This window comes from Struthio camelus, chromosome 2 (genome assembly GCF_040807025.1).
Source record: "Struthio camelus isolate bStrCam1 chromosome 2, bStrCam1.hap1, whole genome shotgun sequence".
Taxonomy (NCBI): domain Eukaryota; kingdom Metazoa; phylum Chordata; class Aves; order Struthioniformes; family Struthionidae; genus Struthio; species Struthio camelus.
In genome coordinates, this window is record NC_090943.1 from 34485464 (window position 1) to 35638896 (window position 1153433).

The 1153433-nt window shown below is 38.1% G+C and overlaps 6 protein-coding genes and 3 long non-coding RNA genes across 29 annotated transcripts; 2 read left to right on the plus strand and 7 right to left on the minus strand.

Moving 5' to 3' along the window:
• Window positions 1–133998: 133998 nt before the first annotated feature.
• On the minus strand, window positions 133999–213775 carry SNX13 (sorting nexin 13). The gene is given in 28 exon segments (XM_068935044.1): window positions 133999–137582; window positions 138118–138230; window positions 139444–139512; window positions 141262–141407; window positions 143957–144028; window positions 145171–145332; window positions 146682–146792; window positions 147954–148061; window positions 150923–151095; window positions 153742–153811; window positions 158394–158431; window positions 161163–161295; window positions 163201–163305; window positions 164882–165075; window positions 166081–166180; window positions 167342–167430; window positions 167994–168132; window positions 172470–172553; window positions 172961–173049; window positions 173702–173803; window positions 173954–174075; window positions 176524–176645; window positions 177073–177162; window positions 182256–182358; window positions 187584–187696; window positions 213510–213531; window positions 213533–213723; window positions 213725–213775. Coding segments are annotated over 28 exon segments (3159 nt in total). The 3' UTR covers window positions 133999–137334.
• LOC138066313 (uncharacterized) lies at window positions 213091–250483 on the plus strand. Its single transcript, XR_011139636.1, has 4 exons — window positions 213091–213174; window positions 214670–214763; window positions 216715–216985; window positions 248138–250483. It is a non-coding gene; the product is annotated as an uncharacterized lncRNA (long non-coding RNA).
• A 165-nt stretch (window positions 250484–250648) lies between these two features.
• LOC104147882 (uncharacterized) lies at window positions 250649–270855 on the minus strand. Its single transcript, XR_011139635.1, has 4 exons — window positions 270675–270855; window positions 270078–270246; window positions 255046–255151; window positions 250649–252012 (listed from the first exon to the last, which is right to left on the minus strand). It is a non-coding gene; the product is annotated as an uncharacterized lncRNA (long non-coding RNA).
• A 221-nt stretch (window positions 270856–271076) lies between these two features.
• On the plus strand, window positions 271077–779819 carry HDAC9 (histone deacetylase 9). 16 transcript variants are annotated; one of them, XM_068935037.1, is made up of 28 exons: window positions 271091–271323; window positions 276067–276140; window positions 315354–315469; window positions 489534–489596; window positions 541598–541839; window positions 542805–542952; window positions 545358–545484; window positions 547410–547531; window positions 563464–563595; window positions 566455–566570; window positions 572283–572405; window positions 574697–574907; window positions 575336–575553; window positions 582944–583213; window positions 624393–624570; window positions 630833–630966; window positions 638890–639010; window positions 644636–644685; window positions 659653–659760; window positions 672887–672942; window positions 673185–673272; window positions 677702–677821; window positions 678155–678252; window positions 714055–714173; window positions 746650–746783; window positions 758429–758513; window positions 763680–763833; window positions 773394–779819. In XM_068935037.1, the coding sequence occupies exons 3-28, from the start codon at window positions 315448–315450 to the stop codon at window positions 773431–773433; spliced, it is 3279 nt and encodes a 1092-aa protein (XP_068791138.1). In that variant the 5' UTR covers window positions 271091–271323; window positions 276067–276140; window positions 315354–315447; the 3' UTR covers window positions 773434–779819. The 16 variants fall into 16 exon arrangements, 15 of the variants coding, with proteins under 15 accessions (XP_068791137.1, XP_068791139.1, XP_068791143.1 ...); XM_068935036.1 differs by lacking the exon at window positions 276067–276140 and having other exon boundaries at window positions 271077–271323; XM_068935038.1 differs by lacking the exon at window positions 276067–276140 and having other exon boundaries at window positions 271077–271323; window positions 545358–545478.
• On the minus strand, window positions 653609–668947 carry LOC138066314 (uncharacterized). The gene is made up of 3 exons (XR_011139637.1): window positions 668869–668947; window positions 667615–667667; window positions 653609–654104 (listed from the first exon to the last, which is right to left on the minus strand). It is a non-coding gene; the product is annotated as an uncharacterized lncRNA (long non-coding RNA).
• A 37680-nt stretch (window positions 779820–817499) lies between the features above and the next one.
• Window positions 817500–819761, minus strand: TWIST1 (twist family bHLH transcription factor 1). 2 transcript variants are annotated; one of them, XM_068935046.1, is made up of 2 exons: window positions 818896–819761; window positions 817500–818198 (listed from the first exon to the last, which is right to left on the minus strand). In XM_068935046.1, the coding sequence occupies exon 1, from the start codon at window positions 819507–819509 to the stop codon at window positions 818940–818942; it is 570 nt and encodes a 189-aa protein (XP_068791147.1). In that variant the 5' UTR covers window positions 819510–819761; the 3' UTR covers window positions 817500–818198; window positions 818896–818939. The 2 variants fall into 2 exon arrangements, with proteins under 2 accessions (XP_068791147.1, XP_068791148.1); XM_068935047.1 differs by having other exon boundaries at window positions 817789–818232; window positions 818896–819619.
• A 15938-nt stretch (window positions 819762–835699) lies between these two features.
• On the minus strand, window positions 835700–837336 carry FERD3L (Fer3 like bHLH transcription factor). Its single transcript, XM_009680839.2, has one exon. It carries the CDS (start codon window positions 836917–836919, stop codon window positions 836347–836349), a length of 573 nt encoding a protein of 190 aa, XP_009679134.1. The 5' UTR covers window positions 836920–837336; the 3' UTR covers window positions 835700–836346.
• A 190213-nt stretch (window positions 837337–1027549) lies between these two features.
• Window positions 1027550–1031245, minus strand: POLR1F (RNA polymerase I subunit F). The gene is made up of 4 exons (XM_068935048.1): window positions 1030806–1031245; window positions 1030510–1030651; window positions 1029335–1029543; window positions 1027550–1028010 (listed from the first exon to the last, which is right to left on the minus strand). The coding sequence occupies exons 1-4, from the start codon at window positions 1031021–1031023 to the stop codon at window positions 1027623–1027625; spliced, it is 957 nt and encodes a 318-aa protein (XP_068791149.1). The 5' UTR covers window positions 1031024–1031245; the 3' UTR covers window positions 1027550–1027622.
• Window positions 1031246–1051886: 20641 nt separating this feature from the next.
• On the minus strand, window positions 1051887–1070538 carry TMEM196 (transmembrane protein 196). Of its 5 annotated transcripts, none has more exons than XM_009680787.2 (5): window positions 1070191–1070538; window positions 1059274–1059330; window positions 1057155–1057409; window positions 1055205–1055278; window positions 1051887–1052746 (listed from the first exon to the last, which is right to left on the minus strand). In XM_009680787.2, exons 1-5 carry the CDS (start codon window positions 1070347–1070349, stop codon window positions 1052740–1052742), a joined length of 552 nt encoding a protein of 183 aa, XP_009679082.1. In that variant the 5' UTR covers window positions 1070350–1070538; the 3' UTR covers window positions 1051887–1052739. The 5 variants fall into 5 exon arrangements, with proteins under 5 accessions (XP_009679082.1, XP_009679081.1, XP_009679084.1 ...); XM_009680786.2 differs by having other exon boundaries at window positions 1070185–1070538; XM_009680789.2 differs by having other exon boundaries at window positions 1070203–1070537.
• Window positions 1070539–1153433: the final 82895 nt, after the last annotated feature.

The following is a 1153433-nucleotide window of genomic DNA, read 5'->3' on the forward strand; positions in this document are numbered from 1 at the left end:
GAGGACCGCCTAGAGACCCAGCTTATATTCCGTGCCAGTTGTTTCCGTGCCTAAATTCATGAAATGCATCCAGCACCCGCTCTCTAAGTCACTTGGAAAATTCTTCCCCATGCCTAACAGCATTAAAATTATTGTCACTGTTCATGTCACTATTTCAGTATCTTCAGAAATTTTGGAAAAAAATAATACCTTCACATCTTCTCCAGATACATGGAGTTTGCGATCCTTTATACTTGTCATTGCTAAATCAAAACTACTGATAAAATTAATTCTTTGTTTAATCAAGAAAAGAGAAAGTTAATAGGACTTGTATCTGTTATTCTAGTGCTATACATTGTCCCATTATATGTAGGTGTCTGGGAATCTTGTATGTAAGGAGAGCTGCATAGATGATATAAGTGAAATTAAAACCTAATACTAAATTTAACCATTAGTAGTGAGAGCATCACATCCACTGCTTTTTCTGCGGCTCAAATGAGTGCACCCACTGCCATGGAAAATGAATCTGAGCTTTGTACTTCAGTACGAGAAAGGTAAGTTAATAAAAATTTCTCTGGCCTTTCAGATGCTTTTCTTCTCTCATTCTAGTTCTGTGATAATGGTCCAAATTTTTTTTGAAGGATGCCTTCATAGACATTTTACGTGACATCAGCTTTTCCTGTGACCAAATCAAAAAACAACTGTAAGAAGTATACATGGAAACAATAAAGACCTACTGTTTTTTATGGAAGAATAATGCCATCCAAATAAAATCCACCATCTATGGAAACTTTCATTAAGAACATAACTCTGAAAGACTCTGTAACAGCAATACAACAGAAAGAACTCTTGCTTTCTAATGTAAGTAGGAGTCCTGTAATGTCAAGGTTATCACGGAGAAAAGAGCTATTCAAAAACACATTGGAGAGAAGCCTGAATGTACAGATAATGAAAAACAGATGTTATCTTAGGGATGATGCTGAGCTTAAGGGTTTTTTTTTGCAATGAAGACTCAATAATAGGTGTTTTATGCATCCTATGCCATTGCAAAGATATATATATATATATATATATATATATATATATATATATATATATATATATACACACTATTTTCAGTAATAAAACTTGTACTTTACACTAAACAGTGAACTTCCTGAGCAAGAACAAGCTCTGCTTTACCTGGCAACAATGTGATAAACTCTTGCCCCCCTTCTTCAACAGCATCAAAAATTTGTTTTTTCCCTCTCTTTTTCCCTCACCTGAACATTTTTCAGCTCCCTGCACCCAATCCTCCCCTGGTTTCAGAACATGTTAGCAGGACTAAGGAGTCAGGGCAGCAGGTCTGTGCACGTTAATGAGGGAAGAAAGAAGGTTTCAGGGCACTCAGTCAGCTGAGCATCAGCTGGAGTGGAGCTTGTACGACACCACTGCCCGGGTAATCCTAAGGGGAGAAACTAAGGGGAGAAACCTTAGAGGAGAAACTGAGTGAAAATGAAGAAATTCAATCCTGGCTCCAAGAGGTGACAAACATGTGTGGAAAAGGGCCCTAGCTAGAAGATCTGAAAAGTAATTTCATGATAGTGTGACTTCTCTGTCCATTGTGGTTAAACTAGTCTTTTGTATCTTCCACACAGGGAAAACTAAGTTCAGTTTATCAGAATTATCTCAGTGTTTGTACAAAACTATGATTCCTGAAAGAGAGGCCAGCAGAAAGCTTTGAATTGTCTACAAAGAATAAAATGCACTTTGAGAAATGTTATTAAGGTAATGACGTAATATTAATTCAGTAAAAGGGCAACAGTATAAATAATAAAGTTCTATCATGGTTAAGGACTTGCCTACGAAGCAAGAAGAAAGGGTCAGTTTTCAACATGGGAAGTAACTATTAATATCTATTTTTTAATAATATGAAAAAAAAATCAATAAAGTTTAAAAAATTAGATGTCCCAGTGTAATTTAGAGCAGAATGAAACGTACTCCTGGAACTGTCAAGCTGACGATCCAGACTAGTTTGTATTCCTTTTGGATGACCAATTTGTTTATTCGTCTGATGTTTTCAATTATATTATTGAAGCAAAAGTTTTCATTTTAGTTGCATTGAGTCCACAGTGCTTAAGTGGAGAATTAGTTTGGGACTTGTAAACTATTATCTTTGGTGCTTTTCAGTGCCCAGACCTGTTAAGAACACAGCTGCCAAATATCATCTTCTGATCTTTTGTGATACTGATGGGAAACCCTGTGAAAGAGTCTTTAAAACATTTAGCAGGGTTTTAGATAACTAAGTTACAGAGCATGGCTATCATGTAAGCACTCACTGCTTACACGATAAGTACACTGAGTTTGATAGGTAATACCTTGTACCTACTGTAATTGCTTGGTCTTGCAGATTACAGAGTAGTCCATAAAGAATTCTATAGTCATTCTGCATTAACAGAAAACAGGAGAGGTTGCAATGTGTACATTCCTTCTCTGATAACACAGGCATAACAAAAAAATTAAGTAGGTGTGCCATGGGCCTGTTTTTTTCCCACAATACAGGCTGGTTGTTTCAAAGCAAAGACATAAGGCATACTGGTGCAGCCCTGGAGTAATACAGCAAGTTTGAACAGGTACAGATAATAGCAGAACATACTTACTGCATTTCAGGTGCACTGGCTGAAAGCTTATTGTTGACAATACCCAGTCCTTTTCAGGACCATTACATAATAGGATTGAAATCTATTTTGGCTTGAACACAGTGTTTTGATTTTAATAGATTTGCTTTTTATCTTTTTTTTTGACATATGTTCTTTTATCAGTTCATTTGTTTAAAATGTGAATGGTACTTTATCAAGCAGTAATCTTCTTTGCATAAATAATTCCTCTTTTTCTGGTTATATAAGCAAAATTCTTAAATTTTCTTATGGAGGAAAAATGACTCATTTGAGAAGAATGACTCATTCTTACTGTTATTCAACGGTGATGCGCACTTGTCAACTTTAAAAGTTCTAAACTGCATTCCAAGAAAGACTTAGTGTGAATATCCTATCATTGATTCCTAATTTATTAATTAGGAAATATTAATCTAATGTATCTCTTGACAATACCCTTCCTACGATATATTTGCACATCCTAAAACAAATATAGAACAGGAAGTAAAACAAAAAAGGCTGTGCAATATAATGGCACCTGAAATTCAATAAGCAGCTCAGTTCTGAAAAATGTTTCCATTAATTGCATACTTACAATTTACTCTATCCCAAAACGTGTATATTTTGAAGAATGACTAACAATTGTATGCGAAGCTAGAAACTTCTTCACTCACATTAATAGTATACACCCAAAGCAGAAGAGTTAGGGACACTTGTGGTGGCTGCGCTTTGTACCATGCTGCAAACATTGTGCAGGGTACCTCTGGTAGCTCGTCTTGCGTGTGGTTGCAATAAAGGATACAAGGCACGCTGCCATCCCTGATGGGTTAGTGAAGTATTTTGAGAATGGCTTAGCTGCACTGGTTCAACAACCATACTGCTGGCTTTCTACTGATCGGTGGTAAGCAGACTCACCAGTGCAAGACACACTCCTGTGGCTCTTTTCAAATAAGGGGAATGGGCGATAGCATGAGGAGCAGGGATGTAATGCCCTTAGAGAGTTTGCCAGGGATGGCTGAAGCTTCTCACTGGTAAAAGTAGGATGCACACGTGTCATTAAAAAAAGCCAGAAGAAGAAAGCTGTCACCACAGATGAAATAAAAAAACATCTAGTCCTTACATTCAAGTCCTCCCTTCATCTGATTCAGAGTAAGGCTTTGAAATAAAGGTGCTTTCCTCCCAAGAGAGCTCCCTTACACTTAGACTATAGAGTAAGCTGAGCAAGGTCTTATTCAGTCTGTTTGTTGAAGCTTATCCACTTTACACACATTAGTAGCTGTATGAACAGGGACTAGAATCTAAATATAGTCATTTTCACAGTCTGTTCAAGCTCAATGAATATTTAAGTATTTTTTACACAGTGGGATAAGAGAGACTAAGGGAATGTCAGCATTGAACATCCTCTAGCCTTACAGCAGTTAGAGTAGCTGCATTTAAATCCCATATACAAATCAGGCAGAGGAAACATCTGAATGTGAATTTCCCCGTCCTGCCTAAGCACTCTCAATATCGACTCCTGACAATGCTGAGAGGACAGAGGAACATCTGGGTTTTCTCTCAGTCAGCATCAGAGATGTCCAGAAGGGAACCAAGACGGGGGAAATACTAACATATTTCTGAAACATGCTGGAGCTTAGTCATGAGGTACAAATGTACATGGAAATCCATGAAATTTGGCTGCTTTGTGTCAGCTACAGCCTATGTCTGAAAGCTCCCCTTCTGGGCTCCCCTTGTTTGTGTGACAAACTGGTCATGTTTTCCCCTTTGCTTGTAAACTGGCTGCTTAGAGTTGTGTCAGGAGGGATTGCCTAGAGAACAAACCTAACTGCCTGAAGAGAACAATAACTGGGTGCTAAACAGACAAAAAGGGACTTGCTTACAAACCCTGCTAAAACCCTTCAAAATAAGCATGCAAATAATTACCTTAGTTCTTTGCAAGGGGGACACTGAGCCACTGAGATATGGGTTGACATGTAAATTAGTAAGAGTCATGAAGAAGGTAGATAAGAGTTACATGGCTCAATTTTAAGAAATAAGGTACCATCAAATAAAGTTAGCAGGTGGCAGGTTCGAACAATCAAAAGGATATGGATCTGTACCTATGTAGTAAAATTGTGGATTTCTCCATCACAGGGAGTTTCTATGGGCTTAAAGACACCATGATACATTAAGCCATCACTTCTGACTCAGAAAGTCTTTGAGCTTCAAACTATTAGAAAATGTGAGAAATTTCTGAAGAGATATTTCGGGTATTTCTGGATGTTTGCACTATTGTTAGTCTCTTCTTGAGGCAAGAGGCTTCTCTCCTTCTATCAGCTTTCAGAGACTAGCTAAAAGACTAGACAGATATTTGGTAAGAGCTGATGTAGCTATTCTCAACTTAAAAGTAGGAACGGTTGTCTTCCACTGATATGATTCTACAAACAAGCCAGGATATCATCTTGCAATCACTTATCTACAATTGCAGATGAAAATCAACAGTCAACGTTCTGTTCAATAACTTAAAGATTTAAGCATGGCTCCAGTTGATTATAATAGACTATGTTCATGTGACAGAGAGACTCTGGAAATGTTAAAATGTGTTTTATCACTTTCATATTACCATCATGGAAGATAAGTAAAGGAGAATCAGAGACTTCTTTAAGCTGATATAGGAAGTCAGGACTAGTAACAGAACAAAGATCTCTTGAGTTATAGTCACTTGGTTTAGCCAGAAACCCACACTGAAACAGAAATCCATTTAACCTCTGGCAAGAAGTCTTGTGGTTTTCGAAGAAGAGAAAACTTCTCAGCAGGTTTTTGAAAAGTTGCATCTTCTCATTTGAATTTTGTGGCTGCCATATGTTAAAATTATACACACACAGCCTGTCTTGAAAAAACTATTAGAAGCCACATAATTCAGAAGTTAGGAAATAGTAGATTTAAGAGCTGTCTTTATGACCATAAACCAGCTGTTCAGTGCACATGCACTATAGGTAGGATCCCAGATCATCCTTGCCTTGTCCAGTACTCAGCAAAATGAGACTTCCGTAATAAGCAGATAATTAAGAATTCGTTTTCTCTGTGTGTTCAGTGTGTAGTCCCAGGCCTTATCTACTGCAGACAGTTTAAACCTTAGGCAAGACAGAATTAACCATTTTTCCTTGATTTGTCCTATGATGTTCAGGAGTGTGGTGCCTGTGTAGTGCAGTGCCTGCACGTTTTTCTGTAGTTCAGTGGGAGCTGGGAGCATGCAGTAGGCCCTGGCATAATGCCTTCAATCTCAACCTGGACGCTCTTATGGCAGGATCCTGGAGGACCTAGACTTCTTCAACAGAGCTGGTTCATCACCATCCTGTACACTTAACAAGTCATCAGGTCTTGGGAACACTTAAATTACTTAATTTAATCCCTATTGTCATACATGGACAAGAGGAGTGAGACTGGTGGTTAAGATTACACTACTGAGTGCTTCAGTTGGCAACCTTAACTTCATAACAGTGTCTGGTGTAATTTTCTATACTGCTTGTTTTTCAGGACATAGCTTGGGGAAGTAGTTGGTCCATGATGGTGCCTTCTCTTGACTATTTCAGGATCTGTTTGGAGTAAAAGCCTAGGTCCCTTGAAGGGACTGGTCTCCACTTCTTCACATGAACATGAATGTTTTCACACCTGGCTCTTCTGCTGCACTGCCAGCAGTGGTGGGGATAGACAGTCTGTACATGATCCTTCCATAGCTGCCGCTGAGAGTGCCTTCGCTCAGCTTCAGCAAAGAAATGTTGCATCATCATACAAAATATTCATCAAGCAGCAGTTTAAGATCCTAGCACAGATGAATTTTCCTGTCTTTTCATGCTGCTTCAGATCAGCCACACCTATTCCAGCTATCTGATTCTTGTGAAATATTTTTCATGATGCTTAAGCACATGATAAAAGTAAACTCCATGGTTTCTTTTGTTTCTGCTAAATCTTTTCATGTTTGCCCAAAGTACCAGATACATCCTATAAATTTTTCTCAGTACTTTTCTTGACAAATGATGAGTGGACTTCAAAAGGCAAAGAGATTTAGCATCTTTAAGCATCCATCCAAAGAAGAGATGCTCTGAAGAGCCACAGTTTGCTTTTCAAAAGTCTTTCTGGAGGCATTTCAGTTTATAGACCTCAAAAAAGAGTAGCAAAACTCTATAGTGCGCCTCATTAAAAAAAAAAAAACAGAAACCAATTTTTTCTTCTTTAGTGTTCTTTCAAAAAGGCATGAAAAATATTTTTTTTGCTTTGCAATCTGGTTGTTTCATCAGGGTAGCTGAGCCTAGGACACAGCTAGAGATCTCTTCTCTCTCTGTGATTTTTGATACCTCTTCTATTCCTTACTATAATACAAGGGCAAATTAAAGACAAGAGAACTGCCCATATTGCTTTGCAGTTTACCTTAGCCTGTGAAGTCACAGACTGGTTTAAAGAAGAGATGACAGTGTGGCTGAACCAGGGACTGTTTTTTGAAGTATTTCTGGCTGTTTTCTGGCAAGAAGTCAGGAACCACAGAGTCAGGTAGGAGTTAGTAGAATGTCGTTGGAGGCTTTTGACATTCTGTTCTTTAAGTCAAATATTTTGCCTACTGGCCTCCATTTTCCAGTGGAAAATCTTGTGCCAGTGATTCAGAGAACAGAGAATAAGTGGAGGGACAGATTAAAAGAAATATCATGTGAACTGTTTGTTTTCTACCTGGATTTTCTTCTACCATTGTGTCCCTAGACTGTGCCAGCTGCATATACTGCTTGAAAGAATATTAATGCTCTTGTAATAGAAATAATGATGTCAGACTCACATGGGAGAAGGTGTCCAGAGGCAGAGGCAGTCCTTTGCTTTTATGTGAAAGAAAAATCAGGTACAGAGGGTATTCTCTGCTCCCTGACCCAGATCTCAGCTTTGCACTGGTGGATTTGTTGGCGTACCTTTTGGTTTCCATTCATTGTTAATTCCCTCTTCTCTGTCCCACAACATGTTTACTTGCAAATGTATAGGGAACACAAAATTGAGCTACAGTCTGGGACTGAAGCAATTGAGTGTCTTATAACAATTTGGGGAAGCTGGAACTGGTCTAGAATTTTCCCTATAGCAATTCAAATTATTTTGCATAGTTATTTGAGTGACCTTTTTGTGGCAACACTGATGTTGCTATGGCAAAGTTTATATTAATATTAAAAGGTGCTGTCAGACCGCATGCCTCCATTGAGACATACAAACACTTGAAGGTGGGAAATCTGCCAAAATATTCTACCCAGTCAGAAAAAGGAATGTATGGTTAATCATTGTTTTGCTCAGGAGGAAGCCATGAGAGATACATTTGTGTCTTATGTTTACACCACTCTTCAAGCATTAAAACAGGGCAAGAGCCAAAATTGCACAAAGCTATTTACAAACTTCAGAAAAACATTTGAAAATATAAATGCTTTGACAGGAGTTTTTAATAATTGCACGTATCTAGGTTTACTCTCAAAAGAGGAAACGAGGCAAAGTTCAGAAAGATACATGTTCAACTTCATTTATACCAAGAAACCTCTTTGACTTCGCTAGGCCTACTTTTAAGCAGGGACAGAATTTGGAAACGTGTCAAAAGCCTGTAAAAGCAGAAAACAAACAGAAAATATTTCCTTTGCTCTTTCATTTTATAATTATTCCAGCACGTTCATTGCAATGTTTGAGGAAAAAAATACTGTTTTCTTATCTTCCTGTGATCCTATATTTAGGAAAAAATATTTTCAGTATGAATGCTGTTTAATCTCAGTGCTTTCTATACCCTACATACCTTAGGTTTACATGAACAGCAGCTGGTATATGTGGTTGATCTATGGATACATTTTATATAAGTTCCATAAGTAAAAAAAAAAAAAAAGGTTAAACAAATACCAGATTCAGTTAATTGTTTTTGAGAGCCACAAAACCTGATTTTGAGTTTGCCTGCAGGCATAACTCTGGGTATTGCCCAGACCAGTGATGTGATGGATGGAAAACACTTCTGTATTTACAGTGGCACCGTGCCCAGTTTTTATACTGTCTGCTTCCTCCTCTTCACAGCCCACGAGTTCTTCAGTTATTTTTCAAAATTACAGTCTTCAAATGATACCAGAATGCCATACATGTCTCCAGCATGCCATCTCATTTTATGGGAAATGTCAGTCTCTAGATAATGAGCCCCAATAAGCTCTAATTACAAGAAAGCCTCATTATATCCCTAATAACAGAATGGTCAATTGTAAATCTGTAGATGAGGTCATTATTTTTGATGTAACTCTTCTGTTAAAGACCAAAACTTCAGAGCTAAGAAAGCAGTGACTTCTTACAAACCGATAATTCTCATTCACTTTATAAGTAGCTTAGCAGAGCTCACATGAAGATATGAATCATTCTATTTATCTTCTTTCATCAATTTATTTTATAATGTTCCAGAGTAAATTCTTTTTAACAGTGATTTACAGTGTAGTAAACTTGCCAGTATGCATTCATGCTACTATTGTTGCAAAATGAAGATCTTTTCTCCATAATGTTTTTTGAGGAAGTGCATCTTTGGACTGTGAAGAGCTATTTCAGTCCTATTAGCAATAAAGTTCAGAATTCCTTTGGCTAATTCAATGAACAATTCAGCAATTTTATGAACTAGTAACTGCTGCAGACATACTTTTGGGTGGTGAAAGAGAATGAACCTATTTTTTAATGTAGGTAAAAAGGAGTTCACCCACTTTTCACACCTACTGAACAGTGAGGCTTACTTACTTTTATACTATTGGGTGAGAATGGATTTCCTTAAAAATTCACATGCACTTAAAACATATATCATCTAGAGCACACTGAGGATTTAAATTCTTTTTAAATGCACAGACCAGATGCAGCGGAGTCAGTGACTAGTGTGATTCAGCTGTGGTTTGAGGAAAATCAAATAGGTCTGTGATAATACTGCTGACTTCATGCTTATCCCATCCTTGAGATATCAAATATAAAGGCTAACTGACATCATATGCTACATTGTTTTTTGTTATGCCTCAGCAGGAATTGGAGAGAAATCATGAAAAAAAGAGATTTTAAACTCTGTAGAAGACACAATACCAATAAAAGAGAATGGAGGATGCAGTCTACTGAAACTTTTGTGCCTTCAGTATGCATGTCTGTGTTCATGTCTGCATAGAATATAATCCTTGCTGTAACATCATTAATATCAGAGTTTACACCACTTTTACAAAATTTGCTGATGAACAGTAACCTTCAGCTACTTGCAGTTTGTCGTGGAATAAATGCCCTTTCGAATCCTACAATGAGATTCAGTGTCAGACAATTGCTCCTAGCATAGGGCCGTGAGGCAGGGAGGATCCTTCATCAGGATTTTTCATTAATGGTTAGTAACAATATTATACAATGAAATTTCATTTAAATAACTTTTTATTGTAGGAACCTCTATTATATCTAACCGGATTTTACTGTGCATTTCTACTGCTGCAATGTTGGAGGAAGTAAATTTTCAGATTATTTGCTTTCAATAAGAACAACAATAAAAGTAATATGCAGCAACTCTTTAAACTTTCACTTAAAAACTATTTTTAAATTGTATGCAAAACATCTGTTACAAATATACAAATATGTGGGACTGCCTTCCAGATGTGAAATAATGTTTATCAAAGGATGGAACTCAAAGCAGTTATCGCTGAAGTAGGTCAAGAGGGAGATCTCTGAACTGCATAGACCTACCAGCTTTCCACAATAGGCAAGAGTTTACGAAACAGACGTGTAATCATGGTCAATATAACTTTATTTGCCTGACGAATAGGGTACTTAACAGTACACATCACTAATTCAGACAAGCTGGAGATTCGGTGGAGTACACGGTAAATAACAAGTAGCCTTATCCATACAATTCACATTGCCAGTACATTTAACTTGAAGAGCATCTGTCATGTTAACATAAAGATTAATTGTACTGCTTAGGCACAGCTCCATCCTGAGCCACACCTTCCCTGAAGGAGTTCGGTGAGAAGGAAATACCTCCCAGGACTCCTGAGCTTGCAGCATGAATTCGGCACAGGCACCATCTCTGTGGGCTAGTTCCTTTTCAGCAGGCCCATCAACACCTTATGATAGCAGAAACCTGTAGACCTCAGGACTGAATGCAATTCCTACTTTATAGTCATGCTAAGTAAAGTCACAGTTTCTACAAGGGCTTTATTTTAAGATTAGGGCTTCCAGCCAGACCAGCCATTTCTTTGTACTGCTCATGTATCCTCTCCATGGCCCTTTTTTTCTGATGATTCACTGAAGCATCTGTTTCTTCTGTGTTTCTTTTACAGATTTTTCAAGACACCCATTAAATGCAGTTTTCACATACTGTGTGTGTCATTTATTTTACTGCCATTATTACAGTTTATTTCTCCCCATAAACGGATGTCAAAATTTTAAAAGGGCCACAGCATCAGAGGCATTTTAACATTCTGAGATCATCCTAATTCAATCTTTTACTGATCAGAAGATAGTTCAGACCAGATTTGTCAGCTCACCCACTAAGGCTCACAAACCTTTCACAATGTTGGTGTTCCCCTAAAACATGCGAAATTGTAAATGTTATATGGTATTAATGTAACTTTTTCTATCTTGAAATCAAATGTAAAAATAAAATGAAAATACCAGTGATAATGAAGTGAGAGCTCCCTTACTAAAGCCTGTGTGGGACCAAGAAAAGAAAACTTTTGAGTGTTTAGCAGTACAGTGCATTAATGAATGACGGTAGAGCATCGCATTCCAATCAAAACCGCTTTGATCTTTGCTTGCAAGCAGAGATATTCTGTGTCCAGCTACATAATGATGAGGTTGTATTAGAATTCCTATAGTGCCTCTCCAGAACCTCTCAGTCTGAATTATAAGCATCTAAATGAAACCATCAGTTTTCTGGAATTTCTCACCATTTGACAGCGTCAAATCATTTCAATATTTAAGTGCTTCTTCTTTTCAATAAGATGTAATGCGTTACCATGCAAAACCTAACTGATATCAACCAAATAGACATGAAAAAATACCTAGACACTGTCCATCTGCTAGACTGTTAGATAACTGTGCATTTTTCCAGTTTGGAGTTTCAAACTTTACTGTTTCCACCTTTGTTTTCACCTGGGTCTTGATATCATGGCTCCATATTTTTCTATATTCAGCCCACTTCTAAAGCAACATGATGTGTTTAGTCCATGGCACTTCTACAGATCCACTCCATGGTTTGGCAGAGTAGGATCATAAGGTATCGTTGGTAAATGTAAGCAGGGAGCAGAGCTGGTTTTAATGTCTGAACAAATCTACTTTGGCAAAATGCCACAAAAAAGGGACGGAAACAAGCTCCTGACCTCCAGGCAATCGCTGGCAGCTCTTTGGGGAGATTGGCTGATCATGATGCTGAATAAGTCACTGCTATAAATGCGTAATTTTCTATGAAAAAATGCCTATTCAGTTTATTAAATTGTTTTACATATAACATAATTCTGTGTCCAATTCTAAGTAGAATTATCAAAAAAAAAGTTTTGATAATATAAAGCAGATGTCATCTATATGCCAATACTTACCATGCAGTGATCCTGGAATCTGAATACAAGAAACGTGGGATGTTACTTCAGATGAAAATATATGCTACTTTTCAAAACACAACTATTAACCTTTTAAAGAGGACCGCTAAACTGTGAAAACACAGTCTTGAAAAACAAAATCTGTACACCTTTGTATATATATAATTAGGTAAGCCAAATTTTTAATTTACCTAAGTAGAAAGAAAAACAGTTCCCCCAAATGCCGCCCCCCCCCAAGTTCAAATGAGTCATATGATTTCTAGTAACATCCTGGTTTTATTCAGTGTTCCATCTGTGTTGACTAAGGCACCAAGAGGTCAAGTGACTCCAAGGGTGGCTTTCCCATAAAGGCAGAGCCAGCAGCTGTCTAATGGAGAAAAACATAAAAGCAGAATAATATTGCTTGACACAGGACCATTTAAATAACTGCAGGCTGGGAGGAGATGACATTTTCCAGTTTCTCCAGAGCAGCTAAATCTTTAGAGAAGTCATTAGTGAAATGGCTACAAGCACCAGGCTTCTCATCAGAAGTAGAACTAGAATATTCTGCTTTTTCTAGAACTGATCTCTAATCTCTAGGCAATGTAATTATATTCATAAACATTTACCTGGTATGCACCTATTCTCCTGATGCCAATAGGAACACTGAAATCAGCTTAAAGGGAAGAAGACAGGGTCATCTCTCTTCATAAAATGTTAAAATCACACATAAGATGCAAAAAAAAAACCTAAGATTTTTTTCTTTAGGTTTATTTTCTCTTCAGTTCATAAGAGCAGTGCTAGATATAAGAAAGTCAGTATTTGCCAGCACTTACTGCATATCAGAGGCTGAGGTAAACAGTAATCCTCTCAGCCTGAATAGAGGCATAATCTCCATGTGGCTGCTAACATAGGGAAGGTGTGGTGTTAGGTCTATGTCTAACTCCTGGTTCTAGGGTGAGGGTTCTTTGCAAGCACAAAGATGAATACTTGCAGCATGGGGTAAATCCTCCCCACTTCACCCAGACAGTGTTCTACCACCTTCTTTGACGGCATGTTGGTGAAATAATGTACAATATGAACACATAGCTTTTATCAACACAAATGGGCTAGTCAGAGCATGAGTGAGTGCTAGGAGCAACACTTTCACCTAGATGTCATTTGACGTGGATATTCTTTTTTGTCATTTCCAAACATTTCATCGCTTTTCAGTAACTAATATTGCAACATGCAGAGGAGTGGGACGCATGGGGTCTTTCCATCTCCGTGGCCTGTGGGCAGGCATGCTCTATGGGCCACGGGATATCTCAGTGCCATCTCCACGCCTTCAGCATGCTGTGGGTCCATTTTGGGAACATGCACACCACTTTCCTGAGCATGGGAACCAGGCCATAGGGAGGGATGTCTTACCCTGTTGTGCAGCCAAGAAACTCAGCAGATCCTGAGCTCGCACATACTCTTGGTTGACCAAGTACAAAGATAGCTCAAGTAACCCATGTAATAAACCTGGCTTTTTCAGCCCAAAAGGTGTTTGGTGCAATCCTGAATTATATACACAATGAGCAAAGTAGGAGGAAATCAGCTGTTGATATCTGTTGCAAAATGGACTGGAAATGTATTCTGAGCTGTCCTGTTCCTCCTATTGCAGATGGGATGCCTATCAAAGCTTTGGGCACCACCTCTGAGTTCAGCAAAGCTTCTTCTGTCCCCTGGCTGAACCAGCTGCCCTTCTGTCAACTGTGCAAGAACGAAACTTCACACACAATTTCACCTTCAATAGACTTCTGCAGGGATTATTTTCTTTTTTTTTGGCGTTCAATGCACTCGATGCCTAGGCCTCTGTCCAGCAACAATATCTTCAGCCTCAGAATTAGGCAAGCAAGAATTCAGATTCCAGTATAAAAAATTTCCCCTTGTAAAACAGAGATAATGATGGCAATTTATTCAATGGCAATAATACTTAGAAAATTTCCATTAATTGGGGGAATTACAGACAATATTCATAGGCCCCAATCCAAGAATAATACTTTTGAGCCAGACAGTTTCACTTTAAAGGGCCAGGAAGGAAAAACGTATTAGGTAGGACAAAGTGGATCTTTTAAGCAGCACATGAGAAAGGAAGCTAACTATGAGACATTCCCTGAAAACTCTCAACACTTGTTTGCTGGGTGCTCTATTCTGATCCCATTTATTAAGACAAAGAACAACTTTCCAACAAAACAAATTAATGCAGCTGACTTGTCCACTGGAAATGTGCCTTTATACAGCTTTGTAGGACCAAAGGAACTTTTGGTCAATGGACTCCTTTACCAACACGGAGTGAGTAAAGATACGGAAGAGGAAGAGTGAAACCACCTTAGGAAGCCTATGTAGTTACAGAGGGACGAATCCAAAAAGAAAAGGACTTAAGGGCTTAAAGGAGACATGGATAGACTTTCAGGACCTATACTCAAGATAGTGAAGAGACTAGAGACTTCCTGATAAATTTTCATCTAAATCTATAAGTCTTTTTCACTTTAATTTTAAAGTTCTCCAGACACTTATAGTCCATTTGCTTCCCCTATTCTGAACCTTGCCCTATTCTGAACAGTTATTTGCCTAATTTCTCCCAAGATTATTTATATCTAGAGATTTCTCCATATAAGTCGCCAGAGAAGAATAGTTTGGCAGATCTGCTTCTCTGGCAGGATGAGACTCTTCACTAAAAATAGTGGTGATGGTGCCTACTACTGGTTTAGAATATCTCTCTAAGAAGTGGGAAGAAAAGTTAAACTTTTTCCTGAAATTGAGGAATGGCTAATCTGTACCTTCCATCTCTTACTAGTTGCTCAGCAGCTTCAGAATTTTTCAGATGAGTACATTAAGGTAAAGTGAAACCAAAATTAGCTTACACTCATGCGAGAAAGAGAAGCAGCATTTCAGTGCATAAATGGATCAAATATTTCAGTGCAGGGCAGTAGGCTGAAATGCTCAGTTTTCAGCCAAGGGTTTAGAGTATTCAGTTCAAAGAGTCCCATTCCTGAGACACAATCCTGGAAAGAAAGACTGTTCATGCACATTGGACCTGTCACCTGATAAAATGTATTATGTACATTCTATATATAAATATATAAACTGTACACACACACACACACACACACACACACACACAAGCTAATATAAGAGATCAGAAGGGAAGACATTCAACACTTTAATGCTCTTGTCCTTCTCTCTCCATAACATTGAAATCCTTTCTTGACATTATCAAAACTTAAAACAAGAGGTTTGGAAAATGAGCTCACTCAGAATATCCCATAATCTTGCTGTAAGGTTGTTCTCCTGATACATGGGTTTGAACACTTTCCCCAGGCAGATCCGATTTACTTCAGATCTTAGTTCCTGGTTGGAAGCTTTAGCTACTAGGCCCTTTATTTACAAGACAGGTGTCAAAGGTACCTGTTCAACCTCTCAAAGAAACATCATTCATTTCTTGGCAGTACAGGCTGTTCATAACTGCTTTTAGAAGAAGACCCCAGAGCATAGATGAAAAAAGCACCTGCGCTTGAGCAGAAGGTAGGCTTTCAGATACGTCCTTGGTTTCGCTGTTTCTTCTTGGGGAGCTTTACATGGCTCTAGAGTTTGTGACCTTTCCGAAGCAAGTGCTTCCAGGTGACAAGACCAATGGACAGAGAAGTCTTCCACCAGCTGAGGGCAGGATGAGAAAAAGCCAGCAAGTATTTGCTCCTGTCTGCCATGCTGGTTATTCCTGCATTTGTGAAAGAGGCAGAAGGTCTCACCTGCTGAATCACAAGTGGGCAGGAATTGGCCATTTCAGCCCCTGTTCAGACACAGGGACATTTAAAAGTGAACTGTTGCCTGCAGACTGAGAAAAGGGCTGTTCCTGAGGGAGGAGCAAGCACAGGGCCCTGGGATGGATACTAAGAGGATGTTGGACTGAACTACCCCCTTTCCAGGGCACCTCACAGCACAGCCTACCTGCTCTGCTGGCTATTTCGGATGTAGTTTGGAGGTTCCTTCCTAGTTCCAAAACCAGAGAGTTTTAAGTTCTTAGGGGCAGATCTGCTAAAAATTACTCTGCAGTGCCACACTTTCTTGGTGTCTGCCTCCTTTATTAGATCAACATTGAATCTTTAACACAAATATCTAAGGAATAGTTGTCAATGACTTTTATTGCGTCTTGCCTTCTGCCGTTTCCCTTAACCTTTCTAAAAGAGTTTTCTTACTCTGCCTACTAATTAAGAGTTCTGCTTAAAATAGATCACCAGCATGAATCAGACAGATGTTTACAGCATGGGGTATCCTGAAGAACTGTGTGAAAGCTGTGATTTTCATTACATTCTTCATATTTCAACCATTTTATATTTGTTAAATTAAAACAATATCTGTTAAGCAATATTGGAATGTTTAAACTAGCATATAAAGTAGTCTACATTAGATGTTGGAGATAGATACTCAGAATGTTTACAGACACATATTGTCATAGCACATGTATACAAACAAAGACATTTTAGGCACTCACAATTCCCCCCAGATTACCTTCTTTTATTGTTTATATCTGTCACTGAACACTGCAAAGGAAATTTCACCTCAGTTTACAGTAAGGTGTGTATGAGGTCTACTACCAGGTTTGGTGGAAATAGATGCAGTTTGGGAGCTGAGGTGAGATTATCTATTCAAACTTTGCTGGAAGATCTTTTTCTGCTTTTATTCTCCTTTCTTATTTTTTGAACTAAAACTATTGATTAAGACACATTCAGTTAGCAGAATAACATGGTTCCACTATTATTCTTCCTTATCCTGAACATATCTGTTTCTCAGAAGGGTTGAAAAGAAAAGTTCTTTAATTTTTAGTGATTCAGGAAATAGCTTTCTTCAAAGTACTGATAAGCTCAAACGGATGTGGTGGCAACAGCTGTTGTTGTTGAAAGACATTCAGTGTGGCCAGTCATCAGGAAAAGGGTTAAATGACATTCAAAAGCAAAGCTTTGCTGGTTTCTGGTCTGGTTAAGTCACAGTACGTGTCTACATTTAAGAGCACCAGGAGACAACAAGGTCAGAATATCAGCTGGTGTCTGCACTTCACCTTCCATATGATGCAAATACAACCAAGAAAACAATTTAGAGCATACTCCATACAAAGAGCCAGAAGTGACATAGGGTTCCAATTACAGTAAAACAAACCATATGTCCAATTAAATATATATGTTTTCCATTGATCTCCACGTTAATTGCTGAAAACAGACACACATGTTTCATCTAACCAGCAATTAGCTATGGGTAGCTATAATCTGCAGTTCTCCCCCCATACATCTTTTTCTCACCTGCTGTTCATCTTACACCCATGTGGAAATCCTTTTTTTTTTCCAAGTTATACATTTCTTTTAACTTGGAATATGCTTGAGTTCTCATGCTTGTTCATATGTCACATATAATTAGCTATCCCTGAAGGGAAAGAATAGGCAAGCATTTTAAAAAGTAGTGATATGACATTTCTCCTGTTTTGGGGGAGACATGATAAGGATTTCCTGAGGGTGGTGCTAAGCACTTTATGAAAATCATCCTTGCAAAATCTACCAAATTAAAAATCTATACAAATGCTGTAGATGTTTGAACGGAATTCATTTTCTTGGCTTTTTCATCATGAGGAGATTTCCATGCAATTATTTCCCTAAAACTGTACAGTAGAGGTGATAAAAGTTTTCAACACATTTACAGTTTTAGTGAAACATACATAAAATAACTATCTCAGTAAACTGCATTGTTTTTCTTTTTAAGCAAGAATACAAATACAGTAACAATTGTTTCCATTACACTAATCTAAGAAAAATTCTATCTCGTTGGTAGACACAAAATCCGTGAAAAAGATTTTGCATGTAGAAATAAATTTCTGGACTAAGAATATGAGCTATAGCTTTTTGTAAAGTAGAAAAAATGAACTTTGAAATCATGCTGTCCAACTGAATTCTTAAATGTATCCAGTTTTGCAAACAGAATTTTAGCAATGATGTAAATTAAATTCTGAATAGTGTATTATTTTTAGTTGCAGATCTCCAGCTTAAAGCAAAGACAACTTGATAGAGTTTTTTTTCCTTTAAACATAACTGTATGTTTATATGTGTGGTATATTGGGGGAGTTTTCAATAATTGCTTTTTATTAGCTTGGTAGGCATTATGCTGTTGAACAATTTCATTCACTGAAAATATTTGGAAAAAGTATACAGTATGAATACTGTTAAGTTCATACAGTTAAAAAATTGTCCATTAAATTTTCAGTGAGCACTTTTTATAAGAAAAAATACTGCCTAAAATCATCCTCCCAGTAAATGATTTAGTGGACCATGAAATACGTGTGTAAAGTCTTAGCAAAGTATTTTTCCGAAGGGATTGCTTTCTATTGCTTCTACACTAGGTGTACTTACTTGTGAAAGTGTATTTTCATCATCTGCATTTTCTAATTTTTGGCATGCAGCTTAGGTGCAACTTAGGAGGAGCTTAACTTTTCCTTATAATCAAGAGAGAAAGGTAGATGCTTTCAGGGGTGGGCAAAGGAAAAGGGGGAGGAAGAAAAGTCGTACTTAAGTGGTACCTAAGTTAGATCTATGAAATAGATTAAATAGTGCCAATGTTCCACATGGGTTTATATTCCCTGTGGTTACAAATATTCCCAAATGTACAGCTTAATTTAGTTGAAATAAAAATTGAAAGATAATTAAAGTTTATTGTAAGAATAATGTGATTAACAAAAAGTAATTATTTAAAGCCGTGGAATCTATATTTAACTTGCTCATTTTCTGAGAAGGCTTCATTTGATAAGTGGCGTACACAACCAGAAATTTGATCAGCTATGTGTTTTCCTTGCGTGTCTTTCGAAGTCCATAGGTTGGTTTATCCACTATAGACAAAGATTATCCACATCTTAATCCGCATCTTAAGACTGCATTTGAATGCAGTCTTTCATTCAACTCAGACGACTTTTCAGTTTCTCTGCTTTGCTTTGGCCTGCTTTTGGGGAATTAACATTTTCATAAAACCTCTGTCAGTATTACTGAAGGGAACAATAGCCACGAACAGATTCTCTCTTCTACCTCACATGGCCATTCCCCACTCATTATAAGGATTGCACAAACACTCATGGGACAGACTTTTGAAGAAGTAACCAGCTATACCAACCTCCTCAGCAGGATAAGTAGCACACACATTTTGTTAGGTTTATTCATACAGGTAAGAACTTTGTAACATGAGGGAGGATGGCAAAACTGGGTCCTAACTAGTCACTATTCGAGCAAGCTGGATTCTCCAGCTAAACCTTTACTATTACCCTTTTAATGGTAGTAGGCTCTTTTATTTGACAATGTATATTCATTTCAACAGCAGATTCTTTTATTACAGTACTGAGAGATGGATTTTGGACAAATACTGTCACATTTTACACTTCAGGGAAAGGTCTTGAGCCAAATACTGCACTCACTCCACTGATCACAATTCATGTTTCTCTGAAAAAAGTGTTTCTTGCATCACATTATGTATGTTTTTAGGTGATATTTTTAAGAAGCATTTTCACCCTCTTCTGCCTGAACTTTCAGAGTGGAATTTCCAAAATGAAAATAGTTTGGACCACTTTGTTAACTTACTCTGGTGAAGACTTCCTCTTCTAAAACAATTAACTCCCCTTTGTTCTGTTTACATTCATGGGTCATATTGAGTAATGCCATCTGCTGACAGAAATACAGACCAGTGAGTCATACAATACAAAAGATAGAACAGAAGATAAGAACATTTATACTAAAGATAGACTAAAGGCCAAAGATCCTGCCTCTGTCAAAGGTCTGAAGCTGATGTTTAAGAAAAGAATGCAAGAAAACTAAAAGAATATATGTTTCACATATCTACAACAATGTATTTTAGTCACTTAATGTACCAGGGACCACATCCAGACCACTGTACCTAATAGTCCTGGATGGGTTTTTTTTTCATAATTCTTCTGTTAGATAAAGTATTTTGATTTAGATAAATATAGCAACAATTTGTGGTTGGGTAGCCAGTGCATCTTGTGTTAGTGAGTTCTACACTCTAATTATATGCATGTGAAAAAAATTGCCTTTGGTTGTTTTTACCCCCGCTATCTTTTCATTGGATACCCCTCAACATATTATAGAAACAATTAATTATTTCCTGCTCATTCATTCATAATTTTCCAGAACATATATATGACTTTTTAAAGTCTAGAAATTATATCCATATTTAGGCAAATCTTTCAGGTCCTTCTTTAGAAAAATAACCGTTAAGGCTATGAATTCAATAATGATCAAACACTGCCCTTTTGCCTTAAGCTAAATGAAAATTCTACGTGTTTCACTGCTTACGGGCAAGCAGTCCAAAATGAGGAAATATTGCAATCTAAAATGAGAAGAGTAAGAAAAAAAGCAAATTCAGTGAAACTAAAAAGACTTTTTTCAAGTCTTTATGAAAATTCATTGCTACCTATGAAAAGTCTTTTCAGCAGTGGTTGCCTTATCTCTAACTAGATGCGCAGTCTTGCGTAAATAAAACAGCAGAATTTTGATTAGTAATTTCTGACCTTAAAATAAAGGTTGGATTTTATTGATTTTTCTGCTTGTACTGTATTTACAGTAGGGATGAGTAATTAATGAATTTCCAGTTCCAGAGAGAGATTATCGCTACTTAAACTGATTAGGACAGCAGTATTTTATGGCTTCCCAGCAATTAATCTTTATAGCTAAACGGACGTAGGGGTATCTTTTTCACTCTATTGTTTCTAGTTTGAACAGGAATAGCGGTTGACTGTTACTGATATCAACAAAACATTGGTACGCTTATATCAGAAAATTAATATATAGGATTTCATAGAAAATTTGTATCACATTATTAATAGGAAATATATAAATGTAATTGCAAGTTACATTTGGATGACTTTGTTCTGTCAGGTACTGTATAGATACGATTTTATGCACGTTGTTAGGTAGTATGATGACTTATTGCCATGACATATTAATTTAGCTAGTGAAAAAGTATTTAGCTGGGCTTTAATACACAGTCTACTCATTGCTGAGAAAAATTTCATAACTATTGGTAGCAGTAAGTCCAGAATAGGATTTACAAGAAAAAGAATGTTTTTAGATCCAAAATTAAGAGGAAGAATGAAAATGGGAGAGACATTGAAATAACACCACATTTAATTTGAGCAATTGTGATTTGCTGCAATGCTATCTTATATAGAGATCAAATCTGCGTTATACATTGTTTGTAGGAATTGTGCTATATTGGATAACATCTCTGCATTTAGGAAAGAAATGAAACAGAAAACTTCAAAAGGCCCTGCCCTTGGAAAATCGACTCACACTGACCTAATTACTTCATTAAGCTTGGATTGAATAGTTGATCCTAAAGTAGACAAAGCTGGAAGCAGGAAAACAGAAAATTCTCCCTCTGTCTCTCTCTCTCCCTCTGGGAAGAAATGTCATTAGGAGGATGCTTCAGATGGTAAAAGCAATTTTATTGTGTGCCTCTGTCCAGGAAATTTGGGTAGGTAACAAATATATTTAGCTGTGCAATAACAGGGCAGCAATATTTCATGACAAGAGAAATAGCCATAATCATAAATTTGAGAAAGATGGCTGCAAATAGGAAGAAGGTTTTGTGTTTGTTTTTTGGCTTTTTTCCTCACATATGAAGAAAAGCACAGAGAAAAAGAGAGAGCTGAAGCATGAGAGAAAAAAGAGAGAGAAGTTGGGAGGGAGTGGTTACGCTGTCCAAAAATGTGAAGCAGAAGGGAGGGAAAGAGGGAACCAGGAGCATTCTAGAAAGAGCAAAAGTTTGAATTCCATTATAAATGAAAGATGAAGCCAGTGAACAGTTCCGGGGAGAAAACATATATTTTCCTCCTCTAGGCAGAAAAGTGTAAGAGCAAATCAAGGGAAGAACATGATGATTTCTGTTGTCACTAAATATAGTGCAAGGTAGTCCTGAGTAAAGACAAATTCTTTCTGTGATCACTCAGGTCTCCTGTGAGTGAACTGAAATCACTCATCAGTTTTGGGATTATCTGGTCAGGATAGCATAGGCTCTCAGCTTTCCCTGAATATGTCTGGAACATACCTGGAAGGGGAAGAATCTCCTTCAGAAAGGTTTCCAAACCTTTTTTAAAGATTACCAGGGCTGTACCAAAAGCTAAAGTCTGCCAGGGAAATAGCTGTTCACCTTTTTCAGCTATTATCAGCCATATTGGAGACTCACATACTGTAAAATATGTTTTTCACAAATGTGTGTAACTAATTTAACTCTTAACCTTTTCTTTGAATTAAATCAACAGACTGAGATGATTAAGTTCTTTTCAAGAAGCACTTTTCTGAATTCTGTCATATAGGTTATACAACAAGCAAAGGTTATAACACTGCAGTCTTAATCACCCTAACACCACAGCAATCTGATAGTCTTTCACCTACATGTCTACATCTGCTCTCTTACCTACAGTGTTGAAGTGGGAGTTGACATTCGGCTAGCTGTCTGTCAGGATTCCCGAGCACTGCTGGTCAAAACTTGGAATTTTTACCTTGTGGAAAACTCTGATATTTCAAAAAATTTTTTTCAAAAATAGAAACTTCATGAGAAATGTTAAAAAGCAGTCTTAAGAAGGTTGTTTCAGAATACGGAAATTATATTCAGAATCTCCAGTCTTCATCTCATCTTTTTGCTTCTGTACTGAGAGAAATGTTTTAACTTCTCATCATACCATCCTATATATCTTGCAATCACTGCTTGCCACTCCTAATATTGAGAAGCTAAAAGATGGCACAATATAATAGCTGAAATAAATAGCCTGTTCGATCTTTAAAGCCAGTAAAGACAGCTGCTATTTAGTGCTGATTGAAACATCTTGTCTCCTTTTATAGGTCAAAGTGTATACAGTGACACTGACCTAGTGTGGCATTTGGATATTCTAAATACATATTGTTCAGATGATCTTTATGAATATTGGATTTAAATTCCACTGGGAAGTAAATCACTTGCGCTGAGTGTTATTGTTTTCTGAATAACACTAATATTCCTCCAAGAGGCACAGTTGAGACCTTGTGTTCTGAGCAGTGTGCAAGAATTTAAGAGAAGTATGCAAGATTTTCAAGCAAATGCTTCCTAACAACACCTGAATGGACATCTTACAGTTAGTTGAAGAGCCCAGTGGAATAATAGCTTGCAGAAAGCTCTCAAATGTGGAAAAAAAGATAATAAAATTAAAAGAGGCAGGATCAGTGGCTGAGTTTTCATGTAGAGGCTGTGCAGCCCTATTCATCAGGCTAGGCTATAGCTGCCTTGATCTGGATTCCCCTCACAAGGGTGGAACTTTTGCATGATCCAGGAATAATAATTAAAGGTCTACAGGGGGAGAATAAGCACAGTTTTGATCCCAATTAAAATTAACACTTTGGACACTGGCTGTATTTAGAAAAGTCCATGAAATCAAAAGCTGAAGAAATATCAGAATGCCTTCAAACCACTGCTGTACCTTTCTGCTATATGTAGCATACATCACAATAACACAAATATCTCCACGTTAAATAGAATAAAATCATATTGCTTACTTCTCGACACAAGTAAAGAGGAATGATAATGCGTTTCAGTTTTTTTATGCTGGAGCTGGCTTAGGGGTCTGCATAAGAACCAGTTATTAGACTCTAGCCTGGCTGTGTATAGTATTATTGCAAAGGCCTGATGGCTGACGTCTGAAAACTCTCCAAAAGAACATGAGTAAACAAGCATATTAATTGTATAATTGTATGTTCAAGGTCCAGATGCTGGATTGTTAACTATTAATGCCTGATTTGGCTTGTATATTTAATTGTATGTTGGATTTTTCATTCACTGTACTCTGCTATCCATTTGGACTTAAGACACAAACAAAATTGTAATAGTTATTTTAGCGTAATAAACGGAGACAATGAATAACAAACACACTGAAGTGCCCTGCTTCCCCACTGTTTTCTAAGAACAGAAGTCTTCTGAGAATAGGATATTTTTCTTTAATTTTCTAATCAACCACATTTGTGGTTAGCTGAACTGTTTCCATTTGCTAGTACTTATTTTTATCATCCTTGCTCCCCCATAATGACTTTTTTCCAGATTTTGTGGTGAGAGAGAGAGTTAGCGAATTAGTTGAAGGAGAGAGATGGAGAGACAGAAGGGCAAACAGACAGTATCATATTGCAGAAATCCTGACTCTCTGATGTTGCAGCTTTAGTTCGAAGCTGACCCAATATTTTGAAAACGCAGCTACAATTTTGTTTAGTGTATGAGGTGACTATATTAGGGAATTTATCCTAATTGAGAAATAAAAAGTTTCCACTGTGAGAAGCATCAGTGTTTTACTGAAGTATTGCACACTGTATCCAATGCCAATTAGTAAGACGAAGGCAGAGTCATTGACTCAAGCTTTTTCATTTCAAAGGTCAAAGCACCACACTGAAAAATGTTTAAAAAATATGCCTTGTAAGATTTAGCCACAATAAGGACATTTAATTGCATTACTTCTGTACAAAAGGACATTAGCCAGGGCATTCTCTAATACTGTGTGTAGACACAGACATTTGCAAGTTCTTCATAACATTTCAACTCTTGTAGAAGGAAATAAGTTTAGTGTGATTCTTGTATAATTATTTTGGAACTGCAGGTAGCAAATGTTATAAATAAGTAGTTGTGAAAATTTGGTTGGATGCAGGCTGCAATGGAGTCACTTGGACTGAAAGTTTCTTTTCATACACTTCCTGTGAAACTTCATGTTCACTTTATCTGCAGAGATATTTTATGGGATGAGAAGCTGTCACGATTATGTGCTCACTGAAGCTCTCACATCAGAGATATGCAATGGTCACTAGGAATACTTCTGTGGGTTTGGGAAACATCCAGTGTGGACTGATAGGTGATTTATAAAGAGAAAATAGGGATCCGTTTGCTGAGTCAAACGCTTGCTAATAATAGTTCTGCCTGCTCTAGTGGCTTGTTGGTTGCTTTGCGCATATTGCTGGTTAGGCTTGGGTTACATATAAACACAAATGTCATGACCCATGTGTGTTAAAAAACCCAGAAGACACTATCCTTGGAAATGTAGCTTTAAGTTCTATTTTCATAAGTACAGAGAAGCAAAAATAGAATCATTGCAGATAAACGTGTGGAGCCACGAAATCCTCGCTGAGGATGACGGGGCCCAGGGTGTAGCAGCAGCCAAAATCTGCCTCACCACCTCTCTGCACTTTGGAGGGTTAGTTACTACCATGGCCTGAAATCTTGTGGCTACCTGGGCGTTCCTGTACAGATTTTTTTCTAAGGAGGGGCCCGACTGTAGCCTGTTTACACATGATCTGGTTACACTATCAGCTCTCAGGAGAAAGATGATATATATGTGCTCCAAAAAAACAGAGGAGAGACAAGCAGAATGGTAAGAGGCTAGGAGGACAAAAGTAATAATGAAGTGAACAGAGTTAGTCCTCAAAGATATTCAGATATAACTGATAAAATTCTATTAATATATAATCTCATGCAGTAAGAAACATAGTACTGACTCTAGTTTAATAGCACAACACTGCCACATTACAAGAAAATATGGGGAACTAGAATCAGATCTAAAGAAAATTAAATACAGCTCTTATGTTTGAGGAATATTGATCCAAGGCAGATGTTGACAGGGCATAGGATTGAGGTACCTGAGAGGCAAGTGTCGAACAGGAGACATGTTCAGCTGATTACTGTTACTGCATCTACAGAAACACTAATGTTTTCCATCTAGTTACTACTTTGCAAAGACAATTGCATAGAGTTTATTAAATAGTCTTCCAAGTCAACTCCAATTTACCAGTGTAAATGCATTCATTTGCATTCTACTAGCTTTCATACAGTTCGAAGCAAAACTTTGTGATCAAGGAAGAAGCAGCAATTCTCAGAGAGTGTTAGAACTTCTGTCACCTGAAATGAGCAGTAATATTTACTTTTGTTTTTTTATTTTTCTGGTGGTGGGTAGGGGAGAAAGCTATAACCTTGAAAGTGAGGAAGATACCATTCTGTACCATCTTGCTTTCATTGCAACCATAATATTGTCAAAAGAGATGTCTCTTATAGTCTCACTTGAGAGGATGTAACACTGACATTTCATGCATACCAAAGACTCATTTATCAGATAAGTTGGCTCTGCAACAGATCTTCAGTGTAATCCTGTGTACATCATCCCATTGGATTTCTTTCCTCTCTTATATTTTCTTTGTTTGGTCTATTTAGATAGAAGATACTGATACAGGAAATGTTTCTTACACTTATAAATAATCTTTGCGCTCCCTAAATAATCATGATGTCCTGATTGTAACTGGAGCTCCAGGACCGCTGCCAACCATTAGACAAGTCTCTGCACAAAGCACAACTTGCTTTAACTGATAAAAAGAACAACTGGAGGGAAAAAACAAAACACAACAAAAAAGAAATACATAATTTGATTTTAATATGTTTAACTTTTAATGTTACATATTTGGAGAAATATATTACATGCAGTCTATACGTCAAAGTTATTTTTCTGCCATTTTGTAAAGACAGGATAAAGAGGCTGGCATGTTTTTCAAGTGTGATTTTCTCTTTATAGATCTCAACCTTGTAATTTCCAGCAAATGCTGAGGTACCATGTAGTTTTGAGTACAACTCCTCCACATTTGATGGAAAAATTAGGAAATATTATCCTAGATGTTAAGATCCCAAAAAATCATTTGGATGATCTCAGCTCCCTGATAATACAGATCCTCAAACTGTACCCAGTAATTGCTCCCAACAGTGTACTGATGTGTCTATATTGTTTGTATGAAACTGTATCCAGCAATGCATTAAGTAAGTATATTGTTAGAAGCATATCACATCTTTTAAAAGACATGAACTTTCATTTTAAAGACTGAAAAGTGTGGAGTGTTCATCCTTTTCCAGGATAAATTAATCCTGAAGTATAACAATGGTCATGGGGAAAGGGAAAGGCATTGTTTTTAATTTGGATTTGTCTAGTTTGTGCAGATTTGTCTAGTGTATGTTTCCAATCCTAGTTTAAGGTAGAACAACTTTTCCAAAATAAGCTGTTGAATAGTATCTAGGTTCTGAATCAATTCTATCAATAAAAAGCTACTATTTAGTCTCAATTATAGGTAAGGAGATGGTTCCATCTCCTGTGTTAGGTCTGGCAGCCTAATGTACAATTTTTAATTAAGTCCTAGCACTTATTAAATATCAGATCCGTACTTGCTTATATGTGAACAGCTTCAGCAAAATTCAGATTTCTGTGCTGAAAAAGTACTCTGTTAGCAAAGTAAACTGAAAGTCACTCTTTCCATAAAGGTTATGAATTTATGGCTTTTCTACATCAGTTCAAGTAAATATCAGATCTTGTAAGGGACCTATTGACTATGCTTACATTACGAAGTAGTGCAGATCATTAGGAGTGGATCTGTAGAGTAAAACCTCAGCTGGTGGTGCTAAGGACCTGATGTCCACGCTGTATTTCTGGGCTTTTAACTTTAGTCCATCTCTAGCCTGGTTCAGTGGATTGAATGCCCAATGGCTGTTGCAGCACACTAGGTAAACCCCTGGAGCAATTTGTTTACTTTCATCCAAAAGGAATGCAGTCCCAGAAACCCTGAAAACGCTGCTTACCAAAGTACAATAAGAGGAGACAGCCAGGAGACTCACTTCAATACCCCTAATCTGAATAAAAATTATTATGTAGACACCCTCATTGTTTTCCCATTGTATTTCAGGTTCTGCAAAAAAAAAAAAAAAGCTTAGTTTCTGAAAAAAAGTGCTGGTAAGATGAGAGCTGTGACAGTTGCAGTAAATCAGCTGTCCGTGCCCAAGAATCAAAATAACCTTTTCTAGTACTGGAGAAGGCAGTCTGTGCTCTGTGCTGCTTACTTTTCAGCTTTGAAGAAGAAATAAACAAAACATTAAGCCAGACTACAAGCTTCCCCAAAAGGTCATACCTGCCTGTAACATATCTCAGAGGGGCAAATTTCTCAGTAGACCATGAACACTCCTATGCTGTAAACACCAAGGTCACTCCAGATGTTAAAACCAAAAATTGTTGGGGATTTTGTAGAATTACAGACTCCAACAGTAAAACACATTTTATGCATGGCAGGTTAACAACATTGTGTGATAGTAAGCCCTGGCAACGCTTTGCTAATTGTGCTCTCTGTGACTGTTCCTAAAATTCCAAAGATTTAAACTAAGTCCTCTCCATCCTGGCTCTCTGGCTAGTTACGTAGGCTGCTTAAGACTAGCCATATCATCTCTACCTGTGCATCTTTTATGTTAAGCAGCCTCTGGCAGAGCCATTCCTTTCACGGAATACCTCGGGAAAAATGCAGAAAAGATAGATGATTTGGTTTTCAAGGCCTTAGACAGGAGTAAGGAAATCTGGATTCATCTTCTTGCTCTGTCACAGGTTTCTCGTGCATACTTGACCCAGACTCTTAAAGGAGATTTCAGCTTTCTTCTGTCCTCACTCTAGGGCTTTCCTCTCTTTTTGAAGAAAAATTTGTCAGAGCTCAGACTCTACGTAGGTCATCAATTGCTAGCAGAAATAAGAAAGAATAATAACCATTGTGCAAGAAGCAATGTTAAAGATTATTTAGTATCACGCTTCTCCAGGAGTTCATTTTATCTAACCCAGCTTGGCTTGAGGATGCTGTTCTACTGTTGGCAATGCTGCTTTTCAGAGGAAATTTTAAGCTGACATTTTAATAACTTTTGATTTTATGAATTTCATGCAGTTTTCACAAGACAAGAGATGCCATTATTAAAGTCAGTGGTTCATTTAGCTTGTTTACAGCTGTAATGTTGCACCTACTGGCAGAGAAGTTGTCAGAAGATAATCACGGCTCCTTGTAAGCTCTGAGGAAGTTATCTTCACCAGAGCCAAAATGGTAACAGGGAGGGAGACTAGAAGAGGTATACTGAGCTAGTCAGAAATTTAGTTACGTTCAGAATATGAAATATGAAAGGAAAGGGCCAGCTCACGGCCCATATCAACTGTCAAGGCTCCGTTATGTGGATGGTCTGTTTCTAAGCTAGGGGTGATAGTTTCATCTGGAAAGCTAAGAAGTTATTTTATGCAAAGCCTGTATACTAGTTTGGCTCAGGAAACTACAATTTCATCTATTTGTCCATCCATAATTCCTATAATAATAATTGAATGTGATTTACTTTCTTCAATTGTTCTGGGTTGCACAAAGACTTCTAGGCAACTGCGCCTGCAGTTTGCTAGGCACATGGTGAAGGATGCTATGCAAAAAGATTATTACAAAGCTAGCGCAGTAGCCCTTCCAGCCAGAGTGGCTAACAAAAAGTTGTTTTTGCTGGGATATTTCAATTAGGAGAGAAAACGGTGCTAGAGTCGGGTGTCTTTGAAGCAGCTGTAGTTATAATGGAAACAATGCTACTATTAAGTCCATTCCTAAATTCCTAGCAGTGGAAGGCACACATTAGCAGAAATGTCCACCTCTAATGTGGTTGGAGCAGCAGAAAAATACCATGCCTCCTACCAAGTTCTGAGGCTGACGGATACGGCAAAAATGAACAAAATCCTTTCTTGGACATAAGAAGAAACAAACACTTTCTTAGCCCTCAGCCAACACCTCCACCCCAAAGCCCACTGTCTCCAGACAACATAAGCTTTTGCAAACTTTTCTGAAGCTCCCTTCTTTCTCTGCTTTCCTGTTCTCCAACTGAGAAGCTTCTTTTCTGCATGTACACTTGAGTAAAACAATATTGTGCAATATCTTTTCACAAGATCATCTGAATTGGAATTATATTTGGATTTTTATTAGTGGAAGCGTAATTTTAGTTCTCTCTTTCAGCTACATAAAAAGTAGGCCTTATTCACTAGTCCTGATGAAATATAAAATGAAGCATACATCTTAAACCATCTATTCCAATAAAGAGAAATAATGAATTATCAATGATAAAAACTTAACTGTTGATATATTTACAGTGTTTTCTGTAAGATTTTCATGTTATCTAATTCACTTCCTAGCCAAATCACTTTTTGAGAGCATTCCAAGTTCCATGGTAGCTTTTCTTTTAATCGAGTAAGGGCCATCGTAAGTGTAGTTCCAAGGAGAAACTACTGTTTCTGTCAAAAGTGCTGGCTGGAATGGATTCTGTCCCTATTATTCAAAGATGAATATTATTCTGTCATAGTTTCTCTCTTCAGCGTAAAATCCTGCAGCAACACTTCCAATTTTCAATGGAGAACAGGAAAGATAAAAAAAATCACCTAAAAGCCCTGAGTTATGAACTTCTAAAATTTTGGATTTCTTTCTCTGGACATTCTCCAGAAGGAAAATATAACTGATATCTTTAGCAAATACCCAAATGTAAGTACTGGAATACTTTTTATATCTCATAGATCTGTTTGCAATAAGCTAGATGGATACAAGGAATACAATGCTTAAGTAGGAAGTTAAAACTCTATAGTTACAGCTATTTTCCACTATTCAAGCAGAAGCTCACAATTCCACAACCCATACCACCTCACAACTCTAAAGAAACTGTGAAATATCTTTTTGATCTATGTTTAAATTTAACTGATGTAGGAATTCTGCAGATTTCAGTTATTAGTGTCCATGCCATTTCCACAGCCTTTTGATATCTAAACAGGCGAATATCAGCCAATATTTGCATATGGCTACAGTTTGGCACCCACTTTCTCAATAAATACCTAAGCACATTGACAGCAGTTCCAGTAGAACTCCATAAACTACCATTGCATACGGGGCCCTCCTACTTTAACATAGACCTTCCTTAGCGTTGCCCATCTTGCACCAATAGCTTTATTTGTACCTGTAAGCTTTATGCAGTATTTTTCCTTTGTTTGCATAAGGTCTTGTATCTTGAAACATCCAGAAGTTTTAGAGCCATCCTATAATGAGTTTCCTTTTTCAGCATATCAGGTACAATAAACTGATAGTTTTCTTGTTTGCTACTTTTCCCTCATCTCTTACAATCTTACTTAAATTTCTGTTTGTCCAAGAAGCCCTGAGATTCTGACAGGATACTGAATTCAATAGCAGCTGTCTTAGCCAATGGATTTTCCATTCTCACATTGTTTGACTAAATATACCACTTTCTTAAGGTTCAATTCTTCTAAGTTATGTAGAAATAATCAATTTCACAATCTAAGTGCTCTAGCTCAGTTACAGTGTGCCTAGGTGTAACTCTAATTGCTGATATGAGCGATCTGGCCTTACGTTATGAGCAGTGATAGGTTTCAGTCAAATACAACCATCCTACATCTTCACAATACTTATACCTAACACTGGACTTATCACTCTGTGAACACTACACAAAACATATCAGGTATATCTAGGAGTGGCCCTGGATCAGACTGAATTTTGAAGGACATCTAAAGAAAACAGCTGCAAAAGCAAGGACATCTGTGAAGTAGATTAGCTGGCTTAGCATGGGGTGCCTAAACACAAACCTTTCTAACATCCGTACTAGCCATCTGTTACTCAGCCATTCTAGCCTGCTACTGATTGTCGCACGCAAAGCTGGATGATAGCCAGCTATATTTAATCATGTGCATTATATCATAAATCTTGCAATCCAGTCTTTTCCCATCTCTGCTACTGCTTTATAGCATAGCACCACTGCATGTGTGGCGTGAGCACATAACAGTCAGCTTTCCATAAAAAGTCCCCGACTACCATTTTATATGGAGCCATCCAACTCGTCTAGACTGCCTCAGGACATATCTCTGGAATTTCACTGTTAACAGGAATGGTCTTCATTAGTGGTAACTAGCTTGTAAGTTTGTTCAGTAGCAAATATAAACCTTCTGATTTTAACCTGCCACATATGTACCCTGACAAATAAGTCATACCAAGGTTGCTTTAGAGCCTAAACTCGTATGTGATCCCCTCTCCAGACTGATGACAATGACTACAACAAATGAACATTCTGACTTGAAAAGAATACATTACCTAATAAGAGAAGACATAGGTTGCTTGAAATTGCCCCAAACAAGCTTAGACATTTCACAGAGAATATTAAACTGCATTTGTAGGGTTGTGGCAACTAATTTCTATTTTCTCTCTCATAGATTGCTTCTGACTCACTGATATAGGAGTCCAGCTTCTGAAAAAAACTCTGAAAATTTTTGCAAGCTGTGTGACCAGTGCTGCACTGCAAAGTTACACCAGTGTCATGTGCAGTAGCACAGGCTAGTGACAGGGAAGTGTTAAAGCAGAGAAACTTGTTTATAGCAATATAAAGAAAAGCTGCGTTGTAGTTAAGTGTAACTTTTAAGCCATTAGTTAGCCTGTTTACCATGTACTAAGCACAATCTTTACATGTGGCACCTCTAATGCTTTTAGCTGGCAGGGACTTCAAAAGTAAATTTTGCAATAGATTTACGTGTACATGTATACACGAATTATTATATTCATGCATACATGAATTATATAATTCAGTAGGAATTTAAGAGAACAGTATCACAGTATCACACAAAGCAATAACACTACAGGTTATTCATTAACAAGACAGTATATTTAGTTGTTCTATGTGGGAAAGCAGAAAAAATGCCATTAGCTTCTAAAGGGTCTTCTGTCTCCTCTTTTGCGCTCAGGCTAGATTGCCATGCACCTATCTACGTAACTTCAGAGAGAGCCAAGGGACTGCCCTTGGAGGGCTGCCATGCAGGTGCAATATGCTTCTGTCCCTGTGGGTTGTGGGGTCAGACCTGGTGTGAGCATGCGTATCATCTGCACTTAGCGGAAGAGAGAAATAAGATCCAAGAATATTTTACTATGAGTAATAAAGTTGTCATGAAGGTGGGTCCCTGAATCTCCAAGACAAAAGCCACCCCTGATCCTTATAATGAGAAAGATTGGAGACCTCACTTCATTTTATAGTCAGGTTAAGTCTGTAATCAAATTAATGTGCAATATCATATAAGTCTCCTCCAGTACTGAGATTTATAAAAAGTGTCTCAGTACTGTCATCTGTTATGAAACTGTTAAATCTTCTGGAAAATGGTCTGGGAAGCAGATGGAGAGATGCATCAGAAGGATAGACGGCTCAGAAGATTGTAAAGATGGCAGAAGATTACAAAAGATCTGACCTACTGATCACATTGCAAGCTGCATGACAGCATCCTGGGACGTTGCCTCCCTTATTGCCTGTGAATAACTCAATACGGTACATTCCCTCCTTTCACACTCATTCTCTCCCTTTACACCCATTCCTTTGCCTTCCACGACCCAGAGACCCCAGGGATCCTGAACAGAGATGAGAGCTGGTCTGCTCCAGCACTTTGCTCGGGAGGGAAAGGAAAATCACCTATCGGTGGAGGGAATGGGGTGTTAAGTCAGTTTTGTGGTGTCCCCATTGCTGCTGCAGTGCGGTGTGTGCAGAGAGCCCCTTCACTGCTCTGAACCAAGGGCAGCAGAGGCACTGCATGGTAATGTGGCTCCAAACAGTGCTGCTCTGAAATGCCAGGGTGAAATGGAGGGGAACACTGATGCTGTGGTAGTGCCAGCGCTCTAAACTTTTGCCTTTTCATTACTCCCGTCCCTGCTACACCATCAAACCTGATTAAATCCTGTTCCTTATTCTAACCCCATTTAGCTCCTTTTCCTTTCACTATGGACATAAGAACAAGCTACATGCTTATGTATCCTATTGCAAAGGACTGCAACACCAGCAGAGCAATATAAGACCGACTACAGTCCACTCAAGTGCCACTGTTCTCAGAAGCAGAAAAAGACCTCTGATAGACAACACCAAGCTCCTCTTTAAGAAGTGCCTCTATAAGCCCTCCCTAAAGACTTGGAGATGCCAATAGATGATTAATTAGATCTTTGACAGACACTGAAAGCACTTTTACTGCATGTGAAGATTAAATAGATGTTCTTTGTCGAGTTTTGTTCTATTTAAGTGAATTGGATGAAAGGCAGGAAGTTTATCTAGCATTATATTTTCATAGAGCACATTAGAGAAGGGTTAGTCCTAAATTTCCACTTAAAAAATCTCTTGGAATGCATAGCAAATTTCCTGCAGACATGATTCTTAGGCTTTTATGTAGTGTTGCAATAAATCTTTCAAAAATATGTCAAATAACTTTCAAGTTTGGGATTTTTTTCTCCCTTTTCATGTTTAGGTTCTTTTCTTGCATACAGGAATTGAAATAGAGTCGCAATGAGGAACATACTGTGGTTCCACTCAATTTTCACTTATTATAACTTTTTAATACAATTTTTCTGAAGAATATTACACACCATAAAATACAGACAATGTAGACAACCTTTGTAACAGCACTTTGTAGTACTGAATTTGTCAGAAATGGTAGGAGAGATTATGTATTAGAAAGCTGTGTAAGACCTTTGGTGTGATCCTAGACATCTGTAGTTTGCCCTAGAAAACCACAGTGTATGGTTCCCTACAACAGGGAAATCTCATGAGCCATCTACCCAATTTCACTTCACTATCATGGGGTTCGCTTAACAGGATTGCTGCAAACCATTATGACCACTTTAATTAGGGCTCAGAAAGCATAAAAAAACGGATAATCTAGCAATTTAATGCCAGTATTGGCTGTGCAAGCAGTAAGAAATATCCTACTGAGTCAGAGCAACAATCCAAACACCCCAGAGTCCCCTCTCAAGAGTAGCAACCTGCATGGCTATATAGGGGGAATAAGGGAGTGCAGATACTTTCTGTGGTCTACCATTTTCACATCCCCCACATCCCAACTGTTGCGTTGGTATACATGCCCGCCTATTCACTACTGGTATCCACTTCCCTTTACTAGTTGCCTACACCAGCTTGTCCTTGTACTGTCAAATTTGGTGAAAAACTTTCATATTCTGTTTCTCCACTCTCTGTATGATTGCGCAAACTTTGATCATAACCTTCCTCAGCCTTCAGCTCTCCAGACTGGAAACTCAGCTGCCTTAGTCCTTCCTCAAAAGGCAGCTGCTCTACCCCTTGACCATCTTAGTTCTCTGTACCTTTGACCTGGTCCTGAAGATCAGAGCTACACACAGTAACGAAGACATGAGTGTACAAGATTTTGAAAAATAGCAGAATTACTCCTCCTGTCTTCACCTCAATACTCAGCAAGACCTTGCAGGCTTTTCTGAATGTCATTGTAAATCGAGCAGAGATTTCTGCGATCTTTCAATGATGACTCCAAAACCTCTTTCCTCTGTTTTAACTTCCAGTTCCAAATTCAGCATTATGTATCTATCCATAGGCTCTTTACCTTGCATTTATCTACATCTACCCTCTGTTTAGCTGCTCATTAAGATTTTTAAGGACCTTCTGGAATTCATCACCATCGGTATGGCATTTGACTACACAAAAGAGCTTCGTATTTTCTACAGACTCAGATTTCAGTGTTCACTTTTCCTTCAGGTTATTGACGATGCTGAATAAAACTGGTCCCAGCAGTAATCCTAAGTAGGCACCACTAACAATGCTTCTGAAAATTGATCACTAAGATCCCCTTTGCTTTCTATCTCTAAGCCTTTTTCAGTCCAAGAAAGAACCTGTCTGCAACTTTCCACCCCTCTTTTGCTTTTATATGAAGAACTTTTCTCATGCACAGGGAAACTTTGCAAGCAGGATATACACAGTGTGAAAGTGCATGCCAATTATTTATTGGTTAATACATATAGTAAATAAATACTATTAAGTTAAGCATAATATTCTCACCATCAATGGGACACCCAGTGAGCTTCTGCTGACCCAGAAGTAATCAGTCACATTTCCACTGTTCCTTGGAATGGGCTGATCCTGGATCTTGCTGATCTTACCATCTCACAAATCTGGGTTTTGTTTCTTTTGTTTTTTCTCTTCTTTAATTGTTTTATACCTTTTCATGTCACAGAATCACAGAATCACAGAACGGTTGAGGTTGGAAGGGACCTCTGGAGATCATCTAGTCCAACCCCCCTGCTCAAGCAGGGTCCTCTAGAGCATATTTCCCAGGATTGTGTCCAGATGGCTTTTGAATATCTCTAGGGAAGCAGATTCCACAGCCTCTCTGGGCAACCTGTTCCAGCGCTCCGACACCCTCACAGGAAAGAAGTTTTTCTTCAGATTCAGTCGGAACTTCCTGTGTTTCAGTTTCTGCCCGTTGCCTTTCATCCTGTCACTGGGCACCACGGAGAAGAGTCTGGCCCCATCCTCTTGACACCCTCCCTTCAGATACTTGTGCACATTGATGAGATTCCTCCTCAGTCTTTTATTCTGCAGGGTGAACAGGCCCAGCTCTCGCAGTCTTTCTTCAGAGGAGAGATGCTCCAGTCCCCTCAGCATCTTTGTAGCCCTCTGCTGGACTGTCTCCAGTAGTGCCATGCCTCTCTTGTACTGGGGAGCCCAGAACTGGACACAGTACTCCAGGCGAGGCCTCACCAGGGCTGAGGAGAGGGGCAGGATCACCTCCCTCGACCTTACTGGCTGTTTAATTATCATAAGATTGCCAAAGTCTGTAAACAAGTCTGGGAATAGAAGTAGAGATCTGAAAGTATGAAGAAAAATTATACAATAACAAGTTTCTACTTTCCAATCAAGGACATTACAGTAATTAATATCAGAGCCATTGAAAAATAAAGACACTACAGACCCACACAATGATAACAACCACCATCTGATCAGAATCCTTTAAAGACCAATATTTAGTCTTGGCACATGAGTTTGGGTAACCATTCAGTTTCATGGTATTTTCCAGATACAAATGGACTAGCTAAAGTATTTTTATGAGCATTACATCTTCAGATTCAATACTATTTCAATAGTCTTTCCCACTGCTGTCATTCTATTTAATTATATGAGAAATATGAAAAGTAAAAAATGAATGCACTTATAGGGTCATCATTTGATAGTGGTATGAGGCTAAACTTAAGACAAAAATTACATAGCCATATGGAATCAAAGTATTTATTATTCAGTATAATCACAGAACATCCCCAAAGGGCTTTATTTTGTATTGCCATACCTGGTATCTTTGAAATGCTAGTTGAATAACTCTTCTACTTCTAATGAACTGTTACTGTGTTTTACTAGTAAGATACATAGCCACTTTCTGCTCTTATTTTCATACGACAGTCTCATTTACTATGACAGCTATCATCAACAAAAGAAAAAAGAAAAACATGGTCTTCAGCCTGCAGAAAGCAATAGAGATTTACTGAAAATAACTTTGCTTAGACGAAAATAAAACTAACCCGATATGCATACAAGATCAACAGTTATTTTTGTAACTCCTTTTGATATTTCAAAATTTAACGTTATTGTTAAAATAATGCCTTTGGGTATTTCCTTCCATTTAATGCTAACAAAATCAGACACACCTGGAGGCTCCTTATGAGGACACACTTTTCTAGATGATGACCTGTGAACTCAGAAATAAATATGTTGCCATTAGATATTTCACCATGACATCTACATAAACTCAATTTAAGGGAAGCATATGTTGCAAGAAATATACTACCACTCTAAGTAGTTTCCCTCCCTGCCTCCCTTCTTCCTCCTCTCTCTCTTCTACTGGATCTCTGTTTAAAGTATGGATGTGATTCCACATGATTTACAAACACTATAATAACAACAAGTGAAAAGTGTGCCACAATTAAAAAGAAATCAAACTTGTCTGAAAATAAAACCCAATTCAAATCCTGAGTGCTTCAGTGGAAAAGATAAGGAGACTGTCACAGGAAAAAGATAAGTATTAAGAAATGGATATCTTTGCAAATGAAGAAAACAGGAAAGCCTGTAAAATGTGGCAGATCACATGTAAACAGGCAATTAGGAGAGCAAAAAAAGATTTTGAAGAGCAGTGGGACTATCTGATGACACAAGTGTAAAATAAAGTACTCAAGGATGATAAGGCTATAACAGAGAAGCTCAGTGAATTTTTGAATCAAAGCTAATGACTGCACATGTTGGGGAGAGCACTACATTCTTATATATCTTTGTAGCAGATAGGTCAGAAGAACTAGATCAATCTGAAGAACACGTACTGGAATTATTAGATGAAATAGACATTTCAGTTATCAATAGACCACCAGGACTAGATAAAACTTATCTGAGAATACTGAAGGAAAACCTGAAGATTCCTGATATTCAAAAGCCATCTGGACACAAGCCTAGGAAATATGCTCTAGAGGACCCTGCTTGAGCAGGTGGGTTGGACTAGATGATCTTCAGAGGTCCCTTCCAACCTCACCCATTCTGTGATTCTGTTATGTTTTTTTTAGCACTTGATTTATCATTTGTTTTTTTCAAATATTAATTAATTAAAATATTATTAATAAATCATTAATAAATAATTAAAACCTCACCTCATATGTACAAGGGACATTTCTCTGACCTACTTAAATTACATAGCAAACACAAGATATCAATACACACGCTTCAAACTCCTGACGGAGTTTTCATCTTGGCAGAAAGGGAGAAGCATATTTAAGCAAGTGAGCCTTGGGGCTTAGTACCCACTAGGAAAAGGCTTAAACCCTACAACATAAAGAATGACAGAAAACCCGGCCAGAATTACAGTTTGTTTCCTTCATGCTATGTTTCAGGACATATTGTTTCTTTAAAATTTATCTGAGGGAAGTTCAAAATCAGAGACTTTGATTTTAAAAGGCCTTAAACAGATGGGGAACCTTTCAGCAGCTGATGGGGATCTGTTGCTATAAAGCTAGATTTTAAGTCTAAGAATGGGCACTGTGTATGATTAAGGCTGTGAGGGTTCACTCCAGATACGGGCGCATTACTTTGTAAGTAAAACTGACTCAACTTGCTTCAAACGAAAAGGTTACAAGTAGCAGTTTTTCCTGAGCTCTTAAGGTTATAGAAGCATTTTTAAGAGTAGGGGAAGAGAGCAACCGGTTCCTACACTGTAGTAGGGAAGCTTATATTAACCTAGGTTAATGAAGGACGGAATGCAAGCCCTACAAGACTAACTCCAGTATTTCCATAAAGCACATATAGTCCTGGGCAATAAAATAGAGATACAGTAAAATCAAATAGTGTAACCTTAGCAAAATCAATGGATAAGTGCTAACTTACATGAGTAGAGACTGTGTAGGTGATTTTTTTCTTCCTGTTGGTTCCTTTTTAGACAAAGCACAAACATGCCTGTCATCTGGTGCTTTACTGGCAAAGCGTACTCCAGCTGCACTTGACTCCTGAGGAAAGTTTGGGAATCTCTTATTTACTATTCTAGTTCTCAACGTGGCCTAACTCATTGTTGCTCAAGTAAGCAAAGTCCTTCCTCACCTCAGCAGTCCCCAGGTACTAAAAAAGGGGCTGAGAGACACAAGCAGCTGTTTAAATCAGTCAGGAAAGAGCAATTCCACCCAGATACTATCTGGTTGAAGTGTACAACCCTGGACAGCGTCTACCCCTACCCACCTCCAGAATTACCCCAGGCCCTTCCTAAGCCTAAGTTTAATGCCTCAGTTTTTGTAATCTTTGCCAGAACTCTCTTACACTGTTCTGCCTTTTGCCTGGGATACTCCCAAACTGGGCTGTCATTCTTGCATACCAGCTATTGTTGTACGGCCCTATGAAATGTTTTGTGAGCTCTGCTTTCTCTCTATGTCCCAACTGAATTCCAGAGATGAGGTAGCTACCAAAAATCAAATGTGGTCCTTATGGGGCCACACGTGACTGCTATAATATTTACTACGGTAAGCTTATGCCTAAAATGATAGTTAATTCAACCTCACCATAGAGATGTATGATGCACAGATGGGACCTACCAGTGCTGAACAAAAATATTACCATTCAGTATCATGTCCCTTGCTGATATTCTGATAACATAGTCCATCTATAAAAGACATGGCAGACTTGAAACCCATTTATCTTGTCACACTTCTAAAAATCAGTACCTTGGGATATGGGAAATTGAAATATCTTCCTTTTAGTAAAAATAAGGGGCATAATACTTTTAAAAGTGAGCCAAGAACTTTACCCTACATTGGTGACCTTTAGAGACAAAACTAATAAATAGTTCTGAAAGAGCAGCACTAAGATAACCTCAGTGATCCTTTCTTTTAAATGTCACTTGATGAGAAAAAAATCACAATTCATTTCCAAGCTTCATATAATAAAGGTATGGTTGTAAAAGCATATTCAAGTTCATATTTGGCTAAATAAATATAAAAATGTATTGTAACTATCATTAAACCCATATTTGATTCCAGAAACCCTCAATAGTCTCTAACTTCGAGGCAATCCTTTCTGTATAGACTCACCTTGAAGTAAACGCTATCTTGAATTTCTCAGAGGGCTTCATTTCTTTCTTGAATAAAGATGCTCAATAGATACTCAGACTACCTGTTCTTCTTAGAAACAGGTTTTAGAGCTGAAATTAGAGTTGTAAAATTTATTCATTAACAGCTTAAATATTAAACTTGATCTCGAGGGTGAGTCAGAAAAACATTTGGACTCTTATGATATGCTGACTGCTTTACTAATGACAATCAATTGATTTCTCATATACATAATAGGCATCAAGTCAGCAAACCTTGTGTTCCTAAATCCTCCAGAAACAGACCTCGACTTACATTGATCTGTTTTCCCATTTAGCACCTTCTCTACACAAATGCATTTCAGCCAGTGAACTATCAAAAAGCTCTTTGATATCCATTATTTGCAGGTTAGATATGTGGTTACTGCCACAGTTAATGCTTCTGCATTTCAGTTTAGATCAGGAGTGCACTTTTGAAATGGCCCTCCCAGTTTTTTCATTTTTTATGCTTTGGTTCATGGCACAAATTGGCCTCAGAATACGTGAACTGGACTTCTTATTGATGATGTTAAGATAGAAGATGATTTTTAGGAGGTCATCCAGTGCACTCTACTTGCTAATGGACATTCATTGCCTGGGTCCAGACTAGAGCGAGTCTGAGGGAAAACTCCCGAAACACATGCGATGTGAACACCAAATCCTCAATTTCAGTTTTCTTGATCTTTCAGTCTACCCTTACTGCACTGCGCTAGCTGCTAATCAGCTGAATCAGGAGGTGTGAATTGAGCTTTTAGGATTATTGAGTGCAAATTGAGCATTTAGGCTCTCATGAGATTGCAAACAGCTTCACAGATTCTGGGCTTGATCTCATTTCTATTTATATGTAGAATTATTCTATTGCAGAACTCAGAAAATAAGATATTGGTTATTTTGGAGTGAGTCAAAGAACTTCATTTATATTACAAAAGGTCAGCTCATTCCTCTATTTCCATAAGCTCAACTAGTAAAAGGAAAAATTATATTTTTGAAGGATATCAAAACATTCACTTACTTCTGTAAGAGTGAGCCTGGAGGACCTTGAGAGAAAAATAGGATTGGACAGGACTGAACCTTAAGAGGTCCTTTATTTTATTTCCATCCCTAGGTTAGAATTGATTCTACCAGTACTACTTCTGATGGAAAATGCATTTTTCAGAATGGTCAGAAAAAACATTGCATGCATGAAGCCGTATGTATAGTGATAGATGCATGAAATATTACCATGCCATTTGATTTAGGATAAAACTTAACTCATCACTGTTTTCGGAGCGCATTGCACTGCATTTCACCCTTTTCTGAGGTGAAATAAAACGGCTGTATGCCAACCAAAAGAAATCTCACTCTACAGATTGAGGGCAAAGTATTCCCATGAAACTGAATGCAGAAAAGCTGAAGACAGCAGAACATTCTCTCAGGACACAAGCAAAACATCCAGCAGTTTTCAAAGAAACAAATTCCATGGAGTAAGTAATGGATAAAATTCAATCAAGGTATAAATAAAAGCAATAAAAATACAATAGGTAAATGCTTGTGATTAAGAAGTAACCTTGGAGACAGGGACATATGATACCTGAGGGCTTGATAATCCTGATCTACTGCCAGAGTAGATACTTTACAAGCAAATAACTCCACTTGCTAGGATACAGGGAAGAAAAACACCCTGTGTCTGCAGTACTGGCAGGATGTTAACGACAGGACCTGCTCAGAGAAAGGCACAGAGGAGAGACAGGCTGGATCTAGCCCAAGAACTAAACAGACTGGCACATTTTAATTCCCTGGTCTGGATACCCTGCAGATTTCCTAGGAAGTATAGAGCTGTATTATATTCAGCATATTTTGGTATCTGCTGCTTCCCTGGGGTTCTCCAGGTCAGACTTAAAAGCCATCATAGGGAAAAGCCAGATAGCAGCCGGAAACAGAGGGGTCAAATACTTGGAGGGACCATTTCCACCAATGGAATAGTTGGGAAGGAAAACAGAGCTGCCCTTCCACCCATCTGAGGCTCTAGGCTGGTGGAATTGAGGCTGCAAACCTCTTAACCCTGCAGCTGTAACCACTACAGAAATGTCTGAGACGTTGGTGAGAGGTAGGAGATATCTGTTGTTTGGCATTGATATCAGCAAGATCCCTACTTTAGCTAGAATGAAATCCCGTATGATTGGGAAAAATTGTTGGCTTGGATAACTTTTGTTTTAAGGGAATAAGTAGCCCCTAGAGTAAAAGATATGATAAGATACTACATTTGGATCTCCAATTGCAGACAGCTGTTAAATAAGTCACAAGTGAAATGACTTTGGCACTGTTAATTCTTGAAAACAGATACATGCTGAACATTCAACATGCCTGACTTCAGCACCTAATTTTTCACTCCATCTCTGTTTTCTGGGAGTTCTTAAACAGAGCAACTTAAATTTTAAATTTATAGTCTGCTGCCAAGAATTGATTGAAAAAACATGGTTTAGAAATGACACTGTAGGTATATTTTTAACAGTAGAACTTAACTTTAAAGGAGAATAACTGTTTTACCATGGAGAACATTTTAATACAACTCCTTTGAATAGTTCTAAAAACTGAAGTCTTTGTATTCTACAAAAAATATTTTTCTGCAGAATTACTTATTTTCTCCCTTCTTAGATATATTTTGGTGCATTTCTGAGCAGCAAAATTTACGATTTTTGAGCTATAGCATGAGATAAACCATAGCTGCTCAGTAAAAAAAATCTATTTTCATGTGTGTAGCTATATATGTATTTGTTTCTTTGACTTATACATCTTGAAATTCTAGTAGAAGGAGGGCTGGGAGCTCCCTCTCACCATTGCCCAATGAGCACTTCCTCAGATTTTCATCTTCCTTTCCCAGCTCTTCTCTTTTGTCTAACTGATGGCTATCTGTGAGGTAGATCAGCTCCTTTCCTTTTGCAGCCCAAGCAGAACTTGACCAAATCCTTCCAGTGTGCTTCTGCCTTGGGAGATCTCTGTTCTGCTCATTCTTCTATCCCAGATGGCCACTGGACAAACTACTTGATCCCAGCATGCAAAATGAAGACAGCGAATATTTCTGCATGCCCAGTGGACATATTACAGGCGTTCAGAGGCAGATGCCTTCCTCGATCCTTCCTGAACTCAGTTTAGATTGCTGATCACAGTGCAGTATCCCCGGTTAGCAGATAATCTGCACTGGAGAAGCCATGATTTAGTAAGCCAATGTCTTTGGAAGGCCAAAATATATTCCAAACCATAAAAGAAGTATATTTCACTTTTGCACCAGAAGTATTCTTCACAACAGTGGCACAAATGCAACCATTGAACCGGTGAAGTGTTTTCCCTGTGGAAGAGGCTTTCAGGACCAGCACTTCTGCAAGTGGCAACACTTCGGACAGTTGCTTTTGAAAAAAGGCACATGTGGCCAGATGTCCTTTCCAAGTGAAACCCACTGAAGAAAAGGAAGCCATACCTATTTGAGCTGTGCCCACTTGACTCCTTGTCCATTTATCCCTTTCCCTTATCAAACCTGTTTTGGCTTTCAGAAGATTTGACCTTTCAGAATTATACACCATGCCCTTGTGTAACAGTTCTTATATCAATGTGCTTAACATCTGTTCCCCGTTTTCAAATGCAGACATGTGTTACTGTTTATCCACTATGTGTCACCAGTTTACTACAACAAATTCAGTCAAGTGGAAATCAGGTCAAGGTGAAATTTATTTCAGGCACTTTTGTTCCACTTCATTTTACAGTTTGCCACATGCTAATCATATGAATTCTGAACGAGGATCAAAAAAATAAATAAAATTATACTCTGGCTTCTGACTGACGTTTTCAATGGATTGTTTCATTTACCTTTTGGAAAACTTCATACTGTACTTGGCTTTACTGAAAAACGTAGCTGCTGGAAATTTTTAACAGATTGTTGGACAATATGGAGGGCAAAACTGAACCCTTAATGCACAGCCGAAAAAGGAAGAGTATTCTTAGTTGTTTAAGTTACACCATGAGGACAGAAGTTACATACTTCCCCTCCTTTCCCCATGTGTACAGAATGCAAGGGAAATAATGCAACATCCTGTAAAAAAAAGTCCACACCCACTGGGTAAAAACTTGCCCCTACCCTACAGATAACAGAAGTTTTCCTTTGACTCAGTGTAAACAAGCCAGCATTTTGCCCGTATGTTTTTGAACAATAAAAATTTATTGTTATTATTAATTATAATTGTGATCAACAGGGTGTGAAGATGGGTTTGGAAGTAATGTGCCTTCAGAAGACATGAAACAGAGGACACTTCTTGTCCCAGGCCTCTGTGCCTGCTGCAGGTGGGAGGAGATAATGTGGGTGTATTCAGCCCTTTCGCCCTCAGAGAATACCCCAGAACATTTACTTGGACTGTGCAAACCGGCCTTAGCTGTGGAAGTTTCATGAACTGTTTTCCCCAGAAAAAGCAATTTTGCAGACCCTGAAGTACATACCAGAGCTATTACTGTAATACTTGTGCAAAGAATCCCTTCCTCCTTATATAAACATAAAATACATGTTTCTGTAGACCCCTGAGAAAGTTTAAACCCACATAAGCATTAAGATGTTGAAATTTTAGTCAGTGAACACTCTTTTTCCTAAAAACATGAAGTTCTTTCACATGGTAATACTTCTCAGTCTTAGACATTTTGCTGCAGTCTATTTTCATAAAGAAAAGAAAAGCCACTCACTATATGTTTTATTTGCCCCAAAATAGGGGTATTTTTGTTCATTTTATTCAAATTTCAGATATGTTTCATGGCATTTTAATAACAGTTCTGTTCTAGTCTGCAGTTCAAAGAGTTTTAACAGAAAACAATAAAAGGCATCAACCTCAGTAATAGCAAATGGAGTCCAGAGCCACTGAGATAGCTGCGCTTTCCTCTCTCATCACCTCCTTCCCTTCTCCACAAACAAATTGTTCTGCAGTAAGATCGAGCAAGGATTAGTTTCTCGGGGTAACTGTGTTGGCACTGGTTAACTCAGTGTGAAAACAGACCATAGCTATAGAGTGCATTGATAAACTTACTGGGACCAAATGAAAAGTAGCTGGAATAGGCACTACAAATATTTATCCATATTATTTAAAGACTCACATTTTTGCTATTTTGCACATGCACAAATACTGAATATTTTCACATTGCTGCAATGCACTGCTTATAGATATGTGACTCATGAGATGACATTTATGGATCAAATGTTGCCATTTTTGACAAACTAATGCAATGTATGTATAATCAAAAATTAAAACAGGTTGAGGTTATTTTAACTCTGACCGAATATTTATATTTCAAAAAATTTTTCAAAAAGTATCAGCTGGCATGGAACTCCATTGTGTTAAGTAATATAAAAAAATATATAAAGGAAATGTTGGCCCTGGCCCTTAAGAACAAGTGATCTATCTGTAACAGATTTTCCATACAATATATCCTTTGGCCCGCTAGTGGGAACGGGGGGAGTAGGCTATGTACAGTTTTCATGACACTTCCATTGCAAATAATAAATATAAATCTTGAAATCAACAGCTGGTCCTCCAGGACTCCCTGGATAGTCACTGGTAACAAGGTCTCCTACAAAATGACGCAGCCTGAGACCTTTCACGTCTGCTCTGTTTCGTTTTCTAAGGGAGACCATCCAGGGCAGGTGCACACCTGCCTTCTCTGTGGTCACGGTTTACTGTTATGTACCCTCCAAATGAAAATTTGATGCTGCTAGAGCCAAGGGAGTTTTGCTATTCATTTCAAGGAGAATGAGATTTCTTTCCAAGCTTTTTCCACTCCAGCCTTTGTTCACACATTCCAGCCTCTGCGCTGGTCTTTAGGGAAAAGCTGCCTGTCACAATACTATTTTTAGTATCTGCAAGGTGAGAATTTAAATATTTCCTTTCCTCAGGTCTGATACAACTTTTATTAGGTGAGTTTTCCCTTAGCTAGAGAGAACTGGATAGGAGTTTTATATATGTTAAATATATTTTTAGATATTTCATTGTGAGGTAAGTTAAATAATATCTGAGGAAGAGTTCTCCTTTTATAATTGGGAATTAACCAAATGTGAGGAAGAGTTCCTATGGAACTATGACATTCTTGTGGAATTCAGGGAGTTTTTAAATCAGAACATGGAAATGGCTCCAAGCCCAACACCAGCCCAGGGAGTACTAAGCAACCATGATAACTGAAATTGCTTTCCTCTCTTTTTCCCTACACAGCATATTGCAATTTCGATATTTAGGACACATCTCTATGTTAAATTGTTGGGTTGGGATCCTAGCCCTCCTAGAGGCTCCAGTACTATAGTGAAGAAACATAGAACAGATCCAAAATTAAAGCACAGCAAAACATGTATTTCTGCCATTTCCTTATCTAAGCTGGATTCCTAGACTGCCTCCATATGTGGAATAAAGCTGTAAAATGAAAGCGTGCTTTAGACAACTGACCTTTGTAACCTGGCATCAGTCGCACAAAAAAAAACACAGCACAAAAGCTGCCTTTTCTTTCCTGTGCCCTCCTCTGCATGACAGGAATCAGCATCCCTTTACCCTGAGAGCTACCACTGTAACCTCAGCCCTGCATCGACTTCGAAGAAATCCCACAATTTATCACCTGTCAGTTATCTGACAGAAGATACAGTTGCAGCAGAGCCTTCATTTGTAATAAGTAAGCCTTATATTTGTGGTATTACAAAAAACATTCGACTTCCTTATTAAATCTATAGTAAGTAGTAAATATGTTCATAATGAATAGGTGTTAAAAATAACAGAAAATATAAAAAGCCATCTTAAAATTAGATGTATTTGCAGAAAATTTCATCAGCTCTCCTTTTCTGCTTGATTTTTGCAAAAAGGCTAAGTTGCAACTTGGTAAAGACTCTTTTGGCTCAGCTCTGGAATTTGGAAATATTATTCCCTTTATATGTCAAAAAATTTCAATAACTTTACAGTACAAGGTTGATAATAAAACTATTTGAAATATTTAAAAGCCCCAAAAGACTGTGTGTATAAAATTGCATGGTATCTTATGCAACAAGACTCATTGGGTGGGGCTTATACAAAACCGTCTGCTTTACCAAACCTTTTATTATTTTAAAGAATAGAAAGCTTAATATTATCTGTCCCTCAGAAATATTTCAAAAATGCCCATGTAACATCTATAGTAATGTAGCTAAATACTAATAAATCTCAAGAAACAAATGGCCATAAATGACCACTGAAATGACATAACTTAAGCATTATCATGAAATAGAATGACCTTATACAAACGACATCATTTATAAATTGGCTTAGAATAGTTCAGTTGCTTTCAGAAAGAGTTTCACCATTTATAATTTCACTGTATACACTCCTTAATAGTGTAGACAGAAATAGACGGGAATAAAATAACTGCTGTTTACCAGAGAAATAAATCTTGTCTGTAGAACAAATTCAGTGTGAATATAAATTTAACCTATTGCTTGCCACTAGAAAGAGATATTAGTCATAATAGATTGGTTTAAGAAAGCACAACCAAATTTGCAAGGACTTTGTAAGATATATTTGCATTGGTCTTTGGTCACTTCACATTTAATGTGTTTCAATATCACCAATGTCTATCAACTACAGTTCTTCCACCTTCATTGACAGATTTCTTCTCCTATGGCTGGATATTCCATCATGTCAATCCTTCTCCCATTTTTTTCAAATTGTCTTTGCAATCTAAAGAGCCCACTTCCGTTTTACACCCTACAAGTTGCAAACCGTTAAAATTTGACCCTAAAATCCAGCTAGAGCTCACCTACCGAGACTTCTCTCATAAGCAGATTTACTGAATCAGATCTCGGCACCAGGCCTGAAAAAATAACCCATTAAAAACTGATGAGTTCCTTTCCATGCGTTTCAGTGACGTTTGGCTAAGGTGGTTTGGGTTAAGCAGGGCTAGAACGCGGACTTGAACTTCCCGTCCCAGCTCAGACTCCCAGTTTGGCTCTGGGCAAGCCACTTACAGCACAGTGCACAGCAGGTTTAAACAAGCTAGTTTTGAAGCACATAATGTGTCGGCAGGACACAGTACAACACTCAGCAGAGATGTTGTCTCCCGTCCTGGAAGCAACACAGCCATACTGGTGTGCAGTACTGGAGCTGGTCCCACTTCTAGTTTTAGAGCTATTCTATTTCCAACTGTCTGTGTGTCTGAATAGTACACGATAGGCTCATACACAGGTGTCTCGATTTCCTCTTCTGCACTTAAAAGCAGTAGTGCCCAACTGTAACTGCATAAAAGCACGTTAGGACTGATGAACTCGTGTACTATGGTAGTGGAAGCCCAAAGGATAGCTGAGGTAACATGTACAGAGATACGCTATTATTTTTATAAATAATGAGCTTAGAGCGTTAAATAAAACTCAGTGCGGAAAAAGAAAAAAAGAGTTTAAATACAGTTGATTTGAGTAGTGGCTCAGAACTTTTGATATCCTTACCAGAACATTGTTTTACATTTCTCAGAACAAGTTCGTCCTATAAGAAAGGGAGAGAGAGAGAGACGAGGAGACTTCCAAAAGGGCATCCTGATCAGTGCCAGAAACAATAAAAAAATTAAGAAGTTAGCATTATATTCAAAGCAGAAAGATACTAAAGCAATGAAAATTATTGAGATGATATGCTTTAAAGCAACCTGCTTATAACAAAGCTTGAATTACTGGATTACTTCAAGTATTTAGTAAGTTGTAGTACTGCCGAAGCTCAGACTAACCTATAGCTATTTTCCCTGTCAAAAAGTATTCAGCTGTGCAATGTCAAGCCACCAGAACTGTTCTTTATTGCATCCATACGAGGAAACATAATCACAGTCCATTTTTGTAGAGTAACAGTTTTCTTTTTGTTAGCATGCTATGAGTGTATTGAGAGATCAAAAAAACTGTTATTTAAAACAAAATGTTAGAATGGTTCAAATTAAAAATAAATAATCTTTATTTGTTTAACTGGGAAGATGTTGAACAATTTAGCTGTGTGATCTTATATACACAGAGTAATTACATAGAGAGAATGAACCTATAAAATATAAGTATTTTTGTCAAGTATATTTCAAATACATCCATTAATAAAAATCTTCCAGTTTTCAGGACATTCCAGAGCCACTCAAACATTATGATGAATTGGTAAAAGAGTAATATCATTGGCAAGCTGTTTTGCTTAAAATGTACAAAGAAGCATTTGCTTATATGGTAGTGTCAAATAGTGGAAAGAAATATATCACCTGATTTTTGGAATGCTTGAGAAACATATGTGTAAGCAGAACATAGAGCATTAAGTTCTCCACTTTGATATTATACCTGGGTTTTAGTCTTCTATGCACTAACTTATTAATATGCCTTTGAAAGTGTCTCTAGCCTGGTGTACCTGACAGTTCAGTTCAAAATGAACTTACTTATTATGTTAACACAACCAGTAAAATTAGGAAAACTCTGCAATTTAGGATTTTTCCTGAGTGAACTAGGTTGAAGGTAGACTGAAACCATCTGAATATATGATCCATTTTTTAATAAGCTGTTGGAAATGAACAGTCCTTTTCCCTGCGACTTTGGTGTGAAATTTCTCTGCTCACGTGAGAACATTACCAGAAAGTGATAATAATCTATATTTTCTTTGAGACAGTGGAAAGCATTAGCTTACACTTTTACATCCATAATTCCACACTGAAGGAACTGTCTGCTGAATCTTGCAAAAATATCTTCAGTTCTGATCCTGACCACTTTTTTTTTGTTCTCATTCATATAATTGATTCATGGGCAAATGTGTGCAGAATCTTTGCAGTTTCATTCCGATATTATGGTGGAGAATTCTAGTCCTTTAACTGCAGAATAAAGATTAAGGGACATCCACACTGTTTATGTTTATTCAAGTGTAAGATAATTTCTAAGAAAACCATGCCTGCACAGATATCCAGGCAAAGTATAGTGTATAACTATTATACACTTTTATGCTTTAATTTCAGCCATATCTTAGCCTATCTGTCCTTATATATGTCCTTATATCTTAGCCTATCTGTCCTTTCTACAGAAACTCCACACACTGTGGATTATATTTAGTCAACCGTAATGAGCACTTCCCTTGTCCACAATGTGATGTGCAATAAAAGTTCATGGAAAGCTAAAGCTGTAGAGAAAAAAGGAACAGAAAAGCCTTTAGAGACTGCAGGCAGAGGAGTGAAAGAACTGCAGAAATAAGGAAAACTATGAAGAGGTAATTGCTACCAAAAGGTAAAAAGAATAGTGACTAGTAAGTGCACTGCCACATGGAAACCATAGGAAGAAGGCATCAAGAAAAAGTTAACAGAAGCATTTACAAGAAACGTATGGCTTGTAGGGAAGGCAACACGCAGAAGGAATGCAAAAACTGGTGAAGAAGCTGTAACAGCTGATAACATAGAAGGAGACAGAAACTACTGAAATAAAAGATGGTACAATTGAAATTTCTTGGGGTAGACATGCAGCAGAAGACCCATCAATTTTAGGCTAAAAATCCAACAAACCTTTTACTACATTTATATGTGATGAAGTTCTCAAATAGAATTATGTAGGTATTCATTATTCAGTAGCTATTCATTAGGTTCTGCCACACTGGTGACAAAACAGATACTCCACTAATATCTGCATTTGCTATCAATGCACTTCTGCACAGATGCTAGCTAGGTATTCCCTGCTTGGTTCTCAATAATTGCATTTTAGAAGTCTACTTTAACTGAATTCAGTGGAAAAACTCATACCTATTTTAATGTTTTTTTTCAATTAGGATATGAAAAATTTCTCTCTCCAGCCCATCTTCTGGAATACCTTTATTTTTAAAATAAGTTTCTGGAAGACGATTTTAAATGCGTGGGCAGCTTATTGGCTTTTTTATCTTGCTAAGTTATTACCACAAAATTAGCGATAGCAGAGCCATCTACTGCATGTTCAGTATGCGGTATTATTCTGCTGAGCCCTAAGGGAATATCATCCAACAAGGAAGGAAAAATATTCCTCTTTTCTTTTTCCACAGAGTTCTTTTCATTTCCTTCTGCCTCTCACTGGAAGACATCAGACCTTCCCAAGCGAGGCCAGCCTCAAAGTCTGAAAGCTAAATGCCCTAGAACAGAGAGACATGCTATACTTCTTTTTTATATCTATTAAATATCTACTGCATATAAAAGCTATATACAACTATGAAGCAGAAACGTTTGCTAATCATTCCACCTAATACCAGCCAGAAGCTATGCTATAGGTTCATATTTATTCTATTATATGTGTAGACATGTGCAAATGAACATTAATTCAGGTAGACAGAAAACAAAGGCAACCAGCAGGTCAAAAGTGCAGTAGACTTGTCATACCTGTCTATATAGCTTGTCCTCAGCACAGAAGACAGTGCATTGTGCAGCCCTTGCAAGAAATGGTAGGAAACAGTCAGCCCTGGAACGTGATTATAAAATAGCCATTCTAATCCTATAACTGAACATGAAAGTGTTTGAAAATAGAAGTTTAAAATAGGACTTCTCTTTTCACTCCCTGAGGTTTTAACACTCTAGACTGCTATGCAATCTTACTTTTGCTTCTATATCTGCATAAAAAGAAAAGTCACATTAGCAGCATAGGATGCCTTGAATAGTTCAGTAAGTGAAATCATCACTAGTTATTTTTTTATGTGCTGTTATTATCAGAAATCAGACATTAAAACCCACAAGCTAAACAAAGGCAATGCAGGTACACAAATGCAAGCACTCCACAAGAGCCACTATTTAATAGATGGTGCTCTAGAACCACAACTCCTCTAGTATTGGCTTCACATAAAATAATTCTTGGGAAGCTTCTATCTTCAAAGCTTGCTATGGAAAATGGGATTTATCCCATCTAACTTTCACTATTTAAAACTGTAATATTTCTATGAGCATTGGCCAAGAAGCAGCCAATATCCTGTGGGTCTGGAATATGACACTATGAACAGCTGTAGTTTAGCTTTATATATATTGCTTTACTCTCTCAGGACTTCCAAGAAAAGAGGCTCAGGGAACCTATCTGCCACCCTGAGCACACAATGTTGTCACAGATAGCATAAGACATGTAGCTGAGGACTTGGTCAGTCCAAACTAGGACTAGAACTAGGCTTGGGAGCAGTTTAGGCTACGGAACAGGTGAACGTGTTCGATTTTTCCTTGTGCACCTGAACCCATACCTGAGTGCACATTTGCACTCAAATAATTTGGATGCAAAGAGAGTGTGGGTTCAGGTCTGCTCTCAAAAGTATGGATGACAGTACCCCTTCTCCACAGCACTTTCATTTGAAATTGAGGGAATAAAGGATACCAAAATCACTGGTTGCCTCTTAAATTGAGCCTCTCAGTTGTTCGTTTTAACCTCTCTCCAGATTTTTTGCTCTCTCAGGAAAGTACTAGCAAACTCAGTGAAGTCAGTTAATCTGCAGTATGCACCAGGACTTCTTGTATGTGCAAGAAAGAGGCCTGGCAGCCTGATCCTTCTCCCAGCCCTTCTCAGAAAGGTTAATGTAAAAGGCTGGTTTGGCTTTTTCCCTCAGAACAATGAAAATATGCCAAGGCGGATCCTGTAAGAGATTGATATACTTTTTTTTTTTCTTTGTGTTCCTAGCACTGACAAAAATATCCTCTGGCTCAAACAAGGCCGTCTGGTTTCTAGTGTTTCATAAGCGAACTTGCTCGTTTGTTTCCCACAGAAGAAACTATCACCATGAGTGAAAAGGTTCAGATCTTGCCTCTATATAGCTGCAAGGAAGAGTCAAATCAACTAGAAACAGTATGACAGATATAATCATCTTTCCTATGGTTGTGTTTTTTTAAACTGATAAGAGCAAAAGTTATATAGCAAAAGGCTAAAGGTATTTCCTCTCCTAACAGGACAAGATATATTTCTATTCTAGAAGTCTTTGACCTTCCTTAAAATAAATATGACTTCTGCTAATGATCAGAAGTTTTGCACAATAGCTTCAAGTTCATCAATTTCTCAAGCTCTGGTTTTCTTGGAAGAAGGTAGTTACACTATAGAGGGATAGATTAGAGACATTTTTGATAAGCCGAGGCAGCTGAATATAGTTACGTTACCACAAGCCAGGATTTTCCATTCATAGCCAAAGCTATGAACAATTTACCCAACACACAGATATTTCTTCAGATTATTGTTTGTTAGCTGACTAAGTAGATTTGTCTGTATGTGGGTTAAAGTATTTTCAAAATAATGTATTACAAAATTCATCCTGAGAGTTATTTGGGATCTCTTCTTTCTTGGCTTGTTCTACTAAAGTGACTTCAGCAAAGAAGGATCATACATTTGAAAAATCCAGAACTGTGTGTATCATGTACAAAGAAAGGTAACGAGTCTGTCGCAGACTTGAGGGAGCTTAAGCTGAGAGACAGCAATGACTCCTACAACAGGCCCAGGAAATTTTCAGTGCACCATACAAAATTAATGAATTGCCACTAACATTCACCGAAGTTTCAGTCTTTGTGGTGTTTCCAGTCAGTAGCCAATTAGTTGTAAATTGCAGTTATAAAATAGCAGCAAAATCCAACCAAATCCAATATATAAATTGCTGGTATTTGTGAAAATATTTCTGAATTAGCTAGGATTTCTTGAACTGATGACCGATCAACAAACATTCTATTTTTAGGGAAATACAATTACAGAGACTTTTGGCAATGAATCTTAATTTTAAAATTACTATCAAATGGAAGGTCAAAAGAGATGAAGAATGCAGCCAAAAAAAAATGCTAATATTCATTTTGTTTAAAAGAGCTATGCTAAATCATGCCCTGTGGGCCATTAAGCCAGTCTGTAGGTCTCTCTGTAATGGACGGTTAGTTAGCCCACCAATAAGGACAAAATATGCTGCGTAGGGCTGGGGAGTTAAGAGGGTAAGCAATCCGCAAGCAACTGTTCCATGCAGCTCACTACAAAGAGTGAGCATGTTGGCAGAGTGACAAAATTAAATTTACAATTTGACTGTTCCTGAAACATTACACAGAAAGCATCCAAGCCAGGTGCATTTTATGCAGTCTCTAAATTACAACATAATCAAATCCATCAGAACGTTCTCCAACACTAGTTTCTCTCTCACTACTATGGATTGCTGTGTGAACCATTTTACAAAGACAATAGCATATAAAATAATCCATGTTATATACACATATAGACATCTAGAGATATAGATATACATTCCAGAAATATATTGCACTCAAGTCTCTGAAAAAGTTCAGTCATTCCAATGCCATAAATATCTGGATGTTTTTCTCTTCTACCCTGTTCTAATAATAGCTGCCTTTTACTTACTTACAAACTGAATACGATCATTCCTAGTCAGACAAAGCTGTAATCTCTCTCTGCCAAATCAGCTATCCAAGAGATGCATCTCTTCTAGGAAAGAGAAGGAAGATGAGGACTTTTATAGAAGATGCCACAGGGGAGCCAAGGGAAGCTGCTATTTTGAACATCTAATGCCTTAAAAAGATGGGTAAGTTACAGGAATTACCCCAGTGAACAGAGCTACATTTACAGGCCTTTGCTGTACCATGGCTGTTATTGTGTGTGGGGACAGGTCTGTTGCTGGAAATGCCGCTGAATCTGGCTGTTCACCCATCCCACCACTGGCTGCCAACTTGCCTGGCTCTGCTTGCTTATTGCCAGCCTCCAGCTGGAACAGCGCCTCCTTAGCTTACAAGTTAGCTAACATACTAGTGTTTATAAAATTCAGCATAAGCTCTAAAGAGATTGCTCTTATCCAATCTTATTTGAACTAAATCCAAGGAAGGCTAAGGTAGAAGGAAAAAGGTCTGTCCTGCCAGTCCTACTATCACACAACCATAGCCTGATGTTGTTTCCTGCATCTTCATCGCTTGCAGAGAGCAAAGGATGTGAAATTCTCGAATGATGGCTGCCATCTCTTCAAACACCTTTCTGGCTAATCTTCCAGCTCCAAGGCGATAGTCAACAGATCAGCAGAAGTTTGGGTTTCCAGCTCTCAAAGGCCCCAGAAATCGTCTTCTCAACGCACATTCATTATGTTTTTTTGCATTACTGAGCTTTGGACAGATCTCCATGAAATTCTGCTTTCCTATCCCGAAAATTTTCTTTCTACAACCTGCACCAGCCTTTTCTTGGAGATCTACATACCATATTGAGAGGAAGCCAGAACTTACACATATTCAGCAGGGGACTGCCTTGTAGTGCTTTGTGCAGTTGCATCTTCTGTATACGTTTTACAGAGTGATACAATGCTCTTAGTTCCCGTGTTCCAATGCACCTTAAAAATTATGTCTTACTGATATTCTTTTGGTGAACATATATCATGTTATCCTGGAAATGATGTGTAGTTTACCTGGGACTTTATGCAGGGAAGTGGCTGATGTTCAGATGAGAAGGGTAAGCCATAGGCAAGCCATCCCGAAAAAAGCCCACAGTGTAATAGAGTGGATATCCTACAGTTTGCCAGGAGAGCGAGCAGAGTCTGGAGCAATGCCTGACATGTTCACAGAGCAGTTCTGTCTCGATCGAATTCATACTACCAAGTAATCCAGAAAATTAAGGGTTAACTTTATTGACCATGGAAACAAAGTCTGATAGAAACCAAAACAACTGCTAGACCCCATGTTTATAAGATGAAAACAAAGTTTGACATACACCTCTTTGCTTGAAACTTGACACAAGGTGTTTCTTCCGGATAGGAGGGCTCAGGTTTTTCTGAATTATGTTAATGGTATTCCTCCACAAAGATTCTTATGTGAAGAAAGCAATAAAAGCCAAAGTTAAATAGCCCTTAGTGAGCTGTTGGAGGCCTTTGCCTAAGGAGTGCACAGTTGGAAGCACAAGAGAGAGAGCACAAAGTCTGTACATCGTGGGGTGGGGAGGGGGGGAAGGGATTTGGCTCAACTGCTCTAAGTCAGTCTAACTCTGACCTTATAGAAGGATTTCAGTTTACACCAGCTGAGGACACAGCTCAAATATCAAGAAGCAAAAAGGTGGGAAAGGAAATGCCATCTTCAAAAATTAAGATAAGAATTCAGGAAATTTTACTCCTACAACTAATGCTTACACCCACATTTAGCCTCTTGGACTTTGATGGGATTGCTCACTAATCTTTAAATGAGCAGATCGGGACTAGTACGTTTGACATTAATAATATCCATGATATTTGCTTGAGTCAGTCTGCAGAGCTGTACAGTTAAATTTGCCCAAAGCTAAATAAATGCACGAACTCAGAAAAAGGTCTGTTCTCTGGCTAATATAAATAAGAGAGGTAAAACCACAGATCACATGTGAGGACAGAAGTGTAAGGAAACAATTAAAGATTTAAGAAACACTTAAGTATGCAAAACAGTAAGTCTTCCAGGGACAACTCAAGGAAGCAAGGACTATTTTCAAAATAAATGCTAACTCCTTGGCCTGAAGCATGGAAAAACATTAAAGAAAGAGACAGTCATTGGATAACCACAAATTTTCAGGATTAGTGGATTTTTCTGTCAGATAAGTCATTGAAATTAATTATTAGTCACAATGAGGATGTAATGTTTAAACAGCAATGCCTTAGGATTTTACTTTTTCAGCCTTTGATTAGCAGTGCATTTGTGCATATTTTCCTTAAGATAAACAGCTTAAGGAACGGCCTTAGTTTTTAACAGTTTATCTGGACTGTGGCTGGCAATGAATTTGCATGAGCCACAAAATCTGAATTTGAAATGGCATTGGGAAAAATTCCATTTTTTCCTCTCATAAACCTAGGACTTCATTATGTTCCCAGTCACACCAAGAAATACTGCAGGTTACTCTAAAAAGTTCAAACCATGTATGGGTGTGGAAGCACCACAAGGAAAAAACAAAGGAGAAATGTTATATGAATGACACTTGCTTATGGCACTTAGGAAATCAGGTCTTCAAGATCCTTTCACAAACCTACGTGCAGCTTCTCGGGATACCACATCAAAGGATGGAGTACAGTGAGTATGTCTCAATTACAGGGCTGGGGCAAGATGAGGAGGCTCATACAGGCACAAAAGGGGCATAACCTAAATCAACAGGTAGTTGCAACCTAAAGGGAACCAAGTAGATGTTAAAGAGGGCCCAACAACCGGCACCCCTTATCCCATGTCACCACAGGGAATCCCAAACAGACCACCTGGATACAGCCATCTTGGGGCCTGCGTGCTGAACAGACTGGATACATACATCTTGGTAGTGCAAGCATGTAGGAATTGGAGGTATAAGTATGAATGGTGGGGCCACATAGTAGTTTCACACCTGCTTCCAAAATTCAAAGCACTCTCTGTAGCAGAACTCCATGGGAAGCACTGAAAGTTCACACATACTTTGTTTCTGGTAATAAAGTTTCCCAGACACTTGTGTATTATTTCTGGGCCTGTCCAGGTCTGTGTGACAGCAGGTTTGATCCTGGAGATGCATTCAGAATAGACAGTTCTGGGTCAGGGCAGCTTTAGCAAGTCCTCTCACCGCATGGCAGGATACTGTGCATGCATAGTAGGTCTGAACCCTTTCATGAAGTGCTAGATATGTGAATTAAAGCCTGATTTACTCTACAGTCATGCAGTATACCTGGTATTTCTCCACAGATCTACAATACTCATGCAGAGCATCCAGTATATTTCTGACATATAAGACTTATCACTATACTTCTAGTAGAAACCTATACTAAGTACACCTCAAAACAAGTTACCATTGTCGGTGGTTCTGAAGTCCTGAGCTCCCCGATATTCAGACACACAAATAGCATGCATCTAAAGCTGGATTTGATAATAACAGTCTTTTATCCAATAATCAAAGGCCTTGATCACTCACCCACATCACTGCTCTCGTGGCTGTGCCAGAGGGGCATACCTTCCGAGCAAACACTGTAGCATCCTGAATAGAAGTCATCCTTATGCGAGGTTTTCTCTCTGTTTTCTCAAAGTTGTGTCATCTTGTAGAAGTATCTAAATGATTTTTGATAGAGAGAATGAAACCGATGTTTCCAATTCTTCTGAGTTTTGTCACATAGAGCATCATTCTAGCAGTCACTTTTTTGAGAGAACAAATATTTAATTAAATTGAAACAGCCTCAATGAGAAAGAGACATAACCCTTTCAATCTTTCTCCGTTTCATCCTCTGCAGTTATATCCATTGATGTAATTATTATCAAGTTTACTGCAGTTGCATGGAAGATGGCATGGACTCAAGATCCACAGAGTAGTAGGAATAACTGACTCAGGGTATCTAACATTGGCACCAGTGCCCAAATTATTGAATTATTGGATAAAATAAGGGCAGCATAGTACTACTGCATAGGAAATAGGTAAATACGAAAGGATATCTGATTATAATCCCCAGACAAAGAGAGTCATTTTTCTCACCCTAGAGTCCTACAGTTAGGCATCTATCTTTCACGGGAGTCTCCTCCTAACATAGTCAATTTTCGCCTTTGAGTTTCCTCTGGTTTCACTACTTCAGGTAACAAAACTAGCCCAGTTAATGCTTTTTCAGGTAGACTTCTTCCCTATAAACTGCAAATTAAATTCATTATTCTTCGAATAAGTTCCTGAAAGCAGAAGTTTGGTTCCTTCACTAACAATGTTGCATTGTCTGGCTGAAAAATGGCATATGGCTTCTACATCAGAAGAAGTCAGATTCAACCAGCAAAAGCAACAGTCCATCCTAAAATAAGATCACCTTAAAGACTGGTAAGCTGAAAAGTTCTGCTTATTCAGAAATCAACCTTAAAGATATATAGAACTGTAGATATTTATAGAATTGCATATACCAATTTTTAAGTTAAAGAAGATCATACTGATTATCAAGTCTGACCTCCTGCAGATCACTGGAGAATAATAGTTTGGTTTTTTTTTTCTTTAACAAAGGCACACTTTGAGCAAGCTAGAGCAAATTTAGTTTTTCACTTCACACAGTGATATTAACCTTCAAGAATAAAGCTAAGAAGAATCACTGTTTGCATAATAACATCTTGCAGTTCACAGAAGACTGGAATGATGGCTCTTATGTAAGCTTTTAACATTTTTTCTTACTAAAATGAGTTTAGCTTTCTCATGACTCTCTGCTGGTGGTCTGGTTATGTGACCACAAACTCATTTTATTCTCTTACCTCATTGCTGTGAGTGCCAAATGAAGCTTGTCTGTAGGTCTTCTGGAATGCATATTGCATTTACTGCTGGACTGCATAACTTTTAAGTAATTAAATGTATCTCAGAAAGCTCAGTAAATGTGCCTTTGCAACCAAGGGGAAAGTGAATGTATGGCTCGCAGCAAAAAATTGTAATGGCACACAGCAGCCAAAGGAAAATTGTATGTATGTAGCAGGAATGGGGGACAGGGAGTGGGGTGAGTGTTAGGTTTGGTCAGAGTAACAGAAGATCAGCTAGGAAAGGGCATGATCTCTGAAGGGATGGAGTTGGCTAAAGAGGATGAAGAAGAGACCAAGTTCATCTTGCTGTGAATAATGTGTTAGCAGGAGATCAGAAAGACCCAGAATACCTGACTAGATCATCTGAACAGGTCTGCTAAAGATGCAGTTTTCAAAACAGGAGAAAAAGCGGAAAAGCCAGAGGTTTATAAAAGGATCAAGGAAAAGCTGAAGTCTAAAAAATGATTAGTTGTGAAAGAAAGGAATGAGTTTGCTCCAGCTTACTGTATAAATCACTCCCAAATGCAATATAATTTATAGAATTGCATATATCAATGCAACAGAGGGCAGTTGTCTTCCTCTTTTTGTTTCTACTTTTTCCACCCTCTTTCTTTCAAAGCTAGAAACACATAAAAAGGTATATAGTATTATTATAGTAGTAATGCTTATTAAGAAAATAATGTGCATTGTTGAATAAACATTTGAGCATAAAATTAAAAACATGCTTTCAGTAAAAAATTCAGAAAATGATTTTGACAGAGAAGCAACATTAAATGTTCTGTTTTCTTTCACAGGTATGTTCCTGCCCTCTTTTTCTTTCTTTTTTTTAAGTGAGCTAGAAAGACTCAAAGGAGCAAATATAAAATATAAAGCAGTTTCATGAAGAAGAAAAACATTACATTTCTATGACTTCATGGGTAGCTGTAGAGAAAATTATTGAATTCATTGGAGGATCAGATATTGTAAAAAGTTCTTTTAGGAGCTCATCAGCAAGAAACTTTGCAATTTTGAGGGTAAGATTCTGGTAAGTTTATCTGTGACGTCCAAATCCAAGATCTATTCTTCAAGATTCTCTTTGCAGCTGAAAAACAATGCACCGTCACCAGTACCAGAAGTTTTGGCAGCCAGGCTGTGCAATGTCAAACAGCTAAGTAACTCCATCACCTTTTTATTTTTTGGTGACTTCTATTCAACACCTTCCATTCATTACTTTAAGTGATTTTGGAGTTCTCCTCTAAAGTAGAAGAGTCTGTCATAGACAAATAACAGTTCAACTCAGAAGTCTGGGTCATGGCAATAAAGTAAAAAATATCAGACAAGAATTACATTTAAATCACTCTGTTTTAGACTGGAATTATTATAGGACTTAGCAGAAAGTTCATACCTATTTGACATCAGGATTAAAAATAACTACAAAATGTGATACTGAGAAGGAATCACAGGAAAGTATCTGCTGTTTGAAAAGGTAGTTTTTATTTTTTAAAATGTCACCACACATTTAGAACTCTAAAACTGTCAAGGAGAAGTTTTTCACAAAGAATAAGCAAATGAATTCTCAGGTTTGAGCATCTCTGCTATTCTTACACTTTCTCAGGCACCACTTCTCCCAGTAGGCTGTCAACATAACGTTTTTTGACATATATTTCAGCACTTCCAGTCCCAGGATCTTTTTGCCTTACAAAGTTTGATATAAGTGCTCTTGTTTTACTGTATGGGAAACTGAAACATGAAGATTTAATTAATTGTGTTTACAGAAAGATTCAATGACAAAAATAGAGGAAAAATACCCATCTTTAGTTTCTTACTCCTTTGGTATGCAAAGATTAATTCTATCAGTATTTCTATGTGCAAAACATAGGTACTTTTAGGGTTCTGTGCAAAACACAGCATGAAAGTTTGTGATTGTTTATGGGCCTGATCCCCTCGAGTGCTCTTGACTGTTGCTAGTAGCCGGACTTCTGGGTTTTCAAACTCTCCTGAAAAAAGACTTTTATGCCTCGAATACTGGAAGCATGATCCTGCAAAGCAAAACCTTATCTCAGTTCTCTGTGTCCCACTTTCCTTCATTGGTTTGTATTGTCACTGCTCAAGAAATGGCTCTTGTTTCTGTACTTAAAATCATTAAACTTAGCTGTGATTTCATAGAGTGTCTTGACTCTGTGCTCACACTCCAGACTCTGCTACCCCACGAACATATTAAACCCAAACAAAAACACAAATTTGAAACACTTTAACTGCTAAACAAAACAATTTGCAGAGGAATTTTTGAAGATGTTCACAGTCTTTGCAATTCAGGAAGAATGGACCGCCCATCAGTTCCTCTCAAGTCTGTATGTCTCACTGGCTTAAACACATGTTGGCCAGCTGGCTGTCCCTGACAGCAGTAGTTAGTTTTGCATCCACTTTCTATAATATTGGGTTAGATAATTATCTGAGGGACATTTTGGCATCTGCAAATAAACATCACATTCAGGGAGCCCGTGTGTATACAGTCTTAGTCATGTATACAAGAACAGGATGCTTCTGAAGAAAAGGCTAAATTTAGGTTGAATCTTTTCATTCAGCCAAAATGTATGTTCATATAAAACTTCATTCTTTTTGTTTCCAATCATTTTTAAATCTGTCCTTATAACTTATGAAATCCTTTTGCTTACTGATTTTCTCCTGCTTAATGATTTTCTCAGTAACAATTTTTCATCCAGAACTAAGGAGAGGGTAAGTGGTAAATAGATATTTACTCAAATGAAATTTTTTATTGGCAAAGATGTGTCTTCTGTTAAGTAATTGCATCTTTTCTATTGAATACTAGGGTTCTTGGTGTCCTTTGAACTAATTCTTTACTAATAACTTTGGAGACAAACGCTTGCTCTCTAAGCAGGTCTTTCTAATGTCAGACTATAAAAATTAAGAATTAAGTCATGAAATGTACTAGGCCCCCAGCAGATATGCATAAGTAAAAAAGCACAAAAAGTTGCCTTCTTTGAAGTGAGCTTGTGTTTTTCATTTCACTGCTGCACTGAAAAATTTTATTCACTCCGAAAGAACATTCCAGTTGCTGTAGCACTTTAATTGAAACATATTAGAGAATATAAACAGAAATAAGAACAGGTTTTGTGAGAAGAATCAGATGTCGGAGAGAAAGGCAGAAGACGGAAATAGGTAAGTAGAAAGAAACTACATTATTTACTGACAGAATGCTCTTTGGAATCTAACTATGCTGTTGGAAACACTTATATTGCAAAGGCATTGATTGTAAAACTGTGTGCAAGCTAAGTATATGATGCACCATTAACAATTTTAAAGTCTCAGCCCTCTGTTATAGAATGCAGCCCCACAAAAGGAAGTTGTGCTTTTCTAGATACCGTTAATGAATTCAGACATATACGTGTCCTGAAAAACAAAGGGAGACAAAGAGCTACATAATATGTGGTGTGGAAAACATGAGCCATGAAGCCGTAATGGGGGAAGAGTTACGTATAACCACCGTGATTAGGCTGTACTAAAGCTACTGTACGATCTTCCCCTCTTCACCTACGTGGCGGACCAAACGTGTTCTAGTTCCCAGCACTAAATCCTTTCTTTTAGGTATCTGCACAGGCACACAAAGCAGAATATAACATTGGAATGAGCTGAATCCACAAACAGAAGCCACCAGTGTTATTCCAGGAGAAGGTCTTTTTCAACCTGTTGGAGATACTGCTGGAAATTTTAACTTCTTTTTACATGGATGAATTTTCATATGAAACAGTTCTTTTGGCTGCAGAATCAGATACAATACGTGGTATGGTGAGATGCAACACCTTCTGCTTTCACTAGCTAATACAGCTATAATACAATAAGTGAAGGTCTATCTAAGTTGCATTAATTACCGAAAAGGAAATGAATCGTGAACCTGTGTTTGCTATTTCAATCTTTAAGGTAGAGGTCAGTGCAGACAGCGCTTTTTGATCCAAAATTATCATTACAAAAATGTAAAACCGCTATGTATTTCTCATTACAAATAAGCTAAGTACTACAAATCTGCTCTTCAAGAATGTATCTCAGAGCAAGATTCTATCTCGTCTGACTCCAAGAAAAGAAACCATGGCAGAAATTATTCCTCCACTACTGCATGGATTCTTTCAAAGAGAATTTGTTCCAGATATATATAATAAGATCTGTCAGCAGCTGATATGGCATTTCATTTCAGAACATTCAAGCCATTTGTATATTAATGCCCAGGCAGCAGCCTGCAATTTCATTAAGCAAAAACAATTTACCTTTGCTGCCACTAGTAGCTGAGAATAATTCTAAAGAAAGCAAATGGATGAGCTGTCCTTTTATAAATGAATTTGTGCGGTAAAGAGAGTAAAATCGAGCTGACAGATGACATGAGAAATTCATTGATTCTTTTTAGCTAGGGGAAAACCTCTCTTACCCTGCATGTTCTTAGTTAAAAAATTCTGAATGTTGAAAATAATGACAGTGCAACTTTGTCAAAAGGATTCCTTGGAATAAAACTTTGCGGGTTTGGCAACCGGGGTGAATAGGCAGGGTGGTGTCTACATTGGCTTACAAGGTGTAGACATATATGCATTGCACTGTGCCCAAGAGTGGAGGGGAGGGAAGCAGAGCACCCCTGCGGGCTCCTTGGAGGAGCACTAAGAGCATGCTCACTCCCTGTAGCTTGAGTCAGAGAGTGCAACAGCACTTGCTTTATGGCTCTCCAGTGTGGCCAAAGCTTGTTCAAATCTCTGAGATCTCAAGGCACAGGCCTTTGTCATCAAAGGAGGGGAACCAAGACTGCCCTGGCTTTGCAGCATGATGGGCCAGAAAAGAACTTTCTTTTCTTGCACAGAAAGTCTAGAAATAATCTTCTTTCTTCCAGATTTTGTTCCTTTGCTCATCCTAATCAGCTACCTTACTGGACATCAGCAGTTACGTTCTCAGAGAGGTCAAACATTAATTTCATCTTATGCAAGGAACCATGCACTTACCCCATACGCCCTCAAGAGTGTAGGTAATGTTTGATTAAAAACAATTCAATTTATTAAACGTAAGATGTAAAAATGTGAAGAAAAAAGATCTGAATACAGTTCTTTTACTGCTAGAATCACTTAATGATATTATTACATATAATACAATTTCACAAAGTTCTTCTTATGGTGTGGGGCATGAGTGCAGTCCTTGAAGAAATGCTGCACTGTTTGCCAGACTGTTAGGAAAGCCATTGTAAGCAGGGGAGTTTGCTTTCCGCTTTCATGTCTGCAATGGGAAACTAACTCTTAAGGCAGAAAGGCTCCCTGTCAGCCAGGGGCTGGAATGTGGAATGACATTCCTGAGAAAAAAGGATTCCCTCTGCCTGGTTTCACCACCTCTAAGTACTAGCCTGTGCATGCATAAAATAACTCAGGCTGAAATACTCGTACCCTGCATCAATGATTTCTCTTGCAGTGGGAGAATTGACGTTCTAGGCCCTTTATGATCTGATGCTACTCAGAAAAGAAGATACAGTATAAAGTTTAATTGCTAGTAAAGCCTATAGTAAATATTTGCAGTGTTCTTTAATTCCTTTCCCACAGTTTTGTACAGCCTGTAGCAACCTCAGTTTCAAACTGAGATGCACGAGCACTGTTGCTGGGATAGGTTAAATGCTATGTGTACCAAACAGGGTCACCAAGGTGAAGATCCCTGCTTTAGAGAGAGATGGCAAATCTTGCGGATTAGTCCTGTTACCTGAATCACAAGGTGCTTTCTTAGTGACTTCTAAGGAAGTAGAATCCAGCTGTTGTGGCTTGATGCTGTATCATCCTGAAACTTAGTAACACTTTAATCCTCACCATTTTGTAGAGATGCTCCAGACTTTGATGAAATTACTTAGCACATCTTAGAGTCAAACACAGCCATGTTTTTTGGCAGCTACACTGAGTAGCAACATGTTCGTCTGGAACAGATGGCCTTGGATGATGCATATTTAGCCATGTTTATTTCCCTAAAAACAAGAGATTTCAAGTGGCTCTGAACTGGTAAATGTTCTTGTTTCCTCTGCTTTATTATGATGGACCAGGAGATGTCCATGCTCTTTACTATCTTCTGATGTTTATGGTAACACCTGGAAGCCCCAGAGATGACACAGGAGACTCGTTCTAGTATGAGCTGTAAATATAGATACTGAAAAGGGAATTACATAACAGGACGCCTGCAATCCTAGAGGCTCAGTCTAAAAATGTCTGTATGTGCCTTGCCGTGCTGAACTTAATGGAACTGTTTACCTAAGCAGTGTTACTGATATACGTGTGCATTACTCAGCCTTTTGATAGATATGTAGGTGGAAGAAAAATGTGGTGAGTAAATAAGCCAAAAAGACTTAACAGTCAAAGACTATAGGCCAGCCCATCCTCGAGGCCCTCCTTCTGTTTGAAAAATTATCTTCTTTTATTACAGTGGAGCACAGGGAGCTGTGTTTGAACAGGCATGGCTGCCAAGGGTGGAGGGGGAATGACTGCTACCTGGTAGGGCAGAACAATGAATCCTTCAGTTGTGCCAGTCATCAGGGATGAAACAATAAGAGGGAAAGAGAAAAGGCAGCATGAAGACTTTGTATGCTATGTGTTTGGGACACATGCATCACTATTACTTTGCATCCCTCAAGGCTACATACCAGTTACAAAGTCATCTTTATGGCCTAAAATTGCTTTTAGGCTAGCATTTCACCAAATGCACTACATTTAATCAATTCATCAGTAAATATTAACTTCTTAATGCATTTTTACTTGACTTCCAAATACAGTGAACCTTCATGAAAATGATCACAGAAGTTTTAAATCATATTTGCACAGAAGCAATCCAGAAAAAGCTTACTTCACTCACCAAATATGCCTAACAAAAAAAAAAGTTGTGTAAGATGTTACATGATTATGAAACAGTCCAGTTAAGTAGCCTTAATTTTCCTATAAGCAAAGAAGCACAATTTAAAGAGGCTCCTGTGTTGATCTGCTCGCACTATACAGAAGCTGGAGATTCCTGTGGTGCCATGTGCTAAGGGGATTCTCATGTGGTGCTTGTTTACATGGACAGAAGGCAGAAAATGAAGCTTCAGTGCTCTATTAAATGTTTTCAGGATACTGCAAGTCTCTTTCCTCTCCATTCTTCTCTTTCCCTTGTCCACACAGAGGCCAGGAGGAAAACAGGGATGGAGAAGGAGAAGGGACTCTAGCACTGTGGCAGTAGTCCCAAAACTAGGTCCCCAAACAATGGGAAAAACTCTCGCCTGGCTATGGTTAGTTGGGCAGGAAGGGCATTATGCGGGAAAGAAGCTTATTTGCTTGCAAAAAGAAAGTTAATAAACCCAAAGATCCATTCTGCTACAGACACAGAGACTGTGTCCTTCCTAGACCCGATTTACCCAGATGCTTACCCATACCCATATACACTCCTCTCTGTCCGGAAATAGTACTAAAAGAAGGATGAAGAAAAGGCAACACAAGAAATCCCAGTTCAACAAAGCAGCAAGTGTTTAATTCTCATGGTTAAGCCTTCTAAGTAAAATAGATGAGATGAACAGAGAAGGCGTAACCAAAGGATTTTAGTGAAGACTGTTGAGTTTAAATCAACAAAAAATAGTCTTTGGTACAAAGATAAGCAGCAGATAGTGATCCCATTTTTAAGATGTGAGAAATGAAAAATACTGTAGGTAATCTTTCCTTTTGCCTTGTGGCAACTCAACAGGGAGCCCAGTGCATTGCTTTCCCACACTAGCGAGCAGTCTCTCACACGTTTGTTGCACTGGAAGGTCACCAAGCACTGCCGGAGAGGGAGTGAGCTGTGCTGAGATGTGGCAAGCTTTCAATGATGGACATTTTCCATACAGGCCCATCAGCGAATATAGAGAGCTTAGGTTATTACATTCTCATTTTGACAGAATACATAACACCATTCTTGTTTTAACTGATATGTTGCATGTACCCACGCACTTGGATGGTCTCCTGAGCTGTTAATTTGAATAAAAATGGAAAGTTCATCAATGGTCCAAAAATGCTTTTTGTGGGCCGTCGTTGTTTATGTTGGGCTGTTCACCCCAGGGGTTATTTTGGAATGTGCTTGCATTGGGGGTATGAGGTTTTTTAGAAGAAAAATCCTAGTTTATATTTATGTTCAAAATATTCTTTTTTAGAAGAAAGGGCAGAACCATTTGTTTTGTATATTTATCCAAGATGCACTTTATTGTTACATTTTCTGTTCTTCATCCTGTTCTTTATCCTGCTGTGCTATATCTTTTTGTCTTCAGTCTAAAACATATGGTGTGGGCCACTAAGGGATTTTGTTTGTCCTCCCTTCCACATCCCACCCCTCTGCAAAAAAAAATTGAAGTTGCACTATCTTGAGTAAAGGCCTTTTCCTATTCCCAGAGAAATGACAAAACAATATGATATAGTCCCAGCTACTCACAGAGTTGTGTTGGATGAGAAGACTTTGGAAAACAGTGAAAGCAAGAATCAAAATAGCTTTTTTAGAAAAAATAAAATATTTTAAATACAGTGAAAATGTTTATAACATTTGAATTTTTGATGCCATTTACCCTTCTGGAATATACATTCCACTTTATCACCAGGAAGAGACTTATTTAACCCAAGGACTGGAGTGGTAAATACACACTTCTTAGTAAGTAGTAAGGGAATCAGTGGGCAGTGGTTTGATACAGATTTGTGGTTCTATTTAGCAACAATCGACAAAGGACAACATCTTGGCCCCTGTATGGCTTCTAATTCCTGTCAAATAATGTTGTATGTGAATAACCTTCATTTGCCAGTGGATACAGGCATTAAGCCTAATTTTTATGAATTAATACATCTGTCTACTAAAAGTAGAGACAGGAATATGGATTTTCAGCAATCAAAACAGTGCTTGAATGTTGTTACCTGAAAAAAAAAAAGAAAGTGGACGTAATGCTGCAGTACCCATAGCTTGCGATATTATATTGCAAATAGCCTAAAGCATCATTGTTAAATAATTACAGAAAACTTAGGAACAAATAAATCTCTACTTCAAACTACGTGTTCCAAATCTATATTTAAGAGATTAAAACTTAGAATATGTAAGGGTTAAACCTGTTATGCTACAGCTCCTCTCAGCATTTCTGGTGATGCAAAGGAATGAAATCCCAGCTGAATAGGAGGGAGCTCAACATCTCTGTGTTGTCCACCTCACAGCCTCAGTACAAGAGCCATGCAGTGACTGTGATTACAGCACATACATATATGTAGTATGAGGGTTATTTCTCTGCTTCACTGTCTTTTGGAGAAGCGTTACAGCTAAGCACAAATTAATAAAGCCCTGAGTAAGGAGACTGAAAATTAGACTACAATCATTTTTCTTTCCACTTTTTCCTCCATTTGTAGACTGAGCGTAGCTTGGTCAGGACAGAAGGTTGGGGGTCAGTATATGCTTTAATTTTGACACAAAACAACATGGCCCATTTAAACTTAGGGGAAAGACATGGCATTCAGATGGATTTTTAGCACAGACCACAGAGAGGCTATTCTGTACTTTAAATTAACAAGGACATGCATTCCAAATTGTACTCGAAACAGGATCTGGCTTTGGTGGGGAAAAGAGGTTTGCAGCTCCCACAACAAGAACTTATGAAACATTTTAATAAACAATAACGCTTTGTCTGAAGAGAGACTCTTAACAGGCAGTATGCAGAACTCAGATATATGCACAATACATTCATACTGAACTGCCATTGTATTCTGAGAAACCATGGCAGACTAGTGGATGAAATCCTTATTTGCACAGTTGCACAGTTATAGAAGTGGCCTTTCCCATAGTACTTTTGGATAGCGGTTAACTCCATGCCAGTCATGTTTTCTCCTGTCTTCTGTATTGATACGGCCATTTTTCACCCTTTAAGTAACAAAGGATCTTGTGTGAGAAAATGTTTTTTCCTTATACCTTGAAAAGAAAGGATCTCTAACTCAGAAAGATTTTGTTGTAATGAACTGCTCTTGATAGTGTATTTCAAGGAATACTATCAACATTTTATGAACTATAATTTTTAATTGCACTGATTAAGCAAAAAAACTTATACTTAGGAAAGCATTTACAGTATAAAGACTGTGAAATTAGTTTCTGACTCTTTTAATACAAGAGGCAGACAATTTAGACAATCATAAATTAGCCTTCCCAGACCCCCGACCTCTGCACCATGCTAGGCTTTGAACGCACAAATCTCTGACAACAGAGGAGATGCATCAGATTCAAAAAGGTCGCAAAGCAGAATCACAGCTCTGGGTACAAAACTGTGGTCATTTGCTCAATGGTTCAAATACCAGTACATACTATGTCAGAGCATCCTACCCTGTATCTCAGTATTCTCCTAGAAAAGAAAGAAGCAAAGAATTTGTGCTTTATATGCTTACATGGAAACCGAACCATGTGGAGACTCCCTTGGAGTTTGATTCCAAAGTTCATGACTCACTAATGGTGGCATTTTCATTTTGTTTTCCAAACTATCTCATTGTTTACTTCCCTGAAGTCACAGGCAAAATTTCCATTGACTTCAGAGGAAGTCGGATGGCGCCAGTGAGGTTCTTATAGTTTAAGATAGCTAGCCGAATTTGTCACTGGCTTAAGGAATTTGGTTGAGAAGTCCTTTTTTATGTGGCTTAATTATTGTGGTAATAAATATAGCCACTTGTATGCACCAAGATATTTTAGCTTCTTTTCATACTGTAATTGTAAGTATTATCTTACATCACTAATTAAGTTCAAATGCTCTCTTCTTAACCCTATCATTCGTAAACTGAAAAAACTTCCCGGAATAAACCCTGAGAAAAAAGTCCACTGTGAAGACCAATCTTAAGAGAGTATGATCTACTTCTAACTTCTGACTTTCAGATACTGCCTCAGGGACTTCATTTGGGTGGTCAAATAATTCTGCCTGATGAGTAATAAACAAATAATTATACACTCAATTCTGTTTTATTCCTGCTGAGTGGTATTTCCTTATGCAAGTAGTTCCACTTCAGTATTTAGGCATGCAGTTAATCCTAGCTATTTATATGGCTAGCTACCACTCCCTGAAAGCATGGATACAATATCAGACCATGTGCAAAAAAGTAGAAAATAGTCAGATAAAATGTGAAAAATCCTATGCTGAAAAAATGAAATTGTTAATCACACTATATTCCGGGCTCAGACACCAAAATAATTGCCATTTTTAATTAAAAATCAAGCTTCTTACCATAGCAGTTAATACAGGGTTTGTTTTTTTTTTTAATTTGAGGGGCAGCTTTTTTATCAGAAAGGAAATAAAAGTCATAAACCTATTTTTTGAACAATAGCAATTTTTTAAGAGTTGAGTAATATTACCGCCTGGATCTTTCACACAGTCATGTATTAACATTGGCTAGGGATTTGTCTGGTGTTAGAAATAATTCAAGGAATGTTAAATGTTGTTTAATAACATCTCTGGGTAGTAGATATTAACCAGCTCTAAATTAGTCTCCTTCTGACAAAAATCATTCTCAAAAACTGTTCACACACTTCTGCTACCTCTTTCAACAATAGGAGCAGTAGGATATTTAGAACTTTGGGGTGCAGTGGTGTTGCAGGAACTGTTATATGCATCTTAAAGTCCTGACAGTCTTCACAACTCTAAGGAAGGAAGGTTTTTTTTTTTTTAAAGTTACTGTACCTTCTGGGCGCCTACTCCAAAATACTTCAGCTAAAAAAAATCTAGGAAAAAATCTTTATTAGTGGTTTAATTAAAAACAAAAACAGACTTTGACAGCTAATCTACAAAACATCTCAACATCACCGACTACGTTGTTCCTTTTTTGGAGCAAAATGTATGCCATACTTTGCAGAGCAAAATTCAGGATGTGGAATGTAATTGATTTACTATGTAGAATGCATACTGTGGTGAGGGCTTTTTAGAAAATATCACTGCAGCTCATATTCAATAAAAAAATGAACAGTTCAGTCTAGGATATTTATCTTCTAGTCTTTAGGGCTCAGATTTTGACCTCTTTATTCAAGCTAATTCATCGGAATTAGCTATGAGGCAAGATGCAAGTTAGCATCAAGGTAGGCTGGAGCAGGCAACAAAAAAAGGCCTCCGGGCCAAAAATACCACAGAAAAAACACTGTATCTTCCCTTGTAGCCCCAGTGGATTATAACACTTGGTAATGCAGCAGGTAGAAAACTTGATCAGCCTCACTTTACATAAATGTTTAAGCATCATATAACAAGTGGCATTTGAAGACTGTTTCCCTACACATCCCCATTTCATAGCATATATGGGCAAACACTGATATACAGCACAGTCTCCCAGTGTTCTACTGCAAATTTCTTTTTACTGGGAACACTTCTCATTTTCACTTAAGATTTCAGTTCAGCCAAACCAATGAGACTCTGCTAAGAGAGAAAACCAGCCCATTTGGGGTGGTGAAGACATAGGCTAACCTTACTGACAATTCTGGCAAATTAGAGAACAGCATGTTAACCTTTGTGTTCATAATCAGTCTAAGGAATTTCACTTCAGGCAATCACCTATCCTGTTGAATCTCAGACACTACAGTCTCCTCTGGCTACTCACAAACCCTTTACAAAATGAATTTGGAAAAGCTCACACAGCTTTGGCTCTTCATTGTGAGCTTTACTGCTACCATCCTGTCTTAGTTTCTTTAATCAATCGATCCTCTTCCTCTGAAAATCTGATATTTGATCTTGAAGAATCTCTTATCTGTTTCAAAGAACACTTTGAGCCATAGTGGACGTGCTAATTAACAGACTGTATCCAGAATAAATCTCAGGACAGTCAAAAAGTATGATTTAAAAGCAAAATATGACTCTATAAAGGAAGTGTATTTTATTGTGTCTTAAGATAACCTTCCATTACAGTAGAAAGTTACCTTACATTACTGCTCCTTTATGTTTCAGGGCAGCAGAAATTTTGAATAACGTACTCTTCATACTATTTATACTGTTAATAATTCATAATTATAATAATATGAAAATTAGAAATTAAGATTAGAAATAACAATTTTATGTAACACAAGATGAGGATATTTCTCATTCTCAGGAATTATATACATTTAACGAATATTGCAGTAACTGGTATCTCTGCTTTAGCTCTAGAGATGTCAAAGCTCGGTAGTAACCCACAGAAAATATGCATCAAACATAAATGAGATCAAGATTCTGTTTAATACTGCGATAGCAAAGGAAGAAAAAGTAAACCAATGATTCTCAACTGCTTGTAGGCTGGGACTTTCTTTCTATAAGATTTTCCAGATGAACATCTTTTTCTTCCTATTTATTGTCTATATGTAATGAGAAAGATGAAAGCAACGTCTGACACAGGTTAGATAGATTATATTCCTTGATTTGAGAATCTGCTCAGTAGCTCCTGTCCTGAAGCTTTGGTAACTCAGCTGATTTTGTGGAAGACCTACTGAATATGACTTTTTGAGTTCCCAACATTTTAAAAGATTAAAGCATAGACTGTTACTCTACGTGTTTTTTTGTTTGGTTTGGTTGGCTGGTTTTTTGCTCCCAGGTACTACCTGGGGTCAGATGTGGGGGGAATTTTTACTTCTCCAGTGGTCAATTTTCTTGCAGAATTCACTAGGAACATCAGAAGTTCAGAATCTCTAAAAAGAAAGCACTCTTATTTATTTAAGCTGTTGCAACTTTGAATTTTGCTGTCAATTCAAATAAGTGTAATAAATTATACATTTTGAGGTTGGCCCAAGGGAGCCTTTAAAGTCTATTTTGCCTATGGATTTCTCAGATGCAGTTTATTTTCCTGTAAACTAGCCTATGAATAGAACAGGAATGAGGAGTGTTTGACAAGAAACAGAAAAATGTAATGTAAAACAAAATTTTCACATTCTCCCTCACCTCCACAAGGATTTCTTCTTTCTTTTTTTTCCCTCCACCCCAGAAAGCAGCATTCTGGAGCCAGCACCCACAGCCCTTTATAAGCCTGTGTGTATGGGTAGCTGTTGCTTCATTTAGGACAGAGAACAGAAAGACTTCTTTTTTTCCAGACATAGTCATAAATCTCAGTGGAAGGCATCACTTCCAGCTCACTGTGCCACAAGGCTGACTTTTGCATTTCCCTAGTTTCTTTGAAGTCGTCTGAGCAGATGAGAGAAGTGATCTGGGACATAGATGTGCCCTGTGATGAAACCCATTTTTTTTAGAGTTCTGAACGCATCCTTGCAGAGCCTGTGAACCAGGCACACCACTCCTCTGTTTGTGTTAGACAGTGATCTTTCTTTTAAAGATACCACTAATCTTGAATGAACTATTCTGAACCCCATTTTGCCCCTTAAAGAAAGAAGTGCAAGGCATGAAATTATTTGGGTTTTGATGTCCACACTTACATGACGCTGTTGTCAGCAGCAGTGGGAATAAGGCATATATGACTATACTCTTACATGAAAGAAAGGTAACTTAACGGAACAAAACAAATGACTCTAGGAGAAATGCACAGAATGTGAATAAACAGGGGAGAAAGGCTGTAAAAAGTCACCCAAAAAGCCAAATGCTCTCTCCTAATGTTCTTCTTTAGCAAGCCATATGAGGAAAAGATACAATACATTACTAAGGACAACACTGCTATCTACTCTGTTCTGGAAAGTGAACAATTTTAAAAGATCCATTTAATTGCTAACACAGTTTTCTAACACAAGACATTTTCCTAACACAGACATGCCCAGAAAGCAAGATGAAGGAAACACTTGTTCAACTAGTCAAATTATCTGTATGCTTTATGAGGAAGAAAGGTCTGCTTTCTTTCATTTACATACATAACCCTCATGATCTGGTGCCTAAAATTCTGTCAAAATTATCAATATATTATATAAAAATGTTTCAAAGCAGGCGATGCTTTATCTAAAAATAAAAATGAATGTTCTTTCATTTCCATGAGAAACAAAAACATGATTGAAGATATTAAAATGAAAAATGGAATATCATTTGGGGAAGCTGGTTCAATTAGAAAGACATCAAAGAACCCATTATTGCATCTCAAGCTAAGTCAGCATGCTGTCACTCTAACAGACTGGTTTTAATTTGTTCAAACCACTCTGTTAGGATAATTTATATGCCAACATTTCTGGCAAACACATTTAGGAGAGTTAATTATCTTTACTGAAAGGCACAACAGGTTTCCATTGACTGAACTGAGGTGCAGGTGTATGTTCAATAACATGGAATGAGGTACTTAAATTGGGTATTCTAATTAGCAGGTCTAAAGCAGAATCTACTGCTTTCAGTTTAGAAAAGGTCTGCTATCTTTCTTTTTTTTTGAATTTGCATATTGTGTTAACTGTTTAGTTCTGGAGGAAATCTGGGACATGAGAAAGGCTCTAACGGTTCTGGAGGAAATCTGGGACATGAGAAAGGCTCTAATCACTGCATTTCCTACTCAGCTGGCAGCAGAAATACAGAGAACTTTCTGAGACTTATGACTTCCCAGCTCAGTTTGATTACAGTAATTCAGATCCACATGTGGATATTTGGCCTTCAGCCTTCTCTTTCTGTGCCTTGGACTCTTGGTGATTAAAACGAAGATTATCTTATTGGCCTACTTTGATTTGTACAGGCAAACTGTTACATTAGGACAAATTATTACTTTTAGAGGCACAGGTGTTTGTCTCCTATAGCGAAAGGTGGTACTCTTGGGCCCAAGCGATCCTTAGAGCTGAGTGCTGATTTGCCCTTTCAAAGCTGATAATTTTAAGTCTCATTACTGAGCACAAAGAAGAATCTCTGGTGGGGAGGTTTTGTAAGTGGCATTTACAGACATGCTCCTTGCCAGCCAAGATCACTGATATCTCAAAAAAAAAAAAAAAACAGCTTGGAAAACATACGGGATGACTGCCAAGCAATTCTGGGTTAAAATCATCTTTTACTTGTCTTCCAGCAGCCTTGAAAGCCAAAGCATCATTTTTTCAATTAACGCGCTTGAGGCAGACAAATCCCTCATACAGAGGACAGCTTTGCACCGCTGTGCCAAGTTTGGAGGAGAGGGCATGAACTAAGAGCCATAGTGCCACCACAGAAACAAATACTCCACTGCAGTTTGCTAGCCCCTTCAGACATACCAAAGCAACCCTTTAGAAGAAGTTTGTTTTTTTTTTTTTTACTTAACATAGATCATTTCAGAAATTCAGTTTTCTGAGTGGCCCCACGCACTGTTGTTCTTGTGCAACGGGGATGAGGTTTCCCAACAGCTTAAACCAATCTAAGCTAGCTTTGCCATGGTCCTCCCTTCCTTTTTCTTGCACTCTCCACCCCTCTTATCCTGGCATTGATGATTTCCAGTAACTCAGGCTGGTTCAAAGGACTTGACAGAAGCCTCTTAGTTTTTTTTCTGTAGGGTTTCCTAAACTCTGTCTCCCTCTTAGTGCCAGAGCCAGTACAAGAGAGGCAGTGCAGGAGCTAGAGCAAAGTATTAAATTGAGACCGTGGCTGTGCTGACATAGATTGGCTTAATTTGCCACAAAACTGCAACCTGATGGTACGGCAAACATTAGCGTGGGGGATACAAGCTGCCAGGGAAGAAGAGGGGATTGGAAACTTCTGAAGCCAGCTTTTCTAGCATTGCCAACATCTTGCGTATTTTCAGCCACAGGGCTAAGATTGGCATAGGTGGAGCCTATAGCTACTCACAGTATGTTCTGTCATACTCCCTCTGCTACACGTCCCCATGCTGCTTATTCCAGCAGAGAACGGAGAGGTAGAAAGCAGACAACTGACAAATTGGCTACAGTTCGGACACTGTCCTTTGAAAGAAATCTCTATGGGCCACTTGCAGACAGTTTTTAGATTCTTTCTGTCTTTTAAGTAATATACAATTAAAGACATTGTCTATTTTATCACTTCATTGATTGATTCATTGTTTATCTTTCTACTCTTCTATTCATGGTATCTGCAGTGTATTAACAAGCATTAACTCCTAGCCACACTAGTTGGATTTTTTTCTTTGGGTCATTTTACTCTAGGGATCTTTTAATGCATTTTGCAGGAACTGCAGAACATTTAGGACCTGCATTCATTTAGCAAAGGATAATGTCATGTCTAGTCAGTGGAGAAGAACTGCTGATTCCTCTGCAGTCACAGCACTGTTAGTACTGATTCACACTGAGCTTTTAAACTCTCTTTTAAACACTACAATTAAAAACTATGATTACCCCATTCTCTGAATTTGTGCCTTTAGGGTATAGTTATTTCAAAAATATTTCGGGGTTGGAAGGGATTCTCAGAACACTTCTAGACAACTCATTAGGGACGAAATCAACAGTATCATGGAGAAATTCAATTATGTACCATATAAATTATTCTAAAAACCTAGAAAAGAAAAAAAAAACAGAAAGATGACACCTATATGTTTCTTATTTCATTAATCCTCCTCTTTTACAAAATTCCATTGGAGCTGCCAAAAAGTTTATGAAGGTACAACACTTTTCTTTCCATTCTTTTGGCCCACTTCAGAAGACAGCAACCTGTGGGAAGTGTTATGCATGCTTACTCTGAAGAATGTCTGAAATACCACTGTATGCTTCAGCTGTTCAAATGAGAAGGAAGAATGATTTAACTGCTGACCATGACCAAATGCGGATGACAACAGTTAATGTGGGATTCCCGTCTCAGTAGAAATTTACTTCAGCATCTGCAACATTCAACAATAGAAGGAAATAGTGGAAACCAATAGCAGGATTTCCTATGACAATTCACTTTTATTCTTTCTTCCCTTAAATTCCTTTATTCTTGCCTAGTAAAAATTGTGTACAGCAGTGGCAGCTGGAGGGGATGCAACTTCAGGCCTCCAAACACTTCAATCCATCAGCAAAGAGGCGTGGCAGCTGGTCATTCTGCTGTCGTGGAGGAAGGAACTCATAGCCTTTGCTCTCCGAGTCACGAGAAGCTGACCAAGGAGGGAAACATCCATGCTCAGATTGTGGATTCAGTGGGGTCAAGCTCTGGAGGAAAGTTGTGGGTAGAAGATACCGTCATGCAAAGCTACTCGGAGACACCAGTTTCCAGCAAACACTGGTGTATATTGATTTTTACAGTACGAACCAGAGATACTGTCTATATTTGTGTTAGGGTGTAATGAGTAACAATAGGAGCGGGTCTTTACAGAAAAAAGTTGTTCTTGAGAACCCAGCTTTTCCACTTTCATCATTACAGGGGGCTTTACTGTGGAGTAGGTCTAGTCTGGCCCAGTGGGTCAAAGTGGTGTGAGCACATTAGGAGCCTTCCTAGATCTCATCTTCTGTTTCGAAAGTTCTCCAGTTTGGTTCACATTGCAAAGTGGTCTCGGAGTGAGCAAGCTGCAAAAAGTGGGGATAATAGCCTAATTTCAAAAGTGAACTTCTTACTTAAACTAAAATAATAATGTTGCTTCCCCCATAGCAGCTGTTTTCCCTCTGCTTCACTAGTGAATGATCAGTGAAATCAACATCCTGAAAAAAAAACAGAAAGGAGCCGCACTCACCTTGGAAAGGACCTACCAGTTATGCTCCTTAGAAGGATAGATCCTGTCATCTCCCCTGGGGTGACATCTGCAGAGTGCTCTCTGATCAGGACTTATTAGCATCACAGCAAAACTACTGCTGAGAATACCCAAGCAAGCACTGTACCACATAAGCTCTCTCCTAGAAGCAAAAACATTTGTGTAAGAGGATACACAGTTTAACCGTGTAATACATCTCCAATGAAATGTTCACCCATCCACCAGCTTTATAAGCTACTTAAAGTGTCTTAAGAACAACAGCTAAAAAAAAATTCCTCCAAACAAGAATATCATGTTCAGAGCTGGTGAAAACTAATATTTGTTTTCTGTCCCACTTATCATTCAGAACTTCTTGTAGTGTATCATAGTAGTGCAAGCACAACCACCAGCCCTTGCTTACACAGGACAACTGAAGGCAACTGAAAGAGAAGTTGGTTGGCTGCCTGGCTTCCACTGAGTTAGCAACAGGCTCCAAAGAAAACACTTGCAGGAGTTCGGAAAGACAGCAAGACTGCTGTGAAGTAAAAGAGCATGTGCAATAGTATCTTCTACCCACTGTCAAACAGTAATAAAGCCAAACCATTGGAAACTCTGATCATTCTTCTTTGGAAGAATATAGGAGTAGTGATGCTTTTTTGATGAAACATAAAAAGGCAACTTCACAAAAATAATACTATGCCACATCCTATTGACACATAATACCAGGAGAAGAAAGAGAGGTTGACTTTACTAGGTTTGACTGTATGCGGTATAGAGTATAGTTACACTCTGCTATGAAAACAATGTTAGTGTTTTGGATTGTATATACATAGGCAAAGGAAATCTAGAATTACGGCTAAAAACTCCAGCCTCAATACATATAATGATGTTCAAAGACTTCTAAAATATGTGAGACTGCATATACATATATACATGTTGGCCTAGTTAAATATAAAAAAATCGGTCCAAATCTACATTTCCTGATTTTGCAAGCTCCTAAAGATTTTTTTTTCCTTTTTTCAGTGTAAAAACCTATTGATTTTACTGGAGCTGAGATTTCCCTGCGGTCCATTAGCAGAATGGGGACTGATACCAAGCCTTTCTGACAGTATTTTCTTTCTAAGTTGCTGTGGCAAGATGCTTGATACTTGACTCTGCTGCTAGTGTCGAATACGAATTTCAGCTAGCATGAGTTTCAATATAATAAAAAATTCTAATTTTAAAATAAATTATTTTAAATCTGATTATTATTATTACTTTAATAAAAACATATTTTGCAATGTTCGTCAAACTGCATCCTAGTTCCCTGATTGTACAAAGCTGAATGATACTCATGAGATCCTTGAATGACCATTCTCATTCATCTTAAAAAAGAAATCTTTCTCTGTGATGATACGGCTCTTGATATTGAGCATTTCTGTAACTGATGACTTCAGAAAATTTCCAAAGTAGGAATAAAACCTTACAATTCTATATCTACCTCTTTATGCCTTATAAACTTCAGTCTTTCTATCAAAACATGGTGCACTTGGGTTGGAGGAAAAAAAGCAGGGAAAATTAGCACTCTGGGAGTGAAGTATGTGTATGAACATAAGCACATACTTCATTGTTAAGTCATCCTCTGCATTCTAAATTTGATTAATGAAAGCTGTTTTCTTCCATAAATGATCAAAGCCTCCATTAAAACTAAATGGCTTATGTAAAATTAGATGAAATGGCAATCCAAAGCCTCAAAGAAAACCTCCAGAAGTGGGCACACACACACAAACACCCACACACCAGCACTTTTCAAAATGCTTCTAGCTGACTGATCTCAAGAGCAGATCTGTGGATATATCAAGCCTGATAGGATTGTACTGAAATTGGACAATGCATAAAAGGGCTTAAAATGAGCGAATGGGTACATGTGGCCCATGATACTTAAATCAGAGCAAATTAAGACTAATATTGGATTCATTTTTTTGACAAGTTGAAAAAGTTGTATCAAAGAATGCTACTTCTGGGAAATCCAAAGCTTTTGCAAATTTGTGTTTAACGTGGCAAATCATTTCAGACAGGAAAACATTTTTGGCATTTTGCTCAGAAAGCATTTTCAATTCGAAACTAACTTTTTTTAACATGACAAGTGTTAAATAAAGCAAGAGGAAACCTAAACATTATGGATCATTCCTTTTATTATTCTTTTTGTAAATGGGAAAATCTTCTTTCAAGTTTTCTGTTCCATTTCACCGGTAAAAAATAATAGCCAACAGATAATTTAATACAGTGCCCAAGTCAGTTCAACTTGAACCAGACTGGAAGGAAGTAATAATGCACTCTCTTCCACAGGTTAGAGCTAATTTTACTTAATCTCTTAAATCAATTAATATACTTAGATTATTCCATTTCACAGATCAGAAGTGGCCTCCAGGAAATTTGATAAATTCCTTAAAGATTCCTTGCATTTAAACAAAGGAAATTACAAGGAACTTTACAGAAAATTCACTCTCATTATCTCTGATTAAAGACAGCTGGCATGATTCCCATTTGCACTGAGCACATTTTTTCATTGCTTGGAGAGCACAAAGTAGTAAAATAGGGCCTGTTTCTATTTATCTTTGCTTTAATTTTCTATCACACTGCTAGGAAGGTGCAAAGGGGTCTTAGTAGAAGCTGTGAATCAAAAACTAAATTCTATTGCCATTTACATTTACAGTAGTCTTTCAATAATATGATAAAGAATATGTTAAAATATAGCTCAGCACACTGCACTAGAGGCACCAAACTCTACAGGCCTACAGTGTCCACTCTGACAAATTGCATAATATGCTTTGCATCCAGCCAGAACAGATCTCTTCTTGAATATAAAACGGCAAGTCATTTTCTATGCAACAGCAGTGGACACCTCTGCTGAGATCTGATGCTAGTTATAAGGACAGGTTTTGTGGGGCGCCTGTCTCTGCAACTACTTTCCTGCTGCAGTCTCGGCATATTTCCTCCATGATGACAACTTTCAGAACTTGTCAGCCTAAGCATGGTTTGAATTGGTAACAGAAAAATGAAACATTCTCTAAGCAATTTTTTTTTTCCCAGAGAGATTTTTTATGCCTTATAAGGCTACTAGTATTCCTAAATTCTATCTTTTTCCTCTTTAACTTAAAATATTCCGGGAAGATATAGTTCACATATGCTGACAGATTGCTTACAGGAGACGCACTGTGAGAGCCTGGCCTTCTTGAAAAAAAAAAAAAAGCTTTCATTGACTCGAAATGTGTATGCCCAGCCTGTCAGGGAAACATACAACACTCCTGATTGCTGAGGAATAGTTAACATACAAGATTGATGCTACATGTACACATACACACCCACTTTGCTTTGTTCGCTTGTGAAATTTGCAGCATCACTGTGAATATTTACCAACATGACTAGATAACCAAGGCTGCATAATGACTAGAGATCTGATTCAGTGTCCTCTAAAGACAACATAAATCCTTCCATTAGCTTTGAAGGATTAATTCATGATTTCTTCCGACTTTTGTAAAGTACTTGGAACTCTATCTTCATGCTTAGTTTTCCCAGTAAGACAGGCTTCTTAAGGGTTAAATAGCCCCATGAATTGCAGCATGAACTGAGCTGTTACATTTCAAAGCTGGAGAAATAGAAGTTCCTGTTAAAATTTCATTTTCTTAGTAATCTATCTAGATTAGATACTAGATAGCTATCTACATGAGAGTGAGAGGGATTTGATTGGGAGAACAGGAAGCACCAAGTTTAAAGGTTGAGGAAATTTAACCTCAATAACAATGTCAGAGTCCTAGAAGAGTTGGCTGTTGGATTGATGGCATTATTGTTGACCAAGTATCTGTTTAGAAAAGATATTTGGGCACATGAAAAGCACTCAGAAATCCTGTCTTTAAATCACCTTAGATTTGGTCATAGTCTGCTATCCAGGAACACTATGCTATAAAGTATCCATCAAGTAGATATGTCAGTTCCATTACATGTTTAAAAATATTAAGGCAATTAATAGAATTGATTACTGACAGGAAAGCTGAAGAATGAAGATGGCTTCAAGATCCTAGATGTCTTTTATCAGATAAAATACCTATCAAACATTATCACCGCACAAACATGTCAATGTGAAAAAGTATGGGCCATTCAAAAGTCATAAGGGTGAGTTATGCCTTGCCAACTCTTATAGGGAGAGAAAGGATATTGCTAAGCCATTGCCTTTAAGAAGTTCTCAGACCATTCATGCATTCTGTAAAGAGCTAGGTCATTGTGTTGGAGCTGCAGTGCATTTCCTTCCCAAACCTGAGGCAGGAAACGGAAGCACAAGGAAACAAAAGAAGAAAGAGACGTTTAGAGACAGTTCCATTATAACTGCATGTGACAGTGCAAAATATTTCCCTTCTCTTCCTCCATAAAAACGTCTAAATCAAGCTAAGCTACGAAGCTAGCCAAGAAGTGGTCATCACACCTGCTTGGGGTTGCTCTTTTTTACTCCAAGTTCCTACTTTTTACATATGATTGGTATTACCTTCATTCTTACTCTTCCCTCCCATGCCCAACAAAAAGTCTGAAATGCATCACTAGCCAGACTGGAAAAAGATAAAGTTTGGTAAGTTACAAGAAAAGCTTCTTGATTCATTCTCACTGATTTTAAAGGAGATTCAATGGGTTTATTGTTTAAAAATATGATTTACAAAAATCGATTTTTTTCCCCTTCTTTTCCCTTAGCAAAACATTTGCACTCATGTTTTCCTGGAAAGACATCCACCCTAGCCCAGTAAGTGAATCAAGACTAATAAGTCACTGTCATTGCTAAGCTAAAGGCACTAAAAGAATGCTTGCACTCCAAGCCTCCATTGACTTTGGTAGCCCTTGTACTGGGACCTCGAGGGGAAACACAATAATAGACTAAACAGGTTTTCCAGTAATCACATTTATTCATTCTTCCTAGTGCAATAAGACACACCAAAACTCACCCATTATTAGCAAATAACCATTTTACATTTCCAAATATATTTTGCCAAATTAAGCTTGTATACAAACAGCTTGAAGATACGGTTTAATAGCTCCCCTCAGGATTAATCATCTAAACACAAATCTAATTCACCTTTCCATTGAAATGGTTAAATGATGAAATTCAAAAAGGACCTTTGCATAACAAAAGCAAGAGTAATACCTTTGGGCTAGTGCACACGGTGAAGGAAATTAAAAGAGGCTGCAAAGCAAAAGAAGAACTAGTGCTGGCTCTTACTGAAGTCAATGGTGAAATTCCTTTAAACTGCAGTAAGACAAGACCAAGCCCCAGCAGCCCGGATTCACTACAAAGCCAAGTCAGGGGAGAGGGGTTCAAAACGTAAGCAATAACAATCAGGAACACTAAAACAACTACTAATACTACACAGTTAAAAATCACACCTATTAATATTTAAAATATTTTGCCAAAAGCACATTTTAATTTGTTTTTAGGATTGTTATGCATATTATTAACGCTGAGTAAGGATCTATTTTCTTAGTCTATTTGTTTCTTTATTCACAGTGTTACATGTGTACAGCATAAGTGCATTCATATTTGTATATATCTGTACCATGTGTGTCTGCAGAGAGGGAAGGACCATAGTTACATAGGCAGGAAACAGAAAATGTTCCGTTTTCCAAGCTTATCCTTGCCTCCAAATCATTACAATGCCAGATTTTATCAGGAACACTTCTTCAAAAAAATTAAAGAGTATTTCAGTTCCAGATGGAGTCTACAGTGATGTTACAAAGATAATATATGGAACAGAAAGTGGAAACAGATGTGTCATTTTTGCAGAGATGGATTACATTAGAGCAAAACTCTCCAAATGTTATTTGAGTTGTGACATCTGCAGCAATATTTTCAGACCTAGTAGATCTCTTCCCCTCCCCCTGTGGATGTCCTGGTTCTCTTTTCCATCTTTATAGATCCATAGATTGTCAGAGACCATCTAGTCCGACCCTCTCCCAAATTGCAGGACTTCCCAGAACTAATTCCCAAAACAGGCTTGTCTTGAGTTGCAGCAATAGGTAACCCATGACTGTGCTGCCTATCTGTACTAATGAATTCTTGGTTGCTAGCCTGAAGAGCCATCTATTCTAAAACTTCTTTTCCCAACATGTATATTTATAGGCTGCAATCAAGTTACTCCTTATTCATCTCTGTGATAAGTTAAATAGCTCCTGGAGGGTTTCTGTATAAACTGCATTTTTCTATTCCTTTCATCATTCCTATGGCTCTGAACAGCAGCAACAGACATGCTAGAGGGATGAGAAGAGCTGCAGCCCTCCTGTTCATGCCACACACTCTGTCCTTCACCTGGGGATCCTCCATTTCTTCCACCCTCTCCAGCACAACAACCTCAGACCTTAACTCCTCATGCTCCCGCAGCCCGACGTGTCCACAGAGAGCAGCAACCTTCTGAGCTCACTCACAGGATCACCACTCATTTTTCAGTCATTAGCTCTTCTGTTGCATTGCTGTCACCTTTTATTCCTAGATGCATGACTTTCCATCTAGCCACAGGAAGATAAATTGCTCTCTCTGTCTCTTTGTATCAGTACCCTGAGCCTTTCTTTTTAAGTGATTTCCCTCATTCTCAGTCTATGTATCCTCTGAAAAGCTTGTCAGGAATTATTTTCATATTCTCTTTTGTAAGAGGGATGAAAATATCATCAATGTAAAGGCCAAGAACTACCACTGCTGCTTTGGAAACCTGTCCTCTTAATGACAGCTCCTCAATATACTTACACCTTTAGACCTCCTTGTGAGGTATTAATCTGCGCCATATTACTGTTTATCCCTTTCAATACTTGATCAGAATGCCAAATGTCAAAACACTTCAGTGTTATTGCCTTTGATAGAACTTAATATCTTATATTTTTTAAAGAAGAAATCAAAAGCTACTTCCTGAAAACCTGTGCTGATTGACATTAACAGTAGGACCCTCCCTTAACTTTTTATTTAGAAGGTGTTTAGAATCCTTCCACTGTTCCATCAGCTGTTTGTGTCACTCTTCTAAAATATTGGTACAAGATTAATTTTTCCCAGATGTAGCTGAGAACAAATATTTAGATGGAGGTTTACCAAGACAGCTGATTTTAAAACACGTAGTTTGAATAGCCAGTTTGCAATGTTCTCCTTAAATACTGAATAGCTGTTGTGATCATATCTCTTAATTGTTTCTCTAGATAAAGGAGAAAAGTATTTAGAGAACAATTCTGCCCCCTTTTTTAACTTAACAGGCAATTCTACCACTTTCGTGTAGCAATGGACCGAAATAATTGTTAGATTTATTTTTAGTATAAAAATAGCATGTGTCTCTTATAGTCTTGAAGTTGTCTAGATTGCTCTCTTTGTCGAAATTTTTTCCTTACAACTGTTGAATAATTTCTATCTTCTGACTTGTACTACTGCCAAATTTTCTTTTCTTCCATTTTTATATAAATTTGCATTTTGCCTGGTTTGTTTTTGTGTTTCATATCTGTTTCCACTTTCCCTTTGAGTCAGGGTTTTTGCTTTGTTTTGTTTTGTTTGGGTGGGTTTTTTTAAAAAACTAATATGGCCTTGTTTCTCAATTGTGGCTTTTGGGGCATCTGGTAAAATATTCCTAAGCAGCTCCCAATTATCATCCACATTTTTCTGTTTAAATGCTCTCTCCCAAATGATTTAGCTCTTAATTTTTTTCAGCTTTATGAAATTGCTCTTTCAAAGCACTGAGGGCACAGAGGAGTGTTAATATATCTTTTTATATTTTTTGTTAGTTTGAGTGCTATTTTGTTTTAATATACTACATATAATGTACTGCTGAACATGTACAGCTAAGCTAGTTTTAATAATAAGCTTAAATTTCCCTTTTATGTGTTAAGATAAAGCCTTAGAGGGCTTAACATTCTGGACACAACACTTTTAGAATTGAGAAATAGGGGGGAAAAGCCTACCACTTGTGAATGTTGAAAATAAACAGGCATTTAAAAGTCCAGTCATCGTGTTCTCTCCTGTGACTTGGTGCTGCGCTGTTCTCACTACATGAGCAAGAGGAATAAGATGTGATTTGTAATTTGTCACCAGATAAATGGGTGAATCTTCTTCCTACAACACCGTTCAGATCTTTCCAAGACTTTCTTAGCACTTCTTTTCAGATTTCCACCTTTCTTCTGAAGTGTTCCTCACGTATCTTGAGTTTTGCTTTATGCTCGGTAAAGAGGCAGATAGATTTTTAAATGGGACAACCAATCTCTTTAGGGAACTGGAGGGAAAGGGGGTTTAGAGAGCACTAATGCATCAGTTTGTATATTCAAAAGCATGCAAATACAATAAAAAGTTTGACTTTAAAATGCGCCAAGGGTTGGACCAAGTCTGATTACCAGGTCAGTAGTCAGGCTATGTTATCAAGACATATTGACTATTGGCTGACACTTCAGTTTGTTTGAAAGAATTGCAACTGGAAATCAAATTGATATAGAAAGCAACTAATTCCAATCTTTTAAACAAATTCAGTGGTAACATGGGAAGAAGTAAGAAACACAGACAAAGAAAAATATCCTTTTTTTCTGCTCTTGGCTAAGTTAAATACATTTAAAATGGATATTCATTGCTGACCCTCTGGAACAGGCATAGAAATTTCTCCTGAGTGCTACATAATTCAATTATGAGCTTTGTTTAATGATTCAGAGTACACTTTAGATCATTTTTCCAGTGAGCTCCTTAACTAAATAATCGCTATTCTCTTCTTAACAGGATTAAAAGATATGTAGTAATTCACATGAATTACAAGAGAATTAGTTGAAGTAATCACTTGAAGAGATCCAGTGTGGAATAGGTGGAAATAATTTGGATGCCAAGATTAATTTCCTTATTATTGTAAGGAAGCTGGTGCTTCTGAAATTAATGACACTGAACTGAAAGTCTGTCAAGATTATCCTGCCAAATTGTTCTAATAAATTAGTTTGAAGGGGTGAGGGATGGTTGCCTGTGGGAGATGTGCCAAAACAAGTAACTTCCAGCTTTAGGGAAGCATCAAAAAAGTTTCCAGACAACACTTAAGTATATAGTTTAGATTCCCTTTTTGACATAATCAGTTAGATCTCTTGATACTAAACTGTTCATGACTAGACGATAATAATGGTCATTAGGAGACCTGGGCAGCTGGAGATAGGGATGGGGATGGGGATAGGAACAGAGACAGGAACAAGGGTGTGAGGTAGGACATTATTATACACACACTGACACATTAAAGCTTTTGCTTAGCGTTCCTAGTCAAAGATTATCCCAAGAGAAAGTAGGCTTATCCAGTAAGTTACTTGTATATTGTCTCAGGAAAAAGGGAAAAACGTGTAAAAAAAAAAAAATTAGTCATCATTTTGCTTAGCGTTGCAAGAACTGAATGATTTAAATAGCTAAGCAGAAATGCAGTTAGAAAATTGTGGGGGGGTTTTCCCATATGATGACCAATTTAAAGGAAACAAATCAGTTCAGAGAGGCTAGAAATAAAAATATTCTTGCTGAAATAAAAAAGAACAGTTTTAAAAAGACGATTTCACAGATCGAAGGAAAAGTTTAATTTAAAGAGAGCAGTTCCTCCCAAGCATTTGTGGTAAAAGCCTAAGAAACGAAGACTAGGTTTAAGGAGAATGATACACCTTTTCCCCTAATAGTTCAGCAAGTAAAGTATTCCTCCATCTACAAGGGGCTTCGTTTCCATTTATTCAGGACATTTAAATCTGCATTACAGAGTTCCTCAATGAATGTCTGAACAACCAAGCTGTAGGCTGGTTTTGGAGACGGTAACCTCACTCTCAATGTTTTTGCTCCATTTGATATAAAATCTCGAGCGTATTATTGGAAACAATCACAGATTGCAAATCTAGTTTGCCATTCTAGTTTGCCATTTCCCAGATGATGGACAGAAATTATTATACTGGAAAGCCACGTTTTCTGAGGTTCAATAAATATGTAGATAACTGGCACAAAGCATAGGATCATCTCTAGGACAGCATAAGAGCGACCTGTATCAGAAGACATTAGAGAAGATCACTAGAGCACTCTTCTGAATGCAGATTATCTATTTTTACATATAAAAAGCTGTTAAAATGCTTTCCTGTTGAAACATGCTTAGGAGCTAAATCTCCCACTTTCTGAACAGCTCCTCTGACTTCTAGCTGTTGCTATTCAAATGGCTGCTCAGCCCACACACACACTAGTAGGTTAAGATGAATCCTATGCCATTACTACGTATTAGGAAGACTAGAAATTAAATACCTAGAAACTAAATTTTCAAAGAGCTAAGGCAAGGGGAAGTCTTACTTGTTGGCCCCAATCATCATTAAGTGGAAGATGCTGACAGGAGCTCAGCCAAATCAGAAGAGCTTATGGTGCACATCCAGTCATAACTGCACATAAAGGAGAATGCCTTTTTGCCAGTAATCACTGTGAGCTGACATACCAGTGATGCCCCAGTGGGTTGGATCAGATTTCTGGCTCTCCATCCTCTATATATTTACTCAAGTTGCTATTTAACTACCATTTCAAATCTTGTCCATCATGCATTTTTCTCAAACTTAGCTGTTACTTTACCTAAGCTATTTAACAGTTTTTCACACACAAATGTGTTTAGAAAGACTCAGCAAAACCATTCAATATACTACCAGGCTTCTAGTGAATTTCCACACGTATCTTCTGCCAGCTCCCCACTGGAGTGCCACCTTTACTGAGTATCTCCATGACTGAAGCCAAGGACAGTGGTTAATGGTCCTCTCTTCTTGCAATGCCTATGTTATACCATCTCAAGAGTTGTACTTCACATTGCCCATCTACATTTTTATGGGTGTCACTGTTAGCAAGTTAGTCCATAGCTGCGTGTTGACTATTTTCCTTTCTCGACAAGAGCATGCTAGACGGTGGTACAAGGAATCTCAGTTTTTCAGGAAGGAAGAGTAAAAGTGTACTCTTAAGTATATTCTATAGTCACCTCCTCAGTAATATGGCAGCAGTATAAAACAGGATAGGAGAAAAGGGTGGGAAAAGGAATGGAATGAAGACCTCTTGTGGTGCAGAGATACGCAGAGAGCAAAAGAGACAAATATCGATATATAGACATATACAAGAAATTATAAAATGGAAACTAGTAAGAAGAGAAACATGAACCACACTGAAACAAAAGAAGGATTTGAAGAAACGATAGTAGATAAGAAAAAAAGAACAAAGAAAAGTAAGAGAGAAACTGTTTACTCAATCACATTTTAAATAGACAGACTGAAATGAAAAGGTAAAAAGCCCCTATTCAATTAAAAAGCTCTATTTAGAAAATGCTTCTCTTGGGAAAAAAATTGCAAACGTCAGCAATGACATCAGCAAACTGTTTTTATTTCCCTTAAAACCTATGTCTTTTTTATTGTTTTTTAATAATTTTTTTTTAAAATAGAAATCTAAAACAATTTAAAAAATATTTTTTAAAATTGCCAAAAGATATTAAGAATAAGGAGATAAAATTTCTCATGCAGAAAAAAATCTTAGCTCCAGTTAAGTCAATGGCAACACCGGTTTTGACTATAAGGGTGCAAGAATTTCATGCATACTTTTACGAAAGAAACAAGCAGACATTTCTAACCTGATCAAGCCACTAAAAAATGAAAAGTTATATCAAAAGGGAAAAAATAATACCACAGATTGAGAAAGTTTAATTAGGAGATCCTGGTGGATTGTTTCAGTTTTCCTCCTATTCAAAACTGGATCTGGTGCAAATCTGAAGCTGACATATATTCAGTAACAATGATTAAGAGAAAATAGAGAGCTAATGTCTTTCTCTTTTCATTCTCATTTATGCATTATTAAATGAGTCAGCTGGCTCTCAAAGAAATAAGGCAGTGAGAAAGAAGAAGCAGCAGCTCATACGAATGACAGCAATTTTCTAAAATAAAGAGGAAAATACATTTTATTTACAAAAACTCAGCTGCTTCAAAGTGGCACAATATATCTGCAAGAAAGAACAGCTATGGTGAATAAATTTAGGAGACTGAAGCTTTCTAACTAAAAAAGCATCCCCTCTAAATAAATAGAACAGACATATGTGAGATCTCTTTCCTGTGCTGGTAACGGGCACAGACAGCAAGGCACTGTGTCCGAGCTGCCCCTCTCCTCATGCCAGTAGAAGCAGTGATGCCCCTCATGAAGACGGGATCTCCCTGGATGCACGTAGTGTCCAGTTACCAGATAGGAAGAGACAGTGTCAGTGAGTTTTCAAATAATCATAGGAATGCTGAGGAAAGGCTGGCGGGGGCGTGGGGGGGGGGGGGGAGTCGGGGGGAGAGGAAAAGGAAACGGGCATGAAGACTGAAGGTGACACTGTGAATTCCTTCAGTCAAGGGCAAAACTTCCACTGACTTCAGCAGGGCCAGGAGCTCCCCTCTGATGCATAAATGCTAGGGAATGGGCTACGTTCACAGCAAGCTGACTGCAGGACCCTGCCAACCGAGTTCTGCTGTTCACAACAAAAACTGCTCTCATCAGGTGTTTTCATTACTGAGAGGTAACATTTACCCCCCGTTTCTTTTATTTAAAAACAGTTTCTCTAGGAACTTTTCTTTAAAAATCGTTTCCACATCAGGAGGGATTCTATCTGAGAAATCACTCCTCCTGATAAACCTTTTGTGCTGATTTATAAGCACATCTTCTCACTGCCTACTAATGGCAAGGTAAGTAAAGCTTCAAGTGACCATGAGAAAGAAGTTTCTGGTATTATGGGACGATTGCTATGGCAGCATGTTAACCTGTGACAGGAATTACTTCTCCTTAAGCTGAAAGATTCAAAATAAATTTCGGAGCACAACAGAGGTATCTCAGTTCCTGTATGTCAAGGGACATACTGTGGAAAACCTCCTTACACACCCACAGGCTGATAGGGGTGAGAGTCTTCCTGTAGTGTTCTAACACAATTGAATAGCACGTTTATAGCCAGCCTTTTTCAGAATACTCATATTAATCATCGTACTTTACCTACTAATAAGAGTAACCTTACTACAGAAAGAAGAGTGTCAGATGGCAGTTCAGAATACCAACAATCCAGAAAAGAATGGATGAAAAGCTTATACCAGTTTCCAAAAGCTAAAACTGCCCCGGTTTGTTCCCTCCCTGCTCTTTTTCCTCTGCTGAAAAGTGACAGTGATTGATGTCTTCTCCCACCCAAAGTATGCTGCGGTTATTGCTCCTTATGGTTAGAATTAAGCTAACAGCCCAGCTTAAACACTCACCCATTTAGATGAAGTATTTATTAGCCATGAATCCCTCTGTTCTTACACCACCTCAAAGTTCTTGTGTACGTCACTGAGAAAAACAAAGGGAAGGACTCTGGCGTTCAGTTGGAGAACTCCAGTACCAAACCCTCTAATAAGGCAAACAGGCATGGAATGACTCCTAAGGCCCAGATGTTTAAACCATACAAAGCTACAACAGAAAATAAAGAGCAGCTGAATTACAAAGGAGGGAAGGATATAATGTTTGTCTATGGGCAAACTACTGTAAACTTTGAAATCTGTATTATGGAATCCATTATAAAACCCATAACTTTGATTTAAAATTAATAGTCATAACGTTCTTACTTCTCCGTTATTTATGGTGTAATGAGAAGGTACGATACTAGAATTGCACAAAGTAAATGGATGGATTTCATTATTACTGTCCTGATGAAGAATAAAATCGAAGGAAAAAAGGAAATAACTATTTTTATTTGGTGCCTATTTCTTTTTCATAGAGGGCTTTGCACAGCATAAACCTGGGAAGGTTAAAAGATGGGGAAAAACTTTTCCTTTCCACAGCATAGCAGAGTTTTTTTTTTTTATGATATTTGAAGGGCGGAAATGACCTACTTCCAGTTGCTTCTATATTAAGAATCTGGCTACATATTCAAGACTTGCCTGAAGAATCAAAGCAATGTACAAATTCAAATCAGGATTGATTTGTCAACACATTGGTTAAGTAGAGAATTTGTTGCTATGAACGTGTCGTAAAAACGAGTACTTGAAACTCTGCCCTGCTAGGGTCCTTCAGGGACATACCCTCAGACGCTTGTCTTGTCTCACTCCCTGCTCCCTCCTGCTGTCCTTTCATCTCTCCGTTCTGTTGATTGTCCTCGGGGAAGGAAAAAACAGGAGGATAATGGCTTCGTGCCCCTCTCTCAGGTATCACTCCAAAGGGCCACAAGCTGAATCTGCGCAAAGTGAAACCACGACCGCAGTGGGCACTGCCCATTCAGCTGGACCCCACTTGGTCATCAACCCACCCTTGCCCACAACTTGCTCTTGGCAGGGTGGTTTCCCACAAGACAGTGACCAGAGCAGAGAGCCTGTCTTGTCCATATGAATTCAAATTTCAGATACCAAGAGACAGGATAGCACCACATATGGAGCTGCACCCACCCCATGCAGAGTGTAGGTGTGAAAGGAATGGCCCCATATTTGTATGTGATTATTTCTCAGAATTGAAATACTGGTAGAAAATAGGCCCTCCCAAGCTGTTAACTGTCTTGTTGTAATTAAGTACAGCGTATGTTCTATAGCTAAATATACAGTACCTAGAAGCGGGTTCTGCCTGAGAACTCTGTCCCCTTAGTTTACAACTCAAATGGCCATTCCCCTCTACTAGTTTTTGGGCTGCCTCTTTCCTGCATTTTAAATAACTTTTTTCTCATGCCACAGTTGACTTCCCCAAGCTTGCTAATGCTTTTCCACTTCCAGCCGGTATTCACCACCACCAAAGGTGAGTGAAGAAGATAGGGCACAGCCTTCCTGGTGAGAGCTCAGCACACCCTGGGTCAAAGGTGCTAAAGCACTTTTGGATTCCCTGGAAAGTGCTCTTTTGTTTTATCCTAGGCCATACTTATATTTTTCAATGCCAGATCATACCTGCAGCTTGCTAGTCTCCTGCCATAATTTTAGCTTTCTCCTCTTCACTCGTTGCATATCAATGCACATCTGACTTATTGTTTCCATGTGCGAGGCTTTGTATTTCATTTTGATAAGTTTTTATCCCACTTCTACAGCGGGAGCCCTCAACCTCACCCACCTTTGCAGTACAGCATTCCAGCCCTTGGCCATATTAGCAACATCTTCCAAATCTGCGTCACGCATTAATTTTGTAATAACCTCCTAAATGTTGTGCTGAGACCTGCAGCCCAACGGAATTTTAAGTCTGCAAACAAATCCAGTCTCACTCATCAAATATTTTTGTTTGTAGACTTTCATTATGAAGTTGTATCCATGTTTCACTGGTGTGCACATGTGCTTCTCAGATGTGTGCCTATGTACACACAGAGAATATTATCGTTAAAAGATTAGACTTTAAAACTGCTCAGTCATTTTAGTGATTTCACACTCTCAGCTATTAAACTAATGGGCTGAGAAACTGGATTTTCTTTTGAGAAGAAATGTTCCCAGACAGATTGTAAATTCAAATTATGGAGAAACTTTGATGCTCCCATTTAGTATTCCTCCTCTAATGTTTTAAACTGTTGATGTTGATTTATTAGGAGTTAAATAATCATTGCAAGAAAAGAGCCATGAAGCCTTTTCACTCATTTATTTTTAAATCTGCAGGCTTTTTGATCTTCGCTGCCTTACAGTGACACCTTCTGGAAAAAGCTAGCAAAAGAGAAAAGTTGCTCAGCAGAGTAACTAAGTGTATGGGGGGTGGGGGGTATGAAACAACATAGATCAGTTTTGGAGCTTTCATTCCTGGCAGACTTCTGACATTAAAATACTTGGGCAGAGTACTGGTATAACCATCATACAGATTGAACTATGTTTAAGAAAATGAATCAACTCTCAAATAACTAGCTTGGCCATATTCATTTTCTTCAGCTGTGAGCACCCAGCTGGGCACTGCTGTGGCCCAAGGTAACTAAGGGGCAGAGGTCAGAGAAGATCTCCCTGCAGGTGACCCTTCAGGAGCTCAGAGGCCCCGGCTGACCTCAGGGCACCCTCAGTTACACTGCTGGGGCACGACTGGTGCCAGAGAGCAGCACAGGAGGAGGCCCAGCAGCAGCAGCCCAGGCCTGCAGCTGACCGGAGAGGAGCACGAAGCTCCCCATGGGCACCCTCCGAGCTCGGAAAACCCTAACACTGGAAATTGTGCTTGTGTCAGGCCTCCAAGGACCCAGGGGCATGTCCTGGATGCAGAAACTGCCTCCTTGAACCTCAGCTGAGAAGGTGGGTGGCGAAGGCTAGAGACAAGTGATTCAAGCTGTTTCCCTCATGGATGACTGTGTCAGAAGCCTCGAGCTAGCAGATGGTGGAGCACGGCCCAGAAAGTCCTACGCAAACAGCTGTGGGTGACAGGGCTGAGGGACCTTGTGAGGGACCTTGCTGCAAGAGGTCCAGAGGAAGGCTTCCCTTCCCTAGGGGAGACCCCATGGGGGCTGAGACCCCTCTGGGTGTGCATGGGAGTGTGGGTGCAGGTGTGCTGGGGCAGCGGGAAGAGGAGGATGAGCGGGCTGACGGCATGTGGGGATCTTCCAGCAGGACCTTCTGGCTAACCCAGAGGGCACGACACCCTATGGGGGGCTGGAGGAGGAGGGCAGCGAGGGCCTTGCTGAGTGAGGTGGATGGAGGGGATGTGTGGGGGTTCTAGGCGTGGCTGAAGCCCAGCCCCCTATTGTTGCATGGGGCTGTGCACACAAAGGAGGCAGCCAGGCACTCCTGTCACTGGTGGTGGCCGGGCAGGAGCTCTGTCCTTTGGGTGAATGTCCTGGGAGCAGCAAGAGCCTGTGAGCTGGACAGTGTAAGAGCTACTTCCTTCCTTCTGCCCCACGCGGACAAAGAGGGCTGCAGGGAGCCGGACTTGAGGCTGCCAAGGCTTCACAGCTTCTCAGGAACCTGGATGGCCAGAGGGACCTTGGGGGAGACAAGGAGCCAGGATCCTCACTGGTCTGCTTTGACATCCAGGAATGGAGTCCAAGTGGAGGCTCTTCTCTGGGTTTTATGACCTTTTCAGGGAGCTCCCTCTTCCCTCAGGCCAGTCCTTGTGCTTCAGGGCATTCAAAGTATTCCCTGCCTAAAAGGAGAAGAAGAAAGTCTCCTGGCAGAGGGCCCCTACTTGGGTGACGCAGGCCCCTACTTGGGTCCCTACTTGCTGCCCTTTCTCCTGCCAAGAAGTAACCTCCACCTGAGAGGGGAGGGGATGTCACGGAGCGTCCTGTGCGAGCAAAGAGGGTGGGAAGTGTTTTCTGCCCATGTGAGGGGCTGGGGGTTAGGGAAGCGTGTAGGAGACTTGATGTGATCCTCTTCTTGTGTTGCTTTTGAGAGAATAGGAGAGGTAGAAAGACAGGGGCAGAGTGAAAGCCCCCCCGCCCCCCCCCCCCCAAGTATAAAGCACAATTAGCTCATTCTCCGTCTCTCCATAGCAGAGAAATGTCCTGGGGAAAGGGTTTGGGGTGGCCCTTGCCCGGTTTCTGCTTCTTCCCTGAACTGGAAAGGAAGAACAGGAAACTTTTGGGTGCCTGTGCCAAAGCTCCAGCACTGTATGTGTGTTTATTAGGTATTGTCAAACTCCAAGTGGAAAAGCCTCCCCCCTTCCCTCTCTGCTACCATTTGTCAGTACATGCTGATAAATCTTGCCATGCTTCCTCCCAACAACATCCCCAGTTGAGCAAATGGGCCTAAAATGTGTGTCCCACAAGCTAGGTGTGGGAAAGCCTGGAGGCTTGGATCAATGGGCCCTTCAGAGCAGCCCTCAGGTGGGCATGTTCACCTGGAGCAGGAGCGCCAAAGGGAGAAGCTGTTCCTGATGAGGAGGGTTGGGGAACAGTGTTGTTGGGGCCTAGCAAAATCCAAAGTGTGCTGGTCTCAAAGAGTGGGTGATGCTAGTCATGGGAGGGTGGGTGGCCATCCTGGTCGAGGTTTGCCCTTTGCCTTCCCAGTGAAGATGTGCCTAGGTGGAATCAGTGGCTTGCAAAAAGCGCCTGGTGCCATGCCTGACTGAAAGCAGACCAATGTTCAGCCTGCTGAGGAGGGGATGGTTGTTTCCCTAGGGTCATTGGTGGGGTCTCAGCATGTTTTGGAGGTACTGGGAGCTCAGCGACTACTTCCAGAGCCGCCCAAGGGTGAAGCGGTTTGGGTGAGGGAGGGAGGTGAATGAAGCTTGTGAGCTGGCACCGACCATCTCTTTCTTGCTCTCCCCTGTTGCTGGGCATGTAGATAGCGGAAATCCAAGGGTGGGAGTCTGAAGGAAGAATCCTTTGGAGCACTTGCCTCTGGAGCCTGGTTGCATCCCTGGTGGGCAGGTGAGAGCTTTGCTGGGGCTGCAGCATGTTGGGCTGCTGCCAAGTGCTGGGTGGGGCAAACCCTGGGTGAAGCTATCAGAAGTCAGCGCTGTACCTGTCCTCCCTGGAAACACTGAGAGCAAGAGAAGTTGTCCTAAATCTTCTTGCTTTCTTCATACCTCCTGCCTTCTCCTTTTCTCTCCCTTGTGCTCCTCCCTCTTCCTCTGCCTCCTTCCTCCCATGCCTCTGGCAGCACAGCACTGTCCCTCCACCAGGTAAGCCCTAGGATAGGCAGCAGGCAAGTACTGGGAGATAGTCCCCTGTGTCTTCTGGCTCCTATTACCTCAGCGTTGGGGGCAGTCTTCCGATGGGCATCCCGCTGTGTGCCCCAGGCCTGTATCCCACCCTCAGTCCCATTTCACAGCACCCAGAGCACAGGACTAGAATCTTTGTGGAAGTGTGCTGGTTACTAGGGGAGTTGTCCCTCCCCACACAGCAACAGCACCAGCAAAGACAGCAACATGCTAGGAGACCTTCTGCCACTGTGAATAAGACCTGCCACTGTTTTCACAGCCTGTGTAGATTGTCCTCGATCTGCAGCCCCTGCGGGCAGTGGAGCAGAGAAGGACTCTGAGAGAGCAGCTCTTCCATCCAGCAGGTAGCTCCTGGGGAGCAGGGGTGGGCGCAAGAGTCATCCGAGCATCTCTTGGCAGCTCCATGGCTAGGTGCCTAGCTGGCTCTGCAGGAGCCTGGCTAGGGGTGGGAAGACAGAGAGGGAGGGCTCTTTAGGAGCTGTGGCTCCTCCCTCTGGCATGTGAGGCTCTGTGTCTGTGTGCATGTGTGTGTCTGTAGAGCAGGTCATGGTCTCTGGGCATGCCTGGAAAGTGCAGGGACTGGCTTTTAGGGAAAGGCAGAGCCTGAGCCCAGACTCACAACTGCTTCCCTCACTTGCAGGATGGAGAAGATGAGGTGGAGGATGAGGATGAGGAAGAGGTCAGCAAAGGTGTCCCCATGGCCAAGGGTGGATGGTGTACAGCCTGCTGCTGGTGAAGGCCAGTGTCATGAGAGAAGACCAGAGAGAGCAGCTCCTGGGGACAGGGAGTCCTCATCCAAGCCCTTAAGGCAATGGCCCTGGAGGCAGCTGAGGAAGCAGCACATTACCGAGACTCAGAGCTGGTGGCAAGCAATCTGGGGCTGCTTTCCCTGTGGACAGAGGTGCCAGGAGGCCGGCAGCACCCTGACCCTACCAGTGTCACCTCCCCTGGCAAGATGGCCAAGGGCTGCCTCCACCTCAGAGCAGGAGGTGGTGCATCCCCCCTTGGGGTTGGGCAGCACCTCCACCCTGCAGTCTGCTGCCTCATTAGGAGAGGAGAGCAGCTGCCTGGCCTGTGAGGAAGCACGGTTCGTGCTGGTGACCCCTTCCTTTTACACAGCCACAGAAACATGCTCCCTGTGCAGTTTAACCAGTTGGGAGAACGAGGGCTGTGCTGGGGACTGCATCTGCCTCTCCTGCGAGGATGCAGAGGAGCAGGGTGAAAGCAGTGCCTCCAGCTGTGTCTTGGAGGTGGAAAGTGTGAGCAGCTCTGGGTCCTGTGGCGACGCGAAAGACCCTATCATGACCCATGCTTCCAGCTCAAGCCCAGATGTGGGCAAGGAGAGAAGCTCACACCTCTATGGGGATGGAGAAGACCAGGACAAGAGCCGCACTGCCAGCCCCATTGAAGACATTGAAAGTGAGTGAAGATCCCTGGGAGGATGCAGACGAAGAGGATCATGACCCACACCTCCAGCTCTGCCAGAGGTATTGATGGCGACTGAAGATTCCTGCTCAGTGAGGAAACAAACTGCGAGATGTTCATCTATGACTCCAGCTCTGCCTTTGGCATGGCCAGTGAGAAAAGGTCCCTGGGCAGCTGGGCACAGCGAGAGCAGCATCAGGGACTGCAGCTACATCTCACCTGTGACAGGCAGATGTTGCAGTGAGTTATACTAGAGCAGTCAAGGCCACCCTTGGCTACAGCAACCACAAGATGGTGGAGTTCAGCATTGTGCAAGGAGGGAGCAAGGCAAAAAGCAGAATCACAGCTCTGGCCTTGAGGAAAGCACACTTCAGCCTCTTAAGGGCTGCTTGGAAGAATCCCATGGGATACCCTACCCTAGAGGCAAGAGAGGTCCAAGAGAGCTGGCTGATGGTCAGGGATCACCTCCTCCAATCTCAAGAGGGGTCCAGGTCCACAAGCAGAAAATCAAGCAAGGAGGCCTGCATGGATGAGCAAGGAGCTCCTGCCTCAACTCTCACAGAAAAAGGACGGGTACAAGAGGTAGCAGCAGGGCCAGGTGACCCAGGAGGAATATAGACACTCTCTGAGCATGCAGGGAGGGAGTCAGGAGAACTAAAGCCACCTAGAGTTGGCAAGGGACATGAAGGGCAACAAAAAAGGCTGCTAAAAGAATATTTGCAGCAAAAGAAAGACTAGGAAAATGAGGGGCCCGCTACTGTATTGAATTCCTACTTTGCCTCAGTTTCAACTGGTAAGACTGGCCCTCAGGAATCCAACCAGAGGTGAAGTCTGTAACAATGAAGACTTACCCTTAGTGGAGGAGAATTGGGTTAAGGAACATTTCAACAAGCTGGACAGACACAAGTCCGTGGGCCCTGATGGGATGCACCTACAAGTGCTGCAGGACCTGGACAATGTCATTGCAAAGCCACTCTCGATTATCTTTGAAAAGTCATGGCAATCGGGAGAGGGTCCTGAGGACTGGAAGAGAGCAAATGTCACCCCTGTCATCTTGAAGAAAGGCAAGAAGGAGGATGCAGGGAATTATGGGCTGGTCAGCCTCACCTCTGTCCTTAGGAAGGTGGTGCAGGAGCAACTGCAGGAGCAACTGCAGACTATTTCCAGACACATGATAGACCAGAAGGTCATTGGCACTAGTCAGCATGAGTTTATGAAAGGGAAGTCATGTTTAACCAACCTGATAGGTAATCTTTCCCCTCTACTCAGCACTGGTGAGGCCCCACCTGGAGTGCTGTGTCCAGTGCTGGGCTTCCCAGTGCAAGAGAGACATGGATTAACTGGAGTGAGTCCAGTGAAGGGCCACATAGATGATTAAGGGTTTGAAGCCTGTGTCATGTGGAGATACTGAAAGAGCTGAGACTATTCAGCCTGGAGAAGAAAATGCCTAGGGGAGATCTTATCAGTGTGTTTAAATACCTGATGGGAGGGTGTCAGGAAGCCGCGCTCCGCTCAGTGGTGCCCAGGGACTGGACAAGAGACACAGCACAAGAAAATACGTCTTTCCTGTGAGGAAAGCAGGTTGACCAGAGAGGTGGTGACATCCCCATCCTTGGAGATATCTAAAACCTGACTGGGCATAGTCCTGGGCAACCTACTCTAGTTGACGCTGCTTGAACAGGGGAGGTTGAACCAAAAGGTTTTCAGAGCTCCGTTTCAACCTCAACGATTCTATGAGATGTGGAGGGCAGGATTAACAGAGTTCAGTTTGGGAAATGAAAGGAAAAGGGAAGAAGAGAAGGACTCTTTCTGGACATGGATGGGGGAGTCAGTTCCATTGTTAGTCTCCTTTGTAAGGGAATAGCAGAAGATGTGAAAGTATATTTTCCATTTCTAGACAGTAGTTCAGCTGCAAACAATCCACTATCATGGCACAGCTCCCAGGATCTTTTGTGGCTCCCTCAGTGTTTAACTCGGAAGGAAGCTACACCAACATCATTGGTAGTTTCTTAGGACACTCACAATACACTGTTGCAAGAGTGACTCTGTTTTGTCTTAGCTGCCTTACAAACAAGGAGGGCTTTGAGACTGCTGTTTAAGAAAATCAAAAGTTATACAAGTAAGGCCGGGATCTTAGGGTGCTGATGTTTGGTTTGTTAGCAGCTCTGCTCTAAAGAACAGTTTTTACAGCAATTAGATGGAATGAAGACAATTTATTATAAAAATCTTATATCTTACTGAAAGCAGAGTCCGAGGCATTCATAAAAAGTACAGTCTGATGATTTTCGAAATTTTTGGTTATGGACGTCACAAATAGGAATTCCAAAATGTCTTAACAAATTTCAAAATGTCTTAACGTTCCTACTAATGTCACTGATGACCTCAGTGCTGTGAGTCTATGTGCATCTGTATAACAATGGTAGTTGTAATTTTCCAGCTTATTAGTTAGTATACGTAAGCATAAAATCAGCACAGCCATGCTGATTTAAACCAGATGAGGATCTGACCTTTAGTTTGGACACAGAATCATGTGAGAGAGGAAATTGTATTATATGGGACCGAGTCATTACAATTATCGAAACAAAACATTAGTCAGGTGAGCTCAGCTGTATTTCGAGGGGACTGAATCATATGACTAAACCCACCAAGCTAGCTGGCACTAACTCAGCTAAAAGCACAACACACTGAATGCTGTTACAGCCAAGCCCTCACCCCTGAGAGATGAGGGACCCTGGCAGATCGTGGTAAATCCTGACTTGCTCTATCACTTGTAGGATCAGATAGGCTGTGCCCAGACGTATCTGCCATGGAGATGTCCCAGATTTCTGATCTACAAAGCAGTTGAGAATGCTCAAGTGGCCCATCTGGTCTTACCCAAAATGGAACGGGCACCTGGCCAAAGCATGCACTCGGTCTCCCAAAAACTGCAAAGCTTCCCCATTCTACCAGCAATAGAGTTCTTCAGTCTTCAAGAGTCTGCTAAATTCATAGCAGAACTTTTCTTTCCAATGCTGTTTTTGCAGATTAGGCTAATTGTTCATGTATATCCAGAGGTTTCCACTATCCTCTGTGTTTTGGTAGCTTCCAGCTGTGATTTCATCAGAAACAGGCTCTAGTCCCTAGAATAGTCTTAATTTACATCACAGAAAAGAATCCAGGAGACTTTGATACTTATACATACTTTCAAGAAGACAAGAGGGGAAAAAACTGTGAAACCATTAAAAAAAAAAAGCTAACATGATCAGGGCTGAAGGACAACTAGCTCATTAGCTCCCTTTTTCAGTAGACAGAGGAACAGAGCCACGATGATGGCTGGCCAAGTGAATATTCCTTGATTCACCGTAAACAATATCCTGAGGCTGTGGTCCCACTCATTTTGAGGCAGATTTCAGATTCTCCTCTCTGTATTGGGAAGGACTGAACCAATATTTATTGCAATAATGACAACAGGGAAGCAGCTGTTACCTATATCCTTCTAGTTTTGCCAGCTGCAGGCATGATCAGCTTCTCCTTTCCCCACTCAAAAAAGAACCATAGATTTGGTCTAAAAATCATGAAATTTCCAGAACGATAAATACAGAGCTGGGTTTTTTGCTTGTTTTTCATTTGACTTTTGGTTTCAAATCCTTAGAGTTCATTTCATGACCCAGAAGGCAAAAAAACAGATATTCTAGAACCTGAAATAAAGCAAATAGTAGGCAACTTTGATTTTATTTCTATCGAAATTTAATCTGATTTTAATGCACTTGTGTCTGTGTCATTATTCCTAAGGCTGTGCCAGTTTGTACCAGTTCACTATGAAGGAAGTCACAGGTTGGTTATAAAGTGTACTATGAAGATTATAAAATGGAAAGAGAGATAATATATATTCACAGGAACAAAAAGGGAAAGAGGGAAAAGTGACAGGAATGAGCCAAGAGTAGGGAGAAGGGACTAGCAAAGATATAAATGACGGGGGCTCAGAGTTGCGATGCAAGCAGATGGCTATTAGATTTGTCAAAATAAGCTCAGACCATTTTTTGAAGACTTGCTACAGATGTCCTCACACACACTCTAGAAACAACACAGTAGTAGAAGAGTTAGGAAAACTGGAAGAGGAAAAGGCTTTTGTAAAAAAGCCTAAGATAGTAACTATGAGGTTTTCTTTTTTCCTTTAGATCTACTGAAATTTAAGCGAAAATTATTCAATATACAATGCATACATGCAGTTTTTGCTGATAACAAGATATTTATTTCAGCTTAGACCTAATTCACTGGTTTTGAAACCATGAAATTAAAGAGAAAAAGAGAGAGAGGAAGACACACAACGAGAGAGCGAGAGAGAGAGAGGGAGAATATTTTTGAAAGGGCACAGTGTTATAGGATATTGCTTAGAAAGGGACAGGGAGCCTTATGTACCATATATATTATTACTGCAAACTGCCTCTTGTAAAAAAATTTAAATACAAGTTTCCTTTCAATTCAAGGGGCAATCTTTAAAAAGATAAATAAAATTTAATATTTAAAATATTAATTTGCTATAACAATAACAGAAGTCAGTTTCTGTTTGCCAGTTGGTGTTTTGCTTTTACTATAAAGGTTGAAATGGAAACTGTGGCCTTGATGAAAACTATAAAATTCCAGTAAATGGGATTAGTCATCCTTTTGTGCGCCCCAACTCTGCATATCAAATATCAAGCAGTGACACCCTCAGCTACCAAGTGGAAGTAAACATACTTCAAAAAGGAATAAAAGGCCACAGAGAGGCTGAGTAACATTTGACATTTTCATGCCCGGAATTTCTGTAAATGTCCCTCTCCCAGAGGAGAAATATCTTCCAAAATATTTAGTTCATTGTGGTATTTCTCTTTGATAGAGTACTGTGAAATCCAAAAGGGGGAAACACTTAATGAAAACATCTTATTGTTTAACTCTTTGCACCTGGGACAGTTTAAGGCTTTGCAAATCAAGAGTAGTATAGCAGATGGCACAGGGCAAAGTATTTCAATCTAACAGATCTTTGATGGTTGTGGAGAATTTCACTACATGCTCTTTCCCTGTGCAATAATGTCTCGAGGCTTTTAATTTCATCCTCAAGAGACAAATTCCATCAAACAAGAATCTATTGATCATACAAATATTGTATGCATAATTCCTCTGGCTTTGATGGAAGATGAGTTGCATCAGCCTTTAGAAATGATTAATATTTCGTTGCTAAAGCTAGAAGCCCCAGTGGAAACCCTAAGCATTCACCTCCTACACATCTTGGCCAGGCAATATAATGAGCCAAATACTGAAACATTCTGAAGTTTGTGCAACCCCAGGCAACACAACAGGATTGAAAAAGCTGCTGCATATACAGGTTTCTGAATTAGTTGCCTGTTGCTATTCAGCAAAGTGTGCAATGTTCATAAGACTTCACCACATTGGATGGATCTTAAACAGATGCCCAATTACAAAAGATGCTGCCAAGCATGTTGTATGAAAGGCTTTTACTATTCTAATCCATGGTCAAATTACAAAGCAACAAAATTACATTAAAAAATATAACTTCAAATTTCACAGCTTGGCTAAAAAACAAGTCACCTCTAGCAAGCCCAAATCTTAATGTGAGTGCTTAGTGCTTTTGTTATTCTAACTTCATGCCATGCGTGGATCAGAAAAAAAAAAAATCCCTATATAATACCTCACTATCCTCAGTTAAATCCTCACAAAGAATACTGATAACTTCATAGTGCTGAAAACACCCTGAAAGTGATTTGTCTCCATTTTGCAAGAAGGAATTTGGTGCTCCACAGCAATCCCACTCTTCAGCTTGATGAACAGGAATTTGCTTCCTGAAACTCCAGCAATGTTGGTAAAACAGCCCAGAAGAAAAAGCTCCATCCTGCTGGATACTCGAGGCCAATTTCTAAGTGGACATCTGAGGTTCAGAGAGCCGTACCTCTTCTTCTGGGACGTCAGGATATGGCCCGAAAGGAACACTGAGACCTCCCGGTCTTTGCACCCTAACTACCTGGCCCACGGGAGGAGTGGATCGATAAGGAACAGACTGAAGCCCTCATAAAACATACCTGCTCAGCTTCTCCTGGCACACAGAACCAGGGCAGGACACCTGCACCTCAACATACTTTGCTTTAAATACTGGTACCAGAAAGGAGATCCTGAGGAAGTAGCTGTATTAGTCTAGCAGCAGAGCATTAACACCGACTGATCAGTGAACATCCACTGACACTTCCAAATATACCTTTTTTTAAATAGCCGTGGTAAAGGCGCATTGCCTAGCTGAACCTTGCCGACCTTCCTTGCAGCCAGATTGTGGGATCCCACCAGGAATTTCACACTGCAGCCTTTGAATGGCCAGTGCAGACAGCACAAATCCAGTAGGACTTATGGCAGTCCATTAACACCTTTTAGAAATCAATGTGATCACATACTAACCTTCTAAAACTAAATCCCTTGTAATTTATTTCTATCCCAGAAAATTAGGCTGTGACGAGCCAGAAGGCATGGAAAACAAACCTACCTGAAAAAGAATTTATTTGTAAATTGTTAAGAAATGATTAGGATTAAAATTTCCACTTTAATTGCTACTGTATGGAGGCAACAGTCCTGTTCACTGTCTTGAGATCTCTCTTTTGAGTCTATTTTCTTGGATTTAAAACAGACAAATAGGACTCCTGTAGACCTGAATCCTGCATAACTGACTTTTACCGTGGACAGATGTGTTTATTATATCTACCACCACAACCCTTCAGTAACACAGAATAATAGAAAGAGGTTACCTTTTCTTATTAATTATGTCAATCCCAGCAGCATGAGCAGGCTTTGCCACACACTAGGCTCCACTATGCTAGATAGAAAGAAAAAGTAAGATGCCCTCTGCCTTTCAGAGCTTACAGGCTGCAAGCACACAGACAAGAAAAGCTATGGCAGAGTGTTTTTTGAGGTAAATAAAATCCTGCAGTTAGGTATTTGATACCAGTGCAACTGCCCCATTTGTTGGTCGTTGGAACTAAGGGTTTGAAGCCAATCCACCAACCGGGCTGAAAACAGTAAGAAAATAACTGAAGAGAGATAGTGTGTCGCTGACCATTCTCCTTGAGTGCAAACCATCTCCTCTCCTTTCAGAAACTCATACTCTTTATCGCTAATATAGCCAATACTTACATCACACTCCTAATAGGAAGGATTAAATTTTACCTTGCCTTTTGACATACGACATACCACACAACCAGACAATTTTTTGCAGGTTGCAAACAAGCATTTTGTACACTTCAGGCTGAAACCTGCAGTATTGCACTCTTTGGTTTTTACAAGTTTATGTATGTCATGCATTCCACAGCAGCTCTCTCCAAAGGAGCAATAGGCTGAACAAAGAAAAACAAAGCACCCTTCACTGCATTCATTCATAGACAACTGTCAGACAACTGCCTGTGGGTGAGAGGAGGACTGGCTCAGGTTGGCCAAAATAGTTTATACAAAAATAGGGAAATGCTGTGTTCTCCAAGCCACCAGCAGTTACTGTGGGGAGGACGGACGGAGCACACACGTGCTGCACAAAGCTCAGCACACCCGAGCGGGGCAGCACACAGAGCTGGCAGCGATGCCAGGATAAATTCCCATATGGTCTCAGACTTCTTTTGAAATACAACTAGCTGCCAACTGTTCAACAGCTGCAGAGAAGAGGAGGAGGAAAAGGGAAACTTTACCATCTAACAGTGTATTTCTCTGGTATAAATAATTTCAGGAAAAAATGCAGGAAGGAAGATAATACATTAAACATCTATTGCCCCTCCCCCACACACACATGCACACTATTTTAAAAGGAAATAAAAGAACTGCAGGAAATGACGTGGTCATTTACAAACACAAGGTTTCTGTACCAACCGAAAGACTAGAAATAACAGCACAGTATGGATTGCGCTGTTTGCTAGATGGGGCAAGGAGTGGAGTTTAACTGTTCTAAAAACACCCAAAAGAGACTCTTGAAAGTCTACAAAATGCACAAAACCCGGAAACTCTGGTATTTAAAGAAAGTAAAAGACATATGAGCAGATGACTCAGGTATCCTGATCCTCAGGACATGATTACCAAACTGTACACAGGAGCCATCGTACACTCCTCTATGTCCACAGCATCCGCTGATGAGAGGATGCATCATCCATTAAACTAAATGAAATCGCGTACAGGAGATGTGACTTATGGGGAGGAACTTCCAGTAAAGCTGCGCTGGCATGAGGAGCACAGACCGCGTAGTCTGACATTGATGAGACCCACCACAGGATAAAAATTCTTATCAGAGTTTCGTTTTCCCCCAGACTGCCTGCTGAAGGAGGCCAGCAGATATGTCACTGAGAAGTAACCTTCAGCGGCATCTTGCTGCTTTTCTAAATATATTGCTATAGGGCATTTAAACTCATATTCTGATGATTTCCTCATTAGAATAGCATTGTTTTCAGATTAAGTTACTACTCAGCATGTGCATTATGTCCCTAGTCTGGCCCTTAGTAGGAACATATTGATAAACACTCCACCAGATGGAATGCATTAGACATTAAATATAAAAGTTGTTTTTGTTTTTAGAAGTCTACGTAACTTCACACACACACACAAAATCCCACAGACTATATATTAATCATGTTTACTGATCTCTGGAGAGTATTAGCACACTTTGAAGTCAGCCTACTGTGCCAAACCTCCGTCAGCTGAAGGCATAAATTTTCTTCTTTGCTCCTTGTGTAACTTTTTCTTTTTTTTTTTTTTTCCAAAATGGAGCAAGGTTAGAATGGAAATATATGGGCTTTTATATTAGCCTATAAGAGTTTATTAAGACATGTGAATGGGTGATTTCACTTTGAAGGTATGTGCTCTGGTATCCAAGCCATCTTTTCCACCCAGTAAACTCTTCAAACTTGCATCTTTTTTGAATCATTCTGCAACACAATAAGAACTTTTCAAAAGTACAACTCCACCCATTAGCACATCATTAGGTAGCCAAGCTTCAAACATAAGGTGGTAGATTACCTTTACAAATCAGCAATCATAAATAACCTGAGATAAAGTTTCCCCTGTGTTGTGAGGCATACTAATATCACATCACCTTTAAGTCAGTAGGTATTTTGCATCAGAATACAAAAATAATAAGTTCCAGTTGAAAATAACAGCTCCTGGAACATCATTAAAAGATGCGTTGATAAAACTGAGCACAATGAGTCACGTAGTGTTTCCTTCCTCAAGATACAATGGCATCTAGCAGTGGAAAAGAATTAACTCTCAGCCGTTAGCTGGTGTAGGTATGCACAGATACAGCATCAGCCACCAGCTAGCAGCCCACGCTCCTGACATCTCTCTGCAGATCCTGGTAGGGTGAGAATAACTCTCGAGGGACTCACAAAAAGAGTTATTGAGGATTATTATGGATGCTGTGCATGAAAGCACTTACAGGAGGTCAAAGCATAAGCACAGATTGGTAAGAGCAGCTCAGAAAAGTCAGTCTAAACCATGTGTGCTTCCAGCATTATAACACTGTTTTCAACAAAGCAAACAAGTAAACGCACTACTACAAAAGCATAAACCTGTTCATTCACTCAGAAAAGAATCACAGACTGTGTATAAACAAGAAAGGCACAAGGAAATCTCAACTGCAACTAGGATACAAGTCAAAGTTAAGAAAACAAGGTGATTCTTCCTTGCAATCCCATCAGCATAAGTGTTTATTTCTGGCTATACCTACTCAATATCTATGCCCTTCTACGCTGCATTTGAAAATTTAACTTTCTAGTTTTAACCCTTTGAACTGTGCTGAAGTAAGTGGCCTGAAGTAGCCTGAAAGAGATGATGTGCATACCTGACCCTCAGTAAATTTTTCAGAGCCAGGAATGACCACAGTCACTAGCTGCCGTCTGACTTCAGTTGTTTAAGATTAAGGGAAATATCTCAACCGGAAAGGACAAGATGTAATAGCCTTGAAAAGCTTATCTTTTTCCTCTGCCTTCCAAAAAGATAGCCTGATCATGGCTGATCAAACAGATATTGACAGAGGGCATAGAAAGTAAAATTGCCAAAGCTGCCAATGGCACCAAAAATAGCAAAATTGTCAGAAAATACTAGAGCATTTTAAACCCATTGACAATTTTACTTTCATTTAATTTTGCTTTTCTTTCCCCCTCAAAATGAAGTGCTTTTTTGCAGCGCCAGTGTTAAATTTTCAGAGCCAGTATTAAAAGCTAGCCTGAGAGAAGGCCCAGTGAATGAACCTGCTCCTTCAATAAGGACCTAGAGCCACCCCTGGCAGGGGTGAAGCATCATGATGGGGTTCATACTTGCTGAACAAGGTCTTCTTTACAGCGCCATGGTGGCAAACAGCTCCAACGTAGCCTTGCAGAAGTGCTGGAAAAGTGGAAATGTCTAACAGACAAGGCTGGGAGCACAGCAGGGGTGTTTTGGGACACGGCTGTGACACAAAAGTTTGCCTTCTCAGCACCAGAAAACTACCATCGACTCAGCAGCACTCAGAAAGGCTTTGGTTTGACTCACCACCCATAAATATCTTTTATCTGATTATGCCGCCAAACAAACACATGAGGAACCAGGAGCACTCAGACCCCATGCAGATGAGCGACAGTCACCGATGGCCTTTCCGCTCGTCTGAATTGAGCAATCCCATGCTGAGGCCTGTGCTGGCTCCCGAAAAAAACAGGTTTGAAAGGGGTCTCTCCTTGTCTTCTCTGAGCTAGCACATTTGATGCTGTGCCTGTAAAGAGTGCACACTAAAATCAAACCCCAACGGATCCTCACATTTTTTACTTTGCTTTTCTGGCAGATTTCTATGAACAAGTCCTAAGACTTCGATAAAATGTTGTTAAAATAGGAAATGAAAAGCCCACATTCTTTTAAACACCCTGAATAAGCCTTAACTCCTTGTAGCCCAATGTCTTCCCATTTCACTCTAAATACACTGACACTCATCAAAAGGGAAAACGCCAGAAGCACACTCATAAAATAAATTAGTAGGGCATGCTAGTCAATGCTACACGATCATCTCATGAAAGATCCTACTTTCAAAACAAATGCACCATATTCACAAGGGAGTATTAGTAAAGTAACAACAAGGAAACTGAACTATAATTTCCAGCTTTTGGGATTTATATCTGAAATTTAACCTGCTAGGAGTATGACTGAGTGCATTAAACAGAACAGCCTCTTGAAAAAAATACCCACAGCACATTTATTGTTGCACCGACACAAGATCTCTCTCCCTGTTCTTAACATGCCCAGAGTACGCATGCTCTCTCACCCTCTACGCAGTAAGAGTAAAGATAGAACATCAGAAACCCTTTTGAAGGCTTTAGAATTTGTTCCTACTTTGAAATGGTTAGTTACCAGGGCTACGATACATTTTGGAGGCAGTTTTCAGACGAAGCTGAAATGACCATCTCTCCTGGGCTGGGAAAGGATGTTACTTAAAGGCTTCCATTAGTCATCAAAGCTTTTTTCTCGAAATTGTGCAATTTTTTGACCTCAGAGGTCAGTAATATACTGTGCATCTGTTGTTAGTTGGTTTTCCTGAGGATTCACATCTAAATGCTCAGGCTGATGTTTCCCTGATTGCATTTCCTTTTTAGAACAATTTGCCATGGCCTCATTCAAGAAGGGGCTCACCCAAACCGTAAGTGCTTTTTGAAGCACTCAGGACAGAGTCTGCTCCATTATTTCTGGCTGAGAAGGACCTGCCAAGCAGAGCAATCACAGATCTTCAAATCCCAATAAAACTAACCAAAAGGCTCCATTCAGAGTGGGAGAGAGGGACAACAATGACAATATACGGCTAAATCAGAGCTGTTCCGCAGCAGGGTCTCGTCAGCATGTGCTGGGCCACAAGGGAGCCTTTATTTGCACTCGACTACAAGCAAGTTGCTTTTAGGGGATGAACAAGGATGTACAAAGGGGAATGACAGAGAATTGCTACCAAAATCAACAAACACTGCAAGAAAGAGATTAAAAAAAAAAAACCCACTTTCTAAATCATTCAGCAAACAGGTAACACTACGATAAAACTACATTTTCTTGTTCGAATATCTCCTCGCTGAAGACAAACACATCAGAGCAGGAAGCAAGCAGTGTGACACATCAAGGTTACTGATGGCAAGCTCTTGTTTTCAGTAACTTTTTTGATCTCAGCTGTGTGTTTCAGATGGTAAAAAAAAAAAAAGACAGACAGAAGACTGCTGCCAAATACAGAGAAGTAATTTTGTTTTTCTTCCATTCTCTTCCACATTATTTGAGTCATTCCTGTTTAGTATATTTTAAAGTAAGCGTCCTTCAAAAAGCTATTTTCTCTCACCCAAGTTATGCTGTACAGGGAAGTCAAAGGACTGAGTATCTCATGTGTACCTTCTGCCCATGAGTAACACCTAATGCTCTGCACTACCTACAGCGCCCATTTCTATTTGTATAAATGTTATACTATTGGACTATGATGGAGAAACTCACTTTCCGTTTAACCTGCCTGGCTGAGCATGTCATTGTTAGTGAAGATTGTACCTGAAATCACCTAGAATATCATCACGCTAAAAACAATCCTCCTAGGAAAAAAAAAAAGCAATACCCTAGATTGCCACGGAGATGACAGATTGAACATACAAATTAATATTTCTAATCAAAATCTCAGATTGTAAAGTTGCTATTTATTAACAAAAACAAACAAAAATATACATCTGTTCTTGATTTTCTGTTGCTAGATCCCTAACTTCTGCCAGGGAAAATGGCATTCAAGAGCAGCATTAAATGCACATGCTATACCTGTGTGCAGGCTAGAGCAGAAAACAGCTTTATACAGATATAGCACATGAATTTTTCAAAGAGCTCCTAAAAAATAATTTCCACTACCTTTGTCAGAAATTACACATCTCAGAAAAGTCAGTCATCAAATATATATCATCTTGCAGCAATACTCTTCCAAATAGTCAAACCTTTTCACAGTAACATAAATGCAGTCTATTATTAATACTTAAAGCATCAAAAATATTTCAGGTTTCATCTTCAAGAAAATTATATCTGTTTCTAAAAACAACTCTTTTACACTTTACTTTATGATGTAGTTGTGGAAATTGTGAGGAATTGCTGTCAGTTCATTACGTGTAGGGTTATATAAATTTGGTAATTCCTCAGTGTTCACTAGGTGGCACCATTAGTCCATAGTTCATATACTAATGAATTTAAAGTGCCACCATCAACATTTACTCCTTTAGGAGCTGTACATCTCTGTCTGTAAAGCAACGTTACGCACCTAAGCCTTCTTTAAGAGCTCTTCTGTTTTGTAATTTGACATGTTTTGTCTTCTTCAGTAGAAGAGCAATTTTTCAAACAGATTCTATAAAATAAAACCATGAAATTCAGGATTTGCCTTGAATTCTATAAGGACCAGAATGCGTGCTGTAATCACATACAGCCAAAGATCTAGCATATCAGACACTGAGGGAGAAACAACCAGGGTGCTTCTGAAGCTTGGCTTTAAGCTTTCATTCTTTACACAAGCTTCCTATGAAAAAAGTACTGAAGAAGAAAAAAACAATCTGAGTCAACACAGAATTTTATCTGCTTCTAAATGTTCCGTTATAGAGGCTGGGCTATAATAATGATAAATGACAGTTATTTTGTGTCTAGCCATTTGGTTACTACTAAAATTTAAAGTAATAGGGCATGTAATAGAGCTTTGCTGATCTTCCTTGAGAAAAAAAATGTGAAAATCAAGGGAACTGAAATTTAGAGGCTGCCTTTTATCAAATTGAAGAGCTACTTATGAAGGCCTGCAGCACACAGTGCTTTCCACAGAGGACAATAAATTAACATCTAGGGCAGATTTGATAGCCAAAGAATTTCTCGTTAAAGTGCGTGCCAACAGTGAACACGCATTAAGAAGTTCTGAAACCTGGCTGTGACCTCGAACGGTGGTTTGGTCAGTAAGTCAACACTGATTTGCAAGGCTGATTTGAAAGGGAAAGGAGGAAAGACATTGTTAATTTTGCTTTGATGGCAAAGAAAAGCAGCAGCTCATTTTTGCACCTTGATGTACGGCTATGCTGTTTCTTCAGCACACTTGGAGGATTGTTTTTGCTGGAACGGCCAGCAGCCTTTCCATGGGCAGCGTGCAGGGCAGACATAGGTGGGAGCAGGCACGCACCACTCCCGGCCATTTCACAGACCGGGTCATATACAGCTACAGGAGCCCAGCTGTCCCCAGCACCAATCCACAGCAAAGGGCAGAATGGAAAAGCTAAAATAAAAAAACAGCCATGGCGCTGCTCAGTTTAAGTGAAGCCTCACTGGTTACCTGTGAAAGGCCAGTGCCGGCTCCCAGGGAGAGTCTTTTCCGAGAGCTGCTGGCTCTTGAGCATCCATCTACAAGGACTGTCAGATCGACATCCACGGAGCTGGCAGAAGAAACGGGACCTGGGTATAGGGACATGGTGTTCTGATGCCAAAAGACTTACCACGGCCCTCTATACATGAAGGACAGTTTTTGAAAAATGGTCCGTGGTCTCGCCACGCAATTGAACCAATATGAGAAGCTACTTTATGTAAGACCAGGTGAGGAAAAGCCGGACAGCCAAGGTAGCTCTGACAAGTGTAGCATCTTGACAGGAGATGCACACGCACTTGCAAGTGCTTATGATCGCCACATTTCATGTCTACTTGGTGCGTCACAGAAAAAGAAAGGCCTGTTCATACGTGGGTCCAAATCTTCCCAGAGGACAAACTTCAGCTGCGCTCAGAGAGTAAATCACAGACCAGGTTTCCAAATGACCAAGAAGCTGTTAGGATTATATTTTCAAAGGCACTCATCAGGCTGATTACTGAATGCTTGTGAAAACCTGAATCTCAGGTGATGAAATAGGAGTTGGGAAAAATCTGACTCTAAGAACGTGTCAGAAGCTTAAATATCAGAGATGAAAATCCCGTGGTAAATCATCCCTTCCTTCTTCAACATACTCCCAGTGTTTTCATAGGAAGTCTTTTTTTTTTTTTAAACAAAAATTAATATTCACAGGAATGGGGGCTTTTAAGTAATTCCTGAAGGCCTTTAAAAGTATTTATTTGAATGTTTTTCTTTTAGTTCGTCGCTTGCTCACATACTAGGAGTTTAGAGAAAGACACAGAACCCCACTGTGCTCAGAACCAGCTCTTTGAATAGTCCCTTTGCAGCTGTAACTCAGCGGGAACGCTAAGCTACTCGGATGTGTTAATTAGTTGGCAGCTCTCCTCAAACTTTCGGCAGTAATGCTTAGTGCTATCGGTCCGTCTCCAGCCGTATACTTTCATTTTGTTGTTTCACCAAGCAAATCCTGTAAAAAGGAGAACAAGAACTAAGTTTAATAGGAGCTAATGCATTACTTTACAAGCTCTTCATGGTTGGAAAGCTTAAAAAATCTTCCTTTTAGTGATGTAATTGAGACAGCTGCAAAACGCTAGTAGTGACCTCGGCTAAATGAGTCAGTCAGTTCAGTCCAGCTCCCAGTAGATAAATAACAGTAGATGTATCTACCCTTCAGCTATTTGACCCAGCTTTGGGAAGGAAACAGTGTATTTGCGCCTTGTCCTGCTGTGGCGGTGTACAACCAGCTGTACCAAAGTGAGCAAGCATTGAGGTTACCTCTGTGGTCAGAGCGACTGGATGTCACTGTCAAAGAAACACCGGAGAGCATTCATAGCCTCTGATATGGGGCTTGATTCATTAAACAAGGAATTTGGGCAACTTTTCATTCTGTTTCTTGCTATGTCAGTGGCTCATTACACACCCTCAGCCAAATGCACAATCAATCACCTGAAACTGTAAGATGGGGACATTTTTCTTATACTTTCGAACTTGTGTTTTTATTCTAATAAAAGTGGTATCTGCAGTGAACCATTAGCTCAACAGCTTCAAACCCTAGTCTTTTTCAAAGTAGGACTTTGGAAATCCTTCAGTGAATACATTCACTGAATTAGTTTAAACACATTTTAGATCATCAGGCTTGGTTTCCTTGACACCAATAGCACTTATGAGACAGCACATTAGCCAGCACCTTTCACATGGTATGTAGCTTATAGAAAGTTATTTTCATTTTCCAAAGCAAGTTAGGCAAAAACGGAGTCATTTGTGAGCATGGGAAGGGTCATATTTCCAGAAGCTTGGCAGTTTTCTTTTGCTTTGTTTCATCAATAAGCAGCAAGTAATTAGCACTCACGGTATTATTTCTACTTCTGTTTTCTGGACTCGGTTAACCAAGTACATGCTGAAAGGGTTTTTAATGAGTAGCTTTTCTTCTGCAGTTTTTTCATATTGCAGAGTAATATCATAAGCAGCTTTCAGTGGATTGCACATCATAGGTACCAGTTCAGTTTAGTCCTATCATTCCTTCAGTGCTGTGATGGACAGCCATGTAGCTGTGTATTGATACAGAAGAAATGCAGGAGGTTAAAAATAAAATGCAGCACAGTAACATAGTCATAGTCATAGTTCCTGCAAATTGAGTTTACATACTTTCATTTGGATGATACAGTGTTTAGCTGTTTCTCATATGCATTGGATAAGTGCATTTATTTTTAGTTCGTATGTATGGCTCTACCACTTCCATACGGTCTACCCTCTCTTCAGTGACAGCTGAGAAAAGTCAGTGAAGCAGCTTCAGTCTTCATGAGTGACCTGTTCATTATGGTGCTATAACAAAAGGGGTGTTTTGGGTGGCATCACCACCACAGAAAACACTGGTTATGAGCTGACAGTACGTGCGTCCCTTCAGGACCACTGGTCAGGAAGATTAATTTATGTTTTTATCCAAACAGTGCAAAGGGTCCAGTCTGTTTGCTTATCTCTATTATTGTTACTGTCCCTGCAGAGAGATCAACTACAGATAGCACCAGGGGCAAGAGACAGCACAGACGTTACGTGGTAAAAAGAGAAGAGCTGGTTTTGGGGAGCGTGCACGTGGCTTTTCATTGCTCAGGTATGAAATGGCTATGAAGTCCCTAGGATCCTGGCAAGCTACCTACAGGGATGTGGGCAGGCTGAGGAGGAAGAGGCCAGGGGAGGCTTTAAGTCTCCGCACTGCCAGCCCCGACCCCCGAATCCCCTTCTGCACGGCTGCTATCACTTGCAGTGCTGCCCCTGCAGCGGGGTGCAGTGCTGCGGGCGCTGCCGCCCGGCCCCCAGCAAGCAGGGAAGAGACCACCACCACCGTCCACGCACACGCAGAGGCGCCACGGCAGGGCTCACCAGCCGCAGGGAGCCCAGCCAGGCAGCTTTGAAAAAAACTCCCTCAAAAATTATTAGGGCTAGAATTTATTTTCCGAGCTGTAAGGTCTGTCACCTCACTTTCTTTAGCCCAGCTTATGCCAGCTGTTACACGCCTGCCTCTAAAAAGAAATATCTGTAGGAGGAAAGAAACTAGCATAGCTTGCTACGCTGGAAAAATACCAACCTAGCTGCTGCTCACGGAAGTGCTTCAGTGCTGATACTGCAGTTTCTGCTCTTTAAGGAAGTCATCGGAAGTTCTCTTTGACTTAGAGCTGAAGAGGTTTCCAGGATTGCCTGTGGTTCTGCCTACAGCTACCCCTTCCCCGTTGCGATAGCAGGACAACGCCTAGGATCTTTGCTAATTCATTTTCAGGCACATTAAGGCATTAAAAAAAAAAAAATCCTTTAGCTTAAATTTTACTATTAACAACCAGCGTTGCTGACCATTGGCTTTTCTGAGAGCTAGTTTAAGGAAATCAGGTATAAAACATTTGTTTTCTTATACCCAAAGGAATATTCAAGGCACTACAATTTTTCATTTTTTTAAGAAGCCAAAGGCAGCTCTAACTGCCTACAATTTTCACACCTATAATTACTCAGTATCTTAGTTCTTTAACTGTTTCAGCCCTCAGTATAGTAGGGTGTTCAAGGGGGGTGGAGAGGTGGCTAAGCGTGATGACCATCCTTGCTGTGATTACACCAGGTTCCCCACGCCGTGGGGAGATCCTGTCTCCATGGGATATCAGGGACTTGGCACTATGAAGGAACTCAGTCTTTGACCAGGCATGTGGATAACTAGTACAGAGCTGGAAAGAGAGACATTAATACTTGTTGAGGCCTTGGACTTGTCCAAAGAGAAAAAAAAGAAGAAAGAAAAAAAGAAAGAAAGAAATCCAAACTGCAATACATGCTTTCACCTCAGCTGCCTTTCCAAGGCTTTCCCAGAAGGTGGCAATCTTGTTATATATTTGTGCTATTTCCACCAAGACTCTGGTAGCAGAAGCCTTTCCATAGAATAAATAAAGAAGAAAAAAAACTTGATTTTAAACTGACAGTCACTGGCTTAAAATGGGCATAAAATCAAAAGGAAAAAAACTCATCTCGGTAGACAAAGCCTGACTATTTTGACGGAAAACAATACCATTTAAAAATTATTCTTGATAGGTACTCTTATTTTGTAACTGCCCTTTTATCTATAATTTTCAGCACCGACTCTTTTTAGAGATAGGTTATTTTAAATGGAAATATATGTGATGGAAATCTTTTATTTCTCTGTTAAAGGTGTGATTTGCCTTCCCCACAAAACTAATACAAAGGAGCTTAGTATGGAAATGACCCCATAAACTTTGCTTCTTGGAAGAACCTGGAATGATACAAAAGTACTAGATTTCTGAATACACACAAAAATGTTTGAATAGGCATTTGGAAAGATAACATATCACAAAGCAGCTTAGCCCTGATTTGCAGAAAAACTTAGATATATTTCCCATGAACAACGGAGAAGTAGTTACTTCTTATTTAGGGCCTCCTCCCATTAGCGATGCCTTACTCTAAAGAAAACCCTTGGAGAAGTAAATGAGATATTCACCATAGCAAAGTCCATGATCCCTACTGAACTAAAGGTAGCACTGGGATTGCTGTAGCACCTTTAATCCTTAACAGTTTGGTACTTTGCGCTCTGGAGATGTACTCCAGACCAAGGCCCTTTTGAAAAAGAGCTCCCTTTTTCAAGTTGTAACTACAGCTGTGAGATCAGTCTCTGCAAAGGTCTAATCAGGTAGTAATAAAGCATGTAAGATTTTAAAGATTTGAAAACATTTAATGAAGAGTTAAATGAAGAGTTCATCCACAGATAGCATCAAAAGCTAAGTTTTCTCATGAATGCTCAGTAATATATCCATTGTTGGGATTTGCCATTGCTGTACCTTAAACACGTGTCACATCAGACTTGATGGTTTTATTTTTGTACTTCCGCACCTACAAGGCTGAGAGCTGAAATGGGCTGTTTTCTGTGAGACTCAACCATGCCTTCCAGCAGAAACTTTTTCTTTATAATGTAAATTATTTCAAAGCCTCCCCCCAATGAACGTTTTAAGCCGTCATATTTTAAAGGAAATAAGAGCATACAAAAGTAAAGTAAGAACATTTCTGGTTCTGTGGGGCATCATCCATTTAAGCCATGCTATAACTGTTGAATTGCAAAAAATTCTCATGCCCTAGCTCACAAAATACTAAATTAATTGTTGACAGGCCAAGGACATGTTTATACTAGCGTCCTCAAGGGTATCAATCTCTCCATTCTCTGTAAGTGGCTGTTGTTCTGGGCATCAGTACAACACAGTAACTATAAAGGATGGAATGTAAGAATAAGGCTTTTAAATTATACATTCCAAAACACAATATGCAGTATATTGCACACAGACATTTGCAGTTAGTTAATGAAGTGAGAGTGAAGGCCCCAGGACTAAAGGGTGTGGAAACTTTCAGTCTCCTGTAGACATGCAATAGCAGCAACCACCCAACTCAATGTAAGGCCGAAATAAATCACTAAGATAAGAGAAGGTTTCTTCAGGAAACTGAAAAACACTGTAATGGAACATCTGGACAGAAAAAGAGATTCAGTTGAATGTGTATTTTGGATGCTACGTAGGAAAAATATTTGCAAGAGACTGTCTTGTCTTGAAGCATTGAACAAGGAGACCCAAGACATTTCCTGAGGATTAATAACTACCTAGGAGAGTTAATGACCCAGAGAAAAGCTGAGGGTCATTAAAGACAGTCAGTCATCGGCCCATCAGGAAATGCCCTTTGCTGAAATTTGTTATGAATGCTGCTAGAACTCCTCCCTCTTTCTAAATGCAGACACACACACACACACACACACACGCGGAACCTACTTTCTGCATATCCGGTAGCTCTTCAGCCTTTCAGCCATTCCTCTGCAAGGAAACATTTAGGGGCATCATCATCATCATGCTAGCTTACCAGAAAAGCAGATAAAAATTCTTCCCTTGAATTTAGATTACATCACATAGAATATTTTTTTCTTTTTTAAACTAACATGGTACTCAATGACCTTTCAAGTGGAGAGTGTCACTAATAAGTGCAACATATTAGCATATGGCAGAAGCTGTGACTCTCTGAGCTATTGAAAAGGCACCCCATCACGGACAGCAGGGAAGGCACAGAGAAATAATTCTCTCAGTTTTGTATCTGTCCCCTAAAGCAAGCATAATGTGACTCAGATTATAGAGGGTTTTAAAGCCGATCACAAACCCATTTCTAAGAAGCCCGAAGAACAGTTTCTCTCCTTTGCTGGGCTGCCCGGGGCCCTCCGGCTGCCGGGACGCGCTGCAGTGCTGTGCTATGCTGCGCTGCCCTGGAGCCCGCACAGGGGTCAAGAGGATGCCCTGAGCCCCTTACGGGTCCAGCCCCAATTTAATCATTACAAAAAGCAGCTAGAAGGAATAGTACAGGCGTGATCTAAAATATATGGCAACAGTGTGCATTTTTGTACTTTCTTCTCGGTTCTCTTAGCTCTGGCACGCAGAGCTCGGCTCAAGGTAAGATGTTGTTACATGCCTGAATTCCAAATGTGAAAGAGAGTGAATTCACTAAGTTAAGCAGACACACAAATCTTTGCAATGTCAACTATTTAATCTGTAAAATGAAGTGTGTATGATTATTAAAGCATTTTACTAACACATGGTTTGGAAACACACAGTATCTTTTTGTATGTTTCAAACTTGAAAAGTAGTAAAATTATTAAATCATGTTTCAGTGGCTTTAGATTAGGCAAAGTTGTGCCTGGAAAGCCTCAGATATCTTTTCAGTAAATGCTAAATATGCATTAATTTAAATATTTATTTATTTATTTAAGAATTTCTTTAAAAGGTTTTTTTACATAAAATAGAAACTTACTAAGGAGTTATTAATAGCACTTTTATCTGAGCAAAAAGAGAATGTGTTTCTGTCTAAAGACACCCAAATATTATTAATTACTTGAACTCTCTGGTTTTGCAATGAACCATTGAAAGAAATTTGCTTATCTGAACATTTCATTTTTCCACAAGTGTGACAGTAATATGTTACAGGTACAAGACAGGCAACAACTACAATTACGTAATTCCTACTTTGTTATGCTCGTATAATACTGTTGCAGGAATGAGCAGTTAAAAGTAAGGTCATAATTACCCTTTCAGGAAAGCATGCATGTGTGTTAAGGTAGTCAGGCACAAAAACTTGAGATGGCAAAGTTGCTTTTAACAAATGGAAGACTTGGTAGTGAAGCATGTCTCATCTAACTTGTTTAATCTTGCCTTAAGCATAAACAGTGATCAATTTGAAAAAGAAATGGTAAAAGATAGTTAGCATTTCAGCCCTCTACTGCTAGATTATGGCCATGCAAGATACATTTAACAGTGCAAGTGAGAGAGAGAAAACTTCCTGCATAGGTAAAAGGATCACATCTGCACTAGACCTTTCCTCAGCCTCCAGCTGCACCAAAAGTTGAATCAAGGGTTGGATAATCATGCTAAAAGATGGTGGGAGGAAAATAACGAGCATGGGGAGAAAGGTAGGTGCAGGAACTCATGAAAAATAAGAATCCAATTACCCGTGAAAGCAATAAATGAATAGGTAAAAATAGCCATAGTCTAGCCTTAAGGCCACTGAAGCCTAAAAATGCAGTTTTACAAAACCTGAACAGTAAAAGAGCACCTTTACTTGCTTTCCCAGGGCATGTTTAACAAAGACAACTTGAAAAAAATGGCAGTTATTAGCCACCAAAAGACCTGAAATGTGAATTTTAAGTCTCAGGCATGCAGAAAGATCCAAGTGGACATAGGCAGAGTTGAGGCACTCAGACAGCATGGGCCCAACATGACTGGGGGCTCTCTATAATAATATCAGAGAGCAGGGGCAAGAACTATCAGGGACATCAGTTGCTGCCCAGGTCATCTCTTTCTTGTTCACTGGTAGCCACTAACATAATTTTACTACACCGAAAAGGTTCATTGCATTTTGCTCCCTACTGCAGTGGAGGGCAGTGGAGCTGCCAGTGAGTAATTGAAGAATCACAGAGCAAGTTCCACTTTTTGAAGCTTTTTGCCTCAGACTCCACGCAGATTGAAGCCTTGGTTACATTTGAGTTAAGTCCCCCAACCCTTCTCCACAAACACACACAAAATATAAAAGATATATGTGTACGTGTGTATATGTGTATATATATATGTGTGTGTATGTGTGTGTGTACGTGAGTGGTGTATATTCAAATGTATGAAAATTAGATGCTTTCTTAAAAACAAAAACATGCACATGGTTGCAGGAGCTGGAACTGCAGGCCATGGCTTAGGGCACCTGTAACATAACCAGGCTTTCAATGAGCTGAAGAGCGTAAATGTCACCATGGGGCAATCATCTCCTGCAAGAGCTTATTTGAAAACACGTGTAACACTTGTAGCAGCATGATGCAAATGCCAAGTAACTACCCCTATTGTTACAGGGGAGATGTATCTTTTACTTTTCACCCCCTCAAAATTAAGTCTTTTCCAAAATGGCTTTGGAGCGTTGTTTTTTTGTTTGTTTGTTAAGTTGTTCATTTCAGATAGAAAAGCTCATTCAGACATGCACTATCTACATAGTAGGGACAGTCTGTAACAGAGACTAGTTCTGTCAAAAATCTCTCATTACTCCCCAGTACTTTCACTTATGAATTTTCAAGATGTGCTGGCAGTGAAACAGTCAGGATAGCAGCTTCCCTTTTATCACAGGAAGGAGGAGAAAAATTGGTTTTAGTGGTCCTAATTTTGAGCCAACATCCTTAATCTTTGGGTTTTTTTATTGCTGAATTTCTTTGCACTTAGAAGAATAAGAGTTCCTCAGGAGACAGAATGATCTTCAGAAATTAAATCCCATCTTGCTATCACCAGTGCCAATCAGGCCAACGTATTTCCCCAGTGATTACTTCCCTTCCAACCTTCACTTTTATTTTCTCTGTCTCAGTGTGACAATCCTGGAGAGCAACTTCCTTCATAATGGCAGAGAAATTTGGCAGCCCTCATAGATTAACCTCCACATACTAGAGTTTTACAAGAAATTTTTGTCATCAGCAGTATACAAATGAAGTATGATAACTGTTTGCCAGATTAGCTCTATTCCTTTCTGAAGAGTTAAGGTTTAATATAAGGGTTGAAACAAACATGGAAAAATGAAGGGAGGGAGAGTTTGCCAGCAGTTCAGTAACTTGCTCCAATATTTTATTCAAACCTTTCACTTTCTGAGTTTAGCTGAAAATATGTCAAGACAGGACGCTATTATCAGGAGATGCCTAACTCAGAGTAGTGGCAATCAGCACAAAACCCAAGCAAATACAGGCAAACAAACAAGAAAGGAGGGGATAGGAAAAAGAGTATGTGAAGAGTCAAAAGCTTCCAATTTCACTGGTATGATATTGTCACATATCAGGAACCCTAAGTAAGGTGAACATCAGCAATACAACCCTTTTTCGTTTGGCAGATGGATCTCATGGATCGCACTTCAGAGATTAGGGAAAAACTGCCATGAGTGTGCTTATGTCTCTTAATTCTGCTGAAGTGCCCCTCAGCTGCAGCAGATGTAGACAGACTCCACTTGGGCGCCCATGTCTTTACTCTAGACTTGCTTGAAGAAACATCTCTTGTATATAGAGAAATACATTTAAGAGCATTATAAAGCAGTACAACTGGGATATTCTTTTCTTGAAAAAAGTATACAATTAACTGATTTCTTTTTAATAGAACATTTTAAAAAGTGGCAAGTCAGACTTTTCAGACTTTGTTGTGGGATCTCTCTGCAGTTTAACTGTTTTCGTTATAATTAACACTTCTATAGGCTCTGGGAGACAGAAGGAATCAGACACTCTGAAAATAGCAAAGGGTTAAAAGCAGGGAAGTGATAACGGTCAAAGTTAAAAATACTGTCTTTGTGACAGCACTCTGAAGAGATAAGATTGTACTTGTCAAGGCCACAGAAAGAGTGCTACAATAATCTAGATGATAACAGCCTTGACATGAGTTAACTTTCAAGCTTCAAGCATCAACTGACTCTGGCAAGAGCGACTTTTCTAAAAATTCCTCTTTTGTCAGCATGTACAGGCTAAGACTAACTTAAAAAAAAATCAAAACCTGAAGACTAAAAGGTTTATTCCTCTCAGATATCACCCTTTCATCCATGGAATACCTGCAGAATGAGAGTAACATTTGAATATATGTCTGCTTTCTCACCCACCAGGACCGTTTACAGATACATGGCAGCATGAAATTGAAAAAGAAAAGCAGGAAGGACGGACTGGCTGAAGCTAAATATGACCTTTAGACATTCCTAATACAAATAGGACAATTTTATTTGCACAAAGAAATGAGTTATAATTTTCTTAGAGCTTCCTTGCACCGTTCATGTGACCTGGCAGAAGGGACAGCTCAGCTGCAACTCCCATGCAGGTGTTCCTCCTTCCACCTATGAGACCCTGTGTCTGGTGCCTGCTCTGCGGACACCATCTGCAACCAGGGAGTGGATTGACGTGAATTGCTTCTAAATTAAATGTTTCTCAATGCTTTCCCATAAAATCACACAAAAACCTTCATATATCTCCTCAGTGTAGTAGTAACGACCAGTTTTTGGAAATATGTTTTATATCTAACTTAATTCAAAGATAACTGCTAAAGGAAAAGGAGCAATGTCATTTAACAAAGAGAATATACTGCTGTACGAGGCTTCCCCCAGAGTAAAAGTGCAAAACTTAATAGTAGTAATAGCCTTGAAATAATGATAGCAAACTAGTAATAATGATGATGAGCTTTGCAAGACTTGGGAAGACTTTGCAAACTTAGGATCCTGAATAGGTTTCAGTGGTAGTCAGAGACAATAATTTAGATTAACTTCTGAAGAACAAATTAACAGCCTATTTAATAATATGCACCACTACATTGAAGCTTTATAATCTTTATAAATTCACAGAGCTGACAGAAGACAGGAAATACTAGCAGACAACAAGGCTGGGCAGTTTTCTTCTTTCTTGACCTGAAATGCTTGGATCCTCTACAACGGGAAGCTCTGGAGATAACACTTGCTTCTGCATCTTGCAGATTCATGATCTTTCTATCTCTTTGTCTAGTAATTTTGCCAGACAGCCGCACGTCTTATTTTGGAAGATAGCTGTGATAGAGAGGAAGGATTAAGCTATCATAGCCTGAGGTCCAAGAAATTAAATTTGCTGCTTCTTTGAATGTCACTTTGGGACTGCCTTAAACTTTTCTGGGCCACGGGGGTGGAATGCTGGATTTCTCCACACTTGCTCCTTTCTATATGTGCCTGCACATGGGAAGCAAAGGAAAATGCAACCCTTACACGTGGTACTTTTTAACAGTACAACTGCTAGGCAGCCTACCCTTCTGCAAATACCATTAGGAACTCTCCTGTTTAAAAAACAAACTTAAATCAACATTAGCATTGCAATTATTGCAAAGCTGTTGAATGGGCCATTTTGTAACCAAAAGTCCCCTTTAATCCCAAAACAACATAGTTAGGATGGGAAAGACTTCGTAAAGGTATTTGAAATATGCACACTCCATTTCAGGTCCAGAGAATCAAGTTACCAGCTTGTAAGTGAGATAAGGCAGCGAGAGAGCTGAGATCCTGCGTGTCCATGGGACTGGGGTAATTTGCTCAGCTCGGTCCCTGGGCCAAGCTAAGCCCCTGATAACACCAGCTGGAATGTGTGCGCTATAGTCCTGGACAGCTGGGAGGAGAAACAGCTAGTCACAAATTAAATTAAGAGGTGTAATACGCTGTGAGAAGAAAAACAAATTGAGACTGTGAAAACAGGTGCCAACTGACATATACTCAATACTCAGTCACACTTTCCTTTCTCTATATGTGATTAACAGCTAAGCTGAATTAGGATAGATTTCATGCTTCTGTGACCTTCCCGAACCCCCATACAGAAAAAGGAAAAACACCTGTAGCTAGAAGTTTTTTTCCAAGAGGGTAAAAGTGCCCAACTACTGTGGAGCTGGGTTGGCAAGACGGACACACGAAAAAAAATCGTCAACTGACTTTCCTTGAGGAGACATTACTAAGTCTTCACATAACGTAAAAAGGATAAACAACATGTATCCAAAAAAAAATCAACAAAACGACAGGTTGGTAAATATTTAGAAATACAGTTAATGGTCTAAATATGGTGGGGTATAAAGCCTTAGCACAGACCTCAGGAACCTTTCTCTGAAGTGGCCTCTCTGACTTCCCTGAACTTTCTGTTAAATCCAACTCCTTTATCCTTTCAGAAAATAAGAATTTCTTTCTTTGCACAAGAATGGTTTCAGCACAGCACAGATATAACCCATCTACGTATAAACCAGCTAGCTGATGTACCAGCACAAAGAAGGAGCAGCACAGTAAAGAAGTCAGATGAGTTAAGTTACCCTACCTAAAAGCAGCATAATTTAACTTAGGCATTTGCATGACTGCAGCTGGACCAATTTTTACTTTATTTTTTGACTAGTCCAGGTGATACGCAACACTTAACACAATATTTTAAAGGAGCACCAGAATGGAATCCTGATGGATTTAGTTATCTGTTGCACTCAAGCCTGTCTTAGTAGTTGCCTTTTGGAGAATAAACTGAAACCCGTGGGCCCAATCCTACAGTTCTTGGGAACCACTGAAGTGAAGCGAAATAGGCCTGGTCATTCCCCACAGAGCCACATGTTGTTTCCGTGCCTCCGCAAAAGCAGAGCTGTGATTTGATATCAGCTTCGTTTGGGGCCCCACGAAAGAGAGGATTTAGGCGAGAGGAAGCAGGAGATTACTACCACCCCGATACACTCTACCTAAGCATCATTCCTCCATTGGCATAAGATAGCTATAGCTGGTCCACAACATGACATGACACAAAACTGCTCTCCCATTGCTTGGGAAGCCTCTCCAAGAGAGCTGTGGGAGCAGCTGCACCAAAGTCCTCCTCAGAGCACTGACACTCCTGCTAATTACCGAAAAGTGATGCCTGCAGACATACGGGCATTTGTACAGCCAGCCTGCTCTTGGCAGGATCACAGGTCACAGGAAATTTGTCAGGTCTTTACTACTCAATGCAGATTTCACACTGCTGGGACTTGCTTAGTGCTTCTCTCCAAGTGGGGAAACATATTTTTAACTTAGACCATTATGCACATTTTCAGCAAATCAACCTGTGAACAAACTGATCTGAGCTCTTGCTCTGATTCAGATGCCAAGGAGGTCCCTGGCAAAAACAAAAACAAACAAAAAAACCCCCCCACTTCTGGGAGGATGACATGATTTAGAAGTTATGCCAAGTCTGCCTGCTAAAGCCTGGACAACCTCCATATGTATTCCCAACCCCAGTAACTTCACAAGAGATCATGTTTTGAAACAAAAGCATCTACAGGTCTGTTAGGTAGGGTCTGTGGCCATAGAGTACCTTTCAAAGCAGGCATTGCCCTCTTTCCCCAAAATACGAGAATTTCAGAGCAAATTATTGTGATGTTGCTTGCCAGCTGCAGTTCAAGGATGCACCATCCTGCCCACCTTCGACTTGTGGAGCATATTCAATTCCATCCCGTGGGGCTCAGTAACACACTCACTCCTGCCCCCAAAATGTGAACCAAGTCCAAACACCCTACAATGTACAGATCACAAAAGTCTCAGGGAAAAACACTTAAGCTACATCTTTCATTTGATTTTAAAGACTTTGAATTTTATGCGATGTCATGAAGTCTAGCGACTTCTGTAAACACAGAAGCATTTTATTAACCAGGCTGCTGTTGCCTGCCTTCACAGATCTCAGTTTTGAACACCCTCCGCAGCTGAACAGATGATGGCAAGCATGTACCATAAGACCACTTGATGAAAACTTTAGGGGCCTTAGAAATAGTTCACATTCTCTGGCCTTCAGTTTCATGATCATTATCATAATAAAATTTTTTTTGCTTATTCCTTGCACACCTGCTATGTGTCAGCTTTTCTTTATTACAACTATGTTATCTCATGCACTGCTCATACTGACAGAGACAATCACCTTTTTCCAACTAAACAAATCTTAGGCATTATTGGTCCATCATACACAGAAAAAAAACAAAAGAGAAAACTCATAGAACATAAAATAAAATGCTTTGTGAAGAAAGCAGAATATGGTCATGGAACACAGTTCAGGATTAGACTAAATGAAAACAAGACTTCTGGAACTTGCTGTCATGAAGTTTTGGATCAAAATTTGTAAGCATTTCTTAAATATTTGTTTCACCTCATGTGATCAACTGTTCTTGTGAAATGCCAAGCAACAAATCAAGCCACTTGACAAGCTCCTTGAATTGACAAGCTCCACAACCCATAGCCTAAACACTTTTTAGGGAGTGAGGGGAAGGGAGGAAGGAAGGGGTGTAGAGCCAAGAACTCTTCTGCCTGACGTCTTTTTTTAACCTCTGCAATTCAGAGGGGGCCTCATTAGGAGTTTCAGCTCCTGTATCCCACTTCTTCCAAACTACTCTGACTTCATTGCCCATCTACAACTACCTTATTGCACGTGTCATTCAACCCCTAGACTTGGAGTATGCAAACTCCTAAATAAATTTGCTTTCAGAAGTATAATGCTCTGCTCATCCTTATAACAAACACACCTGAGAAATAAACAATGGTTAAATATTGACTATATTTAACTGAAATAAAGAGAATTTCAAATAATATTTTATCTAGTTTCAATGTAGTTGGAACTGTTTAAAGATTTTTTATAAGCTTACTTTAACAAAAAAAACCAGTATCTGTTCAATGTTCCAAGACCGACTACTGAACAGCTACCACAGCAAAACGTACTAAGCACAAACGAGACGAGAAATGTCTGCTTTGCTTCATGCATAATTAAAAACGATTTTTTTTTTTTAAACATGACATGTTCCACTAAGCAAACATTGAAAAAATCAGGTAATGATTCCTGTGTTTCACAACAGGTCTTCTGACCCAAAAGATGCAGCAGGCTACTACTATTAGCAATAGAATTTATCTGACATGTGGAACTGTTAACAATAAAGAGAAGCTTCTTTTAAATTAAATTACTTCAAGCCTGTAAGAGGCTGACCCAGAAATAAAACTCCTAGATGTAATCAATGCATTTCTTAATTAACATATGAAGGCACCGTTAGCACGCAGAGGGTAAAAGCATGCATGGCCAAACCAGCTTTGAAGACAGTAAAATTAGGGTTTCTTTGCACAGCATTTTGTCATCAACTTCAGTCAGCCAAGATTTCATTCTGTGTCCTTACCTGCATTTATAATGAAAATATATTCTTTGCTTTTAACATTTCAGGTTCCTTACTCTCTTTCTGACAAGACATTTTTCATGCTCTGAACATCTGTAATTCCACAAAACAGAATTTATTGCCCACATCATCTCTACAGCGCAACCCCTCTGCTTTATACCCAGTTCAATGCTCTTTAAGAAAAGCACGAATCCGTGGCACCATTCACCATAAGGTATTTCTGTTGTCCGTACTTCAAGAGTAAGTTCATGGAAAACTTTCCAAGTATCTGGAAACTCTCAAAGTCACTGAAAAAGACATACGAGTGTGTTTCTAGACTTTTTTTTTTTTTTTTTTATCACGTCTGATATGAGTAGTTGTTTTTCACAGCATTTTCTGATGCACAGATTTCTTAACAATTTAATTGTACATGTGTGCAAGATACAGCTGTCTCTCTCCCTGCTCTAAAGACTCCAAGAATGAACAAGTAAAATCTGTTAGAATCTGCTGTTGCATATTTTGCTTTCATTATTTTTAAAACAAGAGAGCAAACCACTATGAATTTTCAAGCTATCCAGCTATGAAGATGTTTAGCATTAATTTAAGAGTAGTAGTAACTAGGACAGATTCTGAACATTGACGGCTTGCAGATCCCAATAAAAGAATTGCTGAAAGTTGTTTTTACAGTAAGCAACATAGCAATTTTAGATTTTGATGGTAAAAATCAGTGGAAGGGTAAAAAATTCTCCCCCTCTCCTGGTGTAAGCTGCAAGCAGAGAAACATGTTCTATGACAAAGGCACTCTGCAAGGATCTAATGTTACCAAAGGCAAGATGTGGATATGTTTGTATTTCAAGGAGTTCCTTGGAAAAAGTAACACAGAATTTACTGACTGAAAGGGGGGAGGAAGACAAAAATTACTCAGAGAAAAATATAGGTAGGTATGGCAATTGCTAGTGGTGGCACTTCATTGTTATCTTTTGATGAAAGGATAGTCATTTACTAGCTGAGCTGACTAGCCAACAGAGATATAACTGATTTTTTGATGTGGTCAACAAAAGCAGTTTTAAAGGCATTGCCTGTGTGGCATGCAAATATGCACGTGACATATTTGGAAGGTATGTCTCTCTCAGCCTGTGATACTACCTACATGGTTCATGGGATAGGAAATGGAAGTTTTTTTGTGGAATAGTATTTTTCTGATGCAAACTGTTTAATGTGGAAGGTTTAAGCGTCAGAAATGCATACAGAGTACTAGACAAGAACAAGAACGTTAGACCCAAAACCAAACCAAAAAAAAAAAAAATCAAACCCCAAAACATAACCAAAGAACCAAAAGAACCAAAGAACTGCCATTCACAAACTTAAAAGTTTAGTTATCTAGTCTAATTTAAGTGATGTGAAAGCTTAAAGCGTTTTTTTTCTTGTTTAAGCTTCCCAAATTATTCAGAGGTTGAGATTTCTTGACCCATCCCAAATTGTTTTTTTCTGCACAGTTTATTCTCTTCTCTAAGAGAACGGAAGCACTGAGAATATTGTTACTAGATATTAAAAAGTTTTATTGTGTTTGATGAAGTTGCTTAATGAACCCATTATGAGAACACATACCTTCCATTCCAGTAAACTTTCACTTGACTAATAGCATAAAAATCAATGATCAGTATGATAGTTTTCAGTTAAAATAATTTAAAAAATTAAAAGGTAGCTCCTTATGGATTCTTATAAATTCTAGTCCAAAATATTAAAATAAAGGAGTTCTGATGACTGTAAAAGTGGATTTTATTCTATGCATTGAGGAAAATCAAGTTAGAGACTTACAGATAGCTGGAGATATGTCATTTTTGACATATCTTGACATTTTGAAGACTGTCATTTTACTTCGAAATGAATTAGCAAGCCAGTTTTGTTAACCATGGATTTAGGATCCTGCATCTAAGCGTTGTTCTTTAAACACCTGGCCCAGATCTCATCAGTACTAGAATCGTCTAATATCATCGTAAGCAGCTGCTTATTTACAAAGCCAATGGGAACAAACGTGTTTTGGGGGTAACTTTCCTTTATAATGTTGGGAGCATTGTCAGATGGATTTCTTTTCATCTGATGTAATAGTATTTATATATCTGCTAACAACAACACCGTAGGAGATAACCTTGGTTTAGAGCTCTATTCCCTTGATCTAATCAAATCATGACTCTTTATACCACCTGCAGCGGAGAATGTTCTTATTGTTCAGCTTTTCTCTTTGTATAAAAGATACTAGCAAAACGGACAGAATGTCTGGGCAGAGTATGGTCTAGTTGGATGAGAGCCGCATGCTCACTGATACTGCTTCATCTTTTGTTACGCAAGTTTGGAAGAGTTGCTCCTGTTCTTTTTTTGTCCCCTCAAACAGGGCACTCTGCAGCAAGGCATATCCTAGATCTAGATTAGAAGCTGAAACTAATAATGTTGATAGGACGTAGCCAATGGAATTCAGTCATACTTCTATGTCATTTTCTTTTCTCTTCAGAAACATTCTACTGAATTAGAAATGTTTCCTCAATAACATATTCTCAAGCAATGGCAGAAATGACACTGCTCTTTTATTAAGCCAAATGAACACGTATGCAATACAGCTGACTCCTACAATGTCATTTTTGTTGAGAACTGTCCAAGATCAATCCACTAAAATTTTTTAAGCTAGAACAGGTGAGAAATAAAGCAAAAAAAAATTGTCTAACTGTAGTAAAAAGCTACAGTTTACAGATTCTACTTGTACTACAGCAATTTCCAGTATTATACAGTAGCCTCAATTCAACATGCTAAGTACTTTATAGAGAAGTTGACATACTCCATCTTGATTACAAGAAAAACAATTATAAGATAAACTGTTGAAAACAGTTTTATGTAAATGAGTGCTACAAATTATAATGAATTAGATTTTAAAGACCACGTATTCTTCCCAGTTGCACGTCTAATGAGCTAGTAAATTATGCATTATTTCAACCAGTGCTCAACCAACACTGGCAGCAATAGCACAGAAAAAAAGAAAAAAGGCCGTTCTCACGCAAGTTTAGAGATTCAAATTCTTGACAGTGGCATCTCTTTATATGCCCCTTCAATTGCGTTGTTGGTCGTGAGTTGGATAGAAACACAAAAGATTTTCTCTCTCCTATCCTAAACAATTAGAAAAACTTTGACGCACGCTTTCCTGTCCGGTACACACCTGCATCCTAGCCCATACAAACTAGCTTTAATCTGTTACAATAACCTGTTCTGATTACTGTGCAATGGATTCATCTAGTGTTTGCATCATAGTACAGCCTTTGCCACAATAAAAATCTTGCCATATGAAAATGCCATATTACCAAAAATTTAACTTAAAAAAAAAATCAAATCATTGCCCAAGTCATTCTAATTATTTATTCTTATGTTAATTAACTACTGGGTAAATTGGAAATAATAAAATTTAATACTCTATATAGCACCATCCCTGCATTTTAGACCTTACCTCAGTACAGTTGCCCCAAAGAGTCCATCTAAATGAACAGCCATCTGCTAGCATTGCTACACCTCCTATAGCTCAAGGAAACACACCCTCTAGAGACTATACTCTTGGTAGTATCAGTAGTGTTGCCAGAAAAGACTAAGTAGTATTCTATAGCAAGCAAAGCAGTCAACATGTGGAAGTATTTCTAACTGCTCAGGTACTTCAAAAGTTCTTTTACTAGGAAGAGCCCATATCTTGGTTCTAAAGAACCAGTGTTGAGAAAGCATTTTCCACACAGTCAGTAAATCCCACACTTTTGCAGGCTGCATTTATCTCAGTAGCAGAATTGTTAGAATATATAACGTTTAAAAGATATTTAATACAACTGTAAACTGGAAGCCTCGACATAAGTAAAGTATCTCTAGGTTCGTATTTACATATGCAATATATAGGAGAACTTGGGCCTCTTTCCTTTATCTGGTAATGTGAAAAGTCAGAAAAATTGATGAATTCCAAAGTGAATGGCATTTTAGTTTCACTTTGCCGACATGATTACCCAAGAGAGAGGGCAACTGCTACTCTTTTCTCTCCAAAATAGCTCTTATCTTTTTACATTAGGTATAAGCAGGCCTAGGTTACTTTGTCTGTAAAATAATTTTAGGGATTATTGGGAAGCTAATGATTTAAATCAGCATAGATAACATAAAATTGAGCAGGTAAAATGTGAAACAAATTTTAAAATAGACTATAAAGCAATGTTTCATATGAAGTTCTTGAAACTAAAAAGGAACATGTTTCTTTCATAAATTCTAACTTCACCTTGAGCTGAAAAATAAGAAACCTCTACCTTGCCAGTTTGCAATGAGTTCTGCAAAAAGGTGTCTAAGAAGTTTTATACCTATCCCAGTACTAAATGTCTACTTTAACGTGGAAAAAAAAACAGTAAAATTTTCTTTCAATTTGACTATTTGATAAATGAAATAACTAGAGCACTTGTACAAACATCTTTCACATGTTCCTAATGAACAAGTGAGAGTGTTAAGAACACTCATAATTTTATTAAAATCCTAGAATTTTAAGTAAGATATATTAATAATTGAGAATTCCATAAGCATCTTTTGATTTAATTTAGAATGTTTCTTAGATTGCCTGTTGAGAAAATTCAGAAAGTGATCCAAACACAAAGAAACAGGTTCTTAGTAGTTATTTAAATCTAAAACTGCTACGTTAAGAACAAGTCAATTTTGCTGAAAGATAAATTCTTTCCCCGCAGTCGCTCCTGATTGTCAATAACTTAATTATAATCTAGGTCTGTACTTACACCTAAGCTCAAAATTAGCTTATTTTCTATTCCAATTCAAAAACGTCAAGTAAGAATTTCAGTTAGCCCTTTCTGAACTAGGCATCCAATAAACTGGCTCATGCAGAGTATTTCAACCTCAGCATGCCACAATAATTTAAAGAGACACTGCATGGGAAACAGATATTTGAGATACTGCAATACAAAAGTATTCAAATATGTTGCTGGGGGGGGGATGGAAACTGCAGTGGCACAGATGTTTCAAGAAGTGTTTCATGAAAATAAAGCTTAATTAGCTTTGAAATATTTAGCAAAAATTGACTCATTGTTTTCATTACATAATTTCCTTTCCTTCCAGAGCCAAAACATGAAGATTGTAGTTGAGTTATATGTCAACGTAGAAGCATTTTGATTGCTTAACATGAAAAAAACTTTAGCAACCCTCACCCTTTTACTAGACATCAAAAACAATATAAACCAGACAATGTGATACACTGAACAGTTAAATCAACCACAGGTATTTATTATTCTCATTCAGCAAATGCAGATATTGTTAACAATTTCTAGACAAATTTATCATGGAATAAATTTCTTGCCATGAAATTATCCCAGGATGAGCCTAACAGCCCCAACAAATAAAAATCTGCCATAAGCTAATAAAATCCTTGAGATTTATCAATATCCTGTGGCAAAAGCAAAAAACAGTGAAGACAGTAAACATTTTACCCTAGAATAAAAGAACTAATACCTCTGCAGCTCAGGACATTTTTTTGATGAATGTGAAACAGCTGGAATAAATGTAACAAGGGTAACAATTGTGCTCCCATGGTAGCCCCAGCTGCTGGGGGGGGGGGGGGTGCAAATCCAGGGGAGAGACATAAAGAGTAAAAATAAATAAATATATAAAAGCAACACAAAACACACACCAACAAAACTCACACACCATACAGGTCCACAGCTGCACATAGCCTTTTAAAATATAAAAAGCTATGCAACACTGATGGTAAACTTTCTGTCAAAGGAAAATTTTTGTACCCTCCACCCTCAGATCTGCTCTACTTCCCCAATACTATTGTTGAAATTGTAACAAAAAATTACTAGTAACTAATGCTTAGTAATCAGTTTATATGACTAAGCACTAATTAACATTATACAAATAGCCAGTTTTCTCAATTTGTGGAGAATGGAAAAACTCATGCAAAGCCAAATGTCTCAGTCAAAACTAAACATTCTAAGTCCAAGTCTGAAGTTTTCTATTTCTTATAGTAACACTGAAGGCAAAAAAATAAAATAGTTGTTTCAAATAACATTTTATTTCTCCACCTGTCAAAGTAGAACACTCTGGCTTCAGAAGAAAAGGTGATGTTCAGTTGTTAAAATCAAAACTAGTCTATAAAGTGTTTAAAACAAAGGAATGATTTTTTTTTTTGATGACACTTAATAGTAATAATTATCTGTACTGATTTTTTCAGGCCTAAGGAACATTCACCCGCTGGTGAGAGTTACTTTAAAAGAACAAACAACAGTTAGAGGCTCATAAATATTCCTGTTAATACTTTATTAGTGTAATTTTTTTAAGCTTTCTATTGGACAGAACATAAATGCAAACTCCAAATAAAAATTCAGAGTTTCTGCCATTCAGTAGAAGTGACCATGGCAGTCTGTTTCACGTTGGTTCTTTGTTAAAGAAAGGAGATGGAGAGGGAAGAGAGAGGAAAAGCATCAATAGAACAATTAGGCACACAGCTGACACTTACTGTACAATGATATGCACAAGTAACTTATAACAGCTATATTCATGAGATGTGCTCTGTAGATTTTTTTCCTTGTAATATGAGCTATGCTCAGATGAGCAAAGACCATTCAGAACAAGGGAATTAACAAGGAGTAACAAACAAGACTTTTAAAACAAGTCCTTAAATAAACTAATGCAACAACAGAATGCAAAATTGTTCAGCTGAGAAGACATTTTTAACCTAGACCTCAAAACATTAAAAATTCATTTATTTTACAGTTACTCAAATACACATGCATTAAATGAAAATATTGCACAAAATTAAAATTTAGATTGTTGAATTTATATATTTTTATTTTGGTACACATTCTGGTAGCACTTAAAATTTACTGTTTAGTTCTAGCAGACACCAGCAGCACAAGCTTGAGGATGAACCAAATGAAATATTCAATTGCTTATTTCCTCTTAAAAATAATTAAGGCTAAAACAAGTGCATTTGTTGACAACGGCGCAATTTTCAGTGGCCAGTCACAGCACTCAAAGGCCAGAAGATACACCCAGACAGTTTAAGTGCTGTACATTAACATTCAGTTTTAGAGACTTTATAGGAAGATGGATAGGAACATGGACTGCATGGGTTGACAGGGCGGATATTTTAAACGGGCAACAGGCAAGCCATTTAAATAAAGATACACACAAACTCTTTTTAACAAAAAAGTATTCATTTCTGATGATTCTTGCCAACAGGCACCAATGATTTAGGAAGCCACATTCTGTAATTAAATACAGAACTTCAATACATATATACACATACACACATGTATATACGTGTGTGTATAGGTATACATATGCAATAAATTCATTAATTACTTTAATAAACATGGTGAATTATGTTCAGTTCACATTCCTAGAGATATTATTTTATTTTTGTACAGATTTGTACCAGATAATTAAAAAAAATACCAAATTTGCACATGACCACTATTTCCTTGAAATTTATCATGGTACCTATAGATAGACAAGAGGTTCCACAGACCTGGCAAAATAATAGTTTAACTTTCTATTTTCATACTGTGTAGTAAATTCAGTGATTTAAAAGACATAAATAAGATTTGGTAGGATCAATGATATATTCACTATATCACCAAGGAGAGCTGCTGAATGATCTTTTATCAGTCAGATGTCAAGAATGCTACAGCACCCCTGACATTAGAGGAAGATACAGGCAAGTAAACAACCGGAACTGGCTATGTTGATTACTTTACACAGGAACTCAAGAAATGTGCTAATTTCAACAGCACTTAATCACCACACTTCTACAGAACCTGCAGAGAGGAAGGGGGAAAAGTCTCTTGCACATTTTCCAACTTGTCTTTCTGGAAATCATAAAAGGCAGGGATTTAATTTACAGTCTTTAGTTCTGTGATAAAGAAAAAACAAGTGCACTTGAGCCCATGCATACTGTATGAGAATGTTAACAATACAATATGATCACCATTAAGTAGTAGGATAAGAGGCTACATTGCATGAATAGAGTCCATGAGAAAAAATGATCTATACATAGGATTCACTCAAGTTAACCAGGTCCCATTTTGAGGGCCTTCTGTCTTCTCCTCTTAGAACGCTTGCGTGAAATAAAAGGCCTATGTTTCTCCCTCACATAGAAGGACCATTTGTTCCCACTTAGACAAAAATTACTATAAGGATTCTTGATCAATAGTTATATCCTACATAATGTTTAGCATTCAGAGAGGAAAAAAAAAAAAAAGGACTCTATAGGATTACTTTCTATTGTCCCAGAGAGTAGTCCTCATAAACTACAGGGGACTATGAAAAAGAAAATACAAACTGAGATATACTGTGGCCAAACAGAATTATTCAGTTGGACATCATTATTCTTAACTGGACATAAATTACCTGATGAAACTAAACAGAGAGATGTGGGGCCCTGATGTCAAAATTTTATTAAAATTTTACACTATGCAAAAAATAAAAAAGATTATTTAAAAAAATATTGTAGTTTTATCTCCTTTTTATTTTCATATATACACTGAGATGCGTTCAGGAATTTCCAAATGTTTGCATATGACTTTAATGAAATCTTGTATCTGTGAGGAACCAACTAATTCCAACATTTTTCCATACGAGGCTTGGACAATGAAAGGTAAGGAATCTTTAAATTAAGCAGGACAGTCTTCTACACCCAAACGATTTTCAGATTTTACTGGGGAGTTGTTGTTTGGACTGTTTCTTAGTGCAATTTCCTCATCCTCTAACAGGACGTCTATTCTCTTTGAAACAGGTCCCCCCTTCCTTCTACAACGATCAAATTGACACATGTTCAAATATATCAACTGAACATGACTATGATGCCCCTTCTCTGCTGAAGTTACATGCAAAATGTATGTCAGGTGCTATAAGAGCAGAATATGGCCCTTAGAGCTACAGAACAATCAAAATAAAGGTTTTATTTTTACTGCATCTCTGCCTTTCATTACTAAAACCCCCAAAAGATCTAATGTTATTTATTTTTCAAAATACAAAGGGTGAAGTTAATGTGATATAAAAGCCACATTATCTCAACCTTTCTTTAATAAATGTACTTTTGTGATAAGGGTATCCTATAACTCCCCTCCCCCCGAACCTGCTGTTCCAGAGATTGCTTTTCCTGTTAGCTCAGCCTTTACAGGAATGTTAAATAAGACCTACAGAACCTCAACAGTCGTAATGTAGAACAATCCCACCTGATTCTCACACATTGCACTATCTCCCAGTGCCAAAACATCCTTTTCCTCCATTAGATCACTGTAGTTGTGCTTTACTCAGCCTGGCACTTTTCACTGCTGGCAAAATATCGACTCAGGAGCAGAAGGAACCACCATCCTTACACAATGGACCAGTATTCTTCTCAATGTTGCATGAAGATGCACCAAATCATTTAATACACACAAACCCTTGTGGTAGTGGTTGAATTACAGGTGAAGATGAGAAGATCCACAGGTCTTACAGATGCATTAATAATCTAATATGTGACACTAAGAGACTGGTGCAGAAATAACAGCATGTGAGTTTGAAGCCCCAGAGCATCTGCCCAAGTAATTAGTCCTGGACAAACATACACCAGCTTAATAGGTTTGGAGTGTCACCTTTTCTGTAAGGAAGGCGCTTGAGTAGAATGTAGTCTCTGCTTATACCTCTGCATCTGCTTTGACCGTGAATGCAGTTTGTTGAAGAGCTCGTGAAACTTGTTTTGTGGAAATAAGGTTTCTAGGAATCTCTCCAGAAACACATAAACCATTCTCTTATTCAGTTGACTGTGCTGGAACATTTCAAAGACCCGAAGAATGCCTTTTCGTGTTGTCTCAGCGCCTATGATGTGCTTCAGTTCATCTACAAAAATGATAATTACACAGAAGTTACATTTAAACTTCTACCTCTGGGTTAACAATATCAACTTAAACTGAATGCTATATCTTTCAAGTAATTTACCCAGAATTTTTTCTTTTTAATTATGTAGCTTTGAATTCGAAGTTACGCTGCCTCTGTTGTACATACTGCTATTAAAGTAGAAGTCCTCTTACAGCAGGAAGAATTTCTGAAAGTTACTTCACTTTTGTGCTACATATGTGAAATTTTACAGTGATGTCACCCTGCACTAGAATGCATTTCACATGCATTTCATACAGAAAATGTAAATCCTCGAGTGTAACTAAATACAGAGATGGTTCTAAGAAGATTACAGTTGCAATATCAAACTATACATGAAAGTCTTCAGGGCTTTACTATTTAAAAACCTTTTTATTTAAATGCAGTTCATAAGTCAACACTTCCTCTCAGTATTTCAACATTCAACAAGAATACTGATGTTAAATCCAGCAACAATGTATGGTAAGGATTGGTTGGCTTCAATTGCAAACTCACTCACCTGGCATTACCTCCAGTAACTTAGTTTTCCCTGCCACTCTTGTTCGCATTCTAATAGCTTTGTCTCTCCGTGGAACAGTCTCTGCTAAAATGCCATTGGGCCAAAAAGCATCTCTGTAATAAAAGCAAATCTGTCAAAATACATTAAAATTTTATCAAGAATTCTTGAAGTGCTCCTTTTAACCCCTCAAACCCACTTCATAGAATAATACTAGAAAGTAACTTGCACACAACCTAACACAAATTTCAAACATTAGAGCAGGAAAAAGAAAGTGAAAAGAAAATCATAAGCAAGAAGTAAAATACACTCAGTCTATTAGTGGTTACTGAATGCTACTTTTTCCTTGCATTTTAGTACAAGAATCATGAAAGAAAATTAAGGAAGTTTTACGCACCAACCTGCTTCCAAAAACATCCAAACATGGCATATTTGTTACACAAAATATGCATAATTTTTTTTTTTTTTTTAACCAAACAGTCTCTATTGCCACCAAGGGACTGTAGGCTTAGGTGTATTAATTGCTTTGTCAGGCCTCTGATGAAAGTTATATTATCTGTAAAAAAAATCTAAAGCTGAATGAAATAGTTTCAGTGTAGTGTACACCCATGCAAAATATATACCTTGGTTTGAAAAGCTATTTCGCTTTAGTGAGTGACGTTCTTTTTCTGAGTAAGACACACACATTTTTGTTCACAGTTTTATTAAAGAATGATCAAATGTCCAGTGAGGTATGACCCGTTGGCTGCTAGGTTATCCTACTTCATACCTTACATCCCAACCCCTTAAAATAAACAAACAAACAAGCGTTCTTGCTCAACAAATACCGTAGAAGGCATTAAGACTTTTAGGAAAGGGAACGATGTAACCAGCAGATTCCTCTAGCCAGTTTTTGCCACTTTCAAACTCAGAGTTCAGTTCAGTTGTTATATTTGCCCATGCAGGCAATACGCATTAACTTAGAGCTAGGTTTTAGAGTAATAATGGTTGCTTGCCTTCTAGCACAAGAAATACACATGGCTTCCTGTAAACAAGCCACTTCATCCGCTAATATGGTGAAACTCAGAAGTAGAAGAGTACAGTAATACGTCAGGACTGGCTAAAAAACAACAACAACAACAACAACAAACCTTTCAGGAAGACAGGAACACCCCAAATTCTTATTTTTCTTCACTTAAAAAAACACTTAAAAGACACTTAAAAAACATGGTCTACTCCTCAGTGGAATGCTATTAAGTAAAAATGATTTCTTCATGTAACAAGGAAGGATACACAGATATTAGACATCAACTGACAAGTACATCGTATTTAACATCAGAAAAGACATACCTGAAGCGTTTCACTGCATCTGCTACTTGTTCAGGAGATGTCATCCAGTCAACATGATCAACTATTTTTCTAAAAATCAAAGCAGCAGGTCAGTGGTGTCTCTCATTTTATTGTTTAAAAAAGAACAAATAAGCATAGCATTTTACAGCGTATTCCATGGCAAACAAATTAACATTTCAGCTTTTCTCCAACTCCATAAGTAGGTTCTATAAAACTGCACACTGGAAAGGCAAACACTGCTAAGATTGAGTCTCTCTTCTTTGAAAACTACTGAGGCTAAGTCTTTTTATATTTGAGCAAATAAGAATACTAAGCATGCTGGAAAACAAGAGTTACATCTCACATCAGCATTGTACGTTTGTTTTGCTTGTAGAGCTCTCCTCCACACATTCAAAGGGCAAAAGTTTTGCTTCTGTACTGGGTAGCACAGAACTTAATTAAAAAGTTGAATTATTGTACTTACATAGGTAATTACTTCATAATCTTAAAAACAGATATGGACTGACCATAAACCTCGATCTCCATTCATCAAATACACATGGCTCAATATCCAAAACCAATACGTTTATGGAAACAAAACAATTATCTGCAAATCACCATAATCCCTGGACCATTTTCCTAAACACTATTTGAATCTCGTTTTCTAAGAAATAGAAGAAGATAATTTTGCTGCAGAATGACATTAAACCTTAAGGATCTGCTAGAACAAGGTATGACTGCTACAGCAACTGAACGAGAGGAACCTGGGAACAGCAGAAATAGTACCCAATCTAGAAGCAAAAAAGTCCTGCACTCAAGTCGCTGCAATAAGAAAGCAGGGCAGGTACACGTATTCAGCCAGTAATGTTACGGCCTGAACACAGCAAAAAGTGTTCAGAAAGTCATTCAATAGGGTGGCAGGTTTTGGAAGCACAGTTCTCCAGATAACTGCTTGGAACCTGTCATCTGGCCTCTAGGAAGGTTTGTATCTGAAACAGAGCCAGTGCTGCTGTTATTACATGGCTGCATCACAACTGGTACCACAAGAACTGCCTATATCTGAAACAGTGACGATGAAAACATCGCAAATATGCTGGTGAAGGGGAAAAGTTAATGCTACAATGAGGAACTCCTCGAAGGAAGTGTTAAGAAGCTATTGTTCACCTCACAGCAAGTAACAGCTTTTGATTCACTGCACTAAACCAAAGTGACAATCTAGTGTCACTCCTGTTTCTAGAACGTTTTTTGTTCTTTATTGACATTTCAGAAACAAATGATTAGAAGAGAAAACCGGGAGAGAATGAATTTCTACGCTGGGGACAAGAAAGGTAGAAAAGTTACTTATCTAATTTGCATTGCATATGGGTGAGAAAGGATACAGGTGAATTTATGGAGATATATAATAACAAAGGGCAGAATGAGCATCGTAACAGTGCTTTCCCTTTCCCCTTCCACTTTTAGCACCACATAGATGGAACCAGACATAGCGAAGGAAGCAATAAACAGTATTAACAGCAAAAAGTATTATGTAAAATACAGGCTAAAAAGGACAGACAGCATCGTTATTAAGTTGTTTTCGCAGAAAAGTGAACTGCTATAAATACATTAAAGGTCTTGTGGGAGTTCTCTAGCATACAAGTACTAAAGGAATTTGTGTTTCACCAATGTTTTGTGGTTACGCCTGTTTTCCACCACATTTATATTTGGATTATTGATCCTCTGTAAAGGGAGAAGCATACAGACCTACAACAGCATAATTTAATAATACCAAAAAGTATTTCTAGATACTGTCTACATGGCCTCACTCACACAATAATTCTACGTAGAGAAAAACAGTACCTATTAATTGTGTCACCATACGTTGCCCTAATAAGTTGCTGAAGCAGATTTTTTATATTTCTTCTTAACCACTGATTTCTTTCCTTTAAATCGAAGACTTCATCCATAAGGAGCAGCATTACTCTCAGTGGAATATTGTCATCCACCTGATCAAGTGAACAAAAACACAAGCAATACATTTTTATTTCAGTTAGGGAAAGCTATGCTTCTAGTAGCTACTTTGCAGTTCGAATGCTTCAGTATAAGCAGAACAGTGACAGAAACATTTTGCTCTAGGTGTTTACTATAGTATGAAATCTTCCATAAATCTTCTATAATATGACTAATAGCAGATAAACTAGGCTTAAATCCACTGAACTTTAAAATGAGACTTAAAGAGAAATGGTTACTTCACCAAAGCTGAGCAAAGTTCTTCCTAAAGAGTCCAACCTCCTCCTTAGGCTGCAGTGCTCCCGAGAGCATAACATGAAAACTCTTCAGGCACCTTTTCTTTAGTACCTTTTCTTACGGGAAGCAATGCTGCCAAATTCAGCAGTGGGATATCACTTTTTAGGTAGTTCTATGAACCACTTTTTATTTAGAAATAATTTAAAGTTGTGGTTTTGTGACTGTAGATTAAGAAAAGTATCATCATTTTATTACTTAAAAAAAGAAGTTACATAGATTATTGGTTTAAAAACAAACAACTTTAACAGAAATCCTAAAACATGTAACGATGTGAAATAATTTTTTTAAAGATGGATAGTGTACGCTTGCAGGAACTGTCAACATTCATGTTATTTTTAAAATATTAAAATGTGAAGGAGAGTTTACCCAATGTTGTAGTCTGACAGCAGATTTTCATGTTTGACATTACTGATTTTTCTTCTTATAGACACAACAGTAGCTTCTTATTGAACTTATGGCACGCACATGATTATATGCAAAAATACAAACTTACACATTGTCAGACTATTGGGGTTGTGGGAAACAGTATTTATTTAGAGAAGTATTGCACAGGAGACCATAGCTTATTTATCTAAAATACAACATAGGAATTCTATATTTTTGGATTATTTAAATCTTATATGCACTATTAAAAATTTAGGGAATACCAACCATAAACTTATTAAATCCTCAGCAAAATTCATTAAGACTGAATACACTTTCTCTCTGTTTCTGGATTGCAATTTTTACATTCTAAGCATAGGATTCAGTGTTTTTTTTTTTTATATTTTAAATCTGATGTGGCTGTATCTGGGAGAATAGTTTCAGCAGCTAACATAACATTGCTTATTTTACTCATGTTGGCACTATATTGATAATGTCACCATAGAAAAAAACCCAAGAACTCACAGCTGCATAACTTTTTTTTGGGTAGAGTGCATGAGTACATCTATCTTCAGAGTGAGTTTATAGGGTCAGAACTGTCATTTCAAATGCATATACAAATTATGTTCTTGGTACAACTGGAACACCGACAGTGGATTCATAATTCTGTTGGAGATGTAATAAGGCCATACATACATCACGTACGTAGTATTGCTTCCCCAAGATTAAGAAACAAGAAATGTAAAATTCTGTTCAACAAGCTGATTTGGTGACTCTAAGTTGTGAACAACATACCTTAAAATAGCAGTTCACAGTTGAAAGGTTTCAAAATATTATTTTCAAGTGTTTCTGAGAGACAGATTTCAATATTACTTAGAAGCTAACAAGCTGCAATCAAGAATTCTGGCTTCTATTCATTTTACAAAAGATCAATGAAATATTTATGGAAACGCTGCTCATGTATTTAATCTATATTATTTTGTTTTGCCTGTGAAAAACAAGAAGCCTCAGGAGTTTGAAGACAGACATTTTTAATAAACAACTTAAAAACACATAGTCTGATATATGGAAAAACAATGGTAAAAGAAAACCGGTAGAACTCACGTCCTACGTTATTCAAGCAAAAAGACATTTACCAAGCCGTCACAGCAGTTATGCACAGGAAGACAAACTGGAATGCTTTGATGTGACCAAAAAAAAAAAAAATGAAATGTGAGGTGCAGAACAGGTGCAGATTTATGACCATAGCAAACTGCATAAAATCACTGGTAATCTTACGGCCTTTCTGTTCTAGTTAAAGCTTTTTTTTCAATTTTGTTCACATATATAATCAATGTTTCAGTCAAACCAATAGCAAAATACCATAGCTTATGAGAACATCCAGAGCTTAAACCTCATTTTCAGGTTTCGATTATTACTCATTTATGTATTTTAGGCATCCACATAATGAAGGTTTATTACTTAGAAACATATTTCAAAGTTTTTTCTGTAAAAACACATCAAACTACTTCTGACCCATTACATAAATGTTTCCTAAAAAGTTACCTCAAAACCAAGATTTCATAAAGTGCTGCTGACATTCTGGCCCCACAGTATCTTTGAACAGACATCAGTTGGAAGAAGGAGAGAAAGAAAAGTCCTACAGAAGCAGCAGTACATACACTGTAAGTTACTGCAGTACTGTGCAAACCATTTCAGCACTGAAACAGATGCTAAGTTTCAGATGGAACTATGTTAATTTCCTAAAAAAAATTAAACACTGTTTGTAAGTGCCTAGTGTAGCATCAGAAAAAAAAAAACCAAACAAGTAGCTTAACACAGAATAAGCAATTCATTAATTTGATTTTAGAGGAGTCATCTTCGACAGGACAAGAGTCAGACTCACATTGTCATCAATTGGTGCTGCAACCCGGCAATGTTCAGGATCTGAATAGGTTTTCTGGATCAGAGGAGGCACCTATAATGAAAAAGGTAGTGCTTATAAGAGGGAAAAAATACTATAGAATGTCAATAAATCAGATCAATTTTCATAACCAACTTCGTTATGAAAATCAAAACCAAACATTTAGTCAAATGTCAGTCACGTGGCACAGGAGATATAGATATACATAGTACTCATTTAATCTTCCAACAAATCAAGCCTGTACATATTCTCAAATTTACTCTGTTAAAACCATCCACATGTATATTTAGTCCAAAAACACCCCCAAAAATAAACAAACAAAAAAAATCAAAAACTGTATCAAACTGGAAGAAAAATTAACAGTTTTATCCTGTGTTTTCTGAAGTGACCAGTACTTCAATTAAAAAATACCTATAAAGTCATATGGGACTGATATTTCTTCTTGAACTTAACTGCTGCCTGGTCACGGACTTGTCAGCGAGTACAACAGCAGATACATTGTTAGTCACCCAACAGTGCAGCTAGTACCAATGAGTAAGTCCAGACCCAGTAATTGTCTCTGAAATAACTATGTTTTCCAAAAAAAGCCCCCGATTCATTCTTCCCCTTCATGGTTTAAGGGTTAACTCATCTCTGTTACTGGAGATAACTGTTTTGCTAATAAGAAATGCAGCAGTTCCTGACCAGAAGAGCTTCTGCCCATAGCTACATAAAGAAAGAAGAGGGCAAGGGAAAGGCAGGTAAGATGGATGTGTTAGGAAGACTACTTTCACAGAACTTCTAGGTAGCATACCTTGCTATCACTCTTCATTTTTTTAAGGTATTATATTTTAAAAATGTATCAGATGAGAAAAAGATAACAGCAGTAGACGGCAGGATAGGCAGGAAAAAAAATTGAGTTAAAAAGAGAATGCAGCGTGGAATAAGCAGAGAAGAGGTTATCTCCTAATTCTGAGTTTCAAGATTCATGTTCTATTTTTTAACGTGTTACTTAATAGCAAACAGAACTCCACATTCGTAGTACAACGACTGCTGAACTTTATTACAAAGGTGTAGGTATAAAACAGATTGCTTTGTTATCTAGTGACTAGCACTATAGTATAGTCTTGATTCTTCACTATAGTATACAATAAGTTTAAATGAGGTGATAGCTAGCCTCCTAGTAATTCACTAGTACGTAGTGAATATTTTCTTACCTTGAAAAATGATTGCTTTATGTCTTGTCCCAATCTTTCTGACATTTTACCCATGTTGTCTGACATTTTAGTCATTCCCTCTGCCAGGCTGTCAGGGAGAGACTTGACTGCATTTGATACATTTCTCATAGAATTACGCAGTGGGTTTACAAATGTGTCCATCTGAAGGGGAAGATGTTTAACCAGAATTGCATAACCTATGAGGACACTAGTACATGAATACACTATGAGAAGTATCACACTATTCTAGTGGACAATAATACAAAGAACAACTCTTAATTGCTTAAGTTCACTACAGAATGCAGAGAAAAGTTTCAGCTTCACTTTCACTTATATATCTCTTTTCTTAAAGCCCTACTGTAACTACTGATATCTTTCAACAGATCTTTTTTCCTGATTCATTTCCATTTTCAGTCCCTCAGCTTTTAATAGCTTGAATTCTTTTTCCTTTTCTTATCCATTTAGTGAACTTTCTCCTCTCCAGGCCTACTTCTTCCAGATGTGTTTCATTTCTTGCTTTCAACTCATTTCCTTTGAAATGTGCCTCTTTCGCATAACATCAGAGTACTACGACTCACTGTCATGGCAAACACCAGACACAAAACAAACAAAAAAAAGTAGTTCCGTGAAGAGTGCTACAATTTTTCTTTCAGTATATATTTTAAATTCAGTCCAGATGCACATATTCTAATTTAATGCTGTTACAAAGATAAGACTGTGAAGAACCCAATAAAGTTGGAAAGCAAATCTTATTCAGTCATTACGTAAACTTTAATAAATCTAAAATTAGAGCTTTTTACTCTATTTCAGTGTTAAAAGTTTAAGGAATGTAGCTAGAACAATTTGAAGCAACTATATAGTTGCAGATGCTTACTATATAAAAATCACTAGAGGTTAGGAATAACTCTAAGAGTCTATAAGAATTTGCAAAGCAGCTGCTCACATGTACTGGTCAGCTGAAGAAAGAATTACTTGCTTTAAGAAAGATCTGCTGCCTAACAAAAAGGATGCACAGCTCAGATCTCTGTATTTGACCAATGGCTCTGAACGTTTACATGGCTAAATAACAGCAGCTTTGGAAGGGAAATGCATTTCATCTGCTGGGCTGAAGAGCAGAGAGCGTGGTAACAGCAGCAAATATAGAGTAAAGAATTGAAAAAGAAATTAGAAGGAATGAGACTACAAAAAATACCACAAATGTCTTTGACAGAAAGCAACTTGCAATGTATATGCTTTTTAAAAAGGCTTAGTGCATTATACAGTGTCCAATTATAAAGTTTTATTTCTTTGTCACACAAATAAATGTACCTGCTCTAAAAATGTTACATTTTTGGTTCTATTTGTTCTCATTTCCTGAGACATGTTGTCACTCCCTCACACAATATTAAAGCAACTCACTTGCAAGCTGTTTTGTAAAGTTTAATATCGCTTTATAACCACTATGCTTAATGCAATCATCACACTAATAAATTCTCCACTCAGGTTTCATAGATGATGAATAACATTCTTACCTTCCGTGCAAAATCTCCCTTCCCTTTGCTGTAGGCTTTATTTTCCAGGAAGTCATATACATAATGGGCTAAAGCTGGAGAAGCTTTCATCATTTCAGGATTTAACAAAAGCTGAGTAAAAGAAGTTTTAAGTCACTTTTTAATAAATAACGAAGGCCATGTCATTCACTTTATCAGAAGTTTATCACTCACAATCAAAATTCAGATATGCATAGAAAGACACTACATCTTGTAATGCATTTTCTCATTCATTCCCTAAATTTTATTAAAACTTTACACTATTCCAAGGGTGGAAACAACTTGCTGCTTCATCATCACCCGTAATTTTAACGAATATGCTAAGTATAGCCTCGGACAGAAAAACACCAATCTTTACGACCACTCAAACCTCTCCAAAAACTCACCAGCACAAAACAGCAACAACTAAAATACATACATGAATTTATTAAAAACCAGCACTTATCTTACACAGGAAAAATATTAATATGCTCTAAAAAGAGCAGTTAGCTATCACAATAGTTTATTCAGTTTCATTATTTCTGAATGAAATTATTAAGATAGAATCTGTAATGTCTGTTTACATGTCCATCGAGTCAGATAGTGCACTTCAGTGCTAAACGACTGGGAAACTACTACAAAATGAAACATCTGAATTTATTAGGGTTGGGGAGATAGAGGTTCAATATGAAGAGAGAAGTTGTGCAGTTGTTGCACATAACCCAGCCTGGATGCCGTGTCAGTTGTTACATTACTGCACAAGAGTAGGTAAACACAGACATGAGTAATAGAAGTTGTCAGCAGCCTTCACGCACTCAAAAGCCAACACAGCTGGAACCTCACCAACTCAGAGGAGCCAAGACAGAAAGGGTTGAAAAGAAACCAGAACAAGCCAGAAGAGGTAAACTTACTAGCTAATATCACGTTTAAACCTCCTCCGCTATGCTATGTAGGATACACTTCCTCTTAATCTATTTGGATGAATTACTTCTATTAGTAAGTTTTCTGAATCCCTGGATATCTCAAAATTGAGCATCTGCATCTTCCTGTCATAGATCAGGGAGAGTTCCTGAAGTTATTTCACTTCTAGTTACTGTCACTACTCAAATTAATTTTGGCATTTAGTTTCAGCCGGCACACCTAAGACGGCCGTTTTGGAATAAAAGAAGAACAGCTAGGCAGTTTAATACCTCAGAAAAAAAACTTCAATTGAAAATACAACTTAAAAAAGAAAAGAAAAGAAAAGAAAAACCATCTTGAAACATAAAAGCTTACCTGCAAATATGCATTTAAGTCTTTTTTCCTTTTTTCCAAGAACTCTCTGTCCATATTGTTAAATGTCTTTTTGCCAGGAAGTTTCAGTATATTTGCAAGATTTTCAAACTGCGGGGTGAGAAAAAAAAACACAACAACTTTTCCTTTTTTTTTGTTCTATATTTAAAATATTTTTATACCACCACGTAAGCTCAGAAATGGGAGAAACCATTACAGTCATCTAATCTCCTCTGCCACATAACACCTGACATATAATTTCTGTATTAGTTCCATAACTCATATTCCCTGGAGAAGTCCCAATTAAAGGCAAGCAGTCAAGAACAAATGCCACAATAACTTGTCAGAAGACTGTCAAGGGCAAAATTTAATTTCAGAACATATATGCGATATTAGGTTCCAGTGATTACAGAACACTATTTTGAAATAGACATTTACTTTCAGGCTAGTGCTGCACAAATTGTTTATATGTCATCACATCTATTCAAAAAGATTTTGGTTCAAAGTTTATCACTGATATTTAGGCAGAAGTTAGTAGGGATATGACTATATATCAAGAGAATTTGCAAGTCTTTCTATAGCATCTTCCCTCTCCTCTCCTGATCAAATCTACTGATTACGGAGCTGCTCAAGAGCTAAGTTGTTCTTGGAGCAGATGGAGTGGATTTATTCACAGGGTGTAACACTATGCTTGATATGCCATCACCTGCGCCTTTGCTTCAGGTAACAACAATGACTGGCGTTGGTTGAAGTGTCTTCTACCATTCCATAGTTCCACCCACCGAAAGGGTGTTCCAGTGAAGCAGAGGAGAAAGAAGAGGCCCCAACACTTTGAAGAAGAACATAACATCTTTGCTACAACCCACAGCAATAAATGTGGCAAGAATAAAACTTGAAGAATCAGGATTATATTCAAGTACAGAATCCAGACTTCCCCTACATAATAACTAAGATTCTTTAGGGGGTAAAGAAAAAATAGCTGCAGTATCTGGGCTTAAAGAACCAACTTGGGAAAAGGTGATATGCTCTTCTCTCTAAAGAAGACTACAAAATCACATTTAAATTGCTTTAAATGAGCGGTTGACTCCATTTTAGTCCCTGCAGAGCGTCATTTTATGACGACATCATTAAAATTTGTAAGATCATATAGTTTGCACACAGTTTATGGCCTGCAGGAGGAGGCAAAGAGTAACTTTCCAACTTTACCAATCCCATTCTATTGGATGTGTGTCACGCAGGGAGAAAAAGCAACCGAAGAGAGAATCTAGGTTTCGTTAGAATATCTGTACCTAAATGGAAGCAATCTATGCAAAGAACAGCCTCTGTTTTAAATACAGATATCAGTTTCTAATGATAGTTTTTAAATTACTAACTAACAAAATTGATGTGAACCTATACAGTACTTTAAAGAAAAAAAGCCCTTACAAATAATATGCACAGGTAGCTTCAATTCTGTTTTGGATCAAGTACTAATTTTCCTGGAAAAACATGAACAATAATCTCTGCCCTTCCTATTAATTTTGAGTAACAGATTCTAACCTTTATCCTTAAGAAGTCAATTTATAAAAACAACTTGAATATACATTCGAAAAGAAGAGGGGTATTCAGTGTTCCAGTGACGTTCCTGTACCTGGAAACTCAGTAGAAACGTCAATTTTATTGTCAAATCAAAGCAAAATTGTTGGGGTTTCTGAGATACTACAAAGAACTAAAATAATTTCTTTACTTTTTGCTATCTTAATGTTCCAGAATTATGTTTTTTTCCCCAGTAAATTCAATCCAAGGAAACTGGATTTAGCAACAAGAAAATTCTGAGCTTTATCATCTGGAAAAGTGCTGCTGCTGTCCTTTTTTTCCTCCAGTCAGGTAGTGGTAGGTCAGTTTTAAATGACTACCCATATTAGCACATTAACTCATTATAACATCAAGGAACCCACACCTGTTTCAATAGTTCAAGGATTCTTTGGATTAATTAAAAAAAAAAAAATCCATTTTCAAGACAAGTCCAAAAAGGTGATATTTCAAATTTATTGACAGCACTGTAAGTTAATCAGAATTTTAAAGAAAAGATAGATTTTGTTAAAACAAATATTCAATGATTTATTTTTAATAATGCTATTTCCATTTTTGCTATTGTTTTGACTTCACAGTGCTAACCTACCTGCTCAGAAGTTGTTCTCTAAGCCTCCCTACTAACAACAGAGTAAAGGGCTATAATCCCACACTTCTTACCAGTTAAAAGGTTTATGCAGTCAGTCTAAACGCTGCAAAGATTTGGTTTAAAAGCATCTTACTCTATTCTTTTAAAATCAATGCATTACTGACACTTATTCATGTCAGCAGGTTCTACTTTGTACCAGCTGGTGAATTACAAGTCTCTCTATTTCTTCTTCTTTCATTTTATGGGGGTTAAGAGTCTGAGAACACAAGCAGAGCAATAAAAGACAGATTGTCTAGCAGTACACAGAACTGCTAACAGCTGTCCCTTCTAAGACTCCACCGATCCTTAACGTTTCACTTAAAACCTAAATGCCTATTTCCCAAGCTCAGTTTTTATTTCCTAATCTCTGTGACAAATACCACAAATGAACTATGCCACTGTTCCAGATCAACACTCCTTCCACCTGAACCTTTTTAAGTAAAGTTAAGCAAAGGGAAAACAAACAAACAAATAAATCCCTCTCAAGTTCCACTTACTTTTATTAAAGCAATGATACAAGCATCAGTTACTAAATTGCACACAGGGGCACCTGTAAACTGCTCAGTACAAATAACATGTTATCACACAGTGGTACACATAGCGGATATTGTTATCCATAATAGTGGAACAAATCTAATTTAATGTAAAATAATGTATTACTATAACTCTACATCTCAGTTCACTTTGAGAAAGTCAGTTCTCGTGCCATACCATCACACAGAAAAAAATACCTTTCCAAGAAACCCTAAAAGGTTTCTGCGCGATGAACTACCTGTTCAGTGATCCTCATGTGAAAGTCATGGAAGTCACTGTAGCGCCGGTATGTCTTCCATGTCTCTTCACTGTTTGGATTTCGCCGATGGACCGTGATAGCATACAGTGCATATGTCTTGCCATGGTCATTACATACTCCTGCCACAGCATATGGGTCATAGTCAGCATAGACTAGTAGTTTAAAAACAAAAATAAAAAGAGAACAAACAGAAGAAAGGAAGACGAAAGGACACAAACGTGAAGTGAAGAAATGTCTGAAGTGACAGACTCGAGACAAAAATGGACATGTAAGCAGAAGAGTAAAGCCATCCCTTTATCCAAAGCCCTTTATAAGTGGTACTCTCCAGAAACTTACTATGGGAATTTAAGTTTAATCTATAGTGATTAAGCAGCCTAAAAGTTTGACAAGTTTCACTGACATGCTAACCATGGACAAAGAATAGAAAACACTGCAGCTTCTAAGAACAATGAATAGTTTCTATTAAAAATAATTTTAGACTAATGAACTCAAGATATGGGTGAAAAACAGTTTTAAAATCAGACAAAACTCTAGTCAGCAAAATACCTTCTACTTGTGCTATAAAAAATCTACCAAAGTAAACTTCAAAGGCAAAAGATAGCACTGACAAGTAGAATGTTGCAAGCATTCAATTTTCTTATTAACATCAGCAGTTTGTTATCAACAATAACATACACATAAGCCAGCCACTGTTTCTGTAAGTCAACAGAAACTATATATACATACACACACACATATATAGATACATATGCATGCACACACACATTTTATAGAGAAGTCAATTGCAGATTAAAAAAAAAAAAAGATAGCCATCTTGAACAGAAACAAAGACCTTTGTTCTCCATCGCACATTTTAATTTTCTCTTGCACTTTCCTCCCAACCCCAGTGCAGAATTTATTTTTCAAAAATTTCCATTTAGTCTACAGAATAGCCTAGAAACAACTGTGTATACAGTTTAAATTGTGTGTACACATTTAAATTGGCAACAGCGTGTATCTTTAAGTATGGAACCAATACCAAGTAATACAGTATTTCAATAGCAAGATAAAAATCCTTCTTCATTACAGTCTGCGAATTTCTCAATGCACCGGTGCTCTATAACATGTACTTTTCTTAATAAATCATCAGCTCTAACCTCTGTTGTGCTTCCAATCTTGACTTCTCTGAAGTAGAGGGGGGAATGAGGCATAAGCAGCCAGTAAGCACCTTTAGGAGAAGGACAACTGCTGACAATGTAAGAATTACTCACTAGCCACGTGCACATTAGTAAAGGTGTAATCACCACCCTTTCTTTTGGCATCTACCCTCTAGATAAAGAGTAATGAATGCTGAACCCCAAGAGAAAAGAGCAGGCAGTCAGGATACTGCCAAAAGACCGCCCAGAGAATTGAATGTGGAAGCCCTGGCAGCCACAGGCGCTTCTGAGCAAACCTCATCCTCTAACCTCACGCTGACCACTCTGCCGTGCTGCCACTGAACCACAACTCGGAGATGCTGTTGAACTGCACCTTTAGGAGCACCACAGGACTGGCAGAGAAAAAAAAGCAGCCGCCCCCTAACAGGCTGCTTAGGTAACAGCCTCCTAACCAGCACTTCTTTTGCTAAGCAAAGCAAGGTGAATCCTCAAAAATCATGGAGAAGGTCTGGTATACCCAGACCTGTATTATACCCTGCCTGTACTAAACAGGTAGAAGAAAGGATCCTGCACACAGATGCAAGACTGTCCACAGCATCCACAAGGCAGGGACTTTTATTTCTCATTCAAGCATCAGGTGAAGAAGGAGATATCCAGTTTAATCTTATCTTTCAGTTTAAGCCTTTAAGCATCCCTTCATTCAGCTGCAGTGTTACGGATAGACAGAATCAAGCTGACAGCTATCCGCGAGTGCTGCCATCAAGATAATACATGAAACATTATCTGCGTGGTTTTAAATTTACCCTTTTTTACCTTACCTTAGAAAGACCAAAACAATACAACTCCTAAGTTTAATTCAGAGAATAAGTATCTTTATCATTTTAAATAAAAAGCAAAATTTTGAATCCTAATTTTTAAAAGAATTTTTCACTTCTTTGAATAGCAAATTCAGACAGAAGAGGGCTGAGAGCTGATTACGAAGGTACTATTGGATTGTAGCATGCTTGCAGACTAGGTTAAAATAGCAGAGTTAAACTGAAGTGTCAAGTAGTTGAATTCTAGCTCATAACACAACTCTGCTATATGAATGTGTAATTTCAAAAAAGTCTATTGCATAAACTCTACAAAATGTGTGTCCAAAAGACTCACTCACAATTTAGTTACCCCAGTGGAATCCTGCCTAACTAGGCCATTTACAAATGATATCTGATAAACTTATTATGTACTCTCATGCACATAAAATTTTAACTTATTACTAGTAAAAATTTTTCAAAAAACATCCAAAAATGCCCCCACTGTGAAGATTGAAGTAACTACCTCAAATGAAGCTAAGTCAATGAGGAAGCACAAGAAGATAAGGGAAGATTTTATAGTAAGAGAAGTAAACACCCAAGAATTACAATTGGAGAAATAATTACAAGTAACATATGCAACAAAAATTAAATTACATTGAAGTACAGAAATACAGTCTACGACTGAAATAGCAATTCTGTAAGGATTTTCATTACAATAACTTAATGGAAAATATGAATTCAAATGTTATATGAGGTTTAAAAAAAAAGGGAAATAATTAGGGTTTGAAGAGCCTATAATAATAATAATAATAAAAAAAAAGGAGCTGAAAAGAGAAAAGAAGCAAGCGACTGTCATAGAGTCACTTACCAGTATCTGAGATGTATGCATGGATTTGAACTGTCTCATCAGAAGGGACATTTGAGAGGTCATCTAAGGACTGCAGGGTTGGGGAGAAAGGGGACAAGTAAGGAACAGGCAAGAGAGAATATGATCATAGACACAAGCAAGAGAGGCTTTTCCTTTAATCTATTTCATTTTCAAACTCTCAGTTCACAATACTAATAGAATACCTTAATGCACTGTAACAATTAAAATAAGTATTCTTATTATCTCACTATTAAAACCTTATTACACAAATGGTAGGGCACCTATTCTTCCCATGGTGTCCTCACAGTTTTGTGTTGAGTGATGTATTTTGTCACCGTCAATTATAATCACAGAAGTATAACTATATCGAGTCTTTTACTGAGTATCAAATAAATAAACAACATAGCTATGAAGATATAGAGGTTTTACAATATTTAGATCTTTTGATTATATTGTTTTACTACTGCATTTTCTTTTAAGGGACTTAAAACATTAAACAAGTTATAGTGCAGTAAAAATTGAGTAACTTCTCTGCTGTGTGTAAAAAAACACATGCTTCCTTCAGAAATGTTTTCCCTTGTAACAAATAAAAAGCTACATTTTCAGCTAGGCTAATGTCCTGTCTCCCTATTTAGTAATTATCCAGGATCAGCTTAACGGGTTTCTCTCCATCTAAAGAATCTTTCCTACTATTTAAAATCACTACATCTGACTACTGATATTTAGCATAATCTTGCTGCGCAAAATTGTTGGGCGAGCAGCCTGGATACACAAGTGCATTTGCCAAAAATAGAGGCTAGGCCTATGGACACATATGGACCTAATATTAAATTACTGGGTTTAAAAGGGTCAAAGATGGAACCTACTTAAAACAACTAGGGACTTCGGATCTTGACTCCTTTGGGGATCTTACCCAGAAATTCTCAAAGACATGCATTCAGAACGAATGTGTAACTACCCACATATCTTTCACAGTAGTTTGATATCACAGCTTAACCAAGTCACTGTAACACTGAGGTGCCACCAGAAGTTATGTGGAGTGCAACCGGTTGGGCAGCAGTGTCATACCTACGTCAAACTAAGTTCTCAACAGGCACCAGTAAAGTTTCCCTACACCTCTTAAAATAATCCAGTCTTATGTGGTCTTAATATGCTAGACTTGAAAATACAAATTTAAGGACCTTGCTTCTTGTCCCTTTCCCATCTGAATTTTTTTCCATCTTCACCATAGCCCAACTTAGGGCTTCACTATAAAAGGAATAATTTCCTCTTTAAAGGAAACGGTTCTTCTCTGCCTCAACCACCAGCTTTTCAGTTAACCTCTAACCTAAGCTTAATTTCTATCACGGAATGCATGGGTAAGAACATTTCTGCTATAAAATCTAAACCTTGAAGAAATGGCATAGTTAAAAAGTTCTGAACACGCTAATTATGCTTTGATGTGTACTGACGCAAGCAGTCTCCTTTGTATCTTATGATTAAGCTTGTAGACTTAATCAGAAGATATGACGGAGACTGCTTACCTCAGCACATACAAAAGTCCCAGAGAGAAAAAAAGGTAGAAGAAAGAAGCCTGTTTGAGAAATCTATTTAGCTACTGGATATTATGATGCTAGAAGTTTACAGAGGTTCAGTGGAAGAACAGATGAGTTCATGAAGAAATATTTTAAGGGCAGACATTATCTTTACCTCAAGAAGTCCTAGATCTGTAAGTTACTGGAGGCTGGAGAGTATTCTGGGGAAGTATCACTAAGTGAACCACTCTGATAATCTTCATGAGACATTTGCTTTTGGCTGTTGGTTACAGGGCTAGACTGTTTCTCTATCTAGTCCATTATGCAAGTCTCCCTTGGACAGCAATAACCCTGTATGATGTGCCGTATGCTGCAATATTCCTGTTAAGGAGCAATATAACATCTGAGATTGCTGCCATTCATCAGTGTGCAGTAGCTTGGGTAAAGCCCTGATATCCTTTAAGAGAGTGCTAGGATTTGATTAGCAGTAAGGCGTATTATTATAGAAGATAAGTAACAATTGACTGCTCTAACCCTTTTGCTTGCTATGACTTTATACTATTGCTGAACTTTTTAAAAGAGGTCATCGTTTATGGCTGTCTGCTGCCCTTTACTGATTGGCACACTGACAGTTCAGTTTCTCCTGAAATGCAAATGGAGGAGGGATCAAGCTAGCATACATTAACGACCTTTAGAAGCTGAACCCAGCCATTTCTCCCGCTTTCAAGATCTGGGATATGGAATACCTGCACAACTACCTCTATGTGCTCAATGCAAAAGCCACATATGAAGCTCATCTTACGGATCCATTTAGATGTAACCTGCAAGAGTTTATTCCACAACGGTTTTATACCCCAGAAAAGGTGCCATACTGGTTTAATATAGCACATTTATGTATCAAATCAAAGGCAGAAATTAAGAAATTGCTTTCGTAAAATAAATTTTCAAAAACAGTTTTGAGCCTCTCCTCCAATCAATCTTAAAATAAGGGTATAGACTGCAGGAGATACATTGTATAAGGGAAACTTCAGCCAACGCTCAACAACTGTGGCAAGGCACTATAGGGCAACAATTAATAGAAGAAATTAAATAGTGGAGACTTGAACAGCTAATAAAACAGACAATTTATTTTTAAAATGTCCTGATATCACCAACATGAGGTATATTCCCTGAATAAAGGCTAATTAAAATGCAAAAGCATCACACCACAACTCCATCTTATTTAATGCATTGTCATTAGTTAAAAGTACAGAAATTTGCTGACCTCTGAAGTAACCTTTTCCATGGTTTATTTTGCTTTATATAACTGACTGACACAAGGGAGCTATACTATTAGCACAGACATTTACTCTTGACATGGAGCTCAGCCAGGAAAAGCTAATTTGCCAATATTCAGACACCTGTAAAAGCACTGAAAACCCTGAACAGCACAGAACAATACAGACTACAGAAAGCAAAAGTTCTTCTGCATAAACAGACATTTATTATACATTTCTGCTAAAATGTCCTCCACTCTCTACAAAAATAATACATGCAGTATTCTATAAATATACTTTTCAGAATAAAAATAAGACTTTGAAGTGTCCTGTGCAAATACCTGTCAGTATTGCAACAGTGTTTCATAAACACTTTAAGACTTTCTAACTTAGTTTGGAAGGGTCGCATTAAATTAGTAGTAGATAAAAACTAACCAAATTACCTACAGCAAAGACAAATCCCTACCCATAAAATACTTTGATATGTCAGAATTTTTTAAAGAAATATTTGAAATATCTTTTTTAAAACCGTAGTCAATTTTAAAAAGCTCTTTTGTGAAATGTTATTATTGTTATATATAAACTTATTTAAAAAATTAGCTAAAGTAAGCTTTTCTGCATCTAAAAGGATTTTATGTAAGTTGCATCGGTTAAACATTTATTTACATCCTTTCCTTCATATTGCAAAATGTAAACAACAGGAAAACAATATAGTACACAATAGGAAACAATACAGTACAACAGCCGAGCCCTCAAAAAAAACAAAAACACACCCACAAAACCCTACAAGAGCATGCTTACATTTATGTTAAATGCATTCCTTTATGGAATGAATTGTATTTGTTTGCCCGCAGAGCAAGGCAATCTAACTAATGCACTGGAGCTCCTAAGGAGCTGCAGAATCCTCCTAGAATGACCTGGAATTGTTTTTTGAAGCACGTAAGTCAGAAACTGCCCACCAATCTCATACCTTTCTAAAGGCACAAGACCTATGACAATTCTCTCTGAGGTAAAATTGAACCTTGCCTGTCTCGTGGCTCCGTTTCATGCAGTTTTAAGAAACATGCGGGAGGAAGGGGAGGAAACAGATCTAATACGTGTCCAGTTTTTCCTCTTTAAATGACTATGATTTGATTTTCGGTTTAAAACACTCTAAACCTAACAAAAATCTATGAGGGAAAAAACATTTGAAAGAAGACAAGTGAAAAGTATACAACTACTTTCACACTTTTGAAACCAGGCAGTATGTGTATAGGCATGTTATCACGTTTTTAGATTCATGTAAGTAATAAAGAAAGGGGCCTGACAAACTTAAATAGTCAAGAACTGCTTAAAAAATTTATACCACAACGTGAATTTGAAAGTGATACGGTTATAAATGAAAACGCATATTCTGAATACACAAAATCCAGACTTTTTCCATGTTTCCTAACCAAGTCCTATGTGTAAAAACTACAAAAATGTAGTTAAATTGTTCATTTTAGAGTTTATTTGAACTTAATTATTTGAGATTTCAAAGGATTTTTTTCACCTATTACCACCTAACCCCTAATTCATGCCTATTTTAAAAAAAGAACATTTGATAGGAAAGTGCTGTTTGCATAAATCAATTCATTGTAGCTGAATGCATAGTTTCTCACAGGAAAAGAATGCAAATATTTCATGAAATACATGGAGAGGTGGAAAAGGGACAGGTTTATCTTATAACTTAATTGATATCTGAGGTTTGTTGCAGTTTGATTTAACAGCAAGGTAGCTTTTATCTGAAATTAAACTGTAATGCAGTAAACCCCTTAACACATACACAATTCAAACTACTTTACAACACTTTCTCTACTATCGGGAAAAAAAAAAAAAACCCTGCCAACAACAAAGCTCTTACCAGATTTATGCTGCCAGTAGGAGATCCATTAAAGGATTCTGGGAGCAGTGAAGAAGGAGGAAAAGGAAAAATGAGTTAGATTTTCTCTGAAGTTAGGCCATACACAAGGAAAAAAAAACTGCAAAGACAAAACATTATGGAAAAATCAGACAACTGTGGCATTGAACAAGTGTCGTGTGCAACGTCCAAGCACTTCAACCTTCCAATAAAAACAAATGAAAATGTGTGTAAGCACATGTAGCTTAGAAATAAATACTCCAGAGAGCATTTAGTTTTATTTTAAGCTCATATTATCACATTAAATTGCTTTGTTAAGAGTCATCTTAACAGTTAAAAGACTTCAATTAGATCTGTACTTCAGTTATAGAGAAGAATGATTTTAGACTTGCTGACTTCTTGGGACTAACTACAGGGGAAAAAAAAAACGTTTGGAATGATCTCATGTTTACTCGCTTTGCTAGAAAACAGAAATTTAAAAAGTTGTCTTCAGCCTGAATATTACAATGTTCTTCTATTAAACTAATTTTGAAAATGAAAGCTATTACTGTAATTTTATTCAACAGAACTGTAGCTAGCCCTTCCACCCAAACCCATTTGTAAGAATAAAAGCTCAGACTTGAGAGTGCAGGAACAGACAGGGACAAAAGGACAGGTTACTATAATTACCTGAACTCCCACATGAGGTATACAACAGCATCACACAAGTAATAATTTAATTTAACACAAGAATACTAAAAAATTTGTTTAAAAAGAACGCCGTGTGTGTCCTTAGCCACTACGCACACAACGGCAGCATGCATCACACTACTTCAGAAGGCATAACGGCTTTTAAGAAAATCTGATAGACTGAGGACACCTGTCCAGGTCCCTGGAAGGATCTGGTTTCTTCCACATACTAGAATCAAAACATCTCAAAAACAGCATGGCAGTATAATTTAAACAAGATAAAACCAAACAACAAACAAACAAAAACCCACAAGGAAGACGATACACACACAGTGTACAGTAAATTCCTGTACAACCCCTCAAAAAACAAAACCAAAAAAAACTCTCCTCTTCCCCCTCCTCAGTAACATATACGTAGAAAGGAAGAGCCCCACTAACATTCACCAACTGTAATGAAGCTACTATTTCTGTTACTTCCACCACACTAAGACAAAAAACAGCTACAAATAGTAGCTTGAGTTGTACATTCTGCACTTAAGCTTGCCAGCAGCAAACCAAAAGCTGGTAAACACCCAACACCAGCAGTACATTCTGAAATAGCATCAGGCATCCCCTGCATTCTTTTTTAGTCCCTTCCACGTTAAAGTTTGCTTAAATCTCAAAGACTTCAGAATCTTTTGATATTCCGTCTCTAGAAAAAACATGAACTGAATGCTCATGCTCTCTGACTGACAGATAAGGGACAGACCGACTTTTATTCCTATTCGCTCTAACAGTACGTTACCTACCTAAATAGAATAAAATGCTTTTAGTGGCATCCAATATTTGTTAATGATTTTGTTAGATTTACACACTCAGGGATGTTAAATGGGAAATGACCTGACCTGTATCTGACCCAGGTAAAATCATGAAAATTTTTGCAGAACTCCCTTTGATTTCTTTAAAAGAATTTAGAAGACTGAAAATTGTTCAGTGAACAAATTAAAACTTATGGAGCACAACTAGCACATGAAAACATTATATTCACAAAAGCTGGTCAATAAGAGGCTAAAACCACTAAACAAAAAAGAACAAGATGCAATAGTTAGGTAGAAGGATTTAAGAATATGAGAATGAACATGCAGATGGAAAAAGTGCTATTGAACACTGTATATACTAATTTAGGTTTTGCAGAGCCATCGGAGATCGCTCCATCAATAGGACCATTTCATAAGTAAAAGAATATGGTGGAGTGAATAAATTAATATTAAAAAGAAATACAAGTGAGAAGATCAAAGCTGTCTTTACAATTCTAATTCTTATGATTTTTCAGACAAAGTATACCACTAGAGGGTAGTAAAGTATGCATTCCTCCTTCCATTTTCAGTTATTTCTCTTTTCAGAAATAGCCTTCAGTTTATTCAAAACTGTACCTTAAGGGCTTTAAAAAAAAAGATGTAATTCTGTGCGGAAAGGGAGCTATGTTAAAATTACTCTCTAGGCACTATGCTATTGGGAAGCACACAAAGGAAGGTAAACTATTAAAAAAAAAAAAAACCCTATTTCAAGGAATGCAATGGGAAACATGGGAAAAAAATGTACAAAAATGAACATTTCAGAAGTCAAGGCCCCCTAGATCTACACAGGACCGAGAAACAACATATTGAAGTTGTAATCTCAATTCATAACTGAAAATGAGTTCCCAGGTTTTCAGTTTTCCAAAGAGCTTTAAAAATCAAATACCCTACATACTTTTAGATGACTATTTTTAGATGCTGAATAGTTATGTATTAAAACAACCCAGTAAGTTGAAGCAACTCAATATTTTGAAAGAAATGCAAGTGACCAAATCACATACTTATTTTAGCCACACACGTGTGACTGAGACTTAACAACAAAAAAAAAAATTACATGAAGATGATAAACTTATTAGGGAAAAAGGCATCTGATTTTCAAAACAATTTATTAAAAAGTAGAAATAGGATACACTAATATTAAAAATCAGAGATACTACAGGAACTTCATCTGATTTCTCAGAAAGGATATGTACAATTTCCTCATTTTTATATTAAAGCAGAAAAAAGAATGGTGTAAAAAAAAACCCCTTACAGATAAGTAGCTCACCTCCTTCACCGTCATCTGATCCTCTGAAGCTAGGATCCTTCAGCATATCCAGCTCAGCTAACATACGCACATACAATACATTCTGTTTGAATGAAGGGTAGAATCTTTCATCTCGCAGCATCAAGTCATACACCTTATTGAAATAAAAAATACTAACCTTAAGAATATCCAGTAACTTTTTAATCAATCATACTAGTTTTCATAAATTTTACTTGATCGACATATATCAGGGCGTTCTATTCCTTGTGTATGGGTTTTCCTTAAATCCTACTCTGACTGCGTAAAATTTCAATGCAGGCTTAACCTTAACACAATCAGTTCCCATTACATTTCCATTAAAAGTATAACAGAATCTCAGAAAACATCATTCTTACCAGAGGGAGTATGTATGGATAGCAAGGCAAGTAGCATGTTAAGTGTAAATGTTTCCTTCCTCTCCTCTTATCCCAACTGCACTATAACTATATTTAGCCATTACCATTTCACAAAGCTTATTCCTCAGAGTCCTTCTTTGCTGATAAACTATAAATGTAGATTAAGACACTTCGGGAGGGAGGTGAGAAGAAGGAAAAGAAGGAAGGGAAGACATCACACACTACACCACATTTCTGAAAATTTCCAGTTCAGCCATTACAGTTAAATCCTACATCACAAAGATTTAGCCACACCACCAAGGTGTCTACGTAGCAGGAAAGCAGTGAGCCCACTGTATAGGCTATACTACTATCTTCTTTTTTTCCATATCATCACGTCCAATCACGCAACTACTTACTTAACTAGTTACACAAACCAGGTTTATCACAAAGGCAACTGGCAATTTAAGTACGTAGGGATTTTAAAAGGGAGAATATACACTGTGTGAGATTTTTAAACCCTTAGAAAATTGCCTTAAGAAAACAGATCTTCACCAATTGATTCCTATCAAGTACTGTTAAAAAGATACACACACACACACAAGAAAATATACATATATATTTATACGTAGTGGAAACTAATCCATATACATTTTGGATATTCAGGCTAACTTATTTTAATGGTGAGAATTGTTAATGGAACACTGAACAAGGAAATATAACAAGTGCTATCATCTGATAAGAATGGAAAAAACCTTCATGCAGGTCTGAGGAAGCCAATTTCTATTAAAACACATGAGAATTTTATGCTCTCTTCAGTATAATGAAATCACATACAAGGCCCTTGTAACCTGCTTTATGAAATGTAAATTTTACAAGGTGTTTTCATTAGGCCTAAACACATCTCTCAAGTACAGACTGATTTTAAGTTTTACAGCTTGTATCACTAACTTTTAAAGTATATGAGAACATTAAGTTAGATACCTGATTTTTTTTAAAAATCTCTCTTAGATTGCATATGTAATTTGCTAATGGAATATTAATCATTCTCTCATTCCTATTTAAAAATACTTATATCAGAGTGACAAAAATCTATGTACACAAGTACTAAAATTACAGTTCTGTCTCTGGTACGTGCTGCTTCTGAGAGCCACACTGTGTAGGCCTGCAGAAATACATTGAAATAGAACAGTCAAAAATCTGAGTTTTGCTAAGTTTCTTTGAAGAGAAAGAGACAACGCTTTGTATTTTTCATATGAGTTTAGTATTTTTGTGGCTATTTTAACTCCTTGGTAGAGATACCATATTGAATTTAAAAACATGCTTACGCCTAGCTTTCAAAAAGAGAGCTCAAAACAGACTAATATTATACCACTCAGCTGTTACTCTACATAAACGTGTTTTCTTAGGTTGGTGCATAAAAAAACAGTAATCCCACAATTTTAGTTCTGCTTCATGACTAATTTCATATTGGACACCTTCTGCTTCCACCCGTGGTTTTTAAAATCATGGGCTACCTGGCTAAGCAAAAGTTAGCAATTTAAAATATGATTTTTATAAAATAGAAAAATGGTAAAATAAGTTTGAGATTTCAGACATGTGAATTCCCTCCTCCTTTGCAACGGCTACAGTGAAGTTTAACAGCCTTAACAATTCCTCAGAAATACAGGATGAATAGAGTATACCTTTCTCTGAATGTCATCAAAGATTTCAGGTGTTGGATCCTCATGGTTCAGTGTTTCTGCCAGTTTTGCTACTAAGTTGTCATCAATATTAACTCTTGGAGATGCCTGCCATAGAGATCTAAATCAACTTTTGCAGCGTAAGAACAAAAAAGCTTCTATTTTCACAAATAAAATCCAACAAATAATTCCACAATTCTGCAAGCAAACTCAGTTTCTTCTTGATAGGTATTTCTAGCCTCAGAACTGTCTAGAATACACAAAGAAGCCAGAAAGAACTGCAGTGAGATGCAAAGGGTATGTGTTCAAATTCAGAAATTCTGGGATTAAATACTAAGAACCACCTTTAAAACATTATGCTCACTAGAGTGAGCATCCAAGCTAGATTTACTCAGGCTTGAAAACAAGTTATTTATTTATTCACAAGTAGTAATATCTAAACTCAGAAATGAAGAAGCCAATTAGAAAGTAAATGGATGAAGTCCCAAAGTGTCTGAGGAAAGACTAAACAACTGTCAATTCTGTCAAGTTCTGCAGAGATTACCAGGAACTGTAATCACAACAGTTTTTCACACAGACCCTACTACAGCTACCACAAGCGACAGCATACTAACCAGCTGTCAGATTCCCAGTCATCCCTTGGTATGGCAAATCTCAAACTACTACCTGTTAGACATTCTTTTAGGCAGGCCCGAGTTCACATCCCTTCTCAATATTCTGTACTAGACACAGGAGCCAGCACTGAACCAGATCCAATGAAGCCCACTCGAGCTATTAAGCACAGCTGAGAGGCTGAGTTTATCAGCTTTGCAATAACTCTGGGATTAGGTGCTTTCCGACTTTGAACTGGCTAGGGTCCAGTCAGCTGAAAATCCAGCAGAAAATCCAGCAGAGCAAGCTTCAGACAGTATAAAGATCAAGTCAACATACTATTGAGGTGAAAAACCAAAAGTGGAGGAAATAATGCAGAAAAGGAAACATTACAACAGACTTAAGGGGTAATTTGTTGAACAAAGCTTTTGTGCAAGCGGAGAGGTGGTTTCTATGCATACACAGATTCAGAATAATGATGCTTTGTTAATACAAGTTGAGAAGTGTTTTCTTCCACTTAAACGTAAACTGTTATTACAAGACTACTGGAAATATTCAAGTTTAGCTTGTCAAAGGACACCTAACAGGGTTATACTTAAGCAATTTATATAGACAGTTGTAGATGCACAGGAAGTTATTTCATTTGAAAATTCAACTTTAAACCAGTTTTACACAAACACTGGGTTGCATTTTGTAGCAAACTTTTCCTCTTAAACAGACAGAGGAGGGAAGGGCGAAAGGAAGGGAAGGGGGGAAGGAGAACACAGAGGGAAGTAATTGCTTATTTTGTCTCCATGGGTTTTTTTCAGTTTTTCTTCTATAAATAGAAAATCAATTTTTGAAGATTGCATCCAATGCATTTGATAGGACAGTTACTGCCAACACAAGTCTTTTAAAAAGAAACAACGGAAAGAAATCATTTTCTCGCTGCTTGATGTAAGGAGACAGGAGACACGCAGGTAATAGCTTAAATGACAATTCATAAACAACCTGGGCTACATCAAATCCATTTCATATTAATGTAGCCATAACTAACAGATAACTATTCATAGAAAGAGTACGTTTAAACAACTCAGAAATAAGTTATTCCTACCTTCTCTGATAGATATTGCTCATAAACTCCAACTGCAGCTGCTCTTAATAGACCTTTGGTTTGATTAGTCTGATGCTTTCCATCTTTTTGCCGGCTTTGCAATACCTCCAGCTGCTGCTGTGCTGTAACCCTGTATCCTTCCACTGTCATCCAGAAAAACAGATGTGCTTGGCCACCAGTTTGCTGCATGTAATCTACAAAAAATAAAAAACATCCACCTCACAAATATAATTGCTAGTGCACATCTTAGAGTAAGAATTCTCTGAGATGGCAACTAAATACGGAACTCCAGGATCTGACCACATATTGAACATTAAGTACGGCATTGACTAGAACAGTTGTCAGCTAGGCTCAGAAAAATCAAGGACTATATACATAATTTGTTGATAACCAGTAAACAACATTTGGAGTACAGTCTAGAACTAGGCAGTTAATCTTAATGATTCAGTCAAAACCGAATAATAATCATTATTGTGTGGATACAGGCTTGTGCAGCACGATATGAGTTGAGAGGAAGTTCAGCTGGAATTCTAACAAGTCACATGCATCTACTGTATTAGAAAGGCTATAAGCAGCAACAAAGCTGTTCAATATTCTCGGTAATGATCATCAACAGCACAATTTACTTACAGAAAAGAACAAAGCATTAGGAAATATTAAATTACCTGACCTATAATCCATCTATCAATCTGCTGATAATATGATAAACCTAAAATGGTACATAAGATTATTGCTGTATTTTAGGTTCTCAACTAAGGAATCTTTGGTAGCCTTGCAATCTTCAAAACTTAAATCTAACATCTACAGTCTTAGCTTGTACCAGGCTAGCAAAAGTCAGATCAAACAACAATGGTAATTAAGTTTCAGAGTCGTTCCAGTTATGAAATTCTAAGTAATTCTTGAAATGATTCTGTTCTAAATGCAACAAACTTGTTAACTGACAGGCCAAGAAACCCTGCAAGATTAGTTTTACAGAGGAATGAATACTGAAGCAAACTTGCTACAACCTTTCAGAAGTATATGATCTTCTGAACAGCTCAGTGGGCTCATGCAAAAAAGTATTGGTTCCGCCTGGCAAGGAGCTTATATATATTTAGCTCTCGACAGATACTTATATTTAGCAATTTGAAGTATACAGTCCTGTGGGTTATCTTATGCTTTATGAAAACAAACAACAAATTAGGTAAAGTAACACGTACCCATAAAAAATTGTAGTGCAACATTGTCTACCAGAATATGGTCCAGAGGGACTGTGCAAAGTTTTCCAAAGTTTGCTGCCAGTTTCACAGTATCTATTTCCTGTAAAATAGTGTGTTCATAGGGTATTTTAAGTTAGCTTTTAAAAATTTTGCTTACCGCAAGGCAGTCATGAGAAAAAAAATTCACATTATTGATAAGAAAAGCAGCTTAACTACTTTCACAATCACAAATAAGTGAAAACCAAGACTGTAAAGTTATCTTCTCATAACTACATCTTCAGTATGGATTACCTCTGCTATCTGGAAAGCTGACTTTTAACACTGCCTTTCTTGCAGTTATATACATGTCAAATTAAACACAAATCTCTCACCAACCGTGAGAGAAGCACGAAAATGCATTAATGAGACGAACTAATTTCAGAATTTGATGGGGTTCAGGTCACCACAACTTAAATTCAGCTCTCTCCAACTTTGTTCTATTAATATGATGTTTCTTGGTATTAGAGTAATGCTGAAGGATCCAGTCACACAACGCTTTAAATACTTTAACAGCCAATATGCACAAGATTATATTATCTCACAGTCACATCCAGGTCAAATTAAGAGAGTCAAGAAACTAAGTAAAGTCAAAAATACTGAATTTTTATGTTTCTCTCTGCCTCCTCCCCAAATAAAACTAATCACAAAAACAAATCACACACACAAGGTTCTTAAATCTAACATCCAATCTGCCTTAGGCTTTTTGTGAAGTAGAGGCAAACGCATTCGACAAAATGCAACACACAGAGATTGCAAGGCAGCGCAAAATACTGTGAATAACCAGTAAGTGGTACCTTTATCAACAAGAAAAAGAGAACTCTGCCAAAAAGTAAACTTGAGGTACGAAAGGTACACACAGTAGTGGCAAAGAAAGAACTGAATCCAGGTGTAAAACACAAAGATACTTCATTCATCAGCTACAGAACATCTCAGTTCAACTCTTATTTTGAAACAGTAAAAACCATTTAAAATGTATTGACATATCTGAATTCCTAAAGCTAGAAATCAAAAGATAAAAATCTCTAGACATATGAACCTTTAGAATATTTTTCCCATAGTAAAACTACAAATACAGAAGAGTAACTTCAATGATATAGCGTACCCAGATAACCTGCATACTTCAAGTCGTGCATTTCAATGCAATAGTTAAAAAGCTAGACTGAGCTACTAAGTCGCTCACAATTTCACTCTTTGACAACCAGAATCATTCTAAAATACTTACTTTTCCTGACTGCAACCTCTGTATTCTTGAATCACATACTTTAACAACATATAACAAACTGTTTATTTGATTTTTTATAGTGTTGATATCTGAAAACAAAAACAAGAGGATTAAAAAGAGATAGGGTAGCAAATAAACTTTGTCCTGCAATACTCTAAGAATGTCAAATGAAAAGTGTAACAGAATGAATAAAATGTGTCAACTTTGAAGTGAAGTTTTTAAGTCTACATACTGTACTGATGAAGTGAACATGAAGAAATATTTTTCTTTCTCGCCTTTTGAATTCAGTCTGTTAACTGACCAGCCCTTAACACAAAGTACTGAAATTCAGAATCATCAGTCAGGCAACTTTCCATTTAGTGGAAGTATAAATTTATCTAGCCAATTAGTCTGTACAAGAAAAATGACAGGTACTAGGGAAGTGCTACACAAAAAAAATAGAGACAGTAAACAAAAAAACCACACACACCACACCTGCCTTTTAAGTACATAAGAAGATCCAAATTTGAACTCTGCATATATAATTTAATTAATAAAATATTTCATACTGTCCTGTATCAAAGAGTTTTTATTTTCTGAGTTGCTGGAACGTTCTTCAGAGATGACGCTGCTAAACCCATTCTATTTTTTTGTAAAATGATGCAGTACTAACCGTCTCCTGCTGTATCTAGAGATCGAAGATATTGCAGTTCTTCGCTTGCTTTATCTTTCACTGCTTCCAACTCACCTATATTGTCACTTAGTTTAATAATATTCATAAAGGCCTCATAGTTACAGTTGGAATCACGAATCTGAAACATACAGACAATTTACTGTGTGAATAATGCAAAACACAGAAAAGCACATAATACTATTTTTCATGAAATGACAGAGCATTGCAAAGTGGCACTTTGAAAATATAGTTCAAAATTTAGCTTTGATATTCACCTTAACATGAAGGATTTGTGCAAGGGTTTAACCTTCCAAATTTTCATTTTTTTAAAATACATCTAAACAAATTAACTTTCCAAGATTTCCCATTCAAAAGAATTAGAGATCGGACCGTGACATCGCTACAGTATTTATCTTGCATGCAAATCCAGATTAAGAGCAGATATTAGTTTTCACTTCAGACATAAAGATTAATAATAATAATGATATATTATAAAAGTTGCTATGGTCCTCATCAATCTTTATAAAAAAACTGTAATGTTCAGCATATTTTACTAGTATGTATATTTATATGAAAATCTCAAGTAAAACTAAAGGCAGTATTTTATTAGATCAGTTGATATAGGAGGAAGAAAACAAATTTTCATGCTGAAATTCAACGTCAAAATTCATTGAAAACATTTACAGAGCAAATGAATTGCCTCAAGAAAGTCGTATTTTGCCTCAAGAAGTCTGTAAAAGAAATCCTGATGCTCCTAAACCTTTCTTTTGCGGCTACTTGTATATTACAAAACTAGATAAACTTTAAAAAAGTGCAAAATTTACAGAAGTCCTAAAGACAAATGAAACAGGACATCTGCCAGCCATACGTATTTGCACCCTCCAGTTCTAAGGGTCAGTGGACTCATACCCTCCCTCAAAGCAGTCCTGGCTGCCAAAATCAAACAGGCTCTTCCCAAGTTACAGTCACCACTCCCACACGATTCTTTCCTGCACTATATATTGGGATCTCAAACCTCAAGTACTTGTTCCCCTGTTCTTCCATGACCATGACCAGTTTTAGGAGATGATTATCTAGATGATAATCTGGAAAAATTGGGTGATTATCCAGAGACCTAACTGCTCTTTCTCAATTCAAAGAATAAAGCTCTTTCAATATCATTATAAATTAATTTTAGTTGGAAGTGAACTCTGGAGGACATTTACTCCAACTTTCTGCTCAAAACAGTGTTAAATTAAAGTCTTCCCGTTAAATAGTGTAGAAACTTGAATCTTGGTAGTCTGGCTAACTTTTTCCAATGTAGAAATAGTAAAGATCAAAAAAAAAATCTCACCTAGAAACTAGACATCGTTATTCTGAAAAATTAAGACTCGTAAGAACTGCTTTCTCTACGAACAAAAGCGCTTAGTTTCTGAACAGCTAGAACTATCAGTCCCACCCGTAAAGCTAACTAATACGTCCCACAATAAAATGTGATTTTCAGTTGCTTGGGATTGAAATTTTACACACTGTGCATTTACCTCAAGTTCTCTTCTTTGTTTTTTAGTTTATGACACTTCAGCCAATACTATTCAGCTATTCCCTATGAAACAAAACTATGGAAAAAGAGCCTGAATTTTCTTTAAACTAAATACTAACAGCCTTTTCTTGCATTATTTTGTCTCAAAGACTTATTCTTGATAAATTCTCACAAATAAGTGGTATTTTTCCTTCCTTATGTACATGAATCTGGACAATGTTTGCATAGTAAATGCTTGCTAAAGCTTGTTCTTGATGTATGCTCTGCACTGAACCTACTTTAGGTCAAAACACCTATAACAGGCTGTGTGAAGTCTCGGAAAACGTACAGAGGAAGGGAAATCTCATCAGAGATCTTCGTCTTCTTGCCGTGCCCATGTAACATAAAGGAAGAAGGCATCCAGCTCAGACAGTCAGGGAAACATGACAGACAAAAATATTGAAACTGGGAGGAGCAAAATGAAGCCTGAAAACTGAAGTCAATCACCCTCTGGGAAGATCTGGGCAAGGCAACAGGAGCCACAGAAAGTGGAGTGGCTGTACAAAAATATTACAAGTTCTTGCAAAGGAGGCTAGGGAAGGCTTGTACAAAGCCCACAAGCACTTAGATGGATGATAAGCATTTAAATAGAAGTATGGAAAGTGATTTGAAATGAAAACTTTAGTGAAGAATGAAATAAAAGTAGGAAAACAAAAGAAAGAAAAAAGAAAACAACAACAAAATTGGGTAAGATAAGGATAAGTTGGAAAGAACTGGGCAAAAGGATCAAGCTTTGCAGAAGAAATGGATCGAGAAAGAGGAAGCATGCACATAGCCAAAACCAATTTTACACTATCGTTGTTTTCAACAAATACTACTACAAAGCTACCTGAAACGCATGTCATCCTCCTTTATGTAGGTCTGTCCAAAACCCATCAAGCTCCTACTGCTACTATCCACCTTCTAGTCAAGTAGGTAAAAACCAGTAAGACCCCTGAAAAGGTTTCAGCTTTGCTAAGGTTCCCTTGCAAGCCTGTGTTCCTTATGTAATGGATTTTTAAGATATAGAATTACTGAAAGAACTAAAACATTCTACAATGTAATCATAACCTAATTAGAAAATTTAGTATCACCTCTGAAACCCTAACTCAGATGCCCTTGTACACACCCTTAAACTATTTCAAGATATGCTATTTTTCCCCAGGATTGTTGTCCCAGCACTGTCACAGAACAAATCTGCTGTAGGGACTCAAAGGGATTTCTGTTAGCGAAAGAGAACATCTTTAAAAGATTGCCTTGCTATTGAGATTGCCGGAAACTGTGTTGTGAATGCAATACGGGGATCACGGGAAGGTTGGCAGCTTTACAGCACGTGTACACAGCTCCAGAGTGGTGAGTCCTGATGCTGCCTTTACCATCCAAAGCAAAACTCACTGCACCCGCATCTTTCATAAATGCTCACTTGCATATGCAAAAACAACACTTGGCCTGTACTGCAGAAGTGCAAAGGTATGAGTTGCAAGCTGAACAGAGAATAGTGCATACTTTTGACCAAGTTTAATGGAAAACCTTCACAGAAATCCATTTAAGAAGTAACAGTAGGAGCTTTAAAAATGTAAAAACGTCTCTCTCTCTCTGTGAAATTCTCAAGTTTTGATGAACTCCTAATTTTATATTTGAGTTTTACGTTTTACTGCAAGGGAATTAATATCAACTACAGCAGGCCTGGAAACATTGAATTAAACTTCCCATTTTCAGGAACTATAGTTTCTGGTTTGAACCTGATTTTACGTCAAAAGGTCCTGTAAGAAACAGAATTTATTTCAGTTTGCTCCACTTCTGACCTTAATTTCTGCAACAATCTTAATTTCACAAGACTTGTATTAAATTTTTGAAAGCATTTATTCTCTCTTATCTCTCTCCCAGCACATTCACCTCCTCATCTCAGGAAGGAATTAAGAAAATTAATATTCAGGAAATCACCATCACAACAAAAAGCTTTATGAAAACTTCAGAATTCTATCTTTGGATGCATCTGGGGGCAGTGCTCAGTAAATACAGAATGAGGCCAAGCTACAAATAAAGAAGATGCGTAGGAGGAAAAGGTAAACAAAAACTCATATGGCTGGGTCCATATGAGTGAGCACTAGTCATTTTTCATTTTAAAGCTAGGTTCCTGTAGAAAAGCAGTGTGCAAACATTTATGTAAAACAGTAGAGGCACAATGCAAACATAAGCATGTATTTTATTTCGTACTTAAGAATTTTTGACTCTGAAATCCCAAAGGGTTTTCAGCATAGTTCTTGAATGTATAATGTTAAGAGAGTGAAATACATGAGGAAAAGTAGAAATAACTTGAATTAGGCTGCTTTTTTTCCTCTCCCTATGACCTAGATGTGATAATAAACTATAATAATAAGTTTTAATTTTCGCTGCAAATCAGACAATAACATAAATTAAAATGTAAATGTTCTATTTATGTTAATTTTACTATATATTATGACTTTAAAGCAGATTTTTTTCCAACTGTATTAGAGAAATATTGAAGTAAAGATTTTGTTTCTTCCCGTTCAATTAAGTTATGAAGAGTTACTACATATATTCCTAAAAAAACAAGATTCCTTCACAGAAGCAGAAAGTCTTATCTGCTATTTTGGAGGCTTTTTAAGCTTTAAAGTACATGGGGGTGAGGGAAGAAGAGCCAAGAAAAACTTCAAGGTTATCACCATACATCTTGAAGAGCTACAGTAGAAGTCAGAGGACTCAACTTTACACTTTCAGTCATTTATTTGCCAAAGCACCACAATACACAGTACAGGTAATACAGATAATATTAAAAAAATTATGAACAGCAGCCATAAGTTTACTATTTCATCAATATTACATTGGTAACATTTCTACTATACATCTACCTGCCATGATTACAGGGAACACAAGTAAAATGAATTCTGGAAATACCAAAACTCTGTAAGTCTTACCATCCATATGACATACTGATTAATATAATCAGGATCACTGAGCTGGTTTATTAATGGAAGAAGAATTCCTCGGGAGAGGATTTCCTGAAAAATAAAATATAGTAGAACTATCATGTCTTTATATATTTATTCACAAAGCTAACAGAACTACAACAATTCAAAAAAATAAAATCACGACACAGAGGCTGAAAAAAATTCTAAATATCTGTAATTACAGATATCATTCAATGGTCACTAACATATTCTCTTCCACTTAACATTAAAAGATGTTAATATCTCAGAAGAAACAAAAGCCACTGAATCATCCTATGCTAACATTGCTAGCACCAGAATAAACTTCAGAGACATCTTACACAAATATTTCTGCACTAACAAATATTTTTCAAGATTACACTGCATTAAAAATAATCTAATATTAAATTAGACCAATTTACGTGAGCATCTCAGATCTAAAAATTTTTTATAGCATGACTTTCAGAGTCTGTATTTACCCTGACAAAGTATCGCATGATCTTGTTCTGGAAGTCTCCAGGAGGTAGCAATATATACAATAAAACCTCACACAGATCCCTTAGGAATCCTAGGGAGGGAGAAAAACAAACAAAAAGCCCCTCAGCACAATTTTATATTACATTATTTCACACCTTACCTGATAACGTAAAATCAACAGATAAATCTCTAAAACGAAATTCAAATAAACAGGAGTATGTATCATATTTCAAGCCTCACAGCTACCCCGTTCACCTTAATATAAGCAGCACTGATATAAAACCCAAATACAAACCAAAGAGGTTGAATTCCAAGAACCAAATACCAACTTATTTTCCTTATTTAACATATACAGTTCTTCTTCTCCTTCAAGTTTTTGCCCTACAAAATAAACCGATTCACTTAATGAAAACTGCTTAATGAAGACTACGGAGTAGTGATAAAGATGACAGATTCACAACAAAAAAAAAAAAAAAAAGAAAGAAAGAATCCACATCCTCCACCAATATGTAGAAGACATATTTCTACCTTAAAATTCTTCTAATGAAAAGAGGAATAGCTACATATGTGTACACCTCGTTATAATATTAATGTGCATAAAGAGGAAATATGTGTATATTATAGATAATCATGCTTTTAAAGTCACCTGCTAAGATTTGAGTACATTCCATTTTAAGACAATTGTTACTATTTTTACTCAGTCTACTATACTAAAATAACCTGAGAAGATAAGATTGAGACACCTTCTTCATCTTTGGGAGAAGTACAGACAAGGTCACGACAGACTTCTTTTTCCATTTCAACTTCAACCTCAAAGAATGTATCTACAAGTTCCTCAGCTTGGTCTATATAAAAGAAAATAAAAACAAAATCCTGTAAGGATCAGAAACTTGGGAGTAAATTTGAATTATAAAATAAAGCTAACTATTTTTCATATAGGTAAGACATCTGCCTACTCAGAGTCAAAGTAAGAAGTTCTAAAGTCATTACATTACCTTTCATCTTATCACCTTTCTCCACTATTCTTTGTTGAGCTTTTCTGAAAACTCGAAGATGAGTGCCAAAGTCATCAACAAGTCGTGTAGTGAAATAAGGCTGCCAGTCTGTTTCCTTTGACCTAGGAGAAAAAGGTGTCCATGAAAATAAATTCTTTTATCCTTAATGCAAAGGACTATTACAAATTTTACTTCTCCTTCCTCCCTACCAAGAACCACAGCAATAGTAAACATGGAGAGATAAAGCAAACAGCCTCTTAATTGCCTACTTACTGAAAATAAAAAAAAACCACTGTAAAATAGCAGTCATATCTATACACTAATATTTATGCTTGAATTACTTTAAAGTCAACGTTAATACTTGGAACAGTGTACTGACTCATGATATTGCCAAATATTTGTGAAAAAATCTGAAATACACTGTCCATAAGCATCTACAACCTAAAACTAAATGACTCTCCAGGTCTTTTCCAGCCATAGCATCTATCATTTGCAGAGGTACATAAAATCATTTTCTTCTAATTTTGCAGTATATACAAGGAAACACACATTTTACTTGAAATTACAAGCAACCTGATATTACAAATAATTGATTCCATGGCTTACGTGAAAGCTAGTTAGTATGAATGTCTAAATTGACAACGCGCATAGAGAAGCATCAGAAAATAGTTGCTGTTGCATAAAAATCATTTCATCAGTGGTCTGAGAAAGATGCAGAGATATTCCTGGGATGTCCACATCTTACCAGTCAAAACAAAAGGTGCTTTTCCCTTAGAGTGTTAGTAAGCTAGGTGTTAAGGATGGCTTTTACTCTGTGCTAAGTATTCCATTATCTGAATCATTTCAGTTCTTACTCTCTCTCAGATACCTGCTTTGTTACACCAGGATCCTTCTACAGCAACTTCTTTTTTTGTGATTAGTGTAACTGATTTCTGCCTCATTCTGTCTCACCTGCTCTTTCCTCCCTCAAAAAGAAAGGATAAGGAACTCTGGAAAAGGGGGAAGCCTAATGCAAATCTACTTGTGGTAAGCAAAAATCAAGTTGCCTTGGAGAGCAGTTAAACAAAACCATCAATAATTAAGATCCGCCATCCACACAGCCAATACATCATGTGTGAACACTAGGTGGCAGGCTTACATAACTCCTGCAAATAAGTAACTCGGGTCGGGGGGGGGAAAAAATAACTCTGCCCTATTCATTGTCTCCCGAAAGCTGCAGGATAAATGAGATTAGAGATTATGGAACTGATTGGAGAATGCTACCGCTATATCAAACTGTAGGCATTATAAACTGGATCAACTGCTTTCAAGAATCACAACCAACTGCAGTAGCCTTGTGAGACTGATCTGATTTCTAGAGGCAGAAAGTACGCAAGAGTGGTTGGTGGTTATTATTGCAGAGCTATAATACTGTAGGGAAAAAAAAGTATATAACAAAGTTGGCTATAACTTGATCTGCTTTGACACAAAAACAACACTTTATGCTGCCTGTCCAATTCAGTAATTTCACAGCACAGACAGAAACGCTGGAGTTGAGCAGCCAGGTCCCTTTCACGCAAGCACAGGATTGTTTTCTGTAATACACTGTCATGCATTTCGTTTAGCCTAGTTTTCAGTATTTCCAACACTCTGTTTCCTAGGATTTCCATTATTTCACAGACAATAGGATTTTAATACCATTGATTTTTCCTAGCGTTAAACCTAGCTGTCCATCTTCGACCCTTCCTGCTGGAAAGGCACACGGGCATGTATTTTCAGGTTAACAGTGGGAAGGGACAACACCTCAAAAACTGCTCAACAGTGTACTACACTGAAGTGACTCACAGCCTCTTCTGAAGACAGAAGAGATCAGTCACCACAGTAAGATGAATACTTGAAATCTTTACTTAACAAATAAGCATTGGGATATAATGACACGGGGCTGACAAATCAGCCACTGTAAAGAAGATACAGAACTTGCTAGACATGGTCCCTGTCTTCCTGCTACTTGATTAACCACCAAAAGAAAGATACAGACAAACAAACTATATGCTTGTCCTGAATCAAATAACCCTATAAATAAATAAATAAATATGATGTACTCTTTCCTTCCCAAGACTGCTATCATCACTGAAAATATTGCAGTGCTATTGCATACAGAAGAGGAAGACCACTTTTAAAAGTTATCTGAACTGATACACATTTAACTGAGGCTTTCAGACTGACGACCTTTGGACTAGCACTGCTGTTTATATGAAAGAGAACTGAATAAAAAAAGGTGACGATCCATGCAATTCAACGCTTAAATTCCAGGAAAATTGCTATTAAGTGAATTTGGACGTTACAAAATTTTGGAAGGACCACTCTGAAAAGACCATGACTAACAACATCATCTCCTTTTATTCCTTATGGGATCAGCAAAAAAATACAGTGCTCTTAGACTATTTATCTTCAAATTTTATATGATCTTTCTGTAAGATACAGTGAACTATGTCAATAGATAATTTTAAATCATTTCTCTGTTACAGTACAATCCAGTTACTTCTCCACTTGCTTAACCAGTGTATTGAAGCAAATACAAATAATCTTACCTGGCAGAAAACTGAACAAGTGCATATTGAAGAGCCTTCCTGATTTCCAGAAGAAAGGATTCATCATCACTTAATGTATAATACCAATACTGGACATAATCTCTCAGGGAAAATTGGATCACCTGAAAATTGAAAAGGGGGGGGAGGGGGAAGATCAACCAATGCATAAAATACTACTTGACAAAATATAAAAGAGCTTTTCTGCCTCAAAATGCAATAGCAGTCTTGCTAAAACGTTCATGTAGTAAATGATACTCTCCTACCCAGCATGAAATAGGAAACGAGACTCTGCAACTCACATACTGAAAACTCTTTTACATATTGGTCTACACGTATTCACCACTGCTCTGCTTTGACACTAACGCACAGAAAACGGACTAAAATTTTCTCGAATATCCTGGTCAATCCTTCAACTTTCTTCACTTCTCACTCTCAACTGTGAGACTATTTCCCAACCTCTAGCTGGCTCAAAATTACTTAGATAATACATGCTATCACCCAATACCTGCAAAAATAAAAATAAATTAAACGGTCCTTGTTAAAACTTACCTGTTGCAAAGGTTCATCAATTATATTTGCACCTGTCAGTCTTCTGTCAATCTTAATAGGTCTGGCTTCACGTTTCATTTCTTCTATGCACTTGAAAGAGATTAGAAAATTTAACTTTGCATGTTTGTGGTACTTGTATATTTCCAGTAAGAAGTTTATACTGCAACATTTTGCTTACGATTTTATTTTATACTGTATATCAGATGCAATATCCATATCGCTCAGTATATAGTTAATAAAGATGAGGAACTAACCTGGAAAACTACTTCTTCCTTGCTGTAAAGAAGGAGGTTTACTAAAATACCAGATCAAAAGACAATAAAACAAAATAGCAGCAAAATGGCACTGGAGGTAAGAGCAGCACAGGATAGTTTGCAAGTTACAATTCCATACTTAATTATGAACTCCCTGTGCTGCCTCTGGCAGGTAATTTTTCATTTTTATCTCAGTTTCTTTATCCATCTCAGGCTATTATATATCACAGTAGAGAAATTACTCTTTGCCACCATCACTGCTTGACAGACAAGTGCTTAAAAAGTACTGGTGGGGAGGGGGCATAAATGAAGTTTATTGCCTAGAAAGACCTGCAACTCAAAGCAGTTAAGTCCAGGAATGACTTCACTAAAGCAAGCCTTTGGTAAGTGACATACTGAAAAGAAACATACTTTATCAGTGCTACTCTGAGCGGACTAAACCGGTTCCTTCTTGCAAACTTAAAAGGAATCTGCAATAAACCCCTTTATCTTTTGAGAAATGAAAGCCCAGTAACCTACACTGTTGTTCAAAGAATTTCAAAGTGTGTTATTCTTTGAAATAGACAGAAAAATTGTAACTATACTGGAAACAAGCAGACCTGCCTGAAACCATAAGGGAAAAATTATAAACTGAATATCAAGTGTTTTGATTCTACTGTTCTAAGTTTTTACCAGCATCTCTCATTTAAATCACTTAACAGTACACCTCAAAACAGGAGTCAAATACTGAAAGACAGAAAACATTTCTCCTTCCACCTAACCAATTCTGTATCACAACACAGGGAGTATTTTCATTGTAGTGTAAAATTACGTATATTTTTAACTTTCAAGACATGGGAATTGTTGAAAGTTAACTTTCTTAGTATGAAAGTTGATCGATACTCCAACAATACTCCAATTATACAGTAATAAATTTGCAAATTTTTTGCCTTGACAGTATCAAATATACCAAGACAATACAGAACGGAATGATCACATGTTTACATTAAACACAGCACAGTTAACCCCTCCCAAGAAAATTGTCAAAAAACTCACCAACCCACTCCTTATGTCTGAAGGCTGCATGCATAAAGCTATATTTGGAAAATGTACTGGGCGGGGGAGGACACAGGGAATTTTTCTAAACTTTGCTGGTAAAAATCTGAATATTCATAAGTTTTTAGGATTCAGGATAGAGTGGACCTCAAGAGGTCATCTTATCCAATCTCCTGCTCAAAGCAGAGCTACCTGTGAGGTCAGACCACACGTGAGAGGTTTATGCATGCGCAGTATAATTTCATTTCATCATTTCTAAAACTTAGAGTAAGTGCTCTTAATTCAACGGAGCTATAACAACTGACAATTCCTTCACTGTAGCTCTCATTTTGCAAGCATTATCAGTTTTAAGTCCACAATTCCACATATAATTTTAGAAGATGGACTTAAAGGAAGCACCTAACTTACACGAAAAAACGGTCCTGTTTAACTGACACTTTATACACAATATTAGTCTGATAAACGCTCCACCAGTGTTAAATCATTAGTCAGGAAAAATGAACACTTTTTTTTTGTTATTGTTAAGTTTGATTCCTACTTACTTCCTTTTAAGCTAGTAGGAATCACTGATTTGAAGAACATGGGGCATATGTGCTCCATTAGGACAAAGCACTGAATACAAGCAAGCCCAGGCTCCATAAGCAAGTACACTTAGTCACAGAAAAGACTTCCGTTTTGATTTGCTGCACAAATAGTTATTCTGAAGTCCTTTGTCAAAACTATTCTAGACAGCTGGCAAACGTGAAGAATGCTTCATTTGGAGTGTGCCACAATTTCCTAAATCATATACTTGCAGGCATAGGCCAGAGAAACTTTCATGACTGGACAGGACATAGAAGATTTTCAAGTCTGCATCCAATCTGTACCATAGCATATGACTCACTGACTCAAAAAGCGGATTCAGAGATTAATAGTCAGGGATCAAACATGCAACTAGGACTTGGAACATTGATCGTTCAAATTTGACAAGGATACAAGAAAGTGCCCCAACTTATCTTACACCGTTTTGTCAATAACGCACCCAGCCTACAGGAACAGAAAAATCTCCTTGCCTTTTGGATGAGACGTATGAGATGACAATTAGGATAACAGCTAGACATTCCACAGTTCTCTTAGATGGCATCTACCATTTTTGTTGCAAATGGCATTTCAATTAACTCTTTGAGAAGGCTCTACCTTTATTCAACATTAATTTAATACAGACCTGCAGGTGATACGTAGCTTACAGAAGCAGTGCGTTACAACATTTAGTATATTTCTGACATGAAAGTTATGGAAAATAGAGACTTTCAAAGGCAAGTCTAATCCTAAGTTTTAAACCTGCCTGCATGCAGGCAAATAAAAAAAAACAGCAGAAAAGTAATTAATCATCCATGAGACTTACATAATCAGATCTCCTTAACGTGAAGGTTTTATCATATATATTCGCTACTATGTATAACAAGCAGCAACTGGACAAATGTATCTGCCTCAAATCTTATATTTTAATTTAAGGTCAGGTGCATTCTTCACATTATTTTCAGCTACATTTTTGGTGCTCTGAGTTATAATCGATTTCTTTAAAATCAAGCATTTGAACATTTAACTTAACCTTAAATATAAACAAACAAAAAAAGACTGTCTTTGAGGAAAAGAGAGCCTCTTATAAAGAATCCACACCATTACATTCTTTTCTGACGCTGTATTTTGAGGAGTAATCTAATGCTGAAGCAAAATGAGTTTGGATTTGGTTCACGGAAGAATCATACCTTACACACTAGCCACTAGAGAGAATGTTCATTGTTCAAGACCACTTAGGGCCGCAACAGTTTTAAAAATGAAAACAATTTCAAGTTAAAACATTACTTCCCAATAAAGACAAATCAGCAGAAATTTAATATCGAAACGGTGAACAGGAACGCCAAGGAAACGCTATACCATTTGGCTTAGCTTAGGGCTCATCTCTTCTATCGCTGTTACTGAAAAGCTCAACTAAACTAGCTAATGCTATTTTAGCGGAGCGGTAAGAAATACAAAATACTACTAGAGAAGACAAAGATTTTAGTTAGAGAAGAACTTCAAACAGCATTTACTAAAAGCTGAAAACAAATACCTTCGTACAACAAAACTTCAGTCCACAGACTAGTCAGGGTAGGTCAGATGAGAAAAATGGCATGTGTGTTAATAATCCACACTCAAATCAGAAGTACAAAGATTGTGAGGATTATGGATAGAAAGACATTTTACCCTATTATAAAGGGACTAGAGCATGCATAAATATGGAGCTTAAAGAAGAAACATAATGTAAAAAAGGTTTTTTAGAGGTGTAGAATAACTTTAAAAGACAGAAAAATTTCTTATAACTCTGCTCTCAGAAAACACGAGAGGCATCAACACTTCGCAATCTACATAACAGAAGGACTGAGGGCTATACGGCAACTTATTCTTTTTAAACTTACACGTCTTTTTCGCTTGTTTGTTTTTCTGATAGTAAGTAAGATCTCCCTAAGAGTGAACTTCATAGGCTTTTGATATGTTAACATTTCTTAAACAGGAAGGAAAGCATATTTCAGGCAATGTGAAAGCAAACGTTAACTATTTGGGGAATCAAGGATTTTAGGCCCCTAAAATGAAAATAGGCCCCCTTTACTGGAAAGAATTATTTATTTGCTGACTTGTCCTTTTGCAGTAGTAGCTACAAAGATTTAAACTTTGTATTTTTCATTTGGACCAGCAAAGACACTCTAAGGTTTAGAATATATTTAAGGCCCAGATTCATCTCCACAGATATAAAGAAGGCTTATATGAAAAGGTAACTTACCAACTGAGCTATGAATCAGTCACAACAAATACTTGTGACTAGAAAAATATACTGCTGAATCCCAAATAAATCTTCCTTCAATGCGCTACTGATAAGAGAGTTGAAACCCCCCTTTCACAGATAACATGCAGTGTGGAGAGCCATGAGATACTTTTGTGACTCCACTGAATACCTGACAGTTAAGGAGGAGAAGGATGTTTCAGTCAACACAGTTTGAGATTAAGTATCATGACAAAACTGGCAATCTTTGGGTGAAACTATTTTTTCTATTCCAAATAGCTCAAACTGATTAGGTCAAGATATATCTAAATTTTTGAACTGCTGAGATGTACAGGGTTCATTAACCAGGAACTCCTAGTAATTCTACCTCTTGGATAGTAAGACTTTATTCTGTGTCAGAGAGATGCAGATTTATCCAGTTAGGAAGCCTGAATTTAGATCCATCAACCAGAATGAATTGTCTCTTAACAATCAAGAAAAAAAAAAAGACAGAATAGAAAAGGGCACCCCGTTGTTCCTCTTCATTTATGTACACCCTTCTGTCATTTCTGCTTGGTCTTAAAGACAGTCAAAGAGAAAGACTTCTACTTCCCTGAAAAGCTCTAAATCTAGGCTTTAGCAACTTTCTTATCATAAAGAATCAAAGCTGGAGAGAATACAGACCCAATGATGTAAGAATTCTAAATAGTGATAATAATCTTGTGAGAACAAGCAAGAAGTAGCTGCCCGCCAAGTAAAACAAAAATAATGCTAAAACAAATAGTCTAGCAAGAAAGCTTAGTAATTTCCTAACAGATATTAACCAGGTATATCTTATTCATTTCTCACAGTACAGCCAGAAATAATAGTGGAAACAAACTTTCTAAAAAGGCTTAAAAAGCTTGTATTTCAAAAAGGAAAAACCTTGCATTCCACTTTCACACATAGTTTTGCAGCTGAGAAAGAAACCTGAGTCAAAACACAAAAGTTGGATCATTTATCTTAGGAAAGTGGTACATTCCAAACTCTTACATAGAAAAGGATTATTAAGGTTATTCTAAGCTTCAAACTTATAAAATTTGATGTAGAAGTTAAGATCAGTAAACTTTTGTTACCTTAGGGATCCCAACAGACATACAAGGAAGAAACGAATGTTCACACTGCTCAAGGTATTTTTCTGAGTTGTTTTTTCCAAATAAAAGAGTAACAACAAAACCCCTAAAAAGGAAAAAGAAAGATTAGCTAAAACAACCAAATCTTTTTTTCTTCCTCTAGAAAATACTTCACACTAAGTTATAAACTGACAATATAGAATGATTCTCACTGCTGATTCTCCAAGAAAGGTGATCTTTCACAGGGTAGCATGCTGCTCAAAAATCACTGACACAACATCAAGTATGAAGTTTCTCAGTCTTATATTAGGATCAGCAACAAATCCTATCCTGACAGAACATCAAGTATGAAGTTTCTCAGTCTTATATTAGGATCAGCAACAAATCCTATCAGACGGAAGATTTACACAGCACAATCTATACTAGAGAGCCTGCTGCATGTTAAGAACTTGAGCTGGGTGCCATCTATCTTTATAAATATTAGTGCAATGAAAAAGTAGTAAATATGTAAGTTAGCCTGGTTGCATTTTTACAAAGATTCGTTTACTTCAGCACTATGAAGAACTAAACTCTTTACAGATGTATTCAGGCCATGACATTGTGGCATAAGACACAGAAGCACAGATAGGAAGCAAATGACATAGTAACACTACTGATTGCATATGCTCAAATGAGAAGTAAAGGTTTTTGACACGGAATTTACAATAATGAGCTGCAAAAGAGAAGGAGGGGCGAGGAGAAGAATTCCTGTCAGGCTGCCTAAGAAAAAGTCTAGAGGACAGCTGAAGTCAAGTACTAGGTTTATTAATTTGGTATATAAGTTTAACTTCATGCTAAACCTTCATTCAACCTAAAAGCTGTGCAGTCTTCTTTTTTTCCCCAGTTACAGTGTAATCAAGGTAGGTAGTCTTTAAAAGTTAAGCATGAAAAACAATGACAAGATTAAGTTAACTGCTCTTCAGACTAGCCTTGGGAAGGCTGAATATGCATAGCTTTTTAAAGACAAATTTCAAAGTATGCAATTGAAAATGACCAACATTAGTGACCACAGGAACTCACAAAGGTGTTCCAGGCTAGAAATGTGCTGAAATGATGTATTTTTTTAAAATATAGAGTACTCCCTGATACATGACATCCTTATTTATACAATTAGAACAGAAATCCTACCAAGGTACCTATATTCACCAGAAATGAGCCATTTGAAGATTTTAATTCCTGAATTAGGAACCATTCTTGTTAGTGCTCCAGAGGCTCAATAACTCAAACGCAGGGAGATGACCATTTATATATAACCACTCCATGACAAAAAAGTTAGACAAAATAATTAGGAGTAACTTCAAATGGAGAAGGAAGAAAATTTCTCTTGATGCATAGATTGCCCCAGAGCTTACAGCACCATCTTTACCTGCCAAATAAGCATACTTTGTACAAATGACTGAAGGAGAACTAAGGAAGGGGGAGGGAGGAAAAAAAAAAAAAAAGCTTTAATTACTCATCTATTCGAACTGCTTCCAGATAGCTTAAAATCCTAACACCAATGGTGCTATTAGTATCAAAACTCAGTTTGAGGGCAAACATTTGCTTAGCTTATTTCTCAACATCAGCTTCACTATGCTAAAAATTAATCATATTTTAAAAAGAAAATCATTTAAAAGAGCTTTTTTTTTTTTAAATACTCTACCACATAGAAACCTCAGTCTGCTTTTTTTAAGAACCAGTTTATCGAAAATGTAATTTTTGCAGAAAAATAGTTTTAATTTCAAACGTACATTAGCAACTTCTAGAAAGCAGTTGTGCCTAGTCTTTTTTATTTAAAGGATAGAAGCGTTGCAAGTAACTAGCTATAGATTATACAGCTGCTTTCTCTTAAATATTATAAGATGATGCATTTGAAGTTAGTAACTCATTCAAAAATATAACTTCCTATAAAGATAGTTCAAATATATGCTCCTCTTCTCAGATGCCTGTAAGAATTTTGGTTTTTAACTAGAAATGCTAGGAGCTTCTGCCTCTATATCTGAAATCAATACATTTTATTCTCTGACTTAAAGTCTTGGATGCATTAGAAAAGTATACATAGCCAAACCATTCAGTACAACTGTTAAGCGCTTGCACTGGAAATTCCTCACTAGCTAATTCATCAAGAACTAGAGGTTATTCAGCCCAGTAAGAGACAAATCATTGTAGACTTTTTCCAAGTGAACAAAATAGAAAAGTCTAGAGATTGTAGGTTATTAAAATTTAGTTTGTAAATTTGTTCCAAAGCTTATTGGAAGACCAGCTTTTCAGAGACAGATTAACAACAGATTAATCAAAAGATTTATCATTTCCCCCTCAAATCTGAAAAGTAACAGCTTCAGCTGAATTCTTTCGGAAGTCACACAGCAGCTTCAGAACCATTCCCGATTCGGTTAGCAATTAGACTCAGCAGTGCAGGCAGCCAGTCACATATATTTTTGGATGTGAATCAATATTCTTAATTATGATTTTTCAGGACAAGAACAAATTCCCTGAAGTCACAAAGTGACTGGTCATGCAAAAAATTTCAATTCTGCCAAATTAAGAAGCCTAAGACTGTTGGCAGAGGCACAGATCACTTTATTTTTTTTTCTTCCTTCAGTGCCCTTGGGATTCAAAGGGGGAAAAAGAGAAAGAGCAAGGAAAGAAACACACATGGTACAAAGAACAGGAGATGGTAAAAGGCAGGCCCAGCACTCTGGTTAATGGGTTTGCACCAATACTTGAAGTAGACACAGAAAGTACTTCATGAAGATTCAAATATTGCAACAGTCTTGGCTACATAGGTTGCATAAGCAATATTAGTCTTTTGCCTCCTGCTTCTGGTAGAAAAAGCTAAATTCCCTAAAGTGACAACTTACCAGATCCCGAACTGAAGAGAGATATACTATAAAACAAAAAAAGCTAAGATCTTTGTAAATTAGTCTTGAGAAGGGGGGGGGGGGGGGCGCGGGGGAAGAGGGTTGATTTAAAACTTTATATACACAAATAGTTTCAATATCCTTCCATGTATACAAATAACAGCAGTACAGTTACAGTAAGTCATCTATGTAAAAGGAAACACACATGAGTACAGCAAAAAGAAATAATTAGCACACAACAAAAGTGGCAGTAGAAACAGGTTATGGTGATACAGCTATGGCATCACTACTGTTTTCATTCACAACTTACTAGCATATATTTTAAATACTTAGGTCAATAGTAAGGGTGCAACCAACTGTAATTCCACATTTGCTCCTGTCTGAACTGTAAAACAGGACAGAAGAGGGACTCCCAGCTAGTGGAAGTCAAGAATCATTGATACAGGCTACCATTTTTAAGTAAGTGTAAAAAATTAGAAAACTGCTTGCTAAATTGGTAAGAACTCAAAATACCTATATAAAATTATAGCTTAAAAATCCATGTCCAAATCCTTGCTCAGGATAAGGGTAAGTGAGGTATTAAGGAAGCTACCATAAACATGAAGTGAAGTGAATTTTTGTTTTCCTAATTTATATAAATGGTGTTGTGAATATATAATTTCTAATCACAGGTGAAGAAGTTACTTTAAAACATTAATATTTGTTTGTCTTGGTAAGAGGAATAGGACTATGTATTTTGCGTAACTTGGTGGAAATTAATTCAAAAAGAATTAAGGAGACAAGAATAATTTTGACATAAACCTATTTGACCTAGTTAGTACTCATGGCTCTGCATAGTGAATATTAAACCTTGAAGTACATGTCACACTTCTCAGAAGATTAACAACATAAAAAAGGGCCAGATCACAGCCTTAGCCAAAAATATTTGTACATCAAACTTAAAAAAAAAGTATTCTACTGCAAGGGCTAAGATTTAATATCTGCCTACATAAGTAAATACATACTAGGCAGATGGATAGAAGTTCTGCTTTAATAGATATACTACCACAAGACGAATTTAGCCTTGAGAAGATCAGTGCACATTGACTACATACAAAAATGAGCCAAAGCAGCAAATGAAACATAGCAAAGAGATATCAGAGCTGGCTTGAGAATGAGCAAGCTGAGGCACCAGGTGAAACAGGCTCACAGTGACAAACTGTAGTTGATTTTAGACATACCCTATGAGAGACTCCTTTGTCTGTTAGCTTTGACAAGCCAAGCAATTGAGATTGAGCATGAAGGAAGGTTAAACATCTAATTATTTATTAAATCTCACATTATTTTTCATACTGCAAATACTGAAGATGTAGTAATACAAAATAGAAAATGGAAGAACTTCTGCCTCAATTCAACAAGACCAAAGTATTTACTTAAAAATTAGTTTTACTCTAACCAAATCCTCATTCTAGTAAACTGACTATTGTGAATTATCAGAAACAGAATTCACAAATTTAATACCCCTAAAATCTGAGCACAGAGCCTCTACATCTACCTACTAAATTCTATTACACACTTAAATATGACATACACCTGTACATTCTGTACTATATCCAATAAGAAGGATAGGATGGTTTTTCAAAGAGAAAAATAAAAACTTTAAACGTAGCCCAAATGTCCACTTAGAAGTCAGACAGGTTTTTGGACAGCCAAGAAACATTACTGCGCTGCAGATATTAGAAGTATGCGTGAGAGGAAACAGCAATATCCCACTGACACGTTTAGACTAACATTAAAAATAAAGTTACACAAGTTATAAGGCAGGCATTATAATACACAGTGTAATAACTGTGCTAAAGACAATTAAAAAAAAAATCACCTGCTTGCTCCCTTCCTGTCTATAGATAAAATAGCTTAAAGTATGAAATGTCTATAGTTGTTGAACTGATTTATCTGCTCAAAATGTAGACCTATATAGACTTATCATTTCCATACACCTAAAAAAAAAAAAAAACACCCATTGTTTTTTCCTCATGAATGAAATGACATCTAAATGTGTATCTTATGTAGGAAAACAAGATTGTGATAAGGAAAAGGACATAATAATTAATAAACAGCTGGGAAAAGAACTGACACAGTAACAGAAAGTAAAAAACAACTGAAGATAACATTGTTATGTGAATATTTCTCTTCTGATCAACACATTACAAATAGCTTCTAATATTTTTTCTAAATCAGAAATGTTTTTTGTTGGCAAAGGTAGTATAAGTAGCACTATTCACCAGAAAATTTATTTTGGTTAAATTTTAGATGTCAAGAAAAAAATTGGATCATAAAGCAGGAGATTCTCAAATATGAAAATATTTGTTACATGGAAGTCACTGAAGATTTTCAGAGTAATTTTTTTGCTAATATGCACATTATGGTTTTACTTTCATAGGAAATTATACAAAACACTAAGTAGTATACTTACCCACCCACAAAGCAGAGGATATAAAATGCAAAGTAAAATATAGCGAAGGGTCCGAAAGTTATTAGAAAGAGTACAACACCAAGACTTCCCCATCCCCATATGGAAAGACTGGTCTGAAAACAAAAAGACATAGAAAAATAATTAATATGATTTTTGTACAATTTAAAATTCTCCAGAGTGGAATTCATAGTTTCCTAAAATCTTGATAGATTTTAAACAGATACGAAACAGAAGTTTTGCTTGATTAAATAAGATTTTTATTAAAAACTGTATTTCTATTAACTAATATGTGGATTACTAGTCCAGTGTAACCAACATTTCAGTATTTTTCTTTCAACTTTTAAGTTACCCATCTCTCACTTCAGATGCAACTATTAGCCTTTAAAATCTCATTCCCTTCTCTTCTCTGTTCTCATTTTTGCACTTCTGTTTCTTGAGATCCCTTTGTTTCTGTGAACTTCTCCACTATTTCCAGGAAAAATGCAGACTTTGAAGTAGAACAGAAAGAGATGAACACAATCATTTTACACAACGAACTGTGTAATAGTCCACAGCCAAGCAATAGCGTTTCTTTATCAGATCAAAGGAATTTCAAGACGAAAAACTGCCCCGGCTCCAGTCAAGTCATGCATTGGTCAACAGGTATGCCAAATATTTGATACAAGCTTACCTTTATTGTTTTCTTAAAATAAAAGAAAGAAGCTTAAGAAATTGCTTAACAAAATTAACAAATTTTACTGCAAAAATCAAGAGTGTTCAAACAATTCTTTAGGATATTTAAATATAATTCCCATTAAAAAACCCTAAATTTACTATCAAAAGAGAACCTGGAAAAACGTTTTTTTCAAGGTAGGCATTATGTTTGTAGGAAACAGATTTTGCTAGTTTGCTCAGCAGGCAGGACTGACATTTAGGTGGCGGGGGGGGGGAAGACCATTTGAAAAAGCACTTTGTGCAGCTGGCGTCAACTTTTAGAGCATCTTATGGATGTCCGTTTGTTTTTTAAGACTGAAAATAAGACTGAAATATTTTAATTCAGTAACTTCCACACACTTACCAAATACTTCTAAAGCCTACAGCTGTAATTTTCATCTCCGCTTCAAGTCACAACGTGATAAATATATACTAAATTGGTTCTCCTTAAGCCTAAGTCTTTCATTCAACTTCAGATTTACTTATAATCATAAATGATACAAGTATGCTATTCCATTATTCTTTTGCACAAGCAGAGCTTTAAAGTTTGTGATTAGTTTATACATATGCTTATGCATATGTTCATGGCAGACATTTCATTCCCACAACAAACAAAATATCTTATGCTTACTGTCATGGGAATTTGTTTGTACACGGTTACAATCAACTTTGTCATGTTTATCAGCAAATGCCCGGTACAAACATTCATCTGACTTCAACTGCATTCACAGCAATAAACAACTTTCAGCGACACTTCCAGAATTTCCTTTATATGTTAATATCCATATCCTTTTCCATCCTTCAGTGATTTCCACTACAAAAAGAGTAGTTTGAATTGTACAATAAAACAGGGAAAGGAGTCCATTTTTACTGGTATAGGAGAACAGAACAAATATTAAAGGCTATTAAAAAATGTGTTTTCGATCACAAATAATATAATGTCATTATTTACTTTTCACGTCTAAGGAGTAAATTAATTCTAGGCTGAGGCCTTACATAATTCAGTAGACAAATCTTCACTGCTGTAGCAGATTCATCAAAAGTATGAAAAAAGAAATGGGATCCAGATTATTGTGCTGATACAGGTTACAGTGCAAACAATATACACATTCAGGGTAATCTAAAAAGCAAGGCCGTGGAGGCTGGACTGAAACAAGCTACAGTAGTTCTGGACTTTCACAATGTTGCAATGCAGTCAACACGGATTATATAAATTTAGTTCAATCTAGTCTATAGTACAATACGGAAAACATGTTTCAGTCAAGTCCTAAAAGTGAGAAAATGATGATGACAAGTATTTATAGGCCACCAAAACTGTTCCAGCTCTAATGTTCTCAACTCTTCTTGTTTACTGTATAGTTTACACCTTTCCTACCAGTGATCAAATGAAACCCTAATGGAAATTCAGACAACCGCTATGTCAACAAGTAACACTAAGGAAGTATTTAAATATATTTGTCTTGCAGTTGAACATTTAAAAGACAAGCAGAGATTGTCGTATTTGCAGGGAGCCCCTTTTTAGCTTTTAAAATGGGGGAAGGTAGAAGCTTGCCTACAACTCTTGTTTCTTTGACGGGTTTATTTAGATTTCATGTTTCCACTTGGGGCATAGCATTCAGAAAATAAACTTCCTGACACAAAAGTTTTAAGAACCCTTACGGCCAATGAAAAGTAATGTAACATAAGGCTCCTCCATAAAGGAGCCTCAGTTCTTTTCTGAAAGCAAGTCATGAGGCTGCCCAAAACCAAAACCATAGCTCTAAGGAAAGCTGTTCCATGGATGTAAATAGTAATCACTGTAATAAAATAGGAAGAATTAAATTATTCCAAGTTTAAGGTACATTGAGATGGAATTCTATTTTCTTCCTGATTAGTTTCTTTCCTAATTTGTTTAGTCCTCCCTGTAGTTAGGAAGCTGAATCTCTCAACAAAAAGGCAGCTCCTAAATAAAATATTCCCCTATTCTACCCAACAAAATGTTCTCTCAAGCAAGGTATTAATTCTGTTCTGTCATCTTGAGTCACACACTGAAGAGAAAGAAGCACCTCCTTCCTTACAGTGTAAAGCCTTTAAGATTATGTGGATTAGAAACTTGTGAAAAAGCTTATGTTCTGCAGAAAATCTGTCAGACGCACTGTAAACAGAAGAAAAAAAATCTACTTCTAAAAAGCACCATGGCACATGCATAGCAAAATTTAGGTCCAGCTTGCTTTGAGGAATTAAAACTTGGACTGCATTCAAACTATCTGAAAACTAACATAATCTGAAGTGCCCTCTATCATTTAGTAGTCAATCTATTTCAGACTCTCCTCTACTACACCACCAGGAAAGTATACAGTGGCGATACATAAACAGTTCAGATGTTTCTTTAAAAGCAACTGCTATGTTTCTTTTCATCTTATCCCATTACAAATAAAATAATTAAAAATATGCTGTCACTAGAAAGCAGACATCTTTCAGGTCATGCTTGCCAGCATAATATAACTAGAGTAGCACAAAAAAAAAAAATCCCAATACGCACAACCCACACTTGTAACGCTGAAGAACTGTGCTATGATAAATAAAAATTCTTGGCCATAGTGAGTATATGATTTTGTTGACTCATAATAGTAAGTAAATGCAGATAAATTGTATTTTGGGGGAAGAGGAGGGTAACTGATGAGACATTAATCTTAAAAAAAAAAAAAAAAAAAAGCAAATACAACAATAAAAATGACAGGAACTTCTTTTAGAAGTTTACATTACAACACAAACAAAATTCCTCTCGTTTACGACCCCAGAAATACACTCGCTTACTTCTGCAGAGTACTACAAGCAACAGGGAAGACGCACACACAGATTACATTTAATTATTACTTTTTTTTAATCAAAAGATCGTTATTTCAAAATATCAGAATGCTCAATGGTATTATACAAAAAGTTTAAGTTCTAAATGTGGGATAAACGTTCTACATGACTTAACAGAACTTCATTAAACTAGAGAGCAGGATTCATATTCAGAGTTGGATGAATGTAGAATTATCAAAGAAAATTCTAACTCTAACAGATAAAACAGTGACCTTTTGTCCTATGCTCTATTTTTGCAGTTGAGTGTATGGCTACAGAGACTGAAATCTCGTTTGGTATTTTAATAGGATTTCTTAAAACTTGCACAACTTGGTACAGTTGGATCTAGTCATCAGAATGGTCCCATTTCAGCTGACCGTAAATAAAATTTCCCTTCGCACTTTTTGAAAGGACTCCAGGAATATGACCCCTCAGACAAAACTGTGAAGACATTCTTTAAATTCCCTAAAACACTCCAACATTAAAATCAGCTATGAAAAGCAAGGAACATCCAAACATTACACTAATGTAAGTACCCTAACTAGTTTTGTAGCACTTTCTACTAAGTTTGTACTAACCAAATGCATACTACAAAACTGGTCAGGGTATTTAAATTCAAAATCCTCTACTTAAAATCAACCAAATGTTGCAGGCAAAGTTTTTTTTAAACTTTTTTTTTGTTGTTGTTGAAGACAGTTGTAACAGCTTTACAGAAATTCCATCTAGACTTACTGAAGTTAACTTTAAGATGAATGGTTGTCATTCCTGACAGAAAGAACAAGCCAGGTTTCTGAAGAGATGGTATATGCTGGCTTTGAAGTAGCAGATATCCAGACCCTTTAAAAGAAGCTGGTATGCCTTATGCTGGAACGGCAAACTTCGTAATTGAACTGTTGCAGTACCAGCTACTGACTTTCCAGACAGCTACCCACCAGTACTCTGAGAGATACTCTAAGTACTCTAAGGCTTAAGGCCTTAACCCTTTAACATGCATGTGTATGTATATATTACGTGTATATAAACATGCTCATACAGCGAAAGTATCTTTATTCCAGATCAATAGTGGTTCCCTCTCATCAGTTCTAGCCAAATTTGCACCAGTACACATGCCACAGGTCACCAGCACCACTTCTGATCTGTCACGTCCAAAGTCTTATGAAGAAACTGCGGCAGTGTACTGGTAGACACACAAAAGGCTAACGTAGCCTCCTATTTCCACTTAACAGTCTTCCTCCCATGCTGTGGGCTTGCTTTAACAAAATAAATGTTAACTGCAGTGAAGGGCTGGCTGCAAATCCATACAGCGCACTGAACAGTCTTGTCAGCTAGAAGAGGCACACAAGCTCGAGAAATCTTACAAATGACTAAACAATATCACCTCTCAGTAACATCTACTAATCTTTTTTTTTTTTTTTTTAATATTTTTCCTCAACTAGACTTTGTCCAATCTTCCCTCGAAAGTTTCTTCCACGGTAAGCAGCCAATGACTAAGAGTAGTACGTAAAGAAGTTGCTTTATTATATACATCAGCTTTCCCTTTCACTTCGCTTCTGCTTTCTGATCAGTGCAGGATTTTGATAGCCCCTAGCGCACAGAGTTACCGCTAATAGCGCTGAGCTCACGCTTACCACGTGACTTACCACGGCCACTCAGGCCATAACATTCACAGCCTATAAACTATGTTAAGGCCAGACAGACAGTCTTAAATCAACAGTCTAAACGAAGAAAAGCCCCACTGCAATTTAGTATGCACACAGGTTTCCATATTATGGTTTACTAGTTATGAGTTAGCTAGACCATTTTACAGGCAAATCAATGGGAGCCTGAAAAGGATTCAACGTACCAACAATCACAACCATAACAATGAGTTACCTCAGTGACAAATGTACCTATGTCTTACTATACTTTGCAGCCGTTTCAATAGGTTTCTTGTTTACTTTATCCAGCCCACAAGCTTTCAGAGCTTTGCTTCTGTTTCAGCCCTAAGCAAAACCCTCATCCTTGATACAGCTTTCACCAAAAATATTCTTTGAGGTACGTATACACTTGCTCTATCTGGATTTGAACTGCTGCTGTCAATTTTGGTTTGCAACTGCAACTGATAGAAACATAAACGTTTCTAGTTTAGAGTAAAATACTGCTACGTCAGATAACCAGCTTCCAGGTACTTCTTTTCTTCTCTTCCCCTCTGCCACTAAGCAGCAGACACTATCTCTCCTTCTTGTGAGACCCCAGATACTACTTCACTCCCACTCCAACCCAACCAGTTCCCAGCACTTGGCTCTCCTCACATTTACGCACGTGCACGCACACACACACAGGTTTCGTGTTTGGTGACAGGGTCCTTATGGCGGGGTGGGAGGAGGCAAAACATTACGACAAAGGCTGGACTCTGGAGTCATCTACTTGTCACTCTTAAAACTTCAGCAGAATTCACCTTAAATCTTATGGCTGGAGTATCTAAAATGCCTGTACCACTTCTGCTGAGTCATTTGTGATCGTTTCCAAATTAAGTGGTTGGGACAGAATAACCTGCTCATTGAAATTGGGTCATTTAAAAACAAGACATGTTTCTTTACCCACAATTCTTTCACTGCATACATCCAATTACGGCTGTCCACTAATATTTAAACAGCATTAGCTGACATTTCCCTAACTAGACATTGATAAGCAAACTAATCATCTGGGTAGTTTCAACATTTTTTCTAAATATCATGTTTTGCCAAACATACTAAATGCTACCTGTGGGCTCACATTAAAAAAAAAAAAAAAAGTTGTCAAGGATTGCGTATACAGCAGATGTCAAGTTTAATTTTCTGTTAATTCCGCACATCTGCCTTTTAATGTGACTTCCAATTTTGAGTGTAAATGGAATTTGTTCACTTATATACCTTTCTGTAATTAAGGTGAGTGTCATTTTTGTCAAGTGATTAGGAACATTATTTTAGGATTCAAATTACTGTCTTCACTAGCGTGACAAGTGGAATTGGAAAGCTGTATTAACTGGAGTAACAATTTCATCTATAGTGAAATTGTTATGCTACACCGGTAGGAGAAATATTTAACGAGTGTGAAATAAACTATTAACATCTTTGTTCCTACATTCTAACTATATGCCAAAGTTATAGCAATCAAGTGAAAGCCATGTCAAGCGGAGTTTCGGAAACAGTTTTGCATATCCTAACTTCCTAACTTCACTAACAGCCTATTCTTTTAACCTTTTCCTGCTTCTCCTTCCACCTTTTCCCCCTCCTTCACCTCAGAAGATGACGCAAAATAAAATCCTAAGATCCATTCCTATTTAGGGCTATGTAAAAATAATTGTAGTGAGTCTATAAAATGACAATTTACTGCAGTAAAGAGTCTTTCACAAGAAAACTCCTCAAAATGTTTTTTAATAAAAGAAGAAATTTTATATAATTTATTTTACTTTTATTGCTCGAAGTTTAGGTATTTTTTTCCAAAGTAAGCCTAAAATACTGAAGGATATAAATATAAGCTAATCATCTTCTAAATAAAAAATATTAAGCAATTATTTTGGATGTCAAGTTTTAAGAAGTCAAGCCACCTAACAATCTCTTCTGAATAACTGCAGTACTCTTGTTGATCCCGCCTGGTTACACAGGCTGAAAACTGCTTAATAAGAATCCATCTGTTCTCTCTCTACCTCATCTCACCCTTCTTTGGTCAACAAATGCTTTTTATGTCCAATGGTTTAACAGACTAACAATTGGATTAATCCAACAGCAATAACGTCTAACTGTGTTTAGCTTAGATTCTGTTGCTGCTCAAGATAGAAAAGCTTTCAGGATCATTTCACCCTACCTTCCCTCACACTTGCATAAGCTGATCTGACAAAGCTGGCATGGACAGGTAGTAATTCTTGATTTATACCCTAAAACCACAATTACTGTACTGCTTCTACCGTTCATTAAGCTCATTTTTAAAAGTGAGAGCCTTTAAGTGAAAATATATTTTAACACATTCCTGAAGTACATCCATACTGTACTTTTAGTTTAATGCTAACTAAAAAGTTTGGAAGCTGCTTTGTACACCTTACGTCAACTTCAATTTTCATCCAAATAGAGGTCAACAAAATCTATTACTGAAATAGAAATTGACTGCTTGCTAGATTCAAATTATTATGGTAAAAATGACAAAAGTACAGTCTGTGTTTTGATATAATTGATTTGTGCAATAAAGTTGACAAAGGAAAAGAACAGTCTTCTGACTAACACTAGTAATTTACACTACAAGAAATGGTAAATATTTTCCATGTCAAACTTTGCTTGTAAGCACAAAAAACAGAGTATGAGCTCCGCCTGAGAGTAGAGAGTCCAGCTTTTTTTCCTTTCTCACATGTGCTCTGCCAGCATTACTGACGACATGAAATTTTGATGCTTTTTTTAATCTGTTATTAAATTGAATAGCCCTTTATTTTTTTCAACAATTACTTTCAGCATAAACAACATTTTTTATTTCGCATCAGAACCAACAGAAAGGAAACTTCATTTCATGTAATTTATTTTGAAAGTGGAATAAGTATCTGACTGGGGGGAAAAAAAAAAAAAAAAAGATAATCTCCACAGACACACACACACTTTCTGATCATATGCTTGCATCAAAACCCTAGTTCTGAATCATATCCTAATTTAAAAGGCATGGGGTTTTGGTCAAGTTCAGAAGAAGCAATTGAGCATCTTGGAAACAGGAACGGAAACAGGACGTACAATCAGTTTCAGTTACTTTTCTAAATCTAATAATAAGTGACACACTTCAAGTCATTTTTAACTTCATTTAAACAAGTAATCCTTCAACATCATAACAATCCACATCAACAAACTTAGAAGCAAGTCAAAAGAACAGAACACAGACAAGAAGAACCAAAACATTTCAGATCACCTTAGCTTTCTTCTACTTCTTTTTGTGAGAAAATAAAATAATCCTTCTAACTCAAGCTTGAATTCAAGCCAGTGAAATAAGCTTATACTATACTAGAACTGTCCCGTATTCAGCCTCTGGATAAACAGATTACATCTATTTCAGGTTTTGCTAGTGCTTTTACTCTGGGCAGTGGGAAGCCCTAAGAGTCTTTACTAACTAAAAAGCCTATTTTCTTAAATAGTTAAAAATAATGACGTGACACGTTCTTTCGTCAAGAAACTATGCTACTGCATATTTTGTTCCTGATTTATGGTTAATTAGCATTTAGACTTTTTACTTGCTTGCCTAACTTTCCAGGAAAGGAGCAAAGAGTTACTTCAAAGTTCATTTTGGCAATGTTTTCTTTCTTTCAGTCCTAAAGAAATCTGATCCTACTAAACAAATCCAAACATGCATCAATTCTGTTTCCGGTACAATTTGCACCTCTTCTCAAGACTTCTCTCAACAGCAATACATTAAACCTCTTTCCGTAAGATCAGCTCTAGTAGACTGCCTCTTTACATCCTATCTACTTGAAAACTTGCAGGTAGAGCTTACGGCTACCACAGAAAGTCACATGGGATGTGTTTAAAAAGTTTTCTTCATAATTTAACAGCTATGCTTTTTGAGGATAAAATTTCATTAGTTTTGAGCTCATGGTACACATTAAAAATAACTTCAAAAACATAACCAGTCTGCCAAGCAATAAGCAGCTGCTGAACTCAAATCTCCACTAAACTGCCCAGTTTATTCCGTTATCCATATCAGTTTATACCTCCTAATAAAAAAATACATAAAAATATATAAATGGCACAGCATATGGCCAATTGCTGAAAGACAGCCAATTATTGTCCAAAAATTTAAGAGGGAGGAGCATGTGGAGAAAGATGAATTATAAGAGTCCAGATGAACAACTACTTTTCTTAAAAAGCAGCCATTATTTCTTCTGCAGAGATACCACACAATTTCTCAATAATTGCTATATGAAAATAAACAAGTAAATACACTTTTTTTAAATGAGAAAAGCTTCCAATAAAGCATTTGTTGCCCTTTCTCTGCTTCTTTATTAAAATATACCTATCTGAATACGTTAATGTTGTAGATGGCCATAACGTGGCTACTTTGACATAACCTCAGCACCACTCCTGAAAGGTGAAGAGCTGAGGAAAAGGAAAGAGCATATGTTCCCTGACTCTCTGCCTCCAGTTTTTCCAGAACTAGATACGTGGCGACAGGATGAATGTCATCACAGAACTGATCCAGCTGAAAATAATTTTCTGAATTTTTTTTTTTTTTTAATTTTAGTGCCAGATGAATTTGGACCTGCCAGTTCTGTAATCCAGTTCATAGTAAGATTGCATGAATGCTACTGCTAGCATTAGAGAACAGATGGGAATGAGCTGGTAGGGTGGAAACCAGCGTATTAGTGTAAGGGATGATGATATACACTACAGAGGGAGAAATCAAATTCGGTTTACTTATCATCCTCGGTACAACACAGTGATTCACTTGTTTCTTCCAAGACATACTCTACCTTTACATATTCTGAAATGATTTGGCAGATGATAATTTCTCAGTTTCTTTAATAGCGTGGCCATATTACCTACCTATTAACTTACATTAGTAAGGTGGCAGTGTTAAATTCCAAAGGAAGAAAATCTTATTCTATATGATGGATAGGATATGTAGTAACCACCATCAAGACACCTTTCTAAGACATAGAAGTACACAGAACAGATGCATTTAAAACCCATCAGAATTACAAGATGGGACGTGTACATACTAAACTATTAAGAACTGCAAAAAAATCTTCTATATCTTATAGCTGCAAATTTTGTTTTGATTGTCAAGCAAGTGTGAAAGCCGATAGCTCCAATGATTTGAATGATCCAATGATGACACCAAACACCAATTTAGTATAGTTTAGAAAAAAATCAAACACTGATCTCAAGTCTGCAGTGTCTCCTCCAATACAAAGGTTATTCTATTGGAGACTGATGATCTGTTTCCTTATAGAAAAGGAATTAACCTCTGTTTTGGGGTCTCACACAATCTAATCCACAGTCACAGCTGGTGAAGTGGCATGGGAAGAACAGGGTTTCACACGATCTTAAAAAATAAAATTAGCTTAAAAAAAAAAAAAGTTACACACAACTGAGATATACAGCATTTACTTAGGAAATCTCAAAAAGCTTTAAATAACAGCCCAAAGAGAAAGTGAATTGGGTTTGCTTAGGATTTTTTTTTTTTTTTTAAAGTTACTGTCAAGGACATTAAAGCAGAAAATAGGCTCCATTCCATAAAACTATGAAGATTTTGAAACTGCATACTTTAACAGTTTTTCTTTGCTTTTTACTGAATAACATAAGACGACAGTGTTGTAGAAAAAAAAGTCACATGTGAAATATTGCAGGCGCAACACCTTCAAATTTGATACTGAAAAAGTACAAAAGTATGCATTTCTACTATCTGCTTACGTGCTTAGAAGTATCGACAAAAAAAATAGATATTCTCAATCAAGCTCCTTATACAAGAAGTTTCTTCTAAACAGAACGCTGATAAATCACACATTTTCATGACTTATTTGCAGGAAGCAAAATTTCTTGCGATTTAAAATTGTATTCACACACACACACACACACACAGTTACTCCAGTACTTTACGTTTACTGCTGAAAAATGCAACCATAACTACTGAATAATCTATTAGTACCCTGACTTCTGTAGACTATAAAATTAGCCACATGAAAATTTTGTTCATTTCATTAACCAGTTGGTTATTATTTTAAATTCATTATTTGCTCCCTGCAGCAAAACTTTCAGAGTCCTCTAAAACACAATATTCATTTTCATAACTAACTTAAAGGTGAAACCTCCTTGGATGTAGTGTTCATATGGCAGTACTTACTGCGCTTTTTTGTTTATTTGTTTTTAAGAAGTACATAATCTAAAAAGACTTCCAAACAAGCAACTCTCCTTATCCAGAGGAGAAAGTTCTTTTAGAATATTAAGTTAACAGGATAGCTTTAGGGCATTTTATCTGATTCTAGGCTAAATATAAAGAGATACTCCAATTGCCTTATTAGGTCAGGTTATAAATGTAAAGGAATACAAGTGAAAGAAGATAATTCACATTATCTATCATAATTGGTAGAAGGATGTCTCCAGAAATAGACACACTCAATGAGAAGGAAAATTAATTTCCACACTGTCCCTGGTGGTCAAGGCTGTTATCTCTAACTACAGTCATTTGTGTCACACCTCTTCATGGGATTATTTTGGTAAGTGAAATCATGTGGTTAAATGACATGCCCCACCTCATCTACCTCCCTCCTAGTAATAATAATTAAAAAAAAAAATCCTTTTTTTCCCCCTCATTAATATGAAGGAGAAAACCTATAAACATTAGTGCTGAGAAAAGAAAATCACTTTGAGTCTCTTTGCTGATCTATTGTAACGCCATATCGCACATTGACTATGGGTAGTACTGCAATCCATATTAACGAATGGAGTCAGGAAAGCTGAAGGTCAGCTGGAGTTGAAGGGCAACAGAAAATATTTCTCGAAGTACATTAGCAGCATAAGGGCATCTTCAAGGGCAAGAAGGTAGGGAAGGCTAATCGGCCTTTGGTTCAGTCCCCAGGAAGGTTATGGAGCAAATCTTAGAAGCCATTTCTCAAAACATGAAAGAAAAGACCGTGATTGGGAGCAACCATTGTGGATTTACCAAAGGCAAATCATGCCTGACCAACCCGATCGCTTTCTGTGATGAAGTGAATCCTGCTGAGGACAAGGGGAGGGCTCTGGAATATTGTACACCTTGCGTTTATTAAGGCCTTTGACACAGTATACCAGAGTCTCCTTACCACATAATTCATCAGATGGCGGCTGGATAAGTGTACGGATAAGGTTGGTGTAAAACTGACTGGACTGCTGGACTCGGAGAGATGGGGTGTGTGGTGCAAAGTTCAGCCGGCAGCCAGTAACTAGTGGCGACCATCACTTATCAATACAGCGACCAACATTGTTTAAGGTCTTCATTAACAACCTGAATGATGGGACAGAGCACATTCCCAGCAAGTCTGCATACAACATCAAACTGGAGGAAGTGTTCAATATGCTGGAGGGCAGGGCTGCTGTTCAGAGGGACCTGGACAGTTTGGAGCAATGGTCTGACAGGACCCTTCATGAAGTTCCACATAAACAAACACAGTCTTACATCTGAGGTGGAATAATCCCATGCAACAATACAGGCTGGGGCCAACTGTCGGGGAAGCCACTCAACAGAAGAATCCAGGGGTCCCAGTTGAACGTAAGTCAGCGGGGTGCTCTTGCAGCAAAGAGCAGCAGCAGCATCCTGGACTGTATCAACAAGAGCGTAGCCAGCAGGTCCAGGGGAGTGATTCTTCCCCTCTGTTTGGACTTGGAGACTACATCTGGAGTACTGTGTCCGTTTTTAGACTCCCTGATACAAGACAGACATGGACATGCAGTGGGTCTAGCGGAGGGCCACCAAGTTGCCCAGGGGACTACAGCACATGTCCTGTGAGAAGAGGCTGTAAGGAAAAAATTTTTTTTTACTGAAGCGTGATCAAATTCTGGAATGGATGTCAAGCAGGTTGTGCAATCTCCATCTTTGGAGATGTTCAAAACTCAATTAGATAACTCCTTGAACAACCTAAGCTAATTAGACCTGTTTTGTGCAAGGTGTTAGACTAGATGACCTCCAAAGGCCCCTTCCAACCTATATTATTCTACGACCTTATGATTCTATGACATAGTTTCACTAGACAATAAACCTATTTTCAAAGTTCATCCTACTAGTTTCAGGATGTCTAGCTCACTTAACTAGTAAGTACTCCCCCCCCCCCCCCCAAAAAAAAAAAAAAAAAGAAGCTAGAACAAGTATTATCTCATCCCAAAACTGTCACAAAAATTCAATGTTTTGGACAATTTAACAGAAATGAGAGAATATAATCAATCCTAACTGGATCAAACTGCATATTATCAGTCCTCTAATACAAATACATTTGGAAACCTATGTGCGGTATCCAATCCTATCACAAACGATTTTGTGCCAGAACCAAATACATCCAGGCCTTGAAGCCATGTACTGGCTATATCCTCCTCAAAGGGAATATTAGATTTAAAAAGTTAATTGGTGCTCCCAACTATGCCTGACACCCATTTTTGTGACTGGGAAGTAATAAACTTTAAAAAAAAAAAAAAAAAAAAATCAAACAAACACACCATCCACCCTTCACTCCCAATGAAAACACTGTTCACCTCCATCTTTAGAAATAAACAAGCAAGAACAGTAGGCATCTAACACCAACATAATAATAGGCCTCTATAGCCTACATATGAATTTGAAGAACTAGCTATCAATATCATATTCCTTAATTGATATTTCTAGGTTTGGGGATTTTTTTTATTAAAATAAATAAGTAAATAATTAGTGCCAATAGCATGAATCTAGTTTCAGTTTGGATTTCTGCTTGCAATGATTTCCCCTTCACAACATCTAACTTCTGTTCTCAAAAAACTTACTGAAAAATCCTCAGTATTTTTTCCCCCCTTTTTTGAAGCATGCAGCGCTTTTTAACTAGTATGATAACCAAACTACAAAACGAAATGGATGCAAGAGAGGCATCCCAAAGAAGATCAGAGTATGTACCATCAAGAAGTCAAGTTTCCAGTAGCAAGATAATAGATCACAAGTTGCAAGTACAGTGCATTTTTAAGAAGAAATTTAAATCCACACATAAAATACAAGAACCTTCTTCTCAAGACTGTGATGTTATTCCATTATTTCCTTCTTAAGTTCAAATTTACTATAGTTTTTAAAATGCTGGCTTTTTCAGGTTAGAAAAACCAGCAACCTTGGTTCAACCACTACTTCACTACAAATTCCCAGTAGCCCCCGAGATTACATCTGAACTCTAACAAGGCCAAACTTCCTACGAAGCAGGCTTACTGGATGAAGACAACTTAAAATAACTGTGAAAACAGATGTTGTAACAGAGTAACAAAAGCCTTTACAGAGTTAGAGTACATCAGAACTTCCAGTTCCTTACAACTGTTTTTCTGGACAGAATATCATCCAGCTGCATAAAATGAAGTAAGAGAAAAAGAATAGGTCGGTGTCTCCAAATTATTCAGTAACACACAATATTGGAAGACTGCAAATTTTACAACCAGCTATTGATGCCTAATTCTTGGTAGACCGGAGTGTCCACCATAAAAGAACCACTTTGAGAGTATGGCAAAGATGTAAAATTTCTCCCACTTTGTGCTTGCAGATGAAAGGCAGAAAATGCTTTTTCCTACAGACTTGTCACTTACACTAAGGCAAATACCCTTCCTTTCCTCGCAGGGGCTAAGGAACAGAGCTCAATATCTCAGTACAGTAGCCAAGGAAGCAGCTACAGCTCACAAACTGCCCTGAAGTCTCATCTGTCGTGTGCCATTTCCAAGGATGCTCCTATCAGTTAATGAAAATAAATACACATAACCAACATATAGGAACTCATTGGCATGTCAGGTCACACAGGAACCTTTTTTTTTTTTTTTTAAATCCATTCTCCCCATCAGAAGACATATGAGACTGATACATATCATATAATCATATAATACACACATCTTCTCAAGCGATAACAATTTCATTTGCTAATTGTCAGTAGGTGTGAATATGTTCTTACTTGATACAGACATTGTAATTTAAGGCAAACAGAATAAGCTGACCTACTCACACAATGGTTCCTTGCAGACACTCTACAGTGTTTGTAAGTGCCTATACCCATACTCTTCGAGTTTCTTCACTATGCAGGTGATATGCCAACCCTAATCATCCACCACTATTCCCCCCTCAATCCTTCAGATATGAGATTGTTCACCGTGTTAAGAAATTTTACTAAGCTTGCTACCATTTAATATTTTCTAGAACACCTTCTACCATACTAAAATATACTATTTTGTATTTTAATACTTTCCTGTCTTTGCTTTAAGAATTTATTTGCTTTGGAAGTATTTTATGGCGATTAAAACAGAGTCAGGAACATTTTAGAATGTATTTTTAAAGTAGTTTTATTTTCTGTCACGATGAAAATTCTGAGGAAAGTTCTCCCAACATCCATGTACACTTTCTGTCATCAATTCTGACTATGTACAGGAATTTTATGTCACAAAATTCCTGAGACAGTCCTTGTCTCTTCACAAAGCTTATACCAAAAAACGGCTCCAAGAGCATCTGGTCAGCTTCATCTCGGTTATGCCTACATTAACAAGAAGTGTGGCACAACAGAAACAGATCAGTGGCCAAATCAGGGGATGCCAAGGCTCCACACATCTCCATTACAAGCAGCATGGGGGACTTACTACATAACAGATTTGGTCTGGTCTCCTGGGATAGACAGGTCTGTTTCCCCATGTGGTTTGAAATTACCTGAAATAAACTTATACTACCAGCCTCTCCTTCCACGGCTGCAAGTCCCTCTACAACGGGCTATCCTCTTCTGCTTTACAAACGTGATCGTAGTATATAAGCACACACAGCAATACACACATGTAAGACCTCATATACAGAAACTTTCTTCCCTGCTTGAGTCATTTCCACATGATGCACAACTGCCTGCTGCCTGGGGGTGAATGGCTACAGCAGTCCTTCCTTGGAAGGCATCCTGAATCTGCTTTCCAGACCTCCTTTTCCCTGACATAAGACAAGTGGCAACAGATATAAAATTTGCAGATGTAGACAGGCATCACAGAAGCTGGCTTCTGTGCGCTTACAACACGATTTTGCAAGGATTGCGTAAAGTCTGACGACCACATCCCTCTCTTCAGACAAGTGGCCATCACTTTGTGGAGTCCTGAAAATCCAGTAACCAATCAGGCTTGGAATGGGAAAAGTAGTGGCTGAGCTCATGCTCCAAGTCCTCTTCCTTTTGGATAGTGTGTAGGGACACTGACAAAGTCATCCAGGTCTCTGATTTCTATAGCCTTCCCAGCAACTGACAGAATCAACATTCCCACCAGGTGCCCATCCCACTGGGGAACAACTATAGCTACATAAATCACAAGGGCCACCACACAACGGTTACACAGACCTAAGGGACTACAATATTTTACGTGTCAGCAGGACCCATCAAAAACGCTCATGACATGTCTTCTACTCCTCTGCCCTCACACTCAAAGTGAAAGCTGGCAGCTTCTTTCTGAGCAGGACCACTAGGGGCATAGGGGTGTGCATATGCACCCTGGAAGACGATGCATTCCTTATTCCTGCGGGTCCTGAGCCTCTGTCCAAGCCAAAGAGTCCATACCTAGTTTATCATGACCTTACTAAATGTAGAATGGAGGTCAAACTTGCATTTGGCTATTTCACAGCAAGGTAGCAAGCCCCACATACAGACTTGTATACACAGTCCTTAATAGCTTAATCAAGAGTGCCTGCTCTGCAAGAGCAGAGATTCTCTCTCCAAACGGGCTGGAATAGCAATGACCAGTTTCTTTGGTAGCTCTAGGTATAGACTTTGATGCCCTCTGTAAGCAGGGCATCAAACTCTGAAGTTCCTAGCATGGCCTGTACATGTAGGATATTATTTATTCCTTTATTAATAAGGATCACAAACATGTCAGATATCTGGGAAGGGTAAAGGAGAAAAAAGTGATTAAGTGTTATAGGAATATTAATAAAATATTCCCAGGCTTTCTGCCTCATGTGTTTAATATCCCCTTTCCCAATCCCTCCTTTAATTCTTAAGGCTTGTCGGCTTCATCCACTCACTTCTAAGCGACATTTGATTTGCCAGCCATTTTGAGAAAGGATAGTTAATCTGTCTGTCTGTCTGTCTCTCTCTCTCTCTCTCTCTCTCGGTCCTCCGCACACTTTTGATTTTTCCTGAGTACTGTCATTGGCAAAATCGTTTCATTTGTTGCCTCCACAACCCTTAAGAAACTTCACAGGCCTTGACTCAAGTGATTTGCTACATAACACTGCTGAGAGGGGCTGCACTGTGTCGTTCAGAAGGAAACGTACGTGTAAGTAGGGAGAAGCCTCCTATAGTCTCTTCCAAGCCTCTGTCTTCCATCTAGCCCCTACACAAGTCAAGAGGCTGTTAGTCCTGTTGAATATCTTGAACGAACCTTTTGGCCTCAGTAGTCTTTCTCTCCTCTACTGAGCACAATTTTGGTTTGGAGGTACTGTAGCAACCAGTTCCTAGATGACCCCATGGGGTATATACCACCTCCTGGCCACTGCAATCCTGGGAGTGCATGTGGAAGACGAAAGCCAGCTGCTACTGATCCTTCTTCACCAGAAGCCACGGAGAAAAAGAAAGCAAGAGTGATCAACTGCAAATAAAATTTACACAGAAAGATAGTTCTATAAACTCAGTGGAATGTTTCCTTCTCAAACAAGCATTTCCAGGGCATGGAATCTTTCCAATTGATTTTGACGCAGTTGGGAAAAAAAAAGTCACTAATATTTCAAGACTATAGGCAACACTATTTAAGTCATTTGAGTATCCAGCTCTCGGACAGAAAAAGTTCCAGAAGATATCTAAAAACCTTAATCCCTGTCACCTGTTCAAAAACATCAAAACCAAAAAAACCCTTACCAAAGTGAGGGTAAGGGAGGCACTTTTTCTGGAGGCACAGACACATTCTGAAGTCTCAGAAGGAAAGAGGAAGTTCTCTATTTTCAAAAGGACAGGAATTATTTTGGGTATTGATTCACTTCAGATGTAATTAGCAGTAAATGCAAGAAAGCACTGTGCACTTCCCTCACACTCGATCATATTGCCACTAGTTTCATAACTTTTCCTGGTTCCTACCCTCAGCCCCCTCCAGAAGGAGGCTGGTTCACCAAGCTGAAACAATTCCTCATCTGGTTGCTACTTAGTTGCTAGACCTGAAACAAGAAGAGGAAAGAAACTCATGTCTGGTGGGACTCCTTTAGCAGCAGCCCAAATCAGACTCAAGTTAGGTTTGACGTGAAATGGCAGTATTAGCGTCTTTCTATTGCTCTACACACGCAGGATATCTAGGATGGTTTACTCAGTTACATCAGTAGGAAAACAAAGATAGCTATATAGAGAAGAAAAATAAAGAGGAAGGAAACATGTGAGAAAGGCAAGCGATAAACAAAGAGCACACAGACAGCAAGGTGGAAGCATCCATAAACTAACTTGTGTATGCTATTCCACGCAGCAGCAATAGCGCAGTTACTTTGTTTTATCCCTGTAAAAAGCATGTCACTAGTACTAAAAGCCTCAAAATGCATGTACCCATACAGTGAAGGTTAATTATGTTTAACACAACTACAGCAGAGTCATCAATAATCTTCTTCTTCATAAAGAATCTTGACTATGAAAGGGAAGACTAGGACTAGTGTGAAAACTTTAATTAAAGCCTTACTTTCCTAACTGGCTAAGACTGTAAAGAAATATGTACTTTTTTTTTTTTTAAATCAAAACACTGAAAATTATATTCACATAAAACAATTTGTTTTTTCACCGGTATGAATTTTAAGACTATACAGAAGCTGGAAGAACCATAATAAATAAGTAATTCCCATTTGGTTGTTTTACAGGTACCATCAGATTAAATCTGCAATTCTTGAGATGTTAAAACACAGGATTTAAGACTTTCATAATACAAAATTTTACTCTACATAAGTTAATGAAATTTAAATTGCTAGCACTGTGAGCAAAAGTACTCATTAGGAGTGCATAAAATACTATAAAGATTGCATTTTTTTCAAATCATCCTAAAAGTAGTTAACTACCTCAATCACATATGCATTCCAATATTAAAAATTAAATTTATCAGTCTGATGAATATTCCAAAATATGCTGGAAAAAGTGCTCAGCATAGCATTTTAGAAATAACAGCACATCAAAGGATAGGTGTCTCGATTTCAAGCACAAATAGTTCCCTCGGTGAATAAGGAACATAGCAGTATTACTTTCAAAGCAATACACAAATCATTACACATGCTTCAGAAAAGTAAGATGATACATTATAAAATATTACAGAATTTAGGAATGCTATGAAAATAAACAGAAACATTTAAGTTATATGAAGGAAACGGAATAAAAAGATTTAAGTGAATAGGTTTCAGGCCTCACATAGAAGAAAGGATCCAAGACTGATCGACATCTCTCCTCAATCTGCAGCAGCACTTCTTAGAATAGCAACATGGTATGACGAAACCTTGCTCACTGCCCCTATTTCAACCAGTTCCAAGATCATTTTTATGATCAGCAAAACTTCACAGCTATTGCCCATTCTAAAATAAGAAAGCCTGAATACGTATTTTCTAAAGAATATACACCACTAGATTTTTAACTCATCCATATAGTCTATACTGCCAAATTCTCAATATAGGATTGCAGTGAGCATTTTACAAGTTCTTTGCCTTTGCTTTCAGTACTGATGAAGAGCTATGAGAGAAATTTCCCAGTGTCTGAGGCACTGTTTCATAATTAGTTGGTCAGCTATAACAAGATTTTGACGATCCACAACTAGAGCATTTTCTGTTTGGTCCTTGTCTGACAGCATCTACAGGAAGCGTGGAAATGCAGAGTATCCTACAGGATATGTAGCAATTCAAACTTCCTGCTCAAGTTCATTCCCTTATATCACAAGATAGCCTAACTTACACTGCCTTATAAGGCATCAGCAGAAATAGGGAGTAGAGTTATTCCTTAAAACTGCAAAAATACACTGAACAATAGAAATACACAATCTTAAAATAGAGATATCTGTGAAAGAATAGCATTATGACACAATCAGATTTGAATAAAATAGAACTCAGATGATCCTGTTCCCTCAATCCCATGTTTCTGGGAGGAAGACTGGCAGAGAAACAGACAGGAAAGAAAGAAAGAAAGAAAAAAAAAAGCCATTATAACAAAAGCATAGCTGCAGATAAGCAACTCATACCCTTCCAAATACACCATCCCCTGAATTCATGAACATTCTTGGACAGAAAATCTGCATACTTCCCCCACTCTGAATCAAAACTCTAAATAAGTATGCAAGTGAAATGGAATACTGCATTAAGCAGTTTAGACACCAACATCAAAGATAACATGTATCTAGGAACTTTTAATTAGGTTACATTATCTCTCACTTCAACAAACTTAGCAACACTTCCACCCGTGAAATAAAAGCAGCTCTTGACATTAAATATTTCTGAATATCAAAAATTCCTCTAACCAAACCAAAGCATAGTATTTACATCATTCATACAGGTCTTCTGATGCTGGAAGGGACTTCTGTAGAGAGTGAGCAAGAAGAGATGATTTATCTCCTTTTCCTGTTGGCAACTGGTAGACCGGCTCACTGGTGAGGTTCAAACAGGCCTTATCAAATCTTGTGCTGGTGTGTGAGGAAACAAATGCAAAGCAGCAGGACTCCAGAAGTTTAAGAGCCACTGGTGAAATAGCTTCAAAATAAAATACTACTGAACTAACCACTATGGTCAAATCCTGCATTCTCCTGTGGGAAAATTCCTGCTTTTTCAGAGAGTTTCACTTGAATAAAACTAGCTGAAATTTTGTAGGACTTTTAAATGTTTGCAAAATTCCAAAGGTCTCAATACAAGAATAATGTTTGCTCTGCTCACAGTCTTTTAATTGCAACATTGAGATCACACTCCCTTCAGTATAGAAAACATGGAGCCAAGTAACACTGTCAGTTCTTCAGAAATCTAGCTAGAACCTGAGAAATTTACAGCTAATTCTTCTGCAGAATGAGAATACAGTGTTTGACAGATTTCTGAACTGTAACTGGATAAAACCGACATATTTTCAAAATAAATTACAGACATAAAAGGAGTCCCCTAGCTGAACATACCTACCGTCTACAGTACCTCATATTTAAGAAAAGTCCAAGTATACTTATAATCACAGTTATGCCATCATCATTTTAAGCTATAATGCTGTAGAAATTAGATAAGCAAGGTTAGTGTTCTAAAAAAATTCAAGCCGCCTACATCACGAAACAATGCTTCATTTCTTCACTTTAGAAACCAGAGATTTACGGAAAAAAGTCAAAAAAAACAACCCAGAGAACAAGAAGTGTAAGGGATCATGATGACAGGTTTTATTGCTTGAAGTTTCTCTTTCAGCTGACAGACAGTGTCAATTATAATTGATTTTTCTATTAATCCATAATTAGTACATGCGGCCAAGCTATAATGAAAGGTGCTAATAGCACTTCAAAACATTAATTCTTTAAGCGTTGCCAATAACTTACAGACAACACCAATAATTTCTTGTTTCTAATAATAGAAGCTCTCCTAATGTTAGATCACAAGAAAAGATGCCTTGTCATCTTGGTAAGGGTGGGGAGAGAGGGACAAACATATTTAAACAAGAGATAATTCCTTAAGAGTGCTAGCAGACATAGGAAATCAACATTCAAACTCCTTCAGCTACCTAATCAGACGAGCTATTACTTTTTTTTTTTACTATTTTTTTTTCAATTAAGACTCTTCATACATTTCCCTCTCTGTACTGTTTTGAAAATTTACACAGACTGATGCTTTATAATTGTTGCAGACCTCTGCATACAGCCTAGGTTTAGGCCCACAGTTAGCCTACAGTTTAGGCCCAATTATATACTGTACGAATAGTCCTGATGATTCGGATACTATCTTTTACTATAGTTAATAAAATATTTAAAAGTACAGCATTGTGTGTTCCTAGTATTTTTGTTAGTTATCTTCTTAATTTTACCATTCCTTAACTATTTTTAACTGACACACTACAGAGTAAAGAATCATATAGCTCTGTCATAGCAACGATTAGGGACCCCAAGCAGACCAACAGCCAGTATGGTAGACTTGTCTTAGAGAATATACTAAAAGGGAAAGAGTGGATTTTACCTCCCAAGGGCTTATAGCTGAACCTCTACCTAGATCTAGGCTAGCAAAACACTAGCTTCAAGGCAAAGCTCCAGCATCAAAGTTTCACAAAAAGACAGAAAACTACCCTGTTTCTGCAGCCTGGCTAACTGTCTACACACTTGAATTTGTCTCTACCAGCAAATTATAGTTCAGTCATGTGAAACATCAGAGTGATCTTTTGTAACTGTTTATCAAGGAACAGAAAAATTAACAGTGCTATAGCATAGAGAACAGTTAGCTTTGTCCTGAACCTTTCGGAGTCAAACTAACATATATGTTGCAATGTGCTCCTGTTTCAGTAAGGCAAATTCATTTTTATTCTACAGCAAGTTGAAAAGAGCTGCTGTATAAACCTTTACTCTCAATATCAGGCTGATTAACCAATCTAGCTATCAAAGTTTAATAATAATAATAAAAGAAACTGCTAAACATCTTACATCAAATATCTTACATAAATAAAAAGTAGTTTATGTCACTGAAAGGAAATATTACCTGTAGCTAGTGAATTATCTTGGCTGGATGCAATAACAAGAAATTTCAACATGTCAGAGCTCCTTTTTCTACATCTCATTTCCAGTTGTAGACAAAAGGTTTGTCCTACTTTGTCAAGTTTCAGAAAGCTTCTCAGTGGATAGTCCATAACTATCGACTGCAACAAAGTATTCTCTTCCTAAGCAGAGGATGGATGAAGTTGTCAGAAAATTTAGCTACTGATAAACTCTGAAGGAAGTCATCACTAAGCATGCATCTCAAACCAGTTTAATGCACAATCAGGCCAAAGAAACAAATTTACAAATAAGCTAAGTCCCATTTAAATCCTATTTAATATTTGCTCCCATCAGAATATAAGACGCGATTCATCAACACAAACCACAGTTATAAAAGACCAGCTGCCTAGCTATGGTCACAGCAGTAGAGTTGCTACTGCATGAGAATCTAGACTGGTAAAGACTGTTATCTGAAAACACGAGAAACAACTGCAACCTGTGTCCATCATGGCTTGAGCAGAGGAGGAAGTCAACCAACCGTAAGTGCTCAAACAGTAAGCTGCACAGAAACAGGCCACATCGGGTCTCAAAAAGCAAGGGAGGTACCATACAAGACACAGGGGAACAAGAGCAGAGATGCAGGAAGGTCAGTGCAACAGCCTAGGGAGCAGCACTCTGAAGGGATACAAACAGAATGCACTCAACAAGACTGCAAGAAGAAAGTTTCAGCCGCCAAGAAAAAAAGATGGAAAATTCAAGAAGAGTCTTTGCCAAGTAGGTAGATAAGAAAAAGCAGTATCTGCTTGGCATCCACCAATGTGATTTCCTATGTAACTAAAACAAGACCACCTGCAGTAACATCCTAATAAAAAACACATCTAGTATATTTTTGGGGAGGCGGGGGGGGGGGGGGGAAGAGGGTAATCTTTCCCCAAAATTACTGATCACAAGGTCCTAATTCTACAACTGCATCCATACAAAACTGAATCTGCTAGGGCCGGTGTATATGGATACAGTCAAAAAATGTAGGCAATTGACTTTGAGAAACCGTTAAGTTACATTTTACCTGCATAACAACAACAGATTTAGGAGCAGATTCTGCCATTTGTAGAAACAGATTCTGCCTTTTCTTCATACTTAACAATGTGGACTTACCATTTTTCTTAAATATGTTTGATTTTTGAAACTAAGAATTTCAGTAGGTTTTTTTTCTAGATTTCTAGTGACTCTTTAAGGGAAAAATGTCATTGTCATTCTACACAGCAGCAAACTACCTAAGTCCAAGAATATCCAGTAAATTGTTTTTGATCTCATTTCACTATATGTCTTTAAATAAAATAGTTACTTTACTCACTGATGTTTCCCCCTAAAGAGCTGTTTGGCAATTGTTTAAAGAACTTCAGCAACCTTTCAGGCAAGCAAGCTAGCAAAAAAGCCTGCAACTTTGCTTGCCGCACCCCCCTTCAAATTTAAGAAATTATCTGCTCAGCGGAAAGCAAGCCTGGAATACTTCAGCCTGAAATACCTCGTGTACAAATGTTTTTATATATAGGAACGAGACGTAAAGAACATCAGAGTCTAGTCCTCCAGGTATTAAGGTTGTGTAATCATGACTAGTAATCACGTGCATAAGCTCTTTTGATGAGCCTTGAGGTTTTACCTCAAGAAGTCCACAGAGCAAGTTTCCTCCACCTTGCAATACCACTGCTATTAGATCAAAATTGTCAATGGAGCCTTCCTGGAATAGGCACGCGCAGTCATCCTCGAAGAGGACAGTTAAGGATGAGGCACTGACCCAGAATGTTCTAGGCCATCCTAAAATAAATTACTACAACCAGTGCCTATGCATCGCAACACTTACCAATACTATTTAATGCTGATCCTGAACACCCACCAAATGCTCCACACACAAAAATACAACATACATTTTTATAGGTTTAACTCACTTGGCAAGTTTTACCCTCCCAGGGGAGCAGGAGGGCCCATCACACTAGAGAATTATTGCCCAAAAACTCTAAAATGATGCAAATTAAAAGCTTCAGTATGCTTTTTAAAATTATCATTCAAGGAAGCCATGCTAATTTTTCAGGTGTCAGAAAACAAGTCTTCATTCTGTAAGACGTGCAAGATTTAAGGTAACTTAAATTTTGGACAAATCATCGTTCTCCGCAGGGTAAGATGACAAATTATAAAACACTATAAAACAGGCGATACAGATACTTCTCTGATACGATGACTGTCTGTAAGACAGACACCTTGTTGACGGATTAAAAAACAGAAAGCCAATCCGTTTTCATTGAGATCACTAAGTAGAGGGGAAGTCTCATTCCCAGAAGCTGACACACAGTGCTGCGTTCCCACTTTGCGAGCACAACCTTTGGTACAGTAGCCATTACTGCTCCGCACAGGAGCCTCCAACACCCCTCCAGTATACCTCATACCTTGACGCCTACCCAGTCACTTCTGGACAGAAACGGACTACGAGGGAGAAGTGAACTGAGGCGAATCACTCATATCGATTACCTACGGCCACTAATTTCAGTAACAGCAGAGCTAAGGGGTCGGGTTAAGCCCCTGAGGAAGCAAGCAGGCACAAAGCCTGTACGAGGCTACGGCCCAGGGCGAAGCGCCCCCAGCCCGCCCCGGGGGCGGAGGTGAAGCCGGATCCCGCCCTGGGGGAGCCGGGAAGGGGCAGGCGGGGGGAGCCTCCCGGCCAGGCCTAGGGGCGAGCCAGGCCGCCTGACCAGGTATTTTCTCCCGCAACTCCGCCCGCGCCGGCGGGGCGGCACCGCGGCTCCTGGGCGGGCAGGCGGCAGCGGCCGCCGCTCCCCCTCCTCAGGGAGGGAGGAACGAGCCGCAGGGGCCCGCTGCCGCCCTGCGCGCTGGACAGTGCCTCCCGCCTTCCGCCCGCGGCGCGGGCAGCTGCCTGCCACCTAGCCAGGTCGGGCGGAGAAGGAGCGCCGAGGCCCTGGCCGAGGACAGAGCCCGCTCCCGCCCGGGCCTCCGCGCACGGCTCCCGCTGTGCCCGGGCGGAGGGGCCGCTCCCTCCCGCAGCCCCCGCCGGCCTCGGCGGGGCTCTTACCTCTGCTAACATTATTACCCCGCTGCGGAGTCTCCGCGGCTCTAGCCCCGCAGCATGGCGAAGCCTCGCGGCCGCGCGGAAAGCTCCCCCCCCAGGCTGCGGGGAGGCGAGGCGAGCGCCGCCAGCTCTCTGCCGCCGCCCTCAGCGGCCGCCCGCGGCCCCCAGCCCCGCAGCCGCCCTCGCAGCTCGGTCCGGAGAGGCCGCCATCTTGGGAAAGCTACGTGCAGCGCCGCCGCCGCCGCTCTCCTGCCGGCGCGCCCGCCCATTGGGGCTGCGGGCCGCGGGGCCGCCCCTGCCGGGGCCGGCCGGCCGCGCTCCCTCCCTTCCCCTCCCGCCTCGTCCCCTCCCCGCCCCGGCCGCGGGCAGCCGAGCTGGCCGCGGGGCTCTGTACCTGGGCCGCGGCGGCCATGGCCCGCGCCGGCGGCCCCGCTGTGGTGGCCGGGGAGGCGCCCCGAGCCGCGGGCCCGCCAGGCGGAGGCCGGGGCCGCCCGTCGTCGGGAACCCCTGACGGGCCGCAGGGGGCTTTGCGGGTCGCTGCCTCTCCTCGGCCGCCCTCCCGGCTGAAACGGGAGCTGTTCCTGAGCTAAACCGCCCTAAAATACTCCCCAGCCCGAAGGGAGAAGTTGAGGAGAGCAGAACTCGTAACGCTCTTTTAAAAACCAGTCGGCTGCTTTTTTTTAACCCTGCCTCTGGTGAGGCTTTGTGTTTTTCCTGTCCCTACCCAGCTGCGTTTTGTCTCTGAGCGCTTTGGTGCAGTTTTAGGGACCCCAGCTGAAATATTTTCTTAAACGTTTCTTGATCAAGCAGCATGTCGTACACACCAGTAATGGATGCAGGACTCATGTCTTTTGATGCTGTAGATAAGGAGAGATATATACAGTTGTTTTAATATTACCTGTACTATTTTTAAGTAGCAGCCTAAACTGCGGAACTGAACACATCTTTTCAGCATCTGAGCCTGGTATAGGTACAACCCAGCAAGTCACTGCTCCTGAGAGAGCATATTCGAACCGCTCAATATTTGAATAAATGGGACATTCTCTGTGTTAAATTTGTTGCTTTTTCTTTAAATACTATTCTGTTTCTCTTACCAGGCTTCAAAGTTATTAAGTTAACCTTGTTAGGAAAATGGAACCAAGATGGTATTTTGTGCATTGCAGGTAAAAGAGATTGCACACACAAGGAGAATGACCGGTAGTGACGATGTCAGAAGAATAACACTGCTGCTATAATGTGGAAAAAAAAAATCTTCAGGTTAGGATTTCTTTCCCCCTCCCCAAGTAAAAGCATAGCCCTACTTTGTCAATTGTAGAGGTGCAAAGATAGAGGGTACTCTGACGGCTGACGGGTTTTGTAGAAGTTCTATAATTTTCCCAGAGAATGTAAAATAGCAGTCCAAGTTTACCCACTACTTGGTTTTATTCATGAGTGTTACTGAGTTTCATTTTTACTCATACAAGTGATTTTTCCCCTGTGAAGACCCAGCTGGTAGTCATGTGAATCTCACTTTCAAAAAAAGCAGACCCTCAGAATTCGTAATGGTTTATTTTACCTTTTTAAAAATAATATTGAATTTTTTAAAGTATCTTATGAAGTGTGCTCTTCTAAGTCCGTATTTTTGAATGCTTGGTGATATTCTTTTCTCCAAGTGGATCCCTCACAGAAAATGCAAATATCACAGCACGCAACTCTGCTTTCAGCAGTATGCTTAACCATAACAGAACCATGCAGTGGTCTTGGGTATGGTATTTCACCATTTTGGTAAATTAAAAATTGTTCATAAACGTTGAGCAATGGGAATTATGAAAAATCAATTCTATTGCGTTGCTTTGGTCCCCTGACATTTATACAGATATAAAAGTAAAACATATGCTATAGATGCTTGTTTGGAAGACACTCATATAACCGCTGTAGTTCTCTGTTCATGCCTCTCATCACGCTTTAGTGCACTCAGCCAAATAATGCGCACTTCTCAGGTCTGTGGCAGAGGAAACCCTGAAGAGAGCCATAATAGAGCAGAGTGCTTAGTAAATCATTAGTTGTGTAACTATGTAAAAGTGGAGTGTGAGCACATCAACACATACTTAGCTACTTAGCTTACATTCCTACTTAGGGTAGGAATAGAATCAAAATACTTAAACACCCACAGTTTGCCACATCACTTAGTCATAAATGCGTTCTCCGGGTGAGGCACAATATCATCCACTGATAAGACAAATTACTGAGCTTATAAAATGTAAGCAATAAACAGGATGTGAAAGTCTCATGATTTTCATGAATATATAAAAATGATAGTGACATTGTGTTTTCCTGTAATTGAACCAACATGATGTTCTAGTAAAAGGTAGTGTCTGTTACTATTGCATTCCTTTACCTTGTGTGCTTGAATACATCAAATAAGGTTTTCAAAATATAAGTAAGGACATAATCTCCTTTGAAAACTTATTACAAATCTATCCCTATATCCTAAGAGTAGTAGATGCAAAAAGAAGAGTTCTTATGCAAAACTCATCCAGAAGTTACCGGTATTTGTGTTTCTAAAGGTTACAGGCTAAGAGTGAATAATAGGAATGATACCATAGGATGTAGTTTATTAATCTCTCAAATTCTAATGTAACTATTTCAAACAATCAGGGGAGGCTAAGAAAATTCTTATTTCGCAAAGGTCTTTTTTACTGCCTTCTGAATGGAGTTTTAAGAGACTCAGTTTACAAAACATATCCATCTCGGCATTACCATGATGTTAAGTTCTGATGTAACTTACCATTCACAAGTCCTCTCAGCTCCTCCAAAACATTTCCTTTCCTCAGAGAGGCAGCAACACTTTTGACCCTTCGGCACCAGTTTGGAGCCTAGGTCATGTCCCATCCCTCCCCTTCACTTCTCTCTCTCTCTCTCTCACTTGCACAAAATAAACAGATTTCCGGAGCACAGTTTTACATGCCCAGCTATTTTTTTCCTGACATCAAGATGAAATAGCAACTAATACTTTGTACTTGAAATTGAATTTGCTCCCACTTCTGCTTAGGATTTGGCAGACATAACAACATACTTAGTCAGGGAAGCACCTTCCATTCTTACATTCCTGGCATAAACCCACAAAGGTTGGTACTCAAAACTGTTCCCTATTTTTACACCTGTTAGCATAGCCTTAATACTGATGCAAAATAGTTTTCCACGTTACAATACATTATTCTAATTCTAGGTTACCAGCTCCGCCTCAGAAGGGAAAGGTAGCGTAACTGCATCAGCAGGAAGGAGGCAGAGAGGAAGCACAGAGTCACACCACGGTAGTCTCAAGGCAGAACAGAGGCACCGCCACGGAGAGCAGGTAATGGGAAGCAGCAGCTTGGAAAGAGAGTGATATCTGGGACTTGTTAAAGAGTAGGCTGCTGGGAGTAGCACGAAGGAGGAAGGAAAAAGAAAGCTGTCCGTCACTGAGGGATTACATAGTTGCATTGTATCTTCCAATTCTTGTAATAAACTGAATAAGTACATGTGCAAAATTCTTTTTTCTGGGGGGGCAGAATTACTAAATATGAGCAGGCCTGGAAATGAGGCTTCAGCAGTGACTAAAAGGATTGTCAATGATATTTGGAAGGCTAGAAGCACTTGAACACTTGTTTTCCTGAGACTATCTTCGAGTGACAATAATGCTATTAGAGTTGATGAGTCATTCACAAGAGTCATACTCTTTACATTTTAACCGTGTATATTCTTTATACTATAGGTTGGTACCAGCATTGCCATTGAGCTACCCTGGTTACCAGAAACAATGTAGCCATGCTAGTACTGTGCTCATCCAGGCAGAACAGCACACTCATTATTTTTCCCCTCGCTTAAACACAGGCGTAAGCATTCTGCGGAGAGTTGTTTTTAGGGCAAGTATATGTATGTCTAATCAAACACAAATGTTGCAGAAGGTTCTTGTTCCCAGTCCTTTCTTAAAATTTTCAGAGAATTTTTTTTTCCCGCAGACCTATTTGAGTGCTTAATTCAATTAAAAGCCTAGGAAGAGGCAGAGACAGTAATGCCGTAAGGCTCAGGACTGCAAATAACTTCATATTTACAAGACAACTCCTGCCTGTTGCCAGACTATTTAGTGTTCTGTACAACTGATCACAGTTTTCACTGTGTCTGTTTTGTCTGTAAGCAAAAAAAAAAATTGTCTGATGGTCTAAATCTACATTTTGAAATCCCACTGCTGAGGCTGGAGAGGGAGCTGCAGGAGTATCTACTGAAATTATGGGTAAATGCAGCATTAACATCTGAAATAGAGATACGCATCCCAAGCGGACAGAGCAGGAGGAGATAGGAATAGCACCTACAGGCTCTCTATCTAAAACAAAGTTTATAAAGATTTGTGTAAAGTGAGACACACTGAGTGCACTAAGTTGAACGGCAGGCTCAGAGACAAAAATATAAATGTGAGGGGGTGGAAGTAACAGACACAGAAGAAGGGGCACAGGCAAGATTTAGCAATAAAAGAGCAACCGTGCTGACTTGCAAATGAAACAGAAAAGAACACAAATTATTTTCCAGTACTGAAAGGAGTGCAGTCCCAAAACCTAAATAATTGTTGACTCACCAGCTTATGAAAAATTAAATCAGTGACTGAATTGCCAGTAAAATACCCTTTAATACAGCAGTAGCCTCCATTTGGAGGGCAAAAGGATATGTGCTTTTAGCTTCTACTAGAAGACAAGCACAGACTAAGGAAAGGGGAAATAACAGCCAGGACTGGGGGAGGGACAGAGTGAACGAACAACAGACCAATTTTACTTTACTAAGCAGTTTCATTAGAATGGTTACGAGACTGTTTCTCACATCATCAGCAAGCCTGCAATTTTTAATCTTTCTTTAAAGTCATCTTTTCCAGAAATGTTTCTGTGCACCATAAATTAGCTTAGATTGCCCATAACTAACTGACATAAACCAAAGTTTGACGTCTATTTTCTTGTTGTTGTTTAGATTGTTTATGACTTAGCCTGGCATTGTGGCATTGTGGTTGGAGTTTGTTTACCTTTTTTGGTTTGGGTTTTTCTGAGGGATGGGGAATTTGAAGAATGTGTAGTCATTAAAAGTTTCAAGTGTTCTGTGTCATTATTTAAAAGAAATTCTTTTTTTTTTGGTTGAATTCTGTTGCTTTCAAGTAAAACTGAGTGACCTCAAAACACTGCCAAGCAATGTGATTGAAAGGAGAACTCAGCGTCTTTTGTGTGTGAAATCTGAATATTCTTTTATTCCAGAACGTTACCTATTCTAAGGTATGAGCTTGGTGTGAGCTGCCAGTTGTTTTTCTTCTGATCAGGATCAAAATCTACAACTTCCAATTAAAGATCTCATTCACTTTTTTGATTTCTCAAAACTTACCGAGATGCAGTGCAGACAGAGAATGGAAGGGTGAAGGTGAAAGGGCCAATCTAGACGAACGTTGGGCATTACATAACTAAGTACTGAAGAAGCATCAGGTGTAATTCCTCCTTCATCCTTTACAATAAGGATGCAGTATCTTCAATAAGCTGGTCATGTTCTCAGAATTGTTTGCTGAAGGCTGAAATTCCTTTCAAAGCCTTCACCAGTCTGTATTTCTTAACTATAGTGAACTTTCTGCTATTCAAGCAGTTGTCACCAACTAGGACAGATATGGATTAAGTGGCTAAGGCAAACAAGTGGTCTAAGTCATCAGAATAAAGATAAACTATTCTTCTCAATACGAAGGAAACAGTCACAAAAATATACTGATATTTCTTTCAGAAGTCTATAACGGCATGACTAGAGACATCTCAGAAATGTGACATAGATGTTAGTCTTCTTAGCTTCTGGCCATTAATTTTCTGTGAAAATAATGCACACAGACAGAAGGCTTCCTATGCTTTTTGCACACTGCTGCCACAGATAGCAAGATAGAAAACAAAACTCTTTAGAAAAATCACATCTTGAAATTCATTTGAAAGCAGCCCGTGCAATTCTTCATCTGAATCATATACTAGTTTGAAAATAAAATTGTTAAAGTGAATGTTCACTATACAATTGGTACATGACCACATTCCCTCCTTTCCAGTGAGTTGGAGGTCATGAGAATATATCTCTGTATTTTGAAGATATTTCTGTTCTTCTTCAAAGTATTGTTAATACCCATGATTGACCTGATTACAGCAACTCCTTGTTGCGAAGGGTTTAAATGTCTCCTCTCTGAGTTTGAACTCCTGAATGTGTCTGGCAGGTAGACTATTTTAGGTGAAGGGCCCCCAAATCTGAAAGGTACCTTCTTTTGGTATCTTCTGGAGCATACGTATGGCCGTTTTTAGAACAAACTACAAACAGGATTTGTGTAAGTGAAGGGTTTTTTTTTTTTTTCAGTGTTGGAGACACAGTGGACTCAGTTTGCTTTTGTGGTAACAATAATTTATTTGTATCACTATATCATGCTTATCTTTCCAACTGTTTAATTTTATGCCATAGTCAGATGAAGTTTGGGCCTGAATTTTCAGGTTACATACTACCTTTATTGCTAATAGGAGAAGAAATATTTGTGATCAGTTTAGGAATTTTCTAAACACAGATCAGAGGAAGAAAGGATATGGCAGCCACAAAGAAGAACTCTCTAACACGATATTCTAAAGGTTAAGATTCCCCACTCATTTTCTAAGAGGGGATGAAAGACTGAATCAGTAAAAAAAATCTGGATTAAAACAAGAGGCAATCTAGCAGTCACTAAAGAACAATAGAAAGAAACAGTAAAACAAGTTAGTAAGGCGTATGAATACCTGAAACAGACTGCTGTATAGCTTTCAAAAAGGAAAAGAAACCCTATATTTTAGAGAAAGAGAACGAGGAATAGTGGGATGTTTGCCAGAGGCAGCCCAATTACTTATAGTTATAATCAGAACAAAACTGCACAGTGATACTGAACTTTGCAATTGATTCAAGATCAAAATAATGATATCCAAGACCAATAGGGTATGAGAACACAAAATTGGTTATATCTAAACATTTTGGTGGAAAATGCTCACATGTTAAGATTGACAGCTAGTGAAAAAGCCCAAGTAGGAAGCAAAACTGTTCACTGTGTATTAAAAAAGTTAGCTCAGTTTACCATATTTATGTCCTGCAAAATTGGGATTAGCAGTGTCCTCTTTAAAAAAAAAAAAAACAGATGAAGATATTATCTTGCGAAGTCTGAGAAATCTGACTGACTCCACCGCAGCTAACACATGATGCGAGAAGTTCTTTAATTAGAAAATGTATTTAAAAACCAAAGGCTGAGTAGAGGATAAATACCCTTCTAGTTTAATGCATTAGCTTGGGGAGTGTGAGGGAGATTAGAAGTGATTCTACAACTTTTTTTTTTCTCTATAAGTAATGTTTTCCACAGAGTCCTACATGCCTAATCCGTAATCAACGATTTTTCTGAGACAGTTAATCTGCTTATGCATGGTGGGGGATGGGGGGGAAGAAGGAGAAGAAGAATGGAATAGCTAAGGATGAAATAAGTATTCTGACTACAGTATCAGTAACCTCAGGTGTTCACAGCCATTAGCCAAGCTAAGAATCATGAGAATGAAAATAAAAGTTGTTTACATTTTCCCTGTTTCCTGAACGTTTAAGAAGCAGTCAAGTTATATCTTCAGGCTTTGGTTTGCAAACATGAAGTATACCAACCCTTTTAAAAGATTATTTCTACTTGCATTTAATGACATGGCTCTGGCAGCTTTAAGAAAGAAGATAAATATTGTAAGTTATGATTAATTTCTAAGACTTGGCAAAAACTGTGAGGATACTGGATGGCTTACTACTTTTCTTCCATTGTGCGTCACTGCTGTTTGCTGATTTTCTCCAGGTAAAGGAGTTTATTAGTATTGTATATGCTCTCAAAGCTGAAGTTCTCACTGCTCAGATCCCTTCAGGTCACTATGCAGTTTGGTTTCTTTCTCTTATGAGTTTGTTTTCCTTCCCACTTGTAGCAGGTTTTTCATAACAAAGACAGATGTAAAATAGTACTGCAAAAAGCAGAGATTTAATTTAATCATCAAAAGGAGCCTCAGGAAATCCTAACTCCTGAAATGAATTGCTGCTTGCAATATATTAGGAAGAGGACAATGCAGAAGAGTACAACAGTCATTACTTATTTGAAAGATAACCTTTTTTTGGGTTTTGTTAAAATTAGACCCAGCCTGCTCTCTCCTATGTACTTACTACGACACAAGTCAAGTTGCTGGTTCCCTGAAGGAGGGTGGAAAACTCATTGTACATCAGCTCCAAATTGTTTCTCATGTATTAAAAGACTGCTAGGCCCCTCCTTCCACCAGAAAAACCAGTTCCCAGGGCACTCCTACTAATCCTCATAGTTACACACATAGTCAGAGAGGCCATATAGAGTCTTTCAATGATTACATTTTATATACAAAATGAGTCCTTGACTAAAGATTTGATACCTTTTACTATCTCTGTGGTTCACTTGGTTAATCTTACAAGATTCTGTTTTTTTCCTCAAGATTTTCATGAGATGTTTCTTTTTGTTTATCATTACTTTTTGGAAAAAAAAAAAGTCTTCTTGATTTTAACACTCCCTCTAGAAGTTAGACCTTCTGTAAGACCACTGCAAGCCACTTCGGGTGAAAAAGCATTATACTATTAACTTCAAATCTTATTCAGCTGTTTCCAATACTCCTCTTTTTCTTAACATACAAGAGCCTTTCCCCTGGCAACCTGAGCCAGCTGAACTGGGTGGGTTCAGCCAGTCAGGTGTGAAGTGCAGCCCAACTTCCCTGGGTGGGTTCTCCCTTCACTTTACAGTGAGGCTATAGGACTGATTGCCGCTTGTCCCTTCTCATAATTTACATCCAGCTCCCAGAGAGACAGACAGGTTTTCCTGCAGTTTATTGTGAAAGGATCAGAACAACTTATTCCATGGCTGCTGACATACACCTTGGGCTTCAGCAATACACTTAAGGTCATGAAGGATCAGTAGGGGCATCATCTTAGATAGGCTTCTGCAGAATGTCTACACACCTGAGTATTAATCGTCCAGGTTAACCTTACAGCAAAGGCATATCCTAAAGTAGGACTGTGAAATTCTCCATATTAATGTCCCATAATGTCCTGATAATTTCCATTCTCTCTGGAAATAGATACTTTTAAAATGCCAACTTGAAAAAGGATTTGTAACCCTACAATGCATATTTCCTCTTTCCCTTCCTCCTTGATGTCAGTTGTTTTAAAGTGTAACACTTTTCCTGCAAGCTAAGCATGCAGTGCTTCAGGCTTATTTATGCCTCATATTGCAAGCAGTACACATGCCACAGTCAAATTATATCCTCAGGTTAAGCCTAAAATATTATGGCATAGATGTTATTTGCAAGCACTGAGTATAAACATCACTTGACCCAGAACAACTACAGAGTCAAAGCTGAGATTCCAAAGTTACAGACTAAGCTAAATTCTCTTAAACAGCTACACACAGGAGTCTGCAGTGCAGGTTTGAGTGGAACTTCAGATCTGCTTAGTCATCACCCTGATAAGAGATTTTGGATTTTTACAGATAGATTAACAGCCTTCTGTAATACAGTTCTTGCTAGGGTCCCACAACAATCACAGTTTCACTTTTGAAAGATGAAATAACTGCCAGAAAAAAACTGCTTTTCTCCAAAATCACCAGTGCTTTGGAGGTGAAGAAGCACAAACAAACAAACAAACAAACAAACCTGTGTTCTCTCCTACTCTGATACAGGACTGCTGACTTTAATGCTATTATTTTAAAATTTTTACTAGTCTAGCCAATTAAAACCCTTCCAGTTAAGAACAATATCAGTTCCTTAAATTTTTCCTCCATGCATGATGTAATTAAGAACTTGAGAACTTATTTGATTATTATCTTGAAGTATCTCCAGAATTAAAACCCAAACAGCAGCTAGTTGTCTAGTTTGAAGTCCAAAGCGTCTGAGGATAGTGACAGAGTATGGCTAGAACAAAGAGTTTCCAGTTACAAAACATAAACCAACTGTACTAGATCTTTTTTTGCATTTTTCTGGAGCAGTCCGATAAACACACACATTTAGGAAAAAAACGCTGGTGGAAAGAAATAAGAACAAGTTAGAATAATATATTTTTAGCACAGTTTTAAGATTTTTTTTTTATCAAAGTCCATCCACATCCATCTGTGAAAAATAAATATCTGTCCCACAAAGTCTCCTGGTATTCACCTGCATCCAACCTTACGCTCTCTGCTCACCCAGCACCTTTTTTATTGTCCCTCACCCCACGATATATGGACTTAATACCTCTTTAGTTCTATTCCTCCTTTTTCATCCTGTGCTTTTCCTGCACGCTTTCCTCCTCCTTTCTGCTCCTAGCTCCCCACTATGGCAACATCTGCTTATCCTTTACAGAAATATCTCTCTTTCTAATGGCTGAGCATGAACACAGGCTGTCATCCCCACATTGTGCTCCTGGGCAGAGTGCCCTTGGGAGCGAGCATGCTGCCTCCTCCACCTTGTGGTTCCCTCTCCAGCCAGAGAGCAGCTTCTACAGGAGGAAAGGTGCTCTGGGACAAGGCTGGTGCTAGCTACTTCAAGCACTTTTGGATCTGATGCATCTCTCATTCTTGCCAACTGAGAAAGGAAATGTCATCTCTGTATTTATAACCCCTCTAGCTATTTGATAAATAGGAAATAGCTATAAGTAGACATATCAAATCTCTCTCTTATACCACATAATTATAGCAGGTCCTGTGGTTTTCTTGTTTTACCTAAAGCCTCCATCCATGGAGTCATGTGTCTAAGCCATGTGACTGTAAAAGATTCTGCTTTAGGCAAGCAAGTTTTCTTCCTTCCTCTTGGCACAGAATTGCTTACAAATGTGAACCCCACAGCCTTAGAAAACCAGAGAAGGCCAGAAGATGCATTTTTGGTTTGCGATACAGATACTCCTTGATTCAAAACCTCCATCTTTGCTATTCCTAAGGCTTTGGGCCTTCAAAAACTTTTCTGTCTGCTAACTTAGCTACTGGAATTACTTTTACAATCTCTCTGCTTACAGAACTAAGGCAAACGTAAGTGTAAGTGTCTGTAGGATCGTGACCAAAATACACTTAAACATTTTCTGATACCTGCCCATTACTTGGGATTGCATAGTTGTATCCCAAACACTGCTCCACAAGCAGATTAATATTTTAAACAAGTTATCAATATTCTTCTCAAAAAATCTACAGATTTCTAGAACTTGGAAGACCTTTTTATCGCTTTAGCACTCCATGTCCAAAACAAACTATAAAGAGATAGGGCTCTGTCCCCCAAGGGAGGAATCCCATAGCATGTAGGTGTTTGTAGTAGAGAGCCTGATTCTTCACTGTCCTTCCATCTTTAAGTAAAGGTTGGAATAGAAAGTAGTGAACTGCTCTTATCTAACTTGTTCTCATCCCCTAACTCCACAAAAAATGAATAAAGCATAGAGAAAATGTATTTTAGTGGTTTAATTTTTTAGCTTTCTATTAAGAGATATTTTTTATTTGGAAAAATTAAGAGAATCTGCACTGATTCATTTCTGAGGTAATAAAGAAAAATACCTTTCTTTTCATACCTTAGGTAAGTGTTGTGAGTAGAGCTGCATTTATTCATAGGAATGTACATAGATAGTTACGCAGAAGTTGTCATAGCTTTGTAAATTCTTTCTTTAGTCTTTATGCTACATACAGAAGTCCAACTGTGGAATAAATTGAATGAATCTGGGATGAATTGGATTGCTGCACTGGAGCTATAAAGGAAAAATTACGTCTCTTTTCACAGAATTTTTTTTCTTTGTACTTAACATTCTGATCATGTATGTAAAGTACACAGGTGCTGATTAAAAGATTGCAAAAGGGATGCCGGGAAAAAATTCTTTTCAAACGTACAGAATGAAATAGTTTGAGTGGCACTTTGTGATTTGTTTTCCAATTAGAAATGACATTTAATTTTAAGAGTTGAGCTTTTTTTAAGATATCATTTTGCTGGTTCAGGTGCATATGCCTACTACGATGATTACTGACTTGAATTTTCAGGATTTGGGGCATAAAATAGGCTACGTGCTTCCTTATATCCTTTTTCAGTAGCCTCAGTTTTAATGTGGAAGACTGTATTTACTGTTATGAGTGACATAAAACCAAAATTATTTATGGTTCCGGTTTTTCTGTGTTTCTGGATTATTGAGGAAGCTGTAGGTTTTAGCTCCTCACTGACTTCCACAAATATTTGGAGTAGGCCTTTCCCTTAAAGAATAAAAAAGGGAAAAGACACATAGAATCCCATGGGATCGGGTCCTAGAAGGAAGAAGGGTCCAAGAGAGCTGATTCATATTCAAGGATCACTTCCTCCAGGCTCAAGAACGGTGCATCCCAATGAGCAGGAAGTCAAGCAAAGCGAGCAGGAGACCTGCATGGATGAACAAGGAACTCCTGGCAAAACTCAAACATAAATAGGAAATGTACAGGAGGTGGAAGCAGGCACAGGCCCCTTACGAGGAATATAGGAACCTTGTCAGAGTATGCAGGGATGCAACGAGGAAGGCCAAGGCCTATTTGGAATTAAATCTGGCAAGGGATGTCAAGGACAACAAGAAGGGCTTCTTCAAATACGTCATTAACAAAAGGAAGACTAAGGAAAATGTGGGCCCAATACTGAATGGGGCAGGGGCCCTGGTGACAGAAGACACAGAAAAGGGAGAGATACTACGTACCTTCTTTACTTCAGTCTTTACAGCTAAGGCCAGCCCTTGGGAATCCCAGATCCTGCAGACCAGGAAGAAAGTCTTGAGAAAGGAAGACTTTCCCTAGGTGGAGAAGGATTGGGTTAGAGATCATTTAGGCAAACCTGACACCTACAAGTCCATAGGCTCTGATGAGATGCACCCACGAGTGCTAAGGGAGCTGGCAGATGTCACTGCTAGGCCACTCAATCACCTTTGAAAGGTCATGGCAATCCTGAGAGGTGCCTGGAGACTGGAAGAAAACAAACGTCACCCCAGTCTTCAAAAAGGGCAAGAAGGAGGAGCCAGGAAACTACAGGCCTGTCAGCCTCACCTCCAGCCCTGGAAAGGTGATGGAACAGCTTCTCCTGGAGGTCCTCACTAAGCATCTGGAGGACAAAAAGGTGATCAGGAGTAGTCAGCATGGATTCACCAAAGGGAAATCATGCTTGAGCAATCTGATAGCCTTCTCTGATGGAACGACTGGCTGGGTAGATGAGGGCAGAGCAGTGGATGTTGTCTGCCTGGACTTCAGCAAGGCTTTTGACACTGTCTCCCATCACATCCTCCTAGGTAAACTCAGGAAGTGTGGGCTAGATGAGTGGACAGTGAGGTGGCTTGAGAACTGGTTGGAGGGCCGAGCTCAGAGGGTTGTGGTCAGTGATGCAGAGTCTAGTTGGAGGCCTGTAGCTAGTGGTGTCCCCCGGGGTCAGTCCTGGGTCCAGTCTTGTTCAGCGTATTCATCAATGACCTGGAGGAAGGGACAGAGTGCACCCTCAGCAAGTTTGCTGATGATCCTAAACTAGGGGGAGTGGCTGACACACCAGAAGGCTGTGCTGCCATTCCGAGGGACCTGGACAGGCTGGAGAGCTGGGCGGAGAGGAACCTCATGAAGTTCCACAAAGGCAAGTGCAAGGTCCTGCACCTAGGCAGGAATAATCCCATGCAGCAGGACAAGCTAGGAGCTGACCTGCTGGAAAGCATCTCTGCCGAGAAGGACCTGGGAGTGCTGGTGGACGACAAGCTAAGCATGAGGCAGCAGTGTGCCCTTGTGGCCAAGAAGGCCAATGGTATGCTGGGGTGCATTAGGCAGAGTGTTGCCAGCAGGTGGAGGGAGGTGATCCTCCCCCTCTACTTGTCCCTGGTGAGGCCCCACCTGGAGTACTGTGTCCGGTTCCGGGCTCCCCAGTACAAGAGAGACATGGCACTCCTTGAGTGAGTCCAGCGGAGGGCTACTAAGTTGATGAAAGGACTGGAGCATCCCTCCTCTGAAGAAAGGCTGAGAGAGCTGGGCCTGTTTAGCTTGGAGAAAAGGCTGAGGGGGGATCTGATCAATGTGTATAAGTATCTGAAGGGAGGGTGTCAAGAGAATGGGACCAGTCTCTTCTCCTTGGTGCCCAGCAACAGGACGAGAGGCAATGGGCCCAAACTGAAACACAGGAAGTTCTGTCTGACCATGAGGAAAATCTTCTTTCCTGTGAGGGTGACGGAGCGCTGGAACCAGAGAGGTTGTGGAGTGCCCTTCCCTGGAGATATTCAAAAGCCATCTGGACAAAAACATGTGCAACATGCTCTAGGCGACCCTGCCTGAGCAGAGGGAGTCGGACTCGATGATCTGCAGAAGTCCCTTCCAACCTCAAGCATTCTATAATTCTGTGATTCTAGTCATATAGATCATAATTTATCTTAAGATTGGTTTTGAGAGGGATAGGCATCAGCCCTGATTTGATAGTTTTCCCATTAAAATCCAGTGGTCATGCTAATGAAATGTACTTTCTTCAGAATAGTTATTTATAAATTGTTTACTTAGAAATGACAACTGTTATGAGGAAAATATACTTTTTTACCCTAATAAATACTGAGTGCTTCATAGAAATAAATAAAACTACATCTCTGCTGCTAAAATATTGCAAAAAAGAGGCTTGCAGCCATGGCCACATGCTCACATTAATCTTGCACAAATTCATTGCCACCAGTGTCTTCCCAGCTGCTCCCTCCCACTGTCTTTTTTGTGCTGCTATGAGCACTGAGGCTTTTAAGAGGGAGTAGTCTGGCGAGTCCTGCAGTATAGGACACCCTTTTGGCTGCAGCATGGATTTAACCACTTTAAACTGAATATATAATCATGAGCTGATTCTGCAAAACCATAAGTTCAAGTTTTGCATCTTAAAAGACTGCACATTTTAATCATGTTATATGATACTAAATACAAAACCTATGGAAAATAAATCTATTGCCGTTTAAATGTGATATAGCTGATAGTAGTACTGAAGGAATACTCTGATGAGGGAATTAATATGTTGTATGTGTTACATATTTTTTATAGTAATGTTAAAAATAGGTGTGCTGCAAAGTGGAAAGGGGGAGGACAGAGAACCAGATTATTTCCTGTTTCTTTTTCAGAAAATTATTTACCTTGAAATGCATGCATGTTTCTAAGAAATGCTCTATACAAGCTTCCTTTATTAAATCAAAACAGAAATAATTCTGTGAGATATTCTGTCTTTTAGGGCTGGGGCTTTGATCTTTGACATGCTAAATCATATTAGTGTTTATTACAGACCACCATGCTGTTACTTAGCAAATAAGGAATCTTTTAGTATGCTAGGACTTGTACATAGTTGAAGAATCTTGCTAAGACTATAAAAGTAGTTTTTTTCATATATAAGCTTAATGCTAATTCAACTTTTTCATAAGCTACAGGGAAGTTTTCCAAAGCAACTAAATAGTGTCAGCTGTTCTTTAGGTAGCTGCTGTTGTGTAACATGCAGATTACTCATGTAGGGTATGTCTTAAATTGGGTTTTTAAACTGATTTTTATATGATAAGAAAGCTCTGTGTGTGTGTGTGCACATATGCATGTTTATCTCTTTGTCTCTTTTCCACTAATACCTTTGAGCCATTTGGCTAATTCCAACCAAATTAATTTAGGAGCAGAGTTCTAAAAATAAATATGTTCCTATAAGGTTATGAAAATGGCCAAGTAAAAGAAGAAAATCTTATCAATGTCCTGATTAAAGGAAAAGTTGTAGTGTAAGTTCATACATTATTAGAAGCTAGAGAATCCACCTTGAGTGGATTCTGGGTCTTTATAAATAACCCAGTTATGGAAAAGAGGCCCTTCCTTGGCCCAGGCTGACACTGGATGGTGCATGTTATCATGTTATAATACATTCAGCTTTCATAGCTGCCTGGTCTTATGTCTTCTTTACCAAGCTTGGAAGTGTTTTCAAGTCCTCCATTTAGACGCAGCCTTTGGTATTATAAACCCAAGTCCCTAGAATGGCTGGCTTCCTGAAACTACCTGTTTAAGGGTTGTAAAGGACACCTGGTGCCTGAATGTAACCTATGTACCTGTTTGCCTTGGGCAGATGGGCAGGGTTAAGCAGGCAGAGCCTGCTACAGGGACACGCATCCAGCCCCACTGCCCTGAGTTCCTCTCTCCAGGATCCCTGCATGGTCTGGGGAAATACGGCTCTACGATCAGAGGTCTGATTGTCTTGAATGTCTAAAGATAGATTTGCAAAAGCTGCGCGTTTTCATCTGTGAAGTCATAGGCCAATCTACACAGACTAAGAAAGACCTAGTACTGCCAGCCACCTTCAAAGGTCTCTAGAGTTCAGGGTGGCATAGTTTAAAGGAATTGGAAGCACATGAAACTTTGCAGGATGTGCCTCACTTGATATTTTACAACTATTTCTTTCTGTTCGTCTAGTACTTCCAGGCAAAATAATATATGGCACTATAAAAGTTTATCCTCTCTCATGATTCTCAAGTCTCAGGCCATCAGGTGCTTTTCTTAAAGCTCTTAAATGTATTTACGCTTACGTGACGATCTTGATTTTCCATAAAAGAACCTTGAAAATATGATCAAATTAAAGGAGATTTAAAAAATTACTTATGAAAATAATTCTAGGTCATTTGCAAACTAGACTCATGGTTTTGGCTTGTGATTTTGAATGCCTGGAGCTCACAAGGTATTGCTGTTGCATATCAATAGTATATCTTAACTGGACAAAGAAGTCAAAAGGGAAAATGTGGAACACCCACAGTAACTACTACAGTTGCATGCTACTTTTGATTTTTTTTGTGTTTGCTGTAGCCTGTGAAAGGCTCTCCTTTTGGCATAGTATTTAACTGTACTGTACAGTAGTGTTGTAAGTTGTAATTTGGTCTTTTCTTGTTATTACTTAAGCACGCACATTCAGAATGTTAGATGAAAAGCAAAAATTTTCTTCTCTATTAAACTGTGCTTGGTAGAGAAATTGGGAAGAGATTGGAGAGGTTTATTGTTGCTCTTTTTTTAATTGATAGGCATTTGATTTGGCAACAGATTTTCCAGGTTCTAAGGGTTACCTCCTTTAAATTAATTATGGAGGTTACTTTGGGAAATATCATCATACCTGTAGGAAAACGTGGCTTTAAAGGCAAACAGCAGTCAAAAATAAGCTGATTATGTCCCTTTTTCTGTACCTATGATGGTGAACATATTTGAGAGTTTAAAAGTTTTTCTGGAGTGATAGGATTTGGTATGTTAGCGTTCATAAAATATTTTGCTATAGAAACTCATATGAAAAACCATTGATGATCAGAGTCTAATTCAAAACAGTAAGGATCATTAAATTCATTCCCTAGTGCAATCATAAAATCATATTTATAGTCAAGTTGTTTTGTAACTAAATATAAACCTACTTAAATCCAAAGGCTGAAAAGCACGATGGAGTAAAGTTATCTTGTTAAAGATATAGCATCTTGCTATTTCAGTTAAGATATGTGATTTCAAAATGAAACAGTTGGGTCTCCTGTAAGGCCTTTCCGCAAAACCTAGAGCCACAAAGTTTAACATTCTTGATGTTAAGCTAAAACTAATTCTGTTCAAACCCTAGTTATGAATGATAAGAAACAAAATAAGCTGCCTCAAAAGCAGTGGAAAATATAAAGTCTGGTCTCCTGGATTTATGTCCTTGTCCTGCATATACTTTCACAATAATCTCATGTCCCCTAAGGTCCCTTCAGCACACCCACTGCAGAACTCTTGTCTTCTCCAAGACCTTAGCTGACCTCCTCCCTGACAATATCTCCAATGTCCTCTAGCTTGTGTAAATGCTACCTAGCACCTAGCAAAACTTAAATCTACCTTATTTGACCTGCTAGCAAGGCAGACCAGCGTTCATGTATTGTACAAGACAAAGTACGTGCTGTGACTAGCTCAGGGTTGCACGCATGCTGGCTAGCTGGCCAGTACATGTAAATTGGCCAAGTGGCTTCTGTTAAATAGAACAGAAAATGTCTGCATTCTTCACAGCTTTCTTTCCAGGATCATTAATAGCATCTGTCTTATCTCCTCGGGTGTCATTTTTCACTAAACCTGAGGGAGTTTACCACATTTCAACCTCAATGCTGTGGCAATTGACATTGGATTCCAAAGTTACCAGAAAGGGAACTTGCAGAAGCGGAACCATTTCATAACGCTCGTTTTCTGAGGAGAGCACACAAAAAAAGAGCCAAATTGAAGTTAAAATGATAAAGTTACCTTTTCACTCTATTTTTTTAATATCTTTAATATAGAAAACATGAACAATTGCTATATACAAGCAATTCTGAGCATCTTCTTTTTGAGTCCCATGTATTTCAGCATAACACATTGGCTCCTAAAGTGATATTGGGTTAATTACAGGATTCTAATTAGTGCAAAAGTAGAAGACCAACAAATATTCAAGAAGAATATGCGTCTGAATCACTGTTTCTAATGTGAAATCGGATCATATTTCCTAGATATGTATCCAGGGATGACCTTTTAACGTACAGTTCCAAGCATATAATACATAGGCTTGCCGTTTCCACAGCATTTTTGCAGTCCCTCGATTTTGAGTACTGGGTGTCAGTGACGTGCATTTCAGTTGTGAAGCACTCCCTACATTGTGTCTGTCAATCCAATTATAATTATGTTTATTCATGAAAATCTGTGGTAGTTGCTGCTGCTCACCCAAGCTTCTAACATTAGTGCAGAAATATCTTAAGATTCTTTATTTTGCCAACTTTAAAACAATCTGTCTGAATTTCTTTTATTAATCACATTATCTTCTTTCTCTTTCCCGTACAAGCCCCAGGAGACCTAATTTAGAGCATTATATCTTCCACAATGATGGCTCTACCTTTATGCTTAGCATAAGAATTGACTAAAAATTAAAAATAAAAACCTCTTCAATCACATGAGGAAGGAAATAATAGGTGTATAAATGCATGAAATTATTTAAAAGTCACAAAGTATACCTAATAGATTTACTATCTGTCAAACAGATAGCAATGCCAAAATAACACAATTATAAAATTTCTGGCAAAATGTTTTCAAAAATTACTATCTTTTATTTGTTGTTAGAACTGCTTGTGTCTCGAAGACTAAAAATTGCATTCTCCGCTACAATGCAGACAATAACAAGCAGAAAATAAATGAGCATTTTTTCCACAGTCTTTGTTCCAGTTGGCGTTGCTAACGTCTACAAACATATAGCTATGTCCAATTATCTTCTTACAATACTATCAGAAGTTCTCTTTCTGAGAAGATGTCAGGGGCAGGCTAGTTCTTTAATTACATCAGTTGTGATTTTCAAGACAATATTTCCAAGGTAAGCTTTTTCAGCAAGGTATCTTCAATTCTATGACCAAAGCAATTCTCCTCATGCATGAGGAGAGATGGTTTATGTCTGGCTGAGGGCCTTATGTGCACTAATAGCCTATGATTGCCTGACTGGCCTCACCTGGGACCACCAACCACACACCTGCTGCCCACTGGCCCAGGAGTTCCATTTAAGCTCTGGCTTGGGTCACTGTTTCCTTCCTGAGCTATGGTGTAGGTGTGCTTAGTTTTGGTCCTGTTTGCTACTGGGTTATTTGTTTTGGGATAGTGTTGTGTTTTTGTTTTGACTTGTTTAGATTTCCTGGGTTGACCTTGGACCTGACTTGTTACTTTGCCTCATGATCCCTAGATGGTCAACAGGAACTGTTGGTGTTGTTACTCCTGCTTTGCTCGCCCAGCTCAGGTGCTATGGGGCTGCCCTGGTTGGTGAGGGCCCTGCCCTGCTTGTGCTGTGCTTCCCTTGTGAAGCAGCCCTGTTCTTTCTGCTCCTTGATGGCTTATGACTCAGTCTACTGAATGCCGTAACTTCCTGTTTTGAAATTTCTTTTGTTTCTTAGAGTACAAAGTCCATCTATAAACTGAGCAGAGGGTAAATTTCAGTCTTAGATTTCATCATGCCAACAGGAAAAATAGGAAGAGGGAGACATTCTTGTTCCCTGATCATCTAACTTTGGAAGAGTATTAGAAGATCTCTGTTGTATCTCTCAGCAGCTTCTCAGATAATAAACCCTGGTGAACTTGGCCAATCACTTCTCTCTTCTGGTTTAGTAACAATGGTCATCTGTTTACTTAAGTATCAGCTTAAGTTAATATGTTGAGTGTTGCTCTTTAGAGCTTGTTACCCTATATTAGACAAACTAGAAAATGTATTGAATCAAAGGGATTGCATAATACCTCCACTATTTCTATCTGCCAGAAACCATAAATGTCTGGGTCAGCCTGCTGAGTTTCCTTAACTGTATAATACTATGGAAAAACTTGGAGTAACATTGCCTCTTTAATCTTATTTGAAATTTAATTCCTTTGCCATTGACGATAATGAATGCAAAGTTATGCCAAAACCCACAGGTCTCTGTGCCTGCCTCCAGCCTATTTCTGCCAAAACTGCCTACTTGGCATCTCAGAACAGAGATAATAAATTTCCTGTCTAGAAGCATGATAATTTCTTTCATGCTCTAAATTTCTACAGTAGCCTGGAAAGCAAGGAATGAAAAAGCAGTATGAGTGAAAAATACATGAACATGCCTAGCTAGGAGAGGCAAAAGTATTGGATATTTCCTTATATTTTACCAGGTCTTGGGTAATTTTAAATTCAATTGACAGATGATGTTGGTTTCATATTGGGATTATGAATTGTAATATTGATCTGTTTGTTGTGTGGGGTTCTGCAAGAAGTATTGGGAAGCAGAGTATGATATTCTGTTTTAAAATGTGCCAAAACATAAGATTAATATTCCATTTCAATAAAATAAGTCAAGTCATGGAACCTAATTATCCATTTTGAAAATAGATGCCTCTGCCTACTGCAGAAGCACCTGGCAGGTGCCAAATATATTTTGGGTTAGGGAAACTAAATCCTGTCACAGAAGGATAATTTCATTATGAAACTTAATAAAACAAATCTTAGAAGAACTATAGAAGGAATGCTTTCATGTGGAGTGGTTTAAAAACTGCAGCTGCATGTTACTGCCCCCAAGAAGTATAATATAAGGAGTGCTTACATATTCTTTCTCCACTGACTAGCTTAGCTCCAGATCATAATGTTTTGGTTTTGTTTGTTTTGTGGAAGTTCTGAGCCTATGAAATGACAGAATAAGAGCAGGGAAATCTGATTGTTGATCTAATTTTACTAATGCTAAGCAGTCTTTTCAAAAGCAAATTTCTCATTCTGTCAGACAAAACAGTAAACCAGTCTCTGTTAGCACCATCTAGTGACTTTCAGTAATGCTACACTGCTGTCAGTATCCAAGCACTGCTCTGGGATTCTAGAGCAGACCTGCTTGTGAAACACGATAGAAGTCCCGTCTGGATCCAGCCTGTCTTGTCTTGGTTTTGCCTTTATTGTGGAAGATTTGAGTCTTCAGAACTTTCAATTCTAATTTCCCACATTCTGTGCCAGCTCAGACACTTTATCTAGATTATTTATTAATCTTAATTACTTTTTATCAGAAGATAGGATTTTTACCAAATGCTTACATAAAAATGCCAATTATTAACTGATAACACTGTTGATTGATGCTTAGAGAAACAGAATTTGGCCTAACTTGTGACCTTAGATATAAGAGCTTAAGCAAGGTCTTAATCCAAACTAATTCTGCATCTCATTTGGATGCAGTAAAAGTATTAGGATTTCTAAAGAAGAATTCTAAGGAATGTTTGGTACAGTGGATACTGTGTTTTTCTTCATTGTAAACTTACTTTAGCTATTAGTTTATTCAGTAACAACAGAAATAAGAACAGGCAATTGACAATTGCTTTTAGTTAAGCCCTGCAGTTAGACTTTTGAATTGTAGTATAGAGGATCTCTGCAGCCAGAGACATAGTCAGAGTGTCCAAGGGCCTCTATTCTGTTTGTAGCAAATCTTTAACAATACTTTGTGCGTTCCTGATAGCCAAAAAAAGCTCATATACAGCAAAGCATGGGTCTTGTATTTGGCAGGTAGAGACGTGCATATACGTAAGTTGAGTTTAGGAGAATTTGGAATTTTTGTCCAGTGGTACATGCCTATTTCACCATTTGTTATATGTTCTGAGATAGGACAAAGGTTCAAAATTCCATACTGAGGGAGGTAATAGGATGTATTTCTTCACATCAGGCCTTGGTCATTACAGTTTATTTCTATATATATCCTATTTCATATCTCACAAGTGTTCAGGCTGCTTATTGAACAAAGGCCGTCTGGGTTACTAATGGAATTAGAACCCGAGCTCTGCCTACTTCTAAGATATGGATGATCAAATGGAAAACTAGATTTTGAAGGTATTCAGGTGTCTAGAGAAAGATGCATGCTTCTCAATACTTCCACAGCTGTCTATCATTAAACTGAAGTACAGTAGTGCATAAGTACTTGAAACCTAACTGTAAATACCTTAGATGGAAGCAGTTCTTCACTTGAGAACTCTGTAATGACCAGTAACTACGGAAGAATCATATGTTTATGGATAGTCCAGGTGTTCACTCTCTTTGCCCTAAGCATCTGAAGCCCTGTAGACTTTGAGTACTGTGATGAATGTCACTTTTGTAACTGAGGTATCTAGTAGCTTGAACCTCATTATTAGAAGCTGATTGATCTTTCCACATATAACTTATGTATTCATAATTTTTAGAAAATACATAACACATAACACATCTCTTTCCAATAATACTAAATGATGCTAAGTCTATGAATAACCCAGGTCAACTTAAAAGAAAAAACAGTATCCTTTAATTACCAACAAGAAACATTCCTTATAATACCTCCTCCTATGTAATAAATAAATAAAAATTAAAAAAAAGCTAATGACAAGCAATGAAACCAAACAAGCATTTCTAAATATGTGGAAAAGATTGACTGTCAGCATGTGTCCAAAACATTTTTTTGAAGTCATCAGTTCTACAGAATTAAGAGGACCGGAAGAAAGGAAATTGCTGTGCAGGAGGGAGGCAGGAAATAAAAGCTTAAAAAGAGAAGAGTTGTAAAAGGTAAGGAAGCCAATATTTGTTACTATATAATTTAAACACAATAATTATTTGATATAAACTAAACTGCACAGTTTCCCAGTACTGTGAGAACTCAATACCTCAACTGCAAAAATAGAGGCAACTTTCTGAACATCTGATGGTTTGTAATGCGTTTTGTGCAAGGGTTTTTTCTTTTTTTTTCACTGCTTTAATATTAATGACATCACAAGTCTTCAAAAAATCATGATTACTGTGATACAGCAACAGTATGTCTTCTGCAAGTGCTTCTAAAGTGCTAGTAACAGACTGAATGCTGTACAACAGCTTTCTACTGGGAAGAAACATGGTTATAACATGTCAGGTACTGTCTGAACAGAACTTACTGATGGATTTGAGATTACTGTAAACTATCACAGAGGAGAGACAGCTTGCTTCCAGCATACAGTTACTGAAGATGCACAAAAGAAGCTATGTTACAGTAGTTGGATAGCAGTAGCTAGGTCTATTTACACTTTCAGATGTTAGGGAAATGTAATTTCTAGTTAGGATGATAGGTGTTGGGGAGAAGGGGTACAGAGAGTCAAACAGAGTTTAGCGCTATTCAGATAAAGCTAGAAGAAAAAGGGAATAATGATGTTCTTGAGAAATGGACTATATTATCCTGTCTGTATGTCCAACACCTTGTGGCAGTTTGGGTTGAGGCTGCTAGTGCTTCTGCAATATGAACATGAAAGCTGCTAAATGCATATCTAATTGTTATTTTTTTTATTTTTATAGTCAGTGTTCTGTAGCAGTACATTAAACTGACAGAGCTTTATATGAGGAAAAGGTAATTGTTTTTACTGACATGCATGTTTCTTGTATTTCAGTTTTGATGGTGGACTACAAGGCCAAATTCCAAAGGCAGAAAGCTTGGTTATAAAATTAATTTCAGAGAGATCACTTCCAAAAGAATTTAAGTATTCTCACTGAAACTAAGAAAACCTTGGATAGTTCTGTTCGAGTGATAAACTCGAGTGGTATGGTAAACTTGCCCGCTGGCAAATTTATGCAGGCACACTTAGTCAAACTTTATTTTTGACACACAAAGACAACCACTGACAAGGTCCAAAAAAGTCCAACCTCATTAGGAGAAAATGACAATCATACTGGACCCGCTCTATCTGTTGTTTATGATAATAGCCTTATCAATGGAATTGATAGGCAAAGCAGACTTTGAGTAATTCGGCCTTTTCCAAGTCCTTGATCACCAGACTTCCTGTGCCATGCAGCAGTTGGCCCACCTTTTCATTAGTCTTTCTTTTATAGCTGATATACCTGTAGAAGCCTTTCTGGTTGCCCTTCATGTCCCACATTCAACTCCAGGTGGGCTTTGGCTTTCCTAACCCTATCCTTGCATGCTCAGACAGTATCTCTGTATTTCTCCAGGTTCACCCACCCCTACTTCCACTTCTTATATGCTTCCTTTTTATGTTTGAGTTTTGTCAGGAGTTCTTTGGTCATCCATGCAGACCTCTTGCTGCTTTTGCTTGACTTCCTGGACCTGAAGAAGGACTGTTCCTCAGCTTGGAGGAGGTAATGCTTGAAAATCCGTCAGCTCTTCTAGATCCCTCTTCTCTCCAGGATCATCTCCCATGGGATTCTTATAAGCAGATCCTGGAGCAGGCTAAAATCTCCTAAAGTCCAGGGCTGTGATCCTATTTGTCTTGTTCTCTCCTTGCAGAATTCTGAACTCCACCATTTCATGGTCACTGCAGTCAAGGCTGCCTCCAGCCTTCACCAGTTTGTCCTTGTTTGTGAGTATCAGGTCCAGCAGAGTGCTTGCCTTTGTCAGCTCCTTGATTGCCTATGTCAGAAAGTTATCATCAGTGCACTCCAGAAACCTCCTGGATTGCTTGTGTGCTGCTATGTTGTCTCTCCGGCAGACATCAGAGTAGTTCAAATCTCCCATGAGGACCAGGGCTTGTGAATGTGAGGCTTCTTCCAGTTGTCTAAAGAACAGACATCTACTTCTTGATCAGTGGTCTGTAGCAGACACCCACAACAATGTCACCCATGTTGGTCTGTCTGCTCATCCTGACCCATAAGCTCTCAGCTGGCTCATCACCTGTCCCAGGGCTGAGCTCCATGCATTCCTATTGCTCTCCCACATAAAGGGCAACTCCTCCTCCTCCTCCTCACCATTCCAGCCTGCCCTTCTTCAAGAATGTCTGTGATCCTGGTGAGACTGCAGCCATGCAGCTGCAGATGTCTGATTCTTCCTATCTTTTCCCCATGCTGCATGCATTAGTGATCCGGCACTTCAGAGACATGCTCAGTTGTGCTATTTCCCAGAAAAGGCATGTGAGCTTCTTCCAGCAGGCTGTTCCCTTGCTACTTCCTTGTTTGTGTGCATGCACTTGGGATGGGCCCCCTTCTGCCGTGTTTTGTCCACATCTCCCTGCACTCTTTCCTTGCCAACAGAGTCCACCGCTTCCTTACTTGACTGTGGATCATCATCTCCCTCCCCCATCATTCATAGTTTAAAGTTCTTCTCACCAGGCTGGGCAGCCAGCTGGCAAAGATGCTTTTGCCCCATTTGATCAGGTGGATCCAGTCTCTTTTTAGCAGTGCTCGATCCTCAAAGAGGGTCTCATGCTCATAAAAGCTGAATCCCTGTGTCAATGCCTGCTGCACAAGTTGTTGACTCCTACATGACTAATTGCGCTTCCAATATGCAGGCCAAGAATAGGGACATACCTACCTCTATATGCCAAGAATGATTTCTCAAAAAAGATTTCTAGGATGTCAATACAATCTTTGTCTTTTCATTCCTGGATTACAGGTTTGCTGCCAAGAGCACTTCAGAGTCTGTGAGCTGAATCTTACCTTTTAGTGCAAAGTTTCGAGATTTTTTTTTCCCGATTGGAGTGAATTCTTTATAGATAACAATTTTAATTGGATGTTTATTCATTTGGAAAAGTATTGTGCACACTACATTTTTCAAACTGCAGATACTTTTTGATAATCTACAACTGAGTATTTTCTTAATTGGATTTCACTTTAATTGGTCATTTGAATGGTCACAATCTCTTATTTGAAAAGAAGGCAAGGACTGAGATACCATAACAAGTACACAAATTTTTATGTTGAAGGCAGAAGTAATGTTTTCTAGTTTGTTATGGATTTGTCTAATGCCTTCCTCTTTCTCCACTATTGCTCCACTGCAATAGACCCAATTCTTTCTTGTGTTCCTTTGAACCTTACCCTCCACACAGCAAATCAGGCAAGAGCTAATTTGTGACTTTTCTAACGAGCAGTTATGCATAAGCTGATCAGCTGGTTGCAAAACAAAACGTAAAATGGCTTAATTCTGTTGGCCTGTCCTTTTTAGGTGGCTATTAATTTAGGTTTTCCTCCTCTACTCAACCACACATTTCTGCAGAACTTGTAGGAATTAAACTGTTGTCTTTACAATTTGGTTTGTAGGGGCAAATTGGGTCCAAAAGATAGTGAGGAAAGGCTTCCAGACCTGTAGACATGTAGACAGCATGACTGGGTAAACCTCATTTCATTAGAAAACTAATCTACAAAGAGTTTGTAACAAACCTGTGCTATGTGGAAGGAGAGACAGGTTACTGTCGAAGTTAGTGCTCTGGGAAGGCCTCAAAGCAGTGAGTTCCATTTCTCTCTCTATCATAATTTGTTGTGTATATCTCTAAGATATTTGTTGTTGTATATCTAATAGGAAGATAATAATTTGTTTATATAAAATCTTTGTAAAAGTGCTGTATGAGGTCAAGGGATTACCGAAAGCCATCAGTGTTTGGAGAAGCTAGTTTATTCATAGCTGTTAGGGCTCAGCTTTTGGACAATGACCACTTGCAAGACTAACTGCTGTGCTTAGCTGCCACAACTGCTCTGATGTAGAGATTACTTTTCTGTAGGACGGCACAAGATTAAGCCAGCATTTTCAAAAGTTAGTTGACCTGTTTAAGATAATTAATAATATTTTAGTTTAAAAACATATATGAAAATAATGTTCAGAATTCTTACAGCAAGTGTAGATAATATGAACCAACTGATAAAATTGTGGAGATTTGCTCATATATATGCGTATGCAGTCCCAATGGACTGAAAGTGACAGTGTTAAGAAATAAAAAATGGCACTTTGTTTTCAATAGCACTAGGTCCGTCTATTGATCAGCGTTTATCTTTAGAACATTCCTGTCAAATAGGGTGAGAATAACATGTGCTAATAATGATCTCCAGTTCTGGAGTGATTTTGAAATAGATTAATGTCTGTTAAGAAATTATGCACATAGTCAGATTCAATTTGAAATCCCTGACAAATCTCTGCTCACTTTGCTAGTGTTCAAAGACTGTGCTGACTTAATCTTGAATATTGCAATGCTAGAGTTGTCTATCTTGAATGTGCACGTAACACAGTATTAACATCAAGGCTTTAACTCTAGGTGGCAGTTTATTCCATCATTTTTTTTTAAATGTAGGCTTCAGCAGCAGCATCTTGATTAGCATTACATTATAAATGCTGAAAAAGAAAGTAAATCAAGCTGTGATAACAGCTATCTTGATTTTTATATATTCTTTCCTAGAGTCAGGTCATTGGAGTAAATGGGTTTTAGAGGGGATGACTCAAAGAGATTTTGCTTTCCTGAAGGTTGCTCTTTTCTATAAATCTGCGATGGCTGAGAAAGGCCCAATTCTGACTTCTCAAACCCCCTCTGCCAATTCTCCTTTCACCAAATTTGGAGTCAAACTAGTTAGTAGCTACTGAATAACCTGTCTCTAGTATTTTCGCTATTGCTACGTCAAGTGCTCGATGTTGCTTGATGCTCCTGAGCATCTTGCACCTATTTTTGAAGCCCTTTGCTGGAATATTTACTGTTGCAATGCAGGAGTTTCTTAATACTTTTTACAGTCTCTTTGTACCAACACTGTGGGTTCACAGCAAACTATTCTGGCTATCTGCGCTTGCTGAGGTCTATAGAACTGCTGCTTTTTTAAGGATAAGATATCCCCATGTTCTTCAGAAAGAAATGTAAGACTCAGTACAGAGGAATTATAAACCAGATTAATTTAAGGGTGAATGAAGAATCACTAGGTGATGGTGTAGTGTTACTGCATTGGTCTCAGATTGAGTTAAGGCAGTGTGGTTCTGTCAGATCAGATCACTGAGATTCCCAAGTTTGATGCCCAAATTATATAAGAAATGGACACGCTATTGGAGCTGCTAGGAGTGGTCCAATATGTAAGCACTTTGATGAGAAGGTATTAGCAAATTCCTCTGTCACTAGAATTGCAAAAGATAATGGGCTATCAGCTCCATTTTGGCTCTTTCAATTTTACTCTTTCAATTTTGCACTGTGCATTGCAAAATTTGGTTCATTCTCACAAAGGTTTGTCACCAATGAGATTTCATAGATGGGCCTGATGAGATAAAAACTGATGGATGTAGAAAGGACTTTTTTCCTGTAGAGAAGAAAATCATAGGACTATAGAATAATTCAGGCTGGAAGTGACTCCAGGAGGGCTCTAGTCCAACCTCCTGCTCAAAGCAGGGTCAGCTAAGATGCCAGACCAGGTTGCTCAAGGCTGTACCAAAGATTAATTTTGCAGATTGATGTTGAATTATGCATGCAAAGAAAGATAAGGAAGAGGAATACACATCCTCCATATTAACAGGAAATCATTTCTGAGACTGAAAGTATACCTCACAACTGAGAGAGTCAATGGATAGCATTATGAATATTAGGACCTATAAGGAATTCTTTCCCTCTTCATAAAAGACTTTCCCTTTCCTCCTACATACATTTGAATTGTATGAAGAATTTCAGTAACAGTCTCAAATAATGTACTATAATGCTTCAAGTGCACACATTTGAAATGCAGCATTGATCAAGATTGACTGTGATTTTTCAGTTGGAAAATCTAAAACTTAAAGCCAAATGAGCTAGAAATATTGCTATAAAATTTTCTTCGTAAAATTATCTACATTGTGAAACATCAATAGAAGGCATAAGGAAAGGCAGCCACGTACATATGAAAAGCATAGCCTGTTATAAGGAAAATACCAGCAGTTATTGCTGATGGACCAAATGCTGGTCTATCTAAGCTAGATATTAAATACATGAACCAAAATAAAATTTAAGCTAAGAGACTGCTCTGTCAGAGACAGTATGTTTTGTAACACACAGAAAAGATCATATTAGATGATATAATGCTCCCTTCTGGACAGAAAAAAAAAAAATCAGTGAATGCTTTAGATTTTGTTTACTCACTGTGGGAAGGAAGTGAATACACAGTACGATGTATTTTCAAGCACTGAGCATATAGTAGCTGGAGAAGGTATAGATCAGCTTGGTCAGTTCTTTTTTGTGAGTGAAGCTATAGATGATTAAGTACTACTTTCACAGAAATTTCTGTATAAATAATCAAAATCTTGTTATGGTATGGTTCACTGAAGGGAATAATCTAAATAGATGAAACCTGAGAAAAATAAGGAGTCCATAGTATGGAGCTCACAAAGAAGAGTGAACAGGAAGGCAAGAGAGACGATTAAAAAGTACTCAAAATTGGGTTGGTAAGTGTGAATTGGTATACTTTAAAAGTAAAGGACAGAGAAGAAATTAAAAAAATTGAGAAGGAAATTGTGTGTAAACTTTTTTATTTTGCTTTTAAATGCTTCAGCGGTGAACAACCCCATCCTGCTGTAATTGATGCCAATGAGAAAACATTGAGTGACTTCAGGCCAGATCAGGCTCACTAACTCTAGCACCTGTATGTGAGTTAGGAACAGATGTGTGCATGCTCTGTCTAATCCATATGCAGGGTGTACCATATGCTAGCTGTTTGGTTGGTTTAGAGTTGATTGGGAAAAGTCCCCAGCTCAGACTTAAATGTTATTTTTTTGCTTACTGTTCTCAGTGTGCAGCGTTCTCCACCTGCCTGTGTACTTGTACTGTTGATGCTGAAGTAAGGATTTCAGCTGATACTTCCTGTGATCCTAGATGATGGTGTGGATAATTTTGGACACTGGATTACTGGCATTTAACTTTTGGTTATGTCCGAATACTCTCAGCCTGTTATACTGCAGATAAGGTAGAGCTCTTTTCAGTAACTAACCACTATTTTGCTGACAGGCTGGTTAATAAATGCTTATTTTTTCTCTGACAGTATCTAATAATGAAAAGTATTTGCAGAAAGTGGGAAAGCAATACCAACACGCAAACATAAGTCTGGCTTACCATCAAGATATACATGATAGTCACAAAGTTTGAAAGGTTTGTTGTATTCTGTTTATAGAGCTAAGCATTTAAATTGACTTAATGCACTGCTACAAAAATTTTGGGAGACCTTTGCCTCATTACACTTTAAACAACTTAAGTACTCCTTGTGGGACAGTAATTCAGACCTAATGTATTTTGAATGGTGTTAAGTATTGTTCAGATTTTAATTTTGAAAGCGGCTAGACATTTGGGAGTACAGCAGAGAGTTTAAGGAACTATGTCCCCTGTCCCCATTGCAGCTGCACCTAATCCTGCTACATAATATGATTTTTGCTGATCAGACTTTCCACAGACACAATGGCTGATATTTAACTTGAATAGTCTTATGAAGATAATTTAAGTTTTGGAGAAGTCATATCTGTAGTTTCAAAATGCAGTGTTGTGATTTTATTCATACATATCTAACCCAAAATCCTTGTCCAACTGAAATTAGTGTGACGAATCTGAGGAATATAATAGATTGCTAGAAGGACCAAGAGAATACAAGAACTAGTCTGAGCTATTTGCAGATCTATTTTTCATTTTACAAGATGGGAACTCACTGTGGAAGACCATTAAAATCCTCACATCTTACGCACATAATTTAAACGCTGTAAATAAAGTAAGGAAATTCTCTGTTAAATACATTTGTATAGTAGTACATGTTTTCATTTTAAGTATTAATTCTATTTGAAAAAGGTATATGAGACTGTATATACTCTAGATGGACTAGAGAGATGGGGCACCAAGCTATCACTTTAGGTACCCATAATCTAATCTTGGGAGTGCCTTAATTTCCAGTGTTTCTGTAACTCTTGGTTAGATGTATGCAGTCACTGAAGTCCAAACAGTGGGGGCGTGATGCCTAAATTCTGATGAATCTGTAGAACATGCTGTATTCTCCCAAACACGTGGCCTGAGAAATCCAGTTCAGATGTTTACAGATACTCCCATTTGTTATCATATTTCTCTGAAGGTTCCCACCCCCCAGCAGAGCCAGTAGACTGGAATATGCCTGGCCACACTTGCTTAAACTGCTGACCGTGATAGTTTCAGCTAAGTTGATGGGCTTGTACAGAAGCTGCTGAGACCCAGAGTTGCACTCTGACAGTGCCACTGTGGGAGTAGAGTAGCAGGACACAAGGGTTATAAGAGACACCTGAGGAAGCAGCGATGTCTCAGTGTTCACAAGCATTTGCTAATCAAAAAGGTGTCACTGTTTATATTATAAATAATAAGGAAATATTACTTTTATATATAAAACACATATTAGTTCTTAAGAAAGCAAGTAAAGGTACTTTGCTTCAAACAAGACAATTAAGGAAAAAGACATCCAAGAAGAAATTATTCTTCCATCAGCTCTGACTGAAACAAACTCTGCTTTCCTATCTTTTTTCTCACTTACTAAGACAATATAAGTTAAGACAGGATATGCAATCTATTTTTAATCATTAATTCATTGTGTGAGATGATCATTAATTACCTCTTTTTCTTTTCAAAATCCCCATTCTTTTTCATTACAACTAACCAGAGTATTTGGCGTTGAAGACTGAGTTTGATCATGGGAAGCCTGCTCTTGTTCTTAGTGAACACTGAGAGCTACAAACATTCGATACTGGTGTCATTATATAACAGGAGAAATTTCAAGGTTTGCAAGTTTGGTTCTAATGCTTTTTAAAACTTTCTATATGGTACTGAGCTCTTCTGCAGTTTGGTGACTACTCCTTTTCTGTTCTTGTACGTTTTTTTAGTGAAAGTATCAAAAGCCTAAACTTCAGGCTCAAAAGTACCTCATAACCAGTTTCTCCCATCTCTTTTCCTGACTCAGGAATTCACTGTAAATCCCTTACATGAATGTTCTTTTCCATGGATGTATACATTTTTACCTCATTTCTTCCACAAAAAGACATGTGCAGAACAAAACTACAGGCCACTTTAGGCTGTTGAGTGCAAACTCAAGGTGATTCTTTTTCAAATTTGGCAGGTGTGTCTGCACTGGAATGTCCAGGAAACTTCATCCTCAGAGCAGAAAGCACGAATTTAAAGTGAATCAGCATGCGCTGGATTTCTCTCCTATGAGAGAATTTAAGAGGCCCAGAGCTGTTCCAGTTTAATGCACTCTCATTGTAAAGCACTTAGAGGTGATAACTGCTCTATGTATTAATATTAATTGAAATTGTTTTTTGTTTTATCACTACTATGACTCCTCAGAATGATCTCAAACTCGACTGGTTCAGCTGCTGAACTTGCAGTTTTTTCATTACTGCCTCAAGAACAGAGCGATTTTTTTTTTAATAGAGGTTTACTAGAAAAGGCACAGATCTCCATGGAAAAGCTAATTTTTAAAAGTAACTACCAAGTGAATTATAATAGTCTTCTAAGTTTTTAATCTATCTTGCTTTTTTCCCCACTTTTCATCTCTTATTAATATGTGATCTCTCTGACTTAACCCTACTATATGAGCACACATTGGGAATTTGTCATAGTCTGAAACAGTCAAAAACAAACTCATAAAAAAGACTGTCGCGCTTCCCCCCATATTTAACATATTTGCTACAACTACCACTGTACCTTTCCCCATGTTGCAGAATGCATCCAGACGTACTCAAATAGATTTCCAGATGTCAGCATAAAAAACCTTATTCTTTGAGTAGATTCGTTTTCCATGGCTCTGAACGAAATTAAAAAAAAAAAAAAAAAGCCTGTATTCTAAAGGAACTACTCAAGTTTATAGCCTAAGACAGCTTTCTCCTTTCGTATTTAAACTTCAGTGTAGAAACACTACACTATGAAACAGTTATCTTCTGTCCAGATCACTACTCTTAGCATTAGGCTATCCGTTGCAGGTAATCCTTTGCTCACTGTTACAAAAATAAGGAACTTGAATAGACCTAATCTGCCCATTAGATGAAAACATTCTATATCAAAATAGAACCTATTGTAGTTTTGTGGGTTCATTCCCCAGGCTTTTGGCTACTGTTTCTAACATTAATACAAGTACTGAATGCCTGTCATACAAGATTGTATTTTCCTTTACAAGCCTCAGCTCTCATTGGGTTCAGGACTATTTTAAAGGTGTGAAAGTTTCTGATACATAACAATTAAAAATACTTTTGAAAAATAATTTTATTCAGTAATATTCTGTAATAAACATGAAATCATGACTTATTCAAAAAATGTGAGAGAGAGGCATCAGCTGTTTTTATCAACGTGGACTTGGGCATTTCCAAACTCATGTTACAAACACAGAAGAGAAAGGGAAGGAAACGCCTCCCTGAGAGAGCAAGAGTTATCAGGGAAACACAGACTTTAAGCAATGAAGAATTTTAACTAACATGTAGTTATTCTTATCCTTACACAACAGCAAAAATAGACTTCCAAAAGAGAAAAATATGGGTTATATCCAGAATGTGTGTGTATATATATTTTAGCAATCTACAATGTGCCATAAGTCCCAAGAGACTGATGCACAGGTGAAGGCAAAAAGTGACTTAATTAGTCAAAGTAAAAATCTAAAGTAATGATTACATACTCAGGCCTTTCTGAAAATTTCAGCTTCAAATTAACGTCTCAAACATTTAAGAGGAAGTTGTTTTGCTGAAACAGAGCAAATATTATAATAGTGCACCTGGTAGATTCATAAAGAGGAATAGATATGGCCTTGGATAGTAATTTAATCAACCTACCTGAGCAGAACAGGAATATTATGCTTCTTGCCATCTGTACTTCTATTAATTTATTCCAAGATCATGTTTGGCTTTTTCATAACAGGATGAAATTGCTAACTCATGCTCTGCTTCTAATCCCTTATCTCTCTTAGCTCTTCTTTTACAGTACCTTTACCTAAACATCTTTTTTCTTGCACTCTTCTGCCTAAGCATAGTAAATTCATCTTATTTTCAGATTAGTTTGTTAATTTGTCAAGCTCATTCTTGGTTCTCATCTTGTCTTCCAGTGAACTTATGGTTCCTTTCAGGTCTATGTTTTCCCCAGATATAATAATTATCCAGGTTGGGGAAAACATTGAACAGAACATGAGACGGGGCATCCTTACCTTTGTTGTGCGCTTCCATTTTGTGGTTTCCAGTGAACCACAAACATGCTTTTAGGTATGTTACCCAACCAGTTTGCACCAGCCTTCAGCAGTTTCATCTGGACCCTGTTTTCCTAATTTCCTTATGAGGTCATGTTAGTGTGATTACCTTATTACACCAAGACTTAGGAAACCAGATGCTTTTCCCATAACAACAATGGCTGTTGTAAAGGAAATCAGATTGGTTTGACACAATTTGTTTGTAAAAATGTCGCTTGTCTGCTAATCTTTTTATTTTTCCTACAGGTCTGGATCTTACAAAATGCTTCTTTGATCTTTTATCATAATTATACTGAAGACTGAAGTTAAATTAACTGCTTTATAGTTTATCAGCTCTTCTTTTTGTTACTTTTTAAACATAGGCATCACATATACCTTTTTTCCAGTCTGCTAGTATGTATTCTATCTTTCACGGATTTCTAAATACAGTTATTAAGAGTTTTATAGTTCTGTTGATTAGGTCTTCATGTATTTGATGATGATGATGTTCATCAGATCAAGCTAATCTAAAAAATGTAAAATTACTTAAGTGGTCTCTTAACTGTTGTTTCCATATTCTAAAGCAGAAAAGTTACTCCTCTGTTATTGCTATTAATTTTCTAGGCATTTACTATCAATTGGTCTTTTTCGTAAAGACATCTAATTAAAAGACTGAAAGCATGTTGACTTCTAAATGCCGTCTCTAGATAGCTTTCTGTCTTTGTTGAGTAGCAGATAATATTTTCCTTGGTTGTCATATTGTTATTAGTTGTAAAATTATTTCTTGTTACCTTTGGTGTCTTTTTTTGCATCTAATTTTGTGTCCCTGATTTTCTCTCTGCATATTTGTGCTATTTTATTCTTTTAATTACAAATTAACCTAGTTTCCATTTTTTCCCTTTCTTTCATCATATGTTCCCTTCTAATTTTCAAGTTTATTGTGGAATTCATAATTTAAACTAGTTTGTCTCTTCTACATTACTGTGTTTTCTCTGCTTTGGGATAATATGTGTGTGCTTATATTTCTATTTAATATCATTTATCTGAGAAAACACTAGTTGTCATTAAGTTCTTTCTTCTTAGACTGATCTTAGATTTATTTTTTTCTTTAGATTGATTTTTTTTTTCTTAGATTTCCTTAGATCACTATGATTTTACCTACCAAAACTCTGGATCTACTGAAGGGTCCCCTTTTTTCTTTTGTGGTTTTCCATCCTTCCTTTCCAAAGACTGTGATTTCTATAATTGCAGACTATTTTCACTCAATTTGACAAGGAGAGAAACCTTAATATTCTTAATTAGTTACTCTTTAATGCTCTTAATTAAATTTAGAGGTCTCCCTTTTAGCTGTCTTCTCCACTTTCTCTGTGCGTGTCTGTGTGTGTGTGTATTTGTATGTGTATATATATATGTGTAAACATATAAATAAAAGTAGACACGCATTCCCATAACTTACTGGGAAATCTGTATTTTTTGTATTCTTTTGCCAGTGTCATGTATAAATATGATTTTACCCTAAAATAACTTCTAAAATGCGTAATTCTTCCACTTGAAATATAAATAACGTGTATATATATAATATAGCTTGTATCACAGCTATAGTTATGTTTCTGTAAAGCTATACAACTTGCATGTTAGGTTTCTTCATGGTAAATGTTATTATAGTACAAAAATAGGCTTGCAAACTTTTTTGTCTAGTGATTTCGGTTTGCTTCACTCCAGCATGCAATTCCTCTTACTCCTGGGCAAAAGACTTGCAATAGTATTTTTTAAAAGATAGTAGTGGTGTACTTGTTTGGAAAAAGCATCTTTCATCCAGCTCATTTCACTTCTTATTTAAGAAACCTTAGCCACAAGAACTGAAATGCTAGCTTATTTCTCACTATGTCACTTACTCATATGTGTGAAATAGAATCTTTGTACAGATCTAATAGCTTGTGGAAAATTAGCATTGAATTACCGGGCAGTGTTACTGAATTAGTGTAGTGTTCATCTCAGAACATGTCTTACTTTAGGTAGACTTGCATATCCTCAGCTATTTTGTTCATGGAGCTGAACATATCCCGAACAAGCCTTATGAGAAAACAACAATGAATAGCTTCATTTAGGCAAATGGTTAATTTTATCTTTGTTTTGCCAAGTCACAATTCATTGTCCTTCTTGATGGTGCAAAACTAATGGGCTCTTATCACGATTACATTACCTCCGAAAGCAGATAAAATTAATGCAAAGTAAAGATCACCATGATCAGAGACTGTCTGATTAAAAGGCAAATAGACTTGCATGAAGTTGATGCAGATACCCACAACAAACTCTCTCTGAATTATAAATCAAGAAGTTCTCCATGTTATCTTCTACTGCTCTAGTTCATTATTTTGTATCCTTTGTTTTAACCTTGGGTCACCTCTACTACATCTGCTCTGCAGTGATTAATATTATTTATTAAAAGAAACTATGGAAGAGCAGTGGTGTATTGCCTGACTAGTCTATCAGGTTACATATTCACTGCTTTAAAAAATAATGTTTCTGTTCATATAAATAAATCAAAGCTTGTTAAGCTCTGTGCTGCATGTGAAGCACTATCGTATTTGACTGTGACCCTTGCAAGAGGGTCCTTCATCTTCCAGAAATTATACTTTTAACGGCAAAATTTCCATCCTTTAATTTTCTTCCATTTAATCTCTTTATAATTTGCCACATCTGTAGGAAGCTCCTGTTTGAGACTGGCAATTACATTATTTCCTTCCTCAGAGAGGTCACAGTTGAACAAATTTACATACCAAATTCCTTCTAAGAAATGTCAAATAACTTTGGCAAAAGAAAATCATTATTGAGTCTGAATGGATTAAGGAGTATAGGGAATTTACTACTAAGGGGTCAGGATTGACATTTAACTATTTAGTTTAGAAATGAGTATGGCAGTGACTTTATTTAATCCCAGTCTTCAAAAGAGAGTACACAGAAACACAGAAATTTCAAACCAAAGAAAACCTGTTATATTTAGTCAAAAGTTGTGGTTAACGGTTTTATCTGAAGCAAACAAAATTCTGGACAAGAAAGAAGATTTATGTTTGCATAGGATTTACTTTTGAAGAGTCAGGAGTTATTCTGTTCAAGATATTTGATTTTAGGGAATATGGTTCTTAACTACACTGATTAGTTCATGGTCCCTTACAGCCAAAAAAGTCTAAGAGTTACTAAAATCCCCAAAGAGGTAAGAAGAGTTCAGAAATCGTGGTCCACAAGTTCTGGACAGACACGCTACAATTCTCTAAGCCACCAGATCTAATGGGGCCTGCTTTGAGCAGGAATTGGACTAGATCACATCCAATGTCCCATGCAACCTAAATTATTTTGTGATTCAGTCATCACGACTTATCCGATATGAGGTAAATATATAATGAAAGACCTTCTTCTTGTCTTTTGGATTTTATAGGTTCTAAATAGGACATCAGAAATATCAAATTTCATGATGAAGGGACACAAAGCTGTCCAAGGTCAGCAGCCAAACAGTGGCAGACATGGGCAAGAACATAGGTTTCTTGACCCTCAGTCCATCATCGTATGTTATAGAAATGTTGATAGCTTTTTTCAAAACTGAGCTTTTTTTTTTTATTTGGCATAAGGCATTACAAGACAGACAACAGTGCAGATCTGTGCAATTGTTATACAGGCATCATCACTCCTCAGTGCAATATTAGCACATCCTTTTGATAAGACCATTTGTTTTTTCCTCATTAAAAAAAATATATATGAGAAAAATTAGCTGTGTCCTTAGCAAGGATTTGGATCAGATCACCTCTTTAGGCTTCTCCCTACTTAAATTGCACTATACTTCTCTTATTTGCTTATCTTAATCCATGTTTTCACCTGAAAATAGCGTGATATTACTAACCAAAATTTGAAGAATAACCTGCAAGTGCTATGTGGACGACTTGTTCATTAACTGTCTAGTCTTATCACATTCATTTATCTGACTTATTTAATTCTATATACATTATCATATACATAAGGCATGTGAAATGATCCTTTGAGAGCACTCTTCAAGTAGAGTTCTATATCTAGTTCTGGGTGTTACTCTTCAAAAAGTGAGGACAAACAGAATCTACAGGAGAGCAAGTGGAGTTGCAGAAAATGTAACCCTACAATAAAAAAAAAGAAAAAATAATTAGATTGATAGGCTACGCAAGGCTGGGGAAACATGATAAAAGCGTCCAAATATGTAGAAGACTATTGCAAAGAGGAAAGAAATGAATTGGTGACTGGATAAGAAGTTTGGGCCTTAAACTATAGCAGAGGGAGCTCATATGAATGTGAATATACCTGAAGAACAGGGGAAAGAGGAGCTTGTCTTCAGAATTATGCTTATACAAAGCCATTCTCTATTTCTGATGACCTTCATCACAGAGGATCCAAACAAGACATGTTTGTTCTCCAACACAGCAAATACACTGGTGATGACAGGCTTAATTAGATTTATCTATAATTAATATTTTCTGTTATATTTAATATGTGGATAATTAAATAACTCAAAGAGTATTTTAAGAGTACGTATTAAGGCATTTGATTTGAGAGTCTGAGTTGATCCAATAGGAGCCTCCATTCTGTATTTGAATATATGGAATGGTAAAGAGAAAGACAGAATCTAGATGATGACGCTGTTAATCGAGGAAGGCAATGAAATATGCATATCCAGACTTCCAAATGAATATGCAATAAGGATTATCGGTGACATATATAGAACTATACACAGATGAAAAATACAAATAGAGAGTAGTATTTACTCTTAAGTTTAAGGCTAGCTATGATTTATGTTTATTTTACATACAATTTTTCATTTCAAGTCCTTCAAAGTACAACCTGGGTCTCTCAGTTTCTTAAAAATCGATACATAGTTATTTACATTGTCTTAGCATCGGCCTGTCTGTTGTTATAAAACATGGTGGGTGGGCGGTGTTGAAGCCAGTAAACTAAAGCATGTTCTATCTCTACTAAGACAGAAAGTTAGCATATAAATGGGGTGCAGCCAATCTGGAGGAAGTAAGCTGTAGAGGTGATGCTCCATGAGCTGAAGGTGTGCCCAGCGTTCACTGACAGTCCCTAGAAGCTCACTGCGAAGGCTGTGTTATCAGGCAGTGGCTCTGAGTTACAGTTATTTCTGCTAGGCATAGGTAAGTGCCCCTCTTGTAGACTATGATAAGTCACCTCAGAAAGTCTAGACCTTTCTGCAAGGCATCAGAGGAAAGTTTAATTTAGACAAGTCCATTCTAGTGGTAAGTATTACTCAGTACTAGAGCAGATGTTATGGGAGATTGTGTGATCTTTGGAGGTTTCTGAGAGCAAGAGCAAAGGAAAACCTCTCTCAACAGCTGATCCTGAAATAAGAGCACGGGCTAGATAACATCCTGAGGTTTATAAAGCCCTATTTTTCTGTGGTCCCTATGTTTTACTTTCTAAAATCAGGAACCCATAGCATTTTAAAGAAAAGAAATTGTATTACACTTAATATTGTTGACTTGTGGTGTCAAAATATTCACTTCCAGTTTATCAGATTTCACATAGAAACCTAAAAGTGTGATAAATACAAACTGTATTCTTGTATCTGTACTCTTGAAACTGGTTTTAAATGAAATACACTTTCACCTTACACAGACCAGCTGCAAATTAGAATTAAAAACAAATCTGTTGCCAGTATTTTTGTATAGTCACCTTTTTATAGTCACAAAATACCAGCTCCACGGTATTTAAGAACAAGAAGCAACTGCAGCTGCATTCCCTGCAGTGAAATGGCTAAACAGAAGGTGACCCTTTTTTCAAATAGCAACTAAGTCATCCTGTAATGAAAGAATGAAGGTGGAGTAAACATTTGAGAAACACAGACATTTCAGATAAACTTCTTCCTAGTTTAAATATAATTTTTTATTTGTCAATCCATTACTGGCCCATTCTAGCTTATATATATGTCTTCAGATCTAAAAATCTTATTGATGTCCTTCTTATGTATTTCCCAGTTCTTTTGCTTTTCTGCAGCACTTTTGTGAGGATTAGAGAACAGTCTTTTTCTCTTCCTTCTCATCACAATCAGCTTTATATCTTGCACAGGGAAGCTTCCTCGCAGTTTTGCTGAGGCCTCTGACAGGCAACAAAACAGACTTTCCCGTAGACTTCCTAAGAGATAGCTAATGTCAAGCCCTCTGTGCTGCTCTGGTGGCCATTAGCCTGCTGGCACCATTTCACTTAAAGTTAGCATCTTCGTATCATAGCAACGTAAGAGAATGCTAATCACGTAGAATGCAGTGGTGTTTTGTTACAAAAAACAATTGGAGAATTCCAGAATTGACTCTTACATGTACCAATTCACAAAGCAGCTTTCCCAGATGCGATACATAAATAACTATTTTAGCATTAAGTCAGTTTCTAGATGAGCAAAACAACCTCTTTCTGCCTTAAAATGATCTAAACTCTATCACCCGCTCCTCAGTCATGCAAGGAGAAACAAGTTCCACAATGTTATTGTGAGGAGGGCAGGTCAGCTGGTTATTTTTAGCTCAAGCTGGCACATTTAGCAAACTCCCACAAGAGGAAACATTCTTTACCTGCAGCTGATTAGCATTCAGAGCTGCACAACTCCATCCATTTAAGCGTCAAAACAGTTATTTTAGTCTGATTCTTACAACTAAATGCTTGCTGTTCAGTATTAGGAAAAAGGTGCACTCAGAAGAAATGGCATAATATGTTCCTGATCCAAAAAGCTAATGCAAATAATGATTACGAAAGGCTCTTATATTGCAGTAACAAGCATATAAACATTAGCATTGGAACACAGTTATCTTCGATCATTGCTAAGGCGAGAGCCATTAAAACTCCCATAGAGTACGGAATGGAATTTTCAAAGTATTTTGTAAGGTTTCTTTTAAATTTTTCATATATATTTAAAATTTTAATGGACGCTCTCAAGTTCAAAGCCCTTTATTTAGCTGTAGTTAAGATACTATGTTAGTGTAGGCAGGTTTTCTTTTAACTATGTTCCTTGACCAGGCTGCATAGGTTCACACATCAGAGACATTCTCTTTCTCCCTGTTCAGTTAGCCAGACACACAAACCCCAGGGAGAATGCCGAACTAGCATCTGGAAAGGCTGGAAGTATGATATACAGTTTAGTATTGATTGCATACCTTAACAGAGTGATGTGGGGGAGTGCTCTCAGAAAGAACCTCACAAAAATTCCTTCTGCTTGCTGTCATCTCCTGGATTTATTCCCGTTCCAGGATGTGATCCTATCTGAATAAGTTGATATACAAAGCAATGGTAAAAATCAAGAGAGAGAGCAAAGCAAACAATGATTTGTTTGATACCTATACTACACACTTCGTACAGTTGATTAGAAAGGTAAACTTAAGTCATATTTTTAAAATTGTTCATTATTTACCAGTAAAGAACACAACTATCCTTTCCTTCACTTGAAAAGAAATAAAATTTATTTAGAATTTGTAAAATATATCTTTTAATTTCCTTTATCAATCCTCTTTATAGATACTTGTTCGCAATACTTATGACCATAAAATCTGAATTTTTGGATCCTTACTAACATCAAAAGGGTTCTGTCGCTTGCTTTGCAGTTGCTATACGGGCTAAGGATTGCATTCATCAGAGACTCCTTGCATCTTCTCTTGAGGTCCCAGTGTTTCCCATTCCTGTCCATTTAAAGATTTCCTGAAATCTCCTGCCTTCTATGTGTCCACCCCCTGTCAAGAGCCCACTTTTGTGCTTTTTTCCTAGAATTCCAGTTCAGCATCCCATTTTTTTCCCTGCTGAAGTTTCTGTATGTCTTCTAGGTTCTTCTTTCTTCTCCTCACTCCTACAAAAAGGTCTTCCATTCCCTCCTCTTGTGCTAGTGTTTATCTTTTCCAGCTTCCCTCTACCGTACTTTGTTTTAGGTCATTCAAGATGCTAATGTTTAAAAACTGCGTAGTGACTATTAACAGAGAGACAGTGAAACTCTTGTTACTCTGGAAGGTGTTAACAGCTGGAAATAACTGAGGCGTTCATCTATCTTCAATTACAAAAATAATTGAAGCTGCTGGGTATCAGCTTTTGCCTACATTTCTAACATGTTGTCCTCCAGTTTCCACTGAACCCAGTGGAAACTGGGTTCTATTTAAGCCTAGAACTCAAAGGTTCTATGCATACTCAAAGGTTCTGCATTACGAACAGCAGAGAAATATTGTCAGCTAGGGGACCTGCTTTGCTAGGCAAGCAGCATCACTGAAACACTGGGATGCTGGAATGATCTTAACAAGTGTATGCTACATAATCTGAGACAGGTGCAAAAAGACTCATCCTTAATAATAATAATTAATGTTCTAATTAATAAAGAATAGAGTCTGATTTATGTGCAGAAATTAACTTCAAAGAAATCTAAATGGAGTAGTAACAACAACTTCTTATTTCCAGATAACTAATTCAGGTCTGTGATCCATACTTATATTTCCTTGCTTCCTGAAATAAGCTTTCCATTGTTTAAGGGTACTCCAATGAAATATCTCATTATTAATATATAAAAACTGATGGATATATGAATGGATTCTATTACTTTAAGTATATTCTTTAATAAGGGAGTATTCTTGAGGTCTTACTGAAAGCCATGAAACATTCATGGATGTTGAGCTGCCTCTTTAGTTAAATGTTACAAAAATGTTTTTGATTAATAGTAATTATTAGTGAGAACCTTTTTCTTTCTGTTTTTAAACTGGCTATTTGATAGCTGTCAGATTATTATTTATGACTTACTGTTTGAACTGAAACTGAGCACTGGAATGCCTGCACAGTCTGGTCATCCTTGCTAACGTCAAAGTTTGTAGTGTGGAGTAACTGTTGACACACATTATGTACAATTGTATGCATGAGAAGGAATCAATAATGACTATGGTTTGAGTGTCAGAGAGTCTTAATTGGCAGCTAAATGAAGAATACGATGTATAGTAATTATGTAAATACGACATGCATGTGTGTGAACATTATGCAAACTAGTGCTTTCCCTTGTACAGCGAGTCTTGTTCTTTTGGTTTCCCAGTCCATTTCACAGTCAGCCCTCGGTCAGGAGGAAAACTTTAGTACATTTACTGACCCCTCTCAACCAACAGAGGAAGAGCTTGCCATGTACTTCCTTAAAAGTCCCAAAGTAGCACAGTACAAACACTCCATGTGGTATACATTTCTTAGGAATAGTGCACTTGGCAAGGGCAGACCAGGCTGGCAAGATAAATCTAGGAACCGGGGACATGTGCATGTAATCCTGCTCCTGTGTCACTACTGCATCAATCACTGTCCAATCACATACAAAAAAGTACCAATTCTAGTACCATTACTTTCAAAAGCACAGCTTATTGTTCACTTTTTTTGAACATTCCTGTGAATAAAACTTGATTGCTGGATTTTTTTTCGGGAAATAAACACAGAAGAACCGTGAACACTGCCAGAGTGAATTAAAACAACACTTCTGGGGAGTGTTTGCTGTAGTACTGGTGACTTTTACTGCTCACTACTTCAAGAAAGCAATTAAGACATAAACTCTCAGGCCCAGTAAGAGTTTGCCTAGTTCTGAACCATCAGGGAAGTTAATCCGTTATGCATTAGTTGTAGTCCCACCTATATAGACTATTAATGCCCAAGAGACAGATCACATTTCCTCCATTAAAAACATTCTTTCTGCTCTTACACCGACAATTCCAAATCCTCATCCTGCAGCAATGTCTATGGTTGCATTAGAATGACTATACGCAGTGGAGTAAAGCTACATAATATTTATTTAGTGTAATAAAATGGCAAATATTGGAACACTCTTTCCTCTTTTTCACCTTGGTTCCTGTTGTGAAACTCAGCAGAGTGCCCATCAAAATTAGCTCTTTAGGTGAGAAGACATCCAGAAATTTTCAATATTATCAGTATCTTTGTAGATAGATACCTATGTACCTTTGTAGATACCCATGACATTTTTGTTAAAGTGCTATTGATTTCTTCAAACTAACTGTTCTCTTAATCTGAAAAGTTCCAGCTTCTGTAACTGGAAAAATACTGCAAAGGAAAAAAAGTCCTTAAGTCTGACTTGTAGCCCCTAATAATAAGAAAAAAAAAACTGTCATCTCATTCAGAAGGAAGAAAAAATGCTATTTTTTTTAAGTGAAATAAATGCTTTCCCTAAACATGATCGCAGTTGACAAAATGCTGGATGTTTAGGTGGCAATTATAGCTCTTTCAGAGACTGTCAAATCTTGTCACAACACATGTTACAAATGAGGACAGATTTAGACATCCTTTATGACAGTTATGTGTAGGATGTGGATGGTTGGCAGTTAAATTTCAAATGCAGGGAAATTTTCCTTCCAATAGATCTTTGCTTGTTTATTAAGAAGGAGTTACCGTGCACTGAATCTTGTATCTACCATGTGCAGCTTTTTTTCCTTGCAGTTTTTGACATTTCACTTTAACTTTCTTTGTGACAGCCATCTGAGCATTGTTTTAGGTAAAAAGTAACCTACAGTGCTCTGGAGATGTATGAAATTTTCAAAGCTCTCAGTGTTTTCATACTGAGATTATAGTTGGAAATGTGTCATATTATATATGGATGGATAGATAGCAAGAAAGCAAATAGCACAGACTGCAACAATGACGGCTGAAGGCAGAAGCTTCACGATGCACACAGAAACTGGGATAATACACTAGCCCACATTCATCATGTAAGACTCACGAATTGTGAAGAAGTATTAATAAAAAATAAAAATAACGTGCACTACAAAGCATAATTCACATGCTGATGAACTACATGGGTGTCATTAAACTTGACATGGATTTTAAACCGTTTCTGATGATAAGAGGTCCAATGGTATGAGGAGAAGAAAGAGAGGAGGAATGATATTGCTGTGGAAAGGAGTCCTGGCAGGGTCAGCTAAAACCTTTATGCAAGCTCCTGGGCAGAGCATGCTGGAATAGCCTAAATGTCACATTTTATGAGTACAGCATCAGCCTTTTTGACTGCACCAGGCTCACCCTACTAATCAGCACAGAAAGAGTGATGAGCTTTGCAGTCACTTTCGGTGAAGCTCAGTAAAGAGGAGGGAGATGCTCTAGGCAGCATCTCCCTGTTAGGTGATATACAACATTCATTACACTATATGCAGCTAGTGAGGACAGGGAAACTATAGCTCCTTTAGCCCCCACACCAAATTCTAATAGTCCCTTCAAGCACCTGGAAGCATCTTCTCCTGAAAGCAACTGGTAAGAGAAAAAATCTATTTACCCATTTATTAATCATTTCACACTCAAATAGGGCAGGTTATAGACTAGCTCTTATGAATGGTGGTATATAAAAACCCAATGAGATAAGTAAGTGCAATTCTACCATTTCAAAGAGATAGTTAAGAAAAGATGTCATGTGTGATATCAGGACCCTGTGACTCTTCTATTTAGCTATAGTAGCAGCTTAACATAACATAGTTATTCACGTGCTTACTGTTAAGCAGATACTTGAGTAGTCTACTGGATTGGGACCAAAGTGCTTATTGCGTTGGAGGACTGAACCCATAAACTGGAACATTGTGGGCAGCTATACTTTTTGCAGAGCTGAAGTTTTTGTACTTTCTATTTTCATAAGAGTGACAGTGTTATGCAACTAGCAGATAGACGAACTTGTGTGCATTCCTAAAGATCATAAAATATTCAGAAATATTTGTGAAATTCTATCTTGAGCAATACAGCTTAAGCCCTTGAATTCTGAATGGGTAGCTCTGCTGTTTTGGGCTGGTTACAGACCATTCACTTAGCCCTAACGACATGCATCCAAATAAATGCTTGCTATTTCGCAAATGTGAAAATAAATGTACTGTTTCTACACTCTAAGACATCAGCATTTATTGCCTCATTTGGGAAAACAATAGACTTAGTTGTTTCATTTATACTCTACTCAAATACTGTTTTGAGACAGGGACCAGCATCCTGCCTGCCTCTTGGAGCTCTCCACAAACAGGGTTTTATGTTCCCAGGCCCCCTCCCTTCCATTCACTTATATGAAAGAAAATTGAAGGGTAAAAGATCACAGGATGTCTCAGGTACACATAATTAATTTATTTACCCACCACCTAGTAAAATGTAACACATCTACAATCTTTTCGTTTGATTTGTTCAGTTACTAACTGACCTGAGTTCTTATGTCTTCTTGACTTTAGAGGTTGATTTACTGTGCGTGAATAAATTCTGTCTGACAGTCTCTTTCTTTCTCAATCATTTAATCAATTCTGTTGGTAATAAAATATTACAAAATGTTTGCCTGTTTTTCTTGGACTACTTCAAACTTGGAGGAAATGCCATGTTTGCACACATGCATTCAGAATACAAAAAATATTAGTTACTTCAAAAGATAGTCTTGAAGTTATGGGTTTGTTATGGGCGAACACCAGCTAATTTTAGAGCTTTATCCAATAATTGTCATTGTGATGGAGCCTCTAAGAAAAAAAGAAGTACCAACACTTTCAGACCTTTTTAGTACCAGGAAAATAATCTTGAGGATTATGTTTGTTGGAGGTTTTGTCACACTTGTGTTCCTATTTGTATTCATGTACTTCTCATTTTAGGAAAATATCCCCTTTAAAGACAAAATAAGCAATATGTTCATGGATAATATTTATAGGGATTTTGTGACAGAACTTGATTTTAAAAACTGAGAAAAAATAAAATGCAATGGCAAAACATCCATCTTTAGGTGGAAGCACTTCAAGGGTTCGTTCAATAAGTCATCGTCCTTCAGGGTAAACAGATTTTATTAATGCACAGGGACATAGGTATTTCTAAACTCTACCCATTCAAAATCCTGACCTCCAAATTCTTATATTAAAAAGATGTACATGTCACAGATAATGGCACTTCCAAAGATGCTGAGGAGGGGAAAGGCCGTAATTCCATTCAGGCACTATTTCTGCTCTTAGTGTCAAGTTGTTGACAAAGGCCACCTGGATCAAAAAGTTCTTCAATGAGGAGGAGAAATTTAACCCCTCCAGTTCCTTGACGTCAGTGCTAAAGTACGTGACTTCCAGGTATCTGGAAGTCCTTTCATTTCTGGAAGTTGCCATTCATTAGGTAATCTGGAAAATGAAGAATCCTTAGCATGACTCCTGGACTCACATCTGTTCTCTGGCAAGCTATACGATAATTGTACTGTGGAACCAGAGTAAAAACGGTCTGATTTAAAGTTGTTGTATTTCATTGAAATCAGAAGGAAAACTTATGTTCACGACGGTGGAATGTTTCACATTTATTTGAAAAAGTAATTGTAGATTTGGATGCTTAATTCTGTGTACCTGTATTTGAAAGGCTTTGGTATAAACCACAAGGTCTAGCACTGCATACTGAAGAAACCACTGTGTAACTTCTCGCCCTCCAGCTGCCCACAGCTTGAATTTGGAGGTTACTTTGTATTTCAGCCTTTCAGGGTGTCAGTAAAGACCACCTGCAATTGCTGATAAATATAACCTGCTTCTGCATCATCAGCCTCAGCACTGGCCCAAAAATCCAGAGGATGATTGTTAAGATATTCATGCCCAGTTTGAAATCAAATGCTAAAGAGCTGCTTGTTAATTCTCCTCAGGCACTGAGTGAAAGTATAACAACTATTCATTTTTTGAGCAATGTATTGGGACAGGTTGACAACTTAAACATACCATGATGATAGGTGATCTCATTATGTGGGTAAAGAGCAATAGCAAAAACACTGGTCAATATATTCGGGAAGTTTGGTATTAAAAAGAACAGCAGGAATAAGCCAAATTCTTTGGATCTTATGGCTGTCAAAGACACAGTGATTATTCTTTTGTTCAGTCATTGTCTGAAGAGTTACAAGCAGACCTGACATGTTCTGGACAGTCTTTTACAAAGACTATTATTGATCACTTTCTCATTAATAATCAGAGATGGCCACTGGTCATAATGTGAAAAAGCACTGAGATGCTAAACTTGAGACCAATCCTCAGCTTCTGCTGACAGAATTACTTTTCTGCTTTTGGATTCCCAGTGCATGCAGCAAAATAATCCCCATACAAACAGTTTTATTGCAACTGGGGTTCAGAATGTTTTCTAAAGGAAATGGCCATTCTATAGACTGATAAACTATTAGAATTTCCCAATTCATCATCCAATAAGGAGCAATGTTTCCTCATTCAGTTTCATCGGTGCCGACAACATCTAGCTTTGTAGTAGAGACTCAGCCTTCCAAACATCAGGCACAGGTAGGAGCAAAGATGCTTAAGAAGCTGAAAGAAGAGCATGAGAAATTTTTTTAGGCGACAGTATTGAAAAAATCTTCTATTTCCACATTGCCAATGTTCAGTCATCATTGACTACTACAGCATTCCACAAGAACACCACCTTTCAAGCCAACTGGCCTTGAATATATTCTTCACAGATCCTTTTATTATGCCTAGGTCTGTCTGTACTCTAGAATTTGAATGCTCTCCTATTATAAGAATACAAAAATAAAACAATAATACAACAAATCTGCAGATAGCTTTGTTAGGCTTTAGAAATAAGCCAACAAGTGACTTGCTAGAGAATGGACAACAGTTCTTCCTCATACTACATTTAAGGGACTTCACATATCTCGACTTATTTGGGAAGGTGTGGAGGGGACTACCGGAGGACTGGAATGATTATATTTTGTTTTGTATAGTAAAAAATAATCATGATAAGTTTAAGCTGTCAACCTGTCCCAATAGACTGCTCAAAAAAAGAAGGGTTGCTATACTTTCACCTAGTTCCTGAAGAAAATTAAATTGCTTTGTATAATAATCACAGATATATTTAGCTATAGTTTTGACAATTTATGTAACATATAGGATGAACACTCACATAGACAACTGTATATATTGTTTTTTAAAAAATAACACTATATAGAAACTTTCCCCTCAATAAATCCTCGTTTAATGTAAAACTTTACAGACCACTTAAGTTGCATGGCAGTATTCCTTATCAAAAAAATACCTAATATTTGTTTCATTTGAACAGAGTAACAGATAAATGTGCATATAAAATATGAGTTTTGTAACAAATTATGCTACTGGTATTTTTTTAGTCTTATTTCTAAAAAGACCTGAATATTCTCTAGTAGCTATACTGTTGCAGAAAACAATTAGGATGGAGATCATAGTTCCTTTGCCTTACATACAAAAGGCAAAAATATAGAAAGAGCAGGCTTTCTCTATTATTCTTCTACTTCTGTACTGATATAAGATAAAATCTTTCATTTCACACACACACACGCACACACACACTCAGCTCTCAGCTGTAACATGGAATATATCTGTGTGTATGCTTAAATGTTATGAATACATTTATATATACTTATGTATGTTATAAGATTTTATGCTGTATTGTACCATTTATAAACATTCCTTTTAATAATGGTTAGCACAAAGAAAGATAAAACTAAACCTCCAAAACCCTGAATATTTTACTCCCACAGAATAGGTGGTATTCAGTGAGCAAGTACATTTTTCTCTTCAGGGTACAATACATTGTGTGACATTTTTTAGAAACTGGGCACTCATGCAGTACAGTGCGTATGTGTGACCTCTATACAATTATTCAGTTATGTGCAAAAGAAATGGTAGGCTGATAAAAGTTAAACGTGGGCTTCTTGTCAGCAACATTTCCTAAATTTCTTTAGCTGAGAGACAATCGTTGTGGTAAACAACCAAAATAAAAGTATGAAACACAGCAGAGGACACAAAACATTAGACTGGAGTATTAGAAATAGGCTAAGTACTATTTTTTTTTTTTATGTAGGATACCTCTTGTCAATTTCCATTTCTGACTTTCCATACAAACCATATTGGCCTCTCTCAGATTCGTTGTTAGACCATCAATTTTTAAAAATCAAATCCATTAGTATTGTCAGCGTCCACTACATACTGTAGTTTTGCAATTGCAAAACACTGCATGTATCTGTTTCATACTCTTGAACACACCACATCTCCTCGATGGCATATCCACTTGTAATTGGATATTAACTTTAGGAATCCAGAATTTATGTCAGAGTAGACAGATGTCTCCTTGATGGTCTATATGTGAGAAGCCTTTTCTGTCAACTTGATTGATAAAAATCACCTGCAAGACTTCATGTAATAAAAAGAAACCTGGTAAAGAATGAGTAAAAGACAGCAGACACCTTGGCTGGGATCCATCTCACCTAATTTAGGCACCTATATTTGAAAGAGAACTGCTGTGTTGAGGTATTTTCTCTGTATTGCCTGAAAAGGGGAGCCTAACTTAGAAAAACAAGTTTTACTTCCTGTATGAAAGCTGGATGCTGCTGTTTGTAGGATGTGCCTGCTGGAGGACACTGATACAGTGCAACAGAGATGGAAATGTTTTTTGACATTCATTAGAGAAGGGAAGGCTTGATGCTGCAGGCACTGATGTTCTGTGACTCCCCTTGGTTTTGACAAGAATGGATGGTGCTTTATATGTCTTGTGATCAGCAGTTTAGCCTGTTGCTTTCCCCATGTGTGCTAAGTGCCTACCGTGAGGTGCTGAGCAACCTCAAATCTCATTACAGTCATTGGATAGAGTCCTTAGCTATCTCATGAGATGAAGTTGCACTATTTATACTCTGAGAACATATGCATACTGTACTATTAGTGCTAATATTTTTGTCAGAACACTTTTTTAAAGTAAAAAGTGAGAACATTTGTGGGCAGTAATCACAAAACAGGGTTGACAGCTCCTTCCTTCTCTTACTCAGTCACAAATGTTTTTCCTTTCAACAGATTAGGAAATGTAAATGGAACTGGTCATTTTCAGAAACTAGCGTTATTTGGTTGATAATATATGAATACTAAAAGGGAGCTGACAAGGTTACGGACAAGTAGAAACTGATCATATCAAGGTGTCTGCAGTGCTGGCAGAAATCAAAAGAGGTGCTACGCGGCCTGACAGCAGCACCTGTGAGAGAAGCATAGGCTGCCTTTGCCAAGGTTCATGAGCACTAAGGGGGACTAAGCCCCTCTCTGTCTTCACCACCTGCCTAGGAGTTATATCTCAATTTTTATTTCATTAATAGCCTTCAAAAGTCATGAAAGTCAATAATAAGAAATGCATATTTTACTGTTAATAACAAATATAATTACAAAACTGTCCCATATCTCTGTAATTATCTATGAGGAGCTGTTTAACAACCGACAGTGCTGCCATGTCAACGGAATCCATGTTTAAGTCATCAAAAGCAACAGCAAACATCTACAGCACATGGTCATGCACCCCAGTGGGAAAAGCCAAGACCAAGTAAGTCAATGATAACCCTTCCCAAGGCTAAGAACTGGGCAGGAAAAGCTCTCTTTCCATGAGCACTGTAGTTCATATTGCCCTCTTTCTAAACAAACTATGGGATCTCAGGAAGGAAAGCTAGCCGGGACTAACATCTCAGAACAACAGGTAAAAAGTCACAGCAAGGAATAATAACGCCACTAAATCACTCCCCCCCGCCCCACCAACACTGTTGGTTGTACTCGGTCATCAGTGAATCATCCTTCATGCCCAAGCTGCCTGCACAAAGCTTGTTGACAGAGGATCCTAGCAGCAACCTCTTCCTGTTCCCCATCACAACTCTGTCATCACTATAGAGCGTGGGATAATAAAAGATGAATGATAGGCAGAAAGCTGAAAAAAATCCTATCTGATGAATCAGTTATAGCAAGAAAGATCTGGGTAATTTCAGGCCCACCCTTTCATTCAGAATCAGCTATTATCTGCTAAGGCAGTTAATTGTAATAAGCGTATGACAAAAACGGATGCGATTGTCCACCCAAATAAGCATCAGCTAGTCAGATTTAATGTCAGATTGCTCCCTAGAGAGTTCCTCTTCTCAACTTAGATTTATTTTGTTTGCAAATGAGTAGTTCAATTAGGAACTGAAGAAATTTGCTTATAAAATTCCTTATCTTCTAACACTGAGTCTGAAGGAACAAATAAGACATACCAAGTGCAAAGAGAGGATATTTTATTTTATTTTATTACTAAACACTTTTACAAAGACTGATGAATACTGGAATTTTGTAAGCTAGATATATTTATGATCTGTGGGCAGTTCTTGATATAGTTATGATCTATCTTTGTTTGGATAAAATCCATTTTCTATTCAGGGTAAGTGAAGGAGTACTTAAATGCCTGCTAGCTTAGTAAGAGCTGAAAGAATAGAAACTACCTTCCAAATTATGGATCAGCATAACAAGGCTGAAATAGGTATTCAGTCCTGTAATCTGAGATTTTTATTATGAAGTGTGAATGCAAATGCACTCCTTTGGTGGAACTATATGTGGTATGGCAGGAGTAAACAAGGACATCAGGAAATTAAGGCGAAAGCAAGAAAACACTGGGATTATGTAAACAGGGCACAGAGTGACAGAACTTGCTGCTAGAGCTGAACCAGACTAGAGGTGAAGACAATAGCTGGGTCCCACAGTCAGGATAACCTCAGGAAAGAGACCTAGGTCAGAAAAGGCAGAGTCATAAATCAGAACAGAGTTAGGAAACCTGAGGTGTCACTTGCACCAGTATAACGGGACATGCCAACGTCTTCAACACAAAGCGTAGATAAATGGGGCACCTCAGTAGCAGAAAAGAGGGAAAAAAAGGATATGGACAAAAAGCAAGCAGGAATGCAACACAGACAAGGTGGTTAGGATCAGGACGGAACAGGATTCAGCATCAAGACTGAAGGGCAGTATTGGAAAGCAAGGAAAGGGATCAGCTTTCGTTAAGCTAAAGCTATCAGGGAATCTTTGCATGGACATCTGCTTCATTATGAGCTTTTAACTTGGATCCTCTTTTTTACGGGAATGATCGCCTGTTCTGCATGGCTCAGCTAAGCTGCTACTTATTACAGCACAGCATTGGGGGGCACTTAAAAACCTTTGCTTAGTAATGAGTGAAAGAACCACTTTAGGGGCACAGCGCTGCTGCATAAAGGTTGTATAAAGGCTTGGAGTTCTCAGAAAGCAATCTGTGTCCTATCACTCATTTCACTACCTTACTATGCTCAAGGAAATAAGATTTCTGTACATTCTCTGTATACAGGACTGGATCCAAACCATTTGACTCTTACGCTACTGAAAAACAACCCACAAATTTCCAAATACTGGCTAACCACTGGCACTAAATAAAGGGGATAATATGTTCAATTTTAAGCACCTGAATAGTCCTATCAAATGTAGGCATGTGTATATATTCCTGAAAGCACAGAGACTCGGAGAGCTAATCACATATTAAATATCTCCACTGTGCAGGAAATATATTTATACATACTTAAATGCCTTGTGAAAAATCATTCTTTTAACGTTAGTAAAAAAAATTCCTATTATCTTTCAAATGTTGGCATCTATATTGATTTATTTAGATTGCCTACTTCTGTAGCAGTTACGTGGTTATTTACAGGCTGTGTAAAACTATCTGATCTGCTAAACTACTGCTCTTTTTTTCAAGAAAAAAGCAAACACTTTCTATAAACAAAACCAACAAGTATACTCAATCTGAAACACATAATATTTTAATCTTTATGAGCCGTCAAACAAGATACTTCCTAAAAGCAAGCACTCATCTGAAAGACCTTTTAACTAATCCTCAGTCAGACTAACAAACAGTACAACTAAGTTAGAACCTCCTCAGAATTCCAATGTTTTTCTTAGAGAAGAAAAGCAAATCTTAAAATTTTAGAGAAGGAATTAATGTGAACTTCCTCAGTAAAATACAAGTAATTATAAGAGCAGATATTCTTGCAAGCATTAGTATATGTATAAAACATATTTAGAGAATTTCACAACACTGGTCAGAAGAGGACACGCTTTCAGGTACTCGATGCATGGATATTCTTTATAAAATTCCAGGTACCAGGTGACTTTTTTAGAAAGTTCATTCCTTTAAAAAAATCTGACCTGAAGCATCTGAAGGATCTAGCCCTATGAGGTGACAGATGACAAGCATTTAGTATTGATTTTCATAGAGAAGTACAACACACCTTGTATTTATCAAGACTTTGAAGATAAAAAGCAGAACCATGAGTTCCATTCAAAACTGGACAGGAACTTAAAGAATGAACAACAGTGAAGTTTGGGGTGCTTATTCATCTTACTCAGAAAGTCGGTGGTTGCCTCCTTGAACTTCAAGGTGAATTTAAGAATCATCTTTGTAAAGTACATCTTGTCAGACTGCTCTGGATGTGACTAGAAGTATAGCTGTGTTGCAAGATTTCATCAGACAAGAATAATTGAAGCCTCTTGACTGTCAGAGATAATGAAAAGGATTTGCAGTCTGACAGTCCAGGAACAGAAATACATCAAAAAGGACTAATTGTTTCAGCAAAGAGCTGGCATATAACATCAACTAATGGGGCAGACTTAGCTTTTGTTCATTCCTCAATGTTTTTCACTGACAAGCGTTATTTTCATCTTATTCAGATCCACGTTAATAAGCATTTGCACACGGAAAGTACAGTTTTGTCTTGTTAAATTTTAAGGATCTTTTCTGTTCATTTCAATGGAAAAAGAACTTCTTGTGAAACTATGAACTAGACTGGAAAGCAGAATAGCCGAGTATCATCTTAATTTTAACAGTAACAGTAAAGAACATCCTTTCCTTTCGCTATTATAGTGAGGGATTTGTCCTGGACCCAGGTTGGAGTGCAGGCAGAGCCTGTAAATTCTTCAGCACGGCATTGCTTTAGTCAGCTCTCTCTGTTTCAAGCATGACTTCCTGAGCTTTTACAACTCTGTGCCTTTTTGATATCTAAACTAGCTTTCAGTAAAGGTATGGGACCTCAGAGAGAGTGAGCTATTTTTCCACAGTATACATGCTAATAAAATATGTGTTAATGTGACAAAGAGTTTACTGAATGCAACAAAGTTTTGTATGGATTAGTTTTTTCACTGTTTCCAGTATTTTCAGTGCTTCTATTTGACTGATAGAAAGAAGGAAAAATAAGTTTTTTTCTCCTCCTTCTTCCTTCAGTTTTTTCTTGTGACGAAACAGTCGGAAGAACATAAAATTGAATGTAAGATGAAATATGAAGTTTTTTATTAGAGACTTTTCTTACTGTCCCTGATAAATGCATTCTTGTAAGCGAGGAGCTAGGGGGAAGACAGGCTTTTCTGTTGCAGCATGGTTTCCAAAACCTTTCACGGCCCTCCCATCAACAACCTTACTCATCTTCCATGTCATAAATATACATGTTTTTTCCATTTGAAAAACCAATTATTGTAAACTACAGTATACATGAGGGGTATCAAAGCCTTAATGGTCAGCAGACACGATTTCACAATATGGCAGAGATAAAGCCACGAGGATGATGCAAGTCTCTTTTTAGAGATGAAATTGTTTTAAGAAATTCAACACCTCATCTCTGGCTTTATAAATTAAACTTATAAATTATGATGCAGGCTTGGCACATTTTCTTCTTACTCCCATGTCTTTCAGCAAATGTTTATAATATGTCAAAAAGACAGTGTTAAAATAGGGAACGCTACATTTGAAAGAACAGCTACATTCACTCCAGCAAAATACATCAGTCAAGTCTATAATTCATTTTTGGCTAGTAGCACTAGCACTAGGTAGTGCAGTAATGTATATTAATGGAATAGCAATACTAGAACTAGCAAAAGCTAGATAAAGGCCGCCTGGATATTACCGTGCAACACTTGCCTATATTAGCGAGGAGTGGAAATGAGTAGAGCAAGCACAGTAGTAACCAAAACTTGAAGGTGTCTCAGAGACATTTTCCTGTCATTTTCCACCTGTGTAAGTTCAGGAGTACCTAAAGAAGCACTAGAATAGTGACTACTTTTTTTCACACCACTGTAATGCTGATACTTCGTTTGAGCAGACAAAGGACAACAATACTAATGAGGTAAAAGTATAGCGCAAGTTGAAGAGTATTTATTTGTCAGAGAAGCAGCGCTATGTGATTTGACTAGCCAATCTAGACTTAGATCTGTCACATCACGGTACTCCATGACTTAATACACCATTAAAACTCATTCCTAAACTAAAAAACAAAACAAAACAAAACAAAGAGATTCCTCTCCAAGCTGAAATACATACAGAAGCAGTTTTATTTCTAACTTTTGAGAAATGACATTTATTTTGAGGGACACACACACACACAGAAATTGCTTACCACATCTGAGTTTTCTTCTGTTGCATCCCTCGAGCAGCCAACGACATTCAGGCCCCAAATTCTCAATCTCTTTCTCTACCCACCAGCTTCACCTTTGAGCGTTATCTAGTTCTTCACCCATCTTGGAAACAACAATTTTAAGCACGTGTTTCGGGAGAAAAGCTAGTATCTGAAAACAGTACAGTGGAAAGAGCAAGTACAATCAGATTTAAAAAAAGAAACACCAAGAGCGACAGAAGGATTAGCCAGGGGAGAGCAGCACACAAACAGTGCTACAGAAACGCAAAAGAGTTGCAGGATACGAGGGCCTCAGGGGAACAAACGGCCTGCCGTGGGGGGGCTCCTCACCCGTGGGCACACATACTTTCCCGCTGCGGTGGAAGCCACGGGCGAGGCCACGGCAGGGCCCTGTCCCCCCCGCCACCTCTTGCCACCCTTCAGAGGGAGGGCGGCACGGCCTTGCCTAGCACACCGCTCCCTTCCTCACGGGGCAGCCGACCCCACCGGGCACGTTTTCTCCCCTCGAGCTTTATTCGAGACGTTACGAAGGGCAAGGGCAGCACGAGGTAACTGAGTGACTTCTCCAGGACCCGTTACCAGCCAGTCATGTCCACGGAGGGAAACGGAGCCCGGGCCAAAGCCGGCGCGGCCAGGACGGCCGTGCGGGCCCTGCCCTTCCGGCCGCGCAGGACAAGGCTCCCGCGTGGGCAGGCGGCGGCGGCGCCCCAGCTGCGTCCGGCCGCGCCGCCTCCCGCGCAGCCCTGCCGCCCTCGCCGCTGCCCCCACCCCTGCCGGCACGGCACGGCACGGCACGGCACGGCACGGCGCGCTCGCCCCCCCAGCGGCAGCGGCGGGGAGCGCGGCGTAGCCCGGCGGCCTCTCCGCCTCCCGCTGCCGAGCGGCTATTTTTAGTCAATCCTCCTCGTGTCGCCACGGGCTGTGCTGGCAGCGCCCAGCCCCTCGCCAGCTGCCGCCGCCCCGGCGGGCCCCGCCCGCCCCGCCACACGCGGCGCCCGCTCCAGCCGCACGCAGCGCCCGCTGCCCCTCTGCCGCCGGGGCCGCGGCCCCCCAGCCCCGCCGCGGCGGCAGCAGCAGCAGCGACCGCGGCAACTTTTCCTTCCTTCCTCCCTTCCCTTCCCTTCCCTTTCCCTCCCCGTCTCCTCCCACTCCCCTGGAAGATGGCAGTTGGAGGAAGGACTGGAAGTTACAGCCCGCGAGCGAAGAGATAAGGAAGCGGCGCGGGAAGGTGAGTGGCAGCGGGCGGGCCCCTCAGGATCCTCGCCGTCCGGGCGGCTCTGCCCGGCGGCTCCGGCCGTTAACGGGCGCGGGGGCCGCCGCTCCCCTGCCCGCCCCACCCCGCCCCGCCGGCCCCGGCCGCGGTTTCCCTTCCCTTCCCGCTCTCAGGCTAGGTGGGTGTTTCAGGACCTTTCAGCAGGTTTTCGGAACTTCGGTTAGGTCAGCATCTTGAGGCGTTGATGTGGCTCGCGATTTCTAAGGTGGTGGTGATGGTCGGTGTGAGGCTGCTATTGCCTGGCAAGTTTTGCTTGGGAGCGCAGACGAAAAAGGAGTTTTTTTTTTTTTTGTGCATCTCCTCTGCGTGTGTGCTGCCCAGCCCTTGAAAGGGGGGAGGGGGGGTGTTGTCTCTGTGACCACCCTCCTCTTGTCGGGCTGCCGCTGTGCTGAGCGGTGCCACGGCCAGCTGCCGCGTTAATAAAGCGTCCGCCAAAGTTGGAGAGCTGGCAGAAATCCGCTTCGAGACCCTGACGAGGTGAAGAGGGGAGCGCAAGCCCCCCTCGGGGTGCCCGGGGGCTCCGGGAGCCCGGGAGGGTGTCGCCGCCGGAGCTGCGCGGTGGCACCGGCACCGGACAGGTGGGCGAGCGGCGGCTGCCCCGCTCGCCCTCGCGGGGACGTGGCCAGCCTCTGGCTTGAGGTGGGCTGTCTTGGCCCCGCAGGGCGCGTCTTTAAGTAACAGAGCGAGGGTACGTGTAGAAACCGTTTGGGCAGTGCAGCGATGGGAAGGCGGGCGTGAATATCTCGTATCTGAGGTGCATGCCCTTACTTTTAAGCAAAGGTGTTTTCAAGGGCTGAGTGATGTCCGCGTTCCGGTAAAGGAACTTACGGCTTAGCAACTCTTGGCATAGCATGGCTAGTTTTTGGTAATGGTAGAATTGCTTTGACTCACCTAAAATGTCTGAATTTTAATCTAAAATGGAATATAATAGGAATCATTTGTCATTTGTGCTTATTGTTGCTGGAGAAAAAAACAGGTATTACTTGTAATGCATAAAATGTGTATTCATCTTTAAAAAAATTTACATTCAGCCCACTGCAGCTTGAATTTTTAAGTGCTCTGAAGAGGTCCAAAAACATTGTGAAAGTACAAGAGAATTAAATAGGAAAGGAGTATTTAGAACAAGCCTAAAATTAAGAGAGAAGTAATGAAGCATACTGTGAAGACCTTTTGACATATGAAAATACATGAATGTTCTTTTCTAATGCATGAGTTATTAAGAATCTCCGTCATAAACAGCACAGAATAAGAACAGGCATAAAATCAAGGAATTTTTAACATATTGGTCTGTCAATATCGTCAGCTTGAGTTCCATGACATTTTGTTTTCTGTGACAGAAAAATAGTTTTGTGATAATTACTCACTATTTAATGTGCAAGCTTACAAAGGCTGGTAGGCTTTACTGAAAACTCTGTGAACAAAAAGGGAGGGTATTTCACATTATGTTTTTTCACATGCCTCCTCTCTCTCTTTCTCTCTCTCTTCCCTGCTGCACCCTAGCAGCCTTCCTTGATCTGTTGGAGATGTTTAAAGCTTTATCTTTTTTCTGTGTTTTGCGTCTAATTATTGTGTTAAGTCCAGTACATTCCTGTATTAACGGCTCCATCCTGCATTTATTTTTTACTCAGATCACCTATTTTCTTCAGAGAGAAATGCTGGGTGTTCTCTGTCATAATACTGAAGCATTCTTGGAAGCCAATTCCATCCCTTCACATACTTAAGTGGCATCATTATATGCATAACATACAGATGGGTCTCAGCTATTCCTTCCCACAACCAATGAGGCAAATAATGCACAGTTCTGACATTTCTTTTTGAATATATTGACAGAGATCTGATCAAAAACATTGGGAAAAACATGTCATGGCCCTGGAGAAAAGCTGCAGTCGTATTGGCCTATCACTGGTGCCAGCTCCTTCATATAAATATTGAAGTATCTCTGTTTTGTAAGAAAATGCCATTGTCAGTTCAGAATTCCAAAACGAGAAAAATACTCTTATATTTCTTGGTGACCAAGTTCATTCAAATGCTGCAATATGTTAGCTTAACCCTATGCAAAACGCTGTTCTCATTTCAGATTCCGTTTTATTTGGGATCAAAGTCTATGAGAACGTAAAATATACACAAACATTTTCAACCTAACATTAAAATACCCCTTTCGAAAACAGTAGCGTTTGGCTTCCCGTAAACCTATAGTTTATGTAGTCCATAGCGAGCATTCCACAACCAGTCGAGCACAGTAATTTGTAAGTTGTTCTGTATCTTCTGTTTGCCACGATCTTCCTGTCTTGAGAACGGTTTAAAAACAAAAGTGAAATAGTGTCTTGACTACTGAAAGTCCCAATACATGCTTAATTTGGTGCAGTTATTTTTTGAGGAGCTTTTCCTGGAAAAAAGATAATGTTGTGATTGAATGATATGTATTTTTCTAATTTCTTAATAGAAGATAACATTACAAAGAGGTTCAGTTATAAAAATTATGTACTTTCTAGAAAGCAATTAAAGCAGGAAATCATTTTCAGTTGTTCAGCTCGCTATCCTAGATAGTCCCGTAGAAGTTCCTGTTTAGATGTAATTTACGTACTGAAAATATTGATCAAATTCAAGTTTAAGTCATGAAAATATTAAGAATCCTAGTCTGAATTATCGTGAATATTAACAGTAACTAAATATAGTTGGAATACTTAGTATTTTAGTATTCTACTAAGTATTAGGAGAATAAATTTAGTTTTGAAAATAATCAAATCCTGTTGTATTTGAGCTATTATGACCAATGTAAAATGACAGAAAGGTGGAAGGTAGCGTAGTGATCTCCAAAACGGCAAATGAAGTTAACCAGGTATTGACTAGGCATCCTGTAACATCACCATCTTATACTTATCAGTATTCAAACTAGTTAATTTACAGTGACCTTGAGTGTGCGTATACAAACTGCAATACAAAGTACTTCTGGTTTACAGTGTAAACATATCTGATCATGTAGCTTAAGAGTTTTTTCCTCTCAGGAGTGAGGATTTTCTTTTCCTCTCACAAAAGAGGTCTGAGCCAGACTTGCAGATGTACTGTGTCTTCAAAGCATTTTGTCATAATCAATAAAACCATGAACTTACGTTCCAAGGTATTTTGGGGAATTTTTAGGTGATTTATGAAAACATCTGCCTGTATATATACTGGTCATGTGAAATTAACTTTCACTGGAAATTGAAGTTAAAAGAATCAGTATTTAACAGCATTTTCCAATCTCTTTAAGTCTGTTTATAGAAGAAAATGTTCTTTCTATTGCTGCATTTAGGTAGGAATGTACATAATATGTTTCATAGCTCAAAAAAAGAGAGAAGGTAACTCACTGCTAAAGACAATCTTAGCTATTCCATAATAAAACATTTTTGTCACAGTTCAACATTTCAGTAATGATTTCTGGAAAAGTAAGCATTTTTTTAGAGAAAGTTGTGTTGCTGAATCACTTAAGGTTAGGTTGTTTACTGAAATTGAAATGCGAGTAAGGTATTTTTAGAGCTACCATATATCACTTCATGAAATAGCTTTTCGTTTGTTCCTTTAGGCCTTGAGCTTTTAGATTAGAATAATCGTAAACAACCAAAGAATTTATCTCTTATTTGATGTGACTTACTTTCAATGAATGCATTATATGGTGAACTTCAGCACATAGAAGATAAGATTGTTCTAGTGCTATAAATGTTGTTATAATACAGTCTTAATATTATGAAATAATTTGGTAGTTAAGGTAGTCATTGAAAGTTATTCCATGTCTTCATACTCAGACAACTTAAAAGTTGCAACTAGACAGCACTTAACTAGTATACAAAAATAATATTTTAACAGTTCAAAGCCCTCAAAATCCTTCCAACTGCAAGTGTGATATAACTTTTCCATAACGTATCTAAACTTTTCCATGCTTCTCCATTTTGCGCTATACATAGTTTTATAACTTTTTTGCCAAAGAATGCAAAAAATGAAAATGCAAAAATCAATGCTTAAAGTTCACATTGGCTGAAAAGCTAGTAAGAAAAAGTAATAGAAGAAAAAGTAATCAGGGGCTAGAAAGCATAAAGCTAACACTTTGGGATAAGAAAGTCCCTAACCTGCAAATACTCTGGAGACTTCACAGTATTCCAAGGAGGTGCCGTGACATTGTTGCACTGCTCTTCTGCGCTTCCTTACTCCTCTGCTGTTGTCTACTTGGGACAAGATACTGGACTAAATTGATCTTTGGCCTGGTTTGGTTTGACTGCTCATAGATTCTTACATAGTCGAGATTGGCAAGAAGGAATTTCACAATTCTGAGATTCCTTTAACAGATGAGGAAAAGTGGAAACTTCTGTTATACAGCCTTCGAGATGAGACGTTTACTTGCCTTTAGCATTTTTGATGTATTATGTACTATGTGAGCTAGGCAGATAGTAGGAAGAAAATATTCATTCATTTTTTCCATTAGTTTATTAGAAAATTGAAAACTTTGCTTTTAAAGCTATTGCACAAATGTAAACCATTTTTATTTGGGGAAATGAAACAGGTTTCAGCAGAGGTAGCTCAGAAGTGCCTGTAAGAAGATGACTACTTAAAGTACTTATTTTATTTGTCCCGAGTTCTTCAGTTTTGGATTAAGAGATGCTGTTTTCTGTATCACTTTGTTCGTTTCTGCTCTGAAACTTTGTCTTAGTTCATTTCTCCTTTTAGGTCTACCACATCACTGTGAAGTCGTCTTCATATAGTCTTCTCAATAGCTCAGAAGAGACCATCGGTACGATCAGGTAGGGTTCACAGACGCTGGAATCCTTCTCTGTTTGTTAGCTGCTGAGACTAGTTGAAGATTTCAGCCCGTCTAGTAAGGCTTTTCTCTAGAAATTTCACTGTTATGCCAGAAGTAGCTGCCTTGCTACCATGAGCTCTCCACCTTGCAAACAATATTCACAGAACCTTTGTAACAGTATCGATGTGCAGTGATCATCTGCTTCAGGTGCTTCAACCTGTGCAGTGCTAAGGGTCTTCATTTCTTTGACTCTGTCTTTAACTTACAGCTTAGCTCTGTAACCTTCCTCCAGAGCTGCTGTGGCAATATTTTTCCTTTTTTCTACCTGAGCTGTTGTTCTTGTACTGTTATTCTCATAGCCTTACACTTGCAATCCCTGATATTGTTACGTCAGATTTTCCATGGGAAGCGATTGCCACTGGTGTGAGAGTCACCCTTTTTTCACAAAAAAGGGAAACCTTGTACCTTGTTTTGTAACTCCTAGTTTACATTAGGAGAACATAATTAAAAAAAAAAAGTAATTAAAAAAGTATCTGATAAATAATTAAAAAAGTATCTGATAAGTATTACTGAGTAAGATGTATATTCAAGGCTTAACAGCCAGTCAGCCAGCTTGCAACACCTGCCCCTGGTCAAAGAGTACTCCAATCAGTGCTAATAGTGTCATCAGTGGAAACAAGCAAAAGGGGATCTGAAAGGATTGTGATGAATTCTAGTTGTTGTGGGAGAAGTACTATAAGGGATCACTTGATGCACTGGAGAGGACACCTCGAAGAGGATGCTTGTTGGGGAGATTGTCAGTTCTCTTCCTGGGTAGCCAGTAGGGGCAGTTTTGCCATTTCCTTTTCCCCCTTTCTCTTTTCCTCTTTTCTCCTTTTCACTCTTTTCCTTTCCCTTTTCTATCTTTCTCTCTGAATTCAAACCATGTTACTTAGGGATTTGTCCGGTTGGGTGTTGAAACCCACCAAGGAAAGAGGTTCCACAACTTTTCTGGACAATCTGATCCAATGCTTAATTATCGTCACAGCAATTTTTTTTTCTTTTATGTCTAATCAGAACCTCCTAGTTTTAATTTATAACCATTCTTTCTTGTTTTTTTGCCATGCATTGTTGAGAAGAGCCTGGCTCCATCTTCCTGGTAACCTTCCTGTAGGCACTGGCAAGCTGCTGTTAGGTACCATCAAAGCTGTCTCTTGTCCAGGCTGCGCAAGCCCAATTCCCTCAGCCTATCCTCTTAGCCCAAGCGTTCCAGTTCCCAACCAGCTCGGTGGCTTCTGCTGGACTTGCTCAAATCAAGTTATCTTTTTTTATATTGGGAACCCCAACACTGGATGCAGTATTCTAGATGAAGTCTAGTGAGCGCTGGGTAAAGAGGAGTCATAAAACTTCATATTGGTAAATGTACAGAATATTAAATAGCACAAGATTCTGAAAATGCATGAATAAGATATTCAGCAGAACTGTAATGTCTTGAGACTACAAAATTAATAAAAGCTATTATGTGCATTGAAGAATTTGCAGCTTCGGTACTAGAAACAGTTTATTCAATAGTTCTGGTCAAAAAAGTTCTTGAATGTTGCTATTTTGGAAGATGGAAGTAATGTGACACTGGAATTTTATTTTCATACTCCTTGTATATAGTGAAGTATCTCCTTCATAAAAGGATGCGAAGAAAACGATACAACACAGAACTTCTATATGTCTAGGGCTTTAATTATAAAAAACCTTAATTATTAATGTTTTTGACAGTTACCATTAAGTCTCTAGCTATTGAACTGAAACCCTGCTTTCACAAGAGGTGGGTGAACTGCAGGCATGAATGCAAGATTTCAAAGGAAAAAGACAAAAGTGCTGTATTCCGAATGGAAAGTAAGCAGAATGCGCGTAGTAACTGGTGTGTAAGATATGTAAATTATTGGCATTTTACTTGATAGATATATATATATACACATAGACATTGAGTTGTTCATGTGTGTGTGTATATGTGTATTATATACCTTTTCAGGAAAATCTGTCTTGGGTAATCATTGCTATCTTGGTTCCTATTTAAAAGATTTAAGTGGCAAATGTATCTATTGTATGCTGGCAGCATACTCCTCTAACTTGAAGTTACTAAAAATTTCTTTTATGTTTACCCTTTTGGTAGACAATATAACCCACATTGATTAATAAGCCATGGATATAAATGGGTATGCTATGTTTTCTGAAAAAATTGAAGATCCATTGAAGCATGAGTGTGTTGAAGCAAAATATTCTATAGTTAAAACTGCCTGTTTGTTCTGAGGTTTCTATTTTTTACATATATTATTGCTACAAATATAAGTGAAGAGATTGTTAGGAAAGCTGCTAAAATCGGGAACAGAATATGAAATGCATATATACCAGGAACTGCAAGAAAATGTTTCCTTACTTTCCAGTATTCTGACACGTAGAATTTATGTTGTTGGTCTCTTAAAGAGTAGGACCTCATCTGAGAATACTGTATTGAATCATGTTCAGCAGAAATGTGTAGAATGGATGGGAAAGAATTTCTCAGTTTGCAAAGTACATCTAGTATAATCCTCCCGAGTCCCCCTAAAATGTTTTAACACAGAACATACAATCTGAGAGCTTTCATTTTGTCACTGCAGACTCTAAACAGCAAAATCATGAGCGTTAAATAATTCAGCAGCCTATTTTAGGTATTTAAATAGTTCCTTACTCATTACTACTGTATCTGAATATCTCAAAATCCTTCATCTTTACCAGACCTTTGCAAGGAATGGTAGTCCTATTTTATAAAGGGTCTTCTAATGTGGGTGAAGTCTGCTCTACATCATTCACACCAGGGTCCTGGCTGGAGGTTGCTATAGACTTCCTTTTTCCTGTTTATGCACCCAGTTTTCCTTCCCATAAAATCAGAGTAAGCAGGGAGCAAAGAGGAGCTGGAGTTCAGTCTTACCTACTGCAACAGAGTGAGGACATGGCCAAGGTGCAGTTCTGAACCTCAGGGCCACAAAGCTGACTTTCAATTTATATTTCTTTTTATGTGCCTTGACCAAAATCATGCAGGAGGCCTGAAGTGGAGCAGAAAATTGAATTTGTACTAATTGACTTACTGCCTTAACCATTGGATTGCCTGGTTTGACAGGCCAAAGTATGAAACAAAGAACAGAAATAAATGGAGTAATGTTGTTAATGTAATCATTAACAGAGGCAGCATTTGCATTCATACGTTTCTTGTGGTCGGTTACAGTAAATGAGTAAGGAATTTTGGGAGGTTTTGCAAGGCTAACTGTATGTGCAGAATTAGAGCAGATGAGATGTACTGTTTACAAGGGTAGGTGAAACATAATGGAAGGAATGATTCAAACAACTCATACGCATTGTTGGTTTCCAAACTAACTGTCCATGAAAAAGCTAAGGGTTAATTAACTTATAATCCATTTTCAAATGTGCTTGATGGTTAAACATGTAGAATACTAGCCAAAGCTGAGATGCAGGATTTGGATAGAACGTAGGGAGTATTAGGTGCCACAGTTGCAATTAATAGTGTACAGTTTGTTCAGTGCAATGTCTCTTAAAAAAGATGTGTCATACTAGAAAAGGATTTAGAGATCAGTTAGGAAAATGCTTAGAAGAAAGCAGAGATTGGACCTTTCAGTTTACAGACCAGACGAGGTAGTAACTGATGGAAGGGTATTTGTAGGAGACATGAAGTAAAAATGAACAAGCCTACAAAAAACAGTTTTTACACAACATATCTGTGGTGCTGATTTCTACTAGATACTGTTGAAGCTAAGATAGAGGCAAATTTAAAAATGCATGGGAAATTTGCATGGCTAAAGAAGCGAAGCTGCTCTTGAAGTATGACTCTGTTTCTGATTATGTAATGATGAGATGAAAGGTATTATGGCCATTGATGACAAGGGGAGCTTTCCTGTGCCATTAATGGCAGATATATCAAGACTGAAAGATAATTTCTAGATGAAATGATTTGGGAACCACTTCATTTTGTTACCAACCTGTAACTGAATAAGATGCTAATACTATAATAAGAATAAATCATAAATAACTGTGCATGTCCTATAAAAAACCCACAGCTATTGACAATGAAACAAAAACTTGTCGTCTTTACAGCCTGCAAATATCCTGCTATTGATCTAAATGCAAAGCAGTCATCTTTTTTTCACTAGGCGTTTTCTGTGTAAATCAATATGGGATATGGCCTATAATTTCTGACGAAAAGCCTTACAAAGTTAGTAGCGCATAGGCGTAGAACACTGGAAACTCAGTGAGAAATTAAACTTCATTTGTTTTGATGAAAAACTGAAACTTTGCCCTTAAAGTTTCTAATTAAAATTTTTTGCTTTTGAAAATGATTGCCAAAGTGCCTGTTAGGATGATTTTAGAAAAATAAATAACCTTTATGTTGTCCCTGCTAAGAATAGATATTTTTATGATTAAATTTTAAGAAATATTTCCCTGGGCATATAGTTACAGTATATTATTGAATTCAAATTAGTTTTCAAATGTCCTCACCTGTGCCTCTCTTCTACTTATAGCAAAGAGTAAGGATGAAGCTCTTTAGTTCCTCAGTTGAATTTGTCTTTGATAGCGTTGTCCTCAGTTGCAAGCAAAACACTGGTTTTCTGTGATTCAAAATCCATTCAGTTATTTTCGATCAGTTTGCTGGATCTGAATCCTTTTCAGGCAGAGCGCACCCAGATTTAGATTACTGTGTCACCTTGACTATAGAAGAAATTTCTGTGAACTCTGGAGAGCGTGTTGCCTAGTGCTTAAGTCTTTCTAGCTGCTTTGAGGGATGATTTTTTTGGCTCCTGTGCTTCACCTTCTGGTAGATTCTGCAGAGTCATACACTGTCCTCAGTTCACATGTACCCATTCATGGACATCAGAGATTTTTGTAAGTGTTTGAGTTCTTGAAGATAGCTCGCTATCAACTAACTGTACTTCTAGCACAGGAGCCACATCAAAACTGCATGGAAGAAGCTGGTATACTTGAGTTCTTGGAGATACTGTCTGTGAAATATGAACATTTTTAATATTCTGACTGAAGTGCTGCAGTTAGCCTAAGTTTAGGCTAGCCTAATTTTGAGATATTACTTTTTTTTCATCTGCAGTAGCACCTAGAGACAGTCTTGTATATACTAAGACTAGTACTGTCAAAGAGTGAATTAGGGTCCACTTAGATAAGGTGCAACAGGACAATATGTGGTGGATGAAAAGGACAGAAGAAATATGAATGTAACAATATCAAGTTCTGTTATGAATTCTGGCTGTCTGCACAGCCTGAAGATTTCCAGTGTCCTAAATATTTGAAATCAGCTATTCCTAGTGGAAATACAGGAAGACCTTTACTGGTGATCTGTGGCATCTTCCCATCTTGATTGTGTATATCTTCCCGTCGTGAATGAGTGAGATTTCAGGAAGGGTATGAAAGAAAAGAGGGTAGAAACTCAAATGCCTAAATTGGAGAGAGGGCGGTGTAGAAGAAGAAATGGAGAGGATAATGGGAGTAATCTGATATATAGACTCAATGTAATATTTAGCTAAAATATGACTAAGTTTTAGCTTCTGCGCTTTAGATGGCATGCATCAATTTCAAAATTGATATTTTCAGGTAAATAATTTCCTAATTCCATTATCACTTTAAACTTGCATGAGTCAGCACCGCTACTGAAGCGGTTACATCCACCTTATGGCTTCCAACCACTTGTTGCCACTATATTCTTGTTCACTTCCTTTGTGCCAACATAAACATTATTGCTACAGGGTGGCAAGAGCAGGAGACTGTTAAAATTTGAAGTTAAAACTCATATAGGAAAAAGAAAATGTTAGTTTTTGACCTGGATCTCTTTTCGCACCCAGCTCAATATGTGACTCTAAGTATATCTACCAGTCCAGAAGAATGAGGTGGCCCAGATATGGGAGTAAGTGGTAAAGGGTAGAAGCACTTTGTTCAGTGCAGTGCTGATTTATACTGGCTTAATGTGACCGAGAAACAAAGACCTGAGAAACGGGATTTTTCCCTCCAATTTTTAAACAAACCAAAATAACAAGCCACAAAATTAGGTAATCTCTTCAGTTACTGATGATAAATCAGAGTAAATAGTTTGGAAAGGAATCCAAAGCAAGATGCAGCCAAAGAAAGAGATTATAAGTGATATATATAGGTTTAATTTACTGATGCCACCTATAGTAGTGGCTTAGCAATCCATTCCTCCTGCATGTTTGCGTTCCTTGCTTAGGGTAGGTGATTTGTACATAACACAGAGCATTTTTGAATATAACTTAATAAAGAAAAGCTGAGTAAAACCTTTTCTGAGATGTTAGTTCTCCTATTTTAGACATATTAGTCTCTTAAAAGGAGCTGTGAATGAAGTAGACACCAAAGGGAATATTCACTGCTTTCAATAAATTCAGGTTTCTTACACAGAATCACTCAGAAGAGTAAAAAGGATGTATATTTAGTGTATGCCATCACATACATCTTGTCTCCCACTCCCTCTGACTATACTCTTTTTCTTCCTCCAAAAGAAAAATTAGAGTCCTGATATGAAAGTGATATTTCATATTGTTGTCTTTTAGTTGTAGGAAACAAAGGAATTCAAACCTTTTCTTTGACTGGAAAATAAAGTTGTTTTTTTTTTTTTTTTGCCAAGAATATTTCATCAGAAGCTGTTGATAAAGATAGAAGAATAAGAAGTGTGTAACCCTATTTTTTTACTGCATTTTAGTGATATTCACCAGGCTGGAGCAATTCCAGCCTATTACTGTGATGAGACTTCTACCACTCGTTCTTTTTCCATATGCTAATACATGCCATTGATAGTGATTCAGGTTACTAAATAAGTGCAGATTACAAAAGAAGGTTATAAGATTGGATATTTTCTAAAGGACTTGGTATGGTGGACAATGATATGAGCAGTGTTAGGACTTTGATTGCAAGGGGCAAAGATTTTACTTACGAGGAGATTTTTGCCGTTGACTGTAGTAAGGTCAGGATGTCACCTTTGCACAAGAAATTTTCACCTTTCTGTGGGCCATGGAGGGCTTGTGAAAGGCCTGCTTCCAGGGTCAGATTTACTTGAGACTTACATTGTGGAAGGCTGTAGTATAGTCATCTCTTTCCCAGTCAGAAGCAGAAATGGCAGGGCCTATGAAGGTTGGGATTGCAGCTAGCAGCAAAGAGACTCTGCACTGATTTATGCTTTAGGGCAGCCCAAAGAAGCTGCCGTGCTTTAGATAGACCACTAAAGTAGTTAAGGAAGTACTAAAATGTATCAAAAATAATCTTTGATTCTTGGCATCTCTTGTCAATCACCTTTAAGTATTTTTAAAGGATTTTTACAGGGACTACAGGTACTTTTTTCTGTGTCAAAATATCTGCATGCTTCTATCCCCTCCATCACTGCTTTCCTTTATTAATGGCTAAATACAAGTTTGCAATGTCATCTTGAATATGTAAAACAGAGTATGCTGGTAAATACAGGAGATTTCTTTGGGTATCCAGAGAATGAAATCCTTTCTTTCCAGGCCCCAAAGCAACAACAGATCTGCTTCCACAATTTCATTGCAGTAGCAGAGTACAGTTTTTACGCACAGTGTATACATTGCATGGGAGGAATGTGGAAGTACTGATTAACTTTGTAGTGACAAAGTAAGTATCATTTCTCACTCTGCTTCCTATTTACTTACTCTCAGAACAGTCCTCTCTGTCATTTCTCCTCACTCCTTTTTGTGGGATATTTATATTACTGTCCTTGCAAGAAGATACTGAGCTTGCAGAGAGGACATGAAACACAACTGAGACTCTTTTTCTTTTTCAAGTAATGTTTGGACCATAACTTAGGTTTTATGCATAGAAATAGCAGAAAGATTAAAATACATTTTTGTAGAAATAGTTCAGAAGAAATATGATCAATTCATTATCACACTAAGAAAAAATGTATTCTTTGCAGTATTTTCAATGTAAATACTTCAGGACAGAGAATGAAAAGGCGTATTCTTCATATTTTAAGATCACAGAAATATAATCAAAACAGAAGAAAACTATATTACACAAAAAACCCTTCAGAGTAAATTCTCCTTGTTTACTCTGATGGAGAGTAATTTTATTACATGAAATTGGTTAGTTATGTGATACTTAGGCTAAACTATTTCACTTAAAGCATCATATGATCTCATCTATTTCAAATCCTTATTGTAGTGGTACGTATACTGTAATTTCATATTATTCTCCTTTGTGAAAGAGAATACCATATAGTTACCCAACTCCTTGCTCTAGATATACTGAAGAAGATAAAGAAAGGGCTTATGTAATTTACAGTAAATAGTTATATTTTAAAGTCAATGGCAGGTATGTATACAGTTCCCCAAGGCCAGAATTGATCTCTGATCTATTTACCTTGTTTTGTTCATATTTGTTTCTTTAAAGTTGTGCATAGCAACACGATGTGGATTAAGTACTATAGACAAACACAAATCAAAGCACATTGCCCTTTCATCCTTGAAACAGTTACTGCATTTCAGTGCAATAAGCCATGAGATTTTTCACATGCAAGCAAGTATTCTCATGTCTATAGATTTTTTTTTCCCCCCCCCCCACTAATATTCCTGCTTCAGTTACACAAAAGTAATAATTAACTACACTGCTATTTATGGAGTTGATATTACTGACACACATCAAGGTAAATAGAATCTGACTTGTAGCGGGTTGAAAATACGTTAGCTAGAGATTCAGTCTAACTAAATTGAATTAAATCTAATTACACTTTCACGTCCAAATGCCCAGAATTTTAGTAGTAGTTTGGCTCTCATACTTTGGGGGATTTAAAAAGTCTGAAGCATAATGTAAATTCTGTGGAATTTTTTCTATGAAAATTTCAATTTCTGGAAAAACTAAGCCCTGTTTAAAGCAAAATTAACTGTTTGGTCTGGAAGATTTCATCAGAAACTACTAGTAAAGACATAGGATGAGTGTGAGTAATTGGTGTGCAACTCTCGGTTTTCACCTATTTTATTTTATTATATAATACAGAAGTATAGAGTATTTTGTTATGAAAATCATAAAGTTTCAGAGGTGAAATATAACTGTTACATCTGACTTCTTCAAGTTTACCCTGATAGAATAGAATAGTGTTGGCTATGGCATCACTAATTATAATACTACATGTAAGTTTTGTGTAGAAGATAGCTTAGCAAATAATTTACTCAGAATCAAGTCTTTTTTGGGATTTGGATAGTTCTAGCCATTTTCAAGTTGGTATGTTGTTTAGAATCAAAGTATAATGTTGTGCATGAGGCCAGTAAGCATTAATGTCACATACCAAAGGGTGCTTGAAGCCATTTGTGTTTCATTCTACATCTATATTTAAAAAATATATTTGTTTCACACTAAGAATAGTGCTGCCAAAAGAAATACAAGGAAATTTAAGAGAAGAAAAAATAAAATTTATATCTGGACTAGATTAGGAATTTCTTGGGAATAGTAACTGCAAGTTTACTCAGTGCCATGGTTCCCATTTCCAAATAATAATAAACTGGAATGCTGTAATTTCCCTTCATGTTAATTGATTTTCTTTTGCAATACACCAGAAAATTGATAGAAGCTTTTCCTCTTTTATTGCAATTCTGTAGTAAAAGGATAAACATAACTGTCACTCTAGGAATTGTGTTTGAAAATGAAAACAGCAAAATATTAATTAAAAATGATTAAAATAGAAGTTGAATGTTTCCAGGAAGAAAATAGAGGCTTTGAACTTGGATATACAGGCTTATGCAGGTGGCTGGACAGTCTAGCTCATATTGATTGGACTACAAAATACTTGGAGCCAACCAACACTGCTGCCAAAGAAGTATCACCTGGGAGCAAGAGGAAGTGAGTATGTAATCAAAGTAGTCTTTGATTTGCAAAAATAAGCACTTTGATAAGCAAAAAAGTCTGTCCTGCCTCTAAACTCACTCTAGAAGCTACAAGAGGTCGCTGTGGAACTGTTGTCCACTGCATGTTTTCTTGCTTCTATTCCAGAGAATGTCTTTTTTTTTTTTTCTCTCTCTCACTTGGTCAAGAGTCATGTCAAAAGTCATACCAACACCTTATTTATTTCATAAGGAAAAAAACCCAACCCTTTCACATAGCTGTAAGACATATAATAGGTCAGATAAGTATTGAAAGAGTTAATGAATAGGGTCTCAAAGAAATAAAAGGTATTTTTGTTATTGATACAAATACTGTACTCACATCCTGCTGGGAATATATAACGTGTACAAAGCTGAGCACCTTATGCCTCAGTAGGTAATAGCATCAAATAATAGCAAAGCCTGATTGTTTCTGGATTTTCTGAAGTCCCAATCTGTTTTATTGCTGACTTCCTGATCAGAAAGGATCATTTTTACTTCTTTCACATCCTGATGGAAATAAACTAGATTAAAAAAAAAAAACAAAAGTTTTTTTTGAAGTTGTGAGTACTGCACTGAGACTTGCACCTTTTTTAGAATTGTCATTCTTCTGTTTTATTCTATTTTACAAAAGGGTCTTGGAGGAACATATTTTTGCTGCCTCTGAAAATTCTATCAAACAGTTGGTGTGTTCAGTGTGAACAAAAAGGGGTAGGCTATATCTTGAAACTGCTGAAAATGTAGATTCAGCTTTCAGTCCTATAGAAAGCCCAAACCTCCTCCTGTTTGCCATTGCCATTCCTGGTCTGTCTTCAGAGAAAACAGGACCATCCAGAACCAACATTGTCAATTTCATTGCTGAGTTTAGGCTTTTGCAGGAATGACTCAGAAGGGCTTTTCTTCATACACGATAAGAAGTAAGGAGAAGAGGGGATGTAGAGGGAATAGTCAGCTCCTGCAGTCCTCAAAAAAGAAAAGATAGGCTACTTTCACTTCTTCCCGTGTTATGAACATAGCCCAAAAGAAAGGGTCTAGCACCCAGTAGTATTACAAGGCATCTGTGTCAGCAATATCCTGCACATAGGCTTTATGTATTGCCACTTTCAAGTCCTCTGTAGCCCTAAGCTAGTTAAGGCAGTGGTGAGAGGAAGAACGTTATCCAGGGGAAAGGGCTAGTCAGCATATTGGCCTAATTGCCATGTACTTATGGGTAATCACAACAGTGTTATGTATACACAGTAAAGGGGCATGCACTGAGCCAATATCAACACATTCTGTGGTAGCATGAAACCTTAAATCTGACAATGAGGTCTCTTTTGTAAGGACTTTTTCTTTCTCTGTGTTTTCCCCTACACCATTTTCCCAGTATTCGCTGCAGCCTGAGTCCCAGTCTGTTTCGCATATCTAAACAGATAGCTCTGTCAGCCACAGGCAATGAGTATGAACAAGTCCTATCCTAGTTTTTTCACTCTTCCTGATTAGAACAATGCAGAATTTTGCTGTACAGGCATCTTAGTGGCTCAGAATCAATTCCTGTGGGTCTTCAAGAGGGACAACTCTTCCTGGGAGAAGAACGAAAAAGAAACTTTCATCCTTTCCTGAGACAAGTTTTGACATGGTCAGCATCCAAATCACAGACACCCTCTGGATAATTGGTCTATACTTCTAAGCCACTAGACGTGCAAGCAGCCATCGTCCAGCTCCGCCTGCAGCTTCTGATACTTCTTGTCCTGGTGTCATGGAACTCCAGCTACAGAACAAGAGAATAGCTGCATGTAGCCAATCTCTGAGGGCAGGCAGGAGGCGACAACTAAAGCAACGCAGGCCTGACATTCTGAAAACAGTGAAGTTCAAGTTCCATCATTATTTAGTGTATGAGCGATTAGTAGCTCACAGCACACAATTCTGGACAAGCTCAGTACAGAAGTTGGAGATAATAGAGAGGCATGAGCACATCTTCAGCATTTGATGCTCCTAGCCTGGTCAGAGGCATCAGTGGCATATGTTTAAACAGCACGAGTATGTGCTCCTGGAATGGACAGTCAGTAGTCTTGGGCTGATCCTGCCTGCTTTATACATTCAAAACCAGCTTACAGTTAGAATTTGCTCACCAGGTTCCTAGTTGTTTCCTAGGTGCACAACTTCCCATATAATTCTGTTCCTCTGCCTGCTCATGGCGAAGAGAGCAGGTCTAAACAACATCTGACCGCCAAGCATAGTCACAAGGTGGGATGCCTGTTTAAAATAAGGAGGAGTGAACAGGCTTCTGGAGTCAGTCATTGGGGATCTTCATAGTTTTGCAGACTGTGAAATACATCCTGGAGAGGAGACCCAGAGGTGTGAGAGGGTGGCATGGGAGGAAGAGCTAGTCTGAAGCAACTTGGTAATGCTGCATCTTTGTTGTGGGTATTTCTAGACTGAATTGATAAGTGATATCAACTTATCAAGTGGATCAAGACACTCCTGATTTAATTCTCCGTCCTTCAGACTGGAGCAGGCATATGAAACTAGCAGTGGTGTGCTCTCTCTGTCTATGGCAAAGGTGGTTCATTTGATGATAAGTGCCAGTCACATCCAGGAGAGAGTAGGCATAGCTATGGTAGGAGTATGACAGCTGTGTTTGTAGTTTGTACTGAAATCAAGCCTGGAGTTCCTACTGCATAAAAGTTTTCCTGTATTGCGTTAAGTAGTTTGGTATCTAATGGGCAGCAAGCAGACAGTTCTAGTAGAGATCACAAGTGCTGGGAAAGCTGGGGTTTCTAGAACTCTACTCACAGCTCAGGGTGCTACTTCAGTGCCAGGGTTCATTGCTGGCTTTGTATAGTTAAATAACAGGTCCTTGTTGCCATCTCATTCTGCAATTGTTGGATGGTTGTAAATAGCACTCGTATCTTCTCCTGTCTGATACAGATGGCAAGATAGGTATGAATTCCCCTGGCATCCCTGGGGATTGGGAGTTGAATAGGTGATATACCCTGTTACATCTGGCTTTCTCTTCTGCCTAATCAGATCAACTTACAGTGTACCTAGCCTTGACTTTTGCCTCTCTGAGGGGATTTCATGTAGGAACAGGTGTTGGGCTGATGAAGAGGGAGGGTTTTGACTTCTTGGGGTGTCAGTTTCCGTGTCTTAGCTACGCGGGCAGGTTGTCCAGCTAGTGTCTAAAAGAGCAGGTGTCCTTTAGGTAGAACCCATATATTATTCATTCTTGAACTTCCTTCCTGTCCGACTGACAGCTGAATTAGTAGCTATAGACACAAACTTACTGTAGTTCTGTCTCAGTACCTTAGTGGAACTCAGTGAGATCCGGGAAACCTGTATGAGGCATCTGAGGATTTAGAATTTGTTTCTAGGATATACCTCTGGTGTGCATCTGGGAGAAGACCCTGAGGCAGGAGAGGTCATCTGAAGATTATTCTGGCGCTCCACTAAATATGCCCCTGAGATAGACTACCAGGGCTAGTGGCATCCTCTGAATGTTTAAGCAGAATTTCATAGAATGGGCAGATGTGATGTGAAACCCAGGACAGTGGTGACAGTCTCTGGATGTTAAAGTGAAATATCTTGAAGTTTTTGAAACGAGAGCTCAGAATATTCCCTTCTCCTGGAGTACCTGACTTTATTCATGGTCCTGGGGTATGACCTAATGCTACCATGAAATTTTACTGGTAACACATTTATACACCTCCACCCACATGTAGCCTTCCAAAGGTAGCCTTATATGGCCTTCAGCTGTCCTTATCACCATATTTATTATCCCTAGCTCTAGATCCCTGAGTTGTGCCAAGGGATTTCCTTTAGAAATGAAATAGCTGTATCACTACTTTTCACATACAGGCTGTAGTAGAGATTTGCTAAAGAGAAGGTGGGATTTGATAGGTTGGCAATGTGACAGCAAATTATGCGTTTCTTAAATGCTTTTTCTGGAAAGTTGTCTATTGAATAATGGCAATATATTCCTTCCTGAAATGAACATTTTGGGAGCCACCTGAACATACAGTATTCAGAAAGTACTACAGAGCTATCTCATATCCGTCAAGACATTATTTAAATCTTGTTGATAGCACTGTTGATTCTCTGCTGTTGATCTAAGGAGAAGTACAGTGCTGTCACTTGAAGAGGATGCTTCTTTTCTCTGTTTAGAGTGATCATAACAATTCATCCTTCCTCCTGTGGCATTTATGGATCCTTCTGTCAGATCTCACTTAGATTAAACACACCGTCAACTGCAGATGTGAAGACAGATAGACATGATAATGTGGAAAAGCACCTCAGTTCAATTTTTAAAACTGGCATATACACGTGAGAGCCCACAGTTATTTGGGCTCAAGTCAGGCTTAGGCTTCTAAATCACTTAAGACACTTTAAAAATGTAACTCATGGTTCGTATTACCTCTTCTCACACTTTCAAAAAGGAAAACCACCTACAGTTGCTATGAAACTAAGCAAACAACCAAATGAAAAAGTGAGTGGTTCTTTCCCTCTTTCTCCCAAGTGAGCTTTTAATTTTCTGGCATAAATTTTCTTTCAAAAATACAATTTTGTCTTTCAAATTTGTCTTTCAAACAACCAATTTTAGAAATTATTCTGTTTCTCCCAGCTGTTTTCTCCTTCCCTCTGTATAGCTTTTTGTATGGATTGTGAAAGCACTCATTCATCTGCTGGAGGGACAACACAGCAGGGCACAAACAAGCCAAGAGGTTCCTGGAAATTATTGATGACAACTTCCTCATACAGATGATAAAGGAGCCAACGAGGAGAGGTGCTCTGCTGGACCTTGTACTTACCAACAAAGAAGGGTTGGTTTGGGATATGAAGGCTGGGGGCAGCCTTGGCTGTAGTGACCATGAGATGGGGGAGTTCAGGATCCTGAGAAGAGGGAGCAGGGCAAAAAGCAGGATCACAACCCAGGACTTCAGGAGAGCAGACTTTGGCCTCTTCAGGGACGTGCCTGGAAGAATACCATGGGAGATGATTTTAAAAGGAAGAGGGGTCCAAGAAAGCTGGTTGTTATTCAAGGATTGCCTCCTCCAAGCTCAAGAAGGCTCTGTCCCAATAAGCAAGAATGCAAGCAAAGTGGACAGGAGATCTGCAGGAAGAACAAGGAGCTCCTGGCAAAACTCAAACAGAATAAGGAAGTGTACAGAAGGTGGAAGCAGGGACAGGTAACCTAGAAGGAATATAGGGATGTTGTCCAAGTATGCAGGGATAGGGCTAGGAAGGCCATGGCCCATCTGAAGTTTAATCTGGCAAGGGATGTCAAGGACAATAAAAAGGGCTTCTATAAATACATCAGTAACAAAAGGAAGACCAGGAAAAATGTGGGCCCATTGCTGGTTGGGGCAGGGGCCTTGGTGACAAAGGACTCAGAAAAGGCAGAGACACTGAATGCCTTGTCTGCCTCAGTCTTTACTGGTAAGACCAGCCCTCAGGAATCCTAGCCCTGGAGACCAGGGAGAAAGTATAGAGAAAGGAAGACACTCTCTTAGTGGAGGAGAATCAGGTTAGGGATCACTTAAGCAAACTGGACAGACGCAAATCCATGGGCTGTGCTGGGATCCACAAGAGCTCGCTAATATCATTGCCAGGCCTCAATCATCTTTGAAAGGTCATGGTGATCATGAGAGATGCCTGAGGACTGGAAGAAAGCAAATGTCACTCCAGTCTTCTTTTTCAAGATTGCCCTTTTTTGGGCAAGAAGGAGAACTCAAGGAACTACAGGCCAGTCAGCCTCACCTTGATCCCTGGAAAGGTGATGGAACAGTTAATCCTGGATCTGAATGACAGAGCTCAGAGGGTTGTAATCAGTGGCACAAAGTCTTTGGAGGTCAGTAACTAGTGATGTACCCCAGGGGTCAATACTGGGTCTAGTATTGTTTAACTTACTCATCAGTGACCTGGAGGAAGGGACAGAGTGCCCCCTCAGCAAGTTTGCTGAGGATACAAAACTAGGAGGAGTGGCTGACACACCAGAAGGCTGTGCTGCCATTCCGAGGGACCTGGACAGGCTGGAGAGGTGGGCGGAGAGGAACCTCATGAAGTTCCACAAAGGCAAGTGCAGGGTCCTGCACTTGGGGAGGAAGAACCCCGTGCAGCAGGACAAGCTAGGAGCTGACCTGCTGGAAAGCATCTCTGCCGAGAAGGACCTGGGAGTGCTGGTGGACGACAAGCTAAGCATGAGGCAGCAGTGTGCCCTTGTGGCCAAGAAGGCCAATGGTACGCTGGGGTGCATTAGGCAGAGTGTTGCCAGCAGGTGGAGGGAGGTGATCCTCCCCCTCTACTTGTCCCTGGTGAGGCCCCACCTGGAGTACTGTGTCCGGTTCCGGGCTCCCCAGTACAAGAGAGACATGGCACTCCTTGAGTGAGTCCAGCGGAGGGCTACAAAGATGCTGAGGGGACTGGAGCATCCCTTCTCTGAAGAAAGGCTGAGAGAGCTGGGCCTGTTTAGCCTGGAGAAGAAAAGGCTGAGGTTGGAATCTCATCAATGTGCACAAGTATCTGAAGGGAGGGTGTCAAGAGGATGGGGCCAGACTCTTCTCCTTGGTGCCCAGCAACAGGACGAGAGGCAATGGGCCCAAACTGAACCACAGGAAGTTCTGTCTGACCATGAGGAAAAACTTCTTTCCTGTGAGGGTGTCGGAGCGCTGGAACAGGTTGCCCAGAGAGGTTGTGGAGTCTTCTTCCCTGGAGATATTCAAAAGCCATCTGGACAAAAACATGTGCAACATGCTCTAGGTGACCCTGCCTGAGCAGAGGGAGTCGGACTCGATGATCTGTAGCAGTCCCTTCCAACCTAAAATATTCTGTGAATCTGTGATTCCTCTGGTCTCTTCCTTGGAGTAGTTTACAGAGTGTTTTGTCTCTGTATCATAGTCATGCCTTCTGAGTACCTTGTTACACTGAATGAGATTACTTTTTCTATGTATGTAGCTTAAATTCTCAAAGAGAATTGACTCTTATTTCCAAGTGCTTTTATGAGCTATGAAGATCTTTTGTCTTAGAATGCTCAAACACGGTATTTGTTGTAGAAATATTTAAATAACTGGAATTTGGAATATTTCACCATTTTAATTTGTTTTATTTCACAGAACTTGAAACTGAATTTCTGTCTTTCCAAAATATATGTCATATTCTTTAAAAATTAAATTAATTTAATGAAAAATGAAGGGCTCATTAGTAAAATACTTTTGGTATTGAAAACAGTGTTTAGCAAACCTGCTTTTACTAGATAATTTTTTTAAGCTGTTATTTATTTAAAGCACATGGCATGACAATTTTGTGAAAACAATACAATGCATTACTACAATACATATATACGGTATTATTGTATACAATATATTTGTACATCCATAGAGTATTATTTACTTTTTAAGACAGATTGCTCTAATTTATTTTCTTTTTTTTACTTCAGTTTATAGACATTTTCTCTGATAGTGTCAAGAAATCTTGCTTGGGATGGTGTGGCATATAACGTATCATCCAAAACTTGTAGCACTCGTGTATTATTAAACAATTCCAAAAATATAACTTGTTCATATGCTGATATAGTATATCCCTGATGGTGAGAACTTGTTTAGCTGCATTTTTCTATAACTTGATGTTTTGTCTGTACAATTTATTTTTCATTTATTTGCACATTTATTGTAAATGCTAACTAATGTATAGGAAAGGTGTCACACACCTACCACCAGCAAATGGGAGTATAAAATACACTGAACAGTTTAGTCAGTAACCAAATTTCTTAAGTCTTGGAAGCAATATTGAAATATATAAATCCATACAGGGAGTTTATATTATCAGAAGTGCGTGTGTCTGTTATACCTGTTTTTATACTTTGAAGTTTGTGCCTTTCAAATTCCAATTGTATAATCTAGACCTTGGTCCTGCAAAACATTATACACCCAAGCAGTCCAACTGAAACCAAGGACTGATACTTTTCATGGTATCCAGGACAGAGGCTAGCCTTCAGTGTCCTATAAAGGTAGTATTATATCTGCCTAAATTTAAAGATGCCTGCCAGTAGACATCTTCCACTCAGCTTGATTCTGGTACTATTCTTTGAACACTTACCAGTGACTTTTTTTTTTTAATATAGGGAAGTTAAATATACATGTATACATTTCTTCTAAAAATCTCAATAGAGGGCTAGCCGTTTCTGTTAGGGGTGGCAAAGATCGTGCATCTTGAGAATTTTTAATCTGTGTTTTCAATCCAGAAAGACCTTTTGAAGAAATCAGTGATGACGCGTTGCCTGGATAGCAAAGCTCTTGGATGTATTTTTTGAGTTTCAGTTTTCTTTTATGCCTTTCCTGTGAGCTTCAGTGGTGAATATGACTCATAAAAGACTAAGGAACTCTGTGGCATACTTTTGTCTCAGCAGCAGTGAAAGTGTTGTAGCCATAAAAAACACAGATGAGGGAAGACAGATCATAGAATTTTGTGACATCAGTGAGCAGTTTGGGAAAAAAAGGTCTTTTTAAAATTGGAATATTTGGATCAATGGCTGGGGAGCATATCTAAACAGGACCATCTTTGTTATATTATTCACAACTAATAATAAGTTGTAGACTGGTATCTGTAAAGAAACTATAGGAATATACAGATTCATTCCTATTAACATCAGTGGGGTTGACATAGGTAACCAAGAGAAGTGTTAGCTTGATCCAGTCTGATTTGAGAAAGTCGGTCAGGTTAAACTTGCTCCTGGCTGAGCAACTAGGAGATTCAGTCATCGTGAGTTGTATCATTTGGCAAGGAGAATATGCTGGTAAAGAAAGGAATGTTAGAAAGCTGGTGAAGCTTAATCTGAGGAAGGAAAGTACCTGAATATTAATTGAAGTTAATTGATAGATGGGGCTAACAGTAAAGTTGTGCAAACAGAGGTGTACAGTGTTAAGGTAGTTGCTGAGGCTTTCTCTGAGGGTCAGAGAAAATGGTAAAGATACGTGGAAATCTGTAAAGTTAGAAGGAAGGCTGATGCACAAAATTGATGGGAATATTGGGCACCTGTGGAGTAAGGCCTGATGAGTGGATTGGCATGTTAAGGTGATAAGAAGAAGCATCTGGATAGTAGGAAGATGACTTGCATAGGAGGGCTGAGTTGACTGTAGTCAGCTTGGGGACTTTTTTGTGAAGATGACTCTAAACGGAGGGTGAAAATTTAAGTAGGGAGAGGTAGATTGAACTGGTAACATCTCTGAGTACAAGAGTTCTCTGTAAAGCTCCAAGTTATCCCAGAGTAACTCTCCTGCTAAGCACCTGTACTAAAAGGTGACACTTTAACCAGGTTCTTCCAGCATGTCACAGCTTTCTTTCCCCACAACATCTATCAGAACATTCCCCCAAAACAATGAAGTAAAATATTTAATTGTTGTAAGGGGAATATTCTGATGGAAGAATCTGGTTCTTCAAGCGTGCGTTATTAGCCAAATTGTGCTATTTTGTAACGTTCAGTTTACAAACTCTGTTTTTAAGCTCCCAGCAAGATGTAATTGCATATAAGCATGGTATTTTTTTGAAGAGTAAATCAATTTCTTTTTTTGTGTTCCTAACCGGTGCATTTCAGATATTAAATTTGCTCTTCCATTTATTATGTAACACAGGTATGTCAGCAATTATATTTTTATTCCTTCTTAGAGGCGCATAGGGGCAAAACAGAGGTCAAATTTTGCATTATAGGTGAATACAAGCCTGGCTTTTTTCTTTTACACGATAACTCTGCACTTTTGAGTCTGATTCTGTGAAGAGTTAGATATGTGCCTAACTTCATGTTCATAATTAGTTTCACTGATTATTATTTGGATGACTTGGAACAAAAGTTTGCCCTTGTTAGATCAGGGCTTTAAATCTTATAAAGAATATGCATTGTGAATATATTCTCACTTGCATAAGTGCAGCTAATGAGCCCCTAGAGGCAGATGAAGATGACAGAATTGTGAATAGAATAATCTATAATGAGCACATTGACCCTTTCCAAAAAGTAGTCATTTGAATTAATACTAGGCTAACTCCTTTGAAGAGCTGAAGCAATGCAATGGGCATCGTGTATAGTATAGAAGATGTGAAATATACAGGAAAAATGGAACATAAAAATATATAGCTTGAGTTTAACTTCCTATGCTGCAAATGACTGATACTTGTAAGGATAATGTAATTAACCAGTAAGGTATAAAGATTGGATTTAGTGCGTCTGAACAGGAGAACAGCAGAGTTCATCATATATTTTGAGCAGCTGCCCTGTTTATGCTTTTGATATAGTGTTATTCTTACTGTCTACTGTTCTACTGTAATCAAAGCATTCTGTATAACAGATCCAGTGTCCAGTAGAATGATGTGGCAATGCAAGGCAGAGTGAGTTTGATTGCTGGAAGAAGTGATATTGGAAAAAGACTTTGGAGCAGTTGATTGTGGTCACTGAGTTAGCAGCTCTGTCTGTATAGTCTACTATGCTCTTAGAGCGAGAAGTCAGAGTCTGACTCTGACTCTGACTTCTGGAGTGTCTGTTGTGGCCGCTGAAAGGAGCTGAGACATCTCAATAAGCTGATTGTCATATTTGTGCAGATACTCTTGAATATTCCTCCTAATGGTATATTGCAGTTTTCAAATATGTGATTATATTGAAGAACCATCTCCATGGTTCAGGTTCAGTAATTCCTGAAAGGCAATCTTGTCAACTTGTTAATTTTGAGCTAGTTTTTTACAAAGAAATTTTTGATTTTTGTGTCAGAGATGGAAAATACAGTATGAATGTAGGCAAGCCATGAGAAAGACTCTTATCCTTCAGTGCTGTTTTCCGATAAAATTACTTTAACTCAATTAAAAGATACATTTTAGCTTTGCTATAAAGGGCCAGAAGTGAATTCTTGAGGGAAAGATACTAATAAAAGAATAAGCAAACTCTTTATAAACACATGGGATAAAAATACTGTAAATACAAAGTAATAAAAATTTCAGTGTTTAGTGAAGTCATCTCAGCCCTGTTTCTCTTGTATAATGTTCGGCATCATGAAGTCAGTAACGGGCAAGATACTGAGAACTGAGTCAACAAGAAGTTTCAACCAGCTTCTTGCTATCTGTGAGTCTTTACTAAACTAGAGTGAAACAGTCTTTCAGGCAATGGAAAGCAATGTTCAATAGTTATGTCTGCTCTCATGAACAAGGAGTCTTTGTCATGAGAACTTCCAGTCCTGCCTTAAAGCTTCTGACTTGTCCGTGTTTGTAAAATCCTTTCAGTAGTATTTTCCAAAGCACTCTGGTTTTGGTGTTAACTTTCATCACCAGCTCCAAGGGAATGAAACTGGTGGCAGCAGGAGCAGAATCAGATTAATGCAGTTGGGGTCAGTAGTTCATAAATAGTCTTAAGGAGTAGATTAGGGCTAATAATGAGTTAGCTAAATAGAAATCAGGATCTTCTAAGTGACTTTTTAGAACTGGAGGTTGGAAGAGTGTTGTGATTGCATCAGATTATCATGCAAATGACAACAGAATAAGTAGGAGATATGGGATAAATGAAGAGGATTGAGGATCAAATAGCCATAGCCACTAGGATTTTACTGTGTTTGAAAGCTGTAGGAAAAGAGTTAGTTAGCAGAATTTGGCCGCATTTAGGGAGTTTTCATTGTGTCTTAGTCTCAAAACAGCTTTTAAGTAGGAAACTGAAAATGGCATTAGAAATATTTTTGATTTAAAAACAAATGGACTGCTACTGAATGCCTGAAAATGATATGATGACAACATATACATGTCTTACCGAAGACTGAAATACAGTATCCTCTGTAGCCTTCACGCTTTTTTTTTTAAGGAAAAACACACAGATACAGACACACATGCAAAACCCCCTATATATAGTTTTTTGTTTATTTTCCTTGAAAACCTGAGTTCCTTTTCAGTGCCCCAAAATAAATAGATATTGACTTGCTGTGATGATAGGCCTAAGAAATTTAGTGTTTCAGATAATTGACCGAACCACAAGACACTTCCCAAACTATTGTTGAGAGTAAAATTTAGCTCAATTCAACGTATGGTAAACCGTTTTCAGTGGTAAAAATGTCTGAACAAGGGAGAATTTTATTAATGTAGATGTTATTTGTAAGGTATTGCATATATATATGAGGGGATGGAGGAAGGGAGCTGGCTACAGCAGAAGTGGGGGAATAGGGTGATACAGTGTCCACATTAACCTAGAAAGCAAAAATCTAAATATGTTTGTTAATTTGGACAGAATCCTCTAAGAGTTCTGTGCAAACCAGAAGGAGAATAAATTTTCTCTCTGGCAGCTCTCGACATATTTTTCCACATGGAAGGTAAATATCTAGTAGACAAATGCGCTGAAGGATTTTTTTCACTGTGTGTACTTTTCTTGCATTCTCCTGCTTCTGAACTTAACTGTAAAGATATGCTTCTTTCATGAGACCAAAATCTAGGTGGAAGAGAGGTGATCAGTCAGTCTTCATCAGGTTATGGGCTGTGAACCAAAATGTTCATGTGCCTAATAAGCACAAGATCTAGGCAGTAGTAGCTCTGCAAGTGGTTTGCAGACAGGAGACAATGCTGGTTCCATTGGGTCCCACCCACCACTTTGCTGTAGGATGGGGCTGGTTTGGAGAAGGCGTGGAGCTAGATTGCAAGCTATGCGTTTGCTGTCAGCAAACTGCTGTTCTGCTTTCTCCCATAGCTGGAAGATTCTGGTTACTTGTGATCTGCCAGGACAAAGACTTCTAAAAAGATATTGGAAGAATTGCCTTTCCTTTGTCTCCTCCTTCCCCCCTATATTTTTGCACTGGGAAATCAAGAGCTTGAATAGTCTCATTGAAATCTTGGCTTGATATGAATAAGGTATACTGTAAATTAATTCACCCTTAATTCTCTTTTCTCTTAAATGTTACTGTACTAATTTTGCTCTTGTGTAATCAGTACTAGAGACTGCAGATCAGTGCTGGCATTGGGTGTGGACTGGATTTTCAACTGGGGAACACCACCCCCTGCAATACAGTCTTTGGAACTGTATATTCTTGGTGTGCAAGTCAAGCCCTTAACATTTTTTTTTATTTTCACCGGTTTTGCTGAATGGACCTAAAAGTACACACAGATGCAGCAAACGCTCATTGAGCAGTACTGAACTAAGATTGCTATCATCATTCCACCTGCTTTTGAACAGATGCTAAAAGTAGTCTTTTGTCCTGGTGAGAAGAAGACAATTGATAAAAGCCTATCACTTTTGTTTCTGAACTTCTTAATTCTTTTGTTATATCAAGTGTATCATGAAAAAACATTTTGTTAAGTTCTCAGTATCTGTTAATTTTCCTAGCTCACTTAATCATTAGACTAAAAGGGAACAAACAAAGCAAAAGAGAACTTTTTCTGAGTGCTAGCACGTAGACTTTTTTGTTCATGTGTGAAGATCTTTACCTTTGTCAAGGTAAGGGGACAAAAGCACATCCCTTTGTCTCATTCGGAAAGGGATAATCCTTCTGCATAATGTTCTATGGATAAAGAAACTTTGAGATAGGCAGTAGACACTGTTTTTTTCTTTATTGTCCAAAACTTGCATCATATCAGGAAACATTGATGTGTTACAAAACTGAAGAAGTAGGTTAACTACCTTGTAACTAGTATGCTGTTTGTTCTGTTTATAGCAAATAGTAGTTTATCATTGCAAGGACTCTCCTGCTTACTTTGTCTACCCACAAAGTTAATTACTATCATTATACCCTTTTCTTAAAGCGGTACCACCGCTCTGTGCTGTCCAGTAAGGACTAGTCATGCTGTGTGTAGTCGTATCATACAAGTCCTTATATTAGAATGTTATTTCAAGTTATCTTTATACTGAGGCTTTACATAAAGATACTCGGCTTGTTTTCTGTCCACAGCTGCCTACCTGCTTTCTACTGACAGAAGTGCTTGTACAGCTTTGTAATGATCTGGATCAGGGGTCAGATCCAGGTGAAAACTAATTAGGCAAAAATAAAATTCCATAATGCAATTTACCATAGAGATGTATGAATGTTTTCACTGGCCAGGGGAGGAAAAGTAGAAATGAGTTACTGGGTCAAAAGTACCCATTTAAAACAGTTGGGAAGTTACAGACAAGGTCAGTTTCTTAATATTGTGTATAAGGACTGGAAAAGAGAAGGCTACTAGGTAACAGCAAGCTGTGAAGTGTGGGAACAGACTGCAGTGGGACCCTGTGCATGGAAATCTCAGTTGCTGCATCAAGGCTCTCCCTGAAATATGAGTGCAGGGAAGCACTGAGCACAATGTTTAGTCTTCATTACATGAAACAGGAGTTAAGGAGTATTTTCAGCACCTTCACTAATGTCTCTTCTTATTTGAATAAAAAATAATTATGATTTAAACTTTTCAATTTACTAGCAAACAGGCAATATTAGGCCTGAGATATGACTACCTCACTTCATTGCTGTGAAGGGATTTCATCATATGAACTAGATTTGAGCAATCCAGCAGAGATATTGGAAGTAACATGCATGTTTTGTTTTCTAATAGGCAAGTTAAGTTTGCTCAGATATTGTGAGTGGATGGCTGACAGTGGTGCCATGACCATGCGTAAACCATAGGCAAGTGATAGGATGAGAACAAAAAGTAATTCTCTGTTAGGTGAATTCTCTGATAAGAGAACGAGTACCTCTTAGTTGTATGGGCACCTAGTAATTAGGACTTTAAAAAAAGAAATGGTTTCAGATAAAGTTTAATCTGGATCTATAAAAGTTTAGATGTACAATGCCAATACAATTTTTCAGATTCAGTTATTTGCTTGATTTCACTGTGCAGCCTCTGTTTTCCCAAATCTTCTTTCTTTGACTGCTTCCTACCCTGTTTTATGAATTCAGTTTCTTAAGATGTAGTGGGGCACTCTACAGCACGCTGTCAACTAGAATTTACGTGGCTCTCAGCTTAATTTTCCCAGTATTTTTGAAGGATAGAAGCTCCCAATTTATTTTGCTTATTAGGGGAAGAGTGTTTGAAATGGATACCGTGAATCTCCTTAATTCTACACTACTGGAACATTCCTCTTAATTTCAGCAAGATGAGGTTTTTATAGTTGCATTAATATATATTTGTTACTTCCACTTTCCCTGAAAATGCTTTTCTCTAGCTGAAAGTGAGATGTGTGCTATCTTGCTCTATTTAAACATAAAAAAGGTACATAAAACTCTGGGTTCTTTGATTTGCATACTGCATGGGTTGCCTTGCACGTCCTTTCTTTATCTTATTTTTCCCCCCAGCTGATGCTACCATACTTCCATTTGTTTGTGAATGAAAATTCTGCATTTTTGAGCACCATTATAACTTTTACTTACTGCTTCTTTCCCTCTTCTCCTTGGTTCAAAAATTTTGTGTTAGGTGTTAGTTGTTTTTGTTGTTATTGGCTCTTTTCTTTTTTTGTTTTGTTTTGTTTTTGGAAATTATTTGTTCCAGTTGTTCACATGTCCCAAGGTCAGGAGGGATTTTATTACTGTGCTACTAAAGTTAAAAAACCCACTATTTTAATATATGTTGAACAAATCTGGGTATTCTGGAAGATATTGAAATATGATATTTATTTGCTTTTTCAGTCTGTGATATGGAATGCATAATATCCTTGAACATAATGATAAAGCTTCTGTTGAATTTTCTTTCTAGTCAAATGTGCAGTACAGTAGGTGTTATAACAAAACAAAAGGAGTTACGCCTGTGCCTCCGCGGGAGCTCTGCAGCGGTATGAGCTGTCAGAGGTGTAGACAGGTTGCTGGGACTCTGCCAGCAAAACAACCTAAAATCTGTTCCTGTTTGTGCATCTGGATTTACTTTCTACAAGAATTTGGCGGTAAATCCAAATGCAACACTATAATTTTAATTATTTTCCCTTATGCTTCCTGGCTGTGTGAAAAAAAATCTGGGAAGGCTTTCATTAACTTCTCCTTTTCTATAGAAATACAGTTACCAAAGTGACTTATGGTTGAATGACAGGTGATTTTAAGTGATAGAACGAAATTACATATGGATGCAAAGGAACCATAGTTAAAAAAAAAAAAAGTATAAATTGTGTTTCTGTCAATTTCAAAGCTCTGTGTTTTCTAAAACCAGATTGCTAAGTTCTGAATTTAATATCCTGTAAACACTGAAGTACCCTTCTAGTGTACTTAAACCCTGTTTCTGTGGTTACATTAAGAATAAGCTGAAATTAAAATATAAAAAATCTGCATTAGAAACTAGAGTTTGCAACTCCAGTTTTGGGTGTTTTCTCTTATATTAGTGGATCATCCATCTTGCTGAATATTATAATATAAAAAGTTTTCTTTGGAGAAAAGCGTGGTGGAAACCATGTTCTGTTTCCATGTCCAGCATTTATTGTGCTCCTCCCCATCTCTGTGCTTTTGCTCATCTGTCTGTGCCCTTCTGTTTGAGTCCCAAAGGCTTAAGAAATGTCCTATTTTGTTTGAGATTATTTTTGCTTACAATAGTTTGACAGCTGACAATTTGATTTTAAAATAGCTCCTGTAACCTTAAAAAACTTTCTAAATAATCATGATGTATTTTCCTTTTCAGTTTTAAATTTTATTGACCTCTTAAAGTTATGCAGCAGGAATTAATATCAGAATATTATCTAATATTTATGATAAAATCTTCATGTGATTATAATTGGTTGAAGCACAGATAAGGTACCACATAATCTGACCGTTTTTAGGGATGATGAATACTCTTTTTTAATGTTTAAAGAAAAAGTCAGCCCCTTCCTTTGGCTACTTTTCTACCTCTTTTAGGGGGAACAGTGAGTGGAATACAATCTTATTGAAGCATAAAATGAATTCTGTGATTCCATTTGGCTGGCTGACATCTGCCTACCTGTTCGTTCCTCCAGGATAAAAATAAACCCTCTTTCACATTTGAGAATTCGAAACGCATATCCTTAACAAAAAATTGCCTCTTTAAAGGGCCAGTAATAACTAAATTTAATATTTCTGTTCACAGATGTGGTATGTCCCATCCATGTTCAGATTATTGATTGTGAAAGAATAGCAAGAAACATTTTTTCCACAGTTTCACTCATAATCACAGAATCACAGAATGGCTGAGGTTGGAAGGGACCTCTGGAGATCGTCTAGTCCAACCCCCCTGCTCAAGAAGGGTCATCTAGAAGACATTGCAGAAGATCGTGTCCAGGCAGGTTTTGAATATCTCTGGAGAAGACAGTCACCAAGTGACTCAGTTTCCTTTCTTATTAAGAAGTCGATTATTTTTGGTGGTATCTGTGCAAGTAGAGGCAGAAGTATGGGTACATAATCTGTTTTCTTAACTGAGGAGATCTACCTCCAGCTTGTCACTAGATACAACTTTTAAAGCAGCTTTGTTGGCCTTTTTCTTGGAACATATCTGAGTTGGTATAAATATCTGAGATTTGCAAGTATTGAGTTTGTGCTTAACTTGATCCAGGTATTTTGTACAAATATGTATATACGTACAGTATCTCATGGGGAAAATTAGCCAGCTGATTTTGCGTGTCTTGGGTGGAGTTTTTCTCCAGCAAAGCTCAGGCAGTTAGAGTGAACAGGTTTGTGTAAAGGTCAGAACTTGCGGCTCTCTGTTAGCTGAGCTTGCAATCTTTATGAAAGAGTGAAATCAAGCTTTGTGATTTCTTTCTTTTCTTTTTTTTTTCTTTTTTTGGACAAGGTGTACTTTCCATGGGCCTTATTAATGTTGTATTAGCTTTTCCTATTATTTTGGCCCAGTGCTGTTGTTAAATGACGACGTGTTCTTGCAGCAGGGCACAGAAATTTCTGCTAAATTCTGCTTTGAGTTGAATTCATCAACCAGATGCATCAATGAATCTTGTGTATTGTGGCTAGCAAGCTGCTGTATGAAGAATTTGTTATAATACCAACTTCTAAATTATCAAACGTATTGTATTTTTCCAGTGACATTGGTGAAATCATGAAAAACTAGTTCTGCATGAAAATATTTTTTTCAGACTTCTACCTGAGATACCGTTTAGCTACCTGATGCAGAAAGACTATGTTTTCTTGGCTTATATTCCATTGCTGAAAACGTGAGTGTCAATCAGACTTTTCTGTTTCACTCAGTTTTCCTGCTGAAGCATACTCTTAACAAACCTTGATTTTACTTGTAAACTTGTCTTATAGGAGGTTATGTGCTACTGTAAAGAAATCCACCATTAAAGGACATTCAGTGTAGATGTGCTTCAATGCACCAGCTTTAATGAAAGGTTTATTTTGTAATACTAGCTCAACAAAATGTTTATTACTCTTCAAAGAATGCAAAGAGCTGCTTATATAATTAAAGACACTGTGGTAATAGCTCTCTGGACACTGAGAAGCCAAAACTGAAACCTAATGTATATAGAAGCTTGTGTGAAATCTTTCCAAGCTTACATACATTCAATAAGAGCAAAAAGAGCAAATAGAATGATTTTTATAATGGATTTATATCTTAAAATTCACCTGATGTATTTTCTAGCCAACCATATTTTTTGCTGAGGAAAATTTGTTTGAAACTTATTTTCAATGAACTGAAAAATACCTGGCTGTTAATTAAGAAACAAAACCCAAAGGACTCCTGGTGGTACAAATGACAAAGTCTTTCTTGATGCCAGGCGGATAAACCCAGTTTTTCAACACAGATTTAAATGGAAAATTTTGACTCAGTCACTTTGAACACGTGACATACTAACATTGGACAACATCTAATGTAATGAATTACGTTTATGACAAAATTCCACATACAGGTTCATTCTACTTTCTACTAAACTTGCTAAGAATCTGTATGTAACTATAGCCCTACTGCTTGGATTCCCTCAGTAGTCTGACTTCATCATTTTATAAAAAAACCTTTTCTTAAAATAAGTGTGTTGTTTGCCAGAGAACATTGTGCTTTGTGCCTCTAAGTCCTGTGGCCCCCCTGTGCCTGGTTTGCTGATCAAGGTTACAAATTCTTTGCAGCAGAAACTGTTAGGTGCTATATGGCCTTGATCTCACCTGGGGCCTGTGGGTGCTAAGTCATGAAGGCAGCTGACCACTTTCTGAAGATGATTACCACAAATCTTCGCCTTCATTTTACCAATTTTAAATGCTTCCTTGCTCTGTAATCTTGGGACTCTCAATCTATAAAGAAGTCATCATGAGTCTGTATTTTGCGTGCCTTACTCTTATGTTAGATTTATTTTCTGGAAAGTTTTCTGCCTGGTGGAATTCAGACTTGCCAGCTACTTAAAGAACCAAATATGACTGTGGATTTGAGGTTCTCTGGATTTCATTTGTTTCAAATACTCGTTTCTCAGCTTGAAGTGTTACATGGCTGTAAAATTCAGAAACCCTTCACATTTTCACTCTGAAGTAATATCTTGTATCGTAAGTGTCCTAGACTTCCTCAAGCTCAGAAATATCTGAAGTATAGAAGAGGACAGAAGTTTAAATCTAAACAAAGTTGCACTTGTACAGCATTTTGAATATGCCAATGTCACTGAAGGCTGTATCCAAAACTGAACGCTGGGTCTTTAGGGGGAAAGCAGAACAGCTGAGATTTCAGAAGCTCATGTTTGAGACCTGCGTTCCACCGTCCACAGGAATGTACCAATTCAAGACCATTGAAACATAATGTAAGAGCTGTCTTTCATTTCATCACAGGTCAGAAGGCTTTGTATCACTTTTAGAGGTGTATTGTAAGAGCGGAGTACTGAATATCTTACTAAAAGTTTTGTTTCCTGGATGGGACATCTGAATTATAATTTAATGGATGTAGCAACAGTGGTTTTAGCCTAACTATGAACAGCTTTGTGGACTATGTAGAAGGGGTGGGAAGAAGTAGAATATCATTCTTGATTTACCTTGAGGTTTTTCTGGGTTCATCCAAACCAAATGTCAAAGCACAACTTCCAGAGACACATTGAGCTCTAAAAGCATGGACTGTTTGCAAATCGGATCTTACTGAATTTGATTGTCTGTGCTGATATCTACACTAACGCATAACCAGCATGAATGATTTTAACCTACAATTTAACTCTATTCTTATTGAAGACAACGGTGAAATTTCTGCAGAGTTCGAAACGAGTTGTCAAGCAAACACTAAGTATTTTAAATGCCTTATGAGATGAACAAAAAGTATACATTGTTCAAATCTTAAAAAGGAACAGAAAGGGAAGGGTAGTCTATCAGAAAAGAATAAAAACTGAGCCTAAAGCAAGGTACTCCATCCCAGGTTTACACATGAGGATGATGAGTTAATAAAGCGTCACATAAGCTAGTAATGTGATGATCCCAGCTGTTTATTTTTATCTTTTTGATCAAATGTAAGTTTTTAATTATTGTATGTTGAGGAAATAGGTAAATTATTTCTTCCAATGAGGGAGAGAAAATCCTTTTGTCTTAAAAACAGAAAAAACTTCAGACTATTGTGGTATCTCTAAGTGAAATGAATCCAAACAATTGTTGCTGTTTCCAGATCAAAAGTTTTTATAACATTTGGGAATATTTATACATTCAGCTTTTTTCTTTTTTTCACTTAACTAGCATGTATCCTCATGCTTCCTTTGAGATCTGGGGAACTGAGAGCGAGACTGACTTGTTCAGAGGTCAATTCAGAACGCAGATCAGGTGTCTGAGATGCCCTTGAGAGGCCCTCTCTTCTTTATAGGAAGAGAGCTATCTAGATTAGCTCAAACAGATTATTCACAGGGATGTGAATAATTCCTGCTATTTCATGAGATATGTTCTATTGTTCTAAATAAACATGATGTTAAGTCCAAAATTGCAATTCTGTAAGAAGCTTTGATATCCTGATGTGCTTAAATTATAAAGTACCCTTGCTATGAAAAATTAATGTGCTGCCCAACGCAGTAAAACGCAGCTTAAAACATAATAAACAAGTGGTTATGCTGCCCCTTGCTTGAAAAGATAGACAAAAAAAGGACTAGGGGAAAAAATATTTTTGCCTGAAGTTCTTTATCCATTGCTGTATGTTAGTTACAACATTGCACAGCAAGGTTCGATAGCACCTGAAGCATGTTTCAGTTTAAGAAGGAGGGGAGTAGGTAAATGAACTGTAATTTCCTGCTAATGAAAAGACAAGTATAAACAAAAGCTGAATCGTTGTGGACTGTATATTACAGGCTCAGATGATCAGGCCATTTCTTAAGGGCTGCATTTACTTTTCTATTTCTTGTTCCTTAGAAAAATTGTTTCGAGTGCCAGTGCTCTAAATTACATTGATTTGCTTGAACCTACGGCAAAAATTTTATTTTCCAACATGAAAAGTAAAACTTGCATTCCACACACACCCCTTTTTTCTTGTGTAAGACAGTTTATTAAGAACATGAGTGTGTTGAAGTGGTTTTAGTTTATTCTGTGTGTATGCATGCTTAGAATAAACAGGCCATGATCTTCTTTCCTTCTTTCCTACCTTCTTGTATACTACTGTAACCAGTTGTTCATCGTTATCATGGTTTACATGTAATCTCTTGTGTTGTTAGAGAAATGGATATTCTTGGACACACAGCAGGCTGAGATATGTGGGAGTCTGTTCTTTTGGTTTCAGTGGAGTTGTTTCCTTTCATCCAACTTGTAATTTTTTTTTTTTTTAGTTGTGGATAGCTTGTTACTGATGATAGTTGATATTAACAATAAATTACTGATTTGTGAAGTCTTGCCTCCCTCAAATACCCCTTGACTAGCACAGGTCAGGTAGGTGGTGCAGAGCTCACACTGCTTAAGTAAGTCTCTGTACACCTGCTGTGGGTTTAAATCTGCCCTTGCTCTCCACAGAAATCTGCTTAAAACTTTTCAAAGACAAATTTAAGAATGTTTTTAGTTTGATACAAAGCATCTCTAAATTAGATGCTTGAATTCTATCAGAGGCTTTTTCCCAGGAGCCCATAAGTAGTTTTGGAAGTCCTGTAAGGAAGAGGAGAGGCACAATAGAAGAAGTTTAGAACTCTAGCGTAAGTTTCTCCATGTTCTTGTGCGTGCGGAGGGGGTCATACTCACTTGGAAACAATCTAAAAGGGCTGTTTCACATGAATCCTGGAGCTCCTCACTGAATTACTGAGGCTGGAAGGCACTCTGGAGATTGTCTAGTCCGACCGCCTTTCTCAAAGCAGTGTTAGCTAGAGCATGTTGGTCAGGACGGTGTCAGTTGCATTTTGAATATCTCCAAGAATGGAAACTCCACAATGTCCGTGGGCAACTTGTTTCAGTGTTCGACCACCCTCATAGGAAAAAAGTTTTTACTTCTGTTTAAATGGAACTTCCTATATACTGAATATCTTCATGTCTCTGATGATATTTTGTCCCTTGCTGGCCCCATCTCTTCTGACTGGAAGTAATATCTCTCCTTACCGGATACTCTCAGGGCATAGGAAAGCATTAACATTCAGTGTTTCCATCCTTCTTTTCACTAGGAAGAATCCATGAGAAGTGTGCTATGTCTCCCTGACTCCTACAGAGTCCCTTTGCAGGGCTCTTGGAAAGCTGAATAGGATAACCTTTCAGTTCCTTCATGGAAGTACCCACGTATGTCGATCTTGGTGATAGCCTGGGCTGCAGTTACGTTTTATAATGCTGATAAGAGGCACAAGGAATAGAAGTCAGACCTGTGCTTCAGTGAGCAATTTTCTGGTCAGTTTTCCTCCGGTGAAAGTCATGTTCATTTTGTTTCCATCATGTTATTAAGCAATGCGGATTAAAACCTGGCATAATTAATAATAATAAAAATTGGAAATATGGACAAAAAGAGGCCAGCCTGCCTTATATTCTTTACTTCTGCTACGAAACCATCATGCAGACCAGTCCCCTTTCCTGGGGAGGTCCTTGATGTTGCCTCGTGGTACTTGGTGCAGGATGAATCTTGTAGCTCACTTTTAATGTGTGAGGGCAGTTTGATGTGTGCTCCCCAGCCAGGGGGTTAGTGTGGATGAGGGAGGCAGAACAGCTTAAGCTGCTACTGTTGCAACAGAAGCATTTGCACAGCTGCGTAGTGACCAGATCAAAGTCTTGATGAGGCTGAAAATAACCTTGGTAGAACAAAATTGCTGTTTTCAGCTTGCTCATATTTTCAATTGGCTCCACTATGAAACCAAGCAGAAGCTTGTGCCCATATGCTGTAACTGGCATAGCAGAAGCCCAAACAGCGTCTTAGCAGCATAGTATCTAATCCTGATGCTTTGAGGGCTAAGACTCATTTTTGAAAGCATCATGCTCATCACGGTGCTGTTTGGATGTTTTTATTTGGTTCAGCTCTGTATAGCAAATGGTGAACGTAAAAGAGATTGACCATAAGGATATATGTCTCTCTTACTTGCTTAAAAGAGCTTCAGAAAGGAAAGTTTGCCTTACTAGAGAGAAGTCTGAGCCTTCCCACTTCCAACTGCATGAGCAGTTTGCTCACTACATCTGTGAGGTAAAAACTGCTAAGTATTGCATATAGGCATTTGGAAAAAATATAATGATAAAACTCTTCAAAACAACGAATGTGAATTTCTTGACTTTTAATTTCTAAATCCAGGAAACGTAGCCCAATTTAGATGGGTAGGAGGAGGGACTGGTGGCTTTGCAGTCATGCAGGTAATACTGTATTGAGACACAGCACCATCCAGCCTGTATGCTCTTAGTGGGAAATGAAGGGACTATATTGACCTAATCTCCTTTTTGCACAATACTCTGCATCTCCTGCTACTTTTATGTTCATAATTGTTTTACTCAGGCTTCCTTACAGACTCTGTAAGACATACTTTTCTGTTAGGCACTGCATGTCAAAAATGACTTCGGGGAAGTAAAGCAATATCACTGTTCAGAACTCACTGCAAGAGTAGTTTTTTTAATAGCAGACCTACAAAGATATGTAGTGCAAAACTTCTATTGACTTTGAAAGGAGTTAAGTAGAAATCCAGTTAAGAATCAGATACCTGAATGCCTTATTGTAAAAATACTTAATACTGGACTGAGCACTGGACAATGAAGGCTTTGCTGCTCTGTAGAAATCTCAAAATCCAACTGAAAGCAGTGAGAAACCTAAACGTATTTTGGACTGGAGTTTCTATTTGATAATTCTGCTAGTAAGTCTGCGCTTTACTTGCCTATAAAGGTCGCTGCCTAATAGCACTGCACTGCATAGCATTATGCTTAGTCTATCTTATTCTTACGTTATATTTGTAAACCAAATATAATAGAAATACAATAAAAGCATACAGTTTGCTATTTAATGAAGTATATCATTCCATATTTTATATACAGAATCTTTGCATAATGATTTTTTGAAAACCTTTACAAATAGAGATATTTTAGAGTTGGGTAAAAAGTCCTCCTATAAGAGAGAAATCTGGAAGATACCTCCAGGACACAGTTTTGAAAACTCTATGTCTATGAATTCATTTCACAAGTGCACATAAAAAATTCATCTCGGGGAAGTGGGAAATGGAAGCAGAAGTATCTATTTCGTCTGAATTCTGTTAATTTGTATTCAGTGTATCCTGTTTCAGAAACCCAATTCCCGAAGGAATTTTGCAGTATAGGCACAAGACAGAAAAAAAGGTAGTCAGTGAATATAGTATTGGGAAAACAGAGAAAGAATATGATGGTTTAAAGGAACGACATTAACTTGAAGTTCTTATTTCTGTTTGAAAATGTTATACCTATTTATAGTCATAAGAAACATAAGCTTTATGGTGGCCACTGGGCGTGAAGAACTAAATTCCAATTCATACTGTTTCTCTTGCAGTTTCAAAACTGTATCAGTCCTTGGAGCACATGAACTACTGAGTTCTAAATTCCAGTTCATACGGTTTCTGTTGCAGTTTCAAAGCTGAATCAGTCCTTGGAGCACATGAACTACTGAATTTTCTTTGAAGATAAAGGAGAGAGAATCATTGTTTCTGGGTGAGCAAATGCATAGTGTCACTGCCAGTGATGGATCTGAAGACAGAAGTTAGTTTGCCAGATGTTGTGCTATATCTTAATATGCCAAGTTCATAAGTTGGGTAACAAATAGGGGGAAACTGTTATCCTTTGTCCACAGTTAAAGTATGTTGCCTTACAGAGTGCAGATACCTTCATCTGCTCATGATTTGACTGATCAGGAGCTGTATGCTGTTTTTGTGGGCAGAAGTCGAGTACAAATGCATCTCCCAAGGACTGTAGTACCTCACATAAAATTTTGATCTACCGTGGCCAGCCTTCTGCTTTTTTCCTTTGGTTCAGGGTTAACATTAAAATGTATGTGCCACTGCCGTTTATACTGTCTGATTCATAATATGACATTCCTTTAGTAAAAGGAAAGAAATGAAGCATGCCGTCTTTTCATTGGATTTGTATTTGAATGAGAGTATCTGCATTGTGGATGTAACTCTGTATATGATGAGGTGGAATTTTTCGTGATTCTGAAAGTGAGCTTTGACAATATGAGCTTTGTACCGTATTTGTAAGGAGTTGTTAAAACTGAACCTGCACAACAACATTCTATTTAATGAAAGCTTTACATTTACAAGAAATATACGGAAATAGAGTATCAGGCAGGATGCCAACTGTCACTTCATAAAATATAAGACTACCAGTGCAGTTGAATCTACAAAATTCCTGAACAGAAATCTTTTTATGGGGATCCCAGCAGAATGCTTTATTATACAGGAGCTATTCTCAGTAGATTTGACCTCAATGAACATTCAGTACTATCTGTGGTGATCTTAGAAGTCATGTTTTTTTTTTCCCCTTTCACATCATAGAATCAAAATAGTTGGGGTTGGATGGCACCTCTGGAGATTGTCAAGTACAACTCCCCTGCTTGAGGCAGGGTCAGCTACAGCAAGTTGCTCAGGACTGATTTTGAATATCTCCAAAGATGGAGATTCCACAACCTCTCTGAGCAACTTGTTCCAGTGTTTGATTGCCCTCATGCTGAAAGGGTGTGGGTGTGGATTTTTTCTTTTTTTTTTTTTTTTCCCCTTGTATAAATGGAATTTCTCTATTTCAGTGTGTGCGTATTGCCTCTTGTCCTTTCACTGGACGCTGCTCAGAAGAGCGTGGCTCCATCTTCTGTATACTCTCCCATCAAGTATTTATACACATTGATAAGATCCTCTGAGCCTTCTTTTCTTGAGGTCAAACAATTGCAGCGCTCTCAGCTTCTTCTTGTATGACATATGCCCCAGACCCTTGATCATCTTTGTGTCCCTTGACTGGACCTGCCCCAGTATCTCCATGTTTCTTTTGTACTGGGGGCCCGAGAACTAGACACAGCACTCCAGATGTGGCCTCACCAGTGCTGAGTAGAGGGGAAGGATTGCCTCCCTCGACCAACTGGCGATGTTCTGCCTTAAGTAGCCCAGGAGGCTGTTGGCCACCTTTGCAAGGGCACACTGCTGGCTCACATTCAACTCGTTGTCCATGGGGACCCCCAGACAGTCAGTCCTCAGCATGTACTGGTGCAGGGGGTTATTCCTCCCCAAGTTGCAGGACTGCGAATTTCCTTTTATTGAAATTCATGAGACTCCTGTTGGCCCATTTCTCCAGTCTGTTGAGGTTCCTGTGAATGGCACCACAACCATCTGGTGTATCAACAACTGCAGACTTGCTGCGGGTGCACTCTGTCTCAGGTCATTAAGGAAAACGTTAGACAGTTTTCACCCCTGTATTTACCCCAGGGTATTCCACTAATGACTAGCCTCCAGTTGGACTTTGTGCTGCTGATCTCAACCCTTTAAGCCTGGCAGTTCGGCCAGTTTTCCGTCCACCTATCTAGTCTGTTTATCAGTTTGTCAATGAGGAAGTTATGGGAGGAAGTGCTGGAAGCCTTACTAGAAGCAGGATAAACAGCATCTGCTCCTCTCCCCTCATCCACGAAGTCAGTCGTCCCATCGTAGAGCGCTATTAGGTTGTTTAAGCATGACTTCCTTTTCATAAGTCCATGCTGACTGCTCTCAATCATGCTTTTATCCTTCACGTATTTGGAAGTGATTTCCAGAATCAGTTGCTCCATCACCTTCTCAGGGACTGAGGTGAGTCTGACTGGCATATAGTTCCCCAAATCTTCCTTCTAGTTCCTCAGATCTTTCTTCTTCTCTTTCTTGAAGATAGGAGTGATGCTTGCGTTCTTCCGATCTGCAGCAACCTCCCCTGGTCTCCATGAGCTTTCAAAGGTTATCAAGAGTCACCTTGTAATGACATTGCTGAGTTCCTTCAGCACTTGTGGGTACGTCCCATCAGGTCCAATGGATTTGTATATGTCCAATCTGTTTAAGTGTTTGCTAACTTGAACTTCCTCTACCAAGAGTAAGTCTTCCTTGCTTTGGAAGAGAGAGCATTAAAGAGCTATGAAGAAGCTTCTTTCTAAAGATTGTCAGCAAAACTGGTATCCATAACCCAGTAGTTTAGGATAGGTAGGGCTGTTGTATTGATGGGGTGCGAAATGTCAATATTTGCACTAACAGGTGTGTGCCAAAAATATTTACTGATCTCTCTAGTTCTCAACAGAAAAATCAGCATTAATGGTTTAACAATCCCAAATTACATGCAAGTATTTTTATTGGGGAGAAAGCAGAGATTTGTTTACATGCAGTGAAAGCTACTCCCTAGCCATTTGATCCTGCAGTCTCAATTGACTGCATGTTCTCTAGTTATACTAGCTCAAAATACCTACTAAGGTGGGTGGGTCTACATGAAGTGAAGTTACTTAAAATAATACTACATATGGTGATCATAAAAGTGTTTTTATTAGCATACAGTCAAATCATAACACCAAGACCTTTCTATTCTGTTTAATTCTAAATTGCTACTGAAAATTAATTCTAGTAAAGGCCATAGTTAAGCATCAGTATCCATCACTTTCTCTTCCCATTCTATGAGATACCACGTAGTCACAGCTCTGAGGTCAGGTATTGAATGAATGGAAGTTGGATTCACTGGAAAATACTCTTCATTGTCAGTGCAGCTGCTAGCATAATAATGAGCTTTATGAAATTATATAATGATGTTAACTCTACTAGCCCGAATTGTTCATTTCTTGTATTTATATTAATATTTCTTGGAGCTGTGTGAGGAAGTAACTCACATGTCTCAGTTAAGGTAAAGATGTGCACAAAGAGAGGTTTTGGATTAGACTAACTAATTGAGTGTTTTCAGTTTAATAGTATTCCATTTTAAAATTGATGAAACTTGATTCATGAACTAAGCAAGGAAAAATAAGTAGGATTTGCACAAAGTTAACGTGAATCTTGGTTTTTACAGATGCTACCTGCTGGAATATTGGATGTATCCAAAGATCAGGCCTGTCCGAGCAAGCTACTTTAATCACATACAAGCAGAAGATACTTATTAAATAAGTGATTTCCCTTTCTCAAATGATAATGATGCAAAACTTAAATGATTATACTTAGTTAAAATATAGTTTGCTATCTGAAATTTGGCTGAACTCAACTTGAAAACAAATGTGCAGTTGGTAGTTTAAAAAAATTTATGACAAAAGCTGCTAAAATTTTCAATGCTAAAAATATCTTTGACTACTTAGATGCTTCAGGAGCGGTGGCTGAATAGGATAGTCACAGTTTAAAAGTATTGTAATGCACTACAACTTTCTCTTCTCTCCCATTATGCTGTTTATATCATGTTTGAATGGAAATATGTTTTAGTCTCCTGAAATTGTCTTTTCTCTGCAACTTCAGGCTTTCAGCCGGTGTAAATATTAGAGAAACACTGCCTCTTTTGCTTCTGCATTGAACTAAGTATGCCAGAGGACTCTGAAAAGTTCAGCCAAATTGCAGAAATTTCCTTACCCTACTCTCAAGCAGCCCACACTATTATCACCTTTCTTGGTGGTGTCAGAGATGTAGTGGGAGAGCTAGTAGTGGGAGATCCGTTCAGCTATGCTAATTATTTCAAGAAGTTGTATTATAAGCAAAGTAAACATTAGAGATGAAGAAACGACTTTTTCCAGAAAGGTTTTTGAATGCAGATCCCTGCGCATTCACATTTCAAATTCTGTAGTTCATGTAACTCTCTGATCTTCATACAAAAAGAAGTGACCAGTCCGTCCTTTAGTTTCTAAGATTGTTTTGTGACTACAGGTGTGCAATGCAAGTTTGTGTCTGAATCTGGACTGCCCTGAAGTTTGACGTTTTTAAGCTGTAGTCTTGTTTTTGGTGATCATCAGCTCTAGATTTTTAGAGAGAAAATTTACATGAAAAAAGGAACCTTTATTCTGAGAAAAGTTTCAAATGTTTTTTTCCTTTTTAGTGTGATTCTTGTATTTATCATCATTAACAAAACAGTATATTGTTAATATATACCTCTAAGGTGGTTTTTGTTTTTCATTCTATTCAGATTCACCCCACTTCAGGCAGAACCTCAACACCTGAACAACTTCTGCCAAGATTTGGCTTTGCACTGTCAACAACCTATCATTCTATCAACAGCGATGAGCTCCACAACACAGCCAGGTCAGTTTGTTTGTTTGTTTGTTTGTTTTTTACCTCACTCCTGCAGAACACTGTTCTGTATTACAATGTGCAGAAGCTGATGATGGAATGGATTTGGCAAATGACCCTTATGCCAGTTGCACCTAATAGGATTTGACTGTCTTATAAAACAAAATAAAGGCTATTCATGAAAAAAGGCTGTTGTTTGGGCACCTTATCTCACTTGAATTATAAATTCAAGTACAGTCTGCTGTACAGTGCGAGTCTGCTATGCTTTTTAATGTTTGCACAGACTTTATTAAAAAACAGAGTAATTCTGATTAGACATGAATAGGCATCTTAAAACATATTTTAATTCTTAATATTTTTATCTAATCATTAAATTATTACCTTCTTTTCCATATCTGCATTGTTCAAAGTGTGAGTGCAGATGGCATCCCATTGTTTTTCTTTTTGCTCTGAAGTCATATTTGCCCATATTGGCCATTCTCTGCTGAGCTTCCAGCTTTGTTGATGCTTAATTAACAATGGTCTGTGTACCTGCTTTATCCGATGCCTGCCGAATGAGCTACTGCTGGCTCACCTGACAGAGGGTGAACTATTAGTAGCTGTAGCCAATGTTCAAACTTCTAAAGAAAAAGAATGCTACATATGGAACACGCCTTGACTTCACTCCTTTTGAGGAGTGAGAGTCCCCAATTCAAATCTGTGCAATGTCCCATATGGTTCTCACTTCATTCACCCACACTTCAAGTGTCTATTTCTGGTACTGTTGGTAGAATAACGCTGTACAGGTGGCTTATTTTCTGACTGCTTTGGCTTTGTGCAAACAGCTAGTATAACAGAATCAGGGAAAACACTGTAATAATGAGTAAGTGGTATGTTTTTGCTAGATTCCCCATCGCATAGAAATGTAATTCAGTTAAGACTTTTGGAGAATTGTTGACTATGGGAATAATTGCTCTTATGTTAATGGAGTAAAGCATACCTAGGTTTCACACTAGGCTTCCTTTCCTCCCCCACCCACCATGCATTTTGGTGCATGCAGTGAATTGTCAATACAAAATTATGGTGGGACATTCAGTAGAAAAGTATGCCTGTGTGTATCGTAGTGGTGGCTAATATGAAATAAACTTGTACTTCCGTAAATGTACAGTTCAGATCTCGAGATACTCCAGTTAATTTGGTGTCCTTCTAACATTTCTGATCTTGCAGTAGATGTAGTCTGGTGAAACTCATAATCAAAAATGAAATTGGCTCTCACAGAAAAAAATTTCCAATATATTCTCATTGCTATCAGAAAACAGATTGCAAATATGCATTTGTATCTGCTGTCTTTTCAAATGCAATAAGGAGAAACATTCAGCATAGTCAGAGAGACCTGAATCTATTAAGGTATTTAGACTACCATCGTTTTCAGTAGGAATTCGATACTTAAATACCTGTAAATCTAGTCCTTAAGATCCATTCTTACTAGACTTTCAGTATCCTCAGTTATCTAAGCATCCCTAATTGACTCCTATCAAGAATTTTGAGAATGCTTCAGTGTGCACTGTAGCGAGTCTTCCTTAATTGTTTTAATTAGTTCAGTGTGAAAACAGATGAAGTGTTTTTGACATACAAGTGGATCTGTAGAAAATGAAACTACTATTTAGCTGAAGTAAAACAACACTGATCTCACAATAAGCACTGTAGGATAGTCAAAAGGCTTTCCCAAAACTTTATAACTTCACAGATTTCTTAGTAAGCCTACCAGTTATGTTCCATTGTTCATATTTATAGCATTCCACTGGAAAGTAGAAATAGATAAATAATTTGGGATAGTTACAAAACTAGTGATCATGATGGTAATTAGAATTTTTTCTATTTTATCTCTCCAGCTGATGAGAAGCGATGAATTAGGAAATAGCTGAAACACTTAACAGTCGTGTGAGGAAAATAGTAGGTTGTCTATTTTGAATTAAAAATTACTGCATAGTTAGCTCTTTCAAGAACTTCATTTAAAAAAAGTTGTCGATAAGCTTAAACAGTATGTAGTTGGAAGGAATTTGCATTGCTTTTAATTGGAGTGAATTTTCATTGCTTTTAATTTTTAGTATAAATGGAGACTTCAGTATCTCTTAGGTTTCTTCACAGACCTGTATTGTATTAATCCATTCCCACTTTCATTCTTCTAACTTGTTTTTCTGTCCTTTTCCAAGAGATATTAGCTGTATAGCAACTATCTTTTATACTTTTCTTTTTTTTTATACATATTTAAAATATAGGATGACGTATACACTTTTGTATATGCTAGTCTGTGCACCTACTCCCTCATTCAGAAAGGAAGCAGGCTGGCTCACTGTCTGCCCCGTGTAACATTTTACTATTGTCTTGGCATATAAGCAGTGCAGCAAGTTGCATGGAGCCACAATTTTATTTAAGGTACTTAGCACCTTATTATTCCATTGGAGAAGTTTTAGCACCTTTTGGAAGTTATATTAGAGGTTGACGATCAGAAGGGTGAATGAAATCTCAGTTCTATTAAAGTGAATAAGATTGACTTCAGAGTATCTGTACCTGGTAGTAACTTGTATATACAAAAAATATTTAAGGAAAATTAAAGGTTGAAAAGTCAAATACTTGGACTTAGGAAATGCCAGAATTAAGTTTGCCTGGGAAATCTTAAGTTACTTTTGTAATGTGTATGCAATATAATACAATCTAAATCGCATACTGAGATGTTACTTCTTTCTAAGGGGCTTGTAATTCGTTCCATGCACAGAATACTTGGTGGTCACTTAATGAGAATCTACTTAATATTTTACTGTTCAGTGTGTTGTCCCCTCTCTTATGTGCTACCACTGTTCAGAACAGACTTAGAGGTCAGAAGTCCTAATCTGGCACACAGACAGTGCTTACACACGCTAATGAATTACCCTTCGTACACTGCAGTGAGATGTTGATGTACTGCTATTCTAATTTACAGTGGGGAGACAAGCTAAGGAGTCATGAGAATTAAAATTGGATGCCCAATTTGAGACTAGTGACTTTGCATTATAGAAGATAAGAATTGCCATAGTGGGTCATGCTTGAGGTCTGCCTAGCCATCTAGCATGAAAATTCATGATTTTGTAGCTTCTTGTAGCCTCTTATTAGTCAAAGTGCAGATCTATTCCTTTAGCAGCTGCATTTCTCAGGCCTGAGATGCTCTTGCTGGCCACTTAAAAAGTGAAGAACAACATGTCATTAGAGTTTGCCTGTGAAAAGTCTGAACTGCTTCACCAAATGTCTCAAAATAGCTCTGTGGCCCATGCAGAGTATTTAAGGGCAACATCAGTCACCGGGTCCTCATTTTTCTTTCACTCAGTCCCTCCCTTTTACATGATGCGTGTTTCGGAAAGATGCTTACCTCTTCCAAGTTCATCAGCACAGGAGACAAGTGTTACCCCCTACTGTCTCATTTTAGACACTTCACTCTGACTCCTAGTATCTATAGGCAGAGAAATACAGGCACTTCTGCAAGCTGATGTGCTTCTCTCTCTCCAATCATTAATTATAGTGTGTTTCTAAAATGAGTGTGAGTCTGCTAACTGTTTAAAATGAGGCAAGATTTACGTTGACTTCAGTCTCACATCCTGCTTCAAATGAATGCTGTGAGCTAAAAGACAATGAGATTCTCCTTTGGCATCTCTTCTGTCCCCAGTCTAGGGGCTGAGACATGTTTTCCATAGTGTTTTGGCACCTTTTTGAAGTAACTCAAACTGTTGCTTCCTATGCAGTTGCTGTAATAGGCTGAGTGCCTATTACACTCAGGCTGAATGCCTCCCATTTCTGTGAGCAGTTAATACTTCATTATTAGATTTTAGAAGATAAAATTTCTGAATCTGCTAATTTGATCCACATTAGCTGAGTTCTCACTTCGTAATCCTTTTCGAAGGTGCATGTTTCTTCCCTGTTTGGCCAATATTTCTCTGTCATCTTGCAGCTTTTGTGTTTCTTTTTCTGGATGTTTTTTATGCAGGGTGAACCTTAGGAGATGAATAGATAAAAAGGTAGTTGCATCTAACCTCTAACTTGGGGTTAGAAATACTGATACTAAGATATATTTATTTCACTTCTAGGACACTGCAATAGTGGATGAAGTATCCTTAGCATCCAAATAGAAAAATCAGTTGGATGGGTACTGATATGAGCACCTTAATCCAATGGTGGTGAGCCTTTAGAAGGCAGTCTTTTAATTTATGGCTCATAGTTCAAATAGCAAAAGCCTCCTGGAGATGTGTTGCATAGTGTTAGAGTTGGACGTTTGTGTTCTTCACTCTCTCCTCCTGAAAATCTTGTGCTTCTTCAGGATCTAGGTTGCTACATTCACTTATAGCCAGTAGTTAAGGTGGTTTAAAATAATTTCTACATAGGAAACTGTAAACACTACCATTTAATTGTGAGAGTATTCCTTTTATTTCCTGTTGTGTGTGCTGGGATGCCACCTCATTTGAATAACAGTTTGTGTGCCTTATACATAAGACCAGTGAAAATTTCCATAATATATTGTGAACTTCAATATTTTAGGTCAGGGCTGTAGGCCACAGTAGAGAGGTAATTCTACTTTTTTTTTTTTTATTTTACAATTTGTCTTTAACTAACCCATGTATAAATAGTTGGTGCGTGTACATTCATACACGCTATTTACATGGAAGAGAGATAAACTCTTAAAGCAGCACTACATTGTAAGTAAATTTTACAGGCCAGCCCACTTTGTGGATGGCTTATGTCATTAACAAAAGTCTAAAATGTTGTAGGAAGTTTCAAATATTGTGTGCAATGCTAAATTTCTTTATATTTTTACAATGCAATGTGTAAGTGCTCAAGGCATGACTATTACTAGAAGCTCTGTACAGTGGTGCTGTAGGTGGAAGATATGCTTATTTTTTTAGAACACCTTTTCCTTTATACTGGCCTTAAATTATCCAACAAGACCGCTGAAAGACCAGATGTGGAACAAGCAAGAATTATGCCTGCTTTATTCAAATGTTATCTGAGGAACCTCTTTCGATAGGGTTTTCTCGCAGAAGTATTTCCTTACATTGTATGATGCAATGAACAGGCCTCCTGTGTAGCAACATCTACTTGCGACAACAGTGTAACTTATTAATTTGATCTCAAGTCTTTGAACCTTAAGGGACCAGGCTCTGGCTATCCGTAGAGTTGTAAAGTAAATGCTGAGTCCCAGCAGGGGAAGGTGCTGATGTTTGGTTGTTTGTTTTGCTTGTTATAAATTGTAAGTTCATTAAGGAAATGTTTACATCCTGTTGCTGTTGCATGTGCATGGATTTCAACAAATTTGTGAACATAAAAGCATTAGGCAAAAGAAGAAAATATAATATGCTCTTAACGGGGATAGTTAACCTGTTGTTTTGAGAAAGGCTTTTCTTATTTGTTCTCTAATACTGAATAAATAAAACTCTACTGATATCCACAGATATATTTGGAGTTAGTTGTTTTTTTGATTGTATAATGCTTTGAAATAGATCTTCCATTAACGTGGTTGCAGGGTTGTTTCTATTGTGTGAGCCACCAGTTTAGTTCCTAAGTATTCTATCCCTTGCTCAGGCTGTTATTTTTCTGGACAGGAGGTCATTTTGTTTACAGCATGTGTTGACTTAATATAGTATTTCTTACCCAATTTTTTTGTCAAAGAAAAAGAGTGCCTATGTAGAAGGATGGGCAGTAAGTATTTCTGTAAAAATAAGGATCAGAGAGGACAGGAAGACCCTAGATTTTCATCCTTTCCCTCTGAGAAGGGGAATCAGACCACAGAGATCTTTTTTCACTTCCACTTTCCCCCCTCCTGCCAACTAGTTCTTTCAGATTAGGTATTTTGTGCTTCATTTTTCATCTTGAAATTAAAACCTGTAACATTGGAATAGTTAAATGATACAAAAAATATTGATTGTATTAGAAAACTTTGAAATTTTTCATGGAAAGCACTTGGGGTAGAATCATTTCTGTTAGGGAGGAAGGGCAAGTAATACTAATAGATGTTAAAAAAAAGGCAAATACGTGGAACTCTGAACTGTCCAGCAGCTTTCTAGCTACTACAAGCTTTTACTAAATGACAATGTCTGGTATCACAGTCCCCCAGTGTTAAACCACATAGCCAGTTTACCAGGAAATTCCCAAAAGAGTTTCTTTCTCTTGCTGTTGCAAATAAGAGAAATGATGCTGTAGAGGGCTGATCACTGATAAGGATGAGAGACCTTTTCAACATCCCTGGGATCGTGATATATTTGCAGAAACGTATCAACATATGCCTGCTGCTAAATAGAACATGTTCAAAATGTGTAAAGTTTACATATTTGCACCTTGTTGAAATCAGCTTTTTAATGTCTGTCATTACTGCGTTAAAATCCCAGTCTATGTTATTGATGTTTATTCTACTATTTTTGAAATAGTACTTTAAAAATTGCAACAATAAAAAAAGAAACAGCCTATTTAGTTTTTATTCTCCAAAGAAAAATAGAAAAATGATGGTTATATTTTTAAATATTTAGACCATTAGAACTGTTAGTAGCTGAAATCAATTTTAGTTTATTGTGGCTCAGTAATGGTTGTTAACATAGACTTTCCCAGTTACTTGATATCTGTGTGAGAGAAACTCTCAGTATATTTACAAAGAAATAATCAAAACTCAGCCCACTCTGAGAATGAAGATAGGCAGATCCTCCAGAAGAAGTTACACTAGCTATAGTTTTACAATCATTACCAATTTAAGGTGTTTTTCTAAGAGGAAATTTAAAGAGGCTTTGAGATGAACAGTTGCTTTCATGACTGAGTCCTATAATTCCCTGTCTGGACTTTAATGCAGTTTGGTTTTGGTACATTTTTGGGGAGGGAAGGAAAAAAATGTTTCATGTGTTTTGACAAGGGTTTTTCAATGCCTTTTCTTGATGTAGAAATCTTAGACTTAGAAGCCCTTTGCTGGACTTCTTTGAATTTCCTCTTCTATTGTTTGAAATCCCTGTTCACACTTCTTTCTTGTTCTTCAGTACCAGTGCTTATTTTTCAAGCCTTTGGTACCTCATAAGAGCTGCTTGTTGCTGTAGTCAATGAAAAAGTGATTTTTCTTTTCTTAGTGAAGTGTATGGGAACAGAGAGGAGCCCTGTGCTGAATTCTGCCAGTTCCTACTTTTACATCACTTCTGTCATCTCAGTTCTGAGTTTCTTTAACAGGCATTTGTTTGTTCCTCTTGAGGAATAGCTTGCTCTACCTCTCTGCAAAGCTGACTCCCCATTTTTTTGTTCTACTTTGCTGTACTTTTTCGTGAATCTCTTTCCTCCTATTCCCAAATACTAAATATAGAAAATGCTCCAAATTTGTGTTTCCTCAACTGGCTTAGCATAAAAATGCAGAGAAAGGTTATTTTACAGTTCAGCAACCATCTGTGAACTAGCAGTAAATGCTATGAACATCTGTTGATGAAGAGTATTTTGATGAATGATCTGTATATGGTTATGTTTTAAATATAGTTTGTCAGTCATTTTGTAAAAAGATTTAGTAGAACTTTTAGTCCGGGGGAAGTAGTAGATAAAAGTCCAGAAGACTAAAATCTCATCTTTGTACTGAAATAGGTATGACTATTTCAGTAGATATTTAAGTTCCATCGAAACTGATGAAACTGAGTACCTGAATGCTTTCCTGGGCTCTGACTGCAGATAGAAAAAGTCAAATGCATCTATTTCTTAAGATGACTTTTCCTTTTGGTTGGGATAAAAATGATCTATTTAAATAAATGCTGAATTAAATTAATTTATTAATTAAATTCACTCAGTCAAACTGCACCCACTTACTGAGCACAGTGAAGTTGCAGTGATTTACACCAGATTTGAATCTGGCCAGCTAACTTTCAGGATTAATAGATAAGAATTGCATTATGTCACAGTACATGTGTGACAGACTACTGCAGCTCTGTAATATCTAGAAAATAAAAAATAATAATCTGTGAACTCTGGCTTATTGAAAGACATAAAAGAAGGATTCTCACCTCATTCCCACTCCATGCTTTTTTTACCTTTCAATGTAAAGCACAACTTAGATTTACAGCTTAGATGCTTTGACCTTTCAAATCTCCTTACAGAGATCCAAAAAAGCTTCAGTATGATATAAAACCTGAATTATCACTTTATGAAGTCTAAAAGAAGTTACTGTTTATAGACTTTTGTTCTCTCTGTCTATATTTTGCTCATAATGGTTTAAGCCTCAAGTCTTTGCCCATATGCTTCCAGGTAAAATCCCAATAGTACACAAACTTGAATGCAGAATTTGGATCCAGAATGTGTTCTACCACTGGGAATTGAATGTATAAACAACTAAATAATTAATAAAATGCTCTATGTACGTTAGACAAGAAGGCGTCTTCTTGTTCACTTGCTAGTTGCTACAGTTCATAAATACATTGACCTACTTCATTTGGTTTTCTCTTAGAAGGAATTTACACTATTTACCATTAAAAATGATAATATGATATTAACATATGATAAAGCATAAAACTCTCACAGTCCTGCTCTTGTGCATTTGCAGTTCTCCGTGTTCATAGATGTCTACCACTTCATGTGCTAATTCTTCAACTTTTAAGTAAAAGAATAGCAACAATGTAATAAATCATTTAGACTGCATTGTGGGATTAGTTAATGCTTTGTGCACATTCAGGTTAACTAAGAAGACGACTAAGACTTGAGAGTGCTTTTTGATAAAACTGTTTGACTGTGGCACTTTAAAATGATATGTGTGTACAAATTTTAATGCGTGCGTACATGACAAAATCCTATCTCTTCAAACATACTACGTTTGGAAATTACTCTTTCCTTTTGGAAATTGCTCTTTCCTTTTCACAAACCATTTGTTGATATTGGCCAGAAAACGTGTTATCTGGAACTTTGTCTTTCAGAAAAACAGTTTAGTTGGTCTGTGTAGCCAAAGCACAGGTCTTGCTTTTTGAAATCTCTTTGCTTTGATTTTAACAGTTAAATAATCTCTCTATGAATAAACTTGAAAGGTTTTTACTTCAGTCTGATTTATGAAGCTCATTCTAATGTCATGTAAAGATTCTTCAGAATGGCTTTTTTAATTAGAGATGAAGGTGATCAGAACTAATCAGCATGGATTCACCAAAGGGAAATCATGCTTGAGCAATCTGATAGCCTTCTCTGATGGAACGACTGGCTGGGTAGATGAGGGCAGAGCAGTGGATGTTGTCTGCCTGGACTTCAGCAAGGCTTTTGACACTGTCTCCCATCACATCCTCCTAGGTAAACTCAGGAAGTGTGAGTTAGAAGAGTGGACGGTGAGGTGGCTTGAGAACTGGCTGGAGGGCCGAGTTCAGAGGGTTGTGGTCAGTGGCACAAAGTCAAGTTGGAGGCCTGTAGCCAGCGGTGTCCCCCAGGGGTCAGTCCTGGGTCCAGGCTTGTTCAGCATATTCATCAGTGACCTGGAGGAAGGGACAGAGTGCACCCTCAGCAAGTTTGCTGAGGATACAAAACTAGGAGGAGTGGCTGACACACCAGAAGGCTGTGCTGCCATTCCGAGGGACCTGGACAGGCTGGAGAGGTGGGCGGAGAGGAACCTCATGAAGTTCCACAAAGGCAAGTGCAGGGTCCTGCACTTGGGGAGGAAGAACCCCGTGCAGCAGGACAAGCTAGGAGCTGACCTGCTGGAAAGCATCTCTGCAGAGAAGGACCTGGGAGTGCTGGTGGACGACAAGCTAAGCATGAGGCAGCAGTGTGCCCTTGTGGCCAAGAAGGCCAATGGTACGCTGGGGTGCATTAGGCAGAGTGTTGCCAGCAGGTGGAGGGAGGTGATCCTCCCCCTCTACTTGTCCCTGGTGAGGCCCCACCTGGAGTACTGTGTCCGGTTCCGGGCTCCCCAGTACAAGAGAGACATGGCACTCCTTGAGTGAGTCCAGCGGAGGGCTACAAAGATGCTGAGGGGACTGGAGCATCCCTCCTCTGAAGAAAGGCTGAGAGAGCTGGGCCTGTTTAGCCTGGAGAAGAAAAGGCTGAGGTTGGAATCTCATCAGTGTGCACAAGTATCTGAAGGGAGGGTGTCAAGAGGATGGGGCCAGACTCTTCTCCTTGGTGCCCAGCAACAGGACGAGAGGCAATGGGCCCAAACTGAACCACAGGAAGTTCTGTCTGACCATGAGGAAAAACTTCTTTCCTGTGAGGGTGTCGGAGCGCTGGAACAGGTTGCCCAGAGAGGTTGTGGAGTGTCCTTCCCTGGAGATATTCAAAACCCGTCTGGACGCGATCCTGGGAAATGTGCTCTAGAGGTCCCTGCTTGAGCAGGGGGGTTGGACTAGATGATCTCCAGAGGTCCCTTCCAACCTCAGCCATTCTGTGAATCTGTCATTCTGTGAGGTGCAAACTTTTTCTTACTTAAAGTATGTACCTTATTCGCAATGTTCACTTAGACACTTAATACACTAAAAATAGCAATCAAATTTATTGCCATTTGACAAGATGCAATATTTCACTGTCCTTTCAGAGTTTAAGAATCATTACTCTGATGAGTTCATAAAACCAGTATGATGTAGTTGTGCTTTCACTAGAGTATACTGAACAAACTCAGCTAAATTTAATTTAAGTCATGGTGGCAATATAAATTGAATTCATTAACCAGCCAATCAGTCATGTCTAACATCTTCACAATCACTTATTTAAATGGCCATTGTCTCCCAAGCTAGTATGCTTCAGTGTATTTTGAAAAAATGGAGTTTACTCTCAGAACAAAACTCCCCTAAACAGCTCTCTTGCTATGAGCAGTCTGGGCTCTTGATGCACAAGTTATCTGTTAACTGTGCCTTCTGTCCTAATTCTTGCTGCATGCCAGTGGCTGTATCTTCAGTGGATGTAAACTGGGTCTGTACTGATATATGCTAGGTAGGGATCTGGTTCTGTAGGGATGTGGGACAAACTGTGCAACTTGAGTGTGCTTGAGTGAAAGAATCAGGCTAAAGGAATATCACTGCAATGAAAGATACCATCTATATCTTTTCAGTAGAATTGGCCTTGTGATGGTGTTAAAAGTGCAAAAAGGTGTTAAACTGTGCAAGAGGCAATACATGTTTCTCTATTAAATATAGGATTAAATAGGATTATGTTTTTGTATCTCAGCAACAAGAAAATAGATTGTAACTTCACCAATATTCATGTAATATACCAACCATCACCTGTTAATGCTAAACATATAGAAATAGATAACTCTTATGCAAGGCTATTACAGTATTTGGCTAAGCAGATTTTTAAATATTCTAAAATATATTTCAGAACACTATAAAATGAAGCTAATACTACATAAATGCTTTAAATGGGTGAATATGCTCTCATATTTTAAATGATCTTAAGGAAAGGAGAACCAGAATAATGCATGCTATAGAGAATGAAGATACAGTATTATGACTTATGTCAGTCAACATGGTTCGAAGAAAAACAAGTTTTCAAACAAATGGTTAATGTTTTTGATGATAGAAAGCTGCTTTGATAAAGATAATTGTTGAGGAATGTAATTAGCCTTCTGTGGTTCATGACAATCTTTAAAAATAACACTATCCAAAATCATTATAGTATTAAATGAAATAAAAGCTGGATAACAGATCTCAAAAGTTGTACAAGGGGAGAATTGCTATACCCTAAAGGTTTTCCTAGTAGATTTCTGCAGGAACTTATGCTTAAGTTATTATTCAGTATTTTTATCAGTTATCTAGAAAAAATATTAATTCTGGTAGAGCTAACCTCCATTATACTGGAATGCGTTTGGATATACAGTTGTATAATCCCACTTGGTAAAGTAGAATCTTTTGAAAGAAATGCATTTTAACCAAATAAAAGAAACAAAGACTGTAACACTTAAGAAGAGGAAAATTGAAGAAATATTGAGTGGAAGAGACCTTTAGAGGTAGGACTATCACCAACACTAGATCAGGTTAATCATGGCTTTGCTTAAGTGAATTTTGAAAATCTTGAGGGCTGGGGATTGGACACCTTCTCTGGGCATCCTCTTCCAGTGCTGTGCTGCCCTCCTGGTAAAAAGCCTGTGCCTCCAAGTTAGCATTTATGGCCATTAAATCTTTTACTATCATGTAGCAGTACTGAGAAAAGTTTGGCTCATGGTCTTTATAACTCCTGTCCAAGTAGTTGAGGGTGCTCTTAGACCTCCCCCTTTGTCTTTTTTTCACTGGACTCATCAAGCTCTGCTTCCTCAGCTTCTCGTAAGTCACGTGCTCGAGGTCCCTGACCATCTTGTTAGCCCTCCACTATTTATTTTTCGGTGTCTGCCTGTACACTGGGATGCTTTATTATGACTTCTGTCATGATATACAACCTGTGTCACAGAAAGTGAAGCTAGTTCACTGTGGTAGCCAAAAAAACACATGGGCTTCAGTATGACGTTGGAGCTGGGTGATGAGGATGAGCAGTGCTTTTGCTTTGGTGGCTGAATGAAGTGTTTGGTTGGGGGCAGAGAAAAGAGAAGCTGTATGTTAATCTGAAATGAATATGTTGTAATGTCCTTTTCAACACAAAGAAGAGACATAGGGTCAAGTGAAACTTTCCCTTTAGCCTTAATTTAGACTAACTGAGCAAAATAGTTGTGAGAATACTGGTTCTAATTTTGATAGCTACACTTCAAAAAGTGCTTTGAAAAGGAGTTTACAGAAATAATACGGGGTCTGTAAAATATACCTTACTGAAAGAAGAAACAGTCTGTTTTCTTTTTCTGAAGAGAAAGTTAAGAGACATTTGTGATTTTTGGTATATGAATGTCTACATAAAAAAGATTTCTGGTACGTAAGACACTTGTTTAATCTAACAGAAGAAGGTGTAATGAGATGTAGTGGACGGAAGATGAAGCTAGACAAATTCAAGTTAGAATTAAGGCTTCATTTTTCAATGGTATTGGTAATTAACTATTGAAAGACTTTAGATAGTAATAGGGGGTCTTAATTCTTCACATGGCTTGTCTTTATAATCTATAAATCCTGCTAGGCCTCTAGAAGTTGCTTTGATTATGAATAAATATGCGGCAAAATATTCATGTATTTTTACTGAATGGGAGGGCTGCCATGTCTCTAAGTAAATTTGGGAAGCCATTGTTTCTCAGTCTCCCAGAAAAAATATTTAACAGTGTCTGCTCTGCTTCTTCACTACCTGCAGTTCAAAATTGTACTGTGGTAACAGGAAACTTGCAGAGAGCATCAGGAGCATATTCGTCTGCTTTAGAAGAAGTTGGCTTCACTTGATGCAACCTCTTTTTTCTAAACTGTAAAGCTTTCCCTAGATAGATGAATTTGATTTTTTTGTTTCTGTCTTTGTTAGATCCCCCCTTGAGTCAGGATCTGAAACAATTCAGCATAACAAAATGACCTGCCACATCTTTCAGTTTCAGCAGGTTTCATATATTAGGCTGAAATCCAGTTCTGCATAGCCCAAGGCATTGATTTTTCAGGCACTACCATTTCTGAACTTCCTACCTATTCATCAGGACTGCAGTATATAAAGAATATTCTTCAGACTGTCTCAGGTATGAGAAGTCCTAATACATCTTTGTTTGGGACCTATCCTATCTCACAAATTCTTGGAGGGGAAACCAGTGAGGGCCAAGGCTGGGGGCCAAGCAGATCCATTACTGGAACCTGCTGGTCTTCAGCCACTAGAGAGAGTAGCACTGAGACACATGCAGGAAGCTTGGAAGATACCCTTAGAGCTGTAGCACTATTCAACACTTTCTCTTGTGATACAGTATTGGACCCAGTCTCCTCTCATTTGAAAGGCTTAAGCTGAAGTCAACCAGTGAGCATTTTCCAGTAAAGCCTGGATAAAACTATTGCATGACTACTTGGGAAGATGAGGTTTGTTCCTCAAGGCTTTGCAGAAACTTTAGAGTTCATTGGAGGACTAATCGCAAAATATAAAGCAATAGGCTGATAGAGGCTCTGCTGTAAGATTACAATGATATTGCACCTACAAGTGGAGGGGAGAAGTTGTCATAGCTGTGGGAAGGTGTGGGAAGAAATACAAATGGGATGCTCTAATGCTGTGGCCGGTCTTTTTTGTTTTGTTTGGGATTTTTTTGTTTTTATTTTTTAGCTGGGAATGATGATGTTTTTAACTAGCTCTGAGATGTACCAGGTACCACGTTTTTTTTTCACAAGTTTTTTTTGGCTTTCTTTCTTTCTGAATTGAGAAATGTTCCATCTGATTCTCTGTAATGTTATTTTTCCTATATATGTGTATGCCACAGTCATAGGCATTGATATCTGTTGTGTTAGCATAAGTGTTTTTTTGCTTCTGTTAAAACAATCATAGTGTTTAATAGTAAAGTGAATAAGATGGACTGTACCCTTGGCACCTCTAGTAAAATAGAAATTCCTTAGTTTTTCTTTAAAAATGTCTTGAGGGAAAAAAATGAAAACTTTTTTTTTTCCTTTAAAGCTTTTGCTGACTTTCAGCTTGTACTGTTTTCATCTATCTTTGTGTGGTTTTGCAGCTCCCTTTTGTACAAAGGTCCAGAAGAAATATCTGGAATCCATGGATTTTGTGCTACTTTTCTGAGTTAATTACTTTGTTTTGTGTCTTTCGGTTGTTGTGACTCAGTACAGGTATGAGTTTACTGTGAAGCTAAGGGGTTTTTAGGTGTCTGAATGCTGACCGCCATGGGATGTTCTCCAGTCTCCCTTTGGACAGCTGTACCTAGTCACATTTTGGTAAGTGCGATGTCTTAGTTAGTTTTGGCATGCCTGATAGTCTAGTTCTGCCTTATACAAACATTGTTTGCTTCAATGAACAGTCCTGCATGCTGGGTTTTTGGGTGTTGGAGTGTTGTGTTCTGTTCTAAGACCTAATGAAAGAACCTGTACATTAAAGTTTGGTCTCTTCAGGTGCATTATTGCAGTATTCCATTTGACCGATCAGTTGCTTTCCTAATTTCTCTCTCAGTCAATCTGCACATCTGGATGGGGGATTGCTTTTTCAGTATCCAGATAAACAAGAGGAAACCCCTGTCATTGTAAGCAGTGTTCTTTTTACGTGAGGAGAACATGAGCAGTGTGGAAGATGCTCATGGTCTCCTGAATAGTTACAGAGTTATTTTATTCCTGGGTGGTTTTACTCTGATCAGATAGCCAATTCATTTCAATCACTTACTGGATAATTCAGTGATGAGATTCACTGTTGTGTGTCTGTCTTAGCGTGGGGAGGGAGGGGAAGAAGACAGGACACTGCCACCTCTAGTGTAGGAGAGAGGCCTGCTGACAGGACGCTTTGAGCAGAGGAACCTAAGCATCTAAAAGCCATGAAGATGAGGCTGCAGTTTGAGAAGTGACTTATTTCAGTGGCAATGCCCAAATAAGCGGCTCTTATGACTGCCTGTCAGTTGTTCCCACTCTTCTCATTGATTCCTCAGTCGTGACAGGTGTATTCCTATGTGTGGCCAGATTTGGCAGCTGATCCAGGCTCAACTGTTCCCGAGAAATAAACGAATGACTTTTAGCCTGAATTGGTTCCTCAGTGCAGTTTACTGCACGGCCACACAAACAATGGTATTGGCAAGTTGCGAAAGAATACAGAAGAGAAAAGAGTGTTTAACTCAGGTACGACATTAGGGAAAAAAAGTGTATGAGTGATCTTTGAGAAGAAACGTGATCAGTCTCCAGAACAGTAAGATTACGTAGGCCCCTGTAACCTGGAGAGAAATGCTAAGAACATAGCACATCTCCGCTTCTACTGCTTATTTCTGACTTCCAAATGTTAAGACTTCCCAGTTCTGTCCAGGTAGAATTTGGAGGCTCAGTGGACATTTTCATTCTTCAGCTCTTTTTATAGCTAAAATAAATGACCAGCAAGTTCACTACATCTGTCATACAGAGTACCACTTTTAAAGTGGTATTTCAGTATCTGTCCATCAGGCTTCTTCCATATTCGTTAATACTTATGCAACACAAAGCCATCAAAGTGAAACATGCTTTCTTGAAAGATGATGCAATTAATATTTTCACGTGTGAATTTATAATATCTGTATATTTTGTAATGATATAATGATCATTCATTAGAGTAGATACATAAATGTTGACTATGTTGAATACTCCCAAAAAGGTATTTGCCAACTTTTAATTTTTTTTCCACCCACACACCACCTTCTGATTTTGTCTCTAGCAGCCCAGATGTGTTTCTGCAGAGTAAGTGTTTCTACAGTGATAATTATAACACTTACAACAGGTAATTTGCAGATTAGGTAACTCACAAAAAGCAGGACTATTTTGTAGCACCTTAATTTTGAAAGTGGTGACAATTCCAAAACTTCATTACAAAGCCTGAAATGTTAGAGTGTATGGAATGTCTTGATCTAAAAATTGAATTAATTACTACTTTGTAGCATTTAGCAAATGAAGATCAAGAGGGACCTCAAGATAAGATTTTAGTTTTGGGGGCCAGCCCTTACTTAAGGCAATATTCTGTGCTGTACATCCTGTGGGATGAATCCAAGTCCTGCAAACCAATGGAACGTGTGGTTCGAACCTGCTTCAGGACATCATTTGAAAACATTTGATCATCCTTGAAGAGATTAGACAAACACCTGTCTTAAAAAGTAACAGTGAAATTGATTCCACAATCCACCTTTGTAACCAGTTTCTATGTGTGATTATGCTTAGAAATGTAAGATTCCTGTTTTTCTATTTATATTTCTATTACTTACATGTGTAACATTACTTTTTAGAAAAGCAAGATTTGTAGCCTCTGAGGATTTTGTTTAAAGTTTAACTTGGTCTGAAATAGACCTGTACGAAGGATCTCATTGGAGACTGTTGCTCACACTTGGCAGAGAGAGAGAGGATTTTGAAAGTCCTATAATCCCTAGATTATGCATATTATAGATAAGATCAAGTTTTAACAGTTTGACAGAAATGTTCTAGCTTGAACAGCTGTCAGAGGTCTGGGGATAATGCCTAGTTTTGGTGAAGACTGTGGTCCTTGGAGCTATGTTGTATGGCCTTGGTGTTGTCTGCCCTGCAGTCTGTTCCAGAGTTAGGGCTCCTACAGGTATTAGCTCCCAGCTGGGAATTGTGGCAGAAAGGAAGGCAACCCAAGGGATGTCACGACGTGGCGTGTTTTGAGTTTGAAGCTTTGGGCTTCACACACTGGCAGTTTCTGCCAAAACAAAGTATCAAGCCATTTTAGTTAGAAATATTTCTGAATTCCTATCTTAAATGCCTCTTTTTACAAATTTAAATTAATTACTGCCTGTTTGATCTGTAGACATGGTAACTAGTGATCACTACCATCTTTCCCTCCCACCCCTGACCTTGTTCAATATTTTTTTACTAGGATGATGTTTGTGTTTCTTTTCAGTCTTCTCTTTACTAGATTGTACAAAGAAATGGGTATCTTTAACTTCTTCTCATAAATCATGCTTTAAAAATTTATACTGTATTCAGTTTTCTCCTTTAGACTCTTAGTTTGCCACCTAAAGTCATATATTATTTCCTAGGTGATGGTACTGAATAGAGCGAGGTGTCTAGTGTCTCCTGAACTTCTCCAGCACAGTCTTATCCGAGTTGCCAAAACACTCTTCATGATATTTTGGAAAGAGAGTTGTCTGGCTCTGAACAGCTTACCACTGCTGATTTCTTGAATTTTTACTGCAGAATGAGATGAGGATTATTGTTACGCACCTTTTATTCATTGTTTTATTTTTCTGCTTTTTGTTTATTGTTTTTTGTTTTGCTTTCTCCCCCCAAATGTATTACTTTACATTTGCCTTTGCATCTTTTCATCTTATTTATTTCAGGATTTTTCTCCAGTTTGTTAAGATCAGTTAGAATTCTAATCCTCTTTTTTTAAAGTGCTTGCAACTCCCTCAGCTTGCTTTTATCTGCAAATTTTTTATGTTCTTTTGTTCAGTCATTCAGTTTTTCTTTAAGCCACACAAGCATTGTTTGTAACTGGTTCATTTGAGACAAATTTATCCTTCCAAAAGTTATGATGCCATAAGGTTGACTCATGAAACTTTATCTAAAGGACTGTTTATTCTAAGGAATTTAATTTCTTGATAGTATCACTCCAAATCTGTGCTTTGTCTGATCTTGGTACTTGAGTTGTTATTATTCAGAAAGTGTATGTAGAAGGTAAAAATTGAAGGGGAAAATTCTGTTTTACAGTAACGCCCAGAGGTAAAACTGTGCAAGTGATTATTATGTATTAATAGCTCACTGCTTAATAATCCTCGATTTGCAGCTATCATGCAGATATACTCTCAATTATCTGGACTGTGTGGATTAACCAGGTCCTACTGTGCTGAACACTTGACTGCCGGACATTGCCATGGAATAAGTAATCACAAGTGCTCACGCTTGGCTTCTCTCTACCTACTGCTGTTTAATGCTGTTTCTGTTCTGCACAGAAATATGTTCACACATTTTTTTCAAAGTTGAAAGCGCTTATCATCCATTTATAGATGTTTTGTATTATCTGTATTCTTGGATTTTCCTACACTGTGTAACGGAGAGTGATCTTGTGTAACCGGAAGATTTATAAAGGATGGTTGATCTGGAGAGTGGTAGAGAAAAAGGTGTTTTCAGTAAATATGGAGACCTGTTACTTACTGTGTATGCTCTGTGTTCTGTGAATCACATCACTTGCTAATCATAGAGGGGAAAAAAGCTAAACATTTCAGGAAGCAGTCAGCTCTAACTCTGCAACAGCATTAGCAATCCTTTGTCTTGTTAGAACATGCAGCTCATGTGTTCACTTGATTTAACCAGATCCCCTTGTGAGGAATAGAGGAAGTTCAGTCTGAATTATGACAGCAGTACGGTACTTCCAGAGAAGCTATTTAGTGGGAAGAAGCATAGCAGAACCCCTGCTATAAAAAAAGGGAGGGGGGAGGGGTAGCTAGACAGTTAATCTGTATTTTGAGACGGTACTGTAGGCTTGGAGTGACACACTGACCCAACCGAAGTCCATAGCAGAGCTCCTATTGATTGCAGCAGTGAAAAGATTTCATTTTACGCTGCAGTAAAGGCCACTGCACAATATGCACACTTTTAAGTTGCATAAAGAGAAAAAACATCAAATACTTTTGACAGTTTCTGTTAAAAGTGCTTGTAGTTGTTCCTCTAGCCTTGGAGTACACCTGCAGTGAGGTCAAGTGAATACTGCTCACTTAAATATCCCCAGCTTAGCTTTCAGTGGTTGTGGAGGATACAGACAGCACTATTAAATTACTCAAAAGCTGCTTTAGATCCTGAATCAATCTCCTTTTTTCTGCCTCAAAATAGTTCAGCAGTTGCCCTGGACAAGCTTTTGTGGATGTACTCTCAAGTAAGTGAAAGCTGAGACAGGAAAATCCTGAAATAGCCACTGAGTGCTTTAGCTCTTCTGTTCAACTGTGTCACAAAGAGTAGAAGCAGAGAGAGGAACTCCAAACTCTTGGTACAAACATAGCGCTCCCATATGAAATACTGTATCACCTTTCCCCTTTCTTATTTCTGTAACTTAATCAATGTTTTACCTTTTCAAACTGGTATATTAGAATATGCTTTTCACAGGTGTCCTTGGATGCGCTTGAGAGAGTCTTTCTGCCCTCCCTCCCCAAATTTGCAAGAAATGCTCCGGTGAGCACTCCTTAATCCATTTTAATCCAAGGGAGCTGAGATGGATGACTTAAATAATGTTTTGTTTTCGGTGAAGTAGATACGAGTAGTTTTTTATAACCCAAACCTGCCTGTAGATCTGTGGAGGTGCCTTTCTGTTGTAGGGAGCCACTGAAAAATAACTGCAAGTGGCTGTCTTTGGGGTGCAGCTCTGTTGATACATGGGAGTTCACTGGTATAGTTTTTCCAGTAATAGTAAGAAACTCCCAAACATTCAACTAAATAATGAACTAAAATAATTACTCTACTACAGAATTTGCATGTAGAGCAGGGTTAGGAAGAAAGACATTGACACAATGACTTTAAAGAACAAAGCAGTATAGAGAAAAGTAAATGGTACGGAGGAGAGATCCTGAAAGACAATAAGAAATAGGAAGGGGGAAAAAAAAGATAAATACTGGACTTGGCAAAAGGAATAAGTAGCAAGGACATAAGATATGTGTGGAGAGAAGACTTATGAAGAAACTTAGGAATACATGAGAACAAGTGCATCTAAATTGTGGGCACAGAGAAGAATTTTTTTAAAACAGCTTCTTAGGGAAATAGCTCCACTTTCTTTTGACATTGCTTCTCATTATCATGACAGGGCTTGGGCCAGATTCTGTGGTGCTCTGCATGCTTTCACTGTTGAAATGGAGACCCATTTACAAGACGGCTAAGACTTTACAGCTAGTCAACACTTTATGGTGCTGATAACATTCTCATTGAAGGGATTCTAAGGTAGTTAGCTACAGTTAGTTTTGAAGTGCATTATACTGCTGGGGTAATTCAGTAAATATATCCTGGGAGAGCAAATTTTTTTTAATTACTTGTTAAAGGGATACCTGGATTATTGCTGTTACGTTGTGTATTTTCTTGCATCTGGGAAGTGTTTTGGAAGCAGTAAAAACCTTGTGCTTTCTGACTTAATAGTGTTTTCCAGATAACTTTATCCAAAACCTAACTCTGGGAGCATGCCCTCTCTAAAACCACTAGCAGTTCCCTTTGCCAACCTATGCTGGCTGATGCAGTTACCCACTTTTCTGTGGAAGAGTTAGGGATCAGTGGTGTAAGAGTACTATCACTCTTCCATGTACTCTGTACATGTGCTATGCACAAGTCTATACAAAAGAATAGATTGCAAGTTATGCAAAATAGAATCAGTATTGTAAAATTGCATTGTGTATTAGCTTTAGTGTTAGCCATGTTTAATGTAGTTACTGGTATTTTTTTGTTTTTCCAGATGTCTGTTCTTGTAGTTTGGGTCTGTACCATGGAATGAAAAAACAGAGAAGTAAAAAAGAATGTCCTAGTTTGAATTTTTTTCTGGTATGTGGATTTAATGTTCTTGTGAAAGAGAGGGTTTGATGGTACAAGAAGGAGCTGGCATTTTACAATCAAAAACCATATGTAAACCATGCATATATATAAATTTCTGCAAATAAGTTTGCCAGCGCTTCCCGAACTTACAACATCCTCTATTCTTACAGTTCCAGGGGTTTAAGAGAACCTGTCAAGTCATTCTGAACTACATATCGTTTTTCTGCTTAGTATTAACGTTCTTAGGTGGCAGAGATAGTATTTATGCTACCTAATATATGTGGCTGCATAACATACAAGGTTAAATTGTCTGGGCAATCTGTAGATTCTATATGAAAAAAGAGACTTTTTGAGGAAGGATAGGACAAGACATATGAACTCCCCTGCGAGGGCACCCAAACCACTTTCATTACTGAAGTAAATCAGTTTGTTGTCTAGCAACTTGTCCTCCTCCCTGGCGTTCAGGTTCTCCACAGAGGCTTTCTGTAGTTCTGTAAAAAGCCAGGAAGTGGACAAGTCCTTTTTAATTAATATATATGATGTTGTATTCAACCATCCATCTATGTTATGCAGTGACTGTGCCACAAAAATTGCACAAAGCTTTTCTTAACTGTAGGCGGTTGTTCATTTATTAATGTAAACACCATGTGCCTTGGATGTGTGAGCCCTAAAAATAAACTTGCAGAGATAAAAATAGATCTCTGAGTACTGAGATGCAGCTTAATCAGAACCAGCTGCAAGCTGTCTAGAAAATGTAAGTTATATGAGCCAGATGGCTTTTGCCCTTTTTGCTTTAGACAGCATGTAATTTGGGTAACTGCAGCTACAGTAATGTATTTTCTCAGTCAAACTGTTTGATAAACATATTTGTTTAGAACAGACACTTCCAATTAGAGAACTAGTAAAATGTTAATTTATTTTAATATTTCTCCACATGGTTAAGCCAAAGGAAGGTTGCATAATGCTAAATTCAAAGGCATGCACAATAACTGCTCACAGCTGTATTTGAGAGGAACTAAATTATGACCGGGCATTTTTGTACAGCAGTGCTTTTACTCTGGGAACATTCCCACTGGAATCAATGAAAGCATGTTTTAAATGAAATCAGTGGCACAATGATTTTTCTGGAGGAAGTTTGTAGGAGTTAAGACCTATACAAAATTTGAGAAGCGTGTCATAAAGATACCTAGCAAGTGTACACCAAAATAAAAGTTCATATTATTTCAGGCAGGGTTCATTGCAGCATTTTTGCTTAGCTGATGGTATTGAAATCAAAACCTCTCCAAGGCTTGACAGTTTCCACAAGTCGCTGGCCTGTTCTTGGGGACCTGCCTTCAGACGGTATTTAGGAGTTGAAGTTACTAGTCCAGGATGTGAGAAACAAGTCTACTCAAGTCTGCTTTATTTGATCTGGAGCAATCCAGGATGGGGAATTTTGCTCTGAATGAAAGACTTTAATGTGACTTGTTCAAGCCTAGAGTGTCATCCTAACTCCCTATTTACAAGGTGTACTAATCTGCTGCTGGGGAAACCTAAGGCGAGATGAACACAGCCTCTAGGCAGCTCGAGCATTGTGCTTATAAATCACTGTTCAACGTGGTACTCACCTAACTAGTCTCTCTGTGATGATTATGTCAAACACTGGGGGAAGGAAGTGGAATGTATTTCAAGAAGTGACCTCTTTTAGGACTAACAAAAGCTGAGCTGTACAAAACTGAAGAGCAGTGATCAGATTTGTAAGCGGTGATTTTGGATGACCACATTTATACACAAGATTCAGAAATGGGTCTTGAATTAAGCAAAAGTCTTTGAAAACAAGCACTGATTAAGGTGCTTACTTCACAGGCAGCTGATACAAATTACATACAGCTGGCATAAGCAGTCTTATTTAATAATTAGATGTCTCCATATTCTTCTCTCATTAGTTTCTTACACTTTTTACAACTGGATTTAGTTAAGATCTTGATTTCTTGATGTTATACTTTTTTTTTGCCTTGGCACTATTTGCTTTAATTAAATGAATAATTATATTTTCTGAATGAAATACCTTTCCCTGCATAAAATTTTCTTTATGTTCAGCAAGAACTTTTCCTGCTTCATCCAGTCGCCCCCCCCCCAGTCCTCAACTTCAACGTCTACCACACAAATTGTCATCATCTTATAAACTGAAGCCTCCTGTGGGAAATCATGCAGAAATTCCAGCTTATCTCTAAAGGTAGCATCAGGCTCAGAACTGAACTAGCTAAGTGATGGTTGGGTATGATTTGTTTCATTTTGATTTTAAAGGCTTATACCTAAATGTATCTACAATGCAAAGCTCTCTCAGTTTAGTATTGTGGCGTTCTCTCTTTGACATTTAATTCTTTTGCACCTGCCATGCCCATGAGTCATGAGGTATTTGAACTGCAGGAAGTAGATTAATCAGTCTTTTTGTGGCCTGTAATTTTTTTATACTAATTGATGACAAGCAGAATTTTAGGTTACGAGCTTTTTGGAAGCATTTCAGTATGAAAACAACTTTCAAAAGTGCTTTGAAAATGTATTAATTTACTTTTTTTTTTAAGTTGCACTTATTTGGTCTGTTCTGATCATTGGCTGAAACAACTAGTGATTTAAGAACTTGCAAATCTCTCTTTGCCTGAACATGATTGCAAGTTCAATTTACAAGTGGATCTTAAAATAGTAACACTTGTAGTCAGATTCTGAGATGTTTTAGGTGGAAATCAAATTATGTGAATTTATTATTTTTTGACAGGAGAAGTGATAAAGCTGTGCAGATGAATTTGTAAGTAGCTGTATACATGACATGCAGTCTTAAACTGATGAGTGTCTGGATTTAGATCATCCCAGCTGTAGGAAAAGCTCTCTGATGATTTGATTGCTCCAGGCTTTTTTACTTAAATATTTTGTCAGTGACCTAAAAATGGTTCCCAGTGTATTTACTACAGGATAATTATGGCCCACTCCTAAACAGGAGGGCAGGGGAGGAAGGGGAAATGAGATCCCTTGAGCTCTTAGGTTGGGATATCAGCATTTCCTTTATTAAGAATCTGGTAGAGGAGAGAAATAATGGATTGCATATCTACTCTTTATCTCTCTTTTCCATTCATCTGATGAGAAGATTAAGATCAGACCAAAATCTGACTTTACCTTGATCGTGCTGTTCAGCAGATCTGCATGGGTACAAAAGAGGTATGCTGCACCAGTAAAGAGATTTGCAGAAAATCATTTGTGCGGTAGGAGCTGGTTAATTTTAAAGGAAGGAAGAGTAAGAAGGGAAGATTGTGACCTGATTTAGAGCAATTTGAACTTTAACCTTTTAAAATTCAAGTAAATTTCTTCTTGAATGCCACATGAAATATCTAAATATTTTACTTAAAAGATCTTACAACAAAGAATGTAGTCATTCCAATGTTTTTCACATACATTTTCTCTGAAACAACTTAATTGCGTTAAAGTTCAAAAATAATTTTAGGTCAAACTGATTTTTAGTTGCTTGAAATATCTTTAGCTTTTGTTTAAATTCAGGTCTAAAATTGATCATGTTAAGATGTAAACTGAGGTGATTTCAGCAGAGGGCTGTGAAAGTTGCTATCTCTAATCAGTCTTCAGCTGCATGCTAGTTTCTCTTTGCTAGAGATCTCTGAGTGTAAGAGTACATAGACTGCTGTGTCTGAATGCACCTGGTAATCCATTACAGCAATCAGATTATATCGATAGTTTAAATATGAGGCCTTTGTTAAGTACATTTTGACTGAAGTGGCTTTGGAAACACTTACAGGAGCAGCTCAACAGGTAGGCCTTCAGGGGAGGAAATTTTTGGAAGGCAATGCTGAGGAGCAACTGAGGACAGGCTAACAGAAGGAAGCGTTGCCCTAGCTTGATGGCTTTGCCCGACTTTTTGCAACGTGTGCATGTGTACCATAAGATTTTTCGTGCAGACTATTCAATTAACTGAATTAAATGAACTCACTACCAAGTTTGAGAGATTATGGGTTTGCTTACTGAGAAGTACTCAGTATTTTCCAACTATTTACATATCCATTCAGCATTCCTCCTTGTTTCAGTGTAGCACAGCCTCACCTTTCTTAGTGTTTAAATGGCTGTTTTTCAGGCATGGCTTCAGCAGAGAAAAGGAAGCTGAAGCTGAGAGAGCTGGGCCTCAGTCATGCAGGTGGGCAGGTCCATAGGCCTCCATATTTGTATCAGAATTGTGTTCATCCTTGTTTCTTTCTTGTTGTGCGAGGCCTGGGAATATAGGCAACATGGTCTTGGCATTTCCTGCAGACAGGGAATAATAATAAAGAAGAGTGTTTTACTACCTGCTTGAGTTTGTAAATGGAAATATATTACCCATATTTCTTTGTTATGTTTGAGATAATAGTTTATGCCATTATATAGATAAGAAAAGAAGGTTAAACACTGAGAGTAGCAAAATGACTACAGATTTCATGCTGTGCACTACCTCTTTTTAAGGATAAAAATCTATATACTTTTTTGAAAATGGTGAATTTATTTTCTATATAAAAATATGCAGATATGCTGAAGTGCCTGGATATTTTGACTGTTTCTAGGCTTAGCTGGAAATCTCCCTCTGTGAATACTTTAGTATTAGACTAAAAATACAGCTTTTTCTCCATTTACAATAGCACCAGAAAAGAGAAATTATGCTTTATTGCAAAAATAATCCCAACTTCTAATAATTTAAATGCAAATAAACCTTTTTAAAACAAAATTAAATCAAAAAAAGGTAAATTGTGAAGGCTAATGCTTTTTATAAGGGGGCCTTACATACATTTCAATGTATGTTCTTAAAACCATCCAGGTTTTTCTACGTGATACAATTTCCGAGACCTTTGGGCTTGCTTTTATATATGGACACTCAAGAAAATGAATCTGCATTAACTAGAATTATGAATTGATTATGATAGTTAAATTGCATTAAATCCGTATTCAGCATGCATTCAGAATTACAGTGGCCTTAATTTAACTTATCTTGGTTTATTTTGGAAGTGAATCAAGCTGCATGGAATTAACTTAATCCTGACTGAGTGTCCTTGCTCGAGTTTAACTGGTTTAACTACTCTTTTTTTTAAAAAAGTAAATCTAAATTTAAGAGTAAATCTAAATTGTTTTCATTGTTGTTATTCCTCAGAATTTTTTCTTGATTTAATAAAAAATTTCTAAAAATACTATTGTGCATGTTTTCTGTTTTAAAATCACTGTGCTACAGTAAGCATAATCATTAACTGATCCAAATTTGACTCTTACTCACATCTTCAGAAATCCACAGTAACATCACACTGAAACCAATAGAATTTCTCAAAGCCTGACATAATTTGACTGCAAAATTATCCCAAGCCATTGATTATTTGTAATTTATAATCTGCATAAAGTATAGAGCAGTCTATGAGCACAGTTAAGAGCTGCTGCACCCTTCTGTGTTTTGGCAAGCAGAAATAGAGCCATGGCTGCACTTCCCTCGTTTGACGGCCTGCTTGGCTGAGGCAGTACTCCAAAACAAGCCTTATTCACTGTCCTAATGGGCATGGCACAGCACAGAGTTTCTGGACTTGCCTGAGGTGCTGTGTCGGTGGGACTATGAGAGATATGGCTACTTCTTTTCCATTTCATTTGAATTTGTGCTTTTATTATTTGTGCCTGATGTGCTTTTATTGAAAATGATTTCTGCATTTTCCAGGTCCTTTCAAGTGACATGCATTTCCTTTGGAAATTTATCTTTGTGAGGTAGGCTGGGACCATGATGTTTGTGAAACAGTGTTAGATCCTCTTCCCCCCCCTCCACCCCGTAGTTGAACACAGAGCAGTTTCATAACCTTTCTCTAAGTGAAATGCACAATACGAAATTTGCTGAAAGACCTTGTATACCTCTCTCCTCTTGAATGTCATCTACAGTTCCCAGTGACTTGGGTTGTCTGAGCCATGTGTGCCTTGATAGGCATGGACATCACAGGTGCTTCACGTAAATGTGCCTTGTGGGAGGAGATGGGGTAGAAGAGATTCCTGAAGTCTTTCCATGTTGAAAGTTGTCCTCTCTGTTAAATCACTTCTTTTTTTTTTTTTTTAATAGATTCGTGAAATACATTGGGCTTTTTTTTGTGTGTGTATGTTTTAAAGGTAACACTTTTGCTGAACAGTTTCTAAAATGGAGAGCATTTCAGAGGCCCAGTTTAGAGCATGGTTATATAAATAGGTGAACTGGCACAACTGAGGGAGTGGGAGTGTCTAATGGTGGCTGAGGAAGCCACAGGTTGCTGGGAATGGTGGGGAGAAGTGTTTCTCTTAAGTCAGGTCTACCATTGGTGGAATAGTAAGTTGGAACTGCAGCTTAAGCTTTTTCCTGCAAATTTACCCAGGTGCCGCTGACAGTATTTACATTCCTTCTGTACAGACCTGCTTTCTTTCATCATATTTGGATCAGTTTAAGGTACAAGCAGATGAATGTTGTGATACAATTTTAACATTTCTTAGGTTCTTTTCATAATGAACTGCCATATTAGGCCTTTCAAAAGAGTATTGTCATGTCACACCCAATCATACTGCTTCTCAGAATAAACGACTCTTAAATTAAAGTCATTTTGGCTTTAGAAGAAGGTAAAAGTGGGATTTGGCATTCTCTCTGGCCTACTTTTCTGATTTTAAAGTAGGTCAGTATTTGTAAGGGAGAGGATCCATTATTATCTGATGATGGCTAGTGACCAGAAGCCAGATGGTGTTGAAATGAGCTGATCTAAGCCTAGTTCTTAGTAAGGAGTTGAGATTTTTATATTATTTGGTAATATGTCTAGACAAGGGTTCCCTCCTGGACAGTATACCTTTTAAAGTGTATTGTTATCTGGTTGCTTTTTTCTAGCTTTCTTCACAAACTTTAAAGTGATGCTGTCATGTTGTACTGTGCTCTATAAAAATTTAAGCCTGTCCCTTTTTATATTTGAAAAGATGTTGATCTTATGGCAGAGTCTGAAGGATTTCCATATCATTTGCAATATTAATCTGCCACACTGAATTACAATTATCAAAAAAGAAGAAAAAAATTTGAGGCTCAATAAATGAAACAATTTTAATAATAATTAGGGTGAACATGTAGCCATTAATTAATATCCAAAGTAATCAATATTAGAGTCAATTTTTTAATGTGAGACTACTTCAAATATATAAATTATTTAAGTAATATAAAATGATTTCCTCCATACGTTTTAATGTTGTTAAATATTTTAAATAACAAAATACCGAAAGAAATAAGTGTACATTATTTTTTTGTTACCTCTATATATCTAGGGATTACGATGATGAGAGAAATGGAAGAGGAAAGGGTCATCTCTTTCCTGGTCTTTTCCTTATATATGCTAAATATTTAAATTTTCAGTTGTTTTATTTTGATGAATATCTAAGTAATTTCATTACCTGTGACAGTTTACATGAACAAATTCACTGTGTATGTATTCTGCATTAGTTTTAGTGCTATGCACTTATAGTAAGTGCATGCTCTTCCACCCTTCTATGCATATATAAGGGTTAAAATGTTTGAGTAGGTAAGTATTTGTTCCTCCCAAGTAAAAGTAAAGTACTTGATATATCCTATAGACCTGTTTCCCCTATTTACATATAAAAGTTTTAGGCGATGGTAGGAAGGTGGAAAAGGAGGGAGCGAGAGATAAGATGGTTGTCTTATTGACTGATTGCCTTCTCAGTCTCAAGTAACAATAAGATGTACTAGCTTCTGTCATCTTTCTTACAGTAAAAATATCTTTTTTTTTTTTTTTTAACTAACTACCTTACATTTTTGCATACTGAGCTTTTGGATGAAAGAATAGTATTATTTTGCAGGATTTTCTGGTATTATTTTGAAAATTATTGTTGCTACTCTTTGATTTAAAGGCGATGTGACCTCTGTTAATGCTTACCTGATGAACAGCATCCTTTGAATGTCTATTTTCTAAGCTGTCAAGCTAATACTTTTTCCAGTTCTCCCCTCCCCACGTCATAATAATTATATTTAAGTCTCATGGCAATCTTCTATGCTCAGTATATGTTCAAAAGATTTATTTGCATTTCTATCCTGAATAAATTAAAATAATTCTGTTGGAAATGGCTTCATAGGACTTGAGTTTCCCTGTCTTTCAATTCCTGCTCATTTTTTTTTTTTTTTCCTAATCTACTGGAAAAGTTAACAATTTAGAGTAAAAGAAATGAAAATACTTCTTATACATTCAGAAAAACTCCTGGTTGCGTGAAGAGATAAGATTACTTATTAATTTCAAAGAATTTTCAAGTATTCCTAATAACAGCTCAAAATTCTGAATTTTGGTTCACTGTCATTTTATTTTTATTGATTTTTTTTTTTCAAAAAAATGCAAGGCTTGGACAAGCGAACAGCATTGATCAGAATTTTATAATAATAGGCTGAACATGAACATATAAAAAGTTAGTTTTCTTGTGACTGAAAAACAAAATCTAGTTTGTGATGTAAAAATACACATTCAAAATGAAGGTATTCACCCTTTATCAAGAAATGTGATATTCAAACTGCTAATATTTCTTTGCATTTCAAACTAGTATTTTTCCAGGATCTGTTAAATTGTTTGTAATTGACAAGTCCTTGGATTATTCCATTGTAAAAGCAGGGTTGTGAGGAAGGCTGCATCACTTAATAAGCAATATTAATTTCCTGAAATATTTCTTTAAAAATATATGCAAAGTAGGATCACATGTTCTGGGTTTGCAGTTATTTATAGTATAGCACACAATAATATGTGGCACAGGAATTGAACAGCACATATTTTATACAGATGATTATATAAAGATTCTCATCCACAGAATGGTTCCTTTTCACGGGAGGCTAAATGTTTAAGTAAGCTGAAGGATCCTGAAGCGTTGTTTTACAAGGACTAGGAAAGTTTTTCTAATGTGCAGGTGGTACATCAGAATTATAAATGTCCAGCAGAGCGTGACAACAACCTTACTGGGAATGGGCCATAGGAAAACAGGACGCAGTCCCAGATATTTGAGTTGAATAACGATTCAAATATTGTAGTAGACATTATCTTCTGATGATTCAAATGAGTAGAATTAACTCTTGAGGTATTTTACAGTTTAGTGTTGGCCCAACTAATGTGTTGGGTGAAACATTACATTTTTGATTGGTAGGAATGTGGATGAAGGTGGTTTAGGAAAGTGGGTGAATGTGGTGGCAGTATTGTCTATTTGGATTTTCAAGAGGTTTTCATGAAATATACCACTAAAGGCCATTACAACCATGAAATCTCAAGCTTGTAATGCTCCCGTAAAAATACGTTATGAGTAGCACCTGAAAAAGCAAGTTAAATATTTGGAATTATTAGGAAAGGAATAGAAAACAAAATTGAGGACATTATTATGCCACTGCATAAACCCAGGGTTTTCCCACACCTCGAAACAGTGTGCAGCTTTGTTCCTTTCATCTCAGAAAAGATTTAGTAGAACTTGAAATAATTTAATTAGAGCAAGAAGATGATTTGAGTTATGAAAAGGCTTCTGTATGAGGAAAGAGAAGGTTTGGAAGAAGTCTACAAAATCATGAATAGCATAGGAGATGGCTGATATAGATTAGTTGTCCTCTGTCTCTTCCAGAAGAACTAAAAGGTATCAAAGCTAGCTAGTTCAAAATGAATGCAATTGTTCTTCATAGGCAGCAGTGATGGAACGCCTTGCCAAGGACATCACCAGTGCCAAAATTTTTATCTGGGTTCAAGGATTGACTAGACAAGTACATCAGGAGACATCCATGAAAGTTACTTAATATATAGCAATCATATCTGCCTCTGAAAGTTCCTTGAGAGGAAAATATTTGGAGTCTGGAAGAGTGTTCAGGGAAGTATCATATGTGTCCTGTTCTTACTCTTCCTGAGACATCTGCATGTGACCATGATGAAGACAAGATATTGGTCTTATCTTGCCTAAAAGTCACTTGATGATGTTGCATTTTGTCTTTGTTTACTTCATAATTTTTAAATTAAGGACTTCTGCAGTTCTTTCCTGTTCAAAAACAAAAAGCCAAAAATTATAATGCAAGCCTTAGCTCATCATTACTGAATAGAGAAAAGAGACAAAATACTATCAAGTAATTGATACTACAGCCTTATTCATTTTGAATAATAAATATTTACAATAACTGAATATTAGCTCTGGCAAACTGAGGACATGGACACTTTTAGACTATGTGCAGTTTAAAATTTAGGTCCAGTATTTCTATATTTTTTTAATTAAATGCTCTAAATCTAAACCAAGCTATTTGATTCAAGCATACAGACAAAGATCAGAATTCCTTAATTATTTTTCCTATTACTTTTTCTTATATTAATTATTAATTTGCAGTTGGATCTGCTTCAGGCTACAAGATCATTTATGTGCATGTTATACGCTTTTTTTTTGCTGCTTATTGTGTTGTTGGAGTTAATTTTTTGTTGGTAAAATAGTTCTTCATTAGAATATGCCCAGCAAAAAGACACTGCAGTGTTACAGAGGAATTCCTTAAGTATGCATTCATGACTGCTATTGAAGAGAATGACTCTGCTAGCCACCAGTACTAAAGCAGCAAAAATTTCTTGTGTAGATTTGGCTTTAGTTTTCAGTTTGTGATTTTATTGAGCTTCTGTGAAGATGGAACATGCTAGTTTCCCAATATGCAATAGCAGGTACAGTTGTATAGTGGGGCAAAGAACACTCAAGTTTAACCATGTCTATGTGGCTGCGAGTGAGTCAGAGACGATGATTAAATGATAATAGCCCGGCTGTGTTCTGCTATGAAGCAATAATCTGACCTCAAACAGATAGACTCTACCTTTATCCCCTAGTTTATTTTCGTAAGAGATAGGATTTCTGATGACCTAAAACAGCATGGCAGTTGCTCTTTTTGCTTTTGGTCTGCTAGTTTTAAATAAACTGCATAATTTGCTTAACAGTAGCATGTGGAGAGCAGTAGAAGGTGGAAAAGTGAAAAACAAAAGCTCAGTCCTGTCCAGATAGCCTTGCATACCTGGTGCACAACAGAATATCAGTGAGCAGAAAGTTAACTTCCTTCTTAGAGCTTTTCTGTATCCTGCTGAGTTGTATAACGTGGAACAGTCCTTAGTAGGAATTGTTTGCCTTTCCCCCTTGCCTTGTAGCTTACAAGACAGTTAGTGGTGATAGGACATTGCTGTTAGAAATATATTTGTAAAAGAATAATTCTGTGTTTATTAACTAAATACATGACTGATACTCTAAACTTCAGCATGGTCAGATGTTTTTTTTTGGGTCTCTCTGGAACAGTTAATGGTGTATTCCCCTTCCCTGTTCTTTCAGTGCTTCCTAGCTACAGGTTGCTTCCGTCCCGACTCATTTGTGCCTTGACAGTTTTACTTAAGTTCACAAACTGTTTAGGACAGTTTTTCCCAGAGTAATGATTATATGCTCTGTATACAGAGCATGAAACTGTGGGAAGATAGATTAAAAACTCAGAAATTAAGGAGTGTTAAGACACATTTAAGAGAAAGTTCACAAAATTTCATTGGTTATATACTCATATATCCATATATTAGCTGTTCTGAAACTACCAAAAGAACTAGGGTTTTGCAGGACTGGAGCTGTGCAACCAGAAAATGAGTCAATCACAGTATGGTGAAGCAACTTCATTTTTGCCCAATTTTCAGAATTCTTGGTTCCAAAACATTTTTTGCAGTAGCTTTAAGCAATTCTTAAAAGCGATATTTCCTCTCCAAAAACTCCAAACAAAGAGAAACTCTCTGGTTAATCAAGGGCTGGTTCTTCAAAATACACTGAAGATGTATCAGGATGGAGATTTATTAGCTTCCTCAGAGAGGAGCTGTAGGGAAAGGTTAATTACCCATAGCCCAAAAATACTAAATTTTGCAAGACGTTTTAAGGCTTAGCATTATAGAATCAGGCCTCAACTTTAGAATCAATAAATTATTTGGGTCAAAATTAGTTTAAGATATAGAATATCTTTTTGGTTTAGAAATGATTTACAATATAACAAAATTGTACTTACTGTATAATAAATTCTAGGTTTTCTAGACTTTAGCAGCATTGAGTAGAACATTGATGAAAGCTATGATTGAACAAATGCAATTTTGCGTGAGCATGTGTTGCTTTATATGAGTAAGCTCTACGTAGTGGTCTAAAATAGTTTAAAAAAAAAAAAAAGACTTGGTAAGAAATGTGCATGTATTTAGAATAGAAAACAAATATACTTTATCCGCTACTACTGTGTCATGCTAAATTCCTTTACATCTCTGTACATATTTGAATCTATGATGATCATAATGGGTAAATAGATAATCTGTCAGTTTATTTTTCAAATTTCACAGGAAACAAGCTGCTACCTCCTTTTTTGAGAATATAGGCAACCTCCTCCTTTGAGAACAGAGACACTTTATTTTGATATGATGTATGTGGGACATCTATATTTTAAAAAAGTCACAAAAATGTATGCAATTTATATGACTGCAATAAATTACTCTTTGAGTTAAAACATGGCTTGTTTTTGCTGAAATCTGTCTCTCATGGTTATATTTGTGATTGGAGGGAAAGGGGGTAAAAATCCCATTGATATGCTAATGATCACAGTTAATGCAAAGAAGTCCTGGATCAGGCAGTAGTATGGCCGTTAAATTGTCATTTGCTCACTAGTTCCAATCAGATGTTATACAATCCTTGAATTTATCTAAACCTTTTGAAGTCTAAGTTGCTGTAACTGAATGTAGGATAGGTTCAGAGATGTGGAAGGATGCTCAGCAGATCTGTTAGCAGTTTTCTTAGATCTTGTAGATGTTTAGCGTTCTTTTTCGTCCACCTTTTGTGAGATGAACTTACAATTGGAACTGCTGCTATTTTCCACCTAAAAGCATTTACAATAGCAGAAAAAGTCATTAAAGTTAGTAGGAGATAGGATATGATACTGTTCCTGTTCCAAGCAGTTCTACCAGAGGAAAAATGTGCAAGAACTTGTCCTTTTTCCTCTCCTCCCAGTCCACCGGGGACAGATAACTGGTTTCTTTGCTCTCCCTCAAAGTAAGCTCAGGTTTGATGGAGGGGGTACAGGAGCATGCTTCATTAGGTACTTTTCCTCTGTTATTAAAGCTGTTATAAAGTAACGTGGAACCTAGCCAAAAGCCACGGAGTTTATCTGAAGTAACACTTGCAGCTTTGTGGAAGTATGCGGCTGAGTAATAGTATAAAAATAGCAAGTTATTTTGAGGAAGAGCATATGTTCTGTAACAATGAGAAATTGGTATACAGATAAAAGAAATTACATGTCTAAATATAAATTTCAGATGAGAAAGATCTGTGGGTTAGTACCACAAACTCTTCTACAGATGCAGTCATTAAAGGTTGTCTATTTTTTTGTTTTTTTTCTTAAACACTTATTTAAACAAGCATAATCAGTGATACATTACTGTAGTGCCTTAAAGGTGCACATTTTGTAGTCTGTAACAGTACAGATAACAAGGACTCTATATTGGACTACAAGCTGATATACAGGGTACAACACAGTGATAATTACATGCTTTTTTTCCAACAGGACAGGTATATTGCAGAACCATGCTATTTGCTTACTGTTAAAAGACACTGACAGCCAAATGCAGCTATCCTCTGTTAGAATCCAGAATGAGGAAAACACTGGAACACAGGCTCAGGTTATTTGGGAAAGCATCTAGACATATGTTCTTAAAGGTACTGGAAAACAATTTTTGGCACAATCACTTGTGAAATGTAGTACAAATTTTTCCATGTTTCAGTATATCATTGCGAAGTTAGTGTTGCTTTAAAAGAAAAAGAAAAACAAAGTTTTAAGTTGTTCTTAGGGATTAAAACCTTCCTCCAAGGAAGTCAATCAGCATGGAAGAGATTAGCTTATGATATCTTCACAATAAAGTGAACAGAGTGCATATTGCCACCAAGTTGCTCAAAATCGCTATCCTTAAACTTTTTGTTTACGGTTCTCCCTAAGCAATTACAGATTGACATACATAAAAGTGATACTGAAGAGCAGAATAAGACATGAGGAGGTTAAATTACAATTAGATTTGGAATAACTAAAAGCTAAAGCATTACCAAATGACATCCATGTAGAGCTGCTCTGTTCATCAAGTTCTGCATAGTCAGAGTAAAGCTTTTTTGAAAGCTTCGAGAGTAATTATGTAAAATTTTAAGAAAGATTTTATTTTATTTCTCAGGAGGTACGAGGTTGAAAATATTCGACCTTATGACAGTTTCTCCAGGGCAAAATCAGATTTGAGAGTGAAACTTTTTTTTCTTTTCTGAATTATTTGCCTTTCACAAATTGAAATGCTGCTTACTGTCTGTAAGAAAGATATGATCGTCCAGGATTTGCCTTTCAGAAGAGGAAGAAATGCTGGCAAAAGACAGACATATAGAATTCAGGAGAGAAAGCCAAGGGGACGTTAAGGAATTCAGCTGGCATTAGAGACATAATCTCTGTATATGCTTTTTTAAATAATTTTTTTAGCATCCTTGAGCAATCAGCCTGAACTGATTAGTGTCTGTATAAACTACTTGTGTTGCTATTGCTAGGGAGAAATAGAGAGTAAAAGGAGATTTCAAAAATGAGATAGAAAATTACAGAGAAATTAGGAGAAAAGGAGAAAAAAGATTCAAGAGGATTTCCTCCTCTTTTTCTTCAAATGTTTTCTCTGTAATGCTGAAAGTGTGAGAGGCAAGGCGAATATAGTAACTTTAGCTCTTGCATTTATGATTCTCTGAAAAAGGGAGGTCAGTTTCCTATGAGCCAGTAATTCTCTGTGTCTAGAGTAGTGCCAAAAAGAGGAGGTAAGATAGTCTTTATACTGTTAATGCTTTCATGCAGAAGTGTGTATGTAGAGTTTGGTGCTATCTTTTAATCATAAAAGGTAGAGCAAAAAAAGTTTATAGTGAATTTAAGGATCTTCTGTAGATCTGTTCCATGGGTACTTTTTGGTACAGGAACTGCAGTTCCTGCCTGGGTTACATACCCAGTTTTATTTGCTGTGAAAATGAACATGCAGATAAAATGTCTGGTACACGTCCAGATCTCACCCTAATACAGATTTCCGATGCAGCCTGGAAACTTAGAAATGGTAGGTGAATCATTCGCAACAAGGGCAGGAGAATACAAAAATATCTCTAGCCACTGCGGCCAATTGTTAAATCTTGTACAGTTATGGAATAGTCCTATTGAGTGTTTTGGCTAAAACAATTGAAGTATGCTCTTTTGACTATACTCATATTGGATTTGGAGAAAAAGTGGAGGGTACTTGTCTTGCTAAGGGGGGCAAAATGTTTTATGAGGTGTTTCCTCTGCAGAGAAATTTCTAATACTCTGTTTGTTTATTCACGTGATGTAAAAAAAGCTCCATCCAAAATACTCCTCATTCAGCACTTTGTGCATCCATGCGATATGTTAAAAGCATAATAAAGAGTAGTTGTAGAAACAGTCAAAGCAGCAGCATTTGTCCTTTCCCTCCCCCCCTCCCTCCCTCCCCACCCACTCTTGAAGTCTGTTATCCCCTGCACCATTTTTCCCTCCTGTAAATGTAAATTTTTTCAGATGTTCCAAGTCAATGTTTTTCAAAGTGATCAGGGATTTTGTTATTTTTCATTTTTTGAGTCACATTTTGAGGATCTGCTTTTAGGTTCTTTAAAACACTGGGCTGGTTTATGCATACTGGAATAACATGCATATACTGGAATATGTATGTTAAAGATTGAAACCTTAAAAGGAACTACGGGTGAATACACAAAATCACTATGAGTTTTTTGAAGAATTGCCACAAGTACTTTGTGTAACAAATGTGTAGCATCTTTTATGCCATTTTTCATATTTTCAGTATGTCTTCTAAAATTTAAAAGAAACTTAAAAGGGTCTAGGAAACCTATTTTAGTATTTTGACCTAATTTAAAATGTGTAGTCTTGAGTGAGAAATTACATCCAGATTTGACTTGTATACTACTATTTTGGCTTATTTCCATAGCTGCTCCTTCCTACAGCAAATGTGCAGAATAAGAGAGGGCAAAAGATCTCATCCTGTCTGTTCTAATCTTGTTTAAATTTTTTTCATTCTTAGCATCCTGTGACAGTCATTTTTAGCAGTTGGATCATAAAAAGCTCCTAATACTTGATTTGTCTTCTTTTGTACTGAGAATAAAGGAAGCATCTAGAATTTAGTATCAAGTACAAAGTATATGTGTGTAGAACACGGAGCTGTTAGAAGAAATATTTCAGAAGGCTGTTATATTTCATGCTGGAATACCTGTGGACAGCTGCGAAACTGATAATTTGCATTGTATAAGCATTTTGCAAATGAGGTGTCACTGCATGATAGATTGAAAACGACTATGCTTTTGTAATCAGTGGTTTGGTCTTGTGCATAAGGTGCTGATCTCTGTAATTTGACAGGTATATGTTAACCTTAATTTGCAAAAAAAAAAAAAAAAAAGATGTGTTAGTGTCTTAAAATGAATAATATATCTGACTTCAAGAGTTTTACTTGAAATAAGCAATCCTTTGCAACAGCTTGACATGTATTGCTTTAGTAATCTGTTTTTTTTAAATCAAGCTGTGGAGAATTGGCCATATCACATAATGAAAGATAATGGGATATTAGATCATAAGAAAAGGCGTTATCTAGGAAAATTAACTTGCCCTAAAAATAGGTTTGGAAGTTCCAGCATCCTCAAAGTCTTTTCACACAGTGAGAATACATGATACGAGAACAAATATCTACAAAATATGGTTTCTCTTCTGCCTGTGGAGCATAAATAACATAAGAACATAGAGAATGTGAAATAATTGTTTGTGACTATCACTCATCAAGGAGGCAGTACTGAACCTTCTTGGAGTGAATCCATCAAGAAACAGCTTGAAGGGTTCATACTAGCACTGATGCAGACGCAAGTTTCTGTTTGTTTTCAGGAGTCTGAAAGTACTCCTTTATTTTTCTAAAGTGAATTTTCTCCTTGTTTATTAAAGAGGATAGAGGGTTCTCATTTAAATCAGTGCTTATTGAAGTCTCCTTTGTAGGTGAGAGCTTCAGTTTGTATGTTAGAGACAGAGAGACCTCAAGGTAGTCCTAAAAAGTACAGCTGGGATGAATTCTGCTGCCCCTGTAATGTTAATAACTCCGAACCTTCCCTCTGGAGGACCTCTCCTAACCCCAGGAAGGGCTGGTGCAGCAGTGCTGCCTAGACCCTGGGAACGGGGGACCGGAGAAGTTCTGCTAGTCAGAGAAACTTGCAGGAACTTTGGTATTCTTATGATTGTGTTAAGTGTTTCACTGCGATTGAGCTAATAAGTCACATGGCACTAGCTGAGGGGCCATGTGCGTGTTGTGATGTGTTGGTGCTGTGAGCCTGAATTAGTTTTTCCAGTCCACTGAATGGCTCTGGAGCAGGTGTGTACAAAAGCAGTGGCAGAGCTACCTTGGAGCTCACCTACCCTGCAGGCTGTACACTTGTTTTTCCTGTCCCTAAACACTGTGGCTGTAGTTTGAGGAAAAGCTTCCAGATTTCAAAACTGACACTGCCTCCAAAGACGTCTTATTTTGCCTGTGCCTCTGTGTTGTTCCCTCCCAGCATGGTCGCAGCATGTCCATGCAGTGAAGTGGAGGTCAGAATTGATCAATGTGGAAAAATTTTTCTTCCAAACTGCAAGGTTAGTTTGAGATGGATCAGTTCCCTGATCTGATTCGCATGATCATGCAAAAGTCTGTGTTAGCAAGAGTTTATTTTGATGGCAGTGCTGGCTTAGCCAAACTTTAAAGTTTATGTATGTGAAACTGCAGTGTCGTGTAAAAGAATCTTTTCTTAGGCAGTGTCCCTTTTGCGTTTCCAGTATCTAAAGGGGCTGTAGAGTGCTTGGGTAATGTAAAATGAAGAACAGAAAAGCCATTTGTTTTGACACAGTTGTGACTGGAGAGTTTGCAAATTCTAGAGGCTAACCAAAGCTTCCTTTGCCACTGTGATAGATTTAAAAAAAAAAAAAAAATATATATATATATATATATGTATATATACAAAGCAAAACAAGTACTGTTTTCATAGTAAATTTTAAAACGTCAGGTATATTTTGTAATGCAATAGGCCAGTGGGACCCCCTTGATAATGTATTACTGTTAGCCCAGATTATCATATACTTTACATTAGCAAAATCATTTTTTAATTTATGTCTAAAGAATTAACACTACAACAAAAAAGTATTTCATGTGTGAGCTTTACAGTGCCTTTTATTAGGTGGGGGAGACGTTACCTGGTGCGATATAAATGTTTTCAGTATTTCAACAGCAAAAATGAAACTAGCTTGGAGTATTGCACCTGGAGGATCTCTTCGTGGACCTTATAGTAAAATAAGGGAATCTCTTTCTTTTAATTAGAAAACAACAAAATTAAATAGAATGGCATTTAATTGATCTGTCTGTAATTGTTTTACCATGACTTTGTCTACTAGTTAAAGGTAAGCTTTATAAAGAGATCATTTGTCCACATGAACACTTTTTTCTTTTTAAAAATCTGCTCTCCCCCCACCTCTCCTTTAGGCGAAGATACTATAAAGAAACAGCTTAGGGAAATGAAACAAGCTGTCCAAATTTGTAGAAGTTGCACTTCCTCAAGGAATTTCAGCAACATGTAACAGCTGCTCTAAATGAGGATTGGGACAGTTTAGATTTTTTTTTATTTGTTTTTATTTTAAATAGGAAGGAGAACTGTAATGATTTCTTAAGAAAACAAAAATAATTCTTGGTAACTGGTTTGATATTTACATAATTATGGGTTATACTAGAAGAAAAAATATATGTAATATATAAAACAAAAGTTTTCCTACTTTTTCATATTTTATCGTACAAGATGAAGAATCCAGCTATTTTTTCTGCTGTGATGATGTTAACGTGGTAATTGCATCTGAGCAAATAGAGTGATGTTTGCACTTGCAGAAGTGGAACGAGTAGAAGAGTAGACACCATACTTAACTATACTAAAATATGTGGGGGTGCCCTGATGTGTCAAGCATGTTAGCCATATAGCATATATATTAGCATAGATGCTGTGATTAATGAAAAAAGCTTTATGCTACCTCACTATCCCCACAGAATAACTTATATCTACTATCTATTTTTAAGTTTAACCATGCTTGATAAGCCAGTTTGCAAATGAATGCTGGGATTTCAGGAGATGTTCAGAGGATTTTGTTGTTGTTGTTTCTACTAGAGAAGAAGGTAGTAACCTCTTTATATGATGCAATCCATAGCATTATTAATTTAGCTCTGTTCTTATTACTTAAGTAACTGCTTTATCTCATGGTATGCTACTTGCAATCAGTAGAAAGGCACAAGCTGATCAAGAACAGGAGAATCGCATGCAGGGCATACTGGTAGGATCTGCAGCTTTGCTTCTCTTATAAGTTCTAAAGACCACCAATTTGAGGATCTTCAGGAAAAGTATTGAACGTGTTTCATGGTGAGGAGGTTTGAATGGCAGTTTGTTTATTTAGCAACTAAAGAGATAATCTGAGAGCTATTTTTGGGGGGCTATTCTAAGTGTAGTTTGATTCTTTTGGGATATAGTTAACATAAATGACGCACTACTCCCTTGAAATGATTTGTTTGAATGTACATATCTTGAAAATGGTACTTAAGTAGTGATGATGTTAATGTCAGTAGGCACTTCTGTGAAAGCTTAGCTGGAAGGAAAATGATATAAGAAGTACTGGACTTCGGTGATGATTCCTCAGTTTTCTCCACCTAACATCTGTTTTATTTTGACTTAAATTGAGTGGATTAATCTTTGGTTCCAAAAGATAAAAAGTATTATACTGATCAGTGAATAAGTAGAAGTATTTTATAAGGTCATCTTCTTTCCTGCATCAGTGAATGAGGCTAAATCATCTCAGTTATACTGAAATCATTAAAGGAGTACGCTCCTGCTCCAGCTGAAGGTCTTGTCCTTTGGTTAAATTGAACTGTGTTCTGAATCATACTTCAGACAACTTTCTGTGGTATACACACTTGTACTTTCTGGACCACCCACGGCTGGAAGTTCAGAGGAGAATGTAAAGTTGCCCAGAGGACTTCCTGAAGTAGGTAACTCTTGGTTTGATTGACTCTTTTCTTCATATGTAATCTATGTGGTAGCACTGCACCAGATTTAGCCAGTTGTAGAAAATGCAAGTATGGGATTCTGGTGCCTGGGCTATCACATGTAGCACTCCGTTACCTTTGCTCGTGTTGAACAGTACTTTAAACACCTTTTTGTCCAGCTGTCACCTTTCACAATGCTTTTAGCCTTTTGAGGTAAATGAAGCACTGCAGTTAGAATATTTGACTTGAAGATCTATTTAGTAAGCATTACAAACACTTGGAAAACAACAAGACAACGCATCCCAGATAGAGTTGTATTTTTCCCCTTTTATGTTGGAATAACATAAATAATGTGCCTCTGGTTTTGAAAATAGTAAGCAGAATATGATATTGCATGTAGCAAGGAATTAAAAACTGAGTGTACTTTTAAATGATGATGTGAAGATCTCCTATGCTAGGAATTACTTGAATTCAATAACTCTCTTCTTTAAAATATATAAATATATATTTGAATGAAGCAGGTTGACAACCATTCTGAAAAGTGAGGAGAAAGGGAAGCTAATTCTCTTCTTCAGTGGACATGAAAAAATGATACCTGTCTGAGCACGTAAAGGAGAAAATTGTTCACATGGATGATGATTGTTTCACAGAGAATGCATATAGCACATAAATACTGCAATACATGTTAAAAATATGAGATAATGACTTTGGCTTTGGATGAAACAGTGCAGTAATGCCTTCAGAAATGGAAAGGAGTAATTAAAAAAAACTTAAGAGAACACATTTTCTTGGCATGTGGAACTTATCTAAAAAAATCCACCACCACCCTGTTTTCCCCCCTGCCAAATTTACAAGAATGAATATAGTGGAAAACCTTCAAAGCTATCCTGGATCTAGCAGGATCAGATTTCTTTGCATTGGTGCAGTCAATACGAGGGAGGGATAAGTCATATTTAAGCCAAAGGACAGCTTTAGTGGAAGAAGAAATGGTTATAGACCAGCCATGAGTACGTATATTTAGAAATCACAGGAACATTTTTAACCATCAAGAAAATGAAATTCTCAGGCAGCCTTTTAATAGGGAGATGACAGGGGAGGTGGGGGGAAACCCTGAGGAGTTATAATCTGATGTGTTCATGAATGGAATTGCATAAAACCAGGAAATTGCCTGAAAAACAGGTAGCGCCACCTAGTCCGTGTTTTTATTTCATCTTCCCTCCTACTGAACAAAGTCCTTTCTCATAGTTGCATGAAAGCACAAGTCTTCTCCAAGTTCTGGAGGGTCTGTCCACTCCAGATCCTGTCTCCATTCCCCAGCAGGAAGGGAAATTGTTCCACAGAGGCTGTTTAGTAAGTAAATATTCAAGGAATTAATGGTACTAGTATGACGTCTTTTGCTCTTTCATGCTACAGTAAACAGGGCTTGGCAATATGCAACTGGATGCCAAGTTACTGGCAAAATGCAGCAAGAATGCTATTAAAGAGTCCTGCTGTGAACAAGAATAGCGATTCAGTCGTACTATTCTTCCATTGGGTACAGTGAAAATTATTACAAAACGTAGCTTCTTTGTTGTGTTAGATGGGCGATCCCTTACTATGGGTGGAAGAGTGACAGAAATGTGAGAGAAAGTAGAGTACAACAGTGTCTCTGCTGCATGATAGCAGGGTAATTCTTCCAAGTAAGCTAATGTACAGGCTGCTGATTTGAGTAGTGTGTATGTTGGAAGTGGGGGAAAAGGGTGCAGTTCCTTGTGGCCTTGCTGGAGTGCTGGGTTTTTTTTGTTGTTGCTTTTTTTTTATGTGTGTGTGTGTGGAAAGAGAAGCTAAAAATTGATCTAGTTTATGATTTATCTCATGTAGTCAAAAGCCCCTCAAAACCGAATTGTTTAGACACTAAATCTTTAATGTACTTTACAAATGTTAAAGGAAAACATTTAGTAAAACACAAGACCACAAATGTAAAAATAAACTTGTCCTGTTTCTGTTGCTTTACTTTAACCAGCATGTCTTTAGCTGTTTTTTTTTTTTGTGCATTAAAATAATATAAAGGGAGATGCTCCCCTCCCCCTGCTACCCAAATGGTGTTGCTGAAAGTGAGAACTCTTTCACTGGGTTTAAGAGAGGTAAATCAGAACACTGAGGTTGTGTTAATTCCTTTCATGTATGGTGATAAACTCTTTGAAATTTCTTTCGAATTACTATTTTGTTGCTGAGCTGTGACTTTCATTTTAACTTTTGCTAGAATACAGAGAACCATTATTACCTGAAAACCTAGAAGCATACAGAGCAGATACAGAAATACACCTACAAATGTGGATTTAAGAAAAATTTTAAATGCATTAATTCAAAAGCAATTGTATCATTTTTAGCTTTTTTCTGTCTTATTACCCACTGTCATTTTTACTTGTGAAAAGTGAGTATAAAATATGAATATTTCATTAGATAGCATCCCGTGTTCATGTACAGGTGTGTAACCACCTATGCAGCAGAAGCGTGGGAGAATTCCACCCAGTACTTTTCTGGCATCGTGTTCCTTTTGAGAAGCTGATAGGCCAATGTTTTGCAACCTCACAGTTAATTAGTGAAATATTCCTTAGTGATTTTCTGTCATAGTAAGCAGCAAGTGGTTGTGATTTTACAAAGAATTATGGCTCAGGGCAAGGAGAGTTGTGAGATTCAGCAGGAAATCGTGTAAAATGTTCAATGCATCATTTCCTACTGGAAGTGATCTCTGCTTTCTGAAAACTCAGGGCATTAACAGTGATACTCTCTATGGTAATAGTAGGATGCAAGTTGAGAGAGAGTTAGTTGTATTTCAAAATGCTGACTTGCATGGGTAAGGAGGAGGTTTACATAACTAAATCTGAACCTTTGGGTTTAATTTTGCATTTTGGAAGAGTGCCAGGAGCAGTTGTTGTTTTTCCCTTCCTGTGGTGTGGTACTCTGTGCTGTGTAATGGCTTCTGGCTTCTTGTACTTTCCATTAAAAATTGCTCTCTCTGTTAATCCCAAAGCCAGCTGGATCAATTCTGTTAGGTAACCTAACTAATGATATATATAGCTAATTTATTCTTCCATCCCCACCAATGCCAAATGGTTTGCATTTTATTAACCTCAGTTCAAAGCAGCAGTGGGGAAAAACTACTCTTAGGTAGAACTTTGTTTTTTCAATGTTTTTTCTCCAAGTAAGTGGAGATTTTTACTGCTTGGATATTGTATCTAGTATCTTATTATGACTATAGCTATGAGACATCTGGTTTTGAAACACTATAATAATCCTGCAAAACTTCTGTGTGTGTTTTGTGGTGGTGTTTTTTGTTTTCTTTTTTGTTTTTTTTTTTTGTTTTGGGTTTTTAAACAGATGAAAGAAGGAACTGGGATGGTAAGCTGAATTATGAGCCCGCAGTTAGGCACTGTTGTAAGAAGTGGGAGGGAATAACAGAACCAGCTAGTTGACTAACCACTTCCCTTCATTGTTGCTTTTAATTTTTTGCCTGTTACAATATTAGAACAGCCTTGCTAGCTTTCTAAACCACCATGAGCTACGTAAATGAGACCATGTACGCCCTAACTGGTGAGTTCCTTTCATTTAAGACCTAAGTTGAAAATTGATTTGGAAATGATGCTCAGTGATTAAAATTTGGCTAATAAATATTGATTTATGTTAGTTTTTCATAATTATAAGAAATATGATGCAATGTGTTGGTCATAGTAAACAAATCTAAACAGTAACATTCCTGCCTTGGCAGTCAATTTTCTTCGTGTGGTGAGGAGGGTATATGCCCTTGGTAGTTTGCAAGCTAAGTACTGAAGTAATAATAACAGTTTAAAAACAAATATGAGCCCGGAAGGCCAGAGAAGTGGTTTAAGTGACCTGTTTTGTTTTTTTTTTTTTTGAGAAAGAGTTGAGAAATAAACTTCCATATCTGTCCCAACTAGTATATCTTATTTTATGTAGTCTTTCCCATCCTGTCACTGACCTGAAGCCATCTATGTTGGCTGCCATTGCTATTTGGTGGTTGGAAAATACTTGTTTCATGGTTTCTGTTGCAGATTCTATTAGTAATAACTGTTATCATAGTTAATAATTGGAAATAATAGGCTAAAGCACAGTTGCGGATATTCCCCTTTGTTCTTTTTGCCCTGCTGCTGTTACACGTTTTTATATATATTAAAATAAACAGACAAATCTTTTCCAGTAATTTCACTACTAAGTTGTTAACCTGAAATGAAGCTGTCTTACAGTGGAGATGGGCATTCAAGGCTGAAATAAACTTTACTTTTATGATTGTTAATCATCCATAAAGTCTATATGAAGTACAAACCTGGTGCTTGGAGTCCACTACAATTGAAGGCTCTAATCCTATTTTTACTGGTCTGACTCTGAGTTAGATTCTCAGTATACAGCCAAAAGTTGTAATTGGAGTTTCAGCTGTAACAATGGTTTCTTGTCGTCTTATTTATAAAGTGTCTGTGATGTGGCTAAATATGCTCAAAACTAGGGAAAGGCACACCAACTTCAGAATCTATTTTATAGCATTATTCATTTAGTGGGATATGCTGACTTGTGTCTTCAATATATTTATTTGCTTAATAGCTTTATTTGAAATGTATTGGCAGCTTTTTTATGATGCTTTTCCTATTAAAAACAATAGTGGGTGTTTTTTTTCCTAGGGAAGGCATCATGAAAAAGCTGAGAATACATTTTAGGTTCTTCATTCAAGACATGATATCAACACCTTAGTATTATCGTAGTGTATATGCTAAGCACTCTAGTGAGAAGTTTTTTCGTATTCACATTAATACTTTCCAATTTCTACAGTGTATGTTTTCAAAGTGACTTCTATTTTCTGATTATATTGGGATATTCATTTTGAAAAGGTAAAAATATTAAACTGAATACGTTGGAAATTCCATGAGGTTAGAAAACATAATGTTTTCAAATTGCTATATTTACAATCTCTTACTGCAAAACAGTAGAAGTAATTCCATTTCAGCCTTGTACAAGAAAAAATGAAGGATCGTTTCATGAAGATTCAGTTAGGAGCAAACTTATCTTTCCCAGCTGCTACTGCCATAAGATACAGATTTACTGTAATAAAAAGGCTTTCACATAACTTATCTTTAATACTGATGGCTTAAGAGAGCATCAAGGAAAATATACTTTAGAACAAGTAAGTCCTGTAAGGGGGTGAGGGTTGGGGGGGGTCTAATAGTAGTGAACAAGTTATGGAGTAGTAATGACTGTAGAGCCTGTTTTTTGAGGCCACTCATATCCATACTCTGAGCAAAATGAATATAATTAGCAAGTAATTTGTTCTTATTGAAGTGACCAACAAATAAAAAAAAGCTTATTTTGAAGAGATGTTAACCCTTAATATTGCCTTCTACCTCTTTACACTGAAGTTAATTATCATTCTTTTAGGCAGTTATCCAGCTACATGAGGTCCTTCTGGCAGGCCTCAAAATTTCCCTTCGTTCACATTTTTAAGAAATTTCAGTAGTTCAATGTTCACTGCATTGCAGTGTTTGGAGCCAGTTCTTCAGCCGTTCTACACTGTTTTTTAACATTTTGGCAGACCTCTGAGCAAAGATATTAGTGAGGGATCTGGTCCATGCTACTTCTATTTGCAACTGAACTGCAATTATGCAAATGTGTGAGCACCGCAGCTTTCATTAAAGCAAACAAGCAAACAAAACAAAACAGCCTTATCCTTTCCCCTTAGTCCACCGACAGCCCTGAGTGACAGAGCTAAAGCAGCCTGGCTTTGTGTGTCAAGCATCTAAGTCTGTATGCTCCCGTGTGTTTTCCCGGATGCCTAATAAAAGGCAAGCCCACACTGGGAGCACTAATAAATTCTCTTTCTTCTCTCAGCTGCCATTTTTTTGGGAACCTAACACGTTTAAGACCTTTACTCTATCAGAGTTGGCAGAAATCATTCTACGAATTCAGAAGTTATTGTGATGAGAGACTAACGGATAAGTTTCATTTCCTTAGGAAACCAGGCTAAAAATAAATTTCTAGCTCTTCTGTGTGTAGAGAAAATTTTAAAAATGTTAGTACCAAAGTTCTTGAATAGCGGGAGGCAGAAAGTAGTTGTTTTGAAAATATGACTTGTTAGCCAAATAGTCTGAGGGACCTGCCTCTTAATTTTTAAGGTGTTGGGTTGTCAATTCTATTTCTTCTTCTTCTCTTTACCATTCAGATCTACTTAGTGCTGTTCCCAAGACCATTTCTTACCGGTCTTTGGAATAGCCATAGTGGCTTAAAAGCCTTAAAACTTGACAGTCTGTGTTAACAGAGCCTAATGTTAGGGACCCTGAAAGTTTCCAGTGTTTAAGACCACTGTTCCCAGTCCAACATTTCATCTCAAAGCAATGGTTATAGTATCCATTTGTTTATTATTAGTGTTAATAGTCATCACAAATATAGGCCTGCTGTTCATATAGATGTCATGTCCTTTACTGAACTTAAATTAGTGCACTTTATTTGATTTGAATATGGGAGGGGTGTGAGGTAGCGGGGGAGGATTATTCCAAGCCAAGCAACCTACTTTTTGAGCTCTCTCTCCAGTATGGGTTATTATTAGACACTGTTTTTTCCCTTTAGTTTGTATTCTTCTCTTGCAGTTGGCTGTGAGTGAAACACTGTGCAAACAGGTGTAAAATAATTCCAGGGTGACATTTTTCTGCGCTGTTTCCATATTTATTGTATGCTTCAGATTCTGGAATGTCACATGGCTATGCAGAGTTCATGTTGTGGAAAAGGTTTATGTTTCTGCAAGATGCTCCAGTTGTTGACTGTCTGCAAAACTTTGGCCAGACCTCAACATGCATGTGCATGCACACACGCATGTGAGCACACGCAGACATGCACATAGTTGAAATTTTGCCAGTTTAAAACAGAACCATTTCTGCATCTATATCATGGGCAAAAGAAATAATATTACTGAAAGGGAGATCACTTCTTAAAATCAAATTTCTTACACATAGCAAAAATCAAATTTCTTACACATAGCAAACATATAACAATCAAAATAGTCTTCAATTACTGTTTTTATATATTAAATATAATACTGTGTTTGTTATTTCTCCTCTGAGTGGGATGACACCTAGGTTATTTTAATTAGCATTTCTAAAATCTAATTGTGTATTTTTTCTGTAGGTGGCCTTTTTGAGGGAAGAATGGTGGGGATGTGTATTCTTTAATATCACTGTATCTGTGTATTTGTTTGTGAAAGCATATGGAGGAAGTTAAGATGTCTAGAATTTCATAGCCTATGGGATAAAATATATAGGAGCCCCATCTGAATGTCTTTGTGGCAATGGCACGTTCCTTTGCTTCATACATTGGTAATCTCAATCCCCATGATAAGTATTTAGAAGATCCATGCTGTGTTTATGGTCTCCTGTAGTTCTTGGGGAGAGCAAATAACATTTGGGCAATGATTAGAATTTTTATCTTTCCCATGGTGCATTCCCAACCACAGTGTTATAAAAATGTAACTTCAGTCATATCTTTAGAATAAAAGTGGGTTTTGATACTTCTCAGCACTTTTGTTTATGCAAAAGGACAATTTCAATTATGAAGCCAAATTAGTCAGTTTTAGAGAGTTTTCAGCTTGTGGGAAGTAGTAACTTTTTAAAGCTTCTCTGAACACTTCCAGTTACTTCCTCTAGAACTCAGATAGCGTCAACCCATAGCCTTGACAATATGAGTGTCAAGAGCTAATAGAGAATTTTAAATAGAATTCATTGAGAAGTATGACTGACCAAAAGCTGGTTTTGTTCATCCAATTTTCTAGCAAGTTTTGGTGGAGGCTGAAGTGAAACAGAAATAGATTTAATAGTATGCACTAATTCTGTAGAAATGGAGTTAAAATTGTCAAATAACTGTTTGAGAGTGTTTTAATGGAGACTGAAAAACATTTCTGCTGTTTGAGCTCTTTTCTAGAACGGTGCCTCTTATGACATAAATATTTGTATATCAATTTATTCTTCATCGTAATTCTTCTGTCAAATATTCTGTTTTGGGGCATGATCTTTGCCTATGAGTATTTGAAAGCAGAGGAAGCAGGAAAGGTTACAACTCAGCCAGAAAGCCTAAAAAGCACCACAGTTGCAGTTGGATTTGTTGTAGTGTTACAATGAAACAGATGCTGACAATTATTATCACTCTGACCATTCTTTAGCGCTGTTAGATATTTAAAACTGCCTTCAGCTCACTTACTGATTTGATGCTCTTAATCAAGACTGTTACTAGAGCTCTCTTAGTTCATTATTTATAATTACTTTTTGCTTCATAAATGAAAACAGTCCTGCTGCTGATTCAGTAATTTATAATCTTGGTAATTGCAGTTTTTCTTTAAATTTTTATAATGTGTTGCATCTTTTTCATATAAGGGATTGTTATTGCTGCTGTTTATTTAAGAAATTGTTGAATGACTCAGGAGGCTTGTTTCCCTTTGTTTCGCATAGGATCTATTTGCAAATTCTATGCATTATGTACAAATGAGACATAAAAATTACAAGACTTAATAACGTTGCTTTAATACACTGAATAAATTATTTGGAGGTAAATAGCACAATTTGTTGAATAACTCTGAACAGATTATTCAGCTCTTGTTTGTTATTACAATTCTACCTCCTTTCATGGCCGTTTTCCTAGGGAGAAGAGTGAAAAAAAGAAGAGTATAACTGAATTATTTTAGCCAGATGATCACATTGTTTACGAAAAATAAAATTTTGAGTTTTAAGCTATAGGGACATAAGCACATTTCAGAGATGACAGACGTTTTTTGCTCTCTCCTGCAGATTTCTGTTTGCAGATATTCTAACACGGTAGCTTTAGTCTAACATGAAGATTTCCATGAATAAACTATACCAAAATGTATAGCAAAATGAGATTAGATTAAAAAGCTTAATATTATTACTATATGACATTTACACATGCAGCCAACAGTCACATACAGCCTGTAGGTCACGTGTTTAAAGAAAATAAACAAACCAAACCTGTACTTGAACGGTAATGCTGGGCTATATGTGCAGGCAGGGTCATCTCTCTCCCTCTTGCTTCCAATACTCTTCCCGGAGATAATGTTTCTTCTGCAACATAGCATCCTAGACTCTGTTTTTGATTTTGTGTGCTTATATGAGGAACTTGGTTATCTACTGCCTTATTTGCAAGGAACTACCTTAACAGGAATGCAGGCTGTATGCAAGAAGCTATGATATTTTGTTACTTTTTCCATAAGAGCTAGTAACTTACCTTGACAAGCAGTTTTTTCATTCAAAATTTTTCTTTATTCCTTAATGAGACAATATGTGTGTGTGTGTGTATATATTGTATACAAAGGCAAACCCACGAGCAGTTAAAAATAAATTTCCTTTCATTTTTGTGAAGTACTTTCTAAAGCGGAGTATGCAGAAATTCAGCTGTTGAACAGTTGAATACAGTGCGTTATTGCAGCTGATTTCCAAGGTGATAAAGCTGCAACTTCCCCTTGGGCCAGGAAGCTAGTCTGGGTCTATTTTCAAGTTCAAAGTACATTACAGCACATTACCTACTTCTTTCCATCCCTTTTTTAATTAAAAGGAGACATTTTTCAGTTATTTTAGCTGGTTTCAGAATTCATTCAGCTGTTTCTAATCTTCATGCTCTGATCAGTTTTACTTTAGCAAAATTCATAATCCTAATTCTGGCCTGATAGCTGTAACATCGATAAGTCAGTATGTCCTTGTCAGGCAGATGCGAGTTTACTGTTTCTGTGCTTCAGACAGTTGGAAGGTCTTTCTGTCTGCTTTCTGCGGTTATGGGAAGCCATGTGGTACTATGCCTAAGCTAATAGACCTTCTTTCTTAGCAGTTAGGATTCAGTTTTGTCTTAATTGCAGTTAAACAGCTTTCAGTTAGCCCAGGACAAAGGCAAAGCTTTATTGCATATACCGTCACAAGAGGTTAATGGTATTTCCATTTAAATCTGTGGCAAGTTGTGCCTTCCTTTCCCATCAACCTACTCATATGTACTTTGACCTTGAATTTTGAAAGAAGGCATGTAGGTAGTAATGGACGATCCTCACTTAGGCTTTAAGATAATGACTAGAAAAAATATACTCTATTTAAGAGACTTCAGGTTGTTTGGAATTTGCAGTTATTTAGGACACTAAGAAACTGGTGTTTACCTGGAACCTGAAGTCAGAATTGTCTTTTCCAAAGTTTGATAGTAAAGCTATTTTTGCTTCAGTCCTGCTAGTACTTTCACTGTCTTTCCTCGTGCCCTCACCCTCATTCAAAGCCATTCAAAGATATAATGTGTCTATTGTAAATAAAAACAGGGAAATAAACAGGGAAAAACTATCTTGTCTTATTTGTTTTCTTTTTAGTGAAGAGTGTGTTCCTAGGATCTAAATCTGCCTGACCATTTGGAAGTGGGAATGACCTGATGTCAGAAAAAATTAAACATTGAACAAGTTTATCTGAAGTTAAATAACTATAAATGCAAATAAAGCAATTCATCTAATTAAAATTCAATTGGTTATTAAAAACTGAATTAAAATGACAGTGACAGAACAGCCTCAGGTGTATGACTGTGCATTTTAAAGTGCTACATTTAATGTTTATGCAGAAGGTTTTTTATATTTTAAAAAGTGATTAACACCTTGGCTGTACTGCTTTCAGGAGACTTTTTTAACACTGCATAAGATTTCAGGATTTTGTTTCAACATTTGACCTACTTAGAAATAAGTTCTGATTAGCGCCATGTAATAGACTCTCTCAGTTTTCGAACTGCCTTTGGGTAATGTATTGTAGAGAGAAGTAATCTCATCTAGTAGCGTAAATGGACCCTATCACATTTTAAGTTACAGATTTTTTTTCCTTCTGTTCCCTATGCCTAATTTAGTGCTCAAATACAGCCCTCTGTTTAACGATACCACGTTCAACTGGCATGCTTTACCAGTAGCTTAATTCTGTCTGCATACAGATTCTTTTCTTCCTTGACTGATAAAAATTATTTCTCCCTTTGAAGTCAGGTGGCTCAAAAAGAGTCTAATAAGTTGTTTGTTACAAAGTTGAGGTTTTGATTGCTACTTGTTTGTAGGGTTCTGTCAAGCGCTTCGTGGTTAGCAGGACATAAGTGACTATGGCCCCAAAAAGCAAATATAACCGATTGGTATTGGTTACATTTTCAGTTGGGAAAAATCTGTGGGCAAGCAGAAGACAAATTAGCAGTAGCCTTCCACTTGGCAGCGGTGAGGAGAAAGATACTTAGAAAAGGATGTCTTGTGTACCCCACAGTTCCCATTTCTTCATTTATCTGCCTTCACATGAAGTTGAGCATTTCTTAATGTGGTAAAGGGAGGGAGAAAATGGCACATTCATCTGGGAATTGTTGAGGGAATTCCTAATTATTTCTCATTCCAAGTAGTCAGTATCTGCTGATAGTTGTAGAAAAGACAGTGCTTCCCTGAAGACAAATTTCAGGAGCAAGAGTTGGCATTTCTTGCGTTTTTTGCCTTGAATTTAATGGCTGACAAGAGGAATAATCTAATATCTTAAAATAACCTGATCCTCCAATAAAACAAAAAGACACTTTGGCATTGATTCAGCGGGGACTTACTGACTGGCATTGGTGGGAAAGACCTATCTGTTACCATCATAATTGACTTGAGCCGGAGACTAGAATTGATAAATCCCAGTTTGGGGGTAGATCATATAAAGAGTCATAAAGATTTATGTAATACATTATTGACTTTACCTTTTGCAATTAAAAGTATTCTTAATGGCTTCTTGACTCTAGAGGCTTATGAAGCTAAACCAGTACAAACGAATGTCTTACGGTTTGATTTATTTTTTCTGAATTCAAGTTCCAGACTTGCTCATAGCAGTGTGAAGTAGTTGTAGTAAATGATGATCATATTTAATACCAAAACTAAGTTGAAGGCTTGACAAAATGGAACAAGGAAATGCTAATGAAGTAAAATACAATGCTGTCCTCATAGGACAGTAACATCACTCCATTCTTTGGTCTGTTTAGAGTAATGATTCCCAACGTTCACTGAATTTTGAGCAACAATTCTGAATGAATAAAGTATTGCAGGCAGCCACATGCTTTGTTCTCTGTGTCAAAGTGATGTGCAATCATGCCATTTCCCCAGGCCCTAGTCCTGGGTCTGTGTCTTGCTGACTGAAATCTGCTTCCTTTTAGTGTCAGCTTCAGTGAAGCTCATACAAACTTTTCCCATACATATTCTTATGTTAAAAGTATTTTTTTAGCAAGACATTAATTCTGAGTTGTAGCTGTTAAAAAGATGCACTTTTCCATTTTTTCTGTTGCATACTTTTGTTGCAGGTTTTCTGTTTTTGAATCAGAAAATTCAAAGTTGATTTATTTGTACTTTTGGTATAGCTGTATATTTGGGTATGATGGACAACTATTTTTATAGATCGTGTTTCTTACAGGATGCTTCAAGATCATCATTTTTCTATTTACTTTAAGATAGTTAAATCATAATCATACATAGATAAAATTTGTAGTTTTTTCCTCAAAGTTACTTCTTTCCCTGCAGTGAATTGAATCAGATGGAAAATGTTTGGGATGCATATTTTCAGTCCTTATGAGAGCTGTCTTAGCCATACAGGATGATTTAGAAGTCTGGAGAGAAGTTTTTTTTTTTATTATCTTTTAAATTTTGTTTATCCTCTTTCTCCCTCATTCCTCCTTATGTATTAATGTTGATAAGGAATGCAGTAATGGATTATAGTTGCTCATACATCTTAATATGACATCTGTATTTGACAAATACTTGTCTGAACTTCACTCTTTCTGCTCTGAAACCACAGTATTACAAATTCAGTCATTCATACCACAAACCTATTCCGTGCTTGATAGTGAAAAGAATGGAACATTCATTTTTAAATAGGTCCATTGTGCCTGATTTCAATTTGTGTTAGTCATTTTTACTGTATTTAAAAATACCACTTTGGCCACAACTGCTTATGTTTTCTTTCCCAATCTAATTGCCTTTACTAGTAATTGGTATTATAAATGAATGTTGTTTGTTCATAAACTTGACAAGGAGCAACAAAAATCTGTATCAGATTGGGAGAAGAAAATGAGCAGAATGTCTGAGCACTGAAAAGAAAATGATTTGCTTCATTTTGGCTATTATGAAAATATTCTGAACAATGTAACTGTGTTTCCTGGGTTTATCTGAGATGGTTAATTCAGCAAAGTAATTTGTCATTTAGTAACACTATTTAAGGGATCTGAAAGTTAAAATTGTGCATTTTCCTTAATAGTAAAAGTATGTAAATTGGCGTCCAGACCTCTAAGTACATCTGAAGTACTCGCAAATTAATTCTTGACTCTTGTAAAATCATCTGTGGAAAAAAAATGCCTAGTTGTTAGACTTTATCAGAGCAACACACACACACACACACACACACACACACACACACACACACACACACACACTCACAAATTTCATAATTATTGGCATACTATTTCAGCATTGAGTTGCAATTTGATAATGCAATTCACATAACTGAAGAAGAGCTGAGATATGCTAAGAACCTTCTCAGTGCAATTAAAACCACTTATTTTTTAATACATTAAGAGTTGTATACTACAGTATCAAGATTATGATGGAAGCAGCTAAGGGAGTTGAAATTTACATAAAGATTTTCATTACTTTATCAAGTTTGGACATTTGTGAGGTCAATAAGTGTGGTCACTCATTTTTATTTCCTATAATTTTGCACAATATATCTGTTTTTACTTTTTCTGCAGAGTTCTACATAGTAGAACATTTTCCTCAAATCTTTTGTAAACTAATTTATTACTGAGATATTTATTTGTAGGAGACCGAAATGGAGACCGAACCCTTGTGTGGAGGGCTTTTCAATAACTTGCAACTTACTAAAAGTGAAATTAACTGATTGGAAAAGTCTAAATGACCAATTGTGGCAACCTGTGTTGAAATCTGTCTCTCTATGTACTGTAAGTGCTCTATTTTAAAAATACCCATGGAATACTTACAGAATTATTCGTGACCGTATTTTGGGGGGGGAAGGGGGTGGGGGCAGGTTGACAGCATCATCAGGAGTAGAGAAAGGAAAAGATTAAACAGATGCATTCATAAAAATGAATGACAGTGTATCTTTCCTTGCAGAACTATGTACATTTTATGTGTATGTTTGTGTAATGACTGTAATGTTCCTCTAGTTATCAATATCAATTTTCTTCATTTAGTCATGTATCTATCAAGTTATAATTTCTGCCTCAACACAGATGCCAAGTAGGTGGCTATCTGTGACTTTTTTTTTTTAATAAAGGCAACAATCTGCTTATGTACCCTCATTGCAAAATAAGATTTGATATATCTGATTACAAGTGTATGCTTTGTAAGGATATGCCTGAAGTACTTTGTATACATATCTTGTAATATTCATTCTTCAGATCATCATAATAGCATAGTAATATAAATGTGTAATGGAGAGGGAAATATTACTTTAGAAGCAGGAACCCAATTCGTTCATATGTATGCAAATTTTTATCTCATTAATGCTTTGGTCTGGTTTACTGACTGCTCCTACAGTAATAATAGTATATAAACTGGCTGTAATTTGTTTGATATGTTGACGTTTCAGGTGCCTAGAAAGCAGTGATGCTGGTAAATAAACACAAACCAGAGATCATGAAGGATCTGTCACTGGTGATGGCTTTTGAAGTCATAGACTCACACAGTGAAAAGACGCAAATAAAATACTGGAGTGTCCCAAAGCAGAATATATTACATGAATGCTCACAATCGAATCTCTTGAACAGAAAGGCTAGTTGCTGGTCTGGATGGTGGGTCCTTGCAATAGCATCTTCAGCAGGATTGTGTGAGACTCCCCAAACTGCAGTTCCACTGAATTCTTATAATCCGCCATGGTCCCGCATAACCAGTTCAGCAAATGTATGATCCATTGCTCTAGATTATCTTAAACTATTTACAAACCATCTCCTAAGTATCTTAACTACAGAGAGTGTCCTACATGACCATTTCTGCATCTGTAGTAACAGTTTCTACTGACCATTTACAAGTGTCTTATCTGTGTACAATTCTGCTGCAGAAACTGTCTGAGAGTGTCTCTGGAATGACCAGAGACTTAACCCGTACTAATCAACACATCGAAGCATATGAGTTTGTCTAGACACAGCAGGAACTGCCTGGGGAACTGTTAGGACTGTCAAGAATTCCCATCTGGAGAGCTCCTGTAGCAATTAGTCAAATACTGAAGTATTTGCAGCTAGAGTCCCAAATCAGTCTTTTATCTCATCTGTGTAGATAATTACCTGGGAAGTTTCTGGACTACCTAGGGAATAAATGACTTAACTATACTGCATATGCAAACAGGCCAGCTACACCACAATTAAAACAGATACAGTCTGAGAAAGAAGAGGGGTTCAGGAAAGCTGGTTGATTTTTCAAGGATCATCTCCTCCAAGCTCAGGAACAGTCCATCTCAACGTGTAGGAAGTCAAGCAGAAGTGGAAGTAGGCCTGCATGGATAAACCAGGAGCTCCTGATAAAACTCAAACATAAAAATTAAGCATACAAGAGGTGGAAGCAGGGTTGGGTGACCCAGGAGGAGTATAGAGACACTGTCTGAGTGTGCAGGGGTGGGGTTAGGAAAGCCAAAGGCACCTGGAGTTGAATCTCGCGGGGGACATGAAGTGTAACAGGAAAGGCTTCTGCATGTATATCAGCTGCAAAAGCAAGAAAGACTATGGAAAATGTGGACTTACTGCTGAATGGCACAGGGAATGTGGTGGCAGGGGACACAGAAAAGGCCAAGGTACTGAATCCTTTCTTCATTTTTTATTGTTAAGATTTGTCCTAAGGAATGTCACTGCAAGGCTACTGTCGATTATCTCTGAAAGGTCATGGTGATGGGGAGAGGTTCCTGAGGACTGGAAGAGAGCAAATGCTACTCCTACTTTCAAGAAAGGCAGGAAGGACAATACAGAGAACTGTAGGTCTGTCAGCTTCATACTGATACCTGGGAAGGTGATGGAGCAACTAATCCTGGAAACCCTTTCCAGATGCATGAAGGATAGAGAACCTTTTTTGTGCTGTATTCTAACCTGTATTTGTGCTGGGCCTCTTTTAGAAAGTACTGGTCCCAGATTTATCTCGTGTTCCGGGATAACAGTAGGACCAGATCTGTATCTCTTCAGATATGTGGCTCTGTTTTCATAAGAGTTCACTATACAGTATTTTGAAAATCATTTAAATATCTATGTAAGCAGAATTTTTGAAAATAATAGCTGAGATAAAGACATTCTGACCTGTATGTCATTTTAGTCTCCGTGGCCTTTTTTCTTTTTTCTTTTTCTTTCTTTCTTTTTTTTTTGTTTTGAAATACATAGCTATAAGCAGCTTTTCTAAGAGCTTAAAAATCTGACCGCTCTCAGAGAAATTAAGCTTTTGGTTCAGTCAGCTATATCTCACCCTTCTCTTCATCCCTTAAATGTGACTGTCTGAAATTGATGTGTGAGAGAGAACAGGTTTAATAGAAAAACAGTATTTGTTGTAAAAATAGATTAGCTTTACTAAGTGTCTTACAAAGCTGCTATAATAGACAAGTTATAACTATAACTTGTGGTACAAAGCATGTCATTTCTGGCAGTATCTGTTAAGGTGTTATCTGGGGATAAGGCTTACCTAAAATGTAGTTTCCATAGCCTGAAGGTCAAATGCGTTTCCACAGACCTTATGGCTACGTACTACAGATTCTGTCTTTCCGCACTTTATTATTTGAAAATGATTCCACTGCTGGGCACGTACTAATTCCACTCCGAGGTTCTCAAAGTACCTATATAACATGAATTAGCTAAGCCTTCGTTTTGCTGTGTGGGTGTGGGGTTTTTTTGGTTTGTATTTTTGTTTTTTTGAGGAGTATGTGTTTTTTTTCTGGCACAGATTTTATGGAACATGTGTGGGTTCACACACTATTAGGTGTAGTTCTGGAGAAGACTCTAGTGCTTATGTTGTATCATGGAATCACAGACTAGTTGAGGTTGGAAGGGGCATCTGGAGATCATCTGGTCTACCCCCTTGCTCATCCTAAGAGTGTTTTTGATAGACAGTGCCATTCAAGAGAGAGTTTCTACTCACTAGTATTTCTTAAACCCAAACCAGGGAGTCCAACCTCTTCTGTTATCAGACATTTCTTTACCCTTCAATTGCTTTCACGGGAGCTTGCTAAAAACTCTGAGTATATAACCATAGCAGGAAAATTTGGAGAAAGTTATATATCTTGTGCTTTTAAAAAGAAGAATAAAAGATTTTATGGGAAATTCATATTGTATGAAATGTCTGGCTGCCCTCTATGTAAATATTCAATGAATGACATTTACATCTGCTATGCCCCTCTGACAGTAGGTAGAAGCTTTTGAAAAGCCCAGATTTTAAGGAATGACGGAGAATTTTTTGTCTTTTACAAAGCAAAAAGCAGTTCTTCGAGGACCTTTTCAAGCTCCAGTTTAGTCTTGAGGTGAACGAAAATGAGGTATATTAATAGAAGTGTGTTTCAGGGGGATCTGATACAGGACTTGTTTATAGCTCTAAAGCATGTGAAACAAGCTAGGGAGGTTTGGAAAGCTTAGAAGGGCTCTTGAGACTGTTTTAAACTGCATGGAATACCTTCAAAAACTGCAGTACTGTGCAGAATTGGAAAAGTGCAAATATGGCTTGAAACAGGTTTGAGCCTCCCATTTATGGAGCTGTGATTTCTTGCAATTTGTCAGAAAATGTGTATACATTTGGGGCAGGCAGGCTTTACTCAGTTTTCTAGACATCCAGCAGGTCTTATGGACACTGAAACTTATCATAAATATTGTAAGGACAAACACTAGCTATTTTAGGGCTTTTGTTTTTCCTTTTTCTGATGGGAAGTATTTCCAAGCTCCTTTCTATGCCTGTGGAGGCAGTAAAATGACTCGCTATTTGGATAAGCTATGGACTAGGCCAAGTACAATTTAGCTGAAAGACTTACAGATAAAGGCATGCTACATTAAATAGACCAGCTCATAAACTAAGTTATTGAAAGTTAACCCTGTTTCCTTCAAGTGACTGAGTCTCCTCAAATTGCTTACAAAGACAGCAGCATGTTTGAGTTTCACGTTTGTGTTTGTCTCCATTACTGTGAGATATGGAAGTTCTGCCTGCACTGAAGTCCACAAAAATGAGTTTGCATTTCTGTGATTTTTTTCGATGTAGTCACAGATGCTAAAGAGAATTAGGTATTCAAACCAGCTCTTAAATCCCAAGAAGACTGTTTCACTGTAATAGTAGTGAACAGTGGTTTCCTGTGCTAGCACTTAAGAAAAATATAGAACAGTGGGGAAATAGTATGTAGAAAAGTTTTAACCTAAAACTTCTGTGTGTGCATAGAATTTTGCCTGAGTTTCCATTCTGAGCATTGCATGGATTGCATTTCTTTCTCATTATTATGCACGTACTGTCTCCCTGACAGGTAGACCTGGATTGACAGTTCTGGCAGCTACAAGATTGCCTAGTACTTACCATTTTGAGATTCTTTTTTCAGCTGCTTATGTCTTGTCACGCTTTACCTGTGTGGGATGAAATATGCCATGCTGGGTGTTTGCTGCAGGTACTCCTAGTGCTTGCTTCAAGCCAAAATGGCTCAGCCATTGCCTACAGCAGAGCAAAGAACTACTTTTTCTGCTCATTTTGAAATATTTTGGCAAACTTATAAAAGCTCTTGACTTCTCTGCTTTCAAATCAGGCACCTTTGTTCTTTATGCTCTGTGAGGAAGATGCAGCTCCTTGCTCTGTGTTTGGCTGGTCTGGGACATGATGCAGCCTGGAAAAATTCAAGCTGCAATCATGGAAAAATCTTGCTCAGTTCTGAAGTGTGTTGACAGCAGATACTTCAGGAAACGCGTTTGTTCAGGTCTAAAAAGTCTACTGAATGTGAGAGGACATTTGCAAAGGGAAAATCTGCTTAACTTAAAGGCAGAAGAAGCAAGAGCTGCTTTGAGGGTCTGTGAGAAAAGTAAACTAGGAAAAAGCATCCACAGGAGACTGAAGCAATACCAGAGAGACGACTATGAGGCTATATTTGGGAGCGGAATTGGTAGAGGTGCTGGATGGACAAGTGGAACTGGGACAAAATGCAGAGTGGTGAAACGGGTAGGCGTGAGGGCACTTACCTGCAGAAGGCCTGACTGGGAAAAGACTGGTCTGAAACGAAAGTTGACAACTCCACTTAACATCTGTAGCATGGAGGATTCTTTCATACTGAAGAGGTGTTGAAAATGCGAAATGTGTTGCAGAATGATGTTCTGTAAGCTAAGTTTAGAACCTTAAAGAGTGGATAAGAAAGAAAATATGTAACAGCTCCTTGGTAAATGAGTAGCATCCACCTCTGATATAAGGATCCTGAGAAAAGGCAGCATATGAACACTTCAAATTTGTACCGTGATGCATATAAGCAAAGCAGACAAATTAAAATGTCTAAGACAATCCTAATCGAACATTCTGTAACTTCAGAAAGCTTATCTTTGTAGCCTTGATATTTGAGTTTTATGTTTTTAATATATGTATATCAAAAGCTTGAAAGTAGAGTCATGGAACAGCGCATTTCTGATGTTTTTGCTTTCCAGCAGCAATCCATCAGGAAAAATCTTCATGGATAAGTGTTTCTTTTCTTAAATGAGAGGTATAAATGATGAGAAGAAGTCTATCTAGTGTAATATATAGCTTCTCCAGAGCACTTGCTGTAAAAGTTTCATTATCCAACTTATGTATGGTAAACTGTAGCTTTAGGCAAAAAAAGGAAGCTCACTTTTCACTGTCTATATATTTTACTGCTTATATTAGTCTTTTGCTTAAACACTCTTATCATGAATATAGCAAAATCCTTCAAAGTGTTCTGAAAACATTTTGTCTCTTTGACAGCTTATTCACTCTAAGTAGCTGAAGGAGTTGGGCTTGATTTTAAGATAGTTTCTGCAATTAAATATTTTGACAAATTACTACCAGCTTTATTCTGTTGACAATATTTTGACAGATGGGGAAAACGTTTCAATCTCAGGAAAGTTTTTTAAGGTAATAAAAAATTGCAAAGGCTTAAAGGTAATATTAGCTTGGAAAATACCACATTCCGACTTGTGTTAATACTGGAATGAACTGGAACTAGGGCTTGATCTGCTTATTGTGCCACAGGCCTATTTTGTATACTCAGGATAGTTTAACAAGGGAAAACAAAAAAAGTGCTTTGGAAAAACTTAAATCTATGCAAAGAGTTTAAGGATTTATAAAAACCATTACTCTTGCTGTTGTTTATAATGCTTTTATTTCAAACAAAATCATCCCCCAAAATTTGAACATATCTATATTTTGACAATTAATTGCGTTCTGTCAGACACATTCTACCATAACTCTGTTGACTTCAGTTATACAGTTATCAACAGATGTATAACGATTTGGGCTAGAATTTTACTGATGAATAATCCTTTTGTTTATGCACAAGTTCATAAGCAATTAAAGTCATTATTCCTAGTGATAAAACCTAATGGTTATTTCCCTGCATATCATATCTTATTCTTATCATATCCATCCATGAAAGAAATAACTAACGAGGAGGACAAATGTTGACTAGATGATGAAATAATGTAACTAATTTTTTCTTTTTTTTTTTGAATATATCACAGAAGAAAAAGTACGATAGCTGACAGAATCAGATGATTTGAGCTCTTTTGTGAGCTCTGCCTTAAATTTCCTCTGTCTCAGGCATGATATCTTTATTCTTGTTATAGCAACTGTACACCAACATTGTAAGTGTCAATGCTTGATTTATAGTACTGTAAGTAGATTTTTTTAAGACTTAACGCCAGTGAGATTCCGTTGATTTAAGAGCGATCCGATCAGACTTTACATCTAACAGAAGGTAGAATATATATCAAAATTAAGCAATGAATAGACTGTTCATTTCTTGCAAAAGTTTCTATAATTCTACTTACAAGTGAAGTGTTATTAAAGAAAACACTAAAACGAAATGTACTTAGTGTTCAGAGAGACTGTTGGATTTATTTGCCTTTATGTTAATTGAGCTAGATAGTGAAATATTATCCCTAGAAGCCCTGTTCTCATGTACATAGTATTTATACGTCACACAGTTTTCATTTTCTTGCTAAAGACTCCTAACTGTAGTTGCATTCCTGATGTAACACGCAGATAGGTTGTTGCATAAGTACTTTTCCTTGTGAAAAATCTTCAAGTATTGCTTTACAGAAAAAACTGTTCTACTACAAAACTGTGATGTGAAGAACTGAAAGGAATGTCTTTGTAAAATACACTGGGAATTGGCATTTCAGAGTTGGGCTCCAGTTTGCTGTTCTAATAGACAACATATCACAGGTCAATGTCGTTGTGAGGACTGTAGTCAAGACTTACAGCTGCTGGATGTTTGATCAACTGCTGGCACATTCTTGACAACAGCATGCTAATCTAACTCACCACTATCTAAAACCATGCTCAATTCATACCTAAGAGTTCTTTAAAGTTTTTTTTTTTTTGCAGAATTATGATTATATCTAGGGACCTTTAAAAACACTCTTGAGGAGTTGGAGGGAGTAGCCTGCACAAGCAGCGATATTTATTCTGATTTTTCATGTTCATGAAATGATTTGTGGTGTGCCGATCAGTCATTTCACTGATGGGAAACGTATTTAACTCTTCAAAAGATACACAATTGACCTACAGAATATACCACTTTACCTACAGAAAGAATAAGATCAAATTGATCCTAACTATGCCCTATTTGTTTAATTGTGATTATACTAGGTATAAATTTATGCCGTGGACGTCAGTGTTTGCTAAAGGACAGTGCAGTAGCATTCTGCAAAGCAGTGAAGCGTTTACTATAAGAATTTTAAGTTTGTATGAATCAAATCAAACTGAATTTTAATAGAAATTTCTAGTTTTCTTTAAATTCATGCTGTGTCTTCAAAAGACTATTAATTCTGGTACTACATTTAATTTTTTGTGGTTTCTGAAACATTCTTTTTAGAAATGAATTTATATCTGAAAAAAGGAAACTGTGAATTAAAAATTGCTGCTTTTATCTTTCACAGAATTGTGTCTGTTTCCATCCTTTAGAAGGCAATTATTTATGCTTAGTGTATGTAAACCAAAACTTAGTCTCATAAAACCTTCCTGCAGCTTTTCACATCAGTGTCATACTTTGTGACACAAGCCATCTCCATGTAGAATACAGATTCTTAGTATGAATGCGTGGGAAGATAAGATGTATCATATGGTCTTCTCTGTATCTACGTGTAAAAAACCAAAAACCTGGAATGGTAAACAACAATGATAAATCTTTTGAAATTTAAATGACTTAAATGTTCATGGTATGAGTTTTTTTGGATAAATTTGGAAGTACTTTTTTATGGACAGCATTTTGATCCTAGAGTGTAGTATTTTAAAATTTTGGTGTTTCTAAAGTGTTATTAATTTGAGCGATTTATTCAAAATATGTCTCAAGTGGACTCCTGATAATGATAAAACTCAGCATCTTGTATTATAGAAGGATGTTCTTAGTCTTCTGAATTTTGAATGTAATCAGATTGAAACAACTATGCAAGTACACAATAATGATGCTTTAATTATTCAGAAGCCCACTTACCAGGTTCAAGTAGTAATAACACCTTTTTTTTTTTTTATTAGCTAATAATGGCTATCTTACAATAGTTCTGTAATTTCAAATACAGTTCTCTAAAGTGCTGCATACTTAATGTGGTTATTGCATTGAGATGTACCAAGAACCTAGCATAAAGTGTAAAGCTCTCCTAATTGAAAACAAACAAACAAATCTGCAATTTATTTTAGCAAATGTGTATTTGGCCTGCCTCTAGTGATGTGATTGGAAATCAAAATGTGTCCTTTTTCTTTCCTACGCACTATTTTAATTTGTAGTGTGTGGAATTTTAAGGCTTTTCTTTTGCTAAAAGATAATACATATCTTCTGGATGTAGAAGATTAGCTGATTTTTATTTCAGGTAGTAGCTTTCTTTATGAAACTCTTCATGTATAGAGCAAAGAAAAAAGTAGTATGTGAACTTTGTGTTTATGTACTGTCTGTCTCTAGCTTATAGATAACTCCTTAGGCTAGAACTACTTAATTTTACTGAGGTCTCCTGGATAATTTTAGACCTGGTGCCAGGCACTGCACTCTGCCTCAGCAGCTGGAAAACATGCTGTAGCATCTTAGGGAGAATGATAGGAAATACTGTATCTCCCGCAGGAAAATGAGAGCAAAACTTCCCCATGGAAGTAATACTTAACAGGGCCTGGGCAAAATTTACCTCCAATATGAATTCAAAATGTAGTTTGCTAATTGGGCTGTAGGTACTATTTTTACTTGGAGAAGAGATGTATTCTTAATGTAAATTAACTAGCTCATCATTAAACCTTGGAGAAGGTGAATCAGCAGTTTTCATGGCAATTTTAAGGCCGAGCTCGCAGAGTATCTTATCCCAGAGTATTTAGCAGAGTATCGTATCCCCAACAAAAAGATTTAAGGGGCAGTTGCCAAAGGCAAGTGGGGCAGCTCTCAGTGCAGTGGCTTAGAAGCCAAGATCTGCGAATGTGTTACAACTGCCCTTATCGGATGCGTCCAGAAAACCTGAAAACCTGACCTTAAGTTATTATAAAAGAAGCGGAAAAGATAATTGGTTCAGAGACTCCCTAAATTAACAGAGCTTCCATGTTATTTTTATTTTATTTTTATTTTTATTTTTGTCTTATACTGAAGAAATCTGTAAAATATGGCCTCTGTGATAGGTTTAGCAAAAATATGCTACTGCATTCATAAGTTTCTATTTTCTTTAGCATTGTCTGAAGCAAAGTCCTCTCTGTTTGCAGCATGTTGCTAGTGGCTATGAGTGTTGCATAGCTTTTCTCAGATGGTAGCTGTATTAAACCACATAGTGAAAGCATGGTCAAGAAGAGGCAAGAAGTCTGTATCTATTTGTGGAACTGCTGGTGTAGACAGAGAGGACTTCCTGCTTGTGAAAGGTAGATGGTATAAGACTCTGCTAAATAAATACCTCCCTTTATCAGAAGGCTGTGTTGTTGCGGAGCTATTGCTTCACAGCTTTCTTTGCAGCAAGGTGCTAAAACAAGCCTTTCAAAACGGCCAGCTCCGTCCACTTGGGAGTTGATGAAGAGAAAAATTCTCTCCTGGAGTTGTAAACAGTATTAGTATAGAAGGTAAGAAAATACTGCCTGATCTTTCTCAAAAGTAAATATTTCTTAATTTATTTTTACTTCAGAAATGCACTACTTCAGATTCTGAATCATTGGGAATTATAGTTACTAGGAGACTTTTCACTGACTCAAATGAGCCATGTCTTCAGCCTTCCACAAGACGTTTAGTCTCTGGGTTAGGAATGAAAATCAAAGTGAGCTACTATACAAGACTACTGAGACATTCAGGTTCTCATATCTCCGCTTCCTCAGATGTAAACCGACTCTAACGTTGTTGTTTACAGGGAGTTAGACCAGGGTAGTCAAATCTTTTGATGCTTTTAAGGTACTACCCAAGGATAACCTGACTGATTATTTAAAATGTTTTAGTAATATTTTATGTACAATGATGAGGAAAGGTCTCTTTGTAACATCTGGTTTGTACGCTGCATCTTCTGTCTTGAACTAAAAGATTGTTTACCCCAAATAATCATAAAATAGTCATCCACATTAAGCAGATTGCTTTTCTTTTTAAAGGATTTTTTTTGTCCTTGTTTGATCACATTCTGGTGCCTTTAGACAGAATTATTTTTTTTGTTGGACAGATGGTTGAGGCCTGTTCTACAAGTTTGAAAGAACCAGCCGAAGTTAAACTAAGTCTGCCACCAACTTAATCTGTAATATTATTCTCCAACAATTCTTCCCTGGAAGTCTTTTTTGTATCATTCTGATGAAGTCTTGGGTGAGCTTCTGAAGTAGGGTCATTCAGTTCAGTTCCAATTTAGAGGCTTGTTTTTTTTGTTTTTTTTAGCCATGCTGTGCCAAACTTTGTAATGGGCAAACTCTGGTTCCCTCTTAATAGAGTGACATTCACATAATCGTTTGGAGAGGGAAGTCAGTGTTTGTGGTACAACCTTTGTAACATAGGTCCTTTTGAAAATTTTGTCTTTACTGAATTACTGTTAGCTTTCACTAGAATGGTCATCAGCTTTTTGGACGTCAATGATCTGATAATGATAAAGATTGGTCTGTGCTTTTGCCGCATACCAGCAAAACATATTTTATGCAATATCTTAGAAATGCTGTGTTAATTCCATGGATTTACTGAAAAGAGGGTTAGCTAAATGTCAGGAAAAGAGGCATAAGAGGGAACTGACTGGGACAATACAGACCAAAAAGAAGTTTTGCAGGACTGGTTTGAAAACAGTGAGGCTTGGAGAAAGCGATCAGGTAGCACAGGACAGAGAACGCTTTTGTTTTCTCTAGACTTGATTTAAAATAGCCTCTGTCAACTCTATGTATATGAGGCTCTTGAATCTTACAGAAGAATGATGCAGCCCTCCTTCTGAGAGGAACAGGACAGGGTGGCATCGTGCCTATGTTCAAGTCTCTTTCTTTTGCGTGCAGTCTAGAATCGTGGACATTATTTTGACATTGCCAGGAAAGCAGATACGCAAGGACTCGCCTTCCGTTCTCACTATACTGCAAATCAGAATTGCTTCAGGATATATCTGATGGTAGTGCTTTCTTCCTCAGCTGGTTCTGCTACTTTGTTTTTGCTGTAGGCAGGTAGCTGCAGACATCAAGAAAAGCGTTCAGAACATGGAAAATTATCTTTGTGTTGTTTTAGTGACTGTTTCTTGAGAAATTATGCAAATAGTACGTGATCATCTTTCAGGATTTGTCTGTACTGCAGTTAGTCTGATTAAAGTTGATCTAGATATGCCTGAAGCACCTTTAAGTTAGTTGTTTTGGGTGCAGGCCACTGTGGGAGCTCCCTGTGGGGCAAGGACAGGAGGGCTGGTGGTGCAGAATGGGACTTTTTACAGGTTAGTTTTATACCCAAATTCTCCTGATCGTCATACTCCACAGCGACACAATTGTTGGGTAGTTTGAAGCAAACTCGGGCTCGTATGCGCAAATTGCGTTCATACCTTATCTGTCTTTAGAATGAACACTCTGGTAAAAACCTTCCTACTGCTAAGCTCTTAAGTATACAAACTTAAAATATTAACATCACTTACGCTTCATCTCAGTGCAGTGACACCTCAGGCTGCGTGTACCGAATCAGATTAAAGAGACAAAAAGATTTTTCATGCACAGCTGACTAGAATAGATGGCCTAACTACTTCTTATGCAATTAGCTGCCGGTAGATTTAAAAATAAACGAGAAGGCACGATCTACTATAATGTCCTGTCTTGCACAATTTCAAGAAGGAGAAAATTAGACAAGCTTTTTGGTTGTTTGGTTCTTATGTGTTCTTACTGAGCAGTGTCTTGCTCTAGTGTAGTCTTCTGACTTCAGTGCAATTACTCATGCGCGAAGATGCTGTTCGGCATGACTACGGGTGCTGGATTGTGGCCTGGGCATCCAGGATCTCCCCCGTTTGATTTGACAGTGACTGTTTTCAGTCGGCTGTTTTTCAGCTCTGAATTGTGCGATCTTGACACCCGTCTCAGATACAGAGAAAGAGAGTCTTTTAATCTAATTCTGTTCATTCAGTGCTGCTGTAAGTGGAAAAGCACTGGAATTACTGAGTACACTGGTGTGATGGGATCAGAAAGTGCTTTTCCTCTCAGAGCTTTTCAAAATTCACAAAAAAAGGATCACTTTTTACATGTTTTTTATTGCGGGAGGAGACTGGCCTGGAGCAAGCAGAGGAAGAAGAGTTTATTGTTCTAAAAAATATTGGTTTAGTGAAGAGTACTTGATTACCTTGAGACTTCTTTCCTCTTACTGAAGCTGATCTTTGCTCACTTCATAAAAAATCTGACCACTTCTGCTGAAGTAGCGAAACAGTAAATGCCCTTACTTTTGTGTTCTAAGTTGTGAATGTTGTTTTCTGTTTTCTGAAAAGAATCAGATTGAAAATGACATTTAGTTGTGAGACCACACTGAACACATATAAATAATAGTAAACGAATAAAAATTAAACTCTGAGAAAACTGATTTTCGTAAAAATACTTCTTTTGGGGCCGTTTTGTTCCCCAGTTTATTCTATTTCTGTGCTTCTATTTCGGATGCATGCATTAGGTTATCCAATAAAGTAATTTGTTTTGTATTCACTGTGTGCAGTTCCCTCCCATATGGGTCTATCAGCATACTGTTCTAGTAGACAACTTCAGAAACTTAATCTGACTTGAGTTACCTGGATCCTAGGGAATGTGCAAGCTTGTGGTGAAACAAACTCCCTCTGTCAGTGAAAGAGATTGCAGGCCAGCCACTGTACAGCAAGGAGGACCACATTACAGATGCTGGCAGAGACAGTAGTTGTTCTGCCCTGGAGTGATACTGACCTGTTTCTGAAGTACAAGCATCCTTGCTTCATGCACCTCTTAGATTTATGCAACAACTGAGTTGTTATCTGAAGCATGCTAATATGCACTAGCAGGGCCAGACAACTCTGGTACTCCTTGAGTAAGTCCTGACGGGAAATGCTCCTGTCTTGGGGTAGCTGAGGAAGACATATTTTAAGTGATGAATGAAAGTTTCTGAGAGCTAGTGTTTTAGATACGTACATTTCTATATCAGAGTAATTTAAGTTTATAAAACACCTTCTATACTTTTAAAAGTGTGAATGCAAGAAAGGGAATCTGCCTGCAAAACCAGAGTATGCATGTAAATACTTCTGCTTCCAGTGGGTATTAGCCTAATTTTTAAAGAGAAATTTAAAATTTCCAGCCAGTAATATTAACAGAGATGTGTGTGCATGTGTCTGTTTGTACACCTTCTCAGAGGCTGCAGTTTCTCTTCTAAGGTTTTGTTTGAAAACAGCATTTAACTTCTGGCTTCATGCAGAGCATTGAAAAATTGTGATGCACCTACTTGGTTTTAATTACCAGAATGATTAACTTTGATTAAACGAAGAGATGCTTTGCTGGTAGCAAGAGGATTAAAAACAACAACAACAACAAAGTATTGTAAGAGCTTGCACAGTAGTAATTCTCCATCCACTTTTCTGCCTAATTATATTTTAGTATAATTAAACAAGTAAGCTGGTTGTTAGCTGTCCTTCAGTTGCACCTAGAGGCTTCTGTCACAGCCTAGGACTCTGTTGTGCACGGTATTAGATGAACACAAAAACGAATGGTTTCTGAACGATTAGCCTCTTGAATACCTCTGGGTGTTCAAGACCTACATAGGTCTGTGAGGGATGGAATTGCCATGTTGTCAATGCTTTTATTTATTAACATTTGCTATAGTATGGTATAAGGAATCTGAAAGTGGGTATAACTGTCCTACTGCTCTTTGATACAAGTATTGGATGCATTTCTTGCTATATCTTGTTATATCAATAGTTGGTGTTTACCACTTTCCCATCCATGCTAGATGGGAAAGGGGAAACGATTAATATTTTGTATTATGTATATGTGCTTCTCATTTATGTTGCAAAAAGTAGCTGTAATGAACCAAAAATTCCCAGTATCACTCTACGCTATTTCCCATGGAGGGAGAAGACTTTATAAGATACAAAATTGAAACTGTGCTAGGAGCAGCAAAGCTCAGTAGAGCCGAAATTTTCCTTTCAATAAAGAACAAAGAAGGAATAGTCCTGTTCTGTATGGGATGCTCGCTCTGGACAACTCACAGAAGCAAACAGAAATCCCAGTGCCTTACGTTCCCATTCATTGTTATGTTCAAGCAAAAGCACAACAACAAATACAGTAGCTCTGTAATGACATGGTATTAAAGTCTTGAGGCTAACGCACTCACTTTTCCATTGCCTAGAAGATCTGGGAATAGTAACACAGATGTTCATGTACGATATACATTAGCCCATGTGAATATCCTTCAGCAAGTGAATAATTCTGTAGATAATGGATGGTATTCAAAGACAAATTTGTACTCTTTTGGTCTCCCGTTAGTGTGAAATTTGAGTCTCTAGTGATGATGATGGTGTAACAAAGATATAATAAAACAATTTACACCTTGAACTAACTTGGCAAACATCCTAACAAATACAATAAAAGTATGTTGTTTGGGATGTCAACAGTGGATACACTCTGTGATATTCAAATAACATCCATCTTCAATGTTACTCAAAACATGTTTCTTTCTAGAAGGAAGTGCCCCATAATTAAGTGTCCGACAGAAACTTATCTTGGCTGTATGGACGTTTTCACTTCTATCCTATTTATATCCAGTGCTACTTATTTAGAGGAAGAAGCGTTTCACTATTACATGAAGAAACTCCTGTATGCTGTTGCATATCGGCTTGTAGAATAATTGGAGTTTTAAAGATAAAAATATTTTGTAAATATTACCCTTCCAGCTCCCAGCCTCATATTAACTTGCTGTGTGTGTGTGTGTGTGTGTTCGCGTGTGTGTGTGTGTGTGTGTTGGAGGGAGGAGGAACTAACCGACCTTAGAATATTTAGGAATACTGACTAGTTCTGCTTACAATTTCTATGAATGTGGTGGATGTTTTACTACTGTCCTTCATGTCCCAAATATTTCCAAAAACCATTAATGGAGATGCTATTACAAAAATGTCAGCACTTATTTTTTTCCTCCTGATTCTGAAAAGAATGTTAAAATAAAAAGATGTTTCTCTGTAAGGAAACTTCGATTGTAGATATTAAAGAGACAGTATCCCAAGTAGTTTTTGTGGACACATATGTAGACCAGATACAGAAAATTTGCCTTTGTTGCTCATCATACAGGTATCTCTATGGAAATTATATTAGTTTCTGCATGTATTTGGTCTGTAGCTTCTACTATTAGAGCTATTTTTTATGTAGCACGTGGGTTTTAACAATATTCTATAAGCAAACAGCTGATGTAGCAAAAGACAGTTTGGAATATTGTCTTTGAATAAATTCCTTTAGCCACGGAGTGAGACTTCTGCCAACTTCTAATCCCAAATTCAAGACCTCTGAATCTTAGTTCTAATAGGTGCTGTGTTTTTGAACTTACTTTATTCTTTATTTCCCGATTCAACTATTATTTTAATATATGAGATAATGATTTAAAAAAGTGTATTTTCTATGTCACATCTCACTAGATACGGTTTTGTCAGCTTTTGCTGAAAATTATAAAGCGCCTTGGGACTTGTAATGTGACAGACTCCGTTTGTGTTTTACTATATTAAAGCAGTGTTTAAAAAAAGTCACATTTTTGTTCCAGGTCTAATTTGAAAGCTTTTTTAGCTGAAAGCGAACTAAAATCTTCCAGAATTTATTTACTGGATTTAAAAGTCATAATTCATAAGCACTCAGCGCTGCCTTAAGATGTGCATGTTGTAGGAAGAATGAATGTATCTCTTAATGTAATGGGTGCTATAGCAAAATGTGGTAGCCATGGTAGTCTGCATGAAATAAAAAAATATATTAGGAGTTTGGGGAGGGGGATAGGAGTTTATAGTGAGATCTGTTCACTGAATGAGTGAAATATAAGAATAGAGAAGCAATCTCAGTTTAAGAAATAAGACTAAATCACGTTGATGTGCTTTTCTTCTGTTGTTTGGTAAGGTAGGAGGCTTTCGACTGCATTATACTTTAGTTTCCTTTGGCATGTACAGAGTATTTTATCAAAGAGTACAATATCACATAAATACTGCACTGTAAGATATGATTAAGCTACTTTGAGTTTGTGTGTTCATTTCTGCATTATTTGGAAACACTTTGTCATAACGATAATCATTGACTAGCCTCAGAGCACTGAAAACCAGAGAGCTAACCTGGCATGCCTCCGTTCCAGGCAACAGCAGAATACTACATTAAGGCTGACAGCCTGCTTTAAAGAAGGCTCTACTTTAAAGTTTCTCAAAGAGTTTGTTTAGCTTTTTCTGAACACCAGGCCTTTCACTGCTGTAAATTTCAGCTGCAGGAATCATCTCCAGACTGTTACAGCTTTCGAGTACAAACCCATGCAACATTTTTGCATTATTATCCAAGTATGTTGCTTATAGGATCAAGATTCTATGAATTCACATGAAATCCAAAACAAAAAGAGTTTCTGTAATTTGATAATGTTAAGATAATTTTACCTAACTTGAGTTTTAAAATTTTTTTCCAAATGAGAGTTAAGGGCAAGGCAAACAAATGTAGATATTATTTTTTAAAAAGTTGCCTATATGTAGTTTAGGCTATGCAGCAACACTGAACCAAGATCCTGATCCGGAAAATGTGAATACTGGTGAATAAGTTTATGAACAGAGTGATCTTCAGTGACTCCCTGATGAGCTATTCCTGAGTGTTAAATGTTTGAAATATGCTCTAAAATACTGTGCATATTTTGGGACACTAAGGAAAAATGCATATTTATAAAATCCCAGCACACTTAAAATACAGAAAGAAACAATGAATGAATTCCTGATAAAAGAAAGCATTTTCAAAATTTATATTTTAAAGATATTTCTAAGAATGGAAACATCAATAGCAATCGTAAAGAATTTTATAACTTACCTGGCCATTTTAAATACCAAAAGGAGAGAAAATTAAACTATTAAAAATATTATAAAGTATTAGTAAAGCTTGAATTAAAAAGTGTGAAGACAGAGCATATAAAATTGGAGTAAGAGCGTACCAGATTGCTGTCTTCCTAATGTGGTACTGGACCAACATACCTCAGTATTAATGTAGCCTTAACATCTTAAAATGCAAGAAGCCTTAACGCTTTTTGCATTTTAGGGTTTTGTTTAATTGTAACCCTTATGAAAACACAAATGCTGGAGAGTCACAATTACTTCATTTTTGTAGTTTTCTGTGGCTGGCGATGATAATTTATGAAGCAGAATGAACACAGCTGGGTTTTGTTCAGCTACATTAAGCCTTGCTTGCTGAGAAGAGCAAAAACGTTTTACAGGAGCTGAGATGAACCAACGTGGTAGCAGGAGCAAGAGTGGCAATAGATGTGCTCAAGGTTATTTTTTGTCTGTTAATTAAAACTGCCAGGTGCATTGCCATACTGAGGAGGGTTATGTCTTGTTTGCATTTTAGTTCTTATTTTTAAATGGTTTTCCAACTGAGCAGAGTTCACTCTTGCCATGCAGTGGCATGAGCTCCCTGAAATTTATTTTAATATTCAAACCTTTTAGACTTGTATCAGTTTAGATCTATGTAAGCAGGAATGTGTTCCATACCCGCAATTTTTATATGCGAGTAGAAAAAGGCATTCGTGTGTGTGTGTGTGTGTGAAGACCTCAGTCCTCCATTTTTAAAAGACTCAAGGAAACTTCTGTTCTTGTCATTGCAATAATAGTGGCTACACAGTATATTCAGAATACTGTAAATCTGTAGTGTAGCTTAACCTGCTGTGGTGTGCATTTATATGTGAGTACCTACAAACTGGCAATTCCTTTGTGCCATGTAATGCTTGGGAATCTTCCCTTGAGTATTTATTTTTAATCTTTTAGGCTGGAGGCTTTTCCCATGTTCTATTAGCTTTCCAGCAAATATATGACTGAAATCAGTAAGAGATTTCCACTTGCTTCTTTGGCCTAAGCACTATTGCAGAAATATCAATAAGTAAACGTGTGTTTATGAATGTACACATTTATTCTGAGGATATTCTGCAGTCCTTGTGAGCTAGGAAAATTTTGCCCTAATATCAGGAGTATTATACAGTTAATTCATGAATGCTTACTTTTTTTGCATGGGTTCATTTGAGAATTTAAATAATACGTGTATGGGAAAGCGGTAGCACGAAACTTAGCCTTCGATTGTCTGGATACTTGTTGTAACGTTAGTTTAGTTAACTGAGTAGACATGTGCTTGTTTTGTGTGAAGTTACTATACAGTCTTATTCTCGTTACGCAGAGAGGTATCTCCTGAGAACCAGGGAGGTATTGTAAAACATCGTTTGCTTCACACTTTGTCTGTATCCTGCAAAGCTTTTAACTGAGATGAAGCATCAAAATTCTTTGAACAAAATAAGTTGTTGACCTCCTGTCCTCAGAGCGGAGAATCTCCAGTGAGGAGGAAATCCCACCAAGAGGTTCCCTTGCACGAAGGAAAGGAAGAATGAATTCTTCGCGAGGGAAAACTGTCAATAAAACTGAAATAGACCAAAGCATGGAAACAAACATTACAAAAATACATGTATTCAAGGAAATAGAAAAGAAGGGAGCTTCAAACATGAATAGCCAAAAAATTCATTAAGTACTGAAAGCTTTTCTTGATGTGTTGTGCTGTCAGAGTACATAAAATTACCTGCTCCTCAGAGAATCAGTTAAATTCCATTAGCTGGCCTCAATGGGGTGAGGTGACAAGTATCATTCTTTACAGCACTTCCTTGCTTACATTTGTTTAAGCTAAACTCTTATGTTAAATAACTTTCTTTGCTATGTTTTTACCTCCTTTAACATTAGGTTAAACAATATATTTAAAACAATACCTTTACAAACGTATTACAAAGGATGTGGGAACTATATTTAGAAACTTTGACAAGCGAGTTTTCCATCTCTGAACTAATAGGCTGTGTTGAGATGTCAGATTTAACTTAAGGTTGGCATCACACTAACATAGTTATTTGGAAGCTAGTTGCATCAGCACAGTAGCAGGGCAAGAAGGAGGCTTATCCATATAATGCCTTGCAGCTGTACCTGAGATTATAGTGGAAATTATAATCCTTACTATATAAGGAATAACCTTTTAATATTTTAATTATGCACTATAAATGTGCAGATTGCAATCATATCTGAATTACTTATTTATACCTTTTTTCAGCTTTCCCTTTTTTTTTTTTTTTTGCATGTGCAACAAAATTAGCAATTAAAGCACAAGTAGGATTGGACTCTGCATCTTCAAGGCTAAGGGACAAAGTATTTTATTTAGTCTTTTGAGGTGGTAATAAATGTCAGGGCCCTGAGTGTATTCTGTCCTCTTGGGTTTGGCTGTCTGGGCTGGAGGCCAGCCTTGAGAAATGTTTGTGGATTTAGAAGACTGGTAAAGACGTGGGAGGAAGGCAAGGTTGGTTGGTTGGTTCTCAAGGAGCTGTTGTGGGGATCTCCTTCATTAATGCCTGCTCCTTCCAGTGGCTGCGCTGGCCTGGGATCAACCTGAACCAGCTTCTCAGAGTGGAGAAGACTGTGTTTTGAGGTCTGATTGAGAATTAGGGAGCCCAAATCACGTACTCCAGATCAACAAACGGGTTTTGGTGTTAAAAGTGGTGGGAGTCCTGTTTATCTGGCTTCAGTTTCCCTGTGCTTCACTTTTGTATTTGAAAAAGCAGTTCTTCCTTGCCCCGGTATTGAATAAATACTTATAAAAATTGTGAGGCAGGCAGGCAATTCAGAAAGGGGTAATATAATAACAGAATAAACAGAATCTACAGGTCTTTCTTCAGTTATGGTATTGGGCAATGAAGTGCGAAAAATATTCTTGTAACACTGATCATGTTTTAGATATTAAAATCTCATTAACAGGTGTTCCGACTGCTAGCACCTCTGAAAACTAGCAGGTTTTTAGGATGGACAAAACTCCATAAAACAGCTCAATTATTTAATAAATGATGACGACATCTTCTCCTAGTATGTTCAGTCTGACACTACTCTTTCTAAACACAATATTAATTATCCATTTCAACTGATACTTCTTGAACATCCCAAACCCAAAGGCAGAATTCTACATTCAGTATCAGGCTAAAAATTAAACAAAACAAAACAACAGGTTCTTAAACTATCAGAAATGCTCTAGAAATCACCATCTTCCATTTTTATTTTGCATTCCTGTAGGTTAATATAGCCAAACTGCTTTTCCTCCTGACATTCTTTGAAATGAATTTCCTCAGAGGCATCCTTTGTGATATATGCCATATTTTAGCTCAGAGTAAATTTTTATATGCACACTAAAACTCTCAGAAGCAGACTCCATTGACACTACTTTAAGTACAGTTGCACTGGCAGTAATATATCTGCATGGGAAGAATCCACAAAACAATAAAATTATGTAAATTAGACTATAGGAAGATTATTCATGACCAAATGCCTGGATATAAGCTTCACGTCTCCTATGTGGCTCATGGATTTTGCTAAAGTATGACAAACAATCCTGGCAGAAATCACAAGAGAAATTAAGATCAAAGCCTAAACATAAACTAAAAGAAATGAAATATTTTCTGTTGATCAATTAACAATGTGCTTTGCTGCCAGCCTGCAGTCACAAACCAAACAGGAAATCAGATTAGGCTGCTTTTATAATCAAGAATAGAAATGGCACTTAGGGCTAAAAAGAGAAAACTCATTGCATTTATCTCTGTATTGTTTTTTAATTATTTTTTTCATCATTGTTATTTTTCATCATTCATATTCAGATTAGTTACCTAATTTTAGTCCAGCAACCAAGTGTGTAATAAATGCATGAATTCTATTTGGTTTAAATATCCCCATCTAATTATTCTGTGCTTTTGTTATCGATCTCAGATGTTAACTGTATAATGACAAAAAGAGCTTTTAGTAATTAAATTGTTACTAGAATTATTGCAGAGGATGTTGACACACCAAACACATTTAATTATAAATAGTCTGTAAAGGCTCTTAGTAGGAGTGGGATTAAAAATGAAGAGAGTAACAGTCTAATACTTTTATTTCCTGTCCTGTGTGCATAGTTGGTAGTATTTTATTCTTCTCTCTGGCATAGTTTGCCATTTTATATGGTATGGTACCCTTCCCTTTCTGAATTTCAACAGTTTTTCTCAGTTGCTGGAGAATAATACAGTACTGCTGAAAATCAGAGCAGAATATAAAGATGCTTTCTGGTTTGCTCCGGGAAACCAAAGATGCAATGGTGGCAAATGCAAGCAGTAAATGTCGATTGTTTTTGCAATATTGCTTTGTTCCTTCTCAGAAAACATTTCAGGTAAAGATGTGGAAAAATAATTCAGTTGAAGATGTGGAAAACAGTGCTGCTGAACTGACAGCCATGCTGTAAAGAAATAGCAGGAAGGTCAGTAAAGGCTTTTTGGATAAGATGGGTGGAGTCACACTCAGTATGAACTGTTGAGTTGATTTCCATAGCAGCAGGGAAGAATGAACAATGGACAACAAAGTATCTTCTCCTATTCATACTAATAATTTATAGTGAGTTCTGTTGTGTTTGAGTTTTTAAAGTAAGAGGCATAAGGGGAAAAAATGTTTTTGGAGTGTCTTCAGGCCAATATAATAGGATTTTTTTTGCCTCCCTTGCTAGGCTACGGGCTGGATTCTCCACCCCTCTGCCCCAAATTAAAAAAAAAAAAAAAAAAGAAAGAAAGTATGAACTATTAGTGCCCGTGGTTCCAAAAGTGCTATAAAGCCGCTTGCTTGACTGTGGCTGGTCCTTGCTCATGTAAAAGCTCTGAAGGTGCACGAGCTCGCCCAGGCTTCTGGAAACTTGAACCTGACTGCTGACGCCTGGCACCTGACTTCTCCTGGCACCCCTATCCTGCAACTGCTGCAGCCTGCCCCGCAACCAATGCCTCTTCTTTGTGTGTCTTTTGCTCCCTTTAGGCTGCACTGCTGTGCCTCCTTGCGTTTCTTGCCCCGGATCTGTTACCCCATCGTCCCTCTGATCACAGCCTTTGCATCTCCAGTCTTGCTGCTAGGTAGCCTAAGCCAATAGGCCTGGCTTAGCTGGCCTGCTGCGTGGAGTCAGCTCTGGGGTGGAGAGGTTAATGTGTAGGTTTTGTGCTATGTTTCACTAGTTGGGAACTGATGTTGTAAATCATGACATGCAGAAACTCAGCGGTGGTTTAGGGCCCAGGCAAGTAGATGTGCTGATCCGAGTGCCCTATTGAGTCAAAGCAGGGAAGGAGAGGAAAAGCCAGAATTCTGGAAGGAGTCCCCTTGGGCGGCCAGTCAGTCTTGTGTGCACGCCTGGCTCAGACTGGTGGTTTGACTTTTGGATTGGAAGGAATTTTCCTAGGAACGAATGTGGTTCCTCTTCCTTCCTGTGCAGCACAGAGCCCTGTTCATTTGGGAGGATCATCTGGCCTGTTTCATCTAACAGCTTCTCTACGAGGATGCTGGCAACACCTGTGGTTCCTCTTGTGCACCCTGTTCTCTCTTCCTGTCTTTCTAAAACACTGTTGCTTTTGAGGCTCATAGTCTGTTGCGTAGAAAATCTGTCATTTGCTTTAAATATTTTCAGGAGAGTTTTGTGGCATTTGATACGTTGAAGGACTAGTGTGGGTTTTTTTGTGCATGCATCTGGAATTAAATTTCTAAAAACTTCTAAAGCTGGTCTTTTCAATTGTGAAGAGCTGGACAAGTTGGCCCAGACAGTGTCTGTTTATCTTAGATTCCTGTTAGCTATATTTATGCTGTTTCTTGCTCTTTGCACTGATTCTGTGATTGACCCTCTTACATGCCTATTTTTTTCTGTGCCCTGTAACAGGAGCAGAGGTATTTAATGTTGTATTTTGCATTCTAGTCTTTGTTTAATACACACAAAATTTAGCTGTTATAGCATTAATCCCCGTTACTGAATTTGTCCTTGAATTTACTTGTGCTTTCTGAAATGCGTATTTAAAATAAAATCAGAGCGGTGGTGCTATGTTAAATGACCTAAATTGAAGGCTTTTTATTTTGAACATTTTGTTCAAAAAGGAATGGAGGCGCTACATTTCTCTCTCTCGCTCGTCCTTTTTTTCAATTTAGAAAATTCAGTCTGTGTTTTAGGAGTTGATTGTGGGTATGTTTGGAAATATATTATAGCGTACACTGAGTCTTTGAAATTTTCGTAAATCTTAAAACCACAACAGCTGCTGCGGTTGACCATAATGTTCACTCTGTGTTTATTAAAGCTTTTAAAGTTTTTTATTTCCTAATTACTCATCACTAATGAGGCTGCCAGATCTCGTAGAGGTCATTTCCATGCTTGTATTAGTAAATATTCAGATGGAGTTTGATCACACTCGTCAGTGCGCTTTGAAATCTAATTAGGCAATTATAGCTTAAATTCCACCACTCAAAATAAACCTAACTCCATCTTCTCTGTAATCTGTTTTCTAACAATGAAACCTACTGGATCTTGACTAATTACAGCATGCAATGCACACATTTTGTCCCTCAAGAATACAAGTCATGCTGAAGCATACAGTTCTGCTTTGAGAAATGTTATAGGCCATGCTCTGAAAAAGTCATGTGCAGCAGTAAAGTTTACTGTATATGTACAGGGTATATGCAAGACACGTATTTAGTGCAGACTTACATTGGTACTTACACATGAATTATTGTTTAGCATAAAGAGTGCACTTAGTTTTAGAAGGGACTAGCAGGTGCTAGCCTTTGGAAAATGTTCGCTTAGGAAATTAATGGTTTGAATCAAACAGTCTGTATCTTTTGGAAATGCTGAGTTAGTCACTTTTCATGTCTTGACCTATAAACACCTAGAAACTTATGCCTCTGATGATACTTCTTAGCATTTTTTAAAGGTAACAAAGGCCCTGGTGTAGACCCAGTGGCCCCAGTGTTTTGGCCAATGAAAGATCTTCTAGGGAGTATTAGTGAAAGTTACTTTTTCCTGTTCGAACTGCATGTATAACAATGCTGTGAAACCTTTGCTTACTTGTTGTACAGTCAGAGACAAGCCTCACAATGCAATGAGGCTGTAAATGCTTGCTTACATGTTTTATACACATAGAGATCTATAGATGAAAAGATATGTACTAAACACTGTGCTACAGGAGTGGCTCTGCCTGTAAGACAGTCCCCTCAGAAATGACTGCTCAGCAGCGAGGATATACTGATATGCTAACTATTTAAGCCAAACCTGGGTGCCAGCCACAGTTCCCTGTGGGAACACAAAGCTAACCATGCTTTCTCTGCTGAGAACAAATACCCTTTGGTACTTCTAACCTATTAATCAGAGTAGTCACTGAAAGGAAGTAGCTATTCAAATAGAAAATTCCTTTTACCCTCATGGATCTAACAAAAGTTCAAGGTGCACAGCAGTAGCATCAAAATGGAATTTGGAGAATAAATCGTTTGTTTTGACTCCAGACTACCGTTACATTGGCATTAAAAAAATGTATCCTCAGATTTTTTTTTCTAGGTGGCATTTTGCAAATTTTAAAGAGGAACAGTTAACACTGCCAAGTTTCAAGTGTCCTCTTTTTCATATTTCTGTTACGTGTTTATAGCAAATTGTTCTTCCCGTATTCTTTTGCTGGTAGGTGTCACTGAAAATGAGCAAAACTACCTTGGAGCCATTTTTTTCTGTGTTCTAACTGTGCTGGTCTCTGTCCTCTGGTGACATTTCTTCTTAGTGTATTTAGTTCTAGAAAAAAAAAGTATATGAAAGCGTATTTAATTCTAGAAAAAGTACGTAGAGGAGCAGATATTATCTAATTCAGTGTTTCAGCGTACCGTAAAGCTATGCCAATCTGAATGACTTTGTTATCTGAGAGAAAATAAAGTTGTGGTTTATTATATTGGTTCTTATTTTAGATGTTCTAGTTTCAGTTACATAAAAATGGCTTAATCTTTATTACTCTGTGTAAGCTCCCAAATCAGAAGAGATAACTGCTCCTTTTAGTGTGTTAGTTTTTAAGCAGAACGTCATCTTATTTCTACATTCACCTGCATCTTTTGTATACCTTTTTATTTCCCATCCTTCTCTTCTTTCTTTTTTGGTTTTCAATGGTATGTCAAGCTCTCATTGAACTTGCTGGGATATTTAAGAAGCCTGCATCTTGGTTTCTTTTCAGAGAATGTAGGTACATAAGCTATCATATCTAGTCTGAGAAATCAGCATTTTATCCCAAATCTCTAATGGTTAACTGTGAATAAAATACTGCATAATGTTGCACATACTTCTGTAGATGATTGATTGGGAAGTAATGTTTCTTCAGCCTTCAGTAAAAATCATCAAATACAGCAAGAAACCTACAAATGTTGCTTAAATTAGTACTGATATAATATTGAAAAAAAAAAAAAAGGGAGCACTCACATTATTTCCTAAGCTCACATTATTACCTAAAATTTGCAAAACTACAAAAAGAGATTTTCCTCTCCTCCTCTTCTTCATAGCAATATCCATGCAGATAGGCTAAAGTTGAGACTTAGCAAGTATAAATAATAAATCCTCCAAGTAGGATGGTTTGATGTTTTTTTTCCCGAATGTTTAAAAAAACTTTTCTGATTAGTCCTTCTTTACCGCATGTGTTTAACATGTATGTGTTATTTTGGTTATTCTAGAAGACTAAATTAAGTATTTTGGTGGTGGCAATTCTTAAGCTTCTTAAGAATGAATGAGATGATGTTTACTAACTAGGATCTCTCCTGCTTAGCTTTAAGCTCACAGTGCACTGTAATCAAAGACAGAATTTCTTTTTGATATGGTAAACTAAACAACTGTGTTATTTTCCCCCCTCCTGAGAAAATTCACAAACACTTTTCTGTTTCTAAGTAGCTTTTCATATCCTATTGAAATTTTGATTCCTTCCAAAATGACTACCATGGAGATAAGTTTCTAGCATATCCTGTCTTGCTATGTTTAAAAGGGTTCAATATATGAAAAGGAAAAGAAATGAGATAAAAGAAGTCCTTACTTTTTGTGAAGACTCTTTCAATAGCTTTAAAATCCCTTTGCAAAATAAAGTCATACTGTGGTAGTAATACAATAAGAAAATGCCTATTCTTTATAAGACTTTATGTTTCAGCATATTTATGTTTGAAAAATATTTGCTGCATTAATATGTTATTGAAAATAAAATTAATACCCCAGCTTTTCCCACATCAGCTCACTGAAACCTATTGCTGCCGCTACCAATTTATTTATGTAATTATTAAGTAGTTTCATCTTTTGGGGTTTTAGGACAGAGAGTTGCTCCCAGGCATTATGATTTCAGGTTATCACAGTTCGCTTTTCAGCTCCCACGCATCCTTCCTCTGTCCTCGCTGCTCTCCCCAGACAAATGCGTTGCGTGGAGGCTGTGTCTCGGTGCTGCCTGCAGGGAGGGCTCCGGTGGCTTGGGCCAGTGGTCGGCGCGGGGGCAGCAGCACACCACCAAAGCAATATGCACTGTCTCAGGAAGGAAAGCAAAGATATGATGACCGTAAGATATTTGATGTCTTCCCATTAATTTGGGAGAGTATTTCCTTGGGGAAGAACTTGCCAGGCCTTGCAGCTGACAGTTTATTCAGCATTTTTATTTCTATATTTAAGTTTTATCCTCTGCTCAGAGTCTTCATAGCTGAAATGAGACAGATGAGTTTCAGTCTTTTCTTTTCATCCATCTCTTATTAAGTCTTTCTTGGCAGGTATCTCTTCTTTCCAGTCACTTTGAGAGGTCTTTTCTAAGTGTGTGTCCAGCCACACCTCTGTGACCTAAAACTTGGTCTCCTCCTGACTTCTCTCTTGCTCTTCATAGCCTACTCTAAAGCCTCTCCTTCGTCTTATCTTTCTTTTTTGCTTTCCTATCCTTTGATATTTTCAAGTGTATGTACAAAATGTATGTATCGCTCAAAATTTCTCTGTATTAAACCAAATGAAGTTAAACAAAATACTGTCTTCCTCTGAAGACTTTTCCATTATCGTTTTGGTCACATGCCATCCTATTTTCCATCTTCCCTCATCAGAAGTTTGTTTAAATATACCTATGGCAAATACCACAATGATGTGGATTTTTTGTTTCCTAGTATCTCCAAAATCTGTTCTAATACCGACTCCATCCATGTCATCACTTCTCCTAAGGTAGGTCATGCAGCTTCTCTTACAGTGCCAGTACACACTGTAGGATTACCCTATCCTGATAAAGAGAGAAGTTTTCCTTAGTCCGCTTTTTTTTGGCTTTGATGCTGTCAGAACTCTCCTGGAATTCATTCTCATAGGTTTATATGCGATTTTTTTTTTCTGTATTTTTTGAACTTTATTGAATATTGACTGAACATGTTATTCCATTATTTACATTTAGTAAGCATACCTGGTTTTCCACCAAAAGGAAATGGGGTTCCAAAAAAAAATGGGAAAAGATGCCGCCACAAATCTGCGAAAATTTCATTAAGTAATATCGAACCAAAATGTGTTACTTGTGAGACTGCTCCTCAGGAAGTGAGCTGCCAATACGGAACGATCCCCTTTGCCACCCCCCGCTGCAGGGTACTGCAGTAGCTGTAGCTGTGGTCATGAGCGTACCAGTGGAGTATTTTGCAGTACTTATTTTAGAGAAAAGACACCACAGCTCCATGAAGGCTACTAGTATTATTTAGCCAGCCTAAAAAGCTGTATGACATACTTCAGAGGAACCTATCAATAAAGGGGAGGGAAAAGAGGAATGGAGGGATGCTGCTTTCAGAAACACAATTTCTGTGCTTTTGCACTGCATGTCAGGAAGGCAGCTGGTAAAACTGGTAAAACTGCAGCCACACTTACTGCTTAGGAGCCCTAGAAAATACTACGTGAGTACAAAAAGACTGAATAATTATTGCCATAGGAACCATATCTTCACTTCTGTTAATTTTAGTTGCCATACATGGTGTTGAATTAACAGTTTTCCCACAGTGAATCTCAGTAACGCCAAATGTGATACTTCAGTGTGATTGTAAGTATTGGGATCTTGGGATATGCTTTTTTTGTCTTTTTTGGTTTTGTTGATATTGGAATTGTGGTCATAAAGGCATATAGTCAAAATAAATGATTGTGCCCAAGACACAGTTTGCAGAAATGTTTCTTTCAGATATTGTTCTGTTTCTAAAATATTGTCCAGTGTAGTCACTATGTGTATGGCTGCCATCTCCTGGCTGGAACGTGATCTCACGTACAGACAGGTTGCTTTTCCCCCTTTAATGAGAGAAAGCAAGCATGTACTTTGATTTCACTCAGGCGGTAGAGACCCATGTGTTTGAAGAACTAAAGGCTGTACTGTATTTCCATACCATATGTATGTGGGCAGCTGATGATCATGGTGTAAGTACAGCCACAGATAGTTAAACTACATTGCTTTACATACAGACTGCACAATTCCGTATTTATTAAATGTCCAAATGAAAAACAAGCCAGATCCAATTTGTTTTTGTTGTAGACCTTTCTTTGAACGTTAAGTCCTGATCAAGAAAAATGCTGTCTGCACCCTTTCTGTTTTCCACAGTCCACCTTCCCATTAACAAACTTCCAATTCAATGTGCAGAGGTCATCTTTTTCAGATATATGTTTCTAGCATAAATATATATAACCTTCTGTATATTTATAACTGGTATGTAGGAGTGTTTTTTTGAACAAAATCCTGTTGAGGCAGATGTCTGGAACTTTCTTTAGTTTTATTGCAAAGACACATGGATCAAATCTAATCTAAATTTGCTTTATTCAGTTTACATTAACCAAAGATCTGGTCAGAAGTGGTTAGTTGCTAGAATCCGTAGTGGCAATCCTATGGGTGAGTCTAAACTGAAATTTTTTGTGAATAACTCCTTTCCACATTACCAGTGTGGTTCTAAAAAGTGATTAAGACATTTATTCAGAATGCTTGTACTAGGGAAGGTTTAATTATTGAACTCCAATAATGTTTGTGACAATAAAAATGTAAGAGCAAATTAAAAGTCAATTACAACAGTTTAAAATCACAGAGGAGCCTGTACATCATCACTATATGAGCTAACCATTTGTTCCTCTTTCGTACAAAATGTTGATGTTTTCTCTAATGTGTCTGCAAAATTACACTGCATTTGTTATCTTGTGCTGTCAGCTGGCCTAGTGATTGGAGGCTCCATTTGAAGCATCTTACACACAGCTGTTAGGGTAAATCTCAGCATTCAGGTAAATCCCAGCACAGGGGGCTATTGGTGTTGGTTGTACCAGGCATTCTAAGAAGTGATAGATTCCTGAAATTAAAAGCTTTAATACTGCAAAGAGATCACTATTTTGAAACAGGAAGAGGGTATGCTGGACTGTGCTTTCAAATAGGCAGTTAAAAAGTCCATCATGCCTTCTTAAAACTGCTTTCCTTAAACAACTCCTGTAGTGATTGCATGGTTTTCTCAGCTTGCTTGTTATAAGCATAATGTTTTGTTCTCATTTGGGATAATTAGTTATAAATTTATTTTGATTTTACTGATGATTACTAGAGAATTTTTCTATTACTTTTCAGCAGTGTTTTAATTCAGTAGTGCTACAAATTGAAAATGGTGCCAAAAAGGAGGGCAATAATTTTGCTGTATGCAGGGTGCCGATTTTGTCCTAGCTGTGGATGTGTGAAATATGAACACCTTGAAATAGGCAGAAAACACTGTATTTATCCAGCACGTCAGGATTTGAGCATTTTATTCTGATGAGAAGACTGTTTCCATGCTTTCCTGATAATTCTATAGACTAGAGAGTAGACAGATTTTAGGGAACACTTCTTTTCCAGTCTATGAAATTGTGGTTATGATTGCCAGATTTTTGTGAATACAGGAAGCAGTGTTGATCCTGATCTATAAATGGTATAGCAGTACAGACTATAAAATTAAGGCATGTGACAGCATTTAGTGGTGCAAACTGAGAAATGAACAAAAATGTTACCTAATGCTTTGCTCTAAGTTTGTTATGGTGAGATGACATGTCTAATATTGTAGCTGGAACCATGGAGTACCGTAAATATATTGGGAGAAGGCTGCTGCCTTCTGCCCTGCAGCTCTAAGGTTGATAAAATTCAGCCACTCTGCAGCAGTGACCCTGTGACTGAGAGATGCCAGGATATTGTTGAATGTGATAGCTCATCAACAGAGATAAAACTAGTTAAATTTTGTCGCTGTATCACATGTAGTCTAAACTGAGCCAATTCAGGGTAGATGACAGACTGCCTGAACTCTGAGCTGTTACGAGTTAGCAGGTGGGGACAGGCTCTTCATCCTGCCGCCAAAACTGCCAGGAGACAGCAAGATCCAAGCCAAGTCACTCACTATGCTTCCCAGTCTCACTCTCTAAAGACGAATGGCACACAGACTGAAGCAGTTAAGAAGAGTAATGCAAAAAAAAAAAAAAAAACCTCTTCAGAAAATAGAGCACAAGGAGCTACCTATACTAGACAGTAGTAGATGTCTTGTTAAGGCCTGTACAAAGTCTATGGGAAGCCCTTGGAAGAGGGGTATGCACTGTGCGACTGTCTGTAACCATCTGAAAAGTACCCTCTGAATTTAAATTTCATCCAATTGCAACACTGAGCTGTATGAGCTATTTTTGCCTTATGGGTCCCTCTGCTGGCCATATTGCTCGGTTGAGTATTTTCAAATGACAGTTGAGTTTGTCCCAAGAGCAGCCTTCTGTGCATTTTCATTAGTGCTACAGATGTGGTGAGAACAAACACCAACTTTCAGCTGCCTGAGCACTTCTTCAGATTCAAAGTCTTGATAGTGTTACAAAATCTTTCCTGGCTGAGGAGGAAGCAGCAGATCCGAAGTGTTCTGGATGGTTAAGGGATGGAGGTAACTAGCTGAAAGGCATTCAAACTTTATTTAAATGCTTCCATGTAGTAGGCTAAAAGGACAACACAGTTTTCTCAAAGCAGTCCAAAATAGTCTCTATCCTATTTAGAAAAAAAATTTAAATACTGCAGAATTATTGTTTATTATAGTGTAAGTTTGTTTCAAATACATGTCAGATGTATGTGTGTGAATGCACACACAATGTGGCAGTGTTTCTGTTTCTGTGGACTTTTTTTTTTTTATCTCTGTGATGGGTATCATAAATTCTGTAAAATTGAGTTTATGGAGTTTTGTTTACCATTTTTCACCATCAACCTGGATTACATTCCTCTTTTCTAGAAGTGAACAGGCAGAAAGCTATGTCCATCCAAACCACAGTCTTGGACCAAGTGAGCTCCTGTAAGCTCTTATGTCCCCAACAGTACTGAATTAAAATTAATTTGTACTTATGGGACAAGAAGTCATCTCAGACTTTCTGCTTGTCTTCTATTTAGTTTACTCGAGAATGAACTTCACCCAGCGAACTAAGTTTTAAACAAGGAACCCTTTCCAAAAATAGATTTTTATCTTTCTCATTGATTGGGGTGAGGGAATTCCATTAGATTTACGTTCAAATGCAGGACTGTGAAAAATCCAGCTTCAGATTCATCTGTAGTTCTGAATAAAGATGGAATGCTTATCAAGAAGACTAATAAATAGAGCAATTACAAAAAAAGATCTGTTATGCTGTCTGTTATCTTTCACTAATGATAATGCTTGATTGCTTTTCTTGGTAGAAGTTTTTGCTGTCTATTAAACATATACCAGGGAGCATTGCTCAAAACATACAAAATCCCAGCACAAATATGGAGAAAAGGGAATGTGCTGCACTTAGTTTTTACCAGAGTGACTCATCAGTTTTTGACTGTTCTTGTCCCCGCTAGCGTTGCCTTGGAGAACCTTTTCCATGGCTATTGCTCTTTTCATTTTCATTAGTAAAACTACCATCTAAGTGGATTCATATAAATTGCTGCAAATACATTTCAGATTCTGATTAAAACCTATGCATGCCTGAAGCCAGACTGAGATTTTGCAGGTTATCAGATACCCTTAGGCCTTTCAGGGCAGACTTGTGCGGAACCAAATTTTTGTATTAACCTTTTTTTCCTTCCCCCCCAATCTAATTTAAAGGCAATGATGTAGAGGGAGAGAAAGAAAATAAAGAAAATAAAGAAAAAAAATAAAGAAAAATAAAAAGAAAGTCTGTTACCTTACTTTGCTCAGTCAAAATCAATTTGGGTTTTAGTGAGGTAACGAAAGGTCATATTTTACATATACTGTTGATTTATCTCATAAAATAGAGAGGAAAAGATAGTCTTGTGGTTAAATCCAAAAATTACATTTACATTCCTAAGAATGCTGCAGCCCAGTATGATCTTAGACAAATCATTTGACCTCTTCATGCCTAAACTCTCTGGACTCCCTCCCAAATTTGTGTTGTACATGAATGATATATAGAACATGTAATGAAGTCAATATACGTGAAGCAGCTTATGGATCAAATCTGTGTTAAAATGGACATTTCCCTTACAGTCCCAAGGAATTTTGGAAGTTTTTTCTTGTTATACCTGAAAGTTGAGACGACAAAATCTAGTGACAACATGAAAAAAAAAAAAGACGCTACTGCACGACCTGGGACTTGGTATAGTCAGTGCTGAAAGGTGTCAAACAAAATACTGTTTAGAGACTGGTGGCAATGTAAATGACATAATCCAAAATATTTGAGGCAAATAAATATTATACTAGAAGCCTAATGATTTCCCTTTTCTAATAGTTTATATCAATTGTTTCACCACTTAAAAAGTATGAGTAGATACCAAGATCATCTTTTTCACATTGTTTTTTAATTCTTCCCTATCATTGATTTCAGAAATAATTTTAAGAAGCTTCTAGCAAAAACCATTGGAAAACAATGTTTCAGTAGCTGAAGAGTTAAAAATCTAGATGTCTTAAAAGAACTAGCTAGAGCTGTATACCATGCCACTACAGTGAATAGTTATTTGTGTGCAAATACTCAACTTTGTGTGATTTACTAAAAAGCACGAACTAACTTTTATTGTCTGGGTGCAGTAATTCCAAAGATGCTGACTTAAAGGATCTATAGTAGAATTGGAGTTCAAAGAAAACATCATTTCAGTATGATATGTCATTCTATACTCTTTTTAAATTAACTCTCTTTAATTTCTTAACAATACTCTCTGAGGAGAAAAGCTATTTCAGAAACCATTACCATTTATAAAATCTGGTAGATAGTAATAGTTCTATCTAGTTAATACTATTCCATATACTAAAAATATGATTATTATGCAAACATATCTATCCATTTGTTATTCACAAGTTTCTGATGAAGAGCAAATACCTGTTTCTTTGGTTTATTGTGCATAGACTGAGCCTGCATTTGGGATCTGAATCTGAATTTGAATGAAATGTTATGATTAAGTAAACTATAGAAATTGCAGCAGGGTTAAATTCGCATTTGGATCTGTCTTCATATTATGAAATAGAGATCAAAAGCTCATATGCTTCCTGAGTCAAAGGAATGGTTTAGACTTTTTTTTTTTTAATGTTACACCATAAATGCCTTATGAGAAGTTTCTTACAGTTCCCACTGTATAGTTCATATATATGGTTCACTATATTTTTTAAAATTTCCTTATTTCACACTTCTTAAAGTCCCTTCCACTTCTTAACGATAAAAAAACCCAAAAAACTTTAGGGGTATAGCCGCTTTGAATTTCATTTATACTTAAACAGTAGAGGGACGCCCTGCCAGCAGCGGTTAGCCGAATGTAGTCTTTTGCCATAAAGATAAACTGCACAGGTTTCCCAGCACTGAAGGTCAAAGGACACATGCACAGCTATTTATTTGCTTTTAAAACAGAAGGAATATGATTTATGCAGGATATTAGCTAATGTCATAGTGTGGAGCTTTGCAGGTGCGGCCATGGGAGCCTGACCCCCGCTAATCCTCCGAAGTGCAGTGGGCGTGCAGGCAGGAGCTTTGTTGTTGCCGGGCTGCTGCTCCACTTGCTTTGTGAAGCCCCTGAAGCAGAGCACTTTGAGTGGCTGGGCGGCGTTTCCCTGTGCAAACTTCAAAACTTGTGATTAGATTTGAATTAAGCAAATTACCCCCATTGGGGAAAACATTTGGATGGAATTAACAATATCCAGAGTTGCTTTTATTGTTATATTACAGCTGTTAGCTTGCTTGTTTTTGATGCTGGTGCTTTGTTTTGCTCAGTTTTGTTTTTTGCTTGTCCTAGAAATACTTCTAACGTCTTCCGTTTCTGCTGATGCAAAGCATGCTGAGCACCCAGCATTGAAGTGTTCAGCTCTGCAAGGGATTCATACAATGATCGAAGCTTGACCCACACACGCTCTTCGGATAAATGAGCCAGTGGTGGCATTTTGGGGTCTATACTGAGACTATAACTGTTAAAAAGCACCTAATAACACATTTCTAGAATTTCTTTAAAGGGTGCATTGTTAACCTGTCTTACCTGCATGCTATTAAAAGAAAGATATATTGCCTGTTAAAGGCAACGGAAAGAGGCCCAGATATTCTTAGGCTTTATTACTTTGTTTTGTGTATATTTAAAGACCAGAAGAGTTTTGTGTGTAGTGTGGATATCACCTGTGCCATCACAAACCACACTCCTATTGCTTGTCTTTCCCACCATTTTTTCTCATGTTACTATTTGTCTTAATTTAACGCAATGACCTTATCCCTTGTATGCTGTCAAAGTGTAAGCTCCAGTCCAGGTAACAATCTGTAGATGAAGATTCACAACTAACTTGCTCATTCCTTTGCTTGGTGTTGTTTGATGGGGTCCAAACACAGATATATGCTGCTATTGTATGTGAAAATGAAGAATAATAATGACATTTTGGATTAAAGCTATTCAGAGCAACAATAACAACAAAACGTGGATGGAAGTGATGGGACACATAACTACAGCAGACAGCATTAGTTGAAGAAAAAATAATCAGTGATGGTTCAGATCAGAGTTTGCCTGTGAGAAGATTAACTGTGAGGACAGGGGCATAATTGCTTTGAGCTGCCATATTATCTCACAAATAATTTAAAGATTATGCTGATTTAAGAACAAAAAATGCATGTGGAATTTTTACTCTCAGGGTAGGGAAAAGAAAGGTTCAAATACCTTTTCCCCATAGGAAAAAAAGTAGCTCTTCCCCAAAATTGTGAAATGTGTTAGTAGCGTGTCCCGCTAAATCAAAATCGAATAGTGTTCCTCCCTTACCAGAGAATAGGATATGAATTAAAACAGGCAGGTAGAAACCTCTAGAGGGAGCTAAAAGACTTTATTTATAGCTGCAATGAGAAATTTTTTACGTGGAGTTGAAACTATTTTCTGGAGTATATTAATCTTTTTTTTTTTCCTCTGGATGGTGTTTTTTCTATCTTGTTAGTTATTAGTTTGAGGTTTAAACATATTGCTGTCTGTACTACTCAATGTGTCTCACAACTTACATTTTGAAGTTTGTGGCTATTTGCCCTCATCTTTGAATGAGGGAAGTGTGAAGTGGAGGGGGGGAGAGGTGGAGGATGACGGAGGAGGCTGCAGCTGTGTCCTGCCACCCTGTCACCGCCCCGGCTGTTTGCGGTGCTCCGCACAGTGCTGCGGAGACCATCCCCTCCCTGCCACCAGTCACATCTGCTTCAACCTTCTGAAATGCAGCAGGAACAGTTTCCTTAACGCCTTCCCCCCCACAACCCCCCCAAGCTGAAAATGTGACAATTTCTGTATATTGGCTGTGTCGTCTAGCAAATGAGCAAAAGTCCTGGTTACCACCTTTCTTCACTTTCTGCAAGTAGAAGGAGAGGATGAGAAAGCAGTAGTCAGATGCAGCTTTTCATTTAATCCTCCTCCTCCTCTCCACCCTTCCACTTCTCTTCACAGAACTGCGATCCCTGTGACATGCCCGTGCACCCTCAGCTTCCTACAGTCCAACATTTCATCCCATAAGCAAATTTGTTGACAACTTCACTATACAGTGCATCTCCTTGAGGGAACGTCAAGCTACACAGGCAGCAAAATATCTCCCAATAATTTAGCGAATCAGCAAAATATTTTAAGAAATGCTTTATTTCTATGAACCAAATACCCTGATGGTTATTGGATTTGTCACAGCATATAGGGTTTCTCCTGTAGCCATGCTGACCTTCATACACTGTTGTGTTACAAACCAACTCTTTATGTAATCAAATCGGGAAAAGAATGCTTAATTAACAATAAATGACCCCTTAAAAAAAAAAAAAACTAATAACAAATTTTGTGCAGCATCATTAATGCATAGTTCTAAAAACTGTGGTATTAGCATTTTAGCCTACAGTTTAAAAACATAGCAGCACGTAGAACTATTTTTAATGGAAAAGCTATCAGATCGCTTTCAGCAGGACATCACATTTATGAGTCGACTTAGATCTCATAACTCCTGAGCACCACAGAAATGAGCAGGTTATGAAAGGCTTTTCTTGTGAGCAAAATAAATGTGCGACTCAGCCATAAATCATGGCATACTCTTTTTGTACCACAAAGAATTAAAGAATGCTAAGTGAATGACTTTTTCCCTCCTCCCCTGTGCTTCAGAGTCTTTTTGTAAATGCTGGATTTTGTTGTTGAATGATCCAAAAGCTACTGTCACAACCTTTTATTCCCTGGGTGCAAATTAATCCTTTGTAGTGTAATTGAAGGAAACTGATGACATTATTTGCTGTGTCTTGGGTATCGGCAGCATGCAAGCGGGGAGGGAGTGTGGACCCAGTCATCCCTCTAAACTAACTTTTGTGTGGGGAGCTCGTGTTAGCAAAGATTTAAGTAACTATTTACTTTGTGACCTCCCTTGTAGGATTTTAGTGTTCTTCTAATTATCTTGGTATGTTGTTTCTTAACGTTATACGGTGGTGCTTCTGTCTGAGATAATGTAAAATATCAATGATGTAAAAGAAAAAAGTTACCCTAGCAATTTACTTCCAGTGCTGTAAAGCAGTTAACATTTAGAAGTGAGACAGAGCAGTGCCAATTAAATTACATTGTATTTCAGTGGAATGAAACGTGAACTTTATCATGCTTTTCAATGTGAGAGCGCTATCTGGAATAATCTGTGTAACTGAAGTTCTCTCTCTCTGTCTGCATGAACTTCTTCAAATGTTTGATGCTAGCTCTGAATAAATACAGCCTTGTTTTAGTGGCTGGGTTCTGCTCTTTAGCAAACATCAACTTAGAACATTTGATGTGGATGTTAGAAGGGGAAGAGGCAGGATTTAGAGTATAGAAATATGTTAGTTTTTGCCTTCCAAGTATATAAATTATACTTTTAGCTTGAAAGAACTGTATAACTCTACTTCTTAGAAAATAGATTACCAACTTGTAAGAACCAACAAACAAGCCCTAAATCAGAACAAAATATTGTGTTTTATGAAGTATGCTCCTTTTAGCAACATTTCATAGTTTCATGTGCTAAACACCTAAATTTGGCCTTGAATTGACCTTGAAGTTTATGGGCTAAAGGTAACAACTATGCAACAGCGAAAAAATGCAGACAGGACTTTACTGCCCAGAAAGAACTGCTGTCCTGTATTTTGTTTGAAATAACACGCTTCACTGTTTATGAAACTTTACTTCATGCTCTTGGAAAGTAGGAGAAAAACAGTGACAGCAGCTAATGTGCAGAAATCTAAGAACAAAGTGGGAGGGTGGTGGTAGATGCGCTGTGTTAGGTCAGTTCTGCAGGTGAAGTTGATAGCCCTTTCTTTGTGTTGTTTCCAAATGAACCAAGTTTGCCCAGTGGATATCTCCAGCCGAAGATTTAATGCTGAAAAAGTTTGGCTGTAATATAAATTTTCCAGGAGAATTAAATGAACCTTTGTTAACTAAAACATTCATTCAGAATAAAGTGGTCTGCTCATAGACTTGATTTTTTATTAGTTTTTATTGTGTGTTACAGCATACAAGGTGCCAACAAACTTTATACCTTCCATTCACGATGAGTTCTTGATGCAGTATGTGACCGTATTGCTTTTCCTGTATATTACAGCTTTTTTGTGAAGTAAGACAGAAATTAAGGGTGAGAAATAATGCGTTTGGGCTGTGATTGAGGCAGTGATCACAGGAATCCCTTATAATTTAAACATTCTTCTATTCCACTGAATGGCGCACCAGACAAATGACAGCGCACACAAGCATACATACATAGTTTAAAAAAAAAAGGCTACATTTTTATTATTCAGACCTTTTAGTGACATGGAATCTCAAGGCAATGCAGGCAGTTCGTGACGCACAGGCAAGTCATTGCTTTTGTAAGTAAATGAAGCATGCACTGGATCCCGTTTTACTGTTTGTGTTGGCCGCTACCACCTGCTTTTTTGAGAGAGGACTGCCGAAGGTGCAGTTTCAGTTTTCTTACTGTTGTGAGTATGGACTCTAAGACCCTGGAATAAGTCAGAAAGTGACTGCATCAGGTTTGCAGTGATATTCATACCTGCCTCTCTCACGGATATGTTTAGGGAAGATATTAATATTTCTAAAGTAATTTTAAGATAAAGAGGGCTGAGGCCCTGTTCTTTCAGGCAGAAGCAAGTGCATTAGCCATCGTGCCGTACTAACTCGGTAGCTATGCCTGAGAAAACTAATGAGGTTCTAGGGAATTGCGTTAAACAGCAGGTGTTAAGTTGCTACGTCTTCTAAACAGATGTCTTAGCTGCAGAAAAACAGACCAAACACCCATACTAAGCTTTGGAAATATTTAAATCTAGATGTTACGGCATGGGTGTATCGCCCTTATATTACAGCTGCACTGTTATCATCATTAAATATTACGTGACGATAAAATGTTCTTTGAATGCTTTTTCACCACATAGAGATAATTAATATGAATTTCATATGAAAATTGGTACTAAACAGCATATTTTTCCCTGAGAATTATTCCATTATACATGCTACAAACTCTCTTCAACATAAGAGAAAGCTTTGGTGACAGTCTTTCGTAAGAGCATCAGAAAACATTTTCTTTTAGAAATTGTGCTTTAACCCTGAGGTTTCTAATGGCTGCCAGATCCTATAGGTAATAATCAAACCCTGTCACTTTCTATTTTCTTCAAAATAAGGTGTGAATGCTATTCTTCTTTTGGAAATTATAATAAAATGAGTCCTTTTGTGCAACTGTCTTTCCTGGGAACTACAGGGATTTGTTAGAATAAAATTGATCTCTTAAGAAATGCCAGTGTGGAATACGATTTATCCTTCTTGCTACCTTAAAAATTTGTTACACTGCTGTTCCAGGCTTCTTCATGGAACTTAAGGTAAATTATAACATCTCAGATATGGTTGTTTTTCACAATTTCTATAAAAAAGGCTAGTTATCTATACATAAAAGAATGTGGCAGGGGGTGAGAAGAGCATTTCCCTAAGGCTAACTGTATTTCAGTGGGCTTAGAGACCATCCCTGACCTTTGCAGCTTAAACAGAATCTTTACAGTGAAATAGGCATGCTTTAAATCAAGCCCTACGTGTGAATTATGTTGTAGTGGAGTAACTAGAAAAGCACTTTTCTCATTATGTTGTAAGCATCTAAATGCTGTGATGAATGCATGGCTTTCCTGACTTTCTGGCTGCTTTCTCTCTTGAAAGAGTCTAATAGGAGACTTTCCTCTAGGGCTTAAGAAGCTGCTCTGAGTGAATTCAATAACGAATTTTTTACTGAAAAAAACCCTATTATTTCACTTAACTTAAAGCTTCAATCTGCAGAGGTTTGTGTAGTCTAGAAGAGAACTGACGCCCCTCCTCACCCCGCCAGGAGCTTCCAGTAGCCCACCTTCCCTCATTCAGCTATGGCCCTGGTTACCTCTCAGGCTGACACTGGAACGTCTGGCTGTGAAGCTACTGAGTGTTTGAGGTTAAGTCTCTTTCTTGTTTTTCTTTTAAATGCATCCATTTAATCCCTGGACAAAGTGGAGACGCTTTTAAAGTCTCGGGTTTTGCACTGTGGCAAAAGCATCTTTTTTTTCCCCAGGAGAAGGTCTGCAAGGCCTTTTTTGTTTGGAAAGGAACTGTCTTTCAGAACGGACCCCAGAGCCCTTCTCTCAGCAGCGTCTGGTAGGGTTTAGTAAGATTCAGAAACCATTCTACCAAGCCTCAGTCTTATAACATGTAACTCATGCTCTTTCAGGCATTCTTAGAATATAATAGTACTCTACATGTGTACAGTGTTTCTTATCCCAAAATCTTTAAGTTGCTTACTGCACTGGCTCTCCAGAACACATTGCATGTTTTTAAAGTCAAGAGAATCCAACTTAGATATGGTATCAGTAAATTGTACTAATTTGTAGTGACCTTGAAAAATTACGTCCTATGATTGATTTATATACTAAATTGGCACTATCTCCAGTAAAACGCAGAGAGAGGTCAGAGATTAGAGTAATTTCATGTACACTCTTCATGTGGATACCATAAGCTTGTTTTCTGGTTCACAAGATCAGAAAATCTTTGTTGGCCCAAAGGATAATTCTGTCGATTTGCTGAACATAATGATAATGAAAGGAATTTCTGATGTTCCTAATTCAAAATATTTCCTCCTAAAGGGAGAAAAGATCATGCATGAGATAGGCAAAAGATAGCATGGCTGAGTTAGGCACAGTCTTGCAATGTATCGACTACTCCAGGGTAACTCCTAGTGGTGTATGCTTCTCCTGTGTGGGAAAAGCAAGACATTACTGGGTAAGAATGTGTGCACAGGTGAATACCATAGAGTAGCTGTTGGTTTCACATGCATGCCATGTGTTATTCACAGTAATCTTTTCATCTGTCCATACTTTTCATAGTGCACGTAATTTCATCTACTGCTAAAATGGCATATATAATGATGAATGTATTAATGAGTTTTCTTCTGTGTATATTAACTTGTTTTCCCAGCTTTGCATATGATATGGCCTTACCTTCTACTGCATATTAATATCACCATATGTGAGAAATAAAACTCAGAGAAAGGATAAATGCCTTTTCCAAGACCACACAACAAGTCAGTAGCAGTTGGAATGAAACCACAAGAATTCCTGGCTTCTTAATAGTTTTTAAGGCATTTTTGAAGATCTCATCTAGACATGTAGAGAATAGTTTCTGTAACAAAAATAAAAACCAAAACCAAAAAAAGATGTCAAAGCATGTTCCAAGCATTCTTTATACTAAGCTGTCTTCTATAATATGGTATAAACAGCTGCTTGATGGCATTGTCTACCTGCTGGCATTCTTCTGATCGATTTTTCCAGCTATTTGGTTGTACCCTGCTTCTGGTAATAAAGGAAAGCTAAGGTAAAGAGGTCATCAGTTACTACTGCAGATGATTAAACCACATGTCTTGTCTATAGTAGCAGTCTCACAATTTGGTCCTTTAGGGGAGCAATTGTGGAAGAAACAACAAAAAAAGACTATGCCATACAGTGGCATTGAGTAGGTGGTACAGATAAAACGTCCTTTTGTAAATAAATTCAGCAACTAATAGGCACTGCCTCTTGGAAACAGGACAAACATTGACATTCCCATGGGCACAATTGCTTGCTAAGACAGAAGATGACAAAAACAATTTGTTGCAATGTTTCTGTCAATCCCTGTCTCCTTGAATGAGAATAGTATATTAGTGAGGGGAAAAAAATGACTTAAATGCTCATCAGTATGTGATTTCAGAAGAATATTTATAGTGTCTTTAAAGATCAATTCTTCATTAACCTGAAACATTTGAATTCGTTTATACCAGTACAAAATGTTTTAAAAATGGATGATTTCCTTTTAAGTTCATATTCAAACGGTGTCAGTGGCAATCTAAGCAGAGTTAGTCCTATTATCACTTTATTTCCAGTAAGTTCTTTTAGGAATGTCATATTCAACGTACCCTCTAATAAAAAGCAAGTAACTGCACAGAGAACCGAATTAATGGCATCCTTTAGAGTACTTAAGTGATTTGGAAAGCAGATTGTTTATAAACTAATGGAAAGTTTAACAAGCCAACCTCTTCCTTGACTCCCTGCAGGAAAGGCCTAGGATCTGCCAGGCTGTCATTTTAGAACCTGGCACTACTGAAAGTTTAGCCAGATTCATTTAATACTACTGAATTTATGCCTTGCAGCTACTATTTTTTTTTTTTTTTGGTAACAGCAGCAAATTTAAACTGCACATTTAAATAACATTCAAGCATGAGAATCTTCCTGCTGTACCTTTTGCAAACTCTTAACTGAGATTCCTCTGAACTGGGAAAAGGAAATCACATGTTGTTTCTGGCTTAGCTGTCTGGCAGCAACGAAAAGGAGGTCAGAGGATTCAGCTTTTATAATACCATATGGATTTTGAGTAGTTCATACCTACTTTTTGTTTTTTTCGCTGAATTTTGTTTGTTAACAGGACAAAAGTGTTTACTCAAGCTGCTAAATGAAACACTGCCCCCAAGATTTTTTTTTTATCTGTATTTTACAAAGGCAATTTAATGCCCCCTTTCCCTTGCTGTGCAGAGAGAGAGGATTTTTCTTATGTGCCAGTCCTTTACCGGGAGAGGCACAGAACTTCTAGCCAGCTTTTCTTTTTTCTTGAAAGACTGATACTCTCCCTTCCCCAGTGCTCTGGTCCAAGCACGCATGCTAGCTCAGCACTGGCGGACTCTCCTTGCTGGAATGCATTCATCCCCTTACAGGAGTTGACACCGGGAGAGAAACTGGTGCTCGAGGCAAGTCCCAAGTGATCGATAGTTATTCCAGTTTGATGCGCTTTGGTTGTGAGAAAACAGTCTGATTTGCTAAGCTTTCCAGATGATCAGGCCTTAGTCTGGACTATACAGCCCTGCAGAGCAATATACACCAGGCCAAATACCTGTTTCTCAAGACCCTGATCAACCAAGTGAAATGATTTTTGCTATAAGAAAAATTTTATGGGAGTAACAGAACAGTTTGTTATGAGAGGTAATTTGGTATTGCAATGCATAAAACAAAGCTCTATCCATCTCTCTTCAGGAGGGTCTTTTGTGAGAAGTGCTGGTCTTTTATTATTTACAAATTGGAGATGCCTTGTTTTTCCCTTTTAAAACAGCAACAGCAAATACTGTGAACTTAAATGTGGGAGATAAGGAACTATGTAGTCATTGAGATGACAGGGTTTGTTTTCGTGAATCTGGGACATTCTTATTTAATTTATCCTAGAAATGAAAGGGAAATTATGGAAAAAACTTAGGAACTGCCTTAGCTAAATTTTTGGTTGCTCTAATTACTTCATCTTAGAAAATGAAAATTCAGTGTGTCATTCACTTGATACCAAAGTAAAGCTCTGAAATGCTTTTTTTGTCACTTTTGGTTCTTTTAATTGGGCTGTCAAGTCAAGAATCCTGTATGACTGGAACAAACTGTTTCTGTATGATCACATTGCAAGCTATATTTATCAGCTTCTTGGAGAGTTAGGTTTTACAGCAATCAGAAGTTTCACTGCCCAGAATCCTGACGCATGCTCGGAAGAGGTATGATAGAACAGAAGAGTTTAAATTTATGTTGTAATTTATTAAATATTGAAGCAGACCTGTGACTCTGTTTTGAATTTCGTATGAAACAATACAAATAAAAATAATCATGAGGGTAAACCTCAGAACCCAGAACTTCCCTAATCATTCAGCTAAAATAAAGCACCTTTCTGCTTGCTATTTTCTTGTGCCACCCAGAGTAGCCAACAGCCTGGTGAAGTAAGGTGCTTTCTGGGAAAGCGGGAATTATACTGTGGATCCTCTCCAACTGAGAAGAGAGCTGAACCTAGGTCTCCTGCTTTCTCTTGAACTGGGTTTTCACGTGAAAGTTGGCTGGAATCTTGAAGCAATACTCTCATTTTGCAGTGGCAGGGAGAGATAACAGCTGTACTTGAAAAAGAAAGCCACTATGATGTTGATATAAATTAGCTATGTACAAAGCATGCCTATCAAGAGGATGATTTAGATGCCATTCTGCCTAGTTTCTAGGCTAGTCGGATATCAGGCACAACCAAAGTGCTGAATAGCTTGGGTCAAAGAAGTTGTGTTTTATGTAGAGAGGGTACCTACATCATACTTGAACCAAAAGGAAAGTGCTAGGTAAATTTTGGTGCCTCTTAGGCTCGTGGGAGCTCAGGAAAACTTTCTTTGGAGTTTGGGGCTTTGGAGACTTCAGCTATCTACATCTTGCTTTAGATCTGGTCCATAATATGATTAAATAATAGATTCTCCATTGTGCAGGAGAATGACTTGTGCAAAGATGCCTTGAACTACTGTATAGTCCCTCAACTCTTAAGTAGCTGATACACCAACCTGTGAATGAGTGTCTATGATCAGTCTCTTAATGACGGAAAGTCCTTTATAATGATGTTGTGTACAGGAACTGTGACTACCAAGTTCAGAAGTTGTTCTGTGCCACTGATGTAGCTACAGGTAAGATATGGCTTTTTGAAGCAGAATTAAAAATGCATTATATATTTACTGCAACTCAGACTAATGCTAAGATTTGGGGTATTTTTGTTCCTCATTCCTTTTCTTTTTTGGGGGAGAAGAAGGGTTAGATTTCTGGAGTTTAAGTCTGTAAGAGGCCAACTGATCATCACATTTTACTGCAGGAATATGAGAGTCAATAAATGTTTCTCTAAGGCATTCTCTCCAGCATTCCTATCATTTTCAGCACATATTGTGCACGTATTAGCTTTCATTGTGAGCTAATGGTGGTTTTGCTGTAAAGAAATGATGTGACTGTGAAGCAGAAACAGAGGTAATCATTAGGTTGTGGACAGGTGTTCTGCTTCATAGGTTGATCTCTGTCAGTATATTATTCACTTTTACAGAAGGAGAAGAACAACATGGGAAACCACTGAGTAGTTTCATTTTATTCTACACGCAGCAGTCCTGCAACAGGTTATGCTCAGCAAGTCTTGAGTTAGGGTATTCTGAATTTTAGAAAAATACTCCAGTTTTTCTGATCAACCTTTATCGGATTTACTAAGGAGCGGTGGAGAGCACTTTTGTGTGCATTTGAGGAATCTTTCTTTTCCTTTATCCTGGTATTCCAAGAAAGCCAGTTTTTGCTAAACTCCTGCAGATAATTTTCCTCCTGTAATCACTCAGTAAGCCAGTGTGTGTTATGCCATTTAGAACATCATAAATCACTATTAAAAGAAGAACTTTGGCCAGGTTTTAATTCATGGCAAACCCCTACAATCAGTATTGTGATCATTAATGTTACTGGAAACATTAATTGAGAAGGTTAGCTTGACGGTAGTGGGCTTTATTGAATATGAACTGTTGCTTAATTTTTCTTTCCAGGGCAAAGAACATGAATGAAGACTTGCACTCTCAGTTTTTATATCTAGGATATACTGGATAGAGCACGTTTTTTAAAGCAAGCAGAACATTTTGTCTTGCAATCTGTCAGTAGATCAGAAGTGTGGGCCGAATGGTGATTGTGCAGTAGGAGAGTGCATTCAGTTAGAGTAACTTTGTCTTGTTTGACTTTTATTTAACCCTTCTTGGCAATATTCGTGAATGTTGTTTGGAGTGTTTTGCATAAAGATTGTATTTGGTCCACAACAGTTTGCCTAATGAACTATTTGTCCTTTAGTAAATGACACTTAAAAACCTTTAACGAGATGTCAGGTGAATTGCTCTGATTGGCATTGATGGACAGGAATATTGAAATACTGCAGAAGTGCTCCTACAGGGGTACTAATGTAAAGTTGTTTAGAGCTTCCTCTCATTTAAGCACCAAAGCTGTAATTACATAAACAGAGCCACTTCAGCTAGCCCAACGTGTCATTATGAATTTTCCAGCTAATCTCTCCATTCATCTTAATGGTCCCGAACTTGTGCTTCATGTCACTCGCTGCCTTTGTTCCACTCCTTGATCTCTTGAAACATCTGTCATGAAGAAAGTGTTTATCTTGAATTATGTGTTGAAGAAGGTTAGAGTGCACACTTCTGAAGCTTGGCATGAAACTTCCTAAACAAACCTTGCCAGTTGCTTCGTGAAAATAACCGAGGTATGGATTTCAGATTAACGTTGTGCATTAATGTTTTTGGAAACACTTTAAAATAACGGCCATATTATTAGTGAATAAAGGAATCCTGTTGAAGTGCATGTGACATCTGCATTACTATCAAATCAGCTTATCCATTGTAATTAATATTATTAGGATAAATATAAGCTTAATGCATGATGATTAACAGTTATTACAGAGGCTTTTTATTAACTGAAACATTTACTTCTATGACATTTTAACTTAATACAGAGCAAGACTTGAACGATCACTTTTCCTCTTGGATGTTTTTGCGTTGGGCTAAGGCTGGTATTGTGTTGCTGTACAAACACTTGTGGACCATACGTATGGGAGGAAGGACAGAATGCAGTATTAAGGCTCAAGGACTCTCAGGAGCTTGAGGCACAAAAAGGATTACTCTAGGAACCGCAGAAAGTCTGAGTCACAACGAGCTCAGGGCTGTGGAATGAGACAATTTCAGTTCAGCCTCTCTGCTTATCTTATTGCAATGGCTATCTCTAATTTAAGCTGTGATCTTTTCCTCATCCTTTAGTAAGAGGCGGTTTCTGTTGGATTTCTTCAAATAATATATAATACTCCAATTATATTTCTGTAGCCAGTTAGGCCCATTCTTGTGTGATGCTTGCTTTATTTTTTTCTGAATTAAATTTCTATTTTTTAACCTGTATTGACCATAGTTCTGTATCTTTTTTTAATGTATTTTGTACTCATGTACCTAGAAAATTTCTGAAGGGGAATGAATAAATAAATAAGTACATTTTTAAGGAACCGAATATGTTCAGGAAATTTTGAGGGTTCTGAAGGTTTGTTTCTCTTAAATTCAGGCATAGGAACAAATAAAAGAGAACAGGTTTATTAAGCAATCTGACTGCTTTGCTTTCTTACAAGTGAGGATGCTGCTTGTCTGCTTCAGTTAAGATCTTTGCTATTTGATTTTCAGCAATTTATGTAGGCATGCTCTAAATTTTGAGAATATGAGTAGTTCTGTATGAATCAATAGGCTTACTCGCGTGCTCAAAACTGAAAGTACGTTTATGCAGTGTTCCTGCTGACACCTCAAATGTGTTCTGTAATCCAATTAGCTACGTACGTTTACTTTCTTTTTTCCACAAAGGTCGTGTCTATTACATAGAAGTAAGTGTATGTGAGATGTAAGTGAGAACTAGGGTGCCACAAATGACATTTCAATAATCAAAGTCACTGACACGAAATTAGCTCTGAAAGGGATGTATATAGTACCACTCCCCAACTTTGAACTGTTCAAGTAAATCTCTTTTATTGATCATTAACATTCCTCAGCTGTTCCTTGAAATTCCATTTATCTGTGGGTGAGAATGTTAAGAAATATATTATTTGTGTTTAGGACCATGAAACTTGCATGTAAATTTTCAAAATCGTTAACAGATTTATTGCTTTTGCTATTGTTGCTGATTGTGGCTCAGATCCCATGGGCTACATTTTGGGATGAAATTTACTTTTTGTTAGAAAACGTATGAAAAACATTATTCTGGAGTTTATGACCCTTTATTTATGTGCTCCTCTCTTAGTATGAAAATCATGCTAAATAGTGATAAATCTTATATAAACCCAAAACCTTAGAATTAAAAAAATGAAAGGTTTTGGCAAACTTGATGCTGCAGAGTTCTTCTTCATTCTGCTTGTGTGTTGCAGCTCTTAACAGTAACATCTTTCCCTCATTTGCTGTTGCATGCCAAATTTGAGGCTCAACATAACCCTGAATTCAGTATTTGTTAGCCTAGATTTTTCCCTAGGCAATTAAATATTTAAGCTGAAATCCTGACTTTTGAAGTCCTATATTTTGAATAAGCTTTAGCATAATTAGGATTTTTTACTTCTGTCTTAGTCCATTTATTTGTGACATAATCATAGTGAATATGCTGATGACAAGTGCCAGGTCTCTGTCATGAGGAGCATGCAACGGAAATGTTAAGTCTGTGAAGCTCGTTTATAAACATAGCTCTTGTACATGAAAACAGTTCTGTTGAAATTTAAATTATTAATAAATTTACCATGGTTTATAGCAAGTCTCTGACACTAACTTTGCTGCACTCATTGACACTCTTGTATGTGGAATTCCTGTGTGTTTAGGAGTGTATTTTTGTTATATACTTCTATATTTAATATTTATAATTCGGACAATTTAGAAGTTGTCGCATTGCAGCCTAGGCTGTAATCTTGCTCATATAATGTTGTTAGGAAATTTTCTGAAATAGAAATTTTTTTCACCAGAACACAAATGTTTCTATTTATTGAATGTTTTTTCACAAGAGAGCTGATCAGGCTGTCTGAAATTAATTTTAAATGTTTATGATTTTTTAATAGAAACAAAATCACTTTTGAAAAGGATCATTACATCAATATCTGTTAGGTTACGTGATTAAGGGCTCATCACAGTGAACACAAAGACCCGGCGAGGATCAGCGGAGCAGTGATAGCCATATATGATAGTAGTAACAGTAACCTGATCAGTGAAAACGGAGCACACTGAGTCAGCTACTGCGAAGACTCTCAAAGGTCAGACCCTGTCCCTGGTGAGAAACCCCCCAAGATGTGTCAGCCAAAGGAAACTTCTCCCCAGGATGCCTTGTGAACTTAAAGTGGTTATAGAACTTTTTATGGGTTGCTGGGGACAATATTTTGGGATTATGTAAAATTTACTATGGGATATTTTAAGGAGATTATAAGAATATACAATTGTGGGATATTTAGTGAAAGGACAAAAAGCAGGGAAAGGGAGAGGGATGAAGGTGGGTCAGGGAGGAACGTGCAAGGGAAAAGGGAGGGAAAAGGTGTAAAAGGGTCCTGTTACCTGTAAACAGGTTGCTGGTCAGTATGCTTGTCTGACGGAGCGGTCTGTGCGGTCTGTGCTATGTTCTTACTATCTCCTATTTGTACCTACCCTCTGTGTGAGCGTGCGCTCTGCTGTGAGCCTGCATGTGAAGCCAGGGCCCTTCCAGCCGGGGTGGCTGGTGGTGGGAGGAGAAGTCTGAGGGGCAGTCCCCAGCACATGAAGGGCTCTGAGCTGCCAGGCCGGCAGTCGGAGAGCCAGCCCTGAGGGCAGCTACGGGGTGCTCTGGGTGTCGGAGACCACTGGCTGGTGGGACCCATTGGCACCTGTGTGTACTCCACCAGCCCTCACCAGCCGGGGAGGAGGAACAGGGTGGAGCTGTCTGTGGCTTTCATGTTTAAAGGCCAAAAAAACCTCAGAAAAATAAACACAAAAAACCAACCACCAAAACTAAAAACACTATTTTCCTTACCTGCTAGCGTCTGTATTCTTAAAAACCTACAATATCTTTCCTCTTACACTATATGGTATAGTTTTGAAGAAGACATGATCTGCTGCTGTGATGTAGTTTTATCCTATTGCTTTTAACTGTAACAGATGAAGAGTTATCCACAGACAGGCACTGAGAAAAATGTTTCATTCTTCACAGCTCTTGGAAAATATTTAACTTTTCATTCCAGGAACTCTAAGGAGATTTAAAATTCCATGGTAGCTAGAACAGAAACTCTTGAAAGCTCAAGACTTGATAACAAAGAATTGTGATGTCCAGTCATCAAGAAGCATTTGAAAAACCAGTTGTCAGCTGCCATTTAAGTGTTTAGACCAACAGAGTTGCCGTTGTTTGTAGGATTTGGGTTGTTTATGCTGTGACTGGTTCAAATTTAGTGTTTGGGAGTCAGGGATTACAAATAATACTGTATAGTTAAAGACAGTTTGTTTTCTATATGTTTAATACAGTAATTAGCACGTGACTAGTAAGAAGGACTTTGGTTATGTCCCTCAAGTTAAGCTGATTTACTATTATGAAAGCAAACACAAATTTCCTCTCTTGTAGACTCGGTGCTTGAGACTGCACACAGGATTGTGTACAGCATTCTTGAGATGCCTGAATAAGCATGTGGACTTTCTTATATAAATAAGAGTGCACATACAGTAATATATATGTATATAACAATGTTATTTTTTCTATTTCATTCTACATGGATTTTATGAAAGAAAAATACAACATAATGTGACTGTCAGGTGCAGAACTTTATTTTTCAGTTGAGGATTTTGAAAGCAATTAAAATAAAGGGGTGGCCTAATAATGATTTCCTATAGTGATTACGCTATAGGAAAAAACTGATGACAATTTCTCCCCACGATGGAGTTTGCTGAAAGACAAAGTAAATTGCATCTATCTGTGGATACGTATCTACAAATATTTATTTGATTAGGTATAATATTTTCCTAGTGTATCTAACAACTAATGAATTGATGGACATTCTCACTGTAATCAGAAATGTTTGTATGAGGTATTGCATTGAGCAACTTAAGAGCATAAGTCAAAGCATAGTGGGTTGTTATCAAGTATCTTTTGTGCCTGGAAGAGCTGAACTGAGACAGCTATCAGTGATTCGATTACGAGGAAAAAGTTGTTTCTTAACTACACCGTGAGATTTTCAAATCGTTAGCCACACATCTTCAGTCAAAAATGTTATGTGAGTTGACTGAGAAATGAAAGTTGTACTTAAGGAAAGTTTCTAGCATAAAAAAACGTTCCATGAATATGCTGTAGTATGTTGTTCTTCAGAAAAAAGAAGAAAGGTAAACATGAGATCTGTTTGGCTGTTCGTTCTCTTCTGAGATCAAAATTGAACACTATGTGTGTGCTTTTGCTGTGAGGAGATGTGCTTGTGAGGGACAGTATATGGGAATCCATAAACTGGTTCCTTTAGAATTATAATTATGTATTAGTCTAAGTTGTATAAAAATGGCATGCGTAAGAATATACGGCAGTACATGGGAATCCAGAATCTATACACAATATACATAAGAGTTGTTTTGAAGTAAGGTTTCATCTCTTTGAAATCAGGGTAGGTATGATTTTCACAAGAGGAAAAGCAACAAACAAATTGTACAGTTTTTCCTTCTGGAGAGCTATTAAAAGCTTTAAATCACTCTATTTCACAATTGAGTATTTTATATACTTTCCAAGTATTAGGGAAACCAATAAACATTTTAGAGGGCTTTAAATGGTATTACAGGTATTATTTTTTGTGCTTATATAAGGTATAAGTACCTTAGTTCAAAGGTAGGGCTTAGAGCGTGTCATAAACATAATCCTAAATGCACTAAAATAGATTTCTGAATCATAACTGTATCACACATTTTAAGCTCAACATATTGGATCTTCCCAAGGATTAGAAGAATGTATTTACATATGCGACTGGAAAGCTTGGGAATCTCACATTTTCAAATGTAAAACTCATGTTCTAGGCCTGCCACTCTTATATCATACTATTAATGTATCTCTTCTTTGAATCATGAGTTATAAGCATATTTGGATGGATAAGGGAAACAGTTGGCTGAAAGCTGAGCACAACATTTTGATTAAACATTTGAGTTTTTTTAAAAAAGGGAAGGCAGCAAATGACTATTAGAAGCTGTTCAGAATTTGAGAACGTTGAAAACTTTCAGAACTGAAAATCCGTGCACAAAGTACAGCTGAAATGCTTCCAAAATGCAAAATGTCATGTTGGTATGGAGGCAGGATGTGTGGGCACAAGATAGGTAGACGTATCTACATACTATGTAATATACACAAGCCAGCTCAGACATTTGGAGATATCTATGTGATGAATTACATAACCATGTTAAATGGGTTCATTTACTATGTATAGTGGAAAACAAATAATATATGTGTAGTTAGTATTAAAAACATTGCTGAGTAACTATAAAAATAATACAAAATATGAAAAAATACAAAAAACTGCATAAAAAGTAATTTACTCCAGAGACTTTCTGTTAATAGTTTTCACAAAACTGTCAATAAAAAGTGGGAACTAATAGCAGCCTTCCAGTATCTAAGAGGAGGTTACCAAAAAGATGAAGCCAGGCTTTTTACTGAGGTGCCCAGCAAGACAAAAAGAGTCACTGGGTCATAAACTGACAGTGAAAAGGTTCCAACTAGATATAAGAGGGAAAAAAATCTCTATGAGGATATTTAAGTACAGGAACACATTATTCAGAGAGGTTGGGGAACCTCCATGCTTGGATGCTTTAAATGCACAACTGCATAATACCCTAAAATGTGATCTGAATTCAATGTTGACCCTGCTTTTAGCATGGGGTTGAACTGGAGACGTCCCAAGGTCCCTTCCAGCCTGAGTGGTTCTGTGATTCTAGCAGTGAATCCACTGGTCAAATTCTGCTTTCAAGTATGTGCCATTGTCTACTGTAGAAATTGATGATTGCCCTTCAGGCAAAGCCACAGTGGAATTTACCTCTTATTTTACACAGCAAAATATGAAAACTTTTATATTGTAGGTTTAAATATTACACTGTAGATGAGTATAAAATTATTTTCAATGACTTTTAAGTGGAAGATGTACTCTATTAACTCGTCATCTATGTTACATTTCTATGTTATTGCAAAACAGAAATCGTACCAACTCTGAATATGAATCTCTGCATCTTATCAAAAATTTCCTGCTCTCATTGGAAAATTTCATCTTTTAATTTGTAGTGCCTTTGAATCAAAAAAACAACTTCGCTTTTTGCTTCTCTTGAACCTCCTTTGGGTTTGCTGATAGGGAGAGCTGTTAGTTGGAGTTCTGTCCATTTGGTTACTTTTTTTTTTCATTATTGTTACTCACTAGAGGACTGACTGTTTAAATGTCTGAGGGAAGAGATCAGTTTTCGTAGTTACTGTGTTTAGAAGATATTCATTTGGGTACAGAAGAGGAGAAACTAGGAAGTATGAACAGGAATCTATGAAGTTCGGCTCCACAGTGTAACAATAATCCTTTGGAAGAACTAATTTAGTAGCATACATTTATCTAGCATTGCCATGGCTTTTTAACAGCTCGAGTGCTGTGTTTATAAATGGTATGTGGCCTTGAAGTGATACTTTCATAATCCTCATTGTGCAGATCATAAAATCAGCAGGGTTCATTTGTATTTGGGATTGTGCTCTGTTCCAGCATTTGGAAAGTGTTTAATTTGGCTGTAATATCTCTCTCAGCTCCCACACTTGTTCAGGTTCTGCTTTTTCTCTTTTTCTTTTCCTGGCTGGATGGTACAACTGAAGCTATCCTTCACTTTCCATGCTGGGCTCAGAGCAGAACGGCGGAACTGTTTATTCCCTGGGGGCTGGTGTGGGAAGGAGTCAGATATATCTTTCAAAGAGAGAAGTCGGAGTAACTGATGCTTTTTGAATTCTCTAGACTGTGGTCTGTAGCTTACCAGTAGACATGTCATGTGGTTTTGTCCCCATCTGCTCGTTCCTGGCAATTTATATTAGTTTGTAGGATCTTCACAGCAGAGAAGAAACTGATGGCTTTTCTGAAGACCGGGAAACCGGGGGGGAAAGGCCAAGTATTCAGAACTCAAAATCTTGTGAAATTCCTATTGTAGTGCAGTGATTCTAGCTTCCCTTATGGTTCTGGAAGAAGCCTAAGGTGAAGAATTGAGGAGTGTTTCTCAAATGAGGGGTGTGCCTCACCAGAGGCCTGGGAAGAAATGCAAGGAGGAACTAACTGATTTTCAGGGAGGCTGTTGAGTGCAGCTTCTTCAGTCACAAGCTGCCTCTGCTGATAGTCCAAACAGTGACTGCTGTTTCAGAGGACAGAGATATGGTATTGTACTGCTAGTCCGCTTTATGGCTGGGGTTCAAACTGCAAAGTTGGACATTCAGAGTGTAGATATTTGAGTTCAGATATCTTACCTAGGTTTTAAAAAAAAAAAAAAAGATACTTAGGTTTCTTGTGAAATAACCTCTGACAGTGAAACAAACTCCTCAGGATTGCATCCCAACCCCTGTAGAGGGAGCTGTCGTAGAAGAGTTCCCTCTCTCTCCTCTCCCCACCTTGGGCTGTTGAAAAGATTTGGTCTGCGTACAGATGAGCCTTTTCTTTTCCTATTTCCTCAGTTTGAAATGTTGACTCTTTGCTTGCAGATAATCTTTTGATCCTTCTTTGTCTGGCCCACAAACTTGTAAATCATGTCATTCATGTCCTCATGGTTGCCAACTGTATTAATGTTTAAAAATAAAGCAAGCCAGTATATTTTCTTATGGCAGACATCCTGGAGCCCTCTGTTTTGGATGTTATAGGCATCATGCTACACAAGGGCCAACAGAAAATTCCTGAGCATAAAATGATGGAAACAAATTTATATGTAACATATCCAGTTAAAAAAAAAAATAAGGGTTTTGCAAATTAGAAAACATTTTGGGGCAGCAGATTTTCAAATAAATGGCCCTGATTCAACCAAAACTGCAATGACTCATAATCATATCAGTATAACATTTCTCCCTCCCACTGGGCTGTTTTGGCTTTTCCAACTGACTAATAAGAGTATCTGATAGTCTTTTTTAGTTCTGATATACTGGAAATGTACTCAAGGATTTCCAAAAACATTTTTAGTACAGACAAAGTATTATCAAGGAGCTCATGGGATTCAGGTACTATTTGCTAAACTTTTTTTTCCCCACTACTGTCTAAAAAAGCCTCAAAAAAGTATTTGAAATGAATTTGGGTAATTTAAAAGTACTTGACAGACACTCTCCTGGTAACACTCAGCTAATTTGTGATGGTTTGTTTTCCAGAGACTGTTTCTTTTCAATCTGCCATCAGAGAGATATCCAGACAAAGCATAAGCATGATCACACATTTTTCTGTGCACACCTATGTAGACACACATATTTTTATATGTGTAACTCCAGAGGGAACTGGTTGCAACCTCTGCTGTTAGGTAGTCTAACTCTTCCCGTTATGTATGGATTCCATGATTAGGCTTTGCTTTAAGACACTCTGATACTTCCCTTGCTTGCAGCACACTTCAAAACTTGCCAGTGACAAAGATTCTTATTTCTCTTTAGTGTTATTGGAACTATAAAGTATTAAAAATTGCCGCTTACTTTATGCCAGCTGTAATGCTAGGGAAAACTTTGGAAGATTGATTAAATAATAATTGCGTATGAGCATTCCAGAAGCTCAGACTACTCAAGTAATAGCAGAAAGAGCAGTAGAAAGGCAATATTGGAAAAGTCTAGGAGCTTAGAGCAGCAGAAATGCTACTGGAAAGGGAGTCAGCTGGGCAGCCCGCTTCTAACTAAACTCAGTACTTGAGCGTACTTGAGGTTCACCTCGTTGCATGGAGTATCACTTGAAACATGAGCTCTCCTGACTTCTGGGATGTGACAAGAAAGCCATAATAGGCTTCTTGCTTATCAGCCTCTCAGATTCAGCATGACGTAGCAGTGATGCATCCTCCCAACCCTGTCAAGTAACAATTTTCTGTTGCAAGCCAGTTTTCTGCTCGGCAGCGCTGCTACGACTGGGCAGTGCTGCTTGGTGCCTGCTGTGCTGCAGGGCTAAATAAAGGTTCCCCATTCCAGTGCTAATGGTATTTGACGGGGTGGGGCTAGCCGAGCTGAAAAACAGAACTTTTTTTTTCCTTTTATTTCTTTGAGCATATTCTTTCTTACACACTTTATTTTTCATTTTTTAATTACATAGTCTGTGTTGGGAACTCATGCGTGCAAACTTGGGAAATGCAAGTTTTCAGGAGCTTGTGGAAGCTTACATGTGTTTGTATAGAAGATTAGTCTATAAATGCATAAATGCACACTATGATTTGCAAAGGATTTCTGCTTCTGGTAATCTCACTTACATAAATGTCTAGAAATGGACTTAAAATTAACAAGGTAAACTTTCCAGAGTGTAAAAATGGCAAGGTGTTCCTGCGCAAGTAAATAATTACAGAGCAAACTTACTGAAATGCATTTAATTTAACCAGTGTATGGTATGTGCACAACTGAGAATTAAAGGAGAGATGAGTTGAAAGTGTGTTTTAACAAGCCACAAAGCAGAGCAAACTCATAATTATAAGATGTTTTGATGCAGAGAGCGCATAGCGGTGTGCAACTGAAAGTGAAAAGAAAAAAAAAGCCAACTAAATTTGCTACATTTTTTTTTTCCACAGTAGCTTGTGTATGGGTTTTGGACTTCATCGGCCTGGAGCAATCAGCAAGCTTTATCTCTAGGGAATTTTTTAAACAGCAGTTTTTCAACATCCTGTTTCTGAAGCAGCATCTTGCTGTCTGTGGCACTGTGATATGACGTTGTGTTAAAGAAAGAGGACTGAAAACGGAAAGTTGTAGAGGACAATATTTGGATTAAAATGGGAGTATGTCATAGTTCCACTTTTGCATCCAGGTTCTCTCTGACTGACGTTAGCTAAAAACTTGATCTGGCCCGTAGAATACATGGTTCTCTCATCATAGATACTTAATATTATTTTAGGCAAGTCACTTTGTTTCAGTTCTTTATTTATATTATAGAGCTGATATGCTACTTCTCCCCTTGTTTGACTTTCGCATCTGTTTTATCTCTGCCCAACAGAGTCCTAAGTCTGTCTTTTTTTCCCCCTTCTGTTTTAACAGTGCCTTGCTTGATGGTGTTCCCGCCTCAGGTGGGGCCTCTAACCACTGCCATAATATATCGACCTAAAAAATAAATAGTTATGTTTTAAACCCACAATCGTCTATATTTCTAGAGGATTTTACACTCTATCTATGCACCCTATAGTGAAAAAAGATCCTGTCTGCAGTATTTCAAGTGACTCATAAACATTTAACCCAAATTTATGGCAACCAAAACCCTTATGTAGTCTGAAACCTTTCTGCTGCGAGCTCATTGAATTCGGTAGTATTTCAAGGTACAATTTGCAGAAGTTTTGTTTTCTTTGAAAACAAAAGTTTTAAAATTAAATATGAAAATATAGTAATATGTTCATATATAACATTCAGTTTGTTTTCTTACTGTCCGTGCAGTTTCAGTTTTCAGTACATCAACAATTTCTATTACTGCATGTAACTACTGCATATGAATCATTGAGAGGCAAGACATTTTGATGTTTTTGACAAAATATAGAGTGGTGGAACAGTATGAGGTCTGGCATTGGAATTGCTGGCTTTGAGCATGTCAGACTAACGGACACAGGTGGGACAGGTTTGTCCTTGCTGGCCGCTGGCAGAGCTGGGTGCAGAGACTGCCTCTCTTAACCCTGACGGTATCTGCTGCCAGCATTGTAACCGCAGCCGCTGTCGCGGCCACTCACGTTCTGGAGAGTGCTGTGGGATTTCCAGCAAGCTTTGACTAGGTGGCGGCAGTCAGCAAGTTAAAATATTTAAGTTTCTAGTCCAACTTTGTGTGGACTGATCTATCAAGTAAAGAACTCTACACCTGACTAATGCTTTCCCCAAACGTAACAAACTGAACGAGCAAAATACAGGAACTAGAGCAGAGTGATTAGCCGAGCTTTGTCCCTCCACGGTGGATAAGGAAAGCGTGTCCATCCCCTACGCTGGTTGTCGTGAGGCCTGGGTGGCTTGTGCAAAGGTCTGAACCTTCTGCACGTTCTTTGCTGCTGCAGGTCCAAACCAGCAGCATTAGCAGGGCTCTGAAGGTGTCCAAGCGACTCTCTTCCCCCCACTCCCCTCAGGAGAGCCTATCACCAATGCCACTTTGACTTTCCTCTTAAGAACAATCCTAAGTGCAGTATTATATTTACTTTTTAGTTGCTGTGGTTCTTTGTACTCAAATAGTGTCTTATTTCAAGGCCTCTTTATTAAGAGAGCTGCTGAGAAAGTATAATTCCTCCCCTCTAGGATCAGAGTAGGGGGCTTATGGTGCAGTGTTTGACAAGCACAGCACCCTCTCAAACCAAAGTGTTTCCTTAAAGCATGTTCCTGATCAAGGGTGGTTTATGAAGGAGGTGAAAGATCGAGCCTACGATAGAGAGAAATTTTGTGTTTGTGTCGATATAACTATCTCAGGGTTTGCCACTGGTGTTCTTTCTTGAAAAACAGATGCATACTCTAAGCTTCCCCCAATTAAATTTCAAATTTAAAGGATGCAAATATGAGGTTAAATTTGTAAGGCAAATAACTTTCAGCAGAGACAGCCCTCCTCCTGGCTAACGAGGGCTTCCTTTTTGTTCAGCTAGTAACAATGCTGACGGGGAGCTAGCAGGGGCCAGACTATAGGGCTTGCAGAGTTATGGCATGATAGGGGGGACATTTTTAGTGAGGTAGTTCTATGCACATAGATTTCTCTTATTTAATATTAGTTACTGAATATTAATCATTTCATAGCACCCTGACCGTTGCGAGGCTCACTTTTACTAATGCAAATCAGTGCAGCCTTTTGAAACGTGTATGGTGAAAAACGGTATGATGCCATAAGCAAGGCCTTGTTTATCTTACCAGGAAATATATGAAAGAACAGCAAAAGAATGATTTTTTATTTTAATTTATGGTCTTTATGGTCTCTTTAATTAATGGTCTTTTTTCCAAGCTTAATAGCCAGTCGAATCTAACTGCCTTTTCATTTATTGTTTAACCCTAAGCAGAGAGTGATGTACAGATGCAATCGGCAGGGTAGGTGAATTCTGATTTCCATGGGTGTCAGTGAAAACTTCTACTGAATTAGCTAAAATAGCATATGGTCTACAAGTCTGTGCTTTCCTCTCGAGATAGAATAATGTAATTTCACAGGAACAATGGGGATTTCCAAGGGATGCAAGACAGCTTAGAGGACTGAAATGGTGAGGTGTTTAACGAATTTTAACATCAAATTGAAGGCGAGTAGGATGCTCAGCATGCTTTATATATGAAAATCCTTTAAACATTTTTGTCCGGGTTTTCCTTAATGGTAGCAAAAAGGTATCATGCAGCTGGAGGGTCTCTGATCTGTTAATGCCAAGATTTGTACGGCAACTAGAGAACAGTTTTAGATGCTGGACTTCTAGACTGTATTCCTGAGGCAACAAGGCTAAAATGAGGAAAGTGACGCCCTCAGCCTTTCCTTCTGATGCTTAGCAAATTTCAGCCAAATTCAGCAGGACAGAAGTCTGAAATTTATGAAAGAAGTCTGCAGTGCAGGTAGTAACTGTATGATAGATACTGAAATAGCTAGCATTTGTGAAACCAATGAGCGTGAATTTCACACTATGATTTCAATTTGTGTTTGTGTTTCAAACAGAAAAATTCATATTCTCTGAATTTTTCTAAAGTACATACGTACACTCAAACTAAAGCTGGATTTGTTATTTGGTCCAATCAGAATGGAAACCAAGCAAACCTGTATTTGTGCACAGTGTTGGGAAAATGGATATTTTAAAAGCTAAAAAAAAATTGTGAGGAGGTGTATTTATAAAGAAAGTATTTATTCAGTTGTTTTACTTTTTTGCATCTTTGATGGAAAACCATCCTGCCCTCTGTTGTCTCTAAAGTACACTCAGAAATTCATATCAGTTTAAAACCTGAATTAATCTTGAGGGCCTGTGTAAGTTCCCTCTTGCTACTTTCTGCTCATGAGAGCAGTGTGCAGATGTTCTTTCATGCTAATCGCTAAAGAGAAAAAAAAAAACTTCTTCTGACCTAGGTGTCAGTCAATTTGAAAAGCAAATTACTATTGCATGCCTAGTTTTTAACTCAGCTTTAAATACTTCAGGGGGATAAAAGAATAATCTCATTGTGAAGGAAGGTTTTGTAGCAAAAGTTTTGAAGTGTTCTTGTTTCCAAATAAGCTGAATGTCTAGAATCTGCTTTTTTATTTAAAAGCAAAGTTTTTTTTTTTTTTAATAGATATCCGTAAAATAAACAACTCTTCCAGCTTTGGTACTGATATTACTAAGCAGTATCACTCTCTCTTATAAAAATGTTTTATTGCTATCTGCTGACTTACTCCTTAAGCTGTACAGTTTTTATTATGAAAGCTTCCTGGTTCATTATTCTAGTTTTATCATGATTTCTCTAGACCAGTGCTGATAAGCTAGGCAGTATTAAAATATTTAATGTCTGATATAGAAAGCAGTGAGATTTAGTAAGATACAACCTTGTTCTTTGTTCATATACTTAAAACTGTACTACGCATGTGAATTTTTAATAGCAATGGTGAACCACAAGATAACTAGACTTATGCAAAGCAATATACAGTATGAGGAAGTGCTTATGTTTTATTTTTACTTCTTACACATGTTTCTCTAAAGCTCAAATTATCCCTTGAATAGTGGAAGACAATCTGTTAATTGAAAGCTAGGCTCCTTTTTTCTTTCTCAAGGCCTAATTTAGACTAGATTTCAAAAACTAAATAAACAACAGTCTGCCTGCCCATTAAAAAGGAGTGTGTCAGGTTTCTGTGTATTTAAGTCTTTAAATAATCCCCACTTAACCATTCACAAGGGGCCTTATAATCTTTCAGAATTTATATTGCCATCACATTTTGGCTGAGAATGGTGGGTATGTGTTTGTGTGTCTCAGGGTGGGAAAGAATTGATCATTGAAACACATCTCCAGTTAGATCATCCATGTGTGCCCTATTCCGCTCTCACTATGTATAATATGTACATATCTAAAAAAGTGTGAGATTTGTCTAGGTTGACTTTTCAGTTTAAGTGAAAGCTCAAATACCAGTATTGATAGTGGTGCAGTGGATAGTGTAAACACGATTTTTAACTGGGATAAGTTATCCCTCTGTATTTTGTCTATATCGAGAAGCTTGCTTTAATAGACGCATCTTAAACCTTGGTATATAAAAGATGTAGCCAACCTCTGTGTTACACCTTTCCAGCATTTCTTTGCTGGCTGAATTCTGTTCCACTCTCCTGCAGTCGTACTCCTGAAGCGTATGAAGACCACTCTGGGTCCAGTTGTTCCTGTGCAGTCAGTGAACGCGTGAGGTATCAGAGAATGCAGGTGGCAGGGGATGGCCAACTCACGCCCCTAGGGAAGTATCATCTCTTTCTGCTACCAGCTACTTCAGTAGCTACGAAGTTCTGGTGTCTGTGCTCACCCACCCACCCACCCACCCACTCGGGGTTTCAGAATGATGCAGATGAATGATGCAGGCCGGTGCAGGCAGCAAAGTTGGGTCCTGTCCCTGCTTCTGTCACAAAGATCCCATGAAACATTACAAAAATAATTTTGTTAGTTGTGTGTTTGTCGTTTTTTGGGTGCCCACACTGACATGCTTGTGTCATTTACAGAAGTGCTGAAGATTCACAGCTGCAGATGCAGCATCTAGTAGCTGTACTTGGAACACTGCAAGTGCTGTATAATGCTAACTACTTTTTTAAGAAAAAAGGTAATGTGGCTGTCTCAGATCAGACAAGCAAAAGGAGTGGCTCCTTTTTATTTCAGTAGTCTAGTGCTGCAGATCCTCTTTAGTAAATGAGTAATCTACTGCCTATGTTACCGGACTTTGCAAAAATAAAAATCTAGCAAGTGGCTGCAGTGTGAGTCACAAAAGAGCCTGCAAGGAAATGTATAAATACTTCTGTATGTCTGTTTTAGAATGCTGTGCAAAGAATAAGGTACGAGTAAAAACTGCATAATGAACAAAGAGGAAGGAATAAAATATGTAATAGAGCAGAGATTATTGTGAGCAAATATGTCATAAGTCCTGTAAAAAAAAAAATTGTGATAGTACAGTTAAAGGTTCAACTACAGCACCCATACACAAAGACATTAAAATGAAAGTTCCATTAACCTGGTACTCCTTGCCTTTTTAATCAGACCTTTTTAAGTTCAACTGAGTTGTTGTATGTGTGCGCTCACATACTGGAATGCAAGTATCTATGTGATTGTGCATTGAAGATATAACCACTAAATCATTAGCGTTTTATGTGACTGAAGATATAACCACTAAATCATTAGTGTTTTATGTGCTACAAGTAAAGAATTTTTACATAGATGCGGTCTCTAAAGAAATTTCCAGAATTTCTGTGTACAGTGACTCCGTAAAATTTTTGGTCTTCCAACGTCTTCTTAGTCTCTCCTAGATACCTGCCCGTGAGTCACTGCCTAAGACTGCATACTGAGCTGCATGAACCTGGAGTCTGACCCTGGACATCCATTCCTGTGTAACTTTAATTTAATGATGCAAAGTAAATCAAGGAAAATTCATTAAAATATTTTTGAAATTTTAACATCAGTGCTATGGCAATGTAAAAGGAGGGAAACTGGAGGTATAGTTTAAATATTCCTAAAGGAGTATGGAAAGAGCAATCCTTGAACGTATTAGTACCATTCTTAGGCTGCCCACACTCCTATTGTTACTAACAGGCTTTGCTTTGCCTTTGGCACAGTGGGCTGTGTTAGGCAGAGAAGTTCACTTGGGATGGTCACTAAAGAGATGATTTTTGGCTTTTGTTGCCTTAGGAGGGGGTCAGTGCTTTGCTTTAGATCCAGACTCAAATCTCTGCAGGCATGGAATTTTTTGGAATTTTTGGCACTTGTCTAATTTAAAAATAGCTAAACTGAGCCCTTTTTTTAAATGTTCGTTGAAAAAATTGCTGTTGAGTTGAGTCTTTACATACCATATTTCAGCCCCAAGCAGGTTTTTATGGCTGAGTAATAAACCCCTGGAAATGGGGTTTTATAATGGAAAATGCAGCTTAACCTTAAGTAGAACAGCACCTTACAATAACAGATATTTGGAACCTACAAAATCCCTTGCTCCCAAGAGTGATGTTATAGTGAAAAGGAGTGTAATAACAGTTTAATTTATCATAAATACATAACATATTTTATGATGATTTGATTGTGTTGAAAAATTTCACCTTATAGATTTTAATAAAGCAACCTACTGGTAAACTTATTGCAGTTGGCTTTCTCTTCCTTTGACTAGGGGTCTCAATAGAGTGAAGCATAAATGACTTAGTTTTAGAAGCTGGTTAATAAAAAATAGATTTCCTTTCCTTTTGACTTGTTTATGAAGCTGAAAAATGACTAGGCAGGTCACTGGTGTGTGGCAGAGCTAATTTCTACCGTTCTTCAGGTGGCACTGAGTAAAAGAGTATGGTAAGGCTGAAAAATCCATTTTCCTCCCTGAACATGAAATGACATGATCATGATCTAAGGTACATGTATCAAAAATGGGAAAATCCCCAGCTTCTGCAAAACAGGAGAAGATAATTGTGGACTGTGCTACTTTTGGTGCAGTTTGCTCACCAAGAGCGCTACTTACAAAGGAAAGTTTGGTCTTGCTTTATTAGTTTGCAGTGGTGTGATGAGAGCTGTGTTGCTGGTCCATACTCTGCCTAAATTAAAGTGGCATCAGGAACTTCCACAAATCAAAGCAGAATTCACAGAGACAATTTTCTTGCCCCATAATGATTCTAACATACATACTACCCTCCTGGCAAATAAGGGTATTAAATTGTTAACTTTGCTTATGTTCCCATCCTGTATCATTTGTAGATTAGAAATTCAGAAGTGGAAGTTGAATTTTTATTTTATGGGTCATTGTCATATTTCATCTAGTAAGTTGATCTTATGTAAATTATTATAATTTATAAAAAAGTAGGTGGAGTTTGTTGTAAATTATTGTTTGTGAGCCATTGGGATTATTTAGAATAATCTTGGGAAGGAGGGATAGGAAGCTTCTAAATCCAAGCAGCATGTTATGTACTGACACTGTGTACTGATGATAATAATAATAATATGATTTGTATGTAAAATTATAGTCCTCGTAGCTGAAACATAATGTTATATATTAAGCCCTTAATACTTGAAAAAAGTTATATAAAATGGCTTGAATTAAAGTTAATGAAAGTTATGAATTAAAACTTTTTTTTGAACGTGCTGAATTCTGAGCATGTTGAGAATAGAGAAGGTATGTCTTTTGAATATTGTTTGTGTAAGAAGCACAATTAAGCAATCTGTTAAGCCATGTGCTGTGCAGTAGAAATTGTCTTGATTTCAGTACAGCTTTGCCAGTTCCAATTGTTTGAGATTGTAGCTTTCAATTTTTATGTACTGTATGTACTTAAAATAGCTGAGGAGAACCAGAAACATGGTTGCTCCTTTTGGCGTTCTTTGGCGTTTGGTGATCCCCTTTTCCTGCAAAACCAGAACTCCCTTTAAGAGATCTCCTTCTTAAAATGTTATTCCTATAAAAATGTCAATACTAACTGGATTTTTTTTTTTTAAATGGGAATGTAAAAGATTGATGACTAGTAATAGAATATGTACTTGATGTTAGAATGTATATAGATCTAGAACCAGGTAAATGATAGATTTGATATTATCTGAACTTCCCATGTTGGCATTTTTGTTTCCAAATATTATTCAGTCTGCATTTGTAAATGATTTTGATCCCCTTTCCTCTATAATACTCAAATGAAAATGAGAGTAGCTAAAAGTAACGTGAAAATCAGAATGTTTCCAGTGAGAGTTTGTAGCTAGTGTCTGAAAAATTTTGGCCTGTGGGCTTTCATAGTGATTTTTTGGTTTGTTTTGATTGTTCTTTTGTTTCTTCTTCTTTTTCAATATGGTAGTCACTTCCTTTCTCCCTTGACTCCTACAAATATTTATTTTATTGTAATTCTCGCAAAAAGAGATACAAAGTATTTACTAAGAAAACTGAGTTACTAAGCAGAAGCTAGACAGTTTTATTATATGCTGGAAGACTCTTCAAATATATCATGAAGCCCACAGCTATTTCTTCAGTCAGTTCGTGACCAGGTAATGGAGCGCAAATTTGTTGCTGGGCAGTATTTTGGTGAATATTTCATTTCACAAGATGTTTAGTGGTAATGGATGGTTTGCTGCAGGAGAAAGAGCAGGCAGTCTCTTTTGAAAAAACATCTTTTTAAAAGTAGTTCACAGTAAACCTCTATACCTAAATCATAAATTGGTCTGACAAAATACAGAAGTTTTAAAAATGCAAATAATGATTTTGTAAAATTGTTGCCTAGTTCATCATTGCCTAAGGCTCATCAAATTTTAAAGTTTTTCAGTACGGAGAGCAAGGATAGAAAGAGGGGGAGAAGGGGGTAGGAAACAGGGGAAAAAAACAAGTGGAGATTCTTGTATAGTAGAATGAGTTCAAAGATAAGACTCTAAGAAAAACGGCTTACCCTTGTCCAGTCACTGGACTTTGCTGCACAAAAATTTACTCTTATTTTATCCCCAAAATGTGGGTACATTTTGATCAATAACATTGATGTAAAATAAAAAATCTTGTCTTGGAATGCAATGCACTTTTCTCTTTATAAAGTGAACTGGAGCATTAGAAAGCATCTGAACCTTCAATCAGAGTATTTCCAGGACTTCTCTAGGGCTATACATTTCGCTTCTGTAAATAGCGTGCGCTCATTTCCCAAAATATTGAAGTTTTTGACACTCTAGATTCAAATAATTATTGACCAAAGACAGTGGTCCTCCTGCCCACATTCTACCCTCCACCTTTGTTTTTTGGATAGATCAGTTCAAAACTCTATTTGGCAATGTTATGGAACTATTTTCTATATTTTGTGAAACACTCTTGGAAGCAATCAAAATATTGTACAAGGCTGGAACTTTACCTAGTTGTTAATTGGCAGGTTAAATTTTTATGGGTTTCTGGTACCCTGGTGATACATGACTATTAAAAATTGCAGGTGGTTCATAGGGAAGGGGGAGGTGAGTTCCTGTGCTAGTAATATATCATAAAACTATATATTTTGTGCGCCTGTTGTGAAAGTGGAGACTTTAATACTTTTTCACAATATAAGCTGATTAAAGAATCTTTATGGATCTCATTAACTAAAGTTTTTCTCTGTGAACATTGAAAAATGTAATGCTTATGGATAAAAACAGCAAAAATAATTAGCCTCCATGGTGCCTCCCTTGGTCTAACGAAAGCAATGTGGTATTAAATGCATCCATTGGCTCTGAGCTTAAGTTTGTCCTTTGCACAAAATGTTGTCCATGCTTTGGCCATTGCCCTCAATTCTAGCGTGATCAAACATAGGAAGTCAGAGGGTAGGATTGCTGCATGCTCCAACCTCAGCAAAGTGTTACAGTGTACTTCACTTAATTGTTGGGGTTGGAAGGCACACCTGGCAATCATCTAGTCTCACTCACCTAGTCAGGGTAGGGTCAGTTAGAGCAGTTGCTCAAGGTCACATCCAGTCGATTTTTGAGTATCTCCAGGTTGGAGACTCCACAAACTCTCTGGGCAACTTATTCCAGTGTCTGACCTCCTTCACAGTAAAAAAGTTTTTTTCCTATGTTTAAATGGAATGTCCTGTGTTTCAATTTGTGTTCACTGCCTCTTGCCCTTTCACTGGACTCCTCTGAGAAGAGTTTCACTCTGTCTTCCTTTGATAAGATCCCGCCCGAGCCACCATCTCCAGGATAACCCCTCCCAGCTCTCTCAGCCTCCCTCATATGTCAGATATTCCAAGGCCTTAATCATCTTTGTGGCCCTTTGCTAGACTCGCTCCAGTATGTCCATGTCCCTCCTTTACTGAGGAGCCCAGAACTGGACACAGCGTTCCAGATGTTTCTCAGCAGGGCTGAGTAGAAGGGAAAGATCACGTCCCTCAACCTGCTGGCAGCGCTCTGCCTAATGCAGCCCGGGAGGCTGTTGGCCTTCTTTACAGCCAGGGCTCGTGGCTGGGTCACGGTCGGCTTGTTGCGTACGAGGACCTTTTCTGCAGGTGCTGTTCTGCAGAGCTGCTTTGCAGTCAGGCGGCCCCCCAGCGTGCGCATGGGGTTATTCTTCCCCAGGTTGCAGGACTTGGCATGGCCCTTTGTGAGACGCCTGTTGGCCGATTTCTGCAGCCTATCGAGGACCCTTGTGAATGGCAGCACAGCCATCTGGTCTGTCAGCCACTCATTGTGGTTTTGTATCTGTCTCAGGATCCTCTCAGGATCCTGAGTTTTACCATATGCCATAGACACTATAACCAAGGCTGTCTTTGGCCTTCACATCCCTGACCAGCTCTTCTTTGTGTGTGAGTACCAGGTCCAGCAAAACCCCTACCCTCCTCGGCTTGTTAATCACCTGTGTCAGGAAGGTGACAACATCAACGTATTCCATAAACCTCCTGGATTGCTTTTGTCCTGCTGTGTTGCCCTTCCACAAATATGAGGGTAATTCAGATCCTCCCACAGAAGACTAGGGTCTGTAAATGTGAGGCTTCTTCCAGTTGTCTGAAGAAGGCCTCATCTACTTCTTCTTCCTGATCAGGCGATCTGTAGCAGACACCCACAACAATGTCACCCATGTTGGTCTTCCTGCTAATCCTTACCCATAAACTCTCAACTGGCTCATCACCCATCCCAAGGATGAGCTCCATGCATTTCTGCTGCTCTCCCATATAAAAAGCAGCCCCTTCTCCTTGCCGTCCTGACCGGTCCTTCCTAAAAAGCATCTATCCATCCATGACAGCACTTCAGTTGGGTGAAGTATCCTGCCACGTCTCTGTTGATCCCAATTACATCATAGCCCTCTGCAGACCTCATATGCTTCCACAGAGCCTATGCAGACCTCTAACACCTCCTCTCTTTTCCTCATGCTGCGTGCATATACGCAGTTGTACTAATTTCCCAGAAAAGAGTTCATCATGTTCCTTATTTGCGTGCATGCACTTGGAATGGAGCTCTTTCTGCATTGTTTTGCTGGCTCTTGCCCACGTCTGCCTGCACCCTTTGCTTTTCAACTTGGTCCACCGCTTCCTCACCTGATAGTGAGTCATCATCTCCCTCCCTGCTAATTTAAAGCTCGGCTCACCACGTTGGTCAGCACATACCAGATAGAGTCACTAGCAGGATTTTACTCTACCTTCTCTCCTTTCCTCTGAGCTCTTTTTCTGTAAAACCGGAATATTGGAAAGATAATTTAAAGCTCCAGGATGGAGACCTTGGCTATGTCTATACTATTTGTGGAGCATTCACAGGGAATAAAACACAGCTAGGAAATAATTTTCCATAAAAATTAAGAACCACTTTTAATTTGACTGCATTCTACTCCAGGTTAAGTCACATCACTTTAACTTGCAGTACATTACATTTAAAAAGAGAAATATATCATAAATTGAATTCAAACATGTAAACCCATATTTTGGGTGGAACAGTCCTTGGCAGGCAGCCTTTCAAGCCTGTTGATCTTACACCTTGACAAATATTAGTTAATGCAGAAGTAATTAGAATAGAACAGCAACAGAAATGTCTCTTTTTCTATGCAAACAGTATTACTCAAGATCATGCATTGTGTAGTTTGTTGACTCTCTTTTATGTTTCTCTCCAACTTCTGCACTCTCACTTTGTGCATGTTGCTGTTGTTTAATTAAGAAAGTGAACAGATCCTTGTATCTTTACATTTTAAAACAGAAATTCTTTGCGCTAAAGATGTAATTTTTTCTTGTAAACAAAGCATTTTTGTTGAAGCTGTCCAGTAAATGTATTCCTAAAAAACCATATTATGCTTTTAATGTAGATATATGGAAAAAAAAAAAAACAACAAATAAGATAAGAAAGAAGAAACAGTTGAAAGTTCCATTTCTTAAAATATTGGAGAAAATACATAAGACCAGTCCTCAGGGTTGAATGTTAAGTAACATGTTCAGCACATATTTTTAAGAAAGATTTTATTCTGTAACTAAATTTCCCATTGCTAGTGTTTAGTTAGTAGCTGTCAGTGATCCCTAAAAATTTTTAATCTGTCCAGAGAAAGTCCTCATTCAGTAGAATTACTCTGCATATATCTGTAACACTTCAGTTGGTGGTTTTAAAACACATTATGTTTTATTTGAAATGAATAGAGCCTTAACAGTTCATTCAGTGTTGCATATTATTCAGATTTTTTGTCATTTGCAGTTACCTTATGCTTTCAAAGGAAGGGCAAAAATATTGTAAAGTATTTGGAATGAGCTTACCAGACCCTCTCCCAGATAAAATTCTTTTGTTTAGTGCTGTTTAATTATAATCGTTTCTCATTTAGAGATACTTTTGTCTGTTGTGCAGTCTTTAAGTCATTTAATATGTACTTTATTAGTAATAAAATAATAATATTCAGTAAGGTATCTTGACTTTAATTAAGATAAAACAAAGCCAGCAGGCTTTAGCAGTATTTTGTCCACTCTGTTCCTTTTTATCTTGTATTTTAGCAGTTGATTTCACTCTTATATAAGGTAAATGTCCTTAAAGATATTTCTTCTTTTAGGCATCATAGATATTCGGTGAGAAATATGCTACACATTTTTTTTTTTTGACAAACTTTCTGTTATTGTTTTCTAATAAAAAAAATGAAGAAAAAGATATAGGAGGCTTGTTTGGAATGTTTTCACAAGGGCCAGAATTGTCTTTCTAATATTAGCAAAACCTCTTTAAAATAGAGGTGTGTGGTTGCTAGCAAAGGCTGAAGAGGTTTGTTGTTGATTGTTTAATGCATACTTCTGTTGAGTTAGTTCTGTTGCTGCACAGCCTCTTTGCAGAGTGCAGGATGTGTCTGCTTGTGAAGAAGGTGCAACAGAAAGCGAAATCAAGTATTGAGCTTTGAAGCTTAAAGAATCTAATCTGGTCACTGCTATGTTAAGTCCTACTAGTATAACTTTATTGCTTTCAAACCCAACGTAGGACCTCCCCATACCCTTTCTCTGACGTGTTTTGGCCCTCTTGGGGATAGGTAGCTCAGGGCTCTTTGGGTGTAGAAGGTCCTCTGGTTGCCTGAGACGACTGAAAGAAAAAAAAAAAAAAATAATAATTCTAGAGAACGATATAGATTGTTCTGTTTTGCCTCCTCATATGAGGAAGTTGTCTCCATAGTCAGAAGAGGTGCCTTTGTACATGTATATATATTCATCATGACAACCAATTTTTTTATTTGTGAGATCTGTGCATGTATTTCTTCATGTATTCTAATAATATTGATTTGAAACAACTAGGCAGGAACCTGGCATGTCTTACCTGCCTGAAGCATGGCAATTCAAGAATGAGCTAAATTATATTTGAATAGGAACTTAATAGAAACATTTAAGAGAAAATATAGGGGGTTTTTTTCTATCCTCAAATTCAGTTGCTCTGCTCAGCTACATCTTACACATGATGCAACTAAGACTATATGAATGCTGTGACTGTATTTTGCAATAATTTTTGTACAGCGTCACTTGTAGGTTACAAAGTGCACAGAGCACAGTGGGTGCACAGAGCACAGTGGTGCTAACTCCTATGCAGGCAGTAAGAGAGTGGCCTGTACAGATGGAAAAACCCAACGGCCTTTTCCTAAGCCTTCCTCAATTTCACAGTGCACCCATTTCTTTTCTGGTGTAAGTCATATTCTAGTGAATTTCACTGCAGGAGTTGATGGGCGGTCTACTGCTGCTAGAACCTGCACTGTAAAACTCAGTGGGTTAAGGGTGCTAGAATTAAGTTATCCTTAAACAAAGCCATAGAAAATCTTGTTATTAGCAGACTCCTTCTAATGATTTTGAAAGATTCAAATTTCATGTGAAAAAGAGGGTGTGTGTGTGTGTGTGTGTGTGTGTGTGTGTGTGTGTGTGTGTGTGTGTGTGTGTGTGTGTGTGTGTGTGTGTGTGTGTTGGGATTTTAGCACTGTCGGTATGCTAGAAGGAAAGATTATAGTCTTATGAGTTGGCACAAAGAGTTTAAACAAAATATATCTGCATATTATTTCTTGCTTTGTGGTCCTTATAGGACTCCACAAAAGCAAGTACAAGAAATATAATTTTAAAATAAAATGTAAATGTTTGAGATTGAAAATCAACATCTTAATACAGAATAATGTACTTGTGAACCACTATAAAATTATAAAAATCTATGGAATTATCATCTTGAAACATAAAGGATAATTACAGAGATGACCCCATAGTTGCAAGGATGACCCTCAAAGATAAAGCTGTTGCTTTATGTAAATAGATATTTCGGCATATTCTTTTTCCTTCTTCAGTAGGAAATTTTATACATTTCGTGGCACCGTAAGACAAACTACCAATATTACATGAATGGGTTTCAGAAATTTCAAAGTGTGCCACCAGCAAAGTGCTGGCTTCAGACAAAAGAAAAATAAAGTGCCTATTAAAAAACTAAAAGTGCCTATTAAAAAACTATACCTTCCTTGGCTAGACTTAATACTAGTAAAGAGAATACTATTTTTACATATATTCCATAGGGCCTCATTCCAATAAGCAGAACTCAAAGGCACTGCTTGTATGCATAAAGATGTTTATGGTTAAGAGTGTTTCCAAGAAGAACTGCAATTGTCATCTCTGTATTTGAAAGTTGCATGAGTTTAATTAAATCAATTTTAAATTGCTTTAATGAAAGCCATGTAAATGCATTTAAAGCCTGCTTAGCTTAATTAAATAATTATTGATGAAAAGTTAATTGGTACAAAATAATTATTAAATGACTATTAAGTAAATATTTTGTTAAACAATTTAAACAGTTATTAAACACATATTAAACCATTGGTGAATCATAGGAACTATTAGCATGAGTTTCACCAGATTTATTTTAAAAGGCTTTGTTTTTTCCCCTTTATAACTAAACTCTTTCCTTATAAAATCTATGGCCTAATAAAGGAAACATATATTCCATGTATGCTTTTTTAAATTAATGTAGGTTGAAACAATAAGGCATAAAATAGAAATGATAAACATTTCAGACATGGTGGTATTGAAATGGGAATTAAAGATCCAAGATCTTTGCAAATGCTATTACTTTGAGCAGTAAAATTTGTTCTGTGAATGATGAATCCCTGTGTAAAATTGGAAGAATGAATAAATTCTATTCTTGTTCTTTCAGTAATAGCTTTCAGCTTGTTGTCCTTCAGATTGCCTGCAGCAGCATCATTATAATTTTTGTAGTATGTAAAATCAGTCTTTTATTACAAGAAAGCTCTTAGGCAAGTGCAATGACATCTGCACGTTACCAGCAATGAGCACCAAGCAAATTTGAAATTAAGCAAATCTGAAATGAAAGGGAACGTCATGTCCTACCACCTACTAGTGGTCCTGGCTTGTTGCCAGAACTTGCTTTGCTATTTAAATTTTCAGCTTCAAGTTCTTAACGCTCTTGACTCCTAGTTTCCTCATGCCCATACACAAATAACTGTTGCTGATTCCCATCACAATGCTGTAATTTTAAATGGGTTGTGAACTAAATTCTTGGCTGTATCCTCAGGTTGTATTCCACCCTGTCCTCAAAGAATAATGAAATTTCTAAATGATGGGCTGCAATGCTAGAGGTCTAGAAGAAAGATAATGATGATCATCAAGGCTTTTTGTCTCTTGTGCTCTGTCTTGCAATGAGTAAGAATTTTCCCCATGTATAGAACAGGTTGTGAATCTTACTTGTACAGTTACTGATCCATCCAAGGAATATGGATGATTTTTGCTGAGACCATACTGCCCATTATTTCCTTGTCTGCTTAAGTGATGTTTTCCAATAGAAGCATTATAATAACTGAGAAAGAAAAAGGCTAGTCTTAAATTTATGCTGGGCTTTTGACAGATGAACCTGCAGACCTAGTGGGGATAGCTGCAAGTCTCCTTTCCTGCTCTTTGCCTCTTCGGATCACATTTCTTGATGCTCAAGAAGCTGAAGGCTGTGATGTATCTCCAATAACTGGAGGGTCGTGATTCTCATCTTGAGTAAAGTCTCTTTGAAATAAGCTAGATAAATAGATACTTAAGACACAGTTGACATTCAGTTGATGTTACTGAAGTAGGCTCAGTCTGAGTGATTTGAATGTGTATTCTTTCTTTTAGATATCTTTGCTTTTCCACTGTCCAGTTTTGTTTTTAACATGGTTAGGAAGCAGAATAAGCCTAACCGGTACAAACTTTATTTATTTCTTAAGTCGGAAAAGTGAATTAAGCAGAAAAAAATGAAGGTACATAGAGCATAATTTATCTTACCTCACTTTATCCATCTAAAAATTACGCATATACTCTAGGATAGTCTGTTTCCCTTACTAGTCCATTGAAATAGGTGGTCTACATCACACTCGGAGGGTGCCCATCTGTGGTGGAGGTGTACAGTCAGTACAATGTTCAGCCTGTTAGAATATAATGTTTATATTATATGTAATTCTCTGTTAATATCAGTAAAATTGTCCTATGCTTTTGTAGCACAGCAGTTGTGGTATGATTCACTTTCTTCCCCTTAATTTTCTGACAGTATGCCGTTCTTTATTAGCTGCAGAAGAGGTCCCTGTATAGGAACTCTAGGGATCAGCATTTTAATTCTGTGCAATTCTTTAGAAAACATTGGATTTAAAATGAAGAAAGTAAAGAAATTCCAAGCATTCACTGTGCCAGGGCTAGATCTTTAACAAGAGTTTTCCAGCAGGTAGAACTGTGGTCTACTGATAAAAAGATGAAAGGGTCTTTGCATCATAGTGTTTTTGTCAGGAAATACTTTGGGCAGAGGAATCCTTTGCAGGGATATGGCTGTACAGAAATGTTAATACAGTTTCATTAGTCTCTCAAGATTTTCACAATAAACTCATGTCTGGCATTCCTATTTATACCTTTAGAAAAGCAGCCTTAAAAGACTGCCTATATTTTGATACCTCTAGGCAGTTATGTATTTTACTTATATTAAATGTTAGGACAGTTTGTTGGATAAAACTATTGACATTCTGACAACCTTGAAAGGGGAGAGCTCTTATGAAATTTAATATCCTCACCCAAGAACAGGATTTCAGTAGATGGGTGGGTGTATACATTCTTTTATTTTTCTACATCAAACCCAACAGTCTTAACTGTCATTAATCATTTCAGAATCTCTGCATTACTATTTTTAGGAGCATAAAGAGTTTCAGTATTATATATAACGTGATCTGTGCTAGGAAGAGGTCAAATAAATTGTCTGCAGTGGAGATTTGCTGCTAGAAATACGTTGGTATAAAGTCCCAAGTAACTTTATAGCACAGGACTACTGGGTGGGTGTACTGTAATTTACTAAATTACAACAGACTTAGGCTGCTGGAACACTTTTATTAATACTCATATTTGTTTTTACAATCCAGTTACCTTAGAACACAGCAGTTTATTCAAAACAGGTATCTTGGATTTCATTTCTAAAAATATTTTGATATTTTTTATGAACATTTAAAAACCAAAAGCTCTATGTGCTGAAAACAAAGCATAGACATTTTATGGCTTTCTCACTTTTTGTCACATATTAAGACTGCACTTATTGTGCCAGATCACCAAACAGAAGCAGTTCTGATTAGAAGCTGGGGAGACTAAGTGCTTTTGCATCTGCAGTCTTTGCAGGACCATGCAGAAGTTGTGAGGAACTCAAGCGATGCCCCATATTTGCAGGCAGATATGTGTACTTCCCTTAACAAATGTGCATCAGCCAGAATATAGAGCTGTTACTTTTATGAATTTACTGAAGAGTACCATGTATGTGGAAAGTTACACAATACGTGTAATGTGGCTAGGACTAAATGTGTTCTAACAGCGTCTTAAGGCCAAGGTCAGGTTGGAAAAAATGTCAGTGAAGGCTTAGGTCTGAGGATAAAGGTATCTTTCTGGTACAGAGGTTTCCTTCAGAAGCCTGTTTTAACCCCAAATCTTAGAAGTATACGACATCTCCAGGTACTTTTAATGCAGTTTAATAGTCAGTAAATACAAAAACAGCTAATGAAAGTGCAAAAGATGCAGGCTAAATTTCTGGCTTGCTAGCAGATCCATTTTGGGCTTTGAATCAACCCGATTGCCCAGCTTACTGTCTCTTTTGAAATGTAATTTGTTATTCTGTTCTGATCCTGCTACATTCACTGTATTGACATAAGAGGCAGTAGTCTACCTCAGCGGAGCTGGGTTCAGACTCATGTCTATTAGAGATGAATACACTACAAGATTAAGAACAAAAATGAAAGTGTTGCTAATAATTTATGCATGTTATTAGTGTCATCCTTACTATACGGATGGTAGTTACGCAAGTGCATGCAGAAGTACATATTTGATTTTATTAAGTATATCAAAGGTGTTTTCTCCTAGACACAGTCCTTGGAGAGTGTGTATCTTTTTGCTAGTATAAGGAAAAGCAGAACAGCACTGTGAAAAGCTGGCAAATAGGCTTGCATATGGATATAGACAGAGCTTTAAAATATCTTGTGTATTGAAAGAGCGTTTTCTTGGCCAGTTTGTTTTCATAATTACTGTGTAAAATATAGCTAAAGGCAAAGTAAAATGTATTTTTAAAGGCAGCTATACACACTTGGGCTGCGATGCTGTTAGATCTCATAAATGAATTTGGACTGGGATTGTGCACCCACCCAGGTACTGACTCAGTAAGTGTTGTTCTTCTAGAAGATGCTGTTTTTCTCTTTGAGTCATCACTAAGGTAGCGTTTGATCACTACACTATGGCTGCAGTTCTTCTGGTGATACTTTCAGCTGTGTTGTAAAACAAGGTGATAAATATTTGGGACAGTTAAATGCTCTCAGGACCTGAAATACTGACATCATAAAGTCAATGGCAATAAAGTCATTAACTGTAATGGGGCCAGGGTCTGAATCATCATCCCAGGACTTTGCTCAGGAGCCATGACATTTAACCCTGCTTCCTACGGAGCTACCAAGAAGGAAAGTAGTCTGTAATTCCTTGTTATAATTGTTTGGAGTACTGTTCAAATGTGCATGGCTTGAGGAACACCCTAGGCAGGTGTTTCAAGGATTGTGTAGGAGCCTCTGTATGTTCTCATGCTTTGAGATCTTTGACTAAAATGTCTCACAAGTAGAGGAGGAAAGTTGTTCATTGCTTCCCATATTATTAGCAGCCTATTAACTGCTGTATGTGTGCATTAACATATATAAATAACATTTTAAAACAATGTGAATTTATGGGGGTATGAGGTTCCCTCCTCCCATTGGAATCTCATGTATTACTGCTTTCAAGCTCAGATATTTTCAGAAAAATAATTAAAAATACATTACCTAACTCCACAGAAATGGAAACTCACATGCTGCCAGAAGGTTTATGATACTGGGAATTATAGTTCTAAAAACAATAGCAAAAAGTCTTTCTGTTGCCTTTATTTACCACCCTTGTCTTTATTTCAAGTGTATACTTTATGAATCTACAAATTATTGCCTTTATTGAAAGGTTTGTGTGTTATTCAAGATGACTTGTAAACTTGACTCAATCTTCCCTAGCAAGGGAAACAGGAAATACCAGAGAACACTAGAGTCAGCAAACCTATAAAATTTGAGATTGCAGCCCATTATTTCTAGAGACTTATCACATAACACTTTTGGGAAGCAATGACTAATTAGTTTTTGGCTTTAACAATAACAGTTTCAGGGGATTTTTTTGTTTTGTTTTTATAGCTTTCATATTAGGTAGAGGAGGGAAAGTGACTCTGAATGATGAAATATTGGCAGCGTATACACTTGCTTCTCAGTAGGAGCTCAACTCTTTGATCCCTGGTACAATTACATTCATTGCCCAGGCTTTATTGCCGTGCCGGAGAGTTAACAAGCAGCCGCTACAGTCACGACAGCATTCTAATAGTTTTTTGTTCAATAGGTAATTGAATATTTAAATTAATGTCTGAGATTCTCTGGATTCTCGGCAATAATTAAATGCTCACAACATTTTTCTTGATTGCTTCACACCAGTAAATAGAATATTCATATGATATCTCTTACATTCAAACAATGCTTCTGAGTGCTTTACTGTAGCTAGAGCAACTTTTTTGCTAGTACTCTTTTTTTTTCCTACCTGAATATTTTGAGTGTTGTTTTCTAAATTTGTAAAAGGGCAAGGTTCAAATGGCAGAAAGCGCCATAGCTTCCCTGATGAATGTTTAAATGTGTACCCATTTTGAGTTCTTACCCTATGAATGGACTTATTATCAAGTTTGCGCTATAGAATTAAAAGCTGAAAATATGATGGAGGCATATGTTACAATTATGTTGCTCATTTTCTCTTTTGTTATCCATTGCATTTATGATCTCATTCGTTAATGATCCTTCAAGATTCTAGCTGATATTTGAGCTAATTATGCATATTATATATTATATACAGAACTTTCTGAAAGGAAGCTGGAGAAGACACTATCATCCAATGATTAGAACACAAGACTAGAAATCAGAATGACCTGGTTTCATTTGCATTTCCTCTTTACTTGCTAAGTGACCTTGAACAAGTGATTCTGACCTTCCATACTTTAAATCTTTCCCTACCCCTTCATCTGTCTTTTATTTTTAGATTCAGGATCTGACTTTTTATGTGTAAAAAGTATATTACCTAGCACAACAGAATCACATTTTAGTAATAATACAGACCGCAGCAGTCAGACTGTAGTCAATATACAGATTTTTTTAATGTAGGTACATGTTCCCAAATGCATTAAAAAGTTTCTAAGATTTTTATTTCTATTTCCAGCTCTTACTAGAATAGTGTGAAACATGGTCATGAGCCAAAATATGAGTAATTACCTATGAACCTGAAGGAATCATATCTGCCAAGATATGTGCATCTGTCATGATGTTGTCATACAGGGGAAAGTGCTACAATTTAGGCCATGAACTACAGTTTATGTCATAAGTAGAAATGCAAAACAATGCAAACAAGGATTGTAGGTTTTCATAACATCCTAAACCCCCAACCCTTTCTTGCTTGCATGTTCAGCAGGCCTCCTGAAATAACCTTCTCTGCTGAGAAGAGTCCATTTTCGAGATTAACTGTCACTTTGATAAGTGCTGCTTCTCTATATTCTCCAGATCATCACAGCACGATTATCATAGCTTTCACAAATACGTATGTATTTATATTTGTACAAAAAAATACAGTTTCTATTAAAAAGCTCTCCAAGACAAACCAAGAGTGAGTAATGTTCACTGTGTTCTGTCTGATCAATATTCAGGTGATCAGTGGACAATAACATATTCAAAGAAGGCATATTAACATCAATACTAAATTTATTCCTCCCAAATTAAAAAAAAATACATACTGGCAAGTTTCTTTGTGTATTGGTTATACAAAAATGGTTACTTGAGTATGGCAATGGAAGTACAAAGGGAAATAATCATACAAAGGAAGATGAAAAAAGGCCTCATAGACCATTTTCTGTATGTTTCCCAGTGCTGGGATGGCACCTCTAGCCATAGTATTGACCTTCATTTTAGCAGGTGAGGAGAATCACTGAGCCTTGCTAGTGGGTGTAATAGAGGTCTTCGAATGGCACAGGAAAATGTGGACTGGGGAAAGGCAGTGATTTACCAGAAGCTCAAGAAGTTGAAGAGAGGAGGTATGATACTTCTCCCCTTAGCAACAAGGGAAGGGTGGTGATAAGATGTCAGGGCACAACCTTCTGTCCTCTTCAAAGCTAGGCCAAATGATAGAATGATGTTCTTTGTGTGCCTTATGCATGACTGAGTCTTCAAGTTTCTCACATCAGCCTTAATTAAATATGCCAAAGGATGAAATACTGTGACCTATTCTGTTTGAAGCACTCATAGGTAAGTATCCAAGCTAGGTTTGAAGCAGTGGACTCTCTGTGGTGGTATGGGACCCAGCTCAGGCTAGTTAGCCAGTGGCTAATCAAACCTTTCCTGGATAGGTTTTAGAACTAATTTCTGATCAGTACCTAAATTACCTGGGGCTATATTATATAGTGGCACAAAAGAGACTACTGGGTATAGATGCCCTAAATCAGTGACCCCTAACCTCTGGTGGCCTGCAGAGCAGTAGTGTACAGGTAATGGGGTCAAGCCATCATATTTTTTTCTTCCTATTGACTTTGATTTTAAGTTCTTAACTTTCTGTGGCTACAATTAGATTCAAGCAATTTCTCAATCAAGAAGTTGTCCACACACTATGACTATGTGGGATTAGGTAGTATAAAATTCCCCTAAAGTATCATTGTGACAAGCCACATCAAAATTAATGTGTTTGGACTCATTGATCAGCATCTGCCTTATATGTATTGCATCTTTGTATTTTCTTCATTTAAAAAAAAAAATTCAGAGTGCAACTAAAGTCAGTTTTGTCTTGACTAATGAATAATATGAGCAAGGCTATCATGAATTGCAAGTGATTTTGAAATCTTTTCTGAAGAGTGATAGTCACCTGGCATTTTATAGAACATAGAATAATTTTTGGTGAAAAAACATATTCTTATTTAAGACATTGTAAAAACTGGGCACTCTGGGTGGAAAGTACTAGTCAAAACTAATAAAGCTTAATAATGCCTATTTAAAGCAACACTGAGTGAGAAAAAATTTTTAAAGCAATAATTCTTTAAAGTATTCCTCTATCTAAATGTCTTTGCATTTTTCTTATAGAATTATAGGAGCAAGAGTACAGAGTACTTAAAAGGTAAAATGTATTATTTCTTGAACTTCTTTTGTTTGCAAACGTGAAATATTCCCAGTCTTAACAGCAATCTATCTTGTAAATCAAAACTTAAGTAAGTGAATGATTTTAGTCTATGGATGTCTTCTGAAAGAAACTTCCTATTTGCTTTATAAGCTTGTTGAAATGCAATATGTTTTTAACCTGCTATAGATCTAGAGTAGTTTACTTAGGAAACTAGCAGGATTGGTTTGCAGTATTTATTTTTCTGGAAGGTGAGAGGTAAAGCTGATATGATGGAAATGACTGCTCCCTCATCCTGAAAGCTTAGACCAGTTTGAGCTAATTCACTGATGTATGTGCCTAAACATATTAATAAGGCTAAAACAGACAAGAGGCGCCTAGTGACACATGCTGGGCTGGGGATAATGGAATAGCGGAGGGGTTTACTGAGGATCTGTTCCACTGGGAACAGAGCCTTTATATCCTAATTAAAGCCCTGTAAACCTCCATTTAGTACTGGAAATCCAGTATCAGGTTTACTGAGCTGATTTTAATTAAAGCTGATGTTAGCCCCAACTTCATTTGGATTTCTGACTAAAATAATCTTTGATGAGTCGCGTGTGTCTGTGTGAATGCATGTATTCATTTATCTGTATGTCCCTAGGCATATGTATTTGTATTATATTGTATTTAAACTTTCTGTAATTAAGGATCTGTCATCCCTGTGTTTAAACTGATAATTGCCTGTCTTTGAAGGGAATACTGGCAAGTTATTTTTACTTCTGTGTTATCACCTGTCACTTTAAATCTAGGACCAGGTGAGGGCTGTATGACCCTTATACTGGGGGAGGTGGGAGGGAAGTTTGTGCTTCCCTGATCTATAAATAACCATCTTTGTGTAACCATTTCAGAACCAGATGTAATGATGTGGAAGAACAAAGCATTACTACATACAAATGGAATGTAACATCTCAACAGAGGAAATAATAGAGAATTTTATAATTTGAGTTTAGAAATATGGTATATGTATCATCATAGGTTTGAAAAAGGAGTGCAATATAAAATCTGAAAGAGGACAGCCTTCTGTTTTCTGGTCAGGTGGAAATGGATATACTTAATTAGAAAAAAATGTTATATATATCTAATTTATTTAAAAAGTGTGTGAGATACCCATGTAAAATAGTGGAATGCTAAAACCACATAGAGTTAAACAGGAATTAGATTGTCCATATACCCTTAATTTGCTTCCTTTCCTCTAATGCATAGTCTGTCACTTTCATTATCATGGTTTCTTCTTCCCCTTTTTTTTTTTTTTTTAACAGAATATGGTTTGGCTGGTAATACTTGATAGATGGTCTAGCTGTATAGATTACTTTGCAGTATATCTTATTCTTTCTTTTCTCAATAATGCTCTTTATTTACCACCTGCTCTCCAACCCTGCACTTTATACAAAATTATTTATGTCCTATAGGATTTTTCATGGTGGTTATTGACCATTTCAAGTGTTTTACAGATTCATATATTCTCATAATGTCCTTAAAGGATGAGATGATATTATTTTTATGATATAACTATAAAACTCAAAAGAAAGGGCATTCCAGTACTGAGTTACGCTAGCTAGTTATGACTGAGCTAGCTCATCTACCAGAAGTTGTGCTTCCCCAATTAGTTTGAGTGAAGCACTGTGCTGGCTGTGCTATATTAAGATAGGATATCTCTGAATGGCACAGACTTGTGCTGTTTAAACATATCCTCAGAGGCTAAAATATCTAAAATAGCAATGTAGCTAGCTATTTTAAAAATCTTGTTTCTCAAAGTACTTAGTAATATTATAGCCTTCTATATGAGATAAGATCCATTCAAATTCAGTTGCAATTATACGTCTTTCAGCCTAAAATCAAAACCCCAGGCCAGTCATTTCACATCATTCACTCAGAAAACGCAAGAGTCAGGGTAAATTTGGCCTAAATGCCATATCCAAGAAAGGACCTGGGCAGCTAAAGCTAAGTACTGCACTGGGGTAACTGTTGTGCTGCTGGAGTAGGATCCAGGGTGCACAAACTCTCTGTCGTCATGGAGAGACGTAGGAGTCCCAGAAGTGGTTCCCTAGTGATCAGGGAGCTCTGTGGAGCGCTGCTTCTGGCTAGCCAGTAGGAAATACTGAGGACAGAGGTATGCGCACAAACCTATCCCCCTGGGCAGCATTAATAGCTTGCTCAGGGATTGAAGAGCCTGCCTCCATCCACTGGGCATCCACAGCACCAAGACAGATGTTTACGCTCTTTCACAGAGCTGAGGAGAACCTTATTTTTTTCTTTTAAAGCACAGCCACTGGAAAAGAGTGGAGTCTGCCTTTTACATAATGGAATAGCGGCTTTCCTGGGGGAACGTGAGCTCCCTTCCTACAAGCAACATGGATAGTAAACAGAAACTATGACAATTAACAGCTAAAAGACAGTGCTGCTAGTTGCTCCCTCCTTGCTGTGTTAATGGTTGTGCAAACAGCTAGTTTAAACCACCTATAATTTCTGCTAAGGGAGGAGAGGGCAAGCTCCCTCTCAGTCCTGGGATGAAGAAGAGGTGCTGGTGGTACCACCACTTGGCATTACCTGGCAGCAGACTCTGCAGGAGAGCTGGGCTGATTATCACCTCTCAGCTAGAGACTACTGTGTGTTGCATTGGAATTTCATTCCATGCAGTGTCATTCCAGTGTAAAGAAAAGTGAAGGCCAATTTGGTTTTCTGTGCCCTCTAGAGAGGAAAATTCTTACAGCCTACTCCAGTCTCAGCTAAAAAGCTGCACTTAACAGCCCAGAAGTGGCTCACCAAGCCCTGGGCATATGCTTGAGCTAAACATGCAGTTTGAACATGCCTTTAGTCTTTCACACAAATGGAAAACCCAAATTCTTTTAAGGCTAAAGGATTCAAACACGTTAATTGACCTTAGTCAATCACTTAGTTGCATAGAAAAGAGAGGCACTAACAAAGTGTAACTGTTTTACAAGAAAGTCGCTTCTGTACATTTGATGGTCTGTCAGTTCCAATCCAAGTCTATTTTGAAGCTAGCCATCACTGGCCAATGCACTAAGTGATTGGCCTGTGGGCGCACAGAAACTGTATGGAAGGGCAGTTCTCAAGAAGTGTTCGAATCAACTGCAAATCAGCTATTTGATGGGGGCAAGATTGATCTTTTTCAGCAGTTTCATAGATGTTCTTAATACTGGCGAAGACTGTTGTCACTCAAGAATCTTGAGTTGTATTACAGGCTCTGTAAAGGGATGCAGTTTTGTGGCTAAATACTTTAGCCTTATCCTTCATAGCCAGACTTCTATTTCCTTCTCATCATTTATTTTAAACCTGCTACTCCCCCATCATCTTTTCCTGTCTTGTACTCTCTACATGCCCTTCTCCCAGTTAGTAAGAGCCCTCTACTGCTCTTGTTCCAGTCACAATCCTTACTCTCACATTACTCAACTTTCTTAATTCCCATAAGAGGAACCTCCCATCTCTTGGTTTGGGTTGGCATAACCCCTCTCACAGCTGGCCCATAGGCAGGTTGTAAGAGTGGGGTTTGGAAGCCATGTCATGCCGAGGAAGGCAGGAGCTGCTGCCCCGAGAAAAGGCAAGATTACAGCAATAAAACAATTAGTAGCGCTCTGCCTGTTGGAGAAACAGTCTCTAAGCTGAGTCTGAGTAATGTTGAATATGAGAAAGAAAAACACTATCTGGCCCAGTGCCGGTGCTTTAGCCTGCCTAGACCTTGCCAGGGTCTAACCACTCACCTACTTTAATTTACTCATGCTCAACACTACCAGTTGTCAGCCAGTAGCCAGTAGACATTCTCATGGTCTGCTTCACATTTCTGGCAAAAGCTTCTGCCAGTGCCAACTAGAAAGCTCAAGGAGAACCTCAGTCAGGTGTGAACTGGACTGTTCTTTTTCAGATTGTAGTAATGTTGAAAAACATATGTTGGAAAGGATCTCTGGAGGTCATCTGGTCCAATAACCTGCTCAAAACAGGTCTAATTGTACATGATCAACAAAGATTTTTGTTACCAATCCCCAGAAAAACTTTTTCTTACACCATGTGCAAATGGTGCTTTTCAGACCTGTAATTCGGCAAAAAATTTATTCCATGGGAACAGTAAAAGGTCTCTCTCTGATCAAGGAATGACTTCTCTGGCAAATGTAGATGCTTGTTTCTAAGCTTGTGCATGTCATGCTGGAAGTGTTAGTGATGAAAATTTTGCATGGGTGAAATGATTTTTCCCTTCTTCCAGATTTCTTCTCCAAAACAGCTGTGTTGGCTAAGTTGTTTTAACTACAGCTTTGCTCCACCACACCTTAAAAATTACTGGAGGCAAACATCTGGGATGAGAAAATTATTAAGTTTTTTTTATGACTATAAGGAGCCAAATACAGCATAATATAATGAAATCACTGAACCTGAACTGTAGCTTCTCCACTTGTTCTGCCCTTATTCAGAAATGTGAAAATCATGGTTTAATTAGAGATATAGTCAGTCTCTGTTAAAGTCATTGGGAGCTGAAGGAGCTGAAGCGTCTCGTTGTTATGGGATCATTTCCCAAATGTTTCAGAAAAAAAAATCTGGCACCTCGTGTCTCAAATGAGACCAACAGCAGTAGGAAGGTTCTCCTGTGTTGTCAAGGGAGTAATCGCCTCAGCTGTGGACAGAGAATTGCCTCGCCTCGTCTTTGCCTCCTCAGTACAGCTTTCCTCTGGGAGGTCTGACGTGCTGAGGTTAAGGAGGTCTAGTTGCCTTTGCAGAAGTTTTGTCCGTTTTTGCCATTTATAGCCCTGCCAATGACAATTGAGCAGTGAGTCTGGCTGGTCACCAGGACTGACACGTTGGCACGTTCAGTAAAGGAGAGAGCTTTGTTTTGATTTACAGTGAGATGCACCATGCCTGTAAAAACGATCCTGAAATTTATGGCTCAGAATGCGTTTTCACATTATGCCAAAGCATACAGACTCTTTTACAGGAGCCTGCAAGGCATGTGGGTAATATGTAACTCTCATACGCTGTCACTTTTGACACTAGTTTTAAAAACACACAGGAAAATAATGTAGCAGTCTGCACACAATTACAAAGGACGCTTCTCAGGTAACTTGATGGGCTACAGGAGAGTAGCTGGCCATGTATTATTGTGCACCATGCTGCAGTTTGGACCAATAGCTTTTACTTCAGTCTTCATTTATTTGACTGGCCTGGAAGAATGTTATTTATTCAATTTAGGATGTGGGCCTAACTGCTATATCTAAGAGCAAAGCTTGCCCACTGTGCTAGATCAATCTGATAAGGGTATAGTATTCTTCATGATTATCTGAGTATACATTTAGTTTATATTACGTAATGTTTTCCTTCTGGTAGATTTCAAGTTATAGTGCAGTATACCAGAGTGAATATTGCAGCGATCCAGCAGATGGCAGAGGAGACAGGCTTTGACTAGGGGAAGTTTTCATGTACTCAGTTAAATTAGTACCGAAAAAAAAAAAAAAGGTTTTGTTTGAGCTTCAGAAAACCTGCCAGTTTCACTTCACTCGCTTTCACTGAAGTGGAACCAGTGTGTACAGTGTACAGGGGCTCCACATGCCCTTCATGGTTGTTGGACTCCTCAGTTTGTGAAAATAAAATGTGCTTTAACAGTTTACCCCTTTGGGATCCAGTCTGAAAAGATTACAAAGGTCTTTTTCTCCTGTAAATTCCTCCAGCCACTGACTTTAAAATCAGTGCCTGAGGGGAAAGCAACCTGTGGGGATGGTCCTGTTCTCTGACTTCAAAATACATCATAAAAGAGGCATAAATATAAAGGGTTCTCATATTTGTTGGTAGGAGCCAAAAAGGCCTCTCCCTGTTCTCATTTACATCATTGTAAACCCACAATAATAAAACCAACATAGTCCCTGCACATTATCAAGAGACCCAGTTTGGATCAAGATCACCTGTGTAATCCAATTGAACACTCAGTAAAGCAGCTGTAGAAATCTCTAGATAAGTAAGAAAATGCCACATAAAATAATAAGCCATATGCGACCCTCGGTAAATCATAAAGAAGCGTGTTGAAACAGCTGTATTTTTCCTCTTTCGAAATGCTTTTGCTATATACTCTGTGCTCACCTGAATGAGAACCACAAATCTCTCAGCTGTATGAGGAACAGTCTGGGCACAGGTGCGAACATACAGGATGTGAACTGTGCTCTAAATGCACTGAAGCTTAACTTGGGGAGGGGTGAAAAAAAGCGGACTACTCCCAGGGAGGAGGAACATGGCAGCGCAAGAATTCCTTCCCTCCTGTGTTCTAGAAGGGGTATGAGCATTTTTTGGTGCGGAGGGGCTTCGAGGAGCCCTGCTAGCAGATGCTGTTGTTGGAATTTACAGTCTCAGTGCATCCCCTGATGTACACCCCTTTTTTCCTGAGCTCCCCACAAGCTAAATATAAATGATTTGAGATCCCCCATTATCCCTTTCCAAAGCACCATCTGTGGCTGCAGCAGTGTTTGACTGGTGGACTCTCCCTGCTGTGGGAAGTTTCTTTATACCTTAAATCTACAGCAAAGTTAGTATGTTTGTCCCTGAGGAATTCTGAGCTCCTTTAAGAAGAGATGCCAGAGAGCTCTACCCTTCAAATTCTGTTTAGGGACCACATACAGCCATAGTTAAAGTTCTGTTGAGGAGACTGAAATTGCACCCACTTACATCTACAGCTGTAATGAATTTCTTGAATTTATGCTGTTGCCAGGATCTCTGTGAATCAGTTGTTAACTCTAAGTGAACAAACAGGTGTCTAAGGGGTGCTACCTACATTTTTCTGGGTCAGGCTGCACAATCAAGGCAGCAGTTGCTGATGCTTACTCTACCTTGTCAGGAAAAAATTCCTGGGACTATTCATCTGAAGAGAATAGATGTGCCAATGTCAATATCAAATTGAAAATAGATACCTTGTCAACCCCAGCTTGAACTGCGGTAAACATTCAGCTGTCTTTTCTGTTTTTCTGCTATGTCTAATTTTCATTCATGTTTGAGTCAGTGCAATCAAATAATTTGACACGTGAGTACATTAAACTAAACAGGAAGTATGGATAAATAATTTCACCATTACTGCGTTTACCTACCCCTTTCACAAAGTCTCAAGATCAGCTAAAGTCTGTGAATGTTTTAAGTTCCTTGTATTTTTTTGCTTTTGTGTAACGGTATTGACTGGGACTGTAAGAAGCCTGAGTTCACTTTATAGTTACAGGTCTCTTACCTCTAAGAACATGTATTCTAAAAGCACAGTGTCAGAATCCCTCGCAGAATTCAGTCCGTATGGAATAGCAGAAGTGCCTAAATTCTACAGAAGATTTGACATGAGTTTTTCAGTTTATAGAAGAGCTTAATAATATATGAGTAATGGAATACTTAGAGTGTTGTTCAGTCTGTGTGTTAAAGAGAATTTTGTAGCTGCAGCAAAATTAATAACGCATTTATTGTAAGACAATAATCATGCCGGAGCCAACAGATAACGTACTTAAACTAAGCAGCTTTCACTAATCACGGAAGGTAAAATTAGTTATTAGTGTCAAGTCACAACTTTCTTTAAGTAGCAGTCTAAATCTAATTACCGTAAGTTGCTTTACTTTTCCACTTAATACTTTATTGTTGTCCACAAAGGTTTTGGTAAACCGGAAGCTATTTATATTTGAATCGATGTGTTATCTTTTTTGTCAGTTTCTTTATTTGTATGATTGATGTGAAGTGACAGATCATCAGATACAAAACCAAACACTGATTTTGTTACTGAAAAGTTCGTGACTCTCATTAGAGTATAATCCGGTATCTTGATTAACAATATGAAGCATTTTGAAGCTGGTCTCCAATTTGTGTAAACTGGCACGACTCCATCAGCTTCCACAGTCAGTAAAAGTCATAGCTGCATTCCCAGCAAAATAGGGTTGAGAGAAAAGGAAGGAAAACTGATTTATTTTCAGAAGTAAGTCTTATTAAAATATAAATCAGTTTAACTTTAATAATATTGTTAAATTTTTTTTAATGAAGATACCACAACATAAGAAAGCGTGTAAGCCTCTAGCATGTTCCCATGGTTTAAATAATAGTATGACAGTAGAATCTTTAGATTGGTAGAACTGAAATCAGTGGGAATAGAATTAGACCAGTGTCAAACACCTCTAAAAATTCTATTCTAAAAATAAACGTGCCGTCTTATGAGTTCATTCATGTGGTGAGGTCATACAGTTGAACTTGAACTCACCAGTAGTTCTCTTTAATAGGGAGCACATGAGGCACCATCAAAAAATGGCTTGCTGAGGCAGCTGCTGGTCTTCACCACACACCCGGCCTGCAGGATGAGCAACTCCGTATGTCCTGGAGAAGCCACCTTACCTGCAGTACATAGGCTGCAACACGGAGTTTACTAAGCAGCATGAAAGGGTTTGGGCTTGCGTTAGGGGTTGTGCTATCCCTGCCACTATCTGGCAATCTTCTACAGTGATGAAGGCAGCTTTGCTATCTTTGGTGCTGCAGTGTGTGTTGGACTCCAAGTGGAATCCCAAGACTGTAATCCCAATGAATGGAATCTAAATAGCCACGTCCGCTGCCAGGGCTATGTTGAGGATGGAAAGCAGTTCAGGGCCCTGGAGCTGTGGCGGGTCTGAAGCAATCCCTGGTGTGTAGCAGAGCCAGGGCCTTGCATAACTCTGCTCCTGACATGTTTGCATACAGTGGTGTGCCTCACGGAAGGGGTGAGTGAGGGGGAGACCAAGGGACAGGACTGCAATCCTGATGGTGTTCTGTCTTCTCCCAAGCTTAGTCTCATCTGTCTTCCTTTTTAAAAAATAACTTTGCATGGATTTATAGACCTGGCAGCAAGTTCATTATTTATCAGTAGACGTTGTAATGCTGTAGAGCAAACAAATCAAAGTAATTTTCAGTCTCTTAGCATGGCTCTGGTAAATATTTGCCACATAAAATTTCAAAAGAAATAATTAAAAAACTTAATTTTCACCCCCCAAATGGAAATGTGTGCAGAAGTTCCAAAATTATTGGTGCCAACGCTTCTATAAATGAGAGTTAGTATTGTTTGCTGCAAGAGCAGGTACCTTGCATCAGTTCAGAAAAACACCAAAGTTTTTTCCTCCTGTTTTTATGCAGTTGTGCATAACTCAGGTAAAATAACAAGTTCTGATCATTATTAATCATAACAGCATTGCCCCACAGAATCTTTATAAAAACACACTTCCACACAACTGAAGGAAAGTGATTATCCATATGAGAATTTTTGCACTGAACTGTTAAGGCTCTGTTTTTAAGTTAATAGATTCAAGTCTGTATTTAAACCTGGACCAAGCTCTGAGTGATTGCTCAGTTTTAGCTAAGGTCACTTTGGTTTAGTTCATGGCTGTATTGACTTTATCAGCAGCTATGCTAGCTGAAGGCCTTATTATCCTTGCCAGCTGTTTATTACTTTCTCACTGGTGCTGTTTCCAAAACTTTGCCAGAATAAGAGATTGCGTGACTTTTCTATTCAAGACAAAATCATCTGGAATATCCTGACAGGTCACCTAGCTCCTATTCCAGTGAAGAAGAGAGATCTAACATGTCTTCTACTAGCAGAGTTTTGCAGGCAGTGGGGTCCAGCTGCTAGATTGCAATGGGAGCACTAGTATCTTAAATCAGCAGGGCTAGATCTGGAGCAGGTGGTCTACTTGTGGCTTGGCTTTAATAGCAACTAGTTTAAACCGAGTAAAATAGGCCACTTGAAAATTTAAATAATTCTGTCTGTGCTTGGTCCACTTCTGTACATAACTCACAGAATAAACAGATTAAGTAATTATAAAAATCGCAGACTAGTAACTGGAGATCAAAGGTGTAAGTCCTGCACTGAAAGGTATTCGAGTGGTTTCCTTACTCATTTGTTGTACCACAAAAGATGGAGTATCTCTCTTTTTGAGAACAAAGGTCCATTCATGCATTGCATGTTAGAGGATTTGTCCTCAGTACGTTCTGAGTTCTCTGAAGAATTTTCTTTTTTCAGTTTTTGGAAATGATCACAGACTTGCAGCATCATTAAGGTTGAAAAGCATCTCTGGAGACTGTCCAGTCTAACCCTCCCTCTCAGAGCAGGGTTAGCTAGAGCAGGTTGCTCAGGGCTCTGTCCAGTCGGGTGTTGCATATCTCCAGAATGAAGACTCTACAGCCTCTCTGGGCAACCTATTCCAGTCTTTGACCGCTCTCATAGAACAAAAGTATTTATTTATGTTTAAACAGAATTTCCTGTATTCCAATTGGTGTTCATTGCCTCTTGTGCTTACAATGCATACCACTGAGAAAGGTTTTTCTCTGTCTTCTTTACTGCCCGTCCAAGAGTTATTTATATACACTGATAAGATCCCCCCAAGCCCTCTCTTCTCCAAGCTAACTAATCTCAGCTCTCTCAGATGACAGATGCTCCAATCCCTTAATCATCTTTGTGGCCCTTTGCTAGACTCGCTCCAGTACGTCCATGTCCCTCCTTTACTGAGGAGCCCAGAACTGGACACAGCGTTCCAGATGTTTCTCAGCAGGGCTGAGTAGAAGGGAAAGATCACGTCCCTCAACCTGCTGGCAGCGCTCTGCCTAATGCAGCCCGGGAGGCTGTTGGCCTTCTTTACAGCCAGGGCTCGTGGCTGGGTCACGGTCGGCTTGTTGCGTACGAGGACCTTTTCTGCAGGTGCTGTTCTGCAGAGCTGCTTTGCAGTCAGGCGGCCCCCAGCGTGCGCATGGGGTTATTCTTCCCCAGGTTGCAGGACTTGGCATGGCCCTTTGTGAGACGCCTGTTGGCCGATTTCTGCAGCCTATCGAGGACCCTTGTGAATGGCAGCACAGCCGTCTGGTCTGTCAGCCACTCATTGTGGTTTTGTATCCTCAGCAAATTTGGTGAGTATGCCCTCTGTCCCATTGCTCCAGTCACTCATGAAGAGGTTAAACAGCAGTGGCCCCAGGGTCAGCCTCTGGGGCACAGCACTAGTGACTGGCCACTAGTGACAACCCTCTGATCCTAGCAGTTCAGCCAGTTTGCAGTCTGCCTCACTGTCCCCTTACTTCATCCGTGCTACATTGCTGTGTAAACGAGGAAGTTATGGGAGAGAGTGCCAAAAGCCTTATTAAAGTTGAGATAAACAGCATCCGCTGCTCTCCCCTTGTCCTCCTGAGCTAGCTGGATTCAACTCTGTGTGGGCTTTGTGGCAATTGGGAAATTATTCAAAAAGGTATAGATTTAATGAGATTTCTCTTTATATTTCTGAAGATTTTTAACAGTTTTTTTATGTGATGTCTTCTTGTGATATTTCATTTCTTCAGAAACATTTCCTAAAGTCTTTACCAAAAAGAGGTTTTGAATGTTAAGCACGCTTAGATTGCTGCCTCACTGTGTGCTGTCTGCGATTATTCTTGCTCCAGTTCATTTGCCCGCACTGCAGAAGTGGGAAGAGCACTGATAATCCTCATCATGTTAATCACATTCCATTTGGTTTTCAGCCCTTTGTTTCAATGCTGCGAGTACATTTCTGTCCACTGTTGCTCTTTACTTTAACAAATGGAATATTTGCAAATACCAAAAGTACCAAAATAAAGATAGACTGGCAAAAGCCCTCAGAGCTTCAACAAGTAATTAGGAAAATAGCATTTCTACTATTATAATTATTAAATAATAATAATAGAGAAAGAATGGAATAATTAATCTGTTATTACCTATACAGGGAAGTGTTACATATGAGACTGTATGCACATACGTATACACATCAACATGCATCATCAATAAAACTTCATCTCCTTAATGATAACCATTAATAATCTCAGAGATGATTTGTGTTAAAAGATTGTTAGTTTTTTTTCCTTGGAAAAACACAGGTGCTGCATAGGAATATGTTTCGCGAGAAGCAATTTCCAGTAGCTGAGAGATGGTCTGCACTCAGCCAGTGAAACTGAGGCCAAGCTGCAGAAGAGTTTAATGTGAAAAGAAGCATCTGGGGTCTGATGTGTGAGAGAATACTGCCAATGAAGAGGTGGAAAAAGAAAGGGTCATTTGCTCAGAATAACAAACCTGGAAGAGTGATCTCAGAAGCAGTATTCTCTGAAAGCTTGAGTAAGACTTATGTCACTGGCATCACCAGCAAAGTGGGAATTACAGCTTGTGTAGTTAAGTGTTTTTGTAGGGAATGAGAGTACAGCAGAAAGATGATCTCCTTCTCAACAACACTGAATTCTCTAGAGCAGCGCTCCTCTAAAGACTAGGAGAAGCTGGAAGATGAGACTTAGAAGAGCATTCATATTTTAAATTAAATTATGTCTTCCCTCAATAAAATTTACATGCTTGTTAATCCACTACCCCTTTTACTTCTTTAATAGAAAGGCTATTCATTGAATACTAGGAAGGAAGGTAATAATGGAGAATGTTGTGATTGTGAAAGAATAGTACTGAATATAAACTGGAAGGGACACACAAATGAGAGGAGATAAACGCTGATCTGTAAATCAAGCACAAAATATTCCCTAAAATTCTGCTGAAAGTCTAAACAGCGTTGTTCAGATAGGGCTTTATCTATCAGCAAGGCAAAAAGGAATTTTGTCATTGCCTTCAACAGGAACAAGACCAGACCTTAAGTATTTCAACATTTTTTTCTAAAACTCATTCTAATTTTTCCCTTAAGGAGTTCATACAGCGTTACCATTCATTGTTTGCTTAGTGGGCACACTTTGAATACCTAGTCCTCCCCAAAAAATTAGAAGCATACTATAATATACTGTAAATATTTGTCTCAAGTTGGCTTGAGATGATTTGACGTTTTTCTTTCAATGCAGCTATCCAAGTAATATACAAAAAGTGTAGTATGTGAACTTTTGTCTGTGATATACAAAAGACTTTAATGTTCCTATGTTCCCTGTTATAACAGTTGTTGATTAAGGAACAAACATAGTGTAAATATATGCATATGTGTAGCTCAGGGGGGATGTTCATACATGCACATACATAGAGAAGATCCCTGGGTGGAGAATCCTAAGATGGGAGGATCTTTCCATTTCTTGTAGTTGGGTAGTGCTTTGTACTGGAGGGACTATGCCAACTGAATTCGTACGTAGCACCAATCTGTTCATCAGCAAATACGTTCAGATGGAGAGAAGTGTGTCACATGCTTTTTTATTTTCTTTGTGTGTTCTGTAGCTGAGCCAGCATGTATGACCTGAACTCTACTTGCAGATAGAAGGCAATTCCTTTTAATCAACTCCTAGGTAAATAAGCAGGCCAATATGGTTTTGCCTAAGCTCTATTTGAAGGGCAAAGAGACTTGTTATTTTAAAAGTATTTATTTTTGTCCAAATACTCTGCATTCTCTGAAGAGTAGAAAACAGTCTTTGTGCTATTATTCACTGTCAGACTGAAAAAAAAAACAAGTTATTTCCACTAGCTTAGCCTGTAGGTAAAAGTCAGCACTACATAGCTGGAAGTTGTGCCTGTTTTGCTGGCCCTTACTCTTCATTCCTGAAAGTACGTGTGTGAGAGTATCTTATGTTGTTCTACTCTGACTTCATAGCCCGGTTAAGAAAGTATATGAGAGACAGTGAGGCTATAATTGCCAACCCAGAATAAAAATCATGAGTCAGTCCTCAAAAATCAGTTAGCTCTGAAGCTGTTAACTAAATAATTATATATTGCTTAAATATATTTAGGAGGGCCCTATATGTTTTTTTTTTTAAGTCTGAAGATTTCTATAGCGTTTTCAAGCTTTTATTTGAACCTTGCAGGATAAAAATACTTACAGATATATAAATGACACAAGTGCTTCATTTTTCCAATATATATATATACATGCCCATATACATATATATGCGCACATGAAAAGCTAAATTCTTACTACAGTTGTAGCCATTGAATTCAGCTATTTAGAGAAAGACTGAGGTGTAATATACAAGGGATTTGTCATAAGCTTGTATGACAAGTACTGCATGGTGGGAGCCACTTGCCAATATTCTCGGGCCAATAGACAATAAATAGGTATAATTATTTTGCTTAGAGATTATTTGTGATGGGGCGTTCTATGGAAACTATCTTCATCTCCACTGTGGATTCAGTCATGCAGATAATCATAATTTCAGTGTTAAACAATGATTAAGTACAATTTGATGAACCTTCAGTCTTTGAGAAGAATTTTGTTTACTTGGAGGTTTCCTATATTTAATTGTTTGCAGGCGCATGTGAGGCATGATTCATCTTTACAAACTCACTAGTACAACTGAGCAGAATGAAAAGAAACGCTTTCTCTGTCACAGTCTGCCCTCATATCTTCTTATCTCGTCTCAGAATATTAGGAACCTTGCTGGCATTGGAAAGCAAAGTAGTGGTGAGCTTCAGAAACAGAGGAATGCAGTGTTAGGAGGTAATTCCTTACTGATATCCTGTAGAAATCCAACAAGTTCCTAAATTCATTTTAAGTGAATATGAAGTTTTTGTTTTTCTCTCGTCTTTAATGTTTTCCCTGCAATTATTTTGCAACAGGTGTGAGCATTCTTGCTACCAGGCAACCGGTTCCCTATCTAAAATACAAATACGTGATTCATTGTCTCTGTGGAGTACTAATCATAAGGCTTTAATGGCAAGACAGCTAATATAGTATTAGCTGTACAGTATAGTGTTAGCAGCTGTTAGTGTAGTATTATGGGGGCATTTTTTCTTTTAACTGGCTGGAGATGCTATTAAATGAATGAGGATAGCATATTTAGCAAAATTAAGTGTCAACCATTAGCTACTGTGCCCTAAGGCACAGCCTGTCTGACAAATGACATAGTAGACACTTGATTGAAATTACATGAGATTTATCATATTCATGAAGTTTTCAGTCTCTTGAAGATTTACAAATATATATCTTTTACATAGTCTGAACACGAAATGTCAAATATAATTGAATTTCAGATGAAATATATATTCCTTTCTTTTTTCTCAATATACCATGTATTTAAGACATCCTTTTCATTTTTATTCACGCTGTAAATATTACGTCATTTTTACTATGTTAAAACCTTACCCCAGATCCCTCATTGCTTTTAGCTGGTCCATGGATCTTTGTATAGTGCCTCTTCCCAGGAAGTTTGTACAATTTTTTTTCCCATGCTTTGCTAATTTACCCCATGCTATTTCTTGCACCAATAATACACAGATAATCTGATTTAGCAGTTCAGATGCTTTTTTTTCCAGCAACAGCAGAGTCTTCCTTGGCTGGACTGAGAGTGTTTGGGCAGTCTTTTGTTCCGTATGTGAGGCTGATACTTCCATGATATACTGTTTTTTTGCAGTGCTTAGGCATTTCAGCTGCAATGCTCATGTGCAGTAGGTTTGTTTTCTTGGCTTTACCAGATTTTACTGCATATCAACCTGTGCACCTGCGCAGTGCCCATTGCCTACCTGGAACAGGTAGGAAATATGGCAGGTGGGAGTGGAGCATTTTCAATGGAGTAATTTAGCTGTTGTTTTGATGTGCTGCCAGCAACCCATGGGATGGGTAGAGGTTGAGCACATTTGACCTATGTTGTGCCATGTCTGTGGCTTTGCTTTTAGTGGTCATTCTGAGACACTGGAACAGAAACCCCAAAGCAGAACTTGTGAGGAAAGTAAGAATTCTGTTTATTTTTGGCTAAATACAAAAACAACAAACTCCACCTCTATTTCAGCAAGTCTTTTAGCAAATATAAGGTGGTCTTGGCTGAAGGCCTTTAAATCTACGCTTTACTGATCTGAATGGCAGCCATCAGAGAGATTACTGTCTCAAACATTATACTCTCCAAAATGGTGTTAGGAAGTGTCTCACTACGATGTCACACACAGCTCCCTTATTATGCTGTTGTGATACACACCACACAGAACAAAGTAGCCTCTCTCCAGCAATAGCTGAAAACAGCTGTCTGAGGAAGATCAGAATGAATATGTATGACATTGCTCTTGAGTAATCTCACAACCTCCAACTGTGTTCAGCCCAGAGGACTTCTTGAACTAGGAGTGGTTTCTGTGAGTTTAGTAAAGCTTAATGGATTTCCTTTCTAATCTCCCCCTAACCTCATGTAAAGTTTTGGCACCCATAATATCCTTTTGCAAGGAGTTCCGTGGGTCTGCTGCCTAATTGGTGAGAAATCTCATCATTTGTTTGCCCTGAAGCTAGTTTCTATGAATTTCTTTTGATGCCATTTAGCTCTTATACTTAAAGAAATCAGAAAATTGGTCTCTGTCCACCATCTTTATGCTATTCATGATTTTGCAGACCTGTCATACCCTTCCTAGATAATTTTTTTTTAATGCAGACTGAAGACTTCTAGCCTACTTACCAGTTCCTCATCCAGAAGTCATTTTATACCTTAAATGATCCTTGCTGCCCTTCTCTGAACCTTTCCCAATTTTACCGTATCCTTTCTGAGATGAGGGGACCAGAAATGCACCAGATGTCAAGATCTGATGTCAAGATGTAAGCTGTGGTGTGGTGATGTTATCAGTTTTGTTCCTTTTCCTTTCCGAATAACATTTTTAAATATTTGATATCCTTTTTATGACTTCTACTGTGCACTGAGTAGATTTTTTTTGTGGAACTATGTACAACTCCAAGTTTTCACTCCTGAGTGCCTGGTGTTAGCTTGGAAAATGGCATTTTATGTGTGAAATTAGGTTTACTTTTCTTATGCACATCACTTTACCTTTGCATGCCTTGAACTCATTTGCCGTTTTATTACCCATTCATTCAGTATCAGAAATCTTTTTTGCTGTCCTGCACGGTTAGCTCTTGTCCTTACTATTCTGAATAGCTTACTAGCATCAGCAGACTTCACCACTTCACTGCTTACTGCTTTCACTGCTTCGGTGAGGTGTGCACTGTGGATGCAAATAATTCATTTAGCATCCCTGCAATGACCTTATCTTCTCTGGATGCTGTTTTTATATCCTGAGCATTAACTGGGCTACAGACTCTTTGTCAGAACTTTTCCTTCTCATGTGTTTGAAGATAGAATTATTAGTCATTTTGCTAGCTACTCCTTACACTCGCTCTCTTTTCTGTTCTTGTATTCAATTTGCCAGAGGTTATGATCCTTTCTATAATTTTCCTTTGAGCACAACTTCAGGTTTTTGAAGGATGCCTTCTTCTTCTCACCCCTTTCTTACTAGGTAAGTTTCATTACTACTGCGTTTTCAATATGATATTTTTCTATATCATTTCTATGCAGCCTCTGTGGATTTAGTGTTATTTACCATTCTGTTTCTGCTTCAGTTGTTCTCATCCTTCAACTTAAATATAGTGTTGAAAGTAAACAAAGAGAGAGAGAGAGAGAAAAAAAGAACTCTGCTGGGTTAGTTTTGGCAGTAATTTCACTGGATCATGGACAGTCAGGACTTGACTGCTCAGGTCAGACAGTTACTATTTGTAGCTGCATCTATATTTGTGGAGCTGTGGCATATCAGAGCCTACTTTTCTGTGTTTGCAAAAGCCACAGCTTTTTGTGTTTTAAGAGTTCATAAGAGATCCTTGCATGGTGTTCCTCAACAAGGAACTTCCTTGCAATGAAACAGTTCATATGTGTAAGTACCAGTGGGATGTTTTTATGAGAGGTAAACACTTAGATTGCTTTAGTGAAAGATGGATTTTTTGTAACAATAGTTGAAACAGTGCAATGCCAGCTCCTACCTGACACTTGCAGCCATGCTGCTTGTTATGCAAGACCGAGAAAATAAAAAATGCTTGCAAGAAAAGCTAGAAATAGAATATTGAATTTGTAGTATCCAATACTGTGGGGAAAAGTATAAAATGCAACAGATTGCAGATAGTAATTGATTTGTTTTAATTCAGTAAACAATTTACATGCTTATATATAAAGGTAAAAACAGAAAATAGCCAGGTCAAAAGACTAGACTATCTTCATTGATTCTGACAATAATTAAAAGAATGCCATAGACATTGAAATGGGTGGGTCAAATGGTGGGTAATCCCTTTGATTTTCCCAAGAGGGATTGCATCGATTGCCTAGTTTTAGGGGTCCTGCTATCTTACACATGGTTGAGGAGTACTAGAAGCCTTCTGTGAAATTGGGGAAGGTATTGCAAAAACATGGAGAAGATCTAGTTCTATAGTTTGACAGGTGCTGTCGTCCTTTGTCTCCTTTTCTCAATTTCAAGGGTCCACCTACCACCAGACACTTGCTGTCGAGGTTGGTTACTGGTGAGGAGTGACTTCTGTGGATTCACGTGCACCTACAAAGCCAAAGGTCCAGCCATATAGCCAGCCTCTAATTCAAGGGTGCAAGGTTTTTCAGCTGAGTAGATACCACTGTTTCCAGTGATATGGCCACTAGTTATACAGTTGTTCTGGCCACTTATAATTGAGCTTTGTGGACTCCCTCATTCCTTGGTAACACTGTTACCCAGACAAAGCAAACATTGGACCATGAGCGCTTAAGGGACATGACACCTTCATGTATTTTCTCCATTAAAGTAAAATTAGACAGTATTGTTATTAGGGCTAAGAAAAAATACTAAACAAAATAGCTTGCTTATAAAACACTGTCATTTCAATTACACAAACAGTATAAATACAATTAATATGAAATAGAAAAGGAAATAAAAACCTGCTAGGTCAGAAGACTAATATATACTCCTTAGGTTAATTTTAGATTGCATGAATAACTGATTATAACTGCAGTGTAAACACTGAAATCATAAGTTTAGTACTAATTTCCTGCCAAATAATAAATAACTTTTTCTAATACACTGATGTACAAGTTGATGTTTCTTTATGGCTTGGGACAATATTGCAGAAAATTATGAATTATCGTTTTTAGAAAGTAATATTTATTTGGGAAAAGACTTCCTTCACATAAAAAAGGCTCATTGTGCCTCACGTTTGTGTTATGCTTTCTTGTGGTAAGGAAGGGATTATGCCTGACATGAGCAGCAGTTTCTACCCAGATGCGTATTTTCCCCATAGAGTCTTTTGAAGGATTTTAACATTGCATAGCATGTGAAAACGAGGCTCATATATGTTTTCCAATTAGTTGTGGTAATAAGTTAGCAAGCCACTGTACCAAATTTAGTTCAATGCAATTGGCCTTTAGTGGTTTGATAAGTTTTGGAAACAGTACTAGACAATGTGCTTTTTTTTAATAAGTGGACTATTTATGTTGGCAGGTTTTTATTGAAGCAGCAATTCTGCTAACAATTACACTGTCCGTTTTTAACTCGAGGTGAGAAAGCAAAAACATTTGTATTGAGCACATGTTTAATTTCTAAGCAGTGTGGGGATTTTAATTTATAACCTTTCAAAGGAGGTAAACAAGCTTTTTTCCTCTCAGTTTAATGATTTTTCACCTTTCCTAATCCATCCATTTTTCCCTGTGAGATCAATTTTGCTCTGTTTTGGGGGCTTATCGCTTGTAGGTGACGGTTAGCAATTTCCTCAGGTTTGCACAGACACTAAGTAAAGGCTTTATCTTTCAAGTCAGACTGCAGTTGGCGGGGGGATACTTTGAAGAATTTAGATCCTCATCTTGGGAAAGCTATGATATGCGAAGCTGGCTTCTTCACAAAGTTTTCCGTATCTCACTTCTAAGTTTCCCAAGCAGCAGTATGCAGAAATGATGGTGGGAACTTCAGGACTGACCAGAAGCATAGGCAGCAGTGATGAAAGTGATGGGACCCTTTTTGTCTTACTCTGGTGCTGGCTGGAATAGAAATGGAGCAGCTGAAGCTTCTCTTCGGCAGATTCTTTTTTTGTAACAATGAACATTTTAAGCACAGATAGCTTCCCAACCAGGGCACTGGGAGCTTAATAGTTTGAATGAGAGCCCGAATCTTGCGATAGTTGGGGGCCAGGATTATTAGGGAATATGTAGAATGTTTTTTATATATACATATGCATATGTATGTGTGTGTGCGTGTGTGTGTGTATATTCATGAAATATATACTCTGATAAGTAGGTTTGTTGATTTTTCAAGGTCTCCTAGTTAATCTTTATGATCTTTATGCAGATTTTCAGGGATTTACCTCTATGCATATATATGTGTGTGTGCGTGTGTGTGTGTATATTCATGAAATATATACTCTGATAAGTAGGTTTGTTGATTTTTCAAGGTCTCCTAGTTAATCTTTATGATCTTTATGCAGATTTTCAGGGATTTACCTCTATTGAATATTGTAATGCTTCTGCATTATCCTTCTGCACTGAAGTAAATTATAGTAAAGAAAATGCTTACAGATCTTTTCACTGTACCTTATGCTGTGAGGTAAGCATATATGTTTCACACAGCTATATTTTCTATATGCTCTTTTGGACAGGACACAGGGTAGAATCCAGCTACTTGGGCCGGTGACAGAAACTCCCATTGGCTCCACCAGGAAAAACAATTCAGCCATGTATTTTAACTTATAAAGTGTGATATATATTTGTAGCTTTCACAGTCCCTCCAGGAAGTCAGACATTCTGAGCTTCAGACACCTAATATTCGGTATCTTGTCAGAAAATCAGTAATAAAGAAATCTGGAAGGTTTTGATGCAGTGTAATCTGAACAAAACAAGCTTTTAAAAAAGAGATGTTAAAGCATATACTGCACATCCTATATGGATGCCATAATTGCTCCACTGATGTGATATGTTTTCAAAACAAATTTCATGCTTCATGCCACAATAAATCTTTGCTCCTTGTTTCCCAACTTAAACAGAAAGAAATCAAATTTTATTCCAAATAGCTATAGACAAGCTAACTTGCATAAAAAAGATACTATTAATGAAATAAATTTGGAACGACATACCAATTTTCTTTAATTCATGGCATCATTATTATAAATGACTCTAATCATTTTTAATCTGGTATGTTGACCTTACTGAGTAATTTGAAAATTGGTATGTAGTTATGAGCTACGTGAAAAGTTCGCACTTGAAGTAGAAATACAATAGAAAAGAATGTGAAGCGAAATACAATAAATTGCAAAGTAGTAGGGACTAGGAAGTGTCTCGTTAGCTTTACAGCTTTGGCTTTGTTATCTTTTTATATTCTAATGTCAGGTTTTTTCCACACTTTTGTGCTCTGGTGCAATTTAGAAATAGCTTGTGATCTCATAGAACGTGTCAGGTGATATACTGAAGAAAATAGGGAGGGTCATTTAAGGCTCATCTTTAATATGCAATGTTATTATTTTTCTATGGGTCAGATGAGGCCCACAAACCTGAAGGGCCTGGTATAATCTGAAGCAGGTTCAGTCCTATCAGCCTTGCATTTAGATCTGAAATTGAACCTTAAAAACTAACGAGCATGTAAGTGTAGAAACATGCTCGTTATAAGTGCTGTACACATATAAGTGTTTTATGTGAATGGGTATCACTAGTTACTCTACTTTGCTTTTCCACAGTAGCTATTCTAAATCCACCTTTATTTCACTTTTTTTTTCATTTAACTGTTCTCTTTTGATAAACTCTTCAGCAATCAATTCTGTAAGCTGCTGAGAAGCTTTAAATCTATTTTCCTGTACCTCTGTACCTCTTGGAAGGCACTCAGCATTTCTCAAGGTTGGGCTCAGTGTTAAAATCGTCACAGCTGAGATTTGTTTCTAATTTTAGATGTGACACCATCTTTTGTGATATGATGTGACTGTGTTTGTGAGGAAGGGGTTAGGACAACAACAGTCATATATTTAGCCATGTATTCAATATAAGAGCAACAAAAAATGATGAACTCTCAAGGAGGTGAATTTTACTGGACTAGTAGGTTCTCACTCTCACATAAATAAGGAAAGTGGTCCAAATAAAGTTCTGCAACTGAAGTGTCAAGATTTGCTTAAAATAAGGACAGAGTGAAAAATTGATATAGTGTTTATCAGTATTTATCAGTATTTACCAAATATGGAAAATGAGGAGGGAGCAAAGAGACTGCTGGCTTGCTGCAAGGTTTGCTGCTGATGCTTTTCTCAACAGCTTTAGCAGTGTATTTGTAGAGTTCATAAAGGAGATGTCAGAGCTGAAGGCAATAATATGCTGTAGGTGTGACCTAACCTAGTTTGTTGCATACCTCTAACATTAGCTCACAGTGTTTATTTTAAGCTCTTCTTTTAATATAACCTAGTAATTTCTTTGCTATTTTTTGCTTAATTGGTACAAGGCACCTGTAAACACCAGGTCTGAATGTCCTGGTAGAATGATAGACCTCATAAACTTTTGTTATTGCTACTTCTAGAAAGTTTAGTTTATCATAAAAACAGTCTGAGTCACTGAGATGAGCTTTTTTAAAAATGTGCATGCTGCTGGTATATCTTCTTTTTGTTTGAGTAGCCCAGCTTTTTACTATTTGGCATAATGCTTGATGATATTTATTAATATTCAGCTAATAAAGGAGTACTGGTGCCAGTCTTGAAGAGATCCATCCAGTTCTCTGTGTGTGTTAAGTCCAAGCAAGCCTATAAGTGTCTTCAAGATAATGTGTCTTATTTTTGTGACACCATCCGTAGGCATTGTTCTAAAACTAGGGAATGAGGAAAGCCCCCAACTATGAGAACATACATTTAAAATAAAAATGCAAGGATGTGGTAGGTTCTTAATGCACTAGCAAATAAGACTCTCAAATCAGGAAGTACCTAATGAAATGAATGTGGTCTGCAAAGCTTGATGCAGGCTGAGGGGAAAGAGAGGAACCGTGAAAAGGTGGTAGCAGATTTGCAGACAGTATCCTGGTGATAGCCAAAAGATTTGCTGAATTGGCTAAACGAAGAGTGCTAAAAGAAGCCCAGTTCTTTTGCTTGTCTTGAGTGTGTTTTCAGCCAGGCATAGGAAAGCTGAAGAAATGCTGGAAAGCTGGACATCTGTATTTTTTAAAAATAGGTCTTAAACATATTCACCGAGTTTCACTGCTTTGGAAGCTCATCTTGTTTGGGGAAGTTGATCGTTGCTTTTGAGTCTTTGTATCTTGGTCAGGCGCAGGCTGATACAGAATGTGATTTTTCCCAAATTGCAGTTTTTCTTTGTTTTTCTAGTGGGCTTCCAAGTTCCATAGCAACTATCCCGCTCCTGCAACTGCCTCCCCACTCTTCCTCCATGTTTATTCAGCGTGCAACTCTCTTTATGTTGTACTATGGGAAAATAGTGTTTTCTCTCAGGGAATAAAAAGCCTACCTTTGTTTTGTGTCCGCCAAAAACAGGGCTTCATACCTCTCTGTTTTCTGTATGACAAAGGATAAAGCTGGCTCTGCAGAGATAATTATAAGTGATGAATATTAAGTGTACAGGCCTTGTAGTATGTTGGCAGTATGATTCTTTTATCAACTTTAAAATGCTGAGTCTTTATGATCATAGCAAAATGATGCTTTTTGGATGCTTTCTGTTATCTGTCCATTGGTGTTACACTAATGTAGAAAATAAAAACGTTCAAGTCAAGAGTTGCCTCTGTTATTTGAGTAGGTGGCAAAACAGGAAAGGTCTCTCCCCTTTCATTGGCGTGTAAAGGACTAGACATTTTCAGGAGGGAAGATACAAAATGTTAGCAGCAAGGAAACTTAAAACATGGCATTAAATGAATTATGAATGCTATAACCACCATTATCCTCTCCAAAAAATGGAATGATAGACATGGCAAAATTGGCTGTGATTAAAGTTTTCTTTGAATTTGGGAACTGAAAGGAAGAATTTCAGCAGAGAGAAACAATTCTGAAGCATTTCTGTAGACTGAGGAAAGATGAAAGTGTGCAAGTACAGTAAGAAAACAAGTGTTAAGAAACACATTTTGAATTGTATTTGATGAAGAATGTTCAGGCTGTGAATAAGAAGAATAAAACAATTGCAGGGTAAGATGTGTATTAAAGGATCAAAGAGTAAGAAACTAAGTTGTGAAATAAAGTGATAAATATAGACAGAAGAAGATTAAAACGGACAATTAGTGATCAGGAACTTCTGGGACGAGAGATTGTGAAGAACTCTTTATAAATATTACAGAACACAAGAGAGAGAAGAAGGGAGAGAGAGAGAGAGAACAGTAAAAGAGAGAGACATTTATTTATGCAAGAAAAGAATGGGAGACCTCATAGTGTTTGACATCAGCTGTTCTTTGAGGAGGACCCTTCATTTGCTTTTTGAGTTCAACTTGCAGAGATTATGGCAATTATAACTCTGTGAAATGAGATCTGAAATAATGGGTTTGGAATAAATAATGATTGTGGGGTATTTTCTTAGCCTGTAGCAGGTCACTGAAAGAGCTCATCCTGCAGAAGCGTGCAGGCGGTGGCTCTGTGGACTGTCTCAGAAGCTCTAGAAAAACAGGAGAGTAGCACTGAGGTGGTAGAAATAGCAATGAAAGTATAATTAGAGTGCAAAGCTGTAACTTCTACTCTTATTTGATGGGGGACGGGACAGGACACTTTATGTTCATAATCACAGCAGAGAGGCCTCTTTCAAATCACTGTTTCAGCACGTATGGAAATATCTTCTGTGTATACATAATTTCCATACCTATTCAGAAGCAGAAGAAAAGAGCAATAGTACCTGGTAATGTCAGTGCTTTTCTGAGCATATCAGTTCAATTCCTTGGCCTAAGAAGGAGAGTTTTAAGTTAGTGGTTAGAAGAAGAATAGCCAGGTATTGGAGACTTCTTCACAAGTAAGAGAATAGCATAGGAGAAAGCATTTTTTTTCTTTCTTCTTCCTGAGATTTTTAGAAGTGAGCCATGAAGTTAGTCAATATTTCAGTAATAAATGAAAGGTGGAATCAAAAGAGGAAAGGAAAGTAGTAAATGAAAGGAGGAGAGCAGGAAATACAGTCATGCATCTGCAATTACTGAAGAGTTAATAATAGCAAGAAAGGAAGGTGTTGGAAAATTGGTCATCAGTTACTAATTTTCTCTTGGAAAATGCCGTCCTGTTTGGTGGGTTTAGTGAAGTCAGAAGGAGAGTGTTACATTTATAAGCACGAGTCCCACAACTATACAAAGACTGTTTTTCAGGTCAGTTAAAAAAAAAAAAATCCTAAGGAAATTTTAGGGATCCCTATTTGGGATTGAGGTTTCCAGAATCATGGGAAGGTTTTAAAGAGGACTGGCTAGATTAATATTTAATAGAGGAGAGGCAGTTCCTCATGATCAATCATTGTTGAGATATCCTTATGCCAAAAATAATAGAAGGAAAACTAACTGGCCATGCCAGGTCCATGCTGGAGATGAAGTAAACGGAGCAGGTGTATATGACCACAGTTTCAAAGACAGAGAGAAAAAAGTCCTTCAGTTGGAATCATTAATTCTTCAACATAACGACAGATTCTAAGACAGAAGCCCATATGCTTTTAAGGGGAAAAAAAAAGAATCATTTCGAGCTGAAGTAGAAAAAAAATTACTTTAACATCAGGCATTTAATATTTGAGATTCATTGCTTGCCACAACATCTGTTGCTGAACTGAGTTGTTCCTCTGTGAGTGGAAATGTCTCTAAGCTGTAAACCTGGGAACCTGGAAAGAGAGATAACAAACCTTTTCCTTTGGCCACTACTTTGCACAAGGTACAATGTTCTACTTACAGAACTACTTCAAATTTTCTGAAGAGCAGGGTAGGTTAAGAGAACACAAGTAAAAACAAAAAGCTTTTGAAAAATGAAAGAAAACATAAGCTCTTTGTGCTTGTTTCTACCTTTTAAAAAAAGCCAGCAACTCTTGTGGTTTTGGGAAATCACATGCAATTTTATTTCAGTTATAGCTATCTAAAACAGCATAGGTTTTTAAAAGCATTGACAGTCATAGGAAACAGAGCCTTGCCAATTCCTTGTGGCAAAATGCAGTTTACCAGTTCCTAACAGATACCATGCTCTAGAAATATTTTGACAAAAACTAGTTTAGCATAAAAAAGTTACGTGTTCGCAACTTCCACAGTGGAATACTAATGTGAAATATACTGCTGCTCGTACTCCCATCTCATAGATTGAGATTTGGAAAACAGAGAACGCATGTAGTCTCTGATCACTCTGAAATCTGTGTTCAGAGGTTTCGGCTCAAGGGAACTTTTATTTTTTTTTGGCTCTTGTACTAGTTGCCTTGTATATTCAACTTGTATACATTGAATTTTTAACAATGGTTAACCATCCCCCATGTATAGGCACTTTTAAGAAATATATGATAAATACAAATGGATGTAAAAGGCATCATGTTACCACAAGAAAAAGTGGAAGTCTATGAGCAAAAAAATCAAATACACTAAAAAATCCACTAGTGGAGTGTATGTGTCTGGTGGGTATTTTCCTTGTGTATGTGAATGAAATGCAAGTTTCCTTCCTGGCACCACCAAACTAGGACTGCTGCAGGCCTCACTTTCTGCCAGTGAAGCATTACATTACTTCAGGTAAAGGGACTAATGTTACCTTGTCAAATATGGAAACGGATCATCCAGGCTAGTCAGAAATAGATTATTGGCTCTGCATGATCATGAACGGCATGAGACGTGTTCAGCCTGGTTTGTTCTATTCTATGTGGAATCATGTAATGACAATGAACTTTCAAAGAGTACAAGGATCCGAGCTGCTTTCAAATCAGACTGAATATTGTCTTACCTTGTATCCAAAATTAAAATTTGAGAACAGCTTTATTAAATGTAAAGACGGGCAATATTAGTCCACTTAAGTCTATCTCCCTGTTGAGCAGAACAGCATAGAATAAGCCTTGCTGTTTAGCCTTTTTCTCTTGTGCAGAAGGCAAAAGTAAACGTAAAGCTTAGCAAACAAAGTGGCCAAATTGTATGGATTGTTTATCAGCCTTTCCTATGACGTCAGGGCAGTCTGGAACGTCCCTTTGTCCTCTCACGGCACGAGTGGTACGCTCTGATTGCTGCCTCTGCTAGGACAGGAAAATTACAGACTGTGCGAGAGTTTTACATGTGCTCACTGAAAGACGTGGAGGAAACTGTGTGTGTTAGCTAGGCTAGGGAGTTAAGTCAAAGTCTTCAGTCAGTCTAAAATAAACTTAGTCTGAAATTTTATGAAAAGTAAAGACATAAGCAGGAGTCTTGTAGAAGTTATTTAACCCAATATTGCATTTTCTACATGACTGGAAAATGCAGCATTTGTACTACATAGAAACTAATGGAAGAGTAGTGTTCTCGTTTTCAAATGAGACCTTAATTATTTATTTAAATAATGTAATTTAAATCTGTACCATCAAAAGTACAAATTGGCAGAAATCTGTGGGAAATCCCTGTCAAATGCTTTGTTTACGGAGTTCTATGACTTTTTCTTTCCTTAGGTTTCAAAATAGGCCTACTGTTAACTTTGTGCATATGTTTAAATGATGTTGGTTAGTTTGGTTAGTCAGTTATGTTGCTACTATATATTGGCTTGGCAGTATAGATGTTCTGTGCGATAGCAGTCTCTTCAAGGTGAAAGTCCTCCTGAAACCCTGCAAGACCACTTGTGAAGAGAGTTCTGGAACAGGACAGCACTATGTGAAGGATTTTGAACTCCTGTCACTGTGGTTATGGCTTCACAAGACAAAGAAACTGATGATGACAAAATGGCCGTGCTTTCCTCCCTTGTGCTTTTGGGGCTGCCTTGGAGAACTGATCTGGCTTCCTTTAGAAGGAATGAATAAATACATGTAAAACCTTGCCATCCTGGGCAGGGACAGGAGAGGAATGGGAGTGGGTAGGGAACCCCTTCAGGTGGTGTTGCCCTGTCCCGTCAAGGCAGACATTGTTCTTCTACTATCAGCAGTGCAACAGCACTGAGACTGCAGGAGCTGTTTTGTTTTAAATTTTCTGTAAATGTGTTGGGCAGTAGTACACATATCCTAATAAGATCATTTGTGTTGCAGAAACAGCTGCCCTCTGATGCATGCCTTTCCTAGAAACAGTATTTCACAATGACACTTAAGAAGAAATGACTGAAGGAGTCAGTCATTCAGTCCTGCCCTCCACAGTTGCAGGTCACTGAGTAGAGGATATGTAGTTACTAAGGGTCTACTGACCGTTTCTGTACTTTCCTTCTCCCCTCCCTCCAAGATAGTACGCAGAAACCCCTCAAGCATCCTCTAACAAGCTTACGATCCTTGGCTCAGGAGACCAAGTACCACAAAATTGCTGAGTGCCACAAGAGGAGTGTGAGAAATGAAAGCAGTTACCAAGGTCGTTGGCTGCTGGTGTCTTCAATGCTAGATAATTTGTTTGACAAAAATCTAGATGAAAGCCACAGTACTGTAAAAGACTGACTGATGAAATATTTCTTTTGGCAACCATCCTAAGTGTATTTCTAGCCTGAAATTCTTTTCGGTAGGTAAGCCGTGGAGGTTTCCCTTCGCAAATATAGCCAGTTGCTCAGCTTCGCAACTCGTTCATTTTCTGGTGGGTCCCAGAATAGCATACAGCCGCTCTGAATTGCCAGAGGCTTTCTGCTGTGTCTGGGAGGACACAAAGTGAACAAAACTGAATGTAATGATTTAGGCCCCAAGTCAATAAAATACTTAATCATCACATGTTTTAAGCAAGAAACTTGCTTATGTACCTTTGAGCTTAATTTTTTATGTGGTTTGTCAAAGTATGTTCACTTCAGTTTTTCAACTACAGTTTGTGACAGCAATAGCTGAAAATGCCTTGTTTGTCTGTTTACATTGTTTATACACACATAAACACATACACACACACATACACACACGGCCTCTGGGAGATATACATTTCATACACCAGTACATCAGTAAATACTAATCTAAAGAGAAAAATGTGATAAGATAGCTTAAAGTAGCATTTTCTTTGAAGTTGGTGTGATAAAACCAGTTCTGCTGTGTTGCTTCAAATAAATAAATTATTCTTTAAATGTAAGATTTGTCATGTTTGTGTATAGTCTGAGAATGAAGGAAGAAATTTGTTTAGACTAGTAAGCAAATTAATATTGCAAAGCGTAAGGGTGCTGTTTTTAGAAGCATACATACTGGCAGTTAAAAGAAGAAAAAAAAGGTTGACCAAACTGAAGCCCATTTCATCACACCAGTAATTTACTTATGTGTTTCTTTTCAGCCGTATTATTATTACAGTACATCTATTTTTGGTTAAGCTGGTGTCCAATTTTGTTGCTCCCCTCTGTGAGACTACTCAAAACCAGGCTCGTAGCTTAGTTATTTTCCTTTATCTTCTGAGACATACAAAACTTCCTTACTCATAGTAAGCAAACCATTTACAAAGTATGTGTGCACTTTTTAGTTGCCTGAGCTTTCTGTCTCCATTTTTTTAATCTTGCATTCTAGCAATCTAAGGAGAGGAGTTAGTACCGTTAAGGATGCGCAAGCTAGGTGCATTTTTTTCCATGAACATCACCCATATGTGATACCTATTGCCTTGAACAGTCTAGCTTTTGTCACTGGTTACATTTAGCCAAAAATGCCACTTTCCCTGTTTATAGCAGGCTTTTGTGGACTGCTGAAAATGTACCCAGTTTTTCATCATGTAAGTAAGTGGACTAATGATAACACTGTAATTGCATTAATTTCAGACATGACATGGAAAAATATATTCTAAACTGCAGGAAACGTTCTTTGGAGTTTATTGCACTACCAACTGCATTAACTACTGGGGGAAGGGGCTGGAAATGAAGTGCAAACTGAGCAGATACAGGCCAGCTCATCTGTGACTGGTCACTTAGGTGTGAGTTGACTCCTGATAGTGTAGAACCTCTGATTTGTTAACTGAAAAGCTTTGGTTTTTATGGCATTGTCAGCTATCCTGCCAGCCTTTTCCCTTGAGTACCATCAGCAGAATATCATCAGAAAGTGCTTAGATGGCTTTCATAAAGCTGCATTATTTTTAGAACAGTCCCCAGGTCACAAGTTTGATTCTGCATTTTGACCACACAGAGGCTTAAGCCCATGTGAAATGATCTATCATCTCTGCTGTGGCAGTCGGATTCCAGCATTTGCAGGTTATTTTTTATTAGTTAATTCATTCATATTTGGACTGCCTTTTCACAGAAACTCTTTAGATTGAAATGCATACAAGAACTTTCACCTCCTAGATGCTTTCTTCTTCAAGAAATAAATAAATCTCATTAGAGTGGGATGATTAGAATGAGAGTTTCGTCTGAACATGGATTCAGCACAGGCTATTCCAAATATCATATGCTTTCAAAGCACACTATCAGTTCTTTTGTGTTGGTAGGGTTTTTTTAACAATTGCACATTTACTTTTGATGTTTGGTACAAACATGTTTGGAATAGGGATGTCTAACTTCTGCATGCTCACAGAACTTTTTTTTTTTGAGTGGTTTCAGTCTCAGATCAATTTGGCAATTTATTGTGACCAGTTCTCTTTCCATTATCCAAAAAACTGTTGAGCTGTGAGACTCCCGTTAATGAGGAACTCTGGATAACTCAGGAAATATTGCTTCAGAGACGTCCAGTACTACTAAGCTAGCCTGGGTCCAGGCTTGTCTCTTTGTCCTGGGGAGCTTGAGCCTCTTGCTGCCAGCCTGGAGCCAGGGAGGCAGAGGAGGGAAGCATGAAAGCAGGAGCTGCAGCTGCCAACATCTGCCTGCTGATGGGCACATGATGTCCACTTTCTCTCTGGTTTCTCACCTTTTCTATTGGACAGGCTTCCTAGCAAATTGTAAGTCGTATAATTTTGCTACATGAACTTGAGTAATGGATAAAATCCCTCTTTGGGCTGATTCTGGCCTTTGGAATACCAACTAGACATAGCTATTTAAAAAAATCAGAAAGGAACTCACATTTGTGCCATAATGGCATATATATTTGGTAGTACCATAGTATATTATAAGAAAAGGTATTTTCAGATATAGTGAGTAGCAGGGTTAAGATTTTCAAATGGTTTACTTAGCTTGAGGAAGAAGTTGTATTTAGTCAAAATGTATTATGAAAGCTTACTTTCAATTGTATTTGTGTTTTTCTGTTTTGCAATTTCTAAATTTGTTGTTTCAACAGGGAAAATTAAGATCATACTACTTCTCAGGAGAAATCCTCATTCCACCAGTCAGGCAAAATAATTACAGTTTACCCACTGAAGTCACACTTTCATCCTTTTAGCTTTTACCCAAATTCACTAGCACAGTAAAGGACAACTCCCAGGCCAAGGAACTGGTTGCATTTTGGTAAACTATATGCTGTGGATCTGTCTGATGTCTCTTATCAGAATTCAAGAGGAGGAAGAAAGTCAGATGAAAACTGGATCCAGGTTCATTGAAACATTTTGAAAAACAGGAGAGAACCAGAGCCAAACTTCTGCCCCCATCCAGCTAACCAGAAAGATTTCATGTGTTTTCATAACAACATTATTGACTGGTATGAGATGTGACCTTTTGATAGCACAGTAGCAGTCAATTTGTTACTGCTCCCAGAGGCATGTTTGCCCACATAACGCTGTTTCTCCTTGTGTTTGTATGCTCCCAAGTAAAGAAAGCACGGGAGAGCTCAGAGGTGAAGGAGATGTAAGCAAACAGCACAGCAGAAGAAACTGCCATGTTTCTCCCGCTGCCTGAAATATAGCCAGGAATCTCATGTTGATTGCTTGGCCCACATGTTGAAGAGTGGCCTTTTTAGTGCTTTATGTAAAACTTTTTTTTCTTGGCTAAGGTTCCAATGGTTTGTAGTTGCAATTCTCTAACTGTGTAAATTGTTTGATGGTTAACAGAAATGCATTCTGACTTGCAACAAATTCCCAGAGAAGTTGTTGCCCCAGTCTGCATAGGTAGTTGTGCAGTGTGGTTGTAGCATGAGATGCAAAAGTGCTACCTTGTTATAAGCAGGGTTGATAGAGGGTAAAATCCAAAAAGCCACCTCCTCCATCAGTGAATCCAAGTGTGGATTTAGAAGGACCCCTAGATAGAAGGACCTTAGAAGAAGGACCCTTAAGCTCTATTTGGCTTAAAAGGGCTGCTCTGAACAGCAAAGCAAAGGACACATTTTGTTTTTTCAGAAAGCCATTTTTTGCAAGATGTCTACAGTGAGTCCATTGTGGTACTTTAGCAAAAATTGTCAAGTCTCATAGGAAAATGCATGTATTTTGAATTAAAAATAATAATAAATTATTAATTATTAATTAAAATAATGCAACTCTTCTTTTCAGGAGAGTATGAAAAGTTATACTTTTTGGTTATTGGTGTTCCTATAACTTAGTAAATAATTCTTATTAATTCTTAGTACCTTGGAAGATACCCCCCATTCTCTCCAAGTCTGGCTTGTATAAGTTCTACAACAAAACCTACCTTGAGTTTGCTCTGTCGAGGTGCTGGAGCTTTCTTTGCAGAGACAGGGCCACTATTGACCTAAAACTCTTTTATAAATTGCTGCAGTGGTTATGACTTATGCTCAAAATGTGTGCCTCACTTCTAGCTTGAATTTTTCTAATTGATGGATTTTTCTTAAAGCCTTGTTTCTTTAAAATGAAGAACGTTTTACTACACTGCTGGACCACAGTGCCAAGCCACCTCCGAACCGCTTCAATAAACGACGTAGCTCAGGCCTTTTGAGTTTCCAATTTACAATGGTTTTCCAAACCTTTCTTTATAGTTGTAGCAAGTTTATCCATCCTTAGTTTTTCAGCATTCTTTTTCAAGTAAGTATACTGGAACATGTTACAGTATCCCAAGAATATTCTCCTTGGTATATGCATATCACCTCGCTACTGTTACTCAATATAACCTTGTTTATACATCCAAGGATTTTATTAGCCTTTTTGGTCACAGTGTAATCCTAGGAGCTCATATTTAGTTGGCTATCTTCTGCTGTGATCCTAAATCCTTTGCATAGCCTTTGGTTTTGGCAGTTCTTCAGACAGCAAGCGTGGCCTACATTTCTTGGCTTAAATCCAAAAAAGTACTTAAACCCGTGCATAAATTGTAAGCCAGAGATGCTATTCATCTTGATTCTCCAGCCATAGGAACCTGAGTCTGTTGTCCAGGAATTCTCAGGGTCCAGGTCTACTGATGAGGCTGCGAGACTACCAGGCATCAAGAAATCCTGTGCAAATTGCTGCATGGAGTATATCTGCTCAGTATATATGCGACAAGCTTGAAACGCGTGAAGTACACTGCATGTATTGCAAGCTGTCATAGATTATGTGCTCTCAGAGTGGTTTATGTATGTTAGTCCAGGTATATCTAGTGCAGCCAGACAGATCAAACTTGGTGCACATATGCTCAGGCTTCTGTCTAAGAGGGCTGGACAGAACTGTGGAAGACCTAGTAAATCTTCTTTTGCAGATTCTATTTGCCTGGTTAATGGTATTCAAGGGCCAAAGTGCTTTGCTGGACTGAGGCATGTGTTTGTCGATATCTGACATTGCTTTTGGCTACATGGCTTATATTGTTTGCAAGCAATTCACCTCAGTCCTGCTTCAAAAGATGTAAACTTTAGCACCAAACTAATAAATAACTGTAGAATAATTGAATCGTGAACGTATTTCCTGTCCTAAATATTATTCTTCCTTCCTTTCTTCCTTTTTCCTTCCTTTCTTCCTTTTTCCTTTCTTTTCTTTCTTTTTCCTTTCTTTTCTTTCTTTCTTTTTCTTCCTTTCTCCCTCTCTCTCTCTCTCTTTTTTTTTTTTTCCAATTATTTGAGGTTTATGATTCAGGAAAATACCCTTGCATCAGTGAAGCACTTAAGCATATGCTTAACTTCAGCCTTGTGCTTATAATTAAGCATGAGTTTTTGAGGTATTGTCCTGAATCTAGGATTTAATTTTTAGTGGACTTATTTATGTGGATGGAAAGACATATTCTAAAAGGAGAAAGAAGTGATAAGCAGCCAAGAGAGCTAGATCCAAAAAATCCTTAGCTAATTTACATGAGAAAGATAGTAAGCTCTCTGTATTGTTATATGAAGAGATAGTAGAAACCCATTCATTTATCGAGTGTAGCATTCCTCATTCTCAAAACTTGTGAAGTTTTATTCTCCCATTGTTTGTTACAAAATCCCCTAAAGCTATATATATGCCTTTCTTTGTCCCAGGAAATTCCTTTGAGGCTTGAACTGAGCTTAAGCATATTTAAAATTACAGTTTTCTTCTCCTCACTTGAAAAATGCCCATCCCATGGGTTCACAACACTGCAAAGAAAAAGCAGCATGTATTCCAGCATGGGGAACGCCAAAGACTTGCTATATAGAAAACTAATCAGAGACATTCCTGCACTTCATCTTTCCAAACAGAGCACATGGATTAAGTGATCCATTTTTAGTCTCCCAGGGGCTTGGAATAGGGATACTATCCGTTAGTTCTCAGAAGGACAAAAGCCAAACTGCCTGAACTTCTCCACTGATTTCTCTCTACCCTCAAACCATCTGCTTCTCTGGGGTTATAATAGTCTTCTGCTGTTCATTAACCCAGTTAATCCTCCAGCCTAAGCTGTGGTAATTTATGCTGGATGTTTGGGTTTCACATGGTACTAGTGATATCTAATGAGCTGTGGTTACAGAAACATCTGTTCTATTCAATGGTTATTTTTCTATTTCTATATTTCTATTTTTAATCATGGAAATTAGACGTATAAAAAATAAGTTAGGAGCTCTTTAGGTTGCAGAGATTAGAACTCAAAACTTCAGTGCTGAAAAATGCCAGATTTACTGCTACCCATGCATACTTTATATAATTCCAATTTGTTTATGCATTATTTCATATTGATATGTGTTATTATTTGGTGATTTTTCACAGAATGCTTGCCTAGTAAAAAAGGAGCTGAAGTAAGGTTGTATGGGACACCTGTAAGCCTGGGATATCCTAACTTGAGCATACGACTAGAAGCTAAATAACCTCTTTAATTTAATTTTGAATGTAATTTTTGTATGATGCAAAAATCTACAAAAATGAAGCAGTAGGGCAGAAGAATCTACCTAAGAATTAATTTACAAGTAAGAAAACTGCAAAAGTTGGAACTACAATGAAGTTTCTACTTCAGAATAATGAATGAGATACACTCAAAAACAAACAGTAATGTATTGTTTGTGCTTAACAAGGAAAGCAGAAACAGAAAAGTACTACTTAATTATAATGTTGCTAAGTTAATAATGCAGTAGAAATCTTAGCTCTTTTTAATTTTTGAGTGCTTAATTTCTTAATGTTGCATTAATGCTGTTTCCTAGTTTAATTTCCTTATATTTATTTGGTTTAGCAATTCAGAAGCAAAATGAGAGAAATATATTGTGAAATGCACTGTAATGATATCATAATGCTACTAAAACGCCTTGCATTTTCCATAAAGTTGCTGATTGCATTTAGAGTCACCTCAGCAGTGCTAAATCATTTTAACAGTTTACTCTTATCTCTAGTGTCATTAAAGTTCTCTAAGTTTAGGAAATGTTTTGGAAAAACTGGAACAAAAAACTCAAGTTCCTGTATGAAAATGGCGCCTTATAACATGCATAACTTTAAAAATAAAAAACAGATTTTCTTCAGGCATGAACCCTTTATCCTTCCGCTATGGGACTGTAAAGAAGCTATATAAAATCATGTGATCGTACAGTTACCGACTGGGCTGACTCAGCAAAGTGTTTAACTATGTATTTAAATTCCGTTGAAATCAATAGAATTTAACATGTGCCTAAATATGATGTTGAAAAGGGATGGATTTGCACAAGTGCTTTAAAGTTAAGCCTGTAGCTTTTCTGAAGTAGGCCCATTATACGTTGGAGTGAGTGGGAAGAATTCAGATTGTAAAAGCCCTACCTTTGGGGTGACTGACTTAATGAGTAAAATGTTTTAATAATAATTTTTATATATAATCTGAAATATAAAACACAATGCAGTAGTCATTATAGTCTGTGAATTAGCTAACATAGCGTATATTCTATATCTGTCATTTTAAAATATGTATGCCAAAATTAAGAATGCTTAAAGCTAAATATCTTTCTGCTCTTGAAAACAGTTTGCTTTTTTTTCAGTCACTGAGCTATCTGAAGTTAGATCTGTGAATGCTCCCTATCATAAAAAAAAAAGGCAGCTACATTTATAAGAACATACAAACGCATGTGGATGCCTAATACTGGGATCCCACACTTCAAAATTTTCTGTGTTATGGACTCTTTTTAAAACTTATTCCTGAAGTGTTTCCCTGTAATACGAGACTGATTATTTTGAGGCACTGAATCACTAAACAGGATTATATTCTGCTTGACTCAATAAGCAATGCCACTTTTTTTAAAAATGCATTTCTGTCTTCGTTAGAGAAGCTCTCTATTCTTACTGGTGGTCCCCCTTGTACTCTTGTCAAACATCTCCCCTGGTGCCATACATTTCCCACAAAAAATTGGATATATTTATTCTCAAGAGATAAAAGAGCCTTTACTTTCTCACTCCTTTCCACGTAAGCTGTTCTCCTCTTAGCATGGTTACAAACCGAAGCGCTCCGGCATCGGATCCTGGTGGTCTAAGCAGGTCTCCCAGAGGCAGTGCTGGCATCCTTGCAAATGAGATATAGAAAGTAGCCCTTTAGGGAACAAACTGCAATGGTTTGATCAACTCGATTACTGAGTAGTCTGAAGCTAAGCTAACTCTGTAGCACTATCCATGAGAATATTATGAGTATTACTTTCAATATTGATGATAACAAAAATTGTCAGCTGTAAACATTACCGTGATACGTGTGATACTAGTCCTGTGCTGTAACACCCTACATGTCGCTGTGCTGCCACTGCCTTTGGCCTTGCCCCGTCCGGAGCTGGGTTTGTACTGTCTGCAGAGCTTTAATTCTTCCACAGGCGAAGTACCTCTTTCCCCTCTACCTCTTTATAAATGGGGCAGAGGAAAGCAGAGTTACTATGTGTATGTGGTAAATTGATGAGGGTGGCGGTGGTGGGGGGGGGGGGGGGGGGAAGGCAGGGAGAGGAGGGTGTTGAGCGGTGATAGGTACTGATTGGGGGATCCTATTGGGAAAATCCTATTGTCAGCTGCTGCAGTCTCCATCTGTCCAAAGGGACAGACTGTAACTCTCAGCAAGATTAGATGATGTGGCATGTGGAGGAAGAAATGGTTTAGGAAGAAGGGAGGAGACTTGAGCCACAGACCTCTAAATGGCATAGATTATCCAGAGGTCAAAGGAATACAACAGAACTTTGGTATTGTGAATCTTCCTTGGTATCAGTTGTGAGAAATTTAAAAAAAAAAAAAAAAAAAAGAAGCCCTTCACCACAACCTAACGTGTTAGAACAACAGACAGTTCAGGTCTTGGCCAAAAGGCAAAACCGAGCTTCAGATAACTGTCTGGCATTCTTGCATCTTCAAGAATAAGAAATGCTTGCGATAGTCCAGAGATTTGCTGGGTCTTCTAGAAACCCTTGAGAAAACCTCTGCATTGGCTTTTTTATTTTAGTGAGTAATCACTTCCCTGATGTCATTGCCACTATGCTAAAGTAGGAACATGGAGGGGCACTCAGCACTTTGGAAGGTGCCTGGCCACCATGCGGTAGTCATATAGTTAGGAAACGAGAGGATTTGGTCACCTGTGCAGCAAACACTTTATAGCACAGCGGGACCAGAGAGGTATTTAAAGTATCGTTTGTAACAGTGAAATGAAACTTGCCTTATCTAGGTGTAGCTCTATTAATCAGCAAACAAAATATACAACTTCTGAAACAGCGTTATGAAAAACAAAGCTTGCTATAGCATGCCTGAAGCCTTGCCAAGACCCAGGGGAGTGTGGTGCTGTAGTCTGACATGCAGGCAAATGCTACGATTCTGAAACCACATCGCCTCGTAAAACTGAGAAAGACGCAGTGCAAATTGCTTGGTGCTTCTAAATATAAGTGTGAGCTGCTCAGCCCCCTCCAAATTTTAATAAGTCAACAGAAAAGTGCATAGTATGTAAGCATGTATCATTTGCTGTGCCACAACTGGTAAGTTACTATGAGAATTGTATTGAGCATGCCAAAAATGGAAATGCTGCTCATAAATGAAGGTATGAAACCAGCTCCCCCATTAACATGTCCCTCCACCTTCAGCTTCCCCTGGCAGCACCCCCCCACCCCCCCACCCCGGCAGTTTCAGAAATCGCCTCTTCTGGGCTGACTGCAGGTCCTGTATCGAAAAGGCAGCAGCGAGACTCTACTGCTAAAGCCAACTGCAGCGTAGCCAGAGAAACGGGCAACAAAAATAGCACACCAGGATTGCTGTGCGTGGGTGAGGCAGAAACCACATTATGAGCAAAAGCTTCCAGTATTATTTCAGAACCAATACAGAGGCCTTTGCGTTTTGCTCGCTCTTCACAAAATCCCCCGGGGGGAGGGGAGGGCTGGGGGCCAGGAGAGCCCGTCAGCAGCGAAAGGCGGTGAGGGCGGCCGGCAGGGCCTCGCTCCTCGGCGCGGATGTGGAGGTGGAGGTGGAGGTGGACGGGGGCCCTGGCCCGCTCTCCCCACGCCCGCCCGCGCAGAAGCAGGGCTGCTGGAGCGGGCAAGGGTTAACTGCGCTCGAGGGCGAGCGGTGGAGGATCGCAGTCTGAAAGACAGAGACTGGACAGCTGTGTTTGCTGTGGTATTTTTAAATGCATTAATGCAGGCTCCAATCACCCGGCCATGCTTGACCTATTTTTGGCTCAGGCCAGCCATTGTTCTATTTCTGCCGCCTCTGGGCCACAGTGGTGTTGATTCATATGCAAATGCGGTGGCAGGAGCCGCGGCCAGCTCCGCCGAGCCCGGAGCCCGGCCGGCAGCGCGGCGGGCAGAGCGGCACTTGGCCGGCCGAACCCTAAGGGGCTCTTAGTCCCTGGAAACGGTGCTGATTTAGTTTCGTTTTTTTAAGAGGCTCTATCCTCCCCCCCCTCCCCCCCCCCCCCCCCCGGGCCAAGAAAGCCTGAAGCACAAAAATATTTCTTCATTTCTTCTTCCACCTGCTGTTGGCTTCCAGAGCACAACTGTTCAAACTCAGGGGTGCAGAGCCCACTGGGTACTTCCTATTCTTTTGCAGCAGACTGGGGCTGTGTGAAGTGGATCTTGCTTTTTTTCTTTCCTAGTAGCTATTTGTACAGATGCTTAAACATTGCTAATTACTGAAGTGTTTTATCTTGCAACCCTCGCTGGAGGAGGTAGGAGGACAGAGGGTCGCGCCTGACACCCCTGTGCAAGTGCAGTGATGAATCTTTCATGTAGCTGAAGTACAGCCTGGTTGGAATATGCTGCAGACAATTTACGAGAGTGAATCGTGTTTTTCCTCAGATGGGGTTTCTGGACGGGAGCAGCTCTTGGCTCAGCAAAGAATGCACAGTATGATCAGCTCAGGTAAGAGACAGCCCAGTTCCTCAGACTTCTCTGCCTCTGTGGCGGCTTTCTCAGAAAATGCAACCTGCTACAACTGAACGGAAAAAAAAAAAAAACCAAGCCCCTCCTTTAAAGAGCTGAGTTTATTTTTGTGGGCTTTTTATAAGTTGTTGTTAAGTACCATGTCTCTACCATGTTGTTTTAGATATCAGCTGCTGCTTTTGTTTGGGGTGGGGGGGGTCTGTCTTCTTTAGTCTACTGCTTTCTAGCAAGAGCAGAAAGCTATCAGCTGAAATATAGTTTGCAATTCCTGTCTTGTTTTATTTGTTTTGTTCTCTGATTGCAAAATGGGGCTTTGGTAGAGGCTTATTCACAGAGAGAGGCTTCATCAGACCAGACCTTTTTGGTAGGCTGCACTTAGAGCCCATCACAGGCAGCTCTGTTCATATGTAATTTTGTAAACAGGATTTGGTCTTTTTTGTGAGTTTCCTTTTCTCAAGTTTACATACAAAGGGATTTTTTTTTACATTAATCCTTTCCTGTTTTCCTAATGGTGTTGCTTTAAAAAATGCTAAAGCAAGTCTGTGTCTTTAATATGCATGGTTTATTTTGTTACTTTAAAAATATTTGGGAACTTGGCAGCGGTACTCAGATGTAATGACTCACTGAAATGTAAATTGGATGTATTTTTAATGAAGGTATTTCAAAGCTGCTCTGATAAAACATTGGATGTTACTTCATGTATTTGAAGCCCTCTTATATTTTCTGCTTTCTTTGTTAGCTGGATGTGAGACCTGCACAGGATGTACTGAGGATGAATAAAGCCCTAAGAACTGTAGCCATTCAGTTAAAATGTCAATTTAGACAGACTAAAAAAGTCTAAATTTCGGATTACCTTTGCCCTTTCTCTCTTAAACTCTGGCAGCTCCAGTTCTTTTTTTATTGGGCTGAACCTCTGCCTTTTGAGGCACAACGTTAGTCGCTTTATATGTTTTTCAATCCTACGTTTCTGACTTTGTTTTTCATATAATTGGTTTAAGGAGGATATGTACCTAAAATACAGTGTGAATAGTATACTTTAGTCTTAGTCTGCTCCCTCCTTTTTTTTAAAAAAAAAAAAGTTGGCAGCGCTTCCCACTTGTTCAGCATGATTATGTTGGTGGACCACAGATCTGTTTGAGTATTCCCTCTTTTGGTACACCTGTTGAGCCCGTGGTTGGTTGTTTGGTCGGTTGGTTGTTGTTGCTTTTTTTTAAAAAAAAGGTTCTATTTCTTTTCCTGCTGTATAGAAAAACAACTTAAAGCTGTACTTATATTTATTTTTTATTGCATATAACTGTAGAGCAGAATTATGGTTTCAGATATTAAAATAGATTGTTGTGAGAGATTGTGTCAAATAGCAACACCTTTCATGCAGGTTCAAATAATGAGAATCCCTAAGGGAAGGAAGAGTTCCAACTGGTAATGTTTAAGATTGGCAGTTTTTCCCCTTCCTTAAAAAGCTGCTGGGTTGGTTTGTTTCTTTTCATTTGAGGCTTTAGGGGTTTGTTTTTATTTTGGTCCTCTCAGATGATCTACCATTTCTTTATCTTTTTAGAGTAGGTTTTGATCACCAATTACAATTCCCATCTAAAAGACAGACATCAGGTGAAAGACTTATTTACAAACGTGAACAACTAAGCTGTAGCTAAGATAATGGATAAAAGCAGAAAGTTTTCTGAAAAAGTTGCCTTATAGTTCTGCAAAATCGTCTATAATGTTGACCTGTTGTTCAAGAAGTACTGCTTTGCTTTGTTTTTCCTGAACAGGTCAGCAGGTGCCCAGTGCTTTTGTATTGGTCGGAGAGATGGCACTGACTGCTTTTCTCCCCTCCCCTATTTTTGTTAATAATCCATCAGGTTGGACTTAGCTCTACATAAGTGAAAATCTGCTTTGTTAGCTCGCTATGCTACCTTGTAACCCACTAACTAATGTTCCTTGAGTAATAGCAATTTTCTTAATTGAAACACAAGAGAAGGAGAGAATTTTCTGTAAGTTTATAGCACTGCTGTTCTTCACTGGAGACAAAGATGCCATGCAGCATTTGGTTTTTATCTGATATTACATTAGGCCCAAATACCATTATGTAGTGCAAAGTAGAATAGAGTTTTTTGTTTTTTTTTTTAAATGGAGAGTCAAGATTGTTATCCAGGTAAGAGAAGTTTAAATATATATGCTTTGTAGAATGCAAAATAGCCTTCAATGTTTCTTTTGGCCTTTGAAATATACAACTAGATTGCAAGAAGTTGACACTATACTTAATCTGCAATTTAATTCATAGCACATGAAACCACAAAGTCTGGTGCTGCTGTCAGTTACCTTCCGCTCTCTTGAGCTCAGGGTCTTGCAGGATCAGGCCTGATAATTTTGTGTGTATTGTCTCCTTCTGTGCTGCATATAGGGGAGAAAGGAATTTCCCAGGGTATGATGATGTGCTCTGGTGTTAGGAGCAGCTAAAATCAGTCATTTGAATTTTGCTAACTGCAATATCTTTACTTTAAAGTTACCTTCATTCACATACATGTAGCTTTTGCTCAGATTTTGCACCTATTTAAGAAGAGAAGAGGTCCCTGAACATTTACAGCTTGCAGCCTTGATATTTCTGAAGTCCTGAATGAGCAGAACATAAGCACTCACTTAATGGATTTTTAAGTTTGCTAGTTTCCGGATGCGATGGGCGTGTATTCTTCACCTCTAATTTTAAGTGGGCCAGAGTCAGCCCCAAAGAAGACAGATTCAGTGGCCAGTGGATGCATATTTGCAAAGCAAACGGTCTGAGGAATTTCTGACAATAGCAGGCAGAGGAAATACTCCTGTCATGTGAGGCAGTTCTTCTGGTATTCCCTCAATTACTACTTTGCCTGTCTGTCTCCATCCCTGCTTGTAAATCATACTATGAATGAGATGATCTGGATAGGTACCAATCAAAAGTCTAATTATGAATGGAGCAATCTAGATCGGCACTGACTCAAGAAGCTGTGTAATTTACAGACACCTACACCTTACTGCAGAGAGCAATCTCAGCTATCTCGAGAAGGCTGAACTAGATTTTCCCATATGGTACTATTGCTCTAAAAGGCAGCAGCAAGTACTATGCATCTTTATTTCAGAAAATGATGCTGATGCATTCTTATTTGGTATCATGCTTGTTATATTTTCAAGATTTTAAAAAGAAATCTAGCGTCTAAAGCCTCTTATTTAGAAGATGGTACTATTTAGCAGTGCTGTTGCTTTAATTTTACCCAAACACTCTCCAATTCCATATGTGTGCAATGCCATAGTGGACCATAGCTTTTGGTTGGCCCCTTATTTTACCGCAATATAAATTACAAACTGTAACCTCTGTAATAAAAGCATTTGGTCCAGCATTGTCCATGGCAAGAACATGTGTCAAAATGTAGCAAATAACTACAGGGCAGGGCTATAGTCATCAACTAGATTTCAGTTGTATGAAGAGGAGTAAATAACCTACCCAGCCGTGGAGTCTACAGATGTGTGACTTCAAGAAATAAATTCAAGATTATTAATCTCTGATGATTAAATAGACTGTGCTGTTTTTCCAAAGGGTAAGGCTGCTGTATTTGCTTCATTAGCCATATTTTGACATATTACCCTTCCATTGGCCTTCCTAAATTCCACCTAAACTTTTATTGGATAAGGCATCCTCTACTTCCAGCCCAAAGCCGTTGCGCTGAAAAATCAGAAGGTCAAGGAGATCTTGCATTTAAAGCCTTGGTTTGTCACTAATTTGACAGGTGACCTGAGCAAGTTATGTAATCCTGCTTATGTCACTTTGCTCCTCTGTAAAATAAGGAAAATAACACTGGTCAGGCTCCTGAATCTGTAGGGCAAAAGTGGTCCAAAGAGAATATAATGATTCAGAATGATTAATTTGATTAATTCAGTCTACCTACAGGCTGCAAAATACTTGCAGTTTCACAAATGTAGTAAGTGAATGTGGTTGTAGTGTTCTCTGCATTGATCAAGAAATTCAAGCTGTGTTGCTTGGGTATAAATGGCAGAAGCAGTGCTATGTGCACCATATTGTATGTGGGGCAACTAGTCCCATTAGCCATCTTCCTTCAGTAAACCCTGATCTGGCAAAATTTATCTCATATGTTGTATCCATTGTATGTCTGGATGACCATGTGTACATGTTTGTGTATGTGCATTTATGTTACCTTCAGGGCAAATTCTTGCATCCATAACTTTGATATTTATTCTCCTGTTTTTTGTTTTGTTTTGTTTTTTCTGGCCATACAAAACGTTCACCTGCTCCAATGTTCCTGTGGAGAGACTGCAGAAAGCAAAGTCATTTAAAGTTTCTGATATTCATGAAAAATTGAATTATTTGCTTATTTCAAGTAGGTAATGTACAACTTTATACAGATACAAAAAAATTACCTTTGTGTTATCTCAGGCAATAACTCTTCAGAGGGTTCACTAGTACCAGCACTGAACAGTAGCTCTCCTCTCTTTGGTGTTGAGCTACATCACTTTCTTGGAAAAAAGTTCTTTATTTCAGCCATTGTTTCAGCTGTTTGGCTTTATTATACATATTGGTTTGCACTGCACTCAAAGACATAGAGTTTCAACCAGAGTCTTTCCTCATGTAAACTGTGTACAGAATCCATTTAGCTCCTTAAGACTTGTGTTGGGTATGAGGAATAACTGTTCCTGTTGCCAGAACTTTAATCAGACTTCCATTTCTACATTAACTAACTGCACGGCCCCTTTCTTGTGCACAGTCTTTGGAGAGATAACAAAAGCTGTGAGAAAGCAGAACGTTTTACCTGGATACTCTGCAAATATTCATCTATCTTTGTGTATATATGTGTGTATGTGCCATATACATACGAATTTCAGGTTTTGATGGGTAGATAATGGGGAAGGTTTGAGCTATCGTCACATTTTAACTTTTTCCAACAGCTATTGTTTTATTTTTACACATTGGGTATGATGCAAAACATTCTGAGGAAAGTAACCGACAGATATTATTGTGAAAAACGTGAACATCTAAAATGCCCGGTTCATGGATCTCTTTAACAGGCTGACTCCTCTGGGTCAGTTATTCTTAGCCTAGTTATTTTCATCTTATGGCATTACAGGTCTAAGATTAGCCTGTTAGGCGTTATCATGCCATCTGAGTTACCTCCTAATATAACTGTACACCGGAATGATTATTTATAGACAGAGCATTCTGTCATTTTTGTGTTATTTCTGGTAGTTTAAATAAAGAGCAACATTCAAGAAAAACCACAGATTCCTTCCTGCTGCCAAAACAACATGATAACTGCGTGCTAAGGGGCAATGATATTGTTTAAAATGTGTGCTTGCTGCAGATGCAGCGTCCTCTTTATCTCCTCCACTTCTGCTAAAAAGAGGTACCTCAGGGTAACACTCACTTCTCTGGAGGAGGGAGTGGGGTGCCAAAGTGATGCCCCGCACCAGGGAAAACAGAGGATTCAGGCTGCTGAGGAGAACAAGGATATCCACGGTCTATTTTTAGGGACTGGCACTGTCAAGCTCCATGTTCAGTGTGAACATGTCACACATGCACACAGCTCCTCAACAAGGACCCTTCCAGTTTCATTACATAAATGTAGCGTCTTCTATTTAATTACGCTCCTAAATGCATTGCACAGACATTAGGGAGGGTTCAACAAACTGACACATTTTTAGCAAACCATTCGTTATGCTGCTTTACAAACATTTCTGCTTACGAGGAAAACTCGATTCCTAAAACGGAGCTGTCACTCAAAATGCAGTAAGGCATATTCTCCCCTAAGGAAGTTCACTGGCATCTTTGTGGTTGTGTAGGTATATCTCGGAGCAAGATTTTAGTGATTGTTTCATGAAGAGCAACAAAAATAGCAAAAGTAGCAGATTTTCAGCCGCAGCTGAAAATGGTGCAGCCTCTAAATGTAACTGTTGCTCAGGAAGCTGGCAATTTATGACCAGGGAAATACTGGTGGTTTATAATAATCTAATGAACCCTATCTTTTATTTTTTTCCTTCCTACACTAAAGAAATGGTTTGTTTCTACCTCTCTGCATATTCTGGATATAATCAAGGGACAGTTAATTTGTTCTACTTCAAAATGTGACTGATGTAAAAAGGCTTCCGAAGGCAGTAGGAGCCTTTATAAGGTTGAATAAATATGTGCTACTGTTAAATTCTCCCATTATATGATAAAAGGTTCCTTTATGTGAGGTTTGCAATCTAACATTACTGTAAAGGTACTTTGGCATTTATTATAATCTGAACATAGCCAACACATCTGTTCTATTTGTTTTATGTCTCCTGATTGTAAAGTCCTTCTTCCTGCTTCTGGAGTGTACAAACATGACAAGAGCTCCAAGAATTCAAGTCCTTTGTTGATGCCTATGCTTGAAATGCAGGATGGCTTATTCTAATGATAACACATTCCTTCAGGTAATGAAACTGAGTATCATCAAAAGGAGACAGGAAAAAGAACACAATGAATCCTTTTAAAATGCCAATTTTATAAATCATGTTTTTACAATCAAAGATTATTGTTCTCCCTCATGATCCATGTGGCTGAAGTATGCATACCACAGGGAGGAATAGCAGCTATTCAATTTCTGTACAGTCTGGAATGGAATGATGAGAAAGTTTATTGTTAATTTAATAATTTCCCCCAGTTGTTCTGTTCTTAATCCAAGTTTCCTTTTGTTTTTCAGTGCTCAAGGCTAGCACCTTGTTGGTGTCCAGCGGTAACAATATGAGAAGGAGTAGGGAACACAGACTGTTAGTTCCAAGTCTTATATAAAATCTCCTTTTGGTCTTTGCTACTCCCGTGTAACTGCTGTAAATATGTTGCTAGTGACCTTTTGTTTAGCTGTTCACAACACCCTTTCCTGAAGGAAAAATTAGATCTCTTTATCTACTTGTTTGATCCCTAGATCAACACCGTTATTGAAAAGCATGGTTTTTTTTACCCAGCACTGTGCTTTTTTTTTTTTTTTTCTTCCTATGGGCACAAAGGAGGTTAAACTTCTAGATTGGTCTTATTTTTGATGTTATGATATGAATCTGTTAGAAATGACCTTGAATTTTTAAAATGCATGCAGAAATGCACATATGGCATTATTACCAAGAAACCTGAAATAAAATCCCCAGACTCTGTGGGATTTTATGCTGAGATGAATAGTGACAGGATTAATACTTTGAGATACACAAAGAGGTGTAAGAAATAGTAAAAAGCAAATTGTCAGTATGAGTCTTTATCTGAGCAAATCTAGTTTTATAGCTAGATATATGTTGTTTAAGGACTAGATATAGATGTGATTTAAATGCCTCAGAATTCTGATCCTAAAAATCCTTGCTCAGCAGCTGATGAAATCTAGCGGGACCTAAATTCAGGAAAACATTTTACTTTGGAAGTCCACTAGATGCTCACCAGCCTGTTATGCATACAGTCAAAACCGCTCCAGACTCAGAAGGCAGAGCCACTCATTTCCATGCACATGTCGGAAAGTAGGCATCCTGTCTTTTGCTGTCACTGTTTTTCCTACAGGATCTATTTCAGAAACAGAACAAAATTTTGTTCTTCTATTTGCTTAAAGAATTGATAATGGAAGGAATTCCATAGGAAATAGTAAGTTTCTCCTGCATTTCTTCAAGTAGTATGAAGTGAGTTACTGACAGGATGGAAAGTGGTTTGAGGAAGGTATTAGGGAATTTTATAAATGGAGTAGTAAAAGTGCAAAGATTAGCAATACAAGAACTTCTTCTGTTAAAATGCTGCTGTGAGGGAGGCTGGAGAGAAAGCGAAAGATGCAAATGAATTATGTAGGAGGAGAAAACTAGAGGTGATTGAAGTACACATGCTAACTATCAGTGAAAGCAAATGAAAACTTTGGGTGAAAACAATTCCGAAAACAATTAACTTTAATTGAAATGAGAAACGTGTCTGTCAAAAAAGAAACAAAAAACATAATGACAAACCTGTGGAGAAATCGGAATATTTTAGGATCAGCAAAAGTTGTTAAAAACAACTTAGGGCTGCTTTATTCTTGTAAGTAGTCACACAGTAAGCTAGTATTCAGGGATTCCCCCCCTCCCCATCATTCAGACTATTTTTCTATTTTTCGTATGAGAATGAGTAATTTGTTTGGGAGAGGGAGAGGTGGGGGACACTGAATCTGTTTATGCACATGCTACAAATCGTGCTATATCTCACCGTCCCTAATCTCCCCACCCCGAGCGTAGCTCAGCATTCCTAGAGAACGTGCAGAGCAATCTCTCCAGAGCTTTTACGATACATTACCGTTGCTGTGCCACCTGCACCATCCCTAGCTTGCCTTTTCTAGTTGGCCTAATAGGCAGGTTTCTAAGCTTTGTGCTTGTTTTCTGAGCTTTGTGCTTATTTTCTGTTTTTTCCCTCTCCTGCCAAAGCTTACAGAGTGATAATGGGGCAGCTGGAAAACTTTAAAGAGAAAGAAAGGAAATTGGCAATGACAACAAGGAATAGAAAATTCCTTGCAAAGAAATAAACGAGGAATGCTAATGTAGCTAAATTAAGTAATGGTGATGCTATGGATGAATAAGGATTGTGATACTGACATAGCTATTTTGTTCAAAAAATAAATGGTTAGAAATGGGTAATTTACCTTTAAGCTAAGATCCTCAGATATTGTCACAGACCGAATAAATCTCTCTCTTTTTGCTGGTAGGCATATACCGTGTACAAAAGATGTATATGCATACACTTAGCACATACAAATCTTGCCTCCTCCTCCCTCACTGCCTGGGCACATTTTGAACTTAGCAGCCATACTAAAATTTATCAAAAGTCTGAGGAACTTGGAATCTCCATATAACTTTAGATGAGCTTGAAGGAGGGCTCCCAGGCTTTTTAAAGAATTTTGCTTGTCCTGCACACCTTGTAGCACACCGAAGACACAGCCCATAAACTTCCTACTCTATGTGCCATTTTTCATCTGCAAATATTCAAAGATCTGCAGCAGCACACGTTCGTTCCTGAAGACCTCAGAAGTCATTCTTAAGGACCTACTTTTGTTACTCCCTGTAGGAAATCCTAATACTATGGTAGTGACTAGGAGCTTCAGATGCAGGCCAAAATATGAAACAATTAGCTACCAAATAGACTTTAGTGTCATGCTATAGACTGCAGAAAGAAGAGTAAGAGACTTCAGAAATCCAATTTTTATTACTTTTCTCATTTTCCTCTTTCTCCTTTTTTTTTTTTTTTCATTCCTGCTGCATGTGAATACTGTGTATTTGAACACGTAGATGTAAGGTCTCAGTACGTAAGAGAGGGAGATCTCTAGAGACAACAGCTAGCTTTGCAGGGAAGGAGAACAAGCAGTCTTGTCCTCTCTGTATTCCTGGTCATTGATTCCTCCCCTGAACAGCTGCGTCCCTTGTACTGGCACAGGTATTCATGTTTCCACTTAGAACCAATGGGATGAACAACCGGTCCAGGTTAAAGTGTAACCCCACGCTTACTGTGCAGCTGGGGTGGGGAAGGAAGGAGTCATCAGCAGAGCCTGATGGGCCAGAGATCGGAGAAGGAAGGCAGAATAGTTTCTTTCAGCGTCAGCTGTGGCTTACACTGATTTTGAATATATGTAAAACTGCTGCCTGAGAAATCTTCAGTGTCTAGAAAATATACCCCTCACTGTTGTCAACATTTAAAGGACAGAGCCTAAAGTTTCATGCCCAACGAACACCTTGTTAAACTCCAGTTAACTACATAGCACTTTTCCATTAGGTAGAGTTTATGCTAATACTGTCCCAATGAAGCTGCCAGTAATTACCTTTTATTATCTATAGGATAAGTTTCATCCCTTAGTATGAAGGGAAAATGCCCTACAAGTATACATTGTGTAGTTTTAAGTGGACAATATAAAATGATGGCTGTTTTGCCTCAACAACCTGCAGCAAATATGATATAATGGAAGCAGCAGGCAGTGCTGTTAATGTTAATAAAGCATGAGTAAGGTATACTTCCACTTGTTCCTCCCAGTAGAAGTGACCTTGCATATACCAGAAATGAATGAAATCATCTATTTTGTTTCCCAGTCACAAAGCTTTATGAGGACCTCTGACGTTCCTCAGAGCCTTCCGTGATAAATCCTGAAAAGATTTGTTTCATCTGTAGTTTTAACCTAATCAATCTTTTTTCCATTATTCCAGACCTATCTTAAACCAGTGATTCCTGTTGCCTCAGTGCACTATCAGTCTTTAAAACTGTTTCTGATCAGTGATAGAATTCTTGTAACTTCATGCAAAACTCGAAGAACTTTTCAGAGCACAAACTCTTCTGACACACTTTATGAAGGACTTTTTGAAAGTCTGTGGAAGAGATCCTTAACTAGTAGAAAGGGTTGTAGCTGCACTGAACTTCGGACCCCCTTTTTAGTCACCATTTTGTTAACCCTTTGAAAGTATTTCTTATGCTTTCATGTCACAAAGTTTGCATGTAATTAAAATTCAAAGCTGATAACTGCAAAACTACAAAGTTTCCATCAAACTTGATTTGTTCCCTAAATGTCGATAAGATTAAAACAAGTCACATTTAAACAAAAATTGGCTCAGCTGTTGCTGTTAACAGAGGATATAGTTTCTGAAGGAACATATGGGGAAAGAATATCTCTCTCCCTTTCTGCTTTTTAAATTACATACATGACTCTTATTTGGCTAAAATAATTTTTGCTAAATCTCTTGTAAGATTAATCTGCCAGCTCAGACAATGAAAAATGTTAAATTCAAAACAACTTGTTATAAAGATATCCACAAAAATGAAAGCAACTAGAGTAGCTCATGCATTTCAACCTTGACTAGAGTGTTCACAATTATAGTGGTATAAACAGATCATATTTAAAATGAACAAAATATTTATGCTTCACATTCATTTGCAGTATTGTGTGTAGTTCTGATCCAGAGAGTTTAAAATGAAAAGAAATTATAAAGACTACAAATCTGATGATACAAATATTGCAGGATAAAACATATGAAGAGGGATTAAGGGAGCTATATTTATAGTCTATAACAGAGAGAACTCGAGGGACATGGGCACAGACTATAAATAACTTCAAGGTAACAATATAAATGAAGGAAGGGAATTATTTGTTCTCAAAAGATGGTAAAGCATGGAATAATAGCCTGAAGCAAAGAAAAGAAAAATTTAGATCTCAGAACCTTTTTCTAACGGTAAGAGCTGTTGAGAGCAGAGACAAATAACTAAGGTAGGAGAGTGAAATGTTACCTAAAGCACCAACTACAGCTTTTCAGCTACTTATTAAAATGAGTTGTAAATGGAGTCCTGAAGGAGTCTAGTTAGGTGGAGTTGTGTTATAAAATTCACAGGGCTAGAATGAGTAACACAAACATATTTTTTTCATCATCTTACCTGTTATATTTTATAATGCCTGTGTTGCATGATGTATATTGATTTACTGGTCAAATTACATATGTAGAACTTTTCTTCCAAGATTATTGTGCAGTTTTGTCCAGATTAAGGGTAAAAAATGACATTATTAGTAACTTATACTAGTCATTCAGTTAAAACCCCATTTAGTAGCGGATTTATAAAGTCATTTTATTTTAATCAAAATGGTGCAGTCACCCACTGTTACTGGTTCCAGAGACAGGGAAAAAGCCCTTCTCTATTTAGCCTCCAGTTGAGAGGGTGCCTTTTGACCACTATGACCTTAGGTTGCTGATAAGCAAAATATCTTGTGTGAATCTTACATGGTGGTGTCAGAACACTGGCTGTTTGCTGAGCACTGCTAGTTTCACTCAAGTGAAACAACTCATGTAGGTTGGCTGCGGACCTGCTTTAAAATGAACAGTTCCCTAATATGGCCACGACAGAAGGAAAAGGAGGGACGAGGGACATGAACTGCAGAACTCATGCAGGTCTGTTCTTCATTCGAGTGCTGTAACCATCCCATAGGCCTCAGCTGTAAACCTTTCAAAACAATACAGTTCTGGTTTAGGTCATGTCAGGTACATGTTCTGCTTTTGTTCTTTCTGTAGTTCAGTGTGTCGTTGGGACTTCCTAACACTGGAAATTTTGTTTTGCAATTTAAAATTTATAGAGAGGATGTTTTCACTGTAGCCCAACAAAGAGAGAGCATGTCACACCGTGCTATCAGATAAACACAGAAGGCTTGAAAAAAACAAACAGTTCGTTAAAGAAGTGGTGGAAAATATACGTGAGTGTGAATGAGCGAGGGACAGAAAGTGATTGAGTAATGGTGGAAAACTGCACGGATATGTTTGGATCTTTACAAATGCCATACCACTTATTTGATCATTCAGCCAATGTGTAACTTTTCCAGTACTCATGTGCTTTCTGTATGTCGTGAAAGCAATATGACAAAATGTTAAATAGGTAATTTTGTTATCTTTCCTTGTCTAACATATAATTCAGTAGGCAGCAATAGTTTTCTAGGTATTTAATTGAAGTTTTCGTTGTTACAAGCAATATATGCGGTAAGCATTGAGTGAATAGTGACCAAATCACGTAGAAATGTTTGGTTCGTGTTCCCTTAAGAAATAGATGAGTATTTAAAGAAGGAAAAGAACATCATTTCAATTTCCATTTTGTTCTCAGCCGTTTTACATGCTTGAGCTGTTACAGCCATCAGAACACTCAGCTGCTGTTAAAGGAGAGAGGGTCTGCTCTTGAATTAAGGGTCTCTGGGCACACTGTACCTGAGATTTCTAACCAGTAGTGCATTGGATCCACTGGGTAGTAGATCCTTGAATCTTTCAGCCGTTTGCACTGTGCTTAGTTAATATTTAGCTCTTTTCCCTGCCTTTCTTGAATACCTCTTAGCTATTAATTTTTTCATCCTTCTTGAAACTCTGTTTTAAGAAGATAGTTGATAGTATTATTTCATGTGGATAACAGAGGAAAAAATGAAAATACTGTACGGTGGAGGGCAGCAGTGGTAGGGACTTGATTTTATATTTGCCACATCTTTTTCTCACCCTTGCTTGGCTGCACTCTCAAAACTAGATTTCCTCTTGAGTCAGATGGCAACACTGGAAGAATATCTTTGCCTCACTCAGTGGCCACCCTTCAGAATAAGGTGTGCCCCACATGCCAGGCAGGTCTGCTAGCATGATGCCTTTGGGTTGAATAAGTCTAGCCCTCCTGGACTAGAAATCACTTTAAAAAGTCCTGCGCACAGCCTTGGAAATCAGCAATTACTGCTTATCATCTCTGTCTGAGGAGCAGACAGTGGCTACCTCCTGGAGTAATTTGGCTCATTGCGCTCCACTGTCTGCAAATCTCACATGTTAATGCCAGAATACTGACAATTTGCTGGGTACTGTTCATTTCACTCAGATGAAGCAAATGCACAACATGAAGTTAGAGAGAACTGTGCTGGGAAGGGTCCAGCCTTTTGAGGTTAGACCATTAGGAAATGAGAATTCTGGTTACTTTACATACAGAGTTGTGTGCTTGCAGCCTGTAGAAAATGTGGTATTTCTTAACTGCTCTTTCTTCATAGGGCTTGCCGTGATCTCTTCCTCTGTCACCTGTGCATCTCCGTCTTCCTCTAGGATGGGGAGGTTTTGTCTCACATGCCACAAAAAATTACAAGTTGTTTCTTGTGGAGATGATCCAGCAGAGCTTGCAGATGCCTACTCTTGAACTTCCCTGAATTGCATTGCTTTGCGCTGACAGAAAAGCTCAAAGGTGCTGAACATTGTAATAACTACATAGTGGTCCCCCCACACCAAAATGCACACCTTCCACACCTGAGGAAATGAGGTGAAACTGTTTATAATCTGACCTGGGATTCTTTGACCTGAAGGATGTTATATATGTGTAGGATTTGTTTATTTTAAAGGAACAAGGGCCTTAAAACAAGAAAAAAAAACACTATAATAAACCCTTGGAACATTATGGAAATCAGAAGTGACTAAGTGTAGTTGATAAAAAAAAAAAAAAAAAAGCTTTTAATTTCCTGAAAATATTAAGATGGCACTTTCACCTTTACTATGACCTTTTAGACCAAAGAATAAACATATCTACAGCCCGTCAGATTTCCAATGAGTGAAAAAGGCAGTAAGATGAAAAGTCTAGTTATTTGGCATGCATCATGGCACATTTCAATGTTTAATGTTTGTTATATTTTGAATGAGCTGTCCATAAATGTTTTCATATATTTTTCTGCCAAGAGGCATCTGTCTTATACTGTAAAAGTCCTTATCACTTTGTTTACTCATTTCACCTTCTTGACTGACAGTATCCTTGTTTCATATTGACCTTTCCCAAAGTTAAAGAAGAGTAAGTTAACTTTTTTCTTAATTGTTATTTTTATTGGCATTTTTCCGTTGTTCTTTTTTTCAGTTTATGCAAAGCTTTGGATTTAATCATAACACCTTTGGAATGCTTGGATTCTGCTTTCACATAATAAAATCTGTCCTGGGGGGGAGAGGGGGAGTGGGTGGAAGTCACTGAACAAAAAACCTGAAGACTCTAAAATAATATTTTGAAATTTGAAAAATGTGACATGTCTTGTTTGCGTTTTGCCTATATATGCAGTTCTTAACATTCACTCAAATTACTTGGATAATTTATTATCACAAAATAGGAACTATTCTTAGTTATATTGATATTAGTAACTTTCAGCTTTCTTGCAGACTCCTTTAAGACATGTTTGCTTACCTGATAAAATGTATGAAAAAAGCTCTCTGAATATTAGCTGGGTGCCAGTTCCAGTCCACTTCATTTTGTGTTGATGTGTCTCCTCAATAATGAGGAATGTTGATCACTTTCACATTGAACAAGCAGGGTATCTAGCAAAATAATCTAAATATTTATTAATATTCCAAAACTGATGATCTTAAGTTACGTCTGATGGCTGCTGGTAAAGTTCAAAATTAAATTGCCATCTTCACCTATCTTTAAAAAAAGGTACCCCGTGATTTGAAATTTCACTTTGTACTTAGGCCAAAAGCAAATATATGTGAAGGTTTGCATAGTGTTACTAACTTATAAAGGAAAAGGAAGACAAAATGAAGTATTGTTCTTTCTATAACAAGTAAGAATATCACAAGTTAATGTACTTCAATCTTTCAGAAAATATCTTTTCCTCAGCACTGAGGCCTCAGAACTGCTGTGAGGTGAGCCTCAAGCCTGTGCAAAACTACATATTTTGACACATTTCTTTCATCACGTAGGTCTATACTGTAGTTATTGTTCCTTGAGAAATAAGATAATTTTATTGGTAGTTATCTTGCCACAAGTAAGCAGGGAAGTAAGTGAAAGCCATTGTACCTGTTTTATTACTAAAGTGTGCTCATGCCATTGGTGAGAGCCCTGAGACATGCATAGCGGTCATTTTGGGGTAAGGGCCATAGTTTATTCAGCTTTTTAAGTCTGGAAATTAATTCTTGGGAAATCAAGTTGTGAATAAAATAACGTGTTATGCATATTTAGTACCATATGGACTTTTTCCTGCAAGCTGTTGACTATTCTAGTTCTGATCCAAGACGACAAGTGCAGTATGCTTAAAGCCGTACTGTTTAGACACCTAGGTGTTCTTTGTCAATCTGAAATATCATTCAGTAAGTCTATTACTGTAAAATACCTTTTGTTGACAAATTCTGAGAAAGTCACATTAGGAAAAAGTTCTTTCTATTTAAAGAGTTAAGTAAAATTGAAGGACTGGATAAATGTTTTGTAATAATTGTTTCCTCAGTAATTTTACTGTGATAAAATGATGAAGTCACTTTCCTCTGTCGTGACAGAATACCAAAAGATCTTTGACTCATCATACTTGAAAAGTTTGTGTAGTGGTAAGGATTTGAGACTTCAAGATATTAACTATTTTCAGAGTGCTTCCTATTGAGTTCAGTACAGTTCAGATCAAACATTAGTTACCTCTTTCCTTGAACAGAAACGGAAGTTCCAAGCACTGAGTTTTCCTTCCTTAAAGGAAGGATCTTTCTGGCTTGATCTCAGCCAAAACTCCTAATGGGAAAGCTTTTATATTAACATCTGATATAAATATACTGAGTTCTTTAGCAACTATTTAACAAACGATATTTGTTATAAGGTTTTCTAATATAGTTCTAAAACTTATAGCAAAGATTCTACAGGAAAGATGATAGCAAAATATTTTCTGGAAAGACTGCAAAGAAATCTCCCTGTAGGAGTAGCAGTATATGTAAAATTTGCAATATTAACACTACTCATTTATTCATAACAAATAATAAATCAGTAAGGGCTTTTTCCAGTTGCGTCACTGGCTTCGATGAATGTTCATTTCTTAAGCTGGTGGCAGCCTTCGAAAGCATTATTTTAAATTTCTTCCCTAAAATCAGAAACAAATATTTTGAGGAAATACCTCTGGTAGGAGCAGAAAGGAATTTCTGGTTTCATCTTTACAGAGGACTCAGTGAATTTATTTGAACACTGAGGAAACATTAGGACTGACAAGTTTATGAGGCCTTAAATTGGGTAGGCTGTAACTGAGATACCTGGAATTATATTATCTGAGCTTTTCAGCTGCCAAGGGAGAATCCATTTTTGGACACTAAAGTGGAAAGATTATCAAGTCACATAAGCTACATCTATTTCCCTGTATTTTTAACCATCTGTTAACAGGAAAGAATCAGTAAACCTTTTCTTTCGTCTTCAATGGCTATTTCATTATTACAGTTCAGTATACATGTGCTGTTTTTTCTTGTGAATTAAAGCCACATTTTTTGTACCAGATTAGAATAGGATAGCCATTGTAGCAGTGGTCAAAAACGTTGAGGTTTACTTGTAAACAAGATTGTCTTTATGACTTTCAGACTAGTGTGATGTGCTGCTAAATTCTATGATTTTGAAGGAAGCACCACTAAATATTTGTGAGGTTTATATTTTAGAGGACAGCAGAATGGCATCTTCATATCTTGATTGTTTTTTATTTATTATTTTTGGCCAAAACATTTCAAACATTTTTGAGAAAGGAGCTAGACAAAAATAAACTATTCTGTGCTTAAAAATTTCCAGTACTCTTATGAGAAATTCTAGTGCTTTCTATCCTTTAGATCAGGAACTTGATCCGTGCTTTGGGTCAGAAACTTGGCTGAAAGGCAACTTTTCAGTTTCTCCATGAAAATCTATTTTTGTTGGCCAAATTTAAATTGCAGATCAAGTTTTGCTATTGTGTTCCAATAAAATGTCAAGATATTCTATTCTAAATGAATGCGTTGCATTCTTGTCCATTATAGCACTCTTGTTATTCAACAAAGGGCTGCTGAAAGCAGACGTAATCCAATTATGGGTACCTGAATTGAGGTTAGGAGCCTATTCTATCCTGAACTGTCTTTCATGCTACTCTACCTCCATCACCAAGCAGGGTAGAGATTTTTATGAAAGGTTGAAAACTGGAATCATAAGGGAGAGAAGGGGAAAAAGAAAACTGACTTGTGAGGGCACCACGTGGTCAACTAAGGACACAGAGTCAGATTAAGGATTCGGACTCCTGAGGAATCAGGATGCAGAGGGAAAGGTGGGATTTCCTGAATGAGGAGATAGGAAGAGGGAGGATAGAAGCAATAAAGAACATGTGAAAAATCTGAGGAGGGGCATGGATGGAAGAAGCCAGTAGGAATAGGGACTGCATAACCACATCGCATTTTATGCCCACAGGACCTCTGCCTTATACTATTCTATCCAGGGAAGATGAAAACATTTCTTTAATTTCATTTCTATAACTCCATGTCTAGCTGCAGCCATTGTCAAGTTCACCCCATTTCTATCTATCCAGCATGTAAAATGTATTAATTTCTTCATGAGATCAGCTTGTACAACTTTCCAAAATGTGAATATATTCACATTCATTACAGATGGAATAAGGAGAAGGAATGCACTTCACTCAGTAGAGAGAAGCAGCAATACATTTATTGATTTAACAGAGTACAATCATAATTAAGACAGCAACTTAACAAGGATTGAATGGCAAGATTCACTGAGGTGATTTACTGCATGGAGAATAGGGTCAGGTGAATGTGTCAAGGAGGCCCTCCCATTGAGTCACAAGGTTCAGAAGGGACCAAACTGGATCCCCAGTCCTAGTCGGAGACTTGGTCAACAGTTTATGTCTGAAGATAAACACTCATACAGCAAGGAGACCCTACCACTGAATCACAAGGTTAAGAAAGGACCTGGGTGGATCCAATCCTAGTCCTAGACTTAGTCCGCAGTTTAGGTCTAAAGAATATACGCACAAACACCCAGAAGTGTAACATAACAAAACTTGCAAAGCAGAGGTCAGAGCCTTAGACCTAGTCTAAGGCTTACATTCCCTAAGGTTTGTGCATAAGAATTATATCTAAAGATTACAAGCACAATCAGTCAGAGAGATAGCTTAACAAAGTTACAAAGCATTAGCATGCTGTCAGCATCACTTACTGAGGAGCTGTTGCTGGTAAGGAATCTCTTGACCTCAAGGAGTAACCTTGAAAGACATCCCTGCTCAGCAGACAATCCCCAACACCATACAGAAAAACTCAACAGGCTTTGAGCCACCCCCTGTTTATGGGGGGGGGGGGGTGGAATTAGATGATTGACTCATAGTCCTATTAGCATACTAATAGTGCTCCATTAGCCTCCATTCAGGTGTGTTTGCATACTAGATGGGTTTTAGTTGCTGCATGCTCAGTTAGCCCTTGTCCGGGTGCTACTAATGAGATGATGTTTAGGCTGAGGGGGGAAGAAGAGTGCCATCTCAAGGTAATGTTTAGGCTGAGGAGGAAGAGCAGCGGGGGGGGGGGGGGGGGGAAGGTGTGCACTGTCACAACATAACATCTCCTGTGAAGCAGGGTATATTGTTGTTGCTGTGTTATGAATGGGAACTAAAGCATAGAGCATTTAAGATACCATTAATTCTGGGTGAGAATAATAAGCAGGTAAGGGCTTGAAGTTACAGTATGCTTCCTTTATTGTTTGGTGACTTAACTTTGCAGTCATAATAGCATTCTATTAACAGTCGTTTAATATTAAAAAAATGTTTAATTCAACTTTAAAAAGCCAAATAATTTTGTGAGGCAAAAGATGATTTGTCTTTATCCAGGGAGAAGGGAGCTTCACTTGAGGCAAAGATTAATTAACTAGGCCTTCTGCTCTGCTTGGTGAGAACGTTATATATGGCTCCTGAGAGTCATAAAATTTTCTTCCAACGTATCATTGATTTGTATCTTGCTAAAGCCTGTTCAGGTAAGAATTACAAGAAGTGAGTGACTGATACAAAACAAGTGCGGAGGGTAACATTTCTAAGAAATGTCATCAGTTCTTGTTGAACTATCTTTAGTGGTTCTTCTTTTTTTCCAATAATTTCTGCAACATGTGAGACATTTTTCTGGCTCACTGCTCTGATTTCAGAGAAATACTGGAAACAAATAGTTTCCCTCTTTAATAATTAGCATGTTTCACAATGTTTTAGATTAACTTTGGATAATCCTTACGAAAATGCTTATGGGTATTTCATAGTTGAATCCATAATTAGTTGCTAATAGCAATAAAAATACCTAAAAAGCATCCTTAAAGACTTTTAAGCTTGCAAAATTGGGAACTAAGGGTATGTTAGAATTAAGCCACTTGTGCAGATTGTTATAAATCATATAGATATCCTAGGAAACCCCTAGAGATTATATACAAGGAAGGAAAGCACCTGCAATGATATGCACTGTTTGGAGAACGCTTTGCACTTTGATTCTAGTGAATCTGAAGATGCTTGATGGCAAGAGGCTTATTTCAAAGCTGCTACTTCAGGATAGCAGAAAGCTTTCCTTTTCTGTGTTTTTAGGGTGACCAAAGCATCTTGTAGAAAGACTGCAAGAACCCTGGAATTGCAGAATTCCAATTTTTTTGTGGCTTCTTAAGTTAGGACAGGAAGGAAAAGCAGTAGCTCTAGTATAAGGTCTTGCCACCTGAACGCAGCCACAGTAAACAAGATAAAACTGAAGTGGGATGGATAAGGGAGGCAGGAAGGGGAAGCTGTACTCTTTTCCTGGGAGTCTGTTTGGCAAAAACTTCCGACCAGTTGTGAGGAAATGATTTACTGTCAGGCTGGCTCTAGTCAGTCACTCAGTTCTAAATGTAAACCTGTGTTCTAAACTGTGTTCTAAAGCAAATCGGGTTCATATCTCTGTGACTCAGGAAAACTGAGAAATAGGGATTCATTATAGGTATCATCAGTGCCGTACTGACAGGTGGAAGAGGTTTTTTTTGCTCTTTAATAAATTAATTGGCAGCAGTTGCATTATAAAGAGAACAAGTAGATGTTATTTGTGCGTCTTTACTCAGAGTCGCTAATTCTGGCAATTAGAGACTCTTAGGTCTTCCTCTTACACTGTGCAGTCACTTGTACAGCTTTAGTTTCCAGTGAGGGAGAGTGGAGGGAATCAGATGCTTCAGTGCTCCTCTAAAACCCGCCGAGCTGACATCTCGCTGTGCATCTCTCCGTGAGCTGTGTGGGATGAGGTTTGACTTTCTGGCAGCCAGAACGCTGGGTTTAATCTTGCATGTATAACTGTTAATGTATTGAGGGGTAAGGAAACACTGAGATACATCCTCATTTTGCTTGGCTGTTCCTTTTGAAATAGTGCTACTTTGTCTCCTTACTTTCTGTTTACCAAGCAGAATTGACCAATTTTTCATTACCTTCAGTTACCTACAGCCAGGGAAATGCCCATTTGAAGGGCTTGAGTCAGTGAAAACTCAATGAGTTGTTTGTTATTGTTTGCTGATTCTCAGATCAGGGATAGAGGACTGCATTTGCTCAGTGGTAGCTGTTTCTCCGCCTCAGTTGTGGTCACTATTCAGAGTTGCTTTACTTTCTGAATTAAAGTAAGCCATGTAGTGAAGTCACTGGATTGAATTCACTCCTCTAAATTCTGCACTTACCTAGCAAAAACATTAGCCAGATGCAGTGAAAATAAACCCTCTGATTAACCGAATACATCATTTGGTGATATGTGAAAGAACCTTGGGTCTTTCTTTGGGCTTGATCGTTCTTAAAATATTTGCGTAGTCATAAGAATTCCTGTAATAGGAATGACATAAGAACGGATATTCCAGAAAACAAAAGCCTGGAATCAATACAGTATATAAGTCTACAGTCTAACTTAAGCACACAAATAAGGAATTTTGCAGTCCATGAAGTAGGTTCCTGACCCTTATACTGGCCTTCAAAGGCTATCCCATACCCTTGCGTGGGTCTTCCTTGTTTATGGAGCATGATATGGTTTTAGAGTAAAGCTATTATTACTGATTTAGATCAGTTTTGTAAGCTGGAGTTGGGATCAGTAATGATTTGGGAAATACATTCATACCTTTCTTTATACCTGGTTTCCTTAGATCTGATATGTTTAACTCTTACAAAAGTTCCTGATTTTTTGTGTTGTTAAACACTCCAAATATGAACACCAATTTGAGTGCAGAACATAAACTACAGTCCTGATTCCTTATAATACCTATAGTTTCTGAGGTCTGCAGAGGGAGGGGAAGTAGAAGGGAAAGAAGGAAGCTCCATTTTGTTCCCCCTCCCCCCCCCTTTTCATGTTCATGTAACTCCCACTAGGGACACAATCTAGTCCTTAGTTTCTAAAACTTTATAAGTATACAACTTTGTAATGATAATAAATATCATTTATGTATTATCTATTATGTAAATGACAAACCACACTAGTAATAACAATAATGATAATAGATTTGAAGTATGATCTCTGGTCCAATGGTCACAAGCAACAGATATGAAAGCTTATTAGAAAGACAGGAAAAAAGCATATCTAGATTCTCACTGGGAAGTCTTGTTTCAGCACAATATTTTAATTCTGGAGTGGTAAGCGGTTCTTTTGTTAGTGTGAGTTACTCTTTGCGTACTTTTTAGTTCACAATGTTAGAATGAACTTGAGGGAGCAGAGTAGGAGGGCTCTGGAGAACAAAATGGGAGGAAGAATGAAAAGCAAAGGTAAGACAAAACTAGAGTTGGGAGACTGGTTTCATTAATGGAGAAAAATGAGAAAGGAGAAGTGGAAAGAAAGAGGAACGATGCAGAAAATACTCTGCTGTATATGGAGGTAACTGGTTAATGCTATGCGCAAAACTGGTTGTTTATTTATGGGGAACTCCAAGCTCTTGAAGAGGATGAGAAGTTGTTAAACAAAAGCACGAATGATATTTTACTGACTTATAAACAGCAAACTGGTAAAAAAGAGTTAATTAAGCTGTATCCTGGCAATAGAAGATCAAATGTGAGGTGACAGTATAGCTGTGAGGCTCACTTTAGGCTGTTGAAAAGTAGTGGAGTACTAACCATGTTCTATTTTTTCCACAGCCTCAAGAAAACCTCATGGCTGCAGTGTCGCTGCTAATTTACTTTTACATTTCATCACACGTTAGTTTTGCAAAGTTCATTGTATGTCTTCTAAAAGCTTTTGTTAGATATTCTTACATTTTAAAGGTGGATAGGCTTGAAGGAAGACTGTACCTTTCCTATACGATTAATGTAACTGTTTACATCATGATTAAGTGTCTTAGCAGTAAATGATCTGCCTCAGTAGAATTAATTCTGTAACTTATTAGAATTTTACTGAAACAAATGTAAGCTCCATTAGCTTCTTTAGCTGAAGAGCTAAATGGAAACACATGCCCAGAGCTTACTGTTTTGTAGTTTCAGGGCATATATTGCTGTTATATTATCTCTTCTCTTTCATTGGGGTACAGGATTGTTTTCCTTATTCATTTAAAAATGAATGAGAGAGACAGAAGGAAGTGGGCATACTGAGCCTATATTGTTTCTACAAGAGTAGCTTATAAACAGATTACCAAAACAAACATTTGTGCCACTCTTCATTCCACAAATAGAGAGCTATCTGATAGTAGCCAGCATGGTGCATCTCGTAGAGAACTCAAATTTAATACCAGTGTTAGGCTTTATGTAAGAAGATAGCCTATAAAACTGGAGCCCTGCTTTGCTGTGTCGACATGTCTGGAGCTCAGAATAAAATTGAGTTTCCTGCTTTAGCTATAGTTTGGTCTTAAAATAACCTGAAGAAATTATAGTTCTGATTACAGAAAAAGTGAAGGACTTAGAACATTCTCCTAATAAAGCCATGGGATGACACAAGGCTTAGTCATCTGCAGTCTGTCTGTAACAGACATTTCAGAGAGGGAAACAAGCCTTTGAAATTGGATAATTTGATTTGCAATCAGGCCTAATTATTTTAAGAACACAGAAAACCTTTTTTTTTTTGGCAAAAATAATTATCTGGAATCCAATTAGATGAGAACAAGCCATTTTAAAAATAATGGATACCACACAGTATCCATAGGAAAACTGATGTCTTAGGGGGAGAGAGTTACATCTGAAATGGACTTCACCTCTCTTTTTTTCTTATTGCTATTTCTGAAATAAACTATTGTGCTCTAAGGACACATCACCATTAAGGATAAATAAAATACTTGTGACTGGAAGTGCATTCAAAATCAGCCCATGACAGACAGTAATTTAAAAGTCCTAGGGAAGTCTTTCTGTCGTCTTCTGACTATTATGTAACTGTACAGTGGCAGAAAATACTTTGAGAAAGTAAATAACAGCAGAAAAGCACATGAGCATCCTCATAAACACTACAGGTTTGAGAACACCAGTAGTGGATTGAAAAAGGGTGTATAACTTAGAATTTAAACAGTATAGGATAGCTAATGTTATCCATAGCTCCTTCATGGAATTTCTTCTCATGTGCTATGATTTTTGTTAGTTTTGGTAAATTACTAGTAGTACCTAAAGGCTTTGTCTTTTAGCACACTGAGCTTATAGATGAGTCTATGTAAGATGTGGAAACTAGCCAATGAACTGGTCAGTTGGTACTGTTCTTATAGATGCTCTGTGGGAGAAAGCCAAGGCTACTTTGTGCCTACATAAGAATCAGAGCATCTAGTGCAAGCCTAAAAGTTTGTTGCCTATACAGTTTCACTGGAGGAGGGCCAAAAGCATACTATATTATTTACACAGTGAATAAGCTTTCCTTATTTGCTTCACTAAAATGGATAATTAACACTCATTTTAGGTTTTCCTGTATAAATGACACAGATGTCCAGACAACATATTTATAATTTCACCCCATCTGTGCTAACTTTTCTATAAACGGCCTTTCAATGCAGTAATCATCCTGTTTATCAACATTACCAACAGTATATGATAGTGTTGAACAACATGAAAAGATGTGACTAATATTCAACCTTCATTTAAATAAAACATAACACCCCCTGCCACCCACCCAGTGTCATGGCACAGTTGAAAATATTCAGGCATGTCTTGATTGGTTTTACTTTGGCAGGTTTCTGTGGTCTACTTCCCTCAGCCTGAGACAGTGGAGGCTGACACTATGGCATTGAAGGTCAGTAGACATTAAATGCTCTCAGCTTGTGCTGAAGGTGTTATGCAGCTACTTGTATCTGGTTATCCAGATGGAGAGAAGGACCCATAGAAATGTATCTGTGTTTCTTCTGAACTCAGAGCTTTGCATTAGAGCACCTCTCCAATATATATTGCACATTTCTGGATAGAGCAAGATAGCCCACTGCAGGTTTTTTTCCTAAGTCTTTGAACTGGGTCCCCACTTTGCACAGTGCCAACAGGAAAGGGGCATAGGGCATGAGGAGAGTGCTCTGCACTCTCTTGCAGTGTGCTACAGGTGGTTCGTTTTCCCCTCTTCTCTCAAAAGTTTCCACAGCTTGCCACTACAGAGGCCAGCTTGCATTGGAAAAGACCTCATAGTGCTTAGTGTAAATCCTTTTTGAAGCTTGTTTCAGTAAATTGGCTCAAATTCATCAACCTTGTTCAGACTTTCCCCTACAGATGTTGTATATACTGTAATCCTTAGGAAATTAATATGGGAAGTAATTAATCAACATTCAGAGAAAAATCTATTTCTAAATTAAATAACTCAGTCATTTTTAATTTGTTTCCCCCTTCCCATCAAAATACTGAAAGGCACCACTGCACTTTATGGTTTAATGACTTGGAAAAAAAAAAACCTATTTCCAGAAACATAGCCTATTAAATGATAGCAAAATAAAATCATCCAAAATCATAAAAAACAGCTATGTATTTACAGTCCCAACTTCAAAACAGCCACTATGTTTTCTTTTAAATTAGTAAAAGCTATCAAGAAAATGGGGTCAAGACTTCTAAACTCAATAGTATTTAAGAGCAAAACATTGTAACATGGTACGTTCTAAATAGGATGCATTTAAAATGGAAACACTGTTATCAAAATCCCAAGCTTCTGAATGTCCTCATACTAAAGAAGTATGGAAGTACTTGAAAGCAGTATGAAAGTACACTTTACAGGAAAAATAGTACAAAATTTGTTCAGGTAAATTCACCTTCTTATGCAGATTTTTAAGTTATTTGATCAATTATATTTTCTAGCATGTTCACTAACACTACCACTTTCCTGTTTCCCCAGGAAGAGCAAACAGGATTTGATAGTGTAGTTGAATCTGGTAAATGTAAATGTTGGCTACACATAAATGAAGAAGTAGCAAAAAAGCTGCTGACGTTCTTCCAGTTTTTGAATTAGTGTTTTGCTTGCATGTTTCCAGTGTAATCTGAGCACTCACAGAAAATCTATAGCTATACCACCTTTTAAAAGTTCCGGTGGGAACAGGTGTATAGGGAGGTAGACTCCTGGTTCTCTTATTGAGACAGCGTTTAAATTTTGGAGGTTCTCCACTAGTTAAGATTTAGTTAATTTTAGTTAGTTTAGTTTAAGATTAGTTAAGATTTGCATTTTAAAAGCATTCAGGCAAGAAGGAATTTGTGCTGGACTGAGATTCTCAAAAGCACCTAGATGCCCAGTATCCACTGAGACCTGACCCTGGGCATCTAAGGTGTGATTTAGGTGATTACTTGTCTTTAAAACCTTCCCTAAATTGTCATATATTTTCTTTGTGTTGCTGCAGTTCAATTAAAAATCTTACTTTGGAAACTTTAACTTTTCCTACTTGTTTTTGTATACTGTTAGGATACAGGTATACTGGTGTTTGTATATCAGCAAGATGTGCAGCTTCTGCCAGAAGTGAACACTAGAAATGTGGAATATTACTGGATGACTAAAACTACTTCTTCCTCGCATATCAAAAAAACCCCTTTCTATCAAAAAGTTTTGGCCCATAACGGGGTCAGAGGAATTAAAGTAGCCTTTCATCCTGTATTATAGGAACTGGCTCTGAAGTTTGAGGCTACCAGACTAGCTGGCTAAATTCAGCAGCAGGGATGCCTTCAATTAACTGTATCAGTGCTATTTGTAGTACAAAGGATATGAACGGCCTACATAGCTTAAAAGAAAGGAGGCTAACTAGAACTTAAAGAGGTACCCTGCGTATAGCACTCTCAAAGGAAAGCAATGGGATCTCTGCTAGTCCGCAGTTTAAGAACGTAACTAATGCAAAGGCTTAGATTGAATTTATACAGGTGTGCTCTCTAGTCAATAAGACATTCAGGAAGAATTTCTGTAGAAGAAGGTGCTCAGAATGTAGAGCACTCTGCTGAAATCAGTGGGAGAAGTGAGCAATGCAAATGAGTTTAAGGCAGAATTAACGATCTCATTTTAGAGGAATGCATGGTTAGCTCAGGGGATTGGTAATAATCTTGAGATCTTCATCTCTGGAGCACTAGATTGAATTTAACCTGGTTGTTGAGGCCAGTCAAAATACATTGTCTTTGTTATTGATCTCTGTGAAATGACTTTCTAGTGTCCTTGGACAAATATCCAGAACCTGCAGTTATCAAGTTTAAAAAAAAAAAAAAAATTGAAGAATGAAGGGAAGTACTGTTTGCCTTCAGTAGACTGACCCAGCTAGACCTTTTTACAGAGAGGATGGCAGAAAGCATGAGGAATATCATTATCCTTGCCTCTCTTGACTAGCCAGAGTCTTCAAGCTGTAATATGACAGTTGAGTGAGGAAACGTTAAGCTCCCAATGAAAGAAAAAGCAATGTGAATAAAAGGAGTAGCTAGTAGATTTTTGCCATCATTAGAATATGTGGAATCATAAAGAAATGTGAAACTCTCCTACATTTCCCTTTACACAGGATCTAATAACCTAAGGATGCTTAATCTCACAAGGTCAAATTCCTGAAGAATGCAATGGCTGGGATAAGCACCCATGAGAGTGAAAGGGATGGAATCATTGTCCCATCTGGATTATTTGCGCAACCTTCATTTTAGCAGTCAGTCTGCTTGTACCCTTTATGAGCGCAGTTATGTGCTTCCCATAGGCAACAGACACGAGGAGACTTAATGGAGTATTGTATTCATAAAGCGTAGACTGTCTGCACAGAGAACCAACGGAGTAACACCTTTCCCACTGTGGCTGTGAAAGATAGGACTGCATGTGACTTTCGGTGACTTTTCAAACCCACTTAAAAGCATCTCAGAGTTTGGGACTCTAGGGCACTCTCCCCATTTCGTATCTGGAGTGATCTGAGAACTAGGTTCTTGGGTTTCATGTGCACCAATACTTAGCATACAAACTGTTGAACTGTCTGGCTTTCTTGAGAACATGGCAGAAGCAACTTTTCACTGTTTAATGACGTATTCTGATGGTAGATAACAGAAATGAAAGGCAAGGACGTGGGTGTATTTTCCTCAGTTACTACACTCCAGAAGGTCCAAAGAATAAAGAGAACCCTTGGTTCAGAAAGCAGAAGAAAGCCTAACATATAGTCAAAGTGAAAAAGAGCACTATAGTGCTCAAGCTTTGAATTTCTCTCACTTTTAGAAAATCACACAGCAGAACTAGTGATTTCACAATCTGTTTAATAGTCCCAGAAAAGTTCAGGGGGTGTGGATTCTGGTCATTTTGTTTTATCTAGTGAAACGTTGAAGGTGGCACAGACTGGCAAAGTTTCCATTTCAGTCAATGAAGCTACCTTGTTTTCTGGCTGTAGCCAACTAGATAGGCATTGATGTCATTAGTTCAGACAAATGATAAATATGCAGTGAATTTTTCTGTGTATTCAGTAATTGAGTAAGGTAATGTTTCACTCCAGGGAAGAATGGCTGAAGACCAAATTAGCTTTTTTTGCCAGGAAAGGGAAAAGCATTTAGAAATTCTATTTTCAAATAGATTAATATGATTACATTTAAAATAATTTTGGTTAGGGTAAATTTTGGAATGTATTCCAATCTCAGTATCACAAAGGGAAAAATAACAGTGTGCATATGTCTCCTTGGCTGGGAATCTCCCCCAAATAAATTTTGTCCATAGTTCTGTATATGCTTACTCGTTCCAACTAAGGCAATGGTCTTCAATGGATTTTATTGGATTTAAGAGTAAAGGACTTCTCCCAAAATCCCATTTTTCACTATATCTGTTCGGCAAAAGTGCAGGACCCTCTCTCAATGGGAGAAGGAATGGAAGACGAATATTTGTTGAAAAAGCAATCTGTTCCACTGTGAACGTCTTTATTTTCCATGAAGAGCACTTATACTGCTAACTGTCTAGTTTCATCTGATATTCCAAAGATATATGGCAAGTATATTCTTACTAGAGAAATGAAAAGTGTGGAATCATATATTGCCAGTCATTTCATTCTTAGAAACAAGACTGTGTGAGAGGAGATTTCATAACTTAAAATGCCATGTATCAGTGGTTATATCTCCAGAGATCCTTTACATGTTTCTAAACGCAGCATTGCTTAAATTGTATTAGCAATAAAGTCCATCTCCTCTGTCATTTTTTTAATGTAAATGCTTGCACTTAGAAAAACAAAAGACAAAAAACTAAGGATTCATCTTTTTCAGTTGAGGATTTTTGAAGGATGTAATTGCATTCTAAATTAGTTCCAAAATAAATAATTTATTTGTGGAAAATATACAGTGAGATTTCACATGTATCAGATTATGTTTCAGTGTATCACTCAGGAATATTTCTTCCACCAACATCGAGGATTTGCCCAAAGGACTAAAATAATGTATATTTCATGAAACACTCAGGAATCGCGCAAATCAGATTTTCGTCTAGATTAATCACATATACCTCCATATACTAATTAAGAAATTTGGAAAAAAATCTAATATACTTTTGGGGCATTCTTATCCCGACCTGCTACGAAATTAATTTCCTACAGTCAAGAGATTTGACTGAATTTGATGAAGCATGAGCTTTGCATACCGTAAACTACATCCATTCCAGGATGAAATCTCTGTGACATCTGAATTATATTCTCCACTCAGTTAGGCTGAGTCTTCAAAGTTCTTGTACTCTTTTCCTTGTTTCAAAGACTCGTTCATAATAGTTCACTTCCCCCACTCAGGAATACTACAAAATAAAGATGACCATGGAGGAAAATAAATTATGATAAGCAGCCACTGGAGGCTGGTGAAATTATATTGTCAGGGGAAGAATAAACAACCTGAAAAGCTTTCCCAGGACTTTAACACTTTATGACTTTCTTTTACTTCAGGACAGTAAAAACTAAGTTCTCCTATTTTGTTTCAAAAAAAGGAAAAAAATGAGAAAAAAGATAAAGTATGTTTGGGGGGTTCTGCTTCAATATATGTAAGTGCCCCGGAAATTTTAAGATTTGTAACTGTATGAAGTATTTACTCATAGATTGCACATTATGATATAATGAGCTCACAGAGTTTTATCTCAGACGTAAATCACTTTCCTTGCTGAATTTTGAAATAATTCCTCCATTTGGCTGTTAAAGTAGAAGAAAGTTTTGCAATTTACTTAAATCAGAGCAAGAGTGGGACCTGGATAATGAAATAAATCTGAAAAATGTTTGAGATAATTACTTTAAAGTTTATCCTCTAGGCGTAAAATTCGTCCTTGTTTATGTATGTAAGTGTGAGATTTTTACATTCTCTTCAGTGTAGTCAAAATTTCCCCCTAAATTTCTAAACTCAATATTCATGGGGATGACAGGCTTCTTTGCCTGTAGTATGCAAGGCTGCTAGGGCTACTTAAATCTTATCAAACATCTCCTTTTCAGCTGAAAGTTTCCAGGCTGAGTAACTTTTTGAAGCTGGTGACTTTCGTTTGGATTTCTGAAAAATTTCAGCCATATGTAAGAAGAAATTAAAAACAGCACAAAAAGTCTAAGATCAGACCTGCTTGGCCATTGGCAGTCAGTGGGCTTTTGTAGGTAGTCTCACAGACCTTTAGCCCAATACTCTCTTGCAGCTCGGTCTCCTACAGGTGGGTTGAGCTTGCAACAAGGCATGCCCAGCATATGGGTCGCGCCTGTGACAAGACACCTTGACTACGTTGCTGCTGCTGCTCATATGCAGTACTCACGTTAAAAGTTCTGGTGATCTTTAAGAGGATGAAGTGCGCACGTACTCAGGAGCAAAAGTTTTGAAATTTGGCTTGGCAAGGTAAAGTCATATTGAAGTCATATTAGAAAAATGCATTTTATTTATTATTTTTGTAAACATCTGGCCAGTATAATATCCTTGATAAAATCACAATTTCTTTGTGATAAAAGATGTAAAATGGTGTAGATAAGTTGAAAATTTCATCTGCATTGAATGTACTTCATTTCAGAGCTCAGCACTTTTAGTTCTTGGCTGCCCTTGAATCCAGATCTAAGTATGGATAGGACATCTGTCACTCCTCTGTGAAGTTACTCTTCGTGCTTTCTTTGGGTAGGAAAGAGAAAAAAGTCTGACACTGTAAGTTGGAACAGTGAGATTATGGGAAATGTTCAGAACTCAGAATTAATTGCTGGCTGAGTACAGGGAGTATGGCTGGGAGCTGGAGAGTGGATGGGGGGCAAAGAGCCCTATGGAAAAAAGAAGCATTTATGATTCAGTATGTGATGTAGACTAACAGCCATAAAACTAACTTTCCTATTCTTGAGTGCCTGTTTAAAGGTAGTACCATTTTAAAATCTAGTTAAAATAACTCTGTTCTATTTAAATATGCATGTAAACAGTTGAATTCCATATTATGACTAACATTATCTCTTAAATTGTGTAGAACAGTTGACGTGTTTTGAAAGTGAATGTTAGGAAGACTAGCAGAGTTGAGTACTTAATAGCAATAGCCAAAAAGCCCACATGTTGCATTAAATTAAATTATTAGAGATGTCTAAGAAATCTGTAGAGGAAGAAACACATCAGTTGTGTTCTGTGTGAATGAAGAAACATGTACAGATACAGATTGTCTCTGCAACAATTTTCAACTGCCGACTGACCTCTGCTAATACTTACGGTTTCTGCACTTCACTACATAGCTTCCTGCCAAAGAACAAGGCCCTGGCATCCTGGCCAGTGACTAAAAACAGTGTGAGGAATCTACATACTCTCTTCTAAATTTGAATCTTAAGGGGACCTTTCTGCCTTTAGGTACAGGTCTTTAAGTATATACAGAGCAATCTCAGACTGGTTTCAACCATGTATTAGCAGATTTGGCTGAAAATAATTCTCTATGAGATAAGGTTTTCTGCAAAACAATAATTTGTTGATGTTCTGCATATTTTCTCTGTATTTTCTTCCGGACAAAAATAGAGAGGGGAATTAAGTTGTCTTATAATTTGAGTCCTAGTTTGAGCTTCAGCTTCTGCTCTGTAAATTGATCTACGAATGCTCCTGCTGGACATATTAAGACAGTAGCAAGTGCTGTTTGGATGGGGTATTGGCTCTTTTCTTTTTGTCTTATGGAGGACAGAAAGCAAGAACAAAAGGAATGAGGAATAAGTTAGTAGCTACAAATGGAAAGCTAACTGAAAGTTATATGACTGAGAGGATGAAGGGTTTAATATATGTCATATTTTCATTGATAAAAAATCTGTATTTAACTTTGTAATATGGTAAGATTTTACTAAAGCATTTCCAGTATGTTACGCATGAGACAGTAGTGTCATTTAAAGAAAGTGTCATCTGTCACCTGCAAGAAGTGTAGCAAGAATATGACTGCTCTCATGTTGTTTTTGGGCCATGCCCTTCTTAAGTTTTCTTTAAAGAAAACAAGTAAGACAAGAGGACAAGGACAGAAGAATGATGCATCCAAGAGATGCATCTTGGGAACAGGTAGATCATCGGGGTAGTTCTTATTTTGTACCTTTTGTGAGAGCAATTAGAATTTTCTAGTGAAAAACGGGGTGGCCAGAACTTCTCTGGTGCACATCTCATGCCAGATATATAAGAAAAAGCTGTTCAAATAAGGTTCCCAGAAACAGCCGTACTGTGCTGTTCTCCACCCATAAGCTAGTTTTATGTGGAAACATTACCCTTAGGGCGTTGCACACCTCTGATGTCCTAGCTGAGACTGTGTGTTCTCGGAATGGGATATCTGTCTCCTCTGTGTAATTTTCTGCATTCTTTAGCCCAGTACCTGCAATGATCTCATTGCAGGCACACATCACAGGACTATTCCCACAACCCACATTAAAAATGTTTCTGTTTCCTGACCTGTTACTCCCTCGAGATATAGAAGTATCTTGCAGAAGACAACAGAGCTGTATCAAAGATTCATGCTGTGCTCTGAAATGACATGAGTTCATTCAGCACTGGTGGCAGCTGATTTTTGTTGATGGAGACTTCCCACGTGTTGAACACAGACACAGTCTGTACTTGTGCCAGAAATCGTTATTTCCCACCTGTACAGTATAATCTGCTTCTAATGCCTATGACCTATTTTTAAATCTTTGTCTTTATAGCTGCTTATGAGCAATATTTATAGAAGCACAAATGAAATGGTCCCCAACAGAAGTGCAGATAACAGCATGTGGCTCTCCCCATTTTGTGGTATATTCTTAAAATAAAACGTGGTACAGCTATTTGTTGTGCATAATTATACTTACTGGAAGAGTATCATTTTATCGTTTATCCACAAAGAGCTCTTGAGCTCAGAACTGTATGTAGTTTCTACTGTCTTCTGCGTACCTGTCTGAGCAATGACATCTGCTGTGCATTTTTACTATCACAGTGGAGCTGACTGCTCTGTTATCTGTAATTTGCCTTCAAAACTGCTAACAAAAATGTGATGGGAAAATGCTGCCTACAGATCAAAGTGCTTATAAATTAAACATGCCATGCAACAGGACGTTCAGATTACAGACCATTTTTTAAACTTTAAAAGGGTTTTGTGGTGGCTATCATATTAGGTTGCACACAGACTGCACTGAAGTTAGTAAGACCCAGCTGTTTGCTAACAGCATAACAGGTAACAAACCATAGCTATTTAATCCAATGAAGGATTAATTAATATGATTGGAAAAGCAAATCGTAAGGTGGCTTTCAGATGGGAAACTGGCATTAGAGCAGACTTGAATGTAACACTGCCTTGTAGCATTTATGACTACAGAATTATGCATTATTCACAAAAAGTGCTGAGGTATCACATTGGTTGATTAAGTGACTCTAAGCAGAACTCTTTTTGGAGTGCATGGGTCAAAGGGGACAGGAGAAGGGTTATTTAGGAATTAACATAAAAGGCCCAGATTTTCTTTCAAATGCCTTCTATCTCCATAAAGACTGTAAAATTTTGCAAATATTTGTACATGTGTTTGACTGAAGGCCCACCTCTGTTTCTGCTAGAGATGAGGTTAAACACATGACTTCCCTTAGTGCCTTTTCTCCCAGTTAAGTTTTTCTCTCAGAAGAAATGATTTGGTTTATTAAGGTTTAGTATGCTTCTACTAGAATCGACAAAATAGTGTAAAATGACCACTGGATTAATAAGAGAAGTGTTGTACAGGTTAGTACTCTCATAAGCATTAAAGGCCATCTGAAGCTGCCAAAAGATGGGAGTAAAATCTGCTGGAATTTCAAGTGAAAGCAACACTTATTTACGTCCTTATTTACATCATTAGGTTAAAGAGAGACTTAAAACCCATTGTTCCTTAAAATGTGTCTATCCCATCAGAATAGCAGTACTGGAGACTGGCACATTAGTATGGGGAAGCAGCTGGCAGACTTTGGTTGTTTCCGTCTAGTTTACCCAAACTCTACGGTCTGCCTTGGCGTTGTGGTTCATCAGAGCCATCAGCCTTATGCTAGCATTTTGGGGTCCTTTTCCATTACCTTGGCATAATGAAATCCTAGTCATTTTTTTGCTCTGTCCCTTCTTCTCTAACTCACTTCTGGGAAGCGCTTCTGCTACGTGCCCCTTATGGATCACAAAGGAAGAAACAGTTTTGTTTATTCCCCTTTCTCACCAGGTGTGCTGTTGCCATAAAGCCAGGTGTAAGCCAGAAAGTATTGGCAGAATCTTAGAGCAGGAGTTACAAGAGCTTGACGACTTCTCCCCTCTCCTTACCTCCGTGTACCTGCTCCGTGCTGTGCCGACTCACCCAGCAGGGAAGGGGAGAAAAGAGGGTACAACAGGGAAATCAGGATTTCAACAGGGGAACAGAGGTTTGTCTAGCAGTCAGGTAAAGGAAGTGGCAAGTAATACCTGCACAGACCACCCTTCTGCCCCCCAGCCCCCGTACACAACCCCAGTGACAGCCAGCCTCAGTAAAGCAGTTCAACGGCCCTGTGGCTGAATGACTGAGAATTCTCACCAGATGGTTTTCCTTACTTAGACTGAAACTAGCTAAATACTCTTAGCTTCATATTGGCGGCTCTGTCTTTTACAGGCTGCAAAAACGGTCACTGAAATGGCTGGGAGCTGTCAACATCAGTTATCATGGGATATCTTCTGAGCTCAAGCAGGGCTGCTGAACTGCAACTGAGTTCTGGCTAATGTAAGAATGGTTTTATCACTGCTGTGATGGAAAGATCCCAGGCATTAGGCTACCCAGCCTAACAAAGTTTCAAAATACTGTTTGTATGGTGTTAACTGGCTTAATTGTATTAAATACGAGATTATGTTTTACTAGCTAAGTGAGGGGTGTAGGATTCTTATTTATCCCTGAAGAAATCGTTCCATGCACTCTATGTGTACAGCTCCTGTTTGTTTCACAGTATTTACACTCAGTTCCTATCGGCTCTGATAACATATATTGATTTATTAAGGCAATCTGGGCTATCACTAGGACGTATCTCATATGACGCGGTCATTATGATCTGATCTTACACCACATGTATTTAGGGTGACTTTAGAGATGAGTTGCCTTTAGCAAGTCTATCAGCTCCTTTCATGCAGCAAGAACAGGGAGAGAGAAGGTTGTGACAGCAGATTTATCATTATTTTAATCATACTTGGGAGGGCTGTTGAAAGTTGCTAGGAGAAGAGAAATGGAGCTTATGCACGGTGTGAAGCAGCTTACCTCCCTGTGGCGTCATTTTAAGCTCTTCTCAGATTGAGGCACAATGATTATACGTAGGCCATTTTTCTTTAGCTTTCCATCCCAACCTTTCACTTAGAACGTTGTATGAGAAGAAATAGCACATTCTGGTATGATCAAATCCTTCTGCGTTTTGTGGCTCTTGGCCTTACAGTGCCACAATGTTTATTTTATGTTTGTTTTATGTTTAATGTTTATTTTATACGTATGTAAAATAAAGTTCAAATATAAACTTCAGATAAAGCTCAGTATATCAGCTGCACAAATTTTGCAAGTTAAAGTTTTCAGTAAACAGAGATGTGCAAGTTGATGTTGCCTTCTCCTTCAGCTTATCCTCTGCTGCAGCCTGATTGTTTTACGATAGCACTGACGCTGATTCTTCTATAGTTTTTAACTCAATTGTGTTTTTGGGACACATTTTAATTGTAAAATAAAATAAAAATATTAGAATAGGAATATAAAAATAAGCAATTATATGTATATTTATAAAAATAAATGTAGAATTTCAAAAATTTCACTTTCAAGGACTTTTTTAAAATAATGTTGCTTTCAAGTAAATTACATGTTTTAATGGCATGCAGAGATGCAATGGAATATATATTGTGGCAAAAAAATATTTTGAGAAGAAACCTTCAGTGGATTTGTGTTTTTTTTTTTTTTTTATGGCAGTGCAAGCCAGATTCCAAAAAGCCTAATAAAACCATTAAGAACATACTGTGCTAGAAAATACAGGTATTTCAATGCATTAATCATTTTACTCAGCAGCTCCAGTAGCGTGTTGATACTTCTGTACTCAAGAGACTGTGGTTCAGTCCCTGGTGCCCAAGGTCAGGCTGAGGATTGGAACCACAGTAATTTAGCAGGAAGTTTATACTGGTTCAGACTGTGCCTGGAATATTGGCTAGCCTGCTGTGGGAAAGGAAACCACAGGCAAGGGATGAAAACAGCTCTACATGTCCATGCCAACATACACCACCAGTTCAGCAGCCACTACCAGGAAAGTTTCACAGTGGGAGGTGCCAAGAGAAGATTTCATAGTCAAAGTGGTACATGAGGTTGATGGTGAAGAGCTTATAAGGAACATAGGAAGGGGGTAAAATATACAGAATCTGTTTAAAACACAAAAGGTTCCTTTGCATTTGACTACATAATCCATTTCAATGTTTTATTCTGTTGTTCCTTTCCTCTTTCTACTGTCTGTTCTGTGGTCCTCTGTATTCTGTGAGAAGGATTGTATTTATTTGCACATTATTTGTTGCTGTAAATATTGCTGTATGAAATATGACTTAGGTTGTTTAGTTTGTGCAGAAAATATTTCATTTTTGTAATAAGGTGAGGCTAGTATCTATGCACTGAGTGGATTTCTGGGAAGTAGATTCACTGCCTTCTGCTTTCAATGTAGAAAGCACAATACATCAGCTTGAAATTACTTTAACATGGAGTCCAGCATGTTTCAGGAAGGAAGTAGGGCTTGTAATCCAATGTGACAATAATAGATGAAGGGAAGGTGTAATAATTTATCGTGAAATAGCTGCAGATCAGTTTCTTGGAAAAAGGTCAATTTTGACACTTATCTATGAATTGCTTATAGGATAATATAATTATTTCTGAGTATTCATTTCATATTAAACACCTTTTTTACTTTCTTCTCTCCGTTTCAGCAAGGTCATGGAAGGATCAATAGCTCTTGTAAGGTTAACAGCGTTGATGTCTATCTTTGAAAGTTTGTTTTTCGGGTTTTTTTTCCTCTGTGGAAACAGCACTACAAACATTAGAGAATTCAGTCTTGCTTTTTTGAAACATTTTTGTGTCTTTCTACCCTCTGTTAATATGATTCTCATCTAGAAACAGGAACTGTGAAATGTTCTGGGGAATAAATAGATCTCTTCTAAATAGCTATTGTCAAGGAAGAGCAAAGGAAATGAATTGTGCAAATTCTTAGAACTGAGTAACGTTTATTTCAGAAAAAAAGACACTTTAGACCCAAATGGCTTTTGCTTTACAAGTAACAGTAATTTTTTGTCTTTGTCATAATGATAATGGGAGAATTTGTGATGGCAATTGCAGTGGATTTCTCTAGGAGGTTATAGAAGGTAGTTTGATAGCTGTTTTAATGTATCCCCTAGCTTGATGGACAGAGTATTTGGAAAAGCCAGCAGTTTTCAGCTTGGGTGGACAGTGCATTGAAGCTCATGCCATGTGAGCCTGCCTGGCATTATCAGGATAATCTCATTGTTACGGCAGTGTTTGAACTCAGAAACACGTGGAACTTAACACAGAGAAGAGGGGAAAATGCAGCGTAAGGTTTTAGCAGAGGGGTTTGTTTAAAAGATTGGCAGTCTTGGTGGATAATTTTCCACTTAGTCTCCCTCTTTTTGATGAGGGAAAGATGATCAGCAGGTCCAGACTGGAAAGGAGGAAGACGGAAACAACTGAAGTGAGCGTTAGTTTGTATCTCTGCAACGCTCTGGAGTAGTGGAGGGCGGACTGCTGCTTCTCAGGACTGAACTCTCAAGTTGTTTTGCGTAGTTTGCACGCAGGTGCTTTCTTAGGATGTTTGGACGGTTGCAGCTTTCTTTCTGTTGCGCCTCAGGATTTTCACTCCGTTCTGAAAGTTTAGGTCCTGATTTCAGAATGACTTGCCAGATTTTGTGCATGTTTTCGGAAGATTCCGGAAGGCCGTCGTCTCAGTGTGGCCGCGAGCGCGTGGTCCTACGGAGTATCAATGGGTTGCACTGGGGATTTGCATGACAGAAAGGGCAAACGTTACCTCTTGATGATTTTAGTATTTCATTTATCGTGATATTAAACTGGGTATCTGGAGATGTGTGTCACCTTCATTGGCTGATGGTATACAGGATTCAAAAGCTGAATATCCCATTGTCAGAAGTAATTTCCAGTCAAAAATTATACTTTTCAGTAATCTTAATTTCAAGCTGATGACAGCAAAAAGGCTAGATTCCTGGTGATTTTGCTGTTAACTGTTCACGGTAATATTTTGCTACTGTCAGTGGAAAAGGTGTCAACAGTAGTAGCAGTGGGATCTTCACCTTATACCACAAGGAAATCCAGTCCATATGAATGTATTTGCACAAAATTATATCGTATACGACATGAGTCGTATATGTCAATGTTGACTAACAGAACAGCTTTGATCTTCTTGTTCCAAAGAGTACTGGAGCTACAGTTGCTCAACTTTGTGACCAGGAGTCACACAGTGTTATGGCAGTTGATTTCCGTATCTTTCCATAGGTGGCTGATACATGTAGCATGGCATTACCTGAAGTCAGCCTCCTTGTAATTAGTAGTGGGATCTCAGTAACTTCATCCCAAGCTGAAACTACTGTGCTCTTTACCAGAGTGGCCCATAAGATGAGGTGAAGTAAGCCACTAAAGCCCTGTCAAAGAAGTTGCAAATTCTGGAGATGGTTGAACTAAGAGGATAGTGGAGTGCTGTTTGGTAGAGTCCCATTTTTAAGGAAGATCATCTACTGATTTTTTATGGTCTTTGGCATGGAAGGTGAGTCATTCATTTTACATGTGTTCAGAAGGGATTTAAGGTACATCCTTGAGAAGAACTTATCCAAGTTTGTTGACCATCAGTTTCATTTTGAAATGGGATATTATTGTGCGTAAGTGAGCTCTTTCTGAACCAAGATCTAGTTTGTCACTTTGGGATTCTACGTATTAAGTAGTATTAAATATCACCTTTGCCTTGTGGTGTTTTATCAGGTACATAGCTCTGAATTGATGGGACAGGATTCACACACTTGGAATGAGGGAAATCGATGGCATCTTCATAGCTTGTATTTACAAATCTTCCTTGCTTCAGGTAGACTTTGGTAGTTCTCTAATATTTATGTTGTATCCAAATTCCATTATCCATATACTTTCTGAAGAATGCTTCTGTCCACAACAATGAGTAGTCCTGTTTGTGATAGTTCTAGGAAAAGGCATTTTATTTTGATGAGCCTGGGGAGTTCAGCCTCACACGATATATTCTTCAGTTTCAGTTCCTATAACATTGCATTAAACATGCTATACTGATATACCACCATGGTCTCAGTGTCCATTTAATCAGTTAAACTTAACATTGTCCACAGAGAGAGTGGTGGGCCAGAGTTTGGTACAGGGAAATCCAAAACTGCGTAGAAATGTCAATTCAATTATTTGCTCTCAGATATTAATGAAATGAAGAAAACTAAAAAAAAGTATATATAAAAATTAGTGTAAATAATTATCCAAAATAAATGTATGTTCCTTAGCAATGTAACTCAAAGAAGTATAACTGTCATGACATAATATAAAAAGTCACATGAAGTGAAGCTGTATTTTTCTAGACTCCTCAGCAATGATTTACATTTTATTCTTGATTATTTTAATATAGTTTCATTATAGTATTGTCAAAAAATTTAAACCTTTGAAAAGCACTTCCTGGAAACTTTTAAAATACCTTGATTAAGAGAGAAGAAAACTCAAAATTAAAAGGATCACTGGATATTTAAAATATGGGTAAGGGGTGAGTGTCTAATAAATTGTCTTGTAGAGTTTGTACACTATAATATTCCCAAAGAAAAGACTTTCTTTAAAATAGAAGTTTTAAATCTTTTAAACATCTGATTTGTCAAATGCATCAGTGCGATAAAGGAGAAAAAAACCCTTTAATTTCCAAAATTTAGGACGTGTGATTCCTTATAGAAATGAAGCAAAGCCCAAAGAACCAGATGCACATTTCTGAAAAAAAATATATGTATTGAACAAAACCTGGTGAGGGATGTTACTGCAGCAACTAAGATACTCTGTTGAAAATCTAGGGATCCAGCCTTCTGAAGTGCATTTGATGAAGTTTCAGGTTAGATTCCAGTCAATTATTAAATTAATGTGTTTATGACTTTATATGATACCAAATTGTCTTTATACTTTGCCTTAAATTCAGCATTATAGCCTTTACATGGCAAATCTTAATTTAGTTGCTCTGACATATTCTCCCAAACCTTAATGTGCAATGCGTGATGTAATAATTCCATAATTTACCGCTAATTATATCTCATCAATTAAAAAAGTTATGGTTAAAGTGCAGAAATAGAGCATTTACTTTCTTGTTGCCTTTTGTATTGCAAAACGTCTGCTTGTAAGGACATTTCCGACCAGGCTTAAAAGCCCAGTCAACAGTACTAAATATATCTCTTCCTGAAATATGCTCAGATTTTTTCATCTTAGTTCTGATGAGAGTGAACTTCTACTCTGAATGATTAATGTGTTGAGAGGGGGGTTGGGTTTTCACTATGACTAGGTTTTAGTTAAATGATTAGGCTGAGATTTTCAAACGACCGTAAGAGTTTCTTGAAGAGTAATTTTGAATGTTTGATTTTGAGCAGTCAGACTAGTATGTGTGTTCCAGGCCTGATCTGAAAATTTCTAAATTTGAGTTTAAAATTGGAGAAGAGTTCCCACTGATTTTAGTAGACGTATGATGAGGCCTTAACATGAAGTCTAACTTCTGGAAAACCTTACTTCAGAAAGAATCTCTCATTTGAGACTGAAGAAATATCTTCTGGCTTGACTGGTTTATTTCTTGTTCGATGCCCTGAGATGAAGAAAGAAACAACCAACCCACTAGTAAGAAATGGATGTACTGAAATGTGGAAAGACAAAAATGGGTAATAATTTTTGGATTTCCAGTTTTCTGGATTGCACTTGCTAGGTGCATCAGAACTGTGTAAAAATTGTTTTATGGCTGTTGTTCTTTTGACAAAACAGAGATACATTTCTTAGAAGTGTCTTATTGCATTAGTTTCTGCAATATTGCAGAATGCAAAAACATTATTTAGTATTAATTTAGAATAATAATCATGGAAAATGTCTCCAGCTATTATATCAGTACTTAGAAAGCTGCCATCATCATAAAAATTCCTATTAATTTGTTTTTCCAGTGCTTAACAATTGCAAAGATAACTTTGTTAAAGTTAGTAGAAATGTCGTTTTCTTTCCTATACTCACCATTGTAAGTTCATAATTCTTCATGCTCGTAAGGTGACTAAATTAGAAATAAATTGGAGACAGCCTACTGTATTTACAGTTTTGAACTAAGCCAGCATATGACTGGAGCAGACTTAACGGTATGGTAGTGAGTTGAAGTCAAATAAAGAAAGAATACTAACTTAGGAAAACATGGTTTTGATTATGTGAATTATTAGTTTTTGGTTCTGTACAATCTAATTAATCTGAAGTAAAAACTGGGAAAACATACTATAATGGGATTTGTTAATAAGCACTTAAAGCAAAAACTTAGGGTAATTTTCTTATATCAGTGAACAGAGTCCCTAAATTAAGCTTTATTTTCTTTATATTTGGTGTGAACATATATGTGGATATAAATGAGGGTATTTGTTGGGAATTTCTTCCCTTTTCAGTACTTTCTCCATTCAATCTAATTTTTAATTGACCTAAAAAACAAGATTGACTCCCTCTGGTGGTTGAAATAATGTCTTTACATTCCTGAGACTTTTTCAGAGATCTATTTTTTCTAGAGAGGACAAAACAATAACATTTTACAATAAGTTTAGCTTGCATAATTGTAAAAGAAGTCTAAATATCTTTTATTTCTGTCATATGGAATGCTATGTTAGTGGTAAGTTGTTTCTGCCATCCAAAATCTTTGGAACTAATGGAGAATATTTACGTCATACAGTTTGAAGACTCAAAGTAGATAGTCAAAGCAACGTAAGCGCACAAATGGACGTAGTAGGATCTAGGTCATTTGCTGTGGTGAAAGACAAAATAGGAGGGGAAGAATTCAGATAGGCAATGTAATGGTGACAAGAATTAGTCATTAAGTATGTCATTGCATCATTAAGTATTTTACAGGATTACATGAACTAGATGTCATAGCTGGAGTTTGGGATTTTCTTCAGTTTAAGAATATTGCTCGAGTTCAGAAGAAAACATCTAAAATATTTTTTGCCTGGAGACCCTTTCATCGTAATATAGAAGAGTTCTGTAATATATAGATTAAACTGTGGATGTGAGATATCTCTCTCCTTTTTTCAGGAGATAGACTTTGTATGATTATTTACTGCAAATGGTTTAAATCTATGCACTATAAAACAAAAAATGTCTTAACATTAATGAGACAAAATATAAGTAATCTTCCTGGAAGACTGATGTTTCCTTGATTGTGAGTTTATAATGCTTTTTGTATGATATTTTACGTAATCTCTTTTGCTGAAGTGCCTGTCTTATAAAATTTAGTAATGCAAATGAGGCCATCTGCATGGTAGTCAGAGTTGTTCTCTGAAAGATATGCCCTGTCTGCAGGAAAAAAATAGTTTAAATCAAGACCTTTAAAACCTTCACAACCTTTTCATCAAGCTGAGGTGGATCTTCCTGAGAAACTCCCCCTTACTTTTATTAGAGCAGCCCATTTTCTCCTTCTTTTGACAATGTAATCCATCCAACTGTGTGGTCTGTCTGCTGCATAATTTTCCTATCTGCTGTATTGCCAATGTTAGTTTGTCCCTTTTCATCTTCTACCACTCCTAATCCAGTTCTGCAGTCTAATAAACTCTACCTTCTTTCTTTACACCATCCTTCTGACCCTTTCTTTTCCTTTCCTTTTTCTTACCTACCCCATATTTTTTTATATTTGTTTCCCATTCTTGCTGTAACAATCTCTTCTGCTCTGAGGTATCAGTATTCCAAGGGGTGGACTTGTGAAAAATCACAAGCCAGTGTTCTATTATTGTTTATTCATTTTATTTTAGTCACTATGCAAATACACTGTGTGTTTTATATAAGCAGAGGAAGACAGACTTCTATGAGTGTTACGGTCAAAGGGAAGGTGGTATGAAGGGCAGCAGATAGGAATAAACATATAGTACAAATACCTCTTGTTAATAAATATCTGCTGAAGTAATTTTGTACAACACTTATTTCTGAGCTAGTATGGTAAGTAGTATTTCATTGCCAGTCTCTGATTGCTCTAATCTCCCATTGAAAAGATTCTTTAAAAAGTGTTATTATTCTTCTCTTGGATTTGTTCCCCTCCTCTGTGTGAGATTTCTGTTTGATCTCTCCCTCTTTCTGCACTTGGGATCAGAAACCATTTTTAGCCCCATGCTTGTCACAGATCAGAATGTTCCATAAGCATTTATTAAAAGCACTGGAATAATAGAAGGTCCTTCTTGATTTCCTGGGTATAATGACTTCTTGAGAGGTTGTGATCTTAGTGAGTTACATGTGCGTGTCAACTTTTGTTACGCAGTAAAAAGGAAGAAAAAAGAAGACACTGGATATTGTAGTACCTTGGAGAACACATACAGCTACAAAAATGGGGGGAAAAAAGCTAGGAATTGGAAAAGATGCCTTTAAAGATGTATTTTTGAGTCATTCATCTTTTTCCCTAATACAAAGTTGCCAGCAGTCCCTTGGAAGATTTGCACTGTGTCTTGGCTTCCGAGGGTTTCATTTGGAGCACTGGCTGTCACACATCTGAAACTGCAGTCACTTCTGGATACTTGTTCAGCATCTACCCACAGTCTAATTTGCCGTGAGCATGGTGACCAGTGATACTCAGGGGTATAACTGCTGGCATACCCACGTGGTAACTGTTTACCTTTGGTACCCTAGCTCTAAGGAAGAACTTTCTGCCCCTCTTTTCTTTCTTTATGTCCACTTGGGACTGGACCAGTGGTGTCGCCACTGCTGGGAAGTACTCAGCAGATGGAAACCCAGCAGTGCCACCAGCATGCCTGCAGCATTCGCAGGTGGAGAAGAGCATGAAAGAAGAGTAAGTAAGTGAAAATGGTACATTCCAGATATATTTAGTAGCACTTAAGCAGCCTCATGTTGCCTCAAAATAGGCGATCAGGCAAAGACTGTTGCAGGTCTCTGGAAAACTCCGTGATGGCCTTTCGTTCATCTTTAGCAAACTGGAGGACTTTGAATACTGTCTTTTAATGCATGTAACATTGAGGCAGCTAAAGGCCTTTTGCCTTTTTTGATGTGTATGTAGCAGCTAGCGTTATACCTACTTTAAAAAGGGAGGTGAGGGTAAGCTATTGAGCATTCTATCATGGCTATTGTATCATGGCTCCTCTTTGCATTTGTGAACATTTCAGGCAAGAATTGTGTATGTGTGCAAGTGCACACCCACATATTTATATCACCCATGCATTAAAGCTTTAACAAAGTGACCAGAGGATAGCAATAAGCTGGTCTCTGTTGATCTGGAGACAGACTGTACCCGCTTAGGTCTGCAAGCACAAAGTGGCATCTTCAGTAATGATCTAGTTTACAATAGTACTGATATAAGCCCAGAAGATGCACAGCTGGAAGAATGCTATTTACATTCTCCCCTGTCTTTTCCGGCACACTCATACCATGGAGCAGGCACATTATGCTCCAATAGACTAACCTGATACCATAGATCAACAGCATCATTAGCACCAATATATTATCATTAATTAATACTGCTGCTACTATGTCATAGATTTGGGAGCTGAGAAGAAAGTTGACAGTTATATAGAAATTCTACATTTTTAACTATATCCACATTTATCTTTGGCCTATTTTTATCTTGCCTGCAGCATAAGTATCCAGAATTTAGGATATTCAGATTCCTTATATGAGAAGGGCATTTTCTGAAAAGTGAAAGCTTGCCTATGTGTTGACAGGTGTAGAGAATGCATGTGTAAGAGCTCTCCTAGCTGAAATATAAATAAAGTAACTCAGAAACCCAAATATAGCTCAGCTTGGATTTCTTGATAACAGATCATCCCAGGTTGGAGTTTGGAAGTGTTTCACATTCTGATGTGATTTACTGGGCACATTTGCCTTTATTCCTCTGACAGCAGTGGTTGGCCTGATATTTGCATGAACTCAGGCAGGTTAATAAATGGAACTGTTGCTCATCTATTCACTAGTGAAGAAGCAGCAAGCAATGTAACATTTAAAAACTTATTGCATATGACAAATTAGATGGCATTTATGTCTGTGTTTGCTATGACTGTTTAACTCAAAAGCGTTTTTGCAGAGAAGGAATCTGATTTTAGTAAAGCAATATAGTAAAGCCTTTGATTTTTTTTAAAAAAGTCAGCTAGCTGTAACTTCAGTGTTGGTATTTCAAGGCCTCTCACTGATATTTTAGAAGTTTGTGGTAGTTTGAGCTTCCTTTTCAGGCCCTGGGGAAATAAGAGAGTGGTAAATCAAAGCCCGGATCACTGTTTGCATTTATTTTACTTCTTATTATGACATGTATGCAAACACTTACAAGAAATAGGGAAAAAGTATAATCATGATAAAATCCCTTTTATAGAACAAAGAGGAATAAATTTCTAGTCTAATTTATTACACTTCTTCTTAATACCATAAAGTCAATTGACTGCCTCATCAGGTTTGACAGTTCATTTATACTTCGAATTCTGTGATAGTACTGTTTAAATAATTACTGAAGGTTTAAGGATAATCTAAGAAAATAACTGGAAAGTATTTTTTCAGATCTGAAACGTGTTTTAATTTCTTGCACTTTTCCTTTCCCAGTGACAAAGTTTTTCAAAGTACAGATTGCAGTAGGGTACTTAGCAGCCACTGAAAGTCATTGTGTTGCCCTTGAAAAGACTCCTCTATTTGCATAGGCTGTCCTCTTTCTTTTTCCCTTTTCTAGTGACAAACAACATCCAGACTATGAGAAAATGTAATTAAACAAAAATGTTTATAAATATTCAGTGAAACCTAAGTGGCAGATTTAGTTTAGGTGCATCCTTTTACCATGATTGTGAAAGTAGAGAATAATTTCTGTTGATTTTAAATATTGTAAAAAGTTTACTACAAAATGCAAGTGTGATCCTAAATCTGGAGGCTTTTGTCCCATTGAGGATATTAAATGCTATGCTCTCGAGGCCATCCTACTTCTTTCACCCCTATGCTAGTGAGAGAGGTTTTGTATCAGGCTTCTCAGGTGGCATAAAGCAGCTCTGCCCATACTGACATCAACAGAGGAATGACAGATTATGCCAGCTGAGAATCAAGGTAGAAGATTTTAGCCACCAGAACTGGAATGATAATAGCATCCCACAGTAACCTAACCTTTCATAGTTCATTAATTGATTTGTACTCCTGATGTCACTAGTAATTCTTAAAATTTCGACTTCTAACTAACTCCTGCATTCTGCTGTGTAGGTCTCCCACGGCTGCAACTTCCACCAAAGTTAGATAGCCATCAACCACCTCTCCTCTGAAGAATGGGCTCCAAATTAGAATTTTTTTCTATAAGTTTGTACACTGAAACCTGGTAGTAGTTTTCTTGCCTGACTCTGTTCCCTTTATCCGTGACTATTCAAAAGCACGTTGCTCACTTAATTTCCCAGCATCCTCACAACTGACACATTGCTCCTCTAGCTCTTTATTTACATTGGCTGTGAGGTCAAGCAATGCCACCTTATCGGTATGCCAGGACTGCTCTTAGATTACGGAGTGAGCCATGTTTCAGGAACGCTGCTTCTCAACACAGAAAGTTCTGCCTCAGTTGGCTCAGAAATTGTTAATTCCTTTCCTTGTGCTTCATGTCTGGTTAGTTCCTAGCGTCTTAATGCCTGGCAAATCCTTCTCTACCCCGTCTCCTGCCAGTTACCTTCTCTCTTCCCTTCTTGCCAAAGTTTTCTTGCTACCTTCTGTTCCTTACTCCTGCAACTTTCAGCCTCTTACAGTATTTCATTTTTTCAATCCTTTGCTCCTCAGTAAGTCTCCAGACACCATTATGGCTTTTCTGATTTCAGTGGATCTTTTCAAGTCCTGGATTCGGTGGCAGACAAATCTAGAGATTCTAAGTTTAAAGCAGAAAGTAAATTAAAAGTATTGTCTACATTTTTTTTTTTTTGGTCTTCCATGCTTCCCACCATTTAGAACACTTTTCTACACTTTCCTTAGTGCTCTGAATATGTCATGATTTGCTAATGGTCAATCCTGAAAAAGGAAGGTTTTGCAGTTTCTTTAAATGAAGAGGTTAAATGCAGACTGTATCCTTTACAAAAAATATGCAAAACTCTGTTCTGATTTGTTTTCATTTTTTAAAAAGCATATGAAACCTGTGGAAAGTGCTCTACAATTCAGTAATAACTTTAGGTGGGCTTTGTTTTGTAGAACAGAGTTCTATCTTTTTCTGTGTAATGCTTCATTGAATTGATAATTGGGATAAAATGTGGCCATTTCTTGACAGATTGAGTCTTTTAGATTTTAGTCATTTTTGTCTATTTTCAGAAATATGCTTTTATTGCTTAATAGTGAAATTGCCAGTTGGAGGAGCTTATCTTCTTTCTCTTGCCTCTTGTCACATTTAATTTAACGGTCCAAGTTTTGTAGTTCTCCTTGCTCACTTCATAAACCTTAACCACTTCTGAAGTAAAATGCTGCCTTGGATGGGCAAGCAGAAGAAAGAGCCTAACCTGCCCTATTCCGTTTTCCTCCATCCGGTCAATCTTACTCTGCTATTCCAGCAACATAATTGGCTACACAAGAAATTCCACTTTGAAGGGGTTAATTTGAATTCCTACAGTCTCAACAAATTAACACAGTTCCTCTAATGTAAAAATCATAAATGTACTAATCATGTTCTAGTAAGCAGATCTACTAGAATTCTTCATTACATCTCAAATAAAGATGACAACTGTTCAACTGATTACACCACCCCTTGTGTAAGTTCCTGTTTTTAAAGATGACATAAATGTCTGCCAAGAAAGGTAATTGCCAGTGAAAAAGAAGATTGCCCCTCTTGAGAGATGATGATAAGAAAGTGAGTCATTTTATTTTCTGATATTTTCTTTTGGCAGTTGTGATTCAGAAGGCTTGTATATTATAATATACCAGTGTGCAGATGTTGAAACTTGTCACTGGAAACAGCTGGAAATGCCATCTCCTAATGAAAGAGGTGTTTTTCAGTGATTCCCATTTTAAGGAATGGGAAATGGGAATTTTAAGGAATGTCAAAAAAACAAAGCCCCAGAGTTAAAACAAGCTTTTTTACCTCCTTATAAATATGCTCCAAGCCTCCAAATGTATTCAATAATCATGCCATTTTGAAAGTGTCTTTCTTTCTTTCTATTGAATAGCAAAGCCACTGCAGGAAGTTTTGCCTGTGGAATATTATTGATATGGAAGTTCCTTTGAGATCTATTCTTGTTGTTATCTTTCCAGATAAAAACAATACATTTTTTTAGGAAAAAGAAATACGCATACCTTTAGCATGTTGTTAGCTGAAACGTGAATATTTTTCTACTAAAATTTTGATGCATTTCCTGGAACCACTGAGCTCTCAGTAACATTTTGAGTTAATGTTCTGCTGCCTACTGGCGTGGCTAACTTGAACTCAGAGAGTTTAATCAACTTCAAAGAGGAAACCCTAGGCTTCCTCTGTCGTCCCCAGAGAAGCTGGGAAGAAGCTCTTCCAGACCACAGGGGAGACAACCCAGGGTAGGGTCCTAATCTTGAATTGTGCCTTACAGAACCTCTCTCCATTGGTGATACGGGAGATCCTGTGAATAAAGCCTCCTTAAAGTGAAATTAGCCTTTATGAAACTCTGATTAATATTTTCTTTTGTTAGGCAACAATTTCCTCCTTTGGCTAATAGCCTGATGAATCCTGATGGCAAAAGCCTGCATCCCAGTGCTTCTTATGGTATTTAAAAGTTGAATGCACTGCAAATTAAGACATTCCATTTCTACCTGGAAAAAATACATATATTCTAGTATGGAGCAGGTGAAAAGCATAAAAAAACTAGTGAGAATAAACATCCTGCATCACCTTTGATCTTTCCAGAATTAAAATAATGTTGGTCATAGGAGGAGGAAGATACTTCAGCTAAGAGTCAAAGCTCTTAAGGACGCTGATCCTGATTCTCTGCTCCATTACACATTCTTTACACTGATGTAACTCCACTGGGCTTCTTTGTCCCTTTCTTGTCAGCTGAAAAAAAGTAAGAAGAATGTAAATGGCCTGTGGCATGAGGACTGTGTAGCACAATATTCAGTTTGGCTGATGGTTTTACAGTTACTTATTTAGAATCATTTAGTTTGGTTTGGTTGATGAGATTGCCTATTATCAAGTCAACTATTAATTATTATAATTTTAAGACTGTAGTTACCCCCAAAAGCTAATATTTGCTGTGTAAATAGTTATGAGTAGTATTAGAGATAGCCTAAGTGACAGTATTTTATGACAGTAAATAACTGCTTGTCTCTATTTGTCAGTAAACATTGGCTTTTTAATGTTAATTATCGACATGAACTATTACGTACTGATTTCTATGTATTCAAGTCTCTAAAAATACATAAATGTTTATTTTTCCCTCACATTAATGAATGAAGTTGAACTTGATGAAACTGATGTTCCAGCATTAGATTTATTAGAGAGTGTGAATTCTTGAAAATTTGAATCTCATCAGACTAAGCCTCATTTCAGTTTTACACCATTTTACCAGTTGGTGAAGGAAATTGCCAGTGTTAGAAGAATCTGAAGACCTCTACTCCTAGGTGCAGAGAAGTGCTCTGGAAATTAAGAAGTAGGATGCTTATCAGAGGTGGGAAGCGTAATCAGACTGAATCTTCACGCAGACCTGTAGGTGTTGATTCAGAGTCGGTATCTGCAAACCAAGCTGCAGGGTTCAGTTTGCAAATACTATTGCGAACCAAACCCTGCAGGGTTTGCAGAGCTCTAGTTACTATTATTGCTCCTAGTAAGGCTTATTATGCTGTCACAGAAGATGTAAGAAAATCCATCTCTCCACTTTAAACATGATAAGCCTTTGTCACCTACAATGCAATAAATGTTAAAAATAGAAGAGCGCCTGTGATAAGATTGTGACTTGCAGGCAACGAGCCATTGTCCAAGTACCGGGACTGATCTGGAGGGGCAGTCAGCCTCCACAGACGTGTCAGTTTGCTGATTGCTGTTTCTCTCCGAGTTTGATGAAATATTCATGTCTTTGCTCTGCTCTCTGCAAGCACTATTGATTTCTTGTATAAACGCAGCTATATTTAGTCTAGACAAATGGAATGTGGATTGCTGCTGAATAAATTGGATGAAAGGCTAGGGTTTTGCCTGTCCCTTTCTCTTGGTCAGGGGCAATTATTTATAATCAAGTGTAGTTTTTGTAAGTTAAAGGTGATTTTTTGTAATTTAGTAATTAGTCTCAGAACAAAAGTAAGCAGTTAGGCACAATCATTCTGTTGGGATAGTGGGTTAAGAAGGCAAATTATGCTTTGAGGTTTACAATCACAGTTACTAGGAGTAAAAAAAAAAGGCCAACAAAATAAAAGAATATGGCTAGCTGGAGAGGTTTGGGGCCTAATATCTTCTTTTTATAAAATGTATCATCTATTTTATGCTAATAGATTTTATCATACAATTAGAATTCAGCTCTAGTTGCTGCAGTTTTAACTTCTGCAGCTTTACTGCTCCTGTTAGCCATATTTTTTTCTGTTTCATTTTGTATTATTTCTTGAAAAATAAAGAGCTAAAACAGAGAAGAAGGAGAAAATATGGATAGAGTCTTGTTCCCTGGTCATTTCAGAACACGATATTTCTCTCCAATTAATAATAATCGTATTTTCTATTAAAATAGCTGAGTAGTAGTGAATGTGTTTGTGTTCCACTGTCCTCTAGTGGATGGAATCAGAGCGGCTCAGCTTTGTCAGAGACTATGCTGTTAATTTTTCCCCCTTTTTACAAATGTTACTTGTTTGTGTTCTGTTTTTTTTTTTAACAGATAAAGTTATCCTCTGTCTCTTCAGTTAATATGAAAACCTGAGCTTTACATGTATTCTATTGAAAATCATCAAATGTCTCTCTCTTGCTCTACTTTTTAGTCCCTTTGACTTAAATCAAGAGATGGAAAACCACAGGATTCTTCATTAACTACTTTAAAGCTGGGTCAGCAATATATACTGTAGCAAATCAAAACAATCCTTTTTTAGCAAGATGTTTTCATTTCTTTAGGAGTCCTATAAGAGTGTGTTACGTCTGATCCACACCAAGTATGGTGATCGCTTTCTACAAAGCTGTATTAAAACTTATAACTTTTGTTTGCCCAATTATTTTCCTGTAATTTTCTCTGTGTTATTGCTTTGTGTGTTTCCTACAAACCTAGGTGTATTTATTTCCTTAGCATGTGATAGCTGTGCGACATCAGGTTCATGTGCAATGCCGTTCTCAGATAATCTACGTGCTAGCTTTCTCTCTTTAAGGTAAAATCTCTTGCAATCCAATGAGAACTCTAAGGCTTTCATCTTGCACTGAGGAAGTACCCTACGTGTTCACTGTCATGAATTAATAGTGCCTGAGAAGTTCTCAATAAATGTTGCTCAGTTAGGCTGTGAGATGGTTTTAGAACTGGAGTTCTCATTAAGCTACTAAGGAGAATATTAATCCAAAAATACATTTTTCTAGAGAACGGAAAGAAAATGATAAGATAGTTCATAAAATCTCAGGTTGCTAGTGGAAATGTGTAAAGTTTGCATATAGTATAGATTGCATTAGTGTTTTGTTAGCTCTGTATATTGAAGGAACTTTTAAATGAAAATATGTTCTTCCTCAGTTGGAGTTATCTTGGTTCTGCTTCTCCTGTTATAGATTTTTATATATACATATATATATGTGTGTGTGTGTGTGTGTGTATACACATGTATATACACATATATATGTATGTATTTTGCTGTTTTTCTCATACAGTGGATGTAAAGTCGGAGGTTCCCGTGGCATTAGAGCCTATCTCACCGTTAGACTTGCGAACTGATCTCAGGATGATGGTTCCCATGGTGGACCCAATTATGCGTGAAAAGCAGCTACAGCAGGAACTACTCCTGATCCAGCAGCAGCAGCAAATTCAGAAACAACTGCTGATTGCAGAGTTTCAGAAACAGCATGAAAACCTGACCCGCCAGCACCAAGCCCAGCTCCAGGAGCACATAAAGGTAGCAACATTTTTCATTTATCCTTCAGCTTTTCTGTAAATTGAATATGCTTATAGATGGACATGAAAAGGGAGTGTTTATGAAAGATTTGCTGTGACTGAGAGGTGGAGTTTGAATGATTACTATTCTGTATTTGGGTGATAGGAGTCTTTTCAAGTAAAATTAGTAGCACCTACCTGCAAGTTACTTGCAGCAAACCAAGGTAGTAGTATTAGAGTCCTCAGTGCCATGAAGCCAATATAGCTACAGAAGATCAAACTACCTATTTTTTAGCCAAATTTTGAGTCAGCCTTCAGTGTGGCTTTTTTTTTTCTGTATGTGCAATTTTGAGTATATAGAAAGACTACTTTTTTGGCTGCTGTTTGAGTTTGTGCCCCAAAATCAAATCAATAAACAAGTGCATAATATTTATATCTGTAAAGTGAAGGTAGGCCCTGAAAACAATGTGTTTTCACTCTTCCCTGAACTGTCTCCCATAATGTACAAAGAAAATGTTTTATGGGATTACATGCACAATGATAGGATTGCTGTAATGGATTTTGACTGGGAATTTATGATCTTGGCTCTCTTTCTATTTTTCCCCTCTGAAAGGTCTACTTGCTGTTATGTTACTGTGTTAAGCTTCCCGCTCAATGAAGCTGACAAATGCAGTTGAGCGCAGCAGCCAGAATTTGGTGATACTGGCAAAAACTGAGAATGTTGTGCAGTTTCAATGCATTTTGCCAAAAGAGAAAGAAGTGAAACCACAGCAGCAAGCTGCTATCTGATGTTAGAGCTGACTTTAGTGAGAAGTGATAATGCACTATCCCACTTGGAAGAGTGGGAAAGTGGGTTAAGAGGTAAAAAGAAGTGTAAGCCCAAATAAAAGTGCTGATATTCAGTTACTGAAGTGGTTTATTTTGGCCAGCACTGACCAAGAAAACAGTGCAAGCTGCACTTTCTCATGTCTTTTTGTTCTGTGCAAGTTACAACAGGAACTCCTAGCCATTAAACAACAGCAAGAACTCCTCGAAAAAGAGCAGAAACTGGAGCAGCAGAGGCAGGAGCAGGAACTGGAGAGGCATCGCAGGGAACAGCTTCCGCCCCTCAGAGGCAAAGAAAGAGGCCGAGAAAGTAAGAGCCGCTGCACCATGAATCCTACTAAGAAAGATAATATATTCCCCTCTACCTTCTCCCAGCTGAAATGGACAAAGAACTGGAGTCTGAAGCAAGTCTATTAACTGAGTGAAATATGCAGCTAGAGAAGTCAAAGCTGTGCTTGCCGAAAGGCAGAGCCACCTGTTGCACTCACAAATACGTGTTATTATTTTGTGTACAGACTTGGAGAACTGTAGGAAAGCACATTTTGGCAGACCTGTAGCTCTTTTTATAGAAAGGTAGGGAATTTGAAAGCCTAAGGTTTCACTTGAAATCTTCTTCTCTCTGAGGAATTTACTTCCCAATATAGAAGGCCCTACAAAACAGCAATCTATATTACTGATGAAGTAAATTGCATGTTGTTTCAAGAATGAAAATATAATAAAATATTTAAGAATGTCTTTAACTGAGACATCTGGTTGTTTTTGTGTTAGTTACAAAAACAGCAATTTTTCAGACTGCCTTATGTTTGTTCCTGATACCATTTCGTGACACCTGACCAATAGTTATTTCTAGCTCTTACATAGCTCTAAGGCAAATGACGGCAATAAAGGATGTTGTTGGAATGTGATGCTCACTAGAGGGAGACAGATACAAATAATTCCCTTTGGAGAGGTCAGTTTAAAAATCAGGTTGTAGAAATACATTGTGAGGGTATTCAAAATGAAGCTGCCACAAGCAGATATTGTTACTTGCCTTGATAAGTGAGCACAAAGTATTAACTAACAAAGACCAAACCAGAAAAGAGCTGTATGTTATGCTCATAGGGGTCATATACGTATGCCTATTCTTCTTGAGAGGAAAAATGTATCAGCTGGAGAGTTGTAGGTATACTATAGGTTGTAGGCTCTAGAAATTAAGGAGTCCATGGGGCTTCCATTACTTTGGTGAATAATGAATCCATGAAGGCAACATATGACTTTCAAAGAGAGATTTCAAAGAACTTCGACTGTCTAGGTTTTGGGGGTGGGGAGGAGGGGGTTGTTTGTTTGGGGGGAAGGTAGATGAGGGTTCATATATTCCTCTGTCTGAAGAATGCTTTCCAGAACAGCGTTTGCAATGTGAGGTTTTGTTCTTTGTCCTTTTCAGCCTGGCCTAGCCGGGTTCCTTACTCTCTGCCACCTTAATAACTTTTTGAACCACCAGCCTATTGACCCAGAAGTGGGAGGGTAGAAGAAGCTCCAAAAACAAAACGAACCTAAAAGTGCTGTGAAAATCTGCCTCTGAATAAGCAGTTGGGTTTTATGAGTTCTCCCACCGAAGGAAAAGCAGCAGTGTGAACTCAGGGGTTCCCTTCTTGCCGGGTGGCCGTTCGGTGTGTACCAGCCGTCCAAGCAGCACCGATGAACTCCAGGTGCAGCCCCAGCATGTGCTGATGATGATTTGCTGATAAGGAGTAGGGGAGGGAAGGTTGATTCTGGGAGGGGAGTTAGGGTTTGAAGCTGGGGGGAGGAGAGGTTTTTATGGGAGCCAGGTCATAGGAGACGCGCTGGCCAGCTAGCCTTGCTGCATCAGGGTGGGGTAAGTTTGTAACACCCCATACTTACAGTATCCGTCATGCTTAGGTCCAAAGTAAAGTTTTTTTCTTCTCTTCTTCATAACTATATGAGGAAAACTGAATGAAGACGTTTTTCTTTTTTATACTTTTTTTTACATAAAATATTATCAGTAAAGAAGCATGCCTAGTTCTAGAAGCAGGGATCAGTACTTTAACCTAACATTGGCATGCTCTGCTCATCCCACTTTGCTGAGCTAGCCCTCAGGAGAGGTCAAAATGTGCTGTGTCCTCCTGTAGTTATGTTCCAGTGTCTTAAGAGTGGAGTTATCAACTACAGCTCATGTTTCAGACTGTTTTTTATCTTCCAGACATTGCAGGTACAGGCTGTTAAGTGACTTGAATAAAAAGGCTCACCGCTGAGTCTTTCTGCCACATTCTACCTGTAATCAAGACAATGTTCTGAGGACAGATATGCTGTGCTATTGCCATTACTTTAATAAAAGAAAAACATTCTTTGCTGCTAACTCAAAGTGACCTTTTGTCACTATCTTTTTAGTTCTATCATTGTTTTTGTATGTGGGAATTATTAGGAAATAATTTAAATTCTTTAGCTACATCTGGCCCTGGATGAATGGCCTCATCTACTGATGAAATATTCCTTGTGATTTCACTGTATTGCTGGGTTATAGCCAACTTAATTCTCTTACAGAAAGATGTTTAATTCAGATATTATCTAATTTTGACTGATTTCTACCAACGGTTTTTATAGTTTGCAACACTTTCAGCAGCAAGACATGGACTTTTTTGTGTGTTTTTTTTTGTTTTTTTTTTTTTAATATTTTTTTCAGTGCAGATAAGAAATGTTGAATTCTGTGTGTCTTAGGGGCAGTGGCCAGTACAGAAGTGAAGCAGAAACTTCAAGAGTTCCTGTTGAGTAAGTCAGCAACAAAAGACTCTCCAGCAAATGGAAAGAATCATTCCATGAGCCGCCACCCCAAGCTCTGGTACACGTATGTTCAGTGTTAAGCTGTTTCCTTGCCTTATTGAGGTATCTGCTAAAACTACGCATCAGAATGCTTCTCCAGCAGGGTTATTGGGAGCCTGTTTCCAGAGCAAGGTAGAAGTTCAACCAAAAGTTAGAAAAAAGCCAGAAGTGCAGTACTTCTGATTGAACTGAAGAGTACTCAGTGGCAGGTGATGAGCTGAAAGCTATACAGAACAAGGTGGTGTCAGGAATTTGTATAAATTTTTCATTTTAGGTGCTTCATCTAATGATTTTGCCATCACAAGATTTCCAAGTACACTTGTCATTTTGCCAGGTCTGTTCAATTTCTGTACTTAGCTTGACTTTGTGGTTGATTCATTTTGATTTTGAGTCAATTGGAAAACTGATTTCTTCTTGAAGATATTCTGCTTTCTAATGCAATTATTTGTGTGGTATAAGTAACTTGCAAGGATTCTCAGAAGGCTAATAGGTCATTTACCTTTTCTTACTCTAATGGATTTCAGTATTCAAGGCTGTATTCTGATAATGCCTTGGCCTTGATAAGAATCTACTTAAAACACTGAAACAAATTATTTTATTGAGTCCTGTAATGGCTATATTAATGTTCTAAGAGTTTACAGCCATTAATTAATTCCTTTTTGACTTCCATATTGTAACAGACACATTTTTATAAGGCGATCGTACAAAATGAGCTCTGGCTGCATTTCTGAAAGATTTCAATGTGACCCCCAAATTGACCCGTAATAGGACAAACAAAAATACAAGTAGATTTTGATCTAGTTTTTGCTCTTAATTCTTGAAAAAAAATTATTGAAGGCCTGCCCTTGGATTTTTCAGTCTAAGCTAATCAGAGCATTGTGGTAACATGATTTAATATATGCTTACATTGTTTCTGGTAGAGGTATATTACTTAATAATTTCTTCGAAACAGTGTGCAAGATTCTCTGGGGCATGTGAGATTTTTGGCCTAATACTCTGAGGTTAGCTCTGATTCTTCAGATGAGTAAGAACTAGGAGCTCTGTGGGGGGATGTCTTCTACTGCACAAGGGAAAGTAGTACTTCATCTCTATTAGTGCCTCTCTTTGACAGAGGCATATTATTATTTGCTTAACCGCACTACATTGGAAAGAGACAGAGAGAGACTCCGCAAGAGGCCAAATAAAATGATGTTTAAATAAATGCAAAGTTTGAAAGTTTCCCTCCTTTCTCCTCTCTCCCCCTCCAAATGAAAAATCAGCTAAACCAAAAAAACTGTATCTGGGCCAAATGATGCAATTTTTTTGCAATTTACAGAAAGGTCTGCCCGCATTATTTCGTTCATTTAACAGTTGTCAGAAAGAACTTTTCAATTTGGAACTTCTCTGCTGACATAAATGTTATGTGCTGTAGAGTGGTACAGCCACAGAACCTAAGGGCAAGGTCTTAGCTTTCTTGTCCACTCCTGACTAAATAGTCTGTATTTTTTTCAAGAGATAATAATAACTCAATATTTTGGATTAGTTTTTACAAGCACTCCCTCACTGAAAATCCCCCCATGTTCTTACAGAAAAGACTGTATCAATGTACCTCTATTTGTACATAATAAACAGGAATGAAATAGCTTTTGCTGTGCTTCAGCTGGTTCACATTAAAATGCAACCATCTAAAATGGTCAATTCCCCAATCTGGTGACAGATCCTGTCTGTAGGTCGACATGACTCTTATCCTATGTGACTTTTATAATGAGTGCAAAAAGTACATTCTTGGGAATCCCGAGGAGTTCCATAACTTACTGTAAAACTGAAATTGGTTACATGAGCCTGTGGTTTGTGCACACTTAGAGAAACAGGAACGTAAACACAGCTGAGACATGTGTACAACATGTGTAGATGGTTACTGCTGGTCACCTCAGTGACTGCTAATTTGTGACCTCTCTGTGTCTGCTGCAGGGCTGCCCACCATACCTCACTGGATCAAAGCTCTCCACCCCTGAGTGGGGCCTCGCCACCATACAAATACACTTTACCAGGAGCACAGGATGCCAAGGATGATTTTCCACTTCGTAAAACGGGTGAGTTAAAGTAGTTTATTCAAACTCCTTACCTAGCCATTCTCCCACCTTTTAACCAGGCAGTCCGTCAGTAAGGCATATTTCATATTCCACCAAGCCCATTCAGGATGATTCATGGGGAAAGTTCAAAGATCCTGCTTGTATCATTTCCAGGTTAGATTGTCCATATGATGTGAAAAGCCAGTATTTCCCAATGCTAACAGCAAGTGAAGCTTCAATTCTGATAAATTTTGTTTCTAAATAGACCATCATTTCAGGGAGTTTTTATGATATTATTTTCTTTTTCTGAATATTACTTTATTACTTCTGGGTTTAATAGCTCTCTTTCTTTTCCATGGTAGATACAGTATCTATCTGCAGACTGTATGCTGCCTGTAGACAAAATTTTTGAGGATGTTTTGAGGAGAATTCATGGAAAGAGGAGGAATTGGATTAATATTATATTTTGTGATGTCTGTTGCCAAAGTTTGTGTGTGCATGTGCGCAAACATGCCCACATTTGTATGTGCTTTTTAAATTCTTCACATAGGAATGTTTAATATTTTAAAAGGAAAAACTCATTTGAACTTTTCAGAATGTTTTAAAGGATTTAGCTAGTGAGCCTTATATCTTGACAGCAGGTGAACTGTAGACTTGACTTTCTCTGCACCATAAAGAACGCTAGAAGGATGGTGGTGGAGTCCATGTGGCTGTTGCCTCGGGCCCTTGTTGCAGTGACCGGTATCCGAGAATGCAGGGAGATGCTAAGAGAGGAAAAAGAAAAAGAAAAGAAAACATTAGATGCCTTATTGCATGAGCCTGCTGTTGAGTGATACAGTTACACTCAGAGAGAGGGGCTGGCCCCCTACTGTGCTAACTGCCTTTGAATGTGATTCAGCCACTGGGAGACTGAAAACTAACAGCAAAACTGGTGCTGACTTGAGAAGAAGTGGCATTTGGAATCAGTATACATTCAGAAAGAGAATCCAGTCTAATATAAGAATGCATCTAATACTTCAGGATAGACTCTCTAAGCTCATATTATATCCCCAAATATTTCCAAAAGAATGAAAAAATGAAAAGCAAATTACTAATTTATTCTTTCTGAATTATTCCATGTGATTTCTGTACAATATGGTGGTATTATAGCAAGATTCTATAAAGTACTGTTCAGGCTATTCTGTCGCAATAAGCCTTTCTGCGTTTTTCTGCTTAATACTGTGGCGCAAGATATATTTTCTGTGCCAGTAGGCTATATGTTTTGATTTTTTTAAACAAAAGGATGCACTCTTTGTCTCTTAAATGCTATGAGTTCATCTACAGTTTTCTGAAATGCAAGTTTTAATTTTTCTCCCATGTTTACATATCTTAAATATTATGATTGATATTTATGATGTGTCAGACTGTTGATCTGTAAAACAAAACATTTTCAAACATTGTAACAGTAAAGTTCTCGTGCAGCTGCTAATACTTTTATATCTCTGTGGGGGTTTCAAAATATTCCTTAATTCAATTCCCATTGTCTGCATAAGAGGACTATAATATAATTAAATCCAGATGTTTTCTATATGTTATTCCAAATATTTGGGCATGCAATGCATCAGTTACAAAACTGAACAAAGGACATGATGACTCTCTGAAAAGATATCTGCAGAATAAATAGACAAATAGTAACATAGTCATCAGCATAACTGTTTTTATGACATGAGCATTAATTAATGTTTTTATATAGTGATTCTAATAAGCAAATAGAAATGAAGTGTACAGCATGTTGTAAGTTAGCAAGGGAATGTACTTGATAGCTCTCTGCATCAGCGAAAATAGCAACCCTGTTAAATATCCTGTTTACACGTTCAGTCTCTCATGGTAGAGTTGTAATTCCAGCCTTCAGCGACATCCCCACAAAGGGTCCAATGCTTTTACTCGCAACCTGGTGAATAATCAACAGGAACCAGATCGACACAAGTCAAATGACCCTAATCTGATCTGGGTGGTTATAGGGCCATCCTCCAGGCAGAGGGGACATTGTGGAGCCTGTGTCATCCTCATGGGACCTTACTAGACAAAGATGTCCCACGAACACTCATATACACGGACAGGCTATAAGCCTGCAGAAATCTGACCTTTGCCACAAGGGTGAACCTCTTTTCCTTTGCTTTGGGCAATGAATGCTTATTGCCACTGGCTCCTGGTAAACCCTCTGTGATGCTGAACCTGTGTGAAGTCAGCAGTTCAGAAGAAAGTGAACCTTACATTCTTTTTAGCCTTAAGAAAGGAATACCTACTGTAGATTTTAATCACAATTTTTGTTTGGTTCTTAATTTTGTTTTCCATGTTCATAATATAAAACATAGGAATACTCTTTCCAGATTTAACGTGATGCCCTTGGAAGATAATTCTGACTGACTCAGTTACGTTAAGATCAGATTTAGCAGGAAGCAAAGCTGAACGATTTACTTCTGACATCCTAATGTGTTATTCAGTACTAGGGGAATGCTAAGTGTCACATAGGAATTGTAAATCAAGAGTCTTACTTACTTTCTTTTTCAGTAATCTACTTAACCTTTACTTAATTAGTCCTAAAGTGGCATCTCCTTATTAATCTTTTTTAAATGAATTCAGATAGACCATAGTAAAGAAAAAATATTCCATGCGACTTTTACTGTTATGCTTCTAGCATCTAGAGTAATGGGATGCACAGCTACTGGGGAAACGCTTAGTGTCTTGGTGTTGGTGTGCTTACAGTTAGGCACCAGAGTTAGCATATTAATGCAGTGACGATGGTTAAGGCACACCTCCCTTAGCCATGTGGATTATTGCTTTCCTTACAAGACGCAGCAGAACTTGTCAGCAGTAGGCTTCACACAGCTTTGCTGCATGGAGGATTGGGACTGTCCTAGGGGCTAGAGGCCAGGATATGCAGCTCTTTGCACAGCTGCATTCAGATGCTCTGTGTTGACAGACTTTCAAAAAGAGCAGAGCAAGGGGAGCTATTGCTTCATTGGACAGATAAATATACCATAAGGAGAAGTTATACATCTGTAGCTGAGAGCAGAATTTGGCCTAAGCAGCCTGAGATCAAATTTTGAAAATGCCCAAGACCTCGCTGTGGATACCAGGTATAATATGAGAGTTTTTTGTAGAGCACCAAAAAGCCTGAGCAGCACATGGCTCATTAATTTTCAATGAGACTAATGCTTCTAAATTGCCCAGAGAGGTTTAAAAGTTCCTCCCAGTTACTGAACACTTTTGAAATTCATACTGACCATTGTAAGAGCTCTAATGGTGGCTGTGTGCTTTTTAAAACTTGATCATTTAATATGAGGAGCTTTTGATTTCCAATGTCCGTAATTCTTGTATCTATCTATCTGGGAAAATATCATCTATTTCACGAGGCTGCTATAAAACTAAAAAAAAAACGTAGCAAACCACATGGGTTTCATAGGACAGGAGATTTTCTCAAAGAAAACGGGTTTTTTTTTTTACCTTGTTGAAATAAATGCAGAAATGTTCTGGCAACAGGCCAAAATGTTTGCATTTTCTTGAATCTGTTACATTTCATTTTCTATGTGCTAGTGTTGATGCAAGCCAGCAAAAGCCAGTAAATTCCAGTAAAGGTTAGCTCTCTAACTGAAGCTGTATGTTTTTTTAAAAAAAATGTTCCTATAGATGGAATTTCTACATTTTGCCACATATTTTGGCTTTTGTTGGAAGAAATTCCTGGGGATGTCAGTATATCAAGTAGAAGCTTTTTCCTTCATGAGTTTAGCACGATCACGATAGAATGGGAATGTCGATCAATATTTCTATTTATTTGATTTTATGCCAGTTGGGTCTTTCTTTGCTCATGGATTTATAAGCTCACGACTTGCGTTTTGTTTAAGGATCAGTTAGGATGGCACTATTTGAAAATATGTTTGTAGCCCACTTTCCAAACACTGAAAGAATACTCAGTGGAAACACGGCATAGGTATTTCAAATAGTCCAAGATACTTGCTTGGAGGGGGGAAATTATCTAATTTCATACAGGAAAAAAGAGGAGATGAAGGACTATTTAATATTGTGATGAAAGAGAGGAGGGAGGCTGTGCTGCACAGCCATGAAGATCACTTTGTAAAAATTATATTAGGTTAACCTGATTAGGCAGTAGAATAACAGCATAGCTCTTATGTAATGGGAGTGAAAGATTCCTGAATGAGAACTCGGCAGATGTATTTTTTTTTACAAAGAAATTAATTAGACTATTTCCTTATCATCATTCTTTCTGCACTTAGTGACTCACTAATCTACTGGAGCAGTTGAGACTGAAAAGAAAAACATTTTGTGTGTGAAAGTTTTTCTCCCCTTCCCTTCCCTGCCCCACACGCCATCTAATTCCATTTCTGTCTGCATTTTCTAGGAAAACACTCTCCTGTGTGTAACAGTGTATGAAAAAGCTGAATTTCTGTTGGTCTTCAGTGAAAAAAACAAGGCTTAGAGGATCACAAATCCTCAAATACATATCTGCCAAAATGAATAATTCAAACTCAGTGAAGAGATGCAATATTTTTCTCAGAATTTGTAAGCAGGCACAATAAATGGGAGAGGCACTTTGGTTATCAAAGGAGGGAAAGAGAGTAAACATGATACAGTTCTCATTTTATCCTGTTTTTCAGAGGTGCTAAAGACTGCTGCCTCTCTTAAGTCTTTGGCTGCCCAGGTTCATGAACAATCTTGACAAGTTTGGGTGATTTGCCCAAAGGAAATCACCAGTGCTTGTCACAGAAGAGGAATAAAAAAAAAAGATGTATCCTGATTCCCAGTCCTTTTTCTTCAAGACTTCTCTTTCAATATAGTAACTAATTACCAAATAGACTTTTTAGCCTTCTTAAATTCACTATCAATAAGTTGAGAGGTCCCAGTTAGTAGTGAGAGTCTTGAGAAAGAGAAAGGACTTTCACTTGTAATTAAAGAATGAATCTGAAGCAAACTGACGTTAACAGCTTCTTCCGGATTTATATAATGAGCAGGCCAAAGTGGAGTTCAGCCCACTCGAGCCCAATAGCTTTAAAGAAACGTAATACCATGGTAGCTACTGTGCTGTGCTGCAGTCATCTTGGTTCCATTAATGTGCTGTAGTTTCCTAAGCTGAGGGTGAGCATGAATGCAGTGTCACTCCAGCTTAGCTTGGATGAGAGGGAAAATGGTTTTAGATAGCTTAAAACCAAATAAAAATGAATGCTAGGGTAGGCCCAGTGACCATGTTTAGTATCTAAGGCACTTGCATTGGTATGTTGTGGTATGGCGAAAGCTGCTGAGGCCTGCACCTGGATTCAACAGAAGTCATGATGGGGATGGTTCCCATAAAGACCATCATACTCTTCCCGTCAGTGCAAGATTATTCCTCTAATATATTCTATTTAATGCTTACTTTTAATTGCAGGAAGCTAAGCTGTTATTCTTGGATGATTATTCTTACTTAATTTTAAGGTGGTCTGGACTTGAGTTTTTTCTGTCTTTTTTTTTCTTCTGGAGTTTTAGCACAAATCCCACTGCTTGTATTTACTTCACCTTATATCTTGTCAAGTACTTACTCTGCTGCGTTAGGTACTGAACCTTCTTGATGGCTAGTATATCCACAGTTAGACTAATTGTGTAGTCTTAATCTAACTACTATCTTAACTTCTCAGTTACTCTTCTTTTACTTGCCTGTACATAGCCAAAATTGAGTTACAAAGTTCTACTTCATGTGTTTTGATATTGCTTTCTGTTTAAACCTAAAGCTTTTCTTACACAAACTTTGAATTTTTTTCAGAAACATTTCATAAATTACCAAGTAGCTTGAGTATTTTTTTGATAGCTAACTAATCAAGTACTGGACACCTTTTTTACACGAGAACCTAAAGCAAATTTAGCTGAAATAAGGGACACAGAGCAATCCTAACATATAGAGGATTTTAAGAGCATGATGTCCATTGACAATAAAGTGGAATGGTTTTAATAGGCCTTTGAAAGCCTCTCCCCTCTGTATAAATAAGTTTCAAAATAGTATATATAAAATCTGAGACTCTTTGAAGTCAATGGCAAACGCTCCTGTTGGATTTTTGTGAGACCAGGATTTTTTTTCAGCTCTATCAACAGCAAGGGCAGCTGAAAACTTTCAGAAAAGTAAACAATAACATCTAAAAGATGGCAAAAAGAGAGAAACACAGAGAAATGAAAAGTGGAAATCACATGGTATCAGATCATCTAAAATAGAATATGTCGGTTAGTAAAAATTGCACTTCTCCAAACTCCTGCAAAACATAGCTTCACTGAAAAATCTGTTCAAACCCACAATTCTAATTAAAGGTTTTAGCTGCCAAATAACATGTTCTGGCTAAAGCCAAGTAAGTATTACAGAGCCGTTCATGAACAACGGCATAAGCTTTGTACTTTGCTTTTGATTTTCTCATGGGAAAGTAATATAAATGAGAGTGATACCTCCCTGTTGGCTTTAACTGTTAGACATGCAAAGCATGCTGAAATTGTACATAATTCTCTTCCAAAGGAAAGGAAATAGCATTTCAATGGTTTTCCTCAGTGTCTCGTTGAGTTATGGTGGTGCACAATTATTCCTGTTAAATTACTCTACCAGATGGAAGGTTACATTGTATATTTAGCTAATTAAGTTGTAGAGGATTGGAATTGAATCCCAGAGTATAAAAAACCTATCTAAAAGTAACTTATTTTGATTCAGTTTTGTTGTGAAGGTGCAGTATCAATGTCTAATTAAGACTTAAAACAGGTGGGTTTTTTTCCTCACTTCACTTAGCATGGAGAGATCTTTCACAAAGTCAGCCTTGCCTACAGAAGTTACACAAACATGTTTTAAAAACCAAAACAACCCTTGGGCCAAATTTAGCTTCCATTGGCTTCAGTGGAGCTGTGCCTTCCTATTCTTGAGCTGAATTTGGCCAAGGGTTCTCATCTGTTAGGAAAGCAAGATGTATTGCTTTTTGATGTTTTAGTTTTCTTGGCATCCTGTACTGTTATAGCAGAGTCCCTACATGCTGCTATTCTGTGTTACCTTTGGGCAACTCTAAACAATATATTTCAGCAATCTAGACCTGCCTAGCTCTCATCTACAATGAAATTGATGTCCTCTCATATCTGGGGAGAAAGTAATGGTATTTAGTCATGGCTGGCGTTTAATCATGGTTCTGCAGGTTGTCGAAATATTAATTTGTTGCATACCATCAATGAGTTATCACTGTTGGATATTTTCCTAGATTGAAATCTCTGGGATTTGATCACCCTATTAACTAATTCCTTCTTGCATAGGGCTTGGGGAAATGAACATGATTATTCTGTAAAACATAAATCATATATTAAGGGGTCAAACCGTGGCCCTGCACAAGCCTGGACTGTTGGGGTTAGCGGATTGTCTCTGGCACTTCTTCACCGGACAAAGTAATTTTGCTTGTGCTAAAGTAATGATTCAACGGATGCTGGAGGAAGATGTAGGCTGAAGAGTGGGATTTGCTGTATTTGAAGAAAGTATAGTATTGTATTCCCCTTACATCTTCCCAGCTAGAAGTTCCTGGGGTATAGGGCCAGAAGTCTCAGAAGGGGACAAGAATAACCAGTGAAGACTTATCCAGGAGGACTGCCAGTCATGCATGTCTAAATTTGACATGATGAGAGATGCTCTCTACTAAATTACCGCCTTCCCCTCTGCAGCTCCTTAGAACTAAAATATGATTTAGCTTCCATAAGTGCTGTAAAGTGCACAAAAATAACAGAATTTGAGAATGAAATAGGAAGATAAGAATTAACATTAAAATATCCTTGTTCTTTTTTTCTAAATTTTAAGACTTTTTTCTGCCATTTCACATGGAAGGAGATTAAGATTGCATGTGACATAGCAATCATATGTCATGGCTTCAGCGCAATGAGGACTCTACTCCCTATACATTTACAGAGAGCCTAGGCTGAAACTATAGCCTCGTTCAAGGTAGTAGGATTTCTGCTAATGCAGTCATAACGGCCCAAGTTTGTGCACATGTAAAGTGATGGTGCTAATGAACAGAAATTGCTAGGAATTCTATCAAGAGTCTGTTTCTTTGCCCTCACAGGTAACACACAGATGAGGTATCAATAGGAAATATATTACATAGATCAGCTTTTCATGGAAAAAATTTACAGCTGCCTAATTCTGCCTAAATGCAAGCAGTGCTGCCTAATTTTGGCTAAATGCAAGCAGTACACTAAATAATTCCTACACCTAATTCAGTGAAGCATTCCTAGAAAGATAATACTTATTTGCATGGGTAATAAAACAAATTTTGTGTTTCCATATTGATTGCAATGCATTAAAGGAAAAGTTAGATATTTAAAGTGGCTTCAGGGAATATTTCATTTTTCAACCTTCTTTAGGCAATCAATGAAAAACTGCTAATCTTGTTAAAATTGCTTCCTTAGCCTGAAGACAACTGAAGGGCTGAGGGATCGCTTCTAATCTAATTAGCTATTTCACCATGTGTTTCACTAAACCTGTTTTCTTATTTAGGGAATGGATATTTACCTTAGTCTGGGTAAATAAAGCATTCTACATTTTACAAAACTAAAATAAAGCAACGAACTAAAGGGTTTCACATGTGACTAGCATTCCCCTTAAAGCAAATGGTAGTACAGGAAACAGTTTCTGTATATGCTGAAAACATATTAGGTGATGCAAGCCAGATAAACAAGGCATCTTCATCCTACAGGGCTGTATCTGGTGCTTCTGCCTCACTGGAACCACCCAATGGTCAGGACCAGTAACATAGATATTCTATGTAGCTGTTGGAAGAGTTTTTGAGAGAATGGTGTAAATGGCGCTCAGTCTCATGAATCTACTTTAAAACTCTTTGAGAAGAGAGGCATTTTAAATTACAAGAATTTAAAAGCCCTTGAACCTGCAGAACTATACTGCATGCAGGTATCTCCCGCTCCACCAGCTAGGGGAGAGGTCGTCCTGGTGTTTACTCACCAATATTGTCTTGTATTTGAAGGTGGGGTTCTATGGTAGAAGAGCAAAAAGGCATTGCCCATCTTGCCGTGTTTAGTATATATATTCGGATCTGTGGAGGTGGCTGCAACAGTCTGCGGTTGCCTCCAGGAAGTCAGAGCAGAAGTCAGAAACTCCAAGCAGAGCAGAAAGTGTTTACGTGTCTGCTAGAACCTCAGGTAGCTAGAGGAAGGACTGTGAGATCTTCAGTAGTCTCTCACAGGAACAGATTTGGTGGCAGCTCTCCATAGAACAACTGAGGGAGCAGGAAGCAACTTTGGTTCCTGACCTATGTCCTCTGCCTCTCTAGAGCATTCTACCTGCCTTTGATTAGATTCATATTTTTGTTGAAGCCAAGACTATCTCCTCATTTATCCTTTCTGGTGGGGGATAGGAGTGCCTTTTGTACTGCCTACATCACTGAGCGGGGAAACTGGGAAATTTTGGTCGTCTTCCTGATAGATGTGTGAATGGGCGTTTCTCCCTAGCCAACTACCCTCAGACTACCTTCTTAGGAATCTTAGATATGCCTTTCAGCTGTTTTCCTTGGTACAGTAATGGGGTGGGATTTGACCTTTTCCTTAATCTCCAGTGCTGGCACTGCATAGACAGGCAGCCTGCTTTATTGTTTATATATTTTCTCACCTTTGTGACTGGGAGCCCACAGTATGAGCCAGGAACCCACCTGTGCTATGCAATAAATGCAACAAAAAGAGGATATCTTAATCTCTTCAATTTTAAAACAATATGTTTTCTCTCCCTGCACCCTTCCTGCTTCAAGGGAATTATCCATAGAGAACTCAAAGTTATTTTATTAGCACATTCAGTATCTTTTAGAAAACTCTCATTTGCCACAGTGCTGCAGAGAAACTTGACAAAGCTTAAGCCACTGATGCACTGAAAATACCACCGTCATGCTAACCAGAACCATCTCATTGTACCTCCAATGATCTGTACCCGTCTATCATGCCTTTGTCCTGTACTTAGACTTTAAGCTATCTAAGGAACGAACCGTCGTTGCGGTGTGTTGTAAAGAACATGCCATAGAGTCCTTGTCTGTGCATGGGTCCCCAGTATAACAGTACAAAAAAAAACCCAACCATGTGCTCAAATAAAAGAATTCATTGACTTTATAATTTCCTTTATTGGTGCTTGTAATATATAAGGCAGCAAAAACAACTGAAAAAGATCTTTGGATAATTGTTGTGTACTGTACAGTATGGAATGTGTGCAAATCGGTTTAATATATGACCCTTCACAGCTTAAAAAAATGACAGCGAAAGAAACAGAGAATACCAGAGCTAGAATTACCTCTGGATTGGGGAGTCTTTGTTTTATAGCTATTTCTGTTGACTTAAATGCTTTAGAGAAGTCCATGTTATTACTTCAAAATGATCTTAGTGATAACAGTGGGTGTCTGGTCAATGGGAGAAATTCGTCTTTCTCATGTAAGATGTGGCAAACCTGGAAAAATGTACAGAATTTGCCTCTGTTGCTTGTGCTGCTGTTGGAATCTCTGTAGCCACATTTAGCATCATTTACCTCTACTGCCCCACAGCTTTTTTAAGCCAGCCTACCAGCTAATAAAAGGAAATACTTTCACTTTAGAGCCTTTCTAAGCCTGGACAAAAGCTCACTTTCTGTTCTTCAGGTTTCCTATATAAGGCTTTAGCCTCAAGATGAGGACCTGCTCACTACACACCCTCTCCCATCCCCCATTTCCTGTCTGGCTTCATTAAATGCTGATTTGAAGTTGGCACACGTTTTTCTGATACAAAAGTAGTACTGTGTTCTAGGAACTATCAGAAAGTAGCACATTATTATCTTTTACATTCCCTTCATTTATTTGTCCCCTTCCCATGAGCAGAAATTGTTTTTATCCCTTCGTCTTAAATATCTCTGTGTATTCAATAAAAAGAAACAGTGAAACAAAGCCCTGTCAAAAAACCTTAGCTCATTTGGGAGCAATGTAGCCCCAGGCTGTATTCTTTAATGCTAGTATCTGCAAATTGCTAATCATTAAGCAAAATGTACTATATGTCATAATGATTTCACTGTATCATTTTCCTATCTCTCGTGCTTGCCTCTCAATATCATGTTACTCAGGAGAGAGTAGTTCTCTTTCAGCAGCGATGGTGATTGTGATGAAATAATATGTACATATGTGCAAGTCTGTATATTTGCTATTTTTAACAATATGGCCACTAACCTTTTTCCTGCTGTAATGAAGCCACCGCAAAGGATGAGAAAATTCATCTAGTCATTATCTTCTTTATCTAGGACCAAAATTATCAGTTCTGTAGAAATAACTGGAGGTCATGCCAAGGAGTTAGGTAACTGATCCATTGTGTTTCTTTTGATTTCTTCTGTTGTCATTTAAACTAATAGTCTCTGTATCTTTCATAGTCATTGCCCAGTTGAAGTGGGCAACCATTTAAAGCGTCATACCACTTCAGGTTAACAGCATTAAAAAGAGATGTTAAGCCAGCTAATAATGATGAGACACTGAACATACCATATTACTGTAACATTGCATTATTCCAAATTGTATTGCGGAGTTACATAAACAGAGTCATTCTCAAATTAGTCTTTACTGAAATCCACTTGAGTGAATCACTCAAATGCTGATTCCCAGCAGGATCAGTGAGGTGGTTTTTGATGAGCTTCAGAGAAAATCACTGTATCTTTTTGTTTTCTTTCCTGCAAAACACACTCAAATAATACATTTTCCCTTTCTCCAACTGGGCAAAGATTACTTGTCACAAAATCCTGAATATATTAGAAGCACAGAGGACTGTGTAGCAAAGAGGCTAGGCTAATAATGACCTAGTAGAGCCATATCTGATACACACCTCTGTCTCTCTCTTAGCAAGATTTTAGATGAATAAGCCATTCTAGCAGCCTACTGCCCTGAAAAGGTATACTCTTGCTTTCCTCCTCTGCCAGGCTCCCAGCCATGTGCTCTTGCTCCTTCTCTCGACTCTGTCATTCCGGCTTCTTGGTGAGATGACTCAGCCCACTTCAGTGGCAGAAATCTAACCCAGGAAACCTCACCTCATTCAGCATCCTCCTAGTGTTGCTGTGGCAACAGCAGAAGGGATCCTTTTGGTATCTCTGCGGTTGATGTTCTCCTGCACTGGTACATATACTCTGAAGAGCCACGACTTATGCTGGTTTAGGAATGTCATCCTCCTTAGCTTTAGAGAGGGCTTATTACCTCAGGAAAGTGAAAATTACGTTTTCCTGTATCAATTAGAATTAATTGAGTTCTTGCCTCCCGTGAGATGTTAGGTGTACAGGAAGTTAGTCACACTTATTCATTGTCTTGCTGAATCAGTATCTTGATTTATGGTTGAATCACTGCGTAGAGTAATAGCCTACCTGGGGGCTTTTTTTAGTTATCTGGTGGTATTAATGCAGTATAAAAAGGTTAATTCTTAAGGAATGGTATCTACGTGATGAGGAAGCTGTTCTGCAGTGAGGCACAGAGTGAAGTTTAAGATTCTGTAGTTATTTGGTACTAGTTCCCCCTGTGACACTTCTGTTCTGCACTACAAACGTCTTTGGGTGATTAGCATAGTCAGCCTTCGCTGACATGGATACAATGGATTTAGTTGAACTCAAAAAAGTTGTTCATAACGTGCAGTAAAAATGCCCGCAGAAAGAACCAGTGCAAAATCGTTATTTTGAGTGATACCCTCTCTAGACCAGTTCTAAGAACCACTAGCTAAAATATCAAAGCAGATTAATTATAATAATTCTTCACCATTTGCAACTAAGGCTTTCCAAATGCTTTGCAAGTATTAGGTCGACAATGTAATTTAAACAATGTTTAAAGAAATTTGTTTTCCACTCTTTGCTCACCTGTTTGTATTACAGCATTCAAAGGATTAAAATAATTTCTAAGTAATCAAATATATCAGTAATGAGCTTTGGGGAGGTATGTGTACGGATCTATCTACCTATCTGTCTCTCTATCTATCCATCCATCCATCCAACCATCCGTCTATCCTTGAAGCTTAAAATATTTAATTTTGCCTTTTTAACTATCACAAGAGCGTTGAGGGTTATAGATGTGTTATTACTGCCTTCATGCAGGAGTGTGCTGAAGCACACAGGATTGCTAATGTAATCTATACTGATTGCAGTCACCAATAATTCTGCTTCAGCTTCTGTGGAACAGGTTGATATAGTGACCTCTAAAGTCATGCACCGCGTTTGTGCCTCAGCCATTGACAGGTATCAAGAAACCACTTTTCAGTTCTGCACTTTGTCCATCAGAGTAGACACCCTCAAATTGGATAGATTTATTTAGTACATTGAAATCTGACTTTTTACTGCCAGCCATCAAGTCCTAGCTGGTACCATGTTAGTAGCTGGCAGTGTCTCATGGGAAACATTCAAGAATGCCAGTACTTGAGGCACACACATCTCCAAACCTTGGCTTTGTCTTTTATCAGGAGTTTTTATTTTATAATTTTAAACTCACTCTTCTCCATTCCTTTTCATTTTAAAATTGATTATTTCCGTTTAAAAATGAGACTTCATCTTTCATGCAAGGGCTATCTTCTCCGCTCACTCATAAATTCAGACATTCACATCAAAGTGCTTTCTCTGTTATTATGATTGATTGAGTTGCAGAGCGTGATGGGAATGTGGTAAAAATAGAAAGGCAATCTCTGTGACTGCACATGAAACGCATTTCATATGGAAGTGGAGCTTCTCTCCAGTGAATATTGCAGAGGATTTGTATCGTATTAGTCTATCCTAGGCATGGAAATCTTCTAAATTGTAAGGGTACAAGGCAAAGTGAGTCAGCACAATAGATGACTAACGTTTCTTCTAAATGTCCTCATAGTTGGGTGATATCTATGGTGACCATTGGTCTTGGTGGTAGTAACTGATGAAACCGAAATTTCTTGTTAACATTTTTATTATTAAAGATTTCTAGCATTTTGCTAGCGTGTGCCTCTGTCTCTGAAATGTACTCAAGGCATAGGTCATTTAGAAGGGACTACTTGCCAAAAGCTATATAGTATGAGACAAAGGCAAGTGAATGACTGCAGATGGAAGGAGTCTCGAGGTTACAGAACATTTAGCAGCACTCCGAGCAGGGTAGCAATGCCTTTACTCTGCCATAAGCATTTATAATGTCCCTGTTCCTGAGGGAACAAGTGGGACAGCAGACAGCAGGAAACAAATGTATTGATACTACCTACTGGTCAAGGATTGGTGTTAGAAGTGCAGGGTTGAATCTTTATCCCAAAGCAACCAATGGTAAAATGCTCAATGGAGTGAAGGTTTAACTTGTTTAGTTTTCTACTATCTCTTGCTCCTTCTTTGGGGCTAGGTTTATGCATGTGCATAGGAGAGAGAACTGATCCCAGTTTCCAGCTCTCTCTGTTTTGAAATATTGTTCAGCCGAGTCTCAGTTCCAGAAAGAGAAATACAAACAAATTCTGTTCCACAGTTATCTTTCACTAGCTCTTTTCAATCTATCTGATAGCGAGTTTACTTATAAGAACAGATAATTGGGTACATGAAACATTTCATCATGCTAAAAATATCACAAAATAAAAAGCACGACAGAGCTTCGTCTGTGGTCTTCACATGAAAAGACTTGTGTCCATTTAGGAAAGAGAGGTGGAACTTGCCCAAGGTGCATTAAATATAATCCTAGCTTTTCTGGGAATCAATCCTACTTCTTGCTTTTCAGAGCATATATTTTTCTGTGTAAATGTTCTTTGGACACTGTAATAAATCTAGTTGTTTGGTATGTTATTGAGAAAACATTGAAATTCTGGGCCTAAAATTGCTGACCAAGAAATGTTCTGCCAGCAAATCTTGTCATAATTTATATTTCTAAGAGAAATCAAAAGGCACCAATGGAATCGTCTTTCTATTTCTGTCATCAGACCATAATCCAATTATAAGGTTGAGTTCCAAGCTATATTAACATCCAAGTTTTCACTTACAAGAGATATTAAATGATGTAGAATAAAATTTTCGTTAACCTGTAATTAATGCTAATGATAAAATGAACTACTGTTAGTCATAGTACCTACTATCAGACTATCGGAAAAAAAAGTTTTCTTTACTGATATTTGGGTAACATGAGAGTTGAAATTGGATGAGAAGAAAAATGAGCAATGGCCATTTCTTTAGGATGGAAAAGGAGTTAATTCAATGACTTATTACTGAAATTCCTTTTCACCTTTTTCAGCATAGCCACTGAAATATTTTGCTTTAATAGCCTAGTGTCTGCTCCTTGAATTCAAGCAGAGCATGTGAGGAATCATAAGTATTTAGAGGTAGATAAAAGAACAAACCAACACTAGCTTAGTAAAGTAAATATTAAATAAAAGCCTTACTGATTCTTGGTGAGTTTTGTGCTGTTGATTTTCTCAAACATTTTTTTAAATGTGTTCCTCATAGCTTAGCTTTACATGCTTTAATCCATGTAGCGTTATAAAGTAGAATAACAATCCCAGATTGCTAGAAATGGGAGAAATTTATTTCTCTTTGAAGTCAAGCAAATAGCATACAAAGTAGAGTATCCTCTTCTCTTCTTTTCTATTGTCTCCTAGAGTTAACTCAGTTTGGGAATAGAGACATTCTGATAATACAGGTTCATTCTGAACTTGTTTTTTGTGGGGAAGAGAGAATCAGGGAAAGGCAAAATGGGGGTGAGGTCAAAAGCAGTAACAGTGCTGGGCTCAGAAGCTATTGAGCCCCCTTCCTCTCTATCCTTTTCCCCAATCTAAACTGGAGTTGTATGAGGAGCAGCAGAACAATTGGGAAGGACAGGTAGGAAAATTTGTGCCTTTGAGCTCTCTTTGGATCTGATGAGGTCCTATAGGGAGGACCGTATATTTGGTTAGTAGTGTCTGGGTGAAGCAATACTTTGATTTGTAATCATTCATTTTCTTCTCTGTATTTCCAGCTTCAGAGCCCAATTTGAAGGTACGTTCAAGGTTAAAACAAAAGGTAACAGAAAGGAGAAGCAGTCCTTTACTCAGGAGGAAGGATGGAAATGTTATCAGTTCATTCAAGAAGAGACTCTTCGAGGTGACAGGTAATTAAGAATGGAAAAATTCTGTCTCAACTGTGACTGCTAGCTGATATGCATAAAATAACCCCAAAATTGGTATACTGGAATTAAAATTGTTTATTAACCATGCTATTAACCATTATTTTTCTGCTCCTGGAAAGGGAGCTGTATTAGAGAAATGGTTACATATAAATCTGCAGCTTTTTATCACTTATTTAAAAGTCATTGTCAATTTGAAAACCCCGATTCCAAACCAGTTTGGAAACTAGCAGTTTACAACAACACGTACAGGAACAAATGAATGGTAGCCTATCAGCGAAGAAGGACATTAAATAAGAAAAAAAAAAAAAGAATAATCTGTTCCCCTTGTTTATTTCTTCTGTACACTGACAAAATTTTGGGTCTTGCATCTCCCACTTTCTGTCTCCAGTGGAGAACGCATATGCAAACAGCAGGCACAAAAAGGCCTCTGTGATGGTTCTTAATCCAGAACCCTTTTGGGATCATTTGTTTGATCCTATCCTCCTGGGTCTTTTTATTTGAAAATGTCAAGACTAGTTGTTTTCAATGTAAGGACTCACTAAGCTATTTTTTAAATAGAAAAAGTTGAAGGTGTTTAAATATTCCGTGGCAAACTTAATTGTAGCAGATAATATTGTTAGTAACTGAAACAGAATTTTTAGCATGTAAAAAGGGGAAAATGCAAAGGAAAAATTTTTCCTCAAATAGAATTTGTTTTGAATATTTTTCTTGCTCTTGAACTAAAAAAAATGACAGGCCAATTAACAGTAGATATCAAAGGATTCTTTCACATGTTTAGTATTGATACATAGAGTGGTGACTCACATCACATGTATTATTTTGCAGAATTGCACACTTCACCATAGCTCCCAAGCAGACTGAAGTCATGTCATTTTAGTGCATAGGAACAGAAATCTGCCAAGGCTTTATTCATTTATTTGAAGTATATTATTTGCAGTATTTGGCCTGACTGTGATATTGCTTACTATGAAGTTATACCAATGAAGCTTAGTAGCTTCATGCTTCAAGTGCTGTTACAGTCAGGCCATATATGTATACCACCAGCAATTACTAATCTGTCAGAGATACATCTGGATTCACTTAATATGTCAGAGTTAGGCCACACCAAGGTGAAGACACAGCACAGCATAACCAAATTCACTTTGGTGTCCCCATAGATGCAGTTCTCACAACAGCTTTTCACAGTATGTCAAATCTAAAACTAGGACACAGATGTGATAGTAAGCATCAAAGTAACTATATTAGATGATTTCCCTATAAATTATTTCCAGATTAGGACTTTTTACAACTAATTTGTTATTTCAATTCTCTGAAAGTCTTCTAAGATTCTTAATCTCCTCTTCCTTAATTGTGGCAGATTTCTTTGTATTCTGTACACTTGCAAGAAAGGTATAAAGCAAAATACTTATCCCAGGAGCTTTTCCTGCATCCATTACTAGAGCAGAAGCCTCAAAATAAAGGAAATCTATGTTTTACTCATGGTTATGTCAATGATTCTGAGCCTTACAAATTGCTGTTATAATTATTATGATCAGTTATATGATATTTATACCTTTCATAATCAAGACATCAAACATTTAATCAATCATTTGATTTTGATGAAACATTTCTAGCTGAAATATTTTTTAATTTTTTTCTTTTAATAGAAAATAGCACTTAAGAAAATGCATATTTATATTGAAAGTGCTATTATAATTTTTCAAAAAGAGAGAAAAAATTAATTCGTTTGTGTTTCTACTCTTCTGATGAAACTAGTGAGAACTCAATGCAGGAAATTTCCTTGACTAGTTAGTATATTTGGATACTGATTCACTTCAGTAAGTTGAAGCCAGCTCTAGCAGCAAACAGCAACAGGTTGAAGAAGCTGCTAGGAAATCTCATGCTAATTTCAGTGAAAGTGAGGACATATTTTTTGCAAGCGGACTGAGAAGGAGAGAGCAAAGAAGCAAAGAGGTAGCCTCAGAATAATTATGGCCCTATTTAGATATTAATTATTTTAACTTTGTGAAGATTTTCATTTAAAGTCAGCCCACGAGGGAGTCTTACCTCTACTAGTGCCATACTTTTCTATCTTTATCCTTATTAACCTTTGCCGTGTACAGCACTTACATTTATATGAGTGTACGATTAGAACAGTTTAACACAACAACACGCAACTAGATCATACTCCTTCCCTTCATCTTAGACGAAGTTTGGGAATTTTTAATTAAGATAACATACAGCCTTTAAAATGCTCTTTTAATGTTTTTATATTTCATATTTGTCACAAAGATGTAGCGGAAGTGGTGTATATTTTATCAATATTACTTGCGTACATAAGGGTTATTTTGCAACAGCACTCTTTCCAAACACTCAGGGAATGGCACTAGGCCTCATGAATTGATGACATGTTATCATGACCTTTGCAGGCTGACTGTCTCTGTCATTTTGATCTCTTACAGAGGCAGGGCACTATACAATTAAAAAGAAAAGACTTTCTTTTCTTTTTATTGATTACATGTTCAATGCCTGTACCTCTGCCTGCTACTGAGTATCATACCATCTTTGGGGGGGAGAAAAAAAAACCCTTTGTGAAGCAAACTGATCAGAAGGGCAAAGAACAAGTAGATCTTTCTTTGTTGGTGTTGTAAAAACAAAACCAAGAAAGTTGAGAACAAATTGAAAAAAAATTAATGTAAGTAAATAACTTATTCATAACTGGTAAATACTCTTTAGCTGCAACCCCCCCCCCCAAAAAAAAAAAAAAACTATGCCATATACAATGTGCAGTTAGTTCATCGAGATCATGCATTGCCTTTCTATGTGAACCATGAATTCATGTTTGCATAATCTGTTTTCCAGAATCCTCAGTCAGTAGCAGCTCTCCCGGATCAGGTCCCAGTTCCCCAAGCAATGGTCCAACTGGTAGTATAACAGAAAATGAAACCTCAGTTTTGCCAGCTAACATTCAAGCTGAGGTAAGACTAAGTGTATACTCGTTCTTGACTAGATAAGTGCTCAGTCTTCTAGATTTGGCGAGATTCCGAACTTCAATTTGGTGATACTCACAAGCATTACTCAACTGTAGCAGTTATGATTATCAGGGTACCAGGACACTGTAGACTGATAGCAGAGTATCTTTGGAAAGGAGACTGCCGTGTAAAGAGACTCTTTGGTAACCAAAGGATCTCAGATTGCTGTGAATGGAAGGGACAAGGCATCTGGTTTCTCTTTTGGGATAGTCTGAAGAGGTGCCCAATGCAGAACTCTGATGAAGGACTTTCACATGAGAAAGAGTAACTTAGGCAGTGGTGACTCTGACTCGTATGGATTAAGGCATTTCCAGGTTCAGATGCCTGCTGAAATATTTTTTTTTAATTCCAATACTGGAGTTAGGTGATTAAGTCATTTTTCACATCTGCCTTTAATTTTTCTGTATCTCAGTTTCCTCATCTGTACAGTACTTATCCACACAACTGACATGCCCAGAGTCTTTGATAATTTTTTCATAAAGGTAGATCTTTAGGTCTAAGGATGGATCCAAGGACAGAAGGAACTGTAACTACTTATTATTCTGTTTTGTTCATAGATGCCTATAATAATAGGCATGTAGGTGCTGAATCATTTGTGAGAAACCTCATTTACCTTAGACATACCTAAGTCAGGCTAATCTGTGGCAATACTGTAAAGGGACAATAAATGTATTCTAACTAAGAGAAAATGAAATTCAAACATATTCTGTATCCAGTACCTATACTTACAGCCATTTTTGCTTTAGTGGCAAAGTTTTCTATTAGTTGTTGCTTTATAACGTTTATGTTAGAAAAGTTGCGTAAGGAAATGTGATTTAACAGAGTTTTAGCTAATGGAGCTATTTCTCCAGGTCAGTGGCAGGACATTCACCTCAAAAAAACCTGGAATGGGCAGTTCAACCTCCAGCAGTGACTTTTCCCCATAATGAATTAATTGTGTGTGTGAACTATGATCCAGGGGGCAGGTGGGTGACCTCTGCACACTGATTAGTAGCCTCTCTCTGGCCCGTAACCAAAAAGAAAAAAAAATTGCATTGATGGCTAACATGTGGTCTTGCCTCATAGCCCCTCTGTATGTGATTGCAAAAAAATGTAAATGTTGCAGAGCAAGATAAAACATTCAGATTAGATCAAACACTAGTTTGGTGGAATTAAATAGTATATTTTAAAATTGTGAATGTTTTAGATAAAAGTAGAAAGTTGTAATATGTACATATTAATGCTGTATTAAACAGGAAATCTTATCAAATTGGATCATATATTGACCTGAGGAGATCGGAGTTACTACTACAAGACAAAAAGAGAATAGTGTCTCAAACTGATTTTCAGTGCTTGTTACTTTGCATATTTTAGTTTCTGGACTCTTGCCCACAGCATTAAACTACCATCAGAAACACATACAGTCTGGTCAGACTGGCAATCTCTGGGGACATTTGAAAGGCTGTAGCTAGAACCAGCAGGATTGTATTCTGTTCATTATTAGAACACTGTGTTGGATATCATTTGCCATTGCTATGCCAGGCAACAGACGTTTTAGTCCCATACAACAATGCTCAAATGAGCCTAAAAAGTTCCTTTAGAAGTTGAGCTCCATGTACTGGCGTCAGTCACTTAGCTTGCTGGAAGTGTGCTAAGAAGCTGAAACCACTGATTTCCATTTCTGGATCCAGTCAGGGATTTCTTTACCTCTCTGGTTACTTGATTGTTAATGCTGTGGTCCTGTGGGCTCAAACATTTTTCCATAAATCTCAACTTCAGTACATTTTGATTTCAGTGGGATTTTATTTGGTAGTTTAACGGTAACCAAACTAATACATATCTCTTCTCTAGTTCAACATTAGCTGCCAGTTCTCAAAAGCTATATAGCTAATCAATTTTTCATCAGACATAAAAAGTACAGAAGTTTCTAATAATAGGATAAGTGCTCTAAAATCACCCAAAATATCACTTGTTTTGCTGTAATTCTGCATGACTCACATTGCTGTTGTTTCATAATCGTTGTTGTGACATTTGCAGTAAGTGTTGTGCTCATATCTGAGTGGGTGGATAGCTGTGGTTTTCATGGCAGCAAATAAAACACTTTTTGCTGGGGGAAAACAGGTTGCTATGACAGAGAGCCATTTACCAGTAAAAACATGAGTCAATACTGTAAATGATCACACTTTAGTGCGTAGACAGAATTAGAGCATTATCAGTAATGAAACGGATTTTAAAGTATTTTTGCCATATCCATTTGAATAGCTAGACTTTAAAGTGGTTTACCCAGTGGAGCAGACAGTCTGGTGGGCAGACATTTACATTTTTTTGAATGAGCGACGGTGCACTGCAAGTGCTACATTTTGGCAGATAATGCTTTACTATCACAGTTCCCTTCCCTTTCAGTGTAAGCTTTGTTAAAACACTGGTCTCATTATATGAAACTTGAAAGTTAAACACAAGTTTTTAATTGCACCTTATAAATAAAATGCTGTTTTTATTAGGCCTGGTTGTCTCCAGCAGCATCAAGGTTCACTGCAGCAGCTATTTGTCTCTGGTAGCGTGCCATACACTTTCAGGTCACCTGCTGTGCTGGGACTAAATCTTACTTGCATGAGAAATGCCAGCAGGATTGAGCCCCTGCACAGCATGTCCCTTGAGTTCAGAGGGACAACTTGCCTAGGTCATGCAAAATGATTAATGTTAGGCTTACACAGCCTGGTCCAAAGCCATTGAACGCAAAGGAAAGAATCCGTCTGGTGTCAGTGGGCTTCAGGTCATGTTCTTTCTCTTTCATTTGTGCTTTGGAGAGCAACATTTCTTAGAGTATCACCTGATTATGTGGGAGATATAAATTACATGCAAGGCAGATAAACACACACTTGCTTTATGTAACCCTATGTTTCTAATACTCGGCTCTGCGCGGTACTCTTTGCAAATGGCTAGTGGCAAAATGTGTAAGTTTCTGAGCAGCTGGGGGGGTCTGCTTCAAATGTATGTGGAAAGATTCTACTTCATTTTTTAACTGTAGCAACAAAAGAAGAAGCTTTAAGAAATAACTTAATTAGCTGTGACTATTCAAAGCCACGATAACCTTACTGTAGCTCCACAATTTAGAAATATTAAAGGCAAACCACTTTATCACTTTTTATATAAATGTGCATATGAAGATGGGCATGTGAAATAGTTGTTCCTGCTTCTCAGCCAGCCCAGGTAGTAAAATAGAAGTACAATAACTAAATATAGCAATGCATCATCGTGCACTGCTAAATTTAGTTATTGTGTGTCTATCTTAAGAGAGAAGGTAACTACATTGACAGGATATTTTAAACAACAGGAAGCAGGATGGATGAACCCAGTGAGTAAGTATTTGGAGGGCAGTTGCCTATAGTTGCCAATCCAGACCATCAGGTCTTTATGGAAAGGACCATGCCTTAGGCACTGTGCTACCAAATGACACTGCTGGCATCTCAAATCTGTGCCACTATCTCAGGGTATTTTCAATAGTGTAAAAGGAGAAGCTGCAGCTGGGGAAACGTAGCTGTACATCAGCATAGTTTGGACCCTCATTCATGCAGGTAGGCTCCTAAACTCATGTTTGGCGACAGAGTTTATCTGGCATTTAAGCAAATATTTACTGATTTTTTTTTAATCAGTTATTTACCAAAACAAAAATGACAAATTAATAGAGGTATTACAAATTGGATATAAATACTCTAAGTAATAAATTCAAACTTTTAACATTAAACTTTCATGCTACATAACACAATTGATTTTGCTTCTTGTAGCAGTCATGCTTGGCCTTAATGTGGTGGGAATGAATTTTACTGCTTCTTTAAACTCTACCACTGTTTCACTTGCTAGTTCAAATCTTAGAAGGTAACAGTGGTATACTGAAAACCAAAAAGGAAACATTCATTCTTGGAGGAGCTCTGTGTAGGTACTGCAGTCAGTACCAATTTGATGGTGGTCTAGACGGTGCATTGCAGCTGCTACAGCATCCTTTTTCAGTTTGATTTTTGTAGTTTCCCTTAATAATGCCTCCATAGTCTGGACATGCTGGGTTTAACAATGGTCAAAGGTGGATGTTATCAAGGCAAGGCAAGGCCAGGAATTAATGTAATATATGAGTAAGGCTTCTTTGTTTCATATACTATCTGTTGACATTCCCTAGGTAGCACAAGAAAATTACAGAGATAGACTTCTACTGTTATTGTCTCCGTGACAGGTCATATCTCCAAACAAACTGTATGAGGAAGGTTATGTTTTGGAATAACATCCTGTGTTTTTGTGCTTAACCACTTTTCATTGATGGTCTGAAGTTGCATTGTATTAGCACAAAGTATTTTACAGAGTTAATTGATATTCCAGGTTTGTCCAGAGGAAAATCTACAGCTCCCCACAACATGCTTGACAAGTTATTATATTTACTTTAGTCAAAGCCCGAGTGAGCAGTATCCCTCTTGGAGGTGGTCTATTATTGGAGTCCCATATGCTTTTTGTTTGGGAAGAAAGCAGTCACTGTGTCATACTGTTACACAGGGTATTCTTTTTCAAGGATGTTGTTCCCTTGGGGACCATATCATGCCAGAGTTCCTAAGTCTAATAAGACCTTTGTAGCTCTTATTGTGTTAAAGTTCTGGGAGGGAAGCAAGAGTTAAACAGAAAGTGTAATTCAAGCAACTATACTAGACCACATGTTGAAAAACATGACTCTTAAAGCAGAGAGGCAAAGGCTTCAAAAAGATTCCTGTTGCGGTAATGTAGCTTTTTATATTTCTTCCCAATGAATCTAAAATGGGAAGGCAACGGGTGATCTTTATTGAATGTCCATTTTTACTTGACAGTGATTAAAAATATACCGGAAACTCCATGTCCTTGAAAATTATATCACAAGGATTCAAAACAAACGTTAAAGATTTTAAGTTGAATGGAATTAGGAAGACTATGAGGGAGTATCCTACCATCAGAGAATGATGGGACACTATATCTATACATGCATATGTAGAGAGAGAGGGACAGAGTACATTTTTTTTAAATGGAAGGTGTGGCAATCCTGCCTAAATTGGTACCCTAAATTACCACATCAATAGAACTAAATAATGTAACTGTAACATCCCCATAACACAATCAGGATTAGAAAATACATAGTCTATTTGTGAGCTGCATTTCATACTTTACAACAAAAATGTTAATAACTATGGTAAGTAAAGGTCTAATACATCCACATTCAATGACACTTTTAATTTGACTGTATATGGCCTCATATACCTTAAGGGATGAATCTCCATTGCTCCAAAAGACAAACTGTGTTTTACAGTTTGTCTTAAAGTCCATAATACATTGGCTAAATTCCCACTAAACTTACAGTAGTGAAAGTGTAGGTGATGAGAGAAGAGATGGTCTAGGCATCCTCAAGATTTTAGTTCTGCATAGAAATTTGACTTACTAACGAAGGAATATTCCCATACAAATACTAGCTGTTTTCTTAAGAAAGGAAATATTAATAGCTTTTTTAGAGAGACAATACTTTTTCTTATCTGGAACCCCCAATGGGATGCAAACCAATGTAGGAGACATAGCTGGCTTTCAGTGTTGCAGAATAACCAAAATAGGGTAACCAAGATAAAAAGGTTGGAGATTATACCGGATGATATCTATTGTTTTTCTCCTTTATTCCAGCATCTGGTTTCACAGCAACGTCTTTTGATACAGGAAGAATCAGTGAACTTGTTGAGTCTGTACACATCCCCTTCTCTGCCCAACATTACCTTGGGACTTCCAGCAGTACAATCTCACATCAGTGTAAGTGACAAGTTTAAAGCATTCCTGTCTCCTTTTGCTTCCAGGAAACCTACTTTCTGCCTATTCTCTTTTTTTTTGCATTTGGGAATGTAAGCCGTTCAGAGGAGGAAACAGAATTTTCTTTGCATGGGCAGCATCTGAAAATTGAAGACCATGCCTTCAAGCGATAATCATAGCAAATAAACAAATGTCAGTATGGAGCTTAGCTAAGTACAGGCCAGATGCATCACATTTATATCTGCAAATCAGATACCTGATTTCAGGTATGATGAGGTATAGTATATGAGGCGATCATGTTATTTGAACTTTTATACTAAATGATTTTGGGTAGGTGATTAATGGTACCTGGTAAAGTGCAACACCTGTAACTATTTTTACAATAAAATTCCAGTAGCAACCTAGGCTGGTATGGAGCATAGCAGGGGAAGCATCTGTTATTCCTGCAGATTGGTTTGTTATTTGAGGGATGTGCTATTAATCATTACAAATAAAATTGGCAGATATGGAAACAACTTTTAGTATTTTAATGAGCAGTTACATTCATATGTCCTTTGCTCAAGCTGCAGCATTCAACTTTATTTGTAGCAAAATGTTAAACTGTTGTATGAAATTTATGAAACCATAGATGTGGTATGTATAGCAGTCCATGCTGATGGATAAGGATCCTTAGATCTAGACAAAGTCACAGTAATCTAGAGCTGAAATCTGTGGCCCTGTAAAATAATTGAAAATGTTATCACTGGTCAAAATTTTACTCTTTCTGATTTCCAGTAGAAAAGAAAAAAATATTATATAAAGTATATGGTGGTTCTATACAAGAATGTATGAATTATGAAGAAATTTTAGCAACGCAGATTTCATAGTATATGAATGGGTAACTTCTATAAAAATTCTAGCTGTATAAATACAACTTCCCAGTATATAAAAAAATATGCAGCCTGCTGTGGTTTGTAATAAGTTCTACTTAATTGCAGTGCTAAACGTAGTTCAAATCTCATGTCATGTTATGTCTTTCAGTACTTGTAGTATTCTCACCAATAATATATTGCTGCAATCCATCCTTTTAAGATCAGATAGTGAACTTTGAAGGAAAATTGTGTGAGCTCTGAATCAGTTCTCTAGAAGCCTTTCATGAGATATTTATAAGCAAATTATTGTTTTTAAGGGATGGAAACATTGAACCGATCTTGAAAAGTAGTGCTTACTTTTCCAAACCATATCACCAAAAATTTCCTAGTTAATTCACAAAACATATAACTAGATTCAAAGAAATTTTATAATATTAACGAAGGAAATGAAAATATCTTTAATTTTCTCACTCAAATTGTATGAGCTTTTGAAGTGGTCAGCTAGCACCAAATATTACTTCCAGCTTTTGAAAAAACAAAGGGATTGATTTATGCGAGTAGTGTTTGTTTCTGTTGCTAGAATAAGTAGTTGCAAATTGTAAAGTACTTTGATGTTTATATTTCAGGGAAGGGTGAAGGCAGGGTGTGAAGTAAGCATACGCCCACAAAATATTTATTAGGAACTCTGGTTTGCCTCATTAGAATATGTGGGATTCAGATTATCAGACATACTGGTTTTAACCATGACAGTCCATTAGTGGTAACCTGCAGGCCTCAACATATTTTTCTGTTAGAGCGAAGCTTCCCAGAATTAGGCCTCAATCAATAACCAAGCAATTTAGAGGGACACTTTAAAATGCCACACACAGAAGAGCTCTTGATGTTTCAGTAGATCAGAGTTTTACTATACAAATTTACTTTGCAAGGGGGATAACTTATATCTCTGCTGTCCTTCAGGGACTCAGGGAATGCTCCAAGAAAAGTAATAGCTTACCATTACTACAGGTATTTATTTTGTTTTACAGACTAACTTGCTATGTGATGGAAAATTATGTTAAAAACAAAATCCCGCCATAATCCAAGCTCAATGTAAACTATTTCCTCTGATCGTCTCTTTTTCCTGCACAAGAGAACTATGGAAAGATTGTTCAGGATTTTAAGGATAGGTCTCAATCTTGTTATTTCATTAATAATGTTCTCATTAGTAATTCCTTCTGCTTTGGCTGTTATTATTTTTTTTTTCATTACTCAGTTTCTTATAGTGCTAAATTTAATGGGCATGCTCCTCCTTCCTTTTCATCTCACAGGCAAAGGGTAAGGCAGAGATTTTAACCTTTTCCTCTATATGTATTCAAAAGTATTCATAGGACCATCTAATCATGTGGAGATGTAAAAGGCTAGGTCTATGAAAAGTATTTACCAGTGCCATTGTTTTTTTGTCAGGCTTCATCATCATTCAAAGAAAAGCAGAAGGGAGAGACCCAGACACTCAGACAAGGAGTGGCCTTGCCTGGACAGTATGGGGGGAACATTCCTCCAGCTTCAACTCATCCCCATGTTGCTTTGGAGGGAAAGCCAAATAGCAGCCACCAAGCTCTTCTGCAACACTTGTTACTGAAGGAACAAATGAGACAGCAGAAGCTTCTTGTGACTGGTAATGATCGAGGCTTCAATGCAGTATTAATTTTAGGTGTTTTAATGACATTTTTATTTGCATTGAAATGAATGTGGTAATACAGATTCTACAGGTCTTGGCCACTGGAAGAAGTAGAAGGTTGGGCGAAAAAAGTGCAGTTGTCTTTGTTTTCTTTACCCACTTCAGTGATTTCTGCTCCAGTCCTTTAGCATGAAAGAGTTCAGTGATTACAGAAAAGAGAAAGTGCTTACTTCATCACATTCATTTGCAGCTATTGAACTTCCCAGTGTGGCTAGGCATGTGATAGATTGGTCCACTGCATCAATGCTCATGCAAACTTCTGCAATATACCCCCCTTCTGCCCCTTCTGACTGAGCAATTTCTCTTCTATTAGATCTATTAGTTTATTGTTCTTCCCACCGGAGTGAAATGTCACTGTTTTGCAGGAGCAGTTCCTCTTCATCCACAGTCTCCTTTAGCAGCAAAGGAAAGAGTTTCACCTGGCATAAGAGCTGCCCACAAACTGCCTCGTCACAGGCCACTGAATCGAACCCAGTCAGCTCCTCTTCCTCAGAGTACTTTGGCCCAGCTGGTTATCCAGCAGCAACATCAACAGTTTTTGGAGAAGCAGAAACAGTACCAGCAACAGATCCACATGAATAAGGTGAGTACCCAAAGTGAGGACTTTCCACCAAACTTAAAGATTGAAAAGTAATACAGAAGCACAGTACTGGTGCCATGTGGTAGCTGACAATAGGAAGGTTATTGTAAAAATACCTTATTTATGCATATTGTGTGTGTATTTGTATAGATCTTCATTTTCAGCTTTCTGAAAAATGATACAAAATTAATTTATGGTTATTGACATCAATGAAAATATAATTCAATGAAATAGGGATCAAATAATATTACAGTTTTAAATTATAGTTGGTTTCCTGTTGCATAGGTGAATGATGCTTTAAAGATTACTGAATTTCTATTCAACTTTTTTATTTGCCATCTCCAGTTTCAGAAAGCATTCCATTCAGCTGTCTTCAAGTCATATGTTAAGCTTATGTAATAGCATGTGGAGTATGTATATAACTCATTTGAGGACAGTCAGCTGATAAAATTTATCCTTTTTGCCTAAGAAACTTATTGATCAATTGAAAAAAAAATCAGCTTTTATTAAAATAGCCCCTTGTCTTTAGGTCGATTAGTCATGTTAAGATTTGTTATCTCCGTGGCAATATAAATCTCAACACTAAAAAATAAGAAAGAGAAGAATACACTATTTCTAACATCAGATATAGAGTTGAATTCTGCCTCTGTTTCCATGTAGAGTAATGCCTTATTCTGAGAGGAAACAAGAACAAAAGAGACCATATACTAATAAACAAAGAGCAGCAGAATCTAGGTATATTTATCTACAACAAATGTGATGCTATTCCTTGCTCTAAAATGTAAATATGCAAGTATTAAATGCTTTTACCTAAAGAACTTTCTTCTGCACTTATTACAAAACCTTCCAGAAGTTGTTTGCCAGAGCAACTAGAATAATTCAGAGCTCCTAGAATAATTCAAGGAATATATTAACTATGCATTTTTAATTTTCTTGTTTTATTTAAGGGTTACTTCATAACTATATAGAAGTGCCAATGACAAAGGAAAAAAAGATGAAAAGTGGGCATTCAGCCCTGGTACCTATAAGAAAATGAAAAAAAAAAAAAACTGGGTGAACTTCCCATGGGGTTCTGATTCTTTGGAATCTACTAGGAATTCCCAACAAAATTAGAAACAAACCTAGAGTTTAAGTACATAGTTTGTACAGTGGTTTGGTTATTAAATCTTGTCTTAATTAGGAAAAATGAAGACCAGAAAACTTCAAAGTTCAGGGCTGATCCTCGCATGTTAACCCCTCTCAGCTTGGGTGTTTTGATTACTCAACTAGGACTCCAGTTGGCTTTTCTTTGAGTATGCATTCCATATGTTTAATCAAGATGGCATATGCTCATCTTGTAGCCTCAGGTTTTGAAAACATTTCACCTGCCCTCAACTGTCTGAAGAGAAAAGAATTTTTAGTAGTAAAGTACTGAGTCTTTGTGCTGTTTGTGGGTGTTCACTGCAAAATGATTGGTTGCTGTTCATGCATTCCTCACAAGTGAAAGACCCAACCTTACATGTTTTTGTTAGATATGCTTATAGACATAAATTCTATCATAACATTCGGGGATATGTGATGTGACAGATAGGTACGTTTGTCCTGAATGCCAAAATTTAACCTGAGTCAAATAAATCAGATATGAATCATACGAAGAGATTAGGTAGCTTCATTTTAGTTTAACCAGGAATATATTGAACCTCACAAGAACGAGACTGGATAAGAAACTACAAAGACTGCAGTCAGCTTGGTAAACAAGAGGTGTTCTAGACCAGGGAGCAAAGCAACCCCCCATCTTCTCATTTCTTAGGAGAAGCTTGTGCTTGCATCAAGGGAATACATGCATTTGTTATTTTTCATTGTTCTATCTGTTACTCTTCTGTACATAGGCCATGCAATGAAGTCTGCAAAACTGTATAATTCCCTCCTTTTTGGTCATGAAAAAATGCTTTATTTAGTAAAAAGTACTCAAACATTCTCTTAAAAGTTTTTGTTAGAAAGACAACAGGAATGATTTTAAGCTCACAAGACTATGAAATGCCAATTGATCAAGAGCTGAGAACAAGTTAATATCTTCTATTTCTCTTCTGTTCCTCTTTCCTTTTTTTTTTTCCGATGTTTAGGACATTGGCATTTAAGGCTTTAATGTAGTCCAACAGAACTCAGTATTTGAATTTTCACCCTGAGCTAAGATTGATATGGTATGTGTTAGCACTCACTGAAAGTCTTTTTGGTTAGATTGCTTTCAGTGGAAATATGGGCAAAATCTTGCTGTAACAACAGAAAGAGGAAGAGAGCGACAGTTTCTCCCCACCCCCTCAATCTTGTATATATCTTCTTTAAAAAAAGCTATTTCTTTTCTTTGATAAAAGAATATACTTCAGGTGCAAGCCAGAGCTGCTGTAAGGGTGATAACAAGCAATATCTAACTTAGGTCAGAAGTAAAGAATTCCCTGGATCATTTCCATTCTGAAAAAAAAACAAATCACTGCCAAGAGATGTGCCTCTGTCCTTACTAACAAAGAGAAGATCCCCTATGGATTATTTCTGGTCAGCTGTCAGATGCTGGGTTTTTGATGTGGGAAACTGTATACATCTCCACTGAAGTCTGACATTTATACCTGCGGGATCTAGTACACTGACCTTCTGAAAATATTCTAACTCAAATGCAAATCTTGACATCCCATCCAAAAGTACGTAGAAACCCTTGTCCCAGCTTTCTAGGGAAAAAATAATAATGAATGTGCAGTAACCTGAACTCCACTTGTCTTTGGGAAGATTGACTTTGGTGTTGTCAGCTTTAATATACTTCTGTTCAAATGACAACTTATTTCCTCGTAAGGCCCTTTGATCACTATTGTTGAACTTCATTCTGCTCAATAATGAGAATGCAATGTCTGAAAACTCGAGTTAAAATTATTGCAATCAGGTACTGAAAGACTGCTGCTACAATAAAAAACTTAAAATCTTGATTTTATTTGTGTATCTCAGCATCTAAAAAACTTTGACCCTGCCACTTACAAAAAAAAAGAAAAAAAAAATTTCATGTAGCTAATGTAAGTGCAAAGCCACTAGCAAAAGTCTGAGTTCAAGAAAATCTCAGAAATAAATAGTAATGTGAGCAGTAAGTGAATGGAGCCCTCTGCCTTTAAAAGTTATTTTTATCACTGCATATGATGAGTAAAATCCTACCTCTACTGAAGCTGATGACAACCTAGCACTGGCTTCACTGGGACCAAGATTTCATTTGATCAGTGTGGGAACCCTACAGGTGTTCTTATAATAATACATTTACAGGGTTTTAACTGCTCGCAAATATTTTTCTATAGTAAAATCCTTCTTCGTACTGCAGTAGTAAGGATTAAAATAATGGGGCAGTTTGCAATGTGTACTAAAATATGGATGCAGCATGGAGAATTTTAAAGATTAAATAAGGAGTACCTGAATTTCAGTTTTATTGAAGCTTAGAGTATCTTTGTATGGGAAAAGAGTGACTGAGCAGGACTGTGAAGTGAAAAAATAAATGGCAGAAATGTAAAGGGAATGACAATTCATCACTGCTTTGGATGCTGATGCTGTTTAGCCAAAATTTATTAATAAAAAATGAAAAATAACAGGGATATTTCTATTGATTTATTGATGAAAAAATAGGAAGATATTTGTTGTCAATAGGAATATTCTGCAGAGACAGTAGACTCCACATTACTCATTCACTGCTCTGATTGCTGTCTGATGAAATATCAAAGAGTGTTTGGATCCAGGCTTCAGTTGTATTTCAGCCTAATTTCATTAAAAATTTCACAGCTGAGGTTCTGGCTTTCCACCCGAACCTTTCTGACTTGCAGCTTCTGAAGGTGAGAGGTAGTGAGATACACATTTCTTCTTTCAAATATTTCTAATAGTGAGGGGTTTTTGGACAAAACTATAGCAATAGCAAAAATGTGTGGAACCTGAAAAAAAAGCCAGAGCATTTTCTCCTTTACTGAGAACTGATACCTAAGCCACATGGAAAAGAATGATTTTTAAAGATAAATAAGCCCCTTAGAAATGTCCTACATGGGTAACAGAGAAAACAGCGAGTAGATGCCATGATGATTCAGTACAGCTAAAAACATACATGACTAGTAAAAGCAAACGGATAGCCATAGGAAAGAAGCAGAAAAAGTGTTTTTTGTATGAGCGTATAAACAAGTTCTTTGGAACAATAGCTGTGTATTTAAATGGACAATCTATAAAGGAAAGAAATATGTCGTGGTCGTTGCAGAACTATTCTCTATCTTGTGTCTCTTTGTAATGACATTTTATTTAAAATGTCTTTGGAAATGATGTGTTTTACAAGAACTTGTCATTACAGAGGAGACACAAAGGCAATGGCTGCAACTGAAAAACTTATAAAATGGTCTGTTGAAGAGGTCTATTTATACTTAGTCTTCCATTTTTCTGTACAACTAACCAGGTTAGATTGACATCTTTTTTTGGTGAGCTTCTTATAGCTATACAGTAGAGTTGACTTCTGTAAATGCTCTCTGTCCTACTGCCACTATTTACTTTGGCTCCTGCATATCCCTTACAGTTTAATTTCCTGAAAATAAAAGGAAAAAAAATATAGGATACATTAGCATGAAGTCATTTTTTTGGGTGACTTCTTTAGTTGGAATAGCTATAAAAGTAATATGTGCTGCTTTGAGAAGACCAATCTGTACAATTCTAACTGAATTCATTAGATAAAACTTTATTATTATTATTTTTAAATATAGTCCTAGTAGAGCTCAAATTAAACAGTCATTTTTCCGAAATCAGAATTGTACATTAAAACCTACAGATAGATCCAGAAAAAAAAATAGTAAATTGAAATTTAAAGTGAAAGATTTAAACGTTAAGTTTAAGCAGAAGCATCCAACTGCAAAATGAAGGGACTTGAGCAGTGTTTGATGGGTGGTGCTGATATGGAGAAATGAGACGACTGTGGCTTAGCAGACTGGCCAGCAGGGGTGGTTTTACTGGTTTTGGCTTCTGCCCTTGCCCTCAACCCTTTTTATCATGTTTTATTGTATGAGAGGAAATGATCATACTGCCTCATAGCCCTTTGCCTCCTCCACCTCCCTCTGAACTCCTTGAAGTTCAGCAAATTGTAGCTGAGGTTCTGCTTTATTCTCAATTTTACCATCAGGTCACAATGTAAAGGATTTTTTTGTAATAAGCTTCCACATAAAAGATGATAATATTTTGATAAGATGATAGTATTTTGTATTTCTCTTCTGAAAATATATATATTTTAATTTCACAGACTTCTACAAAGTTTAATTTACTTAGTTCCTGCTGTTGCTGAAGTCTGGAGCAAATCTCCTACTGACTTTCCCTGGTGTGGGAGTAGGCCACTGCAACGCACACAAATACCACTGTAGTCTCCGTAGCCTCCTGCATGCTTGTATCACTCCACTGATTAGATACAAAAAGTGTTTGAAGGTGTTCCATGTATAGATTAAATACTACAAGACATAACGTGTTGCATCAGAAAGCTCAGCAGCACTAAAGATCTATTCCATACAGCAGCGTGAAGGAGAAAGAGGCTGACATAAAAGTGAAAAAGCATAAAAGAAGGGAGAGCAGTAATGAGCTAAATATGTGCCTTAACTTTGCTGTGGACATGCACCCATTTTCTCTTGCTTCTCCTGCCAGACTAACCCACCTGATGTCAAGTAACTGGCATATGGAATGTTTTACAGATGGATCAGCATCAATGACTCTCATAGCTGTATATGATTATCTGTCACACAGATGTTTCAGCTTGTATTTGCTTGCTAGTCAGCCAGCTAAGCAGCCAGACTCTTCTCTTTGCTTCTCTTTTCTTTTTTCTTTTCTTTTCTTTCCTTTTCTTTTTTTTTCTTGCTTGAGGAATGGAGAAGGATCACCCACACATGTTTAACTAAGTGACAGAAATTAGTGTACCCAGTCTGAATACATGTAGCTCACTTCAGTGCTTTCTTGGTCAGACCATCCTCTGAGAAACAACTGGAAAAGATTTATGGGTTTGATCTCAGAAATTTTCCAGACTCTTCTTATTAAAAGGAGACACTTTGCATTAGTTGCACTAGTAAGTATTCCTTGGCTTAGAGCAATGCCACCTGCACTATGAAGGAGACGTGTTGTGGTTTGCCAGTTACTAGAGAAAAGGATTTTTTTTCTATTTCTTTTCAGTAAGCCATTGTGCCCCCCCTTACCCTAAAAGTGAAGGTTTTTCTCTGATTGAAGCCTGTAGACGTCCACTGTGGAATTTGTTTCTCCGTTTCGCCTTAAGCATCAATGCATCACCTGGAACTGCACAAACAGATCTTTCAGCTCTTGCTGCTGCCTCTGTGCCTCAGTCCAGCTGTAGGCTCTTGATCTTGGTTCAACTGACAAACCTGCCCTGCGCTAGGGTGGCATTTTCCCATATGCATTAGCAAGCAGAATGAAGCAAACTACAACATCCATAGTTTGTGCCAAAGTAGCTTTACTCAAACCACGTGTAACTGAGCATATATTGCTAGCTAAAACTCAGTTTGAAAGACTTCTTAGCTGGGGGGAGGGACAGGAGGGAGAAGAAGGGCAGAATGCGAATGTGATGGTAAAAGATGCTCTTTTCCCTCTCAGTATACTATTTGACCCTGGTGATACAAAGCAATTTTGCTTGAAATCAAGAGGTGTGGGAGAGGGCAGAGTTGAATAAATGATAATTACTCCCTTGATCCTGCAGATGCTTAGGCGTGTGTTTGATTTGTGTCTCTTTCAGCAAGGCAGAGAGTGACTTTTTTTTTTTGTATTGCATTTGCTGAATCTTAAATAGGAAAGCATAAACTATATTTGACTGTAACAATGAGGCATGTGATACCTCAGCAAAGCTTTACACTAGCAGTTAACCGTGTAAAAACAGATTTGTCTGGATAGCTGTGTCATATCACTACTGCTGAAATGGATACCCGTGCCATGCATGACAAAAGCTGTAGTCTTTGCAGGGAGTCTCCTTGTGCCACCAACACCAGCTCCTTGTCACCACTCCTTTGTTGGACATTAGCGCCTTCAGGCTTTATTTGGTAAAGAAGCTTGTGTGAACACTGCCAAATTTCCTTATGGCAAAATTTTAACCATATGACTAATTGTGATTGATGTGTAATGATTTTTCATTTTTCTGCCTTATTTCTAGTTTAATGTTATTGGATAGCACTCTTTACATATATAGTATTTTCTACTGCAGGCTAACAAGTGACCTTTTGCTGATGAACTCTGGTTCTTTTTTTCCTCTAAGTTAGTTTGTTAGCGGTGCACAGCAACTCACTTTTATTGTGGAAGCTTGAATTTTATCAGTGCAAATCTAGTAATTCTCAGTGTTTGCCATCAGGAGAAATAGTAACTGTTGCCCTCCTCCTCCTTCCAGATGCTCTCCAAGTCCATTGAGCAGCTAAAGCAGCCTGGCAGTCACCTGGAGGAAGCTGAAGAAGAGCTGCATGGAGATCCCTCAATGCAGGAAGAAGGAGCTCCCGCTAGTGGTGCCAGCATTAGGGCTGAGAGCAGCAGTGCTGGTGTGGATGACAGAATAGGACAGCAGGTGGGGGCTGTGAAAGTCAAAGAGGAGCCGCCTGACAGTGATGAGGATATTCAAACCCAGCAAATGGAATCTGGGGAGCAAGCTGCTTTTGTGCAACAGGTAATAGGCAAAGATTTAGCTCCAGGATTTGTCATTAAGGTTATTATCTGAACATCACATGCATTTTCTGGGCTTTGATAAGCAATTGTGTTTTGATTCACTGAACTAGCAAATCCCAGTTTATCGTTCAAAGAATTTAACAAGAGCAGAGGTGTTGTATGCACATTTAAAACCATAGTGAAGCTCTTCTTTAAGGCCACTAGTTGAGAGAAATACCTGTTGCAGTCGATGACTCTACCTAAATCTTTGCATAATAAATAGAATGTGTATTAGGCCAGGATTGTCATTACATCGCTTAGTTCTAGTGAAGTGGAACTTGTATTATCTAGCTTGTTGAGATCAGCAAGTGCTGGCATTAGTTTCCAGACCTGATTGATGAAACAGGATTGTTCCCTGATTCTGAATCCTCTGACTTTTACTTTCGTCTATCTGTATATAATGTATCATACTGTAGTCTTGAACACTGTTAACAATAGGGTATTTTCTCCCCAGTAGACAGGTACTGACTGCTATATCAGTGGTCCCAGGCTTGTGTATAAAGTCTAATTTAGAGAAGAATAGAAATACAAGGTGGATGTAAAGATGCAAGGCAAGGCACTGTTTAAAAATTGCATTGTTTTCTTTTTTGCACTGCTTAGTTTATTTTTCATTCTGTCTTATTTGATGATACTGTCCACAGAGACATCCGCAAATGAAGCAGATGCCAATACTGTCGAGAAGCAAAATGCAGCATTAGGTTCCAATCAGATACTACGATATTGCAGGAAAAGCACAGAACGATTATTATTATCTGCTATCCAATCACTTGTTTATTTTTTTAAATAAAGATTAATCATACAACGTTGCATAACCTTTATCGCTAGGTCTCATGGACGTATTCTAAAATAATGACTGTGTATAGAACGCCAGCTTGGCAAAAGGAAAACTCAGATTGCGGCAGAGTATGTTGCAAACGCTGGGAAGTGAAGCGCACTCGTACAGCGTGCGTTTTGCAAAAGCTCGGGTCCTTTTTGTTGCTGGAAAATCAGACAGAGCGATGCTGGATGCAGTGGAAGGCACTGTTTATTTAAGTCGATACTTTGTCAGGTCCCTGCTGTTCTCCTGCAGAAAAGTGATTCTGTGAGGGGGAACAGGAAATGCCTTATGGAAACAGGAAGCCCAAGTGATTCATGTACTGAGGAATGTAAGGCAGGGGGAACGGGCTAGTGTTCTCTCTGTTTTTAAAGGCACTCTATGAATTGATTTATTGTCAAAGAAAATAACAAAGCGAGTAGGGAAATTGTTAAGGAAGCTTTCCAGTGAAACATTTCCTTCATATTCCCTTTTGATATGTTTACCTTGTTTTATAGGTTTACTTTTGTTAAGCTAGTTAAAGATTCATTGTATTAAAACCCCCTTTAATATGGATAATCCCAAACTGACCTGGAATCCTTGTCAGTTTTTTTTCTATTAAAAATATTTATATTTCTAAAGCTAAGGTATTTTAAGGTGCAGTATCCTGTTTCAAAAGAGGTAGCTGTTTTGCCAAATGTAGAAATTGTTCTAATATATGTTATTAGCATGTGTTGTTTACATTTTGCTCTAATATTATTAAATCTCTCTTAAAATGTTAAAACTTCTAAAGATACATTATCCTTTTTATTAAAAAGATCTCCAAACAAATTAAACGACTAAATAGCCACTCTGAAATGAAAGGCCTCCTGAAACATTAGATCACCTTTTATAGGAAAGATTTATTAATTGACAAAATGCAGGTGTTTTTTATGTGTGCTTCGTATTTTAAAAATAATCTTTTCACCAGCTCGGACTGAAAAATCACATTCACTTTCAAAAGAGCGAAGCATATATAGAGATGAAATTATATATTTTTCCCATTCCGTATAACTTTCCTTTTTTTTTTTGAAACTTAACTACAGCCTTGCCAAAAAGGGATAGTGCATCTTTTAGGATACATTTTATTTGGGGAGAAACTTGCAAATGAGAAGACTTTTGTATAATATCACTTCAAAGACATGTGCTCACAAAGGACAAAAGATATTTTTATAATGTCATTCAAGTGGCAAACCCCAGTATATTAGTGGACTTTAACTCCAGAATCTTGGAAATTTGGATAAAATTAAAGTAGAGAAACTACCTGGAACCAGTGAAAAGGAAAACTGGGTTTAAACAACCACATTTCTAATTGATAATTGTCTCTTACATTTTAAATCTACTGTATTTATTATTTACACCCTTAGAGGTGATCTCTTGTTTTGTGTTGTAAATATATTCTGTTTGTATGTTCCCTTTTTTTGCCTTCTGATATAAGTCTCTTCCTTTCTCAAATAAAGTTTTTTTTTTAAAAGATCCCCTTTCAGATATTTGACTTTGTGTAAAGTTGATAACTTAGTTGTGCTTTTGCTTTTGTATAACCAAATGTGCTTGCTACGCATTATTGAAACAATTGAAGTTTTCAGGAGCAAGGTTTTTATTACGCTATTTTTACAATGATTACACAAAGTCTATTTTTGGTCTCTTGTTTTATCCTCCATCAACCATTATAAGTTTTAGTGAATGTGGAAACACTATTGATGCATGCTCATTTTCCCATCATGGCATTTGTCTTGAACATGTGATCATAAATAATACCATTTTGGAAAGATAAAGGCGAATCCCAAGTTCTTCGCTCCTGATTATCCAAAATTTGGATGAACTGAAATCATTTCCATCACATTTCTGAAGTCCATTTAGAACTGAAACGGTATTCATCTGAAACTGAGCTTGTGATGACCTTTTTGATGTTCTTCAAGACCTTTGCAATACTAGAGGCCACCTATAAATATATTGGGGAGGGGGGAAACCACAAACTTTGCAGACTTTAAAGCAATTATGGAAGAAAGAATCAAATCCTACCTCAGAGAAGCATCTAAGTACCTCCTTAAAGATGTTAAATCCTCTCCTGGTTTGTGACATTTCCTGAACTTTGCTTCAGCTTTGCAGAGAGAAATACAGTTTGTATATATGTTACCATCTCTATTGCTAAAATACTTGAGTTATTACTACTACAAGAGTTCAGAAAATTGTTGCAGTCTATCTATCTAATCCTTTTAACTGTTCATTTAAATTGCATTCGCTGTTAACTACTTCGATTCTGGTAGCATTTTGACTAAAATAAAATGCTTTTAGCAACCTGAATATGTAAGAATAAGGATTATTTTCAGGTGTAGAGCAGCAAAAAACATTTTATCAGTAATACATGAGAAATTACTAGATAAAAATGTCAAGTTTTAGCTTAGCAAACCTTAAGTAGTGTTAACAGTAAAACATTGTACTATTTGCCCTATAGAGTATTACGTATTTGGAATCCAGTGTTTGTAAATTCTGTTACCAAGAGTGATGTTATTGAGATGTCTTTTGTTTAAGTATTCATGTCAGAGTTAGAAGAGCAGCCTTAAATATTTTCAGTATTCCAAATTTCTGTTTTGGTGTCTGTAGCTAAATTTTTTTCTAAATTATTTATTTACCATGCATCAGGGCACCCACAATGAAGAAAACAATCATAATCTGATACAATCCACAAGTTACTTTTTTTTCCTAGGAGTCATGTGCATCTTTTATCAGAACAAGAAGTGCTTATTCTGCCCTGTTGTCCAAAAAACAAAGCCAATATTGATGCCAGTTTAGAAGTTTACTAAGAAATGTACTTAGAGTTTACATTTACTATTAAATGAGGGGAAAAGCTTCATAGTATTTATATATTTGAGATTTTTTTTTCCAGATAATATTTATATATTCAGTTCATTACTGGATTGTAGTTACTGTAACATTAGCCCCTTTTTTTCCATCTTCTGGCGTTAACAAAATAGAATTAAAAGCTGAATTCCTCAGCAGAGCAGGCGCTTTTTAGACACTACCACCACTCATCTTTTCTGTTCAACAATTCATTCATGCACTATCTTCATTCCATCGTCGTCATCATTAGGATTTCTAAGACTCCTTGTTGCTTAATCCAGCTATACCCTGTTTTTGTCTTCACTGGCATTCTAAGGTAAAATTTGTGAACATTAGTCCCAAGCACCGATCTAAAAATGTTTACTTATTTCTCCCCCTTATGAACACTTTACAATTTGCAGCCAGAATTAGTTAAGCCAAGTTAATTTCCTAATTGTATTCTGTCCCACTAGCAGCATGTCCTACTTATCTACTGAAGGGATGTTTGTTTGCTTTTCGTTTATTTGTTTAGTTTCTGATTTCCTTATGCAATTCCCATCATCTGGGTGGTAGCGTTACTTCTGTACCTCGTTTCTCAGTGGAGCAATGTAGATCAGAACATTATATGCTGAATTACTCCTCAGGCAAACAGATCATCATCATAGATAAAAATTATCTTCTGTGTTTTTCTAGTGCAATCCAGTGATTTTTGTGGGCTTTGCCATTGCATGTGATAGACTTTGTGCTTTGCATCTTTTCCCTCATTTTAACTCAACCTAATTTAGAATTAGAATAAAAAGCAAAAAAATACAATTAGGCCAAAATGCATAACCAGTGAAAAGGCTGGGCAGTAGGAACTCTTGCGGGTCTGGGCCCTGGTCACTCACATGCACAAACAGCACTGAGAAAGGGAATCTTTTCAGCACATCCTGATTTCTAATCCCCGTTTGCTGAGCTCAAGCGTTAGACTCTTTTCACTTATTTTGATTCTGGCCCCATAGCTAACATAGCCCAGAGCGGATAGCTTCCCGGTCTGCATGCAGGCACACTGAGCTCTTGGAGACCCAGGGGTTACCTCCTCATCAGTTGAGGATGAAAAGGGTACTAGGTTAGTAACTTGAAATCATTCTTCAGCCACAACTAATTCTTTGTTATGGCTACCTGGGAACCTTAGTCACTACAGTTGTTTTGACAGACCAGATACTTACTTGTAAGTGATTCAATGTCTTAATTAGCTGATTAAATGAGATTGTTTGAATACGTCTGTGTGGCTTTCCTAGCATTTGTTTTAATCTTCCATAGCTGCCTTAACTTGACTGTATTTGCTCTAGCTGTATGTAGCCCCGAGACTGATATAAGAGAGGTTATTTGGAAGATGCTGTCTTCAAAGTGCCCCTCTGCACATTTAGTCTTACCAAGCTGACAGCAGGGTACATTTTTGGCCTTGAACAGCGCTGGGTTTTCAGACCTAGAAGGACAGGAGAGATGGAAAAATAATTTTCGAACAATGTGAGCCTTCGAAGGAAACCTTTAATTTTCTCTCCGCCCTCTCCAAATGAGGAAGTAACAACAGTCCTATAAGATACTAGTTCAAGTCACCTTTTTTTTTTTTTCTAGGCTACCTTAGTTATCTCCTTTAACTGTGCTGAAAGTAAGAGAGGCATTAACCTTCTACCATTCTGCCCTTCTTCAATTCCATGAGTACATAGTCCCAGTACAAAAACCTGAAAAATGCAAGCTGGCATTATGACTTTTGAATCAAATTTGAGCCATAGACGATTCCCAGAATGAGGAAGGGGGATCCAAGAATCATGTGAAAATTTTTGATTTATCTACATGAGGGAAAGCCCCATCTGAATATTTAGAAAGCTTTCTGTCTTCTTTACTCTTGAGGTTCTGTCCATCCGTATCAAGCATTTAACTGTGATAATCAAAAATATAGATTTTTATCAAATGCTACAGGAATAATAATTTTTTTTTTAATGTTGATTCTATGTGAGAGTGCATCATTATAAAAACTTTTACAAGTAATTTTCCAGTTGGATTTGAAAACAATCAAGATTTTCTGATCATATCAAATTCACTTTCCTATGAATGCCAAGGAGATTGTTATTTTCATTTGCCTGTCCTATTCGCCTCTGCAACTGATGGTTTACAACAAGGCTTATTTTGTTACATAATGAAATTGAGAACTGATTTATTTGAGCAACCATATGGCATTACAATATGACAAATTATTTCACTTCTTTGATACCTGCATTGAATAATGTTCATAGTGCTTTTATATTTTGACACCTAAAATTTTGTTATACTTATTTTCTTCCTTAAGATACTGGAGATATAGCACCTTGATTACTGTTAGCAGTCTGTTTTGTCAGAGAAAGCAGCCTGTAAGGAAACTTCTGGGGCAATACTAGGCAAAATTACTTAATCAGGGATACATAACTAGCATGAATTGAAAGTCTTTAAGTCCAGATCCTAGTAATTACCACTTCACATTTTGACAGTTAGATGATAGTACTTTCATACCGTTAGGCAATTCATCATCTCCTGTATCAGGCAGTGTGATTTTTTTATCATTGTCAGTGAAGAGGATTATGTGTTCTTGGAAAGCTGCTTTGTTAGATGCTTCATTTTTGGAAGAACTCTCTTTTGACCTCTGAATGTTTCTCTCTCTCCCTCTGTCACATACACACACCTTTCATTTTCTCCCTTCCCTTAAAACATGAGCGTGAATAAATGTGTTCCTCAGTATACTGCTGACTAACTCTTAATAAAGCTCTGTTGTTCAGTGTCCTGGAAGAGAAGCTCAGCCTGAATGCCTTTGAGACATAGGTGCTCTAATGTAGAAAACAGTACATAATCTGTCTCCTCTCATGTTCGGGCCTGTGACCTTTGGATCCCCAGGAGACCAAGGAGGTCTTTCTCTTCATTCTGCCTCTATTTCCTCAGCAAAGGAGCTTGTAGAAAGTGCAGCTATGAGACTGCAGCAAGGCAGCAATCGTGAGGGCTAAGCAGCCTTTGCTCAGGTTCGCTGTAAAGCAGCTCAGGAAGCATGGAGCATAGTCTCCAGTCCTTTCCTTAGTCTTTTGGTTTGGCAGCCATCAAGAAGAGCACTGCAGTATTTTTAGGTGGCAGTTTGCAGATTTTTAAACCAGGTCTCTATTACAGTGCTTTTAGCAGACCCAGAATGGGCACTGGGCAGAAGGAACATTCTGCTGCTGAGAAGTGTGCTCTGTCTGTGCCCAGAGGGGTGGATAACTACTGAGAAGACTAGTCATTCTTTTTCTTAGAGCATTTTGCTAGGTCTTCCATTACTGAAAATACGAGTTTAAGAGCAATGACAAAGTCAGCTACCAGACACAGAGATATGTAGTGATCAAGATCCCCTCCGTTCCCACCAGTTTTGATCCATTTTTGAAACCTTGCCTTAGGATATCAAAGGCTCCCAAGCCTAACAGCACATCCCTTGATATCTCCCTTTCTTTTTGGAACATCTTTGTTCTTACATTTTACCTACATTTTTATAAGTCTTTTTTCATAGTTTCTGGTTATTCCCCCCGCTACCCGTTTGGAATAGTAAACTCAATCAGTTTCTGTGTAGTTTTTAGTTTTCTGAAGCTACTGACTTTATATAGAGATCTTCAAGGCCATTTCTGTTAATGTTTCCGACTGAAAAATAAAAGTGGCAGCACTCATACAAGTGTCATTGCCACAGGCTCTGCCCAGGGATGCCCCACTTCAATAGCTCAGGTCTGGCCATTTCTGGAGCAGCGTAGACCTCACTAGGAGCAAGTTAAAATATATGCAGCGTTGCCTTTTGTACTATCTGTAAGAGACTGTTTGCATATAAACATCCAGCCCTTTGGAGAAAGGCTAGGAAAACACAAACACAGGCAACACAGGACTAGCAAGAGAAAAGGAAAGGAGCAAGGCTTCATTTCTGCAGCGAGAGACTGAGAATGAGCATGGAGACTGTTATTTATCTGTGTTGACTGATAACAAACTAACCAAGCAGGCTGCTCAGAGCACAAAGGCTGTCTCTCCTTTTTACATATTTTCCCAAGTCCTCTCTGAGAAGCTGGATTTGAATTGAATACTCTCAAGTTGGGTACTGTCATTTTTATAGCAGCTTGGGCTCTCATGTGAAAGAATTAATCCTCTCTTTCACCTCCACTGCCCCTCTCCCTCCAAAAAAACACCCAGCACACGTTAAATTAGTTTTGTGTTTGAGTTGTGCAGGTTTGCAAGAATCGGTGTGCTTCAGCAAGAGGATAAGCAAGGAACAGCTTGATCAGACAGGACTTTTGCATTGTGCAGTTAACACCCTGCAGCCCATACACACGCTCAGCTCATGCCACGTTGCACTGTCTGCATCCAGTTCTGTGAAAGACCCAGTCGCTGCGCTCTTGAACCTTACACTGCTTCACTAGCAAGTAGGCACAACAGCTATCAAACACTGAGATTTTTTCAGGAAGCGAGGTCTGTTTGTATAAAGCCTGTTCACCCAGGGAACAGGCAGGGGGTTCTCCTCCGTGGGATGCCAGAGCCACCAGAGCGCTGCATTCATGAAGCTGGTGTTGCACAAGTTTGCTGCAGTGGGTCCTCATAAAGAAAAGGTTTCACAACACAGTTTCCTTCAGAAATTTGGATTTCAGTAACCAATCCTGAAGGCCATGAGTAAGTGGTTCACTTAAGCCTGAAAGGTTGTTTTGAATTTATCTAGGCAGTTATAGGAAGAAATAAACGTTTGCCTCTCTCTCTCTCCCGCTGTTGTGGCCCCCTGCTCATTAAGTATCATTGCAAAAGGCTGAGTATTGTCTTACAGAGAGATATGGTATGTTACAGAGACGGAAAATTTTTTGAAAGTTTTTACATCATCTTAACAGATCAGCTGTATTGTATCTACCTGCTCTTCTTCCAGGTGATTGTTTCAGCTGGGAGTTAAGGATGTCAGAAGCAGCAGCACTTAATGCTTGATCCATAGCAAGTTATTATCCATGTAGTACTGATTTTTTCACATTTTTTCCTTCTCCTGCTTTAATATGAATGTTAAATATTGAAAAGAAAAAGAAATTTCAGCTGAGAAGTATGGAAACAGAGGTAGAGTTGTAACACCATGTAGGACAAGTCAGGAAGGAGGGACACAATCCCACTGAGGTTGGTTGCTTTCAGGCTGCAAAATCCTGCAAATGCAACAGTACCTTCTGTCAAGAAGGACCAACATGAGTGTATTTCATTCTTCTATACTATAAAAGCTTCATTCATTGGAATAAGTCTTTGGGCCCAACAAATCCAGCAGATTCAAGCCTTGCAGCTGACTGCACAGCCTAGATATTCTGTGAAAAAAATTAGAAGCTGAAAAACATTCATCTCACATCTGGCCCACTAGCAGAACAGACTCAGTACTCACCTGATCTCCTTCTCTGTACCTTGCTGTTGCATCCCTGGCAAACAACTACCTGCCCCTACTGCTGCTGTCAGAAAAGGCTGCTGTACTTCATCCCTGTGCTGAGTAGTTCTTGAGAGTGCTGTACTAGAGGAGACACTGAGGGTTTAAGAAAAGATCTTTGGAATAAGAAATAGGGTGGACACTTTCAGGGACCAGGACAGGAAAAACAAAACTGTATAAATATTTTGGCCTGAGCAATTCCCCAGGGACAAAATTAAATAATTTTCTTCAATATCAGCAGAAGCCACTCGACTGAATTTCACTTGCTTTCATAGCTCTACATACATGATGGCATTATAAGAGCAAAGAAATGCTATTAAGTTCACTCTATAGGCCTAATTTCCCCTGGGCCGCTGAGCAGCTGTGGAGGTTCATAGGGAAACAGACTCCTTGCAGAATATAGCTCGTTTTCCTCAACAAGGTAATGCTGAAGAAACACCAGAGTGTGAAAATCACAGAGCTGCTTTTCAGGAATATATTTTACATAACAACAGTTATGCCCAGAGCTGCCAGCGCCTTTCTGTGCTTCCATGAACAACTCCTGGCTAGCAGCGCCCCAGCGGCTGGCTGCCGTTTTGGTGAAGCCTCCCCAGAGGCACCAGACCCCCACAAGCGCTCTGAATTCACCCCTTCTGACTACAGGGAGGCAAGCGGTGCTGGAAAAGAGATCTACTTTAGGAAGGCCACGAGCCTTTAGTTACTGCTACTTCAGCTTGGTTTGCAAGCAGCTGGACCTGCCTCCTCCGGCTGCGAGGAAGGGAGCAGGGAGGGATCCCGGAGCCGGCCGGGAGCAGGGGGCGGCAGATGCAGAGGTTTCCCCATTTAGACGCTTCTGTGGGAAGTACCAGGGGAGCCGGAGGGGAGGAAGAAGTAGCCATAACATGTCTTATGGCACGTCTTGAAGTTACGCTTAAGAGCCTGCGCTGGGGTTCAGAGAGCAACTGTGTCGCAGCTCTGTCCCCTCCCAATACAAGGGCGCTGCTTCAGCCACACGGCGCAGATTTTTACTTGCTGTGTAGGTTCATGCCAAGAACTTTCTCTACATCCTTTTTTTCTAGCGGATGAGATTGTCATGAGAGAGTAATTGCTTTGCTTTTTAACTGACCATTCAAACACATTTTATAGGTAGTTCATACCAAACAATTTGAGCCAAAATTCACTAATGCTTTCAGGGGATAGAAATGAAGGTTCAGAGAGTCTAAGAAAAGTTGAGAAGAAAAAAAAGGTCTGCCAGCTCTACTGCTTATAGCTACTACAAACATGAGACTTTGATTTTCACGTTCCTGTGATTATTGTCTCCTTTAATTATTTTAGATTCACTGTTAAACAAGAATTTTCCAGATCAAATAACGCAGATTAGTTAGTAAAGAAAGCATCCAAAGGAGTAGAAGAAAAAAAAAATCCCAACCCCTAAGTCTCCAAATTTATTACATCTTGAATCTCACTTTAATAACTGGAGAAATATTATAATAACTAGAGATTGTGCCAAGAGTAGCAACATTCTATCGTCTTTGTTGTACTACTTATTAAAGATAATTTACATTTATTTTTCCAGCTGGAAGATTGTACTTTGATTTCATTGTATAATTATCAATTATTAAACTTAACACTTTAGGTCAGTGCTGGACCTAAAATCAGAAGCGCTGAAGTTTATGTTATTTCTTGTTTCAGCATTCTGGGTTAAGGAAATAGATAAAGCAAAAGATGAAATATCTAAAATGATTAGGAAATTATCCAATTCATATTCCACCAGAAAGCTATAACATACTTTTTAATGTACTTTCAAGGAAAGGTTTTCATGTTCTGAGAAGGTTTTCCCCAAATTCTTAATTCTCTTCATACTAAAAGCATTTTGTAGTCTTTAGAATTTATCATTTACAGGAAATATTCCTGTATTCCACTGCCAAAAAATCTCAGGGACTGGACATTTAAATCACAGTGACAATCACTGATTTACAGTTCCTTCCAAACTGATCTGCAGTCTTGTCTCTGCTGTGCAAAAAAACTGTAACAAAACAAAACCACTAATGATTTAATTTGGCATCATCAACCATAGGAAGGTTAGTTGCAAATAGATTGGTAGGTGTTCTAGCTGATTTTTATAAATTCAATGCTAAGTAAAATCAAGGATGATAGATGAGTCTACTGGCTGGCAATTCTTCTAATTGCATTATGGCACAGGTAAACACACTGTATCTTGTAACAACTGGCCCTGAAAACTAAAATGACATTCAAATCGTATCGCTAGGAAAACAGAAATGAAACAAAAATACTCTTTTAATACATCTGTGGAGCACCCAGTTATTGCAAAAGAATGACAGAAATGTGTTAGAATTTCAATTTTGTAAGATAGTGAAGAAATTTCTCTTAACTTCACTGTAAGGATCTTATTTTTTTTTCCTCTGAATCAGATCACCAGCACTACCTTTCAGTGTAAACCCGGTAATGCTTCCTGAATGTTCACATGCTCGGGGCATTTTGAGCTGCACCTTTAAAAACAGATAAGGAATGAGCTTGTTTGGCATTTCAGGCCAGTGACCAAAGCCAGGGAGCCCATTCAGTATGCTACTATATTCCCTTTAACTTTATTTTTGTGGGCATCACGCATGGTGATGGTTATACATTTCCCTGAACCAATGCAATATAAAAGATTTACTGTTACAGTTTGTGTGTGGTCAGGCAATGGCATATGGAAAACATGTTTCCTGCTATTTAATTTAATTACTCTAATCACGTGCCAGCCCCAGGCATGTCATTCTGAACCTCTGAGGCTCTTTGTCTGTCAAAGAGATGGACAATATCTTGGCTTTGTTTAGTTGCTCTGCAGGCTGCAGATAGAACCACTGAAATAGTGACTGTTTGTTTAACCAAAACTTTGCATTTTTACCATTTGGCTTTGATTTTTTGTTTTACAAGAAAAGATGACATTTTGGCCTTGGTGAGCTGAAAAGGAAATATTAGGGATATGAAGAAGAACTGTCACCTTCTGGGGCTCAATAGATGAAAAAGAATACTATAACCTCCTGGTCAAAAATCAGCTTTGTTAGCAGAAACTTAAGACATGCATCACTGTTATTTTAGAGCTGCCTCTTAGCAAGGGCCACTGGAAGAGTACTATTTATAATTGATCCATTACAACATGTTTAGTGCTTCATTCAGCTGTTTTCATACGTTTCAGTTTCTTTAATTTTAATATATGAAACTGTTGTAGATGGAAGTGTAGCTATTAAGACTCCATAGCAAGTAATCATACAGATAATATTGTATTCAGGTGGAACTTAGCTTTTATATTAGCAGCTTACAATGATTTTTATGTAAGAAGTACCTGTAAATTAGAGCTTTAATGCAAATCTTTTGTCAAAAGACTGGAAGAGATAATCGGGTTACAGTACTTCATTCATATTATAAAAACAGTTCTGCAAAGAAATTAATCACACATTTACCTTTAAGTATGCACTTAACGTTATTATTCCCTTAAGTTGCAAGCAAGTGCATGTTCTCCTGCATTCAGAAATGCTATTAAGCACTTCAGACTTATGAGAATATAATTTCTAGTGACCCTGTTACCATAAGAGGAAAGAATAAGAACCAGCTTTTAATCAAAGCGAGTTCCGTCTTACAAAGAATTACCACATGTAGAAAGACTTTTCCATTACAGAAACAGATGAAACTTTGGTTACTTTGTGTGTCAGAAGTAAATTCATTTACCTCTTCATATGGTGCTGTGCAAGCATCCTGCCACAGTAGTTTCCAGTCCATGTTGTATGTTTGGAGAAGGGCCAGAGGACCTATGGATAGGTTCTAAAGTGGTCTGCACCATCGGAGGGAAACATTGCATGGGATCATAAATACACGCAGAAAAGGAGAGTGTCCATATGTTAGCAGAATGTATTTGATATTTCAGGGTATTATTCTCCAACTAGCTTTACTTTTCCCCAATTTTATAGCTGAATTAGTGAGAGAAATAAAATTGATTTCATCTAAGTTGCAGAGTACAGTAATGCACAAATTAAAAAAATTGTGAATAATATATACTGATTCACAGCTCCTGTCCTATTTAGCTTTGAACTAACCACTAGATGACACTACTTCCCACTTCCTTAACAGGTGTGGGAATATGCTCCCATCTTTCCATATACTAGTTCATATATTTACATGCTTCTCAACCGAAAAACTTCAAACAGAACATTGTAGAGGAATTGCCTTGTCATTGTTAACATTTTGGTGGATCTTATGTTTTGTGTACACACATACAGATATTCAGGTGTAAAAATAGATGCAGGCACAAGCATTTCAAGCAGTGTGCATGCATCTTTGCACGATTTATGGAAAACATAGATTATAACTCCCTATGCAAGTCCTTAGAGTATTGTAACTTAACAAGTATAAATGATAGCTCAACTTAAAAGAAACCAGAAGTATTCCAAGAGGACTTGGTAGGCTGGAGTCTGTGCAGGAACCAGCCCCCCCTCCCCCCCCCCAAAAAAAAAAAAAAAAAAACCAAGCAGAGGATAATAGATTGGCTTCTTTACTGTGATACTGGGAAGACTGGGAATAGGGGAAAAAAAACATGCAGAGGAACCAGATAAGAGCAGGCAAATCAAGTGCAAAAATGACAAACTGGGAAGAGGAGGAGAAGAAAGATTCAGAGGGGCTGTCCTGCATATCCATGAGGCTGCTGCTGTGGTTTTGAAATTAGGAGCAATGAACCTTCCAGAAAGATGTGTGGAAAGATCACCACATTTTTCAAAAAGCCTGATTTTCTCAAGTTCAGAAGCTGCAGATCACTTGAAAGAACATCTCTTCCCCCTCCCAAACTTAGGTTTACACCACTGAATTACATGCAAAAGTGCATGAGTGTATAGAAGTGGAGTGATAGTGCTTTCAGATACACTTTCATTCTTGCCTATGTTAATAGGCATCTTGCTTTATTAAGTTTGGGCCCACTGGTTTATAATGTCTTTACAATTGTAAAACATATGTTGTGCGATATACTCATTTAAAGTGTGTGGCCATAGTAATGACCATAGTAAACCATTTCTTTAAAATCTGCCTGTCATCTAGTAGTGCAATAATGTACTACCCATAGTCAAAGCAAAATTAAGAATTCAGTTTTTTTTTTTTAAAGTAATCTAGATTTGAAATATTAAAAGTTTTCTTCATTTTGCATCTGATTTAAATCCTGGTCCCCAGTGATGTGACAATATAGGTTGGGTAAATCCTAATCCTTTGTCACACTAGCCAGCTATTTCCACACTCCTGGGGAAAGGGACTTGCAAGCCAAGAAAGCAAGTCTCCTTGCCTTGGCAGGACACTTTACTGTGTTTGCATTTTGCATTCTACAGCGACCCATTATTTTAGCATTATTTCTTCTGTTTTAATGTCAAGAGCTCCTTTTAAAGTGTGGCAGGTCTAAACTGGCAATCTGCAAGGCCTGGAGAGCGGTAGAGAAGTATTTCTTGCTCATCTCATTTACAACAGGCTGATGTAGCTACACAGCAGTACAATACTTCCAGCTCTGAAGAAAAGAGGTCTAAGATTCACAAGTAGTGTTTTACAAACAGTTTCATTAAGCTTTCAGGAGCACTCCACTTTTCCCTGGTCCCTCTAATCAGCCTTGCTAGGCAACTTGCTACACAAAAGACACTCAATCTCTACTGAAGGGCTATGTGCTGCCTATGTAGTGTTTCCCTTGGCTATAGCAGTTGTTAGGATCACTCCTGCTCTCTCCTCCTTGCCATCCCAGTTTTTCCAGGCATGCAATATGAAGTCAACATAGTATTTACATGGCTCTAGGGTAGTGAGCAAGGTATTTCTACTAATGTGTCATTTTTATTGCAACAAGTATGCCATAAGAGATACAAATTAAATTACTGATTTGCAGATTTGAAGAAACTATATTTACATAATGGTATCAGTTTTGCTCTGTCTGTGCTACAGCTTAGCCAACGTTTTGTTTCCTGTAGTTCTGTTGATTGCTTGGGAATTGTATTTACAGATAAACTCACCCCATTCAGAACTAAATTCTTCCACGTTACACCAACATAAGCCCACGGTCCCTATGAAAGGGCAGCATAGACAACACCATATTTGCAAAATTATGTTCCAAGACATTTGCAATAAAAGGAGATATGCTTATCTCCTTGTGACCAACAGCTTAGCCAGCTATGTAAGAACTACGATTTTATGAGCAGTTTAAGTGTGTCCAAGTCCCAAGGAACAACAGAGGCTGAAATCAAGACTATCTGAATTGCAACCATAAGTAATGTAATCAAAGTCAAAGGCATACTTTTATCCTGTGGTTTTGTTATTTGAATAAGTTAATTTATTAGGGAGTATGAGTCTGAGGAGAAAATATGGCTAATTTTAAACATAAAATAAGGGAAAAGGCTGAGAAATAATATGTTAGCCAGAGGTTCTGCTTGTTTATTAAAATACTGTCTTATATTTACTCTAAGCAACTGTCACTGCTTTTTCAGACTTTGATTTCCTCTAGAGATCTTGAGCTCTTATATTTAGACAGCACATTTACAGGAATAGCTTTTTTCCCCACTGATTTCCTACCATTTCCTAAATTTGTAAGTAAAATTTACTTGAGTTTCCCTTTGAAAATGGCTTATTAAGGGAAAAAGCTCTCCACCCTGTTTGTGGCTAAGAATAAGCTGCAGGAAAGTTAGCTGGAGTACACAAAAGCAGAGCAAGATGAGGAAGCAGCATATCTTCAGCTGTGAATTTGCAATGTGCTGCAGTAGAAAACAGCCTGCTGATGCGCATACTGCATGTGCAGGAACAAGTTCTCTGCTCAGTCTCATTTTAGGCAGATAGTGTGAGCTTTTACATTGCTTTTGAAGGGAGAACAAGTTTTAAGGCATCTTTGTTCTCTCCTTCTGACACAAGGACCTTAACCTAAGCTACAGCCATCCAAGGAAGGCAATCTTTTAGGGCTAACCTCTTTCCTTCCTCGGGACTGTGAGCCTTAGGAGGTGAGCAGCTTACATGTACCTGCTACACCTGCGGAAAAGAAATTATGACTTCATAGTGTTTCACTCTTGCCCTGTGGCACAGGACCACTTGTTGGCTGGATCCGAGATCTCAGAAGGACAAACAAACAAACAAAAAACTTCCCCTAGGTAACTCAGAAGGCAGCAAAACTACCCCAAACTATAAGGAGTAGTTCCACTGCAAGGAATCACATGGATCTGAACCAAATTCAGAAGGTGAGAAGTAACACACGCAGCTTTATATAGCCCTAGAGATGGCAATAAACTATTTGTAAACAAATACTTTAAACTGCTCCCTCCTCTCTCACTCCCACGCATTACTGAGGCAGTTTTAGCAATCATTTTGGAGAAGTGCAAAGGGTGACCGGGGTAACAGAGAAAGAAGCAGAGCCTTTGGGGTAAAGCTGCCTTCCCATCTGCCTGGCATATACGTGTGCCTTTTGTCAATTGCAAAGAAAGCTCCGTCTATATATTTCCAAATCATTCCGTTTGGATTATAAGCGTCTTACTAAAACTCTTGCTTTTGTACTAAACTAGGATATGGATAATCCACCATCCAATAGATTATACTGAACTCTAAATTCAGATGTATATCATGGAGGAGGACTAACATTAGGCTTCAGGTGAGCATATACTAGTGGAGTAGAACATTTTGTTTTCAATATGGGGGGGGACGTCCCTGTATATGCATAACTATTCAGGCAGTTATACTGTGGAGATGTCTTAAGGAGATATTCCTTTCCCATACCTTCATTCACATAAATAATTCTTTTTAAGATAACATGAAGACAAAAATCACTCTAGGTTAAACAAAGTCCTGTGACAGTTCAATGAGATTTTCATCTCCATGGATATGAATTTGATCTGGCATTTTCAAGTTTATATTTCACCTAAGGCAGTAATGGTGAGGTCCTTTTATACATTAGGTTATGGGTGGTGGTGGTTTCTACAAATGGTAGCTCACAAAAAATGCAAGAGACCACACAGCCCCCCCCCCCCCCCAAAAAAAAAAAAAAGATAGTGAGGGGGAAAAAAAGAAAAAAAGAAAACAACAAAAAAGCAGAAGCAGGTCCAAAGAAGTAAAAGTTTGCTAGAAGGAAGCACTTTAAGTATTTTGAGAAATAAAAAAAGGGGTCTATATGAAGCTAACTCTGCAAAATGTGTTACACCTACAGTACAATCCCTTTCTAGCAGTTGATCATTTTACTGAAATTGTTGTAATAACTAGTTTTACGCACTTGAGGTAGTGAGTAGTGTCCAAGGCAAAAGATTTATAGTTTGCTCCAAGTATAACGGTATGAGAAGAACTGGCTGCCAAATGGGACTGTGATTTGAATAGGGCGCCTTTGGTTTGGTAGGTGGTGCATTTGTTCTGTGGCTGGAGTTCACTAGATGAAGATGTTTGATGCACAGGCCAACGATAACTACATTGGGAGAGGGAGAAACCAAATCCTCCAAGTTTCAAGGAGGAAATATAATGAAATACTTAGGCATGTGGAAAAAAGAAGATTACAAACTACACGGCAACATGAAGTAGATCAATTCATGGGGCACTTTGTGGTTTATCACTTGGAGGCGGGGAGAAAAAAAATTTATTGACCCCAAATCATGGTAATTTTTACTATTAAATGGACCTCTTCTGATGACTAAGCTGCTTGAGAAGAGGAGGCAGTAGTTTTGGAACAGAGCCCCAAGCCTTAGAAACAACACTGCTGGTTTGGCTCCACTTCCAATATTGTTGCCTAGTTTTAAAACTTTTCAGCAGGACTTCACTCCAATCTGGTGACCAGTGTGAATCACTGTGGAGTAGATTAACACAGTGTTTTCTCAAGTGTCTAATCTCACTTCAGCATCAGAACATAAACAGCAGCAAAGCATCCTAAATGTTTGGAGACTCTTAAGAGCAAGCCTGCAATCCAGCTTCAGTTAGCTTTAGCAGTACCTTCAACTCCAGGGTATAACTTGAAGTATTCGGAGTTCTTCGAAAGTTCTGACATTTCTGCTCTGGCCTAAGGCTTTATCTTTGCACTCTGACTGCAGCTCCCGGCTTGCCTGTGAGCATGGCGTTATACACGTAACATCTTATCTCCCAAACCACTTGCTGAATGGACTCTTTCTTTCAGACTTGCTTTTTACTTTTAGGGGGTTAGTTTTTGGAGGAGCTGTGTATGTCTTCCTTCTGTTTTGCTGGATATTCTTGTTGGTATTTTGACACTCCTAAAACTGAGAAACATCTTTGCACTTCTGAACTGGCTTCAGCCCTTCCAAGAGGCAAGCTGCTGAGAGAGACACTGATTGAAAACCTGCTAATCTGTTTGCATACCTTTACCAGAATGAGACAGGGGTCAGTCAAATGCAGACTGAATTCTTGTCAAGTTGTTAACCAGCAAATTCCTTAATTACTGCTGGATTTGGCACTGGAGGACATCAAGAGATTGATTATATAACATTTTAAAAAATTCCACGGCCTGTGTGTGAGGATCATGATATCAAAGTCCATTAGGATATATAGTAATAGTAGATTCCAAAGCACTGATGATAAAGGAGGAATCAGCACAAGAGGGACAATAGTAAAAAATTGTGGTAGAAAACTGCAGAACGTGCATAGAAATGAAGAGTGAGAGCAGGTATCAGATATATAAACCTCTATATTGTAATTCTAAAATAAAACCAGTGATGTGCTTAAACACCTATTTTGGACATAGCTATGCGTATGTGCATTACTTCAAAGGTTCATGCAAGCAACATACTCAAATATTTTCATTAGATGGCAGAGAACATTTGTATTTGCTTAACATTTATATATGCAAAAAAGAAGAAAGAAAAAGCTTACATGTATGAACAGAGCCTATATTAATTAATGGTGAAAAAAGCAAGCCCATAGACAGTCCCCTAAGGAGCTGTGAAATGCGTCAGAATCTAAGTCACTTTATATACTCTCAGGATTATTTTATACTTCTGTATTTTAAAGGATGAGGTGTTTGTTTAAATAAAAAGCAACAACAACATAAAGCTTTCTTTAGTGCAAGGACTGAAGTGAGGGTCCGTTGAAAACAAGTCATAGGAGAAATTTTCAACAATATTTTGAATATATTGCAAATTAAAATGAGCATACATTTATTGTATGTCACTGCTGCCTTTTCTAGAGTTACAGTTAGGTCAGGACTAAAAAATACAGGGACTGTAGTAAGTGGCATAATATAAAATGATATGTTGATTTTTCCATGGGCTATTAATATCTTGTTACTGTGAGACTATAATGGTTGGTGGTTTCTGGCTTGGTGGAGTTTGGCTTGTAGGTAAAGGAAAAAGAAAAAAAAAAAATAGACCACCTCCAGCACAAATACTGACCTCCAACTGCTATTTTATTTAACTTATTTTTGGTTATTTCCAAATTTTTACCTGTAGTGTAATTTAGGAACAACATGATATCTTCTTAGCTTGTTTAAATATTTTGTGCCTGTATAAAAACCATCTTCATAAATACTTTAATCTTGCTTACAAGTTTCACTAGTATCAGGATGAAGACTCTCTTAACTTTTGGATACGGGACGGAATTCCAGTGCGCATTCCAGTGGGTAACATAGTCGAAGAGGTAAAATTGCCAGTAAGGGTAGGAGAAGAATTTTCTCCAGCAATCGCTCCCATGAAAGGGTGGGAAAAGCAGTACAGGAGCAGTGCCCAATATATTCTGCTAGGACAGCACCTTTTAGACACCCCTAAATACTCCAAGTAATAATCCAACCTGTTTTCCTTCTCCCCCCTTCAACAATTATTTTTGTTCTTAATTATCTAAATAAATAGCTAAATATATACACAAAGCGTCAAAGTCCCACTTTTTACATCTAGTAACACTTGAATTTCCCTTTGCTTGTGAAATGACTCAGAATTAGATAAGTGAAAATATTACAGTGTAGCTTTTAAAGGTTAGTGGCACTTGCTTATTGATATAAAAACTCAATGAGGGACTGCGTTTGTGAGGGGGCGCTAATGCAATACAGAACCTTTCGCCTTGGGGTCACTGGATCAAATCTGCCTCTTGTGCATAGTAACCAAAGTTTGCTACAATTTAAATTTTCAGTGCCCTACATAAATTAAACATGCAGAAATTAGAGATGGAAAAGACCTGTTACAGCTTGCAGCCTATCCCCTTACCGGTACAGAGCTGTTCTCTCTAGCATGTTTCCTGATTATAGATTTTCCAGTTCCCAGTAAGTCCAGTGCATGTTGCAAAGCAAAGCAGCTAGTATTTTAGTTGACATTAAGCGTAATTGGGTCCTGGAGAACCCCCCGCACTGGGCCTGAAGGTGTGTGTATGGCGGGGGAGTCCTGCAAACACCCCCTTGCTGCAAACATCCCTCACAGGCGGTGGCAAGGGGACCACTGGCCAGGAGTGCCATATACACTCCCCCCCCCCCCCCCCCCCAAACTACCTGGCATGGGTGAGCAAGCAAAGTCCAGCTCCTTCCTACCTGGTGCAAAACATCCTACAGTATCGAGTGATTAACTGAATTTCATTTTCACAGCCTCACTTATTGCCCTTTAAACTCCTACCAATGTCCCTTCCATAAGCAAACAGCTGTAGGTCACAGTCTTAAATTGTAGGCCTGATGGATTAGTTCAGGTAGCTAAAGGAAAGGGAAGCTATTAGTTCAGACATTGATATGAACTAAAATTTTCCCAAAGTTTGGAAGAGATCAGTACAGAGAAGCTTGGTTGGGGCTTCCTTCTGATTTAAATGAAAGGGTTTGAACCCTATTATTTTTTACAACTTCCATTTGCAAGTAATTAACCGAGCTGTAGAATCCCCATTATTAAGTGCTAGGGACTGCATACTGACAATATTAAAGTTAGTCTTGTAAGGTATTTAATGACTACTGCTGGCTATGTGACTATAGATACACATGAGGTTTGCAGGCTGAGAAAGGAGAAAAAAAAAGTAGCAGTGGCCCATTTCAAAGTAACATAAACATGTCATAACTTAAACCAGTTTTCATTCTCTAGACAGGAGTCCAAGTGGGGCTACTTTAACTTACCCACCTCTGAGTGCCTCAAGGTGCAAGTTACAACACTGAGACAGTGTAGAGTATAAGTGGGATTTCCTCAGGGCTTCTAATTTTGGCCACATGTGCCTGTCCCACAGACATTATAATCCAACATTTCCTGTTAAAGAAGCTGGATATACAAACACAGTCTTTAAAATTATCAGAGTATTTTTAGAAAGAAAATTAAACTCTGTTGCTACCTTCATGCCACAAAACCCCCAAATCCCAGTGGAGGATCCTCTGTTGAAGCAGCTCCCCACACACCCCGAGCTGGTGCCCGGCAGGTGCTGCTGTAAGAGCGGCCTGGCTCGCTGCCCTCTCCCAGGCAAACAAGCACAACCATAGCCTGGGACTCCCACGTACCCTATAAAACACAGCGCTCTCCATTGGCATTGCAACTCTAGTAACACAGCAGTAAGTTAGTTAACTTATTTCTGATATTCACAGTGCCAAAGCTTCAGTTGTTGAAAAATTCAAGTAATTATAAAGGAAGATGCTTTGGATTTCAGAAATTTCACAGTCAAATGGTTAAAAAATAATAATAAAAAAGGAACACAAAGCAGGAATACAAGCAATATAAAATAATTGTAGTGAATTTGTAAAGGAAACACTGCACACTTCTCCAACGGAAGAAAAAAAAGGAAAGAAGAGAAAAAACCCAACTGTGTTGTTAAATGTCTTTTTAAACACAGATTTAGAGAATGAAATTGAGGGTTATAAACTAGTAGCCAACAAAAGCAAAAAAGGCTGGAATGCTGGTAACCAATTGCAAGCACACAATCCAAGCAAAACATCTTGAGTTGCTAGTACTGTAATAAATTACAGTTTTCACTTTTGTATTGTGCAAGTGAAAACAGCATTAAGTCAAGCTTGAGAGAAGGAGAGTTAAAGGATGACCTTTTCAGTTCACCCACACCCATTACAAGTAGACGGGCTGCAACATGGAGAATAAATAATGAAAAAACAAAGCCTATCATTGTGTTAAGGGGCAGATCCTTCTCCCATAAAATGGGGTTCCTGTGTTGCTGAAGAGTTAATTGTCAGGTAGCAATAGATAAAAGCCAAACCAGACTCTGGGATGGTATGCTATGGTGGCTGTTATCTCATTTTGTCCCATGGATTAATTTTCCCCTCTTTAACTTTAATTAGATAAAAGTCTTGAGGCAGGAGGTGGCCCAGGAGTGCTCAAAGGGCAAGAAGCGGTCAAGAGCTGGTTTCTCTCAAGCTTTGATTAGCCTATTTGATAAGTGATACCAAGCACCCCAACTGGTTAATGAACAAGGGGTTCCCGCGAGGTAAGTGAATGGGAAATTTAGCCTCCCCCACAAGGACAGTGAATATGTAAACTTCTGTCCTTCAGTTAGGTGTCTACTATGGTTAGGAGTAAGGGTGATTTATATCCTATCCGGGTCCTGGAGTGTATCTACATTGATTGACTCCCTTGATCTTGACATCAGTCATTTAGCTCTCAGAGAAAGGGGGAACATAGGAGATAATGAAAGCTACATTAAAGAAGGTCTTACCATTTACGTAAACGTTATTCTATCTTCAAAGGCAGAACTGTCTTTCAATAGAAAGGAGATTTATTTCTTACTTGACAATATTAGAAAGAAAAAGTTGCAATGTCTTCAATATTGAACATGTAGCTTTGGTGCCAATCTCTACCTCTGGGGCTTGTCTCTTCGTTTTTGACTATAATTGCATTAAAGTTGCACTGCATAACATTTACAAACACTGGAGCAGACACAGTAATCTTTTTTGCAAAGAGACTTCATCCTTTCTCGGAGAGAATGAATAACAAAGAATGAAGAACAGAAGGGAGAAAGAAACTCAGGCTGAAGAGCGTGGAGAGTAAGAGCAGAAGTGTAGGAAAAAAAATACCTTTAAAAGCTCATGCATAATTGTCTATTAAATGTGGGACTTCTGCGCATGTAAATCCATGGCAGTAGAAACCAGGACATTTCAATAAAACTAAAATGCACCTCACAAATGGTCCCTTGGTGAATATCACCTACATAATAAGATTTTCCCGGCTGGGTGCCAGGTTCTCCTTGGCCCTCAGAATGGGGGACAGATCTGGGGCACACCAAGGAGGGAGGGAGCCTGGCAGGAGGAGGCAGTAATCTCACTCCACTCAGCAGGTCACCCACCAGGCTGCCTGCAGCAGGAACATCAATTAAAGCAGCATTTTTGAAAATGCTGAGCAGAAAGGTAATTTGTACAGCTGAGAAGCAGGGCCACATTATCCCTCATGGAAGGCTGTGTTAAAAAAAAAAAAAAAAAAAAAAAAAAAAAGAAAGAACAAGTTCTCTTGGTTAAACATCACTAATTCTGCTACAAAACAACTTCCCTTAGAGAGGCTTACAAAATCTTGAGGGCAGTAGATAAAGTGAACGAAGAATCGTAATTCACTAGATCCTGCAGTATTACACCTGGGGAGCTTTTGTTGAAATTAGGAGATCAGTTTAAAACAGACAAAAGAGTTCTTTGCACAGCAAGTAGCAAAACTGTGGAATTTGTTGCCACAGGAGATTTTAGAGGTACCAGCAGTTCAAAAAGGGATTAGACAAATTCATGGACATAAAAGGTCATAAACAGATACTAAAGGAAATGGGCAGGGTTGCGTCTCTAACATCTATAATGCAAAAATTGTGGATGCTGGGGGAATACAAAGAGGGTGAATTGCAGAAAGTAGCCATGCTCTCATGGTCTTAGTAAATTGCACCTCCTATTGCCAGAGTCTGGGGCAGTGTTGGGCTAGATGCACTGGTCTGACACAGTAGGGTACATCTTTATGTTCTTATCTCTTAAATCGGATTTGGCTGTATCTAGTCCTTCAGACATAGCCAAACATGGATTCTTCTATTAAAATTTATTTTTATTTTCTGTCTAGCTTCAGGGCAAATCACACTTATGCTTTTCTTCTTAAACCATGAATTAATCTCCTGAAGTCAAGTAGTCAACAAAATAAGACTTTTTTCATCTTAACTGTGTCTCTCAAAAAGTTTCAAATCTGCCTAATATACAAAGTGCATGTTATATACCTGAGGAAAAGACTCTGTTGTTGAAAGTAGCGTAAAGATGCAACAGCATTGAGATTAGAAGTAGAGAATTCATAGTCCATAATCATCTTATTAAATATGTCAAAAATTAGGGCAAGAAAGACAGACCGAATTAAGTTAAAAAATATTGGGGCAAGTCTGTGTATTAACTAGTATGTTTTAGGGAGAAGATGTGCAAAGAAAATCTTCAGTTGCTAAGTCCTATATGGAAAGTTTGGTAACTAGCAGTCATAACATTTGCACTTTAAATGGAATGTGATCCTCTGTCTGGAAGAACTGGTCATTAATATGGAACCTGCTGAGCTGGAATACTCCTGTTGTAATGAATAATTTCTTTGCAGTGAAAGAACAAAAATATATAGCAGGAAGAGAAGAGAGATACATTTTTTTCTTCCTCTTCATCTCATACTGAAGAACTTTTTTTCCTATTCTGAACAAAGAAACACAGAATTTCATGGTTTGAGGAATCTAGATTTTAGCACCAGCATCAGGTCACTGAACTGTAACTATGCTAATCAGGAGAAGCCCCAGAATTCAATAGTCTTTACAGCCTTGCTGTCCCTCTTCTTCTATTGAGATAAACAGAAGGAAGGGCTAGCATCTCCCTACATCCAAAATGAAGTGACATTAATACATTTGGCCAGAGCAAGCTAGTAGGAAGCTCATAGCAGTCCTCCAACAGCATCTCTGGACAGGTAACATCTACAGACTGATATCTTTAAGGTTATGACAGTTCAGCTATTTCCTTGACCTTTTCTCCATAATATTTAAAAAGAAGAAGAAAGAGAAAAAGCTAAACTTAAGAGATAAACAATCCTACTGCAAAAAAAAAAATTCATCTAAATAAATCACAAAAAAACCTCACTAATAATCAAAGCACAGTTAAGACTGCATAAAAAAAAACTTTATACAAGAAATTATTCTTCAGGTGATGGGCGATTAGCTGTACTTGGCTTTGAGGTTTCAGCTCTCTCACTTCCCCACTCTTAAGTAAACTGTAATTAATGACAAATCAAAGAAAAACACATCTGACCTTACATTTATACCTGGGATTTCCTCAGGTCTGTGGTGTTGTATCTGAAAGAACAGAGAATTCATGGGCAGAATTCCTTGATGGATTTATTGGCTTATTTAAAAAGAAAAGGGAAAAAAAAAAATATGACTACTGCTCTGTAGCTTTTGGCCTACAAGACTACAGTCTGTGCTGATAGTCAACCTCTATATCAGATCATGAACTCTTAATTTAGTGACCAAAAATCCAGAGCCATAAAGCTATTTCTAAATTACAGTCCCTAATTTCTCAATACAACGCAGGCAAATCCCTGTCACCAGCCCTCAGAACATCCACTGGACAGACATCCCAGCTAAGCAAATAGTTTAGCATAACATACCCACAAGTCCACAACATTAGATGAGAATCACACATGTGCATAAAGTCTGCTGTAGACGTTGCCTACAGAAAACTGCATTCATGCTTTGTCAGGGTATAGCGTATAGTCAAGGTGATAAATCACCTCTGTTTGTCCAGTCTCCCTCCCCCAGCTGCACAGTGACTAAATACCTCTACTAACCAAGTCTTTTAAGTTAAATCAACCTTTTAAGGATTCCTCTTTCTTAATACTCTAACATGCATGGGTTCACAAAATTAAATTACAATATTTTTATCTGTTTGGGATCAGCACTGTTTCCTCCTCCTTGTGTTTACTTTCCTTCAGTAGCTGACATCAAAATGTTTTCTGGAATGCTGGGACTAAATAAGTTATGCTTAACTCAATATCTAATACAAATAGCCCTGGGGAAGCCTCAGCAATACAATCATAAAAGCTACAGTTTCTTTTAATAGCTTGCCACACTTTGCTGATATAGTATTTCTCTAATCACCAATCTTTACGTGCCTTCCTGACCTTGGAGCTCTCTGTCCAAATGACTTTGTGATATCAAAGGCTTGTGTCATTGGAAGAGTGAATGGCTTTCATTTTTCTCCCTGAAACTTCCGGTTCCTGGCATCTGCAAAGAATTATTCCAAGCAGTGTTTTGCTGCCTTGCGGCCAGTGCCCTGTAGTGGCCTGACTGATGGAAGTGACTTTTCCCCAAAAGGTTACTGTGGTCATCGATGGGCGGGTGCCACAGCTGGGGTGGAATCAGTCCTGCTTTCTCAGCTGATTTGGTTCGACTACTAGGCTACCACATAATTATGCTACAATAATTAATTGCCATATTTTTTGGAAAGCATCAAATAAATAGATTATATACCATTTAACAGTGGAACAAAAACCCTCCAAAACCAGCACAGATTCTGAAGCCTTAGTATTATTTAATACTTACTTCTTTAAAAGCTTTTAAATTAGTATTTAAATAACTGCTGAAGAGGGACCTGGGGGGAAAAAAGTCACTCAGCAGAACTTTGTACAGTGTGAACGTCCAAAATTCCAGTAGTGGAACAGAGATGTGCAATGATATTAATTTACATGGCACTGACTATTCAAGGAAAATTTTCAGAACAATCAAGCTCCTATTTAAAAAAGAAATGAAAAAGCCATTGTGCTCTGGTCATTTCTAAACCATGAAAGAGTAGGTGGCTGGATCCAGATACTCAGCTATTTAGTCTGCATGATTTGTCTCATTTAAAGTTGAATCCCTTTTCTTCAGCTCCCAGTCTGCTTTCTCTTCTTTCTCTTTGTCCTTTTACTTTAATTCCTCATATAGCTCTCTGTGTATTTCATGTTATTTATATAAAGACTAAAAATCAAACCTATATAGGTAATTACTATGCTGAAACAAACTAGATTAGTTTTTTATGCGGAAGGAGGTGGTTTTTTTGTTTTTTTTTTTTAATATTTTAAGTGTATTACAGTAGCACCTTAGCTCCACAACTGCAGTCAGGAGTCCTTACTGCTGAGCACTGAACTCTCGTATCGCAAAGAACAAACTCCTTGAAATCTCAGTAGTTAAGATAGATAAAGTTAGGATGAGATAAGAGGACACAAAGGCTTAGAGAGGTTAAAAGACCGGTCCAAGCTCTTATAGCTTATCAGTAACAGAAGAAAAAAAGTTGGATTTCTGAGTTTTAAGAGATGGGATGGAGACAACATTCCTCAGAGATGGATTATATAGTTAAATTACTTGAATTAAGTTTTAATTCAAAGGATAAATATTAAAACAAAACAACTTTAGAGATCCAAATCTTCCCAAAACAAGACAACTTAACCTAAGCCTTTCTCAGAAATTTCAGCTACTGGTGCAGCTATTTCTGCAGCATGGGTCTTAACCTTTTTATTAAGGGAAATGGGGAGGATCCTCTGGCTACCTCCCTCTGTGGGGCAGAACTGACTCGTACAAGAGCCAAAAATCTTTCCACAACGAGAGGGAGCCAGCCATGCCCCTGCTCAGGGCCTCTCACTCTTTCCTTTCTCATTAAAATACGAAGGTTGGGTGAGACAACTCGCACCTTTGGTCTAGGCATCGAGTGTGCGCGCTAGTCACCCTAACCTTCCTTCCTTAGTCTGGGCACGAAACCAGGTGTTTTAAGGCATGGTTCATTCAATGCATTAGCTACAACACACGACCCACACCTTATTTTCCCTTCTGTTGTCCTGTTCCCTCTAACATGAGGACAAAAATAGATGCCTATTATGCGAATGCCTGATGTTAGCCAAGAGGAATCTACCAATTAGCTTCTGTCCCAGACACTCTCTCTATTTTTTTTTCCCTAAAATTTTCAGTGGCCTCAACACTTCCAGACCTTGTCAGATGGCAGATATTTATAAATTACAACAGGTTTTTCTTCCTGTCATGTGCACTTGCAGTATGTTATTTCCAATGTAACAAGATTAATTTCAGTCTTAGCAATAATTGCACAAGTAGCAAAACTTTGCTGATTTCAAAAGAATTTGGCCCTACTAGCTTGCGTTACTTCACATAACACTTTTCACACTGAATGGATGCTTTGAATCTCCAGATATTACTAATGTTACTACCAAAACACGACTAGCTCTGAAAGTGAGCTCAGTAACTGCTTAGTCTCACACACAAAATAGGCTACAGGTTAGATGAGATAGCAGAGAATGGATGCCTCCATCTGAAGTCATATTGAATCTAACTTTTCAAAGCATTTTTTAATTATTTATCAGGACCTCATTCTGTATATACTTGAAATCAGAAGTCAAGCTGATTAACAGGTTTACATAATATTCATTAGAAGTCTTATAACTTCATGACAAAAGAAAAAAATGATAGTATAGCATGTATTCTATAAAATACATTAGAAATTACAGCAATCTTACAAGAATACTATTGTATGATAGTAACAGTCATCAGGGCTTAAATCCAGGTTAAAAAAATGAACACAGATATAGCCCACATTTTCGTTTGTCTTCATGTGGGCTGTGAGGCAACAAACAACCCTGCCTCATATTTCCAACCATAAAAGAAAAAGTTTCCGAATTCTCCACAGAGCGACTAAAAATGAGCAAAAGAGGCCAGGTAGCAGCAGTCAGATTCTTCCAAACTAAATTGTATCCATGTGTATAACACATTTCGATGTCCAAATTCACGTATCCAAATGGCTCTTTGAACTTTTATGTTGAAAAGAGAGGTATTTCTAAAATTGTTACTAAAAGTCAGCTCAGTCATAATCTATTCCTTTTTCTTTTCAAATGTCACTATTAAGCATTTAACTGCTTTAATTAGTTTTGTCTACTGAGACTAGCAAAGAGAAACTCCAAGACCCACAGTCAAGGTAGGAATTTTAAAAAGCAGAGAGGGGAGAAGCTGAGGAATTCACTGTCTGCAAGGACACCTCTGGATAGCGTTAGCTTTCCGAATGGGTTCAGGGCTAGATCTGCCACATCTTAGCATATCTGCTGATATCGGAACCAACGGTGGACTAACCCCACGTTGTTCCTGGGAAGAAACCGTCAAGTGCATCCTGTATTTTAGCATACTGACAGGATGCACTTTGCAGATTTGACAGGACCTGACAGTTTGAACCAAACTCCAAAGCTTTCAGGTGTTCTGTCCACATTTGTGGTTCTGCCATGGGACCAAGAGAGGTTTGATGACCCCATTCTTTTTGGAAAAGTTTTCTGACACCAGTGAGGTTTGTAGGCAGCCTCAAATGAAAGCGTGGATGTGGGGTGCCAGCCCTGGGGAGCGCTCTGGGATTGCCCAGCTCGAGGTGTTGCTGGTGCAGCTCTCAGGAATCAGGGTAGACCAGTAATGCCACATCTGCCATGCACTGCGTGTGCTCTGTGTACCACTTTGTGGGCCAACTTTTCCTTTCCAGCCTCTAGAAAGGATTAAACATATCTGGAGAAAGCCAGGAGGAAACAGAGTGGGTTCTCCAAACAAGACTAAGGACAATGTCCCTAAAGATGCAATGACTGGAAAAGTTTCCTGGGCCCTTTCCCCATGATTACTCTATGTGGGTCACAGAGATAATCTTCTTTCCTGCTCTTACCCAGTCTATCCAGAACCCTTTTGTCACCACCTTAAGGCTGTGGAGTAGGGGTGCTTTAAATTGTCATTTTCCAATACCTAACAGCTGTGATATTTTATAGATTCCATTGCTCTGACTTCTTTCTCCTGCCCTTTTCCAAATCAAGCACAGACAAAACAACTTTCTGACTGTATCTCTACTACTATCTGCTGTAATAAGAAACACTGAAGACCACAGTGCTGCATTATTTCCAAGCTAAAAACCTGTTTGTTTTACTCCAATTTTTTAATAATTGGAGTAATGCAATTATTACTGATGCAATGGTTAAAAGATGGATTTACAGTTCAGGATTTCTAATCACAGTTCACAGTCTTTCTATATCTCAGTTTCCCCATGCGTGAAATACTTCCTACACAGCAGGTGAATAACAGATTATTTGCATGATATCTTTTAATAGGATTGAATGGTGCAAGGGATACACACACACACATATATACGAAACAATTTCACAAGAAGAAAAAAGTCCTTGTGCGAAATAGCAATGAGAAAAGGCAAGCAGCGTAACAGGTTATGTAAACACATATTTTTAAAAGAAAAAAATACATCCCATGTGACATTACATAACATATCTATCTGAAGACAAAAAGAAAAGCTATGAAGTTATTCCCATGAAAAGCTTTAAAAGCTAATAATCCACTGGCATAGAATAAGCAAGCACAGTCCTGTTTTCAGCATGTTAGTAGCTACAGTTCTGCAACACAGGAAAAAAAAGTGTCTCCAAGCACTAAATGATTTCATTTGTCACAGACCCCAAATCTAGAGCATTTGGGGACAGCTATAATGTTATCTTGAGAGAACACAGGGCCAACATAATTAGGAATAAAGAGGTAAGAGGCAAGGGGAATTGCCTGCATAACTTCACTTTGTAAAATCCTCACATGGAAGGTGGCAGGTAGGAAATCTGCATAATAACAAACCTGTCACAAGACAAGGTCAACTAAATAGAACAATTAGAATTAGCGTTTTGCTTTGACTGGTTCTTAGGATTCCTCCTGTCCCCCAAAAATATTTACTAGATGCAGTTTAAGTCATGGTTTTGATTTGGGGTAATATTTTTCATTATGATTTTTTTGTTTGTTTGTTTTTTTCCCCTTCAAGCTTTGCCTAGCTGTAAGAAGACAGTCTTTCCCTTCTTTGTGAGTGTTTTTTTTTTTTTTTTTAAAAAGGAGGAGCCACTGAAGCGCCAAATCCTCTTAAATATCCCACTGAAAACCTAGTCTCTCTAGACTTATAACAGTGTAAATAATACACTCTGCCCCCAAAACAGAGCAACAATGCATTAGGAATTCATTAGTGAAGGAGATAAAGCAACAAGGCTGTCTGTGGAGAAAGTTCTTTTGGGAACTGCTAAAAGCCCTCTGCTCTCTAACCACATCCACACAGTTCTCAGGAGGCTTCATTTTTGCTCCCTGGCTTGCTCATCTGCTCCTTACAGGTTACTTGTGGTCTGCCTTCTTTGGCCACCAATTCCAGGACGTTCTCAGGCACATGGACTTCTTTCCAGGCATGCCGTCAGGCCATGCTTGGGGAGGTGCTTTAGTAACTTACTGCAGTGGAGCCTTTCCTCAAATATAAACTAAGCTAGCGCTCTGTCTAGTTGGCCTTTAAAGCAAAAAACAAGTGATGCTAAATCACTAAGCAGCCATCCCATGAAAAATTAGCCATTTGAAAGTGACTTTTGTTTTGATATTGGGGCAGTTTTAAAAATTTTAATCAATATACTTAAAACATTGAATTTTCTACTGTATTGAAATGGAGTACAGTAAGGAGCAACAGAGCCCAGGTAAGGAACATACATTAAAGTTCAGTCTCTAGTTTTAGGTCCTCAGGTCTCTTGAGCGTACAAACTTTCTCCCCTGCAAGTTAAGCCTGTATATTTAGGATAGGGATCTCTTTTAGACAGAGAAAACGTGATGTTGGCTGTTGCAGCGCTAAAACCTTTTTGTAGCTTGATCCAGTGACCCACTTCCAGAAGTGCTATATTTTGACAAGTATTCTTATTTGCCCCTCTCCCCCTGCTTCTGCGATTGTCATTTTAGCCATTCTCTTGGTTTCTAGTTCTTCCAATTTTTTTTTTAACATCTTATCATGTTGGAGGATTCTGGAGACATGCAAAAACATGAAAAACCTCAGTTTTTTTTGGAAAAAGAATAAAGTCAAGAAACATTTTTTGACTTTAGGACCACCAAAGACATTTTCAACAAACAAGCAGAATAGCTTTCAAATCTTAAAGTGAAAAGAAAGTGAAGAGCATTATCGCAAAGAAACATGGGTGAGGAGAGAAGGGAGGAAACAAAAGCTTATGACATTCAGTTATTTGGATTTTGTAATACCACTCTCTCTCTCTCCTCATTTTCAGTCCCTTCCTGTTTTGTTTTCCACACACCACTTTATGATAGCACTCTACCCTCAGGTTCTTTTTTTCAATGGAACATGTCTGAAATACACTGTGCTTGAGAAAGTTCAAAGTTCACATTAATTAACCCTTATCATAAAATATATTAAACATTATGATCTGTTCCAAATGCACCTTAGAGGGCCAAGATTTGTTTAATGAATGAACATTATGTTTTCTTTTGCAGTCTACATTATAGAAATAGTGCTGTGTGAGCACATACTATTTTCCACATTTTTTGTATCCTCTGGTTATTCCTAAATCAACAAGCACGCAAGTTTTTCTCTGCTTTCAGTTAACCTATCCTGGCAGTTTTCTCCTTGTTGAAGGCAGTGAAGCCTATGCTGAGAAGCACATAGTAGGAAAGTCCCTGGATTCAAAGAACACTTTAAAGTAATCTTAAGATTTTCAGCACAGTTTTGTTCAAACTATAAATAATTGATATTGTTTCAAATAAAAAACAAGTATAACACATTGTACTTCTTATTGGTTGCTGAAATAGGATTTAGTTTATAGAATATCTGGAACTTGTTTTATTTCACTATAGTGTCCATTTTCTCATACACAGCATACTTCTCCTTATATTCGAGTCATATTTTGTAGAGTCTCAAATCATATCACTGTCTAGTCACTACACATCACTATTTCTCTGTGTGTCAAACCTCAAAGAAATGGGAAGATGAACATCTGAGAGGGAAATTAGATTAAAAAAATTAAATAATTTTTAAAAACAATTTGGAGTATTTGCAAACATGTGTTTACAGGTGTTTTAAGAACGTGTATAACTTTTATCATGAATATGCTGGAGAAAGGAAGCCTGCTTACATTTTAACGTTCAAGTAAACTGTGATCTCTGAAATCTTCTGAGGGACAGAAGTCTAACAAGAGACTAGAATTCATCAGGTTACATCTCTGCTGTCACATAGGTGACAGCAGAAATAGGTGGTTTGTTCAGAACTGTGGTGCACAATAGCACTGCAAAAGCCCATTGGAGTTTGTGCTTTAGATGCAATGATCCATGGAGGTAACTGAGCTGGTAAAACCCCTTGGTTATCTCTCTTCTATTTGCTCACCATATAGTCCATAGCTGCTCCCTAGAAGGCACCTGCAAAGGACTTCTGCATGCCATGATGATTTTGTCCTTAGACACCTTATTTGTTAGCATGTGTGTGGATTATTTATTAAACAACGGGTTTATGCAAGATTTCTTTGTTTATGTAGAGCAAATATGAAAATCTATGCACTTTACAATAAGACCAAAGCAGAATCTACTGAAGCATGCAAACACAGCTCTCCAGCAGGAACTGCTGAATTTTGCCTGGATATTATTTTTCCCTCTGCAAAAAGGCCAAACTAATGATACTTCACTGGGAGGGGGGGCCCACAACCTACAAATCTGCTCCAAAAAAAAAGTCTACATGAAGTAACACTAATATGGTTTACCAATACTGTTAAAGAGAGTACAGTGATATTTCCTAGAACAAAGAAAGAGATGGGATAGGTGCTTTTTCACTAATTAGTTTTGATCAACTGACAGTTTAAATGAAGGACTGTTGGAAAGCTACTAGGATTAGGCAGTTGTTATGTGGTAAAAGATTACATAAACTATTTTCTCTTTACATCAAAGTAAAAGAAGCAAATGCTTGCTTCACCGAAAGTGAGGGCAAGAAATGCAGACAACATTTTCTATTAGTATTCATTTCTGCACTTCTTTATATTCCTTTTCTGGAAAGTACCAAATATTAGAAATACCACAAGGCTTTTCTGAAACTAGAAGTAATAAAGTAACCAGAATCTTCTAAAAAGTTTAAAAAAGTAAAATCGAGAAACAAAAAGAACCCACCACAACACGTAAGATGTTCATATACTCTTTTTCTCCTCTCCACCATACCTCCAATTATTTCTGTATTTTAAATCGCCAGGAGAGTCAGAGAATGAGAGAGAGATTCAGCCAGGAATGCAAATTCTCAAGGAGGTGCTGCATTTACTTTGGATGTATGCTGCATGCACCACAGAGTCAGCAGTTTAGTAGAAGTGACAAAAGTCAAGTACCTGCCAATGTCAGGAATGGAGAAGGCAGATGAAAGGCACTTCCTACAGGAGTGGGAATCATTGAATAAAACTAGCAGCTCAATATCTTTGGAATTTCCCTCCAGCACAAAGTTCTCGGTCTTTAGGGTCCTCCTCATTCTCAATCTCACTCCCAGATGCCATTTCCCATTATTCCCCTTCTTGTAATCCCTCTGTGCTTCAACATAGTTACTGCCCGGCTCATCTTCCTTCCTAAAGGCAACTGAAGACTTCTCAGTGCACATGCCCATCTTTGACTCCTTACCTACATTTGGTCAGGATGGCCCTTGTTAGGGGTCTTTAGAGGCTCGGATATTTTGAAGCTCCCTGTCTAAGCGGGAACTTCCACTGTCTCTCCCTTTCAGCCCACAGGTCAGCAACCTACTTACCGACCCCACCATTATATCTAACAGCCAGAGACAAGGGCTGTGACCCCAGCCCTGACCTATGCATCCAATCACATAGCCCACCATACGGGACGAACCCTTTCTCACATGACTTGACAAAGGAGCGTACCCATGTCATCCCATTATTAGTCCTTCCTCTTTCCCACCTCCTTGAGCCGCTAGACAAAAATTTTGCCATTTTAGTAGTCTTCTGCTGTCCCAAAGGTACTCCTGCCCTAGGAGGGAAAGGTGGAAGGAAAAGGGCAGACAGCTCTGAAACATCAGCTTTGTTGGTGCAGGAACCAAGGAAGAAGAAAAGGGCAGTGGGTGGGGGTCATGTCCTAGGCAGTTACTGCAGAGGAGGCCACCCCATAAAATAACCCATATTGGTTATGGGTTGCTTGGCAACAGCCTTTCTGTAGTCCTGAGAGAGGCAAGGGGAGGCAGATGGCACAGGGTTATTTTGCTGTATGCAGCAGCCTGCTGCCCAAGGCAGCAGATTGCCTAGGACTGCAGGCAGTGCTAGGGTGGGACTTTCATATCTGTTTTATGTCCACACCCAACACTCAGTTGATAGGACTTCCTGTTTCACCATTTTCCAGGCCAAGCTTTATGTTGCTTGGATTACAGCAACAGACAACTCAGTTCTGCAAAAGTGCTGATCATTTGTGACTTAATACACTAAAATGCCACAAGGCTAGAGGCCTTACTGCTTTCTGTCTACTCTTGTTATAATCCCTTCTGCTTGCTCTATCAGTGTTCCTATGTCCATATTTGCTATTTATTTAACTTCCATAAAAAGCTGATTCTGAATTTACCTATGACTGTATATTTCAGATGGTGACACTGAATTTTTCAAGTTTTAGTGAAAGTGATGACTGTGGAAGTTTGTGGCTTTATATATGATTCTGTCAAAAATAGCATTGGTAGGGTTTCTTGGTCACCTATTTTCTCCAAGTGACAGAACAATTTGAAAGAAGGCCTCTCAATATATTCCTTTTTAGAGGTACCTCAGACTAATTAATGTCCATTTTAGATTACACACCTGCATTTCCACATTTGTGCACACAAGTATTTTCAGATCTCATGACGTATCTTTGCTCATTTCCTGAGGGCAACAGGTTATGGATTTGTTGGAGGACAATGGGCAAAATGACTGTTTTCTGTGAACTACTGTTCACAGAACTGCTGGATTAAAAGTTCTGCTTCTGCTTACTTAAATCCCTTTTTATCCTTAGCACTCCTTGTTTAGAAGTTACTTTCTTTGGTATTTCCCCCCTTCCAATGATAATCAAGGTCAGTTGTATTAGTATTTTCATGAGGTCCGTGGTTTCTGGAGCATTGCTGACTGCCTTTCAGCTCTGTGGGAGTTCCTGGTTGCTCAGGGATTCTGGCTGAATCAGACATTTGATGACACAGTTTTGGCTGCAGGTTGCCACTACAGGTGCCCTAAAGCAGGACTGAGCTTTGTTTGCTGCAAGTAGAGGTTGTTTTGCTGGACACAGCCAGTAGCTGGTTTGGGTGACCCTTGCGTGCATTCAGTTAGCCCTGCACTGGGAAGGAAGAAGGGCAAGAAGGATGATAGGGGGGAAAACTCCCCACCTGTCCCTGCATTGCTGCAAGGGCCTTAGAGAGGCTGAAGGCATATGACTGCCAACACAAACCAATGGACGAGACAAGGTAGCAGAGCAAGCATCAGAAACAGCTTTTAGAGGAAGGAGCTAGAGGAAGTACTTAGAAGGCTGTAAGTTCTCCTCCTGGGAAGGTTTTATTTCAGCCTCACTTAAGGCAAGACTTCCTGCAACAGATATGTATTTTTCCTTTTCAGAAATAATTAGTCCTTTGTGTTATTTTCAGAAAACAATGTAAAAGTTATAGAAGAGAAGTGACTGGAGAACAGAACCTAAAGAAAGGCTTTGAGACAAAGAAAAATATCACAATATTTAAAGCCAATATCATCATTGTTTTAGCTTGTAAAATTAGTAACACTGAAGCTTTTTGGGGGAAGGTATAAATGCATAGTATATGAAGGATTTTTAACAATTAATAGACATTAACTCATTTCATACTTCACACATTAGAGGTGTATCAACAGATAGTTATCAACTCTGGCTAAAGGTATTTGACAGTCTACTAAGCACTAAGTAATAAGTACCATTAGGAAAAGTAAATTTTGATGTTAAGAGAGTATTTTAATCACAATACAAAAAAGCAAGAACATAAGCATTGAAGAGAATCATTAGAATTCCAGTACACACGTTCAAACTAAGGATTTACTTAACAGTGATCACGCTAAATATCAACATATCCAACAAAGATAAAAAGCAAACAGACTGCTAGGAGAGGCAAGAAAAATACTTATGTTTGAGTCCTAGTATTTTTTCCTATGCAAGACAAAATACCGTGAAGGAACAATAATTCATAGACAATTCAGCTATGCTTTGTCATCCAACACAGACCCACTGGATATACTTGCACATCACCAAACACTAGTTCTCAAAGCCATTAGAAATAAGTAAGTAGCTTTCATTAAAATCCTCAAAACATACAAAACATTAAGCACTAAAACATAGGAACCACATTTATAGATAAAAGGAACATTCACACCAACCCAAAGTGATTGCAGCTCCTTCTAAACAACAACCATCACAGTAATACTAGGAGAATAACAAATATTTACCTACCATGCCTCTAAAAGGGGTCATCTTCTGTTCAGATACTGATTCTAAAACCCTCCTCAAAATAATTACTGAAGGAAGGCCTGAGCCACTTTCTAAGGAAAACTATGAGTGGCTCTCAACTCACTGCAGGGTTGGTAGATGAGGTCTTAATTGCCTCCCTCTACTAATGAACTAATCTCTAGCACCTGGAACTAGCAGGCTCCACACAGGGCAGGCAGGGCTCAGGTTACCAAAGAAATGCTCCAAATATATTCACACAAATCACTAACCCTGCAGATGTGCAAATATTGCTTTTGTCATATTGCTGGAGAGATGGACATATGTTTGCAGTGCTGCTGCACATAAAACCTAAAGATGAATTCATTGTATTACGTTAATCCCTTCCAGAGGCCAGGTGGGCATTTGGGAAGCCAGATAAGCGTGTTGGTTATCCACATTACTCTTTGCATTAATCCACTTGTTATGTGATAAAGAATATCTCAGACATTCAGGGTGTAAATATATAAATGGCTGGAAAAAATATATGCACATCATGAATGGCTATTGTCTGTAAAATGAATTCTAATCAAGAGTTTAACCTAAAATGTTTGCTAAAATCTGAACAAGGCCAAACTTTGATGATGTCTAGAGTTTTAAGATTACAGTTAAAAAGACCTGGAAATTGCTAGAGGAAGTAAGCCAGCCCCAGTGTAAGCCCTGTGAGACAAACTACTACACTTTTAAAGAATTTTTAAAGATTTTCACTGGTAAACCATTCTCTATGACCTCAGAAATTAAATCAGGTGTCATACAGCTTTCCATCCAACCTTCCACAGATTTGTTCTTCTTCCGTGGACAGATTATGCTGATAAACATGTGTCAAGTTCTAGGTATGTGTCTGGTTTCATTTGAGGAGGGAAGAATGATATAAACAAAACATACTTTAGCAGGAAAGTACAGGGGAGCAGGAACAAGCTGTCTTCTTGGTCTTTGACAAATTGCTAAAATGCATAGCTGGCTGGCTTTTGATAAAATTCATCCAGGTTAAGTAACATTAAAAAAAGAATTATCCTGATTTATTCATGTGCCTCAACATAACATTACTGATATTGATTACTTAGACAAAACACCTAGTCTTTTTACAAGCACAAGTAAGAACATCTTTCTGAATTATCTACCATGTTTCATAGCATACCACATTTTGCCCCCGCTTCTTCCAGACACCACAAAAGATCAGATAAACCCACTTATATTGACTCTTTCAGGTCAGAGACCTGAATAGACTAAATTTTAGATATTGATTGAATAATTAACTTATGGCTTTACTGAAAAAAATTGTTCAGGCATTGCGCAAGTGAGGTTCAGTTTTGAAAGTAAAAACATGTAGAAAAGACAGCTCTAAAGGCTTAGTGCTCAGAGTCTACCAGCACTGAGGAGAATCCAAAAAGAAACATCCATGCACAGTGCAAATCCCCTCACCCCTCACTGCTGGCCAAATTCCCAAACAGACTTCCTTCAGAAATATATTTAATTAATACTGTTTAATGCAGACTGCCAGCATACACTGAGGTACTCCTACTATCTTGAAGAACATCCCAATAGGGAACAATCCCATTTATCTTCTACTCTCTAGTAATTAGCAGAAAAGTGGGCTCAATTAATTAATTATCATTAGCTAGCATGAACACTAAAAACCAGTAGCAAAAGTCCCTCAGATAGACGAATTACAGAGACATTGTCTATTTAATTAATGCAACCTCTGAGGTTGAAGAGAGCAGCAGAAATAACAACCTTTCCGCTGATTTCATGTGTGATAGTCAGGCTCTGTGTGATGAAGCCAGGCTCCAGCAGGCAGGAGTATTGCTTCTTCCAAACTGCTTAGCTAACCCAGTGCTTTGGAAAAGCAGTTAGGAGCTGGTAAATAGACTAACATCAGGGAGACACCTGCTTGCTGGTGCTTCTGTCGCCATGTGGCCATACGATGCAGAGAACAGTGGTGCCACAGGCAGTAAAATACCTCTTGAGGCTTTGCTATTGAGCACTAAGCCAGCACTGAGGAAAATGAATGCTGTATCCTCACAAAGGGATTTATTTACCTTTTTTCTCCACAGGAAGAATATTCTATGTGATAATATGCATCTATACTTAATTCTTCGCTTCTCCTCGCCACTCACATGCATTCCCAACAAAGGTTATAAAAGATACTTATACCTAAGAGCAGAACAAACGCCCCTCTGAAAATTCACTGCTATTAAAACCATCAGTGAAGCTAAATAAAAGCAATAAGGCACTTAAGCAGTTTAGGAAGGAATCTTATTTTATGTTGTGTTTGTAAGGAAAGGGGTACATAGACTTTCTCAGATACCTCCAAATAATTTTGGCATATATAACACCTTTCTGTCATCATACATTAACAAAAATAATACTAAAAAAAATTTAGGGACTGTATTGAGGAAAGGGAAATGATTCATGACCCTAAACCATTTCTTATAAAACCTCTTTTTGCTTACTCATAATTTTTTTCTATATTTAGTCACTTTAGACAAGGTCCCTGGTGATTTACCCTTCCCATGACCTCAACTTTTTTCACTGAAGAGCTGGTATTAATGTGGCTTTTGAGGCTACCTTTTGAAGCATTTGTTCATGTTTCAGCTGTTACTGATGAGCATTCATTTTCATGGAAGGTTCTTTTTTTAGCATGCAGGAAAGACATTGTCCCTTCCTACCAACACTGGGCTCATTCTGCAGCTAGCGAGGGGCTGGGGTACTCCCAGGGCATTCCCATCTGCCTTGCTATGCAGCGTGAGCTCTGTTTCGCCTCTCTGGACACCGAGCAACACTTCCTGGGCAGACCAGACCCTCAGCAGCCTAATATGCTGTCTTGAACAGGACCATACGGCACTACTAACTGTTATTGGGTTCAGAAAAAAAAAAATCATATATGCCTGCATATCTACCAGGTCCTGGTGAAGATAAATGAAGTCCTAAGATGGAGAAATGAAGTTCTAAGGTGGAGGTCTGAATTTCAGCTGAGTTTAGAGTGCAAACCGTTTTGAAAATATCTCACTTTTACATTCATGTTCTGTTGAGGTTCTAGGTGTATATGTACAAAACAGAAAAATGGGAGAGGAAAATAAAGACTTGGGAAGCAATCCTACTTTGTGGAGTGAGTGAATGCCAAAGTTGCTACTGATTTCAGTAGGGCGGGAGTTTCAGCTTTTTTCATGTCAGCAAAAATCATCATTTGCTGACAAACAAAACAGGATAAAATCTGCCTTTCCACTCTGTCTTGATCTTTTTCACACCTGCCTACTTTTCACTACAGTGGCCTACAGCCAGCAGGAGTTGTGACAAAAAGAGATGTTCCCTAAGTGGGATCTCATGCAACAATTTCTAAATTTCTAAACGATCTATGACAACTTGCACGCAAAATATTCCTGTTTTCCAGGCAGCCTTACGAAGAGTCTAGTGAGTCCTCTGTAGAAATTTGCCTCACGCTTGCTCAGTAAATTGGCTACTGAGTTAAAAGCACACTGCTCTTAGCCTTTGATATTACAGGAAGTTTTTATTTTCATTTATCTGTGGAGGGACATAACAGTGCATGTTATAACATCATATTATGTATTCCAAAAAACCTTTGGTCTTTTATAAATCTCTGTGTGTGAAGCCATCTTTTCCTCTGTCACGGAGAACTGACAGGTTGCCTGCCATCACCTACTCTCCTGCAAAGTCAGCAGCCCACACTGTCAGTGTGAAAACATCTGTTGAATGGATTTATTGACTAGGTCTTGGGTGCATTTTTTTTCACACTGTTTATTACAGCCCTGACCTAATGAACTTAATTTGTTGACATGTTTCCCTCAGTGTCTTACTTGATCCCTTCTCACGTTTCTTTCTACTGTGCTGTTTTCTTGGCAACAGCAGTTCCTGGCGCATCGGCGTGTCCACCAGTTGCAAATCTACCAGGCTCAGATGGCTACAGTTGGCATGGCAGGATTAGATAAACATCGGCCTGTTTCCAGGACCCCGTCTTCCCCCGCTGATTCCACATTACCTCACCCAGCCATGGACCAGCCCAGCCAGCATGTCTACACAACTGGTAGGATTCCCTAAAGACTGCTTTTAATAGGCAGGGCAAATGCGTTTGTTCATGTAGGATCAACTGATTTAAATGCCTTGAATACCTCCTGCAGCAATACATTCATTTTTAGCCTCACTGGTTCCTGGTTTTATGATGCTGTACTGGCATCAAGTCAGCCAGTGCAGCTGATAAATCACAGGGTTAATATTCACACAGTCATAAATTATTATCGTTGACTGGCTCTGGCAATATAGCAACAGGTGCATTTTTGCTGCCTTTAAGTCATTTATAACTTTTTCTTTCATTTCCCTATCCTCTGGCTCTTTTCTCCATGCTCTTGTTGCTTGTTTTGTAAGGAGACCACCAATAAGTTGAAGAAAGACCACCAGTAAGTAGTAAAGCTGCAATATAATTCTCAACATCTTCATTTGAAAAGTCAATCCATGCTACGGAGTTGTTTTTACTACAGCAAAAGCGAAGCTGTAGCACTGACCGGAAGGTGATGTTAGCTATAACTTTGGTGTCTCTTAGCAGTTGTGTGAAAACTTTACAGAGGAAAGCTTTTCTGGTCAGGCACTGGGTAGTCCAGTCACTCAGGGAGCATCGCATATAGGTATTGTCTAGGTTGCCCAAAGTAGAGTGATTAGGACCCCAGAAACCTTCACTGAAAGGGAGAAAATGACCACAGAATATCTTTCTTATTATAGGCACCCTAACCTTCCAAGAGGTCCCATCTTTTTAATAGCATGAATCTCAGCGTGACATTACAACATGGTTTGAAGCACTTTCACTTTGTGCACGTGAAAGTGGGAGTGACGCCACCTGGAGATGCTGTTTATTCAGGTTTCTGCCATAAGTATTAATTCCGTCACATTTGTTGGCAGAACTTGCCATGCTCTAAAAGCATACGATTCTTGAGATCATGGCTGTGAACTGATGTAGGAGTGGAGTCCTTAATGGGCACTATATTTCGCTGTGTGCTAGACAATGTGCTGTCTGTGTAGAATGTGGACTTTGCAAGCAACATTTATTATTTTATATTTATTGTTTTAAATAAAAAAGTATAAAAGAAAAAAAAAAGATGGCCTTAACACATTGAAAGTAATTGGGTGAATGGATGCAAGTGACATTCAAAGATGAAAGACATAATTTCCCCTTCTGCAAACATACCGTCAATTTAGGCCTTTCACTTATTGGGTAAGAATTGTCTGGACTGTATAAAGACAAACATGCTAATACACTTTCCATGAGTTTCAGCAAAAAGATCAGCCGTGTATAGAGGCCAGGCCACTGTTTTTCTAGTTGTTGTTCAAGATATTTTAAATTCATTTTAAAAGATTCACAGAAGACAACTGAAAGAAGCTTACTGTGTGTAGGCTTCAATATCCTAGTCAGAAATCTGCTACTCCACTGGAAAAGTGGAATGGAATTGCAAATCTAAAGGCTGCTGTTTCAATCTCATTGCTCAGGTTTATTGACACCTCCCGTTGTAAGTCCTCAGAAAGGGGATTGGGGTCAGTGGTGTAACATATATCTGGGGAACTGTGGCATTGGTGGCACTAATTAAAGAAGAAAACATGAAGTTGAGATGGAAGAGTAAGAAGAGAAGAAATTAAATGATATAGGACAGATATTGAATGCAGATGGTGTCAGGGAATGGGACATACCAGGCATAAAAGGGTTGAGATTCGACACAGGGAAGCTTGATAAGGTTTTAGATGCACTGGAGTTGCATATGGAAATGCCAGTCGTGCACATCACACAGTTGGGCTATATTAAGATTAGGCAGACAGTTTAAACTCATCCTTTTAGAAAAGCATTGTTATGTGAACAATAGCAGTGGGATTTGGAGAAAGAAAGAGAGAAAACATGCAGCTCGTTACAACTGAGATTGCCAGTTAATCTTTGAGCTCCTTTCCCACGGTCTTACAACTTCAGTCCCTTATTGCTTCTGCATCTCCCCTTGCTCTCTGTACCTTCATCTCCCTTTCATATCCGTTATGTATGTATGTATCCGTTGTGGCTGAGGAAGGCATAGTACAGTGCTATAGCTGCTCCCAAGCCATAGGTATGCTAACTGGCCAGCTGGTGCCCACTGGTTGCCGGGTCTGCAGGTTCAACAGAACATTCGCATTCATGGGGAAACCTTTCCTTTCTCCTCAAGAGAAATCTGCGTCCTCGACATCTCTCTAGGCTTCTCTTCAACTCAGCTGAAATGGCAAGGTGGCTCAAAAGTTACTGGCTCTGCAAGGGCATAAACTGAATAAGGATCTGAGTTGTTTAAACTGACTGTGTGCCCTGCACTCTCATTCTCTGAATTAATAAAATTATCTATTTCTCTTCCTATTTACTTCTATAATCTATATCACGGCAGTTTCTGGGTGCATTGAAAATAGATCTACTTTTGATTGTATGAGATTATCATCTTTGGTGTAATAATGCTCAGAGACCTTGAAATACAGTTTCTGTAAATAATATGAGATATATGTACTATTAAGGAATGGTGTGGTATGGTATAGTTTTATTTTTGCATATTTTTTTCTGGGTCTGGACAGTGTGCACCCGCAAAACGCAGCCAGCCTTTACCCACAGCAGTTGCTACATTACCCACCATTTGTATAAATATGGAAGGGAGGAATGGGTGGAGAGGTAGAAAAATCAGGTACATCAAGTACAGCACAAAGTGAGCATAAAGTAAGGCCAAATTGAGGCCTTATAAGTCATTGCAAAAAAACAAAAAAAGAACAAAAAACCCCAACACACCTCCCTGACTTAAATTATTCCTTATTGCTTATTGTTTATTTTTTCTAAAGATAATATATTCTTGGAAGAGAAAAAAAGTACGATGAAAACTGTTGTGGCAGAACATTATACCAGGATCAAAATGAGCCTTTTTTTTTTTGAGGTTCATGAGAAAAAATATTCTTAGCCAAATATCTGAAGGGAATCAGAATAATGATGATTATGAGAGAGAAAGGCAGTATATATTCAGTATATACACAGCACAATAAGCTAAAGATGGAAAAGAATATAAAATCTACTTGATGTTCATTTGGAAGATTTACAGAAGATTTGCTATTACTTAATTTAGATTTTTGTTCTGAATAATTTATTAGAATCTCTCCCCTTGGGTTTTGGTTTTGATATTGTTGTTCTCCATGACATTTCACAGTCTTCAAAGCATGCTGTTAGCCAATGATTTTTAAGTCTCTCTCTCCACTCTTTTCAAAACAGTGTTAAAAGAAGCTGACCTAAATAGAGTATTTTGGAATAGAATGAACGTTAGGGAGTCCCCTCTAGGAAGACCTTGCTTTTTCTAACTCAATGCAAATTCAATGTCTTTTGTCCTGTGTCCTCTATCATTACATGGTTCGGTAGTGTCACCATTCCAGTCTGTCATCAGGGCCGCATTCTGACCTCAGTGATGTTGGTGTAAATCCAGAATAAATCCACCAGTCTCAGTGGAGCTGCTCAGATTTACACAAGGAATCTGAGAGCAGAATCCGGCTGTAGGCATTTGTTCTGGAGAGACAGAGTAAGCATCTTTTATTAATATTTCACAGCAGTCTGCAATTGAAAACAGTTGTCTCCCTCTCTCTTTCTCTCTTTTTATAGGGGTGGGGAAATTATTGGCTGAATCCTGCTAGGGAAATCCTACAGGCTATTTTTAGCAGTAAGCTCTACTGCTGCATCGTGGTATTGTACCAAGCACATGTGCTGTGTGACCAGCAGCCACACATCTGAGTTACTTGCACATCCTAAATCAATTTAGATGGCTGCAGTAAATGAAAACATATATTTGAGACTTTTCTTAAGTCAATTAATCCTGTTCAGAAATAAATTTTGCACTCACTGGTGTGAATATCCTACTATTTAGAGGTTTGGAGTGGATGGTTCTGTCATACATTACTGACCTAACCTGATTAAAATGATTTTTGCTTTGGACAAAATAATTTACGTACTATAAAATTACATTTTTAGTCATATTCTACTTTGGGAAACATACTGGTGAAGCAGTGCTGCCACCACTGAGAAAGGGCTGTTTATACCTGTGTCAGCCAGAGGAGGCATCCTGGATACATAGTTTTCAGCATTTTATTTCAAAACGGCATCCCTGATGTAGTTTATCAAAAAGTACAGTTATTACATAATGTCTTGATTCTGTACAAAAGTAACAGAGTAAAGCATTTATATTTTATTTCTTTCAAATGAAGCTTGGTTTATGCAAATCTAACGCTGTAGGGAACATTCATAATTAGGGTAAAATGCTGGTTGAAAGAGTGGCAGGCAGGAGATACTTTCAACCAGATTTGTCAACATTTCATTGAAATCCATTGGTTGTAAGTGCCTGCTCTGCTCTGCCTCAGTCCTTGTTGAAAATCCTCCTGCATACCTGTACATTTAGCATCGACACGCTCCAGAAAATCCAATCTGTTACCTTTTCTGCTGAGCAGGGGAAAGGGTTTCTTATTTAACTGTAAACGACCACTGGCAAATTGTACAATCAGCATTTGCAATAGAATTTAGAAGTTAAAACTATGGGTGCCAAGAAAAGGAAAGCAAGGTGTGTAAGCATGCACCTATTTACATGCACACTTGCTGTTTCAAATAACTTGTAAGACCTGATGATAGAGCAGTAAAGCTATAAACTGCACAATGCAAATAACTCCAGAGAAAGGAAATTATTAACTGCTTTGGCAATGCCAGCAGATTTTAAGCTGCATTAGTTTATTAGCTCCAGATTTTCACTAGTTCTTTTTTTTCTTTAAAAGAAACAAAGCAAGAAAGTAAGTACAAGAATTTATTGCTAGTGCACTATTCAGTTTGTTAGATAATAATTCAGCATAAACTTAGTCATGCTGCACCAAGATATTATTTTTATGTGCTCCTTATGATAAACATAATTGCCATGTTATCATTTTGGCTTAAATAAGAAGATCCCAGAGGATCAGATCTAAAATGCATGAGCTAAGTAATATGGCAGCACAAATATTTCTGGAGCAGCATAATTAGAAATTTCTGGCTTCTAAGTGAATTATCTCAGAACCTTAACTTTGCATTACCCACAATGTAAACAGACTCTTATTCTGTAGAGTTCTTAAACACTTTATTAAAGTTCAATACCCATTCAAGGACTTTGCTGGATAAGGGTGGTATTGAGCATGTTGTTGAATCTGGACTTTAATTTTGTAATTTCTTCACTGGCTGAATTTTCAGTAGCAGGCTAACACAATTTTCCCAGAAGTGTGTTGGCAACCTAAGTAGTGGTGGCACATAAGAAAGAAGTTTTGAATGCCAAGTTTTGCAGCTTGGAGAAACTGTTAATTTGAGTCCCTTTCTACTGTAAAGGAAAGAAAAATCCAATTTTTTCCAAATGAAAATGGCTCACAGTGGTAAGGAAAATATTTTTTGTTTCAGACATTCCTGAGGAAAATGCAAACAACGAATAAGTAAATAAAATTGTTTTTCAGTGTCTCAGACTTGGTTTGAAAGCCTTGAAAACTGAAGGTTAGTTTAGCTCTGAGTCCACTGGCTATAATCCTCTCTTTCTTCAACAATGTACAGCTACAGAGAAATGTCATATTGATAGCTATTCCCTGTAATATGGTTCTATCCTTGCATAAATGAACCCCCTAAATTCAAAAGGAACCTTACATTGTCATCTAACAACAGGATTTGGTCCCAATTCAGAAATGAGTGGAATTTTTTTAAATGAAAAAAGGGCTCTGGCTGCCATGGCTGCAACTCTCTGAAATGTATATATGATATATTTTAAGATCTGGACTTAATATAATATTACTTAATCAACAGAAATACAGAGTGGTATTGTCGTTTTAAAAGATATTATAAAAAGAGGTTTCTGAATGATTTTTCCATATCCTGCAATGAAAATATGACCTTTTCTTGTTATAAACATGTTTATTACAGCCTTAACTGTCCACTAGAAAAAGAGAAAATAAATCAATCAGTAATTCAACTGATCTTTTTCTAGCCATAAAAGCTATTACAAGAGACTACCCATTACCTTTTTCTGTACAGTTTATTATGTTTGTTAGTATAATTTCATGGGGTTAATTTCTACCTTCTAGATGAGACAAGACGCATCTTTTCAGTCTAAATGTGGAATCTCCCAGAATTACATGGAATTAAGATCCAGAATTTTCATCTTGTTCTTACAGACAAACAAAATCCAGTTGTTCTGTAATATGCATGGCATGTGACTGTATAACTTGCATTTGTTTTGCTTACTCTTTCTTATTGTACTGTTTTTGTGCTGAAGGTGTTGTGTATGACAGTCTGATGCTGAAGCACCAGTGTATGTGTGGCAACTATACTAATCACCCTGAACATGCTGGAAGGATACAAAGCATCTGGTCAAGGCTGCAAGAAACTGGGTTGCTAAACAAGTGTGAGGTAATAAACAACAACAACAAAAAGACCAGATCGTTTACTTGTTTAAGTAAAGGGCAAATTTATTAAATTCTAAATCTGTCTTCCTTCTGTAATAATAGAATTATTTGTCTAAGGAATTATTTGGAATTAGTTGACGATATTAAAATAGTGCATTTTAAGAAAGCGCACTTCCCAATCAGAAAAAAAAGAATTTATATAACGAAAGTCATTTTTCCACAAGCATCAGGACATGAAATCCAGACATAACTGTGATCCTCACCTTGATACAGGAGGGTAGACAGGCAGTAGCAAATGGCAAGTACAGTCCTTCCAATAACCCAGTTCTTAATTTCTTCAAGAAGTTAACAATTTTACTTTTGTAATAGCATAGAACACTTTTTTTTTTATTTGTTTAATGTAGTTCCTATCACTCCATAAGCACATTGCATCTTGTCTTGTTTCAGGCTATAAAGCCTGTTTTCATGAGCATTTTCATTTGCCAGGAGTAAAATGCGTGCCAAGTCAAAAATCAAGATATTTAAGCTCAATTTCCTAGAATATCCATGCAACTCTGAAATTTTCTTCTATTTTGATTTACTTTACAGAAATGTAGACTAAAGCATTGTACTTGAATTGAATATGGGCTCCTAGATTCATTCTCAGGCCCTTGGCTACTGAAAAAGAAGTCTTTACCAGCTACTTACTGCTTCCCATGAGTGGTACAGCACTGTCAAGTTCTGCAAAAGAATATGGCAATTGAGGGAGCTTACTGCTTTGCAGCACAAGTTTTAAAAAAGCTCAGTGCAAACTACTACTGAGGAAAATAATTGTTTGCTTACATTTTGTGGGATCCCGCCATTGCCTGCACTCATATACTCAATTTTTTGATTTACTTTTTTTATATATTTAGATTTTTTACAAATACAAGGTAACTTGTACTATAGCTCAATTTTCTGGGAATTAGTGATCTGCAAAAAAATCTGCAAAGATTTTCTACAACGTAAGGAGCCAAGTGCGCTGGGCTCTGAGATATTGCTAGCGTTATGAATGGATTTGTTGTGCACACTCCTCTAACTAGATGGCAGCACTCTAACAGGCTAATGTTTTCTTTAGCTCAGATAATTTTTTCAATCTTCAAGAAGGCTTTCTTCCAGTAAGGTCCTTAAGGCCATGTATCACACGAGTAGTTTGATTGAGGGGATCACATAATTAGGGAGTAAGTTAAAGCTGAGTATGCACTTGAGCGCTTTACTAAAAGGAGGCCTCGTTGCCTTGTTGACTCAGGAACCATAGCATACGGAAAAGAAAATGAGAGAAAATCAGTAAAATGCAGAGTGCTGCTATGCATTATTTTTCAATAATAAATATATTGCTGAAGAGTAAAGGGTATGGAATCTGAAAAAGGTGTGAACTGGTAAAATGGTACAGGTTGGTTCTGAGGTACGTGCAGTCCAACAGTTTCCTGGATGATTTAAAGTTTCCTCTTACAATTCTATACTTTCACAAATGGAAATATAGCTTATCGAGTCCTACAAATTCCAGTGAGTAGGCAGAGAGGAAGTAAATCACTTTATATCAAATGACTTACAATTAATTTTGACTCCTGTTATGTTTTTTAAAATGAGGCTGGAATGTGAAAAGAGCTGTCAAAATGAAAACTGAGATGATAAGAGTTTAAGGTACTTCATTGTGAATAGGGTACATAGATCTGGTGCATATCTTGATCCTCTTATATAGCTAAAGACAGGATTGCATTTGATAATCTAAGCTGTCCTTTGCTTCACCGAATTATCTTTATCACTCGCTTGACACCAAGCACATCCTGAAATATACTTGCTTTTCAAAATGAGGCAGGCTGAAGTTATTTGCTTCAGTGGTGCTCGAATTCTTTAGAAAAGTTATTCAGCTGAGTATATGACTTGGGTCTCTAAAGGAAAGGTTATTGCATTATTCAAGAAATAATAGGCTGTCACAATTAAACTAAACTGCAGAATATGCTACACTAGGGATGCAGAGCCAAAGCCTCACAAGCAACTGCATTATCTCTTTTATTGACTTCTGAATGCACATTAATATTTTTTAATGTAATTTCTCAATATAATTTCCGTGAGCTTCTGTCTGAAGGAGTGAAACGATAGGAGGAGGCCGCTGGTCAGGTTCTGCCATGTCCATTGCCTCATGCACCAAGTGTGAAGGGTGGCTCAGGAGCAGTAGCCTGCAACAGCCATTCAGGAAACCCTGCAGTCATGAACCTGCAGGAAGTTTTTCATTAAAAGGTAGTACAGGATTTCTCTATACAACACAAGTCAGCACTAGTTGGCAAGCCCTACTGTTAATGACAGAAGTGTGTTAGCAAAGACCTCTACTAGGATTATTGGCCTGGAGATTGCCCAGGAAGCAGGTGAATTAGTCAGGCTGCAGTCCCACACTTCATCCAATGAGATATTTTCAGAACCAAGCTAATACATTCAGAGGAAGCTCTGACGTCTTTACCTTGCACTGCACCACGCACTGTATGTATCCTTAGTGACAGCTGTGTGTCGGTGGGGCCCTTCCTGCTTTCTTAATCTAGCAAGAAACCTTTATGCAAATGAACAGTTGATGGCTATGTAATCATCTTTGTTATCTGCACCGGGGAGTAAGACCTGGTTCCTAAATCACGTGGTGTGGATTAACCCCTCTCACACAGTTCAGGTCTGCCGCCCTGGGGAAGAGAGTGCCCATGTGTATGGAGAGGCCAGTCACCACCAGCCGGGCAAAGGGTGACTTCCGTTAACTGCAGTGAGCAAGCACTGCGTCAGCCCCACATACTTCCCATATATAGCATGATATTTAAAATATAACTTGGTAAAATCATAACAAGGTTTGACTGGGGTACTCAAAGCTGTGTCTTCATTACAAAATTAAATGTGCCTGGGACTGTTCTCCGCCACTCAGGCCAACTGGCATGGAAAGGCCCATGTTCATACTATCAGGAATGCTCCTTGCCTCATGCCAGAAACCAAACCATGTCTGGGAGCTGTTTGGGAGAACGCTAGTTGCTCCTCAGCCAAAACGGTGTGAAGGACCACTTTAGCAATTTAATAGTAGAGATGACTATGTTCCTCTGCCTGGGAATGTTTCCTGGCACTAGTCAATTTACTGCTGCAGATGCAGCCAAAAGGACTTGCTTCTGCAGACTGTATTTTGTCTTTCTATCCATAGGTATTTGAGCTCCAGAGTTATTCAAGCATGGGTTTACAAGAGTTTTGCTAAATCTGGAAACTAATTCTAGGTTTTTTTGGTTTTATTTAGTTTTTTAATCCCATCTTTCTTCTAAATGTATGTATCACTTCCCTCATCAGCTTCCACAAGAGAAAGGAAAAATAAAAACATTTAGATTATGGCCAATTCTGAGAATTATTCTAGTGAGTTTTACAAAGTTACTAAAGGCTGAGCCCAAGGCAAGAAAATGTAGTCATTTTCCCTCTGTAGTGGTTTTTTTATAGTCCTAGCACATAAAATATATTTTAGTAAAATAGAATTATTATAATACCTTTGCATTAGATCAACAGTTTTGCCTGTGTTTATTGAAATGCCTGTTTTGCATTTGGTAAAGGCTGATAGATATAGAATAGTCAAATATAAAAGGGTGGCACCAGAACAGGGCAACTAAAAGGCTCAAAGATTGGCATAAAAACATCTATTATCTTTTTTCAACTTGCTCTTAGTAAAGAGCAATGCATAGCTGCCCTACCTTTGGGATAAAAGAAGGACTGAATTATGTTTTGGTAGTGGTGTCTTCTTTCTACTTGTTCTGCAGAAAGGAAGCATTTGCATCGTTCCTATGGAGCTCTAATTTATGCACACATGACTGACATCAGACTATACTGGTCAGCACAGTTTTAGAAAAGAAAAGAAGAATGTATGCTTGGTTCCAGTTACTGCCCCCACCTCTATTTCCCATAGGGATGATGAGCCAGCAACATTTTCTTTTTCAGCATGGAATTTTGTCTGAATTTTTGTAGTTTTCTGGATTAGGGAGACACCTTGCAGGTCCTGCTGGCTGCATCTCATGGACTGAAGGGGTCAAAATGGAAGAATTTAAAATTCAAAAACCCTAGAGTCTGCCAGATTTCATGGACTGAAATATATAAAAGAAATTCCACCCTCTGAATCTTAGTTTACCATAAAAGAAGCAATAAGGGAAAAGAGGGTCCATGAAAACCCTTCAGAGCAAAAAAAATCTTGTAGCTTTGAACCTATTCATGTTAGGTACTGGAAAACACATAAAGAAAATAAATGCACCTCTATGTGCGTGCATGAATTTGAGAGCGATGCTTACAATTTCCATGAGAGAGAGAGAGAGAGAGAAAGATATGCGTGTAGTGACTGGCCAAAAGATTAATGTTATCTGTGAGTATTTTGAAAAAAACAAGAGAGGATTAACAACTATGAGAAATCCCAGAAAGGCAAGAAAGACTCAGAAGACCTTGTTTGCAAACTAGATACCACGAGGGAGTTTCAGAGACACTATATCCATGCAAATAGCTGTGGTAATAGGAATAGACACCTTATACTGAGAGACCCAAGTGAGAAATGTCGCTTAAGCTATGCCAACAATTCTTATTAGTTTAGTAGAGAGACACAGGCAGTCTCACCTTTGTCTTTTTCAATCTCTGATTGTGCAAGAGTTTAGTCTCCTAGAAGTATAAACAAAATCTTTAGGTTAATAGGGGTTATCTGTGTGAAACTTAAATGATCTATTTTAAACGGGAGACCAGACTAGGCCATCCTTTCTGACCTTAAATTCTAAGAAAGGTGAAAGTATCTTCCTGTTGTGGAAAGGATAACTTTCTAATTCTAGAATGGTTTTTGAAGCACTCAAATGCAGTATTTTGCTCTCCTGAGATATCCCAGCTGATGAGAGAACTGCATGTGTGAAGGGAGAAAATAAGCACACAAATTTTCATATGCATCAGAGAAGAGTGACTTGTCTTTCACTATGGACCAAAAAAGCCCTTTCAAATTCCTCCCAAATGAAATAAATACTGTTCATGAGTTCTGCTATGCTATTTCGGATTTTCTAAGAAAGGGAACATCTTTTTCACTGGCTCTAGGCTGGTTTTCTGCTATCTATCTACTACATTTTAGGCTTTTGATTCTAACATGGCCAAAAAAAAAAAAAAAGAGCTCTCTGAAATTAAAAAAGAGGTGGATAAAAATGTACGCCTACAGTTATAAAAATGCATATGTTATGTTGTCTGATAGCTCATGCCAGTGAGAGCTAGAAACTATTGCTTTGCGTGACTGAAATTATATGATTCCAGATTGTGGTAACAAACTTTTGACATGTGCTTTTGTCGATCTGACATCATTATGTAAAAAGTACTATTCTTAGCAGTTATTAGAGGCTTTTTGATTCCACTTATTTTTCCCCTCTGTGTGGAACCTTAGATAGATGGAATTTTAATGTTACTGAAAATCTCTCAACAAACAGAGATACAGCAAGGGTGAGATGAAAGGAACCTCAAATGAGTAGAGGGGATGCAGAAACAGCACACGTGTGAACTGTTTTCCCTCCCCTGTCCTCCTGCCGTTTGCTCGCTGGTGCTCGAGGTTGAGCTGGAGAAGCAGTAGCGAAATGGCAGCTCTGGGCTGTGCCTGGCCTCTTAGCTGCAGCCCTTGTCTGCACCCCAGCAAGCTCATTGCCCTGGGGTGCCTGGAGTGAGGCAACCTCTTTGGTGCTCTTTGGTGCACCAGACCTCTTGCTGCACAGTCTGCTTCTGGTTTGGAGAATCTGGCGGGCAATACTCACCGGCAAAACCCTCCTACTCTCTGACCCTTTGGGGGGCTACTCCCAGACCCTACCCCGATCGTGCAAAGCACTGTGTTCCACAGGATACCACAGAGCTCCCTATTATGAAAGTAAGGTCTATCTGTGGGTCCTTTGATTGTTAAAGTGATATGGCATTTAGCAGCACTTAAAAAAAAGAGTCACACAATTAAATCTTGTAAGCATGTCTTAAAGAGTTTTTATATAACTTATAGAAAATGTATGATTGGAGAGTGAATATTTTACTCAAGGTTCTTTGATGTGACCTTCCTCAAATATCTCTTTACTTTTCTTATATAATTGTTTTAGCTGTCCTAAGAGCTATCCTCCCTTCCCTCTTCCTCTGTGGAGAATTGAGTATATATATTTTAAAGCACTTTATTAGAAACACAATCCTTAGTGAGAATGGATGAACAAATAAATGTTACCAGTCACCTCACTTGTGAAGAAAAAGATTTTATCTGACCCAGAAGAACTGTTATAGAGTTTACTGACTCCATGAAGTAACATAATGTGCTGAGTTTGATTGTGCAACTGTGTGTTAAAAGGATGTGAGTGCACTGCTACAAATTCTCATGTGAGACTGGGAGAGGCCTGAAGAAATTAGAGATGAAAAAAAGGTTTATTAAGTCATTTAGTTCTTGGATCATTCCCTAAAATGTTTTTTCCATTGCTGTGTCCAGTTGGGTTTTAAGCGCTGCAAGAAATAGGGCTTCCACCATTTCCCTAGGGGAGCTTGTTCCACAGTCATCTAGATCTAACTCTTAGGAAATTTTTCCTGATTACTCAGAAAAAAATGCCACTGCTTAACTCAATGTAAATTGTGCCTGATTCTGCTGAACCATGCCAGACAACTGCTTTTTTCCTCAGTGCACGCTCTCTTTATATATAATATTGCTTTCTTCTGATAGCGCAGAGAAGAGGTTGGTGCTTTCAGATGCATGTGAGTAGGGGATGAATATAATATGAATGACAAAATAGCTTCTAGGAAAACTGATTGTGAGTGGTGTTTTTGTAACAGGTTAATCAATCTAGTAAAAGTAGGATGGTCTAGTTAGAGAAATTCTGTATCTTTTGGTAGACCTTGACAGTCGCAGTCTGATTCCTTAAGAGGCTTTGCCCCAAGTGTTCCTAGTGACCAGCTCCACCAAGAGAATCTGAGACCTTAAAATCAGTCTGTTTTCTCTCTACCTTATCCAGTATCAACAGTAAAAATTGTCTTGGGACCAGTACTTTGTTGGCAGCGCTGTTTATTATACCTGAACCTGAACAGAATCTGCTTCATTTTGCTGTAGCTGCAAAGCCTGTACCACACTAACAGAAGCAGAGAAGTAAATATTTTTTATGGCAGTGTGTAACTCCAAATATATACTAGCAAGAGATCTGCTAAATAAGAAAATGTTAATTTTACCTTCTTTCCTACCTTCCCTCCTTCCTAAACTGATAGTATTTCAAGGGATTTAGAGAAAGACGTCATAGATTTTTTAACATTAATTGAAGTGGGGAGAGTACAGGCTGGAGAAACAGTTAAAGAGAGAAACTACACTTACATAAAGGGTAAGGAAGCAAGTGAGTCAGCATGTGTGACACAAAGAAGATCCAGGGAGAGCAAAAATACATTTGAGAAAAAAAATGCAAAAAGATTTTACTGATGTGTTTAATTCTCTTCCTCTCCCTGGCTCTCCTCACTGTGATCCTGTTCTTCCCAGCAACATAAGTTGCTGGTACTAGTCATATGGCAAAACACATTAATCTTCATTCAAAATACATCTGCAGTTTACAGGTGTGAATAAGCTTTTGTTCTTTAAACTAGAAGTTATCTGGCCAACTTTCTTACTTACAAAATACTTCACCCTTTGTAATACAGAAGAGAGGGAGTATTTTTTCCTTATGTGTGAAACCTTGTATTAAGTTAACTCTGCTAAGACGTAAGTGAAGTATTTGTGATAAGCCACACACGCATTTGTTTTTCATATAGCATTACTTTAATAAACAAATCAGTGTCACATTCCTGCATGACGCAATTTCAACCCATTATTAATCATACTAAATGTTATTTTGGACCTTTACTTTTTTTTCCCCTAAATATTGTCAGTGGAATATTGTAGGCCTCTGCTGTTTTCTTTCAGCGAATTCGAGGTCGAAAAGCCAGTCTGGAGGAAATACAGCTGGTTCACTCTGAACATCATTCACTGCTGTATGGCACCAGCCCCCTGAACAGACAGAAGCTGGACCCCAGGAAACTCCTAGGTCTGTACAGGCCTCTATTCTACTGAGAACAGCACATTCCAGCACTGTCATTAGTCATAGCTGGTGTCAGTTTAAAATACTTGGCAAGCAGTGTGACAAAAATTCACTTTTTCCAAATGCATTGCTATGTGGAATGAGAATGTTACAATGGAAGCCAAATATAGATTAGCAAAATGCACAGGCTGGAAAACAGCAATAGAAGTTTCTCTACATTTGCTTGAAAATCATCTAAATTTTAACCCTATATTGTAATTTGTTCTCCATCAGAGGGCAATGCTAATTTGGAACACAGCTGGTTTTCTGTCTCTTTGTATTCTTCGATTTGAAAATGGGAGTTTAAGATACACTTGCTTGTCAGAATTGCTTGTTTGCTGTTCTCATTTGCTTTATTTCAATCATTATTTGAGCCACAGTGAGTGCAGATACCATGCTTAGGCGTCACTAAGATGTGAACTTTATTTTAATGCCTTCCCATTATGCTGAATACGATACCTTTCTCAACAAAAGGAAAAAAAAACATATTAATATATTAAATGGACCTATGGATATACAGGATAGCAGAAAACTGACAACATTATCATGTGATATATCTCTATGCATAGTCAGCGCTCAGGGTATGCTTTCATAGTAGGAAAAGTAGGGTTAAATTCAGCTCTGTAATAGGTGTAGCATGAAGCAGAGCATCTTGTCAGACCTACTGTGAATGTGAAAGGAAACACAATAGTGCTGTCTGGAAATAATCTGTGACTGAAATCCTGCCCTTTATGTCCCAGCACATTAGAAGCAATACTAGAAATTGCTGCTATTTTTATAACACTCATTCTAAGATACGAAGTTTTCCCTATAAATATAATAAAAAACAAACCAAGTAAAAACAGTACTAGCTATCAAAAGAAATTACTGCCACAGTTCTGGTAAAATGTAGAAATTATTTTGCTTTGGAAGTTGATGCTAAGAGTTTCTTCTGTAAGGCAGACTTGCTTCAGAGAAGATTAGATAAGAAAAATGTCTCCATCACAGTGTTATCTAACTTTATACACCTTCTTAGAGAAGACATCATCAAAGGTTAAAAATACTTGTAGTATGATGCATTAAGACAGGAGCTAGAATTACCTATGTACAGGAGATTCGTCCTTTTAAAAAAAAAAAAAGTTTTTGCAAGAAAAATCATGTATTTAAAAATTCCTGCAAAATGAAAATTTGGAAGTATTTTGATTTGGGTTCATTGACATTGTCAAAATGTTCCATTTTGATAGAGTCAAGCATTTCATTTAGATTTTATTGTTTTTGATTCATTTCATTTTAATTTTTACATTATTAAATATAACATACAATGATATAAAATATTGTTCCCATTTTGGATCTCAAAGGTCGACTGGCACATGGGATGCAGCGTGTAGTTTCAGTCATAGGGCAAAAAAAGTAATGCACTCGGGTTCTCCTGCTTCAATCCTGCCTATGTATAAAGACTGCAGAAAGCTTTGTTTATTTAATCTTAGAAAATCATTTCTTTGCTCACAGTTCTTTTATTCAACACTCTTTGCCTCTTTTATTCGACACTCAGTCCAAAACATTTACTCTCTGAGTTTATATGAAGATCACACTCCTAGCATATATTCTGAGAGTATCCTTGGCTTAACGCCCTTTACTGTCTCTGTTTGTAGGATGTTTTCCTGCTGTCTCTCACACAGCCTTTTACCAAGACAACAGTCAATGAAACACCCTTCGCACATGCTTTTGCATGTGTCCGTGTTTTGGCTGGAGTTTCGAGTTATTTGAGCTTTCTAACTCTCATATAAAGGAACTTAATTCTCTGTCATATTTTCTCAAAACGAAGTGTTACTGTTCCGCCTTTCATTGTCCCCAGCTCAGTGACATTGAGCCTAGTCAATTCTGACATTAAAATTAACATTTTGGTGTAGTATAAAAATTTAAAATGATGTGTGGCAAAGAAGAATAATCTAAAGGAAATGTTTCTCTTCAAAAATATCATCAATAACAACATCATTTCATGAAATATTTCTATTTTGATGAAAGTGCATTTTTCCTCCATCAGAAAATGGCTTTGCATCCTAATGAAAAGGAGGACCTAACCATTCCTTCTCAAAAGACAGAGGCACAGTTTGTTCTCCACTTGCAATCCAGAGAAGTATTTGTTCCCTCTATATAGTAGGAAGATTACACCTGTGTTGTTTGAAGCTCTTTTATTGCTGAAAAGCACTTTCTGTATCTTTCAGACAGAAAAGAAACAGTTGAGGGAATGAAGTTCAAGTACAACAAAGGATAGAAGTGTCCTCTTTACTTCTCCTAACTACTTATTAATGAATGCTTATTTCAGTGTCCATATTCAAGAAAAAACTCTCGAAGACTGCAAAGCAAAAAAGCTGTAAACTACTGAAATCAGTGAGAATTATGCACACAGTTTTAGTTCTCATGTTCTTAATGCTTTCAGAATATAAACTGGCTTGAACTCTTGGCTTTATTTGCCCTGAATCAGGGCCTGCAAATGCAGCTATTGCAAGTGATCACTTCAATTTTGACACTATTGAGCAGTTAAGCTTTTGACTGATCATATTTCATTGCGGTATGTTAAGCAACATGTTATGTTGCATTACATTTTCTTGACATGAAGGAAACTAGTATGGAGACTATGTGTCAGCTTGCATTATGGTTTCATGTGACAGAATAGAACCTTTCAAACCTCTTTGAATAAGCTTAAGCGCAGAGCAGTTTCCAAACAGGTCTTAAAAGTTTGTTTGCTTTTTCCCTCTCCAACTATAATTGAGAAAGTGTTTCTAAAAGCAAGCTTCCAATGATTACAAATTTGTGAAAATGAGACATATGCTGCCAACATATCCCTAATAGTGAGGCAGTTTTTAAAGTACAGCTACAGTATGCATTCACAGAGCATCTGCAAGTACATTACACTTTCAAGTCAGTTAAAAAATGACCATTTAGCAGAAATGGCTTCATCCTCGAAGGATGATACTAGGAAACCATTAGGTTCCTCAAACCCATATTGGTGAACTGTGCCTTTTCAAAAATTAATATGCTTTTATGTTCTTTTTTTTTTTCTTTTGAGAGACTTTTTTGCCCATCACTTTTATGGCTCATTAGACTCTTAGTTCTCAGCTGTCAATATCCTCAGCAGATTCTTGAACTTCTGTAGGGGCCTCTCGACCTCAGTGATAGGTGCTGTAAGACTTAAATTTGATTTACCACTTCTACTGCCTTTGTGGGGTGACATTTTAGAAGACAAAACTTTGGTATTTTTTCTATCTCTATCTGCAAATTATTTTGGTGAATCTTCCATAAAAAGTCTTTTTTTTCTTCAAATGATTTGCTGTTGATTGCAAACTCTGTCCTGGTGAAAAGCCAGAAAAGTAAGGCTTTCAAATTTTCCTCCTATCTCACTTGAAATATCCCAGGATCTTTTCTTATTCTGGGGGTATCCTGGGGTAAGGGAGGGAAACCACTGAGTATTTACCAGATTCTTCTGGGACATCACTTCCAGTCATCATGGGAATTTCTCACGTTGATTCATTCTCACGGTTTGATTTTGTTACTGCTTTTCATTTTTGGTGAGGAATGTTGGGAGAGCTTCTCTTTCTGTGAAGAGGGATAGGTGAGGGTCTTACTCTCTCTTAATGGAAGCTTTCCACACACTGATCTTTCCAAGAAGTGTTCGTGTTTCTTTTGTTCTGTAAACTCTGTTATCTGCTTTTCTGACTATTGTGCAATAGATAGCAAATATCCTGGCAAGTTTCTTGATATATTGAAAAGTCATTGTGCTTGTTTTTGCCAGTTCTAGTACTGTCTGTTGATTAATTTTAGTCCATCTGTTTTCTTGTCTGTTGATTAATTTTAGACCATCTGTTTTCTTGTCTTAACTTTCTGTTTGTTTGCTTTTATTAGCGTTTATCATCCACAATATGCCCAGTTGCGTGGAGTTAAATGCGAATTCATCAATTCTTTCTTATGTCCCAACTGTGCAGTGGAATTGAAGAAAAAGGATCTAGTCATTCAATATTCTGAAAATGCCTTCTTTCATCTCACTTTACAGCTTATGTTCCCGTTGACTTCTCCTGACACTTTAACAGCACTAATTTTTAGTTATCTGTTCAAGACTTTTTGATCTTCGCCTCAGTAAAAAGTGAAAAATTGCTGTTCACATTTGGTCACTGGGTCTGCTTAGCAAGTGATCTGGAAAATCCTACTAGACCTCTACTCTGACAAGCTCCTTCAGCCAATATATCCTTGTATGTCTGGGGCCATGCCATTAGGACTCACAGTATGAGGATGCTCGGCATAGCTGCCGCACCTGCGTTTCCCCTGGTAACTCTGCGGGAGGCTTTGTTTGGGTTCTCTTGCACACTGTGCAAACTGATCAAAGGCCTCTGGCCAGTTAAAGATGCATCTTGGATTTTACTCAAAGTGTAAAGCACTTTCTTCATCTCAGGCCTTGCAGCCTAGTTTCTCGTACTTCAAAGATGATGGCTCATAATTGTCTTTATACATTTCATTGGCACCTGTTAAATATGAGTAACTGTAGTGTTTGCCTTTTCCTTAACAATGGGTGGCTACTCTTAGGTAACTTGAGTGACTCACTATCTAACATTTCCTCCATATGGCAAAGTTACAAAGCTAGTTCGTGATACGGCAGGGGAAAAGAGTATGTTCTCTTCCACAGCTGCCTTAGGATCAAATTACATGCTTGAATAGCAACTGCATCAAATCCTGAGATCCTTACTTGGTTTTACTAGTGCCCTTATCAAGACAAACAGTGAGTTTAGTGGTTTAAAAAAAGAAGACATGAACGAATAAAAAGGGAGAATAAGTGTTAAGATAAAAATCATCATATTATCTAATGTATAAATCAGGATAAGTAAGAATTTAGGTTTTAAGTCTGTTCATTAATTTTTTAATGTAGTCTTCCTTTCTATTTACTGAGTAATACTGAAATAAATAGTATTTCATTTTATGTTTAAAAAATATTGATGTATTCATTGAACATAGTGAAATACACTTTTGCACAGACAGGAAGATAAAGACTGAAATTTTCAAAGGAGCTGAGTGAACTAGGCACCTAGAGCAGGAGTCAGCTCAGCTAACTTTTTGGATAGGTGAAATTAAGAAATTAGTCTTCAGTTCCGTGCAAGCTTAATGAGGCTCCCTCTGTTGCCAGTGAAAAGAAACAGGCACTTCTCAAATATAATTCATTCCATCAGTCACCTAGTCTGGGTAGAGGTGCCTACCTCTCCTCACTGACTGTAGAAGAAGCTGAGATGACTAGCTTAGACAAACTGCTTAACTTTCTGGCAGCTAACGATACTGTGATGACTACTAGCCCTCATTCAGGCTTGCTGTGGAGATTGGATCATTATGTATATGCTCCTTTGGAACTGCTTGCTTACGAATTTTAAGATTTGCCACTGTTGCAAAAAAAGTAACTTCAGTAGCCCATGGCTAATTTGCTTTCTAAGTATTATTAATATTTTTATTCTAATGTATGATATTCGGATTGCGCAATATAAAAATTCAGGAATCAGAATTACTGTAATGAGAGCTAACTGTTCCAGTTTTTGATAAACAATGCTTATTGTTTCTTCTGTCTTTAATATATAGGAAACGTGTCTCAAAAACTTTTTTCCTTGTTGCCTTGTGGGGGACTTGGGGTAAGTAGATGCTATTTTCTTTGCAAGGGGGACAGCATACAACAAATGTATTCATGATCTTGTTAGCATTGTTGCATTATCGATTTAAAGGCTTCAGAACCTAATAATTAATGCAGAGATGAAACCTGAGCCATTATCATACAATATTTTTAAAGACACAGAAGATAAGTACATTGACATAAACTTATGGAAGAGTTAAATAGGAATATATTTTGTTGTGATAATGTGCAAGTTTCCTAGATGTCCTACATTTTTTTGCATGGGGTCTTTATTTTTGAGAAAAACTATGCAGGTATGGCTGTTCATAGGAGAACGGACTTTTAAGAAGCTGTCTTACGGGCTGTTTAAAAGGAAATACAGCTTTACATCTCTCAGAGAAGAAAGAAGTTACCAACACTTTCAGCATAAACAGAACTGCTTGCAGCTGCTAGAACTTTGTTAGATGCTGGTAAACTAACTCAATAACTAAACATTTTTATATCCTGTTTTGACACTAATTCATTCTGAGATGTAAGCTTGCAAATCTGTATTAGGACTCAGTGGACTTACAGTTGTAGGTGAAAATCTGTTACAAAACTAGGAGAAGAATTACTGTAAATTATTGAAAAGAATAGAACGGAGGATATCTAACGAAGTTTGCATCATGCTCATGTTAAATTCTAGTGAGGATAATACATGGGAGAAATATTTTTCTATCCACATTTTTCTTCACACAGAGGCATTCTACGCTTTTTCATCCAGCTGGCTCCACTACTTCTTGATGTCGGCAGTATCAAAGTGAAATGCTGATATTACTGGCTATTGATGGCCTGGCTGGATGATGTAAATATCTTTTAGTTTCTGTTCACTGTTTCTTCGTATGTAAGAATAAAACCGCAATCTCTGGAGTGCAATTGGAGCTATAGGCCAACTTCCAATGCGATCTTACACTGTTTTTCTTCTCTCTACTATAGCTCACCAACATATTTTATTTACTTTTGTCCTTCACAAAGGATAAGTTCCATATCACAGTAACCTTTTTGCTGTTTTTTTTTTTAATTATGAGATGGCATCATGAAGCCTGAAACTGCCAAAATAGATATTCAGACTGTAAGAATTTTTAAAAAATAAATATATTTTCCTTTTTAGCTTTCACTGTTTTTTAAACTTTTTAGGATTTACGAACTATGAATTAAGGAACAAAGGATCAAGAGGTGGTAGTCGTTCCAGGTCCTGTAATGTGGATTTATGCTTCCTAGGGATTCTGCCTAAAATTTTGAACTCAGTGATTAACAACTTGCTATATTTGAAATGTGGGGATCATTTCTGCATACGAAATAACTAACATTGCACATAGGTATATATGCAAGCATGTGCACATGCACCTGTATGCCTGCATGCACACACACGTGTGCACACTTTTATATATAAAAAGGTGAAAATAACTGTCATTAAGACAATTTTCTCACTATTTTTACAGTTATTAGGAAATTTAGAGAGAACTGAACAAGAGATTTTATAGGCTTTAGAATGTAAAAATGATTGTGGTATTCTCTGAAAGATGAAATTATAAATGATTTTTTCTATGAAACAGATTATTGAGGCATTAATGAATTATGTCAGAAAAATCTTGAATAGGAGTGTGCTTTGAATTTTTTTGTAATGAAAGAAAAGTATGTTGTCCATTGTAAAGCTAATGCAAGCCAGAAATGCTCAGTGTAACTTCATTTTTTAAGCACTTAAATTTATCTATACTTTTTTTTTGTGTGGCTATTTGCTTTGCTTCTGATTTAAAATTAGGAAATGGATTAAAGAACATATTATAGAAATGGATCCTTTATTTATTTATTTTTTTATTTCTAGTTGGTTTGCCTTTCTACATATTATTATTGTCAGGCTTGCTATGGTACTTTTGTAAAGGAATGGGTTATGACCTTTTTCAAGATAAATAATCAGATCAGGAGCTCTCTTTTACTGATATTTAGTTGTCTAATAGTTAAGGTGAGCCCTAGCAATGAGAGCCACTTCACGCTGTGTGGAAAGCAATCCCTTTATGTATTTTTGAAAATGATAGTGGAAAAAAAGAAGCATTACTACTGAGTGGTTTTCGATACAATGGAGGGAGGAAATGAAGCAGTAAGCAGTGTAAAGCAGTAAGATCAGGGTGTGGTTCATGGGAAGACTGTAAGGGGGGACAGAAGAGTGAATTTATTTATTTTCTTTTTTATTTCTTTTTCTTGCTTACTTTTGGTTGTTTGCTAAAAAGTACAATGAGAAAGAGTATTATTACTAAAAAAAAAATTCCATTCTTCCATTTATGACTGTCTCTTGAAGAATGGTTTTCAGAGCTCTTTTATCCTGTTGCCTTCTAACCATATGGGGACCTTGCTGGCTGTCATTATGCAGCCCTTTTATTATGAAATAGATTAGTGGTTAGACTATTCACACAGGGAATGGGAAAACTAGGCATATTTCTCTCCGCTACCAGGCTGGATTTAATAGCAGATCTCCCATCTCTCAGTGGGGGGAGGGTATCTGTAACCATTGAGGAGATCACACACTGTTTTTGGTTGAGGACCCCTCACATGATGCCTGAAGCTGTCCACTATTGAAAGGAATTCAGGACTCCTGGGGCTATAAGACAGAGCAGAAGAGAGGTAAAGGCCATTTATCTAAGTCTGTGATCTATCTACCATGAATTTACAGGTAAAGTGAAGTTCTAGCTTTCAGCCCCTGCTCCAGAGACAGCTTATATATTTCACATGAAAGAATCACTGGATAAAAAATTACCAACTCGCGGAGTGAGGGCTGGAACCTAGGACTCCATAGGCAGTGAATACCTGATGAGCTGATGTGCTGTAAAGCTTGTACTAGCATGAGCTTGGGATGGTTTGCACTTCTCCTGGAGAACTTAAAGGCCCAACCAACCTCTGTAATTCTGAATTCCATCATATTATTCATTTTGTTCAATAGTGCCAAGAAATCGCAGTCAAGATCAGGGTTCCTCTTCTTTCAATATTATCTATAGTTATAGTAAAAGAAAACTCTTTCAACAATTTTGCAAAGAAAGGCAGTGTAAATAGCAAAACTCCTATATTCGCTGATCCTGTTTCATCATAGCTCTAAAGCTTTCACTTCAGTGCAAATTGTATGTAAAGCTGCCATTTACTTTTTAGTGATTTTGTAAAAATTTTTCATCCATATGAATTTGCTTCCAAGTAGTGAAAGTAGCTGCTTATGTCAGGGTCATTGGTGAATCTGTCTTGGTATGTTCAAAGCTTTCAGAAGAAAACCAGACAGTGAACTCCACAGTTTTATCAGAAACTGTACAAGTAGTAAATTCATCTCTCCATCTATGAAAATGAAGCTGTTTAATACCGGCAGCCAAATTACACAGGTGTCACAGATCAAGAAAGAAATATTGACTAAATCTAACCTCCTAAATTTTCCCGTAATAGGTTTTCTTTCAATGATGGTTCATTATCATAGGACTATGCAGGGTCAGCAGTACAACAGCCCCTGAAGTATGGGACCTCCCTTTTGCAATAATGCTTTGTATTCTTTTTTCAAGTCTGACATTGTTCCAGGACCAGCTATTCTTAAGCAATCCTAAATAGTGGGGGGTGAATTTCCTTGTGTTCAAGAAAGACAAACAGCTCAAAGGCCAGTGGTTTTAATAACAAGAGATGGTTCCTTGCAGCTGGTCAGAGGTTAGGAATGTGAAAAGTATTCCAGAAGAGATGGGTAGATTGCAGGTAAAATGGTCAAAAAAGGAGAATGATCACAAATTATTTTTTGGTTCTGTGGATGATCAGGCAATTCCACAGTTTTTTATCTGTATATAGGCATTAGAGAAATAACTGATTACTTGATCAAGGCATGCACCTATTTCAACTCCTCCCCTTCTGTTGTGCTAAGAAAATGACAATAAATGAAGCAGAAACCTACTTTTAATTCATCTCCTTGCCTCAGTCTGTCACTAAAAATAGTGATTGTTTTTCTGCCTGTTTGACCTGCTGCTGTGTGAAGAAATCTTGAAGTCATTTCTCAGCCATATTTTTTTGTCTACTTGATAGGCAAAAAAACCCACAAAAGCAAAGAAGAGCAGGCTTTTATGATAATGTCATCATCGGCTCCCAGCTTCAAACACTTCTGCGGCTTTTGAATTGTCATTTATAACTTGGAACTGAACCGACCCATAATTCCCTTGATGCATTTAGAGAAATTGATAACAGACTGCTTCTTTTATGGCTCAGAGGAGGCAACTCCAATCACATCACTATTGGCAGTCAATATTATTTTCTGACATGGTTGTAAAAGTATAAAGGGACTTATGGCATTTGTTTAGATGAGGAATGGGCTCTCAAGCTGTGCTGGGGTTTATGGGTCCAGATTACTGAGAAGCAAAGGGAATATGATGTTTGCAAACAGGATATGATTTTATTTAAGTTTGGGTTTCATACGTTGTTCCCTGGGGATTGCCCTGCAGACAGAAGAGAATTTCACTTTTATCATATGAAATTGGGCAGTTATCCAATTCAAAAAAAAAAAAAAAAGACATTGCTCCAAACCTGTACTGTGCAAAGTCAGGTCTTTGAATTGCAAGAGAAGGAGCTGAGGAAGAACATCACCCTGAAAGAAATCAGACTTATGCAGAATAAATGTTTGGTGAGCTGAACAGCGTGGTTCATGTGCTAAATATTGAGCTATCTGAAGACGAAGGCAGTTACATTTATGGAAAGTGCATTGCATTCCCTGTAATTTTGCTTTTGTAGCAGTAAAACAGGGATCAGATTTTCTTCTGGGATAAGCTGTGTTGTTTCATTAACTTTTTGCATACTTTAGATCTTTCATACTCGAAAAGAATTGGGGCCAGTAACTATATATATATATATATAAAAAGTAAAGCTATAAAATATCTCTATACTTTTATAAATCCTTCAAAATGCTCAAAGAATCTTTCTAAATACTCTGAATGTTGAATCAAGACTTGCATGTAGATGTACATTTAAATATATGCGCATGCACACACGCACACACATGCGCGCACACACATGCGCGCACACACACACGCACGCACATATTACTCTTGATTTTCTCCTTGACATTGCTTGCTGTGGTAGCTGGCCAGTACTACTTTTTGCCCTGCCCACACAGCAAGAAAAACAAATTGAATGATAATTAGTGCACAACTTTAGTAATTCATCCAGGCAATACATTGTACTGTGCTACTTCTCATTCTTCCCTTGATCTTTCCAGTTTAGAGGACGGAAGAACTGTTAGTGTTTACAAATTAGGAATCTAGTGCACTCCTCTTATTTGTGTAAAAGTTAACAGTACTCAGCTTGCCCTTTTGTAAGAATTAAGAAAGTATTTGTGAGGGAGTTGTCTCCTGGTAGGATATTTAGCCCCTAGCCTGTTTAGGGTCTTTCCTTATACCAACATCCAAATCTGGCTGTTAAGAAAGCAAACTGCCTATGGTTGGGCACTCAAATAAGCATAATCTCCACACAAGTGCTACAGTTAACTTGTTTGTTTCCTCTATATCCCAGGCTGTACCCAAACAGGTAAAGCTCATTTATAATATCAACCGAAAATACTTACTTACTTGCCCCTTGTTTGGGGCAAGTAAGCAGTTATGCCTGAAAGCTACCCAATAGGATATCTTCCACTATGTAATCATTGATGTACCATGTTCCTAATATAGTCACCTGTTAATTCAAAGTAGTTGCCCAAGCAGCTTTTTTAACCTACTGAAGTTTGTCAGTTGTAACATTTTGGAGCAGATTGCGGGAGACTTCTTAGAAAAAAAGGACTTTCTTAGCTCCCGAGCCTCTCTGACTGCTTGACCATCCATAAAGAAATTCTAACATTTTAATCAGGACAAACTTACAACCCCGTTTTACTTTATTTGATGTATTTTGCATGACTTGATAGGGCTCATAGTTACACAGTTTTCACTGTGTGATGTTTTCTGTTGAAGACATCAAAATCCATAGTCAGAAAGGCCATCCTCAAGCCACCACAAGGCACGACTCATGCTAGTGGAGACCGGAGTCTGAAGGAGGGCTCCGGACAGCTGGAGGTTTGTCCTCACAGGGCATTCAGGCATCTGCATGCTCAGTCACCTAGCGCAGTTTCAGATAAACCTATTTATGCTCTCCGTAAGATGGGAGGATTAGGGTGTAATATCCTCCCAGCTACTATGGAGAATGCTGTTTTCAGCTGGCATACTCCTACCAGTTCTGACAATTCATGACTGCAAGTTCTGTTTCACTGGACTATGTTTTGTACAACAGGACTAACGAATAGTACACTTTACTCAGACTCTTTATGCATAGAGAACTGTGGTCTTTCTAGCTGACAGATTCACTGCATCCCTGAGCAGGCAACCTGAAGAAGGAATAGGGCGATGAGAGAAAAACTACATTTACATCCTTTTAGTTCAGAACAACAGTGAGGCATGACTCAGAAGACTCACCTATCTGGCTCCATGTATCTAATTTCGACAAACCACTGAAACACCGAAAGCAGGAGCCTTGCTTGCTTATACAGTCATCAGGGAACCAAGTGCACCACTAGAAAGAGTCACTCCACCTAAGATCTGAAGAAACTGCTGAAGGTGCTTGTTTCCCCCCACTGACAGCGAGTTAAGCAAATAAATTCCTAATATTAATTAAAAAAAATAGGCAAGTAAGATAAAGTGAATCTGGATGATCAGAGGGAATAATCTGATATTCTTAATTTACAGAGATATTGATACTTTTTCTGCAGATCTGGAATGTGCAATAGTGTCTCTTCTCAGGGAGTGGGAGGGAGGCGCTGCATTTAACTTATCAGTAGAGTGGCCGCAGAAGAAGGAAACAATCTCTTCACATAAAAGGGTCTACTTTGGGTCTACTAAGGGTCTACTGAGTCTACTTTGCCCTATTCTCCTTTCATTGCATTGAGGTGACCCTGTGCCTTCCACCACATAGCTTGATGTTTAGAGTAGTGAAAGGTAAAACTGTTCAACCGAGAGAGTACCTTGACATTGCTGCAGGCAGGTCGATTTTAGAAATGTCCCAGTCTGCCTTATTTTGCAGCAGGGGACGATAGAGAGCTAAGGGGTGGCAATGTGACAACTTTGGTGCAAATGTTAACCTCTTCTGATTTTTAACAGAGAATATTCTTTGCTGAGTACTAGACCAGATTCAAGGTAAACAAAGATACAGCGCACAGAGCACAGAAAATTATTGTGAACTTAATAAACTACCATGAAGTTCATCCTTTGTAGGTCTTACTTCATTTTGTGTGTTCCCTAACAAATATTGAGCTGCCTAAAGCCAGTATTATGCAAAGAAGCCCGCTTCTTGCAAAGATATTAAACAGTATGCATGTAATTTACATGTAAATAATGGGATAATATCTTATGTACTATTTAAAAAAAAAAGTATTCACTGTCCCCAGACAACTACACATACATATATGAATTTGATGGGAATTCTGTAAATAAACCAGAATGCACATTTACACTTTAAAAACACATCATATGCTTATTGTTAGAATTTAGCTTCCGGCATAGGCAGAAAAACTCTTTGAAGATATAATGTATGGTACTCTGATTCATGTACAGTTTATCTGACTAAACACTGGGTTCTAGCGTAGCTCCATGATCGCCTCTGAAAGAAAGAACATTATCTACATCCAGGAAGAAAGCTTAAATGCTGTGCATCAGAGAAGAATGTTCAGCAGCAAGTGGCCAAACTTTTTTTATAAAGAAAGCTTGAATTCCACACTTCAAAGTTGTATTTTCTGTGATTCTATGCATTATGGCTAAATACACATTGTTCTATCTGTTTGCCCATGAAATCCTGGAAACTACATGACCAAACATAAGAAGGCAATTGCACAAGCATTTTCACACACTAATACATTAAAAACTAAAACAAATGTCAAGTTAAATTAATAGAGTACTCAGGGCCAGGCCTGCAAGTGCAGTAACATTTTTACAAGCGTCTGGTGATATATGCCACATATCTGAGACTTGAATCTGGGCCTAAGTGTTTTATTTATGAGTTTTTTCTAAAAACAAGGTCTAATCCACATCTAATCCATGCTATCCTCCCTCCATTCCCCCTAGCAATGATCAACACATCACCATTTCACTAAGGTTTTGAGTTCCTTTTGGGTGTCTAATGTATGCTTTGAGACCCAGAGATTTTGAATGCTTGTCATAAAAGTTTGTTTAGGAGAGTAACTAAATTAAAATATTTCTTCTCACAATATTATTGTATTAAGGCTTTAGCCTGACTTATCCTGATTCTTTTCTGATTAGAATGCAAAATAATTTATTTTTAAATAAAAATTTCACATATTTACCTGCCTTTTTACAAATCTTCAGGTAAATTCACTTTATGTAAAAGTAGAAGGGCTGCATTTATTTTATCAGAGGCAAACCACCACGATCCATAACTACTCCAGACATTCAGTGATTAATTTCTGCTTGGAAAGCTTTTGATGAATATTTTCCGAAGGTTAGCTTTGATTTGTAATTGCTTTAAAAGCTCGTCCACTATTGGCAGTTAAAACTTGAAAAATGTTAGATTTCTCCATACCATAGCTGCATGTACTATCCACATTCCTTGTTGCACAAAGAAAGGCTTTTGCAATCAGAATCAATATCCTCTAAAGTTCATCAATATCTTCTAAAGTTCTTTTAAGAAGCTGAATTTCCATGAATATTATTGCTGATAGATTATTTTACTGGAATTACACAAACACAACAATGAAGCCAATGCAGGCCAAGTGAATTCCACATTTTTATTTAAGAAATGACTTGTGAAGAACTTTTGAACTATCTGTCCCACTGGGATCTAAAGATAGCATCACCTTCACAATTTATTTGAAAATCACACTGGAAATGTAAGTAGGAAAAGTCGATATTTGGGTATTCCATGTGGCAAACATTTTAGATTAAAGTAGTCGAAAAGTTCTTTGGCAAAACAAGTCTCTGATACAGCTGGAAAATTATAGTAGAAATTCAGGAAGCTCAGTGTACATATTTTTCCTGAAGTAGCCCACTTTCACACTTCCTGTCTGTGGGATTTATGGAAGAGACGTCAGCCATACATACTTTTTCCTCCTTTGTTCCTTACTGAGAGATGTGGATGACGGGCTATTCATTAGAGACCATTTCTTGGGTATGATGTGCACACCTTAGCTTCTTTAGTCATGGTGAGATGAAACGGAAGCTGAGAAGCACCGGGATGATCTTTTGATTCTTAGTAGAAATTGTGGATGTGATGAATGACCACCAGTAAATCTGCAGGAGCGGGAGGGGAGAGCTCTGAGCGTGGCACCTGGGACGTTGCGCTGCTCATGGTCGCAGGCACGCTATTCCAGACCTCTGCACTAGTATTTGCTGGCACCAGCTCCCTCCAGGAATGGCAGACTCCTTGCTGGAAGTGATAGCAAAATGCCACACGCAATTTTCAGAGGTTGCAACACTTTAGGAAAACACTCTGTTTCTATCCTCTTGCCAGGGAATTAAAAACTCCAGTGATGGAAACATGTTTGCTCTGGCATAAGTGGAAGACTGAGAGACTCTGAACATTTTTAAAGCTAAGGCAGAGGAATTTACTCTGCCATATACAAATTCTATTAAATTACAGTATCACAGAAGAGATCTGTACTCTCCTATATTCTTTCTCACATATTGCTTAATCTGTTTGTTTACTGCAGATGATTACAATGTTTTAAATTCACTAGATTTTATTTACTTCCCAGTTTTATAATCATTTACATCTAAGGACCGCTTTTTTTTTTTGTTTAATGTAGTAGTTTTTTCCAGATTTTGTGTTGAAATGTATCCATCTGAAATGCATAGTGGATTAACTTCCATCTAAGAATAGCTGAGCCCGACTCATTAAAGAGAGAGAGAACAAAAATCCCTTTTAAAATACTGTGAAGAACTGCTACTTTTGTACTTCTTCTCTAAGACATTGGACACACAGCATACAATCAAACAATTGTCCCTTGTCAACATTGCCATGCACAGCTAGACAACAAATTGCATTATCCCAGTGTTCTCAGAGAGTAAGTACTGGACCTCTCGTAGTTCCAAGTGATAACTCTTGGAAGAATGCTTTTGCTTTTCATGATGGCAACAACTGTGCAGAGAATCCAGAATGGGATGAGAGGTTTGGTATATATTTAATTCTTTTTAGGAATGGTCACTGAATGGCATCAGGAGTCCATTGCAGAAGCTGCACCTATGTTAAATCAAGAGAGTGTGTGGGTGTGGGTGTGGGTGTGGGTGTGATAGAGGAAGAGTGAGAGGGAAAGGATGCTTCATCAGATTCTATCCTAAATAGTTTTGCTTCTCTTTTATATTGTGATCCAGCTATCAGCGAATGTGTATGTAAGACATCTTCAGAGTTTCTAAAAATGAGTTAAAGGTGAGAAATAACTCATACAGCTGAATACACCATGCAGGGTGTGAAAAATGGAAAGGTGTGTCAGATTGTGAGCAGAATATCCAGTTGACAGAGTTATGGCCAGTGACAATAAGGCACATCCCAGGAGGTTTCCAGAGGATGGCGGACTCAAATGAGATGAGGAGTGAGGAAGTTATCTAGCAGAGGAAGGGACAGATAAAACAAAAGGCGTTTACAAAAAAATCTTTTAAAAATACTTTAGAATTGTTGTTCATGCAATTTTTTTTTTTGCAACTCAGATAAATTTCAGATAAATATAAGTAGCATTTCCACTTTCAGTAACTATGGTGATTTCAGAATGACCTTTACGTAAACAATTTATCCCTCTCAGATGTATTTCCATATCTTTCCTCTCCACCTTCACATACAGATGTATATACAGATATATACAGATATATATATAAAATATGAATAAGGTGTAAGGAGTTGGTAACTTTCAGGCTTTATAGCCAATCTCTTAATATGAAATATTCGAGCAGTAAGGTGGTATAGTGCATGCTTTCTAGCTGCTGAAACGTATCTGCTGTGAAATTTATTTGTTAGCTTGTTTTTAGCATGCTTAAAGTTTTCATTGTGAAGCTTAAATTATCACATAGGTATTTCTTGTAGGAAACATTCGTATTACGTTCTTTTCATACGGTAAGTCAGGGAATTTCTGCACACACCACTTGAAACAGCAGAAGTTACCTACATTTCTTTTCACTTAAGTCATTCCTTTCCTCTTTAATGCCTCCACATCCACTTCAGGGACAGGTAGCTTAATTTCTATCATCTGTAGCTTTACAGAGTATTAGCTTTGCTACACATGCCAATGATTGAGCTATACTAGATGTGCTTGAAAAAACCTACAACCTACAGTGCTCGTTCAGGAAACTCGGAGTGAAGTAAATCCATATGTGTGTTAAAAAGTTTAGTGTTCAGATAGGGCTTGTGGCTATCATGCACAATCCTCGTTCTTTGGAGAGCTGCAGCAGTGATAGTTTTTTTGATAACAAAACAGTTTGCAGTTTGCTTATAGTTTAAAACTGACATTTTGATACTTTAAAAAACATTTCTTTTTCATTTTGGTTAGACATTCAGAACGTTTTCCTGTCCTGTCATTTTTTAAAAGGAATCTTATTTTAAGAATAAATGAAATTAAACATGAAAGAAAAAAAGCTAAGATTCTGTATTAGAATCTTAGCATATGCTAGAAATGTTATATTTCCTGTAAATTTTATTTGAAACTTTCACAAAAAGTTCCTAATGGAGAGTTTTTATTAAATACTGCAAATCACTTGGAGGAAAAAGTAACTTTTTACTAAATTCCCTCTGACTTTTTCATAGACTGTGATTCAGAAAGTATCACATTTGTCACAAGTTCATGCATACTTAGCATCTAGATATACTGTGAGATATATCTGATACACACATGAAGTAGAACCAGAAACCACAGAGTTTAATCTTATTCCCCTTGCTCATATAAGTTCCAATCATTTAATCTCCTATGAATAAAACAAGCATATCTAGTAGAATTTTACATAGCTGTATTTCATATATAGCACAACAACTGGACTAGCTCATAGCTGTAATTTTAATAGGTTTTTCCATTGATATTGCTGTATTTCAACAGCTAGTTACTAAGTAAATGCTGAGTGACATCAGAAAAAAACCTGTTTAAGCACTTGAAACATTTAAGGAAAGTCACAACATAGCACTAACAGCAGTAGAGATATAAAATGGAGTGAGATGAGTGGGATGGCACTTTCCAGTTGTGACTGCAAGACCTTTGTCTGTAAGATCAAAATTTCACTGGGTTGTTTTACAGGAGCTGTTGCTCAGAAATGCAGTTTGAATTTTGCATGAATATGGAATAGTTCTGACATTTAAGTTTATAATACTGTGCCCTCCCTTGGTACTTACTCATATCTATATGTTAGTTTTCCCATATTATAATTACTGTGCACTCAGATATGCGTTATGAATGGGATACCCTTTGCTTTGAGAGTTTAAGATTCGATACATGTACTATCCCAAGCAATCAGCCAAAATATCCTGAATTTCCTGTGTATACTTAGATGGTCTTTTTTGAAAATTCCTCGGGAAATGCTGTTTTGGTTCCTGGTTGCCCATTTTGTGTCAAGTGTAGTTAAAATTAGGTAGAAATCGTTCAAGTCAACTGAGGGAAATTTTGCAGTGAAGATATTTGGCCTTATTGTCTCAGTTCAGTTTCCTTACACTTAGCTGAAAGCAGAAAATGATAAATGCCATACCCTTGCCAATACACAGTGTTCAGCAGTTGGAGAAACGGCCTTCTCATGTGTCAGAGCAGACAACTGTCTTGAAGGGTGGGTACTCTCAAGCTGTGGTTACAATTTTAACTTAATCGGCCTTCCTGGAAATGAATCATAGTCCCTTTGAGGATGCAGGCTCCTGCTCGTGCCCTGGTGTACTGAGCAGCTGCCATTGAATCATTTTCGTCAGCCACTCCTTCACGTTAACCTTAATTTGCTAGCCATAAAAATGGTAAGAAAGGACTTCTTCCCAGCCCTCTTGTTAAAACCTCTTTAAAGAAAGTACTGCACAGTATTTTTCAAACTTTATTATGATTTGATTAAATTGATTTAGCTGGTGACCTCCACTTATTTATTTCTGTATTTGTTTTAAAATGTAAGAATTGATTCACAGTCACTTTAAAGCAACAGAGAAAGAGCCTAAAGTTCTGCTTAATGTTAAATATGTCATTAATTTTTTACTGCTTGGTTTCTTTCTTATTTCTTTTTGTAATATCCTGAACTACCTATTTGTGTGTGTCTTTGGGAAAGCTACTTCATTTCTTTAAATCTCAGGTTACCAATCTGCAAAACAAATATTATAAATCATCCTATGTCTAGCTGATGATGCTTAATTGTGTTTGTACAACATTCTGAGATCCTCAGAAGAAAATACAGCGTGCTGTTACTATTATTATTATTCTAAATTTTTCAAGCACAATCCAGTCTTCTCATTCAGGTCTAGTTTAAATATGTATATTTTCATTTGTTCTGTTACACGCATAAAAAGCCGATAAAAAGGATAGAAAACTCAGGACCTGAGTTTTCTATCATGGAGAAATAAGATCATTTTAGTAGCTTGAAATATAATATTATTGTAACCGTAATGGTGAAGACATTTGACAGGTGTAGAGAAGATCAAGCTTCTCTCTGTTTCAACTGACTAATCAGAGAATTTCTCAGAACCTCCAGAGTCAAGTAACAGTGGCATCCATTTTCAATTACTTGATTTCTTTTTTCTTTTTCTTTTTTTTTTCCTTTTTCTTTTTAGAAATTAGGAACAGAAGCTTCTGGTTCAAACTAAAAACATGTTTCAGTGTATTTGGAAATTATCCAGATAGCATCTGCCACAGCATTTTATCTATTCCTAAACATTTTTCTTTTCATGATAAACTTGTATCGTATGATATAATTAAATGCACTTCCCATGGAGCATCAAGGAAGTCTGGTTGTCTGCCTGGATGACTATTTCAGGCTATTTCACTCTATCATTGCTGCCTGACATAATATCATATATGGGATATACAACATTTCATGTGTATCTTTCTGTTTGTTTCTGCAAATAAATAGTTACTAAAATATATAGATTTCAAAATAAAATTGTTGCATATCAAGTGTAGCTGTATAGCAGGTCTACTTTGTCATCCTTGAAATATTTTATATTTTATATATTATTCGTATAAAGTTTTACGTGTGACAATTTCTCATTTCGAATGTGTGAAAGAAAAATTTCTCTGCTTTTAATAAGCAACATTCATAAAGTGTGATAAAGCGTTTGATCCTAAAACCTTTCAGTCAAAATTTATCAGTTCATCAAAGGTGGAGATCCCACAGGGAGTTTATTTTATTTTGTTTTATTTTATTTTATTTTATTCTCTTTTCTGTCTATGGTAATAGTATTAAAATTAATGTAAATAATTATTCTAATTTCAGAAATTTAAAAATGTCTTCTCTCTGTGTGAGAAACGCAAACTATTATTGCCTTTTCAAATATAATGATCTCAGCTACTGGTAAGTTTTTAATACGGCACAGATTTTTGTGACTACTCCTAACGCCAGTAGCCACAGATTTCTTTTAAATGCTTCGTCCTGGCACTCGCAGCTCCCAATTTTTATGCCTAAGTAACGACCCTCGGTGTACATTGCATCCACTGCTGTGCCGTGGTGTCTGACGGGCCCGTAAGTAGGCCAGATCCGGCCGATGTAATGCTGTTTGTAATGAGAAATCTAAACAGGGAATGGCAGTGAGGCATGACAGGAATGTGTTTCCATTGGAGAAGTCCGTGTAGAGAAAAAGTATAAGCAAAGCCATGTCCAGAAGGCCTTTCAGCTGGCCAAGACGGAAGACTAATGTTATTGTACATTGGCTGTCACTCTGCCAGCCCTCCCTCGCTGATTTGTTTTCTCTTTCCCTCTCTCTCTCCCTCTCCTTCCCTTTCTCTCCCTCTTTCTTCTCTCCCGGCCGACTGTTTGCTCAGGTGGACAGTGACACCATTTGGAACGAGCTGCACTCGGCCGGGGCTGCACGCATGGCTGTGGGCTGTGTCATCGAGCTGGCTTCCCGAGTGGCCTCCGGAGAGCTGAAGGTGAGGTCTGGGTTGCGTTGTGTGTGGGAAAACACACGGGCAGACGCTGAAAAGGAGAGGCTGTGAGGCCGGGCTGGCGGGGAGGGTGGAGGAAGGGCGAGCGAGGAGGAGGATGGTCACGAAGGCGTGGTAACCCCAGCAGCTCTGGGGGGCAGCTGGCAGATCCCACCGCTCCAAGGCTTCCGTTCACAAGGGAGAGTTTTGCCGTCGAGCCAACAAAGTATTTTTTCCAGAACATCGAGGTGATAGGGAGCGATAATCCAAGACAAAATTGCTCTCAGTGTGTACCTATCTGGCAAGCTGCTCTGGAATTCCCTTTTGAAGTGATTTTTTTAATATGATTATTTAGCCACGTGCGTAACCTCAGAATGCCACCCAAAGAGAGGAAAGGTAAATAGCGGGCGTGCAGGTTATGGAGGAAGAGGGAAATTGTTGATTAGGAGAGTAATGATCCAGAATATGCCTTCCCATGAAACAACTTCAAACTGACTACACTTCATTGTTCTTCACGTCCTACTTTTTTTTTTTTATCTCCTTTCTACATGAGCTGCAAAGAATGATGTACAAAACCCAAATTATCCCCAGTCTAAACAATTTATAAAAGCTCCAGACCTGACGGACTTTGACATTTTATTTGGTATTTTAACAACCCTATTTAAAGGTACACCATATGCAGTTTGAATGCAGACTTGCCCCAATAAACATTGTTGGAGCTAACATGTCTCCTTAATGAAATTGTTTATACGCTTTCTAGTTCCAATACTAATGGATTCAATCCAGTTTCCAAAACTGAGAAAGAAATAAATATTTTCACATCAAATTATACTCTGATTTTGTTTTAAATTCCAAAAGACAATGAAATTTGTGGATTTTCTTCTTCTACCTCAATTTTATTTCAGCCAAAATATGTTAGCTACATATTAGAGGACAAGTGTCTATGTGCATATGTATATGTATATATAAATATACATAGTGTGTATAGTACTTAAATGGCAGAATGTTCAGATGAAATACAGTATTATATCTTTCAGCCAATCAAACCTATTTACTAAACTTTCATAGCCAGATAGTGAAATCGTTATCTTAGGTATTAAACCAAGTACACATGAATTTTGAAACCCCAAATCAAGGACAAGGCACATCAGTTTGAGACCGTGTATAGCAGCCTTTCTTATGATCAATTCATCACCATTAAGCTTTTAAGGCACAACAGGATACCACTCAGAGTGCATTATTCCCACACAATGGGAATAATGAACATTAAGTAGGATTTTTTTGTCAGTTTTTACCTTTGGCAACTGTAGGACACTCTTCAGTCTTTAAGAGCATGTAAAAACAAGTTCTGATAAGAATAATGAGATATGCCTTATGTGCAGCTGACATGATCAGGGTCTTTCACTGCTTATCTCTATACATTTATGGTGTCTTTCATGCTGTGTGAATGCTCTTAGTTGTTTATCTCTGTGTGATGGACAGCTGAAAAGAATCAAACATCTGCCACTCTAAGACCTTAATTGCTAATGAAATTGCTACAGTCTGTAAACAGTTTTTTAAAATTTAATGCTAATTTGTATTTTACTGTAAATTTGTTGTTGATCCTAATCTGAATCTCTGTCTAGAGTGGAGAGAATTGAGACAGTCTCATACAACCTCCAGATGAGAGACAGGAAAGGCAACTGTTCAATAGATATACCCAACAGTTAATTTACCCTAAATCATTAAGAAAATAAGAATGGAAAGATTTCGATGTGAAAGAGAATTAGGAATACTCATGCTGTTCCTGACAGGTGTTTATCTAACCTGCTCCTATACTTCCAAGATGAAGTCAAATGATTTATGTGCCAGTGTGCCAAGTATATGAAGTAGCAATCTGCATGGGGTAATTATGATTTAAGGTCAAAGAACATGGAAAGTTTAGGGAATCAGAGGTTATGAATGGGATACCCTTTGCTTTGAGAGTTTAAGATTCGATACATGTACTATCCCAAGCAATAGGAGGTTATCAGAAAGGCTATTATGGAAAGGTTACCTATGGAGTGGTTATTGGGCCAGACTGACAGAGGAAAGGTGTGCTACTGGAAATTCCATCAGCGTGCTGCTCCTGTACTGGCTGTTCTGGCAGAGTCTTCCTGTGTTTGCTTTGTTGTTGCATCCTTACAAAACCATATCTTGCTGCGAAGCTACCAGCAATACCCACCCTTACATGGTAAACAAACTTAGGGCGATTTTGCAGTGTTTTCTGGGGCTTCCTGCATGGTGTTCAGGATTAAACCTCAGGTAGCTGTGGGATTTTTGTGTTTCAATCCCCCTTTAGGAGTTTACATGCCGCTTTTCTGTCTTGCTGCCATTTTTCCTCTAGAAACATGTGGGTTGTGTTGGTTAGCTGTTTCAAGTATAGGGGAAAAGCCAACTTCGTAATGTACTTACGGAGATCTGAGGAGAAGTGAGTGAAGCTCAGCAATTCAATATGCATTCATTAAGCAAATATGTGTATGAAACAAGCACTTGGGGCCTGTACTGTGAGCACTGAGTGGGAGGATTAAACTGTAATGGGAATCTGGAATGATCTGCCACAACTTTAGAACCTTTGGATGACAAAAAGCACTTTCCAAGAGTTGTGTGTAAACCTAACAGCAGCTCTGTAACATGTAAACAGCAAGATGAGAGCATCAGAGAACCATGTTGTGAATGTTCCCTGGAAGTCTATAGCTATAGATTGCTGTCAGATGATGCACTGTCCGTTTGGCATCATCTTAAGAAAAAACTACATTATGAGACAGGACATAGAGACTTATTCTGAACTCCCACAGTTCTCTGAGAAAAGCTGCATACCCTGCACCTCACAAAGGCAGTCCTACAATACGCAGCAAGCCCTCCTCACAGGGTAGTACTTCAGAGTGCAGTGGAGGAGACCCTGGTTTATCTTCCAGCTGCACTGGAGAAAGAGGCTGAACATGAGTGCCATCTTCCAAACTAACTATGATGACATAGGGTAACCTCAGAACTTCAGTCCATAAAACCTTCTAGCATAAAGTCTGAGACAAGAAGACTGGGAAATGAGAAATTAACATCACTCTTTTTAAAAGTGCTTTTCTGACATGGGAATTAGTGGAGTTGGGGATGAGCTGCCTAAATATTTCTTACAGCTTGAGGAATCAATACGTATGTTTTAAAAAACAATCTGACTTGGTTTTGCTAGAATTAAAATGAATAGAACATGTATTCAATTAATTTGAAAAACAAAGGATTTACAATATTAGAGACAAATGTCTTCCATGCAATAGCTATAATATAGAAAGTAACAAACAAAACTTGCCCTGTATTGACCGGCAGCTGAAATTTAAAGTCCTTTCAAGGAAGGAAAGGACTTTTCAGTTTCCATACTTAACTCAGTTCGTGGTCTCTACTAACATTGCTTGCTATTGTAAGAGTGTTAATAACAGGTTTGTACTTTAGATACATGCCACTAAGAAAAGGATTGAGACTGCAAAACCGTTTGCCAAATCTATAGAACAGTTGAGAAATTTGTTGTAGATTTAGGCATGAGTCAAACTCATACTCAAGGCAAAAGGTTCTATAGTTTATTCTGAATTTCCTGAGACTAGCAGTCCCATTTCACACAGGTCTCTTCTCAGGACAACAACATTTTGTTCATCTGATTTGGACAGTATTCAAAAACTGACCACGAGTTAGAGCAAGTTTCTACTTCATTGTAGTTCAAACCCCTTGTGAGATATCAGGTTTCTTTGATCTCCCTGACTAATGGGGAAAACATCAGAATGACAGCCCTAAGGATGTAAAACAATATGGTTTACTGAAATTCTACTGCTGCTGTAATAGTAAATTAATTTTTTTTTTTTTTTATCAAGACAAATTATCCCTTATGTGGGGAGTCTTAATCTGGATGTTTCCTTTTTGATTATATCAAGTAAGTACAATTATCCATCAAAATTAAGGATTTTTTGTGTTGATTTGCTGATATAATGAGCACTCATCTGAGATCCATTTTTTTACTCTTGAGAGATAATTTTTAACAGAGAAGCACTAATCACACCAGTGAAATAAGTAGTATAATAAATATGATTATTAGATAGTCATGTGCTATGCTTTTCTTTTTTTCATCAGTTTATTTACATGTGCAATGAAGGCCGTCTTGGCAATATTACTAAGGGAGATGAATCTAAAGGTTGCATAAAAGTTGCCCTTTCTTGGATTTTGTGTAATTTAGGAAGCTTGCTGATGGCTGATGAAAATTTTCTGTTATAAGTAATCACTGCCACAGTTCTCCTGTCTAGCTGTTTTTGGTCTATCCACCTTTCCCTATTTCACATTTTCCCAGCAGATTTATGTAGCAAATTTTTGATTCTACGCTGGCTGACTGTAGATCTTTAGAGGATAGGAATATATGGAACTGGGTGAATATCATTCCATTTTAGTCATTAGACATACATAGTAAGTAATTTCAATGGATAAGAGAAACCTAATGGTGTATAATTGTTGGGGCTTAGGGAAGCAATACAAGTTGTGCCCTATGTATGATTTCTTGTATGTAGTATATCTCATGAACTTGGAGATTTTGCCTTTATCCCCTATAAAATAGTTAAGGGGCCCTTTTAATAACTTCAGGGCCTTAAAAAGTCTGCATCGGCAGAGAGAAATGCCTTTCCTGGAGGTATGATGGAAAACGGTAGCCTTCTAAGGAGGCACTTCCTCTCTCACATTGTCATAAGAAGGGAGAGATTTGCTACAAGTATGTTGGAAATGGAAAGAGTGCATATGGAGGCCCAGGCTGCAATACATGTGCTGTAGGGACCAAAGGCAGCTCATAGCATGTCCCAAGTGTTGCTCTGTAATAATGACAGAGATTTCAGCAGCGCATGATCTATGGCTGGTTGGCTCGTTCACGAATCATGGCCGTATGCACCAGTTTCTCTCCTTACCCTGGCTCTGTTACTGCTCTGACCTCCCTCCTGGGCTTTACTTCCCTCCTAGGAGACTACTCCCACAGCGCCTCTCCTTGTTCCTACACCCGGGTCTACCACTGTGCAATGGGTGCTTTGCTCCTGGTGCAGAACTGGAGGATTACACAGGTCCACTAAACCCCATGTTAGATTGGTTTCAGGGGAAAAGCAAGGAGAAGATTTTCTGTAATTCTGGGCTCCATTGAACTTCAAATTTTGTTTGTAACTATTAGAGCTGGCACAGAAGCTCACCTTTAGGGCTTAGCTTTGCCAAATAATTATTTTTTCTGAAAGAGTTTAGGTTGCTGGTACTTCCATTTGGTTAATTAAATTATCCATATTGATGCTGACAACTTATGTTGCTGCTATATATTAGGTGTTTACTAATTGACTAATAATACTTTTAGACAGCTGAAATTCAAATAGTTGATTATGTTAGTACGAACATTTTCTTAGAATTATACTTTGTTGAGTAAAGTCCTTCAAAATAATATTTGTTGTTGTAATGGTTGTTTTACTGCGTGCTGTTTTGTGAATAGTAAATGTATCCTAACTTGTTTTCTGGTAACAAAATGTACATTTCTCTAGCTGTCCCTCAACATCTTACAATCGACTAGGAAAAAAAAAAAGGCCAAACCAGATATAATTAAAAAAGAGTATACCTAATAAGAACTTATTTTTGCAATGGAAGGCGCAACTCAATGCCAGAACAGACTGTGGAACTACTGAAAATCCACAGGAACATTTCTGAAACGGTTTTCTTCAGTCTCAGATGTCCCCATTAAGTACTAGTATAAGCTGGAATTAATTATTTTAAGTACAATACCCATAATAAGGATTACTCTCTAGTTTACTTTGTATATCCTTTAAATATGTCAACATTGGCAATGGCAACACTCTGTTCTGCGACAGAAACACATAAGCACCATATATTTTTAATTTGACAAATTTGAAACAGAGGAGACCTAGGCAATAAACTATCAAGAGCTGGTAGGTTTTGTCTGGTTAATCCCTATTAAAAAAAAAAAAAATGAATAATTGAGGAAGCAATTTTGCAAAAGAATACTCAAGAAATGGGACAAATTAGTTCAAAGAAGACATGATCTGAGCTTGTCTTGAGCATCCGTTTCAGCTGAATGCAAGCTGAAAGCACAAGCACCAGCCCTTTCTTTTCCTTAGTGTGTGTGTGCATGTGTATGCGCATGTGCACACATGGGTAGAATTACCCTGTTGGTAGTCAGGGATCATTTAACAGAATTAAAGCAGTTGAAATGAATTTCCTCAGAACCAGAATCTGATACATTCCTGGGATGGTTATTTCTGATATGTCAGATTGAATTAAAAGCAAAATAAATCTCCTGCATTTGGCCATTGTTGCTCTGCTGTCTTTTTGTGATTTCTGGATAAGTTAAATTGAACTTGAAATTATCATTCCAAATGCACTTGGTTATCACTGTTCTCAAAGCCTTTGTCACACAGGGCTATGGAAGTAGCATCATAAGGTAAGGTGTACTAATCTAGTGAATAAGCAGAATGAACTTAATCAAAAAAAACTTTTTATTTTCTAATAGTCTGTATAAAAACACTCCTCAGTCATTTTTCATAGCTCTACTGCTGTTTTACTAGAACAAAAACTAAAATGAAGTGTCTTTCTAAAGCCAGAATAGAGAAAGGCTTGAAAACAGATGTCTCCCTGGTCCCTTGATGTCCTCCCTCCAGTTACTTCAGGCCAACAAATTTCCATGCCTGCCTGAATGGCAGCAGACCCCACACAACTCCTTTGGTACCTAGAAAAATCTCCTTCCTGGGGAAGTGCCCTATTCTCAGGTGCCTCCCGGATGGCACTCCTGCATATTGTGTCCTCCTGTATTTACCTCCCTATATCACCCTTTGCCCTACTAAACTCTCCCTGCGCTATATAAAATTCTCTGAGTGCCCTCTGTTGCTCTGAAGGTTGCCCTAATCCCGGGGAAGGCTCAGGTTCCCATCCAGAAGTATGTACTGTGCAGATGTACTCTCCACCGTGCAGATGTACACATCTGCCACGAAAGGAGGCATTTCTCCCCACTGCCCAGGAATAGCATTTTTAACAACGCATGGCATGTCAGAAACAGTAATGAATGTTTATTTTACCAGTGTTAGAGATTTGATTGATAAAAGCCATCAATCAAAGCTGCCAATACAATCTTTTGGATAGTACTTTATATTCTTTGCTTTTATAAAGTTGCAAAATTACAAAATTTTATATGGAAACATCTCTTAGATACTTTATCCCAGTAATTATGGTTATATTTATAGCTGAATGACTATTATTATTTCATATAGCTGTACAACTTTAATTATATGCATGGTACAAATCTTATCTCCATGACCGCTCTGTTTTAAAAATTGCTTGCCTGCTTTTTTTCTCAGCCACTACATGTGGCTGAACAGGCCAACACAGCTGTATTTATGTTAGATAACAAATACAAACTTTTCTTATATTTTCTCCAGTGCTACATCTTTTCAGAACTTCAAGAAAGCACACAGGGAACTCTTTTTTTCTGTCACAGACTTAAACATTTAATGTCCTTTTTTTTGTTCTTGGCCTCTGCTAGCTTCCTCTGTAAGATAAAGTGGTATTCCCTCGTGTCCATTATTGCTTTCCTGGCAAATCTACCTGCTACTAATACTGCTCTGTTAAATCATGGGTTCTTGCTCACAGTATGCATAGACCTCTAGGGCCAGGCACCGGCTGTTGCTCTGGTAGCATGAATTGTAAAATTGTAAAATTGTCCTAAACAGGTACCTGTCTCAGCCTTACACCACTCATTCTTATTCTTACCCACCCTGCTGCATGGCATAGGTTGGGATCATGTTACAGCAGACGTGACGTTGAGAAGAATACCGTTACCTTCTTCAGAGTACCAGTTCCAAGGGGATCATCCTGGTCAACTAAAGCAGTTTCTACAAAGAAATGAAGCATTAGCTTAAGTTATTTACTCCTGATTCTGAAGTCTCTGTATATTAGAGCAAAAATAAAACCTTTCCATTAAAAACAAGTGGATGACCAAGAACAGCATGGTTGAGCATTGCTATTGTTAAGAGCTAAAGGTTTGATAGGTTAAGGAATTTAGACATGCAAAAAATAGAGCCTTCAACAAGTGACTTTGGCATATAGAGCTTCTAGTATGGAATTCAGCCCCTGAGTTAGGTACCTGATCTCCCTATAAATTGAAAAGAGGTTCCTGAGAAAGCTGTCCTAAACAACCTGTACAGCTACAATCAGCTAATGAAAAGGACAGTGTTCTCAAAACCTTGCTTTTCACTAAGGATTAAACACATTAAATTTCTGACAGCCACTTTTCAAAGGCATGTAGCTGTGAACTTCTAAATAATGGGATAAAGCACATTGCTCTTCCATACAAGAGTTTAGAACTTAAAATGCAAGATGAGCTTCGATTCATTCTCTTTTCAACTGGAAGGGATCTCTTTTTACATTCTATATAAAAATGTCCTATCTTAAATTGGAGACTCAAGGGTGGATTTTTTTGTCCTCTGTTGAAGGGCTGCTAATCTGCAGATTAGATTAGCTTCTTTAATCTGAAAAAGGGCTACCGAAGAGCATTACTCTGGATCTAGTGCTAGAAAACTCACTTAGATTGTGAAATGTGTCTCTATGTTTACTTCATGGACCATGTAATTGAAATATAGAAGCAGTTCTGGGGGGAATAGTTACTAATTCAATCTCATCCTAAAGAAGGATTTGAACCTGAATCTTCTACTGCCTCAGTAAGTGGAGTGCCTGCTGGGGTTCATTGCCACAAAAACTTAGGCAGAGGGAACACTGCCTCCCAAATCCCATCACCAGTTCAGGTTCATAGACCCTTACTGGGATCTGATCTTAGATCATATCTTTATTTTTTACCTGCTTACATTGGACAAAATAAAGACAGCAGACTGAAGAAGACTGTAACTGACGAAAAAAGGACTGATTTTTTTGGAAGGGGATATTGAAAAAAATAAACATGTTATGCAAAGAAATTGTGTGAATTTGTGTTAAAGAACAAATCAGCTGCATCACTCTGGGTAGGACAGCATGGAATCTCCTGCATTCTCAGTGAAAAATAACAGTGTAAAGATCTAAAATATTATTATTAAGCATTACCTGTCCAGTAATTCTCCTCTGAGCCAACTGGAAGTCATATGCTTTCATTAATCTTGCATAACAGTAAAGCTAGTACGTGCTGCTTCTCAGCTAGGCTTCTGAGCATGCCTTGGGTGCCAGAATGGCTGCACTGCTTTAAAGTGTAGGCGGAGCAAGCTCCTCCTGTTGTGAGGTGGGCAGAGTGAGGTCACACCTTGCCCACCACATGTTGCTCTAGGGAAAAATTGCCTAGCTTTAGTTTAACCTCATTATGTCACAGAAACACCAGAGGTCAGTTCTCAGCCGTGGAGGAACCAACTGTATTTTGGTATTGTCTTGACTGCTTGTCTTGGAAAAGGTAGGGTAGAAGTATAGGAGGTGCTGAAGCACGATGTAGCTGAATATGCTAGCCCAGCTAGAGGAAGGGATTAACTGTGCCACTAAGGACAAGAAAGCTGCAGTACGGAGATTCTGCTCTTTGGAAATCAAGCATTCAGCTACCTATTTAGAGCCATGACAGATGAAGATACTTACCTTATTATGGGAAAATGATATTTTTACTTAGTTTTCATTTAAGATCCATCTAAGTGGGTCTATCTGCAACGCACCTTCCTTATAAACTGAAAGTTTGGGCAGACTTCTCTTTGTTCACTGTCCAAATATGCACAGATCATAGGATCTCTCTGTTGGGGCTTTACTCTTTATCTTCAGATTTTAACTAGAGCTGATCATGTCATGATACAGACATGAATCCTTCTACTAATGCTCATGTCTGTCAGTCAGTTTAAAGTTCCGTCTACATATAAAGGTGTCTGTATCCTAGTATAAATAAGGCTCTGTATAAAATACTTTGAATTTATGTGAGCTGGCTTCATTTTCAACATATTGCTCTGTGTTAGTCTTTCTGTCTTTAAAGCAGATTTTTACCTTTCTGTCTACTGTTCTGAGCTCACTGTCTGGTATTTAAATATTGCCTAAATAAATGAATTCACATTCCGTTGTGCTAACATAGAATGGTGTTCGTGCAAAGCTTGAAACTAGCAGAAATATAATGTGTTTTATTAATTGCAGGAATGCTGCTGTTAAAACTGTGTGTTAACTGATTTTCAGTATTTGGTAGAATTTGGTTATTTTATGTGCTTTATCATCAACATAACTTATGCACTTATTAAAAAAAAAATTCCCATGTTATTACTGAACTTCGTCGTGATGTAAAAACACGCAATATATGATCACAACATTAATGTACATGTCCTGCATGCTCATAATTAAGCTAGACTCTGATAGCAGAAAATTAGCCAGCTGTAACAAAACAATCCTTTAAAAACATCTGTCAAAACAAGGAAACAGAGAAGAAAAGCGTAAAGAGTATCTGTCATGCTCTTGAAAACATCATAGTGTCCATTTTTTCCTTCTCTATATTCCCTCATGAAGTCCTCTCAGAGACAACCATCTCAATGATATTCATCTTTTGGGAATACTGATGAAGTTAGACAATAATAACCTGTGAGCTGAGCAGGGGCAACTATAATTCTTGTAGGGATTTTTCCAAATTCTTACAAACATTGAGGGAACAAAATACAGGTATGATGATGCTCTCTATTCAGTGATACCCTCTTGTGTGAGTGTTCTTTTGCTTCTTTTTCTGTAATTTTCCCAACATACATTTATTTAAGGATTTCATAAACGTTAGTAGAAAAAAATACATCACAGATCTAATGTCTAAGTCACACTTTGTGTGAAAACTAACTAAAAAAATACCTTGAGGGTTAAGGAATAGTGTTTTAGCTAAGAGTGTAAACCTGATTTGATTCTGAATAATGCAGTCCACAAGAGCTGACATAAAGCTTGTATACTCTTATAATCACTATCCTCTATAGGATGGGCAAAAATAAATATATGCTGTTGAATTATTTTAGATAACCAGTGTAGAAGTTTACTGTTCAAAATTATGTGTCAGGAAAGATCTCCCCCAACAATAAACCCTAGATCAAAAGACTGAATTTAAAATCTTTTTTTTTCAATATATTAAACTTAGATTTCTTTCCATTTGCTCTTTCCTTTGAGCCCATAGAGAACTCATGCCTGATTTTTCTTGAAAAACTCAAGAATTGATTCTAAAGATTTGTAATTTTAACCAAAAAAAAAAAGACATGATGAACTTTTCGGCAGCAGCATGTATATCTATTTTTTCCACTGGTTTCATGACTGCTTTTTTTTTTTTTTTTTTTTTTTTTTGATGGTGTTTGATCTTTCGGCAGTTTATATTCAACCACCAACAATGCATTCCTAAATATGAATGTATATACCTGTTCTATCTTAAGTTTTTCTCTGAAGTGTGGACATTTAATACAAATTAAGGTCTGATGTTGTTAAATCCCCCACATTCTTTAAATGGCAATCAGTAGAATTAATTTTTACCTATGTACTCCATTTTCATCACATTTTAAGTTTGCTATAGATGGATAAATCTTCAGCTGCAGAACTTTATAGCTAGTTGTTTCGATTATATTCAGCAGCAAATTATGGGAGATGTAGTATATGGTAGTACGCGTCTGCGAAATTAAATACCAGTCAAACAATGCAGGTAGATGATTGCACATGCACACACACAGATTTATGGAACTGTAGGTGTACAGATGTATATTGAATTAATAATATTAATAATTATTAATAATATTGAATATTTAAATATTCAATGTTATTGATTAATAATTCACAAAGCAAATAGATTTTATAGGCACCAGTGTAAATCTATTAACTTCCATGGTGTTCCTCCTGATTTACATTTGTGTAAGTGAGAGGGAAGTTTAGCGATTATCATGTTTGCTTTAGATGAGTAAAGGCAGAAACACCAATTTATCATTAGCTTAAGTATATCTAACTGGGCTAATTTAATACTAACTGAATATTAAAATATAGAAATATTCCATCCTTTTTTTTTTTCTCTCCCCTTCCCTCTGAAAATGAGGAGCTTTGTTTCTGTAGCCATATATACATATGGTATTTGTTTGAGGAAGCTTGAAAACACAAGTTTGGCTGATACAATCATGGACAGATTATAACCTCTTATTTTTATGTGTATGTTAATTATCATTAATTTGATGTGAAGGATACAGCTGAATGCAAAAGAGAACTAACTGTTCTGAGCAGTTGAAACAAAGAGCAAATTTGATGAATTAATTGTGGTATTCCTGAGTATGACTGTTATAACAGTCACTGGATGTTGGTGTCCCTTACGGTACATTGTTTTTGAATACATAATATGCATTTTTGCATAGACCTGCCTTGTTAGTATTTCCGCATCTTCCTTTTACCTTAGGTAGGGGAAGACTTCATTTTTTCTTTATCTTCAGCCAATCTATAGGCTAGAAATTCCCGGTTCTTCACTGATCCTAGTGCTACCCTTTATGAAAATCTCTGTAAAATTCCAGAATGTGTGTTAGATATTGACTTTAGGGAATCTATCAAATTTGCAAACTTGACTGGTTACCTAGTTTCATTTATGGTCTGCAGAAATATGGGCTATTCATTATCCTCTTTTTCTGCTCTTAGGAATTGCATGTCTGTGTGTCTGAATATATCATTTAGTAGATATTGAAGGTAGGGTCAATACTGACTAATCATTTAAAATGTATGTCTCAAGCTACTTTTAATTTGAAGCGTCTCTACCTCGAGCAATGTCAGACTACATAAATTTATAATAAAAATGAATCAATCGTCTCTGATCTGTTTTAAGTGTGAATTCTAGACAGCAGAATTGATAATGACAACTTTCTCTTCCTGCCTTTCCCCCTGCTTTTGATCATGTTGTGTGAGCATGTGTGTGTGTGTTTGTACGTATTTATATAAGATTATACGCCATTTTTCTCAAATATATTATTTTTACTAAAACCATAAAAGGGCAATTGGACAGAAAAATGTGCTCGAGAGCCTCTAATAGATTCCAATCCTGTCTGCCTGCTGCTCTATTTTGCACCAAGTCAAATTTTTTTTTTTTTCCTAAGCTGATAATTGAAAACCTATCTTGTTCTTACAGAATGGTTTTGCTGTTGTAAGGCCCCCAGGCCATCATGCTGAAGAATCAACAGCCATGTAAGTACCACGGAATATTGCCCATCTTGGAGCACTAAGGTTACTAGCAATCACCTGCATTGTGCATGTCTCTGAAGAACTGTAATTGTTAGCAGATGACTGAAAAGGCTTTCTAGGTACTCCCAGAAGCAGATTTATAGCCTCAGAGATCATATAGCATTTTTTAAAATGCTCTGAACGTTATTTATAGCTGTTTTCCTGACTGATTTGCTTTCTTATTTCTGTTCTTCTCTATTCCACAGGGGGTTCTGCTTTTTTAATTCGATTGCAATTACTGCCAAATACTTGAGAGACAAGCTAAATATAGGCAAGATATTGATTGTAGATCTGGTATGTATTCTTGGAAGCACCATACTTTCAGTATATCGAGATAAAAGATAATTAATTTGTATTTATATGTCAGGCTTTCCTGCTTTTAATACCTACCAGTAATAAAGGTGTGCATTTCCTCTGATTTTGGGAACTCATTAAAGCCAGGATGGCAGTACTGAAGCCATAAACATCTATGTTTCACTTTAATGGTGTTAACTGCAATTTAATGAGAAGAAGGCACAGATCAGGGCAACTTTTATGGTCCTTAAATGAATTGATACTTCCACCGTTAAAATAACCCTACAGAACCCAAATTTACTTTTCCCTACAGAATACAAACTTTAAATAGTCAGATGTGCTTTAAAGAATGTTGTTGCTTTGGTAACCAAATTGGCCACTTCCCCCAGCTAGCAATGATTCGACTTGTTGTGTAATTTCAATATTATTAAGCAAATCAACAGGTCATTCTCTCTAAGAAGTTTTCAAATCACGTATGCCAGTTTTTGGTGGTTCCCTGAAGGAAAGCGGCGTGATTAAAAATCAACTTCATTGGATTAGTCTTGTATTTTAATAGAAGGCATTCTTACACAATACTTAATAGGTTTAACGAATGGATTATTTAAATGCAAATGACATTTGGCATGTTGTCTATATTATTTTCATGAATAATGAATTGGAGATCTGCCTTGCACTTAAAGGATCAGCCCAATACACAGCCCAAGGAAAGTTGAATGCTGATTTATGAGCTCCATTTTTGTTTTCCTACAGTTCACGAGGAGGTGTAATAGGGTGTCTGACAAAGCATAGACAGGAAATGAACCCTGGCATCAAAACCTAACCTGTTACATCTGCACTTAATTAATTTTTGCAGGTGATAAAAGATTTAAAGACAAAATATGTTAAAGGGTTTTTGAAGTGCAGGGCTTAATAGTCTAAATCTTGTTCATATCTGGACTCATAATTAAATCTTATTGTGAAGTCATGGCCTTACCATCTAGCACTTTTGTTCAGTTAAACATGCATACTGGTTGTTGAAGAGAAGCAGAGAAAGGGCGAGTGTGGGAGAAAGAAATAGCAAGTGAAAAATGAGCAGTAAAATAAGTACGTGGGTAACTTAGATATTCCTAGGATGTTTTTCAAATATTTCTCAGAGTGTTTTATTATCACTTAGGAACATAATAGTCAACTGCAAGAAACCAATATTTGTGAAAAAAAAATCACTTCCATTGTATGTTGTATCCATTTGCTGACTTGAATCTTACAGTTCATTGAGTTTTACTACAGTAAATGCTGGCCAAAAGTGAATTCTATGTTTATTCTTGTTTTTGAATAAGAAAAGCCTATTCAAAGCTTATATTTTGTGAATGTTTTTAAGTCTTTTTGACTGTAAGTGTTACATTCGCCAAGTCAGGAAAAGAAATCACTTCCATTTGACCTGCTCAACCAGTAAGTACTTAGGAATTCAGCTTCAATTTTGCAAGGCAAGGTTAAATGTGCAAATCATTCCCTGTGCAAATAATTACCTGTGACGCTGCCTATCCTTACCCAGGAACGTAGAGAGGGGACACTCAGCCTCTCCCTGATTCCATCGCACTGGTCAGAGTAACTCGGCTGGTGAAAGGGGAGAAACATATGGCTGATACAGATTATTTCATTCCTGGAGCAGTTACAGTCCAGTCCCTAGTCGACTCCATGGTCAGTGCAATGACACATAAAAATTCATAAGGAAAATTTCTTATATATGCAAACTGTGGCTAAATTATAATCCAAACTGAATGACTGAAAGAGTAAGTTAATAGTGATGTCTTTATGTCCACCAAAGGAGAACTTTGGGCATCTGAAAGAAGGAATGGAATTACAGGCATTAGACTTAAAATTAACCTTTAAGACTATATTTTGACAGTGACTAGCACAGCAGGACATTGGGCTGATTGGGCTGATTACATTTACTACAATGTAAATGCTAAAATATAATATTCAATGCCGTACATTAAACTGTGCTCTAGTTGCAAATGAAGAGTAGTCTTCCTAGCTGGTACATGTGTTCATATATAAATTCTTAGCCTTTTAATTTTTAATCTTTCCTTCATTTTTTTCTACACTAAATTGAAAGATCACTCTACCAGCTTTTCTTTCCTTGTTCACAATATGAATAAACCTCCAATTTTGAACTGAATTTTATACTCTGAATACATTTGATCTACCAAGGCCAGAATCCGAACACATTTTACACATCGTAACATACAGAGTCTTAAATAACATGGATGTCTTTGTCTAAAAAGAGAAACTACTGCTCTTCAAAAGGTGGACATCCCTGGTGAAGTTAAAGTTTAGACAAGAAAGCTAGTTTTGAGATATGGGCAATCAGAAAAAGGCTCTGCCTGACCATTTAATTTTTTTTCCTTGTCATTTGAAAACTTTTATAGTAAGAAACCCAAAACCCATGCCAATCCCCTAATACTCATGGAAAATAAAGACTAATCTAAAATCAGAAAGCATAGTACTCTTATGTTTTTAGGTATGTTCTCTGCAAATATACATATATATACGTATGCAAATATATGTGTGTGTATATATATATATATATATGATCAGTATAGCTCTTCAGTTTGTTGCTGCATTCCTGGTCCCAAGATCATCCATGCTTGCAGGTATGTTTGCATGATCTGGGGTCTGTTTTAGAGTAAAGCAATTAGTTCTGCCCCAGATGAAAACTGATGTGGTTCTGGGGTTAGTCTGCATGCCACATTTGAATTCATTTCCAACTCCAAGACCTCTAACACTACGTTGGCTGCCTTCAAACCTCCAATACCCTCACATTAGTGTATGCTTCTCCTGCTTCCCCCCAAGATGAGTTACATTTAACCTCAGCATTATACAATTAGGCTGTGACTTCATCCTCATATTGTTTCAAACACTTTCAACTGAGAAAAAAAAGTAATCCTTATAATATTACCCTGGATAGGTCCCAGAGGAGGTCAAGTACAATGCAGTACAAGTGAGACTAGGTCAATCAGTGTGGATGAAAATCATGGACTACCTCAGCTGGCAAAGGGTGCAAGCAGTGGGCAGAACTTGCTGTGCTTTTGCTGTGCTGTTCAAGTAGACCTAACTTGAACCTTCCTGGAGTCTAGACATCCTGAGGAAAATGTGACTATCATTTTTCTACTATTAATTTCACTTCAGGCTTCATTTCATTTGTAAAATAAATACAGTCTGAGTAGCAATGTTGCCCTTCAGAGTACTTTGTCTATCCTCCTTCCCAATTCTGCCTTAAAATTAGAAATTTTGAATGGATTGACTAAAGAAAGAGGATTGATAATATCTGTAATTTTTCAGCTTCTTACATATCCCAAGGCATAAGCTTACAAAAAGGTTTTACAAATTTTTTTACAAAAAATTTTTCCTCTGCCAAAGGGCAAGTGGATGTTCCATTTCATTTGTAAAATTTCGTGTGTACAATCATAGCACTGTAATAAAAAAAAGTCCACATCATGAGCATTTATCATATAGATAAACTGTTAGTATTTCTTTCTCACTATTTTATTTAGTGACATAGAATTTCTTTTCATTGAGGTTATATAATATTTGAAATATGAGGTTATATAATATTTGAAATATGGAGCCTGGCCAAGGTCACTCCTTGATTGTAGAAGGCACCATCCTATCTGCCAGATGATTTAATAGCTAATGAGATCATATTCTGATGTCTTCAAATGTTGCCGTCATGATTTTGCAAAAATGAAGTATGAAGTCCTTTCCGCATCTGGCATCTCTTTTGATGTGGATCTAACTGCTGAGGGACTGCTAACTGAACTGAATGTTTCAAGAAAGCCAATTTACTCAGCTGGTCACAAAGCCTTTGACCTCAATAGTGGAACTTGGCAAATCAATGAATACACTTATGTTTAGTGTTCTGTCAAGAATTGTGAAAAAGCTCTGTAAACCATAGATCCTTCTGCAAAATACTAGTTTGTAGTTTAAACATTAGTCTTTCTTCAGAGGCCAATGAGGCTAGTTAATTAAGCCTGAGGGGTTATGAACTGTTGGCAGTTAATAAGTCATAAAATTCCTCCATAAAACAGGATGCTAGATTCCATCACTGAGGCAAGGAGTACAAAGAGCCGGTGTATAAATATCTAATTGTACAAAAGGACTGGGATTTCTCAATGACTGCTCATCTGGAGTCTCCAGGGCACGCTCGCTATGGTTTCCTGATTTTTAGAAGCCAGTTTAAAAAATGAGTGCATTAAAGAGTAATTTGCCTGAAAGTTCAGGAAGTATGGGGTGGTGAAGGGAGGGGGAAAGGGAAAGACAAAAGGAGGGCAAGGGAGAGGGAGAGAAACAGAGAGAGAGAAAGAGAGAGAGGGTAAAAGAAAGCAGAACTGAGCTCTCTACACTGAGTGGGACATTATTACATTTGTCATCTGTTTTCTTTCTCCTTTAGGATGTTCACCATGGCAACGGTACACAGCAGGCTTTTTATGCTGACCCCAGCATCCTGTATGTTTCCCTCCACCGCTATGATGAAGGCAACTTCTTCCCCGGCAGTGGAGCCCCAAATGAGGTTAGGTTTATTTCTTTAGAGCCCCATTTTTATTTGTATCTTTCAGGTAATTGCGTTGCATGATTACCCCTAATTTTCTCATCCTTGTCTGGTTCTTTAAATTACACCAGATTACCAAATTGTCCACTGGGACTAGGGCACCAGTGAAGAACAAGTGCATAACCCAGAGCAGTCCTTGTCAAACAAGGCTGAGCTGCTTTGACATGTTGTTTGATCTTTGTTTCTAAAGCACACACTTTAGAATTTTTTCTCTTTTTCACATTCCCCTTTTCTCTTTTCTTCCTTCCTCTTCCTCTTCTTCAATCCTTCTGGCATTTTCTTCATATTTTTCAGGTTGGAAGTGGCCTTGGTGAAGGGTATAATATAAATATTGCTTGGACAGGTGGTTTGGACCCTCCTATGGGAGATGTTGAGTATCTCACAGCATTCAGGTTGGTACTTTTTTTCTTTTAAAGTTACAAAAACTGGTTGGAGAACATAAGCACATGAGTAACAGCTACTGCAATTCTGAAAGGAGAAAGAGCCATGGTGAAACTAACTTAATCTTGATATTTGAAAAGTTATTAGGATTAATAAATGAGTTGTTCAATTGTTATGGTCACCCAGTCAGAATGAACAACAACGAAAAGTATTTGATGATTTTATTATTCAGTCATTTTGTCATAGTTATATGACAGTATACAGCCAGTAAACTAACTTTGAGCTGCTTACTTCCCAGCCTACAAAATTGAAGTGTAAGCAGTTATATCAGGCACAAGAAAGATACATAGTGTTGATGTTGATTGCAGTTACATGCAAATATAGCAGATACAAAGCAATATGAAGTATGGTCCAAATCTAGCATTCCTCATTAACTTAAAAACATGACTATGATCCTCACAAATTTGACCAGTTGATGTTTTATGTATATTATAGTAAAGTATTGGTTACTTAGAAGTAAATAATTCTGAAACGTATCAGTAAGGACAATATGAAGTGTTTTATGCTGTATTTCTCTTTGCTTTCAATAGCCTTATAAATGAAATTTCATTCTTTCATAGGTGGTGCATCATAATCCTAGTTTTATTTTCATGGGGCCAGTGGAGATAGAACCAGCTTAAAACATGCCCTTTTATACTTTCGGTAGTCCTATTTTACATACGTCATTTCCTTTCATTGTAAAACGGTCCTGTGAAAGGGTTTATTGAGCTCTTGCCCCTCAAGATTGAGCAAATGCTGCATATCTGAACATAGCCTTCTTTTAGTGAAAACTGACACGCAAAAAAGTCAGTGAAACAACTAGCATGTATCTCTGATCACTTCCAAGACTTGTAATTAGAAACAGTGCATCTACCTTTTACAGCTTTGGACCTGTATTCTGACAAAAATATTCTGACAGAAAGTATAAAACTCATTTTTAATCTTTTTTTGAAGCCATCTTTGGAAGTCCATGAAAAAGTACTCAGAGGATCTCATAACAATACACCTGAAGTCAAAGTCTGAACCCTAGACACAGAAATGACCTAAAACAGTCACTTTATCACACTATTTTTATGAAATGAGTTTGAATTTTGTTTACATCTTTTACCCGTACTTAAAAGTCTAAACAAATAGTCAGCTAGGGATGCACTTAAGGTGATAGGCCCTAAATTTTCTACGCTTAAAAGTTGCTTCAGGCTCTCTCCAAGATCTGCCTTATTCTTTGTTGAAATTTTATGGAAGTTAGGGTACTGGATGGTTCAGACCCTTGGTATTAGCATCTAGTGTTAATATTTGGTATGCTCACCCCAAATTCCTTGTTTCGATTTGACCTATGCTGATAATGATGTAGGTAACATGGCCATGTAACCCTGTGGGCAATGCTGGTCTCAGCTGATTGCACAGGTTTCCATAACTGAGACTACTACCATAATTGCCATCCTTGCTATCAATGACAACAAATACCTGGGGTTATACCCTTCCAAATATGTTCTTTACAGGTCTAGTATAAGGCATACTCGTGAACAGTTCAAAGTAGCTAGTATTGCTGTTGTGCACGTTGCTCTACTTCAGAGTTAAAAGGGATGTCAATCAGTGTCAATTTTGCCTGGGTAAAACAGGACTTTTTAGGAAAATATAATTCATGTAAACTTACACATCGAATAGTCATTTGCAGTCATACCGTTCAAATGAGTGATTAGTTTTAATATCTTTTAAAGCAGATACTTTTAGTGTAATGATTAGGATCTCCCTGAAAAGAATGCCAATGATTCAAAATTTAGTGCTGTTATTTTTAATTTATCCTGTAATTTGTGCTTGGATTATACTGGTGACATTTCTATGTTAGGTTAAATAGCTAGTTGCTATTTTTTAATTTTTATTTTTTAGAAATATAATGCTGATTGCAATAGATACTGCTCTTTTCCTTTTAACCAAATGAGCAGAAAGACCAGGAAGCTTTCCTTCTTCCTAAGCTCCTTTTTGCCTGGGCACAGTCCTTGGCTTCTCTGTAGTGCTCCCTGGTAAGGATGTGATATCACTGGTCTGACGGTTTTGAATAGGGATCAGTGAAGCAAACTGCACGCAACTTTGAAGGCTGAACACAAAACTCTATATTATGTAGGATGAATCAGATAGTCATTTACTATGCATCTGATATGAATGGTAAGAGTAATGGTAAGTAAGAGATGGTGTCGGTGATGTTCATCTTGAACATATGCAAGGTGTGTGTAAGTCTGCAGAGGGATGGGGTCTATTTGGAGAACAACTAGGGATTCCTGCTTTCTGGTATCTTCAAGAACCTAATCTTCTGAGGCCTTAGGAACTAAGAAATTCACATTAAAATCATCCAAAGCTCCCTAGGGGGTACACATAACCTTCACTTTCTCACGAGCAGAGCCCTAGTTTCCTCCAACTGCACCTACCACGTATTTGAAGTGTCAGCAACCATGACACTAGGCAGCTCATTCCTGCTTAATTAACTGTCAAATTTCACAGCGGAGAACCTTCTAAATGGTTATATCCACAGAAAAAGAGACCAAGGCTATTTTTTCTGTGACTAAAGTTTTGCTCTTAACCAGGTATATATGATAGATGAATGATATATTTGATATCATGAATGCAGTTCTTGGAGTGGAATCTATTTCTAGAACTGTAAAAGCATGTACACACATGTAAGTAGGTAAATATTTGTGATTTTCAGCTGAATAAACCACTAGGGAAATCAATTTTATCTGAATCTTGTGATGGAATGAAATTCCACCTCAATCCTCCAAATCCTCCTCAATTGCTCCAAGCTTTCCTAGAAAATATTTCTATTTCTTTCAAGGAGTGGGGAAAAACCTCCCAGCTTTCCTCTGTAAAAATGCAATGCAACTGAAGATGAGTTAGAAGCATAACACAGAATAATCACTTCAAAGGTATGCTGAGAGAGTGGCTCCAGTGGGAGTCTAGTGGGAAACTGGAAAAATTATGGTGCTGGTTTGAATATGCCATTTTGGTTTTGATGCTACGTGAAGAGTTTTTATTGCATTTTTAAGCTAACTCTTTTTAGTGCAAAACCAAATTTAAATGATTGAAGCCAGTGTGAAGATGACTTCCATGTATAAGAAAATATGTTTTACTTCTCATTTCTTTTGCATTTCTTCTAAGAAAATAGGTACTTGTACCTTAAGTACAAGGAGGTAGTAAAAATGTAAGCGAGAGATAGAAGTTTCTATAGAATGAAAAAGAAGTGCAATAATAAAAACAATGCATATCTTAATATTGCCAGAAAAATTTTATTTGATGTTTATTATAGCTCAGCAACTGGTCTATCTAAAAAAATCTTTGAAAGAATGTCCTTTTTCTAAGGGAAGCCACCTCTTCTTTTTCTCAGTGATAGCACAAAAGCACAGCTCTTTTCCATTACTCTCAAGGACCAAGGTATCTCTGCCCTTAGAGAGTTTTGTTTCATCATTCACTTTCACCTATTTAAGCTAAATTCAATTTAATCTGTTTGAAAACAACGGAAGATGGCGGCTGTCTTCTAAGACAGTGATTCTACACAAGAGTGTATGAAAATATAATCCACTAACTTCTGCACATAGTTACAGAATAAATAACAGCAATGATCAACTACTCATATTAAAATAATTATTTTCATAAGCTACACATTATACCAGATGTGGTCAGTAAAGAAGACAGCAGACAGAGGCACAGGTCTCTGTTGTACATGTGCATGTATGTACTCAGAGTTTATAGAGGGCAGAAAGGGAGATGTGTTTTTATATAGCAGAATACAGCAGATGCAGGAGGAAACAAATGTGAGCGTTCAGAACAGGGAGGGAGATGCAAGAGACAGAAGGAAATTGGGGTGTGCCTTCCAACTGCTTTGCACTGCTTTTATTCAACAAAGGAGCTGTAAATTTACCTTAATCAGCCAGCATGCTCCACTGCACCACTCCAGCGTAGCCTAAAACAACCGCAGCATATCAATGAACCTGGTCATAAAGCTTACTTAAAATAAAATGTGCATGTGTGTGTGTGTGTGTGTGTGCGTGTGTGTGTGCGTGTGTGTGTTTCTGTTTCTTGGAAACATTAGAAATAACTCATAATAATATTATCTTTGCGTTTGATTTTTAGCAGTCATGTATATGATTTGAATTTAAGAAGGTGAGCGCATTCACATCACATAGATGACATTAAGACAGAGTTAAGGATGAAGTACTGTATTAATGAGTTAATTTAAAATACATCTCAAAAATTATAGTTTACCCCAAAATAATCATTTTAAGCAAAGAGAATTCAAAAATAAAGTCATACTTGAATCTAGACACGTTAAAGTGTAAAAACGAAAGAAAATAAAGGTATGTAGAAAATCTTCACTCTTTCATACAGTTCCCAGTGCTTGTTTTGGGAGAGAAATAAATAAATGTTTAAAAATCACTGTCATCTAATCTCTGATCAAAAACATTAAAAAATATTCTTTGTAGTGTTGTGATCTTAGAGTGCATATCTAAGGTTATTTGAGATTGCACTGATGTATACTGATCCCTCCTTTTTTTTAATCTTAGTTCTGAATTTCCTGATTTTATGACATTTATTTTTGAATCTAATAAAAAGAAAAACCCTTACAGCTGTATTTTTGTTCTTTTTCAGAAATGTTCTCCTTTTTAACTCTGTTTCAACATAGGTATTAATAATGAATTTTCTTGACTTTTAAAGTTACAACGTCATACATGAACCCTAAAAAGAAAACTAAAAGGAAATATTCTCATGTTTTACTGATGTAGTTTCATGTAATATATATTCATATATACTATACCCTAAATTTTATTTGAAGAACATTTTGTTTGCTAAAGCAGTGGAGATAACAGCTTTAATTTTTTGTGCATCCTGTTTTTTTCTTCATTTAATCTTTAGGTATTGAGATCTTAAGTATGTCTGTCAGAAAAAAAAAGATTTTCTCATCTCAAAACTGTAATCTTCTAATTTAATTAAAAGTCCGTATGTTCATGTGTGAATGAAGTGCACATTCTTTGCTTTCCATATTAACTATTATCTTAAATACATTTCCATTTCTCGTTTGTCTTCTCTTGAAAGTTAATATTTGTGATCTTCTCAATATCTCTTTATTTAGAATGTATCCAGTTGCCTAATCAATTTAATTGCTCATCTCTGAAGTGCTTCTATTTTTCTGGAAATGAACTAAATACACCACATGAGGGCGAACCATCGATTTATATTATTTCCAATATTATTATGACTTTATTTGACAACACTGTTCCGCAATATTGTTTAACTCTCTGATTGAGTAGAAACAATGATTTTTGATAAACATAGCAAAAGAACTCAGGAGACAAAAACAACATTTTTCCTGGCTGTACCTAGCTATACTTTAAATAAATTGAGTAGTAGAGCGCTAGTATAGAGATAACTTTTAATGAATAGCTTTTAAGTAATAAAGTTATTTTTAAAATTTTTTTAATGATCCATAACTTAGTGCTATTATTTTTATGATTGTATTGTCCGGAGGCTGCTGATGAGGCTACGTTGTGCTAGATTCGGATTGAAAAATATGATAAGAAACAGTCTCTAATTTAAGAGAACTGTGATGTAAAGAGGTAAAAAGGTTAAAGAGTGGGAGGGGAAAAAAAAAAAGCAAAATAAGCTGCTTGGCCTCATATGAATTGAAAGAAGGAGCGAGACGCATATAGAAGAACTTGGATCTTCAGAATATTGATCTGTTGTGTTATCAGCTAGCTATATTAGTAATGGTCTCAGACTAGCAAAATGCCCTATTTATCTTTTCTAATGGAAATAAATTATTTATTTCTTGATACTTTGCTTTATAATAACTGGTGAAGATTATCCCAGTCATTGTTCTCTCTCTTGTCTGTTTGCTGACAACGTGTTCAGCACTTTATTGCATAAAAAGGAAGACATAATCTCTGTGTCAAATGTACAAGAGGCAGATAACGATTTACTCAAATATAGCTGGGCATTATGATGAGTGCTAAATATCCGCACTTCTTCTGCGTTCGCATGTACATAGTGCTACTTGGAAAAGCTAGTGGAAAAGCTAGTGCTTTTATGCAGAAAAATGTAACAAAGACTGCAGTCATGGAAGCTCTATCTACACGGTGGTGTCTGTAAGCAGGTATATAGCTTGCTTTCAGTCACCCATAGTAATCTGCAGATTCATAAATTAGAGTAGCAATGAGTTATTCATTTCTGATTTTGTCCCCTTCTTCATAATGTCTTTAAAATATGAACACTTCAACCACAGATGTCTCCTTTTTCCCCCCTTCTGCCACAGAAAATATCTTAGGAAAATTCAAAAATACTAGATAAAACATCCATAAAAAGTACTTGAACGGTTCCTTTTGATAGAATTTTTCTTGGAATAATATTCTCAAAGTATCTAGTATATGAGTTTCGTATGTGCATATTCAATATTCCTGAAGATTTGTGCTTTTGAATAGGCTTGGAGTGTGTGTAATTATAGTAAATTTTTGCACCGTTTTCCTGTTTCTTGACAATTCCTCAGGACACTCATTTATATTGTGGGGATAGAGATAGAGTTCTTAGGAAATGGAGAAATAGGGTTAAAAGCATGTGAACCACTGGTATAAACAGCTTTTCAGCATTTTGCTATGCTTCAAAGTTCACCATAAAACTAAAACTGGCAACACCGTTTATATCCTGTGACCTCTTGTTCTTCCTACTTGCTTATTTTTATTTGGAAAACTCAACTCTTTCTCACCAAACTATCCTAAACTTTCACCTTAACTGTATCAGGATTTAAAAAATATATATATGAAGCTCCTTTCATTCACCGGAACTACAGAAACGAAATCTTTCAGTATAAAAACTAATTAACGTCGGCTTACTTTTCTACAGATGCACATTTTCTTTTATTGACAGAGCAGACTATGGGGTGGAGGAGGAAGGATAGTAAAACATGGCATGTGTCATGTTTATGTGGTTGAGGTTAAAAACCTGAACCCCAAGTGATACATGTTCTGTATTTTTCAAAGTAGTGAAATGTACCTGAGCTCTTTTCCGATATAACTGTTTTCCTATTTTAACCAAGCCAGAAGGATTAAAGAATAGAAGTGAATCGATAAAGAATTGCCATATTGTCAAATACTTTGATGGAAAGGTGAGAATATCACCAGAAACATCCTGGAAGAAATTAAACACCAGCAAGAGTACAGAAGACTTTTTTTTTACCCTGAAAGTCAAAATATCTGTGGTGTTTACATGGAGATAAGTTTCAGGTCTGAATTAAGTCCTACAGCAACACTGAGCAATTGTGTAGATGTCCAGCCCCCATTTAAATTTTGTTGCTTTATAATAACTTTTGAGAACTACACTGTAGCCTGTAAAAAATATCCACATGTTCTCTGCTGGAACAGCTCCAGACTGTAACAGAACCACTAGATTGCACCCTGGTGCTTTATGTATTGTTTAATTGTTTTCCTTTGGTGGATATTTTTATTAAAAGCCCATTATCCAGAATCAGACAGAAGTGTTGTTTCAAGAACAGCAGAAACAGAGGCCGTTCAGCTACACAGTTCTTATTCATGCCTTCTTTAGCTAGCCTAGTTAATGAGACCTCCACTGTTCTTCTTTTAATACTTAAAGGAAAAAAAAAAAGAGTTTTCATTTTCCTCCTTTCAAATATGACCAGGATTGCAAAGAAGTATTGTGAGGTTCTGCATGTGCCCACGCACCTGTGTCTCCGCGTAAGTTTGTGTGTGTACCTCCAGGGCATATTTGTGCTTATAGATGTCCTCGTGCTTTTGCGCTAGTAACTCCTTTGAGATATTTTTTAATTCTAATGATTTTGTGTACCTGTGCTACACTTTGCCAACAAAGTAGTTGAATGAAAAGAACATGCATTTTTCATGGAGAATATATTCTGGTAAATAAAGATCCAGTAACTCCAAAGAAAAATAGAAAAATCTTCAAGAGAGATTTTGGAATCCTGAATAATGCTGAGTAGCACTTGACTCGGTGCTGGAAGATCTTTCAAGGTTTCTCCCTACTTGGATGTTGTTAGAGCCCCAAATCTGAGGATTTAGTTGTGCTTTTAATTCAGCTTTTGCTATCGTACAAATGTTTGAAGCTATGCAAACACAAATTCTCAAAAATAATATTTAATGAAAAAAGTTCAGGAAGGTCCATGACTCATGATTGCCTCCTATTAGCAGTACTGCTTGGGCAGCCAGTAATCCCATTAAGTAAACGCAGCTACTTGAAAAATAAGCTGTTACTCAATGTGAAGGAAGCTCCTAGATGTGAACTGTTTCTTACAGGCAGTATAAGAAAAACGCTCAGTGAGTTACAATGCTTGTCATATTTGTATTTTTTTCATGCAAAGTGTGATCTTTGTCCTAGGATCACATATGCTCAGTTTTGCTCCTGTGAGGGCCACAATTTAGAATTGAATCAGTCACCTACGTCATTAGCTAAAGCAGTTCTAAGTTCAGCGCACCAGCATAATTCAAGATTAAGTTGTAGTATTATTACTTATATTGAATAAGTAGCTTCTTGCAAGAGTCATCTTTCTGGTTAAAAGAATTTGTGAAAGCAAAAGCTATTCATTGAGTCAGGGTGGTAGAATCTGGTCTAAGTTACTGTGACTACATGTAACACAATTAAGCAAGTGGAGCTTTAAGATTATACATGAGCATTTTCGGTTGTTGTCATGGCTTGAAACAAAATAAGCTTTTGTATTTGTATTGATTGATTTGTGTTTGATTAGCTGATTCATATGTTTGCCTATTATAATCTTTATAGTCATATTGATGCCTGATGTCAATGAAAATACAGTTATCAAAGATATAAATTTATTAAAAATTAATGAAAATTGAAACCAAACACGTTACCACACAATATAAACCAGGTTGAAAATAACTATGCCCAGGATGTGGGTAAGCTGTTTAGCACTTCTCCTACCTCATGGTACAGAGTACATGCCTGCCAGCTGGTATAAGGTGGAGGGCTTGGGGGAAGGTGCAGCCTTTTGGGTCTTTTCTCCTACTGCCAGAAAATTCGCCCAAACTTTGCTGCTTTCTCCCTCCTGTGCAGGATGTGCATTACTAAGTAGAGCTGACTAAAGACAGCAGTTCCAGTAAGTAGCAACTGTCCGTGGTTTTGACATGTGATTTTCTTCTACACTGGAACAAAACCAAAACTATTTGAGAGTTTCCAAGAAAACAAGTAAGTGCGCCTTTCAAACCCTTTCGTGACAATGTTCATCTGTAGCCTCATGGTGAGGACATCACTCTAGGAAGCAGAAAAATCTTAAGTGAAAATCCTAACTCTGAGTTATTGAAAACAATTTTACATCCCCCATTCTTACAAATCAGGGACTTGAACCTGACCTCATCACATCTGAAGTTAATACCCTTACTGTTAGGCTATGTGGAATAATTTTTTTATTTTTCTGACTCTGAAAAAAGTCTCCTTCTGAAAAATATCAAAAAAGTGATGCATATATACAAAATTATTGTGTTTTAGTGAAAGAGTATATTTCATCAGAAGGTTAAAAACATTTCTAATCCTACATAATTAGGCTGATTGGAAACTGGGGGCTTATTTCTTCCCTATACCAGGCTATAGTATGTTCCAGATTAAGAAATGCCAGTTGCTAAGCTCTGCAAGTACTTCCATTCCTTTGTGATAAGGACTTCTCACTCTCCATGGTTTATTAACATCCGCTTTACTCCACACCTGAAGAATTCTCTATTGCAAATGGTTCACCTTGGATCTAAAAATGACAGTTTATTAGCTGCTTATTTACCAGGAAGACTACAAGTCTACAAAGAAAAAAAGCTATAGGTTCTACAAGAAAAACGTGTTTAAAACAGTCACCAACATTTTTGATGTAATTATTATAAACTGTAAGCAAAGTCAGAAAAAGAAATGCAGAATTTGTAACAGCTTGAAGATTCTGTGATTTCCAGCTGATCAAGAAGGTGGTTCATTCCAGCTCTGTACCATCAGATGGATCACTGCCAAGAAGTATCAATTGTCCTTGAAAGTGAAAACATGCAGTGGATGAATATTCTTGGGTTAATTTTGACTTGCTCTATGTCAAGTTCAGTCATTGGCACCTGTGGAAAAAATCACTGAATAAAAATAGAAGTGTTTATTTTGTCCTTTATGCCCTTGCAGAGCAAGTTAAAGAACTTTAAAGTAATGGAAATTAGCTCACTTCCTTTTATTTGTTTCTCCAGTGTACAGGCTTATTTGGTAATTGTTTATCTTATTAGACTATTTAAGCAGTAGCCTTTTAATTAGTAGACATAGGTAGCACTGCATTCTTTAAGAGTTTCCCCTGCCATTTTCCTTTCATGTTTCTCTCTCAGTCATTCATTTGACCACTCACCAAATTCTTCACAGAAGCTGTAACTCCCTTCCCCTCCCACGGTTCAGTCCTCTGCCTCTGATCATGGTGTTGCTCCTCATCTGTTCTTCTTCTCTAACTCTTTTGCTTGGCACCAGGGGCATTATTCTTCTTCATCGCTGGATGGAAAGCTTTTCTTTTCCCTTATTCATCTATTAAATCTCAAATTACACTCATAAAGGGCTGTTGTCCCGAATGATATAATTGTGTTTCACTGAGAAGAAAAAACACTGTTAACCTCTCTCTCTCACCCCTTCTCCTTTCTCCCTCTCTGTTCCCAAGGTGGGAGTGTATAGATTATTGCCTATCCTCCAGCTCAGTTCTAGACCATCTCTGAAAGAGTAGCTCATCCTTCCATTTCTCTGAAACTATTGTTAGTGTAAGCTCCTCCCAGCTCAAAGCTCAGAATCTGTATTTCATTCTGCTCTTCCTTAGCGCGTCATCTACTTCTAGTGACCCTAATGATCTATGTCTCGAAAATTCAGCTCTCCTTGGCTCCCGTGCCTGGTATCCCTGGATTTCACTCAACATTTCTAATAGCTCCTTTAACTTGCCTTTCGGAGGAACCAAAATTTCCCTCCTTTGGTTTTCTTCAGTACTTTCATGGCACTCTGCTTTTGGTCTTGGTTCCTTTTCCTACTTCATTATACTACTTTAGAGGATAGTTCATCCACAATGCAACTTCAATTACTATTTCTCAGGTAATTACATCAGATCTGTGTCTCTGGTCTGTGTTTTCTGTGCATCATGAAAATTTAGAATAATTTTCTGATATACTGATTATTAAAGTCTACCTTTAGTTCAAACCTAATGCAATTGAATTCTTACCCCCAAGCCCTTTCTACTGTCACTCATTACAGGCAAAACCATCTTTCTGTCTGTCACTCAGACAAGTACGTGTGCTACCTTTGACCTTCTCTGTTGGAAGTCACATCACAGCAATGGCTAAACTTGCAAATTTTTTCTGCAGTATTTCTCTGAAATACAGAATATGTTAATATTTTCACCAGCTAAAGTGACATCTAAGCTTCTGCCATTTTGTTTTTTAATTACTTCAGTATCATTCAGTCCTATAAAGTTGATTTTGCAGATCGTGATACGAGGTACAGATATCAGTGTTTTGTGCTTTTTTCTGGTGATACTGTTCATACTTGTAAGCAGTTACAAATCTATTTCAGTAACATACTTGAAATCTTTTATTACATTTCTATTTTGCTATATTACCTCCTACAAAATTGGACAGGAAATAGATTCCTGCACTACTAAGACTGCTGCTAAGCAAAGCCAGCTAGTTTTCTAGCTTGTACTGCTGTCTGCCGGTAGTCCCTCACAGACTGTATAGGCAGGAGCCATCTTTTTATACCTTTTTGCAGTGCCTAATGCACTCGGGTTTTGTTTTATGACAGTGGCTCCAATGTACTGTACTAATATAATTTTTTTGCATTTATTAATCATAACAGTAAGATGTAAGGAGTTATAAGGTTATTTTGGGAGACATATTTTTGTATGTACAGCCTGGTAAAGCTACTAGACTAGAAGAAAAATGTCATATAAGGTACTTTTCCTCCCATCATGTTACAAACCAGGTACACATCGCCAGCACTGTTTACAGTGCGTGCATGGGACATGTGGGATCACTCAACCTGGCGGAGTGGTTGGGACCAAGGCTAGAACCAGGTCTCCATCCTGGTCCTCTGCTGTGATGCTAAGGGGGGAGGGGTGGGTCTTCCCAGGGCCACGGCTTGAAAGGGAAGCTAGAGGGATTGAATTCTCTAGGCCAGATGAAAGGCATGCAATTGTTTGTCTCTTATGCAAATTTTAAAGACAAGATTTTATTTGGGACACTGTGACAGGGACCTGTATTTTAGGACTACACTTTTCAAATGAGACATCTGGATACACTACTGGTAGGATTCAGTCCTTCCGAAAATAGACTTTGAAAATGTGATCCACCCTCTGTCCATCCATCTCAGGAGCATATATCTTCCTCTGGACCGCTTCTACAGTGTATATGGTGTCGTTAAGCCCGTGAGCAGACGTATCAAGTTGACATTTGAGGATACATGATGACCATCCACAAAATATAAAGCCTGTTATACACTGCATCACTACAAGCAGAATAAGCTTATTAAGACTTAATTACACAAGTAAGAGTGTATACGTTTTGCGAGTTTGTAGAATGTCACTTGCAGAAGTTAAGTAAGATGTAAGAGTTTCCTAAGTTTCTATTATAGTTTATTTCCAGCAGTATTCTTTGGCAAACTTAATAAATTACTGCATGTATTGGACCTTTGAGGCTTGGGGCAAAGAATGGAAAAATTATTTACAAAAGCTTGAAAATATTTAATCACTAGAGGCAGGGGGCAACTGTGTTTTAATTAGCAGTTCCTCAGGCCATTGGCTGGCTGGAGGCTTTCTCAAACAACCACACAAACGCACTGAATAGCTGTTTGCCAGCCTTAGGGTCAGGCCTGAGATGAAACAGATAAGATAATTGGCTGTAATGAAATCCAGAAGGCCTTGGCTTTCTTGTTTGAGCTTGGATTTGAAAAGTGCGTGTGGAAGTGAGGCTTAATTCAAACCAGCCCTGAACTAGGCCCGTTTTTCAGTGACTTTGATATTGTTTGAAGTTCTAAAAGTGTTCGCCACACCACTAGCCTGCTGGGCTGGGCCTCCCCGGTCACCTTAATTACTGAGCTTTATTGCTGACTTTACTACACAGGAAGGGAGCCATTATATGTTCCATCAACATCAGCTCTCCTCAGATTGGAGGAAAGGGCAGGGTGAAAGGCCACTGTAGGAAGGCAAAAGCTTCACTTTGAGGTAGTCAGATCATTTACCAGTGTTAAATTTCACTGTGCTATGTGTGTACATTCCTCACAACACAGAAGCCCAATTTCCATTTTTTTTTTTTTTAGCAAGTGATTACTTTTCAAAACATTTTGTTTGTGTCTGATTAGCAGAAGGGGCATTTATTCTTAGAGGTGGAAAGAAGGCAAATCGTAACAAATGCCTAATTAATCATCACAGGGGAAAGAAATCTAGTTAAAATCTGTAATAAAGAGAAATTGTTCTTAATGCTTCTTTGAAGTGGGAAAAAGTGAGGAAACCCCTATGGTGTGTTTGCAGATCTGACACCCTACAGAACGGACTCCTCACAGCCGGCCTGATATCTTGAGGGTAACTGGTAACATGTTCTGCAAAAACAGAAAGGCTCCTGTGAAATACTGTAACGGCGAGCAACAGTTGAGGTATTTTAGCAATGTTAGTTGTGAGTTATTCTATTCAGGATAATTATTTTCAGAGTTTGGTCTTAATCTCTTTAGCTGCTCCAGCTGGTGGTGCTGCTGGGGAAAAAAAAGAAAAAAAAGAAAAGCTAAACTCATATGCATGAATGAGTTTTTAGATATAGACACACTATAGCGGGAGAGACTTGTCTCAGACTTCAGGCCACTGAGGTCCATGGGAAGACTGCTGTTGGGGAACACGGGACAGATGCTGCAAACACTTAGACACGTGGATAAATACATTTGCATGTTAGCTCCATGTTATTAAGTCATTCAGGCTACTTAGCTCAGTAAAGTTACACGTGTGTTAATATTTGCAGGACTGGGCCTCCTGAGACTAGTGAAAGTGTATAATATTGGCCAGTTTGAGCCAGATTCCGTATTACTAACACTAGCACATAGTAAAAGAAATTTTGATGAATATTAATCGGTAATGGAACCCCAACTGTGAAGTTCAGATCAAGATATACAAACTTGGTTTCCATAAGCTAGAGAGGAAAATTAGTAAGGATAGAAAAGTCAGTTCTGATGCTGTATACCTTGGGAGCATTTTATTTTGTTTTTTATTTCCTTGGGTTTTTTTTGATGGAGCTAATAATTCTACTTTTCTTAATAGCTTGAAAATGTCTTGGACTCCTTCATAAAAATTAGAAATGTCACACAGATACATTCTGCAGAATATTCTGCCCTTTCATTAAGGCAACACAAAGCAAACTGCTGTAATTCGGGATAGTACCACCTTATGTTCTTTTACAAATACAATATAAGCTCTAATGCAAATTTCGTATGTGTATAACTGAAGATTTTTTAACACTAAGGACTCCTATTTAAGAAGCCTGAAGGCTTCTTGTTTTTCTTCCTGTTCTTATGCCCTGCCATTTTAGCATGTTTTATGTTGGTAGAATGGCAATTTGGTTATATGTTTTAATGAAAAGCAGCAGGTTGTAATATTTTAATCAACATTTTGTGAAATGTTAACCTGTTAAACTCATAGTTAGCATCACAGGGAGCTCATTATATCTTGATGAATACTTTATTAGCATTAATGAATCTCTCTTTGGGCTGAGAAAGTATCTTTTGAAAACTTCATAAATCATTACAATTATTTATAAAAAAAGATTTCCATTCAAATACCATAGGCTGTTTTGTGAGAAAATAGTGGTGTAGGTGTCATAGCGTGAAAATGTAAGAGTTCCCATAAGCAATATTTGCGGATGGGCAGATGTTCTGCACTTTATTAAATATTAGATTTTTTTTACTGTCATTTTATGTAACTAAATAAAAAGACAAAAACTTCCTTTTGGATACCATGCTTGCTAGAGATAGTTTGAGCTATTATTGCAGTAAAGCAAAGTTTGAATTATTGCTGCTGTAAGCAGTATATTCAGAAGAAATAGTTGCTCAGGTCAGATACAATCTGAATCTCTTAACAGAATTGCATAGAATATTTCATATTTTCGTAAATCAAAAAAAGATATCTTTTATGAACAGAAGTAGCAAAGCTGTGAGATGTACTGACGTGTTTGTGAGAAGTCGGGGGGAGTTAAGTAGCCATAGCCCTTGTGTGAGTGTACTTTTAGCTAGATTCACTGCCGTTTATAGAAGCTAATGAGATTTATGCAGATATATATATAATAATATTGTAGCATATTGACAAAAAGATTTCTTGACTAGGAGAAATGGGTTTATATAATCTATTAGTGTTTTAATTCATCCTTTGCATGTATGCCTACTGGTCTCTTTAACAGAAGGAACAATCTACTGGTGATTTAATTTGACCTTTGCACATCTGTCTGCAAACTTTATAGAGTGAAATTAAGCTTAGGTGGGTGGTGTAAGTCAAGCAGGGGATAGTGACTGAGGAAGCATTTTATTGCAGGGAAAAATTCTGTGGATGCTTAAAACACTTATTTTCAAGGTTTCCAGCATCTTTTAAGGTGCTGCAATTCTTCTTACTAGAAAAGATCATTTTTATGTGGGGAGAAGAAGGCTACACAAGTTTCTTAATTTCCACCTTAGAATTTAGTTACAATTAATTGTAAATATGCAATTTAAAAAAGAAAGGATAACAAAAATGTTCATATAGTAATCTTTATCTGTTGTAATGGCATTGTGCTATGTATTTTCAAAACACTATAGAGAGCACACCGCAAATCACTGGCTGAGCCAAGACTAAATGTAGGGCCTTCTAATCAGTAATCTTGTGACATTCCTACATCTTTGAAATGACGGATTTAAAAAATGACTATTAGATATCCTTTTTTTATGTCTCCATCTGCTCTCCTTTTTAAGTTTTCTGAAGATAGCTTTTGATTCTGACTTTCATTACTCTTCCTTTATATCATTTAGAAAGTTTAAATAAGAGCTAAATTGAATCACTTGGTTTCATTAAGTCGCTTTTAGATGCAGTGACTGCAACATATGTTTTGGCAGCATTGCATTTTGGTGATGATTATATAGGTTTTTACGTGCTGTGATGACAAGAGGGTAACTAGAAGATAATACTATTTAAGAAGATTAAATTGGATGCTGTACCAGTTTATATAATTATAGGTTACATTCAGACAGGCTATCATATGTTTATCCTGGTAAAGGATTGTGAAAGAGTTAATAAGCATGTCACCTATATCTATACCTAATGTATATACACGTTGCTTCTTGGCTGTTAGATGTCATTGCTGTAGTTGGCAACAACAGGGGAAATAATTCACTGCAGAGAGCTTTCTCAGATGATACCCTAGGTAGGTGATTCTTTTGACTGAGGGATTCAACTGAGATATATTTCTCATACCAGGGCACATGCTATATTACTTTTGTATGATATAGAAGATCAAAGGATTGGACTTTTATTTCTATGACTACAATAAACTTGAAAAGAATAAAAAGGAATAATTGTGAATCTCACATAAAGCAAATGGTAGCTAATCCAGAATAGAGAAAAGAAAAATTAGTGGAAAAATGAAGCATTGTTTCTCTATTGTTTTTGGTTGTAGTGTGAAGTCTTGCACCTGCTAGTTAACAAGGTCAGATTTAAGATTAAGAAAAAGTGGGGAGTGCTTTAGTTGCATATTTTCTTCTAATAGCTCTGTTGCCTTAATTTAATTCCTATGTACAGTATTCCAAAATAACTGCAGTGATTGATAGTGCTGTAATGAAACACAGGAAAATACACACAAATTCAGTGCTTCTTTAAAAAAATGAAAAAATGCAAAAGACTTCCCATTGAATTCTCTTTTGTTATTGTGCTTAAAGTATTTTTAGCAGAAGTGAAATTTTGTTCTAACTGTAACATGAAGCATTACTTTGAATTTACAGCCAATCTTATCTTAGGCCTCTTAAAAATGGACTAATAATTCATTCATTACACAGTTAAAAAACAAGTAAGTTTTTATTTAATGGAAGCTATTTTGTGAGTTCCATACTATTTGTGGCACCTTAGACTGTGTAAGGATCATGGAATTTGTTAACAAAGTGCTAAGCCTTATCTTGCCCATGCTGCTTATGAATACTATTATTCTTAGTAAAATTCAGATAATTATCATTATAAATTATTATAACAGTACTAACTATCCAGATTTGACTATGATTTTTGTACTTAAAAAGCCTATGAGCCATTAAGAGAAAACAGAAGGTTCTGCCTGCTATGTAGAGACAATTTGTCTTAGTACCCTAAAGAAAAATGTGGGAAGCAGCCTTACATTTTGAGATCTGAGATGAAAAATTTGATTATACAGATGTGACTCACTTCCTTATGTCCTTTCTGCTTTGAATATGAAGAGAGATGTCTTATTTGGACCAGGAAGCTTGAATTCCTCTATTCTTTACCCAGGAGTCATTCTCTGCCCCAGTACCTTAAAACTGGATGAACAATAGTGTTAACAGGAGGCTTGTTAGAATGGTTTCTCTGCTGGAACTTTTATCTTGGTTTACTCAAGAATATTGATGATGTGGTTTTCAGCTTCATATTTCACATTAGGTCATGGTTAAAAGTAAACATCCAAACACAGACGGATTCAGGGCCAAATTCAGACATCTAGCCATGTGCCTGCAAGGTAGGTGTCTGCCTGCGAGCAAGGTGGTTAAGTTCCCATGATGGAGCTCTTGTCAATACAGTCAGCCAAATCTAGAGAGCTGTTTGATTTACCGTTAAGCGTAGACATTCATTGATTATTTAAATAACTTTCTAGATGTCACTGACTGTACTGACTAGGACTTTGATTCAATTGTCAAAACATACATGTCTAGTGCCATGTGGAGAGGACTAGAGGAGCTGTGGTATAGTGTGCTTGGTGACAGACACAGCACAGGATCTGTGGGAGATCTGTGCCCTTTTGGAGCGTCAGCAGGCGGCCAGGAAGGACAACCCTGTGCATCCCAAATGGTGCTGGATGGCTCTGTGTAGGTAACAACTGAATCTTCTGTCTCCATGACGTGTTAATGGGAGGTTCAACTCTTAGCTCGCAGGTAGACTCTAACTTACCCTTAGAACCTATATTGTAGGAATCCGGATTCCTGGATAAATTCACCTCTGTTCTGCATAATGGTTATTCACATACTCTTAGGGAAAATTCAGTTAGTCGTATGATTTCATGCCTGGTTAAGGATATTGTCCTAAGCTACTGTCTCATAGTATGTCTGTACTTCCATACCTGCAAAGAAAGTGTAGACATACTCATTCCAGCTTTCACCTACTTACGCAACACCTGAAGATGTGATTCTCAGGAAGTACCTATGTTGGTTGGTTTTGTCTATCCTGCACAGTGTCAAAATGTAAACATACACACTGTAAGTAATTTTTATCTGTCTCCAAGCTAATCTTTCAGGCTGCAAGAAGCTTTATGTGGTCTAATGTACTGCACTGAGATAAATTACCTTTTCTTAGCAAGATAAAATAGCAGTATGGAACCCAGTCCTTCTGTGGCAAAAATTTTCAGTATCCAAGCTTGTTCCTTTTAAAGCTAGCACAGACATATTTGTTTAATGCTGCAGTGTCCAGTGTAGCTGTATTCCTAGCCAAGCTAGCTATCCACTTCAGTGGATGAAGTAAGTGGGAGGTTTGCTACTTCACTTGTACACTTTTTGTTATATCTTTGTATTGCACCTTCCACAGCCAACATTGCTGACTGCACTTAGACCAAAATGCATGGTAATAATAATTTGGGATGAGGTTGTACTTTAGTCAGGTGGTACTGTATACTCCTGAAGGGACTACGTCTCAGCAGTGACCCTTTCCAGAAATTCAGAGCTGATAATATTTGTGAGAGTTCAGAGCAGCTGAAATGTTGGCTAGAGATCTTTTAAATGGCTACATTTCAACACATTCCCTAAGGAGCTTAGATGGAGATCATTTCAGACCTGTCAGAAGAAGATCATGCCTTAATTGTACTTCATTGTGCTATAAAAATGAGACCTCTCCCCTAGATTTAAGACCTTGTGGTATTGTGATCTGTGTGAAATCTTAGGGGAACTCATCTGAGATCTTACAGTGTGTATGAAATAAGCTTGTGTCTCTAACAAGGGTAGAAGTAGTCACATACATAAACGTGATGGTATCTGTAATTGATCTTTTCTTGACAGGGAGCATCTTTTCAGAGTGATTTGTTCTGTAATACTCTGGTGGCTGCCTTCCAAAAGGGCTGTCCTGAATATCTGCTTTTAAATAGGGCAGTTCCAGATCACTCAGGTTCATGCCTCCAGCATTTTATTGCAAGATAAATGCTGCTTAGTTGTGGCACAGGCGCCAGCTTTCAGATTAGAGCCTCTGTGAAAATGTAAAGAACTAGGTACTCTCTCAGTAGCAACCCTTATTCTGATGGGGTCCATATTAGCGCTTGTTCTTTAAAGATTAGAATACAATATGTGTGGAATGATGCGGAACAAACCCTCCTACTTTTACTTAATAAAATCCAAATTGGCCAAATTCTTCTATCGCTGGCCCTTTTGACTTTCGGTGGAGAATATACTGCTATAAAAAGAGGAAGAATCCTTTCTGCACTCTCTCTTTCAAACGTTTCACAATTTTCATGATCATAGAAATCAGATAAGGACTCCATAATCAAGGTGGCATGAAAGCTACCTCTCTAAATCTTGCTTATAACTTTTGGAAAGTTTTAGAAGTGTCCAGAGTTTTCAGAAGTATCCTCCACAGCAGGGCACTAGCTTATAGCAATTTTCCTCCTTCTCTGACAGCGGAGAGAGTCTAGATCTTGTTGTTTGCCTTTCCAATGCTTTAAAATATCCCTTGGGATAGCGCTATAAGGGCAGAGTTTGAGGAATGAAAGCCTTGGCCAGTACGCAGTTCTGCTGGCACAACAGCAGAGGCGGTACTTCTCATAAGATATATGATGGCTTTCCTGCTTCAGGAGTATTTTATATGGATGAAGGAGGTGCCTGAGCAAATGGGGCACAGAACACTGCTGGACCTTACTGATGTTGGTAGTTTAGCTCAGTGTCCAGCCAGCATTCCCGAGCCTGAGACATAGAAATGCATAGGTAATTCTGTGAAATATCCTTACTCCCTTTAAATGATGGGCCAGATGCTGAGGTGTTGACCATGCCTAAGTCCCTTTAGCATGACAAGTGGGGAGTTTTGTCACCAGGGAATGAGCTAGAGCGATGACCAGGTAAAGTGCATCAACATGAGAACGTATTGAAGGCCCCGAGTGTGAGTTAAGTCCATATCCACACTTCCGGAAGTTCAGTACTTTACTACATAGTTTTGAATACTTTTGAAGAGTTGTTCTTTTTCAAGAAAGAAAAAAATAGTTTCAAATGGCTCCTGCTGGCAGTATCTGACTGAATTCAGTTTAAGTAGGGATGTTTATTCCTAAACATCTATGGTCAGGTCATAGATTTAGGAAAGAGAATTGTGATATACATGGTGTCATAAAGATAAATCCAGAACAGAATTAAGCCTGCCATGTTAAGCCATTTTCAGTGATAGAATAATATAGGTCTTTGGGTCTTGATCCTAAAAAGTTTTAAATATGTGTCTATCAATTGTTTTTTAATTTCAGATATTCTAATTTTTGCTTATATTGCAGCGTCGTTATTAAATTAATTATATTTACATTAAAATAAACACATTCATTAATGTATTTAGACATCTACAATAACATGTAATGATAAGTATTTACTGCTTCCCTTTAGATACTAGTAAATTACATACCATGATATTGTGCTTACACACACTAGGGAGCTATGCTTTTCTATGAAAAGTACACGTCTCCTGCATAAATTAGTGCTTCCAGGAATAACACAATGTACCTCCAACAACATTCAGAAAAGTAATGTGCTTAGGGTAGTAAAGACATCCAGAACTGTCATTTAAAAAATAAAAAAATAAAAGATAAAATTTACTAGAAGTGGTCAGCATCTCACAGGATGGAGCTCTCAGTTCTCATTCAATTCTCCACCTATGTTAGATAATTGGAAAGTAAAGGGGAAAACAGAGGGCTAGACAATTAGTAACAAGCAAGCAGATGAGAGAAAACAGAATAGAAAGAGAATGCAGATGAGACATAGGAGAGGAAAAAATGAGAGAAAACAGATGGAAGCAAAAAAGCCAATGAAGTGAGAAAGACAAGACCATAATGATTTACGCAAGACATGGTGGAACTAGTCTGGATAAAATAAAAAACAAACCAAACCAAACCAACTTATACCCTCAATTCAAATTCAGAATAAACGAAGTCTTCGACAGGATTTAAAAAGGTTAAAGTAAAATTTTGTGAATCTTTTCATCCTGGAATTAGAAACAGATGTTCTATAAGAGGGTAGTCTATTGGTGTTAGTGAACTTGCATAGATAAGATTGAAATAAACATCAAAACATTTACATGTTTAAATGAACCAAACTCCAAAGCCCTTGAGGTCTCTTCTTGCTAATGTATACTTCCTTCTAAAGTTTAAAAAAAAAAAAAAAGCTTAAAAAAAAGCTTTTTTAAAAAAAAAGCTTAAAATTGAACGCATGGACAATAACATAAACAAAACCCATATTTTTATACATGTGACCTAGAACACCATTTTTTTCACAATAGCCCAGGCTAATAACAATTCTTTATCCCCTTAAAAATAAATCATTATTTACATTTATATGGGACCTTAAATTTTAAAAAAATTCTAAGGGTTCTTTTTTTTCCTTCTCTGAAGGAGAACTCAGGAACTGAAAGAGAGAGCACAACTCTGTAGAAACAGTATATCAGGATTTGGCTTCATTTGCAATTAGAAAAGGAGCCAAACTGGAAGGTGCATATATATCCTGTAGCTGAGGAAACAACATATGCCTTATTCAATTTTAAATGCTTTATATCTGTACAGCATGTGCCTGAATTTAAGAAGTGCTTAGTATTCTAGAACTGCAGCAGTTTTCTAATGTCTTTAAGCTATTCTTGAGCTGCATTCATCAGTAGTCAGCAGTCCTGCTAAAAGCAGTGTTTCTTAGATTCCAGTCTGCAGAGTACTTCTGATTTGTTGGTTTAGTCACTGATTTTATTTTTTTAATTTTTTTTTCATGATCAGGTCAGAGTTCTCCTTTGGTGATTCAATGGAATTTAAAGAGAATGGAGTAGAGCCAGAGGGAAGATGAAAATATGAGCCTTGGCAGAGTCAGCTTATTTTTAAGTATTCTTTGCTCTTTGATACTCCTCATCTTTATCATTGCTTTCTTGGTGAAGAAAGCAGAGCAACGAGATGATAGGAAAGCTGGCTTGCTTTGTGTCGTAACAAGTAAGACTTTACCAGTGTCAGGTTCCACAGTTAAGTCTCTTCAAAGATAACCATTTCCTTCCTGACCATGGGTTTCCATTTGGACTGCTAGGTTGCCAGAATTTCCAGAGTGTCTGCCTAAGATTGGAATTAAACTTCAAGATTTACAATTTAAAAGCTCTTATTTTTATTAGAATTCAAGTATAAAATAAAGAATTTATTAATAATTTAAAGGCTATTACATCTAATTTAAAATAATATTTGTGTTACTGCAATGTCTTTTTAAAGCTATACTGTGTGAATAATATCAAAACTATTCACAAATCATTTGTCTGGCACTCCCTAAGAAAATTCACCATGTAAATTACTTCATGAATAATATTTGTCAAGTTTATAGAGCTGGATAAGCAACAAGAAAGAAGTGATTTGTCCAATAAATTGGAACAAAAATCATCAAATAAATTCTAGATTTCATTTGATTAATTTGTTATGATTTCACAAAAGTCAGAAACTGATTAAATTAGGACTCTAAAATAAAAATTAATTTATATAGTTATGTACACAGACACACTTTTTGGTGTCTTTGTTAAGCTACACTTAACATTACACTAGTTTAGTGTAACTAAACTAGTCTAGTTCCAGAGACTGTACTATGTTAAAGACAAATAATTCAAAGATTACAGATTTTAATAAGTACATTTTTCCTCAGCTGTTCATGATCAATGGCTGACAAATTTTTTGCTTAGGTGCTGCCACGAGTCCTCAAGCTTTTCTTCCAGGGGCCATAATGTAAAAATCTATTGGATCACCTCCCATTAAGAATGATAAAAACTTCCTCCTGTTCACTGTAATTGCACAACTCCCTGTGACAGGTTTGGCAATTTTATCTTGCAAGACTGATTGTAAGGAAGAGTAGATGGGAAGACCATGCCAAATTTCTCAGCTGGTGTAAAATTACTTGTTTTTAAACATAGACTGGCAATTGGAAGTGAAGAAGTGAAGCAGCACAGAGATCTTTGCAGTTTTAGCTGCTGCTTATAATCCAAAGACAACAGCATGAAAAGTGCTGCTTTTGAACTCGTCCTTTGCACAGTTTACAAGCTCTGTTGGCAATTTTATAATAAGGAATTTAAGATGACAAAAGAATTTCATAAATAAATGGTAACTCTCTTCTTATTTGCAGTAAGCACACTAAAGCTAATTACATCCAAATTCTTAGGAGATAAATGATTATGAACTTCTGAAGGGGCCTGTGAATTGGAAAATGAATGTTTTATCAGATGTATTTTGTCTTCAGTAAAAGTTCAAGTTTTTGAACACAATGAAGATTTTTAATCACCTAGTATCTAAATATTGTGCCATCCAGATTATCAAATCTTGAACAGCAACCATTTTTTTAAATGAAGTACATTTCAATGTACATTTGGCTTATATTTCTTACAATATTTTCTGAAACTTCACAGTTATTTTACTGATATATCTGACCTAAGTTATTATATTATTTTGACTGTCACTCTGAGAGATAAGTGCAACAAAAATAAAGCTAGAAGTTGGAATCATGCCATAGCGATGTTTTGTTGCTAGTTTTAACATAGTAAATTGAGATAGACATTGAAAAAGGAACTACATGATTCAGTTCATTCTTACGTTTTCTTGAAATTACGATTAATCTCAGTTTCCAAGGCAACTGGCTACATGAGGATGGACCAGCCAATAATGGGAAACAGCTTTCTGTTTTATTACTGTAACATATGGTATAAAAAATCTTTTTTGTTTCATACTGTTGAAGAGACTATCCAATTTACCACTCCAAATAAGATACAAAAGTGATTAAAAGAGGTGTGAGCAGTTCAATTTTGTAGAAGTGCAGGGACACAAGTTCATGAGGGAAAGGCAAATTTAGAAACATCAAGATGTAAATTCTAGATGCTCTTCTGCTGGATTCCCAACTTTACCTTAGTTTTTCCTCTGACTTTCTTCAGACACGCTGGCAACACACAGGTTTGGTGTGAGTGATTCTATTGGCAAATGAATTTCCTTTGTATCAGCATGACTCTCCTGGGGGAAGTGGAACTGCCTTTATGCTGTAAGTTGTCTGGTACAAATAAAGGCCGCCTTCTATGCGAACCGCTGAATCTGTTATGATTGATCCAGGACCACAAGACTTTCTACATATCTTTTGCAGACACTAAGTAAAATCTATTAGGAGAAACGTTCGCTCCCTGAAGTCAATGGAGGTTTAAGTAAAATGTTAAATCACATTGCAGTGTAGCTACTTTTTCATGCTTTATTACTTAGACTCAGATCTCATTTAGATCTCTTTGCTATTCACTACTGCTTTCTTGTTAAAAAAAAAAAAAAAAACCCTTGTGAAATATTTATGGATGAGTTAGGTTATTTCTGTATCCTGTGGTGTTGTCTTCAATCATTATTTTCAGAGCTCTTTCTTTTTCCTGTTTTTCCTCTCCTTCTAGATGTGTTTTTGGTTTTCCTCATTGTTTCAGTGAATAGGAACTTATCGGTCCTTTTTTTTTTGAAGTTTCTCTGAAGCTGACACTGCATCTCTTGACCATCTTGCTTTCTGTTTCAGATATTGCTTTAAAGCAGATTCCCTTTGCTACTTTTGCATTTTATTAAACTTTCTATTTACGACACTGATTCCTTAACATGTAGAGTTCTTTTCTGTATGAAGATGCTCCCCCTTGAATTTCAGGTATAAAGAACTATTTTTTTAATTCCACTGACATCAATAACAAAATTCTGTTGTCCTCGACCTACCATATTGGGCTCCATGTTTCCCTAAGCCTTAATTCCCTCCAGTCATTTCTTTGACTCCATTCTTAAAGTTGTAAGTGTACCGCTTCTGCCAGAGAGTGTTTCATATTTTAGGATGTTAGCCTACCTGATGTTAATCCCTCACCAAGGTCTGGTACTTTTCTTTGTGAGCTCAGTCCTTCTAAACATATTCCATTCAGTCAATTTTTAAGTGCTGACGTTTTATTTTCTCTGTCTTTGGAGTCTATCATCATTTCCTCTATTTTGTTGAGGAAAAAGAGTGAAAGGGAAGAGAGGGGGGTAGGATAATATAAGACAGGCAGGATTCCTCCAGAGTACCCAGAGCCGACATAAGATCCCATTTGTAATTAAACAGTAGCTGAAACTGCACCAGAAAAAGCAGTAGTTTCCAACACTGTGCGGTATGCAGGGATTGCTGCTTTAGTGTGAGTGTTCCCCCACTCCCACGAGTACCCTCTCTCTGAGCATTTTGTAGTGTGTGTTGGGAGGATAAAGTGAGAAGACTTAATGTTTCTTTTTTTATATAATACTATGCTATGTGAGGGATGCTGTGTTCTTGACTATCAAAATGGAGCCCAGGTGGTATATTTAAATATATACTGGAATAATGAAATGGGCTAAAGTGGCCTAAATGCCAATAAGAGAGTTAAAGTTCTGCCAAACATGAGACAGACAGATAAGCCTATATTTACTAACACAAAAGTGTCACATATTGTTGCTGCCTGTACCATCTTCTGGCTTTAGATCAGAGAGGCTTCTTGTTGGTTAATTTGGTTTGGATGTAAGAAAATGTCCATGTTTTTGTTTTCTACTAGTATATGCTGCTAGTTAGAAAAAAATAAGAGGAGGCAACATATATCTGTATCTTCCTTCTGAAATAGTACCTCTTAAGAGCTAAAAAATCAGATTAGCCATATGAGCTAGTTTCTGAATAACATCAGTTCAAAGGAATAGTGACAATATAATGTATAGTAAAACAATAGTGACTATCCAGAAATTTGTGAAATTGCTATTTAAGATAAGATAGAAAACCACACACAAAGAAAATATCTTTAAAAGTAGTAATAAGTATATGGAAAGAAATATAAAATAAGGGAAGAGAGCATTTGCAACAATGCTTTCAGTGTATTCAGTAGTTAAGAGAATATGTAGAGACATAAGAGAAAAAAATTAAGATAACTGCATATATTTTGTATTCACAACCATGCGGCTGAATGCAGCATGAGAAGAATTATACTTTTGTAAATGGCCGTAAACTTGATGAATAATTTGATTTCTAGAAAATGTTTGTTTTCTTTCCATTTAAAAAGTGGAAAAAATTCCCCTTCCGGACAAACTTCAGTTTTCAGAAATTTAGCAAATTTTGTGGTAAAAGTTCTTTTTCTGAGGGATTTCTGTATCTTTTATCCACTGAACCTATTGCTCCCATGAAAAATGCAACCACTCCAACCCATCCCCCAGGCGTTTTATATAAAATTTACCCTCCCTTCCTCCCCACACTTGACTTTTGCAAGTACTGAAAATTATTTTAAAGTTCTCTAGTAATCACTCTACTGATGTCATAAGTGGACTGTTAACACTGCAAACTGAATTGCAGTATATTTAATAGTATTTTAGGTAGTACATTTTCTTTATTCCTCCTAATTGTCTCATATGCTATAGGCCTAAACTGGAGAGCTTTTTTGGAGTTTTTTTGTAAATGAGGAGAATAGTTTTTAGACCTAGATACAAACTTGATACGTCTGACCCCTCTTTTAGTTAGCATGAAGGCCCTCTTTTCTTTTTAATTTATTCAAAATGTCACCTTTTTCCTTCTTTTCCCCAATCACCTTTCCATTATTCCTGGGAATGCAAATGAAAGAGCAACTACACTATCTTTTTTGTAATTTCCTACTGTTCTTAGGTTGCTAAGGAATTTTAATGGTGTCAATTACTTTAAAAAGAGTACACTGACAAGGTAAAATATGCTCAAAATAATACACTTTTTCATAGACACACCAAACTCCTCAGGGAGGATATCATGCTGTCAATCATTTTATGAACTCTATAAATGCAACACATTGTGGTAAATTTTTACCTCTGTAGTTAACTTTTTCTAACATTGTAACACTTTTGTCATCTTAGGAATAATCATTTTACTGTATAACAAGATTTACTGGGGGCAGGGAACCATTTTAATAGTATTATTAGCTTATTAAGTTAAAGTTTTAGGCTAAGTCCACTGATTTTTGTGATAAAATACTGCTGAAAGAAATGACTTAACAGAAAGGTAAAGCTGATAGTTATTTAGTTATAGCAAAAGGGCTGTACTGTACTGTACTCAAGCTTCATAGAAATGCAATATGTGTTCTAAGCTCCGTGTTATAGCCATCCAAATTTTAAAATAGAAAACTTAAAATACCCTAAATGATATTATTATTTTTATGGTAGAAAAGCTTCTAAAGATTTACTTTTATATAAAATAAAGTAATAACAACAAATGGGCACCAAATTGATTTTCTGATAGGTACATACTGCACCACGAAAGCTAAACGCTGGCTTAAGTAATGCTTGAGGATAAAACGTGGCTGTGTTTATGTATGTGCTAGTACCCTTTCCCATACATGTCAGAATGACTTTAATGGAAAAATGATTTACTAAAAATGGTGGGATTCCATGTTTATTGCTTTTTACTTTCTAGTGTTGGTGGTGCTATTTTAAGTCATGCAATGTACTTTATTTTGAATTCTCATCTTTGCAAATGAAGCCTACGTTTCTTTCTTCTCATATATCATCTTCAGCCACCAGCCAGTACTTAGTAAATAACTTTTATTTATATTGCACAAGATAGAATGATACCAACCAGCTTAAACTGAGGTCTGAAAAAGAAATAAATGGTGAAAATATAGAAAACATTTCTTTTATCGTGTAAGTGTTTACATAGATATGATGTTAAATAGGCAGAGGAACATTTAATAAAAAACTCATTTTTTACTCAGTCACTTTTCAGGGTAAAAGTGTTCCACAAGGAGATATCCTGCCACTGCATGTGCTTCCTTGGGCTATACTTCCATATAACACTTTGTATTTGCATGTTGGACAGCTGGAAGTAAGTGTCTACACATTTGGTCTTTCCAAAGTAACCTCTTATTTCAATGTACGATCATTTGATGGGAGCATAGATCCATAGCCTTTGGGCAAACTCACCACAGTTTTTAACTAACTCAGATCCTTCAATCTAATGCCACTGAACTTTGAATTTACTCAGTTCTGAACATAGATGTGAATGTGTGCTCTGTGTGTATGCACATTTGCTCATATCTTCTAGAAGCTGGATATTTTTATTTGACAATACTATTAATTTTTAAGTGCATTATGAAAACCACAAAGTAATATTTTTCTCATACCTGTCCTGGTGGCTATTATTCTTATCTTGGTTCTTTTAATGCTAATTCAGAGGATCTGACTGAGGCATACGGTAGAGAAAACGTAGAAGAACCCTTATAATTACACTAAAAACACCTTTCTAAATAATGATAAAAAATATGAAATCAGCAGATATCATAGTGCTTTTTGAGTGTATAAGATGTTGCAATTCCAGTTGTAATAGAATTTAGGAAACTTGCATGCAGGATGCCAAAATAATTATTCATTTAAAAAGGAACCCACAAATAACAGTCTTAGGCCCTGTAAATACCTTCAAAAGCCAAAAAAAAGCAAAGATGATGGTGCTTTTAAAACTTTTAATTCACTGGCATTTTAGGTACTCCTGCAAGTTTAACATTTGAAATTATTAACTTGAGCACACCCCTAGAAGACCTTGACCCTTTAAGCAGTTAGTTAGACATGTGCTTAAGTTTAATACCATGAGTAAATCCCCCTAAAATGAGCATGGTTTACACTAGTGAAGTTGTATTGATGTAGTTCCTTTTTCCCCTTGAAGAATGACAGAAAAAGATATTTTGTGTCTTTGGAAAGCAAATAATGTAAGTGTAAAATAATAGGACAGGAATTTTGGCTGTGCCTATAAAAGGTAGAGAAGACAAAATAATAAAATAGATTTAAAGGAAACCTATAAGGATGAAAGAAAAGATATAAAAAGAAAAGCTATAAAGATAAAAACTGTATTAAAAATATAACTTAGAAACTAATATAAATAAAATCTTCAGGATTTAGGCAGGAAAGGTCTAAGAAAAAAGTGATGATCAGATGACCGTCAGAAAGGAGTTTTTGGAGAGGGTTAAGTTTTCAGGTTTGGCCTTGGTGAACTTGGTCTACTAGCAGGACTGGCATAAATAAATGTCATGGAGGTAAGCCAAAATTTAGGTGGACAGTAATATAAACTCAGTTAATATTACCAACAGCGAAAAAAATTATCTCTGATAGTTGTGAAGAAATGCTATGCAGTTTTCTGTGAGGACAGTCATTACTTGATACCGTGTTACATTAAAACCTATGTGCAAACAACACATAAAAATAATAGATACCATAAGTTCCAGATACCTGTTGGGGTAATCTTTTAAATTCTTCCTGACCTCTGCATATCAGTGTGCATTCAACAGCATGCTTAAAGTTGTGTAATTTTAAGGTAGAACAACATAGTGATTGTTTGGCACGCTTTTATATTCAGAACGTGAAATAGAAAAACTGTAGATAGACCTACATTCTTTCAGAAAGGAGATTGGTCCCCATGTGGTGGCGAAAACCTCACTCTAATAGCACTCATGCACGGTATACATATTTATTGCAAACTATAGGTCTGGGGAAATTGAATAAACAATAGTGCTTTTATAGTGTTTTCTAGTAGTTAAAGCAGTGGATTTAGTGTCTTCTGCAATTTTTTTCTAGGCTTTTCCAGGGACAGCCAATATTTTTAATCAAGTCTTATACTAGCTCTCAGTTTTAGTGATTCATCTGTGAAGTGGGTACAAGAAATGCTTGCTTTAGAGGACTATACAAACCGAAAGAGCTATCCTGATTTATAACAGCTGAAGACTTCAGCCTTTCTATGTATTAATGTTCTGAAAGTACTTTGAGATCCCTGGATGAAAACACTGGAGGATTTTGGAGAAAGAACAAATAATTTATGTTACTAAGCCATTCCAATCTGTGCTTTTAGAACAGTGCAGATCTTTTTTTTTCTCTGTTACATAAATTTCTCTCCTGGGCTGATTTTCCTGCTTATTTTCTCTTTAAATTACCAACACAGCAAAAGAATTGTTGCTATTTGCATAAGTTTAACTTTCTTTTGAGATTTCCAGCTCTGTGTGATGGTACTTGCAGAACCGTTTCTGGATTGGGTACTTCTCTGCAATCTCTTCAGGGAGAACAAATGTTTGGGAGCATCCTAACCATGTGCTGTAAATGTACAAAAATAGAATGGAAGAATAAAAGGAACAAGATCGAGTAAACAGAGTCCCTTGGTAGGATCTCTTTAATGTCTTGCATCTGATGTTCAGATTGGTGGGGAGGGGAGGGATCACATGCTTGATGTTTTCTCTAGGACTACACCCAACTGGAAGCCATCCCTTGGATTCTTTGCAGACAGCAGCATACCCAAATGGAACGTATTAATTCTTTGGGGAAATCTCCTTAGTGGGACAAAAAAGAATCTTTTCAGCTTCCCAGACACATACTCCGTTCCCAGTACCTTCAGACTTAAAAGAAGATCTGCACTACCTTGGGCTGCAGGACACAATTTCATTATAGCCACAGGCTTTAATGTGGGTGAATAATTCCCGTGATCAAGCTGCTCAAGCTTTTAGGATTTGACATGCATATTGATGAAAATATGAGAGACAAGAAAGAAACAGCCAGCCACGCAAAATATCCCTGTAACTCTGCTGTCATTATTAGGTGACTATGTTACACCAAATATTTATGCTTCTATATGATTCAGGACCATAGAAAATAAATATCTCTTTTATGTGTTTTATTTTCTTTGGAGATGGAAGTAGAGGAGAGTGTGAGTCATAGTGGAAGAACAAAATGTGTTTCTCTTCTGACAAAAACTGCTCATTTCACCAGAGAAGATGCTAGTATTGACTTCTGTTTGCTGATAACCCCCGCAGCCCAGCTGGCTTCAAACAGGCAGCTGACAGGCTGTCAGTCCCCAGTCTGTACCTGTTTGGTGCCCTGTGGTCAGAATCCAAATCATATTTCTTAATCCTTCTATAGACAAGACAGTAACTGTTCTTATCTATGGCTGAATACAATCTGCCTACATACCCTTGCGAAGCGTTTCTGGAGCAGAGATTTGACCCTTCGCACTGTAACAAATCCTGCCAGCTGCAGTTGTACTTCTGAGCACAGGGCTGATCTGAAGAATTTGTGAAGGTTAACGTGAATATTTGTTAGTGTATGACCGAGGTTACTTGTATGTTTAAAAAAAGAACGAATTTTCTGGTATGAGCTGATTCAGAGGATTCTGTTCATAAGCAATTCAGAAAAGAATTGCTGTGGTGTGCAGTGCTCCTGAGGAGGCCGTCTGTGAATCATTTCTTTTTCTCACATCTTGTTGTGCCCTCCAGAGTGTAGATAAGATAGGAAAGGAGCAAGATGCAGACTCTTTTCTCCCACAAGGCCCACAGGGCTGAGGCAGTGCAGGATCAGGAGCTGCAGCTGTCTGTTCAACAGTTCTCGCTCTTCTGAGGCAAGGGAAACTTGTGTATGGGGCAGAAGTGAGCTTCACCTTGCTTTTGGGTGAGGAAAAAGGAAGGATCTAGATCCTTATGTAGGCTTTCTTTACAACTGCTAATCTTGGAATGTTTTCCTAAGAATGACTTTTCAGGTAGAGTGAAAAGGTTGGAGTCCGAGAAGTGGCAAATCCCAGAGGCTTTTATTTATGTCCTGATGAAGCTTATTCCATATGTACAAATTAATATATTTAACTAATGATTCCTTACAGCACTTCATGAGACAGGAAAGTATCTGTTTCATTCGTGAAGGAATTTACACATATGTGCTTCGTGCTGCAGAGGAGTTTTTGCCAAGGCCAGGCAAAGGTTAGAGAGGTCCTTTCTGCACACAGTCCAAAACAAAATGCTCATGATATCTTCCAGATATTAAGCTGCTTGTCTCTGAGCAGAAAGCTCGTAGTAGTTATTCAAAAGAGGAACGACTTTAAATGTCTGTTGGCTAATGCAGAGGAAAACTGGACTGCAGATTTAGGCACTAGATGTCCCTAAATCCCTGGATGTCTCCACAATTGAGAGACCTGCAGTTGTCATCTTTCTGAAAGGCTAAATACCAGTCTTGACTGCCATAACAAGGACCGAAGACATCCTGGACCTTTTTAGTGGAATCCAGAGTCAAGCTTTCTGTAATCTAGCAAACAGATTACATCTTCCATAATGCCTTTGTAAAGAAAAGGAATCAGAGTTTCTGTTCAGTATTAAATCAACAAGACTACTATAGCGCTGGGTGGGCTCTGACATTCCAAGTCTCTCGGTATTATGGCCGATGGAAGAGAGACGAACGATGACACAGGTCTTGTGGGCAGTGAGACTTGCTCTTCTAGTATAGAAAGTGCAGGGTCCCACCAGCAAAGTTCTGTTACAATTTGTGAGACAGTCTTACAGCAAAAGTAGAGAGCCATTTGTCTGGTGAAATTTAGCAGACACTGATATGCACATTTTAGAAGAAAAATTTCTTTCTGTTTCAGAAGAGCCTTCTTAGGTTTTATTTTAGTTGTATAAATTCAGATAATACTGAAAGTGATATCAGAACAATTAATTCTAAATGCCAGTTGCATTTTTATCCTTATAGCTTTTATTATCCTTATAGCCTTATCTTTCCATTAGCTGGAGATTGCTATATATCCTTTCTGTATAGGTTTATATGTTAGCATTTACTATTTGCTACTATTAAAAATGGTGCTAATAGCTATGCCTAGTGCTTTGTATTGTAAGAGCTTGTCTTCAGGCGTTTATAATTTTGCTAACTTTACCTAGTCTGGCTATCAGTTTGCATGTCAGATGTATTTATTTGACTGAATTTTGTAAGAAACTGTAGTTAAATTATTTTTTGCTGCTTCTGTGCTGATACCTTTACGCTTTTAAGCAAGACCTTGAAATGTGCTAGGAGAATTGTAGATTTTCTGTAAGATACCAAATTATGCTCCCTGAAAAGTCTCAGCCTGCTCTAGCCTGATAAGGTTTGTTAGCGCTTGGTAGCTTGAGTCTCCAAGGATTCTGCCTGCTCTGAACATGCTCCATTTCCTGATACTCCAGCACATTGGCTATGCTGTGCTTGAAGGGCTCCTACTGTATTTGGCATGGAAAAGGAAAAAATAGCCTGACTGGAGTCTGAGGAAATGCGAATGGAGAGGAGGTGGGCAAAAGCTCAAGTGGCTGCAGATAGGGAGGGTTCTCTGCAGGATCCCTCCTTCTTTCAGTGCATAAGATATATGGTGCTATGGGGACAGATCAAGGTTAGATATCAGCCACAGTCCTCATCAGTAATCAGGATCTGTGCCACATGTGTTGAAGACGTTGGGAAGTATGTGTTGCTTGAGACAATGAACATATAATTAAAGGGAGTGTCAGAAGGTATGTACATAAGAAAGATAAGATATGGTTGCATAGGAGATCTTTATTCTTTATGTCGTTCCCTAATTTTAGGTAGTTAATTTTGCAAACATGTTCAGTCATGTTTAATGTAACTATTCATATGTGTAGTGTGTGAATTATACAGCTATAAATTATACAATTACAGGAAAAAAGAGCTTCAAGAGGTGTACTCTCACCTCCTGCCTCAAGGCCATATCAGCTTGAGCTTGTAGCAAGCTTGGTGGGTGTTTGTTTAACCTATTTTTAAAAAACTCTAGGAGATGGAGACTCTTGAATTTTCCTTAGCACTTTATTCCAGTGATTACCTATCCTTACTATTAAAAAGTTTTTCCTAGTGTATGAACTCCATCTTTCTTGCTGCAATTATTTCTTGTCTTATCCACAATGGAAATGCAGAACAGGTTATTTCTTTCCTCCTGCAACAACCACTTAAATATTTGAAGACTTTCATCATATCTACTCTCATGTTCTGTGGACCAAAGTTACTGTTACATTTTTTCCACATAGGTCACATTTTTTAGAACTCACACCTTCCCCGTTGTTCTCTTCTTGGTTTTCTCGAATTGATCTAGGTCCTGCTTGAAGTGCGGTGCTTGGTACTGGAATCCATACTTCAGAAGAGGCCTAGTAATGACATGGGAAAAAAGGGATATATCACACACTGTCCTATATATCACTTTGCCAGCAGACTTTCTTGGTTCAATTTCAGTGAAACGATCATAAAAATTAAATTGTCTCAATTTTTTTAATCATAAAATGATATTCATTGCAATACTGTAAGTCCTAATAAGAATTTTTTACTTAGTCTGAATTGTGCTAAGTAAAGAGTAAAAGGAAGACTTCCCTAATGTTAAAAATAGACCATAGAATACAGACTAAAAAATAAATTGAAAACAAACTAAAGAGTTAATAATTTTTTTTTTCTCCACAGAAAACATAAATCTTTCAACAGAAGCATAATCTCTTTTGCCTACGCTTATTGAATAAGCAAATGAATGAATAGTACTTGAACTAAGATAGATAATATTGCACATGTAGAAAACTCATCCTCAGATTTCGACCACTGTAAACTGATAGGGATTTCCCAGAATTAATACATTTAGATCAGAGCATTCATTCGTATATTTTTCTTTTAATATTAGTGACATCTCCCTCCATTAACACAGTCATTACAAGCTCAGTGTTTGTCATCTAGTGTAAAAATTATCCTTTTGCATTCACTGTGGAAAGTTAGCTTGAAAGAAGGCCTCTGTGGAAGCAGAATGCAACGTTTTATCCTTTCCTTCAATACATTTTTCATGCTTTGAGTTTGTAGAAAAACTAAAACAAAATAGCAACAAAAATCACTATTGCAGTTTGTCAAAGAAGGGGTTAAAAAAGTGGAATCTTTGTGACTGTGAAGAACTGAATTATCTTACTGACACCAGCAGGGGTTGCTGTCACTAGTTGTGGTTGTCACATTCCTGTTATGCTTGACCTTGGAAAGGCTTGACAACATAGTCTGGATTTGATTAAGGGAATTTCATGTTTTTCCTTTGCTAGAGTCACCCCCCACCTCGACAAACATTTAAAAATGTTAAGAAAAAAAGTTTGGAAAGCAAACATTTTCCCAAAAGAAATTTATAGTTCAAATTTACACCAAGTTCGCACTAACTGGAGCAGTCCGGGTTTCCACTCAGGCTTTGAGTGCTCTCTGTAAACCATTAGTCACTTCCCTGGAAGAGGCAGCTTTTTATAGGCAGCAGGATAAAACAGGCACAGATGTGTGTGTAATATTAGAGGCTTTCACATGTACCTGCATTTTTTCCCTGAAACATAGAAAAGAAAAAAGAGTGAGTATAGAAAGAAATAAATTAAAGTCTTGGAGCTGGTTTGGTTTTGGACAGCTATAATGAAAAGTGGCTTAATTAAAGGAAAGTATTAACATCTTTGATGTATAAAATCTTATTGCATTGTGGATTTTTGAAATTGTGGCAATTTATATCATGAAGATATAAATTCTTTTAATTTGTAACTATTTTTTTTTTCCTCTCTACAGGACTGTGATTATGCCTGCTGCCAATGAGTTTGATCCAGAGATTGTCCTAGTATCAGCGGGATTCGATGCTGTGGAAGGCCATGACCCTCCACTAGGCGGGTATAAAGTCACAGCTAAATGTAGGTATTAAGTCATAAGGTGCACATTTCTGGGCTGGCATCCTTTCCAGTTATGAACCTTATTTTCAGTCCACATTATGTACATATTTCTACTTTGTGAGATTACACATGTGTAACTGAAGGCAGAGAGTGTCCATTAATTAATATTCATAGATAGCCACAGTACTCTGGGGTCCCATACAGCTCATGGAGCAACGCGGAAATGAACACGTTAGCGTTGCTGGCTCACTCCTTTCTTTTCCTTTTGGCATTTTTATCTTGGCTTTTTAAAGTATTACTTTTCTGGCATTCAAATAACATTTCAGAGGTTTCATGCTTTTCAATAGGCCCCATTTTCCAAATGCTGGAGTAAGTTATTTTTCTTGAGAAATGTATTGGAGTTTTTAAACTTTGAAGGCCTAAATCCAATCTCATATTACTCTTTTGTTGTAATTTGTTCAAATCAATGGCATTAATCCTGAATTACATAAGTGTGCATGAAGGCCAAAATTTTCTAAAAAGACTACTTTGTTGGGTGTCTCAGTGTTTGAATGTCCATTTTAGTTTTCCAGAAAATGTATTCAGGGCAGAGACTCAATGCTTTCTAAAGGACAATTCTATTTGAGGTGTCTCATACTTAGCACTCTAAAGTCACTAGCTCTTACTGGATATTGTGACCAAAATGTTTGTGAACACGGGGTGTTAAGAAGATGGGATAATGTAGTAACAACCTGTACTTGCTGTGCAATGCAACATCGCTATATATAAATCAATTTCCATGTGGTGACACAAAATGGTTTCCTAATTCAGTACTGTGCATAATGTTCTTCAGTATGTATATTCTCAAGAAATACCATAATAATGGTATAAAAATAGATATAAAATATTGATCTTTGCTGCTAATGACAAATGCCTGGGGAAAAGTTCAGGGAAGTCAATAAGAGTGAATGGCATTTGACACCATGCACAAATGGACCCCAACTCAGAGGGCTTTTCTCCTTCTGACCCTCCGCCTTTTATTCTGGGTCATTGGAATGAAGTTGGCATGTTTCCATTTAATTCAAGAGGAGTAGGGATGAGCGATATATATTTTATTTTCATTTTAGCTGCACAATTTACACTTTCCTCTGAATACCAAGGGATAGATGAAGAGCTAGACTGAGGGTTCATACTGGTGTGCTGTGGAAAGGGAGAATGCAGAGAGTAGTGCAAGGCCTCACTGAACCACACTCACAAGGGTGCTAATTTAGAAATGGAAAGGGAAGAAAATGTCTCTGTGGCTTGGAGTAATATGCATTTAGTTTCTGCACAGCTTTTAAGGCTCATGCAGTGGTTGCACTAGAGAGGAAAGAAACACTGTAGCCCAAGTCTGAGGATCAATTATCTATGTATTTCAATTTTTATTCAAACGTTGTGCACTGAAAAGCCCTTTGTGAAAGGCTTCTCCGTAGGCTGCTCATCATTTTTCTTCATCGGTATGGTTCCTGGTTAGAGGCATCAGTTTGTGAGCTTATATGCCAGGGAAACGAGCTTCCAAGTGATTAAAAATAGTTATTTTATAGAGTAGCACTGGACATTTGTCTGCAGTCAAGAATGCATGCTTAAGGGACCATACCTGGTGTTCTGGCATAGCTTGCCTACAAATTGCAATGAGCTTCATATTTTCTCTCAGGATAAACTGAATTTCACCATGACAGCAAAGCAGTCTGTGCTTTATATTGGAAATATCTCAGGCTAATTTTCATTTGTGAATGAATTAATAAACTCTTCATAGCTTTTCATAGAGTCTGAAATGATAGTAGATTTTTTAATCTAAGAGACTGTACATCTACTAGTTGCACACGTGTCTATAACCAAAAAAAAAGATGATTTACAGTAGGTTGCTCTTGTTTATATTAAGGAAAAAGCCCAGATAGACCCAGATAATGATCGTGCACCTGAGGGATGAATAAAGCCTTTTGTACAGAGCCAAAGGAATTTATTATTTCCCCAAAATAAAATTCTCTACATTCCACCATACCTCCTCAGAACATAACATACTATATGTGGTATGTAGAAAAATGATATCTAAAGAGAAACATTCATCTTAAAGACTACAAATAGCTATTTATGCAAATTTGTAATATAATTCATTGTAAGAATCATAAATTATACCCTAAGCAAGTGAATGTAAAGTGAAATTTTAATGTGCGAAAATTCTTTCTTTATAAATCTCTAGCACTTTGTGCGCACTTAAAATATTGGATTTTCTCATTTCTGATGACCCAGTTCAAACTTTATCCATATAAATTAGGAAAACAGAAATCAAAGGAGGGAAGCTGGGTTCCTAGCTACTAACCTTGCCTGTTAAAAAGAGTTAGAGAGACGCTAAATTCTTGATAAGGAATTATTTATGTCTTCACTTAAGAGTACAGTCACAGAGAAGAAAAATTAAAAAGTATTAACTAATCAGTATTCCCCAGTCATAAAGTTAAAACCGTAGGATGAAGAAGACAGACTGGACCAGTTACAGTCTTAGAGTAACCATATAGAAAGCAATGGAATTGCATAAAGAATAACTTGGTCCATTACTTCCATTCAATTTGAGAGGTGTAAATTATAACCTCTCTTAACCCACTATTTTAATTTTTTGTTTTATTGAAATTATGTTCAATATGGTTAAATGATCATTTGTGGTTTCTTAATACTAAACAAATACATCAGCAACAGAATATCCTACATATCTTTGCAGCTGGCTTCAATGCAGTGTTAGGCTTGATGTGCGAGTCAGACTTTCTCAAAGTGAGATGATCTTCATCTCCTCTAGCAGAGTGTGGTGTGGAAAATAGTCAACAGAGAGCAATGATGGTAGTAGAGATAGAAGATATCTCACTTGCCTAATTTATTTCCAGTCACTATAAGTATATAAATCACTAAACTTTTTTTCTGTGTTGAAAAAAATAGTGTTTAAAAAAGATTGGAAAGGAGGTTTGAATCTATCCTTTCCTTCTGCACTTTTCAAATTTCTTTCCCAAACTTCTCCAGCTGGCCTTTACCATTCCTCCTTGCCTGTTGATTTTATTGAGGAGAAAGTTTTTCGCAAGTCCAATGAATATTTAACTAACTTTTATCTGGCCTCAAAGTAAGAATGAGAATTAAGTAAAAAATTTCTTTCATCTCCAGACTTGACAATTTATCAGATGCATTTCTTTTGGGTTACCTCTTTTTAGCCTTTATTCCAATCCCTTTGCTCAATGAAGTGCTATCATTTGAAAAGGCACTTATACATATACCTATGCACATACCCACACAAATAAATACAACTCGAAACAGATACTCGCGTCCATGTGCATAAGTTTGGTGGTGTATTTTATAATTTATTAAGAGCAAAATGAACTTTGAACACTTGAGATGACTAGTGGCATATGGAGGAGTTCACTGCTGCCAGAAAGGTCTTAGGCCTTTGGTACCAGCTATATTCCCAATATCTCAGTAGGAAAAGGCAAGCTTTATAGGCAGTATCTTTTATTAGACCACCTCGCATAACTTGAGATGGTAGATAAACTTATGAATGCACAAACCCTTTGTCCTGAAGAAGGTCTTCCTAAAAAAGGTGCTGTGCCTGAAAATGAGTCACTTTTTCCAGTGCTAGCAGTTTTTCTGATAAAAATATTTTCTCCACTCACAATCTTTGCCTTCCTGTGTCCTTTGGCCATCATGGCTACACCATGTTTAACATGAGAAGGAAAGGAGAAGAAAGAGAGGTTATTGGTAGTGTAATATGGCTGTGTCATATGGCAGTTTAGCTCTGTCAGGTAGTCCTCCTGGCCTACTACGTGGCATCAGTGATAGCTATCACCTCCTACTCGTGAGCTTCTCTAACTTCTGGAAGGATCTGGCAGCAGATTATCAGGGATCCTCCAGCAGCTTATCTCAGATATTTCTTTCTGCTACACCTCTCTCATGAGTCAAACTTAACTTCTCTAACTAAAATAATTAGGGGGAAAAAGGAGCTATTTGTGTCAGTCAAGTCCGTCCTTGTATTGGCATAGCTGCATCAATGCTGCTCGGTTAAACTGGTTGCTAAAGGCTCTGTGAAGAAGCAGGGTGCACCAGCAGGGACTCTCTAAGGGCTCCACTGGTACTTTAACCACAAGCTGTCACATCTCTGTGGAGTTGGCAGATCTTGGGATGCAGCACTAGCTACCAATGGTGCTGCTTGCAAATGCGTACACAAAGGACAATATTCACCACTGATGTAAAATGGGACAACTAAAGTCATTACCAGTTTTTCTCAGCTGAGAATCTGCTTTAAAAACTTGAAGAACATGATGCAGCATATCAACATAATGTAACAAGAAATAAGATAGCAACATAGGCATGTCCTAATTACATGTTAACAGTGTTTACAGCATACCCCTCAGTAAGTACATCTGTGAGTGTACATACATACTTATTTGCTTTACTCTTAAAAAACAATATTTATTTCTGATTGTTCTGAGAAACTAACTCTTTTTACAATTTGTAATACTATAAAGACGTAAATTTGTGTAGTCTTATATATTATCCATCAGTATCCTTCATCATCTAAGCTTTATTTACTGTATTATTATAGATGTTTCACTATTTTAATCAACACTCAGTGAAAGAACTATTGAAATGAGAATCATCTATACTATACTTTGCATCTATATTATTTTTGATCTTCATACAGAGTGACTATTGATATCATTGAGAGACCTTTGTTCAGGTTAAGGACTAAAAAGATACTTTAATTTTAATCTAAAGTATAATCTAAAGTTTAATCTAAAGTCAGTTTCTGACTAACCTAGTATTTCCTTTTTATTACTAGAATAGCACTAATTTATTTAATAAAGCACTAGGTAAAATATCAGCACAATATATTAAATACTATGAAAGCAGCTGTATAAAATCCACTTTTTGAACTGGAGTAGTAAAAAATTGTATCAAAGAGAAAATATAAGAAAAATAATGAGAAAGCAATATAGGTAGTAAAAGGATTTTACATTTGGAATAGGAAGGATATGCTTAAAGAATATGAGTTTATTGTTTCATCTCATCCTGATGATGCTTAGGTGGAACTACTGCAAGTAGAGCTGATATATACTGCATTTTATAGTTAATTTCTGTGACCTCTGTTAAATTATACTGTATCATCATGACATTTCAATTCTCTAAAGTGTACAAATCTGAAAAAGAGCTGCCAGATCTGATCATAAATTTGCAATTTGTTAAATCCTGTAAGTGCAGCTTTTTTAAATTTAGCTCTGCTGACTTTAGAATTTCTTCCTATAACATTATCCTGATCTGAATTATTTTCTCTTTGCTTTACAGATCAGCCCTTACAATAATGCCTGTATTAAAGTTCCTGATATCACTTTACTGTTCAAGTAAATATTGCACACAATTGATCATTAACTGGTGATCATTCCAGAAAAAGAATAAAATAGAGACGTGTCAGACAAGATTTTATTCAGGGCACATATCTTCCCAAACACTACATCAGTTAAGGGCCATCATGATTTACTGGAGTTTTCCTGTTGTTTTACCCTGTTATTCCAAGGATGCTATTTAACACCAGAGTGCAAAATAAGATCAGCAATTAGCAGTAGGAAAAGATACCACTGCAGGGATTTAAGGAGCAAATCCTGCAGTGTCAGTTTGGATACCTGTTTGCTGTTATGCCAAATTTGTGATGCAAGATAGATCCAGTATCTAAAATGTAATTGACTCCAGCTAAGCGAATTTGCAACTTACTAAGTTTTTATTGGGCGCACTGCAATAACTTCCCTAACGTATCAAAAGTCTTATTATGCTGTGAGACGCTCTGTTCAAGTGGGACCAATGACATACCTGGTAAAGCTATGAAGAGTTTTCCTCCTCCTGAGCCCTCAGTGGGTAGGGCTTAGAAAACTTCACTGTAACAGTCCATAGTCTGTCCGATTAATCACAAGAGAGGAAACAATAAATGCTCTAAGTATCAACTTATTTCCGAAGGATATGTCACCTTAAGTGGTAGAAATTAGTATGTAAAAAGGTTACTGACTTGTGCATAGCCTACAGGTCATTGGCTAGGAATATCTCTTCTCATAGTAGGAACTGGTGCTTTTTCAGAACACAAGTAGGAGCAAACAGGTTGAACCTGGATTTCTGTCCTGCTGGTTTCTGCTTTGCCCTTCACATGACTGATCACAGTTTGCAGCTTCCCACAGAGGGTAATGTTTTTGATAATGAGGTCTCTGAATGTGGCATGCAACATGATAGGAAGGTAAAATCTGTAGTATCTAGGGACACACAAATTCAGAAGTAAAGTGCACATTTTAATAATGAGGTAATTGATCACTGAAATGAGTGATCTGCCACGGTGCGTTTACCATCACCTGAATGCTTTAAATGAAACTTATAAACAGATGTTCTTATAATATCCTTATAAACAGGTATGCTTCAGTGCTAGACACTCAGACACTAGAGACTTGATGGAAAAATCAGTGAAACTGATGTGAAAAATAGTGAAATTTTGTTTTATAAAGATCAAGTTAAACATTTGAAATTATGCCTGACGATTAGATCTATAAAGTTTCAAGGAGTGTTAAATAATTAATTACTTTCACTCTCTAGCAGATACTTTTCCACCAAGCGTAACGATCTGGTTCTTTATTAACAGTCTTTTCAATGAACTTTTGAGTCTTTAGAATCAAGCTACTGTATCTTGGAACTTTTTTCAGTTTCCAGCTGCATTTGATATGTAGTGTATATGTTAGAAACAGACCAAAGCAAAATGCTAGAGCTGAATATCACTGAATTTGGATGTAGAATTGATCTGGGTCTAAGCTTGGTACCTCAGATATATATCTGATAAAAGATATGCTAAGTGTCAACCTCAATATTTATAAAATATTTTATGTGACAATTCTGAGTATTTCAAGTACTGCAGACTTAAATCTTCTTTTTTTTTTTTTGAATTTTTAAAGGAGCCTCCAAATAGCTGTATAGCTATCTACTGCACAGTACCTTGGGCTGACTGTAAGTTATTTAGGATAGAGTGATTGTGAAGTCTTTAGGGAGGAGATACCTGTTCTTCTGACTGTAGAATATCTAGCGTGAAAGAGTTTCAGTCCTAACTGAGACTACTGGGGCTAAAGTAACGTAGATGTTAAAGGAAGACAGGTAAAGAAAGCTCATGCAAATTCATAACTGATTAAACAGAACAAGAGTTTTGATTTGGTAGTGTTTTAAACATAGTTCTAGTCTCTAAAAACAGCATTGCAGGATTTTATGAAGCCATCTCTAATTTTTTCTCTTTACGAGTAAAAAGGCCTTTTTGAATCACCTCTCAGTCCAAGAAGCTGTGACCTTGCAAAGTCTGGTGCTAACTACTTCAGAATGCAGTTCCACTAGATGGTGTGAGCCACTCTAACAGCTCATTACTATTGAAAAAGGGGGTGGAGGATTACAGGCCTCTTCCACTACTGAATAGTCCATTATTTACCTTGCACAAAATCTACTTCTTTGTCCAATCCCTCATTAAACAAATGCAACATTAACTTCTCTACCCATCAGAAAACTTACTCAACCAAAAAAAGGGGACAGATTTCTGTTAAGCCATCAAGCTGAATCAGCTTATGGAGGAACCAATGGATGAGGGAGCTAGTGCAAGGCAGGGAAGTAGAGGATGGGAGAGAAGGGATAGGATACCTTTTGGTAGCAGAAAGCCGTTACGTTTACTCAGTTGCCACAGCTGCCTTCTTGTCTGAGTTCTGGGTTCAGAGATTGATTTCAGTTAACATCATTTGCTTACTTTTGATGTACTGGAGATGATAAGATGGTTATCCAGTGGGACTGGGGAGTGTATCCTGATGGACCCTGAGCTAAAAACTTTGGAGGTAGAGGAACAGACATTCATAACGTGTGTCTTTGGAGAATCTCCTGATTCACAAAAGAGATCTTCCATTTGCTCCTTTTACTTCTTGGAGAATGTAGGATATCCGGTGACTGGCAGCATGAACACATAACATCAAAACTTTTGTTTCCAGTTGTTCACTTTGGGAAGCCATGTTTGCTGTTTTCTAGGGTGATTTCTCCAATGCTAGTTGAACAGTTGCTTGATACAATACAAAAGGAGTACATACTCCTCATCAAAGCAGACGGCAAGCTCACTGGTGACGTTCCACCAGTCGTGGGTATTTTCATTGGATTTACTGGGGGAAGGAACATTTTGATTTCTTTCTCCTTCTGTCCCTTAGCGTCTGCTGGTGCAGCATCCCATATGGCTTGGACATAGCCATTGAATTACCCAGCCTCCTAGATCAAATTATGCTACATCTATTCTTGCATTTCTACCCCTGAAGTTTCCGCTTCCACTGTAAATTTCAGTTCAGAATTCTTTGCTAGGGACTCCAGCATTATTGATATTTGCACTACATTTATACTAATAAATATGAAACTTGAAGAATTCCAGAAATTCTGTTCTGTGAGGAAAGAGTAATCTGTTGGTTTCTGTGGAAACTGAATAGAGAGAGGAATTTACTGGAAAATATTAGGACACAGCTTAGGACATAGCATAGTAAAAGGTAAAGGTGAAGAGGATAAGATTTTTTTGTAGATTTCCTATTAAAGAAGCAATTAAAATTTGGAGAAATACAGAAAAAATATATGAAAGTGGTGGATGAACAATTCTGATGTTGGTTTGAGGAATCTACTCTCACATGCTGTCAAGAAAGCACGTGTCAGTGGCTTAGACTACCATTTGAACCAAAGGAAATGGGATTAGATCAGTGAACATTTCACCTCATTTTCTGTATTCAGAGAAATCCTCATCTTCAGATTTTGGGGCGCTCATCTTTAACTGAATAAGTATTCAAAAGACATCTGAAGGATTCAAAACTCTAAGCGCTGGTTTTGTTATTGCCCAGTGTTTTCAGTGATTGGTTAAGCAGTGTGCCTTCCAGCCCAAGCAGGAAGCGAAAGCAATTAGAAATATTAATAAGTAAGCTCTCATTTGACCTGCTCTTTCACTTAGTCTTTCTTTTTGTAAATCAGCCAGGAGAGATTTCCATTTTCCATTCCCACTCCTGCCCCACAAATAGAAGATGTGTCTGCTGGCTAGTTAGCTAACTAGTGCAAGTGAAAAACCACCTGTATGCTATGTTCCAGATATACAGTGCCGATCCATCTGCAGAATGCATCAGATGCCAGTTACTTGATTTAGGACAGTTGCTGGGGACAGGGCAGAGGATAGATTACAATGGAAAAAAGAAGTTCCACAGAATCATTAAGAATTATTTTCCCTTTTCAGTCATCTTCCCTTATCTCTTCACCTACCTCTTGTTATTTTTCCTTTCATACTACAGTAGTGACACTGGCTAATGACAATAGCTGATGTGTGGGCTGCAGAAAAGGTAAAACTGGTGACATCTTCTCTCAGTTTTGGTATTTAAACTTATGAATTTTTCCTTATCAAAATCAAAAGACTCATTTAATGGAATGAAGAAAAGGAAAAGGCACTTTTTCTACTTAGGCAGTACTAATCTTGTCAAATTAATATTTAAATACAGCCAATTAAATATAATATTTTAGGGTCATTTTGAAACTAATGGAGCTTGACACAGTGTTCAGCAACTTGCATGTGCTTTTTACAGGATTGGGTCCTGAGAGAAAACTGTTGAACGACATCTCCAAATGTGGATTTCTCCATAATAAAGTGTCTGATCCTTCATAGCATCATTGCATTGGGAATTAGACTTGTCTTTGGGAATTTGTAAAGCCTTTAGTAGAAGAAAAGATTTATGTCTCAGAATTTAACTATTCTCTGTAATAAATAGAAATGTGCCACAAGTATTTACTTGGTTGTGCCATGGGAAAATTTTTAACATATTGTTCACAGCTTCAGAATGTTATAAAAGAAGACATGTAATTTGCAGACTGGACTATCCTTTGTGAATCCTAACCAATATATTTGATTAATAACTTTTAAAAGAAACGCCAGCCAAAATGTTTACATCTCGTTAGACAGAGAAGAAGGGAGCACACACAATTTTGATTATGAGCATGGATGGTTCATTTCTTTGGGCTTCACATCCCTACTACTTAAGGCAGACTGTAACTTTAAGATGTTATCTCTTGCCTGCACAAATAAACAGCCAGTTATGCTTTTTATGGTGGGTAGTTCTGAAACCAACAGGGATTAGAAGATATTAGCTGGAGTTTGTGGTTCCCTGCTGAACTGTCACAAGGCCCACGGATTCTTGTCCTGAATTTTTCACAGAGCAAACACCTCTTATCTGGGGTGATATTCTCACACTGGCCTCTTGGCCATGGACTTCAAAAGCTGATCACAGGGAAGGCTAGAGAGGCAATAACCCTTAATATAACAGTCTCCTGATAGGGACAGACAGGGTAAAGGTAAGGCGTCTCTGAAGTTTGCTCTTGTGTGTCTAGCCCCACGGGGTGATAAGGGGCCATCTGTTTTTTGGGTCTGCAAACTCATCTTTTTCACACTATCCCAATATCAAGTACACTCAAGGCCTGACTGATATCAGCACAAGCAACTCCTCACTGATCTAAAGAGATTTTCTTGGTATTTTTGGCTTTGATCCTAGGCAATTGTCATAGTTGCTGTTGTATTTTCTTTTAACCAAGCAAATATATAAAATAAAATGGTTGTGAAATTTTAGAAGATGAAGTCCAAGCTACTTTTGGCTTCCCTTTGGAAATCAAAAGAAAAGAACTTACAAAGAAAGAAGTTATAGTGAATTTGTCAATTATTTGTGGATAAAGGGAAATGAATGCTTACTTATGTGATCAAACTTGAAACACTGACTCACGGAGTTCTTAGAACATACTTCCCTCATAGTTAAAGGTTTTCCCTGCAGCACTGTCTTTACAAACTGAACAAGGAGATTCCACTGTAGTCTTCTGATCCCAACAGTTTTAATGCAAACACTAAATACCATCAAATCTGCAATAAAATAGTGCAAGTTGCTAGTACATTTAAAAATCACTACTTTTTTCAACATTTAAATTACCTTCATTTGTATTTTTTCAATGAAATTTTTCTTGCCTCTGCCTGTAGCAACAAATTGCCGTAAAATTGCTGGTAATACAAGAATGTAAGTCCTAATCCCACAAGCTTTTACTCACTTTGGGCAGTTCTGTTGATTGAGGCCAATCCACCAATCTGATTAAAATTTACTAAAATAAGTAATGTTTACAGGGCCTGTGCCTTGCATTGTAAGTATTAGTATAGTACAAAAATACAGGCTAAAAATCTCTTCTAGTGCATACTTATGTGAGAAATCTGTTATGTAAATCATTTAAATACTTCCTGAAGTTTTATAGAATTAACTTGGAAAGAAAAAGGAATAGTTCTGCTGTAAAATAAATCCATTTGAAATACATTCATTCATTTTATACATTAGTTCATTTATTTCAGATTCCTTCCTTTTCCCCCATCACTGATTATGATTTATATGCAGTAAAATCAACCAAGGGACAGATCCCTGGCCAACTTCTGCCAATTAGGAATAAAAAACTAAACATAAGTACATATCCAGAACAACAAAATACTGCAAATTAATCAGAGTTTAGTTACCTCCTCGTTTCTGCTTATGGTAAAAATCATTGGCATGAGTTAAATATTTGTTTACTTAGATCCATAGTCTGATCATAGTTAGATTACCATCTGCAAAAAAAGGCTAGTTTGTTACCTATGTGGTGACCAAAATTTTTTAGGCACTTTGTTTATGATGGCTCGTTTCTAAAGCTGTTTTTACCTGCCTAAGATGGATTAATAAACTCAAAAAGAAAAACAGCAATAACAAAAAGCTTTATCATTTGAAAACAACAGGCATCCTTTAATGAAATGCTTGGGTTGTGACAGTGCTAGGCTCAAAATAATTTTCCTAATTTTTATGTGTGATTACTTATGTTAGATATGATTTCAGTGAGTGCAGTGTAAGGAAAGATCATCACTTACCACGTAATTTGTGCTGCCAAAAGAAATAATCAAATTTTTAAAAATAAAATTTTTCATATGAATTTCTTTCTGAGAGTTTTCTCAATTAAAGAGCAAGAGCATTCTTATTTATAATTTTGGTATTTCCTCTACCAAAACTTTAGGAAAAAAAATATTTTTTCTTTCAAAATTTTTGGCAGAAAAGAAAAGATTTTGACTTATAAGAAACAAAATCCAACTGTTACTACCTATATCTTTTTTATTTCTAGTAGAGATCAGTATCTATAGTTTCAGACATGACAGTTGTAAAGAAATCCTTTATTGTCGGGTAAAAGTTATAGTTCATTCCAAATACAGGAAGCACCTTTTATAGTTCTTACACTGGAAAAACTATTTACAATAAAATCATGTTTGAATATGACTGCTTTACATATTAATAGGTTTATCAGGAATTTCAAGAGATTGTGTTTAATGAGCTCTTAAATAGTTGCATATCTACTTCCAGGATTTCAAAGCATCTTAGAAAAAAAGTAAAAGTGGAACCTACGTTTATTTAAAATGAAACACAAACAGGTTAAAAGTAATTTTTTTCATTTGGCCAAACTCATAAGTAATCAATTGTCTTAAATTCTTATCAAGCCCTGGGAAAAGGAGTAAGGAGAATCTATTGATCGAGTGATAAGATTTCGAAACTCTTAATTGAATCAGAAGATGTGCTACATCAAAGGAGTTATCTAAAAAATTGTGATGTTTATATGACCTTATGAACAAAACTTTATTTTTCTAGTGGTGTCAGCTTCATCAGCTGTAGATTTGTAGAAAGTACATGAAGACAGTGCATATCTAGTGACCCATATTATTTTTTTCTTTTGACCCTTTTTGGTTGTATACATTCCCACACATGGTACACACCTCTGGGAATTTCCCAGCATATCTTCTGAGGAAAAAAAAACATCAAGGTCACAAAAGCTGAATAGAATTCCTAAGCAAAAATCTTGAAGTAATATGGAAAACAGTAATATATCTGAAATGGTTGCATCCATCAGAAGTTTTAGACCTTCCACTTCATTGAGAATAACTATTTTTTTCCTAATCATATTACAAATTTGAAAATTATCTAGGCTGACACTATTTCTTATAATGGTTTAGGTTATTGATGAGGAATAAAGAATATTGCTTTAAAAACACTTAAGGGGGTCTGGGCAGTTTTAATAGCTTGAGTGAAACAAAACACCAAACAGGATGTCTTGGTCCCCTTTGAACTTGAGGCATCACATGGACATGAAGCTACTGAATTCTCTGATTAGTTATGTGGTGCCAGACTCCCAGTGGCACTTAAGAAAGATAAGTTTTTAGGTAGTGCTTTTAAAAAGGGGAAATTAAATCTGCCTGACCAAATTTAGTACTTTATCGCAGACATAGTAAAGTTGAGTAATGGAGAAAAGAAAAGAAAAGAAAAGAAAAGAAAAGAAAAGAAAGGAAAAGAAAAGAAAAGAAAAGAAAAGAAAAGAAAAGAAAAGAAAAGAAAAGAAAAGAAAAGAAAAGAAAAGAAAAGAAAAGAAAAGAAAAGAAAGGAAAAGAAAAGAAAAGAAAAGAAAAGAAAAGAAAAGAAAAGAAAAGAAAAGAAAAGAAAAGAAAAGAAAAAAGGAGAGAAGAGGAGAGGAGAGGAGAGGAAGAAACAAGAGAAAGTATGTACTGTAGAACGTAAGATAAAAAGTGTATTTTCCATTTAGATTGAGCATGTCAAAGAATCTCCATGTTATATTGCAATCTAACTTTCATGTTTAAAAAAAGAAAGCAAAAACAAGAAAAATAATGCTAATTTTTATTTTTCAGTATAAAATTTTCAAATAGACTTAGAGATTATTGGTCTGATTTTTTATGTCACTTTTTTAGTGTCAATAAAAATTTTATGATTGGTTTCAAAGGAACTGGTTACCTTCTAATATAACAGGAAGCATTACGCACTTTGCTCATACAGCCACCTCTAGCATGGTGTAAGCCAGCCATCAGAACTGGCCACACCTAGTGGGAGCAGCCAGTTTTTTTAACAGACAAAGTGAAAAATATCTTCTCTTCATTCCAAGGTAAGACATATACTTGTAATATGTACATAATACATGTAATTGAGTAAATAATCAGCATTGGTCTAGATATATCTCATATGAAACACAACAGCACTCATATGACTTTGGCTGACTGCTATTAGAGTATTGTATACCAGATGTCAAACGTTTAATCTTCAGTAACCTGTTTTTTTCTTCAGAATCTGCTCTTCCCTCTTGTCATTCTTTTCTCAGCTACCTCATTTAGTGCACTGGATAACAATGTCCTTGCTCTATACCTGTGTGTATTTTTTATTTTAGTAAAACTATAGTGAAAGATACAGTGCATCTGGGAAACATATTACTTTGCTCTGAATGTTTCCTTAACTCTTAAGAAAATTGATGCTCGATTAGTAAAGAGTCTACTTTAGAAGAATATCGGGAATGATCATACAATCAAAAAAGTCAAGAGAACAAACGTCTATTTGTACCCTTAATTTTTATTTTATTATAATTATATCACTATATTACTGAACGTACCCTCTGTATTAGTTCCACATGAATGGCTCACACCACTTACTATGTTTGGAGATTGATCTGTGCAGACTTCGCTTTTGGAACATGTCCCTAGAGATTCAATTTTCATTTGCTTCAATTTTGGTCTCCACAGCAGACAATAATTCCTCTCCTTCAAATGTGCCCCTTTTGAATTGGCATAGGTATTTGTGATAATCTAAAAGAAAAGGCTTGAGAGCAGCAAATATCTGCATGACAGAGGCGGACAAGGGCCTATATTTTACCCTGGGAAATTTCAGGTGTGAAGATGGTGAGGCTGGCTGTTAGACTTCCTAGCTGGAGCTGTTCTTTTGGCCGGGTGGCCTAACACCTAAAACTCTTGGATAAATGACCAAATTCATTTTTTTTAAGGGTGGGATACTTAAAAGCTGCCATGGTAGATGCATACCTGTTCTAGTTAAAAATAAATCTAAAGTTTTTAGCCTGTTATTAGCAGAGAACTGCTGGTATACTCAAGGGAATAGAAAAGTGGAATAAAAACGCAGTAGGGGAAGAGTGAGCTAAGCACTGAAAGGAGCTTAAAAGAGCTGATGATGTGTATCTTAGCCAAAGAAAGCAAGGTGCAAAGTGGGTAGATAGGATAACAAATATTTTGAGGTAGAAGGAGAAGTGTAGTCTAAGGAATTATTACTGGGAGTAACGGAAAAAATTTGACATAGAAATCCTCTGTCTGCATGTAATTATTTTCAAATTTATGAATCTGGAAATATTCTACAAGGTATTCATAAGTGACTAGGCTTTAAAGCTAAAAGGATTATTACTATAACAAGCTAATATGACTTCTTTCATGTTATGAGGAGTAGAACCACCATAATTTTTATATCGTTTCCATAATTTCTGTATAAAAATACCCATGCTACTTTAAGAGCTGTGAATGATTATTATGAATATATTATATTATATTATATAGTATTATTGAATATAAATTATTTTTATAAATAACTTGCCTGTAATTACATAATTAATATAGTAACAGTATATGATTGTGCTACTATTATAATTTACTTAAATAAAAAAATAAAGAATTTAAAGGCAGAGCTCTGTAACTTACAAAATGTCTAACAAGAGTAAAAGATACATTTTTATTTAGGTATTAAGAGGGGAATAGATAGCTTAATCTAAGTGCAAGTCAACACTAATTTCATATTTATCTTTTCACTGAAGATACTGTGTTAATGATGCCAGAGTATGACCTTGATAAATGAAAGTAAATTTCACTTGCCTTGATGTAAATAGTCTTTCAGAACCATGGATGAGCTTCATCTCTCCTAAATTTAGCTTTCTGAACATTATACATCTCACTAAGCTGTTTGTCTACATTTGTGCACTACAGTCAACACAGAAAGCTGTTTAATGCCGAATAGTCATTCACCCTTTCTGAAAGTGATGCAACAGATCTTCCTGCGGAAATGCTTCTCTCCCTCCATTGAGTGGAAGGTAGCCTAGATGACTATCGGAAACAAGAAAGCTAATCTTTTGTTAGCTAAAGAGAGGAGAGGAGAGAGAGGAGAAGAATCCTTATGACTGTTAAGGACAAAAGTTTTTTCCCAACCAGTAGAATTTTCTCCAAGTTGTGTAAAAGCCATGTTTTTTCATTAAAAATGAGAGCATGAATGAAATCATAATCAAATATTCTATGAATACAGCCTGAGTTGCTAAAACTGATAGCTAAATTCCATTTTAAAAAAAGTACAGAACCCTCTATTTTTAGTCCAAACTTTACATAAGCTCTGAAAATGAATTATAGATGAGGTGCTGTGGAACTAAGACATTAAAGTGTCTTTGCAATAAGCTTCACTAGGAAAAGCCGGTTTGATGTAAATCTGGGGTGTCAGTGTTGGTCTTATGAGATTCTAATGATCTTGCAATTTTGAACTAAGACATGAGCAAGCCCTAGTACAGAAAGGACTTTCACCTCAGATGCAGCACCATCACTATGTCCCTGTCAGAAGTAATAGAAGCGAGGAAGCATATGGGTATGAGATGATGAAGGCAAGGTAAGAGACACCATAAATGAGGAGGTCCCCTGAAAATTCCTGAACAGTGAGCTGTTAACCTGCCTGAAATACCTCAGACAAGCTCCAGCTCCACAGATCAGTCCCTGCTTCTCCAGCCACCTCAGCTATCATTACTGCCCTGTGTATATCCTTCTGTGCCTACACACTGGTGCTAGGACATACATATGTGGATGTGACATACATACATACATACATACATACATATGGACATACATATTTGGACTGATGGTGAAGAATTATGATTTTTTTTATACTCTACCTCAAACATCCGGACACTTTTAGGCCTTGGCCTGACTTGACATTATTTTCAATAAGTTTTGAAAGTAGGCTGTGAATAAAACCAATCTCAGCAGCACATGACATCAGTACCTTTAGATGACACTATGTACTAAAATCTTCCAGAGAATGGAAGAACCTAAGGAAAAAAACAGTATAAAGCTAATTGTGCTGTTTTTGTCGCTGCATGAAGACCGGGTGTCTTATTTAATCTTTGAGTTGAAAGGGAGGGAGAGTAACAGGAAAAAGCTGGCCACAGAACAAATGAATACAGCATTGGCTTGTGTTCATTACAACCCACTGGACAAAAAATGAACAACGGCATGCAGCTCTGGAAAAAGCCATAGCTGTGTAAAGGACTAAATATACCACTGCCAATACAGACACAGAAGAGGGTGGCCAGCAAGTACCAGCAGAATGAATCTGTACTTATGCCTGGGTCCTGTTTATTTGGCATATTTATTGCTTTCATTCAGAAGTCTCAGTTTAGCATATCTCTGTGTATTTGCTACTTTTTCTGCTTCCAAAAAAATTCTAACAAACTCATTTTGTTACTGAATGAAATTAAAAAGCACTGTTGAGAGATTGGGGGGGGGGGGATAAGACAGAGAAAAGAAAGGTCAGCATAGACGAAATGGGTTAGATGAATAAAGGTGTGTCAGAGCAAAGCTTCCCATGAAAGATTATTGAGAATAAAACTTTTTCTTAAATAAACATAAAAAACAATATATAAATCAAGAGCACAAAAGCCCTATTTTATGATTTTTTGGTTCTGTTTAATTTCTTTATATCTTTTTTGCCATTGTTAAAAAAGCAAGCAAAACTTCAAAGGAAAGCTGCATGTGTTCTAAATCAGGACTTCAGTGCTGATGTATGACAGCATAAAAATTAAAACTAAATAAATGTGCTGTCTAAACTCCCATATTTCTCAAAAAATGCTTTAAAGGCTTTAAAAAATTAGAATTATTACTTGGTCTTACTTTACCAATCATAATGTTTTCACCAGAGTAAATGACAAAATATTGTATTAAAAAGGGAAAGAAAGAAAAAGAATGCCTAAATATGTCTGAACACCTGTATCTGGCTGCCTTGCAGTTCTGTCCGACATGCAAGGCAGAAAATGAAATTTTGCAATGATTTGTCTGATAGTGAGTATGGACTGTATAAACTCTCAGCTTATCCACGGTTTTCTGGAAGGCTCCTTGACAGTCAGTATAAATAGATGAAAACAATGGCAATATGTCTGTGAAGGAAAAAATAACACTCCTTGTTTATCAAATGAGGTTGGTTGAAGAATAGACTGATTCTCGTGAAAAACTATGCACATTTTCTATTATTTTCTTTTCAAAATATGAACTTCGTAACAGGTCAAATTACAATTCTATTTTTTTTTACTCTCTTCAGACCTGATCTTGCTGTTTTCTTAAGTGAAATGGCATGTCTGACTTTAAAGGTGTCTGGCCAGAATAAACCAGTTAAATCTGCCTGCAAAAAATTGCCTGACTGGGGCCTTTGTGGTGTCTCTTTTCCTCTGCCATTTACTTTTACAATGGCCATTTGCTTTTCTTCTACTAAGTCATCTTGATTTGTATTGACTCATTTGCTTGCAAAAGGGGCAAGTGGTCCAGGTAGATAGGAATGCAAGTGCTATTCTTTCCAGTAAATATTTCTTTGACTTTTAAAACTCATTCATTGCACCCCTGCTCTTGTTACTTGTTATTTCCTATGGAGAAATATTCTCAGGTTCTAATTTTTGTTCTCATTAATGTTGTGAGGAGTAGCCTTTCTTCTCCAAGATTTCTGGATATTTGTGTGAGCAAGAGAACTGGCTATTTGCTACACATCACTTTATCTTAATTATTACCTCTTGTGCTGTGTATAAAGTTTCAGTTATACGTTAAGAGAACAGATACTGAAGGATGTCACTTTTGGGGCATTGATATAAAATGTATAATTGCTGGTGAGCAGTCAAAGCAAGCAGTTTGCAGACAAACTCTAAGCCGAACATAACATTTGGCAAATGCAAATAGATATATTCCCAAACAATTTTATGAACATGAAGCAGGGCTGCAGTACCTGAATAATTTATTTGTAACAAATACTTCAACCAATTCTAATAATGTATAAAAGGCTGGCTATACTTACATATACCTTAAGTGCAGGGAGAGCTTCCCAAAGAGTTTGAGACCTTCTGGGCTCTCCTGAAACGTCTTAATGCTGTCCTAACTTTAAACACCAAACCTTGGTGTTTGAATTGAAAGTACACATCCCTTACATGGTCAGTGGCGCAACCAGAGGCTGATTCAGCAAACTGAAGTTCTCCAAATGTAGCTGACCAAAAAAGCCTACCAGTTTAAGTGAGATTTGAAGACTATCTCAGGGTTAATTGCATATTTTGGGATATTTACTATGTGCTAAACTTGCCTCTCCCACATATGGACTTCAGAGTTTGCCAAGATTCCTCTTGGAGCTGGATAATTTGAGATGTTTAATGTACACTACTGATGTAGATAATACATTTTCATTTTTTGTAAATTGTCCAATAAAGGCTTTAACATTTTTAATCAAGCAAAGGGATTTGTCACTGTTTCAATATAGATGCCACCTAGAACACACTTATCAGAGTGATGTGTGTGCTCTGAGTATTTAACTTTTTAAAATGTGACCTGATATTCTGTTTATAGAAAAGGGAACTACCAAAAGTTTAAGATCTCAGGTAATAAGAGGGAGAGTGAGTGGCAGCCACTACATTTATGTTGCCCTTTTCTTAGAGAAGTTCTCAAAACTTTTTATTTATAACAGTATTTTGATGACTGACAAGGTAATACCCTCAGGCTGGCAAAGTGTCGTTAGCTTTTCCTGTTATACTCTCTGCTAGCCAATGAACTGCTAATTTTTTTTATATATTTATTTTCCTCATTTCATTCCTAATTAAGATATCAGCAGCATATGAAACTAAATAAATGAATGTTTTGAAGCTGGATCTGAAAGCAGCATTGATAGAGACTGTTTCCAAAACAAGTTTACCAGTTTGGCGAAAACCTTCATCCAGCTGTAGGATGAATGGGTTGTTCAATTTAAGTTCAGCTGAAATTGTTTACACTCTCTTTCTTTGAAACAGTAAATCCAGAAATTGCATATAAAAACTTTGCACAAAGGAACATTATTTGGGTTATAAGGTCAATTGCTCTGAAGTAAGGCCAAGTGAGATTTACGTTTGCTTGCACAACCTTTATTCAGACTCCTTTTGCATATTTTTTATGATAGAATCATTAATTACATGAACATCTACTATTCTGGACCTTTGCTTTCCTCATTACTGAGAGGGTAAGTTTAAAATTGCAACCATAAACCAGCACTTCTAAGTGTTTGCCTACAATCTCAAAAAATAAATGTTCTGTTGCATTTTTTCTGTATATCAGTTATCCTTTTTTCATAACAAATTGCAAGCTTAAACAGCACAAGCTCCATTCTCAAAAGTGTTGATATAAAAATGGCACTGTGGAGTTCTACACTTCTAGTTTCTTCAGTCATAATTTCAGATTAAATAAAAATATATTTATTTTTCTAATTGCCCCATAGTAAAATCAACCAGCAAGCCAAAAGTAATTCTTTGTCTTTTATGTGTTGCAAATGGTCACAAAGAGCCACAGCAGAAATTCTGGCAAAGCTCTGATCCAAACATTATATCATATGCGCTGTAAAATAATCCAATAGAACTGATAATAGTCAAATTGAGCCAAATTTCTCTTGAGCATTTCCAGACACAATGAAGACCTAGGAAGGCCCAGTACAGCATGTGCAAGACGTAAAACCGTGTTCCTCTCGTCTTAGGGGATCACAAGGACTATTCCTGCCTGTTTCTTGGGCAACTGAAACAGGATAATATGGCCAAAAAGCCATGGCTTTTTACGTCACAGGCTGCTTGCCACCACACACACCTACTCACTCACACATGTATCAGGCCTGCTGGTTGCACAGCTTGTTGGATTTCATACCTCTGAAATAAGGCAACATACAGGTTTTACTCTGAATTGTATAGATTTTAGCATTAAATAAATGTGTATTATTAATAGCTACCATCACTAGAAGTCATCTTTAATTTGGAAATCAACTCTTTACCTATGTGCAAACACTTATGCTCAGTCATGTTTTCTACTGATATCTGAGCACTAAGGCCTTGCAAGTGTTATAAGAAATATAGCCGATTTGACTATTTGAGTTCTCAGTAGGTGAAAGACAAAAGGAAAACAAATGGTTTTTGCTGGTAATCGTTATAAAACCTTCCAGGAACTGTGAGGAGTTGCAGGTTAAACTACGTCTAACCTCCACATCTAGCTCCAGCACTGGAGCTGGCTGCTGTTGCAAGCAGCCTCGGATGGAGTCTATGAGGGGGGTGGAAGCTGTGCTTTCTGCTTCTTTTACAGAGTCACATATATAGAAAGGTAACTTGAGTCTATTTATGATGACTCACTAAAATAAAGCATAGTATGGGAAGACACAGAGGTAGCTTAAAACTTAGAAATAGAAATTGCTACTGAGTCTTTGAGTCTAGATGGGCTCAGGAAATGGTTGTATGTTCACTGTAAAATCTCTGTTCTGATTGGTAAAACACAGATCTCCAAATATGCATTTGCACTTTACTGTGGTTTCCATTCACAATTTCTAAACTTACTTTATTGCAGTTAAAGGAACAGAAATATTTGCATTTACTTTGCCAGATTTTGCCCACAGTTCCAGTGGTATAAAGCCCTTGTAGCTGTGGGATTACTTCAGATTTTGTTTCTGTCTCTATCATAGTGTCACAGTATGTCTGGATAAATAGCATGTGATGTGCTTGCTCATGGGACACCAGCTTGTTATCAGATACCTGCATGTTTAAATACTCCCTTTATTCCCTTATTTATGAGTGTTACCTACACACTTTTGCCTACACATACTAACCCGTCACCCTAAACACACGGTGCTTTCAATTCAGTGCCAGCTGCCTATTTAGACCTTCATTGAGCTGGTAGGCATTCATGAATGTGTCCAGAGTTCACTACCTTAAACATTAAATTGTTTCTGTGTTAGTATAGCTGCAGAACCACCTCACAGTTCATCTATGTACAAAGGACACGAAAGTATACCCCTATAGGAGAATTCAGAGATGTTCTGGATTTATTTGCAGAAATAAGGGCATAAACCTTCTCTGCTCTCTTTACTTTCTAACCATCATGATAGTCATAACAGTATCTAATTCTTTGACACTGCTTAGTTTCAAATTCACATTCATTTTTCCTCTTACTCATTCACTCATTCGCTAAAGCATCCAGTAATTTCCCTTACATGCCTATACTGTCTTTTAGTCACAAATACACACTTATTTGTTATCTTATTTAATAAGATAATCTTATCCATTGACTCACCACACACTTTTATGCTTTTCCCAGTTCTCCCATGTCTCAACCTGTTTTCTTTCTCCTTCTTTCTCTCTCATGTAATTATACTACATAATTATATTAAATATTAATACACAGTTATATTAATACACAATTGTATTAAATTATATTAATATTCATTGATTAATTACCATACTATAGTAGGCAGCTGTAAAATTTAGATCGGAACAGTGGGAAGATCCTAGAATTTTGGTTCATGAACATTTCTTTTGAAATGGAGATCAATGAAACCAGTGGTTTTGCCAAAGTTGAGAATGACTGAGAAGTGCCTCCTTCTCTGTAGGTATGACCACATGTTCTGATATGTGGAGCTGTTCTGAATTCGATACTTTTCCTTGTTGAGCTTCTTTGTTTATCTGTCATGCAACAGTTAAAAGCCTTTGTTGTCAAAGGTTTGTAAGTGGATTTTCTATTATGTTTGCATAATTTTTGTCCAAGCTTTCAGCTGCTGTGGCTCTTCAGCTTTGTTAAAAAGAAGAACAAATGCAGTCCTCATGTTGTGTTTCAGTATATGCTATTTTCTAAGTATATGGAGCTGCTAGAGAGCTTTGAGCTTTGCTCTGACAGCAGGTTCTTTTACTTCCAGTTGTTAAAACTCTGCAGGGAGAAACAGTAGCTATTCTAGTGGTAGATTTTCAGTGTCTCCATTTAGAAAAGCTAATATATGGCTTTTCCTTGAAAAAGAAATTGCTGATGTTGCTCAAGAAACGGTATCCTCATAGAGTGACTGATTGATTTTTGTTTGATTTTGAACTTCCCACTTTTAGGGAGAATGATTAAGATGGCTGTGGTAATACAGCTAAAACAACATCTGAAATCGTCAAGTTACCTTGACACTGGTTAGTTTGGTGTAGGCCTGAGTTTAGCACAGAACTTTCATTGTTTGTCATGATATTTCTATTGCTGAAAGGAGATTTCTGATTATTTTAGGTCTACCAGGCCTTTGATACTGCTCTCACTCTATGGTGACAGGAGAGATAAAGGCCATTTAATTATCTACAGATCCTAAAAATCAGGTCATTCCTGAGGTACTCTGTTCCTTGCTCTGAGAAAATCCATAAAGTAGTGCTGTATAACTGCTCAGCTATCTAAAGATATTTTTCACTCAGGCCTTGCAAGGAGGCAACTTCATTCTTATTTCATCGTTTGAAAAGGTGGAAACCCACTGGGTAAAGAATTCCAGGAGAGTTTCTGGAGCATCAGTTCCCAAGTGGTAGTTAATGGATCACCAGTTGGCTGCAGAAGCCCACAGAATGGGTTGATTGTTCTGAGAAATGAGTATTTCAGAAGACTGGAAGGACAGGGAAGAGTTATTATAAAGGAAGATTTTATTCTTATAGGTGTATTCGGGGAGAAGATTTTCTGGAAAACTGAGGTCACTCTACTCCAGTTAACACTGTTCCAGATCACAGTCTCCTTTGCACATGGAGTCATCTTGTTCCTGCAGCAGCTGAACCTGGCCCTAATGTCTGTAAAAAAAAAAAAGGCTGATAAAAAATGAAAAACTCTTACTCTTATGTTTTAAAAATCTTACATAGATGTGATGAGGATACGCCCACAAATTTCGTTTTTGGCAAATAGCAAGTAAAAATATTTTCTATTGTGTTTATCTGACTGTGACTCAGAGTAAAGTGATGTCATGCCTGCCTTCATTTGAGGCCCATGTAGTTCTCTGCCACCTTTTCTGTGCTCTCAGCAGATTAAGGATCTTGCAAGCTCTGCTATATGATGACATGTGTGACAAGGTTCTAATATGACTTGTCTGTCTGGGAAGGAGGCTGTATAGAGCCATCAGATGGTAGCTACGGTTTCTTTTACACTGTGGGGTTTTACCCACCTTTTCAAGCATCTGTATATCCTTTTAGTAGTATGAAGAGGCACAAAGGACCTGTTGTATGGACTGAAATCACATCCTTTATTCTTACACATTTTTGTAACAATAGCATAATAGAAAGTTGCTCAGTGTATTCTAGTTGGAAATTGCAAATAATCAGAAGACTGTAAAGAGCCATACCCAAACCTAGTTTCAATACCATTTGCTTTAGTGAGTTTTACACTTTACCTTTTCAATAAGTGGTGACAGGCAGTGCATTTCTGGGTGATTATGGTATGTGTCAGGTGGAGTTAATGGGCACAAGGCCAGAGGGAATGTGAGTAACTATTCACGATGTACAGTAATCCTTTAAAAATGCACCGCCTTATTCCCTCCTGATATTATGAAATGATGTTTATTAAACAACATGATCCAAATCCTGAGAGGCACTAGGCCTCTGATACTTACACTGAGTTCGCTAGTAGACTTGACACTGAACTGGTTAGGAAATCTAGTATTTACCTCAACTCTATCCAACTATAAGAACCCATTCCTAATATGCCCATTGTGTCTGTGCCCCTACTGTTAGAATGATGAATGAGCTGCATCTGGAGGCCAGCTCTTTAGATAACGGTATATGCTGGTGATCACTGGCTAAGGAACTAACCCTTAATTTAATGTGATTTGTTGGTGTGACAGGGTCAGTAAATGACAGAGTGAGAGTCTTAATTCACAGACTCTGAGAAACTGTATATGTTGGAAAGATCATTCAGTCCATGATGCTTTTCTTGGCAGAATTTTGCAAACCATCTTCAGAAAACAATAATCAGTTCTCACCTTCTGAGTGATGGGCTTTAAATCAGATCCTTTATGTTAGTCTCTTGAGTTAATTCAAAATTAACTTAGCTTTTCATCAGTTAGAAAAAATATAAGGCTAGATCTTCCCATCAGATTGTTTTCAGTCATAGCTCCGTGCCCATGTTTCAGCTATACTGATTTATAACAGCAGAAACTCCATGTGTTTGAAAAATGTCGAGTTAATTTTATAGGCAGTAGCATTATAATAACCTTTTCCAGACTTAATCAAGGTGTCTGATTTAATTGGATAGTCAATATTAGTACCTGATTTTCTTTCCAGTGTGGATTAAAAACAAATTCCTCATACTTTGAATATTCTTTTTAGTAGATGTCTTGTTTTCTAGTCAACCCTTTACTGAGTCTGGACTTAGATTTGGACCTATAATCATCTGTAAGTTATATCAGCAGATGTGTATATTGTATATCAGTTTAAACCAAACAACCTGATCAGATTTGGAAGAAGCTATCATGATATCAGTGCTGCAAATTGCACTATCCGCTTGGCAGATTTCACAGTAGGTGAGACAGATTTTGAGCTGATGCGTATCAGGGTAATTAAGGTACACCCCACAAAATCCCTTTTGAGGGATTTTTAATCTCTTTTCAAAACAACACTCCCCCCACTAGGAAAAACCAACAGCCTGATTTAGAAGAAAGATCTGAATGTGAGTTTCTGACATGCCACCAAGCTATTTGCAGTTCTACCTTTTCCCTCTTAAGTTTCTTCTTTCTGACACTGAACAGCTACATATTCCTGAAAAAAATCTTGAAAAACTCCATAGAATGGATAATCTTGCTCCTTCTCCAGTTTAACCTAGTAGAGGATTTGCTACATTGGAAAAAAAATGAAAAAAGGGGGAGGAAGATAGGACAGTGGAGAAATTATTATTAGAGCTAGGTGTAACATGGGGGACAGGTGAAGGAAATGGGAGGAAAATGAGAAGAAAGGTATGGAGCAAATATCTCCAGCCATGGAGCTCCAGCTCCAGCAATGTCCAGCCATTACCAGTTCTGGGAATATCCAGAGGTTCTTGTTTTATTTTCTGCAGCTGAAATCTGTGGTAGACTTTTACCCTCTGAATCCACATGAGAGCATTACAACAGTTCTAAATGCATAATCCTCATTTTGTGCGCTACCATTACCTTTCCTGGATGATGCAAAATCCCTATTACCTGCTAATATAAGATATAAAGTAAAACCCTTTTTTAGCATGAATGAGTTGGCAGAACAGTTTTGGGGAAGCTTTTTCCTTCTTGTGTTTTCTCTGATGAGCATCTTGTCAGATGGCCGTTATGTGCTGCCATTACGTGGCGGAGGTGTACAAGTTCCTCTTTCCTGGAGGACTATGCAAATGTGATCAGTTATGGGATCTACTTGCCTTCATATCTTTAAAGAGTGGAAGATGTCCAGATCATCCTTCTGTGTGCTGGTAAGGTGGCCTTTTCTTCTCTATCTGCGCTGTCCTCCCAGGGCATAATTGGTGAGACAGGTTTGCGATGTTTGGTTTTCAGGAAGGCATCCTGCGTATCCTTGAGTACATGTCCTTAGTAGAGATTTAGTAAGTTTTGTTCAGTGTAGCAGCTAGAGAGCAGTTAATTATGAAAAACATATTACTGTAGGACTAACAGGCATGTAATAAAAACATCTATTACGTAAATTGTTAATCCATAAAAAAATGTGCTTCTAAGACCATTAGTATTTATTTAACATACAATTACTGTCTAATTTAATCTAAATTAAATGCCTGCTTGAGACACGTAATTTAAAGTGTTACTGAGCTTCCTTCTATGGTATTAAAAGCAAGAAATCAGCAGCTAATGCCTGGAGGCTAGATATTTTCCTTTTAAATGCAGGTACCTTAATGCTAACATTCATAACGTCTGCTGTTTGGAAAATGTTTTTCGTAAGAATGTATTTGGCATTGAAATCTCCCCTTCCCCCTCACTCAGGGCCAGATCCTGCCAACTAAGTCAGACCTCTGACTTAATCCAAATGAAGTTTTGAGTGAATAAAAGGTGTTGAATTAAGGCTTGAAAATATAACATGTTTTCTTATCATAGAACACAAGCTTTGCAAAATGTTCTGGCTCCAGCCAGTGCTGGAAGGGTAAATTATCATTTGACTCCTGTATGGACATATTTATTTAGGACACGTAGCCTGATGACTCAGGAAGTTATGTAAAAACTGACCCAGTTAATTTTAGATGCTATTGTTGGAAGAATATCAGTGAAAATTAATCAAATAGTCACGAAGGAACCACAGGGAAGGAGCACAGAACACTGGTGGGTAGACTTTTGGCAGTGATCACTGCAACAGTTTTAATGAGAGGAAAACACATTCTCAAGTAAATTACAGAGTAATGACATGATTAAATGGTAAATAATAGTTAAATACGTGCTTGGAGGTCCAGGACAGAGACTGTGGAGTTTTTGTGTTTTTGGGTGTATTCCTCTCAGACTGCTCTGAATAGCCAGAGGAGCTCACCAGAACCCTGCCTGTAATTCAGGGTCAGATTTTAGCTTTTAAGATGGTAAAGCTGGAAGAGCTATTGGGGCCCTGTTGCAGCAGGAGCCTCACTGAGGCTTTCTCCAAAGCTTTTCCATCCTTTCAGTGGTTGAGATGTCCTTGTTCTTCCACCAGCCACCTCCCCTGTGTGAAATGGCTCTGCTAAGCCTGCCGTCACCCAAAGAGAGACTGTACAGGACTGCACATCTGCTCTCCTTATGTGCAGTGGGGGAGAGGGAAGGGGTCTGTCTTCTTCTGAGGCAATTTTAATCCCCATTAGCTGGGGTTCTGCACATTCACTGATGAGCAAATCAAGTAGTGTATATTATGGTATATGCAGACCAGGAGTGCTGCAAGGCTTGCTTGAGTGCGCCCCTCCCATACGTTTCTTTTTGCTGTCTCCTGAGGAAAGGATGAGAGGAAAAAGTTTACAAGTAATCTTCATTCTCAGATGTTTCCTTCTCAAAATGAGAGGCTATATGTACAAACTCTGACTCGTTAGCTTTATCTCATCTAGCCATAGTACAAAATAAAATTGTATAATGAATCCGTTGGAGGAGAACTGACCTGGTTCAAACATTTTTTTACCTGCTGTCTATTAATTGCTCTTAATTTCAGGTTGTTAGAGTAAGGATACCCCAGAAAAAAATTGGAATACCTTGGTGATCTCTTTTTATAGGCTTGAACATTTTTTCTTGGTTTTAAGTAAGTCCAAGTAGACTACACTTGCTTCAGCATCTTTGGTAGAATGGGATGGTAAGAAGACTCTCCTACGTAATTCCTTGCTGTTTGGCAGAACTAGAAGGAGCACAGGCAGAGGTAGTCTGCTATAAAATTAAAAAAAAAAAAATTTGGACTGTTACTATTACACTGGGACATCAAACAATCCACTAAAAGATGACTTAAAACTGAGTAGATGTTAATCCATATGATCAGCACATTATGTCCTTTAATAATAGTCTGGCAGCTTGATAGTATTAGTTTTCTCTCTTTTTGCCTTCTTGCAATAAAGTATTCTCTAATATAAGGCTGAATGTTGTAGCTACTCCACAAATAGTATTGGAGGAGGGAAAAGGGTATAAATAAAGAATATGTTAAATGTTTTCATTTTAAAAGTTTATATTTTCACTTCAAAAGTCATCAGATAATGGCTTCAATGCTGTGTATTTTCCCAATATAGAACAATAAAAAATAACACAAAAGCTCAAATTGTACACTAGAAAATGAAATTTATAATTTGCAATCCGTAACATAATAGTTTAGTTATGCTACTCCAGGTTTATGAGTATATGACTGTTTGTGTATTATTTGTATGCAATATGTTACTTAAATGGTTGAGTTGCAGTTTGCAACTCAGATTCGAATGTTACCTTCTGTCACAATTACTTGCATCCAGGAGCACAGATGAAAAAGGGGCAGCAATTTTTAGAAATCTGGCTCTTGGAAAATTGTTTCAGGTTAGTAAATAGTAAGTCAGAAAAAAACCATACAGTGGTATTTCTCAAATGCTATGGTAAATTTGCTGCATCAGTTTTTTTGTTAGTACTTACAAAGTAGCAAGATTTTTCAAATGGTCTTTAGCTTTTGTCCTTTTTGTTCTTCTGTATATAATGTACACAACTGTAGGTTTTCGAAAAAGGCTTACTGCATTTTGTGCTTTTCATATTTGAATAGGGTCTTAAATCTTTTCAGTTATAATCTGATCTCCTTTTTTGCTTAGAGGCACAGTTGTGCATCCACTGTTTTTCATCAGCAAAATGTAAAGCAATTAGCAAGTAGTTTTTTCAAAAAATACTTAGTAGCATTTTAGTGCTGTTCCTTGTGTAAATTGAACATTTATCATTGTCTTCACTAGGATCATAGCAAGCCAATATTAAGTGCTTTTGCAAATTCCATCCTGGATGTCTAAATACTGGATCTGTGAAGGAAACAGGTACTTTTAACATTTAAATTACTAAAATTATGTCTGAAAATAGTTGTTGGCACAAAACCATGCTCACAGTTTCCTGGCACACAACATGAGCCTAATTTTAAAAAATCATGCCATTTCTCTGAAGCACAAAGTCACTGAGACAGCACATTTACAACAACATTTGATAAATACCCCAAAATATCTAATCTTTTTTCACTTATTGACAGAAATAGTTGAATTTTTAAATGCTATTTCATTTTTTAATGGCATGCGACTTTTGTATCCATACTCATGGACACAAATAATTGTGGATACTACTTGGGCTATTTCAAGGTCTAAGTAATAGGTGTCTCTTATTGAGTCAGGGACTCAGATTCTAAATGGACTGAAGGCGTTTGCACCAGTAAATTAGAGCCTCAAAAAAGGGAATGCTAATATAAGGCTGGATTCAAAATCAAACACTAATGTTTTAGCATGGCTTTTCTTTTATGCTTGAACTTTTTATGTTTTTATAAAATGTCATTAACCTATAAATCTTATGCACCACAGAAAAAGCATACAGTTTCAGAATATAGTAAATCCAAACAGAAATAATTTTTTAAAGCTAGCATCACAGCTGGCACCTTTGCTCTCCGTCAAGCAGAAGAGCCAAGAGCTGCTGTTGCTGAATTCTGAAGATTCATGTAAGTTGGAAGACTGAGGATTCAAAATGCTTGTCCAACTCCTTTCTCATACTGGAGTGGGTCGGGGACATCAGACCTCCTTATATCAGGGTAGATGACTGATTCTTTTCATGGCACTTTTTACTATTTTCTTCTTGTTTTTCTTAATTATTTGACATGAACCACAGCCCGTCTTAAAACCATTACTTGAATGAGATTCCTTTCTTCCCACTTTGTTACTTCTGCACTCTAGGGTTTTTCTTTGAGGAAACTAATATCATTCTTAGGTTGCTACAGTGACACAGGATCCAAGTTTTCTTTGTTAAGAATTTCCATAACTCATTCAGTCATAGGCAACATTGGTTCTGTTGGCTAAAGTCAACTCCTCCACTTCTAGCAAGTCACCTTTACCTTCTCTGGGTATTTACACCAAAGAAAAGACCCCACCTTGTTGCTTTGCTTTGGCAACACTTCATCTTTTTACTGGGCTTTCTATTGGAAAAGATGCTTTCTGTATGGCTCATTGCATGGTTCCTGACTCAGCCAGGAATTATTATTGTAACATTGGTACTAGCAATACCATTAGGAAAGCCAGCAGACAATCTAACATTGTAATGATGTCTATTAGATACATTGTGTATGGTTGTCTAAAAGAAGAAAAAGGCATGGAGAGGGTCTTTAAATTTATTGCCACATACACTTGAGCAGCCTTCACACATATTGCCCAAATTAAGGCATGGCTACAACAGCATTTATGTCCAAATAATATTTTCAAAATATACAGGGGAAATACTGTAGAAGTTTCCTTTCTTAACAGAATCTATTTAAAGTGAGGGGTAATGGTGTCCTAAAAGTGCTGCTGGGCTTCTCATAGACCTGAAGGGTAAGTTGTAGAGTTTGTGGATGTCAGAAGTCTGTGCCTATTCATTCTTCTTCATTTCCTTTAAAATCTGTATGTACGGCTCACTTATGCTGCTGGCACTCTCTTCTTGTAGATCTGAAGATCATATGTGTAACATGCAGACAGAAATAAATCCTGTAGGTAAAAGAAAGTAGAAATTGGCTAAAGATCAAAGGTTATCCTCATTCCACTCCTTCCTTTACTTTTATTATCCTATCTAAATTTGGTCTTTTGTAGAGAGGTTCATGAAGAAAGGTTGAACTGAAATGAGAGATTTAAGATTTTATTTGTTTTTCAAACCTGTATGTAATTTGAACTGCAGTGTAGTTACTTTGCTAGAATCAAAACTGCAGTTCTGAGACAGAAGATTGTGGGATGGCATAAGGAAACAATATTTTGCCACAAATGTTCTGTGATCATCTATAGATTAAGCAGCTAGTAGATTTTTTCTTTTTTTTTTTTCAGAACAGTTAAAAATTTGGTATCATTAAGGTCTCTATTCTAAAAAGAGTAATGTAAGTGCTTGACAAAGTCTTATCAAGTAAATGGAACTAATTTGTTTGTTTGGAGGGTCAGGGCCTAAGCTTGTGTCTGGGAAAATTTCTCTAGAAAATATGCTTGTAGTTTTTTTTTAATTTTTAATTTCTAGCAACCTTCTTCACAGGAATATGATAAAAAAAATATTGAATTTCCTGTCTTTATAGAGCTTGAGCTTTGGCAGGTGTCTTCTAAGTGCTTTTTTCAAGGCTACGAAATGCGTCGGAATGAGTAATAATGACCAACAGCAGCAGAGCAACTAGAACAGAACAAACAGGAAAGTTAAGAACAATATCTTAGAACACTGTGGGCCAGGATCAAGGGATGCTGGTAGAGATTTCTGGGAAATTCTGGTCCGTTTCAGCCTTTAACAAAACCTTGAATCAGAATTACTGATCCAGTTATTAGTGCTGACTCCAAAAGCACTTCAGAGTGGAACTGAGATGTAACATTTCCACTGTTTTTCAGTCCATGGCTGTGTATTAGTCTTAAACCCCAAATACAGAGGAAGAAGCAATCTGTGCACAAAAACTTCATCATCTAAAATGAAAAAAAAAGATTTTTTTTTAATTATAATATGTTTTAACTGTAAGTCTTATTTGTCATATTGATGACATGAGACTTACTCCAGGCTCGTGTCAGTTATCCCTAAATAATATGGGGTTTTGGTACACTGGTGTGCAAGCAGTAAGAGAATCCAGGGTGGTAATAATTAATGACAGTAAGAAGGGAGAGACAAACTCACATTTCAACTAATCTCCAGCTATTAGGGATTAGCATGAGGGAATTATCTCACATCTGCCTCATACAAAATTCCGTATACCTAACTCCAAAGCATCTGGTGTGGGCTACAGTTAGAAACAGGATACTGGACTAAATATATCCCATGCTCCCTGTGCAATATCCTTGAGTTTGCTACATTCTCATGTAGCAGATGTGAAACATGGCTATAATATCTATTCTGCTTTAATTATTTGCACTACTGTATTTGAATACTAGGTTTTGGTCACCTAACCAAGCAATTGCTGAAGCTAGCGGATGGCCGTGTCGTGTTGGCACTGGAGGGAGGACATGACCTTACTGCCATCTGTGATGCATCTGAAGCCTGTATAAACGCCCTTTTAGGAAATGAGGTAAAACACAAATCATTGAAAGTGGAGAGAATGATCCAAGTTTGATGAAATTCCTAGCTTTGATTTTCTTTTAGTAAACAATAGCAGCAGACTTTTTTTGTTGGGTATAGAAACCACACCGTTTGTACATATCTTGGAAATGAGCAGACCTCAAATGAGCTGAAAGCCTATTTTGGTTTAGATAAATACATCTAAATAAGATGATTATATGAATCATTTAGTATTTACCTAAATTATTCCCAGTTCTGAGTAAGAATTAATACCTTAAAATTAGTTTTGATGATGTTGTGCTCAGTACCAGACCTGACATCAGTGGTCATCATTGATGTGCATAGCATCTACCAGGATCAGACTTTCAGCCAACTAGCATGCAAAAATGAGCTTTTGCAAGGCACTTGGTAATGTTAGAAACTGAATACTGAAAGGAACATTTTTTTGCAGTATTTTGACAATTTTTTTAACTGCCGTCTGGAAGAACAAATTTCAGAGGCTCTTGAAATTGAAGGACAGTGATAAAAACGTGTCAAAGACATCAAAAAAAATTTTTTGATACAAAAATGAAGATTCAAGTTGGGCTACATGTAGTTTAAATTGGGTGCCCAGGAGTTATAAAATACTGAATATACTATTAAAAAGTTTTTGAGTATGGATCATCACACCAGGTAAACATGAGTATCTGCTATTTATGTACAATAACAGAAGGTAAGCGTTCATGTCAGTGAAAAAAGGTTATGTAGTCCACTGGAATATCATTTCTCCTGTAAGTGTCATGAGAATAACAATAAACCTACTGAAGATGCAGACAAAATCAGTTATGTAAGGATAAATGTTTTTAACTGTAAACTGTGAATTTGTCAAAGGTTCTCTTGCCATAATTTGTGAGATCTTGTTATAAGGTGTGGTATTAGGTTCCCTCCCTCTCCCCCAGAGGAAATGGCAACAGCTAAACAATCTCTCCAATCAAATGTATTAATTAGTGCTAAATTGCAAGCTAATGTCGTAGCTATCTTCAAGTTCAAGACTTCATACCTGTGAGACTGATGTATCTGTACTGTATCTTCCAGTGGAAATTGCCTATAACCTACCAAGGATTTTCTAAATGCCTTTGTTAATCTTTGTTTTCCATCTTTATGACCCACCATGAAAAAGGTTTTTTATGCTTATTTTTTTTACATTATACATACAATGAATAGAATAACAGCTTTCTTTATTTTTTCTTAGCGAACTCTCAAGGCTCTCAAACTCAGTTGAAGGCCACAGAGATTTGATAGAATTATCCTTTCCTCAAATTTGCTGTCAATAGTAGACATGAATAGATGTCACTATCTGTTAGAAATGTTTCCCCCTTTAGCTGCTGAGTTTTTAAGCTCACTCTTCTAGTGAATCTTAGTTTCACTGACTCTTCAGCTGCCACAGAAATTTCAAAGAAGGACTAGACCAGAGTCACTGGTGTTGGAAATGAACAGGCACCTTTCCTTCCCTACTTTAAATTTTTCCCCTAACTTTAAGCCACAAAATTTGTAAATTCTCTAAATATCATTAAAAAGAGGGAGAAAAGCTCATTCTTATGCTATTTTTTTTCCTTCTCCTGATTAAGGAAATCTTGATCTTGGACTACATGTTAGCCTAGGTACAAATTTACAGCAGCCTATATAACACCGTTATGCAGGTTATGCTCACTCTTGAGAACTAGCTGTGATGTTCACAAGCTACAGGGAACCAGATTTAGGGAGAGGAATAACTGAGTCTCTTAAAGAGCAGATATTGGTCTTAAGAAACTCAGCTGACAAGTAAGCAACGTCAAATAGCTCCTCATATTTTCTTTTTGGAAGCAGGCAGGGTGACCTGAAAATTAACAAAAGTCTGATGTGGAGAGAAAGGCAGAGAAAATGATACAGAAGTGAAGACTGCTGGATTTGTTCAGAAAATCTTTCATACTGTGTGGAAAAATATAAATGTTCACAAAAAAAAAGAGTTTACTGGGTTTTATCTGCTGTCACCTTTGACAAGTCTCACAAGGAGCGTATGCTGGCATGCACTTTTGAAAGGGCTGCTCAACACAGTGTTGGACCTTTTATTTAGGTGCTTATTTATGGATTAAGAAACCTAACCTGAGGCATTTGAAAACTGTAGGGAATGCAGCCTGTTGCTGTATTGATCAGCTTATGTTCCTGCACACTATCATTCACATCCTCCCTCGTGATCTTCCTTGTTAGGATGCAGTACTTTCTCCAGGCTTTAAGAGCCTTTCTAAACCCATGCTCACTGAGTAAATAATGCTAATGATACAATGTGTCTTCCTATGTTAGGTGCCAGGCTCCCTTTATCCAGTTATGGCCATTTGGTGGTGCTACCCATTTATGAAAAAGGCCTTGTTTTATTTTAATACTATACCACACCTGACCACCGCTTTTCCTGTCAGTAGCTATCCATTATCTCAGAAAAAACGCCTACTGTGAGAAATAGGAACAGGATAAGTACACTGGAATTAAGACTTTCTTCCATTTCTTAATAGAGTAACTAGAGCCTAGGAAATTGTATCAGTTTTGAATCTACCTGTTTGCAAAATATAGCAAAGCACATTCCAGGAGAGACTTTTAATAACTGGAAACGAAGACAAAAGTTTATAATTCACTTGAAAAAGGACACGATCATCAATAACTTGAAACTTCTTTTGCAGGAATCATTGTTCTCAAGGGCTCTTACTCACAGCTTTGTTTTCAGGGACATGCATTAAGTGTGCTGGTGCAGAGGAATTTCAAAGAGAAAATATGCACTGTGGCTGCTAAAAAGAGAAAAAGACTCTAGAGAGGATGCCATTACCAACTTCAGCATGAGAAACCGATGTTACTTAAGAAAATAAGTAAAGGTGATGCTGAGGAGTAGACACTAATGAGGAAGTTTGATACCTAGTTAGCAGTTAGAAATCCGCACATGTCCATTGACATCCATGGATTTATAGCAATCCACACCACATGGCCCATAGCACATACACTGCTTGATTTCAGCATAATATTCATGACCTTGCACAGCAAACTCTAACAGTATTCCTGCCAAGGAGAGAAAAAAATGGGTTCCTTCAAACCACCAATTATTGTAATTTGAGGATGCATTCTTCCCTGAATGCAATTCTTTACAAGTGATTAATAGGATAATTATAACTTATTATCTGCCCTTCACTTTTACAATTAATGATATGTAGTACAACCTTAGTTTCAAAACATTGGCAGGATGAACTTGAGCTTCTAAACACTACACATGTAATTGAACTCAAATTAGAAAGGTTGGGAAAGGCCTTTGTAAGGTACTCTGCAGTTTGTCAGATGTATTTATTCATGTGCTGAAGATTAGAATTCATAAACATTTTTCAGGCTTTTTTGAAAACTTTTTCTTTTTTTATGTTGTTCTTGGCAAAGCCCTGTCAATACTGCAATTCACTGCTTCGTATGTCTTATTATCAGAATAACACAGAACAAAAAGTGTAATTGTAAAACTAGCAGCAACCTCCAACTTTTGTGGGAAGCTGCTCTGATATGTAATGGGAAATGCTTGCTTTACTTAATTTATCTCTGAACACCGAGAAGAAAAACAGGTTAACACCCAAAATAGACATATTTTGCTTTTGATTACATGTATCCTGTAGAAAAGTGATCTATTTATCAAGATAACTTTTTACTCTTCTCTTAATAAGTGCAATTGGAGCAACCAGGAAAAGAATACACTATCAGATTTGTCTTCTTTAAATAATTGGAGCATGGCACAGGAAATTCCTGCATGCGGTTGTTGATTTTGAAGACTAACCAAAGAAACCATTAACCAGGTCTCTTTTTCTTGGAAGAGCTCAGAATTTAAATGAACTATCAGCCCAATCAATGTGTGATGAATACTTCTGAACTTCTCTACAGAAGTACTTTCAAACAGCAATTTGAAAATTCCACACAAATACAAGTAGGATTATAATAATTATTGTTTTTTTTTTTTCCCGAGGTACTCATATTGGTAATTGACCCAATGCTATTCTCTGAACAGTGGTGCCTAGTGCCATTTCAGATATCCTAGGATATCCAGGATATCTCCACAGGACCGGTAGATATAACACAGAACTCAGAGAGCCCACACTTCTTGAGTGGCACCTGGAGGTCAGGCAGGATTTCCTATATTATCTGAAATGCCTCTATGTGGTTTTGCTTAGGCAACTGAATCCTCCCATAAATGATGAAAAAAAAGTTTATTATAGAGGTAGAGCTAAGGATAAATTTTATAAAGATAAAATTATTAATTAAAAGTTTACATTAAAAATATATATAAAAAAATAGAGATCTCAACTTTTGTCACAAGCATAAAATCTCCATGTTGCTTTGAGAAAAAAACTTTTCGACCATTTGTAGAGCTAATTAGAAGCACCCTAGGTTATCTCCTTGGAAGGAAATCTTCCCAAGAGGTGAGAAGAGATTAAGCAGCTGGATTCCCTTGAAATCCAAAATGAAAACATGGAAATCCTTCTGGCAGGTAAAAAAGAAGGATGGGCATAAGTTGTTTTAATGCATCTTATCCCTATGCATTTTCCCCGTGTGATTTTAGAAGCTGTCAATTGAATGGGCACCTGTCCAAACAAATGCAAGGAAATGCTTGTTTCAGATAATTAAAAAAGAGACTTTACTTCTAAACCTTGGTGTTTTTGAGATGATGATGTAATTCTGTGCTTGAAATTCACTGTCACAATCTTTAAATGATTTTATTTTTTCCTACTATGGATCATGTGTATAATTTGAAATACATATTTTTAAAACATACATTTATATATAGACTTCATTTTAAAAAAACCATTAAAACGTTAAGGTTTGTATGTTATTCCAAGGAAGTAAATTTCTCTTCCATACTTCCAGTGTATGAAAATTGGGTTGAATATTCCATCAAATTCTTTGTCATGGAGAATAGGAATTCCACGCTGTTGTGTCCATTCTAGTGGCCTTCAGTGCCATAAGGACTTCTTTTATCCCGTTCAGTGCCATGTTGAGGTAAGGCAGGTCCTGGTTTCTTTCCTCCGCTTTCTTTTTAAGGAGGCACTATTTGGATTTAAAAAGTCCTCAGGGTTAAGCTTTCCTTGAGTTCAGTAACCTAAATCTTGTAGCTCACTTCCAATGTAACTGCATGGATTTAGGTGTTCTTGTGCATCCAGAGAGAATGAGGAAAGATTCCTTCAAGGACAAAACCCTTTGGGCTGAAAACTGGGATTTAGTTCTTCCTTCATTCCAGCTGCTTTGGAGCAGCCAGGCAGGATATTTCCATGGGACACAGAAGTCTGTCTAACATTATGGTCCCTCTGATCAGTCTACAGGTTTTGTAGCGTCTCTTAGCTCTACATGATACAGCAGGTTTGCTGTGGTCTACAATAAGCAATAATTAATCTCAGATGGGGTCATGCTCTGCATTGTACAGAGGAAAAAACAAAGTTCAGTCCACAGTGTGTTCTGCCTAGCAGGACCCCCTCAATGAAGGACGCATTTCTGCTCTCATTGACTGTGGCGGCCAAGGCTGAATTTGGTCCTAAGTGCAAAAATATTTTTAAATGACTAAATTTAACATCTTCTAGTATATACTCCTCTGTCTTGAATTTCAGTCTGAAGCAGAATTTGACAAAACATTGTGATTGGTTGGCTCCCAAGCATGCTGAAAAACTTATACTGGGCAGTTTTCTTGCAGAGTGTGAAGTATGTGCTTCTTTCTTGCAATTTGTTGAGCTGGAATTTAAAGGGAATGGCAATTTAAGAGGAAAGCTTGTACTCTGAAGCTTTCCTTCAGATGATGAAAAGCTGGCATTTTCTCCTTTGTGGAATTTGGTGTGAATCTGGGGCTGCTTGCCAGCTAGGCAGTGAGTCTGCCAAGGAGGCCTGGTCTGCATTAAAAAGGGGTGATTTGCCAGAACAGGTAAGCATTTCTCTTTCCAAAATGGAAGTATTCATGTAAGTGAATATTGCCTGAGATCAGCTTTAAATTGCACGTTAAGCTTGGTCACAATCTTACATCCTCATTCTTAATTTGATTCTTACAACCTAGTAAATAATTAGTGCTGAATCAAAGTCACCTGTCAAGTGCTGCTTGCATAAACACAGAATATGAGCCAAGAAATAGAAAACTAGATAGGAGGAGCAAAAATGGAGCAATGCAAAATATTTGCCAGAGGTCAGCATGGTGACATCAAAGTCCCCAAAATAGGCAGTGCTAGTCAGGAAGCAGTTTGGTCAAGGAAATAGCGACTATTTAGATTCCAAGCTACGTATTTTCAAGGAAAGGCACCCATGGATTTTCAGGGAGTAGTAGGTGCTAATGATCTTTGTGCTCAGTGAAAACTAAGTCATTTAAGTACCACATTATAACAATGGATTACAAAAATACCTGCGTAAAATGTTTAAATATAATTTACAAAATGGAGAAACTTTGAGAAGATCGCTAGTATAACAACATAAAGGACTTCTGAGATCTTTAAGCTTAGTCTTCTGTAATCATAGGTAACACTCAGAACAAAAAAACCCAGATCTTTGTATTGATATGCCTTAGCATATCTCAGGAAAAGGACTTTCTAACATTTCTCTCTGAAGCCTAGGCATCCTAGAAGAGCATGGCCTGCTCTCTCTCCTTCATCTGTTTCTGTCAGAATTCTCCATGCCTCCTTTGTGTTGGCAATTGCCTCACTTGTCAGTCATCTCTAACTGTATCCTTCAGCAGGCTTCACTGAAGCTAATCTCTGTGCTTTAAAACATGGCAGAGCCAAGGACAATGCAGATATGCTAGAGTTGATTTTCCAGCATGGTACAGACTGCTATAGTTTCAGATCCTCTCTGCATTGCCATGGATCATTTCAGTTAACCTTCTGGGTATTTGAAAATTCCATCCTTAATTCCTACTTCAAACATTTATTGGTATGGCTCTGGCAGCCCAGGTGACTGGTGCCCGTTTATATTCCTTTTCCGATTTTGAAAATGATTAGTGGACACAATTTCTACTTTCATCTGCTACTTTAGGCACAAAAGTCCAATTCAGCAGTATAAAAGCTTTGAAAATGTGGCACTCTGTATCTGGTCCAAACTACCTCTCCAGTGGCTTGGTTATTTCTGCACTGACTTGAGCTATTCTTCTCTGAAAGGTTTTTCTCCTGACAATATATTTTCAGGGTTCTTTTCAGCTTCGTTTCTGTTATCCTCCATGTTTAATAGTCTTCATGATCTGAATGCCAATAGGTGTAGGAGAGAAGGTGATGATGCCATATATGGCAGGTGTAAAGTAACTTCTTTGGTTCACTGTCAGGTTTAATGGCTTATATGTTCCAGGGACACCCCTATGTCTATACAGTTGTATCCAAACAGTGTATAACTGCCAGTAGAAATAATTATCTCTGATGCAGACATTTATTCTAAAATGTATAGAAATAGCTGCAATAAGCCATTAGTTTTATTTTTACAGTGTATTTGCAACAGTAAAGCATCTGGGTTGAACAAGGTATACAATACAATGAAATTATTTCTGGAGCCTGATAAGGTTTCCCTGACATGGAACAGGGTCCAAGGTCCTGCCTGGCTACCACCCGAGATGAGGTGGCAGAAAAAATCTGAAGCAGAGTCTGAGTTAGGAAAGTTGTGTGGCAGTGTTGTGAGAAAGGAGTTTAGGAAATAATCAAACGTGATTACTATACACATTGATCTACAAATCTGTTAGTAGATCTATCCAGCTCTGAAATAATATTTTTTAGGTATTTGACCCTTTTTATTCTTTACTTTAATGATTCATTGACTATCCTGATTTCTGAAAACACTTCTACCATTTCTAAATATTCAGCTGATGCACTGAGATATTCAAATTTAGCCTCTGTGTTAAACAATTCATTTCTGCACTGCTGAATAAAGATGAGTCACTGATATATTAGGAAAAATGAAGGCAACTTTTGACTCCTGTAATTCACCTCTGAAGAAGAGGCAACAAAATATTCTCCTTTTAACAGGAAATCTGCTCTAGCTGTCTCTACATCACTTGACCCCAGCTTGCTATTTAGTACAAGAGGTCTGCAGAGAACTGGCAAGGTATTGAAAGAGAAAAGCAAGACACAGCTCTCAAACCTCTGAGTCTGGCAATTCCAAATTCCATACCTTGTACAATTATTCCTCCAGTTAAAGGCTGGAACTATTCTGTCCTATTTCAGGGGAGTGAATTGGTCCTCAAAGCCTTAAGAATTAGGAAACTGTCAAAACAGAACCTTAAGCTACTGTTTACTTGCTCTTCTATGTTCCTGCACTAAGTACAACCCAACAGGGCTTCAGGATTTTGTCCTCTTCCTGGCCAATTTGAAGATTACTTTAAATAGAAAATCATGAAAGATAAAAACAAGTGTTATTTATCTACACAACTCAAGGCATGAATTACCAAGCGAATAAACTATGTTCTAAAACCTGTGAAGCTTGAGCTGTTGGTGGGCATTTTTGTAAATATGCAGTTTTCCCCCAGGTATCTGCAAGTAACCAAATAGAGTAACCTATGAAGATTGTGAAGTTAAGCTGATTTTAAAATTCTAAATGTATCTGTAGATCTGATTTTTATTGTAATTACTCTCTCAGTTCTAATCCCTGATGCATATTATATAGCAACAATCTTCATTTGCAGTCTCACCTGCCCAGTAACTGAGTAAAGTTGGGACCAAATCAGGTCCTGCCATCGCTTCTCTGGTACACTTGCTCACTGCACAGAATGGAGTTATTTATACTGTTTAAAAACAAAACAAAATATGGGGCTATTGTTTGCAGCTACAAGAAAATCTTCCAGCTGCAATCCCATATAGGATTCTAAGGAAATAATTACATGAACAACTGTATTAATTTTAGTTACCATGATTCCAAAAGAGTAATGGCATTTGCAGTGTCCTTATTACTGACAAGCATTCACTGCTGGTCATGTTGGTAGGATCCCAGAAATTCTAGGATTTTTTGTACCTGAGCTTGCTTAAAATAGCACCACTAGGGGAATAGCGACACTGCAGTTACTTCTTACTTTATGTACTTTTATCAAAAATGCTGATAGTAATGCAACAGTAGCAACCCAGAGAGTAACATGTGGTTAAGAAGGCCAATGGTATCTTGTAGGCAGATTGTCTCCAGCAGGTCGAGGGATGTGATCCTTCCCCTCTACTCAGCCCTGGTGAGGCCACACCTGGAATGCTGTATCCAGTTCTGGGCTCCCCAGTGAAAGAGAGATATGGAACTACTGGAGTGAGTCTAGCGAAGGGCTGGACGGGAGCATCTCTCACATGAGGAAAGGCTGAGAGAGCCAGGCCTGTTCAGCGTGGAGAAGAGAAGACTGAGGGAGATCTTATCAATGTATATAAGTATCTGAAGGGAGGGTGTCGAAAGGATGGAGCCAAACATTTTTTAGCAGAGCCCAGTTACAGAATGAGAGGCAACGAACATAAACTGAAACTCAGAAGTTCTGTCTGAACATAAAGAAAACTTTTTTTACTGTGAGGGTGACAGAGCGCTGGAACAGGTTGCCCAGAGAGATTGTAGAGTTCCCTTCTGTGGAGATATTCAAAGGCTGTCTGGACATGGCCTTGAGCAACCTGGTCTAGGTGACACTGGCTGAGCAGGGGGTTAGACTAGATGGTCTCCAAAGGTCCCTTCCAACGTCAACCATTCTGTGATTCTGTGATGGCAACTGAATTTTTCATTTCTCAGGAGAAGCTTCTCAGTTGGGCTTTACCTGACCCAGTGTAGGGTAGGCCAATGCATGCTTCAGTAAGGAATTTTGTCTGCAGTATAGATGCCTCCTATCAAGGATAGTCCAACTGGCTTTAAAGAAGAAAGACTGGTTTTGATATTACTCTTCTATGTTCACCTTGACACAGCTGCTATTCCTGGCTCTGGAGGAAACATCTCTCCATGCCCAGCTTTAGCATCCTATGTGGAGAAGGGGAAAAGCTGGCTGGTCTCTAAGCATACTTAGAGGACAATTACATCATTACAGTACAAGAAGCTATTCAGCTATTAGAGTGAATGCTGCCCCAAAAACGTTTTACCTTTTCCCTAGGAGAAAAAGTTTCCAGACTGGCTAGAAGTGTTCTGTGGGTCACGTTCAACCTACACACCCCCAACTGGATCATGCCATCCTATATAACACGTTCTGTCTCAGGAGGTCAAGACCAGGCCTAATCCAGTGATCGATACTGAATAGATGGAGCAATTTAGCTTCTTTTTAACTCTCTGTACCCCAATTTCTATAATCTTTTTGAAATCTTATCTAACATGTTCTAGTATTTTCAGTAAATATGTTTGAATGATTTCCTGTTTCATAAATATTCAAAGAGCTGTTTGCATAGTTATAATTGGTTAAATACATATTATTTTATTTCTGAACTTGGATTGAATTTATGTACAAATGTTTCTGGAGAGCATACATAGGAAACTGCAGGTGCTACTTTTTTCTGTGAATTCTTATATGTCAGTTTGAAATTCTTTTCTTCTGAGAATTAATGCCTTTTTCTTTTTCTTTTTTTTTGCCCCTAGCGTGTGTGGAAGGTAGACAAAAAAGCACAAGTGGATGAATTTCAGAATAAAGATTATTTTGCTTGGTTATAGTCCTCATGAATCGATAGTATACAGTCATGTCTGATGTTCAGTACAATGTTATGTTTATATTTCAGTATCCAAATTAGGACCATTTCATGTCCAATGATCAGAACAAAAATACTAATATGTCCCCATTTACTGAAGTACCACTGTAAAATTAAAAAAAAAAAAAGTTATTCCCAGATTATAGATGAAGATTTGAAACAAAGAGGGAGACACTTATATGGCAAACTAGGTGTTAAAAAATGTGCATATATGTCAAGTGTCCAGGGATCAGATTTCTTTAGATATTTAGGTACCTAATCTTCTTTCATAAAAAAGTGGGAAAGGGCAACTTACACTAACCACAGGGTAGAAATAACTCTGTGTAGTAACTCCACATTCAGTCTTCCTTCTGTTACTTTGCTGTGATGCAGCCCTACCCAAAGAATACAGAAATACATTTGGTTAATAAAAGTGCAGTTGACTCTAAAAGAAATCTTACACAGAGAACTCTTACTGCTGATCTGCATAAGTAGTTTTTTATCTACTACTTTATTTGAAATTAATGCAAAGCTACTACAAGCAGCTGTGTTTTATGGTTTTCCCCTGTAAATCTTAAAATGTGTAAGATGGTTAGAAGTAATAAAACTGAGGGGAAAAAAAGATAATAGAGTGCACACTTTGGTTCCAATGTGGCTTCAGCAAGGTTTTGTTTGGAGTGCCCAGCTGCGTATACAGACGCAGTGGAATTTGGTTTGTGAGGAACCTACAAAAATTACACAAATAACTAGCATTTTTTTAATGAATAATACACAGACATGCACCTGCTTCAGAGACTCCATAGATTAGTCTTGCAGCCAATAGAAAAGCCCCTTGGAATTCAATTACATGGCTGAAAAACAGAAAACAAAATCATGGCCATACTTTTAGAACTGATACCAGCAAAATGTTAACCGGTTCTTGGGTTAAGCTTTTCCTGAGGATTAGATTGTTTCAGATTGCTTTACTTCCCTGTGGCTTATTGAAAATTTATATTATTCTATTCTATTCTTGCAGCTGGAGCCTTTCCCGGAAGATATTGTGCACCAAATCCCCAATACGAATGCAATAGCTTCTTTAAAAAAGACCACTGAAATTCAAAGTATGTTTCTGAATTTGTTTTCTTGTTTTTTTTTTTTTTTTAGTATCATTAATGATGTAGACGTTAAACTATTGTTTTAGGGAAAAGTATGGACAAGTGTGTTATGTGTAAAACCACATGCTATGTCAAGTATATATGTGTTTTTGCTTTTATTTCTTTGACATCTTTTTGTTTTGTGCTAAATATTTATCACTGAAAAACTAAGTCTTTGAAATCATTTAGAGCTTTCTGTATCCTGAATATTCCCTAATCTTTCTATTCCAGAGCAGCTTGAGTGAAATAGATGTTTATCACTGAGGGACGGAAATAGAGAGGTAAATTAGAGACCTAACAAATAATTTCTTTAGAGTCTGCTTGTGTGACTGCAAGCAAATTACTCACATCAAGATGCATAGGAGTTTGAGATAAAATTAAAAGCTTAAAATGGACATTGATCCATAGGAAAAACATTAACAGATATATTGTAATTTTATTCAATTTCTGATGCAAAAAGTACTTGATTGCTTCACTTGTATGCCCCGGCCCCAACCCTTTTCTAATCAATACCCTTTTCTAGGGCATTTACTCTAACCGCAGTGAGGAATTTTTTCTTTACCTTAATCCACCTGAGGACACTTCCCTTAATTTTTCTAATCTTCTACTCTTGGGCATTTTACCTAGATGGTAGGAATTTTCAAACTCTTACTGTTTGCTTGCTTCTTAACGATAGCAAATGGATAACAAATGTTTTACTTCATATTAAGTGAATCACAAATAGTAAAGATTCATCTTTATAAAATACATGAAGGTTTTAAAAGGAACATTGTACATTATCAGTGGTTTGTTCTCAGTCTGATTTCAGTTATAAAGAGACAATGAAAATTCATTGTAGGTGTATAACTCATCCTTTGTACCAGATACTCACTCAGATACATGCAAGCTGAAGTAAATCAGCTGAATATGATAAATTCTGCTATGTCATTTGTGCTGGGTAATGTGTCCTAGAGTACCTCATGAGTAGATTTCTTCCTTAAAATATCCTGTTAGTGATCTGTTAATGATAAGGAAGGAATTAGCAAGGAATTCACATACTATGCCACCATGCAAGGTAGAACTGATTCACAAATGATAATAAAGATACAAAACAAATATGCAGCACACCGAAGAGATAATGAACGAGAGGAGAGAATATACAATTTAGTTGGAATAAAACATGTATTTGAAGAAAAATTAATCCAAAACACCAAAATATGTGAATTGGGGAAAAAATGGATCTAGAAAGGCACAGCATCTTGCTAAGAATACACAGAAGTTCAGAGACAGAAGTTCAGAGAGAAGGGATAGAGTCAGGAAGAAAGATACAAGATATGTCTACAAAACCAAACCCAGAGCTCTGCAGAGCAGCTTAAGCTTGTTCAGAACAAGCTTAAGTCTGAGCAGAACCAATACAATCATGGCACTCAAACTGGCTGTACTTCTGACACCTAAGTCAGGCTGCTCAGGGCTTGGAGTTATTTATACATGGCGTTCTGTCTTTCCTTGCAGTTGTTTCCTATAATGTTATGCACATATCATTCTGCTTAAGAAACTAGTAGGAGGAAAGAGAGGCCTTACAAGTCGCCAAGAATTAGAAAGGAGTGGGTGAGGGAAAGGAACACTGAGAAAGTTTAATGCATTTTTATGCGGGATGAGTAAGTAGACGGAACTAAGAGAGGTCAGTATGTCATAGACATTATGGGGAGTTAGACAGATTGAGGAGTATTAGGCTGTAGAGTAACACCTCGTGAAACACTGAGAAAGCCTGCTTTGCTGGGATGACTGATTACATAGACATTGGGTCTGTATTTCTGTGATCCAACTCTGATAATGAATATTGGTAATATTTTTAAAAAAAGAAAATATCCCTCCTCTGTGTTTACTTCAAAAAATTGAAGATGCAATGCTTAGACAATGAGAGAAAACAACTTTTTTCTAAGAGGAATGGAATTTGTATAAATGTTTTGCTTGTGACAGTGATCTAAAGCTCTTTTGGAAATGTAATACATTTGGAAGTAGTAGTTCCCACACCCATGTAACATGCTATTTCTAAACAAATCCTGTTCACTAGCTTGTACACCACCCCCAAACTGATTTTTTCAAGCAAGCTATGTACAGTATGTCCAAACCCATCAGTAAAAGGCAATTACAAAAGCCTGTAACAGTAACAGAAACACTCACTTTTATTATTTCCTGTTAATAATCAGTGCTCCCACAAATCTTTGAGGGAGACTTAGGCAGATTTTCATGCTGAAAGCCAAAGCATAACCTAGAAGACTGATTTGGTTTCACTGTTTGTTCTTGCAAGCAGTGATTGCTCTTCATGTTTTGTATGAATGAAACCAGCAGTGTGTTTCATTCTTTTGCCTGAGCTCCACAATGTTCTTCTCAATGAACACAAAAAGACTGGTAGAATTTCACATTCCAGTATAACACAGTAGAAATGCCATTTTCAGAGAGGTAAGCAGTTAGTTGGGGATGCTTGTGTTCTGAACTGATCTAATTATCAATCCACAACATACCTAGGGTTCCTACCAAAGCTGCTTCGTAACTGCATGCAGTGCCTTACGTACCCATTCCAGAAGACTGCCTGAAAATCCTCCAGTTGAAAACACATGCAAACCCTGCATGCTTTGTGCACAACAACATATAAATGCTGCTCTCCATAAAAAGAAGCTTGCACAGCTGTTGTGCTTCTAACAGATGTTTGTAAGGTGCAGCTTTTTGGTTTTAAAGTAAAATCTACCATCATTTTTCCACAAGCATCAGAAAGCCCTCTTTGCATGAGGTACCCACTCCTGCCTGGATTCTATTCCTACTAAGGACTGCTTTAAAATTTCCTCCCGTAAGTCACAAACACCCTGCCTTGTACTTCCCTTCTCCGAGGCCTTTCCACTGCAGCATAGGTGCTACCACCTGCTTCCTGGCCTGACTCTGGTATCCCTCTTTATTGCTGAAGCCTCTCTTATAATTCTCAATTCAGGGAAATAAGAAAAATCACTGATCACTTGGGAGTGAAGGGCAATTAAATGGACACAGAGAGCCCACTGCTGTGCTTGAATTGGCCCTGAGTTTTAGTGATACAAGAAAGTCAGGATGCAGGGGGCAGCTGGTGTGTGAGTGTGTGTGAATGAACGAATGCGATATAGCAGTCCTCACTGATGCTATTTTATTGTTGCTGCAGGAGAGCAACACAGTGGTAGCTGGTTACTAATATTTTATTTTACGAATAAGAGCCCTTGAAAACTCCAGCAGTGAACATGGGTTCATTTCTTTTATAGGCAAGAGGGGGTATTATTCCCATGCCAACAGATTTGATTTTCTTGCACATCTGTTTCTGCAACAAAAACCCCACCCACTCTGTGAACATTTAGCCCATAAATTATAGGGTTTGAATTGGGTGTATATTGCAAAGGCTGACTTTTGCGCATATGATCTGTGAGAACGTTGTGGAATGCCCATATAAATTTTTGTTTGCTTTTTAGTATATTTTTAATGAATAGAGAATATGGTCTCTAAGCGCAGTAATAATACGGAATATTTTTGTCTTGTTTTTATAAAATTTGCCAGGCTCCAATCATTGAACCTACTGTTATGTACATAACTTTTTAGCTGGGGCTTTCATGCTTTTGGAGTGAAGCCAGCCTTCTAACACTTAATCTCAACTTTGTAGGATACTTAATACACTTTACAATTTATCCCCAGAAGGTCCCAGTTATTTAAAGATTCTGCTAACTACTCAAATGTGCGCACTATTACAGTTCAAAGAAACACACTGGACATGCTTGCTGGTTGTTCTTGCAGATTGACTTGGGCTGTCATCTTGCAATGATATGTTTGAATAAAGACATTTTCAGTCTTTATTGACAGCTGCTCTCTCACTGGAGGAAAAAGTTCATCTTTTGAAAAGCCTGAAACTGTATCGAGAACCATGTTACCAAAGGGGAAGTTTTCAGCAGCCTTTTTGCCAAACAAGCAGCACCACCACTGGCCCTGCCTCCCAGCTGCCAAAGCCTCCAGCTACCCACTGGATAAGCACCTCGACTCAGCCCACTGCCCAGCTGCCAAAATCATCCTTTTAGCCCTTGGAAAAGTCCCCTACTTGATCCCTTCTCTTTCACAGCTGTTGAAACCCTCCCTCTAATTCCCAGATAAATACCCTGACCCAGCCTCTGTAGCAGCTGCTGGAAGCTTCTTGCTAAACACTGAATAAGTGCTGGTCCAGAGCTCCCAGCCTGCCTAATGCTCCTAATTTCCAGGTGTCATCCACCTGGCAATTAGTGAGTGCTCAGTGGATTACTGGACTATAAGAAATATGTATGTAAATTCTTAGTTGTTCACCTGATTGCCACTAATCAACCTCTGATTCTGAGTAGTGCTGCAGTAGTGGACCATTTGATATGTTCATTTTGACTCACCTGAACATTAGTGTTTGTTTTACTGGTGAAGCTTCCTACTGTCTCTTCTGCTGTAGGCAAAAAGTCGAGAATGCTCGTTCTTCCAATTCACTGCTGTGTTTTTACACATCAAACCAGAAAGCTCAATTCCTTATGATATCTGGCAGTTTTCCAGCAACAGCCAGGTCATATATGAAAGTTTTAAATAAATTATTGTTCTAGCATACGCCCTGAGGTTGGAGGAGAAAGAACATCCAGGACTAACAAATCTGATTGTTCTGGCAACATCACTTCAGTCCAAGCTGGCATTTCTGACTTTTTTCCTTTTCAAGACAGTGCTGTGTGAGCACTTTATACAATAATGTTCATTTTTCCGGTCTTGTTTGTTGTATATGCATCTACTGTCTGCAGTGTCACAGCTTCTAGGTATTAACCCTGCCCTGACCTCCCTTCACCTAGTGTAGATAAAGCCAATAGTCTGACAATATGAGTTCATTAGACTTCGTGTTACTCCTCCAGTTTATTACCTTCTGGGGAAGGGCGTGACACAGCCCTTTGGAATGAAAACACTTTCCAACTTGGCATTCTTAGGTCCAGAAATATACTTCTTCACTGCACTTTGAAATTTCAATTGTACTGCTTACAGCGCAGCGATTTTAACTTATAATCACCCAGTGCTGGACTAAGTGATTACTATGCTTGTACCACCATGCTAGCTAAAATTCCCGTAAATTATTATGTGTGTTTTCCTTAGGCAAGTACTGGAAGTCAGTGGAGCCATATTCTGTGCCAGTGGATTGTGCTCTGGCTGAGACCCAGAAACGAGAGAGGGAGGAGACAGAAACTGTATCTGCTATGGCCTCTCTTTCGGTAGATGTTGAGCAGTGCTTCCCTCAGGGAGGCAGCAGGTAAGTATATAGCACTGTGGCAGATAGTACAGCTTTATGCTCCAGTGATGTGAGATGCATAAGTCAACTAGATTAAGATTTTTTTCAAAATTATCTGGTAATTGAGGTACCTGGAGTTTTGGGTCCCTGAATCTGTGTTATTTCTAGCTGGCCACCAGACACGGAGGCATTCTGTGCTAACAGGTATTTTCAGAATGTGTAGTTCTTAGCAAGATTCGTGATGGCTCAGGAACCTTATTTTCTCCACATCTCTAAAGCTCCCTGTTACATAAAAAGTGCAATATTAATGTGAAAAAAGTAGACCCGATAAGTGAAATAACCACATTCTTCTTACTGGGAGGTGTTCAGACCTGTCTTAGTCTTAACTTTGTACAAAGGCATTTAATCAGGTGATCAGATACATTTAAAAATGACGGACCAAAATCATTATTAAATGATATTAGATAAACATTAAAAGTTACTTCCCTGGAAACTATGAAACAACGCCAGTATAAAACTTAAAGCAATCCTGAACATAATCAGGGCCAATGTTTTCTATGTACTGTGCTGAAGGTACGCCACCCGATGATGAAAATGCTGGTATTCCTAGCTTGTCAATTGGTTTTGACTGCTTTCAATTTCACAGTTTGATAAAATGATATGGTAACTCCTGTTGTGTTTTTGCCAGTGAGATATGAGAAAGCTGATAGCCACTGATTAATGTCATCAACAAAACAGCACTTCCTCAAAGAGCTGTTAGGAGTCGGAAAGTTTTTGGAGAGTTTTTGCAAAAGTTTTTGGAGTTTCCCATTTACTCATTTTAAGGCCAAACTTTCCTGGCTTTCTCTATTGGAGGAAGACTGAAAATGCAGTGGAATCAACCAGTTCCCACCATACTCAGAAAACAGGGGAGGGGAGAGAAAAGGAGAAAAAAACCTTATAAGGACACTCATTAGTTCCCTGCATGCTGTGAAGCTGAACTGCAAAACAACAGGAGAGAAAGGAGGGAGCTGTGGGTAGACAAAGAAGAGGTGGGAGCGGAGCCAAAAGGATCCATGGCTTGTGCATTGTGATAGTTACTTGTTTGATTTGGTTCTCATCTCCTTCCTTGTCTCTTTTAATCAGAAATTAACAGATAGCCAACGAAGATCATCCAGGGGGAATAGTTTAGTGCCGGTTAAAAACCATAGGCACATTTGGAAGCGTATGTCTCTCACAACAGTAAGAAAGTTGATCTGTCAATAAATTAGCAGATGTGGCTGAAAAGGACACACAGGGAACAGAGCTAGCTAGTAAAGTCTGCAATATTTGCGTAATTACCTTTTGTATTGTAATTGCATTATAATATGTTATGGCTATTCTTATGCTAATGTTGTTACAAACAAAATCCATAAATGCTTAGGAAAGAATCTAGTGATGGACAGGAGACATATTTTAAATTTATGAATCTGTTAATCAGTACTTAGTTAAGAAATAATGGAAAGGTTTGTCATATACATTTGTGACAGCTGTGAGATACTTTTGTTAGCCGAGGACAGAAAAGTTGGGTGCCTTTTCATATGCGCATAATTCTGAAATACAAAGCAGTTTTGATGAATATAGTCAAAGCTAAGTTTTAAATTGTCTGAAAAAGGTTCAGTTAATTTTTGCTTTTTTACTTGTTGCTCATAATAACCAGGAACTGTATTTGTTATGAGCCCTCCACTCATCTAAAACTACGGCCATTGAGCGCAACCTCTGATCCTACATGACTTGACAAAATAAGACTTTGATTAATGTTATACTTAATTATTGTATTTATTACCTATCTATTGATAACCTGTGACAGTTTCCACCCATTCTGAAAACAGAATTTCAAAGCAGAGCTGAGAGAAATAGTGGTGGGGGTGGGGAGCGGATGTGCTGAAACGCACACAAGTGGAATTCATGTGGCTGCCAGATTCATTGCACTTCATCAGTTCTGGACTCTTAGAGGGATGAATCCGTCATGATGAATTGTTCTCTGGAAAAATGGCTTCGTTTGAAATATCTTCTGTGGTGCTGTAGGGGTTTTTTAGTAGCACGAAAAGCCTTTACACGCATGCGTTCCTAATTCTGTTTCCACATTTATAACCCACAAAGAAGTACCCGAAACCAGATTGCCATCACTGAGCCAGAGGACAACCAAAATCGATAGATAGGTTTTCTGAGACTTTGGGGCATTACTCTTTGTTTTCTTCCTGTTGAATGAAAAGAGTGGTTGGGAATCAAAAATGCTCACCTACAAGATCTGATTTTTAGGGCCCAGTCCTCCGAGCTGTGGGTCCTGAGAGGACCTGGCTGCACTTCGAGCATGAATGAAACTCCAGTGTGGAATTACGAGTCCAGGGACTGATTCACGACTGCATACTCCAGCTTCATGCCAGTATAATTTCATTCATTTCATAGAAGCATACCATTCATTTCACAGTCATGTATCAACACAAACTGGAGTAATGTAGCGATGAGTCACAACTTTGCTTTTTTACATTTGTTACATTGATTATAACTAAAGACCAAGTATGCAGTACTCCTCCTTCGGCCCCTTTCTGTGACAAAATATCAAGGCTGTAGCAACATCAAGTGCCCTCAAGGCTCCTGAGTCTTCCTGCTGAGGGCCGTGAAGAGGAAATCATAGAGCCGCCTTCGGAAGACCTGTTGCAAGCCCTTGCATTGAGTATTTGTTTGGGTTATGGCTGGCAGGGAAGGATCAGAGCAGAAAGTGCGGTGGCTGCCAGGGCAGCCTGAGGAGGCTTCCTTAGACTAGAGACGCTCCTGCCATTTCCTTCATTATGCCAGGATCCTATTTACTTTCTCTTAATTTGCACCACAGTCAGCCAGACTAATAATTCTGGACTGCCTTTCTAACCCTGTTTTGCTGAACTGATGGTAGCGATCCCATCAACTTCATCTTTGGATGGTAAGGCCCCCAGATGAAGAGAGCAGCAGCAAGAGTCACTTTGCAGGAAACTCTTGCCAGTTATGTTGGAGGATATATTGGTGCTTGGAGTGAGATAACTCATTTTAAACTCTGATTTTGGGTAAAGCAGCTCTTTTTCTGGCCAACTCATATCTGACTCATTTACCACTGATAAGTAAAGGATAAAATGCTCCTGGCTAAGGCCCATTTTAAGTATTTCTCTTTCTTTCTTTTCTCTTTCTTTCTTTTCTTCAAATGACAGTGTGGATGATTCTTTTTGTTTGGTTTTCTCTGACATGCTAAATGAAGAAGACTGTGAAAAGCTGCTATGCTTTTGGTGTTTTAATTTACCAAAGCACAACTCTGTATTTTAAGATCCAATTAAAATTTGATTATAGACTTCAGAAGAGAATAGATATGGAAAAAAGAGTTCATGGATAAGAAAGAAAACATGCATAATGCTAACACAGATTTAAATACAGATGCAATTAAAGGAATAGGCATGCCCTATAAAATATTTCTAACTGCCATAACTTTTGTATGCTGATAACTGCTTATTCCCTAAGTGACATGCATATTTAGCTGATTAGAATTTTGCTTTGGCCAGACATCTGTTTCAGAAATCTTGCTGCAAAAATGTTCAGTACAGTGCTGTCCCTGATACATTGATGCTTCTGTACATTTCTTCTTATAATGGAAAAATAAAAGGGTGTGGAGGGAAGTCTCTGGCACTTGCTGTTTTTACAGCAAACAGTAAATCTTGAGAATAACATTTAACAGAATTTGACTTTATAGCTTTCATTCAGCTTGGCATAGATGAAAAAGAAAACAAAGTGTGATTTTTAGATATTTCTGTTAGTGTTACTGAGCTACCACTTGTAGTAATGGTCACAAATTGCATACTAGAATTACTGGTTGGATCATTGAGAACAGCTAGCCATCACCTAGGGTCATTTTCTGTGCTTCTGTGTCAGTTCATAGAGCTTCACTCAGCATTTCACTGTTTTGGGTATCCATCTCAGCTTGGCTGAATAACCTGCATCTACTTGGCTCTAACCAACATGATCTGAAATCACCACCAGGCTCAAGAGCTGAAGACTGCCATGCTAGGCCAGCCTGTAGCCTTACCTAGCCTAGCTTCCTCTTCTTCCCAAGCAGTGGGTGTGTAGGAAAAAGAACCAGAAACAGAGGAATTTTGGAGCCAGCCTTGTCCTGATTAGTCCTCAGACCTTACAAGTCAGCAGTTGTATCTGACATTTCCTGTGCACACACCACCAGGATACTTATGCAGGCATAAATTTTTCAAAGTTATTATTGAACCAACTTACACTTTTGGCCTTCAGGTAAGGAATTACACAGTATAGTAAGACACTGCACTTCTTTTTCTTGGCCTCAAACATGATAAATTCACTGGGTGCCCCTTAGTTCTTATATTGTGAGAAATAAAAGTGGTTTATTCCTTATTCATTCTCTCTACCCCAGTTCCGATTTTAAAGGCTTAGCTATCTCATGACTCTGACTTTATTTATTCCTCCTGGTAGGAAAATCATTTCTTACCTCTGATCATTCTTCTTTTGTCTTTCTGTGCCTTTTACAATTCTTTTTGAGATGGGTTAAGAACCACAGGCAGGACTCAAGGTGTTGTACACACTATGGATTTATAAAGTAGCTTAATATGGGTTTTTTTTTCTTGTTGCTCTCTATTCCACTCCCAGTAACTCCAAACTGTCAGTCACAGGCCATCACTGCATATAAGCAGCTAAAGCTGCTTCCAATGCACAGCATTTGTGTTTTAATTTGTGTTTATTTATCTTATTTTTCCCTTTATTGTTCCTGTCAGAGATGGTACTATGGGCTTTAGAATAGACTAGTATCAATAATTTTACATCACAAACAAATGTTTGCGTGTTTGCATCACATCACAAATGCTATCACAAAATGTGCAGGTACTGCACAAGTCTTTTTGAGATGCTAGGGAGCATCCCTCTGTGGTGAAAACTGACCAGTGTTACTATCCATTTCCTATTTTTGATGGATTATTAATCCATGAGAGGACCTTCTCTCATAACCCAGTTCTTCAAGCATTTGGATAAAATTTTTGGAGAACTTTCTTTGCCTGATGGTATCCCTTTGTCTCTCTCAATTCAATTCCTTCAGAAATCTCTAAGAAGTTTGTAAGGCGTGACTTCTCTGTAAGAGTTAAAACAACTCTTCACTAAATTATTATCTAAGTGACTGCTAATTTTATCACTGATTGTAGTTGCTATCAATTTGCCTGGTGCAGACTTTCTTTGTCTCTTGTAGCTTCCAGAAGAGGGATTGCATTTCTTACCTTCTCTGCTTCTGTCATGGAGGCTGATTTAAGCAGTAAAATATGCTTCTTAATTATTTCTTTAGAAACATCCTGATCTCAGGTCTTTAGAACTCAGTGGACAAATATCTACTTTTAGCGATTTGGTAGAGTTTAATATATCAGTTTGTTCTAGTGCTGATTCAGTTTAAGGCAGTTCATCTGCAAATAATAAAATCTCCCTGACACTTCTCTAGTGAACACAGATAGAAATAGTTCATTTTGTTCTTGTGATCTACCTTCCTTGATGCTCCTTTTATGCTTTGATCGTTTCTTCTGATGTTTTTGAGAGATCTTTTTATTAGTAGTTTTTATGCCTTTAACATATTGCTCCTCAGAATCTCCTTTGGCCTCCCTCATTGTGGATGTATGTTGAACTTGCCAGAGTTTATACTTTATTCTGTTTGCCTAATTTGGATATGACTTCCTCTTTTGAGAGTATATGTATTTACCTTCTGCTGCTTTATTCTGCTGTTAAACTATGGGGGCTTTTTCTTTTAGTTCTTTTTTCCTTTGATCCATGCAAAGTCCATTTTTACTAGGATATGCACTTAACTCAGGATCTCTAATATGATGTCTTCAGACACTCTCCAAATCATCTCCATAGTATAGAAATGCACCTTTTTTCCCCAGCTTTCTGCTACCAGATGATCACTTTTCAATTACAGTGATCTTTCCTGAGACAGCTGAGTTAAATTAGGAACAGATTATGGCATAAAAGAGCCATACCATACCAGAAAATCATTCTTTTGTTCAGCGGTTTCTGTAACTTGAAAACATAGCTTGAGTTTTTATTTTTATGTGTTTGATGATGTAGATATGAGGAATCTCTGTAACTCTAATTTATAAAACAAGGTAAGAAAAGCATTACTTTTTTGGATGATGTAAAGGATTTTACCTGTATTCTTAGAAGTTGATTAAAAAATATGTAGATATAAAATAATTTAAATAATATTCTCATTAAATAATATGATAGCCTTTTATTCACAATTGCCGCAGAGCAATACGTAAGATATCACAAGTTTTGCCACCCTTGATCCATATGGCAGGATTTTATCTTAACTATTTCTTTCATTTTAAGGTGTAAATAGAATTATTTTATTTAGAAATAACTACAAAGAGATTATTTCAATGCTCAGTAGTAAGAATCGTGTTTATATTGATCTACAGATGAGCACTCTTTATACTACACCAAAATGAACAAACCAAATGCAAGAGGGCTCTGCTTCTAGGAATGTGCAGTTTAAATGAGCCGCAGTGAAGCTATAATGAAAAATTGCAGTTGTGGCTCTACAATCACTACAATCTCAATCTGTGTCCTCCTGGATCTGCCAACTGCACAGAATCAGTCCACGTCAGTCCTAAGCTCACAGTCACATTTCTGAGGAGTTAGTCAGAGCATACAATGTGATATTTTTACCTGTTTTATGTTTTTACGCCAGCTTCTTGTCTACTACAGGAAGACTAACTGAACTGATATAACTAATAATGACATAATTGAGGCAACATGTATTTGGCCTGTCAAACTCTGCCCCCTCAGTTTTTCTTTGGGGAACTTTTGATTTCAGTAGAACGGGTATATATTGATTTGCCACTCAGCGATATGTGACTACAGCGTTTTTCTTTGTGCATTAAATGCTCTAAAATTTTGCTAGCTCTCTCAAACACTCTCGCCTAAGCCATTGTTCTGCAAAATTGTATGATTTAATGATAAGCCATGGGAAAGATCCTGTGACTTCTCTGACACTAATAATCTGCAGTTAAAGCATGTACTGCATAAGTCTTCAAAGGTCTGGAGAAGGTTGTTGGAGTACCCACACAGAGACACGAGGGCTGGATTTGCCAGGGCTCTGTAACCTCCTCCAGGACCTCAGAAAGGGCGTTGCATCTTGCACTTACGTATAAAAACTCCTATCGGCAGGTGAGCTCTGGCTGCCTCAGAATAGCAGGATCTAGCGCTCCGGGTCAGTCTTGGCACTCACAGTCACCCTCCTGAGTGAAAAATTACACAGGTCTCAAATCCTGAATAAGATAATCTCTCAGTCGGATTATGTTCCCGAGAATGTCAACCCCGGAAGCCAAATGCGTGTAAACAGGCTGCTGCACGTACTGCTTCCCTAGCTCCTTATAAATAACTCCCACTTTCACTTCCAGAAGCTTTCCAGAGCTTCACTCCTTCCTGCTCTGATACTCTCTATCTGAAATCTACTGACAATTTTTTGTTCTCATTCGCTTACAGCAGAACCTAAAATAACTGAACCATCATCTGCTTCCAGATTATTCTCTTTTCAGACAGTCCCATAAGGTCCTGGGCGTTTAACAAGGGCTTATTGTACTTTTGAATTATGCTGGAGAACATATAGATCTTCCAAAAGTGACTGGAGGAACTTGTGGTCAGCAAGGCAGCAACATACAACATAATTATGAATTCTCCGTATGACACATATGCCTTTATTGTACACTCTACTCTGTTGCCAAGGGAAGACTCTTTGAAAGGAGCTGCAGCGGATGCAGGGTGGTGATGAGAGACTTGTGCGCCCAGCTCGACCACTGGCAACCAGAGCGGTACACCGAGGTGCAATCACAGCAGAGGAGCTCAGCTGCAGGCTGGGCTCCCACCCACCCTGCTGCCGTGTGTGATCTCTGCTGCAAGCTGGAACAATTAAAAAAAAAAAAAAAAAAAAAAAAGGCAAGAAGACAGTGATAATAGTCATTTTTTGAAAGAGATTTTAACAAATATTTTTGTGTTTATAAATATAATAAATATGCTTTGCTAAGCTCTGCTGGCCTGCACTGCCTTTGGGAGGGAACGGTGATCTGCTGTGGCTGCGGGCAGGCAGCAGGGTGCTCCCACCCTGGCTCTGCCCCAGCCGAAGCTGCAGCCTGCCCCCAGATCCAGCTTCACCTCCGCACACAGCAGCAACAAGGCTGCAGTGGTTCCCGCGCACGTGAAAAATTCTCTGTGGTGTGGGCAGGGACAAAGGATTTGAGATTTATAGATTAATAATCTTCTGGGGTCAATAACCCTTTGGAAAATGAGTAGTCCAAAAAACTTTTTTTTCATATATTGTTCATCTGACTTATTTTTCAGCATACTAGCTGCACTCATTCCAAATCAGAAAGGAATAATCTGTATAAAATCACTTAAAGAGACACTGCTGAATTTTTCATTGGGAAAGACTTTAATAAAGTCCAGATACAGTTAAAATTCCTGGCTTCCTTGCTGAATAAACCACCGAAGCCCATGCAAGCCCCCATTAATTACTTTTTTTTTTCCATGGGATCTCATGAACATGTACTTTCTGGGGGATGTTTTACTAACGTCAATCACTCAGTGAGATTTAACTGGTAAATGTCTGTTTTATTTATTTATTTGTATTTACTTTTTGCCCTGCTTTCATTTCAAAATTGCTTGAAGGGATTATTTTTAAGGAAGTTTTAAGCTCATTTTTTGTATGGTATTCTGCAGGGCTGAGGTGAAAAATGGTTATGTCCAAATTCTCATGCCCTTCAACAGTAAGGTCTCACCATGGTCTCAGAAGCTTTCCATTTTATAATTACTGATATAATCCTCAGGTGCAGTAACTTGTTAGCTGCAAAGAATGATGGCACTTTACACCAGCTCAGCATATGTCCCCATCATTTTCTTACTGGATATTTTTAAGAGCTTATCTTTCCTAGGCTGAATATTTGCCAGATGCTTTCTTATAAAGGATATACGTGTAATCTGATTAGACCTTATTATGGACACCCTCTCTATGGCAGTGATCTGCTAATCAAATTCAGAATTGTATGGCAGAAGTTTCAGGCAGGCAGACAGCCAGTCAATGCCTTTGTGAAAGCACAGAATCAAAAAACCCAGAAGAAACATTGCTAACTATTCGGCTTCTAGAGAAGTATTTTTGTTTTAATGGTATGGGCCCATTTGAAAAAATAAGTACATATATTTTTAGTTGCAAATGCTTGTAAAATAGAAGTATCACAGCTATTTTTTTCATGAAACTATTTGACGCTGTTGACACAAAGCATGTACATTTCTGGACCAAAAGTTATAAAATATTCTGACATATTTTAATATAAACAGGAACATTTTCAGTGATTGCTTGGATTTAAAATGTTTTTCCACTTGACATTTGTTTATACTTCCTAGGAAAGAAACTCTATTTATGGATAACTGAATAACACAAATAAACATCAGAGAGAGCTGAAAAATCAGCTTTGATTATGCATGAAAATCTACAATGTCATTGTGTACTCTTGTGCCGCATTCTGATTGCCTGTTTATTTTTACAGAGCTGCTGGCGAGCCCATGGAAGAAGAGCCAGCCTTGTGAAGTGCCAAGTCCTCCCTGATATTTCCTGTGGGTGACATCATTGTGTATCCCCCCCAAAGCACCCTCAGACATGTCTTGTCTGCTGCTTGGGTGGCACAGATCAGATGGAACATAAACACTGGGCACAAAACTCTGAATAGCAGCTTCACTTGTTCTTTGGATGGACTTGAAAGAGCCCTAAAGATTCCTTACACGTAACCGCTATAATTCTAAAGTTACAGTAAAACAGGCTTGGGAGAAAGAGCCCAGAGCATGCTTTTTATATGCTGTTTGACCTGCTCACCAACATAAATTGTGAAATAGAATATTACAAAATTCTACATGATAGATTATAGATACAAGAATTGCAACAGCCAGCAAAATGCTTGGTAAACTCCATGAATCACTTTCTGACACTTTTTACTGAGTAATTTTTTTCATACTGTGTTAAACTGTTAATAGAGTTTGGTTTTTTTGCTTTGTGTAATGAAAAAAAAAACCACCTTATTTTCTCTGCCATTTTTTTAGCCCTGTAATGAATTCTTGGTTGGATAAGTGAAAGGTGTGTAAATTAAGATGAGGGATTTTAGCTAAAGGGAAAGCACTTCTGATTGTTCTATAAATCCCCCAGGGTACTGTGCTTGATGGTGCTTTATTTTATTTTCCATTTTCCTGAAATTCCCTCTCCATTTAATGTAATCTTTTATATCATAAAAACACATTCATGATTCTGTAAAATAAGCGATCTTCTGCCTTTAAAAAATAGAAAAGTGCTGTACCCTCCCTAGCTGACAGCAGCTCTCAACAGATGTGCAGCAGAGATCAAGTAGTTTCTGAAAAATGGATGGCTTTTCAAATGTGTTTTTACTTTGTTCTGAAATGTTTCTGTGTCCTGACTCTAAGAACAGCAGTCTTAAGTATCTGCGTGCAGCTCATTTGAAGCTCAGGTGTTTCTGTGGAGGTTGTGCTGGGAGTGTTTTTTACAGGTCGCTGTAGAAATACAGACTGATTCTTTCATGTAGTCCTGAACTAAGAGTTGATATTGCTTAAAAAGTTTCAAAGGGTTTAGCTTTATTTTGAATCCCCAAAATGCAGCAAGATTTCCCTGCAACTGCAACGTGATATTAGCTATTTAAATCCATGTTTGAGAACGTAACGTAGAGTTGTGCCTTTAGATGATAATGAACGTTTAAACTATTACACGTGTTGCCTTACCGCCAGAGAAAGAGATAGGACATGTATTTAGCATACTTCAAATGAACAAAATTGTGCCACAGCTACCTTTATTTTGTTTACAGCTTTCTCACCTAATGAACCCTGCGAGGTGTCTTACTCTACCTTAAAGTGAATACTTGCAGTATTTGATGGCTCGCTTAGCTTTGAAAAGCAAATGATGTTCATTTTTTTTATATATTTTCCAAACTGAAAGGATATATTAAAGCCATAAGTGAAGACTGTCATGCTTTTTATTCTGAAATCTGAAAGAAACCTTAATTAAAACAAGATTTTGGGAAAGGCCATGATATGAAAGATATGGAACAATATGGTTTCAGTTATAGGCAGACTCAAACCTGTAAATCAAAGATGAAAGATTTCACTCAAATAGAATTATATAATTCTCTTTTGTTATGCAGTCAGACTATATCTTTCATGCATTTGGGTTTGTTTACGATTAGCATTTTAATTTTAAAGACTTTTATTACTTATACAAAAGCTCTCTGCTGCAAGTTAGAAATCTGAGGCATGCTTTGAAAAGGGAAATCTAAAAAAAGGAATGTCATTTCCTATAATGTAAAGTAAACTTTTATTCTGAAAGGCTTGCTCTAAAATGAATATATGCCTCTCAGTTAAAAAATAAAAGAAAATTCTACCTGCCATTTATAAGACAAAATCATACTCATTTTAATAATGCAGAGTCCTAGCAGGCCAAATTAACCCCTGGTGTAAATCACCTTGCCTGAAATTGGGCTGTTCTGAAGGGACTGTTCACATGACTAAAACAATCAGGAGTTCACTGTGTGTTTTCAGCAAACTTGTGATGGCAATCTTACTTGCCATTTACTGCAATTTTCTTGTGGTCATCAAAGAAGTTTCCCTTCAAGGAAACCAAGGACCAGAGCTGATGAGTTGAGTAATTTGTAAAGCTTTTCATATTTTGAAATAATGGCTGCAGCATTTTAATTGGCTGCATAGTAGAATCAGTTTAAAATTAACCCCACAAATGCAAAATCTGTTTGTGTCTTTTAGCTTGCGTGAAATTGAACATGAATTGCAGCTTGAAATGTGAGTTACAAACTTTACCAATTAAAATTTGCACTCTGGGGTGGAAATCAGCTAAAGCTGTCCTTTGTAGCTGGAAATGCTTTTAGAATGCCAAAATAATTTGAATTTAACCACATTATAAACTCACACTCATGCATTTGTACAGGCATGTATCTAGACATACTATTGGTTAAAGTTAGAATCATTTGGATAAGCAAATGTGCAAATAAACTGCATACAGATTGTATCCAGAGCTCTGTTCTCACTGAAGTCAATAGCAAAATCCTCTTTGATTTCACTGGGAGATGGATCAAGCCTTGTATTTTTAAGTCCAGAACACCATTACTTTTTGATTATGTCATTACAAGGCACCGTACAGCCCTCTGGGAAATGACTGAGGCTTATGGTGAATATCAACACTTCCTTCAAAGCAGACCTGGGCTTTCCGAGAGGGCAGTTTCACTTGCTGCTGTTTTCTTCTCACAGTATTTTTTATTGCCATCAATAGCTCCCTATGGATCGCTGTTAAAATGTCTCCCATTTAAACAGTGATTTTAGCCATACTTTAAGGAAAATATTCACATAGACACTCTTAAAAATGCCCAATTTTATCTTGATTTAACAATAAATTCCAGGAGTTTCAGAAAGGTGTATTAATTTCATGTTTCTTCATTTCTAATGTCCAAATTCAGAGCTGTTTTTCAAGGGGAGTCACAGTCTCATGTGTCCCATGGACCTCAGCTTAGGCTAAGGAGATTGACACCTCTGAAAATTAAATCCCAGATATTTCATGTTGGCTGCCAAAATATCAACATCTGAACTTAGGTTACTTCCAAAAATGGGCTGAAATGGATAAATAATGTGGCCTAACTGGTGATTCCTTTGAGTGAGTCCAAGGGAAATGTAAAGCTGGAGAAGTGGTAGAGAGTTCCCAGTGCTGGGGCTGACCCTCTGGCCGATGTTGGCGCACAGAAGGGTTGCAGGCCTGCAGGAGGATGTCCCACTGCACTGCCACCCCCAGATAGCTTTGCCTTTAGCAGCAAATCTCTGCCTCACAGGGAAAGTATGTAGAAATTTGCACTCCACCGCTGGATCAAGAATTTCCCAAGCCACAGATCTTCAGGATCTGAGATGCTGTCGCAGGAAGTACCACAAAAATGCTTTCTCCATTCTCCGTTCTTCCCTAGTATCGGAGCTTGAATATTGAGCTAAATTGGATTTTGGACTCCTTTTATGTTCTTAGGTCCTTAAATTCATACTAGAAGCTGAGAACTAGAGTGACATGAAGCCAGATATCAAGAAAAAAATTATTTTTACCCAGCTTACTGCTTTAACCTGGACTGGAGTGGGAACAACAATAAATAGTAAATCTTGGAATTGCTAAAAACTGAGCGTCTTGCAATTCATTTTTAGACTCTATGTGTAGGAATTTTGTGCGTGCTCATTTGGCTTTAATATAATCTGCAGCAATGAAATGCTTGATTATATGATCCTTCTTCAGGCAAAATTCCTACTGCGTAATCAAAGTTCATGGGAATTTCGCCAGTGTAAAGATGACAAAATTAGTCCCTTTTTTAAATTATATACCTTCCTAATTTTACTTTCAGTGAAAATGAAGTAACTAATTCCAGGCAAGTGAATCTAAGGAAAATAAAATCATTAAACTATCTTAAATAAGCATTGTAAAATAAACAGAAAATATAAACAGCTGCTATGTAAACAAAGATGGCTGCTTCTATACATTGCAAAAAAATCAACAAAATGCTGCCAGCTGAACTCAAGTGGCTAAATGAATCCCTCTCTGGAGTATGTGGTATTTGATTTGGTATCTTATCTAAGTGCAGCCTCCCTAAAAAGCTGAGAGTCGTAACCGGAGATGAAATATTAGAAAGGTTTTGCTGCAGCCAACACCAGAAGTCCTGTAGAGAACAAGAATGTGGAGACTGACTAATTTGTGCAGACAGACAGCAGGACACTTTCAGGGCAATGTGTCTGGGACGAAGAATTAGAGGGAACTTTTCCAAAGACGCTGATGGCTATTAGGCAACTAGCTTCTACTAACTTGCAGGGGCAAGTAAGCATCCAGCAAACATTCATGCTTTAGGAAATGCCCTCTCCATCTCACAAGCATGCCCATGCGCACACAGACATAAATGTCACCGTCCAATGTTTCGTTATAAACAGCAACAGCCAGGTGTGCTGCCCTGAAGTATACTCTGTGCAATAAGCCCCTAGAAGACCCCATGTAACGTGAATGAGAGAGGGGAGATGGGGGCGGTTCCAGTAGTGGCCTTTCCAAAATCTGTAACAGTGCACAGTTGTTTTATTTTAAAAGGTCACCATAGAGCTTTGTGAGCCACTGTATGGTTTTTTTTTTTTTTTTTTACAGACTCCATATGGAAGTAAAACAGAATGTGTACATAGGGGGGAACCTGCTGGGAAAGAATGTCTCTTAAATCAGCCTTCTGCTACCTGCTTTTCATCCTGCAGTTGGAGGAGTTTAGACTCTTAATTATAACTTAAGCTTTTACTTTTCTGTGTCACTCGTTTTGGTTTTTACCTGTAATTGCATTCGTCCTTGCAGCACACAGAGAAGCAGAAAAAAAGGTCTGTCTCTTCTGACAAATGCTTCTTTCCTTGCTGTGGGAATGAGAATAGCTTATCTTTGTCACTTCTAGCAGCAATTAAATGCTTCATTTTTGTGACAAATCCAAACTGGAGTGGTATTTTATGAGAATGATTTAGCTGGCTGTCTGCTGATTGTTAAAAAAAGAAATTGTGAAACTTACATTCCTTTCTGACCTCAAAAGGGACCCATTTTGATTTTAACAATGTACTTGATCCAAAAGGTTTTTTTTTTTTGTCCCATGACATCTTGTTACCAGCTCAGTTTTAGTCTCTAGCAAACAACACACACAGAGGGCGAACACCAAAAAGAACATTCCAGAAAATATCACATCTCTTCTACACAATCTCTTGTCCTGCTCTAGTGCCATGCTCTGTGGTTCAGTATATTAGAACAGTTTGTAATGAAATATGAATTGTTCTGCATGATCAAAGGCATTAGTATTTGGATGTAAACTGTGGAGCCTACTGTGAGCCGGGCTGTAAAATATGGGGAATACATGCTCCTATACAGACAATCTAGAGCCACACAAAGCACGAAGCCAGGGGCACTCGTACTGTGCAGTGAGAGTGATTCTGCGTTAAATATCCACACATTATCCCGTTCCTGATGGTTTGTCTGAATGGCTAGAGGCACTTTTGCACTAGTAGAGCCATAGGATGCCTTGGTTCAAAGACCACTGAAATCCCTTCTCTAACAGGTTTTGGACAGGTTCGGGGAGGCAGCTAGTGAAGAAACCTTAACTTTGCACTCCACCACACCTGAACGGTAGAAAAGTGCAGGAGCAGATTTGAACTCAGCTGCACATCCCTATTTCTAGTATTTCTAGAAAAGTCTGTTTGAAAGAGCATTGATACAAGTGGGCATATTCCCGTTGACTTCAGCAGGCCGTATGCATCCTGTGGTACAGGGACAAGTTCACACTGATCTCTCTTGCTGCTTTATTTACTGCTATTTTAAATTTCTTGGTTGGCTTAATATTCTACAGTAGGATGCAGTAGGAAAGCATAAAGCAATACCTGGTGAAATCATGACTAAAGCTTTCAAGGCAAGCTTATTTTGCTGTGGGTTTCTACAACATAGCCTTTTTGGTCTGAGGCTGCACAGCTGAAATGTCTATTTTTATTTTCTTTTTTGAAAATTGATGTTGCTATCTGTTTCTATGATAAAAAACAGTCCTTTTGCTCTGAGCACTAAAAGTTTATCTGTGATTTGTCTTTCCAGCCAGAGAATTTTCTAAAGGAGATAGCATCAATGGGACCAACCCAAAGAGCAAAATTTCTAAAGGTCAATAGTAACATTTCTGTAGGAGTACAAGGAACTTGTGGATTATTGTTATTATTCCTGATACATTTTTGTATCTGAAAGCATCCAATGAGTAATGTTAAGTAATATAATGCTCCAAAACTTTGTTGGTTGTAGATATACAAGCATTGGATTGGCGTGAAATAGTCTTCAATTGAGTTGTAAAAAATCCCTTCTGTTTTGTGTTTTGTACAGTTCTTTGGCGATAGTCTTGTCCTAGTGTGAATAAAAGTTATTTGAAGTAAACTTGTTTGATATGCTGAACTTCTTCCCTTTTTTTTTAAATCATCAGCACTGAAAAGAAGTGGAGCCTTGAACATGCCACCCTGGTTGGATCACAGGAATCTGACTGTTAAAATATAAAGGGCGGAGCATGATGAAGCTGGAGTGCGTAAAAAAGGAACCACAAATGTTAATGTAAAAGTAATGTTACATAGCAGACTAAAACCCACACAAAGCACAGCAGTGCAGAGCTACGACTTTAACACCAAGCTCATATTCTATGGTTCCTTTGGCTCATTGTCCTGAGGCGTTGCAGAACACATAATTCTCCTCCCAGTGAAGCAGTTTAAATAGTACATGCTCTCTTTTGAACGCTATAAGGCCCCTACTTTGTGGGAGGTGGGGAATATCCAGTATACTACAGCAATACTCTGGACCACTGCAGTGTGCCAGCTCTGCTGCTGTAAAAGTTGGAGCTATTACACTAATAAAACAGGACTGTTTTTAGGAAGGCACACAAGAGCAATGGAGTAAGGACAAATTGTATTTACCTGTGAGCACACTTTGATCACTTTCACGCCATCTAAAGTAGCTCACAGATTTAGCCTGTGAAGTTGCTCCTGTATGTGGAGTTTCATGCACCCAAACTTGAAAACCGAGCAGGCAGACGGGTAGCTGGAAGTACAGCTAGTTGATTTGCACATGCAAATCCCTGCTTCCTGGCACATATTCGGAGCTGCTTCAGAGGTAGATTAAAACCAAAATCAACAAAACAGCATCCTATAATTTTACCTTAATTTCATTCTTCAGGATTACACATTTTTTCCTTTTGAGGGGAAAGGACTCAAGGCCCAGGAACCCATAACTCTATTCTAATCAATAAAATATTGTTTGAAAATTTGGTCTTGCACTATGCAATTTCCTTGGCATATTAAAAAAAAAAAAAGTTCCAGTTCCATGCCCAAAGGAGCTTAATCTATCCAGTCTATCTATCTCCTTTTCTCTGTTTTGCCTGTTTCCTCCGATACCATTGTGATAAATTGCAGAGCCCTGTGATAAATTACATTTATCATGTCTTTCTGGCTGCCTCACCTGCATTTTGTACATTAAACCCTCTCTCCTGGGACTATTTCAAACATTCCAACCTTCTGAGACGTTTCAGTTCAACACCAATTCTGTTTTAAAATCAACCTGCCACAGAAATGACCTTGCCTTTGAGAAGTGCAGTGGGTTTTTGGAAACCCTCAGGCTAACAATACTTCTAGGAATCTCCTGTAGGTGGGTGGGAGTGAATTATTCCAGATTCATTCTCTCATGCCTTTTCACTACTTCCCCTAGAGATCCTCCTCCCAATGAAAAATCTTTCTTTCCACTGGCAGCTTTGAAAGAAGTAGCAAGAGTTGGATGGCTTCTCATCAGAAAGGGTATATAATCTCATAAAAGCTCGATGGACACATGTCGGGCCATTACTTTTCTTCCTAATTTCTGCCTCTTTTCCCTTCCAAATGAGAGGAAGGTGATGTATTCAGAATGGTATTGAATATTTTTTCTTTTCTTTTTTAATAGGGAAGGGTTTTATTTTTCCCTTTGCTAGCAGAGTGGCCCAGGTACAGTACTTAATTTTCTCTCTGGAAACTTGGGAAATAATGAGTCATGGGATTCTTGTTACATCTTTTTCTGGGTTTGGCTATAAAAGAGACCAGGTTCAATGAAAACTCCAGATGAAGAAGTTCTGTACTTTGCTGGACACTGAGCAATGGTATGGGTCCAGGATTTTGTGAAAATTTTAGCTTTCTTACTACTCTTAGCTTGTACGCTGCTTCAGGCTAGGCTTCTCTGTCTGCGTATCGTTGAAAAACACCCAACCCATTGCAACTGCCACATTAAAGTCTTCATAGATTATTAATAACTAAATAGAGCATTACTGGGAAGATCCCACACTGCCTTTTTTGTAGAATATTTTATCAACAGACAATAACATACTATGTCATTTTGAATGCATTGATCTTTGACTATCTATTCTAATTAAATATTAGTCTGTGCTGAAGTTATTAGGCATTCTCAAAAAACAAATCCATCGATCAATTAATAAAGGTAAAAGCGTGCGTTACTAATAGGTATGTTCACTCAGCCCAATACTGTTCACTTTCCATACTAACTGTATCTGACTGCAGCTGTGACCAGTACACGCAGCACCAGCATAACTGCATGCAGTTCTATGAGACTCTTAAACAGTAGCAACAGATACAAACATTAGTGGGATATTCTGGAATAATCTCTTCTCAACTCCTTTTGCCTTTCATTGTGTCTAAATTCTGCTCTTCAACTTTAGATATGTTAGGCAACACAATTAGTAAAAGTCTAACATTTTTCTCAGTGTTATAGTTAACCTAATCTTGAATATGAGTAGTGTTAAATTAGCTGATTCCCTGTTCTAGCTCCTGTAACGGGAAAAATAATACTGATACTTAGAAAACAAAACCAATTCTCTATTTAATTTTTCTCATTCTCAGCCACCTCTCATCCTTCCTTCTGAAATCTAACATAAATATGGATCATGTTAGCCAACATGTAAATGTATGTAGTCTGTTACTAGGTCTGATGTGTAGCAACCCTATCTGTACCACCTTAGTCAGTAGGAACAAGTCCCAGCTCTGCCTGAGCTACTGCCTGCAATGGGCGTTTGGGCTCATACTTAAGATTGAGTCCATACCTTGAGAACAGCATCAGTAAACAATGAAAAGAATGCAAAAATTTAAAAAATAAATATGTGGACTCCAGTTACCTTTTAAAATGTCCAAGCACATTATTTCAGTAGTATCATCCCAGTGTGGTATTCCCTTGCAATGCAACCTTTGGAATTTTTAGGAATATCTGATGCCAAAAAAACTCTCCATTTCCACTGACCTACAATAGCTCATGTTGCCTCCTTTGGAGCCTGCATCTGCACTTGGGATGTAAATCTAGAGTGGTGTCAGACAGCTCCTCCTGAGCTGCTCTTTGTAATGGTAGCTACACCTGGGCAATCATGGACTCGTGATTGTTCCACTTTCCTTCTTAGGTCTACATAACTCTTTCTCTGATTACTGATTGATACCACAATATGGAAGCACTGGTACTAGCCCACAAATCATGATTCTCCAGGCTCCTATTTAGATCCTACTGCTTCTTGGTGCTGCTAAACAGGCCTCCATGGGAATATAAGTGGTGTACTGATTGAGCTGATGAGGCCAAGAGAGAGTTGATGATGGCTAGCAAGTATCTGGCTATGTAGAATTTTTTTAGATTAGGAGAAAAGTATGCAGAAAAAGATATTATTGGTATTAGTACTGACTAATAGTACTACTGTACACCAGGTCTCTCTTTCTTTTCACTTTCAATAGGAAGCATGCTTATTCTGAACAAAAATGGCCCAGACTGAATCACTTTTTTTTAGCACTTTTCAAAAATGAATGGATCATAGAGATCTTTTTATTTCAATGGCCTGCAACAAAATAATCCAAGATCCTTATAAACATCCAGAGTTTCATCCTTACAACAGCCACAAAAGCAGGCAAATTTTTGCCTCTTTTCACATACAGGATTTAAAGACTTTTTAAAAGATCCATAAAGAGTTTGTAGCTGACAGAGGAATCTGCTGAGCTGCAGTCCTAATGCCAGTACCCAGACAGTCCATGTGACTGTATTTCTTCCAGATGCCTTCACATTATAAAGTAAGTGTGCGTGTATTTGTGACTTTAGATGCTGGATTTGCCTCTTCTAATTTTAGCTCATTGTTTTGAGCTTGCTTGTTCTCTGGCATGTGTATTACTTACTGGAACATTGCTAAAGAACAAAGACATTTATTTATTTTTTCAAAGAAGACTGTATGAGCATATAGAGGAGACATGGGATTTTTATGAATCATATCCTGTAGTTTCTTTGTTTTTTTTTTTTCTTACTCGCTCCTTGTTTTCCAGTGACCTTCACCAAATAGAGAGAATTGTTTGGGTTGTGTAAAAATCCATGCACAGCAACTAGGCCTTTCCTTTATCATATTAAATATGTTGGCTGATGTGATTTGAATGTAAACTGTAAAGAACTCAAAAACATCAGTAAATACTGCACTTGTGTAAGGGATAACAACTGGCCCATTTCAGATCCCTTATGATGCTTCGGGATATTTGGGAGAAAGTTGTCTCAAGACTGTCATTGCTTATAAACATAAGGTTGTGGTTCTTATTACCAAATAAAGACACATTGGCCCAGGCTTTATGTCCCATATTAACCTTAGAGGTTCAATAAATGGACATGTCAAAACAGGCACTGGCTACATGCACCAAACCCTCATAAAAGAAAATAAAGCAAAGTCCTTATTCACACTGTAAGCTGAGCCAAGAACTTTGGAAAAAAACACCTGTTACTGAACAGGTGATTTCTCAACACTCGTTCTATCTGGTTCCTACTTAGACTTCCTTTGAGCAGTATTAGTGATTTTCTAATTCACATTTTACTTGGGCTTACAGTATAGACCTCTTAAACATCTTCTTCAATGCATGAAGGAAGCCATATGACAAAAGGTTATGGGATAATCCTTGCTAGACTACAGTTGTGGAGGGTGTCTTCTTGTAAGGCTCTTTTAGGAAGTCTAAAGTGTTGAATTCAAAATGCATTACTCTAACCACAGGATACCAAGAAGCAGGAGACAAGCGTGTGCATTTAAAGCACAGCAAGTGAGACCTGTGTGGGTATTGTGCACCAGCTGGTTCTGTGATGATGGGGTCTACACAGTATAGAGCACTAGCACATGATTCAAAAGGTCTGGGAGATCCTTCATCCCCTTGCAGAGTCAGAATAAACTGCTGAAGAGAAAATTCCTGCAAGATTCCACAGAAGAAGACCTAAGCCTTGTATCACACTCTGTGAATCTTACAGATGAGTAGGAAAACAATGAGAAAACTCCAGAGAAGATCTAACCCTTCTGGTCACACCTGAAAATGAATCACTAATCATGATACGGTGATCTGGTTGAACTGGTGTCCAAACAGCTCAGAGGAGAGTTTAAAATAAGGTGACAGCAAACAATGTCTGCGGAGCGTCAATCTGAGGTACCGGTTGGTGGCTCAAAAAGAATGAAGAAGCAAGGCCATCTTCTAGGAAGACTTATCCTAACTGCATAGCACGTGTCATCTCTTCATGCCGTCCACAGGTGTAGGAAAGGAATTTTAAGGACTGTGCAAGCCATGTCTAGAAACTGAAAGGAAAATATACTCCAGGGAGAGACTACACAGTATGTTGTGTAATTCCATAATCTAATTCACAAGTGGCAGAGTACTTAATAAAGGGGATGTACAAGTCACACCAGAGTGACAGTGATTAACAGATGTGTAGATCACATTGGCTCTCCCAATTCTCCTTCTCCATCACTACTGTGAATTCTCCATAATAGTGTTATCATCAAACTTCCTGGCAGCGGACTGGAAGAGTTATTGCATGTGGAGTCAGACAAACCCGCAGGTGACTGAGCTGGTGCAGCTGGGAGGCCAGGAGAAATGTCAGCAGCAGCACGTGTGTTTGCTTTGCTGGCTTTTAGAGCAAATATAATGTGCAATTGAGGGATGCTAGACTGACAGCTCTAGAAACATGCTGTGCGATTTCAGACACAGGCAGTATGTTTTCCTACCTGTTGTTTTTGTATATTTCTCTAATCTTCTGATTTTAGTTTTGTCCATGTCTATAATATCTGTGCCAGTATCTAATATCTATGTCCCTGGCTTCCACCAGGAACAAACCAGTGTGAGGTCTGATGTGTGTCTATATAATCACACAAACCCAAAGTATCTTTTTGCAATAGCTATTAGGGCATTAAACTGACTGAAGTAACAATCCTAGAAATATAATGTATCCATTCCTCCCTTCTCCAGTCTCTTGCACTCCTGCAGAGAGCCTTAGTCCTAGGATACTGAGCAGAGCTGGTCAGAACTCAGGATTTCTGGGTGATGGGAAATGCCAGTTTTTCAGATGCTGTTTTCAGTCTTTAGAACATATTGCTTTATCTTTTCTTTTTAAATCCCATGAGGTGAAAACCTTGGAAAATGGAGACAAAGGAAAATATTTGGCCTTTTCTTGTTGTTTCAGAAGGTTTTGGAAATATCGCCATGAGGTTGTTCCCAAGATGATATTTCTTCCCCAGAACCCCATCAGCTGCTGACCACGCTTGACAGTCATGTCAGCTTCACAGCTGCTGTTAATAGCAGTGCCGTGCTTGCTGTGGGACTGAGCCTCTGCTCTCCTGGGGGAGTGTCTGACCACTGAGCTACACAGTCATGCCTATGCTCCTTCTCACTCTCACAGTGAGTATTTAACTAGGCCATAGAAGGTGGTGCTGCTTTGAGTACCCCAATTTCAGTCTCTCCTGGTTGCTTTGAACATTCACCCTGGAGGGGGTAGATCAACCCTCTGAGGCCAAGGTCTGAAGCTGTGCCTTTCCCAAAGGCTGTCTGATTTACGCATGGGAGAAAAGGCAAAAGCAAATCTCTCCAGCCGTTTTAGGCACGGCCTAATGCTAGAGGTGTGTCTGGAGAAAAACTAACAGGATGGGTCCTGCGGATAAAGCAGATTTGGGTCAGCTCTCTGGGGTTGTGGTTCCTAAAACAGGTTACCGCTCCAGATTACAGTGCCAGAGGCCAAAGGCAGTTTTGAGGAAATGGAGTCAAGTTTTCCTCCAGAATGTCAGCAATGGATCTCTAAAACGGGTCAAACAGCAATATTAATGTAAACCACTAGATGCAGCGCTGCTTGGAAGCCAGATCCAAATTTAGAGCTGTATTTAAACTGCCATATATTTCTAACATTGCTATATGAAAGGGGAGAAAATTGCCCATTATGACAGAAGGATTGACACTATCTCAGTGTTCTCTCTTCTTTTCTGAAAGTGTTACTGCAAAAATATTTTATGAAGGAGCCAGGTGTGGAGCAGACAAGGAGGAATAGGAGAGTTATTTGTGAAGATGTTCATATCCACCCTCTGGGCCACAAGAGCAGGGCTAAACTCAGAAAGTGTGAGCAACCACTAGCTGGGCTGAAAAACCTTAGCTTTTGAGGTAGAGGCAATGACAGCTTGTGTCATCCATAAGCTGGACACAGAGAAGGGTCAGAAACAGATATGTCCTGTGCTGTGGATTAAAATAGCAATGGGTGGGATCCCTACTGATGCTTTGGTTAGCTCTTGAGAGCTTGAAGATATTCTTCAATTTACCTGGACCAAATATTTGAGGAAAAGCCCTCATTGCCTGTTGTTGAGTAGGTTTGTTTTGTCTGCAGAATTATTCTCTTGCTTACACCCTGCTGTGGCATCTGCTTCCCCCTTCCATAACACATTTTCTGTGTATGTCATAGCTAACATGAATGAATATACAAAAAATAAGTTGCATGAGAAAAGTCTTATGGATGCTGAGAGGGCAAAAATGCAAAGAGAAGTTTGTAAATCCAACAGAAGATATAATTTAACAATCATATTCCTTTTAACAATTAATGAGAATGAGAATAGAGTACACGGACTGAAACTTGTCCTTCTAGCTATAGCTTATTCCCATTTGATTTCATTTATTTTTCTACCATAACCTTTGCCTCATTTGAATTATTGTTTCCCACAATCAAATATGTTAACGTAATGGTAAAGATTTCCAGAAGGGCTTTTTTCCCTCTCCTACTTTGGGAAAGGCTGTGCATGTAAACTGCTGTATGACTGCCTGCAAAATATATGCACTAAATATGATACGTTTATTTTATCATTTGTAGCTAAAGAGATGTAATTATTTAAGTGGGTGTAATTTAATGTTATGGCATCCCTCAAATTGCAGTACTGAAATTACTTTAATCTATACTTTGGCTGGAGAAATGCATGAGAACTTTAAAAGCTCACAAAAAAAAAGAAGAAAAAGGAAAAGAGAAAGAAAAATCCAGAAGGGAGCCACTTCCACAGGCTGTGCAGAAGTCCTAATGGCATCTTTTCAGGAAGCAGCAGTACAAGTAATTCCACTTTTTCAAGGGCTTTGTTATCTATTTAACTTTTCGCTGACATCACTTAGGTGGTTTACCACTAGGCTGCTTGCGTGTCAAACTTGAAATGAGAACTCTACGCAAACTGCGTCACATACTGTGCCCTCTATTGCCTGTGCAAAGAGAGAGGAATTATGATGCCCTTCATCCTTTCCAGGATACCGAATGTTGAACCTTTGCAGGTCTTAAGCTTAACGAGTTCCTTAATTGAAGTTATAAATCTTTTTCTGCTGTTTACATACATCTTTCAAAACCAGCAGCAACAGAACTGTGTGAAAATAACAACTATCTATTGTATTCAGCTCTTATTATGCATTTTGCAATGAAAACATCTCTAAATTCACATCTATGCTTTCTAGCAACCAGAATTTTCTGTGAAAATCAGTCTGAGTTCCTTCAAGAGTGGCTTCATTAAGAATCTGTGCTTCATAAACTGGGTGTGGTATCCTGTTTTTTTCTAATGACTTAAGCACAATTTGAGCTGCGTAGACTAGCTGTCTAATACTTTTGCTAGAATGGAAATACCAAAGTCAGCTCATTATTACCGGAATCTCTTCTATGAGAAGCCATCACAAACAGAAGTTTGTCATATCTGGACTTAAATAAATTTAACTTCTTAGCAGCTCTGTAATGACCATGGGCTACCTCCTGTTCCCATTGAAGTCAGTGGGAATTTTGCCATTGACTTCAATGAGTTTGGGAATTGGTTTTCTTTCATCAGAGATCATTCTAAACATATAGCCCTGCAGCTTCAGTTAGGTGTATGCCTCCATCCCAATTTCGCATGAAGTTAAAAGGACTTCTTGCAATAAACTAAAGCATTTGACTTCCTTTTAGACCCACCTCCTGCTACCACCCATTGAGACTAGGAGAGCTGCCCTGTTTTCTTGGGTTTATGAGTATGTTTCTTTTTCCACTGTGAATGACTATATCAGCTGCTCCAAAGTTATTCCTCAACAAGCTCAGAACCTCTGTGAGAACACAGGTTCAACGATTTGTTCCTAGTCAGTCATCTTGACTCTAGAAGAACCATGAGGGGAAAGTCACATTTTCTTTCTAAGCCTTTTGCACCAATAATAGCTAATGCAAAGGAGGTCTTAAAACAATAAGCAAATTCTGTAAATGCAAATTGAAGAGATCTTCTGTGCATATTTTACCTACAAAAACATCCACTGGTAGAGAAGACACCTCTACTTCACCTTCAGCTGCTCATCAACAGAAGTTATTTTTTCTTACTTTTATTCAGCTTTACATATCCACCAGAAGAGAAGAGACTATGGAACATTTTCTTGGACAATGAAATACCAGTTTAAAAAACCTGACCTAAAAATCTCTCTTTCTACCAGAGCAGCTTTGTCCACTGCTACCATTTCTGCAGTTGCAGAAGATATTCTGTCTCTTGCCCCCATAGTTTGTTTCAAGTTTGGATAGAGATGTAGATGTAGTCTGTTTATTCAATAATGCCAAGGAGGAAAGAGAGGTACCTCAAAGCTGATGAAAAATAGCATGAGAAATAAAAGGGAACATGGAAAAAGCAGCTGTATAAACTGTTCTTCAAAATGGTGTGTGACAATAAGCAGAGGAGGTAAGCCAAGAAGGCAGAGCTAGGTGAAAGCATCTGAAAAGGGAGTTTAGTAACACTGAAGCCTTCAGCAGTGCTGGTGCAGCCCAACATCCTATCCACTCTGCATATGTGCCATTCTGAGTGCTTTCACCATGACCGATAGAAACTCCTCAGCTTTTGGATGCACTTTAGGGAGTTCTTACCCCAAAGGTTTCATTGATTTAGTGGGATATAGTGCTTGAAAATAGGGCTTAGAGGAATAAAATTTTGATTAGAATTAATATTAACATATTCAATATGCCAACAGCCTGACCAAAAACTACTGAAATAGAAATAACTCTCTACTTATTTCAATTAGTTGTGAATGAGAGTTCCAGAGAATTTGGAGTTTAAATGTTTTAACTCTGAGGATGCCTGCATTTTCCACGGAAATTTATTATTGAAACAAAAACCCACTAAGGAAGATAGCTATCGCTAACAAATGCATATGCCTGACTTATTTCCGAAGGCATTTGATTTACTGTTTTGTATCTGTATCTGTAAGTGTGTGTTTTTAGTATGTGTAGGAAAGGAGTAAGCAGTAGCTCTTAACCTGTAAAATGTGAGTCTCCATGGGAGATGTAACAGACCTGGCTGAACAATAGTGCTATTTATATTTCTACATACGTATCTCCCTGTTGCTCTGTCATCCTATCATTTGCATTGTACATGTTATTGCACCATTTGTATCATTATTGGCTCAGTTTTCCGTCTGCTTTCTTCTTCTGGTCTAATTAGAGTGTACCCTCTGTGACAAGATTTTCCCATATAAGCCAGATTTGTGCTTTTTGTTGTTTCTATCTGTGTGCATCATTTTGCCCCGGAATGTATTTTGGCTGGCTTGGGCAACTTACTGCAGTAAATCTGAAGAGCAGACTTTAGCCATTTTACATTTGAAAAAATGTTATTTCGTGATTGAAATCACTATGATACTGTTTTGAAAATGTAAAAAAAAAAAGAGAATGCCAAGTGAATTATGAGGTCAGGGGAGAGTACAGGGAAAACAGAGCAGTAACTCACAAGATGCTCTGGAGAATGTTCTATGCTTTGAAAAGAAAACAGGTTACTGTCTTTGTGATTTTTATTATTGTATTTGTGTATCATTGTCTTTGTCTTATTATTGTTTTCGTATTTTATTCTTGTCTTTGTGAAACATTTTCGATTATTGAACTAGCTTATACTGTTTTTCAAGGAAATAGTGAGTGCTCATTGGTTTGGAAGTACCGTTTTCCTCAGAACATGTTTATCACTGTTACTTGTGGCAAACACATCTATGAGTTACAAAGCAGCATTTTCCACTCCTTTGAGCATCATTCAAAATGCTGTTAATGATGCTTAAAGCAGAACAGAATGCAGCATTATTAGCATTCTAGCTAAAAGCTAGATAGTGAACACTGTATTCATACTGGGGAGTAGTTTCTCAAATAAAAAAAAAGTCATCAAAGAGAGCAAGAATGTGAAAAATTTACTTGTGTGAATAATTTATCTCAACATTCTTTTGATCTGAATTTACTTTTCTTTTACATATGATCCATGTGCAAGAAATAGACGCTTGGTTTTCACATATAAAATTGAATCAGCAGGGGTAATGAGGTGTGTGTGTTGGGGGGGAATCCTAATCACTTGTGAATTAACCTGGAAATTACTGGGCTACAGAGATCTTCCCAGGAAGATCTTCCCACTTTTACAAATCCATTTCTCCCTCAGAGTGCAGGGATATCAAGAGTGTGATTGACAAAAATGAATTCAGTCAGTAAAGTAAGCAGCTAAGCCACCAAATACACAGAGAATGAGGTTGTTGAACCAGAAGATGCCACTTTAATGAAGTCATTTTACAAATTAGAATTATATTTTAAGATAAATTACATTAGATGGATATCTGCCAAACTGCCATGGCTGTATTTAGGTTAGCTACCCATTCAAATGCCAAATTACATGAGTCTAGAGTGCTATAATGCTCCATATATGTCTATCTCCAGCTCTGTACATACCACAGCTATGAATATATGTACCATCATGGAATCTAAACACCAGGGGGGCTGAATCTTAGCTGCATGTAGTATTTTAGCTCCACTGAACTTGAAGCCTGATGATTATTTTCCTCTAGGGCAAATTCTGGCCTCCCTGAAGTTGGGCTTCAATAATTGTCTGCGTTGGCCTTCGGAGGGTCGAGCCCTTCTCAGGGTGTGCAGCTAGAAGCAACGAGCTTCAGCTGAGGGGTGGCCACAGTGCGTTTAGATCACCAAGAGATCCCTAAGCCCAAGTGCTCGCAGCGGATTAACTTGTCACCAAGCACACACTAGGCAGTTCAGAGTCAGGCGAGTGTGAAGAATGGCAGGCTTATGGTCCCTTTGGACTTTTCAGCAAATAGACATCAGCACAGAGGCCATGACTTCACATTTTGGAGTTTCTTTTTTTAATCCAGTCTCTAATCCATTTATTCTATGAAGTCAAACATCCCAAAATCACAAAGGGATTTATGTTCCTTGAACATGAGTGAGCCGGCTGGAGAAACTCGTGAATTCTTCATATTGTTTTCTATAGCTGACTTTTTGTCAATCTTCATGGCCAAGTTGACTAACCTGAATTTTATATATCTCTCTAAAGCTTTTAGCTTTAGACTACTTTCTAACATAAATGATGTCGAAAGAGAAATTTTTTCAGAAGAAAAGTGCCACAGAAATGTCAAAATGTAAGAATAAGTGTAGGCAGAAAACACTCCTAAATGTGTGCCAAATACTAACTCAGAAGCTGACCGAGTTCCCATAAATGAATGTTGACCCTGGCAACCCTGGTGGTGATTTTTCTCACTGCTAACATTAATGAAAATCCTATAAAGTAGCGATAATAATTAAATAAATGCAGCCACAATGGTGTTAAGCAGGTTAGGTTGTGGTAGTTATTGTGACTGTGATTATTGTGTTACATCAGTTTAGCCAAGAAAAACCTTATCTGATGAAAACAATAGTTCCCAGAATGCACTCCTTTTAGAGAAACTTGTTCTCCTCAACATGTTTTTCCAAAATAAATATAATAGAATATTTTAAATTTACTTATGCAAATCCATGAGGACACACTAGCCAAGCAATGACCCAAATCAAGATAACCTTAATTAGTATGTTACCCCCTTCAGCTATGAAGTTGCTGTTCCACTTCTGCTATGTCTTCATCTATACGTGTTAGTACAACGTGGCCTTACGCGTGCACTTTCTCTCTCTCTTTCACTCTGTCTTTCTCTCTTTTTTTTTTTTTAATAGAGCTGGAAAGAATGTTTTTCACCAAATGGAGTGCATTCCATGAGTGATGGTTTTCAGTTTGAGTTATGAATTTGAAAAGGATCACTACCTCCCATTGAAGAGGCCCCAGAATTTATATACTTTCTTTGGCCAACATTTGCATCTGGCTTTGAAGCCAGATATGAGAAACAAAGCATGCTGGAAGGTTTTCTGTCTTTTCTGGGTCTCTTAACCTATGCACATACTGCATAGAGGAAAATGCATGCAGTTTGTTCATTTTGACAACTTCCATCCCTTTAGATGCCTTTCCTGACCTTTCTTTGCTATCTATATTTCCTTTATGCACCTTCTAAGCAGCCCAGGATGTATGCCATGTGGTAAAAAAAAAGAAATAGATTTTACATTATACAAAGAAATAGTCTAGGTTCTTTTCATCTGAATCACATGATAACCTAAGAGCCAAAACCACTTCTTTTCCTATCCTCCTCCAACCTCCCCTAAGCCCCTTTCAAAAATACTAAAATATTGCTATTATGAGGTTAAATTGACATAGACTTCTCAAATTTTTCTACTCCCTTTGGTACAGGAAAAACATGTTGATTGATTCTTTGATTTCTTCCCCCCAAAATTTAGTTCTAAATAAAAGCTAAAAAGCTTTAGAGAAACTCTATCTTAAAGCTCACTAGAAAGACCTTTACATTATTGCAGAAGCTGGAACAATCTTTCCTCCTGATATTTTCCCTTCACTGGATCAGAGGCTCCTTTAATTTAGTCATTCTGTACTTTTAGAAGAATCCCTGGAGTCCTCCTGCCTTTCCCCCATACCCTGCCAGAAAAAAAATAAAAGAAAAAAAACCACCAAAAGTAAGCAAAGTTTTTCTTAAAAAGATCATACTATGGCTAATTAAAGTCGCAAAGCCAGTCACAACGTCTTGAGTCCATTTCATGGGTTATATTCCAGCTCCTTCAGTGAAACAGAGTGAATAACTGTTGAAGATTGTCCTTTCTGTGCTGTATCTATCCGATTTACACAGATCTTTCTCTATGTATTTTTCTGTGTTTTCATGTACCTACTGGAAAATTCTAACCAAGCCCCCAAATTTAATAAGGATCTATATACCCTTGGAGATTTTTAATGACACGAGATCCAGCACAGAGTTAATATAAGTCATTCCAGAAAGGATCAGCATCTCCTAAAATGTTATTTCTGCTTGAACAAGCTTTAGACTGTGACAGGATAGTGAGTGCATATTAGATTCATTCTAGGGCCTGTATGCTTTCAAGGCAGAGAAACTACATTTGAGTCCAAGCAGCAGGTAATCCTGAAGCAAAAGTACTTTTATTTTGGGATGGTAGCTGACCATGGGTTAGAATTGGCGTGGAGTCTTCTGATATAGTTAAGGCATCTGTGAGATGGTCTCACTCAGCACCCTACGAAGCCACCCTTGTGGAAGAGCTTTGAGACTGGAAATCAGAGTTTTTCCAGATTAGAAGTAGTCCAGGGGTATGATCTGTTTTTCCTCAGCATGCCTCATCTAGTGAAACTGCATTATGGGTTAGTAAGCAGGGGTACAAGCTGTGGCTTCTGGGCCTAGAAAGGTGTCTGTGATAAATATCAAAGTGCAGAGGAAGGGTGATATGCTAAATTATTAGGGCTGGAACTGGAACGGTTCTGGTTCACATCAGAGAAAAACCCCTGGGAGGGAGCCATGCCCAGCAAACCTTCAGGCTAGTCCAAGAAACTTCATTTTTGCAAAGAGTTCAATGCATTCAAATTCTTTTCCATGCAAGCAGTGGATCAAAGCTTTCACTGCCCTACCACACAACATAGAGTCACCAGGCCTGTGACACAGGCCAAATGAAAGCAAATCCGGGTGAGATCTCATAGAAAGACAAACCCCTTGGCTAGCTAGAAAAGCATTGGCTTCTTCAGCAGGACTGTGGAAAGAAATCTTGTGAGAAGTCTGAAACCCTTTTAAATGCATGTATGTCTAGCTCACATTTAGATACTAGGTCCTGGTGGCTGCACCATCACGCTGTTCCCTACAGCTGAGCACAGCTAGTGTGTAGCTGTTGTGGCACCCCTCTGTGTTTCAGGCAGTGCTCCCGCATGTTAGTCTCCTCACTCAGAGATTGGATGGGGATCAGAGGTAGCAATGATGCACCCATCCAGCTGCACTGCCAAGATTCATCAGAGGCTTTCCCTGTCTTCTCAGCTCACTGCCTGCATCCCTCACATGGCTAGATGGGAAATGGTTAGTCCTTCAGAAGTGCCATTGTCTTTCATTAATGGATACCTTACAGGGTGTGACCGTGATCCTTCTTTACCTGGCCTTCCTTAAAGCATGTAAGCTTCTTTTGGTAAACCCCAGGCCTGTGACTTTAACCTCAAAGGAAAGTGTAACCTTCTACACTGGGTACCTATTTACAATAGTGAGAGGACATTTAAGTGGGAATGGCAGCTCTGATCAGACCAAGGGGTTAGGTGCTTGAGAAGGGTCAGAGATGGAGAGAAGAAGCAAGAACTTTAAGGAGAGAAAGGAGCAGTTTTAATCAGGACTTCCACTATCTACAACCAACAACAAGAACAAACATTTCCTCGTTGTATCCTCATTTGATAGAGAAATATTAAGATTTACAAACTAATAATCCTACAGACAGTGATCATCAAAATAATAATCGTAAAAAAGAATATAAAATTTCATTATTCTTCATTTGGACCCAACTTTTCCGTCCAGGGTTATAGGGATATAAGCTGTCAAGGAAAATGATTCATCTTCAACACCTGTTTCATTTGAGAGATTCCTTTGCTTAAAGTGAGTCTCCAGAATACTTCTAGCATCTCTGAAATCAAGGAGGGAAAAAAGGTTATTACAAACTCCAAATTTGGCCGGATGCATGAGAGAGGTTTCTGCAGCAACCTCCAATAAAAGTTGACCCTAGAGTCAGAGAAGTACTTTTGTTAGCTGGCAAAGAGCTGGGGAAAATGTAAATCTGCCTTGCTGTGTAAGCCTGCATTTCTCTCTTCTTCTGTTTATTGCATTCATAATGTTTTCTGTCGCCACTTCATCTGAAAATAATATTGAAAAGGCTTTTCTCAGTTTCATCTGTAGTGGATTTATGTATAATATCACAGCTGACCACCATTGATACCGCAGATTTGGAAGGCAAATATTACAGGTGAAATCTTCAGTATGTCCTGGATATTTTTCCTCTCTCTGCAAGAAGTTTTCCCTGCCACAAAGAAAACAATGCAGTACATTGGCTGAGGATATTAAAATAGAACCCCAAAGTTAGGAAATTATTTGTTTTTCTTAGTGTTTTAGCATCCACCTCTGATCACGCATTGCAGTCTCTTCATTGTTTATCCCATTTAGTGCCTTAGTCCCACAGCTGCCTTGGGGAAACAAACAAAAAATAGTATTCTGGAAAAAAAAAAAACCCTCTCAATAAAGAGTGTGTTGGAAGGCTTACCCTGTGCCTGTATAAACTGAATAGGTAACAGAATAGGTAACAGACTGTGTTGTCTGCTTGGATGTATGTGTCCTGTGCACATCTGAGTGATAACACAGACTGCCTACTATTACTACTTATTCTGTTTTTTTGAATCTGTTTGAGTATTGGGAGAAAAATGAAGAAAAGAAAGCATTAGTTACAATAGTAATTTAATCTAAACCCAGGAAAAAACTGAGAGGATGAAAGGAAAATAAATAAAGCATATGATAACTCCTCAGTAAATGAAAGGTTTAAAGGAGGAGGTCTTGCAGAAAAAAGAAAAGAAGGAGCAGGGTAAACAGGACATAAAGAGGACTTGTGGCAACCCAGATCAGAGCATGGAGGGTTAAGGCTCAGGCGCATGAGAAGAAACTTAAGAGGATGCCAGGGTTCAACAGCTAATGGATAGGGGAGATTCATGAAGGCTAATACTGTTGGCCTTACGTTCCGCTCTTCCTAAAGGCCCTATCTTGCTCAGGAGAGGTTTGAATCTCTTTCCCTCTGCTCCATCTGGTTATGTATAAGTCCGAAAGGTCCTTGCTCCTCTTCTTGTTACTGAGGCACAGGTCAATATTCCTCTTCTCTTTATGCAGTACAAGGAAGTGAAGATCCCTGTTCCTTTTGGCTATTTAGGATGCTCTGTTTACTCCGTCTCATCTGGCCTCTTGAGCTGTGCTCAGCAAAGGGGTCGAAATTTGTCATTTGGGCAAATTTCTGCAGTCTCAGGTAGTCTCTTTGATCTGGGTGGGATTTTAGTCATTCTATCTATGCTTCTCTGCCTGTCTCTCAAGGTAGTACTGATGTTGCTGGAAGAAAGGGACTGCAGAGAGAAAGCTTATTTCCTTACCAGAGGTAGGGTATTGCATATTCCTTCTATGTAAAGAGTGGAGGGAAAGCATCCTCGGTGCATACTAGACACCCTAAAACGACGGTGTTAGGACCAAGAAATACAAATGCCCACTGGAAGGAATAGATTGTTTCATGCCTGTGTAAGCTGCCTTTTTTATTTAAAGGGTAATTCTTCTATATGCGCTAAACTGCATATATTTGGGCAGGCTTCTTTGATATCCAAGGTGTTAACAGAGGTTCAGAATGATCAAAATGTGGCAGCATTTAAGTCAGAGTAATGCATGTACAGCTCTCTGGAAAAACATTCCCCAGACCAAGACAAACCAAACCAAAGCAAATCAAGCCAAAGCAAGAAACCTTGGTCATTTATTAAGGTTTCTTTTTCTCAGATCCAGGAAAACAAACCCTGGTTCTGCAGAGAATCCAAGGATTTATCCCAGCTAGTGCTACCCTATGGAGAAACCTTGCTGAAGCCAGGATTCTTGAAAAAGTACATTCCAAGAAACGGCAGAAGTCTAAAACTTGGCATTTTGGAGTGATGAAGCCTTCCTCCTGCTTCCCCAGGTAGGCTGGAGAAAGAGAGCTACCAGGTGCACCAAAGATTTGGGATGTTCAATACAACAATAACAGGAACAAGATAAATAGGCTATTCATGTCTGATCTGCTTTAGATGACTTTCAGTTCAGAAGAAATAAATAAACTTTTCTATTACAACAGAAGGATGGATATCTGACTTATTCAAGTATGAAAAATGCAGTAGTAGTTAACAAGAAAATGATCTCACTGTTGGAGATATGCACCAAAATGTAAGTAAAGAAGTAAAAATTTCTAAGCAGAGACAAGAAAAGGTAAATAATATTTCAAAAGTATCTGATGTCAAAATCAAATGTAAGTATAAAGAAGTGAAAGCTAAACACACTTCAAGGGCAGTAACATTTAAATTCTTCTCTTTAAGATAACATAGCAATCAAGATCTTTTTCTCTTTCCACACCGCTCAACATTTGCCTACAGTAATTTCACCTTTTCCTCAGGCTATCATGCGTATTCATATACATACCTACACACACACATATTCATATGTATATATATATATATATATTTGCATATATACACACACATATTTCAGTTCTAATGTGGAATATCTTGTTCTATTGGTTTACAATTCACAGTCTTACACTCTCAAGTAAACTCACATTTCCACTTATTTCCAAGAAAAAAGGTTGATTTACCTAGCTTTCAAGGGCAGAGCTTAACATAAAGTCAGTGTCATTTACAGTTCAACTCCTGCTCCCACTGATGTCAAAATGAACATATCCAGTGTCAGTGTGTAGGTGTGATGTGTGCATCACACTACATTAATAATAATGTGATGTGTATATCACATTACAAAGTAATGAACCAGAAGCTGGAAATGAAGCTGTAGTTAAGTGTGCTGCTATAGCTGCTCCTGAGCCAATGCCCGGGTGCTCTTCCTCTCCTTCCCCAGAGGTTATCGCTCCTTAAAACATACAAGCACAATAAACATGCGTAGTGTCTCTGTTGTAGATGCAAAAAAGCTATTGATTCACTTGGACACTTTTACTTCGTTAATTTTTTAAACCCAGATCATTTTGGACCTCCTCCAAGGACAGTGACAGAGGATAGAGAAGCAGAAAAAAATAGGCTAAGAATTGGGGGAAGTCAACAAAGATGACTGGAAAGAGGTACTCTGTGACTTGGCCCAGCTGCAACCACAACTGCCTGTGATTGCAGCCTGGATACAGGCCCCTGCATTCCTCCGCTGCCCAAAAAAGCCCATATCGAACATAATAAAGCTGAGAACACCAAACAGCTAGAGATCTAAACTACTGTAAAACTGAAAAAATCTTTGCACACCATGCTTCTCATTCCTAAACGGTTAAAGGAAAGTATAGTCATCCTAGAAAATGATTATATACGGGTTCTGCAAAAGCAGAGCCATTGTTATCCCCACAGCTAAAGCTAATTATGCATTGCTAGGAGGGAGTCCTGGAATCACTTTTGTGAAGTTGCCCCCTTTATGCCCAGACTTAGTGTGGCCAATCTCATTTAGGGATGGAAAACAAGAGCCAGGCTAGCAGGGGAGGGTCACTCCACCTCAGCTCCATCTCTCAACAAGAGAGGGAACTGGAAAATGAAGCTTACGGGGTTTTCAGGCAGCGATTAGTTAGCCCCCTAGGCACATAGCTGTGAGGAGTCTTAAACAGAGCAAGTACAACAGCAAACAGAGAACTAGTGAGGAGAGAAATGGAGGATGTGTGCCTCATTCAGTATACTCACTAAATCAATGCAAGTGGATATTCTAGTAGATTTCAGGGATGATGTATTTCAGCCCAGGTTTTTCAGATAGGCAGTTTGCTTTACAAACTCTATTTTAATGTCCAGAAAAAAGGAAGAGTTCTTCCTGAAACACGTCACTCTTTTCTGTTCTTCTCTGGATTCAGGATGGGGGAAGCTGTCTTCCTATACCCTGAAGGGTGGAGCTCAAAGCAGATGTTCCCAAACTGATAAAAACAATATCTAAGAGTAAGGAAAAGGGCCAAGCACAGACGGAGATGGGAGATAAGAGCCTCCCAATAATATTTTCTGGTACTAGAATATTCATGAATGGTGTCTAAATTCTACGTAAAACTCTGCCAGCAGTGGAAGTCAATGGGAGTCCTACTGTTGACTCCCATTAGTTCAGGATTTCATCCATAGTCTGCACAACCGGAGAGGTCAAAGAAAAAGCAGGAAAAATAGAACCACGTAGTCAAAAAATATCCTTTTTGAGCATTAAAGGTACAACCACTATTTCATTATTTCATATTCATACTATTTCTGTATGAATTCAGGATGAATACTCTCCTTAAGAAACGTATGTTTTCTAATGTGCATATATTTCAAGCAAGGGTTATTTTCAGATAGCACTGGTTCTCAGTTTCTCGTCATATTTGTTGTCCTATTTGTAATTTAAACAAGGGTAGAGATATGCTCTGCCAGTGCCATGCATTCTTTGAAAGGTTCTAACTCCACATCTGTTGCATCTTCTTAAATCCATCAGCTGAATTATTGGCTGAGGTTCAACAGGACTCTCTAAGTTTCCTTAACTAACCCATTCGTTAGCAATTCCCAATTGGTGACCTTAATGTGCCTTGTGGATAAAAAGCTCAAAATCCTTTTCTGATCTGAGGTGGGGGGAGGGGGAGATGAGATAGTGTTAACAATCTTTCAGCTCTGAGTAACCAAACTTTTGCGGAGCATTGTGAACATGAGCTTTTTACAATAATATTCTAGTGTATAATATAGTACATACTATACAATTAGTACTATATGTAACTAGTGGAAGCTTTAAGGGTATAAATATGGGCTAATGTAACAACCAATTAGTTGACATCCACAATTAATTCTCCTCTTTCTCTGTCACTTAGTTAACATTGAATGAGGTTGGTACGTACTTGAATCCTCATGTGATTCTTGATTGCACTGTAGAATATGATCAAAAGGGTCTGTTTGAATGTGAATGATTGTGTTACTTGCTGTACGATGGCAATTTACTTAAATATGATACTCTGCAGGAGAACTTGTTCAAAGTAAAGTCGCAACAAGCAGTTTATCGTTTCCATGCGAGGTATTTAGGATTACTGCCTTTTGAAAGCCTTAAAAAAAAAAAGAAGATAATGCCAGGATGACAAGTTAAAATAGTAATATGACCATGCTTTCCATTATCAGTGTGTGGCTAAAGTCATAAGCCTCAAATGAATAATATGAATTCCCCTCCCGTAATGCTGATCAACCTCCTAGTCTAAGAGAGCACAGAGGTAGTATCATTGGTAGCATATAAATGCTTCTAGCCTGGCTAAATTCCATGCATCAGTCTCACCTGATCTCAGCCATGGAGTCATCCCAGCCCTGGTGACTTCCATGAAGACCTAGATGTAGGAATTATTTTCAAGTATCTGGTAAATTTGTACTGATATCATGATAAAATTTCATCCAACTTGATTGTTACAGGTAAGCTGATGATGTGGCATGATAAATACACTATAGAAGATAATAAATGTGGTAAAATGCTGGAATTTTGATTGTCAGCTTTCTACTAATTTTCCCACTCTTCTTATTTAATTAATAAAGTCACCTGTCTCTAAAAATTAGCCTATGAGTAGAATATTAGCATTATAATAATCCACTGGACTAGACTGTGTTCACAGCAAAACTTTTGCCCCTGACGTGACTGGTTATAGGCCTGGGTAGGTATATATGCCTTTTAGCAAACTCCACTGATACTAAAAAATAAGTTAGTGAGTCCCAATTAGTTTCACATTGAGATTTCCTTTCCAGTATCAGTATTTCTTAAGGACAGTTTTCTATCTAGCTGTGACCTTACTCTCAGCTAGCAATGCAGAAAGGGAAAGGGGGCTACAGTTATATACATGCTCATCTCATCATCTTCAGGTGAATCCAACCAGTTCATCGGAACCTCCCAAGGAACGGATGGTTTTAATTTTGAACACAGGATGATCCCATTCATTCCATTCCACGAGCAGCACTATTTTATTGTGAGGCTCAGACAAGTTGCTTTTCATAAACATCTTTCTCAAGTACATCTGTCCCAGGATGAGGCCAGGTTATAGTACCCAAAATGGTTCAGTTTTCCTCTGGATGACTGGCAAAGAAAGGGAAGAAGCAAAGTTCTGCTTTCTCACTTTCCCCTCTTCTCTTTATCTGCTTGCTGGTACAGAAAATCCAGCGTATGTAGTAGGCCAGCACTGTACTGCACACAACAAGCCCTTTGCTTGAGTCTAAATGAAAAGTAGGTTGAGCAAGAATATGTTTACTCAGCAGAATAAAGGAAGCACAGGCCATTTGCTCTTTTCTTTCTGCTGTTGTTCCTGAGGCAGAGCAATGCTATGAAAATTCTTACTCAATAGCTTTGCAAGCGGTTTAGTCTAGGCTTTTCACACAGGAAGTAAGAAGAATAAATAAGAGTTAAGCGTGAAATTGTTATTTGTTACCTATTTGGATAGTTACATAATAGGAACATAAGTAATTCTGTATTGGGTCAGAGCTGCTGTCTATCTAGCCCACTTTTGATCTCAGAGACAACAGGTCTATCAGTCTAGCAGCCCATTTCTCTTGTATTTCTTCAGCATCCATAACTGTTGCATTAGGGATCTTAAAGGTACACCACTCTATTGGTTTCTGTTTATGGGCATGTTGTCCACGAACTTGTCTAATCCCTTTTTGAACCTATTGATACTGCTTGTTTCCTTCCTAAGGCTAAGGAAGCAATGCTAGTCAACAAGCTAGGAGGAGAGTTAGCAATGGCTGAGGAGAGGCTGTGTGTGTCCATTCATCCTGCTAAGTTAAGCTGAGTATAAAATGAGATCTGCAATTTACCCTTAGTAAATTTGTATTTCACTCAGTCTGTTACATTTAGGTGCTACAGAAAATGCTTGGTACTCCACACAGCAACATTCACTGCCTCACTGGAGACACCAGCTGTACCTATACCCTATGAGGTAAATTAAGGCTGGAGTGTCAGATCAGAGTTTCAGCTTTAACTCTCAATTTCCTGGCTTTTTGTGGGTTTCAAGCAGACCCTTAATGTTACTTTAATGTAGGGTTTTTTTGTGGTTTAATATTTCTAAGGGCAGTAAATTATTTCCAGCATATGTAAAAAAGACAAATTTCTCCTGTGGTTAGTGACCACAAAGCAAAACAAGAAACAGAAATACTCAAGAGTGGGGTTCTTGAGAAAAGGTTATAGAGCTTTAAACCTCCCTTTTGATGTTACACACAGAAAAAGAAAGTTCAGTATAGGGCTGATGATTAATACCTTTATGAAGCATAGTAGCAAATAAACACAGCCTATGTCCATCAGCTTTGTATATCAGTACAAAAAGCTTTTTGTCTGCTGTTAGGGGTATGCATAAACATTTTGAAACAATCCCCCACTCCCTTATATACACCCCGTAAAAATGAACTGCTGAGTAATAAATGTATCCCAGCTTGTGAGAAGAAGTCCCACACCACCAAGTGATGAAGAAAATACTGCATCAAAAATGGTTTGTCTCCAACAGTAATTGGTTATTCTTACTTAGCCTTTCCCACGGAGGGAAAAGAGAGGTGAGCTGATCCCTGAAATTGCAGTAGAGATATTGCTAAATATGAGTGAACAGAACTCGTTACGAGTTGAATGCTATTATCAGATAATATCCATAAAGCTTAAGAATTCACAGACTGTGAAGCTGAACAATATCTAGCTTTGTTATCCCTGGCTGGTCTCCTTCAGTTACTGTTTTGATTGGTAGGCTTGAAAGCAGTGGTTACAGCCCTTGAGGAACAGATGATCACACAGGCATCAGGACTGGTAGATTTATGGTGTCCTTCCTACAGTCCTAATGTGCCCTGCTGATGACTACTGTGCCACCCCACGCAGAGCCAGCAGGTCATTTCTCTGCAGGTCCCCAGGTTGGCAAGCTGACTTGGGACAGGTGGTCTTGGCAAGCCTCCTGCTCATATTACTAAATCAGGCTTCTGTGACGAAAACAAACTATAACTGGTTCATCATAGCCCCAGGGAATATTTTACTGGGACTAGCCTTACCTGTGAACACTTGGGTAAGAAAAGTAGGTGTTGAGAAAACGAGACTCTTTTCAAGAGGCAAAGTCTTTGGGCAGTAATGACAGCCAGATATATTGAGGATTGTTTGTACCAGCTTTATTCTTAGCATCATTAAAAAAAAATCTGGTTGCATTACTCACAGAGCAGATTTCCAAAAGAAATTGCTTGCTTTTAGCTTGAGAAAGAGAGGCTTTTTGCTTGCATAGCTTACCTTTGCAGGTCCCCAAGGGGACCAAAATACACCACCCACCACCACTAAACTGTGAGACAGGAAATGTACTTGTTTTTGTCACGACACTTTCAAGGTAGCTCCTGGAAAAGCGCAGGAAAGGATGTTAATAGTTCAATAAAGTCTTCAAGAGCAGCTCTATAGGATCCTCACTCCATACAGAAATGTTACCATACGCTCGAGGAGAGGTGAGCATGGAGGAAAAGGTTGTTTCCACTAATCTGTCATGTATTGTACCAGAATTGATTACAATAAAGATGTTTTGTGTATAAGAACTTAGGAAAACCCACAATGTTAAGGCAACACAGTCCTTCTCTTCATAATGCAGCTATTCCTGGCTGTAACAGTGGTGAAGGGAATAAGAGATTTAAAGCAGAAAAAAGTATGTGGAGTCTCAAATAAGCACCTACCAGCTAATATCTCTCAGCTACAGCTTTTGAGAGAGGCGTTCTTCTATTAATGCAGCTGTGAGATCTATAGTCTACATTGGAAAAGGCAAACTCACTGTAGTTGATGAGGCTGCAAAATGTCCAGTCTAGAAAGTTACACAAATATTACTTCATTGAATTATTGAAGATTTCCCAAGAGAAATGACTAAATTAATTTAAAAGTAACGGTTAATTTAAAATTAATTTCGTGGACAATTAGGTCCAATGTTGCTAACTGAATCAGACTGCCCGTATTCGCCTTCTGCTGGAAAGAAGTTAAAGAGGTCACAATTTCCCCTGCTACATCTTGATTTGCAAAAATTATTCACTGCATGCAATGACTGGAAGACATATTATTACTGGCAGCATGTGGTACAAAATTTGCTTCACAAATCACATTCTACTTTGTGAATCCTTTTTCCTCAGTTACATTGGAAACCCATTCTGCCTTGCCAAAAGCTTGCCACTGCTTGTAGATGCTAATTTTTTTTTTTTAAGCAAGAATTACTATGGCCAGTTCTGGGACTCCAGCTCACAGTGAGTAACCCCTTACACCATTAACATCTCCATTGGCTTCAGTGGGACTATTTATGGAGTGAAATGCTACTCCATGTGAGTAAAAGGGTCAGAGCTTGACCCAGTAAGTGCAGCATGCAGCTTGACTGTTCTCATAGAAAATCTAAGCATAATAGTCCTTACTTTCTTGTAATCTTTAGGTAATCATATTTAGCTTACAAGCAACATAGATAAAAGTAACCATAGAGAAGTCCACTTGGTTCAGATTGAATTAGCTTTCATTTTTGTTTAAGAGGAAAGAATGAATGAAATATCACAAATTGTAGAGGAAAAATGTATTTCCTATTGTTAATGTAATATTAATATAGAATTATTTAGTTTACCTGAATTCTTTAGTGTGAGGGAATTAAAAGCAGATATTCAGAATGGCATGGTCACACTCTTTTCCATGCTCTGCTACAAACTTTTATTAAACCTACCTGGTTTAAATGATCTTCATATATTACATCAATGGGAATATAACTAGGAGTGTAGGTGTATATGTATTCTATAGAGGTAAAATGTAAGCACTCAATATGTATGTTATATATAATTTTATACATTGAAATACAAAATAAAATACTTTGTACTTAGATAACATCTTCCATTTGAGGTACTCAAAATATTTGGAGGTTAATGAAGCAAGCCTCCCACCATCCTGTAAGATAGTCAAGTGTTTTTAATCCCTAATAACTTATTCATGTTCTGCAGGAAATCTAGGACACAACTTTAAATTAAATTTGGACTGCCTGACTTTTCTGGCTGTTGTGACTGTAGTTTTTCTTTTTTCTCTGCCCTTATAGGGCATCGGACATACATAACCTTATAGTAGATTATAATGATGATATTGGCATTCATCTTGGATGCCTGCACTACTCGACAATGGTAAATCTGTTTATGAGTGAGGTATCAGTCATAAAGGGATCACAAATTAATATCAATTAATCCTTTAAATTATGCTCTACCATCAGGCACATTCAGAAGGGGGGAAAGGGAGGGAGTAACAGTATGTGTAAAAGTGTGTAGAGTTTATTTTTCATCCTTAAGAGACTAACAAAGCCTCCGTAAAGCCAAAGCGTTCTAGTCGCCCTACCTCCAACTGTACAAGTCTCCATGGAATAGAAAGTTAACAGCCAGTTAGTAACTAGTTAGTAGCCAATATCTTTTTCAAATAGACATCACAGTTTGAATATCTGCTATTCAGAACCTGCCAGTACTAGAAGCAAGTGTCGTATTTGGATGAAAACTGAAAAACTATGTTTTCCACTGTCTTCTGAACTTAAATCCAGCTCTACTCCATAATTATTTTCCAGAACTGTGCTTTATGTGCTGTTCTGTGTTGGGATGGAAAAAAGAGTAAGGGGAGTAGAGGAAGAGGTTTAGTGCATACACACAGTCAAGAATAAGTTGTCCTAGAGAAAAGAGGTTAGAGACCACAGTGTTGGTGAGACCAGCAAAGGAGGTGAAGAAAAATTGAGTGCGTGAAAGCATAAATGTGTTGAGATTAGATAGGCAAATAGAATATAATTTGCATGTACATTGTTTTAGGTGTCTTGTATTGTTATCCTTCTGCTTAATTAAAATAATGAGAGTGATGACATGGATATGTGGCTTTACTCTGCAGAGTCAAGTATGTACCATCAGAAACAGCGATCTCACCTTTGAAACTGTCGCTGTCTGAAACTGGAATGATGGTAAGTCTTACATGGCCAACATGACAACAATACCAGAGTAAAGGTACTTCTTAGACTGCTCCATGTCAGTGTCCTACATCTAGTAGATTGAATTAGCCTTTATCTAACACCTACTTTTGGATATGCTGAAATAACTCATTAGCAGCCTGATCCATTGCCCTGAGAAATCAACAGAAAGAGCCCCCACAGAGCTGATCCCACCACAGAGAGCATCCTTCTGCTTGACATTACTAATGATTGATACACTTAAGCTATTTGTAACTTTAGTATTTAGGATTCCAATCTGTTTCTTCAGAAGATGTTTGGGGATTTTTTTGCTCTCTTCCCATACCCACATATGCAAAGGGGGATAACTCGTTTCAGGCAGCAAGAATCTTATCAGTACAAATATTCTTTTTCCTGTTGACTATACAAAGAAATGATAAACATATGTTTTTCCCTGCATATAGAAGTTCAGCACCAATCCATCATTAAGCAGGACATAGGTAATGCCTCCCTGGTCACGTACCTATCTAAATGTTAATTTTAGAAGATATGGCAGAATTAATTACAATTCCAGTGGCTTATGTTGCCTTTTGGGGAGCACATAATCTCGATTAGCAAATATGAAAGTATATTGTTGAGTTTTCTCCCAATACCGGTACACAGTATCACATTTTGGTCTTGTAAGTGCTCCCATATGTTTCAGAAATAATTAAATTTTTATTGACTTTTGGCCTTGCTCCTAAAGATGAATATCCTTCAGATGCTAAACATTTGATAGGTTTGAAGCTTAGGGAAGTTTCTTTTCATTCCATGCAAAATATGCATACAGCAAGACAAAGGCAATCTTAAGTTTTTCGATATGGTTGGCCAACATAGGACATAAGAGAGGGGCAAAGTTGCCTTTTTCTAAAAGAGAAGAGTATCAAACTGCCAGTATTATAAATATTGGGTTTTCTTTTATCTCATAGTTAAGGGTTCAGAGCATCTGAATCAGTTCTGCGTAAACCAATAAAAGGTAGGTGTGGCCCATTAATCATCTACAAGAGACAGATACACTTACACATTGAAATAATGTGGATGTAAGTAAAGTTCTGTTTTCCGCTCCCCATTAATGTTACACAAAAGTAACAAGCTTCATTTGAGAATTTTCAGATCAATGCTGACAACCATGTACTCGTCTATACACAGACTTCTAGTTTTATGTTTAGGACAATTTCTTTAAATGTAGCTTCTTTCCCTTCCTTCCTTCCTTCCACTTCCTCTCTCACTTTCTCGCTCTCTACTCTCTCTCTTTCTTTCTCTCTCTCTCTTCTCTTTCTCTCTTTTTCTTTCTCCTGTCTTCCCTTTCTTCCTTCCTTTCTTCCTTCCTCTCTCTGTCTCTCCTCTTCCCCCTCTCTTTTTGTTTGCTTGCTGCTTCAATTTCTTGTGGAATAATTTGGTCACAGCCACGAAAAATCTTAGCACATCAGCCTAACTGGATCATAGTGACATTGCAGAGGGGAAGGGATCAGATGCCAGCTGCTGCTGCGATGCTAACCCTAACACGGTGATATTCTTCTCCCCACCTAGTATTAGCCAAGCTCAATGTTAATTACTTTTACTGATGCATTCACTCTGGGAAAAGGACTGTTTCAGCTTCCTATGGAAAACTCTTGCTATCTCTTTAAGACAGCAAACATCTGGGTCCACTTGCCAAGAAATGCAAGGAAGAAGTCATCACATAGTCAATTTTGATCTATTTTTGTTTTTATTTCTTGCTGTTCATGAGAATCGGGAATGCAGATGAGGCTCCACCATCCATTGAGAAGCAGGTATTAGCAAGGCTACCACTACCTCTATGGATTACACCCATCCCATTGCACTACTATTGGACAAACCTTTGGTTCTCTGTGGACTATCGACAATTTATCTGTGAGTCATCTCTGGCAAGGGAATTCCAAGCCTGTTGCACTAGCCTGGGAAACTTCATGGTAAATGATGTGCTCTGAAGCCATGTGTCCTCCTGTATTTCCCTGTCTGAAGTTCTCACTGTGTAATTGCCTTCTGTCCAGAGAAACCTCTGAGAATCCTTGTACCTTTTAGGATTTCCACATCCAGAGACTCATGATGACTCAGCTGACCAAATGCCAAACTGAGCAGAGGAAGGTTAAAAATCAGGCCAAAATGCAAGAATCAACCTGAAGGAATGATTTGGAGGCAAAAGGCAGCAGGGGTGTCCTGCATCCCTCCAGAGGGATAAGACAGGTTCAGCGTGTGTTTGTGAACTGCCTGTGCTTTATCGATGCTGGAAGGAGGAAGAAACCGCTGAAGAAAACATTGAAACCATTGTCAGATGTCATGAAAGGACTGCTGACCAGGCTTTTGTCCCATCCTATGACTCCAGAGCAGCTATTTTAAAGAGCAGGCAAAAACTCGCCCTGGCTATTGCAAGCACGTTTTCTGCAAGGTGAAAGGTTTGGCATCTGGAAGTGTCAGAAAGGAGCCTTTTGCCATAAATCACACCAAAAAGCACTCAAACTGGACAAGCTCCTTGACATCACTTATAGATTGTCCGCTAAATTCCGATATCAAAAAGTAGCCCCTCAAGCTGTAGAGTTCTATAATACCCCAACTTTGACATAAGAAGAAGGTGGGGGAGTTGAACGAAGGGACGGTGCCTGCCACCCCAGAGACCCACAAACAGGGGCTGGCATGCACAGAGCCTTAGCAACTCCCTGGCTCCAGTGCTCTGCTCACCGGGACATTTCTAAGGGCAAAGGGGCTTCACCTTCACTCAGCTGCAAAACCCATTTCCCTTCTCTCTTCTCCACCTCTCTTCTTCACTGCCATGTTCCTAACAGTGGAGCCGGCTGAGGACAGACCCAGGGGCTGCTGAGCATGGACCCACCCTCCCCCCAGGGATGCCCTGGGGCTGAGCCCAGTGCAGAGTACCAAGCATCTTATACTTCATTTTTAGGGATAAGGAAAATCATTTTTGTCTCTATTTGCTTAGCATCCAGCATTTTTTCTCCAATCAGAAAGGAAACAGCAGTAGTACGTCTGCCCTTGGGACAGTTACCAGTGGTCATGAACTCCTCCATCTCTTCTTTCCTGCTGAAATGGCTTCATAAATAAAACAAGCCCTCATAAAGCAGCAGGAAAAATCCACTCCCAGAGAGATTCCTCAGAGGCTGTGAGAGTGCATTACAGTGTCCGAAAGGTGGGGATAGGCTGCTGCCCCTGACTTGCTCACACAGACAGCTGTCTCTGACCAGTTCACTTCTCCCGGTGATTTATGAAGCCCTTTGATCAGAAACGAGTTTTAATTGCCTGAACTGCAGAATCTGACACATGCTTCATCAAATCAAAAGCTGAACCTCTTCCCCACGCCCTGATCTCTTCTTTGGATTCAAGCCTTGCAGGATTTTAGGAACCCACCCAATCCCTAAACCCATTTTTCAAGATAGCTTTGGCTATCGACTGTTTGGTTGAGGGAGGAAAAGAGGGAAAAAAAATGAAGAAAAAAGCAACCAACCAAACAAAATATTTCTCTGTCTAAAGTATCCTTGAGGTTCCCCCGTCCCTTCAACCGCAGGTCTCAAGAAGTGTCCCCGGGGAGGGGATCGGCAAGGGGGCAGCCCTCCTAGTGGGGTTAACCCTCCAGGAGGCCGTGAAGGAGCCCTCCTGGGGGGAGCCCTCCTGCCGCTGGGGCGCCCCGTTGGCCAGAGCCAGGGTCCCCCGCAGGGAGCGGGCAGCTCGCACTGGGCCAGGCCAGCACTGGGGAGAGAGGTATCACGTTACAGCCCAGGCAGGCAGGAGAAAGGAGAGTGTCAGGCACTGTCAGGTATTAATAGGACCATTTTTCCCCATTAAAACCATGCCTTTGAGGAAAGGGGTTTCTTTCATGTGATCCCCCACCAATGCTCCAACAGAGCTCCTAAAACCCAGGAATTTCCCAAATCAAAGACATAATCTTTGTCCTTCTGTCCATTCCTCCTACTCCACCACACACGCTACACCCCAAACTACTTTTACTGTCATTATCCTCAGCACAGATGCCTGTTTAAATTCTTGATTCAAGCCGGAGGACATTTAATAGCTGACTGGATTAAATATTGCAGACTGTAGCTTAGAATCTCTTTGAAAATACAGGTTGACGACTGTGCCTAAATTCGCTGGATGAAAACCGATCTATGATATATGTTTTAAGTTCAGATCTGAGGACGGAGGGGATGGGGGAGGGGAGTCTGTTCTGGATCTGGTTTATATTGGTGTAAAAACCTTGAAGTTGAAAGGTGTTCCAGAATGCTTAGAGAAAAAGGGGGAGAGAGGAAGAAAGAGAGGGAGAGGAAAAAAGAAAAGAAAAGAAAAGAAAAGAAAAGAAAAGAAAAGAAAAGAAAAGAAAAGAAAAGAAAAGAAAAGAAAAGAAAAGAAAAGAAAAGAAAAGAAAAGAAAAGAAAAGAAAAGAAAAATTAATTAGCTAACCTTTCTACGTGGGAAATGGATATATTTTCTGTTGCCGGTAATTAAATATGAAACAAAGCAAAGCACTTTGAAAGTGCTGAAGTTCCGTGGAAGAATTAGCCGCCTGTTTGAAATTAACACTAATTTGGCTCCTACTTCAACAACCCCTCCATAGACAGCATCTCACTCAGTCACTAAACATGTTTGATAGCTCCAGGGTTCAGAAGTGAATGTGTGTGTGTTAGCCTCTCTGTGTTCGGAACATGCACACTTTCACAGGCGCGGAAAAGCCTTACTTCTTTTCAAATCCCGAGACAAATTAAAAAGCATTCTCTCATTTTTTTCTAAATTATATGAACTATTACAAGATGAATTCACTTTTGCCGAAAAGCGTGGTGTCAGCTGAGTAACCTGAGTACATCATGTGTACCAAGGATGGATAAGAACAGAAAAAGAACTCCACAGATAGTCTTTTATTTCAAAAATCTTGTATTTGCATTCACTTTAAACCGTTTACAAGATCATGTGATAGAGATTCAAAGGCAAGAAATCTAGATTAAGAATCCCAAGGGATTTTTAGACTGATGCTGCAGATTATAGGTAGTACCTTTATCTATTTAGCTGCATTATATACGCCTGCATTGCCATTCTTAAAACTAATGTGCTCAGTGTCAGCCCTTTTACCTTTGAAAACGTTTACGTTTAAAAAAAAAGACTGAGTTAATTTCTATTAATCGAAGTTCAGTAAGAACTTTTATGTTATTTAATACAGATACAAAAAAGATCCCATTACTATTCATAATACATAGCTCAAAATGTGGCTGGCTACCCACTTGCATAAATGCATTTGCAGAAACAAGCAAAGCATATCTACAGCTCATCGAAATGTTTTGTGAATAAAACGCCCAGAATATGGGCAGGTGTTTGCCGAAGTCCGACACACATCCAGCCTTCTTCCAGCTCCAGCTTGGCTCCTTCTCTTGGCACTGGCCCTGTATCACTGACCAGCGGTGTGTCTCCGGGCTGGTGGCTTTCAGAGGGAAACGACCCGCCCCCACCTGCTTGCAAGCGAGCAGCGACAGTGATAAGCGCTGACGCCGTGAATCTAACAAGGGCTCTAGTTTTCAAGATAAATACCCGAGGACCTTCTGGAAAAGAGTAATAGTAATACAAAACGAATAAAAAACACCAGAGTCTGAAGGGCTTACAGCTGGCGAGGAACTGACAGTGCCCTTCTGGAAATGTCAAACTGAGGACAGCTTTTAATTTCCTGAAGAGACGCGGCGCTGCTGCCTTCTGCCTTGCTCCGCAGCGCAGCGGGTCCGCCAGCGCGGGGGCTGCCCGCGCCGCGCCGCGCCGCGCCGCGCCGCGCCGCCTGCCTTCGCCGCGCCCCGCCGGGCCCGGGGCTGTCAGCCCAGCTTTCCTTTACTCCCCTTAGCAGTCTCTACCCACCTTCAAAAAGAAGGCAATTGATTAGTCTCAGCTTCTCTTCCCAACAGAGATCCGATACTTTCCTTAGGATCAAACGGTCCCGAGACTAAAGGAGGGGGTCAACGGACAAGAAAGAAATAAAGAATAAAGTAAAACAGTAAAAAAGTAAATAAGGAAAAAAAAGGAAAAAATGAAAAAGAAAAAAAGAAAAAGAAAAGAAAAAAGAAAAAAGAAAGAAAAGGAAAGGAGAAAGAAATAGGAAAGAGAGAGAGACCGATGAAGAGCGAGCAAGAGCAAGGGAGGGAAAAAGGAGAAAAAGAGAGAAAGAAGAGAAAGAAAGCAAGAAAACAAGAAAACAAGAAAGCAAGCAAGAACGAAAAGGAAGGAAGGAAGGAAGAAAGTTACTTTGGCTCGGCAAACTGGAAAAGCAAGCTGGGACTGAACACATGCGTTTTCTTTTCAGCAAACAAACAAATAAAAATGAATATTTAAATAGAACCTGCATGTTGTGTATATATAGGTATGTATACACACAGATATAAAATGGCAGGAATGATTTACGCTTGATTTTCTGCAAGCCTTTCCCTTCCCAGTATTTACAAGGCGGGGCTCCATTTGCAAGTTGTACATCTGTTCGCTTCACGTGACATTTTCATAAAAGCTCTAACATCTGGTCAAAATAAACCTCCTTCAGGTACCTGCTTAACTTTTCACATGTCAAAATCTCTTCCCCTCTGAAGCTCCCCTTTCCCCCACGGCTGCAACGGTGTGGATTGCTCCTTTCTCTACTTTTTGTTTAATGACTGCCTCGTCCCGAACAGAACAAAGCAACCCTAAACATGAGAGGGCAACCCCGACTCTTCCTGAGAGCATCCTTCCCCCTCTCCGTTCCAGGTTTGCCCCACATTAGGAAGGCAGAACGCCCCATCTCACCGCAATATTTTGTGTCAGGATGTCTGCATTGCAGCAAACGCGATTTGCAGCAGCCCCCCCTCAAGCAAACCCACATTCGTAATCGCGCTAATATTTTTCACGAACACTGGTAAAGCTCCCAAGGCCAGGTCACAATCGTTTATTTGTCCAAAACCGATTCCATTATTATTACTGCTATTATTAATTGCTACTATTATCATTATAGCCGTGTTGATTTCAGTGCGGTTCGTCAGGATAATTTTGGAGCGACATGCATCCTCTTTTGCCCGTGTCCGTGCAGAGCACAAGGTAACGTTCTTGAAGTTGCTGCAGATTTGATGCTACCACTTTATAAAAGTAACGGCGAAGAGCCACCTACACAAGACAAGAACGTTATCTAAATAATAGGGGTTCAAGAGCTCCTAAACGGGCGAAGGAAACAGAAAATTACTGGGGAAAAAGACAGATTTTCCCCCGATCTGTTTTTTTTCTTGTTTTGGGCTTTATTTCAGATTTTTTCGACGGGTGTTATCATCATCATTATATCTTCGGAACTTTATTGTTCCTGTTCTGTAAAACCTTTCTAAGCCTCCCGCAATCCCGATCACTTGGTCCTTATAAATGGCAAGCTGTTTGCTTTTAAAAAAGAAAAGGGGAACTTTTGTACAAGTGATTTTAACCTGCTCCACCTTCAAGTGACCTGCCAAATGCTCCTTCTTATTTTATAGACATCTGGGAATTCCATACATGCCTTAAACTCCAATTACACACCTTCTTCAAAGGACACGTGCTTTGATTTGCCAAGAACATTAAGTGGACTGAAGTCGAAAGAAGCTGGTGCAAAAGTTAATGTAAAATACATCCTGTGCCATGTTTACTGCGGGCAGGTTATGTTGTTCAGCGAATAAAACAAGTTCTGGTGGGATGTGGATGTTTGCGCCTTTTTTTTTTTTTTTTTTTTTTTTTTTTTTTTTGCCTTAGCCATCCGGATCCTCTCTGTGGAGTGGATTAGACTTTCCGCCACTACTACCCCTCCCTTCCCCCCCCCCCCCCCCGCTTCCCAAAGATGCTAATTTATGGCAAAGCGCTCCCTTTCCCCGACGGGCCCGCTGGCCGCCGCAGCGGGGGCAGGTGAAAGAAGCACCGTGGGAAGCGGGGCTGGAGCAGCCCCCGAGGGCGGCCGGGAGCCGAGCCCGGGCCGGCGGTCCCGCTCCCGGAGGGAAAGTGGCCTTCCCCGCCGCGGCCGCTCCGCGGGCGCGCAGAGCCCCGCGGGGCTCTCCCCGGCAGGTGCCCGCTCCCGGCGCCGCAGGTGAGCCCCGCTGCTTTTGCTGGCGTTTCCGTGACATTTGTCGTGTCCCCTCCACCTCCTCCCCCTCCGCCCCCCGCGCGCTTGTTTGTTTTGTTTAAAATTACAGATGCAGGGAAAACCGCCTGACATCATGGGAGCGGGACAAGCGCGCACTTTGAAGGGCTCCTGGGCAGGACTTCAAGTGAAATCATACGCCTGGGAGGAATCCGATACCGGCCTGGAGAAAGCAGCGGGGCGGCCCCTGCCAAACCGAGGAATGCGCCAGGGCCCGAGGCCGGCGCCCCCCGCCCGCCGCCCCGCAGGAGGCGCAGCGCCGAGCACCCGCCGCGGGCAGGCAGCGCCGGGGCTCGCGCCGGCTCCGCGCCCCGCGCCCGAGGGGCGCTGCTCGGAGCAGGGGCGCTGCGCGGGGCCGCGGCAAGACAGGGGAGCTGCTTGGACCCGGACCTCATCTCCGCTCGGGTTTGCTCTGTGAATAAATGGGACGTATTGATGCTTCGGGGAAAGAAGCAAAATCAATCAGGACTTCCAAAGGCAGAGGCACAATCAGAAAATTCTGATGGCAAGAATGTTTAAAATTCCCAGAAGACAAACTTGATATGCATACATTTTTTGTTCTTCGGTAAGCCTGACTGACTTAAAACACTTTTGGCTCAAGCCCTAGGAGTACCAGGCCTTTGCAGTCCCCTGTTCCAACCCAGGAAAGGTTACGTTTGTATTTAAAACCCAGGATTACCTCCTCTTTATGATTTTTTTAATGAAGTAAAGGTAACGGTTCGTAGTCGAAAAAACGCACCGGGGCGAGATTGAGCGCCGGGTGCTCGGGATGGGCGGCAGCGGCCAGGGGAGCCAGGCTGGAGGGTCCCAGAGGCGACGCTGAGAGCGACCCGAGGGCGGCGTGGCCCTCATCGACAGAAATTGAGGGTTTTTCTCCCCTATGTGCTTTAGCTTTCTGGAAAAGGCTATCACACGCAGAGCTAAAGGCCACTCGCCTGTTAGGACGGCGTCGATCAGACTTAAGCCCATCAAGCGGAGCTGCTCCGGATTTCTCAGCCCGTTTCTAGGGGCAAGTAGAGGCTGGGCCGTATTTTTTACAATGCACTTGATTCCTCTTTTATATTTCGCAGATATCCCCGTCCATAAAACGCACCTTCCCCTCAGCATGGAGCAGCTCATCTCCTCGTTTCTTGCCGATCTCCTTTCTTTTTCAACTTGCGGCGGTTTTCTCCATTTCCCTGGTGAGAAATCTTACCCCAAAAGGAACAACTAAATCTACCCCCTCAACCCCGAAAATCCCCCAAGCCTCACCTCGAAAGCCCCTGTCTCCTTCCCTTGCCCCTCGCTTTTCCTGTAGCCAAGTAACACGGGCGAACATTACCTTCTGCTCAGTAGCCGGCTCTCAGTAGAGCCGGCTTTTTCGAGAGGCATGAGGTGCTGGGCATGGACCTGCTGAGCAGGGTGCCGGGGGGAGCACAGGGGGTCCCCGGGAGCCGGGAGCCGTCTGCCCCTGCTCTCCGGGACGGGGGGCCGCGATCACCAGAGCCCCCATCCGATTTCCAAGTCCTCGCTAATCTGTCAGTGCAAACAAGCGCTGCGGGCTCTCCACTGTTAACATTGCGCACTGGCCTAAAATATGCACGATATTAAATTCATGATAGTGTTATGTCAGTAATAGATGGTAATATGTGGATATAGAAACAAAAACATTCTAGCAAGAAAGTCATCTCAACCTGGGCTATGCAAACAGGCTCTGTTTTGAATAAACGCCCCGTCCTATTTACCCTAGACACTGGATGAATCCCGGCGGTAGTGTCCCTGGCAGAGCGGGGAACTCTGCTGAGTTCGCAGAGCCGGGGCGGGTGCTCTACGGCGGCGCCCAGAGCACCGGCGCACCCTCCGCGGCCGCGGAGGGGCAGGAGGCGCGGGGCACCAGGCACCGCATCCTGGGACAGGGACCGGCCGCGAAGCGCTGGGAGATGAGCAAGTGACAGCAGAGGTGGAATCAGCTGTCCAGTTTTGAGGTTTGACTTCTTTTCTTTTCTTTTCTTTCTTTTTTTTTTTGTGGGGGTGGGGGGGTGGGGGAGGGTTAGCAGCTTCCTTTTCACCTTCCCTCCGAGCCCTCAGATCTGGAGATTTCCTCTCGCTTACAATTGGGGTTTCTCCGCGTACTGGGAACCCGTGGAAGGTATCGTGAAAAGAAAGAGAGGCAACATGCGTCCTGCGTGTAGAAAAGGAGAAGAGGGCGGGTTAGCATATCCCTCCGTGCTTTGAACAACGCACATTTGATCTCTAGTCTATTTATTATATAAAACCCTAGCGAGCAGAACAGTCAAACATCACTTCCACCGGAAAACCCCACTCAGTGGACACTTTCCTGTTTCATCCTCACTTTCTCTCCTCTTTGCCTGTGGATATACCCATCTTTAAAACCGATACTTCTTCTTGAGGGATATCAGCAAAAACGTCTGTGCCAGGGGCCGGGGAATGGCCTTACATTTCGGGGGCGAGCAGCCTGCAAAGCCCAGCGCCGGGGCTTGACCTCCGCGCCGAGAGCTCCTCTGCTCTTCGCATAGCTCTGCGTTGCGTGATGTTATGATTAAAGAGAAGGAGAGACAGAGAAAGAGAGGATATATCTTGCCCTAAAGTGCAGTGAGCTTCAGCGCAGAATAATAAAGCTGTCTCTATAAATAACATGCCTGTGTCTGTCAGTAGCTAGTTTATTTGCGTTTTTCGCCTGGTTTGTTTATACTAGTGCCCCCTCTCTCTTGGGTGTCTTTAAAGCTCAACAAACAGGTATTTATCTCCAGTTCCAATCCTGAGTTTTCAGAGAGACCAAACTTTAAGGTTATTAAAATTTCAGTCATATTTATTTATTGCAGAAAAATAATATACAATGATATTTACAAAACAATCATAAAAATAGGAATGCATTTAGACACCGGATCTATTTGCATTTAACATGGGTCATCAATAAATAAATAAAATGCTTATTTTTTTTTTCTCAGAGGAAAAAATAATAATAATAAAAAAGTTAGGAACCGAGTAGGTTTGTATATAACAGCTTGAGCTCAGCTTATTCCCCCCTTAAAAAAAAAAAAAAAGTTTTCATCTCTACGGGATTTTTTTTTTTGGTTGGTTGGTTGGTTTCATTCAAGAATGAAGAAAGTCCACAATAATGTATTTCCTTTCATCAGTGGCTCATAGGCACGACCTCTTGGGAATGCATGCAAAAAAGGCAAATAAAAAAAAGTTAAATTCCAACATTCTTCGTCAAAATAAAAAAAAAATCGAACGATTCAGACTTCTATCAGAATGCAGAGATGTGTGGATTGTACAGACGCCCAACGGGTAGTCACTGTCCAAAGCCCTTGTCTCTTTCTCTTTCCTTAAGTGCTCCCCACGCCCTGCTTTGAATTTGGATAAAGCTCTTCTAATTTCCAATAAATCCTTGGTATATTTTTTTAGACAAGAACCAAAAAAGGTATCCAACTTCAGAGTCTCTAGATTGTCCATTTTCTCCTTCTGTGGGAACAATGTCATCTGCAAAAACCCAGAGAAGGCGGAAAGCTTGTTACTGAAATGAAAGATAGATACATCTATACCTCTCTCTTTCTATATAAATATATAAATATATATATATATACCGTGCATGAATAAAGAAGGAAGAAGTGTGTGCCTCTGTTGTGCATGCGGCACAACGACTCTGTGACACCCCAGTTCAACCAGCTAACAGGATCAGAGCCGAGAGAAAGGGGGCTGGTGGGGCCGTAGGAAATGCGCATCGGCAAACACGCAGCGGACACGGATTCACTTCAAAATACTAGCAGCGCTAGGAATCATCACAGCAGCCCGGCAGGCTCCAGAGCGTTTGGTGAAAAAGCGCTCCCGGGCCGGCCCCATCTGGCTCGGGCACACCCGCACCGGGGCCGCGTCCCCTCCCGCAGCCCACCCCGCCGGGCCTGCGGGCAGCGCCCCGCACACGCGTCCCGCGTGGGCCCGCGGCGGCCGCGCTCCTCGGGCCCGCTCGGGGGGAGGGACATGCCCGGGGCGCATGTCCCGCGGCCCTGCTCTCCAGCCGGCCCTCAAGGCCAGGCACGGCAGGACGGGCAGGGCCCTCGCTCGCCCCCGGCCCGAGGCGCTGCGGGTGCCGTGGCCACGCGTGCCCGGCCCACGGCGCTCCTGGCGCCCTGCGGCCCCGCCGGTCCCTCCTCGCCCGTTTCGGGGGTCCCCGCCTTACCTAGGGCTCCTGCCGGGAGGATGCGGGGGGGGGGACGCCGCCTGCTAGTGGGATGCCGACATGGACCAGGCGCCCTCCATTCTCCACACCGAGAAGGCGTAGCTGAGCCGCTCGTGGGCCACATAGCTGCAGCTTGCCATCTTGGAGTCCAGCTCGTCGCTCTGTAAGACCTGGTAGAGGAAGTCGATGTACCTGGCCGCCAGCTTGAGGGTCTGGATCTTGCTCAGCTTGTCCGAGGGCAGCGTGGGGATGATCTTGCGCAGGGCGGCGAAGGCTTCGTTCAGCGACTGCGTGCGCTGCCGCTCCCGCACGTTGGCCATGACCCGCTGGGTCTGCAGCTCCTCGTAGGACTGGGGGCTGCCGCCGCCGCTGCTGCTGCCGCCGCCCCCGCCGCCCGCGCCCGCCCCGCACTTCTTGCCCCGCTTGCCTTGGGCCGGGCTGCAGGGCTCGTCCGCGGCCCCGACGGCGCCGCCGGCGCTGCGCCGGCTGGAGCGCCGCTTGCGCCCCCCTCGCTTGTTGTTGGGCAGCTGCTGCCGGTCCGGCTCCTCTTCGCTGTTGCTCAAGCTGTCGTCGGCGGGGGAGACTGGTGAGTTTGACTCGTCCTGCTGCATCATCTCTGGGGGGAGACACAAGAAGCGGGCCGGGAGGGGGGGGAGGGCAGGGAGAAGAGGGGGGCACCTAACCCGCCAGCTCCCCCTTGATCGGCTGCTTCGCTGGCCTGCGAGGAGGAGGAGGAGGAGGGAGGGAGGGAGGGAGGACCTCACTTTGGGGGGAGGGGGGATGGCATCAGGATCCAAGAGGAAAAAAAAAGCCAACCAAAAAAAAAATCCCTCCCGATCCCTCCTTGGAGCCCCTTCGAGGTGTCTGGGATTGGGAGAAAGTTGAAGACTTGGAGGTTCTTATAGCTCCTGCTGGCGGAAAGTTTGGGGGCAGCAGTGTCATTGGCCTGACGTGGAGAGGAGGGACTTTTGCTGAGTTTTATAGGAAAGTTTCCGCTTCCCCCCCTCCGTGCCCTCCCCCAATTATTTTTTTCAAGCCATTCACAAGTGATCTAGCCTCCCCCTCCACATACACACATACATCCTTACCCCAGCCCCTTTCTCCTTTTCCCTCTCCTTGGTTTCTTTTTCAGGCTCCCTGGTTAGCGCTCCGCTTTGGGGTGGGCTGGCTGGGGCGGGGGGTGGGGGGTGGGGGGTGCCCGCTCACCCTACGCACAACTCCGCAGGGGGAAGCGGGCGCTTGCTCTTTGCGCTCGGGGGGCGGCTGGCCCTCAGCAGCCGGGGGCAGCCTGCACCTCTCGGACTTTCGCCACTGCAACGGGCACGTCTTGCAGAGAAAGGGAGGAAGGAGAAAATAACCGCGGGACCGCATCCACTGACATCCCGACTCCCTCCCTCTCCCGCACACCCCGCGCTCCCATCACCGAGACCCCTCAGGGTCTGGCTTTCTGCGGGAGCCCAATATTTGTGGGCTGGGGAGGGAGGACGGGACAGCCTGGTCATGTCAGGCTGCAGGAATGCGCTCCGAGAAAGCCGTCTTCAGAGGTGGAAGCAGCGGGAAAACTAAGCGCTGGCTTTATACATATGCACCAGTCCCTGAGCTACTCTTAAGGGAAATCCAGGCGGACCCGCGTCCCTGCAGCCTCCCGCTGGCAAGTTAGGAGATGGGAGGGTGTGCAGAGCCTCTCTGCCTCACCCCCGCCTGCTGAGCCCACACTTCAGCTTGCCCTCCCTGAAGGAGCCCAAGTCCTGCACTTCCTGGGAACCGAGCTTATTTATTTTAAATTCTCTTTTATGTCTGCAGCTAAAGCCATTTTCTCTCTCCCCCCCGCCCCCCCGCCTTTCTGTCTCCTCTCCCCTCGCTGGCAGCACAGAGCAGGTGCTGAGTTTTTTTAACAGCAGCTCAGATTCAAACGTGGAAAGTCTCGAACAGAAAACTCGAGGTTGCCATCCACTAATGAATGGGGTGATGCGCCACGGTGACTCCCAGCGAGGGGATGGCTCGTCTCCAGTGCCTGCTTGGCAGTGTCTGTTGGGTCGGGCACGCTCTTGGTCCTCGGGCAGAGGGGGCGGGCGCCGGGGCAGCGCAGCGGCTCCCCCAGCTGTGTTTGAGGTGGGAAGACGGAAAGGGCGAACGAAATAATAGAGGAGCGTTAAGGCAAACGGGACAAAAAGAGGCTCCTTGAAGAGCACTGTCATCTGCTTCGGGGGCGAAAGAGCCGTCATTCCCCTCTGAGGGTAGGCTCGCTCTTTGGACAGAGAGGCCGGGACCCCTGGAGAGGCGCCGGCGGGTGAGCTGGCCGGGCCGGGGCGGCCGGCCCGCGGCGGTGGGTGGCGCCCGGCTCGGCTCGGCTCGGCTCGGCTCGGCCGGGGGCCCCGCTGCCGCCCGCGGCTCCCGTCGGGTCGGGCACGGGGCGGCCGGCCGCTTGCCGCGGCGGGGCGGCAGCTGCCTCGCCGCTCTGCCCCTGGCCAGCGGGCGAGCTCTCCTCTTTCGGCCTTCAAGCCAACGCAGCAAGCAAACAGCGATTCACCCTAAACCTTCTCATCTGGAAAACAGGCGGATACAGGAGCACAGGGAGCAAACAGAGGGGTGACTTACTCAGAGCAGGGAAAGTGTACAGGCACGCAGATGCATAGTGTGTAGGCAAAGCTACCCTGGCTTTCAGCTTGTCCCTGCCATGTACAGAGTGACTGATAGGCGTGTCCCTCTACCTTAATACCATGGTTCATCTGGGGAGATTTGAGCTTCCCTCACATTTGCAACAGCTGCTCCCTTCAAGGTAGGAAGAGCTGGCTCTCACTGCCCCTCCCTCTCACCAATTATTTTGGCCATGCCCAGAGCCCTAACGCTTCCTCTGGGATGTTGGGCAGTGTCATCCCAGAGCAAAGTTTGGAAGTTGTGGCAGAGTGGCAGCTCTGAGGACTGAGAAAGAAGAGGAACTCATTACGGGTAAGCCTTATAAGAGGGCCTGTCTTCATAGTGCGCTTCTGCTTTGGCAATAGGCTTTTGGGGAACTACATGTGTAGGGCTGGCAAAAGCCTTGTCACTTTTTTCCTACCTTCCTTCCTTCCTTCTGCTCTTTCTCTCTTCTCCCTTTCTATTACAGAAGCAATATTGGAGTGCAAAATCAAATCCCTAACCAGGAACAGGACACGCGGCCATGTCTAAAAGGTGGGGCCTGACATCAGCAAGCTTGAGCTTAGGTCTACAGCAGGAGGCATGGCTCATCTGGGTCAGGGCTGACCTTCAAGAGTGATGTGGAAGGTGCCTGATCTCTGAGGTGCAGGAGCAGATTGTGCAGAGGAGTTATGCAGGAGAGGCAGCAGCAGCAAAAGCAACCGACAGTAGTTAGCAGAATACATATGGCACTAGCCAGGACCTGCGCACTGCGGTATAAGTGATGACTACTCAGCAAACCCCATCGTATTGTGTTTTTTTTCTTTTTTTTTTCTTCATCTTTTCCTCACAGGTTGCATGCTTAGGACCAAAGGAAACCAAGCCCATGCTTTTGCCACCAGCATCCACCACAAGACTGGAGGAGCTGGGTGGCCAGCATTGACCCAGCGGTGGGAACAGGCTAATGTTGAGCCGCAAAGACCCACCACTGGATCCTCTGTTCAGACCTTGCCTTGTGCCAGCGTGTGTGAGAGAGAGACGATGTTAGAGGGGGAATGGATGTGTCATAGATTCATATATGTGGGTGTGTGTGAGAAAGAGAGATACAGGTTCTTCTGTGTCTATGTATTCAAGTGGTGTGCTTGTGTGTTTCTGTGAGTGCAAGTACAGCTGGTCTTTTGTAGCATGCATGCATGTGCTTGTGTTGAGAGGCGAAGGAGAACAGGGACTGCGCAGATGTTAAAGAAAATCAGTTCAACTTCTTTTGGTTTGTTTTGAAATATACAGCTTTGGGTGGGGGGTGGAGTGGAGGGCTTTGTATTCCACATTAAAACAGTAATCATTGCTTAGCTCAGGTAGTGTTAAATGATCTTTTAGAACCTCCAAAAGCCACTGTAGTTGAAGCACAGGCTTCTCTGGATCACGGGATGAAGGGTGCCACATCCTGTTCTCTGATGTGCAAAAGCATGGCCTGGGCTGAGGACTCTCCTGGCTCTTAGTCAGGCTCTGAGCCCTACTCTACCCCTTGGAGGTAGCAAGAACTCCCAGGCCCTTCCGGGTCTGCATGGGTCTCTCCATTCTGCCAGGCCTCCCTGGACCTCATCTAAGGAAATTATGTGCTGCAGGATCAGCCCTTACACAGGGCCCTGTCAGGACAACCTGAGGATAAAACTCCACCATTCCGTCATCTGTGCAGTTATGTATAACACCATTATAGGTGTGAGTGTGAACTTGGAGCTAAATAAATGGCATACTCCTGGGAAGATGAAACTTTAACAAAGTGACTGAATGAGCTGGGTTGCAATGATTACTGTGATCTTGGCCTTATTACTCTGGAAGTAAAATTCTCATGGATGGCCATAAGGAAGCACTTGGATGAGATCCCTCCAGCAGTATCGTGGTCTTTGTGTAGGCACCCCATCAGATAGTCTTAGGCTGGGACAAGCAGGCCCTGCATTAGCTCAGGCAGGAAATCTCACTGCCTTGGAGGGGACTGGACTGTCAGTTTGCATCTTTCACTGTTTTTTGTTTAAGAATGAGTGAAAGTCTTTATTTTGTTTGTCTGTTTATAAATTAGTGGGCAAGTTTAAGAACTAATGTGTGCAAGATCTGCTAGTTACAAATACAACGCTGTACACTAATGTAAGTGTTATGTGTGCACACTCATATGACATTTGGCAGTTCTATGTTAATAATGTTGCATGTACATACACACACTGTAATCCAGCTCTTAAAAGCCATTCATTATGGTAAAATATCAAACTCTCTCACTAATAAGGATTTTGGGGGATATTTTATAATGTAACTAATGCATATATGCACACACAGAGACAGGCCCAATAGGTCTGACTGCTTATTCGTCGGTGTGGAAGCCTCCAGTTTGTCGTTTCCTTAGGAGTTGTATGATAAAATGTGTTCTGAGGTCCACTGAAATCAACTGAAATTTCTCCACCAATTTCCACAGCAAAGCACTTTAATTCCTAAAGATGTTGGGTAAAAGCCTGGTCAAGTCCTGATCCCTTCAAAAGGGACAAGAGAATACTTGCAATTATGCTACAATTTGCTTTGTGTTCAAAGCACGTGAAGAAATTACCTGAGAACTCCCACGGTGGCCTGGTACAAACTTGTATCGAGGAGCAGCAAATGAGCGGAAAGAAGATAAAAGTATCCCAGAGCAGGATCTATTTTCTGGTTCTTTCTCCCACTGCCCCCTCCGTCTCCCCCGGCCATTTTTATTTGTTTGTTGGATTGTTTGTTTCCTCCCTATATCACGGCGGCAGCTCATACAGCTAAGGGTGCAGACTAGCTTCCAAGCGGCGATTAACGAAGCCTTGGTAAGCGGTGCTGGGCGGGCGGCGTGAGCCCCGCTCCCGCGACGGCGGCCGGGGCCGAGGGCGGAGGGGGCGCGGGCCGCCCCGTCGGGGCGCGGCGGCCGGGCTGTGCGGCTGGCGGCCACCGGGGGGCACGATTCCCCGCCGAACCGGCGCGGCGGGCCGCAGGCACGGCACCCAGGTGAGCAAACGCAAGGAGCTGCTCCTCTTCGGCTGCCTCTTCATATTGCAGTCTAGGGCAACTCGCTCATCAGTGGCGCTCGTCTTGCAGTCGAGTCTGTTCAGGCTGTTGTGTTTTGTTTTTTTTTTTTCCCCCCCACCCACCGGGGGAGTTTAATGCTACCCGCCCTTTCCCGGGTTATTTATCAGATACAGATCTCCTCGAAGCTATTGTCTTTCAATTAGCTCCAAACGTTTCTTTTCGTTCGCGCAAATTTACGGCCGAGGAGCGCTGGTGCTGCTGGCGCCGCGGGGCAGGGCCGGGCCGGGCAGCGCCTGCGGAGGCGGGCGGAGGGCAGGCCGGCACACCGACCCTCCACGGAGACACGGCCGCAGGTTTTTTTTTCCTGTCCGAAGCTGCTTTGTCTTTTGCTTCGTTTTTAAGCTCTTGAAAAGAGGAACACATCATGGGCTTGTTCAGTGAATCAGTTTCCATGTCAAAATGACTGCAGTGGTGGATTTGTTTGTTTTTTAAGCTCGGTCTAGAGTTGTGAAGTGGTCTTTGAGATAAAGTCCTAATGGCTTTCTGGCACAGGAGTATGTGACAAGGGCTTTTTTACCCTTCCTGAAGGAAAGTCACGTTGCTCCTAGCGCACCTACCCTGCCCAGAGCGCGCCTGGGCGCTCAAGCCCTTGGCTCCCCTCGCTCGCCGCGCTCCTCGGGGCTTGGGCCGGCGGCAGGGAGCGCTGCGCGACTCTGCACCTTGGGTTTGGTCTGGTTTGGTTTGGTTCAGCCTTTCTTGGTGATTTTCTCCTCAGTGCAAGGTCAGGTAAAAACTAGGTAAAAAAACGTCCCCATTATCACACAAAAAAATCCCGTATAGGAGACAGGAGTCCTAACAAACTAAGATCCAACGTTATTTGCAACGTGTTTTAGCATAACATATTTCATTTAAATACGCTCTATTCAGCTCCAGAAATAATTCATGACAGTGAATGGCATTCTTCAAGCAGAGCACGAGTACCTTGGTGGAAGCCTCTCCTGCACCCCAGGGAAGATCAATCCTTCCCACCGCAAGAGATCAACATATCTAATGCTGTTGTGCAGCTCTGCCCCTAATTGTGGCTCTGGGTCTTATTTTTGTGGTTTCATGTCTAAATCTGAAAAGACTGCTTAGTAAAACAAGCTTATCTACACTCCAGGGGATAATAGTTATTTATATTAATAACGGAGCTTATTTGCTATTTCGACTCCTTTGATTTTTTTTTTTTTGACTTTCCATCTCTTCCATCTTTCCTGAACTGTGTAAATATACCTTTTTTTGTAATCTTCTTGCTCCCACACATTACTCAAATCTACATGTTCAATCTTTCAATACACTTGGCCCACAGGAACTCCGTAAAACCTCAGGCCTTTTTAGCCACAAACTCTACTTTTTCTTCCAAGGTGGGGGAGGGAGTACCCCAGGCACAGATGATGAATAAAGCATTCCACAAAGCCTGCTTCCTAGAGGTGAACTCAATCGCTTCCTGCAGCCTCTGCAGTTCATGTTAGAGTCCTAGAGTCAGAACTGCACCATGCAAGCAGGCCCTATCCTGGTTAGCAGTGTCTGTAGCCTGCGGAAGGATCCTCAGCGGTCCCTACTCAGTGTGGTCTCCTTTTGACAAACAGCTGCACGTGGGATCTCAGGGAGGAAGACGAAGAAAAGGGTCATGTAAGAAACAGTAGTGACTCAGAAGACCCTACAGGGGTTCATTAGACAGGGTAATAGGGTCTCTTTCACCTCTAAGGCAGACAGCAAAGCATAGCGTGAGGGAAAGGGCCTGGAAGGTCGTCCTAATGTACACATATGCTCTCCTAGGCAAATGAAAATGTTTTTTTGATTGGTAGCCTGATTGGATGCCAGGTCTGGAAGTTGGAACCCGTCCACCTCCTCCTCCTCCCACCCAGAGACCACACAGGGGATGACTATAGCTCTGCATAGGAGAGGAGCCTACAGGGGGAAGGTTCACAGAAATGAACAACCATCTCATACTTTCCGCAGCTACCTTGGCTCTAAGGCCATCTTATTGCTTGCTACTGCTAGAGTACTTCTGAGAGAGCAGGGGTTTACTTCCATCTATGTCAAGTTGTATTTTCCTTCAGAGAAGGCTGTCAGGGTGCAGTAAAAGTCTACAGATTTCTTTCTAAAGGGAGAGGTTATAATTATTTTGTGATATACACTATCTGCTGTGATGCCTAAAGATCCACCATATACCTTTGTGCTTGGATCTTATTTGCTCTCTTGTAGAGAACAGGATGATGAATAATTAGTCAGGATCATATAACAGGTCATACAAAGAAGCAAATCTAGAATACAAATCTTGGTTACAAAAGTCCTAGTACCTTTTCGGGGTGGGGGGGGGAGGAAGACAGGGTTTTTTCACATGCTAATGTAAGTTAACATAGTAAAACACACACACAGATACACACACAAAGTTCATTTGTGTTACCTATCTATCTATCTACCCATCTAACTACGACATCCAGAAAAGCAGTTTGTATGATATATTGTAAAATACCATACTACTACTGCTTCTTCTTGGAAAAGTATCTATACCAAACATATTCTTATGCCAAAATCTACTGTCTGACCTTACAACACTAAAAATAGTTAATCTCAGAAGCAGAGAAGTACTTGTTTCTCCTTTTAGAACATTTATGCTTGCATTCATTAAGAGCTTGTTCCAGAATCCTTTGAAGTCAAGGGGAGTATTTCAGCAGGCTTTGGATCAAGCCCTAAAAGGGATCAATTAAACTTTAAAAAACATAAACATGAAAATAGGTCCAACTTTAGAGTATTGTTGAATAGAGAGAAATATTTAGGAGAGGCTGCTTTCAGAGTAAAGGGTCAGTGATTGTTCTTTGGATGAATGTGTGGAATTTTGTATGATTAAAAACAATCCTTTGTATGAAAGTTGTGATTTCTTTTCAGTCTTAAAAATATCCACACTTTACTTCATGGCAGAAATGCTGTTGTCAAAGTATGTTGTCCTTGCAAGTGCAAAAATGATTTGAGTTCAGTGGTACACACACAGTCTGAGCTCTAAACAGTAAAATGCGGCCCAGATTTTCAAAGTCAGAGCAGAGGCTTCATTCCAAAATATTCTCCTGACTCTAAACTTCATCCAGCTTTATGTCTCAGTTCATATTCAAGCAGGTTATGAGATTTTCTAATGTCCGATATAATGTTATTCTTTGGTGTTACATACTTTGTAAATGGGCTAACACAGCTCTCAGTGACAGAAGATGCCGCAGTTAATTAAAAAGCAGAGGATGTGCAGTGGGATATAGCAAAGACTTTCTAATGAAACTGCAGAGTTCAACTCAACCTTGAGTTGATAATCCTGCAGCAATATAGAGTATTTAACAATATACCTTTCAAAGGAAGAAGAAAAATACAGAAACAAGCTTCAGCCTCTCGGTATTTACTGCACTGCTTCCCATTAGTCATTGTATCAGATGTTTGCTTACTTTGAATGAAGTAACTCTCTTGGAATTTTTGCTGAATGGGGGTTATTTGACGCAAGACAATAAAGTGGTCGTCATTCCTTTCAGAGAGATATAAGTTTGATCAATTATATTGCAATGGCTTGCAGCCATATGCTATCTACAGTGACAGTTGTGATCTATTTTGGTTATCCCCAAATGGCCTTCAACACAGTTATTATCAGCCAACATGTTAAACTTTTGTTCAGTGGAAATCCTTTAGTGTTTTGGAAAGACTCATGATGTTGTCTTTTGGCCAGATTCCATTAGGGGTAACTACAACTTTATCTACACTCAATGTATGTAATTGAGTGGCTGTGGTATGGCACAGTGTCATTTGGCTTACTTTCAATCAGCTAAGATAATTTTCTCTATTTTCTTTGCTATAGCACTGTGTCAATTGCTATACAAAGTGAAACAGCTGCCACATTCTCATTTTTGAAGCAGCATCCCAGCCGTGATGTCTCTTGCAAGCGGACAGCATAGCTTCCTATTTGGCAGGTAGAATTTTGCAACACCAAATCCTTCCATCTGTGGTTTCATGTCATCAGTTCATTGCAGGAACTAATTATCTGGTCTAGATGTCAAACTACCTGATTTGTTAGTGTAGCTGGCAGGTTAACTGTCTGAGCCTTACCATTTCCACACAGAATTCACTGTGAGTAGAAAATTTCATCCAAAAAAGAAGAAAAATAATCATGTTTTAAGATTAGGTACTCGGTTGGGAAATCAAGTGCTTAATGCTAAATCAGATGTATAACGAAAGAAGGAGGTACTTCATAATTGCTCACATGAAGGGTGTAGGACTAACCCAAAGGCATATAGAGAGGAGGGAAGAAGGCAATAGAATCACGTGGCTATCACTGCAAGGAGCAGCCATTCCTACTCTCACAGGCCTAGTGTAAATCAGGAGCTAGCTATACTGCTATAATGAGACAGAAGATCTTTCTTTTTCATTCCTTGTAGCTGTGGAAACTATTGTATTTCTTTATGCATACCTCTCCCAAACCATTCATTGCAGTAAAAAAGATTTCCACTGCTCCCTTTCACAGAGGTTGTTAAAATATATGACAAAAATTCGCCATTAAAATTTGCTCAAGAGCATTTGAAAATGGTATGTAAAATCCACATTGCAGTAGGACACCAAAACTGAAGAGAATGAATTAGCTGCTCACCAGTAACACACATAGCATTGCAGATGATGCATAGCAACACCCTAGGCACAATAAGGTACAGGAGAGTAGTGGCGTACAGGCAGTGGCAACACTACATATACAGTAGAGAAAGATTACAGCAGACACAGCTCTTTTTTTCCCCTAGAACTTCCCTGTTTAGGAAACCTCCACAGTGCAACCAATGTTTCCACTCTGCTGCTGCAAGGTAAACTTTACCATTCTCTGTGCAGACTTCCTGCCATTTGAAAATGTGCTGAAGCTATTTTCGGTAAATTAAAAAGACTTTGAGGATAAAGCCCAATCTCTCCATCCTTAAGGGCGCTCTGAATCTTTGGGATAACATTGAGCTTTTGTGTGGATATGGAAGAGTTTCATAAGACCCTCCCAGTAAATAATTCTAATGATCCACAGCTTCATGAGAACTGTCTTTTGGGAAGGAAAGTAGACTTGAAAGAAACTTCACTAGAACTTTTTATTTTCTGCACCATTCTTAACAACATAGTATGCCTTTTCAGTTTGGAGGCAAAAAACATTAACTCAATAATCCAAAATCCTCTGCAGTCAGAGAATTTGCTTATGCATTTGATTCTTCAAAGGATTTGGACAATGGGATACTGAAGATTCATGTTTTTACCACTCTCAAAGAGAACATGGTGAATGTCTAACTTTTTGGAAATGGCATGCCTCCAAATTTAATACCTTTATACTGGTAAAGGCGTTTTCAGCAATAGGACTTGACCTGTCTATTTCTTCTAACCAAGGTCTGGTTTATTAGTTCAAGTCACAGTTATCAGTCGTTTTGTGAAAGCTCCATTTGCTCATGGTTAAAAGTCAGGCTCTATGTGTCAAGAAGGTGGCACCTAATGAGTATCTAAACTATTATTTTAATCCTATTTGGCAACATTCAAGATATCTGTGAAGAAAATTTAAACTGGCTGAGAAGTAGAGTGAAATGAATTCCACATGTCTTCAGGTAAGGCAGGGAAAGATCTCAGATAGTCCTTCATTTTACAGTCTCTCAATCATCTTTTTCTTTCTTTTCCATGACTATAATTCATCATCCTACAACTTCTCTTGCATTTGGTAGTTTGCAGTACAAGATTCAAGGATGCTACATAGTTGCTATAGTGTTCTGGCATATCATTAAAGTATGATTAAAAATAGATTAATATATCTTCCAGTAAATTTACTGAAGGTCTATCCTTTACATTTTTTGCATATTATGTGATAATATCGTTAAGAACAAAAAAAGTGAACTACCTAAAAGTGTAAGCACTCTCAAATGTCCCAAATGATGTTCCTGAGTCTTAAATTTCTGATTCAGCTCATAGATATTCAAAAATAATTTGTAAATTATTCCTGTACTAAGAAAATTTCCTGCCAGCTCCATGCCTCAGTTATGTACATTATTCTAAAAGACTTCATAGGAGCTTAGATGGCCAAATTCAGGTCCAAGAGCACCTTGAAACATCTGAAACACTTCAGCATGTGGATAATTACATACGTTTGAGGCCAACCCACATTTCTCTTCGGAAAACGTTCCCCTTACATGACTGCAGACAACAGATGGATCATATGATCTCTGCATTTGGAAAGATGGCATAATTCTGGCAGACTGTCAGTTAAGTGAAGGGGCTGATTTCAGATGCTCATTAAGAAAATATACAACCACACGGAGTGGACTAAATGGCAGAATGTGATCAGTGGCGCCAGCTTTAATAGAAAATATAGCACACTATTGCAAAATGAAATCTGATGTGCTGTGGCTGGATCTAGCTTTACTGGGTTTTGCATTCATTTTTCAAATAAAAGTATTTTTTAAAGGAGACATTCTTTGTATTGTAAGGGCCTTCTGTTCACCAGCAGAGAGAGAAGCTGAGCAGTGGAGGGGAGGGAGGTAAATTCAAAGAGACATGAGCTCTTGATTTCTCGGGCGAGGGGTGTCAAGGCTATGCTGGGGCTCTGCTTGCACTTGCAGAAGTTTCTGTTTGTTGTCAAAATTCTCTTTACATTTGTAATCACTCATTGTATGTCTAATGATGGGTATTTTTTGCAACTGGAGGTGCACCTCAGAAAGACCCTGTGGAGAAAGTGTGACCTGTTCCAGCGGTTTCATGGCTCTAGGAGTAAGACAAGCTGGCTCCTCCTCGCTCTACACAGCGACACCTTTCCATCCTGACTTCCACAGAAAGGTAGGCCTGCACAAAGACATATTAGCTTGAGGAAGATTTTCAGAGCACTGCAAAACACACTGCGGTTTTGCAGCAGTACTGACTCTAACTGTTATGTGCAGTCACAGCTGAAGACAAAATGGCTAGCTTTGCTGCATACCTTCATTTCACCAATGAAAATCAGGATAATCCCTGATATTTATAGGTGCATTGGGACTTTTTAAGGGCCTTATCACTTTCAGCACCAATCTTTGGAAAACTGGGACCTTAACATAGTATCTCACACTGATCATGCAGAAAATGAATGATCCCAAGGCACCGGGTTTTTTGAAAATATTTACTAAATTATCTTTTATCTAGTCCAGAAAGATTGTCTAGCCCACATAAGCCTGAATTATTGAAGCAGTGATGGTATTTGGTGTGGACTACGTGTTATTGCACTTTTGTGCTATATTCACCACTCTTTGATAGCAGCATAACTTTCAAAGGTCAGAATTCGTTAACAAAGTTAAGGATGTCACAGTAAGTAGAAAACAAACAAAGAAAAGAAAAGAAAAGAAAAGAAAAGAAAAGAAATATCAACATCTGAATTAGCTGATCTTTCTCTCAGTTCATCTATTTATGGTGAAGACCCTCCACACAGATTTGCTCCTTCCTGTGTGGAAAACCATAAAATGCACTATCTTCCTTTGAACCCCTGTAAGACTTGGAGTAAGACAAGATGGAACTGGAAATAACATGGACAATTATCTTTCTGGTTTCAGAGCCCAGGAGACACAGTTAAATCAGCAGGAGGTTCTTTACCTCTCTTTTTCAAATCATGGAAAGGAAAAACTATTCATGTGGCAGAGTTCTCTGAGCTGATGAAATTTAGCAACTTTTCAGAAAAAACCAAAAATTTTACTGAACTGCAAATAGATTATAATCAGCGTACCTATGCATCCCTGTAACTGTTCTGGTATATATGTAACAGGAAAAGCATGGCTGTCATTCTTGTGGATCTATAGCATTCAAGTCTAGTAAAAACAACAAATTCTTACGAAAATGGGGACTCAGTATGCACAGCAGGCACATTTTAAGCCTCAGTATCTCAGCTATTTTTAATTTTAAGAAAATCAAAAAGGTCCAAGTTCATTGAAAGGACCAGAAGGACCACATAGAAAATCTCTTTGAGAAGTACCACTGATCCGAAGGAGAAGAAAAATAAATCAAAAACTCTTTTCCATTACTTTTGTTAGTACCCCCATGACTTCAAAAACTAATTTATTTTAAAGTTTGTAAAAGAAAAAAAAGTGTTGCTGGACTAAGACTTCACTTATCAAGTTTCATCCTGGAGGGAATTTTTATAGCTGAGTTATAAACCCTCCACACTAGTGTGTTTATCATGGAAACGCTGACAAATGCGATAATAAACACCAATCATGAGGCCGTAGTAACTGATCAAAATGTGGATGCAGGAGTTTGCAATGCTATCATAATATTTTGTTCTATTTCCAGCACAAATTTGCCTAAATCTACTTTCAGCTTGAGAAGCTGTAAAACAAGATCAGTTTGATTATAGATTGTAAAATCATTTGATTATTTTTACTTCTCTGAGAAAGCTTGGTAATGTCTCTCAAATATGATTTCATTTAAACTTGTTTTTTGGTTTACGTGTCTGAATACTAATCGTAACTTGATAGCTTCAAGGGACCTCAACTTTCTACCGAAAGGCAGCCTTCAGCGGGCAAAGAGAATATAAACAAACCCACCTCAGAGCAGGATCTAAAAATGGGATATGATCAAATAGCTTTAAGGCTTTAAAAACCCCATTATTATCTTTTCCCAGAAGTAATTGACACTGTCAGTTTTTGTTCTTAATGTGGTGATAATGGCACGGTGCTTTAGGGAGACCAGGAACTGTGATTGGCTTCAGCGTTGGTGGCAGCAGCGTTTTTGAGCAAGCGCAAGCAAGTTACATGCAGTGGGTGAAATCCTAGCCTCTCCGAAGTTAGCAGTTTTGCCACTCACTTCATTAGGGTCAGGATTTCACTGGCTTCTCATGTCTGTCATCCTATTTTCTTGGGGATGAGAGGAGAACGGAGCCCACTGGCTTGTCAGTTCAGTGAGGTGGCATCACACAGCAGCGAGATGCCTGTCCGCAGCGTTTCCAAAATCTGATTACATTTGTCAGCAGAGTGAGCTGCCAGGACTTCATACACATTCTCATGGGCAAGCTGATGCGTCTGTACGGTAGCCCGCTCTTTCACTGAGCTATTTACAGGCGTAAGGGTATACTTCAGTTTTAACACAGGTGTCTAAGAAAGTGTTGCACCAACACTACCGTTCTGGTAAATCTTTGCCTGGTTTGGATAAGGCATAATAAACTAGAGACTCTTCCTCAGCTTCTCAGCTTCTATAAATCAGTGTACAGTCGAGTAGCTCCTCTGAAGTCTTTGATCAACATGAAATACACCTTGATACTTGATCTGCACGGTTTATGTGTTGTCTTCATTAGTTTATACTGTAACTGCATTTTTAATTGTAAATATTATTTTTAGAGTAAGTGGCTCAAATAAGAATGTCATTAAATGTTCTGTACTACGGCTATAAAATTTCCAGTGAGCATTTAAAATCAAAATTTATAATGTAGGATCCGGATTTTGATTCATATTGAAAAATAAAATGCAATATTTTCTGTCTGCTTTTCTCTAGTCTTTAACACAAGTATGGAAAAACTTGGATCTTGAATACATTCCAGTGTTTTGTTATTAAACCAAGAAGAGAAAACCAATAATTTTTGAATTATCTGTTACAGACATGTTTACATTATGAATCTCTTAACTTAAGACTGAGAGTGTTATGAAGTTCTAATTTTATCCAGTGGCATGGGCAATAAAAAATACGAAAAGATATATAATCGTGCTGTGGAAAGCACAGCTATATAGAGATTGTGGAGAAACAGAGTTAAGAAATGAACACTGAATTGCACATTTCAATATCCTTAAAGAATTCGTCTTCATCTTTTCACTTGACACAACGGTAACAGTAAAAAGCATCTGGGTCATGTGAACAGTTGTTGATTTTGGAATGCTGTTCATTCTTAGTTCCTTTTTCTCATTTTATTTTTAGCAAAAAATAAAACGAAACAAAATCTGAAGAGGTGAAACACCCCAGTTTCTAGAGAGGATCCAGCTGCGTTAATATCTGACCGCTTCTTGGAAAAAAAACATTCTGACAACCAGAGAGCAGATGCATAGTATGGAGTCAGGAAGGTTAACAAAAACAAGTGGAAAAGGGATCCAAAGAAACAAGTGAAAAAGAATATCAGACTATTAATATAGGATATTAGACCATTAATGATAGTAATACTAAAACGAATGGGATGAGAAAAAAAAGAATCATCACATGACCGAACAAAAATATGAGACAATAAATCAAAGAGATCGGAGGGTGGATTCGGATCTTAGCCATAACGGCCTGAATCCAGGGTAACTCTGTTGACTTCGCTAATATCACGACAACTTTATGCAGATAAGAATCTGTACTGCTCCCAAGCTGCTCTGCGTGGGAGAGTGGGGAGCTGCAGCGGAGGCTGCGCTAGGCCCCGAGCAGGCTGCTTGCCACGCTTCAGCTGCAAACCTCGGGAGAAACCCGCGGCTCTGCCCGCAGGCGGCGGCAGGGGGCACAGCCGGCGGCGGGGCGCGCACGGCGGGGGGCGCGCAGCGCTTTTCCCCCGCCGCCGCCCCGCGGAGCACCGCTGCCCGCGCAGGGCCAGCAGCACCAGCCGCCCCCGGCCTCGCTCCCACCTCCGCCCCCTCGCTGCCACGCGTGCCCCCTGCTAACAACCGGCCTGCGGGGCGTTAGTGAAGTGATCGATATTTGGTATATTTGACGTATTTTCTATACTAAAATAATGACCTACCCCGGAACTACGCCCCGTCCGCGCAGGTGGAGCCCCGTAGGAGATCTCCATCCCCAGGTTACGGCCGGCCGGGGCTCTCCCCCATCCCTCCTTCTCCGGCATTTTAACATTAATATTATTATTATTATTTTCTTCTCGCAGCAATGAAACATGAAGAGGCTTAGGGGGAAAAATGTCCACACAGAGAAAAAGAAAGGCTCTGCATGACCTTTTCAAAATCAAACCCCACAAGCCTCCAAGTTTGCTTTCTCACAAGGGGCACAGATCTCTTCCCACGCAGGCTGCTGCCGCTTCCACCTTTCCTCTTCTCCAGGGACTTTCCAGCGCGGCTTGGCGTGCTGCTGGGCTTTCCCCTGCCATCCCACACGGCACCGTGCCCTCCTCCTTCTCCAGCGCTCCTGCTCCGTAATAGCAACAGTATTAAACGCTCACAAGCGAGGACAAAACTGGTCCCTAGAAGAAAATCCTGACAACAGTGTTCCGTCCAGATGTTCCACTTTACTCGCCCTGTGATACACGGCATGGACTTGTCAGGCTGGATTTCAAAGAAAAGGAAGTTGTTTATTTTTTAAAAAAAGAAAGCACTAGGCTAAAATGCACACGCAGAGCCTTTTCTATTCCCTGGAAGGCAGCTAAACAGGCAACCGCATCTACTCGAAAGCCGCTCCACAAATGGGACCACCTCTTCTGCCCCGTTCGACCTCTTCTTGAAGGCAGTAAGCTGCAAAATTTTTAAGCAGGCAAGCGAAGCAACAGTAACCCAAAGGACCCCGACCCTGTCTTTTTTTTTCTCTCCATTACAAAATTTATCATATATATATTAGAAAATCTACACATACTGGACCTCTCCCCACTTTCTCCTCTTTCTCCCCCCACACTCCCCCAGCCGCCCACTTCCCGCGCTCGTTTTGGAGCCTACCGCTACCTCATCCCGGCTGCGGTACAGGAAGCCAAGCAAGGCGCCTGCCTGCCCCTGCGTGTCCAGGAGAAGGGGCGCCCCGGCCGGCAGCGCCCGGTGCCCCGGCCGGCGCCCGCCATCCTCTCTGCGCGTCAGGGCACCGCGCTCCCTAGCTCCCCTCCTGCCTGTTGCAGCTGTCCAAGAGTTCAGTCATGAAGGAGATGTACACTATGGCCAGGCGTAATGTCTCTATCCGGGAGAGCCTCTTCTCGTAGGCAAAGGTGGGGACCTTCTTCCTCAGCTGGTCAAACGCCTCGTTGAGGTTAAACATCCTCTTCCTCTCCCGTATGTTGGCAGCCTGGCGCTGGGCGTAGGTGATAACCCGCTTTCTCTTGGGCCGGTCCAGGAGGGAAGCGGTCCTCCTCCTCTCCTCCTCCTCCTCTTCTTCGTCGTCGTCTTCGGGATCTCCTTCCCCGAAGGCAGCCAGGGGCAGCCCCCTGGCCATTCCCTCCCGGAGGGACAGGGCTTTGTCCCCGAAAGGAGGCCCGCGGGGGAACTCGTACAGCCCCAGGCTCGGCCCGGCCCGAGGAGGGCTCTCGCTGGCTCCCAGGGAGAGGTCGGCCACGAAGTCCAGCACCGAGGCGCCCAGCAGCCCCTCCGGGCACGGCATTTGCTGGGCTCTGCCGTGCAGCTCATCCAGGAGCCCCTGGCGCTGGTGGGCTGGGAAGAGCCTGGCTGACATCTTACTTCAGAGAGGGCTTAATCTGGTCCCCCATCCCCAACCCCAGCGGCGTTAATATTTATAACCCCACGGATAACAGGATTAGCAGGACTGGAAAGAGCGGCTGTAAAACTTCTCTCCGTGATGCTGATGAGAGGAGACAGGCAGCCCCCTCGGGGGCGCGTGGATGATCCCGAGAGAGGAGTCCTCAGCGAGTCAATCCTGTCATAGCGATCAAGGACAGTTCCTTCTTGGCAAAAACCCTCCGCTCTTACCTGCTGAGTACTTTTGTGTCTTCTTATGCATCCGCAGCCAGACGATTTTCAGCCTCTTTAAAGCCCGCAGCAGCAGAGCCGGGTCTCCACTGGGCTTGTTTTCCTGCTTTCTGTCGGGATCTCTGAACCCTGAGAGCGAGCCTGACAATTGATGTCAGGCAAGTGCATGTATGCTTTTAATGATGTCCTGAAGAGGGGACCTGCATGCAGAGGGTCACCGGGGAATGTTTACCCTGTATCCTAGCGCAATGGGAGCTGAATGACAGGACCTCCATTAGCCTAAGTAAGCATTGTAGGGGATCCGATATTGCATTCTCAGTAGTAACTGTTGGAATCGCCTCTCTATTGCCCCCTAAATCCCCTTCAACTAGAGTTTAAATACCTTTGCAGCGTAGCAGTAAAAGGCTGCTTCGCAAAACTCATTTTCGTTCATGCAATTTCAAAGCACTTGCTTTGAAACTCTTTCCTCCAGCCCATGAAATGAGGATAAGCTTGTTCTCAGAGCAGCGGCCGCTCTTACCTACACCTTTGGTAGAGCTGTCCCGATCACCGCCGGTGCACATGGGAATCAACCTGACTGCATGCACTGATAACGCCGGATACATCGCGCAAAATACCGTGAAATGCCTGTAAACACACCCGTAAACCCGACACCGCTGAATACCTTTCTTTGATCAAGATTTCCTTGGGGCTAGAGATAGGGAATTGTTTTGGTTCTGTCTTGGGAGGCTGGAAGAGGTTAGGGGTTGCGTTTTCACCCTCCCACAACATAGACTCTCTTTAAATAAACAGGCTGGCCCTCACAATCTGCTGCAGTGTTAGACACCCCTAGGCTGAATTGGATCGATTTGTGCACACCGTGCATTTACAAGTGGCTGGCCATTACTCTTGGATTGCCTTCTTAAACCCTAATCTTCGTCTTTGTAACGCATTGTTACCACTCCCGCTTTGGGGCTAATTAGCTTCTAATTTCTAGGGGGATTTCAAAGCCCATCCGATCAAAGGAGACAGGCAGAGGTGGCCGAAGCATCCAGCTCCGCGAAAATCCTCCCGTTTGCCTACAGGACTGCAAATATTTCCGAGAGCGGGCCAAGATCTGCCGTCATTTCTAACAGGGCGAGCAAAGCAAATATGCCTTTTTCTGAGAGAGATGCAGCTGGAAAGACCCTTCTCTCTTAGCTGCCACCCTGCTCCGTTTGCTTTCCCACTTGCAGCAACCGCGTGCTGCCAAGGGCGGAGGGAAAAGGCAGCCGCCGGCGATGCGGGACGGCGGGGGCGAAGCGGGGCCCACCCTGGGGCCCGGCCGGAGGGTACCGGGCGGCGGCAGCTACATTGGACAGCTCCGGGCCGCGCCGCGCCGCGCCGCGCCGCCCGGCGCGCAGGTGCGCGGTCCCCGCCGCCGCCGCCGCCACCGCCGCCGCCGCTTGACCAGGTAGCGCCTGCCCTTTTCCGACAAGTTACCTTTCTCCTGCCCGTGTGCTCCAGAGCGACAATGAACCTCTCTTCCTCTTGCCGCACCACTGGCATCATTATTGCTGCTGCAAATGGTTGGTGTCTCTGCGCCTACTTCAGTGATTTAATGGCATGCCTGATACTAAATAAAGAAACAAATGGCAGGGGGATCGCTTTTGTTCTTACTAACGTTATGAGATTTCTTGGCAAATAGGGAGGAGGAGGGAGAAGGTCAGAGAGGTGCTTATTACACATATGCTTCATTAGAGCACCTGGTGAATGAACCGATAAAGCAAAAAGGAGCTGTAATACATCTATTAAGAAAAGTGGTAACTACAGAGCATCCAAAACTAACAGTAAGTTGAAGCACTCCAGATATTGAGCGTTTTACAAGAAAACTTCGTGGGGAAAAAAATCAGCTTGCAGATGGATCTGCAAAGGAACGTAAGTTATTTCAGCTCCTCTAATACGGCAAATATTCTATTTGAATATATGGCGATATGAATTAAGGGCATATGCCAGCAGAAGTGTGTGATCAGACGGTGCAGACTTACCGGGGAAACACCTCAGAACATGAAACAAAAGAAAGAGAATATGTGAAATCTGCTGTATATCAATCTCTACCCGATTTTCTAGCTGTGTGGGAAACTGCCGTTTAGAGAAGGGTAGAGACCTTCATGCTGGTCTCTTCAGGAAGAAGCGCACATCTATAGTTTCCGGTTTCTGCAGGAGACAAATTACAAAGACAAGCAGAATGAGAAGTGCTTTGTATTGGAAGAACATAAAGGGATAAGGTTGTTGAGTCAGTACGGCATCACAAAGAAATATAGCATACAACAGAAAGGTTAGTGCAGCCTGTCACCGCATCCTGAAAGGAAGCTCTAGAGCCAGGACTGAGCAACTGGTAGGTTCTGGTAGAAAATGAAGGCTTTTAGCTAAGGTGAATCCTTGTGTCAAATTCTTTTTTTTTTTTTTTCTTGCTGCTTTGTTTCTTATTCTATCCTCTTAAGCTATTTTTGTAAAAATATTAGTTTTCCTCTTATAGCAATAGCTTTAAAGTGTGTATAATACATTCAATGAACTGTGATTTGAAGATTTTCTTTGAGCGTCTTTCGTATTTGCTTATTTTTATCACATTGAGGAAGGTGGAAGTAAGGAAGTGCATAATGAATATTCATGCTGTAGAAGACAGATTTTCATTGGGTAGATAATGCAGTGATGTGGGGGAAACAGGACAAATTTTCATGAGAGGTAGCTTTAAACTCTGAAATCTTTTCATCCCAGATTAGGTGCTCATATGTGTATTCTAGCTTTGTTTCAACCAAACATACAGACAGTTAGCTCTAGGATTGCTTACCTTCCTTCATCCACCTCACATCCTACTTCTGCATTTCACTTGTTTATGACAAAGATTTTTTTCACTCATAAATGCTTAGAGATACTGAGTAGAGACTGATGGTTACATCTTCAAGCCACTCTGCAGCTATTTGTGTATTTATTTTTCTTCAGAAATATCTATATATCTATAATATGGTTCTAGAGCTGGTATAGGATTGCATATTAAAACTCAAAAAACAATAGCTTGTCTGATCTTTTAACATTATCAGAGAATATATACTTCTGCCCATCCTTAATTATGTCCCACTTATTAATTATTTATTAGGAAATCAATGCCTTTTAACAGGTGTATATATCTATATCTATATCTATATATATTTATCTCTATATATACAAATCTAATATCCTTTGGATCAGCAGAAATGAAGGAAAAGTGTATATTAATTCAGTGTGCTCCTGTGGAAATAGCTTTACTCCATTTTAACCCCAGGTGCTGAGTCCCTATGCCAGTCACAGAAGAAGATAGCCACTTAGGTGACTTAACACACTGGCTGATATTTTATTCATTTTAACTATATAAACTTATGTTTTACTGGCATATTCACTGGAAGTTAGTGCTGATCCTGGGATGCTGATATAAGTGGGCCCTGTCTGTCAAACATGAATTGGTAATCAAGCAGCTGAAAGTTGCTAAATCTAATCTAGAAGCCACAAAAAGCTAGATCTGTAGCTGAAAAAGAAATATTTACTCACTTGTAAACTCCAACATGGGAAAAATCTTTTCTGCTGTAGTTGATCCCTCAATAGCTAGAGAGTTGCTCTCATTCTCCAGCTGGGCCAAAATGATAGAAACAGATACCGGGTCTAACAAAGCTAATAAAGATTCCATCTTTGTCTCTTCCAATTTATCGACGTTGCAGCTGTCTGATCTTATCGTTGATCTTTAAAATTATACTGGTGTCTATGGACGAGGGCCTCACTACCCTAGAAGACAGAACAGTTCCTGCCCTCTTGAGCTAACATTTCTGACAGACCAGACCGGATTGCTGCAGTGCGTTTGTGTTGAGATAGGGAGAGCTTGCAGGGAACTGGACAGAGTTTGGAAAATATCTTAGCTTGACACTCGCTCAGTTAATGGTGCAGAGGAAGTGACTGCAGGTGCAACAATACAAAAGGAAGGAATTAAGCAAAGTTAGCTTAAGTTTGGTTATTCTGATACTGGAAGAACATGGTAATACGCAGACAAAAGTAGAACAAAATGTGATTGAATTAGGTATCAATAGAAAGATAAAGGAGACCTCTGAAGTCTCAGTACATTAGCAGATAGCACAGATAGGGAACATTGGATGGTGATAGAGTTTAAACTCCACGAATTTCTCTCTGAATCAATTTTGAGGGTGAAGGAGGCCAAAGAAAAAGTATAGGTGGAATGGTCAGTACTATTTTGAATGTTTTTTAAAGAAACCAGAGAGGAGGAGACTGCTGAACTAAAAGTCTAAGCTAATGTAGACAGAGGAACTAAGAGGAAGTCTTAGTGGATGGACCAGCTAGGAAAGCCTTTAACATATGAAGCCTATGGAGAGAAGGACAAGATTATCTAGCTTTGATTTCTGCAAGTCTTACATGCAGAAAGAGCTGGTTGGCTGCCTCAGTTAAGACAAATAAAATGAACACTGCAAATGGTGTCATATTGTCTAACTTCTGGCTCTTATCCAAGGATCAAATTATCCTGGAGATATTCTAATTCCTTCACAGATATGAGCACCTGTGGTGGACTCAATCTACTAGAAGTCTATCCCCTCTGACAGAGTAAAATAGGGCCTTAGGGAGACTGGGCTCTAACTCAGATACATTCAGGTGGAATTAGTCTTGGCCTTAGAATAAAGAGTCTATGAATAAGCACTAAACAAAAATCCCAAAAGATGATACATCTAGAGCGTATGAGTAAATGCAACTGTATTTATTTGTGTGTAGTGACTAGAATTGCAGTCTGTAAGAATTCTCTGCAACTTCTTTTTTTCCTCCTCAAAAACCTTTACCCTTAGAGGCAGTATTAGAATTAACTTTATACTTACATTGATGATGTGAGTACTCTCTGCTTACAAGGTAAGTGAATTATTGCCTGTCAAGCCTAGGCACCAGTTCTGCTCTAAAACCAGAGTACGTGCAGTGAAACTAGAACATCACAATCTGGTCTCAGAAGTAATTTTAGGCACTGATCCTGTATTTGACTACCTGAACGCATTACCATGTTGGAGCCTGTCTTTAATGCTACTCCAATTTGAATTTAAGCATCTACTTACAAAGATCAGGCTTTAGGATTCGGCCCTCCCTGAAAAAATGGAATATTCAGTAACATCATTGTTCCCTGGCACAGGAAATCATTAGCAAAACTCAATAATTTGAGCAAAGCCTAATAAAAATAGGTATATTCTGCCAGTAAAATGAAATTCATTTCTATTTACAGTTGTATTACACACCATTTGAGGAGTTTAAAGAGGTAATTGTTGATATTTCCCCATATGGGGCCAGATGACTAAGAATAAGCTTTGAAAGTGCAGCTTGGGTTAAATCATAGACAAATGAAGTAAATAGCTGTGGTTAGGGTGTGATGTGATTCATCATGCTTGCAAAATTTTATGAATGACACTTTATTCCTTAATCATAACCTTGGGGGTGGGAGGGATTGAGAACAGGACATGTATTAAGGTTGGAATGTCAACCTTAACTTTGAATTTCCTGGCTTTTTATTAGTGTATGTGAAAAATGTAATGTTATTTAAATATGGCTCCTTTCATCTTGATTTTGCTGTATAAATATTGTTTGTGGAAAATGGAATGCAATAAAAATATGAATTGTTTACCTAGGAGTCTTGATTTTTTTTCCAAAAACATTATTAGAATTCATTAATTTTATTATTATGTAAGTGGATATTAGAGAAATTTATTAATGCTTTTTTTCCTCTTCCACTTCTTGCAATACGTAAAATGTATGGAAATGTCAAATTGAAAGCTATAGTACTGAAAGATTTTGTTTATATATCAGCAGAATAAGTATATCATGCATGATGGTGGACCAAGATTCGTTTCCCAAATCCTGTATGTAGACTCCACTTTCATTTTTTGGTATCAGCTTTGGTTGAATGAGCCATTTTGTCTTTCAGTCTACTCATTTTTTTTGATCTTTCTTCTGATTCTTAGAGTACCTCTGTCAGGTAGGATGAACCTTTCTTTTTATTCGAATTTTTAGAATTTGGGTAGAGATTACCAACTCATTTTTTGTAGTTCACAAGTGCATCTCATGCAGCTAGCAAGGAGATCTACACTGAGACTCACATCTGAAGAGTGTGTCCCCTTTACCAAGTCCCTGAGCCACCCACTGCCTTCCTAACTTCTGTGTTTGATATTCCCCTGGGGGTATGGAATTTCTTTCATTGCTGGTCTTGAATACCTTCTTAACAGTTTGTAGCTTTCTGCATATTCACGACAATAGTCTCTAGTTACAAGATGACATAATATCTTTCCCACTAAATTTCCATTTCATTCTGTGAACAGATTAGACGATGTTAGGAGTAGCAATTTCTTTCCTTCTTGTTGTTCAGTATTTGACCTTCATTTTTCTGCATTATTTAAACCATGATTTAAAGATAGGATTATTAACTTCTAAGCTTTTCTAAGATATTTCCTTAGTTTTTTTTTTTTTTAAGTCAACTGCAAAATGAGAACTCCCATCTTATGTTCCATCACTTTACACCCACATTTGTCTGTGACAGGGCTGAACTCTACAGATCCAGCATGCTGCTTTCTGCCTTTAGGCCTAGGAAGAGGAATATTTTCCTCTCCTGTACACTGACAACTAGAGGGAAGATCGTATGCTTTTTCTGGAGTTTTCATAGATATTTGCTGACAGTAAGGACTTTTGAGGGGAAGACTATTTGTTCCAAGCTACAGAGGGAATGTAACTTAGTCAGCACTTCTCATTTCTGAAAAATTAGAATTAACCTGCTTTAACCCCTCCAATCTATCCTTATCAATGTTCTGTGCCTTTTCCCGCTATGATTCACTGTCCCACTACATCTCTGCTAAACTCCTCTTGCTTCAATCTCCACTTCTTAGGCTTGTTATCTTAGTCTCAGATTCCTTGTGGAACATGTTTTAGTCTTGCCTCCCTGGGTTTCATATTTCATTCACTTCCTTAAGTTCGGCTGTCTTTCCCCAAAATTCTCATTTCTCCAAATTTGTCTAATTTTACCCTCTCTCTTTAACTGTATCATCCATTTCCCTTTGCAGTTAGTGTTACTCACCCCTAGACCTTGCTCTGGCACAACAGTGCAGAGCTTCCATAATTTTACTTAGCTCACTGCTAAGGTCGAGCATGGATAGAATTGGTAAGGAATTTAACTACTACAAATATATAAGTAAATTATAATATTTAGTTTTAGCTTATAATTTATAGTCTGCTATATCAGGGTAGGTTTTCAATGGGTTATCAAAAACTACACCACTCTCAAAAATCTATCCTGCCAGATTTTCAAGTTCCTTCTGTACATCAAGGCAATATTAGCTCTTGTAAGGATGGCGAAAACAATGTATTTTCTCCTACCTTTCCTCTACAAATGACCACTCTGACTGAATTACGAAATAAAAAGACATCATTAAGGTCAATATAACTGATTTTAACAATTCATGGCATTATTAGTAACAATCATGTTAACAGCAATATTAAAATTATTTAAATGCGTAATGCATACTTTTTACAGGCTCAATAGCTATAAGGTAAAACATCTCAAATGTATCTTCTTAAATCATATCTCTTTTTAAATGCATTCATTTGATTCATACGTGTATATGTGCAGGAAAGAAGATATAATACATTTAATGCTAAAATCATAGTAAAAATATTGTTGGTCTAATATACCTCTAATCATCTGTGTTATCCAAGATAGTCATCAGTCAATCCAGGTAGGACTCAACAACATTTAGGAGCAATATTATTTTTTATATAAGCCATAAGGTATTGCAAGGCTTCTGGATCAGTCTGTAAATACTAGCACATTCTGATTACACAAAGGCTATTTGATGTCTGATTACATAAATACATAAAATGAAAAGATATTTTGGCAAGAAAAGAGTGCAATAACCAAAGTACTTGGAAGAATATTTGATGCCAGTTCTAAAGGTGTGGAAGAATATAGTAAAATATACAAAGTTATTGCTTAAGCTCCAGACTGTGATTTTTTTATTATGAAAGAATCTCCTTTTTGCTTCAAACTTGACAAATTTAATTCAGGTTCTTTTAATCAAATGACGCTTAGAAAGCATTTGCTGTCCTCGCTTGCGGTCTGATTTGACTGAGTACAAGCATCATACAAATTGTTTGATGGTCAACAATAACAGACATTCCTCTGTACATAATCACCCACAGTCAGTCAAAGTGACTAAATCTGTATGAGTAAATAAAACAGGGGAGAGCAAGGGCCTGCAAATTGGCCTGCAATTGTGCATACTGCTTTGCTATCTGCATAGCCCCGGCACAGTTTGGTTCTCTGCCAAATAACACTCTCTTAGCAGTGCTTGGGTATGGTTTTAAAGGAAACACATTCCAAGGACCATTTCTAACAGTCAGTTTGGGTGCAGCCACCCTGTGGGCTGGAAAATTTAGGAGAGTTAAAGTATTTTAACTAGGTGGATATAAGCCATGCCATGGCAGCACAACTCAAGGACAGAAAAAGGTCCATGGCCTGTTTTATTTAGCAGAACAAGCATTGGTACTAGATACACAACCCTTGAGCCGCTGTTATCTTTGTTAGTAGATAAGTTATGTCCAAACTCCGATGCTTAGGCCAATAGGCTTAGGGCTTGCCCCGGAGCTGGTTTAAGCTCTTGGCTTCTGAACACCAACAGTAGCCTGCCACTCAGAGGGACATTCTTGTGAAAGTAGTTTGAATTCTCCTCTCATGTCGAACTTTAGTTTGAAGCTGCCCTTGCATAAGTCGTACTACTTGTGTTCACAGAGAAGATTATTCTTTCGTGTCTTCATAGATTACTTTGGAAATGTTATTTCTCACACAGTTATCATGCGTATCTGAGCGCACCCTTACAGTTTTAACCCCTAATTTGACTGCAGCGTTCCACAAAGCTGTCAATGTGATCTATGATCCTGCATGAGTGTTTTCTGACAGCTGGTAACTTGTGGCAGTTTTTGATTTAATCTCCTCTAAAAAATAATTCAGTGGATCTCTATGGGATCCGGAACTGAATCTAGTTTCTGAAGACAGCTGATACAGATAGTCAGTCATGGCTGAGCTTAAATAAAAGTTCTTCAGGTTAATATTTTTCGCCTGAATTATCTGAGCCCTCCTGTTTTGTTGTCCCAGGTGTTAATAGAGAAAAATCTGCACGTACAACAGTTAGAAATAACTGATTTTTTTTTCACTTGGAATTTTGAAGGAAAGACTGGAAAATATTGGTAAATCAAAATGTCATGTTACATTCGTTTCACGCTAAACCGGCCTTTTCATGAAACGTATCTTCTGTGAATTGAGCAGCAATAAAACATTTTATTATTTAAAAAATTGCCATGTGTCCTGAAGCTAAAGAGTTATTTTGAGTGAATAAGTCATATACTCAGGCAAAGAAAGGTGAAATTAAATATTTTTACTTTTAACATTTTTAGTAAGTATGAGATTGAATGTTGAATCTGCATTTTCTTTAGAAAATGTTTCAAAAATCGTGGAAGATGTTACTCAGTGCCAACTTAGATGACAAAACTGTTGATAGAAAGAAAAATGGGAAAGATGAGCATTCAGCTTTCTCAAAACCTTGTGTAAGCTTGTCTTTTCCAGTTATATGATTCACTACTTATTAGCAAATTTATGTGTAGGCTTTTGAATACTATTAGAGTGGCCTTTGTTTATTTCTCTTATAACTGAAGCAACATCTATTTTGCAGGTACCGAGTCATAATGTTTACTTAGCAAAGAAACTCATATACATTTGTGTCATAGTTTCTTGACTCTAACTTGTACTACACAAGTCATTCTAATTTTATTTTTGGGAGGTAAAAATAAAATAATATGTGTGAATATTTTCAGGTTACTAGAGCCAAACAATGGGTTAGGACCTTGAATCTTTTTTGCAACAGTCGCACCAAAGCACTCTCTCCTCTTTACTCTTTAAAGTGATGATTATTGCATCACTTGCTATACTTCCTCTTATTTCCTATGTATTTCAGGTTGTGACAGAACTGAAATCTCAGTGAACTGCAGAGTTTGGTGCTTACCAGTAGTCACAACGTACAATTATCATGAATGTCTCAAAGGTTTTTAGAACTAAATGAAGAGGAGTTGGACATGTTAATACGTGTAAAAGTATAGCACCGATCCTGGCTATTAAGCCAGATGTTACTTCTGTGGAGGTGAAGCGTTTCTCCCATTCCTTTCCGAAAACGAAGGGGAAGGGGAGACTTCCCTCTGTCCTTCCCCAGTCTATTACAACACGTATTGCTTCCTGTCACGTATTAGATTAGAAGATCTTCCAGGTAGGGACTGAATCTTCCTTTACGTTTGTACTGTGACTAGCAAAGGGGAACCCCAGACATTACTGGGGTCCTTGAGCATAACCATCAACTCAGGCAAAGACTGGCTTTCGTGCAGTTCATGATAGCAAAGCATATTTTAAAGGCAAGAAGGAGTAAATAAAGTCATAGTCTGACTGGAGAAGGGAGGCAGGAGGTGGGAATACACACTGCCTTCACTGCCTAGGTGAACTCTCTCCTACTGCACCAGTAGGGCTAGTGATTTAGGACAGAGCCATTTCCCAGATTTAGTTCTGGGAAATTTATGAAGATGAGGTCCAGAACTCATGGAATTGAAAATGGATTTAATTTCTTAAATTCCCATTTCTGCTGGGTTAAAGGGCAAATAGGATAACATAAACAGACTGAGCCTAAAAGTTATAGCGACTACTGTAGTGCTACTTATGGACACAGTGGTTTGAGGGTGCAATACGAAATGAAAACATAAATAAATAGTACATTTTAAGAGAAAATAGTAAATAAAAAATGCACTTAGTGAATCTTCCAGGTTAGAGAGTGAGAACTCTTTCCCCATTTATTCTGTACAGCTCCCAGAGTCATCTCTGATCTCAGCACTGCTTCATCACATCCTCCTCTCCCTTCCAGGCAATCTTTACTCTAGTTTTGCCCAACTTCAGGGAATTCCTGGACAACGTAGAGTATCCACTTTAGGGATTTTCCCTAACTAGCTGTAGGGAACAATAGTGTCAATGCATTTGCACAAAGGACATGGTGGTTCACAGTAGGAGAGACAACTTCATTCTCACATTTAGAGTAGCCCCCAGACCGTAAGTGCAATTTAGGCACTTAAAAAATAATTTGAAATTACTTACTATGACCCATAACTCTGTAATCACACAATACGCAGGGTCCTGACTATAGACTATTTTGCTAGCACTGGAGTAAGTGCAGTTGTAGAGTTTAATATTATTTTGTTATTCTGTCTTTTCATATTGGCTTCTATTCAAATATCTCATAGAACGTTCTAAATTGTATATACAGGCAAATGCATAATACACCTGCAAAATATCAAAAAAGTTTTACAAAGACTGAAAAGAAGTGGATTCAACTACTTGCATTGGGTTACTAAAAGACATTAGTTGCAAAGCTAAGAATAAATCCACTATTTCTTGACAGCTAAGTTAATTCTTTAATTTCTAGTCAATAATGGTTCCCAAGCTCAGGAAAAGTCAAATCAGTGACTTTTACTTTCAGAGCTAAACCTCACTAGGATTATCTCATTTGAGAGACCAGATCCAGAGAAAATAAATTAGGACTGGAACAATTGCTTTTAACTATAATTCCAGACAGACTGAATAACTGGGCAAATCTACTTTCTTTTCTACTTTTCAGAAAAAAAGAAGAGCACAAATATAAATCCCATTTTACTTAGTTTAGGTAGAAAATTAGCCTGTGAATTAAACCCTTGATGTGTAGTAGCATATAGTATTCATTGAAAGGGAGTGTCCTAGGATGTTAAAGATTAGCCATGGTGGTTTTGGTTTAGTCTTTATTGCTATGAGAGATTTTTTCCAGGATTTCTTGAGTCATTCCTCTAAGCTTGTGTTGAAAGGGAGTTTCTTAATGCATTCTGAAGCAATCGCATCATTTGTGATTTTTTTTCACTTACTGTTTAGTACTAGAGTTAATTTATTCAGAAAGTTTTAAATCACATCCATTTTTAATTGCATCATGTATTTTTCAAAATATTAATATTATTTGATTTGTTATTCAAAGACAAACATAGAAAGTGTTTTTTAAAGATGTTAGGAGAACAGGGGGTTCTAGTTAGTCATCATTTAATATTCAAAACCATCATCTTGTCATTAATTAAGCTAAAACTAACCATCAGATAAAAAGAGCTTAGGTATTTATACAATGTTACCAAGAGACTTATTTCACCCAGAGCTCTTCCCAGCGACAATGGATTCGGGATAATTTCCCACTGGCTAGCATGTTTTATTCATATTAAGCCTTTTGCAAAATGGTTCTGCTCAGAGGGATGAAAACAAGCAAAAACTTGTATTGCCATCCTACAGCTAAAACCATATGTGCTGTACGGTCACATATAATAGTACATAAATGCTGTTAGACAGTGATAGAGCCTATTGCTGTATGGTTGGTCTAAAGCTTGACTCCAAAATCTAGGAAAAAGAAAGGAACTTAAATTAACATAAAGTCAAAGGTTCAAAACTAAACAAGCCTTTTTCCCAGTGGAGAAAATTTCTCTGACATTGACTCAGAAAAGAAGACAGGAAGGTCCAGTGGGTCTCTCCCAGAACTTGGACTTTTCAGGTCTTCTCTGCTACTGTTTTCCATGTTACTTGCCACGTTACGTATGCAGACCACTTACAGAAAAACACCATGAAGTCATATGTGAGGACTGTGCAGGGTGCATAGCACGTGAACCTTTTTGCCCATTAACCTATGGAAATCCTCCCTCACTTCAGCCTCCCAAGTCAGAAGTGATGAGTGGAACATCAGGGACTAATGTAGCCTTACGCATCCATCTGATCTGTGTAAGAACCCTCACTAGTTCTCCTCTTGGCTACACAAGAAGCTTCCTGATGAATTAAAACACAAAAAGGGAACATACAAGAACTGGAAAGAAGAACAGGTGAAATAGGATGACTATAGTACTTTGCGGAGTACTTAGGGAAAAAAGAAAAACAAAAAAACCCCCTGGAAGACCAACATCCACCTGTAGCTAAAAGCATCAGGGACACAAGAGGCAGCAAGATGAAATTCTACAGATATTCTAGTAGCAAAAAAATGTTCAGAAAATATGTGGATCTGATGGGAGAGACAACCTAGTGACGGATAATATAGGAAAGGCTGAAGTGTACCTCACCTTTTTGACTTCAGTTTTCACAGGCAGAGCCTAGTCCCAGACCTCTGTGTTTACTGGTACAGTTTGGGAAAGGGAGAAGAAGCTAATAATGAGGTAGCAAAAGGGTAAAGATTACTTAGAGAAGTTTCACATCAGTAGAGCTGGATAGGATTCACTCAAGAATGCTGAAAGAGCTGGCTGAAGTGATTGCAAGGTTGCTGCCTTTGAAAAAGTGTGGTTATCAGGGAAAAATGCTTGCAACCAGAAAAAGGCAAATATTATGCCCATCCTTAAAAAGAGTGAGAGGAGGAATTTGGGAGTTACAGGCCATATTGGTCCCTTTTTGGCACTGTCCCCATCATAGATTCCCATGCGGAAGCTGAGGAAGTATAGCTGGAAGAACAGTTAGAGGGAAAATGGGTCTACTCTCATGCTTAAAGGGTAGCAATCAACGACTGGTAATGAATGGAGCACTCTGTGGTTTGGCACTGGAACCCATATTGATCAGTATCTCCATCAGCACAGTAGGTGATGCTATAGAATATGCCTTCAGTAAATCTGCTAGTGATACAAATTAGGGAAATGATTGACATAATGAATGGAAAAAACTTTAATCAACCCCAGAGGGTCCTTGATAAACTTGAGGACTGGACCAATAGAAATTTCATGAAGGTCAAAAAGTAGAAGAGTGAAGCTCTGTGCCTGGGGCAGAGTAACTTCATATATCAATAGAGGCTGGGAAATGACTGGCTGAGTAAAGTCCCCCAAAAGAGCATGGGCTTGTGATGGACCCCAGGTGGAGCATAAACCAAAAGAGTGCTCTTACTGTAAATAAAGCATATTTTGGACTATATTAGGAAGAGTGGATCAAATAAGTTGTTCTCTACTTGGCGCTGGTGAGGCTGTATATGGAATAAAAAGACCAATTTGGGGCCCCTAGTACACGAAGGATGCTGAGATACAAGATGGCCCAGAAAAGCACTTCCAAATGGTCATGAAGAGAAGCTGAAGGAGCTGGTCTTGTCTAGTCTGACAAAAAGAAGGCTAAGGAACGATCTAATAGCAACCTGCAAGTACTAGAAGGACAGTTACAGAGATGAAAAAAAATGCTTCTTGTTTGTGGCAGACAACGTAACAAGATAAAATAGTCAGAAGTTGCAGCTGGGGAAGTTCAGATTGGCCGTGAGGAAAAGCTTTTTCACAGTGCTGCAGCTCTGGAACAGGTTGCTCAAAGAAGTCTCCATCCTTAGAATTTTTTTAGAGAGGACACCATAAAGCCATATCTGACCTGATCTAGCGCTGGCACTAATCCCACTTTGAGTGAGCATTCAGACTAGAATACTCCAAAAGTCCCTCTCAAAAAACGTTCTTATGTTCCTGTGATTGTTGGAATTCAGAGTTCTGAACCTTTATGACTTCTTCCTTCAAGAAGAACATCACAACAAAATGATTTGTGCTGAACCTGAATTTATGCTGCTTTGACCTCTTCCTCTCCAGAGGAGGAAACAACATGACCCTTTGTCTCTCCAGGATCTGAAAAAGTTTGAACATAGAACTTACTTGGGATAAATGACAGATAAAAGCTTTTGATTCTATTCCTAGTCATGGCAACTGAGAAAACACAGCTGAAATGCAGAAGAATATTTTGAAAGAATAGGTTTGAACTTTTTAGTCCTTGATGTAGTCAAGGCAAAAAACTTACTTATGTTCATCGATACCAATACAGAAGTAGCACCATTCGCTTCAAGTGTGATAATAACTTGAGGCTGTCGAGTGCTTAAGTGATTTGCTGGCCCGTGGCCTCTGTTCCTCTTTAAAATGAACTCCAGACTATAAGAGGCAGTAGGCTATGTGGAATGCTTAATAATCACAAGCAAAAAACCAAAAAAATCGATCAATAAATCAATCCATCAAATCATTAACTATCTAACCAACTAATCTGGAAGACAGCACTTCTTTTAGTTTACTATTTACTAGTATTTGCTAAGCTTTTCAGCTAGCCAAAACATAATTTCAGTGTTCAGTGTTCAGATCCATGCCTTGAAATTTATTCCTATTCAGGCACTTGTAGAGAATAGAGAACATCTGGAATGCTACATTAAAATAGCACATCAGCATAGAATACCCGAAATGATTAGATGATATGTTACCTAAAAATATAGTGGAAACTCACTCATTTGTATTGTGCTGGCAAAGATATTGCATGTCATATATTTTCCTCTCTGCTTCTATTTGTACAGAAATCCAAACAATTGCAATTTTTACAACATACATAGTTGTAGTCCACATGCTCACAGTTTGAATTTCACAGCACAGTAAATAATTTTAAGTGTTTGCATTGGTTCTTGGTTTTAGTCTTTTCAGAGTTGATGCATGAACTTTTGAATTTTTATCAAGTTTTCACAAAACCTGGAAACAAGATTATCCATCTTAAAAAATTGCATTCCTTTATTCTAACTCTGAGAAAAATTTATATCCTTAAGGCTTTACTCTAGGAAATCTTTTGACATCAAAAAGGTAAAATTATAAATAGATTCTATTCCTTTCAGATGTCTATTTAATTTTTTTTTTTCAAACACTTTAATTTGATTTTGAAGTTCACTTTGAAAATAAACGATAAATGAATGAGTCTGCAGAGATAATGCTTTCTCTTTACTCAAAATAAAAACAGACTTCTGGTTTTCAAATTATTATCTTTTAATTGCCTACTGAATCACAAGTTTCATGAAATTTCAAAATGCCATTTATTTACCAATCAGAAAAATATGCTGCTGACAGAAATCTCTCTTTTTGCACATGTATATGCATACCACTTGTTCTTTTTTATGTTATATATGTCTCATTTGAATCCACTTACAGATAATGCTATACTTTGAATGTGCTATAAATATTATGAACTTTCTCATTGTATGGTGTTTGGTGTTTTATTTAATTAATAGCAAAAGCAGTTATTCTGTGAATGGGCCCATGTTCAAGTGAATACTACTAGTATTATGTTCTTAGAAGCAAATATATCTGTGTATATATAGATAGATATAGATATAGATGCAGATATATAAAATCCATTTGAACTCTGCTGCTTTTGCTCCTTGTTATCATTCACAATCTATTGATACAAAACAAGTTCTATCTGTCCTTCCATCCAGATGGTAGACGTTACATGTGATTGTATGAAAGCTCTGATATGAAATGCCTTTGGCTTACTGGATTACCCTCTGCCCACATGTTTCAAATTAATAATAAAAAAGAAAGAAAAAAAGAACCAGTGCAATCTTGCTACAAAGGAACAAGACTTTATTGTATAACAGGATTGCAGATGTGGAAAGGTGCTCATAATAAGGCTGAACTATTTTTGTTTCATTGTGCATCTGGAATACCAAAGGATCTTTAAGGCACTAGGAACTCATAATAGTAGACAGTCTTTTTGATTAACTTAATATTCAGAGAAATGATTCCTTTTGGTAAACTCTATGCCATTCATCATCATATTGTCATTTCTGTAATCACAAAATGATTTACAAAGTCAAGATTTTTTTTTCTAATTTCTGAAACAATTTTAAGACATCAAAGACTTTCATATACAAACATCAAAGAGCAGACCAAATCAGAGATTTCTGGCTAAGGCAGTTTAGTTCATTTAATATCCTCTGGTTTTCTGAAGATTAAATTGCAGCATATAAAATTCTTGGAATCTGTCTAAGGAAGCTGTACTGTATATTTATTATTTATTACAGTACAGCTCTTTTGTGGGGCAAAGAACTTTGTGGTAGAGAAGATACCATCTTTTCAACTTATCAAACCAGCAGCAAATTCTAGTGAAACATTAGAGGTACAATGATCTAATCCTACTGGAAACTGAGAAATGTGTTAAGTGAGGAAATATTTGCACGTGAGCTCAGGATGAAATGCACTTCTTTCCTTGTAATCAACCCATTACAGTGGGATGCTTACACAAATTCAGCAAGGATACTCTGATGAGAAGTAAGACAGAACAAGAATGAAATGACTTACTCACAGGGGAAGTAATTTCAGTTGATATAGTTTATGGAAATCAGTAGGCTAGGATTTTAGCATGGGCTAAGTGATGTAATTCAGAAGTGATCTCCATTATTTCCATGATTTGCAGCAGGATGACAGCACAGAAACTGGTCATATGGATTCTAGGCATGGCCTGCCACCAGTGCATGTGCCAAGCCACACAACCTAGCTGTCGAATTTAGAAAGCACAAGCAATGTAAAATGATCTAGTCAATAAATGGATCAATAGAGACAAATGAATTTTTTCTATGTGCAGGGAAAAATGCAAGTAAATAAATATAGTTTCATCCTCTATTTACCCAAGAAAGGTGGGATATTAGGGAACACCTTCAAGTAAGTGAGGTGGGAAGAAATAGGTGTATGGCTTCCAAAACATGCAGGAGGATCGTGCCAGGGAGAGCAGCTATGTGAAGTGCAAGGAAACAAATTCTACGTGGAGTGTGCTCCCATTGACTTAAGAATTAAACTTCTGGATGCTTATCCCAGAAAGACATACTCTTATCCTTTTGAAATCAGCTTATTAATTAGAAGAACTGAGCTTATGGGAGTTGGATCTCATACTACACAGACTACACTACTACATACTACACTACTTACACAGAAAGGTTTTGCCCAAATGGATTTCTATTGTAATGTTCACAACAGGTTGGGTTAGATTCAAAACAGTTCAACACACAAGCTACAAAATCCATGGTTTCTAAGACAAAAACCATAGATCATTTATATTTACATCCCTACTCTCTCTGTTAGGAAGATAATGAGATTATATATAGAACAGTCACATCAGACCTTGAATGCAGAATTATTGCTGAAGATAAAGCTCCAAAAAAAAAATTTTCTATAAACAAGAAAAGACACTTACTTGACTTTCCACTAAGATTTTTATCTTTCAGATATTTCACTGCAAAATTGTAAATTGCATAACTGCGTACAAGCACTGGAGCTCAATTGTATCATTCTCTTTGCTGATATCCACTAAACTTTATTTTATATTAATACTTTGCAGAAAAAAATCTACTACCTATGTAGTAGGATATGACAAGCAGGAAAAGGGGAACACGTCCATGCTGCTACAGCCCTGCTACCGGGACGAGGAAGGGCACCATGCACATCAGTTTTCATTTCTATCCAACATTTTAGAGTTAAAATTATCATACACCATTGTATATGTATTGACCCAACTTCATGCATAACAGCTCAGGGAAGAGAGAAGATAAGCTGATATGCTATAGGGAGACAACTGCATCTTCTATCCGGTTGATCAAGCCAAGACTAATATAGTTAACATTTTTAAACTGGGAAGTGCTCTGGCTCTGAGCCTTTATTGTTTTTCTGCTAGGTGGGACAAAGTCTCTGCACTCTATAGAGTATGCAACTTATAGATAGTTACAAAGGAAGTTTTTTCAATGGCCTGCATTTAACATAGTTTAGCTTGTGTCTGGGTTAGATGACTTTCCTGAGAAAGGAGGGAAGGGAAGGGAAGGGGAGAAGGGCTTCTGGCAGCCTCCATCAGGATTGGATTAAGCCCAGGAAAGACAACTAGGGCTCTAGAAACTTTAGGGCTGAATACAAGGAGCAGCCACAGATGAAGCCTAGGAACAAAAGCTTAATTTTAGCAGGCTTTTGAAGTTGAATTTTAACTTAAGTAGGGGGCTGGGATTTTCCTTTCATTTGAGAATTTGGTTATACTTCTTGGCTACCACATAACTGTTAGAAAGAAGCTAGAGACTTTGATATCTAATTTAGTTAAGAAAATTTTAGGGGTAGGGTTACAATCTTCTTGCATTTGAATAATTTCTTGTCCCAGTGTTAATAAAGGGAGCTTTACAGAGGGATTTATTCTGTTCCAGTGTACATCTTTGTTTGCCTGTGTTTGGATGGGTTGTGTATCTGCTGAAAGGGTTGTGGTTCTGTGAGGGTTCTTTGAAAAAGGGGCTATAATTGTGGCAGACTGGAATTTCGTAAATAGTTTGGTTGGACTCAGAGGGGACATTCTGACTTTTAAATAAATAACATTTGGGTTACATTGCTATTTGTCATTCCTCCAAATATCATCCAATGAGAACAGGAAGTTTTAATAGGATTTATGTTTCCTGAGACAAAGACCACTTTTTAAGTGTTTTGTTCAGTGCCTGTGCACAGGTGGATTCAAATTCTGCCCCCAGGCACTATTAAAATATAAATGTTACATTAAAAATCATGTCATATTTGCCCCATTCCAGTGAATAAGAGAAGCATTATTTTAGGACTTACAGCTAAGTGTTTCCACCACCCAATAGGATCCCCAGAAGAGCCATACTATTAGGCATCTGCAGCACACACACACACACTGCTCTTACCTTACAGGCATCCCTCCTTTTGTTAAGGTCTCTACAGCTGACGTCTGCTCCTATATTTTCCCTAGGCACCCAAGGTACCAGCAGCCTACAGGGTTCAGGCATACGTGCCATCTCTGTCATTTCCATTAGCTCTGGTTCTGTTCAGATACCAGCTTATTTCTATACTGTTCCTCAACAGTGGATGCCTTACAATATAAGTGATTTAGGTACTCCTCTTGGGGGTATGGAAACTGACTTGTCCAAACAAATGCATTTTCTGTGACCATTTTATGAACACTTGAGAGTATGTTTTGCAAGATTGCTCTTTATTTTAGATTCTAATTTATGGTCAAAAATAGATAGAGTGATATCCCTTATCACCCTGATCATCAGCAAGCAGCCAGTAGCCTCATAATATTAATATAAATAATGAAATATTGTATTTGGATCATGGGGAATTTTAAAACCACAGTTTGACATTACTTGCCTTAAAAGTTGGTTAACAGTTGAGTGTGTTCATATTCACAGCATTTATAAATTTAAATATCAGTGGCTCCAGCTGATCTGCATGGTAACCCTTCCTACTAATTGCACACTTGATGAGACTTCCAGGAGTGTGGTATTACAATATTACTGATTCACTTAATGCTCAGAGCAGAAATGGCTTCCTTAATGTTAAAGATGAGCCAAATCAGGCAATTTATTTTAAAGAGGTTCAAAGAGAATTTGGGGTTGAACTCCTAGAGCAGAATTTGGCCATATGATATAGTTCTGGGTTTAATTTCAGTCTATAAATAAACAAGAGGTATATTTCTAAATTTAGTATAAATCTAGATTTACGGAGGTCAAGAACTTGTTCATGTTGAGCATATTTTCTTGAAGTCCAGTGCATTTTACTGACTTTTTCTTGTCTAAAAACAGCCTAGAAAAAAGTCTTATTTTGAAATTTTGAAATGAGATGTTTTGATTTTTTTCTAATATTAAGTGATATTTTTTAATTTGAAATTCTCAAAATACAACTTTTTGTGTATTTGTTTAGGTAAAACAAAATATTTATATTTGACCCCAAAATTAATATTTTAATTTGTCTGGTCAGTCAGAAAACGTTTCAGAACTGTAGTCTGGCGTTAACTTAAATCCCTCAGGCCAATTTTTGTGGAGTTTCCTAGCCAGCAAGCTAAGCAAGAAACTTTGTTATTACCATAAGGCTACGCACAAAATGTAGTAGTCACAAACAGCTTAGAAGAGTTCACTAATTATAGCATTATAATTTCTCTGTGGTTGGTGCTCTCACGAGATTTCTTCCAAAAGGGGTTATGAGAAGAGTTTTCACATGTCGACTGCTGCTGTAGTTGACTGGACCTTTCATGATGTCTCTGTGCAGGAGAAGATAGGAAAATCTCTAGAAGTGGTTCCTGTGGCAAGACATGATGTCTCATGCTTCTGTTCACAGGCTAGCCCCAAAGAGAGAGATTCACATTGGGCAGAGGGATTTAACATGACGTCCCTCTAATAGTGCCCGGTCTAAAACTTGAGTAACCTCCAGTGAGAGTTGAATGAGTATTGCAAAGTTTCCCCATACATGTCCCTTTTCCTATACAGAAATTTAGTCCAGTTCAAAAACAGATTTTGGCCATTTATTAGGAAGACCAATATGGGCAGCTGAACTGTTTGAGATTTCTTTAATTGGAGCTGAACTCATCTGTAAGATGATCCTTCACAATACAACGTGTTTTCCATTGTGTTGACTGACTGACCTTACAGAGTAAGTGGCTTATGCAGATGATCACACAGAGCTGTTATGTATACTAACAGAAACAACAGGCTGGCAAGTTACTGAGTGGTACTGAGGTCCTGCATGGTATGCATGTCCTCAGTAGCTAGCGACTTCCAGGAGCACTGATGGTCACTTGGGAGATTGTTAGTAACTCACAGAGCTAAACCTGCATATACTGGAACAACTCTTCAGCTGGTACAAATTTGCATGTGCCAACTTCCATCTGTTGAATGGTTTGTCAGATATATTGAGTCCTCATGGCCCAGAATCATGTGTAAGGCTTGGAATAATAAAATCAGTGCTTCTTAAGGGCGCAAACAGACTCCACATGTTTGGTTAAATTAGTCACTTAATGATTGAATTATATCTTAAAAGAATTCATTCTAGCTTGTCTTTGTTGGTATGAGTTCTTTAAAATACAGTCCTTTTGAAGATGCCTGCATTACTCTAGTACATGCCAGATGCTCACCACCACTCTCCCTCTAATTTCTGTCATTTCAGATAGGTTAACAAACAAAAGTGATGGATATACATGATGATAATGCTGAGTTTCATATTTCAGTAGTCAGGCTGTTCACTCTTCATGTCTTGAAAGTCCTGGGAATTTAAACGTGACCCCCAAAAGATGTAAGCTCTTAACTTTTGGATTTCCTTTTAGATCATGTATCATGTAAGTACAAACTTCATTATATCACTGCTTAAGTCTGTGCCAAATTGCAAAACTTTTAACTTACAGTTAAAAAGCCAGTGCTTTCTGCTTCTATTATTTTCTTGTCTCAATGGCTCTGCAGGGATTGCTGTGGTCTCATTATTTGTGAGACATGATACAGTATGGGACATGATAAAAAAAAGGTAAGGAGGCCCTTGATAATTGCCCTAGGCAATGCTATCTGCTTCTCAGACAGTTCATATGGTAATTGTGTTTATGTGAGCTCACTCTGGTACTATAAATCTCGTCTCCTGTAGTGTAGGGGGACTTTGAGGTGTTTTAGTCTAGCTTCTTCTGCTACTTCAGTTATGACATTATATCCATATACATGCTGGCAAAATGAATGCCGGCAAATGAATGAAGAAAGACCATAACTAAGATGTAGCTAGCTAGCTGTAACATAAAATATATTTGTTTATATTTCTGAGTCAAGTAAGTAATTTTAAATAGTGCACTGCATAAAATAAATTTATAGTTTTTCTCAGCAGTTTCACGATTTCAGAAGAGAAGCACAGCATTTCTTATCAAGTGACACCTACATGCTTTATTCAGACTGATAAATATAAACATGGAAACAGAAATACATTCAAGAACTAATAAACGGTATTGGTTTAGAAGCCTATCCATCTTTCTTAATGCAAAATATCTGGGGAAATCAGTATGGGACTTGAAAGAAATATCATTTGGAAACCCAGCTGTGTTTTGAATAAGTGCTTCTCTCTTTTCTGTAAATAGTGGAAAAGATACTTCTCAGCAGATCAGCTGTACTCTAATTACAGACTGTGATACTAAGAAATAAGATAATGATGGAGGCTGTCAGTCAGAACACTTTCTGGTGAGCCACTGCTGTCATTTTTTCCCCCAAATATGACTGACATCCTTCCTTTAACCCTCCCACCCCCATAACCTTTATATATGTTGGCACAATGTCTCTGCAACTAAGTGGAGCACCGTATTTTTGTTGCTAAGCACTAGATGAGAGTGAGCCATGGGAATCTTTAGCTATAATTTGTACTGAATTATTTGAGGCTTTCCTTCAGCATGAACAAACAGTGGAACTTTTAACTCATCCACTGGCATTATTGATGAAGATCTGCTTGGCTTTTAACATGTTTGAAGGTCAGTGTGTATTGAGTGATGGCTAATTAAGGTTTAAACCCAGTGAATCATAGTCACCATTATTATGACCAGGCACACTTTCAATGTTTTCAGTGAATCCTGTCTATTTTATCTCAAGTTAATTTGATCCTGAATCTCCAAAGTATTTTTATAGCTTAAAACCATTCTTGTTGGAGTTGACTGAAAAGTTAGTGTGGAGATTACAATTTATAAATAGTGCCTTCTGACCAGAAATCCTTGGGAATGCTGGAGGGGGCCACGTACTTCCAGGCAGCATTGCTAATTGAATGACAGATTCCCATTCCACGCAAAATTCTAATACCTTAAATTTTGATTTTATGTAAAAATGACGACTCCCATTTGACATCTGTTCTGCCCTCTGCATGTTCTTCCTGGCTCACAGTCTTATATTCCTTTCAGGTTGACACTTACCTTTTTATTTCTGCTACCGAAAAGAAAAGCACTGAAATAATTATTATTAGTAAGCACATGAAAATATCAAAACAGGACCTCAAGAACTGATGATCCAATTTCTGATTTCAGCACTGCTATTTTGGCCTCTCTGCAGGCCCAAGTACATGCATGTTTGCCATTTATGATCATTTCCAACATGGAAGCTTTCTCTTGCAACACTGAAGCACAGAGACTATTTCTTTGCCTCCCTTCTTGTTCTAGTCTTTTCTTTATGAGAAGGAAAAAAAAATGCATCAATGGATAATATCATATCAGGTAGACCACATACCAGAACAGATATTTGGGGGAATTAATTGACTGATAATAGGACTAAGTATCTGACAACCTGGATGGCTCAGCAGCAGTTGCTGTTCTGCAAATAGATGACTGAGATTTTGAGCAGTACACTTACAGAAAGGAAAGAGTAAACGATCTGCCTAAGGGTACTTCTCTTCACAATCATTCATGTGAACACTTCTGATGAGTTACTGGGTGAGGAACAGCCTCCCAGATACCCAGCTATTGCCTAACTATAACTCATAATGGAAAAATGACAATCTAGCCACTTCTAATCATTGCTATTAACGGATTATTACTATTACTTTAATGTTGACACTGAAAATTTTCATCGGATTTTTTAGGTGCTTCTACATGGGAATTAACTGGCCAGAAATTTGAGAAAAAGGACAAGGAAGGGTGAAATTATTGTTTTGCCCACTTCACAGCTCAAACTTGTTTTCTTCTTCCTCATAAATATGAGATGTAAAAAATCTCGAACCAATCCGTCCTAAGGGATGGACCAATAATAATGTCAATAAGCTAGACAGAAAGGGGCAACTAGACCCAGCAAAGTACTTGCCTGAATAAGAATAGCTTCATGTGAACAAAGTTATAAAATCTTGTTTGTAAAATATAAGCGAAAGTAGTCTGAAATCTATTTTTCTCCAGTTAAATTATAGGTTGTCCCTAAAATCCACAAGCTTTTCATTCTGTTTTGCCTCATCGCAGTTGATGTACTACTCTGGAGATGACAGCCGTGTTATGTTATCAGCCTCCAAATCAGCACCTCACAATTTTGAGACTTAAAAACTAATAATGCATTCTGATTTTCTTTTTACTTCTGGATACTGGACTCTTCAAAATATATTATTTGTGTCTAATATTCTGGTTTTTTTCTAGAACCATGAATGAGCAGAGTGAAATTCTCACTTTCTTGTGCCCTGCCAGGTTCAGGGTCTTTAAGAAAACTAGTGCACATTGTGAGACTCAAGCTATGATCTCTGTAGTTAGCAGTTTAACCAGGAAATCCAGGTTATGCCTTCTTAGTGAAGACAGTATTAAAGAATTTGCATGCAGAATATGTTGGAGAAGCATCAATAGTGAATGTGCCCCTTGGCGATCGGTACAGTAGAGGACATAAAATAAATTTACATCCAATGACACACATATTAGATCCTGTCCTTCAGACTTAAATGCGCTGCGCTCTATGTAAAATCAGCATGCATTCTTTCAACATCTCTGCATCAGCCATGTGCTTTCTGTTTGCTGTAGCTGCCTGTAAGCTGTCATGTACCTGCATTTCAAGGACATCAAAAAGTATGCACGAAGACTACGTTTGCTCTGATAGATGAAGAGATACAAATGATATTTGTGTTCATTAAACAATGGGATTCTCATCACCTCCGGAGTTAAAGTCTGCAAACTACTACCTTTTGCTGTTTCAAGAATGGCCTTTTGTGATAGAACTTTTTGGCTTACAACTGACTGACTCAGTAGTGTCTTTCACTATGCTAGCTCTTCTTCTTTTGAGGGTTTAATTTAGGGCTTGCTCTTAAAATGTCTCCCAGGAAAGCTAGCTCAAATTCATTTTTAATTCAAGTGCATTGGTTAATATGAATAAAATGCCAATGTATACATTTGCATTTAGAATTAGAATTGTTTGAGATCAGTGTAGCTTAAGTCATTTCCCACTCAGATGAACTTTCCCAAATAGTCTTATTTCACTCTCTTTTTTCAATGGTTCGCTTATCTTTTCTCCTTTTTTTCCTTAATCTTTCTCTCTTTTATTATTTTTTCCAATGGTTTTTGCACTCTCTCACAGCATGCCTTAGAGGCAGGGGTTCATTTTCTCCCTTCCTGGCAATTCACGTGAAGAGCTCTTGCTCTGGACTTTACCCAGGACTCTCTGCATGATTGAATGCCCTAGGAAAGGTCTTCTCATTGACATGTATTTCATCAAATTTCTGCTACCCAGTGTTTCCTGCCTGTTGCATTATCTGGGATTTTGCTGCATGCACTATAATATTTTTTTTCTTAGACATTCTGCTGTATCTAAGTATAGTATTTTTTCCAAATCAGATTCTATCCCGTTGACTTTAAAAGGACTATATTCTCCACTGATATAATTTAATTGGTTACACTTGAATTTAAGAAAGATTTTAACTCTTTTCCACTCTTCTCTTGAGACAGGATGCTTTACTTTGTTAAATGAGTCTGATTGTTTTCTGTGTTACCTTAAGCAGTGCTCAGCACTTTTTTAGCTTTCTATTTTTGAACTGTGAGGCTAAAACCTTTGGCCTACAGGTCGTGAATGTTAGATAACTACTAGATTATCCTTTAAGTCAATAGGCAGAGTTAATAGTGCAGGCACTGGATCACAAAATAACCCAATAACTAACAATAATAGATAGTATCTCTATAACAATTTTTAATCCGGTTTTGTCACATGGGTTTGAGACGCTCCTGCAAACCTCGCTGAGGCCAAGGGAGCTGTGGGTTCTCTGCTTCCCTATAAAACATGAAACTTTATAAAACAAGCCATGGCTGACTGTTTGCAGCCAGCTACTGACTATATTAATGTCAAAGGAGTTGTCCTTGCTGTGAATCCAAACAGTGATCATTATGACTGTAGTCTTCCCAATGCACACTGGGTTATAGGCATATTACCCTCACTCCGCCAGAAGGAATAACATGGTAGATTGGTGAGAACCGATAAAGGTTCAAGAAAAAACCGCTAGAGGGACTAACTTTGGTGTGCCCAGATCCTGCTTACCAGCTTTCGCTTTAGGTTGTGTCTTGATCTCAAGAAAATAGATATCAAATAAAAAGACAGAAGAATCTCCTATTCAGTGGTTGTAGAGATAATAGTAGTGGTCTGGCTATTAAGGATAATCCTTGATTTGGTATTTACTTATTGTATTAGCTTTTGGAAGACAAAAATACTTGAAACGGTACCAAGAAGTCAGGGCAGAGGTGAAGCTACAGCCCTACGCTTATTTTCCTGTCCGATCTGAGGAACCAGCCAGTCCCAGGGAATGGACCAAGCAGCACGGTCCTGCGTTCTCTCCAGACTATTATAATTCACCTCAGTAATTTTATAATAACACAGTTCTTTACTTTGTTTTGTATTTGATTTTTTTTTTAATAATAGCTAGACAAAGGCATAAAAATTGTTCATTCAGAAGATGGCTTGCTTAGTGTCAGGTTATGGTAAATTCAGTACTGCACTCATGAAATCAGTTACAGCTTGGACATCTTATTCAGTAGGACTGGCATTTATCCCTTTATCCTGATTAAGCTGCTATTTACTGAGCAATTCTTGGATAAGAAAAAAGAAAAAGGGGCTACACATTACATAGGTAACACACAGTTCCAGTACAGATGGACCTAAACAAAGATATCATCTTATCTACCTCCTTTTACTTGGTTTACTTTTCTCTTTTCCTTTCTACTCTTATCTTTTTCTTTTCTTTTCTTTCTCGCAAAGAAAGTAAAAATGAAGTTCAGCCCTAAACGCTACAAGAACGAAATATTCAGCATGCAGTCTAAGCCAGAAGAGGTCACGAAATTCACAGATAAGATTTCTTCATTCTCAGGCCCCTTCCTTGATCTCTTCTTAGCAGTATTTTTGCATCTCTCTTTCTATACCACCATTATCTTGAGTCCCTTGTGAATATGAATTAAGATAGGACTTTCTGATAGGGAAATTCTTGGATGTTAGTTTACCTGCACAATCTGATAACTTACTGAAATCAGTGTAGGAAACATGTCCCTGTTCTTGGCCTCGTTAACTCATATCTGTAAGATAAATATTTGGCCTTTGCCAAGTGCTAAATGGTCATTTAATCGAAGCCTCTATCATAGTTCTCAAACACAAGAAATAAAGATAAAGGTCCAATGTAAAGTGGACTATAGGGAGAAACGAGGTTTCACTGGTGAGCTTTCATGAGCTAAGCATGTCAGTAACAAGGGGAGTCTGCACAAGGAAGGAGCTATCTATCCAGCAATTATTCAACAAAATCAGAAACATTTAACACATTTTTGGATGAAGATAGTAATCTGGGAGCTTGACTTACAGCTCTTAGATGTACTTAGAGGTGATCTTTCAAAGCAGTGAGACAGAAAATCCTGTACTTTCAATCAGGTGATGAAGCATAGCCTGTGCCAGTCTCTAGTAACATGGTGATTTCACCAAGCCCTGATTTTTTTCCAGTTTTTGGATTTTGGCTTTTCTATGTCCACTGAATTGTTTGGATAAGTCTCTTAATTATCTGCCTTATGTTTTATCTAAAATAATTGGGCAAAAATACCACAAACAGATGTGATGCGGATGAATGATTGTTTGGAATTTCAAAGATCTAGATTAGTTGGTGAATAATAATATGTGGTAAAGCTTCACTCAGCTGATATCTATTTATAGACAAGTCCACCAAGTATAAATTGGGTTCTGCTTGAATTGAAATCAGTGTGGTTCTGTTTTGTTTTTGCTTTCAGCTCCAGTGGAAATAGGATCATATGCTGTGTGTCCAAAACAAGAAAGTTCTAGTCCGGGACTGTGTGAAAATAAGATACATAGTTTCATATAGTGTGATTTCTTTCTCCCCCTCTGGGCTAGAATCTGGTACATTAGAAAATCTGGTACATTACAAAAGAAATTCTTTAACAGTCTTGGCAGGCAAACTATAGAGTGACTTGACTTACAGTGTAGCTGGCAGTACTGTAGGCATCATAGGTAATTAAGTTCAGTATAAGATGTTTATTATAGAGTGCGAACAGTGATCTGAGCCAGCTGACTTAGTATTTAAGTATTGCTTAGTATTAGCTTCACCTCTTTATTTTCTGGAATGGGTATGTAAATGTTTAATGCTTAAACAGTATGAATAGTAAATTCTTTTCCACCTTATTGATCCTTACATTTTAATGGTGAAGTTCTGCAATGACACTTCTTACTCCTAAACTGTTAATTAAAAAGGTCCCACCCCGACCACATTCTGATGTCTTGATATACCATTGCAAACCCAAAGCAATTCCCTGATGTTGATGTGTTAGGTCCTGGTTTGGCACCTGAAGTATATCAGCCTTACTTTCTCCTCCTTCTCCTACCTGTTCCAGCCATTATGAATAAAGATATGATGTGAACTGATGTGATTTTAGCAACTCCTTTATACTCTTTCTGCTAATGAAATGTTAAAGTGTGATCAGCTGTCCTGTAGAACCACTCCTCTATGCTAGCTTTCATGGTGGATCGAAACAAAGAAGACCAAGGACATGGTCTCATTCAGTATTCAAGGCATAAGGGGTCCACATATAGTGAAAAGAGCTTCTTGAATATTTTGGTGCAGCGTCTTCATAACAAGCCATTATGTATTTCCCCACTACTCCACGGTCACAATCACTAAGCTAATGGGAATTTACATTGTAGGAGCTGGGTTTGATTAAGACAAACTAAAGGTAGAGCCAAAGACAGTCTCTGCCCAGCAAAAGAAGGAAAGAAAGTAAAAAAAACAGTTTAAAGACTCTAATAGATATGAGGTAGTAGATTAAATTTAGAATCTCTTACTGCCTGCAGCTGTCTGTCTTGCTCTTCTGACAGATGTTGTTGCCTTTGAGACAAGGACATGCATCAGCTCTTGGAACCCTGCAATTTCCAGCCCAGTCTGACTTCAATTTTAGTTTATCTTTCTATGATGTTTGGGAAATTTACAATGGTTCAAAAGCGGAATGACAAGAGGAGCGGACGTCCTTTCTTCGTTGACAGTAATATCCATACAACAGGTAAGCTGAACAGCAGGGTACTCTGAGAACTTAGCTGCACGATTTTATTCTGTTTGACTTGCACACTGAGGGGGTTGACACTTCTATGGTGAAAGAAAGCTATACGGCTCTAAATGCAGACTTCATTTGCAGAGCTCTTCAATCTGACACTAATCTTTTCTAGCTTTAAGGAAGCTGTAGGTTGTACACTCAGAAGAGTGTACATAGGCCCGGTTCTAACTAAGGTAAAATAATGTCACAGGTAACATTATTTTGTCAATTTTTTCTTCAAGCGGCCCTAGAAAGAATGATCCATTTTAATCAGTTAGAGATCATGTGATATGTTAATATATGTCATTGACCCTTACTAAAATTTGAGACTGGGTAAATAATCAGCAGTGTTTTATGTTCCTAGGAAACTTATTTTCCATGGTACTATGCTCTGATATCAGCATTCGCTGTGTGTCCAAATCCTGTCTTCATAACTGAGCAATAACTTTGTCAAACTTAAGTTGTAGTGAGGTTGCCAACAGAAAAATAGCAGTTAGTTACACTTCTGCATTCAAATGCAAAGTATAAAAATAATTTTGATCTCAGAAATATAGAATATGACATTTAGGTTACTGTGACTTTCATGTATAATAACAGATGTAACAAAAAGATGTCACGGCGCACTACCAAAAGATATCAGTATTTATAGTTCCTTTTAGTCATATGGCCCTATTATGGGGTAGATCATGGAAGCCATTCCAAAGCCAAGTCCTATCAACTGTGGGCCTACAAAGGTTTTTCATCTTATTCTACCTCATTTCTTGGCATGGTTCAAAAGATACAATTTTTAGCTCAGAGGGAAGCAGCTTTTATTTCGCTTCAGAATTTTTAAAGTAAAAATAGATGAAGATTTTCAAAAAGAACTCAAGACTTTCAGTGCCCTAGTGTTTGGGGGCTCAACTTGATTAGCTGGAATACAAATCTCTTGTAGGCTTTATGTTAAATTTTCAAATAAAGAACCCTCCCCCAAATCACTGGCTGCTTTGAAAAGCCAAATGGTTCTTCTCTGTATTAATTCTGAAAAACTAATCTTAACTGCCTTGATCTGATAAACACAGATGCACATATATTTTGAGGACAGTATAAGATACACCAGGTACTGCAGTTGAGTTATTGCCTGTTGGAGTATCAAAGTATCTAAAAGTCACCTATGTTCCACACAGTAATGTAGCTTTAAATTGTTAATTAGTCATTTATAAAGGCATTTATCTGTCTCTTGGTGGTAGTTGCTACTTTAGCTTCCCTTATTTTCCTAGCAGAAAAGGAAACACAACACTGCATTCCAGGCGTTACTATGGTGAGGCAAGAAACTGCAGCTGTAGACCTGAAGCAAAAGGCTGAGGTAATTTTAGGCCCCAGAGACTTGGTAAATATTAACTGTAAAACAGAAAGTTAAAATAAAGTAACCAAAAATATACTCCATTATATTGATGAGTCAGTTTTACAAGGGCCAAAAAATGTTATCTTGAGATTAGCTGTGTCTTGTAAATATTTTTATGGGGTTTCATGTATTTATATGACAGCAGTAATTTCAACCCCCTCCCCCCTCATCCCCATCTCTGCATCCCCTCAGTGTTTAAATACTTGGTTTCAAGTTCAGATTGACTGAGTCCTGACCTCTCCACATTAAATTTTCTTGCCAGAGCCAAACAGTTGAGGCTGAGACGGGCAGCTAAGGGGCAGCCCTGAGCGAGGGACAGCCAACTCACCCCAGCACAAGGAGTTCCAGCGCTCCCAGAGCCCCCAGGCACACAGGGAAGGAGTGGGGCTGGTGCCCCTTTGGTATGGGGCAACATGCTCCTGCCAGGTTACCTGGTCTCTGAATGAGGCCGTGCAAAAGCAGGGGAGAGGAGGATGCCTTGGCAACTTCGCAGTAGAGGTTGCCGCTTGTAATTGCGGGTAGCTCCCACAGTGGACTCATGAACCCGGGGCTAAACGTTATGCTTCCCATGCATTACCTGGGTAAAGACAATTGTCTCCGGTAATAGAAGTGCTGCTTGTTTTCAGATGAAGCCATCTACACACAAAATACTTAGAGCTGGGGGAAAACAGCAGAGCCTGAGACTGCCTACCAGAAAATAACCTTAATGATTAAAGTACCTGGTCACACTCCTTCTAGAAGATCCTGTGAATCCTGAGTTGTTTTCTGTAAGGGAATAGTTGCCATAGGAAGGGTGGCTGACAATCCCTGCTGCCAAGAATGAAATACGGATTTGAATCTCTTTGGGCTTAAGAAAGGAGATCAGTGTCAACCTATCTGCCACTTTCTTGATAAGTGCCATAATTAACAAGTCATTATTTGAAAAATAGGATCCTTCTGCTCCTCTTGTTTTAAATAAATAGATCACAGCTGCATTTTGGACCTGCTTGTGTTGACATGTTTTCATGTGCCTTTGTCTATTAGATAGTCGAGATACAAATTAGATCTGATTCCACAAAAGTTTTGGGCAGAAATTCAGTCTAATTTCTGAATTGTCTCAGGATATTTTCAATGGCCTATTCAGACCAGATCAGTTTTAGGTATAGAGCAAAGCAAAAATGTAGCCATTTAAAGAATTAAATGAAAGGTACTTCAGCGTGAAGTGACAGCTAGGTACAGGTTCCTTGGACTGCAACTTTTGATCTATGCCCTTCATTTCAGCCTGAGTCCTGTTTTAGGCAACTGTGTCAATTATTTTATCTTGTCTGAAGTGACTTGCCATGTCACATACGAAGGGTTAACATGTAAGCTGGAATTTGAATACAGGTCTCCTTAGTTTTGGATATAAAATCTTTGAAGCAACAAACTTCTCAGAGTAGAGAAGCTTAGTGAGATAAAAAGTAGCGACCTAAAATATCAGTGATATGAAGATGAAGAAAATTATTTACCTAGGATTATTAGGCATTAATGTTTGCAGTGTCCAAGGTAAAGAACACAACAGAGAAAATGTAGTGTGAAAGATGGTATATCAGATGATTGTCTCAGTGTAACTATCTTATATGAACATGTTAGCTGATTAGCTAAAATTCGATCTCCACTACTTTTCAGATTAAATTTAAAGATGAACAGAATTTTTTTTTTGTTTTGCATTTCTTTCAGGGATATGCAGAGGAATCTGACAAAAAGTGTTTATAAAAAATAAAAACCTATTGTATTAGATTTACCTGCTGCCAGATTTACCCATTAGATTTACCGTTAGATTTATCTTCTTTTCTCCCATTGCTTATGTGTCTACATACAAAGTAGATTCATTTTACTTCTTGTCATCCCTTAAGAAGATTCAAAAGAATGCCCAAGCAAGTTTTGTAAAATTTTTAGGGTAAAAGAGTGGATCTCAATATAATATAAATGTCTTACAAGAGTAAACATATAGGAACTGAACTAATCAAAATTAAAATTCATACAGAAATACAGGATTTTACAGTAGGAAATAAGGATTTTATATAAAGCACTGTAGTGGATATATTTTGGAATGTCCTTGCTTGCCTCTTTAGGCAAATACATTGCTCCAGTCAAACACAGCTGAAGGGGCATTAGGCGAGCAATATAAATCACTTGAAAAACAGGAAATGGGTAAACTCAGCTCTGAATTATGTCGTCCCATATGCACTGAGAGTTAGTTTCATCTCCTTTAATTTTAGCTGTCTAGAAGTTTACTGTCTAGTAGAAGGTAGTCATCAAAGCTTCCTCAGTCATTAGGAGAGAAAGATAGCTATTTCCAGAAGATTTTCCTCTCAGATATTAAATGCCTATTTTAGGTCTATGAATTTTCCTACCTTTCTTCATTTGCTACTGAAGGAGCCTATAAAATTGGTTTAGACTAAACCTAAAACTAGACTAAAACTGAAGTTAAGTATGGTGAGAAAAGCCTGACAGCGATTAAGAGAAGAGTGTAGACATTACAGAAATATATTCCAAGCTATCCAAATAATGGAGGCATCTTGACTTATTTTTTAAAACCAGATCCTTAGGAGTCTAAATGTTATTTTGAAGACGGGATGTGGATTCCAAAAACATAGCAATACTTTGGAGAATATTTGTGCCACGTGAATTAAATGGTATGAATGAGAGATCATCACATAAACTTTTATTGTGTCTTCTGATTCAGAAATATAAAAAAAAACAACAGCTAATTACTAGAACTGTCCTCTAAAGTTTAAATTAAAGAGATTGTCTCAGTTCTTTACTCAGAATACTTTCCTAGTTATGGCAACTTTCTCTTTGTTTGTTGTTTTTGTTTTGTTTTGTTTTAGGCATACAAGAATAACTCATTAGGTTATCTAAATGTGATTCATCCTGCAAAGCGGGGTGAAAAACAGACTAAAGATTAGCAGGATAGATGTCATCACAAAAAGACATGAGGAACCTATGCCCAGTAAAGTCAATGTCAAGACTGTTCATTGATTTCAGTGGGAGCTGGATCAGACTCCAAATGCATGACTGGAATAGTTTGTAGCCTGGAGTCTTACAGCGAACTTCAGTTTTCCTCCTCTCCCCCACACAATCATAATGAAAAGCAAACTTTCATTTTAGGATGATTTCTTAGTTATCCTTTCTTGGCTCATCTACTTGTCTAGGATTTTCAGTTTTAGATATCATGGCATTTCTTTCTCCCCTAGTGCCATAGTGACACAGACGCCAAATTGATAAAATGCACAGATCCTCCATTTCCTGTGCTCAGCTCTGAGAAAAGAATTATGAAAACCCTTCTCCTTCTTTGTCTTTGAAGTCAGGAAAGCAAATTGCTGGCAAATAAATACAGCAAAGAAATGTTACCAATGAATATATCAATACAATTTCCATGGGGCGGGGGGGGGGAATTAACAGGCCATTTGCCAATTAATTGTGCATTTACATGTTTCATAGGCCTTGTAGTTTGAAAACTAAATCCTGGAAAAAGGCTAAAAAATATCTTCAGTTCAGATGTAGGCATGTAGGAAAACAAAGAAGCATTTTTGTATCAACTGCTTAAAATGATCTTGACAAAGACCTCACCAACAGAAGGCTTGGTCCAACACTTTTAGCATGAGACAATATTTGCCACTGACTTCATTGTCAGAAGTCAGAATTGCCAAAATTGTACTGGAATTTCAGCTGTTGTCTTCAAATGAACATGACTTTTTGGATCTACATGCTCAAGTGCTGTGTTAGATTACAGTCTTTTGGAAAAGTAATTTTTCTTTTCTAAAAATGATAGAATAGTTGGCATAATGAGCTCAAGCTGAGAAATAATTACTCCCTAAGCTAGATTACAAAGATCTCACTTTGAACAGAGAAGATTTAGAAACCCCTAACTACTGTTTTTTTCCACAATTTGTGATGGGCAAAAAATTACCTCTTTTAGCACATAAAAATTGTTTACTTTGTTTTTAAGGGCACTCAGTAGGTTTTTTCATACTTCAAATCTTTTAAAACTCTTTTCTGTAGAAAGAAGGAAAAGAATTTATTTTGGTAGAAATCCCCGAGAACTTAGCCTTATTGTAAAGCTGGTTTGAAAAAAAAGACTATGTAAGATCATACTTCAGGATAATAAACTGAATAAAGTAAAACTTTCTTAGTTCACTGGAATAGTTTGATTGAATATATGACATTTTGTAGTCTGGGGAAAGCTGCTGGTCACATGATAAAATTCACAGAGTCACAAAGTCACAGCATAGTTGGGGTTGGAAGGGACCTCTGCAGATTGTCTGGTCCAACCTCCCTGCTCAAGAAGGGCCAGCTGGAGCAGGTTGCCCAGGACCATGTCCAGCTGGGGTTTGAATGCTGGGGTCCCTCTGCAACCACGGTGGGCAATCTGTTCCAGTGTTTAAATCAATTTCACAGTGGGAAGAATTTTCTTGCATTCAAGTGGAATTTCCCATATTTCTGTTTGTGCCCATTTCTTCTCATCCTGTCACTTGGTACCATTGAGAAAAGCCTAATCCCATCCTCTTTGCTCCCTCCCATCACATATTTATGTGTATTGAAAAGATCCCCCTGAGTTTTCTCTTCTTCAAGCCGAATGGTCCCAGTTCTCTCAGCTTCTCCTCATATGAGAAATGCTCCAATTCCTTAAAGAAGTTTTAATATCAGAGGGTTTTTTTCTATCTAAAGGAAAGTCTGCTAGTAGTGGGAGCAATGGATTGAAAGATTTTAATTCTTCCACTAGCACGGTTCAGTGAATACATTCTCCAATAGCACAGGAGGTAGTAATTTTGCGTTACTGCATTGCTCCTTCCTTTTCATTTAGGTTCAGGCCAGCATCCACCCAGTCTCAGATGATCAAAAACAAGTAGATTAAAAAATGTGAAGGTATTTGCCTCTCTTTGGACCAGCCTTATAATTTTTATGTGTTTTCAGTTGATGCCCAAGGTCTGCTCCAGCCCTTTTGACAGAAAAGTCTCTATTTCACTGTCGTAGGGTAAACAATCAGAGGAGATGGAGCCCTAACAACAAAAAACTTTACAAATAACTAGTCCTTTGACTTGGTTTGTTGAAAAAAGACATAAATTTTAATTGTCTTCCAGCTATCCTGATGGAGCCTGAAAGAAGAGCCTCAAGGCTTCTGCATGCTGCTAATCCCCAAAACACCAAGTCTCTGTATTGGTGCAAACTGAACTTTCGCGTTTTGCAGTCCTGCAGCCTCCTCACTGTCCTTGCCACCAGCAACTATAAAAGATCTTTATCCTTTCTAAAAGAAGAAAACAAAACGGAAACATACTCTGGGAAATATGCTGTAGAGGACCCTGCTTGAGCAGGAGGGGTTGGACTAGATGATCTCCAGAGGCCCCTTCCAACCTCAACCATTCTATGAGTCTATGATTCTATGATACCCATGAGGGGTATGTTCTGGTAATGGAGCCTTATAGATAGGCAACCTGAAATATGTTGTACTTCCAGGCATTATTTCTACAGAGCTTTAACTAAAGACTGGCCCGAAACTCTCCTGTGTAACAATCATTTCAACACAAAGGGGTAACTCAATGCAACATGAAGCATGGTCTTAGTGAAAAGCAGAGCATTATGGGGTATATGGGTGAATAGGAGATAACATCTAAAGAAAACCTATCTGCTAAAATAGTATAGTCATTGGTATATAAAAATGTGCATACCAAATATCATATCCATGCTGGACAAAAAGCTTATCATAAATCTACTAACAAAGGCCAGATTGCAGATTTGCAAACATGAACTCAGAAGCAACCCTGAACCTACAGAAAACTACATTACCATTCAAATCTGTCAGAGAAAAAGTTCTATAAATAATGAAGCATACATATACCTGGGAATCTTCTGGGACTTTATGAAACAGTAAATCAATTCACTGCCAGGCTTACTCTCTAGCAACGTCAGAGTTATGCAGTTTGTTGCTCAGGGTAATTCCTTGCCTTTGAGATTTTGGGTTACACTGGAAAATAGACAAATGATGAGAAATCATATTATGGAGAATTTTTAATTGTTATTACAGGTATTACTCACTTGCAAAGAAAAAAAGACAAAACTAAGCATTCGTGTACTGGATTACATGATTAACAGCCTCTTCCACTTTCTTACAAGCATTGTTTATCATAAATTCCACTCTCACTTTGCCATCCAAATGTTTTGAATGAAATAAAACCTTCACTAATTTAAAAAATGAATATATTATGTTCACGGCTCAGGAAACTGCTGGTGAAGGGATATGGTCTCTCCTCTTAGGAAAATAGCACAAAAATGATAAGAATGGGCTGTCACAAGTACTCAGAAATGCACAGACTTTTAAGCCATGCAATGGACAAGATCGTGTAGGGAACAGCAGGGCTAATGTACGGAACTTACCATGATTGTAGTCCCATAACCTGATCCTTCTAATTTCTGTCAATATTGAAGTAAAAAGAACTAGAAAGGAAAAAAGAGCTCACTGATTCTGCATGGGGAATGGGTATCCACATAATCAAACCTGCTGCTGTTGTAAGAACATTTTTAGTAAAATGAGTGGCTTCAGGACATAACGCTTCACATCCTTTATCTTCTAGATGGTGTATTTTATTTGATTACAGCCCCTGCTTTGAAATATTTGCACCATTCATTGTAATGGCTCTTTTATGCTATTAACTGATCCAAAGGGGTGCTTGCAAATTTGAAAAAAAAAATCTCTTTAATGAAATAGAACCACTAGAGTAGAATTTGTCAACTTTTCCACAGATGTTGAGTAGCTTTTGCTAATAAGCTTTTTATATAGTATATTTCTCACGTGTTAACCTCTTTCCCTTATTTTCTGTGCATGTAATGAGTGAGTGTGTGTATGTGCATATACACACAAATGTGGCACACAGAATGCAATTACATTTTCCATTTAGGTTCTGCTTTCCTTTTTGGTAGTAAGGCTGGGAAATATTATATTACACAGAAAATTTTACTCCTAATAAAAGTAACTCCTTCTGTGACTGCCTTCTGTGCACATTTTGGACCACCATGTGTTTTAGTGAATTTCCACTCTTTCTTGTAATGGAACACCCTGAAGCAATAGGGGCTGAGCAAGTCCCTGTTCCCCCCTACTACACAGCACTGCATTATGTTATGTCATGCATTCTGATAATATGCTAGTCAGAAGAATACAAAAAGTTACAGAAACACTTTAGAAATGTCTGTTCTGCCACCTGCTTTGGCCCAGCCTGTGCACTGAACCTCAGCCACACCATTTTACAACAGCCTTGCTGTTTCCCTTTCTCATTCCTATTCCCTCTCACCTGTCACTTAAAATATTCACATACTTTTTCCTGGTTAATAGGTAGAGTCAATGGTATACGTTTTCTCACTGCCTTTGTTGCAACTCTGCCTATCCTGCACTCCGCAATTTGACTCTGCCTGTCTGTTCTGCACCTTTCCTCCAACAAGGTGACCAACTTTCTCAATTACACACGCAGTTCTTCTCACCTAATGGGACCTTCACTGGTACAATGAAGAAAAGTTAATATGAAAGGGAAGCCATAACAGTGAAGAACAGACTAGCTAGATGGGTTCCTGGTTCTGAGGAGACTGTCATGTGCCTTTGGATCCACCCTCTGCTCTCCTCCTTCTTTTGCTTCACACCCGTGCTGAATGCTTGCCACAGGTACTCATTTCTCCCTCCGCAGCCAGTCCCACACCAGCCTGGCAGCTTGGTAAAGGAGCATTCAGCAGACTCTTGAGTAGCTTGATCTTATTTGAGGGTGTTAGACCAACAAAAGGAAGTCAATAAACCTTGAAGGAAAGTGCCTGAAAGCCTGCCAGGTGTCCTGAAATTAGTAGATTACCATTGAATAGAAAGAAGAAGAAGAAGAAGAAAAAAAGAAAATATGTTTTATAAGGTACAAAATGTAAACAGTTCTTATATTTTGAGAAAGTACGTGAAAAGTCACACTTGGGCCTTACCTATTCATAAACTCCAAGGAGACACTCACTTTTATTCAGACAAAAAACTGTTAGAAGGCTGACAAAGAAACATAATCTAGGATATAATCTATAAGCGAGACTCCTGTCTTGATGTTTTTCTCTCTCCTGTAGAGGATAAACCTGTCTAATCCGAGGACAAACTTGCCCTATATACGCATAGTCCTTCCAAGTTTGAACTCAAGTCCCACCCTGCAGATGGTCTCTGTAAATTATTAATATAATACTTCAGAAATCAGTCCTAAACAGCTTTTTCTCTGAGGTTTGTTGCGTGACGCAGTCTAACATTTTATTGATTTTTAAAGATACTTTTGAAATGCTGACACTGTTCAGATAGTTTATGTGGATAGAATCACTAAAGCTTTTATTTAAAGGTGAGTACAAAGCATACAGTTATTTCTTTGTAATCAAGCTAAGTACATATAATTATATCATTGGAATATTCTCCCTGCAGATTTACAAGTGAAGTTCTAAATCTTATGATTTAGTTCTACTACTGTTTTCTCTTGCAGCTAATCCATTTTAAGAAGTTTCCTCTCTGATCCTTTCTCATACCTTCTTCTTCTCCCCTCAGTTTACTGCCACTTGACTCTGTGCCAATTCATTGGCTTGCAGGGCTGCACTGTAAACTAGATCAGGGAAATGACCCCGGTTTAAAAAAGTGTGAATAAAAACTGATCCATTCAGCCATACATGTCTGAAAACAGTTGCATAGATCTGAGGGAGCAGCAAACTGTCAAAAGAAGGAGTGAATGGCCAAGGGAAGGGGAAAAATATAAACTTCTCTATGTGGTCTTGCTGTAGGGAAGACACACACTTGAACTGAGTATATCATCCCTTATAACAATTCATTCAGCATAGAAACCCATGCTAAATTGCATGGAGCATGCAGAAGCAAGGGTGATGTCAACACAGTTGGTAAAGGGCCAACTGTTTAACAACAACAATAACAAAGATTCAGGCATTTAGGTTAAATGATAATGGCATTGTATGTTCCTAAAACTTGACAGACAGTAACTGAATCTTCACAACAGACTCTTGAGATAAGTACATACTATTAACTGTATAGTTTTCAGATTTGGTAACTCAAGCAATAAGTTTGGGTGAAAGCTGTATGGTGGCAGGAACCTACTTCATTTAACTGTGTTCTTGAATGTCAAACTAGCTAATAATAAACTAGCAAATGACTTCAGCGAAGATGGAAGAGAGAGATGTTCATCTCAGTACACGTATGAAAACAAGACTATTTTCAACTTTAAAACTATTCTTTAATTTGTTAATTTAAAATGTCTTATTTTTAAGTTAAATGATCTTAAAATTAAAATATTTTAAAATATGTCATTTTCTCTATTAGAAAGGTAGTGGGTTTCCAGACAGATGGCATGATCTAAGTGATACATTTTAATGCAACAGCCATAGGTTTACTCATCAGTATACTATAGATGTACTCTATTTAGTTATTTTTAAATGGATTTTGCAAGGGAGTGTGCAGCACATAAATGAGTAAATTTCTACTTGCTGGGAGAGGAAGATCCATTCTAGGCTTAACTTGACATATCCCAGATCACTGCCCTTGTTGGAGTGACTTCAGTTAAGAGACCTAGAGTAAAGAAACTCCTGGTGACCAGTGTTTAGTATTGCCTGATTTGAACAAAAACATTTTCAGAATGAAAACTGTGGTTATTTCTCAATAGCAACACTCCTAGCAGCAGTGTTAATATCAGTTTAATAGTAGTGTGAGACTCCTCAGAAAAGAGGCCAAATAGTAACTATATTTTACTAGCAGAAGCTTCAGGCAGTTAAATGGATGGCTCCCTCTCTCATAAAGGTTGCCTGAGAGGCTATTTTTAATTAAAGGAGAGCACTTGGTTAACAATACAAGCTGGAATTTGCCTTGGAAAAGGACAGAAGGTCAAATGATGGCTTGGCAAACTGATGTAACCACATCACTAGTTGTGAGCTATAATCAGATCTAAACAGAATTGGCAGCTTTCATTCCTACTGGATGGATTCCATTTCCCCATTATGAAAAATGCCATTACAATTGGCAAACTGTTCATGGTTCACTAGGGAGGTGTTTAAATTTGGAATTTCACAGTCCCTGGGCTGTCATCTGAAACGCTGATGACTGCTAAGGCTATTTAATTAAAAAATAATAAGAATATACCAATAATTTAATGTCAGGAAATAAGTTTGGAGGCCCGCTGTATGATAAAGGAATGACTTAAAGTGTCACAGTCCAGAAGTTCATGAACGGGACTTGTAAGTTTACAACAAAACAACTAAACATAAAGCAGATACCTTTCTGATTACCGTCAAAAAGTTAATACCAGTAGCTGCCATATTGACTTTTAAATTACCTAACATGTATTCATGTGCATTATCTTCAAGCATTGCTTTTCTAGACTGTCTTTAATATCCTGTTACTGTAACTTCTGATTTTAAACATTAACTTTTCTTAAAACAGGTGATTGTTAAATATACACGTATTTAGATGTAAGAGAGTGAGAGCACAGAGACACACACATATTTATCCAAAGTATGCATATCCCCCAGCAGCCGCAGCTCCCTTGTACATATATGTGCATAAATGTGATGAAAAGAGGAAGAGATTACTAATGAAATAATCGTATAATAAATACATATTCTAATAGATATCAAATAAATAATATTATTCTAGGGGATAAAGACTGTGTGAGTCTGGAATGGCTTCATAGGTAAAAAAAAATCAAGACTGATTCACCTGCAGTGAATCTTTAAAAAATCTTTAAACCATACCGCACTATCAAATACTTTCTTCTGTCACTTAAATTGGAAAAAATAAAATATTAGAAATATGTAAGGATCTCTTGTGGGTATTTGGGGCTATTTTTCTGCTGAATTGTTAAGTATCTTAGTTACTGTAAATCATTATGAAGAATTCATATGATCTCATACAAATTTATAAAGATCTTCACAACGTTTTATAACATAGTTTTTCATTCTATGGCTCAGCAAAGTACTGGTTTCAGAAGGAATGAGAATTTTCCCTTCAAATCAGTGTAAAGGTTCCATTTCTATTCCTACAAGGCAACAAAGTATTGTGCTTCAAACTATCTTTCTAAATATACTGAACTTAATTATGCATGGTATATTTCTAGTGCAAGTAGTGAACTGAGTGCTTTGAGCAATTCTAGGTTATAGCATTAGTATATTAATGTTTTCCATTGATTTGTCTATACTCTTAAAGTGACCAAGATTAGAAATCTTCTGTCCGCAAGAACTCAGTGGCTAACATTGTTGCTAGCATATAACAAATTCAAATAACAAATAACAATTTCTAGTAATTCTAGTAAATTTCCTAGGTAGGGTATCAGCTGAATTTGTTTAGAAAACAAGTCACTTGTGAAATTCTGGATACCAGTTGATAGAAAGAAATTCTGCAGCAGGTTGCAGTAATGTTGGAAATATTGTCAAAACAAGTCTGCAACCATAATTATGTGTTTGCTCTATAATGATGGACTGCTCATCTTAAGGAATGCCACTGCAACTGGGAACATTATACAGCGGGCCAGGTTCAACAGCCATGATCGTGTAAGCCTGAGCCTTTTTGTTTTACTTATGGGCCAAAAATTCTTCCTAAGGTTTTCCATTGTCATGTGGCTACCACAAATGTTACAACATGTTCACCAACATGGTCTTGAAGAGATACTTCTGATGTGCTATTGTTGCCAGAAGGATGCCACAAAACTCTCATCTCTGTTTAAATAAGGATTCCAGTGCTTTTGGCTTGCAGTCATAAACAACAACTGCTCAAGCTGAGCTCAGTCTCTGATTGCAGCTTGCTATTACTAAACTGCATGTTAACAGTCGTATTCTTGGCTATTCCCGCAAGCACCTGTCAATCAAAAGCCAATTGCAGAAGAACTGATGATGTAAGCACAAAAAATATTCAATTAGATAAAGACAACTTCCAGCTAGCCTAGGACTGAAAGGCTATGTTTGGTTTCTTTTGATTTCTGAAGAGCTTTTCAGTTTGAACTTCCTTTTCTTACACTTATTTTAAACCAGTGTTCCCTTTTTAACTTCCACTGCACTCATGATGGAGATACATTTGTCTGGAGAAGCATGAGGCGTTCCAGTCCTATCACTTAAGCTTTGGTGAATTAAAGTTGTTATCATCCATGCCTGGAGAGATGAGATTAAGAGCCTGCTAGATAAATTTAAGCCCAGGACTAGCAGAGTTGGACTGAAAATAAGGCTCAGATTTGGAAAGAACCAATTCATTTAGATTTTGGTTTAGATTTGGCTCTTGAGCTCGGCTTGTGGGATCCACCTTGCCAGTTTCAAGTACAGAGCTGGGTAAAGTGAGCCAAGATTAAGGTTGGAGTTAGGATCATGTTTTCACCGGCAATGGCCAATGAGCGCTGGCTAAGGTTGGGTCCAGAATGTGGTGAAGGACTAGATTTCTACTTGATGATCGTAGGCCCGTCTCGCTAGGTTTAGCTCGGATACTGGTCAAGGTTCCTGTGTGGAGGATAAGGATAAGGTTAGGGTTAAGTTTCAGGGAAGTGGAAAAAAACAGTAGAATGTTGCAGTGAGAACTGTACGAACATTAGACTTCCCAAAGCATTAGCTTACTCTGCATTACTAACTTCAATAAAAACAAAGTCAGTTTGTTACTGAGCTCTTTTGTGAATCCCTTCTGTAATATATTCTGATAAGATACTTCATATACAGTCCACAGTTTCCCTGTATAGATGCAGTCATTTCAGAAGCTAGCTAGAATAGATTCTCAAGACTGGATAGCACACTAATTACACCACAGATTCAAGATTTCAATAAGAAGGAAGCTGTGTAAGAACCTAATATCTTCCCACTTTATTTCAGCTTAACTTTCTATTTTGTCACTGAATCCTTCATTCTCATCTCTCTCTAGCTGTCTCAAACTCATTTATGCTATTTATTTTGCCAGTTTCACTTTCCAGCATAGTCCATATGTTCACTATTCTTTTAATGAAATATTTCTGCCCAAATCCTTTCCTGACTCCTAACTTATATTAAGCTTCTGCCCCTGCTTTTTGAACTGTTCTGTAAGGATGGTAGTTTGCTCTTTCTCCATGTCAGTTTCAATCAATTATTCTTTGTGTGTATGTATGGCAAGCTTGTGATCCGTATTAAAATATTTTTGTTAGTTCTCCAATATGCATCGAAGTACCTTTTTTCAACAGTTCTGGAATGTGTCTTCACAGTATGTTTGTTTTTATCCCATTCTTACAATACACAAATCCCATTGAACTCCAACTGAAAATGAAAGTTAATTCTTAAATTTTCTTACATATAAATTTGGAAATTTGCACGTGTGTCTGGCAAGCTTTAGAAATCAATGGAAGTAATAAAGTTTCCTGTATTTAACTGAAACATTGTTGCATAGGCCACTAAGCATGCCATGCGGAAAAAAAAAGGTACTGTAAACTTAAAAGGTACTAATATAATTGTTGTTATATCATGAACAACAGCTTTCCATAAAACTATACAAGGAATTCTCAATTTCTCCATTCTAATTTGAACCCCAAAATTTATTCTTTGGACCGCATTGTCTTTTTTAACCGATAGAAAATTTTTGAGTTTCTTCTTCATAAAAAATATTAATCAAGATGACAATAAATCTCTTCTGGTTCGTTTGTATGTTCCCTATCTTTGACTACCTCTAACAGAAAACTTTGTCCATACAGCCCTCTAGTCTCATTATTGTTATAGTGTTTACTTTCTCGCTTACTCAAGTGCACTATAACTGAGCTCTGCTGAAACCATACATAGTAGGGAGGAATTCTATTACGTGAAATGAGATAGAGCAGAGCTGGTTCTCAAGCTATAAGTACTTTGGGGAGAGCACTTTTATAATACTTTGTGGGTGTTTCTGAAATATACCTAAAACACCACTGCTATGTCTCACTGAAAATATACACTGAAATTTCTTGTGCCATATGGCGTGTTGCCTTTTCATACAATGTACAACAAGTTTTAAAAATATGAAGGTATGTATAAATCATTACGGAAATGTCTAGTGTCAACCTCTCCTCCATTGAAATCAATGGGAGTTTAGTCATTATGGACAGAACTGAGAGCTTTGAAAAAATAGTTCACTTGTCAAACTCTAAGAACTATTTGGAATTATTATTTTGACTAGAAATATATTCACTTTTTAAAATTAATTTGCTCCTTGCATCTCTCAGACTTTAAGGACCTTTTTTTTTTTTTGGTAAAACCAGGATGAGTTTTGATAAATTGTCATTTTCTTTTTGGGAGCAAAAAAATCAAACTAACTTAGAGTTGAGCTGGGAACACAAAGTCCATCTCAGACAAAATCTTATGTCTGCTGATGATTGCTTTGAAGCTTTTGTTACTGATTGTAGCAGCAGTATTTGTGGGTCCTTTATGTCAGGAACTCTGAAACCAGAACTTCGCAACTTCATCCGAACTCTCTGCTTAATATTTAGGGCAAAGGAAACATGAACCTGCACTACCTGAAGCCAATAAGAAGACACTTAGAACCACATAAAACTGAGTTTCTTGACAAATTCCTGTTGTAATAAGAATGCCCGTTTCTAAGAATGATTCCAGGGACACCTAATTTATTGTGAGAGTTTTCCCTCCTGTACTCCAAAAGTGATCATTATGGAGTGTTCTTTACCTAATTCTTTGCTTACAAAGTCCTTTGGGTATCCATAATATAAATAAATATGCGAGAGAATTAATAAAACAAAATTGGTTGTTTTTGGGGAAAAAAACTTTTGGGGAACCAGGATCACACAGGCAGCTGGCATTCCTTTTCTCTTTAAAAGGCAATGTGTTTTGTTTAATGATATTGCTTAGTTAGCTCCTGAGGAGTCATGTGGTGGGACACAAGGCTGACATTTGTGATATTCAGTGTTGTGGAACACAACCAGAAAGATTTCCAAACTTAATCTGTTGCTTAAATCCTGTCAGTAGTTGTCCATAAACATCCTTTGCTAAAACTATAGCTGGAGAACTGGCACCAAGTCAAGAGCACAGACTGCAAGATTGTACTATATAGCTAAAAAAGAGCCTCCAAACTGAGCACTGAAACTCTGGTCCTTGTGAATACTTGGTTCTCATAACATTTGGCCATAAAACCTTATTTCCCAGCAAGAAAAAACAAAACAAAACACCCTGCAGTTTGGAACCTTCCTGTTTTTTTATGAAACTGCAATAAGCTTATTTGCTTCTCATTATATACCTGATATGCTTTTACTAATAACATATATTTTGCACCAACAGTTAAGCAAAATAATTTAGTGGCTTAGTGGGAATAAAATGGCAATAAAGGAAAAGCAAATGGAGAAACTGCTTCTGGTGGAACACCCCACTATTATTAATTGTGAACCATGTGATCTGGCAACCTTTTGATTTACCAGCACAGTCCACTCCCTTGTAAATTCTAGCTGGCTTTCCCATACATTATTATGTGGATTCCTTGCAACCACTTCCCTTTCTGATTTTCCAGAGACGGAGTATAAAGTTTCCCCAAATGCCAATAAAACATGAAATCCTATCCCACTCTTTAGGTTGGCTTTGTGTAGTCATCTTCTAAAATAAGAACCAGTGAAAGTTTTAAACATTGCTCTCTTCTATTTTTACCTTCATTCAATAGTTACTATTCTTCATAAACATCACAGTTTTTGTTTCAACATCTGCATATTTTTTTTTTTTTTTTTTAAACTGTTGGCTTCAATACTGAGAAAAGAAATGTAAGGATTTCCTTATTTCTTCTTAAAAAAAACTTACGTGAATGAGCGTGTTCCACTTCCTCATCTTTGAGTAACTTTGTAGTTGTGCTGTGTTGTATAACATAGATGCCTATAGGTAAATGAAGTTTGCGTAAAACACATTAAGTAAACCACATTTAGGTGGTAAATACATTAGGTGGTTTTATAGGTGAAAATAGCCCTAAAGCAATGTTTAAATATTTCACCTTAGAAGTTCTATGCTTTTTTGCTTGCAATGTCCACTGCTTTTCAAATAGATAGTGACAAAGCAGACACAGTTGTTGACTGAAGCAATGTAAACATTGGGTCATTTTTGGTCCGATTTGTTGACAAGTTCATGCGGGGGAAGAGAGAAGGATTGAGTGTGGGTGGGTGGTTTGCTGCAGACTTCATCATCTATAATTTATTCTTTGGGAAGAAAGGCTTTTTGCATGTAAAAGCCTGAGTGCACTTACACAGAATTACATCATTCCTGTTAAATTATTTCATATTCTTGGAAGACTGCTCAGGTTAGTACTTGGATTCAGGGGGTGGAAGAATAACTACATTCATGGTTCTCAAGAAGCTGCAGCAGCAGCAAAAAAGGTCACGTCTCATGAGGGCTGGCAGAGTGAAAACAGTGGGACTGAAACAGAGAAAAGTTTAGCTGTAATTAACAGGGGTTAAGGGAAAGAATGAAAACTACCTCATCTTCCTTTACGGGCTGGGGATTCCCTATCTGCCTATAGCTAGATTCCTCCTGCTTTCGTGGGAGAGAGCTGGCATCAGTCACTTGAAGTTGCGATTGCACTGAACATGGCTCTGTTCTAAAAGGAGTATGTCTATGTCCATGGAAGTGGTACAACCAAGCTATCATAATCTTGCAGAGAAGGCAGAAAGGCAGGTAATCAGTGAACTAAATATAAAAAAGGGATATGCCCCAGATATTCGTATATCTCTGTACATTTTGAGATAGATATATACATATATATATATATCGCAAAACACAAAAAGATTTCTTAAGATAGTCTTACCTGAAAGCAAGTCATAGGCTACACTTTAGCAATATTTGGAGATTTACACAACACAGGAGCAAGTAATCTGCTAATATCTTCCCATTGCTTCATGAAACTCTAAATTCAGTGGGGTAGTAACTCCTGCAATTGCTATTATGCTCTTTGTAAGCAATGCAGATTCCCACCCTTTTTCCATTGCTCTTGCTCCCCATTAGGAGGGAGTCCCCTCTCAGGGACTTATTCATTGTACATTATTTCTCTTTCTCTTCAAAACTGCGAAAACCAATCAGTTGGCAGCTTTTGGGGCCAGAAGCTGCCAACTGGTCAATCAGTTTCTCTGGTTACATGACAGAGTGCACCATTTCAGCTGCTTTTCTGTTTACTCCTCAACCCTTGACCACGGCTGGATTCTTATAATTACATCCCTTGAAAACTTTGGCAGCTAATCTAAATTAGTCATCTAAGCTTCCCTGACAGTAGAGAGAATTAAGCTCCTCCAAAGAACAATTTGTCCCATTTTAAGAAAGGTGGTTGAAAATAGGCAGGGTAAATCTCCATCTGGATGCGCCTACTAATTGTAATGTATTACAGTGGGAAGCTGAGAGGCCAGCTGATTTGACAGTTAACTTTTAGTTGTGGCTATAACTGAGTATGATGAATCCCAGGCTGGGTGAAAACCAGAGGCATCACAGGGGTAGAAAAGTAAGGCTTTAAGAAATGCTATGGGGGATGAGTTTTGAGCATGTACCAGCAGGACACAAGTTAACATAATCCAGTATACAGAAAGCAGCAGTCAAACTGAAGGGAGTTAGCTGGTATGTAGCCAGCTCTGTTCCTGCATTACCCAGGGGAGATTGTAAACATGTATGATAGTCCCCCAAATCTCTGGAAACTCTAGAAAATTTTAGAAAATGAGTTTTCAGATAGTAAGAGAAGTTAGCCTGATGATTTCAGAAGGATTTGGACAGCCTGGAAGGTTATTTTCTAGCTAGTGCAGCCACTTCAAATTTGGCTGGCCTGCAAAGCTTCTACGTTCACTGCTTTCCAGATGGGAGGACTGAAAGAGAGAGAGAGACTTCCTGCTGGCTAGGCTGGCATTTTCAGTGAGTTCTGGGCATGGAGAAGGCTAAAGGAAGGCCAGCTTCTTTGCTGGCTGGCTGGATTGGTAACTTCACACTTTGCTTTGGGCCTGGAAATACAGAAGTGAGTGATGAGTTCAATATGATCCTTCGGGATATTACAAAACCTCGGTTCACTGGGAGTGCCAATTAAGTTCGGTAAATCATGGTTGCACTGTATTAATGGGCAGAATCCAACTCATGACAAGTTCCTTCTGCTTTTTATATTCCTTTTAGTTTAGTTTCTTCTGTCCTCCTTCCCCATCACTATGTACGCAGAATATTTTGTTTGGTTCCACAGTCTGGGCCTTGGAATTTAAGCAGTCTGAAAACCAGAAAACAAAGCTTAGAGCAAGCTGTTTCCCCACAGCAGGTGAAACAAGTAGAGCTCTTTGGACTTCAGATCAACATATCTTACCTTATACAAATGATGAGACTCTTTTGAATACCAGTCCACAGAGTGATGAAATCTGAAACTAGCAATTTCAGACATAAGTAATATTATGTTCACTGTATACAGTTACTTACACGAAAGGTATGTAAGAGTGGAAGTAAACTTTCTGTGTAGCTCTTCACAGATTTCATTTTAGGAATTGCTTGCTATGCTGAAAAATTGGTTTCATTTAAGAATGGATAAACAACCCTTCTTTTTATTATAGTCGCAGCTGGATTTATTTTAAAGTACAAGAATCTTTAACTCCCTTGAAGAATATTTGAAGCGAGAAATGAAATAGACTTTAGTAAAGGTATAAATAATATATGAATATCAGCGGCTGAGCAACCTTGTAATATCAGTAAAGACTTTTACACGCATGCAAGCAGTTGTAGGGCAGCTGGAAACCAGCACAATTAAACCTACAGTAAACCTTTTATTAGGGCTGGTCATAGAAAAACAGTTCCTTTACATACTGAACAACACTTTGACTGATATAAGTCTAGAAAATTGCCTCTCTTCCTAAAAGGAATCTATGCTGCATGAGGATGAAATGAAAAATACTTAATGATTGTAGTAACACTTCAGTCAGGATTTCCTAAACAAGTGGCAATAAAAAGAATTCACTTGTCATTTCCTCACTATCTATATTTATCTCATTTTTTATCTCTTAATCAAGTTATCTAAACACACCTTTTTTTTTACATTCTCTTCTAAGCCTCTGCAGTGGGTTCCTGTCAGAAGCAGGATACTCGACTAGACATACCTTGGAAATAACCTAATAGCCTATACCCTATACCTTAACAGTGATAGGATAAAGTACATCTGAGATTTTCAGCCACAGCAATATGGCGCCTTAACTCCTCTATCTTTATGTCAATGAGAAATTGTACTGTGGAATTAATTTCCTGGTAGTCCAATGTAGTTTTAAATTTTCTGGTAGCTGGTTCCTTGAGATGATTACTCATTGAATGCAGGATTGGTCATTTCTCACTGGCAGCAATTTGCTCCTGATATTTAGCTTAAATTTGTATCCTAGCCCTATTTAATTAGTCCTCATTTTACCTATGTGCACTGCACACAGGACATCTTCCTTCCTCATTGTTTTTGTCCTCAAAGTTATTTCTAAGCTTTTGTTGTAAGTGTAGTTCTGTTAAAACATATGTGTGAAGTTAAAAATTTTTGTAAATTGAGTCTTCTCATATTAATTACTTGTGTCACTATTCTTTGATCTGTTCATTTTTTTGCACTAAAACCTAGTGAAATTTGCAGGAATGATGTAAAACTTATATTAAATGAGCTTATATTGCTTTCACAATTTCACAAGTCAACCTACAGAGAAATGATGTAAAAATGCTGATAGCGTTTTATTTTCAAAGGCAAGGAACAGGACTTCTGGCAGAGAGGAAATGAAGGTGAATAGAACAGAACAACTGTCCAAATTCTGTTTCCTTCTCTTCCCTTCACCGTTTCAGAATTTCTGTCTATCCAGGGTTCCCATCTTTTAACCTAATAAAGGTATGGCATATACCTTCTAAAATTTTTCCAGGACGCAGACAAATACACAGAAGAACCAGGGCATTACAAGAACTTCATTTCACTTTTTATTCTTTAACAGTTTCTGCATTGATTTAAATTAAACTCTTTTTGAGTAATCCTGCCAAAATGCCTTGTCTGCATAGTCCATGGTGTGTGAAGAGAGTTAATGAGTGGTTTTGGTGGTGGTGGTTTGGGGGAACACTACCACCTCCAGCCCCCCAAAAAAAACCCCAAGGAAAGTTCAATCCAACAAAGCAACTGCTGCAAACTGAGTTTGCTTATCTAAATATTAGTAAACTGTGAAGAAAGAACAAAGAGACTCATGAAGCAAGCTTTAAATTAGGGCCACACAGCTTTGTATAGCAAGCTTACTGCTAATTGAAAATTAGGCAGAATTGTGGTTAGTTTAATGACAAGGCTAGACAGAACACATAGGGCCTATGGCAAAGAGACCCAAATCCAAAGACAGGCAAGCTTTACTTGATTACAGTGATTACATCATGGTCATTAGAATTTAAACCAACTAACCCAAACACAGACATCATATCTTCATTTGATAGCTGCAGTCTAGTAAATAGTGGGAAAGGATGTTATGTACGGATTAGCTTAGTTGAAATGAAAACAGACATTCTTTTTGAACCTGTCTGGCATTGAAAATGAAAACTTCAAAATCAGGCAGTAAAGTGGACTTATAAAGCCAGAGGTCTTTGATTTTTAAGGATCTGCATAGTGTTTTTGGCCAGTCTTTGTTTTACAGGAAAACCACCTCAGCACCCGGGTATGAGGCATCCTTGTATGCAGTCTATCACAGTGCAAGACATTGACTTTATCTGTGGGAAAGCATGAAGATTAGCAATATTCTCCTTTGTGCTTCACAGTTAAAATTTCCTCCTGGTTTCTTAAATGAGTCATTGTCAGCTGCTTACTAAATATAACCCCTAGCACTACTTGGACTGAGTCATGATGGTCAAGTGGTGAGATGACCAGAGATAGCATAAATACTGCCTGTTTAAAAAGCATTTCATGTACACTAACCTTTGATACTACAATTACACAAAAGAGGATATTCCATTGACTAACACGAGACACCTCTGATAGACGAGTTGTGCTCTTGGGCTCTCCATACACTCAAAGAAGAGGTAAAGTCTCCTGAGTAATGCTAGCCCTTGTTCTCAGAGAGGGAACCTTGACTTTGAAAGCCATATGGGAAAAGCAGGAGGGAAGCCTCCTCTCCTTTTTTTTTGTTTTTTACTTTTGAAGTCAAATGTAATCATATTCATATAAATTAGCATTTGAAATCCTGCTTGCATTTCTGTCTAATAAATCTGTATGTCATAGATTGAAGGAGCAAGGTTGTTCCCATCCAAACTCAAAAAGTTTAGGTCAGAGCCTCAGTGCATATAAATCAAAACAGCTCTATTGATTTACTTATGGCTAATAAGACAAATAAGCACAGACTGAAGGGCAGTAAGGTCCTCATAGCATTGTTTTTGAGTACTCTTATAGTATAGACATTTACTACAGTGCCATCATACTCAATATTTTGAGAAATTCACAATTAGAATTGCATATATACAGGTTGCTATGAAACATCTGTATTGAAAAGACTGTGCTGTTATGAAATATCTTACAGCACAGACAAACAACAGAGTCACGTGTAACACCACCATTGCATCTCTCAGGGTCTCCAGAAGATTCTTCTCAGGCTCATCTTATAGTCCCAAAAATCAAATTTCCTCTGTCAGCTAGTGAGGGCCTTACTCCTTTCAGCCCTGTGTTATTCCAGCTACACCTGATTTCTGCCATCTAACAACTGGAGATGGCCATTAGACACAGTAAAAATTTGGAAAACAGAGCTTTGAAATGTACATCCTAAGTAAAAACAAAATAACTAGTTCACTAGTTATTCTTGGTTGTCTGTCTTAGATGTAAAGAATGAACTACTGGAAAGCCTTTCAAAAGATGGATTTTTTTTCATGAATAAGTATCAGAGGCTTTAAAGGCATAGCAGGCTGAACTTTTTTAAATATTGAAAGAGTAAGAAATCATATCCTTTTTTTTGTGTGTGATACTTTATTGATAAAATTTTGCATATGATTGCATCAGGGGAAGAGCCAGGGGGAGAAACATAACTGGAACCTCCTGGTAACAGTGCTAATTTTAAAGAGAAGCCTGTTAAGAGGCCACAAGTCCTCCTTTTTCAAGTATTGATGCATTTTAAATTAGACTACTGTGGGATAAAAGTAAAACAAAACAACAGTGGCAATACACCAGGAGCAATTCATCCTCTGTTCACTAGACTACAGGGATTTTCCTTTTGCTATGCTCTTCCCTCAGGCCTTATGACTCTCCTCTCCTTGCTGCACAGTGGCACAGCTTTACCAGGAGGGATGGAGAGTGTTGTTCCCCACAGCTGGCTGGATGCTGATTTCTCTGGGGATGCAGGAATTGTGTATTCAAGCCTGAGCATGCTGATAAGAGCTTTCCACTTAGATCTCCCACCTTATAGGTAAATAATCTACCTACTAAAATGTATTGGAGGAGGTAGGCGTTACTTCTTCCTACACCTTTCAGGATGAGATATGTAATTCCCGGCTTCAAGTCTCAGGGAGCTCTCAGGCCATTCATAAGAGAGTGCTGATGGGCAGGCAGTCTGGATCACTAGCTGAGATCCTAATTTTCTAAGGAAAAGCTTCTTAAAGAAAAATTAAAAGGATGTGAAAGTTGGGAATAAAAATTACAGCTATCTGTAGAGAGCACATCTGATTACCTGGAAGCCAGTAAAAAGGAGAGAGGGGACCAGTCTACAAATTAGATTCATGAATCAATCGCTTCTTCCGTTTGGGAGCTTCATGGAAGAAATAAGATGCATTATCTCTCCTTTTGAGGCAATATCTCTTCTGAGATGAGTTTTTCTCATTGATGGTATATAGCAAATTAGACTGCTGACAACCATGCTGACAGTATCAGGGAAGAGCAATAAAAATATTTAAAAACTCAAGGAGTCATTCTGGTTAAGTAATCACAGGGATATAATGAAAATTATGTAGGGTGAAATCCTGACTCTACTGGATTTAAACTTTCCTAATCTTATAACCTTTAAGCCCTGACTGTGGCACAGACCACTTTAAGGGTATCTATGAACAGGACAGTATATACTAAGCCAAAAGTCTAATCCAAATCTAAGGAATCTATGTGGAACAGATTCTTGATGTGCCTACTTGATGTGCCTATCCCTCTCCAGCGATTATAGGTGGAGCCTCAGCAAGCACCCTAGAGAAGACATCTCACTGTTGGGAGCAAAAATGACTTGAATCAGATCTAGAGTTTTTTTGTATGAAATGAAATAGCTTCAGCATGCGCACATGCATGTATATGTGTAAAAACACTATAGCTTTTGCACAGCAAACAGAATAGCTGGTTGAAGGCAATCACAAGCTTATTCATAAATCTACAAATTCAGCAAGTTCACAGAAGATGAGACATGATTAAGATAGAGACTAAATGTCTATTTATACATGGAAAGCAGCATATGCAGGTATGACTCATAAAACAGTGGGCAAAATTCAGTAGTGGGCACAGTTCTATCCCTTCCCACAAATGTTAAACCTATGCCGTCATGAAAAAAGAAAGAAAGAAAAAACAAGCACCCTACAATAAAATGTGCTACCCTGGCAAATATGACAAACCACTTTCATCTACACAGAAACTTTATTTATGAAGCTTCCTACTTTACTCTTTCTCTTCTTTTTGTGTATGATATATTAGCTGTAGTCCTATAGATCATTCAGTACTACGTTGTGTATGGTCAAAAATTTCAAATTACATCCCAATTAGCACCATCAGGCAACTGTGGAAATGTCCTTTCAGAAGAATAAGGAAATGGGAAGTAGTAAAAATTATAAGGCATACAATAGCTATGCAACCAATATCCAGTTCAGTATTCCCTGAGATACAATGCAACAGAATACGCAGAAATATCTACATTGTTTAACACCCCTGGCACTGTTTAGATTCATGCTCTACTCAAGCATCCAGCTAATGCAAAACGCAAAAATCCTTCAGTTGCGTGTTTTCATTCTGTTCAGATTAGCTCATTTCCATACCATACCATACCATATTTGGTGGCAATCTGATGTCAGCTCACCCGGCTACTCAATTAGTTGCTCTCTATTTTATTGGATGGTGCTTAAATAGACTTCCCTAGTTTTTGATATTTTGGATTTGTGCTCTGTCTTTTAAAATCAGCAAGTTCTATTTTGTACTGCTAAGGCCTTGTAATAACTTTGTAGCTTTCATCTTTCTTAATGCTAAAATAAATGTGCTTCAGAGCTGGAGTCTTCTCCAGGGTATCCTAAATCAGAAAAATTTCAAGACTTGGTATTTCAGAAGGTGGCAATGAAAGCTAACGACGTTGAGGGACAATTTATTTAGTAATAGCAGGTTAAAAAAGTCATGTACAGAATGCCCATTCTAGATCGTTCACCGAAGTATGCACTGTTAAATCTGTAAACAAAAAAAAGAAAAAAAATGTGGAAAAGTGTTAATTGCCTTACAATAGTACGTTGCAAAAAGCAGTTTAGTAAACATTTCTGCAGCTTACTGATGACATTAACAGCAGAGTCCAGAAATTGCTAAGTGTTTGAAAACTTTGCCCTAGGTAGTCTTTATGTCTATGCTTATTTGCCCAAGATGCTTTCCCTTTTATCTGCTGCCTATTATATACAACACTATTCTATTAATAGGAAAAGCAGATGATGAGGAGCATAGCTGCCTTTGTGGCTATCAGTTGTGCCAGACAGTGGAAGCTGAAAAGCTTGTTTTGCACATTTTTCTTTGCATGGCAGCACATTTTGGCAGTGGAAATGCTGATATTTAGAAACATTTGACACTTTAAAATAACTTGAGATTTCTGGGGTTCAATGGGAAAGAAAACTTCTACAGAAGATTTTTTTTGCAGTAAATGTGACACTGAGAGATTGATTCGAGGAAAGTAATGAGCTGTAAACTTGTGGGGCAAAATACCAACCACAGATCTTTTATATCAACGTTGTGCAAGGTATTTTTTCCCCCACATTCATCAGAGCCTTAAAATACCAGTGCCAGGCCTGTGTGAAACTCAACATGTTTGTGTCACTCAGGGTTCATTTTGCTGCGTGCGGGTTTGCACCATCTCACTTCCCTGCTCAGGTTTCAGACCTGAAAGGTCTCAAGCTCTCCAGTCACAGCATGGAGCGGGTTATGCTTCCTGCTCCCTCATCAGAAGAATCACCCTCTTTAATGAGAGGAAAAGAACAAAGAATGAATAGCAGTGCATTTCTGGCAAACCTCTCAAACCTAAGGAGGTTTGTGGGCATTTTCACGAACACCAGCAAGAGCTGGAGTATCTGGTGAAAAGCAGAACCATGAATCCATGAATAACGGCAAGCTGAGGTTGAGGCATTTATTGGTAAATGTATTTGCAAATCTATTTTTACATTATTTGACCAGATGTAGCAAGTAGGCATTTCTTTATTTGTTAATGGAAACACGTTCTATAACATAATCTATTAATGTAACCCAGATGGCAATGAAACACAGTACATCATTACTATTTTGTCATTTACTTAAGAGGTTTGTGATGTACTATAACTCCACCTTTCATCAAAAGTCTCATGGCTACATTTTTTCTCAACATGGGGACAGCTGATTGCTTTTCCCTAATAGCAACGCTAACCCTTGCAAAGGCAGTTGTTCTCCATGGTGTACTGCTTCATCACAGTGGCCATGCGTTCAGGAACCAGGGGAAGTAGAGAGACAGGAAAGAGGATTGACAGTGACCAGTCCCAAGGAGCATCGGAGTGGTTCCCTTTGATTATTATAACAGTTTTAACACCTTTCACTGCTGCTCTTGCATATATCCATGGCAGAAATCTCAGCCTGGCCCCTTCTAAGAGAATCTTTCCGCTTCCCATTAAACACTTTGTGCACAAGGCAAAGTAAATATACAGGGGTTAAATGCAACACAGCCATACTCTCGTCGAGTGTGAACCTAATAATTATGCCTTTGCAGCTATTATTTCTGGCTTTATACACTCATGATAAGAGGACTCGCTCTTGAGGTTTGCAGAGTAAGGGTGTCAGAGCAATTGCCAATAATTACATCAATGAAAGAATAGCTGAGATCATTCCTTATTACTTGTCTCATCTGTTTCCAACTTCCATAAATGCTTAAAAATACATAATAAATCTGAATTCTGAATACTATTTTAAATATTAAATATTTTAAATGAATGCTGGCATGCATATTTTGGGTGATGCTTGAACAGTAGTAGACATCATTGCCAAACTTGCCAGTCCAGGTGACGATCAGTTGTGGCAGGACTTAAAAATGATCCTCCTTGTCTATGAAACTGCCCTTTCTTTGATTGATTTGGCAGGGATTTCTACCTTTATTTCTAACACCTTGTTTTATCTTTTATTTCTTAAATTCTCAATTGGAATGGTGAGTAGAGGGGTAAAAATCATTTTTATCTCAAATATCTATATAGTATTTCCCTAGCTGGACTTTCCAAAAGCAGAGGGTTACAGCTAGAGTTGAAGGCTGACATTTTTCTCTTAAATCCAGACTATCAGATAGTCACAAAAGAGACCCCAGAGTCTATTTTTAGGAGTAATATGGATGTATTCTGGCATGGATAGCTCAGAATAAATGACTTGAAGCAACTCTGCCAGGAAAAAGGAAAATTAACTTGAAGCTAAAATGATAACTTCATTGTCAGTGTGCCCTAAAAGAGAGAGTTTGTGGCAATAACTTCTGTGAGTGACAGTTCAGGAAATTTATACTGGTAAAGAATGAAGTCTTTAACTTTTTCATTCTTTAATGTATTCTTACCTATAGAAATAAAGAACATCATACAAGCAGAAGAAAATATTTCAAGCAAGAGAGGGGAGAGTAATTTTGAAATTAGCTGTTATACGGCTTTTATGGCAACTACAGCTGAGAAAAACACTTTCGGTGAACCTATATTTCATTGCAGCTATATCACTTACTATGTGACACACAAATTTCAGAGGCTACTTTTAAAAAATAGCTACAATTTTATGAAATGTGCTGCATAAATATTGTCATGTTAAATTCTAACTTTGTGCTTCTAGCCTTGCTGGCTTGCTTCGTTTGAGAGGCATTGGAACGTTCAGATATAAGTTAAAAAAAAAAATCCCCAGACCCTGAGCTTTTGAAAAGAGGACCTTTTCCACCTTTTTAAAAATATCTCATGGCCATTTCAAGCAGTGGTGATCTGGAAAGAAAACAGATTAGAACGTTTGATAATAGAGGAAGGAAATATTATTATCACAGCTTGAAATCTGTTAACAGGGCCTTCCAAATGGGGCAAACATTAAAGTCAAATAGAAACTCAATTACAGGAAGATTTTCAACTTGTCAAAAATAATTGCATTAACGTCAGCAATGCTGAAGGTCTAAAACAAGGAAACTATTGTACAGTGTCTCTAGAAAGAAAGATTAAAGGAATGCATAGCGTAGTTTTAGCAAAAGGTCCAAAAATGCTCACATTTATTTTGGTTTTAGTTCTGAGGCCAAAGACCACAATACTGCACAAAACTGAAACATCAATCTATAACTTTCTGACAGATGTTACATCACACAGAGGCTGTAGAATACTCAATAAGAAGAACCATTTGTTATCTGCTTTGCTCTTAACCAAAACTCATAATAAATAGCACACACAGTGCAAAGATTTAAGAAGTTTGGAGCAGCTTTGAGATATGAGCTGGTCTGTACTTGGAAGCTTGGCTCTTCTTACAGGGTGCGGGGGGGTGAATGTTCTTCTGACTCTGAAAATAAAGCTCAGGAAAGGGAAACTTTATTTAAAAAAAATCTACTGAACTGTTACAGAAAATACGTATATATCCCTTGCTGCCTTAAATGGTAAGTTTTCCCTTCCTCCTACCAGTCTTTTGATTATGCTGAATAGTCAATGCAACTCACAAAGGAAAAATTCTGCTATTCCTTAAGTCAGAATAATGCCTGTTGGCTACAGGAAAGGAACTTCCTCTGCTAAAACTGAGGAGACAGACGTATCCCTACATCTTTCTATTTTAAACAATTTTTTGTCTAACAACCTGTGTAACTTCTCCCTGCTATGAAAGGAAGACTCTTTCCTTTTAGACGTTTTAGTAGTTCAAGGCCATATTTTGAAAGATTTTCAGGTTCTCTTGCAGTTTTAGGCCAATATTCATCTCACTTCCCGTTAGGCAACGGTTGACATGCAAAAGCTTTTTTGCCTTAAGCACCCTTTACACCCAAGAGTGAGTGATAATTTGAGTTGCAAGTGGCTGACTATACTCATCAGCTGCAAAGAGAATATAGTGAGACCAAGCTCTAGAGCTAAGTGTCTCTGTTCATTACCCGAAGTGAGGTAGGATGAATCTATAGCTTAGCAAGATTTTCAAAAAAGTCTAATCTCAACTGAGCTAACTTGAAAATCCTCTAAGGTATCTAATTACATAAAAGTTACTTAAATATATTTAGAAAGCGTGATGTAAGAATCTTGCGGTGAACAGACTCCACCAAAACACTGGGGAAGAAGAGCATTCCTTAATTTCAGCTGCACCCAGTGTCATACTAGTACAGAATGCTGTTTGCTGTTACTGCTCTACAAGCGTCTAGAATAGCTTCATGAACGTTCAGGGCCTAGAATATGGTAGAAAATCTCTGAAAAATCTGATGTCGGATTTTATTAATTTAGAAGTCTAGGTATCACTCATGTTGTCTTCAGTATTCTACTGGAAAATTAACCAAAAAATGAATAGCGTCACAAAACAAGAAAGAATCTTATTCTCTGTTCCTCTGATTTCCCAGACAAGGAACACTGAGCTTATATAACTGCTGTCTTCATAAGCACCTCCTATGTGCATGTGGAGCAGGAGCTGCCATACATCAGTAACCTAGAAAGAGGAAGTATCAGAGTCAGAATATTCCTTTTTTTTTTCTCTGTGTTTTATGGTATAATTATATAACTAAACCTACACAATGCAGAAAAGCATTTATTACCTTCATTTATATTTTTTTTCCTCTTCTTCCTCCAGGCATAATTCCAAAACCCTGTTGTTGCTTGGACCCCTAAACTGCTCAATTAATCAACTTCTGCTGAAATTAATGGGAATTAGACGTATATAGACAAGCACCCAGTGAGATTTTCAGAAGCCCTTAAGCAGATTAGACTAGCCGATCTTGATTTCAGTTAGATGCCTAGCCTCTTCAGCCATTTTTGAAAATTTTACTATAGGCCTGTTTTCATCTTTAGCGCTTCCAAAATCTTTTCCAAAAGGTGTAAGTTACTTTCACAGGGAAGTAGAGGTTCTAAATTTAATTGCCTTGAGAGCTCGATATTTTCTTCACTTAGTCCACAGAAATCCTCTCCTTTCTCCCTTTTTTGGATGTACAAAAACAGGAGCTGATTATGATATTGTCAATGTCATGTGACTGAAATGGCTTTTCAGTAAAGCCTGAACCACGGAAATAATATGAACGTTAATCTTCTTTTAAACTTCACAGGCTATTGGAGTTCCATAGCACTCAAGAGCCCATACAAATATTTTAATAGCCAAGCGACATCCACACTGTAAGAGCCAGTAAGGGGCAGAGTCAGTAACGCTGTCACGGAGCCCGACCAAATACTTTCCCAGTCAGTAGATTTCCTAAAACTGCTTCATGAACCAGCGACGGGAAAGAAATATTCAACCTCTGCCACTGTTTATTTAAGAGTTGAAACAAAAAAGTGGGATTCAGGTTCTCTCCTAGCATCCCTTCACCTTAGGAAATCTGGTCTCACTTCCTTACACTAGATCTGCTTCCAAAAGCTGAACTTTGTTACAAGAGCACAGGATTTTTTAATAAACAAAATAAATGTACACACCAGAAACACTCTAAGTTTGTGCTAGCTATTTATTTCATTCACGTCACAAAGAGATTTAGAGATCACCTTTACAAAGCTGCATGCAGCTGGATTACTACACCAGGGATGTGTACATAGGCAGCATAAACCAGACTGAGCAACTCCTGAGGCAGAATTCAAGAAATCGTGGCTTATCTCGTGCCATAATTCCATGGGCTTTCCTCCTACAGGACAGGTTGCTCTAATAAGTCTACCTGAGAACCAACACATGACCTAGCTGAGGCAATCAAGAGTGCATTTGAACTGCATGGGTTGCCTTGAACCTGCAGGGCTGGAGAGCACCATTCCTCCAGACAGGGGGCCATGATAGGTTGTGTTACAGTTCCTTCCCAACTGTGTGCCTAGATTTTTTTCTTTAGAAATCAAGGCACAGAAAAAAGGGGAGTTAATTGTGCCTCATTTTTCTCCAGTATGGAGTCACAGTGCAGTGAGGAGGAGGTACATCAAGATGCAGCAGGTAAGAGGCAATCACAGCTCGAGGAATTCGGAGCCTCAGCAGCAAATGAAGCTATTACTCCACCTTCTTCCTATTCAGATATTACTTTAAAGCAATAGATCCGCTGAGCTCTGTGCTCCACAGCCCTGGGTGGGATTTAACCAGAATTGTGTCTAATTAGTGGGGATAAGGGGTCTCCCTTGAAGAGAACCCCTACAGTGTTAAACAATAAGGGTAGGTGAGCTAAATCTTATCATCTCCCTCCCAACCTGACTAAGAGTGCTGTTTCCTGTGCCTGTCATATAGGGGAACAGAGCTGAGATTTGCAGGCGCTTTGCAGGTGATCTCACCTCACAGAAGACCATTAATCTGAGGCAGCATCAGCAAGGAAACTGTTCACCTCAATGGCTTCTAGGTAGTAACTGAGTGCACTGAGGCCTGAATCTCTCTTTCAGAGTACCTATTTCTCACCAATAACTGTAGCAGCTGAGTAGAGCGACAGGCAAGTACCTAACATGATGGGTGCTGACACACTTGAAGAGTTGGCTTCATACATGTCAGAGGGGACTGTTCTGGCCCAAAGAGATGTACAGTACCTTCACCAGCATTTAAAATCACAAATGATCAGGACAAACCTTATACACTGTTATTATATGACCCTTTGCACTTTCATTTTATGCCATCAAAGGGTCAGAAATCTCAGACAAGTGAGGGAAACACAAGCAAGCATGAAGTTCACCAAGAAGTTTAGAGTGAGTTTGAAACCTTAGGCTATTTTTAGGGAATATTCTGGCCACTTATCTGCTATTTCAGTCTCGTTACAGCTACTTTGCACTGGGGTCTGTGTTTCTGACTATTCGTTATTATAATTCAGACAGATTCTATGCAATATAATCAGTCAGCTTTTAATCTGTTATCAGTACATGACTGCAGCATATTAACAGGATCGTAAGATATATTTTTTTCCTTTTTTAAAATGCTCAGATGAGTCAGTTACATAGAAAACTGATTGTAAGACAGCTTTCTATCTTCCTTTAGTGTAAGAGAGACATTCCAGTCCATTACCAGACTGCAGTTTAGCAAGGACTCATTCAAAATGTTGATAATGGATTAAATTGTTTTTAGCAGAAAAGCATAAAGAATCTCCTCCTACTGACTAAAATTTATAGCTGTGGCTTACATAGTAGCTTAGCAGTTCACATATGGCTTATGTCAATGGCAGAAACCATGTTATTTTCTAAATCACATTGATTTGTTATGTGGTACTGAAAGATCTTAAACAGAATCATTGGCTATAAATTACAGAATCTAGTCTTCTACATTCTTATCTGTGTTTCAGATCCGTCAAAATGAGCCCAAGAGTCAAGTCTTCTATGTACACAATGCTACCAGTCAAAGAATAAGAACTAAGACCATTCAATTTCCTCCTTTTTTGGAGGCAAGCCAGTCTGACATTTTCCTTTCTGTTAGTTTTGGCAAAGAGGAAGGAGAGGGAAAACTTTACTGCTCTGTTACTGATGGTTTTTTTATTTTGTTTTTATTAAAAATGTTGAAACATGGGCCCTCTGTCAAAATTATTTTATTATTGAAAGCTGGGTGGGGTGAATGAACTGGCAACAGTTCAGAAAGCCATTAATGGTACTGATAACGGAGAATCCTATTCAGCCTCCACAGCACTGCAATACTTAATTGCAATAAATTTTACTGAAATCTGGTGACTGATGTGTACAGTTAATGAATCGGTACAGATTCAAAGGTTAAGCTGCTGGGAGGTAACAAGCTCTGCCCATCTGATATTGTAACCAAAATATGATATTTGTTAGTTACACGATGATATTTTTTGGGCACACAACAGAAAAAACGAGTTTTTATTGGCTATGGATTTGTTAGGTCTCCAAGACCAAAACATTGAAAAAGCAACAACCCTAATGGTGATTCTTGAACCACAGACAAAACTTAAATATATTAGAGGTGAAATGTGACCCCCTGAATAAAATATATTTGTCAAACATCAAAGGAATTGCCTGAGAAACAGAGTGTTCCTTGAAGCAGGCTTGCATGCGTGTCAGAGAGCGCCCGGACCCCAACCAGCCCTCCTCCTCGACAGCCCGCAGCCCTTTCCAGTTAAATGCACTGAATCGTCTGAATGACCAAATGGACAAAACGATTACGTAAAATCTGGGGAGAAAAATTATGCATTGAAGCATCTTAAGAACATCCGTGATGATGAAGTCACTCTCTAAAAACAAACAGGCAAAGCCCAAACAAACTCAAAATTTGAGAGAAAACAGGAATGGAAAGGAAGCAAACGAAAATTAAACAAGAAACAAAAGGAGGAGTAAGATTAAAAAAGGTAATGATTAATGCCATTGCTTTGGGCTCAGGAAACTTGCATTCAGATCTCCATTCTGCCACACATTTTCTGTGTAACTTTGGACATATTGCTTAAACTCTGTGGGCCTAAAGCCTCTGTCTTCTATCCCTCCTTCCCCTATTTATAGAACAAGGATAACAGTAGCTACTGCACAGCAAAGATAAAAACGTTGAAGCCTGTGAAAGATGCAGGCCTTGTAGGTATATATGGTAGATAGAAGATGTGCTCTGAAAAAGCATGTCTAGTGCCTTTGACAACCTACAGCTTGTGAGATAATGCTGCACGCTGGACACTCCATTTCCTGTTCATAACAGAAGGAAATAGTCTAAATAAGACTGCCAGGGAGCAAAATGTGATGGTTCCTCTAGCATATCCTCTTGTATATCCTCTAGCATATCCTCTAGCATTCCTCAGTACAGTTGCCCAAGGGCCAGCAAAGGTTGGAAACCAGCTGTTGCCAGTAACTTGTGGAGCAAAAGCCCCTGTTCTGCATTTGGTCCCTGTGGGCTCCAGTCATCTTTTACACATCTCACAGTGCGGGATCACGGCCAGTGTGGCTAGGGCTGCTTGGAGGAAGGGGTGGATCAGGGAGGATCAAGAAGAAAAGTGAGTGGAGGTGACACAGCTGGAGGGAAAAATGCTGGATTATAAACAGGAAGTCTCATGCTCTGCTACTGACTTGCCATGTGTTCTTTGGCAAATCACTACTTTTCTCCTCCTGCACTTGCCCAACTGCAAAATAGGACTCATAATACTTGCTGACCTACCACAGAGGCATGCTGCAAGGGTGGACACAAGTGATCATGCCACACTCTGAAAATTTGAATGTGTGCAGAGCTTGCTATGTATCCATATCAACCCAGTCTTAGGATTTCATCTTTCTTCTCCCCTCTTTCTGTGCATTAACTGCATGTTTGTGTATCATTTTAAAAGGGCATTATCATTTTATTCCATGCTTTGACAGACCTCCCTAGCACTGAGGAGACAATAAGATAATATAAGCATAAATCTAATGCGATCTTATTTATGTAATAATGAGACAGTGTTGAGAAATAACCCAATTTTCTGTAGCACTTTTTCAAATAAATCATAAGCACTTTCTAAGTAGGTTGGTGTAGGCATCATCACCATGCTTAGTTGAAATACAAGCAACTGATGCACATAGCAGTAAAATGACTTGCCTGAGGTCACTCTGCAGACCAGATACAAGGCAGACTCTGCAATGAAGGTCTCCCCAGGCCAGAATGCCTCCTCTTAAAACTTATGCTGTTCTTTAGTGTTTATGTGAGAATAGGTTATGACAGGGCTAAACTGTATGCATTCTGGCTATACTAGAAGGAAGAAGTAGTATCTCTGTGTACCAGGGTAAAGTCTTCCACTTTTGGACATATCAATGCCTACTTTCTCTTGCAGGATCTGCCAGGAAAACAGCACCAAAGTCCAGGCTAGGCGCACGTTACAGTGCAGGCTGCCAAAGAGTGCTTGTCTATCCTGATAAACAGGACATTGGGAACACACATTGGTGGGTACACAGTCCTGTTCAGTTGTTCAAATGGCCCTTAAAAGACCACGGTTCAAGCCAACCACACCCTCCTGAAGAGGTCCCAGGCTGTAGTCTGGAAGTTAGTGGGGGCTAGGGATCTTTCCCGATAGAGAGTGCCCACAACCTGCAGGCACTAAGTAGTTATCAAAGGACAAGTGGTTACCAGAGCAGTTGCTGCATTTCAAATTTACCTCCCATTTATTTTGACTTCTGCACTTCTTCTCTCAGGAAATGTCCCTTCCTCTGTTACCAAACTTGGTGATAAAGAACTGCCAGTTAAGGTGCTGAAGGAGGGTTGAAATAAAGAGGAGAGAATTTACTACTGTAAGGACACTTAATTAGAAACCTGGCGATAGTCTCCTCTGTAGTCTTTCTATTCTTTACCAGGCTTCAAAGTGGTTTGTTGTAAGGTGATTACTCATTACAGTGTGATCTTATTCAATAATAGCTGACCTATAGACAAACCTACAGGTAAAATGCACCTATAACAGGAAAAATCTGTTTCCCTTCCAGCTTAGTGCTAATATAACCAGCTGCATAATTCAGAGTCCGTGGAAGTCAATGCAAGGGTCTTCAGGATCTGGACCAGGACTTAACTGCAAATTCAGATCGTGGGACACAGCATCAATTTTGCTGAAGGGCATGATGAAACCTCATAGAAACCAGTTAGTCAACGACCAGATATGAATCTAAAATTTTAAATTTGCTTTAGATAATATATGCATTGAATAAAATATATGCAGTGGATAAAAATTGTTACCTTTCCCAATGACACAGTGATTAAAGTGGTAGTCAGAGTCTGCAGGACAAAAACACACCACCAAGTTAAGTAGCTAAATTGCTGCTTAACTTTTTCTTGAAACTCTCAACTAATAAAACCATCACTGCAGCACTTTCCTAGTAATTTTCAGTTAGTTTATTTGTCATCATCTTTCATAACAGTATGCAGATTGGCTGTTCAACACTAAACTGATGATTTTCAAACAAGTCTCAGAAGAATAAATCTGACAAAAAGAAATCCAATCATTGGCATAGGATGGTGTGATGACTACAATAATGTCACACTAAGGCGTACATATATTTGCAGATAACTACTTACAAGAGTATTACAGGACAGACTTTTAAAATTAGTAATGAAAAAGATCTGATGAAATTTATAGCATTTTGCAGGATGATATAAGGGTGTTAATGACATCAAGGAGATCACATGCTGTCTTCCTACCTGCAAGACAAACACAGAGAAAATGTTATTAGAGCAGTACTAAGTGATGTGCTGATACGTGGCCATTGGGCCAGGATGTAAAATTGGATTAAAAAGAGATAAGAATGTGAAGTATCATTTTCTCTGAAAGGCAAGCTGGAAGGAGGGCAGCTGAAATGTACAGGTATGATACTTCTTTTTTCTTCTTCCTTAAAATACATTGAATAATCAGTGCCAGGAAGTAGTCAGCGGGAGTTCAGCATAAGGGCTTGAATTAGCAGAAATACAGCTTTATACTTAAGCTCTCTCTCTCTCTCTCTCTCTCTCTCTCTCTCTCTCTCTCTCTCTCTCTCTCTCTCTGTTAATGCTACAGGAGTATTCATAATCTGAGAAGGAGAATCTGAAACATCAGGATGGTCATTCAGGAGGTTTTGGGGAGAGGCAGGGGGATTTTGGTTTATACTGAGATTACATGAGGAGAAATGTAAGCAGTACTGAGTAATGAAATGTCATTACCAGACTGTATATTTTAGAAGAAAATATTAATTTTTTTTGAAATAGAATATATTTTTATATTTGTATAAATGCATATGCACATCAAGCAGGTCAGTTATGAATGATGAAGGAAAGTGCAGAGAGCTAGGATGAGGCTACAGTAATGAGTTATAATAGTACTATAATTGTAAAATAGTAAGTGCCATGGTGACCACAGCAAGCACCAAAGCATATTAGGGTACTATCAGAAGAACTAAGTATACTGTAGGATAAGAGCCCAAAATTCAGAACTGGAATTCAACACAGCAATCTTTGAATGAGAAGGAATATCTCTTAAATATCTCCCAAAATGCAGTCTAATTATAACTGTGTGGTGATCGAGTCTAGGGTATGACCAACTGTTGACTGACTCCTTGAAATAACCTCTTACGGCTGTCACTGAGCTATCTTTGAATAATTTAATGTCTGTGATCTAACCAGGGAATATCATGTTCAACAGCAAGAACACATGATGGATGATGTATGGTCAGAGTCCATATCCTGAACATGGTCACACACAGATCAGCTATGCTCATCTACAGTAATGTGGCTGAGAAATGTAATAAGCTGATCCCAAACAGACATTGGCTTGTGTGATCTTTGAGGTGATGTGAAGAAAAATAAGTCATTGTATCTTGAAGGAAAACACAAAGTTAGCAGGGTGATGAAAGGAGCAAAGGTGCACCATGGCTCAGGGACTGTCAAGATGGTGATAGAATGATAAAAGGACAATCATGCCTTTTGGACAAGAAGAGAAAAAGTGTTCAAAAAATGCTTGAAAAATTTCTTTTCTGCTCCATTCTGGAGCTTCACACAAAAGTAAGACAGCCTATTCCCAAAATGCTGGTGCACAGAACTTTGAAATCAGATGGTTTATATTGTGAGCAGACTTGTCACCATCATACCATACTGATGCAAAACTGAAATGTGCTGTTACTGCTAGTGAGATATACTCTGAACCCCATTCTCCTAGTCCGATCCATTTGATGCTGATTGCCCTAGAAATCCAGTTTGAGAAGTGTGGAGGAGATATATTTTCAGAAAATCACACTTTTCAAGGTGTCTCCAAAAAACAATTCATTTAAATTCATTGGTTGCTCTTTAACAATTTCAGAACTTTGTATTTAAACAAATCCTCCTGCACAGTTTGTGATACCAGTGACACGATCAGACTGTGACATTTGAATTTAATGCATTCTTTCCATTGTGACACTTTGCGGTACCATATGCAGAAAATTCAGCTTTAGCAGCAGACAGAAGAGATCAGGTAATGAAAGCAATATCTTTTAAATAAAAAATAGAGCTCTTATGGTGTAGTGTTTTACCTAACATGGAAGTCTATCACTGAGATACCTTCTGCTGGAAGACTTTTATTGTTCTGTTTTTTTTCTCAACTGGTAGGATCATTTGCTAAAGAAAATATGATTCTGTCTAGCCCCTTTAATACTTATCTGCCATCAAGATACAAAATAAAAACAAAATCAAGACTGCTTCTTTGGCACATGAAACAGGTGGAACATTTCTTCTTTGTCTTTGACATGAAAGATTGTAGCATCTCTGAACTTTAAGGCATGTGTCCTTTGGAGTAATGCCCCTTCCGCTGGTTCTCCACAAATATTGGCAGGTGGTCAACTTCTTTCCTTGGCTTTGCCAATGACAATATTCTGTGCTTCAGTGTTTCCTTTGTGTATCTGTGTCTGACATGATTTTCCTTGCATACAGAGAGAAGCATACAATATTTTGGTTTGAATAGTGTAAGTAAAACAAGTTGTCTGCAGACTTTACACAAATGAATTTTGCAATATGCAATAGTGAGATGTGACAGATGTGTTTAAATATAGGATTTTCTCTGAAATAGGCTGATATAAAGATGGGCTTTACCTTATTCCATTAGCTGAACTTTTGATTCTGGGGAGAGGAGGGAGGAAAAAGCATGAGACACTAAAATTTTGTTTAGACACTTACATCAAAACCACATATGCATCACTAACCACAATGCAAATCACTTCAAATGCTGATGCTGCCCTGTTTGTCCTACTTTATCTGTCTGTGTCCCGTCTCCCCTCTTCACCTAGTTACCAAGCACGAGTTCCTTCCCAAACAAGGCAACGTATATACATATTGAAAGTGAAGGGACTTTTTCCAACTTACTGTGTTGTCTGGTGAACAGGTTGCTTATGACTAGTAGCAGAATTTCTCTGGAAGGAAAAAACAAATGTGTCTTTAGGCCTTTAAAAGACAGATACCCACAGTGGAACGTTTTCAGCATGAGCAATCCACTGTTAGTAGAGCTAAGATTTGCAAAAAGTGATGTATATTTGGGTCCTCTGATATTTTCTTTGTCACCCTGAAGAACTCTAAAATTCATCCTGCTTGGGTCACGTTAGGTAACATCTGATATAGAAAATCTAGGATAGTTTCAAAGTCTATCATCTCATGTTTTCAGAACTCACTTAAGCCAAAAAAAATTCTTTTGCATAAGAATGGTGTTAAAATATCCTTGCAGCCTTTCATTTTCTTTGTTAGAATATGTAACACTAATCTACATCTACTAAACAATGTAACAGATGAAAAAAGACTCAGTTGATAGCACACCCAGGAACATCTTTTCGTTTTCACCTGCAGAAGGGGTGGTGACAGTGAGTAGCTATGTACGTAATTGTAGGTTTGTTTTTCATTACATTTAAAATGTTTATACTGTTGGCTCTCAGATTAGAGAAAGTCTGCACAGGAAATCAAAGTGTTAAATGCACAAGTCTAGATTTGACATCAAATGTAGATTGAAAGTTTTCTGATCTCAATTTACCAGAAATTCAAATGATGTTATCAAAACAGGACAAGACGGGGGAAATAAAGAAAAAAGGTTAGTATTATCAGATTGCAGCTCTGGACCAAGATTCGCCTGTCCAACACAATGAAGTTCTTACTGTCTATTGAACTTCAGAGAAATCAGTCATCTTAGCTTGGCCTTTGAAGTCACCAAGACACCATTGCTTGTGATAAAAGAGTTTATTTATAACTTGCTCAGCTTATGTCTTTTCCCAGTGAACCAGCAGGCTTTCCAAGGTTTGGGGATATAATTTCAAGGGCTGTTAAACCTCTGTCAAAGTTTTTCTGGCCCCCTAAGGAGCCTGACTATCCAGCGTTCTGTTTGCTATGACAGGGCTTCATGTGAAAGCATTCAGAAAACTGACAGCTTCAACCGCTACAGTTTTTGTAACAGAAAGTGGCATTTAATCTGAAAAATAACATTAGCAAATCAGCATATAATTGGCTTTTTATTTCCTGCTTTTCCCTTCTTTTTTTGCTATCCTAAGAGATAAGACAAAGCACAGTGTTGTAAGTTCCTGATCTCTATGGGAAGATGCTATTTATACATAACCTGGCAAACTGCAAAAGGCAGCAATCAGGGATTTTAGTATGACGAAAGATGTTAGAGCAAACCCTTAACAAAAATTATAGCATAGAATGTAGCACTGTTTTAGGATAATATTGTAGTCCTTCTGCCAGTTGTTGTCATCAGCAAATAAAGATTGGCTTAAAATATCTAAAGTGCTAGTTCTCAAACTGCACAGTTTGTCACGTCACATTGATCACTTCTATTGTCAAGCATTTCATTGAAAACTCTGCCCAACATGTTGCTGAAAGTTAGCACCAGATCACTTACTGTGGCCCCACAAACCACCATAGTTTTGGAACTATTGATCCAGCGGTGCTCCCAAAACGAGCAAATACCAGCTCCTTCAATGAGAATTCAAATCTGGAACGCCAGGGAGTGTTTTAGTCTTTTTGATTTAAAGAGAGTCCAAAAAATGAGATCCCCAAAATCATGAGACTGACTTGAAACTCAGAAGAGTTGGAAACATAATAATAAACGCCAGCTACTCTTGTTACTTGACTTCCCTTTTTGAACCTTGGGGAATCCTGTTTTCAAATTTTCCTTCATAGCTGTGTGAGTAAGATTTTTTTTCTTCTTCTTCTTTTAAATTCAGGCCAAAAAGCTCACATAACTTGACTCAAGATACTGGGGCTAGTGCAGAAGCAGCTGGTTTTATGAGATTCATGGAAGTTGTCCGCACTCTTCTGAAATAATTGCACATATGTTTACCTTCAGAGAGTAAAAAGTAAAGAGAGAGCCACAACGAATGAAGCACATTGCCAGCTTAATTGCAGAGCAATTCTTAAAATGGCCATTTGGGGGCAGACCAAAGGCCCATCCGACCCAGTACCCTGCTTCTGGCAGCGGCCGACCAAGGAAACATGGGGAAGCGTGTAAGAGCAGGACAAGTGTAATCCTCCAGCCTCTAGCTTTTGGAGTTCAGGGGCTTCCTAAGCCTGAGGTAGTATCTTTGTAATTTAATTCAATGATTATTTCAGAAGAGTAACAGTAAAGTTAAAGAAGGAGAAGGGGAAAAAAAAAAGAGGGAGGCTGGCAATAATAGTGTTGCATTTTTTTAGCCAAATAATGAATGCTGATGAAATAGAGTGATTGCTTGCTTTAGACATAGCATCATAGGCTTGACAGAATTGATGCGTATAATGTTATCACAGCTAAAAAAGTATTTTATCAATAAGTGTTGTAACCAGGTACATTTGCTTAGCCTATCATAGCTTTAACACGTTCTCATTAACAACTTTTGTTGACGTTAAACAAGTTCTTTGTGGATATGATAGTGCAGGAAAGTTTTCACCTTAGTCTTCTGCTGATATTTTGTACACATTGGGCAGGTCACACTCCCACAGGGATGGAGGGTGTCATAAAGCTTTTCTTATATATCTGTTTTTTCCTCCCTTAAAACAGAGAAGAGGATAATAAGCTGTAAGACAAAAGCATTATACACTTTGTATACGTACACGCTGTACAGGAAACACACACTTTGCATTCATTAATCAAAAGATGCTATGAAAAGGCAAAGTATTACTGTTAAGTAAAAATGTCTTCATGTCGCTTCAAGTGATTAAGCTAGCTTACTTACTTTTAACTTTGGTGTCAAAGATCTTGAAAAATTGAAGATAAATACTCTTTCCCTGTAGACGTATCTGTTTGTATTGCACATCTATTAGAATAAGAAATTTCTTTTGCAGATTAGTGGCGCACAGAGCTGATTTAGGCAATGACAACTTTGGAAGTCAATTTACATTTGAATCAGGAAATGATTCAGTATTTTCTGAAGTCTTACTTCAAAGCTCACTCTTTTACAGTTAGGTAAAAATGATATCACATCTTCAGAATGTTAAATTAAACAATTGCACTGAGGCCAGGATTTGTTTCTAAGAGTACACTTTAAACTCATTTTTCATATTGTATATACATCTCCCAGGACAATTTTTGTCACATCTGGAAAATTAGTGAATAGAGTGATATACACGTTCCCCAGTTCTCTGACACCTTTTGTAATACTGCATGTCACTCGATTTTATGTTGCAATACATATAAGTTGCCTGCAGTGTCTTAGAATTAGTGGTCTTACAGTTTATGAATCTCCTGATACTATATCCTATTATTATGTTAGCTGGAATGGGACCTTCAAGCAAAGTTGATAATAAAAAAAAAATGTTAGCCAATAAGAAGCATTTCTACAAATGGACAAGCGACAGTGGGAAAGGAAATATTTTAACAAAGCAATGTTAATATAGCCCAGAACTAACGCAAATAAAATCCCTGAGGAAGACTATCTGAAGAAACATACCATACTTTTGGCATAGTGCACTTTAGTGCATGCCCGACACATTTTCCACAAAGCTCTTGTATATTTTCTGTATGAAAATCTAAAGCATAAAGTCTTACATTTAACAGTTGAAAAAATACAGGAGATTTAAAACAGCAACAGTTCTGCTGTATGCCTATGGATTTTTTTTGGCAATTGGATCTGAAGCATATGATCCATCTCAAAAAAAGAGAAATAAAAAGGCTGATGAATATGGACATATAATATGATTGAGGTGTTTTTTTTCTTTAATAAGTAGAAAGTTTGTATGGACTATAGAAATACACATAAATAATTACTATTGTTATGACTGATAGACATATTTTCACTGTCATCAGCTTCAGTCTTGGCAGCGTTTAACCTAAGGAAGTTTTGGGCTCTGTGACCAAACGCTGCTTGCTCATGCCACAGTCCCCTGACGTGACTGATAGAGAAACTCTGCACACTGGCACGACAGTTCACTCTGTCAGCAAGGCTGCTGCCCTTGGTGGCAGAGGTATGATGGTGCCTGGACACTAAGATGGTAGGCATTACACAGATATGTCAGAAGGAAAGTAGTGCTGCTTTTCGTGGTGGTAGCAGCACTTTCTACCCATATTTATTCACCTCAACCCTGTATTGTTCTGCTCCGTTTTACCCCATGACGTGCCACAGCGATTGTAAATATGCACTGCTGATTATTTTTAAATAACAGCTGCCTAGACAAGGCAGCCACCATAACTTTACAGGTAGCCAAAGGTTACCCACATTCATTAGTCTGTTGTGCTGTAGGAGAATGCATCCAGAAGGACATAAGGTAAGCCCATTTCCACTAAATGGGAGTTTCCCTCTTACAGTTATTTCCATCCGGATGAATAGACATGAATAATCATGAATGTATCAGTTTCAAGGAGTTTAAGAGGTGTTTCAACAGTTTACAGACAGCTTATTACTACACTTGGTGTATTTTGAAATTGCAGTTATGGAAGACTTCCAGAAAATCTCTACGTGACTGTTTGAAAGAGTCAGAGGTAAAATGTGCATGGTAAAAGTAGAGAGATCCTTTTGCTTAGTTTAAACTTTAGGCAGAGTAGTACAATGGCAGAAGAAATGAAGCTTCATTCAGAAATGTAGTGTGTTTAAAAGTAACCAGAGGTGGCCACAAGCTGTAAGAATGAAAGGGTTCAATATTTTAGGCAGGAAACACTTTATAAAATGTAAAATCTAAATATCTGAAGTGCCTATGTAATCAAAATCATACTGTTAATGATATTTGTCTTTAAACATTATCAGCACCATGAAGAAGGATGTAAGGGAGGTTAGGAGCATGTCTAATTTAAAAACATACACTATGGAGACATTTTTTGAACACGTATTAATGAATTTTAATTTATTAGAATAATTTTTTTTAAATAAAAGACTGTATCTACAAGTACACTGCATACAATCAAATTACCAGTATTGGAAAGCAAAAATTGACTGAGCTACGCTTGATAAAAGTTAAACTGATATTCTTGTAACATTTTAGCATGTTCTGATCTTGTTGAACTACATTCATTGATCTCCATAACTTCCAAGATTTTTCATGGCAGAGGAGAAACTGTAATTTTCCTTGCTCTAATTATCAGTAGAATGCTACAAAACATCCCTCTATTGTAGTTTACCCTGTATAAAACTAATTATTAAAAGCACCTGTGAATCCTCAACTCCATTCTTCCAGTTTAACTATATGAAATAAATAAGCAGGGGATTACAAATTTTCAAGGAGACTCAGGGTGAAAGTTGAGATCACAGTGCTCTGTATTTCCTGAAAAAGATTTATAAGATATATGCAATGCTTTATATATCTTGATCATCTAAAGTTATGTGAAATTCAGTTTTCTAAGTGACATCATCACTAAGCAATTACAAACATTTTTGAAAAAGTAAATCTACCAAGCTTCTTTATAAATTCTTCAGATGACAAACAGATTATATCAGTCAAGAAGTCAAATCTCTGTTTTAGGATTAGATTCTTGTCTTCTCTTCAGCCCATTTAAATCTATTAAGATAAAGTCAATTTTTCTTTGCTTCACACCCCTGCCACCACAGGAAGTAAGAAAGAGAGGAGTATGCTTGTCGGAGCAGTCATATAAACCTTTTGTGGAGTGAATATGGTACCGCCATGCAAAGGATCACTGCACCTCAAAAATATTAATGTAGTGTAAATAGGCTGGCAGGTCTGGAACATCTTCAGTCTCATAGGTCTGCCCAGTAGGGAGGGCATAAGGGGTGGCTTTTAGAGGCATGGTATAGAATCTCACCTCAGACTTTAGTCTGATCACCTGTTCTTATCAATGAGTCAAGTATAATTCATTGAGGGAAGTTTCATGCACCATAATTAAAAAGGAAAACCAAAATGGCTGAATCTCAAAAGGTTTTGAGGATGAATAGATCAGAACATTGAAGACAGATTTCCACACTGCTGACTTAAGTGTGGGCCTAGAAAGTCAGATGTCATGGGAGAATGCCATTAGCCAGCTTAGGTCTTCATTCCCTCAGTAAATCAATGTTCAAATCTTATGAATATTTTTATATGAGGTTTTATGGAGTCAGGTTCTTTGACATGAACATGAATCTAAATAATGCCCAGCTTCTGCAGGTATTTCAGGCACAGAGTTTACGTAATGTTCCAGTGCTACTGCTCTCAGATATGGGAAATGAAGTTCCAGTTTTTTAAACTTTACTTTTTTGAAATCGTAATTATTTATGAGTTTTGGATACTGACAAAAGTGTATTATTTTACCCAATATGATTCAAAAATTATGCTCCACTGATATTTTGGTAAATCTAGGACTACAGACTCCTGTCAAGATGAACACTGTTTTCCAGACAGGTGCTGTAAGATAGGAGAATGGATTGAAGGTACCTGTGTTTTCTATGATCTTCTTTCCTTGATTTTACCCTAGCAGAATTTCTAAAATCAATATCATCTCAACATTGACACTGATATTCCCTGTATCCACAAGCAACAAGGACATCAGATTTTCTTTGTAAGGGTTAGATCACTTGGATGCACTGGGGATTCCAGAAAGACAAACTACCTCACTCTCAGGAAAATCCCCTGGGCTGAAAATAGTTGAAGTTCGGAAGAGCTGAAGACTGGGAGAGGTAGGGAAGATAGTGCTTGCCTTGCTCTTTCTTTTCCCTCTTTAACCTCTTATGGTCCCTGGTGGAGACTGGCTAGATGGACCCTTGGTTCCAGTCCTGCCATTCAGATTCCAATGGATGTTACAGAGCTCCAGGGCAGCCGCAGAGCCCAGCACATACGTTCCTCCTTAAAATAGTGCATGGCTATTTCCTCCCATCCTCTGAGCACTTCTGCCTTGCTATTTTAAGAATCTGGCACACTGATGATGGTCTAGATTTCTCTTGCTTTCCTGTAGCACAGTGCAGATATTGCAGCTTTCGATCTTTTGTAATAATAGTCTTACTTTTTTTAGGGAGTGCTGGGGACACGAGGTGGGATTAGGCACAGGGAGCTGCAGAAATGCACTGAGCAAAAATTCTGTAGATTGTCCTGGACTAAATCTCTCCTACATGTTTTACTGAAGTTACAGGGATTACAGTTCACCTCTCTTTCAAGAGCTTACACGCTGTAGAAGCAAAACACATGAAAACTAACTCTCTCACATCCAAAATTGTTGGGTTACGTGTAGTTCAATGCTAATAATTGGGATTGCCCATAACACTTTGTTTCCTACGATTCTTGAGTCACAGGTTCAGTTCTGACCCTGTAGAAAAGTTTATGCACCTTATCTTGTATTTTGTCAGAGGGAATAGATGAGATATTTAAACGGGTATGTGAAAGAGAGCACATCAAAAGGAAGTGAGTACAACTGTATTATTTGGCCTCCATTGATGAAACAGAAACTGCATATTGTGGTAAGCATGCCACAACCTAACAGTTCTGAATGCTCCTGAATAAGACGAAACACTGCATTTGAAAAACGGAAACATCTTACTGCACTTTAGCAAGAACATACAATTATCCCATCTTTACTGGAATGAGCACTGGAGACAAAGACTTGCACTGCTCCTTGTGTCAGCTCAGCTAAGTTTTGGCTCAGAAAAAAATTACGTTTGAGCTAGCTACGTATCCCAATGGTTTTGACTAGCTGTACTAGAATTTGACTCATCACACCAAGAGGAACTTTCTCCCTGAGGAGATAAGCATTTGGACAATGAAATGGTAAGTTTAGGTATTTTTGTGAAGAAACTTGCAGCTGGGGCCATCCTTACTCTCAGGTGGACTCTAAAGGCCAGAGCAAGCCTTTGCAACCCTGGCAGTTCAGAACAGGAATCAGACTAGTACAATCTACACTGAGAAACCAGGCTGGCGATGAGATGAGGAAGGATCTCACTTGTTGAGCAGTTTTGCAAGTCTCCTACTTGTTGTGAAATAAGTGCTCCCGGTTACATGCTCTGGATTTGAGTCTTCACGCTTAATTTAAGGCAACTGATCAACTTGTGTTTTTCAATAATGAATGACTATATTAAAAAATTAGAGCCTGGGGAATTCCTTCTTGGCACTCATGCACTACTGCTAGCTACAGTTCCAAGAAAGATTATTCTATCCACTGCTGCATCAGAAAGCATCATCCCGAAAGAGGAGTCCAGATGTTAAATTTATCCATTATCTTCCTGGTTCCTTCCCCTATGCTTAGTTCAACATTTCAAATATGTTATCTCTTATCCAGACATTCAAAATCTTCTGCTTCATGGGGAAGATCATGAGATCATCATGTCTGCAGTGTAAAGAACTGAAGAGACCAATTGCCGTTTCAGTCAGTTTTTAAGTCCTTAACTCATGAAAAAAGACTATAAGCTGTTATCCCTAAACCATTATAAGTAAAGTACTTCATAAATAGTCTGGCTGACATAAAAATTCTATGATTTAAACATCAGAGTAAGTGCATAAGAAACATTATCTATGCTATAAGCTTTGCCTGTATATGCGAAGTACTTTTAAAAGCTGCCAATAAATGGTAACAGATAGCTTAACACTTTGAAACACAGTGGAAAAGCCAATTAAAAATATCTTGGAGCAGCAACTGGAAATACTGTGAGTGAGTTGGTCAAAGGTTGCTTTCAGAAATCATTTTGAGCTTACTCATTTTAAGGTTAACAGTCAATCAGAAACACTGCAATGAACTGGAGTATCCTTATTTTGCTTCAGACTAACACTGGTGTCATAACCAAGGATACTGAAACTAACGTAATCCCTTTGATATGAGCGTCAGCCTAGAACTTTTGTCGTCAGAGACAAAAGTGTGAGCTAATCATGAAAAGTTTTCATAAATGTGTAAGTCATATTTCTTGTAAACTATGTATTATAAGCTCCCTGGAGCCTAGAGCAGGGGATCTCTTTGCAGTACATACATGCAGAACAGTGAAGTTCTGATTGATGACTGTAGTCATTCAGCAATAAAACGATATAAACAACAAGGAATAACATCTGCATAGCCTTTCAGAAAGTATCTGCTGTATTTCAAAAATCAAATATAGCATATTTACAGTTCTAAAGTGACACATTTCAGCTATTTTGGGCTAACTGTTGGTGGGTAAGTAGTATTTTCCACTGCCATCTTTGCATTTTGCTAAGTCAGTGCATCAACTTTTAAAACACTTTCTTGCAAATGAGATCTTTAGGAAGGAGTCCTTGTTCTTCTGTCAACATTTCTCATGGAAAAACAGCTGGAGGTGCTTTCTTCAGAGGTGCAGGTGGCAAAATGAATAATCACCAAGCATGTAGCAGCACTGGAAACAGAGTTTGTCACTTCAGCTGCATCCGTGCCATCTCTCTGTCACAGAGTCAGAGCTATGAAAAGGCAATCATGGCTTCTTCACATAGATCTGGGAGCTGTCACTCTCCCTCATCTATTAGCATTAGTGATCATCAGTATTATATGAGTTACGCACTGACTTTATTGTAATATCCCTTCATATCCCACAGTGAAGGGGTAATGAAGCCTCTAACACTTCATCTGCTATTCTTCTCTACTTTTTCCCATCTTGCATAGAGGTATGGATATGATAAACTGATAAAGAGACCTATCTGATAGAACTGTCTGTCTTCTGCCTAAGCAGGCAATACCGTGCTCCCACAACAGATCCTGATTAGTCTCTGAGAAGTATAAAATAAGTACACCCCTTCCATTTCTCCCTTACTCAGAGGCAGAATTTGACATGCGTTTTGAGATGAAAAAGAAGTGTCATCTATAAACTTTAATAATTAAACTGAAATCCTTCAAGTTTCTATTTTAATATTCTGAAAAATGATTCATAAAATAATAGGAACAAACAAACACTGTGGGGAACAGACAGGAGAGCTGCACAGGCTACCACTGGCTCTGAGCTGGAAAGACCTCTGAGTCTTAGGTAAGAGGTGTATAAATAGTACTGTACATTGTGTTCACTTATCCTGTCAGCATGTTTTCTGAGCTACCAGTGGAAAGTATCATTTTACATTGACATCTTTTAGTAGATTTCAGAATGATCTAAAAAATGCTTGGGGACCTCACATAGGTTAGTCATGGTGAAACATCAAAGTAGACGGGAGATTAACAGTGTAGACAAGCACATGGATCTCAGAGAGAACTTCAAACAATTTGAATGATTTGGTCCAGCTAAAGTTCCCCAAGGAAAACATCACTTCTTATATGAAACTTGACCCTTGAAAAAAATTCATATATTTTTAACATGATCACCTCACTATCTGCTGTTTTATAGCACGTCTTGGCATCTAACTCATTATTTTTATAAACAAAGTGACTTCCTGTCTTCTCTCAACTGCTTAGAAAGAATGAAGCATGTCAGTTGATTAAGTTGATTGTGGTAGAATAGCAAAGGAAGAGCATTGAGAGATGGGAGAAAATCTCCACTTTGAGACACGCTACAAAACAGTGAACATTTGTATGTGTTCATGTGTTTCAGGATTTAGAAAGAAAATTTGTATGTTAAATTTCTTCTGAGTAAGATTTATAGTGTCATCGATTGTTTAAAGCTGAAAATAAGTAAAAGCCTGCTTTTCATGAGGATTGGATAAATACTGCCAAATAGCATATTTTCATGTATCCTTTTGAGATAAAACAACAAACCCTTGCTTTGGTAGTATTTATAATCCCTTTCCATGAGGTTTTCTACGAACATTCATAAAACTGCTTTTCTCCACAAGAAAGCTCCCATATGAGAAGACCCGATCAATGTACAAGGTAATTAATGGATACATAATACAAATTTTCCACCTAAACTCTCAGTGTTCCTATTTGGAACCAACAGGTGTGTTTTTTTCTGGAGGGAATCTCTGATTCCTCAGTCTGGAGCAGTTTCCACTAGGCATGAACTACGCACTACAAACTGAAAACTGAGGGTGCTGTACCAAAACTATGAAATATGCAACTAAGGTATTCTTTAAGTTGTGATGATACCCAATGGCTAAAAGTAAGACCATTGTATCCTCACTGATCATTGTTTAAAACAGAGTTACAGCTATATATTGGATAAAATTCTAGCTCCAGAGAAGTCGATGAGTTTTCTTCAAAGCATTTGCTTTTAATGAACCAATGTTTTCCTCCTTGTCTATCTGAGCAAATAAATTTATCTTCTGGAAGCTCACTGGCCTGAGCATACAGGGCACCTTTAGATCCACCAGCTATAGTTTGTTTTGTGTTATAAATAGTGTTTTTGAACCTCTAACAAGACAGAGGATGGTAAATGGGGAAAGAATGTAATCCACTTTCATTTGGCCTTTGTTTTTTCAGATTAAGTACTAATGTCCATCAGTAGGTAACGTGGTTTTGTAAGGCAGCACTTGGTAACATTTTTCAGAGATGAATGGAAGTCATGGTAGTATAAGCAGCATTAGAGACCTGAAACTGAAAGCCTGTGTTCTTATGTTGTCATCAGTTTACACCTTTTCATTTTATTAGTACAGCAGAAAGCAAAGACTTCAGTAAAACATTGCAAATAGCATAAAAAAATACTAGAGATTTGCATTATGTCATTGATTTCTTGCCTTCTGCGCCCTGGCACTTTTGGAAAGGAATTAGCAGTACGGTATTCTCTAGTTCTGTTAGGGAGTTGTGGCTTTAATTGCCTGCTTGCCATCTGCTGAAGTGTTCATGGGTCAAAGCCCAGAGTGGGGAAGGTATTTCAATAAAACAAAATTCCTTGTATGATCAGGGTCTCAGGGCAATCAGAACCTTATAATCTGTTCTTCGTATTACACAAATTTCTGTTGTATATTCTTCTGAAAAGGAAGTTTTCCACGTGGCTGAAAAAAAAGGTGCAAAAACTGGGATTTCAATGTGACCTCAGCAAATTTGCACTCCAAGGAAGTAGGAATACATGCTAAAACACAAAGACATTATATCACTATCGTTACATTTTGCTCTGCTTTATGAATATTATGACCACTCTGCAGGGGGAAAAAAATAGAGCACACCATACCTGATGATCTTCCAGGATTCCTCAGCCCTGCCTATCTAATTAGGCTTATTGGACATCAGCTGCTTCATTTGTGACATCTGCCAGTAGTCACAGGGAAAAGTCCATCAAGTGGACTGACCTGATAGTTCACTGCCACTTGCACTGGGGCTGCTGCCTGCCTAATACAAACAGCAGTGCTAAGCAGGTCCATCTGTGTGCCAGCCAGCTGATTAACATTACAGATGCGTAGTGCAGTAAAGAAACCTTGTCACTCTAGCAAGTAACTGTGGCCTTGTACCTTCTCTTTTCTTTTGTAGCTCTTTCATTCAAGCTGCAGCATGTCAAGCTTATTAACATAGATTACTATTTTGAATTTGTATGTCATGCTTGCAACAGCCAAGAATCCCTTTGCTTTGCAGCAACGCCAGAAGGTACATTTTAGTAGTACCTCCAAAGATAAAGCAGCTCTTTACCTCCTGTGTAAATAGAGATGTTTCTAGAGGATGCTGATCTCTAAAAGACTAACCCAGGGCACATGCTTTTGCCTATAGCAGGAAACAGAACGGAGTTGCAAAACGACCACAGCCTGGCTGCCAGCTTTGCCTAAGTGAGAGCTTGGTGGAGACTGACCGCTGCTGGCCAGGGAAGGGTCACAGGGCACATTCCAGTGCCTGGAGCAGCAGCAGCAGCTCCACAGGCCCCCCCATCCCATATACCCCCTTGTGCTTCTGTCTCTTCTCTGTCCTCTAGCGGAAAACAGTCCAGCTTGAGGGAAGCAAAACTGACTTCTGAGAAGCTCAAGGCTTTGTGTCTGCTGCTTCAAAACCGAGAGAGACAAAAAGTTTCTATATGACTAAAATGCCTATTCTATGCATAACCTGTGTTTATGAAACACTGCATCATTACCCTAATTATTTTCAGCCATAAAGGAGAAATGTTACGTGTTACCCTGGTCATTTATTTCACATTTAAGAGCACAAATTATTTCAGACCACTGAGGAGGTCTAGAGGTTTCAAAAACCATGCAAAGAAAATCTCTAGTACTTTAAGCACCTGAAATTAACTAGGGAATTTTAGGATCATCACCCAACATTTATTAATTTTTTATGTTCCCACATAACAAATGAAGCAATGCCTTTATATAAATATGTTGTTTGATCCCCTCCCCCTTCCTAGCAGTTCCTTTCTCTCCTCCTCCTCCTCCTCAAACTTCTAAAAAAGGCTCAGTGGAAATACCTACACTTCTCCAAATGCTGTGAGAATAGCTCGTCCCCTAACGCTTCCAGATCAGCTTTACTTCAAATGCTGCCACAGCAGCAAACAGGTCTGATGAGGATTAACACCTCCCTGTAATTGGTGGATTTTGATCATTTACAGGAGTGACGTTAGTCCCATTGCTCTCATTGATGTTGTTTCATAAATCCCCAGCGTGATATTATCCCCCTGTACTTTAAATGCTCTTTAGGTGGTGGGAAGGATGGTGAAGGGAAAGAGAACAGGGGGCAGATTGCACAAGTCACACTGTGTTTAATACTGCAATCCATATGTTTCATTTTAACTTTCTCTTGCTTTCAGCTGGCCAGTTTTCTTCATAGGCTTTGCTTGTTTCACTTCCCATTGCGTCATTTAGCTTCCTTCAGTTTGTGATGTGTTACCCTGCTTTCTACTGTCTAATTTTGCTATGCATTTAGAGGTGCTTGAATTCAGTTGTAAAGGAGGTCACACAGAGTTCAGAAATGTTTGGAAAGGGAAAAAAGAATCTGAGAAGGATCTCTATTTTTCTTTTCTGCATAAAGGGTGCTAATAGTTTTGTGAATTGCACTGTAGCTGTTACTGGGGACTTGCTGTGGTATGGCTTGTCCATACGCAGTCAGGACAGTTCATAGTTATGATGCTGAGTCCTTGCATAAGGTTGTATCAGCAAATGAGCGACAAAAGACGGACGCAGGAGACATCTACCAGTGGAGGGAAGGGGGAGGAAGGGAAGAGAGATACTGTATCAGTTCAAGTCAACATAATTAATCTAATCTTCCTGTTACTAATCTAACGAATTCATATCATCCTTCCCCTCAGAACAAGCTGCTGGATGTCACATTTTCTTTTTTATAGGCTTCCTTTAGCCATTAGTCCTACGTCAGCTTATGTAATATATCATGCATCCTTTAAGACTCTACATTCATTTGAATGAGTTCCTGAGTTATTAGTTCCTCTATCCACCCACTGATCCCTCCCCATTCCTCCCCCACAGGTAATCAGCAATTCAGCAGGATGCTTAAAGCACCTCCTTAGAAAATTATCTAACTGGGAGGATGTTAGAGGTTTTATGCGTGTAAGGAAAAGAACCAATAACAATTGGCTGGATAAAACATTTACACATAACTTCTGGCTTTCTCTCAAGCAGAGCTTTTGCAAGGGATTTATAGGTCAGATCGGCTCAGCAGTTTCAGCCTATTGCCCACCCTACCTTAACAAAGCTTGCGTGTGTTTGTACAGCTGTGCTCGTAGCTGTGGGAGTCCCAGGGATCCCACAAGCCCTTCAGTTCTTCTACCTCCCCTTCATCATTTACCAGCACACAAATGTGCACAGAGTGAAACTGTAGAAAAACTGTCTGACTAGCAGGTTAAAGGCCCAGAATTCAAACCCTGTTTATTTTCTTTGCTTGATTTCCTGCTGCTACAGTGAGTAAATGGTATTTTTTTCCTTGCCTTTTTACCTGTTTGTCTATCACTGTCTGGCTAAGAATGAAAGAAACCATCGCTTTCAGGCTCTTTTATATGACTTCAAGGGACATATAGTGTTTATGTGCTGTTCTGGATCTTCAGCATTTTGTTCTGGTTTTGGGTGTTGGTTTAAAATGGAAATGGGCACAGAGAAGAAAAACATCTGCATCTCCTGAAACTTCAACACTGAGGAAGGGAGTTATTTTAATTAATATTAAGCCAATTCACAAATAAATCCAGTAAATGCTTGATGCTGAGCATTTAGAGGCAGTTAATATACCTTTTTGAACCGGTGCCATGAACTACAAAGTCTGCCAGCTGGGGAGGTATTACATTTGAAAAAAAAAAAAAAGTCAAGATGTTTCTGAAACTTAGCTAGCAAATTCCAGTCAATCTTACATTCATTAGGATTTTTTTTAGCAGCAAAAGAAAATAGGAAGGAAAAAAAAACTTCTTAAATTATATCTATTGACCTAATAAAGTCCAGAAACTTAGAATTTCAATAAAATATTAGCTTAGCCAGTGATTTCAAAAGAAACTCTATTTGTATTTCAAGTATTATTGTCATTCCTGAAGTATGATGCCAGTTTGATAAAACCTGTAATTCAGAAAAGTATAAACTCAAATAACAAAAGAAATTAAAAACTGTCACATTTTCAAAGGATCCTATTACTCAGTTCTTGCAGACATTTCTAATTAGAGAACTGTATTCATTAACACTTGATATGTTAGCAACCTGCCAAGATTTTTTCTTTTCTCTCTCAGGCATGTAGACCTCAAATCTTCAGTGAGCGAAGTGAAGACTCATGTCCACATCCAGCCTGACTGTTAGGGTAGATATTCAAACAGAGGGAGTGGACAGGCTCCATCGCAGACAACTTGCAGGGGCAAACCTAAGCAACATTAAGTTCTTTACTGTTTTGATCCCCACTCCTTTTTTCATTTTATAGTTCTGTAGACATAAAAAGAAAAATGAGAACCTCAAGTTTTTTCCCATTGATATCTGTTCAAAAAAACCAAAAACTCACTGATCATTTTAAAGATGATTCACAGTCACTGGTTGAAGATTAAAGATTATGTCTCTGTTTTAAAAATCACATTGAAATTTCTGACTAGGAAAAAAAAGTCAGGCTGCAAGTTCTGTAGCAGCACTCAGAATGATATGGGAAAATGTGGCACATTTTAAAAAGTGAAATAAAAGATCATGGTTGCAATATATTTTGGGGGGTATTCTAATCTTTTCCTGTTTTAGTTTGTTTTTCTCACATTACCCCACTCTTCACACCGCTGGAAAGGTGCTTACCAGCTGAAAGGAAGTGAAAAGTGACAGCAAAGTTGCATGGATATGTAAGTAAACGTCACTCAGAAAATGACTGTGTAAAAGCTTTGCGTGGCCAGTCTCAGTGAGATGCCCTAGGGAAGTATTACAAAGAAACACTACTCTGAGAAATGCAATTAGGGTAAGAAATCATCAAGAAAGTTATTCTGGACAATTACTGTTATATACTAGTGCTATACTGAAGCTTTCAAAAGTCTTGAGATTGATTTAAATGCCTAAAGTTAGAAAAGGCATGCTAATTTTTTTTTTTTTTTTGCTGTTGCTTCTTGGCTTTTGATACCTTTTCAGGTTCATATTTTCAAAATTTATGATCAACTTCAATAGCTGAAATCCTTTTTTTTTAACTGAAAGCTTCAATGATTTTGTCATCACACAGTGTCCTCACTGTGTTCCTCATGGGGCTGGAAAGAAGAGTTTCATGCCATACTGAATCAAAGATCCTGCTTAGGAGTTGACAACACACTGAAATGTGAACAAGACACCTTCAAGACATCTGTGTTTTCCACTCTTTTGCCTTCTATCTCAGCAGAGATGTACCTCTGTGCCCCATAAATACAGAGACGTTGCAGAGATAAGACAATAGGACGTCCATTGTGAAAGCTCAGGATAGAGAGAATGGGGGAAAAATATTCAAACAACAACACAGATTGTTCAGATCCTCTGTATTTTCACTAAGAAAGAAAGATAAACTATATCCACTGCTGAAAGTCTGAACAGCTGAAGAAGAAGCTAATAATCTTTTCTAGTTAATGAAGAAAGTTAGATTACACGCAGCCAGTACAGGAAGGGGATGAGCGGCTGGAAAACTCAAGCTCTTCCCCTGAGATACATTTGGAAAAGATTTGTGGGAATGCTGAAGGAGTTTTTGTTTAACTTTCCTTGTGTTTGGTTTGTTATACTGCAAAACAAAAAAAGGACGTGGGTATAATACAAACCTCTCCAGTGTTAGAGAAGATCAACCTCCCATATAAATCAAAACATGTGAAGATAGACATTTAAGTGCGAGAATTCTTGTAGTATTGCAAGAGGGAGAGAGTACTGCAAAAATCTGGAATGCAACTGGTCACCAAACAGTGATAAAATGCAAATATATCTGGGAGTAGATTAACATATTTGAAAACTCCTTTTGCTATGCTTGCAGAATTAATGATGAACTATGCACCCAAGCAAGAAAACGTATTCCCAAAGCTATTAACTAAAAAGCTACAGGTATTTCTGAAGAACTCTAGGAGCTCAGTTCAGAACTTGTTTAAGACAGAGGGCTTTAATTTTCTTTCATTCATTTTCCTCATGTCAGTGACTTTTAGACCTTTGTCACATAAATAACAAATATATAAACATGATAAACAAAGAAATTAGAGTCAGGAGCCTGGCCACTCCCTGACCTCTTTTGTTCTCATTGAACCTAAAATATAGGAAAATCCAAGTACACAGTATCTTTTCACTAAATCCTTCTGCACAAAATTCATGTTTATTCTGATTACGACAGGCATCACATCTTGTCAAGAAGCTTCCATCCATGTGCAACATGTAATGAATACAGCTGCTACAAGCAATATATTAATAACTCTCAGAGTACAATAGAAACTCTTAATTACAAACTGCATGTTGTCCTCATGCTCTTAAGGTGTTACACATACACTCCTGACCATACGGGTCATCTCCAATTGTAGGCTTCTATTAGGATTAGAGATATTCAGCTTCCAAAGAGAAAATTTAATGTGACTGAATGATAATCCTTCTGTCATACTTCCAGATAAAATTTCTGAAGAACTGAGGGTAACACATTGAAGTAGTTTTTGCCTTTAGATGATCCAAGTAGAAGAATTTCTCACTCAGTAGGTTTGCATGAAGAAACTGTGTTGTATTAGCCCACATCTTTGTAAGCGAATGGTAATATTAGAAAGAACACTATTCAGCTGTAATCAGCCCTAGCAGAGAGAGTCAGGATGAACAAGCCTTAAGGCTCATACCTGGCATCTGTAAGGCCTACAGATTGGTGGAGTACTTTAGAGAAGTTTTAGGATTAGTAAGTGACATCATTCTTATGTTGGCAGCCTTTAGATAAAAGTTATGTTCTCTAGTTTCTCTTTTTAAAGAGTCAAGTGCTTCACTTAGGGCTTATTCACCTTGTATTCTCCTGTGGTTTTCACTAACATTGTGGCTTTTAAATCTATTCCTGTTTTTCCATTACCAATTAAACCTGGAACTGGAAATGCTGCAGGAAATATAGCATGCTGGGTAAAACAGCCACGACCTTGGCAGGAATGACTTAGGAATATTGGGAAATCTAATCAAAAAGAAGCAAAGGAAGCAAAGAAAGAAGAAGCAGGTATTTAAAAGAGGCACAGTCTTACGGGAGACTGTACAACGTAACAGAGCTTCCCTCTGGGAGTCTAGAAATCTCTCCCTATAGACACTGAATACACATTTTCCAGAAACAGCTATTGGTGTTCAGATGCACAGATGACAGAAGGAAAGAGGGGAGGAGCAGAAAAGGGGAAGAACTGAATGGAAAACTGTGGAGAGAGGGAAGGAACAGGAAAGAAATGAAATGCATCGGCAAGTGCTCTGGTTGTGATTTTAATGGCTCAGGGACTCACCAACCTTTATTTTGCTCTGCACACTTACCTCCACAGGAACAGGCAGCTCTGTAGCTCTCAGTCAGGAGGCCTGCTGGAAACGAAGTTTGTCTACTACATGTGGAAGATAACTGTGTAACTCTCCCCAAGCTTGGGCATTATGAATGACAGCCTTTCACCTTTGCTTTTGCTCTGTGCCTCTGAACAGACGTGTAAAACCCTACAAACCTGAAAATAGCAAAGCTGCTTGCCAGTTTGGCGCAAAAATAGAATAAACTTAAAGTAAGGCTTGACACAAATGCTTACACATGAAAATTCAATGTTCAAAATGCCTTGATGCAAGATTAGTTTATGTTTTGTTTGACCATTTTCTGTCATACAGAAAACTGCAGCTCACACTAACAATGTTCTGCAGTGACTTCCAACTATACCGCTGAAAACTATAGTCCTAAGAGGTAATTTTTGTCTCAGCTAGATTCTGTAAACTTCAGCTGGGTTCAGGTTTCATCCTCAGCCTTTGTTTTAAACCTGCAAAGTTAAAATTTTGGGGTACGTAATGAGCGATGACATAAAATAATGACAAAGTCCTGTAGGATTTAACTAGATAATTAATAGCTATTTTTATATATGCTTAGCTAAGCTATCTAAGCTTTTTTCATTTGCATATTTGAATGTGAAAATATACCAAAGGTACAGGATATTTTCTATTGTATATATTTGTAATTAAGAAGTGTACACATATGTATGTAAAAATAATGTAAAATAATATATTAAGACATTCTGAAAAAGCATTATGAAGTAGCTATCATTTTCATTAGGATTGCAATGTATGAAGTAGTTCAAGGACATTTTGTCGTTCAGATACTTTAGTGGGTGCACAGGTGTCTGTCTTTCTCCTCAGGCTTGAAAGCAGCGCTGCTGTTAGTATAAGTCGTTTACTTCCAGTCTATACTTTAAACATAATGAAGAAGCTCAAAAAAAAAAAAAAAAGGCTTAGGAAAAAAAAAAGGAAAGAAAAATATGCAGCAATTATTTATTAGGATTGGCCTAGCTGCTGCAGCAGCAGAGATACATGTCAATATGCCCATTATGGTCTTCTTACCCAGTGCAGTATCTCATTGGAGAAACTGAGCATTCCACTACAACAATGATGTGAAACTCTGTGGGATTTTAATGGTATATAGCATCCAAGGCCTCTGGTTGCTTGTTTGTATTCAGCCTACACTGGTGCTAAGGACTGCAATTACACCTAATTTTGAGGAGGGGTTAGAGGTGTAGGCTTGTTAGACAGTTATGAATAAACTGATGTATTGCTCCTAGCCCTCTTCTCACCAAACAGACATTTTACTATTACAATTCACACTAAAAGGCTTTGCTGCACATGGATATTTTGCTTAGGTGTGATGCAATAGGATATTAGAAATTATGACGTCTGCATCTGTCTTTTTAAAAAAGGGAGAGATTAAATCCTGACATAGTTGCTAAGAAGTTACTGTCCAGCTATTGTGACAACTGGCTTTTGGTCTGAGTTACATCAAAAGTGAGTGTTAGTGCAATCTCTCAGGTAACTTTCACAACAAGGAAGGGTGCTCTGGAGGAGAATACGGGTTTCTGGAGGGGAAAAGTGATGTAAACTTGCTTACCGGAAGGAATTAGGAGAAACACAGCAGTTAGAAAGTTGAATGGAAAACTCTTGATCTGTAGGATCTCCACACAAAGATCTTCCCTTTCTCCTACACAATCATTCTTCAGAGTAGAAAGTCTGTTTATCTCACTCCATCTCAGGAAGAGTACTGCAGAACAAAGAGCAGGACTCATCAAAATTAAGAAATGGTCCTGCATCCTCCAGGAGGGCTGAAAGGCCTGGTAGAATAAAAAAGCTTGCATGGTAAGCAGAATATGAGATCAGTCTCCAGGCCCAGCAAGATAGCTGTCTTCCTGAGAGCTAGCAAGGTTGTACAAAAATCCTGCAAAGCATCCTGCAAAAGGAATGGAAGAACAGCATCTCTGAGATGTCTCATTGCTCTATGTTGCACCCTCTATGCTTGTTCCTCACATGGAGTGCCAACACAATCAGTAAGACAGGCTGTGTGCGTGAGTGTGTGCACATGTGTGTGTGTATGTGTGTGTGTGTGTGTAAAACATTAAATCTTTTCCTTTGCTGTGCACAGTTAGGTAGTAGAGAATTCAGACTGTTCTAAAATCCCACTCTCTTTGAGGTTACATGGGCAAAACACATTACACAGTGTTTATCAATCTTGGATAAATCATTACTTTACATAAAGTTTGATTTCTGTTATTAATTAAAGCCAATAATTTTTAAACTAGGAGCTTGAAGTTAGGACCAAGGATCTGGACAGGTGAAGTGAACTCATGTCAATCAGCACTAGAGTTTAAACCAGCGGTTTAGTAGTCCAGCTTTAGTCTCTTCTTTTGATGTTTCTGGTCTAAAGAAATTAGCTCAGCATGATCAGCACAATGTGCATTTTTCACTGTATTTTCCTACAAAAGTCTGTAGTAAGCTTCAACTGCTCACCTGGATACATTTGTATTCAGACTTGATGTAAACATATCCATTCTATTTCTAATTCTTAGATCCAGAGGAAATATCATACCTTTATCTGCAATTAGCGTGAGAAACTACAATGCTATCTGGTTTCTTTAACTTTCAGAAAATTGAACAAACTGCAGAACAAAATCTCTGTGGTTTCAAATTAAGCTCCTTCCATTTTCTTATAGCTAATTCATATTCTAGTAATTTTGTAACAAGAGGGTCTTTATCACCCCAACTTGTTAATACAGTTAGTAACACAGTAGGAAATACTAGCAGTGAAAGCCTGCTCTACATCTCCTGTTTTCTGGAAGTAAAGGGAGATTTCTCTTAAAAACCTAATATTATATGCTAGCTATGCATCCTGGAAATAGGATTCTTTCTCATCATCACATCAAAGCCTTTGCAACAACATGAAATACTGGGTTGACCTTTTGGCCATTGGCAACATTTCCAGGGAGCTCTTGTATGTGCAAGTATAATATGAGTTCACTATCATTGGTTGCTGTCACCTTATTTTTTAAAATGGTTGCTGCTGTCACAAACATTCCTATTTCATATAAATAACATGTTCTAACTAAAGTTTCCAAAGTTTTATATTGGCTTACTGTATGATTTAAAACACAAGAAACCTATTGGTGTATTTTCTGCATTTTTCGTATCTTTTAAAAAATTTTGGAAGTGCATATATAAAGTTAAGTCAATTATTCTTAAAGTTTCTAAGTTAGTACTGTCTGAAAATCTGAAATCACAGAACTTAGTTGATCCTGGATATGTTAAGTTTGGCCCATATTATGTGATTTTTAACTACTTAATAATTTTTACAGGAAATAACTGTGAGGATATAAGCAATCACCACATTCTTTTCTTACCAGTAATATATCTCTATTAATTTATGTACCCAATAAGCAGCAGGAAAAGATTAACTCCAAAGGCAGAATTCTATATTACTCAAGGTAAATGCATGTTCGATATGTGTGAACAATTATATTCTCAGTTGAGCTGTATAATCAACATGATTGTAGGGGTAAATTATGTAATTATAAATGTATGCAATGGCCATGGCTATTTGCATGTGAAGTCACCTTACTTTTGTATGTGACAGTTGCTTCTGCTTTTCCAAATTAGGGACTCCATTGTGGGGCAAAATGTTTAAGAAAACATAGCCCTAAAGAATAAGTCTTGTCTCCATACAACTGTCTCTTATACTAAAACAAGTTGGGAGAGGTATATGGAAAAGAAACAAAATTATGTCTCTCAAAAATGTTACTGGAAGCTTTTCACATGGTGTCACAACATTTTTTAAACAGCAATTGCCAAATGGCACTGCTGCAGGAATCAGTATGAAAGAGCCCTTGCGGGAAAGTCTGTTAAAAAAACATAGATATTAAAGAGAAGTCATGTGAATGTCAGTTCCATTTTGCAACTATTAATCTAATGCTTTAATCTAACAAACTTTTCCAGCCATTGCATTTTTTCACTTGCATCACCTGGCTTTGGCCTTCACTGAAGGTGAAGAGTTAGCTGAAGGTAAGCCAACTGCTCCACAGAAAAAGAGTTGAAAATGGGCCTATTATTTAATTGACTGACTTTGTGCTTTCACTGTCTCTGGCACAAGTTCTTTTTTCCTGTTACACTCCCACAAAGTAATCTTAAACTCTTATGCTAAGAGGCAAGGTCACTTGCTTCCTTTGTAATTAGCACTACTACTGGTTTCTGGAATTTTAGCGAGAACAAACCTCCATTAAACACCCATTTTCATAGTCTGGAAGGGCATTTGTACAAGATCATGATGCATAATTCACAGCCTATTGCTTGAAAATGATGCTGGATGCTAACTTTGCCTTGTAATTTTTAGGAGCATGTCTACACCATCCAATGCAGCACTAGAGAGTCTGAAACTAGTACCACACGAGTACATAAGTCTAAGTCTATAAAGACACTGCAGAGTGCACGCAAAGAAGTTACATGATACTGCTACTCCTGAGTTAATCAAAGGGATTAATGCTGCTGAGGTGTACTAACACATGACTCCTTGGCAGAGTTCTTAGTGGCAGTACAGCACTTGCATGGTAGGGCTGATTCAGGCTCCAAGGACTTCACAGGCATCTCTGCCCTTTTTAGCAGACTTGAGGCAGTCACAGTGAATATGGAATATATATTAATGCTACATTTGATGGTTACTAGTATCTAGCACGTTCAGGCATCTTTTGCAAACACTACTGAAGGATTACAGCACCTTGCTCTAACTAATGTGCAGGTAGGTTAGCTGGGGCACGTAGTGCCTTCATGATTCCAAGCTAAAGTGCAGCGCTGCAAATAAATGTACCCTTCTTTTCTAATGGTCTTTCTTGGACTTATTAAGTAAACTTTTGACTGCTTATACTTTAATTCTTAACTTCTTTATTCCTGCTTATTTAATAAGCTCCTGGATGATAAGGACTACTTTAACAGTTTAGTGAATTAGTTCTCATTGTGACTATGCAGCATTAATCTTGCATGTTTCAAAATGCATTCTAAAACTGACACTGCCAGTCATTTCCGTTTGTCAACTTGCATGCTGGTTCTTATCTCTACATAAAACCTGGCCAGGAAGATAATACACTATCTGCATTGTCTTGTTTTATGTTTAAAATCTGTAGTGGAAGGATTCCACCTAGGTCTGCATCCACCAGCATGTGAACAGCCTTGGTTTGGCTTTCCAGACAAACCTGCTATCTGTCCCAGGCCCTGCATCATATAGCATCTTTTAGCAGCAGAAAATGGCAGAGAATTTAGCACTTACATCCTAAAATCACTTCCAGCCATCTCCACTTGCCAGCTTCTGAGTCAATCTCATGTACAAAATTAGATCTATAGGTTGTGTCAGCCACTCCTAGAGCTGAAACCAACAGGAGGGGCTCGAAGAAGGAAATGTATGGAAATTCTTTCACAAAAGAAAAATCCGGCCAGAAGCAGGCTACAAAAGCCCATCTGCTCTGGTGAGCAGATATGTGGGCATGATCCCCTCTTTGTTATTTATGTAGGGCTTAGCTTCGTAATGGGGAGTGAGAACAATATCCATGGGGAGTGAGAACAATATCCCTGTTCAACACCAGCTGTATAATTTGAGATAGCACTCAATAGCCAATTGAGCAAGACCAACTCCAATCTGTCAGTGTAGTGTGGTCTACTCTGCAGCAGGAAGTGTTGTTTTTGGAGCAATGTTGAGCAGCCATTGCCATTTTACTGTCTACTGACAGAAATTAATAGTGAAGGCCTCATAGAGCAATTTATCAACAACCATTTGAATTCGCACTTTTTTCAAACCTCATATCTCCAGACTAGTGAACGGCTGCCTGCCTATTTATGTCAAAATGTCAGTGGAAGGTAGAAATTGAGCAGGATAGACTCTTGGGAGTAACTGATCTTAGTGACGCAAGGTTTGGTTAAACTCCTTGAGGACGAGTTTTGAAAGGAGCTGAAAGGCCCCCGCTCAGGCCTCTGACTGATCACAGAAGATATGTAAACACAGATGCAGCAGGCCAAAGAGTCCAGCCCTGCAAACACAGTGTGCCAAATCGTGCAATTAGCACGTTGTGGGACAAAGCGCCACGACAAAAATCTAGAAATAAGCAATATATATATTTTTAATTTAACCACATAATATAAAGTAAAAAAAAAAAAATACAGATATGGTAACTGACATGAGAAGGAAGCTAATTTTCAGTCTTTTTGTCTTTTTTTAAAAGAAGCACATTCCAATTCGAAGAGAAAATATGAACTATGGCTGTTTGAAATTCGTCTGTCAATTCCATTTCCTCTACTGAAAATACTAGGCTAAAGATTAGTGTTCCTTAATATCCACAAACTGTGTTTGTAACATAAATTGTGTTACCATCCACCTTAAATGACATTGTAATTCTTTTGGAACAGAAGAACACTTCCAGACATACATTATTAGCAGTGACAGAGTATCACAAAGAACACTAGCATGGCAATGTGATTTCATTATTCATAAAGAAATAAATTAACATCAGAATGAAATTAAAGGATACTGTACCATAAAAAAAAAAAAAAAAGTTCATGGAGAATCAGCATTCCTGTGGGGGGGGCAGGGGGGGGAAATCTTTTTTGAAGGAAATAAGTAGGACTACTTGCTACTGAGAAAAATAACATCTGTAAATATATATTTTATATATATTATATATCTATAAACAAAAATTTCAATTAAATCTTAATTAAGCAAATACTACTGTAAGCGATATAGAGATTTTCGAAGGATTGCATTTCTAATTATGAATAGTATTTACGTAAAACTATCTGTGTATGCAATAGGTTCAGAAAAGATTAATCTCTAGACAGGTTTGTCCATGCTGTTTTTCTCACAATCTAGCACCACTGGGGAAAAATAACCTTTACAGCCTTGTAGAAACTTTGAAAGCACATTTTCCAGTAGCAGACTTTATTTTCAGCAATTTATCTTGTGCTGCTTCCTCTCTTTGAATGTTACTTTTGATGCTGTTTTGTGTGAAGGATAACAGCAAACTGCCTGGAAGAACCTCGAGGTGGGGAGGAGGGGAGAGGGGAGAAAAGGATAAAGAAAAAAGGCTGCCGTGCTTGACAAAGAAAAATAGGCTTTCCCATTCTTTCATGTAAGAAGCTGATTTTTCCAGTACAAAAAAAATTTATGGTTTTCTTAAATCTCTGGCAGTACCTAACATAACCTTCATTATTTGATATCCAAACCACAGCATCAAAACCAGAAAAATTCAATGAGGAAAAATTCTTTCTTTTTCTTCAAAGAAACTCATTGTACACTCCACTGTCAATGTAGAGAGGATTTTTTTTTATGTAGAAAGTGTGATTTCTATTGTAAATCAGAAAGACTGTGGCAGTCTAGGCTATGATTCACACCAGGAGCCAGGCACATAAGGAGACGTCATGACATACTGCAGGATCAGGAGCTGTAAAAATTGATGCTGGCAGTACTCTCTCACTAATGAACAGTTTTGCAGGTGTGATCTACTCAGGAATGACTGGCATATACCTTTTTTCTTAATATGGTATTTATTTGCAGATTAGAACTCCTTGGACATACTAACTTGGTTAAGTTTACTCAGATATGAGATAAAGTATAATGGCAAGCACTCACGAGAAATCTGAGTAGGAGCCATCAGGGCAAAAGGTGAAGAAACATTGTTCATACTGAAGGACAACCAGGACTTTGAGACAGCTTTTGTGGGCCATATGCCAATACAGCTTGGTAGAAATTCATTACACTGTGAAAATTAATTAGGTCTTACCTTGATTTCCCCAATGCAAATGCCTGTCCTGAGTGTTGTAGGAGGCTAATGTGAACGTTAGATCACTGTTCTATGAGGGACACAGTGGAATCCTCCTGCCCCAGACCCAATTAGCACAGCTAATAGGTTATTCTTAGCTTCCAGTTATGGACATACATAAACCATATAACCTACCATATAATCTGTTGGATACTCTGAGACAGTAGCTGTCATATGTTCATGGCCTGTATATGGCAAATTCTGGGTCATACCTAGCTCACACACTGGAATTTTCTTACTCCTTCTCTCAAGCTGCAAGTGCTTGTATAAAGTCTACAGGTGACACCTGCTAAACGCAGAGAAATAACATCTGTAAAACTTGACCTCTATTATAAAGGTAAAAATCTTGTTAGAAGTGTGAAACTGAAAATTCAAATGTTAAGCGACTGTAGCAGTGGTTGTGACTGTGCTAATGCTGACTGTGTTACAGATCTGAAGATAGCCAGTATGTAACAGGCAGGTGCATTAGAAGAAAATGCCTATGACTTTCAGCAAGCCTGCAGGAGCCCAGTTCAATGTGAGTACTCAGTTTTTTCCCTGAAAATTATCCCTGTGTACTTCCTTTAATTTGTTCATTGTCTTGAAAATCGTCAATGTACTTCCTTTAATTTCATTATCTTTATATCACTGTTGTAAAAGTGCTTTTCTTTAAGAGACCTGCCTTTTCAGAACCTTCAAATATAATATAACGTTTGCTTACAGGTGATATTTAATCTGACACAGAGCAATGACTTCTCCCAGCCTCATCAAGTTTACAAGCAAGGTCCAGTAAATATTGCTGTACAAGTTAATGTGTTATCTCTCACATCCATCTACCTTGCCCTTCTGCCAAAGGGTCCACCTCTGTGGTAGCACAAAATATCTTCCTGAATGGACATATCTGCGACTCTATTTCTCCATTTGAGTCTAGTGCCTTAGAATAACTCCACCTTCACTGATAGTTTAGATTAAGGTGCTAGGAGCAGCTGAGGAGGCATGATAATAATTTTGTGTTTATATAAGTGCATAGTCCTTCTGCAATTTGATACTGAGTTGGACAGTGGGAAACTGGCATGTAAAACTACAGTAGTTAAACTAGGGTTAGTTGTCAAAGCCCTAAATCAGAGAAAGCCCGCATGCATCTCTTTTCCTAAAATTCTGGTGTTCACCTGATAAGACAATATAGTCATACAGTTACTTCACATCAGAGAAGGAGTTCGTGTAAGCATGAATATATTTGTGAATTTTACCACTGGGAAAAAAAAAGAGCAAATAAGGAGTCTTGATATATCATTACTCTCAGGGTAACAACAAAATGACACAATGAAAGTAACTAATGGAAAAATTAGAGAAGCAAAATGTGTATATGTGGGAAGTTAGAACCCTCTTCCTGAGCCGAGAGTGTGGTGAGGATGCTAAATCAGCATTTTTAGTAAAAGAAGGATAAATCAGAGATGGTCATAAAACGAGCAAGGTTTCAAAGAAACAAACAAACAATAAAACAGGTCAAGACAGTTGTTTATATTATGCAAGATTCAAAATTTTCCCACAAAGCTTCCTTACAAAATCAACTGAATTTCATGCTGAATGTATTAGTGATAGTTGTTTAATTTTTTTATGTAGCAGTGAACTATCCTCTGTAATTGTAAGAACTGATGAAATCGTTGTGAAAGAGCTTGGACTTGCACTTGTTTAATAAAACACACTCAATAGACATGAAAATCAGAGGGTCAAAAACATCTTGATCAGAGCTTTACCCACAACAGATCACAGCAGTTTAGCAATTAGGCAAAGAGAGAAAAAGTTTCAAAGGTATATAACACTTTGAATAAGCTGCTTTTGCCTTGCCAACAGACTAATCTGATTAGCAGACCATTCTTTTCACGTTTGGGGTGTACTGTCTTAGAAATGAGACTTCCGGTCTCCTTTTCACTGAAATTCTACCAATAGGAAGAAATGAAGGGGTTGGTTTGTGTGCTTTCCACTGCGATACACAAGCACAGGTCGAGCTGGCTTGTAGGTTCCCTCAGCTGGTGTAAACTCTCCATGCTTTCTGCATCAAAAATAGGTGTTTATTACTTGGAAATTCTGTAGAGAGCTGTCCTTTAATCATTTAACTGTGGGATTTGACGTGTTATAAAATGCACCTGTTACAAACTGTGCTGGAATTCAATTAGCTCTTATGTGACTTTTCCAGCTGAACTAATGGGCTGAAAGGTTATACTGAGTAAATACAAGATCCCAAATTGATTCACAGGGAAAAAGTGGAGAAATGTCATTATTTCACTTTGTAAATTTCAGCTGTACCATAATAATCACATTGTTATTTTGTTTTTAATGAGTTAAACTGCAACAACAAGAGTCATGTTGCTTATATATTTGAAACTTTCAAAACAAAAGTCTTTTAGTTAATACTTCTTGTATTAAATGTCAGGCACTTCTAAGTAGGAAACCAAAATTACTTTACTAAAATGCTTCAGTCATGGTTTTATAAATGAAGACCATTTCTTTCCATTACTTATTTATATTATTTGCCATGTTTGACTAGTATAGCTAGATAAAGATCAAATTCATTAAGAAGTTTATGATGACATAATATAAGAAAAAATAGATTTTAATTAACACACCTAACACTCAACTGTAAATACTTAATGACAATTTAATAATAGGATACTATTTTGTCTTCTGGCCTATCTACTATAAAAAGGTGAGGATTTTTTGGTATGTGTGTGCGCTAAGGATTTTTGCAGATTTTGTTTATTTCATGTTCTTATCTGAGATTCTATACCATGAACCGTTACAGGCTGCATAATGCATTTTCTAGTCTCACATTGAATAAACAGAGGTTTTACTAGATTACTAATGTGAATGAAGTTAAAAGCTAGATCTTAAGTTAGTTTCACGTCATCTTTTAGATTCTTTTAAAATCTGTACATTTTATATTTTATATGTAATTATAAACGCCAGTTTTTAATTGCCAAATATATGAGCTTGTAAAATATGCTTATGTAAACCTACACAGTAAAGGAATAAAATTGGAATGTGAACAAGATAAAAGAAAATGTGATATAAATCTACATTAAAATCTACACAGTTTTCATTATTTTGTTCAGTTCTCCATCTGTCGAGGTTGAAGCTAACACGCTTCGATCTCTTGTTCCAACCTGTCTGCCTCCATATTAACAGCACCTGTAATTGCACACTTTTTGTGAGCTATTGCTTACCTAATCCAGAAAACTGAGATACTTTTTGCTTTTAATAAGGCCTCTGAACAGACCTTGCTCTAGAATACCCATTAGGTATTAAAGTTACCTTGTTTCCAGAGGAGAATCCAAGTGTATTTTTATTTTGTTGTAAATAAAAAATATATACAGATGTATAGATGTGTATTTTATGGCATATAAACCATATAAACTCAATGGTAACTTTAAGCCTGCCCATTTGGGCAGGCCAGTGGAGCCCTGCACTGTCCATGGGAAGCTGGAGTGCTGTGGAGTTGCGGCCATAACCCGTACGCCAACTCCCACGCACCATTCACCAGCTTCAGCCAGCAGTCAGAGGAGAGCTGGATCACTACCCTGACTCCTGACTAAGTTGTATTTTCAATAAGCTTGTTCAAACAAACCACCAAGCCATTTTAGCAGAAACTTTCAAAATAAGTTCAGCTGAAGTAGGGTTCTGGCGCAGAGAACTTCAGTCTAATGGGTTGAATGAGGTTGGCAAAGTTGTGAGCAGCTTAGGAGAGAAACATTAGGCATGCTTCTAAATGGGACTGGAAAGCCTAAACTCTAGAGGAATGAAAGGAGATAACCAAATAGGCAGTTTTGTTAATGTGAATATCCAGTATTGATTGAGTTGATAGGTCTTCTTGTCCTCCGCATACTCTCATTTTTTAGATTTATGTGTATTTTGACATAACACCAACAGTAGGACGAACTGCTTCTTTTGAATGCAATGCAGAGCTGAGCTGAAGGAATGACCTTAATAATTCTTAGAATTCAGTTTTCTCTAATATTTCTCTCTCTCTGATTTTTGTTGTGTTTTTTTATGGGTTATTTATTCAAGTGAAAGATGCAACACATTTGGACAGGCAAATGACCGCAAATCCCAGTTTCGCAGGATGAATGCATCCTTTATGAAGTCTTCTAGTTCTTGAGCAATAGAAACCTAACATTGCTGCTGTGTACTTTAGCTGCCTTTAGTCAGTGCTTGGAAAGTTGCCACTCCCTGCCTGTTGCTGCTGTGGATAGGAGCCTACATGAGAATGAAGTTATCAGTCTGCTGGGTATGATGTTAATTAATGTATCTTAACTGTCTCCTAACACACAGTCTTGGAAGAACTGAGCCTACCTTTCTATTTTTCAGCACAAGGTGCTGTAAAGCAAAATATCAGTCTTGGAAGAACTGAGCCTACCTTTCTATTTTTCAGCACAAGGTGCTGTAAAGCAAAATATAAATCTAAGAATACTTTCTTGCAAGAAATTAAATGACTTCAATTTTACAATGAATTAATGACCTTTCTCTAATAGATAATTTATTTTATTATTTAATCCATGGTGCGCTCTGGGATTTTTTGCCTAGAGCCTCAGATGTTTATGACACAGATGCCTCATCTATCTCAGGGTCGGGGTCACACTGTCTCGGGTCATGGAGTCTCCTTAACCAATCCTGAATACAATGGTCTGACTATATAAAGATTGAAGAGAGAGATTTTGCTGGACTTGAAACAAATGTCTTCCTAGGTTCTATGTTAAATCTTGCTTAAATGTAGAAGTTAAAAATAAAACATACAACTTAAAAAAAAGAATGGTGCACAGCATTATTTCTGTAAAGATCAGACGAGCAACTGTAGAATCATTTTAACCACTTCTACTATGACAGAAAAATTGGAGTGCAAGAGATCAGAACAGAATGGAAGTTCAGGATGCTCACATTCATGATGGACTAAATCTCACTTTGTCATAGCAAGCCAAACATGCCACCTTGAAAATCTGAAAAAAAAAATCTTTTTTAAAATAGAAGTTGTTAAAGAATTGCTGATGGAGCACAGAATTAAAGTAGAGGTCTATCAGTACCTGGGAAGTATATTGATTAAAACTAAAAATATAAGACTTATATTTTTGCTGTGAAAATGCTGTCAGATCAGTTTTGACATTAATCTCCCCTCCATAGTACTTAGAGATCCAGATTTATTTCTCCTCATCTCTTCTTTTTGATTCTTGATGGTTGTGGTGACTTTGCACTAAGCTGCATTAAGACGGGTGGAAAAAAAACCCCAGCCTCTTCTCCTACTTTAGCCAAGCAGAAGTATCATGCAGTGTCATGCTTCAAGATCTCTGATTTGCAGACGACCTGAACATCACTAAAGTTAAGCTTTGGATGCAGCTACTTCTAGGTGCGATAGAAGAAGTAATTAAATGACTGAGCAGTAGCTGAAACCAATGAGAAGTCACTATCCAAAGCACCAGGTCCAAAGGTAAGGATAATCAGAAGATAAACCACACGCTAACCATAGGTCTGACTATAAATTGCACCTGATTAGTGGCATATGTACCTATTTGCAAGGTGCAAAAAGCCAGAAGCAGGAAAGAGAAGCAGCAATGAATATTGGAACAAAGTCAAGGGAAATAATTTCCTTTGGGTGCAGCATTTACTGCCAAGCTGGAGCTGGATTTCTGGGCAAGAAAACTGGTTGCTCCTACTAGTTTGTATGGGATACAGAGAAATAGCATTGCCCATTTTCTTTAATGGAATAGAAAGCCACCACATAAATACCCGGTTCACCTTATCAGTCTGTTCTCTGAACAGACATAGTCCAGCAAGGTCTTGAATAGTGTCTAGGTAACCTGAGACAAAAAGGTGGCAGTTCGTACCCATGTTGCAGGAGGGCTGGAAGGCTGGGGCTGCAACTCATACTGCAGTCCACAAAATAACAGGGGACTAATCTTAGCTCAAACTGAGGGGGCAGCAGCAGGACTGGGCTCCTCATGTCTGGAAAGTGCAGCTTACCAGCCTGGTGCCACTGTAGCATGCACTGCTTTTTTCTATCAGCTCTCAGGCTCTTCTCCCGTGCAGCTATCCAAATGTATTTATGAGGTTTTACTGCATTTGGACTCAAAGATTTACTAAGCTGACTTCAAACGGCTGCGGAGGAAGGAAGTTACCTCACTGTCACTCGGTTAGGGAAGAGCTCTCACAGCAGTCGAGCTTTTCTAGGATACACTCTTGGGTTGTGTCTTTAGAGGCTCTAGGGCAGACCTTCGTCTGGTGTAAGTTGTCAGACTTGCCACAGCTGAGTCAGCAGACATCTGTCAAATTTACACCGTCTGAGAAGCTATTTCTCCAGTGACAATGCAGAGTGGCTGGGCCTGCTTTGTGTTAGGAAGTGACTGGCTTGACCTCTGGAGAGACCTCTGAACGCAGTTCTCATTTTTGATTCAGGAAAGTTTCTTTGCGATTCATATTAATGCTGCCACCAGGAGGACTGTATCTGACTTCAGGGTAGGAGCACACGTTCACCTTTAAGGTCCAGGTCAGAATTTCTAAGATAGCAGAAAAGTGGCAGGACCTTTTAATATACAATGGAGAGGATGGCTTAACAGCTGCCAAATAGGAACGGTTGACATTGCTTGGGAACAGGAGCGAACATTATTTTTGCTCGTTCCTCCTACTTCCCTCAGCAGACTGAACATAATAAATATAGTGGTAAGAAACAAATGGTCTCCCCCGCTGCTTTACTAGAAACTGGAGTGTCAAGTCTTCCTCTACCGGATAAAAAATAGAGTGGGCAGGATGTAACAGGATTTCTAAAATAAGCTTTGCAGAAGGTAGAGTGCCTCATAACCAGGATATGAGCAAGAGGGTGGCTATGATCTGAGAGGTGCACGGCAGAGCAATGGAAGGCTCCGAGGAGGAGTGGGAAGAGAAAAACCATCCGCGCTCTGTACGGAGCAGCAGTATTTAGAGTACCGCTTAGGAGAGCGTTTGTGGTTTCCGAGGTCTGCTGAGGCAGCTGCTGCATGTGTATTAGTGTACTATCGCAGTAACGGATTATGTTTTAATTCCCTGTAATGTGCCCAGTCGCATGTAACGCAAAGAAGCACACTGGCTCCTGCACCAAGCAGCAAGTTGTTTCATGTTTTTAAGACACGTTCAGAACAGCAATGTGACTCCTCGCTGTATGCAGTGGGGTCTGGCATCCTGCATGCAGCCCTGTGCCTCCCCTGTCGCAGGACCTCCCTTAGGAGGAAAAACAGCTCTTGAGGAGGAGGAGGAACCCTCTCTCCCCACGCTAAGCAAATCTCCTTATTAATGGAGAAGAATGGGATTCCCTGGCTTTGTCCATTAATTTAGGCAGACTAACATCAGATAAGGAAACAGCCTGGAACAACCTTATTCTAAGGCAGATCTTCAACTAGTGCAAGTGGTCAGATTTCACTGATTTTAGCTGAGCTATGGTATTTTATAAAAACATCTGTAACATCTGTACCCGTGAGAAGAAACACATTCTTTTTTCCCCTACCTATACCTCAAGGGTAGCCATCCCTTTTGCTAGAAATGATCACATAGGAAAACTTCTCTGCCCTTAGTTGTGATATCTGGATGGTAAACTGGCATGCAGCACCTAGGAGGACTTGCGGCAGAGAAAGTGCTGGTAGCTGCAGAGAATGCTTGAAAAGAAGTCACTGGGGAAAGGAGGTATTTGCTATGACTGGCAGACAGCACAATGATAGCGGAGCTCATTTGGAGTGTTTTTACTGAAACTGTGATTAATATGCTCAGGGAAGATAGCCTATTCCTGATGCTGCAGCCCTGCTTGAAACTTTATTTGCTGTAAACACATTCCAAAAAAATGTAAAAGAAAGAGAGAAATTAAGCAAGAACGTTTAATCAGTGACGATCTATACATTCTACGAGATATTTTTAGCAAACTGAAACTTAGCAAATGATGCTACAGTCTTGTAAAAATAGCTGGGCTTCAGTGTATTGCCAAAACTACCAAAATCACTGAGCAGAGGGTTTGCATGGTTAAAGTGCAGTTCAGATATTGAAGGGGTTTAGGAAAATGCTATCAGGAATACTGCTCAGGAAACTGTCAGCTGGGAACCTAATGTCATTTTTTGAATTCAAATATTTCATACCAGTTTAGAGAAGCAGTGGTCTAATTCGAACATGACTATAACAAAAAAAGATTTTCCCTGCGGGTGTGGTCCTAGAAACTGCACAGTGATCTGTCGTGCTGTCAGACATATCCCATGTATGAGTCAGAAAACAATCTTCCAGCCAGCTTCTACATTATGTTATTCAGCCAAAGAGAGGTCAGATAGCAAATGGCACCTGTGTAGTTAGATGAAAAAGTTATACTCATTCTTTAGCATAACAAAATACCTGAAGTAGCTCCTCTGTGGTGCCCGTATTGCAAAAAATGTATACTAATGTCTATCAGGTTTATAGCTAGAGAAAGAAAGGCTTTCTCTATGTATCTTCAAGGCTTTTTGTATAGCATGAGTAAAAAAGGGAAGGTGTAAGACAATGAGATAGCAGACAGCTAAAATCCTTTCTTTTAACGCTTATTGGTTGTAGTTGGGGTGACTGACTGGTAAGATGATCCTCTAGACACATATTTTAGAAACTTTTTATTCACCTACCATGCAGCTAGCAGATTTAGGGCCAGTGATTAAATTACTGAGGGCTTTTGTTTTGAAGTATGTGCTCCTCAATATATCTTTCAGGGGTAGCCATGTGCCTAGGGGTTTGTAACCAAACTGTGATTCTCTTCCTTGCTTTCAGAGGTCTCATTACAGGCTGCTGGCACAAGCAGCCAGCTCCCTGCTTATTTCGGATGACCACATCACTCAGCAGAGGCTGAACAGAGCAGCCAAGTCAGTCAATGAGCAGGTCACAAGGAATCAAAATTTCTTCCTTGAAGGTGAAGGATTTTATTTGTTACAAAATAGTGGAGTGCTACAGTTCCTTTGAGCCTGGGAAGTTATTGGAGCTTAAGCAATTCTCTTCATAGATATTGTTCATACGATCCAAACTCAGGCTTTGGAAGGCAGCAGGGCATAATATGGAGTTTTTGTAGGTTTTTCTGAGACACGGGTTGCACAAAGAATCACTGCTTCGTATTCTCAGAGTAATTTGTGTAGCTCTCTTTACTTCCATACTATTCAGCCGGTAGATTTATGGCTAGTGATTTAATTGTGGAGGATTTTTCTTTTGTGCCCATATTGTGGTTTATTCCTATAATTTGGTTGCCACTCTGCCAGAACTATTCTAAGAAAAATACTGTGTTTTTTTCTTCTTACTTCTAAACTGCTTCAGTAATTTTTTCTCCTGAAAATGTTAATATGTACTTTCTAAATATGATGCTCAGCTCCTCAAGTCAAAGGACGAACTGAGGTCAATGGAGTTTGCACCAGCTAAGGATACAGCCCCTGACTTTTAAAAACAGACAAAAGGAAATGCCGTCCAAAGCTGACTTCTCTATTACAGTGCTTCAGCCTGTTTGAAATGCTTTGAGGACATGATTTTTTTTTTTTTTTTCAAGAGGATCAAATGCAAGAAATAAATAGGCATGCAAAGTCTGCTTCCCAGGTTATTCGGGTTTTGGAGCTCTGTTGTGTCCTGCTGCAGAGTCTTTCCTTTTGCTTTGGTAAAACATCAGAGTGTAGAGGGTGACCCTGTGCACTTGTTTCAGATGAGTGTAAACAGAAGATGATATTACTTGTCTGAATGAAGTGGACTATCCCATGGAGGAGAATAATAGCTGTCTCCTAGCACTGTTTTTTCTCCAAAAGACTAGTGAGAACTTAAAAGTCAAAAGACCCAAAGAAGAGGGTGAAAGTTGATTACTTTAAGGATTAAACTGTTACCCTGGTGAAGTCAGCAAATACTGTTTCTAAGCAATGATTTCAGTGTCTCTTGAGCACTATGAATCTGAACTGTGTGATTGGGAACGTATTTCTTAAAGATATAAATATAATTTTACTAGTTTTTGAAAATGTTATTTAGCATTTTGACTTCAATAAAATGCAGTCTGGAGTGGTGGATAAAAATCAGCTCATGTAGAGAATTTCATCTGCATGTGTGTTTTTAAAATTTGTAAAAGGCCATTAAAAACTATAAAGCTCTTAAATTTGCATTGAATTGCAAAGAATGTGTTCCGTTAAACATATACTTGCAGTTGATGTTGATTTTTCACATTTATCTGTCCCTGAAATACCATGGAAGAGGCAGAAGAAAGCACTGCTACTCTGGTACATTCTAGCTAGGTAGGGAGCTACTTTTTACCAAGTCTTGATTATTATTTCATCAAGAAAGTAGGTAGATATTGAAGGTTGCCCAGATGGTTTATATATTACTATAATAATCTTGTTCATAGAAACTCTCACAAAGAAAATAATTAATCATAAACATACTGCGATCCCCCTAAAGCAGTGACTGTTTTAAGTCGAAATCCCATAATGGCTATGACCTTTAACCCTGATGTAACTGTTTCTATCCTAGCTACTAAAGTGGCTGCTCATGAAAGGCCATCAAATACAGAGGTAAATGCAAAGGTTAACAAAGTTAGTGGACCAAACAAACTTGATACTGAGAATGAACTTTCACATGTAGCAAGAAAATAAACACCGTTCTCCCAGACTGATCTACACAGGAGGTTTGAGATGCCAAAATATTAAATGTTATTAAGCGCATAATCTCTATTTTACAGATAAGTGTTTACTCTGGGGGTTACCATCCTTTCATATTGATAAAAAGTCTTCACTCAAAGAAAAAAAAAGTTCATGCACTAGTGTGTTTTCAATGAGTTCGTTTTTGCTTCAAAACTCCAAGACAGCATTGCTAATTGGTTTAGGATAGAGAGGGACTGCACTGGTATGTATAAATCTTAAGTATTTTTTTTGGGTGGCCCACTTATTAACACATCATTTCATTTTAAAATGCCCCCTCCATGATCTTTGCATCACATCATGTTTCAGGAGTCTGATTTGTTAAGGGATAGTTATTCTTTTCAAATTTTTAATCTTCCATTTCCCACCTTTCCCCCAGGTGGGGAAAACGTAAGTTACAACTTTACTGCATTTTCTACTGTGACAGCTTTTTTGCTTCAGAAACAGAGACTACTATGTAATGTTTTGCTAACTGAGTTCAGCAGGACAGGATTTTTTAGTTACTAAGCGCCAAGAAAGTTGGCAAAGGAATAGACTTACTCAAGTTTGGCATGTGGCGGTGTGCATATGCACAAGTAGCTAGAGAAGATATCCTTCATTTTTACAAATAGCAGTACCTGAGATCTTTGGGAGCATAAAGAAGCCATTTCTACACATATGGCAACAAGGGGTTCAATATCCAAAACCCGAAGTCCTGGCTGGCACTGTCAGAGGAGACATCTACCGGCACTGTCAGAGGAGACATCTACCAGCACTGTGATGTCCATGGCAGATTAGTGCTGTCATGCCCTCCAGCTGCCCACATCATCCTTTGGCGGGACCCAGCCATCTCCACTGACCTCAGCAGAGCTGCCTCGACTTGGACCCACTCCCTCCTTGAAAAGCAAGATTCTGCCTTCTTACTCTGAATGGGTTCTTAACATTATGAGGAAAGTTTCCTTTTCTCCATCATGATTCTGTGAACATGCATAAGACTGCCAGAAAGCTAGTCCCAAATGGGAGAACAAAAAAAGCAAGCCCTTTTAATGAGTTTTGTAAAGAAAAACAAAACCTTTCTCATTAATTCAATCAATTTGGTATCCTGAGCCCCAGCCAGAAAATGACATTTTTAGGTCCCTGTGGAATAAATGATTCAATGATGAAAAGAGAAAGAAAGGTCTGATTATATGTAGAACTTGACAGTTGGGGAAACAATTTCCCTGGTCTACAAAGTCCTTTTTCAGGTAGATCAAAAAGAGTTATTTAGTTCTACACAATTTCCAGTTTTAACAACATTAAATACCTTTTCTCCAGTAAGATATCAGTCTTTGAAGATTTCAAAATTGTTATTCCTGTGGGGAGGAGGATATTGAATAATTCCTACCAGTTATGAAACTCAATATTCTCCAGATGGTTATTGAGACAAGCTTTTATACACCATTGTAAAATGGGTTTAAAATATCCTGTGCTGTGATTGCCTAAACAAGTCACATGGCTACTGCATACAAGTTTGAACTTCTTTTTCAACTAGATGACCTTATTAAAACCATAAACAAAAATGGTACTTAAAGGCTGGCTTTAAAGCAGTAACTATAAATCCTAAATTTATTGTAGTACTGTTTTTATTATTTGCACTAAAAAGAGAAAAATCTATGAAGGCTATACTAGGTATGAAATTATGTCTTTAATACTGGATTGGTTAAAAGGATATATTTCCATGCTTTTCCACATGGTCAGTCCTCTAACTGTTCCTTCAAACAACTTAACAAAATTATATACCTTCACAAGTTAAGCAATGTCAGGTCGTATTAGAACTTGAACAGGTGAATGTGAAAGAGTAAAATCCCGCAGTAAGGAGGAGTACTATATGGGCGATGCTCTGCCTTCTCTTTCAGAAGAAAACCTGTGCCTGAAGTGATCCTAAGCACTAGTCTCCACAAAACTCCCACGCTTTTCCATGCTCTAGCATTTATAGGCACTGCAGTGGTACATAAGAGCTTTAACAAAGACCCAGCAACCCATGTAATATGAACAAATAGCCCCTGTATGGCAGATCTTGCCATGTACCTACACAAGACAAAAGGAGTTTGGCTGTTACAGGTGGCAAAGGTTGTTTGGTCAGGCTGGCCTGGTGCAAGGAAGGACATGGCAGTTCTCATCCACCTGGCTGCTAATGATCTTCCCCACACCTTCTGCCATCAGCAGCTGGGTGGCTGGGCCTCTCCAGACCTGGTGCAGTTCCCCTGCTCTGTTACCACTTTTCCCATTTTACAGACAGAGAAAGAAGCACAAACCTAACCAAACCAACCAGAAATAAAGGAGTTCTACGGGAGAAGAAAAGTTATACTTAAAGCCTCTGCTCCCTGACCAGGACTTACACTACACAATTTGCTGCACCTGAGGGGAATAACAGCAGACACCTCTCACTGTTTACCTTACCGTGTAATAAAAATATTTCCACCAAAATTCTTTTTTTTGTATTTTTCATCTTAGTCTCTGGCATGGTGCTCCTGTAAGTTTCCCACCAAAAGAGGGTGCATTTCAAAATGACTGAACCATCCCCTTAGAGTTTGGGTGCTATGGAGAAGTCAAGTCTCAGTTTACAAAATTAATCATCTCTATTCAAATAAGCACGAGCCAAGTTAGGTATTCTCTATTGCTGTTTGATATACAAGTGTTTGTGGATTTATTTTTAGGGTCAGAGGCTACAAGGGTAAGGTATAAGGGAAAAGACTGTTCAAGTACAGGGTATTTTAAGCACTGAGAATAATTTTGGGGCATTCTCCTGATGAGGAACGAAACCTCAGCATTTCCTTTAATGGGAACCAGCACTTTTCCTGTTGCTTTTCCATTGCATATATCTTAGGACAATGAAAATATTAGACATTAGCGTTAACAAAAGCAGCTTCAGTACAAAGCATTGTGAGGAGAAATTTATATTCAGGGATTTGTATTTCTTTTAAGAAATATGTTTTCATGAAAGGGAAACAGGAAGGCACATGAAGTGGCTGAATCTGGTATTACACTTAAAATGAGGCTGCTGAGACTTTTTTAAGCCACTTTATTTTTTCCTCTTCAGTGTATATCCCAGTTACGGCATAACTCATCTTAGTTATCAAGACTTGTTTTTTTAACTTATTTAGTGTGCTTGTGGTACCTGTGTTTCAGATATTCAGTTTAACGTAGCTAAAAGTCTTAGTAAAAACCCCAGGATTAGCAGTGTATTTGAACACCTGCAAAGTCTATTTAATGACTGGAATAGCAAATGTTGCAAAATTCAAAATATATTTAACATATCTACAGTTTAAATATTAACCACAGCTACTTAACACTGTTCAAGAGTCTGGAATGTACATATTTTATACATCCCAAGGAATATCTATGATTGATGTCCTTTCATGTCAACCATTTTGGTTTGCTGAAAGACAAAATCAAGAATACAGCAGAAGAGGGCAAGTTTAGGAAGAGCTGCCAGGCCAGCAAATTTCTTCATAAAAAGAAAACAAAAATGCAAGTTTGGGATGCTTTTGAATCCTACTAGAATTCAATAGAGTATTGGGAGGGAAACAAAAAGAGAAGATGAAAAGAATGAATTAATGAAGGCAGTAAAAATGAGAAAAAATGGTTTATTATTTTACTGAATATATTTACACCAATGATTTGTTCTACCATTCAGTCACATGAAAGTCTAACAGATACTTCATACACTGCTATGAATATTTGATGTACAGGTATTTTACTGTCCTTCTGCAGCCAGATTTTTCAATGGATGATTCACAAATGTTTCAGAGAAACACACTTTTCTATGATTATTGGCACTGATAATATCATTTTCCATACTAGACTCAGTGCTTAAGCCAGATCCACCACATTCATTTTTCTTTCTCATTCTGAGGAACTGGTTCTCCTTATATTTATACTAACTGTAACTCCTACAGATCAATGGGTTTCACTTTAGGTACTCTTGATTTATTTGAGGAAAGAAGTAAAGCCTTCTATTCTATTATTTCCAAACATTTCTTTTCAGTACTCGTAGAGATTTTTGTTTGGTTTTCAGCCAGGTCCAGTTCTAACCAAAAATACTGCTATGCACAAATTCTTTAACATCAAATTTTCTAGGAACTTTAGTCTTCACCTTGTAACAGTTACTGGAGTAATAGAGGTGGAAGGCCTGCAACATAAACACATGCTGCTCTTCACTTTCACTTCGTGGAAGCAACTTCCCAAATTCTTTGCTAATTAATAAATGCTGTAGATGTTCACCTGAATTTACTGGCAACCAGTCTACACATCTTGAATGTGAAAGCCTATGCCTCTTGTGATGTGAATCATCAAGTCATCACTTAGAAGAAGTATGCTTGAACAAAGATGAATATGAGTAGCAGCAAGATTGAAGTACTTTGTGTGATCTTTATCACCTAAAATATCTCTACTGTGGAGGACATTTTAAGTAGCTTTGGTGCCTCTTTAACCTAGAGTAGGACTTAGGATAAAAATCTTCATCTCTTTCTGTGTCGAACCACAATACTATATCCCATTTGAATGGGCGTGGGTCTGATCTACGTACCCTCATTCATTCATAGTTACTTGTTTAACTATGGCAGCATATTGAGAAATGCAGTCACGCACTGGAAAAGCTCTAGACATTTCAAAATCCAGCTCCTTAAGAGCTAACTACAGAGGTGGCTTACCCCCACATGCCATTCACTGGTGTTCCTGTCCAATCTAATGTCCAGATCAATGTTATTGTTCTGGTATTCAAAGCCCAGTGTGAATTTGGCAACAGTTACATGACAGATCAACACTTCCCTTGAGAACATGACTTCCCACCAACAACTATGTTCTTCTGGAACAATTAAATTGTCCATATTCCAGAGAGGTGTTTGAATGCAAAGGCTAGGGGAAAAAAAAGGCAGTTCAGAACAAAACCCCCAAAATATCTGTGTGATGTAGTTTTACTCAGTAAAATCTGGATTGCACAGAGTATTGAGTAATTTGGCTTAAAGTATTGAAAAGTATAGCCAAAACTGTTTAAATGTAAGTATATAGCTTTACTTCAAACATGCCACTCAAGTGGCATGTGCTTAATTACTTTTTCCAGGGTCTTTTTTGCCAGCATCTTGAAGAATCAAGCTTTATATTCTTATTTTATATACATAAACATGCAAATGTCAAACACACCCATCTAACCTAAGGAACAACCAAGCCTGTTGGTGAAGACAAAAGAAGGACATACATAATAATATTTGATATTGTTCATTGCTATTTTGATATACTTTGGAGATGGTTAGATAGTGATAGATAATTTTTTTCTTTATAAATTTTGTAGTGGTTTTCTTTTGTGTAGTAAGGTAACTTAATAACATGTCAATAGTTTTCTAATTTTTCACAACACAGGTGTATTGAAAATTGATACTTTCCATATGTTTATGTAAGGTCAATGTATGTTTAGAAGAACGAGAATTTCAGCTGTATTAATTAGTAATGTATACGCTTAGAAAAAATGGAGTAATATAGCATTAGTGGTAAATCAATAATCATTGAAGACAACAAGTCTAAATTGCTGCCTAAGCCAACATATTTTCACTTTTCTGCTTCCTCTGTTCGAGCTACAGCACGCTGCCTAAGTAGAGCTTTTGTTGCCTTTACTCATATCAATGACACTCATGGAATCTGTCTTTTTTGGCCCTAAATATGATACACGTGTCTAAAAGACCAAGGGAATCATTTAGAGCAGCAAGTTACTCTTGGTGATTTAGTTTGAAATCAGGTATACGACTATTAAATTATATGTTAACTGTAATCAGGTTATCCCTCACTTTTCAGGCTTGAGTGCATTAGTGGATATTTTTGCATGTAACTGTCTTATTTTATTTTGAAGCTCAGTCTTTGAAGCCCTATTGGACTGAAACACCCCACCGGCCCCCTTCCAGATAAAAATGTGTAAGTTTCACAATCTGGAACTAATTGTCCAGACACCATCTGGAGGTCCTGTTCCTTAGTAGAAGCTGCTGTAATCCTGTGGCTGTCAGAGTAGAAGCAGCGTTTTACCATATCCTTAATCTCTTAAAATATTTCAAAAATGTTTCAAAACAGTTCTGAATATTTCTGGCAGCTGGAGGCACTGGGTGGCTCACCATTCCTATAAACACTTGCACGTCAATGTGTGATACAGCCTATCTCAGGTAAGTATTGTCCAAAATGTGAAGCTGGACAGGGCACTGGACAGCCATATGGGAATGGGAGCAGTGTAGAAGAAATCTCCAGAGTCTAGCTGCAGAGTTATTCCAACAAGTTGCTTCTTTCAACCTATTTTTAGCACATCTTGCTCTCAGGCAAAATGTGGCAGTTCTGTGGGTGGCTGATCCTCCCACAAGAACGCAGCCCTAACTACATCCTGTATTACGGTATGCGAGGAACCCACACAAAAATGGTGCTCTTCTCCAAATCCTGGACTTCCGCTTCATTCAACAGGCCATTAATTTTTCTGCAAGAAAACCCTTTATAGGAACGGGTTAGGCCGTTAACAAATACCTTACATTACAGGTTTCCAACTTCAACCATTTCAGCTACTTATGGATTATGATGAGAAAGCAGCTAAGGACAATCAGTGGAAAACTTATGAAGAAAATGAGGACCTCAGGATTTCTTGCATTATGTTTTTGGTTCAGGGATTAATTGCTTTGGAGAGAAAAGTATTAGAGCCAGGAAGAGATGGTCTTTTCTCCCCAGTACCTCAATAACACATAACAATTTGGAGCTTTTCTAAGGATTACCTAGGTCCCTGTTGAACTCACAGACTGCTTATTATTTCCGAGTGGAACATACAGACCTCAAGCCAGTACCCACCAAAATCAAAACCACCAAAAAGCTTTGCATTTCTTTTAATGGGTTTTTGACTGGCCCCTTAATGGTCAGAGGAAAAGTCTTTTCTGTTGTACCATCTACTCAGATTTCAATTTTTGAGTGCTTAAAACTCGCTGAGAGAGAGTTTTAAAACAGAGCCACACAGTGCTTCTCAATGAAAAATAATTCCATCCCAAAAACACAACCTACAGTCATTTCAGTGGCTGGTCAATCTAAAGTAGGGGAAAAATAACACAAATGCCTCTCTATTATGGATTTTTCATATATAAAAATGCCAGAACCATTTGCATCCAGACTTTCAGGAACTCAAAATGGAACACTGCAGTACAAAAAGTGAATTTCTAGGAAGTTCTGTCCATTGGAAAATTGGCTTTTACAACAGAAATAATTTTCTAAATAATGGTAGCAGCTGCTACTTATGTTACTTCCCTAATAATAAAATTTTTAAAGAGTACTTAACCTTATTCAAACGTGAAAATGTTTCAACTAAAAAAAAAAGAAACTCATTTTACTGAGATTCCTTTTACCCCCGACTGGTTTCATATAATTCAATCTGTCCGCAAAGAAATATATTAGAAGAGCTTTGTGGTTGTTTATTTAAACTTTTTACTTTTTTATTTGTTCCATCTACATGCTGTTAGGCCAAATGCTGCTCTCAGTCATGAAGGTTTAAATCCAGAATTACTATATTGATATCAGCCACGTTAAAGCCTGCTCCAGAGACTAGAGAAAACACTGGGATCTCTCCAAGAGGGCTAGGCAAAGGCCTTTATACAATTTAATACCGATCTTAAGCAAAAGTTGTCTTTCTTGTTATTGCTTAGTCACTTACGAATGAATTTACTGTCATTATCGCATTGACAGTAGTCACTACTCCATTAACCACTCTGCAGTGTTTTCATACTGATAAAAGTTCTCCTTCTTCCTCCAGAGCCCTTCTGTGTTTTTGTGGCAGCCAGCTTTCTGATCCTACATTCCCATGGCAATTAATCTCATTCAACAATGACCTCCACCACATCCCCACCTGTAAGTACATCCAGATTGAAGATAAATCTAAAACTCCACATAGAAAAAAAGTGAATTTGAAGTCTCTAAGGACTTTTAAATGAGATAAATGACATTCAAATGAAACACTGAAAGTTTAACTAAAGAAATAAATGAAGTTTCCTAAAAATACTTTAAAAAGGTTTGTAAGTACTACCACATTGGCACCATTTAATTCATTTCAATTTTCCTTAGTAGCTAACACTTACGCATTCTCAGATTCTCAGTCCAGTTACTATCATACTCCTATAATCATGAACTGAATATTATTAGTTTTATCAGCACTATGATCAACTGCTTTGGAAAATTTACTTTTAGTCCTGTTAATGAAATTATCAAGATGCACCCTGTTTTTGTGATCCTCGTGAGCATAATGCATGAAAAAGTAGTCTGTCACTGATCAAACTTTCTGGATGTAAAATTAAATAGAAAACTTTCCCTGTGACTACTTAGAAGGTAAAAATAATCTTTAGCACAGGACTAGCCATGACAATACATGATCCTCTCCTTCCTTCCGTCCTTCTATCCCCCCCTTCCCTCCTTGCTTCCTTCCTTCTTCCCTCCTTTCCCCCTTTCTCTCTCTTCCTTCCTTCCTTTCTCTCTTTTCTTTTTCTCATTCTCTTTTCTCTCTTTCTCTTTTTCTCTTCCCTCTTTCTCCTTCTTTCTTTCTTTCTCTTTCTCTTTCTCTTTCTCTTTCTCTTTCTCTTTCTCTTTCTCTTTCTCTTTCTCTTTCTCTCTCTTTCTCATTCTCTCTTTTCCTCTTCCTCTACCTCCTTCTTTCTTTTTCTCTCCTTCTCTTTTCTCCTTTTCTCTTTCATTCTTTCATTTTCTCTTTCATTTTCTCATTATTTTATTCTTTCATTCTTTTCTTCATTTTTCTTTTATCTCTCTTCCTTCCTTCCTTGCTCCCATTTTGTTTTTTCATTCTTTCATTTTCATTCATTCTTTTCTTGTGTTCTTTCATTCTTTCTTCTTTTCCTTTTCTTTCTTTTTTCTACTGTCTTGTTTCCTTCCTTTCTTCCTTCCCTCCCCCACTTCTTTCCTTCTTCCTTTCTCTTTCTTATTCATCCATTCTTTCCTTCTTACATTTTCTTTCTTATTTTCTCTCCCTCCCTTCCATTTCATTCTCTCTCTTCTTGTTTGTCTTTCTTTCTTTCCCCTAGTTTTCTCTTTCTTACTTTCTCTTTCATTCTCTTCTCTCTGCCCTGCCCTGCCCTCCTTTCCCATCTCCTTCCCCTCCCTCCCTTTCCCTTTCCCTTTCCTTTTTTCTCCCTTTTCCTTTTCCCTTTCCCTTTTCCTTCGCCTCCCTCACCTCCCTCACCTTGCCTCAGTTCACCTCTTTTTCCTTACTAAAGCAGAAATATGACCAAGCCCTTTTCCAGCATATTCAAGGGGAAAGACAGGTTAAGAATTTACACTTCCACTTTAAGCAATGAAAGACTTTCCCACATATATTGCCTGAAGGTCTGGAACAGTTTGTATTTACTCATTCTTTCACTTCTACCAGCATCCCCAGCTTTTTAAAGACGTTCAGCTTGTGTTTTCTTCTTAGCTGTCTCATGACTCCTATGCTCTCCTTTCTTTGTGAATGCTGGAAGACTTCTCTAATGACTAGTAACTGGGAATTTTCTCATTTTCCTATGATACGTTTGGATGTGTTGAAGCATTCAGAAACAAAGACTTTACCTCTACTGTTTGGACTTAAAAAGAAACCAACAGTAACTGAGAATCCTTCTTCTTTCCAACAAAGTCTTGAGATGGGCTAATCCCATTGGTTCTCCAGTCCTTAAAAAAAGGTCACTAGCAAGAAAAAAAAAAAAAAGAATTTCTAATATAAAAATCAAATAGAAAGCTGAGAACTTTAAGGTTTTATTTCCTACCAGGAAGAACATTTCAATGAGACCTTCAATTTAGCTAGACTGTATTTGGCAAAATATTCACTGCTTCATTCTACTCATACTTTTTTTAAAGTGAGCTGGTTTGTAAGACTAACAGAGCAAGGGCTTACCAGAAACACACATTCTGTTATATGATTTTCATTTTAACTTTTCCTGTTAAGTGCACATTATGTTCTTTTGCCTTACTGAACATGATACAAAGCCTCACAGACCACACAGGGAATATTCTCGGGAGATTCACTGCTATGTACTTGGCTCCTAGAGATTAGCTATGCTGTCTATGAGCATGCTGCAGCACAGGCAAGAGTTGTATGAGGTTCCATTCATGCTCTGTGCCTTTTATTGAGACTCTACATGGCAACTGCAGTTAGTGGTTACCAAGTTTGCATTAACAACTTGTTTTTTCAAAGACCAGATATGGTTCAGACCAAGGTGTGATAGAGGCTACATACAGACTCTAGCAGGATTCACGTCTAAGAAGAGTTAGGCAAATTAAGTCAGATAAATGAAACAACATTAACATACAGTCTCAAGTATAGTTTCCAGAAACATTCATTAAAAGTTGCTGAAATCCTGAAGAAGTAAATCAAATGGAAAATTGCCTGTTCTGTTGTATTTCATTATGGAAAAAAACCTCTGATGGGTTTTGTTCATTATGCCACAAAGGTTCATTATTTTTGCAGTGCAGTGGGCATGCATTTTCTTCCCCAAGAACTTATTTTTTAGTCTCAGCATTTCCATTTTGACATTAGAAAAATATACAACCAAAATCTATAAGACTTTGATTAAATGTTGATACAGCTGATTCCAACACAGCCAAAGCCAGTGACCATACATGGAATCTAAACAACAGCTAGTAATTACAGTGTCAAAGGCATGTATACACTGTGTGTTATGTTTCATTGTCTGGCATGCAAATATAGACTTGGTTTCCTTTGCACTATTTCCAAAGTATAAAGAAAGCTAACCAGAGAGTTCTCTTTCGTTTACACAAAAGAACAAGGTTCAATCATGTTTGATAAGTTGCAAATTACTGGTAATACCACAAGTGTTGTTACAGCTGCTAAGAGTGGTCAGGGGGATGTACAAAATACAGCAATGGCATGAATCAAAAGAAAAAGTCTAAACAATTTTGAATGATAGTGTAGAATACTTCTAACTTTAACTTGGTTCGAGGGCTTGTCAGCAGCATCTCAGGCAGTGGTGAGATATGAAGAAAGCTGCCACGTATGTATTCAGTATTCTGTGCTCCAGCGGGCTTCCCACTGACTTTCCAAAACCAGTATTGACACTCTTAAGAAGATCAATGGATGCAAAAAGGAGAGAAAGAAGAAATAAAACTCCTGTGACCCAGACAACCTCTGCACTTCTTCAACAAATGCAATAAAAAAGGCTTCAGCTTAGCAATTTGCCTGTGGAGAGCTTCACAGATGAATATATCCTTTTCATTGCATCTCTAAAATGGTGCATTTATCTTGCGCTTCAGGTAGAATCTGTTTGCCTTCTGCAGAACATGGACATTGAAAGCCTCACCAGGGACAAAAAGGGTCTCAGAAGAGGGACATGCATAAAAGGTGCATGCGATAGGAGTCCAAGATTTGCCCTTTCTAAATATTCACACTTTCTTGACACAGCAGATAAAGGTTCTCTTGCATAGCAAAAACCTGAACTAATTAATCTATTATTCTATTAATGTATAGAAGGCATTCCTGGAAAAGCACTTTGGGGGTAAAGTCACCGGAGTCTGGAAACCCCTTTAGGAAAGCTGCTCATCATGAGGCAGAGGAATCACTGCTCTGTGGGCCACTGCCCATCTCCTTCCAGACTGAATTATCATCTCTGATTACGTTTACTCCTTTTCTGAAATATGGGAAGACTATTAGATGGAAGTGCTCACCAAACCCATATTTAACTATGGAAAAGGAATCGGGTGCAGGATCTGCCTAGATATGCACTACTGTACTGTTCTTGTTTTTGACTTTTCATTTTATATTTGAATAATTTATTATTAGGATTGTGTGGTTATATGGTGTTTTCTAAAATTAACTGTAACATGAAGTTATCAACAAAATAAAACATTTAACTACATATATTGATTATATGACTACATATGTTTATATGACTTCAGCTAATGCTGCAGAAAAAGAAACCCTTCCAGGAAAAGTAAAACAATGTAATACTATAACGTATTCCAAGTATTGTGAATATGTCCCCAAACCGCAGCATATTAGTCATCCTTTATTGATATCCAAGGGCATCTGGATTGGAAGTGTGTTTTGTTCATAGTTTGAAGTATCTGTGAGGTAGGTTTTTTGGATTTTAAAAATATTTTGGTTTATACACTTGTAAATCATTTTGTACACTTTCTTTGTACATCTATGTACATCCTGTCTACGCCTCAAACCTGCATAGAGCAAAGGTTTCTGAGACTTGTTCCTGGAAGTTAAGCATGATCTTGCAAAGGGGAAGACTGAAATGAATTCTGTCTTGACATACTGACATTTCACATCAAATTCAATACCTATTTCCAAAGATCCCACTCTGGAATTTGGATATTTCATGATTCTTAAAGCAATTTTAAGATTGGGGGGGGGATGGGTGAGCGATTCTGGATTTGAAAATGTGAGGTTCGCAATACTGCGAATGTTTCCCAAGAGTTCTGAGTATTATTAATACCTCACATGACTGTGACATTCCTAAACCCACAAATAATTACAATACACAGGACTCTGCATTTTTAAGTAAACCATTTCTTCTGTATTCCTGCCTCTTCAGTCAGGATGTGCTCCACAATTAGAACAGCTTGCACTGGGTTAGCCCCCTGGGAAAGTTCTAATTTACAAAACCCTGTTTAGAAAAATCAAATCTATTTAAAGGCATTACATTATAAACATAAACTCCCTAATGAGCTGTAGTTAAATGGCTCTAGGCTATAACTTGTGAAGTTCAAATGATTTAGCTGTTTTCTGCCATGTATTATTTTCATTTAATCTGCATCACAAGGACTGTAAAGAGTCCAGCTGTTCAAAGTAAGTCTTAAAGAGTCCAGCCAAATGCAAAGGCTTGTCCGCTTGTTCCTCTTTTTACAGTGTTTGATTAAAGACTTATTAATTTATAGAGCAAATGCTTCCTAAGTTAAAAAAAAAAAGAAATTTAGATGCTAAAAAGATTGTACTTTAAAAAAATAAGCAATTAGAGGTCCCAGAATCACTAGAAAAGAAGAAAGGAAGGAAGGAGAGAAGGGAGGAAAATGAAATCCACCTAACATTCCCTGAATGAGTTCTGCTATAGTAGAGCGGGCTGTGCTTTTAAGTTTGTACCTTCACCTCTTTCGACACACAGGCACTGACCAAAGGTATAATCTGAGGACAGGATTGTCCTTTCTCTTACCTACTTATATGTCTCTTGGCTGCAGTAGAGTTACTTTTTGCCCACACTGATCTGAGAGGGTAATTTCCAGAAAATATGCTCTCTGTGTACAGCAATTAACTCCTACTGTGCTGAGCTCTCTTCTTGGAAGAAGTTTGAGAAGTCTCATCTGTCATCTCTGTTTAGAAGCAGGGCTAGAGAAAGCGATGGAGAGTACGTAGATATTACTATAGGAAATGCAACATTAGATGGAGAATGGACATCAGTTCATTGATGACTAATAGGCATTTCCTACCATTCTTTCAAAGGAGACCTTTCTCCTCTGCAGGAGGTTAAATACAGACCTTGGTTTTCCTCAGGTTAGCTTTAAGTAATGGAAATTTCAACTTTTGAGAGATTTATTGCCTAATTATAGAATAAAAAGGTAGAATATAATATCAGCACTCTGCACCATTGATTATCTGCTCTTTTCAACACTTACTTCCAGTACCCAGAAATTGCAAATCTGTGCCTATTACAGGATTCTGGACTCTGATCTGGTCAAAATCACATAACATATTTAAATATTAAAAAATAATATTCTGAAATGCGTGTATGGCAAAATCACAACTTCCATGTAGTAATGGAGGATAAATATATATATGTACACACACACATATATGTATGTATGTGTAGATATATGTATGTATGTGTAGATATATGTATGTATGTGTAGATATATATATAAAACTGACCAGTTTAATAAATGAAATGGTATAACATTAAATGGAAGATGTAGATTATATTCATTTAACTACTTTCCATTTAAAAAATAATTGTTACATAAACACCATATATCAGTGAGTTTTAGAATGCCCTTATCAAAGATAGGTATAAGGATAAAACGTTTATGTTTTCTTTTAACTTCTTTTTGATTTGCATAAATGTTTCCTCTGCTTACAATGGGGCATTGTACTGGAACTGGTAACATAGATTCAGATGGTAAGATGGATGGGAGAAAATACGTCACTTAAAGAGGACATAGGGTAAACATTGCTGTCCGCGTTTTCAGTTCAGTTGAAAACCTTGTACCAAGACTTCATGGTGAAAGCAGATATAACTGTACTGGCATTTAAACTGCATGACGATCGTTTCACGTTGAGAAAGTGGTGTAAGAGGGTGAGCCATAAATGAGGATTAGATCCAAAATATACTGAAATATATATTCTTTACAAAAGAAATTAACTCATTTCCCTGATCTTCATATATATTCTTTGGTTGTTTGCCTACAATTTCATCACACAAAAAGCATATGTGAAAGCTATTCGGTTCTGGTGACACACATTCCAGTGCTGAACAGACCACAAATATAAATGATTTTGGTGGTTCTATCGCAGTCCTTGAAGGAAAAAAGGAAAAAAAAAAGAAGAAAAAAAGAATTCATCCAAAAGCCACCATACAGTTCAAAAAAAAGTGCACTTTTGCTTTTGAGACTAGCAGGCATATTACATATCAGTACTGAACAGAGGGCCAGATCCTTGGCTATAGCCCCAAAGCACTCAGTACAGTTCCAGCTGCAGGGCACAAAGGCGGCTTTAAGCCTAGTTTGCACTCCCCCTACAATAATACCCAGGATAGCCCTCTACAGATTTGTCTTCTGGCATAATTTATAATAGTCTGAGGGGTCCACAGGTCTAAGAAGACAGGCCAGAGCCCAAGGATGAGTTGTGCCTGAGAAAACCCCACCCACAGTCTATGCTTCAGTTGCAAGGGATAGCTTTGAAATCACTATTACATCTTGAATACAGGAGCACTGTAGCATTTGGAACAACTTCGTCCATTATGATTTAAAAATTGAGGATTCCTCTACCTACTCCTCTAGTAACTTGCTAAGCACGAATTAGCACAGCTCTACAAAGACAGAGAAGTACAAAGGTACTTTTGGTGTACTTGAGATTCAGATACGAGGTCTAGACATTAGGGAGGCTGGATATTACACGATTCTCCTGCCAGCATGATAAACTTCTTGCTTTCAAGAGGACTATATTCACACTTACCAAGGCAAAATTGGACTATATACTTCACTGCAGTATTGCACCAAAATACATGAGCTAATTTTAAGGAGTTGCTTGGGTACACAAATAGAACTTGATGCCTCTTAATTATCAGATCCGGCTTTTCCTATATAAATTTAGCCCATACTGTGTTCCACTGCCACTGGTACTTGAGCTCTGCTCAAGTGTAATGTAATATAGACCTCAGATAATAAGAGCTTCTGAGACCTCTTTCCAGCTTATGTAAATCACTGTAGCTCCACTGAAGTAAATTAATAACTGAAACCCTTGGCTTAAAAGGTGAGCTACAGTGCTTTGACCAGGCAATTAGTCTTTACTTCTATTTGTTTGGTTAGAATCAGGGAGTGCTAATGAGATTATAGCTTGGGGATTAGGAAATGCGTTTTGAGAAAGGTATGCTGAATTGAAGAGAGATGACTGACATGCTAACCATACACAATCTCAGCAGAGTGTTCTGACTAATTCTATCAGATTAATTAATAGTGGACCACTCAAAGTTTGCTTAAGACAACATTGGACAATAGCGCTCCAAAAGCAATAGATCTAAAATAACATGGCCAGGAATTGGTCGCTAATTTTTGTTGCTGTGTTGTTATAGAAATATTCATTCTATAGTCAAATGCACACACAGAAACAAATGTTAATCACAGACACTTTTTGGTTGTCTTCCTATGTAATTACAATTCCTACTACTTCTTTTTCCTGCAACTGGACAAATTTAACTTCACCTTCCTATGAAAAATGTCAGCTATGCTGCTTTTCATTTCCCACCAGGTCTATTGTTTGGAATACAACTGTCTGGACTTCCAAAGAGCATTACTTGCTCTGCTGTCATAGTCAGACATGAGACACAGTTATAGATCTGTCCTCTCGATGTTTATCCGGTTACATAGCTTAGAAGTGACTAATAATGACGAGAGAGAAGAAAACTCAAGCTTCTCAATACCATCTTCTCTGGTATAAATGGGTTTGGAATTAGGGAGAATGGGGATTTTGATGCTGCATTTGGATAAATACTGGGACCGGGAACCAAGGGTTCAAAAGACAACAAGTGAGCTGTATCCATTTATAATAGCTGAAAAGTTTGTTTCTAAATTCCTGACACATCTCTCAATCTCAGGTGCAAATGAATGTGCACTTGCAATACTTCTTGGAATGAATAACAAACTCAATAGCACTCAGCCTGACTTAGGTATGAAAAGGCACTATATCCAAGCACAGAGGCTTTTCCTATAATAAATGCAGCACCTAATGAGCAAGAATTTCTAGGAAAAAATATACCAGGATAACGAACATCACTGCTAGGTTTCCTATGGGAAAATATTTATGCAGTTCAAACAAGATCACATGATATGATTTACCCAGGTGAGGTTATGGGTAAAATAGCCTCTTCCTTCTCCTGCCACCAGCTCTGACTGAGGTGACTGCCTTAATTATTTCAATGGTCATCACTATTGTCATCCTCTAAAACATGTGGTGGGAGAGTAACTACCCTACAGCTCCCTCTGGCCCTGACTTCACAAGAAGCACTGTGGTTCGTGGAGCTATTTCTTTGATAATACTTTAAGCGCTGAGGTGACTCAGTTAAGTAATTTATTGGTTCTGTCAGGCCAGCCCTCTCACTCTCACTTGTCTTTGCATTTTGTTGGAGGCCACTGACTATTGTTGTAGCCCAGGGGTCAATTCTGGGTCCGATACTGTTCAGCTTCCTCCTTAAGGATCTGGATGATGAGGCAGAGTGTCCCTCAGCAAGTTTATTGACAATAAAAAACCATGAGGAGTAGCAGATACACCAGTGGTTGTGCTGCCATTCAGAGGGACCTCAGTAGGCTGGGTAATTGGGCAGAGAGAAACCTCATGAAGTTCAGTAAAGGGAAGTGCAAAGTCCTGCACCTAGGGAAGAATAACCCCATGTACTAGTACAGGTTGTGGGTAACCTGCTGGAAAAGCTTTACAGAAAAGCACATGGGGGTCCTGGTGAACAGCAAGTTGGACATGAACCAACAATGTATCCTTTCAGCAGGAGTGGCCAACAGCATACTTGGCTGCATTAGTAAAAGCATTGCCAGCAGGCCGAGGGAGGTGATCCTTCCCCTGCACTCAGCACTTGTGAGGCCACATCTGGAGTACTGCGTCCAGTGCTGGGCTCCCCAGAATGAGAGAGGTGGAGCTGCTGGAGTGAGTCCAGCAAAGGGCTGCTAAGATGATTAAGGGACTGGAGCATCTGTCACATGTGAAAAGGCTGAGAGAGCTGGGACTGTTCAGCCTGGAGAAGGGAAGTCTCAGGGGGATATTATCAACGTGTAGCAATATGTGAAGGGAGGGTGTAAAGAGGATGGAGCCAGACCCTTTTCAGTGGTGCCCAGTGACAGCACAAGAGATAATGGGCACAAACTGAAACACAGGAAGTTCCGTCTGAACAAAAGAAAAAATCTTTTTTTTTACTGTGAGGGTGACAGAGCACTGGAACAAGTTGCCCAGAGAGGCTGTGGAGACTCCATCCTTGGAAATATTCAAAAGCTGTCTGAGCATGGTGCTTGGCAATGTACTTTAGGTGATCCTGCTTGAGCAGAGGGGTTGGACTAGATGATCTCCAGAGATCACTTCCAACTTCAACTGTTCTGTGATTCTGTGATTTTCAGCGGTTTCCAGACAGCCACTGTGTGCCCATTGCCTGGCCTACAACCTTACATCACCTACAGTGAGCCCCTCCCTTCTATGAGGTACTTCCTGCATGCACTAATGTATAGTGAGCCGTCCTGGCACTTACATCCATGGTTTAATCACTCACTTATCATCATCGCTAGCACAGTCTAAGCCTGTGAAAGAGTTCACTAAATGGCCTTTAGCTATAGCCATTTGAAACTATAGCCATATCTGAAACTAGCTTAGTAAGTATGAGACAGTCCATGTGTCTCTTCAATGGTTCTAGCACTTTTCAGAGCCAATAAACATTGCCATCTACCCCATTACAACACTTCTGGAATCGTGTGGCTGGAGTTTTACAGTGTTATTCTTTGAAATACAAACGCCAAGTAAACAGCTGTTTAGTTAAGATGGGAATGATTTGCTAGTGAGACAGCGTAAAGATTATAAACTGTGGAAGGAAACAAATTCATTGTTAAACAATATATTTTGTTTTTTAAGGGCTAAGTTAATGAAGGATTTCTGGTATGGAACCACCAAACCGATTCGTGTCCATTCAGTCGATAATGTGCATCAGGATCACTTGCCAAGGAGGATTAAGATGAAATAAATTTTAAAAGTAAATGTCTGCTGACTATGCCCATGGTGCTGGGTAGGATGGTCCTGAGGCTAAAACAGCTACAATACTTGCTCTGTAAAAGTACCCTTGCTGCTGGCTCAGGAACACCCCTCAGTTCACCCTTAAAGCAGGTCTGCAGACCACACTTACCTGCAGTGTGGCGGGCCTCAGGCATCCATCCCATGTACTCCTGAGGTGCCAAAACCAGACCAAGCACAGCTTCAGGTCTTTCCTTGCACAGAGTCTGTCCTCTCTGCTCTTTGAGGTCTCCCTGCAGAGCAGAGCAACTCTCTCACTCACAGTACATGCTGCAGCACAGGCAGCCAGCTCTGCACTTCCATCAGAGCATGAAGCCAGAGCTTTTCAGGAAGCACTGTCTGGTTAAAGCAGGTAGAAGCAGCTATCCTCATCAAGTCTCCTTCATATTCACACTGCCAGGACAAAGCAATCTTGAAGAACTGGTGCCGTGATTACTCCAGTTCTGATATTCTTTAGACTCTACAAGGGCACTGTAGAGAGGCCATAGTTCAATTTTAGGAGAAAGCAATTATTTTTCCCTATGTCCTGAAAATCTTCATTTGAAGTTAGTCAAACTAACAAAGCTGGTGATTTTGCTTCCTACCAAACCTATATGAGACACAGATGGGCTTGCAGGCCTTGTCCCTGGAAGGTATATCCCTTCCCTGGAAGGAAGTGGGAGGGAAGCAGGCCAACAAACCAGACGGAGGCTGAAGCAAGGTGTGGGGTGGGCTTACTCCAGGGAAGGAGATTTAATGCCGCCTGCCAGGATGCTTGTATCAGGGAACCGCTTCCAAAGCAAAGTGTCTCTATTCTTTAATGAGACCTACTCAAAGAAGTTTTGAAAGTAAATTAGAAACATGATACTGCACTATGCAGAGCTGGTGTAAACCTTCGGTGTGGGCTGATGTTGTTGAACCTACAGTGAAAGAAAAAAAAGGACTTGATATTTAGCATCTACTAAAAAATAAATCTTTGACAAGTAATTTGAGCCAGTGTAACTTTACTCAGCAGAAAAACAGGAAAAGTCATTATTTGCCAAAATAAATCTTTTAAAATCTGATAATGTTTAGGAAATAAACAGTTCAATCAACAGATTCAAAAAAGTTCAGACCATTTCCTTTCCTGAGATGACGTTGAGCAGTATGGAAAGCAGAGCCACACAAGGTGCTGCAGCTGGGAAAAGATGGCCCTTGGGACCTCACCGTGCTCTGATAACTCTTGGAGAAATAAGTTTCACAGATAGCATGAATGCGTATGTGCCGGGCATTTGCGGTGCATGCCTTCTCCAGCCACACAAAGTTGCTTGGCATCTGCCTCCTTGAACTGAAGGCTTTGAGTTCACCTCCACATTTTTACATGATATGAAATGTTTATCCTGCTGTGAAGCTCATTCTGTAATCCATTATTTCTAATGAGTTAACTCAATTGTAAATGATATGATATAAATGATGATTGCAGTTAATTGAAGGCAGTATCCCTTACTACTGTATGAATCAGCAGTTGAGGAATCAGAAGGGATTCTGGTTCTGATTAAGCTCTGATTTTGGCCAAAGGCTTTTAGTAATTTTTGCTTTTTTTTAAATTTGAATTCTATCCAGCACCTGCTGATAACAGAAGAGAATAAAACCACATTCTAAAACTCTTTAATCAGCGAATAAAATAGCAAAAAAGATATGAAGCCCTCAAATCATTTTCCAATCAGAGTGTCTGTTACTAGCAAAGCAGAACTATTTGCTCTTGCCTCAGGCTTAGGAAGAAGATGAAACCTTCTGGACTTGTCTTTTCCCTGGGCATAGCTGTGATCAAAGGAGGAAGATATCAGTCAGTTTTCCTGAGTCCTTCAGAAAGAATAAAGAGGTCTGATTTTCAAAATGTGGCATGCAATCCTTAGCTTATTTATCAGCCAGGCATATCAGCCAGATCAGAATTTAGGACTGCTGATTTTCAGGAAAGGAAATGGCATGAACGTGGGAGCAGAGCAGAGGGCCAGTGTTCAGTTCTCCTGCACCATTAAACAGTCTTACCTTTGTCACGTCCTCATTTTGCCTGGAGCATTGGGAAAAAAAATACACCTTTCAAAACACTGGATTCAATAGTATCTATATTTCTAACATATATTGGACAAATCATGGTCCTCGTGGTTATAGAAGCTGGAAGGTTACTGGAACTGGAGATGCAAACTCCCAACCCTCTTTGTCTTATTAAGTAAAGGTGAGGGTGTGAATATCAGCAAGACAACCTCTCTGTTACCTTGTACGAAGCGATTCCTAAGATGAAACGCACTTCTTCTACATAGGAAAACTTAAAAGGTAGCTTTAAGATTATATTTATCTAGGTAGAATTGTTTTTATGACTTTAAAATTCTCATAAACATGTTCTGAGATTTACCAGATGACAAAGAATAATACTCCCCCTACCACTCTATGTTGTGTATGTGAAGGAGAAATTTCAAAGCCAGCACAACTTAAGGTTATATACTGAAGCCATTAAACATGGCCTTGTGGCATGCAATTTCACATGAACTAATTGTATCCTACAGCCAGAAGGGAAGGAAAATAGATACCAAAAGATTCATGACAATAAAGCAGAATGCAGAGACATTTGTTACTCCACTGGGTCTAGTGAAAGTCTATAGTGTATATCTCTGAACAATTGTTCTCAAGACCTTTTGTTATTTGGTTTTATAAATCCTGGGTGCTGATCAGATGCCTTGGAGAGGACAGCCTGCAAGCAGATAGATAATCACAAGACAAATTCAGCTTTAACTTCATGCAAGTTATGCACCACGTTAATTACAATAGCAGCAATCTGTTTTCATGACAGCTTGTTTTTGTAAAACCAAAGAGATAAACTTTCTCAGCTATTTATAAATCACATGCTTACATTGTGATCTCCTGCCAGTAACTCTGCTTCCTACTGAACTTTGCTGTGTTCAGTTTAACAAATCCCATTTGTTAATGTAGTGCCAAAGGTGTAGTTCCTCCAGTGGAGATGCAATAGCTCTTTGAAGCTGAGACAGTGATGTCTTGCCACTGTTGGGGTAGAGGGAAGTCAAACACCTTAGTCTGAGCATGACTAGGAGCCAATAGTCACAGATACTGGTTCAGATCTGACACTAACTTGCTGTGCGGTCTTGGAAGAGATATTTGCCTTGATTAAATAAAAGTAACATTACCTGTCCATTCTTCAGGAGTCAAGTGATCCTCTACTAGATAACTTATGTGATTAAGAGAATTTTAATTAGTACTTTTCCTCTTTCATTATTCTATTTTTGATACTCACTGTAAAATTATTACAGTTATTAATAAGAAGTAAAATGGATTTTATAGCTTTTATAGCTACTATAGCTTTATAGCTATAGTTAAAGAGAAGAAACACCTTTTTTCCCTTCATAATATCATTGCTTTTTGAGGAGCCCAACAATTTGTTTCAATCCTTTCCAGGTGGAACGTGCATGCTTAGCATAAATGAATAACTTATAATGAATCATTTCTATGTTGAATATCACTTTATTTTAATTCCCACAAATTGTCTGCATGAGCAGACCACAGGTTTCTTAATGTGGCTGTTGGAAGGTTTTTGGTGAGTGATTTGCACCGTTCTTGGGCTGTTTGTCACTTCTGGGCAATACATTTCAAATCGTTTAAACAGAAACATCAAGCTCTTGACATGTGTTCACAAGAATGTAAGACCAATCATACTGGATCAGACTACAAGTCCATTTAGCTCACTGCCCCATCTCTGACAGTAGCCTTTAGTGGATGATTAGTAAAGGATGTAAGAAGAGAGAAAGTATATTCCCCAGAATTTTCTCACAGCTTCCAACAATTTGTGGGTTAGGTATATTTCTACTCAGATGACTGCTACTTCAGGAATCATAGCACTGGACTGAACACCTTCAGTCTGAAACTTCCCAATATTGCTTATAATTTCCTGATTTTCTGGAATTCATAAGCTCCTCCTGTAGAATCACAAAAAAGAATGCCAATGAGCTCAATGCAATTCAGAAGGATGTTCTACAGAACATATTTATCATTTTTATTCAGACCATCCAGCAGTTCTCACACAAAAAATTATATAGCATAAGCAGTATCTGTGTCATGTTAAGTCATAAGGATAGTGTTTAGCTAGAAGCTAGTAAGCACAGATTGTTAGGACAAACCTTTTCCTTGTTAACTACCTGTGAAGCATAACTCATCCTCCCTCAATCATAATTTCTCTCTCTCTCTGTCTCTGCCTCTCTCTCTCTCTGTCTGTCTCTCTCTCTCTCTCACACACACACAGAGAATTCTTACCTTTTAAATCTCTCGCACTCATACTAATGGAAAAATATGCTGAAGTATGAGAACGTAGGTAAAATAAATGTGGAAAGCGTAGAAAAGCCCTGGAAAAATATATGCTATTGCATCAAAATGGAAATATGGCACCCAAGCAGAAACAAATTCTACATCTTCAATAGCCTGAGCAGTGAGACTGCAAAAACAGGAATCAAATACTATTTATAAGGTAGTATCTCAGACTACACAATAGTACTGCTTTAAAAGTAAGAAGGTTGTAGCTGGGTCAGTACCTAGGTAGCAAGGAAAAATCTGGCCAATTTTTTAAGTACTCCCATGTTTCAGTAGCTTACAAATGGACTTTGCAATTTGGCAGATGCGAGTCTGGGCCTGGGAATTGCTTCTTGCCATTGCCATGAGTTGCTAGATTGGGTTGCACTCTAGACAGTTGGAAATCTCCATTTGTTCTTTGCATCATTCTCAAATTGGTCAATAGTCCTTGTGTACCCAGCAGCCTTTTCAAAATCTTCCATCAACAACCCACACATATTATCTCTCCAGATGGGATGCAGACAAAAAGGATCTTTACTTCCCTACCAAATGCCCTTACGGGTACCAAGAGACACATAGCGCTGCTTCTGCTTGTACTTTCCTGAAATCCCCTGCTTCACTTTCAACTTTGATAGTCCGAAAAGGTGACCCTGCCAGTACCTGTATTAACATAAAATCCGTGACTGTTTGCCTGAACATCATTCATCTTCTTTAGTGCAAAAGGAGTGGTCCCAAAATGATTGTGTGTATAGTGACTGCTTCCCATCACATATCCAAAGGTGAGGAGAAAGAGGAACCTAAGGGTTACTTATATACTTATCTTGATAAAGGTGGAATAGGCTTAAATCTCGTTAGAGGAAGTAGGCAAACTCCCTCCCTTAAATCTTTTAGTATGTATGGTCTGCTCCTCACTAGGAGTCTCTTCATAGCCCAGTGCAAAAGTGGAAATGACTTTATTTGTCAAAGACTTTGCAAAGATATGCAAGGGAAGGGGAGTTTTCTAAAGATCTTCTCCATTTATACAGTCATACAAGGACCTGTGCTTGGGTCTCCCATCTTCTGTATGCTGGCCAGAAATGCAAATTGAAGTACAGAGAGTTTTGTATAGTGCTACAGCACAGATGTGGTATGTAGGAGACCTAAGTTCCAGCATTAGTTCTGCCCTTGGCCTGAGGGGTGTCTCTGAATACATTATTCCATTTCTCATTGCCTTAGTTTTCTCATGTCTAACATAACGATGATAACAGACTTCTTGCAAAGCTCCTTATACACACTCATACTAGGAAAAGCAGCAGCCCTAAACACCAGATTTTCATGTCTGGTTTGATGAACCAAATTCTCCAAGCCAGACTGAAATGGTGTCATTTTAAGGAACAACAGGATTAATTGATGGCCTACTCAAACTCATGACAGAGATGCTAACAAAGAAACAAACACCATGCACACACAAACTGAGAAAACGCTATATTACTTCAATAATATTTTCTGTAACTATCAAAGTTTTTTTCTGTGGTTTTCCACTGGCCTTGACATAACCGATGTTATCAAAATATTCTGATTGGCACACTTATGAACTATGAAGCATAAACTATATTTCAAGGACTATCCATCTGTTAGTATTTCCAATTATGAGATCAGAGCATGCCAGAAAGAAATGGAAAATTATTGTAATCAGATCCTTCAAAATTCTATTAGACTTTTTATTGAACAGCTTAATGTGATATGAAATTACCTGAAGTCTGAAAAGTGTTGAGAGGCAAATGGAAAGCGTAAGATTGCTTTAGTTTAACTAAGAACTGATGAAACGGTTTAAAGATTTTTCTCCTGTACTGAAATACTGTGACTACGAACATCCAAAAACTAACTTAATGATTCTGAATCATAATACTGATAATTTCACAGAATCACAGAATCACAGAATCGTTTAGGTTGGAAGGGACCTCTGGAGATCATCTAGTCCAACCTCCCTGTTCAAGCAGGGTCACCTAGAGCATTTCACTTAAAATAATTCACTCATTTAATTTTACTTACTCAGAAACGTCTTGAAAAGGCCCAAGCACTTAGTTACAGTTGACCTATACAATTGCTAAAAAATGGTCAAACTCATGCTACAAGCCTGTCTTAGACTCACCCAAAATATTGTAAAATGTTCTTAGAAGTTTTAGCTCTATTCAAAATACCCATGAACAAGACCATAGTGCTGTGCTACTCCCCTGTGCGGCTACATGAGATGAGGGTGGCACACTGACATGGAGAGGGGCAGACAGCAAACGAGGAAGCTTGGTTTGATTTCAACTCTTTTTCTGTTCCCTCATCAAGGAACATACGGCAGGTGTTTCTAATTACCCAGCAGGGTAGGAGACCTCCTCTGTAATCACAAATAGGATATGTATATGAAACACCCCCCCCACCTCTCCGCTGCCCAATTTAGATAGCTGTACTATTTCTGAGAGGTCTGAATACAGGATCTCATATTTCAAATGTGTATTCTTGCTTTTCTCTAGTAGTCTGTCTTTATGATCCCTACAAACCTTGAACTTCATTTAGCCTTCCAGCATGAAGTAGGTGACCATGAGTGTATACTGTCATGAGACTGTCAAAGATTTAGTTTCATTTGACAAAGTTTTATTTTCCAAAACAGAAGAGAACGTACTGCGTATCACTGGGCAATCTGGATGCTGCACTAAAGAAAAAAGAAACGCTTCAAACTAGAAACATCAGAAGCTTTTGAAACAAGCACACTTTCTTCTAATCTTGCATCTAGGGTATGTACTGACTTTACAGAATGACTACGATTAATTCTAGGTGATGTATGGAATGAGTAATCACTGCCTAGCGGCTACAACTACTGCATGCAACCACTGACTGGCTGTGAAATGTTCTGTATTATTATGCTTAGACACGTCCAGAAGAAAGCATTCCCAGCATTTCCAGCCATTTTTATTCTCCCTTTTTTCCACTTCTACTGCTATCCCGCCCTATGCTTCTCCCCATGCTGGAAGACTAGTCACTTTTCTGATTTCTTGTGTTCTATGAAAAGCGCCCATGCTGAAAGTTACCTACAACTCACAGGGGTTTCCAATGGGCTACCTATACAAAGTTCATCTGTTCTGAAAATACAGTGAAAACACAGGCAGAAATAGTCTTCCTTCATTCAAAGGCTCTAGAAATATTTTAATATAAGTGTCTAACCAGTTTTGCTTCTGTTTCTGAATACTGAAGAATTATGTTCCCCATGCAACACCAACTACAGCAACAATTCTGCAAAGAATTCTGTATATTCTTAATATTTTACAGATCAACTCCTGTTAACTTCAGTGGGACTGTTCACACATAAACTTTTGAAGGATTAGGATTTCAAGTGTGTACTTCAAGATACATGAAGGGACATGGAGACAGCTACATAAAATTGTTCTCATGCTAAACATCTTAATACTCTTATTGACTGACTCAATGGGTATGAATGACATAGAATGAATTCTAGATTATCCATCCAATTTAAAGAAAAAGGAGGAGTACGTGAAAAAACAAGTTTTTCCCACTTAGATCAGAAAATGCAAGATTGTTGTCTTTTTCTCTAAATTTTTAACATAGAATCAACCATCAGCATTCATACCCCCAAAATTTATTAGCTATACAGCTCAAAGCCAAGCCAGTGGGAAGATGTTGTGCAGTAAAATACTGAACCATATTTTCCACATGCAAAATTAGCAAAATTTGGACTCATTCACCCTATGGACTTCCTGTATTTGAAATCAGAGATTTCAAAAAAGATTTGCCCCACTCTTCTAGGGACTCATGTGTAATCACAGACACTCAGAAAGCTTGGAGCAGACCCTGTAAGGTGCTGAGCATTATTTTGAATGCTAAGTAAGATTAATCAAAACAGCTTTGATTAAATCTAACTTCAGCAAAATATGTTTTGTAGAAATCAAAACTTTTTGCAGAGATGTTTTGTGCTTGAAGAGAGTCTTTGTCAGAAATGCTGTTGGTTGTTAGCCAGGAGATAAAGAGAAGCACACACAACTGCCACACGCATATTATATAACTGGAGAGCTATGCAAAGTTGCATTCAGTGCAGTGTACCCAGAAAAAAAAGCCTTCCATTTCCTGAATGAAATGAAGGAAGCTGAAAGGCTGTGCCTTAAATGAAGTAGAGCAGGCATTTGAATCTGCGTGCCCCATACCTTAAGCTGGTGACCTAGTGTCCCCAACTAGAACATAAACATACACAAGTTTGTTTTTGTAAAGAAGTTCAAAAGATTTTCTTTCTATCCCACTGGAAAAGAGAAAAAAAAAAGTCAAAATCAAAGCAGCCTAAGAGTTATAGAAGTAAATTGTTCAGCCATGCCAGTGAAGTGCCCTCCTATATAACCAACTAACTTCAGTAACGCTCAAAGACTGGTGGTGTGGTTTGCACCTATGTATAGTCATTAGATTTTGAGGTGTTTTGCTGATAAAGACATAGTTTGTAGAGGAGCGTAAAAGCATGTGTTGATAGACCATATGGTTTTGTACTGGAACTCAAGATCCCTGAATGGATTCTTAAAATAACAGCTTGACAGTGTAATAACTGTTAACCAAGGCTGCAGCAAGGGAGTGTGCTTAATGAAAATGTGAATATATCCACAGAGATTTCTCTTTAATCCTGCCTTGAAAATGAATTTTTAAATGAGCTTCCAAGTCATTGATAATGTTCTTAAATTTCACTCCAGTGACTCTTTATTTCTTAAAAAAATGGGTTCAGTTCTAGGCATGTGAAAAATGCTTGCTCTTGCTCGATAGTTATAGAAAATATTGGCAATAGTGCTATATACATAAAGCAATCCTTAAATGACTTTTATCCAAAAAAAAAAAAAAAGACAAATGACAACAGAAAAAAAGCAGAAAACCAACCAAGTGCACAACCAACTGCCGAGCACACTGACTCCCTAAACAGCGGGGCTGACCTTTACGTCAGCATTAGTAAGAACCTTGCTTACAGATGGACATAACTAGAAATGGAAAATTGCAGTGTATTAGATGCAGGACATAGTGAATGATAAACTGTTTGCTGAGCATTGGGGTGTAAGGAAGGACCGTGGTCAAGGCATAGCAGTGCCAGAGCGCAGGCAGGAGCTGATTTTGTGGTAACAGAGAGGTACTTACCTTTCTGAGGTGTACAGAAACGAGCCCCAAAGCTGCACTCACACGTGCTCAGTGTAAAAAAATAAAAGCCTGCAGCATAGTTGTTCTGATCACAGCGCAAGCTAAGGTAACTAACAGCCCCATCAGACACAGAGAAACACAATCAAGGGAAAAATAAATAAAACAGATTTACGAAAAACAAACTCACCTCCTCCCAGAAAACTCACAGTCAGGCTTTTTTTTTTTCTACACCTAATGAAATCCAACAGATTCCCAGAAAGTGACAGTGAATTAGGAGGTCACAGAGCAAAAGTACCTACCTGTATAGTGAGGAAGAAGAGATTTTCCAAGGTAATGTACAAGGTGAAAAGCGTGGTTTGTCTGGGGTTTGCATGTGGGGTGGACACTGCAGTCACGTTTTCCAACTTTTAAGGACAAGGAGCAGGCAGCTGCTGTGCATCCACAAAATACAGACAGGAACATTTTTACTATGCCAAACCCAGGTGATGTATGCCTGCAGGAAGGCACTGCTGAGGCCAGTAGCAAACAGCCTGTCTCCGCTCCTCAGTGCAATCACAGACAGCATAGCCTGCCACCTTACTAGTGGCTTGGAAAGGGGAATTCCTCAAAAAATAGAGCATACCTTAAGTATATTAATACCAAGTGCAAAGATCAAGTGTGTGTTGACATGTCTGGTCATAATTATCCACGCAGAAGTGCACAGTGGTGCCACAGAAAAAGAGTGCAACGTGTTTAGAGTGACCTATAGGGCAACAGGAACAATCAGTACTATCTTGAATTATGCATTATAAAAACCAGGCTCTCTAACTGTTAAAATGGTGTAGTTTGTTTCTTAACAAATAAACAAAACCTTATAAAGTATATCTGTGTTCATTTCTGGTCAAATAGTGCTTCTCTGACATCTACCTCAATTGCTTAGTACTGGATCTAGAGCCAGGCTACTGCAAGTCCTCTACCAGTGTTCACTGTTCTCCAGTACTTTGAAGCCCCAAGAAACCAATGAACGCAGCATCTGAATGGAAGTAGACATATCATATATGTAATCAGTTAGGGAAACATTCATACAGCCTAATTTCAGGAACTTCACTTGGCTGCCCAGCTTAGAAGGCCAGTCTTGTTCATTGAGAGTAAGAAGCTCTTCTGAAAGCCAGCTGTACCAGAAAGACATTAGTCTAGCTCTAAATTGCTTTCTGGAGGAGCCTCACTTTCCTCACTGACTACAAAGATATTCTCAAAGTATTAATCACCAAACGGATTGGGATCCATTTATGATGCCTGGACTATTTTATGTATTATTGTACACAGAGCTAAATAAATTACACTAACATGGAGAAATAACGTTAGGAAAATTGTCTAAAAATATAAATGCTGGATTTTTTTGAATCTTAAGTATTCTTAAGTGTTTCTTAAGTATTTTCTTTAAAAAAAAATAGAAAAGCTCATCGGCTAGCTTTTGCTTTTTTTTTTTCCTATGCAGTCTTTTTTGTACCTATTTCTGCCGTTGCCTTTCAGTGTCTCTACAGCCTTGTTCCCTCCTTTGGCAGCTGCCTTGAAATAGGCCTGCCCCTGTGACAAGCTTAGAGGTTGCATGAGTGTTTATCTAAAATGACACTGAGGTTGCACAGCACCTCTGAGACAGCACTACTTGCAGAATAGCTGTAGTTTACTCTAAACTCTTATAAGAACCTGATAAAGCAATCCATTTTTAAAAAGCCACAGAAAATTATTTTTCTCATTACTTATAACACTGACCACCCTGGCAGAGGTCTACTGTAGTGTCTTTCAGTTTAGAAAGTGGGGTATCTATGGAGATTTAAAAGGAAATTGAGAGTTCCCATCAAAGCTTAGCCCTTGGGAGGACATGCTGCAAGAGGTCGGAGATGCTGTGTGAGCACAAGCTAGCACAGAGACAGCCCAAGTCCCTCAGACCAGAACTGAGGTCACCTGGCCTGCTTTCCTGTGCTCCATTTGCTATTCCTTCTGCTGAAAGAATGAGTTTTCTCTTCTATTTCAGTGAGGATTATACGGTTTAGTAGCCTGCGGTTGAACTACGTCTGCCATTTTTTATTGAGAAATTTTCTAAAAGTTATTTTAGGAAGAAAATTCTCAGGTATAATGTAAGTGTGCTGAATACTGATGGACTAACCATGGAAATGGTTAATTAGCATTAGTCCCACTAAAAAGCTGCATCTTAGTCCACCTTCTTTGGGACCTAATTTCTCCATGGTAAAAAAAAATATCCTGTCCTGGAAAAAATAGTGCTTCCAGGTGTAAACATTACCTGCCTTAGACCTCAGCCTGTCATATGCAGATGACCAATAGTCACAGAGCTATATCCAAGGTGTTTATGAAAAATAACTATGGAAAGAAAGACTTTTGTCAGTAAGCTAAAATTCACTATATCGGCATCTGCACCTCCACTGGAACATTTCTAAGTCAATCCATATATTGGGAAAGGTTGGAAGTCACAGCCCTCTGTCTTTCTACTTCCATGAGTATTTACCATGTTGAATCCCTGAAATCTGAGTAATATATTTTACAGTTGACAGGCAGATAGTGAAAAGAGTTTAAACCAAATGTAAAGGGGCCACTGGATTCCAATAAAAACATACTTTTCTTTTTCAAGAGCAGACAAGTAAAGACTTCCCATATCTAGCCTTTCTGACTGGAAACAGGACCCAGCTTTTGCATTTCTGTGATCCTGTGTCTGGCACATATTTCCAGAGTCTGTAACATTTTTATCCCTAGGGTTGAAATATATCAGTCTCTAGAGCTGATTCAAAACAGGGCTGTCTTGGTAAGGAACTACAGGTTATTCCACAATTTGACAGAAAGAGCATCATAGTTTAGCCACAGTCTTCAAAATAATAATCAGTTTCACAAAATACAATATTTCTTTTTGAAGGCTGAATTGTCTTGGCTGGAATTTTACACTAAAACAAGAATCTAAGGTGCCTCTCTCGGCTCTATCATTGGCTCACTCTTCATCTTTTTGCAAGCCATTTAATTTTTCTATGCTTTTATCTTCTCCATCTGTGAATTCCAAACGTTAACTATTTTTATAGTGGCAGTTAATTTGGTAAGTCATAAGGAAAACTGGTGTAAAAATTGCTTACAGAACTTTTGGTTGTCAAAAAAAGCCCTTCCATTGAAAGTAGCTACAAAAGAGCTGCAGCAGAACAAGAATAATAGCAACAGTTGGGATAAGATCCTTACATCCATCTCAAAAAGAGTTTTGAAGTCAAATATGAAATTTCTTACTGAAGAAATAACATGCCTCCCCCGCAACTGCCCTGTGAAGAGGCTACCTACATAGACATAGAGCCCAAGTCTCCACTTTATTTGATTCAAACCTCTGTGACTAATATCTCAAACTATTATTATTGTGGAGTGATTCTCTCCATAGAATTTTGCAAAAAAATTTTTTTCTTCTGCAACATAGAAAGGAATCTAATGATTTTCTGCTATTTTATTTGCATGCCTTTATCAAATCATCTGTTTTTTTTTTTAGCTTCTAGCTCACATAATTGCCAAACACAGATTTGTAAATATCATTTACAAAGAGTTTTTAATTAATCACACTTTCAGCTAGAGAATACAGAGAGAAAAAAAAAAAAGAAATCAGAAATCAAATTCTAAACAGAGAAATCAATCCATACACCAATAAACAGAGCCAGATACCACAAAGCCAAAGGGAACCCAAATAACATCCTTCAAAATATCCACGTTTATGAATGTGATAGGTGTGAAATAGCTGAAACTAAAATCAGAATAACATTAAAAAATACCAACTCTAAAAGCAACATCTTTACCTCTGAGAATAAATATAATTGCTGAAAGAAATGATAAGTACTATTTTTCTCTCTAGAGATTTCAGAAGAGCTGCATTAGAGTGTGTCTGGTGATGAACGGGCTGCTACTATATCGCAACTCCAGGCATCACCCAGGCTCATTAGAGTATTGTCCAGTTTAAACAGAAGCAGTTCTGCACTGTTCAGCCACAGCTATGGAGAGTTTATTTTAGCATGACTATTAGAATAAGGAAGGTGAATAGTAGTTTTCTGGCTCCCATTTTTACGGACAAAAGGTAGGTCACTTTTTACCTCTCAAAGACTGGTTGGTCCTTTATAGTCAGTGGAGGATGGGGACCGTAGCGTCCAAAAGGTTTCTGAAATAGGTCCCGAGACTTACTCCAAAACAGGGCCTGTTTCTCTTCGGTGGCTTTGAGGAGAGTCTAGACTGGCAAGGTTAAACATTAATTGGAGACTTAAACTGGGCGAACTGAATCCCCTTCTTTCGGTCTCTTTCACCAGAGAGCAAAGCCCAAAAGAGCTGAGGGTTCAGGGACACCTTTGCTCCTCAGAAATGCAGGCAGCTGCCTGGGTTCAGCAAAACGCTGTAGGCAGCAAAATAGCCTGGCTGCCTGCTTTGCTTAAGCTGTCAAAAGCCAGGCTGGCTTTCACTGACAGGCAGGTACTGGGGAAAGGGAGGGAACCTACCCCATAATTAGCAGGCTCTCTACATCTCTTTTCCTCTTGATGGCAGAGAGGACCGGGCAGAAATGTACCCCACCTTTTCCCCCTCTTCATCAGTGGCAGACCAGGTAGAACTAGTTTTGTCTACCCTACTGTGATCCTTGATTTTTGCCTCGGTTAAAGAGGGGAGCAAGAGCATTTGTATCATATGTATTGCAGTTGAGCTAGGGAATCACATTGTGGTAGGCTTACACTCATGGGTAATCATTATTCATATGCAAAAGCAAATAACATATACATACATATATGTATATATGTATATATGTAGTACATATAGATTTTTTCCCAGCTAAATTGTTTATATGACATAGAAAAACGATTCTAGATTGACCAAGACTATTCACAAATTTTTGCCAAGTGCAGTGAATAGCTTTGGCCAGAAAAGTGGGGGCTTTTTCTTTTTATGTTACAATACTTCATTTCAACTTATTTGAAAACAAAATGTTTTGTTTCAAAACAGTGATTTGAGATCAAAGATACCTAAATTGAATACAAAAAAATACAATAAAAACAAAATAAAATTTAGAGACTCTAAACTAAAGCATTTTTGGAGACTGAATAGAATGGTTCATTTGACTTCAGATAAAGTTCTGGGAGAGGAGGTTGTTTTTTCAGATCAAAAAAGAAAAGAAGCATCCATTAACTATTCACACAGTCCTAATCTGGAGTTTTGGTTCCGCTGGTTTTAGAGTAGCCAGCTGCAGAGTTCAAATCCAAACTGGAAGTTCTCCATACTTTGGGGAGTAGGAGGAGAGAAGACAGGAGGAAGCAAGGGGGAGAGAAGGTGCTGGAAAAAACTAAGAATGACAAAGAGTAAAAGCCAAAAATAACCAGCCTAATTTAAAGGAGAAACTTGTCAGTAGAGTTTCCGTAAAGTTACCTTTTGTGGACAATTGGAATCACTGATAAAATGTATATTGTCAAACAGATAATAACCAAAGCATCGCGCAGCACCTGAAAGCTGTATAGAAGGGAATATTTTAATTAAAGAAAAATAAACTGAGTTAAACTGCAATTAAAAAGAAATCTCAGATGTTGAAAAAATAATTTTGAAAGAGGTAATTAAAAAATAATAAAAAGAGAGCTTTTCTTTCAAGGATTTACTTGTTCTAAACTGACATAGACAACAAAAACAAGCAAGTCATCTTCATGCTTTTTGAAGTGACTGTTAATTAGTATAATAAGAATAATGGTAATGATTTCCTTTTAAATGTATTTTTCTGTTCTATCTCTGTTTTTAAGGAACTGTTTTTTTCTGGTCCAGCAGCTGCATTCCCTATCACACTTTGTCACATCATCAGTCATACAGCTACTGAAGTCAACTCCCCCTCAGCAGAAAGGGACACTTGTGAGTTTATATTACTGCCATAAATTTTTTGGCAGTAAATTTCTTAACAAATAATCCCATATTCTCCTGTATACAGTGCACAAACTGGCTAATAAAATGATTTCTGCTTGGGGATTTGTGGAATGCCTCCATCTTCAGTCAAATGTGTTCACAAAATTATCTTATAAAATGTACTGGAAAGTTCATAAGTTTCAGGGTTTGCACGGAAAACTCCACCTGGTGACAAAAGCAGATTAAAAAGAAAAAATTAAAGTTCTCCAAGTTCACCAGAATCATGAGCCAAGGAAAACCTTAATTAGAGTCAATGGAGAAAACTGAGCTGTTAAGAGTTGGTCTTTTGGGGCTTGCAACACTTGAAGAAATCAAATTATGAAATAATAAGTTATTTGTGGTTCTGGGATTTGCATTGTGAGTATGTCAATCCATGGTTTGTGCCAGCCTCCTCTCCCTGAACTTTGTTTCTGGAGATACTTGAAATGAAATGTAGTACAAAGTTGTAGAGGTCCTTGCTGGTCTTTTTTCTTTCTTTTTTTGGGGGCCACTTCTCATCTGCACTGTAGTGCCTTAATATTCCTTTGGCACTGCAGATGGACTTTGAGTGGGTATAATGAATTTTCTAAGCATGAAAATGAGAATCGCATTTGCCCATGTGATATATTCCTCCTTTATTTTTTATCACCCGTCAAAACTAAACTCTGTGCTCTCTTATGCAAGTGTTGAATTTGGCCCTCAGCCTTTCTCACCGTCTTGAATTCATCTGGCAGTTTTTTAGGACAGAATGAATAGTGAGGAAAAAACATTTTAGTGTCCTCTAAATCTAATTTCTGTTTATACTCTTTTTTCACCGAAGTTTCTCTCATGACTGTGTGCAAAAGTAATCCCTAGGTCTTACAATGGAGATTCATTTAAATACTGAAAGAAATATAGTTTGTGGTCACACAAACTACTTTATAGAGTAGAAACAGGACACGTGTCCTCTGTAAAAATGTGGTCAATTTGCCCATGGACCATTAGTTGTAACGGTGAAGAACTGGGAGCAAGGTGCTGTCAGCAGCAGTAGGGAGCCTTGAAGATGAAAAAAGTTTTCACCTGAGGCAGAGATGAAGAGGAACCAGGAATGAGATTTAAGAGAAAAATGGAATTATATAAGGAGATGAGACATATTAATTAATGTGGTAAGAATCTTTTGGATATACTCCTGAAAGAGAGGTTTATAATACGTGGAGACGTAGGAGGTTCATCTGTTTAGAAAAGGAAGGAAAAATCCTTGACCAAGGGGGAAAAAAAGGATGTTTCTACATTTTCCTCCCAATATTTAAGTGAACTGAGTGATTCCGGCTCTGACTCAGCAGAGCACATACCTACCTTCCAGTCAATGAGATTACCGAAGGTCTGAAGTTAAAGCACTGCCCAAGTACCTGGCAGAATCAGGGCCTTACTAAAAGCAAACACTTCTGCAGAAAGATGTAAGTAACTGCAAGGAGCACAGTCGTACCAAAAATGGAAGGAAAAAGCACGAAAGCACCTGCCACTTGGTAACAACCTAATTTATTGCAGAGACAAAACAAAAGTGGAGAATTTCACTACAGCAGTCTCCCCTGCTCAGCTCTGCTAGAGCTTCTAATAACAGTGCTTTTCTTTCAGCTTTATCAGCATCAAGCATCATTAAGACAAAAATATCATTATGTCATGTCAACCCGACATATGTCAGGAGTGACCTTTCCAGACAAATATCGGCAAGCTGAGGGGAGAAGGGAGTTTTATTATCTCTCCATTCCCCACTCCAGCGAACAGTTTGCTGTATGTCTCTGCTCTTGAGTCTGCACACGTCTGAGACACTGCAGACTTGTTGCTGTCCAGTGGTGGCGGGTTACTGAGCATTCCTCAGTACAGCCCTTGAGTTTGCTTTGTTACCTTGGGGAATTCAGCTGTGCCGGTAAATTACAGTTTAAGGATGCCTGCCATTTAATTTAAAAAGAAGTCACTCATGCAATATAAATCTCTTTCTCAAACGAAGTAGATTTTCTAAATAATTTTTTTTTCTCCCTTGATCATTAGAAATAGAGTATGGTTGTTTCCTGCTTGAATCCTAATCCCTTTAGCTATTGGAATCTGTGTTGTTTAGCTGGTTGGCTAAATTCAAAGTCAGTTCACACATATATCATCTGACGCGCACACCATTTTAGCAACACATAGACAGTCTGCCTACCTGAATATAAAGATCAACTGTGAAATTAAAGTGGGACCTGAAATAATAAGTGATGTAATTAAAAAGAACTTTATTAATTAGCAAGGGCAGTTTAAGTAAGCGTGTATTCAAAATAAAGTATGAGGTTTTTTTTTTCTTTTCATGTTTTTTTCTCGTATGTGAGAACAAATCCTAATATAAATCAAAAGAGGGGCTTTGTAAACTTCAGCTTTCTTCAAGATGTGCAGATGTACAGCGTAACTCTTAAGGGAAATAAAGAGAAGGTAAAAATCTACCAAAAGAGCATGAACATCAAAAAATGTTTGTTACTCAGGCTGTGATCTGTGAGCCACTTGCGGTCCAAACTACATCAGACGAATGCCTTCAAAACAACTGCAAACAGATTAGAACTAAATGAAAACAAAAATCACATGCACAAAAGCAAACAAAGAAAAAGTGATGGAAAATAAAGGTAACAAACAAATGTTGAAAGGCTTAGCCTCATTTATATTTCATTGTAAATAAAAAACATTCCAGCACAACTAAATAAGATGACCACTTGATTGCAGAAGGAAAAGGGGAAAGCTTAGAAAAATATGAAAAGCTCTGAAACTAAAAAAAAACCCAAAACTTAGCACCGCTGATTTCTAACATAGTCATATTGCTCCCACGCTGCGAAGTGAAGAACCCTTTGGGCGAGGGACTTTATGGATGCATGTTAAATTCTTTCCTGGGTGCCTCCAAGGGCATGAGTTGGAGAGGTGATTTTGCTGGAAGCAGAGGGCTGGCATCCACCTTGTCAGACGCGCAGCGGGTGGCTGCCCTGCACGGCGGCTGCTGGGGGCCGCCAGCGCCCCGGCGGGAGGGGAGGCGCGAGGGGCTGCGCCGGCCGCAGCGCTCTGCCGCGGGCACTGCCGAGAGGCCCTGAGCCGTCCCTCCAGCCACGCTTGCACGGAGCCCCCTTACGCACGTTTCCTGGATTGCTCCCTCCGTGTATGTTCCTTTGTGCTCTTCAGATGAATAAAATGCAAGGAAGAGATCTGCTTCTTCCCAAGAATAGCTTGCCCGTTTAAATAGTCGCCGCAAGACTACAGCGGTCCCATTAACTCCAGCACAGTAGAATAAAGGAATGCAGGGCCGAGCTCTAAAACACAAAGAAATTTTAATATCTCATTTACTTTTCCTTTTTGTGCTATTTATGTGCTCTCTGGACAGTAGAAAATGGACTATTTTTTATTTCTAATCAATTTCTACTACTCAGTTTCACTTTCTAGCTCCCATGAGTGAACTCAGTGGTATAATGTTAAAGTCACAAAAGCAGAAAGGAGGTGTTTAAATCCCATATAAGCAAGTCTATGTGACAATAATCTATTTATCTGTGAGGCTTTTCCTTTGTTTTGCTTTTTTCTAGTCTCTAATCAATCACAGTTACAAATCTTTCACCTTTCAGAAAAAATGAATCCACGCTTTCATTGTTTTGAATAATTGCAGAGGATGAGAATGCTAAGAGGTAAGAAAAAGTGTTGGAGGGAAAGATTTGAAAATTCTTGTTTTCTAAGATGCAGTTCTATAAATGCCCATCATAGTTTGGAACAGGAAAAGAGGGAGTATAAAGGAAAAACAAGTAGAGAAAAAGCAGATTCCATAAGAGCTCTCTCTAAATTTTTACTGTCAACAGCCACATGTTTGGAAAACATCTATGTAAAGCATCTGGATCAGGAGAATTAAAAAGTGTGTATGCATTGGGGCATGGCATTTGGTTCTGTGAATGAATTAGAATATGTGTATAATGGTTGAAATCTGAGTTAAAAGAACTAAATATCCGTATTTTAAGTACTTTCTCTTCTTCCTACACAGACATTTTTGGCAATGCACCTTTTGAAAAACTCAACCCAAAAATTCCAATCCCCTCCCACAATCCTGAGATTGAAAATATTTAAAAGAACTTTTTGGAGTATGAAAATACCCAAAGATCACTCCTTGGAAGGCAAAAAGTTATAAATGTCAGTTATTTCCTGGGGACAGGGAGACTGCTCCATGAACATAGCTACATTCAGTTACTTTCTTACTGCCTGAAAACTTATTTTAAGCAAATATCTAGGTATCTTTAAGGCGGCAACAGTAAAGTATAATACAAATAAAACATAGTAAATAAAGATGGCATATTTGGTGTTAAAAGACAAAGATCTATTTTGCCATTTATGTAGTTCCCAAGCATGACTGGGTTGTGTTAATAAATTCAATAATAAACCTAGATGATGGGGCTAAATGTTGTAAATAAAAAGCTGACAGCAGGAATTGTCCCAGCAGCTCAGCACCTTGATAACTCAGCTTTTGTAATCCACAAGCTCTAATAGCAGCTATGGGATTTAGGTGCAGAGCATGCAAATGCTGATATATGTACTTAAACTAAAGCCTTATAAGCCAGGGATCTCCATGTGCCAGGTTTTACAGACTCTACCTCAGCTTAGTGATGTCCATTTCTGTTCCACTAAATTCTCCAAATTAACCATTGCTCTAGTTATGAATGAAACAGAAAGATGAATGCTGCCTCTGTGCTCTAGAGTAGGAATCAGATTATTATAAAACCCGTCTTCAACTCTCTTGTTTATAATTCTAGGCCATTCAAAGCCCTTAGTAAGCACAACTTCATCACCGAACTCATCAGACAGTTATGCATATCCACATTTTAAAAGTACTTTAACTAAGAGATTCTGCAAACCTAGCGATGAAGGTAAGGTTGTTATTACAACAGATGTAAGACCCCTCTACTGGATGGCCTTGCTCTTCACAGTACTCATGCCAAGGCTATGCGCTTCCTTATCTTCCTGCTAGGGCTGTTCTGAACTCTATCCTACAGCTCTCTGCAGTACCCAGAGGACAAAGGTATTGCCTCCCAGTCTTTCACTGCTGTAAGATGTATTTAAGACATCAGTGGAAACGCATGTGTCACCTTTCTTCCCCTTGTGAGTGATCTATAAGAAGTGCTGGGTTTTCTGTTCATGCAGTGACTGTTATCTGCACGGGGAAACAGGTGGCACCAGGTTCAAATCATTAGAGAGAGCAACCAAACCAAAAAGTTAGCATGCCTAACTGAGTGATAACACTTCCTTGAAAAAGGCTTTGTAATCTAAAGGTCTAAATAATGTATCCATTATGTCAAGAAGTACCACAAAACACTGAAGTTCCAGGTTTTCATCACTTGATTCACATTTTCCTAAAAGACAACTTGAATTAGACCTTGCAAAAGAAATTAAACAATAAAAACTATTTTGGCCATTAAACAAGGAACAAAACAAAACAAAAAAGTAGAGCCATAGTGAAGAAAGGACAACAATAAAAATGTTCTAGGGATGCCCTCAACTGAAATCAATACTTTGCAAGGGAGGATGTAAAGCAGGAAAGCTGAGGAGAATTGAGGGATACAAATAGAAACATTCATATCCAAATGAAGTTAAAGGGCAGTGAGCATGAATCAGGACTAACATCTCTCAGAATACTGAAAGAACTCATATCTGAAATTAAAAATCCAGTTGTATGGACTTTTATCAGTACATGACATTTGACACCAGCCGAGTTGGGTACTTGCATTCTCCACTTTAACTAAAATTGATGAAAGAGGAAAACCTGGCTAGATCTATCAGATGGCACTCGAGATATGGAACACTGTAGAACAAAATTTCAGGGTTAAAATAATTAAATACATGGAGATACCTGAAAAGTGGTATAAAATGCAGCATGGCGTCAGTTAGGGTGTTACATCAGTCTAATCTAATAATATTCTTTGGTAAATTACTCCATTTTGCAGACAAGAAGGAATTCAACCTCCGCCAGGTACTTTGTACTTTACCACTGAAGTTATTAGTTCATCTGGAGAAGGAGGGATTAATACTGAAGAGGTATGGTATGCATAAAGGACTGGCAGAAAGAGAAATGAGGTCAGATTTCTCTCAAAGAGGAGGTATTGGGCTGCAGAGAGACTGCATGCTGAGTTCCTCGAAGGCTCACCTTGGGACCAGTCATTAATATTTCCATCAGCATGGGAGAGGTTCAGAACATTACATAGGGAGAATTGAGAGTTGGAGCAATAGGAGTGGGATGGATTTCAACAGCAAAATGGAAAGCTATGTACACAGAAATTAAAAGGAATCTCTGCCATAAACTGAAGGCTCTCCACAGATAAGAAGATATATTTGGGTTTGTTAACTGATCGCATCAGGACTGTGACAGTTACAATGTGAAAAATGTAGTTACGATATTAGGAATAATCAAGTGAGGTATTTCCAGTGGAGCGCAGTTAGCCAAGCCACCAATGAGTCCAGAATATTGAGCGCAGCTTTGGCCATACATGTTCAGAAAAGCTGATTTCACATTGGGGCAGATGCAAATAAGAATTGATGAGTGTGATCAGGAAAAATGGAAATCCTACTATGCAAGAGAAGACTAGAAGGATCTGGTTTGGATAAACTGACATAATGAGCTTTAACGTGTTTGCAGTCTATAAATACATCAGGGAAATAAACATGAATGAGAGAGAAGAGGTACAAAAATAAATGTATATTAAGTGCCTATGAAGAAAGGTAGACTGGAAAGGAGATTTCTCATGATCAAGAGAGTGAGATTCTGGAAAAGCCTTCTGGTAGGAGTAGCATGGGCAAAACCACTGCCTTATTCTGAAATGGAATTTGATGAGTTCATGAGAGATTTCATTTGAGAAGAATGACTGAGATGGATGAGGACCAAATGCTGGGATCCTTTCATTTGTATATTCCTAGCTGAACTGCTCTCTTCTAGCTTCACAATGGCAAGCTGGGAGGTTGGGAGGTATGCTTTAATCATAGGAATAGTTCTACTGAAGGGAGAGAAAGGAAGAAAACTGAATAGTTCTGAACTTTTGCCAAGGCTTCAGACATTAAAATAGAAACCCAGGAATCCGTCCAAAGTTTTATGTGACCTAGTTCAGCAGTTATGGTTCCCTCCCCCAACACGCACATCTTAAAAAAGACATAGTAGAACTGAAGAAAGTACAGAGGGGAGTGACAAGGATGATCAAAGGTCCGGAACAACTTCCATGTGAAGAACAACTAAATGTATTACGACTCTTTACCCTCTAGAGAGGCACCTGAGGAAATATACGTTAGAAATCTACAAAATCCTGCATAGCACAGAGTAGTCGCATAGGGAACATCTGTTTATTGTATCTTCGAGAGGAACCAGAGGACATCAATTTATCAGGTGGTAACTTTAAAAAACAAAAGTAGTAAGTTGTGGAACTCACTGCTGCAGGATGATATGGATATGACAGGACAAAATCTTTAAATGGAAAAATATATCCAGCTAAGCCACTGAACCATGAATTGCTGAAGAATGTGAGAGTATTTCTGGGAACAATTATACTCTCCACTGCCATCTTCTGTTTGCCTCTGCCACAGACAAGATGCTGGGGCTAGATGGACTTTTAGTCTGATGTAATATAACTGAACAGCTCTGAATAGATCAGTACTTGCCCAGTAGGCATATCTACAATGCATACCACGGACAGACCAGAGATCATGCTCAGGCTCAGCTCCGTATGCTGTGCAGTCAGTAAGCACAGTCCTGGCATGTTCACACAGGACAGAGGTCTAGGGTAGCACCTGCCTGAATATACCCAGCATGTTATCACTGAAGCAAGCATGCACAGGCCAACTGGTTGTGCAGGCAGGAGCTGTCAAATATGGTGTTTTTTGAGCAGTATAGCTGCTGCTGCTGCTGCTGAATGCAAGATACATTCAACAGCTCTTGGCAAATTGTACTGCTGGAGCACAGCTGAGAACATTTGGAGCGCATCTGCAAGAACATTTGCTGAAATGCTTACACCTGGGTCCTACTGTGTTTGTAACGGTGACCCCATTAGAAAGGCTATGGTGGTTGGCTTCTAATAGCTAGACCGTATAACGACAGTCATATAAGGCTTGTGAGATATCTGTGATTTCTGTTTTGCTCAAATATCAGGGAGGAGTACAGTAAGCTTTATACTACTTTCAACAACCTCATTGATCTCAGTGGAGTTGCACTTAGGACTGGAATAATATAGCATTGAGACAGACATTCAAGGTTATGCTAATGGCTGGTGTTTATCAATGAGATTTCCTCATCTCCTTCCATCCTTACTTTGCTCCCCCTCACACAATTTTCTCTATTACATGATGTTTCAGGGCATTATACAAGACTGTGAATAACAGGGAAGAGAAAAATACGTCTCTAAGGCTACACTACCGTACCAGGAGTGCTTCCAGATTGCTAGGTTAGGTACACAAGCTGGCCACAAACCAGTTTCACACCAGAGTGAGGCTGTGCATATGTCAGGCTTCTCCACATCTTAGTTTTCACAGCACACCAGCCCAAGCGTGCTCTCCAAACAAAAGCTTTTCCCTGCTGAGTGTGTGCCCAGGCTCTGCAGCCATGCCTAGAAGTGCAGCTGGAGCCAAAATGCCAAAGCTTAAGCAACCTGATGCCTTATGCCATAAGCTGCTTAACTTTAAACATACAAATAGTTCAGCTAAAGCTATGAGTTGCTCGCATGTTTAAAGTTAAGCATGTGCTTAATTAATTTGCTGGATAGGGGCCTAAAATTACAGTAGCTGTTCCTTAAATGCCTTACCTACTGCTGCTCTGTGGACTCCCTGCTGTTTTCTGTGGTTTGGGTCTTCTCTTCTCTAGCGCATGAAACCAAAACATCCATGGCTGCAGCCAGGTAACCCACATTACCGTAACAGCTGTCTAACAGCTGCCAACACGCTGGCTACCAGGAGGACATTTAACCATGTGTGTGACCTGTGACTGTCTCTGAACTGGGACTTCTAAAGGTTATCTCCATTTCTGTAGAAATAATAAATTTCGTTGACACATCTCTCAGTCCCTACCCTCCACTGTGAGTACTTCTCAATTCATGCTAATGTTTTTGTTCCAAGGATTTTCCCATCTTCTTTTTCTTTTAATGGACTACTTTGCTGTAGCAAAAGATTTATTGCCTTACTAGAGCCACTCTCTCTAAGAAGGAAAAAGAGTTCCCTCTAGCCACCAGCTTTTGTAACAACACCTATCCTGCCTACACACAGCACTTTTCTTTAAATGTGGGTTTATGTTTACGTAGCAGTAAAACTGTAATCTGAACATCAGTGACAAGTCTACTGAATAGCTATTAAGCTTCTAAATTATTATATTGGCTTTTCAGTGGGAAGGAAAAACAAATGTATCTTGGGGCAGAAAGAATGCCAACCTGAGACAAAAAAAATCAGCCATAATAATAAACTGAAAATGTTTGGAATAATTTAGGATAAAACGCTCATTCAAAAATATTTTCCAGTTTTGGGGGGAAAGCCAGTATAGCCAAATAGGTCTGGGAAAACATATCCCGAGATCAGAACAAGAAATAATTAGCTTGCAACAGAATTCAAAGAATCCTCATTTCAGTTCCCCAAATAGAGTCACGAATTGAAAATATTTTGATTTCACGTCTATTTCTTTTATATGTATCCCAAGGTACTAACTTTTGATGTTAAGTCTTGCTTAAAATCACCTTTCTCAGGCTTGTTCAGTAATCGATGCACTCTTTAGTAGCAGTAATAAGCCCACTTTGAGTGTTAGGAACAGACTAGAAAAAGCAAATCATGTGCTTTTCATGTAAAAATGATGCTGAAATATGTATGAGTTCTGCCAAACCAATATAGCTGTAAAAAATCTCTATCAAGTGGTTGAAGCAGACATGGTGTAGACACCTCACAAACAAACCAGTGACCATGTTCAAACACCACTCAGCTAAAGACTCTATCCATAAACCACTATCCAAGAATATTGAGGAAATGAGGGTGGAATAAGTGATATCAATATGGGAGTGTGGGAGGTAGAACAGAGGAAAAAAATACATTTAACGTAATATTGAAACAATAACAAGGAACAAAATACCAAAGTGAAGTGAAAACTAGAATAATATACAAAGTGAAGTAAGTTGTCATGAAAAACATCAATGTGAGAGTCTGAGAAAGGACTAGAGAGGAAAAACAAAAAAAATTGCTGAAATAAGGACAGAAAAGCACAAGAGAAATCAAATCTGACATTAATTGCAGGATTGCATAGGGCTTTCTATAACGATGGAAAGATAATGTGCTGTGGGTTGCATATTGCTTTCAATATTGGTCTGATGTTTTTGAAAGTTAAGTACAGTTTTATTATATCATATAATTAAACCAAAAAAAGTGAATGTGAGAAAGGAGAATTGACTCTCTGGACAGTGGAAAATGTGCATCAGTATTTGTCATCCTCTTGGTCTAATATCCATTTTCCACAGGAACTAGACTTTCATTAAAGAATAACAAAAACTCCGCATTAGTTTTAACCTCTGCTAGAAAGTCCATGCAGATGGTGCTGCTCAAAGATGCCTTGAAGCTCTCTCTCTGCCCTCCTATTCTAGTTACACACTCTCCCCAGGCACGGTTGCCCAGTTTGGAAGATCCTAACAGCTCTTTCAGAGAACGTGCAGTTTCTCATTAATATTTTGCTTCTGAGAGGTTTGGGTTTTATGTAGCAGTGATCTTGTTAGTCGAAGTGAAAATTGTCATAGAAAATGCTGAGCAGCGCCACATCACTGTCACAGGGCGCTCCAGCGCCTGGCTCCTCCAGGGCTCTTCGAGAAGAAATCACTTCTGCTGTGGGTGAGATGCAGCCAGTTCTGGGGTGAAATATAACAGCTGTCTAACAGCGACACTCACACAACAGATCAGGACAACCACTGTAGATTAACGGATCTACCAGTAAACAGACCATAAGTGGGAAGTGCAGTAAGTATTGCTTGAATTCTTTTCAAAATTATCTTTCACAGTGCTCACAAAATTTGAAAACAACTCGATAATTGCTGGATGCTAGGATGATATACTCACTGCGGGATCACATGGTACTCAATTTTTCTGAAGATACAGGGCTAACACGATCTTTGATCTGGCCTAATACAGCAGGTTTTAAATTCTTCGATTTTTTAAAAATATTTTAGCAGTAAATACAAGTATTTTCCACCGAGTATTAAATCACTTGCATAATCACTTATCCATAATAAATGGATATTTATGCATCACTCATGTTGACACATATATGTCCTTCAGAAACAATAAGATAAACAATCACAGGTATTGGATTTCACTCAAATATGTATTTGCAAGAGATGGTCTATGAGCAGATGATAAATTTTCAACTATTTATAAAAAGACTAATTTTTGATAAGTGTGTGCACATTCTAAGGAAGAAAAATAGTCACATAAATAATTCATCCATTTAAGGCACATAATTTGCTCATCATTGATAACTACTAAAAGGTGCATCAGGCCTAGCAGTGTAGTTAATACCTTGTCTTACAAAAAGCACCATTGGTGTAGGCGGACTAGATCATCATCATATGCTTGCTGACATAGCTCTCCCCTGAAATCACTCATATTCTAGCATATTTAAAGACCATCAGTCCCCCCTTATTTCATATCTTATTTAAAATGCAATGCGACCTAGGGCCCAGTGACAATATTTTGTCGCACAAGCTTGTTACAAAATGAATTGCTACCTGTGGAGCTGGTGTTCTACTTTTCCTTTTTTTTTTTTTGAGGATTTTCTTTGGTTGAAATACATTCAAGACTGTTTACCTTGTGAGGACTGGCAATATCAGGGCAGAAGGCTCAAAGAGGCAAAAGTAAATGAGAGAAAAGTAGTTCATGGGAGAAAATATGTGGCTAACCTTTTGAAATCAACAATCCATCTATAAATAGCTATTTATTTTGAGTATAGGTCTTTTCTGTGACATTTATTTTAAATGTTTTCATAAAGTGTATTTTAAACAGATAAAATAGGTTGCAAATAAATTCAAATTGTTTCATTTTGAGAAAGGTAAAACCCACATAAAATGAAAATATAGCAAGTTAAGCTTGTAAAATTTAAAAAAAAAACTGTCTAAATTTGTTTGACAAACTATTTCCATAAATATTATTTTTATCACAGTAATAACATTCAAGCTCCCTAAATTTTTGATAAAGATTGAGTTTACAGCTATAACATAGTTAAAAATGGGCCGTGTTAGATATTAGGTCTTTGATATGCTTGTACCCTAGTTTCTGGCCAGGACAGAAGTGCGTCCTTTGAAGACTACCATAGAGCTGGTCTCACTGCTGGAACACTTCACTTTTATGACCTTTACCACTAAAATTGGACAAGACTGCTGGTCTAGTTCACAAAAGACAGCACCTACGTTCATTATTTTATGAAGTGAAACACAAACGATACCTTCAGATGAGCAGCAAAGTTTCAGCCATAGTGGATTCCAATAAATACCTCCCCCTTTCATGTGCAAGGTTCAAAGCTTTGAAAGTCTGGAAAGCTTGATAGAGGATGAAGAGTTAGCCAGATTCAATTCATTAGAACACATCTTAACTGGCGGATTGTAAAATAAACCTTCTCCCCGACTTCTTCCTCCTCCTTGAAAAAAACATAATGTAGCCCTGACAGAAAACTGATAACTTAACCATGCAAAAAACCCCCTGAAATCTGCAGACAAGGATTTTACTATGTGCTGAGCCTGGAAAGTGGAAGGAAAATAACGTAACACTGTCTTCTACATACAGAACTTCAGGGAGAAATCATTCAATAGAGTAGGAACGATACTCATGACCTCCAGTTCTCACTAAAGCAATTTTAGGGGTAGACTGTGGCTTATCAATCATGGAATAACTTGTAAAGAGGGCATATTGTGTAGAAAGGAAGGATTCCTTGTCATAGAAATCTTCGCCTCCCCAAACACATACACTCCTCCAACATCTTTCTTTTTCACATTTCAGACTCCTTACTTAAAGGCTAATCCCTAATTTTAGGTTACAGACTTGCAATTACTACCTAAAGTTAGTGGAACTCTTCCTGCGTGAACGGAGTGACAGGTAAATGACATAAATCATGGCACGTTATGTAAACATTGTCCTAGCTGAACCCACACTCTTAACATGAAGTACTGAAATTTCCAGAAGAGATCCGTACAACGCCTTGGTGTTCCTTAATAATTTTCTTGATCAAAAAACCTCCCAAAATACGGTGTCAGTCACTGGACTAGTAAAATTATTCTCATTAACTGTCATGCATACAAATACATGCATTATTAATTGTACAACATGTATTTGTGAATGTGTGTGAATGAATATATATTAGACACAACATATAATCCTCTATCACAGTAAAAAGCAGTCTGCTAGTTCAGTTGCCTGAACATTTGCTATTGCATTGTCTGACTGCAATTTCCATAGTTCATCCACCGTATAGTTACTAGCAACTATTTCTACATCCTTATTGATTAATTCCCTTTGTAATTGCTACAGCAACAGGTAAAAATGTTCTTGTGATTCTTATCATTGTTACGCTATAGGAATATAACAATAAAGACAGAAGTATTTTTTACTGTTTCTGTAACTGTGTAAGTAGTGATTGCCTGCCTTCTAAAAGACATTTCTGCCCTTACCCTATCATTTCATGATTTTTATGTCATAATTTACTTTCATTTTTTAAAATAAATTTCTACTGGTCTCTTAACATAGTATTACAACCTGGAAATTGTCTCTCTACAAGTGATTTCCATCTTCAGTAGCTGTATATTTCTTCAGAATAATTACTTAGTATTTATAGTAAACTTTAGGATTGGACCTGCCTTGATAAAACCATATGTCATGAAAGATGAGAACTTCAGTTCTTCATAATATCAAAGTCACATTTGCATGCCATTCCCCTAATCTTGTGGAACCTGGAATTTGAAAAAAAGTTCATTGATGGTGAAGCAAAATATTTTCTACTTCTTTGTGCGAGACTTAAACATGCTTGTCCAGTGCAGGGCTGGGAACTATCAAAGCATGAGCAATGGATAACGTGTTCTAAAATAAACAGAAGGATTGGAGATACGGAGAGAATAGTGGTCTATTCCACCTCCCTAAAAGAGACCTTGTGCATGGACACACTGGTGGTACCTGAAATACCCTAATTTGAATGAGGTAGACAGAGGAGAAGGAAAAGTGGAGGGAGAGTTAGATTCTCTTGTTTTTTCCCGGGTATTCCCACTTTGCTTCTGAAACAGAACTGTTCCTAGCCCTAAGCTACAAGGTGAAGAAAGGAGTGGAGAAAAATATTCATAAAATATAAATTCCACCTCATTGATATTGATTCTCTGATTCTGAAATCTGTACTCACATCAGAACCTTGTTAACTCCTGTTTACTCTTTGCTTGAGTAAGATTTCAGTAACTCAGCTGCTTACAGGAGCTGATTCAATATGCAAGTATTCCCATTACAGCATTTTCCGTGTGTAGCAGTCGGTCCTCTATGCCTTTGTCAGAACATTGAAACTAATGCTGCTAGAAACAAACAGAAAAGGGTGTTTTATTCTATGGAATGCCCCAGAATGACTCTCAAAAGACATATTTTTTGGCTCTTAGGATGTCTGCCCATCTGGTTGTACTTTTAAAGAAAAATGATGATTGAATATTCCTTCTTATGTGAAACAGAATTGCTAATTCAGAAATATCAAAGTGATCTGGTTTTTGTTCTGTCACAGCCTGGTGTTCAGGTTAGTCTATTAAACTACTTTAGCACTTTATTTCACCTACTCCAACTCTGCTATTCTTTAGCCAGGCTCTTGAAACAGCAGTCCTGACTTGCACTCCTTTCAATTCTCTCATATGGGCATAGTGTAACAACTCACTCAGCATCTAAACATTACACTTTAGAAATGAGCTTAAATGGTCTTGTCCTGCAGAAAGTGCACTTACTGAATCTGGAGATATGTCAGGACCAAAACCGGCCAAGGACTCTACTGCCCACTGGTCCAGGGATCACTTCTTCTCTGTCCATTTTGTAGTTCCGGCAGAGCTTCACTTAGAGTTTTATCTTTTCCTCTTCTCTTGTGCTAGACAATCGCCTGGAGTTACCATTTTCCTTTTTAGTCCCACATGTCCCACACTCTCTCTATTTTCTAAGAGAACTTTTGGCTCCTATTATCAGCTATATATGAGACCTTATTTAGCATGTACCAAAAGCAAGGGAGGAAATTGTGCTACATTTACTGGAACTGAGTGACATCTTGCTATGTGAGTGATCTTACTTAGAATAAGATACTGGATAAAGCACTGCAGAATGTGAATGGGGGAGCCAGACTTTGCCTGTGAGTTCTGCACAGTAGCTGCTTTCTGTTTGCCACCTAGATAAAGTTTGGGAAATTCCTGTTAACTCACCATTTAGCGTTATCTGTTTGCTTTTGGCTGATCACTGATTTACCCTTGAGTTTTATAAGTAATCTTGCACCAAATACTTGTTTTGAACAATGCAATATGGATTAAAGGTGTCTGTTCATCATCATTTCAGCTTGTGAACTACCTACTCTGATAAGAATGTTTTTGTATATTCATTAACTCTTGCTAGAAAAGCACTTTGCAAATGTAAAGCCCTACACAAGCACCGATTTGCTATTTTGGTGTATTATTTCTGAGATGTGCTGATACTGATCATGCTGTTGAAGTTTAATAGTCCTTCAGAGACTGTACTGGCCATTAGACTGGATATTCTTGGCAATTCCATGGGTAGGGAGGGCCTTCGTAGACCAAAGGAAGCAAAACAGGGCTGAGTAATGAGGGCAGAAACCATTTTCCATTTGGACAGATTACTCAGCAGGCACTGGGGCCCTTGACATTCAGAGTATGCATGAAATGGTGTGTTATTGCACAGAATAGCTTTTCCTGGTCTCCTACCAGCCCTCAGGGGGCCCCAGCGCACCTCCAACCCACCTGCGCTGCTCTTAGTGATGCAGGGCCATAGCGGATGCTTTTTGCTACGTTTCCTCTCCTCCTGAACACGATTGCAAAGCTTTTCTGGCTTTTCGTCCATACAAGCGTCCTTGCCCTCACACATACGTTACCCATAGGCTCAAATCAAAACTTATGTAGGATTTCTTGGCATCAAATAGTGCCTAACTCAGTTTAGGTGGTCAATGCCCATTTGTGTCTTTAAAAGAAAAAGAATACAGGTACTTTTTCAAACGCAGCAGGGTTCAACTGCTACAGAGTAGATACGTGTTTCTGTTGCAGGGCAAATCAGCTTGTTTGGACCAGTTACAATCTGCCTCCTTCAGCACAGCTGCCAGACACTCTCATGCAGTGAGGCTGTGTAGTCTGCCTTGCACACACAGGCGAGACACAGGACAGCCGTAAACAGGCCGTGTAACTCTCTTTTTGAGCATGAATAGGGAGGATGCTACCCAAACCATTTGCTCTTATTGTGCAATGTGGGCAGCGAGTATTTCCATCAGAGGTATGACATAGCTGCAGAATTATATGCTGCTTTTTTCCCTACTGCTTTCTGAAGAGGCAGAACCAGATAAAGGACACCTCTGCCTGCTAGTATAACATGAAGTTTTATCAGGCTATTATGCCTGACTTACCAAGCAGAATCCAAAATAGGTACAAAGTGGTGGCATTTCTGAGGAATGTCAGTCTCTTTCTGTGTGTAACCTCTTTCTGTCTACAAGAACAGAGTATGCAGAATCTGTTGGAGCACTTTAAAAGCAGGCTTATAACTAGAAAGACTTCCTGGACACAGCACATCAAATCAAAAGGTTAAGCAATTTATTACAACTCTAGAAACAAAAATAAAAAGGTAAAATGCAACATTGAACTCTTTCTAAAATTTTAGTTTCGTACCTAGATGCTCACACTGGTCTTTTCCTAGAGCGTTTCTCTCTGTCTCAGGCTGAAGCCAAATTCATGCTCTCAGGCTGTTGCTATGGAGAACTGTCATGCAGGACATCCGAGCCAGCAAAGCTGAGGGACCAATTAAAAAATTAAAAATAAAACCTGTACTGCAATGTAGAATAGACCTTTTGTTCTGATTTGACTGCTATTTATGGGTTAAATTGATAGCTCTTCATTGAAAGCAAACTTAGAAGGAAGAACTTTTTCATTTTATTTCTCTCTATTCCTGTGGTTTTAATTCCATGTAAAGCCACTGTATTTTAAACATGCTTTAGTCAAGATGTAAAAGAGAAACTGATCTTGTCTGCAGGAGCAAAAGCTGTGTTCCATCCAATGATGGATGCTCTACCTGCAGTGTAAATTAAGAATTGTGCCTGGAAAGGCTTTTGATGACTTCACACGGCTGTTTAAATGAAGGGATCCAATATTAGCTATTCTTCTTCCTTTTGGAAAATTCAATGTCATTTGGTGGTGTCTTATGATGTATGACTTTCTTAGCCTCACTGTGGCAAGCAGAAACAGAGTCCTGTTGCCAACTACTCTACTTCAAAGTGTCTGCCTTAGATTTGTTGAGAAAAGAACGCAGAATTATTTATGAAAGAATCATCCTGCCTAACATAACCCTACTGAGTTAATTCGAATCTAGCCCAGCTATGAATGAGGCCCATTCAGTTTAACATAGGAAGGGTTTGCTGGATTCAAATTCCAAGTTTGACACAATTAATAGTGTTTAGAAGTTCAAGAATGTTGCTATTAGGAGGGAGACTATTCAAGAGAAGTGATCATATTTCACAGTACACTTACAGGGTGAAGAGGCACTTGACATGAGGCACTCTCCTTTTCATAATCCAACTCATTTTGCTGTTTAGGAAGGTTTACATTTTCTTCAGGCTCTTTAAAGCTGAGCTTCCCTCCCTGCTTCTGTTGGTTCCACATATAACGGAATTTCTCTCCTCCTCCCATCCCAGTGCCTTGCCTTCAGGAGGACCTAAACAAACAAACAAAACCCCTACGGTCTGAATATCAGCAAAACCCATTATCAGCAAAACTAAACTACTTCCGCATTTAGTGGTCTACTGTTGCATGAAACAAGAGTGTTATATTGTCATGAAATGAATATCACGAAATGAATAGCCCTGATTCTGACTGTTATAGATGTAGACAGGCTCAGATCAAATTGAGAAGGGTTTATAAAAGTAGCGGATCTTGAAATAAATCAAAAGAAAATGTAAAGGCACAGAAAAAATATCTATGTAGGGAACACAGTATTTGTTAAAAGCAAATTCTGTAGTTAAAATAACTGTAGCATTAATGGGTTTTGTGCCCTCTCAAAATATTTGTTTTTCCCGGATGGCTATGCAGCCACTAGTGAAATACGTGCTGAATTCTGATCTGCTCAGAACCAGGAAACATTGGCAAATCTATGTGAAAATAGAGTCTCTGCTTCAGTAAAGCAACTGTATTTAGATGCTCAAGTCCCACTGCGGTCCTCATGCTGTAGCTTTAGCCCACTTGTAGATGTTGCCTTAAATTTGGAATACAAAGAAGAACAAAAGTACCTTCTGCGGAGATAGCTTTCAAGAAAGTGTACTTGTAAATCAGGGAAGTGACATGTAAATCATGAACATTTATTTCAGGTTGTAAAAGAGACAGAAGAGTTACCTCAGTTACAGAAGAGTGTGTAAATGTGATTGATGGAACGAAGTAAAGGCAGGAGAAAACGAGGGTCCGTATGCAGACAGCTTCAGAGTATAGGAAATGAAATAGTTTGTCCATCCTAGCGCCCCACGCTATGTTTACATGCTACTTCATGCTGCTACAAAACAGCTATACCAGGTAAGTACTTCATGAAAGACAATGGTATAGTCCAAATAGTTAAATATTTAAAATGCATACTGGAAGGGAAATCCTGCCTTGAACGATTAACCATGACGGGATTTTCAGCCTACAACCTTTACGATACTGTGACTTCATTACTTATCAAAGGGGAGTGAGCACTGACTTCCTGTCTGAGGTCCTCTAGGAGCACAAGAAAGTTCCTGGATTTTCTTGGGAAAATAAGCGACTCCCAAATTAACATGAATGAAAGTTTTGAACTGCAAATAGCTCCTAACGGATACAGAAACAACTTCAAGAGAGCTGAGGCAGCTCCAGAGCCCAAGAACTGGAGTGGAAACCCAGCAGTCTGTATCAGATAACTAACAAGCGCTGTAAACGAAACTTCCAGGTGCTTGTGCTTTTGTTATTTATCAAAGTTTAACACCAAAGGAAAAAAAAAAAAAGGCGGGGGGAGGGTTAGGGAAGCAAGTCTTCCTTAACAAGGAGTTCCTTTCAGTTCGTTATTAATTAGAGAAGCAAACCCTGCATCTCTTGGCCCTCTTGCTGAGCTGCTTGCAGTGAAAAGTACAAAGTGAGGGCCTGCTGTGTGGGTAAACTGATGACTCACTTTTAATATCAGGTTGAGCCAGGATCTCAAACGCTGCCAAGTTAACTCTACAGGGATCCCCACTTCAGCCCACTCACATTTCCTAATAACAGCACTGTATTTCAGCAGGCTGTGCGTAAGCGAGATACTTTGATTTGTAAACAGAGGCAGTCGAGGAAATAATGTACTGGAGGGGTTAGCCTTATAATGTCGTAAGACAACGAGGTATAATGGTAGCACTGCTATTAAATGGCCAGAGGATACGGCCTAAATTTGAACGTGATGGCAGTGAATACGAGATAACTTGTAATGGTATTTTAAAGTTCTGCTCATGCCCTCTGCAGTCCCAGGAGAGGTATTACTGCCCCTCTTTGCATACCGTATTTGCATGGCAAATGTATGCTTCCAGAAGCACAGGTTTTAAAGAGATTTAATTTATAGTTCGTACAGCAAAAAAATATCTTATACAAAATAGACTGCATGTTCCTGTGTTTTGACATGAGGACTTAAGCCATCACGCTCACTGGAATATTTTTATGTGTTCTTTAGACATTTATTTGCAGTCCCCTAGTCGCAGCCTGGTGAAATTTAGGATGTGCAGAAACGCTCCAGAGCACTGACTCACTCCTGGCAGATTTGCGTCTCATTCTGTCCCAGTATAAACTACAGCTCATACACTGTTGCCACACAGATCAAAAGATACATGTTTATTGTCTTGGCCACATGACTGAAAATATATCGCTGTGTAAGCTCTGCGTTAGGCTTCCTGCTTGAGGACAAACCTCTTTCTGTTCAGACATACAAAGGTTTTTTTTAAAAAGAGACGTCTGTTTGGTTATAAGACTCCCCTGGCAAACTGATTGCAAATCCAGTAGTGTGTTCTGAAATGTTAAACAACTCTGTGAAAGAGGTTTAACTCCCTATCCACCTCTCCTGGTTAAGGCTTCAACTTTCTTTGTGGTGAGCAGCCTTCAACACGCCGTGCACTCAGCATCCTCTCAGGATTATAGTCTTGTGCCTGTGCTGTATACATGGGACAACATGCAGTAGGTATACACCCTGTGGTAGGAAATAAATGCTTCTTGCCCTCTCACTAAATCACCTTTGCTTCTGCCACGGAGCAGACGCATAAGGGGAGGGGAAAAGCCCAGCCAAGGGATATTTGCAAATCTGAAACCAGGCAAAAAAAGGGAAAAATCCTCAGCTGACTAATGCTATTGCACCCTGTCTAATCTTTCTTGAGAGAGAGATTAAGAGCTGGGGCATCTCTTAGCCGACACCAGCAGCAAAATCTTATCCCTTGTCATGTAAAAGGGAGGTACAGAATAGGAGCATCTCTGGCGTAGAGCACCCAGAACGATGTAGGGCATCACATTCATCTGTGGGTTAATAACTTACGTGACGATTAAGTAGCTGCTAAGTTTTGGGTATTCTGCAGGTAATTATATAACACCATAATTTTTCTCCTGTCATCTCAAGTGATGCAATGTTATGAGACTTTTTTCAAAGATTCTTCCTAGCTCCAGCAAAGAATATAGATCTGATTTAAGTTTCATGTACTTCTCTGTCTGTGAGCTAAATCAGAAGTAAGCTCACCTTTTTGAGGATATTATGATGCTACTGAATGCTTACTTTCTGTCAGTCACTTAGGTTCTGAATTGTAATGTACAGCTCATCAAAATGATGTGGTTTCATGTTGACAAGGAATTTAATTTTTGAAATTAAAAAGGAGTTATATGTGGGATTTGTTGGCTAAATCTTGTCATACTACCAAATAAAACAATCATTAAATAAAACCTCCAGTTAATGCTCCTTTGCAAATGACATAACATTCAAAGCAAAACTATTTTTAACTAGCTTTAATTCTCCCTTGAGCTTCTGTTTGTCTTCCAGGCACCACAGGTCTCAATAGGCAAAAACATAGACACAAAGCGCTTAATATACAGCATCTGTAGTCACTGTTGTTCAGCATTTCAAATGTAGCATTCCATTAATATATACCATATTTTCTGGACCTAATAAATTCAGAAGAATAGGAAATCTATTAATGGAACTCCTTTTACAGGTGGTCGTAACATCTTTATTTCAAACCAGGATAGGTTTTGGGATTGTTTTCGAATGTTGCCTGGACAGTTTTCGAATGTTGCCTGGACAGAAAACATGTATTAAAACTTGAATGCTAGTCCAACTGCTTTGAGGAGTGTTGAAATAAGTAAATCATAAAAGAGAGACCTTTGACTGGTGCAAACTACAGCAATTCTATTGAAGTACAGATGCATCAATGAGGATTCAGTGGTAACTGTATGCAATCACGGACACACACAGTACACATTCTTACACCTTTTTAATGGTTACTTAGCAACATTACCCATATGCACCTGAAACACTGTTAGTTAGACGTGAGGATCTCAGGAAAAGCTGGGGGGTTTTGGAATTACACCAACTCTTATTTAATCTGCACTTGTTATAGAATGTGTATGTGTGTACAGGAGTGGAGCAGAAGGAAGTAACAATGGTAGAAGTCTGAAAGAGTAAGACAACAACAGTCAAAAAAGGCAAAGATTCCTAACTGCACTGGGTATAGCAGCTCTCAGGTGGATCCATGAATTTATATATCTGTATGTAGGTGATGCATAGTTATTTTGATATGTAATTATTAGCTAGCTAACAGCCTGTTTGGAAGGAGGGGGAACAGCCAATAGTTGATCAAACTAAACACAATAAAACAGTGATGTAGATCAGCATGGCATTTTCAGCTCCTCATTGCCTAGGTGGCTGCTAATTCATGTCCTAGGGTATGTTTCAGAATGGAGGATCTTCTAAGTTGCAAATTTTTTATGCATAATCTATAAAAGTAGGTTTTTGCCTCGGATATAGCCAACAACTCTGAGAATTTCAACAGGATTGTAGGGCAGGAAGTGCAGAATTTGGCCCAAAGCTTATAAGTAACTACAGTTACAAAAGAAACATGCATAGCCCTTCCCCTACATATATATTTGGCATTATTTCCACAGCACTGAAGACTGTGCAGAAGTGGTAATTTAGTTATAATGGACCATCACAGTTCTTGGCAGTACCAACTGTAACTGACCTTTATATTCTCAATGCATTAAAAGGGTTCCCTGAAACGTGTTCGTTTTCATTGCAGGAATATTTTTCCACTGATACAGAGGCAGACTGAGTCTGCATGCATATAGTCTGCTGTATTCTGAGTTGATGAGAAAAGTGCCAAAGCTAAGCTAGCCACAGCCTTTATGGCAATTAAAGCTGGCACAGGTGCAGCAACATTCTTTTCTTGCTATTGGAACTAATCCTGATGATATTGATGTGACTGCTTCTTATTTCAGTATTTTGCACTTGCTAATCTTTTCAGAAGACAGCCCACGGCTTTTTTTTTTTTTTCTTCAATAGAGTTTCCTTAACCAATATACACGTATTAAATATACATGAGCCTTCTATGGATACAGATGGCTCAGGATACTCAGGATGTTTCTGAGAGTCAGAAATGTGTATGAAAGAGCCTCTGGATGAGAAGTTTAATTGAAATGTATTTTTATCTGTTTGATATAAATCACAGGGATGAAATTATTGAATTTTATGACATCCATGTGAATATGGCACACCCAGAGTTCTTTGTGAGCACACGGGTGCACAAGAATGGGAAAAGAAGTTTTCCGGTGCTGTGCAAATATTTGTTATTTCCTACTGTATTGGAAGACCAGAAATTCTGAACAGGAAAAAAAGCCCCAAACGTTGTTTTTCCCCCAAATAGCAATGAGTCTAAGAATCAGGGAACTCATCTGGGATGCATAAGTAGGAGAATTAAGTCCTGCATAGCTTAGTCATATGGCTCTTTTGCAATAGCTGAATCTCTGGAATCAGAATTTCCCTCCAAGAGCTGGGAGAATGTATTACACCATGCTCATTTCTACAGAAGGTTGGTGTTTTGACATGAGGGGATTTTCTACCAGACACTTGGCTGGAATGAAAGGAAACTGGTGCACTGACATCAGTGGATTTGCAGTGCTTTTATCTGCTGAGAACTCAGGACTATTTGGATGATTTCAGTAAGGTTCCCCATATTTTAGAATTTACTTTAATTTTTTTTTCCAAAAATAGCAAGTTTGAGGTTCCAGCTACCGGAGTGGTTTAAAGATTCAGCAGCTGTCTGCACAGTGGCTGCATTAGTGACATATAGAAGACCTATTTTGGCCTCTGAGAAATTAAGCAAGATCAGGCCTGTGAGACCTTTGCGGAAACCATGTGGCAATAAGAAAAGCTTACGACTTAGCAGCTCTCTCTCCTTTCTGTAGCTCTAGTTCAGCAAAATACTTATGCATATGAGCACTTCAAACGCTAATTTCAATTGTGTATTTTCTATACTTGTAGATACAGAATGACAAAGATTATAATGTGATTGATGATTTTAGAAGGAATATAATTCCTTTTTTTTTTGAAAAATATATAAGTTAGATTACGAGAAAAAGGTCTAATACCTTTCTATTATATTAATAAAGCAATCAGTTGTCATATTTGCCAAAAACTCCAGAGAACTGTAGTTCCACAAGATTAAAAAACCTCTTACTGTTTTTTTAATTTCTTTTTTTTTTTTGCTTTTCAGCCTAGATTACAGCAAAGTAGCAGGTACTCCTTGAAATCTTCTAAAGACTTTACTAATGGTCCTAATTTATATAAACGATGCTCAGATATTTTGATGAAGTGCAGTGACTGGGAAAATAATAGCAACTCAATTTTTGTAATAAATATTACAAAAATATTCATTTTTGTAATCAAGAATTGCAAAATTCGTTTCTAACACTTCTCCATTAATAAATGGAATGATTAGTACCTGATAAAAGACCTGATATTGGAATAAAAGACTGCATTGTATATGACTATACTGAAAAATGTAAGAATGTTGGGGCGTGTTACTTCTAAAACCAGATCTGATAATTGCTTAGTGAGTTCATGACTGTTATCATGTGGATGCTGGAATTCTGTAGGACCTTACTAATTTCTCAGATATACAATTTCTTTCCTGAATTTTTAGGCTGGAAGAATGAATTTCTAAGAGCACACTCATTTCTCTCCATAAATCTGAACATTAAATTGCTAATCTAATTAACAGCCCTTACAATTTAGAAGATGTCTTGACTCAACTGTTCTTGAAGCCACATGGCACTTAGTTAAGTTACTTTCCACCACTGCTGTAAATCAAAAGAGAAAGGCTAAATTCTCTAGTTCTCTTGCTAACTTTGTGTTTATTTATTTGCTGTATGCCTCAGCTTGGGACCTTGATTGCTTTACCAACTGCTCACTGATGTTTGTTTTTTGTTTTTTTTAGCTTGCTAAGGAATACTTTACTTCTCCATCCAAGATTTTCATTTTATCTTCACCTGATAAGCCCCTAGCTTGAATATAACATGCACAGTGTTTAAAAATCTAAAAATCTTTTAAAAATAAAACAAAAACAAAAAAATCAGGAATAGTATTTGCCAAGTACAAAGTGCACAGCAAAGATTTAACATTATTAGTAGAAGAATATATGTTTTTATGGTGTTTTACTTTTAAGGTTTCAGTTCCAGCTGGGCACAATTTTCATTCTTATCAGGTGCATTATGAACGTATTTTATGAGAGAAGAGTAGAATCTTGGATGAAAATTTCAAGAATAAGTTTCTGTTGAGGGAGTGGCCTAGGGGAGGGAAAAAAAAAGCAGTGGATTAGTAGTGGATTGAAATGTTATTGACTTTAACTGATAAACATCAGTGGAAAAGGAGTAGGAACGAGTGTGGCTTTGTATGCCACCATGCCCAAAGCAGGGTCAGTTAGGGGGATGGACGTCTGTGCTGGACTCACTGCATGGATGGGACAATGCCTCTGCTCGGGGTTGGGCCCTTGCAATTTACTCAGGGGAGCAGAGGTGTAGTATTGCGAGAGCATCTCCTCTGGAGGTTCTGGCAGGTCTGGGTAACAATATAAATCATATTTTAAACTTTTGTTCCACTAAGTAAATATTTCACAAACATCTGCTTGTTAACAAGAGGGAGAGTCAGCAAAAACAATGTTACATGTAGTATAGAGGTGAAACAATTCTCCACTTTTATATTAGAAAACTACCAAAAAATCTTAACTGTTGGAGAATCACAAGGATAAAGTGGCACTATATTAAAAAGGAGGTTTTATGGCACTGTACAGATTTTACCATAATACAATTTCTGAACAAACATAACAAAATAACAATGAGAAAATGGTATTGTCCACAGCGGAGATTATAGGTTCCCAGAGTAGACCTATACTGTTTTATACCATTATGAATTAAATTGGTCTTACTTTTGTCCTGACTCTCATATATGACTGTGTAAAACGTTCTGCTAGATTTGAAGAAAAAAAAGCAGTAACAGGAGTCAATGCAAGCCAAAAGAGTTTGTAAAATTTACCTATATCTCATACTCAGCAAATCCATGAGTATTTCTTACCACTTGTCTCCTAAGGAAAAAAATAATTTAAAAAGAGAGTATGCGTATTTCTACTTCAGGAGCACATAGAGTGCTTTCTCACAAAGAGTTTATTGCACCAGGAGGACAAGGCTTCATAAACAGGTATTAAACAGAAATGATTGCAACAAGAGGTGGGAACAAGAGCTGATGAAGATTATCTAAGAATTAAGGTGCTAAAACCAACTGGTTCAGTATAGAAAATGAATTTTTTTTTTTTACATGAAAATGTTTCATTCATTTGTGGACTAGACTGTTACGCTTAACAAAACCTAAGAAAATCATGAAATAAAGGGAGTCTGATGTGGTCCTGTCAGTTTGTAAATATAGATGATGAATTTTCTTCTGCTAACACAGTTCTGCACGAGCAGCAGAAGTAAGTCTGTGAATGAAACTAAATATACTTCAACTTCCCAATGCTTTTTTCCATATTTTTTTTAAAAATATCAAAATCTATAAAATACAAACTGTATATCTGATACCCTTTGTATGAATACCTTTTTTGATATGTTTCTGAGTTCCTTTTTCTCCTGGTAAGTAATCTTAAACTTTGTCATTCTTCTATGCCTGTGCACTTGTTTCCATCTTTCAGAAAATATCCTTAAATCTTCCTCGATTCTCTTTAGCCCTCAGGGAATTCTTAGTACCTATGTTTTTGAGGTATGTACATAGAAGTAACCCTTATATTTGTATTTATACACTTGTCCATTCTGCCTTATTGTCCCTCTTGAAAGTCTTGGACAGATTTTGCAGGTTAGATACAGTATGCTATATGTTTTTCAAATGAATTGCTATTATTTTCTTTGTCTTGAATGGTTCACATACAATGAATATTCTTTCTAAACTAAGTGACCCAAATCCAGGCCTTATCTAATATTTCCTATGTTCAGATATTTCAGAAACAGAAAGGATTTTCAAGACGTACAAAGCTATCTTGAATTTAGAACTGAACAGAAAATATAAAATTCAGAAATGATGTGGATTTGGTTTTCAGATCACTTTGCAAAGCTTTTGCTGCCATGACGTAAGCAGGAATCATGTTATCTTATGAATTTATAAAGCGTCTAATAGAGTGTGAATGGGATTCTGATTTAAATGTATGGATGTATTGTAGCATACTTTTCTGTTTCTTTCCTTAATATGTAAATGGACTTTCCTAAGTGTAAAATCTAGTTCAATATTTTTCAGACAGCCCAACTACCTTGAGGTTTTTTTTGTTATTTAAACTGACATATCTGATAATGCTTAGGCGTATGTCTTTTATTAGCCTAGTTATTCATTTCTAATTTTCATAGAATCTATCAAACTGCAAATAGACATCAGATATTATTTTTCTATTCCCTTATGTCCAAACAAATTATAATTTAATGAATAACAGGCAGTTTTAAACTGGACTGGAAGAGAACTGAGGATCAAATTTTACAGCTGCAGTAAATACAGCCGAGCGCCACCCAGTGGGTTTTGTTAAAAAGATATAATTTCAGTATATCACACATTTCCAAAAATTCCATAAAACTTTCCATGGCCAGCTTTAACTCCAAGACTATCACAGATACAACTGTTGAATGAGTGGGATTTACTGAAACCTCCTTCTCTTAATCTTTCCAGGATTTCTAGTTCGCCACTAAACAGATCACCATTTAAAATTATAAAGCAATACTAAGATTGCTCATAGTCTAGTGAAATGACAGAATTACACTTGCTGCTCTTCCAGAAAAGTTAATGGGAGCTAGCATGACTGCAAAAAGGCAACTGCATGGAGCTTGCAAGCTGAGAGGATGGGGTTTCCATCCAGGGTGATGCTCCTCTTGAGTGCCCTTTACTGAAGGCTGTGATTTAAAGCCACAGTTTAGCCCTTTGGACTTACAACAGAACTGGATATAACCAACTTGGGAGAGTTAAAGATAGGGCAAAAAAATTCAGCCAAAATATCAGGATAAACACAGCAAACCTGTAGTGTAACTGTTGCTTTATGAGTAATACCCAACCTGAAATACACTCTCCTCAGTTTCTCCTTCAGTTTCTGGAAGTGATGGTCATTTCAGGAGAAATCAATAAAAGTCAGTGCGCATAAAATATGAGATAGATCAAATGAAGGTATTTCAGTATTAAAAGCTATTAATTTTGTGCAACATACGTTTGAATTACAATATTATTAAATTCCATTAAGCTAAAATGATATATTTAACTCAGACTTCAGAGTGCTAATTTCACAGTCCCCTCCAAGCTGTTCCTGCAAAGGTGTTAGGGGTAATTAACTGCCATTTTCTCAGTAATTCGGAATCTGCAATTAATCAAAACGCAGGGCCTGAGTGATTGTAGAAAACAGTAACACTTAGTTTATTATGTAGCACATTCTCATTCTGGTTGTTTTATGATGGGATCAGCTACACTCTTTCCCCAGAATTTATTATGCTTACCCTTCGGCCAATTAGTTTTTCTCACTTTACTTTAACTTAAAACCTGGTGAGTTTGTTATATATATATGCGTAAGGTTGCTTGTCATTTATACTGGTCAGAAACCTGCAGGACTGCATGTGTTTAAGCAATTAGGAACCCGTTATTGTCCAGAAAAATTGCAACTTCTCTCTCTTACAGCAATGGCTTTTCTTTAAAAAGAATCTAAATGAAAATGGAAAAATGAGTTCAGTGAGAAAATTCAGTCTGCCACAGCAGCAAATGCCTGGCGCGGAGGAACACCATGCTGGTTGCTAATATGCCATTCAGCGACAAGTTGTGAAATGCAAGTCTATAGCCACATGGTTGTGGCATGTGTATATAGCCATACTTTCAGACTGCACATACAGTACAAAAATTAACCAGTACCAAAGCACTGTGACAACGCTGAAGCAGAGACATTTGATTTTCCTATTTGAAATCTAGCTTAGAGTGAGTTTTTTCACTGAGGTTTTTGGTGGGTGTGCTTTTGGAACTAAACACTGGTGTTTTGTCATATGTTGATTTTACAGCTAGTCTCAAGGGGAAGGAGATTTTAAAATTATAGCCAGTTAAGTGGATAGTTTGCTGAATGCTACTTATGTGCATTCTGTGTATTCTACCACCAATAGCAGTATCAGCCCTCCAAGAAAGCCTGACAGAATAGTAGTAGCTGACTTAGTCCATTTTTGCTTCATAGCCGTTTAAATATCCACCAGGAAATCCTTTTCTAATTTCTTAGAACTGACTCAAATACTGGGATGCAGTGCAGTCTGGTCAGTATAAAACATGACACAACCTACAGAGTGAACCAAACTTTGACAAGATTCCTAAGAGCATTGGCAGAAATGATACGATGAACATCATTGACCGAAAAATGTGAGGCATGATAACGACCCACAGCACTACAGCCACTTGTTCAGGACATTTATTTCATATAACTACCATTTAAAAATCTCTGCTGCTAGAGACTTCTTCCTCATCTACATTACTAATCCTACCTCCCTGGGAGATCACAAAAACAGGCCTTTGTAATTAAAATTAGCTCTCAGGTGGACCACAAGCTCTTAATTTTCCAAATGTGATAACCGCCAGTAGAATTCCTTGCAAGAATGTGCTCAAAAGTCCCTCTCTGGATTTGGATTTGCTTAGCTGTTTTTGATTTATAATAGGCTGGTTACTTCATTTGGCAAAACTATGGAGTAGTTATTTGCAGTTAACTGATATCATACTAGTATGAACGCTGCCCGCTGTCGAGACCAGAGTCCACTCCCAGCTAGAGGATTTTGCTGCTGTTATTGTTGGTTTCCTACAGGCTATTGCTTTTTCTTAGCGATCTACAGTGATCAAAAGGCACTTCTTTTTTCTCTAGATTGAGAATGGTCTAGATCGCAATAATGTAACACAATGTACAGGTGGGAGAAGGGAATGTTTCTGGAAAGTACAGGTTTCATGTAAAAAGCAGTCCTCCCAAAGGTTAAGGCCAAAGAACACAAAGGTAGAGGGTCTTGAATTTCTAGATGGCATCATTAAATATAACACCATGGGGATAAAACCAGAAAGTAAGAGGATCAAAATCAAAATCCTGGTTTGAAATAACAGCAATTTTAAAAATAGAGCAGATCCATTTTTGACCTGTGTATCAATAATCCTAGTAACTTCACAAAGGATTCAAAATATGACAGCACTGAATTTGGCACATACCTGGCAACATAAACTGAATAATTACTTCCCAGGGAGCCTAAAGAGAGAACTGATACAAAATTGAACCATTGAGAGAAAAGATATAGAATTGTGATTTTATAGCATTTTAGGTAGCTGCTATATACACATTAGAAAAGTGTCAGTATTAACTTATAAATGGAAGCAATGATGCGTTCAAAAAATAGCAACTGTTATTTTGTCTGTCTTGCATGGCACCACGCAGAAGAAACCTTCAAGATTTCTTGAAGAAATAGTACCAACATATATTTCTATTTCTTCATTTCAGAACTATAAAAGAAGAGTCTTGTATTTCTTTTAAGCTGAAAAACACAGGAGACAAAAATTAACAGAGAAGTCTAGAGAAAAGGAAAACTTAGGAACAGATGTTGCTGTTTATTTTTATTTCTCTCTCCCTTTCCCTATGACTATAATAAATTATCTCTTTTTGCAATGACTAGGGAAGAAGTGGATTACAGCAAGGTTTGACAGAAGCATCAGATAAAACAGAATATAACCCCACTTTAATCCCTCTGTTCAACACTACTCCAGGATGGAAAGAAAGCTACTGTGTGAATCTGGCATTTTAAACAAGTGAGGCAGTCAGAATAGTGAACTATCTTTAGACACACTTCGGAAAAAAATTCTGAGATGGTTTTCTGTCTGGTGCTTGAATGGATTTTTTTTTTTTTTTACAGTCTATGGATTGGAGATGGTATGGATAAACTAGTTCATCCATATATTTTAGATACTTTATTTTGGCCAAAGCATGAATTATAGGAAAGGCAAGTTAAGATCCAGAGATGCCAAAAGCAGAGGTCATGGCAAAAGAACAGGGCCATTCCACATATCTCTGAGTAACTGATCGCTTAAAAGACGTTCATGTTGTTAAAGAGAAAGATAGTTTGTCTAAATTGTTCGCCACACCTAAATTACTAACACTGAAGTAACATTTTAGTCAGCTACATCACTCTTCATCCTGTTTGCCTCCTTTTTTCATAGCTGAACTTGGAAAATCAAGACAGACAATTTTAAAGTAGATTTTTAGTTCTCTGTTCCAAGTGTGTTTGCCATGTTCCAGATTTTAGAATAAGATCCAAATCTGCTACTCCTTTTAATGCACCCCTAAAGAATGCTAGGCTGAATAAAAGTATTTCTAGTTAGCCTTCATTTTATTTTCTAATATAAGCATTGAGATCAAGTGGTAGTGTAGAGAAGGTAAAAATCCTAGCAACAAAGCTCAATGCTTTCCTGACTATAAATATGATAAATTACTTTCAAACTTCAGTAACTTCTATGATGAATAAGTAGGCTTATTAATAGTTTCAACTTTGGAAATACTCCTGTGTTAGAACACAAGTGAAATGATTTTTTTTTTTTCCTTATAGTCAAAAAAGTCATACTATTTGCATCACAGAGGATAACTGCTATGCAGTGTCAGCAAGATTTACTTCAACTGAGAGTCTCAGGTCAGAGAAAGCCCAGTAAGGTCTCCAAAAAATGATACCAATGAATTAAAAACAAAGTTATTGGAGATCTCCACCTGAATCACTTGGAAAAATCTTAAACAGAGCCAAAATGTGTGCAGACTGTCATGAGCCATACAAATTAATCTTTTAAAAAGGAATTGCTAAGCTTACTTTTAATTTATGAACTATTACTTTTCACAAATGTAGGACAACTGGCTTTTTACCTTCCTTTCCCATAAAACCATATGAAACTTTTTGCCAGGCTAGTAAGCATTAGCAAAAATGTTTAATGTTAGTTTTGTATTGTAGGAACCTATCTCTGGGGATATAGATACAGTAGCATGATTTTACCATATTAAGGATCTTAAACTTTCTGCAAACACTGCAGTTTTAATAGAACGTGTACCTTCTTTCTGCACTCAAATGTTTTTTATATTATACTTTGTTTTATTTGTTCTAAAAAAAGATACATATGCCACTGTATTTAGGATTAAGATATGACTACTTTATTATATAATTCTCATACTTTAAGGTATGATTTCCTTAAAAAAAAAATTTAAGCTGAAACCTGGCATACACAGTTCTAGTTTAGAAAAGGCTAAGATGTAGAATGGTTTTATAACGTACAATGTTTCACCTAAATCAATCTTTTTTTTATTATTTTTACAGAAGACACAATACCACTTTTAGTACCACTAGTACCATTTAGTACCATTGCTTTTTCTCTTAATATTTACTGAGTCTTAAATAGAAATAAGTAATTTTTCTGAGTTGTTTTCACAGCCCTTTCCTGTCTGTTTAAATGACTGTTTCATCTTAAATAGAAAGTTTACCAAGTCTCAAATCCTACTTAGTACTTGTTTTGTTTCTCTCAGAGCATGTGTAGTGATGAATGTTTTAAATTAATTCAGTGCTCTGAAAGGTGCCAAACTGTCAGACATGCAAACTAAAATAGTCTATTTGCACTGAGAATGTTTATTTTATTTTATTGTTAAAATTGCAATTGGAGGCTTCTCCAGCTCAGATTCTCTGTGCAGCCGTGAAGCCCCATAACCCTGGCAGACACAGGAGCTGGGGAAAGTGATGAGTCTGACTGGAAGTGGACTGGCTGATGAATGCAATGGAAAAGATGAGCTAACAAAGAGCGATGCATTTCAAGTATTTCTAGGATACTCATCACCCCCTCATCAGCCTATCCACATTTTTTCTGAAGGTAAAAAGAAATCATACTGGGATAGAGCAGTGTTTGGCAGAGACTTATTGCCAACATACAGTAAAATGATCATCATTGTAATTTCCTACAGTTAAGCACAGTGAGAACTGCAGATGAGGCCTTTTTTCTAGAAACTGTCCCCAGCAGCTCTCTGCAAAGCTAATTAGTCAGCTAATTCCCCACGTTTGCAAAGGCAAAATAATAGGACATTAAGTTCTTTGGTTAGGGATAGCAATCATTTCTGCATCATTTCTTATTGGTCCAGTATAAAGTATATCTTTCCTTATTTTATCTGCTTACAAATTTAATTTTTACTTTCCTTTTAGGTTAGGAAGGAATTAACCCATAAATTCTAAATGTATACATCCAAAATGATTAGTAAATGACAGATTTTCACAGATACATTTAATGCAAAGGAAGAAGATATTTCTTCGTGATGTTGAGTTGAGCTTTTATTCCCTTTTTGTCATATCTTGTTATTGTTCTGCATTAGAACCAGTACGATGCATGCACATTACTTGATAACCGCTAACTGAAATGACAGAGTAGATGATTATTCCATTCTTGAGGCAAGTACCTACACTGTCAGTAACAATCACTAGAATTATAGTGAGTTGGAGAATATGTCTCAACGTACATTAAGCACGCTGTTTATTATTTTTTCATTACACTTATATTCTCTTACCAGAAGCACTTTGTTGGTAGCATTCATAAAAATAATTCAAATCCTTTTTGGGGGGTAGTTTCCTTTTTGTAGATTTTATATCTGCTATAGTCTGTTCAATGTCACTGTGTCAGTACAGGAATATGGCTATAACATTCTTGCATGTGAAGCTGTACATCAGGCACACTTTAACAGATTTATGTCATCAACCCCCACACAGTATTAATCATTCTTCAAGGTCATTTTTAGCTATCAAAGTAAGTGTCTTAGTAAAATAGCCAAGGCAGTTTTCAAGCCAGGCCAGTTGCAAGTTTTCAGGTGCTGGAAAAGAGAAAAAAAAAAAAAGTTGAGGAATTCACAAAACAAGTTTCTTGGCAATGTGTCCATGAAGGTCTGGGATGGGAGAGTAACCATTCATCAGCATACATGCAAGCTGTCTCTGTTATGGAAACCAGGGCACATTTAAAGGAAAAATAAACAGATTTATCAGTCTGGTTACAATTTTATGAAGTACAATGTTGAAAGGTTTCCCCTGTCTGTTTCAGACACTGACAAGATAAACTAGACATGGCTAAGGTTGAATGTGTCACTTCTGTCAGGTGCTATGATAAGTATGAAAAAACAGGTATGTTTCACAGAAGGTCTCCAAATAAATCTCAGACAAGGTTTATGTTCTTTCATGTTGTTTTCCATATTTCATCGTCACTGAAGCCAAACAATCAATGACATAAGATTTGGGGATGTTTATAACCACACCAAATGGCTGAAGCCCTACAAGCATGAAAAAACACAGTGGATTGTTGGTTTTATGGGAGACCATGCTGACATTTAGCAAAAAATATTCCATTTGTAATAATCTGGGAATTTCTCTGTTGGAGGCCTTGCTGTAGATTTTAGGGTAACTCACTGACAAGGAGATGCTGGTTTTCTAGGTCAAGTTGGATTATGAAGTCTGTGGAGCCACAAGAGGCTGACTAGAAGATGGTTAAAGAACATTAGCATTTTATTGGTATATGGGTACCAAATACCTGTAACAGAGAAAGTTCAAGAGCTGATTTAAGCTCACAGTGTTCTTACACTGTTTACGATTATTTTTCATATGAATAAAGCCTGTAGGTATCATTATTTACATGCTCTTCAGGAACATTAAATGAAAATGCTAAGGATGAGGATATCTGAAAAGAAATCCTTTTTTTCCCTACTTTTTCCGCTTACGTATTTTGCTCCCAGAAGCCCTTCTATCTAAAATAGAGGCCTAAATTAATAGCAATGTCACATGGAAAAGAAGCATTTGGATTGCAGTGGCCTCCTAAAAGACATGTATGAGCAAAGAAAGAGGGTCACATGCAGTAGTGGCCTCTCTGTTATAGCAGCTGGCGTCCCACATATGTTATTAAGTAAGCTGCTTCCTGAATTATTTCAATACTAATTAAGACACCACCATGACTAGGAGCTCCTTAACTATTTTAACTTTCTCCAAAACCCAAGAAATACAGAAAGTAAGAATGAGAACTTTAGGAAAAATTAAGTCTAAAAAAAAAAAAGATAAAAAATAAGGAGTGAATGTCCTAATATGTAGGGGGAAATGGAATTGAAAGAGAATGATAATACAAGAAAGATATAACAAAGAAAGCTGGTAATACAATAAAGATATAACAAATTTAAAAGGATCAAGGAGATAGAGTTTAGTGTCAGTTATTCTTCTGGGTTCTTAAAGTTCTTTATATTTGTTTGTTTCACTTTTCTTATCCATGCTCCTCTGAGAATTCCTGTAACAACTGAGCTCTTGAGCATTTGCCTCTTCTTCCTCCCCCCCCCACCCCCCCAACAGAGCTGGTAGCCTCACAGCAAGTCTGACGGGTTGCTCAGAAAGCTTGCTGAGATGTTCAAACTGCTCTAAGGACAAGTCCACTGGCTAAATGGGAGCATAGTGAGGAACCCTAAACTGCTCTAAGGACAAGTCCACTAGCCAAATGGGAGCGTAGTAAGGAGCCAACGTTTCCACTGGCACCTTCACTGGCACTGGACCTCTCTGAGCGATGCTGACTGGGGACCTAGTTTATGTCGGTTCACAGAATCACAGAATCACAGAATCGTTTAGGTTGGAAGGGACCTCTGGAGATCATCTAGTCCAACCTCCCTGCTCAAGCAGGGTCACCTAGAGCATATTGCCCAGGATCACATCCAGACGGCTTTTGAATATCTCCAGCGAAGGAGACTCCACCACCTCTCTGGGCAACCTGTTCCAATGCTCTGTCACCCTCACAGTCAAGAAGTTTTTTCTCAGGTTCAGATGGAACTTCCTGTGGTTCAGTTTCTGCCCATTGCCTCTTGTCCTGTTGCTGGGCACCACGGAGAAGAGGCTGGCCTCATCCTCTTGACACTCCCCCTTCAGATACTTGTACACATTGATGAGATCCCCTCTCAATCTTCTCTTCTCCAGGCTGAACAGGCCCAGCTCTTGCAGTCTTTCTTCATAGGAGAGATGCTCCAGCCCTCTAATCATCTTGGTAGCCCTCCGCTGGACTCTCTCCAGGAGTGCCATGTCTCTCTTGTACTGGGGAGCCCAGAGCTGGACACAGTACTCCAGGTGAGGCCTCACCAGGGCTGAATAGAGGGGCAGGATCACCTCCCTCGACCTGCTGGCAACACTCTGCCTAATGCACCCTAGGATCCCATTGGCCTTCTTGGCCACAAGGGCACACTGCTGGCTCATGTTTAACTTGTTGTCCACCAGCACTCCCGGTTACCTCATCCTTCCTTCATATCAGTCAGCCTTACATAACATCCAATTTTAATATGAATGAACAATCAAGATCAAAATAAAAAGAAAGAGAGGGAGGAAGCTCTGTTTTAATTAGTTATAACGCTGTGTCTCAGAAAAGATCCCTGAGGATGGGAAAGCTATACAAGGTATGAAAAGCTATACAAGGTCAGCTAGAAATTGAACCCTAACTTCCTTTGCATTTGGTACATGGAATTAATCAGAAAATTATTCTGAGAGAAAGCTGGGCATCAGAAATGTCTGTAGAAGAGGGTCACTTTGCAACACAGGTGGCAAAAACACACCTCTTTGTTCTGATGTGTGCTTGAAATCATTTTAAGCAAAATTACATCATTTCGTGAAAAGAAAGTTCCCTTTACCAATATCTATCATTCTCCAAGAGCAATAGCTTCAGTGAAAGAAAAGAAATATCCCATTTTTTTGGTGCAGGAATGAAGGTTACAGCAGAATAGGAACTGTAGAGTCTCAATGTGCTGAAGTTTTTAACTGCTTGAAACTACTGTCCGTTCCTGATTATATGTTCATAAAGGTGAATGGAGAAATTTCCTGCTACCTGGGAGAAAGAAAAGAGATGATCTTACTGTGCTATTCAGCCAACATCTTCAAACTGAGAACCATAACAGACAGGCTTTTTACTATCTCCATCTGCCACAAGCAGAATTAAACTCACTGGTAGCGCTGTCAGAGAATACTCTTGGCTCTCTTGGTGCTTTCTAATGAAGATCATAGCCATTTTCCCTTTTTGCTGCATCCTAAGATACAGAATCTTGGTTTTCACCCCAAAACATTTTATTAAGGTTCTTGTGATTCAGATAGCCCTCTTGCTATTCATACACGATCAGTTAGAAGGATTAGGGAAAGCAGAAGATGGTTTTATTTTGTAAACATGTTTGATAATTATGAAAAGAACAGAAAAAACACACAGAGCAAGAGATTAGTAGGTTTGAATTGTAAGTCTAGTAAATTTGAAAGGTGTCTCTTACTAAAAACTACATAGAACTAGATAAAATTTTGGAGGGTTTAGAAGAGACATTTTCTCAGTTATGTGTAAAGATTAAAAAATAGGCCTAGAAAGAAAAGAATAAAATAAATTGGCTTCTGTGGGCTTTATTTCCACTTCAGATAACTGAATGAACACCTTAAGCCAATTTTGTAAGATTAAAATTCAGTGCTGTTAAGGAGACAGCAATAAAGGAAGCGGGAAGGAGAAGCAACAGGATAAAAAGTAACAACAACAACAACAACAAAGTCCCTGCTGGCACCTAGGGTTGTTTTCAGTAGCCCCGCTACTCTATGGCAAAAATCTATTAACTTCATCAAGGCTAGACTTTCACCCTTGGCTTTGGAAAGGGAGAAATAACTCTAAAGAAATAACAGAGACATTGTGCCAAGTGCACATTAAATACAGATGGGGATTCCCACTTAACCTCTGCTTCAGCTGTAGAAACCAGGCATTCATGATTAGAAGTGTAAAGGAAATCTGTGATGCTTTGAAGAATATGAGGAATAGGATTAATTCACTGGGGTCATGTTGAGTAGAATAGAGTGACAGAAAGAGCACCTAGTGAATGGGACCAAAAATTGGTGTTGGAAATGGTGCTGTGGAGTACAGAAGAACTGACAAGCAGAAAGCTGAGAAACTGCTTTGGAAGAAAGTCATTACACAAATATAATAAATAAATTATAACATACTACTATGCTATGAACAGAAACTTTTAAAATTGAATGAGAGAGGGCAGGAGCTATTAATAGCAACACATTACAAAAAGAAAATGAAAAGTACTGGAGGAGAAGAGATAGCAATCGCAGGAAAGGAGGGAGAGCTTAACAAAACCAAGACAAGGAGACATGAGTTTTCTTAATTCAGGCATAAACATCATAAACCATTACTCAGCTTTACCTCAGTTGAAACAAGGATGAGTAATGATTACAAAGCCAGGAAATTAGAAACAATTAGTGGGTATGTGGGTGTGACTGCTGAAATATCACCTTTGAGGTAAGTGAACATATAAAGCTTTATTACATAGGTACAGTTTGTGAAAAGCATTCTTAAAATACTCTGACTTGCCAAAATCTGTCATTGCCTCAAAACAATTTAAGATGCCCTACCTCCAAATCCTCCTAAAATCGCTCACTGACCAAAACCTACATGACACTCGCAAAGATCTCGGCAGGGTCCAAGGTGTGGGCTCCTCCTTCTCACAAACAGGATGCTTGCACTGTCACTACCCACTGACTTACCCTGAAAGACTGCCCTTGGCCTGGCCTAGGTAAGTACCTTCCTTACTTGTCACAGGAAAAGATAGTTTTTCCTCATCCAATTGCCTGCTCCTGTCCCTGGAGTAGCTGCTACAGTCTAGAACGTGGTGACAGATCATTTGCTATTGAGACATATATGTCATAAAAATTTAGAGTGATGTGAAGAAGGACATCAAGGGGCTACCCCCTCCAAATTCATGGCAGTCATAAGTTTTAATTATTCTAGAATTGTAATTATTCCAGAATATAACCAACTCTTGGGTATAGTACAGTCCTCCAGCTATAGTCATTCCTTATATTGAGATGATACCTAAGAGTACACCACAAACCCACAGAAAGGTGAGCTGGCACCCAGAGTGGGCACAGCCCGCCAGGTCCCTGATCCTCCATAGGAGGATCCGGATGATGGAGCACATGGCAGAGTCACTAACATAGCCGTAAATTACCCCAAATGCATATGACTGTTATTAGCTGTTCTCATTAAGCAACACTTGCAATATCTGTAGGCACACAGTAAGCAGTTTGGGATTATTGATCATACTTTAATATATGAGGGGTGGTGGAAAGGGATAAAAAGAGACATGGGTGGTGTTACTCCAGTTCAGAAATGGCTAGCAAAACTTAGCACACAGGAAAACTAGGTATGACTTTAGTTGTCACCTCTGATAAATTTGAGGTTTGCTTTCTTTCTTTTTTTTTCTTTTTAATAAATAATGCATTATTTCTGTCTGAATATAGGGAAAGGCTTTCCAGATAGCATTTATTTACTATCCAGTCTAAGCAAAATCAACACCAATAAATATAAGCACAAAACACAACTCAGATTCATGAGATTTCCAGACCAAACAAGGTTAAACGTGTTTGGAAGAAGTTCAGCTGTAGCTCTACGTTTTGGATGTATAACCATTCATAACTTCCAAATTATTAGACTTTTGCTCATCATTTCTTTATGAAATGATGTTTCCAGATCAACAAACTTACTTTTCCCTAGGATCAGTCTTCCCTTTTAGAATCTAGCTCTTTTTGTGTCTGTTTTATGACAGCTAGAAACACTCTATGCTCCAGTTCTGTATTAATCCTTTGAGAAAGTTATTTATTTTACAATTTTGGCACAGCAGGAGACTTTCCTCTCCTTTTAACGAGGGCCTCTGGAGAGAGCAGACACATCACAATCACAGTGCCAAAGTAATATTGGAAGATGCTCAGTCTAATTTAGCAGGAAATATTAATATGATATGATTTCTTTTTCTTCCAGTAGTGATAAGACTGTTATGCTATAGAGGAGACTTAGGAGACTGAAGTGAAAGTTTTACTCTCCTATTCAAACCTCTAACCATAACCTTCTGTTTTACCTTTAGACCTTGAGAAGTTCTGCTATTCCCCGTCTTGGGCTTGCTGCATAGTACCATGAATCACACTACATAAATTGCAAATACACAAAATTAAGAATTTACTTTGTCATCTAAACAATATTTTAGCACTGATCTCACAAATGGTCTATTAATTTTATATTAAACTGGTGTGGATGCTTCTCTGCTTTTAATTTGTTCATGAGGATTAAGATACCTTTTAACTTTCCTAATGAGGCACTACAGGTAAGCACTTAAGAAATCTCTCATCCAGAGCAAAGGAAAGCGTAACTGAGCACATTACTGTAGTATGGTGCAGTCAGGTGGGAGCCCTGGTTTATGGTTCCTACAGCCAGGACAGTTTCTATACTTTATCCTGTGACTGGTATATTGCATAGGGCTAAATGTATGCTCTGATGTCTCCCTTTCTACACTAATATAATTCAGAAGTGTTACAAGTGGTGTTGTCATGGCCCAGCAGACTATGCTAGGTGGCAGTGTATAGAGAAAATTCTCACGTGCAATTAGTTCTTTAAAACCTTAATTCCAGGTCTTGCATCAGCCATTGAGACTTGCACGATCACACTGAGCTTTTGCTCATTATCAGTGGCCTTGTATGAAGACCAAAATACCTTCATGAATTGAAGTTAACATAGGCTTTTTAGCTTCTTCTTCCTGTCTGAGCTAAGCCAAGAACAAATTAGTACCAAAATGTGATACAGTACACCCATAAAAATCAGAGATGTGAATCAATGCAAAATATTTACATGTTGTAAGAGAACCCCAAGCACAGTAAAGACAAAACCAAGTTGTTTGATTAGTGCTAGCACTAATGATGCCTGCTTTCCAGTTCCTTTGTACCTCATAGCTGGATTCTCTAGCGCCCAAGAAGGTGTGAATTCTGCCTGAAGCTTTTCCCACTGACATTGGTCAGCCGGACCTCCTTGTGGACTCAAGCTGAATCTGTATTGCTTTTTCTTCAAATAGAGGAACTACTATGGCTTATCTCCTCTGCCCAACGACCTATTTCCATGTAACTTAAAGGAACTCAGTATTTCAGGTAACGAGATACAGGTCTGTAAGTTGCCCCATAGCTAAATATTTACTAGGGAAGGATGCAAGTGCACTTACAGATCACTGCATTTGCACAAACCTGTCTTCACAGAATGATCACATAAGCCTCTTTCCCTATACAGACAAAATAAGGAAGGAATTCAAAATGTGAACAGTGAAAAATTGGATGAATACATAATTTAACTGCATTTTCCTGAGGTATGAAATCTGAAAAATAAACTAAACTAACATGGTCACAAAGCTAGTGTTGATACAAAGATCCTGATGCTGAAATACAGAACATACACAAATTCTGTTTGTCTCTTCCACAGTCTTATTTCAGTTAGCTCACCAGCCTTTTCTGTTCTGGTTGTATTATACTTCACCCTGCTACAATGTTATCTAGAGAGGAAAAACAAAACAAAAAACTTAGCCTTTTATATTAGCTCATTTTGCTACCCGAATATAAAAAAAAAAGTTTCCTTTATAGCAAACTGACTGTAATACAGAAGTACCTTACTCTATAGGAAAGATGAGAAGAAAAAAGTCTGTAGACTCTCACTGGCTTTATTGATAATAACTCTTGTAAATGAATTTAATCCAACATTGCAACAGGAGTAATCAAAAAAAAATACAAGAAAGTGCAGAAGTGTCCTTTGTCATTTGGAACCTCCTGTATTTTAACAAAGGACTTCGTAATTGCTCCAGTATCACAGCACTAATAGAAAGTAATGCTCTGAAGCTGAAACTTCTTATGCTTATCAGAAACTTCCTCTAATCAAATACCAGCTCACAGAAGTTCTGAGTTCTTCACTGACAGATGTGGTGAAAAAGCCCTACAGAAAAAGCAATACTCCACCATGTGGTATTGCAGGAAAAAAAACAGTCCTCTTCAGTACACCAGACTTTTCCCATTCCTACATTGATTTTACATATAAAGACTAAATTTGTAGTAGAACAGAGTAGTTTTTAATGGAACCATCTTCTGACAGGGATTTAAAAAGTATGACTTAGTTGATTGCACCAGAAAGTGAAAGTGAGCAGAAAAAATAAAACAAACAGAAAACTTCTAGATTCAACAATGTAATTCAGATGCTCAGAACTGAATACATTAACTTTTCTGTTTGAAATTACTTTTTTTTTTTTGCACATTTTAAATATGTTGTATCACACTTTCAAGAACTGGAGAGGTATTTTGAATCAAATAAAAATATTTGGTGGAGAAAAATGAGAAATTTCCTCAGAAGAGAAGTCTTCAAGTTTACTTCTATTCTTAAAGGTATGATTTTGAAATTTCAAAAATTCCCAAAACTCAAATTACACTCTTTGTATTTTGGGTATATAAAGAACCCCTCACATTTTTTAAATCTTTCTCCCCTACTCAGTTTTCCATAAGATACACTGAATTTTCCTAGACCATTTTCCAAAATGTGATCTAGAAAAAAAAAACACAAACAAATAATTGCAAACTTACAGGAATAATGCGTAAGTATCAAAACTGTCTGTACTAAGAGTAGTACAGCAAATGAAAGTATATAGGTTTTTTTCCTCCTTTTTGTTGGTTACATTTCTCATCGTAGAATTGCTGTTAAGCATTCAATAAAAACGCGTTAGAAGAAAGAGTGCTTCAGTAAGTTTTCACATGATCTTGATCGTAGAAGCAGTCATTGCCAGTATTTACCATTCCTCACTGGTGATATTTAAGCATGGCTTGCTGCACTGCAGCATTTGGAACTACAACACACCTCAGGTCTGCTGAGAACTGGCACAGCAATACATTGCAAAGATATTCAGTCCACTTTTTTGTTTTTCATCCACAGTTACTGTTTGGCTAAAAAAGGGAAGAAAATCCTCCATTTTTCACTGCTGTTAGTACTCTTTGAATTTCATCCAATTTGTCAGTTTTCTATCATCTTTTCTTTGAGGTGTAATTCTGAGATTTGCATGACTTCCACTAACAAATACAGTAATTAATCCTTCATTTCTAAGACTGCTTCAAAAAAAAAAAGGAAACGTTAACCTTTAGGGAACTGGTTTTGCCTGAGAAGAGACATTTGCTGCATTTAAGTAATAAGATGAAAAGTTATTTGAAACAGTTTTTCCCAGCATTCATCATCATAATGTTGTACAGACACAGATTTCCAGAATAAAAACAAACCAAGCATGAATATGAGGATGGCCTTTCTTTTAGGATCATTTTTGAAGACGCTTTTACAAATTTACTGTGTAGCTAGGCACTGAAGTGCGGTGGAGACAACCACAGTACAAATGACTGCAGAATTAGCCTACAAGCATATGAATATTTCAATGAGTGCTTGATAAAGCCCTAGCTACCTGGATACATAAGAATTCACAAATGCACCTGAATCTATAGTACATGCACATGTTCACTGCTGCAGAAGCCTTATAACTCCCTTAACATCATTCACTTGGCCCAAGGAAATAGAGTTCAAATTTCAATAATATCTTTCCTAAATGAAAAGATGAATTCTGAAGTTATATACGTGAAATAGGAAGTATCCCTTTTCGAAGAAAACTAGGAAGAACACTGGATTTAGTAGTAACAAGTAAGAGTAGGTCACCTATCCTAAATTCAGTTTACTATAAGAAATCACATCAAACAAAACAAATTATCAGCACATCCTATTTATCATCAGTGCAGACTGCTCCATGTACTTATTTTCAGCCACGATATATAGAATTTCTTTGAAAGGCAAAGGTAGTTAACTACTTCTCTGCATAGAACGTAGAGATACAGCAGAAGTGAAGGTGCGTCCCTGTTCACAAAGTCACCATCTACTGTCTACAGGCTACATCAAGAAATTGCAAATGCTTACACTATCTGTGTACTACTACTTGTTTTCAAGCAGGGGAACAAATAGCCATCCTTCCAGGAAAGGATTTCAAAAAACTGGTCATCTTTGAGTCCATGGACAACTGACAAATCTCTGGAGGAAAACTGAGCCTTCAAGCATTAATGTAATAAACAGGCGTTATTCTGAAACAGGGTCAGAAGTTGGTGATTTGTTAATCTGAAACACAAAGGGAGCTGAGGCAAAAATTTAACACAGCTACTTAATTCCCAAAAAGTACTCCCAATGGTGATATTAATGATTACTGTTGCAGCATAAATTTAGATTTTGTCTTTCTTTCTAGTCTAGCTTTTAAAGGTTGGTTTGACCAATCTGTATATGATTTTCAATTTATCCATATGTTAGCATTTTATTATGAGATAGTAAAAGCACAGGCCATGCTTTCATATGCAATAACAAACACGAGGCCAAAACAGTTGGCTTTATCAGGGCCAGATATATAGTCCAGTCCAGTTATTGCTCTTGGAAAGCAATAAGACTTTAACTTCAGCTAGTTCTATGGATAGGAGTCGCTTCATATTAATTTTAAAAAAATGCTTTCAATGAAATTTGGGCCATAGTTTCACAGCCTGCATTCCACTAACTGTTGTGGACCTAATTCTTCAGCAGAAATTTTATGTGCTGGACAAACATATCACACCTTACAGGGAGGCTGTGCTCACTGATCATGGCTTTGTAGATAGAACCACAATATTATTTCTAAATGAAATTTTATTTATGAATTGAAGTATTTGACAGAAATCTGCTCCTCCTACATCCAAAGTTCTAGTGCATCAACAGTGCATAATATGAGCTTCTAAATAACATGCCTTACAGATCAGCTCTGATCAGAGCTTCTTAAACATACAACTCTTCAATTGTTTTGTGCAGTACAATGAAATCCTAGTCTTGAATGGGACCTCATTTTTCAGTTGCAGTAAGAATATTTCTTTTAAAAGTCTCCGAGAAGAAAGATTTTCCACCAGTCACTGAAGGCACCAGCATAAGAAAGCCAGAAGTAGTATGAAGAGCAAGAGATATGAATCAAGAAAATTTAAATACAACTCTGTCATATCGTTGTACATGCACCCTTGGTAGCTTTAGAGACCAATAACGGTCAGCTCAACAGAAAGGCTCTTCTAGTCATATGAAATACACTACCATAAGCCCTAGAAGAAGAAGAAAAAGGAAGGTAATAAGACCTGTACCAGAAATTGTATATCTATTCATAAGGTGGCAATTTTTAGTACATAGCAAAGAAACATTTCTGTCCACTAACACTCTTTACAGAAAGTTCGTTTTCGTTGTTTCTGCAGATAGATTTCTCAAAGAGGTCTTTATGCAGTTGAACTGTCTTTAACCAAAACAGTTCTCATGCAACTGTAATATACTACAGAAATAGTGCAAGTTCAGGAGATGGGAGGAGATCATCTAGGTATTCAACTTCTTGGAGCGGGGGAGAACCTTTAAAAGTTCTTGAAGACAGGCAAAGTGGGAAAACTAAAGTTCATTCCTTCTTGTGCATCTCCCCTCTTTACCTTGGAGCTTCAGGGAAACTTGAAACTACTAACAGAACTGCAGTGCTCCCAATTGCTTAACATCAGGTCAGTTGAGTGGCTTGCTATAAAACTTGCAGTTCAATTTAACCTAGCTTTGACCTAGCTATAAAGTCATGATAAAGAACACAAAAATCATGATTTATATCTGTAAAAAAACTTATTTATTGATGATGTCAAAGAAGCATGAAGCTTGATTTTCAGAGACTCGTTTTTATTCACTTGAGTCTAGAAGATAGCAAGTATCTTCTTCCCTATACACAGACTAAGTCTATGGGATATAAAAATCCTTCAAGCATTCCTGAAATTATAGAATTTCTGAAGACCGAATAGCAGAATACAGCCAACATTATGGTCAGAAAAATATATGCCTTCAGAGTTATTAACATGAAACAATCTAACTTCTTTCATAGCCAACTCTGATCATCCTGACAGCAGATCATGTAACCTCTCCATAGATACACAGGAGGAAAGAAAAAAAAATCAAAACCAAAAAAACTCCAACATTTTGGATGTGTAGCTGCCCCTATGCTTTCTGCAGTGGGGGTCTATACTGTCTGAAGACTATCAAAGGTTGGGATCCTTCCAAAGGCAAACTGTTTATTCAAAGGCAGATTTGATCAAGGCTCATGTTTTCCAAAGGCAACTAGCTTACTTAGGCTTTTTTGAAAATCCTTTCCCTAAAGCTTATTCACTCGGCTGTTCAGGCTGCATATTTTAAAAGCAGAAAACTGCCAAGCCAAAAAAACACAAAATTTGTTTCTAAGAGAATGCAAGAAGACGAAGAGCAAAAGTTAATACTGCATTTCATTGCAAGCCTCAGCGAGCACAAAACACAATTGTTTTAAAGACAGCTAAAAATACTTTCTTCTATGAGCTCTTGCTCTTCTGCCAGAGACATGCAATACACTGAGGAACATAAGTGTACACAGTCAAAATATTTATACTATTATGAAGAAGCCGTCCCTGTTTTAGTATCCTTTATTATAGCTGGTAAGTTGGAACTGAATTTTTTATAATACAGACAAAAGGTTTGCAGATTATCAACCACAGACAGGATTGTATATTGGTTTCCTTGCAGACTTCATTAATGTTAAACAGGAAAACAGCATACATTTTCTCTAGATCATCTGAAATACTGGTGTAACAATCAATATGGTTAGAGGACAAAACATGATTTCACTTTCTAACCCTCTTTGCTGCGTGATGTATAGCTGACTTGTACTAATGCATTCTGATAAAAGGAACAGAAGGCCATGTAGACAACATGAAGTCACCTAGCCTCACTTGAAGCTTTACAAGTGTTTGTTCTCTATCCTCAGAAATTTTTGGCTCAGCTCCAATTTCAATAGAACTTTTCACTTGAGGTCTAGGGGAACACCGAAAGCTAAGCATTTATAATGATCAGAGAAACACTAATGGAAAGTATCTAAATTTGGCTTTTTTCTTTTGCTAATTTCAACTACTGGAAAAATCTTACATTTGTTAAGGAAATAAAACAAAGAGCTAGGAATGGGGGGACAATTCACTTCTGAAAATGTGAATTTTTTGCCCTACTTACTTAATCCAAAACAGTGTCTAGAACATCAACAGTGTAACTGTGATACTGCCAACATTGGCTCCAACTGTGGAAATTTTTAAAGTTTAAAAAAAAACTTTTAAAAAAAAAGTTAAGAGTTCTTGACTTCCCCACCTCCAAAGAAAGAAAACAGTCAGCTACTTTGTAGATTCCTTTGCCTCACAATTGCCCAGGTTTATTCTGTAGCACAACTGCTATTTTCACATTAACTTAGCAAGAATCTAATCCGTCACTGGAGCAACAATAAGTACAGCAATCATAAATTGCCATCTCCTGCATTGAAATTATTTTTAATTGCCCTTTTCTGTTGTAAGCCAAGGAAGAAAAACAAAACTAAACAAAAAATTAAGAAGGGTGCAGGCCACACTTACATGCCAAAAAACATTGGCTTTAAATAAGGTCCAGAACTGGGACAGATTTTATAACTTTTAGAAAGTTGCTTAATAGCCTCAAAAAGCCTGTTTGTGTAGTTTGTTAGATTATAGCAGGCTATTATTACCTTTTCAATAAGAAAAGCATGAATGGTAAAGCAGTAAAAGTGAACAGACAAAAGAATTCAAAGTACTGAAAACATTTCTACTACCTACATTACTTGATTCTTTAGCTGCAACTTTAGTTCTTCCTTGAACCTCACCCTTCTTTCCACACTTATGAAAAGGCGGCATATAGAAAGATAAAGTGTCAGTGCTACAGGCTGGTTCTATTAACAGGCTGGCTTGATTCTTGCTGTAGTCACTAACAGCAGTTCTACTGGAGGTTTGTTTCTCTTCTCTAAAAGCAATAACGAGCTGTAACGATTACTAAGGACTAACAGAGGAAGTCATACGACTGTCACTGACCTTGGTTAATCTACGATAGCAACCATCTACACCTTTCTCTGATAGGCATCACCAATAAAATCCCTTCGCCATCCTCCTTCCTGTTATACCCTCTATACTTACCTATCTTAACTTCTTCCTTCTATATTAATCCATTAAAAAGGGAGCTAACAGAACATTTCTGATTCTAAATTATGTTCCAACAGTCATTCTGTATGTCATTCAACATTCATAACTGTAGAGTTAAGACTTCAAGCACTTCAGGGTGGGATTTTTTTTTTTTTTTTTTTTAAGTAGTCTCTGCAACACTTAATACGTCAGCATACTGTCCTCAGTTGACCTTGAGGCACACAAACAGATACATTTAATAACAAATACACTATCTGACCTTTGCTCTGAAAGAGACTGAAAGGAAGAATGGACAGTCCAACCAGATACCACTGATGAAAATGCCTCTAGTTCAAGCTCCACTACTGATACATGTAGGAACATTAACAGAGACAATTCATGTTCATCTCAAGACTGTCCTGCACACCGGAAATTTGTTTCAAGATCAAGCATGCTGAAAAGCAAGACTTTCCAAAGTAAAACAGAACAATATATTAAAGCTTCTGCTGCCCGTAAATATGTATTTAAGCACACCTTATAGGTCTCCAAAAAATCTTAACTTAGTTCTTTATGGTATTATATAACTTAAAAAAATGCTTATTATTTATTGCCATGCCATCAAGCCTGGAAGACAGAAACTTATTAGACTTGTCTCAGCAAGTTTGAGCTTTAATTTCTCAGAAGTGTCTTTAATATTGCACAAAGTGAGTCCTAAAACAAGGATTTTAAGTCCAGAACATGTTTAACATGAATGGATCTGTTACTAGACACTGTATATAACATCTAGCAAAGGAGTTAAGAGAATCAGCGTAATCACTATGGCAAGATCTTTTGTTTGAGAACACCCAGAAAATAGACAGATGGATAACAAGTCCCTGCAAATATGCTGTTTACTTACAAAGCTTCAGAACAGCTGGTGGTGCCTTCTTGCAATAGGTAAAACAGAATAATTACTGTCTCCTACCTTCATTAAAGAATTAGCCTAGACCCTATCACACTGCAGTTCTCAAAATTCTTCACAACAGAAAAGAGCTGCAAGCAACAGAACTGGTAGATATTCAGGAAATTTATAATTCTTCTACATCAGAAGAATTAGTCCCTAATAAAGCCACAATTGCTAACATTTGGCAGTCTTACTTTGCCGTTGTCAAACTTCCAATTAACATTTATTCCAAGTGGCTGGAAGATACTGACAATAGGCACATGCTGTTCTAGAGACCAACATTTGAAATTTACCGCTAGAATAAGAACTTGGAGGTTTGGAGGTTTAACAACCTAAAACAACCTCATACGCTAAAAAGTTAATGCATTTCATACATAAAATGAAAGTATGTCACATTACTTACACCTTTAACAGTCTATATCTCAGTACAAATATAATCACTGAGTAAATACCATTCCGTTACAGTGGACGATATCAATCTTCTCATCCCTTTCCTACTCTTTCCTAATCAAGTTATCCAACTGTTGGAACTGCTCTAGGTGAAAAAAAAAACAGAGCTTTGTTTTGAAAGATTTAAGACACTCATTGTTTGCTTAAGCCTTAAGTGAGGCTGCATACTTTACAAGTATTCACAGCCAATTTCTAAAATAATAATAATAAAATGTGCAAGTTACTTCAAAGAGGTTTGCTTTTTCAGGACACTAGTTTCAACAGCAATGATACAAGCCTGCGCTAAGGAACCTGTTTAATCACCAAAGTAAAAGGTGGTTTGGACCCTTATCACAGAACTAATCCAAGACAACTGGGTTATACTCTCAGCCCTATCAAAGTTTTCCAACTATGTCTTTAGGCAAAGGAGTAAAATCAGATCCAGAGAGAGATTCAGCATTGAAACAGGTCTAAGACAGAAGTACACAATTAAACAGTAAAATGCACTTTTGCACCCTTGGCACCTTGGATTTTCCCTTTGCCCCAACATACAGAACATCCTTAGCCTGAGAAAGTCTGAACTCCACTGAGATCCAGAAAATACATGTTCTTGAATCAGTCACCAGAAGTATTCCACATACTAGGTATCCTTAAACCCAGGTAAGTACCAGGCTTTCCACAAAAAGATTCAAGTGATAGCTTTAAGAAGCCAAAATGCCAAAAAGCATGACTGAGGTTAGACACCTCTTCCCAGCCCCTGGGAATTCAGATGTTTCCCAGAACTGCAACAGTAAGACTAGCCTACCCCTCTTATAAAAATCAAGCCACTGAACAGCAAACATAGCATTACAGTAGTAAAGATCATAACCAGCTACTGGTTAATGCCTGCCACCAGGGAGAGGACACAGAGGAGGTGATACATGCGTTTCTGTAAATACTTTCACAGTTCTCCTTTGCCTTACTTTTCCAGTAAGGAAGAAAGTCAGTAAGGTATTCCCTCTATCCTGTTTTTTTCCTATCACATCTTTAAAGGCTCCTGCCCTTAAAGTTGTTTGTGCACATATATGCACAAATATAAGCCCACCTAGCACAGCATGTTGTTTAGTAAGGAAACACATACTTTGAAAATATGGTTTTATTTGAAGTTTATCAAAAATGTCTGAAATCTTATTCAAGAAAGGCACTTCAGACTTTAGTCCTTTTTCTTTTTAGCTTTGGGTTCTTGTGACAGCTGAGATAATCCTATTTCTTCAGCTTCCTCACAGTGCTTCCTTTTCTTTTTTTTAGACTTTTTATGGTCACTTTGGTAACCACTAGAGTCACTAGTAGGCAATACATGCTCCTGTTCTTGCTTATGTTTCTTCTTTTTCTTCTTGTTTTTATCATCACATATTCCATTCACAGCATCAACCATTTGCTCTTCTGTATTTTCCCTCCCGGTGTTATCTGTATCATCTACAGGCTCCTCTGTGCCATTTTCTCTCACAGAGTCAACTAAACCATTTTTCTTGTGCTCGAGCTTTTGAATTTCATCTCCATTTGTACCATCAGTGACTGTCTCAGATCTTCTGGGCTGCAAGCTGTAAAGAAATACAAAAAATAAGCAAAAGCAGAGACATCTAAGGGTACCTCACATAGCAAAATGTCAAGCTGTGCCAGAACACTGTATTTCCACCAAACACACAAGAGATCTGATACAAACAACAAGTGAAGAATATGATATTCTAGTTACCAAACTTAAAGCCAGTTAATACTTTTAATTTCAATTACCTGACTTCCTTATTACAGAATCAATACCATTTTGATGCCAAATTTAAAAAGTAAAGGAAAAAAGGGAGTAATTCATAGATTATTTATTTATACATACTTCGATACTGTGCAGTAGAGTTTTTTTAAGCTAGTCACAAACTTGCCGACAATGACCTCTGAAATCATACATGACAGAGACTGCTGGTTTTGTCAAGACAATTGCCTTGACAAAGTCTACTTGGTTAGAACCAAGACAATGTCAGTAGAGTCAAAGGGAGAGGAAGGGGAAAAAACAAAACAAGAAACCCCAGCAAGTACCTTGTGACTGAGAGCTTGAAAGAAAGTACAGAAAGACAAGTACAGAAAGAATTAAGTTAGAACTGTACAGGAGGATATTCCCACTGAAGCACAGGGGACAAAGTCTGTAAGTTTCATATTGAATTCACTAAAACATCCCAGAGAATCCTTCCAGATCAAAAAAGGATCCACATTACCAATGTGGTTATGTTTGTATCTAAAAGTACAATATAAAGATTGAGGCAATAACACCACTTTTGGAGTAAAAACAATTACTCACCAAATAACCCTTAAAAAAAAAAAGTTTCTCTTAAAGAGATGTGACACTTCATATTTTTCTAGTAAGCTGCTCTGAAAATCCACTGTCTCTCTCTATAAGCACAAGTTACAGAAGAGAAATGATGCATTTTCTTATGTTATCTTTCAGTTCAAGCACACTTATTTTTTCAGAAGCATTTAAACCATCTATATGTATCTATTTATATATGTTTTTGGAAATCCCAGCATAAATGTATTCAGAAACTAAGACATTTTATTTGAAAAGCTTAGGCATATTCAAAAACAAAGCTATGTTAGACAGTAGAGAGGCTATTTTGAACATGTACAAATTATGCAATCAATAGTTCACACGTGAGTACACTTAAGATTTTTAAAGCTCAAAATATTTATTTTTGAGAAAAAATTTCTCAGCAAGCCCTCAACACAAAAATATTTAAAATAACACAGGCTATATATAGACATGGGTTTGTGTAAAAACAAGAAAACTTAGAGATTAAGAGGTTAATTCAAATCATTTAGTTTGCAACAAATTCATTAAATCAAATAGTTAAGAAAAATATCCCTAGTATGGTACAATACCTGGTTTTAGTCAGTCCTCCCCGAATGAAGAACACTCCAGCTGCATCAGAATCTAAATGCATTACTTGAAATTTCAATTCATCCCCTAGTTTCAACCCCAGCTCTTGCCACTGGGCAACCGACATTTGTTCGGGTTTAGGGATAGAAGCATTGAAGCATCCATGTATCAGACAGCCGATATGACTAGGGGCTACTTTATTAATTACACCCTAAAAAAAACCCAAAAAACAGTCATATGAAGATATATTAAGGATCACCTCTTTAAAAGAGACACATGATGTACATTTAGTTTCCTGTACAGACACTCTTGCACAATACTCTTTGTGCACAAGTTACTTGTTAGATAAACTGACCTCATACATTAACTGATTTTCATGTAGAAAAGCTACTTACGCCCAAAGCTATTTTCATACAGCTCTACTCAAATTAAAGACTGAAACTGTATCTGCAAAAAGAAATGTGTTCAGAAAAAGAAAGTGAGAAGCTACATAGAACAGTTAACTCTCCTCACACTGCAGTGACCAATGTTGATTTAAAGCCATTTTAAGCCTGATTTACATCTCTAAGATGACTTTCACCTCTGCAGTACCTGTGACACAAAAAACCTGTAAGTGCTCTATTCAGTGCATTTGTGACACATTTGCATATTTAACTTTATCTATCTTCTCCTTTTCCTAGAGATGAATGAACTACACAGAGGGTTCTTCCATTCTCTTCCCCTGAAGGGAATACCTTTTACATCTCAATTACATTTATAGAGGAATACAAGCCATACTTCCAAAAGTATGGCACAACAACAAAAGTCAACCCTCAACTTATTACTCCCACAAGTACTGGCATAAGGGTGTTAACAAGCTTAAAGCTCTTCCATGAGTCATATATCACTTTTTATTGAAATGCAGGCTTACATTTGATGTACTGCACTTGCACTTAAAGAAACTCTTCAATGTGTTCTAAACACTCCTGTCACTATTAAAGGAGAACAAACTAAACCGGTTTTAAGAGTTATATCTGCTGCTTAGAAAGGAGCACTGACATTTAATAAGTTTAGGAACATGCAGCACAGACTATGAAAACATCCACTATAGAACTACCTAAGACTCCCCAATCTCTTCGTGATGATTTTGATTACTTAAGAGAAAATGACCCCACGAGATGGCAACATATTTACATACCACCAGTTTTTTCCCTTTCTTGGGACTGAAGATGATGAAGTCCGCCTCAATGTTCAGATGGATGAATCCCTGGTCGTCGTAAATGTCCCCGAGCTCACCCACTACTTTGATGTTGTCATAAGCCACCGGCACTCCTTGAAGGCTGGAAGCAAAAGGGGAGAAGCAGTTAGTATGAGGCTGGCTAGGAGGTGACAGCCGCCAGCGCGGGGAGAGCGCCGGCAGAGCGGGGCGGGAGCTCGCCCTTGCCCCGGAGGGCCCCGGTGGGCTGAGGCCTGGGCTGAGCCCCCCGCCCGCACCTCTCCGAGTAGCGCAGGAGCTCGGCGTCCAGCTGGGCGCGGATGCCCGTGCGCTTGCGGCCCAGGAAGCGCGGCGCCAGGGCGATGTGCCGGCGGTGCGGCGTCACCACGAGGCAGGAGTAGCGGCGCCCCACCAGGCCGCGGGCCACGGCGAAGGAGGGGATCGCCGCGCAGGGCAGCGGGCGGGCGGGCGCCGGCCGCTCCCCCGCCACCTCCATCTTGTCGGTGCTGCCAGGAACGGGGCCGCGCGGGCGGGAGCGACGCCTGTCCCGGCGGCGCGGCGCGGCGCGATGACGCCCCCCGCTCTCCCCTCCCCTCCATGGGCGGGAAGAGGAAGTGACGGAAGCCCTCGGAGAGCGACGCGCTTCCGAGCAGCGAGCAGAAAAGTCGACACCCCGGACCTCCCGCCGCTCCCTCAGCCGGAAGCTTTGTCCTCCAGGTCCGGCAGGGGCGGGGCCGGGCGCCAACGTCACAGCTCTGTGGGTGGGGCCCCCCGGGAGCCCGCTGCGCGCGCACCTGTCTCGGTTTCCAAGGAGACGGGGGGGGGGTCTGTCTGCGGCGGCCGTTGGCGGCGGCCGTGGCGGCAGGCGGGGCCCGGGCGGAGACGCGAGGCGCGGGAGGGGACAGACTCCGCCGCGGGCCCCCTTCCGTCGCTCCTCCTCTGGCGGGAGAGGGAGGCAGGGAAGGGCTCAGTTTTCGATACCTAAAGGAAGTGGAGTCAGAAGAGAAAACGTGAAAAGCCCCAGAGGGTGCTGGGTGGTGTGGGTGGATGGAAAAGAACACGTGCAAGCGTGTCCTACTTCCATTTGTCGAATTCTGTCCCAGAATCAACTCTGATTGCCTCTAATCATTAACTGTAAGGTTAGAAATAATTAACCGGTAAAAAATATATATATTTGCATTTGACAAGCATGTTTAAGCTGTTTTATCGCACCTCGATATCTTTTAAGACCGAGGTGATGACAGCAAGTCTTGGAAATGGAGGTGTGAGCTTCTGTCTTTGGGGACACAAACCTACATTTTCTGCTTCATGCAGGAGTGATGCTGTCCTGAAGGTGTGTAGGTTTTTTTGTTTGTTTATTTGTTATGGACAAATAAGGCGGTGACTATTCTCTGCTGGTTAACATACCCGGTTTGGGAGGAAGTAATCCTAGTTTTGATTTTCACTCTGCAGGTTATTTTTTAATTTTTTACATGACACTTGGATTGGTTTGTTATCATTCTGGATAGTTCAGCATCAGCCGTGACATCAAAAAGGTTGATACAAATTTTGTCATTCTCAACAGCATGTCAGTACAAATGCAGAAATTTCAACTACCTTTAAAAGAAAACTTCTTTGTAATATCAGTCACTGAAATCTGCATCCAGAAGGAGACTTCTGTGCCAGCAGTAGTCTTTGAATGGAACTTAAATCCTAAAAGCTCCTGTTCGTTTGCCACTATTCTTGGAGTCGTCTAATTGTGATAAACATCTCGATTTTCAGTATTGAAATTCTCTGTACGTATGTATCTGTGTGCTAAGAGGAAGCAGGGAGCAGCAGTACGTCATCTGCGTTCCTGCCTCAAGGTTTGGGGTTTCAGTAAAAACATCAGGCACCAGGCAGATAAGGAAACAGCTTTGAGGTACATGAATTCTTTATCAGTATGAAAGTAAGCTGGATATGTAGTACTACCTAGTATTACAGTCTGCTAAATTCTTTTTGATCAGTTGCTCCTTTCTTTGTCTCTAATCTCTCCCACGTTTGTGCACTCCAGAAGAAAACAACATGATAATCTATGGAAGCTGCTAGGAACAGTGGTTTATATCCATAAGCTATATGTATACCCTTAGCTTCCCTATTTTAATCTTCCTTTGATTGTGTCTTAGTGATCAGAGTAATTTAATTTCTCTTTTCAGCTGAAGGATTTTGCATGTAATGACCCTTCTCACACATACAGTTGCCCAGTGATCCTAAATTTGACAGTCAGTAATTTAGACAAAAGATTGTGTTACAAAGATTGGATAAGTTTTGACTACTGTTATAACTTTTAATTGCCTTATATGCTATCTAACATATAGGGGAGTATTAAGAAAAATGAATTGTTTTCTATTGCTGAGTCTAATTTGTGATAATAATGAGAAATTCTGTAACACTTTATTAAATATGTATTAAAATGTAGAAGAAGAGGAAAGATAAAACTTATAAAAATCATAAAATAAAAAGGGATGCAGGTGCACTGCACACTGAAAATGACCTACAAAACAAGCTGCAGTAATAGCGAAAAAAGCTTGTTCTCCTGTTATAACTAACTGAACTCATGGCTAGTTAGTAAAAACAAGTTTTGTCCCGAGAAGATCAGTCAGACTTCATATGAGCCTGAAGTTGTACAGTTTTACTTTAAGATTTGATTTTACATGGATTTGACTGCACTGGTCAGTCAGAATGACTCCTGAAAAGTCATTCTTTCTTTGATTTAAATTTAACTGATTTTAAATCAAATTTGATTTTAATACAGTATATGTCAGCCTAGCTTGTGCTAGGCAATGTATGCCTTTAAACTGATATTTGATCCACATGAGGAGTTACTGAGCTAAATGTTTGATATATCAGTTTTAATTAAGGTGTTACAACTTCTTTATGCTGCGGAGGCCTTAGAAATAATATTATTCTATAATAACATGTCTTATCAAACATCAGAAATCCTTCTACTGCCTATAAAATGTTAAGTAATGCAACAGCCTTTGAAACTATTCAAATACCACATCACCAAAAGATTTTCTTTGACTGAACATATACTGAAGATAGTACTGCTTGCTAGTGCAACATAGCCTATCTGGACCAAAAGGAGCATTCATTGTCTTGCTGTCGCCTGCAGATTTCAGACCCGTCATATGACTCTTGGGCCCTCATTATTCTGATCGTAAAAGATGTCGTGACTAAAGAGAGGACTCTAAATGCTATTGTTACTTTGTCCAGTCATGGTGCAGTTCTGAAAACCACTTGGACTGTAACATATAAATACTGTCATACCTGCATTCCCTTTTTGTCTTCTTTTTTTTTCCTTAGTTGTGTATCTTCTTTTTACTTTTAGATGTTAACTTACAGTTTAAAATCAGTCTATCTTAGCTGACCTTTTTGCTGCACTGCAACGAGCCTGTGTCCAAAAAGGCAGTTAAAAGCAATGTCTTAAACAGCTCAGTGCTGATATGTTTGCCAAGTCTCATACTGGCTGATAAAACTGTGTGGAGCCTGTTTTCCTCTTAGCAGTCAGGTTGCCAGTAACAGTCAGGATCAGAAACAAAAGCTGCATTTTCAATCACTGCTGTTCTCTTTTGCTTTCTATTTTATCTCTGTGTTTATCTTGTTTTCTCTTTATGGAAACGAGGCCAGACTCCAGTATGGAGATTTATCAACAACCACATGTCCAGTGCCTCTCAGCTGGTATTTTCTTGTATTCCAAAACACAGTTGTTGCCATCCTCAATCCAGATTTGTCAATTATTGTCATATGTTGGATAGCAGCCTCATACAACTGCCCATTCATGCTCCTTTGTGGCAGCTGCAGCTCATTCATTCAGAAGGCAGCTTCCATCTAGCATTAAGATCCTGGAAGTCTTAACTGTGATCAAATGCACTGCATTGATGTAGGATGGAAGAGTGACCGTGGCACTATGCTGGAGCAGGAGATATACTCAGTAACAGGACTGTGCCCTCAAAGGACTCTGTACTTTTGGAGCGGCATCCATCCCAGATTTTTCATCATACAACTCTTGCTCTGTATAAAAAAAGAAATGAAGAGGTCTGTCAATGCTATTAAGACTCAAAACTCATACAAATGTCCCACAGTTACAAAAAAGGGTATAAGAGAGACAATGAAAGTTAAAGTCATACTCAGAAGTTTGTTTTTCAAATATTTTAGCCATCTTCATTTTTCAGAGCTACGCTATTTTTAATAATAGTTGTTGCTGTAGTACTTAGCAAGCTGAAGGATCTGTATTCAGACTCTGAATTTAATTTAAAATTATATGGTAATAGGCTTGTTTCAGCATCCTTTGCTCTCATCCCAAATAGAAACTAATCATAGCGTTTTTGGTCAGTGAGAATTAAGCATCTAAATGCCATTGAGAGTCTCAATCTGTGGACATAAATATGGAATTCTCTTAGGCTAGTTTTACGGAAACAGTTTTTTGAGAGAGCCATAATTCAATTACATATGAAAACGGTCAGTGTAAGGGATTAGTTTAAGACTATTATTAACAGTAGTAAAAGCTCATTTGGTTAGAAATGTGAAAGGAATTAAATTTTTACTCTCAAGTAAAAGTCTGATTTGAGCAGATATAGGATGCTAAACTGAAAAATACTGCTTTTTCGGACAAAGACATTGGCCAAAAAAGGTATGTATTTCTGTCATGTATCAGACATCCCTGTATCACTGGTTTTGTTTATTAAAAAAAGTATCAAATACTAAAAATCCACCAGATGGCACGCTGGAGCCTTGATACTGAAAGATGCAGTCATCCAAGAGAAAGCTGGTAACTGCATAGCAGGCTAAAATTTAATCTGTATTACAGTACACAGACTGTGCTTTGTTTTGTCAGTGACTACTATGTCAATTTTTAATAGGTAGGAAATAACTTAGAGAAATATTAAGAAAGAAATGGAATAAGTCAACAGTTAGGTTAATTTTTTTCAGCTAATAGCTTTTCGTGACTTGTAGTAACGATTACAATGTTTGGGATGCCCTAACATTTGGACACTGACTGGATTTGGCTTTGGCCCTAGATTCTCCGAGTAGGTTTTTGCATCCCCAAGAAATGACTAATCTAGTTGGTGATCAGTATTACCTAAGGTGTGAATCACTTTTTGGAAATAAAACATCTTTTCTATAAATATATTATTGAACAATTGTATCCAAGAAGTTTGCAGTTTTTATAGCTTTGGAAATAAGACAACCTGCCTTACTATAGCTGATAGCTCTGATGCCCCTCTCCCGTCTTGCTAGTTCTTGAAGACAATTTTTTTTGAGCCGTAGTTTCAGTGGCTCAGAGACATAGTGATCTGTGGGGATCCGTTTGTATGATGCTGAATCTGTTCTCCCTGTTTCCAGCCAGAACTTAGTTCACTACAAAGATAATACGAAAACATGACTTTTTCCATGTAAACAAGTGGTTTACATGGAGAAACATGACTGGGGGGAAGCAGCCTATGCCACTAAAAAGAACAGTAAGGCTTTTCTACAGCATTGCAAATGATTCTGGCAAATTGTACTAACAAATGGGAAGGATGCATAGGTTGTAAATGGGGCAAATGAGGTGACTCTAAGCAATCTGGCTGTATTACATTGCAGTTTATACTCTGGAAAACCTCAAATAAGGATCCACAGGGGAGCCTCAAGGAGGCCTTTTTTTTTTCCTGAGGTTCAAAGATGTTATTGATTTTTGTCTTGTGACTGTGCTTTATGGTTTTGTTTTGAATCATATATAGACTCATTTGGATATCATCAAAAAGCTATTCTCATTGTATTTTCAACCTACAGGAATGAAACAATGCCCCATATCTGGTGGGAATTGCATTCTCATTTTGTAAACCAAAGTGGCTGAGTAAACATCAAAATATTTGGCTGTTTATTCTGAACAAAGTGTCCAAGAATATTGGCATTCCTTTGCTAGGAACATCCTTTGTTAAATCAAAGATAAGCTTTTAGTTATTTTGAATCAGAATATGGTATATAAACATTTTCAGAAATGATGGAGAAATCCTCTCTCAATTTCTCCTCGGAAACAAGCAGAAAAATGTCATCAGAGTAAGACAATTCCAGATCTATTATTTTCCTGCTACCCTTCTCAGGCAGCATGTACTGTGTCAGATACTCTTTAATGTCGTTAATTTTCTTAGAAGAGTTGAGCTTTTTTCCATATTTAACTGGCATTATCTACCTTCAGACAAATAAAGGGTAGTGGTCATTATTACAGGCTGATACTGAAGAGATTCATGTAACCACTTCCATTTTGACTACAGCAGCTCTAAACACTGATGCAAATGCATCCACAGCAGTTTAGGTAATCCCCAATGCATTATGCCTGTAGTAGCCTACATCTTGAAAAGTATCTGAGTCTCACTCACCTCTGAGTGAGTCAGTGCTAGGTATCTCTTGATATGTGAATGATATCTATGAATGATGAAGCATAAGAACAAACAGAGAACAATTTTATTATTTTAGGCAATTGCCAGGTTGTCCTAATCTAAAGAGAAAAATTTCTGTTCTCCCTTAACTTCCTGCTCAGTTCATGGTTTAGTTTGGCAGCTCAAAGGGTTCTCATTGAACTGGTTCAACTGTTTACTATCACATCCATCCACCCACATACAGAAGTCCCAAGATAACAGAAGTCATGGTTATAGTGTAAAATAAAAAAAAAAAAACCCACAACAAAACAAAACAAAACATGAGAATCAGGGACTCCTCTGTGAAAGCTATGACAAAAATATAGTTTTTATGTTTCCTAGACTAGTGAAAGCAGTAAAAAATAAATGCAATGTGGACAAAATCCTGCTCTCATTTCAGATCCTCTTTTCAGTTATACAAATCCCTTAACTGTATTAAAAATTTCTGAAATGCTGCATTGTCATTTATGTAAATTTAAATGTGAAATTAATCACAAGGTTCTCATCGTGATTTTTACCATCACTATCTTCCTGAAAAAACTGAGATGCAATAACCAAATCCCAAGATACTCGTTAGTCCTCACTTAGGCAAATTGCCACTGAAGCCAAAGGAATTTGCTTGAGTGAAGACCAGTGTGGCATGCCTGCTCCATCGGAAAGGTACCACAGTGGGGCCTTCAACATGATATGCGCTCTCCAAGGCAAAGGTGTGTGTCTGATGTAAGTGCAGCCCTTCCCCCCCCACCCCCCAGGTCATCTGCATTTCCACTTCTGCCTAATAGATAGTATCCTGCCAGCTCTACCAGAACTGAGTTAAACACAAACTATAGAGAGCTGCTTATGTACCAGGTGGCTCGAATGGAAGTCCCTTGTGTGTGGAGGGAGGGTGTAATGCCTGCCATACTCCCGTTTGCTCTGGAGATGCTTTTTCAGAACAACACGTACATAGCCATAGTTAGACCCCATAAGTTGACCTATAGTTAATGCATTTTATCTGCAATTATAGGTGTCATTTTAAAATGCACAGAAGACAAGAAATGTGAATGGTGTCTCTTTGAAACAATGGCAACTGGGAAAATTGGCTGCCTACATTAATGCCATGTAGAGTAATAAATAGAATATTATGATGGAGTAAATCTGCTTTTGTTTGGCCTTAGAAATCTACAGGGAGATCTGAAGACTTTAGAAGAATATATTATGAATATGCATCTGTTTTGCATGTGAGGAATAATGCACTTTGACTCTGTAATTCTTGTTTGTGCATAATAAATAGCATAGTGCAGTAGAACTGTTTTCAAGTATTTGTTGGACCTGTTCATAAATACAGGCAAAGTTAACTCTTGAGTGCAGAGAACGCCTCTTGTTCTGCCTCCTTGTGAAAAGAGATGTAATGATTCTGAAAATTGGAGGGTCTTGATTTAAAATAAAGACTGAGTTTTTATTTTGATTTCAATACATTTGGATTGGGCCTTTAGCAATGGTTTCTGCCTGTTAGATAGGGTTAACCGGGTAGCAGTCTGTGAGCACTCTGACTAATAAAGGGGCAGGGAGTTCAGTCCCACTCACCACAGTTTCACAGGTAACTGTACAGTTGTATAAACATTGTTAAAAAAGTATTACTATCATTTTGAATGAGTAAAAGACATGCATCTCTGTGCCATGCTTGGCATAGGGAAACAAAAGCACAATGACTATGTAATGGATAGCTGTAATGAGACAGCTGGGTTTGTTCAATCTGAAGGAGAGAAGGCCAGCAGGGGATTAACCGACTGTCTTTAACAACCTAATGACTATTTACGGAGGAGAAGATGTATCCAAGTCTTCTCGGCTGTGTGCAGTGAAAGAACGAGAAGAAGCAGGCACGAGTTGTAGCAAGGGAAATTCTTATTAGATATAAGGAAGGAATTCTTTGAGGATGAGGATGGTCAAACACTGGATCACGTTGCCCAGAGAAGCTGGGAGTTCCCTATTCTTGGAGATATTAAAAAAAAAAAAACCCTACTTTGGACCAGATGGTCTCCAAAAGTCCATCTGACTTAAATTATTCTGTGATTCTAGATTAAGTGACAGCTTCATTATGGAAAAATAAATATTTGGCAGTGATATAAACAGGGCCATGGTAGTATTTTAACTCTTTGGAGTTCATACCAGTGAAAACTGAATAAATCTGTGCAGGTATGATTGTGTCCTACAGCAGCTCTCAATCTTTCCTATGGGCTGACAACCTATTTATGTATCTATATGACAGCCATCAGCAAAAGTATCTTAGATGCCTCAGGGAGTGCTTAGAAAGTGCTCCTAGTTGAAAGACAGGATAGTATAAGCTACACACCGCTATATTCCTGCTCTGGGGCCAAATACAGGCCATGGCTCCTTTGAGCCAGTTTGTCATGGAGGGAGACATTTCCAGAAACCCTAGTAACTGTTAGCCGTTCTCATTTCCTGTGCGCTAGGAATGGAGGTCTCCATTAGGTTCCCTCTTCACAGTTATGCCTTCTGCACAGCTGTTAACTTCTTCCACTTCCAGCCTTTTCTGCCCTCCTCATTCGCCCACAGCTCCTGCTGTGCAGTCATGTACATGCTTTAATTTAATTCATGTGAAGGCATTTTTTGGTCCACTATAATGCAACTGTTATCCATAAAATGTCAGTGATTTTTCAACAAAAATTACAACACTGTAGTTGCTGAGTTCTGCGCTATCTGAACTTGAATTGGGAAATAAATGTTCTAGATGCCACTGTGTGGTTACTCTTGGTTCCTATTGACATTTTAATGATGCTTATTGTAACTGCTGTGGAGCTGATATTTCAGATGGTGTGGTATATTGTGGATGACGCAAAGCATAACTAACATGTTTACTCAGCACAACAGCAGGGTTATGCGTCAGCATACTTCGCAAAATGGGCTTTTTCAAAACACTCAGTGCTCCAAAAATAACATGACCCTCCAATTGCAACTCTCAGCAGTGCTCAGTATTGTGACACTGCTGATATTTGCTAATGAGCAGGCTATGTTGGTACTGAAGGAAATTCAGAAATGTCACACTGCCAGCCTCAGGTTGCATAACATTTTAAATCCTAGCCCTTCAACACTTGGGCACACACATAGCTTTACTCTGAAAGGGGCTTTAGTGAAACTGCTTCTGCTAATGGATGAGCACATGCCAAAGGGCTTACAAGGGCTGGAGCCTCACTTACTTCCACAGGCGGTGTAGCTGCCCAGGCTAGACTGTCCTTTGACAAAGAGGGCAATTCAGCAAGATTTTGAATAAAGAATTTAAAATATTCCCTCACCAGTGAAACAGTTTCCTGGGCCCATCCAACACTCCCCAGTCTCCCCAGAACATACTTATGTGGAGTGTGTGAGGGGGAGAGGAGTCTGGTCCAGGTCAGTAGAGAATGAAGCAATCATTTTAGCTCCTTGGGCTTACGGCTGACCTTGCATATGATGTACATACAGACCCTCTGTTTCCCTCATATATTCTCGTAAATCTTGCAAGATATGTGAATGAGATTTTTTATTGAAATCATTATAGCTTCCCACAGGGTATTTCTTCATTACATGCATTTTTGCAGGGATAAGGACTGTGCGTGATAGATATACACAAAAGATGAGAGATGTGTGCGGGAAGCTTGAATGCTAAGTTTATTAAGTGCTTATTTATATAAGTCTGTATTTGGTGCTTAAGGAGCTAATACTGTAAGAATTTAAAGAATATATGTATTTTAAGGAGGACTGTAGGTCTACAGATAGCTTGATTGAATTGTGCAATTAGAATAATTTGCACTTACCACACAGACATCATCCATGATTTATACATTGTAAATATTTATATTAGCATGTTTGCATGGGTTTAAAGATACTTGCTTTTGTTTTGTTTACTTAAATGGATTTCTTGTAAATATATCCAACTATTTCTGATACTTGCAAGTCCTCCCATCAATGAATAAGCTCAAATGTGCTGAAAGAAAATGATCTGATTTCCTGAAATGTATCGGTGAAACACGCAGTTTAGCTGTTTGAGTGTTCTATCTGTAAAATCTGCTAAAAAGGTTTCCTCTTGAGGTTGCAACTATTACGACATTATTTGAAATTAATAAAAAGTTCACGGTGTGTGATTTTTTTCTTTTTTTTTTTTAATCTTTACTTGAGAGGTAATAAGTAGCAAAAGGATATAATAGCTTGTTGATCTGGTGAGGCAAAGCATGCTAAAAGTTCTAACTGATTGTGGTAGAAAGCCATATATTACTGCTGTTAAAACCCTTTCTTTCTGCTGTTGCCATAGAAGAGTTTCTCAGATGCTTAACACTCTCGAGAAATACAATTTTTGTCTTTTAATTGTGAACATGTAGTTGATAGAGTTTCCAATGCCACTTTTGTAAGCCTAACTTTGTATTTATGTTGACATATGTGTGCATATGTTTGTAAGGCATATTGCCTAATGGTTAAAGTTAAATAAGAACTTTGGTTCTTTCACTTGGCTCTGCCTGGGAGGGAGCAGCAAGCGCAGGCACTGCTTCATAAGGGAAGGCAAGACCGGAGTCTGAGAGTCACGGCAGGCAGGTGGGGCAGGGACCTCACTGACAAGGGTGCAGACCCACCGTACCTGAGCAGGAAGAGCAGAACAAGTCCATGACGGTAACCAAGGTCCGCTGTGAACCTTACAGGTCCATGCTGATGAGGCAGGTCTGAGGTCAAGCCAGAAAGTCAATTTGCCAGGTCAGGATCAGGCTCAGAATCAGGGAGATAGAAGACCAGGCACATATCTGCAACAGGGACTAAGGCTGAGTGCCTCAACTTAAACGTATTTCCCAAGAGAAGGGTAGGGCTCCTTCTAGGGCTTCCTTCAGCTTTTTCTCAAAGCGCTCTTTACTCATAACAGTTTCAAGGCCTGACAGCTGCTTATCAAGGCTGGGTTATAGCCCAAACAGCCAAGCCCCTAGGAGGAGGGAATGTGCCCAGGGCTCTAACCGTGACTGAGTTTTTGACTTTGGCCTATTTACTTTACTCTGTTTGTCTTGGCTTCAGTTTACCTATCAGTCTGGTGCAATAGTATCAGCTTCACACACATGTTGTAGAACTTAATTCATGTTCATTAAGTACTTTGAGGTTGTAGATGGAGTACACTATTACTTACTTTGAAGTATTATTATTTTTACATAATGTTATTTCAGCCATTGAGTCAGTAATATAGCAGGGTTTTTTGATTCTTTAATTTAAATTTGCACCCCTTCTTTTAATGTTGGTGGTACAAAAGCAGTCATTTTGCATAGTCATGGTTCCCTTTGGAGCAGATGATTATTTATGTACCCATTGGCAATAGAGATTGAACTATAGCTGCATTGTTATTATTACAGCAAGTTAGTTTATCTCACTATGAGAAGACCGTGTGAGTAACCCAAATGTTCATATTTTGCCATGTCACAGTAGTTGTACTACTTTTGAATCAACGCAAGGTTGTCTTTTCTTTCCAGTAGTCTTAACAATAGGACCAAATTACATGTGGTAAGGAGAACTTGAGATTTGAAAAATTACCCACTAAAGCCAATGTTAGGATTAATATTGTTGTCAGAATACAGAGATATCTGCATATTTCAGATGTTCATAGTACCACAGCAACAGGCAGCAGGTTGAAACACAAAAACTTGGGGAGAAACAGCTCATCACTACAATTTCAGTTAGGAAGTATTAAAAAAAAAAAGTAATCAATTATGTCTTTACCCCCTTAATTGTTTTCCATGAACAACAGCTTCATACAAGAGCTTCAGGTAAATTAATGGTCTATCTCTATCAAATTTATTGCTATAGAAGATCAAAATTTGAAATCTTTTCTTTCACGTAAAAGTTTTCTTTAATTATTTTTTATCACAACTAGAAGAAGCAACTATTTCTCATCTTTTAAATAATGACAATAAAAGATGATTTGCAGACTAATACAGTACCTCAGGTGATCTAACCACTGTAGTGGGTTATAATCATTCTTTAGAGTAATACTCTAATAAAGGAATACAAAAATATTAGATGCTTGTTTTAGTAAGCAGTAGGGTGGGACAACCTCAAAAACACAGACTTACACAAGTTATTTTTGTCTTGAGATGCAGCTTATATTTTTTTCCTCTCACTAGTTAATTTTATGCATGCATTGTCAGTCTGGAGGGTTTTCTCCCATGTGTGGAGAAAACCCTTGCTGACTTAATAGACATAATACTGATTTTCAAAGAGAGTGATAAAGATGAGAGTTAAACCTTTTGAGGGTGAAATAATGTTTTCTAGTTAAGTCTGAAATGTAATTTTCAGTTCCTCTTTTTTTTTTACTGGGATGCCTGTAGCAAGGGAAAAGTATCAGTGACACTCTATATGTTCATGCCTGGATATACAGGTGCTGGAACAGTTAGTTGTTAGCTTAGGCTGTGCTGATGAAACAAAAGTTTGAACTCAGTTGTACAAAAAGAATCAGATTCTGTGAAAGACTTAGCAGCCAAAACTGTGCTTAGATGAATTTAGGTGCCAGAAACTACGATCTAATCCTGAGCCAAAACTCAATATGAATTGTTCTTTGCTGCTTGAAGCTCAGTGTGTTGCACTGGGCTGGCCTGCCCTGGCTTGAAAACCTGCTTGTCTAGCTTGTGCCTAAACCTTGCTGGTATCCAAGCTCTAAGCAGAGCAGGTCTTGAAGGTCCTAATCTGTGGTGTGTGATGAGAGTTCCTGTAACACACTCTGGCAGTATCAGCTGCCCGACCCCCCAAAACATTTGTAGTTTTTTTCAAATGCAGGTGGGTGACATGCTATTATTTTATGCAGTAGCACATTGGCCAGAAGAGTGAGTCAGTCAGTGGGAGACTGCTTCAATTCCCTTCTTGGCTGCAGGAGATGCAAACTCGCAGTATCAGGCAGTGTTGTAACAAACCCAGCTGTGTGCCGGGAAGAGGACAGGAAAACAGGGGTGGGTTGAAACTGAACTTCCCTGCAGCTGCAGGCGAGGCATATGGCACTGGGCTACTGCTGTTTTTTTTGGTTTTTTTTTTCAGTAATCTACTTCTTCTTTCAGTTTTATTTAAACAGTCATTAAGAAAAGAACCAGTTCAATCCCCACCCTTCAAAAATCCAACCCTGCAACAAATACTATGACAAGCTGACATCAAAATTCAGAGCTTATATCAGACCGTCCTAATGGTAGTTCACAGACCCATGTTGCTTTTTATGCTCTTCTATGTGATAAATCACGAATGCTTCATTTCGACAGAAGAGGGCCTCCCAGCTTAACCTTTAACAAGACAGCAAACACTCCTGAAAAATGGGGACAAGAACTTGAATGCATTCAGGCTGAGCAAAACAGCCTCTAGCTGCTGAGAAGTAATTCAAAGGTAGAACCATGAATACCCTCTCAGGGGTATTCAGCCAAAAAGTCGGAGTTAAGTCATCTGGGCTAAAACACTGCTACTGTCATGCTCAGTATCTGCTTGTGCAGTCACCCTCCTTCTAATCATTGGGACTGTTTATGTGATAAAATGCTGCTCACTATGTACTGAGGGTGTCAAAATCTGAAACATAAAGGTGCTTTCATTCTGTGTCTGGGAGCAAAAGGCAAGGTGCCTCTATAAGCTTTGTGCAGACTACATCTTTGGGCAGTTGCCACATATAATTGCAGACAGTAGGAAGTGAATAGCTCTCCCATCCAGTCCTCCTCCCTGCCTGGCTACAGGCATGCTGTCAATGAACGCAGCTAGTGGCATCTCTTGCTTATGTTTTGCTGATTTCAAACTCAGCTCTGAACAGCGGACACTTAAGAGGAAAAGATCTCCTATCGTTTTTCACAACCGTATTTCAACGAACCTAAGTGATAGTCCAACATACAATATAATTTTCCTAGTAAGATGCTGTCATTTCATCCTTAGAGGGTATTTATTTATTTACTTTTACTGGGCGTGTATATTTGTAATTATGCCCAGGCTGATCCTTCATTTTGGATGAACTGTCTTGCACTGATTTATAGATTGAGAATAATTGAACTTCTTGGCTCTCACACACTTTTGGTAGAAAATATTGCACATGTTTACATGGAAAAGGATTTAAAGTTCTTATATTTATAAATTGAGCATGAGCCTGCCAAGTTATGATTTTTTTTTGGGAAGTAAAGTTTCTACTTAATTGTTCTTAAGATGTTAGTATAAACACTGGAAATGTAAATGCCAAAGATATGAGTGTTGCCAAAGGAGATTTAAAGTTAGACTCTTAGTTACAAATAAATATGCTGTTTTGACAGACCGTCTTTTCCTTGCCAGTAAGCTGGTGGGGATCTGTTATGTTTCCATTCCTTGACAGACCCAGTGAATATTCTGGAAGTCCCCAGAATGCATATTTATTTGAAATCAAAAGTAAATTCTTCCAAACAAACCTTCAGAGTTCAAGCATGAACTTTCTGGGGGGTTAAAAGCAGTGCATTGGGGGAACCATTAAAAAGAGTCATCTTAAGGACTTACATGTATTACCAACTCTAGGTGTAGGTGCTGGGCAGGGATAAAGGACGGTGCACACTACCATGGGGTGCTGGGCAGGCCTGGCAGCTGTGAGGGCATTGACTTATACAAACATACATGTTTCACCACTGGGTGAATAGAAAGGTGGAGAAAGGCAGTAGAAATCCTCATGTTTGTTCCTTTTCTTTTTTTTCCTCTAGCAAATCCGTGCTTACAAAATTCACTCATTCAGATTGATCAGTTCTGTGCCTTTGATCTCCACTTCTGATTGCTATTTTTGCAGCATTTGTGGTGACACTGATTAAGGACCTGATTGTCACATTTATTACACTGCAAACCAAGAGTAATTATGAAAGTCGTTGGACTCATCTCAATGTTAGGCTCCCGTTCAGGAAAAAAATCAATGTTTGAGATGGTTATCTAGGCTTAGCTTTAAACATAAGCCTTAGTCCCATTGCTTAGTGGATAATTAAGAAGTTCCTTAAGCACATGTGTCCTCAAAAGGCACGTTAATTTAGGGCTTGAGAAGTTGGTCCCCAAGGTACGTTTATAGATTATCCTTTTTTCATAAAGCACAAACAATTAATTTTAAATCCTTTTTATTATTTTATATGCTTGAGATTTTCACAGAAAAATATTTTTGAATATAATGCTATACAGTTTAGGAGAATCTTAAAAATAAAAGAACAAATTGAACACTTAGAATTTTCTTAAAATTTCAATATATTGAAAAATATATCAAATAAACTTATTTACTTTCCTTTTTTTTTTTTTTTTTTTTTTACTTTTACTGCCATTAGATGTATGACCTGTCAATGCTTCATTAGGCCTTTTTCTCAGAATTAAAACTTTTTTTCTTTTTTTTTCAAATTTTTTTTTCCAGCCTTGCAATAGGGATGTAATTTCTTTCTTTGTGCCTGTACACAAGCACATCACTACAGCTATAGGATTACCACAGAATTAAGAATGTTGCAATGCTAACTTGAATGGGAAATTGTAACAAATTAATATTTATGCGTCCTTGGAGCTTTTTTTGTTGAATGTTCATTCTGGCTGCAGCACTTGCCAAGAGAAAGTTATGACCCAAGTGCATAGGACAGACTCTGAAAAAGCTAACGTATATCACAAGAGGGAGGGGGAGAAAGGGCATTCCCTCTTGAAGTAGCCATTTAACATGAGGTAAACATCTTTCTTCTGAGGGATGGAAAAACAATCTTCACATAGTCTTTCAGCTTTGTTTGACAGTTAGCTTTGAAAGGTAGAGAGAGCATACACATATGCAGAGCCAAGCGTGAGCCTGAAGCACTATAGGTATGTCTGTGCCACACAACGTATTACTGAATTGGAGATTTGTAATGTGCGGAAGTACAGAAGGTATATATTAATATGTGTGTGGTTCCGTGTTCAGGTTAATCAGCCCTACCTCTTAGCATGGCTAATGAGCTCAGTTCAGCAGTGCCACATTGATACAACTACTCCGTGTCTGGTTCTGGAGCTGAGGATTACAAGAATTCTTAGCAATCTGAAACAAACTCAGGCAAAAGATCTGTTTATGCATTGATGGAAATCAGGGAAGGAGATAGATTCTAAAACATAAGGAATTCCTCATTTTCCTCATCACTCCTAGGAGTAAAATAGGCCACTTGCCTAAAAAGAGTTTGGGGGAAGGAGACCAGAGGGAGTATAAAATTTCATTCAGTTTTAAAATCTTTATAATATACAAATTTATTCAAACCAGTCAGGGAAGAGATGAAATGTGAACTGTTGCCTGCTGGCTTTTTATTCCAATGTAACTTTCCTAAGGCAAGGATCAATAGGATAAGTAATTAAAGATGCTGTCATAATTCATATACACAAGAAAGGAAGAATAAGTGTATGTGGAAAAATTGGAAAAGATTAGGAAAGAAGTAAAAAAATATATATATATTTGATGATTTGGTGCCGGGAAAGGTGCCCACAGTGAGAGAACTTAAGAAACTCTCATGCAAAAGAAGGTTAAGATATGATTGATCTCAGTTTCTACAGGGATCCTTAGTTTAGCAGACAGTAGCATAATGAGAGCCAGTGCCATGGAAATGAAGCCAGGTAATTCTGATCTAGAAACAGATCACTTACTTTAAACTTTGAAAGTTGCTACTAATTGGAGATGATAGATTTTCCATCTGTTGAAGTCTTCAAAGATCAGATTTCATATCAGATTTCAATGTATGTAGTTTACCCAAATGTTATATGACTGGTATGAGAATTATCAGATTAAGTATTATGATCTGTGTTGTACAAAAGAAAAAGCTAGTTGATCATAAGGTACCTTCTAGTCTTAAAATCTATTCTTGTATTTCTTAATTTTTGAATGTGTTACTTCACAACCTTAACAGTGTTATTCATCTTTTTGTATAATATTTTTAGCAATTATAAAATAAATTCAAGATCATCCCTCATATAAATACCATCATATAGAATCCTATGCCGTTTTTGGGGTTTAGATCCAGAACTCTTGGGCCAGTTCAAGATCTCTGCTGCTGACACCACAATATCAGTGTTAGACTGCTATCCTTTATGTGTAAGGGTCACTAAAGGAGCTCTGACACACATACCTTGCCAGGGTGCTACACAGCTAATAAACAGTCTTCTATAAAATACCAGCTGTCAGGATTCCTGGAGTTTATGCCTGGATTTGGTGGGGGGACAGCAAAGGTATCAATAAGCTGAGCGAACTGCTGGGATTTAATATTGTCAGTCTGAGTGCTTGCACATCATGGTTTAGATTTAGATTTGCCTTGCTTGCAATCTCTCTATAAGATGAGGGCAATGATCTGTGTTTGCTTTCTCTGGGCAGGGAAGGTACGAAATTATTCAATACTAAACATTTTAACAGATACAGCTAAGTTTTAATCCAGCCAGGGAAGAGATAAGACATGACCTTTTAGCTTGAACCAGGATGTGGTGGGAAGGAGAGAATAAAGTATTCACCTAATGATGTGGAGGAGGAGCTGCACAGATTTCTGGTCTCAGTTACATCATTTGATACGTCTCAGACTAGCTATTAGTAATGAGATGTGAGAAAGGGGGCAGGAAATCCTAAGGCCTCCTACCTCCTTTTAAATCTATGCATGCCTTAGGGTTGCAAGGAGAAGCTGTGTTGACTCATATACCTGCTTTATACCAGTGAAATTATATGCAGCTCTGTAGTGACTATGCAGTTCAAGGCTTTTTCAGTTGCGCTTTTGATCCCTCTTCCGGCCTTCCTTCCTAGCATGTTCCCATTGTACCTTATGCCAGTTCATCAAAACCATTATTTTAATGGGCACAGAGTTATTTTGAATTCATGTACCTGGGCAACCTGTTCAACATACCATAACTGCATTATATTTTTGCAAGGACCCATGTTGCAGCTGATAAAAGGATTAAAACTGGATTCCAGAGAAGTTCTCTTGAAAAAAGCCTTCTGCTGATTACAAAGCAAAATTGCACCGATATGAAAATTGTTAAAGCAACCTGCTCTGACTCAGTGGTAAATGGACATAAAAGATACCTTACAGCAAATCAAATGTATTATAAGGGGGGGAAAAACAAACTACCAACTTTATATGTACTTAGGGCTCACTTAAGGGAATCATAGAGCAATTGTGAGGCTGCTCTGCACAACTTATTTTTAGTCCCCTGGCAGATGTAGCTGTGTCTGTGCTGTATGGAGTCACCTCTTTGACTCCTTCAGAGATGTGAAGAGAGAAGCCTTGAAGAAGCGCTGTGAGCTTTTTGTCCCACGTCAAAGCTGCTTCTTTCTGAAGTAGAACCATGCTTCCACAGCCCAAGACAGTGTCCATCCAGACACATAACTTTCTACTGAAATTCCAGCTACTGATTCCTTCCACCCAGTTCACTCTTTTCCTTAAGAATACTTAATGGGAATTTCCCTGACTTTATAATTGGGGGAAAAAAATCTTCCTGAACTAGCTTTCTAAGTTCAATCAGAGTTCCTCAGGCTGCTGTTATTAAACTAGTGTGGGCTTAGCACGTTCATTCCAATCATATTATGTTTTACAAAATATATTCAGCATTTCTTTTCCTGGAGACTGTGAATCTGTCTGGCTAGGCCTTGTCCAAGTTCTGAAAGTGCTTCTCAAGATCTGTCTCTGGATACATGTATGACCACCTCATGGAACTTACTGGAGGTTTATAGTGGAGCTGAAGATGTCACTTTAATACAGGAAGTGAAAACTAGCTAGAATCATTTTAGGCGGAAAGGTTACGCAGTTTGTAGAAAGATCTGGCACTCTGAAAGAAGCCTACTTTTAGGTATCTTTAAACTGTTAAATTTTAAAAGGGCCCATTCAACTCCTTAAATTGCCTGTGATCTGGAATGATTAATGATGACTTAAACCATTTTCCTTTTCCATCTATCTTCAAAATCACTGTCTCAAGGAGAATTTTGGTATAAATGCGTCTATTTGTATCTAACCTGCCCCACTCTCCTTCATACCCTCCACTTACCATCTGAAGGGAAATTAATATATCTCAATGCAACAAATATACACTGAAAGTTGAACAAGGCAAAGGTTTAAACATGCGTTATATGCACTGGCATGCTCCTTTTTCTCCACAGCTTGCAATGTGGAGAAAATTGAACTTAAAACTGTTGACTGTTGTAAATTCAAAACATGTCTGTGCTTCTCAGGGGGCACAAGTTCTATGAAATGCCAAGCATAGCCTAAAATATAGTCTAAAATATTGAAATACATATTAAGGACTTACCAGTTAAGTCCCCCACACAAGCTTCAGTGACCGGTTCTCATCAGAGTGTTAGGTGGTGTGACTTCACGAATAACAGTTGAGTATCTCTGAGAGAATCTAAGCCCCAATCTACTTTTACAGCAGCGCCAACCAGAAGTAACTGTATCAAAATCAATGTGTGCTTCATCCTATTTAGATTAAAATGTATTTTAATGCCCAACGTACAAACTCCTAGTGTAAATATGTTGGTTGTTTGCATTCTGAAAATGAAAAGCTATGTTGTTCATACAGTTAGATAAGTGGAATGAGTATCCTTTCAACTGCACCAGTAAGGAAAACATTCAGAAAATGTTTCCACTGCAGTTGAACTCTGCATGCAATTATGGAATGAAACTTCATTAAATGTTGAAGTGAAACACCTCCTAGAAGAGATTTTCCCCTAGTACATCCATATATTATGGTAATTTACTTTGATTATAAAAATGTTGATCCTCTTTGTATGTCTCAGGGAGCAGCAGTCTTTTCTGTCACGTGTTTGTTACATGGATCTCCTCAATTCCAGCTTTGCATTTTCAAGGCTTTTATTAATGCAGGAACCAGCCAGATTTTCTGCGTTCTACAGGCTTGGCAGCAAAAAGAAGAAATGAAACAATTGAATCTTTTGTTTTCTGTGGCCCAGATCTCTCCTTTTCTCTCCCTCCCTCCAGCACACCCTGGAAAGTAGCAGAAGTGGTGTCACTGTGTTTCATAAGCTATAGTCAAGCTTCAAACATGTGTGAGCTCTGAAACTGTATCCGGCTTTCCTTTCCTTTCCAAAACATGAGCAAGTAGCTGTTGCACTGTACTATGCTGTGTATAGGAGAATCAGCTATTCCCTTCCACCACCCTGTATTCTTACCCCCATGCTTCAAAATTGAGTGTTTATGATTATTAAATAACTAGATGTTATGATCTATTTTTTCATGTTCTTCCTGAGTAGATTCCAAACTGCCATTCCAAACTACTCTTTAGGGTCTATGCAACCATTCCTAGTCCTGAGGTGTCATGAGATACAGTACTCTGTATAAAGCAGTTTTTGACTCTCTTGCTTAGACATCCAAGATAACTAATTTACATGAAGGCAAAGTGAGAGCCTTAAATCACAGTCAAGATGTAAAAGGTCTAAAAAAATCACCTTCGAAATTCCTTAATCATTCTCTGCAGTACACATGGTGGTCCATGCAGTACATGGATCAGTAGGAAATAAGATTCTGTTCATGCTTATTTGGAAACGTAGGTGTAAATAACTTACTGAATGTTGCTATTCCTCAGTCATGTCCTCATCTCAAACTCGTGCTGAAGTGCTGGGCTTAACAGTATAATCATAGACTCACTATGAAATATACAAGTGATTTTATATGAATATTTTATTTGTGTATTATGCTGTATATGTTCTGGTGCAGATTGCCTCTTCCATTTTTCATGAGTACAGGAGCCAGGAGGTCCCACAATAGCATTTGGGGTCAGTTAAAGTTCCTGCTGTTTTCCCTGACCCCAGTATCTATCATGGGTGTGTAGAATTGTCAGCATGTCCTGGCCCTGGCCTCTATTCAACCTTCTTTTTTCTCCTTTCTAAGCTTGCTTCACCCCTCTAGGAACTTTTCAATGTATTGGAGAAAACTGCAAGCATGATGGTTCAGCTTTGCAGACTTTTCTAACAAGAAAAAAAAACAAAAAGATCTCTCTAAAGTCTCTGATTTAGATTTCATTTTATTTGTCATCTTTTATGAACAAATTACGAAATATACTTCATTCACAAATTGGAAATATTTACAGTTTCTTTACAACAAGGCATTGTTGAGGTTTTGATTTATGGCATTCTTAGAGCATTCTGTCTTTCAAAACAAAGACATTGGTGTTGTTTTCAGCACACTGTTCATTTACACTCTGCATGTGAAATGGAAGCCTTTTAGAAGAGTAATTTGCACTCTCTTTTGATACGATCTACTGGGCAAACTGGGGCTTGGATGCATTTGCAATGTGGGGAGGGAGGCTGTGCAGGTGCATTACTGGTACCATGCCATGTGATCTGAAGCCATCATATTACACCAGATGCTGCTAAGTTGGGAGGAGAAAAACATTCCTCTGAGCCATCTTTCCTCTGCCCCTTTCCTCTTCTGTAGGAATCCTGTGACTGGGCTAAACATGGTCCATTTTAATGATTTTTTTTTCTGATTTTGAATCTTCATGAGAAGATGAATCTGAGAAGTCTATTTCAAATACTATCACAATTCTGAAAAGTTATTCAGACAAAAAACAAACCAAAAGAGAGTAGCCAGGAAGTGAATAAATATTGTATATCCGCAAAATACGTAGGAGACAAATTTTGAACATGTTTCTAAAAGGGAAATGCAACTGTGCTGTTCTGCGGTTGTGACATTTGAGCCATAAAAGCTAAGATAGTTCCATTTTCTCAATTTCTTGGAGTCATTTTTTTTTTCCTGAAGAAAATACTAAAAATACTTCATTCCATGACCTTTTTAAATCTCTTAGTATACACTTCCATTGTAAATCAGATGTGGGCCACCATTGCTTAGGTTGTCTGTCATTTCCTGCAACGAGAATAGAAAACATTGATTAAAATTACAATTATTTTATGTTGTTGAAAAGTTATTTACCTAAGGGTGTAAAAAATATTTAGCAAACTCTGAATGCCCCATATTCAGAGCAGCTTTACATTTTTTATTGGCTTGATAAATCTCACTGTAAAATAAAAAAAAAATCACATTTCTTCCTACATAAATTCAGTACATTTGAAAGCTGCTAAACTGATTGTCCAGGAGTTGGGTGTTACTTTCAGACCATATATATAACACTGATGGCATCAGTGTAAGTTTTCTCACGGTGTCCTTTGAACGTGCCTCAACTCAAACTTGTGTGGTAACCTACAAAGGAACAAGATGGTCATTCATTCTTCATTTCCATTCAACCTTTTTCCTCTGCTAACATCCTACAAACAGATGTCATTTGATACTAGCTGGGATAGACATTTTGGGAGTTAGGTTTAGATCCAAATAGAAATTAAGGTCTCTGGTGCCTGAGGGGGAGACTGCATGCCTTGGGATGGAACTGATTTTGGTTTTCCCTTAATACGCCAGACTACAATTTTTGGCTGTTCAGCAATTGCTACTCATTTAGAAGATGAGTCATCCCAAAGTAAGCTGACCTGCTCATGAGTCAGAATCCTAAGGCACCCAAAACAAAACTTTTTTGAATTTGCATTTTGTAAATCTCAAGTTGCAATCCAAAACCGTACCTGCTTAGCAGCTGTCTAAGCCTGGAGATGACTGTGTTCATTAAGCATTCGTCTGACCTTTGAGGCTGCAAAACCACATGGAGTTAATGCTAAAAACTGCCTAATTCTGAGCAGCCCTTGGTCTGTTTCACACCCAGATTCAGTCAGGTTGCAGAAACAAGGTACTGCTGCTTATGTAGAGTGACAGGCCTCAGAGAACATCCAACTATGCCAACAGAAATCGACACACACAAAAATGCAGTTTCAGCTATTCTTTTAAAATTCAGGTAGGTAAGGTGGAGGTGCCAGAGTTATGCTAGTGCTAAAATATTTGCTTGAGAACTGGTAGCTCTTCTATGCCCGAAAAGATTAAAATTCACCTCTTCCACCTCCTAGGTACAAGTGGAGGAAATGGGGAAGAAAAGAGATTTGTTTGTCACCCTTCTTGTTGACATTTCTATGAAGAAAGTAAAGCAAGATCTATTTGGTTAAACAGAAAGAGAAAAAGAGGAACAGAGAGAGAAAGAAAAAAGGAGAAAGAAAGAACAAAAGAAAGACAAAGAGAAAGGCAAAGAATGAAAGAACAAGAAAGAATAAAAGGATGAACAAAAAGAAAGAAAGAAAGAAAAAGATTGACTCTGGGCTAGGGGTGGTGGCTGGAGTTCTTCACAGGGAGAAGAAAAATTCTGGGGCCTGGTCCTTATTCACAGTTTCTCTCTTTCTCTCTTTTTCCTTTTAATCTCTAACACTTGACACACAAGCAGTTCTGGAGGCAAAGACCAGAACTCAAAGTTTCACATAAAGTGGAGATACTGGTGCCTCCCCTCTGCTCTTTAAAGTAGATAGCAAGAGTTATTTATTTGCTGCACATTTTCTGAAAGAAGTGATGCGCTCTTCTGCACAAAGTAGATTTAAGGTCATCAAACTAAGTGGACTTGCCAATAGTCTTGAATTAAGCATAGGCTTCAGAGAAGACACATGAACTCACTGAATGTTGAGCGTTTTCAGACACCTAGATCTCTATTTGACAGGTGACTGTGCTGGATTTTTTGCATGGTGCCTAATTCTCCTCCTGTACTGAACTGTAACATTCACCCCTAAAACTGAACTCTGGATCCGAATCTGGGGACTGCCTGCTCTGAAACTAGGCACTACAGTTACCTACTTGTAGGTGCCTAAGTCCTTATTGGATCTTACCTGAAGATATTAGTCAGCTGGGAAATGGACCAAGAACTCCAAAGCCATTTAAAATAACTATCACTTAGCTACAAGTTGATAGTAATGTTCGGTCAGAAGGCTACCCATGAGTGAGTGACTAAGAAGTATAAGTTTCCTTTTCACAGTTCTATCACTTGAATTTTCTGCAGACATTGCCTATAAGAATATCATCAAAATTTCAGAAAATATTGAAAATAATTTATTTTCCCCAATATTTCCTTTCTCAAGAATAAAAGTATTAATAAGTTAAAAATGATATTGAATTCAAGAAATGAAGGAGCACACAGATTAGAAGCAGCATGAATCAATGGTGGTGACATCCAAATAGGAGCATTTGGATGTCTGTAACTAGGGTGAATATTTTAAATACTCAACTTACTTCCAAACTGCAGCATTCACCATGTAGAATTATGTCACCATCTGGAAGCACCATTCCTGATTTAGAGTGACATCACAGCATCAGCCAACTTTGATTAGCTGAAACTATGACTTCTTTTTAGAGGTGGCACTTCCTGAAGTAACATAACAACATGGTAGCTCCCTAGTGTTCAGCGTACCTTGGAGGTAACTCTGGTGTCGGGGGAACCACCGGGCCGCTGGGCAGGTCGGTTATTTCAATACCCCTCAATCTCTGATGTAAATATAACAATTATACAATAAATATAGTACAAATAAATGCACATGCAGTACATTTCTATATTACTGTATATCAGTAGTAATTTACAAAATAGCCTTAGATATAAAACACTTTAAAACTATTTTCTTAATTAGGACCTAATTTAACATCTCTTTTTAAGCTGCCTTCATTATTTTTAAGGGCATGCTTTAAGCTAATGCACTAAGACCTGCTAGCAGCAAGAGGTCCAAAGACTGTAGGTCTGAGAGGTCCCAGTTCGACTTGCATGCATGCATGATTCTACAACACACGTGCAGTGAGCCCACCTCCTGTGGGGGTGCATCCCACACTCACTGAGCACATGCTATAGAGTTGCTCTGCACATGCATCATGATCCTTCATCTGGGATAAGTGGACATCTAGCAGTATCCACTGCTGACTATTTAACAGCCCAGCACATCAATGGGCAAGGAGTTGGATCTGTACACTACTGCTACACATGGTCATCTGCTGCCAAATTAATAGGATTGGCAGGTGTATATGTTTTGGAAGATTTTTCTTCCCAGGCCATTTCTTTTTCTGTATTTTTCTCTTTCTCTCTCAAAAGGCCTTCCTCTTTGTTTTTGTTGAGGCAAGAGCCTTCTTCTTTGAAAGGCAGGATCTAGCCCATCATCTACAAGACCATGGTAATACCAGTCTACCTCATCAGAATTCTGCTTCATTTTAAAATGAGAGGAAGAAACCTATCTCTTCCCTTCATTTTGTTACCCTGTTTTATGTTAATGTTGTAACTTATACTATTGAACTTTTTAAAACATTTTGAACTTTTTCTAAGGTGAATTCAATCTATATTTCTGCTCGGAGTCTCTTCTCAGTTAAGAAAGCAGAGTAGTGAAAAGATATTTTTAGTTATTGGACTATTCACAGCTACATCATGTTTTATCTGGGAATCTAAAAATGTTCTATGGCCTGAATGAATTAATCCTCACTCTGGTATTCCGAGGCTCAGTAAATATGAAACAGACTATTGAACTTAAGTGTAATTCAGACTTACACATGACAGTTTAGATGAGCATTCCAATTGACTTCTGTTTCTTTCTCTAGTCACTTCTCAGATGAAAGGTATAGGACATTAAGCCTAAACATAGAGCCCAGGATGCCAGTGAGCGTTTTACTGCTTGGATTTGAGTCAGAACCCTAACTCCAAGAAGCCAATTTCAAGAATTCTATTCAATTAATTCTCTTGTCCCTACATGCTCAGTTTTGGAACCTTAAATTTAAGCACCTAAACATGTACGTAGACACCTTGGTAAGCTTCCTTTTAACAGAGGAAGGTAGTTAATGCTTAGTAGTGCCCCTGCAAATCAGACCAGTTTCATTTAGGTGTCTAAATATGCCCTTAGGTGCTTAGGTTTAGTCATCTAGGTTTGCAAACTCTGGGTTTTTGTGTTTAAATAACCTGCTTTATAAGCTGAGTACTTGGGAGAGGAAGAAATTGATTAAATCCTGGAAGCATGCAATGATGTGGTTACAGAAAGCATTCTGTGCTTTTTCACAGCACAATACATGATAATCCATATTAATAAGACTTCCAATTATTTATGAAGTGCTATATTTAGCAGCTAAGCCCTTGAATAGCTATACAATGGAATTATGTTGAAAATGGATGTACTTCATTGAAATGGATGTACTGCAAATATACAGTACCTAAAAATAGCTTCATACAATGCAACATAATAAAGCTTAAACAGAATGGCAGCATTTCATTTCCCAGACTCTCTTTCTCATAGAAAATGGAAAATTGAGTACACCTACTGCCAATCGTATATCTTAACACATACGATAGCTTTTTAAGAGCAGCAGAACAAATAAGGAAACCCACACAACTCACTTTTTCTGCCATTTCATGGGAGTGATGCAATGAATGCTCTCTTTCTGAGAACATTCGCCTTTGTTCATAGCTGGCTAGCCGACAAGTGAGCCATGAAGAAAGGGTGCAACCACCAATTCCAATGCATGCAAGAGACATGGAGGCAAGATGCAAAGAATAGAGAGCAGAAGACTTCTTTGTCAGAGCACGAAGAAATTGAAAATTTAAGATTCCTCCAATTAGTCCACAGATGCAACAGGCAGAAAAAAGTATCATCTGTCAGGAAAGACAAGAGAGGTTATGTCATAGTTACATTTTTCAGAGACAGAGTCATTCATATCGAAATTCAGTCATAATAATCAATGCTTTGATATCATCATGGGTCACAAAGCACTTCACAGACACTCATTTCCCCTAAAGAATGGGGGAACTCATTTCCCCCATAGCTCCCACAGAGCTCCAAGGGTATACAGTACCCTCTGGTATACAAGTGTTAATTAAGAGTGATGGTAAATATAAGATAAAGGCAGGTAAAATGAGCTGCCCGACTTAAACAAAAGTCAATAAGAGGACTATACTAGGACACAAATCTTCTGACCTCCAGTGTTCATTCAAAATACTAACATGGCAGAATGTGTCAGAGTTTTCTACTGTGTGGTTTCTATTGTGCAGTTTCTCACCACTCCTCAGAAGTGAATGCCTTATCTGTTTGCACTAAATCTATCTTGCTTTGTATATCAGCTGACCATGCCTCTCATTCAGTTCTAATTTGCTCAGTTGGGTAGCAGTCTGGAGGTAGCTTTTGTGGGGACTTCAAATTTGTTCAAGGTGAATGCACTGGACAAAGAAGCAACAGAAGCAACAAAGAAATCTGTAATGCAGCTCTATAGAGGGTCAGTGTGGTGACTATGTCTTTTTTACTTAGCTAAAATGTATCTGGGAACCTTTGAAGGATGTGCAATAGACTACAATTAATGGGACATGTTTAAAGATCTCCTGTCGTTTTGAACACACAGATACCACCTCTCTTCCAGGATGCCCTTGAGTCACAAATCACTCACGGCCAAAAGACCTTTTAATGGACACATTGTTAAATATTTATTTACTTCCCCAGATGCGACTGGCCTGTCAAATGTTGATCTAGGTGGACATCTGATGTGACTTAGTATGGCTTTATATATGTACTTATGTACTGTAATAGAAAAAATTGTGGAGCCTCACAGACCACTGGTATCTAATGGACCATTTCTGAGCACAACTGGGATGTCAGTTTCATCAAGAATATGATATTCGGACTGTATTCGGCAGTCCATGGGGAAGTGACTGTTCCATGAGGCCACCAGAACAGACAGCTATTAGAAACTATGTTCCACCTGATTTAAAATACGAGCCTGTCATGATAATGGAGTTTAGAATAGTTCATTGATGTTCAAAAACAAGCTGAGAGACCTTGATTCCCTTGACACTAATGCTAGTTTTACATGACTTCCATGTGTATATGGCAGGATAACCAAGTTGACAGAAACCTAAAACCAGCCATTATCACTTACAACAGGATCATGTTTTTAACATACAGATAAAATAAGCACAGTTGTTTTTGTAGCAATAACAACATTTTACTGCAGTCTGAAAAATGACTATATTTCTGATTCTTATAAGAAACAGAAAACATCTGTCATTATTTTAAAATGACGCAAAAAGCCTTCATAGTAAAAACAGTAAACAGCTACAATTTCTAAAATTAAACTTGGTCAGCAACCTCACTGAGGTGGCAGCCCAATCCTACCACACTTTACAGAAATGGACTCCCTGGAGAAAAAAAAGATAACAGTCCAGTGAAGTTACTCGGGATCTTTCTCTTGACTTATCATAGATTCTTGCCAAGAGATTTTTCATTCAGACAGGAAAAATAGGGGTGCATAGCTTAAACAGGCATGATCTAAATAGGCCATTTTAGAACTGCCTTGTTTTGCTTGATTAACCAAAAGTACTAATTGCTTTTTTTGGACTGCTGGCTTGCAATTTTCACTGAATTTTTATAAGAAACACTTGGACATGGAAAGTCCCAAGTAAAGAGTTCAAGTTAGGTAAATTTGCCTTTGAAATACTTATATGCTATATATGTAGTGGAAAAACTTACAACAAGTCCAGATTTTTTTTTGGCGCACAAGATTCCGCATATGCCACAAAGCAGAAACTGCAAAGAAAAAAGAAAAAAGAATTATTTCATCATTTAAGATCTTGAGTTTAAATCCTGCTGTGCTGTTGTAGGTTAGGCAGCTATTATAGTTGTGTCAGCATTTTTATTACAAACCTTATATTTCAGGAAGTTATAACTCAGGCATAAATACACTGGAATGCAAAGTCAGCCTGAGGATGATTACTCATAAAAATAGAAAAAAAAAAAAAAAAAAGGGAAAGCCTGTTTTTAAGCTGCTTGTGTAAACAAACATGAAAAACATTACCAGCAAAAGATGACTTTTTACCCTTCTTTTGCTCAGAAAAGAATTTTAGCAAGATGGTAGTGAGTGCTCCAGATCACACTTCTGATACTTTCAAGTATACCTGAGGTACTTATTGGCCTGATCCTGCAATGTGAACCAATGAAGCGTCATAAATGGATTGTCCTCAAGACAGAGGAGCTCTGTACAGGAATGCGATTCAATCACCTACATGGATGCAAGCGTAAACGCTGACATCTGTTGACATAGCTACAATGAGTATGCAGGACAAGCTATTTCAGATTCTAGATAGCTGGCTGTGCAAGAGCTAGCATGAGGGATCCTTTCCTTCTTTTTTACATGTAATTCTCTCACAAATTGATCTAACAGTTGTGGCACCTGGCAAAAACTGATTAGCAAAACCAAAACCACCCTCTACCCACAGATATGAGAATGTATTAATCCTTTTTAATGAGTCTGCTTCACCTGTGTCAATGACCATTGACTTTCTCTGGTGTCTCTTTTTCCTCCTACCAAAAATATTTGATCAAGGAAATAGTGAACAATCCCTAAAGGAACAGTCGTAGTAGGAACCACAGTAGTTGTATGAAAGCAATAAGGCCTTCTCCAAATGTTTGTAATACTATGAGAAGATTTCTTTGATATCTCATGAACTCCTTTATTAAGAAAGCAAGGCTACTTATTCTCAGTAAAGATAACCCTGCACCACTATGAGAGGTAATTGTATAGTTTTAAAATGGGATTTTTCCACATCCTTTTTGCTCTGCAAGGGAGTTTATACCAAAAAGCTTTACTTGATTTAGGATTAAATCACAGGACAGACATGGCTGTTATATAAGAAGTGAAAAAAAAGTTAAGCAGTTTCTACATAGCATTCAGGATCCATATAATATATTGTGTATACATCTCACTGACCCTCCAAAATTTTGCAATTTCAGTATTTCAGTTGAGAATTGATTTTTAATACATGTTTCATCTACCCCACCAACCCCAAATTGTTCATGCATAGTTCATGCATAAAGCTAGGTGTAAGCCTTGAGGTGATGTATTTTTGCTCTGAATTAGGCCCATTGGATCAGTTGCCCACAATTAGCGTGGCTAAATTTTGCATGTTATTTACCTCTATACTAAGCGCAGCATAAGGGCTTAATACCAGTCTGTTAATGGGAAGGGCTGGGTAATTCAGGCTATGGTTCTGAGTGGGTCGGGAGATACACTATACAACAGGTACAACAGGTACTAGATCTCATCAGTTGGAATAGCAATCAAAACCAAGTGGGCACAGCTCCCTCTGCCCCTTTCTTCCCACAGGTAGGGGATTTCAGCTCATAACTGGCACATCTGCCTTGTAAGTTTTTACTCAGGCTCCATGTGAAGTTTTAGAGTTTCCCTTCAAGTTCTGTCATTGCAGATTGATTTCAGCTGAAGGCATATTTCAGATTTTTCACATGTAGGGTTTTGTATTTCTCAGCACTAATGCAGAAACCTCAAACAATTATTTGTTCAAGACATCAGTGTAATTAAGTCTTATTCATTCAAACTTGATAAAGCAGACTAAACAATGTCATTTCTCTCTGTAGTGATTGAATAGGAGTAAAAGAAAAATTTGAAAAAAGAAAAGAAACTTATGAGTTATAGAAAGCTCACAGAAAAGATCTGGAAGATACCATCAAGATAATTTCGGCTTATAACAAAGCAGTTACATTTCCAAAGCAGTGTTGCTGATAATTCACCTTCAAGAATGCTTTATTTCTGCTCCTGTTAAAGTCTAGATATTTTTTGTGGTTGATTTCAATGGGAAAAGACTCTCTATTTCCATTCTACAATATGTTTTTGTAAGCCAGAAGGCAAAGTAGGGCAGTGTATTTGTGATTAACAAGTTGTATTTAGCCTTGCATATAACCAAAGGTGCAAGAAGCAAATTACAGATTTACTCAGCATTAAAACCCACCACTCTGGGCAATTTTGCTCTCTCTTTACTATTTTTCACAGACAGGGCACCAAACCTTTCATACCACTAGTATATGTTGCTGTATACTTCTCTCAATTATTTAAGGTATTTCCCAGTGGAAATCCAAAGAACAGTGAATAAGCCAGCCTGAAAGACCTAAGGTACTGAACTCCCCAAAATCAGGAGTGATTACTTTGTTCCATAGGCTTTATAGTGCCTGAGGAACTACCAGGAGTAATGTTTTGTTGTATCAAGGTATACATCCTAAATGAATTTTCTCTTTCTGTACATTTGCAATATGTGTATGTGCACACACACACACACACACACACGCACACACGCACGAACACACGCACACATGCACACACACGCACACATATATATACATATATAAGAAACAGGAAGTGTTCAGTAATTAAAGAACTGGACAGGGAACTCAAGGAGCTGGGTATTCCTAGGTCGTCCACAGTTTACTGTGAGCTTGGGAGAGCGCTGCCGAAATTTTATAATTCATACAATTACAAGACAAGCAAGTTGTGAAACTGAATTTACTAGTGTGCATGAACGTATTTAAAAGATTGGAATAGAAAGACTTGAGCAATAGCAAAGGAGTACTATCTGGAGACTTTTGCATGGCTGTTTTACATTCGCAAAGAAAAGTCTTGCCCAGAAACCAGTATGGTCATTTATTTATGACCGTTGGCATTTTGGTATGAAAACCAATGAATAAATTTGAGCCACTGTGTCAGGCAATTAAACCTCATGAAAAACTGTGAAAGTGTTAAACCAAGTTCATTGTCCTCTTTTGAGATTGAAGAGAATATTGATCAACTGGAAACAGCAGAAATCTGCTTTACACAGAAAATACTAATGATGCCCTCCCTGGGCACTATACGTAGCCCATATAGAGTTAACTTAGCCAGACTTCTCAATATAGAGACCTCTAGAAAAGTTGAGAGGTCAGTAGGACATTGGATGATAGAATCTGATCATTGGTTCTTGATAGATAAAGTAGGCACACAGGAATTTTTCATTGGTGTTATAGTAATTTTGTGTGAAAGTTTTGAGGTCCCAGTGCTGTGGATAGCAGTAGTGAAAAGTATATAGAAGAAATTAGGTTACTTGTTTGTAGCAGAAAAAGGATGTGAGTACAAATCAGGCTCAGAAGAAATTTGCTGGGTTTATCCTGGTTTACCTTTTAATTTTGAACTCTTCTATTTTATAATACTGCCAACTGGAATACAGCAAGTTGGGGGTTCTGCTGCCCATTCCTGGGTATGTGGAAAGTGTCCATTCTTGGCTATCCTCAAAGGCTTCATCTTCATTCCAATATGTTTATGCTTATTTAAACTTGACTTCTAACTATTGAGCTATTGTGGACTACAGTTTCTCAATGGGTAACTAATAATGTCATGACGAGGACTTGCATCTTTCTACATGATAACTGGTTATCCTTGGTCAATTTTTGCCTACCTTTTGTACTCTTAAATGTAACTACACTTTCTAACAAGGTCAAAACAGAAGCAGGCTAAAACAGCCATACTTACACTGAAAATACAGTAAATCAGGAGTGGAAAAAAAATGTGTCATCAAAGATAAGATCCTTATGAAGATCAATTATCCAAGTGTTCACAATGCGTGCTGAGAATGAGGCTAAAACATTCTGTGAAGGATAAACTAAATGAGTAAGCCCTCCAAGATGGCTTAGGAGCCATAGGAGCCAGACAGGGATCTTCAGCTGGAACTTGTTAAAGTAAGTGATTCACTATTGGACTTTTTTTTTTTTATTATTCCTCAGAAAATTCATATAGAACTAAATGATCAGAATCTCGTTTAATAACCTGCATAGATCACTGTTTGTAAGTAATTCCCATTATTTCTGAAGTTTTAACATGAAACCATAAATATTTCAATAAGAACAATAACTAAAGTTACAATGCAAACTTTTGATCAATTACATAGTTATCTAGGGTTGCTTATGGTTGCAGACTTAATCATACCTATTATGATACACCGTATTTCATGTCAAGACCAGGAGAGGGAGGTGGGATTTGAATATATCAGGTATATACACCTCTCCTGAGTATAGATCTATAAAATGGGTAGATCAATACAAGATCTAAGGAAAGATACTCCAAAGCATAAAAGCTATTTAGACTCCTCTTGATACTTATTTAGCTGTGAGTGCTTCTGTTCTCCTTTCAGGGAAGATTTACTGGGGACATAGCGGAATTAGAGTCCTGTTAGCTGTTGCAGTAGTATCTGTTTGGTTGTGGAGCCTTTGCCATTCTCACTGCAACTGTATTTGCCCAATATGCACATTTGAAAATCTCCTTTTCAATCTGTTGAACCTTGGAATAAAGAACCAAAGACCTCCCAGAAAGGAGACTCTTTATTTTGAGACTGCTTAAATTTATTTTAAATTAAATATGGGCTTGGAACAAAACCTCGGATCTAAACACCCAGAAATTTGGGGCGATGAGGCTGAAATCTCAATTTAGGTTCAAGTTCTGTGGTTTGGATCCATTCCTACTTTGTGTTTTCTGAAACAAAGGACTTGGCTTTATTCTCTTACTCCTAGAAAAAGTGGGCTTTGTTACTTATAGTCTGAAAAAAAAGACTCAGTATTAGTTATATTTGCACGAGTCAAAGAATTGTTTGTTTCCATCACGCAGAAGAAAAGGAACTGCTTTTATTTTTTAAATTGAACCTTGATGACCTTTCTTTCTTCTATTTTGAGGAGATGGAAGCAATGGTGAGTGTAATTCCCTTTAGGAAATGAGAACTGTCTATGGAAAATCTTTCTGGAAAGCCTGAAGAAAATATTAGAGAAACTTGCTTTGGTTTCTCTATGGACTGTTTGACCACCAGTTATTGTCTGTGACACAGACTGTGTATGTAGCCCAAACTACACACACTACATGGAAAACCCTCCAGCATACAAGGTCATATGTATTAAGTCTGAGGAAATACAGAAAGGAGAACTATTCTAAATATAAGTTGGAATATAGTACAGTGAAAACACAAGCTTATCATACCTATGCAAATAATCATCCACTTAGGAGAATAAAGCATCAAGACAAAATCAACAGCTTCACTTTTATCTACTCTTATTGGGCAGCAAACCATAAAACCTGAGTTTTACAATTAAGAATATACATCTTTAAGAGAAGAGAGAGAAAACTCAGGAGTCTATAATAAGTAATGTCTAGAAAAGATCTTTCTGTTTAACAATATTGTTGCTTCAACTCCACCCAAATGAGAAAAACGCTGAAATCCCTAATGGGTGAGCTGAGCAGAGAAGATGTTTCTAATTGTAACTTTTCTTTGAGGTAGCATTTCAGGACAAGGGTTAAGCCTTCTTAGTGCAGGCATAAAGGGCACAGAATCCACTTAGGAAAACAAAAGCATCAAACTAGAGGAATATGGTGACAAGCAAAGAGTGAGCCTACATAGTAGGTTTGCCTTTTACCTGCATAGTGAAACACAATAATCTGTGCAAAAGAGGGACAGAAATCACTAATGGTGCCGTTGACCCATGCAAGTGACTGTGGAGACAGGACTGTCTAGCTATCTGCAGGTCATCCAGATCCAGAACCAGAAGATGCAGCGTTGCCACAGCCCAACCCTGTGTGCCACCAAATTTGTCATATTGAGAGGGAGGCTATGCTTTTAGAGGTGAGGAACTGTGCTAAAACATGTCTAATGTGAACTAGTACCTTGACCTGGAAATGTGCTGTGCGGTCACATCACCTCAGCTGGCACTACAGTTCCCACTGATTTGCCAGATTCAAAACCAGATTTAGGCAGTTTAAATTCCACCCAGTCCCTGTAGTTAGTGTTTCCTTTCAATTTGTTCTAGGCCTCCACACACGCTTTATAAATAGGAAATGCTATTTAGAAGGACCGAGGGAAATTTACAAGTGGATCTCTGGACCTGAATCTCTATCTGCCATCACTGATTAAAAAAAAAAAAATCTGTTTATCTGGATAAACACTCAAAATCTCACACAGCACAGAAGAAAAATGTGTATTTACTTGTTTAGAGCCTATCCTAGAATAGCAAGTTGTACTCTGTATTATTATTTTGTATCAAATATTTCATTTAGAGTATGACCACTTTCCTCTCAAAAAATATTAAATTAGAAATCATTCTCTACAGGGAATTAACTAAAGCCTTAGCTCAGCAGAACGTTTAAGCAGATGCTTAAGTAGAGTTTATAGTCAGCAAATCCTCTTAAATACAAGTCAGTCACTAGACGTCCCCCTGGATAGTCCATCTTTCAAATTGGTCTTTCCCTCTGGAGGGTCTGAATGATAAAGAAAACCTGCTGAATACTGAAAGGCAGATCGTCAGCTGAAGTGAATTGATCAAACTCCCACTTTGGTACCTCCTCTCTTGCCTATAGATACAGAACTCTCTCCAGCCTCCACTGAGCTAACTGGTAGTGCTGCGGTTCATTTCATCAGGATCAGGAGCCAGCTGGAAATATGGTCAGTTTAATGAAAATGCAATGCACATGTTAAAATGAAGCAGGATCACATCTGCGTTTTGTCCGCATGCTAAACAATAATGTGAATTTTTAGTATTCTTCTGAAAAAAATAGTTTGACTGTTCTTTTCCAAAAGAAACTTGGCAGCAGTAACAACGAGATGCTGCAAAAAATAATGTTTTAAAATTTTAGACCACCAACATTGATTCAACAATCTAAAATTATATTCTTGCTCTGGGAGAGTTCCATACTGACTGAACCTTCAAATCTTGGATAAAAAAGTCATTGAAATCAAGTATTTTAAGTGCCAACTTGGAGAAAATTTCTGTAGCCGAATAGAGATGGGCAGGCAGACTCCCACTGTGCTACAATCACAAATCATGGAAACAATAACTATGACTCTACAGACAGACAGGCAAACTAACACCCAGAGAATGCATATCACTTTGATACATTTAGATATTTGTCTTCATGAAGGAAGAAACTGTCATTCTGGAGGGGCATAGCCATAAGTGAATCATCATGTATCTACCTTGTAAGTGAAGATAAATGGCATATTTGACTAAAGATGTGTTTTCTCTTTGTCATTCTCTCTCTATCTGTGAGAGTCTCATTTCTAGCAAAGCAATTCTGCAAATTAATTGAGAATTAGAGTCATACATATGCATATATGTGTGTGAATATATACTCAGAAATGGTAGTGATACTGATGCAACTATGATATTCTGAATTAGGATGGTGTCTGGAATGGAGAGTATTTGACAATTAAAAAAAAATCTGAATACTTTTTGAAAGATTATCTTCTAATTTTTTTTCTTTGTGCAAAAGCCTTTGCTATGTATGCTGTCACTCTTGCTATGGTGGTGTTAGTAGTTCAGCAGGCCAGGCTCTTTGGCTGGATATTTTCTATGGCACATCACATAATTGAACTGGAATGATGGATTTAAGAAATATAGCTTGATTTCTGGTTACTGGGAAACACTGTGTCCAGCCAGTGAAGTAGATTATACCAACACAATCATAACAAACAGAAATAAAATCCAGAAATCAACAACATATTCACCTTAGTATTTATGAGATTATATTATTTTACTATTGGTTTTTTGTTTTTGGTTTTTTATAATTTAGCAGCAGTGGCCTGTTTTTAAGAGAACAGATGGCATAGGACATGAAATAATTAGAAAGCCATCTCCACTTGCTCCAGATAATTTGAGAAGTCCATCATACCTTCAGCTGTTTTCTTTTGGCCATTAAACATCTCTTACTATCTCAATCCAGTTCAACTCCAGTGAGAACAACAGATTTAGAATCTGTTTTCCCATTTCCATGCATTTTTGATATAGACATTCTCTAGGCTTTCCACCTCTCCACTGTTGTCTACTCTACTTTCCCTGGCTTACTCATACATAATGCAAAGCATGCAATGATGAGAGCACTTCAGCCCATGCTTAGCCTCACTTGCATCTCTAATCCCATGGGTGGGATTCACATGCTTAAAGTTAGGTACATTAGTAAATTGTTTGGTTGAATGGAGACTGCGAATGAAAAGAACAACCCTTTCTTATTAAAAAGAAAGCTAGTGTGCTTCAAATGCAAAACAGCATAGGGACACAAGTATAGCAAGACAGGATGTGCATAATTTGAAGATGTACAAATTTAAGGGAATTTCAGGTTACGGTTTCCATGGTGATGCTATCTTCATCTATTTCTTTATGAACTTGGGCCTCTGATGAGTTCCACCCACATACATAAGGATGGAACAAGGTCAAAAGTTTTCAGTATATTCCACATAAATTACTAGAGGAGACATGACATTGTTGAACTTAACTCTACTGTTTTGCATCTTGGCATGTCAAAGTAGTAGTTTTTCCTTTAAGGTCACTTTCTTTTTCTCATTGTTCATTTCTCAAAGGAAAACTTTGATTCGACAGTTGTGAAGGAGAAAAAAAGAACATGCTTTGTGCAAGACATATTCTTTAATCCAGCCAACATGAGCTCAGTGTGTGATCCAGTGAGCAGAAAGGAGGTTTATGCTACTTTTGCAGAAACATAATTCTGAAGATTACATGAGTTTAGGTTGTTTTAATTTCTGCCTGGTTACACATGTCCCTAAGCATCCCTGGAGAACAGTAGGTTTCTGGCCCCTTTCTTATCCTGGCTCACCTGCTAGCCCTCTAGCCAAAGAACACACTCTAATGGATGGTTTGAATTGCTGGAGAGGTACAAAGAGGATGCTGTAGTAGTGACAACTGTGACCAAAGATCTCTAGTCCAAGGCAAAATAACTAAGGCCTTGTCACCCCACTCTGCATACCTCTGTGATTTCCCATCTCCTCTGCTGCATGAAACACAAGCTGCTTCCTTTCACTTTCCAGTTGCTTTGTCGTTTCTCTCTGCCTACACAACCTGCCATTGTTTGCTCATTTCCTAGCAGATGATTCCTGCCTCTGGCTGGCTCTGGGTGTGGACATCCTTCACCCACCTGTTACATATTCAGACAAGTCCCTTTGAGTTTCCTTCTATACTTCTGCCCTCACGCTTGGGGAGAATTTCCTATAAACATCTGCAAAATCATTTCACTGTCCTCTGTCTTATTCCTCGCTAAAACTCTACCACAAAAAGCTTGAAATCAGCCAGACTGCTGGTATGTTAATGCAACCACCTGTTATACCAATCAGTTTTGGTATGTTGTTTCTTTATACTCCCTCACTTCCTTTTATCCTATTTCTATCCCTTGTGTTATATGCTGATTATAAGGTCCTTGGAACCAAAATTTAATTTAATAGGATCTTAATCTATGACCCTGTAGTACAAACTCCAGAGTAACAGAAACAATAAGAATGAATGAGGCAGTTGTGCAGGAAATATGCATTGTCATGAAATGGTATCAGCTGTGATTGCACCGTCACAGAATGCAATCACTGCATAAAATACTAATCTCGCTGAATGGTCAGAACTCTGATTTCAGTGAAACCCAGGATACCATTAAATCTTCAGACAGACACATGTTTTTGAATAATCTTTTCTCTTCATCAGCAACCACCAGAAACCTCCCTTCTTTGAAGTGATTTTGATAGCATCATTACCTGTTGGCCAGTGTCCTATGTTATTTTGTCTTCATTGTCTTATCTTACCTACCTGTTCTGCAGTGCAGAATTATGCCTGTATTTATATACTGGCACAGATACTTATGACACTATTGTTGTCAGTAATCAGCGGGAATATTAAATGGAGCACTTTGTCGGAATGGATCTATAAATTACATGAGGTTACACTGTTGACTAACAGTGAAGACGGTGTCTCTCTCTTTTTTTTTTTTTTCGCATTTAACATCATATCTCAAGCAAAGCGAACAATCCTTTTACAAATACTGCTGTTCAATCCCAGCTGGCCAAAACAGCTTTAGAGTTCAAAAATGCCCACTCATGTTTAGGCTGAATATTCGATATTTCCTACTCCTTGTTTCATGAATATATATAACCATTTGGAGGAAAATGCTTCCTAAAAACATGTATATCTCAAACTGAAAAAAATAAGAAAGGTTTTGAGAATGAAAAATGCTCTCTGATATGAACACACTTCTTCTGTTAATCCATTATTGGTGTTTGATTTTTCTGTTCATTTTACTAGAAGCTCAGGGTGCCCAGATCATGAGAACATATCTTTCCTTTTCCTTCCCATTTTCTCTTTTTCCTCCAAAAAGCCTAGAACTCGGCTGACATACCATTGCCATTATTTTAAAGCACCTTTTGACAGCCTTATCATAAGGGACAGGGCTGTTGTTTTCAAAAGCAAAACTCATAGTCAATCCAAAGATTGCAAGCTACAGCCCAAGCTCCTTAATGTTGGAAACACTCAAGGCATTAAGCTTTCCCAGGTGAGAGAATAGGTTTGCAGAAAGTTCAATTGTTTACAGCACATTCAAGAAAAGAACAGGAGGGAGAAGAAAGGGGTCCCCCCACCCCAACACACACATACATCTCTCCCTCCCCACGAGAATGCAGACTCTACCCCATGCACATCAGAAATGGATCCAGCGAGGCTCCCGGCGCAGCATGCACACGCGGAAGGGAAGGGAGGGGATGCCTTAGCACCATCTGATCATCACCATAAAGAGTTAAAGAGAGAGTGAAATGGCTAACGTACACACACCCCGCTCCATACCGGAGAAGAGTCTCCCAGCTGAGGTTTATGCTCTGTGAGGACCAGGCTGAAACTGACCGCCCCCACGGCCACGCTGGACACCCCTAACCCTATCTCCAGCACGGAGAGCACCAGGAGGCTCCCGATGATCTGGCTGCTGGTGCACATCCTCCTCGGTCATCCTTCCTTTCCGTTCAGCCGGAGAAACCGCGCATCCGCCTTCTTCTTCGGCGCTCCCGCGGCCCTAAGTCGCCCCCAAACTTTTCTTCCTTCGCCGGCAGCCGGGGCGAAGCGTCGCATCCGCGGCCGGTGGGCGCTGCCGAGAGGCGGCGGGGCGACCCCGCACCGCGCAGCGCAGCCCCGCGTCGCGCCGGCCCCGAGCGCGGAGCGGCCGCGGAGCTCTCCAAGGTGCCGCCGCCGCCGCCGCCGCCGCCTCGCCGGCCCCGCGGCGGGGACAGGGTGCCGCTGCCGCCCGGCGCGGTGGCGGGCAGCGCAGGCGGGGTGCAGCGCCGCGCTCCTCTCAGGGGCTGCGCCTCCTCCAGAAAAGTCGACCTTGTCTGATCGCCTCCTGCGCTCTCATTGAAATGACCTCACTGGGATTTTTTTTTTTTTGGTATTGTTATTATTTTTCCCCCTCCTCTCTCTTCCTGGGTTGGGGGTAGGGGGTGGAGGAGAGGAGTGTGGAGAGCCCACCCCCAGCTATATTTATGTATGAATCTAGACCCAATGCACAGTCGAGGCACTACAGCAGCCCCGCCTCAGAACCACAAGGCATAGCACCTTCCTACGGTCCACCCCCGCCCACCCAGCTCCCCGGCTCGCACACCTCCTCCGTCAGGTACCCACTGGACCGGTGTCAGGAAGGGGTGAGCCATGGCAGGGCCGGCTGCAGGATGCCCCCATGCAATGTTGCCGAGACAGGTAAAAGGTGATCCCCCTTCATGGAGTGTGAGAAGGCCTCCCTCCTGCTATATGCTGCTACCAAAATACAGGAGGAAGCCCATCTTCTTCTTGTATTAGTAAAAGAGCTAGAGAGTGTCATGTCTCACCATTGCAAAACTCTGTCTTCTCTTCCAAAACCCTATTGCCCAGATAAGCAACTACTGTAGCCATTCCTATTGCACCAACAACAGCTAGAACTGTGTTAGCCCTAAAGCAAATGAGCAACAAAGGAAAATATAACAACAAAGAAATTCACAACTACCACTTGAACCATACTGGATTGCTTTTCATACTAATCTTTAATTCTGCTGCGCAGGTGCACAGAATGCTTGGCCACTCTGACTGCAGTTTAACGGTCCAGAAGTGCTGCAAAATATAAACATTCTTGATTCAAAAACATCCACATCCTGCAGGGTGCAGCTAATTTTCTCTAGATATGTTCTAGTTTTATATTCCAAACATAATATATATGGAATATATATGGAATTTTTCCTTGAATCTAGAAATCTTCCATCATATGGAAATCCTGCACTCAGCTATCAGAATCCAGAATGGCAGTCTGGACTTGTCTATTATTTTGATGGCACAATTTGGAGTCTAGAACACAAAATCAGCAGGGCCCTGACTGAACTTGCTTTTTCAGGTCCCCAAACTTTGATAGACATAGAACTACAGTAATGAGAGGATATGAGATGCTAAAGTGTAGAAGAATAAGCTACACATATGTATTATATACGCTTGAGAAGATCAGATCCACCATTAGAGCTCAGAGTCTAGATCTCATGTGTAGAAATCCTCCCTACTTCATTGCTTTGAGTGGAGTTACATTGGTATCAAAGTCTATCACCCTAAATTGTTTATAATCTGTAGGTATCTGAGAATGAAAGAAAGGAGTACTTACATAGGATCTAAACATTTTCTAACTTAAAATTTTACCTGCTTTATATTTTCTCCACTTTTCCCAGTACATAGAAGCAGAACACATAACTACTTTACATCCAAAGGAAAGCTGTATTATAGTTAAAGCTAAATTGTCGCCTTTTCATCTCTTATGTTTTAAATGGTACCTGACATCTCTTATCATTAAAAATCAAGGCACAGCATAAAAGTTCCTAAGCTACTATATTTATGTGGGAGGATGGAGAAAGCACAGATTTTCAAGTACCCACATGGGTGTAGGAAGGTGTTTCTGCAATGACAGTATCCTTATTATGTCAGATTGTTATAAACGTTAAAGTGTGCTAAGGTGCAATGATTTTACTGCTCAGAGTATATTTTATCAGAACTATAAAAACTAGTGGTGATAAGAGGGGGATTGCATAATGACAGATATAATTAATATATTTAATACTTGCAGCCAGATAGAGTGCATGCCATATCAGGATAGAGCTCATGTGACAGAAATAAGATTTCCATAAACAGCTTGTTTTATGTAACATTTCCGCTTCAGTCATAATAAGCTGTCAGAAGGATGAGGGAAAGAGACCTTGTGAAAAGTATGTCCTAGATGGAGATAACTTGATGTGATAGTTATTAGAACAGGGATATAAAACTGGAGTCCAGTAACATAAAAGGAGATGCTCTTGGTGCCTGTTTTCTAATCTGCAGACTGCAGAGAGGTGAAGAGCTAAGCAGCACCTCAGTCACAGTTAATAACACTGTCCAGGAGGAGCTGTGTGAGTTATCTCTGTTTTGCACCCTTTCAAATACAGACAGGAAGGAAATGTAATATTCTAATCATTAGCTTTTTAAAAAGAAAAGATACAGTCTTTGTCCATGTAATCACTTTAGTTTATTTGTACTATGGTGCTGCATCATCATTATGTGCTGATCTAGGCAATTAACTTTACACATGGGACTATTCATGCATACATTTTAGCACATGCTTACATCTTTGCAACATTAAGGCAGTCTTTTCCAGGGATATTTAACTACTTGCTGTCTCAACTAGGTGATTCTGAAATATTTCCTGTATTTCTGCTTCCCATAGTAAAAGGATTATTATGAAATCCAAAAAAAAAAAAAATCATTCAGCATACATGAAAGTTTTCCTTACACTGAAGAAAGTTAAATATTGAAACCCCACCTCCAAAGTGAAATTAACTACTCTCATGAGGCCTTTGGATTTTTTAATTTAAAGTGTTGGATTCATGAACAAAAGTCATGTTTGATTTCTTTGAAGGAAAACTTTTTTCTTTTTTGTCACTAGAGGCTTTAAAAATGCCTCTTAATGAAAAACATCTAGTCACAAAGTGAGATGAAGGGTAACTGGATGACATACTATTGGCAATGAAGAAAAAAATTAAAATACAGAGATGCATTTGTACTAAGTCCCTTTTATACTGTTCTGATGGTGGAAAGGCATCTCTATCAGAGGAAATATAGTAGAAACACTAAGAGGGTTATTGCTTCTCCTTTGGAAATGACCAATTTTATGCACACGCTTTTGAGCATGTGATAGAGGTATGGTTTGCATGGCTGAATACATCTTATTTAAGTAGCTGAATTTATTCATTCTCTAATTGCATGTGTCTTTAAAACAGTACTGTAAAGAGCTTTATTGTGAATGAGACCTGGGCATATGGTAGAAGATCAGAATTCAGGCCATTGACTCCAATTCAGCCTAGGTAAATCGTGAATAAAATTGAACTGCATATCCATCCCAAGGCTGCTTATAAGATGACAAATAAGTTGGCCCAGTTCCAAAAGGGGAGGTATCCTCCCCCTAAACTTCAATGTTACTTATATTCAGGGATAAAGTGGCAGTCTTGGACAAATAAACAGAAATGTGAGTAGTCTTTGAAGCTGAATTAGTCTTTTACCTTATAGATGTTCTCTTCTAGCCAGTCCCAAGCAATATCAGTTGAGCTACCTTGGAAAAAATGGCATTGACTAAATGACTTCTGCCAAGGCATCCTTTGGGAAATTTTGGAAAAATTCCACCTCAAGGACTGCTAACGAATCTTCTTTTCACAGGCACCTTCTGTTTTCACCTTACTTTGCTGATTCCACCACTTTGCACTGCTTTGTCACCTGGATTCCTTCAATTAAGTTTGACTGAAGCCAAAATAGCATGGAGTAGTACTCTAATGACAGCTTTTAAGTGTTTGAGGTGATACACTGCCTTGTGTTTTACAAAGAGATGTCCATTGATCTCATTCTAAAATGAGGTATATCAATTGCATCCTATCTATAGAACTGAGGCCAAAACAACCTTTATAATAGCCCCCTCCCTCTTTTTTTGTGCAAAATCCACTCTTAGTACATTTTACTCCTTAACTTGTTAATGCTCCAAATTAGCATGCACTGATGTTCTGAAACCGGAAGCAAAGCCCACCAGAATCTTAGGGAGGAGAGGACAAGAGTGGACTGGCATTGATTCTATCTGTTTAAAATTCAATAGCCAGACAAGCACTTTCTGCTGAATGGGTAGCTCAGTTCCAGCAAAGCCAGGATCTGTGGCGCTTACGTGGCTGTTAAGGTTGTTAGGTCACAATTGCTTTTCTTGGATCAAGTCCTTAAGGTATTGGCTTATAACATATACATACACAAAATCTGATGACATGGCCTAAAACTATACCTCCATTTGAGAGGAGTTAGGCGATTTGTGATGGTCATTGAATGTCGAGTGGAATAAGAGACAGACAATTCTACCTGTTTCAGATCCAGGTTGGGTAGTGGAAAATGGATAGTCTCTATATAGCCCAAGTTAAAAGAGAGTAAATTACTTTTGCTTGCATTTACTCTTACCTACCTACTAGTGACAGTGGAATAACCATATAGAACTATGAGAAAATCTGTTTCCCTTAAGGCAATTTTTACTAATTTGATTAAATGGAGGAAGAACCCTCCTTCAGTAGAATAGATTAGAAATCTATGCACAAATTCTAACTCTTCGTCTGCTCATAAAGGCATTAATACTGATTCAACTTTATAATAAATGAGTAACTTGCAGTCAGTAGGTATTTCAACCTAAAAAATCACTGCCAGGAAGGGTGCATGTAAAATTATTTACCTCTGTGTTGCATACAAGAATATGAGTCACAGGATCTTTAAAATGACTTGCATAACTTTATAGAGAAAGTCTGTAGCTGAACCAGAAAGGTCTCTTTTATCCAACATCAATGCCCTGCTAAATAAACACTCTTTCTACGTTAATACAGTTTCTGTGGAAACAGAAGGAAAGGGGAGAAGACTAAAGTTTTCCCAGGAACTGCGATTCCCTGGCTCTTCAGCAGATAAATTCCTGCCAGTAAAGACCCTCAAGTGCATCTGCAGGAGCCTGCTTGACCCTGCTTGAGCAGGGAGGTTGGACTAGATGATCTCCAGAGGTCCCTTCCAACCTAAACGATTCTGTGATTCTGTGATTCTGTGAGCAGGAGGTCTGTGTTCCTCCCAGAAGCTCTGTTCACAAGTATGATATACAGTGCTGAAATGCCTAATTAAAACAAATGCTCATCTGTTACTAACATGAATTTAATACTTGTAAAACAGTTCCTGCCCATTTCTTGGTGTAGTATCACTGTACTAAACAGGCTGTCATAGAGATATGGAGAGCATAAATTAGATGAAATGGCATTAGACAACCCAGAGGATGAGCTTTATAGACCCTTCAGCTGTGAAGAAGGCTGAAAAGGAGATATCACACACTTGGGAATCTGGGACAGAATGAAAATCTGGTTGATCTGGTGCCTATTTGCTACAAGGAACTCTTTTGAACTGTGTGTTCTAATACTGTATGTGTAAAATCATTATACATATCCTAGATTATCATTAAAATATTTACCATCTATCACTGGGTGGATAGACTCTTTACTGGAGATATAGGTGAGTTCAACTATACCCACTTCCCAAGAGCTCAGTTTGGGCTGATAGTAGCCTGTCAGCACAGTTCCCTTTGAGATGGAGCTTTCTCTGTCTAGCAGGATGAAGACAGTAAAGCAGTTAAGGGAGGGTTTTTGGGTATAGTATCTGTCTAGGGTAGTGCCCTGCTGAATAAGATCTAGACATAAGGAAAAATGATTCTGAAATTGGATTAACAAGGGATTCTTCTTCTTTCAAGAAGAAAGGCCTGGCTTGGAGCAATCTGCTTTTGGGGGACAAAAGCAAAGAAGGCTGAGGGCTGACAAGACTGGAGGTCAGCAGCTTCTAGTTCTGAGCTGAACTATTACTTTATGTTAATAGCCATAGGGAGAGAACATTTTAAAGGAACCTGCTGTGTTTCTTTCCATGAGGAAGGGAAACAGAGCCAACTCTAGACTTCTTAACAGACTAGTCAAGCGTTGCATTTTTCTACCCACTTTCGTGGGATTTGGATAGCAAATGCAGTTTTGTGATGGCAGCCAGATAGTTTGTTGGAAAAGGGTGAGGAGGGATTACCAAGGACTGACAGGGTTGTAAAGTATCCATAATGTTCATAGGTAAAGGAGTTTAGGAGGAATCAGTGGTTGGCTTGGACAGTTCAGTAAGGCATGAAGGGAATGGGATGCGAGAGCATTTGGAAAGTAATGCAGGTTCTTCTCTCCTGCTTACCCTTGTGAACATACATAGACTTGTCACCACATCTGAGCTCTTGCACATGAGTGTTTTGAGTGTGTGAGTGGAAAATGAGGGCCAGGTAATGCAATTCTCACCACAGGAAGGAAGAAGACAAAATAGGATGGGAGAGACATCTTAGCTACCCTTGTGGAGGACTTCTACTTTTCATGCCAGGAGGTTATAAGTTAAAAAGTGTTGGAGCAAAGTCTGTTCTGCACACTCTAACCTGCCCTATAGGTCCACTCCTGAAGTTTTGAAGCTACGAAAAGATGTGAAGTATATGGCACACATGTGGCAACTCCTCAAGGAAAAGTCATTGCCATCCAGTGCCTCCCTATACACAGTAATCATTCATGCTACCGACACAGTGAGCATTTGGCGCACCATTTCTGAAGCCCGCCTGCGGTCTTGAAGCTTTTGCACCTTATGTAATGCACTACTATCCAGGGTGTGAGCATACATGAGTTACCAGATACAGTTCCTAGCACCAGCTAGGATCTCACTGACATCTTCTCAACATGTCTCATTTTTATCTTGTCCTCTGCGATACAACAAGCAGCTTTCAAATGACATTTGTCTTGTCTCTACTTGCTAAAAGTCTCCACCAATTTGGTGTGCTAGTTGAGATGAACACTAAGCATACTAATCCAAAATAAAAAGGAACACAAATCTTTATCCCAGATCATTCATTCAGATGTAATGCCAAGGAAAAATCTTGACTTGGTCAACTTCTTTGTGTAAATACATTAACCTTGGATGTTCAAAACAAAGCAAAAGTGAGATAACATCATTATTGTCTTGCTGTATAAACACAATGTATAAACAGCCTCTACAGGATAGTAAATTAAAGTGCTCTTTGAATTGCAGGACTTACATAACCCATCTGACATTCTGCCATCTTTCAGTCCCTGGCCTTCACTTTGTGGGGTGAGTTTTGTATCCCACAGAAGTCCATTAAATCAAGATTTAATTAAACTCTTCCAATCTAAATGCAGTGAAGGTATTTTCTTAGAGCACAGGCTGTAATAAAGCATTCGCAAACCTAAAATGCCATGAAATGAGTGTCCAACTAGAACCTCAATGCATTATAGATCTGCCATCATTTTTTAGAATCCTGTAGTGCATTCAGGTAATAAAGGTTAGAAGGCATCTTAGTAATCTGAGCCCTAATACAGCACAGCACTCAAGTGTTTGTTCAAAATGTACGCTATGAATGACACTTTCCTGAATGAGGATGGACCTAACACATGTACATCTAAATATGCACTCAAGGGCTTTGCTGAATTAGAGTCATGACAGCCTCCATCATGTAGATTCACAAAGCTCACATTTGCCTAAATGGGAGCATGGCCTGATTGAGAGCTAGAACAAACCTGCACAAGTTAAGTGGCCTGACAGACTGTGTTACAGCTGCTGCTGTAGCCTAGCTTGTGCTGAGCAAGAAGGTAGCACTTCTGAACTGCAGGTCCTATCTCTGCTCCCATTTTTGGCTTCTGATACATTGCGGAAAAAGGCAGGGCCCAGGCTCCAGCTTTTCCTTGCTCGTATTCTTTGGATGAGTTATGAAGAAGATAAAGCTGGGAAAGAGCCTTAATAACCTGAAGCTAGTTAGGATAGTTTTGCAGATGAATAAAGACAGTGGTTATTTCCCCTTTTACTCTTTTAATTAGACCAGAATGTAGCTCCCACTGAGTAATTTTTTTCCTCTGATGAGATGCATTGTCCTGAGCAAATCCATGCATCATGGGGGATCTGAGCCTTTACACAGGGAAATTTGAAACCAGATTTTCTTTTGTGGTGTTATACTTTGGTAAAACAATTGTTATATTTTTTGTGGCTAAGGTAGACTGCAGACAAACATAAAGAACATTATAAGAAAACTAAAAATAAAAGTATTTAGGGACTAAACTTTAGCTATTCCTATTCTTTCCGTGTTAGGTGAAAGGAATTAATGATTAACAAAGAGCTTTTCCTTCAGCTATACACACCTACATCAATCCCTTTTCTCTGTTAAACTAAAATAGTGATTTTTATAAGAAATACATTGTATGGAGAAAATGAAAAAGGAATCAAAAATAGTAAGCTCAGAGGGCATAGAGTTGGAAAAGTGATTTGTCAATATGCCTGGAAATGATAGTTTTTTCTTGAACTACTGCAGGAAAATGTTAGCTTTTATATTATATGGTTTTGTTAAAGATCTATAGCTTTAATCCAACTTCTCATTCAGTTGTTAGAAATCTTTCTACTCCATGAAATACAGGTTGAATTGGGTATATATGTATAATGGTTATTAGCCGGTCAACTTTTAATAGTAATTTTCATAGCTGAAACATCACAGAGTATTTAGCTAGACTAAAATCCTACTACATCCATGTATAAAACTGAGCGCATTTTTGGTCAATTATTTCTCTGTAATGTTGACTTTCTTTTTCAGCAGCAGCTAGATCCACTGGCTCGCTGGGAAGGCTGTCTGGTCATATCACTGTAATGGGATTAGGGCCAATGTTAACCTCAGGAAGAGGCCAAATGCACCTTGGCTTTTTTCACCTAAACAAACCATTTCTAGGCTTTATATGAATATATGCTATAGCTTTAGTGTTGTAAGTTAGAATTGTGACCTTCCGGCTCATGAAAAGCAAGTGTATCTGAAACAGTCACCATTAGTGACACACCACTAGACACACCTTGAGTCCTGCTTGGTTGGTCCTCTGGATTGCTGGTTGTCCTCGATGCATTTGGCTCCCATGGGTATCAGTAAGATCAGTTCATATAATTCTGACAAAGAAACTAGGTCTCATCATCAAAATCTTCCCTCACTTAGGTACTGCTTTTCTTGGTGCCAGGAGACCTCTGCTTACACAGCTGAGGGCTGAACTGAGACCTGCATGTAGTGGAACAAGATAGTGCACTTAGATTTGCATCTGACTCTTAATGATCTATGCTATCACACTACACCATTAATCAGCTCCCTGACTCTTCTGAATTAAAAGTTAAAAATATCAAGACATCAACAAAGGAAGAGCTGTATTCCTTAGCTAAATTAGTGACTAATTTAGTAGCGTTTTAACCTGGGGTGAGCATGGAAAGAACGTAGCTCAGCAAAAACTGCTGAGTAGCATCTTAATTGCAATTGTTTCAGGATAAAATACTGCGGGCACAGGAAGTATTACAAATAATGATCTTAAAATTGCATCCATTTGGCAGCAATTACTGTAGCTGAGTAAAGGCAAAATAGCACATACCTTCCCAGATAGCAGAACAGTGAGTAGTAGCTAATAGTAAATGACTGACTTTGTAGCAATAATTTTGAACCGCCATATCGCAAGAATATTTTCACCTTGGTTCAGCAGTTTTCATCTTGAAAAGGCGATCACAGAATTGTGCTTTGGTTTCTAATTCAAAGCTCATTCCCCAACACATGTTCATGATACAGTTTTTGACATTGTAGATCAGATCTCAGTAAGATATTATACCAAACTACTTAAAAACTGCATATTACTGCAAGTTCTGTGTATGTGTGTGTGTGAGTATGGGGGGGTGTGTGTAGAGAAAGGAAATCAAAGTACCTTAAAATGAAACAAAGGCATGATAATAAAAAGGTACTTTAAAAATCTTCCTAGAATCTCTCATGCCTTCCCTAGAATGCCACTCTGAGCAATGCAGTCTCTAACAGAACGGAGCAGGCTGTCTTCATGGAACTGACATTTGCTTTCTGAATTGGGACTGTGCTGCTCTCACCAAGACAGGCTTGATGAGACCATTGGTAGGGGAAGAAGAGCAATGCCTTAGGCCAGACACTCTGAGCCATCTCTAGGAGATGTCATTCCACTTTGCTTTTTACTTTTCTTGTTTCACTAGGTCTGAACAGACTGTCTTTCTCAAAAGTATAATTTCCCTCACTATGTTCCCAAACTAACTGTCTCAGCTAAGAAAAAAAAAATAGAAGTCATTGATTATGTCTTGCATCTGTTTGTCTGCTTTAATACTATCATGACAAAAATGTGGAAGTTATTTTTGTAACGAGCCAATCATTTCCAGTTGTTTCTTTCTCAGCACATTCAATATGAGCCTGTTCTCCATCAGTGTATTAGAAATAATTTGTAATCGAGTTAAACTGTATATTTTTTGAAAAATTTAAACTACATGCTCATTAGAATATATTGTCCCCAAATCAGTATTTTCTTTTTGAAATGAAATGCTAAATATACACTATAATTTAAAAAAACAGATATTTTAAAGATATTTTTAAAATAATATTAATCTAGATTGTATAACAGATGCTTATATGAAAAACACTGACATTTCAGAAATAGATATTGTTATGAAAAAGCTATTTTTTGAGAAAAAAAGAGAAAGCATGAAAAAATAATAAACAGAAAATATATTTTTCCTCTGGTCACGGTCGCTCATTTCCCTTCAATAGCACTCTGGAGATAAACACATAGATTTCTGCTTATTTTTCCACAATATTTGGGAATTGTAAGGCAAAGACAAAACATCATTGAAATAAGCATATTTTAATTGGTCCCTAGCTAATGTGGTCAAATTCAGTTCAATATTAACCAAACAAATGCAGTGCTGTCATTTACAGACTTAAATACACTTAAAATTTTGCATTGAGTACATTAATCTTTTAAATCTAACTGAGTTAAAACAATGAATATCACCCAAGAATCTAGCCGGTGGGAATAGATATGAAGAAAAGTCTTCTGCACCCATATTTTAACTACCGAGTAATTATAGTTTTGAACTTAACCTACCATATCACATACATCTCTCTGTTCCTCAGCTTTCTCAGAGCTGTAGTAGCTCAGGGAAAACTGCCACCCCTAGAAGTTTGTCTCATCATCTGTAATTCATTTGTAGTTCCCCTCACTGTAGATGTAGATTACGAATCAAGATAGGGAATTTGAAAAATGCAGAAAAAAATCACTTTTGTTTACAGGAGGCTATCTTTTTATATTATATCTGTTTTAGCATTGCTTCCAATTTTTTGATATTTCTCCTTCTGGGTACTGATTTAGAAAAAATATATGTCCATCTTCAAAGAACGCTATTGCCCCAACTAGACATTCAAATCATTTATATATATATGTCAAGTAGCAGTTCTTCTTAATTGTTTAGGATCTGGACAAAGCCTTTTTAAAAATTCTTCCTAGCATGCAAAGACAGATAAGCCTTTTATCTGTGGCCCTATGTATATAATAAAAAGTAAAAAAGAAAGCAGGGTACTAGAACTTGGAAAACCCAGAAAACTTATTCACCACAGTAAAACCTGCAAGGCTAGTGAAATAGGCCATAAATTTACTAAGCCAGATTCATAATATCATTTAAAGTTAAATAAAGTAAGCCTCATCCAAACATACTTTGTATTCCCTTATATTATTATAAATCAAGAATATGCAGCTGAAACTAGTTTGACATAAGCAGATGCAAAAGTGGGAGGGAATACTTCTGTGCAAGCCATTTCTATGCTGCACATTCACGTATAACCCCTGCATTTCCAGAGCAACATAAAAAGATCCTTTTGCTGCTCATTGTCATTGAGTCTATTTAATAAGAACGGCTATTGCCTGAAAATAACAGAAAAATAGATGAATAAACTATTCCCCAAATAACTTAAGCTCAGAGGCACAGAGCAAGGAGCTTTCTGTGCCTTTGGTTTGAGGGCGATGAATGGCAGGTTGTTTCTAGATTTGCTGAAGAGACCTTGTGAGTCCTCCTACAAGTCTCTTATTTTCATACTCTGTTTCCCATCTGTAAGATAGAAACAGTCCCTGTGCTTTACTCTTTGTCTGACATGATTTAGAGCGTGCCCTTCTCAGACGCTAGTTCTCGTTGTGCATCTGCACTGTGCCTACTGTAGAGCAGTTTGTTCTTGTAGAGCAAGGAAATAGTGGTGTCCTCCACATCTGTCACTAAGATTTTGCTGTAGCGCCAGCTTAAGGCACAATATTCTATATTTAGGGACAGACATGACGATGCTCCATCCAGAGCCTGTCATCAAGAAAGTATTCTCATTAAAAGGAAGGTCCCCGGCTGTTTATTGAATCAGTAAGAATTCTTTGTGTGACGGTTCATGGTAACCCCCATGGTTCTCGAGGACAGACTATATCCATAACTTCCACGTTACTTTTAAAATAAACAGCTACAATTAACTGAAGAGCCACTAGATAGGCCTTTCCTTGTTTGGAAATATATTAGCACTTTTTGGTGTAAGTTTTTTGCTCACCATTTACAAAGAGCATGTGAAGAAAAATTCACAATAATTACATATATATATTTTTATTTGCTGCTGGTCAGAGGGAACGCTGTATAATCCTGAGAATTCATAACTTGTCTGTAGGCACATAGTTTCCTTTATTTAAATAAACAAAACAATTAGTACCTTGACAAAAAGGCCTGAATTTATTTTGTGTTATTTTTACCCAAAACAGCCAACTATTATGCAGTATATTTTGACTCCAGAACAACAGTTTTCCAATTAAATTAATTCAAAGAGATCACAGGAAAATGCCTCAGGATGAGGCAAATACTGCATAAACTCTGACACTGAATATTTTAAAAGCTGTCACTGTCTTCAATCCTTCATGTTGTCATACAAGCATGAATCACAATTTCAAATTATTTGAGCAATAATACAAAAAGAAACAAATAAAAAGAGCAATGCAAACAATATCTATAAATAGATTAGGTCAAACAACTCTGAAAGAACAGTTCTTTAAAGAAAATATAAATTCCATGGGAATGGGTTTATTTCAATAACATTTTTAATTGGAAAAATGTGCAAGATGTGCTTAATTTCATCTTAGTCATTTTGTTTTCCATTTTTCATGGATTGATGTGGAAATATTCTATACATAATAATAACTATTAACTTGATGTTGACATTCTGTGGCAAAAAGAAACATTCTAACTTGACTTTATTCCAACAGGGCAGAAACCAAGTTGGAAGCATTTCTCACAAAAAGATCATTTAGGTTTTTGATGTCCTCCACTTATAATCATGCTAGTCTTCTTCAACAGCTACAGGGATTATGGTATATATCGGTTACCTAGTTTGTCTGCCCTGTATGGAGCTTGCAATCAATGTCGGGTGATGAAGGACAAACTAATGTCTTCCATTTATAAAGAAATGTATTTTCCTGTATAAAGAATGTGTTTCCATGTATAAAGAATGTGTTTCCATGTATAGCTTAAACTCCTAAGAAGACTTGCTGAGGAGCACATCATTTCCTGCTCCACTGGCACTTACTGGCCAATCTAGAAAATGAAATTATTTTCTCCTTTATACTCAGAATACCCTGATGCTATTCTCTACTCATCATCTTTCGTCTTCCATTTCTCACTCTTCAGTAGACAAAACAGGAGTGTCTCAACAGATTCTTGTGGTATTGCAGAAACGCTCATATATTTTTCTGTTCTATTTTGGGTTCTTTAAAATCTCATTTTCTTTCAAAAGTGTTTTAAACGATAAGCTTCTTCCTGTGTGTATCTGCAGGTACTGAAGTTAAGCATTGGTCCTGCTGTCACTGAAGTAAAGCTCCCGCAGAGATCAGGTAGAGTGGAATAGCTGCTGCAGTAAATCCAACTACAGGATAGTAGAAATTAAATGATAGCAACATTGCAGAGTATATTCATTTTCTACTAGGTAGGAGTCCATCCCATGGACTTCATTGGGCTTCCAAACTGGCAGTGTGGATTGAGCTACATATCCACTTACTACTCCAACACAACCTCAAAAAGCTATTATATTGGCAACATAGAACTAAAACAGCTTTGGAAGAACAATCTGGATGTTCATCTGCCTTGTGTATCAGTAAGAAAATTGCCAGCTAAACCCTAATTGCAGATTCTTTATGACAGGTAATAATAGAAGATGCAGAGAAGAACACAGCTTGTATTTCAGCTACCATGTTGAGCTAAAAAAGCTGGCAGCTTAAAAAAACCAAAAAACAAAACATGTTTTGATTTGAAAGCAAAGCACATTTTGTTTGCGTGTCACCAAGAAAGAATATGCATGGAAACATACTGTAGCTGGAAGCTGACCCTAGGGAAGTCAGTAGGAATTTTCCCGATGACTTTAGCGGAGCCAGAATTTCATCTAATATCTATTTTCACATCATTTTCTACATATCCTGTAGCTTTTTAGCCTTATAATAAAAACAAATAATACTCATAAAGGACATAGTTCTAGAAAAAAATATCTGTAGAAATATATATCTTTGGCTTTTTGTCAAGTTCTTTGCCTTGCGATGAAGGTATGCTTCTCCCACTGACTTTGGCAGGAGCAGGACATACTCATGTGGTGAAGAATTCAGCCCTTGAGCTTGATGCCCACTTGGTAATGTGGCACGCAGTCAACAAATGTTTTGGATGGTAGTGTAGATCCTTATGACTAAGTGTTGACCGAAATTTAACGTTATGTACACAGCTAATCTAGGCCTTGATAGGTCTCCAAGCAAAGCACAACCTCAGATCATAAACAGAACTAATTCTTTTAAATGCATATGCCCAGCTGGAAGTTTCATGACTGCAGATGGTTTCTGAGTGAGCTTTGCTAAATGTTAGGTAGAATATTTTGTTTTCATCAGTACAATATCATTCCCTCTATTGCTAGCTTTGTGCACTGATTGGTTAAGTAAATGTCTTGTTTAAAATATGCAAGAGCTGATGACTGAACCTGGAAATACACAGCAGCGTTTTTCAAATTAATCTTAGACAAGTTTCACCAAATATGAAGCCTGCTCAGGTTAGCAGTTTTAAATATAGTCTGGTTGGGAATGACTTTTGCCCTCACTGCCTTGTAGTTGTCAATTATTTAGACAAGCATCTGACATTCCCAAGTCTGGTGTCTCTTATAAAGTCTGATGCCTGGCAGCAGAGAAGTTGTATTTGATCTCATTCTTTACTGCCTTGCGTTCACCAAGCTCATGCTCAGAGAAAGCATGAAGTGACTATTAAATGTCACCAAATCAGAATAAAGTCATCTCACCTCACGAATAGCTGTCATAGGCAACATAAGCTACCAAGTGGGCGAGCTCTGGACCCAAATGCTGCTTTCTGATGCATGATATTGTCATTCTTATTTTCTACCTATTCTTTTCAATAACATGGTAAAGGTTCAGGTTAAGATCTATGTCTTCACAGGTGTTTTTTGAAGTCTGTGTCCTCAGTCTCTGAAAGCTGTCATCACTCTTGCCGTATACATGTCACATGGCTCAACACTACAGTAGAGCAAATACTTTAGAGCCTATCACTTACAGAATGAACATTATTTTCTCTTTGTAAATTGTTCACAACATGCCTAGGCTGTTCTTCAATTTATTCACTATTCAAATTTATCTCCTGAGTGGATCCTGCAAGTAATTCTTCATGTGTAAATCATCTGTGAACTGTTCATGGTAGGCATTTATTATTTAAAATACTAGTCACGTAACTCATATGGTGTGTTTGCGATCCAAGGTGGATTCAGAATGCCTCCTAAAATCTTGCTCTTGGTAAAATATTTCTGTTCAATTTGAAGTTATTTAAACATTTCCTTAAAGTTCAGTTCTTACAAAAATCCCTACACACCTACCTGTAGACTTATTTACTAATAAAATGTCTAGAAATGGCAATTTAAAATGTAAAATAAAAGAAAAAACACAAAGCAAATTCAGGATTTATTCCAGTAAAACTGTGAAACCTTTTTTTTTTTTTTTTGAAGTATAACTCAGTACTATAGGATAATAAAGAAAAGAGTCTGCAAAGGTGGATTTAAGATATTTTTAAACCTTTAAATGTGGTGGTAATTCGCCATATAATGCCCCAGGTACTTAAACGGGCTGCCAGCTACCATAAAAGGGCATTCTTTGGTAGCTGAGAGATACTGAAGAAGGGAAACATCCTCATCACGAGAGCTTCTCGTCAGCTATATCCTGCACAGCAGGAGGAAAAAAGAACTCTTCTGCATTTCTATGTTACCAAAGAACTGTTACACACTTGGAGTTTCTTTCTAGGGTTGAACTTATAAATCTCAAGATAGATTTTTCCTTCGCTGTAGTAAAGGATTTAGATCAATATACTTCATTTTTCTTCCATGGTATTCCAGATTAATGTTTATTTAAAGGCTTCCATTATATAGAAAACCGATTTGTAAAAAAATCTCCAGTTAAGTTTGTGCAGAATTTGACTCATACATTTATCAGTAGGCCACTTTTTTCCAGCATTTTATATTTATTCAGCAAACTACAGGGGACTTGACTTTTCTGGAAAGGGGGATGTTAGGTAGAGAATATATTTGTTTAAAACTTCACAGAAAAGTAATCAAGTTAGATAGAAGCTTTCTTTCCTAAACAGAGATCCAGTAACAGTTACTTAAAAATACTGCCAATGTATTTTGATAGAACTCAGATTTTCACTCCTTATTTTTAATAGGCCTATGGAAAGAAGAATCTTCCTCAGACACTGCTCCTTTTGTTTCATATCCACATTTTTTTCAGTGCCACCCCAGGACTGCCTGATACAGAGAGGCTTCCTGCTGGCCTTTAGTTTTCTGTTTATCTGCTAGAATATAAAGCATCTTTGGGAAAAGGGAAAAAAACATAGCGCCAAATTCTGCTCTCTCTCTCACTGATGAAGAGAGGTCACTCCATTCTTCCTTGGATCATGGAGACCTTTTGATTTCAGTGGTACTTCATTGATCAACTCACTGCCAGTTAGGGTAAGACCTCAAGTCCTACAACGAACTGGACCACTGAGTCTTGTGAAAGAAATTCACATGAAAAGAAAAAAAAAAGAATCAAATTGTTTCCTTCTAACCACCTTAATTTAATCAATTTTCCTAAATTTAGCTATTTTGAAACTCATTTTCCAGGCAGTTACTTTTTAGTCTTTTCTGCATTAACCTCTGGGAACAGAGCAGTGAAGGTATCTCATTCTGGCACATGCTAGTTTGAACTCATACCAAAATGCTGCGCACTGTAAGTCCACCTCATCCTTTGAGCACAAGAGTAAAAGATGGCTGATTCAATTCCCTCTGTGCCACCGATTACACAGTCTGCTCTGCTTTAACTGTACTGACTCAGTGGATCCTCGAGGCTTGAGCGAATCTCTGGCTGTGGCCTCAAAAAGCTGAAGCTGCTAATTATTTCAGCTGCTAATTATTCTTACGGACACTTTGTCTCTCAGCTTCTTGGAAAAGCACATATTGATCTTGCACTCAGTTTTTGTACCGCAACTCATTTTAGCCAATGGGAGGTGGTTAGTGTCTGCAGAGCATTAGCGAGTACCCACTCGTAAGCTGGTATCAACATAGTTTTGATTGATAGCATAACTGTTACAAAAATGCAGTTCGTTTGCATAAATATGCATATGCACACCTTAATGAGACTGGTTACAGCAGTTTCTCCTGTTAGTAAAACTCTTAAAGCTGTATCAACAGCTTAGGAATTCAACTTTGCAACCTTAAAATCATCAGCAGGCTTGAAGTCAGTATACATTGTGTTTAAATACTAGAAAGGAAAAAAAGCCATCCACCAAAAGCCTCCGTGAGGCTGACTAGGTCTATTTGCCAGCGTAGCCTGCTCTAGAGCTCCTTAGAGCACTTAGTGTCTCTAGCTTCATTAAGACCCAACTCCTCTGCTTGAGTTCAGGCTTTCCTGGACGATGGGACCAATGCTGAAGATTGGTACTCTGCATAAGACCTTGCTAGGTGCAAAAACAATGGGGACTCAAGTTCTAGCACAGTATCCCCCTAGGTTATGCCTTATTCATAAGGAAGACATCAGTGAGGCAAGCAACCGCTGCCATCCATTTTTCACAAACAGTTAAGTTGGTTTCCAAAAGCATTACTTCATAGCAACTAAATCCCATGTTCTGCATAATGTTGCTAATGCTAATTTCAATAAGGACTGGTTTTTTTTAATCCTTCTTGTATATTGTGTATATTTTAACTCTTTTTAAAATACTACTAAATAGACCTGAGAGCCTCCGTGGAAACAGGGAGAGGGAAAATAGTTTGTTAGCTGTAAAATACCACCAGGTGTATGGATAGACTTAATGACAGGCACCACGGAAGGCATGGACAGATGTCTGGGGTGCTTAAACTCTGAAATGAAACTTAAAGACACATCCATGTGGATGACGATTACTGGCAGAAGTACAAGTATTTGTTCCCTAATAGCACTGTATTGCTTGTTTTCATATATTTGAAGTTTTACTGGTTACATATAATTTTCATTTCAATTCAAAGATACCTGTTGGGTATAGTTTCTTCTAAGTGTACAGAAATTAATTCTTTGAAGAAGGCCACATTACTAGGCACGTGCACATGCAGGCAGGCAGCTATCAACATCAGGGTCAGATATTCATGTTTCGATCCATCTCAACATGCATCCAGCCCTCCTCCTTGTCTGCACAAAAATAACAGTTGAATTCCTGCAACCACAACTAGTGAGGTCTTGTTTGCTTTTCATCTGGGCACTGCATAAGTTTATTTATAGGTGGTCTCTTTCCCTTTCAGCTCAGACAAAAGTCAGTACAGATGAAGCTGCTGCAGCTCATCTGTTCCACTCATCCAGAGTAGCTTTTCATATTTCTCTACCTCTTCATCTCATTTCAAATATGAAAGGAAAGACTTTTTTTCTCTTTTTCTTCTAGTTTACCTTCTGCCTCTATTTCTCCTCCCTTTTTAGTTATTTCTCTCTATAGTTGCACACGTTGCTTATTCTGAGGATTACTGTTTCATAACATTTTATTACTTAAGAAGAGGTGCTCTGAAAGCAAGAATGTCAGTATTTTATTATTAAGGAGAGGATGCAACATTTTACTAAATACAGATATAAAGGTTACTGAGTGTACTAAAAATAAAGGCTGACCAAAGGAGTCTTGAGTGAAAATAATGAAATCTACTATTAGACTTTGTAAACTTCATGTGCAGTGCAGATTTTCGGGAAGACGCACTACAGTTTTCAATTTTCAGTTTCAATTTTTGATTTTTTTAAGAGTGGACTGAAGAACATGAGTCCTTCATAAGCAACTGTCCAACTGGAGAAGCTGCTGTGCTTATAGTTCTGAAGTTCAAAGAAGTATCTTAAGAAATAAAGCTCTCTATATATTGGAGATAGTGTTTCACATCAGTAAGAGCCCATACAGATGAGCTGGTGGGTGAGGAATCTAAGGAAAGAGGGGAGATGCATACTACTGTAAAAATCTCTTCTGGAAATCATGGTAAAGTTACAAAGCACTTGAGGAAAGGAGTGCCTTTGGACTTTGGAGATGATAAGAACTCACCTTTTCCCTCCCTGAGAAGGGAGAAATATGTGAAGAAAGGGTCTAAAGTTTTTGTTTCTTTGTTTGATTTAGTAGTACTTCTTCCTTTCCATTATTAAATCTGTCTCAGTATACATGGGCTTCAGGCACCTAATAATAATGATGAAAAGGTGGTTTGTTATATGTGATATGTATAGTGAAACATCTCACATTAGGATCCCACAGAGTTACTTTTGGAAAACCTTAGTTAAATCCAAATAAATTAGAGGATGTGTATACGTAGGTTAAAAACAGGTTTAAGCACAGCAAGAGTGAGTACTGAAGTAATATTTCTATCCTCAGCATCTTAGGCAAGGGTGGTTTGGCTCAAAGCATCCAAAGTGCTCACAGGGAAAGGGTTGGGATGATTGCTGTGGATTCAGATATTGTGTACCATACTCAGTGTTGATCTGGTTAAATAATAATAAGTGATTGTTCAGTGCTATACTGAGTTACTGAGCACCTTCAGGCTTTTCAGTAAAGTTCAGCCTTCACCCATCCCTGCATATTTCCTAGGCTTTTCAGATCGGTTTAACAGTTTTCTCATTGTCAGTTTTGGTAAAATTGCCAAATGCCAACCACCTGCTTTACTCTTTCTAGATGAGTGAACCATATCAACAGTACAATTTGTTTTTCTATCAGGTGATAAAATGAGAAGAAAACTGCATTTCTTTAGGTCAATTTTCAATTAAAAAAGCCCTACTTAAATAATCATATTTTCTAGCATCCTTCTCAGACAGCAGGCTTCTAGTCATTTTGAACTTTGTGTGGAATATTTTCTACAAGATGCACATTAAAAATTAATGAAATCAGCATGAACTAACACAGTAAATCACCACTTTGTTTGTCTGGCCGCGTACTTTTGTAGACCTTTCTTCCATTTACTTTAATGTAAGAAGAAAAACATTCACATTATTAGTCCTAGGTGGTTGTGGGGGCAGGTGGTTTCTCTACATTTTAATGGCAATGGAGGTTTATAACCAGACTTCCAATACTTCATTCATTACAACTCACAAACAATACAGAACTTTAAGTGCTTTGTCAGAGCATAAAATCCAAAAAGAAAGAGTAGACAATAGAAATTCAAGATATAAAACGTCAACCCAAGACAGGCTATTTATACATATTGGGCACAGGCAAATTTTCTACTGTGGTAGCATAAGTAAATGCTTTGGGTCAATGACTCTGCATGACATTTTGATGGTATTAAGCCAATTCCAAAATGGAAAAAGGCCCTTCAACCCTAACTTTACAGGGTTGTAGGCACAGCAGGACACATTTAGGGTGTTATTAGAATACAAATAATAAACATTGATAGCGGTCTGCAGTACCTGCTGTTACAGCCCAGAGCACTTAGAGGGCTAATAGGATATGGGATTTTTCCAGAGCTCTTCTTCCGATGCACTGTGATCCCATTGGCATTAATGGGAAGACTCTTTGATCAGTGCTGAGTTTTTTGGCCTCCCCAGCTGAGGAAGCCATGATAAGTTTCAGATAGAGTCTAATAGCAGTCCTACAAAAGTTTGTTCTGGAAAAAGAGGTTAGGCTGAATAAAGGAGATAGAGGATTTTTTCTTCTGTATTACTCAGGAGACCGAATATCTGTCTGGATAGCCAGATTGGGCTGTAAATCACATTGGGAAGTGTCCTTGCCTTAGGAAAAATCTTTCTAGATAGTACTGGAGACAAGCCAGAGGAACTGGTTTTTGTAGGCTGGCCTGAGAAACAATCAGTTTTCTGTGATGGTTCACAGCAAGCTTACAAAATGTATTCTCTAAGTCTTTGCTTATTCCAAAGCAGTTCTGTCTCTCAAATGCTGAGGAAATAAAGCTACTTTGTTAGAACTTTCCCACTAGCTCCTTCTATCTCTGTAAATCATGAGGGTATTTATTATTATCCCGAGAGTGGCTGCATAAAGCAGAGGTGCGGCTTAAGCAAAACACATTGAGAAATTACTGCTCTCCTATGAGGTCTGCCACACGTCCTGAAAGAGGTAAAAACACGTAGCAGGCCAAAATAATGGTTATCTGTAATGAGCCTAAGTAGCACTGGAAATTAATCAATCATACAGAAACAACTTTAATAGTCACCTCAGCTCCTAAAAAATTATTATTAAATTTCTCCTACAATTCAATCCTTGAGGAAATATTTGAACTTGCTTTCAAAATATCCTGCCAGATCAATCCACCTGGGCAATTCAGCCCTCACAACAGGCTTGCCAAAGGGTGGGTTTTGAATGATCTTTTACGGTCAATACATTTTGTTGCTGAGTAGAGAAAAACAACTCAACTTTCCTAAAGTCCTCTTACTTTAAAACCATCCTAACTAGGAAGATATTGTACATGGTGCAACCAACTGGCCTCAGTTTTTAAATTTCTTGTCCTGAAAATTCCTAATCATGCTTAAAAAGTGGGGAGAAACTGTTGTTTAGTAGAACAATGTCCTAAAGTGAAGGACAAATACACTTAAGAAAAAAAAAATCTCAAGTCTGGGAAATTTCTCCCTTCCGAGATAAATAAATAAAAATAACTTGTGTACCCTAGGGCAATCAACATCATCTTCATTTTTACCTTTTTTGGTGCCACAAAAGAATCGACAGATTTGCTGGGCTAGAGGCACTGAGCGTACAGTATAAGCTGTGTTATCTTTTCCAAAACAACAAAATAATTGTTAGAAGTTCAAAAAACGCAGCATTGCTTTGATTACCAAGGTCACTCCTCAGCTTGGTAAATCTGTCAAAAAAGCTACAAAACATAGGATTTTACACCTTTGGGGAACAAAAACAAAGCAATATAAGACTCCGAATTTTAAGAGGGGGGGAAGAAGAGAGGAAGGTTATAGTCTCCAGCAGGAGACTTCCTGGTGGTATAATTTATTGATGAATGCAAAACCCTGAACAGGAAAATGAGTCTCTGAATAAAATACCATCTAATAAAATAAAATTTAGGTCTATCAATCTTGAACTGCAGTACAATGCACTTCAAAAAGCATTTCTGGTTTCATCTCCCCAAAGACATAAAGCCACAAACCCAAACCATCACATACATTTTTGTGCAGTATTTTATGCCTAGTGGCTTCACCTGAGATAAAGCTGAATTCTAGCTGAAGTGAGTTTTATATTATAACTTGACTCTGGAGAGATACCCCTTTCAAATTTGAGGTGACAACATTACAAATACATGTTTGCTCATGTATATATGTGTGCGCACAGTAAGTCATTGTGTATGTAGCATGCACATAAAAATATGACGAGGAATTATATCTAATAAACTAAAAAGAAGTAACGGAAAAAGATGCATCAAATTCACAGCTAATATAATTCCATTATTGCCTATGAAATCACACCACTTGATATTTATCTCAACTGAGCTACACCAGATATTAATGTAACCCAATGTCTAAGTTATTGAGAACTTAAGAACTGAATGTGCAAATATGTTAAACTTGTGGGTACCTAATTAAAACAGACTAATAGAGAGAGAGAGAAAGGTAACCAATATCCTACTAATGTCTATACTTAATAATGGAATGTTAATATTTTGAACTAATGCTTCAGCTAGCACAGGTGTCAGTTTACACCAAATAAGGACCTCTGCTTTTATTTATCACTGATGCCAAACAACATTTCAATAGACTTTTTTGTAGTTCAAGTATGTAAGATTAATTCTCTTCTGGTCTTTAATGAAGACATGTCACTGAAATGAAACAAAATACACTCCTTGGAGTACATACGATTGGATTTGTGGATGGAGGAAGAACAGTGGATGTCATTTACCTCAACTTTAGCAAGGCTTTTGACACTCTCTCCAATATTCTTGTATCCAAGCTGGGACCAATGGTCTTGATAGTGAAAACTAGACAGCAGTGACTAATGGGCCATACCCAACCTCGAGGCTGGTAACAAACAGAGTACCACAGGGGCAGCTGTCTTGTTTTAACATCTTTAACGATGACCTGGAGGAGGTGACAGAGTGCTGCTTGATCATAAGATTTGCAGATGAGACCAAATTAGGGAGTGGGGAACAGGACCAGTCAACATGGCTGAAGGCAGGGTTGCCATCCAGAGGGACCTAGGCATGCCTAGGTAGTACTGGCCTGACAGGAACCTCATGAAATGTAGCAAGGACAAATCCCAAGTCGTACACTGGGGGAAGAACTAATGCCCTTTGTGCTGATCCAGGCTGGGGAGCAGCTCTGCTGAAAAGGTCCTAGGGGTGTGGGTAGATAGTGAGGTGATCATGAGCCAGAAGGGTCTCCTGGCAGCAAAGAAGGTCAACAGCATCCGGGGCTGCCTTAACAAGAGGAAAGCTCGAGGGAAGTGATTATTCCCCTTTACTTGGCATTTGTTAGTCTACATCTAGATATAGCATCCAGTTTTTTGACCTCCCCAATACAAGAAAGACATTAATAAACTGGAGTGAGTTCAGCAAAGTGTCATCAAAATTACCAGTGACTAAAGCACTTGCCCAGTGAGGAGAGGCTGAGGGAGGTGAGCTTCTTCAGCCTGAAGAAGAAGTGGCTTCAAGAGGACGTAAAAGCAGCCTATCAGTGCCTAAAGGGAGGTTGTCAAGAAGATGGAGCCAGGTTCTTCAGTGGTGAGGGGAGGGGAAGGATGAAAGGCAACAGGCATAAGGTTAAATGAGAGACTTCTGGGAGGTATTCATACTGGATGTAAGGAAAGAAAATCAACATGAGGACAGCTGAGCAGTGGAACAGGGTGCGCAGAGAGGCTGGGTAGTCTTTATACTTTGCTTTTCAAGACCCGACTGGATAAAACCTGGAATAACAGAAACCAATCTCAAAGCTGGCCCTGCTTTGAGTGGGAGGTTGCCAAAAGACTTCCTGAGGTCCCTTCCCACCTGAATGGCCCCTTATTTCTAGGACAGTATCCACTATGTGTTCATGAAAATATGTGAGCAGCCAAATGTTTCTTATTCTGTAAACTTGGTTATCAACACAAAGGTGCCTGATCTGTCCCAATGTGTGTTTTAGTAAAAAAAGTTCTGCCACAGAGAAAGTAATTCTCAGTAATAAAATTGACAAACTTAAGCATACTACATGAGTTCCTAAAATTGCATTTAAAGTGGTTCATTTAATATTTTAAATAAACCTGAGTCTGTATTTTAATTAATCCTGAGTCTATATTATATAGATACATGAATATTCACCCTGGATTAGTTAAATCAGATGGCTCAGCACATAGATCACACAGACTGATTCTACCCCATTCCTAGATGAGTGCATTATTCACAATTCTGCATGAATATTCACAGTTTTGAAGGATAAACTTCCCTTTAAAAAAAATTTTATAATTCTCCCTTACAAGTCACTATTTTGGTAAGTTTTCCTGGAACTGAATTCATTACCAGAACATTAGTAAAAAAGAGACACAAAAGCTGATCAAACACTGTACTCAGAAGGTTTTTTTTTTAGTCTCATAGAATATTTACACTTAGCAGGACTAATTTTCTGATTTCAACAGTTTTAGCTGTTGTTGTTCACTGGATGCTAACTTGTACATATCTAAGTGGTAGGAGAATCAAAGCTCCTTGCTCATCTAGCTCACAAAGTCATGACAGACGGGGGGGGATCTGTGAAGACAAATATAGCGGTAGTTTGCTTTCACTTGCCTTATTATCAGTTATATATATTTCACTAGAGAAAAAATAAATGCAAAAGTCTTCATGAATGTCTTAGTCTCAAAATTATCATAACAGTTAAAGAAATAGCTAGATAAGATTAAATTAAAATAATTTCTATAGAATATCTTTATCAGTATTGGCCACACTTCAGGTTTCTTATACAGCCTTTCTTTCCATTCTCATCATTACAACCATTTTAAGCTCTCAAGGCTATGTGCTTATGTAATTTTCCTATAATCATTCCCTCTTAAGGTTATTGAATAGCTAGAAATTTTTACCACAGGGAAATAAAAGTATTACTAATTTCAAAGTAGCATAATTTAAATACAACTTGAATACATGAACGGCTACTCCAGAGAATTTAGTATGTAGGAGAGTAATCCATTACAATGAATATTTCATTTTAAAAGTGGAAATTAAAGGCTATAGTTATAAAAGATTTACATACCATTTATAAGGCTTTAGTTAGCCTAAACTAGAAATGTCAAAGACATTCTTTCCTAAGTGTAGTGCACAGCTGTGTAAGTTCCAGAGTTTGAGGGTTTTCCTTTTGCCTGTAACCTACTTGCCATTATATTCAAGCCACACAAGACAATTTAAAAAGACAGGAAACATGAAAACAGATGCTCCAACTTTAAAATAAAAGGGAACTTGGAGGAGGGCAGAGGGAGAGAAAGAGAGAATTGAAATTTGTCAAAAGTGAAAGTATAATGAGTTCACGAAGTATAAAAAGCCAAAGGTAAGGATCAGAGGAACAGGTTGGTCAGGGACAGATCAACATGGTCATTGCCAGAGTCATCTGCTATATCTACATCTTCATTAACACTTGACCCAGAAGTCAAATCCTCAGTAGATTTTTATAGAGTAGTGGGGTTGTTCAGAGTCTGATTACTGTCCCGATGTGAAAACCAGCCATTAAAGACTCAAAAGATAAAAGGTATGAAGCGCTGCAGCTACCAAGCTGAATTCTTCTCATGGCTGCCTCTTACAATGTACAACATCCTGCGTACAATTATCTCCTGAGCTTAAATCCACTTGTTGTAGAAGAAATTCATGATCACTGAAAGTGAACTGTATCTATGCTGTATTCTCTATAGTTTAGTTTGCTGCTTAAAGTTGGTCTGAACATAACTGGAGTTGCTCTAATTTAAAATTAATACTTAAGACACTAAAGGGAAATTGATACTTGTAAAACAGTCAGTTAGAACTCTCTTCCCCTTCCCCTTTATCAGGCGGAAATTTAGTTTTGCACGCAGCCAAAAAAATCCCCTTTTCCAGGCTAACCTTCATATTAACTGGGCCAACCCAAACTGACCTTTTTGTTAGAAAGGGGCCAGAGAATCTGACCCAAGGGAGTAGAGAAACATCAGTACAGAATACCTGAAGTACAAATGTAGCCTGAATACAACCCAAGAACTTTGGATTGTTTTTCCTAAGTACGATATGAACTGAGCCACCCAGTCAATATTTGCAGAACAGGAAACAAACAAACAAAAAAGCCATAACTTTCTTGGTTTTACTTAAATTCCTTTTTCCTGCTAGACTGAAACAGAAAGATTTTACATCTCCTGCAAGGAAGCAGCTGCCAATTTAGACAGCTTTTGGGAATCCCCAGATGGCATAAGAAAGGACAAAGCCTTTGCACAACTTACTTTAATAGTTCTCAGCAGAAGAACATTCCTAAGAGAGCTAGAACAACACTTCAATTTACCTGGGGGCTTGTTCATCACAGTGCTAAAATCACAAGCAACATCGAACCAGCTGAGTTGGTGAAAATCAAAGCTGTGGAACTCCATTGTTCGGCCCACAGCATGGTCCAAGAACTGATAATTGAGTCATTATGACAAGCAGTTCAAAGGAGTCTGATCATTTTAACTTCTTCTCAGGAAAGCAGGGAATAACTTTTAGACAAAAATCAACTTCTCCTTTTTTGTCCGTTCTTAAAGCAGAAAGAAAATCCAGTCCAGTGGACTATCATTGGAAATGTTGGCTTTATCAGTGCTTAAAGGAAAGCAGTCTTCAGCCCTGGCCAGATTTCATTCCTTCTTACACCAACAAGAGTCTTCCTGAAATAAATGAAACTCTCTATGATGGTATTAATAAATGCCTAATCCAGCTTCTGGTTTGTGGTAGGTTTCTGGAGAATTACTGAGCTTCTGCCTTAAATTATAGTCTACAGTTAATATCCTCTTGCTATTGTGCTTTTGAACCTGGGTAGCACTGTAGTTAGACAACTGCCAAAAGCTTCTGGGTTTTGGTATACAGTGCACTGTAGAAGTGCACATTTTTCTTCTGTTCATCCTGTTCATACCTTCATCCTGAGATATCTGCCTGCCCCTACTGATTTAATGGAAAAGTGCAGTGTCTTTAAAAGTTTTAATTGAGACTAGCAGAGTTTTGGAGGCAGCCAGCTTGCTGCCTGCAGCCAAAAGATATGGGCCCCTAGAGAAAGGCCCTGTGCTAAGCAACGATTTGTGAGTAATCCAGGACTTCACCATAGCACAGAAAGAGCAGTTTTATATTGTTACTTTCTTTGCAAATGTAAGGTAACAGGGCAGTAAATAATTGCACATTTGACTCTCCTAGCTAGGATGTTGTTAATCTTTCTGACCAATAAGGGGGACATCTTTCTTACGTTAGGCTGCTTAAGCATTTACATTAATGGTTCACTTATGAACTTCAGCAGGATTTGCTCCTCAATATGCATAAATGGATGGAAAACAAAAATCTAGTATCAACATCTATAGTTTCATCTAAAACTTTTTGCATTACTTATCAGCAACAATACCAACTACGCGGGACAGGGTTTAAACCTAGTCTGATGCTGTGACTTACATACTACTTGGTACTGAGACAGATGCATATGATTTCAAGGAAGAGGCCAAACAACTAGCTTTCAAGGAATTCTATCAACAATTTCCTAAAAATTCTATGAGATCAGAAATGGAAAAAATAAAGGAATATAAAATATAAAAATTACATCATGCACCAAAAGTTAATCTGCCATTTCACCAGAATCCCCTTCAGCCATTCAAAAGAAATGCTTCTTCTGAAGCAACACAAGATGGCATATGTTCTTGAAATTTTTGAAAGCCCTGTTCCCTTTTGTATTTCATTTTTTCCTCATAAATGTTTGATTCAACTAAATCAGGGAATTTTGTGGACTGGTAAAGAAATTCTACAAACTGAAAACTGGAAAAAGAGATGGAGTTCAGGGTTTTTCAAGTGGAACAGGGTAGCATGTGAAGAAAATTAAGTTCTTTTAAAAGGGAGAGACGGACAAGGTACAAACGTGTATCACCAGGCTGAATAAGGGAGAGGATATGAAAGGAGAAAAACAAAGTGTTTGTGGCATGATATTAGGGACCAACACAGAGCTAAATGTTGCCCTGTTAAACGTGTGTTGTACAATTCAAATTTTTCCTCTATTTTAATCTACAATGACTTACGTGATAATTGATTTTGACCCACAGACTTTATTTAAATACTAAATTAAATAAGGTAGAATTTAGCTATCTGTCTATTAATGACTTCTACATTGATTTCCGTAGTAGTAGTACAGCTTAGAGTATACTTATAGCTAGCATTTTAATGTGGTGATTTTGCGCTTAATTCCTTTGGATTGCTTTTGTAATTTTTACATTACCATTTCCCATTAAGCAAATGACAGCATTTTCCAATTAAGTTAAATGAAAGTTGTAAAACAGGTTGGTTACATAAAGGTTGGTCTTACACTTCCTGGAATGGAAGCAAATTTTCACCCACTGCAGAGCACAAAGAATCAATGCTTTAAAACAAGCTGACACATTGCAGAGAAAGCTTCAAAATGACAAAGGCTTTCAAGCAATGAAGATTTAGGAAAAACTGAAAGAATATTTGCCTAAAAGGTCAAGATGTATCTCTGTTGTGAGAACTATCATAGAGGTTTGTTTGACGTTTCATCACAATGAGCCCAGCGCAGCTATAAGCATTTGCAAACTGGGTATAGCTCTGACAGCAATGCTATCAAGGTGAATTATTCCATCTACTATGCAGAAAATACATCCAGGTAACTATGATCCAGAAATAAAATAAAAACAAGGGTGAGACATGCAATTCCAAGAAGTTATTGAATACTTGTGTGTTTAGTTTTGTACCAGTTTCACTAGCTGCCACTTGTGAAGCCAGGATGCAAATTTAGGTGCATTTTTTCCTCACAGCTTCCTGGAGGGGTTTGATTTATTTCTAAAATAAATGGGAACTTCATGATTTCTTTGATTTGCCAGCTGTATCAGAAAAGAGATAACAGTCTGTAGAACTGTGCAAAAGGACGCAAATTAAAAAAGCATTTGTTAAAATTTAAAAGTAAGCTATGCGTCTTGGACACTTGAAGTTTACTACAGAAAATACAGAAAAAATAGTTCAAGAGATACATTTTGTATTTACACTTGAGTTTAGCAGAGAGATGATCTCTCACAAAGAGAGATGATTAGTGATAGAAACATAATGAAGAGCTCTTTCCATATCTTAAAAACAAACCTTTCATAGAAATTTTTACTAGCATTCTGTAAGAGCAATAGCAGAGGTTAACTCCTCCATGTGATTCATGAAGGCCATGGACTCGCCTTAGAGGAAGAATGCAAATTAGGAAAGTTGGCTGAAAGCTAGTAAAGAGATTTTGAAAGCAGCTAGAGTTCATCTCTGTAGCAAAATGCCCCAGGAAAATTGGCTTATTTATGCCAAAATATTGGAAAACTTCACATTTAGTCACTCGGAACCTTGTTAAAAATGATTGGCGTGTCACAAGTTTGTGTACACATTCTCCACTCTCTTCTGTAACCACTAGTCCAAATTCTAAATTCGTAGAGAAGATGCTGGTAGTGTTCCAGTTCCTGTGCAAGCAATTTGCAAAAGATGACAATCTGGCATAGCCCGTGATTTCTACACAAGGTAGGGTCAGAAATAAAAGATCACAGAGCAGGTGTCTTAGGACTAAGAGGCATGCACAATCCTATACGTTACTTACTTTTGCTGTATTTGCGTTCAAGGCCAGTCCTTCAAAGGCCATCTTTTGCTTCTGTAAGAAGAGAATTCACTCACAATTTAAATAACAGAGTCATCAAGTTACAAACTTTTGAAGAGTTATCAGTTGAATACTAGTTCCTGGTGTTGTTAATACACACTTGGCAGTTGTTTTGTTGTTGATTATATACAGGCTCAAACAGATGAACTAGAGGAGTGCACATAGTCAGTAGTAGTATGAAACACTGTTATTTTCTTCTATCCTCATTTAATACTTGAGCAAATTGTAAAAGAAAGGTGAAAATGTAAAGATGTATCTGTTAAGGGAGATAGGGCAGGCAAGGTTTTTGCAGTTTATGTTTTGTTAGAATTAAGCACAGCTTATTTTAGAAGATTTGCTCTACTTACACAGTCCTCTGCATCAGTATTGCCTTGAAGGTTGTATACAAACTTGTTTTTCATTTTCAGTTTGCATAGTAGGTGACTACAGTGCTTCTGTCATGGTCTGATGCAGTTTAGGACAATTCATAAACCACAGTGACTTGATCTTTCAAGGTCAAACAGGTCTGTGACTGTTTTCTGCACAGGCTGGCATCCTAAATAGTGCAGATTACTGCCTCTAAGGTAGGCTTTCTATAGATTTTGGAAGTTCTGATACACGCATAAAGAGTTATTTACTACTTGTTTGTATTTTCGCAACGCTGCAGCTTCTCTAAGCAGAAACAGTGGTGAAACAATTTTCTACAAGAAAATTGGAAGCCAGACTTTTTGGTGCTAAGTTCTGTGTTCCTGAAACTATTTTCATACACCTGTTGAAGCTGATGTTGATCCATCTTGCATGCATGTTACCTGCCCATGCTCATGGGCTGCACTGAGCTGCTGATATGATGAGGATCATGGTAGCTACCCACAGGGAGTGAGCATCCACTTCAGCTGAACTACGTTATTCCTAGGCTTCATCTTAGTGACATCAGGTGTGGCAGGTATCTGGGTCAATGACTCAGGACCAAACCAGGATGTGGTATGTGCTTGTCACACTTGAGCTCAGTAGCACAGAAGATGGCATTTAATGTGTTGCTAATCTGTTTTTTTAGGTTGGCTCACCCCTAAGCTTGTACAGAAACTCATGTAAGTAGTCTACTTTTGCAGGTGGAAAGATCAAGATATGTAAGCATGACTGTGTGTTTATCTTTCAATATTGATCATTTTGATTGAAACCTATCTTTTAAAACTGCAGTTAGTGCTTAGCTGTGACATTGATAGCAATGGTCGTAGCACCGGAATATCTTCTACCCTAATTAAGCTCAAGAAAAGTGCATGCTGAACTATCCGGACACTTGATGAGGCAAAAATGCACCTATAATGTTTTAATGACTGCACTCCTTTCAATACCAAGGCAAATTAATTTTACACCACTTCCACCTTCCATGAAATCATGCAACAGACTCTTCTTCATTAGCAAGTATTAATATTTTCAGGTGCTTGTGTCTTATTGTATTTATCATGATGTTATTCTGTCTTTGACCATTTGCAGATTTCACCTTCTGGAGGTATAATTTAAATATTGAATTTAAAGATAAAATAAAAGCTTTTAAAACTCTTCCTGCACATTTCAGTAATACTGTAATGACTACCCTTTGATTTGCTTCTGTGCTGAAAGGCTCATAATTACAAGGTGGGCAGCTTTGTAAATTTAACGGAACATTCACTACCATTCAAAAAAGTGAGCTCAGAGCTGCAATTGTATAAACAAAATTGCTGAAAAGACAATTTCATAAAATTCAGTATAGCTCAGCTATCTTTTCCTAAGAAGTTAGAAAGCCTATCCAGAAGCATCATTTAACAAGCAATAACGTCAAACATCAAGATGAAGTCATTAATGTACTAATAACTCATTTTGTGGAGTTTGTTACAAAATCATTCTCAGGTTATTATGGTTTTTCCCTCAGGTGAGATATGAAGCTGATCATATCTCTCTTGCACGAATGACTTCACAGAAAGCATGGTTAAACTAGATTTATAAGACAAGATAGATGTCACTAAAATATTTCATCTTTGTTTATCAAGTAACCTTAGTGGGGTGAGGGAGGAGGAAAAGAGGGCAGCTTAGTGATAAAGCACTGAATACTGAAAGAAATGAATGAAGTATTAATATATTTTTGATCTTGATGGTTTTCATCCAGCAGTTTCTCCTTCTCAGTTTCTGTGTCATTAGGAACTAATGGAATGGAATAAGCCTAATTCTTCTAAATACATCCAGTGGAGGTCCTGAGCTATATGCACATCTGCTGCCTTGCCTTTCTTTTTGCTTTGCGCTAGAGGTCCGTCCAATAAAACTTTATCTCCAGCCCTAAAATAAGGATACATAATTAAATACATATGAAAAACAGATCCAATATGTAAGAACCCATAACTTTACATTGTTTTATTATGAAAACTAATTGCCCTTTACACTCTTCATTGCTTGGCTGCCTGGGCCACAAGAATTATCCAGCTGCTAAATAATTTTTGATAGAAATGTTCATGCTGGGATATATGTCCTGTAAAAGATACTAATGTCAGAGACACCCTACCTGTGCATTTATTAAGAAATTATGAAAGACAGGCAACTGACAGTGTAGGTCTAACAGGGTAATCTGGAATTACGTTACTTTCAATTTCCTAATATGAGGAGTCACTGTTTACTCCCAAAATGATTACACTATCTGCCTCCCCCTACCATTTGGATTGCCTTTTCCTATTAAGGATCACAATTAGAAAGAAATAGCATTGCTTTGGAAAATTTTCTTTATCTACTGAATTGATAACAGTGATCCACATAGAGAACTATAATTTGTTTAAACCTCATTTTTTCTTTTGGGTGAGGAATTTGATCTGTTCTGAGCATGAAGCGGAAGAGTTCACAAAAGGATTCCCTATTCATACAAATGCACCTATTTTCAAGTGTAGGCTTATTATAATCTCCCCTGCTATGTGTCCAGAAACACTCCATAAAATTAATGGTAAGTGTTCAAGTGAAAATTTACTAGCAGAAATAATGGAGTTGTCAGTCTTTATACTACCGCTGGCCAACACAGTGTACCTCAAGCATTGCATGCAGTCAAAGGGCACATAGCTCTGCAGCTCCCATTGTCTTATTGGGACTGCTCCGACTCCTCTCTAACATCTTAAAACGTGGAACGCGTTTGAAAGGGCACCTGAAAGGTGCCTCTGAAAGGGCACCTGGCATCAACAGCAAGGAGGCACAAATCCAAACAGTGGTCTACAAAGTGCTAGACTTGCACTTCAAGGAACCAGAGGAAGTCTTGAGCATGAAGTTTGTGGGGATCATTTGTATAGGATTGAAAAAGGAAGAAGGATGTAATATATAGCATTTATTAATACGTTCTGCAACAAATGTATTTTTAGAGAAGAAGGATTCCTGGCTGGAATCTATAGTGGAAAGTAGGACTGGAAATATTGCTAGTGTCAGGGCTTGAATACGGAGGGCCTAATGATTCATGTTTGATAGTGATTTGGGGAAAAGTTAGCTGACCTAAATTTGTGACAGGTTTAGAAGGAACATATTAAGTTTTGGTCAGTGCTGTGTAGTTAAATATTTAAGTCTGAGGCTGTGGTTAATGTTAAGGTTTAAGTTACAAAACAGAGTTATGAACTGCGGTTAATAAAGGAGCCAACTTTAGAAAAGTTTTCCAGTCTCAATTCAGAGCTAATTCCTTAAAGAACTAGAGGAAAATGCAAAAAAAATTGGGGCTAGGTAAGTGCTTGGAAATAAAAGGAGTTATGAGTTGTGGTACTGTTGAGATCAGAAAGGCTACAGCAACCTGACTTTATGCCTGTTTCCACTAGGGCTTAAAAGAATATATCAAATGGTCTCTAATGGTCTGATGCACTAGAGTTTAGGCTTGCGTTAAGTTTAGGGTTTACAAACTCAGGAGATTCTGACCAACCTGGTATTACAGAGTCTCTGATTATGACCTTGGAAATATATAACATTTTCTGCTGTAGAAGGCTGCTGTTTCAGAGCACAAAGCTTTGTATATGTTTGAGATCACATATGAACAATCAATAACCCTAAACTGGCAGACGTGGAGATTAGTATTAAGGCCTGGAAGTCAATGGAGGACTGACCTGCTGTATTTCTAAAGGTTCAACAGCCTTTTTTTAGAAGTGGATCTATTAGAAGCTAAGAGAACACAGCAGTAGTTGTTATAGTCCGTATCTGTCAAGTTAGGCAGAAGACTAGGATCAGACCTAGAATTAGCTTCAGGTTTAGAATTTCAGAGAGGATAAATCTGCAATTAATTCTTTATGTAGAAAGATTTGTCATCCTATTTTTAGCACTAGCTTTGATAGGATTTAGAAGATCCATCTCTTACAATCTAATATTCTAGAGTTAAGTAAGTGGTTATGATTACAATTCAAAGTAAGTTCAGACAATTGCAGTCAGCATGTGATGGGAAGAGATTTTTCTAACCTAGTTCTAGTGCAATTTGCACTAAGTTCCTGAGGAACATACTGAGTTTTATCCAAACATCAAGCATACTCAAGTGTTATGATCAGGGTTAGATATAGGCTTTGAAAGCTTTGAAAGCGGAGGAAAAAAAGTTTTCATGATCAACTGTAGAAGTAGTTCCATTTCGAACTAAGTGAACAAACTAAGAATAAATTTCTGGAAGCTACTAAGATTGACACACAGGGTTAGGGAGTCCATGGAGGTTGAGCTGCAGTTAATGGAAAACACAGCAAGAGCCTGTCACTACCACCAGTTACTGTAGAAGTAAATAAGCAGTTTGTGTTATAGTTTGGCAATCTGGGATCTCTACTAGTAGAGAAAGCTGAAGAGCTGGAAGAGCTCGCTTCTGTCAGGTTAGGTAAAATTAGGGGGTCACATTTGGCCATGATCTAAAATAAGGCCTACGTTTATGGCTGGTGACCACAGGAGGTGACCAGGAGACTGGAGAATCTTCTGAGTTTAGGTGATCGTGGGTTAATTAGGAGCATGATAGAATAGAAGTGGAAGGCCAGATAAGGAAGTGGTCACAGTCTTCAATTTAAGGTTTAACCACTAGCCTATATTTATATCTGGAATGGAAAAGCAGCTGCTAATCTCTACTAAAACTGGAGGTAGCCTGTATCTCTTCTGTTTATGAACTTCAGTCATAATCTTTCTCCTAAAACTAAACTATAATCAGTGACACTTTTCTCTGCAGAAGCATATCTGTCATGAAAATCAGCCTAAATTTCACCCCCCCCCACCACCATATGAATTTACCACATTGCTCCCCAAAATTATAGTTAGTTCTGAGACTGTTCAGTATGGGTCTAGTCTCAGATTAATCACTTATTAACCAGGCCTCTACTGACTACAAAAGGAGGTGAGACATCTTGCTCACAAGCAGTCACATATATTTAAATGCCTATTCAGGTACTTTAATCTCAAACTGAGTCTCACTCCAAATAATTGGTTCTGACTATCCAGTTCCCCTACCCAAAGCAGTGGTTGCAAAATGACACAACAGTTAAAAACCTAGCACTTTCTAATACTCAATCCTAGCCCATGCCAAAGACCGAAAGGTAACCCAAAAAACTCAAAATAATCTCTTAGGTCTGAATAATACCACTGTTAAGTTTAGCCCAGCTATGTTTTCTAACCACAATATTGAAAACAAGCCTCATTTCCTTGCATTTCCTATCCCAAATCCCCGGTTTAACTCAAGGGCAATACAATGGAAGTGACAGAAAGACACTTTGCTTATAAATACCCATAGCTTATAATATGACAAGCCATAAAGCCATGTTAGTGAACTTTTCTAAACCAAGAATTAACAACAGCTCAAAAGTTCCTGCATTTCAGAATCCCAGCTAAACTCTAACCCTTTGCTTAACTATAATTCCAGTATTAACTACAACATGTAACTCCATACCATTAGAAGCCTAATCTTGTACATATGTTAAAGCTTAGGCAAAATACCCTGCAAAAATCCAGAATTTATTATGTTCCTCTGGGTCCTAAAGGAACCAGCTTTAAGCCTAGGTCAGTTAACTTGTCTCAATCTTACAATAACAAAAGCTCATAATTCCTTCCATATCCCGCATAACGCGTTCCAAATGTAAAGAGCTGGGATCTTATATTGAATTTTGCGCAGTAGCAAAAACTTATCTAATATAAATTCATGGCTAATGGCAGGGTAGGTGAAGAATCAGAAATGCAGGAAGGCCTGAGTGGCAATTAATGCTCGCCTCAGGTAGGTTAGCTGATCTTTATACTGGTCGAGTAAGGTTCTTTAGGACCTCTGGGGACATATCATATTGTAGTCATTGGTAGTACAGTGTCTCATACAAAACCATAGGATTAGGGTCAAGAATAGGCTTTGATTTTGGAAATGCATGTGGCAAGAGAATGTCACGACCTTCAAAGCCTTTCCCAACACAGTAATAATTGTGGCTTAGCACCCCCTTGACCTTGGGACCCTTATTTTAATATTAGTTCTAGCTCCTAATTGGCATAATTAAACTATAGGGGAAGAGATTGCTGAACAGAGCATTACCTCCCAAATCAGTATCCTGGAATTTTATATCCTAGTCTAGGATCCTAACTCTAATACTATACTCAGTTCAAGAGCAATAGACCAAATTCAACAAATTCTGGGTCCTTTATGAAAGGTCAGCAAACCCATCTGCACTGCAGTTCAGCCCTCCCGGTACTTCCAAATCTAATCTAATCCTAACCTAGGTCAAGAAGACTACACCTAGACAAATCTTAGCTTGTTTCCCTATCCTCCAGCAGAACAAGTCGTAACATTAGGATGGAAAACTTATGTAAACTCAGCAGTAACGGCAGTTCAGCCTTTCCTGGCATTCCAGGTGAACCCCTAACTCTAAACCTAACCCTAATCCTAGACATTTATTCTAGCTCTCATTCAATTTGCTACCCAAATCCCTACCACCAAATTCAGGAAGAGAGAGGAGGCTTGCTTTTAACAAGTGATTCCTTTCAAGCAGAATATTAAGCACAGTCTTCTAGCTCCTAGCTGTATCCATCCAAACCCTTCAAGTAACCCTGCTGCCAATTGACAGCAACTGTCATGAACTAGCACATATCTCTTCTATCAAAACAAGGTTTAAGGATATAAACAGGCTACGTGTGTCACAGGAGCTTGGCTTTGTGTTCTTCTTGTTTTCTTCTTTCTTCCTTAGTCATTCTAGCTGTGTGTGGAGAATACTCATGGAGAATATCTTATGGCAACTCTGCTTACCTGCTACAGCTCTATCTATTAGCAAAGTAAGAATTTTCAAAAGAATAAAAGGTAGCTGTGGAAAGAAGATGAATAGACGACAAATAAGACAAACAGCACTGCATTACAGTGCAGCAAGGCAGATTTAGGTTAGACAAAAAGAAAACTGTTACAGGGTTTGCATAGCTAATTACTGAAACTAATTCTTGAGAAGATGCTGTTTCACTATGCGAGGGAGGGAATACATGTCAAGAGTTTAGACAGGAAAGCAACTGATACTGCCTTTCCCAAGAAGATGAGGTCTCAGAGTCCCTCCTAACTTTCTCTTCTATGATTTGTGTCTAAATGACAGGGTCATGTAATGTAAAAGTGAACTATGGCCATAGCTGAACATAAATCTCTCTTCCCCAAGAGGCATCTATCCAGAGAAGCAGTCCATCTCCAGACTCCTGTGTTCCACCTCTGAATGGTCCAGTTGGGTTCTTCTTAAATATCAAACACAAAATGCTTCTGATTGATGCAGTTTTTTCACTGCATCTTGATTTTGAGTCTATGTTTTGCATTAACTGAATACAGGAGTGAAGCCTAAATTCTGAAATGCTCTAAAGGAACAGAACTGGTACCTTCTCTAGCAATAACTCTGAGGCATTACTATTCCTTAGAACGTTCACACCTACTTGTGAGTCATCTGGTAACGTGTTTTTTAAAAAAAAAATTGTTGGAAAAAAGGCAGACATGCTTATGACACAGAATAAGTTTGGTTCAATAATACCAATGAAATTCACTTGGGCTGTAGTTTAAAAGAAGGTCATTTGCACAGTTTTTAAGATTTAGGGTAGTCATTTTATGTCCCTACCTGTGAGAATTCAGAAATATTTCAAGTCTCAATGAAGTTTCAGCTTCTCCAAAATATTAATGTTGGGTTACCTTATAATGCCTGCAGTCTAAAATTATCACTTGCAATAGCATTTGTAACATTGTTGTGAAACCAATAACTTGGAGGAATAATAAGAATAGTTCAACGCCCCAGTTCTCAAAATGGCACTTCACACTTGTCAGGGAAGGGCTGTTCAGCTCCCTACAAATATGAGCAAGTATGTTTTGTTTCATTTAAATAGTCTCTGCTCATATTCTCTAGCAGGCAAGCAGTCTGTCTTTTAGAGAAAACATTTAGTTAGATGCAACCACAAAATGTTTCTTTGATCACCGTGAATAATTGACTTTTGTTTATGCGATTTTTCCGTTAGCAAAGATGCTGTGATTTAAGCTTTAGCACAGCTAGTAAGATGCCAGAGTGCAAAGCATTCTTTGGAAATCTTTCTGTTCAAATTTCCTCTAAAGTTCCTGAAAGATTAAAAGCAACAATCAAACCACAATCACCATTATCAGGACTCTGGATCTATATATGCAGCTCAAGCCATCTCCTGTTGGAAAACATTGAGTACTGGACATAACCAAAGATGAAATTTTGGCTAGAGGCACCTATGCTTCTTCTGGTAGTAAAAACTGGGTGCCTGGTGGAGCGTATAGCTCAGATATTCAGGGCCCGAGTGCTACGTTGTGGTCAGGAAGGAATTTTTGCTGGGTCAAACTGACAGAGAGCTTTTGGGGAGGTTGGTGGGGGAAGAAGGGCTGCCTTGCTATTTTCTCCTCTGGTCTGCCTGTGGCATATCATAATTCTTGTGATCTCACTTTTGAAAGCTGGAAGTTTTCTACCTGGTCCCCGAAAAGAAAGCTAAATGTCTCCATAAGGTATTTATTTGTGTTTAGAGAATGCAGATAGCATGCTAAGTGAAGTATGCACACTTGTCTACTTTCCATACCCTAAGGAAAACAAAACATATTTGAGTAGGTTGTCAGAGGAGAATAATATGTAGGGAAAGTAAGGAAAAATAAGGGACAGCATTGCCAAAAATACTGTTGACATTTTATTCAGTTTGCTTTGCTTACACCTGCAAACCACACAGTTTGCTTAACACTTTGATACATGCTTACTCACAAATGTTAATGTGAGCAAATATTCATGAATAAGTCTGATCTGAAAGCAGACTTTGCAAAATACAATTAAAGAACTGGGTGCTCTAAAAACACTCTTAGAATCTATGAAGATTAGACCTATGAAGTTTTGGTTATCCCATCAGGAAATAGAAATAACAGAAGATAACGTCAATGATCAGACCCATGGTACCAGTAGTGAATGCTCGCATCATTCATGAATAACAGATAGTAAATACTGGACTGTAGACAAATTTTTATCTTCCGGTAATACCCATCATACGCTATACTAACAAATACAGAGCACTCCTTTCCTGAGAGCCTCACTATCTAACAAGCAGATTTCCTCAGAGTGTTCAGGATAACTGCACCCATATTGCAACACATTCACTGATGATTTGTGAACTAAAAACGGCTACAGTCATCCTCTATGTTATTTTCAGCAAATCATTCTCCACATTTTTCTTGTAAAGTTGCAGACCTCAGCTGTCTTCTGCCCCTGCAAAGGAAATGTAGAATATGCAACTCAAAATACCATTTGCAAGATACACCTTGGATTAGATCTTGTATATTACTAACCACTCTTTATTGAGAAACTGGAAGCTTTTTTGTTGGATTCATGATAGTACCTTGCAATAAATGCTCAGCTTCTCCTAATCACTTTTCTCTAAAACGTTTCCCAGTTTCAGTAGAAGCAAAATTAAGCAGGATTACTACACAGCCAAAAAGAAGATATCCATTGCTAGGTATTTATCTGGAAACATTCCTTACGAATAAACACATTTTCACTTCATTTTAAGGCATGTTCTTTTAAGAAAGATATGAACATATATTGTTGTTATGCTGCAGCATGAATACTCATGTCTAACTATTCATTTTGTTTGGAATGTATTATTTCCAATTTACCAAAAATATTGTGTTATAAGAGGATGAGATTTGGAAAAGAGCTGCCTAAAAATAGAACTGCTGATCCCACAATGGTCGTTACTTTACCCTCAGGCTTCATGCCTAAATGAACAGAAGTGCTTGCTGAGGTGCCGATGCAATAACCTCATTGAATGTACTCTGCTATTTCAGGCTTATCACTTTAGCATCAAATACAGACTCTAGCTTTGAAATCTGCATTTCCTAAGCTACACACATTACAGAAAAGAGCTATGTTCAGTGTAAATTTTCTTTTTAAATAATTTCAAGATACCATGAAGACTAAACATGTAGAATAAATATATGCAGTAGCACACCTGCATTAGACAAAATGCTTATGATGGAGCTGTTTCTAACAGTAGGGAGTTCATTTCATTCTAAACTATTCTGTTTGGTTTTCTGTGAGTGACTGCTTTTTCCCTGGATTTTTCAAAATATATGCCGTCCTATGCTCCAGTACCTTCCATGGACTATATTTAAAACACCATAATCATAAATCATACGCTACTGAATACCCGCAGGCACAATCAGTTCTAATTCAATTGGTTAGTTTTGCTAAATGCTGCAAGGGTCCCAACCACCCAGCTGAGGTGAGGTTTAACCATCTGCTTTAAAACAATAACAGCAGACAAAACCTAACATAGCTGACATGCAAGTCTCTCAAGGAGAAAAGAAGCCTCAGGCTGCTAAATGTCAAAACTGCTTACTTCTCATCCCACCCAAGCGCCGAGTCAGCTGTGTAGTTTGAAGATAAATGACCCAATGAGCCTAAATACAACTGCTTTGGCAATTTGCAGCACCCGAAAGGAAGGTATTTTAATCTATCACATTGCTTCTTTTATCAAGGTGTAAAGCCATCCAAAGTATAATAGCTTTGTTTCCAAATTAGCAACTCATAAACCTATGAGCAAACCCAAATGGCTGTAAAGTGCCAGTAATCTCTTAACTGCCCTTCATTTTCTAGCAAATGTATAGCTGAGCAGATGCAGAGGCAGCCTTGTGAGAGAGTCAAAATGGCTGCTGCGCTCCCCTGTAAATTCCTGTGAAAATGCTAAGCAAATACAAAAGAACAACAGTTGTTTTAATTTATTTTCTTTTTCATCTGCTCACTGGGCATAGGCTTTCAATACAGACGAATTAGCAGAGTTGTGCTTGGGATGCTTTCACCAACAGCCACCAAACGTGAACTAAACCCAGACATGGGATCTTGTTTACAAAAGTCCTTAAGACTCATCTTCTCTATTAGTCTCTTCCTGCAAGGTCATTGCTAGTGTCCATAAAAATGGGAAATAATAGGACAGCTCTTATTTCAACCAAGTAGCACTTTTCTCAAATGAATCTATAATCCATGTATTTTGCAGCCACTTGAAGGAGGAAATGAAAATCAGAGTCAGTAATGAGTTTGAAAAGCAGAGAAGAAATACACTTTACAATGCATGGAGAAGAGAGGCAAAATCGAAGTAAATGAGAAAGGGGTTAGATGATAATCCTTAAAGCTAAGGGTTCGAGCTGCTTTGATACAGCCTTACCGTATTCTACAAATATGTCGGGATGCGATCCAACTGGCATCTAACATGTGCCTATGTTTCAGGCATCTACTGAACCAGTCCTCCAAAAATAAACACACAAATTCCTTAACTAGCTAATATGACTGACGTTTTCCAGAAGGAGACCTTGCATAGCTAAGCTGAGATCCCTGTGGTAGATGGATAGAGTTATTACAAGGGCCTTCAAGGCCACCTGTTCTTGCCACCGCCAGAAAGTCAGCGAGGCATTTACTTCAGCAGGGAACACCTGATGAATGGTGAAAGCACAGATACAAAGACATATTTTTTTCGCTCAGTTAGGCGTACTGTTTATTTCATCCATAAGGACACACTACTAACCCAGTTAGCTATTCTAGATTTCAGTTTCCCTCATATTAAAAAATCCTTTGAAACTTGATAAAGAGATGCAGACATGGTACACTTCACAATAATCTAATTGAAATGATCTATAATAAGAAAGCTTTAAAGTAATTCTCCCATGACCTCATAAATTCATGTTTTTTGTCAATTCCTAGCCTGATTTTTTTAAATATGAGTAAATGTATTATTTCTAACAGTAGATGTTGTGTAAAGATGCCAAATTTCTATTATAGCTCTATGTTCATTTCAAAGCACAACACTCAGAACCTTAAACTTTACACACATGGTCTCAGCCCCAAATTATTTTTTTTGTGAAAATTCTAATGGATATTTGCCTACTCAAGCAAAAAGAAAAGAATCTTCCACATTTAGGGTTTGCGTTGTACTTCTAAAGCAGCTTGAATGCAGCAATCTTGGCAAACTTCCAAATATCAGTTAAGTTTTGCAAAGGATCTGCAGGACTGCATGAAGACTAATATAACCACTGCTGATAGGAGGCTTCTGATGTTCAACAGTGGTTGGCCCTTAAACAGAGTTTTTTTTCCCCCCTCAAATGTCAACTGCATGCTCCATGTATATGCTAGTGGGGTTGAGATTGCTTAGCTCTCATAGGCCAGGGGGAGATAAAAACGTGAATATGAAATAGTCATTTGAATTAAGAGACGGAAGCCAGAACTTTGCAAAATTATTAAATTAGAATTCTAAACTCCAGATGCCTTGATCTAATTTCAAGATTCATCCATAAACACAATTCATAAATAATTTAATCAGAAGGATTACTGTATAATCTATTACTTCAGCTGTTCCTAACTGCAAGTAGACAGTCCAAATGGTGAATTATTTGCTATTTGCTGGTGAATCTCAAGTCAGAATGGTATTTGTAGAGAAGACGTGACATTTCTGCTACAGATTTTGTGATTTAAAGAAGCTCAGATTCATCAGATTTTGCCTAGTCAACCTGCCCACTGTCTTGATGTCTGGTAAAAATGAACAATTCAAATCTAACATCAAAATCTTCTAATTACCTAAAACTAGTTCCTGAGCTTAGAAACAGATTCAGTGTATGACAGAATGGATCCCTAAAATACAGCAGAAGCCACTTAATATCTATACACATTAAGTTAGCTTTTGAATTGGTTCAGGATTTCTTGACGTATAGCTCACAGAAAGCAGAATTAGGGTAGCTCTAGCAACTGCCTCTTTGTGCCCAAATCCCGGACAGCAACAAAAGGAAATATGCCGCCTATTTTAAAGTTTTTCTCTACATGAGCTCATCTTATTCTCTTTCTAGCCATTTTATCTTCACTAGGTTAGTGAAAGTATATGTTTTGTTGCATTTTCTGTACTTTTGGTTTGCTTATATTTCCTATTTACGTAAGAAATACAGTCACATAAAGGCAACAGAAAAACTCCTTCGCGTTCCAGGATAAGGCTAGCTAGTTAAGAAACAACCCAGAAGGACTAGAACGGAAGAACCCAGAGGACTGGGGGTCTTTTGTTATTCTTAATGACAGAGTAAAAATCTGAAGTTGATTTTCTGCTTCTGGATTCCTGACAACAGCTATAACTTCCTGCAACTTCTTTAAGTAAACATTTACTTAACTCAGATTTCTGGAGTATTTCTTCATTCTCATCCTAAGTGCAAAAAAGGTCTTATTCGTTAATTTAGTCAGAGTCCTAGTCTGTAAATTAAATATGATACACTTTCTAGCATATCATACTAATCATAAACACGATTAATCAAAGTTCAGCGTCAAACCATACTGTTTCCTTCCACAGAGAAAACAAGACAATCCTAAATTTTACTGCACAGACAAACAAAACACTTGATTCAAGATAATTTAATCCTAATGGGAAAGTGTGGTATTTTGAAGAAAATCGTATTTACCTAAGTTAGATTTTTAATGCTCTTTTTATTAAACCTGAAGGACACAGAATTCTGTTACCTGCGTTTTAAAATGATACTTACTCAGGATATTAATTTGTACAGACCAGAGTTTGCAAGAGGTGTGATTATCAGCATATATACCCTCATCTGAATTATAGGTTTCAAACACAAAAGAGTATGCGCTAAAGTTTGGATGCAAACCTGGAAAGTTAGACGGTAACAATTCCAAAGCAATAAATAAAAACAAGTTTAAGTTAACAATGACAGTCATTAACACAGTCTGTTTACTGTCTGAACAGGAGATGGCTCCAGCTAGCCATACCCAAGGGACACTAGCATTTCCTTAAGTGTAATGTTATAAACCAGCATTATCATTAAGCTATAAATTATGAGGAATCTTGCAGGGGAGATTTGGCTCCAACATAATATAAAGGAAAATATGAGTATGCAAGTAGAGATTTGTGTCCAAATCCTGATCATTTTAACTGAAAACAGTATCCTGATTACATTGCCTGAAGACTGAAACACAGCTCCAAGATTAAGTTAATGTTCAAAAGATTTTCAGCTGTAACACAGGTCTAGAACTCATCTAAAATATAGGAAGCTACAAAAGGTAGTGTTCCTTATATATACTTGATTCTAAGTTTAGTAATTGTGTTAATATCAGGACTAAAGACAATATATATTTACTTCTACATTAGACACCTATCAGATTTTGAAAGTGAATCCTGGGAAGTGCCAAATTAAATGGCATGTCATTCATGTCGGTGAGATGATCTCAAAACCTGGAGTACTGAGCAACTCCTATATGGCTAGCACCTTCTAATACTCTAGAATATTCAAGAGGCTCACTTGCGTTTTTGGCAAGCAACAGATACCAAGCATAATATTTCTGATTTGGTTAAATGTAGCTAGCAAACTAATGGGCACAGCTCTCATTTCTGCTGCAACTGATTTCAAAGTTCCATAGCAGAAGTGGGACTCTGCTTTGGGAGAACAAGCCATCTGTCTAGAATAATTAAAAGAAACATTTACATTGCCACTTGCTTCTGTATGAGTAAAAAAAAATCTAATGGCAAATTTTAGCCACACGTGCAAAATAATAGAAAGCAGAGTACTCTGTTTCCTCCCTCTTTTCACTAACAGAAAACAATTGGTATTTGTTAGCTTCAGGAAAAAAAAAAAGAAAGAAAAAAACCAAAAGATTTTCTCAATAAATACAGAATAGAGGGAGATTGTTTCAAGACGCTGGCGTATTCAGATACATGATATAAGAGCTACTTAGATCTTATCCAAAACTAAAAAAAACAAAATCCTTTAAAAATCTCTGGAGATAAGGGTTTGGGCTGACACTTGCAGTGAAAGCAGCCTTGTTTCAACTGGAGCTGTTAGCTTTATTGGAAACTTCATTTCCCAGTTGTTAGTAGATATTACTTTCCACCTGGAAATGCACATAGAGCAAAACTGGAACATGCAGGCTGGAGCTGCCTCACTTCCTTCTCACGAGCTTTTTATATTTTTGTTGCACCTATATATACAGATTAAAATGCATGCCCAAGTGAAACTCTTGATTTAGACTAGTTGCCTAAGTTACAGAAAGACTAAAAGGTTAAAGACAATTACAGATGATTTCAATACAGATCAAGTAATTCTCCAAAGCATTTCTCCTTTCAAGGTGCATTGGCTAACATTTTGGTGTTTTTATTTATGCATCATAAAACTCTTTTTTCTCTTTCCCATCTTGTCCTTTAACTTTATTTTTATCTACCCCTCATCAAGAAAGCAATGTAGTCATCTTCAGATTTTCCACAGATGCAGATCTATGAGGGCAGGGAGGCCAAGGGACACTGTACCTTTTAACATCACCCAGAGCAACCTGTGTGTTCCACATTGTCTGACTGCAGCCATCGTGCACTGGTTAACTGTACACTCACAGTGCCTGGACTACACCTGGCCCTGCGAATAATACCTTCAAAACCCTGCTTGATTATTGCTCAACAGCACAGACAACCATATACTCAGGTTCTTGTATCACATTAAGGATAACACACAAGCACAAACAGAATTTCCCGATTCTTGACATGCTTTCTAAAGCTTTAGAAAATGAGATATTTTTCTGCCTTTGTTCTTTGCATATTTCAGTCTAACAGATAGCCTGAGAGCTTTCCAATGGAACTCGACACCACATTTAAAAAAATAATAATAAAAAAAGCCCCAGGAAAACGTGGTACCATGAATTTACATCCTATATCCAGCAACATAATATTTTGAGTATTCACTAAGGTATGGGATATGCACATACTTTGCTCTTTCTTTTTAAAGAAACTTGAACTTGCACTTCCCTGGGAAATGTTCTAACTATGCAATGCTGCACATCATTGTAAAGCATATTGCCTCAGTCCTTCCTGCTAAGACTGTTCCCCTCAGACTAATGAAATATACATTTGATCAGGAAGAAGCACGACTTTGCTGCCTCATCACTTGCATACTCACTTAGGAATGAATTTTTAAGTACTGAAATATTAAGCATTCACTGCAGGAGGGGATAGAATGAAGGTCTTCCCAAAGTTTGGGTAACCCTAACCACTAAGATACCAAGTCACCATCTGACTTCAGTGCTCACAAGCAAAGAACATCCTCAGCAGGAGAGGTTACGATGGTCATTATAACTCTAGGCCTCTGTGGCAGAGAATTCAGAGCTGAACAACACGCAGACCCACTTCACCTGAAATAAATAGAAGATGAAAGGGATCCTTAGCCCTTGGCTATTGGGTAACTTCTACCACTCTGTATCTTTCTAGTTTGTGAAAAAAGGCAGCCATACCTGTTGTAACACCTGCCACAGAGTCAAAGCTGTGACTGATGGCTGCAGATACATTCCTCCTTGGAGCCAGGAAGGATGTTTAAAATAGCTGCCTTCTTGGAATGTCTCACGGGGAGCTACCTAAAATTAGCCATGACTTTGGTGAGTTTTAGGAGTTTAGATTAGATACACTTACGTATCATAGGGAGCTGCTACCGTAGGCTATATGGAGCCTACAAACCTGATAGAGGTGTTTGGATCCCATGAGGCCAAAATCCTTTTGTGGGTGTGGCTCTATGGGTATGGCTACCATCTGTGGTAAGGAGAAAGGAACTTCATTCTTTAATGTCCCACACTATCACCTTAACAACTGGGAAAAGCCCAGCCCAGCCCTCCTAATGAGCCTATCCTTCTTACTGTTTTTATAACACCTATCACACTGAGTTCTGGGCTAGGGTTCAGAGAAATAGCATAATGAGACAAGGGACTAATAAAAAAAAATAATAATAGTTTTCCTATTTGCAGCCAGCCTTTTGAGAGAAGGAATGGAGTGGGATGGATGTGAACACAGGCTCTGGTCATTAAGCTGTGGAGTCAGCAATTTATTTAGCTCCCACAAAGTTCATAACAAAACATTCATTGAGCTAATGCAAATGTTTCAGCCCTACGAAGCAGTAATATTCTGCTGTCTTTCTGTTATGAAAAAAATCTTCTCTCTAAGTGCTGAAAAGGCAAAATACTCAATACCACCTTCAAGAAAAAAAGTCTTCTCTATGCCAAACAAACAAGCAGTGGTTAATTTAGAAGATAACCCCGGCTGTGCTGTCTCTGCTCCCCAGTCAGCTGACGTCCCTTTCTGGCTTCTTGGCATATTATCTGGTGCCTGTAAAGATACTTGACAAAACCTTTTTTTCCCCTCTCATCTTCTGTTTATTTGAGCTTTAGAACCAAAATTCAAATATATGGGAAAACAGCACATACATTGTTTGCAATAAGAAGCAAGAGGCCTTCCCTATTTTAAGTTTCAGACCAGACGTGTGGGCTGGTCGATCTATGGTTAGACAGGAAGCTGAGTTCAGCACCCTCACAGAATTTTAATCTAATTTACAGGCTCCTCTCTATATCATTTAAAATATAGCACATTAGCACTGTATCTTATTTCACTATGTGGAACATAAAGAGGAATAAGGAACTGTACATCATCGCTTGGATGAGAAGCTGGAGCAGCCAAGATGCAAGTGAAGAACAGTTGGAAAAGAGTTAGTTCAGGTCAAAGAGCTGCTACACCAGCTAGCAGATAGCTATCAGCCAACTATTGACACAGAAAGAAACTTTGAAGATAAGCAGTGGCCTCACATTAGAACAGAGAAAAAAGATGACTTAAAAAAAGACAGCCAGGAAACTTCCATAAATGTTCTTCCAACAGAGAAAGATTCTCTAGCATCTTGGCAAGGAACCCTACTAAACAATTTCTTCAGTGAAGGATGAACTTTATAGTAATTCTATGAGAAATGAAAAAAACAACCTAAAGAAAAAAAATGGGGAAAAATAGCTACAAAAATGTCATTCATCCTAAGCATATTGTAAAGAACTTTGTGTCTGTGGAAGCAGAAAGTTATTTAATCATGTTAAGCTATCTGTTTGTGAAGACCCTTCACAATAAGCACATTTACATATTATCATTCTAGAAGCGTTGGTCCAATAGTGTTGAAATTTGCATTTGTTGAGAGCCGGTAACAACAAACGAGAACTCTATATACTAAAAAGTCACCTCTCACTGTCTACACCAGAACAGATGGGAGGTGACCAGAGAATTGTATTTTCCCTGGAAATCTTGCAAAAAGGATTCCCAGAATAAAATAAGGAAATCTGACTCCTCTTTCAAGTTACTGAACACAGGTACTCCTAACATAATGAGTAATTTTACAGAGGGGAAAAAAAAAGTTGTCTACAATGGGCTTAAAAATAGACATTTATTTCCCTAATAATAACTAGCCACTTCTCTCACACACATATATATACACATACACAATTCTCAGATGTAGAGACCAACCTAGCAAATTTGAAACAACTGTTAATTAACAGATTGCTTGCAATTTTTAATTAATTATTATAAATAATGTATAGAAAATCTTCATACTGAGAAAAACATTTAATAGGGAATAAATGAAGAAGATGCCAGAAACATAAATCTACACAACTGAATCACCCGTCTTCATCCTATAATAAGATATTTTAAAAAAAGTAATAAATTTAGCAAGATCTTTCTCCAAAGCTCTATAGTCGGGTAGATTGGCCTGACGCTGAATCAAATTCCTGAGCTGAGAGAATTTCTGATCCAAGCTTAGGTCTGAGATATGTATCACAAACCTGTATTGAACATGTAAGTACTTAAAGAATAAATTGGTATGGAGAATGCACTGGTCGGTATCCATAGAATTTCTGTTCTAAGGATCAGACAAATACTCCCCATGTGCATAAGCTGAAGAAATAAATCTTTTAAACAGGAGATACCTGCAAGCAACCTACAAATACTTATTTCATTGCTTTTTCTTTTATTCACACTGAAAAAGGAATGAGGGATGGAAGAAGTCATAGGATCCTTACTATCGGTAAAACTGTATGAGATGCAGATATTCAACATACCTATGAAACTATTCCCAATAATGGGCAAATCGGGGAAAAATAATCATAGATGTGCTCTTTATTTGGATTCTTGCTTGGAAATTATACATAAATTTAATGCGGAAGGGATCTTCCCTTCTTCCATTTAGAAAAGGCAGAATTTTGAATACCTACAATGGTTTTAAATGTCGTATTTAGAGATATTGTAGAAAATTATAAGTTATCTTCATTCTTATTTTGGGAATAGGAAAAAGGAAAGCGCTTTACCATTTAGCAGAGAAATAGCATGAGAAATGAGTCCAAATGAAGGGCAGAAGAAACTATCAAAGAAAGCATCAAAGAAAAAGATGAGTGAGTGGCAATAAACAGTGATCCTTTGGTTCTAAGAGTCAACTTAAAAAAAATTGTATGATTCACAGTATCTGTGAAATTTTGTGACATCCCAACTTTCTTCTTCTCCCCCAACTCAAATCAAGGGACAATTTAAATCCAGAAACCATCGTACTTAAAAGGCATAGACTGTTCTTGTACTTCATCCATGGCCTTTAGCCTACCCCTCCATGGGCCCGTGTCACCTGCCTCCCGTGTCCCTTCGAAGGAAGCATGATAGATTTACTTATAGAGAGCATTTTCCACATGCTGTGGATTGGCCAGGGATGAAGATTTCTGCGGAGAAGTACTCCAACACTGTGGAAACTCCTTGCTTAAACATTATATCTCTACACAATTCCCACACAATTTTCATTTTCCTGGTATCTCAAGTTTAAATGCAGCTGCTTTTTCTTCACCCAGCTGAGCTTGCATCAAAACAACTACTCCTGAAGCATTTGCATGTTATATACCTAACTCCTCTCAGGTAAAAATGAGAATACAAACGTTGAGAGGGAAATGGCTCAAACAAGTATAGGCTTGCCTATTTTTGCAGATTTTATGGAAATAGTGTTGCACAAACAGATTGTGCTGGTGGCAGCAGATCTCATGCTGAGTGTTTCTGGTCTGCTTTCCATGAGCCATACTGTTGATCTCACTTAAGAAAGCATAGGACAATTTCATACCGTATACGCAGCACTGCCCAGGGAATGTATTCACTGCACATGCAATGCAGAGTGCTTTTGTGCACAGCATCTTACAGAGGCTTTCAGCCAGCCCAATGGCCAGGGCCTGAGAATGTGTTGGACTTTCTATACTGCTTTGTGGGTAAATATTCTTCTTATACTAAACCTTACAGAAGATTTACATCCCAGAAAAGCAGTATAAGGGATTACCAGGTACAGAAGACAGCCCTTTTTTGTTTGTCTCCCAAAGTGACAGTGAAGCAGCTTACATTAGGTTCCCCATACCAGCAGGTTTATGAATTGTGAACTGGAGATTTGCAGAATGGGAGAGGAAGAAAGAGAGGAGGAGACAAAAAGAAGAAGCCATATACTGAACATTTGAGATGTGTACAAGTATTTATTAAAAATACCTAAAGTTTTTGAAGCAGGAATTATTTGTTTTTAAACTTTTAAGAATAAGGGCAGTACTTGAAAATATACCCACAGCAGCAGCAGGAGGACAATATTTGGAACAGAGTTTCTTATATTTTATTCTTGAGGGGCTTTTTGGTTTCCTGCAGTCTTTTATTAAGGAAGAAAAGCCAAAGCTGGAGCACCAGTGCCAAAATCCAGGGCAGACAACAGCCTCTTCTGTATTCACTCCTAGTGCAGAAAAAACAGGGATTTTTCCATTTTGCACATCATTCACAGTTTGCTGCAGTGATGCTACCAAGCCAGCAATGTGTATACCTCAATACAAATTAGCAAGGGCTATTATTCTGCCATTTGTCATAAAAGCTCTCTCTGGGAACACTGAGCACATATTTCATTTCACCACATCAGAAGCTGGCTTGACAGCAAGACCCAACTTAGTGTACCTCCTGCAGTTAGCAACAAATAACTTGCAAGTAGTTTCTCAGATAACACTGAGGGCACAGAATTTTGCTAGTGTGCCATCCTACTGAGGAACTCTTACTTGACAAACAATAAAGACCCAAGGAGATAAATCCTTGCCCAAATACCAAAGACAAAGATTCCTGTTGACCTCACTAAAGTGCCCTGAGACCTTCAGCCTTTACAGATCAGCTAAAAATTTATCATTAGTTACAGTAGCTCATTTTGTTGCTGACTGTTAGCAACTGATTTTCTATTTAGCTTTAATGGCAAATTTAACACTTGCAAATTTGCCAAATTAACAGCAGTGACTAGAGCAATAGGAGAATGGCAGGAAAAAGAAACAAAACCTTGGAAGCTTATTTTATCCTATCTGCTACTTGTGGCTTAGTTCTCTGCAATGTTATTGCAGTATTTTCACTCAGCACCGTTATTTTATACTTATTTTCAATTTAAAATTGTAGTGCATTATATATATTAAACCAACCTAGTCTTTACACTTTTTGAAGTCCCAATTTTTCTCAAATTGCAAACCAAGAGATAGAATCAGTCTCAGGAATTGTACTGGCAAAATTGTTCATAATTTTGCTAGCAAGTTAGATGATACAAGCGTGGTCAACTTGTGCTCTCCTCTTGCTTGCTAAGGTTATAACCACAGCATACAAAAACTAAATTAATAAAAAACCTACAGTAAGAAGGATGTCAAACAGCTGGAGAAAAACGGATGAGAGAATTGCCCATACACATCTTACAAGATCTCCACCTCTTATTTATAGGGGAGGTCTTGGGAAAGAATGAAACACACCTTTCCCTTCGAAAAATGGAACTATTTTCTTACAAGGAATAAGATGATCGCTAACTAACCTACTAAATCTTGCATTTGCTCTCACAAGGGTGGGGGGAAAACATTTAGCAAAGGGAAAAATAAAGACACAGTCTCAGGTTCTTAACATAACAAAAGATGCCATCAAACTAATGAAAGCTTGAAATATATAAGAAATGTAAAATTTAGCACTAACTATTGAAAGCAATCCTGCCAATACTTGTATTTAATGAATCTCTTACCAATAGGCTCTCATGTCCCAAATTCCTGGAGCTGAAAACCTAACAGCTAAAGATGAAGTTGAAATATAAAATAAGAGACCAAAAAAAGAAAGAAAAGGAAAAGAAAAGAAAAGAAAAGAAAAGAAAAGAAAAGAAAAGAAAAGAAAAGAAAAGAAAAGGAAAGGAAAGGAAAGGAAAGGAAAGGAAAGGAAAGGAAAGGAAAGGAAAGGAAAGGAAAGGAAAGGAAAGGAAAGGAAAGAAAAGAAAAGAAATACTTTTTTAACATTCTCCAATCTTGAATAAATAAAAATGAAAACTTCTCAGAAATCTTCTATCTCTGTTGACTTTAGTGAGCTAACTGAAAACTAAAATTTAGAAAAGAATCTCAAAGTTCTACTTCAAAGGGAACAGAAAGCTTTCTGCAGGGACCGGGTCAATCCAGGTTTCAGCCCCAAAGCACAACCTAGATGCCCTAGGTCATAATAAGGAATAAGAATTGCTATTAACTACTTTTAGTAGCTTATGTAGTGTTCCTGCTTTTTCCTTTCCTCTATACCCCTATTTCCTGTGATACCTTTTGGCTGCAATTGTTAATCCTTATTTGTAGACTTTATTTTAGGTTTTAGAAAATGTTTTACGGTATGGGTCAGTTAGATCTTGTGGACTATTTTCTATAGACCACTGTAGACTGAATGATCTTTATATGGGTTCCTGTGTTTGCAAGAAGCTGCACTCAGTGACCCAAGTGGTCCCTTCCAGTCTTACAGGCAAACATATCAAGAGGAGCATAAAAAGAAGGTCTCCAGCCCTGACCTGCTAGGAGTTACGTCAACAAACAGCTCTGCCAAGCACCTTGTTTCTGACTGACTACCATACACCATGCTTTCCTTTACTTTTGTGCTTCCCTCCCACTCTTGATTCGACACCTACTTTTTTCCAGCCCTGTGACATAAAATCCCTCTTCGTGCTCACAAAATTCCCTCTTCCCTGAAATCTGCTACTTTTACTTAAATGCTTTTAGTACTGATCTCAGATGTTTTTCGGCTTTTTTCATTCTACCCTGTGTTTCATCCATCTAAACCAGAGTATATATTCCCCAGAGTAAAGAAAGTGGAAGCCTGATGCTCAAAAGTGTTTCTACTCCATCAGTGACAAAACCATGACTCTGCTGTCATATGATCACGGATGAAAAGGACATTAGGCCCATTTTTTGACATTCTGTGAATAGTACATGATCATTTTTGTAAGTCTTTTTCATACAAGTCACTTTCTGGAAGACAACAGAGTTATTCCCATGAGAACAAGACTGACTATATGTAAGAAATAATCCAAGGAGCCATGTATTTGGAAAAAATGAAATGCTGATGGTAATTAACATCAGTAAATTATGCTAGAGTACCACTGTTTAGAAATCAACAAAATTATGATATGACTAGTTTTAGAAGACATGTGAAGAACCATAGGCAATAAAATAAACTAATATTTGTAAATCATTGTACAAAACATCCTGGGAAAAACACAATTTTTCCATATATCTTTTGTTTTCTCCTCCCCTTTATATTCAAAGGAAACTAGTCCCTTAGTGCTAATTTACTCTAATTTTTTTTTCTATTCTTAACTATATACTAGTGGATACAGAAGTAAATCTAAAAGTAACAGATACACATTAGATGATTTGACAGAAGACACTCTACTGTATAAAACATTTTAAATCTAGTTTTCGATAACTTTTCTGTCGAGGCAGGAGATCTGAATCTCTTTATACCTACACTGCCAGAGTTGACATAAAGAGCTTGCAATTCTGAGATGACCAAGGTTAAGGGAGATTATTCGGTAGCATTCATTGGATCTATCTATTCAAGCGTATCTTTTGGCAAGATTAGGACAGACAAGACAAATATAGCAGAAAGCAAGGTTAACTAATCTCATTTCATTTGTGAGTGAGTGAGGCATAGATCATTGAAATGACTTCACACAAATGAAAAAGCAAGGAAGTAAAGCCAGAACTCTCAAAAACCCCAAATCTTGTTTGTTTTCTTGTAACTCCTATTCTTTTCTATTGTTTCAGACACTGCTATTCCACTACAGCCAGCCTTTCTCTCTCAACCTGCAAGTTTTGGGAGGAAGGAGAAGATCCTCACGCACCTCGCATTCCAAGGCACTACCAGGTGTCACTGGGCAGTGCAGTACTTTTTTGTCAGTTTAAAATAACTGCATTTTCTTTCTGAAATGAATTATTACTGCAAACAGGGTAATTTATGAAGTACTACCCACCAAAGTCTAATCTTTATTAGTAACTACATCAGGTTTTATATATGCTTCTCTAGCGTGCTGAACTAAGAGTTTAATAATATAGCTGTCAGAATAGCTAAAGTTAGAAGAGCTTTAAAAGTTGCCTCTCAACCAAATGGAATCCTAAGCCTTATGAAGGATAAGATAACAGATGAAAAATAAGTTATGGGAAAAATAATCCACAGATCTTTGACCCTAAGTATTTACTACCTTTTCCTCTAAATTACTTCTAATAAATAAAATGAGAGTATGAATGATGAAGAAATGTATTGACCCAAAAGAAGTTCTGTGACAGCTACTCACATTCTGAAAGAAACATTCCCAATTCAAATCAAGGATGCTTCATTTAACATGTCCTTTTTTTTCAAAGCCCTTTAACTTGGATGTCGTAGAGCTGTACTTTCCTTGAAGGATTTTTTTCTTGTCTCCTATACTTATTTATAAAAGTCTCGGCACCAAGAGAAAAACTAGGACCTCTGTCTGACACATGCTTAATTTTACTCACGTAAGTACTATAAATGATGTCACGTAAATATTACTGCTTCACAAAATAATCAGGATCAAACAAATTTATCAAGAGAAAGCAATTATGTAAAAACATAGAATGCAGAGAGCAAACAAATTAATTAAGGGAAAATGTTTGGCTTATGCTAATCCTATTTGCTACCCATAACTAATGAAGATTAGCTAAAATTTTTCAGGTGCCTTTAAAAATAACAGAGTTGTAAAATTTTGCAAGAATATATTCTATGGGAAAAATAAAACTGAGTTTCACATCAGCTTGATTTCAATAAAAACATTAACCTGTGTTTGCCTGCGGTTCTGGTATGTCCTGCGGTGCTGACATATGGACTCCTGTTGCTATGCTGAGGTTATTGATTCTGCTCCGTCTGGTGGGAACTGCAGTGATTTCTGTTCTGATACAGCTATGCTGTGAATCAAGAGAGTAGTACGATGCCTGTTGCTATAGGTAGGCTTTGTAGATATAGACTTTGGCCTGTATAACTTAATGACAATAAATTACTCATGGCAATATTACAATTTATCCTACCTGGCCAGGAGGGGAATAATGGTCAATCTTGCTATCTGCGCACATATTAGAGCTACTTAGATACCACTTCCTCCTAGATGGATTGGTGGGAAGGGAACTTTCAGTACATGAAATTTCTGTAGTCCTGAAACAAAAACTCTATGCAACTTCCTTTAGTATCATCTTCACTGGAACATACATTTTTACACATGAAATTCAACTGGATACGCAAATAGATTTTTGTCTTATCCCTTTCACTGCAGCACATGTCCTAGCACACTTTCATTGGACTAACTTATTCATCATTCAATATAATTTCAATGACTATAGATACCTAGAAAAAAAATCAATCATTAAAAATTATTATATGTGAATTTACATACTACTTAATTATCCATTTTGCTGAGAGTTAGAGTTGCAGATAAGGTTAGTATGGCATCTATTTTTGTACAAGATTCAGGCAGACAAGCTTTCTCAGATTGATTAATTATCTTAATAACTGCTAATTCTTTCTCTCTAATTTTTTTTTTTTTGCAACCGCACTGTTTCTTGGAAACAACTTTATTACTGCAGAAATTTTTTTTTTTCCTAAAATTCCTGTGGCAAATCCTTAATGCACAGTTTTAGTAGGCAAAGTCTTTACACTAAGTTGTCTGAGCCGCTACAGCACACTTATTAAAAGATACTTTTGTTTAGAAAAGGAGGGTTTAGCAGGATTTTATTTGCTTTCCCACTTTATCTTCAGCTTTCCTTAAGCCAGAAGTTACTATTCACATTAAAAATTACACTGGAATATGTGAGACTCATAGCTCCAATTTTTTTTTCTCACGGTTGTTTCTTTTCTATCCCCTACCTTCTTTATTTGCATTTTCTAAGTAAGTTTTGGTATAGATTGATCCAAAGCATACAAACAGATACTTTCAAGAGTAGACAGGTAGATGCCTCCAAAATGCCTGCTCTGAGTCAGTCTGTGGAGGAGAAATCCCTGATCTTTCCATGCACTAGAGATAAATTGTATGATAAGGAGATCAGCCTTTGTAAATATCACCATGTCTTTTTTACTTTATGCATCTCTGTCTTGCAGATATCAAGAAATAAAGTATTATGAATCAGATCAGAAAAGGAAAAAAAAAAAACAAACAGAAGTGCAAGCTTCCCTCTGCCTCTCAAATCATGAGATATTTTGAATACAGATTATGACCATTATAGCATTATAATCTCCCTCCTAATATTTATCTTCCTCTTACCAATTGTCAGTGTGTGGTACATTTAATACAGCCCATTTAGAGAGGGGATTAGAGCAAGGTGATTTCAGGTCCTCAAGTTAGCAGAAACTCTTACCATCGATATTTACCAGTTCCTAACTCAGCAATTAATCTGCTATCCAAGGTCTAAATCAGTCCTGATCCTTAAATCATTTTTTATTCAGGAATGATCATTTGAGGATACTTGAATGACAATCACTGATCCATCAAGCATCCTTGCCCTTTATGCAGTCTACAACAACCACAGCCCCCCATCCAGTCAAAATCCTGGTCTGCAGTGCTTGCAGGCACTATCCCTCGGCAGAACTACTCCTCGGCCCCAAGCCTCACCGGTTCTGCCCATGGTCACCACATCCTCTCCTTCCCACCCTCTCTCCCATACCTGCTTCACAAAGCCTTTCCTGAAGAGGCAGAGCATTTCAGACCAAAGGTGGCAAGCAAGCAGTCAGAGAGGAGGATGAAGAATGGAAGAGAGAAAAGAGAGTGAACCCACTTCCTGCCACTCTTTGAAGGAAAGGGAGAAAAGAGAGTAAATCCACTTTCAACTTCTGATTCCTCCTGCTCACCCCTCCCATTTGCCTCTGCGCTAAACAGCAGGTACCAGGAGAATTAGCTGTCTCTTTGCCAGGAAGTAAGTAAATGGGGTAGGGATGGGTCAGAAGAGCTTCTCCTTCAGATAGAAACTTCTCATGTCCTGCAATCCAACTCTGGCAAGAATCCCAGTCCTGAGGCTAAAACTGAGGCATTAATAACAAAATGTCTGTACAGCACATTTAGCACCACAGGGCCTTACACCTTGAGTGAATACACTACAAAAGAACAGTAACAAACCCTCAGGGTAGTGACAGATGAAGTTCATTTGATGCAGCACAAGACCTTGCAAAGTAGGACTTTAGCTTTGTGGCTGCGCGTGAAAAGAAAAGGCCTTGCAAAACACCGAGTAGGATGGCTGTCTCCTGGCTGGCAGAATAGGAGGAGAGAGTGAAACAACTGCCTCTGAGGGGCTGGTAGTCTCATTTTGACTATACAGAGGCAATGAAATGAATGGATCCTTGACCCCACTCTTTCCATGAGTAACTATTTGATTTTACATCCAGAACTGAAAGGGAATGAAAGCTCTTTCTGTGACTCTAAGCAGTATCTGGTTCTTGGTCAGTAATACCATGTGCTACTCTAGAGCTGAGTCATATGAGGCCAAATAATTGCGCTGGAACTAAAAAAGTCCTGAATTAGAAAAAATAAAGCATTGCCTCAAATGAGACCTCCCAAGATGATCATGGAAAGGCTACACTGGAATCTGTCACAGTGGTAACACTCAGTTCCCATACTTCTATTTTCTTTTAGTGTATCTGTCACTTCCTTTGCTTTTTTTCCCCTAGTTTTTTATTTTATTAGTATTTTTCCAGTTATGCTTCTCTGTATTTGTTTTGCAACCGTTTTTTATCCCTGCTTTCCCTCATCTGTGTGTGTGCTATCCATCCTTTAGTGTTTTTTTTTATAATTACTCAGTTTTTCCTTTTCTGATATTTTGGCCTGAGATGCATATTCCATTTTCTCTTCACACAGCCTAATTTCCTTCCTGTGTAAATCTGTAAATTGCTATGTAGCAAATACATTACATCAAATACATGCTGCTATAGAGTCTGAGATAAATGATTTGGCACGCGGTAGATGCTGAGCTGCCAATTTAGCACTCCAGATATCTGCAATCTCATTGTGGAAACACTAGTCAGATTCATCTTTGTTCACATTATAGAGTTGCAGGAAATAAACAGAAATGATACTGAATAGAGTCTTAAAATTCAGGAAGAAGAGAGGAGAAAAGAAAATTCAACAATAAACTTCTGGAATGGTTTCATGAGACCTTTGAGCCTCCTGAGTCATTTCCTTCAGTGTTAGTGGCCTTGATTAAATCCTCAGCAGCTCCACAGTAACTCCAGAGTAAAATTACCATCCTTGATCTTTGTATTAGAATTTCTAAGGTCTGACTTTCACCATTTTCAATTATCTTTTTTGACTATCTCTTTCTGTACTCCCCACTTGTAGCATTCCTTTTCTTCTGTCTGTCCCACCTGCATGTATCTTCAGTTTCTCTCTTCCTCTTTGAGATGTCTGTATAAACCGTTATTAGTGGTATGTGTGTGCTAAAGTGGGGTGCTCAAAATAATAACTTTAATATTTCTTTGTTTTCATTCCTTTTTTCTGGGATGATCATAGGCACTGTGCAAAGAATTAGATGAAAAATGTACTGTGCAGTAAAAGTATATTGTCCTTTACTTGACATCTTCTTTTGCCTCATTCAGTCTGTGCTTGACTGTTCATGTTCCTTTTTCCACATTATTGTACGCTTTTCTTTGTATTTGTTCTTCTTAAAGAGTTAACAAAGATGTTTTAGCCACTTAAATCCTATTCCATGTTTGGCAACTTCCATACCTGTTTATAGGATACATTTGCTGAAACTGATCCATCTATACTTCAAACTATATGCCAAGATCCTTACTTAAGCTGAGTGAAGATAGGATCCATAGCACAGTTAACTGAAACTTTTTGCATTCTTTAGTCATGCTTAAGCCTCTTCTCATTTCACCTAGAAATTACTATTTCAGAAATAACTTGCAACAACAGCGCTCGTAAGCCTGGTGTTGTTTTATTACTAAAATTATCATTATTTATCCTGAAATAGCAGCAGTTTTTAGTAATTTGCTTTTCCACAAAAAAATATTGTAACAGGGATGATTGTAACTGAAATAGGAATGAGGATACAATAAGTAAATGCAATAAGTAAATATATAGAGAGCATAGGGACAGAGGAAGTAGAATTGTTGTTGTCAGTCTTGCCTGAACTAGCTCTCTATTTATTTTGTCTTGTGTGGGCCATTAAATTTATATTTTACAATTGCTGTTTTTTCCCAAGCATCATTCAGAAATCTTGACGTCATTTGTCTTGATTGCTTGAATGAATGATGGCATTAATAATTCCTTTGAGCTTTTCCTGAATTGTTTGCTGTATGCATTTGCTTTAGTTTTGTTTATTTAATTCTTGCTGTTCTCATTTTATCTTTAATTAGTTCAGTGTTCCTCCTTCCAGTCAAACTTGCACAATACCTTTTGAAGTAGCATAGAAATAAGTCAAGAGGGAATAATTCCATCCTTCAGGAAATGCTGAAATTTTATTTTTTTTCCATAATGAAATGGTAATGGAAATGTCCTATAAAACACCCTTTCATAAACATCATAAAAAGGCATTTGAGGGAATCATATTGTTTTGTTACAATAAAGTCTAAACTTTTTACTATTAAAACATTTTAAAAACATGATCTGTATTAAAATGAAAGTTATTTTAAAAGTTAGTTTGGGATTAAATGAATCAAAACTTCCAGAAATGTCAAAATGGAACAATTCTCTAAATGAAAAAATGGGCCAGTTTGTCCAATATTTCCTTTTATTTCCAGTATTACTATTATCCTTTCCTTATAATTGGGCCAAAATTCAATACTCTCCACCTCAGATTAACCTTCAGGCTGTACAGAGCAGCCATTTCCGAAAAGAAATGACTAGAACTTCCTTCTCTTACAGAAACTTTTCTCCTTTCATTCCGTTCCCCTCTCACCATCTGGGAGGACATTAAATATTTTTGTTTGTATTCTGCCTCCCCAAATATCTTCTTCTGAAAAGCACTGAATAGCACTTCTTTCTTCTGTCTTTTCAAGTTTATGACATCCACTGTGCAGGTAACTCCTGCTTATAGCCAACATCAACCCACAGAGATTGCTGTTGACTGTGTTCACCATTGACTTTCTTTCCCACCCTCAAAAGACTTTGCAAAGTCTGTAATGACCCTTCATAGCCAAAATTGAGAACTACACACCATCTGAAGAGCTACCAGCCACATTTTATACACAATCCCTGCTGGTATTAGCTGTCAGGGCTCTGGCTTACCTTTGTTATCTTCATTCTCCACAATTTTTATTTCATGTGTTCTCTTCCTTCCTCTAACTTTCTGTGAGGGCTTCAACAAGTCCAAAAGTCTTTGGTACATTTTATTCTCCCTCTAGACACATATCTATGAAGACAAATTCAATTACTCTCTTGACACCCTACACAGAATACTTCTGTCCGAATAGAAATGTCAACCTATTTTGGTTTATCTCCAAACTTCTGTCAGTTCAGTACATCCAGAACAGAGGTCTTATATTTTCTTTTACAAGTTTTTCATGCTACGGTTCTTCTTGCCAACCGCTACTGTTTGTTAACCACTACCATTTGTTACACCGACTTATAATTAAGTGTTGATTTGGATTCACTATGCATGTTAGCATGTAAAGAAGTTTATAACCAAGTTTTTCTGATACCTTTCAACATCTCTAAGATTAGTAAGGACCCATGTATCAAGACACAAACATTTATCCAGTAATTCATCAGCTGGCATTTTGATTTCTGCAGTACCCTAAAATGCGGACTGAACTAGAAAGTTTGAGAAAAATCAGGAAGAATAAGCAAGTAGAAAAAGGTGGAAGTTATGCTCAGAGAAAGCAGCAAAATAACTTACACCTGTTAGAGTACATGCTCTGTGGAGTTCAGAATGGAACCCATGATTCCCGTCTCTGTTACTTCAGTTATTAAACACCCATATAGCCTTTTGGTGATAAACTGCTGTTGTTACCAGTTAAAATTCTCAAGTGGCAGAGATTCACATGGATCTAAACACTATTACACTGCTAATAAAATATGTGACAATTCAGAATTACCATAACATGATGCTTCTATTTTTACAGTCTATCTAGGAATCACCAGAAGTAAGTTTTTCTATAGAGACGATTTGATCCAAGAGGCAAATGTCTCTGCTGGGAAATGGGTAAGGCAGGGAAGCAGATGAGTGCTTAACTTTGTGCAGCCAGATGAAATATCAGGTGAAAGAGCACTTATTTTAATCTCGTATTCCTTTTCCAACCACAGCTGCACCCCCTTGTACAAAGACTTTGCAAAGCATCCTTCAAGTATGCAGATTAAAAAAAAATGGATATTTCTCTCTTTCAGTGCACATCAGACACGTGCTCTGGGGTTGAAGTGGGGTTTTATAATTAAGAAGACTGCCACATGTTATATTCCTACTTCATTTCTTATGAATGCTGCAAGCAATCTCTATATTGCAGCAACTGTAAGGGGAAAAATTGCATTTACCTAAAGTATGCCTCTACTTTGGCTCTGAACTGTGGAGGTGCTTAGCAGACATGGCTTCTGCTCATATCAATGGAAGCTGTGCTTTGTATTTAAAAAAGTTTACTACCTGCTTCTTTAAAGGAATAATATTTGCAAATTGAGCATCCAAGTTAATTTTGATCTCTGTAGTTCAGCTATCTGCCATCTATATGTAGAAGAGTGATAACAGCACTCTGTCATCTCAAAAGGATCTTAAAAAGATCCATTCTATAATGTCTCTGGAGCCTGGAGTGAATGAGGCCCAATCGAGAGCTTGCAAGCCAGATTCAGCTCTGTGTACTACTGACATTATGACCTGAGCTAAGCTGAGGGTCTTCAGAGCAGGATCTGACCTCACAGTTCCCAAAGCTTGTGGACAAAACAGCATGTGAACAAGTCCTAATGTATATGCAAAAGGAAATTAATTATGGGTGATGAGGCATCATTAATTATGGTGCTTCTTAATTGACAGGTATTTGACCCTATGCTCATAGTAGCATTATTCTAGTGTAGGTATGCGTGTTTAATTGAACTAATGGATATTCTGCACATACTCATTCACACAGTTGATTTCTAACCGGTTCCTCTCAGTTGCTCTCATGTACTAGTCTCCATTAGTCAATATCTTTTGCTGCAGTCATGCTGATTGCTCAACCTAGTTATCTTAGTTAATAAAACTTGCAATATAATCAGTGCAGAGAAAGTAGAGCACATTGAAAGTAGTCAGCACAGTTAGATCAAATCAGATCAAATGCATTTCCTGTGCATTAGAAATAAAAAACTAAATTCAAAAGTTGCATTGCAGCTCAGAATCTCTGAAGCATGACACACCTTTCCCAGTGCTTTACAATGACACCTTTTTGACAATAAGTCTATTGTCTATAATCTAATTGAATGTACAGGCTTGATCCTATCTCTTCTCTGATCAAAGTTTTGGTTTAATTTATTTGGAGCATTTTCCCAGATGTGTGTCCATTTCCAAACACCTTTACTGATTGCACAGAAAAACCGAAGAAAGAAAAAGAGGAGAACAATCAATATTTAATTTAAATAAAAACTGAAAAGAGTATGCATATGCATATCAATGCAAAGTGTAAACAATCAGGATAAATTCTGCAACTCCTAATAGAACAGGATTAATAATCTTATATCTCAACTAGGAGTCAGATCTCAGTTAGTGTACCTGGTGCCACTCTTGATAGTACTAGAAATATACTTACCAACAATGTGACTTCTTCCACAGCCCTTAAGCTGGACAAAGCAGTATCCTGGAATACTGAAGGAGCAAAGAGAGGAATTTCTTGATCCTGTCATCTTTTCATTCCCATTTTATTTTGATTTGAAACACAGTGCTAAAGTTTTATTCTACAGATTTCTAGACCAAATCACTATAAAACACTTAAGGGAACACAATTCCTTTCTTGGAGACCTTAATCATAGCATGCCAGTGTCACTGTAAATAAACATAGAGAAAGAAACTCCCACAATTTTTTCCAGTGATTTCTGGGAGTTTTCCCTCCTCTTCTCTTCTGATGCCAACCACTTAAAAATATATATAATCTATTTTAAATGAGTGCCTGCAGTTACAATTTCCATTTTTTTTTTATGCAAAATTGTTTCCAAAAGACAATACCATGCATGGTTAAACAGAAAGAAAAAAGGATCAGAGAATGGATAGACAAGCAACATAAAGATGAAAGCATAATGCAGTGCCATTTACATGCTGGTAAATCCAAACAAGGAAAGTTATGCTTAGTTTTAAGGCTGGAATTTTCAGAGAAATTTAGGAGATGGCCTGCCCAACTCCCACTGAAGCATGTGGACCTAGGATGCACACTATGGCAGTGATTACACTGAAAAGTGAAGTACTAAGTAAAATGGTGCAAAGGCAGTTTAGAATCTATGGAATTTTCAAGAAAACCAATCAATCAATGCTCCAATAAAATCACTGCTGTGACGATATCACCGAGTCTTATAATTTCTAATTTGCTCTAGAAGACATAGACTTATCTTTCATTGGTATTGTGATTGTGGTAGTTTAGTTTTCTTGACTTTAGCAGGAGGGATATAATTATTTGGAAGAGGAACATTGAATTAATGTTTTAGCATATATTACTTATTTGCTTATTTGGTACCTGTTATGTCTCTTGATTCATAGATTTTATAATTAGGAGGGACTACAACAATCAGCTAGATGGATTTCCTACAGAACATGGGACTATAAAACCAGTAATTCATGTTCCAAACCAATAAATTCTGTCTGAGCTACAACACATCTTTCAGAATATCTAGCCATAGTCTTTCTTCTTCCTCTCCCCTTTACCTATTCCCTTTCTTCTCCTTTTTTCTTTCCCTTGAATAAATATCCATTTTTATCCTACAGCTCTTGGCATCATTTTTTAAAATCACATATAAAGATCAAATGTAGCATATTACATACTGCATATGACAGTCATAGGTACATTTAGTTTTTGAGCACCTGCTCTATCCCAGCTTTGACCAGCTACTGACCGTGAGGGTGTGCTCCTCCCCTGCTTCGATGAGCTCTCCCCCCCGCCCCAAACCTGACCTCACCATAAAGAGAACATGGGCAGGGGCTAATTGAGCATGTGCCAACTAAAATCCGCCTAGTATGCAAATATGACTGTGTCAATCATCTTACCCCATAAATAGGGGTCAGCCCAGAGCGCGTTGAGCTCTCCTGCACCGCAGCTGACTGCACAGCAGAGTCTCCTCTTGTGCAGGGATGCCTCTCAAGGTTACTCCTCGAGGTTGAGAGATTCCTTACCAGGACAGATCCTCGGTAACTGACTAATAGCATGCTGAAACTTTGAAAACTTTCCTAAGTTACCTCTTTGATTGATTGCGCACATAATCCTTAGACATAAACCGTTGACAAAGTCTGAGACTAAGATTGGATCCAGCCTCATCTAGACTCCTCTGAGAAGGACTTTAGAAAGCATGGGGGTCCATTCTGAGCCTCGTAACTCAACGGGAGGGTCTCCTTGATGCCCTTGTCTGACCCTGTCCTCCACACAGTAAATAACCAAGTGAACCTTGCCATCGACCCTTGTTAAATCACTGTTATTTACGACTGAACTTTGTTAAATCACTATCTTACCTCAATAAAACATATTGCTGCTTCTCTCTTATGAGCGAAGTGCATCACTCCTCACTCACCCACGACACTGACATGACACTGATAATCTTACTCATGTGTTGTAGATAAAGATATATAATTTCTCATATATACAGTGACAAAGTGGGCAGGAAGGCAGGTGTACAACTGACTTGAATAGCTCTGTGCCATCTTGTCACCGCCACCACCACAGAAATCTTGCCAAAGAAGATCCAAGGGAGATTAGGTTATAGATGTCTTTATTCACCTTTCTGACAGGGGCAGATCAACAGTCTTTATTTTTGGGTGCAGATATGTAGGGGTATGATCAAGGAGGCAGGAATTGTGGTTGTGACAAGACTGGAAATTGAACTACCCCCCATCCCCTCCCTTTTGCTTGTAAGTGAGCACATCTAACAAAAGCAACCAGCCTCTAAAGCAAGGCTTCATCAGGACACAGAAGTAATGACATGGTAACGTATTTCTCTTTAAATACAGAAGAGCCAGGTGTGCTGGGGAGGTGAGAATAAGCAAAATGTCTAGAGAACAAATCTGCCCACAGAGTTCCTAATAAGCAGTGGAGGAAATATTTCAATTCTGCTTTCTAATGCAACAATTTCCTATAACCTTCCCAGGACTGAACCAGTGTCAGCTGGTCTCCTCAGGTTTTGAGGAATGTATCCTTTCTGTCATCCTTTCTCAGGCCTAACTATGGGCTGTTCCTTCTAGCACACGAGCATCTTGCTCTGCTCTGCAGCAGCATCCCGATGTGCTTTGGTCTCCTGGAGAGTCAGTCCCCCAGCCTCAGCCTATGGACTTGCTCTGGGGAAGGTCCAGACCTCCCCTTCCTACCAAAATACTCCACCTAAGCCAAGGGCCTGGTGTTTTGGCCACAGCTTCTTATCAAAATGTGTAAGATAGACTGAAAAACAAACCAAGACTCTTGAAGAATCCTATGTTCCCTAAAGAAAATGTAAATAAAGATGTGTCCTTCCCCCTTGAAGGAGAAGTGCTCCTTCTCTCCTCAACCTTGGTGCAACATGCCCAAAGGAGAATGGCCTTGGACTACTAAAACAAATACATCTTAATGTAAGCTAATACTGCATCGGAATGCTGTATTTATTGTATGTACAATATATGTATATTTGTATGTGTATAGATAATACACATATTTACCATGTGTGCTATATGCCCTATGTTGTAATCTAGTAAACGTAATTTATTTTGTTTACTTTATATACTATATCAAATGAATTTATTAAATTGAATAAATGAAATCTGATATTTCATCCTCTGTCCAAATCACTCTAATTTCTCTCTTTTTATGTATAAAATGGTGATTATTAAGCCCTAATCTATGTACTGTGAACAATGCAAGAAAGAATTACAGCTGCTTTCAAATAGTTTCAAATACTGCTGCCCTCAAAAAATTTTATGGAGTTGCACCTTTTTTCTGACTGTTGGTGTACTGCACTGTTGCTAGGAAGATAACAACAAAAGATTTATGCATGAAAAGCAGATGTTATACCTGAAGAAGAAATTACAGCATGGGCATAATTAATAAAAAGGTTCCTCTTACACTTTTGTCTCAAGGTATTGTGCTAAGTAAGACTCTCTCTGATCAAGCCATGTATAACATCTACCAAATGGCATTAGCAGTGCAAATGGAAAATGCTGATACTAAATTTACTGTAAGTTGGGCATGTTGAAATGAATAACTCGAGTGATTCAAGAAACTGCAGTAAATGCGTTATATCTTTTCTTCGTAAGTGCTTTTTATTTCACCACCATGCTTATTGAGAGTTTTCATCAGAGGATCTCAAAGCTCAGCACAGCGAAACATCTGAACATGCCTGAGTGAGACAAATTATGCTGATCTTAGAAAAACCAAAATTGAGACTGGGTTAAGGTCCAAAACAGTTGAAAAGCAGGAAGTCAAATGCGTTGTGCACCTTTGCTGGGCTAAGTGGCTGTGAGAATTAGATAACCAACTCCCTCTAATTATTTTAAAGGGTTTGTTGCATTCAAGACTTTTCTGTTCTGAGTCATCCCTCTTTAAAGACCTATTTAGGAAATGATCCAAGTCAGCTATGGTAAGGGAAGGTGTTTTTAGTAGGAAAGAACTTAGGGAACTCATATTTAGGTATTATTTCGGTCATATTTACAGAAGCATTATTGTACCATCCAGAGTAGAATTCCAAAATTAGGAACTAATGCAGCGAACATTGAAGTCAGTGGAGATTCATCTGGTATAAGTGTTGGATCTGTCTTCAACAGAAGCTACTGGCTGCTTTACGGATATACTGCCTTGTCGGTTATCAGTTTATTTCAAATGTGAAACCAGAAACTAATCTATCAGTGAGATATAATAGTCCTCATCTATTATTACATTATGCTTGCTTATAACATCAAATTTTAATGATATATTTTTCAGTTTAAAGACTTTAAAATAGCCCGTCCTCTTTTCACCTATATTGCTTCCTAAAATAATAAGGTAATAGAGCAAATCAGGGATAAGGTACTCCCACACAAAAACAAAAGTGGTGTGTATATTTTGTGCAGAAAATCCTTTGTACTGTATTTTTTGGATACATAAAAATAAAATGAAAGAAAGAAAACTGTCTTTCTGCAACTAAAGCAGAAATACAATTTACTCTTTACACAGTGTTAGACCTAGTTAACGATTTCAGAAAGCTAATTTCGGTACCAATCCCAGGACCCTGTTATGGTACATCCAGAGTTCCCTGACTTATGGGGTTTTTTTAGTATCAAGTATTCCAGGCTTTTTAAAGAGTATTGGGGATTTAGAAGCTTATTGACTTGGAAATCTTAATAAACCTCCAAATCTGAATGGGTGTGTTAATCCGTGATGCAGGGCCTACATAAATTATACAGGACAGGAAGCTGCTGACCAGTGTTCCCATTGACTGGAAAAGGATCTCGAATTTGTGTGTAATTTCAGCGCAGAAAATTTATATTCCTTTGGTATAACTAGAATATTTTATTTATAGCTGGTAGTGGAAGAGTAAAGGCATATGATATACCTACAGTGCATTCAGTTTTTCTTTTGGAGAGTGGGGAGTTAAAATATGAAAGTGTTTCACATAGGATATTTCTTTTATGTAATTCTGCCAGACTTGTACCCTACTTATTTCCACTCTACCCTGCATTTACAAGCTAGAACAGTCAGTGTTTCCTCCATTCCTGTACCTGCCAGGGAAGTGGTAGGAGAAATGTGGTAGCTCTGCATATGGAATTGGAATCTCTGGCAATGTCGTAAGATTCGAACTTAAATGCTGTTCTTATGGATCCAGTCCTTAATGTGTAATTAAAAGCCTAGATTTGTGCACGTAGATTATTAATAACTTTGTTCTAGTCTTCCGACTCCCTGTGCAGGGTGGGCTGTACGACAGCCCAAGAAATCATGTTGAAATCACGTAACTGAGCAAAAAGCAATGCCGAATCAAAGTCTGAAATGTCACCCCTTTTCAACCCTAAAAATCCACACCAAGTTCAGGCAGACACTTCCAAACACTAGGAAACAACCCCCTATGCCGTCAAGCACTCAAAATTGTCCTAGAAAATGAAAGAACTACATTAACGCAAATTAAAACAAACAAAACAAAACAAAACTGCCCGTGAAAATGTTTCTCCTGCCTCTACCCTTCATGTAGTGCTTGGAAAACTCATTTAGGAAACAGGAGCCATTAGTCCAGTTGTTGCCTGTTTCTGAGGGAATTCAAACAGAGAAAGTCTTCCCCAGATCAGACTAGGCAAACACTGCTCAGGCATGGTTTAAGCATCAAGGCACCCAAGTGCTTTCTCCCCCTCAGATGTGCGTATCCAATGTTAGGAACCAGGCATCCCGCTCCCTCCCTGACCAGGCATATAATGCACAGCCACAAGCTCACGGAGACTTTTCATGTCAATCAGAGATGCCTCTTTGGTTTAGGAATGTCCACAGTTATGAGGACTTGAGGAGGACGGTTTACTCTTTTGGATGTAGGATTAAAGCCTGTCTAGGTCCTGTCTGAGGGGCTAATGTCCTTTGAAGTGTTTGGTGACACAGTCCCAATTCAGCAGTCCTGAGGCAAGGCATCCTCTACTGTGTGCTATAGGTTCTAGAAAATCCAGTGGCTGTTTTATTATCTTTATGTCAAATATAAAGTTTTTAGTCCTTTCCCAGCTCCCCCCTACTTTGGAACATTATTCTTAGACATTTCAGTCAACTACCCGTTCAGGAATCACTTATTACATATTTATAAATCTTCTTTAAATAAGATCACCAGTAACACTGAATGATTACCTGTACTTTCCTGTGTGATACAGAACAGTGGTCTTATATGATTCCCCTGTCCCCTTTATTTAGAGGCTGTTCACATATATTCATGTGTATTTTACATCTGTATCCTACATCAAGTTTAATAAGAGCACCACGTAGCTTGGAAATGACGCTATTGACATCCCTGGAGTTCATCATCACTTTTTAAAATTTCTGAATCGTCCCCTGAAGCCTGCTATTTCTCAAAAGGCTTAAATCTTCTCATTGCTTTTAATCAAGCAATGCAATTATTCTGCAGAATTTTAAGTGTTTTCACTAAGACAGACTCTTTCCAGAATAGTAATATTCCGATTCTATAGTTAAAATCTCTGGCTTACTAGCTATTAGACAAGAAGTTATTAATTGTGTTTCTATGGAGACCTAGCAGGTAGAATACACAATTTATAATCCTGGTAAATGCAGAGCTTTAGTTTTCAGGTCTACCTAAAATGCCACTTTAGATAAGCTCATTCATTATTAAAATTTATGTTATTCTCATCTGATACCCAATTTATCATACACAAAGGGGTTTTACATGGTTCATATCTGAAAAATTGTAGACAAAATGAAGTGAACCCAACTAAAGACATACTGGGAGGTTTCTCAAAGCAGTCTGGAGGATTTAGAGAGAAGTGTATAAAGTGTCTAGATTGCTTTGAAAAGTCTTTGACTTCTAGAAAAAAAAAAGCATTGCTTTTTAAATTAAATCAATCAATTTTTTCTCTTGGGCTATGCTAAATATTGATAATTCTTTTCCTTGTAGGATACACTGAACTTACCTTTGCTTTGTTTTGCAGAAAGACCTACAAATCCCTGCCATAAGAGACGTATCTCTCAGTAACATGATCTCTAAATAGCACAGAATAGCAAAGAGCATCTGGGCTGTATGCATATGCACCAGCAGTGATATAACTGTATACTCCAGACCTAAGAAAAAATAACATACTTCTATCAAGGGAAATCTATTCTTTATTGCCTATTGGAGGGGAAAAAGCATAGAGAATGAAGCATGAAGAAAATACTTTCCCTAAATGAAACATTCCCCCTATCATTTGCTCCATTACCGACCACCTTGATTTCCTCCATCTCTTGAGCTAATCCACACAACTTCCTTGGGACAGAGTTCAACAGGCACGAGTGAGTCTTATTTCAGTTCTACCTGAAGAGCTAATTAAGCCCTAGGGTTGATTAAAGAAATACTGCACAATGTGTACATTTGCTAGTCTACGTGTACTCCCGTTAGGAATGTTTTACTGGCGGATAGGCTGTAACATGCTTTTATTTGTAGTATGCTCCTGCTATAGATGTGCGACTCATAACTGAATGACTGGGGCATAGTCCAGTGCTCTCTGTAATTTGCAGAAAATGAAATTTCACTGCAAGACTAGCTGTGCTCTGTGCCTGAGTGTCTAGCACTTGTCCCTCAGCAGATTTCCAATTCTGCTGGGATTCAAAGCAGTGGATGTCACCTGAATGTTGCACTCTGTTTGGCATCATGCAGTGGAAGGAATTCTCTTCCTCTGTGTTGGACTAGTGTGTGTTTGTTTTGTTTTTATACAAAAATTTTTTTTAGCTCTTGCTTTATTTTTTGATATAAGTAAAAAACAATATTTTTTAAAAAGCTGAAAAATAAATCTTGTCTCACAAGAGGCAAAGACGGGGAAAGCATTTCCCATAAGAATAATTTCTTTTGTTATAGAAATCAGAGTTCTGTCAAATGTGTACCTTTACTTATAGTCCTAATGTATACCTTACTAATAGACCTGTCTTTGAAACTAACTAAAAGCATGACATAAATTGAATAAAGAAAAGTACAGAATTAAATGAGTAAGCAAATTCAAAGAATATATTTAGCACATGCAATCTATATGTCTATAAATATCAGGATTTGCACTTCAACATGAAAGACAGTTCTTCCCTTAAGCAGTTGCACTCTCCTCATGAAATTCCAAAAGACACTTGGTTTCAAGGTTCTCAGATCCCTAGCGGTCATCATCTTTCTTGTAATACATATATTCTCTGATTAGCCCATGTTGTGCAAACGACACTACTGCACACACCTTATAGGAAGCAAAACCCTTTCAGTTCATACTGAAATAATTGTCTTTCAGGGAAGTGATTTAAATTTGGCCCTTTGAGTCAAACCAAACATAGTTTTAGCACAGTTAACTTTCTTGGGCTGATGGCTGGGTCCTCGGCTGTGCTGAGTGTCCAGAGCTGGCACATGCAGTGTGATACTCATTTTGAATCCTCAGAGGTGCATACCTGCCCCAGCCCCGGCTCTGAGCCCAAGCAGCCGGGGATTGCTGAAGCACGGCTGGCCGCGGGCCAGGCGGCTCCGCGCACTGCGTCAGGGCCCTGCACCGGGGACATTTCACAGCTCAGGGTTACGTCAGCTTTACTGCCGCTGCGCGCTGCAAAATCAACGTTACAGACTATCGAGCTTGCGTTGTCTTTCTGTTGTGTTTTATGCTCCTGAAATGTCTTTCAGATGTGTTGGCAGCCACAGCTATTGCTGCAGGCAGTAGGGATTGCAAATGCTTAGCTCAAAGCTGATTAAAGATCAGAATTTCATATTTCTGTAAAATTTCAATATTTCATAACGTAGGTTTTGGCCAATTTTGAAGTAAAAATAAAAGTAAGCACTGGTTGAAAACTTCAGTTTGGGACTTGGACGAGAACATTTCCTATATTTTACTAAGAATGTTTTGTTGTAATACCTATTATTTTAACTGTGTTCATTGGTTAATCTATGTCATGTAACCAATAGCAATATTGAATTAGTTATTTGGACTTTAGGTCAGGCAGGGTTCCTTTGCCAGACCAGCAAGAGCTCTAAAGTGGCTGTTCTTTGGTTGCGGACTCTAGTCAATCTGGTAAAACAGCGCTTCTGCTAAGGCAGTCTTGTTAGCTTTTTTGCAAAACCAACAAGGGTAATACCACTGTATTCTCTCAAAGGAGACAAACTGACCAGCATCTATCTGTATTACTGAAATCAGTCACTGCTTTAGGTCCCACTTCACCCACAGGTGAAGTAGGATGCTAATCCTGCAGATTGCTGCCAGCCTGGGAACTTTCTCTCCCAAAAGTCACTTAGCCACGGCAAGGCATAGTCTGGCCACTCCTCAGCTACTCTTGCTATAGCTCTGAATAACACTTTCCTGGGAAATCTCTTTTATTCTTGGCATGCTAAAACAACTTGGTTTTATGCATATGTATTTAGAAACTGGGTATAAGGGGTCCTTTTTTTTTTTTTGGCTATGTACTTCACCCAATTTAAGGTTTCTAATTTCCAAAAGACTAAAGACTAAAGACAAGACTAGTTTCATGAGCAGCTGCTAATAGGTAAGTTACTTTGATATTTCATTTCTAGTAATGAGGTGAGTTCTGCTCTTATACATGTTTTAATACAGCCTTTAAATTTCTGAAATCTAGATTTTATCATCTAAAGTATTGGACATTCATGTGCAACATTTACTATCAAGCACATTCTTCAGATGAAGCAGGCCACACATATGGTCACCATTCCTGAAATTTAAGCCCAGAAAAACTCAATGTTTCTCTTAGGATCTAAAATTAGACTCATATTTGGAAATTTGACTCTATCTTCATTTAATCAATTATCTGGGATCTATTGAAAGTATCTATTGAAGTTCTTTTGTGCTTTCAAAGTTAAAGCAGACTACTCCTTATCACTTAGTTCTTATGGTTTTCTGCCCAATAAGAACTATTTTTTGGATAGAATGTTTCTCTGGATAGCACGTAATAAAAGGAAAATAATAAAATCAAAATTCATAAACTTCCAGAAGATACATCGTTTAATTCAGTTTAAGCTAATTATTCCTGGAAATCAATTGCACTAGTTTTATGGCATTATGCATAGCTTTTGCTTTCACTGTGACTGAACAGGTGGCAGTGTTGTAAGTTGTCTCCCTCTGAATTTAAAAGAACACATTAAAACGTTTTACAAAGGAGCTAGGTAAAGTTAGGGAGAGGGTATATTTTACCGTCTCAAATGAGTATTTCAGGGTAGAAAAAAAAAGCCTTAGATCCCATATTAAAAAATAAAATAAATAAAGCAAAAACTGTGTAGAGATACTATCCTGTAAGGAAGATAGGTGTTGTAGTGCAATGGTTTGAGCACAGGATTGGGAGGTCCTGAACTTACTTCTTCTTCCAGATGTAGCTGTTTGTTATCTTACATAACCTAATTTTTCAGTTTCTGTGTACATTAGAATGACTTTACACTGATCTAGCCAGTACAAGAGTTTAAAGCAGGCACAAATCTAATTATCCTCTATTTTAGGATGTTCTACCTAAGTGACATTATGTAACATTAGAAAGGGTATACTGTAAGTGAAAATTAGGTCTCTTTGCCCATTTTTAGACATATTGGAATGGGAAAGGAGTAGAGAAGAGGGAAATATATGAATGAATTAGATGATATCAGAGTAAAAATTTGTCTGCGTTTTACTGTGGGTATCTCAGAATATTACAGGCACTATATTTCATAGCTTCTTCAGTCATTTCTTTCTTTTTTTGCTTTTTCTTAGATCATGCAGTCAGAAATATTGATTGCTTGGCATTTATGATATTGCTTTTAGAAAAATAAGTTTGTTGCTAGTGGGAAAAGGAAACAATAGGCAGCAGTAATGTTTAGCATTCGTGTTACATCTTCATAGTTCAGTTGTGTATTTATAAGTGATGGCTGTTTTGAGACTTTTTTTTTTCTTTATTTTTTCCTGATCAAGAAATTCTATCTATTATATTTTGTACTCCTGATCTCTTTCACTGGGCTAATAGGCATGCCTGCCAGTTTCAGATGACTAAATTCTTCTTTCCTATTGCTAAACTTGTCAGTCGCTTCAGACTAGACAATCAGTGTCTGTACATAAATGCACAGAAGATTCAATTGCATGCAAGAAACCATTTCTACTTTTTTTCCACCCCTTGTCCCAAAACCAGAACCATCTAACTTGTGGGGAAGCTGAATTGCAATCCATTGCTAAGGACAGGTCATGCAAAAGGATGGAAGACAAATAGGTTGCAGACTTAGCTTTGCCCATGGTCATGACTGCTTGAATATTGAAAGTAATATCATAGTGAATATTAAAAGTCATATGGGCTTATTTTCTTAACAGGAGTTATTTAAATAGAATATACTTTTTATTTAAAAGTTTGTTTGTTTTTAATCATAACCTTACTTCCTATTCATTTTGGCTTACTGTGGATTTCCGGAAATACAATGACAAAAACATTCTTCAGTTAGTAACAGCTGATTCCCTGATGAGGAAATTCTTGATATTTAAAACATCTGCAGAATATCTTTTATCTTCACCCTACATTGTATATTGCTTATATACTATTATGGATTGTGTGTATGTGTGTACGTAAGAGCAGAAGCATCCATCTACTTTGACAGCACATTCTAGTGTATACCTCAGTATTTAAAATTTTATCAATCCAAATGTTTCAAAGTGTTCAAATGAAATCCAAGAATAACATTATGTGTTTCGGCAAACTTTTCGGCAAACTTCCTAAAAGACTGCTGTGATGTATGTAGCATGTGCCACAGTCGATTACACTACTTACTTTCTTTTGATCTACTAATACAGTATTTGATCTACCTTACACCTGACCCAGTCCTTTGACATCAGTAGAAATTATATCTGTAAATTCAATGAGAGCAGCTTCAAGTCTATTGTACTTACATCTAAAGGTATAACTCGGAAACAGAATTTCAAATATAAAAACCAAGGAGTAGCTTGTATCAATTATCCTGTAGAGGCTATTATTTTCTTGGAGTGTTGAGAAAAATTGGTGCTTTTTATTAGCTAAAAGGGCTATTCAATCAGTTATAATATTTACAACTTTATTCTATTTTAAACTACATAGAGTTTACATTTTTTTCAGTTTTCCCCCTGTAATTTATACCCCATATTTTATTATTCTAAGTCAATATATTCCAAGGTAATTTGGGATTTCCAGTGACTCTAGTGATTATGTACTCAATTTTGATCGATCATATACTGCAAATAATGTTCATATTCATATAATTAAGTAATATCTGTAGCCAACTGAAATTAGAGGATTTCATTCTGTTGATTCAAATGGATTCTGCATCAAGACCTTAACCTTTGGATAGGAAATCAGATATCAGATTGCTGGCAAAATCCCTTCATTAAGTTGTCCTTAATTTGTAGTTGGAGCTCAGGATATCCTGACTAATTCTGCATGGACAAATTTAGAGGTCATCATTTGTAAGGGCATTTTTATCAATGATTACTTCCCTGGAAAAATGTAATAGGTAGTAAACATTGAATGTTTTCAGGAACTACTGCGTCTATGTGGTTTTTTTTTTTTTTGAATGAAAATAAATTATGCTCAAGTGAAGTCCTTCTTGTCCAAGAAGGCTATTTTTAGAAAGGCATCTACAAGGATTTCTGTTTAACTGCTTGCACAGTGGCAGTCTCCGGTTAAAGTGACAGAACTACATAGTGCTATTAAAATGAGGCATGCTTGCAAAATTCAGATACGTTTGGAGAAAATTAGATTTTTATTTGTTTTTAATTGGCCAAGACCACGAGTCTTTGGGCACTTTAAATAAACCTCTTTCTTCTAGTCTAGTGCTTCAGAAAGAAAAATGGAATTTAAATTGGCTTATAGGATTCCCTTTGTGCTTTTTGTGGTTCCTACCTCTCTGATTCCAGGCACATCAAAGGGATTAAACTCATCTTTTTTCTTTTTTTTTTTTCACTTGGAATTCAGACCTTTGTTCATATACTTGCAAATTAAAAGATGGTAGTTATCACCATTAGCTCAATGTAACAACAGGCTTTTAGCTCAGTTTGTGGAAAAACTAGCTTTTTTTTTGGATGACCTGGCTGTCTAATGGGACCATTCCATTATACTTTTTGTAAAAAGCCTAACAGCAGTGGGCACAGGAGGTAAAATGTTTGAATGCTCTAGTGAGACTCTAGTGAATAACTTCTTGCAAGAATAGCTACTGAAACACTTGTTCTAGTTTTTACATATTCATCTCATTTCTGCAACTTATCCCATAAGTGGTCCAGCTGTCCCTGTCTCAGTCCCCTGATAACCACAAACTTTAAATGAACAGAGAAGATTCACATAGAATGGAGAATGTGGGCTGTGCATCCCAATTGTGTTCTATAAAAAAGACACAAGAAAATTTAGTAGCTGAAGATTGTATTTACTCTAAGAATGCTTTCTCACCACATGTAGAATAATCAGCGACTCTGAAGTAACATATACCTTATAGACTGAATGTCTTTATTTAGAGGTATACAGAATAGTGCAACCAAAATACGGAAGAGGCAGTTAACATAAGCAGTGTTAATATGCTAATAGTCCCTCTACAGGAAGAACCATATGGTCTGCGTGAAGCTCAGGAGCCCCTCGAAGTTAGTGAGCAATTAAGGATGAAGTTAGTAACTCCCAGGGAAAATTAATTGATTTTGAATTATGACCATAAGAACTGCTAAGATTGTGGATTTTAGGTGATGAGGCCAAAATGGAAGACTTTAAAAAATAGGAGGATTTTAAGGTAACGGATCCATTCACGCAGAAAGTGATGTGAATGAGGTTTGAAAATTGTATTGGACACAATGGTGCAGAAAACGTATTATAAAAGAAGGGAACCCAAAACACAGGTAGCCACAAGAGAGCAACTCTTTTGACGTTTTTAGCATCAAAGCAGCCCAAATCTTTCTGAACAGAACAGGGGCCAGTGTTTGAACATTACTGAATGTAGTGTAATCTTGTGCAAATTAACCCTAAAATTTATTTTTAATGCTTTTTCATGCTGTTTTTGAGGAACTAAGGAGTGAGAAGAAAGGAAAATGTACAGGGTAAGGAAGACATATATTGAAAAAATATCTTTTTCTTCTGGTGAACTCTGCAAAATTCTATGAATTATGACTTGTAGGAAATTCTTTAGGTCTATGATAGATTACTATATGTTTGCACAAACTGCGTTGTTGTCTTTTCAAACCCAATTAAAGATAAACAGTGACCTGATGAGAAATACTGAGGTCATTTATAGCAGCAAGTTGTAAGCATTATGTGCGTCATATTGGTCAAGGTTTTACTGTGAGGAAATTTATTCAGCAAAGTCTCCAGTTACTAAAATATTGAATTTAAAATTAGACAAAATTGGAGTTAGACAAAAATGAAAATAAAGAGTTCTCTTGAACTAATTCTTCCATTGGACTTTTAGTTCTTTCTGCCCCTGCCAGACATATAGTAACCTTTCTCTTAAAGTGTTTAGTACTCTGAGCAGAGCCTATAACTGTACACTTTCTGAAAATTAGAGAGCTAAACCAAATATTTCACAGAAGTTTGTGTGTACATACAAGCTATAATAAAAGCAGGGAGGAGATTGTAAAAATAAAAACAAAGGAAAAGTTAATTCTTCTCTCCAATCAGATCTTAGTATAACAGGTAACTGGAAAGGTTTGTTATTTTTTTGATGTTGAACTTCCTGTTCTTAGCATAGCTGGCCAAAGATTTCATCCTGCATTGAAGTGAGGAATTGCTCATTTCTCCCTTGCCTACTTTAGGTTGCACAGAATTTCTTGGAATATAAACTCTGGAGTCCTTAAATTCATAACTAAGGGACTGTGGTTGCTCATAACTTCTGAGAAGCTATGTGTCATCAGAGGCCACCACCCCTTTTCACACCAGCTAGTACGTGGAAGAAGGCCAGCAGCAGTCTTATCCTTTAAAATATTCTAGAAACCTTCACACTTCTTGTAGCAATGGACATTAATCCTCTGCACAAGAATTATCATAATCATGTGGAATCACTTACTGATCCGCATAGCAAAGACTTTGAAAACACCATTCCCAGTATGCCTGTGGCTAATAAGCTTTATGTTAGTGGGAAGAAGTACAGATATTGGATCAAGACATATTTATGCAAATTTCATTTAGTGTATTTTTGACCTTGTTATGATGTTATTTATAGGTACAATTTACTTAACCAGCACTTCTGTGTCTGGCTTCTGTCGTTTTAAAAATTCATCAAAAATGTATCATCTGGTCTGTTCAATAGTATATCCTTTAAAATGGAAAGCAAAAAAATTACTAAAAGCTTGAGAGGGAAAGAAAACACATGCTGATACATGTATTAATTTTTAATGGATATGAAGCATGAAAGTGAATGCATGTAAAATAAACATGATCACTTGCAAGGTAGGAAATAAAAAGCATTAAAAGACCATTCTCTTTCACAGTTGAAATTTAACAGCAGGGGGACAAACTTTTACTACACTCTTAACACCAGGAGACCTATTTCAGTTCATTCTTCCATCCTGCAAATCATACTGCATTGAGGCCAAATCCTTACTTCATCTAAAGGGTTCTGATGTCTGCGAGTCCAAAGAAACTATATTCAGTGCCCTGGGGAGGATGGAAACTGCATTCAGCACCTTGAAATTCATCGCTTCTGAACAGGCAGGTATAGTTTTGCTGCAGGAGGCCGGTCCTGTGTTTGCAACCGGGTCGTAGGCAAAGGCACAGAAATGGTGAATGAATTTGTATCTGCTATATATATATTCCCTCACTACCTGCAGGAAAATTTGCACCGAAACCAACAGAAATACTGCTATGAGCAGTGAATGTAGTGGGCTCTCAGACTTCCAGTTTCTGGTTTTGTATCTAGTAGCTGTTGAGTAAGAGGATGCAGCAGCGGGCAAATGGGGAAATGGGATTTGGAAAAAAAGCATTCTTGCATAACATTTGATTCATCCTTACAATAAAACTGTGTTCATGTCATTGTTAGTGACAGGAATATGAGTGTAATCCTTGTGGGACTGATTTGTTGGTGAGTCTTAATCATATTTCCCTGTAGGCAAGTGAAGGGCTCATGTCAGCAGTCAGAGTACAGACAGTGACGCTTGAACAAAAACTTCTTTAAAGGTTTTCTGGCAAGACTCCTTATTTTGATTCCAGTTACTGTCAAAAGCATGAGTGAAAACTGAAAAAGTCCTCAGGCATTTTTGAAGTAATCAGGTGAAGGATTTCTCTCAGAGGAAGATAGACAGAGTTAGGGACATGTATTGCTCTGCGTTATGAGTGCCAGGGGGGTTTCTTAGGAGAATGAAGAGCCCTACAAAAAGCTTTCCAACTAATCTCCAAAACTGCAGCAAGAAACCCTAAGCTGGAGAGCCCTATAAAATGGTGAGATGAACAAAGAAGGATCTTTCTGAAGATAACCAGTGTTTGTAAACTTGGAAAGACTTTGATTATTCTACCATCTGGATCCAGGATAAGGAAAACAACAAGGGCTATATATAAACATTCCCCCAAACTTTCAAATTCAGCTGCAATGTAAAATTGAAAGCCAAATTTCTTGTAAACTAGTAGTCTGACCTGTGAAATAAGAAGCTTAAATCCTGGCTTGTGCTGGGATTTTTTTTTTTTTTTTGGTGAAATCCAAGGGGTTTTGTCCATTTCATTGTTAAACAGCAGTGAAAGCTGTTAACTCCTTGCTCTGAAGGAGTTCTGAACTTACACATCAGACTGGAGCTCTCTTTCTACTTTAATTTCCTTCTTCCTTGCAGAGTCCAAGCCAAGATGTTTCAAAGCTTTTTCTTGCATTTGCTCCAAAAGGAAAGAATTTTTCTCCCTCCTCTCTTCCGTATCTCTGCCCATGCCTTTATGAGGAGGGTACGGGCTCTGAAATCTACAAAACCTCCTTCTTGCTGATTAGGCAAGTAGTTTCAAACTGCAGTTTTTAACGTTACATTAAGCAGTCTTTGTTCAACTTGTAGAACTGTAGTAAGAAGTAATTTTAGCAGTATTTTAAAGTTAGAAATTTAGTTAGTCTTTGGACATTTTTGAGGGTTTATTTGGGATTTTCCTTTAAAAAGGTAAAAATGGTCAGAACTTTCATGTTTTGAGGGCTCAGCACAAAACTTCACTGTGGCTTCTTCACAGTCCCCTTTACATGCAGGTGCATGAACAAACTAGTCTAACTCCTTTATAGAACTGGAATAAGAAAAGTAGAGATCTGACAGCAGAAACAAATAGTTTTAGTGTTCAGATAATAAAGGAGGTGGAGTGATATATTTTGGATAGGTGAATATACCTAAGTGACAACGTGTTCTTGCAGAGTTTCAGGGCTGAAAGAACTGTTTCTTCCTGGAATTATTTAGAGAGTTACTAGATGGGCCTTTAGGAAAATGTATGAAGTAATATAACACTAAATAAGACTTCTTAGCAGGTGTTTAGAAGCTTTTAATATTGGGTCAAGAACAGTGTTTCTTACCATATGTAGTAATTCTGGACTGTTTGTTATGCGTTCTTGTTCTTGGACCTTCTCTTGTTGTTACTGGGGAGTACGTGCTCAATCTTCAAGGTCTGGACCAACAAGAGTTTGCTCCTAAGGCAAGAATTCAGCCTTTTTGTTATGCAGAGAAAAGTGTAGAGCAGTTTTCCCAACACTTTGGCACTTCATATTCATTCAGTTCAGGAAGTTGACTAGAATATCATACCAAAACACACTGGGCTTGGGAAGTTACGTATCTGGGGGAAAGTAGAGGGGCCACCTTCTGCTTATTACAGTGATTTTTTTTGATAAATAGAACTGTAATACAATGGATTCCATCAGATTCTTAATTTGGTTCCTGCATGAATCAAATCTTTTCTCTGACGAAAAGAAAGGATCTTTTCAGAGAAGACAAAAACCTTCCATGGACAGCTGACAGAGTGAAGGTCGTCGTGGTTGTAATCATTTTTACTATCTTGTCTTGTTGTTATCCTATTATTATTATTCTCTTATTACTATCTTAAGTGTTCCTTTTCATTGATAGGTTTATTTTTAGTGGCTGAGCACAGTATAAGATTTGGAATTAAATATGACTGAATGGGCCAGTGTGTCTTCAAAGGAAACCATAGCTGATAACACACTTCTTACTTATTTGTGTGATAGGTATTTTTCTTACAATTTAATTGCAGACATCTCCTCTTCCCATTCCCTGTAACATGCCAGAATGACTGAGTGAACACAAGATAAACTATTTTTGTGTCGTCTTGTAAGCTAATTGTTCAGAATGGTAAAAAGAAATATACTTTGCATATCTTCTTGGTGTACTTGCTACACTAAGGCAGGAAGCAATGCAAATATCAATATACCAATGGGAGAGATTTCTGATTGCAGCCCTAGTGAGTTGACCTCTAGCTCTGACTCTGTGAGTGATTATGTTTACATTTTAAGATGCATTTATTAGAGTATAAAAATGTAAATGCCCACAGAAAGGCTGTGCACAATTCATTGTAGGAGGTAGAAAAAGTCTTTGCTCAGCTTTGTGTGTTTAATGAGAATAATTAATGAGCCTGACAATTTAATTCTGCATAATCATATTTCCATAAGCAACTCCACAACTCCTTATTGATCAAATTCTGCAGGACAAGGAGAAACAATACAAAATAGGCATGAAACAAACTCTGCACTCCACTGGGAGCTGCCTGCATCTGAACTTTCAAGAAAAAAACACAAAGCATGGAAACCAGACTCCTCCAGCTTTAAGTTGTGTGCTGCACACGTGAAAGACTAGGTAGCTGAGTGCATTGATCAGGTATATCAGACCCTTCACACGGTTAAGATCAGTGATGAGTGCAAAGCATGAAGGATAACAGGAGTTCATGGATGCAAATAAGTGATGAGGCCAGTATGGTCACTAGGAACAGGAAATTTCTTTAAAGGCACCATTGCCTTTCTTACTGATTCTTTTTCAGTAAAATAAACCAAACACGGCCCAGAAACAAAGTCTAGAGATTCTTTCTTCCCCTCTCCACATGCAATTTTCTCGAGCAACCTGAAATAACTGCAAATGCCTGCTTCATTTTCCAAAAGTGGATTAAACACTTTGAGGTCTAACTATCACTAGAAGACGGTGCACGCTAATAGGAAAGATTAATAACTATTTATTATACCGAGGTTTAAAAGAAAGTCATTTTATTTTATATTTTGTACAGCTCATTGCCTCTAAAAACAAGTTTTGCACTTTATCAAAGCTCTACGGCACAATAATGCTATGTATTTCCTTCCAAGGTACAACATGAAGACTCGAGGCCTATGTTAAATAAAATAACAATTGCTTGTAATAGTACATGTTATCGTTACTTAAATTACCTATGGTGCTCAGCTGTCTTCTGAGGCACCATATAGTAGGCATGTAGAGTTTACTGGAGATATCTGATTTGCTGTTTTTTTCCATCTCCATGAGGAGATGG

Bases quoted from the DNA above. Each gene is read 5' to 3' on its own strand.
- HDAC9 (XM_068935035.1), top strand. From the start codon at position 489,491: ATGCTGCAGACAATTTACGAGAGTGAATCGTGTTTTTCCTCAGATGGG. The intron at 542,953-545,357 runs GTAAGAGCCGCT...TGTGTGTCTTAG, and splicing joins CAAAGAAAGAGGCCGAGAAA to GGGCAGTGGCCAGTACAGAA. The intron at 583,214-624,392 runs GTAATAGGCAAA...TCTTGGCAACAG, and splicing joins AAGCTGCTTTTGTGCAACAG to CAGTTCCTGGCGCATCGGCG.
- TWIST1 (XM_068935046.1), bottom strand. From the start codon at position 819,509: ATGATGCAGCAGGACGAGTCAAACTCACCAGTCTCCCCCGCCGACGAC.
- FERD3L (XM_009680839.2), bottom strand. From the start codon at position 836,919: ATGTCAGCCAGGCTCTTCCCAGCCCACCAGCGCCAGGGGCTCCTGGAT.
- POLR1F (XM_068935048.1), bottom strand. From the start codon at position 1,031,023: ATGGAGGTGGCGGGGGAGCGGCCGGCGCCCGCCCGCCCGCTGCCCTGC. The intron at 1,030,652-1,030,805 runs GTGCGGGCGGGG...TTTTGCTTCCAG, and splicing joins CTCCTGCGCTACTCGGAGAG to CCTTCAAGGAGTGCCGGTGG. The intron at 1,029,544-1,030,509 runs GTATGTAAATAT...GGTTTTTTTTAG, and splicing joins AGAAAGGGAAAAAACTGGTG to GGTGTAATTAATAAAGTAGC.
- TMEM196 (XM_009680786.2), bottom strand. From the start codon at position 1,070,349: ATGTGCACCAGCAGCCAGATCATCGGGAGCCTCCTGGTGCTCTCCGTG. The intron at 1,059,331-1,070,184 runs GTACGTTAGCCA...TTTTCTTTGCAG, and splicing joins CGGTATGGAGCGGGGTGTGT to TTTCTGCTTTGTGGCATATG. The intron at 1,055,279-1,057,154 runs GTGAGTTGTGTG...TATTTACATCAG, and splicing joins CCCATGAAATGGCAGAAAAA to AGATTGAGGGGTATTGAAAT.